General features: G+C 42.8%; 9 protein-coding genes and 1 long non-coding RNA gene across 21 annotated transcripts; 5 read left to right on the plus strand and 5 right to left on the minus strand.

Moving 5' to 3' along the window:
* Window positions 1-652: 652 nt before the first annotated feature.
* Window positions 653-38,915, minus strand: SLC2A8 (solute carrier family 2 member 8). 4 transcript variants are annotated; one of them, XM_033961043.1, is made up of 10 exons: window positions 38,818-38,915; window positions 24,094-24,256; window positions 23,451-23,657; window positions 21,906-22,005; window positions 9,929-10,140; window positions 8,756-8,905; window positions 4,883-4,991; window positions 2,856-3,023; window positions 2,450-2,595; window positions 653-1,673 (listed from the first exon to the last, which is right to left on the minus strand). In XM_033961043.1, the coding sequence occupies exons 3-10, from the start codon at window positions 23,574-23,576 to the stop codon at window positions 1,527-1,529; spliced, it is 1,158 nt and encodes a 385-aa protein (XP_033816934.1). In that variant the 5' UTR covers window positions 23,577-23,657; window positions 24,094-24,256; window positions 38,818-38,915; the 3' UTR covers window positions 653-1,526. The 4 variants fall into 4 exon arrangements, with proteins under 4 accessions (XP_033816934.1, XP_033816933.1, XP_033816932.1 ...); XM_033961042.1 differs by lacking the exon at window positions 38,818-38,915 and adding an exon at window positions 32,678-33,456 and having other exon boundaries at window positions 8,756-8,818; XM_033961041.1 differs by lacking the exon at window positions 38,818-38,915 and adding an exon at window positions 32,678-33,456 and having other exon boundaries at window positions 8,756-8,821.
* FBXW2 (F-box and WD repeat domain containing 2) lies at window positions 38,832-102,838 on the plus strand. 3 transcript variants are annotated; one of them, XM_033961046.1, is made up of 8 exons: window positions 38,832-39,005; window positions 52,002-52,511; window positions 59,899-60,093; window positions 76,621-76,754; window positions 84,922-85,008; window positions 86,147-86,316; window positions 101,384-101,589; window positions 102,242-102,837. In XM_033961046.1, the coding sequence occupies exons 2-8, from the start codon at window positions 52,022-52,024 to the stop codon at window positions 102,265-102,267; spliced, it is 1,308 nt and encodes a 435-aa protein (XP_033816937.1). In that variant the 5' UTR covers window positions 38,832-39,005; window positions 52,002-52,021; the 3' UTR covers window positions 102,268-102,837. The 3 variants fall into 3 exon arrangements, with proteins under 3 accessions (XP_033816937.1, XP_033816935.1, XP_033816936.1); XM_033961044.1 differs by having other exon boundaries at window positions 38,833-39,005; window positions 101,384-102,837; XM_033961045.1 differs by lacking the exon at window positions 38,832-39,005 and adding an exon at window positions 39,040-39,184 and having other exon boundaries at window positions 101,384-102,838.
* Window positions 102,839-170,479: 67,641 nt separating this feature from the next.
* LOC117367709 (beta-1,4-galactosyltransferase galt-1-like) lies at window positions 170,480-172,941 on the minus strand. The gene has a single exon (XM_033960535.1). It carries the CDS (start codon window positions 172,917-172,919, stop codon window positions 171,594-171,596), a length of 1,326 nt encoding a protein of 441 aa, XP_033816426.1. The 5' UTR covers window positions 172,920-172,941; the 3' UTR covers window positions 170,480-171,593.
* Window positions 172,942-240,428: 67,487 nt separating this feature from the next.
* LOC117367710 lies at window positions 240,429-288,385 on the minus strand. The gene is made up of 3 exons (XR_004540826.1): window positions 288,249-288,385; window positions 243,709-243,762; window positions 240,429-240,740 (listed from the first exon to the last, which is right to left on the minus strand). It is a non-coding gene; the product is annotated as an uncharacterized LOC117367710 (long non-coding RNA).
* A 6,629-nt stretch (window positions 288,386-295,014) lies between these two features.
* Window positions 295,015-296,250, plus strand: LOC117368529 (glycosyltransferase family 92 protein F13G3.3-like). The gene has a single exon (XM_033962269.1). The coding sequence runs from the start codon at window positions 295,015-295,017 to the stop codon at window positions 296,248-296,250; it is 1,236 nt and encodes a 411-aa protein (XP_033818160.1).
* Window positions 296,251-318,956: 22,706 nt separating this feature from the next.
* RALGPS1 (Ral GEF with PH domain and SH3 binding motif 1) lies at window positions 318,957-962,020 on the minus strand. The gene is given in 23 exon segments (XM_033960779.1): window positions 318,957-319,954; window positions 325,541-325,573; window positions 335,177-335,268; window positions 345,639-345,744; window positions 351,331-351,423; window positions 352,414-352,519; window positions 361,980-362,060; window positions 380,584-380,635; window positions 399,315-399,466; window positions 402,557-402,683; window positions 458,562-458,629; window positions 495,842-495,918; window positions 495,920-495,936; window positions 501,141-501,278; window positions 664,938-665,064; window positions 698,821-698,913; window positions 716,180-716,269; window positions 738,488-738,571; window positions 790,662-790,712; window positions 801,449-801,556; window positions 819,867-819,993; window positions 850,957-851,049; window positions 961,900-962,020. Coding segments are annotated over 21 exon segments (1,782 nt in total). The 5' UTR covers window positions 819,924-819,993; window positions 850,957-851,049; window positions 961,900-962,020; the 3' UTR covers window positions 318,957-319,924.
* On the plus strand, window positions 605,146-650,369 carry ANGPTL2 (angiopoietin like 2). The gene is made up of 5 exons (XM_033960780.1): window positions 605,146-605,663; window positions 622,135-622,990; window positions 642,990-643,183; window positions 644,494-644,764; window positions 649,110-650,369. Exons 2-5 carry the CDS (start codon window positions 622,183-622,185, stop codon window positions 649,307-649,309), a joined length of 1,473 nt encoding a protein of 490 aa, XP_033816671.1. The 5' UTR covers window positions 605,146-605,663; window positions 622,135-622,182; the 3' UTR covers window positions 649,310-650,369.
* Window positions 705,672-706,182, plus strand: LOC117367812 (NADH dehydrogenase [ubiquinone] 1 alpha subcomplex subunit 7-like). The gene has a single exon (XM_033960782.1). The coding sequence runs from the start codon at window positions 705,707-705,709 to the stop codon at window positions 706,052-706,054; it is 348 nt and encodes a 115-aa protein (XP_033816673.1). The 5' UTR covers window positions 705,672-705,706; the 3' UTR covers window positions 706,055-706,182.
* Window positions 857,794-888,992, plus strand: LOC117367811. 2 transcript variants are annotated; one of them, XR_004540852.1, is made up of 3 exons: window positions 861,572-861,706; window positions 871,721-873,974; window positions 888,429-888,992. XR_004540852.1 is itself a non-coding variant. In XM_033960781.1 (2 exons), the coding sequence occupies exons 1-2, from the start codon at window positions 857,892-857,894 to the stop codon at window positions 872,489-872,491; spliced, it is 780 nt and encodes a 259-aa protein (XP_033816672.1). In that variant the 5' UTR covers window positions 857,794-857,891; the 3' UTR covers window positions 872,492-874,497. The 2 variants fall into 2 exon arrangements, 1 of the variants encoding a protein (XP_033816672.1); XM_033960781.1 differs by lacking the exons at window positions 861,572-861,706; window positions 888,429-888,992 and adding an exon at window positions 857,794-857,900 and having other exon boundaries at window positions 871,721-874,497.
* A 57,772-nt stretch (window positions 962,021-1,019,792) lies between the features above and the next one.
* ZBTB34 (zinc finger and BTB domain containing 34) lies at window positions 1,019,793-1,053,852 on the minus strand. Of its 6 annotated transcripts, none has more exons than XM_033959787.1 (4): window positions 1,053,766-1,053,852; window positions 1,045,500-1,045,582; window positions 1,025,671-1,025,788; window positions 1,019,793-1,024,268 (listed from the first exon to the last, which is right to left on the minus strand). In XM_033959787.1, the coding sequence occupies exons 3-4, from the start codon at window positions 1,025,672-1,025,674 to the stop codon at window positions 1,022,731-1,022,733; spliced, it is 1,542 nt and encodes a 513-aa protein (XP_033815678.1). In that variant the 5' UTR covers window positions 1,025,675-1,025,788; window positions 1,045,500-1,045,582; window positions 1,053,766-1,053,852; the 3' UTR covers window positions 1,019,793-1,022,730. The 6 variants fall into 6 exon arrangements, with proteins under 6 accessions (XP_033815678.1, XP_033815675.1, XP_033815679.1 ...); XM_033959784.1 differs by having other exon boundaries at window positions 1,025,671-1,025,791; XM_033959788.1 differs by lacking the exon at window positions 1,053,766-1,053,852 and adding an exon at window positions 1,053,640-1,053,751.
* Between the last annotated feature and the right edge of the window lie 28,772 nt (window positions 1,053,853-1,082,624).

Below are 1,082,624 nucleotides of genomic sequence, written 5' to 3' on the forward strand. Positions count from 1 at the left end.
GGAGCAATTCCTCTGCACGCCTGTGTGGGCCCATGCCGATCTCCGAATGGCTGCAGTTAGTTCTTGTGAGTCCCGCGAGAGCTGGCTGCAGTTAGTTCTTGTGAGTCCCGCGAGAGCTGACTGCAGCCATTCAGAGATCAGCGCAGGCCCATGCGGCGGGGGGAGGTTTAAAAATATGCGGTGGCGGCGGGGGGAGGTTTAAAAATATGCGGTGGCGGCGGGGGGAGGTTTAAAAATATGCGGTGGCGGCGGGGGGAGGTTTAAAATATGTAGCGCCACTGCACAGGGAGCCAGGCGGAGAGAGGGCAGTTAAGCGATGCAGCTCGGGCGACTTCGTTGTGTGAAACGAAGTCCGTTGTACGAATCAAGACAAGAAGTTCGTTGTGCGCAGCGTTCGCTGTGCGAGGCGGCCGTTATACGAGGCACCACTGTACCTTTTTTTAAAGACTGGTTCAGAGTGCCTGTGTAGTTTGATAAAATCAAAGGAAATGTGTTTTGTTGGGTTTTTGTGGGGTTTTTTTTTGCAGGAAGTAATTCATTCATAGGAGATCAGAGGAATAAACAAGCAACACTTCACCAATATTTCATAGGCACGCATGATTGCAGTCCAGGCCACATAAATTCAAAGGCAATACAGAACTGTAACAAGACCTCAGACATAAAAGATGTGCATTTACTGTTTCATGCATTTAAATTACCATTCCCACAGAAAAAGGTGATACATCTTGCATTAGCAATGGTGGTATATGTGAGGACCGTGCTATTTCTCTGATTTCACTAGAAATGAAGTAGAGAAAATTCCTTAAATTAAAAATCAAACTGTTATTGTAACTTTTCTTGATTTTACAGTGCTGTGCTGCATGAAATTAAGAGTAATATTATAACACCTCTAGGAGAAATTTTCAGTGGCATGCTCTCCAAACTGCTAATAAATGCATCATCTGTATACAGACAGTAGCTGTACACACCACTTCAATCCAAAGTGATTACAGGATCCAACAAGTATAAGAAGTCTGGAGTTTGCAAACTTGGATAGTTCATTTAAATTGGATTTGGGTGTTCTGTACCCCATCACTGTTTGATGTCCTTCTATAAATTACTGGAGTGGCAGGAAATGTTTAAAAGAAATTGTGATTCAAATTTGTAACAGAACATCCAGCATGAATGATTACATACATGAACATCCTAAAACTATACACCTAAGAAAAATTATCTTATAGCTAACATTTTTCCATCTAAAACATACTCATAATTTGTCTTTAGTTATATGACTCAGGTTTTTGTTTGCATAGGCAAAGGTTTCTGAATGCTATTTTCAGATCATTTTTACAGATTGTGAGGTATGCACATAAAACGGTGTCCTCCATCTTTTTAAAAGTGTCACCTTCTTCTTAAACCAGGCATTCACTTTGGATCTTTCAACTTCCGTGTACCACTAATGTTTTACAGGTCTCTTGAATCTTAGCAGATTTAAACATTCGGAGGATGCAGGCCAACGGAAACCTTCTTTTTTCAAAGCAAAAAGGTCATGTTGCCGAAGATCCTTGGAAGTAAGCTTCAATTTCTTCTAAGGTTTTTCCTTTGGTTTCAGGAACCACAAGGAGAGTAAAAATGACATTTAGGACACAGAAACCTGAGAAAAACCAGAAAGTTCCCCAAGAAGTGAGGGCCACCTACAAGAGAGATAAATGATTATTTAAAACAGACTGCAATGAATTGGAAAACTTCTATAGCTCTGAACATTGAGAGGGGGGATATTAGTAATGCATTTTAAGGGAATAACATGATAATGCACATTTGTGTCATTTAAGTCATATTAAGAGGCAAATTATTTTACCATAACACACGTTAAGTGACCACAGGCAACCCCTGTGAGAAGCAACCCTTCAGCCGCATGGATATGGGGAAATATCAGATTTTGCATTTCTGATTTCAGGTGTGAACTAAAGTCCTCTGAGCCAAGATACATTGTATTTACAGAAACCATAGTCATGTCAGAGATGACAACCACACAATAATACAAGAATCAGAGGCTGATGAACCCGAGGTCATTTTCAGATTCAAGGCCTTCTATCAGGGTTGACAGTGAAGGAGTTGGCCAATTACAGGGAAGTACACTATAAAACTAAAAAAATGAAAGACATCCTGAAAATCTGCACTTGATATGCAATGAACCAGTACAGTTTCACTTTAGCGGACACATTTCTGTTTAAGCCATCAATTAAGATGCTTGGTTTATCCAATTATTGATTAAAGAGTTTTCAACTCCAGTCTACATAGCTTCCCACCAGGTCTGGTTTTCAGCATAACCATGATAAGTATGCATGAAGTATCTGCATACATTTTGTTCTTTAACCAGGGTGATTTGTGTATTTGGATATTCTGAAAACCAGCTCAGATGTACTAAAAAAAATTTAAAAAAATAATTACTAGATTAGACCATGCTTACCATAAGATCATGGAACTCCTTCGTTACAAGGAAAGCAAAAGTCCAATTTGTTACAACACAGCTGCCACTGGCCACACCTCTGACTCGCAGTGGGAATATTTCTGACATCACCAGCCAGGGAATGGGCCCCCAGCCAAGGGCAAAACCTGAAAACAAACATTTGGAACACCAGATAAATTCTGGTTACACTTACAGGTGCAGGCTGAAATCTCAGAAACCAAAAATGAACACTGCAGATCAGTAGATGTCCAGTTAAAAGAGAAACACTGCATAAATAAATTTGTTTTTTCTCAGTTTCCAAGGGACACACATTGATTATTATGACATTTGATATCAAGTTAACAGATGCTTTAGAAAGTATTTTGGAATCAACTACCCTCCATTATCTAAATGTTTGTTGACTCACCAGCAATAAAGAAGGCCATGCTTACAAGGGCCAGCCATGTCAACCGATCTGGATTGTCTGAGGATAAGGAATTTGAAGGGGGAGTTGGATGTGGAGAATTGTTAGGATCTGGTTCTGCAATTTTAAAGTACAATCCAAATGTTGTACAACTGATGGTCATGACAACCCCTGCAAAATAACAGCAAAAACAACTGTCAAATAAAAAGGGGGAAAAATATCACTGAAGAGTTAATTCACTCTAATGTGAAATGCTTCAATTTATACTTTTTCTCTTTACTCTCAATGAATGCTCAGCAACTCTTATATACAATAATATTAAAATCTGGATCTACACTGCCAAACAAGGCCTCATTCAAATTAAAACAATAAAATCAAAGTTCCTATTTCATTAAGTGGGAGAATGACCAGTGGATCTCTCTCCCTGTTCATTTAAGTTTTTCAACAAGTCACTCATACACGACCATTTTCCAGTTCCTAAAATGTTAGCAAGCTGTAATTTCGACATAAAGCTATTTTTTACTGCATCAAAAAACAAAAAACGACCAATAAACATGTGGCATTATTAAATAGTTCTTCACTAATGCTCAGCACTATAGGCTGGATAGCTTCACAGACAGACATCCACATCAAAAACAGTGACTTGTTCCACATTTGTATAATTTGTTTTAAAAAATAACTTTTTTCCACAGAAGTAGACTATCCTTTCTCCCTTATTGCTTAAAGATTTGACTCCTTACACATGAGGGGCTGGTGAGGGAGGTTTTAAATGCAATATGTTCTATGCTTTGGCCTATTTTTTTTGTGGAGTGTGTTATCAAATATTGTAAATGTTTTAACAAAATATTTTGTTAGCACTCAATATACAAATGCTATGATAGTAAGCATTATTATTATAAACATGCCTCAATAAATCAGTTAGAGGTCCCTTTACTAAGCAGTGGCAAAATGTAGCTTTGGTGCGCCAATACAGAAGTTTTACCCACACATTAAGACTATTTTTAAACACTGCCATAAAATAACTGATTTTCTATTTCTTTTTTGTATTAATGGCTATGCATTAACATTGCCATTAGTGCACAGCCATTTTTTTAAATTAGTGGATGAGCATTTATAATCACTCATTTTATAGACAGTAAGGACTCCTACATTATCCATGTACTAACTGGTTAACGCTGCCCACTCTCCACGCATATTTTGACCCCTTCCCCCCACCCCCCCAAAAAAAAAGATTTCAGCATGCAATTAGCACACATTTCAAAGTTACCACTTAAGATGCCTGAATGTGTTGCTCAGTACTCCATTTCTAGCTGTGTTAAGCGCATATCAGCACCTAATGCAGCTTAGTAAAAGGACCCCTTAGTCTATAAGGTGCCACCAGCTTCTATGTTTATCTAGCAATTCTAATGTTCTTATTATCCATGCATAAACAATGATCCTTATGTTCCAGTTACAGAAATGCAATTATTTCACCCCAAACTCAAATCTAAAATGATTTTTAAAAAGTGAATTTTGCCAAGATTCTCTACGAACAGAAGCTGATAATTTTTTCTCTCTGTTTTGCAGGAGAGAATTAAACATGTGGGGTTTGCTAACCTCTAGATACATTTATTATGGAGGCAAGTTTGATTTATCCATGGATCCATGCTATAATTCACTTAATGTAAATGGCAAATACTTGGAATGGTCAGTAGTAAAAGAAAGCAGGGGAGATCAAAGGCCCGTTGGCTGGATACCATCAATACTGACATGAGAATGAATATCAAGAAATTGAAAGAAGCCATGGAAAACACAGAAGTACAGCAAGGAATGGCCTACAGAGTATCCAAGGGTTGGACACGACTGAATGGAGAGTAGTAGTATATGGTAAGAAGTTTTAATAAAACTACATTACTCTCATGGTGGGAATGAGAGTGGGAGCCAGAGCCAGAGCCAGGCCGAGAGTTGTTAGAATTTACTGTATATCTGTGTAAATCTGTTTGAAAACTGTCTTTCCCACAAACATATACAAGCTTTTTCCATTATCTTACCTGACAGTACAAGCAGTAGTTTCCGACCTGCTCTATCCATAATAAGAGCTGCCACTGCTGTGAAGATCACCTGTATGGCACCTAGTATGACCGATGCCAAGCTGCTGTTCTGAAGACAAAATAAAGGAGAGGAATTTCAAGAGTATAAAATGACAGAACTAGGATCTAAGATTTTCAGGTTCATATCATGATGAAGTATCTGATGGCTTAGCAGGGAGCAGCTAGAAGAAAATCTTTTGCCTTGATTCCTTATTAATCTTCTTATGAGTGCAGTATAAAAATATGCAGTTTAAAAAATACACCGGGGACATCCTTAATGATGGATTAATTCAGTCTCTTCCTGGTTCAAGTTGTTTTTACCTTGAACAGTTCTCAACTAAACTGTGTTGTCCTGACTACTGTCCAAAACTGGAATCTTTCACTAACCTGCCCCTTGCCCCTCAGGAAAGGGCTAGTGTTAGACATGATGAAACCCAGGGCCAAAACATGGAAATGGATTCCCAATCACAGGTTCTCTTGTACTCATCCTGCCCTCCCCTTTCTGACCTTGTTTCCTCCTCTCCCACTCACAGAGCATGTTCTTCACCCAACACCTTGAGATCCTTTTTCACTGCTGCCACCCCCTCCTTGCTTATCCCAAAGCCCCTATCTGGCACCTATCCCTCCTACCCCATTCTCCAACCTTTAAGCTCCACCCTTGGACCTTTCCCATTTGCCCTATCTCCATCCCTCTGCCTATTCTTTCTGGTCTGTTCCTGGGTCCTCTTTCCCCTCTTATATGCCACCCCTTCTGAATTCACTTCTTTCCCATGTGAATGTGGGGGGCCATTGCAGGGCCTGCTAGTGTGCTCTGATTCACAAGTCAAATGCTGATAACCTCTGATCTGTCACTGCCACAATCTGGCCTGACAGCAGTCAAAAATGTGAGGTGAGGGCTGAGAGGACCCAAGAATAGAAAATGGGAGGAGGGAGCAAATCTGGGAAGGATAGGTTTCCTTGAATGTTCAATAGAAGCTATGTCTGGAAAAGCCGATTCAATGCTAACCGGCTATATATATGTAAAATTTCAGGGAAAGTTCCTTTGAACACTGCCCCCTCCTAAATGGGCAGAAACAACATGAATACTTTTTCCCTATTCAAATCCAAGCTAAAAGTTCATCTTTGAAGTTGCTTTGGCCTCCCAACTCTATATTCAGCTGTTCAATACGCAAGTTATTTTAAGCACTCATAATAAATGAAATGCCCTGACCTATCTGTTTACCTTCAATAGACTGTAAGCTCTAATGAGCAGGAACTGTCACTGTATTGTGTACATCTAGTAGCACTATTAAAATCATTAGGTGTAGTAAAAAAGCAGCACTGGGGAAAGGGGTAGTGCAATGCCAATGAAACACAAGGATATCATCATGCATTTCTTGATCTCACGTACTTTACATTTACAAAAGAGTCCCATGGGACCAGAGCATGTGCTGAAAGCAGTTAGCCTAGCAGGGTTTAAAAAAAAAGGTTTGGCTAATTTCCTAAAATAAAAGTCCAAAAGTCATTGCTGAGATGGACTTGGGGAAAATCCACCGCTTACTTTTAGGATAAGCAGCATAAAATCTGTTTTGGGATCTTGGCAGGTACTTGTGACCTGGATTGGCCACTGTTGGAAACAGGATACTGGATTTGATGGACCTGTGGTCTATCCCAGTATTTTATGTTCCCTTTGAAAACCTGCCTGTAGGACTTGGAAAAAAAACCCAAAAACTTTACCCTCTACAAAACAACAAATTCAATATGTGCAAAAACTATTCTATCCTATGGACATTACAGGCAAATGAGTGCTTTGAAGGCATATGGCTTCCCTTTTGATAATATGTGGATTTTCTTTTTTTTTTTTTAAATGCTTTATTCATTTTTGCATGTTACAACAAGTGTAGCAGTTAAACTCATATGCACTTAAAGATACACACTTGATTAACTCTCATATATGCTTTAAGTATAACATTTCATAACAAATTAATATTCTGTAATATTTTAATAATTATGTAAGAAATCTAATATTTAAATTATACTTATTGAATAGAATAACCTCCCCTCCCCTCCCTCCCTACTCAATAATACATAAAAGTATCATTACTGTAAAACTATTCAGGTAGTTCTGTATTATGAAATAACAACAAGTAAAGCCCACCCATTTCCCCCCTAATCAAATATCTTATCATGGGAAAAGTTAATCATTCATTACAAAAATCAGTTAATGGTCCCCAGATTTTCTGAAATTTACTAAAATAACCTTTTTGCATTGCTATAGTGAGTTCCATTTTGTATATATGACATACAGAATTCCACCAGAAATTGTAATTTAACCTGTCATACTTTTTCCAATTGTATGTTATTTGCTGTATTGCTACTCCAGTCAAAATAAATAAAAGTTTGTTGTTATTTGACGAGATTTGACTCCTTGCTCTCATAGTTGTTCCAAATAAAATAGTATCATGTCAAGGCTACCGGATTTTCTAACATCCTATTAATTTGAGACCAAATTGATTTCCAAAATGATAAAATATATGGACAATAGAATAAAAGATGATCTAATGTCTCAACTTCAAGATGACAATGCCAACATCTATTAGACTTAGAGCTATCTATTTTTTGCAAACGAACAGGGGTCCAAAAAGCTCTATGCAAAAGAAAAAAACAAGTTTGTCTCATAGATGCTGACACCATACATCTTAACCTCCAAGACCAAAGTCGTGGCCATTGAGATGCATTAATTTGATGCTTAATCTCAATGCTCCAAATGTCTCTAAGACCATTTTTTGGCTTTTTATTTACTAATCCAGATATTAATTTATACCATTGTGCGGCTCTATGATCCATAGAATCCATCTGAAAGCATAAGAATTCCAGACTATGATAATTAATAAGATTTTTCCATTCAGGGAACCCTACCTGAATGGCCTGCTTCAATTGCAACCATCTAAAATATTGCGACTTATTAAGACTAAATTTATGTTGCAACTGTGAAAACTCCAGCAGCTTACCATTATTTATTACATCCTCCAAAGTACGGATTCCTGCCAACATCCAATGCTTCCAGATGATTTTAAAACCGCCAATTTTGATCTTGGGATTTTCTAATGTGGATTTTCTAATGGAACTAAAGTACTACCTGATGGAATTTCACAATTACCTTTACACAACATTTTTTTAGTTCCAGTCCAGAAGAGCAATAAATTGGTCTACTTTCCCATCAGATATTCAGGGAAAGATTTTCAAAGATATCTCATCATCTTAGGATACAGCTACTTCTCCCCTGCTATATACAGAATCCTTATTTCACTAGGTACCTTTATACTAGGATAACATTAGAGGAGCAACCAACCAGCTAGTGCTAATTTTCAAATCTAGTCAATTACGATAAACAATTCTCCCTGTGCATAAAGATGGCTGGCATAAAGCATCACAATTTAGCAAGTTAGGATAAATTGGTAAGTCAGGCACATGGGTTATTTTGAAAACCAGTCCCAAAGTGCATAAGTTGGTCTAAGGATTCAGTTTATTTGCATATTTTTTTAATCCCAAAACCAGTTCTGGTTACAGCCAAAGCAAATACCCTGGGTTTGTTTGAAAGCATATTTGTTCTAGCAGGCTACTGTCTGCAGTAATATTATAATAAAGTGACATGTGTTTAACAGTACAGTATTTTATTGACATTATGATCATTTTATCTTAATGACAGTTTTTCATGGTTAGGTTGCAGAAAAAAACCCATAAGAAAGTATACCATCTAGAATGCAGGTTTGTGGAGGAGGAGTGGGAGGATAACTTTTAAAATAAGTAAATAACAGGGTAGTAAGTTTTAAAAAGGCAGTAGTGCATCTTTACCTTGAACTTAGCTTCTTCAAAGATGGAGCCCGCATAAAACATGATTGCATTGATACCCGTCATCTGCTGGAAAAACATCAGCAGCATTCCAATGAGAAAAGGCTTGTAAACAGCTGGGTTCTTCAGGTCTACGATACTGAAGCTGCCTCCCTACAGACACAAAAAGCAGCATCCAATAACAAGAACCACACAGCAACAGGAATCCAAATAAAGGAAATGGAGCCAATTTAACATTTTTACTTCTTTTCAATTCTTAAAATCAACCAAAGAGAAGCCAAAAAGGGGTCACAGCTCATTAGTCTTGAGGGCAAGAAGCAGTAAAAACAAAAAAATCTTCTGTTTATGATACTTTTTCTCCATTCTTTCCTTCACTTTGGGGTCCTTTTACTATGCTGCTCAAAAAGTGGCATTAATATGCCCTTCTATGCTAATGAAGATGGACTGATTGTTTTGTGAAGGAACACCCTCTTCTTAATTCCCCAAAGCATCTCTCCAAAATACCCCTCCCCTAATGAAGCCAGGTTAGGCTTTTTTTATTTTTATTTTTTTTAATCATCGCCAGCTACAGAAGTATTAGCTCAAATGCTCAAGAGCGTTGGAGCTAACACTGCCACAGCAGGCAATAAAAAAGTCTAATACAGGTTCACAAAAGATGGGATAAATATTTAAAAAATATATATCTTTAGCATCAAAAACCCAGATTATTGAGCACTAATTAGGCAGTTACACATGAGCATGTCCCATGGTACGCCATTTTAAGCTGCATTAGAGCCTAACGCAGCTTAGAAAAAGGGACCCCTTCATTTGCTTCTTCCTTAATTTTTCCTTAATTGTTTATCAAATAGTTTATAGTCACTTTATTCTTCTTCAGTCACAGTTTCCCAAGCTGATCTCCTGTACCTAATGTAAGATTACAGAATGACAGGGCTGGAAGACATCTTAAGGGGTCGCTGCCTATTCCACCCTTCTTCCTCCAAGCAGCATCCCACTCTATTTAGATACATGTTTGTCTAACCTGTTCTTAGAAACCTACAACCACAAGAGATTCTACACTCCCTCTGCTCCCAAAGGAATCTGTACTAGTGCTTCACTAGGCTCATTTAGAAATTTTTTTTTAATGTCTAACCTAAATTAATTTTGCTGTAATTCAAGACTAAGATTTCTTGTCATCACCTGCTCCTCAGCGTATGCTTCGATCTGCTGGCATTCCCACTCGTGATCCACCTCAGGCCCCCGCAGAAATGCCAAAGCATTCAACGCTTCCACACGTTTGCTCTGACTCAGTAGGAACCGTGGGCTCTCAGGCATAAAGCCCATCAGCAGCAGCATCAAAAAAGGAGGCACTGAGCAGAGCAAGGCCAACCAACGCCACTCAAGTACCATTCCTAAACCATGCAGAAAGGAAAAGGCATGGTAAAACTGCTACACTGGTACTCAATCCTGAACTCACTCTACATGTTATTCACACATGAGACTTAACAAGAACTTTAATTTTGGCTGCAGTTACACTGCCACCTCCCATGCACCCACCCTTTTATAAAACCACGCAAGAGGTTTTAAGCGCCAACCGGTAACACTTAATGCTTTGCGCTGCTCCGATGCTCATAGGAACTCTATGACCGTCGGAGCAGTGCAAAACATTCAGCACACCGACTGGCGCTAAAAACCTCTTGCGTGGTTTTAAAAAGGGGGGGGGATGAATATCAGTAGCATATAACAGTAATTAAGCTCAAGTTATAACAATTTAACCTGAAAGATTATTTAATTCCCAGTTCTTAGTCTCAATATATTTCAATAGATGGTGAGACCCAAAAAACAAGTTTCAAGTTAAAAAAAATTTTGATTATATCACATTATCTCAGGTTCCATGCAATGTACAAATTAAAAAAGGAAATGACAGACAATGTGTTTTGGGGAATTAAAAAACTTGGACACGGACAAATACACAATGTCAAAAACATAAGGGCAGTGGGAGGAACTACAATGAGTAAAGAAAAGGAGAACATAAAAGGGAGTAACAATAGGTTAAGACATATCTTATTTAGTGACCTTGTGTCTTTTATGGTTCAAATGCATCCTTAAAGAAAAAGCATTTTAAGTCGTATCTTGAATAGACTGCGGTTGTATTCCAGTCCGCCTGTCTGATCTGAGGGAGGGGGGCTGGGGGGGTTGGGGGGTGAGGGGTTTTGGGGGGGTCTGCTTTGGGGGGGGCTGGGGGTTTGGGGTTCTTTGTAACCTGAGAGGACATAAGAGTCCGGTCCTCTTGAGGGGTGGGGAGCCCTGTTTTCCTTAGTTGGGTGAAACTGCTATATTTTTGTCTGCTCTTTGCCTGTGTTATGGTTTGTTGTTTAATAAAAACAGATTTCAACCTAAAAGAAAAAGCATTTTAGTTTCTTCGCTCAAGAAAACCGGCAGCAAATTCCATATTGGGGGGGGGGGGGGTAGTCATAGAAAAGATCCCTCCTGGGGATGAACACTGAGATTAAGGGTAATGTTTTTCACCCTAATTTCTAAATCATATTAGGCACTGATCACTGATATTTTGCTGTGGATTCCTCACCTTCCCCAAGTACTGTAAAACTTACAATAAGGTTCTGTGGACTCAGGTTTGCAGCTTGTGCTTGCCCTTGTTTAGGAGAACATAAAAAAAACACCTCTTGGGCATAGGCAGGAGTTCAGTTTAGTACCTTTCCAGACTTTTTAGGTGTCTTAGAGGTTCTATATTCACACTTTTGTGCTAGCTCAAATAAATACATTGGACCAGATTCAGTAAATGATGTCTAAGTTAGGCGCCATTAAGTTCCACGCTAGGCACCAATTCTATAGAAAATTGCTTAGCATTAAGCAACCTTTACTCTTATCGTAGATTCCCATGCCCAACTTTGGGCATGAGGACTGAAGCCTGCTGAAACCTGGTGTTAATCCTAGCACCCAACTGATGGCAGTTGGGCACGCAAATCCAAGTATTCTATAACATCATGCCTAATTTCTAGAAATGACCCTGACTCGCTCATGCACCTCCCATAACCACACCCCTTTCGAGTTGCATGCTATGAAATGTAGGCATGCATTTTAAAGAATATGGTATATGGCAGATGCACATGTTAACTTCTAATTATTACTAACTCTACTGTTGAAAAGGATTAAAACCACAGAGAGCACAAATAACAAATCTACAGTATTACATTACATTACATTAGAGATTTCTATTCCGCCAATACCTTACGGTTCAAGATGGATTACAAAAGAAGATATCTGGCCATTTCCAGGGGAATTGAAGAGTAGAGAGCTTTGCTACAGAGAATTGGGATGAGTCTTACAGAGTTAGTTTGTCTTCAAGGAGGTCTTGAATAGGATGGTGTTTATTTCTTTTCTAAATGATTTGAAGTCTGTAGTTGTTATCAGTAAATTGAAGACTTGGTAGTCTAGTTTTGCTGCTTGAATGGCTAGAAGGCCGTCGTACAGTTTTTTGTTTTACTTCTTTGATTGGGGGATGAGTGACGGGTCTGTGCGTTCTCCTGTGTCTGGTTTAGCTAGTTTGGATTAGGCGGTTGTTTAGGTAGGCTGGGCTGTCTCCGTTTATGGTTTTAAATAGTAGGCAGTAGAATTTGAATTGTACTCTTGCTTGTATTGGGAGCCAGTGAGAGTCTAGTTACACCGCCGTGATGTGGTCGTATTTCCTCAATGAATAGATAAGTCTTAGCGCTGTGTTTTGAACAGTTTGTAGTTATTTTATCATGGTTGTGGGGCAGGGGAGATAGAGTATGTTGCAGTAGTCAAGAAGACCCAGGACTAGGGATTGGATCAAGAGCTGGAATTGTGTTCTGTCGAAGAATTTTCGAACTTGCCTTAAGTTTCTCATGACCCCAAATGATTTTTGTATTGTTTTGTTGATTTGTGGTTGCATGGTACAGCATCTGTCAATTGTCATTCCTAGAAGTTTTAGAGTGGATTGTATATGGTATGTGATTGAGTTTATTACTAGGTTTGTTATAGTTGGGAATTTATTATTTTTGAGGAGAATGAATTTTGTCTTGTCTGGGTTCAGTTTCAGTTTGTGATTATTCATCCATGTTGCAACTGTTTCAAGTGTCTTGTGTAGTGTGTCTGTCATGGAGGATGTTGGTTGGTCAAAAGGAAGGAGAATGGTGATGTCATCAGCATAGCTATAGGAGGTTAAGCCTAATTTGTCCAGGCAGGTGCCGAGGGATGCAATGTAGAGATTGAAGAGAGTTGGGGAAAGTGGAAATCCTTCGGGTACGCCGCAGGGGTTGGACCATGGTTCTGATTTTTCTTTGTTCAACTTGACTCTGTACGTTCTGGATTGTAGGAAGCCTTGAAACCATGTGTGAACCTTGTCTGTGATCCCTATTGTTTCTAGTATTTGTAGTAGGATGTTGTGGTCCACCAGGTCAAATGCTGCGGTGAGGTCCAGCTGTATAATCAGCATTTTTCTACCTGTGCTGAGGTGTTGTCTAGCTGTGTCCAGGAGGGAACCTAGTAGTGTCTCTGTGCTGTAGTTGGTTTTGAAACCCGATTGTGTGGGATGGAGTATGTTGTAGTCTTCTAGGTAAGTGGTGAGGAGTTTGGCTACCAGGCCTTCCATTAGTTTGACATAGAGTGGTATTGAGGCTATGGGTCTGTAGTTAGATGGTTGGTCTGTTGCTGCAATGGTAGCAGGTGGAGAAAAAAGCCTCAGAATAAAGTGACAGTCATAAACATAGGTAGTATAGTGCTATCATGAAATCAGTCATTGGCATTAAAAAACTCCAACCTGTAAAACCAAACCTTGTAGCATAGTTGAAACGCTCACAGCTGGGTTAAAAATGCACTAGAGGTCACTTATCTGGTACAGTCTTGTAAATCTGGGCTTCTTCTTACAGCTGTATAGCTTCCAAACACTGCCCAAGGATCAATTCCATTTAGATGAAAACCCAACAAGAAATCTTATTTCGCCGGTCAAGCTGAGTTAGAAGATTTCCCCTGAAACAGCCGGCTTGACCAGCGAAACAAGATTTCTTGTTGGGTTTTCATCTGAATGGAACTGATCCTTGAGCAGCATTTGGAAGTTATATAGTTGTGAAAAGCAGCCCAGATTTACAGGACTGTACCAGATAAGTGACCTCTAGTGCACCTTTAACCCAGCTGTGAGCGTTTCAACTATGCTGCAAGGTTTGGTTTTACAGGTTGGAGTTTTTTTATGCCAATGACTGATTTCATGACAGCACTATACTACCTATGTTTATGACTGTCACTTTATTCTGAGGCTTTTTTCTTCATCTGTTACCATTTCAGATAGATTGTTATTCGCTCTCTCTGTGGTTTTAATCCTTTTCAACAGTAGAATTAGTATTATTATTCTATTGAAACCCTTATTGTTTGCAGTTTTGCAAAACTCCAAATTATTGCCATTAAATGCCAAACAACTCCAATAACTGATTGTGCCTAATTATTTTACACATGCACCTGGAATCCGTGCCCAAATATGAACAATCTATATAGTTCATATTTGGAGAATAATTACTTGTTACAAGCTTATAAGGAAAGGAGATATAGCACAGTTACTTACCGTAACAGGTGTTATCCAGGGACAGCAGGCAGATATTCTTAACACATGGGTGACGTCACCGACGGAGCCCTCAGTACGGACCTTTTTAACTAGAAGTTTCTAGTTGGCCGCACCGCGCGTGCGCGAGTGCCTTCCCGCCCGACGGAGGAGTGCGTGGTCCCCAGTTAGGATAAGCCAGCTAAGAAGCCAACCCGGGGAGGTGGGTGGGACGTAAGAATATCTGCCTGCTGTCCCTGGATAACACCTGTTACGGTAAGTAACTGTGCTTTATCCCAGGACAAGCAGGCAGCATATTCTTAACACATGGGTGACCTCCAAGCTAACAAAGAGGGAGGGGGGATGGTTGGCCATTATGAAAATAAATTTTGTAACACAGATTGGCCGAAGTGTCCATCCCGTCTGGAGAAAGCATCCAGACAGTAGTGAGTAGTGAACGTGTGAACTGAGGACCAAGTGGCTGCCTTGCAAATTTCCTCGATGGGCGTGGAACGGAGGAAAGCTACAAAAGCAGCCATAGCTCGGACTCTGTGGGCCGTGACAGCTCCTTCCAGTGAGAGACCGGCCCGAGCATAGCAGAATGCGATACAGGCAGCAAGCCAATTAGAAAGCGTCCGTTTGGAGATAGGGCGACCCAAACGGTTAGGATCGAAAGACAAAAATAGCTGAGGAGATGTTCGGTGAGCTCTGGTACGATCAAGGTAGTAAGCAAGGGCACGCTTACAATCCAGCGTGTGCAACGCCTGCTCCCCAGGATGCGAGTGAGGTTTAGGGAAGAAGACTGGCAACACAATGGACTGGTTGAGGTGAAAAGCCGAGACCACCTTGGGGAGGAATTTAGGGTGGGTACGTAGAACAACCTTGTCATGGTGAAAGACAGTGAACGGTGGGTCAGCAACCAGTGCATGCAGTTCGCTAACCCTCCTGGCAGAGGTGATGGCAATTAGGAAGAGCACCTTCCAGGTAAGAAGCCTGAGCGAAGTTGTGGCAAGAGGCTCAAACGGAGGTTTCATGAGTGCTGAGAGAACCACATTCAGGTCCCAGACGACAGGAGGAGGCTTGAGAGGCGGTTTGATATTGAAGAGACCTCTCATAAATCTGGAAACCAGAGGATGAGCCGTGAGGGGTTTTCCGAGGATAGGCTCGTGAAACGCAGTGATGGCACTGAGGTGGACTCGGATGGAGGTAGATTTGAGGCCAGCATTGGATAGCGAGAGTAAATAATCCAGCACAGTTTCCACCGCTAAAGAGGTGGGTTCATGATGATGCCGTAGACACCAGGAGGAGAACCTGGTCCACTTCTGATGGTAACATTGGAGGGTGGTCGGTTTTCTGGAGGCGTCCAATATGAGGCGGACAGGCTGAGATAGATTCTCTGGGGAGGTCAGCCCGAGAGAAACCAAGCTGTCAGGTGGAGCGAGGACAGATTGGGATGCAGTAGAGACTGATGCTGCTGTGTAAGTAGAGTAGGAAACACAGGAAGAGGAATGGGCTCCCTGGAGCTGAGTTGGAGCAGGAGGGAGAACCAGTGTTGACGAGGCCACCGAGGGGCGATGAGAATCATGGTGGCTTTGTCCCTGCGGAGCTTGGACAAGGTCCGCAACATCAGAGGAAGTGGAGGGAAGGCATACAGGAATCGATCCCTCCAATCGAGTAGGAATGCATCCGGGGCCAGACGGTGAGGAGAGAAGAGTCTGAAGCAGAATTGGGGCAGCTGATGATTGTGAAGTGCTGCAAAGAGGTCCACCTGCGGAGTGCCCCAGCGAGCAAAGATGGAGAGTAGAGTCGGAGGGTCCAACGTCCACTCGTGAGGTTGAAGGATGCGGCTGAGATTGTCGGCCAGGGAGTTCTGTTCGCCCTGGATATAGACCGCCCTGAGGAAGAGATTGCGGTCCGTGGCCCAGGTCCAGATGCGTAGAGCCTCCAGACAAAGGGGGCGAGATCCGGTGCCGCCTTGTTTGTTTATGTAGTACATGGCGACCTGATTGTCCGTGCACAGGAGGAGAACCTGAGGGCAGAGAAGATGTTGGAAAGCCTTGAGGGCGTAGAACATGGCTCTGAGTTCCAGGAAATTGATGCGATGTCGACGCTCCTGTGGGGTCCAAAGTCCCTGGGTGCGGAGATCTCCTAGGTGAGCCCCCCACGCATAGGGGGACGCATCCGTGGTGATGACCATAGAGTGAGGGGGCAGATGAAAGAGCAGACCCCTGGAAAGATTTGAGGAGTTCAACCACCATTGGAGAGATTGCTGAAGAGATGATGTCACAGAGATGGGATGAGAAAGAAGATCCGTCGTCTGTGACCATTGGTTGGCGAGAGTCCATTGAGGCGTGCGGAGGTGGAGACGTGCCAGAGGAAGGACATGTACTGTTGAGGCCATGTGTCCCAGGAGGACCATCATCTGTCGAGCAGAAATGGAGGGGTGTTTGAGCACCTGACGACAGAGATGGAGCAGAGTCCACTGACGATCGGAGGGAAGAAAAGCCCTCATTAGAGTGGTGTCCAGAACAGCTCCGATGAATTGAAGTCGCTGGGTGGGAAGTAAATGCGACTTGGGGTAGTTGATCTCGAACCCCAGAAGGTGGAGGAGAGAGATGGTGTGATGGGTAGCCTGTAGTACAAGTGGAGATGAAGGTGCTTTCACCAACCAATCGTCCAAGTAGGGGAACACCTGGAGGTAGTGAGACCTGAGGAAGGCCGCAACTACTATGAGGCATTTGGTGAAGACTCTGGGTGAGGAAGCGAGGCCAAACGGTAGCACCTTGTACTGAAAGTGGCGGTGCAGTACTTGGAACCGCAGATAGCGGCGAGAAGTCGGATTGATGGAGATGTGAGTGTAGGCCTCTTTGAGGTCCAGGGAACATAGCCAGTCGTGTTGAGAAAGAAGAGGGTAAAGCGTGGCAAGGGAGAGCATTCTGAACTTCTCCTTTACCAGACACTTGTTGAGGTCCCTGAGATCGAGAATGGGACGGAGGTCTCCCGTCTTTTTGGGTACCAGGAAGTAGCGGGAGTAGAATCCCTGACCCCATTGATCCGGAGGTACTTCTTCGATGGCATTGAGAAGGAGGAGGGATTGAACCTCCCTCAGGAGGAGGGGGGTTTGAGATGAGTGAGAAGCAGACTCTACGGGAGGGTTGTCCGGTGGAAGAGTCTGGAAGTTGAGAGAGTAGCCGTGGCGGATGATGTTGAGGACCCACTGGTCCGATGTGATGACCTCCCAACGGCTGGAGAATATGGTGAGACGACCTCCGATTGGTTGTGGAAGAGGTAGCGAAGGTGGAAGACTGGCTATGCCCTGGAGAGAAGAGTCAAAAGGGCTGAGACTGCTTTGCAGGCTGAAGAGGCTTGGAGGGTTGAGTGGCCTGAGAACGAGCCTGGGCATGGTGCTGTTGTTGACGTGGCCGCCGAGGTTGCTGAGAAGGCGGATTGAGGGGCCTGGCTGAGAACCTGCGTTGGTAAGACGACTGAGGTCGATAAGGTCGGGCAGGTGGAGCCTTCTTCTTTGGCTTGATCAGGGTGTCCCACCTGGTTTCATGGGCGGAGAGTTTCTGGGTGGTGGAATCCAGTGACTCTCCAAAAAGTTCATCCCCGAGACAGGGGGCGTTGGCTAGACGATCCTGGTGATTGATGTCCAGGTCGGAGACTCTCAGCCAGGCCAGGCGGCGCATGGCTACGGCCATGGCAGAGGCACGGGAGGTGAGCTCGAATGAATCATATATCGAGCGGACCATAAACTTGCGCAATTGAAGAAGGCCAGAGATGTGCTGTTGGAACAGTGGGACCTTGCGCTCCGGCAGGTACTTTTGGAGGGCGGACAGCTGTTGGACCAAATATTTCATATAAAAGGAAAAATGGAATGAATAGTTGTTCGCCCTGTTGGCCAGCATGGCATTCTGGTAGAGCCTCTTGCCAAACTTGTCCATGGTCTTACCCTCTCTGCCAGGAGGGGTAGAGGCATAGACACTGGAGCCCTGAGTCTTCTTTAAGGTGGATTCAACAAGAAGGGACTCATGGGGCAATTGAGACTTGTCGAACCCTGGGATAGGGATGACACGATAGAGGTTGTCCAGTTTACGTGGGGCCCCCGGTACCGTAAGGGGGTTCTCCCAATTTTTGTAAAAAGTCTCCCGTAGGATGTCATGCACGGGAAGCTTGAGGAACTCCTTAGGAGGTTGTTCAAAATCTAAAGCCTCCAGGAAGGCTTGAGATTTTTTTGAGTCAGATTCTAGAGGAAGGGATAGAGCTGCAGACATCTCCCTGAGAAATTTCGAAAAGGAGGACTGCTCTGGTTTGGAGGTGGCATCGGGTGCCGACGAGTCCTCATCAGATGAGGAGGGATCCTCCTCGGTACCGGGAGGGGACTCCTCCCATAAATCAAGGTCCCGGACCTCTGGTGCATGCCGAGACACCGGGGTAGAAGGTGCGGTATGGCGAGTCTTAGATAAAGATTTGCCAGAGCGCACCGAAACGGTACCAGGAGAAGAGGACCGGCGTCAATCCCGGTCCCGGGAAGTAGGACGCTCTGCCTGGTACCGAGGAGGATCCGTCGTGGTATGGGAGTGGACCACCGGATGGGTATGAAGTTGCTCAGCCGAAAGAATCGGCATGGAGGTGTTAATAGGTACCGATGGGGTGGATACCGGGGGCTCGGTACGGGGCTCGGGCCGGTCTGGTACCGGAAGGAGCGGTGCCAGGATAGTGGGCAACAGGTGCTCGAGCTGTCGCTGTAACTGTTCCTGGAGTTGAACTTTTAAGATGGCCGAAATACGGTCATCTAGGGGTGGCATCGGAACCGCTTTCTTTTGTTTCGGTTCCTTAGATGCCGCTCCACGCCCCGGCGATGAGGAGGCCGATGATGAGGCGTTCACCGAGATCGGGGCGGAGCGCTTGCGGCGTCGGCGCTTGCGGGGTCGCCACCGTAGTTGGAGGGCGCTCGAGGGAAGAGGGAGGCTTCTTAGCCGGCTTACCTGGCGCCAGAGACGCCGATGCGGGGTCGGGCGGTGTCGAAGTAGACGGTGCCGATTTTTGTGGGACCGCTGTCGATGTCGAGGAGTCCATCGCCGACCCGGTGCCGAACAGAAGAGTTTGTTGAATTTTTCGGTTTTTAAGCGTCCGCTTTTTAAGAGTGGCACAGCGGGTGCAGGAGTCCGCCCGATGCTCCGGCCCCAAACACTGCAAACACCAATTGTGTGAGTCAGTGAGGGAGATCGGGCGTGCACACCGCTGGCACTTCTTAAAACCGACCTGCGGGGGCATGAAGGGGAAAACAGCCTCCGCAAAATCGAACCCCGAGGCCTGTATAATGGCAACAGGCCCCGCCGGGGCAAAATCGAAAAAAGGGGAAAAAATGCAAAGTTTTTTTTTTTTTTTTTTTACAAATCAAAAGAAAAATAAACCCGAAGGCAAAAGAAGAAAAAACAGGGAAAAAAGCGCGAGCGGGAAGGCAAAAAAGTGGTTTCAACAGCCGTTGAAAAATCACACGCGTCTTCTTCGCTCCGCGGAAACGAAGAAACTGGGGACCACGCACTCCTCCGTCGGGCGGGAAGGCACTCGCGCACGCGCGGTGCGGCCAACTAGAAACTTCTAGTTAAAAAGGTCCGTACCGAGGGCTCCGTCGGTGACGTCACCCATGTGTTAAGAATATGCTGCCTGCTTGTCCTGGGATAAAAATATTACTGATGTTATACAAAAGACATTGAAACACTGGGTGATAACGAAGTTGAAATGAAGTTTGAAACTGTATGTTATAAGTAAAAGATGTACGCATACCAATAGATTTTATTTGGTCTAGCATGAAAAAAAAAAAAAATCATCCTACCAATGAATAAATAACCTAACATAGCCCTCCACAGACTAGTCCTGCTGCAGATTACATACAAGGGAAGAGGCATGTTATGCCTAAGGTGACCATACGTCCTGTTTTGAACGGGACCGTCCCTTTTTCTGATCCCCTGTCCTGTTGTCCCCATGCACAGCTTCGGGACGCCGAAATGTCCCGTTTGCAGCGACAGTGTCCCGAAACTGTGTGTGGGGACAACGGGACAGGCGATCGCGGGAGAATGGGCTCTCTCCTTGCTTTTCTGCCCACCGCCGCAACAACAGCTGGAAAGGCATGTCCAGGTGCTAGCCCAGAAGCCTTCTTCCCGACCTCAATTCTGACATCGGAGAGGAAGTTAAGGGCCAGCCAATCGCTGCTTGGCTAGCCTAGAACTTCCTTTCCGACATCAGAACTGACGTCGGGGAGAAGGCTTCTGGGCCGGCGCCTGGACATGCCTTTTCTGCGGTTGTTTGGAAAGGACAGGAAGAAGCAGCGGGCGGCGGCAGATCGGAGGGGGGGAGCAGAAAAATCGGGTAGGCTTCAGAGTGAGGGAGGCAGACAGGCAGGCTGGCTGTTGGTTGCTGAACTTTCTCATATTTGGCATGGCAGGGTGGGAGGCTGGCTGGCTGGCTTCAGGGGAGGGACAGAGGCTGGAAGGCAGTGAGGGGGAGGCAGGCAGGCTGGCTTTGGCAAGTGAGGGGCACTAAGGACATGGGAAGGAGGCATTGGGGGCACTAAGGACATGGGAAGGAGGCATTGGGGCACTAAGGACATAGTAAGGAGGCACTAGGGGCACTAAAGACATGGGAAGGAGGCACTGGAGGCACTAAGGACACAGGAAGGAGGCACTGGGGGCACTAAGGACACGGGAAGGAGGCACTGGGGGCACTAAGGACATGGGAAGGAGGCATTGGGGACACTAAGGACATGGGAAGGGGCACTAAGGACATGGGAAGGAGGCACTGGGGGCACTAAGGACATGGGAAGGAGGCATTGGGGACACTAAGGACATGGGAAGGGGCACTAAGGACATAAGAAGGAGGCACTGGGGGCACTAATGATACAGGAAGGGGCACTAAGGACATAGGAAGGAGGCACTGGGGGAACTAATGACACAGGAAGGGGCACTAAAGACATAGGAAGGAGGCACTGAGGGCACTAAGGACATGGGAAGGAGGCACTAAGGACATAGGAAGGAAGGAGGGAGGGAATAGAAAGGGACAATTGTTGGACCCGAGTGCAGAAATAAAGAAATGAAAGAAAAGATGCACAGTCAGAAGGAAACGCAACCACAGACTCATGAAATCACCAGACAGCAAAGATAGGAAAAATGATTTTATTTTCAATTTAGTCATCAAAATGTGTCAGTTTTGAGAATTTATATCTGCTGTCTATATTTTGTACTATATTTGTCTATTTTTTTATAGTTACTGAGGTGACATTTTAAAGTCATCTGCCTTGACTCTTTGAAACCCCCCCAAAACTAAATGATAATTAACATTTTCTCAGTGTATAATGTGCTTTGTGGTTTTTTTTTTAAATTTCATGGTTACCATTATGAATTAATAAGAATTAATATGAATTGATATTATGTATAAATGAAAAATGAATGGAATAAATTGGAGGCGGGGCTAGGGTGAGATTGGGGGCGGGACTGACAATTAATAGATGTCCCCTTTTGATGAAAAAAATAAATGGTCACGTTAGTTATGCCCTATTTAGAGTTGGAAAAACATGACTTCTTTGACTGTACCCTCTTCAAATACCTGCTGTGTATGCTCCTACAATGCCAGTTACCACCATCAGCTGGACACAGGATCCCAGAGCCCCTCGAACTCTTGGGTGAGCAGTTTCAGAAATGTACAACTAAAATTAAAATGGAAAGGGTTAAAAATGAGGATGTATCAACAAGAAAAGCAGGTGCTGACCTTTAAAACGGCAAAACACTCTGAAAAAGGATCATTATGATTCAGTTTAGTTGCCATTTTATGGGCAATAGAATGATTTTGTATCTAAACAGCCACACTGCGAAACCCAATACAGTACTCCCTCGATATTCGCAGGGGTTCCATTCCAGGAACCCCTGCGAATCTTGAAAAACCGTGAATATGGTTTTTAGCAGGGGAGACAGGAGAGGGCAGCCGGAGAGGCAGGAGAGAGCAGCCGGAGCGCCGGCGAGTGAAGGAAATCACTCGCGGTATGCTCCAACCGCCTCTTCCTGCACTAAAGTCGGGCCTCACCAATCAGGAGCTCCTTTGACACGCAGCTCCTGATTGGTGAGGCCCGACTTTAGTGCAGGAAGAGGCGGTCGGAGCATACCGCGAGTGATTTCCTTCACTCGCTGGCGCTCCGGCTGCTCTCGCCTGCCTGGTCATTTGCAGTCAGAAAATACCGCGAATGACCAGGACCGCGAATCACCGACCGCGAATGACTGGGGGAACACTGTATCTGTATCAGATTAAGCAAAACTGGGGTACAGGATTGCATATCTGGATGCAAATTAAATTACTACTGTGTAGGGAAAACAGATGTGTTCACCAGAAATCTTTTTTGACAAGGATCTGTTGGTGGTGGGCGTTCCATGAGAAAATGATTCTTTACTATCACAAGATGTCGTCTTAAATCTAGTTCTGTCCTGTGAGTTTGCCTTAGGACGAGACAATGGGAAGAGATTATTTTAGCCCTTTCAGTTCCCCATTCCTTAGAGAGCTGACATGCTATAACAGGCATAGAAGTACACTGTAAGACTGAACCCCTTATGTTGCTCTTATGCCAGCAGGGGGGTGCTTAAGTAGTAGCAGCTATCTCCCCCCCCCCCTCCAAATTTGTGTGTTGCCTCTGTGAAGTGTCCCATTGCAACATTAACATTATGCCCAAGTCAGGTTCTTCCACCTCCCAAATAAATCCAAAGACATTAGCAAAAAAAATTACCATGCCATATTTTTCAAATTAAATGCAGGTTGCACTAACTAAATTTTGCTTTGAATGCAGTATCATTTAGTATTGCTCTTTTTTTTAGGAGAGGAAGGAGAAAGAAAATAAAGATGAGCTCCTCCTACCCTCCTTCCCTTTTTCTCCCCAACAACATATTTTGCCACAGAAAATGACAGAAATATTTACTGAAACGGCTAACTCCAAAAGGTGGCTTCTGTTTTGTTATTTCCTTACAACTAAGAGAAGCAAGAGGCTGATCACACCACAGGTGATCAAAGTCTGGTACAAGGTGACTTTATAGATGAAATAATTCTTAGATAAAATTAAAAAGACCCTTGTACTTCGTAAACAAAAAATATATATATTTTTTTACTTACAGGAACCACAAGTGAAGTCACTCCACTAGCCAGACCTGTCAGAATTCGACCAGCATAAAGCATGGAGATGTTTTCAGCACTGATGATCAATGTGAATCCAAAGACGAAAGGTAACGAGCAAAGCATCAAGGTTAGCTTTCTGCCCAGCCGGTCCACAACCCAGCCTCCTAACAATCCACCGAATGCTGCTCCTATTGTCACAACAGACTAAACAAACACAAAAGTTCAAAACCTTACACAGAATATTCGTCATATGATCTCCCATGTGAGACATTGGTTTACAAGCTAAAGGTAGACTGATCTTTCTTAAAACTAATTTAAATCATATGAAATAGAGGTAGAGCTAACCTCATGATAAAGAACAACCAGCTCTGGGCTAAATGCCCTGCCAGCAAACTGCTGGCACTGCATTCAGATTTTCTTCATCTAAATCAAGAGCACAATTGAGAACTGGAGCAGCATCAGATCTTTGAGTATCTAAAAGAGCAGGCTAAGGAACCAAGTTAAGGTAACAGATGAGGAAATGCAAGAGGAGATGCAGGAAACATCTGGAAGTTCTCCTGGATCTGAAAGATGTTTTGAAAATATTTTAAACTTTATTTATCAGTCACTTTACACCATAATATATTTCACTGCATCTTACCCCAAACCAGGATGCTTCATTTTTGTCTAGTCTCACAAGAGGGTCGCTTGTTTTGCTCAGATACGAAATGGCTGGAGAGCTGTACCCTAGCACAAAGCCAAAGCTCAGAGGCCCCAGTACAGCAGCAAACGTTGCCAAGTACAAATTCTTGTTCTGGACTTTGCTGTAGTAGAGTGAAAAGGGGAAAAAAAGTTATAAATGTAAAGTTTTCATGGGCTGGCTGAGGATGTTGTGGAAGTAGCACTCAAAGAATTTGGATGAGCAGTAGGGAATTGAGCTCATCGTTCAGTGGCACCAACCAGATTTTAGGGCCTAGCATTGAGATTCTAGAGAGTGCTGGTGCATGGCCTCAAGCAAAAAACACCAATGCAATGACCAAACTAGATAGGACTGGGGAGAGGGGGGAGAACCATGGTAGTTAAAAAATGAAGGCTCACAGTGCTGAGCTGAAGGCCCAATAGAGCACAAAGAAAATGGTGGTTCCAATAAAAAAGAAAACCTCACACAATTATTTATTTATTTTAAAGCCTTAACCTACCCTGTATACTCGAATATAAACCAATCTGAATATAAACTGAGGTGACCTCCCCCCCACCAAAAAAGGAGGACTATTGAATATTATAGCCCTGGTGGTCATCAGAAGTTGAATGGGGGACAGCCGCGCCATCGGTTGGGTAGTGGCTCAAATACGAATAAACCAAGACCTCCAATTTTTGGCCCAAAAATCTCGGTTTATATTCGAGTATATATAGTGCCTACTCTAGTCATCTGGTTTTAAATTTCCAAATAACTCTGTTATAAATGTTGTAAATAGATGAAAAAAAATCAAAAAGTTTTAGAAATAGGTCATTACTTATGTTGTGTTTACTATACAGTATGCTTTCCTGTTGTAGAGTAAACATAGTACCCTGAAGAATCCTCCTCCATCATTCTGCATGAACAACTTACAGAGTTTTTCTATAATAATCTTGTAGGGTAAACACTTTCAACACTGTGAAACCTAAATATTCCACCAGGCTGTACTTTACGCTCAGATAAAATATACTCAGATTTTACACAGAGATCTGACCGGCAAAGGAATTGTACTCTACTCAAAGAGAACTTACAATGAAACAAAATTAATAATTGTACTACTGTCCAATAGCTCTGTGTACAAACAATGTGGCAATGCATTAATAAACTAAAGGGCTCTTTTATTAAGCTGCATTAGGCACTAAATCATGCCTAAAATGGCTTAAAATGGCCATGAGATGCCGTCAGGCATCCTGTGGTAAGTGCCATATGTGCATGCATTAACTGCGCACTAAATATTATTTTCCATTTTTCAGGGGTCATGTCTGCGCTAATCAGTGCAGCTAAATTAGCACAGGAATAGTACAAAGATGTACATCGCTTAGTATATTACATAAGCGATCCATCAAATGCTAATAAAAACTTGAAACTTGATACACGAACCCTTAGGGGATGGTTCTACAAATGGTGTCACAATTGTAAATGGCAGTAGACATCCTATCGCCGTCTCACCAGCCAATCAGGATGCACATTTAAAAAAAAAAAAAAAAGCCATGCTGCGAAGGACTTCTACAATATAAGCGTCTGACTCATGCCTACAAAGGTGTCTAGGCATGCCTACCAACACCCAAGGCTGGCATATGTGTGGTTTCCATTAGAAGTGGACTTGGAGGGTCTGTAAGCATCCCTATGCATTTCCATAGGCATGAGACAGATGCCTTAAATGTAGACTTGTAAAATGCTGGCCTACATTTAAGGCTTCTGTTAGGGGAAAAAAAAAATTTGATTCACCAAAGGACAGTCTCAAATGGAAAGGAAGAGCTTGGAGAAGAGCTAAATGGGTTATCAGGAGGTCACAAATCAGTTTAATTTTAAGATTTAAAATGTGATAGGAAACCCAGATCTCTGCTAAGTCCTGTCATGTTGGTGTCAAAATATTTCATCACCTTAACTTTAACTTATGTTCCTAGATTGTTTTTTTAAAATTTTTCTCATAGTAACCTGACCATAAGGTCATTTATCCAGTGTTCTGGTATTTTGCAAAAAGTTCTATACACAGGAACTGGCTTTTACTAAACCACGGTACAGGTTTCTACCATGGGCCAGCAAAATAAATGCTTTGACGCTCATATAATTCCTTTGAGCACTGGAGCATTTACCTCGCCGACCCACAATAGAAACTTCTACCGCAACTTAGGAGTTAGGAAGGGGGGGGGGGGGGGGGTAGCACTATACACTAAGGATAATATCATAACCACCAGAATCACAGAGGTTAGATACACAGGGGAATCACTCTGGGTGAACCTGGCCAGAGGGAATGAAAAATGCCTTTACCTCGGTGTGGTATACAGGCCTCCAAGACAACAGGAAGACAAAGACAAGGAATTGATAGAAGACATAGAGAACATCACTTTGCGTGGTGACACAGTACTGTTGGGGGACTTCAACATGCCAGATGCAGATTGGAACACACTCTCCGCAACTACGTGTGGTAGCAGAAGAATATTAACCTCCATTAAGGGTGCACAACTCAAACAAATGGTATTAGAACCCACAAGGGAACAGGCAATACTGGACCTGGTACTCAACAACGGAGACAGTGTCTCGGAGGTATCAGTAGGGGACACGCTGGCCTCCAATGACCATAACATGGTATGGCTCAACCTCAGGAAAGGCTTCTCTAAATCAAACACAGCGACGAGGGTCCTCAACTTTAGGGGCGCAGACTTCGACAACATGAGAGACTTTGTCCATCAAAAGCTGCATAACCATGCAGAAACTGACAATCCGGAAACTATGTGGTCAAATCTGAAATCCATCCTGAACGAGGCAACTAACCGCTACATAAATACAGTAAGCAAACGCCGGAAAAACAAAAGACCACAATGGTTCAGCAAGGAAATTTCGGACTTCATTAAAAAGAAAAAAGAAGCATTTATCACCTACAAACATCTTGGGAAGAGGGAGGCAAAAGAGGACTATCTGGTCAGATCTAAAGCTGTCAAAAAGGCAGTCAGAGAGGCTAAGCTCCGAACAGAAGAAGATCTAGCACGGAACATTAAAAAAGGGGATAAATCCTTCTTCAGGTACATTAGCGACAGGAAGAGAAACAAAGATGGGATAGAACGCCTTAGGCAATCAGACGGAAACTTTGCAGAATCTGATTCTACCAAGGCAGAACTACTAAACGAATACTTCTGCTCAGTATTCACCTGTGAAGCGCCGGGAGCTGGTCCACAACTACAGACAAGAAACAGCCAAAATGACCTGCTTCAGGATTTCGAGTTTACGCCCAGTAGCGTCTACTACGAACTTTCAAGACTCAAAGTAGACAAAGCCATGGGACCAGACAATCTACACCCCAGGGTGCTCAGAGAGCTATGTGAAGTTCTGGCTGAACCATTATCCGTGCTCTTCAATCTTTCCATGCGCACGGGAAGAGTACCCTTGCACTGGAAAACAGCTAACGTAATTCCACTCCACAAAAAGGGCTGCAGAACAGAAACAGAAAATTACAGACCGGTGAGTCTCACATCCATAGTGTGCAAACTCATGGAAACACTGATCAAACAGAAACTCGACAAAATTCTAGACGAAGAAAATCTACGTGATCCCCACCAACACGGATTTACCAGGGGAAGGTCCTGCCAATCAAATCTGATTGACTTCTTTGACTGGGTGACTAGTCATCTGGATGCCGGGGAGTCCCTGGACGTGATATATTTGGACTTCAGCAAAGCTTTTGATAGCGTCCCACACCGCAGGCTGTTGAACAAACTAAAATCGATAGGATTAGGGGATACACTCACTACATGGGTTAAGGATTGGCTAAGCGGTAGGCTTCAAAGGGTGATGGTAAACGGTACCCCCTCCAAAACGTCAGCCGTGACGAGTGGAGTACCACAGGGCTCCATTTTAGGGCCGATTCTATTCAATTTATTCATAGGAGATATGACCCAAGGGCTTAGAGGAAAAGTATCACTGTTTGCCGCCGCCGCCAAACTATGCAACATAGTAGGTAAAAGCAGTGTGCCTGACAGTATGACACAGGACCTACGACAGCTGGAACAGTGGTCGTCAACTTGGCAGCTAAGCTTCAATGCTAAAAAATGTAAAGTGATGCACCTAGGTAAAAAAAATCCACACAGAACTTACACACTAAATGGTGAAACCTTGACCAGGACCATGGTGGAACGTGATCTAGGAGTGATCATCAGTGATGATATGAAGGCTGCCAATCAAGTGGAAAAGGCTTCGTCCAAGGCAAGACAAATGATGGGCTGCATCCGTAGGGGTTTTGTCAGCAGAAAACCTGAAGTCATAATGCTGCTGTACAGATCCATGGTAAGACCTCATCTGGAGTATTGTGTTCAGTTCTGGAGACCACACTACCGGAAAGATGTGCTGAGAATTGAGTCGGTTCAGCGAATGGCTACCAGGATGGTCTTGGGGCTCAGGGATCTCACGTATAAAGAAAGGCTAAAAAAACTGTGGATGTACTCACTGGAGGAACGAAGAGAGAAGGGAGACATGATTGAGACCTTTAAGTATATTACGGGACGTATAGAAGTGAAAGATGATGTCTTCTGTCTTACAGGGCCCTCGGTCACCAGAGGGCACTCGCTGAAAGTCAAGGGAGGGAAATTTCATGGTGATGCCAGGAAGTACTTCTTCACCGAAAGGGTGGTCGATCATTGGAACGAGCTACCTCAGCAAGTGATTGAGGCCAACAACGTGTCAGATTTTAAGAGAAAATGGGATATTCACGTGGGATCTCTAGGGGAGTAAACGTCAGGGAGTGGGTCATTGGTATGGGCAGACTTGATGGGCCGTGGCCCTTTTCTGCCGTCAATTTCTATGTTTCTATATTTCTAACTTTGTAAAAGGAGCCCAAAGTCTTTTGTAAAATGTATGCTGGGAAAAGCACATGCAATAAGGACATTTTAATAAGAAACACATTAAAAAAAAGAGTAGCATTGCTTGGTATTTTGAATGTGTTAAGTGTTAATTTTGCATGTAAGTGCCAGATTTTTCAAATCAGATATCCAGGAGGAGCCAATTAAGACAAATGTAGGGTTTTTTTTCCTGTATCCTCAAATAAATTGTACCCAAACAAAACAGGGGAAAGAAGAATTTGCCTCAAAAATATCACAGAAACCCAGGAAAAAGAGGCAAGAGAGATATCAAAATATCAACCAAGGAGAATACTTTATTGAGTCAATAATAAAATACTATAAAAATAGACAAAGTCTATAATATCATGTCCATCTACATGTAAGTGTAATTGAATCTAGGTCGTGCCTAGATTGTCCCAACTAGGATTTCATTTTCAGTATCTGTAGATGCCTTCATCAGGATGAATGGACAATGCCGTGAGTGAGGGACAACCAAAACCAGCAGGAAACCGAAAACCATCAAAGTGCAATAAAAGCGTCTGTGAGGGCAAAAAGCGCTTTGATGGTTTTTGGTTTCCTGCCGGTCTCTGCTATTTGAATCTCAGTGTTGTTAAATAAGTACATTTTTGAAACTGTTTCATGGTAGTTCTATTATTAAGTTTCAATTTGCAGATTTAACCTCAGTCATTGCATTTATGTTTCTATGCGGCCATTTTATTATTGTTATGCTATTAACAAAATTGTAAGTTTTATGCTGAACTGTACTTGCTTGGGTGAATCTCGTCAAAAAGATGGTTAATAAATCTCAATAAATAAACAAAGGAGGTATGCAAAATGCCCTATCAATCAATCCTTCAAAACACAAATCCCAACAAGCAGTTAACTAACAAGCCTGCCTCGAAACATGTATAAAATGCCAATAACTATTAGTGCGGTTTAAGCAAGTAGGCAAGGCTGTTGCCAACTTAAAAGCATGCTGAGCTGTCCATCCATGTTTGTCAGGCCATTCAATGACTACTGTTTTGGCAGGTTGCTTGCTATTTTGTGTATATTATGCATTGCCTGTGCTTTTAAATGAGTTAGTGTCCTTGAACTACAAGTCCCCACAATCCTGTAGTTCTTTGTCATAGGCTCTTTCAAAGCACATATTCCAGCTCCATGTCTCATTGGACTCTATTACAAAGCATACTTGGAGAGCAAGGAAACTACCGGTAGTAGCCCCTCTTCTTCTTTCTCTTCCCCCAGAGCTGCAAATAGCAGCTCTCTGATTTAGTTGTGCATTCCTTCAAGACCACTAATTCAATCAATCTTTTTCACTCTATTGTACTTCATTATATACCACAACATTACCATTCAATGTGTGCTGAGCTCTCCCAGCCCCTGAGCTTATGGAGAGCTAGGTAAGAATGGACACTAGTAGCAGAGGTTACAATTCTTTCCAAACAACTGAACTACTGTAAGTCATTTTCAACTTTGTTTGAGTTACTACATTAAAGAATATTTGCTTATGAATCAAGAGTTTATTCTGGTGATGTTGTAAGTTTATAGTAGAGGGAGAGAGCAGGACAACTATACAGTCCATTTTTGTTTTTCTGTGAATTACTTCATTATAAAATCCATAAAATTCTACAAAAATGTTTTAAAGTATTCTCATTGATTTATGTAGAAGTAGAAACAGAGAAACATTGAAATACTGAATTTTTAAAAAGTTTTTAAGATAGCAGAGAGATTTTAGAGTGAACTCTAATCTGTACATTTCTAAAGTCCTTTTCCTCCTTTACCTCAGCGGTTATTTGTTGGAGGTTCATATATGATTTTGCACAGTCCTATTTATTTGCTTTATTTATGATATAAAATGAAAGGTTACCCGCAAAGAAAATTTAACAAGGGAAAGATATTATGCCATTCACTATGTGCAGTCCTGGATCAGCTAAAAAACAGAAAATTAGATACTCCTAAATCTGTTAGTTAAATTTTGAGAATATTTGTTAGGTGAGAACAAGGGCTTAGTTACCATTGGGCTTGGATGGGCACAAGTCCACCCAAGTCTAGTGGCCAGTCAGGGGCTATCCTCATCCCACTACTGGTGCCCATATAAAAAACTTCAGAATCTCCCCCCTCCTAAAAAAAAAAAAAATAAAATCTGCCATTTGCCCCTCACCCATAAATGTATATGTTTTTCACTGGTAGCAGTGACGCCAGCCTGCCTCCAGCTAGCCCAAGGGGTCTTCTTTGCCATAGCCCACCTCTTCTGATGCAACTTCCTACTAGCATATTGGTAGGGCATGGAAGAGACAAGGACCCTGCACTGTTATGTTGACTCTGATTCTGGGCCCACCTAAAATGTCAGATCTGGACACACCTAATATATCAGATCTGACTATGCTACTGACTATTTAACAGTAACTAACCCCCCCTCCCCCCTTTTTTTTTTTTTTTACAAATCCATGCTCGCAGCTGCTGTGCTACAATGGCACTAAAGCCCATTAATTCCCAATGGGCTTCAGTGTGATTACCACAGGCCACCACTGTAATCGGCTTCCTAAAAGAGGGCCTAAGTTTCCTCAGCCTACCTCATTCTCCTCCCTCCTGCCCTTCGACAAGAGTTCCTGCCAACTCCATCATAGTTTCAAACCCTTAAATTCTGAATGCAAAACAGCAAAAGAAAACCAAAACAAAACCTAGGATTATAGATGGCATCTTATCGAACCAGCTCAAACAGCTTCTAGCAACTGCAGGTTAATATTATCTCTGCGTTTATAAAACACCCCCAAATTGGATGCTTCAGAACAAATTACATAGTTCCAGGTGGGAGATCTTAGGCTAGGTCTGTATTTCTGAGAATTCCATCCAGAAACATTCTCTTATGCTCGGTACTGATCTCAATGTGTAGAATCTGGGACAATAAATTTCAACACACATTGTAAGTTCAAAACATCTCTTTCCTGGATTTGAATAATTTGGCAGCTCAGATACAGGCACACTGAAGTCAACAGTAAACGGTGATTTCACCATTTAAGCCTACAACTTATACATTTAAAAATATGCACTTCAGAGGCATCACCCATATAAGTTGTGAAAACCAAAAGTGTACCTTTATACACTCTGTAGTAGCCACTATTTACTGGTTAGCATTTAGATAGATAAGCTAGATGCTCAGCAGCTACTTTTGCCACCCAATCTGTAATTTTTGTTACCTTTGCCAATCACAAATCATATCTCTTTTTAAGACAAATGTGCAAATGCACCAGGTTTTTGGTTTTTTAAGTATTTATATTATCAGCATTGCTACAAATCACATGAATGCTTTTCAAAGCAACTTCAATGATAAATTTCTAGATTTACTAAACATAGCCCCATATTAGATGCACCCTCATTAATTCACTGGGACCTGTGGTAAGTAATGCTAAAGCCTATCAACGCCTATTGGCAAATCTACACATTAATATAATGCAAAATGAAAAAAACATAAGAAAAAGTGTCAGTGAGCGAAGCAGGGTTGAATCACTGATGTTACTGGAGAAGGGGAGTAGACAGTGTAGAAAGGAACAAGTTCAACCCTGGGACCGCCCCCCTACCTAAATTATACCCAGAACCACAAACCCCCAGCTTATTAAGCTAAGCCAGCCATAAACGTCAAACCCCCGTGCTTTGCTTCACCAAACCAGGCTACTTACTTCAGATAGAGGTTTTCCAGAGTCACACCATGCAGCAAGGGCTTGTTTTCCTGGGAAGCCATGCTGCCACGTAACATGGGTCAGTCAACTGATCTAAAACCGGGGGCTCTGGTGAATGAATGCTGCAAAGAAGCCTTTATACTTGGTTCTTTTGTTTGTTTTTAAGGCATATAGTCGCTGCTCGATAAGTGTGTGTCTTTCAGCCTCTACTGGATTGCAGTATGGCACTGAGTGTCATGTTGCGACTTGTTTTGGCCCGGGCAAGTGGCTTTAAAACAAAGCCGGAGTGCCCCCAGGAACGTAGTTAAGAGTTAAAAGCCGCATTTACTCTTCAAAGTCGACACCATTGTATTTGCGAGGGCGGAGGAGGGGGAGAGACGGGAATGACCGCAACGCGGATTAAAGATAGCTGAGAATGCTCAACTTACAATGCCCTGGTAGGGAGGAGTTGCTAAACAACCATTGTGGCCATTGTAAGCGTTTCGGTGCTCCACAGTGGCCTCTAAAATTAATATTTTGCCCCCAGCATTGTCGCACACAGTCAACAAGGATTCAGACCCCTGTGGACAATGTGAAATTTTTTTTCCCAGGTGTCATAAAAGAATCAAGCGGCTCAAGTCGGTAAAAGACATACGGATGAAAATGAAGAACGATAAATACCTCCCCCATTACCCGAATCCCAAAGGCTGACAGATCAGCTGGCCCACCCTTATCACATGATCCATCACGCCAAGTCTCAAGCCCGTCTGCCACCTGATCCACTCCTGTCACGTGGCGTACCACCCAACAAACCCTTGCGTTCATTATGCGTCACACACCTCCAAACCCATCCCGTAGGTCAGCTGACCGACCTTGGCTTTGACTAATGCTTTGGGATTGGCAGGCTGCAGGCTGCACGCCGCGCACTGTCATGTGACATCACCGGGCAAAAGTCCTCACCTTCGCGTGATTGTCTTTGCATCTGATGTGAGCCCTAATTCCAAGAGACAATAACAGATGGTATTGGAACTCGCAGAGATCATGTGATGAAAACTCCTTCCGCCCTTTCAACACACAGCTTCAGTGTCATCAGTGTGCGCCGTATGGCACAAATGCTGACCTTTGGTCTTGCATCATAAAAAACATTTAAGAATTTTAGGGATTCTTACAAAGCCGAAGGAAACAATGCGGCGATAATTTCACCGAAGCCCATAGGAATTGAATGGGCTTCGTTCATTTACAGTGTGGGACTCATTGATATTACATAAAAGTTCAATATTAAAATCTATTCTTTATAAATTCTAAATGCAAAAATTTACATTGAAAAATATAATTTTTCAATAAGAACTTTACCGTCTGTTTTGTAACACTAAAGAATCATATAAAATACATTAAATACACACAGTATTGCAAATATAAAATTACCTTTAGAAGGAAACAAAACAAGAATTGCAGTATAATGTGCAAGGTGCAGGAATTTAATTAAGAAATCATAAAAACATGTATAACATACATAAAATAAATATAATAAACAATCCAAAAACTGGTCCTGGTATTCAAGTGGACTGGACCCGACACGGTCTGTTTTTTTAAAAAAAAATACTTCTTACTCAGGGGTTCCAGATGATGATATGTAGAATATCAAAAAACATCATCTGGGACCCCTGAGGAAGAAGTATTTTTTCGAAACATGGACCGTGTCAGGTCCGGTCCACATGAATACCAGGACTAGGTTTTGGATTTTTTATTATATACTGTATGTTTTTTAATTTTTTTAAATTAAATTCCTGCACCTTGTACATTATATTGCAGTTCTGGTTTTGTTTTCTTCTTTGCATTTTTTCTGCAGTTTTTGTTGGGCTTTTTTTTTTGTTTTTTTCAACATTAGAAGAAAAACATATTATATATGAAGACATTTTTGAGAACAAGGAATAAAATATACTGTATATTCATAAATGGAGAGACATATGTAAAATGTACGAGGAATTGATGTGACAAACCAAACAAGTAGTCAAACATATGGTAAGAATAAGTAAACACTAAAGGACAAAATATCTATGAGTTGTAAAAGGACAAAAACGAAGGAACGTGAACCTACACTGACCGATAATAGGTAGTTGTTTAATGATCTCTAAAAAAGAGTACTAAAGGTAAAATGAAGTACCAAACTATACTCAATCTACATGGGAATGCACCGAAAGAGTGAAAGTGAAAGCAAGCTAAGGATACAGTACAAAATAGAGTCCATAACTGAACCGAGATAGCTAGTTGGTTTAAAAACTGCTAAAAATAAATGGTACAGAAATAATAAGCAGAGAGTGCTCAAAAACTGATGGGCATTTAGGTCAAACAAGGCTCCTACCTTGAAAAAAGCCAGCAAACACCAATAAGAATGGCATTGGAAAGCAGCATAGTCATTTCACACAAAGACTATGCTACTTTCTGGTGCCTAAGTTGGTGTCTTTTGTGGAAAATCAGGCAGGTATTCAGAAGCTGCCAGGAGAAATACAGGAACAAAAGTTACCAGTACTTGATTGTCCCCTGAGGAAGGCATCCTACATTGCTGAAACTTGGATCCTAGTTGGGACTTCTTTGTAAGATCTAATTCCAAGTTAAGCACATAATGGCTCATCATGCTCTTTTCTGTGCTTTGTAGCAGCCTATGACTCTGCTATGCAACTATAGTATAACAAGGTCATTAATATTAAAATGAGCACTTTGGGAAATGCTGACATTGCCTGGTGATGCACAAACTGAAACATTAATGCCCCCAAATTACCAACTGGTTCGAGGGTGCTGGTAATGTTAAAGGCATGTCTCAGGCACATGTGTCTGGGGTTACGGTTGATGATTGCATGACATGGAAATTCAAAAATAAACACTCCAAAACCTGGCAGATGTCACCATCATATTTCTAAGAAAATTTATCCTATATTTTTCAAATACAAATTGTATTAACAATGGAAAAAAATCTCAAAATAGCAAATGAAAAAGAATGTGTTTTAAAACCGCTTCTCAAGTGCGTGTATTAAAGGTGCATCTTATGTGCTTTCATTGAAAGCTGCTGATTGCATAGTTTTCTGGTAGTTCTCTGCCCCCTCCCTTCCCCTCCATGCAATAGCATCGGCACACCTATGAATGACGCATGCGTACCTACAATGTACCATTTCCTGGCACATGTGCACATTTATGCCTCTTTCTATAGACTATTCTGCACGTGTCATTTGCGTTCTTCAACAACTGATCGGATGGGATTTCTGTTGACCTCCATGAACCTCATTTGCATGGGCACTAAAGCAACCCAAGGGGTTTTAACAGTGATTTTAGAGGATCGGGGCTTAGATCTCTTCCTCATTCCTAGTAGAGAATGGCATGGGGACAAATTTGTCACTGTCCCTGCATGTTCTGTCCCTGTCCCAACCCTGCAAGCTCTGTCCTCATCTGCACAAGCGTCGGACACTTATGATTTTGAGGCTTGTACAGATGAGGACAGAGCTTGCAGGGATGGGGCAGAAAGAGGGACAGAACTTGTGGGGACAGGACGGAGATGTAGATAGATCCTGTGGGGATGGGAAAAATTTGTTCCTGTATCATTCTCTAATTCCTAGGGTTCTGGGAAGATAACCAAAAGCCTAGAATTTACTCCCTCCCTTTTTATACCTCACCCCCTCCTACTTAGATAAAGGGGCCTCCAACTCTACCCACTGCTTTTTACTATCTACACACTCACACAACTCAGTGTGGCTCCCTGAAAAATCCCACACCTCTATTCTGCAGCAGGCATAGTTGCCAGGTCCACGGTTTTCTCGCACAATTGGGCTGCTTTGGAACACTTGTTGCAGGAAATTTTGAGTAGCTGTGGGTTGCGGGTTTTTTTGGGCTGGTTTTAGATTTTTGTCACTGTAATTTGGGCTGCATCATGGCACAGTATTTTCAGCAAGTCAGCTTGGCATTCAGCAAATCAGCATTTAGTGCAGATCAAGTGTTCAATATTCTACCAATGATGGGCCTTGTCCACCCTCTCCCACAGCCAATCATAATCAGAGCCTAGCCTTCTCCCGGGCTGAGCCCACATGCACTTTCCTTGTCACTTGTGGCTGTGGGCGAAGCGCAGAAGCTGTGCACACACTTCCCTTCCCTTGTCGATATGGATGGAGTGGAGGAGCCACGTGCATGTTTCTCTTTCCTTGCCTTGGCACCTGCGCATATCTTGGAGCCCCCTGACTTGGCTGGGCTCAGGTGATAGGACCCCAGGATCGCTTCTTGGTTGTGGCATCATTTGAGACCGAGCAGCGATGGGGGAGACAAAGATCTTTTACCATTGCCCTGGCTACCCATGGCTACAGAGAGGATCACCTTAGCCCATTTCAAAACGTTTCTGAACAAACCCAACTACAAGTTCTTCTTCAAGTTTATGGACGATGACTTCAGGTGAGTAGAGATGCAGGGAGGATTTCATTTGTTACTGCAAGGCCTGAAGAGACATCCGGGTCAAGAGCCGAGTTCCTCAGCAAAGCTACCTCTAAAGCAAATGTGTTGTTTTAAGCTTCCAGGTAAAACTATGGGCCTGATGCTTCCAGAGTTTCATTCTAGTATACAGGTTCTCTGCCACTGCTTTTCTGTACATGGAAAGGCTGCTAACATTAGAGTCAGCGCATTAGTAATGGAAAATGGGTGCAAGGAAACTCCCTGCCTTACCCACCAAAACCTAACAACAGCTCTGGAGCTTTCAGTAGGCCTTAGGGGGAAATGCACAAAACTCCAGGTTTACTAAGTTTGCAACCAAAGCTCAACACTAAAAGCATGCAGATTATATGCACACAGTGAGTGTTGAGCATTGGTCAGTAAAAGGCTCTGAACGCTCTTGGGACATGTCCAGAGGATCTCTCCTGACTCCCCCCTCCAGTCAAAACAAATTCCTGCTGGTCCATCGGACCCCTCAAAACTGTTTGGTGGTTCAGTGGGCTCACCAATTTGACCCCTATTTCTGTCAGCAGCTATAAAACCCCCATAGAGCTGCAACTTCCTCCCTGGTCCCGTGCGAACACTAACAGGAAGACTAGGAGTGTGGCTCCACTGAGAACAGGAGGTTGAGCCCATTGCCAACGCAACAGGATTAAACTCTAAGCCCCCCAAGAAAACAAATACAAAAACTGACGAGTATTTTTGCAGATGAATAAGGCATATTATTATTTGAATTATAGCTGATTATGCAATTTTTATGTTATGTATTCTTGGGAATATGAAGAAAAAGAAGGAGGTGCTGGAAAGTTCTCAGTCCATCCAACAAAGTTGGAGCAGTTTCCATCCAGGGCTATACACTTAGTCCTGCAAATTTCCACTTTTTTTGTTCTTTTGGAAAAGTACTGAACGAAAAAAGTGGAAACTCGCTGGACTAAGGGCTCCTTTTACAAAGGTGTGCTAGCGTATTTAGCGCACGCACCAGATTAGCGCTACCCCAAATACTGCCTGCTCAAGAGGAAGTGGTAGTTGCTAGTGTGCTATTCCGCGCGTTAAGGCCATAACACACCTTTGTAAAAGGAGCCCTAAGTGTATAGCCCTCCATGGAGAATATCACAACTGAAGTTAGTTGGGCTGAGAACTTTTCAGCACCCCTTCCTACACTGGGCTATTTTTGAGCTACTTTTTGAAGGTAATACGGGATTATTAAAAAAAAAAAAAAAAGTATCTGGCAACATTTGTACGTTTACATCCCATTCACTGATGCTCTTTGGCAACTCACTCAATTATCTCACGTTTTCTTAGGCAGAGGAATAACTACAATAGCTAAATTGTAACATGTCCGAGCTTAGATCTGTGAAAAAAGAAAAACGTAATTACACTAGATGTTGAAGAATGGCTAATATTCCTCCACCCGCCTCCTCCTTCACAGACCCTGCATTCAGCTTTACACAGCATTGCAAAACGCACCTAAGCAATCAAGTGATAAAAGTAGAGTTTAAATAATAAAGTACAATCTACAGATCGACCAAAGCTCGATTGTTAAGGTGCCCAGCACCAGAAAAAGCCTGCTTCAGATTTTAAATTCTTAATGTTAAGCTTTGTAGGTTTAGCATGCTCAGTCCTACGATTGCAAAACACCCCACCGTACACTGCAAGCCCAAGACAGGGAAATCAGGCGTCGGCGCGCTATGGCGTACTTGACGTCATGGCGCGAAGGTCAGCGGATCGAAGGCCGAGCAGTCGATTTTCATCTCCCTCCGCGATCAATCGATCGGGTCCCGGTTCGTTCTCGGTCCTTTTGCACCCGCCATTTTAGACGGAGAAAGGAGGAGGAGGAAGCGTACAGTATGGATATAACGGGAAGTGAGGGACGTGCCAGAAAGAGGTACGAGTTGCCTGAAGAAAACCGCTAGCGTTTTAGGAACACTAGTTAGGGATTTGGTGTTGGACTGGGAAGCCGGGTGATACCTACTATGAGTTGAGGGTGGCTTCAGCGGCCTGTGCGCTATGGGCTAAATAAAAAGCGAAAGCTCCCCAGTGCCTTTATAAACACAGGCGAGAGCCGTAAGGGATATATATATATATATATATATATATATTATTTTTTTTTTGTGGGGTACTCTTTCCATTACAGGGGCAGCAGAACACTATTGGGGGGAGGGGTAAACAAACCAACCCCATGCTCTCAACTTGTTGATGCTGAGTTGGACAAAATATCGATGATCCTCACTATTCTGCTGCCCATGCACGGGTGCTGGGGTAGAGCTGTCTGGCTGCTGATGTTGGAGGGAGAGAGGTTTGGTGATAGTTCGTTGTAGCGTGTTCTGGAGAGGCTTCTTTCGCTGTTTTTCCACCATTCAAGGACTGTAGGATAAAAGATATCATAATAATACACTTTCTTTCCAGATTGCACTATTGGACAAAGATTTTAAGCAGCTCTTCATCGGTTTCTTATCTATAAATAAAAATTTGTTATTTATCTTCATTATAGGAAACAACTTAAGACATTCTTGTTCTCTAAGTTTTTTGGTCCTTAACATTAATGTATCCATCATTCTGAATTTTGTTTAGTAGCTAATCTTTTGTAAATCGCATTGAACTTTACGGTAACTACGTTTAGAAATATGTTATAAGACGGACTGGGTCCTCCCTGATTTGTCCTCAAATCTGTATTTGAAGTGTTCAGACGTTTTGGTAATGGCATTATAGAAATCCGTAATGTAATGTAATCCTTGGAGACCTCCTTCCACACTTGTGAAAGTGGGTTATAATCAAACATGTATGTGTTCGTTGATTAGCACAGGATGAAATGTTTCTTTCATTTTTTAAACTCTTATATAATTTTAAACCTCTTACTTTTCTTTCTTTAACTTGGAGAAAAGAAGGGAGAAGCAAGAGATCGAATAGAGTCTGTGATAATGCAACTGGAAGGGAATAAGGAAAATACCCGGACAAACTAATTTGTTCTTGGTTTCAGTCTTTATAATTTACAATGTAGTATTATGTATTAGAGAGAAACCCTAGAATAAAGACAATCTTAATAAGCAGCTTTGGAATAATCCTGTTAAGTTAGGGAGATAAAGTAGTATATAATGGCTGGGGGGGTGGTAGTAAAGAAAGAGACAAAGGTGAGAAAGCAACTAAAACACACACATACACAGTATCAAAGATTCTTTCCCCATATAGGAGCAACATATCCAAATAGAAAACAAAGTATAATAGGCAACTATGATTTATTTTCTTATCATTAGTCCTAACATCACCCCATCCTGCTCCTTACTTGTTTCCTAAATTTTGTTTCACCCTTGTTGACTGATGTAGAAGGTTGTTGTTTCCATGCTAGAATACCAATGGTAGATCATGAGAGAGATGCTGTAATGGATATGTATGATCTACAGTGAGTGCAAGGATGGAGGGTGGCATGAATTAGAATGGTATGAGTGTTGGGGTTTTTTTTTATAAGCATAAATTTATATAGAATAGTAGTTATAAAGAAGAGTTCATGATATTTTGAAACCAGTGAAAACTATAACACAACTTAGATCAGATATTTACGGCCTCTTTTACAAAGCCGTGTGGAAACAGCCCCGAAGCCCTTTAATTCTCTATGGGCCTCGGGGGCCGTTAGCGCGGCTTTGTAAAGTCACCTGCTCTGGGCAATCACGTTTGCCAAAATTATTGGTGTTCCAAGATCATTATATAGAAAATAGATCAGGCATGTTGGCACCTGTAAAGGGTATGCTGCATTCAAACTGTCTTCTGGGTAACCTGAATGTGCATTACCATTCGATTGGTAGGTAGTTTCATTCATAGATTGAAAACAGAAAAATAGATTTCTTTACAAATATTTTCTATGATTTGCCTGATTTTGTTTTATAATCTGAGAGCAATTTGCAGTGTGTATTAGTATAAAGTCTACACAGTTTTGTTTTTGACTCACCAGGGTTTCAAAAGGAAAATTTTCTCTTAAAAATTTCCTAAACAAGCATGTTTATACATTTGACTTGGTATTTATACAGGTACTTTTACACATATATGTATGCATAGGGTTCAGAAAATTAAAACATTAAAAAAACTGCATAAAGGAAGACTTCTGGTCATAAAATTCTGTGCGTGATGGCACTGTAATCTTATATGTAGGGAGGGTTAGAAATTTTCAAACAGCTCATCTGCACCTGAACCCCTATTTCTTTTTTTTTTTTCATGTGCATGCATTTGAAAATTGCTTCATATTAGTTTGCTTTTTTAGATCTGCTGCAATAAATATTAAAGCTGTTTACAGTAGAGAGAAGTTTGCTAATTAGAAAGTGCTTTCCTAAAATTTTTCACATGTTCTCCGTTTGGAGTAGAGAATTGCGCGGGGACAGAAATCAAGCCTGTCCCCTGAGCACCATCTCTTTCACTCTCGCACTCATGCCTAACAATTCTCCCTTTCTATTTCCACCCCCACCTTGGCATCTTTCCTTCCCTCCATCCTAAGTCCCAAGTTCGTGCCCCCTTCCTCTCCTTTTTCTGTCTGAAATTCATGCCCCACCCTTCCTTCTGTGTCTCAATTTGAGCTCCTCTCCCTCCTTCCAGCCTTTGTCCCAGGATCGTTCCCTCTCACTCTCTCCCTTCCTTGGTCCAGCGTGCGTGTTTTGTGGCCCCCTTCCCACAAGACTGTACTGGAGCCGTCCAGGTCAGCCGCCTCCTTCCTGCCTTCTAGCCGCACTTCTTCACAGGGCCGTGCGTCCTCACGTGACTGACCCGGAAGCCTTCTCTCTGACGTTAGCTCTGACGGAGGGAAGGCTTCCAGGTCAGCTACTGACAGCATGCTTGGAGCGCTGCATGCTGCTTGAGAGGGGTGTATGCAGCTTGAGGGCAGGAAAAGGAGGCACACAGGTATTGGAGCCTCCAACCCCATGAGATCCCTGTGACCCTAGGGAGGTCCCCACGGATCCCTGCAAACTTAGATGGGTCCCCATGGGATCCCTGTGACCCTAGGGGGGTCCCCACAGGATCCCCGCCATCCCCGTGCAGCTCTTTAGTTTAGAGCATATCATTGCTATAGAGTGTGTGTATGTAATCTGTCTTGCATCCATCTTGGATTTTCCCGATTTGGAATAAAAGCCTCCATCTCCCTCAAAAACCCCTCAATTTGAATTAAAACCTTTAGTGGTGATATCCCTGGACAGATAGGGTAGTTTTTCTCAAGTACCTAATTTCATTTTAGTTTGATACTTTGTAAACCGCTTAGGTCAGTAAAATGCAGAAGCGGTATATCAAATCTTAAATAAACATAAACATCATGCAAAATTTGCAATGGATGGCCAGCAGAACAGCGACCATGTGCCACGGGGCATATAAGGGGAAGCTCAGGAGCCTCAGGCTTAGCCCCATCTGGCACCATTAAGGTGGAGGGAGGATCACAGATGACCCACCTTGTCCAGGGAAAAGAGCCTCTCTTGAGCCTTCGGTTGGAGCTTGGGTGAAACGCAGGTAGGTCATTCCATGTCAAGTAGTCCAATATTAAAAATCATCCCTGCTCAATCTCCTCCAAATGGGCCAACCAGAATCTTAGGCCCATTTCCCAGTGTATTTAGGAATGCACTGAGAGTGGCCTAAGATTCTGATTGGCCAGATCCGCTAGACCAACCCCTATGTCGGGGAACATTGGGGTGGGTTTGGGAGTGCCAGGGAGGAGGGAGTGGGCATTCCTCCTGATGGGTGGTTGCGGCTGCTAAACTTATCGCGGCAGGGAGATCCTTTGCCGCAATAAGCTCAGCAGCCGTGTCTGCTTACAATGTAGACCAGTATTTTGCTGGCCTACATTGTACACGTCTACCGCTGGCCTAGGGAGATGCATACGGCCACCTAGGTCCACCTAAGGCTATTTCCGGGCCATGCCCACACCTAGCCTTAGGCGGGCTTGTGCGCTTCCCTAGGCTCCTGGAGGCACCTGCGCATGCTCAAGGTCTTCTGGCTCTCACCCTCTCCGAGAAGGCCTTGAGCATGCGCAGATGCTCAAGGCCCCACAGCAGCCCAGCATAGAACCAGTGGCAGGCACTTTCAGCACGGGTAAGCACAGGGCCGGTCAATGAGGGGAGGAGGTGGATAGTAGTACTGATGGTCGCGAAGGGAGGGAGCAGCGCCGGTGGCATTGGGGAGAAGCGAAGCCGGTTCCTGGGATAGCCTAGGGGGGGGTGGGGGTCAAAGTGGAGACAGCAGTGGGAGAAGTGTTGGAAGGGATATGGATTGGGGAATGGAGGGAGGAGGAGAGATGTATTGTCAGTGGAACAAATCATCCAAGTTGCCATTATTTTTTATGGGGAACTTTGCTTTGATATATGAACATGTTTCTGGAAAGAATTATGCTCGCAAACCAAGGTACCAGTGTACAACTATTCACAAATTGTGCTGTCCAATATTGACAACAAATTCAAGGCATTGTATTTGGGCTAGCTGCATGATGAACAGCATTTGAAGTGATTGGGAAGCAAGATTTGTCCTTGAACTTGAAAACTCTTATCCAAACCATACTATTCTTTGATCACATTAATTTTTTGTCCTAATAAAAATTTACAGTTATTAACCACAAATGTCCAATTCAAAGTTTCTCTCATTCTAATGCCTGTCTATATCTCCCACATATTTTAACATTAAACGCAGGTCTATGTTGTACTTTTCAGGCCTATTTTAAGCTATTAGGAATAGCAAGTCAAAACTTGGTGAGTTTTGTAGCCAAATAATTGCTCTTTCAGATGCAAGAAAGGAGGAGATTGGAGGATGTACGGTTGTGATATATGATAGTGAATATAGCTAAATATGTGCATACAATTTTTTTTCATCAATCTCAGTAAAGATTTATCTCAGAAAAGAAAAGCTCGGTGTGCCTAAAAGTTTACTGGGGAAGTATCTGGGTATAATCTCTTCCAGTTCCTAAAATCTGAGCCCTATTGTGCTTTCTACTCAGGAACTATTTGCCTGTGCATTCCACAACAAGCTTTTTCATCAACTTTGTGGTCCCCAGTGATGCACCAATGATCGGTGGTATATTTGGGTTTGCATACACCAGTTGTACTGTGCAAAAGAGCTCAGCACTCGTCTCATTTCTTCACTTTGGACTCTTCGTGACTGCAATAAATTTTGTTTAATCAACTACCTGCTTTGACCGGATCCTTGAAAAAGGCTTGCTAGCCGAAACATGGCCCATGTCTGGTCCTGGTAGTCTTTTACGTGTTTGATGTGTTCTAATTTTACTATTGTTCGAAGATCTTTTAAAAAATAAAGGAAAGTCAAGAACATTGTGTTTCTCCACAGTTTGTTTTCTTTTGGGTTTTTTCTTTTGTATATTTGGGTTCAGCATAAACAGTTGTACTAGAAATATGACTCTTAGCTTGATAGAGCAACTATACTTTTCACAACCTAAATCCAAAGTTGACATTTTGGCACTATCTTCCATGGAATGAAAAAATTGGCCCCAATAATGAGGCCTCTAATTTGGAAGAAGTTGAGATGCATGCAACTCTAAGACTTTGCACATATTCATTGCATGTCCTATTGTACTTCCACTAAAAATTTCATCAACTTCTGAGATGATCAGGTGGAGAGGCCTAGACCATTTGACATGGAATGACCCAGGTAAATAGACGCTGCAGAGCCCAAGAAATGGCAAAGTGAAAGCCACCTTGTGGTCCCTAGTCAGGGATTTACCCCAGATTTTGTAAATTTTTTTGTGGAAAGCCTACTTAAATTGTCAGAGGTCTTCAATATCAGTCAAGGGGGGCAATGGTGTCTGTGCAAGGAGGCATGTGCTCCCCAGGGATGCTTGCTTCAGCAGAAATTCCTGAGCCAGGGAACCAATCTGATAATGTCTGGGGAGACTGGAAGTCAGATTCTATGCCTTTACTGTCCCAGAGTGAATCATCCCTTCTGGGGAATTTGGGGTCTCAAATGGAGATGAGAGAGCAAGAGACTGTAGTCCCCCTTGATCAAAGCGAAAACCTGATAGTACACCGCTTGTTTAAAGCGATAGGGTTGTCAGAGCTTATCTCAGTCACTTTGGGAGTTAAACCTGGAGTCGCCACAGACTGCGGTGGCATAGTGCTCAATTATAAGCGCTTCTCAGGCACAGACATCAATTTTCCCTTTGCATCAGGATCTTACTGCTCTTAATACGGAGCATTGGGAGGTCCTGGAGGGCTCCTTAAGGAAAGCTGAGGCAATAAAGCTCTATCCCATGGCTCCTGAATTTCAGCCTGACTTGCTAGTAGTTCAAGTTATCCCAGGACAAGTAGGCAGCATATTCTCAACATGTGGGTGACGTCATCCACGGAGCCCTGTAGCAGACAGCCTCGCAAGCAGACTTGCTTGAAGATCTTTTAAGAGCTCGCGAGTGCTGCATTGAGCATGCGCGAGTGCCTTCCCACCCAAGTCAGGTTGCGCGTCTCCTCAGTTCTTAGTTTTCCTCGGAGCCAAGAAGCCCTGTTTCTCAGCTCTGCCGTTTCTAAGTGCTTTCTTGCACCACGGCTTTAATTTGTTTTATTTCTTTTGTTCCCTTTTAAAGTTGCTGTGCGACGCATCTTTTTTTTTTTTTTTTTTTACTTTTTTTTCCGTCAGTATTCGCCCGACGGGGATTGGGCTTAGGCCCTGCCACCGGCCCTCGTTCGGCTGTGGCTGTATTTTGCCTATGTCCCAGCCTCTTACCGGTTTTAAAAGGTGCAGCCAGTGTGGCCGGGCCATTTCCTTGACCGACCCTCATCGTTGGTGTATTAAGTGCTTAGGACCTCAACATTGATCTGAGTCCTGCCCACGCTGCGCTACCCTTCAGAAGAGAGCCCTTCGCAGACGTCATGCCAAAATCCTTGAGCTTTTTGGCCCTATGGAGTAGTCTGCGGAGAAGATCTCGGCCTCGACCCCAGTGTTGGCCCCGACTTGCAAGACCTCGAACAAGTCGACCTCGAAGGCCTCTTGTGCTGTGCCTCTTAAGGTTCCGTCCTCAGGCAAGTCTCCTCTTCCTTCCACAGGTACGGTACCTAAGAAGCCTCCAGCTGAGTCTCAGGCAATCCAGACAACAAGTGCAGTCGTGCAGCCTCTTCGAGACCTACCTCCAAGCGTGCCTCCAAACATAGGGAATACTCATCTTCGAGATCTCCCTCAATGGAGCACCCTGCTGCACCCCTAAGACCAGATCCATTGGTCTTGGTGCTTGTCTCCGAGGACATGCTGAAAGCCATATTGACCACGCAGACTACCTTGGTCTTGGCCCAGCTTGCACCTGCCTCGACCCTGCTCCCTGGGAGCCAGCCTAAGCATGCTATAGAGGCACCTCGAGACAAGCCTCGTCGGTCTCATCCATTGTCCTCCAGTGACTCCTCGCTTCGTCCTTCCAGGTCCGAGTCTCCAGCTACTCAGCCTGTTGGTGAAGAGATGGACAGACCTCGTTCGAAGCATCAACCAAAACATACCTCATCGCACCTGGCTTCGAAAAAGCCTAAAGAGTCTCTTCGTAGAACTAAAGAACCTCACAGGGATATGCAGTCTCCTGTGCCTCAATTGTTGAGGCCCATCAAGACCCCTTTGAAGCCCAGGCATAGGTCTCAACCTCCGAAGCCTTCAACGCCTCCTGCTTCTCCACCTTGAGGCACGTCCAGGTCGAGGACTCCTCCCTCAAGTACGAGGCGCGAGTCGAGGCTCTTAATTCCTCGCACTCCTGGGACTTCTCCATCGAGGCTGCTGAAATGTAAATACTCTCTGACTCCGCCTATATCACACAGCGGAGCTTCTTCTGTAACTCTTATGTTAGATACAGACATGCCTTCTCAATACTCCAGAGAAGCTTCTCCATCCTACTCAGTGGCATCTTGGTCTCGCTCCTCTTCGCCTCCTGAGGAGTCCTCAGCCTCCAAATCCACATCTTTTTCAAGATTGGGCTTTGATATGAATACGGCTCTTCAACTTCAGTCTGAGTCTAAGTATACTCCTGAATATTTGGCTAAAATGGAGCTACCTCATCCGCCAAAAGAATCCCTGAGATTTCCCATGAATCCTGTGTTGAAACAGACTTTTCTCAAGAATCTCGAGACTCCATATTCAATCCCGGCTATTCCCTCTCGTTATCGTATGGTTCCTTGCAAGGGGTTTGAGAAGCCGCAATTGTCTCACCAATCCTTGGTGGTGAAATCATCTCTAAAAAAATATAATCCCTCCAAGGTTTATGCGGCGGTGCCCCCAGGCAGGGAGGGACGCACCATGGATAAATTTGGCCGCCATCTTTATCAAAATTCCATGATGGCGAATAGAATCTTGAATTACAACTTCATTTTTAATTCCTACTTCAAGTACTGCATTAAAACCATGCCCTACTTTTTTCCTGACTTGGCCGTGGATTGTCTGCCTGCGTTTAAACAACTTCAGCAAAACCTTTCACAAATACGTCTCTACATGCTCCAAGCCACTTATGATGCCTTTCAGATGGCCTCTAGGGCTACTGCCTTTGCTGTGGCAATGCGCCCTTAGGCATGGCTACACATTGTAGACATGGACCCTAACCTGCAGGACCGTCTAGCTAATTTACCTTGCCAAGGAAATGAGCTTTTTTGACGATTCCATCGAGGCTGCTACCAAGCATCTGTCTGAACATGAGTGGTCTTTTGCCTCTTTGGTGCGGCCTAAGGCTAAAACTCCAGCTGCTAAGCCTTATAAGCCACCTCCACATCGTTATCCTCAAAAGTCGACTCCAGCTTTCTCCAGGTCTCCGCCTAGAAGACAACAGCAGCAGCAGCATCTACAAAAACCTCAAACCCCTGCTGCAGCTAAGCCGGCACAGTCTTTTTGACAATCTAAGTCTGAGCATAACGTCCACCTCCATCCATCAGACTTCTCTCCTTCCCATAAGAGGTTGGCTCCATCACTTTTACCAACAGTGGGAGCAAATTACATCAGACCTCTGGGTTCTCGCCATCATTCAGAAGGGTTACTCACTTCAATTTCTTCAAGTGCCACCAGATCTCCCTCCAAGAGAGTATCCTTCCGGGTTGTTGCAACTTCCCCTTCTTCATCAGGAGGCTCAGGCTTTTCTTTGCCTTCGAACTGTCGAGGAGGTTCCTATGAACCAACAGGACACAGGGTGGAAATTATGGACCTCATGGATAAAATATGGAACTTGTATACTTAACATCCAGGAGTAAAGCCCCACCCCCACCTCCAAATCACCAAGCTTTGTAATCCTGAGTATTTTGTATAGCACTATGAATGTCTAGTAATGCTGTAGACATTATTAGTAGGAAAATAACATCTGGATGCCTAAGGTTCTGTGTTCTTGACAACTAAATACTGTCAACACCAATCTGTCAATGTAAACCTTGTTTTCTGGAAAGTTTTAACCTGATCCTACCTGCTTGCAACCATATGGTATGCAGGGTAACTGTATTGCACTATTAACTGATTAGTTATTTTAAAAAGCATGTGCAAAAAGGTTAGTTTATGGTTTTTATAAAAGAAAATGCATGATTTTACTGTTTAAATTAATGATACTAAAGAAAATCCTTTAAGCCTTGATTCAGAATCTAGAAGAATCAATCTTGAATGGAGCTCAGGCAGGAAAATAAGAGCTAGAGTTCTCTTATTTGTTAAATGTTGATACAAATTAGAAAACCGTTTGATGGTTCAGTAAATTCAAGTTTTTCAGTGTTCCTCAGGGGAATACTAATTTAATTTGAAGCCTGTGAATCTTATAAAGAAATTGCATAAATTGCATAAACAATAAAGTATAAATAAATTTTAAATAGGTCTCGAGTAGGAGTTTTTGTAATAGCAGCTTAAAAATTTTCATTTTGTTATGTCTTGGTGAAGTGCCTATTCCTTGAGCTATTCAAGCTGAATTTCATTTAGGAAAAGCATGTATGGGAGCTTTTAATATGGCACTACAGGCTTACTTTATAACCAAATAGTATGTGTCATAATTGGTTGCTAAAATAAAACATTATTAAAGAGGCTGGTATAGTAATAAATTTTTCAGATTCCAAGGGCACTTCTTAAACTTCCTGGATGGCTTTACAAGTCTATAAGGTAGAATCTCTGAAAAGGTTCCCTTGAAAATTAAGGAAGGCAAACACTGAATATTTAAAAGTACCCCCAGCCTTTGCCTCTGTTTTTGTACATTGCTAAAGTGTCCCTGTGGGAGTTTCAAAATGAAATCTCTGGCCTTGTGTTTCTTTCCCTTATCTAACACCATCCAATTTGCCCCTAACTGAGGTCTAGATTCTTAAAAAACAGATAGGCTGCTATCGTAGCCATTTTAGTACCGAATTTAAAAAAGCGAGTCATTCTCCAAAAAACACATTCAAATGACGCTGGCGGAGAGTAGCGAAGACTCGCTAAATTTGCATGTGCCCATCGAGGCGATAGTGATGGGAACATGTACATAATAAACACGAATCCCCCCCCCAAAGAAACCCCAACAAAACCCAACATGCAACAGCGAGAGAGATATTCAATCTCTCCTGCTTCCAACCAATATCCCCCCCTTGCAGCGGGAGAGATGCCCACTCTCTCCCGCTGCCAAGTGAACCCCCCCCAGCAGTGTGAGAGATGCCCTCTCTCGTCACAAACACCCTCCACAGCAGCGAGCCCACCTCTTCAAAATGGGTCTTCCCTTCCCTGGTGCATCCTTCCTGTAGGAGGGGCCTTAGACAATCTGGGCCAATCAGAGTCTCAGGCCCCACCCCGGTGGGTGCATCCTAGGATGCTGGCCGCAGGGAGTAGGCATCCCTCTGGTCAGCCAACTAATTTAACGTAAGGGATAGAGGGGTCGGAAGCAGGGGAGTGTTGTGTGGCAGCAGAGAGAATGTGCATCACCGCTGCAGAGGAGGTGTTGTTTGTGTCAGGAGAGAGTGGGCATTTCTCTTGCTGTTGGGGGGGGGGCAGTGCCACTGCTGCAGGGGAGGTGTTGTTTGTGATGGGAGGGAATCGACATCTCTCCCAGTACTGGGGGGGGGGGGGGTGTCAGTTGGCTTTCTAGCAGTATCCGACACTACCATGCCGGGGTTTTAAACAGTGCTGCTGTCACTGTACCGGCACCCCTGGATCAGTCGCTGATTTTTGTCACCAGAAGCCAATGCCAAGCCAGTTGTTGAGAATCCACCAGAATGCTCATTTCAATGTTGAAGAGCCCATTTGCATTTCAGTGTTGGAGACTGCTAGAAACCTTGCTAAAGACAGAGATAAGCCGTTTCCATAAACCGCCGCTAAAATGCCCGCAGGCTAAACCTTCGGAAAGTGATTTAGCGACGACGTTAAAGTTTTGCGAATCTGGGCCTGAGTGAGTAATACAAAAGTGCAGCTGTATCTAGAGAAAGCACCTGTATACTCCTCCCTCAATATTTGTGAATAACTTTTGGATCGACTGACCCACCCCCGCCTCCCTCTCACCTTCCCTCCGGCATCCTGGACCTTACCTGATGGTCTAGCGGTTTTTTGGGGCAGGAGCGATCTTCATACACTCCTGCCCCTTGCAGATCACTCATCTAAAATGGCTGCCGTGAGTTCCTGTAGTCTCTCGAGACTACGACGGGAACTCAGTAGCCATTTTGGATGAGTAATCCGCACGGGGCAGGATTGTAGGAAGATCACTCCTGTCCCGAAAGACCGCTAGAGACCACCAGGTAAGGTCCTGGGAGGTCCAGGAGGGAGGTGGGGGTGATTCCGGTTTTAGGAAATCGCGAATCCTAAAACCGCAAATCGGGAGGGGGAAGTGTATATAATATGCCAACTGCTTTGGTTGAATTTTGATACACTGCATTTCTGTGATACATTACCTATCTGAAAGAGAGTGAGTTCTTATTCTTGCTGATTTAATTGGGCAACTTCTTTGTTACCTAAGCAAATGCCTTTGTGAGGAAAAATGCATGGTATATCGGGTACAAATTTGAGGCATAAAGTTAGCCCTAGTGGAATTGGCTAAAAATCTACAAATACAAATGAAAACAAGAATTGTGAACTTAGAGGCTTCTAAAATCTGCTACAGTCATTGTCTGGTCAAACCCTTTGAAAAAATATGCTCATTCAGACTGCAGTATTAGCTACCTGGTTCTTTTGAACTTGATGGTTATGTGTTGGTGTTTTTAAATGAAAAGGGAGCATGTGATTATTTGGCTGCTAGTTTTATATGTAAACATAGTACAGATTTGACAATTTAACCAATTCATTGTTTGACTTTTTTTCTCTAGTACATATAGCTTTCTTTAGGTATTAGTTCTGCTGAAATGCTACTCTAATAACATTGCTAACACTATCAGCATGTAGTCTCTGGATAGAATGACTTTATCTTGTGTGTAATTTGGTGATGAGCACACAGCAAATTACTGTAAATCCCCTGCTGGGCTAATACTTATGGTTAGAAGGCAACTGAAAATGTATCAGTTTGAAAGAACTGCCTTGTATGCATGAATAACATTTTCCTGTGAATAGTAAAAATAGATCTCTTTTCTGCAGTTTAGATGAACAGATGGCTAAGCAAAAGGTAACTTATGTATTTCAAGGAAACAAGTAGCTCTTCTAGAGTTACAGTAATTGTACCGTTTTCAGTAGTGCTGCCTGATTCAGGAAAAAAAATTTTGATTCAATTCGATGCAGCCTATTGAATTGATTTTTTTTTTTTTTATTCGATTCGATTTTCCTGCCCAATTGGGTGCTTTTATTTGCTGTTCAGGGGTCTATGACAATTCAGCTTAGCCAGTCTCGGTTTGGAATACTCAGTAAAACAGAATTCACAATGTTGTAATATGACACAAATAAACACTTCAGCCACTAGTTTTCAAATATAAATGTTGAGTAACATGTTATCTAAATTGCTTCTGAGGTAGCATTAATGCTCCTTTTTGTGTTTTAATTTTTGCTGTAGGTAAATGTTTGTAAACCCTTATGGAGAAAAAGGACTTCGAACAATGGCTTGAGAACATTTCAATCACCTTTCTTTCTCTAACTGACTCAGAAAAAAATGAAACTCTTGATCACCTGATTAGCCTGAGTGGAGCTGTTCAGCTCCGACACCTCTCTAACAACTTGGAAACTCTTCTTAAGCGAGACTTCCTTAAACTTCTCCCTTTGGAACTCAGTTTTTATTTGTTAAAATGGCTGGATCCTCAAACTTTACTCACATGTTGCCTTGTCTCCAAACAGTGGAATAAGGTTATAAGTGCCTGTACGGAGGTATGGCAGGCTGCTTGCAGGAACTTGGGCTGGCAAATAGATGACTCTCTTCAGGATGCTTTGCACTGGAAGAAAGTTTACTTGAAAGCTATTTTGAGAATGAAACAGCTGAAGGACCATGAAGCTTTTGAGACTGCATCGTTAATTGGGCATAGTGCCAGAGTGTATGCACTTTATTATAAAGATGGACTGCTTTGTACAGGTAGGAAGCTAAATAACTATGACTTAGGCATGTTTTTCATTTTTCCCTGTAAGCCTAATCAGTAACATGGGTTGCTGTAAAATCTTGCCTTTTGCTTCATCCACTAGTGGACTGGGTAGATTTATTACTTAGTTATGGCTTTGAAGCTGTTAGTGGATGGTAAATTCAGGTGTTTATTTTCTAGGTAATTAAGCACTCTTGGAGAGCTCAAAAATCAGTGTTTTATCCATATCTTTGCTGTACAGGTGCATTTCTGATTACATTTTCCAGTGGATTCAAATATACCCATCTATACAGGTGAGAGTTAACAGAACAGAAAAGGCACACAAATGGAGTGCAGAATAGAGGTGAACTTCTGATCCCCATGTCCACCTGTCTCCACCAAATCCCTATCATATCTCAGAGTGGATGGGCAGACTAGATGGGACATCTGCTGTCATGTTTCTATATTGCTACCATTCCCTTATTTTTAGTCAATTTGTTTCTATCCCCATCATATTTGTATCATACCCGCACCATTCCCAGTTTTTTTTTTCTCATTCCTTTACCCAATCCACATTTAAAAGATCTTACAAATTCAAACGAAATATAAAAGGATCCTTTTATTAAGCTGCGCTAAAAGGTAACCAGCACTATCCCCAGCACTGGGCTTTCCCACACACTAAGGCCACTTTTAGTGCAGTGGTAAAATGGCCCCTTTTTCCCTATTAATCGTCATATGTCAGTTTCAAAAGGCAAGGCAAAAAAGAACCAACAAAAACTGCAGTGAAGATGCGAAGCAAAAAAACAAAACTGCAGAAAAATGTACAAGGTGCAGGAATTTATTCAATAAAAGTCATAAAAACATATATAACATACATAAACCAAATGTATCCAAAAATTGGTCCTTGTTCTCGTGTGTTCCGGACCTGATATGGCTCGTGTTTCGAAAAACACTTCTTCCTCAGGGGTCCAAACGGAACAGTCGTGAAAAACTCCTGTCAAAAGCGCCACGTTAAAAGGTGACCAGCACTATCCCCAGCACAGGACTTTCCCACACATTAAGGCCACTTTTAGTGCAGTGGTAAAATAGCCCCATTTTCCCTATTAATGGTCATATGCCAGTTTCCCCATTAGCATGTGGCTATTAGCATATGAGCACTTGCCGACACATATTTTTTAGATGGGAAGGGCTCATGAGCTAACTATGCACTGATTGGTTAGTGTGCAGCAGTGTAGTTGGGCAAACCAATTGGTGCCTGCTCTCTGCCCCAGGTACCCCAGCATTAAAAAAAATAAAATCTATTTTTAGCTCTCCAATTTGGAAACTACTGTGGGAAGTTTGAGCATGCCACACGATAGTGGTTTATTAACTTGCAGTAAGCATGCTTTAGTGCTTACCACATCCTAGTAAAAGGGCTCCAAAATGCTTCCTATAACTTGTTAAAATTTAATACACAACAATAGCCAGTAACGTAGCAAAGGTAAGTGGTGCCCGGGGCAGTGGTGCCTCTTCTCTGCCCCCCCGCTCATTCTCACCCCACCCCCCTGCAGTGTGTGCACCCCTTTCCCCCGTACCTTTTTAACTTTCCAGGCGAGAGCAACTGCACGAACTTGCTGCCTGTGTGGTGTCGGCTATCCCTTTGACGTTACTTCCTAGGCATGGGGCACATATGCGTGCGACCGGGGGGGGGGGGGGTTAGGAAGGGGGGAGTGGAGAGGATGATGGGTGCCTGTGCCTTTATAAAGACCACGCCCAGGGCAGACTTCCCCCCCCCTTACTATGCCAGTGACAACAGCCATAACTGTTAATAAAATAATGTTTTTTGCAAATTTAACATGGTCTGAGAAAAAAAGTTATTTCAAACATTATAAAAATAATAAATCATCTACAGAGCTAGAGCACAGTTCTAATCTATATTTATCATTTGTTTATCCTGCTACTGAAAAAAAAGGTTCTAATGAAGTGATTGTGGCAGGAGTACCAAGCAGGGAATAGACAAAATGTGTCAATTTCATTCAAAACAAAAATACAATAACGCCACCATGCATCAAGTGCCAGAGAGACGTAATGTTTAAGCAAAAGAAAAGCCTCAGACTAACAGAGGGGTGTACCCACACACTTCCACCCAAGCATTATAGGCAAAAAACTTTCACATGAACTAAATACTAGCAGGTGGGTGCATGAAAATAGCCAATAATACAATATAAAGTGGAAAAGCCACTGATTAGAGAAAAAGCCAGGCCGATGATTGTTTCGTGGCAACTAACCATTGCTTCAGGGCCGTGACGCCAAAAGTTCAGGCTATTCTGCAATTATAAAAGATTCAAATAAAATCATACTCAATTCCCTGCTCAGAAATGAAAAAAAGGAACCAGAAAACTTTCCTTTACTCACGATTCGCAGATCTCAGCTGCTGCTTACCACCACAAATTCGAAGGCACTAACGCGAATCATGAGTAAAGGAAAAAACAAGAAGAAAAAAAATTCTGAACCAAATTTTTTTTTCTTGGTTTTTCCTCCTCTACAGGTGGGTGCGTCTTATGGACCGGTGCGTCTTATGGTCCAAAAACTACAGTAAATCTATAGATATGCATTAACGTAATATGGAAACAGGTTATATTTTGGAAAGTTGATTTCTAAAATGGGCATCTTTGGGTGTTCAACAGCTGTCCCTGAACACCTTGTCCTAATTAAAGATTTTGAAGTAGTGTCCTGATTTTATAGATGGTCAGTGCCACCTCTTTAAGCCGGCGGCTTTGCTAGAGGTCATTATGAAATATTTACGGGAATTGAAGCTTGAGGCCCTCAGACCTCTGCTTTCAGCCTTGAGGCACTCTAAGGCCCAGACCACATTTTTTCCCCTTTCGCATTCAGATATTACCAAAATACTGACAGAACTTTGGGAGACTCCTGAAGGCCCCTTGCGGGTTACCAGGACTATGACAAAGTTGTATCCGATGGCTCCAGATTTCAGTAACTGTTTATCTCACCTAAAGTAGATGCATTGGTAGCGCAAGTGACTAAATGTACTACACTGCCTATTGAAAGCAGAGTAATTTTAAAGGATGTGCAAGTCCACAGTATGGATTTAGTCCTCAAAAGGCAAATTGAGGCCCTGGCCTTGAGTCTGAAAACTGCGACTGCAGCTTTTGTTGCAAGTGCCTGCCATACCAGATTGTGTCAGCCCCTTTGGTGGAGGATGATGCATACTCTCAGTTCCTAATTTTGGGAGTGGATTATATAGCAGATGCTCTATATGAGTTATGCAAATATTATGAAACTAGTGTTTAAGCCCGTTACATTAACGGGTGCTAGAATAGATGTCTGTCTATCTTTTTTTTTTTTTTTTTTTCTTTGTCTCTCTCCCCTTGGACGCTATCTGTCATTCTTTCTGTCTGTGTCTCTCCCTGGCCCCCTGTCTGTCTGTCTTTCTGTCTCTGTCTCCCTGTCCCCTTGCCTGCTTGTATTTCTCTGTTGCGCCATGCCTGCCTGTCTCTCTGTGGCCCCCTTCCTATGTCCTTAGTGCCCTCAGTGCCTCCTTCCTATGTCCTTAGTGCCCTCAGTGCCTCCTTCCTATGCCCTTAGTGCCCCCAGTGCCACCTTCCTATGCCCTTAGTGCCCCCAGTGCCACCTTCCTATGTCCTTAATGTTCCATCCTATGTTCTTAGTGTCCTTAGTGCCCTCATTGCCTCCTATGTCCTTAGTTCCCCCAGTGCCTCCTCCCCGTGTCCTTAGTGCCCTCAGTGCCTCCTGTGTCCTTAGTGCCCTCACTATGTCCTTAGTGCCCCCAGTGCCTCCTTCCTAAGTCCCCCTCACTGCCTTTCAGACTTTATCCACCCCCACCTCCAAAGCCTGCTTGCCTGCCTCCCTCCCTCCCATCTCCCTGTACAGTATAGCCCTTGAACAGCATATTTCCATCTCCCCACTGCCACTACCGCTGCCGTGCAGCCGACCCCACTGACCCTCCCATCCGACCCTCCCACTGTAAGATGACCGACAAACCTCCTGGCTCCAGCGGCGTCCGCAGCATTCTAAATACGCTGCTTCGGGGCCTTCTACTGTCCTGATTTCCTCTGCTGCGTCCCCGATGATGTCATCAGGGACGCAACAGAGGAAATCAGAGCAGTAGAAGGCCCCGAAGCAGCGTATTTAGAATGCTGCGGACGCCGCTGGAGCCAGGAGGTTTGTCGGTCGTCTCGCGGTGGGAGGGTCAAAGGGGATTCGGATGCGGCGGGGAGGGGTGCGTGAGGGGGTGGGGCAACGATGACGAACAGCGGGCCTTACATTGAGTCAGGGCTGGAGGAGGGGAGTGGCCAGAGTGTTCCCTGCCGCGGCAGCAGGGATCCCAAAACCCTAAGTGCGCATGCGTGCTTAGGGTTTTATTATATAGGATAGTCACTCTGTAAAGTCAAAATGGAGTAACCTAAATATGGTACATATCAGCTCCTAATCGAACTCTGCTCAGAGACATGAAGGCAGATACCACTGCCTCACCACCCAATCATTGCAGTGTTCAATATGAGTTACAACTAGTGCCGGTGGTAATTACAGTAAAACCTTGGATTGCAAGTAACTTGGTTTGCAAGTGTTTTGCAAGTCAAGCAAAATATTTTATTAAATTTTAACTTGATATACAAGCACATACAGAATACACACATCACAACTGTGCCGATGGTTCTTCTCTCTCTGATGCTGCGGGAGTGTAGTGACTGTTCTAAATGAGAGAGGTCTTGCAATACAAGTACGTATAGTATTTTGTATTAAAGTTTTTGGGTTGTGGAGCGAATCGTCTGAGTTTCCATTATTTCTTATGGGGAAATTTGTTTTGATATACAAGCGCTTTGGATTACAAGCATGCTTCTGGAACGAATTATGCTTGCAAACCAAGGTTGACTGTAATTACATTTTCACAAGCCTCACAGGCTATAGAGTATACATCTTATGTTGATGACTTTAAGATGTACTAAAATTTATGAGACTTAACATTTTAAGTTCACTGGTTATGGCATGCCACGTTTCGGTACTGCTTCAGGAAACCGACATTAAACTTCAATTTAGTTTCAAACACAGTGCGTAGTTTCAAATACTATGCACGGGTTGACATTTTTGCCTCAAGTTTGCTTTCTTCTTAATGCTCCAATGGCGAACTTAAGGCAAAAATGTCAACCCGTGCATAGTATTTGAGACTACACCCTGTATTTGAAACTAAGTTGAAGTTTAGTGAGAATAGGCTGCCTGCTTGTCCTGGGTTAAAGCACAGTTACTTACCATAACAGTTGTTATCTAGGGACAGCAGGCAGCTATTCTCACAACCCACCCACCTCCCCTGGTTGGTTTCTCTGCTAGCTGTACTGAGGAGACTCGCCCTGTGCTGGGTGGGATGGCACTTGCGCATACGCGGTGTGGCTGACTCAAAACTTCTGAAGTTTCTACAAGCAAGTATGCTTGCGAGGCTGTCCGCATTGGGGCTCTGTGGATGATGTCACCCATATGTGAGAATAGCTGCCTGCTGTCCCTGGATAACAATTGTTACGGTAAGTAACTATGCTATATGATCATACCCAAGTCCAACTCCTTCAAACCTTAAACTGCACTGTTCCCACCAGGATTTTGCAGCCCAAATGTGTGACTCTGTATATTTCTAAAACTCTGCTAGTCCTAAAACCAGTGTTAGAACATCCAGCCCATCTGGCTTGCAGACTGGCACAGTTACTTGCTGTTAATCTCATATCACTAATCAACAGTATAGTAAGACCAACTGAAATCTCAAGAGAGAGAGCAAGAATTTTTTTTTTCAAAATAGCTTTTATGTTTTCAGTTTGTTTTTGGACTGAATTCCTCCCCCAAAGAATATGAAAATTTGTTGGGCATAATTTACTACAGGCTATTTGCATGAAAGCTTGTAATAGCTGTTAATAAATGACCCACAAAGTGTGTCTTCAATATGTGATGATTACTCTGGTTATATATATATAGAATTATAACAAAAGGAAGAAAGGGTGATGTGAGACAAGAAAATGTATCTCGAACCATGTAGTTCAGAGTCCCACGAACTTTATTTTGTTCCGGCACACTAACAGAGTAAATATTTTTCTGTGGCACACCCACAACCCTGCCTCGTTCTGCCCCCAGCCCTGTCCCATGTGAACCTGGGCCTCTGGAGGGCCTCTGAGCAAGTACGGATATCGACACAATGATGTTGCACGCATGCTCAGAAGCTCTCCAGGCATGGCCCCGAGCTCAGGGAAAACGAGACCAGGTTCATGTGGGGGAGGAGAGGCGCCGACGTTGGAAATCACACTCAGTATACATCATGTGTCCTTCAGTCCCTGGCGGCACACCTGGAATCTTGCCCCAGCACACATTTTGTGATTCATTGATGTAGTCTTATCTGTATACAACTTTCATTCATAAATCATCCGAGACTGAACATCCTGCTTTCCATGTGAAACATGATTCTATACAGTTAGGCCCATATTCTATAAATGGCGCCTAATTTAAGTGCAAAATGCTGTTTAAAAAAATAACATTAAAAAAATTGTAGGCGCCTACTGACTCCTAAAAGAAAAAAAAGGCGCATGCATCACGGCTACTGAGGTGCCTTATGATGCCCAATACCACTGTAGTCGTGGCTAACACCAGAAGTGCCATTAGGCATCGTTAAGTGCCTCCATAGCCACGATTCATGTGAAAAGTAGGCGCCAGAAATGTAGGCCTTGAAAACGCTGGCCTATATTTCTAGCACCTATCTTTCACAAAGCCTCTAGTCTACAAATGGCACCAGTGCAGGATTGTATTGCGATTGGTGGCTGTTTTATTAGGCGGCTAACAATACTTCACTGTTTGTGGAATCCAGCCCTTAATGAATAAGTTTCAGCATGCATGTAAGAACTTTCAGTTGCTGCCTCTGGTAACTTCCTCAAAGCTAGGATGCTTGGGTACATAGAGAGAGAATAGAAATAAAGGGAGATGATGCCCCCGTATAAAACTGGTAAGACCTTGTTAGATTATTTTACATAAGAACATACGAGTTGCTGCATTGTGAGTCTGTTTTTTTATCAGTTTTGTTATGCAATTTAATTTTGTTCATCAAGGCAAGATTCATTTACTGTAGCTTATTCCTATCCCAAAACTCACAAAGTACATAGAACATTGTGATGCTGTTGAAAAATTATTTACCAATTTAAAAAAATGTTTGCTAGAATAAGAGTATATGCTGTTCATGTAAAAGGCAAAATCAAGTTTGTGCAAAGTTTGTATTCACTTTGATAGTTTAACTATTAGTGATCTGCTAAGCTGAATGATTACTGTGCAGAAAAATGGAGGTCAGTTTCTCATCAGTTGATCTTCATTTCGTTAGTAATGATTGTGAAAAACAGCATGTCTGTGGCTTTGTTTTTGAAGGTTCAGATGATTTATCTGCAAAACTGTGGGATGTTAGCACTGGTCAATGCATATATGGCATCCAGACACACACATGTGCTGCTGTGAAATTTGACGAACTCAAGCTTGTAACGGGATCTTTTGACAATACAGTAGCTTGTTGGGATTGGATATCAGGGGCCAAAACGCAGCACTTCCGAGGACACACTGGTGCAGGTATGTTTACTGATGGCCAAGAAAGCTAACCTTTTTAATATGAAAAAGAAATGGCTCCAGTGACAAATTAAGAAATTTAATAATTGCCTTTATTCATGTTACTTTTATCCATGATTTCCAGTGTTACGAATAAAGGCCCCGATTCACTAAAGTCAGCGAACGTCGCTAAACCTGTTTTCACAGGTTTAGCAACGATCGCTGCTACCCACCTGATTCACTAAACAGCCCACTGTGTGCTTTTCCTCATTGCCCGATCCGATCCAACCCATGCAAATGAGTAAAACCCCATGCAAAATAGCCAAGTGATTGATTCACTAACTTGTCGGTAATTTACCGACAGGTCTGCTGGATTTTTGACAGGTGTGCCTGTTTTGGGGGGGGGGGGGTGTTTCCCACAGCCCAAATATTTTGCGTGTATTACACACGCAAAATATCTGCCCCGTAAAAAAAAAGAAAAAAAAAAGCAGGCAGACCTGTCAAAAAAAACCCCCCCCCCCCCGGCAAACGCATGCCCCCCAGGCATGCAGCGACCTACAAATGGCAGGAGAGATTCCCACTCTCTCTTGCCACCCGATGCTCTCCCCATCGCGCTGAAAAATATGGCAAGAGGGATGCCCAGTTCCTCCTGCCATCGGCACCATCTGCCCCTCCTCGTCCGCCTGTGCACCGAACACCCCCCTCCGCGTTGAAAAATCTGACAGGCACTCCCTCCTACCAATGCCCCCTCTCTTTCCCCCCTCTCCCCCCCCTCGAAACAAACGGAAGGAGGGATGCCCACTCCCTCCTGCCACTGAACACCAGCCACCGGATGCTCCCTCCCTCGTACCTTTAAGTTGTGAGCAAAACCCTCCTGCTCCTCCGGCCTCCTCCTGCGTAATGCGGGCCTTAGGCCCCGCCCCAGTGCATCATGTGATGCAAGGGGAGGAGCCTAAGGCCCTGATTGGCTCAGGTGCCTCAGGCCCCACCCAAGTGAGCAGCTCGAGGTGCCTGAGCCAATCAGGGCCTTAGACCCCTTCCCAAGCATCACATGATGCACCGGGGCAAGGCCTAGGGCCCGCATTGCAGCGGGAACAGGCTGGAGGAGCAGGAGGGTTTGACGGGGCACCCCTCCCGCTCCCATCTTAAAGGTACAGGAATGGGGGACCGACGGGGGGGTGGGGGTGGAGTGGCCTACCCGACTGCGGGTAATTTCCACCTGTCATTTCTTTTGGTTGAGGGGGCTTTTTTCTTTTTCTTTTTTAATTAGGCAGATATTTTGCATGTGTAATACAAGCAAAATATCTGTACTACTAAAAAGAAAAAAGAGAAAAAAAGCCAGCAGAAGCCCTGACAGAAGTGACAGGAGGCTGCTTCTCGTCACTACTGTCAAGATTCTGCACCGATTCAATCACTTACTGCACCGACTCAATCGCTCACTACAAACAAGATAGTGAATCAATCGCTCTTTGAAAATTGGATAGAGAATCAGCCAACAGCAATTGAATCGCTATCTTTAGTGAATCTGGGCCAATATTACATATTTATTTGTAGTGTTCATTTAGGCTTTGGGGGTAAACAAAGTAAATGTTAACCTAGGTTGCACAGGTACTGTATTTACTCGAATATAAGTTGTTCCGAATATAAGTCGAGACCCCCATTTTCCCCCAAAAAAGGAGGAAAAATGGTTGACTCGAATATAAGTCAGGCGGCTTAATATTCAAGTGTCCTGCCCTTCCAGGTTCTGCACTCAGCCCCCCTCCCTGCCAAGTTCTGCACCCAGCCTCCTTCCCTGCACTCAGTCCCATTCCCTAACAGGCTGTGAACCAAGCCCCCCTCCCTACTAGGCTCTGAACACTGTCTCACCTTCCTTCCCTGTACCGTCGTCCCCCTAAAAAGAGTCAACCTCATCATTGATGTCACAATGGCTTGATTGTCCCGTACTCCCCTCTGCCCTCTAACCCAGCCAGCAGATTAACCCTTCCCCTTAACTCAAACCACCTACTGGTAGGTCGGTACAGGAGGGATCCTCCCGTTTCCTATCCCGGCCGACACTAATAATTACCGCCCTCCCTCGCGTACCTGTTCCCTGGTGGTCCAGCATGTATCCCGTGCTGAAATCCTCCTTTGTAAAGGTAATAGGCAGTGGCGCACCCAGGACGGCACGCAGGAGCAAGCTTTTCTTGCTGCCGGCCGGCCCTGCACCGTTCCTTGATAGGCTGCTGCGAGAACCGCAAATCCCATGAAAACTTGAGGCAGCCTATCAAGGAGCGGTGCAGGGCCGGCCAGCATCACGAAAAGCTCGCTTCTGTGTGCCAGCCCAGGTGCGCCTCTGGCTACTACATTTATAATCTTCGGGAGGATTTCAGCGTGGGATACAAGCTGGACCAGAAACGCGAGGGAGGGTGGTAATTATTAGTGTCGGCCATGGCAGGAAACGAGAGGAATCCCTCCTGTCCCGGTCTAAGGCAGGCCTGCAGAAAGTCCGGGAGGGATTCGTGTGGTCACCTGAATATAAACCGGGACCCCCATTTTTGGGCCAATTCTTTGGCCCAAAAATCCCGGTTTATATTTGAGTATATACGGTAAGTCAAGAGAATAAAAAAAATCTAGTGTATGCTGTTCCTTTTCTCATCATCTAGATTTATTATTATTTGTTTTTAAATTTAAAATATTTGTAACCCATGCAAACTACAATTCTCAGAAGGGAACATATTAGACATATATATGGGAATATAATGGCATGTTTTTAAGGACTTTTTAGTACCTATATAGAAAATAATAGAAGTTTGAGCATTAGTCTATCAAACATCTTTTTAAAAATATTCTTAATTTGGAAGTCTGAGACATTTCAGGAGCTTGCAAAGAAGCTTTTGAATTTTGGTTTTAATCTAGTGCACATTGTTTTAGAAATCTCTCCTGTGACATACAGGCTGTTGACCTTTTTTTATGGATATCCATAGTAAATATGCATATGTTGGAGGCTTGGGTATATTTTGAAGTCCTCATTTTTTTAGATATTTGCAAAAAAAAGTTTATTAGTTATAATGAGAAAAGCATTATCCCAGGACAAGCAGGCTGCATATTCTCACTGATGGGTGACGGCACCGACGGAGCCCCGGTACGGACACATTACAGTGAATTGCACTCTAAGAACTTAGAGAGTTCTGGCTAGCCTGCACCGCGCATGCGCGAGCACCTTCCCGCCCGACGTAGGCGCACGGTCCCTCAGTTTCTTAATTTCCGCGGAGCTAAGAAGTCGCGTTTCAACGGCTGTTGATAATTTTTCTTTTCTCTGCCTTCCCGCTCTCGGGTTTTTCTGACTTTCTAGTCAGTTTCTTCTTTTCTTTTATCGTTAGTAAAAAATATATGTATATAACCAACTGAACGTTTATAGTTTATTTAATTTTTTCTTTACCGTTGTCAGTAGGGCTTGGTGGGGCCTTATGGATGGCCATTTTGGTTTCTCCCCACTTCATGGCTCTTGTTCTGTGCAGGTTTTTCCTGCTCAATTTTCCTCCATGCAGTTGTTTTAAGAACATAAGCAGTGCCTCTGCTGGGTCAGACCAGAGGTCCATCATGCCCAGCAGTCCGCTCATGCAGCGGCCCATCAGGTCCAGGACCTGTATAGTGATTCTTTGTTGTGGAACTTGTCTTCACCGACATCCTTCTGTGATTTTAGCGTTGTCGGGACCTCAGCATGGCCAATTTTTTTCTTCTTTGCTTTTTTCCTCTTCAGCGCATTTTCATGTGGATTCTTCAGAAGCAGTTTTCTGTCGGCCCCGCCAGGAATCCGGCACCAGCTGGCATCAGTGATCCGGTGCCCAGTGTACTTCCGGCACCGCTCCTCCAGTCCGCGCTGACTTTGATGAGCCCGATCCTACTCTTGGTAAGTTGGTGCTCCTTTCTTCCTTGGGCTCCAGGTCTTTGTAGCAGTGAGTCTAATCCTGCCGACCTTAGTCATTGTAGCAGTGTCGAGTCCTGCCGACCTCTTTTCAGCCCCATCTCTGGCTCCGCTTCGATGTCGATGAAGGCCTTGATACGGGCATGCTCATCTTGGAAGCGTGGAGTTACACTGATGGTACCGGTCATGGGCCAAGGGTACCGGTGTCATATATGTTTACTCTAAATATTCAATACACCTAACTATTCTCCCTTCTACCTATTTTAAATTTTATTGTTAACCGGTCAGATATTCGTTTTATGATCGGGATATTAAAAACTAATAAACTTGAAACTTGAAACTTATTTTCTTTCTACTCTGAAGCGACACCAATGGTACCGGTGTTCTTTTCTTTCTTCTCCAGAGTGACACCAATGGTACCGGTCATAGACCAAGGGTACCGGTGTTCTTTTCTTTCTTCTCCGGAGTGACACCAATGGTACCGGTCATGGACCAAGGGTACCGGTGTCATTTTATTTTCTGCTCCTTTAGCGATGTGTGCCTTGATACCAGCATTTTCATCTCTGGAGTGTAGCACGATGGTACCGGTGCTGCATCCATTGGTACCGGTGCTTTCTTTTCCTCAGTGTTTCTTTCATGTCCACGACTTCTGTCGGCATCGGCATGTTTCACTGTACCTGTTGACTCCTGTGTCGATCTCAACATCTATGCTTGATGTCGACGTCTATGATCGGTGTCGACCTGTATGATTGATGTCGGCACCCATGTCGATGTTGACATCTGTGATCCATGTCAACATCTACATCGACACCCATGTCGATATGTCGGAGCTCTTTTCTTGACTTCGACATGTTAAACTGTGTTTCCTTACCAACAGCAGCAGATGAATCCAGAGACCAATGGGATAGCCCACATCTACCAGCAGGTGGAGATAGAGAAACTGATTAACAGGTGGTCCTATTGGCTGGCACTCCTCCTGTATCATCAGTATGCTCTATTTCCCAGCAGGGGAAGGTCGCTATTCCACTAGCTCCTGGATTCTGGCAGTAACTGAAAACTTATTACTCCTGTTGAGGTTTTCTCTTCAGTGAGTTATCAGTGCTATTTCTCCTGTTGAGGTTTCCTCTTCAGTGAGACAGGGGTGTCCGGCTGAACGGTGCCGGCTTTAGGGGTTACACCTGGGTCCCCCCAGGACCCTGCCTCACCCTCCCTCCGATGATAGAGGGTTTGACTGAGTTCCTATTTTTCTTCTTTCCCTTAAAAAAAAAAAAAAAAGGACTCCATAGTTTCTGAATGGTTATTCTGTCCTCATGGTGCTGAGCAACTGGCGTTTACCGGCATCTACCAGCACTTACGGGCCCTGACCACTGTTTGTGAGTATGCTTCTTTTGGTTTGCGGGTGCTTCAGTCGCGGATGTGTGTTTTTTAGGGACGTTTGGTGTCCTGTGCGGTGTTATTTTTATTTGGCGCGCTGGGGCTTGTGAGCTGTCGCGGTGGTGAGGCTGTTTCGGGTGCTGGTGACCTCCGAGCTCTTTTTGGACTGGGAATTTACAGTAGCTCGGGACCCTCCGGGTGTGTGGCTGGAGGTAGTAGTGGCTATGTTTTTGCCGCGTGCCAGGGGCACGCACTTTTTCCTTGGCACTAGTGGTGGAACCTCTGAGTTGGAGAAGGAATGGGGTCGGAGGACCTAGGCCGTTCCTGCTCACGGAAGGCGCGCTCACTGGTTGGTTCCATGGGTGGTGGCTTCGCGGCGGTTGCGGCTCTCACATTGACTGAAGGAAACAGGGTTTAAAGCCTGCGTGTTTTCTTCTGCTGGGGAAGCTCCGCCGCGGTTTCTGTTATGTTCTGGAGGTGGCGGGGCGCCGGATATGTAATTTTCCAACAGTTGAGGGGCTCAGTTTTCCCGCGCTCAGGTGAAGCGCGCTTGGAATCCTCCATTGTTGGTGGTGCCACAGCGGGTTGGCTGTTTTTTCCACTGGCTGCTTTGAGCGGGTGCCGCGGCCTCACGGTTGCATTTCCCAGGTGAGCGCAGAACACACTTGCGATCCTCCGTTATCAGCTGCACTGCAGCGTGTAGTCTTTTATTTCACTAGGCCTCCCTAGTGTTTGAGTTTCACACGTGGAGGTGGTGCAGCCCCATTTTGATGTGATGCCACGCTTGGGGACTTGGTGAGTGTTTATTTGCTGCACTTCTAGTTACTGGGTGGCCATGCATCTTAGGCCTGGGAGCATATTGGAGGGAGACCTCAGTTTCTGCTCCTCTGCCCAGTTCAGCTTTTCTCTGCACAGGGTGGCCAGAAGATGCTTTGCTGCAGGATGCTGTTTGCAGCTAGAGATTACCTGGTACTTGGTGGGGGTTTCTCTTTCTTTCTTTCTCTTAGGATCTCCCTAAAGAGAGCATAGGCATACTTGAATGTTTTCTTTTCGCTTCTCTGTGCAGTGCTTTGTGTGTGTGGTTGCGTTATAGCATTAATTCCGGTTCTGCTGTTAAGTTTATCTGTTGGGGTGCAGTTGGGAGCGCAGTAGCACTTCTTTTTTTCATGTAGGCAGGGCTGTATTTATTTCTAAGGCAGCGGAGCCTCTGTGGGGCACAGCCTGTTGCACGAGGTCTTACCACTGCCATTTTCTCATGGCAGCTCTGGACAGACTTGGCAGGGAGCGTTCTACAGCTACTTCTGGCCATGGGTGAGTCACTTAACTTCTATAAGCCCAACTCCTTGTCTGCCTCTGTTAAACTTTATGTAATCTATTGCTTCTTTTGTGTAATCCGCCTTGAACCGCAAGGTGTTGGCAGACTAGAACTCACTTATGTAATGTAATGTTAATGAAACGATGCGTGTTTCGCTCACATGGCATGGAGTTAGTACTGGTTTTTTTTTTGGTTCCAGTATGCTCCTCTTTTCCTTGCGAACCTGGATTTTTCTTAGGAGGGTGCTCGGGCCGCTGTTATTTAATATATTCATAAATGATCTAGAAACAGGGACGAAGTGTGAGATAATAAAATTTGCAGTTGACACCAAACTATTTAGGGGAGCTCGGACTAAAGAGGACTGTGAGGAATTGCAAAGAGACTTGAACAAACTAGGGGAATGGGCGACAAAATGGCAAATGAAGTTCAGCGTTGAGAAATGTGGGAAGCAGAAACCCGAGGTACAACTATACGATGATTGGGATGTTATTGAATGAGAGTACCCAAGAGAGGGACTTGGGGGTAATGGTGGACAGGTCAATGAAGCCGACGGCACAGTGCGCAGCGGCTGCTAAGAGAGCGAATAGAATGCTAGGTATAATCAAGAAGGGTATTACAACCAGGACAAAAGAAGTTATCCTGCCGCTGTATCAGGCGATGGTGCGCCCACACCTGGAATACTGCGTCCAGTTTTGGTCGCCATACCTTAAGAAGGATATGGCGTTACTTGAGAGAGTTCAGAGAAGAGCGACATGTCTGATAAAAGGGATGGAAAACCTTTCATACGCTGAGAGATTGGAGAAACTGGGTCTCTTTTCCCTGGAGAAGAGGAGACTTAGAGGGGATATGATAGAGACTTATAAGATCATGAGGGGCATAGAGAGAGTAGAGAGGGACAGATTCTTCAAACTTTCAAAAAATAAAAGAACAAGAGGGCATTCGGAAAAGTTGAAAGGGGACAGTTTCAATACAAATGCCAGGAAGTTCTTCTTTACCCAATGTATGGTGGACACTTGGAATGCGCTTCCAGAAGACGTTATAGGGTAGAATACAGTACTGGGATTTAAGAGAGGATTGGACATTTTCCTGCTGGAAAAGGGAATAGAAGGGTATACCGTATTTTCACGCATATAACACACGCGTTATACACGATTTTACAAACCAAGTATAACCATGCGCGGTATACAAATTTTTTTTTTCAGTGCGATCCGGCATCCCCCCTGCGAACCGGCATCCTCCCCCCCCCCGCTCGCATCACCTCCCTCCCCTGCGATCCTACATCCCCCCAGCACTGCAAAGACATCGGTCGCTTACCCGATTGGGCTCCGGCACCAGCACCAATGCACAGGACGTGCCAGTGCCCGAAGATCCTCCCTCGGGCTGGGCTGGGCGGTGCGAGGGAGATCCTCCCTCTTCCCTGTGCCGGGCTGCGCAAATGCTCAAAGCCCAGTCCAGCCCGGCACAGGGAAGAGGGAGGATCTCCCTCACACCGCCCAGCCCAGCCCAACGAGGGAGGATCTTCGGGCACTGGCACGTCCTGTGCATTGGTGCTGGTGCCGGTGTCCAATCGGGTAAGCGACCGATGTCTTTGCGGTGCTGGGTGGGATGTAGGATCGCGGGGGAAGGGGGTGACGCGAGCGGGGGGGAGGATGCCGGTTCGCAGGCCAGAAGAGGGAGTAAGCGGGAGTGGTGGGAGGAGGTTATAGCAGCATGCGCGTGCTATATAAAAATTTTTTTTACACAGATGGTTTGGACCCGCGCGCTATACGCGTATGCGTGTTATACACGGATGCGCGTTATATGCGTGAAAATACGGTAAATAGAGGATTACTGCTCAGGTCCTGGACCTGTTGGGCCGCCGCGTGAGCGGACTGCTGGGCAAGATGGACCTCAGGTCTGACCCAGCAGAGGCATTGCTTATGTTCTTATGGGTGCCTTGCTTCTTGCAGATCCTGCAGTTCTCCTCCTGCTGTTCAAGGGCCTTCTGCACTTCATTCTGAGGGGATCTTGACTCCTTCCCATGGCTCTTCTGGCGTTCTCTTGAGGGGGAAGACACCAGATTGTCAGGTCGAGGGCTGTGACCTTTTTTCAGGATACTTCCAACTTAGCATCCTCCAGTTTCCGGTTCGTCCTTGGAGTTTCTCTGTTTTGTGTATCCCTTTTTTTTTTTTCCGGTGTTACTGGTCCTCAGGGCAGTTCTTGTAGTTCTTCGGGAACTGAGGGTCGTTGTTCCACTTACTGCATGGTGCCCAATGCAGGAGCATTGGGCTGACTGGGACTACTGAATTGGTTTCTCGGTTGCACGTTTCTGCAGAATATCTGGGAGACTATTTCCATTTTTACTATGGAATCCGAATTGTCATTTGGTTTGCTTGCCTCTCTTGGTGCAGTGCTTTTGATTTTGCCACTCGCCTTTCGCCTGCCTATGGCTTCACATACATTTTAGTACATGGGGGCAGTGGTAACGTTTTGGCACTACCAGGCGATTCACCTACTTTCTTCCTGACTGGCTGCTTGATTGGGTCGTTGTCCATTCTGGCCGTTTGACTGCCCCATTAAGGGTGGCTTCTTTTCTTCAGTTCTTTGAGCGGGCATCTTCGCATTTGCACGGCGCTCTTTTCTCCTGTCTGATTTCTAGATATGTCAGGAAGCTGTTTTTATCCATATGGGAGAGTAAAGTGTTTCTTCCCTGTGACTAGGGTGATGGGTTCCGGTCTCAGGTTTGCATTCTTCGGTCACTATGACCAGAAGTATGGGATTCTGTACAGGTCATGGATCTATGTTGCAGACTTCACCAGGGACTTCAGCTTCCTTTCCCATTTTAACGCTTCAGCAGTCGCTTTTATTCTGGTGGTTCCCAGTGTCTCAGGGCTCCCATTGTTTGGTAGGCTCCTCAAGCATTGCTCTGTGTGAGTTAGTGGCTCGGTGTGATTCCTCCTTTCGCAGGCGTGTTTCGGTCTTGCTGGACTGGCTCCTGGTCACCTTTCATCCCGGGCTGGCGGGTTGTGGGGCTCGGTGCCTTCCATACTCAGATCCACGAGTCTGGGCTCCAGAGGCAACTGAGTACTCGCTCCTTCTTCTACTCGGGCGCATAGTCAGGCTGCCGTTTCTGGAGCTACAGACCATTCTTCCGGTATGACGTTGAAGGACCTTTCAGTCAGTATTATGCTGGTGGTATTTCTCTACAGCCTGGGCAGTAGGTGCTGTACTCAGTTGGCAGGTCACGTCTTGGTTCAACTTCAATGGGTGGACCCTCTTCTGTTGGCCAATCATTTTAAGGGTCGGGAACAGGTTTGGATTGACTTTCTCTCCGTGATATCTGAGCCTGGCTCCTTTATTATATGTGACGGTGTACAGCGCTGTGTACGCTATGGAACGTGTAGGGGTTGGTAATAGTGAATTCTTCTACATCCTGGATATTGTGAATTTTGTCTCAGGCGTTCCAGCTCTTTGAATGGCATTGAGATCTCCGGGAACTAGACCTCAGAGCCTCATCTCGAAATTTTAGGCTTCCTGGATTCTTTGGCAGGCCCGGGCCTGGGAGTCAGAGGGGGTAGCAGCGTGGCTTCTTTCTCGCCTCTGGTTTCTCTTTTTTTTTTTTTTCAGTGTTTTCCCCTGGTGGATGATAACTTGGATTGGCCTTCTCGCACTCGCTTTCGAGCCGCAGTATTTGTGAATCCTTTGGTTTGGCTGCGCCATCCGTGCTATGCGGATCTGCTGGTATCTCCGGATTTGCTCACCTAGGGTTCGATCACCATGGTTATTCGTACTACTCTGGTATTACGGCATCTACTCTGTCCTCAAGTCCTCCTTCCTTGCACTGTCAATCCAGTGTTATGCATATAATTGAGCAAGGAGGATAGGGCTCTCTCCTGTTGAGTCAGGAGGCCCTACTCTTATGGACTTGAGAAACAACTTGCTATCTGCTCTTGCTACTATGCATGGGGACCTGAATTTCCTGGCAGACAATCTCAGCAGGATTCTTTAATCTCCCTCATGGACTTTCCATTTTACAACTCTCTAGTCCAGTGGACTTGTTGGCAACTTCTCACCAGTTGCTCCAGGTTTTTGCTCCAGACTTTACTCCCTTCTTTGTCTAGCAACAGATGTTTTCTCCTGGATTGTACGGGCACGTTTCTATATGCATTCCCTCCACTTCTTCTCCTATTGAACATTTTGTTCAAGCTCAAGAGAGAAGTAGCTACCATGTTTTTCTTTACTTCTTGGTGGCCCAGACTACATGGGCTCTCCCTTCTTCTTCAATGCAGTTTTTGGGAGTCCTTCCTTATTCTTCTTTTCCTACTCGGTTCTCTCCAACTTAGGAATCTTTCATTTATTCCAATCTTCATTGGTTTTTCCTCGGGCTGTGTCCATTTCATTTACATCTTTCTCAGCCCGTTTGTTAATTCCTGGATGTCTCCAGGACACTAGCCACTCAACCATGTTATTATCAAAAGTGGTTTTGTTTTTTTCCTGGTGTCTTTTTTATCTGCATGTTCCACCTTTCTAGCCGGTGGAATTGATCTTGCCTTATTTCTCTCAGACTTCTTTTCCATGCTATTGCATTTTTTCCCTTTGTAAGGCAAAGGTCAACCTCTTCTGCTTATCCTCTGGTTTCTAGATTCATGACAGGGTTTTTTTTAATGTGTATAGCCACACCTCATACCTTCTCCTTTCATTTGGGCTGTAGCCTTTACTACTGAGTTTCCTGGTTTATGATGGAATTTTTTCCCTGTGAAACCATCTCTACAGTCTCCTCATGTCGTCTGAGCACTTCCTGTAGTTCCTTCCTGTTTGTTTATGCTACCTTTTGTACCAATGGCATCAGCTCAACTTAAGTTTCTTGCCTGGAAAGTGGATTTCTTATTACTCTCACCTCTGCCAGGAGGGTTGGTGAGTTACATGCATTACTAGCAGATTCATCCTTCACAGTTTTTCATCATGACAAGGTGGTTCTGTGTACATGTCCGAAGTTTCTTCTACAATTTTCATCTCACTCAGTCAGTTCTTCTGTCTTTGTTTTTTCCTCCACCTCATTCTCCTACGGGAGCTCTTGCTTTATATACTCTGGAATGTAAGCGGTTTATTGTCCTCCTTAATTCACTGGTCAAAGCCCTAACTTTTCTTTTCATTCAACCCAGTTTGGGTATCCTATATTCATGAGAACGATTTTCACCTGGCTGATTGCCTGCCTTTCGTTCTGCTATACTCAGAATGGACTGGCACGGGGATATTGTGTCCCAGTCCTCTGAGTTCGAGTTCTGGCAGCTTTTGCTGTTTTTCCTTTTAACTACATCTTTGAGGAACTCTGTAAAGTTGCCAGTTGGTCCTCAGTTCATACCTTCACTTCTCAGTACTATCTGGATATTTTCTCCAGATGGGATGGGCAGTTCGTCCATTTTGTATTTCAAATTATATTTTCTTTGGCCAACACTCCCACCATCCCACCTCTGTTAGCTTGGAGGTCACCCATCAGTGAGAATATACTGCCTGCTTGTCCTGGGATAAAGCACAGTTACTTACCCGTAACAGATGTTATCCAGGGACAGCAGGCAGATATTCTCACAACCCACCCACCTCCCCAGGTTGGCTTCTTAGCAGGCTTATCTTAATTGAGGGACCGCTAACCTACATCGGGCGGGAAGGCACTCGCGCATGCGTGGTGCGGGCTAGCCAGAACTTTCTAAGTTTTTAGAGTGCAATTCACTCTAAAGTGTCTGTAGCGGGACTCCGTTGGTGCCGTCACCCATCAGTGAGAATATCTGTCTGCTGTCTCTGGATAACACCTGTTACGGTAAGTAACTGTGCTTTAGACCTGCTCAATAAATTCTTCAGGCGTAAAATGGGTATGTTAAATCTTTGGAAATATCTCCATAAAAGGTATATAGTTTAGCCTTTTATGATTCAAATAAAAAAATAACACATGCTAAGCCACATGTATCAAACACAAGGCCCACGGGCCGAATCCAGCCCACCTGGCCATTTTATGTGTTCCGCGGACCAGGGTAGTCATTATGGAGGAGTAAACAGGGCTTCAAGGTGTCCCCTTGCTCTTCTGTTTTGTGCCCTAACCTGACGGCAACAATAGCACCTGTATGCCACGGTGATCATCTGCTTGATCATCTGCTTAGAAACATAGAAATAGACGGCAGATAAGGGCCACGGCCCATCTAGTCTGCCTACCCTAATGACCCTCCCCTACTTTTCTCTGTGAAGAGATCCCACGTGACGATCCCATTTCGTCTTAAAATAAGGCACGCTGCTTGCCTCGATCACCTGAAGTGGAAGACTATTCCAGCGATCAACCACTCTTTCGGTGAAAAAGTATTTTTTGGTGTCACCGTGCAGTTTCCCGCCCCTGATTTTCCACGGATGCCCTCTTGTTGCCGTTGGACCTTTGAGAAAGAAGATATCTTCTTCCACCTCGATACGGCCCGTGAGATATTTGAACATCTCGATCATGTCTCCCCTCTCTCTGTGTTCTTCGAGTGAGTATAGCCGTTCCTCGTACGGGAGATCCTTGAGTCCCAAGACCATCCGGGTGGCCATTCACTGGACCGACTCAAGTCTCAGCACATCCTTGCGGTAATGAGGCCTCCAGAATTGTACACAGTATTCCAGATGGGGTCTCACCATGGATCTATATAATGGCATAATGACTTCAGGCTTACAGCTGATGAAACTCCTACGTATACACCCTATGATTTGTCTAGCCTTAGATGAAGCTTGCTCCACTTGATTGGCAGTCTTCATGTCTTCACTGATGATTACCCCTAAGTCCCGTTCTGCTACAGTCCTTGCTAGGATCTCGCCATTAAGGGTGTAAGTCTTGCATGGATTCTGGTTGCCAAGGTACATGACTTTGCATTTTTTGGCAGCCTCCATCCTGCAACCCTTTTTGTGGAGTGGAATGACGTTAGCTGTTTTCCAGTCCAACAGGACTCTACCTGTATTAAGGGAGAGATTGAAGAGCGCGGATAGTGGTTCCGCCAGGACGTCACTTAACTCCCTGAGCACCCTGGGGTGTAGGTTGTCTGGCCCCATTGCTTTGTTAACCTTGAGTTTAGACAGCTCACAGTAGACACTGCTTGGCGTAAACTTGAAATTACTAAACGGGTCTTCTGAGCCATCCCTTGTCTGTAGCTGAGGGCCGGATCCCGGCGCCTCGCAGGTGAAGACCGCGTATCGGTATCGGTAATACAACAGAAATGAATTTAACTGTGCCGATCCCTGCAACGCATTCCGGTGTGAATTACTGGTGCAGGGATACATCACTGGGGCCGGCACAGTTAAATTCATTTCTGGTGTGCTGCCGGCACGCGCAAGCTGACAACCACACCGGTGGTGTGAATTACTGGCCGGAATAATTAAAATAACTGCTGAAGAGAGGAGGAAGCATGCCACAAGAGAAGATTGAGGCAGCGAGTTGGGGAGGGGAGCGCTGATTATGACCGTAGGCGTTCCCTCTTGATTTCCTCCTCCAGTTCCACCTCCCTACTGATCTGGCCCAGCAGTACAGTATGCACGAGGGTGGTGGGAAGGGGAGCATGAGTACCTCTCCTGCCTCCTGTAATATTCTGCACAGAAGCAGTGGTGGAAGAGATTAGGCGGCCTTGAAGCAAAACGGAGGTACGAGGTACTGCAGTGAGAGTCGGGCATCAGGCTGGACTGGAGCTGGAGCCTTAATTTCTCCCTTGGTTTGTGACAGCACAGTTTAGCTGCAGCAGGAGTCTGCCCTTATCATTTTCCTCCAGGGTAGGCCATAGGCCATATCAGGTAAGAAAATGCAGATGGGCTTTGGTGGGGATGGGCTCTGAGTCTGACTGAAAAGAATCTAAAATAATGTTTTATATTTAATGTTAATGGGTTGCTAGGTGAGGGTGGGCTAGAGCCCACCGCCACCCTGAAACCCACCAATATTAAATATAAAACAGTTTTTTGTTTTATTTCTTAATTAAAACCATCTAGGTCAGTCCAGGATGGTTTTAATAAAAAAAAAATAAAAAGATGTTTTATATTTAATGTTGGTGGGTTTCAGGGTGGCGGTGGGCTTTACAGTACCCAGGATGGTTTTAATTTTTGTTTAATGTTTTATATGTTTATGTTGCTGGGTTTCTAGGATGGTTTGTTTTATGCTGGTATGTTTCTGTTAGGAGGTGCTGATACCATGGGGAGGGAGATACCACAGGGAGGGGGGTAAAAAAAAGGTAGGGCTAAGCTGATGCTCTGCTACAGGGAGGGGTGGGGGAGTAGGGAAGGGTAAAGCTGATTCTGGGCAGATGGGGGGATAGCAAGGGAAGGGTAGCTGTAGTCATCGCTTTGCCACTTTGGAGAAGGAGGAGTATTAGAGGTGAACAGACAAGCTGCTTTCTTGGCCCCATTCCGTTCTTTCCCCTCCCCAGTCCCGGCTCTGCGTGTCCAGATTTTCAGCCTGAGGAAGGAGAAGAGTGTCAGCCCCTAAGAGGGAAATAGTTAATGCATGAGGGTGGTATGTGGTATGGTGTCTTAGGGTGAGAAAGATCTATACTACTACTAAGACTAAGATCTTGTACCGATTGGTTTGTGAGCCCTTTACGACCAGATTTCCCTCCTGCACTATTCACTAACGCCTGTAGAGATCCAATCCCAATCGTCCCATACAAATTAGTAAAACCTCATGCAAATAGCCAATCAGGGACTTTCTAAGGCTCAGCCCTAAGGAAGTCCCTGATTGGCTCAGGTGCCTCAGGCCCCTTCCAAGGTGGGAGCCTGAGACAATCAGGGCCTTAGGCTCCTCCCCGTGCATCACATGATGCAACGGGGCAGGGCCTAAGGCCTCAGAGTCGTTGCTGGAGTCATTGGAGTAGGAGGGGTTGAGCATCCCTCCTGCTCCATTAAAGGTATGGGGAGGGGGGAGAGGGGTGGAAAGTGGGCTTGGAATGTGTAGAGGTTGTCCGGGGGGGGTGGCAGGAGGGAGTTGCCATCCCTCCTGCAGTTTGTTTATGGGTGGGCGGGCGGGCGGGCGGGCCAGGCCCGGCAGCCTGACTAGATTTTGAAACAGGGAGGGAGGTGAGCTGGGACCGGCCAGACCAGACCACTGAGGTAACATGGCAGGAGGGAGTTGGCAACCCTCCTGCCTTTTGTGGGGCATCAGCCCTTGGGGAGGGGGCATCGTGACTTAAAAAACTTTTTTAATTTTTTTTGTCAGGCAAGGAGCCCATGGTTGTAACCCACTTTAATCAGCGGGTTAAAACCACGAGCTCCCAGTGCGGGAAGGGCAGGAGAGATTCGGGGCAAGAGTGGCAGAGTTGGGGCTGGCAGATTTGGGACACAGCTTCGGGGCAGAAGAGAGCAGGCTGTGGTGCCCGGACTCTCCTGTTGTCTGCCGCCGTTCCCCGGAGTGCAGGCCCGCTTTAAAACCACAGGCTTGCACTGCAGGGAATGGCGGCAGAGAGCAAGAGTCTGGGAGGAGGGAAGAGAGATCTGGGCTGGGCTGAGCCCTGACAGCAGTGACAGGAGGCTGCTTCTCCTGTCACTACAGTCAGGGTGTGCGCATGAGCGGGGATTGCTCTGGCCGTGGGTAGGGGGCGTGTTAACAATCATCCCCATTTGCATGTAAGCTTTTACTGAATTGGTCGGCCGGCATGGAAACGGATCGCACACGGTTTGGAGGTTTAGTGAATCCTGGCCTAAGTATCTTAATAAAAAAATTTGACCCACAACTTAGCCTATGTTTTAGATTTCGACCCCTTATGTGATTTGAGTTTGACACCCCTGTAAGCCATCAGATTTAAACAAAATGATTGACTTTGGTGCTGTATAATGTTATATCTTTCCAATTTTATGTTGTCTTTATAGCATTTACAAAATATTTTGATGTTTTAAACAACTTTTTATAATGGCAAAGTTGGTCTCATTGAACTGGTGGTCATATTGCTAGTGTCAGCTGTGTGTTTTAATGTTAAATCTATTTTCTTAGTTTTTAGTGTGGATTACAGTGATGAACTTGATATATTAGTCAGTGGCTCTGCAGACAACACTGTGAAATTATGGGCATTATCAACAGGGATGTGTTTGAATACACTTACTGGACATACAGAATGGGTCACTAAGGTAGGATAGTAGACCAAGTTTTTTATTCTTACAATTTGTTCTATGTAGGGATATATTTTCATGCTAATTATGATAGTATATAATTTCTAGTGCTTTGCTAGTAAACTTTGGTAATGTAACTATGGATATAGGAAAGTATGTAGGGCCCCTTTTACAAAGCCATAGTAGTAAGTCCTGGCATGGCAAATGTGACACAGCCCATAAGCATTGAATAGGCTTTGTCGCATTTGCTGTGTGAGAATCACTTCTGCTGTGTAAAAGGGGCCAGTAATTTGCTAACAGACTGCCTAAAAGAATAATTTTGTTTTATAAAGACAGGCTCTCTAAAATAGGCTGCTACAATAATCCGCCAGTAATGAATATATTCTCCTGCACAAATTTTATATCTGCTCTTAAGGATAAAATGTGAATGTATATGCAAGTATTTATATGTAAGATTTGCATATATTGTAACTATGCCCAAAGGAATGCCTAAACTATTTTTAACAAATATCCTACATTTGACAGATTACAGTCATGTGAAAAAATTAAGACACCCCATGAAATATTCAGTTCTTTCTTAAGAAATGTTCACATATCAATTTCAAATCGTTTTTTATTTATTTCTGGAAAAGGAAGTGATGTAATTGCAGGTAAACAAAAAATTTCCTTGATTTATTCATGAAACAAAAGATATCCACAAAAATGTGCATTCTAACTGAGGAATAAATTAGGACACCTCCACATATCCTCCCTCAAGTGGCTCAAATCACACACAGATGTATTACATCTGGTGCACATGATTAGAACATCATTGCTCAGCATTTTGAAGGAGGTTTGCCCTACTTAAACCTCAGACATTTAGTTTGGTGTACTCGTGACTGCTGCGGTGAGAGTGAACCCCCGCGTATCTTTTTGAATCCCTGATGGTCCAGCAGTGTACCAGACAGGAGCAAGCTTTCTGCGCTCCTGCCCCGAGCTGAGCCCCTCCCTGAATGGTCACCTTGATTTCTTGCAGTCCAGTGTACCAGCATGAGCGAGCTTTTGAGCTTCTGCCCGGCACTAAGCCGCTCGCTGAATGGCTGCCCTGTGTTCTTGCGGGACTCATGAGAACTCGGGGCAGCCATTCAGCGAGTGGCTCAGCACCAGGCAGGAGTGCAAAAGCTCGCTCATGCCAGGTACACTGGACCACGAGAACTTAAGGCAGCCATTCAGGAAGGTGCTCAGCGCTGGGCAGGAGTGTGGAAAGCTCACTCCTGCCCAGTTCACCACTAGACCACCAGAGATTCAAAAAGGTATGTGGGTGAGATGGGAGGGAAGTAAAAAAAAAAAAAAAATTGGCAGAGTCGGCCAAGTCAAAATGATCTACCAGCAATAAAATTTTAAAAAACACAAAGCACACTGTACACAGAGAAAATGTTAATTATCATTTATATTCCGCGGGTTTTCAAAGAGGTCAAGGTAGATAACTTTATGCAATGTCACCTCAGTAACAACTAAACAAAAATAGGCAAATATACCCCCTCGCTTTTTACTAAACCGCGATAACGGTTTTTAGCGCAGGGAGCTGCGCTGAATGCCCTGTGCTGCTCTCGATGCTCATAGACTCCCTGCGCTAAAAACCGCTATTGTGGTTTAGTAAAAGAGGGCCATAGTGCAAAATATACACAGCAGATATAAATTCTCAAAATGGACACATTTTGATCACTAAATTGAAAATAAAATCATTTTTCATACCTTTGTTTTCTGGTGATTTCATGAGTCTCTGGTTGCACTTTATTCTTCTGACTGTGCATCCAATATTTCTTCCCTTCTTTCAGCCTCTTGTATGCTTCCTCTTCTCCCATTCCTCTCGTTCCCTCCCCCAACTTTTTCTTTCTTTCACCCTGCCCCCTTCTTTCTCTCTCTCCATGCCCCCTTTCTTTCTGTATGTCTGTCTTTCTCTCTCTCTCTCTGTACCCCATTTCTTTCTTTATCCCAGGACAAGCAGGCAGCATATTCTTTACATGTGGGTGACATCATCCATGGAGCCCCGTAGCGGACAGCCTCGCAAGCAAACTTGCTTGAAGATCTTCAAAGTTTGCGAGTGTTGCACTGCATATGCGCGAGTGCCTCCCGCCCGAGTCAGGGCACGCGTTTCCTCAGCGTGGCCTCAGTTCTTAGTTTTCAGCGGAGCCAAGAAGCCCTCTGTCTCAGCTCTGCGTGCTTATTAAAGTGCCTTCTTGCATTTCGGCTTGCTTTATTATTTTGTCAGTTAGTCGCTCTACAGCGCATCTAAAAAAAAAAAAGGACTTTTATTATTTTCTTCCATCGCTTCGGCCCAGCTTTGACCAGGCCACCTGGCCTCGTTTGGCTGCGGCTGTCCTTGGGTAGCGACCTTGGCCTCGAAAGCCTCAGCCTCGATCAAGTCGCCCTCGGCCTCGAAGGCCCTGTCAGCTGAGACGGTTAAGGCCCTGTCTTCATGTAAGTCTCCTCTTCCAGGTACGCTACCAAAGAAGCCTTCCATGGAGTCTCAGGCAGTCCAGGTGACGAGTGCAGTCATGCAAGCCTTTATGAGACCTCCCTCCAAGCGTGACTCCAAACATAGGGAATACTCTTTCTCGAGGTCGACCAGATACATTGGTCTCGGTGCCCATGTTCGAGGACATGCTGAAGGCCAATCCTGACCATGCAAATTTCATCCGTCTTAGCACAGCTTGCCCCTGCCTCAACCCTGCTCCCTGCGAGCCAGCCTGAGCATCCTACCGAGGCTCCTCGAGACAAGCCTCGCAGGTCTCGACGTTTGTCCTCAAGTGACTCTTCCACTCATAAGTCGCCATCCGTTAAGCCTCGATCGAGGCACCGTACTAAGCTTGCCTCGCCTTCGAGGCACCTACCTTCTAAGAAGCCGAAGGACTCCCCTCCGTGGAGAGGACGGTCTCCAGTCCCTCGGATCTCGAGGTCCGTCGAGGCCTCTGTGCAGCTTGGGCATGGGTCTCGACCTTGGAGGCCTTCCACACCTCCTGATTCTCCTAGTCGAGGCAAGTCGAGGTTGAGGACCCCCTCCTTGAAGCCATTCGGGAAGTTCCTTCCTCCCCGGTCTCTCTGAGGCACGCCCCGCGGGTCTCCATACCTTGGACCCCCGGGTCTTCTCCTTCGAGGTTGCTTAAATGGAGGCACTCTTTGACTCTTCCACTGTCGCATAGCAGAGCCTCCTCAGTGTCCCTGTTACTGGACATGGATATGCCTGCTCAATATTCTAGAGAGGCTTATCCTTCCTTCTCCGCTGCACCGAGGTCCAGATCCTCTTCGCCTCCGGAGGGGCCTTCCTCTTCCAAGGTTTCCTCCTTTACCAAGTTCATCTTTGCCATGGGTAAGGCTCTCCAGTCTGAATCCAGATATACCCCGCAATATTTGGCTGAGATGGAGTTTCCTCATCCACCCAGGGAATCTCTGTCTCCCGCTGAATCCGGTCTTGAAACAGACTTTCTTTCGGAATCTGGAGACCCCTTATGCCATTCCTGCTATCCTTTCCAAGATGGAGTCTCGCTATCGGACGGTCCCTTGCAAGGGGTTTGAAAAGCGCAGCTGTCCCATCAGTCCTTGGTTGTGGAATCTTCTTTAAAGAAATCTAACCCATCCAAGGTCTTTGCTGCTGTCCCTCTGGGCAGGGAGGGACGTACCATGGACAAGTTTGGCCATCGTCTTTACCAGAACTCAATGATGGCCAATAGGGTCCTCAATTATAATTTCAACTTACATCTTACTTCAAAACTGCATTAAGACCATGCCGTCTTTCCATTCTGATTTGGCTGCTCATCGCCTGCCGGAGTTCCGTCAGCTTCAGGATACCCTTTCTCAGATTCATCTCTTTATGCTCGAAGCTACGTATGATGCCTTTGAGTTGTCCTCTAGGGTTATAGCCTTTGCGGTTGGCTATGCACCGCTTGGCCTGGCTGCGCATAGTGGATATGGATCCCAACTTGCAAGATCGTCTGGCAAATCTTCCTTGCTTGAGGAATGAGCTGTTTGATGACTCCATCGAGGCATCTACCAAACGTCTCTCGGAACATGAACGGTCCTTCGCCTCCCTGGTGCGGCCTAAGGCGAAGGCTCCTCCTCCTAAGCAGTATAAGCTTCCTCCACGGCGCTATCATCAGAAGTCTACGCCGGCTTTTTCCTGCCCGCTGCCCAGACATCAGCAGCAGTGTCCCCAAAAACCTCAGACACCTGCTGCGGCTAAACCAGCGCCGTCTTTTTGACAATCCCAGTCAGAGCACACCGCCTCCTTATGTCCAGCAGCCTTCTCTCCTGCCCATAGGTGGTCGTCTCCATCACTTTCATCATCAGTGGGAGCTGATTACATCGGACCTCTGGGTTCTCACCATCATTTGGGAGGGGTACTCACTTCAATTTCTGCAAGTGCCACCAGATCTTCCTCCAAAAGTGTGTCCTTCCAAAGGTCGCAACTTCCCCTTCTTCTTCTTCTTCAGGAGGCTCAGGCTCTCCTTTGCCTCTGAACTGTCGAGGAGGCTCCTTTGTGCCAACGGAACACAGGGTTTTATTCCTGTTATTTTCTGGTCCCCAAAAAGACCGGGGACTTGCATCCTATTCTGGATCTAAGAGCTCTCAACAAATTTCTTGTCAAAGAAATGTTTTGCATGCTCTCTCTCCCCACATTGTATCCCCTGATGGACAAGGGGGATTGGTTATGCTCGCTGGATCTCAAAGAGGCTTACACTCACATCCCGATTCATCCGGCCTCTCGCAGATTTCTAAGATTTCGGGTGGGGAATCTCCATCTACAGTACCGTGTTCTCCCTTTCGGACTCGCCTCATCCCCAAGGGTCTTCACGAAGTGCCTCGTTGTGGTGGCCGCAGACATGTGGTTGCAGGGCCTTTTGACGACTGGCTTATCAAAGCGTCATCTCAGCAGGAGGTTATTGCAGCAACCCAACAGACTTTTACGTTCCTCCAAAGTCTGGGTTTTGAGGTCAACTTCCCCAAGTCCCAGTTGTGTCCTTTTCAAACTCTCCAGTGCATCGGAGCGGTGCTGGACACGCTTCAACTCCGATCATTCCTGTCTCGACCTCGTAAGGATACTCTCATTCACCTTTGCCAATGGGTGTCTCTTCTTTCAACAGTTTCAGCCAGGCACATGATGGTCCTGCTGGGACACATGGCCTCCACGGTTCATGTGACTCCTTTTGCCAGACTTCACCTCCGAGTTCCTTAGTGGACCTGGCATCGCAGTGGCGGCAGGATCGAGATCCCGTCTCTCAACATATTGCAGTGACTCCTTTGTTGAGACAGTCTCTCCGCTGGTGAATGCTCTTTTCCAATCTTTCCAGAGGTTTTCTGTTTCACGCGCCCCCTCCGCAGAAGGTCCTTATGACAGATTCTTCTGCTTACACTTGGGGGGCTCACCTCAATGGTCTCCGTACTCAAGGCCATTGGTCCAGCAAGGATTGTCACTGTCACATCAATCTGTTGGAGCTTCGAGCCATTTTCAACGCTCTAAAAGCCTTTCATCATCTGCTTCGCGACCACATGGTCCTCGTTTGCACGGACAAACAAGTGGCCATGTATTATGTCAAACAGGGAGGTACAGGATCCCTGTCTCTTTGCCAGGAAGCTCTGAAGATTTGGGATTGGGCAATACATCACAACATCTTTCTCAGAGTGGTCTACATTCAGGGCCAGCAGAACTGTCCGGTGGACAAATTGAGTTGCCTTCTGCAACCTCACGAATGGACACTCAATTCCTCGACTCTGCGTCAGGTGTTTGCTTGGGGGGGGGGACTCTGCAGATAGATCTGTTTGCGTCCCCCCCTCAACCACAAGTTCTCTCGTTTCTGCTCCAGGATTTATTCTCCTCACTGACTCGAGGCAGATACTTTCCTTCTGGATTGGACGAACCTGTTTCTATATGCGTTCCATCCATTCTCTCTGATTCTGAAGACTCTCGTCAAGCTCAAGTCAGCCCATGCCACCATGATTCTGATAGCTCCTCGGTGGCCCAGACAACCGTGGTTCTCCCTTTTACTTCAACTCAGTGCCAGGGAGCCTCTGTTTCTACCAGTTTTTCCTTCTCTGCTTACTCAGTCAAGGATCTCTGCTTCATCCCAACCTGCAGTCTCTGCACTTAAGCAACCTGATTGCCTTGTTTCAGTTTTCACAGTCTGTACAGAAGTTCTCGAGGCTTCTAGAAAACAGTCCACTAGACAGTGTTATACTCAAAAATGGACTAGATTTTCTTCTTGGTGTGCTACGCTTCGCATGGAGCTACAATCTGCCTCCTTGTCTTCCATTCTGGATTATCTGCTGCACTTGTCTCGGGCTGGTCTCAAATCAACATCTATTTGAGTCCACTTCAGTGTCATTGCTGCTTTTCATCAGCCGATTGACGGAAAACCTCTCTCTGTTCATCCTGTGGTTTCCCGGTTTATGAAGGGTCTTTTCAATGTCCATCCTCCACTCAAACCTCCTCCGGTGGTTTGAGATTTCAATGTTGTCCTTGCTCAGTTAATGAAACCTCCGTTTGAACCAATTGATAGGGCTCATTTGAAGTATCTCTCTTGGAAAGTAGTGTTCCTTATTGCTCTCACCTCTGCTCGCAGGGTCAGTGAGCTGCAAGCTTTGGTTGCAGATCCACCTTTCACCGTTTTTCATCATGATAAGGTGGTCCTCTGTACCCATCCTAAATTCTTGCCTAAAGTGGTTTCGGATTTCCACCTCAACCAATCTATTGTTCTTCCAGTGTTTTTTCCAAAGCCTCATTCTCATCCTGGAGCAGTGGCGCTTCATACTCTGGACTGTAAGCGTGCATTGGCTTTCTACTTGCAACGCATTCAAGCTCATCAGACTGCTCCTCAACTTTTCGTATCTTTTGATTCAAATAGTTTGGGGTGTCCTGTTTCTAAGCGAACCATCTCCAACTGGTTTGCTGCTTGTATCTCTTTCTGCTATGCTCAGGCTGGTCTCCCTCTGCAGGGTCGAGTCACGGGGCATAAGGTTAGAGCGATGGTGGCGTCTGTAGCTTTCCTCAGATCAACTCCTATTGAGGGAATCTGCAAGGCTGCCACTTGGTCCTCAGTTCATACATTCACCTCTCACTATTGTCTAGATACTTTTTCCAGACAAGACGGCCATTTTGGCAAGTCTGTTTTGCAAAATTTATTCTCCTGATTTGCCAACACTCCCACCATCCCATTCTGGTTAGCTTGGAGATCACAAAAGTCAAATCTCCACTCCTATGAAGAAGTCTATACTTGGAGCTTGGAGGTCACCCACATGTAGAGAATATGCTGCCTGCTTGTCCTGGGATAAAGCACAGTTACTTACCATAACAGGTGTTATCCAGGGACCGCAGGCAGATATTCCCACAACCCATCCACCTTCCCTGGTTGGCTTCTTTGCTAGCTATCTGAACTAAGGCCACGCTGAGGAGACGTGCGCCCTGACTTGGGTGGGAGGGCAGTTTGCTTGCAAGGCTGTCCGCTACGGGGCTCTGTGGATGACATTACCCACATGTAGAAAATATCTGCCTGCTGTCCCTGGATAACAACTGTTACGGTAAGTAACTGTGCTTTCTCCATGCCCCATTTTTTTTCTTTCTTTCTCCATGCCCCATTTTTTTTCTTTCTTTCTCCATGCCCCCTTTCTGTCTGTCTCCCTGCCCTCCCCTAAGCTACTGCCATTGGGGAACAGGCCGCCACCGCCGTCGGGGAACAGGCTGACACTGCTGCCATCGGGGAACAGGCCGCCGCCGAGTTTTGAGCTCTCCCTGCTTCCCTTCCCCGTAAAGACGACGCTGAAATGCCGGGCCGACCAACCTTTGCCACCCGACGTCAATTCTAACGTCAGAGAGGAGGTTCTGGGCCAGCCAGGCAGCGATTGGCTGGCCTAGAACTTCCTCTCCGATGTCAGAATTGATGTCGGGTGGCGAAGGCTGGTCGGTCCGGTGCTTCAGCATCCTCTTTACGGGGAATTGAAGCAGGTTGGGCACCCCTTCTCTAGGCGAGCCGCGCTCAAGTGGCTAAAGAGCCGCATGTGGCTCGCGAGCTGCAGTTTGCCGACCACTGACCTATGCTCTGAACAATTAGAATTCTTTCCAAAATAAAGAAGTTAGAGAAATCTCAGAGAAATGCTGCTGTAATGTATGTTTGCTTGTTTTTAATTTTGTTGAATATCCAGTTTTCTTTTTCAGGTGGTTTTGCAAAAATGTGAAGTCAAATCTCTTATGCATAGCCCAGGCGATAATATTCTTCTAAGTGCTGATAAGTATGAAATTAAGGTATGTCATGTGAAAATATCGGTATCTCTCAGATTAAATTCTTTCGTGTTGAAATTAGACAGATTAGGATATATCAAATCTCACACTCTCAAGGGTGCAAAAATTGTCAAGAGCTAGAACTCTTTAAAACACAACCTTTGTTTCTGTCCCCTTCCACTTTGTTCAACAGCAATGACTCTTAACCAAGAAAAACAGAAGTGAACAGACTTTTTGGATTGAGAGCCATAATGGGGTGTGTCCTAAAGGAAAGGAGGGTGGTACCCCTGCCCTCCTTCTATTGATCTGAAGAATGAGAGAATAAGATAATTGGTGGAGGGATTCCCCTGGAGATCCAGAAGGTAGGGTGAATGGGTGGTAGTTATATCCCCCTCGCCCCCAGCTTATTTAAAACAAAGAAAAGTGCCCACTGTATCTTGGCTAGATTCACTGTCATGGGCTGAATGTGAACTGTAGTTTACTTACTTTCATGATAAAGTTCCTTATCCATTATCCAGAAATAATGCAACACCCCTCGAGGGGAATGATAGTTTAGGGCTCTTTAGTTGACTAGCAAAGATCCTCATGGAAACTTTTACATGTCTTCTTTCCCTGCCATACCCTTCTAAGCATTATCTAAGTGCATTGTTTTAAAGAAGGCAACATCTTTCATCTACAGATTATTTTTCAGAACTCTATATAAATAACTACATGATGTTATATGTCAAGTGTATGCTTAACATCTTCCCATAAACACAAAATAGAAAAAAAACTGTTTAGTTCATCAAACCTATGCTATGTATAGTGATATGTTGTAAACCATTGTAGCAAAGTTTCACATTTTATCTGCCTACTAAACTTGGATGTGCCTTTTGGTCCATAATATTTTTAAATTTCATATCGTCCTCTTAGCTAAAAGTTAGGTTAAACTAAAAATTTTCACTTTTATCTAAGGAAAAAAATTTTTCACTTTTATCTATTTTTTCTTAAGGAACTAAAGGTATTTAAAACATATGGTCCAATGCGCTGAATAAATTTTCCTATTTTGGTTCTAGGGAAAAATAAGAGTGCATCTGGTTCATAATGTGTAGCATTAGCAACAATTACATAAATTACATGCTTTTGGGTACTTTGGGTTTTTATTTTTATTTTTCTCCTATAGATTTGGCCAATTGGAAGAGAAATAAACTGCAAGAGTTTAAAAACTTTATATGTTTCTGAAGATCGAAGCATCTGTTTGCAGCCAAGGCTACATTTTGATGGAAAATATGTTGTGTGCAGCTCAGCTTTAGGATTATACCAGTGGGACTTTGCAAGTTATGATATTATTAGGTAATCTTTATTCTTTTAAAAAAAATTTTTGTTTCATTTATTTATTTTCAAACAACATCCAAAAATTGTTCTTGGTGTGGTCTTGTTATAAAAGCTTAGGGCTCCTTTTATCAAGGCGCGCTATGGGGGTTAGTGCGTCGGACATTTCATCACGCGCTAACCCCCGTGGCAGCCTAAAATCCTAACTCCTCGTCAATGGAGGCGTTAGGTACTACCGCGTCAGGTAGTTTAATGTGCGGTATTCCATGCGTTAAACCACTACCGCGCCTTTGTAAAAGGACCCCCTAGTCTTCCAAGTATGGTTAGAATTATTGCTTTTGGAGCCTGTTTTCCACATTAAAAGCTGCATAATCTAATGAAAGTGATTTAAGAAAACCAGCACCAAAAACTTAGGTCAGTAGCTATGCAAGCTTACATTTTGTTCTGCTCTTGTATGGCGGTCATCTCACAACAGCTGGATTACCTTCTTATTCTTAAATAAATCATGATCGTATATCCTCAGGGCTCTATGAAAGGAAACATAATGATCTAAATTATGTGAACACAAGAAGAGCGAGATGAAGACATTTCAAATGCCTGAAATGTATAAATAATGCAAAAGAAATGAAATTTTAGAGCAAGCAGTTTTGTACTGAGGCTCTAAGGGGCATACTCAGGAGTGAGAGAGCAAATGTTTTTCATTGAAAAAGTGATGGACGGAAAAACCACCCTTTATTAGGTGGTAGAGGCAAAACCAGAAACTCCAAGTAAATAGTTTAGGCGTGGAGTGGGAAACTGATAACATGTAAACTTTCATACTTACAGTATTTCAATATACACCCCAAGTGATGGAAGACAGACCAGCTGACCCACTCTGCCTGGCCAGTTGTGTCTGTCTGCTATCTTTGTTGGAGGATTCTTGTTGCAGAGAAGGAAAGGTGAACGCCACATATTGGCTGAGGTCTTTGGCAGTGAATCAAGACCTATATTGGGCAAACTAGATAAGCTTCGTGTTATGATGAAAAAAGTTGTTGAAATATAAGTCTGGAAAGGGTTGCAAAGCCATTCCTAAAGATCCAAAACTCCACTTGTGAGGGAAATACCAGTAATCACCAGTACATGTTTGTGGTAGGGCAGACATGTAAATAATGATTTTAGAACTCTGGAAACAAGCACATCTTAGCTGACCTAAAGTTCAAAATCCCTCTTATTATTCTCTGATAAGCTACAGGGTCCACCCTGAGCAAGTCATTTATTCGTCTATTGTCCCAGGTACATTAGGTAGATTGTGAGCTCACTGGAACAGATAGGGAAAAAATGCTTGAGTACCTAAATGTAAAACCGCTTAGACAAACTCCATTGATGGGCGGTATATAAATAATAAGTCTTTAACTTAAAATATAGGATATGTTTACAAAGGCAAAATATGAAAACAAAATGTAATAGAAAAAAAGATTTAAATATAAACTTACTAATACAAATATGTGGATTGAATAAATTAATGGATGAATTTAAAAAAATAATGGATGTCAGATGAACCAACATACACATTCCCTTCTTTAAAAGTCAATTACTTTATATACGCGAATATAAACCAAGATTTTGAGTCTTGGTTTATATTTGGGTCAGCACTGATCTGCCCCCCCCTCCCCAAACCTGTTGCAGGCCTCTACCGGGCCTGCTGTGTGACCTGGTGGTCCAGCAGTGGCAGCCTCCTGTCCCAGTCAATTCTAAGAATTTTTACCTCCCTTTTGCCTCCCCCACATACCTTTAATATGCCTGGTGGTCCTGTGGTGAACCACAGCAGGAGTGACCTACCTGCACAGAGCCGCTAGCTGATTGACTGCCGCAAATTCTCTTGGGACCGCGAGAACTCACAGCAGTCAATCAACTAGCGGCTCTTTATGGACAGGAGCAAAGGAAGGTCGCTCCTGCTGAGCAGCCTGGTTTGTTCATAGGTGGGTAAAGTGTACATGAATGATGGCACATGATGCAAAATGTATTAAAAAAGATTATTGGGTTTATTTATTTCCATAACAATTATCAAAAGATTATTTGCGCCATTGATGGGAGTCTTTACAGGCGCCAAACGCTGTCATTTCTGACAAAGAATCCCCACCGATAATTCGTTGCTCACCAATATATATTTTCTGTCCAGTCTGACTGTCCAATCGGCTAACAGAGGCTGTCCTTAGGTTTAAACAAAGAAATTATTTTTTGACACCAAAAAAGTTTCACAAATCATATTTTTGTTTACCTTAACTTTCTAAATATGCATAAACCCGTTATTACATATCCAATACTCTTTTTGTTATTTTTTTTTTTTTTTTTAATTCTTTATTCGTTTTCAGTCTTACATCAAGTGCACAAACAATAAAACAATACAATTAAACACATCACTTGACAATCTTTCTGATTTATCTTACAATACATAAAATTACCACCCTTCCCTCCCATCATTCCTCTATTATTTCCCCAATAAGAAAAATCTAAAATATACCTCCCCCTCCCCCCAATCATTAGACGGTGTATATTACAATAGAAAATGGTGTTTACTCATTACAATAAGAAGTTAATGGCTCCCAAATTTTATTAAATTTCTTATAGCTTCCTTGTTGTATAGCTATTGCTCTTTCCATTTTATATATGTGACATAATGAGTTCCACCAGAAATTGTAATTGTTATTTTCAAAAAGGTGAAATCAAACAGCTTGTCTGTGTTAAAGTCAGCCTGCATTTCTCTTCAGCATCTGCTGACAAATTCGTGAACCTGTCAGCACAGAAGAAGGAGGCGGCCTACTCCCACTCCCTCCTATGCTGGAGGTCAAACTAGCTGACCTTTCCTGTTCTGAGTCTCAAAAATTGGTACAGTGTTTCTGGCGCTAACTTGTTTCAGATGTTGCCTCTTAGGATTTCTCCTTAAAGTTTCTTCAGGTTTAAAATATATAAAATATTTGAAATTAAGTACAAATCATTCTCTCACATATCATTCATACCACATATCATTCATTCGGGGCCCCATCCATCCATAAATTCACATAACATATGTCATTCATATTTAATACGTATAACTATCTGTATTCAAAAATATGAAACCCTATATCTTCCACAAGCCAGACTGAGAGGTCTGGTATTAATTAGAGCCATGCGGCTCAAGGTGGGAAACGCAGAAAGAACAAAGGAAGACAGAGACAGAAAGTCACTGACACAAAATGGAGTCACTAACTCAATATGGAGTTCTTAATACTTCTAGAAGTATGTTACGCATTACCTGATTTCCTCTATGGTCTGGCTTAATAGCAAAGTACATACAGAGAATATTATTATGCTTTTCCTTAATATTAATCTGTAGTGTGTTTTTCTGGCCTTGGCTACATCCATATTCAGATTTTTATTCACCAACTTTTTGTGTGCTTCTGTTGGCCTTAACTAACCCATATGCTTGTATCTAACTAGAGTTACCCAGAACCATACAAAAAGCCAGCATTTTTGTAGAAAAAACTCCACAAAATACTGCACCTTGTCCTATACACTATCTATTCCATTAGTACCCCCTATAGTCCACGAGCGAGTGACACTCCTCACTGCCCATGCAGAGCCGCTAGCTGATTGGCTGCCGCGGGTTCATGGCAGCCAATCAGCTAGTGACTGCACCCAACACGTTCCCTGGATATCTGTTGTGTCTCGGCAATTGTTTTCGCTGATATTCGCTGATCTGCCAAAGTCAGGTCATGGACATGGTCAACAATTTCAGGAGTTGACACCATTTGAGGCCTCTCTGCATCTTCAGTCTCAAAATTTCCACGCTGAAAGTTTGCACACCTCTTTTTTTCACTGTGGAGTATGATGGGCAATTCATGGATTTCCTTTGGAGTTTTCCTCTGGCTTGGAGTTCCACACTTGTAAATTCCACACTTTTCGTTGACATGATTCAGTCAATGATCTGAAACAAGTGTAAAAGCATAGCATTACGTATCTGCAAATTGGCATGTTGCAAAATAAAATAACACTCCTTTCAGCTATAGTGGCAAAATAATGCTCAGAATTTAGGAAGTTGGTTGGGCTGAGAACTTTTCAGCACCCTCTCATACCATTCTCAATATGGGTTGTTATTCCCACTTACCAGCAGATGGAAATAGAGAATTGACTGATCACATTTTGGTTAAAGATCAGAGACCATTGTGTGTTTTTATATAAAATACTAGTGTTTAAGCCCATTACATTAACGGGTGCTAGAGTAGATGTCTGTCTGTCTGGTTTTTTTTTTTCTTTATCTCTCTCTCTTGGATGCTGTCTGTCATTCTTTCTGTCTGTGTCTCTCTTTGGCCCACTGTCTGTCTGTTTTTCTTTTTGTCTCTGTCTCCCTGGCCCCCTGCCTGCCTGTATTTCTTTGTTGCGCTATGCCTGCCTGTCTCTCTGTGGCCCCCTTCCTATGTCCATAGTGTCCCATCCTATGTCCTTACTTCCCTCAGTGCCTCCTTACTATGTCCTTAGTGCCCCCAGTGCCTCCTTCCTATGTCCTTAGTGCCCCTTCCTATGTCCTTAGTGCCTTCTTCCCATGTCCTTAGAACCCCTTCCTATGTCCTTAGTGACCCCAGTGCCTTCTTCCCATGTCCTTAGTGCTCCCAGTTCCTCTATCCTGTGTCCTTAGTGCCTCATTGTCTCCGTCCTGTGTCCTTAGTGCCCCCTTCCCATGTCCTTAGTGCCCCCAGTGTCTCCTTCCCGTCTCCTTAGTGCCCCCAGTGCCTCTGTCCTGTGTCCTTAGTGCCTTCAGTGCCTTCTATGTCCTTAGTGTCCTCAGTGGCCCTTCCTATGTTCTTAGTGCCCCCCAGTGCCTCCTGAACTTTGTTAATTCCACTCAATTTGTAGCATCTTTTAATCATTGTAAGCCGCATAGAACTTTATGGTCCAGGGGTATATAAACTGTTATTATTATTATTCCTATGTCCCCCTCACTGCCTTCCAGACTTTGTCCCACCCCCACCCTCCGAAGCCTGCCTGCCTGCCTCCCAACCCCCTTTGCAGTATTACCCTTGAGAAGCATATTTCCATCTCCCCCCTCCCCCGCTACTACTGCCGCCATGCAGCTGACCCCACTGACCCTGCTATTGCGAGTTGACCGACGGGCCTCCCGTCTCTGGCAGCATCCACAAAGCTCTGAGCGCGCTGCTTTGTGGCGTTCTGCTGCTCTGATTTCCTTTGCTGCGTCTCTGATGGAAATCGGAGTGGTGGAGGGCCGCGAGGCAGCATGTTTGTAGTGCTGTGAAGCAGCATGTTTGTAGTGCTGCAGATGCTGCTGGTGGTTTATGGTCTTGCGGTGGGAGGGTCAACGGGGATTCGTGTGCGGCGTGGGGGGGAGTGACGACGAACTGGCTGACTAGAAAACAGAACCCTAGGTGCGCATGCGCACTCCTACCTGCCAGATAGTGTTGCCTGATTCACGATTCGAATCGATTCACCGATTCGAATCAGGTGAATCGATTCGAATCGATTCAATTTAAAAAAATTGGCCTCCCGATTCAATGGCTGACCCTTCCCCGTGCCTTCCCCGTGCCACTGCTGCTCCTGCTTGAGGGGGTAGGGTCAGTCAGAAAGGCCTCCCCCAGCTTGCCCACTCTTGCCTCCTCCCAGCTTCCTCGCTCTTACCTCCTTACCGCTAATAGGGCAGCTTGCAGGCTCGCTGGTGTTATAGCGATCCCTGCAGCTGCCCGTGGTCCTCAGCGGCACGTTCTTTCTGCTACGTCCTGCCCCTGTTCTGACGTCAGGGGCAGGATTGCGGCAGAGAGAACATGCCGCTGAGGACCACGGGCAGCTGCAGGGATCGCTATAACACCAGCGAGCCTGCAAGCTGCCCTATTAGCAGTAAGGAGGTAAGAGCGGGGAAGGTGCAGGCTGCGGAGGAAGCAGGCGTTCGTTCGCGGCGGGGGGGAGGAGAAAATGCCCCTTTGAAGTGGGGGGAGCAGGCATTCGTTTGTGGCAGGGGGAGCAGGCTTTCGCAGCGGGAGCAGGCGTTCTGGAGGGGGGGGCAGGCCTTGTGGAGGGAGCAGGCCTTCGCACAGGGAGGAAGGAAGAAAGTGCCTTCCTAGGGAGCAGGCCTTCATAGGGGGAACAGGTCTTCATGGTGGGGAGCAGGCCTTCAGGGCAGGGAGGAAGGCCTGTGCAGAGGGAGGAGGAGGAAGGAGTAAGAGAGGGGAGGGGATATGCCAGACCTGTGGTGAAGGGAAGAGAGAGACCAAAAAGGGGGAGGAAAGCAGAGGAGAGGTGCTGGACTAATTTAGAGAGAGAGGGAGAGAGAAATGCAAGACCACAAGGGGAAGGGTACAAGAGGGACAGATAATGTTCTAAAGTAGGTGGGCAAGGTGCAGGATGGCAGGAGCGATAGTAGGAGAAAGCCTGTACCTGGGGAAGGGGATACAGGAGGTAAGGAAGAGAGAAAGATATGGGGATATGGGGAGAGATAAGATGCTGGGCATGGAGGGAGCATAGGAACAAGGACAGAGAAGAGAGATGCTGGATGGAAGGGTAGATGAGAAAAGGAGAGATGGTGGATCTGTGGATGGTGTGGTCCATCGTTGCAGCTGCGGGGGGATGGAAATGAAAAAAAGGAAAGATGCCAGACCTTCAAGGGAGGAAAGGGAAATAGAAGGGGAGGATAGAGATGGAAGATGGATGGTTAGCACGGAGAAAGAAGAAAGAAGGAAAGCCTGATCAGAAAACAACCAGACCAACATGGGACCAACACAATTGGAAAAATGACCAGACAACAAAAAGTAGGAAAAATAATTTTATTTTCTGTTTTGTGATTACAATATGTCAGATTTGAAATGTATATCCTTCCAGAGCTGGTGTTGGACCGTAAATAGTAGCTAGGATTTAATAGAGAGAGGAAAAGTATTTTTTGTTTGTTTATTTTGTTTACACCACAGGACCAGTGTGGGTAGGAGAGGGCAAAGGGGGTGAAGAGGCTATAAAATAAACCCACCGGGATGTTTGGAAAAAACCACCCAATTGGGCAGGAAAATCGAATCGAAAAATCGATTCAATAGGCTGAATCGAATCGAATCAAAATTTTTTTTTCCCCTGAATCGGGCAGCACTACTGCCAGGGACCTACTGATCTCGGAACATGCAAGTGGGAGTGCGCATGCACGCTTAGGGTTTTATTATTATAGATATATACAGGGGGTCACGTGATGTGCTGAGCAAGGAAGGACGTGTGTTGTTCGAGCTCCAGGGCCCCCGGTTCCTTTCTGCTCTGCCTAACCCTCCTCAGTGTCTTCCCCATTACATTGGACCACGGAGTGGTATATGGAAAGGTTTTTACAGCCCAACAGCCCGGTAATGAGTGGCAAAGCGATGCGGAATACCAAAGAGCGAGAGACGCGCGCTTCCCGGCCTGACTCCAAAATGGTGACCATGGAGTTGGGCCCCGCGCTCCCCTTATCTGAGGTGCACATTGCAGCGCTGTCTGCGTCCGTGGTAAGAGCATTGAATGCCCACTTTGATCAGCTGTTGGGCCAGCTCACTTCCCTGGAGTCACTCTTAACGATGACCACCAGGCGCACCGGCGAATTGGAAACCCGAGTAACGCTAGTTGAGGAAGCGCACACTACTAGAGAATGATGCGGTGGCGGTTACCCGCGGCTAGCCGCGTTTAGCCGCGGGTAACCCACCGGAACGGTGAAAGAAAAATAACAGTCGCTGCGGGGACGGGGACAAGGCCATTCACCGCCCCGTGGAGCGGTGAATGGTCTTGTCTCCGCAGTGAGGCATTAAGGATCGCGCGGTCCCTACAGCCCGTCCGTAGAGTTTAGCCAGCTCCCTCCCTCCACCTCACCTTATATTCTGAGTTTGCCGGCTTCCTTTTTCCTGAGCTGCACGCGTTCAAAAAGCCGTGCACGCGCGGCTGCGCAAGTCCATCAATCTTCTCCTCTGACACAACCGGAAACAGGAAGTTGCAGGAGAGGAGAAGTTTGATGGACTTGCGCAGCCGCACGTGCGTGTCTTTTTGAACGCGTGCGGCTCAGGAAAAAGGAAGCCGGCAAACTCAGAATATAAGGTGAGGTGGAGGGAGGGAGCTGGCTAAACGCTGCGATCGGGTAGGTGGGGGCTGCTAGATCGTGCGATCGCGTATGTTCCCGGCTCATACTAGGAAGAAGGGAGTGAAAGGAAAAAAATTTCTGGGCCAAGGGGATGAAGAGAGAAAGAAAGAAACCCACAGCAGGAAAGAAAGGGGAAGACAGGCAGGTGAGCCAGATGCTGGAAGCAGGGGGGGGGGGAGAAAGAGGGAAAGAAGCTAGATGGGGTTGAAAAGAAGAGACACACTGGTATGGAAGAGGAAGATAGGGGAAATCTGGACAGAGGAAGGTAACAGAAAGAGGGAAAATTATGTGCATGGGGCAAAGGGACAGAGACATAAAGGGGACATGCCATGGGGATAGTATATGGACACGGGGGGGGGGGCAATGGCAGATACATAGGAGAGATATTAGAAATGGGGAAAATAGGAGCACAGAAGCGAGATGGTTTGTGGGGATGGGACAGGGACCGAGCTCGCAGGCTCCAGCGGCTTGCACAAATTACATTGTAACATGCCACGAAAATAAGAGCGAGGGAGGTAGATGGATAGGCCACGCGAGAGGAGCTGTAGGGTGGTAGAAAGGAACAGATGGTAAAGGAGGGAGGGAAGGGTGGTGGTGGATAGGAATAGAACAGACATTGAAAGAGGGTAGAGGAACAGACCCTGAAGGGAAATGTGGAAGACAGAGTGGGGAGAAGATGCTGGAAGGGAAGAAAACAGATGCCAGACTATGGGGGAGTGGAGGGAAGAAGATGGGTGCTAGACCAATTGGGGGAGGATGAAAGGAGAGGCACAGTAACAACAAATGGAAGATGCAGAGAGAAGACACACAGTGGATGGAAGGAATTGAATGAGAAGATGTGGAAAGCAGAAACCAGACAACAAAGGTAGAAAAAAATTTATATTATTTATTTATTTTTTGCTTTAGGATAAAGTAGTATATTAGTTGTGTTGATAAAAATTTATAAACAAAGCCCTGCCAGCTGAACATCTCTTTCTCTAGTTCAGCAGCAGGAACTTTGATTTATAAGAAAGGAATAAGCTAAATATTACAGTACTAAGGCTTATATGGATGCTGCGGGGACGGTGACGGGGCGGTGAAAGGGATGGCAATGACGGGGCGGTGCAGAGGATGGTGGGCCGGGGCGGTGACGGGGACAGATTTTTTCCCGTGTCATTCTCTACACACTACATCTGCTGCGGATCTTCTTTCACTGAAAGAACAACTCCAACGACAGGCAGACAAGCTGGAGGACTTTGAAAACCGTTCTCGCAGAGACAACCTGCGCCTGGTTGGCTTACCTGAAGCGGTCCCAGACTCTCGTTTATTATCTACCTTGGAGTCTTGGCTCCAGGCTGAGTTGCTGCTGCCAGCTGGTATGGGGCCTTTACAATTGGATCGGGCGCACCAGTTGGGTAGACGCACAGATGATCATACCCATGCTCGAGTCACCATTCTTAAGGTCCATAACTCTGCCCATAAAGCGGAATTAATGAGGCATTATAAACAGAAACGCAACACTTTCATATGAGGGAACTCCGGCCCGCCTTTTTCAAGATTACTCCCCTGCATTGCAGAAGCGTCGGCGACGTTTTTCCTTTGTGTGCTCAGCGCTCTTCCACCGCAAGCAGCGTTTTATGTTGCTTTACCCGGCGTCATTGAAGATCTGGACTGCCGCAGGGTGGAAGACCTATGCAACTGCGGAGGAGGCGCAGGCCTATCTAGATGCTCTCCCTGGAGAGGCTGGACCTTCCTCAGCCTCTTAATTCTGCTGCCCTATGGCTGATACTGGGGATTTCTTAGCGCATACTTTGTTGGTGACTGGTGGCTGGCTGTTTTGCTGGACGTGCCTCCTTGTGTGCTGCTTTGGATTTCCTCTTGCGATCCCCTGTTTCATGCTGGACATGTGTGGAGGTGTTTGCATGTGATTGTGGGGTCGCCCTTCTGGATATTGGCTGTTCCTGAGTTTGGTTTTGTGTACAGGGCACAGTTTCCAGTTCTGGCTGAGATCCTCTTCTCAGCTGGCGCCTCGTGCCTCTGAGTGCTCTCAGTTGGTCTTTACTACTTTTAGAATGTTTGGGATTTTCAGGGTAGAGCATGTGTGTCTGGGTGAACATATGGAACTGCGGGAGGGGATGTATGATTGGGAAGTGGGAGATGAATCTACTGCTTTGAGATTGGGGGACTTGACAGTCCCAAGTTGATTTTAGTGCCTTGGGATCCTTGTCCTCCCCCCTTCTTTGGATGGTGTGTGTGGAGAGGTTTGTGTATCTGCGTGTGTGAGTGTGGTTGGATGGGGTATGGATGGCCCGCACCAAGTTGGGACTTGATCTGGTTTCTTGGAGGTGGGTGGGTGGGGTTGGGGGAACTTGGGACCCCGTTCGCATTTCTCGTGTCTCCTTCGCTCCGGCCTGCTTGGCGGGATGGAGCGCATATTGTTATTGCAGTGCATGGGGGGATGATTAGGAACGGGGGTGGGTGGGGGAAGGGGGGTTTGGAGGGGGTTGGGGGGTGGGCAGGTCCTCCTTCAGTCTTATTTTGGTGTGGTTTGCTTCGTTCTTTTATTTCTTCCATGTAAGTTGCAACACTGTATCCCGTTTGGTACTTCTGACCCTGGGGGAGGCTGGGCTCCTGGGGTTTCTTTTTCATTTTATTTCCTTGTCTTCAGCTGTTTTTCTCTTCAACTCGTAGATGTGTACCCCCTTTAGGCATACATCTTGGAACATAGGAGGCATTACCTCCCCAATTAAGCGCTCCAAAATTCTGTCTGCTTTGCAACGTTATCGTTCTGACATCGCTTGTTTACAAGAGACTCGATTGACTAATGCTGAACACCTTAAGTTGCGTAAATCCTGGGTGGGGGCAGTTTATTTTGCATCTTCGTCGGGGCGCCGTGGAGGTGTTGCGGTGTTGGTCCGTTTATCCTCACAGCTGGTTGTGCAGGTGTTAGAAAGGTCCCAGGAAGGTCATTACCTTCTTTTACGCCTTTCTCTGGGGGACAGGAATTATTTATTCCTAGTTGTTTATGGCCCGAATTCGTCTGAATCTTCCTTTTTACAACAATTGATGCGTCTGCATTCGCGTCATTCGGGAGATCCCCTCCTATTGGTGGGAGATTTTAATCTGGTTTGTGACCCGTATTGTCAGCCCCATAGTCTTGCCCCCATAGTCTTGCCCCTTCGGGCTAAGGGCTGTCTCCTTGCCGATTTTTGTGACACTCTGTGACACAGACTGGGGCACACTTTCAGCGACAACCAGCGCTAGTAGGAGGCTATTAAACTCCATAAAGGGAGCCCGTCTCAAACAGATGGTGATGGAGCCCACTAGGGCCCAGGCGATCCTCGACCTGGTACTCACCAACGGGGAAAGCGTTTCAGAGGTCTCAGTAGGAGATACGCTAGCCTCCAGTGACCACAACATAGTATGGTTCAACCTTAGGAAAGGCTTCCCTAGATCAAACACGAAAACAAAGGTACTCCATTTCCGCGGCACAGACTTCGCACGCATGGGAGATTTCGTCCATCGAACGCTGCAGGACCAAGTGGAGACCGATGATGTAGAAGCTAAGTGGTTAACACTGAAATCACTAAATCACAAATTTCAATGTACCAAGTCAAGGAATCCCAAGATTAAAATTCAAATAGACTTGTAAATCAAGAATTTAAGAGGTATAATCAGCCTGTACTCTCAGATACCTGCTTGGTAGATCATCAAAGATCTCAATGACCAAATTTTGCAGGTTCAGATATCAATCATTGAGTACAGAGTGAAAACTCAAAAAGTGTACTAAAGTGCTTAAACTAAGAATTGAAAATAAATAAATAAATGAACTTATCTTAGTGTAGTGTAGTTAATGCAACCCTACATGAAGCAACTAGCCGCTTCATAAAATCAGTAAATAAACGACAAAGAAACAATAAACCCCAATGGTTCACCGCAGAGATCTCACACTTTGTTAAGGAGAAGAAAAAAGCATTTCTTTCCTACAAGCGTATGGAAACAAGAGAAGCCATCATGGAATATAGGACCAGATCTACTCAGTACAAGATCGCATACAAATGTGTTCTGTGTGAATCGAGTGCGGTTTTCCGCAGCCTGGCTTATGATCCAGAGTGCCCATTGTTTGGATCTTGCAAAGCTGCACATCAAGGCCGTTTTTGTTCCAACCCTACTGTGGGAACTATTTCAACAATCTTTGATTGCTGTAACCTTTTAGCAGTACCAAGTTCTTTAGCAGAATTCGGTCTTCTGCAATGAAAACCATTTTGATACAGAGACTAAACTAAACCTTAAGTTTATATACCGCATCCTCTCCACGTTTACAAACTATCATCTGCTTGTTGGCGTATCCCATAGCAACAATTCATTTTCATTAGGTAGTGTTGTGGTACGGTGGGAAATGTTTACAACATTTTACATGAACTTCATTCAGGACACAGTGCACTAAATTTCATAAGAATCGTCCGAGTTCTTTGGAAGATACATTTTGGTGTGTGTTTATGTTATTTTGGTTTTTTTTGGTTCATGGTGTGTTTGTGTGTGTGTGTGTGTATATATATATACATATATATATATATATCCTATATAATAAAACGCTAGCCGCGCATGCGCACTCCTGCCTGTGTGCTTCCGTGATCCGTAGGTCCGTGGCAGGCAGGAGAGCAGATGGCGGTTAGGGCCCACACTGGAGCGCTGTGGCCGACCCAGGATCGTGGGAGGATGCGCCGCGCAAAGTGCTGCACATGTACTGGAGGGGGAGGCACATACCGGTTCTGCACATACCGGCACAAACCTCCCTCCAGCGTTGGCAGCCGCAGCACGCTAAACAGGCTGCTTCGGACTTTCTCCTGCAGTTGAGCCCCTCTGCCACGTCACTGATGACGTCATCAATGGCGCGACAGAGAGACTCAACGGCAGAAGAAAGCCGAAGCAGCCTGTTTAGCGTGCTGCGGCTGCCAACGCTGGAGGGAGGTTTGATATTAAAGTCATCTTGCTGGGAGGGTCGCAGAGTCAGCGGGGGTTGGGCTGGTAGGGGAGAGAAGCGTCTGCCTCGGGTGCTTCAGGCAGCAGCAGCATTTACAATTCACTGCTGTTGCTGCCTTCAGGCCTTCCTCTCTGGCCCGTCCTGCCTACTTCCTGTTTTCATGAAGACAGGACTGGCCAGAGAGAAAGACCTGAAGCCAGCAACAGCAATGAATTGTGAATGCTGCTGCTGCCCAATGAAGTAGTTAAATGAGGAAAGGGAGCAGAGGGGGAGAGAATGGCTTGGAGGGAAGGAGGAAGGTATGCCAGACCAAGGGAAAAGGAAGGAGGAGATGGAGAGAGGCCATATGGAACAGAGAGAGAGAGGGCAGACACTGAATGGAAAGAGAAGAGAGGGGCAAGACAGAGGGTGAACAGTAGATGGAAAGGGTAGAGAGAGGGAGACACACCGAATGGAAATGTGGAGGACAGGGGGAGCTGACGTTGGAAGGAAGTGGGGAGGAGAAAGAAAAAAGGCCACATGCAGGATTGAGGGAAGAGGATAGAGTTAGAAATAAAGATAGACAGACAGGAGGCCAGGGAAAGACACAGACAGAAAGAATGACAGCGTCTAAGGAGAGAGAGACAAATTTTAAAAAAACAAAACAGACAGACAGACATCTACTCTAGCACCCGTTAATGTAACGGGCTAAAACACTAGTATATATATATAAGGGCGAATCAAAAATTAAAGAGAATTTTTAAATTACACGATAACCAAAACAGAGATAGTGAAATACTACATATGTACTCGTACATTGCCGATTGGACAGTTCATCGACACACAGTGCAGCACTCGGCCTTAAGTCATGTGGCAGCCACAAGGTCAGAAGCATGGATGCTCCATTACAAGATTACACCATTGAAGAATAACTTGCAGTAGTGTGCTTTCTTTGGGCAGAGGGAGTGAAACCTGTGGAAATTCACTTTCGGATATTGACTCATTATGGACATAGCACCATGAATCAATCAAAGGTTTATGAGCGGTAAAAAGGTTTAAAGCAGGATGAACACGTGTAACTGATGAAGGTTGTTCTGGTTGCCCATCAACATCGTGCACACGAGCACAATGACTGGGTGGATGCCTCAATTATAGAAGACTGACGGATAACGATGTCTGAAGTGGCTGCAAATTTGGATATCTGCTATGGATCTGCATTTGTCATAATGCATGATGACTCGGGATACAGGAAAGTCTGTGCACAATGGGTTCCCAACTGATCTGCACAAATAACAGTATGTGGAGGTTGCAACCCAGTTCCTGAGATGGTACGAAGAAGATCTGAGTATTCTGGAGAGAACTGTTATCGTTGATGAGACATAGGTGCATCACTGCAACCCGGAGAACAAAAGCCAAAGCATGATGAAGTAAAGGAAGCGGTACTCACCTGGCTTTGGGAACAGCCAAAAAATTTCTTCTCTACAGGAATGCAGAAGCTAGATGAACAATATAACAAATGTGTCATCTTGCATGGGGATTAAGTGGAAAAGTGATATGTTCAGTTGTTCACAGTTAACTTATGTTAAAGCCGTTAAATGTATTTTGGCTTTACTTTTTGTTTTACCGTGGTATAATATAATATGGTTGCAATATTAGGGAAGATTAGGAGTGGGGTAAAATCTTTTTCACATTATTGTGTAATACCGTATCTATACTTCTGTGTTTGTTTTAAGTTCATATTGTAACCTATCCACATGTTTTGGGAACAGTGGCAATTACATGTAAAATTCTTTCCATGAAGAATCAGTAATTAAATGATATTGATTTAAGTTCTGAGTATTTCCTCTTAAGCTTTGTGAATACAGCATGGTATAATTTTAAAACCCTGGTATATTAAGCTGAGTCAGGAGAGAAGGTCAAGTTTGTATATGGTAATCATGAAATATATAATTTTTTTAAGGCCATACCATTACTGTATATGTCTGATTTATATGTACATTTAGCATTCCATTTAAGTACATTTTATATTTCTTCCTTTTTTGCAGAGTTATCAAGATTCCCGATTCTGCAAATCTATCCTTACTGGGTTTTGGGGATGTATTTGCGCTCTTATTTGATAACCATTACCTTTATATAATGGACTTGAGGACAGAACAGTTGATCAGCCGCTGGCCACTACCTGAGTACAGGAAGTCGAAGAGAGGCTCGAGTTTTTTGGCTGGTGAAATATCTTGGCTAAATGGACTGGATGGTAAAAATGACATGGGTCTGGTTTTTGCCACAAGTATGCCAGACCACAGTATACACTTGGTATTGTGGAAAGAGCATGGCTGAGAACAGTTTGCTAGCGCTAAATAATTATGTTTTACAGAACAGTGGAGGCTGCTTGTTTAGAGCAGACTTGCATGAACCAAAGTTGCACACTTAATGGTATCGTCATGCAATGCACAATCATTTACCTTTACTCTTGGTGGGTTGGGGGGATGGTATATTTTATTGACTTAATGCAAGTCAGCATGCAAACAATTTCTCACAGCTGAATTACATCTGTATTCAATAATGTTTGCCATTTACCTAGAACCCGGTTTTGAATTTTCCTTTCTGAGCTAGAGTATTGTTTTAAAAGAAAATGTAAATAAAAATGTAGTAATCAAGTATTAAAAAAAATCTGTATTTCATTCACTGTTAAAGATTTCAACCTGTAGCTTCAGTAGAAACTGAGGCTAAAGCTTTATTGCAGAAACATGTAGTTGCACATTTAGCAAAGCATTTTCTGAGTACAGTATACTGACTAGTTTCATGACAGACAAACAAACAACCTGATAAGCAACTGTTAGATTTTATTTCTTCTGACCTGCAGCCAAAAAAGTGTTGCCCTTTTATTTGTTTTTTTTATGCCTTAGATTTCACTGATACACACATCCAGTGATTTAAGATCTAGTCTTGGAGCCACTTTCATATTAATCTGGGAATTAGTGACAACAGGATGGCTTTGTGGAAGATGAGGTGAGAGAAAATGAAGAACTTTTTTTGTGTGTGTACAAGAGCTGTCTAGGAAGAATAGGGAATGGTAAAGAAAAAACTCCTCACAATATTTTACATATTTATCCTCTGAAAAGTGAGGCTTGCAGGCAGAATTTTTATTTTTTTAATTTTTCTATTTGTAGTGGTGAGCAAAGGTATATGTGAGAGCAAAAAAGAAAAGCCTATAGAAATGCAATTAAAAAACAAAAACATTTCCTGGTTAACAATATTTGTTATATAATTTTTATAATTATCAAATGTATCTTTGCCATCATGTTTTCTCATTTTTCTCTGAACAAAACGGAATAGCAGTTTTCTTGTTTTCAATCTCCCATATTTGCCAAAAAGAAACGTTTTCAGATAAACTGAGCTTCTCTTTGTGATGTGTATAATGCTACTGTGAAACACTATACAGCTTTAAATATATTAAAACCAACATGGATGTAAATGGTTGTAGACTGTGTAGTTTGTTTCCTTAACTGCTTCCTTTGCTTTCTCTTTGCAAGCAGGGATTAGCTAGAGGTGAGAAAATGTACTTGTGCTTTATTGAATAAAAATCTGCCTTAAATATTTACTTTTTAAAATATTTCTAGTTCAAAATATTTGTGCTATGCACATATCTCGCTATCTATAATAATAAAACCCTAGAGCGCGCATGCGCTCTTGAAACTTCGTGATTCCTGGCACCGTGAGGTGTGCCTCCGTGCTGAATTCGATTTTCGAACACGGAGGCAGGCCAGAACATGGAGCAACTCCCCCCTCGCTGTCACTCACCGCCAGAGTGCCGCTTCACTGCTGCCACTGATTCGGAGGGGGGGGGACACAGTGAGAGGAAGAGGAAAAAGAGTAAGTCCTTGTATTGATACAGGTGAAGCGAAATAAGCCCTTTAGGTAGAGCTAAAGGTGAAGAAAATGGAAGACCACCCTGACCCAACCTCTGCTATAATAAACCATTGTATTAAAGGCCTGGAAATAATTCACAAAACATTCTGACTATAATGATCAGATGTTATACAGCATTTGGGAAATAACCTGCTGAGATAAGTGAAACTCACCCCCTTTACATGATAAACAAAGCACCACATCTGCTATGATATCATAAAAGGATTAAGACACATCCTGATCAGCATCCTAATCAAGAATAGAAAAGTACATTATTTTGCAAGAATGCCATGTGACAAACAGGCTTTACCAGAAAATCTATCTTTTCCCGCATATGCCGTTTTAATTTATCATGTCAGCAATCTCAAGCCATCGGCCAGTAAAGCCTGTTTGTCACATGGCATTCTTGTAAAATAATGTACTTTTCTATTCTTGATCAGCATCTTCTTCTCACCCTCCTCCCTCTTGCCTGCTCACCCGCCCGCTGCGGCTCTTCTCTCAAAAAGGCCGGGGACCACAGGCGGGCGGCCTGCAGACAGGAGGCTGCCGAAACGCACGAAGCTTCCCCGGGGGGGGAGGGGGGAAATGACAAGCGACGGCAAGGAGGGAGTCAGAGCAGGCCGCAGAGGCTGTCGGTGCCTGCAGGCTGCGGCGGATGTCGGTGGAGGTAAGGGTTGCTGCTGGACATGGAAAGAAGTGCTGATGGACGGGGGGGGCAGGAAAAGGAAGGGAGGCCTACTGCTGGACAGGGGAAACAGAGAAGAGGTACTGCTGGACAGGGGAAGAGGTGCTGATGGACAGGGGGGGAAAGGAAGGGAGTCCTGCTGGACAGGGGGAGTAGAAAAGAGGTGCTGCTGGATGGGGATGGGTGGCAGAAAAAGGAAGGGAGGCCTTCTGCTGGACAGGGGAAACAGAAAAGAGGTACTGCTGGACAGGGGAAGAGGTGCTGATGGACCGGGGGGGGACAAAAAAAGGGAGGCCTACTGCTGGACAGGGGGAGTAGAAAAGAGGTGCTGATGGATGGGGGGGCAGAAAAAGGAAGGGAGGCCTACTACTAGACAAGGGGAGCAGGAAAGAGGTGCTGCTGGACAGGGGGGAGTTAAAACAAAGGGAGAAGGGCTGCTGCTGGATAAGGGGAGCAGTGAAGGGGTGGTGGTGGACACAGGGGAAGAAAATGGAAGGGAGAATGGACAGGGGGAGCAGGCAAAGGATGGTGGTGGACAGCCGAAGAAAAAGAAATACAGAAAGAAAGAAATACAGAAATAAGCTAAGGAGAAAGAGAAAGAAATAAATACAGACACACACATATTCTAGCACCCGTTAATGTAACGGGCTTAAAGACTAGTTAGTGAATAAATATTTTTTTAGCCTATATCAAAATCTTGTTGATGCCCCTAATCAGCCGATACATTTAATAGTGGTATAGTTTATTTTGGTGCTTTGCAAGTTTTAAAATATGACATAGCTGTAATGTGGACGTGATTTATAAATCTCTCCAGACCAGTATAGTTCACTGATGGGTAATAGCTCACCATGACCAGCAGTTGGAGACTGAGACAAAACTTTTGGCTGTAATACCAATAGCTGTGCTTCCCTCTATATAACCAGTCTTTGCTTAGTCTCTAGTAGGTATAGTAAGTTGTACCCTTGGTTAGTGTAGGGCTGTTGGACTTTATTTAGTGCTCCTTGTCCCCGTCTGGTGCCGGACTGAGTTGGGGGCCCCCTTTCGGGAGTCTGTCCAACCTCGGGGGTGTCACACTTGATGGGTCATGAGTTGAATCCCTCCACCCCTTTCTTCCACCTCCACAATATTTTGTAGAGGTGCCTCAGCTGTAAGCGTTGCCAGCGATACTGGCAAGGCATATGGTTTAGAGAGCCAGTGGAGTCTGTTCTGAAAAAAAAAAATTCCGAGGCAGTTCCAGTCTGAAGAGAGCCCTCTATTCAGTGTGCTTGTATTTTTATTCTTAACCGGCACCTTTTCTTTTAGCTAGGTCGCATATTGCCCAATGAGCACTTTTAAAGGGAAAAAGTTCTCTAGATGCGAGGTAGCTTTGGCTGGCCTGTGCTCGTTGGCTTCTGGTGCCAGCAAAGAACAAGAAAAAAACTGCAGACAATATGTACAAGATGCAGGCTGTGTTTATTATATCAAATAGTAAATGCGGTCACTAATATCACCTTTTTACAAACCAAGGGATCCGACACCCCTTCTTCAGGGGTCAATGGTTGATAAGGTTTTAAGATAAACTGCAATTAAAAATGATAATGAACAACAGCCTATGTAATTGGTGATCACCAGCTGACGATTCCAGCACAAAATGAAAACTCGAATTAAACAGAAATGCCGCATGTCCCTTGGTTTATAAAAAGGTGCTATAAGTGACCGCATTTACTATTTGATATAATAAACACAGCCTGCATCTTGTACATATTGTCTGCAGTTTTTTTTCTTGTTCTTTGCTTGCTGTTCTTGTACTGCAGTCTTTGTTGGATTTCTCTTATTGTTTGCCCCTTTTTCTGGTGCCGACGAGCAGGGTTCCCCTTTGCAAGTGTCTCGCACGCCGGCAGCTGACAGCGGGGAAGCCTGAGCTTCCCCCACCGCCCATGTAGGGATTTCCTCAGCCACCACCAGTCGGGGAAGTAAGGTTTCTCTTACCACTGAAGCTGCTGCTGGCTTGCCTGCTTTTGCGGCTGGGAAGGTTCAGGCTTCTCAGCCGCTAAAGGCTTCAGGGGCGTGCTTTTCAGTGTGCTTTGCGCCGCTTTTAGTGGGAAGCGCCTCCATTTTGTCTATTACCTCAGGTGACCTTCCTCTTGTATTGGACAGACAGGGGCAAGTTTCTGCTGGGTCCTCTGCTTTGGCAGTGAGTCCCTTTAGGGCCGCCAGGGGGGGTTTTCCCCTGATTTTGTTTTTTCACCTTGTGTAAGGCTTATCTTCAGGTAACCTGGGGTCCTGCTTCTGCCCTGGGGGGTGGGGGGTTCCCTCTGCGTCCACTCTGGTTCGGCCCCCCTCAGCACCAGTTTCGTACCCATCTCCTCCTTTCTTGTCCAAGCGGCCGAGGGTCTCTTGGGACGATTATTTTGTGTATGAGGAGCAGTTTTCTCTTGATGAGGACCCTGGACCCTTTGGGAGACCTCCAGGATCCTCTCAGGGGGACAGATGCCATCGGTGGCAGTTTTTTGGATCCATCAGCTAGCAAGGATGTGTCGGTGGTACGCAATTTTCAGCAGTAAGAGCTCCAAGAGCTTATTCTTCAGGTCTCCTCGGTGTTGCATTTTGAGGAAGACACAAAGGAGCCCCTGCATATGGTGGACCCTCTGCTTCGGGAGATCCTCTCAGCTTCCCGCTCTTTTCCTAGTGGCTCTGGACTGGCTCAGGTGGCCTTGGTACGCGGATCAAGTTTGTCTTCTCATGGCAGATCCACTTCTGCCCCTCTTGCCTGACCTTCAGACTCGGGGCCTCATTCCAATGTTCTAACCGGGTCCCTTTTGTCTTACGGATTGACTCTTGAGCGGGAGCGCCTAGGTAAGAAAGGTTATTCAGATAAAGCGATCTCCACTCTCTTGGGGTCCCAGAGGCTTTACACTTCTTGAGCTTATGTGTGTGTTTGGTGTATTTTTGAAGAGTGGTGTACTGCGCGTGAAGTGGTTTCCTTTTGTGCCTCTTGTCTTGGAGTTCTTGCAGGTTGGCCTGGTCTTCTCTCTGGGTTCAGCTTGCAGCTTTGTCTGCATTTCGCGTTTTGCTTCAGGGTAAGCATTTAACTTCTTATCCAGATGTGATTTGCTTTTTGAGGGCGTCTAAATTGCTTTGGCCTCCTGTGCGGCCTTTGGTTCCAGCCTGGGATCTCAGTCTAGTCCTGTCCGTGCTAGTGTGGCCTCCCTTTGAGCCCCTGGGTTCTTGTTCGTTGATTGACTTTACTCTCAAGGTGGTTTTCCTGGTGGCTATTACTTATGCGAGACGCGTTTCTGAGCTGCAGGCTTTATCTTGTTGGCCTCCCTTCCTGTAGTTTTCTAAGGAGCAGGTGGTGTTGTGGCCTGTTACTTCCTTTCTGACAAAGGTGGTCTCACCTTTTCATCTCAACCAGTCTGTGGTCCTCCCGGTCTTGAGTAGCCAGAAGGGCTCTTCGGAACAGAGGCAGTTGCACAAATTGAACGTCTGTTGGATCCTTCGCTCTATGTTCAGCGGACCCAGAAATTGGATCATCTTTTTGTCCTCTTAGCAGGTCCTCGTAAGGAGGCAGGCACTTCCAAGGCTACCATTGCGCGCTGGATCAGGAGACTATCGCTTCCACATATCTTCTTCAGAAGAAGCCTGTTCTTGATTTTCTTAAGGCACATTCCGCTCGGGGTCAGGCAGCTTCTTAGACTGAGTTTTCTCTTGTGCCTCCAGTGGATATCTGTAAAGCTGCAGTTTGGTCTTCTCTGCATTCTTTTGTTCTACACTTCTGTGTGGACATTCAGACGCATCGGGGCACGGTGTTCGGTCAGCATATTCTGGTGGCAGCCCTCCGGGGGTCCCACCTATGATGGGTACTGCTTTGGTACGTCCCATCAGTGAACTGTACCGGTCTGGAAAGATGCTAAAGAAGGAGAAATTAAGTTCTTACCTGCTAATTTTCTTTCTTTTAGACTCCAGACTAGTACAGTCCCCACCCTGTCTATTGATCTTACGTGATTCACATGAAGAGAGTGATTTTTTTCTGTGGGTTCTAGTATTTTTCTAGGGTCGGGGAGATCAGAAGAACAGCGGCTATGGCTCAGCTGGTATAGCTAGCGAGCTGTGGGGACATTTGCTGAAAGAGTTTTTTTCTATGTTAGTTGTTACTCCTGTTCAAAGTGTTGTTACTGTTATAATTAGCACTTCTTAGTTCAGCTTGGCTATTCAGCAGACTGGTTATATAGAAGGAAGCACAGCTATTAGTATTACAGCCCAAAAGTTTTGTATCAATCTCCACCTGCTGGTCATGGTGAGCTATTACCCATCAGTGGTCTATAGAGTCTAAAAGAAAGAAAATTAGCAGGTAAGAACCTAATTTCTCCTTTTTCACCAGTAATGTAACAATAATGCATTGCTTCTGAATCTTTTGACACCTGATAATCTTCAGATATTCTGCCAAAGTGGTATAGTAAAGGATTCTGTTTCTTCTTTTTGAACATGTCTTCAGGGTTTTGGAGTTGGAGTTGGTAAAAATGTACCGAATACAGACTCCAACTTCAAAATAAAATTTGCCATATATTGTTTTATATTTTTAAAAATAATTTTATGCTTATATATAAATATATTTGTCCTGGATCTTAAAGTTATATTTATCAGTACCTTTTACATCCAGGACACAAAATTTAAAGCCTAATATCAGTAGTAATCAGAGTCTAAGCTAGAGTTGGAATTGGAATTGGGGGTCAGATAGTAGAAAAATAGTCATGTTTTCTCTCTCTGCCTTATTAGAATCCTGTTCCCTCTTGTCGCAGCTGAAAGTGGAATACTTAAATTTTTAGATTAGATTTTTAATAGCTTGTGCACATCTTAGAAAAGAGAATAAGAAAGCAGATAAAGACCATGTGGCCTATCTAGCCTGCCCATCCATACAATCTTCTCTCCCTTAGAGATCTTATGTACTTGTCCCAAGCTTGGTTAAATTCAGATACAGTTTGGATACTCCTCCACCAATTAGCCGTTCCATGAATTTATCAGCAGTAGTGTGCTGGCTGGTCCAAAGGATTCTTGGCTATTAAAAAACAGTGACCCTTGCAGACCTTGAGAATGTTAGTGAAGATGGACTGAATGGCTTGTGCCCATTCAGCCTAACAAAATACCTTTTACCCAGAATGCCACTGCAAGCAGACTAAGGGCTAGATTTTCAAAAAAATGCGTAAAAAACAAATGGACTACTATCGCAGCTATTATAGTAGCAATTTTAAAAAAGAGAGTCATTTTCCAAAAAATGCTCATGCAAATGAGGTTGGCGGAGAGTGCCATGTGCCCATCGCTGGTTATAATGATGAGACTATGTACAGAATAAATGAAAAAATAACAACCCCAGAACTGCAGGAGAAATGCCCAGTCTCTCCTGCTGCCAACCAACACCCCTGCCCAGTGTCTCCCGCTGCCAACTGACACACCTCCCCAGCAGTGGGAGAGATGCCCAATGTCTCCTACCGTCAACCAACACCCTCCCAACTCCCCTCGGCAGCGATAGAAATGCCCAATCTCTCCTGCCAAACCAACACACACACCCTCCCCCATGAGTGGGAGAGATGCCCAGTCTCTCCTGCTGCCAACCAACACCCCCAACTCCCCTCGGCAGCGGGGAGATGCACAATCTCTTCCGCCCAACTGATGCACCACCACCACCCTTCCCCCTCCCCCAACATCAGGAGAGATGCTCAATCTCTCTTGCTGCCAACCAACACCCCCCAACTTCTCTCGGCAGCGGGAGAGTTGCCCACATTCTCCTGCCACCAGTAACTCTCCCCATACCTCTTACAATTCCCGCCCTCACCCCCTTAACTTATTTTCAGATGGCTAGACGGAGGGATGCCTACTCTTCAAAATGGTGGGCCTTTCCCTCCCTGGTGCATCCTGACTGCACCAAGGAGGGGCCTGAGGATCTGATTGGCCCAGGTTGTTTAAGGCCCCTCCTATGGGTTGAGCTTTGTGCATCTGGGCCAATTAAAGTCTTAGGCTTCTCTCCGGATGCACCGGGGAGGGGTATGCCTGCCATTTGAAGAGGCAGGCCACTGGCCGGAGGGAGTAGGCATCCATCCGGCCAGTCTTCTGAAAATAAGGGGGAGAGGGCGGGGGGGTCGTCGGCTGTGATAGTAGCCCATCTGTTTTTTTACGCGTTTTTTTGAAAATCTAGCCCTTAGTCTGCTTGCAGTGGCATTCTGAGCAAAAGTTATTTTGTTAGACTCAATGGACCCGAGCCATTCAGCCCATCTTCAATAACATTCCACAAGATGAGGGGTGTGTTGCGTGGCGGTGGGAGAGTGTGGGCAACTCTCCCGCTGCTGAGGTGAGTTGAGGGGGGTGTTGGTTGGCTGCAGGAGAGATTGGCATCTCTCCCACTGCGGGGGGAAGTTGGAGGGGAGTGTTGGTTGGCGACGGGAGACATTGGGCATCTCTCCCGTTGCAGGGGGGTGTGTCAGTTAGGCGGGAGAGATTGGGCACAGCTAAAATGCATGTAGGCAAGACCATCTGGAAACCAGTTTAGCAACCACCTTAATGTTTTGAGTATCTGGGCCTAAATGTACTTAATCTTAACAAAATAACTCTTGCTTAGTACTTGGGAGTATCCTGCAAAGCCCTGGATTTAGATAAGATAAAAGTCAGGTGTTCCTTGTCTATTGGGGGCCATTGTTTCAAACAAATACCAAATTTTGACGCGTAGACATATTGGAAAATATGTTAAGACCAGTACTTAAGGCCAGCAAAAGTCTTTTGGGCTTGGTGCTTGAATAAACATAAGGAATACAGCCTACTATTTTTAGAACAATCTTAAATCTATAAAGACAGACTTTAAACCCCTTGCCCCCTCTTCTCTTCTCTTCTCTCTTCCTCCTTCAGCATTTCACACATTCGTTCATACATATGCTTTTTGCTCTACTTTGTCACACACACACGCACAGACATACACCCCTCCTCCTCAGCCATTTTCAGAAGGATAGACATGTTTTCCTTACACACACATATAGAAGCAGCTCTAAATCCAATTTATTCTCTATATTTGTAAAAGCCTATTCCTATTTAATATACATTTTGTTACATATTCTCCAGATTCCATATGTTTGTTGATCAATCCATTCCCGCGAACTGGACTTGCAGAAGTGAGAATACAGTGGTGCCTCACACAACGAACTTAATTCGTTCCAGGAGCAAGTTTGTTATGCGAAAAGTTCGTTATGTGAAACGCGTTTTCCCATAACAATACATGTTAAAAAAAATAATTTGTTCTGCAGCATAAAATATGCTAAGATGACATAAAAAAAGATAAATTTTTTGTTATTATGTTTATTTAGATACATCTAAAAACATAATTGTTTTTTAAAACAACACACATTTTTTAAATTTAAAGACAGACTAAGTAGAGTCTAATTTTACAGTGAGAGAGGGCAGAGTCTCAGCGGCAAAAACTGGGACTTACCTGTTCATTTTTTTTTTCTTGGCTTATTTTTGGTTGGCCCGGTGGTTTTCATGTTCTGTGGTGTTAGTTTTTTCTCTTTTTCGGTGCAGTAACATGGCAGCAGAGGTGGTTAAAAGTTGTTTCCGGTGTGGGAAGCGGCAAACACCATCGGGGTTATGCGCTGCAGGGTATGTGGACGCTTCGGGGGAAGATGTAGTAATGGCGCCGGTTGAGTTGGCATTTTCCCGCCCGAATGATGTGCATTCAGTTTCGCTGGCTCTCTCAGTGGATGCAGCCGCATCGGCGGTGCAGGACCCACAGCTGCTTGATACCGTGCTTCTTTCCCTGCCGACATCACTTTCTCTTCTCGGCGGGGTGTCGGCTGTAGCGCCAGTGCTTGTTTCAGCGATAAAGGCCGGTCAGAGGGCAGTTGTTTCTGCAAGGCAGATCTCTGCTCTACTGGCGGGGCAGCTCACAGTCCCAGCATTTGCCGTTTTCCCCCGAGTTTGTGCTGCTTTTACATAAAACATTTCTTCTTCTGAGCGCTCACCCTTCCCTTCATGGGGAAGCGGCGAGAGTAGCTCCGCCCCCCCAACGCATCAGCAGTAGGCGCCGGGCCCCTGCGAGCCGACGGTCCGCCACTGCACAGGGAGCCAGGCGGAGAGAGGGCAGTTAAGCTCAGTGCCTGCGCGGAAGGATGCAGCTCGGGCGACTTCGTTGTGTGAAACGAAGTTCGTTGTGGGAAGCAAGACCTGAAGTTCGTTGTGCGCAGCGTTCGCTGTGCGAGGCGTCCGTTATGCGAGGCACCACTGTACTTACAACTTTAAGCAACTCCCGTATGGAGGCAAAGCCCAGTTTTTTTTACAGCAAGCAAACTGTGCAGAGGTGTTTCTGATCTGCTCTGCTTAGATTTTTTTTCTTAAGTTCAGATGATGTCTCCTTTTAGGCATACCTTGACATCACAGTCTCCCTGCCATACCACACCAACTGGTACAGCAGACTGCTTCCATTCCATTGTCTCAGTACTGGCACTGACTCTCCAGGAAGAGATGTAGGTGATTCTCCAGCAGGAGCTTTTGGGGCTACTGCAATCAGTCTTCATAGTCATTAAAGGCTTCCATGTATAACTGAGCCCAGCCCAAAGATGCATCAGAGCATGAGGTTCTGCATTCCTGCTCGATATTGAACATCGGCCTTGACAAGGACCTACTCGATGCAAGGTGCAGTGAATAGGAGTCAGAAGCAAGGTGTTCCATGGGTTGAAATTTCTTGGGAAGTGAATATATCCCCAAATTAATGAATAAACCAGAGAGGGCATTTTTGGACTGCAGGCTGTTAGGGTAAATAAAAACCTACACATACCAGGGTAATGTAATACAATATTCACTGTAAAAGACCCCATAAAAAAAAATAATTCTGCAACTTTTATATAGCTTATAAATGCTCATAAAATAGTAGTTTACAAGGTGCCACGTTCAAAACATTATGCACAGAAAATAGGGCCAGCCAAGATAAATAGTAGAGAATTATTTAAACTGGTTAATAACTTAACTAATAGTACCCTAGTTTTAAAAGAGGATAATGAATGCTCGCCATCTCGTGATCCTCTTGCAGAGTTCTTCAATAATAAAATTGTAAATTTGAGAGCAACATTACAATTTCCCACTTGCAACTATGATGCTTCACAACTTAGCTATTTGGAAGATGGCTCAAGGGCTGATATGTCCTGGGATCTTTTCCAACCCCCAGACTGGCAACAGTTTTTAAAGTTGTTCAATAAATATGTCAAATCGAACTGTTTGCTGGACGATTGTCCCCCAAACGTAATGAAAAATGCTTCATCTACTTTTAAATATATCAAAAACACTAAGTTGGAGTGTCAGAATTGTATTTTTCCTCAATAGGATACCTCAGCCCCACCACTCCACCGCTATAGCCTTCTCAAGAAAGCGGGAGATTTATGTGGTGCCTCATCATTGGTCGTCCATCTTAAATGCTGCGTGATATTCCTTTCATTAACAGTATTATAATATAAATAATTGGATAATTTAAATGTAGAAAAGTTTAAAGAGCTTGTATACTTAGCTTAAACACAGCCGAACCTGGGAGTCTGACCCGACATGTTTCGCACATTTAGTGCTGTCTCAAGGGTCTCCCTGTGTGTAAAACAATATAGAAAAGCTGTAGTGAACCATTCTATATACACTACTGCTCCCCATCTCACTCATAAAACAACTCCCCTCTTTTAACCCCAGTTTACCGAGGTCGTCGTAGTCACCCGACTCACAAGTAAGATTTCTGTGAAAGACCAATGAGGCTTCTGAGGGGAGTGGTTATGACATCATAAGATTTTGCATTTAAATGAGAACCGAGGACGCCGCCGCCATCTTTCACAGAAATCTTACTTGTGAGTCGGGTGACTACGGCGACCTCGGTAAGTTGGGGTTAAAAGAGGGGAGTTGTTTTATGAGTGAGATGGGGAGCGGTAGTGTATATAGAATGGTTCACTACAGCTTTTCTATATTGTTTTACACACAGGGAGACCCTTGAGACAGCACTATATGTGCGAAACATGTCGGGTCAGACTCCCAGGTTCGGCTGTGTTTAAGCTAAGTATACAAGCTCTTTAAACTTTTCTACATTTAAATTATCCAATTATTTATATTATAATACTGTTAATGAAAGGAATATCACGCAGCATTTAAGATGGACGACCAATGATGAGGCACCACATAAATCTCCCGTTTTCTTGAGAAGGCTATAGCGGTGGAGTGGTGGGGCTGAGGTGTCCTATTGAGGAAAAATACAATTCTGACACTCCAACTTAGTGTTTTTGATATATCTATATGATTTGATTAGGTTGGGTACAACTGTTAAGTATTTGCCATTGTTATACAAGCTGTCATCTACTTTTAAAGCATATTTATTTACATAAGAAATAGATAAAAGGACAGCATATTACACCGAGATTGACAGAAGGGAAATATAACTTAGTAAGTGGTGAGGCTTCTGTTTAGGAGATGAATTTGTCAAACAGTACGGTTTTAATTGCTTTCCGGAATGTGTCGTAAGTCAGCCTGATTCCATTAATGTAATTACCCAGCCAGGACTGCTGTTTGTTTGCTTGGAACATGAAGGACTTGTCCAAAAAGGATTTGTATTTGCAGCCTGTGATCTTTGGGTATGTAAATATGTTACGGTTTCTGGTTGGTCGTGGGGGGCTGTGTAATATGAAATGTGGTAGTAAGTAAGAAGATGCTAGTCCCCAGACCTGCTTGAAAGAAATACAGGCAAACTTGAATAATATTCGCGCCTCCATTGGCAACCAGTACAACCTTTTGTAGTAAGGGCTAATGTGGTCATTTTTCCTCAATCCGAAGATCAAGCGAACTGCAGCATTTTGCACTATTCTTAATTTTTGTACTGTGTTCTTTGGGATACCTAGATAAACGATATTGCGGTAGTCCAGAATTGATAGGATCAGAGACTGCACCAGTAATCTAAAGGATGTAGCATCAAAGTTTAACTAAATTCTTTTATGTTAAAAGATTTGGGGTTTTTTTTAACACATTTAATACATTACCAAGTTTATGTAAGATTTAATATCCCACCTTTCCTTAGCACCAGTAGCAGAAGAATCCAGAGAATAGTGGATTATGCCCATTTACCAGCAGGTGGAGATAGAGTACTGAATTTAACTCCTCTTATAGGATGGAAAGCCTCCTAGTCATTCAGTATACTCCAGCAGGTGGATGGATGGGCTCTTCCTAGCTTCTGGTCTCTGGGTGTCTGCTACTGTTCTGGCTTGATTCAGTTGAGCTCTGGGGTATTTTGGTTGTGCTGTGCCTGCTTTAGGGGATACACCTGTTCCTCCCAGGTCCCTTCCCCATTTTCCCAGTTAGGCTACGTTTTTTTTTCCTTACAAACTCTGGAAAAAATAAAGGGGGGGGGGAGCTCTCTGGTTGCAGAAGTTCCTGTGAGCCCTCCTGATTCTTGCTGTTTCTCCTGGTTCTTGCTGACATGGAGAGAATCTAAACCTCAGCTGGGTGTTGCATTTCCTTCCTGCTGGTTTGTTGAAATTGGTGAGCACTGCTTTCAAAGTTTAATTACTGTCAGATGCTTTAATTATTGTCATAGTGGCAACTTTATGGTTCTTTGCAGGGATTGTGGCTGAGGTAAAACTGTGCACTGTAGGAAGTGCCAAATAGTGTCAGGGGGGTGTTCGGCAGACTGCTCAGATGTTGTGACTGCAGAGGTAGTTGTTTTTGCCAATGGGGTGGGATTTTCCTGCTTAGGGAAGGGGCGGCCATGCTCTCGGTGGTTCACCGTAGCCATTTTGTCGGGGCTGGAGTCTGCTCCTGTGGCATTGGGGTCTACCATTTTGAGTACCTCTCCTCTGCGTTCAACTTCGGGGTTTGGTGAGATGATACAACTGGAGGTGTCTGAGTTGGAGTAGACTGTCTCTTCCTCTGCTGAGCCTTTTCTCTCACAGTTTATTTTATTACACAGGGCTTATTTGCTCCAAGGAGCTTGGCATTCTGATATAGTAGGCTTCTCTTCAGAACCTGGGCAGCAGTCAGTAGTGAATCCTCTCTCTTCTCATCCTCAGGAGGAATCCCCTTTCCTTCCCTCTCCTCTGCTGTTCAGTGGGGAGCAGGCTGCTTCATCCAAGGAGGGGTTTTGGGTGAATTTGGAAGAAAGGGGATCTGCTGGTTAGTGAGGCTCATGATTCCATGGCGGTCCAAGTGTTTCACAGGGAGGAGTTCCCTCATTTATCATCAAAGAACTGCAAGTACTGAACATTTCTTCCCCAAGCTCTTCTTCCCCTGCCTTGGCTAATCTTAAGATGGTCAGCACTAGGAAAACTCCTAAGGCCTTCCCTGTATATGACTCCATTCCTGATGTGGGTCTGTAAGTGGTGAAGGCCGTGTCCTGCCTTTATCGCGTATCACAGGAGGAACTAAATAAGTTGAGGTTTGTGAAAATGGATTCTTTGGAGGTGGCGGTGATTAAAAAAAAAACACTTCCAGTGGAAGGGGGCATTGCCCTTAAGGATGTGCAAGATAGGAAACTAGAGTCATCCTTAAAAAATGTCCTTTAAGGTTTCCGCTTTCTCTTTGCAAGCAGCCATCTGTAGTTCATATGCAGCCAGAGCTCATTTTAGCTGAATGCAGCCAGTTTACAGCTCAGCTTCCAGCCAAGTTTCCTGAGGTTAAAAAAGGGTTAGCATATTTACTATATTAATCTTATTAGATTGTCAGTGAAGCAGATGTCCTTGTACAGCTTCTCTTTGGTGAAGATTTGGAAAAGCTGGTCAAGGATTTTGGGGATTGTAGGAATGCCACAAAGGAAGCACACACACATAATCTTAGAGTCGAGAGGAGACACTCCAAATGAATGGTCTCTCCCTCTTTATATTGAGAATCATATCTCCATTAATTACTTAGTTAATGCTCTACAAGGTTATAATTTCATAATGCATTTACAGTGAGGATTTAACCATTGTTTATATCATGTGTGTCTCAAGGCTACTATCTCACGTAACATATGAATACATAATAACAGTTATAATAAAGTGATTCCCAATGTGTACCTTTCTGATATGTCTCAAATCTTACTATGGCATGTGACAGTCCAAAGGTTATAATGCATGCTTCTTAAGCTCTCTTGATTAGCCTTGCTCAGGCAAAGTCTGATTGTTGCCCATATAAGGGATGCTTAAACAAGATAAGAGAAAAAGGGTAAATGTATGTCTGGTTAATATGTGGCAAGGGAGGGGGGAATGCCTCAGCCTTCTGCTCAATGTGCAACCCTTGTCCTTGCTTAGAATGTATACCTGGCAGGAGGGAGAGGGAGAGGAAATGAGAAACAGGGCCTCAGAACCAAACCCAGGCCTAGATCCACACACAGGCCTCGATCCGCACACAGGGCCTAGGTCGGTGTGCCGACCTGGCCTGCGTTCAGAACCGCCTGCATGTTAACCCTGCCTATGTTCTGATGCCCTGGATCAGAACTTATCAGATCTCCATCCCTACATTTCCCCTTACTTAACTATATTTAAGGGCTGAAAGAGGTGAGGCAAATCTGCTCGGGAGAATTTGGATAGCGACCATAAAGTGGACTTATGGGCAAGTTAAACAAGGCAGACAGGCATTGCAGAAAACAACAGAGGGCAAGCAAGAGACCTAATTCAAAGAGGAGATTTTGCAGAATAACCTGGATCCACCGGCCAAATGGAAGCAATGCCCATAAAGCATACCAGCACTTTGGTGAGTTATCGTGTTCTTGATTTAAAAAGCTAAGTGCTGTGTAAGATATGATCGATGTTCTTAGCTAAAGCACAAGCTAATTGTGATAAGGTTTTTTGATTAAATAATGCTAACCCAGGTACACCAACTAAAGAGACTGTCAAAGAGATAATTTCAGCTTTTGAAAGCAAGTTAACATTACTATAGCATTGATCAGTTAAAGCATAGTGTTTTTGTTATTATATGCACATTTCAAATATAACGACACAATCAAAAGTGTGAGTCTCTATAACTTCCTAAGCCAGTCGGTAGGGTCTGGCATTAATTAGTGTTCCCTAGTAGATATGTGATGCATATCAAAAAATCCCTAAATGTCCCTAAAATAAGAGAACCTCAAGATTACTTTCCTTATACCCAGAAGTGCCGGGCATAGTAACCTAGAATTAAATGCATTAAGATGGAGAAGAAATGCCCAGGGAAACCCTACAAAGCCCAAATATATGCATAATATGTACAGTTAACTCATGTGAAGGTGATACAAACAATGAATACACACAAGACAGATTATGTCTTCTTAGAGTGTGATGCAAGGGCCAAGTTCTCAAATTAAATTTAAATTGTTAAAAGAACTTGTGATGTGTCAGCAAATAATCAAAAATGTAAATCACTGCCACCTGTGGGACAGGCCTATTACCTGCGACAGGTGTTACATTACATAAAAATATGGGATAAACAAATAGTTCTTTTCTGAGAACAATGCATGATACAATAATAAAGAAAATACAACAGATAACAAAATATCAGAAAAAAATATCATAACATAATGGGCCTATTAGATTCTGAAGATCTGCAGTGCTACCATAAATAGCTTGCATGGTGTGGATATATATTTTTTGGCGGAAAGATATTAAACCTTAGGATAAGTTTGTTAAATTAAAAAAGGAAAAAGCACAACAGTTGCACAGCTAATGTGAAAATTATCAGTCTTTTTCAAGGTGAGAATGGCTGGGTTACTCAAGCTTTTAATGTGTGCCCAAGTCACAGGATCAGTCTTAGAATAAGCTTTCTTTTCCGGTCGTCTGGCTGTGGTATGGGATTTTGTTGTGGTTTCCTTAAGATGGAATCGAATTCAGGAATGGGGTTCTGCAGGAATTGATTCCACGACATTGTCTTCTGTGGTTCTTGCACTGGTGTCTGCAGCTGCTTGCTTTGCTTCTGTAGGGGCAGCTCAATTTTCTTCCGTAGTTTTTGTTCATGCAGGCCAGACGTTTCTGCTTGACACCAAAACCGAACCTGTAGGAGTTGAGACAGCGGCATAACCCCTTCTCCAGGTTATGAAGGAAGCAGGTGCATGCAAGACAGGATTAGGAGACAGTACTCTGAAAGATAGTGCAAATGGTTAATAGTGAACAAGGACATTTGAACCTGTCTCAAATTAGGAACAGCATATTTCACTGGTTTCTGTTTTAATAAAGAAGATGTTAATATATGGTTTGCTGTGCTAAAAATGGCTTTTCCTGTAGAATCTTAAGGCAAACCGTGAATCAACTGGATATCCCACTGTAGGCAAAACTCAGAAAAAGCATTGGAAGAATATGCAGAGCCATTGTCTGCTTTTTAAAGTTTTTTGGCTTTCCCATAACAGCAATGCATTGTAACATATGAATAATTACTTGATGCGTTGTTTCTCCTGTTTGTTATGTTACCCAAAGATAACCAGAATAGGTGTCAATAGTAACGTGCAGATATTTCCATTTCCAGAAAGGGGGATATTGCGTGACATCTATTTGCCACACTTAATTTACTGTAAATCTCCTGGTTTTTACCGTACTCAGCAGCAGAATGCAGCTGTGAGCATATGACAGCAGGATTGAACTAGTGTTGTAACTTGATTTAAAGGAATTTTTAACATTTTCACCAGGGCTTTGGCATTTTTGTGAAAGAATGCATGCCTCTCTATGGAAGGGGTAAGAATAACAGCGGCTACTTCTGATCGCTGAGCGGATTGTTGCAGGGGAGAGAATAAGACCTGAGAAGCATTTTCTTGAGTCTAGTGCACGACTCCGCATGTCTTGCTGCCGTCTGTATAGACAGTGAGAGTGTCAATTATAGGTGTTAAGCTTTGTGCAGAATGAAATTCCAAAATGCTTTCTGCCACTAGAATTAAGCGTCTATCTTTAGGATAATGAGGACAAATATGACCAATGTAATTTATTAATGCAATTTGCAATACCTCATTATATTGAAAAAGAAATTCCCATTGCTCTTATGAAAGGGGAACAGTGATAGATATCAAATCAAATCCCATAATGCTTAATGCTCTATTTCGTGCCTTTCAAATCAGTGAACTATACATGTATTGAGGAGAACTGATATTCTTAGGGGGTGTATGGGGTAAATATATCCATTCCACTATATGTAAACGATTATCTGGTGTTAACTGGCCTAAAAACGCACCAGATTGGTGTTTCTATGAAAGGATTAATAAAGAAAGTGCTATAGAATCTTGAATCCTATTAACCCATTGCATTAATAATCACTATCACCTTTTGAATGTCTGGTGATATATAGATGAAATCTAAAAATTGTTTGCCTTAATTAAGTTTTAAAGTAATAATGATAGGAGCTGCAAATGATTGCAGTAATTTGTGACCCAAATAAATATAAGGATACCACTTTGGAACTTTATTTCATGTGCAATGCACAATCCATAATGTTTTAAATGTATGGTCAATTCAGAACTCCATTCAGTTTTAATTGTCGGAGCTACTTATTAAGATATTTGCTTTATCATCTGGAATGGTAAAAAAAAACAATGTTTAAGGTCTATTACCAAAACCTCCCTTTTTATCGGAATTATGTTAGGATTTGGAGTGCTACACTGTAAAGGACCCATAGGTTGAATGCACTGATTAATTTTCCTAAGATCATGAAGCAATCTCCATTTACCTGATTTTTTCTTTATTACAAACACTGGAGAGTTCCAGAAGCCAGCATTTTTCTGTATGAATCAGTAATTCGTTCTTCCATCAAATTACCAAAGTACAATTAATATCCAAATTTTAATTTGTGACCACTCGATGAGGAGGCTATTAATTCTTGTAATAACATGACTCAGAAATAGCTTACCTTAATTGCAACTAACTGGGGTTCCATATCAGGGCAGAATTCATTCAGTGACGTAATCACTGACCCACTTTTTTCTGTAATAAACTTAGATTTGGAAGTTGATTAATATGTAAACATTATTATTACCGTAGCAGGTTCCATCTTATAGAGATTACCTGTCAAAAAGTTTAAATTCACCTCTGAGTAAGTCCTGCCATTCAGTTAATGATTGTCTTACCCAAAGTGGGCAAATGCTATGGAAGGACACATCCTGCATATCTAATTTTGGACAAACCTAGATAACATCAAAGTCATCAGTACGAAGGGTTGCAAACAAAAGGATCTGGGCTGTAATCCGTCTACAAACGTGATAAGATGTGCAAAGGTCAGTTTGGGGAAGAAATGACTAGTCACAGTGTCAGTGAATTTAGAATTTTAACAGTGACTCCAATTTATGAAGGATAATTATTTAGAATTTTAACAGTGACTCCAATTTATGAGGGATAATTAGTACCCCACATCACAAAAATATAATTTATAGTTGTTATTTTCTGAACCAAGTCTCAACTTTACAAATATAAGAGGTTATAAAGATAAGAGGTTAAAGTCCCCATTCTCTCTCTAGAGCTTTTGACCAACTTCGCTAATTTCTCCTCAGACCCATCTTATCAGTAACAAACAAAAGAAAAAAAAACTCTCAGGCAAGACCCATCTTATCAGTAACACAAAAAAAGCTCGCAGGCAGGCAGACAGTCAAGAAAAACACACTTTCTTACTGGCAGACAGTCCTATTTTTCTCACTCACAGAAGCAGTCTCTATATTCACTCTGTATTTTAATATTTCTCAGTTCTATTAAACTAATTCCTGCGCCTACGACAAGTATCAGGCGGTCTCCCTAACTTGTTTATAAGTTCAGCTTTATGTTTGATGCTTGCATAACTTTTAACTGGTGTTCCTGAGGCTAACTGGTCTGGGGTATAAAGCCCTCCAGACTGTAAAGCTCTCCGTTGAGCCTCCTTATTATTTTCACTATCCCATATAACATATTGACCCGTAGTTAATACCATACGCATAACGTCTGGTATGAAAGTATGCGCTCCAGCCATGGATTCAAAGAACCCGGCTATGAAATTACTTCTTAAACCTATCTCTGAGATACATTGCGCTAATGTTTCAGCCTTTTTTTCCTGTAAAAGAGCTGGGGATACCTGTGCTGGAGGTATGATTTTTGGATATGTGTTCTGACTTGAATAGTCAGGTGGGGGAACGGTTAATGAAACCGTTGTCAGCCTGGAATGCGTCTCTGTCCCTACCAAATCCAAGCCACGCTCACACTGAGGCCACACCCATATGGCTGCCGAGGCCAGAGGCTCAGCATACAAAACTTTCCCGACTCTAAGCCAATCTTCTAATGTTAATAATCCCTTGTCTGAATACTGGGAGCAGTGCTCTCCTATCTCTTGTATCAAACAGTTTAACTGTGAATCAGAGGCCTCTCTATCTGTATGTTTCAGAATATTCTTCAATTCTGTCACATGAGCACGCTGTAAATCTGACAGGGAACTGCCCATACTTACTCGAAGGGATCCCGGAGGATGAGGTGCACCAAGTCTAATCGTCAGACGGAGCAAGCAGGGCGAGGGTTGGCGAAGGTCCCTCTGTTCGGGCACCACTTATAGGAATGCCACAAAGGAAGCACACACACGTAATCTTAGAGTCGAGAGGAGACACTCCAAATGAATGGTCTCTCCCTCTTTTTATTGAGAATCATATCTCCATTAATTACTTAGTTAATGCTCTACAAGGTTATAATTTCATAATGCATTTAGAGTGAGGATTAAACCATTGTTTATCTATATCATGTGTATCTCAAGGCTACTATCTCACGTGACATATGAATACATAATAACAGTTAGAATAAAGTTATAATAAAGTTATAATAACAGTTATAATAAAGTGATTCCCAATGTGTACCTTTCTGATATGTCTCAAATCTTACTATACAGTATAATCAATGGGCCCGTAACCTTTTATATATATGAATGTCCAGAATAATGTACGTTAGCACAAATACCGTGCATGGAAACTTATATCAAATCTTACTATGGCATGTGATAGTCCAAAGGTTATAATGCAACAATCCAACTCCCGCTCCACCCCCTCCTTTCTCTCCCCCCTCCCCTCCATTGGTTCCCTCTCCCTCCCTCATCTCTCGCAATCCAACTATGATTAACTTCTGCTAAAACCCCAATACTTCCTTCCTCGTTGCTTGTAATTCCGACAAAATTTTGTAAATCCGTGTTCAGACCGGATCCTAATTTAATTGATGTGAACTGCCTAGAACTCTTTGGGTATGGCGGTATATAAGAACTTAATAATAATAATAATAATAATGCATGCTTCTTAAGCTCTCTTGATTAGCCTTGCTCAGACAAAGTCTGATTGTTGCCCATATAAGGGATGCTTAAACAAGATAAGAGAAAAAGGGTAAATGTATGTCTGGTTAATATGTGGCAAGGGAGGGGGGAATGCCTCAGCCTTCTGCTCAAGGTGCAACCCTTGTCCTTGCTTAGAATGTATACCTATTTCCTTCAGAAATCTCAGGGGTATTATTTGGTAAAATACAATGGAACTCACTACTTTAAACAAAAAAATGGTGAAGAACCTCTTGTATATACCACACAACACCCAATATTAGGTTCCTTATGCAATTGGTTTTCAATATATCTTGAGGGAAAGACCTCAGAAACCTGCACCAAACACAGAATAGTCAATTCTTGTGGTGGTATAACTTTGCAGGACAGATTTTCTATCATCGGTCACAAAACCCTCCACACACCGATTAACAAAAAACGTTCTGATATATTAATCAATCTTTTTCTCAATGGCACTCGGTGTGTGAAAATATAAAGCACTTATCTGAATTGCAGGATAAGGCCCGACGGGACCCGTTTCGCCAGGCTAATGGCTTCGTCAGGGATCCTCTTTTTGTAACAGCTGCAAAACAACAGAAACAAGACAAGTGCTAAGCCGTCAATCAGGCAACAAAACATCCAATTGTCTCTGCAATTTTCTACGAAGCCGTACTCACTGCGTTCAGTCCTGAAAACACTTTAAAAAATGGCGCCGGAGGCGAACTAACGCCGCGCATGCGTATTTAAGAGCATGCATTCATGACGTCACCCAAAACACGAAACAAAGTTGAAAACATTAGAGAAAATTAGAAAAAAGAGTGCCAGCCAATGTTCCCATTCAAACCAGTGGGTTTTAAAGCCCTGAGTTGGAAAGTCCATCTGGCTTCTCTTTGTAATAATCTCGTGTGTCGATCACCCCCCCCTCTCATTCTTGGGCTCTTGGTCAATACACATGCATGATAACTGGTGAAATTCATGCGCAAATTCCAAACAATGTTCAACAATGGGAGCACTGGTTCTTTTAAGCTTAAGGTTGGAACGATGCTCATACATCCTAATTTTAAACGGACGTATTGTTTTCCCTATGTACACTTTCTGACATGAACAAAAAATAGCGTACACAACAAAAGCAGAATTACATGTCATGTGATGTTTCAAAAAATATGTTCTTTTGTCAACAGGGTTCATAAAGCTGGGTCCCTGCACCGTCATCTGGCATATGCTGCAAGAGCCGCACTTCACAAAACCCCATGGCTGTGCTGTCAGCTCCCTTGGTGCTGTGCGATACATAGAAGGACTCAATAGGTCTTTCAGATTCTTGTCCCTTGTATACGCAATGCGTAACGGGACATCATGAAACAGGGGAAGAGTTTCGATTATCCTCCAATTCTTTTTCAAAATGGTGGCAGGAGCATTCCCTTGTGCTGTGAATCTCATCACACACAAGGGAATGCTCCTGCCACCATTTTGAAAAAGAATTGGAGGATAATCGAAACTCTTCCCCTGTTTCATGATGTCCCGTTACGCATTGCGTATACAAGGGACAAGAATCTGAAAGACCTATTGAGTCCTTCTATGTATCGCACAGCACCAAGGGAGCTGACAGCACAGCCATGGGGTTTTGTGAAGTGCGGCTCTTGCAGCATATGCCAGATGACGGTGCAGGGACCCAGCTTTATGAACCCTGTTGACAAAAGAACATATTTTTTTGAAACATCACATGACATGTAATTCTGCTTTTGTTGTGTACGCTATTTTTTGTTCATGTCAGAAAGTGTACATAGGGAAAACAATACGTCCGTTTAAAATTAGGATGTATGAGCATCGTTCCAACCTTAAGCTTAAAAGAACCAGTGCTCCCATTGTTGAACATTGTTTGGAATTTGCGCATGAATTTCACCAGTTATCATGCATGTGTATTGACCAAGAGCCCAAGAATGAGAGGGGGGGTGATCGACACACGAGATTATTACAAAGAGAAGCCAGATGGACTTTCCAACTCAGGGCTTTAAAACCCACTGGTTTGAATGGGAACATTGGCTGGCACTCTTTTTTCTAATTTTCTCTAATGTTTTCAACTTTGTTTCGTGTTTTGGGTGACGTCATGAATGCATGCTCTTAAATACGCATGCGCGGCGTTAGTTCGCCTCCGGCGCCATTTTTTGAAGTGTTTTCAGGACTGAATGCAGTGAGTACGGCTTCGTAGAAAATTGCAGAGACAATTGGATGTTTTGTTGCCTGATTGACGGCTTAGCACTTGTCTTGTTTCTGTTGTTTTGCAGCTGTTACAAAAAGAGGATCCCTGACGAAGCCATTAGCCTGGCGAAACGGGTCCCGTCGGGCCTTATCCTGCAATTCAGATAAGTGCTTTATATTTTCACACACCGAGTGCCATTGAGAAAAAGATTGATTAATATATCAGAACGTTTTTTGTTAATCGGTGTGTGGAGGGTTTTGTGACCGATGATAGAAAATCTGTCCTGCAAAGTTATACCACCACAAGAATTGACTATTCTGTGTTTGGTGCAGGTTTCTGAGGTCTTTCCCTCAAGATATATTGAAAACCAATTGCATAAGGAACCTAATATTGGGTGTTGTGTAAAATACAATGGAAGCCAGAAAAGTGCTTAAATCCAAAAATATAGACTGACCTCACATTCAGACAGGAAACCCAAACATGGATTGTGGCCGTTTCCTTTCCTGAAGTTAAAAGTTGTCCCTATGGTTCTCTTCCCTTTCAGTATTCCTACCTCAACTTTGAACTTGATCATGTTATGATCGCTGTTTCCCAACGGTCCCACTACTTCTACTTCCTTTGCAGGTCCCTCTAACCCATTTAGGATTAGATCCAGAGTGGCATTTCCTCTCGTCGGTTCCCTAACAAGCTGCTCCAAGAAGCAATCTTGTGTAGCCTCCAGGAATTCTGTCTCCCTAACGCATTTTGATCTTCCAAGACTCCAGTCTATCCCAGGGTAGTTGAAGTCTCCCATAATAACCGTGTTACCGCTTTTGCATTCTCGCTTCATCTCGGCTTCCATTTCTTCATCGATATCTCCGGTTTGCCCGGGTGGACGATAGTATAGGCCCATCTTTATTTCAGGCCCTTTCCTTCCCAGTATTTTAACCCATAGTGATTCCAGCCTGTTTGTCGTCTCTGCTGTGTCCATTCTTGTCGATTGTATGCTTTCTTTTATGTATAGGGCTATTCCACATCCTATTTGTCCTGACCTGTCCTGGCGCTAGAGCTTGTACCCCGGCAGTGCTGTATCCCATTTGCTTTCCTCATTCCACCATGTTTCAGAGATTCCAATGATGTCTATGTCCTCTGCATTGGCCATGGCTTCTAATTCCCCCATTTTATTTCTTAGGCTCCTTGCATTCGTATATATGTAATTTAGATCCTGGTATTTTGTTGTCGTCATTTCCTTTCCCTGTGCTGCGGTCTTTAGTATCTTCTCTTTTACTACAATTTTTTTAACCTCTTCTGGGTTAGTCGACTCCTGTTTCCCCTCAGTATCTTCATGGGATACCTTCTTCTGAATCGTCGACGCTTGATCGACTGTCGGCTTTCCCCTTCCTCTCAGTTTAAAGCCTAGTCCTCTCCTGACGTTATTTGCTAGAAGTCTAGTTCCCACGGCGCTCAGGTGTAGTCCATCTCTCCTGTAGAATTTTCTCTTGCCCCAGAATGCTGTCCAGTTCCTCACGAAGTGGAATCCTTCTTACTCACACCATTTCCTCATTCACGCATTTATTGATTGTAGTTCCTCTTGCCTTTTCACATCTGCCCTCGGTACCGGTAGGATCTCTGAGAACGCTATCTTCTGGGTCCTCATCTTCAGCTTTCTTCCCAGAATCTTGAATTGTTCTATCAGTGTGCTTCTTCTCCTGCTGACATCATTCGTCCCGATGTGGATCATTACTGTGGTCTCTTCCTTCTCTGCTCCTTCCAAGATCCTTCCAATGTTGTCCACAATGTCCTTGGTTCTCGCTTCCGGGAGGCAGGTCACCAGTCGATCCTCTCTCCCTCCTGCTATGTGGTTGTCCACATGCCTCAGGATCGAGTCTCCCACTAGGATCGCTGACTTTCCCTTCTTCAAATTTCACTTCGGTCTCAAGACAATGTCCTCGGTGTTCTTCGCTCTTTCTTCTTCTGGGTATCGACAAGCTAATTTCTCCCTCTCGTGTGTGTCAGCCTAGCTATCGCTACCATTCAGCATTTTCAGTTGCCATTACTTATGTCATCGAGGCCTATGGGAAATTATATCAATCTGACTCTGGCATGGGAATGCAGATAGACCCTGAGGGCAGGAAGACGGTTTCAAGTAGCCCTGATTGATATGTTTTAAGTATCCCTGATAGCCCTGATTGAATCATGACTAGCTAAAAGGTGTTAATGTCTGATTAAGAGGGTGCTTAGGACAATGGGTCCAAGTGCACAGATCAAGCACAGAGACTAATCCCATCTTCCATGCTTGCAGGTATCACACCCTCCTTTGTCAATTAAATTGACCATTGTCTCAAACAGTTTGCAAGTTCTAAACTGAAAGATACTGGGGCATACAGGTTTCTATATTCAGCCAAGGTATAAAAGCCTCCTCTCTGCTCTATCAATCTAGCTATCAATCTATCTATCTATCTCTGGAGGAGAGGGGTCTCAACTCTCCCTCTCTTTCTCTGTCTATCCTTCCCTTTATCTATGGAACACGAAGCTTAGACCATCCCCCTTTTCTCTCTCTCTCTGCCTTTCCCTGAAACTTCACGCTTCCTTCTGGACTCTGTAAGGAAGGGAAACTGCGTTGCTCTCTGCTTAATTGTAATGTTCTCTGCTTAATTGTAATGCTTATAAATATTGCTTTTCTGTAAGACTATTTCTATAATATATTATTTATGCAAACACCTCTGGCTATGCCTTCTTTATTCTACTTCCTGGTGAGTCATCTGTGAGGGAACTGAACCTGGGACCAGCGTTTGTCAGGACGCCTTTCACTTAACCCCTACCACCATACATTGGGGGGGCCACTAACAAAACTGACATTTTGGGGGCTTTGTCTCGGTCCTTCCTGATGATTTGAGTAAGTAGAATTCAATTTTTCTTTTATTTATGTATAAGAGTGAGATAGAATCAAAAGCCCTTGGAAAACCCTTAGATTGATTGTACGTTAGACTGGATGACACACTGTTGAAAAGTTCCAGTAATATTGTGGGTTTTATACTTGGTGAGATTTTATTTATCAATTGACTTTCTATTTTTGATTGATAGACAGAGTGAGATAGAAATCAAAAGTCCTTTTAGAACCCTTAAATTGTTTTAGACTGGATGACACAATTGTGAAAAGTTTCAGTAATATTTTGGGTTTTATATTTGGTGAGATTTTACTATCAAAAGTCTTTGTAGTGTTACCTGTGCCAGTTTGCATTGTATGATTTGCTATTATATGCTTGCTAGAGTGTGTTGCATTTAAGAATATTTGAGCTGCTCTGAAGAAAAGCAGGGTTCAAAGTGAAAACAGTCCCTCAATTAAGACACGCCACATCTGTACTAATAACTTTTACTTTTTTACCTTGTGCTTTTAATTCTATTTCTTGTCAGTCTCTGCCCTGGTGAAAGGCCCAGTGCACACTGGACTGGAACTGGCAGCTGACACCTCTGCTCTTCTATATTTTATCCTGCTAAACTTCTGCCTGTAATTTCAGGTAGTAACCAGTGTGGGCAAGTGTGGGCATAAGTGTATTATTTATGCCAATGACTCTTGCCTAACACGCTTTACCTCGATTTTCTACCTATTAACTAAAGTCTCCCTCCTTCATAAGTGGGAGCATTTCAATCTCAAAGGCTACACACAGACAGGGACATTTAGAAGCCCATACTCTCTCATGAAATATATGAGCAAGGCCCACGAACCAAGACAGACTTCTGCAGCCTCAAATATGAACCCTTTGATTTTCAAGAACTCACAGATATTGTACACAAATATTTTGACAAGAAAGGGGGTCCGTATGAGGGTAATTTTCCAGAAAACACATGGCACGATATTCAGAAACAAATGGTTTCTCATTCTCAGGAGTTTAGAAAGAAAACAAATAAACGCAAATGCCTTTTCATTCAGGGCTTATGTAGAGGACTTATTAGCCTAAGACAAGAAAATACTGACTTGAACACTCAGTGCCATCAGCTGTCCAAAGACTTAGATGAGGCACAAATGAATATATCCATGCTAAGAACCCAAATTGTTCAAGCTACAAATTCCTTTTTAGCTGTAAATGAACAATTAGAAGAGGCCAAGGCAGAATTAAAGTATTTAAAGTCAAAATGTGCCTCACAGGGACAGGTTAATGCTGTCTCCTCACATATTCTGCCGTCTGCACTAGTGCAGCATTCACCCTATAATCCATGTAGTCAGTTTATTGAAAAACAAAACACTGTTTTTGTAGCAGGCCAGCGAAAAGGTAAACTAGCTACAGATGTAGAACAGGAAGAAGAGGAGGATGGAAGCGCAGGTGGTCTTCTCCTCGATCCTCCCAGTGAGGGGCAAAGGTAGAGCCAGGGATGAGCGCATCCAGAGGGCTAATGACTGGCTGCGAGGATGGTGCAAGGAGATGAACTTCGGGTTTCTGCACCATGGAGAGGCGCTACAAGGACTACAAGGATTAGACGGGCTACACCTGACCAGAAGAGGGAAGAACGTCCTAGGACACCGACTAGCCCGCCTACTTCACAGGGCTTTAAACTAGGTAAGTTGGGGGAGGGTACAGGCTCAATCAACCCACCTGGCGAGCTAGGCTGCCAACACTTTTTGGAGACTGGGGTAAGTGGACACCGAAATTCTGGGTCCGGGACTGGGGCGAGTACACACATTTCCGAGTCTGGGGTGGGTACATGTTGTGATTCGGGGTCTAGGGAGGGTACACACCTTGCAAATTGTACCAAAAGAGTCCAAATAGCTCAAGCGGGAATTCCCCCACAGGGTACACACATTTCTGTGTCTGAGATAGATGCTCACATTAAAACTAGCACTAAAAGCGAACATGCGACATGGAAAGCCATGTACGTCAACGCCCACAGTTTGGGCAACAAGATCCTAGAATTAGAGACTGAAATGAGGAACGCTGACCTGGATGTGGTGGCGATATCTGAGACCTGCTCACGGACTCCCACGGGTGGGACATGGTCATACCAGGCTACAATTTACTTCGCCGTGACAGGGAGGGCAAGATAGGAGGAGGTGTAGCACTATATACTAAAGATGACATTAAAGTCACCAGAATTGCAGATGTCAGGTACACAGGGGAATCCCTTTGGGTAAATTTGGCCAGGGGGAAAGACAAATGCCTGTATCTTGGCGTAATATACAGACCCCCAAGACAACAGGAGGACCTGGATATGGAATTGATCAGAGACATAGAGAATATCACCTTGCGAGGGGATACAGTACTGTTAGGTGACTTCAATATGCCTGGTGTGGATTGGAACACACTTTCCTCTGCATCCAGCAGCAGCAGGAGGCTATTGAACTCTATGAAGGGAGCAAGACTGAAACAACTGGTACTGGAGCCAACAAGGGAGCAGGCAATACTGGACCTGTTACTTACCAATGGCGAAAGTGTCACAGAGGTCTCAGTGGGCGAAGCGTTGGCATCCAGTGACCATAATATGGTATGGTTCAATCTCAAAAAGGGGTTCGCCAAATCTAACACATTGACCAAGGTCCTAAGCTTCAAGGACGCCAACTTCGAGGGCATGGGAGAATTCATCCATCAAGCGCTACAAAACCAAGCGGTAACAGATAACGTAGAAGAAATGTGGTCAGCTCTGAAAGATACCATACAGGAGGCAACCAACCGATATATAAAATCAGTAAGTAAACGGCGAAGGAACAATAGGCCACAGTGGTTCTCTGCGGAGATCTCGGGCCTCATAAAAGAGAAGAAAAGAGCGTTCATTTCTTACAAACAATCAGGGAATCAGGACTCGAGAGAAGACTACCTGGCCAAGGCAAGAGCCGTCAAAACAGCAGTTAGAGAGGCCAAATTCCGAAACGAGGAGACGTTAGCGAAGAACATCAAGAAGGGCGATAAATCCTTTTACAGGTATATTAGCGACAGAAACAGAAACACAGGCAGGATAGTACGCCTTAGGAAACCAGACGGGAACTATATAGAAGCGGACTCGGAAAAGGCTGTACTTTTAAACGAATACTTCTGTTCGGTCTTCACCCGCGAGGAGCCGGGATCTGGCCCTCTGCTACAGACAAGGGATAGTTCAGTAGACCCATTTAGTAGCTTCGAGTTTACGCCAGGCAGTGTCTACTGTGAGCTGTCTAAACTCAAGGTTAACAAAGCGATGGGGCCAGACAACTTACACCCCAGGGTGCTCAGGGAGTTAAGTGATGTCTTAGGGGAACCACTATCCGCGCTTTTCAATCTCTCCCTTAGTACGGGTATAGTCCCGTTGGACTGGAAAACGGCTAACGTCATTCCACTCCACAAAAAAGGTTGCAGAATGGAGGCTGCAAACTATAGACTGGTGAGTCTCACATCAATAGTGAGCAAGCTGATGGAAACTCTAATCAAACGTCAATTGGATACGATCCTGAACGAGGAGAATCTACGGGATCCCTGTCAATATGGATTTACTATGGGGAGATCCTGCCAATCCAACCTGATCAGCTTCTTTGACTGGGTGACGAGGAAGCTGGATGTTGGGGAGCCCCTGGACATCGTATACTTAGACTTCAGCAAAGCTTTCGATAGCGTACCACATCGCAGGCTGTTGAGCAAAATGGGTTCTATAGGATTGGGTGACACTTTGACAAAATGGGTTGAGAACTGGCTTGGAGGCAGGCGTCAGCGGGTGGTGGTGAATGGCACCCCCTCTGAAATGACGGAGGTGATCAGTGGAGTGCCGCAGGGCTCGGTCTTGGGCCCGATCCTGTTCAATATCTTTATAAGAGACTTGGCAGAAGGGCTTCGAGGTAAAATAACGTTATTCGCGGATGACGCCAAACTATGCAATGTAGTAGAAAGGAGTGCAACAGTCAAAAACTCAATGTCCGACAATATGAAGCACGACCTACTCCTATTGGAGCGCTGGTCTAGGATCTGGCAACTAGGTTTCAATGCCAAAAAATGCAAAGTCATGCACCTTGGCAGCCAAAATCCATGCAAAACTTACACCCTTAATGGCGAGATCCTAGCAAGGACTGTAGCAGAACGGGACTTAGGGGTGATCATCAGTGAAGATATGAAGACTGCCAATCAAGTGGAACAGGCTTCATCTAAGGCTAGACAAATCATAGGGTGTATACGTAGGGGTTTCGTCAATCATAAGCCTGAAGTCATTATGCCATTGTATAGATCCATGGTGAGACCCCATCTGGAATACTGTGTACAATTCTGGAGGCCTCATTACCGCAAAGATGTGCTGAGACTGGAGTCGGTCCAGCGAATGGCCACCCGGATGGTCTCAGGACTCAAGGACCTCCCGTACGAGGAACGGCTGGATAAGTTGCGGCTATACTCTCTCGAGGAACGCAGAGAGAGGGGAGACATGATCGAGACGTTCAAATATCTCACGGGCCATATCGAGGTGGAAGAAGATATCTTCTTTTTCAAAGGTCCCACAGCTACAAGAGGGCATCCATGGAAACTCAGGGGAGGTAAGCTGCACGGTGACACCAGAAAGTACTTTTTCACCGAGAGAGTGGTGGATCGCTGGAATGGTCTTCCACTTCAGGTGATTGAGGCCAGCAGCGTGCCCGATTTTAAGACAAAATGGGATCGTCATATGGGTTCTCTTCACAGAGAAAGGTAGGGGAGGGTCATTAAGGTGGGCAGACTAGATGGGCCGTGGCCCTTATCTGCCGTCTATTTCTATGTTTCTAACCGACAAACGAAAGTGAGGAAAATTCATTACCAGGCCAGAGCAATACCAATAGTACCCCTATAAGTGACACAGCTCCAGTAACTGTAGTGCTGCAGGGCCATATGAAGGACAGTGACATTGAAAGAATAGTGGAGAAAGTGGGCCCTATGCCTTTTAACATAAATGAATGGTGCAAATGGGCTACTGACATACTGATTCACTGGGGACTAGGGAAATACAAAAGGAACAATGCAGATTTTGATAAGCTTATGCACCTAGCCCTGGGTCCACATTATTATAAATTTGGATCTCTTGTTCATCCATACCAATTTGTAAAGATGGGCATCGAACAACTATTTCGCTGCACCTCTTTGCAAGTACTTAGAACTCTTTCACCCCTGCCAAGTGATACACTAGAGCAGTTTGCAATCAACGCGGTAATCAATGCAGTAATCAACGCGGTAATCAACGCGGTACTTAACGAACATGAAGTTTATTCAAGTTTATTAGATTTTAATATACCGACCATCAAGCAAATATCTGGACGGTTTACATTAAATTTAAAAAAGACAGATAAGAATAAGAACAATTGAAGAATTATTTAGTAATTTAAATAATATATAGTGAACATTAAAGACATTAACAAGACGGACTTAACAGTGAGGATAAAGGGAATGGATGGGTAAAGTTACATTGTAGGTAGAAAAAGGAGAAAGAGGGGTTGGGAGAAAAACAAGTTGGATGGGGATAAAATATATGAAATGTTTATAAAAAAAGAGAAATTAAATAGAAGAGAAATTAAAAAGAGAGAAATTAAATAATAGAGAAGGCATCACGAAATAAAAAAGTTTTTAAGTTTTTCTTAAATTTGTCAAGATATTGTTCGTCTCGAAGTGGTTGTGGAAGAGAGTTCCACAATGTCGGGGCTGTTACCGCAAAATTTATTTTTCGTGTGTAATAAAACTCTTTTATAGACGGAATCAATAAGAGATTTTGATTTGAAGATCTCAAAGTTCGAGTAGAGCGCTGAGGAATGAGAAGTTTGTGAAGATATAGCGGCAGGTGAGAAGATTTTATTTTAAATGACAAAAGGATAATTTTGTAAGTGATTCGATGCGTCACGGGTAGCCAGTGAGCTTCTTTCAGAGCTGGCGTAACATGATCATATTTACCTAGGTTATAGATGAGTTTTATTGTGGTGTTTTGTATAAGTTGAAGACGTCGAATTTCTTTTTGTGGGAGGCCATTGAGTAGGGAATTACAGTAATCCACTTCCTCAGATTATGGTCAGAGAGAACATAAAGAATTCCTATTAGAATTATTATCTGCCGAGATTACTAAACACCTTCTGTTGTTCTCGGAGGATCCTAAAACTACACCTTTTGACACTTTACTGCTCAGGATTGGGTCTGTGTGGAAGACCCAGCCAGCTCAAATTATTTCAGTCTCAGAAGCTAGAAGGTGGCGTGCTGAGGGAGCACCCCAATACAAGAAAACACCACACACAGGAAATAGAGGGCATGGCAGAGGTAGTTACAGAAATTCCTCCACTTACATTCCCTTCCATGAACTCAGAGACCAAAAGGAAAAATTAGAAAAAGAGAAAATAAAATGGGAACAGGATCGGCACACAATGCAGATAGAATTGGACAGGGTAAAAAGTGATTTAACAGCTAGGAACAACAGTGCTAGTCCATAGGGATGTCCTGACTCTCTGTGTCCGAATGCCAAGGTGACTCAGGCCTTCACAGCCCAGCCAGACTCCTTTCACTTACCTGTGAACTCACTTTTGGAGACGCAGGATAAGGGAAAGAAGTCAGACTCAGAATTCAGCTTGAGGTATGTGGCACCTTTGATTTTGGACACTTGCGGCCACCCCAATGTTAATACTACCATAGAGGATCAGGATAAATTCACTTTGATTGATACAGGGGCTGGAATCAGTTTTACAAGCAAGAGCGCCTCCTACTGGAGATCAGAAAAATGTAGAAATGTATGAGATTCAGGGTATAAATGACACAGCTTCAAAATGTGTTGCTATCCCTGTGAAATGGGACATCTCGGTTCAAAATGAACAGAGCCAGGACATTTTAGAAATTACTGCCCCCACTATAGTGAGTACAGACAAAGAAATACTGGGAATTGATATCCTCAACCAGTTAGACCTGGTTGTCGATATGGCTAACCTTACATTGTGGCAAGGTACAGGAAGCCCAAATGCTTCTAAAACTTTAGTTCATGAGGTCATTCCCATGCAATTAGCTACTCAGTGCACAAAGGCAGCTCAGCTACATGACCTTAGTGGAATTCCCTCAGAGGTGGCAGATATTCCAGTTTGGGCACAAGACAAACTAGATTGTGGGAGAATGCAAACTGAAATTCTGTTAGAGGGTGATGACCCCCCACCACAAAAGCAATATCCAGTACCTCATCAAGCCATAGAACAAGTAACTCAGATTGTACAGGTACTAGAGGAGAGGGGTCTGATCAGACCTATCTCTTCCACCTGTAATTCTCCAGCATGGCTAATGGTCAAATCAGGGGGCTCATTCAGGCTTACTATCGACTTCCGGGCCCTAAATCAGGTCTCCAAATCTGTAGCACCGGTGGTTGCCTCTTACCCTGAAATGATTTCTAAATTGAACCCCAAATGCAAATTTTTCTCTGTCTTGGACATTTCTAATGGCTTTTGGAGTTTGCCCTTGGCCACTGAATGCCAGTACAAAACAGCATTTCAATGGCTGAATAAACAATATGCATGGACAGTTCTACCCCAGGGATATAAAAATTCACCAGCAATTTTTCATAAATATATGTACAAGGTCCCGGCACGTATATCATGCCGAGAAAATGTGATACAATATGTTGATGACATTTTGATTCAGTCTGAGAATGAGTCTGCACACTGGGCACATGTAAGGGAGGTTCTAACAGCTCTCTTAGAAGCTGGCCTTAAAGTTAATCCTACCAAGGCTCAGATATGCAAATCACAGGTCTCCTTTCTGGGAGTATCCATTGGCCAGGATGGTAAGTCTGTGGATTCTCAGAGGGTAGAACTGAGACAGAACTTGCCACTTCCTACAGATCAGAAATCACTCCAGTCATTTCTAGGGCTCACAGGGTTCTGCCGTGAATTCATGCATAATTATGCTGAGGTAGCAGCCCCACTCTACTCCCTGCTGAAAAGTAAAGACTATGTGTGGGAAGAGGAGCATACAGATGCTGTCACCAAGCTTAAGCACATTTTAACCTCAGCTCCTGTCCTTGCCAACCCAGATCACGCACAAAATTTTTTCCTTTATCCTGTTGTTGGGGAGAATAGTGTAGGTGCAGCATTAACACAGCGCCTAGGTGCAATGGATCGTCCGATTGCTTTCTTTTCCAGAATTCTCACTTCTCCAGAACTCAAAATGGGTCTCTGTGAAAAGCATACACTGGCTGCATATGCTGCCATGCAGAAATTTACCTACATCATTGGGGCTCAAACTACATACATATGTAGCCACCATAATCCACTTAAATTCATTGTGGAGGGGAAGTTAGCATGCAGCAAGATTAGGACAGAGAGAATAGTCCAGTGGACCCTGATGTTGCAGGCACAGAATGTAAAGTTTGAACTTCTGAAACAGCCTAATGTTCAGGTTGCAGGAATCCTACTGGAGGGGCAACCACATGAGTGTCAGTCCTCCCCCAGTGCCCCTAATCACATGATCTTTAAAGAATTAGTAGTGGACAAAATATCTCCTTTTCTTCCTACCGTATATATTGATGGCAGTAGCCAGTGTGAGGGTGGCAGGCGATTAGCAGGTTTTGCAATGTTACAACTAGACCCCGCTAACCAAGTGATTCTGCAGAGACAGCATTCTGCTTCGGCACAGTACTGTGAACTGGCTGCTTTTGTAGCATGTCTGCAGCAATACCATGAATCCCACTCAGAAATGCAGATCATTTTAGACTCTGATTATGTTTTTAGAAGTGCTGTTGCTTTGTTGCCGTGGTGGCTAGCTAATAACTTTAAATCAACTGACGGTTCACCTGTAAAACATTCATCATTGTGGGCTATGGCACAGGAATTGAGTGAGAAGTTTCAGAGAGTACACTTAATTAAAGTGAAAGCTCACAGAAAGAAAGGTCCTTTGGTAAAGGGCAACACAATAGCTGACTCGCTAGCCAAAGAAGCATGTCATGTAGGCCCTGTATGGCCCTGGTATGAACAGACTCGTATGGTAGCCATTGCTACCCGTTCCACAGATTACGATCATGTGGTACCTCCGGACTATTTCATAGCCCTGCAGAAAAATGACCCTGAACTCTCCAATCTGAGGAAATTAATACAAGATACCTCTGATAACATATACCAGCACACACCCTTTATCACACTAACTATACAGAAAGACATTCTATGTGTCAAAAGAGAGGCAGGCTTAGTTATAGCTATCCCCAGAGCTCGAGGTAAAGACTGGATGCATTGGGTTCATGGTGCAGGTCCCATGGGACACCCCAAAGAGGATGAAATGCTGTCTATCTTGGATATGTTGGTATGGTGGCCAGAAATGAAACATGACATACAGGATCATGTTTCCTCCTGTATCATCTGTGCCTCCTTTGGGAGACAGCCCAAAAAGAAAAGGGGACAGTTGATGAGAGCACCGCCACGTGGTCCATTTGAGAGAGTGCAGATAGATCATGTGGGTCCTCTTCCCTTAACTGCTAGGAAAAACAGATTTTTACTGACTGTGGTTGATTCATTTTCACATTGGGTAGAAGCATTCCCAGTACCAGATCAGACAGCCAGGACCACAGCGGAAATTCTAACTATGCAATTTTTTGCAAGATGGAGAATCCCAAAAACCATTGACTCCGACAATGGCCCTGCTTTTATTTCCCAGCTTATCAAAGAATTGTTTGAGTTCCTAGGCATTGAACAGCAATTACACATCCCATACCACCCCCAGGCAGCAGGACAGGTAGAAAGAATGAATCAGACCATTAAGGCCCATCTCAGCCCTATGCTGAATCTGACTGGAAAAAACTGGGATCAGGTACTCCCTTTGGTCCTTATGCGTATCAGAGCTAATGTTTGTAAGTCCACAGGTTTTGCACCTTATGAAGCCTTAATGGGAAGGCCAATGCCACGGTGGGAAAATCTGTTGTGTCCTTTCCTTCCAGAGGACCAGACAGTAATTCTGGCTAATGAGTGGATGAAATCCCTGCAAGAACATCGGAAAGAAATACAGACTACTGTGCTGGCTAACACAGAAAAGTCTAGGGATTATTTGCAGGAAATATATGCAAAAGGTTCTGACTTAAGGCCCCTCAAGGTCGGGAGCAAAGTCATGCTCTTGAACCCCAGACCTAACCTTCCCTTTGGGACAGCAAAATGGGATGGACCGCATTTAATAACAGATACCCTAGGCCCAAGCCTTTACCAAATTCTCATGCCTGACAACCAGCAATGCTGGAAACACATCACTCAGTTGAAACCATATGGGTAACGTGTTTATCAGTCTCTGTTTTCAGATCTCACCTGATGACAGCACAAACAGCTGCTTTGAAGACAGCACGGACAGCTGTATTGCATGAGGAAAAGTCACAAGAGATTGGTAACTATATTATTCACTCCTGCTGCATAGTTGATGAGCCCTATCTATAGAACAGGAGTACAATATTTATGTAAATACGTAGTAGAAATTATTTTGCTTCTTGCATTTTACCAATAGTAAGTACTAGTTAATTTGTTTAAGTTTAGAGTTAGTTTTAGGATGGCACGGTTCCCTTTTACTCTTGTATATGCTCTCCTTTACCCAAGTATCATTACAGGAACTATCATTCGAATATGCACAATCGGTTGGGCAAAATCCACAGATGGGGTATATCGCTATCAAGAAATACCCCCACATTTTCTTGAAGGAACCGAACTTGTCATATTAAGTTTTTGTTCTGTACAGGACAAGCCAGTGTTCTACTCAGTAATCATCACCCAAGTAAAGTGGGCACCTCCTGTCCCCACTTCTTTAGAAAGAACACAGGAACTAAAAGCACCCCCAGAGAAGTACTTTCTAGGGCCCCCTGCCTTGATTCTGTATAATATCTCCTGTCAGGATAGCGGTAACTGGAAGATTTCGTATACATGGGTCCAGAGTAACCAACAACACATTACTGAGACGTCTTTCTATTTTGATATATCTTGCTTTCCTACTATCCCCCCTCCTCCCACCTCAGCCCCTCCTGTACTCTACCTTTCTGATATCAATATGTTTCAGGAAGGAAAGCCATTTCAGGTTAAATATGATGCACCACATGATGTTTTATATGATGTAGAATACCATTTTCTTACTTGGCATTTATTTCCAAAATTATTTTTAGTTAATCATAGATACCTAAATTGCTCGCAATTTGTTGCTAACCACATACATATGCTGAATACTTGGTTTGACATGCAGTCAGGTACCGCCCAAACCACGCAACGTAGAAATAAACGTGAATTATTGGACACTATTCTAGGTGGCACAGGAACTGCACTAGGTGCTCTTAATACAATTGATATAGAGGTACTACGCAATAAGATGGGATCCACCTCTCAACATGCTTCTGATGGGTTCACCTCTCAGTACATTATTAATGAAGCTTCCTCTAAATTATCCAATGTAATGGTAGACACATTTGCTCTTATTTCACCCATTATAGAACATAAAATTGTGACCTTAGCACATGAGGAATATAGGTTGGGAAAAAATATTTCCTGGGCTATGGCCTGTGATCAAGTACAGATCGAGCTTATTACTATCCTAAAAGAAATTCTAATCACAGCTAAGTTAGGCCACTGGCCCCTGTCTCTGGTCCAGATGGCTAGTACCAAAGTACCTGATTTTGCTATAGCGCACCTTGATTGGTGGACAGTGAGTGTTCCAATCTGTACACCACAAGGATGCTCTATCTGTACTTTGATCCCATGGTCAGGACACCACACAGTTATTTACCCTGTAGTTAATATTGGTGTGCAGCTTGATAATATGCTTTTATATCCTTTGGATCACATCACATGGGTACTACCGCTGGATGATACCTGGACTTCATTTAAGCCAATGGATCCCTCACTCTGTGTGCAGACACCATTTCATTTCAAGTGTGAACCTCATCAGTTTAAAGAGACTGCCGGTTCCTGCTGGACTGATTCAGCTTCCTGCTCCCTATCTGCAAAGATCTCCTACTCCTCTACTTCTTCACACACGTTGTACTACCTTGGAGCTGGACATTTTTGTTTTCACCTATTCTTTCCACAAAACGTTTCCTGTTCCTTGGATCCCCGGATTCATCACAGCCACCTTCCTAAGAACGCTTTGCTGTACAGTTCAACTTATTTACTGAACAATGCCTGGTGTAGTCATTCACCTCTGTCCTCCATCACCCTTAATGGGACAACCTACTCCACACCTCTGGTTACTAATGATTCTATGGACATTCCAGGCTTTATTTCATATGCTGTACATCCACTACCTCTTGGTATGGGCAACGGGACATTTCAAAAGCTGCAGAACTTTACTGAATCCATACTTACATTGAACAACTTAAGAAAACCTCCAAAGAAGTGAATCATACTATCACTTTTGAAAATGGACAGATTGCACAAACTGTAGAAAATTTGCTACGAGACGCTCATGTCTCAGTTTGGGAACTTTTCTTTGGGTATTCGCCCACTGCAAACCACGTATTTAATGTTTTAATTCACCCTATCATTATATTAATTATTGTACAAATTTTGTTATGTATTATTATGATTTTCCTTTGCTGTAAAGTGAAACACATGTACATTTCTTTACAACGCATATCATGCAAAGTTCCTTCTAACTTTTAAGGCAGTTATACATGTATTTCCAGTATCTTCTCTGACACTTGTTAATTTGGCTAATTTGGTTTTAATTTGGCATGGCCTACTGCATTGCCTTACCAGGGTCAGATATAATATTATCCCATATCCCATACTTGCATCTTGGTACCTTTATACCTGAACCTCCTGAAAAAGCTTCCTGCATCCCTTATGCACCATTTATTCGCTCAATGACGGGTAAGATATAAGCATACTGGGATCCCCGCCCAGATGATGGCCTATACAACCTAAGACAGAGGTTTGAATTCATAATGGGAACTGTTTATCTTCATAGCTTGGAGATTCTGCAGCAAAGGGGACGTGCGACTATAATGTTGGAGGTAAAAGAAGCATCTGCTAATTGCAGACTGGCTGTTTAAAGAAGGGTACTACAAGCTTGCCCTCATTTCAAAGAATAAAAATAAAAAAAATATGGGAGATGTCAGCCTAGCTATCGCTACCATTCAGCATTTTCAGTTGGCATTACTTATGTCAGCGAGGCCTATGGGAAATTATATCAATCTGACTCTGGCATGGGAATGCAGATAGACCCTGAGGGCAGGAAGACGGTTTCAAGTAGCCCTGATTGATATGTTTTAAGTATCCCTGATAGCCCTGATTGAATCATGACTAGCTAAAAGGTGTTAATGTCTGATTAAGAGGGTGCTTAGGACAATGGGTCCAAGTGCACAGATCAAGCACAGAGACTAATCCCATCTTCCATGCTTGCAGGTATCACACCCTCCTTTGTCAATTAAATTGACCATTGTCTCAAACAGTTTGCAAGTTCTAAACAGAAAGATACTGGGGCATACAGGTTTCTATATTCAGCCAAGGTATAAAAGCCTCCTCTCTGCTCTATCAATCTAGCTATCAATCTATCTATCTATCTCTGGAGGAGAGGGGTCTCAACTCTCCCTCTCTTTCTCTGTCTATCCTTCCCTTTATCTATGGAACACGAAGCTTAGACCATCCCCCTTTTCTCTCTCTCTCTGCCTTTCCCTGAAACTTCACGCTTCCTTCTGGACTCTGTAAGGCAGGGAAACTGCATTGCTCTCTGCTTAATTGTAATGCTCTCTGCTTAATTGTAATGCTTATAAATATTGCTTTGCTGTAAGACTATTTCTATAATATATTCTTTATGCAAACACCTCTGGCTATGCCTTCTTTATTCTATTTCCTGGTGAGTCATCTGTGAGGGAACTGAACCTGGGACCAGCGTTTGTCAGGACGCCTTTCACTTAACCCCTACCACCATACATTGGGGGGGCCACTAACAAAACTGACAGTGTGGTTTTCCTCTGTGGGTGACTTCTTTGAGGTCACCTGCTTGTTGTTCTCCCTTCCATGTTGGTGTTGGTGTAACTTCATCTTCCATCTAAAGTTCGTTCTCTTCCATCCTCTTCCTGTAGGCTTCCTTAATGAATTTCTCGAGTTCCCTGACTTCCTCCTCGATGTGTCTGTCACTCATGATGTCCTCAGCTGTCCTGATTGGCTCCTCTGTGGTGTAAAGTCCTTCTAGCTCCTGTATCTTGTCCTCTAGTCGCTTGACTTCCTTTTTCAAGCTTTTCAGCTCCTGACACGACCGCGTACATATGATTGTCTCCCCGAGGGGAGGTAGTCATACATATGACAGTCTGTGCAGAACACAGGAAAGCTCATCTTCTGGTTTCCCTCTGCTTCCATTGTCATTCCTACTTTAAGATAACAGTTAATGTTACGCATTCCTTCTGTGCCTGCTGCTTGTCTTGCTGCCTTCTTCCTGTGTGTGCTGCCTTCGCTCTACCTTACCTTACTGTTGCTTGTGTGTTTGTCCCTTTTGCACTTGCTTTTTACCTTGCTTCCTTCTTCTTGTGTGTGCTGCCTTCGCTCTACCTTACCTTACTGTTGCTTGTGTGTTTTCGTTCCTTCTGCGCCTGCTTCTTCCTTACTTTCTGTGCTTCTGTGCTTGCCGCTTCCTTACCTTTCAATCCTTCCCTGGTGCTCCTGTGTGCAGTGACTTGGCCCTTCACAAAAGCGCTCTCGCTAAGGCGAGCGCCGAACAGCTGTGCGCCGTTGGCTCCTCCCCCTTTTAAGGGGGAATTCGGCTCTGGCTCCGACGCGGCTCTGACGCGGTGGGGGATGGGCGGAGCGAACTCTCGCCTCTGCCCCAAGCTGCTGGTGTTATCCGGCTTCTGTCTGTTCTTTTCTGCCTTTGTTGTCTGCCTCCCTTAGTGCTCCTTCTTCCGATGTTGCTCCTTCCTTCCTCCGTGTTGGTGTTCTAGTGCTCACTGCAATGCTTAAGATGCTGCCTTTTCCTAGGTACACTCTTGTTGTGCGATATGTGGATTGTTACTAAAAATCATATTTTTCATATAGATGGGGGGGTGTCAAAAAATGATGGGCCCCAGGTGTCACATATGCTAGATACGCCACTGCTGTGAGGAAGTCAGCCCTGGGAACTGTTCCTGATTGGAAGAGCAGGGAGATAGTACTGTGGCAGCAGAGAAAAAAGCTACAAATAGGGTTTTGACAAACCTGGATTTCAATTAAGCTGCTGAATGCACCTTGTGAGCAAGTACATCCTGCAGGCGAATTCATGGAGTGAGAGAAAGGGAACAGCAAACCGGAGACTCTTTCCTATCAAGCATAGAGACTGCAGCTGGGTGAGTAGCTATCAAGGAAGTGGTCTAAGGAGGAAAAATAAACCTCCTGTAGGAAAGCTGTACAGAGCAGAGCAGGAGCTATGGGTTCTGATACAAGACCAGTTCTTGAATGCACAGCAGACAAAAGGGATTAAGATTCCAAGCTGTGTAAAAGAAAGAAGCTGCAACTGGAGCAGCTGGAAATCTCTGAGTGCAATTGTTGGTTAAAAGTCAGTACTCCAGGATATACTGGTGGGAAACCAGGCTGCTTGTGAAGTAAGATGTCATGATGGGAAACTAGGAGCAGGAATGGGAGGACATCTGCTTAAGCCAGCAGCAGTGCCCTATAGAGTGGGCTAAGTACTATCTTGAGGAAGAGGACGTGGCTAAATGGAACAGCTAGAGACCTCATAAAAGGGAAGAAAACAAAGAAGATAAGGGAGCCACCAAGAGAGAGCAAGTTAAATAACCAGTCAAAAGTCAGTGGGCTTCAGGAGGTTAAGTGCCCTGACAAAATCAGGAAGCTAGATGCCAGAAAAGTGGCTGGGCAGCAAAGGAAAGTGGTGCCTGGACAAAAGAGTGTGTTGTAAACTAAACCCAGAAGCTCCGAGAAGAAAAAAGGGACCTGTTATGAACAACAGGTAGAGGTTAAGTGCTGTCTAAAGTGCAGTCCAAGAGGTGGAAGTCAGCTAGCCACTGTAGTCTAGAGGTGACTGAAGTCCAGGATTGGTTGGCTACCATGGTGTCTCAATCAGGGGAAGAGAAAGAACCCCATGAAGGTCACCCGGTAGAGGTTCAGCACCCACTTCAGGATCTAGCTAATGAGTTGGAGAAGGCCAACTGCTATATTGAAATGCTGATAGAAGAATTGGGGCTAGCTGCTGAATATGTGACTTGATTAATGGAGGAAAAGACCCTCCAGAGGCAACTTGTAGAGGTTAAGGACCAGTTGAAAAGTCAAAATGGACAAGTGAGAGTGTAGGCATGTTGCAGTACATAGAAGTAGAGAAACAAGAGCTCAGGAGAGCCCTTGAACTGAAAACAGAGGAGATAAAGGAACTGAGAACCAAGTCCCTGGGGAGGGACCTTGCAGAAGCAGAGCAAGGCTAGTTCCAGGCCTTGAAAATCTCCATGCACAAAAGAAGAAGCAGAGAAATTTTCTACTCAGCAATTCGTATATGACAGTGAGCCTTGATTTTGAATGTCCTGGTGGCCCTGATGCAGCGGATGTTTAAAATTCCCGCGAAACGCTGGCCGCGTCGGCAAACAAACACTAGTGACTGAATCTATTTCTAAAGACAAGTCAGCAACAAGATAAGTCTTTTTGGTCTATGTTTTTCAAATCCTGGCTTGCACATATACACAGTACCCCTGAAAAAGTTTTTTAAGTTCAGGGTTTAGGTTTAGCTTGATTGAAATGCTTCAGAAAATTATTTTAAAAAAAGATATATACATCGGCCAATGATTGGAGCAGGAGCTGTATCACTACGCAGATTATCCTCAGTCTGTGATTTTCACTGCTGTGCGTAGGCTCCGATTCTGAGGCCATAGCCCTTCAAGTCTGTCGGGCTAACAATACTGATGTGTATTGTTTGTAATTAGCGGTATTTTGGATTTATCTCTACTATATTATTGTATACTGCTGGGGTAACTAGTTCTTGGTTGAAGTCAGCCAGTCACATGAGCAGTGCAGGTGGCTGAAACTGCTGGTGGAAAAACTGTGCTGTAAGGAAGCTCAGTTTAAAGAAGAGTATCGCATGCTGGTGGAGAAGAAAGCCAATTGGGTGTCAGCGATGCTGGAATTAGGACAGTTGGAGAAGAGTGTTTTAACTGACCACTGCAAGGAAATGGAGAAAAGGCTGACTGAGGAGGTAGCCAAGAAAGTGAAGCAGCTGACACAGTAGCAGCAACAAGTGGTTCAGAAGCTGAAGGACCATGTCAGCTTGTTAACAGTCCTGAATGAGGACTATCGGGCCAAAGCAGAGACTGCAGAAGCTGAAGCAGAGCAGCTGCAGCATGAGTTGGCCAGAGCTGTGCCAGTGGAGATGTATCTCCTGCTGCAGGAACAGTTGTCTAACCTCCTGCAGGAGAAGCAAGCAATGATCAAAGTAATGATCAAAGAAGAAATGCTGAATTTCAACAGCAAGTGCATGGGATGCACCTCCGGGAGGAGGTGGCTGAGAGAGGCAAACACACAGCAAGAATGTAGTTGACTACAGGAAGAGAATGTGTTGTCCCAGAAACTGGTGGAGACCCAGTAGTAACTCAGTACAGAGTGTATTGGAGTACAGGAGTACTAAAAGGAAGTGGCACATTTGAACACTGAGATACAAATATTATGGGAGCAGCTAATGCAGAAGCATGCTTAGCTGACTGAAGTGGAACTGGCTAGGAGCAAAGCATGGAAGTGGCTAGAGTGACTAGCTAGTTTGAGACAATCTCACAAGTAAGGGATTCCTGGAAGGAACAAGCCCAAGGCTTAGAGATGTCATTTCAGGATGCCTTGGTGGGGCTGCAGAAGACAAGCCTTAGTACAGCTCTGAGTCTGTGTTTTACTGTAATATTTTCAGCTTGTCATGCTTTCTTTGTTCTTCCGTTTATGCTGTTTGCTTTACATTTTAGCTGTCGCTTGTGTACTGGCCTGTGTAATAGATGGCACTTTATGGGAAAGCGAAAGCATTGCTCTCGTGGTTTTTGTTTCCTGTTCTTTTGTGGTCACGAACCAGAAAAAAAAAAAAAAACTGGGAGGGTGAGGGGGATGAGATTGAATGAGACTGAAAGGGGAAGTATATATTTTAACTGTGTTTCAATGTTACCATAAGCTTTCATTAAAACAATTATTTATTTCATATAAGTTTGCTGGATTATAAAGGATTGTTTTTGAGCAAAAGAAGAACAAAATTACAGAAAAGATTTGAGATCACTATTGTTTTTATATTTATAAAGACAAACAGTATTGGAAAGAAGGGATAAGAGACAAATACCGGAAGTCAATAGAAAGTGTTATGTTAGATTGGCAATGAAGTGAATATATAAGCAGATTATTGAAGTTCATAGAAAGATAGTGTACGTAGATAGGAAGTATACATGACAAGTGATTATGTCTAACCAAATAACTGACAGGCATTAAGTATGATAACTGGCAATGTAAAAATAAACGCACCCTTTGTCTTTCTAGGTCTGGGATTTTTAATATGGGTTACAAAAGAAGTTATCTGGCCATTTCCAGAGGAATTGAAGAGTAGAGCGAGTTGCTTCAGAGAATTGGGATGAGTCTTGCGGTGTTAGTTTGTCTTCAAGGATGTCTTGAATAGGATGTTTTTTATTTCTTTTCTAAACGATTTGTAGTCTGGAGTCGTTATCAGTAAATTGGAGAGTTGGTAGTCTAGTTTTGCTGCTTGAGTGGCTAGAAGGCCATCGTACAGTTTTTTCCGTTTGACGTCTCTGATTGGGGGATGCGTGAACGGTTTGTGTGTTCTCCTGTGTCTGGTTGAGGTAGTTTGGATTAGGCGGTTGTTTAGGTAGACTGGGCTATCTCCATTTATGGCTTTAAATAGTAGGCAGTAGAATTTGAATTGCACTCTTGCTTGTATTGGGAGCCAGTGTGAGTCGAGGTATGCCGCCGTGATGTGGTCATGTTTCCTCAGGGAATAGATAAGTCTTAGCGCTGTGTTTTGAACTGTTTGCAGTTGTTTTATCATGGTTGTGGGGCAGGGGAGATACAACATGTTGCAGTAGTGTAGAACAGTGGTATTCAACCCAATCCTCAGGGACCACCTAGACAGTCCAAGTTTTCAGGATATCCTCATTCATATTCATTGTGGATATCCTGAAAACCCAACTGGCCAGGTGGTCCCTGAGGACTGGGTTGAATACCGCTGGTCTAGAAGACCTAGGACTAGGGACTGGACCAAGATCTGGAATTGTTTTCTGTCGAAGAATTTTCGAACTTGTCTTAAGTTTCTCATGACCGCGAATGATTTTTGTATTGTTTTGTTGATTTGTGGTTGCATGGTACAGCATCTGTCTATTGTCATTCCTAGAAGTATTAGAGTGGGTTGTATGGGGTATGTGATTTGAGTTTATTACTAGATTTGTTATAGTTGGGGTTTTATTATTTTCGTGGAGAATGAATTTTGTTTTGTCTGGGTTCAGTTTATGATTATTTATCCATTCTGCAATTGTTTCAAGTGTCCTGTGTAGTGTGTCTGTCATGGATGACGTTGGTTGGTCAAAAGGAAGGAGAATGGTGATGTCTGCATAGCTAAAGGAGGTTAAGCCTAATTTGTCCAGGCAGGTGCCGAGGAATGCTATGTAGAGATTGAAGAGATTTGGGGATAGTGGAGATCCTTTGGGTACACGGCAGGGATTGGACCATGGTTCTGATTTTTCTTTGTTTAACTTGACTTTGTAAGTTCTAGACTGTAGGAAATCTTGAAACCATGTGTGTATCTTGTCTATGATTCCCATAATCTGAAGAAATGGGCCAATGTTCATGCAGTACAGCGTTTATTACCCACACTCTATATGCAAACTGCTCTAGTGTATCAGTTGGCAGGGGTGAAAGAGTTCTAAGTACTTGCAGGGAGGTGCATCGAAAGAAGCACAGAGAGAATAGTCACAGAGAGAATCTGTGAAAAAAACATTAGCTTTGCTCTGCACAAGAAAGAAAGCCTCTAAAATGGAATTTTTTCTTTCTGGAAACACAACACAAGAAACGGCAGAAATTTCCTTCAAAGTAAAGGGTAGCAGCCGAAGAAGGAACTCAAAACATGAGTCAGAGTCAGACTATTGTACGTTCGAGAGGGAGACAAGAAACAGTTCTTGTGTACAAGCTGCGAAGGAAAAATCTTAAACTGAATACAGCTATCAAAACTCTGCTTGTAATTCATTCCACATAACAGCATGTCCTACCTCAGTGTTAAACTTATAAGCAGTGCAAACGTATACAGGAAAGGACTGGTGACACAGAGAGATGTGAGCTGGAAGGAGAGTGTCACACACACGGGCAACATAAGCCTTACAAGTCTCATCTGTCTAGGAGGGGGGGAATCCTAAGTGCCTTTATGACCCATAACAATATAACAATTTTTGCTTACCTTACCTTATAAGCAAGGTACGTTAATAATATACAATATAATCTTATACTCTATAAAATCTTATCTCTAAAGCGATAGAAGAGAAAAGCGCATGCAAAGACACAGGCGACATAGTGTGCAGGCGTTTCTATAAATAATTTCATTCTTCCCGAAAGAACGGCAGCTGCTTATTTTCGTGGCGGGAGCTTCACGAAAACTCCACAATACAAATCGACTTCCCAAAAGCCTTTACTTAATCTCGTTCTTTCCGAAAGAATGCTAGCTGCTCATTTTCGCAACGGGAATTTCCCAAAAACTCCACAATAGAGAGACTTCCCAAAAGTCTTACTAAATAAATAAAGGGTTGAAACAGGACGCCAATACCAGTGAGTATTTAAAGAACAGAATTCAAAATTCAGAAATACTCACAAGATATTGGTGATGTCCAGTCCATCCCGGACACGAGCCCCCAAATGAAACGAACGGGGTCCATTTCTTGGTCCCGAAACCGCCCTGTACACATTCTGTCACTTGTTCAGACATCTGGAGGCATTCCCCTTAGGAAGGAAGGATACACAGAAAGTGTCCTAAAGAGATTGCCTGTACTTTATTAGTTTACATCCATATTTATACTTTTTTTTACAAGGGTCAGTGGTAACCAACACAAGAAAAGGGGGTTGGACAAGAAATGGGGGGTGGGTGGGTGAGCAGGATATGTGCTTCATTGTCTAAATATAAAGGTGCTAAAGCTTCCCTTATCTCTCTCAACCGGTACATAGCAGTGGGGGGGGGGGGTCGAACCTCCATTGTCTCAAACAGCTAACTTCATTAACAAGATTAAATGGCCCTGTCTCAGAACATCAGCAGAATAAATACAAACTGTGTCTGTGTTTGAGCCCTCCCAGCACAGACAGAGACAGAAGACTTATAAGATATGTGTGTCCTTTTAAATGTGTCCTTTCAAAATTCATAACCTCTGCAACATTAACTATAAAATCATGCTGCAAAAGCAGAAACGACAAAAGGTAGAAAAATTATTTTTTGTTGCTTTAGAATAAAATAGTATTGTAGTTGTATTGATAAAACTTTTATAAACAGAAAATAAGGTAATCTTTTTATTGGACCAATATTAATACATTTTATACTAACTTTTAGAAACCAAAACCCCATTTCTCAGTCAGGACAGTATAATGTAACAGCGGTATACTATATTGACCTGAAGAAGGAGGCTATGGCCTCTGAAAGTTAATTGAAAAAATGGATTAGTCCAATAAAATGGTATATTTTTATTTTCAATTTTTGCTTTATTTCTATTTGTTAATTTGTAAAGTGGTAATTGTCAGTTTCTTCAAATTTACATCTGCTATATTTATATTTTGCAGTGTATTCGGGGGCTATGTGTCATTGTTTCTGTGGTATTTCACTGTATGCAATTTGGCTTCTTGGTGGTTCAGTTTAACCTTTACCTACATATTTCTATTTTTAGTTTGTGATTACTTATTCCATACTGGGTGAGGGTATATCTGTGTTCTGTGTGTATGAAAGACATGGTTTTCTGTTAGCATTGACAAGCCTTGTTTGGCGAAATGCATCGAGCATGGTTCTTGGGAGCACCTGTTTGACAACCTTCTGGCAACACAAGCAGCAAAAATCAACCATTCCATCTCCAATCTTATGACAATATCAGACAACCTCAAAACATTCAGAAAAGAAATCTAAACCCTGCTTTTCAAAAAATTCATCCAAATATCTTAACCCCTCCTCTTTTACCTCCAGAAGATTCACCTACCTTCAGATAACCTTCCCCCAAATTACCCACCTTAACACCTTCCAATTAAACAAATACCATAAATAGATTGTAACCTACCCTCTCTAACTGCATTCCATATGTATTTTTCATACAGTTCTTCACTGTCAGTTTAATTTCCATCCTATAAGTTCACATAGAATTTTTCTTTTTTCAACCATCTTTATTTTCTCTTCTTTATTAATTTCCAGGTACTTTAGTTAGATTGTGAGCCTTCGGGACAGTAAGGGAATTTTTTAAGTACCTTCTTACTTCTCATTTATAATCTTAATGTATATTTTCTTCAAACCGCTTAGAACCTAAAGGATATAGCGGTATATAAGAAATAAATTACATTACATTACACCTTGAATAAACCTGATTTCAATTTCCTTATTGTCTGTCGATCTTTTGTTTCATGTTGGATTCTTTGGTGGTCTGTTTTGTTACAAGTTAACATGGAGTGGAACATACTAGAGGAGTTACAGATTTGGTTGTTTATAAATACATATGGGTTATAGTTGGTCGACATAGAATGAGGCAGTTGAGAGGCGATGTAAACTTGGTTATTAATATAGACATATTTCGGATAGTATTACTGCTTTACAATATATTTGAATACTTTTCTATACTGTGACAGGGAGAGTCCTGTCATGCTGGAAAAAACCCTGCAATGCTCTAAAACTATCCCTAGAAGCAGGCAGGTTTGGGAAACTGCCCTGCAGAATTTATCCCCAGTGAAAGGAAACCCAAAAGTGACCCGATTATACTTGCCTAGTTCTAGTGTAGGGAATGCTAACAGCAAAGAACTACAAGTACCAACATGCAGGCAGGTGATAGCAAAACCCATAAAGGGATTAGCTCCTGCAATCAGCTGACCCTGATGATGTTGATTTAAAATGTTTCTTCTTTTTCTTAGTAGCCAGTTAGAATGCATACATAGCTATCCCAGACCAGTTTTAACACAGAGATATTTTTAATGTGCTCCAAGGATCCTCTTTATCACTTCAGAGCTAGAAACGCTCCAAGGGGACATTAGTGTTATGCCTTTTCTGAATATGGGATGGGTATGCTATGCTTTGTACATATTCTTTACTCATGTGTGATTGTCGGGGGTGGGGTGGGGGAGTTTACCAGCAGGAAGGGTTGAGCACCTTCCTGCCGGCGATGGTGGGGTTCTGTGGGCATGAGGGGTTAGGCACCCTCCTGCCGTGCTCGTGGTGGGGGAGGGTAGACTGGTGGCTGTAGCCGCAGTCGCTATACTAATCGTGGCAGGGAGATCCCTTGCCACGATTAACTATAACGGCCGTGTCTTCTTACCATGTAGGCCAGCATTTTGCTGGCCTACATAGTAAGCGTCTCCCACTCTACTAGGGAGATGCGTAGGGCCGCCTAGGTTCGCCTAAGGCTACCGCCTAGCCTTAGGTGAGCTTAGGCGGGCTTACGGGCCTCCCTAGGCTCCCAGAGGCACTTCAATATAGGCAGCCTGCCTGGGGAGCATTTTTTTTAGAAAATGTGCCCCCGATTGGCTGATTAGACAGCTGTAGGACACCCACAGCTGCCTACAATTGGGATATACTTTGCAGAATTGGGGCTTAAGTGTCTGAATATGGTGTCTCTCTCTGGCAATACCTATGACAAGTAAATGCATTAATATTGTCACATGTTGCCACACTCAGTACAGGCAACATGGTCTCTCTCTTTCTCTCTCTCTCTCTCTCTCTCTCTCTCTCTTTTTCTCTCTCTTATTTGGATGATACCTGGTCTCCTTTCAAGCTGGTGTATCCCTCCCTTTATGTACAGTTTAAAGAGACTGACAGCTCCTGAGCAGACATCATTTCATCCTAAGTATGCACCTCACCAGTTTAAAGAGACTGTTAGCTCCTACTGGACTAATTCATCTTCCTGCACCCTGACTGCAAAGATCTCCTACTTCTCTACTTCCTCACACATGCTGTATTACCTCAGAGCTGGACATTTTTGTTTTCACCAGTTCTTTCCACAAAATGTTTCCTGTTCGTTGGATCCCCGGATTCATGACAGTCACCTTCCTAAGAACGCTTTGCTATACAGTTCAACCTACTTACTGAACAATACCTAGTGTAGTCATTCACCTCTGTCCTCTGTCTGCTCCTTTACGTGCTCCTTCATGCGTCTCCTTCTTAAGTTCTTTTCAACTATTTCTTCAGCCCCTCTGTTAACTCATTTCCCCCCAATTCCCTTTCTAAACTCGTCAACCTTACAATATCTTTCCTGACTCAAATTACTCTTTTTACCATTATCTGCCAACTATCAAAGCCCCAGCCCTTCCCTCCCATTTCGTCCAACACCATGACAACCATCCCAGTCTCCTGGGGCTTTCGTCCTCCTCCACGAACAAATCCCTACTTCCGTCCTAGACACCTAAAAATCATCCCTCCCCTCCCCAAATACCCCCTCCTAAGAAACCTAACTTTCATGCTATCAATCCTCAAATTGGCATTCTTAATGTCCGCTCAATAAAAAGCAAACATCACCTCATTCACGACCTAATCCTTCAACACAACCTACAAATCCTTTGTTGAACAGAGATTTGGCTTACTGAAGGAGAAGAGGCATATATCAATCAAGCATGGCCCACCAACTACAAAGCCAAAACTCAGTTCCGCTCAAACAAAAAAGGTGGTGGCTTAGCCATCATCTTCCATACCTCACTTTCTCTCAAAATTGACCCCCGCCCCCCTTCTTGCAACCCTTCACAAGTTCAAACTCTACACATTACACTCTCTAATAAGTAGCCCCTTAACTTCCTACTTATTTTTCTCCCTCCTCCGTTTCTAAATCTTCTCTTTCCTCTCTCCTATCTGTAATCATGGATTTCTGCATCTCCCAGTTTAACCCTATCCTACTAGGTGATTTTAATATACACTTTGACCAACCATGTCACTCTAACACCACAGAACTGCTAACTCTAACCACAAATACCAAAAATTGGTACTACAATGTATATAATCCCCATAACTGAACCTACAACGGAGTGAGAAAATGCAACACCAGCTTACTTCTTAAGTAAGGAAAAAATATATATAAAAATTCAAAAAGTCAAAGGGCACTAATCAGTACAGGCCTAAGTAAACCCTCGTAATAACCAATGGCCCCGGGCAGGTATTTATTGAGTGACAAGCACTTAGATCGAAATCTAAATAAATCCTGCCCCGTACATCATCATTCCTTTATACAATATAATAAATAAGCTGATAAAACAATCAAGTGCATAAACACTGCCGGAGAAGTACCAGGAGGAGAAAATATAAACGAGTAAAGGAAGTTAAAGAAAAAGCCCTTCCAAAGGAACACACTCAAAAATTGAAAAAATATAAGAAAAACAGAATTGAAAAACTGAAAACCAGGGCTGTGAATCAACCAAAAAATCCCTCAAATAAACTAAGTCCACTAAAAATCCAAATGAAAATCCAGGTGTTGATAATAGTGTAAAAGAACACTCAGTCTAAAATTGAATGTCCTTAATGAAGTCCAATTTAGAAAAAGTGTCCACAATAAAATATACAAAATCCGTGAGGAAAAAACTTAATACTCAAAGACACTGCCAGCTGGAGCGGCCCAACACTACATTCATGGGTCTCTGATAAAACTCACAAAGTAGGGCAGAAAAAGACTGCCCCGCATGAATTGAATAAAGTAAAGTACTTAGCTCAAACAGCTGGAGTGTATGAATCGATAGCGGATATTAGTCCGCGCTGTATCTCCGTTGATAAATAAAGCAAATGCGGATACCGCTCCGCACTATATCTCCACTCGACAGGTCCTGTTTCAATGTCCTCATCAGGAGGGAGCAAGAAAATCATCAATTCATTATAAGTAGATGGTAATCCAAGGAACCAGAACCCAATGAGAGGTTCGGAACCCCCACGGGCAGCGGCATAATCACGCTGCACTAACAACTACATCAAAGGGAAAGGCCTTTTTTGAAAAACAACCAGGAGGCCCTGCCCACCGTAACGCACTTGAGCATGATGATTCCAGAGGAAAAACAAACAGACAAAGCATATAAGATAACTTAAGTGAAACACTTATCTACGTTTTCATTTAATCCATACGGAGAGAATGCTTTAAGGTTAAAGATCCAAAAGTTTTCCCTTATCAATAACTGGGCATATCTGTCCCACCTAGAGGTCTTAGGAATTTGCTCAAGAATGCACCATTTAAGTTGAGCTAATGAGTGGTGGTGTTTAAGATTGTGAGCCACCATAGGGGCAGTATGTTTTTCTGTGTTAAGACAGCTCCGGTGTTCAATCAATCTAACTCTTATAGCTCTACTGGTGCACCCAACATAAATTAACCCACAAGGGCAAGAAATCAAATAGACCACATAGGCAGAATCACAGGAGGTAACAGCCTTAAGGTGGTACATCCGTTGGGTCTTAGGGTGAATCCATGAGTTCCCTTGTTGGGAAGTGGCACACACAGAGCAGTGACTACATGACATATGACAACTGTCCGTTTCATAGGAGAGGGGTTGAATAGAAAAATCAGAAGATACCAAGTGTTCAGATAAATTTTTGCCTCTAGTAAAGGCAATACATAGGTACTCCTTAAAATTTATTATCTTATTCTAGCTGTCATCCCAGGCGGTTAAAAGCTGCCATTCCTATAGGTCAATTTTTGCGAGCTAGGAGAATCTGCACTACCATTATTGATTTCCAGACAGAAGCCAAGATCTTATGGGATAAATTTCTCAAAAGGGGTTACCCGGTTTCAGTGATACATAAAGCTTATTTGCGTGCCCGTCATGCCAACCGCGATTTACTACTTATTCAAAAGAACAAAGAAATATCTACTAATCAAATTTGTGTAATTTCCCATTCCACCCAATCTGCGGCTGTGGCCCGTACCCTACACGAACACTGGCATGTCTTTCAGTTGCACCCTATTTTTAAGGAGTACCCATGTATTGCCTTTACTAGAGGCAAAAATTTATCTGAACACTTGGTATCTTCTGATTTTTCTATTCAACCCCTCTCCTATGAAACGGACGGTTGTCATATGTCATGTGGTCACTGCTCTGTGTGTGCCACTTCCCAACAAGGAAACTCATGGATTCACCCTAAGACCCAACGGATGTACCACCTTAAGGCTGTTACCTCCTGTGATTCTGCCTATGTGGTCTATGTGATTTCTTGCCCTTGTGGGTTAATTTATGTTGGGTGCACCAGTAGAGCTATAAGAGTTAGATTGATTGAACACCGGAGCTGTCTTAACACAGAAAAACATACTGCCCCTATGGTGGCTCACAATCTTAAACACCACCACTCATTCGCTCAACTTAAATGGTGCATTCTTGAGCAAATTCCTAAGACCTTTAGGGTGGACGGATATGCCCAGTTATTGATAAGGGAAAACTTTTGGATCTTTAACCTTAAAGCATTCTCTCCATATGGATTAAATGAAAACGTAGATAAGTGTTTCACTTAAGTTCTCTTATATGCTTTGTCTATTTGTTTTTCCTCTGGCATCATCACGCTAAAGTGCGTTACGGTGGACGTGGCCTCCTGGTTGTTTTAAAAAAGGCCCTTCCCTTTGATGTAGTTGTTAGTGCAGCGTGATTGTGCCGCTGCCCGTGGGGGTTCCGAACCTCTCATTGGGTTCTGGTTCCTTTGATTACCATCTACTTATAATGAATTGATGATTTTCTTGCTCCCTCCTGATGAGGACATTGAAACAGGACCTGTCGAGTGGAGATATAGTGTGGACCAGTATCTGCATTTGCTTTATTTATCAATGGAGATACAGCACGGACTAGTATCCGCTATCGATTCATACACTCCAGCTGTTTGAGCTAAGTGCTTTACTTTATTCAGTTCATGCGTGGCAGTCTTTTTCTGGCCTACTTTGTGAGTTTTATCAGAGACCCATGAATGTAGTGTTGGGCCGCTCCAGCTGGCAGTGTCAGTGATTTTTAGAGTATTAAGTTTTTTCCTCACAGATTTTGTATACTTTATTGTGGACACTTTTTCTAAATTGGACTTCATTGAGGACATTCAATTTTAGACTGAGTATTCTTTTACACTATTATTGACACCTGGATTTTCATTTGGATTTTTGAGTGGACTTAGTTTATTTGGAGGATTTTTTGGTTGATTCACAGCCCTGGTTTTCAGTTTTTCAATTCTGTTTATTTCTTATATTTTTTCAATTTTTGAGTGTGTTCCTATGGAAGGGCTTTTTCTTTAACTTCCTTTACTCATTTATATTTTCTCCTCCTGGTACTTCTCGGGCAGTGTTTATGCACTTGATTGTTTTATCAGCTTATTTATTATATTGTGTAAAGGAATGATGATGTACGGGGCAGGATTTATTTAGATTTCGGTCTAAGTGCTTGTCACTCAATAAATACCTGCCCGGGGCCATTGGTTATTACGAGGGTTTACTTAGGCCTGTACTGATTAGTGCCCTTTGACTTTTTGAATTTTTATATATAATTTTTCCTTACTTAAGGAGTAAGCTGGTGGTGCATTTTCTCACTCCGTTGTAGGTTCAGTTATGGGGATTATATACATTGTAGTTCCAATTTTTGGAATTTGAACTCTAACCTCAGACATCTCCCTAATCACACTGATTTCTTCCCTCACCCATCAAGCAGGACACACTATTGATATGATATTCGGCCCAGATACAATAATCCATCTTTTCCAAAATCCAATAACCCACCCCCTCCCATGGTCAGACCATATCCCTATCAGCTTTTCTCTTCATTCACCCACAGATTATGCTTCAACCCCCCCATCACACTTACAATTTTTGAGATTACTCTAAAATGACTACTTCTTCAATTCAAAACTCTCTTAACTTAGACTTAAATGAATTCACGCTTCATGAATCTGAAGAACAATCAACAGCCTGGAATGACAAAACAAACTTACTTATCAACACTCTTGCCCCTACCCAACAAAGAACCTACCACTCATACCCTAAAAGGAAACCCTGGTTTATAGAAAACCTGAAACTCCTTCGCTTACAACTCCGCTCCTCAGAATCTAAATGGTGGAAATCACAATCAACTTTTTCCCTTCACCAATATAAAGAACTAGCAACCAATTACAAACACGCCACACAAACTGCAAAAAAAGAATATTATACAAATCATATAACAATGGCCTGCAATACCCCAGCATTATACGCCATAGTTTGATCTCTCTCCCCCTACTCAAAAACAAAAAAAATCCCTAACCACACCCAATCAGCCATCAGCAAATGACTTGGCCAACTATTTGACCAAAAAATAAAAGATATTTGTCTAAACTTTAATAACACCTTGTCCTCAAACTGCTCAGACTTCCTGAATCAGGACCATCACCTCCCTTTTAGTACACTTTCAAAATTTAAGCCTCCTTCTTTAGCTGAGCTGCAGAAAACCATTCAATCCATGAACACCTCTAATAATCCACTAGAGAACATTCCACCCACTATGCTAAAAAATTATTTTCATCATTTGGTCCATTTCTTCTAGAAATGATCACCAAAAGTCTCTTAACTAACATTGTTCCAAAATCTTGGAAATCAGCCTTAGTCTTTCCTAAACTAAAAAGACAAAACCTGGATGAAGCTCTAAAGTCTAATTACCAAATCTGAAGTTCTTCTTCACCCAACGAGTGGTGGACACCTGGAACGCACTTCCAGAGGGAGTGGTAGGACAGGGTACGGTATTGGAGTTCAAGAAGGGATTGGACAATTTTCTGAAGGAAAAGGGGATAGAAGGGTATAGATAGAGGGCTAGTATACAGGTCCTGGACCTGATGGGCTGCCGCGTGAGCGGACTGATGGGCATGATGGATTTCGGGTTTGACCCAGCAGAGGCACGGCTTATGTTCTTATATACCCTTCATTTCTAAACTCCAAATTTTTTGAACAAACAAATGCACTACACCCAAACCAAACCGGATTTCATTCAAACTACTTGACAGAACTATCTCTATTCGGCCTCACTACCACCATCTATTACTATCATGACTTTAGAAAATCAGTTCTTTTGATATCCCTTGATCTATCAGCTGCCTTTGACATGATTGACCATGATCTACTACTCAATCATCTCAAAGACAGCGGAATAACTGATTCAGCTCTCCTCTGGTTCTCCTCCTACTTTGCCAATCGGGACTTCCAAGTTCACTCTAAAGGAATTTCTTCTGCCCCGATCTTTCAAACGTACGGTGTCCCACAAAGCTCTATTCTCTCCCCCATATTATTCAATATCTTCTTAGCCCCTCTTCTGACTCTAGCTCAATCTATTAGATTCACCCCATTTGCCTATGCTGATGACATCCAACTCCTTCACCCACTCAACCCAGCCAACTTTAATGACATCCAAGAAATCAATTTCAAACTTGACAAAATCAGCTTATGGCTCCAAACCAACAGGCTTTCACTAAGGGCTCCTTTTATGAAGGTGCGTTAGGGTCTTAACGCGCGGAATAGCATGCGCTAAATTGCCTTGTGTGCTAGAAACTACTGCTTCAATTTAAGCAGGTGGTAGATTTTTGGCTAGCGGGCGCTGTAGTACGCACTAACCTTCTGCATGTGCTAAAACCAGTAGCGCACCTTCATAAAAGGAGTCCTAAATGTAGCTAAATTACGAGGGATTCTATTCCCATATAAAAATAACGACTTTTCAATTGGACAGATATCTATCGACTCAGTCCCCCTTCAAATTGAACCCAAACTTAAACTACTAGAAATTACCTTTGACAAAGATCTCACCTATCATGACCAAATCAGTTCCCTGACCAAAAACTATTTCTATAAACTCCGCTTAATTCATTCCATAACTTCTGTTTTAGAACCTACCTCGATCCAAACTCTAATTCACTCATTAATCATCTCACACATAAACTACTGTAATTCTCTTTACCACGGAATAACTCAAAAGAAACCCGTCGATATCAATTAATCCAAAATACTGTGATCAAACTTATCTATAAGGCCAAAAATATGACCATTTTACCCCGCTTCTTCAAGAGTCACACTGGCTACCAGTCTCTCACAGAACAATGTAGAAAATCCTTCTTCTAACCTTCAAAATTAAGACTTCCCACCTGCCGGCTTTCTTAGACAAATATCTCATTCCACACATCCCCACTAGGGCCCTTAGATCTATTAATCAGAATTTACTGACAGTCCCCTCAATGAAGGACCTATACTATACTAGAAACTCCATCTTTTCAGTAGTTGCGCCTTCACTCTGGAATGCAATGCCACCCTACCTCCGCAGTGAAAATTCTCTACATAAATTTAAAACAAACCTTAAAACATTCCTTTTCAAAGACGCCTATCAAAAATGCAATTAAGAACCTGACAATGGGAAATAAAAACTTAATAAACAGAGACATGCTTTTAAGAAGTGACATCCACGTCTCCTTCTTGCTTTATCCTTTCCCTCTTTCCTCCCTTTTATTCTTATTTACACAATATAATTAAAATTTCCTTCCTCCCCTAGCTCCTTCTGTCTGTAATCAGTCTCAATTTTGTCCTAGTCCTTGTCTTTACCCCCCACCCCCCTTTTTATTTTATTTAATTTAAATTTTAAGCTATTTAAAATTTTTCTAACTTTTATTATTGTAAACCGTCCAGATACACATGATGGTCGGTATATCAGGCTATAAATAAACTTGAAACTTGAAACATTCACAAGAGCACAGAAGCAGTCTCTGTATTTGTAAAGCTCATTTATATTTCTTTCTGTATAATAGTAATGCTTAATATATCTTTATAAATCTTGCTTTTCTGTAATATTAAGCCTATTTCTGCACAATATATATTCTTTATGCAAACACTCTTAGCTGTCTTTGCCATTAGTTTTACTGCCTACTGAATCTTCAACGAGGGTATCGAACATGGGACCTGGCAGATTGTAAGGCTGCTTCCACATTACTCCTCCAAAACCTTACATTTTGGGGGATAAACCTTACAGTGGTGTGTGATAACCTGCAAATTACTTAAGAGTCCTTTTACCAAACTGTAGTAAAAGGTGGCCTCCGCACGCCCGAATGCGAGTCTTTCCATACACTGAGGCCATTTTCCCTGCAACAGTAAAATGACCGAAAATCCTATTTGTTCTAATTTTCCCATTAGCGTTTGAACCCCTACCACCATCTATTTTATAGGTGGTACAAACTCATGCGATAACCACATGCTGATTGTTTAGCACATGGCAATATAGCGGTGCTACATGATTTGCACAAAACACACCTATTCTCCACCCCCAACTCCCCCCAGCACCCTCTGTATCACTCCATGATACGACCTAAGCTCTAGTACTGTGTTCCAATTCTTGCTACCATATCTCAAAAAAGACATAGCGGAATTAGAAAGGTTAGTTTATCTTCAAGGATTTCTTGAATAGCATGGTTTTTATTTCTTTTCTGAACGATTTTTAGTCTGGGGTCATTAGTAAATTGGAGAGTTGGTAGTCCAATTTACTGATAACGGTCCCAGACTTCAAATTGGGGCTATGGGGATATATTATTATTGAGGTTTACAAAATCATGAATGTAAAGTAAATCGATTTTTTACACTCAAAAATTACAAAGACTAAGGGACACTTGGTGAAATTACATGGAAATACCTTTAAACAAAATAGGAGGAAATATTTTTTCTCTCAAAGAATAGTTAAGCTCTGGAACTTGTTGTTGGAGGATGTAATAACAGGTTTGGACAAGTTCCTAGGAAGATAGTCTGCTACCAAGACAGACACGGGGGAAGCCACTGCTTGCCCTGGGATCGGTAATGTGAAATGTTGCTACTGTTTGGGTTTCTGCCAGGTACTTGTAACCTGCATTGGTCACTATTGGAAACAGAATACTGAGCTAGGTAGACAATTGGTGTGTGTATTACTATTTAAAAAGGCTTACCAAAGACCTTCAGTCACTTTCCTCACTAGACAGAATGCCAGGAAATCAAAATAGTATACAAATTAAGTTTTATTACATATATACAATATTTCTAGCCATAATCATTGATTAAGTACAGAGTTTGAATCAATACATTACCGGTTATTGCATCATCACTCCGTCGGGGGACCACGATCAGGAGGCTTATTCAGAATGTCATCACATAGCTCGTCAGCAATGGAAATGTCCCTCCCTTACAGGTAACTTTCCTCCCTTAAATTGTACTTTTTCCCCATCCCCGTTTTCCAGATTGGATATACAAACGCGTGCTTATCTCATGTTGAGAATGTAATCCCCAATCAGCATGTCTTGAAAACATCTAGCTTAGCTCGTGGGTTGTATACCCAGCCCCTCTTTATGGATTGGATACTTTTTCCCCCACCCCCTTTAGCCAGATTGGATATACAAACGCGTGCTTATCTCATGCGGTGAGAGTGTGTTTCTGTCAAGCACCTATCATCAGGTGCTGAAAACTCCTGGCTTTGCTCGTGTGCTGACAGTGACCTGCTCTCATAATAGGCAGTTTATCAGCAGGTGCTGAAAACTACTGGCCTTGCTGTTCTCATAATACTTGTGTTTCCCTGTAACAGCTATCATGGATCCTAGGCAGTGTCACTAAATATCAGTCACATCATATATTTCTCATTCGTATCACATTCGGTCCTTATTTAGTGATACTGCCATAGGATACCATTGTGGTCCGAGTTGGTTTACAGCATAGTCCATAAACCACGTAACAATTCCACAAGGACAAAACAAGTACTACTATGGTTAGAATAAGTAAAGGGTGAATTAGCCAATTCAAAGTGGTAGTAGCTGATGGTGCATAGCCCAGAAACACATCCCACCAGTGATGCGATGTTGCATCCGCAATTGTGGATCCAATATGAATAATTTGATCTGCTACAATGGTAGTACTAATCTGGTGCTCTAATATACTTTTGTTCAAATTCCTTATGGACTGATTTATCCTACGGGATCCTTGTATTATTGCCTTTAACTTTTCCAACTTCAAATCCCAATTTGGAACGGAAAAATTGTTTTCCCAGAGTACATTTGTTTTAAGTCCTAAATCAGGAGTTAAAACATAAGTTTGATTCTGTCAAAGAAGTGTTGACATATTGTGTAAGCATCCTACAAACGGTACTATCATTTTTGGTATTATTGGCTCATTAGTCACCACACATATTACACGTGGTGCTATTTCAATCATATATTGATAAGTTACCGGTAATATGGTCCATTCACACACATTTACAGTATTTTGTAATAAACATGGTTCATATACTATTGATTGTAATTTACAAATACGCCCTTGCAATGTGGAGTCACAAAATGTTAAATCATGAGTTTGATTATTCATATCAATCATTTGTCCGTTGAATTTAGGTGCCCAGAAAAATTGTTTCTGAGGTTCCCCCAGTATGAGGGGTAACACTACATATTTACACATAATAATTTTTTTTGTAACATTATACATTTTAAACATTCCTATGCAGTGAGTATCATTACATTGTACTTCTGGTGCTTGAAATTGTATCCAAAAGGTTTTTGGTATAGTTTTATTAAACACGGTCCTCCATATCTGCTCATTTCCAGTCATTAACTTAGATTGAAAAATTCCTTTTTGTTGTTGTTGCTGCATTGTTTACAACGTACATAAAGTCCAATTAATTATGTTGGAAACCTTCTGATCAATTATATATTCAATATCCGCTGTGGCATTTGCTAGGTTAAGTAATTGATTATCAATCCCTGTCTGTAATAATGCAGATTGCCATATGGTAGGCATCCATTTTGCAGCTACAGTCAAAGCATCATTAATATTACTTCCCGCTTTATGTAATCTATTGGCCAATGTTTCAATATCAAATGTGTTTAAAGTACCTGTGATGGTACCATATCCCCCCATTAATGTATCATACCATGCTCTCCTTCCTCGGTATGAACACTGAGAAGAGGGAGGAAATGATATTTCAAACATCACATTAATTTTTTGTGCGTGTAGACCTACCATTTCACATGTGGATGGTAATCTCTTTATTTGTCCCGGATCTATCTTGGCCGTATCATTTTTTATGAATACCACAAATTCTACCCACATTGATCGGTTATAAATTTCTGTGGCATTAGTACATACTACAAAAGACCTATTTACAGTAACATTCATTTGTGTTCCATTATATGTAGTACAATTGTTCGTAACAAAATACCTCTGGGTCGAACTGTTCCATGTCATAAATTCATCTGTTTGACAACACAGGATTATCACTTCTGCAGTTATATTCAAGGTAGTGTTTAGTCCCTCATATAATACGTATTGGGCGGTTGGTCTAATTTGTTCATTGCTTTTAATTTCCGTAATCCATGTATGGTCTCTTGTTGTCACATTTGCAATGATACATCTGGAATTAGCACTGCAAGTGAAGTTATCTTGTTTTCGATTCATTGAAGAATGCTTCCATCTCCATGACGTAACGACCCCTTCTTTAATTGTAATACGTCGCCCTGGGGCAGCGCCTCTTACCCCATACCATATTCCAAGGATTCCAAGGCACACGCATATCTGCAAGTTTCAGAAAACATTATTACTCTCTCAAATAACATTTCTCCTGAGGGACATATTCCCATTTTTCCACTCCCGGTTTCATTACAAGGAGGGCCTTATCTTTCCCGATTGCAATCACCTCCGCTGGTTCCGGAGGTCCTCTAGGATTACTAACCCAGATTTTGGCTCCTATGTTTACGGTATTTGTAGCTCCAATCTCCCCTTCCCCTCTTACAGTCAACTGAGAAGGAGGGGTTATTTCCCTAATTGGCACGATATAGATTGGTATCAATAACAATTGAGCTACTCGTTCTCCCTTCGCAATTATTACATCATTTTCTCCTAAATTTATCAATATGACTTTAACCTCCCCTTGATAATCAGCATCAATTACTCCCCCTAAAGTGATAATTCCTTAGTATATCAGTTGGTATTTGTAAGGACATACCATAATACTGAATAATCATGTCTAAAGTCCTTAGAGTGCTCCATTGTGACGCAGAAGCACAAGGGAATGCTAGTTATAATCTACAGCAGTACACATATATTTACATTTACAACTTTCGGGTAACGGTCCTATGAAATCCATTTGCCAAATCTGGGCTGGCAAATCGCCCCCTGCCTATGTGCCCCATTACCTTATGTGGTACTTCCCGTTCTTGATATGTTGACACACCGGACATTTTCAGATCACATGTTAGATCACATCTATTGTCAAAGGAATCCCTCGTTCCTGAGCCCACCTGTAAGTAGCTTTTTCTCCAAGATGTCCACTTTTCTGATGTGCCCAAATGTCTGTACCTTCCAACCATTCTTCCACCTTAGGAATTTCATTAGTAGTTGTTACAGAAATGGTAGCTGCGGCATCTGCTTGGGAATTAAACAATCGTTCCATTGAATCAACAGGCATATGTGCATCTACATGAAATACTGACACTATTGTCTCCTGTACAATTTTTTCTATGTCTTGCCACAATTCTTTACCCCACAGTTCCTTACCATGAATTAACCAATTATGGGACTTCCACCCCATTAATCATGTAGCAAGACCATTAGTGACCGACCAGGAGTCAGTAAAAAGATATCCCCCTCCCCATTTCACTGGAGATTCATGAGCATATACTGGCTTTATGATTTCCAGCTCTCCGTTAGGAATATTAGCTATTTTTTCGTGCAAAGTAGCTACCCCATGCTCACCTATTTTAGCTCTTTGGGAAATGTACCATTTCCATTTACTTTGTTCCTGAGCATGTCCTACTCTATTTGTATTTGTGGTCGCAATAGTACTGTATGACCTAAGGTAATCTGTTCGGTCTCAGCCAACGCCCAATAACATGCTAAAAGTTGGTTTTCGAAGGGAATATATTTTTCACCTGCTTCCGGGAATTTCCTGTTTCAGAATCCTAAGGGTATCCGTTTCCCACTTTGTTTTTGCCATAATGACCAATTAGCATGCATTTGATTAATAGATACATGTAATTCCACTTCCCCCTCTCTCATGGGCCACAAATCTACAGCTGTCTGTATGGCTAGTTTAGCATTTCCAAAAGCAACCTGCTGTTCTTTTCCCCACATAAACTCATATTTTTTACGAGTTACCTTGTATAATGGGCTCAGTAGTTGACTCAAATGTGGAATATGTTGTTTCCAAAACCCAAATAAACCAATGTATGATTGCATCTCCCGCTTATTCTTTGGAGCAGGAAAATCTAATATTTTTCGTTTTGCTTTCTCTGTGATTTCCCTAATATCCTCTATTCCACTGAATTCCTAAAAATTTTACCGACGTTGCCGGTCCTTGTATTTTTGTTGGATTTATTTCCCATCCCTTCTTTTTCATATGGTCAATTAATAAATCCAACTGCCCTTGCACCTCTTCCTTCGTTGTTCCCTGTCCTAAAAACTACAACAAAAGGCAAGGAGGGGCTCTCCTCCCCCTCTTCTGCCCGATTTCCACTTAAAATATCCCTTCTAATCAGGTCATAATTCATAGCACATCCTTCCTTAACATGTCTCACAAAGCTTTCTTCCACATTCTTGTACGTTCGTTCTACAGACTATCTCCCTGCTTTTAACCATCTCTTTTAAATATCACTTTCCAATCCCTTCTGATCTTAAAAATATAAAGAAACAAGGAGAGAGAAAAAAAAAAAATTCAGGCTACATCAGGCAAACAGCTCCTAAATTACAAATCAACATACACAAACTTTCTTTGTTTCCTGAACAGCAAAACAACTTTCAATTAACTTCAAGTACCTTATATCGGCTGATCGGAACTCCAAATAGCATAAGGCTGGTAAAGTTTTATCCATAAACCCTTTGGTTCCTTGCTTACATTATTAATTTCATTACAAGTTCCTACATTTAAATCCATAATTTGTTAATATTTAAGCATATTTTAAATATCGATCCCTGTTTTTGCAACATTCGTAGAATTGCAGACAGACTCCATGCTGTCTCTCTCTTTTTTCCTCCCCCTTCCCCCTCCCCTCTGCCTAGTAGTGAACAAAGGAGAAACTCAAAAAGCCCGCCGTCAAGCTCACATGATAGCATCGAAGGAGGAAAAAGGTGGGGGTGAAAATCCCTCCCTTTGCAGTTTGCTCTTTCAAACAAAGGAACTTTTACTCCAACATCCTATTTACTCGTCCGCGCCTTTTCTTATATTTTGTGGCAGCAATATGAACTGCAGATTCCTCAGCTATCTTTTGATAGTGATCTAACTTATCTCTTCAAAGTTTACCACTACATTCCAGCATAAGACAACGCCTCTCTATTTCCACCTGCGCCTGTTCCTGAACTGCTGTTTGCAACCGCATGTGCACTATACGGTATGCAGAAGTTAATACCCAGTTCCTTCGAGCCAAAGTAACTACATCACCCGATTTATCGGGGCATTTTTTTTTTTCTAAACTACATCACCCGATTTATCGGGGCATTTTTCTAAACTTGTACAAGATCAAGTGGTTCTGCCCTTCTCAGAACCTTTTCCCATGACTCTGCTAATCCATGATTATTGGCTAGTTCTTGTGCTATCAAATTATACGGTGCCTCAGTCCAGCTGGGCACCTCTAGGTTCTTCTGAGGATTTCTCTCTCTTTCTGAACATTCCTGTATCACAAGAGCGCTCAGGTTTTCTTTAGAGAAATCCTGCCGACTACGCCAATTAATGTATTACTATTTAAAAAGGCTTACCAAAGACCTTCAGTCACTTTCCTCACTAGACAGAATGCCAGGAAATCAAAATAGTATACAAATTAAGTTTTATTACATATATACAATATTTCTAGCCATAATCATTGATTAAGTACAGAGTTTGAATCAATACATTACCGGTTATTGCATCATCACTCCGTCGGGGGACCACGATCAGGAGGCTTATTCAGAATGTCATCACATAGCTCGTCAGCAATGGAAATGTCCCTCCCTTACAGGTAACTTTCCTCCCTTAAATTGTACTTTTTCCCCATCCCCGTTTTCCAGATTGGATATACAAACGCGTGCTTATCTCATGTTGAGAATGTAATCCCCAATCAGCATGTCTTGAAAACATCTAGCTTAGCTCGTGGGTTGTATACCCAGCCCCTCTTTATGGATTGGATACTTTTTCCCCCACCCCCTTTAGCCAGATTGGATATACAAACGCGTGCTTATCTCATGCGGTGAGAGTGTGTTTCTGTCAAGCACCTATCATCAGGTGCTGAAAACTCCTGGCTTTGCTCGTGTGCTGACAGTGACCTGCTCTCATAATAGGCAGTTTATCAGCAGGTGCTGAAAACTACTGGCCTTGCTGTTCTCATAATACTTGTGTTTCCCTGTAACAGCTATCATGGATCCTAGGCAGTGTCACTAAATATCAGTCACATCATATATTTCTCATTCGTATCACAGTGTGTCCCAGTATGGCTATTCCTTTGTCCATATGTAAATAGAGATTATTTTTTTAGCATGCTAGAAACATGTGCAGAGTGCAAAATTACCACAGAGAGCCTGAGCATGCCTTGCAGTAAATGCATGCTAGTACTTACTGTAACTTAGGAGTCGGTGTTCCTGTGTTAACCAGCCATTTCTTTAAGACTAGTGTGTGGTAACGATACTGAAGAGTTAATATGGTAGCATTTACCACCTCCTAAATAGGAGGTAGTAACTGCTTCCACAGAGGGAGGATAACTGCTGCCACTTTAATTTTATGCAGGTATTGTGCACTGATGGAAAATTTAGCGCATGACCAACAAATATGAAAAAAAAGAAAATAAACACCCTGAAAAGATGTTGCATTAAATCTGGGCTTATTCTGTAGAGAATGACATGGTGACAGAATTTGTCCCCATTGTTAACCGTAGGAAACCAATCCCATGTCATTCTTTAAGGAGAGAAGGAAGAATCAGAGTATGAATGGGCACAACCACTGGCCCTCAAGCCTTGCACTGAAGAATGCTAGTGTAGGACCAAGGTTGAGATAGACAGTGAAGAATGATATGGGATGGTTTCCCACGGTTATCTGCAGGGACGGTGACAAGTTTCAAATTTCAAGTTTATTAAGATTTGTTATCTACGCAATATCATATATTTCAATGCGTATAACAATTTAAAAAAAAAAATAAAAAAAAAGGGGGAGGACAAAACAAGACATTGTTTACTAATTATATACGTTCTAATACAGACTGGTACAAAAGGCAAGGGGGATGAATTACAATCTTTAAAAGAAAGAAAAAGAAACATTTAGGGAAAACCACATATGGTGGGAGCACATAAAAAGAAAATAAAGTAAAATAATGAATAATTTGGCGACCTACCCATAAGATTCATTAAGGTCTAAAGATTTAGTACTTGGTAAGTTATGCTGTCTATGTTTTGAATGCGTCCTTGTACAGAAAGCTTTTTAAGGAGCGCTTGAATTTTTCTAAGGAGGGTTCATTACATAGATATAATGGTAAATTATTCCAAAGCTGGGGTGCTATGACCGAGAAAATAGTAGATCTCTTGGTCCCTATTATTTTTAGAGAAGGAATAGTTAATAAATGTTGCTGTGTTGATCTGAGTGCCCTAGATGAAGAATACGGTATCAAATGACAATCCAAAAATATCGGCGCATGTGATTGTTGAATTTTAAAAGTTAACAGTAAGATTTTTTTTTTTTTTTAATTCTTTATTCAGTTTTAACTCTTGCAACAAGTGTACAAAATTCAATCAGATAATTTGTACAAATCACTTGACATTCTAACAATTATTGTCAAATGCATATAAAAAAGACCCCTCCCCCACCCATCCCATTCATCACGAATAAACCCATTAAATCACATAACATACCTCCCCATCCCCACATTAAATATAGTCCTATGTAATAAAAAGGTGTCCAAGGTGTCTAATCATTAGAATATGCAATCAATGGCCCCCAAATCTTTTGGAAACTATTATAATTTCCTTGATATATAGCAAGCACTCTCTCCATTTTATAAATATGACAAACAGTAAGATTTTAAAAGATATTCTATGTGTGATTGGTAGCCAATGTGCAGCTTGTAAAAGTGACGTAACGTGGTCACATTTTTTTGAATTTGTAATAATTTTTATTGCTGTATTTTGTATTATCTGTAACCTTCTTATTTCTTTATTGGTTATGCCTTGGTATAAAGTATTGCAATAATCTAGCCTAGAAATGATTAATGAGTGGATTAAAATGTTGAAAGCTTCAGGTTTTAAAACTTTTGATAATGATCTGATGAGACGTAACTTATAAAAGCAATTTTTTTTTTTTTTTTTTAAATTTATTTATAGAATTTTACAATATCACCAAGCATATACATCTTGTACAGTAAAGTGAGATCAAACAACATACTAAACTGAAATTCCAAAATTAAGATATACCACAATCATAGTTCAATTGAAAAATAAAAATGATTAACTAAAGTAATAATAACCTAGCTGATCTCACACTAGTCCTCAAAATTATTGGATCCAAGATTGAAGAGTAGAACAAATATAATACAAATTAATTTGAAAGAAAAAGTCCATGTCTTACTAAAGTGCAGGGAGTTAACCTTCCATGGGCGCTATTGTTGTTATTCCTTTTTCAAGACGTTTCCCCGAGAGAAAACCAATTAATTGAGATGGCTCTGTAAAAATATACTTCAATGATAAATATCTAACCACACATTTACATGGATATCTCAAGAAGAAGATGCCACCTATTTGAGTCACTCCAGGTTTTAAAAGTAGAAATTCTTTCCTTCTTTTTTGAGTCTCTCTAGAGACATCAGGGAAAATCTGAATGTGCTGTCCCAGGAAGTCTTTGGACCTATTTTTAAAGAAAAGTTTCAATATCCAATCCTTGTCTGGGGCCAAAGTGACAGACAACAAGAGAGTGGCTGGAACGGCCAGTTCTCTATCTGATTGTTCTAATATTGCGGAAATGTCCAATGACCTCTCCTGGGGTTCTTCAATTTTTTCTTCTTTAAATTGGGGCTTGGCAGGGAGATAATACACTCTTGTAAGAGGAGGTAAGGAACTTTCAGGAATTTCCAATATTTCCATAAAATACCTTTTCACCATTTCTCTAGGAGAAATTGACAGGATCTTTGGAAAATTTATAAACCTCAAATTATTAATTCGACCATTATTCTCCTGCACTTCCAACTTCTTCCTGAGTATTATATTATCTTTAACCAACAAATCTTGATTTTGTTTCAAAAGCATTAGCTCCTTATTTGTATTTTGTGACTCTGTTTTAAGTTGTGACATATCCTGCTTTAGGACATTTAATTCTTCTTTTTGCACTTTTAATTCTTTATCCAAACTTTTTATTTGGGGATTTAAAGAATTCCCCAAATTTACTACCAAGTCCCATAATGCATCGAGTGTGACTTTAGGTGGTTTTGTAGGTGAAAAAAGTTGTAATGGTGTAGTATCTAAATGTTCTGAAATTAGCTTTACCTCGGTGGCGTCTTATATTCCCCCAACCTCTGTTGTCCCGGTCGCAAGTCCTTGCAGAGATAACATATCACTCTGCGTTGTCATATTCGGCGAGCCCTCCATGCTAGCCTCTGGGAACGAAGAAGAAACCACCTCTTCGGGTGCATTCTGGTCCCGTGGAGAGCTAGCTGCTTGCGGCGTTGGTTGAAGGGGTGGCGTCCTAGCGTCGGGGCTAAGAGTGACATCAAGCTCAGGGGATCTCCCCACCGTTCTACTCTCCGGCGGTGTCCCCAACGAGCTAGCACCCGACTCTTCTTGCTCCCGTTGTAGGCGTCGGAGAAAATCATCAATAGTTACCACTGGGGTTAAAGGTCGTCGGGAGGCTCCTCCGGCGTTCCTTCCCCGTCTTTTTGGCATAATTAAAAAAGATATCCGCCAACGTCCTCACTGCAATAGACATGGAACAACCATCTTATAAAAGCAATTTTTAACTACTGAACTAATTTGGTTATGATAAAAAGTTCCTGATCTAATGTTACTCCCAATATTTTTGTTGTAGTTACTATTTGGAGAGGGGTGTTATTTAGGAGTATCTGTGATGAAAATTTTAGATCCTTTTTCCATGGGAAGAACATTACAGAAGATTTTGTTGCATTTAAGGCCAACATATTGTCTTTAAGCCATTGGCTTATTTGTTTTAACTTATTATTTATAGTTATTATCTCCTTTGGGTCTGCTGAGTTTAGTAAACGTTAGTCAGTAATATACAGTATTTGGGGCATATAGTGAATGCTAACTCGTCATACACATTTTCCTGATTCACACTTTTCTCCAGAATTCATTCTCTCTATCTCAGATGTTCTTGTCTGTCTAAAAGCCCAAGTTCATCTATGACATGATTTACTCTATTGGTTAACTTCTCTTTATATTTCCAGAGCACCTTGTCCTTTACACTTATGTCCTTCTCCCGATGTAGTTCTGTTGAATTCCTGTAATGGCACAACATGCCAACACCCATGGATACCTGAATCTGTTTCCCAAAATATTCTAAGGCACTATGAACTGATGTCTTTATCACAGCTCTAGGATTTATGATCATTTTCACAGGGTTGAAGACGTGACGTTTACTGATTTTTCGATAGCTATATTGCAAGATATTAATACCAGGAACAGAGTTCCAAGCTTTGGATTCAGAAGATGAATTTTCAGTGCTCATATCGATTGGGAACAAATGATGATCAAATTGAAAAATGTTGGCCTCTGGGTTCTGCTTCCTCAGGGATTCCATCATGTCATGCCAGTTTTGGTGAGCTACAGGAATGATTATTTCATCAATATCATTCAGGCAGACATATCTAGTTCTATACATGTTGCGATAGATGCAATCATTTAATGTGACAAGTTGACCATGATAGTGAATCTCTCCAGGGTGCACAGGAAAGTTCCAACCTAAAGAAACATTCAGGTATTTGGTGATGGGCCATGGTATAATCTCTATAATATCCAGCTTCTGATAGTATGACAGGACCTTCATGACCAGTGGACTACAATTTGTCTTGTATATGATTACTTTTTGAGCCCCAAGTATCCTGTACATTTCTATCATTTGTATAAACTGCAGCACATTATTGTAATGGCCAAACATTGTGGAAATGCAAACCACAAACTCATACTGAAATGTTCTTAGCAAGGCATTCAACTGTACTTCTTGATTTTTAATTTTTAAAAATGGTAATAGGGGCCCCGACTCTATGGGATCAAATCCATGATAAACTAATATAAATCGTGGGATCCTCTGATCTATGAGGTTGCACAACAAGTCAGTAGTAGCATATGGAAAGTCAAAATGATCAGTGTGGACTTGGATCTCTGCTGCAATAGAATAACTGTCATTGGAAAAGCAAAGGAGACAGAAGAGTTTCTTTGACGTCTTCCTATGTGTAATTCCAATAATGCGGACAATGCGGTTTCTTCTGAAGTCTAAATATGCTGTAAATAAAAAGACTTTGCTGTTTGGCACTGGGGTGATGATATCGACTGAGGCATGGATTCCACAGCTTGGAATCTGAGCTAACGTGGTAGAATCCACAGGCACTGCAGAGACAATTTTGAGTAGCTCTTTCTTTCTGTAAATTGTACTGTATATCACCAGTACAACCAAGAAGATGAACATAAAAATTAACTTGCAAATGGTTCGCAGTGATGTGTATTGATACATTCCTGTAAATAAATAAAATCTGAATTAAAGATGTATTTGATTACTCAGAATTTTTTCACAAGTTAGTTAAGGACTCCAAATGCTTTCTTAACATAACCATTACTATCCTGTTTTTCAGGATGAGATGAGGCTAGACTTGTGGCTTAGGCTATAGGAGATTCATAGTTTTGAGGGGCCCAACTGAGCCTAAGGGCATTGGCATGGCAGTAGCAGATTTGGGGAATGAAGACTGCCTCTACAGTGGCACTAAGTATGTACCTTGAAGGTGGTGCCCTACCAGGCTGGAGGCCAACAGTGTTTGAGCAAGACTGCTTAGTGCACAAAGGGTTAATGCAGTGGTGTAGTAAGGGGGGGTGGGGTGCTGCGCTGCACCACTCCATCTCCCCACACACACAATACCACACTTGCACCCTCCCTCCCTTCCTTCACCTGTGTACCTCTTTAAATCTTCGCCAGCATAAGCAACTTCTCCAGCTTGCTGCTCACTCCATCCCAGCTCTCCTCTGAAATCACTTCCAGGTTGTGGGGCCAGTAAGTTATGTCAGAGGGAAAACGAATGCTGGCATGAGCAGAATGCCAGAGATGATACTTGTGCTGGTAAAGATTTAAAGAGTTATGGGGAAGGGAGAACATAAGAACATAAGAATTGTCACTGCTGGTTCAGACCAGTGTGCCCAGCAGTCCGCTCTCGTGGCGGCCCCTAGGTCAAAGACCAGTGCCCTAACTGAGACCAGCCCTATCAAACAAGATCTACCTTTGCTGAAACCGTGCTGGCTGGTGCTTATCAGACCGTGTCTGTCAAGGTGATCAATGATGCAGTCCTTTATCAGCGCTTCTACCATCTTTCCCGGTACCGAGGTCAGACTCATCGATCTGTAGTTTCCCGGATCACCCCTCGAACCTTTTTTGAAGATCAGCGTAACATGGCTTCAGCAAAGGAAGATCTTGCTTGACGAACTTGCTGCACTTCTTCGAGGGAGTAAACAGGCGGATAGACAAGGTTGACCCAGTCGACATTGTATATCTGGATTTTCAGAAGATGTTCGACAAGGTTCCACATGAACGACTACTTCGAAAAATTGTGAGTCATGGAATCGAGGGTGAAATACTCACATGGATTAAAAACTGGCTGGCGGATAGGAAACAGAGAGTGGGGGTAAATGGACAATACTTGGACTAAAAAAGTGTCACCAGTGGAGTTCCGCAGGGTTAGGTGCTTGGACCCGTGCTCTTCAACATATTTATAACTGATCTGGAAATTGGTACGATGAGTGAGGTGATTAAATATGCAGATGATACAAAGTTATTCAGTGTAGTAAAGACGCAGGAGAATTGCGAAGACCTGCAATATGACATAAACACACTCGAGAAATGGGCCACGACATGGCAAATGAGGTTCAATGTGGATAAGTGTTTTTTTGGTTTTTTTTATATTTATTTATCAAATTTCAAATTTTACATTCAAGTATCCACTTGTACAGAAAGTTGAAGAAAGCAAGCAAACTAAAGACGCGACTAGGAACACCTAGCACACTATTACAATACAAAATTATATAAGAAACATAAAACTCATAGCTTAACTTCAGCTCAAGTCCTCAATCTGGGTCCAAGATTGAATTAGCGAGTGTAAACCAAAATAATATAGAACATAAGGAAAATAAGATCCCTCAACTGAAAGGAGATATCCCTTAATATTCAAACTGCACTCAAAACTTTCCCTTCGTCCATTCGAGCTCCAGCCAAGAAAGCTGTCAGCTGGGGAGGTTCAAAGAAAACATATTTTTTCATACGATAATGTATTATACATTTACATGGATGACGAAGAAAAAATGACCCTCCAAGAGAGATAACCCCTGGCTTTAACATAAGAAATTCTTGTCTCCTTTTCTGTATATCCCGTGCCAAATCTGGAAACATTAATACTTTGTGACCAAGAAAGTCTTTCTGTTTATTCTTAAAGAAGAGCCGAAGCAACCAGTTTTTATCTGGTGCAAGGGCTACCGTAACAAGTAATGTAGCCGCCACAGCAGACTCTCGATCAGAAAGTTCCAGCATTGCTGATACATTAAGCGGTTGAATATCATCCTGCCGTTGCAATTGCTGTTCCTTAATTTTTGATGGCAAGTAGTAGACGTGGGTAAATGGTGGAATCATATCTTCTGAAATTTCCCAAATCTCTGTTATATAACGTTTTAACATATCCCTAGGCGGCACTGCTGCAATCCTAGGGAAGTTAATCAATCGCAAGTTATTATTTCGTGAAGAGTTTTCTAAGAATTCCAATTTTCTATGTAAATTTGAATTGTCTCTTACTAATGTTTCACTGAGTTGTTTAGAAACTTTTAATTCTTGCTGAATATTCTCAATAGAGTTCTTTGAGTCCTTCATTTCAACCTTCAAATTCTTAATATCAGTATCCTGATTTTCCAATTTATCTTCTAGCAATGCCAGCTGAGGTTTTAAAGATGTAACCAGATTAGCCACAAGATCCCAGGTTACTTCTCTGGGTTTTTCAATAGTGTAAATATCTTTAATAGTTTTGATTTTCTCACCAGCTGAGAGCAGGTCCTGGTTGTCCCTCTTCTGGGCTCGGTTCCCCACCGAAGTTGTGGAATCCTCAGCCTCTCCTGGGCTCACCTGAAAAGACAGGGAGTCCATCTCTCTGCTCCCCTCTGTGCTTTTCCTGGCCTCTAAGGGGAGGTGCAAACCGTCCTCTGGTAGCTCCTCCACTCGCGGGGAGCTGGTAATCCGAGGAGGTGGGGGAGGTGCCCTCGCGTCGGGGCTTAATGTTGTTTCCCAGGAAGCCGCCTCAGTCTCGCCTCTCCGAGATGCCTCTACTGGGCATACCGACGCTGCCGTTGCCGGGGTATCTTGCATACGGCGCAGTAGATCTCCAATGTCGCCGAAGGGAGAGGCACCCGAGCGCCGCGAGGCTCCAGCGGTGCTACGGCCTCTTCCCTTCGGCATATTTAAAATGAAGAAAACCTTCCCTTAAGGGTAAGATTATTTATTAAGCAAACTCCCGCGGTGTGCAGTTCAGCTCAGGGAACCTTTGGCCATCTTGGAATCCTCCAATGTGGATAAGTGTAAGGTGATGCATGTCAGTAACAAAAACGTTATACACGAATACAGGATGTCTGGGGCGGTACTTGGAGATACCCCCCAGGAAAGAGATTTGGGAGTACTGGTCAACAAGTTGACGAAGCCGTCCACGAAATGTGTGGCGGCGGCGAAAAGGGAGAACAGAATGCTAGGAATGATTAAGAAAGAGATCACGAATAGATCAGAGAAGGTTATCATGCGGCTGTACCGGGCCATGGTGCGCCCTCACCTGGAATACGGACACAGTACTAATCGATAGGGTCCAGAGAAGAGCGACTAAAATGGTTAAGGGGCTGGAGGAGTTGCTGTACAATGAGAGATTAGAGAAACTGGGCCTCTTCTCCCTTGAAAAGAGGAGACTGAGAGGGGACATGATCGAAACATTCAAGATACTGAAGGCAATAGACTTAGTAGATAAAGACAGGTTGTTCACCCTCTCCAAGGAAGGGAGAACGAGAGGGCACTCTCTAAAGTTAAAAGGGGATAGATTCCATACAAACATAAAGAAGTTCTTCTTCACCCAGAGAGTGGTGGAAAACTGGAACGCTCTTCCGGAGGCTGTTATAGGGGAAAACACCCTCCAGGGATTCAAGACAAAGTTAGACAAGTTCTGCTGAACAGAAACGTATGCAGGTAGGGCTTGTCTCAGTTAGGGCACTGGTTTTTGACCTAGGGGCCGCTGCGGGAGCAGACTGTTGGCACACTGGTCTGACCCAACAGCGGCAATTCTTATGTTCTTATGTTCCTGCCCCCCGTTTAGAGGTGCCTCTCTCTCTCTCCTTCCAACCTGCTCTACTGCTGTTTCTGTATCTCCCCTCCACCTACTCCATGCTCTTTTCTCCAGCGCACTCTCCTTTCCTCCATGCTGTTTCTCCAGCTCTCCCCTCCTCCTCCTCCAACCTCCAGTCATGCTTCCCTTCACGACATCTCTAGCTCCAAACTTCTCCACCTACCTCCTCCCCAGCCGCTGTAATTCAATCTTCGGGCAGCTGGAGCAGCAACGAGGTGAGCCTTCTGCTACCAGACTGCCCCAGAAGCTGCCTCTCTTCAGCGACTCCTGTTCCCACATAGGCAGGACCTGCAAATAGGCAGCTTCTGGGGCAAGCTGGTGGCAGCAGGCTCACCTCATTGCTACTGTCGGCTGCTCAAAGATTGAATTATAGCAACCAGGGAGGAGGTAGGTGGGAGAGTCGGGAGAGCCGGCTAAACCCAGTCAGACTCCCCATTTAAAAAAACGGGTTTTCCTGGATGAATGGTAACCTTAAGATGGACCAGGGCAGCATTAAACATCTGCTGTTTCTTATTATTAAACAAAATAAATAAAAATAAAAGGGTAGCATAAATTTTTTAAAAAGTCCTAGAACAGTGGTCTTCATTAATTTTTAAGCAGGGGCCACTTTGAATTCTAATGAGCTACAGCAGAATCCCTAAATATTTTTCCAGGAGGGGGGCATCCCTACAGCTCACCCTCATACTTCATTGGGGAGTATTCTCAAGGTTGTGACTATTTCCAAATGCATTCTCTTGTCTATTGGGATATGCCTTGTTCTTCAAGCAAGTGCTTGTCCCCATCTATTTTCCCCTTTCTGTCCTGAGCTTGGGTAGAGAGGCAGAGTAACACAAAAAAAGACAACCAGAAAGGCAATGAAGTCCACCAAAAAGATCTCCGGGAGCACCATTGGCCCCCCAGGCTTTGCATTAAAAGAACATTGTCCTAGGGTCTTAAATTGAGAGTCTGTTTCAGGACTTCTCTGGACTCATAGTTCAATGTTCAGTCACTAACCCCCCCTCCCCCCCATATACCCACACCCACACCCACACACACACACTTTTACAAAACTGCAGAAACGGTTTTTAGTGTAGGCCAGCGCGCTGAATACTCTGCTCTTCTCCCAGCACTGATAGGAACTCTATGAGTGTCAAGAACAACACAGAGCATTCGGCATGCCGGCCTGTACTAAAATATGCTTTCACAGTTTTCTAAAAAGGAGGATAAACCACCTCTGCTTCTTGCATAAATTAAAACATTATTTTGTAGGTATTTAACATTATACATTCATAGAAGAATTTTGAGTCTTTCCCAGTGTTTTGGAGGCAACATAATTGAAATGATTTATTTGATTTCATCTCCATTTGCTGTATGAAGTGCATAGTGAAAGCATATTTTATCTAAAGAACAAGAAGAGGATAGATGTGTTAGAGGTCCACAACACAGCCTGGTTAACAGAATCGCAACAATGAATATGTATAAGATCCATTTGCATGCAATGGAAATAGATCTCATACATATTCATTGTGGAAAATTTGAAAACCAGGCCAAGTTGTGGGCCTTGAGGACTGAATTTGAGGACCTGCATTAGATGATCACCTTTTTAGCATAGGAAAGGAATATCAAGTTTATTCAGTCTGTCTGTATCATTCAGGAAGAGCACCATCTCAAAAGCTGCCAAGTTTCAAATTACAGATCAAGTCATATACAAATGGCAAACTTGTATATGTTATACCCTTCTAATCCTCATCTGGTTTGTACTGCCTGCCACCATTATTTTAATGACAAATTATACTGCTGTGCCTTCCATTTCAAGCTGTGCTCTATTTGTTGAGTCAAGAAAAACCAAAAAACAAAACAAAAGTGAAACAGGACATAGTATGTGTTGCTTTCCCAGGGATCATGAGGCAACACAAAGGGCTCCTTTTACTAAGGTGTGCTAGTATTTTTAGCGCATGCAGCAGATTAGTGCACGCTAACCCCACGCTAAGCGGGTAGAACTAACACCAGCTCAATGCTGGCGTTAGCGTTTAGTGCGCGGGGCAGTGTAGCGTATGCTATTCCACACGTTAAAGCCCTAACGCAGCTTAGTAAAAGGAGCCCAAAGTGAACCTGAAGTATACAGGGTATTAAATGGCCAGCAGATGGCATTACAAAACTACACTTCCCCCTCCCCATTCACGCTTCCTGCACTTGCGGTTTCATATAATCGCAATTTTTTTCTGGGCAGGGGGAAAATAAAAAAAACTGTCTTCATGTAAAAAAAATCCATCTTTTTTTCCTGCCTGCCGCCTTCCCGGCCTTACCTGGTGGTCTAGAGGGCTTTCTGGGGCAGGAGCGATCTTCCTACGCTCCTGCTCCGTGCAGATCGCCATGAGGAAATGGCTGCTGGGAGTTCCCGTAGTCTCTCGAGACTACGTCGGGAACTCCCTACAGCCATTTCCTGTTGGCGATCTGCACGGGGTAGGAGCGTAGGAAGATCGCTCCTGCCCCGAAAGCCCTCTAGACTACCAGGTAAGGCCGGAAAGGCGGCAGGGAGGTGGGGGTGGGTCAGAGCCGGATAATCGCGGTTTTTCGGCATTCGCTGTCCGGCTCTGCCCGTATCCCCCGCGAATGACGAGGGAGAAGTGTATATAATCCAAGCAGCATTCTATTAAAATGATCTAAACCAGTGGTAGTGAGAGAAGGAGGGAAATGGCAAGAAGGTAAAGCATGGAAGCTCTGGAAGAATCCCTCTGGAAGAATCCCTTTAAGTCCTGACATTATTAAACTAGGTGAAGTGGGATAAAGAAAAACCATAAGCTCACAGAAACTGTTCTCTCTACAAAAACCTTTCTCTCCCCCTGCAACTAGTATCTTATCTCTGCAGCTGATGGAAACAGTAAATTAGCTGTGAAAAGATATTTCACATCATTGACTAAAGAGCATGCAAAGATGGGGAAATGCGCTGTTTTTAAGTTCAATTAGCTACTGTAGCAGTAAAACTAGAGAAAAAGCAACAGGTCCTGAGGCTGTGGGTTTGTTGTGGTGCACCAAGGCCCACCCAGCCAGATACCATGAAGAGATAAACAGACCATGGTCCGAAGATATCATCTAAAGTGTCAGAAATATTTGCAGTTGGAAGGAGGTTTATATATGGTATAGAAACAGGCATTTCGGGGAATAGGTTAGGTCTTACGGTAAACAGAGTGAACATATAACGTGACGCAGGTCAACCAGCCAATAAAAGAATGTAACTAAGCAGTAATGCATAGGAAAGTAGCCAATAAAGATATATCATGTAATCTAGACCAACGTGATGTTGGCCACTAAGAAATGTATAAAAACCAGGCCTTTAGAAGGGAAGGGGGAAGAACAGACATCAGAGGACCTCTAGGCCTAGAGATCACTTTCTGTTACGCTATATACTATATGATTTGTTCCTGTAAGCTGTTATTGATTGGCTAAATAAATATATACTTATTGAAACCAGTATATAGCGTTCGAGGTCTCATTACCGAGGTAGGCCCGGACAGCGTCCTACATCAGTAGGCATACTCATTGGTCAAAAGAGCCAAAATCAGCAGTACAACGATTAAGATTTTTTTTTGAGAGCCATACCCAGTGCCCGCTTGTGCTACGACGGCTGATGACTGACACCCCACTCGCCTGCACGTAGTCGAAATCGATTCGTGGCAGAGCCTAGCGAATGACACGGGGAAAAAATTTGTCCCTGTCCCGGTGAGCTCTGTCCCCGTCCCCACAAACCATCTGATCCCATACACACAAGCCTTCAATAGTTTTATACTGAACTTATTATATTAAAGTACAAAAAGAAACAATATTCTGTACAATTGTCAATTTATAAATCAGCGTCTTCTCCCCACTCTCTCTTTCCCATTTCCCTTCAGCGTCCTCAGGCCACTCTCTCTCCACTTCCCTTCAGCGCATGCACATAAAAACAAGCAAGCAATTTTATATCATTTTCATTCTATTCATTCATAGAAATTAAAGTCTAAATAATGCCAGTCACATAACAAAACATGATTTTACAAAAATAATTCCCTGTACAATCAAGCCTGCAAGGATTACTAGATGTCTTTCAGCAGCTCCCCTCCCTTCCCCTTACCTTCGTGGCCAAGTCAAAATGATCTACCAACAATAAAATTTTAAAAAACACAAAGCACACTGTACGCAGAGAAAATGTTATCATTTATATTCCGCAGGTTTTCAAAGAGGTCAAGGCAAATGACTTTATGCAATGTCACCTCAGTAACAACTATACAAAAATAGACAAATAAACCCCCTCCCTTTCTACTAAACTGCAATAATAGTTTTTAGTGCAGGGAGCTGCGTGAATGCCCTGCGCTGCTCTCAATGCTCTTAGGCTCCTTGCGCTAAAAATCGCTATTGTGATTTAGTAAAAGAGGGGCCATAGTGCAAAATATAGACAGCAGATATAAATTCTCAAAACGGACACATTTTGATCACTAAATTGAAAATAAAATCATTTTTCCTACCTTTGTTGTCTGGTAATTTCATCAGTCTCTGGTTGCACTTTATTCTTCTGACTGCATTCAATATTTCTTCCCTTCTTCCTCTCCTCCAGACCTCATTCCATCCCCAACTTTTTCTTTCTTTCTTCCTGCCCCTTTTTTTCTTTTTCTCTCCATGCCCCCTTTCTGTCTGTCTCCCGTCTCCCTTCTTTCTTTCTTTCTTTCTGTCTCCCCCACTCCCTTTCTTTCTTTCTCCCTGCCCTCCCACAAGCCATCGCCATTAGGGAACATGCCGCCACTGCCGCCGGGGAACAGGCTGCTACTCAGCCCGTTATCAAGTGAGGTCTGTTCTACAAAACTGTCTTACAAAAGGATGAGGCCCATTCTTCTACCTGTCATATTTCTAGGCAGCTACCCTGACAGGTATTCTCTGCATGTAAAGTGGTCAGATTTTGATCATCCAAGTTCTCATCATGGTTTCAGGAATGGCTTCTCGCAGAAATATAAGAGATACTTCTAAACCCAGGGCACTTGATCATCATCTAAGGTCTACGCAAAATAAAAAAAAATTTTGATGCTTAAAAATATACATGATATATACAAATTCAGCAATTCTGACATGAATATAGGATCATCTCTAGGTGAAGTAGGTTAATCATTGATACCATGATAAACTAAGGCCGCCTTCGGGGAACAGGCCGCCGTCAAGTTCCGAGCTCTCCTTGCTTCCCTTCCCCATAAAGAGGACGATGAAGCGCAGGGCTGACCAAATCTCGCCACCTGACATCAATTCTAACATCAGAGAGGAAGTTTCAGGCCAGCCAGGCCTGATCAGAATTGACGTCGGGTGGCGAGAGTTGGTCGGCCCTGTGCTTCAGCGTCCTCATTACGGGAAAGCGAAGCAGGGAGAGCTCAGAACTCGGGGCCGGCCTGTTCCCTGATGGCGGTGGTGGCAGTCTATTCCCCGGCGGGGGTGGTAGCCTGTTCCCCAATGGCGGTGGCTTGGGGGAGGGCAGTGAGAAAGAAAGGGAAGGGAAGCAGGGTGGGCACCCCTGCTCTAAATGAGCTGCGAGCCACACTCAAGTGGCTAAAGAGCCGCATAAGGCTCATAGGAACTCTATGAGCGTCGGGAGCAGCGCGGGCCATTCAGCACGGCCTCCGCGCTAGAAACTGCTAGCGCTGTTTAATAGAAGAGGTTCTAAGTGATTCTTGTGTATTTGCTGTGCTGGTATCTTCTCTCTCTTGTTGAATTGATTCAATTCATTAAAAAAAAAAAAAAATCAGTCTCCAATTCAGGCTTGCTCTTGGGCTTTTCCTCTGTTGCAGACGGGGAAACTGGTGAGAATGGCAGGAAGAGAATAAAGATGCCAGGCCCTGGGGCAGGGGAATACATAGTGATAGAGAGACAACTGGAACAATTGGGAGGCAGAAGAGTGGGTAGCAGATGTTAAACTTGGGGCTTTCTAGAGGGAACAGAGAGAGAGAGAGAGAATGCAAAGAGGTGGATAGATTCTGGACCACGGAGGAAGGAAGAAAGGAGACAGAGGCAGAAAAAGAGGTGGAAGAAAGGAGAACAAATGCTGGACATAATGGGGGGGAGGTTTGCTGGACTATGGGAGGAGCAGACAGAGGGGGAGAGACCCTGATGAAGATCATAATAGAGGAGGGAGACCTGGATCCCTGGAATAAAGGTGGTGGTAGTTGGTAGTGGTACCTACTAGGTACAAAGGGGAAAAGGGAAATGACACTGGATCTGGGGAAAAATTATAGGAAAAATGACTTTATTTTCAATTTAGTGATCAAAATGTGTCGGTTTTGAGAATTTATATCTGTTGTCTATATTTTGCACTATATTTGTCTATTTTTCTATAGTTGTTACTGAGGTGTCATTGTATATTTTAAAGTCATCTGCCTTGACCTCTTTGAAAAATAAAACAAATATTAATGATTAACATTTTCTCTGCATACAGTGTGCTTTGTGTTTTTTTGAATTTTGTGGTTACCATAATGAATTAATATTGTGTGTAGTGTACATGAAAAATGAATGGAAGAAATTGCATTACAATTAGTACTATTATGATGGGGATGGAGCCAGGACAGAGATTGGGCTGGAGTACTCGGTTGGTACTTGGTTCGAAGTTGAGAAATACTGGTCTAGGTGACTATGGAGTTCACTCAGTAAGGGTCCCTTTTACAAAGCCACAGTAGCGATTCTCCAATAGCAAATGCACCAAACAAAGTCCATTTGCCATGGCAGAATTTCACATCCTTAAAAACCAGATTTCATGTTAGCAGGTCTGCGTTTTACCCCCTTTCCACCAAAAGGATGTCTGCTCAATGTACAGGGGAGAGGAGAGCAACAGCACCCATGGACCTGCGGACATGTAAAAAGAGGGAAGAGCAATAGAAAGAGGGGGGTAAAACATAGACCTGCCAACATGCCCCGCAGGAACTCAATTTCCCCATCCCGTCCCCCATTAGTTTTGTCACTATCCCTGTCCCATTCCTGTAAGCTCTGCCTTGAGCGCACAAGCGTTGAACACATGATTTTAAAGTGTTTGAGGCTTGTGCAGATGAGGACGGAGGTTGCAGGAATGGGGCAGGGACAGGAAAAGAACTTGCAGGGATGGGGAAAAATTTGTTCCCGTGTCATTCTCTATTTTCCATCTTCCATTTTCAGTGCTCCTTTTTCAAACAGCATGTTTGAATGGTTTATTTACTTGATGCTTTCAAAATCCATAAGTACAGTTTTTTTAGAACAATGATGAGGTCTCATGGTTGGTCTTTTCTCCACAATTAGTAGTAGTATATATTGATTGTCACATGGTTTGTTCGTTTTTGTGTTTTTATATATTTTTCTTTTTTTTTTTCAGTGCCAGGTTTATCTACTGTATGCTTTCTAAATGATAAAGAAATTTAAATGTCCTGTTTAATCTTTTAGGACTCCTTTTATGAAGGTGCGCTAAGGGGGTCATAATCGAAAGAGAAAAACGTCTAAAAACTGGCCTAAGTTGGCACTTGGACGAACATTGTCCAAATACGTCCAAGTGCCGATATTAAAAATGGGTTTTGGACGTATTTCTAAACGACCTAGGCCGTCATAGAGGCAAGGGAAGAGCCAGAGATGAACGTATCCTGAGGACGAACGAGTGGCTACAGGGATGGTGCCGGGATATGAACTTCGGATTCCTAAACCATGGGGAAGCGCTACAAGGACTTCAGGGAGCAGACGGACTCCATCTGACCAGTAGGGGTAAGAATGTCTTCGGACACCGACTAGCCCGCCTGCTTCACAGGGCTTTAAACTAGGTAAGTCGGGGGAGGGTACCCATTCACATATTAGTGCAGAAAGGAATTATCCTGATGAGGTGAGTCGAAACTCCGCTTCCATGTCCAAGGTAAGTACCCACATTGCAAACAGTTCTTTGGGAGTCACACCGACTCGGGTAGGATACGCCTCACAGGGACTTAGCAAACACAAGATATGGAGGGCCATGTATGTCAATGCACACAGTTTAGGTAACAAAATTCTAGAATTGGAGGCTGAAATAAGGAATGCCGACCTAGATGTGGTGGCAATATCTGAAACTTGGTTCACGGACTCACATGGGTGGGATATGGCTATACCGGGCTACAATCTACTTCGTCAGGACAGAGAGGGCAGGTTAGGAGGGGGGGTAGCTCTATACATTAAAGAGGACATCAAAACCACCAGGATCACAGATGTCAAGTACACCGGGGAGTCCCTCTGGGTAAACCTGGCAAGAGGCAGAGAAAAATGCCTGTATCTAGGTGTGGTTTACAGACCCCCAAGACAACTGGAAGACATGGACGCAGAATTAATTGAAGACATAGAGAATATCACTCTACGAGGAGAAGCTGTACTGCTAGGGGACTTCAATATGCCTGATGCAGACTGGAACTCATTTTCAGCGACAACCAGCGGTAGCAGGAGGCTCTTAACCTCCATAAAGGGAGCACGTCTCAAATAAATGGTAACGGAGCCCACTAGGGCCCAGGCGATCCTCGACCTGGTACTCACCAATGGGGAAAGCCTTCTTCAGGTATATTAGTGACAGAAAAAGGAACACAGGCGGGATAGTACGCCTTAGAAGACCGGACGGAAGTTACGTGGAAGCAGATTCCGATAAAGCCGAACTACTGAATGAATACTTCTGCTCAGTCTTCACCTGTGAGGCACCGGGACACGGTCCCCAGTTGAAGGCAACACAAAGCACAGAAGACCCGTTTCAGAATTTTGAGTTCACACCAGGTGAAGTTTACAGTGAACTGGCAAGACTCAAGGTGAACAAAGCCATGGGACCAGACAATTTGCACCCAAGAATGCTCAGAGAATTGAGCGATGTCCTGGCGAAACCGTTGGCTGAGCTATTCAATCTCTCCCTAAGTAAGGGGAAAGTTCCCCTGGACTGGAAATTAGCTAATGTCGTTCCTCTGCATAAAAAGGGTTGCAGGGCAGAGGCTGCGAATTATAGACCGGTGAGTCTCACATCAATAGTGTGCAAACTCATGGAAACACTAATTAAAAGCAAATTGGACACGATCTTGAATGAAGGGAATCTTCGGGATCCCAGTCAGCATGGATTCACCAAGGGTAGGTCCTGCCAATCCAATCTCATCAGCTTCTTTGACTGGGTAACAAGAAAGTTGGACTTGGGAGAGTCTTTGGACGTCGTGTACCTGGACTTCAGGAAAGCTTTTGACAGTGTCCCACACCGCAGGCTGCTAAGCAAGATGGAATCGATGGGGTTAGGAGAGACACTAACTGCATAGGTCAATGATTGGCTGAGTGGCAGACTTCAGAGAGTGGTGGTTAATGGTACCCTCTCTAAAACATCGGAGGTGACCAGTGGAGTGCCGCAGGGCTCGGTCCTGGGTCCACTCCTTTTCAACATATTCATAGGGGATCTGACTCAAGGGCTTCAAGGTAAAATAACACTATTCGCCGATGACGCCAAACTATGTAATATAGTAAGTGAATGCAGTTTACAGAATTATATGGCGCAGGACCTGCTTACATTGGAAAGTTGGTCCTCAACCTGGCAGCTAGGCTTCAATGCTAAGAAATGTAAGGTCATGCACCTCGGAAGCGGAAATCCATGCAGGACGTACTTCTTGAACGGAGAAACTTTAACTAGGACTTCAGCAGAACGAGATTTAGGAGTAATCATCAGTGCAGACATGAAAACTGCCAATCAAGTAGAGAAGGCTTCATCTAAGGCAAGGCAGATATTGGGTTGTATCAATAGAAGTTTCGTCAGCCGAAAGCCTGAAGTCATAATGCCGTTGTACACGGCCATGGTGAGACCTCATCTGGAGTACTGTGTGCAATTCTGGAGGCCACATTACAGTAAAGATGTGCGCAGAATTGAATCGGTTCAACGGACGGCCCCCAGGATGATCTCGGGGCTCAAGGGTCTCTCGTACGAAGAGAGACTGAACAAATTGCAGCTCTACACTCTTGAGGAACGTAGGAAGAGGGGAGACATGATCGAAACATTTAAGTACCTCACGGGACGTGTCGAAGTGGAAGATGATATTTTCTTTCTCAAGGGACCCTCGGCCACAAGAGGGCACCCGCTCAAACTCAGGGGCGGAAAATTTCATGGCGACACCAGAAAGTATTTCTTCACAGAGAGAGTGGTTGATCATTGGAACAAGCTTCCAGTGCAGGTGATCGAGGCAGACAGCGTGCCAGACTTTAAGAATAAATGGGATACCCATGTGGGATCCCTACGAGGGTCAAGATAAGGAAATTGGGTCATTAGGGCATAGACAGGGGGTGGGTAAGCAGAGTGGGCAGACTTGATGGGCTGTAGCCCTTTTCTGCCGTCATCTTCTATGTTTCTATGTTTCTATGTCATAGTACCGCTGAATGACCAAAGCTAAATGGGGCGTTTCAGGAGGAGTGTTGAGGGCGGAAGTTGGGCAGAACGTGGACTGGCTTAGACTTAATCGTACAGCATGTATAACCGAAAGTTATACAGCCCAGAATCGACGGAACGTGGATGTTGTGACTTAGATCAGGTAAAACATGGTCTAAGTCACAAAAACTCACCTAAAGTCACCAGATAAGCACTGAAAACACATATAACAGACCCCCACACACTACCCCAGTGATCACCGACCCCCCCTCCACCCCATAAAAATATTAATCACACCTTTAAAATTCAGCCTCCAGACCATCATCACCTGGTCGCCTAGCATAGGAAAGCCTAATCGTCCATCACAGAGGCGGCTTAAGCCATCTTGAGGGTGGGTTAGGGACTCATGGAGATGAGCTCCCATGCCCATAAGCCCCTGTAATCACTGAATTGATACTTAAACATGTGCACTCCCCTATACACCCCCAAACCCTTTTTTACTGGCATATAAGTGGCTCCTGCAGCCATAAGGGCTATTGGGGTGGTAGATAAGTGGGTCTAGGGGATTCTGGAGGTGGTTTGGGGGGCTCACCATCACCTATTACGGTGCTGTAGTGAGGTGAACACATGGCACCCTTTTTGTGAAGTTAACAGCAGTGCACTGTAAGTATCCCACTATTTAGGTGCCATGTCGGAGTGTTCAGTCCATCACTTTGCAGACCCATCCCACTTCCAGCAGGGCTTGTTCTAGGCGTTTTTGACTTGGACGAAAAGTTGGACGAAAATGTGGTATAAAGATAGACGATTTAGTGACTTGGATGATCAGATCTGCAGGACGTATAATTAGACTATTTTCGAAACAAAAAAAATTTTGGACGTATTTTTCAAAAATGTGTCCTAGGCTGTTTTTTTTACTTTAGACAACTTACGAGTTAGACGAAAACGGACTTAGATGTTCCTTTCGATTATGCCCCTCCACACGTTTTAGCGCACGTACCGGATTAGCTGCGCTATAGCGCACGCTAGCCGAAAATCTACTGCCTGCTCAAAAGGAGGCGGTAGCAGCTAGCGCGCACTATTCCACGCATTAAGGCCCTAGCGCGGCTTTGTAAAAGTAGTCCATAGTGTATTACACTGTCTCATACCCATACTTCTTTTTTTTTGTGTCGGTCCTAGGAAATATTTGTTTGGTAAAAGAAAATTTGGGTTGTTTGACTAAAGCTTATTATCATTGAAAGATACTGTCATTCAGCAAACATTATCATTGAAAGAAATATTGTCATTCGGCAAAGGTAAGTATTTATATTTAGAATCCAAGATGGAGTTTAGTTTCTTTTGAGTGAACGGACATTGGGAGAGTCGCCGAGTATTTGGATAGATTTTTAACTTGGTTTTTTTTTTCTGCAATGCCAAAGAGACGGGGTAGGAGCACTGCTGCAGCCTCATGGTACTCCGTGAATCCCTCTCTCACCTCAATCAAGCGGGTTTTGCAGCGACTGGAAAGGGAGACAGAAACGTCGGGGAGTCACCCGCTGGAGCCATCGTCACAGAGTGACGCCGACCCGGAACTCCTTGGACTGGAAACCACCTTGAGCCCCGACTTGAGGCAGCCACCTCCCCCGCCGTTGAGTGCTAGCTCGCCATGCCAGGGAGTGTGTTAGAAGAAGAAGCACTCCCTGACCGAGAGGCTGTGTCATCTGGGAGCCAGCAAACAGAGGTCTCAATGGACTCGATGAGTCTAGAGACTGCACCAACGGAGAGACCAACGATGGGAGGGAAAAACCAGGAACAGCAGATTGAAAGTGGTCAAGGTGAGCCAAGACAAAGTTTGCATGAATTTTCTTCTCATTATTTGAAGCCGCCTGAAATGATCCTCGATTCAATATGGGACTTGGTTTCCAATCTAGGAGACTCACTTTCTAAACAGATTAAGGATGGAGAAAAGAATCTAAATACTCAAAAACAAGGAATAGAAGAAAATAAACAAGAAATTTCTAATGTTAAACTAAAAATAGGAGATATAGAGAAAGAAGTAACTGAGGTTAAACAAGTTCAATTGACAATAATTAAAGAAAATCAGATTATCAGAAGAAATTAGAAACAATGGAAAATAGCTATCAAGCCAACAACTTGCGCTTGCTGAATTTTCCAAGAATTTCCACTATAAGTCCAAGGGAAATGATAAAGAGGTACTTTATGGAGATTTTGAATATCCCAGAGGACTCAATACCTCCTTTTACTCGGGCATATTATTTGCCGGGTAAAATACCGGATCAGCAAGCGGGAGAACCAGAATCAGCTTGAGCATGAATCCCATTTAAATTTGACCACAATGTTGGAAGTTTCTGATAAGGAATTGGCTAAACCAGCAACTCTTCTATTGTCTGTGGCATTATTGCCAGATAAAGAATGGATATTAAAAATGTTTTTTAAAAATAAATTTAAGGAGTTTCTAGGTTTGAAAATCCAAGTTTTCCCATATGTTAGTAAAGAAACTCAAAATCGTAGATGCCAATTTCTTCTATTGAAACCCGGTGTTGCTCAGATAGGTGATATTTTCTTTTTACGTTTCCCATGTAAATGTGTAATAAGGTATCGAGATAATAAATATGTGTTTTTTGAACCGGCTCAACTCACAACTTTCCTGACACTGAAACGCCTGGAAAAGGAAGGAACAACAATGCCTAGTTAAAGTAGGAATATAAGCTCCCCTGAATCAGCCAACAATCAGCTTATTTTGTTTAAACTTTATTCTTTTGAATCATTCATAGAATCTTGGATCATTTGAGGACTTGAGAATGTGTGAATAAAGTGAAGTTATCTGAAAATGAATTTTCTTTTAGTCTTTAAAAGGCATTGTATTCATATAATTTTTCTGTGCAAAATGTTTGATTTTGTTAAATGTAAAATTGATAAATAATTAAAATTAAAAAGTATTTATATTTAAGACAATGATACTGAGGCAAACTGCTACAATGCATTCAATCCATTGTAGCAGTTTGTAATTTACTACTATTTTTTTGGTATTGTTTTTTTGTTTGTTTGGTCATTCACACAGTGTGTGTGTGGGGGGGGGTTGTTGTTTTTTTTTTTTTTAGGCTATAAGAACATAAGAACATAAGAAGTTGCCTCCGCTGAGGCAGACCATAGGTCCATCCTGCTCAGCGGTCCGCTCCCGCGGCGGCCCATCAGGCCCATTGTCTGAGCAATGGTCTATACCTATCTATACCCCCCAATCCCTTTTTCTTCTAGGAATCTATCCAAACCTTCTTTGAAACCATTTAATGTTTTCTTGTCTACAACAGCCTCTGGAAGCGCGTTCCATGTATCCACTACCCTCTGAGTGAAAAAGAACTTCCTAGCGTTTGTTCTAAACCTGTCCCCTTTCAATTTCTCCAAGTGCCCCCTTGTACTTGTGGTGCCCCTTAATTTAAAAAATCTGTCCCTGTCTACTTTTTCTATGCCCTTCAGGATCTTGAAGGTTTCTATCATGTCTCCTCTAAGTCTTCGCTTTTCCAGGGAGAAAAGTCCCAACTGCTTCAATCTGTCAGAATATGGGAGATTTTCCATTCCCTTTATCAGTTTGGTTGCTCTTCTTTGTACTCCCTCAAGTACCGCCATGTCTTTCTTGAGGTACGGCGACCAGTACTGGACACAGTACTCCAGATGGATAAAAGTACTGTGCAGAATCTCATCATTACACAAAGCAATCGATTGTCTCTGATTGAAAATAATGGAGCTAGTCTGATGTGGAAGTTCTTTGTTGTCATCTACATGGATGGTCAATGCAATGGTTTCGCCATGTGCAAGACTTGCAAAACAGCTTAAAGCTAGACAAATAATTTTTCTAACAAGAAGTGAATAGCCTATAATGGGTTAACAGTGTGGAGGGGCATAATTGAAAGGGATGTCTAAGTCCATTTACGTCCATCTCACAAGTCATCCAAAGTTAAAAAGAGCCTAAGACACATTTTCGAAAGAGACGTCCAACTTTTTTTTACTTTCGAAAATCGTATAATTATACATCCTGCCGATCTGATCATCCAAGCCGCTAAATCGTCCATCTTTATACCACATTTCCGTCCAACTTTCCGTCCAAGTCAAAAATGCCTAGAACAAGCCCTGTTGGACGTGGGAGGGGTCTGCAAAGTGATGGACTGCACACCCAGACATGCCACCTAAATAGTGGGGTACCTTACAGGGCACTGCTGTGAACTTCACAAAAAGAGTGCCATGGCTTCTCCTCACTACAGCTCCCTTATAGGTGATGGTGAGCCCCCCAAACCACCTCCAGAATCCCCTAGACCCACTTATCTACCACCTCAATAGTCCTTATGGCTGCAGGAGCTACTTATATGCCAGTGCAAAAGGGTTTTGGGGGTGTATAGGGCAGTGCACATGTTTCAGTATCAATGCAGGATTACAGAGGCTTATGGGCATGGGTCATCATCTCTATGGATCCCTAACCCACCCCCAAGACAACTTAAGCTGCCTCTGGACTGGACGACTAGGCTTTCCTATCCCAGGCGGCCAGGTGATGATGGTCTGGAGGTTGAAATTTAAAGTTGTGAATAAAATTTTTATGGGGGGGTTGGTGATCACTGGGGTAGTGTGTGGGGGTCTGTGTTATGTTTTTTCAGTGCTTATCTGGTGAGTTTAGATGGGTTTTTGTGACTTAGACCATGTTTTACAAGTTCCATCTAGACTCTGTTGTAAAACTTTTAGTTATAAATGCTCTACGACTAAGTCTAAGCCGGCCCACGTCCCGCCCAACTCCCGCCCTTGACACGCCTCCCGAAATGCCCCGTTTAGCTTTGGACGTTGAGCGGCACTATGAAGGCCTAGGTCGTTTTTAAATACATCCAAAACCCGGTTTTATTCTCGGCTCTTGGACGTTTTTGAGAAATGTTCGTCCAAGTGTCGACTTAGGCCGGTTTTTGGACGTTTTTCTTTTTCGATTATGAGCCCCATAGCGTATGTCTCTCTGTTGAAACACTCAAAAATTTAGCTTGGGACATAGGAAATAAAAAGCAGATGTTATTCTCACTTCGGTATGTTAGCACAACGTTAATTAATATTACTATTTGGGATAGAAGTGGATCATGGGAACCCCATGGAATATGTTCCAGTTATTATAGAGACATGAATAATGAAAAAAAAACAAAAAGAAAATAGCTGCTGACTATTTCAAGTTAAAGAAATATAGCACTACATTTCCCAGCGTCCCTAAACACAGAGACACATCAACCAGGAAGTAGCTATGTGTGTTTGTGTAACGGAAAAAAAGAGGAGGCATAACTCATTTCTTAAACTTTGATCACAGACAAAGAAAAAGGTTTGAGATCGTTGTGGTGAGAAGGGAAAAAATAATTTTTCTTTCTTTATATTGATAATTATATTGAGCACTCATAAATGGAAATCCACTCATATTTCCAAAAATTTGACATATGACATAATACAACAGATAATAACTCACGGTAACATAAAGGACTGTAGTGCTGAAAAACGGACAGACATTAATTGCTAGCAAGTATTAAGGTAACGCCCCTCTTGTATAATTATTTAGAGTACTCATAAAAATCAATAAGTATTCTCTTAAAGTGCACTGTAGAAAGTCTGTAGTTTTTCCTAACTCTAGAAAACAAATAATCGTTAGTAATGGGGAAAAAGTGAGGTGATAGGAAATGCCCATATTAAAAATCCCAGACTTATAAAGACAAAGAGGGTGTTTTTATTTTTTCATTGCCAGTTATCATACTCAATGCCTGTCAGTTATCTCTGTGCAAACACTTGACTCAAATCTTAAAACAAAGCTCCCATCCCGTCTAGGGGAGAGTGCAGCCAAATCGGCCGAAGCTGTTGCGAGGGGGGTAGGAAGAAGGGTTAGAGAGCGGCAGAGAAGGGCAGGCAAAGATAGGGGAGGGGAGGAGCAGTGAGGAGGGCCAATCAAAGAAGAGCAGGTCAGGATGGGGAGAAAGGTTAGCGGAGGGTGGAAGGGAAAATCGCTTTTTTTAATCCGGCACTCAGAGGAGGCGGTCACAACTTGGAATGGGACACCCCACTGCCTAGGTAATCTGGCCTGCTCGTGCTCACTGGGGCTGCATGCTGGCTTCAGCATTGGGCATGTGTGGCACAGCTCCTCCATGTCCGGCAATAGTTATGAGCTGCTACAGCTGCTCGAGGGAGAGCACGAAGTAGTGCTGGGTGGGGCAGCAAGGGTCGTTTGGTCCCTTCTTCGGGATGGCCCATAGCGCTCGGAGAGCTGCCTCTCCTATTTCTTGGTTGGTGCGACCTGCATGCATGCTCACCTGCAGTGTGGTGGAGCAGGAGCATTCCAGTGCTTCCCAGTTGTGGGGATTGGTGGCAAATCCCGGCAGCCCAGATGGAACACGGGGCAATCTGGGGTGCAGCGGGGAAGTGTTGTCCAACGGCCGGTGGAGGCAGGCCGCTGCGGTCGTGTCGGGTGCTCCGAAGCGACAGGTAGGTAGGCTCTTGCAGGGCCCTGGGAGAGATGCAGAGTTATACCGCACGGCCCGTACAGGGTCCGGGTGAGCCGCAGGGAACGACGACACTATGTCCTAAAGGCGCCGGCGGAACGGGAGGTAGCCGGTGCAGGGCAGAAGGATTCGGACGTAGTGAAACTGCGTCAGCAATCTAAGGGTTCCGGCAGCGCCGGTATTGGGGAAGAGAGAATGCCCCCCACGTGGATGCAGACACAGGGCAGGCTGCCAGGCTCTGCGATGTGGGCGGGCGCTTGCAGGTGGAGGTGGAGGCTTTTGTAGCTCCGGCAGTGAGCGAGTAATGCAGGAGGCTGCTATCTCCCATAGTCTCGCAGGAGGCTTTGAGCCGGCGGCTGGAGCTGTAGAGGCAGAGCAGACTTGGGAAGCGCGGGGTTGTGGCTTCCTGAATCCAGTGCCGGCCTGAGCAGCCCAACTGGGAGCAAAAGGACACCCCTCCTGCTCGTTTGCCCATGCTTCCTATTTCCTGGTAGGATGGGGCGGTGCGTCGGTGGTTCCTTCCCTCCCAGGGTGAAAATGCAGCCGAGTTGGGGCAAAAATCACGGTGGCCGAGTCATGTGAGCCACGTATTCCGAGCGTTGAGCATGTGGATGCAAGGGACCATATGGTCTGCCGGGTGAGATCCAGTTTATGCCTATGTGGGGATTAAGTGTGGGAGGCTGTGCTGGTGGTTTAGCGCGCATAAGGTGTTAGTCCCATTTTTGTTATAATCAGTTTCAGGGTAAATCACATAACAGAAACCCAGGCTCTCTCTAATTTGTCAAGAGAATTAAACTTATGAAATTGACTCCAGCTGAAGCAAATTACCGCTCCACTTCAACATGTTTCTAATTTTAGATCTCAAGAATCTTTATCTCAGAGAAACAGAGAGACAGTAAGTGAGCATATCTGTATGTGTGCATGTGTGTGTGTGAGTTTTGTGCGGCTGCAATTTGTTCCCTTTGGTACATAAAATTTAAAGTCAGCCAGTGGCGTACCTAGGGTATGTGGCACCCGGGGCCCATCATTTTTTGACACCCCCCCCCCCCATGTAAAAATTTTTTTTTTTTTTTTTTGCAATAACCATGAAATGGAATAAATGGTCAGAATAGAAACAGGCAGTGAAAATTTTCTTTTATTGAACCTCATATATGTAACCATTATTCCAAACATAACAAAACATAAATTATGTCTAAATTGTCATGACATTAGAAGTACATATGGAGTAGTTGCAGGCAGTGGCGTACTTAGGGTATGTGGCACCCAGGGCCCATCATTTTTTGACACCCCCCCCATCTATATGAAAAATATGATTTTTAGTACCAATCTACATATCGCACCACAAGAGTGTACCTAGGAAAAGGCTGCATCTTAAACACTGCAGTGAGCACTAGAACACCAACACATACATTGTAAAACTAAACAAGCCAGATCCCGCACAGTCAATTGGTCCTGTAGTCAATGCCAACTGAAAACTATGTCTTTTTCATACACACAGAACAGAGATACACCCTCGCCCAAAATGGAATAATCACAAACTAAAAATAGAAATATGTAGACAAAAGTTAAACTGATCCGCCAAGAAACCAGACCCTGGATACAATGCAACACCACAAAAAACAGTAACACATGTCCTCTAATACAGTGCAAAATATAAAGACAGTAGATGTAAATTTGAAAAAACTGATACATAACAATCACCACTTTATAAATTAACAAATAAAAATAAAACAAATAATGAGATATAAAAAAATACAATTTTATTGGACTAATCCCCGTAAGCTCGGTCCCCATCCCCGCAAACCACCTGATTCCATCCACACAAGCCTTGAATTGTTTATATTAAAGTATAAAAAGAAACAATATTCTGTACAATTGTCAATTTATAAATCAGCGTCTTCTCCCCACTCTCTTCCCCATTTCCCTTCAGCATCCTCAGCCCACTCTCCTTCACTCTCCTTCACTCTCCTTCACTCTCCTTCACTCTCCAGCTCACTTTCCTTCAGCGCACGCACATAAAAACAAGCAAGTAATTTTATATCATTTTCATTCTATTCATTCATAGAAATTAAAGTCTAGATAATGCCAGTCACATAACAAAACATGATTTTACAAAAATAATTCCCTGCAGTCAAGCCTGCAAGGATTATTAGATGTCTTTCAGCAGTTCCCCTCCCTCCCTCCCCCTTACCTTTGTGGCCAAGTCAAAATGATCTACCAACAATAAAATTTTAAAAACACAAAGCACGCTGTACGCAGAGAAAATGTTAATTATCATTTATATTCCGCGGGTTTTCAAAGAGGTCAAGGTAGATGACTTTATGCAATGTCACCTCAGTAACAACTATACAAAAATAGACAAATATTCCCCCTCCCTTTTTACTAAACTGCGATAGCGGTTTTTAGCGTAGGGAGCTGCGCTGAATGCCCCACGCTGCTCTCGACGCTCATAGGCTCCCTGCGCTAAAAAACTCTATTGCGGTTTAGTAAAAGGGGGCCATAGTGCAAAATATAGACAGCAGATATAAATTTTCAAAACGGACATGTTTTGATCACTAAGTTGAAAATAAAATCATTTTTCCTACTTTTTTGTCTGGTGATTTCATGAGTCTCTGGTCCTTCTTCTGATCCTTCTTCTTTCTCTCTCCCCCTGGCTCCCCTCTTTCTTTCTGCCTTTCTTTCTCTCTCCTCCTGGCCCCCCTCTTTCTTTCTGCCTTTCTTTCTCTCCCCCTTGACCCCCCTCTTTATTTCTGCCTTTCTTTCTCTCTCCCCCTGGCCCTCCTCTTTCTTTCTGCCTTTCTTTCTCTCCCCCTTGACCCCCCTCTTTATTTCTGCCTTTCTTTCTCTCCCCTTGGTCCCCCTCTTTATTTCTGCCTTTCTTTCTCTCCCCTTGGTCCCCCTCTTTCTTTCTGCCTTTCTTTCTCTCTCCCCGTGGCCCCCCCTCTTTATTTTTTCCTTTCTTTCTCTCTCCCCCTAGCCTGCACAAAGCCATCGTGCCGATTTCTCCACTTCCACGATTCTTTCCCTACCCTCACCCCCAAGCCAGCAGCCGATTTCTCCCTGCTCCTTCCCCGATGTCCTGAACTTCATCGGGCAGCAGCAGCATTCACAATTCACTGCTGTTGCCCGCTTCAGGCCTTCCTCTCTGTCGGGTCCTGTCTTCATGAAAACTGGAAGTAGGCAGGACCCGGCAGAGAACAAGGCCTGAAGCCGGCAACAGCAGCGAATTGTAAACGCTGCTGCTGCCCGAAGAAGGTAATGGAGCACCGAGGCAGTCCGCTTCTCCCCCCTCCCAGCCGAACCCCCGCTGACCCTCCTATCTCCCCCCCCCCGTGAACCTTTCCGACCTTCCCAGCGAGAGCAGCAAACCTCCTTCGCGGCTTTCTCCTCCCTCTGCCGCGTTACTGATGACGTCATCAGTGATGCGGCAGAGGGAGGATAAAGCCGACGCTACTGGAGGGAGGTTTGCTGCTTTCGCTGGGAGGGTCAGAAAGGTTCACTTGGGGGGGGGAGAGAGATAGGATGGTCAGCGGGGTTTCGGCTGGGAGGGGGGAGAAGCGGTCTGCCTTGGTGCTCCAAGGCCTGGCGCCATTACCTTTTTCGATAATGGCGCCGATGCTGCTTTCGCTGGGAGGGTAGGAGCGCGATAGGGACCGGGCCAGCTGTGCACCCCCCCCCTAAGGCGGCACCCGGGATGGACCTCCCCCTCGCCCCCCTTGGTACGCTACTGCCCTGGGGAAACAGCCTGCAACAAGATCGCGCGATGCCAGAGATTTTTGCCTGCTTCGGCTGTTTCCTCCGCCGCGGTCCCGCCCCTCCTCTGACATCAGAGGAGGGGCAGGACCGTGGCGGAGGAAACAGTCGAAGCAGGCAAAGATCTCTGGCATCGCGATCTTGCTGCAGGCTGTTTCCAGACGCGACACCCGGCGCAGGGGGGGGTAACTGGACCGGACCGGGAGCACCCCCTCAGGGCTTGGTACCCGGGGCGGACCGCCCCCCCCGCCCCCCCCCTTGGTACGCCACTGAAGTCAGCAAATACTGTACATTGAAAACGAAATCCCCTTTTATGGTATTAACTTAATATATTTGCAGCTGGCTCCTTCATTGGGTCAATCTATTTTGTCTTTACTGTAGATTTCCATGCTTTCATTTATGAATCTGGCAATCCAACTGTCTTTAAAACAAAAGGAATTGACCCGAAAATATCCACACAGAAGAAAATCCAAAGAAATAAAAAAAAACACCTTTGTAGGCTGCCCTGTGAACTTCTAAAAGCTAAGTTGCTCAGCATTTCATATTTTGCTCTTTTCACTGTTTTTCAGCATTATATCTGCTTAATTTCTCTTCTCCTTCTCCCTGTTTCTTACTAAAAAAAACAAAAAACACAAAAAAATAAACCCTTCTCTTTCCTCTGTTAAATCTTATTTCTTTTTCCTTTTCATAGGAATAAGGGTAAGACATATTAACTCTAATTAAATCCTGGTGCCTATGGCACAGGGTGATTAAAATAGGGAAAATCCTGTTATAAATCCTGTGTTTTAGGATAGCCACTGATTTGGTATAGAGCCTGCATTTCTGTTTAAAATCCTGTGTTTTAGGGTAGCCACTGATTTGGTATAGAGCCTGCATTTCTGTTTAAAATCCTGTGTTTTAGGGTAGCCACTGATTTGGTATAGAGCCTGCATTTTTGTTTAAAATCCTGTGTTTTAGGGTGGTATAGAGCCTGTATTTCTGACTTACTAGTTTTCAACCACTGTGTCTGCTGATTAGGTGGAGAAGGGTGGGTCTCTGATTTACTACTAAGGTTAACTGCATTATTTTTGGGACAGTGCTGTGAACAAATCTGCCCTGTGAACTTCTAAAAGCTAAGTTACTCAGCATTTCATATTCTGCTCTTTTCACTGTTTTTCAGCATTATATCTGCTTAATTTCTTTTCTCCTCCTCCTTGTTTCTTACTTAAAAAAAAAAAACACAAAAAAGCACAAAAATAAACCCTTCTCTTTCCTTTGTTAAATCTTATTTCCTCTTCCTCTTCATAAGACTAAGGGTAAGACTTATAGTCCCACCCACCCTAGGGACCACTGTTCATATATAGAGACCCAAATAATCAGGACTACTCAAATCAAGTCACTTCCCAACCAATCAAGATGACCTTTATTCTATGCAATCACTGTGGTGCTTTAATTCCAAGACACACTATTTGGAGGCTTAAGGCTTGCCCCATCTGTCTTCAACTTGCTAGTATTAAGGAGGAGCTCTGCAAACTTAAACAGGAATTGAATACAATTAAGGCAGCTTCCATCACTCCACAAAATCATACCAACTTACCACCTCTACCTCAAAGAATAAAACAGCCCAGGAATAAATGGGTCACAGTAGGCTCAGGAAGACTGCAACATGTAACACAGAAACATCCACCTTCACTAATATTACCTCTACAGAATTCCTTCGCTCCACTAGTGCACTGCAATACTCAAGAAAACAGAAGGGAGGTGGGACTGGAACCGATGAAGGTAACTCAAGAGAACTAGCGCGCCCTAAGCACAAATAAAAAAGCCAAAAACAGAAAACTATTACTGTTGAGGGATTCCTTCATCAGAGGCATTAATCTTGGAATACAGGGCAAGAAGACTAAAATAGTGAAATGTCTTCCAGGATCCTCAGCTACCAGGAGTTCCAGGCAAATACTGACTATAATTAAGGAAGAAACTAAGGATTTTAACACTGATGTTGTTATCCATCTGGGAACAAATGACCTGGCCAACAACTCCACACTTGCAGCACAGAAAGCTTTTCGGGAGCTTGGTGAGGGTTGAAACCTTTTGTAAAGACTTTAGCTTTTTCTGAAATACTGCCTGCATATGGAAAGGGAGAGCAAAGAGTGAAAAACACAGAGGACTTTAATAGATGGCTCAAAGCCTGGAATCATCAAGAAGGCTTCAGGTACATAAGAGGATGGGGAAATACATGGAGGGACAAGAAGCTATATTGCTCTGATGGGCTACATATTACTACAGCAGGAAAAAGAAACCTTGCAAAGAAATTTAGACATATGTTTCTAGACATTTAAACTAGAAGGTGGGTATGGTGTATGTATGAAGGACAATTATAGAGACCACCCCCGGCAAAAGAAAAGATGTGATAGTAGTAAAGATTGCAACATAAACAATATCAGAAACTCATTTCTTAATATTGCAACGGAAAGTGAAATGAAACAAAAATCCATACGAAAAAGGAGATTACCGCTGAAAAATAGCTGGAAAGCGATGACCACAAATACTCGCAGTCTAAGCAACAAAGTTCATGATCTGCAAGCCCTGATGTTAGAGGCAGATCTAGATATTGTCGCTATCACAGAGACATGGTTCAGTGAATCCCATAGATGGGATGCAAATATACTGGGATATAATCTTTTTAGTAAGGACAGAGATGGTCAAAAAGGTGTAGGAGTAGCTCTCTATGTAAAGATCAATATCCAAGCAACCGAAATGCAAGGGACCTTGGGAAAGGAAGAAGTGATATGGATCGCTCGGAAAAGAGAAGATGGAACTTCTATCTACTTGGGTGTAGTCTACAGACCGCCGGCTCAATCGCAGCAAATTGTTAAAGATCTGATTGTGGATATCCAAAAGTTTGGAAGGAAAGAGGAGGTTCTGCTGTTGGGAGATTTCAACCTGCTAGATGCGGACTGGAATGTTCTGTCAGTGGAATCGGAAAGAAGTAGGGAGATTGTGGATGCCTTTCAAGAAGCTCTGCTCAGACAAATGGTGACAGAACCCACAAGGGATAAAACGATTTTGGGGGGGTCACGTGATGAGTTTGCTGTGAGCAGACGTGTGCCCTCGAGCTCTTGGACCTCTGGTCTCCAAAACTCGGCAATAATCTTTTAATTTACTGCCTGATCGGCATCGCGGTTACCGGAGACCTTCTTTCTGCTTTGGGTGAGCGGGTGACCTTTGGAGCGGCGGTTTGAGGCCGGAATGCCGGTTCGCTCCGTGAAGACGCCAAAAGCTAAGTCTGTCTTCCCTGCACATAAAATGGCTTCGCCGCCGACTCCGTCTCCAGCCCTGGCGCAATGGGGAGAGTGGGCCCAAGAAATTTAATGAATGGTGACCGCGGCGCTGGAGAATCGTCTCCACAAACTTCAGTCTGCAGTGGACTGCATTCATGAACGCTTCGAGTCGCAGGCGACTCGGATTGCGGAGGTGGAGCAGCGTGTCTCAGGCGGGGAGGATGCGGCCCTGTGGGATCGAAATAGCGTGGCCGCGCTGCAGGCCCAGGTGACAGTGTTGACGGATCGCATTGACGAACAGGAGAATCGCCAATGCCGGAATAATCTCCGCATAGTGGGTCTCCCTGAGTTTTGGGCTGACCAGGACCTTTACCATTTTTTTTCAAACCTGGCTCCCGACTAGACTGAGCTTGGAGCCTCAACCGAGTGGGTTTCTATGCGAGCGCGCACACCGCCTGGGACAACGCCTGGGAGATCAGAACCACTCTAGGGCTGCGATTGCCCGGTATCTCAACTGGAGAGAAAAGGAGCTCGTACTACAAGCGTACCGGAAAGTGGGCCAGCTGGATTATGAAGGACAGAAGCTGTTGTTGTTCAACGACTATTCTCCCCATGTGGCTTCTCTCCGTAAAGGGATGGCGCCCCTCTGCACCGCGCTTCACCGGCGAGGAATGCGCTTTGCGCTGGTGTACCCGGCATCGCTGCGCATCTGGAGAGAGGGAAAACCTCATACCTTTGTGGATCGGGCAGCAGCACAACAATTTCTAGACTCCCTGCTGGCGGCGGCCGAAGGGGGGGGACACCGGGGACTGCGCAGGTTCCCTGATGCAGCAGCTTGCACTCAGTATTTTCACTTTGAGGCCTTTATTTCTTTGTGTGACCTATTGGATACCTGGGCCACTGAGGGAAGCTATGTCTGCACCCTGCCAGTTTGTGTGGGGGTGAACTGCGGGGTCTGGGACATTCGAGCTTGGTGACCTCTTTGTTCTGTTTGGTCCCAGGCGTCGGCCTGTTTGATGACGTGGACAGTATATTTTGTTCAGGACTCTCTGCTGCTCTACCGGCTGGGGGGTCTGTCTGGACTGGGTCGGTTGAGGGTGATCGCTATGCTCTGGCGCTGGCTGTTTGTTTTTTTCCCATCATCAGGGGCAGTTGTAGTTGTTTTGGGAGACTGGGGGGTCTAGGAGAGCTCAGTTCAGGACTTTAGGTTGTTCCACTTTCTGAGAGTGGGATTTTTTTGTTCTTAGTTTTTTCTTTTGTATTGGGGGAGTTTGGGGAGGGCTCTGGGGACCTGTTTCTCAGGGGAGTGGGTTGAGGTTGGGGGGGGCGGGGAGAGGGGTGGTTTGGGTGGGGTTGTGGGAGAATGAATGTTGTGGTTGGCTGTGGCTTTGTGTAGTGGGTGTCTGTATGGGTAGGAGTGAGAGATGTGTGTGTGGTGGTGCCGCGCTCTTGGGGGTGGTTGGCCTTGCCTTTGTGTTCCCTGCTTTTCTTTAGAGTGTTTCAGCTCCAGTATTCCTGGATGGTGGGGCCTAGCTGGGGGGCTGCCTGTCTATTGTACTATATTGTATTCTGTTATTCGCCTGGGAGACCTTGTTCCTAATGACTAAGTTGACTATAGCTACCTTAAATGTGGACGGGATTCACTCTCCTATCAAGAGGAAGAAAGTTTTGACCTGGTTCCGCAAGAGGAGGACTGATATCGCCTTTGTGCAAGAGACCCATCTTTCCGTTACAGAACACCTCAAGCTTCGGAGAGACTGGTTGGGCGAGGTCTGCTCGTCTTCTTTTGGCACCCGGAAGCGAGGGGTTGCCATCCTCATTCACAAACAATTGCCTTTCCACACTCATAAAGTTCTCCAAGATCAGGATGGCCGCTATGTTATAGTGTTGGGAGAATGTGGGGGCACAAATGGTTATTGTGTAATCTGTATGCTCCTAATGTGTATAATCATAAATTTTTTTTCAGCTTTGCTTGCCAAGATAGCCATGTATCCAGATTACCAGCCGTTGGTGGGAGGGGATTTTAATATTACTGTGGATCCTGCCCTGGATTGCAATCCGGTAAAGACGGGGGCCAGGGACCATGGAGCTAAGGGGGTGAATGTTTTGCTTAGCCAGTTACAGTTATTGGACACCTGGAGGATTTTGCACCCCACGGAACGCACTTACACATTTTACTCACATCCCCACAATGTCTATGCTAGATTGGATTACCTGTTGGTATCGCACTCTCTGCTCCGCAGGGTGTCTGGAGTAGAGGTTGAGGAGGTTCCCCTGTCGGATCATTCGCCTGTTGTCATGGAGCTTCAGTTTACACCGGAACCCGAGGAGCGGCATTGGAAATTTCCGTGTTACCTGTATAGAGATCTCGAATTTCATAAATATCTTCGGGAACAGTGGTCAGAGTATAGTTCTTACAATAATACAGCTGAAGTTCATCCAGTGACCTATTGGGAGGCTTCCAAGGCGGTTCTGCGGGGGTTTATCATTGCTTATTTCTCTCGCAAGCGGAAGTCCCTGGATGCGGAATTACTGACTTTATCGGGGGAGCTTCGGCAGTTGAGGGCACGCCATTGTACTTCTCTCTCGGCGAATGATAAACTTCGTTTGCTGACTGTCCGGCGGCGGATAGATGCCATCTTGACACAGCGGGCCTCTCGCGATATCTATTTTCAATGGTATAAGTTGTACACCTGGGGGGGTAAGACGGGGAGATTGTTGGCCAATTTGGTCCGGCCTCCACGCGCCCGACAGGTTGTCCTGTCCATCCGGGATCCGAAGGGTACTTGTTACACGCAGGAACGGCAGATTCAACAGCAATTCGTTCACTTTTATGAATCTCTGTATGCTAATCGCCCGTTCTCGGATGCTGATAGAGACGCTTTCTTCCAGGGGCTTCGGCTTCCTCGGTTGACAGCAGCTCAGTTGGAGCAACTGAATGTGCCTATTAGTTCCGAGGAAGTACTAATTGGTATTAAGAAGCTTAAATTAACTAAGGCCCCGAGTCCAGATGGGTTTGGCTCTGAATATTACAAGATTCTGTCGGATCAGATCTCTCCTGCTTTGGCTGGGGCGTTTAATGCACTCTCCGAGAATCGGGGTTTGGGGACTCTTAACATGGCCCATGTTGTGCTGTTGCCTAAGCCTGGCAAGGACCCGGCCCAGGTGGGGTCTTATCGGCCTATTTCCCTCCTTAATCAGGATGCCAAGCTTTTTGCTGCAATCTTGGCGCATAGATTGAATGCCTTTCTGCCGCTCTTGATACATGAAGACCAGGCTGGCTTTGTGCTGGGCAGATATGCGTCAATGAATTTGATCAGAGCTTTGACGGCCCTTCACTCCAGGCATGGACTGGAGGGTGAATCGGCTATTGTAGGCCTGGATATGGAGAAGGCATTTGATAGTATCTCTTGGCAATATCTCTTCTGGGTTTTGCGTCAGTTTGGCATAGAAGGCCCTATTCATCATTGGATCAGTAGCTTATATATACTGCTGCAGGCTAGACTTTTAATTAATGGTCAGTTTACTGCCCCATTTGCTTTGGGACGGGGGACGCGACAGGGCTGCCCGTTGTCCCCGTTGCTTTTTGTGTTAGCGATCGAGCCCTTGGCTGCTAAGATCCGCGGCAATCCGACCATTCAGGGCATTCGCATTGGGAACAAGGAAAGTCGCATCAATCTTTTTGCCGATGACATTCTCCTTTATCTGGATCAACCCCGGCGAGATCTGGGGCGGTTCCTTGCTCTGGTCTGTTCCTTTGGGGATCTTTCTGGTCTGCGCGTTAATTGTGATAAATCTGAACTTCTTCCCTTACGGTCTACTAAGGTGGAGTCCTGGCATGCGAGTCTCGAGATATCGCCGGTGAGGGGGCCGATGCGTTACCTGGGTGTATACTTAAGTCCGGACCTCAAGCTTCTGTACCGATCTAATGTAACACGTCATCTGGAGGCGATTCGGCAATTGTGTGATAAATGGAGGGACCTCCCGCTGGGTGTTTGGGGGCGGGTGGCATTGACTAAGATGGTACTTCTTCCCAAGATTTTGTATCCGTTGCAGGCTGTGCCCCTTTGGGTTACTGGTAAGGAGGTATGTCTGTTTCGTTCCATTATCACCTCTTTCATTTGGCGTTATAAGCGTGCCAGGATTAGCTATGCCACCTTAGCTTTGGATAAATATAGGGGTGGTTTGAACCTTCCCGATCTTTGCTATTATAATGTCGCCGCTTTGTTTCGCTTTATTCATGAAGGATGGTCGGGATGTTATAAATTCTCTTCCCAGGGATGGGTAGAGTCCTGGTGTGCCCCGCACTCAGTTTTGTCCCTTCTGCATGTCCCGTTGTCGGCTATACCGGGGGGTGGGGCTAAGTTTGCGTATCTCTTACCTCTACGGCGTGCGTGGTGCTGGTGGCAGCGACAGCAGGGGAAAACTCCGGAAGCCTCCCTTTTGTTGCAGTTATATGGCAATGTTGACTTTCCCCCAGGCGTGGGCCATGCTTGGTTTCGGCAATGGGAGCAGAGAGGGGGTAGAACTCTCCAGGATATCCTTGCGTTGGGGGGGGGGGGGTTCTTTTCCTTCCTTTTCCAAGTTGCAGACCCACTGGCAACTACCTCAGACCCACTTTTGGGCTTACCTTCAGGCTCGGCATTATTATTTGTCCTTAGAACGCCGCTGGGGGGATGCTTGGCTCTGTGGTCCCTTGGATGTTCAATTTTTTCAGGTTTCTCCTGCTTTTAACACCTTAGCTACCTGGTATCGGATTCTGAAAAACGCATCGGGTCTGGGATTTATCGATCGTCTGGCTTCCCGGTGGCAATCGGAGCTGGGCACTCCCATGGATCGTAAGGCCTTTCTTGATCTCTTTGCCACTGTGAACACCATGGGGGGTTCCACGGATTTTTGGGAAATGCAATTTAAAATTTTGCACCGGGCTTATATCTCTCGGGTTCAGAGAGCTCGTATGGGCCTTTGGGAGGATGCAGTTTGTACCAAATGTAATCGTTTCTCAGGTACACTTCTTCACCATTTTTTGGAATGCCCTTCTTCTGCACTATGGCTGCAAGTTCTCCCTTTTTTGAAGCGCATTCTCCGGAGAGCTGTGCCCTGGTCTTATGGTTTTCTGCTCTTGGGGGATCAATGTGACTTGATTGAGGGGGGGGCTCACGCTTCCCCAGCGCAGGGTTCTCTACATGGCTGTCTTGGTGGTAAAAAAGCTCTTGTTGCACCATTGGGTGGGTGATTCTGTGGCTTCCTTTTCACAATGGAGGGATCGATTGGTGGAGGTGGGGCGGTATGAACTTCAACGTGTCCCTAAGTCTGGGATTCTGACTCACCGCTGCTACCGTGATCTCTGGCAGCGGGCGTTGAAGGTCTGCTCCAACCTGGAGGTAGCGGACCCGGAATCCTCCCCTTGAGGGCTGTTGCTCTCTTTCCTTTTGTGTTTTTGTTTCTTTCTGGGTAGCACCATTTCTGGGGGTGCAGGAGTGCGTATTTGAGTGTATGGCTGTTTCGAGGTGTGCGTGCGGAGTGCTTGTTGTGGCTTGTGGTGTGGGCGTGAGGTTTGGGAGTGTCTGCTTGGCGGGGTTTGCTAATTCAAAATGCCAATTGTGATGGGCAATCATCCAGGGGGTTTCTTTGTACTGTGGGACTTTGTTGTCATTATTATCCGTTCTACTTTTGAACGCTCTGTTTCTGCTTGTTCTGCTCCGGGTTGTTTGTTCCTTTGCAATTGTTAATAAAGATAATTGAAAAAAACCCCACGATATTGGATCTGGTCCTCACAAATGTTCGAGTGGGTGCTCACTTGGGAAGTAGCGATCATCAAACGGTTTGGTTTGATATAACGGCTAAAGTGGAGAGCGGCCGCGCGTTACTTAAAGTCCTAGATTTTAAACGTACGGACTTTAATGCAATGGGAGAGTACCTGAAGAAAGAGCTGTTAGGATGGGAGGACATAAGAGAAGTGGAAAGACAGTGGACTAAGCTGAAAGGAGCGATAAAAATGGCTACGGACCTTTATGTGAAGAAAATCAATAAAAACAAGAGAAAAAGGAAGCCGATATGGTTTTCCAAACTAGTGGCGGAGAAAATAAAGGCGAAAGAGTTGGCGTTCGTGAAATATAAAAAAAAAACAAGAAGAGGAGTGTAGAAAGGACTACAGGGTGAAACTGAAAGAAGCCAGGAGAGGGATACGTCTGGCAAAAGCACAGGCAGAAGAACAAATGGCTAAAAATGTAAAAAAGGAGACAAAATTTTTTTCAGATGTATTAGTGAAAGGAGGAAGATGAAAAATGTAATTGCTAAACTAAAAGATGCTGGGAACTGATATGTGGAGAGTGATGAGGAAAAAGCAAATGTGCTAAACAAATACTTCTGTTCTGTGTTCATAGAAGAAAATCCTGGAGAAGGACCAAGATTGTCTGGCAAAGTTACACGAGAAAATGGAGTAGATTCTGCGCCGTTCACAGAGGAGAGTGTTTATGAGCAACTTGAAAAACTAAAGGTGGACAAAGCGATGGGACCAGATGGGATCCATCCCAGGATACTAAGGGAGCTCAGAGAGGTTCTGGCGAGTCCTATTAAAGACTTGTTCAACAAGTCTCTGGAGACGGGAGTGATTCCTGGGAATTGGAGGAGAGCGGATGTGGTCCCTATTCATAAAAGTGGTCACAGGAATGAAGCAGGAAACTACAGGCCGGTGAGCCTCACTTCAGTTGTTGGAAAAATAATGGAAGTGTTGCTGAAAGAAAGGATAGTGTACTTCCTTGAATCTAATGGGTTACAGGATCCGAGGCAACATGGCTTTACAAAAGGTAAATCGTGCCAAACAAACTTGATTGAATTTTTTGATTGGGTGACCAGAGAGCTGGATCGAGGACATATGCTAGATGTAATTTACTTAGATTTCAGCAAAGGAGCCTTAAGAAGGAGCAAAGGAGCTTTAAGAAGGAGCCAGGAGACCAGGCCGCCCAGCAAGCAAACCTAGAGCGTAAGCCACAAGTACTTCTTTCTTCTCTTATTCCTTTTTTCTTTTTCTTCTCTTTCAGCTAGCTGCACAGCAGGGACCACCTTCGCACACCACACACCAAGAGACTAAAGAGGGGATAGAGAGATGGAAGCAGCAGGAACCCAGAGGAGCTTCCCGGTGTACTGCACGGAGTGTCATATGTACGACTACCTCCCCTCGGGAAGGCAGGCGTACATATGCAGTCGGTGTCAGGAAATGGAAAGCCTGAAGAAGGAGGTCGATAGACTACAGGACAGGGTCCAGGAGCTGGAGGGACTCCGCATCTCGGAAGAGCCATGCTGGGCAACCAGAGACCCCACAACAAAGAGCCACATTGAGGAGCAAGTAAGGGAGCTCGAGAGATTCATCGAGGAGGCCTACAGGAGGGTGGAGGACCAGGATCACCAGCAGTGAAGACAGGAACTGACAGATGGAAGACAGGAGCCACCAGACACCAGGGGAGAAGGACCTTATGAAAACGTCGAGCAAACAGAGGAGGCAAAGATTCATCAGAATCCTGAGGGAGAAGTATCGTACCACACCGAAGATACAGACTTGAGGCCAAAGAGGAAGCTGAAGAAAGGGAAATCCACAATAATAGTGGGAGACTCAATCCTGAGAGAAGTGGACAGTCACGTAGCAGGAGGGAGAGAAGACCGGCTGGTGACATGTCTCCCAGGGGCAAGAACGAAGGACATCGCCGACAGAATCGAGAGGATCCTGGAAGGAGCTGAGACGGAAGAGACAGCAGTGATAATCCACGTCGGAACAAATGATGTCAACAGAAGAAATTACAGAAGGACTACACTAACCGAGCAGTTCAAGATCCTGGGAAAGAAACTGAAGCTGAGGACACAGAAGATAGCATTCTCAGAGATCCTGCCAGTACCGAGGGCTGATGTGAAGAGGCAGACCGAGCTACAAGCAATAAACGCATGACTGAGGAGATGGTGTGAAAAGGAAGGCTTCCACTTTGTGAAGAACTGGACGACTTTTTGGGGGAAGAACAAGTTCTACAGGAGGGACGGACTGCACCTGAGCGCAGCAGGAACAAGACTGCTGGCGAACAACATCAAGAGAGAAATAGAGAAGGCTTTAAACTGAGAAGAAGGGGAAAGCCGACAGTCGACCTGACGTCAATGCTTCGGACAAGAGTATCCACTGAAGATACTGAGAGGGAAAAATGCTGGGAAGAAACAAATGACAAACTACAGGGGTCCAAGGGTCAAGTGGAACTAGAGACCAATAAGGGGAGCAAACCGCAGGAGATAGAGAAACAGGTGGAAACGAGAAAAAAGGCTGAGGACGAAGAAGACGCACCGCAGGATGAGGAAGAACACAACAAAATTCAGGGGCTGACAGCCCGTGAGGGGGACGGCAAGAAGAACAATTCACAAGGAAGAACAGCAAGGAAGAGAAAAAATCAGGACTTAAACTGCTTATACGCAAATGCAAGGGGCCTAAGGACCAAAATGGGAGAACTGGAAGTCACGGCCAAAAACGAGAACCTAGACATTATTGGAATCACTGAAACATGGTGGACTGAGGACAACAAATGGGACGTAGTACTGCCAGGGTACAAACTCTACAGGAGAGACAGGACTTACAAGAAGGGTGGAGGAATAGCACTGTACATAAAGGACACCATTTATTCGACCAGAATGGATACGGCAGCAAGGGCGGAAGGACTTGAATCATTATGGGTTAAATTACCAGGAGGAAATGGAGCTGACATAAAATTGAGACTGTACTATCGCCCTCCTGGACAAACGGAAGCGAACAACAAAGAGCTGGAAGCAGAATTGAGGCGGGAATGCAAAAGCGGAAGTGTGATGGTGATGGGGCATTTCAACTACCCTGGGATAGACTGGAGCCTTGGAAACTCCAACTGTGCAAGGGAAACAGAATTCCTGGAGGCTGTGAGAGACTGCTTCATGGAACAGCTTGTCAAGGAATCAACTCGAGGGGATGCCACTCTCGACCTAATCCTCAACGGGCTAGGGGGACCTGCAAAGAAAGTGGTGGTAGGAGGACCACTAGGAAAAAGCGACCACGACATGATCCGGTACAAATTAGAAGTAGAAACATTCAAAGTGAAGAGAACCACAGCAATGATGCTCAACTTCAAAAAAGGGAACTACGATGCTATGAGAGCAATGGTGAGAAAGAAACTCAAACACAGCTCAAAACGGATGGAGACCGTAGAGAAAGCCTGGTCCCTATTCAAGGACACGGTGCAAGAAGCACAAAATCTGTACATCCCAGGTTTAGGAAAGGGTGCAAAAAAAATTGAACAAAAGACCCGGTATGGATAACAAATGAAGTGAAGAAGGCGATAGGTGACAATAAGAAATCATTCTGAAAATGGAAAAAGGACCAAACCGAGGAAAACCGGAAGGAACATAAAACACACCAGAAAAACTGTCACCGAGTGGTTAGGAAAGCAAAAAGAGAATACGAAGAGAGGCTGGCTGGGGAAGCAAGAAACTTCAAAACGTTCTTCAGATACGTTAAAGGGAAGCAACCGGCGAGGGAGGAAGTAGGACCGTTGGATGATGGAGACAGAAAGGGAGTGGTAAAGGAGGAAAAAGAGGTAGCTGACAGGTTGAACAAATTCTTCTCGTCGGTCTTCACAAGCGAGGACACATCCTATATACCAGAGCCCAAAGAGATCATAAGTGGAGATCGAGAAGAAAAACTGGCGCATATAGAGATAAGACACACCACCAAAAAGTATTCCAATAAATGCTAACTACTATGGAGAAGTACAGTCTAGAGATAAGAAGATGTAGTTATTTGGAGAAAAGACCTCAGTTTCCTCATCAAGAGGTCTCTATGTCTGCCGTACACAACTTAAAGCAGCATAGGAGAAAACATCCCTGGTCAGAAAAACTCCACTACATACTACTAGTAAAACTCGTTTTACTAGTAGTATGTAGTGGAGTTTTTCTGACCAGGGATGTTTTCTCCTATGCTGCTTTAAGTTGTGTACGGCAGACATAGAGACCTCTTGATGAGGAAACTGAGGTCTTTTCTCCAAATAACTACATCTTCTTATCTCTAGACTGTACTTCTCCATAGTAGTTAGCATTTATTGGAATACTTTTTGGTGGTGTGTCTTATCTCTATATGCGCCAGTTTTTCTTCTCGATCTCCACTTATGATCTCTTTGGGCTCTGGTATATAGGATGTGTCCTCGCTTGTGAAGTTTTACTCGTTTTACTAGTAGTATGTAGTGGAGTTTTTCTGACCAGGGATGTTTTCTCCTATGCTGCTTTAAGTTGTGTACGGCAGACATAGAGACCTCTTGATGAGGAAACTGAGGTCTTTTCTCCAAATAACTACATCTTCTTATCTCTAGACTGTACTTCTCCATAGTAGTGAGCATTTATTGGAATACTTTTTGGTGGTGTGTCTTATTAATATTCCACTTGCTATTATGCATATAGAGATAAGCCATGAGGACGTCCTCCAACAGATAGATAGACTGAAAAGCGACAAATCACCGGGCCCGGACGGAATCCACCCAAGGGTTCTAAAAGAGCTAAGAAATGAAATAGCAGAAACACTCCGACAAATTTGTGACCTATCCTTGAAAACTGGGGATATCCCGGAGGACTGGAAAATAGCTAACGTCACACTTATCAAGGGGTGACCCCGGGAATTACAGGCCGGTAAGCTTGACTTCAGTTCCGGGCAAGATGATGGAAGCACTGATAAAGGACAGCACCTGTGAGCACATGGAAACAAACGGACAACTGAAAGCAAGCTAACATGGCTTCTGCAAGGGAAGGTCGTGCCAAATAAACTTACTGCACTTCTTTGAAGGAATAAACAGCCAGATGGACAAAGGGGAACCCATAGACATCATTTACCTTGACTTCCAAAGAGCCTTTGACAAGGTACCCCATGAGAGACTACTTAGGAAGCTGCGGAACCACGGGGTGGAAGGGGACATATACAGATGGATTAAACACTGGTTGGCAGGCAGAAAACAAAGGGTTGGGGTGAAGGGCCAATACTCGGACTGGCGGAGGGTCACGAGCAGTGTTCCGCAGGGGTCGTTGCTCGGACCGCTGCTGTTCAAAGTATTTATAAATGACCTGAAAACGGGGACGAAGTGTGAAGTTATAAAATTTGCGGATGACACCAAACTCTGCAACAGGGTTAGAACCACGGAGGAATGCGAAGACCTACAAAGGGACCTAAACAAACTGGAAGAGTGGGCAAATAAATATCAAATGCGATTTAATATAGAGAAATGCAAGGTCATGCATAAAGGAAAAAAGAACCCGATGTTCAGCTACAAAATGGGGGGATCGGTGATAGGGGAAAGCAACCTTGAAAAGGACTTGGGTGTGCTGGTGGATACAACAATGAAATCAACGGCACAAGGTGCAGCAGCCTCAAAGAAAGCAAATAGAATGTTGGGTATTATTAAGAAGGGTATCACAACCAGGACGAAGGAAGTCATCATGCTGCTGTATCGGGCGATGGTGTGCCCGCACTGTGTCCAGTATTGGTCACCGTACCTCAAGAAGGACATGGTGATGCTTGAGAGGGTCCAGAGAAGAGCGACGAAAATGATAAAAGGTATGGAAAACCTTTCATACACAGACAGGTTAGAAAGACTGGGGTTCTTCTCCCTGGACAAGCGGAGTCTCAGAGGAGACATGATAGTGATTTTCAAGATCATGAAAGGCATCGAGAAGGTAGACAGGGACAGATTCTTCAGACTATTGGGGACCACAAGTACAAGGGGGCACTCGGAGAAGCTGAAAGGAGGCAGGTTTAGAACCAATGATAGGAAGTTCTTTTTCACTCAGAGGGTGGTGGACATTCAAACCCCACATGCAACACTCGCTTTCAAGAACATATATTATTTTAACAAAATTTTAGAAACTGTATGGTTTTACTTCTTTGACTAGTGCCTATTTAAATAGGATAAAAGTTTAGTTGGGAGTTACATTCAATTTGCAGTTAGCCACGGCTGTCATGTCTCTTTCTGAACTGTAAAATGATTGAAGTTCTTGACTATTTCCATGGCTTTACTTCTTTGACAAGTGCCTATTTAATTAGGATGAAACTACTAGAGGAGGGCAGGCGCTCGTAGCAGGGTGAGAGAGGAGGACTTGCCACGAGCTTGGGACCCTGCATGGACCATTTGGCCTTTATTTGCCACCATGTTTCTATGGAGGTGGTAAGAGCGGCTACCGTAGCTGGTTTTAAGGAAGGTTGGACAGGTTCCTGGAGAAAAGTCCATAGTCTGCCATTGGAAGGTTCCTGGAGGAAAAGTCCATTGAGGGCCATTGGAAAGACATGGAAAATCTAATGATTGCCCTGGACTATTAGGCAAGTAGGATTTTCAGGAGAAAGAGTTGATGGTTACTGTAGAGCAGGGGTCTCAAAGTCCCCTCCTTGAGGGCCGCAATCCAGTCGGGTTTTCAGGATTTCCCCAATGAATATGCATTGAAAGCAGTGCATGCACACAGATCTCTTGAATATTCACTGGGGAAATCCTGAAAACCCGACTGGATTGCGGCCCTCGAGGAGGGACTTTGAGATCCCTGCTGTAGAGGGACAGACTAGATGGAATTGATAATGGTTACTACAGAGGGGCAGACTTATCTACCATCCTTTTCTTTAGGCACGTGGGATTTCTCGAGAGAGAAATACATAATGGTTACCACAGATGGGAAGACTAGATAGGCCATTTGGTCTTTAGCTGCCATTAAGTGTCTAGTAGGCATGAGGGACCTCTCGAGGGAGAGAAAGAAATAATGGATATTGCGGATAGGCAGATTGGGCCTTATCCGTGGGCCTGTATTCGTCGTTATGTTTCTATTAAACCAAAGCTAAACCTTCAGTTTATACCGCATTGGGCCCTTATCCACCATTATGTTTCTATTAACCCAAAGCTACACCTGGGCCTTTATCCGTTATGTTTCTACTACACCAAAGCTTAACCTTCAGTTGGTATACTGCAGCTTCTCCAAAAAGATAGAGCTGGGCCATCGTCATGGCACATGGGCGCACTCGGAGAGAGAAATAGATAATTTCCTACGGATGGGCAGACTACATGGGCCACTTGGCCTTTATCTGCCGTTAGGATTCTATTAGGCTCTATGTTGCTATTAAGCATGTGAGATCTCTCGGAGAGAGGAACACAATGGTTACTGTAGATGGGATAGTTGGCTCTTATCTGCCATCTCATCATTCATATTTTGTCCGTACACACGCAAGCAGAAAACAGCATATGTGGCAAAGGCTACACAGCATATCCTTTGCCAGTGGCCTTTTGGACAGTACAAACAACAGTGGGTTTAACTCCAGGGTGCAGAGCACCCGTGGTCCGTTTTTGGGGATCTCGGCCTTGAGATGTGCAATGTTCACATTACAGTACAGAAGGTTGATATGGGGTCAACATAAATTGTCTTCGTATATCTCCCGATGTCATGCGTAGCAGTCTACATTTGAGGCATCCGGTCTTATTAGTTATTATAACTTAGTTAGTATTTCGGATTAACAGTTCTGCAGGCGAAGGGATGACTGATCAATAGTTACTCTTACACTGCTCGTAGGAGGTAATCTATCCATAACTATGCAGCTTCATATGATTACAAGTACCCAGTTCATCCATAACTTTACATCTTCATATGATTACAAGTACCCAGCTCATGGCTGTGCAAGGTACTGTTAGGTTACGCATTATGAGGGCGGTCCATGGACATCATGTTCTTGAGATTATTTCAGGCTGTCATTTCAATGAGTGGCCACACGATTAAAACTACGAGGCACCAGTCCAACAGATGGCACTAGGTCTTTCTTCCGCCAGTTCACCAGTGGCAGGATTGTGGCCCCTGCTCCCCATGTTTTCAGCATCAGATGACAGGCTGCAGGACAAACTCCAATCGCTGCTAGGTAGTGGTTTAACCAAAAGCACCCCTGCTTCGGCATCAGTCGGCCCAGTTGTCGGTTTTCAGCATCAGACGACAGGCTGCAGGACAAACTCCAATCGCTGCTAGGTAGTGGTTTAATCAAAAGCGCCCCTGCTTCGGCATCAGTCTTCCTAGTTGTCGGTTCGCCTTCTGGATCAGGCTTCAATTAATACCCAGTAGGTACATTGGTTCGAGTTATGCTGAAGTATCACGAACTTCTGTGAAGATCCGGGGTGTCACTGGAACACTTTTCGGGCTTAGGTTCAGCTCTTGGTTGAAGATCATGGGAGTTAGGGGACTTTGATCCAAGGAATTAGTGGAATTTGATCCCTTTCAACCAGGAGGTCCAAAAATGGGTCCTTTGCATACTACCGTGGGAAACTTGCTCCTCCTCTATGCAGTGACAGAGGTCATTGGGTGGTTTTAACTTGCTCTTGCCGAGGTTAAGCACAGGTTCGGTCATGGTGGGTCCTTTCATACTACCGTGGGAAACTTGCTCCTCCTCTATGCAGTGACAGAGGTCGTTGGGTGGTTTTGGCTTGCTCTTGCCGAGGTTAAGCACAGGTGCAATTATGGGTCTTGGAACTTTGGACTCACGGTAAGCATACTTGGGGGGAAGCATCTCGGTAGCATACTTTATGTGTCTTAACAGTTTTAGTTCTGCCTCTCAAGGTTTTCGTCCCCCACGACTCCTCAAGACCGGGAGGGGACCATGTGAAGGTGGTATCAATTCCTCTTTAGCCAGTTTTTGTGAGGGCAGTATTCTAGCTTGCTCAACAGCAGCATTAGAGGGTGCATTTTGAGCAATTCTTGGGCTCACGCGGGCCTCTTTTCCCAATATTCAACAGGCGGATGGAGCTCTGACAGATAACAGCTGTATATTAGGCCTCACAATTGCTGCCTGATTCAGGAAAAAAAATTTTGATTCGATTCGATTCAGCCTACTGAATTGGTTTTTCGATTCTATTTTCCTGCCCAATTGGGTGTTTTTTTCAAACATTCTGGTGGGTTTATTTTATACCTCAGAGACTGTCACCCAAAGTGGCTCTAAAGAATATTCTACCAAAAATGTAAAGAAACACACAACTTATAGAGATGCTACAACCACCTAAGCTTTTTTACTTATTTTTTACTTTTTAACAAAAATTTCCTTCGCTGTCTCTCTTCACCCCCTTTGCCTTCTCCTAACCACACTGGTGCTGTGGTGTAAACAAATAAACAAACAAAAAAGACTTTTCCTCTCTCTCTTAAATCCTAGCTCACATTTGCGGTCTAACACCAGCTCTGGCAGGATACACGTTTCAAATCTGACATATTGTAATCACAAAAGGGAAAATATAATTAGTTTTTCTACCTTTTGTTGCCTGGTCATTCAAATCTTGTTGGTCCCAGGCTCTGGTTGTCTTCTGATAACTTGCTTGCCAGGGTCTCCTTCTTTCTCTATTCTAACCATCCATCTGCCATCTCTGTCCTCCCCTTCCGTTTCCCTTCCCTCCCCCAGAGGTCTGGCATCTTTCTTCTTTTTCGTCTCCATTCACAGATCCACCTTTTCTTAACTACCCTTTCATTCAGCATCTCTCCCTCCTTCCCCACCACCCCAGGGTCCACCATCTCTCCCTTTCTTTTCCCAACTACCCTCCTATCCAGTATCTCTATCCCCCCTCCACACCATCCCTTGTGTCCAACTTCTCTTTCTGTTCCTTTCCTCCCTAAATCCCATTGTCCATCATCTCTCTTTCTCTCCTTTATTTTCAGACCCATTATTTCTTCCCCCCCAAAGTCTGGCATATGCACTTCTCTTTGAAACCCCCCCCCCCTTCCCTCCCTCCGTGTACTACTACACCAGGGCCCCCCTCCCCTGGTCTGTCCCCATTTGAAGGCCTGTACCTCCCCATGAAGGCCTGTCCCCCTTGAAGGCCTACATCCCCCCGAAGACCTGCCTGCCTGCCTGTCCCCCCTGAAGGCCTGTCCCCCCCTTTGAAGGCCTGCATCCCCCCAAAGGCCTGCCTGCCTGCCTGTCCCCCCTTCGAAGGCCTGCAACCCCCAAAGGCCTGCCTGCCTGTCCCCCCCTTTGAAGGCCTGCATCCCCCCAAAGGCCTGCCTGCCTGTCCCCCCCTTTGAAGGCCTGCCTGCCTAACTCCTCTGAAGGCCTATACACCCCTCCCCCGGAAGGCTGCTCCCCCCCCCCCGAAGGACTACACCCACCCCCCACCTCCGGAAGGCCTGCTGTTCCCCCTGGCCTCCCGAATCAATCTCCCTAACTTCAGCAGCCTGCAATAAGATCGCTGGTACTAGCGATCTTTGCAAGCTGCTGAAGGGCTTCGGAGCATCTTCTCTCTGCCGCGGTCCTGCCCCTTCTCTGACGTCAGAGAAGACGCTCCGAAGCCTTTCAGCAGCTTGCAAAGATCGCTAGCGCCAGCGATCTTATTGCAGGCTGCTGAAGTTGGGGAGATTGATTCTGGAGGCCAGGGGGAAGACGGAGAGCACAGCAGTGGGTAAGCCACTTCCCGACTGACCCTCCCCACTTGCCCTCTAAAGCAGGAGCGGCAGGCCAGCAAAAGGCAGCGCTGCCGCTCCTGCTTTAGAGGGCAAGTGGGGAGGGTCAGTCAATGAATCGGGAGGCCGATTTTTTGGCGGGGTAAATTGATTTGAATCAATTCACCCAAAATGAATCGGTGAATCGATTCTAATCATGAATCGGGCAGCACTACTCACAAGCTCTTTGGTGTCACTCTTGAATAGTGCTGGATGTTAGGCAGGAGGTATCATCTGTTTACAGCCTTGGGCGCTCATTATTTGGCTTCCTTGATCATGTTTCTGGTCCTTGATCATGTTGTGGTCCATTACTCAGTAGCCTCTCTGATGTGAGGGGTTAAGGGAGCACTCATACGGGGTGATGCTCCAATCTGATGTGGGGGTGTGCCAATTCTTACCATATACAGAGTGTAATCTGACTAGCTGATTTTACCCACTTTCAGCATACGTCATGTATTAACTTTTTTTTCCTCATGGTTTCTTCATCAGCTACATGGCCATAATACCATCTTTTACCACCTTGCTTGTTACCTCATTACCGGAGACCTTTAGACTTGGTGCTTGTACCAGTTCACTCTGTTAGTTTCACCACAGGAGCCCACAAAAGGTAAGAGGTTGAGTCCATTACTCATGAGCATCTGGGAGTTAAGAACGGCACCATTACTCATGAGCGTCTGGGAGGTAAGAACGAGCATTCTGAAAGATCGATAAATGGATGGTGGCTAGAATCGGGGGGGTGTACATTAGGGTTTACATTCCACACAGTTGTCCGGGGTTTACCGATCTGACATTGGTTTGGATATGTTCATCAGTACATTGGTTTGGATGGTTGGCATATATTTATCAGTACTTGGGTTTGGATATATTTATCAGTACATATTTCTTAGTACAATTTAAGATACCATAGAGGCGATGTTGCTACATGTGGGCCGCAGCCATGACACTTGAGGGGAACCCGCGATAAGCGAGGTTTCGCTATCCTGGGTAGTGAAGGGTATCAGATAGGGTCATAGGCACAGCATATGAATAACAGAGAAACACCTTCACATAGGTTACGGAAAAGATGCATGTCTCCTTGCTTGGACAGCGGGGAGGCCAGGCCATGGTATTCATGGCAAAGTACAGCATATGGAAAGAACCCATCCTCGAACGGGTTGGGTCAGGGTGAGCAGTGGGAAGCTTGTACGGCATCCCATGATGTGAGCTGATGGAGAGGCATATGCTGTGCACCTGATCACGTGGTTGTTACAATGCATACTAGTAACTGGTGATATGTATATAGAGTGGTATGTTATGTTCATATATTCAGTTTTGACATAAGTTAATTACTGTTCATGATTTATTGTATTGTGCAGTTATGGCTGCGGCCAAATAAATTCCACACTTGTTGACGAGCACTGGAGTATTGTCTTGTGATTGATGGTGGGGTTGGGGTGGAGCAACAAGTGCTAAGTGCACGATTTGTCTTATCTACGTGTAACCAAGGTTATAAAAAATATTTCTGTACCTTTAAAAATTCAGAGCTGTGCATGTCAGTTTTGGAATTCTGGACTGCACAGCTCTCTCTCCAGGAAGTCAGAAGTGGCTAGTATTCTAAACTGTCAAGGAGAGCAGTTGAGTTTGGGTGGGTTTTCTCTGTAGACAGCTGTAAACAGCTGTAGACAGCTGTGGAAGTTGTCTGTGTTTTTGAAGGCAAATTTTGAATTTATTGAAGAACAGTAATAATTTAGTTTTGGTTAGAATACTGTATCCTGTTTGGAGTAATTTGTATAGTAATAATAGTATTTCTGAAACATTTATTCAATGTTTGGGTTTTTTTTCAAGTTTTAACCTTGGTGACTTGCACTTATGTTTTGGGGTTATAAGAGGTTTATTGAAATATTAGTTAATTGTGGGTGGGTATAGTTTAGGGCTATCTCAATTATCTATTCTTTTATATAGTTAGTTTAAAGTGGAATCTTGGGGAATAGTTAGGATTTTCTTTTATTGCTTTGTTAATAGATAGAGTAGTAGGGATCAACAAGAACTGCAATCAAACGCTAGCCCATGCAAGAAAGAAAGAAGAGAAAAATAAACATCTGTTTGCCTGCAGTCATCTGTCTTGGACCGGTGTGTGATTGGACATTAAGGAAAAAAATCTTCTCCTGAGCTACAGTTGTGGTAACTGTAATATATTGTTAATTTTAAATGCATATTAAATTTATTTTATTCGAAATATTTGAGTGAAAGAAATTTTTTATGCAGCTTTGGCTATTTCCTGAGTAACTGGAAATTGCCTGGGTTACATACTGTCACCACCTATGATCTGGCCAAGCGGTTTAAGTAGCTAGGCAGTGACTTATAAATGACACCCCGGCGTGAGCCCCTTTGTAGTAGGGTTACCTTGCAAGCTGGATATCCCTGGAACAACTGAAGTGTGCTTTAGTACAAACAGTCCAGTAGTCAGAATGGTTTAAATCAAAAGCTGAGAACTTTATTTAGGCGCCCAGCCTCAGCAACACACAATAACACAATAAAGGTTGCACAATAAAGGTTGCACAAAACAAAGATTCTTCATAAATCCAAAATATAATGTTCCCTGCTCTGGGCTTTATTCAAATGCCACATAGTCCCCAGCATTTCTCTTCACCAGAGCTTGTTCTTTAAACAGGCATTATCCCAGGACAAGCAGGCAGCATATTCTTGACTGATGGGTGACGGCACCGACGGAGCCCCGTTAAGGACAATTTTAGAGTGATTGCACTCTTAAGAACTTAGAAAGTTCTAGGTAGGCCGCACCGCGCGTGCGCGAGTGCCTTCCCGCCCGACGAAGGCGTGCGGTCCCCAGTTTCTTAGTTTCCGCGGAGCTAAGAAGACACTTCTCGTTTTACCTGAAACATCTTATTCAGCAGATGGCCACTTTTCAGAAATATATTCCAGACCACAAACTTTCTGCTTTTCAGCAATGTACTTCCAGTCTCTTGCAGCTCAGGAAGTTTATGATCCGTTCCATCTATGACACATTTGAACTGACATCCCGAGCTACTGCAATGTCTGTTGCTATGAGACAATTAGCATGGCTTCGCGTCTCAGAACTTGATGTTAACCACCAGGACCGCCTTGCCAATGCTCCCTGCCTGGGTGATGAGCTGTTTGGAGAATCTCTGGATACCATCACCCAGAAGCTTTCGGCTCATGATACGAGGTGGGATACTTTATTGAAAAACAAAAAGAAACCCCCTCCTACTCGTCCTTTTAGGCAGCAGACGTCGTATCAGCGTCGTTTCTCTGCTCGGCCAATTCAGCCTCATCCTCCTCAGCCTCGGAGACAGCGGCAGCAACAACAACAGGCTCGCCAACAACAGCCGCCTGCCATAAAACCTGTTGCTCAGCCTAAACCAACTCAGCCCTTTTGACTCTCTTCTCCAGGGCATTGCCAGTCTTCCTCCCTCATGTCCTCTTCCACAGCCTATCGGAGGTCGCCTCAAAATTTTTCTGGCTCAATGGGAGGTAATCATCACCGACCAGTGGGTGCTCTCTATCATCGCCCACGGCTATTCCCTCAACTTCTGACTCCTCCGCCGTTAGGCCTGCCAAAAGAGTCTGCTTCCAACAGGTCTCAGTCCCTCCTTCTCACTCAAGAGGTTCAATCCCTCCTTCTTCTCAATGCCATCGAAGAAGTTCCTCCGGATCAGCGAGGTCAGGGATTTTACTCCAGGTACTTTCTAGTTCCCAAAAAGACCGGAGACCTCAGACCTATTTTAGATCTCAGAGATCTCAACAAATGTTTGGTCAAGGAGCAGTTCAAAATGTTCTCTCTTGCCATGTATCTCACTCAGGGCGACTGGCTATGCTCCCTCGATCTCAAAGAGGCCTACACACATATTCCTATTCATCTGACGTCCAGGCAATATCTACGCTTTCTCATCAATCAAAATCATTATCAGTACAAGGTGCTACCCTTCGGTCTGGCCTCCTCTCCCAGGGTATTCACCAAGTGTCTGAATGTGGTAGCAGCCTATCTCCGCTCTCACAATTTTCAAGTCTTCCCTTATTTGGACGACTGGCTGATCAAGGCTCATTCTCCTCAGGCGGTTCTGCTTGCCACCAACCAGACCATTCACTTTCTTCAACTGTTGGGTTTCGAAATCAATCTACCCAAGTCGCACCTCATTCCAACCCAGCGGCTTCAATTCATTGGAGCCATTCTGGACACTGTTCTGATGAGGGCGTTTCTTCCATCCAACCGCCTTCAGACCATCCTTCATCTCTGTCGGCAGGTGTTTCAACAGATTACCATCTCTGCGAATCACATGATGGTGCTCTTGGGGCACATGGCTTTGACAGTACATGTCACCCCCTTCGCACGTCTCCACCTGCATACTCCTCAGTGGACCCTAGCAACCCAGTGGTCACAAGCGATGGATCCTTGCTCACAACACATATCTGTGACCTCGTCTCTTCGACAGTCGCTTCTTTGGTGGTTGGCATCTTCAAATTTATCCAGAGGTCTACTGTTCCATTTACCTCCTCATCATCTTGTCATCACCACAGACGCATCCCCTTATGCCTGGGGAGCTCACTTGAACGAATTCCAAACTCAGGGGTTTTGGACTGCCCAGGAAAAGAAACACCACATCAATTTCCTGGAACTCCGAGCAATGTTTTATGCCCTCAAGGCATTTCAACATCTTCTCTTTCCTCAAGTACTACTCATTTGAACAGACAATCAAGTTGCAATGTACTACATCAACAAACACGGAGGGACGGGCTCTCGCCTGTTGTGTCAAGAAGCCCAACGGATTTGGTCTTGGGCGACAGCTCGTCATTTATTCCTGAAAGCTGTCTACATTCAAGGGGAACAGAATTCCTTAGCAGACAATCTCAGCAGAATTCTCCAACCTCACGAATGGACTCTCGACTCCTTAACTCTCCAGTCCATTTTCACTCAATGGGGCACTCCTCAAGTGGACCTTTTTGCAGCTCCTCACAATCATCAACTGCCCCTGTTTTGCTCCAGACTCTACTCCCCTCACCGTCTGGCACCCGATGCATTTCTCCTGGATTGGACCTATCTTTTCCTATATGCATTTCCCCCTCTACTGCTCATGCTGCGGACATTGTTCAAGCTCAGGAGGGAACAAGCCACCATGATTCTCATCGCTCCACGGTGGCCCAGGCAACATTGGTTCTCCCTTCTACTTCAACTCAGTTCCAGGGAACCCATACTTCTTCCACTGTTTCCTTCTCTGCTTACTCAGCATCAACAGTCCCTACTACATCCCAACTTACAGTCTCTGCACCTGACAGCTTGGTATCTCTCGGGCTGACTTCGGCTCACTCACTCCTTTCTCAGCCTGTCCGTTCTATCATTAATGCTTCCAGGAAACCGGCCACCCTTCATTGTTATCAACAGAAATGGTCTCAGTTTTCTTCCTGGTGCCTCTTACATCACCACAATCCCATGTCTCTAGCAGTGGGATTGGTGTTGGACTATCTTCTTTCCTTGTCTGACTCTGGTCTCAAATCTACTTCTATTAGAGTTCATCTCAGTGCCATTGCTGCCTTTCATGAGCCAATTCATGGAAAACCCCTCTCTGCTCATCCTTTGGTTTCCAGGTTCATGAGGGGCCTTTTCAATGTGAAACCACCTCTCAAGCCCCCTCCTGTGGTCTGGGATCTCAATGTGGTTCTTTCCGCTTTAATGAAGCTTCCTTTTGAACCTTTGGCCACAGCACATTTCAAATTTCTCACTTGGAAAGTGGTCTTCCTTATAGCTCTCACTTCTGCCAGGAGGGTCAGTGAGTTGCATGCACTAGTGGCCGATCCACCTTTCACTGTTTTTCACCATGATAAGGTGGTTCTCCGTACACATCCAAAGTTTCCCCCTAAGGTTGTGTCTGACTTTCACCTTAACCAGTCCATTGTCCTTCCTGTGTTTTTCCCGAAGCCTCATTCTCATCCAGGTGAACAGGCTTTACATACCTTGGACTGTAAACGTGCTTTGGCTTACTATCTCGAACGCACTAAACCTCAACATTTTTGGCCTTTCATCCTAACAAGATGGGTCATCCTGTATCTAAACGCATTCTATCCAATTGGCTTGCTGCTTGCGTTTCATTCTGTTATGCTCAATCGGGCCTGACACTGGAAGGTTCTGTCACGGGCCACAAAGTTAGAGCTATGGCAGCTTCTGTAGCTTTCCTCCGCTCCACTTCCATTGAGGAAATCTGCAAAGCTGCTACTTGGTCCTCAGTTCATACTTTTACATCTCACTATTGTCTGGATGCATTCTCCAGACGGGATGGACACTTCGGCCAATCTGTTTACAAAATTTATTTTCCTAATGGCCAACCTTCCCTCCATCCCTCTTTTTGTTAGCTTGGAGGTCACCCATCAGTCAAGAATATGCTGCCTGCTTGTCCTGGGATAAAGCACAGTTACTTACCGTAACAGGTGTTATCCAGGGACAGCAGGCAGATATTCTTGCGTCCCTCCCACCTCCCCGGGTTGGCTTCTTAGCTGGCTTATACTAACTGGGGACCGCGCGCCTTCGTCAGTTGGGAAGGCACTCGCGCACGCGCGGTGCGGCCTAGCTAGAACTTTCTAAGTTCTTAGAGTGCAATCACTCTAAAATTGTCCGTACCGGGGCTCCGTCGGTGCCATCACCCATCAGTCAAGAATATCTGCCTGCTGTCCCTGGATAACACCTGTTACGGTAAGTAACTGTGCTTTCTGCCCTCAAAGTCCAAGACACTTTCACTTCAAATAGTGTTGCTAAAGATAGTTATAGATCATAATTCTTTAGGTTAGCAGTGCAGGTAACCAGCATAGCAAACAGCACAGTCCTTAAGCTAATTTTACCCAGCTCCTAAGGCACACGGAGATAATGGGTCTTCACAGTTTGCTTAATGAGATTAATCAATAGTTGCAAGCAGGTTCGGAGGTTTGTAATAGGACACCAGAGTCTTCCAGCTGTCTCCTCACTCAGAGTTTGAATGAGCCGAGCTAGGCTGGAGCCACATACATAAACTGTTATGCTTTACACAGGCATACAATCAGGGATTAACTTCTGTCCTACCAATTCACAGTTCCTAACATAAGTTAGAACAGGTAAGTTGGAAAGATACCTTCTTATTAGAGAATGACACGGGGAAAAAATCTGTTCCCATCACTGCACCGTCCCACCATCCTCTGCACCGCCCCGTCACAGTCACCGCCATCTCTTTCATCGCCCCGTCACCGTCCCCGCAGCATCCATATAAGCCTCAGTACTGCGAAACACCATGAAGACAGTAGAGAATCCTGCCACCACTACTACTACTACTGCACTGAGAATCTGTTTCAGTGCCTCTGCCCTCTAGTAAAAACAGAACATAAAATAAATCAATTGACTTGTCCTCCCTTGCAATGACGTGTCCCCCATGTTCACCTATAGCTCGAATCAGGTCAATTGTACACACTAAAAATGCAGGTGGATCTGGAACGTGAGCGCAGGCAGGCAGGCAGTGATACAAAAACAGCAGACACCCGACCGATTGCAGTGTTCCGCCATCTCCCTCCCTCCATCTCACCTTAGATGTAGAGTATGCCGGCTTTCTTTTTCGCCCAGCCGCACGTGTGGGTGCTCATTTGTTCAATATTCTCCTGATGCAACTGGAAACAGAAAGTTGTAAGAAAGGAGAAGATTGATCAACTCGAGAAGCCGCGCAAGCGCGGATTTTTAAATGCGTGCGGCTGGGCGAAAAAGAAAGCCGGCATACTCTACATCAGTGTTTTCCAACCTTTTTACACCCGTGAACCGGCAAAAATAAAAGAATTATTTTGTGGACCGGCAAACTACTAGGACTAAAATTTTAAAACCCTGTTTCCGCCCCATCTCCGCAAGCTAGTAACTATAGAAAAATAGACAAATATAGTGCAAAATATAGACAGCAGATATAACTTCTCAAAACTGACACATTTTGATCACTAAATTGAAAATAAAATCATTTTTCCTACCTTTGCTGACTGGTGATTGATTTCATGAGTCTCTGGTTGCGTTTCCTTCTGTCTGTATATCCTTTCTTTCATTTTTTTCTTTCTGCACTCAGGCCCAAGAATTGTCCCTTTCTATTCCCTCCCTCTTTCCTTCCTATGTCCTTAGTTGTAGGAATGCCACAAAGGAAGCACACACATGCAATCTTAGAGTCAAGAGGAGACGCTCCAAATGAATGGTCTCTCCCTCTTTTTATTGAGAATCATATCTCCATTAATTACTTAGTTAATGCTCTACAAGGCTATAATTTCACAATGCATTTACAGTGAGGATTAAACCATTGTTTATCTATATCATCTGTGTCTCAAGGCTACTATCTCACATATGAATATATAATAACAGTTATAATAAAGTGATTTCCAATGTGTACCTTTCTGATATGTCTCAAATCTTACTATCCAACAACAAAAAATCTCCCAAACCCCAAGAATAGAAACTAGACAAGGGAGAGAGACAAAAGCAGAAACGGCTCAACTACATTCACCAACCTATCAATTTTTTCAGGTTTTTCTGATTTCTTCAAATCTTACTATGGCATGTGACAGTCCAAAGGTTATAATGCGTGCTCTCTTGATTAGCCTTGCTTAGGCAAAGTCTGATATTTGCCCATATAAGGGATGCTGTGGTCCCTATTCATAAAAGTGGTCACAGGGATGAAGCAGGAAATTACAGGCCGGTGAGCCTCACTTCAGTTGTTGGAAAAATAATGGAAGTGTTGCTGAAAGAAAGGATAGTGTATTTCCTTGAATCTAATGGGTTACAGGATCCGAGGCAACATGGCTTTACAAAAGGTAAATCGTGCCAAACGAACCTGATTGAATTTTTTGATTGGGTGACCAGAGAGCTGGATCGAGGACATATGCTAGATGTAATTTACTTGGATTTCAGCAAAGCCTTTGATACAGTTCCTCATAGGAGGCTGTTGAACAAACTTGAAGGGCTGAAGTTAGGACCCAAAGTGGTGAACTGGGTCAGAAACTGGCTGTCGGACAGACGCCAGAGGGTGGTGGTTAATGGAAGTCGCTCGAAGGAAGGAAAGGTGACTAGTGGAGTCCCTCAGGGTTCGGTGCTGGGGCCAATCCTGTTCAATATGTATGTAAGTGACATTGCTGAAGGGTTAGAAGGAAAAGTGTGCCTTTTTGCAGATGATACCAAGATTTGTAACAGAGTAGACACCGAAGAGGGAGTGGAAAATATGAAAAAGGATCTGCAAAAGTTAGAGGAATGGTCTAATGCCTGGCAACTAAAATTCAATGCAAAGAAATGCAGAGTAATGCATTTGGGGATTAATAATAGGAAGGAACCGTATATGCTGGGAGGAGAGAAGCTGATATGCACGGACGGGGAGAGGGACCTTGGGGTGATAGTGTCCGAAGATCTAAAGGCGAAAAAACAGTGTGAGAAGGCAGTGGCTGCTGCCAGAAGGATTCTGGGCTGTATAAAGAGAGACGTAGTCAGTAGAAGGAAGAAGGTGTTGATGCCCCTGTACAGGTCATTGGTGAGGCCCCACTTGGAGTATTGTGTTCAGTTTTGGAGACCGTATCTGGCGAAAGACGTAAGAAGACTTGAGGCAGTCCAGAGGAGGGCGACGAAAATGATAGGAGGCTTGCGCCAGAAGACGTATGAGGAGAGACTGGAAGCCCTGAATATGTATACCCTAGAGGAAAGGAGAGACAGGGGAGATATGATTCAGACGTTCAAATACTTAAAGGGTATTAACGTAGAACAAAATCTTTTCCAGAGAAAGGAAAATGGTAAAACCAGAGGACATAATTTGAGGTTGAGGGGTGGTAGATTCAGGGGCAATGTTAGGAAATTCTACTTTACGGAGAGGGTGGTGGATGCCTGGAATGCGCTCCCGAGAGAGGTGGTGGAGAGTAAAACTGTGACTGAGTTCAAAGAAGCGTGGGATGAACACAGAAGATTTAGAATCAGAAAATAATATTAAAGATTGAACTAGGCCAGTTACTGGGCAGACTTGTACGGTCTGTGTTTGTGTATGGCCGTTTGGAGGAGGATGGGCAGGGGAGGGCTTCAATGGCTGGGAGGGTGTATATGGGCTGGAGTAAGTCTTAACAGAGATTTCGGCAGTTGGAACCCAAGCACAGTACCGGGTAAAGCTTTGGATTCTCGCCCAGAAATAGCTAAGAAGAAAAAAAAAAAAAAAAAATTTAAATTGAATCAGGTTGGGCAGACTGGATGGACCATTCGGTCTTTATCTGCCGTCATCTACTATGTTACTATGTTACTATGCTTAAACAAGATAAGAGAAAAAGGGTAAATATATGTCTGGTTAATATGTGGCAAGGGAGGGGGGAATGCCTGGCAAGGGAGGGGGGAATGCCTCAGCCTTCTGCTCAAGGTGCAACCCTTGTCCTTGCTTAGAATTTATACCTTGTTTCCAATAACCAGGGACTATGTAACAATAAGAGTCAGAAAAATAGCTGGATTGCAATTAAAGAGACTGACTCAAGTTAATTAAACCTCCAAAGAGAAGGACTCGTAAGTACTCAAACTTAGCTCAGAGGCATGTAACTCTGAAGAGAGGGAGGTAACCCTCTCTTGGAAAAAGAGTTGTATATCCAATCATAGCATAGTGGTTTGTAAAAACGAGTCCAACTAATGAGAGTAGATATAAATTGTAAACTGTATCAGCACTTAATTGGAGTGACTCGCAAAATTTTCAAAACGTGCAAAAATAGTGATTGCATTCAGGATATGCTAAAAATTTTTACTTAGCTTGTATGCACAAAGAACAACTTTCCAGGGTCCCGACGCGGCCCCGTTTCGGCGTCTGCTTCAGGAGACCCCGCCAACCGAAAGTGGATGTTATCAAAAATCACACTGAGTGAAGTGCTTTAACTGTGCTCTGAAATGCAATACAAGAAAGAATGTAACAAACACTGGAAACAGACACTGAAACTCAAAAGTATACTGTAACTGTGCAAGCTAGAAAGATGTAAACAGCTAGCAATAGGCAGGAGACACAAAATGGCTGCATACCGATCAAAAATTGAAAAGGTTCCATGCAACAGAGAACGCCGGCTCCCGCTCTGACTTTAATACTGAGGGGGAGGAGGACGCACGTGCGAGAACGTGATGACATCATTCATTCATAAAACAGAAAATATGTAAGCTGATATCACAGATGGGAAATGAAAAACCGAAAAAATCACAGAAATGCTACCCATTCAATATCGTTGTTGAGACCATTAGGATGAAGTGAATGCAAATTAAAAATCCATTTTTGTTCTCTCCTCCACAACATGCGAGCAATATCACCACCTCTAGGGCTGATTACACAATCAAGCACTGTGAATGTGAGATCTTCCAGGGAGTGATTGGCTTGTTGCCAATGCTGGACCAGGGGGGCTTCCTGAACCCCTGTCCGGATGCGACTTAAATGCTCCCCAATACGTAGTTTCAAATTACGGGTGGTACACCCTACATAAACAAGATGGCATGGGCATGAGATGGCATATACTACATGATGGGAGTTGCAGTTCATATTGTACTGTGTGTACTTCAAATGAGGTGTAAGTGACATCTGTTGAATGGGCACACTATATTGACATACCTTACAGCAGCCACATGGAGAGTGTTGCCCCTGTGGAGAATGTAGAGGACGACAGCTTACAAACTGAGAATGGGTAAGTTTTTGCTTGAGATTCAAGGGTTTGGAAAAAGCAAACCTGGGGACATCAGAGAAAGCTTCATGATATTGCATGATGGGCCAATGGTGTTTGATGATTTTTTTGATTTGGAACGCATGGATAGAATATGGTATCACACATACCAAGGAGCGAGACTCAGGTTTGGCTTGAGATTGTAACAGCAAAGTCCGGTTGGCATACAGCCCTCTCTTGTAAGCCTTCTTAAGGACTGAAGGCGGGTATCCTTTTGATAGAAATCTTTGCTTAACTTCCTCTGCCCTGTACACATATTCTTGTACCGTAGAACATAATCTCCTCAGTCGCAAAAATTGCCCTGTAGGTATATTATTTCTCAGGTGTTTGGGATGAAAGCTCTCATACTGGAGTAAGTTGTTTCTGTCTGTTGGCTTCCGATAGATAGATGTCTGAAAGCAACCGTGATGTAACATGATGTTGATGTCCAAAAAAGATACCTGGTGACAATCCTGAGTCATGGTAAATTGAAGATTGGGATCACAGTCATTAAGCCAGTCAAAGAATGCCAATAAATCAGACACTGTGCCAGTCCATACTGCAAAAACGTCGTCAATGTATCTTTTCCAAAACAGAAAGAATTGCCAATACTGAGATGAATATAAGAACTTATGTTCGAATTGAGATACATATAGGCACGCTATAGAAGGGGCCATTTTTGACCCCATGGCTGTACCCTTAATCTGTTTGAAAAAATGCTGGTCAAATTGAAAATAATTCATAGATAGTGCCACATGCGCTACATCTAAAAGAAACTGAATTCTTGTATCTGATAACTCCATAGAAAGCAATTCTTCTCTGATGACTGATATGGCTCCTTGCTGTGGAATGTTAGTGTACAAGGCAGCTATATCAAAAGTTAGTAAAATAGCGTCTTGGGGTACATTCTGAAAAGATGACAAAAACTGGATGATACTGGTGGAGTCCAAAACATAAGAAGGGGCTAACGGAACCCTATCTTTCAGAAAAATGTCAACAAAAGCAGACAATGGCTCAAGAAGGGAACCAATACCAGACACAATCGGTCTGCCCGGGGGGTTAGACAACGATTTGTGCACCTTAGGGACAAAATAAATCACTGGTATCCGGGGATGTGGACAACTCAAAAATTTAAATTCCTTATCTGTAATGACACCCTTTTCCAAAGATTGTACCAAAAGGTCAGCAATGATGTCCTGTATAGCTTGTGTGGGGTCAAACTGTAAAGGCTCATAATACATAGGGTCATTAAGCTGGCGATACGCTTCCCTGATGTAATCACAAGTATCTTGAATGACCACCCCCCCTCCCTTGTCTGCGGGATGTATCACAATGTTCATATCAGTAGCTAAAGATGTCACTGCTAAATGTTGTGATTTAGATAAATTAAATCGAGTAGAAGGAAAATGACCCTCCAAACGACCTATGTCCCGCAGGATCAGATCTTCAAAAGATTGGATATGTGGGTCAACAGTGCCAGGAGGGCACCAAGTAGATTTGACATGTAAAGTATATGTGTTATCTTGAGGTTGTTCTTCAATGATTTCATCCGTATAAAAGAATTTCTTGAGTTTACAGGACCTGATGAACTTAAAAAGAGCCACTCTAGTGTCAAAAGCATGATACTGGCTGGTCGGGACAAAGGAAAGACCTTTATTCAAAACTGATACCTCTGTAGGAGACAAAGCCCGATGTCTTTTGACACTAGAGTGGCTCTTTTTAAGTTCATCAGGTCCTGTAAACTCAAGAAATTCTTTTATACGGATGAAATCATTGAAGAACAACCTCAAGATAACACATATACTTTACATGTCAAATCTACTTGGTGCCCTCCTGGCACTGTTGACCCACATATCCAATCTTTTGAAGATCTGATCCTGCGGGACATAGGTCGTTTGGAGGGTCATTTTCCTTCTACTCGATTTAATTTATCTAAATCACAACATTTAGCAGTGACATCTTTAGCTACTGATATGAACATTGTGATACATCCCGCAGACAAGGGAGGGGGGGTGGTCATTCAAGATACTTGTGATTACATCAGGGAAGCGTATCGCCAGCTTAATGACCCTATGTATTATGAGCCTTTACAGTTTGACCCCACACAAGCTATACAGGACATCATTGCTGACCTTTTGGTACAATCTTTGGAAAAGGGTGTCATTACAGATAAGGAATTTAAATTTTTGAGTTGTCCACATCCCCGGATACCAGTGATTTATTTTGTCCCTAAGGTGCACAAATCGTTGTCTAACCCCCCGGGCAGACCGATTGTGTCTGGTATTGGTTCCCTTCTTGAGCCATTGTCTGCTTTTGTTGACATTTTTCTGAAAGATAGGGTTCCGTTAGCCCCTTCTTATGTTTTGGACTCCACCAGTATCATCCAGTTTTTGTCATCTTTTCAGAATGTACCCCAAGACGCTATTTTACTAACTTTTGATATAGCTGCCTTGTACACTAACATTCCACAGCAAGGAGCCATATCAGTCATCAGAGAAGAATTGCTTTCTATGGAGTTATCAGATACAAGAATTCAGTTTCTTTTAGATGTAGCGCATGTGGCACTATCTATGAATTATTTTCAATTTGACCAGCATTTTTTCAAACAGATTAAGGGTACAGCCATGGGGTCAAAAATGGCCCCTTCTATAGCGTGCCTATATGTATCTCAATTCGAACATAAGTTCTTATATTCATCTCAGTATTGGCAATTCTTTCTGTTTTGGAAAAGATACATTGACGACGTTTTTGCAGTATGGACTGGCACAGTGTCTGATTTATTGGCATTCTTTGACTGGCTTAATGACTGTGATCCCAATCTTCAATTTACCATGACTCAGGATTGTCACCAGGTATCTTTTTTGGACATCAACATCATGTTACATCACGGTTGCTTTCAGACATCTATCTATCGGAAGCCAACAGACAGAAACAACTTACTCCAGTATGAGAGCTTTCATCCCAAACACCTGAGAAATAATATACCTACAGGGCAATTTTTGCGACTGAGGAGATTATGTTCTACGGTACAAGAATATGTGTACAGGGCAGAGGAAGTTAAGCAAAGATTTCTATCAAAAGGATACCCGCCTTCAGTCCTTAAGAAGGCTTACAAGAGAGGGCTGTATGCCAACCGGACTTTGCTGTTACAATCTCAAGCCAAACCTGAGTCTCGCTCCTTGGTATGTGTGATACCATATTCTATCCATGCGTTCCAAATCAAAAAATCATCAAACACCATTGGCCCATCATGCAATATCATGAAGCTTTCTCTGATGTCCCCAGGTTTGCTTTTTCCAAACCCTTGAATCTCAAGCAAAAACTTACCCATTCTCAGTTTGTAAGCTGTCGTCCTCTACATTCTCCACAGGGGCAACACTCTCCATGTGGCTGCTGTAAGGTATGTCAATATAGTGTGCCCATTCAACAGATGTCACTTACACCTCATTTGAAGTACACACAGTACAATATGAACTGCAACTCCCATCATGTAGTATATGCCATCTCATGCCCATGCCATCTTGTTTATGTAGGGTGTACCACCCGTAATTTGAAACTACGTATTGGGGAGCATTTAAGTCGCATCCGGACAGGGGTTCAGGAAGCCCCCCTGGTCCAGCATTGGCAACAAGCCAATCACTCCCTGGAAGATCTCACATTCACAGTGCTTGATTGTGTAATCAGCCCTAGAGGTGGTGATATTGCTCGCATGTTGTGGAGGAGAGAACAAAAATGGATTTTTAATTTGCATTCACTTCATCCTAATGGTCTCAACAACGATATTGAATGGGTAGCATTTCTGTGATTTTTTCGGTTTTTCATTTCCCATCTGTGATATCAGCTTACATATTTTCTGTTTTATGAATGAATGATGTCATCACGTTCTCGCACGTGCGTCCTCCTCCCCCTCAGTATTAAAGTCAGAGCGGGAGCCGGCGTTCTCTGTTGCATGGAACCTTTTCAATTTTTGATCGGTATGCAGCCATTTTGTGTCTCCTGCCTATTGCTAGCTGTTTACATCTTTCTAGCTTGCACAGTTACAGTATACTTTTGAGTTTCAGTGTCTGTTTCCAGTGTTTGTTACATTCTTTCTTGTATTGCATTTCAGAGCACAGTTAAAGCACTTCACTCAGTGTGATTTTTGATAACATCCACTTTCGGTTGGCGGGGTCTCCTGAAGCAGACGCCGAAACGGGGCCGCGTCGGGACCCTGGAAAGTTGTTCTTTGTGCATACAAGCTAAGTAAAAATTTTTAGCATATCCTGAATGCAATCACTATTTTTGCACGTTTTGAAAATTTTGCGAGTCACTCCAATTAAGTGCTGATACAGTTTACAATTTATATCTACTCTCATTAGTTGGACTCGTTTTTACAAACCACTATGCTATGATTGGATATACAACTCTTTTTCCAAGAGAGGGTTACCTCCCTCTCTTCAGAGTTACATGCCTCTGAGCTAAGTTTGAGTACTTACGAGTCCTTCTCTTTGGAGGTTTAATTAACTTGAGTCAGTCTCTAGAATTTATACCTGGCAGGAGGGAGAGGGAGAAGAAATGAGAAACAGGGCCTCAGAACCAAACCCAGGCCTAGATCCACACACAGGCCCAGATCCGCACACAGGGCCTAGGTCGGTGTGCCGACCTGGCCTGCGCTCAGAACCGCCTGCGTGCGGACCCTGCCAGTGTTCTAATGCCTTGAATCAGAACTTATCAGATCTCCATCCCTACACTTAGTGCCCCCGGTGCCTCCTTCCCATGTCTTTAGTGCCCCCAGTGCCTCCTCCCCATGTCTTTAGTGCCCCAGTGCCTCCTTCCCATGTCCTTAGTGCCCCTTCCTGTCTTTAGTGCCCCCAGTGCCTCCTTCTCATGTCTTTAGTGCTCCTAGTGCCTCCTTCCTATGTCCCTCTCACTGTCTTCTACACTTTGTCCCACCCCCACCCCCGAATCCTGCCTGCCTACCTTTCTCCCTCCCTAGCCAAAGTCAGCCTGCTGCCTCCCTGCCGCTCAAAAAAAAAAAAGCCTCCTTCCTTTTCCCCTGCTCTTACCGCCATGCTCATGCTGCAGCTACTAAAGCCGACAGGAAGTCTTTCCGACTCAATTCTGAAGTTGGAGAGGACGTTCTGGGCCAGCCAGGCAGGGAGGCAGCAGGCTGACTTTGGCTAGGGAGGGAGAAAGGTAAGCAGGCAGGATTTGGGGGTGGGGGGTGGGACAAAGTGTAGAAGGCAGTGAGAGAGACATAGGAAGGAGGCACTAGGGGCACTAAAGACATGAGAAGGAGGCACTGGGGGCACTAAAGACAGGAAGGGGCACTAAGGACATGGGAAGGAAGCACTGGGGCACTAAAGACATAGGGAGGAGGCACTGGGGGCACTAAAGACAGGAAGGGGCACTAAGGACATGGGAAGGAAGCACTGGGGCACTAAAGACAGGAAGGGGCACTAAGGACATGGGAAGGAGGCACTGGGGCACTAAAGACAGGAAGGGGCAGTGTGGGGGGGAGAAATGCTGATGCTGCACAGGGAAGAGTGTGTGTGGGGGGGAAATGCTGCTTCTGCACAGGGAAGGCCGGGAAATGCTGCTGCTGCATAGGGAAGTGTGTGTGTGTGGGGGGGGGGAAATGCTGCTTCTGCACAGGGAAGGCCGGGAAATGCTGCTGCTGCACAGGGAAGTGTGTGTGGAGGGGGAGAAATGCTGCTTCTGCACAGGGAAGGATGGGAAATGCTGTTCTGCACAGGGAAGGGTGGGAAATGCTGCTGCTGCTACACAGGGAAGTGTGTGTGTGTGGGTGGGAAATGCTGCTGCTGCATAGGGAAGGGTGGGAAATGCTGCTGCTGCACAGGGAAGTGTGTGTGGGAAGGGAAATGCTGCTTCTGCACAGGGAAGGCCTGGAAATGCTGCTGCTGCACAGGAAAGAGTGGGAAATGCTGCTGCTGCACAGGAAAGTGTGTGTATGTGGGGGGAAATGTTGCTTTTGCACAGGGAAGGCCGGGAAATGCTGATGTTGCACAGGGAAATGTGGGAGGGAAATGCTGCTGCTGCTGCTGCACAGGGAAGTGGAGGGGACGGAGAGGGAAAGGGTGCCTGGGAGCAATCTTTGTTTGCTTTGGGAGAGGGGAGATAGAAGGGGGCCATGGAGAGACAGAAAGATAGGCAGGAAGGCAGCGCATTAGAACGAAAGACAGACACACAGAAAGACAGCGGGCAGGGAGAGAGACAGAAAGAAAGAAAGACAGATAGGGTGCCAGAGAGAGAACCAGAAAGAAAGAAAGACAGACAGCGTGAGGGAGAAAGAAAGAAAGGAAGAGAGAGACAGGGGCAGGGAGAGACACAGAAAGAAAGAAAGACAGACAGACATATATTCTAGCACCCGTTAATGTAACGGGCTTAAACACTAGTAATTAATATATATTTATTTTATTAACAATCAATAACAGGTTACAAGAACAAATTTTACAGCATATGGAGCTGATCGATAGTATGCCTCAAGCGCTTGAATATACCTGGATGTCTGTCCTGTTTTCATAATCACAAAGGCTGTCTCATACAATTCTTGACAGTTTGAGGCCACGTTGGCACATATCATATTGTTAGTTTTTATTGGTCACTTACAAACGTCATTATATTTATCAGTTTATTAATTGGTTCATAATATCTGTGTCATACCATATGCGTGTCCTGTTTACTAAAATAGCTATCTATTCCCATCAAATGTCATTTTAATATCAACTCAATAATTTCGAGCAAAATTTCTGGTATATCCCATTCCAGGATATATCTTGCAAATAACGGTCATTGCATTGGTTTCTGCATATTTTGGATTGACATTTGTTTTCAACAGATGAGAAGGGGGGGGGGAGGAGAGGGAGAGAGAGTCCTTTACAGGTGACTCTCTCTCCCCTAACATATTAAGCCAATAAACACAAGTAAAGGCCTAAGATGGCTGAGAATGCTCTGACTAAAATTGTCAAGCTTTTGCACAATCTATGCTTGCTGAAATCAGCAAGCCAAGCGAAACATGCTAAAATGAGCGGATGAAACGAAACTTATTCTTTTACATGACAACTGGTGTCACATCTGCTGTAATGCCATAAGAATAGGGAAGTGAACCTAAGAAGGATGAGGACATGTCTTGACCAAGAATACAAAAATACATTTCATGTGCAAGAGTAAAATTGTGGAACACCCTTGTTGGCCACATTCAGAAATGCAGTGATAGGAGTTCATTCAGAAAACTGGGTAGTTTGTGTTAAATTAGCAGGAATATAATTCCATGTCCGTGTGCCACAGGTCCAAAACCAATCTGCAGGCAGGACAAGGTGAGCATTAATATATGAAATATTTACAAAATGCGAACAGTTCTATAACTACAATTCTTACCCTAACACATGACAAATTTTTGTGATCTGCTACCATGGGGGAATGGCATCCCAGGGTAATTTTCTGACTACTTTTTCCCATGATGTAAACCTTGTACAGGATACTTCAGCTTCAGTCATAAAATTAGTTAGTGGGGAAATCTTTCTTATTCCCCTTGGTGCTAACTTAATAATTTCCATATAGTGCCTCTGGAAGCTGCAAAATCTAATGTTGGTAGTAGTGTTTTTGTTATTATATGCACATTTCAAATATAACGACACATAATCAAAAGTGTGAGTCCCTATAACTTCCTAAGCCAGTCGGAGGAGTCTGGCATTAATTAAAGTTCCCTAGTAGATATGTGATGCATAGCAAAAAATCCCTAAATGTCCTTAAAATAAGAGAACTTCAAGATTACTTTCCCTATACCCAGAAGTGCCGGGCATAGTAACCTAGAATTAAATGCATTAAGATGGAGAAGAAATGCCCAGGGCAAACCCTAAAAAGCCCAAATATATGCATAAAGGTACAGTTAACTCATGTGAAGGTGATACAAACAATGGATACACACAAGACAGATTTTGTCTTTTTAGAGTGTGGTGCAAGGGCCAAGTTCTCAAATTAAATGTAACTCGTAAAAAGAACTTGTGATGTGTCAGCAAATAATCAAAAATGTAAATCACTGCCACCTGTGGGACAGGCCTATTACCTGCGACAGGTGTTACATTACATAAAAATATGGGATAAACAAATAGTTCTTTTCTAAGAACAATGCATGAGACAATAATAAAGAAAATACAACAGATAACAAAATATCAGAACATAATGGGCCTATTAGATTCTGAAGATCTGCAGTGCTACTATAAATAGTTTGCATGGTGAGGGTGTATATTTTATGGTAGAAAGGTAATAAACCATAGAACAGGTTTAGTAAAGTAAAAAAAGAAAAAGCACAACAGTGACACACCTAATGTGAAAATTATCAGTCTTATTCCAAGGTGAGAATGGCTGGGTTACTCAAGCTTTTAAGGTGTCCCCAAGTTTCAGAATCAGTCTTAGAATAACGATTTCTTTTCCGAGAATGGAAGCTTTTAATGTGTGCCCAAGTCACAGGATCAGTCTTAGAATAAGCTTTCTTTTCCGGTCGTCTGGCTGTGGTATGGGACTTTGTTGTGGTTTCTTTAAGATGGAATCGAGTTCAGGAATGGGGTTCTGCAGGAATTGATTCCACGACATTGTCTTCTGTGGTTCTTGCACTGGTGTCTGCAGCTGCTTGCTTTTCTTCTGTAGCAGCAGCTCAATTTTCTTCTGTAGTTTCTGTTCATGCAGGCCAGACGTTTCTGTTTGGCACCAAAACCGAACCTGTAGGAGGTGAGACAGCGGCATAACCCCTTCTCCAGGTTATGAAGGAAGCAGGTGCATGCCAGACAGGATTAGGAGACAGTACTCTGAAAGATAGTTCAAATGGTTAATAGTGAACAAAATATGTAAATTTTATACGTATTGTTAGATATAGTTATTAGCAGGGGCTCATTCAAACTGCATCCACCAGAAGCATTGACGTCACTTAGAACATATAGAAAATCAAAACAATAATAACAATGACACGGAGAAAAATAAACCTCAATTGTGAGAAGTTGGGACTACACAAGTACCCAGCCCTCAACACATCATCACAGGTTTATAAAAAAACTCCGTCTACAATTAGATATAATTGTAGACGGAGTTTTTTTATAAACCTGTGATGATGTGTTGAGGGCTGGGTACTTGTGTAGTCCCAACTTCTCACAATTGAGGTTTATTTTTCTCCGTGTCATTGTTATTATTGTTTTGATTTTCTATATGTTCTAAGTGACGTCAATGCTTCTGGTGGATGCAGTTTGAATGAGCCCCTGCTAATAACTATATCTAACAATACGTATAAAATTTACATATATTGATTATTACAATTGTATTCCAGAAAAATTGCTAGTTGTATAATAGTGAACAAAGACATTTGAACCTGTCTCAAATTAGGAACGGCATATTTCACTGGTTTCTGCTGTGCTAAAAATGGCTTGTCCTGTAGAATCTTAAGGCAAACTGTGAATCAGCTGGATATCCCACTGTAGGCAAAACTCAGAAAAAGCATTGGAAGAATATGCAGAGCTATTGTCTGTTTTTTTTAAGTTTTTGGCTTTCTCATAACTGCAATGCATTGTAACATATGATTAAGTACTTGATTTGTTGTTTCTCCTGTTTGTGATGTTGCCCAAAGATAACCAGAATAGGTGTCAATAGTAACGTGCAGATATTTCCATTTCCAGAAAAGGGGGATATTGCGTGACACACTTAATTTACTGTAAGTCTCCTGATTTTTACCGTACTCAGCAACAGAATGCAGCTGTGAGCATATGGGGGCAGGATAAGTGTTGTAACTTGATTTAAAGGAATTTTAACATTTTCACCAGGGCTTTGGCATTTTTGTGAAAGAATGCATGCCTATCTATGGAAGGGGTAAAGTGTGCAGCAGCTGCAATATTATCTCCTGTAGAAATGACTCCAGGAAGATTTTGATGGCTACGAATGTGAAACACATTAAGAGAGTGTTTACATGTTGACAATAACGAGCGTAATTCAAGAAACAAGGATAGTAATTTGTCATAAATTGACGGAGTGACATAGGCACCAGGAAGCTGATAAACTAAATTACAAAGTACAGATTGTCTGTGATCAGGTTCAGGGACAATGGGAAAAGGTTTGCAGCGCAAGAATAACAGTGGCTACATCTGAGCACTGAGCGGATTGTTGCGGGGGAGAGAATAAGACCTGAGAAGCATTTTCTTGGGGCCAGAGCACGACTCCGCGTGCCTTGTTGGCGTCTATATAGACAGTGAGCGCGTCAATTATAGGTGTTAAGCTTAGTGCAGAATGAAATTCCAAAACGCTTTCTGCCACTAGAATTAAACATTTGTCTTAAGGATAATGATGACAAATATGACCAATGGAATTTATTAATGCAATTTGCAATACCTCATTATATTGAAAAAGAAATTCCCATTGGTCTTATGAAAGGGGAACGGTCTCCCTAACCTGTTTATAAGTTCAGCTTTCTGTTTGATGCTTGCATAACTTTTAACTGGTGTTCCTGAGGCTAACTGGTCTGTGGTATAAAACCCTCCAGACTGTAAAGCTCTTCGTTAAGCCTCCTTATTATTTTCACTATCCCACATAACATATTGACCCGTAGTCAATACCATGTGCATAACGTCTGGTATGCAAGTATGCGCTCTAGCCATAGATTCAAAGAACCCGGCTGTGAAATTACTTCTTAAACCTGTTTCTGAGATATATTGCGCTAATGTTTCTGCCTTTTTTTCCTGTAAAAGAGCTGGGGATACCTGTGCTGGAGGTATGATTTTTGGATATGTGTTCTGACTTGAATAGTCAGATGGGGGAACGGTTAATGAAACCATTGTGAGGCTGGATTGCGTCTCAGTCCCTACCAAATCCAAGCCATGCTCACGCTGAGGCCATACCCATATGGCTGCTGAGGCCAGAGGCTCAGCATACAAAACTTTCCCGACTCTAAGCCAATCTTCTAATGTTAATAATCCCTTGTTTGAATACTGGGAGCAGTGCTCTCCTATCTCTTGTACTAAACAGTTTAACTGTGAATCAGAGGCCTCTCTATCTGTATGTCTCAGAATATTCTTCAAATCTGTCACATGAGCACGCTGTAAATCTGACAGGGAATTGACCATACTTACTCGAAGGGATCCCGGAGGATGAGGTGCACCAAGTCTAATCGTCAGACGGAGCAAGCAGGGCGAGGGTTGGCGAAGGTCCCTCTGTTCGGGCACCACTTATAGGAATGCCAGAAAGGAAGCACACACATGCAATCTTAGAGTTGAAAGGAGACGCTCCAAATGAATGGTCTCTCCCTCTTTTTATTGAGAATCATATCTCCATTAATTACTTAGTTAATGCTCTACAAGGTTATAATTTCATAATGCATTTAGAGTGAGGATTAAACCATTGTTTATCTATATCACGTGTGTCTCAAGGCTGTTATCTCACATGACATATGAATACATAATAACAGTTATAATAAAGTGATTTCCAATGTGTACCTTTCTGATATGTCTCAAATCTTACTATAAGCTTCCTCAAATATGGCTAAAGTAGTAAAAGCTTGTACCAGTCCCAAAATGTAGAGATAATTGAAAATATCAAAATAGCTGGACTAGTGCATAACAATTTCAATAACAATGCTTTTAGTTTTTCATGAGTGTGCCTCAGCCCCACCACTCCACCGCTGTACTATCTTGTGACTGCGTGGAGATTTATGTGGCCATTCATCATCGGCTGCTCATATCTTTTTAATTTTATAGAATTGTGAAAAAATGCCTTCATATATATTTTTTGAAAAATGTTTTTCTTAATATCAAGGGTGGTGTAAATACTTAGCTCTTATCAGCCAACGTCTAGGAGTCTAACCCTACATGTTTCGCGCCAACCGGCGCTGTATCAAGGGTCTCCCTAAGTGTAAATTTAAAAGAGAAACAGTTATCCATAAGCTTTAAGTAACTGTCCCTCAAATCCTATTACTTACAATATCTATTTTTACTAGAAAAAATGTGTGCTTACCGAGTACGCGCTAGTCATCCAACTCATAGTGTTGCTCAGAGTAAGATGGCCGCGGCGTCTAACCTCGGTTTATATATAGTAAATAACTACAGTCATTCATATTCCCTGTACCTCCCCCCAGGGCCTGATTGGATGAAATACTAACCTACCAAAGACATCCATTCTATCTCAGCATTTAAGCCAGAAGGTGCTACAGTGTCCAATGAAAAGATCACCATCACCTTTGTCACATCACCATTTGTTTGTTTCACCTCTTTATGTTTACACATTATCTTAGTAATTATGCTTAAATTCATTAGGACCCCTGAAGAAGGCATGTCATCCGAAACACGGACCGTGTCGGGTCCCTTGGTTGGCTATAAGGTTGTATATGTTACTGCATTTATTAATAAACTACGCCTGCATCTTGTACATTATCTGCAGTTTGTTTGTTTTTTAAATACAACAAAATCACCACAAGAAAAATAAGAAAGGAAACTGAAAAAAAAAATGCTACTACAACTAATCATTTCTATACATTAAAACATTCAAGAGACAGTCCCCCGCTCAGTAGAGCTTACAATCTGATCAAACAGACAAACAAGATAAGTAGGGGGTTAGGGAGTTTCTCAGGCATGGGTGTTTTACAAGCGAGTGGGGGTTTAGGAGTTACAAACAAACTTGAAAAAGAGGATGTAAGAGCCTGAATGAACTTTGAGGGTTAAACCTGTGCACATCTAGTCTGACACACTTTAAAAGTATAACTCTTTGAGTCACAAACTTGAACCTTCTTACTTCACAGGCTCAGCAATTTCAAAATAGTCTCTTAGCTCAAAGAATATCAATCTAATCCAGTGGTCTCATACTCAACTCTTTCCATGGCCACATTTTGGATTTGTAGGTACTTGGAGGGTAGCAGAAAAAATAGTTAATGTCTTATTAAAGAAATGACAAGTTTGCATGAGGTGAGTACCTACAAATTCAAAATGTGGATCCCTTCTGTCTCCCTTCTCCCCACTTCCATCATCTGTCCTGCCATGCCCCTTTCTTCCCACATCCATCATCTGTCCTGCCCTACTCCTTTCTTCCCACATCCATCAGCTGCCCTGCTCCCTTCTGTATCCTTTCTCCCCACTTCCATCATCTGTCCTGCCCTGCCCCTTTCTTCCCACATCCATCATCTGTCCTGCTCCCTTCGGTCTCCCTTCTCCCCACATCCATCATCTGCCCTGCTCCCTTCGGTCTCCCTTCTCCCCACATCCATCATCTTCCCTGTTCTGCCTTGCCCCCTTCTCTTTCTCCCTCCACCCCAGGCCTATCTCACCACTCACCTTTCACTCCTATTTTTTTAAATTTTAGAACGGCGATGCCCCTCCAATGGCAACACGGGCCCTCCCCATTGACAGAAAGTAATACAAACGAGCAATGCGGGTAAGAAAGGCAAGGGGAACTGTAGTTTTGCAAGCGGTGCTGTTTGCCCAAAGCTTCCCTCTGACGCACCCAGGTGGAAACAGGAAGCTGCATCAGAGGGAAGCTTTGGGCAAGCAGCACCACTTGCAAAATTACAGTTCCCCTTGCCTTTCTTACCCGCGTTGCTCGTTTGTATTACTTTCCGTCGATGGGGGGCCTGCGTTGCCGAACGGGAGGAGCCCATGTTGCCGATTGGGGGGGGGCAAGTTGCCGATCGGGAGGGGGGCCTCCTTCATTTCGGGCACTAGGCACGTGCCTACTGGTTAATCTAGCCCTGTCCCCACCAGCTACAAGAAGGGTCAACAAGTACTTCAACACTAGAAATAAAACCAGAAATTCATTTTCTTTTCTTTTGAACACGATACAAAGACATCTGCTACATACATTTCCCAAAGCTACGGAATAAACTTTTTAAAAAATAAAATAAACCATGACAGAGCACTTAAGTCACAATTTTGCAGAGAATGGTAGAGGAGAGTCATATAAAGCAATTATGAAGCAATTACAAAACAATTTAAAGTCATATAAAACAATTATCAAACAATTGAGAAAAACACATTGGTGGTGGTGGTAATGGTATATTAGTAGAGCAAAAAGTAAAGTGCTAGATAAGTCATTAAACCAGAAGAAAAATGAGATGACATACAAAAAGAATAAAACGTGATCTAATAAAATGCTAAAACGAGTCATCAGAGCAGTAATAGAATAAAATAAAAGATGGTAATTGGTAAACTATTATGTACACAATTAAATGCATGGCGACCTAATATACTCGCAGTGAAATGCATGGCAAGAACAAAACAGTTTATAGAAGGCTCTTGAAAAGAAAGGCATACCTAAGCAAAAAAATCTGAAAATAAAAATGTGGAGGGGCAAATGGGACATATGAAATACACCAGAAAAGAGCAGTGAGGGAAATATAGGCAATGAGAGAAAACAGTCAAGACATTCAGATTGCAACCAAGATAAAGCTAATGGGAAGGCTATTTGAAAATAAGCATGCAGGATTATAAAGCACACTAAGGGTTCCTTTTACTAAGGTGCGCTAACATTTTTAGTGCATGCAGCAGATTAGCGCGCGCTAACCCCGCGCTACATTGCTAGAGCTAACGCTAGCTCAATGGTGGCGTTAGTATCTAACGCGCGCTATTCCACGCATTAAAGTCTTAATGCAGCTTAGTAAAAGGAGCCTTAAGGGTCATAATTAGAACTTAAAACAAAATGAAACGAATATGTGGACAAAGGGTAATTAAAAAATACAATGAAAACTGAAGGCTGGGGCAGCTATGGGAAAATAAAAAACTCAAAACAGAAAACCGAGTGCTGCTTGGATTATACATGAAACAGCAGGAAACAAAAAACACTAACAGTGGGAAGAATCATACTGAATAAAATAAAACATTGAATCTACCTTTCTTGAATATTGGCATCTTAAACATTCACACTTGAGTCGAAGCGATGAAGACTTGAAAGTGAAAAGGAAAAAAAAGATCAACTTGACACATGCTTAACATGACTATTTATATTTTTTCATCAAAAGGGGACATTTATTAATTGTCAGCCCCACCCACAATCCCGCCCTAGCCCTGCCCCCAATCCTGCCCCCAATTTCTTCCATTCATTTTTCATGTACACAATATTTTATTAATTCATAATGGTAACCATAAAATTTTTAAAAACTACAAAGCACACTATACGCAAAGAAAATGTTAATTATCATTTATATTTGGGGGAGTTTCAATGATGTCAAGGCAATGTCACCTCAGTAACTATAGAAAAATAGACAAATATAGTGCAAAATATAGACAACAGATATAAATTCTCAAAACTGACACATTTTGATCACTAAATTGAAAATAAAATCATTTTTCCTACCTTTGCTGTCTGGTGATTTCATGAGTCTCTGGTTGCGTTTCCTTCTGACTGTATATCCTTTCTTTCATTTCTTTCTTTACTCAGGCCCAACAATTGTCCCTTTCTATTCCCTCCCTCCTTCCTTCCTATGTCCTTAGTGCCCCCAGTGCCTCCTTCCTATGTCCTTAGTGTCCCATCCTATGTTCTTAGTGCCCCTTCCTATGTCCTTAGTGCCCTCAGTGTCTCCTTCCTATGTCCTTAGTGCCCCTTCCTATGTCCTTAGTGCCCTCAATGCCTCCTTCCTATGTCCTTAGTGCCCTCAGTGTCTCCTTCCTATGTCCTTAGTGCCCCTTCCTATGTCCTTAGTGCCCTCAGTGCCTCCTTCCTATGTCCTTGGTGTCCCATCCTATGTCCTTAGTGCCCCTTCCTATGTCCTTAGTGCCCTCAGTGCCTCCTTCCTATGTCCTTAGTGCCCTCAGTGTCTCCTTCCTTTGTCCTTAGTGCCCCTTCCTATGTCCTTAGTGCCCTCAGTGCCTCCATCCTATGTCCTTAGTGCCCTCAGTGTCTCTTTCCTATGTCCTTAGTGCCCCTTCCTATGTCCTTAGTGCCCTCATTGCCTCCTTCCTATGTCCTTAGTGCCCCCAGTGCCTCCTTCCTATGTCCTTAGTGTCCCATCCTATGTCCTTAGTGCCCCTTCCTATGTCCTTAGTGCCCCCAGTGCCTCCTTCCTATGTCCCCCTCACTGCCTTCCAGACTTTATCCCACCCCCACCCCCGAACCCAGTCTGCCTGCCTGCCTCCTTCCCTCCCTGCTGCTCCAAAGCCAGCCTGCTTGCCTGCCTACCTCCTTCCCTCCCTGCTGCGCAAAAAAGAAAGCCTCCCTCCTTCCTTTCACCCCCCCTGTCCGCCGCCACTGCTGCTGATTGCCAGCCTCTCTCCTTACCTCCCTGATGCTGCTTTCCCACATGCTGCTGTTGCTGATGGCACAAGTTCTCCCTACTTCCATCATCTGTCCACCTAACCTCTCCCTCTAGTTGGCCCATCTCCCTTTCCCTCACCTTCACGGGTCACCTTTCTGATGTTTACTTTGTCAAACGGGCCCTGGCATTGACGGCAAATATTATCTTGCAAGAGGTGCTTGGCCCAAAGCTTCCCCTCTGACGCAAGCCTCCAAGGAGGAAACAGCATCTTTCCTCCCCTCTCACCCATCCCCTTGTGCCTTCCCTCTGCAGCATCTTTCTATCCCTCCCTCTTATTGAGAGGGAAAAGAGGATGAGACGAAGAAGAAATCCTGGTGAGATACAGGTGAAGCAAGATAAGTCCTTTGGATAAAGGTGAAGTAACCAGACCTCACAAGAGAAAAAACCCCTCCCCTCCCTCTTGCTCTAATAAATCAGTATATTAACTGTGAAAGATATTTCATAACCCACTTGCCAGCTGGCCTATAGTGATTGAGAAATATTCTGTTTCTGAGTTAGCTATGGTAAGCAAAAACTTGTAAGAAGCAAGACTTAAATTCCGATGCATGGCACCTGGCCAGATATTATGCAAAGAGGAACACAGCTCATGGTCAGAAAAACAGGAACATTATTTAGCAAGATATATCATGTGTTACCACAGCAGAGAAGGAATTTTGGACTCGGAATTGCATATATGGTAAAGGGAAAAGGGCATTTGCAGGAAAAGGTTAGGCCTTACGGCAAACTGAACAGACGTATAAGATGACACAAATAGATAAGCCAATAAATGAATCTACTTATGTATTGACCTATAAGGAAAATAACCAATAAAAATGTATCATGTGATTTAGGCTAACGTGGTATTGACCACCAAGAAATGTATAAAACCAGGCCTATAAGCAGAAGTAATTAGAACAGACATCAGAGGACCCTCAGGCCTGAGGATTACATCTGTTACATTATATGCTGAATGATTTATTCTTGTAAGCTGTTACTGATTTGCTAATAAATGTATACCTATTGAAACCAGTATATAGTGTGTGGAGTCTCCATTCCGAGGTAGGCCTAGACAGCGACCTACTTCAATGGTGACCCACGACTGTGTAGGACACGAGCCTTAAGCGACCTCACTGGATTGCAGGCATAAAATCTGCTTGTCAGATTGCCTCTCCATTACTTTTGGCCAAAAGTTTGATTCTGGGTTTTATTTCTGTGCTTATGCATTGTTTTCAACTGAACTTCCTTATTTTGCAGAGTTGCTGTGTTGCCTTCTTTATCTTGTTCCCCTTTTTTTATGCCGCACTTCTCCTTCATTTCCTTTTTACACCAGCAATAGAATATGGTCTGCCATATACACTGTTTTCTTTTTCAGCACTAATTTTTTTTTCTTTTTGTTTTTACGTAGGACTCACTGGTGTCAAATTTGGATGGTCCCGGACCCTGGAGCGGTTTCTCTGCATTGCCTTGCCCGGGACCGGGTTCCCATCCTCAATTGTCCTATTGGTCCTTCACACTGCAGTTAGTGAAAACATGAACTAGTGGGTAAGGCAGCATAGCATAAGGGACTGGTGTTAGAGTAGCCAGCATAGCATAAGGGACTGGTGTTAGAGTAGCCAGCATAGCATAAGGGACTGGTGTTAGATTAGCCAGCATAGCATAAGGGACTGGTGTTAGAGTAGCCAGCATAGCATAAGGACTGGTGCTAGAGTAGCCAGCATAGCATAAGGACTGGTGCTAGAGTAGTCAGCATAGCATAAAGACTGGTGAGAAAAGAAGCCAGGATAGCATATATAGTGGAGCAATATTTACGGCCGTTATTACTTTATCTCTGTGTAAATCTTATGTTTACTTCTTCTCCAAACTCTTTCCTTGGTACAGACACTGATTCAATTGCTGGTTGAATTCTTTCCTCTGCTCGGATAACGTCTGGCCTTCCATTTTTCTGTCCACAGGTTAACCATTTTGTAATATTACATTGTATAGTGATATTGTATTTTGATGCTTCTATGAATCCACTGTCTTACATTTTGATGTTTCTCTGCATCCGCATCGTTGGTGCCATGTGAAATCAGTCACCTATATATATCTCTTTGGTAAATAATCTCTAAATCTGACCTATTACTGTTATCTATATATATATCCATTTTCTGTCAGCATGCATCTTTGTGAACCCTCATTATCATAAGTGTTGGGGAACTGATGCCTGACTTCTTTTATCTCGTTCTTCCTAAATTTTCCTCCTGGTACCGGCTGGTGCATACTTGGTGTTCAGGCATATTTTTGAGGGCGGTCTTTATGCCAGTAATCTCTACTGAATGCCCATGAAATATATGTCTTCAAATCTATCTTTCTCAGCCTCTCTTCTCCAAGAGAGTCCTGGTATCTTTTCCCCGGGTCATTACACATGACCTACAGGGGTTCGGGGACACACATCGTTGTTCATCTGTGATCACAACCAGACACTGACTCATACACTAACTTCCTGTGTCAGCGTCTCACTGGTGATCTGCTCCATATCCTAATTTCTTATCTATTCCTGTAGTCTAATAAGCCTCTAAAGGGAATCCAGAGGGGAAGCGCCCCATGGCTATAAACCCCTCTTACACATACATTATTAGTCTGACCTACAAACAAGCTCCTCCGTTCCTGTTACCATCACAATCTCTCCCTGTAGATTTGTATATTATTGACCACCCAGAGGGGTGGGCTGCCCAGAGAGGTGGACTGTGGGGGCTTGCCAAACTAACCACACCATTTGCTATCTCTTAGGTTATTTCACAACTGTTGAGCTCCATTTCAACAGCTGTGAAGAGGGGGGTGAATAAAGGTGACATTATTTTTGTTTTTTGATCACAGACGGATTTCGCATACACTATAAACAGATTACTGGAGATCAGAGAAAGATAATGCACGAAGAAAGCAGAAACTGTATTTGCACAAGAAATAAATATATGTCCAATTAATAGACAAGGTGACAATGCAAGGAAAAAAAAACAAAGAAAAAAAAAACCCTTTTGTCTTTATAGGTCCAGGATTTTAATATTGCCACCTACGTTTCTTTCTTTTTACTAATGACTATTTTGTTTCCTAGAGTCAGGGAAAACTGCAGTGTTCCTGTCTCGGGAAACCACATCTTGAACAGGCATGCCCATTATGTCTGATTTCTCCCGCTACTCTTGCTGACATTAGGAATCCCCCTGTTTTATTCTTCTCTGGCTGCCAGTGCTAGCCATGATTATTTGTCTTGTGCCTCTAGCCCTAGTTTTTCTTTCTCTTGCCTGTTCCCTCTTGATTCCATCTGCCGTTAGTTTTTCACCGATCTCCTGTTAAGCCGTTGCTTAGACAATCCTGTTCCTCCTTCTGCCCCCATATTTCCTACCATTGTTGAGCCGAAAGTATACCTCTTCTCTGCATTGTGCTTTGTGTTACCTAGCCCCTTATGATGTCACCATACTGCTTGCTTATGACGTTGCTTTCCCTGACATACCATCTTACCTTGCCAAGCTTTCTTTATTTACGCTTGATATGTTGTCTTCCTGGATTTTATTAGCGTAAGTGGTATTATCATGTGTGGTCACTATTTTGTATGGGTTTTGGCTTATTAGTTCTTTTTTTATGGGGGTTTTTTTTGCTACTGACAAGAGAGGGTCTTCTAGCCTTACCCGCATTGCTCGTTTGTATTACTTTCTGTCAATGGGGAGGGCCCGTGTTGCCATTGGAGGGGCATCGCCGTTCTAAAATTAAAAAAAATAGGAGTGAAAGGTGAGTGGTGAGACAGGCCTGGGGTGGAGGGAGAAAGAGAAGGGGGCAAGGCAGAACAGGGAAGATGATGGATGTGGGGAGAAGGGAGACCGAAGGGTGCAGGGCAGATGATGGATGTGGGGAGAAGGGAGACCGAAGGGAGCAGGACAGATGATGGATGTGGGAAGAAAGGGGCAGGGCAGGACAGATGATGGAAGTGGGGAGAAAGGATACAGAAGGGAGCTGGGCAGCTGATGGATGTGGGAAGAAAGGAGCAGGGCAGGACAGATGATGGATGTGGGAAGAAAGGGGCATGGCAGGACAGATGATGGAAGTGGGGAGAAGGGAGACAGAAGGGATCCACATTTTGAATTTGTAGGTAATCACCTCATGCAAACTTGTCATTTCTTTAATAAGACATTAACTATTTTTTCTGCTGCCCTCCAAGTACCTACAAATCCAAAATGTGGCCATGGAAAGAGTTGAGTATGAGACCACTGGATTAGATTGATATTCTTTGAGCTAAGAGACTATTTTGAAATCGCTGAGCCTGTGAAGTAAGAAGGTTCAAGTTTGTGACTCAAAGAGTTGTACTTTTAAAGTGTGTCAGACTAGATGTGCACAGGTTTAACCCTCAAAGTTCATTCAGGCTCTTACATCCTCTTTTTCAAGTTTGTTTGTAACTCCTAAACCCCCACTCGCTTGTAAAACACCCATGCCTGAGAAACTCCCTAACCCCCTACTTATCTTGTTTGTCTGTTTGATCAGATTGTAAGCTCTATGAGCGGGGGACTGTCTCTTGAATGTTTTAATGTATAGAAATGATTAGTTGTAGTAGCATTTTTTTTTTCAGTTTCCTTTCTTATTTTTCTTGTGGTGATTTTGTTGTATTTAAAAAACAAACAAACTGCAGATAATGTACAAGATGCAGGCGTAGTTTATTAATAAATGCAGTAACATATACAACCTTATAGCCAACCAAGGGACCCGACACGGTCCGTGTTTCGGATGACATGCCTTCTTCAGGGGTCCTAATGAATTTAAGCATAATTACTAAGATAATGTGTAAACATAAAGAGGTGAAACAAACAAATGGTGATGTGACAAAGGTGATGGTGATCTTTTCATTGGACACTGTAGCACCTTCTGGCTTAAATGCTGAGATAGAATGGATGTCTTTGGTAGGTTAGTATTTCATCCAATCAGGCCCTGGGGGGAGGTACAGGGAATATGAATGACTGTAGTTATTTAATATATAAACCGAGGTTAGACGCCGCGGCCATCTTACTCTGAGCAACACTATGAGTCGGATGACTAGCGCGTACTCGGTAAGCACACATTTTTTCTAGTAAAAATAGATATTGTAAGTAATAGGATTTGAGGGACAGTTACTTAAAGCTTACGGATAACTGTTTCTCTTTTAAATTTACACTTAGGGAGACCCTTGATACAGCGCCGGTTGGCGCGAAACTTGTAGGGTTAGACTCCTAGACGTTGGCTGATAAGAGCTAAGTATTTACACCACCCTTGATATTAAGAAAAACATTTTTCAAAAAATATATATGAAGGCATTTTTTCACAATTCTATAAAATTAAAAAGATATGAGCAGCCGATTATGAATGGCCACATAAATCTCCACGCAGTCACAAGATAGTACAGCGGTGGAGTGGTGGGGCTGAGGCACACTCATGAAAAACTAAAAGCATTGTTTTTGAAATTGTTATGCACTAGTCCAGCTATTTTGATATTTTCAAATCTTACTATGGCATGTGACAGTCCAAAGGTTATAATGCGTGCTTCTTAAGCTCTCTTGATTAGCCTTGCTCAGGCAAAGTCTGATAGTTGCCCATATAAGGGATGCTTAAACAAGATAAGAGAAAAAGGGTAAATATGTGTCTGGTTAATATGTGGCAAGGGAGGGGGGAATGCCTGGCAAGGGAGGGGGGAATGCCTCAGCCTTCTGCTCAAGGTGCAACTATTGTCCTTGCTTAGAATGTATACCTGGCAGGAGGGAGAGGGAGAGGAAATGAGAAACAGGGCCTCAGAACCAAACCCAGGCCTAGATACACACACAGTTCCCAGATCCGCACACAGGGTATAGGTCAGTGTGCCGACCTGGCCTGCGCTCAGAACCGCCTGCGTGCGGACCCCGCCAGTGTTCTAATGCCTTGGATCAGAACTTATCAGATCTCCATCCCTACACTTAGTGCCCCCAGTGCCTTCTCTCCATGTCTTTAGTTCCCCAGTGCCTCCTTCCCATGTCCTTAGTGCCCCTTCCTGTCTTTAGTGCCCCCAGTGCCTCCTTCTCATGTCTTTAGTGCCCCTAGTGCCTCCTTCCTATGTCCCTCTCACTGCCTTCTACACTTTGTCCCACCCCAGCCCCGAATCCTGCCTGCCTACCTTTCTCCCTCCCGAGCCAATGTCAGCCTGCTGCCTCCCTGCCGCTCAAAAAAAAAAAAAAAAAAAGCCTCCTTCCTTTTCCCTTGCTCTTACCGCCATGCTCATGCTGCAGCTACTAAAGCCGACAGGAAGTCTTTCCGACTCAATTCTGAAGGCAGAGAGGACGTTCTGGGCCAGCCAGGCAGGGAGGCAGCAGGCTGACTTTGGCTAGGGAGGGAGAAAGGTAGGCAGGCAGGATTCGGGGGTGGGGGTGGGACAAAGTGTAGAAGGCAGTGAGAGAGACATAGGAAGGAGGCACTAGGGGCACTAAAGACATGAGAAGGAGGCACTGGGGGCACTAAAGACAGGAAGGGGCACTAAGGACATGGGAAGGAAGCACTGGGGCACTAAAGACATAGGGAGGAGGCACTGGGGGCACTAAAGACAGGAAGGGGCACTAAGGACATGGGAAGGAAGCACTGGGGCACTAAAGACAGGAAGGGGCACTAAGGACATGGGAAGGAGGCACTGGGGCACTAAAGACAGGAAGGGGTAGTGTGGGGGGGAGAAATGCTGCTGCTGCACAGGGAAGAGTGTGTGTGGGGGGGAAATGCTGCTTCTGCACAGGGAAGGCCGGGAAATGCTGCTGCTGCATAGGGAAGTGTGTGTGTGTGTGGGGGGGGGGGGAAATGCTGCTTCTGCACAGGGAAGGCTGGGAAATGCTGCTGCTGCACAGGGAAGTGTGTGTGGAGGGGGAGAAATGCTGCTTCTGCACAGGGAAGGATGGGAAATGCTGCTTCTGCACAGGGAAGGGTGGGAAATGCTGCTGCTGCTACACAGGGAAGTGTGTGTGTGTGGGTGGGAAATGCTGCTGCTGCATAGGGAAGGGTGGGAAATGCTGCTGCTGCACAGGGAAGTGTGTGTGTGGGAAGGGAAATGCTGCTTCTGCACAGGGAAGGCCTGGAAATGCTGCTGCTGCACAGGAAAGAGTGGGAAATGCTGCTGCTGCACAGGAAAGTATGTGTATGTGGGGGGAAATGTTGCTTTTGCACAGGGAAGGCCGGGAAATGCTGATGTTGCACAGGGAAATGTGGGAGGGAAATGCTGCTGCTGCTGCACAGGGAAGTGGAGGGGACGGAGAGGGAAAGGGTGCCTGGGAGCAATCTTTGTTTGCTTTGGGAGAGGGGAGATAGAAGGGGGCCATGGAGAGACAGAAAGATAGGCAGGAAGGCAGCACATTAGAACGAAAGACAGACACACAGAAAGACAGCGGGCAGGGAGAGAGACAGAAAGAAAGAAAGACAGATAGGGTGCCAGAGAGATAACCAGAAAGAAAGAAAGACAGACAGCGTGAGGAAGAAAGAAAGAAAGGAAGAGAGAGACAGGGGCAGGGAGAGACACAGAAAGAAAGAAAGACAGACAGACATATATTCTAGCACCCGTTAATGTAACGGGCTTAAACACTAGTAATTAATATATATTTATTTTATTAACAATCAATAACAGGTTACAAGAACAAATTTTACAGCATATGGAGCTGATAGATAGTATGCCTCAAGCGCTTGAATATACCTGGATGTCTGTCCTGTTTTCATAATCACAAAGGCTGTCTCATACAATTCTTGACAGTTTGAGGCCACGTTGGCACATATCATATTGTTAGTTTTTATTGGTCACTTACAAACGTCATTATATTTATCAGTTTATTAATTGGTTCATAATATCTGTGTCATACCATATGCGTGTCCTGTTTACTAAAATAACTATCTATTCCCATCAAATGTCATTTTAATATCAACTCAATAATTTCGAGCAAAATTTCTGGTAAGAATCCGCCCATTCCAGGATATATCTTGGAAATAATGTATTTTTGTATTCTTGTTCAAGACATGTCCTCATCCTTCTTAGGTTCACTTCCCTATTCTTATGGCATTACAGCAGATGTGACACCAGTTGTCATGTAAAAGAATAAGTTTCGTTTCACCCGCTCATTTTAGCATGTTTCGCTTGGCTTGCTGATTTCAGCAAGCATAGATTGTACAAAAGCTTGACAATTTTAGTCAAAGCATTCTCAGCCATCTTAGGCCTTTACTTGTGTTTATTGGCCTAATATGTTAGGGGAGAGAGAGTCACCTGTGCCCTTTGGGAGGGCACCAGAGAGAATTTGGATGAGTTTATTTACCACCTGAACTCTGCTGATATTAACATTAAATTCACCATGACATGCCACAGCACCTATATAGAATTTTTGGACATTGACATTTCGGTAAGGGAGGGCCGTATGAACACTTCTTTATATAGGAAACCTATTACTAGGAACACGGTCCTCCATTTTGACAGCTTTCACCCCTACAAATTGCGTTTTAACTTGCCCATAGCTCAATTCCTCCGCATTCGTCGAATTTGCTCCTCTATGAGTGAGTTTAAACAACAAGCGAGAGCCCTCTCAGAGCAGTTTAGACAGAGGGGCTATCCGGACAAGGCTATTAGACAGGCATATCTGCGAGCTAAATTTGCCCAACGTGACCTCTTGCTCCAGGGGGCTAGCCCTCCTGCTGATACTACAGATGAGATTTTGACTTGTGTGCTTCCTTTTTCTAGGGCAGCCAGTAAAGTGGTGGGCTTGATGAAACGACACTGGCATATAGCACAGACCCATAATATATTTCAATCTTTCCCTAGGATAGCATATTCCAGGGGGGTCACGTTGGGACAGAAATGTAATTCCCAGAAATATGGGGGGATTCACGAGAGAATAAGGGGGAGTCACAATAAATGTGGCAGATGCCAATGGTGTGCCTATACCATCGAGGGAGATTCATGGGAGGTCCCCGGGAGAAATGTGATTTTATACTCCGAGATAGACACTGACTGTACTTCCCAGGATGTGATTTACGTGATTATCTGTCCATGCGATTTGATATATGTGGGGCGCACTTCAAGAGCAGTTCGTGTAAGGCTCAACGAGCATAAATCACGCATTGTGAATGGGGTCCGACAAGCCCCCTTGGTAGACCATTGGATCACTTATAAACATAAGATTGATGAGCTGAGGTGGCGTGTCATCAAAAGAGTCATTGGGAGGGATGGTGGGAAAGATCATCATAAACTAAATGAGAATGAACAGAGGTTTATCTTTTCATTGGACACTGTAGCACCTTCTGGCTTAAATGCTGAGATAGAATGGATGTCTTTGGTAGGTTAGTATTTCATCCAATCAGGCCCTGGGGGGAGGTACAGGGAATATGAATGACTGTAGTTATTGGACGGATTCCTGAGGGATAAAGGGATCGTGGGATACTGAGAGAGATGCTGGGATGTAACACAGGTATAGAAAGCTAACCAGGTAATAAGTATAGAAACCCAACAGGTCGTACATGTGCAAGACCGGAGGGTTAGGACTACGATGGGAAGATAGGACTTAAATGAGAAACCAAGGTGGCAAGGGAGCCCCTTCTGGTGATGCAGACAGGTCGTGACCTGTTTGGGCCGCCGCGGGAGCGGACTGCCGGGCAGGATGGACCTATGGTCTGACCCGGCGGAGGCACTGCTTATGTTCTTATGTTCTTATATAAACCGAGGTTAGACGCCGCGGCCATCTTACTCTGAGCAACACTATAAGTCGGATGACTAGCGCGTACTCGGTAAGCACACATTTTTTCTAGTAAAAATAGATATTGTAAGTAATAGGATTTGAGGGACAGTTACTTAAAGCTTACGGATAACTGTTTCTCTTTTAAATTTACACTTAGGGAGACCCTTGATACAGCGCCGGTTGGCGCGAAACATGTCGGGTTAGACTCCTAGACGTTGGCTGATAAGAGCTAAGTATTTACACCACCCTTGATATTAAGAAAAACATTTTTCAAAAAATATATATGAAGGCATTTTTTCACAATTCTATAAAATTAAAAAGATATGAGCAGCCGATGATGAATGGCCACATAAATCTCCACGCAGTCACAAGATAGTACAGCGGTGGAGTGGTGGGGCTGAGGCACACTCATGAAAAACTAAAAGCATTGTTATTGAAATTGTTATGCACTAGTCCAGCTATTTTGATATTTTCAATTACCTCTACATTTTGGGACTGGTACAAGCTTTTACTACTTTAGCCATATTTGAGGAAGCTTATAGTAAGATTTGAGACATATCAGAAAGGTACACATTGGAAATCACTTTATTATAACTGTTATTATGTATTCATATGTCATGTGAGATAACAGCCTTGAGACACACATGATATAGATAAACAATGGTTTAATCCTCACTCTAAATGCATTATGAAATTATAACCTTGTAGAGCATTAACTAAGTAATTAATGTAGATATGATTCTCAATAAAAAGAGGGAGAGACCATTCATTTGGAGCGTCTCCTTTCAACTCTAAGATTGCATGTGTGTGCTTCCTTTGTGGCATTCCTATAAGTGGTGCCCGAACAGAGGGAACTTCGCCAACCCTCGCCCTGCTTGCTCCGTCTGACGATTAGACTTGGTGCACCTCATCCTCCGGGATCCCTTCGAGTAAGTATGGTCAATTCCCTGTCAGATTTACAGCGTGCTCATGTGACAGATTTGAAGAATATTCTGAGACATACAGATAGAGAGGCCTCTGATTCACAGTTAAACTGTTTAGTACAAGAGATAGGAGAGCACTGCTCCCAGTATTCAAACAAGGGATTATTAACATTAGAAGATTGGCTTAGAGTCGGGAAAGTTTTGTATGCTGAGCCTCTGGCCTCAGCAGCCATATGGGTATGGCCTCAGCGTGAGCATGGCTTGGATTTGGTAGGGACTGAGACGCAATCCAGCCTCACAATGGTTTCATTAACCGTTCCCCCATCTGACTATTCAAGTCAGAACACATATCCAAAAATCATACCTCCAGCACAGGTATCCCCAGCTCTTTTACAGGAAAAAAAGGCAGAAACATTAGCGCAATATATCTCAGAAACAGGTTTAAGAAGTAATTTCACAGCCGGGTTCTTTGAATCCATGGCTAGAGCGCATACTTGCATACCAGACGTTATGCACATGGTATTGACTACGGGTCAATATGTTATGTGGGATAGTGAAAATAATAAGGAGGCTTAACGAAGAGCTTTACAGTCTGGAGGGTTTTATACCACAGACCAGTTAGCCTCAGGAACACCAGTTAAAAGTTATGCAAGCATCAAACAGGAAGCTGAACTTATAAACAGGTTAGGGAGACCGCCTGATACTTGTTGTAGGCACAGGAATTAGTTTAATAGAACTGAGAAATATTAAAATGCAGAGTGGATATAGAGACTGCTTTTGTGTATGAGAAGAGACTGCTTCTGTGTGTGAGAAGAGATTGCTTCTGTGTGTGAGAAGAGATTGCTTCTGTGAGTGAGAAAAATAGGACTGTCTGCCAGTAAGAAGGTGTGTTTTTCTTGCTTGCCTGAGAGGTTTTTTTTTTCTTGTGTGTGTTACTGATAAGATGGGTCTGAGGAGAAATTAGCAAAGTTGGTCAAAAGCTCTAGAGAGAGAATGGGGACTTTAGCCTCTTATCTTTATAACCTTTTATATTTGTAAGGTTGAGACTTGGTTCAGAAAATAACAACTATAAATTATAGTTTTGTAATGTGGGGTACTAAATATCTCTCATAAATTGGAGTCATTGTTAAAATTCTAAATTCACTGACACTGTGACTAGAGTCATTTCTTCCCCAAACTGACTTTTGCACATCTTATCACGTTTGTAGACGGATTACAGCCCAGATCCTTTTGTTTGCAACCCTTCGTACTGATGACTTTGATGTTATCTAGGTTTGTCCAAAATTAGATATGGAGGATGTGTCCTTCCATAGCATTTGCCCACTCTGGGTAAGACAATCATTAGCTGAATGGCAGGACTTACTCAGAGGTGAATTTAAACTTTTTGACAGGTAATCTCTATAAGATGGAACCTGCTACGGTAATACTAATGTTTACATATTAATCACTTGCAAATCTAAGTTTATTACAGAAAATAGTGGGTCAGTGATTACGTCACTGAATGAATTATGCCCTGATATGGAACCCCAGTTAGTTGCAATTAAGGTAAGCTATTTCTGAGTCATGTTATTACAAGACTTAATAGCCTTCTCATCGAGTGGTCACAAATTAAAATTTGAATATTAATTGTACTTTGGTAATTTGATGGAAGAACGAATTACTGATTCATACAGAAAAATGCTGGCTTCTGGAACTCTCCAGTGTTTGTAATAAAGAAAAAAATCAGGTAAATGGATATTGCTGCATGATCTTAGGAAAATTAATCAGTGCATTCAACCTATGGGTCCTTTACAGTGTGGCACTCCAAATCCTAACATAATTCCGATAAAAAGGGAGGTTTTGGTAATAGACCTAAAAAACATTGTTTTTTTACCATTCCTCTACATCCAGATGACAAAGCAAATATCTTAATAAGTAGCTCTGATAATTAAAACTAAATGGAGTTCTGAATTGACCATACATTTAAAACATTATGGGTTGTGCATTGCACCTGAAAAAGTTTAAAAGCGGTATCCTTATATTTATTTGGGTCACAAATTACTGCAATCATTTGCAGCTCCTATCATTATTACTTTAAAACTTAATTAAGGCAAACAAATTTTAGATTTGAGCTATATAACACCAGACATTCAAAAGGTGATAGTGATTATTAACCAGCTATTATTAACGCAATGCGTTACTAGGATTCAAGATTATATAGCACTTTCTTTATTAATCCTTTCATAGAAACGCCAATCTGGTGCGGTTTTAGGCCAGTTAACACCAGATAATAGTTTAAATATAGTGGAATGGATATATTAACTACATACACCCCCTAAGAATATCAGTTCTCCTCAATCCATGTATAGTTCACTGATTTGTAAGGCACGAAATAGAGCATTAAACATTATGGGACTGGATTTGATATCTATCACCGTTCCCCTTTCATAAGACCAATGGGAATTTCTTTTTCAATATAATGAGGTATTGCAAATTGCATTAATAAATTCCATTGGTCATATTTGTCATCATTATCCTTAAGACAAACGTTTAATTCTAGTGGCAGAAAGCGTTTTGGAATTTCATTCTGCACTAAGCTTAACACCTATAATTGACGCGCTCACTGTCTATATAGACGCCAACAAGGCACGCGGAGTCGTGCTCTGGCCCCAAGAAAATGCTTCTCAGGTCTTATTCTCTCCCCCGCAACAATCCGCTCAGTGCTCAGATGTAGCCACTGTTATTCTTGCGCTGCAAACCTTTTCCCATTGTCCCTGAACCTGATCACAGACAATCTGTACTTTGTAATTTAGTTTATCAGCTTCCTGGTGCCTATGTCACTCCGTCAATTTATGACAAATTACTATCCTTGTTTCTTGAATTACGCTCGTTATTGTCAACATGTAAACACTCTCTTAATGTGTTTCACATTCGTAGCCATCAAAATCTTCCTGGAGTCATTTCTACAGGAGATAATATTGCAGCTGCTGCACACTTTACCCCTTCCATAGATAGGCATGCATTCTTTCACAAAAATGCCAAAGCCCTGGTGAAAATGTTAAAATTCCTTTAAATCAAGTTACAACACTTATCCTGCCCCCATATGCTCACAGCTGCATTCTGTTGCTGAGTACGGTAAAAATCAGGAGACTTACAGTAAATTAAGTGTGTCACGCAATATCCCCCTTTCCTGGAAATGGAAATATCTGCACGTTACTATTGACACCTATTCTGGTTATCTTTGGGTAACATCACAAACAGGAGAAACAACAAATCAAGTACTTAATCATATGTTACAATGCATTGCAGTTATGGGAAAGCCAAAAACTTTAAAAAAACAGACAATAGCTCTGCATATTCTTCCAATGCTTTTTCTGAGTTTTGCCTACAGTGGGATATCCAGCTGATTCACAGTTTGCCTTAAGATTCTACAGGACAAGCCATTTTTAGCACAGCAAACCGTATCTTCTTTATTACAACAGAAACCAGTGAAATATGCCGTTCCTAATTTGAGACAGGTTCAAATGTCTTTGTTCACTATTAACCATTTGAACTATCTTTCAGAGTACTGTCTCCTAATCCTGTCTGGCATGCACCTGCTTCCTTCATAACCTGGAGAAGGGGTTATGCCGCTGTCTCAACTCCTACAGGTTCGGTTTTGGTGCCAAGCAGAAACGTCTGGCCTGCATGAACAGAAACTACAGAAGAAAATTGAGCTGCTGCTACAGAAGAAAAGCAAGCAGCTGCAGACACCAGTGCAAGAACCACAGAAGACAATGTCGTGGAATCAATTCCTGCAGAACCCCATTCCTGAATTTGATTCCATCTTAAGGAAACCACAACAAAGTCCCATACCACAGCCAGACGACCGGAAAAGAAAGCTTATTCTAAGACTGATCCTGTGACTTGGGCACACATTAAAAGCTTCCATTCTCAGAAAAGAAATCGTTATTCTAAGACTGATTCTGAAACTTGGGGACACCTTAAAAGCTTGAGTAACCCAGCCATTCTCACCTTGGAATAAGACTGATAATTTTCACATTAGGTGTGTCACTGTTGTGCTTTTTCTTTTTTTACTTTACTAAACCTGTTCTATGGTTTATTACCTTTCTACCATAAAATATACACCCTCACCATGCAAACTATTTATAGTAGCACTGCAGATCTTCAGAATCTAATAGGCCCATTATGTTCTGATATTTTGTTATCTGTTGTATTTTCTTTATTATTGTCTCATGCATTGTTCTTAGAAAAGAACTATTTGTTTATCCCATATTTTTATGTAATGTAACACCTGTCGCAGGTAATAGGCCTGTCCAACAGGTGGCAGTGATTTACATTTTTGATTATTTGCTGACACATCACAAGTTCTTTTTACGAGTTACATTTAATTTGAGAACTTGGCCCTTGCACCACACTCTAAAAAGACAAAATCTGTCTTGTGTGTATCCATTGTTTGTATCACCTTCACATGAGTTAACTGTACCTTTATGCATATATTTGGGCTTTTTAGGGTTTGCCCTGGGCAGTGGCGTACCTAGGGGGGGCGGGGGGGGCGGGCCGCCCCGGGTGCCAGCCCTAAGGGGGTGTTCCCGGCCTTGCCGTTCAGTCCCCCGCCACCCCCGAAGGACCGCTCGCCCCACTGACCTTCCTGCACCACCTGTGAAGCAGCCAGCAGCAGGATCGCGAAGTCAGCGTCAGCATCCCTGCGCTGTTTCCTGCGCCGCGATCCCGCCCCTCCTCTGACGTCAGAGGAGGGGCGGGACCGTGGCGCAGGAAGCAGCGCAGTGATCGCTGACGCTGACTTCGCGATCCTGCTGCGGCTGCTTCATAGGTGGTGCGGGGAGGCCAGGGGGGCGAGCGGTCCTTCTGGGTGGGTCGGGGCATCAGGCCTTCAGGGTGGGGAGGGCGGGCAGGCAAGCAGGCTTTCAAGGGGGAGGGGGTGACAGGCAGGCAGGCAGGCCTTCAAGGGGGGACAGGCCTTCGGGGGGGGGGGCAGACCTTCAAGGGGTGCAGGCCTTCAAGGGGGGCAGGCAGGCCTTCAGGGGGGTGCAGGCCTTCAAGGGAGTGCAGGCCTTCGGGGGGGGGGGGTGCAATCCTTCAAGGGGGTGCAGGCCTTCAAGGGGGGGAAAGGCAGGCAGGCAGGCCTTCAAGGGGGGGACAGGCCTACAAGGGGGGGAGAAGCTACAAGGGGGTGGTACAAGCCTTCAAGTGGGGGACAGGCCTTCGGGGGGGTGCAGACCTTCAAGGGAGTGCAGGCCTTCGAGGGGGGTGGTGCAGGCCTTCAAGGGGGTGCAGGCCTTCAAGGGGGGACAGGCCTTCAAGGGGGGGAAAGGCAGGCAGGCAGGCCTTAAAGGGGGGACAGGCCTACAAGGGGGTGGGACAGGCCTTCAAGTGGGGGACAGGCCTTCGGGGGCGGTGCAGACCTTCAAGGGAGTGCAGGCCTTCGAGGGGGGGGGTGCAGGCCTTCAGGGGGGTGCAGGCCTTCAGGAGGTACAGACCTTCGGGGGGGGGGTGCAGGCCTTTGGGGTGGGTGCAGGCCTTTGGGGTGGGTGCAGGCATTCGGGGTGGGTGCAGGCCTTCGGGATGGGTGCAGGCCTTCAGGGGGGGAAAGACCTTCGGGTGGGGGGTACAATCCTTCGGGGAGGGTGCAGGCCTTCAGGTGTGGGGTTTAGGCCTTCAGAGGGGGACAGACCTTTGGGTGGGAGGTAAAGTCCTTCGGGGGGGTGCAGGCCTTCAGGGGTGGGGTGTAGCCCTTCGGAGGGGGGACAGACCTTCGGGGGAGGGGGGTCCTGGTGTAAAAGTACACAGAGGGAGAGAGGGAAGGGGGGGTTCAAAGATACGTGCATATGCCAGACTTTGGGGTTTAGAAATAATGGGTCTAAAAACAGAGGAGTGGGAGAGAGATGGTGCATAATGGGATTTAGGGAGGGAAGGAACAGAAAGGGAGAGAACTTGGAAACAGGGGATGGTGTGGAGGGGGGATAGAGATACTGGATAGGAGGATAGTTGGGAACAGAAAGGGAGAGATGGTGGATCCTGGGGTGGTGGGGAGTTGAGAAAAGGTGAATCTGTGGATCGAGACAAAAAAAGGAAAGATGCCAGATCTCCGGGAGAGGGAAGGGAAACGGAAGGGGAGGACAGAGATGGCAGACGGATGGTTAGCACGGAGAAAGGAGACCCTGGCAAGCAAGACAACAAGAGCCTGGGACCAACAAGATTTGAATATTGACCAGATAACAAAAGGTAGAAAAAATAATTTTATTTTCTGTTTTGTGATTACAATATGTTAGATTTGAAAAGTGTACATGAGACAGCTTGAAATGGGAACTTTTCTATTTTTGTGAATGGCAAGGCTGAGTTCAGTTAAAATATATGCTTTATAAGAAAATATAATAATGTGTTTTATAAAGTTTATAAGCATTGCTGGCATACTCGGTGAGGTGTTCCTAGTGTTGGTGGTGGTGGTAGCATGTCAGTGTGTTGAGAGGAAGAGGTAGTCTGGGAAATTCTGCTGAGCAAACTCTGGGCCCATTTCCACCCCCAGTTAGTCCACTCCACTCAACTGGTTCACACACTGAGTGGGTCTTTGGGTGTTATTTCTGGGTAGTTGTTTTAGAATCTCTTCCAGTGGTTTGTCAGTATCTCCTTCTGGTCCAAGGAAGGAAACTTTGTCAACCTTAGCATTGACCTTCAGAATATGTTTGTAACAGCGCTGCTTGTGTGGCATTAGGCTATGTAGTGATCGAAAGAAAAAACAGACCTTTGCACATTTTTGCACTATATGGTGGGTGTATGAGGATATTCATTTCCTGCACAGTTAAGTCCGTGTGAAGTTACCTTGTGCTGTATTTGACATCTAGCAAGGTCTCTGTTTGGAAGGAAAGATATAAGCTTAAAAATGAAGTGGCCAGAAGTTATGTTAAAAGTAGATAGCGTAGCTGGTTTTAAGAAAGGTTTGGACAAATTCCTGGAGGAAAAGTCCATTGTCTGTTATTAAGACATGGGGGAAGCGTCTGCTTGCCCTGGATTGGTGCACTCAGCAGCAACAAATACTAGTTTTGGCTGGCTCTTTCCCCGCATTTCTCCTCTCTTCCCCACGATTTAATATCCAGTTCAGGCAGTAAGTAAATACATCGGCAGGGGGGGGGTCTGGTAAGTCTTGGGGGCTGGGGATGGAAGGTGAGAATCAGTTCTGTAGGCTATCAGAAATTTGCTTAATTATCTACTCACATAGAAAAGCAGTAAAGTCAATAGGTTCTCTGAGTGGGAACAACCTGTTTGATCTTGCACTCTTGTGATTGACCAATTGTTTATTACTGTTTAATTACTGTTTAATTGATTAATTTGAGCACACCTGAGGTGTCCTATGATGGTGTGCACTGCAGGCAGAGGGTGATTAACCTGTGCCTTATTGTGTAAAGCGCTGGAGAATTCTCTCCTCTCGCTTACCTCTCACGCTGAGGACACCCTGCTTCAGTATAATCATTTATATGATTTATCTTATAAACATTATTACGTGGTCTTTTCCTCAAGTGCTGAGACATCAGGTTGTTCCCACTTGGAGAACCTATTGACTTTTACTGCTTTTCTGTGTGGCTTTAACATTTTTGCTATTCAGTATACCTAAACTATTATTCAGTAGAAAAAATTTGGTTTGTTCAATCAAATCCTGTGTGGACATTGGACTTCTATGAGTGAATGTTCTGCTTGATTGAACAAACTAAATTTTTTCTACTGAATAATAGTCTAGGTACAATGAAAGTAAATAGCAAAAATGTTTGAGTAGATAATTAAGGAAATCTTTTTCATATTGCTTGCTTATGGACTGGGAAAAAAGACTGTTCAAGCAAATGTCTCCAGAACTGCTTTAATGGAAAAATGTGATTTTTTTTTTTTAAGTACTTTGTGAAATTTATTGTTGTTGTGAAATTTATTGTTGTACTTTGTTTAAACTTAAAAAGCGGTGTCATTAACAGTGAATCGAATCGAAAAATCGATTCAACAGGGTGAATCGAATCGAATGAAATATTTTTCTCTGAATCGGACAGCACTATTGGCTACCATGAGAATGGGCTACTGGGCATGATGGACCATTGGTGTGACCCAGTTAGGCTATTCTTATGTTATGTTCTCATCTGTAGGGGCCTTTGTTTTCACTTCTTATTTTAATGTATTTTTTTCCTGGGAACTTATCAGTGTTTTTTTATAATGGGAACAAAAATGGAAGAGAATTAATGTGTGTGGAATGGGGGGGTAACTAATTTCTTCAGCTAAATAATTCAATCCACTTCAAACAGACATAGGAGAACTTGTGCACCATTCACACACCCTCCAACCAAAAACGTCAAAAGAAAAAAACTGTTCGACAACCTCCTAGCCATTCGAGCTGCAACACTCGACCCCCAACTCTACAACCAATTGATATCAACCACAGACTGCAAAACCTTCAAAAAGAAATAAAAACCCTTCTATTCAAAAAACACATAAAACCGAACTAACACAATCAGAACTGTCCCAAGCATCACCTGCAACTACTCCATATGTACTTCTAATGTCATGACAATTTAGACATAATTTATGTTATGTTATGTTTGGAATAATGGTTACATATATGAGGTTCAATAAAAGAAAATTTTCACTGCCTGTTTCTATTCTGACCATTTATTCCATTTCATGGTTATTGCAAAAAAAAAAAAAAAAATTTTTACATGGGGGGGGGGTGTCAAAAAATGATGGGCCCCGGGTGCCACATACCCTAGGTACGCCACTGATTTGATGCTTTGTTTTTTGAAGAAAATCCAGACACTTTTGTTAAGCAGAAATAACAATCTGTGCAATGGTCCTTCTGTTCCCTCCAAACCATTGGCACAGCAAATGGCATTGATGGACGAACGCCTTTCAGCCATGCTCCACAAGATTTACAACATACGTGAGGTGCCCAAACCTTATCTTGATCTCCAATTTTGCAGCCAAAATAGAGTTTATAGGCTTTCTTGGTGAGTGGAGTCATATTTTTCTTCTGAGACTTAACTGTATAGTCCCCACAGACATAATAGAAGACATCAGGGTGGTTTGCACACTTTCTTAACATTATACTAAGAAAATAACAAAAACATTTCAAAAGCAACAACTTGATAGCTAAGAAGCAAAACCCTGATACAAAATCAATGATTTAATATATATATAAAACAAACTTAAACTATACTTTTATAGACATTAACGTATGAGGTCTATTAAAATATAAAGAGCAACTAAAAGAACATTAAAGTACAATAAAATTAAGTAGTGTGACCATATATTGTAAATGTAAATAATGTAAATAATAAACATAATGAAAACTGATGCTCATAAGAAAATGTATACATGAGGTCGGTCGCTAGTCATAAAAAAAACATAAAACCAACCACACATCTATATGACGTACGATGAATGCTCAGTCACTCTTAAACACTGTTTTGATAGTCTCTGTTTAAAAAGGTCTTGTGGGTACTGTGCATATTGAATAGCAATGGTGAAAAATGCATAATACTGCTATTGTGAAGACCCCTTTAGTGCAAAAAAGTCATGGAAAGTTTAAGTAAATCACTACCTTTACATGTAGAAATTGGCCTTTTGCCGAGTCAGTGGGTTCAATTTTCAGTTGAAGCTTCTTGATTTGCTCAAGTTCAGAAAATCTCTGCCCAAACCGCTTCTTTCAAAGTTGCCTTCTGGTGGGAAAGAAAGCCAGGGTCTATTTGCTTTAAGTTGTAGAAGTATGAGGTAAAAAAAATAAGGGCACACGATCTCCCAAGTAAATTGACAATTGTCTGTCTTATTTCTGTAACTTTTGGTATCTATCAAATCTGACCAAAAGCCAAATCCAAGTGCTCAGTTAGTATCCTGGTTATAAAGAGTATCCATTCATTCTCTCTTATATAAGATCCTGGCGAAGGTATTTGCTCCTTACACTGAAATCATTTATCTGAAACCACGTTACAAGACAGCAAAATAATTTGGAAAGGATTATTAAAATTTGAGGTGGAAAATACTGAAAGAGCTGAAGGAAAAATAAAGTACTTTTTGAAATTGAGTAAAGAAGGTTCCGGCTAGGCTATTGTTTTTTGGCTGAAATATAACTGCGGTCTACTTTTTGATGTAGAAAGATATATAAGAATATGCATGTGGAACAGGTACGGCAAAAGAACTTGTCCTGTTATTACTGGAAACATTGAAGGGTGAAAGGAAATAACTGAGAACACCACTTAATTCAGGTTAGAATTTCTTATTTATTTGCTCTACTTGGTTGTTGTTTTTTTTAGCATCTTCAGTTAGGTAATAAGGTCACTACCATTTCAAGTGTTGCATGCATCAAAACTCCTTGTCTGGTTTCAGCTTAGAACATAATATAAAAGAAGAAACCCTCCCCCCCCCAAAAAAAACCCAAAAAAACACTCCAGCAGAATCCAGAAGGCTAAAGAATTGCAGTGTTCAAAATACAAAGATGAATAGAGAAGGGATTTATAATAGAAGTAACTGAATGTAATTGAGGAGCAGAGAGCCATGAAGACCTTGCAAAGCAACACGCATTAGTCTGTGGAGATTTTAGAAGCGAGTTGTTTTTGGTTGGAATTACTATACAACTTATATTGGGATATATCTGTCTGAATTTGGTTTTTTGCATGATCCAAAAGAACAGGTTCCAGGCTTCAGAACACTTCTTAACTTGATCCAATCAGTGCTGTGTTCCCCAATTATTTTATTGAATCAGTCCATGACACGAGATGGTAGGTTATTTTATTTACTGTACTTGAGCTATCTGTTTTGCATATGATTTTTGGGTAAAAGTGTCTGGAGGATCTTCTCAATTTGAACTTTAAACTTGTTTGTACAACTATGAAGCGTGAAAGAAAACTGTATAGTGAATGTGTTGCTTGGTTTTGTGGGATTTTGGAAGGGAATTAATGCTGCTGGCTGATTTTTGTATAATGGTGGTCATACTTCTCAGCTATATTGTTCTTGTTCTTATGGCTGTTCTTCTCTGCATAATGTGACTTGGCAAAAAATAAAAGCAATAAGCTAAAAATGAAAAAAAAACCCTGCTAGGCATAGAACATAATCCAGTCTCTCTGCAATAAGCACAACGATAACTTAGAATGTAATTAGTCTTACTTCTGAGATATTAATGTCTTCAAGTTCTCATGAGTAAAATTCTATAATAACCCTATAAGCTACATTCATTGCTCTTCTCTGATATGAGTTTGTAATTTATTATGTGGGGAAAATATTTCCATATGTAACAATTATTGATACCTGGTATATATTTTTTAGATTGACTTCCTTGTTGATGTCTTGCAGGGAAGATTCCCAGGAGACAAAAAAATCTTTACTGTTCTTGCAGCTAAAATTCATTTGCACAAAGGTAAACTTGGCCTCTCCATCAATTTTTCTAAGGCGAGCTAAATATTAGCGCATGCTAAATGCTAACGCGCCCATAGAATATAATATAGCTAAAACGACTAGCACACCTTAGTAAAAGGACCCATAGTTAATTAAAACCTACTGTTTTATCATATAGCTAGACAGTTTTATCATATAGATAGACAGTTCAAATTGAGGTCAAAGATGGGTCACATTTTTGTTATCCAAAGATATTTACATATAGGTAGAATAAGCTGGAATTTCTGATTTCATATTCAGATCAAAATTAGGGCAGATCTTGAGGAAGCCTGCAAAAATTCCCTAATATTTTAACAGAATGACTTTTATATAGTTTCAAAGAAATGTTATAGCCCCAAGCATTGAATGATCCAATATAATTCTGATCTGTGCTGTTCCAATGCAAATATTTTGTAATATCTTGAACTAAATTCAAGGGGATATTAAACTATAAGCACATATCACAATAGGTAGATTAAAAAATAAAAAATAAAAAAATTCTTCTAGCTGTTAGATCTAGATATGGTCTCCTCCTTACCAGAAGTATCTAGCTGATCAGCCTTAAAAAAAGATGTCTTGTCAAAGCCATAACTATAAGATACGTGGAGGGGCATAATCGAAAGGAACGTCTAAGTTCGTTTTCGTCTAACTCGCAATTCGTCTAAAGTAAAAACACAAAACATTTTCGCAAAATACGTCCAATTTTTTTCCATTTCGAAAATCATCTAAGTATACATCCTGCCGATCTGATCATCCAAGTCGCTAAATCGTCCATCTTTATTCTAAATTTTCATCCAACTTTTAGTCCAAGTCAAAAACACCTAGAACAAGCCCTGTTGGATGTGGGAGGGGTCTGCAAAGTAATGGACTGAAAACCCAGACATGGCACCTAAATAGTGGGGTACCTTACAGGGCACTGCTGTGAACTTCACAAAAAGGGTGCCATGTCATCATCTCACTACAGCTCCCATATAGGTCATGGTGAGCCCCCCAAACCACCTCCAGAATCCTCTAGACCCACTTATCTACCACCCTAATAGCTCTTATGGCTGCAGGAGCTACTTATATGCCAGTACAAAAGGGTTTTGGGGGTGTATAGGGGAGTGCACATGTTTCAGTATCAATGCAGTGATTACAGGGGTTTATGAGCATGGGGCCTCCTCTCTATGGGTCCCTAACCCACCCCCAAGACGACATAAGCTGCCTCTGTGCAGGACGACTAGGCTTTCCTATGCCAGGCTGCCAGGTGATGATGTTCTGGAGGCTGAGTTTTACAGGTGTGATTACGATTTTTATGGGGTTGGGGGGGTCGGTGATCACTGGGGTAGTGTGTGGGGGTCTGTATTATGTGTTTGCAGTGCTTATCTGGTGACTTTAGGTGGGTTTTGTGACTTAGACCATGTTTTAAATGGACTGTCAGTGATTCCCAACCCTGTCCTGGAGGACCACCAGGCCAGTTGGGTTTTCAGGATAGCCCTAATGAATATGCATGGAGTAGATTTGCATGCCTGGCACCTCCATTATATGCAGATCTCTCTCATGCATATTCATTAGGGCTAGCCTGGACAGGGTTGGGAACCACTGGTCTAAGTCACAACGTCCAAGTTCCGTCTAGGCTCTGTTGTAAGTCTAAGCTTGCCCACGTCCCGCCCAAATCCCGCCCTCGACACTCCTCCTGAAACACCCCGTTTAGCTATGGTTGTTCAGCGGCACTATGAAGGCCTAGGTCATTTATAAATACGTCCAAAACCCAGTTTGATTATCGGCACTTGGATGTCTTTCGTTTATGATTGTCCAAGTGCCGACTTAGGCCGGTTTTTGGACGTTTTTTGTCTTTCGATTATGAGCCCCTTAATTGACAAAATAACCCATTTCAATAGAAAACCAATTTGGAACAGCTTTATAGGGTATACAGAACAGGGCTAGTTTTAGACCTGCTGGGGCCCAGGGCAGAAATTGAGGGGTTCCCTGATTTCTTCTCCTCCTTGTACCCTCCCCCTCCCCCGATCTCCCTATCTGCCATTTCTACCACACACAAAACACAGATAGACCTTTACCAAATAACAGAACAAGGGATCACAAATAGAAATAGAAATGGGAACCCTAAGAAATTAAACTCAGCAAGTTTTACAACACTGGAGAAATAAATAAAGATATGCACTGCCTCTGGAGAAATAAATACAGATATGCACTGTCTTTGAAAGAAAGAATAGTGAACTTCCTAGAGATCCGAGGCAACATGGCTTTACTAAAGGTAAATCGTTCCAATTGAACCTGATTGAATTTTTTGATTGGGTGACCAGAGAACTGGATCGAGGACATATGCTGGATGTAATTTACTTAGATTTCAGCAAAGTCTTTGACACAGTTCCTCATAGGAGCCTCTTGAACAAACTTGAAGGGCTGAAGTTAGGACCCAAAGTGGAGAACTAGATTAGAAACTGGTTGAAGAACAGACGCCAGAGGGTGGTGGTTAATGGAAGTCGCTCGGAAGAAGGAAAGGTGAGTAGTAGAGTCCCTCAGGGTTTGATGCCAGGGCCGATCCTGTTCAATATATTTGTGAGTGACATTGCTGAAGGGTTAGAAGGAAAAGTTTGCCTTTTTTGCGGATGATACCAAGATTTGTAACAGAGTAGACACCGAGGAGGGAGTGGAAAACATGAAAGAGGGTCTACAAAAATTAAAGGAATGGTCTAAAATCTGGCAACTAAAATTCAATGCAAAGAAATGTAGAGTAATGCATTTGTGGATTAATAATCGGAAGGAGTTTTATATGCTAGGAGGGGAGAGGCTGATATGCCTGGATGGGGAGTGGGATCTTGGGGTGATAGTGTCCGAAAATCTAAAGGCGAAAAAACAGTGCGACAAGGCAGTGGCTGCTGCCAGAAGGATAAAGAGAGGCATTTACCAGTAGAAGAACGAAGGTGTTGATGCCCCTGTACAGGTCGCTGGTGAGGCCCCACTTGGAGTATTGTGTTCAATTTTGAAGACTGTATCTGGCGAAGGACATAAAAAGGCTTGAAGCAGTCCAGAGGAGGGTGGCAAAAATGATAGGAGGTTTGCGACAAAAGACATATGAGGAGAGACTAGAAGCCCTGAATAAGTATACCTTAGAGCAGGGGTGTCAAAGTCCCTCCTCAAGGGCCGTAATCCAGTCGGGTTTTCAGGATTCCCCCAATGAAAATGCATGAGATCTATTAGCATACAATAAAAGCAGTGCATGCAAATAGATCTCATGCATATTCATTGGGGAAATTCTGAAAATCTGACTGGATTGCGGCCCTCGAGGAGGGGCTTTGACACCTCTGCCTTAGCGGAAAGGAGGGGCAGGGGAGATATGATTCAGACGTTCAAATACTTGAAAAGTATTAACGTAGAACAAAATCTTTTCCAGAGAAAGGAAAATGGTAAAACCAGAGGACATAATTTGAGGTTGAGGGGTGGGAGACTCAAGAGCAATGTAAGGAAATTCTTCTTTACAGAGAGGGTGGTGGATGCCTGGAATGCGCTCCGGAGAGAGGTGGTGGAGAGGAAAACGGTGACGGAGTTCAAAAAAGCTTGGGATGAACACAGAGGATCTAGAATCAGAAAATAATAGTAAATATTGAAGAACTAAGGCCAGTACTGGGCAGACTTGCACAGTCTGTGTCTGTATATGGCCGTTTGGGGGAGGATGGGCTGGGAAGGGCTTCAATGGCTGGGAGAGTGTAGATGGACTGGAGTGAGCTTTGACAGAGACTTCAGTAGTTGGAACCTAAAAACAGTACTGGGCAGAGCTTTAGATTCTTGCCCAGAAATAGCTTAGGAGAAGAAGAAACCCCCCCCCCCCCAAACAAACAAACAACAACAAATTTTTAGATTGAATCAGGTTGAGCATTCGGGTCTTTATCTGCCGTCATCTACTATGTTACTATGTTTTTGTACTGAACACACCGGAGTCCCAGGTCCAGGTACAACAAAAATTGGGTACCTCCCTTGCAGTGGCTGGCAGGGATCTCAAAGCCCTGCCATTTGAAGACTACCTCTTCCAGTGTGTCCCTGAGCTGCCACCAGCTGCAGAGCTTGGAGTGTTCTGGCTGTCGGACTGGAGGAAGAGGTCTTCAGCTGGCAGAGCTTTGGGATCCCCACCAGCTTAGGCATTTAAATTTGCATTTGGGCAGGGAGCAGGGTGGGAAGAAAATTTAGTGCTCAACCATTTTGGGCTCAGGGTCACTGCCCACCCTTACCCCATACCCCACCCCATCAGCTGTTTGGTAAGCCACTTAAACACCACACAATGCTATTAGGACATAAAAGTAAATTTGATCAAGGTCACTCCTCTTTTTTTGCATTCTCAATGGTTACTAGTTTCTTTTAAGAATTCAATTTAAAATTTTAGTTTTAACTCATAAAGCATTTCATACCTCTGAGTCTAACTGTTTGCATTCTTTGACCATTCCATATATTCCAGTTGTCTTTACAAGACAACTGGCTGGCTTTTACCATCAGTGAATAGAACTAGATGGGAATGAACTCAAAATGAGGTGTGGTTTTTTTTTCTTGGCACCTTGCCTATGGGATCAACTTCCAAATTTCATTTGCAGTGAAGTTAATCACAAAGTTTAAAAAAAAAAAAATCTATTAAAAACTGTATTTTTTTCAACAAGCTCAGTAGTTAAGAAATGTTTTTAGGTTGGGAGGGTGGGTTATAATGGGGAGTAAATGGATGTATATTATAAGTAAGAATGTAGGCTGGATGTGGTTTATTTTAGGATTATTTTGTTGGTACCTTATGAAAAATACATTAAAATGTCTTTGAAAATGGAAAAATTAAAAAACTTATTTTAGCCTGCAGATCCTTTCCTACCAACCTGATCTAGTAGGACATCAGGCTGCCCAGTGGTACAAATTGATTTCTGGATTTTTAAACAGAAAACCAAAAAACAGTCTTAGACATCTGGAGCATAAAGATAAAACAGTATATTTCTGTGTCTCAGTGGCCACGAATTTGGACTTGGAGATTGAAATGTACAGCGTCAGCATCTATGAAGCAAACATGGTTATTTTTGTTACATAGGATTTTTTGGATCCCAGTTTGATTAAATAAAATAGATAGTTCTAAATCTAATAGATGCTGGCATTGTCATATTATTATAGGGACTTTGGATCATCTGCTATATTTTTGTCTGTTTATATTTATATTTTGGAAGTCAATTTGGGGGACAAATAAATTTAGTTTTACATTCAAACGTTCCACTATCATATGAGGCTATAATTTGTGGAATGATATTACATGTGAAACCCACTCTAGATAAATATGAGTCGACTATATATGATCATGACAGGTATAGCCATTCAATTGATAACGAGTAACTGGAAGAACCATGACAGAATAAGTTATACTTTTTGGTGGGTGAACGTGTGCACCGCATACAGATATGAAAGAATTAATGCAGAATGTAGGGAATTTAGTGATGTATTTAATAAAGTCTGAAGCCCATTGACTAAATTTGTAAAATTATAATAATTTATATTTATCTTATCTTTCCTTTGTTAATTTACCTTTACACATCCATGGGTGGTGGGGGTTGGAGGGAGGGGAATAAATATTGATGGGGACATCTTGGTAACTTTATTCTTTATTTATATATTATGTTATATTATGTAATTATTAGATGAAAGATTACTTAAAATCTTGAAAGATATATATGCTACCTGTACAGATATTAGTGTAATGTATGTAATACCAGTAGTATATTGGGTACACCTCATGTCAAAATGATTGACAGCTGTCAGAGATAAGGATCGACCAATCAGCGTTCACTTCTGGGTTAAGCCCCTCCCATACCACACCACACCCGTCCATTGCCCTGCCCCACTCTCCGCCCATGCCCCGCCCCTCCCATAGAAATGAATGATGGTAGCCCCGCCCATGCCCTGCCCCTAATGCCCCACCCCTGCCCATGGCCCCGCCCCCTCATGTCCCACCCCAGAAATGCACTTTCTGATGACATCACCGGAAATGGGAGTGCCTGCCCCTACCGGAAGTGCACATTCCGATGACGTAGGTGGAAATAGGGTAAATGAAGCGAAGGAAATGCGCTTTTCTGACCACGTAGGCGGAAATAGGGGAAACAGACTTAGTCAAAACCCTCCCGGAAATGATGTGGCCAGAAAAAAAAGGGTCTTTAACAGTTTTTAGTTAAAAGACAGGGTTTAAGAGCTCATGGATAGAGCAGATCACAAAGCAAAAGAGATTCACAAAATCTTTCCTGTTTTTAAAACTGACCAAGGGCAGAAACAATTGAGAAAAGGTTGCATTGATTTATTTATTTTTATTTTCTGGTTTTAACACACTTTCAGTAGGAATTCTGAGCTAATGGTTAATGAGCCAGCTATCCTATTGTCATGGTAACAGCTGATAAGCCCCTTGTAAGCCCCCCCCCCATGATAAAGCCAAGGGGGGGAGGTGGAGGTATGTTTAAACATGTCTGAACTTGTCCAGGCCCCCTACTGTTGTCTTAACAATCTGAAAAAAACAAAATCAGTTGTCACCTATCAGGGGGGGTTTGTTAAAAAGGCAGAGTTTTAAGACCTATTTTTTTTTATTTAGAGCTATGAAAAAATCTTTATTGAAGCAAATTTATTATGATCCATATGCGGCAGGAAGCTATGGAGGCATTAACCCTCTACTTCAAGCGGCTAATAAGAGGGATATTACAGTCCGGAGAAAAGATGTAGTGGATTGGGTCACTGGTCAAAACGCATACAATTTACACAGACCGGCTAGAATCCATTTTAAAAGAAATAAAACAATTGTGTCGGAAGTTGACAGAGAGTGGCAAAGTGACTTAGTCGACATGTCAGCCTTTGCCCGTTATAACAACGGTTACAAATACATCTTAACGGTAATAAATATCCTGTCAAAATATGCATGGGTCGTGAGTTTAAAAACAAAAACCAGTCACGAAGTTACCAAAGCCTTTGAAACAATATTTAATTTAGGGCGTACACTTGAAAAACTTCAAACAGACAAGGGTAAAGAATTTTTAAATAAGTCTCTGAAAAATTTATTAAAACAAAAAGGTGTTAGCCATTTTATGACCCATAATGACGTTAAAGCAGCTGTAGTGGAAAGATTTAACAGGACTTTAAAATCCAAAATGTGGAGATATTTTACAGCCCATAATGATGTTAAAGCAGCTGTAGTGGAAAGATTTAACAGGACTTTACAGCTCAATGGTTCATCCTTCTTACGGCCCCCCTGATATAGTCAAGGGGAGAGGGGGGAGGTGTGTTTAAACCTGTCCCGGCCCCCCTGGTGTTGTCATAATGACGTATGTCTTAAATCTTTAACAGCTGTTAACATCAGAAATAAAAGTTCTCACAGCTGTTAGCATTCTTAAAGATCGTGATGTAGAAAAAGAGGGTTACCTGAAGACAGAAAAGCTGTACGAATCAGACAAAGAAAACATGGACCCCTTTAACACGCAGGTAACTGAAAAAAAGGCTTACCAAGAGGTCTCGTAACTTTCTTAAAGACTGTAATGCGGAGAAAGCACAGTTACTTACCGTAACAGGTGTTATCCAGGGACAGCAGGCAGATATTCTTAACACATGGGTGACGTCGCCGACGGAGCCCTCGGTACGGACCTTTTTAACTAGAAGTTTCTAGTTGGCCGCACCGCGCGTGCGCGAGTGCCTTCCCGCCCGACGGAGGAGTGCGTGGTCCCCAGTTAGGATAAGCCAGCTAAGAAGCCAACCCGGGGAGGTGGGTGGGACGTAAGAATATCTGCCTGCTGTCCCTGGATAACACCTGTTACGGTAAGTAACTGTGCTTTATCCCAGGACAAGCAGGCAGCATATTCTTAACACATGGGTGACCTCCAAGCTAACAAAGAGGGAGGTGGGATGGTTGGCCATTAGGAAAATAAATTTTGTAACACAGATTGGCCGAAGTGTCCATCCCGTCTGGAGAACGCATCCAGACAGTAGTGAGTAGTGAACGTGTGAACTGAGGACCAAGTGGCCGCCTTGCAGATTTCCTCGATGGGCGTGGAGCGGAGGAAAGCCACAGAAGCAGCCATAGCTCGGACTCTGTGGGCCGTGACAGTTCCTTCCAGTGAGAGACCGGCCCGAGCGTAGCAGAAAGCAATACAGGCAGCAAGCCAATTTGAAAGTGTCCGTTTGGAGACAGGATGACCCAAACGGTTGGGGTCGAAAGACAAAAAGAGCTGAGGGGCAGTTCGGTGAGCTCTGGTACGATCAAGATAGTAAGCAAGGGCACGCTTACAATCCAGCGTGTGCAACGCCTGTTCCCCAGGATGCGAGTGAGGCTTAGGGAAGAAGACGGGCAGCACAATGGACTGGTTGAGGTGAAAAGCGGAGACCACCTTGGGAAGGAATTTAGGGTGGGTACGCAGAACAACCTTGTCATGGTGAAAAACAGTGAAAGGTGGGTCGGCAACCAGTGCATGCAGTTCGCTAACCCTCCTGGCAGAGGTGATGGCAATTAGGAAGAGCACCTTCCAGGTAAGAAGCCTGAGAGAAGTTGTGGCAAGAGGCTCAAACGGAGGTTTCATGAGAGCTGAGAGAACCACATTCAGGTCCCAGACGACAGGAGGAGGTTTGAGAGGCGGTTTGATGTTGAAGAGTCCTCTCATGAATCTGGAAACCAGAGGATGAGCCGTGAGGGGTTTTCCGAGAATAGGCTCATGAAACGCAGTGATGGCACTGAGGTGGACTCTGATGGAGGTAGTTTTGAGGCCAGCGTTGGACAGTGAGAGCAAATATTCCAAGACAGTTTCCACCGCTAAGGAGGTGGGTTCTTGATGATGCCGGAGACACCAGGAGGAAAATCTGGTCCACTTCTGATGGTAACATTGGAGAGTGGCCGGTTTCCTGGAAGCGTCCACAATGAGGCGGACCGGTTGAGATAGATTCTCCGGAGAGGTCAGCCCGAGAGAAACCAAGCTGTCAGGTGGAGCGAAGACAGATTGGGATGTAGCAGAGACTGATGCTGTTGCGTAAGTAGAGTAGGAAATACAGGAAGTAGAATGGGTTCCCTGGAGCTGAGCTGGAGCAGGAGTGAGAACCAGTGTTGGCGAGGCCACCGAGGTGCGATAAGAATCATGGTGGCGTGGTCTTTGCGGAGTTTGGACAAGGTCCGCAACATCAGAGGAAGTGGAGGGAAGGCATACAGGAACCGATCCCTCCAATCGAGCAGGAATGCATCCGGGGCCAGACGGTGAGGAGAGAAGAGTCTGGAGCAGAATTGGGGCAGCTGATGATTGTGAGGTGCTGCAAAGAGGTCCACCTGCGGAGTGCCCCATCGAGCAAAGATGGAGAGCAGAGTCGGAGGGTCCAACGTCCACTCGTGGGGTTGAAGGATGCGACTGAGATTGTCGGCCAGAGAGTTCTGTTCGCCCTGGATATAGACCGCCCTGAGAAAGAGATTGCGGTCCGTGGCCCAGGTCCAGATGCGCAGAGCCTCCAAACAAAGGGGGCGAGATCCGGTGCCGCCTTGTTTGTTTATGTAGTACATGGCGACTTGATTGTCTGTGCACAGGAGGAGGACTTGAGGGCAGAGAAGATGTTGGAAAGCCTTGAGGGCGTAGAACATTGCTCTGAGTTCCAGGAAATTTATGTGATGACGACGCTCCTGTGGGGTCCAAAGTCCCTGGGTGCGTAGATCTCCTAGGTGAGCTCCCCACGCGTAGGGGGACGCATCGGTGGTGATGATCATAGAGTGGGGGGGCAGATGAAAAAGTAGACCCCTGGAAAGATTTGAGGAGTTCAACCACCATTGGAGAGATTGCTGAAGAGATGATGTCACAGAGATGGGATGAGAAAGAAGATCTGTAGTCTGTGACCATTGGTTGGCGAGAGTCCACTGAGGCGTACGAAGGTGGAGACGTGCCAGAGGAAGGACATGCACCGTCGAGGCCATGTGACCCAGTAGGACCATCATCTGTCGGGCAGGGATGGAGGGGTGCATGAGTACCTGACGGCAGAGATGGAGCAGGGTCCGCTGGCGATCGGAGGGGAGAAAGGCCCTCATTAGCGTGGTGTCCAGAACTGCTCCAATGAATTGAAGTCGCTGGGTGGGAAGCAAGTGCGACTTGGGGTAGTTGATCTCGAACCCCAGGAGGTGGAGGAGAGAGATGGTGTGATGAGTGGCTTGTAGCACGAGTTGAGATGAAGGTGCTTTCACCAACCAATCGTCCAAGTAGGGGAACACCTGGAGGTTGTGAGACCTGAGGAAGGCCGCTACCACTATAAGGCACTTGGTGAAGACCCTGGGTGAGGAAGCTAGGCCGAACGGTAGCACCTTGTACTGATAGTGGTGTTGCAGTACCTGGAACCGGAGGTAGCGGCGAGAATTCTGATTGATGGAGATGTGAGTGTAGGCCTCTTTGAGGTCCAGGGAACATAGCCAGTCGTGTTGAGAAAGAAGAGGGTAAAGCGTGGCAAGGGAGAGCATTCTGAACTTCTCCTTGACTAGACACTTGTTGAGGTCCCTTAGATCGAGAATGGGACGGAGGTCTCCCGTCTTTTTGGGGACCAGGAAGTAGCGGGAGTAGAATCCCTGACCCCTTTGATCTGGAGGTACTTCTTCGATGGCATTGAGAAGGAGGAGGGATTGAACCTCCCTCAGGAGGAGGGGGGCTTGAGATGAGTGTGAAGCAGACTCTACGGGAAGGTTGTCCGGAGGTAGAGTCTGGAAGTTGAGAGAGTAGCCGTGGCGGATGATGTTGAGGACCCACTGGTCTGACGTGATGACTTCCCAACGGCTGGAGAAAATGGTGAGACGACCTCCGATGGGTTGTGGAAGAGGTAGCAAGGGTGGATGACTGGCTATGCCCTGGAGAGAAGAGTCAAAAGGGCTGAGATTGTTTAGCAGGCTGAGAAGGCTTAGAGGGTTGAGTGGCCTGAGATCGAGCCTGAGCATGATGTTGCTGTTGACGGGATCGCCGAGATTGCTGGGGAGGCGGGTTGAGTGGTCTGGCTGAGAACCTCCGTTGATAAGATGTTTGTGGCCGATAAGGTCGGGCAGGCGGTGCCTTCTTTTTCGGCTTGATCAGGGTGTCCCACCTGGTCTCATGGGCAGAGAGTTTCTGGGTGGTGGAATCCAGTGACTCTCCAAAAAGTTCATCCCCGAGACAGGGGGCGTTGGCCAGACGATCCTGGTGGTTGATGTCCAGGTCGGAGACTCTGAGCCAGGCCAAGCGACGCATGGCTACGGCCATGGCAGAGGCCCGAGAGGTGAGCTCGAAGGAGTCGTATATCGAGCGGACCATATACTTGCGCATTTGGAGAAGGCCAGAGATGTGCTGTTGGAATAGCGGGACCTTGCGCTCAGGAAGGTACTTTTGGAGGGCAGACAGTTGTTGTACCAAATGTTTGAGATAGAAGGAAAAATGGAAGGAATAGTTGTTTGCCCTGTTTGCAAGCATGGCATTCTGGTAAAGCCTCTTGCCAAACTTGTCCATGGTTTTACCTTCTCTGCCAGGAGGGGTAGAGGCATAGACACTGGAGCCCTGAGTCTTTTTTAAGGTGGATTCCACCAGAAGGGACTCATGGGGCAATTGAGATTTGTCGAATCCAGGAATGGGAATGACACGGTAAAGGTTGTCCAGTTTACGGGGGGCTCCCGGTACCGTGAGGGGATTTTCTAAGTTTTTGTAGAAAGTTTCCCGTAGAATGTCATGCACGGGAAGCTTGAGGAACTCCTTAGGAGGTTGCTCAAAGTCTAGAGCCTCTAGAAAGGCTTGAGACTTTTTTGAGTCCGATTCCAGGGGAAGGGACAGGGCAGCAGACATTTCTCTCAGAAATTTAGAAAATGAGGACTGCTCTGGTTTAGAGGTGGCATCGGGTGCCGATGGTTCCTCATCAGATGAGGAGGGATCCTCCTCGGTACCGAGAGGAGTTTCCTCCCATAAGTCAGGGTCCCTGACTTCTGGTGCATGTCGAGACACCGGGGTGGAGGGCGCGGTATGGCGAGTTTTGGACAAGGATTTTCCAGAGCGCACCGAAACGGTACCAGGGGAGGACGACCGGCGTCTATCTCGGTCCCGAGAAGAATGCCGTGCCGCCTGGTGCCGAGGAGGATCCAATGTGGCCTGAGAATGAACCACCGGATCGCCCTGAAGTTGTTGGGCCGAAAGGATCGGCATGGATGTGTTCACCGGTACCGAAGGGGTGGACACCGGAGGCTCGGTACGGGGCTCGGGCCGGTCTGGTACCGGAAGGAGCGGTGCCAGGATAGTGGGCAACAGTTGTTCAAGTTGTTTCTTCAACTGTTCTTGGAGTTGAGCCTTTAAGATGGCCGAGATACGGTCATCTAGAGGTGGCATCGGAACCGCTTTCTTTTTCTTCGGTTCCTTAGATGCCGCTCCACGCCCCGGCGATGAGGAGGCCGATGACGAGGCACTCACCGAGATCGGGGCGGAGCGTTTGCGGGACCGGTGCGATGCCGGTAGGGACGGTGTCGCCACCGTAGCTGGAGGGCGCTCGAGGGAAGAGGAAGGCTTCTTAGCCGGCTTACCTGGCGCCAGTGACGCCGATGCGGGGTCGGTCGGTGTCGAGGACGACGGTGCCGATTTTTGAGGTACCGCTGTTGAAGGTGAGGAGTCCATCGCCGACTCGGTGCCGAAGAGGAGAGTTTGCTGAATTCTTCGGTTTTTAAGGGTTCTTTTTTGAAGAGTAGCACAGCGGGTGCAGGAGTCCGCCCGATGCTCTGGACCCAGACACTGCAAGCACCAATTGTGTGGGTCAGTTATGGAGATCGGGCGTGCACACCGCTGGCACTTCTTAAAACCGACCTGCGGGGGCATGAAGGGGAAGATAGCCTCCGCAAAATCGAAGCCCGAGGCCTGTATACTGGCAACAGGCCCCGCCGGGGCAAAAACGAAAGAAAAAAGGGAAAAAGCAAAGTTTTTTTTTTTTTTTTTTTTGCAAATCATAGAAAAATAAACCCGAAGGTAAAGAAAGAAAAAATAAGGAAAAAAGCGCGAGCGGGAAGGCAAAAAAGTGGTTTCAACGGCCGTTGAAAAAACACACGCGTCTTCTTCGCTCCGCGGAAACGAAGAAACTGGGGACCACGCACTCCTCCGTCGGGCGGGAAGGCACTCGCGCACGCGCGGTGCGGCCAACTAGAAACTTCTAGTTAAAAAGGTCCGTACCGAGGGCTCCGTCGGCGACGTCACCCATGTGTTAAGAATATGCTGCCTGCTTGTCCTGGGATAAAGAGGGTTACCCACCAGCTGAAAAACCGATTGACGCGATGGCAGATACCGGGGAGCAAGAGTTTCCAGATGCTCAAAAGCTATATGATTCGGACACAGAAAATGAAGATGTAGGCTATGAACTACCAGAGGATAATACTTCAGATATTGAATTTTATGAAGCTGCCGCTGACGCCGAAGCAACAGACATGTTGGAAAAGCCAGGATCTTCCACGGTAAGAGAGAGAGACACACACACACACACACACACTTTTTATTACCAGGGGTCATTGAAGGGTTTATGAAGCTGAATGTGTTCGTGTGTTTTAAAAAGGAAAATTTATTTCTGTATGGTTATTTTTTATAGGAAAGTGGTGGATCTTCATGATCACAGAAGCCTGTGGACAAGGTGTACATACCGATGATAAATCTATCATGTTTGTGTTTTTTCTGCTCGTTTCAAAGAGAACCAGCGGTGAATGAACGTAAACCTGAAGATTCTTGTAATTATGGTCTGTGGACCGGCATAGGCCTTTCCAAAACACCAACAGAACTTAAATCAGTTATAAAGATAGCTGTATACTGCATTCTAAATAAATGTCTGCAAGGCGTGAAGAATGAATATTGTGGAGCCTGCTTAATACGTGCTGGGGGGCAAAAACACCATGATTGCTTGATATGGGGACAAAAGGAAATACGGGAGAAACTCAGAAAAACTTGTGACATGCTGTGCTTAGGACGTGTGGTAAATGTAGTCACTTTTGTAGGCTATAAAATGAAAATTCTGATGCTTTGTAATGAAAGCATTAATATAATCATTGATTTAATCAGAGATATTAAGACCTCTATAAACGGGCCACGACTACTCAATAGATTGGTCAATTTCATGAGAGATGGTGAATATGTAGAGATTGTAAATGATTTAATCCGTGACACCGATTATAAATCATTTTTCAAAAGAAATGCTTTTTTGTTCTCGGGATTGTGGGAAATACAGTGTGTAACAGCATGTTTGTTTGTATAAAAGTTTAAACATTTTATTGTTGTAAAATAAAGATTTTTTAAAAATTACAAAATGTGTGGTGTGTTTTAGAAATGGCTAGCCACATGTATTATCAGCCCAAACTAAAACAATAGAAGGTGTGACAGGTTATAAGGAACTAGGTTCTAGATACGTAGGGGTCATTTTGATATCTAAAATGACTAACCAAGACAAACAAGCTCTAGCAGAGGCCTTAGACATACAATAAAGCCTTTGTGATTGGATAACCTCTATAGTGGGTTGTAAGTGTATAAAAATAAGCTGTGAGAAGACCAGCAAGCGTTCTGGTTTTTGTGGATGTTACATCGGACCCCGGATACATCAACTGCTAACATGGTGAGTAGAAAAGGGGCTTTTATTTTTGGTTTTAGGGATATCATTTTATTCTTTCTCTGAATCTATCATTACATTTAAAAACAGGAACTGGGATCTAATGGTAGAAATAAACTATCTCTTACCAGAAAAAGACAACAGATATTAAACAGTAAGGGGTAAATTCTCTATACTACGTCTAACTTAGGCGTGCTCTAGACATCCAGAAAATGCAAGTGTCAATCAAACGGTACTTAGGCGTCTGGTAGACGTCTGTACAGACGCTGAGCGCAGGATAGATGCGGCTTACTGAAACGTCATCTAGACGTCCAAATGGCCGTGCTTAGACGCCAGATAGACGTCTGTATGATGTTGTTTTTTTTTAATTATACTGATTTTTTATACTCTTTACTGATTTATTATCAGTCATTCAGCATTGTAAGCTTTCACATAATTAACCCAAAGTATAGAATGATGAAAAGGATAATCAAAACACAGTATACCATTTTGTAAACTATATATTTTCTGTAATATATTAGTTTTAGTGGGAGTTGATCTGGGAATATCAGTGAGGTATTGAATGACAGACAGAGAACACTGCTGTGTTGTATCAGAATTATAGAATTTACCGTTAATACAACGTAAAAAAATATGTTATGTTTGAAAGGAGAACTAGAAGATGAAACGTACCGAGTGGGTGTTGAACTTACATTATCAGTACGGAAGGTGGGAAACTGTAGATGTATGCTACACAGAAAGCTGTACAGTAATGTCATACTCACCTCCTATTAGAAGTGGAAAGGATAGGACTTTGAACACCATATAGACTTCTGATAAACTTAGTTTAAGTTCCACAAAGACTGGCAGGAAAGGCACCCTAAGTCATCCAATAAGCTTTCTCTGGATTTCCCAGAGACATTATTTCAGAGAGGATAGTTTAGAAGTGATATCTTGCTCCTGGTCTTAAAACATTGCTACAATCAGCTCATTCTTCAGAACAAAGGTAAATCCCATAACTTACACTGGCCCAACTTAGAAACAGAATCAAAACACAGATCAGACCTGAATGTGGCTTCTAGTTCACAGGAAGAGGAAGTAGCCAGCAGCACAATGCTGACCTCATTGTGACATCATCAAGGTGCACATCCTATATAATAAAAAGCTAGCCGCACATGCGCAGTCCTATTTGCGTGTTCCGTGCGCTGTAGGTCTGTGGCCGCAGGAGTGCGCATGCGCGAGTCCCCAGCCTTACTTCTCTTTGACTACGGACCCACAAAGCCACCACCGCGGCTCCTCTCTCATCTTCCGACGCAACTGCAGCTCATGAGAGGAGCCGCGGGGGCGCCTTTGAAAACGGCTCCCTTCTCTGAGTGCCCACCCCCTCCTCCTTTTTTTGATATCCATTGAGCGGCTCCCCAGCCTTCTTCCACCACCTACCGAGCCCCCAGCCCTGTTTTCAGCTCCTCCTGCACGGGCCCAAACCAAAAAAGGAGGTGGGACTCTTCCCCACCCGAAACACTACGCCCGCTGCTCACAAAAACAAAACTCCCCCGACAGATATTCTCCGAGTGCCCACCCCCTCCTCCTTTTTTTGTGATCCATCCGTAACCTAGTAACCGACAATAACCGACGCAACCGTCTGAAAGTCCAATTACACATTAAGACAGGGGAAACTCAGAAGAAAGCAGGTACAATTGAAAACATCAAGCGCTACTGTCCGACGAAACGATATAGCACTGTGTGTATTAAAGCCTGAAACGAGATACGGTGATGTTTAATTAAAGATAGTATAATTAGCAGCTTTTTTGAAGGCCCTGGGGACTCAGTGTTCCCAAGAAGTTACATTACTTACTTCTACGTTTCAAGTTGTTTTTTTTTTCCTCTTTCTTTATGCCACTTTGCTCTCTCTCTTTATTCTCACCTGTCAGCCCCCAGCTGCCTGAAATATCTTCGCCAGATGCTGCTGGGAGTTATTTATTTGCTCTTCTGCCTTCTCTGGAGCACCACCTGGATGGCTGGTGAGCGAGGCTTTGTCCAACCATCTCTTGAGATTAGACGCTTAAATGCTATTTTGTCTGCGACATGAAATCAGACGAGAAGGCCCCCAGTTCCCTCCCAACCTTATCTAATATAATAAAATGGTAAGCCGCGCATGCGCACTTCCTATGCATGTGTCCGTTTTCCGTGAGCTGTAGCTAGGAAGTGCGCATGCGCGGCTTACGGTCTGGCCTTCCCTGCTCTCCACCTGCGGAGTGGCGGCTGCCAGCCGCTAGCACCCCCTGCCCTCTCCGTCGCCTGGCTCCCTTGCTGGGGTTTTTCGTGGTGGCGGCTCCTCTTGCATCCGGCCCTGTGTACTTACCCGCCAAACAATTTCTGCCGTTGCCGAAATTTGACCCACCGTTCCTTCCCTTACTCCATCAGGTACAGTTCAGCTCCGCCTATGTTAAAAGGAGCTGCTTTGAAATTGGAGTCCTGCCGCCACCGTAACACGTTCCCTCTGCCGCGGTCCCATATGTCAGAGAAGGGATGAGACCAAGGCAGAGGGGAAAGTGCTACAGCAATGGCAGGCCTCCGATTTCAATGCGGCTCCTTTTAACTTTGGTGGAGCTGCACTGCACCTGATGGAGGGAGGGAAGGAAAAGTGGTTGTGCGCTGTTGAGCCCCTCTTTGCCCTCAGACCCTCTCCTAACTCACTATCTGCGCATTGTGGATGCTCCCTCATCTCAGACCACTGGGGGGAGGTGCCTGTCTTCAGCTGCCGGGATGGAGGGAGGGAAGAAGAAAGAAGGGGCCCTGGCAAGCAAGTTATCAAAAGCCAACCATAGCCTGGGACCCCTACATGATATGAATAATGACCAGACAACAAAAGGTAAGAAAAATAATTTTATTTTCTGTTTTGTGATTACAATATGTCAGATTTGAAATGTGTCTTGAGGGGGAGGGGCTGCCACTTCGAAGGGCTTTGGTGGGGGAGCCAGCCAGACCGCGAGTGTGGGGCCGTTGTAAACGCGGATTGGTCAAGGAGCCGCTCGCAAACAGCTTTGCTCTGGGGGGAAGACAGAAGGGGCCATGGAGAGACAGGGAGAGGGTTAGGGGGGAGGGGTGTGCTGGGGGGAGACAGAAGGGGCCATGGAGAGATAGGAAAAGGGGGCTGCTTTGGGGGGAGGGGTGCTGGGGACAGACAGCTTTGCTCTGGGGGGGAAGACAGAAGAGGGCCATGGAGAGACATTTGGGGGGAGGTGGGTGCTGGGGGCAGACAGCTTTGCTCGGGGGGGAGGGGGAGACAGAAGGATACAGACAGTGGCCAAGGAGAGAGAGATAAAGAAACACAGACAGACAGACACATCTATTCTAGCACCCGTTAATGTAACAGGCTTAAAGACTAGTAAGAACATAAGAAGTTGCCTCCGCTGAGGCAAACCAGAGGTCCATCTCGCCCAGCGGTCCGATCCTGCGGCGGCCCATCAGGCCCATTGCCTGAGCAGTGGTCCCAGACTATCCCTATAACCTACCTCTACTCCAATCTGTACCCCTCAATTCCTTTCTCCTCTAGGAACCTATCCAAACCTTCTTTGCACCTGGAAGGTAGATATGCCACAAGTAAAAGACAAGCCAGGAGTTGAACTCACAACCTCCGGATGATCGATACAGCGCTTTTACTCACTGAGCTACAGCACCTTTTACGCCAGTGTCTCTGGCTCCCCTGTCATAGCATACCTTAGTGATGTGCTAAGGTATAATCTACTTAGCTATCATCTCACAATCAGTTGAGGCAAAAGACTGGTAGCTCAATGGTGTAAAGCACTGCTGTCACGGATGCAAAACCCATATTCTTAAGTATGGTTCAATAAATGTAATACAGAGTCAAATTATGCTGTTTATTTTATCAAACCCAAGCTCAACTTTGTAATGTATTGTGTATAGTATTGCTAATGTGTTTGAGATGAAAATAAGATGTGATAGGTCTATATCCTATATAATAAAACCCTAGCCGCGCATGCGCACTTACCTGCGTGCCTCTGTGATCAGTAGGTCTGTGACCAGCAGGAGTGCAGATGCGGCATCCAGACAACTCGCAGACACACAGCACAGCCGGCGACTCCCCCCTCCCGCCCTCACTCACCACCAAAACCACCACCGCCAAAGCCTCCTCCTTCTGCCCAGCCGGGAGGAGGGCTCCGAGCCACTGAAGACTGTCCTTTCCCTCATCCTCCCATCTGTCTCTCTCTCCTCACCTACTACCTCAGTGTAGCTCTTGCAGCTCCTCCTCGTCCTCCTCCAGCCAGGCCACAGCCAACTGCCGCCGTGGCTTGCCACAGCCAGCAGGCAATACGGTCTGCAGCCACCCACAGCTGCGGCGGCCAACATCCACCTCCAGGGATTCTTTCCGAGGCTGTCTGCACCGACACCGGCTGCCTCAACCCACCTCAAGTCACCCTGGACCTGGTCCGCTCCTGGCATTGCTGGCACTGCCGCCATCCATGCTGTGCGGGAAGGTGGGCTCCATGAGAATAACAACTAGAATGAACAGAAGCAAAAGTAAAACAATTCTCAGCAGCCTGTTCTCTGTCATCCTAGACACCCCCTGCAACACCCCAACACACACTTCTGCAGCATAAAACCCTAATGTTATAATCAAGGTGCTTCTGGAAGGTAGATATGCCACAAGTAAAATACAAGCCGGGAGTTGAACTCACAATCTCCAGATGATTGGTACAGCGCTTTTATTCACTGAGCTACTGAGCCCTAACCATGAAAAACAGCAAAGTCCACTATATATATATTCATACAGACATACACACCATTTTGAGTGCTAATAGGAAGCTGTGAAAAAGAGGTATGCTGATGGTGGGAGTTGAACCAGTGACCTGGAGAGGTTGGATCAGGCGCATTAACCTGGTGAGCTAGAAATGCTTTCTTTGAGCTGAGTGTGACATGATAGCTAATGAGATGATACATAGGCAGATCAGTCATCAATGATATGAAAGGGCAGTGAGATGCAACAAGTACACTGGGCCCCCTGCCCCGCCCCACCCCTCCATGCGCCCAGGCGGAAACAGGAAGCTGCGTCAGAGGGAAGCTTTGGGAAAGCAGCACCGCTTGCACAATTACAGTTCCCGTTGCCTTTCTTACCCATGTTGCTTGCTTGTCTTACTTTCTGTCAATGGAGGGGGGGGGGGGCGCATTGCCGATTGGGGTGGGGCCCACATTGCCGATCGATGCTGGAGGGGCCCATCGCCGTTTGGAAAAAACAATGTTGATGCCCTCCTTCATCGGGCCCCTCTGACCATTTCAGGCCCTAGGCACGTGCCTACTTGGCCTATTGGTTAATCCTGCCCTGGACAGAACATTGCTTCTATCTGCACAATTTTGTTCCCATCCTGGAATGTCACTGACTCCTCCTATACTTAAAAGGTATATATTTTGGTTACATAATGAGTACTGACATAACTACAAAAAATAAAAAATAAATCCAATGCAGATCATTAGAAATTCTCAGTCCAGTCCTTGGGACATACCTGGCCAATCAGATTTCAGGATATCCACAATAAATATGCAAGAGATAGATTTGCAACCTCTGAGGTAATGCTTGCAAACTTCTCTCATGCATAATCCAGTGTGGAAATCCTGAAAACTTGACAAGCTAGGTGTGACCTGAGTACTGGGTTGAGAACACTTGAGATATTTGGATGGATAGATATTCTTTCTTTGAATGTGTGGGGTCATTATAATATTAGAGTACTAGTCTTTAGGCCCGTTACATTAACGGGTGCTAGAATAGATGTGTGTCTTTGTGTTTCTTTTTTTCATTTTCTCTCCTTGGCTGCTTTCTGTCTGTCTTTCTTTCTTTCTGTCTCTCTTCCTCCTGCTGTCTCTCTTTCTTTCTGTGTCTCTTTCCTTGACTGTCCAGCCCTTCTCCCTTCATTTTACCTCCCCCTTGCCCAGCAGCACCTGTTCCCCTCTTTCCCTGTCCAGCAGTAGGGCTCCCTTCTTGTTACCCCCCTCAGCCTGTTACATTAATGGGTGCTAGAGTAATGTCTGTCTGTCTGGTTTTTTTTTTGTTTTTTTTCTCCTTCTCCTTGGACGCTGTCTGTAATTCTTTCGGTCTTTCTCCCTGGCCCCCTGTCTGTCTATCTTTATTTCTAACTCTATCCTCTTCCCTCACATGTGCCTTTTTTTCTTTCTCTTCCCCACTTCCTTCCAAGTCTGCTCCTCCTATCCCTCAGATTTCCATTCAGCAGCTGTCCCTTCTCTCCCCCACACTTCCATTCATTGTCTGTCTCCCTCTCTCTACCCTTTCTATCTACTGTTCACCCTCTGTCTTGCCCCTTCCATTCACTGCCCTCTCTTCTCTTTCCATCCAGTGTCTGCCCTCTCTCTGTTTCATATGGCATCTCCTCCTTCCTTTTCCCTTGGTCTGGCATACTTTCCTCCTTCCTTCCATCTCTTCTTCCCTCCAAGCCATTCTCTCCCCCTCTGTTCCCTTAGAAGAGTAATAAATCTTGTTTCATTGTGCTCTGGCTTGCCTCAGACCTACAATTACCTCAAGGTGACATCACACGCTGCCGGTTACTTCAACACCGATAGTGCAAGGTACTTGCTTGGATTAGTAATTCCTCCTAGTTCTCTCTCTCTCTGAACTCATACCCTTGGACACTTCAGCATTCTCTTCACATATCTGCAAGCCATGGCTTTAGCCCTTTCTCTCTGGCGGGTCCTGTGTTCATGAAAACAGGAAGTAGGCAGGACCCGCCAGAGAGGAAGGGCTGAAGCCGGCAACAGCAGCGAATTTTAAACACTGCTGCTGCCCGAAGAAGCCAGGCCTTAACCGCAGCCGCCAATGCTGGTGGGGGTGGAGGGTTTTCAAATGTTCAGCGGTGGCGGTGCTGGGGGGGTTGAAAAGCCGTCGGTCGTGAAGTATGTCGCCTGCATACTTTATGGCCGACGGCTTTTCACAACTTTAAAAACTTAGCAGCGTAGTCTTTTGCTGCCCTATCCCCTTCCTGCGTTCTGTCCATCTCCCAGCGGCTCCTCTCACGACCGCCGCCTGCGTCGGAAGCCTTCTCCGACGCAGGTGTGGCTCACCCTTACCGCGCTATCTGCCTGCCCTGGAAGTGTTATTTTTGGTTGTTTCGTCGCCGACTCGGGCTCGGGGCCTTGCGCTGTTGGAGGAGCAGAGCGGGCTTCTGGAGGCGATCGGCGGCTTGCTGTGGTCGGGAAGACTGACTGCGAGGTCCTCAGTACGCGACTGGAGGTGCACTGGTGCGAGGTGGAGAGCAGGTGGTGACATAAAATGCACGCATGCGCACTCGTGTTTCCGCAACGGATCAGGGAACACGACTTTTGAGTGCGCATGCGCGGCCTAGCATTTTATTATATTAGATAGCTTAGTAATGATGGTAGTAAAAGACCAGCTGTCCCATCCAGTTCTGCCCAGTTAGTTCTGATCACACTACCAAGGACAGTGTGCCAGTAGACTAAGAATTCTTTCAAAATAAGTTTTTGAGGAGATTTAAGCCTAGATTTACTAATGTGTGCTATTGCACTAAATCCTTTTAACATATTTTATTTTACCACAGATCCTATATTATGTGATGGGATCTATTTACTAATGGTCCACGTGCATTAGCACATAATCGTAACTCTTGCCCTTAACCTCTCACATTATTACATCCTTTGAACATCATAAACGCTGGAGGTATTCACAGATTTACTTGAAAGGCTTAAGAGTGACAACTTTGTGGAAAACTTAGCAAGCCATTTCTTTCATATTTTCAGTACAAAAGGCTCATGTTTGTCCCTTTTTTGTCCTGCTAAGGTGATGTGGAAAATAAACTTTAGAAATATATACAGATACATTTGCTCAGTAACTAAGGGCTAGATTCACTAAAGTCAGCGATTGACGCTAAACCTGTTTTCAAAGGTTTAGCGACGATTGCTGCTACCCACCCAGTTCACTAAATGGCTCACCGCGTGTTGTCCAACCCATACAAATTAGTAAAACCCCATGCAAAATAGCCAAGTGATTGATTCACTAACATTTGTTTGGATATTTTGAATTGGGTTTTACTATCCTAATACCTGACTGCTGCAGACCTGTCAGTAACTGTGTTACCATAGTATAGAACAAATATGGTATACCATATGGGGAACTACAAGTACAAGGGGGCACTCAGAGAAATTGAAAGGGGATAGGTTTAGAACAAACGCCAGGAAGTTCTTTTTCACACAGAGGGTGGTGGATACATGGAACGCGCTACCAGAAGAAGTGATAAGCAGGAGCACGCTACAGGGCTTCAAAGAAGGTTTGGATAGGTACCTAGAGGACAAAGGGATTGAGGGGTACAGATAGGAGTAGAGGTAGGTTATAAGGATAGGATTAGAGGAAAGTTACAAAATTAGTCTGGGACCACTGTTCAGGCGATAGGCCTGATGGGCCGCCGCGTGAGCGGACCGCTGGGCAAGATGGACCTCTGGTCTGTCCCAGCGGAAGCACCTTCTTAAGTTCTTACCATGGATGTTCCCAAAAACTTAGAAAAATGTATAAAATTCCTAAGTCTGTTGTAAGGGAGAACACCCTCCAGAGTTTCAAGACTAAGCTGGACAAGTTGCTGCTAAACTGGGACGTACACAGGTGAGGCTGGACTCTTTTAGAACACTGGTCATTGACCTGGGGGCCGCTGCGTGAGCGGACTGCCGGGCAGGATTAACCACTGGTCTGACCCAGCAGTGGCAATTCTTATGTTCCAACACAGGCTTAGAGAATGACACGGTGGCAGCTAGCCCCGTTTAGCCGCGGTATCCCGCCAAAACGTTGACCAAATAATTTTCACCGCAAGTTCGGGGACAAGGCCATTTACCGCCCCGTGGAGCGGTGAATGGTAGCATGGGGTGGTGAACAATCTTGAACGCGCGGTGACCGAGCGTTCGAACTGGCAGCCCACTCTCTCCCGCCGGACGTCCATGTATCTTCCTCCCTCCTTTTCCCTTACCTTTTCTTCTTAAAATGGCGATTTCTATAAGGCTACGAGCTGTATTACAGCCGGAGCCTTGAAGTCGCGTTGCATTGCCTGCTGGTAAAAGTCTCCTCTGTCGCAACTTCCTGTTTCCGGTTGCATCGGAGGAGACTTCTAGCAGGCAACCCGACGCGACTTCAAGGCTCTGGCTGTAATACAGCTCGTAGCCTTATAGAAATCGCCATTTTAAGAAGAAAAGGTAAGGGAAAAGGAGGGAAATGCACGGCAGGCCGGCGGGAGGGAGCTGCTGGACCGCGTGAAGGGTGTTGGGGGTGGGGGGATGGAGAGGAGAAGACGCTAAAGACGGGAACAGGGCTGGAACGGTGAAAGAGACAGCGGGGCGGTGAAGGGAAGGAAGAGACGGGGATGGGGCAGTGAAAGGGACAGCGGGGACGGGGCGGTGCAGAGGATGGTGGTCCAGGGACGGGGCAGTGACGAGGATAGAATATTTCACCGTGTCATTCTCTACACAGGCTAACTTAGATATTTCTATCCTTGATATTATCTGTTCCCATGAGAATCAGTATAAGGAGCTGTGTTCTTTTTTCTAAACAACCAGTTTACTTCAGGTGAGGGAAAGGCGTATCATAACTAAGGGTGATCAGATCATAGGACCTCCTATAATCTTTATATTATTTCAGGTCCACACCCTGATACCAAATTTTAATCACCTACACCTGTCCCACCTCACCTATTTTGTGTGAAAATTTCAAGACTGTGTATGCAGATGTGTAACAAAAGATATGAAAAGACCAAGAATAATCACAAAAATAAATTCAAACCATTTGTGAAGAGGAAAAGCAACACTTATCTTACATGGTATAACCCACAAGCCAGTGCTGGTTAAAGATGTACAACTCCCACGGGCGTTTAAATCTGTGCAAATCAGATCTTCCTCAGGGGATAGTGACCAGCGTTGCCCCTCATGAACTTCACAACTCAAAGCATTTCCATTGCAATGTACCGGCACAAAAGCTGCGCAGTGTTATTGCTTCAAAAAACTCTGAATGTAAAGAGGTCATCTCTCATTTTGGAAGTAACCATCACAAGTATGTGATTTTGCTTTGGCCAATCAGGGACTTCCTTAGGTACCTACCTAAGGAAGTCACTGATTGGCTCAGGTGCCTCGGGCTCCTCCCAAGGAAGGAGCCTAAGGCACCTGAGCCAATCAGGGCCCTAGACCCCTCTCCGTGCATCACATGATACACTGGGGTGGGGCCTAAAGCCTGCAGTGTGCTGGAGGATCCAGAGGAGCAGAAGGCACCCCTCCTGCTCCCAATGTAAAGGTACAGGAGGGGGGAGGCTGATGGCGGGAGGGAGTGAGAATCCATCCTGCTGGAGTTTTTTGGGGGTGGGGGAGGTATTTGCTGGCAGGAGGGAGTGGGCATCTCCTGCCATTTGTTTTGGGGAGGTTTCCTTCGGGGAGCCAGGCCCAATGGCAGAAGGGAGTGGGCACCTCTCCTGCCATTTTTTTGATCAGGGAGGGAGGGGGCGCTTTGTCAGAAGGGAGGGTTTTTTTTTTTTCTTCTTTTTTTTAAATTGGCCAAATATTTTACATGTGTAATACATGCAAAATATCTGTGCCATTCTAAAAAAAATGAAAAGAAAAACTGGCAGAAGCCCTGACAGCAGTGACAGGAGGCTGCTTCTCCTGTCACTACTATCAGGGCTCTGCCCCAATCAATCGCTGTTTCAAAGTCGGCCAGAGAATTGGCCAACAGCAATTGAATCGCTATCTTTAGTGAATCTGGGCCTAAGTGCGGTTAGACCTGTAACGAAATACGGAGTGTACAGATAAGGGAGGGAGAGGGCGCTTTGTCAGAAGGGAGGGAGTTTTTTTTTTCTTCTTTTTTTTAAATTGGCCAAATATTTTACATGTGTAATACATGCAAAATATCTGTGCCATTCTAAAAAAAATGAAAAGAAAAACTGGCAGAAGCCCTGACAGCAGTGACAGGAGGCTGCTTCTCCTGTCACTACTATCAGGGCTCTGCCCCAATCAATCGCTGTTTCAAAGTCGGCCAGAGAATTGGCCAACAGCAATTGAATCGCTATCTTTAGTGAATCTGGGCCTAAGTGCGGTTAGACCTGTAACGAAATACGGAGTGTACAGTCAGCCTATCTCTAGCAGATGGCACCCGCGATGCTTCAAAATACTGGCTAAAATGAGAGCTTGGAACTGCTTTTTTTGTATTAACAAATAAGATTTGAAGACTAAAAGATGAGATCTGGACTATACTGATCATAAGAATCAACTTCATAAATCGATGAAATTTTAATTCGTGATGAGTGGAGTGGTCACTAGCTGCTGATGGTGACATAAGACAGAAGTTCTAATGTTGTCTACCTATATCTTCATATCTTAATTTTTATTGTTTTTGTTTAAATCTCTGCAGCTGTCAAAGGGCTAGGGGTCTGGACCTGAGCATACTTCTATACTTGTTGAGACTATATTTTTGTTTCTACACTTCTTTCATTGTTGGAAGTGTTTTGATTTTATTTTAGTTTTAGCAAATGCTGCAACCATTTAGAGAGCAATTCTATAACGGGATTACAGGCCTATAATGGATCTCCTGGCTGCCTATCCTAAAAAGAAAAGGATGTGCGTTTTTTTTCTTTATAGCATATTGGCATATCATGATATTGGCATGATATTTAGCATATCATCTATCATATCAAATGCTCACTTAGAATTAAGGCATGATGACTTATCAGCCCAAGAACTGGTATAAACAATCCTACCTAAATTGCACCTTTAAAAAATGGTGTGGATTAGACTGGTACTTAGTGTGATTCTATAAAAAGTTCCTACTCTATAGAACCGGGCTTAGCGACAGTGTGCAGCATAAAACATTTAAGATCACCCATTTACGCTAAGGAAAACCAGGCCTAAATGTCTGCACCTAAGCTGTGTGTGGATCGGGCACTATCCATTATAATAAAACCCTTAGCATGCATGCGCACTTCAAACTCTGTGCATCCGTGCCTCCGTGGAGGCATGCCGCGCATGCGCAGTGCCTGCCTCAGCTGATTTCCTGCCTTGATCTCCGATGCTGGCTGACTTCCTGCCTTCTGGCTACACAGCCACTGCCGAGACCCCTCTTCTTCTCACCCCTGGACCAGCAGCGTCAGCAGCCGCGGTTTCATCAAGAAGCTGCGGGGCATTTGCTAGGCCAGCCCACTTCGATAATGCAAGGCGGGCTGGCCTAGCAAAAGCCCCGAGGCTGCCCGGGCTAGCAGATGCTGGACAGGGGAAGCAGGGAAGGGGTGCTGCTGGACAGGGGGGAGGTAAAAGGAAGGGAGAAGAGCTACTGTTGGACAGAGGGAGCAGGAAAGAAAGAAAGGCCTCAGCGCCCCATTGTGCTAAAAGTTTACACATCTATTCTAGCACCTGTTAATGTAACGGGCTTAAACACTAGTATTATATAAAAGTGCACCTAACTTTTCTCATCATCTACCTATGCTCCTCCTCTGCCCATGCCCCCTTTTGAGATTCACACACCAGAAGTGACATGCATCACTTTATCCTCCACGATGTGCACCTAACTTCTAATTAGTGTCAAGTAGGTGCTGATTGGTCTTTTTAAACAATTAACTGGACATGCAACTTATAGCGCTATATACAGAATTTTGAGAAAGTGCATAACTTTGCACTTCAAATGAACTGTCACTGCACTTAACTGCCATTTTATACTATGGTGTGTAGCGGGAATATTAGAAATGGCAAAGAGGTGGGACTTGATTTTCCACCTTTCTGTAGTTACACTCAGTGCAGGTTACATATTTTATACTGGTATTTCAAAGCACCTCCACCCATAACATTCTGATCATTTGCAAGCACATGTATTGCAATGCACAGGTATTGTCATGTTATTGTCATGCTGAAGAATTCTCAGATAATTGTGATGCTAAAAGTCCATTCACTCTTGACAGTTTATTTTCTGTCACTGTATGTAAATAAAATAGTGGTTTTCTGTTCAATAAAGTTTATACAGAAATATACCATTAACAAGTGTTAACAGAAGTGGAGTTATCATAAATTTGAAATTACTGCTAGTCATCAAGTCTTGAACTATGGTTACTGTCCCTATATGAATCTTTCATATGTATTCATAATTCAGCCATCTTAATAAGTTTTATCAGGTTGTTCAAAAACCACCTTTTTCACTGGTTGTCTTATGTTTACAGGATTAATCATTTAGAAGATTAAAGACATATGCTGTTAAAAGTTTTTGGAAGTTCAAAATGCTTTGCTGGAAGAAGAAAGCAGATCTTTTTACAATTTTCACACTCATGTGTATATCAATAGTGGTCTTTACCTGCTTCTATTGGTCACAACAGCTGATTTTCCCAACACCACTAGAGAGTAACTTGATTTGTAAGGGCCGGTTTGCCCAGAACACAATCACACCATTAACTGACAATAAAACTTTTATAATGGCAGCATATTTTGATAACAGAGAGAACATCACTCGTGTACTCTCGATTGTTCGGAGAGCGGAAGTAAAGAGCTTGCACTGCCGGTTTTGTTGCAGCCTTGATGTAAACGTATCGATAACTGTGGCAAAAGTAAATATCGGTTGGCACCAAAAGTTCCCATATTCTGTGGCAAATGTTCTTTGCGTGGAACCAGTAAACTGTGATCCAAAATATGTGTCAATTCATTGGTCCCCAGAAGGAGATATTGACCAGTTACCCACCTTTGAAATAAGAAACCGTGCCTCTAAGACTTTCTTAACTGAATTCACTGTCTGTATTTCTACCATGTTTGGAAATTACAACAATGTCTTACAATTTATACAGACCCTAGAGATGTATAAGTTACTCGGAGCACAGAAAGTGATGATCTATAAAACCAGTTGCAGCCAAATGATGGAAAAAGTTTTGCAGTATTATGTTACTGAAGGTACTGTAGAAGTATTACTCTGGCCAATCAATGAATACCTCAGGATTTCTCCAAACTGGCGTTATGCGAATGATGGGAAAGATATTGGCTACTATGCACAGCTTGCTACACTAAATGACTGCATTTACAGAAATATGCATACAAACAAGTTCGTTATACTAATTGACATAGATGAAACAATTTTGCCACAGAAACACCAGAACTGGAAAGAGATGATGGATGAGCTTCAGAAAGAGCATCCAGATGTTGGTATGTTCCTCTTTCAAAGATTTCTCTTCCCAACCAACACACGGAATACAATTGATGCATTCAACTTTTCATCTTGGACTTCTGTCCCAGGAGTTAATCTACTGCAGCATACCTATAGAGAAGCACTGGTCCAATCTAATGGCAAATTGATAGTTGAGCCACGCAAAGTAATTCATACCTCTGTCCACAAAATAATAAAAGGCCTAGGAAGAACCCAAACTGTGTCTCTGGAAATGGCATTTATTGAGCACTGCCGAATGGTACCTCGCTCAAAGCTACCAAAAGATCTCATTAGAGATAGCACACTGTGGCAATATAATTCTTCATTAATTAGAAATGTCAATCACATTATTCAAAATCTAACAGGCAACTGAAAACTAAATGTAAATTCTGAAATGGGACACATACAGACTTCCTTTGCTTTTGGTGGGTTTTTCACAACTAATGTAACAATGGCATGAATTAAGGCATATCACAGCAATGTGCTCAAGTAGAGTGAACTTTGATTAGCTCAGTTGCCACCAGTGACATGGAGCTCTGTGTACTATGTGGTACAGCTATAACTCTAATTGTGGTTGCAGTACAGAAGTGGTGGCACATGCAGTGGCATAGTGAGGGCAGGAAGCACCCTCCTCTCTGCCCACCCCTCCTTCCATGTGCCCCCACATACTTATCCCCTCCTTACTCCCCAGTATCTCTTTAAATCTTCACCAGCGCAATCAGCTTCTCCAACCTGCTGCTCACGCTGGCACTGGCTTTTCCTCTGATGTCACTTCCTGGCCCCATGACCAGGAAGTGATTTCAAAGGGAGCAAGGCCAGTGTGAGCAGCAGGCTGGAGAAGTTGTATGTGCTGGTGAAGATTTAAAGATGTAGCAGGGGGGTTAGGGAGGGCATGAATATGGTGTGTGTGAGGGGGCAGAGAAGTGCTGGTGCTTCCACCAAGACAGCACCCAGGGCGGTCCACCCCTTTACTACACCACTGGGCAAATGGATACAGAAACTGAATTGATTGGGGAGGGGGGAGGGGGTTTGCCTGTTCTGAGACACATTCTAGGGCTGTGCATTATTGTGGTCATTTTCTTTTTTTTTTAAGCATGCACTAAATAAAGTATATTAACATGAATTGGTGCATGCTAAAACAAAATTAAAATGATATTCTTGCATGTAGCCTCTTCTATGTTATAACTTGTATCATTGAACACAGATCTCTATTTACAAGTGCTGTCAAACCTGACAACTGAACTCAATGGATTCATTATGGGTAAGTGGTGACAGTGCTTACAATTCTATAATATACTATGACAAAATTCCCAATTTGTCTCCTTCATATTTTTGCAACCCTATACTTGCTTATCTGATTTTACATACAATATGGGCTATCTCAAAGGCAGATGATTTTTTTAAGGCTCTTTTCCCACCTGCTTTTTCTCAAAATTCCAAAAAAATAATTTAATTTCAATAAGTACCAATATTTGAATTTAATAACCCCCCCTCAATATATTAACCAGAGCTCTGTGAAACCCCCTTACGTAGGCTAGGATAGTGGGCATGCTCGTGTAGTGACACGAATGGTGTTGAATTCTATTTAATCAATAAATAAATTATTACTGAACATTCATACAATGTTTGAATTCATGGACGTGAATTCCTTCAGCTGCATTTGCTTCTTTTTTTGATCAGAATTAGCATAGGAGAAACACGTCAGTTGTGCATTGAACCTAACCTGATGTGTTTGGAAGAGTTTTTAATCCCACTGTTGACCTTGGCATCTTGTCTTGAACTGAAAGGTAGTGTGTATATCGAGAGGCATAACTAGTAGAAGGAATAAGGTGTTGATGCCCCTGTACAGGTCGTTGGTGAGGCCCCACTTGGAGTATTGTGTTCAGTTTTGGAGACCGTATCTGCAAAGGACGTAAGAAGACTTGAAGTGGTCCAGAGGAGGGTGACAAAAATGATAGGAGGCTTGCGCCAGAAGACATATGAGGAGAGACTGGAAGCCCTGAATATGTATACCTTAGAGGAAAGGAGGGACAGGGGAGATATGATTCAGACGTTCAAATACTTGAAGGGTATTAACGTAGAACAAAATCTTTTCCAGAGAAAGGAAAATGGTAAAAACAGAGGACATAATTTGAGGTTGAGGGGTGGTAGATTCAAAAGCAATGTTAGGAAATTCTACTTTACGGAGAGGGTGGTGGATGCCTGGAATGCGCTCCCGAGAGAGGTGGTGGAGAGGAAAACGGTGACTGAGTTCAAAGAAGCGTGGGATGAACACAGAGGATCTAGAATCAGAAAATAATAGTAAATATTGAGCTAAGGCCAGTACTGGGCAGACTTGCACAGTCTGTGTCTGTATATGGCCGTTTGGGGGACTATGGGTTAGAGAGGGCTTCAATGGCTGGGAGGGTGTAGATGGGCTGGAGTAGGTTTTGACGGAGATTTCGGCAGTTGGAACCCAAGCACAGTACCGGGTAGAGCTTTGGATTCTTTCCCAGAAATAGCTAAGAAGATAAAATGTAAAATATTTAAATTGAATCAGGTTGGGCAGACTGGATGGACAATCCATTTGGGTCTTTATCTGCCGTCATCTTCTATGTTTCTATGTGTCTATGCAGGCAGGACTCTTTAACTATTAGGCAGATTCGGTAGTCACCTAGAACAGCAGGTTCTTGGGGCTGGCATAAAACAGCTACAATTAAAGCAAATAAAGTGGCCCTGATGGCCACTAGTGTTCAAAGAACCAGCAATTGGATATAGTAGGGTGACCAATTGTCGTCCGTGAATTTAAGGGAGATTGTCACGACAGTTTTTTTAACGGTGCAGCATCACTCCAGGAAATGGTCATCATATGGAGAATATTAAACAAATCAATTAATTTCCATTGTATATAATATACAAATTTGTAAATGTTTGTTTCTTAGTCCTAATCTATATGTATTTGTTTGCTGATGATGCTGAACTAAGCTGGGAGGATCCAAAAAAAATGAGTTCATTAGCTCTCTAATAAGGGAGTTCCTGGGAAATAAGGGAGAGTTGGTCACCCTAGTATGTAGTGTGGCCCATAGAGAGGATAAACACTTTCCAAATACCAGAAGATTCAATGAACAAAACCTATTTCCTTTAAGTTGTAACCCCATAAGAAAAATACAAAAATTGGAGGAAAAACCTCTGAATTCAAACTTTCTTTCAATTAGAGTGTCTAATACCATCAAAGGTTAATAAAAACACACTTTAATTATTTTGAATATTTATGTTAAAAATTTTATATTTGCTCTTGCTGAAGTTCTCCACAACGTAGATTGTTCTGAACACACTTACTTTCCTTTAACTGCCCACCAGTCTCAAAGATCACTTTATAATATAATATAATGCTAAATTTCCCAAATAGCTATCCACATTTCAGTTACAGGTTAAATCTTCACTATCCACTTCCCGACTGCCAAAACAAGGACTTCCTATCTACTGCAATAGGGGAAATTCTCCACTGTTACAATGGCTTTCAAAAAGGTTGTGGAGGGAATAAAAACACTCATTTAAAAACTACATCTCAGAAAGCTCCTCTGCTTTTCTTATTTGGCAAAACATTTAAAAAATGCTGTTCAATCATGACATTTAAACCAAATGGTTCAACAGTATCAAAACAGAAAATTCATTTCTGTTCTTTTTGATGAAAACTTTGCTGTATTCAGAACATTGCAGATGCGCAAAAATAATGCAGCATATAGAGAGACAAAGCTACGATTCCTATCCACACAGTGGAAAACCAAAGGGTCCAGTTTTATTTATTTATTTTGCAGGTTCTTCTGTCAGAGTTCAAGCTTGATCACTCATCAACTGACATGTAGGGTTAGAGAAGAGTTACATTCTACTGAAAACCTGATTATATTAAAACATTTTTAATTCCTGGAAAATGTCACTTCGGTATAAGACTACCCTCTAGAACAGGGGTGCCCAAAAGGGCAATCGCAATCAACCAGTAACATCACGCGCTCCACGATAGACTTGCGTTGCCTTTGCATTCTCCCTGTTCCCCAACACAACAGGCCAGCAGCGACTGGAGAGGTGCCGGGCACACCAGCCGTTCCCTCTGATGTCAATTCTGATGTCAGAGAGGAAGTTACGGGCCAGCCAATCGCTGCCTAGCTGGCACGGAACTTCCTCTCCAACATCAGAATTGACGTCGGGGGGGGGGGGGGGGAAGACTGGTGGGCCCGGCACTTCTGCAGTCGCTGCTGGCCTGCTGCAGCAACGAGGATTGGGGGCCTGCTCCCAGATGTTGGCGGTGGTTTGGGGGCCTGTTCCCAGGTGACGGCCCCAGTGGTGGCTTGGGGAGAAAGAAAGGACAGAGAGAAAGAAAGGGGAGACAGAAAGACAGACAGGGAGACAGAAAGAAAGGGGGGCAGAGAGACAGAAAGAAAGAAAGGGGGGCAGAGAGACAGACAGAGAGAAAGAGAGAAAGAAAGAAAGGGGGCAGGGAGACAGAAAGACAGAAAGAAAGGGGTGCAGGGAGACAGAAAGAAAGTCAGAGAGAAAGAAAGAAAGGGGGTGGGGAGGAAGAGAGGAAGAAAAAGTTGGGGGAGGGAATGGAGTATGTCGGGTGGCAGGCAGGGAGAGAGGAAGAAAAAATTGGACTCATGGAAGGACAAAGATGTTGGGTGGGAAATGGAATGAGATCTAGAGGAGACAAAGCATGCAGGAGGCCGAAAGAAGGGAAGAAATATTGGATGCACAGTCAGAAGAAGAAGAAATTGCAACCAGAGACTCATGAAATTACCAGACAACAAAGGTAGAAAAATGATTTTATTTTCAATTTAGTGATCAAAATGTGTCCATTTTGAGAATTTATATCTGCTGTCTATATTTTGCACTATGTCCCCCTTTTACTAAACCGCAGTCGTAGATTTTAGCACAGGGAGCCTATGAGCGTCGAGAGCAGCATGGGGCATTCAGTGCAGCTCCCTGCGCTAAAAACCGCTACTGCGATTTAGTAAAAAGGGAGGGGGTATATTTTTCTATTTTTGTATAGTTATTACTAAGGTGACTTTGCATATTTTAAAGTCACCTGCCTTGACCTTTTTGAAAAAAAACCCAAATATAAATAATTAACATTTTCTCTGCGTACAGTGTGCTTTGTGTTTTTTAAAATTTTATTGTTGGTAGATCATTTTGACTTGGTCATTTTAAAAGTAGTTTGCAAGCCCAAAATGTGTAGGCACCCCTGCTCTAGAAATATATGCAATGAATGATTCAATATATTTATCTAAAATAAAAGTTGAGATTTAAATTTTTAAAGAAGCATAGCAATCAGCAGCCCTCTTAAGCCATCAGCAGCCCTTTGGCGAGAGTTTCTTTTTCCTAGATGGTCCTTTTTAACCTTGTAGTGCTCTGAGCTCAGACAAGAAATAGTATTTCTCAAGATATTCTTGAATGAAAGCCATGTTGGCTTTCTAATCTATTATTGCTATTATTTATCATTTCTATATCACTGAAAAAGCACACACAGCATTGTACATTCAACATGCAACAGACTGTCCCTGCTCAGAAGAGCTTACAATCTAATTTGGACAGACAGGACATATAGAGGGGTTGGGGAGTTTCTTGCAGAGAATCATAAGATGGACATCGGGTCATTGGGCTAGATTCACTTAGCAAACCAATCGTGTACCGATCGGTTTGTAAGCCTTTACAACCAGATTTCCCTCCTGCACTATTCACTAACACCTCTAGCGATCCGATCCTGATAATCCCATGCAAATTAGTAAAACCCCATGTAAAATAGCCAAGCAATCGATTCACTAACAATTGCTTGGCTATTTGGAGTCGGGTTTTACTATTGGCAAACTCGACTGCTGCAGACCTGTCGGTAACTGAGTTACCGTCAGATCTGCAGGCTTTTTGACAGGCCTGCCTGTCTTTTGTATTCATTTTTTACACACGCAAAATATCTGCCCCATTTTTAAAAAAATTAATAAAAAAGACAGGCAGGCCTGTCAAAAAGATATATACCCCCGCACTAATATGAGCCCCCCAAGCATGGCCGCCCCCCACCCCCGACCGGAGAAAAAAGCAGGAGGGATGGCAATTCCCTCCTGCCATCAGTGTTTAAAAAAAAAAAAATGCTGCATGCATGCAGCACGGCTCTCGCCCCCCTCCCCTTGACCAGCACGGCCCTCGCTCTCCCCCCCCTCCCGCCGACCGGCATGGCCCATCCCCGGCAGTAAAAAGTTGTGAGCAGGAGGGGTGCTCAGTCCCTCCTGCTCCTAGGCCTTCCACCCCCCGGCCCACCCCTGGTTGTCCCAGGCAGTCGGGTACGGTCCACCCACCCACCCCGGTACCTTTAAAATAGTTGGGAGCAGGAGGGATGTCCGGTCCCTCCTGCTCCTACGCCGCTCCAAAATCTTCAGGAGCAGGAGGAAACTCCTCCTGCTCCTACTCTGCTGCCGCCCACCACCTAATAGCAGCCTTGGGCCCTGCCCCAGTGCATCATCTGATGCATGGGGAGAGGCCTAAGGCACTGATTGGCTGAGGCGCCTCAGGCTCCTCCCTTTGGAGGAGTCTAAGGAAGTCCCTGATTGGCCCTTATTTGCATGACTGAATCAGTGGGGGTTGTTTACCTCTTTGAGTGCCCTTGCCAACTGTATTATATAGGTCACACAGTAAGAAGTATCAGGGTAAGGATTGTGGAACATCTCAGTAAAATCTGACGGGGGGATCAGCAGCTCTACTAACAACTCATTGGCAGGAAAAGCAGCACACAGTGGATGACTTGAAATATGTAGTGTTAGAATGCCCCAAACTGCAGAATGGTGGTAACATACAAGTTTACCTCTGGAAAAAGGATCAATCTTGGATTTATTATTAATAATAATAATAATTTTATTTTTCTATACCGCCATAGTCAAGCGACTTCTAGGCGGTTCACATTGAAAGAAGGCTGGACAGTCAGCGAATAACAGGAAGCAAAATAGCAAAGTTACATACTAATTGGAGTTCCATGGGTAAAGAATACATGAAAATTGGAGTTACTGAGAGATTGAATTAGTGTTTACAACGGGTAATATCATAGTGAGAGAGGGTCATCTGTTTAGTCAATGAATTTGTCAAATAGGGCGGTTTTAATTGATTTTCGGAATGCGTTGTAGGTGAGTTTGGGTTCATTTATGCAGTCTGCTGTCTATTCACTTGGAACATGAAGGTTCTATCCAGGAAGGATTTGTATCTGCAGCCTGTGATCTTTGGGTAAGCAAAGATATTTTTGTTTCTGGTTGTTCGTGTGGGGTTGTGCAGAATGAAGTGTGTTTGCAGGTAGGAAGGTGCTAGACCCCAGACTTGATTGAAGCAGATACATGCAAATTTAAATAGTATTCGCGCTTCCATTGGTAGCCAGTGCAGTTTTTTATAGTAGAGGCTAATGTCTTTTTTTTCAGTCCGAAGATTAAGCGAACAGCAGTGTTTTGTATTAATCTTAATTTTTTTTTACTGTTTTTTTGTGGGATACCCAGGTAGACGATGTTACAGTAGTCAAGGATGGATAGGATCAGCGATTGCACCCCCCCCCTCCCCGGTCTCAATCAAGAGGTCGAGTGGTGGGCGTTTCTACATTAGGTTTAGGGATTTAATTGGCTAAGAAGAAAGTGATGTGGCAGAACAGGAAATGCAGCACTGAAGAACGGAAGGTACTCTCCAGCAGTGTCATGGAAGTTTGTGAACAACAGCAAGTAATATCGTATTTTAAAACATGCTATTTCTTTGTTATAGAAGAAGCAGTAGACTTCTTGGTTCTCACAAGAAGTGGTGGGTTCTCTGAAGCAGCCTGCAAGGGCGAAAAGCATCAGAACCTGATAGCACCATCACTGTCAGCTTCATTGACTTCACCAGGCTATGGACTGTTTTTTTAGCATTCATATGAAATGATTGAAATCTTAAGCATGAATTTCAAGCACCAAGCATTTTATATAAAGAAGAAAATCACAATAAAATAATATAATAATATTATTTAAACAGACTTTCAGTGTGAGAGGAAGTGCAGTGATAGATCAAGGGGGTTTGCATTTTGGGGCATGTCCCCATTTGCGTATTCCCTACCTGCGGGTTCTGAGCTCTTCCGAAGTTAGTTCATATATAATGTATTAAGTTTAAAAGGATATAGGGAGGGAATTGGTTATTTATATACTTGAATTGTTCATCATTTGGATCCGCCAAACATTAGATTTATATTCCCCGAGTTTGATTTTGGGAATCATACTTGAGCGCCATTGACAGAATTGCGGCTAGCGGAACCTATGTAAAACTTTAGGCACCTGAAATGTAGGCAAGGGTTTTAAAGACCTACATTTCAGGTGCCTATGTTGTTGGAAAATCATGCTTAGTATTTTTAAATCATGCTCTGCCCAGAAAAATGTACACTTAGGTGCCTTTTATTAATTGCATAGGTGCCTATTGCACAATTTCTTTTTCAATTATTGAGCCTACTAAACTGTATTTTACCAATTAAACCAACCCCCCCTTTTTTTTTTTTACAAAGCCGCGCTAGCATTTTTAGCACCGGTCGCAGAAGTAACAGCTCCGACGGACGCTCATAGAATTCCTATAAGCATCTGAGCCGTTACTGCTTGCCAGCGCAAAAAACGCTACTGTGTTGTAAAGGAGAACGTAAATTAGACACACTTTATAGAATTTCTCTGATTCTTGCATATGCCGATAGTAAAAATGTATATATAAAATTTAAAGAACTGCCACTTTTGAGAACAGGGAACACTTTATACTTGACAGTTTTCCTTAGTCAACTATTCTTGTATTTAACAATATATATACAGTGGTAACTCGGTTTACGAGTGCACTGGTTTGCGAGTGTTTTGCAAGACGAGCAAAACATTTGCAAAATCGCGCCTTGGAAACTGAGCTTGCCTTGATTTGTGAGCGGCGCTCCCTGCAATCCGGCACCCCCCCCCCCACAATCCGGCATCCCCCTGCTCGCGTCGCACCCCCCCCCCCCGCCGCAATCTGAAATCCCCCAGCACCCACCCAAACACGCTGCTTACCCTCATCTGGCCACCGGCACCAACGCACAGGACAAGCCGGTGCCAGAAGATCTGCGTCTTCTTTGCTGGGCCTTGAGCATCTGCGCATGCTCAAGGCCTTCGAGTTCACGCTCTGCACCAGCATGTCCTGTGCATTGGTGCTGGTGGCCAGATGGGGGTAAGCAGTGTGATCGGTGGGTGCTAGGGGATTTCAGATCGCGGTGGTGGGGTGCGACGCGAGCGGGGGGATGCCGGATCGCGGGAAGAGGGGTGGTGGATCACGTGGGGGGGCCTTCGGGGGGAGCAATGCTGGTTCTGAGGGGGCGGGGGGTAGAGCAGCGCATCTGGCCTACTATTGAGCCTACTAAACTGTATTTTACCAATTAAACCAACCCCCCCTTTTTTTTTTTTACAAAGCCGCGCTAGCATTTTTAGCACCGGTCGCAGAAGTAACAGTTTCGACGGACGCTCATAGAATTCCTATAAGCATCTGAGCCGTTACTGCTTGCCAGCGCAAAAAACGCTACTGTGTTGTAAAGGAGAACGTAAATTAGACACACTTTATAGAATTTCTCTGATTCTTGCATATGCCGATAGTAAAAATGTATATATAAAATTTAAAGAACTGCCACTTTTGAGAATAGGGAACACTTTATACTTGACAGTTTTCCTTAGTCAACTATTCTTGTATTTAACAATATATATACAGTGGTAACTCGGTTTACGAGTGCACTGGTTTGCGAGTGTTTTGCAAGACGAGCAAAACATTTGCAAAATCGCGCCTTGGAAACTGAGCTTGCCTTGATTTGTGAGCGGCGCTCCCTGCAATCCGGCACCCTCCCCCCCACAATCCGGCATCCCCCTGCTCGCGTCGCACCCCCCCCCGCCGCAATCTGAAATCCCCCAGCACCCACCCAAACACGCTGCTTACCCTCATCTGGCCACCGGCACCAACGCACAGGACATGCCGGTGCCAGAAGATCTGCGTCTTCTTTGCTGGGCCTTGAGCATCTGCGCATGCTCAAGGCCTTCGAGTTCACGCTCTGCACCAGCATGTCCTGTGCATTGGTGCTGGTGGCCAGATGGGGGTAAGCAGTGTGATCGGTGGGTGCTAGGGGATTTCAGATCGCGGTGGTGGGGTGCGACGCGAGCGGGGGGATGCCGGATCGCGGGAAGAGGGGTGGTGGATCACGTGGGGGGGCCTTCGGGGGGAGCAATGCTGGTTCTGAGGGGGCGGGGGGTAGAGCAGCGCATCTGGCCTTGGGGGGTGGGGGTGGGTGGGAACATATCAAGCGAGTTTCCCTTAGTTCCTATGGGGAAACTCGCTTTGATATACGAGTATTTTGGTTTACGAGCATGCTTCTGGAACGAATTATGCTCGTAAACCAAGGTACCACTGTATTACCAAATTTGCACCATATCTGAGAAATTGAAGAACTTTCCCCATAAAATGCATCTGTCAAAGAAAACACCTGTTTTTACAGTAATGTATTTAATTAGTGAAACAATGTAACAAACTGAGAAATACAGATACAAGACTGAAGGTAACAAAATATTTAGCCCAAAAAGCTAGAAGACTCTCACACAAGGGGTTAAAAGGTAAGTGGTTATTATAGGAGAGACAATTCACAATCATCATAGAAAGTCCTTACATAAATGGCATGCAGTAGTCTGTTTTGAAAATACAGCCCAAAATACTGCAAGAAACAAACTGACACAGAAATTTGTTCACGTTGGAATGTGAGAAACTAATTGTGAACACAACGGTGGTGTGCATGTGTCAGTTTAGGGCTAACTGGACCATGCATTTTGGCACAAATCTTCATAATTCATGACACAGTTATAAAACTTGTTGCACGAGAGACCTTTAAAAATAAGTATACCCCCAATGTCACCATATTTAAAGATCTGGAGGTTCTATTCATCTAAATTCAGATCTCATAAACAGAAGACATTTATCTGGCATTTTCAGGCCATCACCCAGGCTAAAATCACACAAAAACCCGACGATAAACCTCCTTATTCCTTTTTTGGGGGGATATTTGAGGCCACTCTTCAATCCATTCATTGCTTAGAAAAACATTAATCTCCAAAATCTATATTGGAGCAGATATTCACAAAATATTTTGATTGTTTGGACCCCTTATTAACCTTCAAAAAGGTCAGGGACCTCCCTGTTCTTCCCCATTACTTCTTATCATGCCTCCCATCAGGTTGGCCCTATACCCCTTTCCCTTCCTGTTCCACCACACTCTCTTCCTCAAGCCAGTCCCCACCAGACTGTCTTCTTATTTCTGTGTCCTGTGGATCCTCCCCTTTAAATGGTCTCATGATCCCCAGACTGAGAACCAATGGGGGCAGGAGTGTGATTTTTCTGTGCTCCTGGAGTTGGGAGTGGGGAAAGAAAAGGTCAGAACTTTATACTGACTGCTATCTTACCCCTATCTTTTTGTCAGTCCCCAGTGTAGTTCATCAATCACTTTGTGACTCTCACAGCTCCAGTACAGAAAGACTATTTCAAAGTAGCAGTATGATAGTGTTAATTAAAGTGGGGGGGGGGGGGGGGGGAATTATCAGTTATTAGTAACTTGGTCTCACTACATACACAGCACAACTAAGTAGTAAAATAACATTTTAACAATGTCCCACATTGATAACTACGGCTGTAAACCATTTAACTCTAGTCCTGGGTCATTTTTTCAGTTATATCTATTTAAAAGGAATTTCTTCAGGACTGATTGGGAAAAAAGTGTGTGAATCTTGCTATAAAACTTTCAGCCTCCCCCTTCCCCCCCAAAAAAAAACCCCATTCACATCAATACATGAATTATTTGCTTGTATAAACAGAATTGCAACCCTCTCAACTTACAGTAAGTGGGAGCACAGGAGTCTTTTAAAAAGAAACATACATTTTCCCTCCCCCAACTTCAACATGTCCTCAGATTGCAAAGGAGTCTGGATTTGGTTATTGTGACAAACATGGCGTGGAAAAGAAGGACCACCTTCATTTAAGGCCGACAACTGATCTAGATATGGACAGGGTTGACCTAGTTCTAGATTTACCCTGTTGCATGCAGTGCTTGTAGTTCTGATTTCCCCATTGCATTCCCTAAGAAAGGGGAGACTACAAGTCTCAGCATGCAACAGGGTAAAACCCAGAAGTGGATCAACCCTCTCCTGAGAATCTGGATCTAGTTGGCTGCCTTGCATTCATTTCATTCAGTGGAAAGGCAGAAATGTAATTCTTAATCCATAAGCAAATCACCACAAAAGAAATGCAAACCACTGTTTAAAAAAAATGCTGCTCTCTCTTTTTGTAAAACAGAAAGCTATATGCCTTACTCTATGCTTAGGAGCCAGTTTTTCAAAATGATTGGGAGTGCTAAATACAATAGAAATTACCCCTCTCTGTACACAATCAAAAAATTTGTTCAATATTAATATTAAGAATCCTTATATCGGAAAATCAAGGAGCCTGGGCTACCGATAGCTACTACACTAAACACACTGAGTTCTTAGAAGACTGCCAGGGGAAGAAACAGACTTTTCAGTAGAGAAGCAATGTTAGAGCAAATCGAATAAAGGGCAAATCTTAATTTAGTAATAATTAAATAGTGAACCTTTATCTAGGAGGGAAGGGGTAAAGCGCAGACCTCACGGATCTTAACTGCACATCCTTAAAATTTTTCATTTATTGGCAGCTGAGGTTTCAGATTTCATGTCTGCAGGTCCGCGTTTTAGATCCTTATTCCACCGCTTTAACGGTTGCCGTTTCTGACCCCACAGATCTGTGCTGACAGTCTTATTAATACTAATCAATTTGAGGAAACACTTCCGCTAAGGTCTACGTTTTACCGCAGAGCTGCGGCAGGAAAATGTATTTTTCCTTGGTTCATCCCAGTCTTGAAACCAGATCAGCAGGGCACAAGACAGTTGCCCTAACCTCTAGGTGACTTTCATAGCTTGTGAAATGATAAAGTTTTGCCACTTTTATTTTCAGCATAGGTCATGGCTCTGACAGATCTCCATGACACTTTAGCTCTGACAGACCCTAATGCTTCTCCCTCCCTATGGTAAGACTAAGGGCTCCTTTTACTAAGGTGCGCTAGCATTTTTAGCGCACGCAGGATATTACCGCACGCCAGCTCAATGTTGGCGTTAATTCTAGCCATTAAGGTCTATCATGCGTGGCAATTCAGTGCGCACTATTCCATGCATTAATGCCCTAACGCAACTTAGAAAAAGGAGCCCTAAAAGTGGCACGGATCTCAAGGCAAAAGTTTTGCCACTTTTAGTCTCAGCACAGGGAGGGAGAAGCATTAGAGTAAGTCAGAGCTAAAGTGTCATGGAGGTCTGTCAGAGCCATGACCTATGCTGACAGTAAAAGTGGCAAAACTTTATCATTTCACAAGCTACGAAAGTAGCCTAGAGGTTAGGGCAGCTGTCTTGGGCCCTATGGGCTAGATTCACTAAACCCACCGATCGTGTACCAATCTGATTTTCCTCTGACCTGATTCACTAACCTCTGTGCCGATCGTCCTCCGATCCGCGCATGCAAAATAGGAAGGACGCGATTCACTAAAGAAGGCACGAGTGCGCTGGCTGATCCAAAAACAAGCGACTGGTGAAGACCAGTCGCTTGAGCAAAAACCCTGCTCTCTGCCCTGACTCTCCTGCTTGCCCTGCCCTGACTCTTTTATGCTGGCCGTCCCACTCTTTGCCCAGATTCTCCCGCTTACTGCCCTGCTCTCTCAGCTCTGACTCTCTGCTGACTTCAGTAAAGCATCTCCTGCTCTCTGCCCAGATTCTCCTGCTTGCCGCCACGCTCTCTGCCCTGACTCTCCTGCTTCCCTGCAGCACGAGCCCGTGGTTTTAACCCGCTTTAAACCCGTGGGTTAAAACCACGGGCTCGTGAGTTAAAAAGTGAAAATAAAAGCACGGACAGCAAACGCATGCGATCCGTGTCATTGGTGAGGGGTGTGTCTCCGATCGCCCCAATTTGCATGAAGATGCATTATGGAACAGTCAGTCTGCTTCAGATCGCCCACGGATCAGGTAGAATCGGTGGGCTTAGTGAATCTAGCCCATACTTTATTAGAAGATAATTTCAGCCCCACAGGTTCAGACTTCCTCAGTTTATCCAGTCCAACATTCAACCATATGAGACAACTCCTTAATCCCAGATTACAGACTAAGCAAACACTGAGTTTTCAATTCACACAATCATTCAGAAATCACAGACCCCTCTAACTGCCACAATTCCTTCCCACTCTTCTCTATGATCAGTCCCTCCCATCTATGAATTTAATAATGAAAGTGGTTAATCCCTTACCCAGATCCAATTAAGAATTCCCACATTCTCCTCTTCCTTGTCTGTGAAATCTATTTTCTGCTCCCTTCCAGTCAGGCAAGGTAAGACAAGGTTTATAGGATGCAGATGGTAGGATTCTCTATTTCTCAAACAGCTCAGTACTGAGCAAGAACTCAGCCAATCCCTTTAAACCAATTTTCTGACACACTATTAACTTGTTTTAAGAGTTAGGGAGGAAATGGAGACACAACGGAATTCCAATTGTACAAAAGGGAATCACAGTCCAGTAATCCTTTGTGTTATTTATATTTGAAATGTCCTCAGGGTTCATATGTATGAGCAGAAATGCTGGTTTTGTAAAATATTTTTAAAATTTTCCTTATTAAATGGTTGCAGTGCTGTTGTCCATTTAGTTGTGGTTTGCTTTAAATCTTTTCAAATTTTAAGCAAGTGGGGTTTCTAGCTTATCCCATGGAACTTATAGTAGGGACATTTCCTTGTGAAACAAACAAGGTGTTCAGTCCTGGCTTTACCCAACTGCAAGCGCCACTTTGTATCTCCGATTTTCTTGGGGAAATCAATAGGAAAATCAAATCTACAAATCCCTTCATGCCGTGGGGAAACACCAGTACTGGATCAACTTATTGGGGGAAAAGATAGCAGTCCTATACTTGGATTCATAAGGCAAAAAAATATTTCAGATTTTATTTTCTATCTTTTTTTTGTTGTCGTCAAACTCAGTTCCATCTTTAAAAAAAAAGTTTCTGTTAACAGAAATCAGATCTTTTCAGGGGGTTGAAGATGAGGGAGATGTCACCCCCTCCCCCAAACTGTGCCAGGCATATAACCAAATCTGAGGTAACTAGGAGCGAGGAACAGATTCTCTAAAGGGCAGACACAATGGAAGTGTTAGAGGCATGAGGGAAGGGTGCGCAATATGAACTGGCTAAGACAAGAACACAGAGAACAATGCAGACAACTTGCTACAGAGCAATGAACTGATGGTTAATGATGGCTTCCTAACACCAGAATAATGCCAACGTAGTTTTCCCTAAGACAGAAACTAAATAGTATGCATATAGATCTAGGCACGAAAATGTGTGCTGAGCTGGGAAAGTGCACTGGATGTCTGCACTAGCTGCAGCCAGGGGTGTAGGTAGCAGCCTATTTGGGGGGAAGCCCAGGGATGGAATGAAGGGGGGAGGGCATGCATTTCCTCTCTGCTCAAGCATACTATCAACTTCCTCACTACTAAAGCAGCACCAGGAGGAGGGTTTTCAGGCAGTGGATCTCTGATTGGTGGGGCTTAGGTATCCCCATCAGCTATTCAATTGTGCTGCAGTTTTGGAGGGGGACAGAGCTCAAAGTGGGTGTGGAGGGAGCCAGCCCCTGAGGCCTTTCCCCTCATGGCTACACCACTGGCTGCAGTTGTTTCTTGTGTGCAAAATCAGCACCTGGAACTGCAGCATACACATCCTTGCTTGTGCTGGAATGCTATTCTGCGCCTAAAATTTTTGCTATGTGAAACGGGGAAGCTCCGTATTTGTCACCCAGATTTGAGCACATTCTGCCTGGACTAAGTCAAGTCACCGCAGATTTCCATATTCACCCAAAACATTGCAAACAAAAGGACTTGTACACTGCCTTTTTGTGGTTACACATTCAAAGCGGTTTACATATACCGTATACAAGTACTTATTTTGTACCTGGGGCAATGGACCAAAATAAGGGAGAGTTTCTTAATTAATGATGGCTCGGCAGTTGGAGGACAGGTTCCATAGCCTGTTCCTTTAGAGCACTTGAAGATTTTCTGCTTTTTACCCATGCTCTTTATGGAACCCAGAAAAAAAGTGTGTGTCTGCATATTTACAGTAAAGAGAAAAAAGAAACATAAAATCCTTAGGAATGCTAATCACAGGAGGAGCTAACTTTTCACACCTCCTCAGACCTTGCCTTGCTTAAAGCCTCACCCTTTTGCCGTTTTGTGCTGAATAGCTAACAGCACTTTTAAAAATCCATGCTAATGAAACTGTGCTTTGCAAACACAGTTTTGTATGGTGTGCCCAAAATATTGGATACTAAAGTCAAACACACTTTTCTGCATCAGTTCCATGATGAGTTGCTCATGAAATGATCGCCTGGCATTTTGTTCTGCGTTTGAACGCTGAGCTTCTGAAACAGGCCCATCAATAAAATAATACCTTTCCACTGATTCAGTTGAGTTTCCAGGGCATCTGCAATATTCATGAGAGAGGTTTGCACAATGAGGATCTAACTCACTAAAACTTATTCCCACTACTACTACTATATATTTCTATAGCGCTGAAAGGCTTACACAACGCTGTACATTGAACATACAATAGACAGTCCCTGCTCAGAAGAGCTAACAATCTCATTTGACAGACAGGACATCTCAAGGTTGGGGAGATTATGGTAGAGGAAATGATACAGTGGGTCTAGGCATCTGAAAGCAGTGAGTGGGAGTTAAGAGTTGAAAGCCGTTTCCAAAAAGTGGGCTTTTAGCTTGGATTGGAACACTGCTAGGGTTGGAGCATGATGTATTGATTCAGGCAGCCTGTTTCAGGCATACGGTGCGGCAAGAAAGAGGTTCTGTAAATCAACTCTTGACTGTACAGAGTTTATACATTCTTGTCACACATATTGACTGTGGATAATCTTAAGAGCCTGATTGGCCATAGGCTTATCTGAACAGGTTCCGGAAGTCCTGGATAACATAGTAACAAGGATGCTCAAGCTGGTCCTTGGGCTTTCCCCAAGGATATTTGTGTTCACTAAATCCCTATGAATATGTACAAGATATATTTACAAAAAGCAGAGCTGTGATTCCAAACCTGTCCTGTGAGTACACCTGTTATTCAGGTTTTCAAGTGATCCACAATGAATACGCATGAGCTTCAGAAGCGTAGTAAGGGTGGGAGGCGCTTGGGGCAGTGACGCCTTCGCCCTCTTCTCCACTCCCCCGGCCAAACGTGTGTCCCCCTTCTCGTACCTCTTAACTTCACCAGCATGAGCAGCATCTCCAACCTGCTGCCTGTGCCGGCTTTGGCTCTCCTTCTGATGTCACTTCCTGGTGCGAGGAGCAGGTTGGAGATGCTGCTCATGCCGGTGAAGAATTTGATGGATCACTAGGCACTCTGATATTAAATGTGAAAGAAGGATAATTGTATATATTATCTCAAACACAATAGGATGTAATCCCACTGCTACCAATGCTTCTTTCAAAGAAATGCTTTTGTAATTATCTCTTTGGGTCCTCAGAGGGCCACCACACACTCAATCATTTCATTGTGTGAGGCTTTATGCTCCCGTTCGTCATTGGTCCCATATTTTACATAAATTTTAAGATTAATTGAATATAAATACTAGTACTAATGTACTTAGCTTTAGGTTACACGTTGTTCGGGAGGGTAGAAATAGTCGCCAACATGTTTCGCCCTTACAACTTGGGGCTTTATCAAGACTCCCTCACCCTAAATAGATAGAGAAAGACAAGCCTAAGTGTCATATAAAGCCTAAAGCCTATAATTAGTTAAATATAAATTCAGTTGGATATAAATTCAAACTCTTACCGTTCATTGTGTTTAGTAATCTTTTACTGCCACCATCACGTCGCTAGCGTAATGGCGGACTTATTCGGAGTCAGCTGATTTATACGTGAGCTAGACGTCAGCGTCTCCAACGTAACAACGTTGAGGGCTGACGTCATACTCAGGTCAATCTAATGAATTTTATCTGGGAAATATAAGTGTATAAAGTAATGGATTAAAAGTGAAAAACAGAACCCCAGGAGCATTCTTCATATTAGGGAAGCCCATTCCAACTCGTTATTGAGACCCATTGGTGCCACTGAATTTAGGCGGTAAATCCAACGCTGTTCAATAAAATTCAGCCTTCCTTCCCAATCTCCTTCTAAGTCTGTCTCAGATAAATGATCTATGATCCTCCATTTAATATGCACAATATCATGTCCTTTCTCGAGCCAATGTTGGACTATGGGGGCTTGCATCGTACTGGTGTTAATACGGGATTTATGTTCATTTAACCGCATATTAATGGCTCTTTTGGTGCGTCCTACGTATACCAGATTACATGGGCACACGATTACGTATACGACCCTTTTAGTTTTGCAAGTAGTGTCTGACTTAGATTTTATTATGTTACCTAATTGAGGGTCTTTCCATTGAGACCCTTCTAGCGTGGATTCGCACCATTGACATTGATGGCAACTAGTATGTTTATACTCTTTCTTGTTGTCATAATGGTTGTCAAATTTACGCAAAGCCTGACCTATGGTTTTACCTCTACGATATGCAAACAAGGGAAATTCCGTAAAACATTGGTGAAGATTTAGTATATACCAGTATTGTTTAATATATGAAATCAATATCCCTGACGCTTTTGAATATGGAAGGACACACACAATTCGTCCCTCTTCCTGTGTCTTGGGATTATCCTTGAGGAGCAATTCCCTTTGTGCGTAACGAGCCCTGTAATAGGCCTGTTTAACTGATCTTTTGGGGTACCCTCGCTCAAGGAACCTCCCCTCCAAATCTTTGGCAACTTTTTTGAATTCCAACATTGTGGAGCACACTCTCCTGACTCTTAGATATTGGCTAATGGGGAGACTAAACTTGAGATGAAAGGGATGATAGCTGTCAAAATGTAGTAGCGTGTTACGTGCTACCTCCTTTCTATATAAGGTGGTTTCAAATTTAAGATGTTGCCTGCTTATTGATATGTCTAAAAATTCGATCTTATCGGGACTATAATGTGGGACAAACTGTAAGTTTGGATTTAGTGTGTTAATCCAAGTGAAGAAATCTAATAAGCTCACCTCTGTACCCACCCATAAAAAGAAAATATCATCCAAATAGCGTTTCCATAATGGAATGTTTTTAAACAGAACCGAGGGATAGATATGTTCTACCTCAAATTTATCCATATAGAGGGTGGCTACGGAGGGAGCCAAAGTGGCCCCCATAGCCACCCCCTCTACCTGTTGGAAAAAGAGACCCTTATACTGGAAGAAACTATGTTTCAAAACCCATTTAGCTAACTGAATCAGAAAAGAATTAGGTATTCTGAGGTGTTTTACTCTATTGTTCATTACCCCCTCAATAATCCTTAAGGCCTCGTCCTGTGGTATTTTTGTATAGAGTGATACCACATCAAGAGTGGCCAAAAAAATTTTTTCCCCCTCAGGGACTATACATTCTTGTAAAATTCTTAATAGATGGGAAGAATCTTTAAGATAAGAGTCAACTTTAACAGCTTCTTCCTTAAGGAAAACGTCCAAAAATTTGGAAAGGGGTTCAAGCAAACTATTTCTGGTGTTAACTATAGGCCTCCCAGGAGGGTTCTCAAGACTTTTATGTATTTTAGGGACGAAGCGAATGGAGGGGGTCCTAGGATATTTTTCCAACAAGAATTGGTATTCTTTAAAAGTAATATGTTGGAGCTCATAATGTTGGGTAATGAAAGAATAAATATCTTTCATAAGCGGGCCCGTTGGATTTGTCAACTTAGAGACAATGATCGGATTGTTATCACAAAAGCTGATAAAGGGGGCTCGATAGTTATTCAGGACATTCAATATTATCAAGCGGAGGCAGAGCGACAGCTCAATGATACGGTGGCATACAATAAGTTACCTGAAAATCCAACGGGCCCGCTTATGAAAGATATTTATTCTTTCATTACCCAACATTATGAGCTCCAACATATTACTTTTAAAGAATACCAATTCTTGTTGGAAAAATATCCTAGGACCCCCTCCATTCGCTTCGTCCCTAAAATACATAAAAGTCTTGAGAACCCTCCTGGGAGGCCTATAGTTAACACCAGAAATAGTTTGCTTGAACCCCTTTCCAAATTTTTGGACGTTTTCCTTAAGGAAGAAGCTGTTAAAGTTGACTCTTATCTTAAAGATTCTTCCCATCTATTAAGAATTTTACAAGAATGTATAGTCCCTGAGGGGGAAAAAATTTTTTTGGCCACTCTTGATGTGGTATCACTCTATACAAAAATACCACAGGACGAGGCCTTAAGGATTATTGAGGGGGTAATGAACAATAGAGTAAAACACCTCAGAATACCTAATTCTTTTCTGATTCAGTTAGCTAAATGGGTTTTGAAACATAGTTTCTTCCAGTATAAGGGTCTCTTTTTCCAACAGGTAGAGGGGGTGGCTATGGGGGCCACTTTGGCTCCCTCCGTAGCCACCCTCTATATGGATAAATTTGAGGTAGAACATATCTATCCCTCGGTTCTGTTTAAAAACATTCCATTATGGAAACGCTATTTGGATGATATTTTCTTTTTATGGGTGGGTACAGAGGTGAGCTTATTAGATTTCTTCACTTGGATTAACACACTAAATCCAAACTTACAGTTTGTCCCACATTATAGTCCCGATAAGATCGAATTTTTAGACATATCAATAAGCAGGCAACATCTTAAATTTGAAACCACCTTATATAGAAAGGAGGTAGCACGTAACACGCTACTACATTTTGACAGCTATCATCCCTTTCATCTCAAGTTTAGTCTCCCCATTAGCCAATATCTAAGAGTCAGGAGAGTGTGCTCCACAATGTTGGAATTCAAAAAAGTTGCCAAAGATTTGGAGGGGAGGTTCCTTGAGCGAGGGTACCCCAAAAGATCAGTTAAACAGGCCTATTACAGGGCTCGTTACGCACAAAGGGAATTGCTCCTCAAGGATAATCCCAAGACACAGGAAGAGGGACGAATTGTGTGTGTCCTTCCATATTCAAAAGCGTCAGGGATATTGATTTCATATATTAAACAATACTGGTATATACTAAATCTTCACCAATGTTTTACGGAATTTCCCTTGTTTGCATATCGTAGAGGTAAAACCATAGGTCAGGCTTTGCGTAAATTTGACAACCATTATGACAACAAGAAAGAGTATAAACATACTAGTTGCCATCAATGTCAATGGTGCGAATCCACGCTAGAAGGGTCTCAATGGAAAGACCCTCAATTAGGTAACATAATAAAATCTAAGTCAGACACTACTTGCAAAACTAAAAGGGTCGTATACGTAATCGTGTGCCCATGTAATCTGGTATACGTAGGACGCACCAAAAGAGCCATTAATATGCGGTTAAATGAACATAAATCCCGTATTAACACCAGTACGATGCAAGCCCCCATAGTCCAACATTGGCTCGAGAAAGGACATGATATTGTGCATATTAAATGGAGGATCATAGATCATTTATCTGAGACAGACTTAGAAGGAGATTGGGAAGGAAGGCTGAATTTTATTGAACAGCGTTGGATTTACCGCCTAAATTCAGTGGCACCAATGGGTCTCAATAACGAGTTGGAATGGGCTTCCCTAATATGAAGAATGCTCCTGGGGTTCTGTTTTTCACTTTTCATCCATTACTTTATACACTTATATTTCCCAGATAAAATTCATTAGATTGACCTGAGTATGACGTCAGCCCTCAACGTTGTTACGTTGGAGACGCTGACGTCTAGCTCACGTATAAATCAGCTGACTCCGAATAAGTCCGCCATTACGCTAGCGACGTGATGGTGGCAGTAAAAGATTACTAAACACAATGAACGGTAAGAGTTTGAATTTATATCCAACTGAATTTATATTTAACTAATTATAGGCTTTAGGCTTTATATGACACTTAGGCTTGTCTTTCTCTATCTATTTAGGGTGAGGGAGTCTTGATAAAGCCCCAAGTTGTAAGGGCGAAACATGTTGGCGACTATTTCTACCCTCCCGAACAACGTGTAACCTAAAGCTAAGTACATTAGTACTAGTATTTATATTCAATTAATCTTAAAATTTATGTAAAATATGGGACCAATGACGAACGGGAGCATAAAGCCTCACACAATGAAATGATTGAGTGTGTGGTGGCCCTCTGAGGACCCAAAGAGATAATTACAAAAGCATTTCTTTGAAAGAAGCATTGGTAGCAGTGGGATTACATCCTATTGTGTTTGAGGTGAAGAATTTGAGGCATGGGGGTGGGAGTGGGGAGGGCAAGGCACACGCAATAGGGAAGGACCAGGGTGGAGGAGGAGAGGTGCCGGCACCCCCAGCATGACAGCGCCCGGGTCTGCCCCCCCCTTACTACATCACTGATGAGATTGATTTCCATACACTACCTCCTCAGTATACAAATTTTTCTCATGCATATTCATTGTGTACATCCTAAAAATCTGACTGGCTGGGCTCCCCAGAACAGTTTTGGGAACCCCTGTACTAGATATAATTGAATGCACTGTCTTGTGAATATTCCCTGGGAAGATCATGGAAATTGAACTGACAGGTGGTGGTGGTGAAGGAGGAACATGAAGACCAATTAGAACACTAACATATTAGATGATAACAGAAAGACCGTCCAACTTAATCAGTCTTCCTGGTTATTTCTGTCTACATTGGGAAGGACACATCCTACCTACCAGTCATAGAGCATGACCATTTGGTAAGATCTTTTGCATATTTTCCATCTTTCTTATTTGTACTTTACTGCTTTGAATGAGCATGCCAGATCCCCTACTTAGCTCCCATGCAGCTTCCCTACCCTACCCCATGTCATCTACAGATAAGTATGTAAAAATCACAAATCACATCACAGACACTTCATATTCAGAAATTCAACCACTCAAATAATAAATACTGTAAAATAAAAACCCAAACATAAAATTCTTATATAAGAAAACAAAACCATATGCAAGATAAACTGAATTTATCTTTTGGTGGGGTAGTTATTCCCAGTACTTTTTCATACTAATGTAGTAAAAAGAAAATAACACAACATTTGGGGACTGTATCTTACTCTGTATAAAATTTAAAAATAAAAAAAGCTTAAGACATCTCAGTTGTCTAAGCATCCACTTAAAAAATTATAGTGTCAATGTATTACGAACACATTTGAATTCAGCGATGGTATATCTCTATCTATATAGATATACATAAATTTGTATATATATTTATATAGATATATACATTTACATACATGTACACAATATTTTGTGCCAAAATACATACCCCCAAAATAGCTCAAACAGGAACAAAGAATTGTACATTGGTTTTATATAAAATTGGAGGCAGGCCACATTGCCAAGTAACTCAGTGCATTTAGGTTAGAAAAAGTCCATCAATTTTTCTATTCTTCTTGACACGCAGCAGCAAAGTTAACACTGTCATTGTTAAACTGTGCATTAAAAAGAGTTGCAAAAACCCAACATGGGCTAAATGTTGTTCCGTGACATAAAGCAGTTTAACAATAAAAAGGATAGTTAAAAAAAACCAAAACAACCAGGCAGAAGGCAGGAGGCACAGCACAGTTTGTAGTCAGCAGTTTGTTGAGGACGATCAATGATCACCGGTCAATGGGGGCATACATCTAATGTTAAGATTCCCCTCTTTGCTGTAGGTAGACATGGACGCTTGGTACTCTACGTGGCTCTTCTGTTTCTGTTCAGTGCAGGAGACTTGATCCAGGTCCCTCAGGAGAACAGCTTTCGTGTTCTGCTCTGAAAAGCTAGCTTACAATCACATTACGATTACTGTAGGTAGAAAAGTGCTTCAGTGTTCTTCATGGGTAGCTGGCTCGAGGAAAGGGACTGTATCTTCTTCTGTCCAGTTCCCTGTCCCACAATTTGGCACTTCACGTTATGTGTATTCCAGTAGTGGGTCATTCAAATGACATCAAATTAGCAGGTACCTGGAAAACAAATGTAGATTAGTGAATCAGGTCATTAGTTCTCCTTGCTAACATTTTTTGCCCCATTATGGATCAGGCTGCTGCACGTCTAGAAAGTTGGATTTGATTACCAGCACTTGGTTTGTGACTGCCCTTATGCACATCTTGAAAAATTGGAAGTCCTCTTCACTACTAAACTATACCTTCTGGTGGAATTCTTTGAGCATGTATCATAAATTTGAATCATATGCTTATGAAAAGAAAAATATAATTCGACTTTCCAAAAATTTGATACAATGTAAATCACCCTGGAAATTCCTGGACTCATATGTTCAATCTATTTCATAGACACTCCTCTCTTCTTCTTCTTCCTCTTCCTCTTCTTTTTCTTCCTTCAATTTCTCTTTCCTCTTATCTTTCCTTTTACTAATTTTTCATGAACAGTCCTAGTACTTTAGATCTTTTAAAACGATTCAATTCTACAATGCACAATGTAACTGAATATTAGTTATACTAAATGTTTTGTTTTATATTTTGATACCATGTACTTGAACTGTTTCCTATATTTTTTCAAAAAATCAATAAAAAAATATTGAAAACTGATTACCAGCACTTGGACGTTCCTACTATTAGGATGTCCAAGTGCTGACTTAGGCTGGCTTTTAGACGTTTTAAAGTTTTGATTATGAGCCCCATACTGTACCTAAACAAAAAATGACATCTGAAGGCTACTGAAAGTGTACATTCAGATACAGTAGGTATTTTTCCAGCTCCTGGAGGGATCACATTTAGAAAAAAAAGTTATAGTGAGGTTTGAACCTATGTCCCTTGGTTTACGGTCCATTGCACTGACCACTAGACAGCTCCTCTTCTGCAGGGATGGATATCCGTGTGACCATAGTTTTGAAAATGACGCCACACCGTCATTCAGAAGTTGGACATTTATTTCACTTTGGAAAATGGCTATTCATTTTGGATATTTTCAGTGCAAAAACGCCCATCTCGCAGACATAACTGAACAGAAAATCTAGACAGTTTCCCTGTTTGATTATGGCTGTTACATGAACATTTTTTGGACATTAAGAGCAGCCTTTTTTTTTTTTAACTTAGACCTATTTTTGAAAATGTCCTTCTATAGTGCTAAAAGTTGGTCTTCAGTTCAGCTCCTGAAAAAGAGGGAAGAGGGTGGTCTTAGGACACAAATGCTTTTGACTAATGAGATCATTTGCATGGTATATAACTGGTTAGTATATGCTGGAGCATTAACGTTTAAAGTGCCAGAGCAGCTTGGTGCCTTGGTAGCAGTAAAGGAGTGGGGATGAAACTGTACACATCAACTAGAGATAAAATGATTGAATATTAAAAAAATTGAATATAAAAAAAAAAATCAATAAAAGAGTCCTTATCAAATATTGTCTTCAATCCATGTTGCAAACCTGACATGGTCTGTGTTTCAGCATCGAAGCCTGCCTCAAGGGTGCATGTAACAACGATAGGACAAACATTGATAAATATTGATGATGACAAATATCAGCAATATGGTAAACTGAAAATATATAACCAGAGATATAAAATATGAATTATGTAACTGAAATAACATTCTGCATTTTACTTTGTACAATGAATAAAGTAAAATAACAACAGAGCTGTTAACTGAAATATATATCAAATGTATCTAAAATGTATTTTAAAGTGAGTTAGTATGAATTACTAGATAGATGAGGTGAAGGGGAACGATTAAATGCCATTTAGAACCTGCAGATAAATGACAAAAATAATATCTAAAAAATATGGGTATACTGAGAAAAACATTGAAATTGAGAAACAACGATAGGTAACCAAAAGGAAAGATAAAGGGGTTCTTTTACTAAGGCGCGCTAACCGATTTAGCATGCACTAAATGCTAAGGCATCCATAGAATATAATGGGTGCCTTAGCATTTAACATGCGCTAATCTTTAGCGAGCCTTAGTAAAAAGACCCCAAAATGAGTACCACAGTAGAAGGCTCTAAACGTAGAAAAGAAAAAAACAACAAGCTAACGATAAAAATTGTGAGCGTCATAGATTTAATGAGTGCAGCCTTTGGACGTTATAAAAATGGTGACACCAGGAACATCATGAGTATTAAAAGTGAAAAGAGGCACTTTGTGAGAAAAAAATATGCATGTATAAGGACAACTGCAGTATCATCTAAGCAATGAAAATGAAAGTACATAAAAGATCAAAGAAGGGTGCATTTAAAATGCCACTCCAGATAAAAACTACAGTACAAATGATAGCAATCATTGACAATATAAGACTGCCATCTACTGGGCAGGTTCTAAATGGCATTTAATCATTCCACTTCTCATCTATCTAGTAATTCACACTAACTCACTTTAAAATATGAATTTCAAATATAAATACACATTCACAACATACATTTTTTTCACTTGGGTTATCTTTGAACAGTTGTTTTTGTCTTTTCTCTATCCAAATGTACTTGTTTATATTTGCGCAAGGGTATATACAGCATGTCACTTTAGATACATTTTATATATATTTCAGTTAACAGCGCTGTTGTTATTTTACATTGTTCATTGTAGAAAGTAATATGCAGAATATTACTTCAGTCAAAAGCAAAGGACTGTGGAAACGATCTCAATAAACAGTTTATTTTAAAAAGTCTTCACAAGTAAAACAATGCATAGGCTTGACAAATCCAGATAATACACAGTAAAAAGTCTGTGGCATGGACCTGACACAGTCTGTGTTTTGGTGTTTAACATATCCTTCTTCCAGGGTCTGTACTGGTTAAACCAAAAGGAATAAAAATGCTAAATTGCTTCCAAGATACTATGTGATAAGGCTAGAACACATCCAGTGCAGTGAGAATCGCTACTACTGCCTGATTCTCACTGCACTGGCTGCATTCTGACCTTATCTCTTGTGGCTCAACCGATATGGACCCTGGAAGAAGGCTGTTAAATTCCGAAACCCGGACCGTGTCGGGGCCATGCCACAGATTTTTTTTTACTGTGTATTATCTGGAAGTGTCAAGCATATGCATCATTTTTACTTGTGAAGACTTTTAACTTTTTACAATAAACTAATAAACAATAAACTGGTTATTGAGATTGTTTCCACAGTCCTTCTTTGCTTTTGGTTGTCTCCTTCTCACTGTGGAACCACTTGGTGACCCTTTGAATATTACTTCAGTTACATAATTCATATTTTATATATTGTATCTGGTTATATATTTTCAGTTTACCATATTGCTGATATTTGTCATCATTAATATTTATCGATGTTTGTCCTTTAGATGTTTCTTGCACCTCTGAGGCAGGTTTCAATGCCGAAATATGGACTGTGCCGAGTTTGCAATGGATTGAATTCAGTATTTGACAGACTCTTTTATTGACTTTTTAATAAATATTTTAATTAATATTCAATCATTTTATCTCTGGGTGATTTATACAGTTCCATTCCCACTCCTTTATTGTTTGCTGGTTCTTCGTAGGATTTGTTTCTTGTTTTATGCTCTGTGCTTTGGTAGCAGCATAGGCGTCATAATGGTGGGGGGGCACAGGGGCTATTGCCTCCCCAAAAATTGCCAGCTAGAAATACCTCTTCTGAGGCTGCTGTGGTGTATCTAGGCAGGCATAGGAGTGACATCTTACTGACAGCCAGCATACCTGCTGGTCAGTTCTCTGCTGCATCCTTTCCTTGATATCTACTCCTTTCCCCCACCCCCAGCCGCCACGTGTCTACCTCAAATTTCATGTAAAAATACAGCACTGCTGTGACGTTTGCCCCAGTGTCTTCTCTCCACTATGGCCGGCCCTCTCTAACAACTTCCTGTTTCCACTGGGGTAGGCTGCAGTGGAGAGAATATGCCAGGGCTAATGTCATGGCGGTGCTGTGTTTTTACATAAAACTTGAGGTAGACATGTGGCGGCGGCTGGGGTGGGGGTGGGAAGTAGATGTTGGGGAAGGGATGCGGCAGAGAGAGCATGCAGCTTCCACCGGAGTGCTGCCTAGAAATAAGGTCCCTCTGGAGACATTTCAGATTCAGAAGAGGGGTAGAAGGCAGAGAGGGATAAGTATAAGACTTGAGGGAGGGAGTGGGGAAGGGAGAGATGTTGGACTCAAATAAGGGAAGGAGGGAGAGATGTGAGACTCTGGAATGGAATAAGGGAGGGAGGGAAGATGTCAGATTTGTGAGGGACAGTGAGAGATGGACTTAGGGATGGAAAACGGGTTAGGAGGAGAACAGGGAAAGGTAGCAGAGGGGTTATAAGGGAGACAGTGAGAGATGGATTTGGAGGAGGGCAGAGGGAGCAAGAGAGGGGGAGATGGACATGGAGGAAGGCAGAGAAGATCAGGGAGTGATGGTACAAAGGAGTGAGAGGGAGAGATGGATGTGGAGGGGCAAAATGGGGAGAGGGAGAGATGGATTTGGTGGAGAGGGCAAAATGGGGAAAGAGATTCAGGGAAGGGGCAGAAGAGGGAGGGAGAGATGGACGAGTCAGAGGGAGAGATGAATAGGGAAAGGCAGAGAAGATATGGATTGGGGGCTGGAAGGGGGAGGGAGGAGAGATGTCAGACTTGGGAGGAGGGAATGGAAGAGCAGAAAGATGTTGGACTTGTGAGAGAGAGGAAGGAAATGCTGAGTTACAAGGGTGGAGTAAGTGACAAGGAGGGGAGATGCTAGAAATGGTGGGTCCACGTGGGAAAGTTGTCAAGGAGATAAATGAGCAGAAAAATGAGTATATGATGGTAGAAAAATGGTAATGGGAAGCAGATAAAAGGAAATGAGAAATGTGAAAGCTAGGGGATATGAAAAATGAATGGAAGAAATGGCATTTACAATTAGTATTATAATTATGAAGGTGGGGTCTGGGGCTGAGCTTGGGCAGGGTCTGAGGCGGATCTTGGGTATGTCTGGGGCAGGATCTAGGGTGGAGCTTTAGCCCCCCTCAACAAAAAAGCATTCCGCTGCCTATAGGTAGTAATGCCATACATTGTTGTATGGTGGACTTGGTTTCAACTCCTGAGTTAGATCATCAGTTCCCTATGCCAAGTTTTAAGGGCAAACTTGAGAAAGTGAGATTTTTCTGTCCATGTCTGGGTTAGATAGAGCTCCTATGTCACCCAGTCTTGCTGTCAGTCAAAAGTTCAGTCATAATGGGGAGGGGGAGAAGAAAAAAAGGGATAAAAGTAAAAAAAAAAAAAAATCAAGACAACTCATCCATGTTATAATATCATTAAGACACTGTTCATATAGACATTATACCACTTGTTATGTACAGAACAGTACAGGTACTTGGTTCAGTCTTTAATCTTTTGCCACCAAATGCATTCAGGCTCTGGTTCCAATGACCACTTAAGCTTTGCAAGATATATTATCATACTACTAATCCAACACAAAGATTAATGCTAATAAACAGATTTTTAATGATTGCCTTAAAGAGATTACAGGAGATTTGTATTGATTGGCTTGCTGAAAATCAGAGTTGGGCATACAGAGAGTAAGAAAACTGAAATAAAAGTCTGATAAGAGAATCAATGAAAGAAATTTAGAATGGGAAAATTAGGAAACAATTCTCACATCAAAGTATATTTACCTTGTCTCCTGACACATCGAAGGTGGGCTTAACCTAAATAATGGGATAAAAGAGTTTAAGTTCCAAGTTTATCATGCATGGCTCTACTTTGCACTTTGGCGTATTATAACGATTATTTCCTTTGTGTTTGAAGTGCTCTATGCATAATTTTAAAGAAAGATACTCAGCCATTATTAATTCACTATCAGCCTACTATACATTATAAATAAGAGAACTTGAAGTAGCAGTCCATTAGATAACAGAGTCATATCATTCTAAAAAAAGATCATATTCAAACTGATTTCCTTGGTTTGGGATAAGTAAACAGAACCAGAGAGGGTGATCTACATTTTAACTACAAAGCACCTCTCAGGGACTCCTTTTACTAAAGCTGAAGCAAAAGTGGCCTTAGCATGCCACTTATGCATGTCTTTCCTGTGCACCAAGGCCACTAGTGCCAAGGTAGGAAAACATCCGATACTTTTCTCAATTAATGGCCATGCGCTAATCTCACCATTGGCCTGCGGCCATTACACGTAATTACCACAGGAGCCCTTGCCGACACCTATTTTACAGGCGGTAAGGGCCATTCCCTAACACTGCACTAATCAATTAGTGCGTGGCAATGCCTCACTTGCTACCTGATTAGTGCTGTCATACCCACTTTCCACCCCAACATGCCCCCTGAGAGAAAATTAGGAGAAATTATTTTAGTGCACAGTGTACACATGCAGATAGGCAAATTTACTGTGGGACTGCAGCACAAGCCTATTTAATAATGTATGTAAACGTGCATAAGTGCTTATTGCAATTTAGTAAAAGGACCCCCCACTATTTTCTTCATGTAGACTTGCTCTGTAGAAATGTTTGGCACTAGTAGGTTCAAAGAACTAGCTATATTAGTTTTGGAGAAACACAAATCCTTTTAATTGGAGTGATGTAAGTATTATTCATAGATAACGTCACATGTTATTGTGCCAAAAGCACAGAGGTCTCTTTCTTGGATACCATAATTTTTAAATATGTGCAGAGATGTTCTCTGCAATGTCCAATAGATGAGTATATATGTTCAAACCTTTTAAAGAATAGAATCTGATTGGTTCTTTCAGATGGACCAATCAGATACAGTACCCAGAAGGCATAAGTTGCAGCTCTTCTGCGAAGGTCACTGTTCCCAGAGGCTCAGAGGTGTTTGTTTAAAGCAGATGATGTAATCCTCTTGCTTTGGCAATTATTTATTACATTTGGTTTCTGCAGTGGCAGAGTACTGACCTACCATGTTGTATAAGTTCTCAAACTTGGTCAAGGGGCCAAGGAGAAAACATCTTCTGCTCACAGCTGAGACCCTAAACTTGGATTCTAGCCCAAAAAAAATCCATATATTGGGGTGGATCATAGTACATTGAGCTACTATCAATTTTAGAAGAGCTATTTAAATAAATTTTAAGGGGGGTGCAGCTTTTAGAATAGCCTGCCTTGTGCAAAATTAATAGGTACTTTGCACCTATGTATTTTGAAGAAATTTTTAAAGTCCATGTATACTTTCCCTTTGAAAATTACGTGGGGTTCAACTGGTTTTGGGGGAATTAGCAAGCCTAAATTTGAAAATGCAACAGACACAATTATTTCTTAACCCCATCCTGAACAGAGCTATGGGACACCATCGAAGCTGGCTAAATGTAACCCTAATGGGATACTTTTAGCTGAATTAAAGGTAGGTCATTTTCAGCCAATCTTTACCTGAAGTGGCGAATGTTACACCGATTTTCAAGAAAGGTTCAAGGGGAGATCTGGGAAACTACAGACCAGTGAGTCTGACTTTGGTAGAGGCACTGATAAAGGACCGCATCATTGATCACCTTGATGGATGCAAACTGATGAGGACCAGCCAGCACGGCTTCAGCAAAGGAAGATCTTGCTTGACAAACTTACTGCACTTCTTCGAGGGAGTAAATAGGCAGATAGAAAGGGTGACCCAGTCAACATTGTATAGCTAGATTTTCAGAAGGCGTTCGACAAGATCCCGCATGAATGTCTACTTTGAAAAATTGTGAGCCATGAAATCGAGGGTGATATACTCACGTGGATTAAAAACTGGTTGGCGGATAGAAAACAGAGAGTGGGGGTAAATGGACAATACTCAGACTGGAAAAGTGTCACGAGTGGAGGCCCACAGGGTTCGGAGCTCGGGCCTATGCTCTTCAACATATTTATAAACGACCTAGAAATTGGCATGACGAGTGAGGTGATTAAATTTGTGGATGACACAAAGTTATTCAGAGTAGTGAAGACACAGAAGGATTGCGAAGACCTACAATGAGACATAAACACACTCAAGGAATGGGCCGCGAAATGGCAAATGAGGTTCAACGTAGGTAAGTGCAATAATAATAATAATTTATTCTGATATACCGCCAGACCACGAATGGTTCTAGGCGGTTCACAGCAGATAAGGCTGAACATTTAGTGAATATACAGTTCAAAAAGATACATCAATTTCTAGAATGTACACAATACATGTTGTATTTAAAAGCATTAGGAAGCTTGGGTTACAAATTTGTCAAATAGTTGTGTCTTTAATAATTTTCTTAAAAAAATAATAGGATGAGACTCCTGGCATGATTTTGCCAAACCAGGTGTTCATTTTGGTTGCCTGGAAGAGAGTTCTCTTGAGAAATCTCTTCATATGACATGATTTGGCAGTAGGATATGTGAATAACTGGACTCTACGTGTGGGCTTTTTGGAGTGATTTAAAGAGAAATGGGAAATGAGGTAACCTGAGGACATTCTGAAGATCAATTTGAAACAAATACATGCAAATTTGAATAGAACTCTAGCCTCTATCAGTAGCCATGTTACTCCTTCCCATTTTTTCAGACCGAAAATCAGTCAGACAGCAGTGTTTTGAATCACTCTTAGTTTTTTGAAGATTTTCTTATAGGCGCCCAGGTAGATTATATTACAATAATCAAGGATACTCAGTATTGATGACTGAACTAACAAACGAAAGGAAGAGGCATCAAAATATTTCTTAATGGTTTGGAGTTTCCAAAGAACTGAGAAACATTTCCTGAGTAACAAATCTGTGTGTTGTTCTAAGGTAAGGTGTCAATCTAAAGTCACTCCCAATATTTTTATGAACTGTTCTATAGGATAGTCAAAACCATTCAGACGTATCAATGATTCTTTAATCTTGTCACTAGGACTTGTAAGAAAAAATTTAGTTTTTTCAGGGTTCAGTTTAAATTTGAAATCAATCATCCAGAATTCCATCTGTTTCAGAATAGTTGCTATAAAATTTGTTATCTCTACTGTCAGACATGTTAGGGCAGGGGTCTCAAAGTCCCTCCTTGAGGGCCGCAATCCAGTCGGATTTTCAGGATTTTTCCAATGAATATGCATGAGATCTATGTGCATGCACTGCTTTCAATGCATATTCATTGGGGAAAACCCGACTGGATTGCGGCCCTCAAGGAGGGATTTTGAGATCTCTGTGTTAGGGGGATGACTATAGGTGATGCATTTGAACAAAAATCATATGAACGAATACAGGATATCCAGTGTTATACTTGGAGAGAGCCCCCAGGAAAGAGACTTAGGAGTACTTGTAGACAAGTCAATGAAACTGTCCGCGCAATGCGCAGTGGCAGCGAAAAGGGCAAACAGAATGCTGGGAATAATTAAAAAGGGGATCACATACAGATCTGAAAAGGTTATCATGCCGTTGTACCGGGCCATGGTACGCTCCCACCTGGAATACTGCATCCTACACTGGTCGCCGTACATGAAAAATGACATAGAACTACTCGAAAGGGTCCACAGAGCGACAAAAATGGTTAAGGGACTGGAGGAGTTGCCGTACAATGAGAGGCTAGAGAAACTGGGCCTCTTCTCCCTTGAAAAGAGGAGACTGAGAGGCAACATGAGCGAAACATTCAAGATATTAAAGGGAATTGATTTAGTAGAAAAAGTGAGACTGTTCACCCTCTCCAAGGTGAAGAGAATGAGAGGGCACTCGCTAAAGTTAAAAGGGAATAGATTCCATACAATAATAAGGAAGTTCTTCTTCACCAAGAGAGTGGTAGAAATCTGGAATGCTCTTCCAGAGGCTGTTATAGGGGAAAGCACCCTTCAGGGATTCAAGAAAAGGTGGGATAAGTTCCTGCTGGACCAGAACATACGCAGGTATGGCTAGACTCAAATAGGGCACTGATCTTTGACCTAAGGGCTGCCGCATGAGCGGACTGCTGGGCACGATGGACCACTGGTCTGACCCAGCAGCAGCAAATCTTATGTTCTTATGAGTAAATGCTGGGGTGAATGTTGTTGATAGTCAAGAAGTAATCTACTGGTTACTGCAGTGGTCTGAGAACCAGGGAAACTGAGTTTGATTCCCACTGTAGCTCAATGTGACTCTGGGGAAGTCACTTTACCCTCTATTGACCCAGGTACAAAATAAGTAACTTCATATAATATGTAAACCGCTTTGACTGTAACCATAGAAGGCAATACATCAAATCCCATCCCCTATCAGTTTCCTTAAAAGAGGTAATTTTTGGACAAGATCTGAGACTTTAATTTAAATCCCAAAAATTCTCTGCTTGGGTCTTGCCTTTTGAATATGTTTCAAAAATCTCCCTCTTTTCCCTTGTGAATTACAGCATATGGCACAGAAGTGTAATTTTCTTTGACATATTAACCCATTTTTTAATAAATGCCTTTTGGACAGCCCCTATTTATTACACTGCCCTTCAGGCCTGTTGACAAAGGATACAATTAAATGCTGAATGTCTCTGTCCCCAAAAAGTGAATGGACATGGAATGAGATCTAGAGTGTCTTAATGCTATTAAAACATGGATATTGAATATGTTGAATAATGTGCCTTAGTTTCAGTGGCTTGAAAGGCTTCAGATACCATAGGGACATGTATCAACACCAGCTGTGGTGAATAGTGAAATGGCATTAGGGTCTATCCCCCTCTTTGTGAAAATCATGGAAGGTTTGGTCCATATTCAATTGATTAAGTATCTTGAGCAACACTCATTATTTCACGACTCACAATCTGGATTTAGATCCCATTTTAGCACTGAAACAATAATAGCAGCATTGTTGGACTACCTAAATAGCTTATTAAGCAAGGGCAGTGCACTAGTACTCCAATTCGATCTTGGTAGTACCTTCAACCTTGTAGATCACACCAATCTATTAATGTATTTGGATGCTCTGAGTCTTCAAGGAAATGTCTATTCATGGTTCAAAGGATGACGATGAAATGGATTCTTTAGTGTTTTTAATTATTGGAGTGATAATTATATTGCTGTACTCTAATGGAACTTTTCCTACATCTAAGGAGTCAGTGATCCATTCAAATAACTTCAATTAAAAAATTTAGAGGTGCAACAGCCATCAAATCAGGGGGGCAGGAATCAAGCCAGCAGTATGATTGCGCATATCTTTGAAATAGTTTTAAAAAATCATGCCATTCTGGCTTGTCGAATGTGGACCAACACAAGTCTGCATGGACCTCTTCTTCTTTTGGGTTAGGGTAAAAGTCTATATTCGATGAGCAAGGTGGACAGGAAGATCTCAGAGATAATACCTTAGAACTAAAAAAATTAGCTAGATCATCAGAAGATGGAAGGAGTAACCAAGAAGATTGCGGGTTTTTTTGTCACATTAAACGCATTGTTGACTAATTGAAATAATTTTTTAACATTAGTGCTTGTAACTCCTACTTTTGCTGAATAGTAAGTTTTTCATTTATCCCTTAATATTAATTTATAAATTCTAACTTCATGTCCCCATTTTACTTTATCTTCTGCTAATTTTGATTTCAACCATTTTTTCTCAAGGTGTCATACTGAGCGTTTCATTCCAAGCAGTTCAGTATTATACCACTTTTAGAATCATCTAATCGCATTTTTATGGAATGTTTGGGAGCAATTTCAGCTAAAATTGTATTACAGTTATTTTTCCAGTTGAGTGGAAAATCAAAAATGTTGCCTTCTACGAATGAATTGGCACGTTTCCAGAATTCAATTGGGTTGGGAGATTTTCTAACTAAGATTTCTTGATTTTGCTGTAACAGATTTAAGTTTAATTGCTTGGGCCATTCTAAAAAGAAATAGTAAAAGTAGTGGTCAGACCAAGGAATATGTGACCTTTTAAGTGTAAACCCCAAACCATTCACACCCGAAATTAATTCATCTTTATGCTACTGTATCAGGGATGTAGAAAATTTGATCTTTTAATTCATCCAACAAGGCGATGAGCTTAGTGCCTTGTTTCTCCTGATCATACCCTTATTGGAGTGGAAGAGTCACCTGGTGGTTACAGCACAAAGCTGAGAGCCAGGGTTCAAATCCTACTGATATTCTTTGTGGCTGTGAGCAAACCACTTACCTCAGGGTACAAAGTTAGGGGCCTTTTTGCTAAACTGTGCTTAATGCAGTAAAAATGGCCTAACGCAGGATGTACCAGAGCATTCCACATTAATTTTACAAGCTGTGCATGCTAAGTGGATGGTATTTATTTTTTTGTATTTTTTGATGGGGTGGGTCAGAGGCAGAGAATGGGCATGAATGTGCTAATCAGCTAGCATACTGACATTACTACCAAACTAACAATAGGTGGTAAGTACCCCCACAGTAATTTTTTAACGACTGCATGCTAATGATAACATCGGTGCATGGCTAAAAAAAGCTATAAAAGCAAAAGGCCAAATTTACGGCCATGTAAGAAATGGGTTAATGCGTGGGAAAAACTTATGTAAAGATACGCAAAGCCCATTTCATAATACAGCTTAGCACAAGGTCCGTTAGATGGTAAGGGCTGGATTCTATAAATGGTGCCACTTGGCGTGATTGTCAATCAACCTCTGTATGCTGTTTATAGAATCACGCTTAGAGGCGCATATGCAGACTTAGGTGTCCCTAGGCATCCTACAGAAAGGGACTGTTACATTAGACCATATTTATCAATGACCTGGATAAGGAGGCAAAGTGCGAGGTTATAAAATTTGCAGACGATACCAAACTGTGCGGCAGAGTTAGATCCAGGGAGGAGTGTGAGGACCTGCAAAGGGACCTGGACAAGCTGGAAGACTGGGCAAACAAATGGCAAATGCGCTTTAACGTGGAAAAATGCAAGGTCATGCATATAGGGAAAAAGAACCCGTTGTTCAACTACAAATTGGGGGGGGGATTGCTGGGAGACAGCAGTCTAGAGAGAGACTTGGGTGTGCTGGTGGATGCATCACTGAAGCCATCTGCGCAGTGCGCAGCAGCCTCGAAAAAAGCCAACAGGATGCTGGGCATCATAAAGAGGGGCATAACAACCAGGACGCGGGAAGTCATCATGCCATTGTATCGAGCGATGGTGCGTCCACATCTGGAATACTGCGTTCAATATTGGTCGCCGTACCTCAAGAAGGACATGGCGGTACTTGAGAGAGTCCAAAGGAGAGCAATGAAACTGGTAAGAGGGCTGGAACACTGCCCATACGCCGAGAGGTTGAATAGGCTGGGGCTCTTCTCTCTGGAAAAAAGGAGGCTCAGGGGAGATATGATAGAGACCTTCAGGATCATGAGGGGCATAGAGAGGGTGGATAGGGACAGATTCTTCAGGCTGAAAGGGGCAACAGGTACGAGGGGGCATTCGGAGAAACTGAAGGGAGATAGGTTCAAAACAAATGCAAGGAAGTTTTTTTTTACCCAAAGGGTCGTGGACACCTGGAATGCGCTACCGGAGGAAGTGATCAGGCAGAGTACGGTACAGGGATTCAAACAGGGATTGGACGGATTCCTGATGGATAAGGGGATCGTGGGATACTGAGAGAGGTGCTGGGATGTAACATAGGTATAGAAAGCTAACCAGGTAATAAGTATAGAAACCCAACCAGCTCGTGCATGTGCAAGACCGAAGGGTTAGAACTTCGATGGGAAGATAGGACTCAATGGGAAACCAAGGTGGCAAGGGGGTCCCTTCTAGTGATTCAGACAGGTCGTGACCTGTTTGGGCCGCCGCGGGAGCGGACTGCTGGGCAGGATGGACCTATGGTCTGACCCGGCGGAGGCACTGCTTATGTTCTTATGTACCAGTTTTTCACTGGTCTAATTTACCGGCACCTGTCTTGGCACCTAAGTCAACCATGCCTATTCCCTGCCCCTAAACATGTCTACTTTCCAGGTAGGCATCAGAAGGTGCCTCCACTTAGCGACACTTAAAATTCCACGCCTAAGTTTTAATTTAATTTTTTTTAGTAATTATTCAATTAACTTCAATGGCACAGTCAATTACCGTACCTTGCCATTAAAACTAATTGAGCTAATTTAGGTTAAGCACGGATTTTAGTTAGGCATCACTAGGCAGCTGCAATCACAGCACCTAACTAGATCACCATTTATAGAACCTGGCCCTAAGTTCTCTAACAATAAGGAAAAATCTACCATACTTGAATGTAACTCACCTTCAGCTACTACTGAAAAGGTGAGAGCTAAAGAATCATCAAACATAGACACAGAATATACTGATGGAATGTGACACGGAGAATAAAGCTTAATCCCCCAACTTTCCATATATATTTGCCCATCCCCCAAACTGCAAATTCCTGACATTTTTCTAGATTTTATACAATACAGATTTCAATATATGGGTGTATGCTGTTAGCATTAGTGTATGGCCATTAAAAAGATGAACACAGGAACTGCTTCCTACTTGGGAGGTGCTACAGACTAGAGAAGGACACGGTGACAAATTTAACTCATTTTCCCATCCCATCGAGTTCTTTTCCTGTCCCTGTTCCAGTCCTGCAAGCTCTGTCCTTATCTGCACAAGCCTCCAACACTAAGTGTTCGAGGCTTGTGCAGTTAAGGCAGAGCTTGCTAGAATGGGGCAGGGACAGGGACAGCGACAAAACTTGCGGGGATGGGACAAAGAAATTGAGTTCCTGCGGGGACAAGGAAAAACATGTCCCTGTGTCATTCTCTACTACAGACTCCTGCATCAAGTCTTGTTAATGTCAGAGCGCTAACTGAACAAAGCTTCCATGCCCATGTTCTGGTGACGGGACAAAATCGCGCAAGACAACGGCGCGCAGACAACTGAGCACAAGGTTGACCTCACGCCGAATAAAAGCACTATTTTAAAGGGCTCCGACAGGGGGTGTGTGGGGGGGAACCCCCCCCCACTTTACTTAACAGACATTGCGCTGGCGTTGTGGGGGGTTTGGGGGGTTGTAACCCCCCACATTATACTTAAAACTGAACTTTTTCCCTAAAAAAACAGGCAAAAAGTTCGGTTTCAAGTATAATAAGGGGGGTTACAACCCCCCAAACCCCCCACAACGCCAGCGCAATGTCTGTTAAGTAAAGTGGAGGGGGTTTCCCACCAACACCCCCCGTCGGAACCCTTTAAAATAGTGCTTTTCTTCGGCGTGCCGTCAACCTTGCGCTCAGTTGTCGGCGTGCCGTTGTCTCGCGCAATTTTGTCTATGAACCCCATGTTCTGCCCCTGACATGCAGCCCCCCAATTACCACATGCATTCATGCCTAACACAGCCTAGTAAAGGGCCCCTTAGTACTGTTGGGAAATATTCTGGCTCAGATCATCAGCTTTGATACCACTTGCTGACAAAGATCACATCTTCTTTTATTACCTGAGGTCGGTTACTTTCGCACGCATCATCCAAATGTTTATGCCACAATATTGCATGGAACCTTGAACCAGTTTGAAACTTGTAAACATTGCCTGCAAAAATCAAAAAAACGAAGGGCGATTCAGTTTTGCTGGGTATTGATTTTTCTCATTATTCAATGCAATGACTTTAGGAAGTCCATTTTAAAACAATGGAAGCGGTAGACTAGGAAACGCATGCATTTTTAGACTGCAGGTGAAGAGGCAGATAACATCTTACTACACAAAATTAAAATGCAGAGAATCTTCCAATGTGTAGCACTGCAATACAATACCATGCAAATTCTATTTTGCAAAAGCTTTCTCTGATGAGGCTCAACATGAGAATACAGTCAGATAAGATACATATTTTTATAGTAAATAGTCTAATAAAAAACAATAAAGATTGAAAAAGGCAAGATTAAAACACAATCCAAATCAAACAATAAAAGCACAATATGGAAATAAAATAACATAAAATAATAATGACACAAAGTAAGGATAATATTAAATATGAGCAAATAAAACAGGCAATGTCAAAAATGATGAACGCAAATAAATAATAGCAACAGGAGTATATCTGATCTATCGTAACTAACCTCTCTTCAACTCACTGGAACCTAACTCATCTCCGAACTTGAATATAGTGAGGTCAATATTCAAATGAGTTAAAAAGAGATAGGTAAACAGCAAGGGAAAGAGAAAAATGCCTCGTTTCTCTTGATCATGGCCTTATAGGACTGGAGGACTAGCCTAGTAGTTAAAGCACTGGCTGACAACCAAGGAAGCCTGGCTCAATTCCCACTGTTGCTTCTTCTGATCATGGGCAAGCCACTTACAATCTTTTTACTAAACTGCGGTAGAGCTTTTTACCGTGGGCTGGTGAGATAAATGCTTCGACGCTTATTCAATTCCTTTGAGTGTAGGAGAATTTACCTCGCTGTCCCATGGTAAGAGCTATGCCGTGGTTTAGCAAAAGTCAGCATAAGTTTGTACCTAATGCAGTGGAGGGTTAAGTGCTCTGGGGACAGGGAAATGTCTAGTGTATCTCAATGTAACTCACCTTGAGCTACTACTGAAACATGTATGAGCTAAATTCAAATAAACAGTATAATAATTAGCACTCATAGGTCCAGGCACTGCTATTTAATAGTATTATGCAGACATCATGTCTGATTGCCTCTGTACTATCCAGTAGTGTTGGGGCGGTCCGGGAGCAGAGTTTGAAATTATACACAATAGCTGTCCTGTCAGGATAGCTATCCGGGTGCCAGAACTGAATATCAGTGGAACCCTGCTAACTTCCAGTGGCTGCCAAATACCCAGACATCTGGCGTTGGTATATTGATTACTTTCAAAAAATGTCCCAAAACATGCAAATAGGCAAAATCACTTAGGCCCTCTTTTACAAAGGTGTGCTAAGCGTTTTAGCACGCATTTAGCATGCGCTAACTGTTAACGCATGCACATGTTAGCGCGTGATCAGTGTGCACTAATATTTACCAAGAGCTAAAAAGCATAGCGTACCTTAGTAAAAGAGGGGGTTAGCTTCAGAAACTTCCCTACTCCGTTCTGGCAACAATTCAGCAAAACTAGAGACTTGCCCTTCTATTGGCCGGCCTGCAATCACCACACTGATCTCCAGGAGAGCTAAAGAAAGCACAGCAGCCAAAACTCTGCTCCCTAGCCCACCGGACCAGACCAGCTAGCAGACTCAATCCCAACCACAATCCTGCTGGGCCTGCAGAGTCTGCTCTCAGGCTGGATATATCTGATAAGAACCTGCATGAACCAGCCAACTAATTTAACTTAAGTTTTTCTCAGGTTCACTTAGGTTTAGATTTACTTAGGCTTTATTTAGGTTTGTTCGACTAGGACTTAGGCTTTATTTAGGTTTGTTTGACTAGGACTAAACTTTCTCTATTACTCACTCTAACATAATGGCACCTTTATACAAGGGTTCTTATGTTTTATTGGATCGGTTACAAAAGCTGGTCAGTTGATGCATTATACACCTTTCCTATCCCAGTCCTCACAAGGCCCCGCTTTACCAACTCAGATCCTCTTAGAACAACTAACCAAGTTCTATATGATTATTCTGAATGGGGTCCCTTCCACATCCCGAATGTACCCCCTTCAAAAAAACCTTGCAAACCTTATTGCAAAAAACAGCAGTCGCTGAGGAAGATCACCTACATTCTAACCACTGACCCTCCTGATCATCAAATCCTTCAAGGTTTCTACTTAAATATATGATCTATCAGGAATAAGGCACAACTGGTCAAAGACTGGTTAGAGGAGACCAACTCTCACTTTGTCCTCCTAACGGAAACATGGCTGATCACAGATAGCGACATTATTATTTGCAACTGTCTGCCCCCTGGGTTTAAAATTATATCTCAACCTAGAAGCAGGGGAAAAGGGGGAGGATTAGTCCTTCGAGACTTGTATCCTAGCTTCAAATTCCTCAGCGGACCTTGAAATCCTCTCTTGTAAACTATGGTCTGATCAGTTAAAAGATGGCTTAACAATTACCCTATTTTACATTCCCCCTAAGAAATGGCCCACTGCTAAGGATAATTTCTATGAATTCCTCCTCACAAACTGAATAACAGGCCCCTATAACCTACTGACTGGTGATCTGAATATCCACCTAGAGCAGACAGAGCAGGGTGACTCCAAAGAATTGCTATCCTTCATTTCCTCACTAGACTTCTTTGTGCTGGCCCCTGAAAAGACCCATAAAAAAGGCCATCAATTAGATCTAGTATCCTTTTCCTCCAAAGAACTAGTCAATCCCAAGATCCACTGGAAGCAAGCTACCTGGTCAGATTCTTTATGGTCCGACCACCAATTATGCAATTTCCAAATTAGCTGGCTAGTAAGACACTCGCCAAACAAACCCAAGAAGAAAAAAAGGAATAATAAAATGGTAGCTAGCACAGGCTTGGTGAACCTAGTGAAATTCTGATCACATTATGATATAACCTCTAGCCCAGATTCAGACTCCTTCTCGGTGGATTCATGGACTAACACGAGCACTCAGATTTTAAACAAAATAGCCCCCATTAAACCAAGAAAAGTGAGAAATAAGAATTTGGAAGGCTGGTACGACGCTGAGCTAGGAAACGTGAAATGAGAGTTACGGAAACTCTAAAGACTATGGTTGAAATCAAGAGATAGTGAAGGGAGATCGAATTTGAGACTAAAACTAAAAGAATACAAGAAACTAATAACAGAGAAACACACTAATTTCTACGCCCCAAAAATAGGTTCATCTAACACCAATAGTAGAAACCTCTTCAAATTAGTTAACAATTTTTATGATACTCAGGCCTTCTCCAGTTCCACCTTAGATTCCCCACCATCTGCAAACGCCTTGGCCAAATTTTTTAAGAACAAAATAAATAACTTAAGATCCACACTAACGGTCTCCACAACCAACCACTGGTCATATGCAGTTGCTCAACACAAAGATGGACCTAGGGTTAACATATCCTGGAATAACTTCACTACTCCGTCCTGGCAACAATTCAGCAAAACTTACATGAAATACGCTGACTCCTATTGCAGATTAAACTGCTGCCCACCAAACATTATGAAAGTTGCTCCAGTCACCTTCAAAGCCAAGCTATACTACTGGCTTTCCTCTCTATTGCAGACTGGTACATTTCCCCAAGGATATAGGCCAGATTTTGATCACACCAATTATAAAAAATCCTAAAGAATCTACTAAGCAGATATCTAATTACAGACCCATTGCGAGCACTCCCTTATTTGTAAAGCTGATGGAAGGTTTGGTCAATCAGGACTTAGCAATATATTTAGACAAATTCAGCATACTACACGACAACCAATCAGGCTTTCGATTGGGGTTCAGTACCGAAACTGTCATTGCTTCATTACTAGATTTCCTCCACAGCCTTTTCAGTCAAGGTAAAAGTGCTCTAGTTCTACAATTAGACTTAAGCAGTGCCTTCGATCTGGTCAATCATACCATTCTGATTGAATGTTTGATGTCAATTGGACTTTCAGGTAATGTATTAAAATGGTTTCAGGGCTTTTTAACTAAACGATTGTATCAAGTTTACAGTGATAATAAACAATCCAGTAGATGGGTAAACTCTTGCGGAGTGCTGCAGGGCTCCCCCTTTCTCCAACACAGTTTAACATTTACCTCGCCTCACTGGGGAACTTACTGCAAAGCTTAAAAGTCAAATTCTACATCTACGCAGACGACATCACTATAGTCATCCCCGTTACATCCCTGTTGTCTGAAACAAAGAATCACCTGTCATTTATTTTAAATCAGATCGGATTATGGATGATTGAATTCAAACTAAAACTCAACTCGGACAAAAAGAAATTTTTCTTAGCAAGCACAAATGACAAAATTGAAGACTCAACAATTTTTGTGAATGGTCAAGCCTTCCCTATTGAAGATTCCATAAAGATTCTGGGAGTGACCCTGGACCGACACCTTACCCTAAATGTACACACAGACTTTTTGGTTAGGAAATGCTTCTTGATCTTATGGAAACTCAGAACCATCAGAAAATATTTCAACGCAGTATTATTCCGCTTATTAGTTCAATCTTTCATTCTAAGCACATTTGACCACTACAACATCATCTAAACTAAAACTAAACTAAACTAAACCTTAGGTTTGTATACCGCACCATCTCCACAAGCGTAGAGCTCGGCACGGTTTACAGGGTTTAGGTTGAAAAGGAGCTACAATGAAGGTACCTATTTGGGTACCTTCAAAAAAAACCTACGACGACTCTGAATCATCCAAAATTCAGCTGTTCGACTGATTTTTGGATTGAGAAAATGGGAACACATCAGTCCCTACTATCAAAAACTTCAATGGCTGCCCTTGGAAGCACGAGTTTTGTTTAAATTATTTTGCCTTTGCTATAAATCAATTTTTGGCCTGACCCCTATGTATCTGGTTTCTCAATTCAATCTGGACAGTTCTATTAGGTCCACACACAGAATACATTTGTTCTCCTTTCCATCATTAAAGAACTGCCACTACGAAAGATTCCTGGACAGAACTCTTGCCTTTCAGGCAGGTAAATGGAACGACTGGCTGGCTAACATCAACCATTCCTCATCTTACCTCAATTTTAGAAAATCAATAAAAATGAATTTTTTAACCGATTGTAACCTATGATCTAGTGTATATCTTCTCCCAACCTGTACCTTATTTTCGACGACTTTGCATTGTAACTTCTTTGACATTGTATTGTAACTACTTTGATGACTTTGCATTGTAATTACTTTGCCTCAAACTATCACGGCTTTGGCGGTATATAAAAATAAAAATTATTATTATTATTACATTGAGTCTGCCAATTCATACTCCAATGTCCCATGTCCTAGATTCACTAGATGCGTATAAATAGTTTTGTTAAGATTGAGATAGAGTTTTTTTTATGACCAATGAAAGAAAACATAGCTGCTCTAGCTTTATTTAGCATGTTTATATTATGGAATGCTGAGGACTTTTTTCTTCACCTATTTTTCAATTTAATTTATTTATTCTCTGTTTGAGTCTCATTCAATGCACATTAGATTTCAAACCAAGGAGGATGTGCTGAATATTCTCTGTGTATTCATTCTCCTACTTTTTTTTTTTCATTTGTAAACAGGTATAGCTCAGTGCTGAATATCTGGGTATAAAAACACTGACCACCACAGGTTAATCTTCCTCTCAAAGCTTTTCCCCACAGACACGAAATGGGAGAAAACCTTTAATAAACAGGCCCCAAATTTGATTAAACTCCATGATAGGCCATCCCCCAGATTCTATAAATGGCACCCAATATTGTATGCTGAAGTTGTATGCTCAGCTTGAGTAATGAGCCATTAACTAGCTATAATTAGGCACTAGCAACCAATTATTGGCATTAATTGGCAACAATTTGGATTTGCATTCACCCTTTATAGAATACTGTTCAGCGCCAATTTTTTTGGCACCAAATTTTAAGTAATAATAGATAAGGGAGCAAACTTAATACTTACAGCATGTTTGCTAATGATGAATTGCAAAAGGGTATGATCTAGGAAAATAATTCTTAACAAATAGCAAGCCTCAAAACCAGGAAACTGGCTTCAAAATAAACCAGAACAGTAAAAAAACAACAACAAACAAACAAAAACCCAACCCTCCACAATATTGTAGGAGAAAAAGAATGTTCTACATAACCTGACTTCCTAATTTCAAATCGGAACCTATGCCAGGGGTGTCAAAGTGCCTCCTGGAGGGCTGCAATCCAGTCGGGTTTTCAGGATTTCCCCAATGAATATGCATGAGATCTATTAACATACAATGAAAGCAAATAGATCTCATGCATATTCATTGAGGAAATCCTGAAAACCCAACTGGATTGCGGACCTCGAGGAGGGACTTTGACACCCCTGCCATATGTCAAGAGGCCAGTTTATACAAGACCAAAATATAAGAGATCATGCAAAGTATGCCTTCATCTGTACGCCAGTTCTAGCGACCTGTATTTGTTATACATGTTGCCTAGTTAGGTACTGTTTAACAATAAAATGTTCATTTCAAAATCTTTGTTGCTCAGAGCTCGGGGGGTACTCAGTTGAAAGTTTTTCAATCTAGGGTAGGGATGTCAAAGTTTCTCCTCAAGGGCCGCAATCCAGTCGGGTTTCAGGATTTCCCCAATGAATATGCATGAGATCTATTAGCATACAATGAAAGCAAATAGATCTCGTTTGCAATTTGTATCCCAGAAAGTACTTTTTCTATTCTTCTTACATCTCATACACTCATTGTATGCATCTCGTTGTAAACATCTCTTACTTCTTGTTGTAAACATCTCTTACTCTCATTGTATGTAACTTGTTGTAAACCGCTTTGAACTTATGGTATAGCGGTATATAAGAAATAAAATTATTATTATTATTATATTCATTGTGGAAATCCTGAAAACCCGACTGGATTGTGACCCTCCAGGAGGGACTTTGACACCCCTGTCCTATGCAAAGCACCAGCAGTTTAACAAAATGTCACTGTAATCCCCTCAGGAATACAAACATTTATCTTAATATCCTGAATACCTATCAAGCTTCAGGAGAAATATGACAGATGTATTTCTCCTGAAGCAGCGGGAAGCCACGAAACAAGGGGCCCTTGTCGGGGTTGTTTTTCCTCTCTGGCTGGCTTTGGATTTATAAGACTGCTTGAAAGAAGTTATTTGGATCCGATGTGGTGATTTTTTTTAACTCAAGGGATATTCAGGATATTAAGAAAAGTTTTTCTATGCCTGAGGGGATTACAGTGACATTTTGTTGAACGGTTGGTGCTTTGCATAGGGTGGTTCTGATTTGAAATTAAGAAATTGGGTTTCTGTAGACCAGCCTTTTTCTTCTACAATATTGTGGAGGTTTGGTGGGGTTTATTTTACTGTTCTGTTTTTCCCAAATGTTAAAAGCAAGCAATGTTATGAGCTGGGCTTCTGATTCTAACAATGGTTAATTTTGAAGTCCGTTTCCTGGTTTTGAGGCTTGCTATTTGTTAAAAATGATTTTCCCGGATCACCCCGGATCACCATCATTAGCAAACTTAATATTTAGATCAAATTTTAAGTGCCATTTATAGAATTTAACTGGAAAATAAATCCCAATATTCAGCTGGCGACAATCGGCATTTTTTTAAAAGTACACAGTTGCAGAATCACCCTACAGTCTTATTTTATAGATTTAAAGGATATGGGATTTGATTTATGACTTTTCAGTAGTAGCCACTGTTCCCTCTGAATGAGAATCCTCCATCTACAATACTACCAGAGGGGGGTGCTGTTTCACTATCACATTTTCAATAATGAGGGTTCCATCTGTACCTAATATGGAAATCTATCTGTACCTAACAATTGAAAACACAATATTGAACACCACCCGATACTGGCAGCAATGCAGCTGAAGGATATTCAGCTTAAAGAGAACAGTAGTAGCTCAAGGCAAATTACATTCAGGTACACTGGGTAGAAAGCAGTGTTAAATTTAACCACCTGGATACATGTATAAAAGCTGAATACCACTGCTTTACATATACATACTGGCAGCATTTCTGGTTTATTTTTTTTTTTGGAGTTGCCACCTCTCCAAATAGCAGCACTGAATAACTGTACTTTTTAAGCCATATAGCTAGCATTTAGAACCTCCCCTGTCAGATCTGAATACCGTGTTGTGTATTTCTATCATAGTAAATCATCCAGTAATTTTGATGACACTTGTGCTGTCTCAGCACTTTCCTCCTGCTTCTGTAGGTAGGTTTCCAACTTAATGAGACTCGGCCTCTATCAACAGTATAGCACCAGGAGCCTGCATTTGTAATAACCTCAGGGCTCCTCCCTCCTTTTCTGCCTTGTCTTCATATCTTGTTCAGCCAACATAGTAATATTCTTGACCAGGATCATGGAGTCTAGGCCTCTGTAAGCTTGCATCCTGAATTTCATCACCCATTTCACTGTAACATCCCAGCTCTAGCCTGCAAAAGGAGGAGGATCCAGCCTGTGGAATCCTCCTGAGCAGAACCATATGACCCTGCTGCCAGGCCTTTACATATAGTTTAGTTACAAAGTAGAGAATGACACGGTGGTGGTTTATCCGCGGCCACCGCATTTTAGCCGCGGGTCACCCGCCGAAATGGGGAACGAAAACTAGCAGTCGCTGCGGTGACGGGGACAAGGCCATTCACCGCCCGTGGGGCGGTGAATGGTCTTGTTCCCGCAGTGAGGCATGAAGGATCGCGCAGTCCCCGCACCACACACCCGCCTGCCCAATCGATCCTAGTGTTTAGCCAGCTCTCTCCCTTCTCCTCACCTTAGTTTGTAGGTTTTCTTTTTCGGCGACCCGCACACTATCAGAGAGCCGCGCACCCGCGCACCTGCTCAGTTTCGATCTTCTGCTCTGATGCAACCGGAAACAGGAAGTTGTAGCAGAGCAGAAGATTGAACACTGAGCAGCCGCGCGTGCGCGGCTCTTTGGGAAAGCGTGCATGTCGCCGAAAAACAAAACCTACAAACTAAGGTGAGGAGAAGGGAGAGAGCTGGCTAAACAGTAGGATCCATTGGGCAGGCGGGTGGTGGCTGCGGGGACCGTGCTATTGCTCGTGTTCCCGGCTCAAATTGGAAGGAGGGAGTGAAAGGGAAAAGGATTCTAGGCCAAGGGGATGAAGACGGAAAGAAAAACCCACAGCAGGAAAGAAAGGGAAGGACAGGCAGGTGAGCCAGATGCTAGAAGCAAGGGGGGGGGAGGGGAAGAAAGAGGGAAAAAAGCTAGATGGGGTTGAAAAGAAGAGACACACTGGTATGGAAGAGGAAGATAGGGGAAATCTGGACACAGGAAGGTAACAGAAAGAGGGGAAATTATGTGCATGGGGCATAGGGACAGTGACATAAAGGGGACATGCCATGGGGATGGTATATGGACACAGGGGGGGGGGGGGCAATGGCAGATACATAGGGGAGATATTAGAAATGGGGAAAATAGCACAGAAGCGAGATGGTTTGTGGGGATGGGACAGGGACCGAGCTTGCAGGCTCCAGTGGCTTGCACAAATTACATTGTAACGTGCCATGAAAATAAGAGGGAGGAAGGTAGATAGATAGGCCACGTGAGAGGAGCTGAAGGGTAGTAGAAAGGAACAGATGGTAAAGGAGGGAGGGAAGGGTGGTGGTGGAAAAGATAGGACAGACATTGAAGGAGGGTGGAGAGGAACAGACTCCAAAGGGAAATGTGGAAGACAGAGTGGGAAGAAGACAGATGCCAGACTATGGGGGAGCGGAGGGAAGAAGATGGGTGCTAGACCAATTGGAGGGGGTGGGGGGTGAAGGGAGAGGCACAGTAACAGCAAGTGGAAGACGCAGAGAGAAGACACACAGTGGATGGAAGGAATTGAATGAGAAGATGTGGAAAGCAGAAACCAGACAACAAAGGTAGAAAAAAAAATTATATTTATTTATTTATTTTTTGCTTTAGGATAAAATAGTATATTAGTTGTGTTGATAAAAATTTATAAACAAAGCCCTGCCAGCTGAACATCTCTTTCTCTAGTTCAGCAGCAGGAACTTTGATTTATAAGAAAGGAATAAGCTAAATATTACAGTACTAAGGCTTATATGGATGCAGCGGGGACGGTGACGGGGCGGTGAATGGGATGGCAGGGGCGGTGACGGGGCGGTGAAAGGGATGGCGGTGACGGTGACGGGGCGGTGAAGGGAACGGCGGTGACGGGGCGGTGCAGAGGATGGTGGGCCGGTGACGGGGACAGATTTTTTTCCCCGTGTCATTCTCTATTACAAAGCACATCAAGCCTTGCCATGGCTGGTATAAAATCATTTGTATTTAAATAGACATCTCTTTTATAAACAGTTCAAATAATAGAAAGAAAATGAATTTGTCCAAACCAGTACCTTTATCAGGGTTATTTAACTGGAACACATTGGGATGATCTGGATCATCCGGTAGCACCACCATCCAACCTACAACTGAGACTTTTTTACTGGGTGTCGATTTATACTGCAATAGAGAAAAACAAGACAGAGAGACTAAGCTATGATATGCTAGCACAGTCTTATATCATCTCAAACCAGGCAGGGTCAAATTTGCTCAGTATGGGGACAGAAGTCCTCCAAATAATCTTTCATAAATAATTTCATCGAATAACATTCCCTTTCAGCAACTACAGAAGTGATTCTCCACCATGAATTAAACAGGCAATTTTATAACGAATTTTCCACATGTAAAGCACGTTTTACATGTAGACAATGGCTCTTATAAAATTGAGAAGGAGAATAAATATGCAAAAAGTAGACATGCCAAAAGATAGTAGCTACTTTTATGCAATCTGAGGCATATTCAGTAAAGTTAGGTGCCTAACTTACACCACCTACCCTCCTTTTACAAAGCTGTGCTAGGCTTTTTTTTAATCACTGGCCAGGGTGGTATTAGCGCTGACGCGCATAGAATTCCTATGAGCATGAGAGCTAATACTACCATGACCGGTGATAAAAAAGCCTAACGCGGCTTCGTAAAAGGTATGTGTATGTGTGTGTGTGGGGGGGGGGGGGAGGGGGGTTAATTAGTAAATAGGCTTCAATTAACAAACTCATTACTGAAAAAAAATAAAAATTGGGCGATGCTTACCTATCTACAAAAGACAGGCACCACCAAAGAGTATGTGTTTAGGGATGGAGAAGTTCATAGATGCCACTAAGCACGATTCTCTAAATGACTTAGGCGCCCATAATGTAGGCCTTTAAAACCCTGGCCTACATTACAGGCACCTAAGTTTTAAGTTATGTGCAGACAGGTGTGATTCTGTAAAAGGCGCCTAAGCGTGATTGACATGTGATTGGCATCTAAAAAAAATAGGCGCTTTTTACAGAATTTCTCCCTCTATGTGCAGGCATCTCTGAAGGTGTGGTTTGGATAAATCAGGTGGCTGTGCAACGTATGCCATATTTGATAAAACACATGTGTGAGAGAATCTGTTAGGATCAGTTCTGAGAGCCTATTTTTTTACAGGCACATACTATAGGTGCCAATGTTGCCTTTATAAAATACTGCAAACAAATCCAATCTAATCTAATCAGGATTTCTTAATCACTCTTTTCCAGTGCAGGTTCAAAGTGATTTGCAGGATAAGAGGCCTATGTAACAGCCTGGGGAAATTTATAATATAAGGATGAAGAAGGTTATATTATTTAGAGCAGTGGTCTCAAACTCAAATCCTTTACTGGGCCACATTTTGGATTTGGCAGTACTTGGAGGGCCGCAGAAAAAAAATAGTTAATGTCTTATTAAAGAAATGACAATTTTGCATGAGGTAAATCTCTTTATAGTTTATAAATCTTTCCTTTTGGCTAAGTTTTAATAATAATATTGTAATTTATAGCTAAAGAGATATGATCAATAAACTGTTTTAATTTACTTTTGTGATTATGATAAACATACCAAGGGCCTCAAAATAGTACCTGGCGGGCCACGAGTTTGAGACCACTGATTTAGAGGAACAAAGATATAAAGTTTCGAGGGGGTTACATAGTTGCAGGAAGGTTACACTGTAGCTGGGTTACATCATGGAGGAGGGTTACATTAACACAGGAGAATTGGAACATTGTTGGAGAGGGTGTGTACACAAAAAAATCCAATTTAACTGCAGTGATATGTCAAACAACGAACAAAAGGAAAAACTGCAGAGATGATGTACAAGATGCCAAGTCTTTATTCAACAAGCATTACTTAAACATGAAAAGTTTGTATCCAAGATATGGTCCAAAAGGGTGATGAACCGGGATCCGACATGGTCCGTTTTTCGAAAGAATCTCCTTCCTCACAAGTCCTAAAAGCATATAAACCACATTCTGGGGTACCCTACGGAATACAACTGGATAGCAAGGCGATATCATAGACTGATAAACGAGTCAAGTTGGCTCCTTCGCAGTCTACGATATCGCCTTTCTTTCCAGTTGTATTCCGTAGAGTACCCCAGAATGTGGTTTATATACTTTTAGAACCCATGAGGAAGGAGATTCTTTCAAAACATGGACCGTGTCGGGTCCCAGTTCATCACCCTTTTGGACCATATCTTGGATACAAACTGTGCATATGCATATCCCATGGAGAAAAGATCTTAAATTTTCATCACAGATACTCCTAAATAACATCCCTCTCCAAATAGTAATTACAACAAAAATATTGGGAGTAACACTAGATCAGGAACTCTCTTATCATAACCAAATTAGTTCAGTAGTTAAAAATTGTTTTTATAAGTTACGTCTTATCAGATCATTATCAAAAGTTCTAAAACCTGAAGCTCTCAACATTTTAATCCACTCATTAATCATTTCTAGGCTAGATTATTGCAATACTTTATACCAAGGCATAACCAATAAAGAAATAAGAAGGTTACAGATAATACAAAATACAGCAATAAAAATTATTACAAATTCAAAAAAATGTGACCACGTTACGTCACTTTTACAAGCTGCACATTGGCCACCAATCACACATAGAATATCTTTTAAAATCTTACTGTTTGTCATATTTATAAAATGGAGAGAGTGCTTGCTATATAGCAAGGAAATTATAATAGTTTCCAAAAGATTTGGGGGCCATTGATTGCATATTCTAATGATTAGACACCTTGGACACCTTTTTATTACATAGGACTATATTTAATGTGGGGATGGGGAGGTATGTTATGTGATTTAATGGGTTTATTCCTGATGAATGGGATGGGTGGGGGAGGGGTCTTTTTTATATGCATTTGACAATAATTGTTAGAATGTCAAGTGATTTGTACGAATTATCTGATTGAATTTTGTACACTTGTTGCAAGAGTTAAAACTGAATAAAGAATTAAAAAAAAAAAAATCTTACTGTTAACTTTTAAAATTCAACAATCACATGCGCCGATATTTTTGGATTGTCATTTGATACCGTATTCTTCATCTAGGGCACTCAGATCAACACAGCAACATTTATTAACTATTCCTTCTCTAAAAATAATAGGGACCAGGAGATCTACTATTTTCTCGGTCATAGCACCCCAGCTTTGGAATAATTTACCATTATATCTATGTAATGAACCCTCCTTAGAAAAATTCAAGCGCTCCTTAAAAAGCTTTCTGTACAAGGACGCATTCAAAACATAGACAGCATAACTTACCAAGTACTAAATCTTTAGACTTTAATGAATCTTATGAGTAGGTCGCCAAATTATTCTTTATTTTACTTTATTTTCTTCTTATGTGCTCCCACCATATGTGTTCTTCCTTAAATGTTTCTTTTTCTTTCCTTAAAGATTGTAGTTCATCCCCCTTGCCTTTTGTACCAGTTTGTATTAGAACGTATATAATTTGTATACAATGTCTTGTTTTGTCCTCCCCCTTTTTTATTTTTATTTTTTTTAAAATTGTTATAAGCATTGAAATATATGATATTGCGTAGATGACAAATCTTAATAAACTTGAAACTATACAAAATAAGGCCACTTTTAGCATTTTGCTTGTTATTCTGCATGAAATTACTGAAGCTGGTACTTTGTTTATACATTAGTTTTAATATGTGGCACTGTAGGAGCAATTCTATAACACGGCTCCTGCATTTACACACCACCTTTGAAAGGTCACTTTGGGCAGCCACAAAACTTAGAGACTTGAAGAAAGCACAGATGTTTATTCAGCATATGCGGACCCCTGAGCCCCAAGCTGGCTTCAGAAGTCCCGAAACCAGGAAGTTACAGAAATACATTCTTCTGGCTATACAATTGAATTCTAGAAAAAACTTTTCACGTGTTACTTTTCTTAACAATCATTGGTCCTAAGCTCACACTAGCAGGTCACTTATCTAAGCTTTGCAGTCTTTCTGTTACATGTCGTTTATGCTGAGATAGCCATAAGAAGCTAGAATGCCCAAGCTAAAACACCCAGTACAGGCAGGCTAGAACATGAGATAAGTTAGGTCTAAACATAATTCAGCATTTTATTAAAGAGAAAACTTAGTTCAACACTTAGGAAAACCAGTCCCAGACTCCTTCACCTTAAGTGTGAAAGTGTGCAGAATGCTGTCACCTTTGCAGGCAGATGTATACTTATGCATGTAAGTGGCACCAGAGCAATTAAGTGCTATTCTGTACTGTGTCACAGATTGCTTCTATAAGGATTACCGTTACTAGGGAGTGAACACCTACTACCCTGCTACCAGTTCAGTTCTCAGAATCTCTATTGATGCTCTAACCTGATATAATATATAAGGCCTTAATCTAAGTAGGGAAAGTGGTTGTTGACAAATTGGACACTTTGAGGGAGATTCTATAAAAGATGCCTAAAGATAGGCACAAAATAGGCACATAAATAAATAGGTGCCTAAGTTAGGCATCCAACTTAATTAGTAAATTGGCTTCAATTATGAGCTTTAATAAGCTCATAATTGAAAAAAATAAAAGTTAATTGGATGTTAGGTGCCTATCTTCTTAAGCACGAATCTACATAAGATGGGTGCCTATCTTATGACACTTGACTCCAAAGTAGGCATGTTTAGGGGCAGAGAAGGCGCCATTAAGCCCGATTCTCTAAAGTACTTAAGCGCTTATATTGTAGACTTTTAACACCCTGGCCTACATTGTAGGCACCTTAGGCCCTCTTTTACAAAGGCACGCTAAGCGTTTTAGCGTGCTAACGTGTCCATAGGATAACATGCACCTTTGTAAAAGAGGGGGGGTAAGTTTTAGATAGACATAATTCTGTAATGGGTGCCTAAGTGTGAGTGACATGAAATAGGTGTCTAAATTTAGATGCCTATGTTTTTAGGCACCCAATTACAGGATCTGTCTGTTTCTTACTATTTTTTTGTTTCAGCCAGTGGTATAGTAGGTGAGGGGGGGAGGTAGTCTGCCCTGGGCGCCATATTAGTGGGGGCGCCGGCACCCTTCCTCCTCTCCGCTGCCCCTGCCTCTTCCTAGCCTCCCCTCTACGCACGCGCTCCCCTTCTCTTCTCCCAAACCTCTAGCTGGAGTTGTTTGCGATGGTCAATGACATGCTCTTTGCAACCCGTTGACGTTACTTCTGGGCGCTGCGCATAGGAAGTGATATCAGAGGGAGAGCCGATGGAGTCACGAGGAGCAACAACTTCAACTAGAGGTACAAAGGAAGGGAAGAGGGTGGGGCGCCACTGCCCCAGACGCTTATCACCCTTGCTACGTCACTGCTTTCAGCCAGTAGACAAAAGTCAAAAAACTACCTCTGTAACATGGGATATTTCCCATAAGATACTTCTCTCTTGACTTTTGGCAGACATCCACTAGGCACCTTGGGGGAACTGGACTCAAAACTCATCATCCTTGTGTCTAGTATTTAACTTCTAGGGCTCCTTTTATCAAGCCGCGCTAGCGGGGTTAATGCGTGCGACATTTCATCACGCGTTAACCCCTGCACTGGCCTAAAAACTACTGCCTGCTCAAGGGAGGCGGTAGCGGCTAGCGCGGCCGGCAGTTTAGTGCGCGGTATTACGTGTGTTAAACCACTAGCGCAGCTTGATAAAAGGAGCCCTAGTATAGTTTTCTAGGTTAAAAATAATCCAACAGGTCAGCAGCTTCCTTACGTGTTTTCTTTCAGTGCCTCTTAAAGCCTTTGCAGCAAAATACAGAAGAGTTGATCCTGAAAGCATAATCCAGTACCTAGTCCATGAAGCCAACTGAAGAAGAAAATAACAAGAAGAACTGAGTTAGAATCCTGTCAATTACTATGAAATGGAATATGTTTACAATTTATTGTTTAAAGAATATCATATATCCGTGTGATTGTCATCCATGAATGCCAGTATTATTTACAAAAAGAACTCACCAAACAGCTTGGCAAATATATTGACTGTATGTGGTTGACACCCATATTGACACAGTTCAATCCTCATTGCTCTACAATAGTTTTGCCTATTTAGAACATGCTTATTTATAGAGGTTTGCTGCCCCCACTAGTACCTGGCCAAAACCCAAGGTGAAGCAATATTCCATGCTACCGATCCAGGGCAAGCAGTGGCTTCCCCCATGTCTTTCTCAATAACAGTCTATGGACTTTTCCTCCAGGAACTTGTCCAAACCATTCTTACAACCAGCTACGCTATCCGCTCTTATCACATCCTCTGGCACCAAGCAACAGCTCCTGAAGCACTTCTGAGGCTTTTCCTACCCCTTAGTTTTTGTTGGTTACTTTGGTATAAGGTTGCTATGTCAGAGGAGCCAGTGATGAGATGGTAATAAGTGTGTGTGTACAGAGGTTATTTGGAGTGATATATAGAATTTGTTTTTTACATTGTCCCTACATATCTATATATATATATATATATATATATATATATATATATATTGTTTGAACATTAGAACAAGGCTATTAACTTGGAAAAGTGTCCATTTTTTTGGCTGTGGTAGAAACAGGCTTGGTGTAATAAGCTCTCTAGGGATCTCCAGACCTCCGTGCAAGTACGGTAAATAACTCGCCCTGGTTCACTCAGCTATTATTCTCTTGTCTAGATGGCTACATAATCATAGCAAACACACCTGATTACAGTACATTATAAACAGAAGCATCCTAAATGCCAAATATCAGTTTCTTTGTTGTCTGGTTCTAGTAGAAAAAAAATATCCTGGAGCAAAAATGAGCCTAAGCAGGGTGAGGAAACTTCACTTACTGTCGGTTTTCTCCCTTCTTTCAGCAATGTTTTTCTTTTCACAGGTCCTTCCATGGTAATGACTCCTGAGGAGCTCCCCAATGTGCAGCTACATGCTCCTGTTGGACTAAAAAAAAAAATTGAACCAGTCATTCCATTATATTCTCAATTACATTTGACATTACTTTACAGAGATTGAGTTGTATTGGCTTTAGGGTCCTGCCAATCAATTAGAATGAGATAAATTATTAAGTAGGATGACAATTCCTCATTTCACTGTATTTATCCAGGTTAGATAGATTTCTACTATTTGGGGTTATGCTGTTTCTAATTTTGTAGCCATTTTGAGAAAAAAAAAGAATCATCAGAACATTTAAGAAGTGATGGGATGGGAAACTGTAAAACGCTTAGAATGAAATTGAGATAAGCTTGTTCATTATTGTAAGCTTTCTTTCTGGTTTTCCCTTCAGCAAAATTTCAAGATATTTCTATTCTAAAAAGCCTGATCAAAGTCACAGTGCATTAAGCATGTCTACACAGTCTATAAGAAAATGTGTAAATCTGATACAGGTCAATCCCACATTTCCCTAAGGAAAACGTCAAATTCTACAACTTTTTCAGTATTTTGTTTACTCAAGAAATTCATTACTCTGCTTAGCCTTGGTAAATTTAAACAATGGATCATAAAGGGCCTCTTATCAAGCCAAATAGCGTGGGTTGGTGTGGTAAATACAGCAAAGCCCATAGGGATTGAATGGGCTTCGGTGCATTTACCGTGATAGTATCACTACTGCAGCTTTGTAAAAAGGATCCAAAGGGCCTGATTCTAGAAACAGCATTCCGATTGTAGGCGGTGGTACGCATCCTACCGCCGTCTAATGGACCAATCAGGATGTATGTTTATTTTATTTGACTCAATTCCTTTTTTAACATATAATGTGACTGCCCCTCCAATTTGATCTACTCTATCACTGCAATATAATTTGTACCCTGGTAACACAGTGTCCTATTGATTATCCTACTTCCACCAGGTCTCTGAAATGCCTATTATATCTACCTCTTTACTTAGTGCTAAATATTCTCTCCTGTCTTATTTTTTAGGCTTCTAGCATTTGTATACAGACTCTTCAAATTGTGTTTTTCCTTGACTCTACAGGTTGCTTAGAAGTTGATGGGGATAATTTGTGTCCTTTAATCTGCTTTCCCCTTAAATGCCATTATTAAAACCTATCTATTGGGATTCCTTAAATGTCCTGTTTCAGTAGTATCTTTCAAGGTTATTCCACAATGAACTATCCTCTCTTGGGTGACTGTCAGCTTTCTCCTCCAATCCTCGGCCTCCTTTTATGAAACTGCAATAGCATTTCTAGCAAGAGGAGCTGCGCTGAATGGCCTGCGCTGCTCCCAATGCTCACTGAGTTCTTATGAGCGTCGGGAGTAGCGCGGGGCATTCAGCGCGGTTCCCTGCACTAGAAACTGCTATTGCAGTTTCTTAAAAGAGGGTGTTTAGTTTAAAAGCTATTCTATCTTTATCCTGGTTAAGGTGGAGTTCAGCCATTTGGAAAAGGCTCCCCCTTTCCAAAATGTTGCCCAGTTTCTAACCAATCTAAACCACTCATTATTGTACCCTCATCTTAATCACACATTGAGATTTAGGAGCTCTGCCTACCTCTTGGGACCTGTACATGGAACAGGAAGCATTTCCGAAAATGCCACCCTGGAGGATCAGGATTTCAGCTTTCCACCTAAGAGTCTAAATTTGGCTTCCAGAACCTCCCTCCCATGTTTTCCTATGTCACTAGTACCTACATATACCAAGATAGATGGCTCCTCCCCAGAACTATCTAAAATCCAATCTAGGTGATGTGTGAGGGTCTGCCATCTTCACACCATGCAGGCAAATGACCAGGAGATCCTTATGTCCACCAGACATCCAGCTGTCTACATGCCTAATGATTGGCGTTCAACGTTAGGTATGAGAATCGGCTATGAGCGCTATTACATATAGAGCATTCATCTCAGAGCACCCATTACAGAATACTGGTTAGTGCTGATTTTTTTTTCTAACGCTAATTTTTTTTCCAGCACCATTTATAGAAATCCCCCATTAGACTTTGGTATTTATGGCAGGCTAGAAAAAAATACAATTGTAATATCCATGCCTCTCTTGCATTGTTGAGCCCATGTATAGATAAGAAGTGTATTTGTAACATAAGCACAGGACAGACAGAGTTCAAACATGTTGACTTGGCATGGCCAAATCCCCATATTATAATGCTTATCATGGAGTTTATAAACTTATTGATTCTAACATTCACAAGTTAATCTCAATACCACTGACTCATGTAAAACATTCTTACAGAAAACAAGGCAGCCTGAACATATCAGTTTGGTTGATGTCTTCATCTTGACCTGTAGCATTTAGTGTAGAGCTGAAAACTGCTTATTGTTTCTCAAATTACCTTCAATTGAATTCTAAAATTTATATACTATCTTTCTAAATCAGTGCTCAAGGCAGAGTATAATAAAATAAATAACAAAATACATATAATAGAATAAAATATACAACGCTATTAAAACATATACATAATAGAATTACCTACCGTATTTTTTTGGACCATAAGACGCACCGGTCCATAAGATGCACCTACCTGTAGAGGAGGAAAAACCAAGAAAAAAATTTGGTACAGAATTTTTTTCTTCTTGGTTTTTCCTCCTCTACACATAGATGTGTCTGGTGGGCTGGTGCTGGGAAGCCCAAAACAGCCCAAAGAAGCAACCTGCAGCCTGAAACCATCCGCAGCCTGAAGAAACAGCCTGCAGCTGCCCGAAGAAAGGCCTCCCCGAAGCTGCCCGAAGAATGGCCTCCCCGAAGACACCCGAATAATGGCCTCCCCAAAGCCCCCCGAAAAAAGGCCTTCTCGAAGCCTCCCGTAGAATGGCCTCCCCGAAGCCGCTCGAAGAATGGCCTCCCTGAAGCCGCCTGAAGAAAGGGACTTGGGGGTAATTGTGGACAAATCAATTAGCCGATGGCACAGTGCGCAGCGTCCGCTAAGAGAGCGAATAGAATGCTAGGTATAATCAAGAGGAGTATTACAACCAGAACGAAAGAAGTTATCCTGCCATTGTATCGGGTGATGGTGCGTCCGCATCTGGAGTACTGCGTCCAATATTGGTCGCCGTACCTTAAGAAGGATATGGCGATACTCGAGAGGGTTCAGAGGAGAGCGACAAGTTTGATAAAAGGTATGGAAAACCTTTCATACATTGAGAGATTGGAGAAACTGGGGCTCTTTTACCTGGAGAAGAAGAGAATTAGAGGGGATATGATTGAGACTTACAAGATCATGAAGGGCATAGAGAAAGTGGAGAGGGACAGATTCTTCAAACTTTCAAAAACTACAAGAACGAGGGGGCATTCGGTAAAGTTGAAAGGGGACAGATTCAAAACAAATGCTAGGAAGTTTTTCTTCACCCAACGGGTTGTGGACACCTGGAATGCGCTTCCAGAGGGCGTGATAGGACAGAGTAAGGTATTGGGGTTCAAGAAGGGATTGGACAATTTTCTGAAGGAAAAGGGGATAGAGGGGTATAGATAGAGGTTCTGGACCTGTTGGGCCACCACGCGAGCGGACTGCTGGGCACGATGGACCTCTGATCTGACCCAGCAGAGGCACTTCTTATGTTCTTAAGGCATCCCTGAAGCCACCCAAAGAATGGCCCCCTGGTACTTTTTTTAAGAAGCAGTGGTTCAGCGCAGTCTCTTGCTGGACGGCTGCCTCTGTAGAGCGACGCGATACACAATGCAGGAGCGCAACCTTTGAGCTTCCTGCCTGGTCCCGCGCTGCTCTGTAATTGGCTCTAACTCAAGCCAATAAGAACTCATCTCCTGTACTCCAGATCCATCCTCAGCCAATAACAGCGCAGCTTCTCAACCGCCCCCCCTGGCTTTCACACTCGTCAATAGCGGACAACTTCAAACCCAAAGTTCCAACCTATTTATCATTCTTGACGCCAGCCAATAACAGCATAGCTGTTTTCAACTTCTCCAGCTCTGCCCCTGGCTCTCACACCCATCCAGTGGCGTACCAAGGGCGGGACGGGGGGGCGGTCCGCCCCAGGTGCAAGGCCCGAAGGGATGTTCAGCTAGCCACTTACTGGGGAATAGGCTGCCGCCAGGGAAAGGCTGCCATTGCCGTCATCAGAAATAAGCTGGCGCCGAATTCTCCCTCCCTGCTGCTTCTCTTCCCCGAGCCGAGCAACTCTAGCCATCCGACGTCAATTCTGATGTCAGAGAGGACGTTCTGGGCCAGCCAATCGCTGCCTTGGTCGGCCCGCGGGAAACAAGCAGGGCGAATACGGCGCCGGCCTGTTTCCAATGGCCAGTGGCAGCCTTTCCCTGGCGGTGGTGGCAGCATGGTGGTGTTAGCAGCAGTTGCATGTGGGAGGGATGGGAGAAATAAAGAAAGGGGGGGGAACCAGGGAGCCAGAAAGAAAGAAAGGGGGCAGGGTGAAAGAAAGAAAAAAAAAATGGGGCATGGGGAAAGAGAGAGAAAGACAGACATAGAGAAAGAAAGGGGGCATGGAGAGAGAAAGAAAGAAGGGGCAGGGTGAAAGAAAGAAATGGAGCACGGAGAGAGAGAGAAAGACAGACATAGAGAAAGAAAGGGGGCATGGAGAGAAAAAGAAAGAAGGGGACAGGATGAAACAAAGAAAAAGTTGGGGGAGGGAATGAAGTCTGGAGGAGAGGAAGCATACAGGAGGCTGAAAGAAGGGAAGAAATATTGGATGCACAGTCAGAAGAATAAAATGCAACCAGAGACTGATGAAATTACCAAACAAAGGTAGGAAAAATGATTTTATTTTCAATTTAGTGATCAAAATGTGTCCGTTTTGAGAATTTATATATGCTGTCTATATTTTGCACTATGGGCCCCTTTTACTAAACTGCAATAGTAGTTTTAGCACAGGGAGCGTCGAGAGCAGCGTGGGGCATTCAACGCAGATCCCTGCGCTAAAAAACACTATTGTGGTTTAATAAAAAGGGAGGGGGTATATTTGTCTATTTTTGTATAGTTGTTACTGAGGTAACATTGCATAAAATCATCTGCCTTGACCTCTTTGAAAACCCACGGAATATAAATGATAATTAACATTTTCTCTGCGTACAATGTGCTTTGTGTTTTTAAAATTTTATTGTTGGTAGATCATTTTGACTTGGCCACGAAGGTAACGGGGAGGGAGGGAGGGGAGCTGCTGATAGACATCTAGTAATCTTTGCAGGCTTGACTGCAGGGAATTATTTTTGTAAAATCATGTTTTGTTATGTGACGCATTATTTAGACTTTAATTTCTATGAATGAATAAAATGAAAATGATATAAAATTACTTGCTTGTTTTTATGTGCATGCGCTGAAGGAAAGTGGAGAGAGAGTGGGCTGAGAACGCTGAAGGGAAATGGGGAAGAGAGAGTGGGGAGAAGACGCTGATTTATAAATTGACAATTGTACAGAATATTGTTTCTTTTTATACTTTAATATAATAAGTTCAATATAAAACAATTCAAGGCTTGTGTGGATGGAATCAGGTGGTTTGTGGGGATGAGGACCGAGCTTACGGGGATTAGTCCAATAAAATGGTATTTTCATATTTCTCATTATTTGTTTTATTTTTATTTGTTAATTTGTAAAGTGGTGATTGTTATGTATCAGTTTTCAAATTTACATCTACTGTCTTTATATTTTGCACAGTATTAGAGGACATATATTACTGTTTTTGTAGTGTTGTGGTGTTGCATTGTATGCAGCGTCTGGTTTCTTGGTGGTTCAGTTTAACTTTTGTCTACATATTTCTATTTTTAGTTTGTGATTATTCCATATTGGGCAAAGGTGTATCTGTCTGTGTGTATGAAAGAGACATGGCTTTCTGATAGCATCGACTGTACTGGATCAATTGACTGTGCAGGATCTGGTTTGTTTAGTTTTACAATGTATGTGTTGGTATTCTAGTGCTAACTACAGTGTTTAAGATGCTGCCTTTTCCTATGTACACTCTTGTTGTGCGATATGTAAATTGTTACGAAAAATCATATTTTTCATATAGATGGGGTGGGGGGGGTCAAAAAATGATGGGCCCCGGGTGTCACATATGCTAGGTACGCCACTGCACCCATCAACAAGGTTTGACTTTTGCAAGGCTGCAGGAGGGTTAATAATTATAGACGATCCTTCATGGACTGACAGGAAATTTTTGTGGACTGGCGGTTGAAGAACACTGGTCTATATCATTTGTTAATATTAGTTAAGGGGATGTGTATGTCCTATTCACTAGTTAGTTACCCTTCAAAAGTAATTATAAATACACTAAGTAGTAGGTTGTGCTGCTGATTTAGTGATAACAGATTGACTCATATTGCACTAACCTTTAAATAAAGGCAGGGCCCTGGAGTTACATGTTTGTGACTGTCTCTGGGAAGGGGTAACTAAAGTTGCGGATCCAAACATGTTGAAAACGGTCAATTTTTTACATCATAGATTTATACTGTCTCTGTTGCTTCTAGTGATTTTAGTCACTTTTTCCCAGAGATGGTCACATTTATTCAATTTATTAAAATGATTGGATAACTTAATAGCTGCATAAAATATAGCACAGCAAAGGGAGAAAAAGAGGTTGAGCTGGGCAGTCAGTTTAATTTGTTTGTTTATAGCACACTAATATTAGCCAGTTCTTTGAAACACATTTGTTGCACATTTCAATAAAAGTATTTTTTAAAAAAACAAAAAAACACCTCAGAGTGGAGGAGTGGCCTAGTGGCCTGAGGTTGCAGGTTTGAGCAAAGTGCTCCTTGTGATCCTGGGCAAGTCACTAACACTTCATTGACCCAGGTATGTTAGTCAGATTATGAGCCCACCAGGACAGATAGGGAGAAATACTTAAATACCTGAATATAAACCACTTAGACTATAAGTGGTCTATGACTGCTAACATAAGTAAATAAATAAATATTATCTGACAAAGAATGCCCTTGTCATTGGGGCATATAATTTTCATTCTCATCTCTCCCCTATCTTCTGATAGCACTAACATTATTATTTTGGTGGACTGAATCATAATTGGCCCAATGTAATAACATGTGAAACCGTATTAGTACATGGCAGTACACAGCATGTATCATGGGCCTCTCTCCCTGCATAATTGAACAGGATCAGTTATTTTGATGTAAAAATCATACCCATCTGTATGAAAGCCTCCAATCACAATGCTGCATAAAATTTAAAAATAACACTGGGTTACAAAGTCCCCAACTGGAAGGAACTAACACTGTATAACTAAAACCAGGGAAGTGTGGTGAATGCGGGACAGATTCTGGGCATGGTTTCATTTGAGCACACTCATTTAGGCCAAGAAAACTCTGGCCAATTGGCAGTGCGCCTAAAGTTTTAACACCTACCAGGACCTAAGAATACTTAAGCACCACTAGGCACAATTGTATAAACAGGTGCCTGGATTATTGACAAAACTTAATTTGAGATAGCCACCATTTTCTTCGCTTAAAGTTCCTCAGAGTGCCACACGATATTAACGCATGGTAGCTGTCCTCACAGGAACCTTTATATTATGCGATTTTTCAATATATTATTTTATAGTTTTCTTTTTAAGTTATAAAAGTGCTCGTGCTTAATACTATACTAATAGCAAGTGTAGCTGTTACTTAGCTTTTTTGTAAACTGAGTCTGGCTCAATCCCCACCGACGCGTTTCATTTTTTCATCAGGGTCGGGGAAGGAGAACACAGAGCAGTATACTATCTTAGCTGAATGCTAAATCCATGATTTGTGAGCCGGAAGATTGAGCCAGACTCAGTTTACAAAAAAGCTAAGTAACAGCTACACTTGCTATTAGTATAGTATTAAGCACGAGCACTTTTATAACTTAAAAAGAAAACTATAAAATAATATATTGAAAAACCGCATAATATAAAGGTTCCTGTGAGGACAGCTACCATGCGTTAATATCGTGTGGCACTCTGAGGAACTTTAAGCGAAGAAAATGGTGGCTATCTCAAATTAAGTTTTGTTTCTTGATACGATATTATGTGCACTTCTTTGTTTTGGATTATTGACAGCCATGCCTAACAGAACCTCCACATACACAATCAGAACCAACAGACCACAGTGGAGGTTCGAAGACAATGGTGTGCAATTTTATTCAACAAATCATAGTCTTGTGTGGTGGCTCGACACGCACGTGTTTCGGTCTGTACGGCCTGTTTCAGGAGCCTTTTTAACTCACATTCACAATTTCTCGTATAAGAAACTGATGATTCAAAGTAACAAGACTATGATTTGTTGAATAAAATTGCACACCATTGTCTTCGAACCTCCACTGTGGTCTGTTGGTTCTAGATTCACTAAGCCCACCAATCGTGTTTACGATCGTGTACCGACCTGATTTTCCTCCAAAATGATTCACCAACCTCTGTGCCGATCATCCTCTGATCTGATCCGATCTGCGCATGCAAATGAGGGGGAATGGCATACAAAGTAGGAAGGATGCAATTCAGAAAACAATTTCAGGATCAGCGACTGGGCTGGCTGATCCAAAATCAAGCGACTGCTGAGGACCAGTCGCTTGTGCAAAAACCCTGCTCTCTGCCCCGATTCTCCTGCTCTCTTCCCCGACTCTGTGGTTTTAACCCACAGAACAGCCCCGCTTCAACCTGCGGGTTAAAACCATGGGCTCACGAAAGTTAGCAGCGCTGTATTTTATTTTATTTTTTTAAAGTTTCCAGCTCTTTCTGCATGGTGAGCATGTGCAGACCATCTACAGGCAAAGAAGATGATCTGTGCATGTGTCAGGCTCGCTCTCCAGCGATCTGTGAGGTTGGTGGGGGACGTGCCTCCGATGGCCCCCATTTGTGTTGAGAATTTGTCAGCCTGCCACGGATCGCACACGATTGGGCAGGTTAGTGAATCTAGCCCTATGTTCTATCAGGGTTTCAGCAGCTGGCATCGTGCTTGTTGCAGGTTTACAGGTCTCGCTGCGTCTTGTTAGAGTTAGGCACTGTTTACAGAATCAGGCCCTTAGTGCCTCTTAAATAGGAGATGGTAAGTGTTCCGGCATTATTTTTTGTAGGTTCTGTGCACTACTGACAACATTAGTGTATGACCTCAACCCCCCTCCCCCCCAGACCTCCTATAAAGTGCTAAGTCAAATCTAGGCTCAGTGCATCAGAATGCACTAAGCCCAGATTTTATCACCCTTTAGTAAAAAAATAAAAAGGCCCCTAAGTTTTAAAAAAGAAAAATCTTTCCTCTATTTTACAAAATCTGAATGTCAGCTCTTATTTCAAGAATGAAAGTAGACAGGACAATGAAATTGGTTCCTAATTTTACTTAGGAAACACACTTACCCCTCCCCCCCCCCCCAAAAAAAAGGAGAAAAATAATAGAATGACTAGTTATATCCCCTTTGTGACACTTTGGAAATGTGATGCACACACTCACTATGGAACAAACAAATGCAGACTTCAAGGAGGGTTTAACACTGTACGGAAGAAAAGACAGACCCACCACCACCTAATTGTACCTGTATACACAGCTTCGACTTCTGGGAGAATTCCGAACCGGAACCCTCCAGTTTGGTCCCAGCGTGGCATACAACCGACTCCTGTTTGCAAATTCAAATGTGAGTTCTAACACTGTAAAATCCCTGGTGATCCTCCCCACCCCAAACCACCCCCAAACAAACACAGGAGGAAAAAAAAAAAAAAAGAAAACAAAGCACAAACAGCACAATATGTTTGACCAATACAAATACAATCAAAACAGTATTCCTCTGCTGAATTAATATTTAATAGAATGCATACTTTATTCCAGGTTCATATCATGTTATACACATTTATCTTACTTTTTTTTTACATTCTTCATTTTATATTTATAATTTTACAAATATTCTAATAAAAGACAAACTACACCAAAAAGAATCAGATTCAAGGAAATTATTGATCTGTACTCAAGTAAACAAGAGAAACTCTTCAACGGGGGTCAATGTAGCAATATCTGCTATCAGCTGCTAAGAAGAGATTTATTGTGCATGTTAACGGCTTATGTCAATGACATCCACATGAGGCAGACATTAAAGTAATGGTTCCCAAACCTAGTCCAGGACGTACCTTAGCCAGTCTGGTTTTCACGCTATCCTTAATGAATATTCATGTGAGATTTGTATACTAGTGCAAATCTCTCATGCATATTCATTGTGGAAATCCTGAAAACCTGACTGGCTTGGGGTGCCTCCAGGACCAATTATGGGAACCACTGCATTAAGGCTTATGCATACTTTAGAGCAGGACTGCCCAAGTCCGGTCCTTGAGATCTACTGGCAGGCCAGGTTTTCAGGATATCCACAATGAATATGCATGAGAAAGATTTGCCTGCACTGCCTTCTTGGTATGCAAATCTCTCTCATGCATGTTCATTGTGGATATCCTGAAAACCTGGCCTGCCAGTAGATCTCGAGGACTGGACTTGGGCAGCCCTGCTTTAGAGGGAAAGTTATCACCATGGGCTACTGTTATGCCAGGTTATTTTAGAACAGGGTCTCACTGCATAAAATGGGACTGCATAAAATAACTGACTTAACAATAGCCTCTTGCTGCAAAAACAACTACAGCTCCAAGAGGGAGGTTAAGCTTTTTTGGGCCAGGCTCTATACACAGTGCTTAACTCGGTAAGTGCCTAGGAACACAGCATCTACCACATGTCAATCAAAGTTAGGCATATACCACATACTCAATCAATGCAAGCAATTCCACTCTCTAAGACATTAGTGCAGGCACCATATCTAGAATCATGCTTAATGGAGCCTAAATTGACTTAGGTGCCAGTAGGCATGAAAAATGTAGGTCCCCGTCACTGCAAACCATCTGATCCTATCCACACATGCCTCAAATAGTTTTATATATTATGAATGGCACCAAGCCTGTTATGATCGAATGAGAGGAATAGCTGAGTGGAAGTTCTATGATGCTTGGACAGATCCAGGTAGTAAGCCAAAGCACATTTTCAGTCCAATGTGTGGAGCGCAGCTTCACCAGGATGGGAATGTGGTCTTGGGAAGAAGACGGCAAACTATAGACTAGTTGAGATGAAATTCTGAGACTACTTTTGGTAGGAACTTAGGATGGAGGCGAAGTATAACTCTATCATTATGGAATGTTGTATAGGAGGATCTGAGACAAATGCTTGGAGTTCACTGACTCGGCATGCAGAAGTGATGCAGATTAAGTTATTTGAACAATAAAGTTACACTTGGTTCGAATGGAAGCTTCATCAAGGAAGAGAGTACAACATTGAGGTCCCAAGCAACTGAAGAAAGTTTGATTGGAGGTTCTGAATGTTCTCATAGTAGGCCTTTTTTTTTTGCAATTATTTTTATTAATTTTTCAGAGTTACAAAATCAAGCAGTACAACAACATACCAACCACAATTAACAAGACAAAGAGCAGGAACAGTCAAGTCATTCGCATCTTCCTTCACGAAGACCCACAGAAACCAACCCCCCCCTACCCACCAGGATCCACCTCCCCACCCCACACACTCCAGTGTCAAAAGTTCAGTAATGAACTGCAAGCTCTAGGGCACAATCCCTCCCAAACGGAAGCCCATATTCTCCTGAATTTCCTCCATGGCCCAAGACCTCCCCTCCGAACATCCAGATATTCAAATTTTAACAAATTAAACAATTAATTTCTCCACATAGTTAAGGTAGGCACGTTAGCTTGGCGCCACAACAAAAGCATACACTTCAGGGCCAACAAAGAGGCCTTTTGCAATAACATGTTGCCCCCTCTAGACAATCCCAAATGAACCCCCTGAGAAAAGAGCAAAACGTCTGCCCTCAAGGGAATCTGCTTGTGTAGAGCAGACTGCAGGTACAGTGCTACAAGAGACCAGAAGATTTGAATATGGTCACACGACCAAAACATATGAAGCAAGCCTGCAGGGGTGGACTAGCACCAAAGACACCGAGCATGAGAAGCATATCCAGAAACATAAGCCCGGAATGGGGAGACATGCAGCCGCAAAAGAAACTTGAAGTGCTGCTCCTGCAGGACCACAGAATGAGTCAGCCGAGGAAGATGTTTCATCAGAAGACAAACTCCTTGGCCCGTGATATGTTCAGATGGTTCCACACAGCCGCCACCATCTCAGGATCCCAAGGGGCCACGAAGCAGCCCAAACTGACCTGATGGAAGGATAAACTAATCCGAGTCTGATGGGACAAAGTCAAAGTCTCACATACCACGTCTGCCCTGCTTCGTTCAAGGTAGTCACATCCAATGAGTGGAGATAATGAGACACCTAGCGGTAGAAAAGCCAATCCCGAGCCTCCAAGAGATCCGCTGCCTGTAGATCCTGGAAAGAACGAGGCACACCCTCCTCCGATACAACATTACGCACATAGCAGAGACCACGAGCCCTCCAGCCCTGTAAATATAGTTTGGAGGCATCAGGATCCAGGTCGCGGTTACCCCACAGGGGCAACAGAACCGTGGAGGTAAAAGGCAAATGCATACGTTTACATAACCATTGCCAACATTGTCTCATGGAACGCAGCAAGGGATGAGTCCTATTAGGAAAAATCTGGTGTGGACATTTAGCGTGAAGATAATACAGCAAATGAGTAGGAGCCATCAACTGCTGTTCAAGAGAGGGGTATAAAACTGGGTGTTCTTAATCCAGTCCACCAAGTGCCGAAGGAGACAGACTATATTGTATCTCCTCAAGTCCGGAAGCGCCAGTCCACTCCGTCCCACAGATAAAGATAATTGAGCAAGAGTTATTCTGGGTTTTCTATTTATTATTCCAAAGAATTTTCGTAATACAGTGTGATACGTATTAATATCCTTATTAGTCATATACAATGGAAAAGTGTGCATCACATAGACCCACTTAGGGAACAAAACCATTTTGTAAAGAGCAATGCGACCCCTTAAGGACAGTGGAAAATGAGCCCAAAGACCTAAGAGGTCCCTGGACCTGTTCAAAAGCACTGTGAAATTTTCCTTGTAGGTCTGGGATAGATTGCCAGTGATGTATACCCCAAAATATTTGAGTCTGTGTGCCACCTGTCGCAAAGGGAAAGAAACCGTCCAATCCCTGTAAGCATACCCAACCACAGCCATAGCCTCAGACTTATCCAAATTGAGCTCCAAACCAGACACCCTGCCATGGTAGTCAACCAATTGCAACACCCGGGGTGGTCCGCAAAGGCCAAGCAACGTACCTCCTCCCACCCCACGGACAGCCCGAAAACCGATCCATCCTCCCGAATCCACCGCAATAAGGGTTCCAAAGATAAAATAAATAATAAAGGGGAAAGGGAACAACCCTGACAAGTGCCATGCTCCACCGGAAAATAACCAGAAACCGTACCATTAACCAAAACTGCCGAACTAGGAAGATGACACAAAAGGCGAACCATGGTCAGAAAATTACCCCCCAACCCATAGCCCTCGAGCACCGCAAACAAGTACTCCCAATCCACACAATCAAACGCTTTGCTGGCATCAAGACTAATCAGTAGACCAGGGAGTGAGTGGGTAGCATTATGACCCAGAGCCACCATGACCTTCCGGATGTTCCAAACCGCCTGTCTACCCCAAACGAACCCCACCTGGTCAACATGAATAAGCTCCGGCAGAAAGTCAGCCAGACGATTAGCCAGAATTTTAGCCAAGAGTTTAAGCTCAAAATTAATCAAGGAAATGGGACGATAAGAGTCCACAAAAGCTGGGTTTCTATCAGGCTTGGGAACCAACACAATATGCGCCCGATTAACGTGAGCAGGGAAGGCCCCCAAGGAACCCACCCCAGTGAAGTAAGCCTCCAAAGATCCTGTAAAATTTTGTAAAATTCAGATGAGAGTCCGTCGGGTCCCGGGGCCTTGGAAAGCGGAGAGTCCCGAATGACCTGCTGAATTTCTAAGGCAGTAACAGGGGCATGCAAGACCTCAACCACGGCCCCCGAAACCCGGGGCAACCATAAGGAGTCCAAGTAAGAAGCCACAGCACCCGGTGGCGAAGCTCTCCTAGAAAAGAATTCCCGAAAAATAGCGGGAAAAAATATCAATAAGACGATTCCTATTGGTGACTAAGGAGGAATGCTGCAAAAGCCCCTACAAAATTGGGGACCTTACCAAGGATGAACCATACGGGCCAACAATTTACCAGTCTGATTCCCATATCTATAAAATCTATGTTTGTGATATTGGAAAGATTTTAGAGTGTGTTCATGAAGCTTAACCTGGAGCGCCACCCGAGCCGCCTGCAGGGACTCCCAATCCGCCGGATCCCTGGAAGCAATCCACCGAAGTTTACAGGTATCCACCGCACGATGCAAATACAATAATTCCCGGGAACGCTCCTTCCCCAGTCTAGCCACATATACTATAGTCTCCCCGCGAAAGACCTCCTTGGCAGCCTCCCACAGCAGTACCGCATCCGAAGTGGAGGCAGCATTATCCCTCAGGTACTGATCCTATTTCTAAAGAATGTACTCTTTGTAATGCTTATCCCAGTAAAGATATCTAGGGAACCTCCACTGACCAGGCGTAGACCCCAGTTGGACGCCCTGGAGTTCCACCCACACTAAAACATCAGAAACCGTGGGGGTGCCAATCTCTGCACGAAACATCCGAGACAGAAAAAAGGAAGACACCAGTATATAATCTATCCTAGACATAGTAGGATGAGCCCGAGCCACATGAGTAAAATCCCTATCGACAGGATGGTAAAGTCGCCAAACGTCCACCAAATCCAGTACCTTGCAAAACTGGGTAAAGCCCCATGTAGGATGATCATCAGCAGAAGAGGCCCCTCCAAGACGATCCAGTTCCGAGTCGAGAATCACATTAAAATCGCCAAACATCAAAATGGGGACAAAGTAGGCCTTTAATGAACCTGAAAACAATGGGTGTGTAGCCAGAGGCTTATTGTTCAAAGGTATATGAAATGCACAGAACACTGTGATGTACCTTTAATGAAGTGGTCTTTAGACCAGAGTTGGAGAGATGTAAAAGATAGTCTAGAACTGATGACAGAAGACAAGTGTCTGGAGGTAATGTTTGTTGGTGACACCAAAGGGTGAATTGAGTCCACATAAAATAGTAACAATGCTGTGTGGACAGTTTTGCCTGGAGCAGAAAGAGTGAATTCATCTATCCACTGGGAGAGAGGCACCATGCTGTAAATGTTAGAGAACATAGATTAGGATGGAGAAGGGACCCTTCATTCTGAGTCAGCAAAGTTGGATAAATTTCTAGTGGGATGGTTCCATTACACTGAGTTAAAGGAGAAGGAAGAACCAGGGTTGTCTCGGCCACCTCAGAGCTATGAGGTTCATGGTGGTAGGTTTATGTCACAGTTTGAACAGTAGCTTCCCTATCAGAGGAATTAGAGGGAATGCATAGAGAAACCTGTTCGTCCAATATAAGAGGAAAGCATCTGCCTCCAGGCGATGAGGAGAATATAGTCTGGAACAGAAGTGTGGAAGTTTGGGATTATTTGGAGATACAAAGAGATTTATTTATTTAAAAAAAATTGTCAACCACCTATTCTTAGGCGGCCTTACAAAAGTAACATACACAAAATGGAACAAACGAGACTTGTACAAACATCTTAAATTACAGATGGATAATTACATCTTAAAAAGCCATGGTTCATAGCTCATCACAGTACAATTTATCCTAAAATCAGCATTAGGAAAAAACATTTTTTATTGGAATGCTTCTATAAAGAGTGTAGTTTTGAACATTTTTTTTTTAATTTCTGAAGGTGTGATATGATTGTCATTGATGGACTTCTCAAAAATACACAAAGAGATCTATTTGTGAAGTCTCCCAGATTGAGATCTGATGCAATACTGTTGAGCTGAGTGACCACTTGTGAGGTTGAAGGAATCTGCTCTGTTTGTCTGCCAAAGCATTTTGTTTGCCTGCTAGTAACACAGCCTTGAGGAAGATGTTGCATGGACTTGCCCAGTTCCAGATCTGAAAGGCTTCCCAGCAGAGTAGGTGATACCCTGTACCTCCTTGTTTGTTTATATAGTTCATGGCTACTTGATTGTCTTTCAAGGTCAGTATTACTTGGTTGAGAAAGCAATCTTGAAAGGTCTGAAGAGTGCTGCAATTTTCTCTGAGTTCTAGAAGATTGATGTGGAGAGATTTTTCTTCAATACTCCAAGTACCCTGAGTGTGAAGGCTTTCTAGGTGGGTTCTCCACCCAAACATGAAGGCATCTGTTATTGGTATTTTCTGATGTGGAGGAACATAGAAGAGTAGGCCTCTGGAAAGATTTGTCAGTTCCAACCACAACTGAAGAGACTGACGTATTGTGGATGTGACCCTGAGTTTCTAGGAACATCGATCTGAGGCTTGGGTCAATTGGAAAGCAAGAGTCCACTGATGATCTCTGAGATGAAGACATGTGAATGAAGTGACATGGACCGTCAACGCCATATGTCCCAAAAGTCAAATCATCTTTCTTGCCTTGATGGTTTGGAGAGTAAACATATGTTTGCAGAGGTGAAGTAGGGTATTTAGTCTCTGTTGAGGAAGGTAAGCATGAATCTGCATTGTGTTCAGAAGAGCCCCATTGAACTCCAGATTTAGAGTTGGTTAGAGATGGGACTTCTGGTAAATGACTGCAAATCCTAGAAGTTCCAGGAGACGTATGGTTGAGTGGATGGCTAGATATGCACCTGTGGTGACGATGCCTTGATCAACCAATCATCCAGAAAAGGGAATACATGAAAGCCATAAGAGCGGAGTGTTGCAGTTTCTACAACTAAACATTTTGTGAATAGTCTGGGTGCCAACGCTAGGCCAAAAGGTATTGAAGGTGATGTGTTTTCTAGGCTGGCCCATTTCAATGATGCGACTTCCTCTTTAAGAGGAAGTTGCATCATTAAATGGGCCGGACTAGGAAAGGCCCCGAGGTTGTTGATGAAAACCGCGTCTAAATTAATCATCACGGCAGCTCTGTGGTCAAGTTAAAAGCACACTGAGCTGTTGCTAGACAGGAGAAGTACTGCTTGGCAGGGGAGGAAGGAAAGGGAAGGGAGAAGGGATACTACTGGATATGGGGAGAGGAAGAGGTGCTGCTGGACAGGGGGCGGGGAAAGGGAAGTGAGAAGAGATGCTGATGGATCTAGCAGAAGGGGAGGGAAAGGAAAGATGCTATACACTGGAGGGGAGGGTGAGATGGTGGATGGGGAGAGAGCATATTAGCTGAGTGGGGTTGGGGGAGGGAAGGAATGAAAATTGTTAAAGGAGGAGTGAAAGTGATGAGAGAGGGAGAAAAGGACATGGGGTGGAGGAGAGGAAGAAATGGTGCATGGGGAGAGAACATGGGTTGGGGGGTGGGAAGGAAGGATATCACTCGAGGAAAGAGGCAAGGAGCGAGAGAAAGAAACTGTGGAGGAGGCAGAAAGGGTTGGACTCATGTTGAAGGCGAGATGGATGGGGAGGACAGGAAGGAGGGAAGGAAAACTGTCACACTTGGGGAGAAGGGGGAGAGGGCAGAGAGTGAAAAGTTGGACTCATGGAGGGAGAGAGAAGTTGGTTAGGGGAGGGAAGGAAAACCAGAGGAGAAGCATGCAGGAGGAAGAAAGAAAAAAATGTTAAGACTGTTGGAAAGGAGGGAGAAATGTTGGACTGGGAGAGGGGCCAGAAAGGAGGAAGGGAAAGAGAAATGTTACACTGGGGGGGGGGGGAAGGAGAGATGACTAAAGGGAGAGATATCAGACCAGGGAATGGAAGGGAAGGAAAGGAGGGGAGTGTAGTAGTGCTATAGAAATAATAATATTAGTAGTAGTAGAGAGAGATGCCAGATTATGGGAAGGAGAGGAGAGAGAAGCCAAGCCAGACTGGGAAGGGGGAAAGGAAGGAGAGAGATGTTGGGCCACTAGGGGGGAGGGGAGGAAGGAAGGAGAGATATGTCATACCATGGAAATAGGGAGGAAAGGAGAGAGCGATAGGAAGGGATGGTAAGACATGGAAAAGTAGATTTTGAGAAGAAAGCAGACAAGTTGAAAAACTTAATGTTAACTCAATCCCAAAGATGGTTGCAAGGCAGAAAGTGAAGATGGAGAGAAAAACAGTCAATGGATAAGAAGGCACTAGAAACAGTTAAAAGCACAGAAAAATAAAGTCACCAGACAACAAAGGTAGGGAAAATGATTTTATTTTCAATTGAAATGTATCAGTTTTGAAAATTTATATCTGCTGTGTATATTGTGTGTACAGTACAGTGGTACCTTGGATTACGAGCATAATCCGTTCCAGGAGCATGCTCGTAATCCAAAATGCTCGTTTATCAAAGCGAGTTTCCCCATAGGAAATAATGGAAACTTATTTTGATACGTTCCCAGCCCCCCGAGGCCAGCGGCGCTGCTCTATCCCCCCCCATGAGAATCGGCATTGCTCCCCCCAAAGGCCCCACCTGCGATCTGGCCCCCTCACCCCCGTGATACAGCACCCCCCCACGATTTGGCACTCCCCTGCTGCAATTGGGCACCCCTCCACCACGATTGGGCACTCCCTCACCGCTTCTTACTGTCATCTGGGCACCGGCATGTCCTGTGCATTGGTGCAAGTGCCCGAAGATCGGCCTCCTCTTCTTGCTGGGCCTTGAGCATCTGCGCATGCTCAAGGCCTGCGAGTTCACAGATGCCAGATCGTGGGGGGAAGGTGCCGGATCACAGGAGCGCCGCTCGGAAATCGAGGCACGCTCAGTTTCCGAGGCGCCGATTTTGCGAATGTTTTGCTCGTCTTGCAAAACACTCGCAAACCGGTGCACTCGTAAACCGAGGTACCACTGTATATGAAAAATGAATGGAAAAATTGCATTACAGTTAGTAAAGGAGGCGGGATCTGGGGAAGAGCTTGGGCGGGTCTAGGGTAGAGCTTGGGAGTTTGTGGCTGGGGGTACTCAGTTGATATTTGTTAGACTTCCCTGCTGGCATGCTCTACTGGCATTTCAGGGCCTGTCTTGGGGGGGGGCCTCTGCGCATGCGTGGATATCAATGAGATGATGTCACATGTGCGCGTGATGTCATCATGGCGACATCCGTGCATTTCTGGGTGCCTCAAGCTGTGGCCACTACCTTTAGTGTGCCGCAGCTCGAGAAAGTTTGAGAGACATTGCTCTAGAAGATTATGTGTGGTCTGTTGAAAATGATTTTGGAGGGGGGGTGTTCCCAGCATACTATTTTTGTTTTTTTAATGGGCTGCTGTTATGCGTGTGTTACATACACAATGGCTGCACCCATTAAAAAAAACTAAAAATAAAAGCCCCCCAGCTGATCAGGGCTTCCCCCGCTGGCTCCAGTGCTAGCAGGGGAATCCCCAATCAGCTGGGCAAGCAGCCGCTGCTCTTTCCTCTGCCAGAATCGTGGCTTCAGAGAACGACGACTGCAGGCAGGTTAGGAGGAGGAGTTGTGCATAGCAAGTGTTCTTCTGAGCAAGCGCCAGGCATAGTTCCTTCCCTCTTTTACTGGGCCTATCCAAACAAATAGCATGCATATGATTTGCCTGCTATTTGTTTGTGCATAAATAAAATCACTCCCACCACATTTTTTTACTGTGGTGTCAAAATGTTGTGCATTCTACCCTGAGCTTTTTTTTACTGCACCATCGCTATTGAACTCCCCACCTTTTCTCATCAGATGAGACCCTCATTTAAAAAATTTAAAACTGACTTGAAAACATGGCTTTACCAGCAGGCCTTCCAGGCAGTCTAGGTTAGTTGCACCCTCTGATCACCCTTTGCACTAGGCATCCTTTCCTGCTGCTACTCTCCCACTCCCTCTTACCCCTTCAGATACCCTATTTACATTGATAGATCTTGTGTGACTAGTTCTCTTTCCTATCTGGATATTGTAATTCCTTTCTCTCTCCCTCTTTTTATTATTATTATTAACATGTAAACCACTTTGATCTACAAGTTAGCAAAAGGTAGAATAGAATAGCAAGTCTAAATAAACCATAAACCTTTGTGTTTGTTCCATGTTTTCTTGAATTCAGGTAGACTCTTCATCTCCATCACCACCATCGAGAGGCTGTTACATGCACCCACCATTCTTTCCATAAGAAGTATTTCCTTAGGTTACTCCCGAGTCTACCCCCTTTTACCTCCATCCTATGTCTCTTCATTCTAGAGCTTTCAGTTGAAAGACTCGCCTTCTGTGGATCTTGAGAGTAGTATGCTCACATTATTTGCCTCTATTTTTAGACTTAAGGACTTCTTTCTTAATGATCTTTCATAAACTTCTTAAATGCTTGTAAACTGTCCTCTTCTGCCCACCCCCACCCATGTGGGAATAAAGCCAGCAGGAAGCGCTTGCCATACACCTCTCTTGACCTTCAATGGACTATTGTGAATTCTTGGAACTGGATGAAGATTTTGGAAGAGGGAGGAAATGGGCTGGAATGTAAATTGTTTATAGGGAGTCTAAGAACCCCTTAGGGATTTAATATTTTGCACATGCCGCAGTATATAATATATCCCAAAAATGTAGGGCTATGAGGAAGTCTATTTATAACTCTAGGAGTAACATACAAAATAGGCTTTAACTACGTTCTTTCCACTCCCTCTAGCAAGAAAAGTTTGGGGTAATCATAAAAGCATGAATAATCATGGTTTAGAAGTATAAATCTGAGTAGATGCTGAATGCTGATTTATTTTCTGCTTTCCTAAATTCTGATTTATGCAGTAAACTAGCTATACTTAAAATTCTATATATATCCTTATATTCACACACACATACAAAGAGAAGGTTGTTTCTCAATCCTGGTTGCTGTACATTATTTTCCTTTGATTAGATTTAACAAAGACCATATAACTGTTTTGAAAGACAATACAGTCACATCCTCTTTACAGTGAAATGCTCTCTACAGGAATAGGCCATTTAGACACAGTCCAATTTAAGTGGTGTTTTCTAGAGTAGGCTTTTCCAAACAGAGAATCCGGACCCCCCCCTCCAATTCTGACCAGCCAGTTCTGCCCCCAGGACCACCCCTTGCCCCCTCGACCTGCACGTGCAATGACAGATGGCATTCGCGCATGCACTGGTGTGACACGATAATGTCATACAGTCATCGCGTTGCATCCGCGCATGCACAAATGCCGTCCCGACATCGCTCATTGTCGGAAGCTTTTCAAAACCAGGACAAAATGCTGGGTTTTGAAAAGCCGTCCGGAACCCCAGACATGTTCTCAAAAGGAAAACATGTCTAGGGAAATCCTATTCTAGAGCATATTCTATTTCTGATCTGGTATCTACTAATATGACAATTTATAATTTACTTCGCATTAACCTCCACTTGCTATATATGGTACCCACATTTAGGTCCAAGATGGGTATACAATTTGAGTCACCAGCCCGTAACTATCAATAATTAGGTGCTAGCAATCAATTACTGAAGTTAATTGGCACACCTTAATATTTGTGCACACCTCTGGCTGTGCACTATTTTATAAGGCACGGTGCCGAACTCTACTAATGCTTATTTCAAAAGAGGGCATGGCCATGGGAGTGCTAGGAGTGTTCCAAAAAGCTGTGCACACAGAGGAGCACTTTCGATGGGACGTCAAAGTCTGAGTTTGGATGCTTTGGAAAAGATGTCCAGAAATCCAGTAGAGAAAATGTCCATTCTCAAAAGAGCAAGACATCTATCTTTTTTTTTTTTTTTATGACCAATGTAGATGTTTTGATCCTTAGTACATCTTTTTTGGCCATTCTCAAATATAAATACAGCCACATGAAAAAAACGCACAAAAAGTTTTCCTCTAGGCAACCTGCATTCTTAGTAAACTGTTCAGCTGAGCATAGCAGAGAGGCTCTTCTAAGAAGTACTGTTGTGAATTTCACATTAAAAGTTCCAGGTACAGATGTCACTATGGGCTCCTTTTACTAAGGCGCATTAGGGCCTTAATGCGTGGAAGAGCGCGTGCTAAAATGCTGCGCATGCTAGCCGTTACCGCTTCCTCTCGAGCAGGCAGTAGTTTTTTGACTAGCGCGCGTTAATCCGGTGCGTGAGCTAAAAACGCTAGCGCACCTTCGTAAAAGGAGCCCTATATCTTACTTATATTGTACAGTGAGCCCTCCAAAACCCACTCAAAACTTACTGTACCCATCTGTACACCACAACAATAGCCCTTATGCCTGCAGGTGTCACCTTATTGTAGGTACAGCAGGTTTATGAGGGCTCAACATACAATATAAGCACGATATGATGACATCAGCACCTGGAACTTGAAGGAATATCTGAGAGGCAACAGAGTGTGTGCAAGGTGGTTTTAGGACCAGAACCGGACCAGGTCCGTTTCAGAATTTTTATTGTGAAATTCACTACAGCAACCTCTGCTCTCCGGGCTCAAATCTGTGTTAACATCTGAAGCTGCTTGGGCTGAGAACTTTTCAGCACACCCCCTCGTAATACAGGCTAGAATATACTTTTTTTTTTTTTTTTACATCTTTGGGTGATGGGAGGGGGGTCAGTGACCATTGGGAGAGTAAAGGGCTTTAATCCCTCCAGTGGTCATCAGGTCAGTTTGGGCACCTTTTTAGCATTTAGATGCTTTTAAAACAGGCCTAGCTCCAAACGTCTAATAAAAAGCCCAAGATCTTTTCTTAAAGGTTTGATTATGCCTGACGAGCATCCAAGTCCTAAGCCCGCCGAAAACACGCCTCCTTAAGATTTGGATGCCATGGAGACAAAACAACCAGAAAGGCGTCTAGAAAGTCTGTTTTGAGAATGCTCACTTGGACGTTTTGACTAGTAAGACGTCCAAGTGCTGTCTTTTGGACGTCTATCTTTTTTGAAAATGAGCCCCAAAGTTATAGAGTAAAGCCTCGGTGTGCCTAATTTAGCCATCAGCTTTACACCAGGTTTTAGCAGGTGTAAGTTTGGCACCTAAAGGTAGGCATGGGAATTGGTGCTAAGCACGATTCTATAAAGGGCGCAAGCTCTTTATAGAATCACGCTTAGCGCTGATTTGTTTTCAGCATCCAATTTTGAGTGCCACTTACTGAATCTGGTCCTAAATGTCTTCACAACGCATCTTTTCAGTTTTATAGAGCATACAACATTTTTGTCTTTAACTTGGAAAATAGTTTATGAATAGGATATGGCTTGGGCATATCACAGGCCATGTACTACCTACTGCTGCACTGTACCATAGTTATGTTGCAAAACACAGGCCGCTGCACTCCCGGGAACAAGGGGTCAAGCAACTGCACCACTTAAGAGCTGCAAATAAGTCTGGTTTATGGGATGCGTTTCATTAACATTCTATAATCCAAAAAATGGGAAAAGACATGAACTTATACAAAAAGCAGCAAACTTGCAGAATGTCTTTAACTGTTCATCTCCAGCAACTCAAATAGCAAAAGCAACTTTTTAAACAAACGGCCTCAAAAGTCATAGACCAGTGTATGACCCTAGGTGCAGTCGGTTCCTATAAGGGGTCCATTTTAGAATCATAGGCCAGCTCTGGGAAATAGACCTAAGGTTAAAAAAAAATTCCCCGATGAGGGAGAAAAAACAGGTTAGCCTTTGAATTTTGATTTTTGGATTTTTTTCATCAAACACTTTGGGTGGATTACAATTGTTGGTGATGGAAGATGGAAAAGCCTGGATGATTATCAGACCGACGATGTTGAGATAAGCGTTTGCATGCAGTTTCATTGAATCTCACAAGTACTGTGATACTGTTCACCTTCAGTAACTAAATCTGAGCATAATAAGTAGCTCAGTTTTCTGGCCTATGGGTTTTTCTCCCTCTTTGGGGAGCTTTTTGTTTTTTTTTTACCTTATGTCTATTTCCCAGAACTGGCCTTTGCAACATGGGCCTCTTATAGGAGCCGACTGCATTTGGGGACTAGTGCTGCCCGATTCAGGAAAAAATATTTCGATTCAGCCAATTGAATCGATTTTTCAATTTGATTTTCCTGCCCAATTGGGTGGTTTTTCCAAACATCCTGGTGGGTTTATTTTATAGCCTCTTCACCCCTTTTGCCCTCTCCTACCCACACTGGCCCTTTGATGTAAACAAAATAAACAAACAAAAAAGACTTTTCTTCTCTCTGTTAAATCCTAGCTCACGTTTGCGGTCTAATACCAGCTCATGCAGAATACAAGTTTCAAATCTGACACATTGTAATCACAAAACAAAATAAAATTATTTTTTCTACTTTTTGTTGTCTGGTCATTTTTCAAATCATGTTGGTCCCAGGCTCTGCAACAAACGTCTTCTGATAACTCACTTGCCAGGGTCTCTTGCCCATTTGTCATTTTCTTCTTTTTCCGTGGTAACCATCCATCTTCCATCTCTGTCCTCCCTTTCCATTTCCCTTCCCTCCTCCGAAGGTCTGGCATCTTTCTTTTTTTTCGTCTCTATTCCCGAAGCTGCAGCGATGGACCCCCACCATCTCCAGATCAACCATCTCTCCTTTTCTCAACTACCCTTTCATCCAGCATCAATCCCTCCTTCCCCACCAGCTCTCCCTTTCTCTTTCTAACTACCCTCCTATCCACCCTTACACCATCCCTTGTGTCCAACTTCTCTCCCTTTCTGTTCCTTCCCTTCCTAAATCCCATTGCCCACCATCTCTCCCTCTCCTGTTTTTAGATCCATTATTTCTTCTATCCCTCTCCCCCCATCTCCCTTCTCCATGATCTCCCCAAGTACATCTCCCCTCCCCCTCCACCAAGTTTCAAGTTTCAAGTTTATTTAAGCTTTTGATGGATCGCCTATTAAAATTGCTAGGCGATGTACATAGTCTAAGTAAAGTAATCAAAGCAACTAAGACATTAACAATATAATTTCATTTAAAACGTACATGAGGGGTAAGGAAAGGAATTAAAAGTTACAATATTGGGTATGTTAAGAAAGGAAGGGAAAAAACAAGAGGGAGGGGTGCAAAATACCAGAGCACAATTTATAGAGAGTTATTACAGTAGGTAAAAGGTTTCAAGAATGAAAAGCATCTTTAAATAAATAGGTTTTTAAAAGTTTTTTAAATGTTACAATATCATGTTCTGTTCTAATGTACTGGGGGAGGGCATTCCACCATTGTGGTCCCGCCACTGTAAACATATCTAATCTTCTAGTCCCTATGATTTTTAAAGAAGGTACTGAAAGTAAGTTTTGATCTGATGATCGCAGAGAGCGTTGAGTTTTATATGGGATCAGTGATCTAGAAATGAATTGTGGTTCACTGGATGCTAATGTCTTGAAAATAAGAAGCATTATTTTAAACAATATCCTGTGACCAATTGGTAGCCAATGAGCATCTATTAATAGTGGGGATATGTGGTCAAATTTTTTTGCGTTGTAAATTAATTTTATGGCCGTATTCTGAATTATCTGTAATCTCCTTTTTTCTTTTTGTGTAATGTTTATAAATAGGGCATTACAATAATCTATTTTTGATATTATAAAGGAATGGATTAATATCTTTAATGAGGATAAACTAAGAAATTTGGCAATTGACCTAATCTGGCGTAATTTGAAGAAACAGTTTTTAACGGTGAGTGAGATGTGTTCGTGATAGGTTAATTTGTCATCTATAAGTACACCAAGAATTTTGACTGAGGATACCAAATTGAGTGGGATGTTATTAAGATTGAACGGTTTTGAGAGTGTTATGTCTTTTTTCCAGTTGAATAACATGGATTTTGTCTTATTAATGTTTAAAGCTAATTTATTTGAGTTAAGCCAATTTTGTATTTGTTCTAGTTTTTGATTAATACAAGAGATTTCTGTGATATTTTCCGGATCCAAGGGATGAATAAGTTGAATGTTGTCTGCGTATGAAAATGGAATAAAGCCTATAGCCTGACAGATCTCTAATAATGGTGAGAGGAAGATGTTAAATAGTAAAGGGGACAGAATAGATCCTTGAGGTATTCCAAATGATGAAGTATAAGAAGTGGAATCCTCATTATTGAATCTAACAAAAGAAGTTCGGTTAGTGAGATATGAATTAAGCCATGCTAAAACTCTCTCATTTATTCCTTTTTCTTCAAGTCTTTCTAAAAGCAAATCATGGTCTATGGTGTCGAAGGCAGCAGAAATGTCTAAAGAGAAAAGAATGACTGATTTGTGATGGTCTAGGTAATATTGGATATTTGAGGTTAGGCCTAAAATATTCAGTGTTGTGAAATTTTCTGAATCCTGTTTGATTAGGATGTAGAGCATTTGTTTTTTCAATGAAGTCGGAAAGTTGATTAAAAATCAGTTTTTCTGTTAGTTTTGCGATAAATGGTATGTTTGCTATCGGGCGGTAATTAGATAATTCATTGATGCTGATTTTATGATTTTTGAGGATAGGGGTGATGGAAGCAATCTTCCATTGCGGTGGGACTGTAGAAGTAAGTAAGCTATTCTGAATGAGTGACAATATGAATGGGCCAAAATGTGAGAAGTGTTTTTTCAAATAAAAAGGTGGAATTATTTCGGATCGGGAGCTTTTTATATTTACTTGTTGAAATAAGGATTCAATATCTTGGAGCGAAGGGATTTTGAAATTTGAGCATTTTGCTGTCGGAATGAGTTCAGATTGATCAGTGGTTTTGAAGTTGGTTAATGTATTTTGAGAGAATGAATTGCGAATATTAATTACCATCTTCCCCCTTCACCAAGTTCACCTCTCCTGTCCATCTTCTCCCCATCTCTTCCTCTCCAGTCCTCCAACTCCCCCAAGTCCATTTCTCCCTCTCCCCCAAGCCCATCTCTACCCTTCCACCAAGTTCATCTCTACCATCCATCTTCTCCCCATCTCTCTCTCTTGTCCACCAACTCTCCCATCTCCCCTCTATAATCTCCCTCAAGTCCATCTCCCCCCCACCATCCATCTTCTCCCCATCTCTCCTCCAGTCCACCAACTCGCCGAAGTCCATCTCCCTTCTCCCCCCATCTACCTTTATTTTGACGTTACAATATGTTGCTAGTGGTGGTAGTTATTTAACGATCCACTCCTGCCACCACTCCTTGTGTCTTCTTTCCACTGCGGCCCACCCTCAGTGAAAACTTCCTGTTTCCGTTTGGGCGGCCGAATGGAGAGAACACGCCCGGAGTAGTGTCAGGGTAGTGATCGCATTCACTACCGCCGCTTTTGCCTTGCCAGGGAGGAGAAATACTTCCGGCTGGGAAGGAGAGAGCCTTGCTGCCGTCGATCTGCATGCAGAAACCCGTTTGGGCTTTCCCTCTGCCACCGGAGTCCTTGCTTCTGATGTAACTTCCAGTTTTGCAAAACCGGAAATTACATTAGATGGAAGGACTCCAGTGGCAGAGGGAAAGCCCTAACGGGTCACTAGCAAGGGGGCCGACAAAATGGTAAGTTCAATTTTTTTCCCAAAACAAATCAATTTGAATCGATTCACCCGAAGTGAATCAATGAATCAATTCGAATTGTGAATCGGGCAGCACTATTGAGGACATATACTGGCCTATGACTTGTGAGGTCATTTGTTTAAAAAGTTGCTTTTGCTCTTTGAGCCGCTGGAGATAAACAGTTAAGGACGTTCTGCAAGTTTGTTGCTTTTTCATTAACATTCAAGAGATGAATTTTAATATATTAGTTAGCCCCAGACACTTGAAGGCTCTCAAGGATTATAGCTGTTGAACCTTAATCATAAGTGTACATGGGTTAGTGTAATGATTTTTTGGGGAATTTAAATATCTTCCATGTCATGCTGGAATTTTTTAAATTGGAAATTAGATGAGGATGATGAAAGCATACACCGCAACCATAGCACTTGGTCCCATTGATGGGATCATCTATTAATATCAAAGGGGTATCTGGATCTTATACTTGGGTCTGTGAAGGCTGCAAACAGTCTGCTTTTTCAAAGTAACCAAAATTGTTTTGCAAATACTTTGCAGGAATATTCATTGAGGACATCCTGAAAACCAGTTCTCTTTACGGCCCTCCAGGATGGGTAACAAAAAACGTATAACATTTTGTAAAATATATTCTTGGTGCTGTACTCTCTAGTTTATTAGAACTGACTGATTAAATCATGAAACAGTTGTCATGTAGCGCATTAACCAAAATCACCCTATTCTGTCCTGGCTCCTAATGCATAATCACCAAAGAGATCTAAACATGCTTGGACCCACCTTTCAAGTCCTGAAGACATCTCCTCACTAAATTCTGAGCTTTCACTACTGCCTGGTTAAAAACAAAAACACATATTGTTACTGGTAAGGCATTTCACTATTAGGGTAATTTTTAAAGCCATTCATACACATAAAATAGAGGTTTATCTGCAGAAGTTACTTGTTTAAAATTATCCAGAGAATAATTAGATAAAGCATGCATGTGGAGGAAGGTAAGTAGGTCCCTATTTAGGCACTATTTTAAAAAGACATAGTATCCCCTGGATTCTATTTCTGCTCCCAGTGCATCTGCATGCAGAAATTAATTAGTTAATGAGTCATCAATCAATAACTAGAGTTTATTTATTTATTTTGGATTTACTATACTGCCTTTAACTGCAATAGCACAGCAAGGCAGTACACAATCTACTGATAAAAAAACAGAAAAATACATCATAATTTCCAGATAGGATAGCACCATTCACATTAGATTGAAAACAGAGACAAGCAGAATGGATAACAATAGGACGAAGGAGAGTAATAGGGGTTCAGGAACTGGCAACAGACCAAGCCTGGAGGACTACTTGATCAGTGTGAAAACGATTGTTCAAATAACCATGTTTCAGCTGCTATTTTAAAGTTTTATAAAGAAGCCTCCACCCGAATAGATGAAGGTAGTGCTTTCCACAGTGCTGGATCTATGAAGAAAAAGGCACAGGGCTAGATGCACTAAACACGGTCGGTAAGACCGTTCAATGCTCAAACAAGTTTGCATGGAAATGATTTGCATGGAGGTTCGCCATAATCTCTGTTCGATCCTGTCTGATCGATCGCTGTGAGGGTGACTCTCACACATGTGCAAAATGGTCCAGTTGATCCAGCGACAATGTATACATGCGCTAGATTTGCTACGTTAGACTCCTCCGTTGCAGCTAGTCCTCCCTCCTTCAGTTGCTGTCATTGAGTCCTCTTCCTAAAAGGGAAAGGGCAGCCTGCATAAATCAGAGCCTACAACCGCCATCCATAATGTTGACCGTTGGAGCACAAAGCACACACAGTTAACAAACGCTGGTACTTAGCGCACTTTAAAATAGTACAGTGAGGGCAATCTCTTGATTGAAGAGAGGTAGCAGCAGACGACGCAAATGCAGGACATAAATGAAGGGGATGCTGTAAAAATTTCTGGCCCAGCTTGTACATATTTTAATCACAATTTTAATTGTGAACCACAATTTTAGCCTTCTCTCATTGGTTCCATCTTTTTGCTGCCCTCTCTTATATTTTACGCTGTTAACAGGTACTCATTAGACGCGCCTTCAACACGCATATAACACACGTGTATGTCCATGCTATTGTAAAAACTGTATTTATAGTATCAATGCTATAAATATTATATTAATTTCTGTGCTTGACCAGTCGCTTTTTTCGAATCACTAAAAGCGACAACTATCTTTTGTGCATTGCAAAGTGTTGTTACAGCACCAATCACTTGGCTACTTTACACCACTACTGAAGCTCAGGTATTGTAACACCGTTACTAAAGGTCAGGTTCTATAACATCTTTACTGAAGCTCATGCAAACCGCTCAGAATTGACTCCCCAGTTATTAGTAGCAGTATAGAAGCTTCCAAGTTTCTTTATTCTTTGATATACCGTTTATCAAACTGATATCTAAACGACTTACAATGGAATCAATATAAAAAGTTAAAAATTAAAAATAAACAAATCATAAAATTAAAATAATAATAATAATAATGGCATGGTAAATAATAAAGGAGGAAACATGATGGACTAACATATTGGAAACAAGAAGGAAGAAGGCCTTCCTGATGCGGCTGGAGCTTGTCGGGGCTGGGCTGGAAGCTGAACTGGGAGTGTGTGGAGCAGTGGTTGAAGCTACAGCCTCAGCACCCTGGGGTGTTCCCTCTAAGCTGAGCAGGTGTCCTCCAGCTGCATTGCTACCACTAGGGGGTGGAATATTTTCAGTCGCTAAGGACAGGTATGTTCCCTGGAGTCCTGCAGAACTTGCATGTCCCTCACAATTGAAAAATGTGACAGTAAAACAGCACCCTCTATTGGTGAGACTGTGGGTGGAGGACTCCTGCTCAGCTTAGAGGGAACAGTGCCGGGTTCAAACCCCGCGCTGCTCCTTGTGACCCTGAGCAAGTCACTTAATCCTCCATAGCCCAAAGTGTGTTAGATAGATTATGAGCCCACCGGGACAGATAGGGAAAATGGTTGAGTACCTGATTGTAAAACTACTTAGATAACCTTGATAGGCGGTATATAAAATCCTAATAAAACTTGAAACTTGACTACCAGAGCTACGGAGTAGAAAGCATTTTGCAGAATGTACTTAGTTTCACAGAAAGATCAATGGCTGGAAATATAAATTCTCAAAGTAGTACAAGATATTGTGTGGCTCCTTGCTCAATTTCAGGAACAACAGTAAAAATATTAATATTGACAAAAAATATATCGACTCTTGCAGCCTATTCCTTATTACCATCTACAGCTTTGGTATTCACTCCCAATTCTTAAAGGCCGCCAATTGGCACATTTTTCAGGACATTCTTAATGAGAGAGATCTGCATGCCTACTTCCTCCATTGCATGCAAATTTATTTTGTGCACATTTATTGGGGGCATCCTGAAAACCTGACTTGTTGGCAGCCCCGAGGACTGGGAGTAAATACTACTGGTCTATAGAATTAAAATACATCTCTAAAAATGAAAATCATAGGAATGTAGGGAACTTGCTTTGTATGCTCCGGCCAGTTTGTTTCCCTTGGTTCAGCTTTGGGACCAGTTTTCTAAAGATTTTACATAAGCATTTCTCCATACTTTTAAATGCAAATATGGGCAGGGGCAAGGGAAGACCCCATTAAGAATGTGCCCTATACTCAGAATTTTTAAAGAGAAATGTCAGGCAAATTTTCCTCAGAGAATTTGAACATTACTCTTTGGAGTGTAACCTTAAAATAATTTCTACAGGTGAGATCATACTCTACTTGTGCAAATTATGCTTTTATAAATTGCCTGTCCAATATGCCTTTCATGCATATAGCCTATATGTGCAGAAGTTTATAAAATCTGAGTGGAGGTGCTTCTAGAGACAGGGTTGGGGAAGGGTTTTCACTTATATGCACACTTTTACAAACGTGTGCTTATGTAGATATATTAATCCATAAAATTTATGTGTGCTAAATGAAATGAATAATCTCTCTGGTGTGGAAGTATACATATACTTTCAATTTGAAAATTCAGCAAAGCCCGCCTAGACAAAATTATGCTCATACTTGATAATAAAATTATCCCTTTTAGTGAACCATGTGGTGAAAGGTCAAAAACGCGCAAGACAATCGCGCGCAGACAAAATCGCGCAGACAAATCAGCGCTAAGACAATTCAGCGCAAGACAACTAAGCGCCAAGACAATTCAGCGTAAGACATTTGCGCGCTAGACAATTGAGCGCAGCGACAACTCAGCGCAAGACAATTTCGCGCAAGATAACTCAGCGCCATGACAATTCAGCGCGCCACTAGAGGCCGCTTGCCAATCAAAGGACATGCGCACGTACAGCACGTGAACACGTCATCACGTCAACGCGTGGTCAGTATGATTCCCTTGACTCTTTGCGTTTTCAATATAAGTCATGTGAATGCATTTTTGTTACCATGGTTATGTTATCTCATGATATGTATTCTCCGAACAGCATTTAAATACAAGTCACATGAATGCATTTTCGTTACTATGGTTACGTTTTCACTTGCGCTCATTATACTAAAACTCGTCAATTGCGCGAAAAAGTACTATAACTTTAATATGATGACACACGTCATCATTATGCACTAATGGAGACATGCTGATGTCATCATGCGTTTGAACACATACGCGCCATGCTAACGCTAATTGTGTTTCAATCAAGTATTACAAAACTATATACTATAAAATTCACACATACTCAATTAATATGCGCATTTCATCACTACAGTGAAGTAAAATCTGTTTGACGATTAACCATATCACACGTGTTTTAGATAACCAATAGCAGCGCTGAAAAGGGGAAATCTCACGATATTTAACACACCATCGGTCATGTGACTGGTATATAAGCTTTGCAAAAACGTCATAGATTCACAGAGAAGATGGCATCCTATGCAGGTTTCCGTGGGCGGAAGCCCAACTTCTCCGAGCGTGAAGTACTCATATTAACTGAGTACTTCACGCTCAATGCGAAACTGCTTTTCCCCGTTAAGGTGAAAAGACGAAATATAGGTGAAATGGACAGGGCCTGGGGTAAACTGGTGCACCTTTTCAATGCACACGCTATAACAACGCGCTCCGTAAGTATTTATCAAATACATGTTGTTCATAGATAATTGCGCGCTGACAAATTGGCGCGGAGAAATTTTTTTGTTTTTTTGCGCGGAAGGCAAAAATGGATATGCATCTCATGAAATCGCACACTGCGTCATCATGCATCTGCCGAAAAATTGCGCAGTTGATAATGTTGTCTCTCATTTACTTATTTGAGTTAAATAGCTGTATTCCAGTCGTGTTTTCAGAATTTCAACAATGAATATGCTTGGAATCTATTTCTATGCACTGCTTTCAATACAAATTCATTGGTGAAATCCTGAAACCCGGACAACTGAAGTTGCCTACCCTTGCTTTAACATATCCCATATATATATCATGGCTCACTCATGTCTCTCCATTATATAATAGGTTGAAGATTTGAAGAAAAAAGCCCGAGAGCTTAGGCTCCATCACCCTGCATGGGTGCGGGCTTTAAGAAGAAATCTGGACAACACCCCAGGTATGTTACAGTAAAATATCGGGTGGGTATAAGGTGTGCAGTCATAATATCTGTGTTGATTAATCATGTATTTTAAACATTAACAGTTCTTCATATACTTCAGACATTACATGCATTTATGTCTTCAGATGCGAGTGAGGAGGAAGAGGAGGAGGAGGATCAGGAGGAGGAGGAGGAGGAAGAGGAAGAGGAAGACACCCCAATCCCTGACCGGCCGTTTCTTCTCCCCCGCAGACGCCCCACTTCCCAATCCCCTTCCACTTCTGCCGAGTCCCGTCCAACGTCCCAACCCCCTTCCACCTCCGCCCAGCCCCGTCCAACGTCCCAACCCCTTTCCACCTCCACCCAGCCCCGTCCAACGTCCCAACCCCCTTCCACCTCCGCCCAGTCTCATCCCACTTCTCCCCACCGACGCCCTAGACCACCCTCTAGAATACCCCTAAGAAAACGCCCCAAACCCTGCCCTGCCCCTTCATTCCCAATGCCCAGTTCCCCCTCCCTTCCACCCCCTAAACCCCAGTTCTGCCTTCAACTTTTCCCTGAAATTCGACCCTCTGTCATCACCTCTCATCCAGCCCTCCCACGTACCTCCATGAGTACTGCCTCAACCCCCATCCTGGACAGATTTAGTGACCTCTCTGTCCAGTCCGGTAAGTGTTCAGATATTTTGATTATGTAATTTTTTTATTTTAAAATCTTTTATTCATTTTTACAACGTACATCAAGTGTACAATTAATAAACACATTTAAGATTTAAGACATCACTTGAATTTTCTTAATATAATATCAAATGCTTAGGTTTATTCATATGTAGCAAAAAGAACCAAGTTTGTCTCATAGATGCTTCCACTGTACACTTTATCTGCCAAGACCATGCTGACTACGTAATTGTCTTTTCAATGTCCACCTGCTTTTCATGCTCTTTTTCATTGCAGATATATTGGCATCCCCCTCCTCTTCCCCGCCTATGTCAACATTCCCCCTCCCCATTCAAAGCCCCAACCGTTGTTCCACCTGTTTTGCCCCCCTCCGACCCTCCACCAGAGATTGGGGGACCAACCCTGCACCGGCCACCACCCCTGTTGTAGCGACCACTATTGTGGCTCACGCTGCCACAAACAGAGATCCTCCGCCCAGTTCTGTAACAGCGGAGGACATTTACACGGCGGTGGTTACCATCTTAGCATGGGTGGAGAACATTAACGACTGTGCTGAGGAGTCCGTCCGACACATCCGTGACGTGACAGGGGCACTACAGGTGTTGCTTGAAGCACTTCGTGGTGCCCCTCCCACCCCGTGAATGGCTCCTGCTGTTACCGAGGGAGCTGCACCCTCTTGTCACCACTCCTCCCTCCCCTTCTTCCCCCCGCCTCACTCCCTCCCCCTCCTGCCCTCAGCCCTCCCAGAAAAAAAACAAAAAAATGACAAAAAAACTCCCTCCCCTTCTTCCCCCCCTGCCTCACTCCCTCCCCCTCCTGCCCTCAGCCCTCCCAGAAAAAAAACAAAAAAATGACAAAAAAACTCCCTCCCCTTCTTCCCCCCTTTTCATCCACCCCCCTCCACACTCCCACCCCTTCACATCCGTTCCCAACTTACCCACCCCACTCCACCTACAGTCTCCAGCTTCATGACTCGCCTGCCTCCTACCGTCTCGTGGGATCTTCAGTCCTCCTGTGAGTGGCTCTCTCTCCCTCAGCCTCCCTCACCCTCCCTCCCTCTCTCTCTCCTCCCTGACTGCAGTGTTTTCTTTGCCCTCCAGCCTCCTGTGTCGCAGCAGCTGTGACTACAACTTCACAATTGAATTCTCCAGCTTCATGACTCGCCTGCCTCCTACTGTCTCGTGGGATCTTCAGTCCTCCTGTGAGTGGCTCTCTCTCCCTCAGCCTCCCTCACCCTCCCTCCCTCTCTCTCTCCTCCCTGACTGCAGTGTTTTCTTTGCCCTCCAGCCTCCTGTGTCGCAGCAGCAGTGACTACAACTTCACAATTGAATTCTCCAGCTTCATGACTCGCATGCCTCCTACCGTCTCGTGGGATCTTCAGTCCTCCTGTGAGTGGCTCTCTCTCCCTCAGCCTCCGTCACCCTCCCTCCCTCCCTCTCTCTCTCCTCCCTGACTGCAGTGTTTTCTTTGCCCTCCAGCCTCCTGTGTCGCAGCAGCTGTGACTACAACTTCACAATTGAATTCTCCAGCTTCATGACTCGCCTGCCTCCTACCGTCTCAGCTCCCATGTCTGCACTTGGCTTGCCAGCTCTCCTTTGATGATCAGAAAAATGTGACATCATATCTATGATACTTTTAAAAAGACATTTTAATATACAGTTTATTGAAAATAAAGGACAACTGCGTACAGGATAAATGCAAAACCTTATCAAACATAACTTTTAATTTACATGGCTGTGTCAACTAGGTAGAATTTGTAATGCTACAAGATTGACAGCTTATCTTGTTTAGAGATGTTCTTAATAGAGTAGAACACTTATCATTCTTAATCCTTTAAGTATAAATGAAATGAAATGCATAGACGTGATATGTTAACATCTTTCACATTGTGCACACACAATGTCATAGATGTATAAGGTGTACACCTGGCATAATTTTAGTCACCCATCTCCCTGTATGCCTCTTGTGAGGAGATGCGCATTTAGTTTGCTTTAAATCCAGAAGTACTTACCATTAATAAAACAGGGGCACTGGTCTCCTGAAGTAATAGCATGTATTTAATACGTACTTCCTGAGTGCATTGAACAGGTGCGCCAGTTTGCCCCAGGCCCAGTCCATTTCACCTATATTTCTAACTTTCCTCTTGATGGGGAATAGCAGTTTAGCATTGAGCGACATGTACTCAGTTAATCAGAGTACTTCACGCTTGGAGAATTTGTGTTTGTGCACACAAAATCCATAATAGGAAGCCATCTTCTCTGTGAATCTATGACATTTTTGCAAAGTACTCAGTTAATCTAAGTACTTCCTGAGTGCAGTGTCAAAACACTAGTATTGAACAGGTGCGCCAGTTTGCCCCAGGCCCAGTCCATTTCACCTATATTTCTAACTTTCCTCTTGATGGGGAATAGCAGTTTAGCATTGAGCGACATGTACTCAGTTAATCAGAGTACTTCACGCTTGGAGAATTTGTGTTTGTGCACACAAAATCCATAATAGGAAGCCATCTTCTCTGTGAATCTATGACATTTTTGCAAAGTACTCAGTTAATCTAAGTACCTCACCACCAACCACCCCTGTTTCAGCAACCACTATTGTGGCTCACACTGCACACAGACACACACACACACTGACTGAATGAGAACCAGAGTCAGTTTTCTCCACACTATGTCCATTTTTCAAATGTTCCTGTGCTTGATGGGGGAACAATACTTTAGCATTGAACAAAAGTACTCTATATGGACTAGATTTATGTATGTATTTCTATATATGATCTTTTAAAGTTCATAGTCTTTTACATCCTCCAGTTCAAACACTGACTCTCAAGCATACAAAATACTTCTCTTTCTGTGAATTTATGCTTTCGCCCTCATCATCATCCTATTTTTAGACCATGTAATTGTCTTTTCAATTTCAAACTTCTTATAATGAGCTTTATCATTCAATGTTATTATTTGCTGTTCACATCATGTTTACTTGTGTTCAATAATACTTACTTTGCATTTAACTTTGCCCTGGGAGACCTATGCTCACTGTATTATGCTTTCTTCAATAATACAGTTACCCAGAAATAAAAGCATTATAATACAACTATTGATTGATTCCAGAATTTATTTTACACTCACAAACTCCAATGACATTATGAACTTTTAATGACTTATAATGACTAAGGTTGCCATTTAACAAATTGGTTATTATTCTCTTTTAACATATTAAGACACTTCATAAACTTAATAACTAGAAGACTGCAAACAAATTGTGGACAGTTTTGTTTGGTTTTTATTCGGGGGGGGGGGGGGGGGTTCAGTGAAGCTTGTCTTTAATCTTTGGAATCTGTTGGACCTGAAGACAACTGAGCGTGAAGACGACAGAGCGTGAAGACACTTTTATTGTAAGTTTGAAAATGAATAACAATTTAAACAAACAAAGAAAAAGAGATAATGACCTTCATAAACACTTAAAACATATATTCTGTCATGTAAAGATCATTAAGCGAATTCAGCTTTACAAAATTTTGAGAATTCATAAAACAAACATATCATGCAAAACAAACACAAATAAATGATTACTTAGAAATAATGAAACTTAGCATTTGACAGATGGATCGGATGAATAGACACTGCAGGCATCAGACTATGGGCATTTCATTATGACCCCAATGCAAACACCCACTATGTCCATTTACCTTCCACTATTACAGATCTCACATTCCCTTATGAATGTGTCTGGTAACGGGACAAAAACACCTGGGTCAAAAACTGAGAACTATCCCAAAATCTGCAGCCTGGAACTGGGTAACCTGGCCACCCTGTTACTTTGATTTATTAAACTCTTGTTCAAATATGAGAATGACACAGGAACTAAATTTCACCATCCTGTCCCTATGAGTTATGTTGCTGTCCTTGTCCCTCTCCCATTCCTATCATCTCTGCTTTAACAGTGTCAGGTCAAGACCACGCCAGGACAAAGGCCGCGCGCAGACAACTGAGCTCAGCGCAGTGGCACCTGAGTTGTCTTGCGCTCAGTTGCTGGCGCTGAGTTGTCTTGCGCTGAGTTGTCTTGCGCTGAGTTGTCTTGCGCTGAGTTGCTGGCGCTCAGTTGTCTTGCGCTCAGTTGCTGGCACTCAGTTGTCTTGCGCTGAGTTGTCTTGCGCTGAGTTGTCTTGCGCTGAGTTGTCTTGCGCTGAGTTGTCTTGCGCTGAGTTGTCTTGCGCTCAGTTGCTGGCGCTCAGTTGCTGGCGCTCAGTTGTCTTGCGCTCAGTTGTCTTGCGCTCAGTTGCTGGCGCTCAGTTGCTGGCGCTCAGTTGCTGGCGCTCAGTTGTCTTGCGCTCAGTTGTCCCGCTCGTGCACATTTCGGTAAATAAGTTCCGCTCAATTGTCTTGCGCTCAAATGTCTCACGCTCGGTTGTCTTTGCGCTCACTTGTCTTAACGCTCTATTGTCTTCCGCTCATTTGTCTTGCGCTCAGTTGTCTCGCGCCCAGTTGTCTGCGTGATTTTGTCCGCGCGCGATTGTCTTGCGCGCAATTGTCTATGAACCGAACCATGTAGACCACTGAAATGTTGTAGATTTCTCTGTAGGCCTTTGACCAGACTCATCAAATTGCATGAAGCATTTTACCAGTTTTTTCTATGTGTCAAGGCCTAATTTGACTTGTTTTGATACGTGGACTTTAAAAATCCATGCCCTTCTTTTTTTTTTTTTTTAGTTCAAAAAGTTTTATTGATTTTATAAAAGATGAAATACAAAGCCAACAATATGCGTGCTCCAACAAGGAGCACATTATAACAATGTCATTAACAAATGTGAAGTGCATCCACAGTGGAATAATAGTCATAAATGATTGAATGCATCAGAAATAAAATAGAAGTTGAGAAGACATTAGTTCAGGAAAAGGAAATAAGACATAATAGGTGCTAAGTTCTAACAATGTACCAGAGTAATCAGTTTAAATGATCCAAGCATAAAATAAAGAAATTGACATAAACAATATTAAATGAAACATGGTAAAACCGGAGAGGTGCCTGAAATTAAAAGACTAAGGGTGAGGCAAGATACAAATTATACTAATGAGTGCAGTAGTCAAGAGTCTGATTTACAATATTCAAGCAAGGGGGACCAAATTTTTGCATAAGAGGACATGGAATTATTGCGTTCAGCAAAATGACATTCATATTTCACGAGGAGACAAATTGAGTTCCAGCATTGATTGACATGTAATTTAGTGGAATCTTTCCAATTGTGGAGAATAGGATGCGTTTTCCTTTGACTTATTGTTTAATCCATGCCCTTCTAAGTTCTTTCATGTGATACTATTAGGATACGTGGAAGGCATTTTCAATATGATGTCCAAATTCAAATTTAGACATTTTATAGAACACACACAAAAATCCAGTACCTTCAAAACTGAAAGACGTCTATCTTGTTTTTTCAAAAATGAATGTGTTTGTGCTCAGTGTGTCTATCTTTTTTGAACCATTTATGAAAGAAAACTCCCCCCAAACAAAACCACATCCAAAACAAAAACACACAGAACAATCCATTGGGATGTAGGAGGGGGCCAGCATTCTTAGTAGACTGGCCACAAAGACATCCCAGAAAAGCAGTGGGGCACAATAGGGGGCACTGCAGTGAACTTCATATAAAAAGTCCCAGGTACTCATCTCACTATAGCCCCCCTATATTATATAGTGAGCACTCCAAAAAAAAACCTATATTGTATGGTGAACACTCCAAACTTTACACCACAGAAATAGCCCTTATGCCTGCAGGTCACACCTATATGTGGGTACATTGGGGTTAAGATGGGGTTTTGGGAGGCTCACATGTCCCACAGTAAGGGTAGTGGTTAGAGTAGAGTATGGACCTGAATCCCCATCTCTATGGTTGACTACACTGCCCACCAGGCTACTCCACAAACCTGCTTGCTTCTCTATTAGCACTGGTCATAACATCTGAAGCTGTCAAATGGGCAGGTATGCACTGTTTCATTTACGTCTTGAGGAGTGTGAGGAATGTGTGTGTTAGTGACCATTGGAAGAGTGTGTGTGTATATGTGGGGGAGAAATAGCCTAATGGTTAGAGAAATAGGTTGAGTCAGGGAAAAATCAATAACATCAGGAATCACATCAGACGTAGTTCCAGTACCTCATTTACCTTGGAAGAAAATAATTTCAACTCTTTCTCTGCTACCTGCTCAAACTTCTCGCTACCATCTCTTTCTGAAATCCAACGTATCATGCAATCACTCAACTCCAGAGGCTCCAACTCAGAATCTATTCCCCATTCATCCTAAAATGTTATTTCTCCTTTTTTGGTCCTTATATCCTCAAACTCATCTACAAAAGTCTTATTACAGCCTGTTTGCCTACTGTCTGGAAACATTCTACTATCCATCCCATCATCAAAAATGCCAAAGAAAGCCCCAAGAATTGCTCTAATTACAGACCCATCGCCAACCTTCCATTTTTAGCAAAATTAACTGAAAAAATTGTGTATAACCAACTCTCTAACTTTGGGGACAAAACTCAAATACTACACCCTAACCAAATAGGTTTCCGCAAGAACCATTCTACGGAAAACTCTCTCTTAGGTCTCACAACTACTATTCGATACTATCACAATCAGCACAAATCAGATATTCTTACTTCTTTGGACCTCGCCGCGGCATTCGATACCATAGACCATCAGCTCTTACTTCATAGACTCACCTCAATTGGTATCACTAACCAGTATCTTGAATGATTTAGATCAGGGGTGTCCAACCTTTTGGCTTACCTAGGCCGCATTGGCCGAAAAAAAATGTTTCTGGGGCCACACAAACGCTGCAGTAAGTCAGAAGAGGGAGCCGGCAAGAAGGTAAACACCCGGGGGCAGCAGAGGAAAACACTGCATCTCCCTCAACCGGGGCCACACAAAATACTTCACGGGGCCACATGAGGCTCTCGGGCCGAAGGTTGGACATCCCTGGTTTAGATCTTACTTCCCCTGTAGGACTTCCACCTCTTCCTCAGTTCAAAATAATTTTGGCATCCCACAGGGTTCCATTCTATCCCCACTTCTTTTTAACATTTACCTTGCACCATTACTAACTCTCTGCCAGTCCACTGGCTTCTCAATTTTTGCCTATGCTGATGACTTACAAATTCTTCATACCATTGATCCTCCCAATGTTGATGACATCAGCTCTATCAATGCTAAGCTAATAAGAATCAGAGATTGGTTAAACGTCAACATGCTTTCTCTCAGCCTCACGAAAACTAACTGTGTTCTCTTCCCATGGAAAGAGAACCTTCAACTTGTAACTCTGCTGTCCATCGAAAATATCCTGATCGAGTCTATTTCTGCTATTAAACTCTTATCGATAATAAACTCACTTATTGCCTTCAAATCAGTGCTCTTGTTAAAAATTGCTTCTACAAACTTAGGGCTTCTTTTACGAAGGTGTGCTAGCGTTTTTAGCGCACGCACAAGATTAGCACACGCTATAGCGTGCGCTAGCCAAAAAAACTACCACCTGCTTATAAGGAGGCGGTAGCGGCTAGCGCATGCGCTAAAACCGCTAGCGCACCTTTGTAAAAGGAGCCCTTAGATTGATACGGTCCTTAGCCCCTCTCTTAGATTCTCACTCTCCTAATATTCTGATCCATTCCCTTGTTATTTCCAAAATCGACTACTGTAATTCACTATATAAAGATTTATGTCAAAAAGAAATTAGACTCCAAAACATCGCTAATAAAATCATTACAAATTCAAAAAAATACGATCACTTCACTCCCCTATTAAAGAAAGCCCACTGGCGCCCTATCCTCCATCAGATTACATATAAAATTGCATTGTTAACATTTGAAACTGAAAAATCAATGAACCTGCCTTTATAGATAGACTTCTTATTCCTTATGATCCTCCCAGAGCCCTCAGGTTCACCTCTCAACATACTCTCTTTGTCCCCTCACTAAAAAAGTTATCGGTACCTAGCGTGCTTCTATTTTCTCAGTCACAGCACCCACGATCTGGAACGCCCTTTCATCTTATATCAGAGCAGAACAAAACATAGACAAATTGAAGGGTAGTTTAATGTGCTTTCTTTTTAAAGATACTTTTTAAAGATACTTCCTGCTTTTTTTTTTTTTTTTAATGCCTCTTACCTTCATCCCCATCCCCTCCCCCCTTGTTTTTTTCCCTTTTTTTTTTTTTTCTCCTTTCTTTACAAAATTGTAGTTCTCCCCCTTGTTTTCTAACCTATCCTATGTCTAGTTTGTTATGGTCTACATTGTCTTATTTATTATTTGGTATCAGTCCTCCTCCATATTTTATTTTTAACGTTTTATTTTACTGTACAATGCTTTGAATTTTATGATTAGCGTTTCTTCAAATTTTAATAAAACTATGAAACTATGAATCTGGTTCAAATTCTACTGCACCTACTTGTGATCTTGGACAGGCCACTGTACTCTCCATTGCCTCTGATACAATACTCAGGTTGTAAGTCCTCCAGGGACATAAAAATGCCCGCTGTACCTGAATGTATATCACTTCAGTGGCTTTCAGGATTGCTGGCAGTACATAAGAAGGCTGTGTTACCGTATATACTCAAATATAAACTGAGATATATGGGCCAAAAAAAGTGACCCAATAATGGGGGTCTCAGTTTATATTTGGCTCAGCGCTACCCGCCCCTCCTAAATCTGTTGCAGGCCTCTGTTGGGCCTGCCATAAAACCTGGTGGGCCAGTGGTGAGCCGGGACAGGAGGGATTCCTATTGTTTCTTGCTCCAGCTAATTTTAACAATTTTTCTCTCTTGCCCCCTCCCCCCATATACCTATTAAATCCCTGGTGGTCCAGCAGTGGGCTGAGCCAGGAGGGATCCCTTCTGTCATCTGCCCCAACCGACTTTAAACAACTTTTATCTCCTTTCCACCACCCACCCACCCACTGTACCTGCTAAACCCCTGGTGGTCCAGCAGTGGGTTAGGACAGGAGGGATCCCTCCCACCTCCTGCCTCAGCTGACTCTAAGATGTTTTACCTCCCTCTCCCCTCCCTCATGTACCTTTTCCAATCCTTGGTGGTCCAGCGGTGAACTGCCACAAGAACAACCTTTCTTTGCTCCGGCTTGTCCAAAGCCGCTACCTGATTGGTTGCTGCAAGTTCTCTGCTCGCTGCTGGACAACCAGGACTTACGGCAGGCCCGGTGTTGGCCTGAAATGCATCAGGAGGGAGGGGGGACAGGGTAAAGAACCTGGCAGGGCTAGGTGTAGAGACCAGCAGTGTAGGGGAAGGACTGGATGCAAAGCCTGGCAGGGAGGGAGGGGGCTGGGTGCAGAGGCAGGCAGGGCAGGTGAGGAAATAAGGGAGGGGGCTGGATGCAGAGCCTGGCAGAATAGGGAGGGAGGGGGAACAGGGTGCAGAGCCTGGCAGAGTGGAAGAGGGGTTGGGTGTAGAGCCTGACAGGGCATGAGAGGGATGAGGGGGTAGTGGCTGGGTGCAGAGCCTGGCAGGGCAGGGCACTGCACTTGAATATTAACCTCCCGGTTTATATTCAAGTTAATCTTTTTTCCTCCTTTTTTTTTTTGGGGGGGGGGTGAAGATTACCTCATTTATATTCAAGTATATACAGTACATGCTTATACTACATAGATTGCTCAGACTGCAGAAGTTGCTTTTGGACTCAAGCTTTATTGAGTAATCTAAAATAGTATGACTATATCTTTTCCTGTCAAGAAAAGACAGGCTGATGTGGTCCTGGGTCTATCATTTTCCCTGATAAAAGAAGCACTTTAGCTTCTTGCTTGCTTTGGGGTAGAACCAGGATTGACTCAGATGTGGAGTTCAAATGGTCATTCAAACTTTACGGAATAGGCCACTGGTAGCATGTATTCTTGCATTGCAGGCCAGTCTCTCCCAGCTCTGTGACCGCTGGCACAAGTTTACTAAACAGAACCATATGTCTAAGACGATCATGCCAGAAAGTCTGGAAAACTATTTTGAACGGAAAATATTAAAAAGTTGAGTGCGTACACATGTGAGTTTGAATTCATTAGAGAGAATACTGACCACCATACATTCACATTGAATGCCAAATGGCATGTTCGGTCTTCTCTAGAAACAAAGTGAATAATGTCTGAAAAAAGAGTGCTTTTAAGAATTTCCTAATCCTATACACAAGAAGCCAGACTTAGGGCCTCTTCTATCAAACTGCGCTAGCAGTTTTTAGCGCAGAGCCACCTTGGCCCACGCTGCTCCCAATGCTCAAAAAAACTCTATGAACATCAGGAGCAGCACGGGCCATTCAGCGCGGCTCACCACACTACAAACTGCTAGCACAGTTTGATAGAAGAGGCCTTAAGGATATGCTCTGTTGGTGCCTATCCTATGAACAAAAGTAGGTGCCTACCTTCATTCACAGAATACTATTGTAACAGTCAGTGGCGTAGAGAGGGTAGGAGGCACCCACGGACCCTTCTCTCCACCCCCACACCACATTCACGTCCTCTCTTCCCACCCCCGTACCTCTTTAAATCTTGGCAATTATGATGCTTGCGCTGGATTTCCCTCTGATATCACTTCCTGGCCCAATGACCCGGAAGTGGTTTCAGAGGTAGCCAGGCTAGTGCAAGCAGCAGTCCATTGTAGTTGCTCATGCCGGTGAAGATTTTAAAGAGGTATGGGGGTCGGGGAAGCGAGAGCGCAAGCTTGGTGTGGGGGAGTGGAGAGGTTCCAGCGCCCCCATCAAGATGGTGCCCAGGATGATCTGCTCCCCCACCCCTTACTACATCATTAGTAACAGTATATTTTAGATGCCTCCTTACACTAGCCTTAGAGCTGGTGTAAATGCTAATGCCACTATTGCTAAAAAAAAAAAAAAGGTAAATTATCATATTCTATGCATTTAATTGTGGGCCATACACATGCTCTACCCCAGGCTATGCCCATCCCCAAATTAAACACCCTCACATTTAAGGTGTCAAGTTATAGAATAGTAATACCCTTGCTTCTATCTGAAAAAAAAATCCTCCCTCAAGAAATTTAAAGTAGCTCTTATGACATGGCTATTCACGCAAGCCTTTTCACCTACTTAGCATAGGAATATAGATTCTCAAAGTAACCAGACCTCCCACGCAAAATTATTATGCACAACCTCCTGCCTCTTACCCCACTTTGGCCTAGATGCATTTTTGTATATTGTTGGAAAAGTGTCAATTCTTATTTGTTATATGTGGTTGTGGGTTGTTATTCACTTTACCAATAAAAATGATTTCAAGTAAAGATACCAAATGGATCACTGTTGGCTGATTCTCTGGCCAATTCTGGCTGAATGATCAATGCTCTACCAAGTTTGCATGCAAATAATTTGCACAGAGGTGCAAATCATTTGCATGCAAACCCGACTTATCTATCGCTCAGTGAGCGATTGACACATGCGCAGAGCCCCAACAGCAGTGACAGGGGAAGCAGCCTCTTGTCACTGCTGTTAGGGATTTTTTTTTAATGGCACAGATGTACGTGTATTATACAAGCACAATCTGCCCTATTAAAAAAAAAAAAGAAAAAAACCCCACGCTGATGGCCCTTCCCATCAACCCTCCATGAAATAGCAATGTGACCCTCCCTATGGCATCAAAAATGGCTCCATGCCCTCACCCAGACCTGGACCCCCTGCGACACCCCAACCCGACTATCCCCTCCTCTCTTCCTCCCTCCCCCCCAAAAAGTAAAAGGGATGCCCACTCCCTCCTGCCACCAGATGCTCCCCCAAACCCCACCCCACTCCAATAACCTCCTCCCCCGTACCTTTGTTAAACATTTCTTCCCCTCTCTGGTGCACCATGTGATGCACGGGGAGGAGCCTAAGCCCCTGATTGGCCCTGTCCTGTGTATCACATGGGATACAAAGGGAGGAGCTTAAGGTATCTGAGCCAATCAGGGCCTTAGGCTGCTCCCCGTGCATCACATGATGCACCGAAGAGGGGAAGGCCTGTCATTTTCAATGGGCAGGAGTAGATGCTGAAGGGAACGCTCTACTCTTACAACATTTAGCAAATGTACTGGGGGGGGCGTGTTCGGGGAGTGGGGGGAGGTGTTTGGGTGAGCATCCGGTGGCAGGAGGGAGTGGGCATACTTCCTGCCTTTTCTTTTTCGGGAGGAAGGCGGGAGGGGATAGTTCAGGGTGGGACCTGCCTCATTGTTTTTTTAAAAAAATATGCGTCCCAATTGGCTGGTTAGACAGCAGTAGGATGCTTACTACTGCCTACAATTGGGATACCGTTTATAGAATCTGCCCCAGGGTGCCTAACTTTAGGTGCCAATCTTTTTTTAGGCGCCAAAGTTCTACCTTGCATGCCCTGGTGGTCCAGCAGTGAACCGGGACAGAAGCAATCCTCCTACACTCTCCATGCAGAGCCACTAAAGAAAATGGTTGCTGTGAGTTCCCATGATCCTAGTGCTTTCCTCTCTATTACAACTCTCCATCCTAAATATTTAAAAAAAAATCTAAGGTGGAGGTGGATTACTGAAACCCAGCCCGAAAAAAATGTTTTTAATAATAACTTAAACTTAGCAAATGAAAGCTCATTACGAATAGGGAGATTGTTCCATAATAAAGAGGATGGAAAAAAGTAGGCTGCAGCTCATGTCCATTCATAGTTTGCTGCCCTGGGAGAGGGAAGAACCAGCCCATGAGAATCTAAGGAACGCAGAGAGTGAGATGGAGCGTACAGAATTATAACAGATGATAAATATGTAACAAAAGCATTAATAATGCCAGCAACCACAGTGTACCCAGCTCTTTCTTGACTCCGCCTCCAGAATGCTTCTCTCTTGCCCACTTTTAAATTGCTAGTTAGTGCCAATATTCAGTGGCACTGTCCAGTTAAATGCCACTGAGTATCAACAGCTGGTTCACTGAGCATGATTTTAGTGAACAGGAGTCTTTTCTGCCCACTTAAATCACTTTAAAAATCAACTTGAGCGTAAAATAATTTTGGAATTCTGTTGTAAATGTGAGCTCATTTGAGGATTATAGGCACCTGTCTTTAACAGCATACAAATGTGTTTCATGTCTTCTCTACAACATAATTGAAAACTCCAACTATTACTATAAAATTAAATCAAGCCGGAAATTTGAAGCAGGTGGTGAAACATCCTCCAAACTTATTTCCTTATGCTTCTGCTAGACTATGGATGCTATGTACCTCAAAGGTTACAGAGAAGACAGCAAAGCATGAAATAGCCTTTTTATACTGAGCATTAAATAAAGTGAAAGTTTCCTCTTACCTATAGAAATCCCATTGGTAAAAACAGAGTTTAGTGTGTGATTCCTGACAGGACTGTGAGATTCTAGAACACTGTCATCCAGCAGATGGCGCGGTTTCTCTGATGGAAAAGTTGCACTTTTGCTTTCAACAACACTGAACTGACACATCATGCTGGATAAAACAGAAGAAATCGAGAGTCCTTATAATCTAATAAGATCCATAAATTCTCCAGATCTTTCATCCACTAAGTAGCAGTAACTGACAAGGTCAAGTTGTTGGATTTCCTGCGTGAACTAGGGGGTGCATGTAGCACACAGGTAAGCATCTTCAGTGGCTCAAAATGTGGGGTTACCCCAGTGTGGATCCAAACCCCAGAGAATTGGCTTAGTCCTTTGTGAAGTCATGGAATTTCTGACCTATGTATTCACATTCTCACATTGTTTCAATTTCAGAGGTTCATTACCCAGAATAAACTAGAATGGTGTACTGCTGTGAAAATCCATCAATTGAGCATGCATAGAAAGTGTAGTTACTTACCTGTAACGTAGGTTCTCCGTGGACAGCAGGATAGTCAGCCACACTGTCCACGGAGAACCTACGTTACAGGTAAGTAACTACACTTTATTGCTTCAGTTCATTCTGGGTAGTAAACTTAACTTGTTTATTCATATGATAGGATAATCAATGCAATCAGAAGATATGAATTAAACTACCCAACCAATTAGATTATTGTCCTTGTCTGAAACAGACTTTCACATGGTTTAATTGGCTAGGCTATTCACTGAAGGCTTGACAAATGCAGAGTTCTAAAATGCTGCAGAATTTTGTAGGAATCTGAGAGTTGAGCCATGAGAAAAAGAGCTATTTTTCATCAGTACCATGTTACCCCCTTTTGATTAAATCCCACTGGCTTCCAGTTAATCACCGCCTTACTTTCAAAATCTTACTTTTAGTATTTAAAATTTTATCTTCCAATGAACCTCAATTTATTAACAAACTACTTATTCCTTATAATACATCACGCTCCCTTAGGTCCATTAATCAAAAACTTATAGCAGTTCCTTCATTAAAAGTAATCGGAACTCGTCGACATGACATATTCTCAGTAATGGCTCCGCAACTATGGAATACCGTACCTCAAAGAGAGGAAAATGACTTAAGTCGCTTTAAAGGCAATCTGAATTGTTTTCAGGCAATCTGAAGAGTTTTCTTTTTAAAGATGCTTTTAATCTTTAACTAGGCTTAAAGTTCATTTTAGTCTTCTTTTATTTTTTATTCTCCCCCCTTCCCTATTGTTCTTTCCATTCATGTCTTCTCTTATATTCTAATAAATACAATTGTAGTTCTGCCCTTCTTACCTTATGTATCTGTTAGTCTGTAAGTCTCAGTTAAACCCATTATATTTAATGACTAAATTGGTATATGCTTATACCTTTTTTAAATGTGTAAATCGCTTAGTAAAGTAAATAAGCGATTCATCAAGACAAAATAAAACTTGAAACTAGATGTCTGAAACTTGTCTACAGAAATATGGAACACTTTTAACAGTGTAAGCTGCACAAGGAACTCTCTTTAAAATTGTGAAGATATTCACATGTTTTACTTGTGCATGTGTTCAATCAGCTTATCTTTATTTCCTAGTTCTCCTATTTAAAAGACATGAGATTGCCCTTAGCCACTATAGACAGTGTGATGGACCACATCTAAGTATGCAGAGCAGTAATGTGTTAATTCACTGATTTTGGTAGTCCAGAGATGATGCTATTCAACAGCTTCTGAGACCACTCAGAACTTAATAACTGCACAACTGAATGTGAAGTGCTTTACGGTATTTTATAACTTTCTCTAATGCATTGTGTTAAAAAAAAAAGTCATAACCACCAGCACAGGTCAATCTTTGACAAGTGCACTCCGCAATCTGCAATACCCATCGTGCATCAGTTATTTGACTTCTTCTGTATATCTTTGGAATGGTTCCTATGATCAGATCTAACATGGCAACATGTCTACGACAGTTCCTTCCCCCTCCTTAAAATTATGTTATAGGACTTTAATCTGTGACTCTCTTCCAATATCGTCACTCCCAGAAGCCATGGGAATTATCCAGTGGTCGGGGGACCACTTTTAAGAGTTTCAAAGATAATGACTCAGCGTGAAAGATGTCAACCATCTATGTATGTTTTTCAAAAACTGTAAAGTGGTACTATTGGGCCCATAGTAGTAAACAATTTGTAAGACGCTCATAGCCTTGAGCTGAAGTAATCCTGGATATTCAATGATGGAGCAAACACAGCTCTCAGCATTCAATATCCAGGTATGTGCGCTGACCTGGATGTTAAGCTGGCACTGGCCAGTATTCAGACTGGTGACCAGTTAAATTGGTGCAAAAAAAGTTAGGACAGACTTTTTGTAGAGCTAACTTTATGTACTTACTTAGCTGGTGAGCAGACATATCTCCGCTAACCAGCCAAATTGCGGCTCTTCCTAAACTTTGCCTCTGGACTACCCCTAACCTATACAGTTAGGAAATGGCTGTTTTGCAGAGCTATTTAGCAGCACTGCCCAGTTAAGAGCCATTGAATATTGGTAGCCGGCCATTTCAGCAGGGTTTAACCAGGCGCGAGCTTAAATCCCTTTGAATATCTACCCCTAAACTTCTAAATGAATGTTCCCATAAGCAACAAGTACCTCTCATATTAAATTTCTTACTCATAATACTGAATGGCTGTCTACTAACACCAGTAGCAATATAGGATTACGTGATGTTTTGAATTCCCAGGAAATGCATTTATAATATACTTGTAGCTGAAATTCCTTTAGGGTTTCAGATTACAATATTATGTTCCGCAAAAGCAACTAAATGACCTTAAAAAATGTAAGACAGTGTTTAACAATCATGGCAATGCTTACACAGCAGTTTTCCAAGAATTTTGTAATTCACTGTCCTACTCCCCGTCCCAAATAGATTTATAAAGCACAGTACAATAATTCAGTTAACACAGAACTCTGGGATGTTCTTGCTGGAGTCAACAGTAGTACCTCAAATGGACAGAACAGAGTATCCTTGATCCATATATTCAGAAAGGCACTTGAAGATTTCCCCCCTCCCTCCTTCCTCCCCTGGACAATCAGGTGATATGTCAATGAATTCCTCCGAGTTAACAACTGGTCTTTAGTGTTAAGAAGTACTATTTTTAAAATGATAATTTCTAATGCTTGTAACTCTAGGTCAACTCATGAAGTAAGAGCTGTGACACCCACTTGTTTCCCAGGCTGTGACTCTTCCTATGTCTGGAAACAGGAGGAGTCGGAAGACTGGCTGCCATTGAAGCATCCGGACAAGTTGGTCTCCTGCTGAATCTCACAGTCGTCGACACCTCCGATGGACCTAACAACAGAGACCAACTAATGCTGATATGCAGATAATGGAAGAGTGCAGTTGCTTTCCCTGGCAGGTATCAGAATATAAAGGATTTATGCTCTATCTAGGGGGGAAAAATTAAATAGCAGACCTACAAGATACAAAAAGTTAAATATGTCCACTGACAAACATAATCAAAGGCCATTCACCTGGCTCTTACCACAAACAGATATGATGGGCTTATTTACTAGGTGAAGTAGCAGAAGTGTGCATGGAAAGAGAGGTTATTTTATTTTAATTGCACTTTTTCAATTCAGTTTACTTTCATATCTGCCAATCTAGCACATGCTAAAACGATTTAATGGGCTAAAACATCATTAATAAATCAAAACATTTTGGCCCTTATTTTACATTATGAGGTAAATTCTATAAATGGCGTCAAATTCTATAAATGGCGTCAAATTCTATAAATGGCATCAAAAATTAGGTGCTGATAAAATTGGCACTCTTTATAGAATAGTACTGAGTGCCAAATTCCACGCTCAACTTTTGGTCCAAAGACTTACACCAGGTGAAACCTGATGTAAATCCAGGTGCGCAAGTTGGGTACGGACCCCTATCATTCTTTACACTGTGTGCCTCTTTTATGAATGTCCCTGATCTGCTCATGCCCCTCCCATAGCCTCACCCAATTGAGGCTCTCACTGATACAGAATAGCAAGCAGCCAGAGCAGCGCCCAAATCATATTTATTTATTTTAAAAAGTTTTACTCCGCTTAAGCCTAAGCACTTCACAATATACATACAGTACATAATCATCAAAATAACAATACAACAGAGAACATACTTTCATCTAAAAACTTTCAAATAATAAATAAATCGTTCAAGAAAACGCCTCTACAAATAAAGTTGTTTTCAATACCCTCCAGGGATTCAAGACAAAGTTAGACAAAGTTCCTGCTCAACCAGAACATATGCAGGCAAGGCTAGTCTCAGTTAGGGCACCGGTCTTTGACCTAAGGGCCACCGCGTGAGCGGACTGCTGGGCACGATGGACCACTGGTCTGACCCAGCAGTGGCAATTCTTATGTTCTTATAACACCTTCTTAAATTTGTTGCCACCTGAAAGTAACCTGAGTGGTCCTGTCAGATGGTTCCACAGCAATACCCTACCACCCAAATGATCAAGGCCCTTATTTTTGCATAATGTACGCTTAGCAGCTCCTTACGTGCTAATTGGAACATCCCCTCTGACCTTTTAAAGATCTAGGTGGCTGACACACTTTCAACACTTGTATCAAATACCGAGGGATCTTATAATTAATTATTTTGAAAATCAGCAAAAGAATTTTGTAGAGAATGTGAAATTTGACCTGTAATCAATGAAGCTGTTTCAATAGTGGTGTGACATGGTCAAATCTGCTCCCACCCCATATTAACCGCGCTGCTGCATTTTGAATAATCGTGAAGATGTTATCCCTAAGTAAAGCACACAGCAGTAATCCAATTTCTGGATAATAACTGTTTGAATTACAATGCGAAAATCATAAGTTGATAACCTAGGTTAGTACCAATTAAATGCTTGTTAAATCATTGGAGACAAGTAGCCCTTTCAGGACCAAGGGACATATTTGTCCCATAACTTTAAAATCCTATAAATTTTGATTGGGATAGTCTACAGTTCTAAATTTGATATGTACGGATTCCATATGATAATGCCTTTATGTAAACAAACTGGTTCCGACATTCATTCATTAGCGTCGTTGCTAGATTGACGAGAAGATTCACTTGCCACACTGTCCATAAGCCAGAAGTGTGATTTTTTTAAATAAAAATAATGATATTTCACAAAAAAAAATCAATTTTTTGGCATCTGCAAGCCCTTTTTACCATAAAAATGTCGTCAAAACCACAAAAATTGGCCTACGATCCTTATGGTCCTGAAAGGGTTAACTGATCTGGGATGCGCAACAAGTTTGAGTGCCTATTATAGAACCTGCAGGTATCTGGCACAAAGCCCATTTTAAAATGATGTCATCACACCCAAAGCCTTAGTAAATAGGATGTGATTTTGGCTTTAGCTCATGCCATTTTTGCATTTATAGTCAAGGCCCATTATATTCAGACAAAAGCAGGTATTCAGGCTGTGAATTCATTTGAAATGACATTTCCCTTTCTTTTTGTGTCATTTTTTTCTGTAAATAACACAGAAAAACCTGAAATTTTATTTTTTCCCCCTTGTATCACAACAGTATGCACTGTTCTGGAAGAGCGAGCATTATTTGTGAAGTGGGTGTTTGCTTTCCTGATAGTATGTGCATGCATCAACCATTGCACATGTATGAACAGTATGCATGAAATAAGCATGCATTCTTTCTGAAAGACTGCACCCTCTTTGCAAATAGCATGCACTTGACGGTGACGGGACTAAATCGCGCGAGACAACGGCGTGCCGACAACTGAGCGCAGACAACTGAGCACAAGGTTGACGGCGCGCCGAAGAAAAGCACTATTTTAAAGGGTTCCGACAGGAGGTATGGGGGGAACCCCCTATTTTACTTAACAGACATCGCGCTGGCGTTGTGGGGGGTTTGGGGGGTTGTAACCCCCAACATTATACTTAAAACTGAACTTTTTCCCTAAAAAACAGGCAAAAAGTTTGGTTTCAAGTATAATGAGGGGGGTTACAACCCCCCCAAGCCCCCCACAACGCCAGCGCAATGTCTGTTAAGTAAAATAGGGGGTTCCCCACCAACACCCCCCATCGGAACCCTTTAAAATAGTGCTTTTCTTTGGCGCGCCGTCAACCTTGCGCTCAGTTGTCGGTGCGCCGTTGTCTCGCGCGATTTTGTCTATGAACCCACTTGACAATACTGCTCCCTTAATAAAAACAAAACCCAAAATTATAAGACCCTTAAACATCACAGGAAACAATATAAACTAAAATTATTTGAACTATACACCGCCAGTAGATATTTCCTATCTCCAGATGGTTCACAATCTAACTCTGTACCTGAGATAATGGAGGGTTAAGTGACTTGCCCAAGATCACAAGGAGCAGAACTGGAATTTGAAGTTGGCTTCCCTGATCCTCAGTCCACTACAGTAACCATTAGGTCATTGTTTTCATGTCTTTCATATGGGAAATGACACACAATGAATGCCATTACCTGCTTGACATTTTGGACCACCACATATACCTATGAAGTAGATAAAGTGCTGAAAGCGACACTCTCTATTCAGCATCCGTTAAAAATCAAGGGTGGGAGATTTCATGGTGACATTAGGAAGTATTTCTTCACCGAAAGGGTGGTTGATCGTTGGAATGATCTTCCACTTCAGATAGTTGAAGCCAGCAATGTGCTCGATTTTAAGAAAAAATAGGATAAACATGTGGGTTCACTTCGAGGAAGTGCTTAGGGGAAGGGTTCTTCGAGTGGGCAGACTTGTTGGGCCGATGGCCCTTTTCTGCCGTCATACTCTATGTTTCTATGTTACCTCTTTGCCTTTTGTCAATTAAAACATGCTACACACTAGCAACTACCTTTTACTCATGTAAAGTCTACTTGCATGGATTGAAGGCTAGTTGAAAACATTGTTGCACAGTGTATGTACTCTACCTGTTTCTTGTTGTTTTTTTTTTTGGGGGGGGGATATGATCAGGCAAAACCTTTTGATTATGGGGGGAAAGGGGTTGTCAATCTTTTTGCTGATTTTTGGGAATTTCATTTTTTTTCCAGATCTTTGTGCATTCGAACTTCTCAACAAATGCAAACTGAACATACATGAATTCGTAGGTTCATGAGTTAAATTGATTTTGCACGCGGCAAAATTTTTAAGGCAGGCTAACAAAGCAAATATGCACTAACAAATGCATATCCTTACCGCATGCGTAAACCGTTTTGACTGTGTTTGTAAAACCACAAAAAGGTTGTATACAAGTCTCAAATCCCTTTCCCATTTTCAGAAAGTCATTCCAGAATATGGTTTGTTCAGGGTATGCAATAATACACATAGGGGCTCCTTTACTATAGATTTTATAATGTTGCATACCCAAATTATTGACCAGTGTGTGCAAGTTACACAACAGAACCAGTTGCACACCTACCATAGGGCTATATTTGCTAAAGCATAGAGAATGCTAAGCCCATTTTATTCCTATGGGCCATACAGCATTGAAGGCACATTAAACTTTAGTATACATGGCCCTTAATTGTTAAATTGGGGCTAACTGGCATTAAGTTCCAAATGGCATTAACTGGTACTAATTTGTAGCTACATGCTTAACTGCACAGGCGTTAATCTATAAATTTACTGGCTGATATTCAGCTGGTGGTGGACAGCAATTTTTTGTCTGCTGCTGGTGCTAAAACCAGGCTTTGGCATTATATTTCAGTTTGTTTTTGTTTGTTTTTTAAGCTGGCTAGTGCATAACTGGTTAATAATATTCAGACTAAACTGGCCATGGATTAATGCATAAAGATAGGACAGCTATTTATGCGGTCCAATTTATGTGCTAAACCTCACTGATTAAGTCTGAATATCAGGGTTTAACTGAACTCCGCCCCCCCCCAGAACACCCATGACATAGCCAGCTTTAAGTTCAGCACTAACTGGGTGAGTTAACCAGTCAACAGCCCTTTCCAGCCGGTAAACTTAGGGTTACCAGATTTTACTTACATAAAATCTGGACCCATAGACCTGCCCCCAGTTCTATCCATCCCTGCCCCATTAAGCCCACGCCACGCCACGCCCCAGCCTCGCCCCTCAGCCTGTTCTCATCGGTCGGGAGGGCATCCGCTCATGCGGATGTCCCTCCCGACACATTCTGCTCTTCAAAACCCAGACAAAGTGCTGGGTTTTGAAAAGCCTTACAGACGCCCGGACATGCCCTCTAAACATCACAACGTCTGGTAACCCTAGGTTAACTAACTTTGAATATTGGCCAGTTAGTGCCTATAGCAAGCACACATGGATCGGGGGCATGTCCACTGGTGGGTTAGGAGTATGTTTTGCAGTTGCGCATGAAACTTTTAGGAACTGAAATGGTTAAGCCAATAGTCAACACTAACTAGTTAAGTGCTTAGCAGCTAAAGATAGGCCTGTTACTTATGTGGCCTATTTTAGCTGCTAAACATAGCCAGTTAAACACTGAATATCCATGCTTAGCCACTAATGCTTAGCTTAGCCAGCTATCTCCCACTGAATATCCTCAGTTAAGCACAGATATGCTATTTAACTATCCAGGAGCTGTTCCTGGCTGGTTAAATAGTTTTGAATATCAGGGGAATAGAATACTATCACTTACACATGGAACTGCCAAATTTAGGCACGTCCATTTACACTAGCTTTTGACATGGCATAGGGTTACTAGACATCCAGATTTACCCGGATTTGTCCTCTTTTTAGAGAACTGTCCGGGCGGCTTTTCAAAACCTGGCACTTTGTCCGGGTTTTGAAAAGCTGTTGAGATCTGGGCTGAGTCTGGAGTGCATCTGTGCATGCGCGGATGTGATGCGGTGACATCACATGCATGCATGCGACATCATCACATTGCATCTGAGCATACGGAGATGCACTTCAGACTCAGCCCGAAGAGATGAGGTTTGCATAGGGCTGGGATTATGGGGCAGAATGGAGTGGGGCTGGAACGGGGCCAGGACAGAATGGGGCGGGGCCACGCATCCTCTTTTTCTAGATGCAAAATCTGGTAACCCTAACATGGCATAACTGCGCACACCTGAAGTTAGATGCACACATGTTGACTTACATGCTATTTTATACTTTTACAACCATATTTTTGTGGCTAATTTTTATGCACACTTGAATTTAATCTTTAAATTGTGGTTAACACATGAAATCAGTCTAACATACAACTGCATTAAGGTGTTTTGTGATAGTTTGCATGTCATCATGTGTTAAACCACACATCTATTAATTTCTTAGATTTTCTCTCAGGGGTGGTGAGAATGTTTAGTGTGTTATATTTATCATGTGTTAACTGGCTAATGCACAATTAACACAAGAGTTTTTAGTAACTGTTAATAACTGTGAGCAAGTACTGCGTGTAAATGAGAACATTAACAAAAAAAAATGAATAAAAAAATCATACAATGTTTAGTGTGTTATATTTACCATGTGTTAACTGGCTAATGCACAATTAACACAAGAGTTTTTAGTAACTGTTAATAACTGTGAGCAAGTACTGCGTGTAAATGAGAACATTAACAAAAAAATATGAATAAAAAAATCATACAAATGCCTCTATTAATTCAGTACTATGCTAGATTTGAAGCTAAATGTAGTAAAATCCTGCGTTAAGCTGCATTAACTGCAAAACATAAATCGAAATACACTTTAAGATAATATTAATCAATCCTCTGGGATTGATTAGAAAGTATGGTTGGATTGTTTATATATATTTTTAAGATTTTGTTGTCCAATTGGATGGGGGAAAATAAGTCTTCTTATTGTCTTTGTAAGTATATTGTGCTATAATATTACTCTTCTATGTAATTATATCATCTTTTGTGCACAATTGTAGTTTTAAAAATGAATAAAGAAGTTAAAAACAAAAAAAGAAATACACTTTAAGAAAGGAGCTCTAACAGTTTTGCATTTGCAAAACAACATGTGTTATTTTTCAAATGCACAAATACTGTATTTGTCGATATTATTTCCTGGGCTACTTGGAAAGTATATGTTGATATTCTCTTTGAGAACTGGTGCAAGATTGAAGTATCTGTAGATTCTGCTGTGAAGTTTTAAAAATTGCTCTCAAAGCTGAGAGAAAAAAAAAAGGGAAAACGACAACACACAGTAAAAAGTGTCCACCTTTCATTAAAACATTCATCAAGCAATGAATAAGTGGATTTGAATAATAACAATAAAGAATCAGGAAGATGAACAAAGAAAGGCCAAAGTGACATTCTCCAGGCAGCTGTCCCAGCATGCCTTGAGGCAAATGCTTTTCAACCCACTCCTTAAGGAACAAACTGGTCAGTCTAGTTTTATGACGATTCTCATTGAATATGCATGAGATATATTTCTATGCACAACCTCCACTGAATGCAAATATAGCTAATGTATATTCATTGTGGATAACCAGACTACCAGAATGACTATCAATTGCAGAGATACCACATTAAGCAAATGGCATACTTTCAAACCACTGGGCCTCTTTCAATTGGAATGTGCTGAAATGGAGCAATCATTTCATTTTTAATTTTGCCGTCTTTTTCTCCCCTAAAAGAACTCACAGACACCAAACCCCATCTGGCCAATAATGGAACCTCTCCCCCTCAGCTACACTTTTAGCTTTAAAAACAAAATCACATCTGCCAGAACTGCCCTCTCCAAAAGCCCAATAAACCTAGAAGAGATCACAATGCCCCCCCCCCAGAAAAAGATTCATCAGAGGCAGACAGAACCTGGTCTCACTTCCCCATAATACATGGTCCGACCTTAACAAACTCTACAAAAAATACAGCCACGCAACCTGCGATCTCAACCACTGCCCTCCATACCTATTAAAATCCCCCAGTACCAAATTCCACGCTCTCCTCTTACAAGGGATACAAACCATGCTCACAGATTGCCTTTTTCCGCAAGACCTCAGCAAAATCGTTTACACCCCGATCCTAAAAGACCCTAAAGGAGCAACAGATCAACCATCCAACTACAGACCCATAGCCTCAATATCACTTTATGTTAAACTAATGGAAGGCCTGGAAGCTAAACTCCTCACCAACTACCTAGAAGACCACAACATACTCCACCCTACACAATCTGATTTCAGGACCAACTATAGCACAGAGACACTACTAGGTTCCTTCCTGGACACAGCCAGATAACACCTCAGCATAGGTAGAAAAATGCTGATTATACAGCTGGATCTCACCACAGCATTTGACCTGGTGGACCTACTACAAATACTAGAAACAATAGGAATCATAGACAAGATACACACATGGTTTCAAGATTTCCTACAGTCTAGAACTTACAAAGTCAAGTTAAACGAAGAAAAATCAGAACCATGGTCCAATCCCTGCGGCGTACCCAAAGGATCTCCACTATCCCCAAATCTCTTCAATCTCTACATAGCATCCCTCGGCACCTGCCTGGACAAATTAGGCTTAACCTCCTTTAGCTATGCAGACATCACCATTCTCCTTCCTTTTGACCAACCAACGTCATCCATGACAGACACACTACACAGGACACTTGAAACAATTGCAGAATGGATAAATAATCATAAACTGAACCCAGACAAAACAAAATTCATTCTCCACGAAAATAATAAAACCCCAACTATAACAAATCTAGTAATAAACTCAATCACATACCCCATACAACCCACTCTAATACTTCTAGGAATGACAATAGACAGATGCTGTACCATGCAACCACAAATCAACAAAACAATACAAAAATCATTCGCGGTCATGAGAAACTTAAGACAAGTTCGAAAATTCTTCGACAGAAAACAATTCCAGATCTTGGTCCAGTCCCTAGTCCTAGGTCTTCTAGACCAGCGGTATTCAACCCAGTCCTCAGGGACTACCTGGCCAGTTGGGTTTTCAGGATATCCACAATGAATATGAATGAGGATATCCTGAAAACTTGGACTGTCTAGGTGGTCCCTGAGGATTGGGTTGAATACCACTGTTCTACACTACTGCAACATATTGTATCTCCCCTGCCCCACAACCATGATAAAACAACTGCAAACAGTTCAAAACACAGCGCTAAGACTTATCTATTCCCTGAGGAAACATGACCACATCATGGCGGCATACCTCGACTCACACTGGCTCCCAATACAAGCAAGAGTGCAATTCAAATTCTACTGCCTACTATTTAAAGCCATAAATAGAGATAGCCCAGTCTACCTAAACAACCGCCTAATCCAAACTACCTCAACCAGACACAGGAGAACACACAAACCGTTCACGCATCCCCCAATCAGAGACGTCAAACGAAAAAAACTGTACGATGGCCTTCTAGCCACTCAACCGGCAAAACTAGACTACCAACTCTCCAATTTACTGTTAACGACTCCAGACTACAAATCGTTTAGAAAAGAAATAAAAAACATCCTATTCAAGACATCCTTGAAGACAAACTAATACCGCAAGACTCATCCCAATTCTCTGAAGCAACTCGCTCTACTCTTCAATTCCTCTGGAAATGGCCAGATAACTTCTTTTGTAACCGCAAGTTATTGGCAGAATAGAAATCACTAATGTAATGTAATGTAAATAAAACATTATTTACCATATGTGAGCATTTCTAGGAAAAAGTAACTAAATTCACCAGAAACAAAAAATTAGGTTTTAACAAATCCTGTAACTTACTTTTTCACATAAAAGGATAGGGTTTGGATTGTTGTATTAGAAATTGTTTGCACTAACAGATCAAATGTGCATCTTTTTCAGACTGCTTATGGACCCATGACATGAAAGATCATCCATTTCCACATTTTGGATGTTATTTTAGTCACCTTTTCCCAGAGACAGTCACATATGTCGACAACATAAATAAATTGTATAGGTCTGTGGTGCCCAAACTTGGTTGGGTTTTCAGGATTTCCAAAATAAACATTCATAAGACTTATTACCATGCACTGCCTCCACTGAACGCAAATAGATCACATATATATTCATATGATAATGCTTTTGCCAAACACTAGTGGAAGGGGCTTGCCAAGTTTGTTCAAGTTCTTTTATTCTAGGTTTCTGCCGTTTTGCAGTGACTAGCTTTGAAGGTACACTAGGACAGTGTTTCCCAACCCTATCCTGGAGGTCCACCAGCCAGTCAGGTTTTCAGAATAGCCCTAATGAATATGCATGGTTCAGATTTGCATACCTGTCATCTCCATTATATGCAACTCTCTCATATACATATTCATTAGGGCTGTCCTGAAAACCTGACTGGCTGGTGGTCCTCCAGGATAGGGTTCGGATTCATTGCACTAGGATCCACTAAGTAGCATTCAGCCAATCAGATCACTTGATTCACTCATATGACAACCTCCAGTTCAAAGAAAAAGAGAATTTCAAAAATATAGATGACCTTGCATTTCTTAGCATTAAATCTTAGCTGCCAAATTTCAGACCATTACTCAAGCTTCGCTAGGTCCTTCCTCATGTTTTACACACCATCAGAGATGTCTATTCTATTGCATATTTTGATATCATCTGCAAAGAGGCAAATCTTACAAGTCAGCCCTTCAGCAATGTTGTTGGTAGGTGCCATCGACTCGTGTTCGAGTACAAGCGACTTGATGAATTACAGATCTATAAAGAAATCAGTTTGTGCTACTCCAATAAGATCCTCCAGCATTATCCCCATGATTTTTTTCAACGTATCCAGCCATCTGATTGCAGGTCATCCTCTTCATCTGGTTCCTTCAATCTTCACAAACATGGTGTCCTTCTCCACATGGTGTCCTTCTGACGGTGTGTCCAAAATAAGACAGTCATAACTTCATCATTTGGGCTTTGAGTGACATAGCCGGTTTGATCTCTTCCAGAATTGATTTGTTAGTTCTTCTGATGGTCCATGGCACACATAAAATCCTTCTCCAGCATCAAAGCTTAACTGAATCAATCTTCTTGTTTCCATAGTATCCAGCTTTCGCATCCTTCAGCAAAATCGCTTACAAAAATGTTAAAAAAGAATAGGCCCAACAATAGAACCTTGAGGCACACCACTAGTAACATCCCTTTCCTCAGAGCGATCACCATTGACTACTACTCTCTGTTGCCTTCCACTCAACTAGTTCCTGACCCTGTCTGTCAATTTGGGGCCCATACTAGGGGCACTCAGTTTATTTATTAGATACCTGTGTGGAACACTCTCAAAGGCTCTACTAAAATCTAAATGCACTATATCTAGTGCACTCCCTCTATCCAATTCTCTGGACACCCAGTCAAAGAAACAGACTTGTCTGACAAGACTTGCCTCTAGTGAATCCATGTTGCCAGAAACATCACTATTCTGTTTTAAAAGCATTTCCATTAATTTACTTACTATAGAAGTCAGATTTACCAGCTTGTAGTTCCCTACTTCTTCCTTACTTTTACTTTTGTGGAAAGGGACCACATGCGCCCTTCTCCAATCCTCCGGTACCATTCCTGATTTTAGAGAAACGTTGAAAGGCCAGCAGTGGAGCCGCTAGAACTTTCCTAAGTTTTCTCAGTAACGTCGAATTTACACCATCTGGCTCCATCACTTTATCCTTTAGTTTAGCAAGCTTCTCACAAACACAATCCTCTGAAAATTTATCAAGGTCTATCACACTTCCAACTCTATTTGCTTTTGTTTTCTGTGGTCCCGCTCTTGGCACTTCAGCTGCAAACACAGAACCGAAATATTTGTTAAGCCATTCAGCTTATCTTTTATCAGTTTCTACATATTCTTCCCCTTCGAGTCTCACAACGCCACTTTTGCATTTCCTCCTATCATTAATATATCTTAAAATGTCTTGTTCCCCCATTTTACCATGTCTGCTCTTTTTTCTTCCATTTGCACCTTTGCTTTCCTGACTACTCAACCAGTCTCTCTTAACTTTTCCAGATATTTTTGTCTATCTTCTTCTTCTCTCCCCAGGGGGCTTACAATCTAAGGAGTCCTTTTACTAGGCTGTGGTAAAAACTGACTTTGGAAAACCCTTACAAGAGTCTTTCCCATGGGCTAAGGCTATTTTTATTGCAGCTGTAAAATTGCTTTTTTTCTATCTTTTTTCCATTAATGATCATGCCCTAATGTTGTCTTCAGCAATCAACCATTTTTTAAATACTGTAGCACCACTTACCACCACCTATTTTGTAGGTGATAAGGATTCCTGCATCATCTGTGCGCTCACCAGTTAATTGTCGTAATGTAGTTGCACTAATGTTAGCACTGGAATACCCACCCTTCATCCCTGACATACCTCCTAAAAAATACTACATTAAATACTACATTAAATTACTACAATAAATTAGTGTACCCGTTTGTACACTCAAAAACTGCCACATGATGCTATAGCTTGTCTCATATTAGTCCATTTTTTCCTGCATTACACTCATGTTGGTACTTAACACACTTAGTAAAAGGGCCCCAAAAGTTTATATTTACTAAAAAGACACTAACACATTATTTACTGCAGATCCCATTATATGTAATGAGAGTTATTGACTAATAATATGTTAACTAACCTCTTAAATAATGTCGTGTGTCACACTATCCTCTTATATATATAAGCGTTGTCGCACAAATTTCCATACACTATCATAGATAATATTGAGAATAACAGGGGTCTCAACTTGCAGTGTTCCCTCTAAGGATTGATGAGGTGTGTGCAAAAAAAAATATGCATGAGCGACAAATTACATACTCCACAAATTTATGAGCAGGCGCAGAGGACGCATTTTTAAACAAATGTAGTTTATCCTTGTACTCCTTATGTAATTTTAATCATCTATGGATATGTTTGTATGTTTATTGTTCAAATGGTTTTATTTATTTCCCAAAATTTATTTTTGTTATACACATTGAAAATATTTGATATTGCGTTTAAATCAAAATCTCAATAAACTTGAAACTTGAAACGAGTGCCCATGAGATTGTAGGAGGGTTAAATACTCAAAACTTAGAAGAATAACAATTTACTTAAAGTTTTTGCTTCGCCAGCTTTCTGGTATCTTTACATAATGCAGTGGTGTACCTAGCATATGTAACACCCGGGGCCCATCATTTTTTGGCACCCCCCCCCCCCCATCTGTACGAAAAACGTGATTTTTAGTAACAAGCCACACGTCACACATGAGTACCTAGGAAAAGGCAGCATCTTACATATTGCAGTGAACAGTACATCAATACACCCATTGTAAAACTAAACAAGCCAGACCAGCACAGATCAATCCTACACCGTCAATCCTAACAGAAAACCATGTCTTTCGAACACACAGAACACAGAAAACACCTTCGCCTAGTAAGGAATATGTAATCACAAACTAACCCCTCCCTCTTTTACAAAACTGTAGTGTGGATTTTAGCTACGGAGGTAACAGCTCTGATGCTCATAAAATTCTGAGCATCAGAGCTGCTACCACCAAGGCTGGTGCTAAAAACGCTTCACAGTTTTGTAAAAGGGGGGATAAAATAAAAATACATAGACAAAGGTTAAATTGAACCAGCAAGAAGCTGGACTCTGCATACAATGCTTCACAGAAACAGTGACACATGTCTCCTAAAGCAATAAATAAATAGAAATTTTTTTCTACCTTTGTCTTCTGTGGTTTCTCCTTTCCTCATCTTCTTGTAACTCTCTTCCTTCCATCCACTGTCTGCCGTCTCTCTTCCCCTATATGGCATCTTCTCTCCTTCTATGCCCCTTCCAGAAACTGTATGCCTCCCCCTTCCATCTCTCCTTTCACCCCATTGGTCTGGCATCTCTCTCCTCGCCTTCCCTCTCCCACACCTCTCCTCATAGTCTGGTATCTCCCCTTCCCTGATTCTCTGGCATCTCTCTCCTTTCCTTTTCTTCCATCTTTCGCTCCCCCTCCATGCTCTCACATCTCCCCCTTCCTTTTCCCTTAGACTGGCATACCTTCCTCCTACGCTCCAAGCCCTGGCATCTCCTTTAATTCCCTCCCTCATCTTCCTTCTCCCTCCAGCTGGGTACCGCAACACTCTTCCCTGCAGCTCTGCACTTCCCCACAATTGCCATGCTTCGGTTCCTCTTCTTCCTTCCTTCCTCCCCCCCCCCCCCGCGGGACCCTGCGGCACCATCAACTCTTACTCCCTCTAATGTCGGCCCTGCAGCTCCAGACTTCCTCGCACCTTCTCCCCTCCCCCTTTGGATCGCTATTATTTTAAATGTTATAGCCGCGGAGCTGTATCCATCAGTGGAGATGTCTAACCTCGGCCTGCCCCGGAACTCTTACTGCAACAGTGACTTCCTGTTCCTGCCTAGACGGGCGGCTGCTGCAGTAAGAGTTCCGGGGCAGGCCGAGGTTAGACATCTCCACTGATGGATACAGCTCCGCGGCTATAACAGCTCCTGCAGCTCTGCACTTCCCCACAATTGCCATGCTTCGGTTCCTCTTCTTCCTTCCTTCCTCCCCCCCCCCCCGCGGGACCCTGCGGCACCATCAACTCTTACTCCCTCTAATGTCGGCCCTGCAGCTCCAGACTTCCTCGCACCTTCTCCCCTCCCCCTTTGGATCGCTATTATTTTAAATGTTATAGCCGCGGAGCTGTATCCATCAGTGGAGATGTCTAACCTCGGCCTGCCCCGGAACTCTTACTGCAACAGTGACTTCCTGTTCCTGCCTAGACGGGCGGCTGCTGCAGTAAGAGTTCCGGGGCAGGCCGAGGTTAGACATCTCCACTGATGGATACAGCTCCGCGGCTATAACATTTAAAATAATAGCGATCCAAAGGGGGAGGGGAGAAGGTGCGAGGAAGTCTGGAGCTGCAGGGCCGACATTAGAGGGAGTAAGAGTTGATGGTGCCGCAGGGTCCCGCGGGGGGGGGGGGAGGAAGGAAGGAAGAAGAGGAACCGAAGCATGGCAATTGTGGGGAAGTGCAATCCCCCCAATGCGTCCCCTTACCTTACCTCCCCTTACCTTTGCGACGCGTGTGTGCACTGTGAAGAGAAACTTGTGCGCTGCGATGTAATATTTTGTGCGCGAACGCAGGCCAGCGCAGCTTAGCGGGAATACTCTCAAGTGCTCTTAACCAGAGGCTCGAGATATTTTTCACAGCCAAAGGTTATTTTGGTGAGCTATCATCGGTCCCGTTATTTTTTCTCTAAATCTATGAATTGTGCCAAAATTTAACCCAATAATTTAATTATAAAATGTATATCTCTCTAATCATAGTGATTTGCTATTTCGATTAATACATAACCATATTCATTGTTATGTTATATTTTTTTCTTTTTTCTCCAACTAAAATACTCAGTCAAAAATTACTTAGCTCTTATTTTTCTTGTTGATTTTTTCTTTTATTATTTCCATATTTTTCTTTTGTTGATATTTATCCTGTTGGTATTTATCCCAACAGGATAAATACCAACAGGATAAATATCAACAAAAGAAAAATATGGAAATAATAAAAGAAAAAATCAACAAGAAAAATAAGAGCTAAGTAATTTTTGACTGAGTATTTTAGTTGGAGAAAAAAGAAAAAAATATAACATAACAATGAATATGGTTATGTATTAATCGAAATAGCAAATCACTATGATTAGAGAGATATACATTTTATAATTAAATTATTGGGTTAAATTTTGGCACAATTCATAGATTTAGAGAAAAAATAACGGGACCGATGATAGCTCACCAAAATAACCTTTGGCTGTGAAAAATATCTCGAGCCTCTGGTTAAGAGCACTTGAGACCCCTGTTATTCTCAATATTATCTATGATAGTGTATGGAAATTTGTGCGACAACGCTTATATATATAAGAGGATAGAGTAATAATATGTTAACGACATTAGTGCACACTAACACAGTCATGTACTTTAGAACATAAGCTTTGCACCCGAGGCAATGGAGGATTAAGTGTCTTGCCAAAGTCATAAGCAGAATTTGAATTTTGGCTTCCCTGGTCCTCAGTTAGCAGCTCTTCCACTAACAGTGTTGATCTGTATACCATATTAGAAATGTGCAGTACCACATTGAAGCCCAAAACCACTAACCATATAAATACATGCAGTACATCTTGGGGGACAGCTTTCTTGCAGAAAATTTATGTAGGAAGGGTTGAGCTGCTGCCTCTGTGCCCAGAGGTTGTGAGATCAAATCCCGGTGCTACTCCTGGTGACCCTAGGCAAGTCACTTAATCTTCCAGTGCTCACAGCTTTAAATGTCAGCTTTGAAATGACAAAAAGACAGCAAACAAGTCCCCATTCCCTTTTGAAAAATTAACCCTTTCAGGACCATAAGGATCGTAGGCCAATTTTTGTGGTTTTGACAACATTTTTATGGTAAAAAGGGCTTGCAGATGCCAAAAAATTGATTTTTTTTGTGAAATATCATTATTTTTATTTAAAAAAATCACACTTCTGGCTTATGGACAGTGTGGCAAGTGAATCTTCTCGTCAATCTGGCAACGACGCTAATGAATGAATGTCGGAACCAGTTTGTTTACATAAAGGCAGTATCATATGGAATCCGTACATATCAAATTTAGAACTGTAGACTATCCCAATCAAAATTTATAGGATTTTAAAGTTATGGGACAAATATGTCCCTTGGTCCTGAAAGGGTTAACAAGAGAAAAGTAGGCACAGTATGAATGCAGATTTACTTTGTAAGCTTTTTGTAAATTTTCGTAAACCACTTTGAATCCAGTTGGACATATAGCAGTATATAAGACACCGTTAGTATTAGATTCTTTTACCATGAAAATATGCGTACTTTGAAAATCCTCAGGCATAGGTCAGTGGAGTGGGCAGACCTGATGGGCTATGGCCCTTATCTGCCGTCATCTTCTATGTTTCTAGGTGTCAGTGTGCTTGACATCAAAGTCCATCCCCGGGAACACTTTCCCAATACATGTGCAAACTTGTGTGTGTACATGTTCCGCAATTTTCAAAAGATTCCTTTCTACTCATAAACCCCATTTGAAAATTGCCTTCTGCATGTTCTAAAAAACACTTCCCCAACAGACTGTGTTTGAATGACTGAATTCTCTAGCCCTTGTGGCCCCATTGATCAAGGCTGCTCTTCTGCAAAATTTCTTGGAACATTAAGTTTACAACATAGGCTTAAGCCAGACATTTAAAGTGCAGACCCAAATGGGAAACCTAAATACACCTGGCCCACAACACTGTGCGTTTATCAAGGAAACCTGCCATTAATTTAAAATGTCAACGGATATACTCAGGAAGATGGTTAATGAAATGCTGCATTTCCATATGGCATGCTCTGGAGACAAGTATACAGTTCCAGGGTCTGACTGAACAGTTACAACACAGAATTTAACCACCTTGTTTTGCCTTTATTATATTGTATAAGGCAGTGTATCTCAAACTGTGTGCCTCCTGAGATTTCAGGTGTGCTGTGAGATGCTGGGGAAGAGGAGAGGCACTGGCGCTGACTTACTGCCTACAGGACATGCCTCTCACGGCAAGAGGCACATCCTGTAGGCAATCAGCTGGCACCAGTGCCGCTCCTTCTCTCCACAAGTCTTTCCTTCTGGCAGCCCCCCCCCCCCCCCACTGGCAGCTCAGGGTCTATCTGGAGGGCCTTCGTTCATGTCGACAGGATGATGCCACGCATGTATGTGATGTTATTGCGTTGACGTCCACATACTTCCGGATGCTTCGAGCTGTGGCCACTACGTTTAGTGCGCTGCAGCTTGACAAAGTTTGCGAGACACTGGTAGAAGGTGTTCACGAACCCTGCTAATGAAAGGTAGCACTGTATAGAAAATTCAGCAACATGACTTATAAAGGTATAGAATGTGATGACTCACAACTACTGTACGAGGTCTTATCCATCCAGCCACTTCATTTCCTTCCACAATGCCACAGACTAGTGTTTCCCAGCTTTGGTCTGGAGGCACGCTTAACTGCTCCAGTCCTTAAGACATCTATCTATAACATTCATGAGACACACATTGGAGCTACACATCACAGTCAGTCATGACTTATGTTGCCTTTCTGATCACTACGATGGTTTTAAGTCAGAAACTGGACTTTTTGGGTTGGTTTACTAAGCCAAAGTTGCATCTGGGCTTAACATCAGTTACTAAGGGACTTTCCCCACATACTAAGTCCAGGTTGCACATAGTAAATGTTAGGGCTCTTTCTAAAGTTTTAGTTGCAGATTAGAATGCGCTAATCATAATTCATGACTAGATAATGTGGGTATGCCCAAGACATGCCCACAGCAAAAAAAAAAAAAAATTTTTAAATTCGGCAATGCTCAGATTAGTGAATGCTATCCACCCATTAAGGCCTTAAAGTCCTTTAGTAAACATATCCCTTTGGCTTTAGGCCTAGCAATTTCTTCTTGCTCCTTTGGTATATCCAGCTTAACTGGCTTCAATCATAACTATCTGAAGATTGTTCATTCTTTCTTGTTTATTCCACTCTCACTTCAGTCCAGTGATCATAACAATGGCCCTTGACCAATGACCAGAAGTCAAAGACTGTTGCTTCCTTAATAACCTAACTAATATGGATCCTAAGCTTGGTCACTAGTTGTCCTCATTGTGCGATGGCTGAGACTCTTTACCCATGTCAAGACCAGGAGCATCAAACCCACTACAGAAGATTTTATTTATAAAAAGGTGATTAACAGCTTTTCAAGCAAAAGAGATTACCAAGGTGATGTACAAAAATATTAAGGAATATAAGGTAAAACATAATCAATAATTAAAGTTTGCATCCCATAACTCTGCCAATAAGCAGGACTGATGCAAAAAATCTAGCCAAAAAAAAAAAAATTCATTCTTCCTCCACTTTCTGCACCAAGAAAAAAAAAGTAAGGAAAAGCAGACATAAAATAAGATGAAGAAATCTTGTCTGGAACAAGAGAATGTTACGTATAACGAAAAGGGTTTCCACTCATGGCCTGTGCTACTTGCTTCTGAGTTTCCTTGAAAAATATTTAGCTTTCTCTAGACTTACTTCTGAGCTCAACATGTTTTTCCAATACACTAGTGACAGCTTTTCAGTTCTTGATTGTTTGTCCAAGCTATAACTTGTTTATCAAATGAAGGAGAATTTATGATGCTTAACACGCTTGGTGTGTGAGTCACTCTGGAATGTGCAGCAAGAGAAAGACTCTGCATTGAAAGGTCAAAGAGATTTCCAAAAGAATGCACATTAACTCAATCCATAGCTTTAAGTGGAACCATGTGCAGGGTGTTCAATCTGAGAAAACATTATTTTATCAAGAACAATTAAATGAATGTGGCTGAAATTAAGGATGTGGGCAAATTTGGGGTTTTCAAGGCTAGTGTCTGAAATGCAGGCAGAAGGCGGGGACAAATACATTATGTACTATATTTGAATGAAAAATAATTTCCAGAGTTTCTTTTAGTACAGGCTGCAATGCCCCAGCAGCACTTTTAAGGTCTGCATGCTAAATTTAGGATTTATTACTGTGTCCTACCACTGAGAAAAGGAAGGCAGGGCCACAGCTGGATCCATCAATGACCTCACTTGCTGCACTTCAATCAGTGGTTCTCCTTGAAGCCGTAGCCCTAACATTTTTATATTTATTCTGTTGCAAAATAACTCTTTCTGAAACATTTAAATGGTGTCAGGTCAAAAGTGCGCCGGGACAAAGGCGCGCCCAGACAATTGAGCGCAGCGCGGAGGCGCGTGCCACTCAAAATTAATGTTTTTAGGGCTCCGATGGGGGGGTGTGGGGGGGAACCCCCCCACTTTACTTAATAGACATCGCGCCGCGTTGTGGGGGCGTTTTGGGGGGTTGTAACCCCCCACATTTTACTGAAAACTTCACTTTTTCCCTGTTTTTAGGGAAAAAGTGAAGTTTACAGTAAAATGTGGAGAGTTACAACCCCCCAAACCCCCCATAACGCCGGCGCGATGTCTATTAAGTAAAGTGTGGGGGGGTTCCCCAACAAAACCCCCCGTCGGAGCCCCTAAAAACAGTAATTTTGAGCGTCACGCGCCTCCACGCTGCGCTCAATTGTCTGGGCGCGCCTTTGTCTTTCGCGCCGTTGTCTATGAACCCATTTAAATTACTGGTGAGTAAAGAAAATTTAAGGATCACTATTCAGTCCGTAGCAATATGTTTTTTTAAATGTTCACTACTGTCGACCAGACTAGACTTGGATATTCTACGCCAGGCTATGACTGGGCACCAGTGTTGAATATCCAAGGCTGGTGAAGACACCTGACAGTTACGCAGGTATGGCCAATATTTGTGCCAAACCTACACATCTAAACCAGGCAAAGTTAGGACTGCTACAGACATTTAAATACTTAAAAGCTATTAATATAGAACCAAATCTTTTCCAGAGAAGAAAAAAATGGTAAAACTAGAGGGCATCATTTGAGGTTACAGGAAGGAAGACTTAGGAGCAATGTTAGGAAATTCTTCTTCACGGAGAGGGTGGTAGATGCCTGGAATGCCCTCCTGAGGGAAATGGTGGAGAGAAAAACGGTGATGGAATTCAAAAAAGTGTGGGATAAAAATAGAGGATCTCTAATTAGAAAATGAAGGATATACATTAAAGAACTAAGGCCGGTAAGGACTTGCACGGTCTGTGCTCCATATATGGCGATTCAGTGTAGGACGGGCTGGGAAGGGCATAAATGGGAACTCCACTAACTTGGAACATGAGGATGTTACTGGCCAGACTTTGCGGTAGATATCCTGCAAACAATGGGATGGTTGGATAGGCTGGAGTGAGCTTGGATGGCTACTTCAGCATTTGGAACCTAGGACAATACCAGACTTTATAGTCTATGCCCAGAAATATCAAAGAAGAGACAAGTTAATTTAATCATGTATTTTAATGGGTATAACTTATGGGCAAACTGGATGGACCGTTCGGGTCTTTATATGCCGTCATTTACTATGTTACTATGTTTAAGTGTTTTTTTTGCCCAGTTAGCTATTTGTGCATTGGCGCTGAATATTGCTGTTGTCCACATATCTCCTAGCTCCAGCGAGATTATGCTCACAGACTACCATACAGTGCTGCCTAGAAAGCGCTGTGGTGGGCAGAGAATATATTCAGCGACATTGCCCAGCTGAGAGCTGCTGCATATTTATTTATTTATTCAATTTTCTATACCGTTCTCCCAGGGGAGCTCAGAACGGTTTACATGCATTTATTCAGGTACTCAAGCAGTTTTCCCTCTCTGTCCCGGTGGGCTCACAATCTATCTAACGTACCTGGGGCAATGTGGGGATTGAGTGACTTGCCCAGGGTCACAAGGAGCAGCGTGGGTTTGAACCCACAACCTCAGGGTGCCGAGGTCGGAGCTTTAACCACTGCGCCACACTCTCCCCCTTCCTGATCCACTCAGCATGACTTAACCAGGCGGGGGAGCATCTTCTAACGCATTGAATTGTTTTGAATATCAAGTCTTGTCATACTAAGCAACTAACCCCCTCTTTTACTAAGGCACGATATCTGATTTAGTGTGTACTAAACCGGCTAGCGTGCCTTAGTAAAAGGACCCCTAAGTTTAAAGCAATTATATTAAAGAGTCAAGAGTCAAAGGTAATGGACTTGATTTACCATCCTTCTGTGGTATAATCAAAGTGCTTTATTTATTATATATATATATATATACTTTCATTGTCCCTAGTGGGCTCACAATCTAAGTTTTGTTTTGGGGGGCATTGGAAGGTTAAATGAGTTGTGCAGAGTCTCTTGATATAATGGTATTAAGAAACTCATATTAGCCCGCACAACTAGGCTATTCTTGGCAACTTTCTTTTTACACAAGATATTCCACTACTAAGACAGAGCAAAAAACCTGAGCCAGCAGACAAATGTTAAAGCATTTTCAGGGATGAATATATTAGAGACCATTAATGCATGCTAATTCTGTATTTATTTATCCTTTTTATTCTGCCTAAAATCTAGGCGGATTACTGATCACATAGAAAGTCAATCTAAAAACACATACAATACTACAACAAAACAAATCCATATAAAACATACATATTATAAATACTAAAATTATATATTGATGAATAATATCCGTCCACAGACAGCCCCGAAAAATAGTATCAATTGCCTCCAGATGCACAAACAAATAAGTCAGTTTTTAACTGCTTTTTTGTTTGTTTTAAGTATAAAATCTACAACCTGTTTAGCTAACACTGGGAGTTCATTCCATTCAATAGGCCCAGTGATAGAAAATGCAGAATTTCTGGTCTCAACAAAATATGGAAGTGATAGCTAAAATGATCTTCAGACCTTTCGGTTTGACTTTGTTGCACTGTACTGTTGGCTTGTGACTTTAACTAAACAGGCGTTTGTTTTATACCATTTTATTGTGGTTTATTTCAAACCTTATCAACCATAGACCCCTGAAGAAGGCGTGTTCTCCGAAACACAGACCGTGTCAGGTCTCTTGGTTTGTAATAAGGTGGTATCATTAACTGCATTAAATATTTGGTATAAATAAACATAGCCTGCATCTTGTACATATTAGTGCATGGATATTTTGGACTAACTGCAATGCCTTTGACCTTGTACTTTGAAGCCCAATATACAAGGCATTGCAGCAGTCCATTCCAAACAAGAAATTACTAGACTTTGCCTTATAGTTTTCACATCTTCAGCAGAAATCATGGGGTTAAACTTACTGAGCAAATGCAGATGAAAATAGGAATTTTGATCATCATTTTTAATTTGCTCACACATAGTCCATCAAAAATAACTTTCAAACTGCATAAATGTGAAAGAAGCCCCAGACCTTGATAGTCAATAAACTCCTCTAAAAATAATCACTCACAATCTTCAGTACTTTTCTCAAGGGGGAAGGAGGAAGCTATCAAGGTGTGGTAATGTCACCTTTTATCAAACCTCGATATAACATGGGATTCAGCAAACTGTGTATCTTAGTTCCGCAGGTTGCTGAATACTGTGGGAAAAATAATAATGCTGCTTGTGAGCCACTTTGCAATCAGTATTATTCCAGTATCCCAGGAGCATAGCTGTGGTCTAAGACTCCTGGGTCTGCAGAGAAGGGCCCCCTCCATCAAGGCTTTACTCATCTATGGTTCCAGACTAGAGAGTTGTATGGAAACGGGGATGACGGGAATCCTGCAGATACCATGGGAATCCCAAGGGAGTTCCCCCCTTGGGTCGTGGGGATCCTGTAGGGACCCCAAGGAATTAAAGGCATCTCAAGGGACGCCAATACCTCTGTACCTCCTTTTCCTGCGCCCCAGCCACATTTTCCCCTCCACCAAGCAGTGCAGCATTCCAAGCAAGCCGTCAATAGCTGTCCCGGAAGCCTTCCCTCTGACATCAGAGCTAATGTCAGAGAGAAGGCTTCCGGGTCAGCCATGTGCAGCGTGTAGGGCCCATACCCTGCAAAGAAGTGCGGCTGGAAGGCAGGAAGAAGGCGGCTGACCTGGACGGCTCCAGTATAGTTTTGCAGGAGGAGGGGCACCGAAATAGCTGGGCCACAAAACGCGTTTGTGTACATTGGACAAAGGAAGGACGAGAGAGGGGGCACGAACTAGGAATAGAGGTGGGCACCTGTTGGGATATTAGGGGGGCATGGACTTGGGACTGAGGCTGGAAGGAGGGAGGGGGCACAAATTGGGACACAGAAGGAAGGGAAGAGGCATGAACTTTGGACAGAAAAGGGAGAGAGGAAGGGGGCACAAACTTGGGACATAGGATGGAGGGAGGGAAAGGTGCTGAGGTGAGGGTAGAAATAAAAAGGGAGAATTGTTGGGCATGAGTGTGTGAGTGAAAGTGAAAGAGATTGTGCACAGGTGGAATGGAAGAAAGAGGAAAATTTTGGGGAATAGGGAGGTAAAAAGAATGAAGTACGGATGCATGGGGAAGAGAAAGATAAGAGGGAGAAATGTTGTCTATGGTGGTGGAGAGGGAAGAGTGAGACAGATTGAAAGGGATGTAAGAGGGAGGAATGGTGGAGGGAATGGAGGGAGAGATGTGGCATGGTGCTGGGAAGAGGGGATAGAAGGAGAAATGTTGGGCATGGGACTGGTGGGCAGGGGTGAAAAATGCTGCGCACGATCCGGGGGATGAGAGAGGGAGAAATGTTGAATGTGGCAGCAGAGGAGGTGAGAGAGATGCACCCTGGATTCCTCTCTCTCTCCCCACTCTCTTTGCAGCAAGGGAGGGAATGAGAGATAAAGAGATGGTGGACAGTGAGAGCGAAAGGGATTGAGGGGTACAGATAGGAGTAGAGGTAAGGTTAGAGGGATAGGATTAGAGGTAATTTGTAAAATTAGTCAGAGACCACTGTTCAGGCAGTGGGCCTGATGGGCCGCCACAGGAGCGGACCGCTGGGCGAGATGGACCTCTAGTCTGCCTCAGCGGAGGCAACTTCTTATGTTCTTATGACTTGTTGCACATGGGAGTGGAGGAGAGAGGAAGAAATGCTGTTCTGGAGTGGGGAAGGGAAAAATAGGGCGATTGATCCAGGACAGAAGGGAGTGAGGATGCTGTACAATGGGAGAAAGGGAAGAGAGAGGAGAAATGCTGGACCATAGTAGGAGGAAGCAAAGGACAGCAATAGAAAAATTTGCAGAAGACGGGAAAGCAGAAAAAAGAGAAAATGGGAACTTGATGGAAAAAAACCCCTCCAGACAACAAAGGTAAAAAAGGAAATTATTGATTGAAATATGTTAGCTTTGGGAAATGTACATAGTAGAGGTCTTTGTATTGTGTTAAAAAAAAAAGAAAGAAATGCATTTCTGGTTTTATTTCTCCAGTGCTGACCCTTGCTGTGGCTGGTGGGATCCCCAAGTACTTGCAGCTGAGAACCTCCTCCAAAGACAGTCAGAACTCCTCTCCACCAAGCGCAGCAGTCGCTGGCAACATCCCTGAGCCACTGAGGTGCCAGCATCTGTTACTCAGGGACTCTACTGATGCCTGCCAAGCTTGGCAAAAAGGATCCCCGGCCACCTTCAGAGGAAGTCCTCAACTGACATAGCTTGGGGGTCTTCATCAGCTGGAGTATTTATATTTTATATTTACATTAGAGGCTCTGTCAGAGACCTGATTACGAAGTATGTATTCTTCCCAATTAATATTTCTAAATTAATAAAGTGTTTGCTTATTTGTAAATGGGTCTCTACCAGAGCTTTTAATTCAGTAGCATAATTAAATAACTACTTCTGCAGTTATTAGGGGCGGGCGGGGATGGATTCGATTCCAGCAGGGATGGGTTTGATTTCCAACGGGGGACGGGCTTGATTTCTTTCCCCACACAACTCTCTTTTCCAGACCCTCCACAGACTTAAGCCCCACCTCTAACCCTTACCAGGCCCAAGCCTCCCCCCCCCCCCTTCTAAAGGGCTTTAGGCTCCCTAAAGGGTCTACCATCTTAAACACTAGTGGTTCAGGGGGACCTTCAGGCAGCAACAATGCTCAGTTGCTGCTGCTCAGTCTGGCACCTCTAATGGTAGTCACTTGAGACTACTGCTAGGGGTCATGTTATAGAATTTCCCTAATACATATACCCACATATTTTATAAAATAGGCAAATACTTCACAGCTTTGCCTGCATGACAGTTACACTACATCCCTTGAGAATGCTAATGCATAAAAGTACATATGAACTTTCAGCACACATGTTTTTTTATGAGCATACATGGCTTTGCATTTTTAGAAAAGATCTTTTCTGCCTGTAAAACAAGCTTTACACGATTATTCCCAAGATGCAGAAAGTTTTTATGCATTTTTGCATATGATAGATTTATGTTATTCAGTTTCATTGTTCTACCCTTGAAAATGAAGCACCCCTATTTTGCATATAATGTTCTTTCATTTGCACACATTAATATTTTCAGGCTATTTTAGAATGCATATCAAGCCACTGATGGATAGCACACACTTTTTTTTAGCATGTGCTAAATGGCCTTTAGTGCTGAGGTTCCTTAACAATTCTACCAGTGTCGTAATTCCCACATTACTCTTACCCTCAAATCACTGTTGGTTCCCTATGTGTTTCCGCATACAGTTCAAACTCCTCTTACTGACTTGCAAGTGAATTCACTCTGCAGTGCCTCAGTCTCTCTCCTCTCTCATCACCCCCCCCCCCCCCCGGGCACTCTGCTCATTGAGTTAGTCTCTCTTATCTGTACCCTTCTCTGCTACAGCCAACTCCAGACTCTATCCCTTCTACTTTGCTGCACGTGCCTGATTGGGTACGTCATGCTCTGTCTCTGACAGTATTCAAATCCAGACTCAAGCCCACTTCTTTGAAGCTACTTTCAATTCCAAACTCCAATCCACCTGCTAAGCACCAATCTAATCCTTGGTCTCATATACTGGGTCATTCCCAAAAAGGGACTCAATCCGGTTCACAAAATTAACCAAAGAAGCAAAGGAAACAATGGTAGGACAGAGAATTCATCTATTGCAGTCCCTTATTTGTCAGTTAAAAATTTCTTTAAAAGATACGTCTTCAAATTTTTTCTAAAAAGTGTCAAAGAAGAAAGGAGTCTGATTTCCGAAGGAATATCATTCCAGATTTTTACCAAGGCAAATGCCATAGAATGAGAAAGCCTATCTAAGGTTTGAATACCCCTAATGGAAGGGAATACCACCGTATTTTCACGCAGATAACGCGCACCCATGTAAAACACGCACACGGGTATAGCGCGCAGAAACCACGATTTTATGTACAAAAACTTTTGTATACCGCGCTCACGGGTATACCGCGCATGCTGCCCGACTGTCCTTTCGCCCGCCCCGACTCTCCTCTGGCCACCCCGACTCTCCTTTCGCCCTCCCCGACTCTCCGTGCGCTGTCCCGACTATCCGTTCACCCTCCCTGACTTTCCGTGCACTGCCCCGCCTCTCCGTGCGCTGTCCCGACTCTCCGTTCACCCTCCCTGACTTTCCGTGCACTGCCCCGACTCTCCGTGCGCTGTCCCGACTCTCCGTTCACCCTCCCTGACTTTCCGTGCACTGCCCCGCCTCTCCGTGCGCTGTCCCGACTCTCCGTCCCCCTTGAAGGTCTGTCCCCATCCTGAAAGCCTGATGCCCCCCCCGACGTCCGATACATCCCCCCCCCCGGCAGGACCACTCGCACCCCCACCCCGAAGGACCGCCGACTCCCCGACAATATCGGGCCAGAAGGGAGCCCAAACCCTCCTGGCCACGGCGACCCCCTACCCCCACCCCGCACTACATTACGGGCAGGAGGGATCCCAGGCCCTCCTGCCCTCGACGCAAACCCCCCTCCCTCCAACGACCGCCCCCCCCCAAGAACCTCCGACCGCCCCCCCAGCCGCCCCGCGCCCCCCCTGGCCGACCCCCACGACACCCCCACCCGCCTTCCCCTTACCTTTGTGTAGTTGGGACAGACGGGAGCCAAACCCGCCTGTCCGGCAGGCAGCCAACGACGGAATGAGGCCGGATTGGCCCATCCGTCCCAAAGCTCCGCCTACTGGTGTGGCCTAAGGCGCGTGGGCCAATCAGAATAGGCCCTGGAGCCTTAGGTCCCACCTGGGGGTGCGGCCTGAGGCACATGGTCGGGTTGGGCCCATGTGCCTCAGGCCGTGCCCCCAGGTGGGACCTAAGGCTCCAGGGCCTATTCTGATTGGCCCACGCGCCTTAGGCCCCACCAGTAGGCGGAGCTTTGGGACGGATGGGCCAATCCGGCCTCATTCCGTCGTTGGCTGCCTGCCGGACAGGCGGGTTTGGCTCCCGTCTGTCCGGCCCACTACCAAAGGTACGGGGAAGGGGGGTGGGGGTGTCGTGGGGGCCGGCCAGGGGGGTCGCGGGTCGGCTGGGGGGGCGGTCAGAGGTTCTTGGGGGGGGGGCGGTCGTTGGAGGGAGGGGGGTTTGCGTCGAGGGCAGGAGGGCCTGGGATCCCTCCTGCCCGTAATGTAGTGCGGGGTGGGGGTAGGGGGGCGCCGTGGCCAGGAGGGTTTGGGCTCCCTCCTGGCCCGATATTGTCGGGGAGTTGGGGAGTCGGCCGGGCAAGAGGGCTTGGGCTCCCTCTTGCTCCGATCGTGGATGCGGGTGGGAGCGCGTGCGAGCGGTCGTTCGGGGTGGGGGTGCGAGCGGTCCTGCTGGGGGGGCGTCGGGCGGGGTGGGAACTATGTAAAAAAATTTTTGTATACCGCGCTCACGCGTATAACGCGCGAGGGGTATGCGCGGTAGGTAAAAACGCGTATAACGCGCGTGTTATATGCGTGAAAATACGGTAATTTAAATTTGTGTATTCCTCTCTAGAAGAAAGGGGTTGTTGAGAATTAAAAGAAAGAGTAAGTAATGGGGAAAAGATCCCATATAAACTTTTAAATTGAACCCTCCAGTATAACTGAAGCCAATGCAGTGCCCTCAGTAATGGAGTGACATGATCATATCTATTCTTACCAAATATTAGTTTGGCAGCCGTGTTCTGAATAAGCTGCAATCTCTTTAAGTTGTACTTACTTAAACTGATACATAATTCAGATAAGCTAATATAATAGCCTGGACCAACACAGCAAAGTGTTGCTGATGGAAAAAATGACGGACCCTTCTCAACATCCGAAGGCTAAAGAAACATTTTTTCGATATATTGTTCATTTGATTAGTCAAAGAAAGAGTAGAATCCAAAACAAACTTAAGGATTCTGGATGAAAATTCATTCTTCAAGATATCACCAGAGTTTAATCTCAGGGAAGAAGTTAAATTATGTACAATGGGGCCAAACCATAAAAGTTTTGTTCTGGTGGTATTTAATTTCATACGTACAGATGAGGCCCAATCTTGAATTCGTGAAATGCAAGAATTAATGACTGCTGTTAAATTAGACAATAAGGGGTAAATTCTCTATAGTATGTCTAAACTTAGGCGTGCTTTAGACGTCTGATGTAATTGAATAATTACGGAGTTAAGGGTCTTAACAAGCGTCAATTGAGAGTTAGACGTAGCAAGACGTGAGGTAGACGTCCAGAAAAGATAGACGTAGGATAGACGTCTGAACAAAGCGTAGTCGCATCCACATTTGTAGACGTGGGCGTAACCTGGGCGTGGCAATGGGCAGGCACTAGTTAGACGCTACGTAGGCGGCAGACCACGTCTAAATATCGTCTATAATGTAGGCATAAGAAACGCTGGTCTAACGTGGATTTTGCTTTAACTGTCTTATCATTTCCTCTGTAATTCCCCCACCTGAGCACTGTGTATCGATGCATCTTCTTGTCTAGTTTGTTTGGCTTGACTAGATTGTAAGCTCTTTTGCGCAGGGACTGGCTCTTTTATGTACAGCACTACGTATGTCTAGTAGCACTATAGAAACGATAAGTAGTAGTAGAGACATAAGATCATTGAGAAAGCTGTAAATGAAGAACAAAGAATGAGGTATTTTCATACTTATTGAAAAATCACAGCACTTGCCAAAAATGTATTTTTAGAATGCATTCTGCATGGCACAGGATACAGTATCTACTGTTCTCCGAACAGATCTCCTTGGAATGTGCTGTAGTCAGCATTCTGGTCTCAACTTTCCTCCAAATGCAGTTTGAACTAAAGATCACTTCAAAACGAGAAGAGCCATTAAAACCAAAGTCCTCCAGACTTAGGAGCTCTGTAAGCAGTTCATTAATTGGAATTATCTGTAATGACCTTTTGTGTAATGATCTGTGTTATTGTTCTTTGTGTATTGGTTAAAACAATTAAAAAAAAAAAAAAAAAAATCAAAGTTCTAAGAGATACAGAGTAAAAATTAAGATCTGAAGTTGCCAGGACTCTGAGGGCTAGGATGCACAGAGCTCCGGCAACCCAGTGGAAAACACTGGGCTGGGAGCGAGTTTCATTTTCCAGGCAATGCTCAGCACAAATAACATGCAAATTATATGCACGCTATTTGTGAAAGGGGGAGGAACTGTGCTGGGTGCCTGCGCACAAGAGCTGAGCATTAGGCACAGCTTTTGTGCGCAGGTCCAGTATGGTGCAGAGCTGCGATCGTGGAATTCCAGTAAGCAGCAACAAGGGCAACCCCCCTCCCCCCAAAAACTTCTAGCCATAGCTGAAACCTCTTTTGCTGTGGCAAGTTTAGAAGTCTTTTTTAGGCACACCAGATACACACATCTAACACACATGTACACCTGACACATAATCTGTTCAAATGAAAGCAGTATCTCGCAAACTTCAGTAAGCTGTGACACAACCTCATCCTACCTCAATTTTAGAAAATCTGTAAAAACGAATTTGTTTAATCGATTTGTAACCTAAGAATTTTATAACTTTCTATTTCTTCCATTCTGTAAGCTTGTATTCGATGACTTTGTATTTTGACCACTTCGCTGATTGTCCAGCACATCTTGTTGTAAACCGCCTCGAACTATCATGGCTTTGGCGGTATATAAGAATAAAATTATTATTATTAAACCCTATGCCTCGGCTAGAGGGTATCCAGAAATGCGCAGATGTTGACATGCGCTTGCGTGATGTCATCACCTTGACATCCACGCATGCGTAAAGGCCTTTCAGACGGGGCCCTGAGCCACCAGTGTGTGTGTGTGGGTGGGGGGGGGCTGCAAGAGGAGAGGTGCCGACACCGACTGACTGCCTACAGAATGTACCTCTAGCCGTGAGAGGCACGTCCTGTAGGCGGTCAGCTGGCGTTGGCACCCCTCCCCCTCACCAGCATCTTGCGGCATACTCGGAATCTCGCCTTGATTTAAAGCAAACTGCTCCTACCAGGGAAGTTGCCAACAGCTCTAGATTTGCTGGAAAGTTTGCACTGTAAGAGGTTGGCGTTCCTTGCTGTGCAATACACAGAGTGGTTCATTTTAATACTATTGAGTTCCTTGGATTCTCAGGGGCTGTTACTGTGATTGGTAAAAACCTCCTGAGAACCCTTTTTATGAATTGGAGTCTGAGCTAACTTGCAAGTAAGACTGGCTACAAGCAGTCTTACTTGCATGGCAATCTTTCGAGCATTGGGGCCTGAGCCAATTCAGGCAACTATATCTCCTTGGGAAACATAATAAAAAAACAGTATACATGAAAATTTTAGTAGTTCATCCAGTGCTTAGAAACTCCAAAGGCATTAGGTTTCATGTACCTTACCATTACATTTAAAAAATCATAAATCAGATAACTTGTTTTGCTTTACATCAGTAAAGTTCAAGAAACCTCAAAACCCTCATGTAAAAATTCACTGTTTACTGTGTCAGTGAATTAATCTAAGAGTGCTAAATAAGCAGTGTTATATTGAAATGTGACTCAATGCATTTTTTTCATGAGGATCAATGACAGGTAATGTGATCCTTTAATCTTTACAGTGTTCACTGTTAAAAGAACTAAGCTTGAAAAATAACCCAAAATGCAATGTGGGATAAAATGGCTACCTTCATGTAAACCAGATCCATGTATTAAATTAATTATTCAGTCTAAAATACTTCTAACCCGCACTATCCAAATGTTTTAGGCAGCTTCAAAATAATAACATTCATAATAAAATCTTAAACAGTACAAAAAAATTGAGTAATACACCAACTCACACTCATTACAATAAATATAGACAGCATTCGTTACTTTTGCTTTTACAAATAGCTAAGCAGTATAATTTAGGATGACTTTACTACACAGATATGGCTGAATTGCATCTATACATCTTACCAAATGTCCATCGACTCACATGATACAAATTTAACTACAAGTTGGTTGCAAGTGGTAATGTAGGGGAGTTGTTTGGGGAAAGGGGGCAAGTTCATCTACGCCAGTGTTCTTCAACCTTTTTACACCTATGGACCGGTGGAAATAAAATAATTATTTCGTGGACCGGCAAACTACTAAAACTGAAATTTTTTTTAAAAACCATCGCCACCCCGTCCCCGCGAGCTCGGTCCCACAAACCATCTGAACCCATCCGCACAAGCCTCAAATAGTTATGATTTTATATTGAACATATTTTATTAAAGTATAAAAAGAAACAGTATTCTATACAATTGTCATTTTATAAATACAAATAATACAGGGCGAAGATCAACAAAACCCCTGTCTCCCCTCCCCTTCACATATATCAACTCTACTATCAAAAAACTGAATAAACCAAATTATTACAGAATGCTACACAAATATCATGTAACAGAATACCACAGTCACACATCACAGGAATGGTGTTAGGGGAGTGGAACTAGGGCAACTGCCCCCTGGTCAGAGAGAGCCCTAAGCCAGCTTAAGCTAAAGAAGCACTGCCTGGGCCTTGCACTCCCCAGTTATGTCTAGCAAGATACATATTTCAAATCTGATATATTTGAATCACAAGATAGAAATAAAATTATTTTTTTCTACCTTTTGTCGTCTCTGGTTTCTGCTTTCATTGCCTTTTCACTCTCTTCCATCCAGCGTCTGCCCTAAGAACATAAGAATTGCCACTGCTGGGTCAGACCAGTGGTCCATCATGCCCAGCAGTCCGCTCACGTGGCGGACCTCTGGTCTAAGACCAGCACCCTAACTGAGACTAGCCCTACCAGCGCACGTTCTTGTTCAGCAGGAACTTGTCTAACTTTGTCTTGAATCCTTGGAGGGTGTTTTCCCTTATAACAGCCTCTGGAAGAGCGTTCCAGCTTTCTACCACTCTCTGGGTGAAGAAGAACTTCCTTACGTTTGTACAGAATCTATCCCCTTTCAACTTTAGAGAGTGCCCTCTCGTTCTCCCTACCTTGGAGAGGGTGAATAGTGTCTTTCTCTACTAAGTTTATTCCCTTCAGTATCTTGAATGTTTCAATCATGTCCCCTCTTAATCTCCTCTGTTCGAGGGAGAAGAGGCCCAGTTTCTCTAATCTTTCGCTGTACGGTAGCTCCTCCAACCCCTTAACCATCTTAGTCGCTCTTCTCTGGACCCTTTCGAGTAGTACCGTGTTCACTCTTCATGTACGGTGACCAGTGCTGGACGCAGTACTCCAGGTGAGGGCATACCATGGCCCGGTACAACGGCATGATAACCTTCTCTGTCTCTTCAGTCCAGCATCTGCCTCTTCCATTCACTGTCTGTCTTTCCCTGCCATCTCTCCTCCTGCCCCCCCCTCCCCAAATTTGGTCTGGCATCCATCATTTCCTTCTGTTCCCCTCATGGTCTGGCATCTCTGTCCTTCCCTCCCCCCTGTGGTTTTTAGCATTTCTCTCTTCTCATTTCCTCCACTCAGATCTGATATCATTCTCTGTCCTCTCTTCCCTTTTCTTCTCTGGTCTTCCTTCTCTATTTTCTGCCTCCATCTAAATTAAATTCTTTCTTATTATTTAGTCCCGTTTCCCTCTTTTCACTGTATCTACCCACAGCTTGTCACCCCTTTCCCTCACCCCTCCATTATCTTACTATTTTCTTCCCCCTTTATTTATCTCCTCCTTCCATCCAGTATGTGTTCTTTCCCCACTTCCATTCAGCATCTGCTCTCCCCTCTCAACTGACATCCATCTGCCTTCTACTCTCTCTCCCTTCTTCTCACTTCCATCATCTGCCCCTTCTCTCTCTCCCCCCCCAACTTCCATCATCTACCCCCCTTCCCCTCACCTTTGCGGGTCACTTTCTTTCCCCTGAGGGTGGCTCATGTCAGAGGGGAAGCTTTGGCCGAGCAGAACCGCTTGCAAGGAACAGTGGAACTTACTTGATGTCCATGCTGGGGGCTCGTTGCCGTTTGAAGAAAAAAAAAAAAAGGTGGAAAAAAGGGACCTGCAAAGGTGAGAGGAAGGGAAACCTCCAGGACAGCTGCTCTTTGCCCTCCTTCAGCGGCCCAAGAGTCTTTAGGCAAGCGGCAGCTCTGTGTGCTTTTAACTTCGGCACAGAGCTGCCCCTAAGCAGTAGTTTAGCGCGGTTTCATGAGGCAGCCTCGGGGCCTTTGCTAGGCCGGCCCACATCGCATCATTGAAGCGGGCCGGCCTAGCAAAGGCCCCGAGGCTGCCTCATGAAACCATGCTAAACTACTGCTTAGGGGCAGCTCTGTGCCGAAGTTAAAAGCACACAGAGCTGCCGCTGCTGGTATGGAGGTGCGGAGACAAGGCAGGAAGCATACGCGGCAGGAGTCCCGGCACAGCGACGGCAACAGGAAGTTGCAAGTCAGCTAACGCCGGCACCTTTCGTTGCGGCGGGGATCCGAATCCTTTGCGGACCGGCAAGATTTTTTTTTCGGACCGGCACCAGTCCGCGGACCGGCGGTTGAAGAACTGTGATCTACGCTACTGTATTGTTCTACTTTGTAATTCTCTCTCCTTAATGTATATACAACAAAAGCCAGGCATGCCAAAGTTAGTAAACTGAAATTCAGAAGACTGTTACTTTATTAGTTGAAATGTCTGTCTTAACTATTTAGAATCATTAGAAGAGTAATCCTTGTAGGTGTGGTACAGTATGGATCACACACAAAAGAAGAGGAAGGAGCACCCACTTTCTAAATTACTTCGAGATACAATGTGTGGGTGCTCTTGGACTCTTTGCTTACATACTACAAAGGGGGGAGCAGCTGTCCTTGAGCTGATATTCAAGGTATTCAAGCCATCTACAATGAATGTTCATCAGATTCAAGTACAGTGGCACCTCGGAATCCAAACTTAATCCGTTCCAGAACCCCGTTCAAGTTCCAAAACGTTCAAGTTCCAAGACAATTTTTTCCATTGAAAATAATATAAACTGGATTAATCCGTTTCTTGGTCCCACAAACTCAACAAGATTGGGCACCCCAACCGGCATAGACAGCAAGATTGGGCCTCCCAGGCAGAGACAGCAAGATTGGGGCCACCGGGCAGAGACAGCAATATTGGGTACCCCCCAGACAGAAACAGGAAGATTGCCCCCCCCCCCCCATGCAAAGACAGCAAGATTGAGAACCCCCCAGGCAGAGACAGCAAGATCGGCAATGGCAACTGCAAGCATTGCTGAGCCCAAAGCTTCCCTCCCAGGTGGAAACAGGAAGCTGCGTCAAAGGGGAAGCTTTGGGCTCAGCAACGCTTGCAGTTCCCATACGTTCGGATTCCAAAGCAGCGTTCAGATTCCGGGGCAAAAATTAATTTAAAAAAAGTTTGGATTCCAAGTTGTTCGAGTTCTGGGGTGTTCTGATTCCGAGGTACCACTGTATAATGGTCCAATAAAAGGGGTTAATTTGCGTGTTTTGGATACTCAAAAAACCCAGACATTTTGACAGTTAGGGTCCACAGCTCAGAACCTCTAAATTGCAATAACGACAGCCTTGTTTGAACTGTCAAGCTTTTGACTTAAAAAACACAATCAAGAGGCTTTACTACTACTAGCTATCATTTCTATCGTGCTGAAAAGCATATGCAGCGCTGTACATTCACATGCAACAGACGGTCCCTGCTCAGAAGAGCTTACAATCTAATTTGGACAGCCAGACAGGACATATAGGGGAGGTTGGCGAGTTCACTGCAGAGAATGATAGGATGGACATAGATCATTTTATGGTGAGTAGGAATTAGGAGTTAAAAGCAGCATTAGAAAAGTGGGCTTTAGCTTGGATTTGAATACTGATAAAGATGACGCCTGACGTATAGACTCAAGCAGTTTGTTCCATGCATACGGCACAGCAAAGTAAACTAAAGTATGTTATAATGATGAATACCACACATTTAACAATGGGTATTTTCTGCTTGTTACTTTATAAGTTATTAAGGTACACTGAAATGCAGAGAATTCATCTGGCTTCCCCTCTATGGCTTAATTTCCCATGAAAATCTTTTTTGTACCCTGTTCATCCAGTGATCCCACAAATTCTGTTGCTGATTCATTCCTAAAAATAGATTTATGATTGGATTTTGTTTGTTAGCAAAATGCTCTTCAATTTCTTGTTGGCCTATTATCATACAGTTTAAAGTTGAATTTTGCAGTGTGTGTGTTTTTTTCCTCATTTGGGCACGGGTTCATGAATCATGTCTGTGTGTCTCTAAAGCTTCCCTTTCATCTGATGCAGAACTTCACTGCCACATATGAACTATCTGCTGTCATCATTGATGGCTGGAATGTATTTACTCTGAGCTTCTAAGAAATGATCTTTAAATAGCTGCCCTAACTTGCCCAAGTTGTTATCTGGGTACTGACACTGAAATAGGTAGTATCTAAATAACTTCAGCCTGCTCCATACCCAGTTATTCAATGCCAATATGCAGTACCTGGATAACTTCCAGCTTTACCTGGCTTCACATTGGACTGCCTTGGCACTGCCCATATAGTGCCATGGCAGTCAGTGGAGATTTTCAGCAGATATATTAGCAGGGTACAGCTCCTACCCAGATAAGTGCTGTTGAATATCGGGTTCTATAATATATACGGAAAATTACAAACCAAACAGCCTTGTAAAATAAGGCATCGACTAGATGGATATATGGCAGAACTGAATATCATTTCATTAATTTTAATATGAAAAGTGGGCAGAAGTTTGTTAAACTTTGTGGGGAATAAACAACTGGCAAGAAAGGGGAGATACAGATGTAATGAAACATCATTAGAAATGGAAGTGGAGCTGGCCTGGGGGATCAATCATGCACTGCACGCTTTGGTGGGTCCCTCAGTTCCTGGATAGGGTCTTCAACTCCCTAGGTTGGCAGTAGCTGTGCATGCTACAGAGGCACTAGGTGGAAGGAGTCAAGGTCATGGTTAAGAGAGTGACATCTTAAGAGCATCCTGCCTCCTCTGATACAATTTCCAGTGTGCAGGATGTGTCAGATGGAAGACTGCCTGTTTTCAGGCTGCCAGCAACTCACACACTATTTACAAAACTGCTGGGGCGAGGGGGGAGGAGGGATTTTGAAACTACAGGGAGGGGGTTGCAGAGGGAGGAGAGAAACAGGGCTGGGGGAGGGGGGAGAAATGCTGGATCGGAGGGAGAGAGAAATGCCAGACCTGTGGGGAGGAGAAGGGAAGAGAAGGCTTATATTATATCAGGTGGTGTAAGAGGCTAGGGATTTTGGCACTCTATCACTGGCACCGTGAGGCCAGTGCTTCACCTGGTCCAATGGATACGCCAGCCTTGGAAGATTTCTAGTGCCAGCAATCCCAGCAATGGTACTGCCTGAGCTGGAATAAAGGAGGAAAGAGAACATACTGTACCCTGAATACTTTTCACCATTGTATGGCTCTGTGTACTTCCTATAGAATTATGACAGTAAGTACCACACCTGCATATTGAAAACTAAGGATGGGAAGTGGAAGATACCAATGACCAGCTTTCTATTCTCTTGCCTTTTACCAGAAAGGGGAAGTGGGAATGGGACTCGATATATTCCTTTCTGAGGTTACAATGAAAGTGGTTTACATATTATTATACAAGTATTTATTTAGTACCTGGGGCAACAGAGGATCATCCCTTGCCCAGAGAATGCCGTTTCTTCAGTAAATGTGCTTTCTTTAAATTCATCTACAAGAGCATGTTTGGAGAAGTCAAAACAGAGGAAGTGGTTAAAACAAAGAGTGACATCTATTCCCTGTGCTTCAGTTTTGGCCAGAATGTAGAAAATGAAGTTAGTGGCAAAAACACAGGAAAGTATAACATGATGCAAGAAGGAAACTTTAACTGTAACCTTCAAGTGACACCACTAAACATGTCTAAAACAAGCTGGTGTGCGGTCAGAGAAGAATTGCCTCACATCCTGCCCCGTGGGTGTCTATTTGGAGGGAAAGCCATTTTCCTAACTAATTTAACAGATAGTCAGGCTAGAGATCTCTCATGGCCATGTAACAGACGCATGGACAGATTTGCCATTAGGAAACGCAGGCATCTGACTAGGGGTACGATGTACTGAAAAAATGGATAGGTCTGAAGTAAGTGAAAGAAAAACAAGTGGGGAGTGGGATAGAACATGTCAACCTTGAGACAAACCATCTTTATTTCCTCAAATTATAATACATATAAAACCACATAGATAAAAAGTCCTATGTTGGAGGGATGCGATAGATGACCCGACACGGTCCGTGTTTCGGCCACCAGATGGTGGCCTGCTTCAGGGGTATGATTATGGGTCCACTAGGTGTCACTCCAGTGCTGGGAATACAAACGTAGGAGACCTTTTGTGTACCCTGGTTTTGATTCTTCTACGTTTGTATTCCCAGCACTGGAGCTCTAACTTTTTGTCACAGTCAAACCCATTATACAGCTCCATATCAGAGAAAGTGAAGGGTAGATGTCTTCTGGAAAGCCAGTTTAAGATCTGATAAGTCGTGGGCTTCAAACTGAGTCCATAAATGGATCACCGATCTTACCTCTGAATTTTTCACCTACTGAATTTTTCTTCTGTGAATCTGGATTATTATCTTCACTGAAGCTAAAATTTGATAATCCTGCCCTTACATGTTTTAAGACATGCTGTGCTCATAGGTGTCTCCACAGAACATGATATCATTCAGTACATCATGTCAGAAAGCTCTCTGGAAGCTTTGTGTCACAGCTCCAACTTGGGTTCCATCCAATGATGTTATTAATCTACAATAACTAACTATGGGGAGAAAGAGGAGAGGTGATGCAAGATCCTTGGACTCAAGAGGCAGAGTATTTGAGGAGGAGGAGGGAAACACTCCAGGATACAATTCATGGCGCTCTGGTTTTTTATGGAGAATGCTGGTTCCATGAAGGAGGAAAATGTGGGGCGAGTGAAGGTATGTGATTGTGTATTAAAAAAGGGTAAGGGGACAGGCAGTGGTGGGGTAGATGAGAGCAAGCTGATAGACATCCCTCCCAGTCAACTAATCAACAATTTCAGGGTGACCAGAACTGCAAAGTTCCCTGATTCCATCTCTGGGACTGGCCCAGATGCTGGTGGGGATCCAGATGTCTCCGTGCCACCTCCCTCCCTTCCTCATCTCACTTGTGGCAGTGATTGAAATAATTTAGCACAGACTCTTTTAGTTACAGGATAGGGGATGTGCTACCTCAGGCTCTCTGGACCTTGATAACTTCTTTCTGTTGCTGGCATGGGCCACTTGGAGAATGACAACACCGACATAGTATTTATATACCATCTTAACCAAAAAGCTCAAGGTCGGTTCACAAAACATAAGACATTACAATTAAAATTCCAAGAAACAAAATGATAAAGAACTGAAGCAAATCAAGCCAAAGATATGTAGAGAATGGGAGGACCTGTGCAGGGGCACCCTAGGGATCCTGTTCGAGAGCAATTCTATGGCTCGATGCCTCCAACCAAGTGCACTGATGCTGCATGCTAAGCTCCATTTCTATAATGGCATCTGTGTACCAAGATGCCATTAAAGAATACCATTTACACCAGGTCTACAGCTTGAATAAATGGGTACATCTTAAGAGTACCATGCAAAGTACTATATCAGTTGTGTGTGCAAATTAGAGATATGAGGGGGAGAGTGTGGCGCAGTGGTTAAAGCTACAGCCTCAGCACCCTGAGATTGTGGGTTCAAACCCACGTAGTTCCTTGTGACCCTGGGCAAGTCACTTACTCCTCCCTTTGCCCCAGGTATATTGTGAACTCGCTGGGAATGACAGGGAAACATGCATGAGCACCTGAATAAATTCATGTAAACCACTCTGAGCTCCCCTTGGAATGGTATAAAAAAATTGAATGTATAACTACCCACATCTCTCTCATGTTCTGCCCATGGGTATGCTTCTTACATGCTATCTTATAGTGTAAGTATACATGTTATTTTATAGTATATACACTTGTTCACACATGGCACTTGCAACTGCATGAATCCACTAATACAATTGCCTTTTCTGTATACGGAAATCCCATCTCTGGCCTCAATCTCAGGTGCTGGTTTCTCATTGCCATTCCAAAGCAGACTGGCTCAGGTCCTGTGGAATGTGTTGGAATAGCAGATAAAAAGCCAATAGTGAGCTAACGTCTCATGATGAAACACAGTCGAGACTGGCAAAACTACAACTACCATCAACATCTCTTTTTTAAAATCAGCCATGTCAGACACAGCCCAAAAGCTTGAACTAAAGAATAAGTTAAACAGTGAGACTTTGGTTTCTTTGTACAACAAGACCAGTGGGTTTCAGAATCAGGTTCTGGGAAGGGGTGGGGGAAGGCTGACCAATGACTATACCTTGTGGATCACTGGAATGCAAAAGGCTGCACCAGCTAATCCAGATGCAGATCCTTTCCTTTCAATTATGTTGATCGACCAGCAAATCAACAGGACTTGTTAACATACACACAAATTTACAATTCCTTTTAGTGTAAGCCTAAACCCACTGCTATGCTGATTTTAGAGATCAATTTTCAAAGACATTTCTTCAGGTAAAGCATAAAAGGACTGTTTCAAAATGCCTAGTGTGAAGTAAAAAGCCCACAAATGTATACTGGGCCTGATATTCAGAGGATTTATGCTCCTAACTTTAACAGTTATGGGACTCATATTAATCGAAACAGAAATATGTCTAAAAACCCGCCCAAATCAGCACTTAGACAACCTAAAAGATAGATCATCCAAGTGCCGATAATCAAAACGGGTTTTTAGACATATCCAGAGACTTTTTAGGCCTCTGCATCCCGCTGTGCGCCCAAAGGTGAAAGGGGCATTTTTGAAAGAGTGGTTAGGGTGGGATGTGGGTAGGATATGGGCTGACCTAGACTTAGTCATACTGCAGGAATAATCGACAGTTTTATGAGACTGCCTAGACGGAACTTATATGTTGTGACTTAGGTGATCTAAAAACAGGTCTAAGTGCCCACAAGTTATCCAAAGTGACCAGAAAATCACTGCAGACACAAAGTACAGACCTCCACACACTCTCCCATTGATCACAGACCCCTCCACACTACCATAAAAATCGGAATAAAAACATACATACCTTCCTCCAGAACATCAACACCTGGCATAGGAAAGCCTAGTAGAGCTACACAGAGGTGGCTTAAGTAGTCTGGGGGGTGGGCTAATGAACCATAGAGTGGAGGACCCTGGCCCTTAAGCCACTCTAACCACTGCATTCATGGTAGAAAATATGAGTCCACCCAAAAACCCCAAACCCTACTCTACTGCCATGTAGGTGGCACCTGCAGCCATAAGGGCTATTGGGGTTATAGACAGGTGGGTATAGTAGGTTTTGGGGGTGTTTGGGGGGCTCACCATGACCTGCAAGTGAGTTGTGGTGAGATGTTTATATGGCACCCTTTTTGTGAAGTTCACAGCAGTGCCCTATAATGTGCCCCAATACTCTATTGCAGGGGTGCCCAACGCGTCGATCGCGATCGACCAGTAGCTCAGGAAGGCAACGCGAGTCGATCGCGGAGCCTATCCCGGGCTCTGTGATAGACTCGTGTTGCCGTCCTGATCTACGGGCCGATCAGCCTTCCTCTCCAGTTTTCTTTCTCCCTAGGGCCTTTTAGCTGGGCGATCCGCCCAGCTGTCATCTGCCGCTGCTGAACAAAAAACCGGGTCCTGCCTTCGCGGAAACAGAAAGTAGGCAGGACCCGGCAGGAAGAAGAACAAATGCTTGTCTCCCGCATTAGCCCGTAGCGAACGCTTGCTTCAGGGCTCTCAACATGTGCGTGCCGGCTTCTCTTCTCTTCCCTCCGAAACCGGAAGTTATGTCCGGGGGGGGGGGGGGGAGGGGAGAAGGGAAGCCGGCGCGCACATGTTGAGAGCCCTGAAGCAAGCGTTCGCTACGGGCTAATGCGGGAGACAAGCATTTGTTCTTCTTCCTGCCGGGTCCTGCCTACTTTCTGTTTCCGCGAAGGCAGGACCCGGCAGCATTTCCTCTAATAGGTCGATCGCGATCTTGGGCTGATCAGCCTTCCTTTTCCCGATGGCAGAATTGACGTCAGGGAGAGGAATGCTGGTTGGCCGAAGCAGGGAGAGCTTGGGGCCTGTTATTGGTGGCGTTTGGGTCCTGGTCCCCGATGGCAATGGCAGTGGCAGTGGCTTGGGGGAGGGCAGGGAGAAAGAAAGAAAAAGGGCAGGCAGGGAGACAGAAGGAAAGAAGAGAAACAGAAAAAAATGAAAGGGAGGCAGAGAGAAAGAAAGGGCAGGGAAGAGGAAGGAAAAGTTGGGGGAAGAAATGAGGTCTGGAGGAGAAGAAGCATACAGGCTAAAAGAAGGGAAGAAAGATTGTATGCACAGTCAGAAGAAGAAAGTGCAACCAGAGACTCATGAAATCACCAGACAAGGTAGGGAAAATGATTTTATTTTAAATTTTGTGATCAAAATGTGTCTGAATTTATATCTGCTGTCTATATTTTACACTAAGGTCCCCTTTTACTAAACCGCAATAGAGGTTTTTAGCGCAGGGAGCCTAGGAGTGTCGAGAGCAGCGCTGGGCATTCAGCGCAGCTCCCTGCACTAAAAACTGCTAACGTGGTTTAGTAAAAAGGGAGGGGGGTATATTTGTCTATTTTTGTATGGTTGTTACTGAAGTGATAGTGCATAGAGTTATCTGCTTTGACCTCTTTGAAAACCCTGGAATAGGAATGATGATTAACATTTTCTATGCGTACAGTGTGCGTTGTGTTTTTTTAAAATTTTATTGTTGGTAGATCATTGTGACTTGGTCATTTAAAAAGTAGCTCGCAAGCCCAAAAAGTGTGGGCACCCCTGCTCTATTGCTATGTCTGGGTGGTTTGTCCATCACTTTGCTGGCCTCTCCCATGTCCAAAAGGTCTTGTTCTAGGCATTTGGGACTTGGATGATTTTTTGAATGAGAATAGATGTACTAGCTGTCTGGATGATCAAACAGCTGGATGTAGAAGTAGATGATTTTCAAAAAAAAATTTTGGATGTATTTTTCAAGTATGGATGACTAGTGGTCTAGGCCCAAAACGTACTTAGATGTTTGTTTTGATTATGCCCCTCCACGCTTATAAATTGATCTCTTAAAATTTGCTGAGTACATAAAGGTTTACTCAAAATTTCACTAAATTTAGAATAACAAATAGGTGGTGGCAGATTTAGAGCAGGGAAAAGAAGTTAGAAGGGGAAGCATAGATCTTGCGCAACATTGATACCCAATGGTTGAAAATAGGATCCATGTATGCAGGGTTCTGGAAGGTGACTAGAGGTGCATTTTTGATAGGACATCTATGTCCATGTTTGGACATTTTGGGAAAATCGTCCAGAAATCCAGCAGAGGAAATGTTCATTTTCAAAACTGCAAGATGTCTATCTTTTTTGGCCATTCCCAAATATAAAGACATCCACATGAAAAATGCAGAAAAGCAAGCTTTCTCAATGTTCAGGCAGTCTGCATTCTTAGCAAACTATTCAGACAGTTGAGCACAGAAATACTGTAGTGAATACTACATTAAACGTCCCAAGTACAGATGTCCATATAACTTGCATGTGTTATATGGTGAGCCCTCCAAAACTCACCCAAAACTTACTGTACCCAGCTATACACCACAACAATAGCCTTTATGCCTGCAAGTGTCATCTTTATGTAGGTAGAGTAGTAGTTCATCCCACGCTTCTTTGAACAGTAGGTTTTGGAGGGCTCACCATACAATATAAGCAAGTTATAGGGACATCTTTACCTGACTCTGACGTCAGAGAAAGGGCGGGACCGCCGGAAGAGGAAGCAGCGCAGATGCAGGGCTCAGAGAAGGGGCGGGATCACCGGCAGAGGAAGCAGCAGGACAACGGTAGGCAGCTTCTCCATGATGGGGGGGGGAGGCTGTGGGGGTGCGAGCGGTCCTTCGGGGTGAGGGTGTGAGCGGTCCTGCGGGGTGAATCGGACGTCGGGGGGGGAGGGGGAGGGGAACTATGTAAAAAAAAATGTGTACAACGCGCTCACGAATATAACGCGCATGGTTATACTCGGTTTGTAAAATCGTGTATAACGCACGCGTTATATGCGTGAAAATACGGTATATCTGCCGAATGTCCAAATCCTAAGCCTGCCCAAAACACGCCTCTAACATGCCCCCTTAAGATTTGGATGCACTGGAGACAAAATGAACAGAAAGATGTCTAGAAAGTCTGTTTTGAGAATGCCCACTTGGATGTTTTGACTAGTAAGACGTCCAAGTGCTGGTTTATGCTGTCTTTTGGACGTCTATCTTTTTTGAAAATGAGCCTCCTAGTGTAAAGCTTCGATTGAGAACTGATGCAATAATGACTGTACTAAATTGGGAGAGTGACATAAAACAGGGGAAAATTTCCAAATACAGTAGAGCCTTAATTATCTGACATAAACAGGACTGACCCACTGTCAGACAATTTTAAAGCTGGTTAACATGAAACATATTAAAATTACATTAAAAAAATGTGTATCTCAAGTGCTGAAGTGAAAGCAGGGTCTCAGCAGCAAAGCCAAACAGAGGTAGGTGATGCCATTCCACTGAATCAGACACCAAGAAAGTGGGGAAACCCCCCCCAAAACAACACAATGATGTCATGATGGGTCTGTCAAATATGCCAGATAGTCAGAATAGCGAAGGTCAGATGATTGAGACTGTACTGTACCTGCAAATGAAGACTCACAATGCTGTTAGCCAATAGAAACTGGTTCCTATTAAGCTAGGTTCACAAAAAAAAAAAAAAAAAAGACTGCCGGAGGGAAAAGAAATTACCGTAAGTCAGCTGTGATCTATTTGATTTACATCTTAAAGCGGAGTAGAGATGAGCATCAAACCTTCAACCATTGATTAATTGCAAAGCTTACAATTTGCTGCTACTTCTGAAATCAGACAGACCTCACATTGTGTTTTCTGATTAAATCTGCAGTAAATTGCAAAGTTAGCTTGAAAGATGCCCTTCTATTGAGCCCATTTCTGCGAGCCGATTAATATCTGGCTGAAGTATCCCATAAAACTATTTACTGGTGGCCATGGTAACGGGTAAAACAAACCACACAGCTAAGTGTTTACATGGAAAATGATGCTTTACTTTAAAATGCTAAAGTGCCTTGTGGATTACCTCACCCAAGAGCACAGAGCTTCTCTTCCGAAGGCACTACAAACATCCTGAGACTTCCTCCTGTCTAGTTTAAAATCTCTGGGTTAAGGCTACCAGATGTCCAGATTTCCCTGAACATATCCTCTTTTTGAGGACTCTGTGGGGAGTCCGGGCGGCTTTTCTAGTTTGCTATTTTCGTCCAGGGAAAATGGACATCTGGAAACCCTACAGCAGTCATTGCAAAGCCCACGCACCTATCTGGAGTCTCCTGCCCCTCCCTCCATCTTCACTGCAAGGCATGTGCACCTATCCGGAGTCCCCTCCCTCTCCCCTGTATTCATTGCAAGACCTGTGGCATCTATCTGGAGTCCCCTGCTGGCTCCACCCCCCACCCCCCACCCGGCGAATGCTCACCATTCTCCCAGCAGCACTGCTCTAACTCTTCAGCCGTTGGCAGTGTCAGTGAAATAAACAAGCTTCCTTTGGCGACCTGGAAGATTTTCCTTTGCTACTGCTTCCTGTTCCCGCATAGGGTTACCATATTTTTCTCTGGGAAACCCAAGACACATGACCCCCGTCCCTCTATACCTCCAGCCCCGCCCAATTTCACCTCTAGCTCCACCCCCACAAAGTTTCCGGACAAGCTCTAGCCATGCCTGGAGAGCATGTGCGGATGTGTGTAACATTAGCCACATATGCTTACAGGCCCTCCAGATGTGACCAGAGCTCATCAGGGCTTTCCAAAACACTAGACAAATGCCGGGTTTTGGAAAGTCCAACATGTCCAGGTTTTCCTCGATGTCTAGTAACCTTTGGGTAACCTAATTACCGTATTTTCACGCATATAACGCGCGCGTTATACAAGATTTTACAAACCGAGCATAACCATGCGCGTTATATGCGTGAGTGCGTTATACAATTGTTTTCTGCCTTGCTGGCATCCTCCTCCATCTTCCTGCAGCGTTCACTGAAAGCCGCATCAGCGGCTTCCATGCGCCTCCTGCGGCTGGGAAGCGTTCCCTCTGACGTCGTGATGTCAGAGGAACACTTCTGAGTCAGCCGCAAGAGGCACATAGGATCCGCTGCCCGCGGCTTTCAGCGAATGATGCAGGAAGATGGAGGAGGGCGCCAGCAAGACAGAAAACACCGCATCACAATAGAATAGGCATTACAATAGAAAACCTGGGAAACAAAATTACTTCATTGGTAATTTCCCTGCTGGCGGCATTTGCTGATAGTTAAAATAGCTCAGCTAATATTTCTTGTGAAGTCATTTTGCATACGAAGCAACAGTTAGATAAATAGGACTTAAACACTGGCATGGATTATGAAAGTTCAATGAGGAGCATGCGCGGTATACGCGTGGACGCGCTATACCAAAATTTTCTTACATAAATTCCTTGTTCCCGCGCGCTATACCCGTGTGCACGTTGTACACGTGTGCGCATTATATGCGTGAAAATACGGTAATATTGCGTTAAGACACCAAAACTAGTGTTAGAGTCCTGTAACACATGTTAAATGTTGAACAATGGGTAAGTGGACAGACACAGCTCAATAATTGGTCCCCAGAACTACAGAAAAAAAATGCTAATTTAATAATACCCATAAAAACAACACTTCCGAGTAGTATTGGGAAGTGGCAACAGAGATTTATTTTCCTTACTGAAAACAGAGAAATAGAGGTAAACAAATACATTGCAGATGAGATTGTTTTACTGGACTAACCTAATACATCTGTAACCTGATTTGAAAAAATAAATTTCAAAGAGATGTATTAATTTAGTCAAATAAAAAGGCCTCACCTGAAATGTAACTGTTGACCTTTATCTTAATATAGATAAATGGAACAACACAGCAACCATATCATCCTATTACAAATGGAATTTTAGGTCAAAAATATGTTAACAAGAAAGGGAGAAAAGCACTCCGAGGATAGACGTGTTACTAGTGGTGTTCCACAGGGACTGGTCCTTGGTCTGATTCTTTTCAACATTTTTAAAGTTATATTGTGGAAGGGTTGATGGCAGCTAAGATTTTATACTAAAATATGTGGGATCATGTATTTGGGCTACAAATAATCAAAGGAGAGCTACAGAGGTTAAAGTTCTTCTGAGCGCAAAAAAAGAGTGGGATGTCGGAGAGATCCTATTTGATGAATTTAAAGTGATCATACAGATAGATAAAGTGACAGCAGAAGTCAGAAAGATGCTTGGGTGCATATGGAGAAAAATGGCCAGAAGGATTAAGGTGATAGTGTGACGTCATCGCAGCGACGTCTGTAAACTTCCAGGTGCCCTTGAGCTGCGGCAGCCAGTTTAGTGTGCCACGGCTCAAAACGTTTGCGAGATACTGCTTTGGAAGAAAGGGCAGAGAGATCGGGAGTATTAATTATAGAGATATTTAAAAATGTACCCATGGTATAATGCACAGGAGGTGGGCTTGTTTCAGTTCAAAGGAAGTTCTAGAACAGGGGTGTCCAACCTGCAGCCCGAGGGCCGCATGCGGCCCCGTGAAGTATTTTGTGCGGCCCCGGTCAAGGGCGATGCAGTGTTTTCCTCTGCTGCCCCTGGGTGTTTACTGTCTTGCCGGCTCCCTCTTCTGTCTTGCTGCAGGGTTTGCGCGGCCCCAGAAACATTTTTTTCGGCCAATGCGGCCCAGGGAAGCCAAAAGGTTGGACACACCTGTTCTAGAACAAGGGTCACATAATGATGGTGAAAGTGGGGAGACATAGGAGCAAGCTAAGGAATGTGTAGAACAACCTTTCAGTGGAGGTGATGGAGATGAGGGTGGTATACAGAGAATCTCTCATAAAAAGGCTCGTAGAGCTCAGTAGTTGGTATAGATGGGCAGCCTAGATTGGGAATGACTACCATTCAGCCTAACTTGTCCTGAGGGAATTCCAGTCAATCAGGTTTTCAGGATACCACAATGAAAAAAAAAAAAAAAAAATTTAAATTGAATCAGGTTGGGCAGACTGGATGGACCATTCGGGTCTTTATTTGCCGTCATCTACTATGTTACTATGAGATTGATCTGCATACCTAGGAGGCAATGTATGCAAATCAATCTCATGAATATTCATTGCAGAGAACCTGACTGGCTGGGGCTTAGCTCAAAATTTCACTCCAGTCTTCCATCAAGCATTCTCTTCAATGTTCAGCAATTAATTGAATTCCTGTGCTGATGACGGCCAACGTTTTACAAAAAAACTGCTTCAGGCCAAACACGGGATTTGTCTCGGCATGCTATGCTCAAATTCTGAGACAAATGCCATGTTTGCCCTGAAGCAGCTTTTTTGTGAAATGCTGGCCGTCGTTAGCACAGGGATTCAATTAATTTCTGAACATTGATGGACATTTTTTTGATACTTCAGCACGGAAAATAAGTGTTTTATAAGAATGATTTTACTCTTCTAGTACTGAGAATGTTATGACTGATTGTTTTTATTCACCTCGGATCGAGAGAGTCTATTAGGGACTTTTATTAATCCTTTATTTCATTATTTTGGAACCAACATGTTGTAGAAGTACAGTCCAAATCATTATATTTTTTGAAGAGTCCTATGTGAACTTTTTCCTGTCATTTGGAAGGATGAGTTGATTGTCGACATTTGATATTTTGTAGAGAGTGGAATTTTTTTGACCTGTGATTGAATTGTGGCCTACGGTCTGAAATGAGCCTTGCTCATAATAGTAGAGCTAAGTGGTATTTCTGAGGTCTTTTTTTCTCCACTTTAAGTTGTTGATTGATATTTAGGTCCTTCCTTACGGCAGAAGAGAGTAGGTTTTAGGTTGATTACTTCTCTATCCTGTTATTGATTTTTTAAGGTAATTGAAATCACGCATTACTTTATGGTTACCCAATTTGCCATATTTCCTAATCTCTGTAAACATTTCTTCATCTTTCTGCTCATTCTGTCCTGGAGGATGGTAGCATAACCCTACCTGTATACTCCTTCCCTTCACAAATGGAATTTCTATCCATAAGGATTCGACACTGTTATCTATGTCATGCAGAATGTTTATTTTATTTGACTTCAATCCCTCTCTCCCTCCAATTTGATCTACTCTATCACAGCAATATAATAGGAAGTTTTTATATATAATATAATATAATATATATATAATATATAGGAAGTTTTTATTTACCCAACGTGTGGTGGACATCTGGAATGCGCTTCAAGAGGGCGTAATAGGGCAGAGTACGGTACTGGGGTTCAAGAAAGGATTGGACAATTTCCTGTTGGAAAATGGGATAGAGGGGTATAGATAGAGGATTACTGCACAGGTCCTGGACCTGTTGGGCCGCCGTGTGAGCGGACTGCTGGGCACGATGGACCTCAGGTCTGACCCAGCGGAGGCATTGCTTATGTTCTTATGTTCTTATGACCCTAGTGTCCCACTGATTGCCCTCCTACCATCAGGTCTCTGAGATGCCTATTCCATCTACCTTTTCATTTAGTATTATATAACTTTCCCCATATTATTTTTTAGGCTTCTCACATTTGTATACAGACACTTCAAACTGTGTTTTTTTTCTTGCATGCATCTACACGTTGCTTAGAAGCTGAAATGGATAATTTACATCCTTTACTCTACTTTCCCCTTAAACACTCCTGGTTTTCTTTCACCATTATTGAAACCTCTCTATTTGGATTCCCTAAATGTCCTGTTTCAATACTATCCTTCAAGTATCCTGCAATGAAAGGCAGACCCTAGTGCAGTGTTTCTCAACTTGGTCCTGTAGTACCTCCTTGCCAGTCAGGTTTTCAAGATATCCAAAATGAATATGAATGAAAATTTGTTTCATATAATGGAGGCAGTGTATGCAAATTCAATGTGGATATCCTGAAAACCTGACTGGCAAGGGGGTACTCCAGAACCAAGCTGAGAAACACTGCCCTAGTGAATGGAATCAATGACTGCTTCCACTAAAACTCCAAAGCATCCCTTGTAGCTCCACATTTTACACATTAATGTTTGTCTTCTGATAGGCTCCTTATAGCACACAGTGTCTTTTATGATCACTATAGCAGAGCACAGAACTTCTTCCAACACAGAAATTCCCTGAACACCCAGTATGTCAATAGAATGCACGTTTCACTTATTTTCCATGCTCAAGTGAATGTGATGATGCTACAAAGCCATACAGTAAAGCTTTCTCGAGCTAGAGGGACAGTGAAATTAGCCTCTGGTTGTCTCTGATGCTACCTTGACTAAGAGGATATATACATTAATCTTCACTGTTTATTTTGAAACACTTCCCAGCACAAGAACCATCTCATCCATGTCCAACTTACATCTGATGACTAAGAGGAGCCTATTTCAAGCTTAGTTTATCAAAACACATGATTTAGGAGCTGGTAAATCAGGCCAGCAGAAGGAAAAAAAAACTGTGAAAGGGACATTAGTTCTTGCATTGATAAAACGTCACATTTTTGTAAATACCAAAAATAAATCATAATGAATTTTCTAAATATTCAAAAACATTTCTAGAAAAAATTAAATTAAAATTTCTTGACTCATGAACAATAAGCTCAGTGGCATATTCTATATAGAGAGACAAACGTTAGATGCTAAGCACCTATTCTGAAAAGGAGGTGTGGTCATGGGCGTTCACTTAAGATACAAACACTATTTATGGAATTTGAGGGATCTGTGCCTATTTTAGGCATGGGGATTTATACCAGGTTTCAGATGATATACATCCTGATATGGAAATAGATACGGATCCTGGCAATACACACACTTCAATAAATGGTGCTCAACTCAGGGCGCTGTTTATAGAATAGTTCTCAGCACACATTTTTAATGTATTGTATACCTATGTAATAGATTGTGCTGAGAACATGGCTAGTACTTATGTACCTTACTGCAATAAACATGTGTATAAGTACTAGTATTCTATAATTTATGCATGTGATTGATGCATAACTTTGGGCAACTCAGAACAAGGAGGAAGGTTCACAAGCAACCAAAACTGCAAAACCAATGTATTAGGCCTCAATTGTTGGATCTCAGCATGGCGTTCAACACTATTGACCATCCTCGCCTCATTGAATGGCTCTCTGAAATTGGAATCCGAGACATTGAGCTACAATGGTTCACCTCTTTTCTGAATAACAGATCCCAAAGTGTTCTGCTCAATGATGTACTATCGAAACTGATCAAACATGGTGTTCTACAGGGGGCTATGTTATCCCCCCTACTATTCAATCTCTACATTAGACCTGTCTTAGACATAGCCCACAAATATCAAATACAGATTCACTTCTTCACAGATGACATCCAACTGTACTTACCGCTAGGAGAAGCCTGTGACACCCAAGATTGTGAAACTCCTAAACTGCCTCTCAGAAATCAAAAACTGGATGTCTGTCAACAAACTACAACTAAATGCCTCCAAGACGTAACTCCTTTGGATCCGCAAAGAACCCTGTGACTGCGCCCAACCCTCGTTATGCTGGGACTCAACTACTATAACTGCAAAAGTCCAAGTGTGCATCCTAGGAATATTCCTTGACGGCAACCTGTCGCTTTCCGATCATATCTCCCTATGGCAATGCTGAAAAATAAGGAACTACTTTTCAGAGTCCAACTGCCCAACTACTCTGTGCCTTAGTAATCTCCCGTATGGATTACTGCAATGCGCTATTCAACTGTCTCATGGCAAAGAACGTACATCATCTCCAGTGTGTTCAAAACATGGCAATCAGGCTTAAAAAAAACCTTGATGCCCATGACCCTGTCTCCCAGGCTCTGTCAGCTCACTGGCTGCCTGTAGCCAAACATTGTGTCTTCAAGGGCTTGATGCTGGCGTTCAAATCCTTGCATGACATGGCGCCAAGCTATATGACTGATACGTTTCCTCCGTATATACCAAACTGGTCTTTCTGCTCCCAGACTGAAATATGCTTCAAAACACCAACTGGTTGTGCCCTGCAACTGCAACCCACCAAATGACGTTACTACTCCCACTACATACTGAGCCACTGGAATCAACTGCCCCCGCAGATCAGATCCCTTAAAGGACTCCTCAACTTTAGGAAAGCAATAAAAACATACCTCTTCACCTAACCCCCTGCCCTTGACCGATGGATTACAAAGAAATGTACATTGGTACCAGAACCCGGCATGTGTAAAATCTTGTACTATAACTATGGCAAATCCAATCTGTAAACTGTCTGTGTGTCAATTAGGATAAAACTTTTACTGGAAAACTTGCTCTGTATGAATAACCAGGATAAATTGTATCCAGTAAACTGTATATTATGTATATTAGTATTAGATCCTTAATTTGTGTCCAGCTAGGAAAAAATATCGGAAACTTGTATTGAAATTATGGCAAATCTAGTGTAAATTGTAACCTGTTAACTGTATACTATGTGTGTTTAACCTGTAACCCGTTCTGAGCTCTTTGGGGACAATGGGATAGAAAATGAATTAAATAAATAAATAAAATTAACTTAGAGAAGCCTAAGAGAATGAAATGGCCCCAGGCATACAAGCCCTGAATAACGATCAGCATTGAGTGAATATTAAATCTGGCTTCAATGCTCAATGAATAATCTGCTTCATCCCAAGTTATGTCGTTACTGAATTCCTTCTCCAACCATGGAGCGAAGACAGCATTTGTCGTATGGCGAATGTCTTGATTCTGCTCTGGACTGATGGTTAATTGTGTCTATTAAATATTCTCTGAACTTAGACTGAGTTGGGTTTGTAAGGATGAACATTCAAAAGAAAACAGTGAAGTGTTCAAAGTTTTATTGCTCCTTTGTTTTGCCTCCTTTCCTTAAGACATTTTCAGTCTTTTGCAGGGCTGTGGTTACAATGGAATGGAGGTGTAGCTTAGTGAATAGAACTGCTGCCTCAGCACCCTGAGGTTGTTTGTTTGATTCCAACCTGCTCCTTGTGACTCTGGGTAAGTCACTTAATCCTTCCATTGTCCCAAGCACCAAGGTTAGATTGTGAGCCTGCCATGACAGATACAGACAGAGGAAATGCTTAAGAGTACCTGATTACTATTTGGTGTACTGTAAACCACTTTGGGTGAGTCCCTTCATGAAAAAGCAGTTAATATATCCCCCCAAATAATAAACATCTATATGAACTAGTGAGGTTCATTCAGTTTGTGGTTTCAGTTTGTAAAAATGCATGTAATGTTGCTGTGTTAGCAAACGTTAATGCAGTTAGAATTCTCAAGGGAAAATCATGGCAACAAATGAGACATATTACAAAAACCCTGTTGATTTCCCTGGCTGTTCAGCTTTTCTCTGTTCTTCCCCCTACTGGTTGTATGTTCCCTTTGCAATTGCTAATAAAGATTAAAAAAAAAAAAAAGAATTCTCAAAAGGTCACTGAAATTTGGGCAAAATGATGATGTGCACTAAGCGTGGATTCTGTATTGTTAATTCTGAATGGAACTAACAGTCCAATTTGTCTGTCTTGAACTAGATTGTAAGCTCTTTTGAGCAAGGTCTGTCTTCTGTGTTTTGATGTACAGCAGTGTGTATGTCTAGTAGACCTGCCATTACAAAATACTAGTGGAATTAGAAAAGGTGCAGAGACAAGCGACAAAATGATAACAGGACGGGATGACTTCCGTATAAGAAAAGGCTAAAGGCTCGGGCTCGTCAGCCCGGAGAAGAGATGGCTCAGGGGAGAGATGATAGAGGTCTATAAAATACTGAGTGAAGTGGAATGGGTAGATGTGAATCACTTGTTTACTGTTTCCAAAAATACTAAGAGGCACACAATGAGACTACAAAGTAGTAAATTTAAAACAAACTAGAGAAAATATTTCTTCACTTCAACTTTGGAATTTGTTGCCAGAGAATGTGGTGAAAGCAGTTAACTTAGCAGGGTTTTTAAAAGGTTTGGACAATTTCCTAAAACAGAAGTCCGTAAGCCATTATTAAGATGGACTTTAGGAAATCTGTTGCTTAATCCTAGGATAAGCAGCATAAAATCTGTTTTACTCCTTGGGAATCTCATCAGGTACTTGTGACTTGAGTTGGCCAATGTTGGAAACAGGATACTGGGCTTGAACGACCCTTTGACCTATCCCCAATTTAAAAGGGTATTGAAAACAACTTTATTTATGGAGGCTTTCTCCTGAATTTTAACTAATGATAGTAATCCTGAAGAACTTTTGATAAATGCAAATTATTCTTTGTCGAACTTTTGATAAATGCAAATTATTCTTTGTCGGACTGTTATTTATGATTGTGTATGTACCTTTGTGAACCACTTAAGTTTAAGTGGGGTATAAGTTCTTAAATAAATAAACTCTTATGCTCTAATTCTGGCCAATCTTTAGGTATGAGCACTTATACCAGCCAAAATGGCTGCTGCAAATGCTCACACCTTACTGTAGGCCATTAGGTACTTAACTGTTAGAATTCAGCTGAAGCAACAGCAATTGTTCCAAAATGCAGCGGCGAGGCTGATTTTTTAATCCAGCCGCTTTGAGAGGGCTAGTCCCTTACTTCCTTAATGTACACTGGTTATCAGTGAATAAAAGAATTCACTACAAGTTACACTTGTATGATCCACAAGGCTGAGGAGTTGCAGAGCGAATACACTTGTAGGTCAGCAAGAGAAGTTTAAAAGAACTGTATGAAGAAATGAATAGGGAGCCAATGAAGTGACTTGAGGAGAGGGGTAATGTGGGCATAGCGACACTGGAGGAATATGAAATGCACAGCAGAATTCTGAACAGACTGAAGAGCAGAGAGATGGTTTAGCGGAAGGCCAGTAAGAAGCAGGTTGCAGCAGTTTACATGAGAGGTGAAGAGGGTATGGATGAGGGTCTTGGCAGATCACTCAGAATGAAAGGGTCTGATTTTAGAGATATTGTAGAGAACCAAACAGGTTTTTGCAGTCTGTTGAATATGTGAAGAGAAGAAGGTAGATAAATCAAAGATTATCCCAAGGTTACGAGTCGATGAGACAGGGAGGATGAGGGTGTTGATCACAGAAATAGAGACCAGGGGAAGAGGAGAGACAGGCTTAGCTGGAAAGATAAGGAGCTCAGTTTTGGCCATGATTAATTTTAGATGGCGGCAAGACATCTCAGTGAAAACAGTGCTCCTTACGATACAAAATTTAAATATATAAAATACTGCACAAAATAGGATTCAGGAAGCTACATAAATAATGGCAATCAGGACCTGCCAGCTGTCCATTGCCAGAGTGAGGACCACATGTGTGTGCAAAGGCACCCCCCCCATCAGATAGATGGAGCCGAAGGGTGACACTGCAGCTGTGGAAAACACACAGGGTTCACTGGAGCTGAAAAATCACAGCACCGTGGAAGCAGGAAACACAAAGCCATGCCACTGTGGAAGCAGGCATACTAAAGGAACCAAAGAGCCTTGGCCCTGTGTAAGGTTAACAGACGTCAGGGAAAACCCAGACATGTCCTCATTTTAGAGGACTGTCTGGGGGTCTGGACAGACTTTCCAAAACCTAGTATTTTGTCTGGGTTTTGGAAAGCCCCAACCTGCCGGCTGCATCTGGAGGGCCTCTGAGCCGCACGGTTGATGTCGCACTCATCCACGCATGCTCGGAGACCTTCCAGATATGGCCCGGAGGTCGGAAAACAAAGATGAGGCTTTGAGGAGACGGGGCTAGAAGCAGACCAGGGTAGGGCTAAAGGCTGAATAGGGTGGGGCTGGAGGCAGAACAGGGCGTGGTATAGCTAGGGGTGGAACGAGGCAGGGCCATATGGCCGGGTTTCTTCGGACAAAAATCTGGTAATCCTAGGCTTGTGGGAGAAGGTGTTTCACAGGACAAACAGCCATAGCCCTCTGGAAAGGAAACAGCTGTGGTGTCATGGGAGCAGAAGATAGGGTGGGGGGGAGGCGGGGCAGGTGGAGAGACAGAACATGGAAGCAAGGGAGACAAAGTGTGCCTTTCAAAGAAAAAAGGAAAGAGAAAGAATAGGTCTTAGAGGAGAAAGGAAAGAGAGAAAGCATGAATCAATAATGGAACAGAGAAAGAGGGAGAGCTTTGAAGGCTGAGGAAATGGAGATATAGGGAGAAAATGAATGGGAGGGGAGAGAAGAGGCACAGAGTGGGATGAGAGCATGGGGACAAGAAAAAAGGATGCCTGGGCCCTGCACTGTGAGGGGTGGGAAGGGAATGCTGGGCCACCAGAAAAATTTTGCAGATGTCTGCTAATGTGCAATGCCTTCCAAATATTAAAAGGAGCACAACATATCCAGCTGCAAAATCAATACTTTTCCTTAAAATTCATGGGAAATATCCCTTAAATCATACTGCTCTCTCTAACTTATGATGTAACTGTAACCTTTAGAAATGCTATGCTGTTTTATACTGCAGCACCAAATGTAATTAAAAAAAAAAAAAAAGAACTGCAAGCTCTGAATGCAGAATTCAAATTTTATTAGTACTTCTAGGTACAGTACCTGCTAGATCCTCCTTTGAAGATACCAACCGAGGTGAGCTGTTGCCTGGCTCTATTCTTAAAGACAATCTGAAAAACAAGAGGATTTTGGGATCAGTTAGCAACTGGAATAAATTGACTGATGGAAAGAATAACAGACCTTTAGAGCTATCAGTGGGAGGACAGGAAGTCTTGCATGGAAAGTCATTCATAACTAACACAGACCTTTATCCTTGGATTTTAAAGAAATATTATGAAATCAAATGCCGCACTTTAAAATCCACCCCTCCCCCAAAATTATCCTATAATTAATCTGCAACTACCGTGTTCCCCCGAAAATAAGACAGTGTTTTATATTAATTTTGGGTCCAAAAAAACACATTAAATCTTATTTTCTGGGATTGTCTTATTTTTTTTTTCATGTACAACAATCATCTCTCCCTTCCTGTCCTCCACCCCAATTCTTCCTCTTTCCTTCCCCCCCATGTATAGCATCTTTCCTCCCATCTCACCCATCCCCTTGTGCAACATCTTTCTATCCCTCCCTCCCATCCCCCTGTGCAGCAGAATCCCACCGACCCTCCCACCGTGAGACCGGCTCCCAGGCTTCCAAAAACAGCAGTGGCAGAAGCGCTCAGAAAGGGCTGCTTCTTGCCTTCCCTCTCAGTGATGCGGCAGAGGGAAAGTCCCAGCGGGGAAGGCCATGAAGTAGCCATTCAGAGCACAGCCACCGTTGCTGTTTTTGGAGGCTGGGAGCGGACGTATGTCCGTCTCACGGTGGGAGTATCAGTGGGGCTCTGCTGCACAGGGAGGGAGGGATAGAAAGATGCTGCAGAGGGAAGGCATGGCCCCGGCAGGGAAGACTGCGAAGCAGCCCATTCAGAGCGCTGCCGCCGCTGCTTTTTTGAAGGCTTCGGAGCGGAGGTATGTCAGGTATCACTAGGCTGGGGGTCATTGAATTGACGAGTCCAATTTTTTTGACAAATCGGGCAGCACTAGTGTCAGGGATGGAGTTAGGGAGTGTTGGGGACATTTGGGGGTCGATCTTAAATAGGGCTTATTTTGAGGGTAAGGCTTTTATTAGGAGCATCTTTAAAAATCATGCTAGGGCTTATTTTCAGGGAAACACGGTAGAAGAAACACCTTCTCTCCTTCCTCCACCTCCAGCCTCTAGACTCTCAAAAATTCTTATACAATCTGGCCAATATTCAAAATCATTTGAGTAAGCAGGAGAGGCTCCTGCTCACTTAAATTGTCTAGGACTGCCTAGTCGTTAATATTCATTGGCACATAACTGGTTAGTGTCTGTGCTGAAACTAGCTAACTTGTAGGTGCTCCAGGAGCGGAGTGGCACTTATGCAGTTAAGTGCGAATATTCAGCTCTTGACCGCATAAGATAACCACTTAAGTCACTCTATAAGTGCTTTGGACATTTCAAGTTTTTCAGTACTGTTGACAACTTATATTGGTTTTCAATCCCAATGGATCCCTGAGGCAGACGTTTTTATGCCATAATATGGACTGGGTTGGGTCCCATAATAAAATGTCTATTCCCAAATCTGGATGGTCCTTGATATTTTTTCCTCGTTTCTTTGTGTGTTCCATACTTCAACCTTTTCCTATACTTCTTTAAAAATTGTTTGGACAAATTCCTGGAGGAAAAGTCCCATAGTTTGCTATTGAGACAGGACATGGGGGAAGCCACTGCTTGCCCTGGATCGGTAGCATTGGAATGTTGCTACTATCTGGGTTTTTGCCAGGTACTATGTGACCTGGAATGGCCTCTGTGAAGATAGGGATACTGGGCTAGATGGACCATTGGTCTGACCCAGTAAGGCTATTCTTATCCTTCTTATCTGCTGCCTACCTTACCGTACTTTTCATGTAGATAACGCGCACCACCGTGTAAAACGCGCACATGGGTATACCGCGCATGCCGCCCCGACTCTCCTCTGGCTGCCCTGACTCTCCTCTGGCTGCCCTGACTTTCCGTTCGCTTGCCCCGACTCTCCGTTCGCTGCCCCGACTTCTCCGTTCACCTGCCCCGACTTTCCGTTCGCTGCCCCGACTCTCCTCTGGCTGCCCCGACTCTCCTCTGGCTGCCCCGACTTTCGTTCGCTGCCCCGACTCTCCGTTCGCTGCCCCGACTCTCCTCTGGCTGCCCCGACTCTCCGTTCACCTGCCCCCGACTTTCCGTTCACTGCCCCCGACTTTCCGTTCACTGACCCGACTCTCCTCTGGCTGCCCCGACTCTCCTCTGGCTGCCCTGACTTTCTGTTCGCTGCCCCGACTCTCCTCTGGTTGCCCTGACTCTCCGTTCACCCGCCCCCGACTTTCCGTTCACTGCCCCGACTCTCCTCTGGCTGCCCTGACTTTCCATTCGCTGCCCCGACTCTCCTCTGGTTGCCCCGACTCTCCGTTCACCCGCCCCGACTTTCCTCTGGCTGCCCTGACTTTCCGTTCGCTGCCCCGACTCTCCGTTCGCTGCCCCGACTCTCCGTTCGCTGCCCCGACTCTCCTCTGGTTGCCCCGACTCTCCTCTGGTTGCCCCGACTCTCCGTTCACCCGCCCTGACTTTCCGTTCACTGCCCCGACTCTCCTCTGGCTGCCCCGACTCTCCGTTCGCTGCCCCGACTCTCCTTTCGCCCGCCCTGCCCTGCTCCCAGCTCTGTAAGCATGCGCAATGGTCTGAGCATGCTTGCCGCTTAGTTTTCTGTGCCGGGTTGTGGGGGCGCGCTTTTGACCTGTCACCAAGGCGGTTTTTCTGGCGGTGTGCTTTTCACCACGTGGCTGTGGCCCCCCTCTATCTGGCCTTGTAATTTGCCCAGTGAATACTATTTTGACTATACAACAGCATCTCAGCCTTTGGGTAAGCCTATAAAAGATTAATGCTGCATGTAGAGCCCACATTTTAATTTGATCTCTTCAGATTGGTATTCTGCATATATCTACCCGGTAGTAGAGTTTATCAATTAAATTTAAATTTACCGCCATAATGGCAGGAATGAGACGAAAGTCATATACAGCGGACTTTAAGCTTCAAGTCGTTGCGAAAGCTGAGGAAATAGGCAACCGGGCCGCAGAGAGAGAGTTCGATGTTGGAGAAACATCGGTGCGTGAATGGAGAAAAGATAAGAAGGTACTGGAGAAATGCAATCCGCGAAAACGGGCACATCGTGGGGCCAAACCAAAATGGCCTCAGCTGGAGGATGACTTGAAGCAGTGGATTCTGGCGAGAAGGGAGCAAAATCAATCAGTCTCTACTGTTGCGATTCAGATGAAGGCAAAACTACTTGCCAATGGAAGAGGAATACCCGACTTCAAAGCTGGCTTCACATGGATCTCAAAATTTATGAAAAGGAACGGACTATCAGTTAGAATGAGAACAACTGTTGGCCAGCGACTTCCAGATGACTGGCAGCAAAAATTGATTGATTTCCATGACTTTGTCGCCAAAGAAATATCTGAACTTGGCATCACTGCAAAGGACGTCATCAACATGGATGAAATTCCAATGGCATTCGACATTCCAGCGACAAGAACCATAGCCCCCACAGGTACTAAATCTGTTGCCATCACCACAACTGGGCAATGAAAGAACGTGTTTTACAGTCGTTCTTGGTTGCTCAGCTAGCGGGGTTAAGTTAAAGCCCATGCTCATTTTCAAAAGGGTCACTATGCCCCGTGAAAAGCTGCCCACCAGTGTGGTTGTGCACTGCAACAAGAAGGGATGGATGGACTGCGACGTAATGAGATTGTGGGTAGATAAATGCTTTAGGGCAAGACAGGGTGGATTCTTTGCAAAAAAATCCTTGTTAATTTTTGATGCCATGGCTGCCCACAAAGAAAAAAATGTTCAGGCCTACATTAATTCTACTCGTGCCCACATCGCTGTGATACCTGGAGGCCTGACATGTAAGCTGCAACCACTTGACATCGCAGTGAATCATCCATTCAAGACTTTTATTAGAAAGGAGTGGGAGGAGTGGATGCAGAGCGGCATGCACGAGTACACACCCACGGGGTGGCTGAAGCGGGCAACTTTCACAGAAGTCTGCAAGTGGGTGGCTTCAGCATGGGACAAAATAACACCAGATACCATTCGAAACGGATTTAGAAAAGCGGGCATTGTTTATGAAACCAATGACACTACGAGTACTACCAGTGCAGCGGAAGGAGGCAACAACATGGATATCAGCAATGATGATGACGATGATGATGATATTACTTCAGAAATAAACGAGGATCGTCTGCAGGCCGTGCTCACTTTATTTAATGACGATGATGACAATTCGGATTTTGATGGATTCAAGGATTCAGATGACTGTGATGATGATGACTGAATAAACCTGTAAACTTTGTTTATTTACAACTTTACCGTAATTACGGTAACTGTATTTAGATTATTTTGTCCTCGATACTTCGTTTGATCTACCGGTTAATGTTATAGTTTATAAGAATGAACATGTAATTTCTGTTCTTGTTGCTGAATTCATACTCACTAACTCTAGATTAAAAGTTATACGGTTGTTTATAAGAATGAACAGTTTTTTTTCTTTTCACGTGTTTGGTTGGAGGGTGTGTGAATGGTGCGTGAGTTCTCCTATGTCTGGTTGAGGTGGATTGAATTACTGGTATTTAGCTGAAGAAATTATGGTAGTTAAACACCCCCCCCCCCCCCCCCATTCCACACACATTACGGTAATTCTCTTCCATTTTTGTTCCCATTATAAAAAACACTGATAAGTTTCCAGAAAAAAATACATTAAAATAAGAAGTGAAAACAAAGGCCCCTACAGATGAGAACATAACATAAGAATAGCCTAACTGGGTCAAAACCCAAAGAATAGCAAACATTCCATGCTACGGATCCAGGGCAAGCAGACGCTTCCCCCATGTCTTAATAACAGACTATGGACTTTTCCTCCAGGAATTTGTCCAAACCTTTTTAAAACCAGCAACGCTATCTGCTTTTACCATAACTTAAATCTTTCCTTCCAAACAGAGACCTTGCTAGATGTCAAATACAGAAAGAACAAGGTAACTTCACAAGGACTTAGCTGTGCAGGAAATGTGAATCTCCTCATACACCCACCATATAGTGCAAAAATGTGCAAAGGTCTGTTTTTTTCTTTCGATCACTACATAGCCTAATTCCACACAAATATATTCTGAAAGTCAATGCTAAGGTTAACAAAGTTTCCTTCCTTGGACCACAAGGAGATACTGACAAACCACTAGAAGAGATCCCAAAATAACTACGCAGGCACAACACCACTCAGTGTGTGAACCAGTTCAGTGGAGTGGACTACGGTAACTGGGGGGTGGAAATGGACCCGGAGTTTTCTCAGCAGAATTTCCCAGAACATCTCTTCCTCTCAACACATTTGACACGCTGGTGGGTTTATTTTATAGCTTTTTCACTCCCTTCGGTCTGCCTGTCCCCCCTTGAAGTCCTGCCTGTCCCCCCTTGAAGTCCTGTCCCCCCTTGAAGTCCTGCCTGTCCCCCTTGAAGTCCTGTCCCCCCTTGAAGTCCTGCCTGTCCCCCCCTTGAAGTCCTGTCCCCACCTTGAAGTCCCTGTCCCCCCTTGAAGGTCTGCCTGTCCCCCCTTGAAGTCCTGTCCCCCTTGAAGTCCTGTCCCCATCCTGAAAGCCTGATGCCCCCCCCCCCCAACGCCCGATTCATCATCCGGAAGGACCGCTCGCACTCACACCCCGATGGACCGCTCGCACCCCCACAGCCTCCCCCCCCTCCCCCATGGAGAAGCTGTCTACCTTGTTTCCGGATGCCAGTAAGCCCAGCTGTTTCCTCTGCCGGCGGTCCTGCCCCTTCTCTGAGCCCTACACTATGCTGCTTCCTCTTCCGGCGGTCCCGCCCTTTCTCTGACGTCAGAGAAAGGGCGGGACCGCCGGAAGAGGAAGCAGCGCAGCAGGGCTCAGAGAAGGGGCAGGACCGCCGGCAGAGGAAACAGCTGGGCTCACTGGCATCCGGAAACAAGGTAGACAGCTTCTCCATGGGGGAGGGGGGGAGACTGTGGGGGTAGCGAGCGGTTTCTTCGGGTGGGAGTGCGAGCGGTCCATCGGGGTGGGAGTGCGAGCGGTGGGGGTGCAAGCGGTCCTTCCTGATGATGAATCGGGCGATCGGGCGAGGTGGGAACTAAGTAAAAAAATTTTTATATACCGCGCTCACGCGTTATACCACGCAAGGTTATGCACGGTTTGTAAAAACACGTATAACGCGCGTGTTATATGCGTGAAAATGCGGTTAAATAGCACTCAGTATCAACTCTACTGTTTTACCCTTGGAAAATGCCTTTTTAAAATCCGCCCCCCCCCTTTTTACTGGTTAAACAACAATTATCACACTGTTTTAGTTATGAATTAAATGGATGCTATTAAAGTGCAATAGATCTATGACAGAATGTCTAGGCATAAAGGGGCTCATAATCGAAAGAGAAAAACATCCATAAAACAGCCTAAGTCAGCACTTGGATGAACATTGTCAAATATGTCCAAGTGCCGATAATGAAAACGAGTTTTGGACGTATTTCTAAACGACCTAGGCCTTCATAGTGCCGCTGAACGATCAAAGCTAAACGGGGCGTTTTAGGAGAAATGTCGAGGGAGGGAGTTGGGCGGGACGTGGGCAAGCTTAGACTTAGTCGTACAGCATGTATAACCAAAAGTTATACAGCCCAGGATCGACGGAACTTGAACGTTGATTTAGACCATTTAAAACATGGTCTAAGTCACAAAAACCCACCTAAAGTCATCAAATAAGCACTGCAGACACATAATACAGACCCCCACACACTACCCCAGTGATCACCGACCCTCCCCAATCCCATAAAAATATTAATCACACCTTTAAAATTCAGCCTCCAGACCATCATCACCTGGCAACCTGGCATAGGAAAGCCTAGTCGTCCAGCACAGAGGTAGCATAAGCCGTTTTGGGGGTGGGTTAGGGACCCAAGGAGAGGAGAACCCATGCCCATAAGCCCCTGTAATCACTGCATTGATACTTAAAAATGTGCACTCCCCTATACACCCCCAAAACTCTTTTGTACTTGCATTTAAGTGGCTCCTGCAGCCATAAGGGCTACTGGGGTGGTAAATAAGTGGGTCTAGGGGATTCTGGAAGTAGTTTGGGGGGCTCACCATGACCTATAAGAGAGCTGTAGTGAGGAGAAGGCATGGCACCCTTTTTGTGGAGTTCACAGCAGTACTCTGTAAGGTACCCCACTATTTAGGTGCCATGTCTGGGTGTTCTGTCCATCACTTTGCAGGCCCCTCCCACGTTCAACAGGGCTTGTTCTAGGCGTTTTTGACTTGGATGAAAAGTTGGATGAAAATGTGGTATAAAGATGGACGATATTAGCGGCTTGGACAATCAGATCAGCAGGACGTATAGTTAGATGATTTTTGAAACGAAAAAAAATTTGGACGTATTTTTTCGAAAATGTGTCCTAAGCTATTTTTTTTACTTTGGATGACTTACGACATAGACGAAACGGACTTAGACGTTCCTTTTGATTATACCCCTCCACGCTTTTTTGCATGTTTTTTCCTAATAGCAGGGCTATGCATGGGAAGACATTTCGTTTGTTTTTTTCCTTTTGTTTGCCTTTCCAAAAAATTTCATTTATTGCATTTTGAGTTGTGTTAAAACAGGCACAAACAGGCTGAATTTTCTGTGTCAATTCAGATGGGAAATGGCACATAATGAAACAAAATATGTTGCGGTCATTCTGTCATTTTAAAAGCAACAGCACACCGCTAAGAATTAAAAGTACCAGACTATATTGCAGTATCCTCTCCTGCTGTGTCTGCCAGGTCCTGACCTGCACATCCACTTGTCATGTCTCAGGAGAAGCACTGTCTGGCAAGGACTGGTAACAGGAGACAAACACACCTCACCAGGCACCAGGCACTGATTCATCTGTATATGATAGTGGAACGTTACTCTTCAAGGGGATGGGGTAAAACACAGACCTCACGGACCTTGCGGATCTAAAACCGCACGTCCTTAAAAATCTGAGGTACGTGCATTGACAAGCCCGCCTTTTAGCTTGTTTTACCCAGACCCTTATTCCACCGCTTTCCTTGCAGCTCAGGCCTCCAGCTCTGCCTTCCCTAATGGTTAAGGAGGGAGGAGGCGCACAGTGACTTTTGCTAATTAGCACGATCATCCCTTCCTCCAGATCTCTACCTCCTCACTGATTCTGAGAGCCCCCGCGATATAACATTGGATGGCAAATAGCTGGGTTTGGGGGGGGGTTAAAAATGTGTGCAAAGGTCTGCATTGCATCTGACCTCACGGACCTCAATAAAGAAATTAATACAGCTTTTGGCAGGTTAAAAGAAACTGCAAAACCTGCCAAAGGCTGTATTAATTTCTTTATTGATCAGCGCAGGCATCTGAGAGCTTCTCACCACAGCGTCATTTAAACTCTAGTTTGAAGACAGTTGAGTGTTGAACTCCGTTGTTTGTTTGACTGGTTCATCTGTGCCAGCAGTGGCATTCTATTCTAGAGTAAAATGTTTCCTACTGAACTATATTATGTTTGTCAAAGGAAATGGAAAAGGAATTGCAGAAAACCTCTTTCACCATTCAGGAAAACTGAGATAATGGGGCTGAAAGATATCTGAATACAGGCAATGTTAACTCTAACTGAATATTTTGAAAGATATCCCTGTCAGCCAACACCCCTGTATACAGCCAGAAAAAAAGATATCTGGATAATTCTATTTGGAGATCTCAGCCCTGTTATATCTGGGGTCAACTTATCCAGATAACTAACTGGATAGAGGCTAAATATTTCCACTATCTGGAAAATTATTAAACCTGTCCTTTTATCCCTCTGGCTCCTCATTTTACATGGGTAACCTTTGATTGTTTAGCAGCCAGGAAAAATTTAAAAACAAACATTTATCTAGTCCGTGACTGTTATGGATAGAAGTCCAGAGATCTGGAATACTTCACCATCAGAATTGCACAAGATATGTATAATCCCATGAATGGTTTTGACATGCTGTGAAAATACGGATATTTCAAACTAATTTTTCTCCATTAAGGTTTTCTCCATTAAGGTTATTTTATATTACGCGCTGTATAATTTTGTATAAATTATATATTTTGACTCATTTCTATAAATGGCACCCAAACATAGGCACCAATAAAAATTAGCGCAAAGCGCTATTCTATATACAGCGCTCAAAGCAGGGCGCTGTTTATAAAATAGAATTTGGCGCTAGGATCCACATCCAGTTTTGGCCATGGGGATTTACATCAACTGAAACCTGGTTGTAAATTTGCACACCTCAATTAGATGCAGATCTTCCCTTAATTTTGTAACGCTACACGCAAATTCCAGAATGCCTCTACCTGGCCATACCCCTCCCATGAATATGCTGATCCCGGCACCTAAAGATTTAAGCTTAAATTTAAATTAATGCTAATTAGTGTCCAATTATCAATGCTGATTGGTTCAATTGTCAACTACCCTATACTGTATACTCGAATATAAACCTATGTAGAGCTGTGATCAGAAATGGCTGCCGCAAGTTCCCGGGGCAGTCTCATAAGACCGTGAGAATTTGCGAGACTGTTGCAGGAACTCCCAGCAGCCATTTCTGATTGTGGCTCTGGACGAGGTAGAAGCGAAGGAAGATCGCTTCTGCCCCACTTCACCGCTAGACTACCAGGGTTTAAAGGTATGTTGTAGAGGGGTCTGGGAGGTGGGAGAGAGTAGGGTGGTTAACAGTTGGCCAAGACAGGACGCAGTAAGATTGCTCCTGTCCCGGCTTACCGCTGGCCCACCAGGGCTTAAGGGAGATCAGCATTGGGCATTGAAGTCTGGGTGCAGAGCTGGGCAGGAAAGGAAGGAGGGAGAGAAGGAAGGAAGAAGGGGTGGGTGCAAAGCAGGGCAACTGAATATAAATCCTCCGGTTTATATTCGAGTGTACCTTTTTCCTCCTTTATTTATTTATTTTTTTTTTGGGGGGGGGGGAGGTTACCTCTGTTTATAATCAAATTGGTTTATATTCAAGTATATATGGTAAATTGCTTGCACAAATTGGGTTTGACCCCAAATTTGCATGCTTACTTTTGAGCACCATATATATAATTAGGGTATTTATAATGTATAATTTTACTTTACTGGAATCCATTTGGAACTTAGCAATCAAGCAGGATATAAATGCCTACATTAAATTAAATTAATGCTTCAGGTGAAGCAGATTAATGCTTTTCAGTATCAACCCCAATATTTCTGTGACTGTGCCATGCAACACTTTCTAAGGAATCACTATGGAGGTGTTTCACTAATGGTTTGTACATGCAGAAGAGCCTACAGGAATAAAACGGGCACTATGGCAGATAAAATGCACTAATCATTAGTAAAAAAAAGCACCCCCCCCCCCACGGGGCCAATACTGAGACCATGGGAGAGAGGCCAGCTGACTCTCATGGTTGGCGCCGACCGCTGCTATTCGATGCTGGGTTGTTTCCAGCGACTGACATGGAATATCTGGTCTATCTTTGACCAGTTCAAACTTAACAGGCCAAGTCAAAGATAGACCTGCTTTTTGAAGGGCCCAATTTAGCTGCTAAACTTGGTTGGTCAGTACTTAAAAGTGGTGGCTATCAGGTGATATAGCTAGCCCCGTTTAACCTGCTAACCATTAATATTCAGTGGAAATAGCTGGCTATCTCCTGCTGAAAATGAACGATTAGATGGCCAAATGCTATTTAACCAGCCAGGAGCCATTCCTGGCTGGTTAAATAGTGCTGAAAATTGGGCAGTATGGCCCGGATTCTCGAACCGGCCCCGATATCAGTGGCCACTTTACAAGCGACTGCCGATCTCGTGTCAATCACGCATCACAGTGCTGGTTTTGGTACTGCGCCGACATGAAAGATAGGCATCAGAAATATAGGCCACATTTCCAACACCTATCTTCACTTGAATCTTGCCTATGTAGCTGCTTTAGGCTGCTTAACGGCATTTCCAGCGATGGCCACGCCTACTTTGGTATTCAGCGGCCTCCAGTGCCTACATAGATGCGATTCCAGCATTGATTTTCTAGGTGTTGGTATGCACCTTAAATCTCGGTTAAAAATGGTGTTTGGACAGTGTTTTTAACAGAGGTATGGGCACTTAGCGGCATCTAGAAAATCAGCACTGATTTGAGAATCCGGGCCTATGTTTCTGAAATTGTGTGTCTAGGGGCCCTTGACGAATTAATCCTGCCCTTGTTTTGGCTCTGAGTGATCCATACCATTTAAAGAACCTCATGAATTTAATGTAGTTATTATATCTTCCTAAATATGCTTTCTTTTTATAGCTTAAGGCTTTGGCCAACCTTAGAGTATGTCCCTCACATTTTGCTAAGTAATAAAGATTCCTCTAGAGCAATGGGGTGTAATGAAGCTTTGGCAAAAAAAAAAAAAAAAAATTTCCGTCACGTTTCATAGTTTGGAGAGTGATGAATAAGTTGGTTAATAAGCTTCAAATTAGCTTCAATGTGCCAAGTCAGCGTTCTTTAACAAGCTGACCATGCAAAGCATGGCAAATAACAGGTTGGGGGGGGGGGGCAGGGGGTACAACATTGTGGGAGCCATATTTTGAGGAAAAAAAAATAATCCAAACCACTTCAAAGGTAAACCACACAGTTTTTCAAACTGAAAGGCATTAATGGGTACAAGAGTACTGAACTCATAAATCACAATGTTCATTTCATTTGAAAAAAATAAGTTATAATACCAACTCCAAAAGTAACACAACAGATACTGCTAATGCTTTATAATGGCTTATGTTCCAAGCTCTAGAAATTGGCCATTACTGTGAGGGCTAAATTTATATTTTGGGAAAATTAAGGAAAAAACCAAATGCAAAAAGGCAGCAAGTCCGTTTGCCTGAACTAACCTGGCAACCACAACTCTATTTGAATAATCTTGAAAAAATGTGTGTTTGCTAAAAGGATTTAATTTTCAGCAGTTTCTAGGAAAAGAAAGAAATCCACAGAAAACCTTCCCTGATGACTACCATACCTCTGCACAAAATACCACAGGACTGTTGCTCCAAAGCAGTTAATACAAGAACCGAAAGTGAGAGTGTGTGTGAGTGTGTGTGTGTTTGGGGGGGGGGGGGGTTGGAGTAACTTATTATGTATGAAAATTTTACTTTTGCATTAGGGAGAAAATCCAGAGCCTTGTTTATCCATTTGTTAATGCTCCAGAGTTCTCTCTTTCTCCACAACTCTACAATAAAACTTTGACTCTGCTCTTCCCATCTTGACAGCTGCTGCTATCCTGTTCTCTGTTAATTAGACCACTGCTTCTCAACCCTGTCCTGAAAAGAACTTTAGCTTGGATTTCAGGATTTTCAAAATGAATAATCAAGAGATGGATTGCACACAGTGTTTCCAAGGCATGCAGATTTGTCTCTTGCATAGTCAATGTGAATATCCTAAAAACCTGGCTGTCTACAAGGCACTCAAGGACTGGCTTAAGAATTTAAGAACCATTTGTATTTAAACAATCCATAAGGAGATTGCTGAACACAGTTAATGTGCATTCTTTCTAGTTTCTAATCCCTGATTGGATAGAAATAAACAATGCTAATAGAGTAGAGAATGACATGGTGACTGTGACCTGTGGCGAGCCGCGGGTAACCTGCAGGAATGGGGAGGAAAAAAGACTGGTTGCCACGGGTACAGGGACAAGGTAATTCACCGCCCCGTGGAGCGGTGAATGGCTTTGTTCCCACAGTAAAATATCTGCCGTGTTGCCTCCCTTCCCACCCCTCCTGGTCAGCAGCCCTCCTTGCGATTGTGCGTCCAACAGTCCCTTCTCACGATTGTGACACTTGCTCCCTCCTGGTCGCTGGCAGCAAAATCCCTCCCTCCAACAAACCTGTGACTCTCCTGGGCTGTGTTGGCCCCTTCGCGTCTCCGGGACGGGCCTACCAACCTCTCTGAAGCTTCCTGCAGGCAGGGCTGCTCTAACTGGAACCTTCTTGCCGCCGAGTCCCTCCTTCCGATGGTCATTTTTACAAACTACCACTTGAGCACTTACTCCCTCTCATTTTGTAGGCACTAACCCCCTAAGAATGTTATAATGCCTCTCTATCGCTCCATGGTGTGACCTGACCCGGAGTATTGCGTTCAGTTCTGGTCTCCTTATCTCAAGAAAGATATAGCGGCACTAGAAAAGGTTCAAAGAAGAGTGACCAAGATGATAAAGGGGATGGAACTCCTCTCATATGAGGAAAGACTAAAAAGATTAGGGCTCTTCAGCTTGGAAAAGAGATGGCTGAGGAGAGATATGATTGAAGTTTATAAAATACTGAGTGGAGTAGAACGGGTACAAGTGGATCACTCTGTCAAAAATTACAAGGACTAGGGGACACTCGATGAAGTTACAGGGAAATACTTTTAAAACCAATAGGAGGAAATATTTTTTTCACTCAGAGAATAGTTAAGCTCTGGAATGTGTTGCTAGAGGTTGTGGTAAGAGCGGATAGCGTAGCTAGTTTTAAGAAAGGTTTGAACAAGTTCCTGGAGGAAAAGTCTATAGTCTGTTATTGAGAAAGACATGGGGGAAGCCACTGCTTGCCCTGGATCAGTAGCATGGAATGTTGCTACTCTTTGGTCACTGGCCACCATGAGAATGGGATACTGGACTTGATGGACATTTGGTCTGACCCTGGAAGGTTATTCTTATGTTCTTATGATTCTCTATAGATCACCAAACTTTGGGTGCGGATCTCAAATCTGCACACAAATTAATGAGCAGTTAACATTCAGATCTGCCCTGCTTCTTATTCTATAATATGTGTTCCTAAATTTTAATAGTGTGCTTGGGAGGGGCATGGGTAGATCAGGGGTGTTCCCAGAAATTAAGAGGAAATTAGTATTCTTTAAAGAGCATTCCATGCAGAATACCCTTTATAGACTATCACCTATCAATTTAGTGACGATCTTCCCAGTACCTATCTTTCAGTATCATTTATACAAATCCCTCCCAAGGACAGACAGCGTATAGTAATGTAGATGTGCTAACTGGTTAGTACATACAGTTAATGTGCATATTTTGGAGTTATCGCAGGATGCCTGAGTGTATCCTGTGGTACTGCATTGATAGCTGCGTTAGGCACCTAACACAGCTTAGTACTAAAAGGGCCCTTTTATGCATTATTCAATAAAGCTGTTGTGCAGAATACAGAAAGCATCCACGGTAATTATGGGCATTGAAGAAATTCAGATAAGTACCACCGATTCTTTGGGCGTTTTTGAAAATGTTATATATATGGAGCTTCAATGAATGTTAGACTAAAGGAACTATTTGGAATAATTATTACTCAGACTGAATTCAGAAGTTTTATTTACTTTTGACAAAAATTTGAATAAATACTACTGGGAAAAGAACTGAAATAAATAGCACTTATGAGATCTACAAATGTTGATATGGAGTTTGATTTAATTCAGCAAGCTTAGTATCTGGTGTTAAATTTGATTCTGAAGGTCCCTTTACTTTTCAGGTGGGAAGTGTAGTTTATGATTTGGTATTATTTTTCTACCTTTTGGGTTAATTTTCATTTGGAATTTGTTTTCTTGTAGTTAGAGCAGCAGGTTGAGAACCTTCTCCTATGAATTGTTGTCTCTGACTTTGAGATCCAAGAAAACTAGAGATCAAGTCCTATTTCTCCCAATGACACTCTTTGTCACCTTAGGCAATTCAGGTCATCCTCCATTGCTTCAGGTACAACTTAGATTGTAAGCCATATGGGGCAGGAATCAACCTTCTGTATTTGATTGTAACTTACCTTGAGCTTATGTTTGGAAAATAATTAAATTCAAATAAGGTCTTAGAGATCCTACACCTTTATTGCATCCAAACTTCTAAATCAGAAGTCGGCATCATTTATTGCTTCTGGTTCTTGTTGCTGAGTTTGAATTTTAAAATTATACCATTTATGGTTACAGGAAATCATAGTGCAAGTGGGCTTGATTCTTGTAAAAAATCCAAAATTGTTGTCATAGCATGTACAGTATCATGAACCCTGCCAAGAAAGCTAGTAAATGAATTAGAAGACATTTGGCAAATTATATGTAGTGTCAAAGGAATAGAAGGCCTCAAAGGATTATATTCATGTTCATTTAAAAACCACAGTATTTTAAAATGAATAGCAAAATTGTTTACTATGTGCTGTTTAGGAGGTATTAAGGAAAGGAAGGAGCAGTATTCCCATGGTAACAAAACAAAGCTGATGTTGCCGTAGAAGACAATTGGAAAGGGCGTTGTCTAATTAACTTTTTGCTTTGGGCTCTCCAAGCAAAGGAATGGACGTTAAAGACTTAAAACACAAAGACTATAATAAGGGAAAAGTGGAGGCTCCTTGCTAGCACTAGTCATGTAGGCCCGGATTCTATAAACAGCGTCGTTGCCAGTGGCTACCTTAAAAGCAGCCATTGATTGCATGTCGATCACACGACGGCGCCATTTATAGAATCACGCCTTCAGGAAAGGTAGGCCCTGGAAATGTAGAATAGGGTTGTCTACATTTCCAGCACCTACCTTTGACATGAATCACGCCTAACGCTTCTTCCATCGTTAGTCATGCCTACAGTGGAAATTAGGCACCGTTTAAAGCTACATCCATAGGCGTGATTAAGGTGCCATTTTTAGGCACCTTGAAATTGGTTTTAAAAGTTCTTTTAAACAGTGCTTTGCACTTAACTCAGGTGCCTACTGGTCAGCACCTAAGTTAAGGCACCATTTATAGAATATGGGCCTTAGTTTCTCTCAAATCAATTCCTGTATTTATGGCCTCTATTATAGAGAATGACATGGGGGGGAAAATTTGTCCCTATCTCTGCCCCGTCCTTGCGAACCTGGTCCCCGTCTCCAACCTGTCCCTAAGAGCTCTGTCCCTGTCCCCACAAACCATCTGATCCCATCCGCACAAGCCTCAAATATTTTTATAACTGAACTTATTTTATCAAAGTATAAAAAGAAACAATATTCTGTACAATTGTCATTTTATAAATCAGAGTTCTGGCTGCCGAACTAGAGGAAGAGATCTTCAGCTGGCAGGGCTTTGTTTATAAACATTTATCAACACAGCTACAATACTACTTTATCCTAAAGCAAAGCAAAGAAATATACATTTTTTTCTACCTTTGTTGTCTAGTTTCTGCTTTCCTCATCTTTTCATCATTCTCTTCCTTCCATCCACTGTCTGTCTTCTCTCTGCTTCTTCCATATAGCATCTGCTCTATTTCTATGTCTGTATTAGAAACTGTCTGCCTCTCCCTTCCATCTCTCCCCCTCCCCCTCAAATTGGTCTTGCACCCATCTTCTTCCCTCCGCTGCCCCCATGGTCTCGCATCTCTGTCTTCTTCTCTCCATCTCTCACTCTCTCCCCCAGGTGGTTTTAGCATCTCTCTTCTTCTTCTTTCCTCCTTTCAGATCTGTTATCTGTATCCTCTCCCTCCCCCAATGCTCTAGTATCTCTCTCTCCTCTCCCTTTCCCTTCCTTCTGAATTTGTTTTCTACCTCTTGTCTACTTTCTTATTTTCCAGTCCTCAATTTCTCTTTCATTGTGTCTTCCTACAGCTTGCCATCTCTTTCCCTCACCCCTTGAAGTATCTCACTAACTCTATCCTCTTCCCCCAATCCAGCATGTGCCTTTTTTTCTTTACCCCCTCCTTCTATCCAGTATGTGCTCTATCTCTCTTCTCCACTTCCTCTCAAAGTCTGCTCTCCTCTCTTTCCCCTCCCATCCAGAATCTGTTCCTTTCTCTCACTCCCCCTTCCATCCATCATCTGCTCCCCCTTCTCTCTATCCTCCCCACTTCCCTTCAGTGTCTGTTCCCCTCTCTCTCCCTTCCCCACTTCCATCCTGTCTGCTCCCCTGTCTCTCCCCTCCTCACTTCCCCCCTCTCTCTCCACTTCCCTTCAGTGCCATTCAACCTGTTCCCCTCATCGGGCTATCTCCCTTCCTTCCCCTCGCCTTCACATGCTCTTTTCAGAGTTTTCTCTTTTTGTGGTGTCCGGACACGGCAACTATTCTCACAAGTTCCATGTGACTGCCCTGAAACTTCTCCTCTGATGCACCTTCCTGTTTCCATCTGGGCAGCTCATGTCAGAGGAGAAGCTTTGGGGCAGTTAGGCAGGACTTGTCAGAACAGTTGCTGCATCCAGATACCTCAGACAGAGAAAACTCTGAAAAGCACCCGCAAGATGAGGGGAAGGGAGGGAGATGGCCCAATGAGGGGCGCCCTGGAGCTGTGGGGTGCAGGGAAGCTGCTCTGTCTGCCCTCCCCTAATGCCAGCCCTGCTGTGTTGGCCCCTTCGCAGCTCCTGGGGTGGGCCTACCAGCCTCTTTGAAGCTTCCTGCAGGCAGGGCTGCTCTGACTGGAACTTTCTTGCCACTGAGTCCCTCCTTCCGATGTACTGAGAAGGCACTGGGAAGGAGACCTAAGACTCTGGTTTGCCCAGGTGCCTAAAGCCCCTCCTAAGAGAGGGGCCTTAGGTGCCTGAGCCAATCAGGGCCTTAGGCTCCTCCCCGGTACAATTTAGGATGCCCCAGGAAGGGGAAGGCCCACCATTCTGAAGAGGAAGGCCTGCCAGCAAGAAGGAGTAAGCATCTCTCTGGCCAGCCTTCCTATAAAAGGTATGGGGAAAGGGTCTGGGTGGATTTTGGGGAGTTGGGGTTCGGGGGTTCCGGCAGTTGGGAGTGGGCATCCTTCCTGTTGGGAATGGTGGGATGGAGTGCCGGCAGGAGGGAGTGGCATCAGTGTTCCCTCTAAGCTGCGCTGGCGTGTGCTGGCGCACAAAATATTACATCCAGCGCACAAGTTTCACGTCACAGCGCACGGCGGGCAGGGCGGCGAGAGGAGAATCGGGCGAGTTGGCTCATAACTTGCTGGCGCCCGATATTTTTAGCGCACAGCGAAAAAAATTTTGCTCACAACACCCGCCCGCTTAGAGGGAGCACTGAGTGGCATCCCTCCTGCTAGGGATTGTTTAGGGGTTTGTGGCAGGAATGGTTGGGCATCCCTCATGCCACGGAAGTTGTGTGTGTGCGTGTGTGGGTACCAGCAGGAGGGAGTGGGTATCCCTCTTGCCAGGGATTGTTTCGTGGTTTGTGGCAGCAGGGAATGGGCATCCCTCCTGTTGCGGACAGTGTGTGTGTTGGGGTTTCGGTGGTGGCAGCAGGAGGGAGTGGGCATACATCCTACTGGCCGACTTGTAGTGGGGCTCATGGGTTCCCTACTGTGGCCGCTCAACTGATCGCGGCAGGGAGATTTCCTTGCCGCGATCAGTTTAGCGGCCACGTCTAATTGAAATATAAGCCAGTATTTCAATAGTCTACATTTTAGGCACCTATTATGCCACTTCCGGGCTAAACCACACCTATGCCCAACCTTGGCCGAGCTTAAGCATCCATAAACATCTCCCTCAACTGTGACAGATGCCTACAGTGTAGGCGGCCTACCTCAGGTTGTTTATTTAGAAAACATGCATCCCGATTGGCTGGTCAGACAGCAGTAGGATGCCGACTGCTGCCTACAATTGGTATGCCGTTTATAGAATATGGCCCATAATGCACTACAGGGCTTTTAAAAAAAAATAAATATTCTGCACAGCTTTTGCCCACTTTTGCCCAGCTTTTGTTCCTAAAGGATGAGGGGATTGAGGGTTACAGATAGATGTAGAGGTAGGTTACTGAAATGGTCAGGAACCACTTCACAGGTCACAGACCTGATGTGCCGCCGTGGGAGCGGACCGCTGGGCGCGATGGACCTCCGGTCTGACCCAGTGGTGGCAACTTCTTATGTTCTTAACTTTTCAAGTTTGTTTTTCAGACACTATTTTGAATCCTTTTATTTCAATTTCTCTGTTTATTGAAAATTTTTTAGTTTCTGCTAAACATAATAAAAAAAAATACATCCCTTACAAAATCAAACATACAGGACAAATCAATAAAATACAAGGTACAAACTGGGGTCAAAGATATGACTCTTCCAACTTGGTCCTGCTTAATTAACCCCGCAACCGTGAAACCCCTCCCTTCCCCTTCCCTCCCGTAGTATACTAAGCTTCATGTGCTTTCTGAAACTGGGCATTCATTCAATATTTGACTTTGCATGCACTGTATGAGGAATATTTTGCAAATATGGGTTGCATACTAACATAAATGGCTTATAATATTAAGGCAATCTGGGTACTCCAAATGATTCAAATATCATTAATGAGTGCAACTTATTCCTCCAGTACCAGAACGTAGGATGATCTTCCTGTAACCAATGATTCAATATACATTTTCTCCCCACAATGTGTGCTCCCTTTTGAGAACACAATTGCGGCCTGTGGCATTCTTTATGCCTCATCAATGCAAGTTCATGCTGCAGATGATAGATGCCAGAGAGCTCCTGCTTCAATGTAAAAATTCTTCACAGTTTAACTTCATAGACCTGAAATATTGTATATTAAAATTAGAGGGGCTGGTATTCAACGCAACATAATCAGCCATAAACAGCTTCTGGTTGGTTAAATTGCTTGTTCAGGGGTAATCTATCATTTTCAGGAACACTTAACTAGTTAGTGCCGAGGAAAACAACTGGTTAGTGCAGAACTCAAAACTGGTTATTTGGGGAGCATTCCAGGTGACAAAATCAGCTCTTGCTGATTAAGTGTTGAAATTCAGAACTTAACTGTTAACTGCATAAACAAGACCACATAAAAGTCCAGGTTAACTGCATAAACAAGACCACATAAAAGTCAGTATCATCTTTATGTCGTAGTCCATAGCTAGTTAAGTACTTGATATCACACTTAGGGGCTCATTTTCAAAAAAGATAGGCATCCGAAAGAAAGCATAAACCAGCACTTGGACCTCTTACTAGTTAAAACATCCAAGTGGGCATTCTCAAAACAGACTTTCTAGATGTCTTTCTGGTTATTTTGTTTCCAGTGCATCTAAATCTTAAGGGAGAGTGTTAGAAGCATGTTTTGCCTGGGTTTAGGACTTAGACGTTTGTCATATGTAATCAAACCTTTAACAAAAGGTCCTGGACTTTTTTTTTTAGATGTTTGGAGCTAGACCTGTTTTAAAAGTGTCTAATTGATAAAAAGGTGCCCAGATGACCACTGGAGGGATTAAGGCATGACCCCCTTTATCCCCCCCCCCCCAGTGGTCACCAACCTCCTTTCACCACCCAAAGATGTTAAAAAAACTCCCCAGTACATTCTAGCCTGTATTATGAGTGGGTGCTGAAAAGTTCTCAGCCCAAGCAGCTTCAGATGTTAACACAGACATTTGAGCCCAGAGGTGCTTTTCTAAATAGTAATGTAGTGAATTTCACATTAAAAGTTCAAGGTACAGATGTCACTATATCTTGTTTATATTGTATGGTGAGCCCTCCAAAACCTACTGTACGTATATTAAGATGACACCTATTGTTGTGGTGTACAGGTGGGTACACTAAGTTTTGGATGGCTCACCATACAATATAAGCAGTGACGTGTGCCTGGGATTCTAGGTAGTACTGCAGTGACTTGTCACATTTCAGAGTATCTCTCTGCTGTGCTCAGCTCTCTGTAAACAATATGCTAAGAATGCTGGCTGCTTTGAGGTCTGAAAAACTTTATTTTGTGCGTTTTTCATGTGGACGTATTTGTATTCGAGAATGGCCAAATAAATAGATGTAGTAAGGAATAGAGAATGACACGGGGACAAATTTTACCCCATCTCCGCAGGAATTCAATTTTCCCATCCCATCCCTGCAAATTTTGTTCCAATCCTGTAAGCTTTGCCTTAATCACACAAGCCTTGAGCATTTATGATTTTAAAGTGTTTGAGGCTTGTGCAGGTGAGGACAGAGTTTTCAGGAATGAGGCAGGGACAGGAAAATAACTCTCCGGGATGGGACAGGAAAATGAGTTCCCGCGGGGATGGGGGAAAATTTGTCCCTGTGTCATTCTCTAATAAGGACCCGTCTACATAGGTCATTTTAAAAAAAAAAAAAAAAGATAGACATCTTGCTGTTTTGAGAATGGACATTTTCTCTATTGGATTTCTGGACATCTTTCCAAAACATTAAAACTCAGTCTTAGACGTCCTATTGAAAATGCCCCTTTTAGGCTATGTGTTAGCTGGGCCTGCAAACCAGGAAATTCAATGCCGGTCCCAGACAGGGCCCAGCACTAGTCAGCTGATTATCGCTGGCTGACTATTGAGCGCAGAGTTTTTCCCACACTGAGGATCCGCAGGGTGAATGTGCAAGTGGGTAAGTTGGAGAAATCTGAACAGTATGCTTGTCCCAATAAAAGTTTATCACAGCTTGCCAAGAAAACTGTTTTATCCACGACATCACTGCTAGACATTTACCAAGTATGACCATGCTGTAAGCTGCAACTAGGAGACAGATGCATAGGTGAGTGCAGGCAAAAATGTAACATCACAGCAAGACATGCTCCTCATTGTCAGAACCTGCTCTTACATAAACTTGGCAAGCAACCCCCCCCCCGCCCCCCCCGAAATGGATGTACTTGTTAAACTGAAGGCAGATTTATAAGCTGTTCTGTAGGGCACAGTTCACGGCTGTAGAGGGAGGCGTGCTTTTGAAGCATACATCAACAAATGCTACTTACTGTTTCCTTTTGATAATATGAATGCTGAACTGTACTGCATTCGCATTCAGTGCCATGGCAGTCGCTTTTTTACAGCATATACTCGCACATGCACACTTTTGGAAAATAAAAACTAGGCAAGGAGCGTGTACTCTCTGCCTCAAGGCTGTCCCAGGAATGCCTTCCTAATACATAAGTACAATTATGTCGATGTAGGAGGTAATTCTGTTCATGTGTGAAACCTGTTGTGCCTATAGAACGGGGCTCCAGGCATAAATAATGAAACACCGAAATGCTACTTCGTAATGATCAGTGCATAAGTGCTCCCAGGGATGTTAGTTTGGATGCAGCAGAAGTAGAGATGAGATGTACATGTATATTTTATAAAGTACATAGATAACAGCCATGAATTAACCAGTAAGCAAAATAAGCATGTGCTTAGGACACCAAGGGAAGGGGGTACCATAGAGTTTTTCTTCTAGTTATTATGCCCTTAACTCTTTCCACTGCTGTATGCCACACCCAAAATCCAACATGAGCTTCTGTGTTTTTCTAATCTGATGTTTTGTTTTATACAATGATATTTCTCAGCACTTATTGATTCTTAATATATTGTCAGTTAACCAATGGAAGGGCCAAGGGGCACCATTGGTGGGCTGTATTTAGGCCATCATTTTGCCTTAATCTGGCCTTGTAGATATATTTGTACCTTTGTAGGAGGAAATGTACATCAGCATTTACATGCTGTTGGTGCTGGATCTGGGAACCTATTTTATAGAGGTGCATAAGTGTCCATGTTTCCTCTATGAAATAATTACCGTATTTTCATGTAGATAACGCGCACCCGTGTAAAACGCGCACATGGGTATAGCGCACGGGAAACCGAAATATATATATAAAAATTTGTATACCGCGCATGCTTGCCCCGACTCTCCCATCGCTGCCCGACTCTCCTTTCGCCCGCCCCGAACTCTCCTCTGGCCACCCCGACTCTCCTTTTGCCCGCCCCGACTCTCCTCTCCCCCCTTGAAGGTCCTGTCCCCCACCCTGAAAGCCTGATGCCCCCCCCGACGTCCGATTCCCCCCCCCCGCAGGACCGCCTGCACCCCCACCTCGAAGGACCGCTCGCACGCACCCGCACCCCCACCCCGAACGACCGCTCGCACGCACTCCCACCCGCACCCCCACCCTGAAGGGACCGCTCGCACCCCCACAGCCATCCCGACCCCTCCCCCCCATCATGTAGACGCTCCTACCGGTGCCCTGCTGCTTCCTCTTGGCGGTCCCGGCCCTTCTGTGAGCCCTGCACCTGCGCTGCTTCCTCTTCCGGCGGTCTCTGACAGAGAAAGGGCGGGGACCGCCGGAAGAGGAAGCAGCACAGGTGCAGGGCTCACAGAAGGGCCGGGACCGCCAAGAGGTAAGCAGCAGGGCCCGGTAGGAGCGTCTACATGATGGGGGGAGGGATCGGGAGGCTGTGGGGGTGCGAGGCGGTCCTTCAGGGTGGGGGTGCGGGTGCGTGTGAGCGGTCCTTCGGGGTCGGGGGTGCGAGCGGTCCTGCGGGGGGAGAATCGGACGTCAGGGGGGGGGGGGGGGGAAACTATATAAAAAAAATTTGTACAACGCGCTCATGCGTATAATGCGCAAGATTATGCACGGTTTGTAAAATCGTGTTATAACGCGCGCGTTATATGCGTGAAAATACGGTACACTGGTAAATAAAAAAAAGACGTGGTCAAATAAATCTGACTCACTAGTACCTATACCCACAATCAATTTTAACCTAATAAGATAGCACTTCAAAACACGTTAAATCTACGTAACACTTGAAGACATATATAATACTGTATATATATATATATATATATATATATATATATATATATATATATATCATACGCTGACCTGAACACCCGGCTGAGAAAGCAGGCAGATAGGCAGAGAGGAGGTAAGGAGACTTCAGGAGCGAGGCAGGAGATAAAAGGCAGGGAATTAGAAGCGAGCCAGAGCAGGGGCAGCGGCGAGAGTTAGCTCCGCCCACCCCAAGCGTCAGCGAGGTCAGAGCCCGAACTCCCCCTTGATAGGGGCGGAGCCAACAGCGCGAGGCACACGCTGACCTGAACACCGGCTGAGAAGCAGGCAGAAGGCAGAGAGGAGGTAAGGAGACTTCAGGAGCGAGGCAGGAGATAAAAGGCAGGGAATTAGAAGCGAGCCAGAGCAGGGGCAGCAGCGAGAGTTAGCTCCGCCCACCCCAAGCATCAGCGAGGTCAGAGCCCGAACTCCCCCTTGATAGGGGTGGAGCCAACAGCGCGAGGCACACGCTGACCTGAACACCGGCTGAGAAGCAGGCAGAAGGCAGAGAGGAGGTAAGGAGTCTTCAGGAGCGAGGCAGGGAATTAGAAGCGAGCCAGAGCAGGGGCAACGGCGAGAGTTAGCTCCGCCCACCCCCAAGCGTCAGCGAGGTCAGAGCCCGAACTCCCCCTTACAGGTCACACATTATCTGTTAACTGTTATCTTAAAGTAGGAACAACAATGGAAGTAGAGGGAAGGCAGAAGATGAGCTTTCCAGTGTTCTGCACAGACTGTCATATGTATGACTACCTCCCCTCGGGGAGACAGTCATATGTATGCGGTTGGTGTCAGGAGCTGAAAAGCTTGAAGAAAGAAGTCAAGCGACTTGAAGACAAGATACAAGAGCAAGAAGGACTTTACACCACCGAGGACCCAACCGGGACAGCTGAGGACTTCATGAGTGAGAGACACATTGGGGAGGAAGTCAAAGAACTTGAGAAATTCATTGAGGAAGCATACAGGAAAAGGGTGGAAGAGAACGACCTTCAGATGAAAGATGGAGTTACACCAACATGGAAGGGAGAACAAGAAGCAGATGACTTCATAGAAGACACCCACAGAGGAATACCACATGAGAGAGAAGAACTGACTATTCGATGCCCAGAAGAAAGAGTGCAGCACATCGAGGACATTGACCTGAGACCGAAGCGAAAAATGAAGAAGGGAAAGTCAGCGATCCTAGTGGGAGACTCAATCCTGAGGCATGTGGACAGCCACATAGCAGGAGGGAGAGAGGATCGACTGGTGACCTGCCTCCCGGGAGCGAGAACAAAGGACATCGTAGACAAAATTGGGAAGATCCTGGAAGGAGCGGAGACAGAAGAGACTGCAGTAGTGATCCACATCGGGACGAATGATGTCAGTAGGAGAGACTACAGGAGAAGCACGCTGATAGAACAGTTCAAGATCCTGGGAACGAAGCTGAAGATGAGGACCTAGAAGATAGCGTTCTCAGAGATCCTACCGGTACCGAGGGCGGATGTCAAGAGGCAGGAGGAACTACAATCAATAAATGCGTGGATGAGGAAATGGTGTGAAGAAGAAGGTTTCTACTTCGTGAGAAACTGGACAATGTTCTGGGGCAAGAGCAAGCTCTACGGGAGAGATGGACTGCACCTGAGCGCGGCGGGAACTAGACTTCTAGCAAATAACGTCAGAAGAGGAATAGAACAGACTTTAAACTAAGAAGAAGGGGAAAGCCGACAGTTGACCAAGTGTCGATGATTCGGAAGAAAGTATCCCATGAAGATACTGAGGGGAAAAAAGACTGGGAAGAAACAAGGGACAAATTACAGGAGTCAACTAACCCAGAAGAGGAGGTTAGGAAGATTGTAACAAAAGAAAAGAAACAAAGGACCAAAGCACAAGGAAAGGAAATGAAGATAAAGAAATACCAGGATCTAAATTGCGTATATACTAATGCAAGGAGCCTAAGAAATAAAATGGGGGAATTAGAAGTCATGGCCAATGCAGAGGACATAGACATCATTGGAGTCGCTGAAACATGGTGGAATGAAGAAAACAAATGGGATACAGCACTGCCGGGGTACAAGCTCTATCGCAGGGACAGATCAGGCCAGAAGGGTGGTGGAATAGCCCTATACATAAAAGAAAGCATACAATCGACAAGAATGGACACAGCAGAGACGACCGACAAGCTGGAATCACTATGGGTTAAAATACCGGGAAGGAAAGGGCCTGAAATAAAGCTGGGCCTATATTATCGTCCACCCGGGCAAACTGGAGATATAGATGAAGAAATGGAAGCCGAGATGAAGCGAGAATGTAAAAGCAGTAACACGGTTATTATGGGAGACTTCAACTACCCCGGGATAGACTGGAGTCTTGGAAGCTCAAGATGCACTAGGGAGACAGAATTTCTGGAGGCTACACAAGATTGCTTCATGGAGCAGCTTGTTAGAGAACCTACGAGAGGAAATGCCACTCTGGATTTAATCCTAAATGGGTTAAGAGGACCTGCAAAGGAAATAGAAGTAGTGGGACCGTTGGGAAACAGCGATCACAATATGATCAAGTTCAAGGTTGAGGTTGGAATACCGAAAGGAAAGAGAACCATAGCGACAACCTTTAACTTCAGAAAAGGAAACTACGAAGCAATGAGGGAAATGGTAAGGAAGAAACCTAGGAACACTTCCAGGAACTGGAAAACGGTAGAAAATGCCTGGTCTTTTTTCAGGGACATGGTGAGCGAGGCGCAAAATCTGTATATCCCCATATTCAGAAAGGGGTGCAAAAAGAGTCGAACAAAAGACCCGGCGTGGATAACTAAAATAGTGAAGGAAGCAATAGGAAATAAGAAAAATTCATTCAAGAAATGGAAAAAGGACAAAACTGAGGAGAACTGGAAAGAGCACAGGAAGTATCAAAAGGAATGTCACCGTGTGGTTCGAAAAGCCAAAAGAGAGTATGAAGAGAGGCTAGCCAGGGAAGCACGGAATTTCAAACCGTTCTTTAGATATGTTAAAGGGAAGCAGCCGGCTAGGGAGGAGGTGGGGCCGCTGGACGACGGAGACAGGAAGGGTGTGGTGAAGGAGGAGAAAGAAGTAGCAGAAAGACTTAACGTGTTCTTTTCGTCCGTATTTACAAATGAAGACACATCCAACATACCGGAACCCGATAAATTCTTCAATGGAGATCAAGCAGAAAAATTAACATCCATGGAAGTGAGCCTTGAAGATGTACGCAGGCAGATTGAAAAATTAAAAACTGACAAATCCCCGGGTCCAGATGGAATCCATCCAAGGGTTCTGAAGGAACTAAAGGAGGAAATAGTGGAACTACTGCAGCAAATTTACAATCTATCCCTGAAAACGGGCGTGATCCTGGAGGAGTGGAAGATAGCCAACGTTACACCTATCTTTAAAAAGGGATCAAGAGGAGACCCGGGAAACTACAGACCGGTGATTCTGACCTCTGTTCCGGGGAAAATGGCGGAAGCACTGATAAAAGAAAACATCGATGAACATTTTGAAAGAAACAAACTTCTGATAACCAGCCAACATGGTTTCTGCAAGGGGAGATCATGCCTAACGAACTTATTGCACTTCTTCGAAGGAATTAACAAACGGATGGACAAAGGAGACCCCATAGACATCATATATCTAGATTTCCAAAAAGCCTTTGACAAGGTGCCCCATGAACGCCTACTCCGGAAACTGAAGAACCATGGGGTGGAAGGAGACGTACATAGATGGATCAGAAATTGGTTGGCGGGTAGGACACAGAGGGTAGGAGTGAAGGGCCACTACTCGGACTGGAGGAGGGTAACGAGTGGGGTCCCGCAGGGCTCGGTGCTCGGGCCGCTGCTATTTAATATATTCATAAATGATCTAGAATCAGGGACGAAGTGTGAGATAATAAAATTTGCAGACGACACCAAACTATTTAGTCGAGCTCGGACTAAAGAGGACTGCGAAGAATTGCAAAGAGATTTGAACAAACTAGGAGAATGGGCGACGAGATGGCAGATGAAGTTCAATGTTGAGAAATGTAAAGTATTACATGTGGGAACTAGAAATCCGAGGTACAACTATACGATGGGAGGGATGTTAGTGAAAGAGAGTACCCAAGAAAGGGACTTGGGGGTAATGGTAGACATGACAATGAAGCCAACGGCACAGTGCGCAGCGGCCGCTAAGAGAGCAAATAGAATGCTAGGTATAATCAAGAAGGGTATTACTACCAGAACGAAACAAGTTATTCTGCCGTTGTATCGGGCGATGGTGCGCCCGCATCTGGAGTACTGCGTCCAATATTGGTCGCCGTACCTTAAGAAAGACATGGCATTACTAGAGAGGGTTCAGAGGAGGGTGACACGTCTGATAAAAGGGATGGAAAATCTTTCATACGCTGAAAGATTGGAGAAACTGGGACTCTTTTCCCTGGAGAAGAGGAGACTTAGAGGGGATATGATAGAGACTTACAAGATCTTGAAGGGCATAGAGAGAGTAGAGAGGGACAGATTCTTCAAACTTTCGAAAAATAAAAGAACAAGAGGGCATTCAGAGAAGTTGAAAGGGGACAGATTCAAAACAAATGCTAGGAAGTTCTTCTTTACTCAACGTGTGGTAGACACCTGGAATGCGCTTCCAGAGGACGTAATAGGGCAGAGTACGGTATTGGGGGTTTAAGAAAGGATTGGACAATTTCCTACTAGAAAAGGGGATAGAAGGGTATAAGAACATAAGAACATAAGCAGTGCCTCTGTCGGGTCAGACCACAGGTCCATCCTGCCCAGCAGTCCGCTCCCGCGGCGGCCCAAAAACAGGTCAAGACCTGTCTGAATCATCAGAAGGGGCTCCCCTGCCACCTTGGTTTCCCATTTAAGTCCTATCGAAGTCCTAGCCCTCCGGTCTACACATGCACGACCAGGTTGGTTTACTCATTTCCTGGTTAACTTCCTACACCCGTGTTACATCCCAGCTCCTCCCTCAGTATCCCACGATCCCTCTATCCCTCAGGAATCCATCCAATCCCTGCTTGAATCCCTGTACCGTACTCTGCCTGATCACTTCCTCCGGTAGCGCATTCCAAGTGTCCACGACTCTTTGGGTGAAAAAAAACTTCCTTGCATTTGTTTTGAACCTGTCTCCCTTCAGTTTCTCAGAATGCCCCCTCGTGTTTGCTGTCCCCTTCAGTCTGAAGAATCTGTCCCTACCCTATCCCTGTCTTCTATAGATAGAAGAGTACTATGCAGGTCCTGGACCTGTTGGGCCGCTGCGTGAGCGGACTGCTGGGCGCGATGGACCTCGGGTCTGACCCAGCGGAGGCAATGCTTATGTTCTTATGTCCATACACACACACATATACATACATACACACACATGTACACACACAAGAATGCCTTCAAGTGCTACTGACATACACAATGTTTTGAAGAGCTATTTTATTAGGTTGACACTCAATATGAGTGCAGGCACTAGTTGTTAAAAGCCTTCATAATACAGTAACAAAGTAGATGACGGCAGATAAAGAACCGAATGGTCCCAACCTGAAAATAGGGCACTTTTTTCCCAACTCTGAAACTGGTACCCTGTTACAACATTTGCATCTATTTAATTTTTTTTATACTTTTTTCCAATTAATATGGCTCATCTTTCCCTAATGCTCTGTTTGGGTTTTTTTTCTCTTAATTAGTTACATATGCTAGAACTGTTACTTTCATAGCTGCGTTTCAGTGGAAAATATAGCCAGCAGTCCAGGAACTAAGAATATTCTCAAGGTTTTCCATTGTTTTAGGTCTTTCCTGATAGATAACCCCATTTCCTTATTTTTTGTTGTTGTTGTTTGTAAACAGAATGAGGGAGAAAGGTAGAGCTTAGGTCACTGGTGAAGGCAGTGATGGAAACCAAGGAGTGACCTATTTTTCTAATATTCTTGTCAAAACATATATATACTAACATAGTAAGTGACGGCATATAAAGACCATAGAAACATAGAAAAAAGCAGCAGAAAAGGGCTATAGCCCACCAAGTCTGCCCATTCCAAGTATCCCCTCCCCTGAATTTACTCCCTTAAAGATCCCACGTGAGTATCCCATTTTATCTTAAAATCCGTCACGCTGCTGGCCTTTATCACCTGGAGTGGGATTCTGTTCCAATGATCCACTACTCTTTCGGTGAAGAAGTACTTCCTGGAGTCGCCATGAAACTTCCCTTCCCTGATTTTCAGCGGATGCCCTCTGGTGGTCGAGGGTCCCATGAGCCAGAAGATATCATCTTCTGACTCGATGCATCCCGTGATGTACTTATATGTTTCAATCATGTCTCCCCGTTCTCTTCTTTCCTCAAGTGAGTACAGCCGCAATTTTTTAAATCTTTCTTCATACGTGAGATTCTTGAGCCCCAAGACCATCCTGGTGGCCGTTCGCTGAACCGACTCGATCCTCAGCACGTCCTTTCGGTAGTGTGGTCTCCAAAACTGAACACTGTACTCCAAGTGAGGCCTCACCATGGCTCTGTACAACGGCATCATAACTTCAGGTCTCCTGCTGACGAAACCTCTGCGAATACACCCCATCATTTGTCTTGCCCCGTACACACCATCCAGTCTGCCCAACAAGATAAACTCATAGCAGAAGGTATAATGTGATACCATATATGTATACTTGATCAGTAGCTTTTAAGAATACAGTGGTACCTTGGTTTACGAGTGCACCGGTTTGCGAGTGTTTTGCAAGATGAGCAAAACACTCTGCAAACTTTTGTCTCGTAAACCGAGCACTGCCCCGATAAACGAGCACTCAGCAATGGTGGCCCAGGGGTGAGTACCTGCCTGCGGGTGCTGCAGCGATTCCAAAGTGGTGCCTTCCTTCCCTCGGGGTCCCCGTGCGGCTGCCCTCCCGCTTTGGCTGATGCCTCTGCCGTCCGTCAGCGCCTCCCAGCTCCCGATCCAAGCCGGCCGCCATCCTGAACGAGCATGCACGCGGCCTCACCTCTCCTAAGTCAGCCGCTGCCCCGACAACACGCTCACCCTGTATAACCTCTAATTCTTTACGTATCTTTAATGTAATTATGGCTAAAATTGTATGTATATGGTTTTAAACTGTTTTATTTGTCCCCCCCCCAAATTATTATTGTTATACGCATTGAAATACTTGATATTGTGTTTAAATCAAATCTACAATAAACTTGAAACTTGATTCAAATACGTACCAGATTGATAGAACACAAAAGTAGAATTAACACTTCATTACAGACAGCTCCTCTGGTACCTCATTTTCAGCAATTACAACATACTTTTTAAGACCTTAAATGGTTCATTATCAAAAAAATTCCTGATGATTATAATGGCAATAAAATAGAACGCCTGGCTCTTTGTGAGCAATTTTGGATTTTTGAATTAAAATCAGTACAACCCCCAAGGATTAAATGATTCTATCAAGTGGTATTCCACTATCTAATTGTTTTTACGCTTTTCTCTATTATATATATTTTTTTTCAGTATATGTTTTTTTCAATTTATTATTTTTTTAATTTTTGAATGTATTTCTTTAATTGAAGTATTCTCTAGCATGGATGTCATCACATTGCATTTTTTGTTATCACGTTTTTTATCTGCAGTGTCTACAATGGGCATTCCCACGCCTGAGCGCCATTTTCAACTTTAGATCCCCTCTTCATGATCGACTTTTCCACCCTAACCAGTGTGATTGCTCCCAAAAAAGGAGGTTATGTCCTCCGAAATGGAGCTCTGTAGAGCAGGGTGATCTTTTGACATGCTACAGACAGTGAATTAACATCTTTCAAGATAAGTACATTTTCATATTCACTTTGTGGATTATAGTGATGATATAGATGGGGATACTATTAGGAAATTGGACTCTTTTTTATAAGCATTAATAATTATTATGAGAAAGAGCATACATCAAGAAATTTTATAACGTTGATTTTTCACGTTATTTTTGGTTTATGAAACATATTTTTAAGGTCCAAGGATGTTTTCACACTGAATTACCCTCATGGGTATAATACAATACTAACAACTCTAGGAGCAGGAATTTCCTGCACATGGGTTATGAATACTGAGGACTTTTATCACTATTTTTTACAATTTACTTTAGTTATAGACATTGTTAGTGTGGTCACCAAATATTAGATATCTCTGAGTGGGTTCATTTATGAAAGAATAATTTTCATACATCGTTTCAAACATTCTTTCTAGTTTGGGTTCTTTTTGTGGTATGGAGGTATTTAAACATGTTCTCGTCTGCTTCTGGAGGAGGAAGGAAAGATGCAGACAACTGCAAAATCTTGACCTAAACCGTGGAAGCCTAACTGTTCCAATGAATTTCAAGCCTCATTCCCATCAGAATTTAAATTGTGACCAATGATCTTCCTGCTAAAATCAAATTTTTGACCAATGGACTTTCCCACCTCAATTTCCTGCCAAATTATGCTTCCTTCCTGAGGAAACCACTCATCTCAAACATCTGCCAATCAGGTTTGAAAACCTACTATATATAAAGACAAACTGCAGACCAGCATACCCTGAAGCATGATGGCTCGAACATTGGTTCCACTTATTCAGGCATGGTAAAATTTAGACAACTGCAATAATCATATTTAAACATCTGTCATATCTCCCCTTTCCCATTTTTCTTCCAAAGTATTCAGATCTTTAAGTCGGTTCGCATATGCTTGATGACAAAGACAATTTCATCTGTCCTCTAGACAAACTCCATCTTGAAGGTGTGGTCTCCAGAACTATACACAGTACACTAAATTAGGTTTCACAGAGACTTATACAGAGGCATTATCACCTCATTTTCCTGTGGCCATTCCTCTCCTTATGTACTCAAACATCCTTCTAGCTTTTGTCGTCAATTTTCCTACCTGCTTAGCCACCTTAAGATCATCATATATGATCACACCCATTCCTTTTCTCTTTTATGCACAAAAATATTTCATCCCCTAAACAGTACCACTCCCTTGGGCTTTTGCAGCATTTTTTAGCATTAAATCTTAGCTACTGAATTCTTGACCATTCTTCAAGCTTTGTTAGTTCCCTCCTCATGTTATCCATACCATCAGAGGTGTCAACATCATTGTAAATCTTGGTAACATCTGCAAAGAGGCAATATCACTTATGAAAATGTTAAATAATTATTTTTTAAAAATATCATAATAGAATTGCATTCTCTCCGTAGAATGGCAAAGGAAGAACATTCCCCTTGCTTCGTTTTCCCCAAAAACTCTGTATATAGAGTTACTAATCAGGAGTCCTGACTAAGCATGTGTCTTTCCAACAAAATGTCCAAACTAATTAACAAGGAAGATCAGAGAACTCAAAATCTCCCACTATTTCCTAACAAAAATATTATTTCTGTGGAGGGGATGCTTAGCTGTACATGGCAAATTAGGCGTCTCTGTCAGGCACACAGATCTGCATTCAGCTAGAATCTCTGACTGAGTACAACCCATCATCTGATATGTTTCTTATGGCAGAGAAGCGTGTTTGTTCTGTAAAGATTCCCAGTATTGCTCAGGAACTGCTTTTCCAGAAATGTCATATCAAGTAAGCTACAGCACTCATTCAGTGCTCATGTTAATGCCTTCATACCAGTCTCCCTAACATGCATGTTGCTTGAAGCTGAGTGTAGCTGCAATTTTTCTGTTCTGTAATGTTAGTAATTCTTTAAGGCTGCTACAAGGAAATTAAAAAGATGCAGATCCCTTGTAGGCCCCCAGAGGACCTTTCCACCACCTCTAATACACCATTAGGGGTAGTTTTCTAAAGTCAATTTAGCAAGTATATGGAAGAGGGGGAAAATAGGCTGAAAATAGGCTCAAGTAAAGATCCTAAGCACTATCCTATAAAGTTTTTTTTAAAAAATTTTATACTGCTCAATCAAACTTCTAAGCAGTGTACAAAATAACATTTAGCGCCGATTTTCGTTCTTAACTCTAGGTATTACACTTACACCTGGTGAAACTTGATATAAATCCTGGTGCCCAAGCTGGACACGGAGGCCCATTATTCTGTAACACTGCGCAAAACCTTTTTTTAAAAAATATTTTCTTTGAAAAACCATAGGAACTTTTTTCAACAAAGTGGTAAAACAACAGAGTACATTGTGAATGTCACATGCACGGTCCAATTGCCATTACAACTGGCTATACTAGTCCAATCCTTAGATCAGTTTTTAATTTTGCCCCCCTTCCCTTCCCCACTGATAAAAAGCCCATCTCCCTCCCTTATCCCCAAAATCCTTCTAGCCCAAAAAGCAGGCATTATAACAGAGACAAACACTTGTGCCACAGAACTGAACAAAATAAACTCGCTCCTTATTCCCAAGATTTTCCATGTCCCCATGCAACTCCCAGTTCACCATCTCTTTCAAGTACGCTTTCCACATCTTCACTTCGGGAGGGCTTTCATCGATCCTCATGTGCAGGATCCCAATAATAAAGCAAGGTTAATAAATTTCCAGAATTCATTAGAAAATCCTTGTTCCAACATATCTCTGTCATGCCCCAACACTAACATTATACTACTACTACTTCTACTATGAATTATTTCTATAGTGCTACCAGACGTACGCAGCGCTGTACAGAATCACCAAGAAGACAGTCCCTGCTCGAAAGAGCTTACAATCTAAACAGACAAGATAAACAAACAAGATGTCATGGATACAGTTAAGGGGAACGGTTTATCTGCTGGATGGATTGGAGGGCAGTGGGGAGTAGAGCTATGGATTGAAGGCTATATCAAAAAGGTGGGGTTTCAGTCTGCTTTTAAACACAGGAAGGGAAGGGGATTGACCCCACTTCAACCTGATGTACCTCCAAAACACTTCCAGATAAACCTGACTAAACTTAACATGCCAATGTAATTTCGAAAGTTCTCTTCCCTTGTAAGTAATTTCGAAAGTCTCTTCCCTTGTAAACCGCTTAGAACTATTTGTGGTATGACAGTATATAAAAATAAAGTTGTTATTATTATTATTATTTTTTTTTCTAAATGGCTTTATTTAACTAGTTGGTGTGTATGAAACAACATGACTTGAACTAGAAGTACTGCTTTGAAGAAAATTGACTGCTTTATCACTACAAATATTAATCAAAATAATTTATAAAAGATAAAAAATATTAAAATAGAGAAATGTAAAAAATATAAAGAGAATAGTCAAATAGGCAATTAAAGACCAGTGATAGTTCACATTAGACCACCTGGGTAAAATTATCCTAAAGCCCAGTTAGCTGTGAACACTTGGGCCCTGATTCTCCAAAAGTGCGTCCCGATTTTAGGCAGCTGTAGGCGTCCTATAGCTGTCTAATCAGCCAATCGGGATGCACGTTTTTTTTTTAAAAAATGCTCCCCAGGCAGGCCGCCTATATTGAAGGCGAGGCCCGCAAGACACCTAGGCCCTGATTCTGTATAGGACGCCCGGGAGAGGCGTCCTATTCAGAATCGGCCTACACTAAAACCCCGATTCTGTAACCGGCGTCCATGTTACAGACGCTGGTTAGAGAATCGGGTTAGATTAGACACGGCCCACTACACTTATCGCGGCAAGGGATCTCTCTGCCGCTATAAGTATAGCGGGCCGCGGCTTGTCTGATCGGATGCCCCCCTCCGACACTACCGACCGCCCCCTCCCACCCCGACACTACCGATCGCTGGCAGGAGGGTGTCCAATCCCTCCTGCCCGAAGACGCACCCCCCCGGCGCTAACAACCCCCAAACCTCCAAACTAACTGTCCTTCAGGCCAGACGGTTCTTGCCCGCCTCAATCGAAATGAGGCGGGCTCGCCCCTTCCCGGACCATCCTGCCGAAGCCTAAGGCCTGATTGGCCCAGGCTCTAGAAGCCTGGACCAATCAGGCCTTAGGCATAGCGGGTCCGCCCATCCCCACTTAAATCTAAGGCCTGATTGGCCAATTCAGACCTTAGACTTGGAGAGATTCCCTTGCCGCGATAGTATAGCGGCTGCGTCTACTTACAATGTAGACCAGCATTTTGTTGGCCTACATTTTAAGGTTTCTTCCTCTACTAGGGATGACGCGTAGGGCCGCCTAAGTTCGCCTAAGGCCTGTAGGCGAGCTTAGGCATCTTGCGGGTCTCCCAAGGCTCCTGGAGGCGCCTTCAGGCCTGCCTGGGGAGCATTTTTTTTTAAAAAAACGTGCATCCCGATTGGCTGATTAGACAGCTGTAGGACGCCTACAGCTGCCTAAAATCGGGACGCACTTTTGGAGAATCAGGGCCTTGAGATCTTTCTGCCTTAAGAAAAAAATAAACCTTCACATCATTTATATACGGTTTGTGGGTTTTATGTTAAACAATCTCTCTATATTCATCAATTTTTAAGGGATATTTTTCTTTGACTGTACATATAAAAGAGTATTAGTGTCCTTACATATTTATAACAGCACAACTAATGTTGCAGAGTACTGTTTCTCTGTAAACACTGTGTTTGTGTAGACTAGATTAGAAAAAATGTCTCTCTGGGATAGTTTCCAAAAGGTGGCTTGTAATAGAAGGCAAAGAGATGGCCTAGATGATTATCTTGAGAATCCCTTCTGATTTTTCTGTTTAAAGATAAGCTGGTTGAGCCAGATTTCTTATTAGACAGTAGACAAAGAAAGTTGGGGGTGGTTATAGTTGATTGCATGCATGATATTTTCATTTTGTTGTTTTGAAACTGTTGTAACCACTCTGGGACATAAGCGAGGAGACAGATATCAAAGCCGAAGAATAATATGTCTACCACAGTGAAAGACAATGCTGGAGAAGACATCCCTTTCATGATGGCATCTTGCTAGAGTGGCAATCCCTTCCCCCTCACATCCTTAAGGGGGGGCACTGGCCCCCCTACCTAAAAGATAAATCTTGTTCTGTAACTATAGTAACCCATTATGTATTTTTCTCCATACTTGTAACTGGTTTCCACATCAGTTCTTCCGGTGTCAAATTAATATTTCTAAACTGTTCTGTATACCAAACATAAAGAAGCTTTCAGAGCCTTTTCTAACCTCACTGAATTTTATTCCTAACACAGAAATAAATTTAACTATGAATCTTCTGTGCTCTTTACTCATTCTTCTGTGCTTCAGATACAATTTAATTTAAAGGAAAAATGCCATATTTCAAAGGAAAACAAAAAGCTGTTGTTTTTCTTCAAGCATGCTTAAGCAATCCTCACAAATCTATAAAAATAATAATAATGATAAAATGCTATTTAAATTCTGGCATTATTCCTACTTTGGGCTAGCTGAGGTTCAACCTTGTGCAGAAATAACTATTTCCTCAGAACCCTGCGGTTGTGGGATCAAATCCATGTGCTGCTCCTTGTGACCTTGGGCAAGTCACTTAATCCTCCATGGTCCCGAGTACAAAATAAGTACACTTCTCCCTCCGTATTCGCGGTTTCAGCAATCGAGGTTTCGATTATTCACTGTTTTTAGAATGCTGGCTCCTCCCCCCAAATTACATCAGTTTGCATAGAGAAATCGCTGATTCTAAGCGATTACAGAGAAAATCGCCGATTCCCAGTACTTTCTTCACCGTGTTTTGCCTCTCCTTCAGGAACAGGCCAGGTCTCCCACCATGTTATTCACAGTTTCACCATATTCACGATGATTTTTAATAGAAAATAGCGAACAATATATGAAAAAGTTATTTGCGGTTTTTCTGCATTTGCGGGTCTGTTGATCCCCCTATCACAGCGAATACGGAGGGAGAAGTGTACCTGCATATATGTAAACCACTTTGAATATGTAACCACAAAAAGGCGGTATACAAGTCCCATTCCCTTTCCCCTTTCTTACTGAGTCCAAACACACTTACTTGTAATTGTCATCCTCCACGAACTTCTGAAGCTCCTCAATGTATCGGACAGACTTTAAGTAGTTTTGCACATGGGGGCAATGTCACAAGATGATCTGTAGGGTAAGAAAAACAACGTGTTGAACAAATTTCTACTTGTTCTTGGAATTGGCAGCTTCTGTGTTTACGATCATTCACAGGGGTGTACAAATTTCTGCGAAACGGGTCGACAGCCCTGGAAAAATTCAGAAGAGTCGTCAAATCAGTTCGATAAACCTCTCAGAAAGAATTTGCCTGCTGAAGGTAAATTATGTAGCACCAATTTTTTGTAACTGTGTAGTAAATATTACAGGTGATCTTCAGAAACAAAAGAATTATTGTTAAATAACATTTATATGGTATTATGCAAGAGAATAAAAGATCAGAATCTATTCCTGCCAGTTTCATCCCCAGAGTAAAAATATTTTTAAAGGTATCAGTTTAGGCCTTTTTTATGTTTAGGAAATTTTGTGGGTTGCTGAGGTCTTATTGTGTCATTGCCTTGTTATTGTATGTTTGACTGACTTGCTAGTACAAAAAACTGAAATGTAGAGGTGTCAGAATAGCTTCCTGTGAGAACAACTGGGAGCTGTGTGTCCGCTGAAGCCCAGATTTACAGCAGCCTGGGGCAGGAGTAAATATATTCAACTTGGAAGGATGCTGGATGTTGGCACCCATGTCTTTGGGTGAATGGGTGCTTCTGGGAGAAGTGGAGGGCATCCATGGTGCATCTATGATGGCTCCTCCTCCTTCTAGGCACTACAAGAATTTTTTTATTTAGTGAACTAATTTTAATCTGAGATAATCATGAATACTTGCCTTTTAGCAATTAATATTTAAAAAATAATACTAGATCTCTTCTTTAATATTTCCTGAGGAAACAAATAATTTCGGGTCAATCAAGCCCACAACGAAACAAACCAGCAATTTAGTGCTAAAGAAAAGCCTGGAAACAGCTTCTCTTGGGTCCCAGGAGTTTGCCATTTACATAAGTAAAGAGTTCCACTGATGTGCTGAAAATCAGCCAAGCAATCATGATTTATAGGAGGCTGCTCTTGTGCTAAAAAGTCCTCTTTATTCCCTCTGTCCTTCATCTTAAATATTTTCACATGCACGTCCTTGGAATGTTAATCTTTGTTGTAATGCTTTGCATGCACTTCCAACAGTACAAAAAAGCAAAAAAGCCTGCAACAAATAGCATTGAATTAAAATACTCCCAAAGGCACACATAACAGATTCAATCAACCAAAGCAGGTAGCAGTCATGCCATAGGAAGGAAATGCCTGTGTGACTCAATTGGCACTACTCAACCTTATTTGAATTATCAGTTTATAACCCCCACAACACACTACAAAATCTGCAGCTCTTAAGAGCTGATATTTTCACCAGATGATTGGATTTCACTACTGTAAAAGGGGTCTCCCTGAGGAAGGGGAAATATGCACAGCTTTGGTTTTCAAACACACAACTGACCCACAGCAAGGGATGGTGTGAGATCCATGGTTACCTTTGTGCCCCATCAACCTTATAACTAACTTTCAAAAGTCTAAAAGTACTCATAGAAATTACACCTAAAAAGGAAGAAAAATGGTTGACTCGAATATAAGACGGGGCTTAATATTCAGGTGCCATGCCCTGCCAGGATCTGCACTCAGTGTCCTCTCTCTCACACACTCCCCTGGCAGGTTCTGCATTCAGCCCCCCCTCCCTGTCAAGTTCTGCACCCAACCCCCTTCTCTCCCTGCCCTGCAAGGCTCTGCACTCAGTCCCAATCCCTAACAAGGCTCTGAACCAAGTCCCCTTCCCTACCAGACTCTGAACACTGCCCCCCTCCCTACCAGACTCTATACCTTGTCCCCCCTCCCTGCCAGGCTCTGCACCCTGTCCCACCTTCCTTCCCTGTATCCTCTTCCCACTAAAAAGAGCCAACCTCATCAGTGATGTCACAATGGCTTGATTGTCCCGTACTCCCCTCTGCCCTCCAACCCGGCCAGCAGATTAACCCTTCCCCTTAACTGAAACCACCTAGTGGTAGGCCGGGACAGGAGGGATCCCTCCCATCTCCTGTCCTGGCCGACATTAACAATTACCACCCTCCCTCCCTCGCGTACCTTTTCCCTGGTGGTCCAGCATGTATCCTGCGCTGAACTCCTACTGCCCATTTTGATGCTAGTAGTCAGCGGCACACCCGGGCTGGCACGCAGGAGTGAGCCTTTCGTTGATAGGCTGCTTCCAGCTCTCGCGGCTCTCACAGCAGCCTATCAAGGAGCGGTGCAGGGTCGGACGAGAGCACAAAATCTCGCTCCTGCATGCCGGCCCGGGTGCGAAGCTGGCTACTAGCATCGAAATCGGCAGGAGGAGTTCAGCTTGGGATACATGCTGGACTACCAGGGAAAAGGTACACGAGGGAGGGACGGTGGTAATTGCTAGTGTCAGCCGGGACAGGAGACGGGAGGGATCTCTCCTGTCACAGCCTAATGGCAGGCCTGCAGGCAGTTCGGGAGGATGTCGGGTGGTCATTGTGGGATGACCCGAATATAGGATGAGACCCCCATTTTGGGCCATTTTTTGGGCCCAAAAATCTTGTCCTATATTCGAGTATATACAGTACTCTGAATATAACATGTGCCTTTTGATTACAAAGGCCTGAGGGGTTCAGTGTATAAGAGGAAGCCACCTGTTTCAAAACTATCCAGAGGGGTATAAACCTTTAAACCTGTTCTGGCACCCTATAAACTTCATTGTTTACCAATGAAAGTATGTATTCAATTTAAATTGATGACAATAGCTTTATAATGCTAAATAACCAACATGCCATTGAGAGGTTGTATTGGTATAAATCGACTATATATTTGTGTTCAGCTGAAAAATGACTATTGTCTATACCCCCTATTAAAAGGATGAGGAAAATCGTGTTCTAGGGTCTGGCTTTTCAATAATGGTGGCAAAATTATGACATCCACTCTTTCTGGAGAGGGGTTACTGTTATTTTGAAACAGACTAAAAAATGATTTATTCAGGAGTTGCTAATCTTCAGGGACTTGGGCTGGAAGTAATAAAGCAGTCGGATGGAAAAGCTTACCTGATGGGAGAAGCTATAGACATATGTTATCACATACAAATTTTTATGTAGTTTAAATATTTAAATTTTTATTTAAAAATTGTGAACCATTTTGCATGATTATTCAGGAAGTTGGTATTTAAGGGTGAAAGTTATCAAGATGAGAACAGTATAAAAAAGTGAATGAATGAATGAAATAAAAGGCAAGCTTTTACTGCACCTTGATTTACCATGGGAGTCCTCAACAATAGTCCCACAGGCTGCTGAATAACACCATGGCCACCCTATATGCAGCGATATCCTAGTGGTCCAGAGCATCAGGCTACCAAGCCACAGCCCAATCCTCCTGGCTATAACTTCTAGGCCTCCCCCTAATCTAGTCCCCTCAAAAAAAGAAGCCCCCAGCTGTAGTTGTGCATGACTACAGCAAGACAAAACTAACTTCACTAGTAGCAAAAAAAGCTGCAGACGATACTAAATAGAAGCCACAGACAGCAGCAAAAAAAGGTCTAATGGACCTTCAAAGTAACTAACTTTTTCCAGCACTGGACTAAGAATCATATACAATAAGATATGTATAAATAATTGAAGAAGGGGGGAGGAAGTCTCAGTGTGAAGGAACAGCGAAGGGAGAAAAAAATCTCCAACACTCACATACTCAGGTGAAGGTCTAATAACCTCCACCTGCACACCATCATCGAGTCCCTCCTGTGTGCACCCACCAACCAAATCACAAAATAAAGAGAAAATATTAGACCTTCACCTGAGTATGTGAGTGTTGGAGATTTTTTCTCCCTTCGCTGTTCCTTCACACTGACACTTCCTCCCCCCTTCTTCAATTATTTATACATATCTTATTGTATATGATTGTTAGTCCAGTGCTGGAAAAAGGTAGTTACTTTGAAGGTCCATTAGACCTTTTTTTGCTGCTGTCTGTGGCTTCTGACTACAGCAAGAGGCAGAAGTTTGAGGGATGGCACTGGAAGGGCAAGATTGACTGGGAATTGCTTGTCTCGTAGCAACCCCAGAGTATACAGAGGGGGAGGGGGTGTCAGTACTGAGGGAGAATCCTGGAGTTCAACTGGCAGGGGCATCAGGCTGCAGTTTGATGGCCTGATGCTTTGGGGTGATAAAATAACCCCAGCCTTTTAGCTGAGATTATTTTATAGTCATTTTCGGGCTATAATGAGACTTGTGATATGCACCCATGTAATAAGCAGCTTTATGTGTATTTGCATATTTTGCATCTCATTACTATGTTACCCATGGTGATTTCAATATCACTGTGTTAGGGCAAGATAACCTGTGTTAGTGCCCATTAAGTCATATTAAGGGGAAAGTAATGCAGGTTATTGCCCTAATGCAGCTTGACAACTTCCCACCTAAGAGCTCTGTTTACAGAGCTGCTTTACTGATTCCCATGTGGCAAATGTGATGAAGCCCTCAATTCCTATGCACTTCATCACACTAGTGTGGCTTTGTAAGATCTTTGAACGATAACAGTGCGCACTGGTTAAAGCTACAGCCTCAGCACTCTGAGGTTGTGGGTTCAAACCCACGCTGCTCCTTGTGACCCTGGGCAAGTCAATTGCCCCAGGTGCATTAGATAGATTGTGAGCCTGCTGGGACAGACAGGGAGAATGCTTGAGTACCTGAATAAATTAATGTAAAACCATTCTGAGCTCTCCTGGGAGAACGGTATAGAAAATTGAATAAATAAATAAAATAAAATATTTCAAAGGCTCATCTTGCCTCGACTAGAAATTATGCATTTTTTTTATTTAGTCCCAATATTATGGAACAGCTTGCCTGTAGAATTCAGAAAGGAAGAATCTTTTCAAAATTTCAAAAGACATTTAAAGGCATCTTTTTTTCAACTGGCCTTTTTAAATTGACGAGATAAATTCGGGACTGCAGTCCGCATTTATACATTTTTTATAATTTTTTAATTTGTATTAATTAATTAATTCTTAATTTTATTTTATTAATTTGGATGCTATAGGATGTTATGTATTAGAAATGTTATTCCTTTTCTTTTCTATTTAAATGGAGTTCTTTTCATAAGATTGATTGAATTATACTGTAAACTGCTTTGATCCTTTTTGGCTGTATATGCGGTATATAAAGATTTTAATAAACATTTTACAAATAAATAAAATGCAATAACATGAAGATTTTGCAATATACATGGAACCGATTAGTGCTTCCATAGTTACTAACCATAGCAACAAGAGACTTGTAAATCTGCAATTATCCGCAGAATGTTGTTCATTTGATTGGACCTTTGCTCGTTTTCCATGATGCTCCCTGAAGCTGGATATGCAGAATCAATATAGATTATATCCAGAAGATAAATTCCTGAAAGCAAGAAAAGGTAGGAATACATTTTAAATCACTAATGGCAAGTTGTTAATATAGAAATTAATCACAATTTATTACAATGTTATAACCTAATATATACTGGGACATTTCGAGAAGCATGAAATAGGAACACATTTTTCTTCTTTCAAGAAAGATACCCACCGTGTTTACCAGGAGTTGAGCATAATTCACAGACCCAACAAAGAAGATGATAAACTATTAATTAGACTCAGAAGAAAGTGAGCAGAAGAAATATCAACTCACTTTCAGCAAAGCTGCATTATCTGGGATTATTTTATAGAGACACATTGGTGCCTAGTGTCTGTATGCAATTACCCCTGAAAAGCTGCAGAAATCAATCTAAAATCAATGTTTATGACTACTTGGGAGCATGTGTAATGGTTCATGTGTAAAGTACATGCAGATTGGTGTATTTTATAATGGAAGTATATGAATCATTATTGCCATTGCTCCGTCCCAAAACTACCCCACACACACTTACATCTGAGCTACTGGAACATACATGTGCTCTTGTCACTGCATGTATTTTTACATAGGGGTGGGGGTTTGTGTGTGTATTTTATAGGTTGCAAATACTAGTGCTGCCCGATTCATGATTTGAATCGATTCACCAATTCATTTTGGGTGAATCAATTTGAATCGATTCACCAATTCACTTTGGGAGAATTGATTTGTTTTTGAAAAAAATCGAACTTACCGATTCGTCGACCCCCTTGCTAGAGACCCATTCAAGCTTTCCCTCTGCCACCTGAGTCCTTCCATCTAATGTAACTTCCGGTTTTGTGAAACCAGAAGTTACATCAGAAGCAAGGACTTCGGTGCCAGAAGGAAAGCCTGAAAGGACCTCTGTGTGCAGACTGGCGGCAACAAGGCTCTCTTCTTCCCGGCCAGAAGTATTTGTCCTCTCCTCCCCAGCCAGGCAAAAGCAGCGGTAGCAAATGTGATTCACTACTCTGCCGCTACTCCGGGCGTCTTTTCTCGGAAACAGGAAATTTTCACTGAGGGCGGACCGCAGCAGAGAGAAGACGCAAGGAGTGGTGGCAGGAGTGGATCGCTAAATCACTACCACCACTGGCAACATGTTGTAAAGTCAAAATAAAGGTAGATGGGGGAAGAGGGGAGATAGACTTGGGGGAGTTGGTGGACTGGAGAAGGAGAGATGGGGAGAAGATGGATGGGAGAGGTGAACTTGGTGGAGGGGGGATATGGACTTCGGGGAGATCATGGATAGGGGAGATAGACTTAGGGGAGAAGGAGAGATGGACTTAGGGGAGTTGGTGGACTGGAGAGGGAGAGATGGGGTGAAGATGGATGGGAGAAATAAACTTGGTGGAGGGGGAAGATGGATGATGGAGGGGAAGAGATGGACTTGGCAGAGATCATGGAGAGGGGAGATAGACTTGGGGGAGGGAGAGATGAACTTAGGGGAGATCATGGAGAGGGGAGAGGGAAGATGGGGGGAGGGATAGAAGAAATAATGAATCCAAAAACAGGAGAGGGAGAGAGATGGTGGACAATGGGATTTAGGGAGGGAAGGAACAGAAAAGGAGAGATGTTGGACACAAAGGATGGTATGTGTGTGTGTGGGGGGGGGATAGAGATACTGGATAAGAGGGTAGTTAGAGAAAGGGAAAACTGATGGGGAAGGAGGGAGAGACTAGATGAAAGGGTAGTTGAGAAAAGGAGAGGGTGGATCTGGGGATGGTGGTGAATAGAGACAAAAAAAAAAAGGGAAAGATGCCAGACCTTCGGGGGAGGGAAGGGAAATGGAAGGAGAGGACAGAGATGGAAGATGGATGGTTACCATGGAGAAAGAAGAAAACAACAAATGGGCAAGACACCCTGGCAAGTGAGTTATCAGAAGATGTTTGTCGTAGAGCCTGGGACCAACATGATTTGAATAATGACCAGACAACAAAAGGTAGAAAAAATAATTTTGTTTTCTGTTTTGTGATTACAATGTATCAGATTAGAAATTTGTATCCTGCCAGAGCTGGTATTAGACCGCGAACCTGAGCTAGGATTTAACAGAGAGAGGAAAAGTCTTTTTTGTTTATTTTGTTTATACCATAGGGCCAGTGGGTAGGAGAGGGCAAAGGGTGTGAAGAGGCTATAAAATAAACCCACCAGGATGTTTGGAAAAAACACCCAATTGGGCAGAAAAATCAAATCGATTCAATAGGCTGAATCGAATCGAAATATATTTTCCTGAATTGGGCAGCACTAGCAAATGCAGTACATGCAAATGTGCTTATATAAAATTACCACCTTATAAGTGATCCACCAAAAATAATTAAGGGGGCAACCTCTCTTAAGGCCCCTTTTACAAAGCCACAGTAGCGATTCCCAGTGCAACAACTGTGATGAAGCCCATAGAAATTAAAGAGAAACTTTGTAAAAGGAGTCCTTAATTCCTCCACTGGAACATTGCTTAATATGAGACTTTTCTGAAACCTAGATTTTCTGAGTAGTAGTCATAAATCCTGAAAATCAATCTTTTTGGACATAGATACACAATCTCCTTCAGAAATGGGAAATACAAATTTATTTTTTTAGGCCTTGCATTGATGAACACTGATCTAGACCAGTGGTTCCCAACCCTGTCCTGGAGGAACACCAGGCCAATTGGGTTTTCAGGCTAGCTCTAATGAATATGCATGAAGCAAATTTGCATGCCTATCACTTCCATCATATGCAAATCTCTCTCATGCATATTCATTAGGGCTAGCTTGAAAACCTGATTGGCCTGGTGTTCCTCCAGGACAGGGTTGGGAATCACTGATCTAGACCACAGGTGTCAAAGTCAGTCCTCGAGGGCTGCAATCCAGTCGGGTTTTCAGGATTTCCGCATTGAATATGTATGAGATCTATTAGCATACAATGAAAGCAGTGCAAGCAAATAGAACTCATGCATATTGATAGAGACCTACAAGATCATGAAGGGCATAGAGAGAGTAGAGAGGGGCAGATTCTTCAAACTTTCAAATAATAAAAGAACAAGAGGGCATTCAGAAAAATTGAAAGGGGACAAATTCAAAACGAATGCTAGGAAGTTCTTCTTTACTCATCGTGTGGTGGACACCTGGAATGCGCTTCTAGAGGATGTAATAGAGCAGAGTACGGTACCAGGGTTTAAGAAAGGATTGGACAATTTCCTGCTGAAAAAGGGGATAGAAGAGTATAGATAGAGGATTACTGCACAGGTCCTGGACCTGTTGGGCCGCCATGTGAGCGGGCTGCTGGGCACGATGGACCCCAGGTCTGACCCAGCGAAGGCATTGCTTATGTTCTTATGAAATCCTGAAAGCCTGACTGGATTGCGGCCCTCGAGGACCGACTTTGACACCCCTGATCTAGACAGTAAACTGGTTAGATCTGAGTTCTACCTTTAACCAAAATAATTTAATTCCCTCTGGCCTACGGGTTTGGTGCCCAAAGTGCTTTTGCAAACAGCATTAAGATTCCATTTGATTTGAATGAAGCAATCATTATACAGAACATCTTATTGCAAAAATCAATAAAATATACCAGTCATATGATGGCACAAAGCAAATATTCATGGCTCAATCCAAACTTTTGCCTGGGAATATCTTCACTTAAAAAGGACTCGGATCAAAAATACACAGACTTGGCATTATATGGTGGAGATACATGCCCACAGTAAGGTTTTAATCAGGGCCTTGATGGATTTTGCCAAGAAGAAAGGATAGACCAAGGCTAAAAACACATTCTGTATGTCTGTGAATGCCTGAGTTCAAGCGGCAGCCTTCCATCAACAATCTATCAACAAAACCCTACTCAAAACACACATCAGGAATTAATTACCACGTTGACAAAATGCAAGATAAAATATGGATTGTTTCTATGGTATTCACCATGGGAATTCTACTGCACAGATAGTGTTCTAAGATATTGTTTGGTTGCTACAGAAGATATTTTATTAAAGTGAAGAGTTCAAATAGTTAGTGAGAAGAAAATAAGATTACTATCATACACACAAGGTTACAATATGGTTACTAGGGTTGTCCAGAAAAACCTGAAGATGGAAGAACTGCGCAAATTGACGTTTTTCCCATTAATTTGATTGTGCTTGATCAGAAAATAATGTTTTAATTTTATTTTTTTTTTTAAATAAATCTTTATTCATTTTTAAAACTCACAGAATCCTGTACAGAATCTGGGCCTCAGTGTCTTCTTGAGATAGCATAAAGCCTGTGATGCTGTTCAACTCCTTGCAACAAGGCCTCATGCTGCACTGGGTCTTTGGTGAAGATGATTAACGACACAGCTGAGTGAGGTGTTAAACTAATAACTGACTTTTCTACAGAATGGTATACCGTTACTCCAAATTTTATATAAATTGATCAAGTTTTGATATAGTTATGCAAAAAATCAAGGACTGTATAGTTTTTTTTGAAACAGTGTACTTTCTGGGAGTTCTACTAGACCTGGAAATAGGATACTAGTGACAAGATTTTCAATATTTTATCTAGCCTTAGACAGAATTGCTAATTGACCTAGAATGCTTAAACATAATTAAGGTTATAACTAAAATCAAACAAAAAAACTCCAAATTTTATAAATAATAGGTCTTTAATGAGAGAAGTACAGATGTGAAGGGGTAAAAAAAACCCAGTTATGATGACATGGAAATGGCTGTAAGTAAACACTAAAGAGGCTGATATACAACATCTGTTTTAATCCATAGACATGATGATCATACCTGGCTTTTATACAGAACTTCTGGACTGCTTTTCTATGACAGACCAAGTGCTTGAACTCTACAAGGACCGAATGTTTCCTCTTTGAAAACTTTACTTCAGTTGAGCTGACCCCTTCGCTGCAACTCCCCTCCCTCCACCTTTTATTTAGGAGAATCCACTAGTGACAAACAGATTAATAACAACGTGCAAAACACATTTTTGTTTGTTGTAGAGTATCGGAACACAAAGTCGTGGTAGCGATGCTGCCTTGGGAAATGCACCAAAACCCATTCAATTTCTATGGGCTTCAGCGCATTTACCAAAAATTAAAAAATAAAGGGTGCTAGAAAATGGGTTTAGCACATGCTAACACTTTCCTGCATACTAGGCCCATTTCTAGCGCTCTCAGGATACAGGGCATTTTGAATTAATTTTTTTCAGGTCATGTGCTAATGTTCGCATTTGCATGTACAACCTGAAAAAAAAATTAACAAGCGACCACTTACCTCTTCCTATTTAGGAGACGTTACAGGCTCACTTATTAAGTCAGCGTTAACTAGATAGTGCATACAAGTGTGAAATGCTATCTGGTTAATGCTTCCCTACCCATGCCCCTAGCAAAAATATAAAATCATAAAATATAAAACACACACTTAGCACATGCTAAATAGTTATATAATGCACAGTGGCCTAATAGGGGGTAGGGGTATGGACCACCACAGGCGCCATCTTGGTTGGGTTCTGGCACCTCTTCTTCTCTCTACCCCAGTCCTTCCTCCCCTCTCCCCCCCCCCCCCCCGTGCCTCTAACTCTTTGCCGGTGCGAGCTGCAGCTCCAACCTGCTGTTCGCACTGGCCTTGGCTCTCCCTCTGAAGTCACTTTCTGGTTACGGAGCCAGGAAGTGACATCAGAGGGAGAGCTGAGGCTGGCATGGGCAGCAGGTTGGAGATGCTGCTCATGCTGACAAATAAAGCGGTACAGGGGGAAAGGAAGGGGTGCATGCACATGACATTGGGTGGGGGGGAAGAAGGGGAAAGCCATATTTTGTACGTGTATGACACGCAAAATATCAGTGCCATTAGAAAAAAAAAAACAAGTTGACCTGCAGCAGTCAATTTTTACTATAGTAAAACCCGATTCAAAATAGCCAAGCAATTGTTAGTGAATCAATCACTTGGCTATTTTGCATAAGGTTTTACTCATTTGCATGGCAGGATCAGATCGGATCGCAGATTGATAGGACAGCAGTTTAGTGAATTGGGTCGGGGAACGATCACAAAATTAGTAAAACTGATTTTGCAATCGTCGGTACAGGATCAGAAGGTTTAGTGAATCTAGCCCTAAGAGCCTTCCAAACTGAATATTTTTTCCGATCTAAACCTCTAAACTTAGGGCCATATTCTATAAATGGTGCCTACATTAGGCACTGCTAGGTGCCCTAATTGCAGCCACCTAGCGATGCCTAAGTTCCGGATCTGCATTTAACTTTTTTTTTGGAGGGGGGGGGGCTTAATTGGCATGGTTACAGACTGTGCCGGTTTTCAGCCAATCAAAAAAACCCCATTAATTAAACAATTTAAGAGTTTGGTGCCAAACTCTCAGGAAGGTTAGCGCCGCTTAAGTGGCAGTGCCCTCCTACGCCTAATGATGCCTATCTAAACAGTAAGTGTGGTTATAGGTGGAAAGCAGGCATGGTTGAATTAAGTGTCATTAGGCATCCGACATAGGCATTGATAAATTAGGCGAGTGAAAAGCTGACAAGATGGAGCAGTGCATATTTCTTGGATGCTTAGCGATGCCTAAGTTTACTTAGGCGCCGTTAGGCATGATTCTATAAATGGTGCCTAGTGGCTGATTGACAACCCCGTTGACTGGCACCTATAATGTAGGTGGTGCTAGGCGCCGATTATAGAGTCCAGGCCTTAATGCCACTAGTTGCCTAAATTTAGCCACTTAAATAGTTGGCCAGTTGGATAGTTGGATCAGATCAGGATGTCAAAATTATTGTTCAGCGCTTAAGAAAATAAATCACAGGCTTAGCTTAGGCATCTATTTTCAGTCTTAAAATTAGGAATCTATTTTTAGCTGAAGTTTTGAAAAGTATTAGGCTTCTAAAACTGAGTTGCTTATAGTAGAAGCTCTCTTCTCGTACATCCAAGTGCAAAAAAAAACAAAAAAAACGGTAATTCTTAACTGCCTCAATAAGCAGAAAGATCTAATCATAAGGCATTCAGACTCTGTCCTTTCCCCTATCCTAATGCAATGTGCTATGGAATTTACTTGATCTTTGATTCTGTTTTAGTTTCTTAACACTACAGATCTACTATGCTGGTTTTATGCCTCTTTTATATCCGTCGATGCTTTGTCAGCACCACCTCTTGTTTCATATAGCTAACCACTCGGTGGGGAAATGATTTAATTCAATAACTTTTCCAAACCCAAGCTCAAGATGACTTACAAGCAGATACATAAGTTATTTCTCTGTCCCTAGAGGACTTACCATCTAGGTTATAACATGAGGCAATGGAGGGTGAAGTGACATGAAGTAAGGTCTTCAAACAGGAAATATCCAGTCCATTTGGAAATCAAGCACTTATATTGTCACAGATCATCATCCTGAAAGTTCTTTATAATAGCCAGGTGTGACCTTGAGGTCAGTGATTCTTAATATGTATACTTTGGAAGAAAGGCAGAAGAGGGGAGATATGATAAATACTTTATGTTTAAATACCTCTGTGGCATAAATGAACAGGAGATGAGTCTCTTTCAATTAAAATGAAGTTCTGGACTGAGGAGGCATAGGATGAAGGTAAAAGGGGACAGACTCAGGCATAACCTGAGGAAGACATTATCTGAATTCAAGAAAGCTTGGAACAAGTACATAGGATTTTGAAGCGGGGAGTCTTTGCGTACCTTCATTTCTCTATGCCACTAGCAGCGTCAGTGAAGAAGTGATTTGAACCCTGGCTTTTCCAGTTCCCAGCTCACTGCTCTAACTAGGCAGGTGCTCCATTCAAGTAGCAATTCGTTATATTATTCTTGAGTGTAGCTTCACTTCCTCCAGCTTCATATCTACATCTATTTACACTCTTTGTTGTACAGAATGTGCACTGATAATTTTCTGCTCTTCTTTCAAGCCCAAGCCAGTGAGGACACTGTCCTCAAGTTAACCTGATAACTTGAATTTCATTCATCAAAGAGGGGCTTCAGCACAACAGGGACAGACTGTAGATCGATTTAGTAGAGTCTAAATTAAATAGCAGACATGAATGTCATTTGGAAGGGTATAGTAGCTCTTGTTGTGGGCGCAAACCATTAATCTCTAAAACATATAGGCAAATATCTATTCGTCAAAATCAATTATCATCTGTTTCCCAGGTTACAAACAATGGAGTCATTGTATGCACATGAATGTTTGTACCAGATGTGGACTGCATAGCTACAACAGGAATCACACTGCCTAAACAAGTTGAGAGGCTCAAATCGAACAACTTTGAAAAGAAGGACGAGTCCTTAAAATACTCAGGGCATCATTTACTTTAAACACTTACAATTCACACATTTATGAAACAGAAGTAAGTTATGCATCAGAAATATCAGAACATGTTAAAACAAACTTAAAGTTGACATATGATACAAAATATCACATCCTACCACAGAAGAATCAGCATTTCTGGGTAGTCAAAGTAAGGTGATTCCCAGCTGCTTCTGACCCAAAGGGTTTTGCAGAGGAGACCTGATGAATTTGTTAAGTTCTAGAGAATTTTCCACTTTTTAATGCTCAAGTTTTTTCTTATTTCTTTTACTAATGAAACAAAGATTTTGGTTGATTTTTCAATTTTGTTAGAAAATGAATGTACACTATTATTGACGGTCCCTCCCACTACAAAGTTTATTATTAATTTACATATCTTATATACCGCTTCTATTTGAAGCAGTTTACTTTCAAGTACTCTAAAGTATCTATGAAAAATAAGAAAATTCTTCGACAAAGAGCAATATAGGCTCATAGTCCAATCCCTAGTCCTAGGTATAGTGGACTACTGTAATATCCTCTATCTACCATGCCCCACAAACTTGATAAAACAACTACAGACTGTACAGAACACAGCCCTCAGACTGATCTATTCACTTGGAAACTTTGACCATATCACCGATGCCTACCTAGACTCATACTGGCTACCTATACAAGCACGACTTCAATTCAATTTATACTATTATTCAAAGCAATTATACTATTATTCAAAGCAATAAACAGTACAGCCCCCACCTATCTAAACAATCACCTAAACTGGAACCTTACAACAAGACAAAGGAGAACTCTGACCCCATTTTCCTACCCCCCACTCAAAGGTACTCAACGCATGAAGATGTATGACAACCTACTAGACCCCCTCCATCACTAACTTGCTGACAGCAACAAGCGACTACATATCATTTTGAAAGGAAATCAAAACCCGGCTATTCAAAAAACACATCGAGCTATCCTAACTCTCCACATGTCCTTCCCCTGCCCTCAAAATAACTCCCCTTCAAATTGACACTCTTCTTGCATTTTCTCCACAAAGTTTCAACTACGAAACCAGCCCCTAAATTGTAATAATTCTATAAACGGCCAGTTGTCTCCTGATTTCTACTCATATTGTAATTTCTCCTCTGCTCACTACCCATCTTGTAACCTCTCCTCTAAGACTCAACTATGTAACCAGCCCCTAGTGTGCAATTTTTACTGTAAATGTCCAGTTTTCTTCTGTTGTAATCCGCCTAGAACTGCAAGGTACAGGCGAAATAGAAGTCGCTAATGTAATGTAATATTTCTCCCTATCTGATCCATCGGGCTCATAATCTAACTACAGTTCCCAGGCCAATGGAGTGTTAAGTGACTTGCTCAGGATCATAAGTAGTGGCATAGGGATTGAGCCTATGACCTCAAAGATGCTGAGGCAGGGGTTCTAACCACTAGGCCACTCTTCCAACATTCAGGGCTCCTTTTACGAACGTGCGCTAGGGGCTCAACGCGTGGAATAGCGCGCGCTAAATTGCCCCGTACGCTAGCCGCTACTGCCTCCTTTTGAGCAGGCGGTAGATTTTTGGCTAGCACGCACTAATCCGGTGCGTGTGATAAAACCGCTAGCGCACCTTTGTAAAAGGAGCCCTCAGTGTTTGCTAGTTGAAGATAACCCATTAAGTTTGGAAGGGGCAAATACCTATCCTAAAACTAACTCGCAAAAGATATGACAACTTTAATTTAACATATTTAAAACTGGCAACTTAAACTTTTCATATTTCTCACTTAAAATTAAATGGCTATGTTCTCTGATTAATTAACTTTAAACTAAACATTTGCCTTAATATGTTCAAGAACAAGGCAGATCCCTAGAGATGATGCAAGGAAACAACTGTCTCCAGCTTTTATGCATGGACACTGTTAACCACAGACTATGCAAAAATGAAGGCTAATGACTTTTCTGCTTCTCTGAAACAAGAGCTTTATATTACAGTATGAGAGCTCAGATTCACACGGCTGAAATGCTTTACCTTACCCTGAATTACAATACAGTTTGGAAACTACGCTGAATAAATCTCTTCTCCATCTGCTGTCAAGTGTCATAAATAGGTCTGATTCGCCAGGAGTAAACAAGATGGTTTCACTTAATCATGGCTGTTTCAAAAGAACATGACAATGTCCTATTGAAAGCCAGCTTCTATTAAATTAAACCATAAAATCAGGGAATACATTTTCAAAGGTATGCACTAGTGGGTCCAAGTTACATCCCATGGCAGTCACACAAAAATCAGAGTACATTTTCAAACATGCCCAAACTTGGCTAATGTACTACATTTTGTCTAAAATCATGGGCCTTACACAAAAATGACTCCCCCCACCCCATTTTGACAGTAATTCTATAACAGGGCACCTAGAATAAGAGTATAAGAAAGTAGGCACAAATGGCAGAAAAAGCACTTACATTTAAGGCATGATTACTTATACCAGCTTTACAGCTGGTGGAAATGCCCATGCATATAGGTTAGCCAGCATATATGTAATGTATTCTATAATTTATGCACAGTTTGTGCACTCTGCCAATGTACATGCCTACTGGCAAAGTACACACTCTAGGCAAGTCCCTTAACCCTTCATTGCCCCAGGGACAATATAAAGTACCTGGTAAAAGCGGATAGCGTAGCTGGTTTTAAGAAAAGTTTGGACAAATTCCTGGAGGAAAAGTCCATAGTCTGTTATTAAGACATGAGGGAAGCCACTGCTTGCCCTGGATATTGGTAGCATGGAATGTTGCTACTCTGGGTTTTGGCCAGGCTAGTGACCTGGTTTGGCCACCATGAGAATGGGCTACTGGGCTTGATGGACCATTGGTTTGACCCAGTAAGGCTATTCTTATGTTCTTATGTTATTGCTTTGATTGAAACTATAGAAAGGTGGTATATCAAAACTCATCCACTTTCCCTAAAAATCTACCTCTTTTCTAAATAAATTGCAGATTGGGGGGGGGAATCTCTTTTGCTGTTCTTTTTTTTTCCCCCCCACAATTGAGAGAAGTGGGCGAGGAAGGAGTAAGTAACTAGCTTTCTAGGGTTTTACTTATAGCTAATTTTAGTTTGTTATATTTTAATGATTCTATAGCACTGTATAACACTTTGCAAGCAAAATGGGAAAGTAGGCTAGAAGAATTTTAAATAAATAACTCAAAAGTTCACTTTATAAGGTGCCATTTGCCTCTTTTTCATCAAATGTACGAGAAGATCATGCATTCTCTTTTTGGCTCAAAACCTTCTGTTACAATGGATTTTATTCACACTACTATGTCTATTTAATGCCAACACATTTCATACAGCCTTTTACATTCCATAATAGAAGCCTCACTTAACAAGCCTCTCTTCTGTTTTGGTGCCATCTGGCTCCCTGCTGATGTTGCAAAGTTCATTAAATTTCCATAAGCCTTAATTTAAATCAGCATTCAAAGGGGTTCAGATTTTCCAAGTAGAGCAAATCCTTAGTCCAGAAGAGAACTCACATCTAATATGAATGGGTTTGTCAAGTCCTAATAATTTCTATGTTCCTTTGATATTTATTAATGAGGCTCGTTCATGTAATGGAAAACAAGCAAGAGATCCTACAGAAATAATTCATTGGATTATTGCATTCTGGCACAAAAATACTACTGTGGATGAGCTACAATGATGACAATGTCCAGTAATTCCTGGCTCTTCCCGGCCCTAACCAGATAGTGCCGTGGTTGATCTGCCCAGGTTTTCGGAAGCACTATGCAGTTACATATCACTGAAAGCCCAGGTATGATCCAGTCAGTATTACTTAACTAGATAAAGTTGGATTGAGAGTTTTCCATGAAACTGAAGACTGCTCTGGGTAAAGTATCCTTTCTTTAGAATAAGAGATCCAGTTGGGTTGTCCAGGAGAGTTTTGAGTCCCAGACAGGGGTCCACTATGATCACAAAAGGAAGAGGATTTATCAGCTCATAAATTTCAACATGGTGCTTTACACAGAGAAAAAGTGATTACTTCAAGATAACTACAAGACAGGAGGAGTTTCTTCATAGGAGTCAATAAATGTTTTCGGGTAGACAGTATCAGAGCTCTGTAAATCGAATCAATAAGAAAACTTGGGAATGTAAGGCAATTCTGACAGTGTGAATTATCGGGTATGAGAATGGAGAGCCACAGACTTTTCCACAAGTAAATGTACAGCCTGTCACATCACATCTAATGAAGAGGTTCTGTTACAGAAAAGGTTTTGTTTACATAACAGTCTGAGTGCCCCTTTACAGGTCGGAGTATTGTGTTCAATTTTGGAGACCGTTTCTGGCGAAGGACATAAAAAAGACTTGAAGCGGTCCAGAGGAAGGTGATGAAAATGGTAGGAGGTATGCATCAGAAGATGTATGAGGAGAGATTGGAAGCCCTGAATATGTATACCCTAGAGCAGGGGTCTGCAACCTTTAAGACATAAAGAGCCACTTGGACCCGTTTTCGAAAAGAAAAAAAAACTTGGAGCCGCAAAACCATTATAAAACAAATCTAACACTGCATATATTGTTTCTTATCTTAATGCTATATACAGGATCACTAAATTGAAAATAAAATCATTTTTCCTACCTTTGCTATTTGGTGATTTCATGAGTCTCTGGTTGCACTTTCTTCTTCTGACTGTGCATCCAATCTTTCTTCCTTTCTTTCAGCCTCCTGTATGTTTCCTCTCCTCCAGACCTCATTCTCTCCCCCAACTTTTTCTTTCTGTCTCCGTGCCGTCCCCCAAGCCACTCGGTTTGCTGCCACCGCCATCGGGGAACAGCCCCCAAGCCACCGCCGTCCCAAGCTTTCCCTGCAGAAGTGTTGCGCTGACCAGCATTCCGCTCCCTGACGTCAATTCTGACGTAGGAGAGGAAGTTCCGGGCCAACAAGGCATTTCTCCTCATTCCATCCAGCCTGAGCCCCATCTCTCCTTGATCCAGCATTTCCCTTCTGTGTCTGTCAGAATTACCATTCCACCTATTTTCCAGCATCACCCTTCTTTGTGTCCATCTCACCTATATCCCTATCTCACCACTTTTTCAGAATCTTCATTTGTCTCTGTCCTTATCTTTACGCCATGTTCACCATTTGCCCTTTCAATGTCTTTATCTCCCCCCCCACACACACTTTTTCAGCATGTCTCTATTTCACCTCCTCTTCATGTCCCTTCTGTATCTCTATCCTTATTCAGTAGGTCCTGCTTACCCTTTCTCTTCTTTGTGTCACTATCTCCATTTTCAGCTTTCCCCCCCTTTTCCTTTGTTACTGCACCCTGTAGCTAGAATCTTTCCACCCTCCCTCCACTCCGGCCCAGCCCAGTATGAAATATTTCCTTTTGTTTCCCTCCCCTCTCTCTTTCTCTCTCTCTTCTCCTCCCTCACCCACGAGTCCTGCATCTGGCCCTCTCCCTTCTACCTGCACCTGGCAACACCCCCCTGCTCCGCGGCTCTCTTCAGCAACTCGTCAGCAGCAGTGATCAAGACAAGCTGCCGACATCGAGGCCTTCCCTCTACGAGTCCCGCCTTTGTGGAAAAAAGAAGTTGAAACAAGCGGGACTCGCAGAGGGTAGGCCCCGACGTCAGAAGCTGCTGCTGAGTTGCCGAAGAGAGCCGCGGAGCAGGGGATGTGGCCGGAAGCAGGTAGAAGGAAGAGGGAGATAGGAAGGCTGTAGATCTCCGGAGCATGACACCGACCCCGGCCAGGATGATTTCTTTTTCAGGCACCTTACAAGTCCAGCGTCGCGGCGGGAAATAGCCATGCTGAGCAGTGAGCTCAGCACTACACAGATGAAAGCCTTGCTTGCTGATTGGTCCGGCGGCACGGCGGGGCGGGGCCGCCGGACCAATCAGCAAGCAAGGCTTTCATCTGTGTATGTGCTGAGCTCACTGCTCAGCATGGCTATTTCCCGCCGCGACGCCGGACTTAAGCTGCATGCCTGCGTGACACACTACCGGAGCCGCAGCAAAGGTGGAAAAGAGCCGCATGCGGCTCTGGAGCCGCAGGTTGCCGACCCCCGCTAGAGGAAAGGAGGGTCAGTGGAGATATGATTCAGATGTTCAAATACTTCAAAGGTATTAATGTAGAACATAATCTATTCCAGAGAAAGGAAAATGGTAAAACCCAGAGGGTATAATTTGAGGTTGAGGGGTGGTAGATTCAAGAGTAATGTTAGGAAATTTTTCTATATGGAGAGGGTGGCTGATGCGTGGAATGAGCTTCCGAGGGAGGTGGTGGTGAAGAAAACGATGACAGAGTTCAAACAAGCGTGGGATGAACACAGAGGATCTTTAATCAGAAAATAATGGGTATACATTGAAGGAACTAAGGCCAGTACTGGGCAGGCTTGCACAGCCTGTATGCCGTATATGAACATTCAGTTGAGGAAAGGCTGAGAAGAGTTTCGATTGCTGGAATGGTTAAGATGGACTGGAGTGAGCTTTGATGGAGACTCCAGTAGCTGGAACCTAAGCACACTACTGGGCAGGGCTCTGGGTTTCTGGCCCAAAATATCTAAGAAAAACTCTACAGCAGGGTTAGAACCAAGGAAGACTGTGAAGACCTGCAAAGGGACTAAACGAGATTGGAAGACTGGGCAAGAAAATGGCAAATGAGTTTTAACACTGAGAAATGCAAAGTCATGCATGTAGGGAAAAAGAACCCGATGTTCAACTATAAAATGGGGGGATCATTGCTGGGGGGTGAGCAAACTTGAAAGAGACCTGGGGGTGATGGTGGACATAACATTGAAAGCATCAGCACATTGTGCGACAGCCTCAAAGAAAGCGTACAGAATGTTGGGTATCATCAAAAAGGGTATCACGACCAGGACGAAGGAAGTCATTTTGCCGCTGTACCGGGCAATGGTGCGCCCACATCTGGAGTACTGTGTCCAGTACTGGTCGCCGTACCTCAAAAAGGACATGGCGGTACTTGAGGGAGTCCAGAGATGAGCGACAAAGCTGATAAAAGGTATGGAAAACTTCTCATACGTTGACAGATTGGAAATGCTGGGGCTATTCTCCCTGGAAAAGCGGAGACTTAGAGGAGACATGATAGAAACCTTCAAAATCATGAAGGGCATAGAGAAGGTAGACAGAGACAAATTCTTCAGGCTGTGGGGAGCCACAAGTACAAGGGGGCACTCTGAGAAATTGAAAAAGGACAGGTTTAGAACAAATGCTAGGAAATTCTTTTTCACTCAGAGGGTGGTGGACACATGGAATGCGCTCCCGGAGGCTGTGATAGGCCAGAGCACGCTACAGGGGTTCAAGGAGGGTCTAGATAGGTTCCCAAAAGAAAAGGGGATTGAGGGGTACACATAGAAGTAGAGGAAGGTTATAGGAATAGTCAGAAACCACTTCAAAGGTCATGGACCTGATGGGCCGCCGCGGGAGCGGACCGCTGGGCACGATGGACCTCTGGTCTGACCCAGTGGAGGCAACTTCTTAAGTTCTTATGGAACATGTATGGTTGGGCAGACTGGATGGAACATTCGGGTCTTTATCTGCCATCATTTACTATGTTACTATGTTGAGAGTGTTTTTCTGAATCTAATTGATTTGTACTGTAAAGACCTAGAGGTGAAGCTTCCACTCTTCTTGAAATTGTATATCATCGGCTGCCCCTCTCCATAGTGAAGATACTAGGCTGGAGAGAGAGGGTGAGGATGGGGAAAAGGAAATTACAATTAGACCTATATGAAGCATGTATAGATTTACCACACTTCAGTTATAAAGATGTTTTCAGTTATATTCATAAGTAGCACAGTGGTTTGCTCTTGTAAACTTACAGCATACATAATTTTAAAGGCTATAATAATCAACGCAAAGACAGCTTTTCTCTCAATGTTGTCATCTTTTAAAAATCTCCATTCTTCCTCTATTAACAGAAGATCAATATGGATTGGAAGCACATGGATCTTAATATCTGTGTATCATTATATATAAATTCTTGCCTGTGATTAACTGTAATATTATCCTTGTTTCATTGAGCGTGCATGGAAAAAGATTCCACATTTACATCCCTTCGTGATGATTCCAAAACTCTTGCAACAGCTCGACTGGCAGTATCTAGAATCCTTTTTTATTGGTAAAAAGCATTTCCTTATATCTCAAACCCTTTTGTTTTGCTAATTAAAATTGCATACTTTTCTTCTGAGCATTCTATTCCTGAAAATGGGCCCAGCATACACACAGATTCCATCAAGTTTTCCGCTGCCTCAACTTTTAGACTCAAAACAAAAATTATCAATCAACAAAGCATCCATCTTTCCTGTCAGTGAGTCAGGGAATTGTTCAAGTCTTCCCACCCCTAGTACTTTGTATCTTGATTATTTGTATCATATGCTGCCAAGAATGCAAATCAGATGGTGAGAGGTGGAAGGGTAGGAGGTGGGAAGAAGCATTTTAAATAGGCCAGTCACACGCAACAAACAAAATTAGTGGTGAAAAACAGTAACATGGTAAGACTGTCGCTGGAAGTCACAGCAGCCATTTTCACTGTACAGAAGCATTGGTAGGAGTCACTCCTGATCTCTCCTGCCCCAACACATCACAAGACTACCAGAGAAGTACAGTAGACCTGAGGGGGGCCTTTCCATTTGTTAGGAGGGGAAGGGGGAAGGAGGATGAACCATGTCTATTCATGGGGGGAGGGAGGGAGGGAAGGAGGAAAACTCTGCTGGTTCTAGGGGTGGGTTGGGGGTGAGGGGGCTGGCTGATGGCAATAGAACTCTGCTAGATTGGGGGGGTGCTGACGGTGGAAGAACTCTGCCAGTTTGGGAGCAGAGGAGGAAGGACACTACAAGGAGGGTGGTAAGAATGCAGGCATCAGAGGGGTGGGTGGGTGGGAGGGAGGGAAGATTCAAATATAAACTGATACTCTCATTTTTGGTTACAATAGTCTATGCGAGAGGTGATGAGGGAATTGTTGAGGGTCTTGGCAGTGCGTTCAGAAAGGAAGGGTTTTATTTTAACGATATCGAAGAGAAAGAAATGAGAAGTTTTGGCAGTCTGTTGGATTATGTGATTGTCACTGAATATTAGTGTTAGCCCCAACCAAGCGATTTAACTAGTCAATGGCTGGCTAAATCGCTTTGAATATCAACCCCCATGTTTTTATTTATCCAGATCTCCCCCTCCTCCCCACCCAGCAGCCACACACCTCATTAGTCTTATTTTCTAATTTTTCAAATTGTCCTTGTCCATCAATTCCTTCTGAAGAACTATGGCCAGCCAGTCAAAAAGATTTACCCCATACATTGTTATACCACTCACTAGCTCTTTACTGACTGTCATACTACCATTTGCTTCAGTTGTATACATTCAATCATTTTATTATTCTATAAATTCAAGATGGTCAGGATGTGTTTCATCCATCTCTGCAATATACATTTCTTTGCTAAAACAGCAACAGTTTCACAAATGTCCCTCATGGTGGGATACTTCTGCTAAGTGATAAGCAGGACTTACAGAAGGATCTTTCTTTGTACAGGATATTGATAGTGAGTTTTGAATTATTTAAAATTAACACAAAGAAGATCTTTGATGTATGGGAAGTTTTCTGTATAAACAGGAAACTATATATAGTATAGGCTATTATATAAACTATGGGATATAGTAGACTACAACACAAAGAAAAGGGAAGAAGTTCAAACCTGCATGAGAAGCTACATTCAGTAACAAAATAAAGGAAACAGCAGAAACAACCTACATTTTCCAATTCACTATGTACTAACATGGAAACTGCAACTGAAATCTTATCCCCAAAGCCAAAACTTCTTGCACAAAAGTGAAAACGTTTTTATTCTTTTTTGTGTCGAGCAAATATATCAAGAAATATTCATATTTTGAGGTTCAGGAGACTTCAGAACCTCTATAGCATAGCCACAACAGTACCTCTATATCTTACATAAAGACAATAGATACACACAATATAAGAACTTAAGAATAGCCATATTGGGTCAGACCAATGGTCCATCTAGCCCAGGGGTGTCCAATGTCAGTTCTCGAGGGCCGCAATCCAGTCGGGTTTTCAGGATTTCCCCAATGAATATGCATGAGATCTATTAGCATACAATAAAAGCAGTGCATGCAAATAGACCTCATGTATATTCATTGGGGAAATCCTGAAAATCCAACTGGACTGCGACCCTCGAGGACCGACATTGGACACCCCTGATCTAGCCCAGTATCCTGTTTCCACAGAGACCAATCCAGTTCACAAGTAGGTGGAAGAAACCTAAATAGTAACAACATTCCATGTAGCTCTATAGGATATATCTTCTTGAGACCTTTCCAAATCTGATGTTAAATTGCAACTATCAGAATAGAGTTCTGCCACAGCATCCTGAAAGAAGAATTAAAAGGCCCTTTTATTAAGCTGCGGTAAATATTGGCTTTAGCATACCCTTTTCTGGGTCTTTCCTGTGAACTAAGGCCATTTTTACCACTAATATAAAAATGCCTTTTTTCAATTATTTCCACTTCTGGGATCCTCGGAGCCGGCAGTGCAGATTCTCAAGGCTCCGCACCAGTCCAGAACAGAATATTGGCGTCAGCTTCATTGAGTGCCAGAATGGTAAGGATCAATGCCAGGGAGTGGAGGATTCTAGCGGTGGTCATTTGTAGGGTGGGGTAGCTACAGTCATTAAAGGGGTTGCAGGAGAGTAGTAGTGGTAATCTGGGTGAAGTGACAATAGTGCCAATCACGGGGGTGTGGGGGTTATAATGGAGGAGCGCAGTGCTGGTCTTTGAAAGGGGAGGACAAAAATGTTGGCCATTGGGTGGACTCGAATATAAATCAAGATCCCCATTTTTGAGTCCCAAATTATCAGTTTATATTGGAGCATATACATATGCCTTAATTCCTAAATCTTGGATTAATGTTGTGATGGGAATTAAGGATATTGAAAAGGAGGGGAGCTAAGACCGTGGAGATAAGGTTCTTCTTCAAATGAGACATTGTCAGGAAAGAAGAGAACCAATGAACAATGGCGTCAGGTCAAAAGCGCGCCGGGACAAAGGCGCGCCCAGACAATTGAACGCAGTGCGCGCCACTCTAAATTACTGTTTTTAGCACTCCGACGGGGGGGCATGGGGGGGACCCCCCACTTTACTTAATAGACATCGCGCCGCGTTGTGGGGGCGTTGTGGGGGGTGTGGGGGGTTGTAAACCCATTTTACTGAAAACTTCACTTTTTCCCTGTTTTTAGGGAAAAAGTTCAGTTTTCAGTAAAATGTGGAGGGTTACAACCCCCCAAACCCCTCATAATGCCGGCGCGATGTCTATTAAGTAAACTGGGGGGGTTCCCCAACAAAAACCCCCGTCGGAGCCCCTAAAAACTGTAATTTAGAGCAGTGCGGCGGCGCGCGCTGTGCTCAATTGTCGGCGCACGCTTTTGTCTTTTGCGCCGTTGTCTATGAACCGTGAACAATGGTTCCAGCTAAACCTGTGTCTGTTAACTGGGAAAGCCATATGGGTAAATCACATAAATCAATAAAACAAAGCTGCATGCATAATTTCATTGATTACTTGTGTAACCCTGAGGTTTACAGCAAATGCAGTCAGTTTCATTATTACCTGTTGCACTCTTAAAAATATTTTTCAGTTCCCTGACCAGTGTGACTCTGTAAATTTCTCATAGAAAGCTTGGATCCCTAAAGCCATAACGTCAAGAACAGTCATACTTGCATGTACTCATAAACCATAGGCATCCAGAACCCTACTCATACCACTGTTCCTCTGACTATGAAAATACACAGTATTAAGGTGCTTTTCTTGCTCTAAGGCCCTGCTTCTCTTCAGCTTTCTTACTACCCTCATGAAGCAAGACTTAGATCAAGATATTAACACCTCTTGGATAAAAGGCAAATATATTACAAAGAAAGGAATATCCCAGGAGATATGTCTGTTAGTATATGCTACATTAGTACATCCACTATTCAGGATCTTGGCTAAGGAAACTGCCTATTACTCTTTTTCAAAACTATACTCTGTGTCAATCCATGGAGCAGACTTTGTATACAGAGCTGTGCGTGGAAGAATGTGTTTTCCGCTAAACCAGTGGTCGTCAAACCGTGGTTCATGAGCTGCATGCGGCTCTTTAGCCACTCGAGTACGGCTCGCGACTCGTCTAGAGCAGGGGTGCCCAACCTGCTACCCTTCTCCGTAAAGAGGGTTTTTACCAATTGGGTTTTTACCAGTTACTAGTGACCTGGATTGGCCACCGTATGGACGGGCTAATGGGCTATATGGACCATTGGTCTGACCCAGTAAGGCTTTGCTTATGCTCTTATTTCCACATGGAGATGTTTCTACAATAATGGTCTATAGCAGTGGTTCCCAAACCTGTCCTGGAGGACCCCCAGGCCAGTCGGGTTTTCAGGATAACCCTAATGAATATGCATGAGAGCGATCTGCATATAATGGAGGTGCCAGGCATGCAAATCTGCTCCATGCATATTCATTAGGGCTATCCTGAAAACCCGACTGGCTTGGGGGACCTCCAGGACAGGTTTGGGAACCACTGGTCTATAGTAACTTACAGTAAATATATTTCCAGTAGATTCAAAATCTACATATGGCTAATTTTTTTAAGCTACAGAGACCACCACAGCAAAGCTGAAGTTTCATACAGCTCTTATGTCATGTTTGACAGTAGTTCTCATCTTCAAAGGAAATCTATGAGCTTTGCCACCATCCTGGAAAATTCTGCTGAGACAGGAGAAAATCTGGCTCAACATAAAATATGCCACAAATCAACATTCAAGATTTCCATTTTCCTTTCTTGAAAGTTGTTATTAGGGACATTTTTTCCATGTTTTTCCTTCCCTGCCTTGGAAAGATCATTCTCGGGTTTCAAAAATGAGGCTAGCAGGCTCAGACAGCGGCACCACTGTGGTCTGATCACATAAAATTATTCTGATAAATTCCAGCCACTAAAATAACACTGCAGCTGGGTTCAGATGTTCAAAAAAGTGCTGTTTTACTAAGGTAGGAAGAAACTTCATGCATAATCACAACAGTAATATGAAGTCTCCTTGGATGACCAGAGTAAGTACCACTAGAGATCACAAATTATTAGCCAACTCATTTTAATGGAGTATGCATGAATGTGGTCCAAAATCTAAGCCTATGATCTCAGTGCATTACTTAAGAGTGTGATTTAGGTGTCTGAACTAAGCGTAACCCGTTAACTTCAATATTCAAATGCACATAATTTGTCATGACATTTCCATCTGGCCATATTTAAATTCTTTCCAGCAGACTGAATGACAAACCATGTTCACTTTTTTTAAAAAAATACTTGGCAAAAGTATCCCCTGGTTCCCTTTTATGGACTGTATGGTTTACATAAGAGTGCAAAAAAAAATAAAAGCATTTGTCTCCTGAAAGCTTCATTGAGCATCTTTTGTCATCTTTCAAGGATTACGAGCGTAGGTGGGCAAAGAATAGAGCCCTGTGTTTTTCTGAGATGATTCTGCATGAATTTCCTAGCACCTGACCTTATTGAAAATGACAGTAGACCTAGGCTATATTCAACGGTCCCATTCACTATTTTCTATGCTCTTTTAAAAGTAGCCTCAGCCCCACCACTCCACCGCTGTGTTAATTTGCCATTGCGGGAAGAATTATGTGAGAGCTCCTCATCATTGGCTGCTTATACGCATTTTTTATCAAAATTTGTTTACTTTTATATTATCTCAATAGTTTTAATAAATATTTAATCTTTTACAGTGCCAATGTACTTAGCTTTTTTGTTCAGCCAACGTCTGGGGTTTGACTCCCAGACGTTGGCTGAACAAAAAAGCTAAGTACATTGGCACTGTAAAAGATTAAATATTTATTAAAACTATTGAGATAATATAAAAGTAAACAAATTTTGATAAAAAATGCGTATAAGCAGCCAATGATGAGCTCTCACATAATTCTTCCCGCAATGGCAAATTAACACAGCGGTGGAGTGGTGGGGCTGAGGCTACTTTTAAAAGAGCATAGAAAATAGTGAATGGGACCGTTGAATATAGCCTAGGTCTACTGTTATTGGACTGAGACATATGATGATTGACTAAGGCTAAAATATTATTAAAATGTATGCCATAATTTGAAGGCTTATTGAAAATGACTGCACCTCTTTCATATTAGGAAACTGATCCATATCCATTCCAAACTTTAGTGAATTTTTGTAGAAGTTATTTTGCCATCACCCTGCTACAGTGCTTTCATTAAGAGAGATTAGACAGAGGGCTCTAATTTAGGAATCTGGGGAAGATCTGCTGCACATCGACTATTCAGTGAGTCAATGGCACTGGTACTATTATCTCAGACAAGCTACAACCACAACAAGGGGTTAAGCAAATGCATTTAGGAGTTATTTTAGAAGTTTATCATTTCCGTGTATATATTGCAAGCACATGTAAAAACAGATTTCAGAAAATCACTAATTACACATGAAGATTAACACTATATACTAGTGCTGCCCGAATCAGGAAAAAAAATTTCGATTCGATTCGATTCAGCCTATTGAATTGGTTTTTCGATTCGATTTGATTTTCCTGCCCAATTGGGTGGTTGTTTTTTTTCAAACATCCTGGTGGGTTTATTTTACAACCTCTTCATCCCCTTTGCCTTCTCCAAACCACACTGGCGCTGTGGTGTAAACAAAATAAACAAACAAAAAAGACTTTTCCTCCCTCTGCTAAATCCTAGTTCATGTTTGCGGTATAACACCAACTCTTGCAGGATACACATTTCAAATCTGACATATTGTAATCACAAAACAGAAAATAAAATTAGTTTTTCTACCTTTTGTTGGCTGGTCATTATTCAAATTTTGTTGGTCTTAGGCTCTGGTTGTTTTCTGATAACTTGTTTGCCAGGATCTCCTTCTTTCTTCTTGCTAACCATCCATCTTCCATCTCTGTCCTCCCCTTCTGTTTCTCTTCCTGCCCCAGGAGGTCTGGCATCTTTCCTTTTTTTCGTTTCCCTCCACAGATCCACCTTTTCTTAACCTTTCATCCAGCATCTCTCCTTCCTTCCCCATCACCCCAGGGTCCACCATCTCTCCCTTTCTTTTCCCAACTACCCTCCTATCCAGTATCTCTATCCCCTCTCCACACCATCCCTTGCGTCCAACTTCTCTCTCTTTCTGTTCCTTCCCTCCCTAAATCCCATTGTCCATCATCTCTCTCCCTCTCCTCTATTTTCAGACCCATTTCTTCCTCCCCAAAGTCCGGCACATGCACATCTCTTTGAACCCCCCCTTCCCTCCCTTTGTGTACTTCTATACAGGGCCACCCTCCCCTGAGGGTCTGTCCCCCCTTGAAGGTCTGTCCCCCCCTGAAGACCTGCACACCACACCTAAAGGCCAGTGCCACCATCCCTGAAGGCCAGTTTCCCCCTTGAAGGCTTGTCCCCCCCCCTTAAAGTTCTGCATCCCACCCCTGAAGGCCTGCCTGTCCCCCCTTTGAAGACCTGTCCCCCCTTTGAAGGCCTGCCTCCCGCCCTTGAAGGCTGGTCCCCCCCCGGAAGGCTTGACCCCCTCGAAGGCCTATCCCCCCCTCTTGAAGGCCTGCCTGTCCCCCCCTTTGAAGGCCTGCCTCCCCCCTTGAAGGCTTGTCCCCCCCTTGAAGGCCTATCCCACCCCTGAAGGCCTGCCTGTCCCCCCTAAAGGCCTGTCCCTCCCCCCTTGTAGACCTGTCCCCTTTGAAGGCCTGCCTGCCTGTCCCCCCTGAAGGCCTGCCTGCCTGTCCCACCCCGAAGGGCTCCTCACTCCCCCCCTCCCCCTGAAGGCCTGCGTGTTCCCCCTGGCCTCCCACTGGGGTCCGGCTTCCCCACTGGCCTCCCCACACTGTTTACCTTCCAGGAACAGCCTGCAAACAAAATCGCGGTGCTAGCGATCTTAGTACCGCTTCAGAGCTGTTTCCTCCATCGTGGTCCCGCCCCTCCTCTCACATCAGAGGAGGGGCAGGACCGCAACAGAGGAAATAGCTCCGAAGCGGTACTAAGATCGCTAGCACCGCAATCTTGTTTGCAGGATGTTCCTGGAAGGTAAACAGTACGGGGAGGCCAGGGAGGGAGCAGAAGGCCAGGGGGGTGGAAACCAGACGCCGAGGGGGGGGAAAGCCTACAGCAGCACTTCCCAACTGACCTTCCCCCCTCGCCCTCTAAAGCAGGTGCGACAGCTACCGCTCCTGCTTTAGGGGGTGAGGGGGGAGGGTCAGGTGAATTGGGAAGCCGATTTTTTTTTTGTTTTGAACCGATTCGAATCGATTCACCCGAAGTGAATTGGTGAACCGATTCGAATCGTGAATCGGGTAGCACTACTATATACAAGATAAGGGGGCGGGATTTGGGTATGACTAAAATCTAACGGCATTAGTCAAAAAATTTATGCTCATGCCTGATAGTTATGCTCATAAATTGGCCTCTATGAAAATTTACTAGGACTGAGTATAACTTTATACTCAAAATTTCACAAAGGGGAGGGGCTCTATTAAGATGTATTATTTTATGTCAACCCCCGATATTAGTAACTAGGTCTCAATGCATAAAAGGGATCTGTGGTAGTAACATGAGTTAGTGGTAAAATAACATATCTTAATGGTAGCCCAGATTAAGAATTTCCCTTCCTTAGTGTGAAGGATTTCAGTCTCTTCTAACTAGAACTACGGTAATTATATTTGGAAATGGATAGGAAGTCAATGAAGCGACTTTAGGAGTAATAAATACCAAATTTGGGTAGATTAATTGTCAAAAATCAGTTTGTGGTCAGTTTGAAAAGGTTAAATTACTTTTTACCTATAGAAAGTAAAATAGGCATACTGTCCACAGTAAATGTGCTTTTCCCCATTGAGAAAAGGGGAGGCATAAGGGACAGGGTTAGAAAGAGCCAATAGATGTATACTGAGGGATTCCATTTTGAAATCACAGCACACTGTTTCCTAGAAGCATCGGGTACAATGGGATTTTCAAAGAAAAATTCCAAGGAGGGTTTCCCTTCTGAAGATTGTCTTATAGGTCAGCAGGTATAAGTAACTGTGCACCTGTGGCTACTTGGAACAGGGGGAACGGAGCAAGGGGTAGGGTCTGTAAGCACTCTTTTAATGATTAACAAGGAGACCAGTTTGTTTCACTGTTGTATTCACTGTATATCTCCCTCATTTAGAAGAATCTTATATCAGCTGTAAAGATTTGAATCAGGACATGGTGTGACAGAAAAACTGAGAAAGAGAAAACAGCAATAATGAGCAAGAACAAAGGGAAAAGAAGTAGGAATGGGCTGTTTGCAATGACAAAGGAAATGTCAATAGCATCCATCAGTGGCGTACCTACCATATGTAAAAACAACACTTTCAATAGGAGACTGGTGTGGTCATAAGATGTTATAGTAGTACAAATTTTCTGCAGAAGCAATGAGAAACCAGTACCAGTTCTTTATTGCTCAAAAAGAAGGAAAAAACCTCAGAAAAGGCCCTCCCACCTCCACAATAGTGGATATAAAGGTGGTTAAGCGGTAACCTCACAGGCAAAACCTTCTTACAAAAGTGAGCAATTGAGTAAAAAACTGTGCTTCACATAAATGCTGAATTATAGATAGAGGAAAAAAACCACTTTTTTCCTCTATCTATAATTCAGCATTTATGTGAAGCACAGTTTTTTACTCAATTGCTCACTTTTGTAAGAAGGTTTTGCCTGTGAGGTTACCGCTTAACCACCTTTATATCCACTATTGTGGAGGTGGGAGGGCCTTTTCTGAGGTTTTTTCCTTCTTTTTGAGCAATAAAGAACTGGTACTGGTTTCTCATTGCTTCTGCAGAAAATTTGTACTACTATAACATCTTATGACCACACCAGTCTCCTATTGAAAGTATTGTTTTTACATACATTGGTTTTCAACATATCTGAGTTGTTTATAGTACCTACCATATGTGACACCTGGGGCCCATCATTTTTTGACACCCCCCCCATCTATATCGAAAATATGATTTTTAGTAACAATCCACATATCGCACAAGAGTGTACCTAGGAAAAGGCAGCATCTTAAACACTGCAGTGAGCACTAGAACACCAACACATACATTGTAAAACTAAACAAGCCAGATCCCGCACAGTCAATTGATCCTGTAGTCAATGCCAACTGAAAACTATGTCCTTTTTATACACACAGAACAGAGATACACCCTCGCCCAATATGGAATAATCACAAACTAAAAATAGAAATATGTAGACAAAAGTTAAACTGAACCGCCAAGAAACCAGACTTTGCATACAATGCAACACCACAACACCACAAAAACTGTAACACATGTCCCCTAAAACTGTGCAAAATATAAAGACAGTAGATGTAAATTTGAAAAAACTGATACATAACAATCACTACTTTACAAATTAACAAATAAAAATAAAACAAATAATGAGAAATAAGAAAATACCATTTTATTGGACTAATCCATTTTTCAATTAGCTTTCAGAGACCAAATCTTTCTTCAGAACAGTACAGTATACTGCTGTTATGGTATCCTGGCCTGAGGAAAGGGGTTTAGTCAAAAAAAATTGCCTTATTTCCATTTCCTATTTATAAACTTTTATCAATACAGTTTACTTAGAATCAATACTACCTTTTGTCGTTTCTGCATTAATCATCTTCTCTTTGCTCTCTTCTTTCTATACAGCATTTGTCCTCTCTTTCTTCCATGCAACATCTGCCCTCTCTTTGCCCCTTCCACCCAGCTTCTGCCTTCTCTCTCTCTACCCCTTCCATCTACTGTCCACCCTCTCTCTCTCTTCCATATGGCATCTTCCCTCTTTCTATGTCCCTTCAATAAACTGTATATCTGGGGGTCCCTTCTCTCCTTTGCACATGATTCATTTCAGCTTCACCCCCTCTCCATTTTTCTGTCTCCACCCCCTCCTCTATGCTTTGACATCTCTCTTCTCCTTTCCTTCCTTCCTTCCTTCCCACTCCACACCATGGTGTGGTATCTCTATCTCCTTCCCTTCCCTCATGCCATGGCATCTCTTCCTACCCCTCCATGGTCTGGTATCTCCTTTCCTTTTTTCATTTCCCTCCCTCCCATAGACTTGGCATCTCTGGTTCCTCTCCCTTGTCTTAATTCTCCCTCCTTCCCTCTCTCTCACATAGGCCCTTATTTTGCTTTTCTAGAAAAGACACCTTTTCTCTAACTTAGATACAGGTATTCTTTTATAAAAATATATCCCACGTATGAACAACATAAGAATCCTTTTATAAGAATATGCAATGTGAGTATTCTTACAAGCGAGAGCATGCATATATGGAATGCATACTGCACAATCATGCTCTGAAATCAGTGCACTTCGGTTGTCGCATTTGCAAGAGCACAAGGGAAACTCAGCCAGACAAACCATCCGTTGCTTCCTACATTCTTTCAGATGTCTATAGGGAGGGAGAGGGTGCAGCGACCCCTGTCTCATCCAATCGCACTCAATTTTAATTCACATCTCTTCCCATTCCTCTTGTTCGCGCATGCAGTAGCTCATCACGTGCCATGTATCCTTCCCCTACTCTTACCATTCTCTTTTATCACGCACCCTTGTATTCCCTGGTTTCTTTTCTCCGAAAAGGAGCGGTAGGCGTGACTCCTGTTCACGCTGCGTCTCTCTTCCCCTCACGCGCTTTGCCCCTCCCTCGTTAATCTCTTATCAACAAAGCCAATCAGCGTTCATCTTCTTTTGCCTTAGCTTTTGCTCCTTCTTTTGGGATATTGGTTTAGGTAGCCGCGGATTGCGTGAGGAGCGGTGGTCCACGGCTTTCAGCAGAAGCTGAGCAACGCCGGTGATCACCCGCGGACACCCCTGTTTACTACTGCTGCTGCTGGTTAAGGAAAGGTAGCATCGGCAGAATAGGGAGGGTGGCCAGCTGTGCACCCATTTGGGGCGTGCACCCGGGGAGGACCCCCCCCCCCTCCCTCTTGGTACGCCACTGGCATCCATGTCTTTGCATATTGTTAACAAGCAGAAAGACAAACACATTTTGTGGGGATTTTTCATTTGCCGATAACAGTGTATACTATTTGCAAAGAGGGTACACTTTTAACACTGCCTTCAAAATGAAAATTAAGACTAGCCAAAACAAACAATGCTGCAAACACACACAGAAGCAAAATGAAATTTTTTGGGCTTTCCGTCCTTAAGGCGAAAAGGAGGGAAATAAGAGGGGAACATATTGTAAGGGCAGATCGCTATTACTAATGTGTATCATTCAATGTCAAAATCAAACCAGGCAGCTCAAGCTTAAACCAGCAGACTTCAATCAATTTTCAGACTATCTAAATTCATGATTAACTTTGAACATTTATTCAAAATTGTTACACTCCTTCCAATTAGAATCACAAAGATCTAGCCATCTAGCTTATACATAAGTCTTCTTAACGGCAAAACTACAAGATCTATACTGACACAAGGCATCAATTTAGAAGTACTTAATATAAAATATGTAGGGGTCATACTATAATATCCCTTCAAGTCTTTTCATACTATAAATACGTAGGATGGAACACTATATAACAATTATTTTTCATCTAGCTCAGTGTCTCTTCAAACTGTGTGCCATGGCACAGTGGGGTGCCCCGAAGAGATTCCAGGTGTGCGATGAGAGATTCCAGAATGTTACTTTATTTTAAAAAATTCCCTTCATAAGTATACACTAGAATAGATGTAGTCAAAAAAAGAGGATTAAGTACGGAGGCTTTGGATAAATCTCTACTTTAGTTTTACAGTTGTTACAATTACCCATACATAACTTAAAGAACTTTAAATAAATAACTCTCAAATTTTTGGTAGGTTTTGCAATTTTATCAGTTCAATTATAATTGCTGTAAAAAAATATTTGCTTTGTTTAGTGCCATGAAAAACTTTTGCTCCATTTAGTGCGCCGGAGCTAAAAAAAGTTTAAGAGAGCTGTCACTAGGACAGGGCTGTCTCAAACTGTAGCACTGCCAGCTACAGACTTTCGCTACCCAAGCCCTTGCTTGTGCACACAGGAAGTCAGCGGAGTGCTTCAGACACCAATACTTGCTCTTTTGCTTATGCTAAGTTCATGCACTGAACTGAGCATGTGTAGAAATGCCGGTATCAGAAGCTGGCAAACCTTATGGCAAAAATTCGACAAAAATGGTTCAATCCAGTCGAATAACATGAATAAATACCAACGTTATCTGGATTGCATTTAGTTCCATCAATTTACCGTGTTATATTTAAAAAAAGACGCCTCAGCCCCACCACTCCACCACTTGTAATAATTCGAAAAGCGGGAAGCTAGTTGTGGTGCTTCATCATTGGCAGTCAATTTTACATGATTTTTCTTACTTTATTTTTTATTTATTTATTTTTTCTATGTATCAAAAATCTTTAAAGAAATAAATATTTCAAAAACTCTTCACTTCTTGAGTGTCATACTGTATGCTTTAAAAAGTAGATAATACTTATCTCAGCCAAAAAACCCAGGGAGTCAGACCCGACATGTTTCACAACCAAGTGTTTTTTCAAGGGTCTCCCTGTAAAAAATGTATAGAGCAGAGGATGTCACATACAATTGTGTCCCGCCCCTCTCTAATCAAAATTTAATCCAAAAATAATTCGTTAAATTAGATCATGTACTTACCAAGGGTGCCGCTGTCATCCGACTCCAAGTTAGTAATGAGAAAAGATGGCGGCGGCGTCCCTGGTATGCAGTTTAAATCCTCCCTCTCAATCACCAATAACTCCACCCCCTCCACCCCCGAGTGGGGGACGGTGTAATTCAGTTGTGACCAATAGAATGCAGGGGGTGGAGTTATTGGTGATTGAGAGGGAGGATTTAAACTGCATACCAGGGACGCCGCCGCCATCTTTTCTCATTACTAACTTGGAGTCGGATGACAGCGGCACCCTTGGTAAGTACATGATCTAATTTAACGAATTATTTTTGGATTAAATTTTGATTAGAGAGGGGCGGGACACAATTGTATGTGACATCCTCTGCTCTATACATTTTTTACAGGGAGACCCTTGAAAAAACACTTGGTTGTGAAACATGTCGGGTCTGACTCCCTGGGTTTTTTGGCTGAGATAAGTATTATCTACTTTTTAAAGCATACAGTATGACACTCAAGAAGTGAAGAGTTTTTGAAATATTTATTTCTTTAAAGATTTTTGATACATAGAAAAAATAAATAAATAAAAAATAAAGTAAGAAAAATCATGTAAAATTGACTGCCAATGATGAAGCACCACAACTAGCTTCCCGCTTTTCGAATTATTACAAGCGGTGGAGTGGTGGGGCTGAGGCGTCTTTTTTTAAATATAACACGGTAAATTGATGGAACTAAATGCAATCCAGATAACGTTGGTATCAGAAGCTGGAGCATCCTCCAGGCTTTCTTCATTGCTCAGGCAGCACGGGCGGGAGCTCAGGCACCGAATCTGTTCAGTTGAAAGGGCTTGAGCATCCCTGTTGGGAGTGCCGTCAACCAGGCCGGGGGGGGGGGGGGAGGGAGGGGGGAATAGAATTGGCAAGTGAGAGGAAGTGCATGGTTCCCCACCCAAAATCGAGTACTGGCTGCATCCCTGCTCTAGGAAAAGGTGTCATGATTCCAGACTCCCTCCAGAGAGTGGGATTATTATCAAACACAGCTTGTGTGTCAAAGAGAATCAGCTTAACACTCCTGGAGGAAAAGTAGATAACAAGTAAAGTGAATGAAATACATCAAATATACTTTCAAAGAGTGAATGCTAAGGCCATTTGAGTGCCAAAGAAAACACTTTGATGGCCACTGTAAATATTGGCTCATAAATGTGCTTCTGTGCAAAAACTCAACATGCAATGCCACCAAGATGCTATCCAAAGAATAATCTCCTGAGCAGCTGCTTTAATATTTTAACTATTTCCATCTAAACTTACATTTTACTGTTCTGCTAAATTATTGCAAGTTATCTTTCTTTGCTTGCCATTGTGATGGCTTAAATACAGAGTAGCATAACCAATTACTTAAGGGAAACTGACTTGATATGCAATTGAGTACTCTCCATATTGCAGAAACTGAAAATATGGTTCTGATATATCTTTATTTTTATAGATTAACCTGGTCATATTTTACATCAGAAAAATAAAAATGCATAGTCCTGTGTCTAGAATGAGCATTCTATCCATGCAAAAATGGACAAAACACAATCGGTTCTAAGAAAATGCATGTAGTGGGAAAAAAATTAGACTGACTCAATTTGTCTCCTTTTTACATGAAACTTTGTGGCTGTGTTATTTTTAACTAACCTTAATACATTAACACATCACATTTTAATATCAAAAATTAAATCAGACAGGCTTGGAAAAAAAATAATTTCAGAATTTCAGAATATATATAAAGGAACTCTTTGGCATAACTGATTCAACATTCAGCTATGCTTAAATACTCCCCTGTGGACTCTTTCATTTATGCCAACACTATTTACCACTATGAGAGTAAAAAGTTAATTGAAGGCTTGAGGGCCTTGGATTCATTGATGGAGGTCTACTTGGGAAATACTCATTCTTCAGTCTCTGAAAGTCTGTGGTTAAAAACATCTGGATACTTTCTTATGTGGTGCTACCAATATCCTTATTATGAAAAAATAAGAGTACAATTATTCTAAAACATCTGCAACATGTATAATTACCCTTGTTCTCGCCCCAAAATAGTTTTGCAATGTGTTTTTACAAGTAATAATGAAATGTGTTGTCAAATTTTATGATTTCATATCGCACTAAATCAGAGAATAACAAGAAAAAGCCATTTACAAAATTTGTAATCTGCCATTTTAAAAATGAATTAATTAATCATTGGAGCCTGCAGTCTCAAAAACCAGAGACATGATTCTTCAGGGATGAGCTCAGTGTTGGAAAATAAATCCACAGCTGTGTGGTTTTGCTGATTCCATGAAAATTTAGATTACGTTTTCTATGAACTAAGGACACAAAACCTTTTAAATCTTATTTCAAAGATGTTCTAAATCAGCTATCAATACTTCACAGTAAGTTAAACAAGGCCTCTAAGGGCTTGATGTGCTAATTGACAAATCTGTGAAAAATCAAGATTCAACAGGTCTTTCCAAAAAACAAGGGGATTTCTGGCAAAATCAAGGTATAGAACTAGGAAGCGAGAAACTAGGGCTTTTGGCCCAGGTGTCATACTTTAAACTGTATTTCTGGTACTGCTCTGCAGAGGAGGGAGGGACAATTGGAGAAGTGGGTAGAGGGCATATCCAGCTCTTTCCAGCATGGCAAAATCTACGGTGAATCCTTAGAATATTTAAGCATATCGACAAAAAGCTATAGCAAATTTAAACTGATCTGCTTTGGATCTTTCACTACATCTACCAGAAAAAATGATGCTTTTTCTTAATCGACTGCAGAAATTTCCATATTTTCTACCAACTTGAACTAATATGAAATCTATCTGGTCTACATTTATCATTTATTTGTTCAGATTTAGCTCACACTTTTTCACTGGTAGCTTTGACTACAATTGTCTCAAATGCTGAGGCACAACATCTTTGAATAATTCTTATTCTGGTCTAAAAAGGAAGCATATTTTCAACAACCTTTTTCAGACTAGCAAATTTGAGCTATGATTTTGTTGTTTTGTATTTGTTTTTTGTTTTTTTGTGGGGAGAGGGGGTAGAGTGGAGGGGGAAGAACTGGTATCCAAATGGAGATCTCTTGGTGGAACAATTGGTGGATCTATTGGTGGAACAATTTATTTAAGAGTGTTTATAGTCTGACAATCCAATAAGTAACTTATGGTGAGTCAAAATTAAAAAAAACCCAACATATGAGGTCTGTTCAAAAAGTTCCAGGACTGATTTCATAAAAATGTATTAAACAATCTTATAGCTTATTCCATTGGGTCCCCTTCAAAGTATTCTCCTTCCCTATACGTTTCCCAATGTCATTTTCATTTCTGGAAACAGTCCTTAAACGCATCTTCAGGATTCGCCAAAAGCTGCTGCGTCAAATTTTGCTTTTTGTCTTCAATGATGTCGAATCGCTTTCCTTTCAGCATGGATTTAAGTTTAGGAAACAAGAAATCAGCAGGGGCCAAGTCAGGAGAGTAAGGTAGCTGGGGAAGAACTGTCATCACGTTTTTTGTGCAAAATTTGTGAATTTTGATGCATTCAAAACACGTTCCACAACTCATAACATGTTCCCCATAAGCCATTTTCAACATTTCATAAGTTTCTGTAGCAGACTTATCCAATTTGAAACAGAACTTCATGCTGTAGAGTTGCTCATTGAGGTCACACATGATGAGAAATAGCCGATCTCAAAAACACTTTCACAAAAACTGCTGTAGCTCAGAGACAAAAACAGATATCAACAAATGGAAAAAAGGAGGTTACTCGTGAGGTTTCAAGCTACTCAACACTACCAAGCGTATCTCAAAAAAAACTTCCCGTTGGCACACAATTCAAACTGTCCTGGAGCTTTTTGAACAGCTATATTAGCTAAAAATACATGCAAAATTATAAACACGTATCAGGACCAAAATGTAAATCCTACCCAGTACAAAGAAACCCCAATAATAACCAGGCATCAAATCACCCCATTCCTGCCCAGTCAACATCTCCAAAGGCCTGCTGAAATAAAGCAGAAATGTTTTTCTAAATATGTAAAACCTTTGATTATAGTCTTAAGCGAATGTCTGTTCATTCCACGATCATTTCTCTCTCAGCATCCAACTTTCTCCTATGCGTCAGCATCTCTGAATTCTTCAGGAATTTACAAGAAACAAAAAGCACTGTAAAGAAACTTTGCACAAAATAAAGAGCTACCATTTTCTTCTCTAGTGCCCGGGTGATGAGGCTTGAAAGCAGGGTTGTAGCCACAGGTGGGCTGGGGTCCCTCCACTTTTGCTTCAGGGTTAACAAGCAGCCGGTGCACCATTTGTATAGCTGGCAGGGACCCCTAAGTTCTGTCAACTGAAGAAATCCAAAGCCATCCCCACATCAGCACTGCTATTGCTGTGGGAGAGAGGATTGTTGGGGGTCAGGTAATTAGGGTAATGAATCACAAAATGGAGAAGAGGACTTTAATGCATTCTTTAATTTAGGATAAGATAGTTGAAGACATAGTTTTAGAAGTTAAATCCAGAAAGAGTGTGCTGGATAGAATGCAGCAGAGGTATGGATCGACTCAAGATGAGCAGAGGAGACACTGGGGATGTCCAAGCAATGATCTTCATGAGATCAAAAGGTATGAGAAGGGGTTTAAAGGATGAAAATGGAGACAAGGTAGGATGGAGTACCTAGCTGAAGTGTTTTGTTGGTTAGTGTGAGAATCATGAAGTTTGCTCCGTGAGCTAAAGGTAGTCAGTTGTATTGTTTCAAAAAGGGGGTGATGTGAATGAATTGACTCGCATGAGAAAGGATCCTAATTTTGGACTGACTGGATCCTATGCAGGACAGTCTGTGTTACAGTAATCTAGCTTTGAGATTACTAAGGTGAGAAGTACTGTTATCTGAGAATGAGAGTCGAGAAAGGAGTGGATAGCATAAAATTGTCAACAAAAAAGAAATAGCGTTTTACAAGAGGGGCACTCAGTGCTTCAAAGGCCAATTTGCTGTTGATAACGATCCCAAGGTATTTGAAACTAGGGCCCAGTGATAGAGATGGGTCACCATGGGCAGGTGCTACAATTAAGAAAAGAAAAATGTCAGAAATACAGCAGCCTATTGCCAAATAATCAGAAAAAATATATAATGTATGATATACAGTCCACCAAACAATGTCTGATCATTTCAATTTCTTGTCTCATTCAAAGAATTTAATTCTTTTCTAAATACCACCACCACCAATGCAGTTACAACAAATATGTATAAATACAGCACATAAATAAAGTGACTGCTCAACGGGCTTTAATAAGCAAATGGGACAGATACTGGTGAGGTCACTTATTCCATGTCTCAAGAATAAGTTGCTCAATGAAAAGTGGTGGGCAGTTATGGAGAGACCCACAGCAAACTGGGAAAAAAGATTCCTCCATTTCAACAGCTGTTACTGCAGGCATACTTGTGGTTTCAAACCACTTTTCTATGAATGACAAAACATGTCCAGAACAAATGGTAAAAAGGAGGTTTACTTGTGAGGCTTCAAGCTACTCAATGCTGCCTAGTGTGTCTCAAAAGAACTTCCCATTGGCATGCAATTCGAACTGTCCTGGAACTTTATGAACAGACCTTGTATATACACAAGGTTTCAGCAGGCTTAAGTCTTGCGCTTTAAAATAGGGATCATAGACGAAACTGTGCATAGACAAACCCGCCCAATTGCGCGCAGGACATCAGCACGCTGCAGTTCGCCACTATTTTAAAGCGCTCCAAGGGGGGTGTGGGGGGAACACCCTCACTTTAGTTAGAAATTTTCACGCTCCCGTTGTGAGATGTGGGGGAACCCCCTCCCTTACAGAGGAAATAGCCTTTTTCCCTGTGTTTTAGGGAAAAATTACTGTTTCCTCTGTAATGGGGGGGTTCCCCCACTCCCCTCCAACGGAAGCACCAACATTTCTAAGTATAGTGGGGGGTTCCCCCATACACACCCCCACGGAGCACTTTAAAATAGTGTTGAATTGCAGCGCGCTGACGTCCTGGGCGGGTTTGTCCGCACGCGATTGTCTAACGCGCTTTTGACTGGACACCAAAAATAGGCACAAGAATCAGCACTACTCACTATTCTATAAAGGGTGTGTATCCTTTATAAAATAGTGCTTAGCGCCTATTTTTTGGCACCTACTTTTGAGTACCATTTATAGAATTCCCCTCTTATTGCATGGATACATGTTGCACACATCAGCTGATAGCATGAATATAGCTGCATTATCAGAGGATGCACGTAACCACGAGCCCCACAAAAGAAGAACTCATGGCCAATTGTACTTCCCTGGTCACTGAGCCCTACCCTCCCTAGACTAAGCCTCAACATCTGATCCAAGCTCCCACCATCCCCATCCAATCCCTCTCCAAACAGATTACCCTCCTGATCTGGATCTCGTACCAAGAGCAAACCCTTTTCCCAACCCCCACACCCACATTCTGTATTGTTTAGGATTTGTACTGCAGTGAGTGGTTTTAATAATGAGGTAGATTTTAGTGTGGGTCTATGCCAACTACTTAATGGAGTTTAATAAACAGACCTCATAGCAAATGGGAAAATAGCAAATTACATTAGTTTATTAGAACTTTCAGAAAAAAATTGTATATACATATAGAGCTAGAAATACATTTTTCACCTTGGACAGACATCTTGTAGGAACAGACAAAGATACAGTATTTGATAGGTACTATATACTGACATTTGAAATCACAATGTATACAAGTGAGAAATGGAGGAAAGGGAACACAGTTGCTATTGCATCTTTGTATTGTATACGCATTGCATTTGCTGGCCTTTGCTGGTGCTCTTCAAAATATTCATAAACGATCTGGAAATGGGTACGACGAGTGAGGTGATTAAATTTGCAGACGATACGAAGTTATTCAGAGTAGTGAAGAGGCAGGGGGATTGTGAAGATCTGCAACGCGACATAACCACGCTCGATAAATGGGCAGCGACATGGCAAATGAGATTCAACATGGATAAGTGTAAGGTAATGCATGTCGGTATCAAAAATCCCATACATGAATACAAGAAACCCCCCAAGAAAGAGACTTCGGAGTACTGGTCGACTAGGCAATGAAGTTGTCTGCACAATGCGCGGCAGTGGGAAAAGGGCGAACAGAATGCTAGGAATGATTAAAAAGGGGATCACGAACAGATCGGAGAAGGTTACCATGCCGCTGTACTGGACCATGGTATGCCCTCACCTGGAATACTGTGTCTAGCACTGGTCGCCGTACATGAAGGATACGGTACTACTCAAAAGGGTCCAGAGAAGAGCGACTAAAATGGTTAAGGGTTTGGAGGAGTTGCCGTACAGTGAGAGATTAGAGAAGCTGGGCCTCTTCTCCCTTGAAAAGAGGAGACTGAGAGGGGACATGATCGAAACATTCAAGATAATGAAGGGAATAGACTTAGTAGATAAAGACAGGTTGTTTACCCTCTCCAAGATAGGGAGAATGAGAGGGCACTCTCTAAAGTTGAAAGGGGATAGATTCCGTACAAACGTAAGGAAGCTCTTCTTTACCCAGAGAGTGGTAGAGAACTGGAATGCTCTTCCGGAGTCTGTTATAAGGGAAAACACCCTCCAGGGATTCAAGACCAGAATGAATGCAGGTAGGGCTGGTCTCGGTTAGGGCACTGGTCTCTGACCTGAGGGCTGCCGCGTAAGTGGACTGCTGGGTGTGATTGACCACTGGTCTGACCCAGCAGCGGCTGTTCTTATGTTTTCTTTCTGTTCTCCCATGGTTGTGTTATAATGTTGCCCTCCCGAGACAGTTTGCTGTGTTATTCTCTATTCTTGAATTGTAAATTCTGTTTTGATACTGGCTGCTTTATTTAAATTATTTAAAAAAAAGAAAAGAAAGGAAGTCAATAATCTATCTGACACTGCCTTCAGCTGAGTAGAGAAGTAGGTTTCCATTTGCTTTCTTTCACAATTTCATTTCTAACAGTCAACTTCTGGCTACCATGAATGAAATTTATTGTTCTGTTCATTCTGACTTGATTTTTCCTCTCTTTAATGCCAGAACTCTTCACAATTTCAGGAAAATAGGCATAAATTAAGCAGCTTTTAGTTTCCTGGAAGTTCTATAGATTCTGCATATGTCTACGCTTAAAAGTGGCTAGATGCACTGAAGTAGGATGTGCTAGAGGCCAAGGCCAGTGAAACAAGTCAACATAACTGTGCACCTACAAAAAAACTGAAAAGTGTTGTAAACATTGCCATATAGTAACAACTGTTTACTAGAAGCTATCATTTCAAAACGGTCTGATAAAATCAGGACAGTCATTTATCCTGCAGCTGTTCTGCAAGATTACCAGTGGAAGCTGACCGATCTCTCTCTATTTGTGATCCAGTTGGGCATTGATTTTACATCATTTAGATTTCATAATATGGTCCCGGGTTCTCAATATGCAGTACACACTAGCCCTCTTTAGTAGTATTTAAAGTTAAAAGCTCATAAAGTCTGTTAGAAGTGAAAATAATCAAATAAGCACAAGAGGTGATAAAATATATTGACAAAAAGCTGATAGGTGGCTTAGAGAACCTGGGATTGGTGGCTGCCCATCACTAGAGCCTTCCCTCATTCATCTCTGTTTATGCCCAACATACATTTTCAGCTATATCTGACTGGAGAATTAGCCTAATGGTTAGAATAGTGAGCTGAGAATGAGGGAAGTTAGAGTTCAAAGGTCACTGATGCTCCTCAAGATCTTCAGCAAATCATTTAACTCTCCACTGCTACAAGTACAAACAGAATGCAAACCGGCAGGGGACAGGAAAATATGTTCTGTATCTGAGTGTAACTCACTTTGAGCTACTATTGCAAAAGATGTAAGTTTAATCCAAAATCCTTTATAATAAGTGAAAATGTTTCATTTTTAGAGTTAGCCTTTCTAAGAAAGTCTTCCCTGCTTTTATGATAAGTTACCTCAGAGTGGGTTGAGCAACCAAAATTTCTATTTGAAGGTATAATAGACTTATTCCTCAGACTGTCAGAAAATACTGTACATATGAAACCAAGTTATATAGAAGAAAATATCTTCTGACTGTACCAAGCATTCATGCCTTTTATATTTCTGTAAAAGAATTTAAATAGAGGAAACATGTCTAGCAGAAATGTTTCACAGACAAAACCACAAAAGAAAGGAAATTGTGACTTAAGAGTCTTGGCTCCTCTTTTACTGTGCTTTACAATGAATTTTAAAATTTTTCCTCCAGAGCACAAAACATTCCCTGTCTTTTGGGTTACAAATTGAATACTCAGCACTTGCTGTTCTAGCCCCACCAGTCGCTGCTGCCGCCTGCATGTGCCGGAGCTAAAATGCTGATTTCCCTCACACCCTCCACTATCCCTTTCTCTCTTCCCGCCCCTCACTATTCTCTGATTGGTCCTCCTGAACCTATCCTACATCTATCCCTGCCTTGCTTGTCTTATCCCTCTCTGCCGCTCCCCTCCCCTTACTCTAGCCTTGCCTAGTCCTCCTTCCCCACCCGTCCTAGCAACGGCTTTGGCCCATTTGGCCGCGCTCCCCCCTAGGCTGGATGGGAGCTTGTTTTTTTCCATTGAGCAACATGTATGAATACATCAGTTTGTGAGTCGGTCTGATACTATGATTGTTTATAGATTTATTTGTATTACAAATATTATCATTATATGAGGGCAGATCAAAAATTAAAGGCAATTGTTAAATTACCCGATAACCAGAACAGAGCTAGTAAAATGCAACATTTTCTCTATAACCACCCCTATGCTGTGGAATGCAGCTCCAAAGCACATAAGAGAAATTACTTCATTAAACACCTTCAAATCGGAACTAAAAACATTCCTGTTCAAAGATGCCTTTGACCTATGATCGTCCTTTTAAGGATGCTCTACATTAGTGGTCTCAAACTCAAACCCTTTGCAGGGCCACATTTTGGATTTGTAGGTACTTAGAGGACCTCAGAAAAATAGTTAATGTCTTATTAAAGAAATGACAATTTTACATGAGATAAAACTCTTTATGGTTTATAAATCTTTCCTTTTGACTAAGTCTTAATCATAATATTGTAATTTATAGCTAAAGAGACATATGATCAAGAAGCTGTTTTATTTTACTTTTGTGATTATGATAAACATACTGAGGGCCTCAAAATAGTACCTGGAGGGCCGCATGTGGCTCCTGGGCCGCGGGTTTGAGACCACTGATCTACATGTTTTCAGACTGGCATTAATGTCGGCTTTTAAACTTTCCTAACCTAATGTCCTTCCCCCTTTTTTTTCTCTTCTTTTCTATCTGAATAATGTAGCTCTTCCCCTTTTTCCCTTATGTTTCTGTTTCAGTCTCTGTTTTTGATTAGTATTTCATAACTGTTGTCCGTTTGTTTATTTTTATATTTTATATATTTCCCTTTGTTTTTATTATATAAACCGCCTTGAAGCCTGATTAGGTGGGATATCAAACTTTTATTAAACTTGAAACTTATATACTTGGAAATTGCCTGTTGGATAGTAACAGTGTGGCAGCCATGAGGTCAGAAACATGGACACTTTATTGCACTATTGCACCATCGATGAACAACGTGCAGTAGTGCCCTCCTCCAAGAAAATCACACCCACCTTCTTTTGGGACATGAAGGGGCCTATTCGGGTGCATTTCCAAGTGCACAGGCAAACAGTGAACAGTGAAAATGACTGTGCATTGCTGAAAAATGAACTTAAACCTGCAATGTGCAGCAAAAGCAGAATGCTGTCCCAAAACAGTCTTGCTGCACCATGACAATGCACATCCGCATACAGCAGCAGCGACAGAAGAGACAGTGCAACAGCTTGGTTTGAACATCTTCCACATCCTCCTTACACCTCGGATCAGGCGCCTAGTGATTATCACATCTTTGGTCCACTAAAGGTGATGCTGCGAGGTCACAGATTCATCTTTGATGATGAAGTAAAGGAAGCGGAGCTCACCAGGCTTCGGGAGCAGCTGAAAAACGTCTCTGTAGGAATGCAGAAGCTGGTTGGACAATACAACAAATGTATCAACTTGCATGGGGACTAGGTGGAAAAGTGATATATGTTTAATTGTACACAGTTCAATTAAAGCCTTTTACATGTATTTTGCCTTTACTTTTTGATTTACCCTCGCATGTACATTTTTATTATGTTTATATTGTTGATATAATTATTGTAATGTGTGCTAGAAATAAAGATCCACGGACTAATTTAGTGAACCTCTTTCAAAGAGTAAAATCCACTGCTAGCAAAATCAATGCAAATCAATGAAGATCTTATATACATCACTACAAATCCAATGAGGACCATGGATCAAAGAATGACTTCTAATGTCTACAAATCTGTTATCATGACTTCCCTGAGATCAGCAATGAGAAACTGGATACTAGTAGGTCTCTGGGAGATCTGTGTTTGTTCTCAAACACAAACCAGGCTGAAATCCACCTAGTTCAAGAATTCAGTGGCTGAAATTTCAAAGGACGATTTAATTCATGAATTCCAATTCTGAAGCTATCATAAATGCCTGAGATGTCACCACTGAAACAAAGAAGAACATTCTGAGTGCACTTTCTTTAGCACAAGTCATTTGGAAACCATTTTGGAAATCACAAAAATTTATATATTTTTTTAAAAAAACATGGTTGCTGTCACTGCAGCAATATTGTTGATGGGTTGGTCTGGATGTGCCATTTATGTTATTTAATAGTCTTTTCAGCCCTACAAACCAAATGGTCTTTTTTGGTGGGGGTTTTTTCGTGAGTAACAACATCATGAACTTTAGCAGATCTGACATGTTTCTTGAGACTTGCAGAAACCAAAGTAAGTGTCCTCTAGTTATTTCACAGATGCACAAAAGAGAATAGCTGGATTCTTCATACTACAAACACAGAAAACAGAGAATAATGAAGGCAGATAAAGATCATACGGTCTATCTAGTCTGCCTAACCATGCCATCCACTATCTCCTCCACTCCCTTAGAGATCCAACATACTTGTCCCAAGCTTTCTTGAATTCAAATACAGAATTTGTCTCCAACTCCTCCACTGAGAAGCCATTCCATGCGTTTACCACCCTTTCCGTAAAAAAGTACTTTCCAAGGCTACCTCTGAGTCTATCCTCTTTCACCTTCATCCTATGCCCCTTGTTTCAGAGTTTCCTTTCAATTGAAAGAGGCTCACCTCATGCACATTTATGCCATGTAGGTATTTAAACATCTCTATCATAGCTCCCTTCAAAGTATATATATTGAGATCTTTAAGTCTGTCCTCATATGTTTTTTGACAAAGAATACTGATCATTTAAGTAGCCGTTCTCTGGACTGACTCCATCCTTTTTATATATATATTTATTTTTAAAGTGTGGGCTCCAGAATTGTGCACAATATTCTAAATGGGATTTTACTTAGGGTTACCATATGGTTCCTGATGGATTGAGACATCTGTGTTTTACTTCCACTGAAAGCAATCTCAATCCATTCTTCTTTTTCTGGAGCCATATGATAACCCTATTTCACCAGAATCTTATATAAGGGCATCATTAACTCCTATTTATTACTGGCCATTCCTCTCCCTATGCACCCAAGCACTCTTTTAGCTTTCGCTGTCACCTTTTCAACCTGTTTGGCCACCTTAAGTTCTGCTCTTCTTTCATGCCAAAAGTCTTCACTCCCTAAACTGTACCATTAGATGACTACATGAACCTTAAAGTCACCTCCAGCAGAACCTGCCTTGTCCAGAGACAGATCTGGAGAGGGATTGTTTCTATGCTTACTCACCTATGGCAAACAAGCATTTCCTCTTCTGAGAAAAATATTTCCGTTCTGGCATGATACACAGCTATTAAAGCTGAGCTCTTCCAGATTTTAGATTTAAATATAGAACTTGTCCACTCAGTATGACGAATGAAGCAAGTTGGAGTCATGCCTAAATGTAAAACAATTTTGATATTAAAACTTTCCCATTAATGGGCTACGGTTATGATGATAAATAGCTGTGAATGTAAAGCTAATTCTAAAACTAATAAGGGATTCAAAACTGCACGAATTTGGGCTCCTATAACGAATACTTTATAGAACATTCCAACTGTATTTGCTGTTATACTATATTGTAGACTCATTTGTCCCCCTGTTTACTATTTCTTCCATCATTGTGTATGTACTATTTTGAGGAGATCTCTTTAGAACAGACATGGGCAACGCCGGTCCTCGAGGGCTGGAATCCAATCGGGTTTTCAGGATTTCTCCAATGAATATGCATTGAAGCAGTGCATGCAAATAGATCTCATGCATATTCATTGGGAAAATCCTGAAAACCCGATTGGATTCCAGCCCTCAAGGACTGGAGTTGCCCATGTCTGCTCTAGAACTTCATTTTGTCCGTTATATTATATGGCTTCATATAATTATATGTTGTCACATCTTACATAGGTGCGTGTTGCCTCCTGTTGCACCTATGATTCTGTTGTACATCATATGTACAGTAAGATTAATGATTGTGCTTGTTCTTTGTAAGATCTTTTAATAAAAAGTTTTAAAAATGAAAACTTTCCCATTATATTTGGAGTGTACTATGTAATATGTTTATGTTTACTTAGTTGTTTGATATACTGCTAATTCTGACATACAGATCTAAGCGATTTACAAATTATAATAATAATAATAATAACTTTATTTTTCTATACCGCCATAATCAAACAACTTCTAGGCGGTTCACATTGGAAGAAGGCTGGACAATCAGCGAATTACAGAATGCATTAAGAGGAAATGTTACATAAGAGATTGGAGTTACAGAATTACAGATGCATGGAGAGAAAAGTTACATAAGAGAATGGGGTTATATGGGGAAGGAAAATATGAGAGGTTGGAAAGATTTCATCAGGAATTGCAGCGGGGAAATAACATAGTGAGAGAAAGTCATCTGTTTAGGTAATATATAACATAAGATGAAGGAGAGGAAATGAACACCTCTGCAAGGATGCAGACTCAGATGTTTTGTAAAATTATATTTTCACTTTTCCTATGTGAAGTAGGAGCCCCTGTAGTCTCAAAAGCTCAAAAACTATTCCTCTTTTTGTTGGCCTTATAAGGCAGTGGTTCTCAGCCTTTCACAAGGCACATCTAACAAACCATGTCAGGATAACCATAATGTATATAGAACATATATACATGGGTGACCAAGTATATGCAAATCTGTCTCATGCATTAAGGGCCTGATTCTTGAAACGCGCATCCCAATTGCAGGCGGCGGAAGGCATCTTACTGCTGTCTGGTAGCCAATCAGTACACATGTTTTAAAAAAAAAAAGGTCAGAGGCAGGATGTCTATGTTGAAGGTCTCTGTAGCACGTCTATGGAGATGCGTGCCCACACTTAAGTATGCCCAAGGTGGTGCAAGGATGTGGTTTTGCCTGGAAGTGGCCTTAGGTGGGCTTAAGTGACAATATGCGTCTCCTTAGATGTGAGACAGATGCCTTAAAAATTGGCTTGCAAAATACTGGCCTACATTTAAACTACAAGAACCCAAACTAGAAAGAATGTCTAAAGCGATGTTTAAAGGTTATTCTTTCATCAATGAGCCCACTAAGAGATATTTGGTGACCACACTAACAATATCCGTCTCCCTCCTCTCCTGGCCGTGGCGTCGTGCAGTTCCCGGCCAAGCACTGCCAGCAGCTCCTGCAGCGGCTGAACCAGCAGCAGCAGGCTGGCTTCTTCTGCGATTGTGCCATCCGCATCAGCTCCTCTCATCCGCCCAGGCCCCGCTCCCTCTCACGGCGCTGGCGGCGGCTGCTGGGAGGAGGGCTCTGAGCCGCTGAAGACTGTCCCTGATCAGCTTACACGGTCCCTAAAAAATGAACTTTTTCATCTGAGGCGCGAGGCTGAGGCAATCTTCCTCCCCCGGCTCACTAAGGTTCCGTCTTGAGAAATTCAAATGCGTTGCTGAAAAAGTAAGTGACCGGAGGACGCTGGGAGAGAAGTTGAGCAGCCTGACAAAATGGCATCGAGGCATCCGACTCTGAAGAGGACGATGATTTGCCCCGCGTTTTCAGTAATGATGAGATCATTAAAAAGGATTTCATTTTCTGATTCCATGCCCTAAAATCTGAAATGAAAGAGGTACCTATAGATGTTCAGGCTGCTTTGACAGAGATTTGCCAAGAATTGAGTGAGATTGGCAGGAGAGTTGAGCAGGTGGAGAAACGTGTGGATTTAGTGGAACACCTATCTGACTACTGTTTCCCAACATCAAAAGGACTAGCAGGCAGGGAGAGAGACAGACAGATAGATAGAAAGGGAGACAGAAAGAAAAGAAGAAAGACACAGGGGCAGGGAGAGACACAGAAAGACAGACAGACAAAGGGGGCCAGGGAGAGAGACAGACAGAAAGAAAGACAACAGGAGGGAGAGAGAGACAGAAATAAAGAAAGACAGACATATTCTAGAACCAGGCGAGGGCTTCTTTTAGCCGAGGCGTCTGCCGCTTTTGCCGTTGGGTGAGAGCCGTCACTTGCTTGGTTTAGAAAAGTATGCAAGGCGGACAAGCGTGCCCTTTTCTGCTTTAAAATATCAGCATGAGAATGAGTGGCCACTTCATAACACTTTGGGGAGAGGCTTCTGTTTTGGGTGTGGGGGAGGGAAGTGGATGAATGCAAACTTAAGATTTAAAGTTTTGACCCTTTTTTTTTTTTGCCTTTTTAGTCGGGGGGGGGGGGAGGTAAAACAAAGGAAGAAGGGCTGCTGCTGGATAAGTGGAACAGTGAAGGGGTAGTGGTGGACACAGGGGAGGTAAAAGAAAGGGGGAATGGAGAGGGGGAGCAGGCAAGGGGTGGTGGTGGACAGCCAAGGAAAAAGAAAGACAGAAATATAGAAAGCGGCTAAGGAGAGAGAGAAAGAAATAAAGACAGACACACACACATATATTCTAGTACCCGTTAATGTAACGGGCTATAAGACTAGTGTTATTATAATAAATGATGAATTACTTATAAGCATAAAGAGTAGTGTGAAATATAGCTCTTATTTGGGTATCTTGTTTATGTAATAAGTAGAGCTATGAAAAAGTTTTATAAGTCCCAGTGGGTTAATTAATATCTTGCATCTATAGAGAAAACACGTAATAAATCAGGCTCATAATTTTAATTTAGATTTGTGTGCACATTGACTTAAGGGAGTCTTGAAAACAATGCTGTCAGTGTGCTTCTGTAGGGGCAGTGTCTCCAAAAGGATTAGATTTGTGCATTCCAGGACAGAAATGAGCCTCCCTCCTAAGCCAGAATCCACTGGTTATGATCACAGTCTCTCTTGAAATGTAATGAGCGTGCTCATCCCAATATCTGCACTCTGCACAGAGCTTCCTTGTGGATAAAATGTAGCATAATATTTTCAGCCAACTTAACATGTACTTGAAAATTATTTTTCATCTCATCGGTGGCATCCAATGCAATAGAAGCTATTGGAGGCTCAACAACCACATTTCTTGGTCTTTGACTGCGTCTCTTGGTACCTGAGGATTTGTCTTTCCATTTGTTCTTCAGAATAGTAGCTTCTCTACTGACACTTCTAGCAATGCTGTTGTTGCTGTTTTCTCCTTTATGTCCAGTTTTTCTATATGTTACATATTATATGCCCCTCAATATCTCTCTTCGCTTCTCTCTCCTTATGCACCTCCAAGAGAACTCCGTTCCTCAGATAAGCCGCTCTTTGCTATACCCTTCTCCTCCAATTCTTCTCCTGCCAGACTTCGTTTCTTTCATCTAGCTGCCCCCTATACCTGGAATAAATTACCCGAGTTTGTCCTTCAATCCCCTTCCCTTCCCGTGTTTAAAAGCAGACTGAAAACCCACCTTTTTGATATAGCCTTCAATCCTTAACCCTACTGTTCTGCTGTTAAACCCAGCCAGCTGATTAACCATTCCCCTTAACTGTATCTATGACATCCTGTTTGTCTGTCTTGGCTGTTTAGATTCTAAGCTCTTTGGAGCAGGGATTGTTTTCTTCTTCTTTGTGACTCTGTACAATGCTATGTGTGTCTGGTAGCGCCATAGACATAATTCATAGTAGGAATAGTGTGAAGAGTTTCAGTCTTTGGGAAGCAGAGCTGAGATTGTGATATCATAATGCCTCATTCTACCAATGCCTAAGAGCCAACCTCATCAGTGATGTCACAATGGCTTGATTGTCCTATACTCCCCTCTGCCCTCCAACCCAGCCAGCTGATTAACCGTTCCTCTTAACTGTATCCAAGACATCCTGTTTGCCTGTCTTGGCTGTTTAGATTGTAAGCTCTTTCGAGCAGGGACTGTTTTCTTCTTCTTTGTGATGCTGTGCAGCGCTGCGTGCATCTGGTAGCGCTATAGAAATAATTAATAGTAGTAGTAGTAGTAGAAATGCAAAATACGAGTATATCTTGAAAGTATCATCAGATACGCTATTTCCTTAGTTTAAATGTGAGGGATTAGCCTAAATGCAAAGCAGAATCAATCCAGTAATTATTGTACTGCCACTTTGTGTTATGGTGACTTTTTCCAGCAGGAGAAAGAGGGCAAAAGATTGCAAAACAAATTTTACTTAAATTGAGAAAATTACTGGAACAAAAGACCTTAATTGAAAGCATAGTGAATTTCATGAGAACTTAATATAGTGGCAATACAGATATAATTATTGAAACATTCTGAGGGACGAAAGTAGCCATATTGGCCCTAGAAATTGCTTTCCTGGGTTTGAAATCTCTCTCCAAGTAATGCAAGTAGGAAATTAAAGACGACAAACCAACGGCAGGCCAAACTTCCAAAAGCAGGGTAATAATGAACTGAAAATTTAATCTAATGCTTCTTAAATTGCAGTAACATTATATTTTTCAAAAGCAGAACTCTAAAGGATTTGCTCTCAGTGCCTGTGACACATTGTCCATCACTGCCCTTGTGGTGCACCATCTCTAATCCCTCCCCACCCCTTCTCTTCTGCTTGCTGGTGCTTCCACAGTCCCTTTACTGCATGTCTGTTACAAATTCCTCCATTCTCTTATTCTTCTCACTTCTCTGCCTGTTTCACTTTTCTCTGCTGCTCACTACACTTCCTCCATTACATCAGAGAACCTCAGCAGTATGCTATGAAGTTCAAATATATGGTCTCTCCTTAAACCATCATCACCTCATTCCCCCTCTCCCCACCAGAGTCAGTAACGCTTCCTATAGGGTCTCTGACATGGCCAATTAATGACTCCCTTAACTTTCTCTAAATTTTCTCCTTATATGATGGTTTGCTATTTTTCATTGGGAGTAGAAGTGATTATCCGTATAGACATGCACAGGAAAATAATTTCAGCTAGTTGCAGGGGTTGGGGGGGTTCAGGATTTTTCCAAACTTTTTAGGTGCTTTTTTCAGGTTGTTTCACACATTCATTTTAACAGTGCTTTTATTAACACACATTATAACATTTTAGCATTCACTAATCAACTTAACATATTAATTTATAGATTAAAAATATGGCATTTTACTTTAGTGTGCACTAAATATTTTAAAGCACACAGACTAACCAAATACAACAAATATAAAACTGCTGGAGAGGGTGCAGAGACGAGCAACAAAACTGGTGAAGGGTATGGAGAGACTGGAATATGAGGATAGACTTATAACACTAGGATTGTTCTCCCTTGAGAAAAGGAGAATGCGTGGGGATATGATCGAGACCTTCAAAATACTGAAAGGAATCAACAAAATAGAGCAGAGAAGATTATTTACACTGTCCAATTTGACACGGACTAGAGGACATGTAATGAAGCTAAGGGGGGACAGGTTCAGGACTAATGTCAGGAAGTTCTGCTTCACTCAGAGAGTGGTTGACACCTGGAATGCCCTCCCAGAGGAGATTATTGCGGAATCGACCGTCCTAGGCTTCAAGAGCAAACTAGATGCATATCTCCTTAAGAGAGGCATATAAAGATATGGTGGACTATAAATTACGCCAGGTGTACACCTGGCGGGGCCTCCGCGTGTGCGGATCGCCGGACTTGATGGACCGAAGGTCTGATCCGGAGATGGCAGTTCTTATGTTCTTATGTTCTTAACATAGGCATCCCTATTAAGTATGACTCCACAGGTGCACACGAGAGACAGTCCCTGCTCTGTGGGTTTACTATTTACCCATAATGCACAGGCAGGACATAAGGGGCTAGATTCTCTATATGGCGCAGAAAAAAAATGAGGAAGGCATCCTCGGATGCTGAAAATGGGATCCTAGTTGGGACCTGTTATGTTTTTGTGACTTTGTACTACAATAAAGTAACTGCTTGGTGGATTTTGACATCTTCCATGCCTCCTTTCTGTGTTTAATTCTGAGTTTTAAATAACTGTGCAGATAACAGCCATCCAGTGGCATAGTAAGGGGGGTGGGGCGGTGCAGGGGGATGGTTCGCCCCAGGCACCGAATTTGTAAGGGCGCAGGCACACGTCTGCCTCTCCGCCCCCTTCCACCACTGCTTCCCTTCCCCTGTACTTCTGTAACGTTTCTGCGCCTAGGAAGTGACATCAGAGGAAAAGCCGACACTGGCACGATGGCAGTTTGGGGGGTTGCTGCTCGCGACAGGAACGTTACAGAGGTACGGGGGAAGGGAAGCAGCACGCGTGTGGCAGGAGGGGCGGGGAAAGAGCATGTGGAGGTGGGAGAGGCAGAGAAGAGGGTGGGGGAGGGGGCGCCACCGCTCTTGGCACCTCTCACCCTCGCTACGCCACTGCAGCCATCTATTAAAGGTCAAAATGTACAGTGCTGCGTAGACCTTTCAGCACTATAGAAATGATAAATAACAGTAGTAGTAAATCAGTTTGCCAATCTCCATCTCCATTCCAACACACTTCATCTTAATTGATCCTTAGCATTTCAATTTGTTTGGAAATATTACATACTTACAGAGACATGAGCACTATAATGATCATACAGATCAAGACTCTATTCAATAAAAGGTTTTCTCCATAGGCAAAGAATACAGGATGTCTGGTGCAGTACTCGGATAGACCCCCCAGGAAAGAGACTTGGGAGTACTGGTCGACTAGTCAATGAAGCTGTCCGCGCAATGCAAAGCGGTGGCAAAAAGGGCGAACAGAATGCTAGGAATGATTAAGAAGGGGATCATGAACAGATCGGAGAAGGTTATCATGCCGCTGTACCGGGCCATGGTATGCCCCAACCTGGAATACTGTGTCCAGCACTGGTTGCCGTACATGAAGAAGGACACAGTACTACTCGAAAGGGTCCAGAGAAGAGCGAGTAAAATGGTTAAGGGGCTGGAGGAGTTGCCGTACAGTGAGAGATTAGAGAAACTGGCCTCTTCTCCCTTTAAAAGAGGAGACTGAGAGGGGACATGATCGAAACATTCAAGATACTGAAGGAAATAGACTTCGTAGAGAAAGAGAGATTGTTCACTCTCTCCAAGGTAGAGAGAACGAGAGGGCACTCTTTAAAGTTAAAAGGGGATAGATTCCGTACAAACGTAAGGAAGTTCTTCTTCACCCAGAGAGTGGTAGAAAACTGGAACACTCTTCCAGAGGCTGTTATAGGGGAAAACACCCTGAAGGGATTCAAGACAAAGTTAGACAAGTTCCTCCTAAACCAGAACATACGCAGGTAAGGCTAGTCTGTTAGGGCACTGGTCTTTGACCTAAAGGCCGCCGCATGAGCGGGCTGCTGGTTACAATGGACCACTGGTCTGACCCAGCAGCGGCAATTCTTATGTTCTTATCCTTAGTAGGCTAAGATATCTTTTAAAGAATTTTTAACATAGGAATTTTGGAGACAACCCAGGTTCCTCCTTCTGATATCTTTTCCTATTTATATGAAAGCATTCTTGTACCACAATATCTTCTTATACTGACCCTTTACAACAGGGGTGTCCAACCTTTTGGCTTCCCTGGGTCACATTGGCTGAAAATTTTTTTTCTGGGGCCGCACAAACGCACAAACGTTGTAGCAAGACAGAGGAGGGAGCCAGCAAGACAGTAAACACCCGGGGGCAGCAGAGGAAAACATTGCATCTTCCTCAACCAGGTCTGCACAAAATACTTCATGGGGCCGCAGGTTGGACACCCCTGCTTTATAAGGTTATTGCAACCTAGCAAGAACAGTTTTTCCAGAACCAATGAAGACCACTCAGATTGCAGATGATGTAAGAAACATGGGCTATATGCTATTAAACTTATAGGGTTTCTAGTGGACTTGATACTGCTTTTAGTGGACTTGATACTGCTTTTAGGAATCCCATCAATGCAATTTATAATAATGAAAATGGAAATCAAAATCAAAGTTAAGGAAAAGAACTACAATGATGACAGGAGGAGGAGAAGGGAGAGGGCACAAGGGGCCAAGAGCATAGGAGAAGGGAATGCGGATCAAAACATAGGTCAAAAGAGACCGCATTCCAATAGGCAGGGACCATCACAGAAAATATCCTATTCCTATTAGGATTTGCTTGCTTCCTTGCAAATGTGTTATTCAATAGTATACCATAAACCTGAACAACTTAAATATAGAATGTGCTCATGCTTAGGAATTCATGTTGTTACTATCTTATGTTGCAATACCTTTCATTAATCAACTTTGGTCACAATAATCTGAAATCATCATCACTAAAACAAATCTCACTTTACATTTGTTACTTTATAGCAATTGAAATTCAAGTTCAACAATCCCTCATTATTTCTCAGTTTCTTTGGTGTAAGACATAGCACTATATTGCACTATATTTATTGAACTGGGTATATTTTTAGACGGTTTTCTACAGTATAAATATTGACTCAGAGAAAGCTAAAATTGATACCATGCATCTAGAATATCTAGTGAAAATACAAGTTCATGAAGAGTTTAGTCTAGATTAAGTACATCATAAGGTATCATCTTTCCAAAGCTTAGCATCCCTGATTGAAAATGCTATATTCACTGTGGCTTAAGAAGGTTGACTCATGCTTATTAATAAAACACAATCCAAATGAATCCAATTTTATAAGGTTTTATGTTCGGTACCCCTGCTTGTAAATATTTTGAAGGGAAAAGAAAGTCCTTACAAAGATATTATTTGGTGTGCTTTACGGTTTTGGTTTTTTTATTGCCTCGGAATGGCAAATAACAAGCAAGGCAAGTTACAAGCCATCATTGTTATCTGACACATGCATAACTACAGCAGCTGAGGCAGGTTTTATGTTTTTATTGGTGAAAATCCCATACAGACAAACTATATGAAGAAAGAGCTAAAAAATGTACCCTGGAGACAAATGACTTGATAAACAATGGTGCCCTTTGTAGGAAATAAAGTAACTGAAAGGGAAGCAAAACTCGCTATTGTTCAATGAACTTATTTCCTCTTGCCACTACCCCCACTAATATCTACCATTTTTATAGTACTCCTATGAATATGCATGAGAGAGATAGCAATTTATAATCTACTCAGGAGACAATGAATGAGGAAGGACTAACCACTTCAGATCATTATTACTGGCTGTGTGAAGCAGGAGATCTTGGTTTGATTCCCAGGCATAGTTTCTGCTCCTCAGGTGAAGGCATTTAAGGGGCAAATCTTTTAAGAAGCCATCCATTTCCTCAGCACCTCACAGTTTTATATCATCTCTCTACTCTACTCCATGCCTTGCCTCAAATACCACAGGCCATCTACCATCCCCTTACACCTACTCACATACCACAGTCCTTGAATCTCTCTTCAAATCTCTGTCCTCATTCCCATCATTGCCAAGTCCCCATTCTGTCACAAAGTCCCCACCAAGTCCCTGTTCTTACTCATCCAAATTTCCACCTAATTTCAATTTTGCATGCCATTTTTTGGGGGGAGGAGAAGTACTTGCCCTCTGCAAGGTTCCCCTCAATGGGACACTCTGGTCAGGGATTTACCCCTGATTTCGTGAGTCTGATGTTTGAAGCCTATCTAAATTATAGGGGTCTGTTAGTACCGTCAAAGCATGCCAGGGCTTGCGCAGGAGGTTGTATCCTCAAAAAGTGCACATGATCCAGAGGTCCAGTCAGAAAAGGACTGGCAAAAGGACTCAGATTTGATTCCTTTGATCCCCCAAATGAATCTTCAGTGTGGGAGAATTCAGGGTCTCAGGTGGAAGGCACCAGTCAGGAGACCGTGGCAGCCCTGGATCAAGGGGAGGACTCAACAGTGAGCCGCCTTTTTAAACCAGCGGATTTGCTGAAAAATATTAGAGAATTATTGTGGGAACTAAAGCTAGAAACCCAAAAAGACCCAGGAAGCTCAGTGTTCTGTCATGAGCAGTTCTATGGATCAGCCACATTCTTTCCCTCACATCATTATATTACCACGATGCTGACAGAGCACTGGGAGGCCCTGTAGAGGCCCTTGTGAGTTGCAAAGACCATGGCAAATACTGTATATATCCAATGGTTCATTTCAGCAGATGTTTGTCCATTCTAAGGTGGATTCCTTGGTAGCACAGATTACCAAGAGGACTTTGATGAAGAGGGAGTGATATTACAGGATGCGCAGGATTGCAAGGTGGATTTAGTCCTCAAAAGGCAGTTTGAGGCCTTGGTTTGGGGTGTGAAAGCGGCAGCAGTGTCATCCTATGTTACAAGTGCCTGCCATACCAAATTACATTGGATTTCTTTGATGTATGACAATGTTTACCCCCAGTTATTAACTGCCAGACTGGATTATGTGGCAGACGCTCTATATGACATTTTTAGAGTCACGAGCAAGGTTTCTGCATACTCAGTTTCTGCCCGCAGAATGCTCTGAATTAGGCAGTGTACAGGAGATTAGAGAGTTGCGCGGGGACAGAAATCCCACCCGTCCCCACCCGTCCCCGCCAAAGTCCCACCCGTCCCCACCCGTTGTTTAAGCCCTCCCTCCCCTCCGACGTCGGCGCTGACGTCGGGAAGACTTCCGTTCGGCTCTGTGCTGCAACCAGAGAAGGTAGGGAGAAGAGCCGCGCGACTGAGTACATCCAGCTTTGTTTAAGCCCTCCCTCCCCTCTGACGTCAGCGCTGACGTCGGGAAGACTTCCGTTCGGCTCTGTGCTGCAACCAGAGAAGGTAGGGAGAAGAGCCGCGCGACTGAGTACATCCAGCCCCGCAGGAACCCCGCGACCCTCGGAGGCGTCCCCACGGGATCCCCGCGACCCTAGGGGGCGTCCCCACGGGATCCCCGTGACCCAAAGGGGGAACCCGCGGGATGCCCGCGGGTCCCGCGGGATTCCCGTCGTCCCCGTTCCCGTGCAGCTCTCTACAGGAGATTTAACTTCCAAGGTCACTTTGAGCAGGCTACCTTTTAAGAGCTATATGCTTATCAGTAAAGGACTGGGCAATCTCTTGTCCACTGTGTCGGATTGTCGGCCTAAGTCTTTGCCAGACAGTAGACCTTGGATCGTGAGAGGTTCATGTCATGGTAATTTTCCAAGTTCGCAGAGATTTTGTCAGTCCTCAGTGGGCTCCTCTGCTCAAAGATCATATTATGGCTCATGGCAGAGACATGGCAGTTCCAGATGGTCTCAGCCCATTACTTCCCATCCAGCATCAGCATCCAAAAAGGCCCTTCTAGGTAATGGAGAAGAACGCTCCTAACATCCAGCAACTCCAACATCTTATCTTTTTTTCTTCAAACCCGTGGCCTAGATTATGGAATGTCACACTTCCTGATTAACACAGAAGGCTGACACCACCTTCGGCAAAAATGAGGGGACTATTCGGAGTGTAACCCCAGCCTCCGTATGCTTGAGGAATGTCTCTCTGCATGAGAGCTCCTGTAATTCTGAGACTTTGCGCCAAGGTTATGGCACGTTCAAATCCATCAGATAAGCCATTTTACAGTTCCAAGCTGGAAAAAGTTTACCGCACAAGGGGATGCAGCCACTGCGCCCCCTTTAAGAATCTTGGCGACCTCTGGATGAGAAGCTAAAAAAATCTCTATCTACTTGATCCCTAAAGCAGCATAACTCTGCTACCTGCACTTTGAGAGAAACAACTGCCAGACCCTTGTTGAGATCCGCTTGCAGGAATGCTAGGACTACAGCCATTGAGTCTCTCAATGGTTCCACCTGCTTCTGCACACACTAGTGATGGAACATTTTCCAGGTCTTGGCATAGACCCCCTCATCGTCACTGGCTTCTTAAGAGTGTAGGAGAGTTACTATGACCACCTCTAAGTAGCCCTTTTTCTTCAAGGCCTCACGCTCAAGTGCCATGCCAAAAATCCAAAATGAGGGAGGTTCTGATGCCACCCTTGGCAAGACATTGTAAAAGATATAATCATGATTTTTTTTCTCTTTAAAAGCTTTAGTTATTGATGTAATGCAACAAGGGAGGAGGGGGGATTTAAAAAATACTTTAGCTCAAAAAAGAGTAGCACTGGATTTTTAGGTTAAAAACACTTGAATCTGATGGCCTGAACAAAGCCATGGAATGACAGCATTTTTATTGATCTAAAATTGCCTCCAGCGCTATGAAAATAGCAATTTTTGTAGGTTACTTTAATGTACTGTCTAAATTTCGAACTTGCCAATCAGATTTGAGTACTGGCGATGAGAGTGATGTTACGCCGCTTAAAAAGCACAAAAACAGAGTGGAATTGTCCTAATCAGAATGGTGCGCACCAAAAAAGTGTCCTTCAACTCATCTGATAGATTCAAATGCCTTTATTCTTCCAAACTCTCATAAAGGCATTTGAATCTATCAGATAATAAAGGCATTTGAATCTATCAGATGAGTTGAAGGACACTTTTTTGGTGTGCACCATTCTGATTAGGACAATTCCCCTCTGTTTTTGTGCTTTTGTCTTCTTTTGCCTCCTGCTTTCCTAAATGTTTATAGGCAATAAATGCTTTTTTCTTCTCCTTAACGAGGTCCGAAATTTCAGTACTGAACCACTGGGGTCTTTTGTTTCTCCGACTTTTGCTGACCGTTTTTACATAGCGATTTGTTGCTTCATGCAGGGTGGATTTCAGAGTCGACCACATATTCTCCACGTTGTCAGTTTGTGCTTGGTTTTGCAGCTCCCGATGGACAAAATCTTCCATGCGTTCGAAGTCTGTGCCTTTAAAGTTGAGGACTCTCGTCACTGTATTCGATCTAGAGAATCCCCACCTGAGGTTAAGCCACACCATGTTATGGTCGCTGGAGGCCAGCTTATCTCCTACCGATACTTCTGTGACGCTGTCTCCGTTGGTGAGTACCAGGTCCAGTATCGCCTGGTTTCTAGTGGGCTCCAGTGCCATTTGTTTGAGTCGTGCACCCTTTATGGAGGTTAATATTCTTCTGCTGCCAGAGGTAGTCGCAGAGAGTGTGTTCCAATCTGCATCGGGCATGTTGTATTTTGCTGGGGGTATTTTCTGACAAACTTGTCGAGAGATATTGGGCTATACAGAAGATGGGGAGTGGGAGGTAAAGGGGAGAAGCAGGATTTAATGAGAGGAACATCCCTGGATAATTGCAAATTTCTCAAGGCATTTCTCATACTATATAGGCTTGGCAAAAGCTGGCTTCAACAGTTAGAACCCCAATAAGTGACAAGAAACTGGTGGGCCTAAAAAAGGAAACTACAGAATACCAGTCCCTTCTCTGAATAGTGTTTAAAGCATTTAGAGCAGAAACTCACACAGCTAAATTTTTTGTGGTTTATTTTCAGCATAATATGGCAACATACTGTAGTAGATGACAACGGATGAAAACTAAGTAGCCCACTGGCTCCATTGACACCTTTTCCTAAAATACTCAGAGGGAAATTTTAAGAGCCACCTTTGTGCATAAAAGAGTAATTTATGTGTGAGAATGGATACTTATAAAATTACATGTATGGTATGAGCATAAAGTTACCAGTGTACCCCTGTAAGATGTAACTCTATCCAGACTGAGTAAGTATTCTAGTGGAAAGATTGAAGAAGTATTTTATTTATTTAGTTTTCTATCATGTTCTCCCAGGGGAGCTCAGAATGCTTTTCATGAATTTATTCAGGTATTAAAGCAATTTTTCCTGTCTTTCCCAGTGGGCTCACAACCTGGGGCAATGGGGGAATAAAGGGCTAGATTCACTAAGCAAACCGATTGGTCTGCGACCCGATTTTATTCTGGCCCAATTCACTTAGCTCTCTGCCGATCCGATGCCGATCCATGCATGCAAATGAGGGGAACTGCATGCAAAGTAGGCAGGGATGCGATTCACAAAACAAATTTCACGACCCGACTGGGCCGGCTGATCAACCCAAGAAGCGAGTGCTGGGGACTCTCCAGATCCATTGCCGCCCTACTCTCTGCCCTGCTCTCTGCTGCCCCGAATCTCTCCTGCCTGCCACTCCGATGCTCTACCCCGAATCTGTCCTGCCTGCTCTGCCACGAATCTCTCTTGCCTGCTGCCTCGAATCGCCGCCCTGCTCTTCCCCAAACCTCTCCTGCCTGCTGCCCTGAATCTCTCCTGCCCTTCCCCGCACTGCGAGTCCGTGGTTTTAACTCATGGGTTTAAAGCGGGTTAAAACCACGGGCTCACTGGGCTACTAAAAAGTAAAGTAAAAGTTTTAAAAAAAAGTTGTGGCTCAGACGGGTCTTAGACGCATGTGCAAACTATCTACAGATAGTCTACGCATGCATTGAGATCGCACACTAGAGATCTGTGTCGGCGGATGGGGGCGTTCCTCCGATCGCCCCCATTAGAATATTGCCGTTTGTGAATCCATCAGACCTGCCCGGATCGGTCACGATCGGGCAGGTTAGTGAATCTAGCCCAAAGTGACTTGCTCAGGGTCACAAGGAGCATCGTGAGGTTGAACCCACAACCTCAGGGTGCTGAGGCTGTAGCTTTAGCCATTCCACCACACTCTCCCCTCATTATGTGTGTACTTATGAATGCAAAACAACACAGCAAATTTGTGCATGCCAAGGAGCAAATGATAAAGTACATTTCCTGGGGTAATTTTCAAAACAGAAGATATGTAGCTATTTCTGTTTTGATCATTTGTTGGTAACTGTACACAGGAAAGTATGCGAGTACTATTTATGTAATCAGTCAATTTTAAAATGATCCCTTTAGTTTTAGCTTCACTTTTAATGGTGTGGCTACATTTGAGAAACACTAACCTGAAAAATATGGAAACCGTGATCCCTGTATCCTAAATTTCCTTAGCTAGTTACAAGCAATACTGAAAAAGTAATGAAATGCCTCCTGAACACAGTGCCAAGTCTCTCATAGCTGATGCAAATTTAAAGGCACCGCATGGCCACAACACTGCTTCAGAACACATTAGAGATGTCAAACAAAACAAAGAGTTCTCAGAGGCTTGATTCCAGACATTAAACACATACATGCACACACAATATCCCGGAACGGGAAGTGACCAGGATGAAATCAAAACTCATAAATGTCTGTGAAAAGTGAACTCTTGGGAAACTATAAGGTGCTGAGCTCTCTAGCATAGATAAGGATGGATGCAACAAAGGGCTTGGGTTCCCATTCTCAGTATCTGATCCCCAATTTGAATACTTTGCCCATTCAATCCTTTTTCTTCTCCGTGACTATTGTTTGCTTTCCTTTGATGTCCACAACTCTGCTATCTAGCACTCTGATTAATTGCTGATACATTTGCTCCTTGTTCCTTTTTGTTTTATAATATTGTTTTGGATTGCATTTCATCCTGAATGTAATTGTCCGGTTACCCAGAGCCCTTTTACTTTGAATTTTATTGCCTTCTAATGAATTCCACATGCAAGAGGTTCAGCTTCCCTTTGATGTACAGGAGTTCTGCCGTAGCCATTCAGCCTTTCCTGTCAAAGAGGCTGTTTGCTAGATAAGGTGCTCCCAATTCTGAGTAAGTTTAGTTAAGGAATCTTGCTCACCACATGCAGCTACTTTAAAGCTAGTTACCTGCAGAGGAGTCAAGGGTCAGAGAAGTTGAAGCCAAGAGCCTAATTACTCTCTGGAGTCATTAGATGAACTTACTCTCTGCAATGGAGATGACCCTTCCCGTTCTACTGACAGACACCCCCCCCCCCCTAGAAAATTGGAAGCATTATTTCTCATAAGACAGAGGCTAAGGTTTTGCAGTTACCATGTGTTATAGTAATAGCATAATTAACGTACAGTAACTGTAAAACCTTTGTGTTAAATGTTGCGGTCACTCTAAGAATTTCTGAGAGGGCTGCCGTGCAGTTAACATAAAATAAAATTCACTTTGATTTTATCTGCAAGGCAGAAAGGGGACAATTCTATAAGGAGCCACCTAGTTTCCATAAATGAGTAGTTTCCAGCTTAGTGACATTCTGTAGCGTCTACCTAGATGTGATGACATATACTTTGCAGGTGGGAATTCACGTTGGCAGAGTTTGGACAGAGCACATAATTATGTACCTAAATTATAAAATTTTATGCATGATCTTTTGCAATGTAGGTGTGAGTATTTACACCAGCTCTATGGATCAGTGCTGCCCGATTCAAGGAAAAATTTTTCAATTCAATTTGATTTACCCTAGTGAATCAATTTTTCGATTCGATTTTCATGCCCAATCGAGCATTTTTATTTTTTTTTTACAAACGTTCTGGTAAGTTTATTTTGTAGCCTTTCCATAAACCCCTGTCCCCTCCCCCCCCAGGTTCCCTTTCCAACCCCATGCCAGTGCTGTGGTGTAAACAAAGTAAACAAACAAACAAAACCCTTTTTCCCTCTCTGTTAGGTCCTAGCTCACGCTCGCTGTCTAACACCAGCTCTGGCAGGATACACATTTCAAATCTGGCATATTGCAACCACAAAATAGAAATTAAAATTATTTTCTACCTTCCACATTTTTGTTTCTTTCCCACTGTCTACCATCTCTCTCTCTCTCTTTTCCTGCCTTGTGCCCTGGGTCAAACCTCTCTATTCCTCTCCGTGTAGCATCTTTCCCTTCCTCCCCTCCATTATGATATGCAACATTTCTTTCTCTCTCCCCAAGAACCATCTATCCCTGCTCTCCATCCTATGTCCAACATTTCTCCCTCTCTCTTCTCCATGCATCCCTCCCTCCCCTCCACCATATGCAGGATTTCTTCCTCTCCTCCACTTCAACAATCCTTCCTCTCTTCGCCCATGTGCAGTATCTTTTCTCCTCTCCCATCCCCCTGAGCAGCAGCTTTCCATATCTCCCACCCCCCCTCTTTGCAGTAGCATCCCACCGACTATCTCACCGTGAGACCTGACATACCTCCAAGGCCTCCTAAAGCAGGTAGATGGTCAGCAGTGGCATTGCTCTGAACAGGCTACTTGCAGCCTGTTCCCGCTAGGGTTTCCCTCTGCAGCGTCATCAGTGACGCAGCAGAGAGAAGGCTCCAACAGGACAGGCTGTGAACAGTCTGCAGGCTGCAGCCACTGTGGCTGCTTTAGGAGGCCTCAGAGGTATGTCAGGCCTCACCCGGGAGGGGGGGGATGGGGGGTTGGTTGGTTACTGAATCAGTGAGTCCAATTTTCTCAGACATCGAATTGATTCACCAAAGTGAATTGGTGAATTAATTTGAATTGGCAAATCAGGCAGCACTAGTTTGGATTGCATAAGCCTTCATGCCTTAAATGTAGGCATGTTTTCAGTCACTTACACTAGTGTTCTATAATGAAAGTTAGGCACCCACTTTTCTTTATAGAACTGGATTCAAATAGGTATTTTACTATTTATTTATTCAATTTTCTATACCGTTCTCCAAAGGGAGCTCAGAACGGTTTACATTAATTTATTCAGGTACTCAAGCATTTTTTCCTGTCTGTCCCGGCAGGCTCACAATCTACCTAATGTACCTGGTGCAATGGGGGGGGATTAAGTGACTTGCCCAGGGTCACAAGGAGCAGCGTGGGTTTGAACCCACAACCCCAGGATACTGAGGCTCTAGCTTTAACCACTGTGCCACATACACACTACATTTAGGCATTACTTACAGAATTACCCTTATATGGGGCAAATCTCTAAATAAGCGCCTAGAAATAAATGCCACTTGCACACATCATTGAAGTCAATACTTGGCAATTACATGTGTTTATGTATTAGGCACTATTTTCCAAGACAGCACTTAGTGCTATAGCTTGTAACTGCAAGGGGGGGCATACAGGTGTGTGTGTGGGGGGGGGGTTCTCATCACACAATGTGCACACAATATGGATTATCATCAGTTGTGCACACTGATTGATACACTTAGGCGGACTCACTTATACCAGTCTAAGTGCCATTATAGAGTTGGTGCTGTGCCCTGATTGTGATGCCTACTTCCTGGTTCCAAGTTATAGAATTGTCCTCATAATATCCAGTGGAGGTAGTTACACCACTTAGGCACAGGCCCAAATTCTCTAAATGGTGCCATAAGTTAGGTGAGAGTAGGTGCCCTACCACCGCCTAATTGGTTCAATCGGCGCAGTAATTGACTGCGCCAATTAAAATGCAGTTTACAAAAATGGAGGTGTCTCCGAAAATGGCACTGTTGTCCCGACTAAGAAGGCACCTACAGCCACCTTAGGCGTAGTTAACACCGTAAGTGGTCTTAGGCGCTGTTAGGTGCCTCGGTAGACGTGATTCTCGTGAAAGGTAGGTGCTGGAAATGTAAGCCTTTAAAACCCTGGCCTACATTTCCAGCGCATCCCTTTCATATAGCCGCAATTTTCCAAATGGTGCCGTTGTGTGATTGACACACGATCAGCACTGCCTTTTTAAGCAGTCACCGATGTAGGCACCATTTGGAGAATCTGGCTCTTACTAAGCCGCAAATTCTAAACTTTATTGTACTTTAATAAAAGGGCCCCTAAATCTAATTCCTAAAAATGCTATCAATATAGCATTCAGTAGCCTACCGCTGTGTTATGCAATTACCTCACAGGATCTGTGACCAAAACAAGATGTGAGCTCAGGCCTCTTCCTGCTTTTATACTAATTTCTGTCTTCACCCTATGAGGAAGTGCCACTTGATTGGTTCCCTGCTAGATTCCTTCGCTAATGAGTCTCTGTGCGTGCACATAACATACTTTGGAATTGTCAGCCTTCTCCTAGGGGTAACAAGCACCTGGCTAAAACAGATAAGGTCAGGGTAAGTTTCTTAAAAAAACAAAAAAACAAAAAAAAACTTAACAAGTTTGGTTTGGACATCCAGGTTTGGTGTGGATGGTCTGTGCAGCAGATTGCCACAGTTCAAAAAGGTTCTGGCTCATTGACCTAATGTGACTTTAGAAAATCACTATTGACAGTGTTTTCCTACTAGGTTAATTAGAATAGGAAATGGCAGATTTAAATCCTTGAAAGGAGAATAAATCATGCTTCTACTTAGTGCTTCACAGTGGCAAACCTTGAAGAGCAGTAAAGTCATGATAACCTCTACTATTGATTAATGGCCACAAACAAGAAAACAAAACTAAATATTTATACTAAGGGGAACTTCCGTTGGCTTCCAAACTGCATTATGTCCAAACTTGTTCAGCCCTAGTGATTTCCAATAACATACTAATAAACCTGAGTACTACACAGTCATTTTTTGGCTGGTTGCTGAAAGACCACAGTGGAACAGCTGTAAAACAAAGCTTATTTATAGGGAGTTTCTTATACTAAACAAAATTGAGATGCACCAGTATGATGTGAGTAGGACTGGCGTCTTTACAGTCCTATTATTTTGGAAGGTAATGGTCTTCTAGTACTTAGCGATCAGCACCACCATCCTGTGTGAAGAAGGAACACTTTCATTACTATAATTACGTGTTATTCTGACCCGCGAACAACCCCATAAAACCCAATTCTGACACGAAAGTTTATAGGTCTGGTAGAATCCGTTCTTTGGTTATAATGTAGCAGCTGGGCCTCTGAAACTGCCTGCCAAAAATAACCAAAGATGTTAATATTACGTACAGACAATAAACTAAGAAGCTCTTTCATCCAAATAAGAGAGACTATGCTGTGAGATATATTTTCCTAAAATCTCTTCTGGTAGAAACTTATGCAAGTGACACCACAGGACTTTTGAACTTTCATTAAAGAAGAGAAAACCAAAAGCCCACAAGCTTTTGTCTTCTTTTTTCTAGAAAAGTTTGACTTTTAATTGCATGAAGCTTTTATCTTTCTTGCACTTGAACTCCCATTCCTCTCCAGGAAGCCTTCTTGAAGCTGTCCTCTCATTAAGACAATCAATGATCTAAGCCTGCAAATACTGTCAAAGAGAAAAACTGTGGCACAGATTCACTAAAGATAGTGGCTCAATCGCTGTTGGCCGATTCTCTGGCCGATTTTTAAACAGTGATCGATTCACAATCAAGTTTGCATGCAAATTATTTGCACGGAGGTGCAAAGCATTTGCATGCAAACTCACCGACTCCATCGCTCACAGTTACAGGATGCTAGAATCCACCTTGGGGGTTAGCACCCAATAAAAGAATCTGGGTGTCATCGTAGACAATAGGATGAAACCTTCCACCGAATGTGCAGCGCCAGCCATAAAAGCAAACAGGATGCTGGGAATTATTAAAAAATGGATGATTAACAAGACTAAGAAAGTTATAATGCCCCTGTATCGCTCCATGGTGCAATCTCATCTGGAGTATTGCCTTCAATTCTGGTCTCCTTATCTCATGAAAGATATAGTGGTGCTAGAAAAGGTTCAAAGAAGAGTAGCCAAAATGATAAAAGGAATGGAACTTCTGTCGTATGAGGAAAGACTAAAACGATTAGGGTTCTTCAGCTTGGAAAAGAGATGGCTAAGGGGAGATATGATTGAGGTCTACAAAATCCTGAGTGGAGTAGAACGGGTACAAGTAGATCGATTTTTCACTCCATCACAAAACTACAAAGACTAGGGGATACTCAATGAAGTTACAGGGAAATACTTTTAAAACCAATAGGAGAAATTTTTTTTCACTCAGAGAATAGTTAAGCTCTGGAATGCACTGCCAGAGTTGTGGTAGGAGTGGATAGCATAACTAGTTTTAAGAAAAGTTTGGACAATTTCCTGGAGGAAAAGTCCATAGTCTGTTATTGAGAAAGACATGGGGGAAGCCAATGCTTGCTCTGGATCGATAGCATGAAATATTGCTACTGTCTGAATTTTGGCCAGATACTAGTTACCTGGATTGGCCAGCATGAGAAAGGGCTACTCGGCTTGATGGATCATTGGTCTGACCCAGTAAGGCTATTCTTATGTACACATATAAAACACATATAAATGATGTCCAACCTTTCTAAAATTCCATCCTTATCTTTCTAGAATTTAGATGACATAATTATAAATACTGTGTGAATATTACAATTCAACTAGTGACCCAAAACTGTATTTCCTTCAAGACGAAACAGTGGTACCTTTATTTATATTTTTAACAAATTGCATTACATAAATTCTATGCAAACAGGCATAAAATCAGTGGTTTCCATACCTATGCTGGGAACTTCCTCAGCCAGTCAAGTTTTCAGGATATGTCCAATGAATATTCAAGAGAGACATTTGCATGCACTGATTCCACTGCACAGGTTTGGGAACCAATGGCATTACATTAATTTTTTTATCAGTTACAAAGGAAAACATGTTCTCTGCAAAGTTATTCCTTCTGCTGTCTGACATGAAATAAGAACAATACATGGATCATCTGTTTCTTGTTTTTAAGCATCACTGGTAATTGACAAAAGCATTTTTAAGACCAGACAATGTCAGCATCCACTTAACGAGTTATGTCATCGTGTACCAATGCCAGAGCAACTGTATGTATGCAATCTATCCTGCATACTTCACTGACCTCATCACATCCTAAGCTTATTTTCCCTTTGTTCTTACAAGAAAAGTATACACACATGGATACATAGCAACACACACAGTATTATTTATTATTTTTAAAAACAATTTATATCCCAGTGAAATGGTTGAATTATGACAAACTTGAAAATTGTTTCTAGTATCAACAACTGGCACTAATGTAAATATTTGATGTGCTTCCCTTGTTCTTGAACTTGACCTCCAGATTATTGTATTTCACAATATTTTTCCCTTACTTCAATATATTACACACTTTTCTCTCTGTCACTTTCACCTTTCATGGTCATAGAAATTTGTAGGTGCACAGGTAGGCCTTTTCTACCTATTAAAGTAGAATAAAAGGTGAGTTTTCAATAAGGCATCTAGGCGTCAAGTTCCCATGTATTTTACAAAAGGCTCTACTGAATGTCAAAACTTTTGTGCAAAATGTATAAAGAACATAAGAACATAAGAAGTTGCCCCCGCTGAGTCAGACCAGAGGTCCATCTTGCTCAGCGGTCCGCTCCCGCGGCGGCCCATCAGGCCTAGTGCCTGAACAGTGGTCCCTGATTAATTTTGTAACTTACCTCTAATCCCATCCCTATAATCTACCTCTACTCTTATCTGTACCCCTCAATCCCTTTGTCTTCCAAGTACCTATCCAAAGCTTCTTTGAACCCCTGTAGCGTGCTCCTGTTTATCACATCCTCTGGTAGCGCGTTCCATGTATCCACCACCCTCTGTATGAAAAAGAACTTCCTGGCGTTTGTTCTAAACCTCTCCCCTTTCAATTTCTCTGAGTGCCCCCTTGTATTTGTTGATCCCCATAATTTGAAAAATCTGTCCCTGTCTATTTTTTCTATGCCCTATGATCTTGAAGGTTTCTATCATGTCTCCTCTAAGTCTCCGCTTTTCCAGGGAGAAAAGCCCTAGCTTTTTCAGTCTGTCAGTATATGAGGGAACGTAAAGCTTACAACACAGCCAGTGGAAACAGCCATTTTACAAAACAACATGTTCCAAAAAAGGGCATCACTCAAGGTTTTGATCACTTATCTGTCAACATATACATAAATATGCCAGTTTTCCAACCTACTGGGACAAATCAGTAATTTGGAGCCAAGATGAAGCTGCCACAATGGAGCATACTTAGCATCAATTCCTTAACAGCTTTAGGGCTTGTCTAGCAATTATACAGTAGGATATTAGCAAAATGTTAATGTTAATTAGCATTGGTGCACTGTAATTTTAGCCATGCAAACTTGTCACAAACCAATGATTGCCATGTAACATGCACAATATGATGGAACGTAAATAACACAAAAAACAGAGGTGCCGCTTGTCAAAGCTGAAAACATTTGTCAAAAAGTTTGAACCTTTTATTTGAATATCTAGAGGTTGGTTAATTATCTTAAAGTTGAAAATAATAACAAATTTATTAACGAAAGGGAGCACTGCTGAACTAGGCATGTGAAAAGATGCTGGAAGCAGGAGCTCCCGTCAGGCCTACAGGATCGGGGCTATAATCTTCATTGCTTTCTTTTATAAAATATTTTCTGATATAGCGGCTTACCGAGATAATCGGCGGCCAGCGAGTTACCTAAGACAGAGGTGGCTTTTGCAGCATTGTCTTCAGTCAAAAGACAAAAAAACGGACCCTTCCTCTCCGCTCAAGATAGTGCCAAGTAAAGAAAAGGAAAACAAAGCCAACTCGGTTCAACAAATTTCAACGATCCAGTCAGAACTCAGTATTATTAAAGACTTGATCACAACAAATCATTCAGTAATTCAAGATCTTAAATCAGAAGTGGAAAATAAGAGTGCTCAATTATTTATTTTTCAACAACAGCTTCATTCAATCGAACAACGCACAAATTCCTTGGAATGTAAGATTCCTACTACAGATCAACATACAAAATAGATTTTTTAAAAACTTAGGGGGTCTTTTACTAAGGTGTGCTAGCCAATTTAGTCCACGCTAATATGCGTCCATAGAATATAATGGGCATATTAGCATTTAGCATGCGCTAAATTGGCTAGCGTGCCTTAGTAAAAGACCCCCTTAATGAAGAGAGATTGAGGATCTTTACAGGAGCAGAAGTAAATAATATCAGGATTAGCGACGCCCCTGAAATGACCGAAGTGGATAATGTTCTAGTCTTTTGTGAAAAGTTTCTCATGGGCGCTCTTAAATTAAATCTCAATAAACCTTTGGAAATAGACTGAGCACATAGAGACTGATACAAGGTCAAAAATATCCGGCTACTCCATCTGCATGTATCATTGCAGCAGCAAAAGCCCAAGCTTCACTCCTATAGCAAGGTCATAAGATTTTCATCACACCTGATGTGAATAAAAAGTACTGCTACTCGTACCAAATGGAAAGCTTTTCCTGCTATGCGCTCCGAGTTAAAGAAGATTAATGCTCAATATGGGTTGTTCTATCCCTGCAAGATGCGCATAACTATAAATAATGTTACCAAGAACTTTGAATATGCATAAGACATAAAGGATTATTTACTTAGTATGGATACTTGAGTATCTTTCATTGGATCTTTAGAATTCATCTCTCGTGTAATATGGATTACCATAATTAGCTGAATGTCCTCTCTCACTTCATGCATTTCCAATTGAGACAGTCCATTATGAGTTTTATATTTTATTCAGGTAAATCATTACAATTTTTCTGACAGGTTGCCTTACTCTGAGACAGGTGTTGTTTAGCTCTGCTTTACCATTTAAGCTTTCCATGCCCTGGGTGGAATGCAATCCCTCTGTTCATCACCAGCCGGTAGCACCCACTATACTATTGTGATAGTGGAAGAGCTATGTTAAGTTTTAGTGCTACAGTTTTGTTATTTTTTTTATACTCAACTGTATATTATGTCACAACCCAGAGAAAGTAAATGTTCATACATGGTCACCAACTTTTATTAGGGTAGGTTATTTGTGCTATCTATTCTTTTGTATAATGGATTTTTAAAATCTAAATTACAGTATGTTTTTAAATATCATCTCTCTCAACGTTAATGGATTGAACTGTCCAATAAAATGTACCCAAATCCTTTCTTATTTAGCCAAGCAGCGTCCGTCCATAGCTCTACTTCAGGAAACCCATTTAAATTATAGCATATTAACGTGTATACTCGAATATTAACTGATCTGAATATAAACTGAGGTAACCTTTTTCCCCCCAAAAAGGAGGAAAAAAAGGTTGACTCGAATATAAACCGAGGTTAGAAATTTGGATATGTGAATGTCATTTGTCAACCCCACCAGAATTCTCAGTCACACATGCAGAAAACAAAAAAAAAAAAAAAACCCTTTTCAAATACAAATCCACAAACTAAAAGTACTATTGTACACAAACGAAACCCTAATATGCCAAACTGCACACAGTACACTACAAGAGAAATAGAAAGAAATGCATTTCTTCCTGAACAGTGCAAAATATAAACACAGATGTAAATTTTCAGTTGACATGTTTTAATCACTAAATTGAAAATAAAAACCATTTTTCTACCTTTGTTATCTGGCAATTTTATTTTTCTGGTCATCTTTTTCCATCTGTGCTCTTAACATTGTTTCCAAGACCGCCTTATGCATTTGCTGTTTCTTTCATCTCCTTTACTTTTTGTACTACATCCTTCTTTGGCACCATATTTTCCCTCTCTTCTCTTCATCCATGTGCTTCATCTTCGTCCATGTGCACCTTCTCTTCTCTCCCTCTTCACTTCCCTCCATCTATGTGTCCCATCTTTTCCCCTTCCCTCCATCTGTGCCCCATCTCTTCCCCTTCCCACCCATCCATGTGCCACCATCTCCTTCCTCTTGCTGCTCTCAGCCTCCCATGCACCGCTCCTTTGCTGCGGTCTACTCAAGCAGATACAGGAAGTACCTTTAGAAGGGGGTGGATCACGGCAATAGAAAAGTGCAGAGGAGGCCATCCTCCACTACCCGCTCCTCCCTGCCCTAGACCGACATCACACTTACAGTCCCGATGCTCTGGAAGCCGACGACAATGCTCTGTGGTGGACTGAACGGCCTTGAGCATCTGCGCATGCTCAAAGTTTGCTGGACTCCCTTCGAGAATCCTGGAGAGGGTGGGAGCCGGCAGGCCTTGAGCATGCGCAGGTGCTTAAGGCCCTTCAGCCCAACACAGAGCATTGGCATCAGCTTCAGAAGCATCGGGACTGTAAGTGGATCTGGGACAGGGGGAACAGATAGTGGAGTATAGGAGTGCCAGTGAACAAGGGGGGGGGGGCCATAGGAGTATTGGTCATGGGGGTGGGAGGAGGAGGAGATAGCAATGGTCATCAGTGGGGATAGTAATGCTGGTCATTGGGTGGGGGGGGGGGGTAGAGATAGCAGTGCCGGTTAGGGGAAGGGGGTGGAGGATAGCAGTGCTGAGCATCTGGAGGGGTGGAAAATAGAATTGTTGGTCATCGGGTGGGGAAGGGAGGAAAAAGTGCCATCACCTAAAGGAGGCTCAAATATAAATGGAGAACTCCATATTTGAGCCACTTTTTTGGCCCCAAAATCTCAGTTTATACCTAATGAGTTATGAGGTACTCATTGCTTATTACTGGCACCAATTAAGCTTTTAAAATAGTTAACTTAGGCACACAGAACGGCTAGGTGCGGCGATCTAGGTGCCTAATTTTAGGTGTCTTTTATAAAGTCTGGGCCTTGGTGCTTAACATTAGATGCCAAGTTTTACACTCATAAAGGACAACTGTATATGGCGCCCAGCTAACTGGGCCACTCAACTGCTGCATTATATCTAGGATCTCAATTCCACTTTTCTACTCAAGTCTCCTAGCTAAGGTTCTTTAGTAAAATACTGTCACATATCATTAGGTCTGCTCTAAAAATTATTCTTGTTGACCTTGACCTATTGTTTTAGTATTATTTTTATCTTTTCCTTATTGCATGACAGGTCACTAAACAATTACACTATCACTTGACATTCTTTTGACTTAGGGCCTTCTGTTTTCACTTCTAATAATACGAGAAAAATGCATCAATGGGAATTACTTTAAATCCAACATGAAATACAGCTGAAGAAAGGTTTATTTTTCTGCATGGAAACTTTATCCAACAGGTGATGAGAGGTGCCAGGCTCTATGAATTCCAGATACATAATGAAGTAGACTCTCAGCCACGCAATAAATCAGAGAGATAACCAAAATTTATGACAAATCGTAACGTTCTGAACCTATAGAATGCTTAATTTAAAATAATGAAGAATGCACCACCATGACTGATTCTATAGAATGACGCAATGGGTAAAATCACAGTAATATCTAAGACCCTTGAGATAATTACTACCATTATATAAGTCAAAATACATTAAGGTTGGGATTCTCTATAGGGTGCTGATATCGGCAGCTGTCGATCGTGTGTCAATCACACAATGGTGCTCTATATAGAATTGCGCCTCTGTAAAAGATAGATGTTGGAAATATAGGCCAGGATTTTCCAGGCTACATTTCTGGTGCCTATCTTTGTTGTGAATTGTGCCTATTTAGGAACTTTAGGCTGTCTAATGCCACTTCCAGCATTAGCCATGCCCATAGTGGCTTTCAGCGGCCTAAAGTGCATACATAGGTGCGATTCTGTTGCGTATTATTTAGGCACCAATAGGCACTTTAACGGTGCCATTTTTTTTCTTTTAATTTATTTTTATTAAATTTTTGTAGTTACAGACCCAAAAAGAAAATACAACAGATTCACAAAACAGCAAACAATACAGCTAATTACCAAAGAACTTCACATAAGGGTACAAGCTCTCTCACCCAACCAAGCATAACCCACCCCACCTACTTCCCCTCACAGCAATAAGCAGCAAACAAACACAGTTTCTCAGGCCTAACTAATCTAGAACAAAAAAAGGGGGGGAACACCTAACAGGGCTCTATAGCCAGTGACACTCAAGTAGAGTCTTTCCAGGTCAAGTAGGAATCCCACACCTTATGATAAAAGGGCATAGTGTGACGGCGAATTGCTGTCAATTTAGACATAAGCTGTAGGGAGTCCAAATAAGCCCGTATCCCGCAGAGACCCGGGACACTCCTATGTTTCCAATGGGCCACAATTTCCAGGCGTGCTGCTGTAAACAAATGCAGAGCAAAAATGCTTTGGAAAAACCCGGAATCGTGGCATTTAATAAAGAACAGTGTTTTCTCACAATGGCAACCATGAACTGGCCCATTGCTTGCCAATAGCCTTTCACGCCAGGACAACTCCACCACACATGGCAAAAGTCACCTTGAAGCCCACATCCACACCAACAAAGCACAGATCCCGAAGGATAAATCTGATTAAGCTTGACTGGGGTGTAATACCAACGGTAATAGAGTTTATATCCGTTTTCAATGAAAGCATAAGAGCATAAGGTAGCAAACAAAAATTTATACACAGCGTCCCAAGAGTGAGAAGGCGTAGCCCCTAAATTTACCTTCCATTGCTTCCTATAAGGGTCCGAAATCGGAATACGAGCCAGCAAAGCCTGGTATAAGCAGAAAATCCCACCCTGAGCAGTATCTCTCCGTAAAACTCGTTCCAATTTCGTATCACTCAGACAAAGGTCCCAAAAAGCGTGCTTATATAAGAAAGAATGTAATTGAATATAGTAGAAAGAATCCACTGCCAACAACCCAAACTCATCCTGTAAATACTCAAATGAGTGCACTTGGTCTTCCGACCATACCTGTCCCAAAGTACGCAAACCCGCTTTAGACCACTGTCGACAAAAAGGTTCCTCACCCCCTGGAAAAAACCCTGGAGTCAAACAAATCGGTGTCTGACTAAAATATATCCACTCAGGAAACATTTGACGTCGAACCTGGTACCAACCCACAATGTACACTGCAAATAAGGATTGGAGGTATGGGTATAATGCTGCACGATGCTGATAGATGCCCAGGGCAATTTCCACAATGAGATCGTAGGCAAGCACTTCTGCGCTACCTGTATCCAGGGCCTGTCTAAATAGGAACACCAAGCAGCAATTTCCTGCAATCGGGCAGCCTGATAATAACCAAAAAATTGGGCACACCCATCCCACACAATAGTTTGGGCCTATACAAGATAGCCCGACATACCCACGGGGTTTTTTTTGTTCCAAATGAAAGCAATCACCTTTCTGTTGAGACGGCGAAAAAAGAAATCCAGCAACAAAATAGATAGAGCAAGCGCGGGAGAAGCATCATTTTCACCGCCGCTATTCGACTGGTCCAGCTCAGAGTAAGTCCCTCCCATCCCTCGAGATCTTTAAACAGATTGCCTATAAGCTCTGGGAAATTAACCACATAAAGCTGGAAGGAAGTCACCGTAAGCCAGACCCCCAGGTATTTAAGGGAAGAAGAAACCCAACGGTAAGAGAAATCTCGCCGAAACATCCGCACAGTCTCTGGGGGAACATTGATGTTCAAAATCTCACATTTAACTAGATTCACCGTGAAGCCCGACACTCGACCAAACGCTTGCAAATATACAGAGACCTTCCGCAGGGAGGATTCAGGATGCTGCAGGAACAAAAGAACATCATCCGCATAAAGTAAGACTTTGGATTCACGAGAGCCAATAGTAATCCCATGAATACCTCTGTTGGCAATGTTTGCAGTAGCCAATGGTTCTATGGAGAGTGCAAATAACAGAGGGGAGAGAGCACACCCCTGCCGAGTACCTCGATGCAATTCCAAAGGCGCCAAATAATTCCCATTCACTTTCAACCGCGCCAGGGGGGGGGGAAGATATAAAGCTTTAACCCAGTGGAGAAACTTACCCTTAAAGTCCATATGGGCTATGACCTGGAATAAAAAGGCCCAATTTACCCTATCGAATGCTTTGTCTGCATCAAGGGACAAAAGCACCGTGGGGGATCCCTCATGCTGGGCAAATCACAACACATGCAAAGCCGCCTTGATATTATCAAACGTTTGTCTGCTGTGATTAAACCAGCCTGATCAGCATAGACTAACTTAGAGATGACTAATTGCAATCTAATGGCAAGCACTTTGTAAATATCCTGCAATCTGTATTGAGTAGAGACATGGGGCGGTATGAACCATAACTGGTAGGTGTCTTCCCAGGCTTTGGGATTACCGCAACCACCGCCATTCGCCAGGTACTCGGCAGGGGTGCAAGGACCCGCTCCAACAAGGGTGCAAGCAAATGTCGATAGGCCTTATAAAACTTATTGGTATACCCATCTAACCCGGGCACGGTATGCAAGGGTAAGGCCTTAATAACATCCGGAATTTCCTGTTGGGCGACGGGACCAGAAAGCAGGCCCTGATCTCCCTCCGATAGAGTGGGTAAAGACAGCAAGGAAAGATAAGTCTCCACCTCTGTGAAATCTTCCACAGCTTGCAGTTGATATAAATCTGCATAGTACACCTGAAAGGCCGCCCCAAAGTCTTCAGTGGAACGACACTCTCACCCCTCCGAAGTGACAATAAGAGAGATAAAATTCTGGGTTCTCTGCTTTTTCAATTTATTAGCCAGCAAATGGCTAGCCTTATTCTTGTACTCAAAATGCTCCTGACGCACCCTCTGAAGGTCAGTACTAAGGGCTGCTAGCTCGAGGTCTTTAAGGACAGTGCAGAGCTCATGGATTCAGGTCTTAATAGAGTCCGAAACTGGGGACACCCGGAGAGCTTTTTCCATTTCAAAAAGCTGTTGCCGAAGTGACCGCTCTTGCTGCTGTCAAGTTTTATGAACATGAGCCTGTAAGGCAATGATTCTACCACACAAAACCACCTTTAGACCCTCCCAAAGTAAACAGGGCTTAATATTGTCAATGTCATTGAATTCTAGATATTCCTTTATTGCAGCTGCTATTGCCTTACCATGCTCTGGCACTGAATGCAGAAAGTCAGGAAAACGTCAAGGACACCAGGAGGGGCAAGATGAGGAGCTTTGGAGGGAAACCCATACTGGCATATGATCGGAAAGTGTACTAGAAAGGATAGAACAAGAGTCCAGCCAGGGCAACCACTGGTGATCCCCCAACCAAAAGTCAATCTGGGAGCCTGAGTCCCGGAGCGTGAAACGTGAAATTACGCTCCTGAGGGTGCATATGCCACCACAAGTCTATCAGCCCCCACTTAGCCATAAGAGAGACAAGATGTTCCCTGTCTCTATGGGTCAAGGGACCCTGTGTGGTGGAGTTGTCCAAAGACACATGGGGAGTCAAATTAAAATCCCCACCCAGTAAGATAAGGCCTAATACCTCACTCAGCTTATCAAAAAAAGCCCCCTGACCCACATTAGGGGCATATACATTTACCAAAGTGTATGTCTGGGGACCCATAGTCACTCGCAGCAATAGATAATGCCCTTCCGGATCATGTACCACACTGTGGACTTCCCCCAGAAAAGAGGAGGCCAACAGAATACCAACTCCCCTCATTTTTTTTATTTTCCTGAACATTAGAAGCAAAATACATAATAGAGAATTTAGGGTTAAGCAGTAAATATTCATGTCTAGATAACAAATGGGTTTCTTGAAGAAAACGACATTAGCCCGGAGCACCTCAGTTCCCTATACAGTAAATGGTGCTTGGTGGGTACATTCAAGCCATTAACACTGAAAGTCACACAGCGAAACTGAAACCCCTCAGTCTTTGCAAACTGTGTGCAGTACTCCATCAAGGTGAAATACGAGAGCAAAAGGGTGGTACCAGCGGTAGCAAACTCTCTTGGCATGGAGATGTTGCAAAACAGGCCGCAGATCCGTTCTCCTCCGCAAAGTCACCGCCGCCAAGTCATTATACAACTCAATCGCATGATTTTCCCACTGAAGGGAAGGTTGTAGGCGAGCCTTCTGCATAACTAATTCCTTCAGTTTGAAGTCCTGGAAACAGGTTATAATGTCCCGGGGCTTATCATCACATGGCTTTTGCAAGGCTCTATGTGCCCTGTCCAAATGTATAGCCTCCGGAGTCACCACTGAGGCTCCCTCTGAGAGCAGGGAACTGGCAACCCATTGTACCACAGAAAGGCAATCCATAAATTTTGTCGATTCAGGCAGGCCCCGAATTCAGACACTGGACTGCCGACTGCGGTTTTCCAAATCCTTGATCTTGTCAAGTAAGTACAACTGAGTTTGCATGGTATCCATGTGTCCAGATGGGTAAGGTCAGCTTGTTGCTCTGCTATACGACTTTCAGTGTCATCCAGCTGCCTTCCCAATTCCGTGATTTCTCCCCAGAGATCCACAACCAGCGCTGTTAAATCCGCCCAAACTGCCCGCAAATCAGACTGAATCTCCACGAACATGCCCCGAAGCTCGAACATATTATCGTCTGACGAAGAGGCTGGCAGCACACTCACAGTTTGTGTAGGGGAATCCAAAGCTGCACCCGCATGTGGCGGGACCATGGCCGGTTTCAGGTGATCCATCGCTCGCGTTTGGTACGCATAGTCCTTGATCGTGCGTTTTCCTGACTGGGCCATCTCGGGTATGAGGTGATGCCGAACCGCAATGGCGCCGAGTAGCGGGACCAAAAAAAAAAACCCTGACCACAAGAAAGGACGCTAATAATAGCAAATAAACAGGTGAGGAGCACAAAGCCTGAATATCAAATGGCCATCTTGGACAATGACCCATTTTTTTGCCATTTTAAATGGTTATTTGTTACTTAACTTAGGCACCAGTAGAGCGCCATTTCTAGAATTTCCCCTTAAGGGGATATCTCTCCTTGGAGCTGCCTAGATTTAGGTAGAAAGAATGCACATATATGCCAATATTCTAGTCATTTACACATTATGTGAACACATATGCATGTAAAAAAGCAGATCCTAGTTAAACACTTTGCGTCAACATTTAGTAGTATGACTTTAAAGACTGATATTCGCATGGGTGGAGTTTGACTGGAGCATGGGTAGGGCATACATTTATGTGCATAGATTATGAAATAATATAATCTATATGGTAGAACCTAAAATTCAGGCATATATTTGACCTATTATACTAGTAGGTATCTACTTTTCTTTATAAAACAGGCTCCAAACAGGCACCCCTTTATAGAATCATCCCTAAGAGATTTCTCCAGGGAACACTCAAAACTAATCATAGTGACAAGACGGCACATAATTCTATGTGACCTGCCTGTAAATATGATCTAGGTGGAGGTCGGACAGTGTAGCAGTTTACATGTAATAGAAAAATAGAAGCTTGACGGCAGATAAAGGTCAAATGGCCCATCCACAACGTCTGCTATCTCCTCCTCTCCCTAAGAGATCCCATATGCCTGTCCCATGCTATCTTGAATTCAGATACAGTCTTCATCTCCACCATCTCCATTGGGAGACTATTCCATGCATCTACCACTCTTCTGTAAAGTAGTATTTTCTTATATTACTCCTGAGCCTATCACTTCTTAACATCATCCTATGTCCTCTCCTTCTGGAGTTTTCTTTCATATGAAAAAGACTCACCTCCTGTACATTAACGCCACGGAGATATTTAAACATCTCTATCATATGGGATTTTATGTTATTTTTAGTATACATGATTAGATTGTAAGCCGCCCAGGTTTTTACCCTTGGTAAGGGCTAGTAAGAAATAAATAAATTTGGAAATCCCCTCTCTCCTGTCTTTCCTCCAGAATATACATATTAAGGTCTCTAAGTCTGTCCCCATATGATTTACGAGAAAGACCACCAACCAATTTTGTAGCAGCCCTCTGACTGACTCCATCCTATTTATATCTTTTTGAAGGTGTGATCTCCAAAACTTCACACAAGTTACTAAATGGGGCCTAACCAGCGACTTGTACAACACAATTTATATACATATGCACAAACATTTTTTACAAGCTAATGTTTACGCCTGTCCCCAAGCAAACATAAGTATCCATTATTTCATTCTAGCGGTGATTTCTGTGACTTACCCCTAAGCTAAAAATAGGCTCATTCTCCATCTTTAAACAAGGGAGATCTCTTATTAAATTACCTACCTAAAGCCTTTTCAATTAAATCTGCTATATTAACTAATAAGAAACACTCAAAGGTGAAGGTTATTAATGGGTAAGTAAAAAGAAATAAAAAGAACAGAAATTATGTATTGCCTAATAGTGTTAATGATGTCTTACTGTCAACAGCATTTCAAAATAGCTTGGGCGTGAGCTTTTTAAAATCATTGTATGCAACCACATCTGGGATGGATATTATGGCAATAAATTTTGATAGTTGGGAAAAGCAAGGGAGCTTGTTTGGGGCAGAGAGATGACTATTTGTTCTGGTGAATGAACTCAATTGGTGAAAAGAGTGGGACCAAATATTTGTTTCCTGTAACATACAGTACAAGAATGACTGATAGGAAGTAACTAGTAACAGGTACAAAGAACAGCATATTGTAAATGAAAGTCTTAGAACACATGCTAAACTGATCTGAAAAAATACAATTGCAGAAATGAACAGGTACACACTTATGAAAAAGCATATCAGATGCAAATAACATTTTACAAGATGTATGTTAAATAGCATGGAGATAGTCTCCACAGCCACACTGTGATCTCAGCCTAGGCCCTCCCACCCTCCCCTAGCCTCACATTACATATATAGATCCACCCACCAATCACCCTCAACACCCTCCACCTGTTGCCCAGCCAAATCTAACCTACACAGAATAAAAGGCAACAACATTAACAGTATAATTAAATAAACCAAATGCTATGCCTTAAGCTTATAATAATCTTACCCATCATGCTTTCCTAACCCAGTCATCAACCAGGGCAGATATGTTGACCCCAAAAAAACTCCCTCAGAAAAAAACCCTCCCATCACAGCCCCTACAACCTAAGAGGAATCCCCATTTTCTCATATACCCCCACAACAAAAACATTTTCACCTTCATAAATGCCAGGTCAGTAAATAACAAAGGCATCATACTAAATGACCTCACAGATAAAAACTAGGACATATTCCTGATTACTAAAACCTGGCTTAAAGACAATGATGGGGTTACACGAGGAATATGTCCCTTAGGCTATCAAGCTTTAGCAGGCTCCCGCACACACAAAAAAGAAGGAGGAGTAACAGCCATTACCTGCCCATGACCAATGGTTTACAGAGAAATGTATATTGGTACTAGATCCCACTATGTGTCATATTAGGATAAAAACTTAAAATTGAAAAATCTAGCAAACTATAGCAAATTTCACCTGTAAATTACATTATGTGTATTGGTATTAGATCCCTAGTGTGTGTCTAATTAAGACAAAAATTTGTACTGAAAAACATGCACTCTTAAGGATAACTATGGCAAATTAGAACCTGGAAATTCTATATCTGTTGGTAGTAGACCTCTAGTTTGTATCAAGTTAGGATACAAAGTAGGAAAAGAGACGGCTGAGGGGAGATATGATTGAAGTCTACAAAATCCTGAATGGAGTAGAACGGGTACAAGTAGATCGATTTTTCACTCCCGTCAAAAGTTACAAAGACTAGGGGACACTCGATGAAGTTACAGTAAAACACTCTTAAAACCAATTGGAAAAAAAATTTTTTCACTCAGAGAATAGTTAAGCTCTGGAACGCATTGCCAGAGGATGTGGTAAGAGCGGATAGCGTAGCTGGTTTTAAGAAAGGTTTGTACAAGTTCCTGGAGGAAAAGTCCATAGTCTGTTATTGAGGAAGACATGGGGGAAGCCACTTCTTGCCCTGGATCGGTAGCATGGAATATTGTTACACCTTGGGTTTTGGCCATGTACTAGTGACCTGGATTGGCCACCGTGAGAACGAGTTACTGGGCTTGATGGACCATTGGTCTGACCCAGTAAGGCTAGTCTTATGTTCTTATATAATATGCATGTTTCAACCCGTAACTCGTTCTGAGCTCTTTGGGGACGATAGGATAGAAAGTGAATTAAATACCCATGATCTATTTAGTACACATTCACAAAGGTCTACAATGTAATATCTAGCTCAAACAAAGAATTAACAATTTACTGTGCATGCTATTTCCCAGGCAACAGGATTCACTAGACAAGATGAGGGTTGTCACAGCAGGAGATGTTGGAAGGGGTGGTGTAGAATAGTGTTTTTCAACCTTTTTACACCTATGGACCGGCAGAAATAAAAGAATTATTCTGTGGACTGGCATCGGTCCGTGGACTGACGGTTGAAGAACACTGGACTAAGTCGTGGGTCAGACCCCCACCCATCTCTACCCAATCTCCATCCCAGACCCCACCCCCATAATAGTACTAATTGTATCTTGCACATCCCATGCCTCATCTGGAAGCCTTCCCTCTGATGTTGCAACGTCAGAGAGAAGGCTTCCGGTTCAGGAGCAGGATGCCCGTAGGAGCCGCTGCCCGTGGCTTTGTGCACTGAATCAGTTAGGAAGAGGGAGCTGGCTCGAAGATAATGCCGCATCGATCGCACCGTTGACCAGCGGTTGAAGAACACTGTTTTGGGCCTGGTGCACGTGCTGGCCCTGTGGACCAGCAGGAAATTTCTGTGGACCGGCATCGGTCCATGGACTGGTGGTTGAAGAACACTGGTGTAGAAGATAAGAGAGAGAAAAAGAAGGAGGAGAGAGAGAGGGAAAAAAGAGGAAGCAGGAGAAAAAAAAGAGCTACATATTCTTGGGCACTTAAAAAAATAGTTCCACATTTCATGAGAAAATAAGTAAAGTCATGTTGAGTGAAACAGGGGCTCCCCATTGGGTCCAGCTCCCTGTCTCTACTAGTGACAAACTTGGGTCACAAGTACTCTGCAGATCCCACGGTGTTAAAATACTGTCAAACCCAAAGTTTGTTAATGGTAGAGGGCTAAAGATTTGATATATTGACTTTTCTGTTTTGCAACCAAAAGAGTTTACATTTATAATATGCAGATATTTTCTTTTCTTAGTTGTCTCCCAATCTAAGGGACCCTGCTAGCAAACTGTGGTAAAAAGTGGCCTTAGCACATCGTTACGTGAGTCATTCCCATGTGATAAGATCATTTTTACCACTGGGGTAAAATGACTTTCCATTTTCCCTATTAATGGCCATGTGCTAATTTTCCCATTAATGCAAGAGCCTCTACCACCACCCATTTATGAAGGCAGCAAGGGCTCACAAGCTAAGCATGCACTAAGCAGTTATGATGCAACAATATAGCATTACTAACTACTTAGTGCAAAACACACCCACTCTCCAACCTCAGATCCACCCCAGTGTTAAAAAAAAAAAAAAAATTTAGCACATGGGTAGCATATGCACGTCTAAAAATTACCATGTGACGTCTCAGCCTGCTCTGTGGTAAGCCACTTTTTGCTGCAGTAAACACGCATTAGTGCTTACCATAGTTTAGTAAAAGAGCCCCTAAGTTTTGTATCTGGGACAGTGGGTTAAATGACTTGCACAGGGTCACAAAGAGCTGCAGTGGGAAGCAAACCTGGTTCCTCAGGTTCTCAGTCCTGCACATTAACCATTAGGCTATTTCTTCACTCTAGTGTATAAGGCAGAATGCATGAATGCCACTCACTAGTCTTTTCAGTGCTGGTTTATGGTCCTTTGAGACATTCAGTCATTCAGTCCTGCATGGTATAGATGGCTAGATGGTCTAACTGCAGACCTAAATTCAGACAAAGACTTTGGTACGTAATTTCAGCTGAAAAACACCATGTAATGCAATTTTTGTTCCTGGGCAGTAAGTGTAGAAATTGTCTGTTATTTCCATAAAAGTTTGCTTTTGTGACCAGGATAGTCAAATTTTGCAATTTACCTATTTAAAATGTGAAAACACCAAATTTTATCTTCTCATTCATATAAAGTCATAAAAAGCAACATATGAATCACAATTAACATGTATTTATATTGAAGTTATACAAAGATGACCACAGACGATTTAGAAGTATTCTTTTTTTGAGATTTGCGATTATATTGTAAGACACTTTCACATATCAACCCCCAGATGTGGTCTCCCATCATGCTCTGATTATATTGTTTTTGGTAGCAGTGTTCAAAATCTAGTATATCCTGGTGGAAGCACTCACTTTGTTCATCTGAATATGCTCCCATGTTATCCTTGAATGTCTCAAGATAAGCGTCAAGAACATGGACTTTGAGAGACATCCTACAGCCATTTTTACTATAATTCTTCAACGCCAATTTTTGGGGAGATCATGGCCCCTGTGGCTTTCCCCGTTCCGACGCCTATACTTTTATGTCTTGAAGAGTAGTATGTTTTAATGTTATATCTATTCTATGCATGTAATAAACCGCTAAGATTTGTAGATTTGCAGTATATAAGAAATTTTCCAATAAAATAAATAGGCAATTAAGAAAGAACATTTATTATCCAGGAACAAGAAAAAAAAACAAACAAAAAACTATAACATTTTTGTTACATAGTGAAATTGTCCTAAATTAACATTTAAGAACGAAGCATTTTAGAAAAATGAACCTTTGGTATTTTTTAGGTCATTTATCAAGGCCTATGGTTTTCACACTTTTGTTTGCTGACAAAATTATTTTCAGAAGCAGGAAAAAGGTGAAAGGTAACATGTGGTCAAGTACTGCTCGCAGAATTGTGACATCTCTTGTTTATTATTTCTTGGGCAGAATGTTTCACCACAGTTAAAGAGCATGCTATTCTTATAATGTTGCTGAATTGCAAAACAGGAAATGAAACATACGTAGTGTAGCACAACACACTCCCAAAAGATCTCTTAGTCTAGTTTTAAATGTTTGCATTCTTTGCCTGGAGCAGAGTGCTGGACAATGGGTACTTCATATAACAAAACCAACACGATCCATCCTCCTGTCACGTCAACAATTAAGTGTCAGAGTGGTCCAAGGGCAGAGTCAAAGAAGAGCCAAAAGTTATGCAGTCACTGGTGATGAGCACAGCTATCAGGCATGTAGGACTGTACAAAAGGCAGTCTTACCCTTTTACCAATACGCTATGTGGTACAGCCCTGAATATCTGCTGTACCCACACAAGTTCCAGGCACTGCCAAAGATCCAGATATCCAGATAGGGCTGAATTAGCTGGCAGCAAACACTGTTAAAACACCAACTACCGCCTTGTAAATATTGATCTGTTAAATTATTACAAAATTTTGTGACTACACATGGGAAGGAGGAGATGCATGGAATTAAACAAGAGACCTTAAGTGTTCATTTACCCAAGAGAAATATGACAAAAATTGTCTTGGATAAGGAATGTTACCCTACAAGAGGTCAAGTTCCATGGCTGATATCCGAGATAGGATCTTCATGGTACAAACAGGAATAACTGGGTAGGGCTAGAAGAGCCAATTGTTTAGGGGTGACTTCCAGTCAGGCGATCATGCTGAAAACGATAGCAAGACATGAGAACATGGATATCATTGGCATAACAGAAACATGGTGGAATGAAGAAAACAAATGGGACACAGTACTACAGGGATACAAACTATATAGAAGAGATCGAGAAGGGCAGAAAGGTGGAGGTATTGCCCTATATGTTAAGGAAGAAATAGATTCTGTTGGAATGAGTACAACAGACAGGAAAGAGAAGCTGGAGTCCCTCTGGATCAAAATTCCTGGTCGCAATGGCGCAGATATAAAAATTGGCCTTTACTATCGTCCCCCAGGACAGGCGGAAGTCACTGACTCAGAAATGATGGAGGAAATCAAACAAGTATGCAAGACAGGCAATGTAGTTATATTGGGAGACTTCAATTTCCCAGGAATAGACTGGAAACTAGGAGCCTCCAACTGCGGCAAGGAGGCCAAGTTCCTGGAGGTGCTAGGGGATTGCTTCCTGGAGCAAATGGTAAAAGAGCCGACAAGAGGCGACGCCACCTTGGACTTGGTCCTAAATGGTCTCACTGGACCGATAACAGAAGTAGAAGTCATGGTTCCACTGGGAACGAGTGATCACAATGTAATCAACTTTAAACTTGACATCGGGAAAGGGAAACATGTCAAAACCTTAACCACCACCTTAAACTTTAAAAAGGGTAAATACGATTGCATGAGAGCCATGGTAACAAAACGACTCGAGAAGATGGTGGACAAACTTGAAACAGTAGATCAGGCATGGTGCCTATTGAAAAATACTATTGCAGAAGCACAAGATCTCTACATTCCGAGGATTTCCAAAGATCGGAGAACTAAAGGCAAAAGAGAACCGGCATGGCTTACCATACAGGTGAAGGAAGCCATAAAGGTAAAGAAGGACTCTTTCAAAAAATGGAAATGCACGAAGACAACCGAAGCCTGGAACAAACATAAAGATGAACAGAAGAAATGTCACAAGGCGGTGAGGGAAGCAAAACAGGACTATGAGGAAAAAATAGCCCGGGAGGCCAAAAACTTCAAGCCCTTCTTTAGATACGTGAAAGGGAAAAAACCTGCAAAAGAGGCAGTGGGACCCCTGGACGACAAGGGAAGAAAAGGGTACATCAAGGAAGATAAACAAATCGCAGACAAACTAAATTCCTTCTTTGCGTCCGTTTTTACGAAGGAGGACACCTCAACAATACCTGAAGCGGAGAAAGTGTTTGCAGGAGAAATAGAAGACAGCCTCACCACAGTTGAAGTGGACTTAGCCCAGATATACTATCAGATCGACAAACTTAAAAGTGACAAATCACCTGGACCGGATGAAATTCACCCGAGAGTCTTGAAGGAATTGAAGATTGAAATTGGAGAGTTATTGCAAAAACTTGCAAACCTGTCAATCAGAACTGGTCAGATACCAGACGACTGGAGGAAAGCGAACGTCACGCCAATTTTCAAAAAAGGATCGAGAGGAGAACCGGGCAACTATAGACCTGTGAGTCTTACGTCTGTCCCCGGCAAGATGATTGAATCACTGATCAAGGATAGCATAGTTCAGCACTTGGACACACACGACTTGATGAAACCCAGTCAACATGGATTCAGGAAAGGGAAATCGTGTCTGACGAATTTACTCCAATTCTTTGAGACCGTGAACGAGCAAATTGATAGTGGAAAGCCGGTGGACATAATATACTTGGACTTCCAGAAAGCATTTGACAAAGTTCCACACGAAAGACTTCTCAGGAAGCTACAAAGCCATGGCATAGAGGGAGATATACAAAGATGGATAGGCAAATGGCTGGAAAACCGAAAGCAGAGAGTGGGCATAAATGGGAAGTTCTCCGACTGGGAGAGAGTGACTAGTGGTGTGCCCCAGGGCTCGGTACTTGGGCCGATCCTTTTTAATATTTATATCAATGACCTGGAAAACGGAACATCCAGTGAGATCATCAAGTTTGCAGACGACACAAAACTCTGCCGGGCAATCAGATCGCAGGAGGACAGTGAGGAACTCCAGAGCGATTTGTGTCGGTTACAAAAATGGGCGGAGAAATGGCAGATGAAGTTCAACGTGGAGAAATGCAAGGTAATGCATTTAGGCAGTAAAAATAAGGAATACGAGTACAGAATGTCAGGTGCAACTCTGGGGAAAAGTGAACAAGAAAGAGATCTGGGTGTACTGATAGATAGGACCCTGAAGCCGTCGGCACAATGCGTGGCAGCGGCAAATAAGGCAAATAGAATGTTGGGCATGATAAAGAAAGGAATCTCGAGTAGATCGGAGAAAGTTATAATGCCGCTTTATAGGGCAATGGTCAGACCCCACTTGGAATACTGCGTCCAACATTGGTCTCCCTACCTAAAGAAGGATATAAAACTGCTGGAGAGGGTGCAGAGACGAGCAACTAAACTAGTGAAGGGTATGGAGAAACTGGAATATGAGGATCGACTTAAAACACTGGGATTGTTCTCCCTTGAGAAAAGGAGACTGCGTGGGGATATGATCGAGACCTTCAAAATACTGAAAGGAATTGACAAAATAGAGCAGAGAAGATTATTTACAATGTCCAATTTGACACGGACAAGAGGACATGAAATGAAGCTAAGGGGGGGCAAGTTCAGGACTAATGTCAGGAAGTTCTGCTTCACACAGAGAGTGGTTGACATCTGGAATACTCTCCCAGGGGAGATTATTGCGGAATCGACAGTCCTAGGTTTCAAAAGCAAACTAGATGCATATCTCCTTGAGATAGGCATATAAAGATATGGTTGGCTATAAAATAAGCCAGGTGAATACCTAGCAGGGCCTCCGCGTGTGCGGATCGCCGGACTTGATGGACCGAAGGTCTGATCCGGAGATGGCGCTTCTTATGTTCTTATGTTCTTATGTTAATTAAATCAGCTCTGTGTTCTTTCTACCTGAGACTTTATGGGAGATACTTGGCAACCTGAATGAGGAGTGTCATGCCTAAATGTGTGAAACCGAAATCCACTACATGTATCAAACACTTTAAGGCAGCTAAGGTGAGTGATGAAAAGAGCCCTACTGTGGTGAATCACTCCCCACCGTGATGACGGAATACCAGATAAAGACAAAGAGAATGGAGAGACTCTTGTGGTAGCACTGGAGATGATGCCAACATAGATCCATGCTGTTAAGGCTGACATTATTGAAGCAGTCTCTCAATGTACTGAGGAAAAGCTTGAAGAACTGAAAGGAAAGATGGAAGGCATGGATCATGCACTAGTGTTGAAAGAGGATTATGAGGTAGAGCTTAAGGAGTAGAAGGCTCATCTGCATAGGATCACATATTTGGAGGAGAAAGTTGAAGTCTGGGAGAACAGGAGTCAAGAGATCAAATCTGCATATTGTTGGGACACCAGACGAAAAAGAGGCAGGCAATATAATTGTCTTTGTAAAAAACTTGTTGCATTATTGCTTCCCAGACTCTCCAGTAACTCCTTAATATGAGGTGGATAGAGCACACTGGGAGTTGAGGGCAAAACTTGACTCACATTTGTCTACTACACTATCAAGAAATGGATCACATACGTAAGCAAGCCCCCTATAGGCCCCCTAGTGTTTTCACCTTCCATGTTTTTCTGTCCTACAACTATTGTAGTTCTTTCCCCTCCTTACCTTGATCTGAGTGTTTGTCCAATCATGTTAGTGTTGTGTTCAAATATGCTGAATGTATTATTCCCAATTTTAAGGCATTGTACATCGCTTAGAAATCTGAGAAGCGAACAAATCAAATTTTTAATAAACTTGAAACTTGAGACAACATCAAAGTAAGGATCTTTCCCATCTGACACTAGAAACAGAGCGCCAGAGAAGAGACTTATTGAAATATAAACAGGCGCAGCAGGAGAGATGAGTCCATACAGGGCTATGGCTTCCAGCAAAGTTGGCTATTAGTGAAGATGGCAAAGAAGATTCTTGCAATCACTCAAATAAATCAAATCTTACATAAAATATCTGGCCTATACTGTTCACAAGGGCAACAGGGTTCCCACCAATTCTGCTAGAGATACTCTCAGATCACACAATATAAAAAATTCACAGCCTATTGCAGCTAATAGATTTAGGCTGCTGAGAAACAAGGTGTAGGAGATCTGTGTTCTAAGCCCTGGTTGGCACTACCATCATCCCAGATCAGAATGGACTTCCTAGTTGGCCACAGATCAGAGAACAGTGAGGAGAGTACCCAAGAAAATAGGAACATTGCTGCACAGAGTTGAGAATCCTAGGCTACCCGCAGAAGAGAGAGGTTTATGTTTATTGAAAGCTTCTATACCGCTATTAATGATTCTTCATAGTAGAAAGTACTTATAAAAAAAACTATTGTTGTTATCATGTAGTATGTTACCAAGTAAGAAAAGCTGATGATTAGGCCAGAGGGACCCTATCCATCCTTCCCTTGTTCCCTCAACAGTCTTCATCCTTATGGAGAATTTGCTATATCTAAATCCAAGATTTTTAGGAGGATTGACTGACATCCTTTACTAAGAGTCCTCTACTGCCAATGAGAGATAATTGTCTATAAGCATGAACTGCTACAAATGTAATCTAGAAGCAGTGGATCTCACACTCGCTCTAAGTTACTCGTAATAAGCACAAGTAGACACTTTTTGGTGGACAAGAAAACACAGAACAAGAGGGCAGGTGGGGCAGCAGGCAGAGGAATAAGAGAAAGGAAAGCCTCCTAGTGGACGCTGCAGGGCCGCCATCAGAAATTTTTGGGCCCCTTACTGAGCAATCCTATTGGGCCCCCCCACGCACCCCTTCCCCCCCCCCGACGCCCCCCCTTCTTCCATGGGCCGAATACACACATACTTTTCTGCTAATGCTCCACCTAAGCCAGTCCCGTAAAATCTTCTCACGTCTATTGGGTGATTTGGCAAAGAGGAAATATTCATAAAAAGAATGTCCGTCAAGATCTTTACTCATAGACTGTGCCATTTGCTTTAAATCATCTTCCATCATTAATCCATATTGCACAACAATCTTTCTCTGTCTTTGTCCTGAATGGCATCTGGCCACATTGCTGGATCTTTCCAGTCAACAAATTTATGAGCAGGCGCAGAGAACGCATTTTTAAACAAATGTAGTTTATCCTTGTACTCCTTATGTAATTTTAATCATCTATGGATATGTTTGTATGTTTATTGTTCAAATGGTTTTATTTATTTCCCCAAATTTATTTTTGTTATACGCATTGAAAATATTTGGTATTGCGTTTAAATCAAAATCTCAATAAACTTGAAATTTGAAACGAGTGCCCGTGAGATTGTGGGAGGGTTAAATACTCAAAACTTAGAAGAATAACAATTTACTTAAAGTTTTTGCTACGCCAGCTTTCTGGTATCTTTACATACAGTGGCGTACGTAGCATATGTAACACCCGGGGCCCATCATTTTTTGACACCCCCTCATCTGTAAGAAAAACATGATTTTTAGTAACAAACCACATGTCACACATGAGTACCTAGGAAAAGGCAGCATCTTACATATTGCAGTGAGCAGTACATCAATACACCCATTGTAAAACTAAACAAGCCAGACCAGCACAGATCAATCCTACACCGTCAATCCTAACAGAAAACCATGTCTTTCGAACACACAGAACACAGAAAACACCTTCGCCTAGTATGGAATATCTCATCGCAAACTAACCCCTCACTCTTTTACAAAACTGTAGTGTGGATTTTAGCCACAGTGGTAACAGCTCTGACGCTCATAGAATTCTGAGCATCAGAGCTGCTACCACCACGGCTGGCGCTAAAAAACGCTCCACAGTTTTGTAAAAGGGGGGATAAAATAGAAATACACAGTTTCAACGCTCTAGCTCAGAGGTGCCCAAACTTTTTGAGCTTGTGAACTACTTTAAAATGACTAAGTCAAAATGATCTACCAACAATAAAATTAAAAAACACAAAGCACACTATACGCTGAGAAAATGTTAATTATCATTCCTATTCCGGGTTTTTTTCAAAGAGGTCAAGGCAGATGACTCTATGCATTGTCACCTCAGTAACAACCATACAAAAATAGACAAATATACCCTCCATCCTTTTTATTAAACCACAATAGCAGTTTTTAGCGCAGGGAGCTGCGCTGAATGCCCAGCGCTGCTCTTGACACTCATAGGCTCCCTGCGCTAAAAACCACTATTGCGGTTTAGTAAAAGGGGACCATATTGTAAAATATAGACAGCAGATATAAATTCAGAACTGTGCATAGTAAGTGAAGGGAAGTTTTCATCTCTGGGAATTTACCCAGTTAACTATTAAGTTATTTGGGCAAATTCCTTTGAAAACTGTGGTAATACTGCCTCCACTTTGCTAAATTTAAAATAAAATCATTTTTCCTACCTTGTCTGGTGATTTCATGAGTCTCTGGTTGCACTTTCTTCTTCTGACTGTGCATCCAATCTTTCTTCCCTTCTATTAGCCTGTATGCTTTCTCTCCTTCACACCTCATTCCCTCCCCCAACTTTTTCTTCCTTTCTCCCTGACCTTTCTTTCTTTTTTTCTGTTTCTCTTCTTTCCTTCTGTTTCCCTGCCTGCCCCCTTTCTTTCTTTCTCCCTGCCGTTCCCCAAGCCACTGCCGCTGCCATCGGGGAACAGGACCCACCAATGGATAACAGGCCCCAAAGCCGACGCCGAAGCCGACGCATGCTCTCACTGCTTCGGGCCGATCAGTCTTCCTCTCCCCGACGTCAATTTTGCCGTCGGAGAGGAAGTTCCGCCCAGCCAGGCAGCGATTGGCTGGCCCGAACTTCCTCTCCGACTGCATAATTGACGTCGGGGAGAAGAAGACTGATCGGCCCGATAGATTAGATCGCCAAGACAAAGTGAGTCCTGGGTGATCGATTCACTTTGCCTTGGCGAGCTACTGGCGCCCCTGCCTTAGAACACTGCCTAGGACCCTGGGGGAGCCCGGGCCCCCTGTCAGCTCCGGGCCCCTGAATGCAGGACTGGTAGTACTGCCCTGATGGTGGCCCTGGGACGCTGACAAGATAAGAGAAAGCCTGAAACAAGCGATGAGATGGGTAAAGATGAAGCCTGTGGTTGGGGCAGATTTGGCTGTAAAGCATCAAGAATGGGAGGAGTACCTAGGTCTTGAAGTCCTGATCCATCACTATTTTCTCCATTTCCGTGACTCTGCATGTCAGCAAACATATTTGCGTTTATCAAAAAAATCTGGCCATGCTGTCCTTCCCAATACATCAAAGCAGTTTCTAAGATTATAAACTGAAATATTAAGCATAACAGGGACAATTGTGTACGTGGATGCTATTGGGAAGAATAACCTTAATCACAGTTACCGGATGCTAGGGTCCACCTTGGGGATTAGTGCCCAAGAAAAGGATCTGGGTGTCATCGTAAACAATATGATGAAATCTTCCGCCCAATGTGTGGCGGCGGCCAAAAAAGCAAATAGGCTGCTAGGAATTATTAAAAAAGGGATGGTTAACAAAACTAAGAATGTTATAATGTCTCTGTATCACTCCATGGTGCGATCTCATCTGGAGTACTGTATTCAATTCTGGTCTCCTCATCTCAAAAAAGATATAGTGGCACTAGAAAAGGTTCAAAGAAGAGCGACCAAGATGGTAAAGGGGATGGAACTCCTCTCGTATGAGGAAAGACTAAAACAGTTAAGACTCTTCAGCTTGGAAAAGAGACAGCTGAGGGGAGATATGATTGAAGTCTACAAAATCCTGAGGAGTGGAATGGGGTTCAAGTTGATCGATTTTTCACTCTGTCAAAAATTACAAAGACTAGGGGACACTCAATGAAGTTACAGGGAAATACTTTTAAAACCAATTGGAGGAATTTTTTTTTTTTTTTTTCACTCAGAGAAAAGTTAATTTCTGGAACGCGTAGCCAGAGGGTGTGGTAAGAGCGGGTAGCATAGCTGGTTTTAAGAAAGGTTTGGACAAGTTCCTGGAAGGTCCATAGTCTGTTACTGAGGAAGACACAGAAGATGCTTGCCCTGTATTGGTAGAATGGAATAGTGCTACACCTTGGGTTTTGGCCAGGTACTAGTGACCTAGATTGGCCACCATGAGAACGGCTACTGGGCTTGATGGACCATTGGTCTGACCCAGTAAGGCTATTCTTATGTTCTTATAGTTTAGTTTAGTGAAATGAAATGGATCTGTTCTTTAAGAACACTTAAGGCCAGGTTGATGGCTTACAGAAATGGGAACACCTAAATGCAACATTTAAGCATATAACTAACAGAATTCTGTAAATTACACGTGCAAGTGGCATGAACCTCCACTGTGAATGGCCCTTTGCATTTATGCACTAACCCCCAGATTCTAAATTCAGTGCCCAACTTTGGCCACACTACTAACATGTACATGCAAATAAATTGGCTAATGAGGTCTGAACCATCAAGAAATGGGTACTGACAATCAATTATTGATGTCAATTAGCACTCATTAAAATTAGTCCCCATATCTGGCTGCATGCTATTCTGTAAAGCACAGCACCTAACTCCCATGGCATGTATTTCATGGTGTTGCGCAAGTATTACAGAATACTACCTAAAAGTGTAACTTGGATGATACTATTTACACTAGGTTTCAGCAGGTGTAAGTCTGGCGCCCACATATTAGGTGTGAGATCTGCACAGAACGCAGGTGCCCTTAATGGAATAGCGCTTAGCACTTAATTTTTCCAGCATCTACATTTTGGTGCAATTTACTGAATCCAGTCCAAAGCATTTTGCGTGCATTGATTATAGAATAGCACTTACATACACACATAAGTGTACTTGTACATTTCCCCACATAAGAAAAAACGACGCATATGTCGGTGCTCTGTTATAGAATGAGAGTGGGATACACAGAAATAAAGGCCATGAAAGTAAAAAGGGAAAAGTTTGTTTTGGGAGTTTTTTTTAAATACTTTATTTAGTTTTTAATGCCAGCAAAAAGTGCAATACAACTTACATAAAAATAATAATAATCAAATAAGCACTTATAATCAATCAGTATCTATACAAAAATAAAATTCTCTCCCTATCCAACAGGTTGGTTCAGCGAATGGCCACCAGGATGGTCTCAGGGCTCAAGGATCTCTCGTACGAGGAAAGGCTGAACAAATTGCGGCTATACTCTCTCGAAGAACGTAGGGAGAGGGGAGACATGATTGAGACATTTAAGTATATCACTGGTCGTCTTGACGTGGAAGATGATATTTTCTTTCTTAAAGGGCCCTCGGCCACAAGAGGGCATCCGCTAAAAATCAGGGGCAGAAAATTTAACGGCGACACCAGGAAGTATTTCTTTACCGAAAGAGTGGTTAATCATTGGAATGAGCTTCCAGTGCAGGTGATCGAGGCCAGCAGCGTGTCAGATTTTAAGAATAAATGGGATGCCCATGTCGGATCTCTAAGAGGGTAGAGTTAAGGGGATGGGTCATCAGAGTGCAATCTCTCAGAGGGTAGTTAAGGGGGAGGGTCAATAGAGTGGGCAGACTTGATGGGCTATGGCCCTTTTCTGCCGTCATTTTTCTATGTTTACCATCAGGATTAATACCAAAACAAAATATATACCCTCCCTCCTTGGATGTGTGAGTGCAAAACAATGGAAAATAGAGATAAAGATAAAGGGCAACTATAACAAATCTATAAAAGATGTCAATGGACCCCAAACTAACTTGAATATCTTATTATGCCCCAGCATGTCAGCATTCATTTTCTCATACTTATAAGTTAAGCATAAGCTCGCCCACCAAAAAGGAAAACTAAGGTGATCCCAAAGGTTTAACTGCTGATAGAAAGTGATGACCTCTTTCCTGCTGTTTCTCTGCTAAGACAAGCAGCCAGATCAGGAACAGAATCTAATGAAGACAAGGCAAACACAACAGAACAGCCTCCCCCCTTCCAAAAAATTAATCATTTGCCTAACTTTGTATGTTCAAATGTTTATCAAAGCTTTGAAAATTCAAAACAAATGTAATTCTATTTCTATGTTGTTCATTTTGGGGTCAATTTGAAAGTGATTTAACCTGGCAGGGGAGGCTCCTGCTCAGTTAAATCACCTGTGCAGGGCTAACTGTGGATATGCAGTGGCACTTAACTGGATATTGTAACTGGACAAATCAGACTACGTAGAACACTGTCTTATCTTTATCCCGTTTCACTTCTCTGGTTAAGGGACGATGACCCTTCACCAGATGTGCTGGCTATCTGCACATATTTGAATAATTAAAGCCGGTGCCCACATGGCATTAACTATCATGGCATTAAGCCGGCAGTGGCTACAAAGTCTCTCATCACTGCTGAATACCTACCCCTTTGATTTCAATTACTCAATATAAAAAACACAAATAATTGCATCAGAAGACAAATTCGGTGTGTTCAGTGAGAACTCACCGGTAGTACCAGGCTCTTGCCGGGTTAAACACATGCTGATCATGTCCTAGGTTGATTTTCAGTGGCATTTAACCAGACTGCACTGAATATTGGGTTCGACTGTCTTGCCACCATTCAGGTAGTGCAGGGATAGTCCAGGGATAGAGCTAAGGTGGAACAAGAAGTTATCAGGGCACTGCTAATATCCAACTAAGATTAAAGACTGTCCTAACTTGCCTGAGTACCTATCTAGTTATCAGCACTAAATAATGGCAGCACCCAGATAACTTACAACAGTCGCTGAAGAAATGGATATTCAATGCCAGTATAACACAATGTAACATATCAAGTCTTATATATTGTATTGTACCAATGGCTCAGAATGACTTATAAACTAAATAAAAACAGAGTTATGTTATATAATAAATACATGAAATCACATTATATCATGAAAACATATATCAAGTGGTAAAACATCATGAAAAACACTTACTGGATAAAGTGTGGGATCCAAGATGGCGTCCTATACTGATGTGCTGCACAGAGCTGACTTCTGCTCTGCTGTTTGTGCCTCTTTGTTGGTTACAGAATTACTTTTTAAGACAGTGAAGCAAAAAGGAAAAATAAGGATTTACCCCTCAGAGTCCTCATCGCTCCCTGCTTCATCTATAGAGAAGTCTGTGCTCCATTCAGCGCCAAAACCTTCCAGATCTAGCGATGGCATTGAGGAATCCTTGTGGGGCTAAATCCGACTCTTAGCCCAAAGGAAAGACTTCCATCCCTAGATGCAGGCATAGTGCAGCCAGTGGAGCTACTGATGCAGATGCTGGAGCCAGGGAATCCAGCAGCTAATGCATCATTGATTGAGGGCCTATACAGAGCCATTGAATGGGCAAACGCTACAATTGCTGTGAGTCTCAGTGAGGCTGAAAACAGTGGCATAGCAAGGGTGAGAGGCACCTGGGGTGATGGTGTCCATCTCCTGCCCCCTTCTTTGCCCCCCACCTCCACAGGCTCCTTCCCCCCCCCTCTCCTACCATGCGTATGTCGCTTCCCTTCCCCCGTACCTCTTGTAACATTCCTGGTGTGAGCAGCAATCCCCATGCTGCTGTCGTACCAGTGTCGATTCGTTCTCCGACATCAATTCCTAAGAAAAGCCGAAGCTGGAGTGGCGGCAGAATGTGGATTGCTGCTCGCACCAGGAACGGTACAGAGGTATGGGAGAAGGGAAGCAGCGTGCATGTGCGGCAGGGGGGGGGGCAAGAAGCAGAGGGGCGGAAAGGAGGACAGGTGCCAAGAAGGTGCCCGGGACAGGCACCCCCCCCCCCCCCATTACTACGCTACTGGCTTGCAGCCCTTGTTTTACAGAAGGTGGTTTAAGACTGTAGGATGAAGAACAACAAGCAATGGACTCCAGAAAAGTATAGGTTTGTGAACCCCCATTGACTCCCTTAATTAAACCAGCCCATGTCACATTAGATTCCATCTGGCTCGCTGTATGATGTTTGGGGGGCGGGGGTGGGGGGTGGAAATGTGTGTGCAATAAATTTGATATGGATAATTCTTTGTAAGACTATAAGACTTTCTTAATCACCCAGGAGGTGAACAACTTTGAATTGGAGAGAAAGGTTGAGACTATTCAACATGATTTGCAAAAAGTGCAGCTAAGAAATTTAACATCTGGTCATAGTGTTAACAGTTTGATTAATAAAGTGAAGAAATTAGAGAACTATACTAGGAGACCTATGATTTGTTACAAGTATTATAGAACTGTTTAAGAAATAGCTTATGCAGGCTTTTACTAATTATGACAGGGATAGCTATGCAAATGATAACCCGCAATTGGAAAAATTGCGACCGCCTCAACTTTCCTTTTTGGTGGGCCAGTTTATGTTTAGGTTACAAATATGAAACATGAATGCTGATATGTTGGGGCATAGTAATTTTTTAAATTTGGTTTGGGGCCCGTTGACATCCTTTGTTACTTCAACATAGTTGCCTTTTATTTTATTTATTTCTATACATATCCAAGACAAGGAGGGTGGGGTGGGGGGGGGAATCTTTCTTGGTCTATTTCTTAATTAAATTGTTAGATGGGAGGGGAGGGACATTTTTCTTCTGCATTGTTACTGATGAAATTTAAGCGCTTATGTTGATTATTAATGTCTGTATAATTCTTGGCACTTTGTATTAGTTTTGAAAATTAATAAAGATTAAAAAAAATAAAAAATAGCTTATGCAAATCTTGGGAGCTCCCAAGGAAGCAATTCCCCTTACCTCCCATTTATATTTTTGCTTAAGTGCAAGGAAACATGATGGGAAGATCTTTCAAAAGATAGTTTGGATGTCACACAATTGTTGGAAAGATCTCTAGAAGAAGAGTGTGTGAGATGGACACTCTTAATGACTCCCCCCCCCCCCCATAATCGTGCTAAGTTATATTTGGGAGGGAAGTACTGTTCCCTGTAAGCCAGTGTCTCGCAAAATTTCCAGCTGGTGGCACACTAAATCCAGTGCCTCGGTCAGAAGGCACCCGGAAGTGCGTGGACGTCGATGCAATGACGTCATGCGCATATGTGACATCATCACTTTGATGATCTGGGAGATGTGGAGAGAGGAGGAGAGACGCCGGCCAGGACGAGAGTCATCTGTGCCGGCTGATTTTCTACAGGACGTGCCTCTCGCCGTGAGAGGCACGTCCTGTAGGCAGTCAGCCGGCATGGATGACTCTCCTCCTTGCCGGTGTGTTGCTGCACACCTGAAATCTCAGGAGGCAAACTGGTGTGCCGCGGCACACAGTTTGTGATACACTGCTCTAAGCTAAGTTGGAGTCTTCCAGTTATAGTAGAGAATGACACGGTGACAAAATTCATCACCATTCCCGTCCCCGCGGATAACTGCGGGAAATAATCCCATGTCATTTTCTAGTGTCTATTTCAATCTCAATCCTTCTACACCAGCATTCTTCAAAGCAAAGCTTATGGGTCAGTGGTTGTGTCCATTCATAGTCTGATTCTTCCCTCTCTCCTTAAAAAATGACATGAAGATGGTTTCCCACGGTTATCCGCGGGGATTTGTCACTGTGTCATTCTCTAATTACAGTCTTGCCAGTGGGTTGTGCTGTTTCACTATCATATTTTCAACAGTGAGGGACAGACAAACCTTGCAGGACTGAAACACTTCCCCCCTTTAGCAGCAATGCAGTTAGAGGATTCCCTCTCAGCCTTACGGGAACAGTGGTAGGAAGGTCTGGGTTTTTTCCTAAAATCTGTGCTGATATACAGGAGAAGAGGAAGCACTTCCTGTTGATGTGTCCATGTTCCATCTTTGGGTGCTCATTTCTTTCTGCATTTTCCATGTAAATGCTCGATTCAGCTAGATTTGAATGAATACCCTTTTTTAATGATCCAAAGCAACTAAGGCTCAGCCATTTATAGGGTAAGGGGGAATTAGGTAGCTAGAATTGGTTAATGTGAGGAAGTTAGGAATGTTGTATATAGTCTAGGACATGCTCACTTTCTTTCTTATTGTTTATTTTTCCTAAATATGACAGCCTCTTTCATAATTGGATCTCTCTCTTTTATAGTGGGCATATAGGAAGTTCAGTGATATTTTTCTAATTTAGCATAGGTCAGGGGTAGGCAATTCCGGTCCTCGAGAGCCGGAGCCAGGTCAGGTTTTCAGGATATCCACAATAAATATGCATGAGATAGATTTGCATCTCAAGGAGGCAGTGCATGCAAATCCATCTCATACATATTCATTGTGGATATCCTGAAAACCTGACCTGGCTCGGGCTCTCGACCGGAATTGCCTACCCCTGCTTGGGTTTTTTTAAAATTTCCTTTAATTTTGTACATTCTTGTGAACCTTTTTCCTAAATGCATGTTATATGCTTATATGAATTAAAGTGCAACTAAATAAAAAATTATAAAAATAAAAATACTTCTCAGTGTTTTAAGAATTTTCAGAATCATAAATAGTTATATTTGCATCTAATTTCAAGATGTATGACGCAAAGAATGCCATAAAGATAAAACCACAAACATAAAAAGTGTTTAAAATATTGATGTGAGCTTTAATATAGATGGAAACGGTACAACTAACTTATTAATGTGGTAAGACCAAGTTGTGACTCGATTAGGTTGCAGTATGACATACGAGGACAAGTAACTAGAACTAAAATCATGCAACTGTTCAATAAAAATATTTGAAACCGTATATAAAATCTTAAAATCAACTCTGGCATTCACAGGTAACCAACAGAAAAATTTAAAAAGAGGTGTAATATTATCCAGCTGTGGCCTGGCACTGCATATCCAGTTCTAAATCAGTCTGTGGTAAGCAGTGTTTAAAAAAGATGCTGACTACTGAATAATCACCCATATGTATCCTACACTTTAAGACAAGACTTATTTTGTTACAGTTACATACCCAGTCATGGGTCTGCATTATGCAGAAGTCTGTTAGAGCAGAAGACGGCTCACTTTAAAAGAATACTACTGTACAGCCTCTGCTTTTTGAGTAAGATTTCAAAAGAAAACATGCCATCAGTTGTGCTCACCCTGAACTAATTTTAAAAGATAAATACTGCATCATCATCTTTTTTTTTTTTTTTTAATTCTTGAAGCAGATTCTCTCACAATTCCATTGAACTCTTGGGTTATTAATTGTTATTTTATGGTTCTTTGCTCCCACCACAGCAATTAATGTCCTACCCACAGCAAAATTAAAAATTATTCCACAAGTTGAAGGCATTAATGCCCAATACATTAACATTAGTTCTTTAATGAAAAAAATAAGCCAGCAAACTGAGTCAATGGCTTTTCAAAATATACTGAAATCTGAGACAAAGGAACAAAGGATTGTTACTTACTTAACACAAAGAGAACTGTATCCTTTTATGACTCACATCTGGAGGAACCATTAATGGTTACAGATTTGTAAAGAACGAACAGAAAACATATAATTAATAATCTCTGGAATCCCAGTCAAATCCTGTGAGACCCAAGAGAGTTCAGGCAGTTTCCACTAAGGTACTTTTTGCCCAAACAGCAAGGTCGATTTAAAAGAGCCAGCCCAAGTACTGACAAATGTATTCATTCTTAATTCACAACAGATTTTTGGTCCTGTGGGCAGTCTTAAACAGTGGCGTACCAAGTTGGGGGGGGGAGGCAGTCTGCCATGGGTGTAGCCCACAAGAGGGTGCTCTGACGACTCCTCCGATGGCCGGCACCAGCTTCAAGAACTTTTTCCTGGCAGCAACAGCATTCACAATTCACTGATCTTGTCGGCATCGGGCCTTCCTCTCTGCCAGGTCCCGCCTACTTCCTGTTTCTGGACTCGGTAGAGAGGAATGGTCGACACCAGCAAGAGCAGCAAATTGTTAATGTTGTGCTGCCAACTGCAGGGTGACAAAGGAAGGGAGGGGAGGGAAGGGGGAGAGAAAAAGACAAAAGAGTGAGAAGAGACAAAAGAGAAATGCCAGACCATGGTGAAGGAAAGGAGGGAGGAGAAGGAAGGGGGGAAAGAGATGCCAGACCTGTAGGAGGAGGGAAGGGAAGGTGACAGATTTGCCAGACCAGGGGGAAAGAAGAGAGGGAGGGAAGAAAAGGAAAGAGAGGAGATACCAAAGCAAGGAGGGGAGGGAGAGATGGAAGGGAAGGAAAGTAGAGAGATGCTAGGGCATGGAGTGAGGGAATGGAGGGAAAGGAAGGAAAGGAGATGCTATAGCATGGAGGGAGAGAGAGAGAGAGAAGGAGAAGAGAGTTCCAGGGAATGGGGGAAGGGAGCAAATACCAGATCATAGGTGAATTGGTATGGAAAGGAAAGGAGAAAAGAGAGATGCCAGAGCATGGGGGAGGGAGTGGAGACAGAAAGAGAAACATGTATAAGGGACAGAGAATGAGGCAGACACTGGATGGAATGGAGAGTGAAGAGATGAGGAAAGCAGAAACCAGAGATGACAAAAGGAAAAAAAAAATGTTGTTGCTTTACAATAAAGTAGTATTGATAAACATTTATAAATAGAAATAAGATAATCTTTAATTAGTAATACATGTTTTACTAACTTTTGGAAACCAAACTTCTCTTCCTTAGGCAAGCGTACCAAGGGGGTGGGGGGGGGGGAGTAGTCCACCCCAGGTGCAGCTGCTAGGGGGTGCTCTTCCAATCCCTTTTTATATGGGGGGGGGTGTTAAAAACGATTGGCCCCTGGTATCATAAACCCTAGATACGTCACTGGTCTTGGGGGTGACCATTGAGAAGATAATTTTGTATAGACTACCCAAAGACAGGTGCCTGGACACTGCAGACTAAGTACAGATTTTGTGATAGCATGCAATGGCTACTATAGAACGCTAACTAAAGGCTCCTTTTATGAAGGTGCGCTAGCGGTTTTAGTGCGCGCTTAGCTACATTGCTGTGCGTGCTACATGCTAACACCTCCATAGAGCTGGTGTTAGTATTTTCCGTGTAGCGAAAAACGCTAGTGCACCTTCGTAAAAGAAGCTCTGCCTGCAGTTATGCACCTACCTTTAGACATGAGCACTTTCACCAGCTCAATGGCTAGCATAAGTGCCCGTGTTTAACTGTAGGCAGTTAAGCATGTAACTGCCACTGTACTAAAATCTGTACATGTAAGTGCTAGACATGCCCCTGACCCTATCCATGTCATTCCCATATCCACATGCTCCTTACAGCTGCATATAATAGAGTTTGTGGTGACAATTTAGAAAATATCAACTAGTGCCAAGCATCCATGTAACTGCTAATTCTAAGTAGCACCAATTAAGACCAACTGTAGCCAATAATTTATCATTAATGCCAAATAGCAGCTAATTAACTATTTAAACCACCGTATTTTCCCACTCCATAAGACGCACCCTAGATTTAGAGGAGGAAAACAAGAAAAAAAAAACAACATTCGGAACCAAATTGTGTACTAATATATACCAGGCTCTGCATCCAGCCCCCCCTCACTCCCTGCCAGGCTCTGCATCCAACCCCACATTCCTTGCCAGGCTAAGCACCCTGTCCCCCCTCCTTGCCAGGCTCTGCACCATTATATATAAACAATTTTTATTGTTGACATAGCACATCAAAAGCCAAAGCAGTGAATACAGCAAAATTATATAAATATCTCAGCAAAGATAATACATCACCAATATTTCCATAATAACATAGAAAACCTATAACTCTATACCAGTACACCCCCCCACCCCATGTTGCAATAACCCTGTCCCTCCAAATAACAACCCTATTCAAGCCAAGCGATCCAACTTATCACCGAGACCCTGTGTTCTGATAGGTCTCAGAAATCAGATAAAAACAACAACAACCCATAAATGCTACTAGTTCCCCAAATCAAAGCTAAACCAACCCTCCCCACCACCACCACATCTGACTGAAGGAGAAATACAATAAGTCCCTTATATCAGGAGGCTCTGCACCATTAATATACTGGTAAATGACATGCTGGCTGAGTTGGGAAAGGTAATTTGCTCCTTACCCAACAGGTCGCCAGTGCATGCCCAGTAGATCAGGTATTCCCTGAATTTAATGCTGCTGGCCCATGCACGTGTCAGCGAGCGCATTAGCTGTATGAGCCCAGGCAGACAGCAAGAGTGGCTATGCTGAATTTCCTAATGAAGGGAATAGGAGGCGGATCCTGATTTACATAGGCGCTCACAGAGAGCCTCCTACGCTCGTACATGAGCGCTGTAGGAACTGCTCCCGTCCCCCAGCTCTGGTTTCGCAATGGAGAGTAGAGATCGCCCACAACAAGTCCCGCCCTCTTCTGACGCAGCGTCCTGTTTCCGGCAAACGTGGAACACTTGCGAGGGAGAGAAGTTGTGTCAGTTGTGGTCGGGAGACTGAAGAAGGAAGGCTGCGGGATTTGGTGGTGGACGAGCTCAAGTACCGGACTTTGACGATGGGAGGAGGAAGGGGAGGGAGAGGTGTTGACGGCAGCCGTTTGTATCTTTGCTGCATAAGACAAACTGACATTTCCACCCACTTTTGGGTGGAAAAAAAGTGCGTCTTATGGAGCAAAAATACGGTAGTTCGCAGCTGACACTATTCTATAACTTGCACAATTTGCATGCAAAATTGGGTGCTCATTTATAGAATTAGGGTAAAAGGACAATTCTACAGTTGGCCACATTTATGCACCCCTTGTGCTGTGTTCATATATAGAAGAATACCGACACTTAAACATACCTGAAAAGTGACTCTACAAGGGTCCATGTAAGTAACAAATTGTGTAAATGTAAGGAAGACATACGATTTGGGAATGGACAGGGCTCTCAGTTATGCACAAAACTTATGGAGTCAGTGGTTCCTAAACCTGATCCTGGAGGCACTCCAGTCAGTCAGGTTTTCAGGATGTCCACAATGAATCTTCACGAGAAAAATTTGCATGCAGTGTTGGAATTGCAAGCAAATCTTTCTTGTGAATATTCATTGTGGATTAGAGAATGACACGGTGACAGAATTCATCACCGTCCCTGTCCCCGCGGATAACCGCGGGAAAACATCTTCATGTCATTCTTTAAGGAGAGAGGGAAGAATCAGAGTATGAATGGCCACAACCACTGACCCTCAAGCTTTGCTTTGAAGAATGCTGGTGTGGAAGGACCGAGGTTGAAATAGACACTAGAAAATGACATGGGATTATTTCCCGCGTTATCCACGGGGACGGGAACGGTGATGAATTTTGTCACCGTGTCATTCTCTATTGTGGATATCCTTAAATTCTGACTGGTTGAGATGCAGTCATGACCACTGCTGTAAGTTATGAGCTAGATTCAGTGAATGGTTCAAACAAAATTGGTGCTGACTGGCGACCTACAGAAGGTACCCTGGGATGGCAGTGTTTTAACAGGACTGTTTATCAATGCTCAGAGGAGAGGAGATAAGGGCTGGACATTTTGCAAGTTTGCCATTAATGACAAGAAAGCATCTCACCCATGAATGCCCAGTATGGAAGTAATATGTGCTTGATTCATGCATTGTATATGTACTCAGTTCAATCCTTGGCTGCCTGTGTTTACACTCTGCCTAGGGGAGAGTTACTCACTGGCAGTTGCTATGTCTGCGAAATTGACTGATTCAGTCTCTTTTGGCAAGAAAAAGTCTGTAAAGTAATAATCACACTTGATATGCAGGGCTAGATTTGAATTGTGATCACCAATATTTAAATAAGTTATAAAGCAGACTCCGGCCCCCTTGCTTCTGCCCTGATCCTCACCTTTCTCAGGAAGGAAGAAAGAAGTGAGCATGAATGGAGAGAGGGAGGGAGGGCGGGGAGCATGAACTTAGGACACAGGATGGAAGAATGGAGAGAGTGATGGAAAAAGATGTTGAGGTGGGGAGGGAACAGAAAGGGAGAATTGTTGGGCATGGGTGTCTTTCTGAGAGAGAGAGAAAGAGAGATGGTGCACATGGGGAAATGAAGAAAGTGGTGCATTGCTGGGCATAGGGAGGGAGAGAGAAATATTGGATATGGTGGTGGGAAAGGTATGAGGTACAGATGCATGGGGAAGAGAGAGATTAGAAGGAGAAATGTTGGATGTGGTGGTGGAGAGGAAGAGGTGGGATGAAGAGCATAAGTGTTAACCTTCTATCTTTTCTTTCTATTTAAACCAGTGGTTCCCAACCCTGTCCTGGAGGAACACCAGGCCAATTGGGTTTTCAGGCTAGCCCTAATGAATATGCATGAAACAAATTTGCATGCCTATCACTTCCATCATATGCAAATCTCTCTCATGCAAATTCATTAGGGCTAGCCTGAAAACCCGATTGGCCTGGTGTTCCTCCAGGACAGGGTTGGGAATCACTGATTTAAACTATGGTACTTTATTTTGAGGACTGTTTCTTTAATATTTAATGTTTTTATAAACTGTGTACTGTACAGGCTCCGAACTACATACAAATTCAACTTAAGAATAGTTTTAAAAAATGGAACTTGTTCTTAACCCGGGGACTGCCTGTATCTTGCTTTAAGGGAAGGGATAGGGAATGGGGACTGACATTCAAAGCAGTGGGCACTGGAGGACTAAGGGCTAGATTCACTAAGCCCACCGATCCTACTCGATACGTGTGCAATCTGAGGCAGGCCAACTGATCCACAATGCACCCTCATACAAATGGGGGCGATCGGAGGCAAGCCCCTCACCAACATGGATCATTGGAGAGCAATCCTGACGCATGCACAGACCATCTACTTTGCCTGTAGATGGTCTGCGCATGCATTTGTTGTCCGTGCTTTTTTTTTTTTTTTTGCTTGCGAGCCCGTGGTTTTAACCCGCAGGTTTAAAGCGGGTTAAAACCACAGGCTCGCGCTGCAGTGAAGGGTGTCAAGCAGGAGAGTCGGGACAGAGAGCGGGGTGGCCAGCAAAAGTCAGGGGCAGAGAGAACGGGGCAGGGCAAGCAGGAGAGTCAGGGCAGAGAGCAGGGTTTTTGCTCAAGCGACTGGTCCTCACTAGACGCTTGCCAGCCCAGTCGATGTGCCTTCTTTAGTTTAGTGAATTGCGTCCTTCCCACTTTGCATGCCGTTTCCCCTCATTTGTGCATGGTTCGGAGGATGATCGGCACAGAGGTTAGTGAATCTGGTCAGAGGAAAATCGGGTCGGTACACGATCGGTGGGCTTCGTGAATCTAGCCTTAAGTGACTTGCCCAGGGTCATAAGGAGTAGCACTGGGATTTGATCTGACAATCTCTGGGTGCAGAGGCAGCAGATCAACCTTCTACCTTCAATGCTGAAAACTGTCCCTAATATATCCTCTCTAAGTACCTGAAAACTCATGCATTGCGAGGGCGTCTGAAAGGTTCTCAGCCCAAACAACCAACTTCCTAAATCCTGAGTGTTATTTTGCCAGCGTAGCTGAAAAGAGTGTTATCTTACTTCGATAAGGGCCAAATTGCAGAAACAAAATTCTACGTTTTGACATTGTTTCAGATCATTGATTGAACCATAGCCACATCATTCTCTTCTTGACTGGGCTGAGAACTTTTCAGCACCCATAAAACATATGCTGTTTGTAACATGTTCATGAATTTGGAAGAAAATTACTTATAAGCAAACAAACCTTAGATCTTGCTGATAAAACTTAATTAACCAAGTAGCGTTTGCCCAATTTATAACTACCAGAGTCAAACTATTTAATATACTTAAGCTTTAATCAAACAAACCCTAAGCAAAAGTAACTGAAAAGATAGAGAGCTAAGGAGAACATGTTGCGTAACCAGAAGAGTCAAAATCCTACCCTCTGCTGAGTAAAACTGCTATTATAAACTGATATCTTTAAAAGCATTTCAGATTTTTCAGATCAGAGGTCCACAAGCAAGTGTGACTAGGGCTGTCTGCCAAAAGAATCCAGGGAGGCGGACTCCATGCATGCCAAATTAGCTTTGACTACTAAAGAGAAAAGGAGTGACATCACTGTTAAAAGTTTTGTTTTAACCAGCCCAGCAGTGTTTGTGGTTTTGCAGGAGGAGGAGAGGAAGGAGACCCTGCTTTTGCATCTTGTTGGAGTATCCCTTTGCCCACGTGGGAGGAGAGAACAGACTATCCAACCAGAACTAACTTATATGCCTCGTGCTTAAGAAAAGCTTTTTTTTTTTTAATACTCTCCAACATGTAAACCCATCACAAAGCGAGCTGAAGTTTATATAAGGATGGTTTCGACCTTCATGGAATGATGGATTCAAAACTTTGAAGCTGAAATACTGGGAAGACTGTTCCTCTGGAAAAGCAAAACCATTGCTTCAGCCTGTAGCATGGTGATGTGGGTTGAGGATTTATCATCTACGATCCCTACGCACGTATATAAATACATATATGTATATATTTTTTTATTTTTAATTTTTTGCAAACTGAAGGCATGAACAATAAGGAAATACAGATTTCAAGTTTCTGAGGAGCTCTCTCTCAAATGTCCGATACTTTTCAACCTTTGAATTTGTGATTCTCAAAGCAGAAAGGCACAAAGATTTGGAAATGATTTAAATGAAATGTCACAGTTCACATGGAGACATCATTCAGTTAATCTGTGGCAAAAAGCACATTGACAAGAGGCCAGAACCCGTGGAAACCGGGTAAGAATGTTGATCTAATAAAGTGCAATTAGGATGTGTGGCTATATCTGACAAAGTTTATTCTGTGTCCTAATACAAGTAATTATTTTGTAAGTCATTTAGACTTTATAGCTTTTTTTTTTTTTTTTTTTTTTTTACAGGTTAATTCTCTCTATTGATTAATTCTCATTGTATAATACTGCAAGCATTCATTGGATGTGTGACCATTTTTCATTTAAAAATGGAAATGTTTTACACAGTAAACATAAGAAACACAATATGTGATTTGTTTTCTTGTGGCATTCAAATAACGTGAAGTTATTCATCAGGATAAACCAGTGCAGGTGTCGGTAATGGAAAGAGTTTGTACAGGATACCAAACTTGTAAACTGAACGCTAGTGTTTTAATATTTGTGCAAAACATTTTGTTGATGATCTGACTGGCTCTTACCAACAACATTGGCATTCATCCTGTTTCAATTCTCGACAAATTGTTAAGAGGATGTCCAATTATCTGTACCTATTGTTCTCAGAGAAAAATGCTATTAAGCCGGAAAGCCCCTGCTTGAACTCTTTTACTTCCATGCGAGGCCAGGCAAATACAATTGTGAAGAATAACAGCCTTCCGTCTACTTATTCTATTGTTAGAGAAGTTTCTAGGACAGTTCTGTTTTTAAGTCTCTTTATGCAATGTCTACTTCTGTTATAGCATGGGAACCACACGTACCACTTCAAATAAAGCTGCACAAACCTATATCAATCTGTATGGACACATTTTGATTCATGCTGAATGCATAGGAAACAAACATAAATAAATAAAAATGGGGAGGGTGTGGCGTAGTGGTTAGGACTACAGCCTCAGTCCCCTGAGGTTTTAGGTTCAAATCCCACACTGCTCGCTGTGACCCTGGGTAGGTCCCTAATCCTCCATTGCTCCAAGTACATTAGGTAGATTGTGAGCCCACCAGGACAGACAGGAAAGCATGCCTGAAACCGAGTGGCAGTAGGTTCAAGACAAATGTCGGGAAGTTCTGTTTCGCGCAGCGCGTGGTGGGTGCTTGGAATGCACTCCCCGGGGAGGTTGTGGAGGAGACTACTGTACTGGGATTCAAGCGCAAGTTGGATGCACACCTTCTTGCATATCATATTGAGGGATACGGTAATTCTGGGTCTCCAAAAAGGAGTACTTAAATGGGCCGCCGCGGGTGCGGATCGCTGGACTAGATGGACCTCGGTCTGATCCGGCGAAGGCGTTTCTTATGTTCTGAATGTAAACCATTTACCCCCTCTTCTACAAAGCCACGTGGCAACAGCCCCAAAGCCCTTTAAATCTCTATGGGCTTCGGGGCCGTTACCGCGTGGCTTTGTAGAAGAGGGGGTTAGGCTATAACTGGTATATAAATACTCAAATAAATAAATAAAATCCATATCTGGCTCCTTTCTCCCCAGCAACTGGTTTGCAGTGAAAGAATGGCGAGGCACTTTGTGAAAGGTTTACTCAGGGCAGCACAAGTAGGGCAATGACATTTATTATTGACTCCAGAAAACCCTTGGCACTCAGCTTGGCCAAGGTAAAAGGCACCCAGGAATGTTAAAGCATGCCCCCACTTCACTTCCAGTTTCAAAGACAAACAGACAAAAGTTTTTCTGTGTCCCCAAGTGAAAAATAAACGTTCTATTTTTCCTCTTCTAAGGAACAAGCTGTGTTCTGTTTCTGCAGTGCGCAATGAGGAAGTGAGAAAAGACATGCACAAGAGAAGAGGCAATCCTTTGAAGTCCCCTGGGAGAGAATGGTATCATTTCAAAACAAAAGTTCAGCAGAACTTACTGAATCCTCCCCTCACTGAACGCTCCGTAACCAATTGCGCCCCCTGTCCTCCCCCACCCACCATCCCCACTCTCCTATCCCACTCCTGAGCAGCAAACAATAATACGGAAATTTAAGGATGTAGCCATTTCTGTTTTAGCAGCATGAGCTTCTGGACAAATGAAATCAATGGAAAGTTGTTTGAAATGCCCTAGGACAAGAAATGCAGCCTTATGGAAATCTCTTCAGCACTGCATGATGGGGCAGGTTAGGAAAAGTGAGAGCTGGCCTTTAGATGGCATAAGTGCCTTTCACTGTATTTTTTTTTAATAGGTTGTCTTTGGTTCTAAATCCAGAAGAGAGGTTGTTTCACGTTTCAGACTGAATATCACTTTTTAGTGTACTGTATTATGCATAGGAGAAAAGTTATAACCACACACTGCTGGAAGCCTACTACTTATAGGAAACATTTGCTTAACAAGCAGTGTATCAGATAATAGCAGCGAATTCAAAACAGGAAAAAATCCAGACGCTGAAGCATATTTCATATCTTGGCAAATATAGCAGTGCTCTTTACACACAGCAACTGAGCATATGCTTTCAAGGGACAGTTTGAACTTTTGGTGATATAGTGCCCCAAAGCAAGTAGCACAAACATAGAAAATGTGATAATGTGTGTTGGGAGGGGGTGGGGGGTGGTAAGGTTGTGTCTGATCCGAAGACATCCGTATATTATGAAACAGGGGATACTGAAAGAAATATTATTTTAATAGCTGGGCATCCTTTAGGTCCCAGTACATTATGCATCCTGGAATAACTGTCATTGGTGGACTAGATAATTAAAGGGTAAAGGAGGGCTTACTATCTCTGCAATCTCTGCATTTTATTAGCTTTGACACTACATGGCAGCTCAATGTTTAAAATGTTAGGTTACTTCTGTAGCATTCTCACCAGCCTCTGAAACCTGCTTCAAGGTAGTATATCTGATCGGTTTACATTGCAGTCTAAGCACAATAGAATCTAAGTTATCTGGCACCCATGGGGTTTGGTGGATATCGGATAACTGTTTTTCTGATTAATTGAGAGTGTGCTAGAAACCTTGTCTAACACACTCTCAATTCCCCCCCCCCCCACCATCACAGCAGCAATGCCCTTCTCCCTCCCTCAAGTCCCAAAGTAGCAGAAGCAGGCGGCAGTCCTAAGCCATGAACCCCCTCACTCCCTTCCTCCCTCTCTCTTTCTTACCTGAAGCGTAGTGGTCAGCAGGAGGCAGCCTCAAAATAGTCTGCTCGCAGTCAGCCTGGCAGGGCCTTGCCTCTGATGCTCTGGAAGTGACGCATCAGAGGAAAGGCTGGGGTTGGCCGCGAGCAGCATGTGCTTCCTGCTGACCGCTGCGCTTCAGGTAAGGATGAGAGAGGGAGCGAGGGAGTTCACGGCTCAGGGACCGTTTGCCTGCTTCTGCCACTCTGGGGCTTGAGGGAGGTAGGGAGGAGGGCTTTGCGGCTCAGGACCGCTGCCACGCTGGTGCTTCGGGGCAGGAGGGAGCGGGGTTCATAGCTGCTTTGAGGCTTGAGGAAGGGAGGATTTGCGGCTCAGGACGCTGCTGCTGATAGTTTGGGGACTTTTTCCACTGGTGATTTTTTTTTGTTGTTGGTTGTGTGAGTCCCGGTTAACCGAGACTCTACTGCAGTGACTAAACAAAGTACCAATTCTAGAAACATAAGCTCGCAAATCAATGCTATTCTACCTTGCTTTGCACATCATAGTTCAAAATGAGAATACCAGTTTCACACTAAAGCCATTCTAAAATGAATGAATGCCAGTGGTCAGAAAACCAAAATGTCTAAAGATTTCCACACTATTCAGACATTTAAATTAGCCAGATGTTTCCAGAAATCATGGAACATTTTGCTGTAGTCCTGTTTCTTCAATTCCCAGTGCAAAAATCTTCTGGGTTTTGTATGCCCGCTGGCTTAAAGACAAAAGTGGGGAGATAATACAATCTGCAAACAAGTTCTAGCACAGTGTTAAAAAAACAGTATCAGAACAAATCATCCTGACAATCATGGGACCATTTCATCATTTAACATACCCAGGACAACGTTTTGATAGAAAAAGCGCCTGGATGTAATTCACCTTGAGCTATTACAGGCACTGCAAATAATTCAAAATGCCGAGAGGTAACAGTAGTAGATTAATATGCTTCGATGACGCCGGTATTAAAACAACTGCACCGGCTGCCAATTGTTTGGCCGATTCAGTTTAAGGTGTTGACGATTGTACATTGTGTTCTTTATGACCAAGCACCTTGGTATTTGAAACAAGTTCGGTCGGTGTATATTCCTAGAAGAAAGTTAAGATTTGAATCATTAATGCAGTTAGTGGTTGAAGAGACGAAATATGTGGAATAAGCTGCCAGATTGTATAAGAGCTATGTTCTGTTTTGTAAGGCACTAAAAACATTTATTTGTGCAAGCGTTTATGTGTTAACTTGCTGTTGACATTGAGGAACCCCCGCAAATATCGAAAAACCACAAAAACGTTTTTTTGCTTGGGGAGGCAGGAGAGGGCAGCTGGAGCGCTGGCGAGTGAAGGAAATCACTAGCGGTATGCTCTGACCACCTCTTCCTGTACTAAATTCGGGCTACAACAATCAAGAACTGCTTTGACACACAGCTCCTGATTGGTGTAGCCCGACTTTAGTACAGGAAGAGGCGGTCGGAGAATACCGCAAATGATTGAAACTGCGAACTGCGAATTTGTGGGGGAACACTGTATACTCTTCTGCTTAAGAACATAAGAATTGCCATACTGGGACAGACCGAAGGTCCATCAAGCCCAGTATCCTGCTTCTGACAGTGGCCTTCGCAGGTCCCAAGTACCTAGCTAGATCCCAAGTAGTAAAACAGATTTTATGCTGCTTCCTATACTTCCTCTCTCTAAAATTGTTCATGTCCATACATCTCCATTCCTTCCTTCGTCCTTCTTACTTCGCTGCCCCTATTTCCCCATCTGTTGTTTTCCTATTTCTTACCCCGTTATCTCCTTTCTCATGCTTCCCTGTCTCTCATCTTTCCCTCCTTTCACTTCCCTACTCATTTCCCTCTCCGCTTGGGTCTCTTTTCCTTCTCTCTCATCCTCCTGTCTCTTCTCCCTCTCCTTTTTTTATATATTCTCTCCTGCTCCATAACTCTTTCTCTTCATTTCATGTCCTCCTCTTGTTGCTCTGCCCCTTCTTTTTTTTTGGTATCATCTTTGGATATGAGCTTCTTAGAAGGCGCTCTTTCAAGCCACATATGACATGACACCAAATTATTTCCCAAGACTATTGCTAAAAGCAAAAAACATCTAAAAATTATAAAGACAAACTGATCAATCATATACATGCGTGTTTACAAAGATTTCAATGCTGATAGAAAATGTGGCAAGGACCCCTGAAGGAGGTTGTTGTTAGAAGCAAAACACAGCCCATGTCGGGTCTAGGCCACATCTGTTTTATATATATTTTTTGTGCTATTGTACATTTTATTGTGTATACTTCTGTACCATTTAAGATTTAAGAATAAATTATATTACTGGGGCCTTCCCTCTGCTGCATCACTGATGATGTAATCAGTGATGCAACAGAGGGAAGCCCTACAGGGCAGGTCATGAAGCTGCCTGTTCAGAGTACTGTCGCTGCTATTTTAGGAGACCTCAGAAGTATGTCAGGTTTCACAGTGGTAGGATTGGTGGGGTGCTGCAGCACAGGGGGATGGGTTGGAGAGGATGAAAGCTGCTGCTCAGGGGGATGGGAGGGGAGGAAAGATGCTGCACATGGGGGGGGGGAGAAAGGCAAGAGGAAGAATTGGGGTGGAGGAGAGATGAAACAAAGTGGTAGAAAGGGGTGAGATGGAGAAATATTTCATATGGTGGAGGAGAGGAAGATATGCATGGAGAAGAGAGAGGGAGAAATGTTAGACAAAGGGTAGAGGGCAGGGAGAGATGGTGCTTAGGAAGAAAGAAAGAAATGTTGCACTTGATAATGGAGGGGAGGAAGGGAGAGATGCTGCATGGAGGGGAATAGAGAGGTTTGACCCAGGGCACAAGGGAGAAAGAGAGATGGTAGACAGTGGAAAAGAAACAAATATTGGATAAGACAGTTGAAGGTAGAAAAAAATAATTTTATTTTCTATTTTGTGATTACAATATGTCAGATTTAAAATGTGTATCCTGCCAGAGCTGGTGTTAAACTGTGAGCGAGAGCTAGGACCTAACATAAGGAGAAATAGTATTTTTATTTTGTTTACACCAGAGTGCCAGCGTGGGGTTGGCGAGGGCAAAGAGTGGTGGTGTGGTTGCAAAGACTACAAAATTAACCTGCCAGGACATTAAAAAAAACAAACCCAATTGGGCAGGAAAAGTGAAGCAAATCGAAAATGTTTTCCCTATATTGGGCAGCACTAATAACTGGGGAAGCTGCTTCAATTGCATGTGGCACTTAGTATAGAAAATACTGTCTGTTAGTTACAAGATATAAGGTTATTTACTGTCTACAAGAAAAGGCCTGATTCCTAAAATGTTTCTTCTATTTTGAAGGTAATTTTATAACAGGGCATCTAGGCAGGAAAGGCAACATGTGGGCATATGTGCCTTGTACAGAAAAGCCTCCCAGAATGTTCCTGCCCCAAGCTACATCTGCTCTGAGAATGCAGTAAATCTGTGCATGCACTTACCAGTAAGAATCAGTGCACCTCTGCTCTACCAATTTTCCATCATCAAGAATGCATACCTGATTTATCATATGAAGTTGCCTATATGAAGAGTCCAAAAAGGTGCCTATTTTTAACCTATTTTATAAAGGCTACATAAGCATCTATGTATCTTTATCATAAGAGGCACCGAGAACCAGAACCAATAGCATGTAAACACCGGCACACACATTCGCACCTCCTCCAAAGCTGATTCAAATTTATTTAATACATTTATAATTACCCACTTACAAAGAAATCGCAAACGCCATAAAGCATATGATAACATATGCCCCCTCCACTCCATCTAAACCTCCTCCAACCCCCATAAGCTCCTTGCTGTACTTCCTTATCAAAGCTGATATATCCTCAGCAATAATGTCAACAACAAATAAATCACAGACACTTTGTTGATGGCAATAACCAGGTCGCAGCTTTGTTTATTGGGACAACCAATAAGCAATAAACAATTGCTTCACCTCCCAAGCTATAAAACATTGTAATTTGACAAAAACTCAAAGTTGTATTCCCCTGACCCCGCTATATCAGCAAGAGCCTAGGGGGTGGCATGGACCTCAAGGCATATTCGCTCACCTGAGCTCACTTCCCCTTAAAGGCTTATCCCCTGATGAGTCTGGGGGGAGGCATGGACCTCCATGCCACCTTTTCAGGGTCACCTGACCCGTGACATCACCACTCAACTAAGCTGACTACCAAATACCCGCTCATCTTCCAATGAGCCAAAACCTTGTAGCTCGGGATTACCACTGCTGTGACAACCCTAAACCCCCATATCACCCAAGCGAACCCTATATCCAAAGGGGAGGGTGGGAGGGAAAGTTGCCTCTGAGGGACAGGGAAGCACATTGTTCCTCGAAGGCATGAAACTTATATAACCCCACCCATCATGCCCTGCTTCCCCTCATGCAGCCAATCCCTTTCTGTCCACCCGGCGGGAAGCTGAGTCCCTCCTTACCTACCTCTGTCCCCCCCTACCCTTACCCAACTAACCCCCCGAGCACCTGCAACCTGTGCCACCATGGGCAACCAATGGGCCAGCCAGCCCATTGCTATAGTCGCCCATCGAGACTAGCTCTTGGGCTCTTTTATATATTCACATACAAACATACAGTCTTCAAATCCTCACATCACCACCATAATTGTGTACATATGCCTTATGAATGTACTGATATATTTTATAAAGTCTGCAAGTTCATGGCAACTCTGCCTCTGTTCCATCCAAAATTTGTACCCAGTTTCAAGTTTCAAGTTTATTAGGATTTTATATACCGCCTATCAAGGTTATCTAAGCGGTTTTTACAATCAGATACTCAAGCATTTTCCCTATCTGTCCCGGTGGGCTCACAATCTATCTAACGTACCTGGGGCTATGGAGGACTGAGTGATTTGCCCAGGGTCACAAGGAGCAGCGCGGGGTTTGAACCCACAACCCCAGGGTGCTGAGGCTGTAGATCCAACCACTGCGCCACACGCTCCTCCTCCAGTAATGCCTACATGCAGTGCGCATTTAAATATGAGGTGTTATCAAAAATTATGGAGAATGTTTAAATAAAAAAAATAATTATAGCAAAAGACACACTGCCATTACCCCCCCCCCCCTCATGTTGAACACACTTATCCCGTCGTTCTTGCCACTTTCTGAAGCAGTTCTGTAAGTTCTCTTTCATAAGTGTCATTTGTTGTGCTATTGAGGCCTGAATAAATAAAAGTATGAATGAGTGAGTTGGATGACGGTGGTAATGAATGGATCCCTGACGAAGCTGAGGCGAAACATGTCGGGTCCAACCACAAATCGCCAAATCGTGAAGAAGCGTATACTATTACAAGATAAGTGAAAACTTAAAACTTAAAATTTAAAAGTCAAAACAAGCGTAGTGATTGAGGACTTCATATTGAAAGTTACAATAATTGATAAAGCTGAAAGCCTCTGACCAGTGAAGATTTGCACAGCAAGCTCCCCGGTGAATAATACCGTAACGAACAGAGGAATGGTGGTGGTTCTGAGGTGTTTGGCATAACAGCTGATATGACTGTGGCATATGAGTAGTGAAAGAGGTGGGATGAGAAGATGTTATCTTAGAGTATTTTTTGAAAGGTTGTTGTGAAACTCTAAGTGAAGACTGAAGCCATTACTTTATAGTATTGATTCATGGTCACTATAGCATCACCATAAACTAATTTTAGCATTTTGTGTGTTTCTTTAGCACGTTTTTGCAGTTTGAAACAAAATTTAATGCTGTTCATGATCCATGATTTACGGCACACTATAAAACACACCTTCTCTCAATCGTAGCTCACAATCGACTGACTGCACCGACCAAGTTGAAACTTATCAAACACTGTTATTAAGGTTTGACGCGCCGTCTCCCGTATTGAAGATCCCTAACTTTCCATTGGATGGCGCAGGTGAGGCTGGACTCATTTAGAGCACTAGTCTTTGACCTGGGGACTGCCGCGTGACCACTGGTCTGACCCAGCAGCAGCAATTCTTATGTTCTTATTCACCATTTTTTTGGATCACACATCGTATGTGCTATCTTGTTGCATATATCTTATAAAAGGGCTTTTCTGCATGTAGAACATGGCGTGGAGAAATAATCTAGTAGGTTGAGCAGCAGGGTGAGAATCAGGGAAGCCAGGGTCCAAATCACAGTTCTGCCATGTATTATTTTGGGCAAGTTAGAGGCTGACTAAAACTTTTTTTTTCCACCAAAACCGCCACCAAAACCGTCTGAAAGCTTTTGGTCGAAAGTGAAGCAGTGGCTGAAACTCACTACCTGATTTTGACCGAAACCAAAGCTGACACTAAAGCTGAAACCTCAAGTTTGGCTGTGCAAATGTGAACCAGTGAAGGCCACTGCGGACAGTCGGAGCTTGAAGTCTGCATCCTTCTGCTACTGCCTGATATTCAGCACTATTTAGCTAGCTGAGAATGACTCCTGGCTGATTAAATAGTGCTATCCTGACTAACTGCTGATATATAGTGGGAAACAGCTAGCTATCTTCCACTGAAAATTCCAGTCGTAGCCCTATCACTGACTATATAGCTCAGTCAGTGCTAATATCCATTGCCTGACAAGCTAAATTGAGCAGCCAGATAGAACTGCCTAAATAGCAGATCAATCTTTGGTTGCTATGACTTAGTCAATCAGCTGATGAATATCAGTTAGGCTGGCCATGTCTACTGCAGCTAAAAATAGACCAGAAATGTAATTCCAGCCACTAGAATTCCGCAGGGATCAATTCTCTCTCCTCTTCTATTTAATATCTTTTTTGCACCCCTCATGACCCTGTGTCAATCTATTGGTTTTTCTGTATTTGCTTATGCGGACGACATTCAACTCTTACATCCTTTGGACCCCAACAGTTCCCTCGAAGTATCCGCGATAAATGGAAAACTCGAACAGATTCATCAATGGTTCGATTCTAATAGATTGGCACTCAACATTGATAAAACAAATGTCTAGCTTTTTCCTTGGAAAGACAATCATACTCTCTCCTCTCCAATCACTATTAAAGGCATTGCTCTGAAGTTGATTCATAAGATCAGGATTCTCGGGATTTTCTTTGATGATAAATTAACCTATCATGATCATGTTGGTCATGTTGTAAATCCACTGTCTATAGACTCCGCCAAATTCGTTCCATGTCCAAATTTTTATGCCCAAAATCTCTAAATATACTGGTTCACTCTTTGGTCATTTCAAAAATCGATTATTGTAATGCCTTGTTTAAAGGACTAGCTCAAAAAGAAATTAGATGCTTACAAATTATTCAGAATGCTTCAATCAAACTTATTGAGAAAGCTAAAAAATTTGATCACGTAACCCCCTACTTGAAAAGACACATTGGCTTCCTGTTGCTCATCGCATAATGTATAAATTATGTCTGCTTACTTTTAAGTCCATGGCACCTGAATGCACCAGCGCACAGAAGTCACTGTTTAGTATAATTTATATTTTTACTTTGTCTTTTCAGCTGTTTACTTACTTGTATTTTAACTATTGTGCTTTTTAGAGTTCCTCTTTCTTTGAATCGCCGCCGCAAAGCGGCGGCCCGCTGGAATCCTCCCCCGTTCTTAATAGATAACACAACCATCACTTTAGTACCATCACTAAAGATACTTGGGGTCATCATTGACGACAAATTTTCATATCAAGAACATATTAGTAATATAGTTAAATGCTGCTTCTACCGTTTGCGTTTGATTCGCTCCATGTCCAAATTTCTAGAACCCAAATCCTTGAACATCTTAATACATTCACTTGTTATAGCTAAGCTTGACTATTGCAATTCGCTACTGTTAAACATTACGCAAAAGGAAAAAAAAAACGCTTACAAATAATCCAGAACACGGCAATAAAAATTATTCATAATGGAAAAAAATATGACCATGTAACACCCTTTCTCATAGACTCGCACTGTCTTCCCATTAATCAACGTATAACATATAAAATATTACTAACCAACCTCAATTTATCGACCGACTACTAATACCACATAACACGACTCGTTCTCTTCGTTCCACAACTCAAGGGTTGCTTATGGTTCCTTCCTTAAAAATTATCGGAACCAGACGTCATGATATGTTCTCAGTAATGGCCCCTCTTACCTGGAATTCCTTGCCTTTATACATAAGAGAAACAAAAGACCTCAAAATATTCAAAACCTACTTAAAAACTTTTCTCTTTAAAGATTCCTTTAATCTTTAAACAAAATTTTTTCTTATTAATTTTTTATTCTAAACCTCGTGTTTTTTTCCTGTCTGGCTTTTCCTTTCTTCTCATCTGAAGAACAACAATTTTGTAACTTTTACCCTCCCTTTCTCTTTCCCGTATGTACCTGAGTAAGTTCGTTTTGTCAGTTTGTTTGTTTCCCTCTTTTAAAAATTGTACAACGTATATTTTATTGTAATTCGCTTAGTATGTAATAAGCGATTCATCAAATTTGATTAAACTTGAAAACTTGAAACTTGAAACCCCAGCGTTCATTTATAAAGTTTTAATTCCATATACTTCATCCAGAGTACTAAGGTCAAATGACCAACATTTATTGGTCGTTCCCTCTTTAAAAGTTATTAATACACGGCGTCAATCTATCTTCTCAGTTACAGCCCCTCAAGCTTGGAATGCCCTTCCAATTTATTTAAGAGAAGAAAGGGTTTTGGAAAAATTGAAAAGCAAACTTAAGGGGTTTCTTTTTAAAGATGCATTCATGGATTAAATGAATTGCCTATGCCTTTAATTCTTCTATAATATTATAATGAGTTGTCTTTCCCTTCTCCCAATGTGTTTTTTTCCCTTAATTGTTTCTTTCTTTTTAAATTGTATTTCTTCCCTAACTTTCCTTATGTTTGACCTTGTATGTATTTATTGAATTTTAATATGTTTAGTAGTATGAGTTATTGTTAGTTTAGTATGAGTTTTTGTTGTTTCCCTCAATTCTGTAACTTTTAATTGTACATCGCTTAGAATTTTGAATAGGCGATAAATCAAATTTTATAATAAACTTGGATAGATATTGCCCCAGCATTGGATTTCTCGATTCACCATTGACCACAGGAGGTAGCTGAGCTGAAAATCAGGTCTATACTATCTAAGCCAGAATATAATCATTCAAATAAAGAAAAAATGTATTTTATCTTAAAACAATACAGCTTCACAGACATGAACCACATAACTAGTGAAAACAAACTAAAAGCTACAATGCTTTTATAGTGGCTGACTTTGCATCACACTTGAAGTGTGGCTGACATCATAACTCCACAGAGAGGGGAATTCCTAAGAGTTTATCATCCCAAAATTTACAGACCTGCATTCCTGCTAAAATTTTATCAAAAGTATTTATTTGGAGCACTCTATTTACCATATAAACTATTCTGCAAGAGTTCTGCAAGTTATGATGAATTCTGCAGCCAGATTGATTAGTGGGGTAGCTAGAAAATCTCATATTACCCCTGTATTAAAAAATCTGCACTGGTTACCAGTTGAACAGAGGATTTACTTTAAAGTATTATCTCTGGTGCATCAATCTTTGTATCAAACGGTGCTATATTGGTTCCAGTGTCTGGGAGATGTATAGACCTGGTAAAGCCCTGCGATCAGTTAGCAGTATAAAGTTAATATGTCAGTCACCTATGAATATAAAATATATGTCTACAAAAACAAAAAATGTTTACGATTGCTTGGATGTTTTTCTGGAATAACTTGACTGGTCAAATCAGACTGTGTGTGGAACACTCCATTAAAAAAAAAACTGCTTAAGACCAAGTTGTTTGTGGATCCTTACTTATATGATAATTATGCTTCTGAAACTGTTTTGCTTTCCCTTAATTACAGCTGATGGGTATCTGTTAAAGGTATTACAAAGGGTATTTTCTTATATTATTAACCAGATGTGTAATGATTTTGAATTGTAATGCTTTAGTGTATGTGTAATTTTATGTTTTTATATATGTAACTTTGGAAACCACTGAGATCTTTGGCATATAGAAATTTTTAAAATCAATCAATCATAACTGCATTACCTGATGGTTTAGTGGTGTAATCGGGGCAGGAATGATGTGATTTGTGACGGTAACTATTTTCATTCATGGAGCAACCCATCTGGTGTGCCTCAAGGTTCTCCGCTATCGCCTACCTTATTCAACATCTACATTTCCCCTTTAGGACATTTATTACAGAGTTTAAATGTAAAATTTTATATATACACAGATGACATTTCTATTTTAATCCCTCTAAATAATTTTACCACTGAAATTTTAAATCAAATATCTTCTATTATGACTCAGATAGAACAGTGGACAATTAATTTCAAACTGAAACCCAATACGAAAAAGACCAAACTTTTCTTGGCTAGTCCCAACAACAAAATAACAAACTCATTGCGTCATCTTAATGGTCATGATTACCCGATTATTAAATCTATCAAAATTCTGGGAGTCACACTAGACCGATATTTAACACTAGCAGAACACACGAACTTAGTGGTACAAAAATGCTTTTTTACATTGTGGAAATTAAAAACCATAAAAAAATATTTTGATCCTTTATCGTTCAGACTATTAGTGCAGGCATTAGTTTTATCTATTTTAGACTATTGCAACATCATCTATTTAGGAGCACTCCAAAAAATTCTAAGGAAATTAAGGATAATTCAGAATACAGCTGTTAGATTGATTTTTGGTTTAAAAAGGAACGACCATATTAGTCCATATTATCGTTTACTTCATTGGCTGCCTTTGGAGGCAAGAGCATTATTCAAATTTTCCTGTATCTGCTTTACGCTGATATCGGAATTGTCTCCAGCTTACCTTTTTCCTCATTTTGTGTTGCATAGACCATCAAGAGAAACTAGAAACTTCTACTTATTTGCTTATTCAAAAATTAATGGGTGTAGATATAAGACCTTCTTAGATAGGACCCTAGCATTTCAAGCTGGTAGACAACAATCTTGGTTAGGTAAATGAATTCAGCAAGCTATGTTATCCTTATGCTGTTTTCGGAAATTAATTAAGACCACTTTGTTCGATAAGTTTATTACTTAATGAGAGTTTTATTATTGAAATTCTATTTTACAAATATTTGTATTTTTTACTATATTATTGTATTTCGCTGATTGTCCAGCTCTTTTTAATTTAAACCGCCTAGAACTTTTGGCTATGGCGGTATAAAAGAATAAAGTTATTATTATTATTATTATCTGGTGAATAAAGTGGATGAGGACACACCACAATGTTTTTATTTGACAGAAATTGCTGTACCAGAAGTGATGTACGACACGGAGCATTGTCGTGATGGATGAAACCAATTGCCCATTTCTCAGGCCACACTCACTCACCTCATGTTCAAATCTGTTGTTAAAATGTTTTGAATGGAACCATAAGAGATGTTCAGATCCTCAGAAATTGCCTTAATAGTCAATCGCCTGATTGATCCAATCATTTTGCTTACTCTTTCAACATTCTCTTGGGTTTTTGATGCTGAAGGACGTCTCGATCTCTCCTAGTCTTCAACCAATTCACAACCATTATGAAATCAATCGAATCACTTGTAAACCATCTTCATGGTCACTGCAGCATTACCATAAACTAATTTTAAAATTTTGTGCATTTCTTTAGCACTTTTTTTGCAGTTTGAAACAATATTTCATGCCATTCAATCCATGATTTATGGCACTCTTTAAAAACACACCTTCTCTCAATCGTAGCTCACAATCAACTGACTGCACTGAACAGCCTGTTTTACAAAGCCGCATGGCAACAGCCCTGAAGCCCTTTAAATCTCTATGGGCTTCGGGGCCGTTACCACACAGCAGCCGCTAGCGCGGCTTTGTAAAACAGGCCCTAAGGTTTGATGCACCACATAGCTGGTTTTAAGAAGGGTTTGGAAAATTTCCTGAAGGAATAGTCTATAGTCTGTTATTGAGACAGACATGGGGGAAGCCACTGCTTGCCCTGGATTGGTAGCATGGAATGTTGTTACTTTTGGGGGGGGGGGGTTCCCCATACTAGTGACCTGGATTGGCCACCCTAAGGATGGGCTACTGGGCTATATGGATCATTGGTCTGACTCAGTAAGGCTATTCTTATGGTCTTATGAATAAGTGGAAGCCCTGCCTATATTCTTTCATGTTCCATTCCTGTGCATCCCCCTCCCTCTCTTTCTCTTTGTAAATATGTGCTATGTATGTTGAGTGGTCATTTGCAGAATAGTGGTTAGGTGGCATATTGGCATTTTCATATGTAGTATTTAGTATTCTTCATATTTACAAATGGAGGAATTCTATATATATGTTGCTGAATGTTTGGTGCTATTTCAGTGCTAAATTTCCAACATATAAAAGTGTTCTAATGGATGCAAAGTGCTGAAAAAGGGCAGAAATGGCAGACCCGTGTGAAAACACACTTACACGTCCATTTATAGAACAGTGCCTAAATGTTTCCATGTGGATCTGTAAAGGGAGCATGGCTGTGGGAGGGGCATATGCGGATCTGGAGTGTTCCCGTAAGAAGCGCATAGTGTTATAGAATGGTGTGGATCTGCACCCAATTAGCATGCTGGGATTTACACCTCATTTCAGTTGGCGTAACTCCTCATGCCCAAAACTGAGCGCATATTCTGGTTCTACACCTATATTGTATAAAGGGTACTGATCTTAGAATGCTCATTGTATAATGTCATTCAGTGCTGATTTTTTCGATGTCAAATTTTGAACATCATTTACTGAATCTAGCCCATATTGTGTGCATAAATGTTAGTATCAAGCCTATTGTAAGTAATACTGCAAAATTGAAAAAAAAATATATAAAAACCTTTTAAAAATCTATATTTCACCACCTTCACTTCCTTCGGTGAAACATGCTGCTCCATTATATCAGTTTTTAGCTAGATTCCTGCAATTCTGTTTCCATGATGCTTCTCAGTTCAACTATGTGCAATTGAACCTCCCTCTTCGCAACACAACTTTTCATCTCCTTGTGTGATGAGTACATGGTTTCCACAGCATCCTCTCCAACTGACCAGCTTGCAAGGAATAGAACTGCTATAAAATCAAGTTGAAAATGAGTTAAAATAAGAGAATATGGTGGTGGCAGATATAAGGTCTCTCTTGAGGTTCTAACAGGGCCTGGGAGGAAAAACCCCCCGAATTTAGAATAGCTATTAAGTTGCAATTTAGAATGTAGTCTTCAAGTGGGAAAAATAATACAGAACACAAACCTCAGGCTCCTCTTAACAGTTCATAGTACTGACACTGAGGCACTAAACCATACATTATCTTTTTATGCTGGACCTAGTCAGCATTCTATTGTATTCAACATGTTGATCATTACCAAAATAGCCTCGTTATTTATGCAACAAAATTCTGACTCTCATGTAAAAGATATATATTCTGTTTCTTGCTGCTAAAATAGTGTTTGTGTAATTTTTTATAGATTAAATTTCATCAGCAGAAGTGATACCTAATAACGCCAACAAGCATCATGAAGACAGTTGCATCATTACGTTTATTGCTGGTTGTAGTTGTAGGAGCTTTGGCTGGCAAGGCACAAGAATTCGAAAGCAGCGATGAGGGCAAAGATCCCGAATTCCTTTACTTGAATAGATACAAGCGTGCCACTGATGCACAAGATAAGTGCACCTACACTTTTATTGTACCCCAACAAAAAGTTACAGGTGCCATTTGTGTGAACTCAAAAGAGCCTGAAACTATATTGGATAGCAGAGTGAACAAGCAAGAAATAGAACTGCTTAATAATGAACTACTAAAACAGAAAAGGCAGATAGAGAACCTTCAGCAGATTGTGGAAGTGGATGGTGGGATAGTGAATGAGGTCAAACTCTTACGAAAAGAAAGTCGGAATATGAACTCTAGGGTGACACAACTCTACATGCAGCTCCTGCATGAAATCATCAGAAAGAGAGACAATGCGTTAGAACTCTCTCAGCTGGAGAACAAGATCTTAAACCAAACAGCTGAGATGCTGCAGCTTACAACCAAATACAAGGATCTTGAGCATAAGTACCAACACTTGTTCACATTAGCAACCAATCAGTCCATAGTTATTGCACAGCTGGAAGAGTACTGTCAAAGGGTACCACCTATGAAACCAATCCCATTGCCTCCCCAGCAATCAAACAAGATGTTTCCTCCCCCAAACTATAATCGCTTCGTCAACCAAATATCTACTAATGAAATTCAGGGGGATCAGAATCTAAAGGCCCTACCACCTACTCTACCCACCATGCCAGCAGTTACCAACAGCCCAACTTTCACTGATAAACCATCCGGTAAGTACCACTATGTAAAATTTATGAATATCCATTAACTATAGGAATCACAACTTTTTATCTGTGAAACTGCCTCTCACTTAAAGAAGTCTGCATTTCATTTTACACTGATAAGAGAAAAATAAGTGTTCTCTGAGAAAGACTTCAGTGATCACCTGTCTTGAAATTTTCCATGGATGCTTCAGTTTTAGAGACTTCTTAAAACATCACCGTAGGGCTGACATGAGATATTCAGCCAGTGAAAGCAGGAACAAAGAGATGTTTCTATTTGGAATATTTGACTCAATACTGCCAGTGTTTTGGCACCCTAAAAAAGTGCCTTCCTCACAAGTCGAAATGCACAACACCCTATTGGCAGTTTAGATGCTAATGAATAAAGATCTTGAGAGAAAGTATCCCATGTGAAATCTCTTTGTCCCTATTTTCACTGGCTGAATATCTCATGTCAGCCCTATGGTGAAGTTTTAAGAAGTCTATCTACATTGTCTATCTACATTGTCTATCTACATTGATGTGGGGGACTCATTATTTTTGGGTGGTGTTGAGATGAGATATCACACATGCATATTTATAACAGGAGACAAGTGTGCATATATACATATTAAAATAACATCATTAAAATAACATCTGTTATAATTTATTGTATTTAATACCTCTATATTAGTGGTCTCAAACACGCGGCCCGGGGGTCACATGCGACCCGCCATGTACTATTTTGAGGCCCTTGGTATATGTATCATAATCACAAAAGTAAAATAAAACAGTTTTTTGATCATATGCCTCTTTAACTATAAATTACAATATTATTATTAAGACTTAGCCAAAAGGAAAGATTTATAAACTATAAAGAGTTTTACCTCATGCAAAATTGTAATTTCTTTAATAAGACAGTAACTATTTTTTCTGAGGCCCTCCAAGTACCTACAAATCCAAAATGTGGCCCTGCAAAGGGTTTGAGTTTGAGACCACTGCTCTATATATATCATAGAGAAATATCAGTATTAAAGTTCCTCAAACTTCATTACTCAGAATTGAGGTCCATGAGAGTGTTACTGTATTGATATCATGCAGACATTATCTGGAGAGTATGGCAAGAAAGAATTTGATAAGAAAACTGAAGAATGAGAAATATTTGAAAACAAGGGGTATGTGGCCAGGCTAAAAAGTTATTTTTATAAGAAATAAAATATACAGTATGGGGCAATTTTATAAAGTGGGTGCCAACATTTATTCACTGAACATGCACATAAATGAATAGAATAATGGCATACATACACATAACATGTATTTTACAGGTAGATGTATACATACATGGGGTTGGGGAGAAGAACTGGCGGAATTCACACTTATGTATATACTGTCAGAATACTTTAAATTATGCCCAGGTCTCTGGCATTTAGATGTGGGCATTTTCATGAGTTCTATTGCTTGCATTAAGTGCTCGCACCTAAATTATACCTGGTTACTCCAGTAGAGTGTTTCTCAACTTCTTCAAGCCAAGTACCCCTAAGCCTAACAAATACCAACCGAGTACCCCCGCCCAAACTCTACCCCAGACCCCACCTCTATAATAATAGTACTAATTATAACACAATTTCTTCCATCCATTTTTCATATACACACAATATAATCTTACTAATACATAATGGTAACCACAAAGCACACTGTACGCAGAGAAAATGTTAATTATCATTTATATTCAGGGTGGTTTTCCCAAAGAGATCAAGGAAGATGTCTTTAAAATATGCAATCAGTAACAACTATAGAAAAATAAACAAATATAGACAGCAGATATAAATTCACAAAATTGCCACATTTTAATCACTATGTTGAAAATAAAATTATTTTTTCCTGTAGTTACATTACATTACATTACATTAGTGATTTCTATTCCGCTTGTACCTTGCGGTTCAAAGCGAATTACATAAGAAGAAGCTGGACATTTCCAGGAGGGTACGTGACATTTAGGGTAAGACATAGTTACAGAATGAGTATAGACTTGGTAACATTGGATGAGAGCAGTTATATTTCATTACATATCAAATCTTTTTCCAGGCGTTGGTAGGTAATAAATCGGTAGGAAGAATTAGGTGTTTTTGTTTTTTTTTTGCTCGGTTGAGGATATGGTGTCAGGGAGTGGGTAACCTGGTCGGTGTATGTGGAAGAGGAGATTAGGTGTTTTGAATATGCTTTTTGAAAAGCCATGTCCGCCGTCGGCCTCGAGCTCCTGGGGGCCGGCGGCTCGAGTCGCCCAGCCGGTGCTGAGTCCCCCCCATTCCCACTTCAGCTGGCACGGACGGTTTGAGAATGAGGGAGAGAACAACGCAGCCAGACGGACCGCGGGAAGGGAAAGGTGGGGAGGGTTTCGAGGGAGCCGGCTGGCCGCATAAATTATTTTAATTTGAAATCTGCCGCCGTCGCCGCGGCTCCTCTCTCATCTTCCGACATAATATAAGTGCAGCTCATGAGAGGAGCCGCGGCGGCGGCTTTGAAAACGGCTCCCTTAGTTCGCTGCATTTTTTAAAAAAGTTTAAAACTGCCGCCGTGGCTCCTCTCACGATCCCGGCCTGTGTCAGAGAAGGCTTCCGACGCAGGCCGGATCGTGAGAGGAGCCGCGTAGGCATCTTTAAACTTAAAAAAAAATCCAGCAAAGAACTAAGGGAGCCGTTTTATCTCCATGCTGCTACGAAGGAACAGGTGAGGGGGAGGGAAATGCTGATGCTGATGCACAGGGAGCAGGCAGGCATGGCAGGCAAGCAGGGGAAGAGGGAAAGGGGCTGCTTTGGGGGTAGGGGTGTGCTGGGGGCACATAGCAGTCATGGGCAGGGGATCACAGAACAGGCAGGCATGGCTCAACAAGGGGAGAGGGAAAGGGGGCTACTTTGGTTTCCTGGGCCAGACAGCAATCATAGGGGGGAAACAGAAAGGGGCCACGGAGCAGGCAGGCATGGCACAAAAGGGGGCAGGGGCATTGGGAAACGGGGCTGCTTTGGGGGGAAGGGTGTTCTGGGGGCACACACCAATCATGCCGGGGAAGAGAAGGGGGCCATAGAGAGATAGGCAGGCATGGCGCAAGACAGAGACACAGACAGAAAGAATGACAGACAGACAGACAGCATCCAAGCACAGAGAGAGAAAGGAAAAAAAAAACAGTCGTCTACTCTAGCACCTGTTGCACAGGGGGAGAACGAAAGAGATGCTGATGGACAGGGGGTTGAAGAAAAGGAACGGAGGACTAATGTTGGACAGGGGGAGAAGGAAAGAGGTGCAGGAAACAGGGGGGAGGTAAAACAAAGGGAGAAGGGCTGCTGCTGCATAAGGAGAGCAGTGAAGGGGTGGTGGTGGACACAGGGGAGGTAAAAGGAAGGGAAAATGGACAGGGGGAGCAGGCAAGGGGTGGTGATGGACAGCCAAGGAAAAAGAAAGGCAGAAAGAAAAAAAGCGGCTAAGGAGAGAGAGAGAAAGAAATAAAGACAGACACACACACATATGTTCTAGCACCCGTTAATGTAACGGGCTTAAAGACTAGTAAATTATATAATACTATAATTTATCCATGTTTTACTGGCAATCTTGGTGCTAGCATTAACACCAGCTCCACGGCAGGGGGAAAGTACTCATGCTTGCTGGCATTCTTTAACAAAACGTAGGTTCCTATTTTCAGATACAGCATACGATCCAAATAGGCACCTTCTAGAGTGGTTAGATAAGGGCTTTCTCCAAGGAGTACCATGATGGCCATTCTATGACTTATGTGAAGATGGCATCTTGTGTCAAGTTGAAAGCTCTTTATTTCTCTCTCTACCATCCTCTGGCTTATTTTTCTTGGGACAGCTCCTTTTTACAATTTTCCAAGCATATGATGGCACAGCACAACAGTTAATTGAAGACGGTTTCCCTTTCTGTTGAGAAGCAGATCTGTGGAAACAGGCAAGTACTATAATCTTGTTTGAATGCCACTGCCAAGCAGAAGTATACAATCTGCTGTTTTCCGTACTCAGCAATGACTTTTTATTAGGCTGCTTTTAAAAACTTTGAATCAAGCCTTTACTTGTCTTAGTCTATTCGCTGGTATTCTCCATGTGTGCCAAAGACAGGTTTTCAATAATCTGCCTCATCATAAGGCTGCTCCTGTCAAATTGCTGAGCATAAAATCTCACCTTTCAATATAAATATTTCCCTTCAAACATAGATACAAAAGACAGACAGGTCTTGGCACTGGTTTTCACATCGCTGCTAGCCCTGACGTATGGAAAAATCAAAGAAAGCAGTGAACTTATCATTACGCTAACATCCCTGTCCTATAGGGAAACTATATCAAATCAACGCAATGGACTGAACATCTAAGTCCCAGCAGACAGCAGTTTGCTTTGAATCTTCATCCTGCGTTCTTCTCCAGTATCATAGTCAGTTGGCTTCGCACAGTGGCAAGTGTTCGTAATACTTCTGAAAGGTTGAAAATCATAAACACATTTGTCGCTTGGGCGCCAGAACTTCTTTCTATTATCAAGAAAAGTAACGAGGTAGGGCTGCAGAAACAGGGAATCATCCAACCCTTTGAGGAGATGCAAACAAGGTGCCAAAGCATAGTTGGAACTAAACTTAAGGCACATCATTCAAGTCACAGCAAGATATGCTTGGCAGGTCCCATGAGTTCAAAAAGAAACCAAGCCATAGTATGAGAAAAATGATTGGTGTAAAGGAGATTCAGTGTCTGGGTGCACATCAAACTTAAGCACATTTTCACCCGCAACTGTCTGAATGTGAAGATTTGCAACAGTCATTAGAGCTGGTTTTGCACGATCAAGGATGATTGCTTCAACTTCAACTGTCCAGTGCTTTACAAATATGCTCTCTCTCCTAATACTAGGAGGTCCCATTTATCATACCAATTGAAGACAGATTTTTAGTTTTCAACATTTAATAAATCCAATGTAACTCCCCTATCGGTTGCACAAGTACAGTATGTGGTTGTCAGTTTTAGACACAAGTGCTTATATTTTCAGAATCAAGGGCCATGGGAAGAGGAATTTACAGTGTATGGCAGGAGTACTGGAGGGTGGGAAAGGCGAGGACAGTTGGAGGCCAAAAGAGGAGAGTCCTGCAAGAGATGAGGGAAGAAAGTGAGGAATCTCCAAGAGATGATTGGAAGAGGGAAAAAAGTGAGGAGATGGCAGCATGAGTTCTGCTGAAGGAAGAGAGTAAGACAGTTACATAGAAACATGATGGCAGATAAATGTCCCATCTAGTCTGGCCATCCGCAGTAACCATTATCTCTTCCTCTCTCTATATGGAAATTGAGGAAAAGGGAAGGAGGGAGGGAGGGAGAGTGAAAGACATTTATCAGCAAGAGAAGGGGTGGATGAAAGCAGCACAGCTTGGATTTCTTTCAGCAAATAAAGCCATGAAGGAATTTCTCACACATTACGCAGAGATGTAAGGGGAGAAGTATTTCTTAACTTTCTTGTATTTCAAAGGCATCAGCTGTGGAGCAACATGCATTCTCCAAAAGAGGCTGCCTACGCCCATGTGCAAAAACCAACACAAGATGCTTGAGACAATAAAAATTACCATGTATGGGGATGAGTAGTGATATAACTCTGATGAGCTGAAATTTCATGCTTCTATGCTAAGGTGTTAGATTACCTGGAAAGGAGAAGGAGCTCTATATTCAATGGGTGTAAACACTACTGAGTCGATGTATATGTATTCAGGAGCCACTAAATATCAAATGGCCTATTTTAACATGATAGAGCAATTTTCAAAAACTTGCTGAGTGGGTAATATAAACAGACAATTTTATCTGGTTATCTTTAGACAAACTTTCTGCCCATCCTAAATAGCTAAATGTATAATTGAAAATTCACCCAAGCTTATCTGGAGAAATAAAATTCAGGAAAGAAGCAAAAAAAAAAAAAAAAAAGGTAAAACCTCTACAAATGTACGTATCTTTAAGGAAAAGAGAAGTGGAAAACCAATTAAACTCCAACAAACTACAGAGATGAATAAACATACATAAAGTAGTATTTATTAACAAATTAAAACACAATAACAATTTCTAAAAACTCAACAAAATAGAAAAACAGATTGCCTGATTCAATTGCACATAGAAAAAAATTGCAATAAACATGAAAATGTTGCCAAACTCAGATCTGTGTTTTGGTGATAAACACTTGCCTCAGAAGTTATATGATCTAGTCCACCACTGGTCCTTGGACCGATGTTGGTCCGCAGAAATTTCCTGCTGGTCCACAGGGCCGGCACATGCATCAGGCCCAAGATGGTGTTCTTCAGCCTCCGGTCCGCAGTACGATTGATGCGGTGTTATCATCGGGCAGCCTTCTCTCTGACGAACGTCAGAGGGAAGGCTTCCAGATGAGGTGCAGGATGTGAAAGGAGCCCAGGGCTTTGTGCACTGCGTCAGTGAGGAAGAGGGAGCCGGCCTGAAGATAACACCAGCCATAAAACAGCCAGGCAGGAGCAGGCCAGAAAGTAAGGCACAGCATGGAGGGAGGGAGACAACAAAGGTAGGGGGAATGATTTTAGTTTTTAATTTAGTGATTGATTTACATCTGCTGTCTGTATTTTGCACTGTTCAGGAAGAAATGCATTTGTATCTTTTTCTCTGGGGTTGTACTGCATGCAGAGTCTTGCATTTTAGGGTTTCGTTTGTACATATTAGTACTTTTAGTTTTTGATCCTGTATTTGCATGGAGTTGTCTGTTTTCTGGTAGGAATGAATGTTGAGAAGCATAGAGTGGTTTGTGTAGTTTAATTTTGTGGTTAACCATTATGTGTGGTTAATAAGATTATATTGTGTGTGTGTGTATGAAAAATGAATGGAAAAAATGGTGTTGCCATTAGTACTATTATGGGGCGGAGATGTGCAGGTTCTGGACCATGCCTTAAGCTCAGTGTTCTTCAACCGCTGGTCCGCAAAATAATTATTTTATTTCCGCCGGTCCATAGGTGTCAGAAGGTTGAAGAACACTGATTCTAGTCAATACTGTGTCTGACTTTTCTATAGGCAAATATTGTTGATGAATCGGCATGTGTTGAGCAAAAAGGCAGAATAATGTGCAATCACTTCAAGGGTTAACAAGCAATCAAGTTCTGTGCTTGTGAAACAATTTTTTTTACATATTTCTACATGCATTTTAAGTGGATGTGATCAGAGGTGAAGCTGGATGGAGCTTTGTTATACATGTATATTTTACAAATACAAAATATAAGGGGCTCATTTTCAAAAAAAGATAGACGTCCATAAGACAGCATAAATCAGCACTTGAACATCTTACTAGTCAAAACGTCCAAGTGTGCATTCTCAAAAAAGTGTGCATTCTCAAAAAAGATTTCTAGACATCTTTCTGGTTATTTTGTCTCCAGTGCATACACATCTTAAGGGGTATGTTAGAGGCAGGCTTAGGACTTGGACGCTCCTCAGGCATAATCAAACCATTAACGAAAGATCCTGGGGTTGGTTTTTTTTTAGATGTTTGGAGCTAGACCTGTTTTAAAAGTGTCTAAATGCTAAAAACGTGCCCAAACTGACCAGATGATCACTGAAGGGATTAAGGCATGACCCTACCCCCCTTACTCCCCCGGGGTCACCAACCCCCTCCACCACCCAAAGATGTTAAAAAACAGTACATTCTAGCCTGTATTATGAGAGGGTGCTGACAAGTTTTCAGCCCAAGCAGCTTCACATGTTAACACAGACATTTGAGCCCAGAGAGTAAAGGGGCTCTTCTAAGAAGTACTATAGTGAATTTCACATTAAAAGTTCCAGGTAAGGTATTCCAGGTATTCTATTGTATGGTGGGCCTTCCAAAACCTACTGTACCTACATTAAGATGAAACCTGCAGGCATAAGGGCTAATGTTCTGGTGTACAGGTGAGTTCAGTAAGTTTTGGGTAGATTTTGGAGGGTTCACCATACAATAGAAACAAGTTACAGTGATATACAGTGATGATGAAGCGACAAGAAATCATCCTTCAAGAAATGGAAAAAGGATCCAACAAAGGAAAACCAGGAAGAGCACAGAAAGAATGTCATCGAGAGGTCAGGAAGGCGAAGAGAGAATATGAGGAAAGACTGGCAGGAGAAGCAAGAAACTTCAAACCCTTCTTCAGGTATGTGAAAGGGAAACAACCAGCCAGAGAGGAAGTGGGACCACTGGACGACGGAGACAGGAAAGGAGCGATAAAGGAGGAAAAAGAGATAGCTGAAAGGTTAAACAAATTCTTCTCGTCGGTCTTCACCAGAGAGGACACATCCAATATCCCAGAACCCGAGGTGATTATAAACGGAGAACACGACGAAAGGCTGGTACAACTAGAGGTAAGCAAAGAGGATGTCCTCAGACAGATAGACAGACTAAAGAGCGACAAATCACCAGGCCCGGACGGCATCCACCCAAGGGTACTAAAAGAACTGAGAAACGAAATAGCAGAGACACTTCGCCAAATATGTAACCTCTCCCTAAAAACTGGGGAGATCCCAGAGGACTGGAAAATAGCAAATGTCACGCCCATCTTTAAGAAGGGATCAAGGGGTGACCTGGGAAACTACAGGCCTGTGAGCTTGACCTCGGTTCCTGGAAAGATGATGGAAGCAATGGTAAAGGACACAATCTGCGAACACATAGAAAACAATGGACAACTGAAGGCGAGCCAGCATGGCTTCTGCAAGGGAAGGTCGTGCCTCACGAACTTGCTGTACTTCTTTGAGGGAATAAACAGTCAGATGGATAAGGGTGAATCCATAGACATCATTTACCTTGACTTCCAAAAAGCCTTCGACAAGGTACCTCATGAACGGCTACTTAAAAAACTGTGGAACCACGGGGTGCAAGGGGATATCTACCGATGGATCAAACACTGGCTAGCGGGCAGGAAACAGAGGGTTGGAGTCAAGGGCCAATACTCAGATTGGCAATGGGTCACGAGCGGAGTTCCGCAGGGGTCGGTGCTGGGACCTCTACTATTCAATATATTTATTAACGATCTGGAGACGGGGACAAAATGTGAGGTTATCAAATTTGCTGATGACACCAAACTCTGCAGCAGGGTTAGAAACACGGAAGACTGTGAAGACCTACAAAGGGACCTAACGAAACTGGAAGACTGGGCAAAAAAGTGGCAAATGAGTTTTAACGTAGAGAAATGCAAGGTCATGCATGTAGGGAAAAAGAACCCGATGTTCAACTACAAAATGGGGGGAACACTGCTAGGGGTGAGTAACCTGGAAAGGGACCTGGGGGTGATGGTCGACTCATCACTGAAACCATCGGCGCAATGTGCGACAGCCTCAAAGAAAGCAAACAGAATGCTGGGCATCATCAAAAAGGGTATCACAACCCGGACGAAGGAAGTCATCATGCCGCTGTATCGCGCAATGGTGCGCCCGCACCTGGAGTACTGTGTTCAATACTGGTCGCCGTACCTCAAGAAGGACATGGCGGTACTCGAGGGAGTGCAGAGGAGGGCGACTAAGCTGATAAAAGGTATGGAAAATTTTCCATACGCTGACAGGTTAAAAATGCTGGGGCTGTTCTCCCTGGAGAAGAGGAGACTTAGAGGGGACATGATAGAAACCTTCAAAATCCTTAAGGGCATAGAGAGAGTAAATAAGGACAGATTCTTCAAACTGAGAGAAGCCACAAGCACTAGGGGTCACTCGGAGAAATTGAAAGGGGACAGGTTTAGAACAAATGCTAGAAAATTCTTTTTTACGCAGAGGGTGGTAGACACATGGAACGCGCTTCCGGAGGAAGTGATAGGCCAGAACTCTGTACAGGGATTCAAGAAGGGTTTGGATAGGTTCCTGGAGGATAAAGGGATAGAGGGGTACAGACAGAACTTGAGGTAGGTTATAGAAGTGGTCAGAAACCACTTCACAGGTCGCAGACCTGATGGGCCGCCGCGGGAGTGGACCGCTGGGCGAGATGGACCTCGGTCTGACCCAGTGGAGGCAACTTCTTATGTTCTTATGTTCTTATATCTGTACCTGAGACTTTTAATATGACATTCTCTGCAGTAATCCTTCTGCTGTGCTGAGAAATGCGCAGCTGTGAACAGTTTGATAAGAATGCTACCTGCTTGAAAGTCTGAAAAACTGACTTTTGTGCGTCTTTATATTTGAGAATGGCCAAGAAAGATAGATGTACTAAAGATCAAAACATCTACATAGATCATTCTCAAAAAAAAAAAAAAAAGATAGATGCCTTGCTGTTTTGAGAATGGACATTTTTCTCTACTGGATTTCTGGATGTCTCTCCCGATATGTCCTAACTCAGACTTAGATGTCCTATCGAAAATGCCCCTCTATGTGTATAACTGGAAGACACACACATATGTATTTATGCCTGTTCCAGAGCAGGTACACATACGTATAAAAGCTGCAATTTTATAAGGGAAAGTATATGGGTACTTCTCATTAAGTTGAAATCCTTTTATGAAGAATTCCAAGCAACGTTGTCATACAATTAAATATACAAATACAATTAACAACCTTTTAATATCACATGTTTTACGTCCTCAAATCAAAGACCAGATAACCTCCTTTGCCTGGAAAAAATAGTCGCTAAAAAACTTTCAACTTTTAGAAAACCCTTCCTCCCCCTCCCCAAAACACTCATATCTTGGAAAGAGTAAGGACAAGATTTGCCTCTTCACACAGGTACAGGAAATTCAAGATTCCACTTCTCACTCTGCTTAGATTAAAGGCTAACTAACGATACCTCTAAGAGCAACATCAACCATTAGATTGAGTTTCATTTTATTGGCTACATATCCCACCACATTTTCAATATAGATGTTAGAAAGATACAGAAAGAAAATATTTGGAATTTTAACCACTCCAGTCATGGCCTTTACCTGCACTTCAGTGTTTACTGTTGATTGCTATATAAACTGCAAAACTGGATGACTGGATATGTTAGCAACCCAACAAATATTACATCTAATGGTCAACATTCTCTAAAAATGAATAAATAATAATAATGTACAATAATAAAAGACTGGACCCTGAGCTAGATCAACTAATCTTCGTGTACAGTTCTGCTGTAGAACTTTTCATACTGTGTGTGATATGCGAGTAGCTCTGCATCTGAAGGGTTAAACATCCCTCCTCAAAGGACACGTTTTAAAGCTCAGTTTTAGTTTTACTCTTGTACCACTAACAAATTACTTTACAATCTACCATTAAGCTTTACGGGGTAATTCTCAGCAGGGCTAGTGCTGAAAATCAGTTTTGACAGGTGGCATGTATGATTCCATCTGTATGATGCAGCCTCACAGGAAACCCAGCACATCCTGTGGAGAGTTGGTTTCTGGGGATGATCTGATGGTGAAATAATATCCCTGCTCCAGTCAACTCACAGGTTATAACACTGATGGTTAATAAAGACATGTGGCAAATTGACCAATACCACCTCTTAAGCAGGGTAATTTAAAGGCCAATTTAAGCAGATAAGTCAGTTTTGTACAGTAATGGCTTTTTATGAAATTGCGTGTATATATGAGTTTATGCATATACAATTTATGCATAAGATTATCTGATCTGACTTGGGGAGGTGTTTGTGTTCATAGTTTATAAAATATACACATTTGTGTATGAAATAATAAATTTTAAGTACTGTATATATGTATACCTAAACCCCAAGCTCTATAAAAAGTGCTAAAAACTGTGCGTACAATTTAATTGAATAACAAGCCAATAAATGATTTTTTTTTAAACTTTTTTAAAATTTTTATTTCTAGGGTCAGTAGGTTATGACATAACACTGGCAGATGGAAGGTTCCAAGGAAACATAAGATAATACTTCTTTACTGAAAGGGTATTATATCCCTGAAATAACCTACTAGTAGGGTTGGTATACTGACACAGAATTCAAGGGTGTTTGGGACACATACAAGTATAGGAGGCCACAGTATTGCAAAACCTTTAACCTTTTACTCTTTTGCAAGGCGATAAAAAGAAAACAAAAGGTAAATGAGGTAAATAAGACATATGACCTAATGAAACTACAGGTTATCCGGGTTAGAACAAACAAGTTACAATTCACCAGAAATCAATCAGGCAGATGACAGCAGGTATATTATCAGGTATCATCCAGCAAGGTAATGAAAAGTAAACTAGGCTGAAATAAAGGAAGCATGATCCAGTGATAGCACAGGTCAAAGGACTGCTGGGCAAGTGCCAACAGGCTTAAACTCTTCACAAACTAATCAGGTTGATGCCCACAGGCTAGAAGTAGCCAGCAAGGTCAAGAGATCTAAGAAGCTAAATGTTCCGTGAAAAGTTCCATTATTTCTGGAAGTCAAAACGTGCTGATAAGAAAAGGTATGGGCAGGCTGCTGGGTGCTAAACTAAGCATAAGGACTGATCAGTTTATCTATCTAAACAAACATTATATGCTCTCTTAATGAACAAGGCTGGCCACAACTTTCCAGAGGAACAATAAACCGCAAATGAACGGTTGTGCAAGAAAAGCCTGAACCCCGCCAGTTCAGGCCACAGGTGTCTGTAATTGCAGTTGAACATTATTTCACATTTGGCTATTTCTGGCTTTTTTTCCCTATTGTTTACTAAAAGCCATGACTTGTCACGTTGTAAAGACATATACTCATTTCAATTTGAAGCAGAGCTTATCCAAATATACTTTTTAAGCCAGAGAAGCTCCAACAGCTGTGAATATGTTCCCGAGGGTCACCTCTGGGGTATGTAGTAAAGAAAAAAAGATTTATAAGAGTTTATGCTCAAAAACTAGGCACAACTATAGAACTTGTTAAATCTATACTGACCAACCTTTATTTTTAATGGGAGCACTTTGAACAAATCAAAATATATCACTGGTTTGCTGCTACACCGTTCCCATAACGTACTGTAGAACATCATCCTGTTTCTTGAGTGTCCATCTGGGACTCTACAGATCATCATTCACAGGACATGTGTGCGATTATTTTTTTTTAAATTCTGCACTAGAATATAAATAAGGCTTTCCTTTTATGGCACATGTGGTTTTCACATTTTTAAAAAGTTAAACAAAACTAGTTTAGTTATTAATACTGTGAAGCTGTCACTGCCTAGTCTGGACTTCATCCTATGTTGCTACACAGACAACTAGGATTATTCATCATGATTCCTACACTCACCTTTCTTCACACAATTTAAGAGGGAACCTAATCTTGGTGTTTGGGCAGCTCAACTGCCACATCCCAGCAAAGCAGGGCCCAACCCGACCATGTGCCTCAGGCCGCGCCCCCAGGTGGGACCTAAGGCTCCAGGGCCTATTCTGATTGGCCCACGCGCCTTAGGCCCCACCAGTAGGCGGAGCTTTGGGACGGATGGGCCAATCCGGCCTCATTCCGTCGTTGGCTGCCTGCCGGACAGGCGGGTTTGGTTCCCGTCTGTCCGGCCAACTACCAAAGGTACGGGGAAGGGGGATGGGGGTGTCGTGGGGATCGGCCAGGGGGGTCGCGGGTCGGCTGGGGGGGCGGTCAGAGGTTCTTGGGGGGGGCGGTCGTTGGAGGGAGGGGGGTTTGCGTCGAGGGCAGGAGGGCCTGGGATCCCTCCTGCCCGTAATGTAGTGCGGGGTGGGGGTAGGGGGTCGCCGTGGCCAGGAGGGTTTGGGCTCCCTCCTGGCCCGATATTGTCGGGGAGTCGGCCGGGCAAGAGGGCTTGGGCTCCCTCTTGCTCCGATCGCGGGTGCAGGTGGGAGCGCGTGCGAGCGGTCGTTCGGGGTGGGGGTGTGAGCGGTCCTGCTGGGGGGGGGTGAATCGGGCGTCGGGCGGGGTGGGAACTATGTAGAAAAACTTTTGTATCTCGTGGGCTCTTATTAGACTCTCTGCTGTGTCTTCCAGAAGGGAGGATATTTACGGTAGTGGGCAAGCCATAAGCTTCTAATAAAAGCATATATGAGGGGGCGGTCGGAGGTTCTTGGGGGGGGGCGGTCATTGGAGGGAGGGGGGTTTGCGTCGAGGGCAGGAGGGCCTGGGATCCCTCCTGCCCGTAATGTAGTGCGGGGTGGGGGTAGGGGGTCGCCGTGGCCAGGAGGGTTTGGGCTCCCTTCTGGCCCGATATTGTCGGCGAGTCGGCGGTCCTTCGGGGTGGGGGTGCGAGTGGTCCTGCCGGGGGGGGGCAGGGCAGGTAAACAGAGAGTCGGGACAGCGCACGGAGAGTCGGGGAGGGTGAAAGGAGAGTCGGGGTGGCCAGAGGAGAGTCGGGGCGGGCGAAAGGAGAGTCGTGGTGGCCAGAGGAGAGTCGGGGCGGGCGAAAGGACAGTCGGGCAGCATGCGCGTTATACCCGTGAGCGCGGTATACAAAAGTTTTTATGCATAATATCGTGGTTTCTGCGCGCTATACCCGTGTGCGCGTTATACACGGGTGCGCGTTATCTGCGTGAAAATACGGTAGTTATTTTACTGCTGTAATTGTCTACTGCTTATGTTCGACTTATTCTTACTGTTCACCACCTTGAGTGAACTTCAAAATGGCGGTAAATAAATCATAATAAATAAATAGTCAAGCTACAGCTGGGCTTGGACCCAAATTTTGATAACATTAGGCCAAAAGTCAGTCCAGTAGGTTAAGGTAACATTATTACAGGGGTGCCTATAGACTACTGGCAAAAATCAAGATTTCTTTTCATATTTATATTAGCACTCTGCACTCTTACTAAATCTGTTCTGATATCTCCTTGAAGAGCTGTATAGTAATTATTCAATAAACTTAACAAATATCTTTTTAATGAAAACAAAAATATGCACTTCTTTCCCTTCAATGCAAAATTTATTCGCACTATTAATTTATACGCAAAGGTTTTATAGCACATTTATGGCTTCACCATTTGTATGTTATCTCAGTCCCTTCTATTTGGGGCCAAACTGGGACTGTTCATGTAATGGATAAAAAAAAACCCCATCCGGTTCTCACAGCCAGATGCAACTTTATCAGGGAATACCACTAGGGGGCTTATGCTAGGTTGTGCATGTTCAACTGTGACAATATCCTTTCCCTTGGGCTTGAGCCCTTCAGCTCTCAAAAGTTGCCAGGACTTAAAGAACAAGCCCAAAGGTGTTCATACAGAAGTGTTAAATCACCAGTCACTAGATAATAAGATACTGGCAAAGTACAAAAATGAAAGTCAGCAACATGGTCTCACAAGCAGCGGCAAGCCCAATCCTGCTTAGCTTCCAAGATCAGACAGACTCACAGTGGTGTGGCCATAGCCTGAGGTGCATCAGTAACGAAGACAAACAGAAGTGGTAGCATCAGCAAAAACTCTCATGGGAGACCTATCATAGGGCAAGCCAGAGTTCTAGGGTTTAAGAAGTTCCAAAGAAACAAAATCAGAACAAATCTCAATATCAGGGAACTAATAAATTACATCATTAGGGAGCAACTTGCAATGGCTTTTAAGGGTAGGTGGAAGCTATTGCCCTCTTCTTTTTTTTTTGATACATGTATTCTCTTCCTATTGCAGCCTTGTATTACAAAATCACATATAGATCAAGCTGGATCAATGTCTCAGTGGCAGCGTTACTCACTGCCATGTGAACAAACCTGGGTTTGATTCCCAGCTTAGGTCCTCACATCCCTAGATTGACTTGGTTTGAGCATAAAAGGTGTTTGCAAGCCCTGGGAGGAGGGGGGAAGGGGAAGCAGGTCATAATCATCATATTCAATTGCTGAATTTAGTTTGTAAATCTGGGGATCCTAATATGAGCCCCGGTGCTCAGCCTTTGGCTAAGGGCTATCATTGCAATTATTGGTCTGAAATACGCTGAGAAAGGTTACAAAATAATGGGGCAAAACCCTACAAAGCTGAGAATGAAGGCTTATGGCAACACATCCCTGACCTGGTTCTGACTGAGATGAATGCTCAAAGGAACAGGAAGGAATTTTAGGGTTAAACACATCACCTACAGCCATAATCTTTTCTCTCTTTGGACAACAGCTTTAAATATTTTTGAGACATGATTTTCAAGTTCTAGGATATAGTATTTTTGGTGTATTGCCAAGAAGTAAATTGCATACCCTGATTATAAGTCAAAGTCAACTTGGACCCCTACTGTGTGGCATTTTCCAAAAGAACAAATTTGGCGATAAGAGATTTTATTTGTGGCTTCAACTTGTTTGAAGTTATAGCATTCTGATACTCTTCTGGTTAACCTCAAAAGTCACCCTGGCTAGTCCATTAACGATCACTTCAAGATTTCTTTGCATGGTCTCATAACCACAAATGAGTAGGGCCCCAAAGTCTAATGTTGGGTAATGCTGAATTTATGTATGGTGATGAGGTCAATGTAAATCATGGAAGACTTTAGATTTCTTAACTGTTTACACATAAAACTCAGTATAAAACTGTGAAAGATATATTACAAGTAATGTGAACTCAGATTCATTAACTTCCCCTTTTAGGAAGCTGCGTTAGGGCTTTTTTAATCGCCGACCGTGGCAGTATTAGCTCCAACACTCAAAGGAATTCTATGAGCATCGGAGCTAATACCACTGCATCCAGCGAAAAAAAAAAGTCTAACACGGCTTTATAAAAGGAGCCTTAAATTAAGTTTAGAATGAATTTTTAAAACAATGTAAAGCCCTGCAAACTGCCAAATCTGCTTTCTGCACCTAATACAGTATATAGGTAGCTTATTCACTACATAGACAACTCACAAATCTGCTATCCTCGACCACAGACTACAAAACCTTCAAAAAAGAAATAAAAATCCTACTCTTCAAAAAATACATTAAACCTGTATAACAGAACCAGACCCGCCCCAAGCTTCACCCAAAACACTATCTATATAGTAAATAAAAAAATATTCAAACCACTCATTAGGCATTTACTATTATCATGACAATTCTCATGTAATCTACCGAATGTATTTCGTAGCATCATAACAATTCTTGTGTAATCCACCTTGAACCGTAAGGTAACGGTGGAATAGAAATCACTAATGTAATGTAATGTAATCATAGAGATAAGGCAGCGAGAGGCTGGGTCTGATGATGGACTGCATTTTATCCAACTGCCTCAGGAACCATAGGACTTTAGACTAGAGAATGATATGGGGAAAAAAATTATCACCGTTCCCGCCCCGTTCCCATGAGCTCAGTCTCCATCTCTGCCCCCTCACTGTGAGAAAAATCAAGCTAACAGAATACTTCAGTCACGCATGGCAGGAATAGTGTTAGGGCAGTACAACTAGGGCAACTGCCCCCTGGTCAGAGAGAGAGCCCTAAGCCAGCTGGAAGATAAAGAAGCACAGCCTGGGCTTTGAAGTCCCCAGTTATGTCTAATACCAGCTCTAGCAGGATACATACTTCAAATCTGAAATATTCTAATCACAAAATATAAAATAAATTTATTTTTTTCTACCTATTGTTTTCTGGTAATTATATTCTTCAAATAACATTGGGCTCAGGCTTTGGTTTTGGGCTCCTTCTGACTTCATTGTGACATGGCTGGCTCATGAAGGTAAAACCGGTACAAGAGGAGCTGGGGAGGAGGTGCAGAGTCTGACACAGGCACAATTTTTTACCACAGGAGCAAGACTTTTTACTGCTCCCACGGGGCGGTAAAAGGTCTTGTCCCCATTCCTGCGGTAAACCAGTTGCAGATGTCTCCATTCCTGCGGATTTACTGCAGTGACCACGGTAAACGGTCCCCATGTCATTCTCTACTTTAGACTGCTGTGATAAACAAAAATAAATATATTTAGTAATCCAAAATCCAAACTGAAAAAAGACTCACATTTCCATACTCATAGATTCAACAAAAATAGATGCCCATATACAAACAATAAAAAAAATGTTGCCATATTTGTGAGCCTGTCAGATAGCAAGAATCATGCTTGCCCTGTTGAATTTATGAGTATGGGAGTCTTTTTTTTGGATTTTGAATTGCTAGATACATTTATATTTATGTTTATCACAGAAGTCTACAGTCCTATAGTTCCTAAGGCAGTTGGACAAAACACTGGCCATCATCACTTTTATTGAGATTATAAGAGAATTGACATTATAAGGAAGGTCTTTAGCTGCAATTGTATTTAGAAAAAGGACTAGACAGATATTATGCTGATCTTTGAGGTATTTCATCATAATTGTTTAGTTTATGTATTTTGAGTGGATTGAATATTAAACAGGTCTATATTTATACTTCACTAAAGTGCTTATTTTAGAAGCGCCATTCATGTTTTGGAATTCCATAAACCATCATTTAGATGTCTAAGTTCTGATTTTACAAAGACAGAATATGGAAGTCTAAAACTCAAGAATGGCCAAAAGACAAGGGGATATGGTCTGGGCATATCTGAGCAGGAATTATGGCAGGCCTCCAAAAATTAGACATTCATTTCCTGTTTCAGAAGAGGAATGAACCTCTCTGTCCAAAAAGATGGACATTGAGAGTTAGACTTGCTATCTGGGATGTTGAGGTTTCAGAAAAATGCTCTTATAGAACAGCACACCATTGGAGGAATTAAGGGAAGTAACCTCCTTCATCCTCCTCCCCCCCCCCAACAAAAAAAAGTGAAACTAGAAAGAGATACTAGGATCTGTGACAGCTTCAGGAGACATACACATCTATATTTCATAAATAGCTAACATAACCATTTATGTTTCAGCACATAAACATCTATGTTGCTATTCTCAACATAGAATTTCATGTGTTGCCACAGAGATGTTTATGTTCGTGTGTCACTTCATTCATATTTCTGACATGTATTTTTCTAAAATGGATGTTCATGCTCTAATTCACCATGTATTTTAGAGTAGGAACTCCTGCTCTTAGATACTAGTGAAACTTCAGACATCCCAACTTGGAAACCTAGGGTCTGATTCTGTAAATGGTGCCAGAAGTTAGCCGGTGGTAGGTGCCCTACCGCCATCTAACTTAATTGTTTTATTTGGCTTCAATTGGTGTGGTAACTGACCACACTGGGAGGCACCTTCTATTGTAATTGTGTCTACGAGGCGCCTAATGATACCTAAAACCAAAGTAGATATGGTTAGGGGTGGAGATGACCTTAGGTGCCGCTAGGCACAACCGCTTAGAACCTAACGGATGTAGCGGTATATAAGAAATAAATTACATTACATTACATTACAATTCTCAAAAGATCTTAGACTTCTGCAATGTAGCCCAATAAAACCCTGGTCTACAATACTAGCACAATTCTTTAAATGGCGCCTAAGCGTGATTGGCAAGCAGTCGGCGGCATTTTTGTAGGCGGTGGCTGATTTAGGCACCATTTACAGAATCAGATCTCTAAAGTCCGATCTGAATGTCTTTTCTAAAATGCCACTATAAGGGGTCCTTTTACTGAGTGGTTAATGTTTCTTTCCATTCTATGGTAATGGTCACACACTAATTTCAGGTTCAGCATGTGCCAAACACCACTAAAAATATTTTGCATTTTGCAGTGCTGGATGGGTTGTTTGGAGGCATGCCCTGGGCTAATTGGTTACAAAACAGGTGGCAACAAGGGCTCGCATGTGGCCATTAATGGGAAAAACAAACTGCAGCCACTTTAGAGCCACGCTAAAAAGTGACCTTAGTGTGCAGGAAACCCAAACGCTAAAAATAGCACAGCTTTGGAAAAGGGACCTTAGGTCTTCTATTGTTGGTGTTCAAAAAAGATATCGCAACTGACAAGGGTATTATTATTCCAAAGTACAAACAAGAAAATGCTGTCAAATCAGGGCAATTCTATCACAAAAACCTTATATAGGCAGAAACATTGTGTAAGGATAGAAAAAAAAAAAAGATCTCCATGCCAAAAAGCAATCTGCATGTGATTTCTCAGTGCTAGAGCTTATCTGAATCAATCATAGATCTACAGTAAAAAACAAAACAAATCCCTCCTTGTTACTAGTCTTTTAATCCAAATAAAGTGAACTTAGCTTCAGAATGCTATTCCTTAGTAGCAAATATTAAAAATATGATTACAAGAGAATCCTGTAACACCTCTTCTCTTTTGGTATTAGGGCCATGGAGGGACTGCCTGCAAGCATTAGAAGATGGCCATACCACCAGCACCATATACCTAGTGAAACCTGACAACACAAACAGACTAATGCAGGTCTGGTGTGACCAAAGACATGATCCCGGTGGTTGGACGGTGATCCAAAGGCGGCTGGATGGATCCGTCAATTTTTTCAGGAACTGGGAAAACTATAAGGTCAATAGCAACCATTTCTTTTCTTTCTACACAAGAATGGTTTGATCTATTTCTGGAATGTTGTGTTCCATATACACTGCTATGCAGGTGGGAATTCACATGGATAGAATATGTGTTGGGCACACACATGCTCGCACTGATAATATACTATAATCTAAGGGCCTGATTCTGCAAAAGGGCATCCTACTACCGTTTGGCAGCCAATTGGGATACATGTTTAAAAAAAAAACACTCCCCGAGGCAGGACGCCTACACTGTAGAGTTTAGTCGCAGGTCTAGGGAGATGCATAGGGATACTTAAGCTTGTCCAAGGCTGCACATGGGTGTGGTTTCGCTCAGAAGTGGCCTTGGCTATGTTTAAGCATCCATATGTGTCTCCCTAGAGCTGTGACAGATGCCTGAAATGTAGGCCTGAAAAATGCTAGCCTGAATTTCATCAGAAATATAAATGCACTGGCTGAGCTGATCAAGGCATGGGAATCCTGGATTAGCTGAGCCGGCCGGACTCCCCGAAACTGTGCGGGGAGGAGGGGAGGGTTACTGTGTGGGGAGAGGGGGAGGGTTATCTACTCCCTCCAGCTGGCAGGCCCGCCTCTTCAAAATGGCAGGCCTTCTCCTGCCGGCTCAGGACTCCCCAAAACCACAGGATGCACCAGGAAGGGGAGCCGGCGTGTCTACTTTTACAATTGAAAGGTGGGGTTCTCTATAATAATAAGTCTTATTAGACTTTAGACTTATTGTATTGTATTATATTTAGACTCGTTGTATTATATTGTACTGTGTTGTATACACTCATTGTATTGTATTGTATTGTATTGTTTTGTCTTGTATTGTATGTTGACTTATTGTATTGTATTGTGACCTTGTTATTCGCTGAATGTCCAGCCTTCTTACAGTGTGAACCGCCTAGAAGTCACCTGACTATGGCGGTATAGAAAAATAAAGTTATTATTATTATTAACTGGTGCCGGTTATAGAATCGAAGGGTTAGGCATCTGTTCTTTAGGGGAGATGTGATTCTGCACGGATGCCAGTATGCGATTCTCAGCGGCTTCTTAGGCAGCCACTGAGACCAGCGTCCTATATAGAATCAGGGCCTAAATGTATTTTTTTACCAAAACTATGGATGATTAAGTGCTTCTGCTAAAGTACATATGCATATTTGACCTGTTATACTAGTATTCTATACAGAAAAGTAGGTGCCTACTTTTCTTTATAGAATGGGCTACAAATACATGCATTCTTGGCACCTAAAAATAGATGCCCCTGTATAAAATTACCTTCACTGTGCTTATTTTGTTTCTTTACAGCAAGGATTTGGCAATCTTGATGGAGAATATTGGCTGGGTCTTGAAAATATTTACTGGCTTACAAATCAAGGCAATTACAAACTGCTTGTAACCCTGGAAGACTGGTCTGGTCGAAAGGTATTTGCAGAATATGCCAGCTTTAAAGTGGAGCCTGAAAGCGAATTCTACAAACTAAAGCTGGGTCGTTACAATGGCAATGCTGGTGACTCATTCACCTGGCACAATGGGAAACAGTTTACTACACTGGACAGAGATCATGACATCTACACAGGTAAGCTGCTCCATTGAAATTCCAGTTAGAATTATTTGATTGTCTTATATGCTGGAGATGGGTTAATTCCCATTAAGTAGAAGACATATAATTACTCCTCTACCAAAAAATTCTGAAGAGCCGGCTTCATTAGTCACCAACTACAGACCAATAGCATCCATTCCTTTCTTTGTAAAACTGATGTAAGGCTTGGTGTACCTTCAGCTGATAGATTATCGGGAACATTACTCTCTTTGGCATGTGTCACAGTCAGGCTTTCATCTTTATATAGCACAGACAGTTCTAGCTTCTATTATAAATTGTCTGAATAATCTGTTCAGTAGTGCCTTGATAATGCAGTTTGATAAGAGCAATGCTTTCGATTTAGTAGATCATAAAAAGCTACTGGAATGTTTGGATGCCAGATAAAGTTTATGATTGGTTCCAAGGCTTTCTTTCATCTTTTAGTTATAAGGTTCGTTTCAATAATGACTACTCTGGTAGTTGGAGTAATCCGTGTGGTGGGCCTCTTCTCTACTTTTTTATGTTTATCTTTGTTAGGTTTAGAATTATCTAAGTTAGGAATTAAAATATTCAGCTATGCTGATGATATAACTATCCTGATTCCTATTACAGTTTAAATTTCCCATTCAAGGCTTATAATTGCTGAGGGATTTCTTTTTTTTTTTTTTAATCTTTATTCATTTTCAATTTTACATCAAGTGTACATACATCATGATAATAAAATTAAACATATCACTTGACAATCTTTCTATTTTATCTTATAAAACATAAAATTAGCACCCTCCCCTCCCATCATTCCCTCTATTATTTTCCCAATATGAATACTAATATATAAACCTCCCCCTTCTTAATATTGCTGAGGGATTTCTAATAAGTGAACAATGGATGACTGAATTTAAATTAAAACTTAACTCAGAGAAAACTAGATTCTTTTTTTGAACTCCCTGTCAGAATTGCACTGAGACTTCTTTGACTTTGAATGCAATAACATATCCTTTTCACTCTACCATTAAAATATTGGGAATGATTCTGAATCAGAGTTTAACCATAAAAGATCGGGTAGACGCTTTGGTACAGAAGGGTTTCCTCATATTGTGGAAATTACGCACCATTAAAGCATATTTTGACATCTCATCTTTTAGAGTATTGGTTCAGTCACTGGTTCTGACCCAGTTGGATTATTGTAATATTTTCTACTTTGCTAATTACCAAAAAAATCTATGTAGATTGTGCATTATTCAGAATGCTGCCGTTCAACTGATCTTTAATCTGAAAAAGTTTGACCATGTCATCCCTTTTTTCCATGAATTGCATTGGTTGCCAGTCGAGGCTCGTATAAAATTTAAATTTGGTTACATTTGTTATAAGATACTGTTCGGCCTTGCACCTAATTATCTTGTGGATTTGTTCACATTTGTAAATTCAAAGAACTCTTGCCACACACCTGTTGTATTTACCTTTCCTTCAGTTAAAGGTTGTCAATATAAAAAAATATCATCAACATCTTCTGGCTTTTCAAGCTGCAATATGGGATAAAAATTTTAATTCTCTAATAGCAATCTCTTGCTCATATCAGCATTTTAGGAGACAACTGAAAATGTATTTATTTACAAGATTTTTAGGAAATTAATGTATTACATTCAACTGTACAGTAAGGGGTTCATAATCAAAAAAAACCTAAAAATGTCTAAAAAGTGTCCTAAATGGCTACTTGGACGATCAAAAAGCCTGATCGTCCAAGTACCCATAACCAAAGCTGGTTTTTAGACGTATCGAAAAACAGCTTAGGCCTTTCCCCTGCCTCTAAACGCACAGAGAAAAAAGAGGCGTGTTTAGAGGCGGGGAAAGGGCGGGCAGTGGGCGGGAGGTGTGCCGACCTACACCTAGGCGTACAACAGGTATAACCAAAACCGTAGGCAGGTTGCCTAGTCGGCACTTAGACCTTTTTGACTTAGACGAAGTCAAACCAGGTCTAAGTGCCAAAAAATGGGCCGCTGAGCTGATTGTGGCTGCTGCGATCAGCTCAGCGGCCCCAGCAACCTGCCTATCCCTCCACCGCAAGCATCGCGGCAGGAGAGATGCCTCATCTCCCCTACCGCAATGCCATCACTCCTCTACCTGAATTGCCACGACCCGCGGCAGGAGAGATGCCCTATCTCTCCTGCCTCAGGTTGCAGCAGTTCAGGTAGAGGAGTGATGGCATCGCAGTAGGGGAGATGAACCATCTCTCCTGCCACGATGCATCACCCCCCCCACACACACACAACATCGGGGCAAGAGGGTGCCCAAGCCCTCTTGCCCTGTCGAGCTGCGGCACCCCCGACAATATCGGAGCAAGAGGGAGCTCAAGCCCTCTTACCCCGGCAATCGTACCCCCCCCCACCAAGTACGAGCAGGCCAGGAGGGAGCCCAAGCCCTTCTGGCCCCGGTGACCCCCTACCCCCCACTACAATATGGGCAGGAGGGATCCCAGGCCCTCCTGCCCTCGACACAACCCCCTTCCCCCCAACGACCATCCCCCAGAACCCCCGATTGCCCCCCCCCCCGCCGACCTGCGCCCCCCCCGGCTGATCCCACGACCCCCCCACCCCCCTTCCCCATACCTTTTACGTTGGCCAGACGGACGGGTGCCAAGCCCGCTCGTTCTGCATGCCAGCCGGGTCCAGAATGGGGCCGGATTGGCCCAGGTGGCAGAAACCCCGCCCACAGGTGGGGCCTGAGGCGCCTGTACCAATCAGAATAGGCCCGGGAGCATGCTTTATAAAATTAGCCCCTATAAGATTAAAAACCGCTATAATAATACAAATGAGGATTGTAGCTCTCAGGACACAAGTGAAAGAGTACTCTATGTATTCAAACTTAGAAAACACCTATGAATAACCAAATGGCATACTAAACTCTACTCTACATGTATATCTACCTAAGAGATTCCAATTATAATGTGTAATTGTAAATTATATCCTGCATATCAATCTAAGAGATTCTAATTATAATGTACAACCGCTGTTTGTCTATGCATTACGTATGTCAACCTGTAACCTGTTCTGAGCTCGTTGAGGAGGACGGGATATCAAGCAAACCAAATAAATAAATAACCCCCTCCTTTAACAAAGTCAGGCTAGTATTTTTAGTGCTGGCTGCGGCGGTAACAGCTTGGACGCTCATGGGAATTCTATGAGTGTCTTTGCTGTTACCGCGGTGGCCGGTGCTAAAAACGCTAGCACAGCTTTGTAAAGGAGGGGGTAAATAAATAAATAAATGTCAAAAATTCTTCCCATTACAGCTAATGGGAATGGCATTTCTACCATGGTTATCGCTATAAGGAACAGAGTCTGATGTCTGCAGTGGTTAAAAAAAAAAAAAAGAGTGAATAATTGGTTAGGTGTAGGCCTATGATGGATAAAGACATAAATCAGGGGTGTCCAACCTTTTGGCTTCCCTGGGCCACATTGGCCGAAAAAAATGTTTATGGGGCCGCATAAACGCGCAAACGCTGCAACAAGACAGAGGAGGGAGCCGGCAACATGGTAAACACCCGGGGGCAGCAGAGGAAAACACTGCATCACCCTCAACCGGGGCCACACAAAATACTTTACAGGGCCACATGCGGCCCTTGGGCCGCAGGTTGGACACCCCTGACATAAATGATTCTCATGGACCTGATGGTTCCTCCTTTCATGTTTGTCACTAAGATTTTCTCATTTTGCTGAAAAGCTCCCAAATACCTGTTTCTATGGCAGCTGCTCATCAAACTCCGATTGCTACTTGCTATCTAAATTGGTAAGAGGTATGGAAAACTTTTCATACGCTGACAGGTTGGAAAAGCTGGGGCTATTCTCCCTTGAAAAGCGGAGGCTTAGAGGAGACATGATAGAAACCTTCAAAATCCTGAAAGGCATAGAGAAGGTAGATAGGTACAGATTCTTCAGAATGTGGGGAGCCACAAGTACAAGGGGGCACTCGCAGAAATTGAAAGGGGACAGGTTTAGAACAAATGCTAGGAAGTTCTTCTTTACTCAGAGGGTGGTGGACACATGGAACGCGCTCCTGGAGGTTGTGATAGGGCAGAGCACGCTATGGGGGTTCAAGGAAGGTTTAGATAAATTCCTGAAGGATAAGGGGATTGAGGGGTACAGATAGAAGTAGAGATAGGTTATAGGAAAAGTCAGGGACCACCTAAACAGGTCATGGACCTGATGGGCTGCCGCGGGTGCGGACTGCTGGGCGCGATGGACCTCTGGTCTGACTCAGCGGAGGCAACTTCTTATGTTCTTATCTATTGATATATTAAATTTTGCAGGGATTTCAATCTTAATGTATGTTAAACACTTTTTTTCCCCAGCAAACTGTGCACATTATCAGAAAGGTGGATGGTGGTACAATGCCTGCGCCCATTCAAACCTCAACGGAGTTTGGTATCGAGGGGGGCACTACCGCAGCAGATATCAGGACGGGGTCTACTGGGCAGAATTTCGTGGAGGCTCTTATTCTTTAAAGAAAGTGGTTATGATGATCAGACCCAACCCAAACACTTTCCACTGAAAGCAGAACCTGCCAGGCTATGCAAATCAGAAGAGGTGAAATAAGTCACTGATAGCTGCACAGACTCTACAGATCAATAACTTTGTTTCCAGCAGCGAACAATGAAGGGCACTGTACATTTACTGCCAATATGTGAGGAATTTTTTATTACATGTTCTTTAAGAATCATTCCACAAACCCAAAAGAGAAGAGATCACGAATAGCCTGTCAGGAATCTCTTTTTAATTTCTACTAAAAGTTAATCAATGTCTTTGATTTTGGGATCAGTGGTTGAACTATCAGGGTATCCGCTCTCTGTAAATTAAGTTTTGGCACTACAGATACTGCCACTGCATGTAGACAATAATATATATAAAATATATTAAGTGTATATGCAATTAATAATCTTTGATACTGCAGCCTGTTCTCACAATTTTGGAACATTTTGACACAGGAATCTGCATCCAATGAAGCCATGTACCAGTAGATATAGGATGGTCATTTAATAATTTTTAATCTTGTTTTATTCTTATTTTTTAGCTGCCATAAGTGAAGCGCGTTCAAAATTTTAAGACAGAAAAATACTGTTCAGTCTCTCAAAACTTTGTAAGGAAATGAGATGGCAAACCAGTTCCTGTTCACTAGTCAACCAAGCCTTGAGCTGATCAGGTGAAAAACCTGTATGTTGATAATTAGATGTTCATGGTAGGTGGTTGGTAACCGATGCTTCTAAACCATCTCCTGGAGCATACTTAGCCATTTGAGTTTTCTGGCTTCCCTCAATGAACATGCATGACAAATATATGCACATAGTCAAGAACCAATGTATGCACAAGTGGCTATCTGTGCCTCCAGCACAGGGCTGAGAAGCACTGGGTTAATGGACAGATGCAAAAAAACTAAAAATCCCAAGTTATTTCTAGCCATTTTTGTAATTAGCCAGAGAGCTTTCTTCTGTAGATTTCTAGAATGTACTGTATCTTCATCCCATCACTCTTAATATCGGTCCTCGATGCAGGTGTTCCTGACCCAGAAAGAGTAAGATATGTTCTAAACCAGGGATGTCCAATGTCGGTCCTCGAGGGCCGCAGTCCAGTCGGGTTTTCAGGATTTCCCCAATGAATATGCACTGAAAGCAGTGCATGCAAATAGATCTCATGCATATTCATTGGGGAAATCCTGAAAACCCGACTGGACTGCGGCCCTCGAGGACCGACATTGGACACCCCTGTTCTAAACAAAACCACCGTTGTAAAACAAATGGAATACTCTGACGTTCAGTTTCAAAGAACTTAGACACATAGAGGAGCATAATCGAAAGGAACGTCTAAGTCCGTTTTCGTCTAAGTCGCAAGTAGTCCAAAGTAAAAAACAGCCTAAGACACATTTTCAAAAAATACGTTCTAAATGTTTTTGTTTTGATAATCGTCTAACTATACGTCCTGCTGATCTAATCGTCCAAATCGCTAAATCATCCATCTTTATACCACATTTTCGTCCAACTTTTCGTCCAAGTCAAAAACGCCTAGAACAAGCCCTGATGGACATGGGAGGGGTCTGCAAAGCGATGGACTGAACACCCAGACATGGCACCTAAATAGTGGGGTACCTTACAGGGCACTGCTTTGAACTTCACAAAAAGGGTGCCATGTCATCATCTCACTACAGCTCCCATATAGTTCATGGTGAGCCCCCCAAACCATCTCCAGAATCCCCTAGACCCACTTATCTACCACCCCAATAGCCCTTATGGCTGCAGGAGCCACTTATATGCCAGTACAAAAGGGTTCTGGGGGTGTATAGGGGAGTGCAAATGTTTCAGTATCAATGCAGTGATTACAGGGGCTTATGGACATGGGTCTTCCTCTCCATGGGTCCCTAACCCACCCCCAAGACGGCTTAAACCGCCTCTCTGCTGGATGACTAGGCTTTCCTATGCCAGGCTGCCAGGTGATGATGTTCTGGAGGCACAATTTTCAAGTTATGATTAATATTTTTATGGGGGTGGGGGAAGGTTGATGATCACTGGGGTAACTTGCGGGGTAACTTGTTTGATCGCCGCCTGGGCCCAGCCACTTCTTCGGGAGCCAGCCCAGAGAGAGGCACGCGTGCACCGCGCCGCCCCTCCCCCGAACCTGCGGGGTAACTTGCTTTAAATCGCCGCCTGAGCCCAGCCACTTCTTCGGGAGCCAGCCCAACTGAGCCCCGAGAGAGCTCCAGAGAAGGTGATAGAGCCCACACGAGATCAAGATTGGTTTTTCTTTGTATGCCACCTATCAAAAGTACTAGCAGCAAGGAGAGGAGCGTGGGAGCCCTGCTCCGCCCCCCTCCCGACTCAGAAGAGCCGTGATCGTCATAAGCCTTCCTGCCCGTGAAGGTCCGATCCGGTCGGATCCGCCTGCTATTGCGCTTGACCCTTCCTTCAGCCCTTGAGGGTCACCGAAAAGATTCGCTGCCCCCTGTGACTTTACGAAACAGAGAAAAGGGGAAGCTTTCCTCCATCCTGCTCACCCTCCCACTTCTTTGTTCCAAGTTCCTCCTGCCCCCGCCAAATTTGTATCTCATTATACTTCATTGTATTTCATTGGATTCTATTAGCTGCTAAACTGTACTCCTTCCGAGGTCAGTACATATGGTTCAGCCGCCAAATTTGTGTTTCATTGTATTTCATTGTATTTCTAGGAATCTGTTAGACGCTGAACTAAAAGGAACATAGTCTCAGATAGTAACCCATTCTCATTGCTGGGATTCGGGTTTAACGCTCACCCCCTCTTGTGTTGTCCTCTAACCGCTCAGTTCCACTCCCAATAAACGTTAAAAAAAAAAATATAAAAAAAAACTGACACCTTTCCACACCCTCCTCCTGCATACTGCTTCTACCTGTCTCTGTGCTGTCGCTAAGTCTCTCCCCACTTAGCATTTTGTTCCACACACGATCCAAACAAGCTCTGCCTCTCAGCTTAAAAGGCTTCCCAAGTTCCATCATGAAGCCTCCCTTCTGGCTCCTTTTTCTCTTTCTCTGCTCTTCTCTCAAGATCTCCCTCTGCCTGATACCCCCCTCCCCCAACATACCAGACTCCCCAAATGTCACTATTACCTGCCCCGGCCTCAAAATTCCCACGTTGATGCGCACCAGAAGTCACTCTTACAAACAAAAACACCGCAAAGCCAACCTCGCCTCTTTAAAGCCTGTGCCCCCTGCCAACCTTCCCAACCACGCCCCTGACTCTCTAACCCCAGTCCCGTTACTTTACTGCAACGCCAGATCCGTATGCAACAAGACCCAAATTGTGAAAGACCTTCTCGCGGACTCTGATCCTGGATTCTTCTGCATCACAGAGTCCTGGATCACCAAAGACGATCTCTATACACAAAACGAGCTATGCCCTCAGGGCTACCAAGGCCTCTTTTCTCCTAGATTAAACCGAAAAGGAGGCGGCCTGGCACTCCTCTACAAATCTTTCTTCAATGTTCAGCTCCTCGAAAAAGGCAGCCATCATTCACTAGAATACATGTTAGCCTCAGTCAATGATGAGCTCCATCTTCACCCACTGGGTATCTTATTACTATATCGCCCACCCACCCCCTGGAGCAATTCCTCCGAGCTTGTTTACAAGACCATATCTAACGCGTTCCTCAAGTTCCAAAGACTACTGATCATCGGAGATATTAACCTCCACCTCGATGACACCACCTGCAAGGATGCATCTGATTTCAATAATTTCCTCACATCCCTTGGCTTCTCCCCCCCTGTCCCCTCTCCAACCCATGATAGAGGCCACACACTAGACCTCATCAGCTTCCTCGATCTCACGGATTACAAAACTTCGATCGATGACACCCGCTGGGACCACGTTCCCTGGTCCGACCACTTCTTAGGAACCTTCTGCCTCCCCATCTTCATGTCACACCTTGGAACCTCACCCCACACCTCCAAGTCCATTACTTTCCGCAAGAAAATTTCAAGTGATCAGTTCTGGTCCAAATTCCTCAACAATCTCTCATCCAAGCCTAAGCCTTCAGATTCTGTAACCAACTGGCACAACTGGATTACTCTCTCAAAATCCACCTACCACTCTCTTGCCCCGCTTTCCACCAAAACCGTCACCTACTCCCGTAAGGCCCCCTGGTACCTCCCACACCACAGGGTACTAAAACAAAAATGTCGATCCCTGGAACGCATATGGAAAAAATCTAAATCCCCCACAGACAAACAAATCTGGAGAGTCAACATTAAACTTTACAACAACACTCTCAAAAGTGCTAGGAAAAACTTCTATGGTGACAAGATCTCCAGATCAAACAACCAGAACAGCATGCTGTTCAATATCTGGCGCTCCCTAATCCCCAACACCAACCCTTCCATACTCCCCTCCTCCCCATCAGCCGACCTACTAGCAAACTTTTTCAATGGAAAGGTCACCGCCTTAAGAAGCTCTTTCCCTCCCGTAGTCTCCTACAATTCTCTAGTGTTCGCCACCCCCATTCCTACTCCAAATGTCACCACCCCTGTCCCAGTCAATAGATCCTGGACTGCCTTTGAGCAAGTATCCGAATCGCAGGTCCTCAAGCTCTGCCAGAAATTGAAATCCTGCAACTGCACCTTGGATCCATTTCCACCCTATCTATTTGAGAAAATACCCGCACAGGCCATCTCATCTCTCACCAAACTCATAAATTCTGCCCTATTATCGGGCCTCTTCTCACCTGAAATGGGACACATTGCATTGACCCCCCTACTGAAGAAAGCTGACCTAGATCCCTCCATCCCATCCAATTACCGCCCTATAGCGAACATTCCGCTCCTAACCAAACTGCTTGAGTCCATTGTCTCCTCCCAACTCTCAGCCTACCTGGAAAGATTCTCTACCCTCCTACCCTATCAATACGGCTTCAGACCCAACTTCAGTACTGAAACCCTCCTGATTTCCCTAATCTCGAAGATCCAACAACTTCATTCTCACAAAAAATTTGCCGTTCTCCTTCAATTCGACCTCTCTGCAGCCTTCGACGTTGTCCATCATGACATTCTAATCTTCTTACTCTCCGAGATAGGCATTAGCTCCACAGTCCTTGACTGGTTCTCAAACTTCTTACGCTCTCGCTCTTACAACGTTACCAAGAATGGTACCTCATCCTCCCCGTGGAAACCGACATGTGGAGTCCCACAAGGCTCCCCCCTATCTCCTATCCTCTTCAACATTTATATGTCCTCCCTGAACCTCCTCCACCTTTCCCCCCTAGAAACACTCTACACTTACGCAGACGATATCCTGGTCCTCCTCGAGACCGACGCAAACCTCACCAATCTCGCAGCAAACATCTCTTCATGCATAACCAACCTTCAATCCTGGGCCCTCGCTGTACAAATGAAACTGAACGAGTCCAAAACCAAACTACTTTGGCTTGGCCCTAAACTTGATCATCTACCCACTTCCATCCCACTGCCCACAGGCTCCTCTCTACAACTGGAGTTCTCTAGCAAAGTCCTGGGCATCACCATAGATTCCTCGCTATCCTTCAACGACCACCTCAATTCCCTGATAAAAAAATGCTTTTACAGCCTTCACATGCTGAGGAAAGTGAGGTCCTGCTTCCACCAAAAACACTTTGCCGTGCTCGTACAGTCCATCATCCTCTCCAGATTGGACTATTGCAATTCCATTTACCTTAGCTTAACAAAGAAAAGCCTCCACAGACTCCAACTAATCCAGAACACAGCGGCCAAACTTATCTTCTCAAAAAGTAAATTTGACCATGTCTCTCCGCTCCTGTCCAAGCTCCACTGGCTTCCTGTCATCTCCAGGGTCCACTTTAAATGTGCCTGCTTAACCTTCAAGATCCTCCACGGTATCCTTCCACCTCTTATTCCTCTATCCTGGAATTCCTCAAATCCATTCTTCACTAGATCCACGCAAAAACTAAAATTATCCCTCCCCTCCTTAAAAGGTATCTCCCTCGTTGGTAAACTCGGTTCCTCCCTCCACTTCAGAATCGCTCAGTTATGGAATAGTTTCCCTTCCCCTCTCCGCAACTTGAGCCCCCTTCTACCATTCCGTAAGCTTCTGAAGACCTGGCTCTTCTCCAAAACGTAACCTCATCCCCTCCCTAGTATTATCACACCTAACCTCTCTTCTTACCTACTTCTATAAATCTACTGGAGTTCCGTTCCTTCACTAACCATGTAAACCGTGTCGAGCTCCACCTGTGGAGATGTTGCGGTATATAAACCCAAGATTTAGTTTAGTTTAGTTTAGTAATGTGTGGGGGTCTATATTATGTGTTTGCAGTGCTTATAGGTGACTTTAGGTGGTTTTTTGAGACAATCGTCTTAAGTCACAACGTCCAAGTTCCTTCGATCCTGGGCTGTATAACTTTCGGTTATACATGCTGTACGACTAAGTCTAAGCTGGTCCATGTCCCGCCCAACACCCGCCCTCGACACTCCTCCTGAAATGCCCCGTTCAGTGGCACTATGAAGGCCTAGGTCATTTAGAAATACATCCAAAACCCGTTTTCATTATTGGCACTTGGACGTATTTTGACAATGTTCGTCCAAGTGACAACTTAGGCCGGTTTTTGGACATTTTTCTCTTTCGATTATGAGCCCCATAGGGTCTGTTTCTCTATAGTACGCCGATCTCGGCAAATGCCTAAGAGGTGGCCGCCCATCGCATGTCAATTGCGCATCGGCATCCTAAAGAGAACTGTGTCTACATTGCTGAACATTTTGCAGGCCTACATTTAAGGTGTCTGTCTCACACCTACAGAGACATGCAGGGACACTTAAGCATGCCCAAGGCCACTTACAGGCGAAACCATGCCCTTGCTACACCTTAGGCATGCTTAAGTGTCCCTACGCAGCTCCATGGACGTGCCACAGATGCCTACAATGTAGGCGTCCATCCTCGCTCAATTTTTTCTAAAAATGTGCATCTCAATTGGCTGCCAGATGGCGGTAGGATGCCTACTGCTGCCTGCAATCAGAATGCGCGTTTCAAGAATCAGGCCCACAAAGTACCATAGTAACCTATGATACTATATGTGTCTAAGATGTGCTTTGAAAATCAGCCTCTTTTTGTACTAAATGCCCATTATAAAGCCCATATATATAGTGACCATGCAATTTTCTTTTCTTTTTTCTTTATTACTAAGTTGTTATCCATGGTATGGCAAATGTAATCATAAAATGACTATTGATGAGAAAAAAAAATAGGCTACCCAAATTTGCAGGCAAACTATTGGGTAGCAATGTAAAACATATTTAATATTCTCAGACACGAGATGAAGTATCTAAGGACTGTCACAGGCCTGAGATGATTTGAAGGGATCGTTTGATTGTAAGCTTTACTGAGACATTTTCAGTTTTGCTCCTTTAGTTGTGTCTTGTAAGGTATTTGCCAGAAGTCTTCAAAGTTTGTAGATGCTATCTAAGTCCAACAAATCTATTTTCATGGTCTGCTAAAACATCCGTGTTACAAACTTAAACCAAAACTACTTTTAGAGTTTGGTTCTTCTCCCTCACAGGTTTGCCCTTTGTATCCTGAAGAGAAATAACCTATGGCCTCTTTTACAAAGCCGCGCTAGTGGCTGGGCTGTGCTAACAGCCCCGAAGCCCATATAGATTTAAAGGGCTTCGGGGCTGTTGCCGTACAGCAGCCACAAGTGCGGCTTTGTAAAAGAGGCCGCTAGTGTATCTGCAAAGTCTCCTAGAAGCTTAAATAGAGCCTTAATTAGAAACGAGCAACACTTGTTTTTCCGTCCTGTCCACAAGAAGAAAGTAGCTCTGGGCTTCCAGCGGGCCTATTCTAGTGACAGATTTATACACCCCATTTAAACTAGAGCTATTAGGGATGGATTATTGCTTACTACAACATGGGATATGGCATTTCCCATTCCATCATTGCATGTTGTTAAAACATGACAGTTTGTGTTTTTGGTTTACCAAAACTAGATCACATACTTAGTAAATAAAGCATATTCTTTCCTGACAATGTGTGCATGAACGAACCATTGCACATGCAGAGTATCAAGAAACCAAGAGCCCCCTTTGCAAAAACTGCACATTCTTAACGGCATCGCTCCTGTGACAGTAAAAATAGTCAAGAAACTCCACATAAAAACAAAAATTCCTGGAAACTACACAAAATGAAAATTTTCTGGCTACCCATCCCTAATAGCTACACATGAAATGGTGCTCAATCAACCTTAAAAGCATACTAGGTTGGCATCCTGACTGAAAGGTTTTCAGCCGCATTTAGAAATGAGGTAAGTGCCTTGTAAAATCTTGTGACACTCCTGAAGTTATTTAATGGTCTTGTCTCTTATGTGAATTGATGTAAAATACTTTTATCGAAATGGACATTAATGTTCAAAAGACAAACATAAAACAATTATAAAAACTGTGAGAAAAATTATACAAAAAATGCACAGCAGGTCACAATCCATCTATGAGATCTTTACAGCATAGATCAGTATGCGTCTGTCTCTTCTGTTCTTGTTCTTACCTCATTTTGTATTGGCTAGGATAAGATGTGCATTAAATGGATGGTCTTTGATGTAGCATGAATTGTATATAAATAAAGTAGGATGTTTAATATTTTCTCGGATCATCTTTGTAATAACACAGATAGCCAATAAAGTGGACAGTGCTATTTAGATATACAGTATTTTATCGATTTTCTTTCTGGGCAGTGTATGTTTGGAAGGATTGGACAGAAGCCTAGTACTGTGTATTATCTTATTCAAAGGGCACCCCTCGAAATAAAACGTCCTTTAACTCAACAGATGCTCATTATTGTGAGGAAGAAGATGATACTTGCTTAGTATTAATGTGCAGGGATGAGTGTGCGGCCAGGAAATTGTTTTCATATTATTTTGTGTTTCTCTGCTTTAAATGGTTTAAATGCAAGTTTAAAAATGTTAGGGCATGCTAAAATGTTGAAATAACACACAAGAAAAAAATGTGTTTTATTCATTTGAAAATATTCAAGATGGCACACAACATACTGTATTTCACGGGTATTTCATGTTATTTTCAAACAACTGCACATGAGTACAGAATTCTACAACCTGGAGTAGCCCTAAAGAAAATTTTGCAGGTCGTGATATCTTTAATTGGATTACCACATGAAATATTCAAGGAACAATGTTTCAAAACCAGGCAGGTTCATTCTTTGTATATGGCCATGAAATGTCATATTCAGATGTGATGGACAAAGAGGAAAAATAACAGGTCTTACACCCTTTGTAAGGTTAAAACTGTATTATGAAAGACAATATATAATATACACCAAACTTGCATGAAAGTTTAAGAAAAATATCCCTCGACCATAAAAAAAACCCTCACTATGTATTGCTTGGTGAATATTATCTTAACATAAAAACTTAATTTCAAGTATTAGATAATACATTTTTGCTGGAATCCATTACTATATATATATATAAATAAATATAAGAACATAAGAATAGCCTTACTGGGTCAGACCAATGGTCTATCAAGCCCAGTAGCCCGTTCTCACGGTGGCCAATCCAGATCACTAGCACCTGGCCAAAACTCAAAGAGTAGCAATATTCCATGCTACCGATCCAAGGCAAGCAGTGGCTTCCCCCATGTCTTTCTCAATAACAGACTATGGACTTTTCCTCCAGAAAATTGTACAAACCTTTCTTAAACCAGCTAAACCATCCACTCTTACCACAACCTCAGGTAGAGATACAAAAAATAATTTTTAAAAATAGCACACAATTAGGGCCATATTCTATATTTGGTACCCAAAAAACTGATGTAAATAAAATGACGCTTAGGACTATTCTATACAAGGTAAACACGCCTTATAGAATTGCACTAAGTTCCAGTGCATTTCACAACTTTTAGGTGCCCCTATTAAGGCCAGAGAAAACTAGACCTAAATACCTGCGGCTAACTTATTTGTGCATAAATTTTAGGAATGCCTGTGATCCGCCCATCCTCCTCCCCCTGGCCACACCCCTTTTCCAGATTCACACACTAGAACTGACACGCATCACTTTATAGACTGTACCGACCAAGTTGTGTGTGTAATTTCTAATTGGTGTCAATTAGCATCAATTATGAGATATTAATTGCCAATTATTGGCACTGATTAGGCTTTTTAATTAAATTATGCATTTAAATTGGCTGTGCGCACTGATTTTTATGCACAGTTTAAGGCATCATATACAGAATTTGGGAGTTAGTGAACAAACAGGGAAGTTACAGTTTACAGTGTCCTGCAGTAAGCCTTTTATAGCACGCTAAGCCTGCATTAGGACTTAGTACACCTTAGCAAAAGAGTCCTAAAGTACATAAACCCACAGGAAGTATCAGGCCACAATACACTTCTCCCTCGTTATTCGCGGGTGATACGGGCAGAGCTGGATCACGAATGGCGAAAAACCGCGATTATCCGGCTCTGACCCACCCCCACCTCCCTGCCGCTTTCCCGGCCTTACCTGGTGGTCTAGAGGGCTTTCGGGGCAGGAGCGATCTTCCTACGCTCCTGCCCCGTGCAGATCGCCATGAGGAAATGGCTGCTGTGAGTTCCCGTAGTCTCTCAAGACTACAACGGGAACTCCCTACAGCCATTTCCTCATGGCGATCTGCACGGGGCAGGAGTATAGGAAGATCGCTCCTGCCCCGAAATCCCTCTAGACCACCAGGTAAGGCCGGGAAGATGGCAGGGAGGTAAAAAATATGTTGTTTTTTTTATTTTCCCCCTCCCCAGAAAAAAATCGCGATTATGTGAAATCGCGAGTGCAGAAACCGCAAATGGGGAGAGGGAAGTGTACACAAAAGCTTTCCATGGCAGCAAGACTTGTTAAGCAGCCTTACTGCTGAGGAAAGCTCTCCTCCCAATACACAAAAGGGTTTTTCTGTGGTTGCTACCGATCCTTGTAGCAGCCACCGAGAACCCTATGTAAATGCATCACAAGGAGCTCATTCGTATTTAAATGAGCTTTCCTTGCGATGCACAAAAGGGAATGACCCCCTTTTACAGGGTAAAGGTTTTACCAGCAGATCTGGACTTGTCAGTAGCTGTCCTGCATGTGTGTGAGAGGCACACAACACATGAAGGACAGCTGCGCCCATTTAAAAAAAAATAAAACATAAATAAAAATCAAGCAAGCCCTGCTTTCTCTAGAACCCCACAGGACTTCACAAAGCTGTCGGCAGTTTTGTGTCTTCTCCCGCTGCTCAGCTGTACAGGGGTTCCCCTGCCATTAAGCTGATTGCAGCTCTGGAGTCACTCTCAGCTGAGCTGTAGGGGAAGTCCTGAACAGCTGTGTGGCAGGGAAAGCGCAGATCGAGGGCTTCATGAGCAGCTCAGGAGCAGAGGAATCCCCAAATAACTGAGCAGAAGGAGAAGCTCCTAAGTCACCAATCAGTGCTTTGGGGGCTTTCCCCTGCCACCTCAGCTGATCACAGCTCCAGAGCCATGATCAGCAGAACAGCAGGGGAATCCTTGAACAGATAAACAGCAGGGGAAGCCCTGAAGCTGCCAGAGGTATAGGGGAGTCTTGAGGTTCCAGTGAAAGCAAGGCCTGCTACCTTTTTTTTTTTTTTTTTTAATGGGCACAGCTGTTGTTGTGGCCATTAAAAAAAAAAAGGAGGGGAGGAGCTGTGCCTAGCAATGTGCTATTCTGAGCAAATCTAGGCACAGTTCCTCCCCTTTTACCGGAGACTGCTCTACAACTTACGTAGCATGCATATAATTTGCATGCTATTGTGCTGAGCGTAACCATGTAAAGCAAAATCGTTCCCACTACGATATTTAATACGGTGATGTCAGAGCTTTGTGCACTGGGACCTCAGAGAAGAAAATGGTATTAGAAGGCTGATTTCCCCTTTTATTCAGTCCACTGCTCTAGAATAGGGAAAGCAACTTTACCACATACTAGATCCAAATAGCTGTGTCTTTTAAGCTAGTGTTGGGTCTAATGTTTGGATGATGAAAGAATGAACCAAGCTTAGGATGAATATGGTCTCCAATTTCATTAAATCATCAAGTGTTTCAAAAAATGTTGAGTTACTGTAATTAGAGCCATTATGCTTACAAATAGCATATCTTGTACTGTAAATCTCTTAGTAATTCGACAGGCATTTGATGCCCCTAACGTACTGGTATCAAACATTTATACTCTCTGTTTTTCTGTATAATATGTATAAACACGGTTAAATACCAAAATAACTTTGTTTTGTCCATGATATTTTATTGAATTTGAATGATCCACAAAACATGGAGATACACAGCCAAAACCAAATATGAGAGTTCTTCAAAAGGTTTCTGCGCTTTCATATTTTCACGGGAAATGGTTGGGGTGGGAGAAGTGGTAAGAGGGAGTGTCGTAGAACGTCATGGGCAAAATGTATCACAAAACTAGGTGAGTATGTAGAAAACCTATGTCATTTACTTTTGAGATATTTAATAGTGTTTAAAAAAATAAAAGTGCTGAAACATTTTGAAGATCCCTCATATAACCAGAAACAAAGGAATAGAACATTAACAATCAAAAGTATGACAAAGTACCTATTTATAGAAAGCTTATTCTCTAAGACATCATACCCTAGGAAACATTAAAAAAATATGATGCTTATCTTTCTATCTTTAGCGTGGCACCTACAGCTCTATGCTGGTCATTCTGGGGGAAAAAACCCCCACAATCCACACATACTTTTCTTACCCACAAAATAAGCACATCTTTAAGATAGAAATTCCACCAATTATAGCTTAAATTATTAAATAAGTAGTCTGAACCTCTTGAAATTTATAAAATACTTATATCGAATGCCTAGTAATGCTACCGTTTATCTGCGACTAACTTCATTACTTTCTATTATCGTATTTTTCGCTCCATAGGACACATCTGACCATAAGTCGCACCCTAGATTTAGAGGAGGTAAACAAGAAAAAAAAAAAACATTCTGAAACAAATTTTCTCTGACAGGTTCTGCACCCAGTCTCCCCTCCCTGCCAGGCTCTGTACCCTGTCCCCCCTCTTGTGGTCTAGGGCAGGGATAGGACACAGGGCGGGCAGGGACAGGGCACAGATGTTAAGGCAGATGACTTTTTAAAATATGCAATGTCACCTCAGTAACAACTATAGAAAAATAGACAAATATAGTGCAAAATATAGACAGCAGATATAAATTCTCAAAACTGACACATTTTGATCACTAAATGAAAATAAAATCATTTTTCCTACCTTTATTGTCTGGTGATTTCTTTCTTTCTTTCTTTCCTTCCTCAGGCCCAACAATTGTCCCTTCCTCCCTTCCTCCTTCCTCCTTCCTATGTCCCCCTCAATGCCTTCCAGCCTTTGTCCTCTTACTTCTCTACCCCCCTCCCCCCTTACTGGTTGTCTGGTGATTTCTTTCTTTCTCTTTCTTTCCTTCCTCAGGTCCAACAATTGTCCCTTCCTCCCTCCTATGATCTCCTCACTCATTTCCAGCCTTTGTCCTCTTTCCACCCTCCAAGCCTGCCTGCCCAATTGATTTAATTACTTCCTGTTGCTGCCGCTGTGAAGACATGTTGCCGAAGAGCGAGGACTCCAGTCAGATCGAAGCAGCAGCGGTGGGGGGGACGCCTGGCTCAGCAGCAGGTCGAACTCCAGTCAGCAAGGCACCACAAGCCATGGCTTCGCCGCAGCCCAAGAGCGAGGGACGAGTGGGGAGCTAGCAGCGCTTCACTCCCTCTGAACAGAACAAATTGCTGGGAAGGGCCAGGCGGGTGCAGCGATTCGAAGCCTTACCCCCGATGTCAATTCTGACGTCGGAGAGAAGGACCGGGCCAGCCATGCAAGGCCTTATAATAACATGGTTCCAAACTTGAAAAACACCCTAGCCTCTACTGGCAAGCAATGAAGATCTTTATAATAAGATGTAACGTGATCTGTTTTCTTCAAATTAAAAATTAAATGCATGGCAGTATTTTGTACAATTTTATGCAAAGCGATTAATCAAATTTTTATAAACTTGAAGCTGGTATAGCAGAAATGAGCCAGAACGATGATGAGAGATGCACCAAGTAGTGCAGCATTAAGTGTTATTCTATAAAAGGCACCCTGAATATAATTGCGCTTAGCGCCACCTAGGTGGCATTAGGTATCACTAGGTGTCCTAAGTTTTAGGTGCACTATATTAATGCAAGGGCTTTCTTGGCCTAAATGCATGTGCCTAAGTTAGGTGTCTAACTCTAAAACACACCCAATATCAGGCCCCTAACCAATATCAGGCCTACTTTTAGGTAAGTGTATTCGACAAGGTGCCTTTTAAAGAATCACATCTACCAAGTTAGACACCAATCAATTACTGTCAATTATGAAGTGTTAAGTGCCAATTATCAGCACCAATTAAGCCTATCAAGTAAGTCAGGCACCTACATTGGCTAGACGTGTGCTGATGTATGCGCCTATCTTTAGTCGTACTTTATAGAATTCCCCAGTGTTAGTATAACATGGTGTAAAATAAATGCTCACACCTAGATTTTGGAGATATGAATGTAAGTTATAGCATTCTATATTATGCATGTGCATGCATATGCATACTCTGCCCCTGTGAGTGTTCATTTGCTATCAAAACTATGCGAGAATTTAGAGAATAGCACACAGCTGGATTACTGCCATTTACATGCATATGCCTTTCAATTGTCCTGTTATCCAGCTAGCAAACTGAATATTGGTATTATCTGGATAAGTTCCAGTGATGACCAACTTATCTGGATGTTCAATGCCAGCCACGATCCATACATTGGTGCTGAATATCCAGATAGTTTCAATTGTGGTAGCTGAAAACTGACCCAGATGTACATAAAGATATAACCTCTATATTATTGGCTTTGATGAAGCTCTTTCAAGAAAAATTCAAACTCAGTTATTACCTACAGAACATTTCCAGAGTGAACACGTACCCATACATCTGTATATGTTTCACAAATACTTTCCCATACATTTCAAGGCACGTTAAAAAAGGACTATGCTTTCTAATCTACAGCATATATCTTATTTATTCATATTTTATTCATATTTGTTACATCAATAACAAAAATCAGGAAAAGCAAAAGCAAAAAAACCCAGAACTTACAATTTCAGATTAAGACTTATGCCAAGTCCACATTAAAGAAGGCCGCTCAATACAGAAGGTAAAATTTATATAAGAAACAATATATAATCATCCTTTGCATGCAAAATGACCAAATCCAATATGTCCTTAATCTACAGCATATATCTTTACCTACTTCACAATTTCTTTTAAACTGGAAAAACTATTGAAGAGGAAAAGTATGTCCTCCATACTGACGAAACCCCCTTTGAACTACAGTGATCAAGAAGCTTGACTTCTCCTGAATTACCAGGAGCCAAGTTCCTATTGCAAATCAGTGATATTATATTTGCAAACTCTAATGTGAAAAGAAAACCCCTCAAAGTCAGCAGTCTGATTAGGCAGATGTTATTACTGCTTCAAATACTCTACCCAATATTCCTTCAAGAAAAAAACTCGTTGACTATAAGCTTAGCTTTGGTACAGATGTTGCCACTTGGAAATACATCAATCAGAAGTCCCACAAAAGCATTCTACAATGAAAGTTTGAAGACATTTCTTGCAATGTTACTTGCTAATTGTCACACTTACCTAAATAAGGGATGGAGGGAACCATCTTTAGGCTTCTGATATATTCCCTTGTCCTCTTATAATTATCTTCTTTGGACAACAAGTAATCCAGTTTCTCAAAGGTGGTCTTGTCTTTCCGATTTAGAAGCTGTAAGTCAAAATACAAAGTAGAACCATTAAAAAGAAATAACTAAAAAAGAAACCCAAAACAAAACAACAGTACAAAATATATTAAAGAAGAAGTTATGCTATAATAATATTTATCTTTTAACAAAATATTTCCTTCTAGGCGCAGAGTAGAGAATGACACGGTGACAAAATTCATCACCGTTCCCGTCCTCACGGATAACCGTGGAAAATAAACCCATGTCATTTTCTAATGTCTACCGGTATTTCATCCTCTGTCCTTCTACACTAGCATTATTCAAAGCAAAGCTTGCGGATCAGTGGTTGTGGCCATTCATAGAAACATAGAAAATGATGGCAGAAAAGGGCCATAGCCCATCAAGTCTGCCCACTCTAATGACCCACCCCCCTGGCTTTACACCCTTAGAGATCCCACGTGAATATCCCATTTTCTTTTAAACTCTGACACACTGCACTGGGAGTTCGTTCCAGTGATCGACCACTCTTTCGGTGAAGAAATACTTTCTGGAATCACCATGAAATTTACCCCCCCCCCTGATTTTCAGCAGATGCCCTCTGGTGGATGAGGGGCCTATAAGACGGAAAATATCATCTTCCACCTCGATACGACCCGTGATATATTTAAACTTCTCAATCATGTCTCCTCTCTCTCTTCGTTCCTCAAGTGAGTACAGCTGCAATTTATTTAGCCTTTCTTCATAAGGGAGATCCTTGAGACCCGAGACCATCCTGGTGGCCATTTGCTGAACCGACTCAATTCTCAGCACATCTTTCCGGTAATGTGGTCTCCAGAACTTAACACAATACTCCAAATGAGGTCTCACCATGGACCTGTACAATGGCATTATGACTTCTGGCCTCCTGCTGACAAAACCTCCTGCTGACATACTCTGATTCTTCCCTCTTTCCTTAAAAAATGACATGAAGATGGTTTCCCGCGGTTATCCGCAGGGACGGGGACGGTGATGAATTTTGTCACCGTGTCATTCTCTAGCGCAGAGATTAGAGCTTTAGCCTTAGCACCCTGAGGTTGTAAATTCAAATCCCTCACTGTTCCTTGTGACCTTGGGCAAGTCTCTTAATCCCCCATTGTCCCAGGTACACTAGTTTGAGCCCACTGAGACAGATAGGGAAATATGATAAAGTACCTGAATGTAAAACCACTTAGGACACAGGTGTCAAAGTCCCTCCTTGAGGGCTGCAATCCAGTGGGGTTTTCAGGATTTCCCCAATGAATATGCATGAGATCTTTTAGCATACAATGAAAGCAGTGCATGCAAATAGATCACATGCATATTCATTGGGAAAATCCTGAAAACCTGACTGGATTGCGGCCCTCAAGGAGGGACTTTGACAACCCTGACTTAGGATATAAGTGATATATAAAAAATAATAATAATTTACTTAGGTTATAAAGCCTGTGGCTATTTTGTACCCGCACACCTTATACTATTTTCAAAGGGAAAATATAGATGTAGTTTCTCTTTAAGAATAGGCATATGTACAAAATACCCACACAGTTTTGAATGACTTTCCCAGGGTACAATTCCTATTGAAAGCTATGGATCTTGTTGGGGGGACGGGGAAACAAATGGAAATTCAGAAACATTTTTTAATATGAGTCCTGGCTGACATTCAGCCAAGGCCTCTGTAATTGTTTTTCATGGGCCCTGGCTGAATATCAGCTGGGACCCACATACAATGTCAGTGTCAGTGCTCAAACATGGCCCCTAGCCACGTAACCTATGCCTAAAATGCTGTTTTACCTGGAGAAATAGTTTCAAACATTATTCTTTTAATATTTATATACCACTTATATCCTAAGGGGCTCATAATCGAAAGAGAAAAACGTCCAAAGTCGGCATATAAGTCAGCACTTGGACGAACATTTGTCAAAAACATCCAAGCGCCGAAAATAAAAACGGGTTTTGGACGTATTTCTAAATGACCTAGGCCTTCATAGTGCCGCTCAACGTCCAAAGCTAAACGGGGTGTTTCGGGAGGCGTGTCGAGGGCAGGAGTTGGGCGGGACGTGGGCTGACTTAGACTTAGTCGTACAGCATGTATAACCAAAAGTTATACAGCCCAGGATCGATGGAACTTGGGCATTGTGACTTAGACCATGTAAAACATTGTCTGTCATAAAAACCCTCCTAAACTCACCAGATAAGCACTGCAAACACATAGCGCAGACCCCCACACACCACCCCAGTGATCACCAAACCCCCTCTACCCCCATAAAATTTTATTCACAACTTTAAAGTTCAGCCTCCAGACCATCATCACCTGGCCGCCTGGCATAGGAAAGCCTAGTCGTCCAGCACAGAGGCGGCTTAAGCCGTCTTGGGGGTGGGTTAGGGACTCATGCAGAGGACCCATAAGCCCCTGTAATCACTGCATTGATACTTAAACATGTGCACTGCCCTATACACCCCAAAACCCATTTTGACTGGCATATAAGTGGCTCCTGCAGCCATAAGGGCTATTGGGGTGGTAGATAAGTGGGTCTAGGGGATTCTGGAGGTTGTTTGGGGGGCTCAATGTCACCTATAAGGGAGCTGTAGTGAGGAGAAGCCATGGCACCCTTTTTGTGAAGTTCACAGCAGTGCCCCACAGTAAGGTACCCCACTATTTAGGTGGCATGTCTGGGTGTGCAGTCCATCACTTTGCAGACCCCTCCCACGTCCAATAGGGCTTGTTCTAGGCATTTTGGACTTGGACAGAAAGTTGGATGGAAATGTGGTATAAAGATGGACAATTTAGTGGCTTGGATGATCAGATCGGCAGGATGTATAATTAGATGATTTTCGAAAGTAAAAAAAAGTTGGACGTATCTTTCGAAAATGTGTCTTAGGCTCTTTTTAACTTTGGACAACTTGCGAGATGGGCGTAAACAGACTTAGACATCCTTTCGATTATGCCCCTCCACGTGCTTTTACATTCAGGTACTTTATCATATTTCCCTATCTGTCCCGGCGGGCTGAAACTCTATCTAGTGTACCTGGGGCAATGAGGGGATTAAGTGACTTGCCCAGGGTCACAACGAACAGCGAGGGATTTGAACCCACAACCTTAGGGTGCAAAGGCTGTGGATCTAACCACTGCGCTACACACTCCCACAATATATTTTTGCAGTAGTGAAGGAGATAGTTTTAAATAGTGCATATGTAAAACTCCTGTAGTTACAGATGTGGTTCTGCATTCCTGTGGTGACATCAGAAGCTGTTACAGCTGTTATAGTACCATTGAAATCAGTTCTGTACATCCTGTTACAACATAGATTTTACCTCTGAATGAACGTGTGGTGTTTGTGCATATTTGATAGATGTATGGTTAACTGTGGTTTGAATGATTAGACACTTTTAACTGGATTTTCTTTTCTTTTCCTTTTTTTACCTTTGTTTTTATTGTTGTAAACGGTTGTGACATGCCTTTCAAGAACAGTATATCAAAACACAATAAGCCACAAACCATAGCAAACCAGTGGAAAAGTCCATTTGAATGCTGTGGTCTCTACTGTGGGATGCTGAGAATTTGCTTCTTCTCAGCGTCCCACAGTAGAGACCACAACATTCATTTACAGTAACATTTTCAGCATATAAAGTTGCTGGTGGTCATCATTTGATGAAGTACCCAAGAAGAGTATTGATAGTTGACTTAGATCTCATCTGGCATTTAAACAGGAGGATACGATAGACTCATCAGTTGGGTGCTTTTATGCCACAGATGTTTATGTGCTTCAAAATCAAGTAACTTGAGCCAACAACCAAATTCAGTCATCTCTAATTGATACCCATTCATCATAATTCATTGCTAAATTATGATTAAACAGAACATATGAAACCCCAAAGAGAAAAAAGGAATATAATTATACGAATCTGATACTGTTTATAACCAGGCAGCCATCTGTTCAGCAGTTCCTTTCCAAAGGCTTATCACCATGTGTATGTGAGTGTGTGTAGATGTCTCTTACCACCCCCCATATCAGTTACTTTTGTGTTCAATAAGCTACCCACAACTGAAGTTTTGTAGACATCATTGGCTCCCAGGGAATCCTGCTAGAGGTACACTTTTTTGTGATCTATGGGGTCGATATTCAGTTTGATTTAACTTGCCAGAAATGGCTCCTGGCTGGTTATTTGTCTGTTCAGAGCTAACCGGTTATTTTCAATGGAAATTAACTAGTTAGTGTCAAACTTAAAACCACCTATTTTGAAGGCATTCTGGGGCGGAGTCAACACTTGGCTGCCTTATCTTTATGAATTAAGCCATAGTTGCTTAAGTGTTGAGTATTGCACTTAAGTAACTATGTGCTATCTGGCTCCACAAATCCAGATATTCAATGCCAGTGCCTAGACATGGCTTGGGACTGAATTTCTGGGTTGAACCAGTGGCAGTGATTAGCAAAACGCTGATTGCTGCAGTTGGATATCAGGCCCTATGTGTCCCCTGGATAGTATGCGCCATATGTTCTGTGCAGAACTTCTTGTTTTGTCTAACGCGTCTACAATCAATTCTTCAATTTATGTTCTTGTTAAATACAAAGATGCAATTATATATCTGCCTGCCTAGATTTAGGTGGCAGTGTGAGTGTTCATTTATGCTGTATGTTGAACACATCTACATGTAAATGAGCAGTTTAAGAAGAACACCAGATTCATCTGATGTGATATAACATTAGCTGAGCTGAGGTCACCTGCTGGTAATATTTATTGGATGCTGGTGTGGGTGAAAGGGGGGGGCAGATTGTGAGGGAACTATATGAGGTGATATCAAGGATCTGTAGAATATGGATTGATAAGTTTATAAGGAGGTAAGAAAGGACTAATAGACAGAGCTTGTAAGAAAGAAAAGAACTGGAGAGGTTTTTGAGGTGACTGGGAGTGGAGTAGTAGCACGATTGGTTGGATGTTTATGGCAGGTTGGAGAGAGTTCTGTGAGGAAAGGGGAAGAGTAGTCTCTTCAGGAAAAAATTATCCCTCCCTCCCTCCCTCCCATGTGTGCTAGTGGTATGTTTTGTGTCAGTGTTGGGGGGGATTGAGCTTTTGGGGTTGGGGGAGGCAGTTGTAGCTTTGGGCAGGGCAGAAAATGGGGTTTGGCCCAGTTGGAGCTGGGAGATGAGCAGTTAATAAATAAATGTTACATTCGCAGGCGACACTGCTGTGAGCAGGGCAGGATTAATTCTTTGAGGGCTCCAAGGCACACAAGGATCAAGAGACACAAACCAACATATATTGCCAGAGGCGAAAGGAAGTGGTACAAATACCAGGATCATAAGTGTTATGAAAGCAGTTAACTGAAGAATATATCATATGAAGCTCCATTGTACATTCTCCATGTACATATAATATACATAAGAATAGCCATTCTAGATCAGACCAGTAGTCCATCTCACCCAGTATCCTGTTTCCACAGTGGCCAATCCAAGCCACGAGCACCTGGCAGAAACCCAAATAGTAGAAATATTCCATGCTACTGATCCCAGGTCAAGCAGTGGCTTCCCCCATGTCTATCTCAAGAACAGACTACGGACTTTTCCTCCATGAACGTTTCCAACCCTTTTTAAACCCAGCTACACTAACTACCGTTACCACATTCTATGCAATGAGTTCCAGAGCTTAACTGTTCTTTGAATGAAAAAAAAATATTTCCTGATTTTTGTTTTAAAAGTTTTTCCATGTAATTTCATTGAGTCTGCTGGTCTTTGTACTTTTTGAAAGTATAGATAGGAACTGAGATATCCAGGTCAGGAAGTACTCAATTCTTGTAGCATTTTAGAAATAGATTTTCAGTTGCAGGTGTATGCATGTATTTGCTGACACATGCATTTTACAAATGTGCCCATTGAAAAAATGTATGGCACATATCTGGCAGCTTCCACATGGAAGACATTACACATGGCAGTGGCAATTTTCCAGCTTCCATTTGTAAGTGTCGACACTTTCATGTTTAGTTGTCCTATTTTACCAGCTGATAAGTATAAATGCCACCTGTTAAGTAGTGAAGTCACAATTTCAATGTGGTTAATTTCACTTATACATGCTGTTGAGTAGGTATAAAAGGTGACTTGGAACTTTTTTCACCATACTCATGCATGGAGACTGTGAACATTCACTGACTCACAGGACTGGATGCACAAAGATCCGACACCACAGCAGAAAATCGCTTGGTGGGAACGATTTTTCTTTTACTGCGGATGCACAGCAAAGTAGCATGCAAATTATATGCATGCTACTTGTGTGGAGAATTGCCAGTAAAATGGGAACTGTGCCTGATGCTTGCTAAGAAGAGCAATCACTAGGCACAGCTCCTCCGTCCTGTCAAGCTGCTCTCCCTGCTCCGATCAACTGAGCTGCAGGTCTTCCCAAAGCTGCTGGCAACTTTGGGGCTTCCCCCACCACTCAGTTGTTCGGAGCTTCCCTACCGGCTCAGCTGCTCTCAGCTGAGCCAGCAGGGGAAGCCCCAAAGTGCCGATGGGCTTCGGACAGAGTAGAAAAAAGTGACCCCCCCAAAAAAATTAAAACCCTGGTGGGCCATGGGTCATCTTGCCAATCCTCCCATGGTATCCTTATTTAAAAAAAAAAATTGGCAGGAGGGATGCCCACACCCTCCTGCCACAGGTCTGACCCCCCATGCCAGAACCCCCATGCCGGACAACCCCCTGACTTCCCCTGTACCTTTTTGTTGAATCTTTAAATTGCAATTTTATCAAAATTTTATTAAACTTGAAACTTGAGCAGGAGGGATACCCACTCCCTCCTGTGAGCAGGCCCGCCTCTTCAAAATGGGGGGACCTTCCCCTTCCTGGTGCACCCTGATTGGCTCAAATACCTAAGGACCCTCCCAGGAGCACAGGCCATAGATGCCTGAGCCAATCAGGGCCTTAGGCCCCTCCTAGTGCATCATAGGATGAACTGGGAAGGGGAAGGCCCCCACCCCATTTTGAAGCATTTTTATGAGTTTGTCCATAATTTGATTTGGCTGGTTATTCTCAGGCTTTTGATTGCTGGTTTTGTGTTGTGGTTTCTCCTTTTGTCCAGTGGAGGATTGAGGTTGTTTGTTATTGTGCTTGATCCATGAAGTCACAATCCAAACTACAAGTAACCTAGCTATCTGCTGAACAAGTGAGAATGAAGACAAAGCTAGGATATGGTTTCAATATTTTTGTAAATTTATAGAACTCTTATTTCAACATTCAACAACAACAAATGCAAGTTCAACCACATACTGGTTTATAGATTACATTCAGCAAATGTAAGCCCCCAGGCAACCAAATAATACAATAAGGGAACCATATCACCCAACAGAGCAATGCCAAATGCATAACAAACTGTGTTAATATAAAGGAATCAAACGGAGGCTTAAATTTTTTATTATTGTTATCGATTTAGCTCACAACTTTTCAGTAGTAGTTCAATGAGAGTAACATTGGCATTTGCACAACTCCTTCATACATTCAACTAATTAAAGAAAGACACAACAATTTCAGTAATGGCAAAGCATGGGCCGCAGCTTTATTAAACTCATTCATCAAGGCATTATATATATATTTATATATATATATATATATATATATATATATATATATATATATATATATATATATATATATAACATTAACTTTACAGAAATAATTCAGTGTAGCTTCACAACCACAACCTTGGAGCTATTCGGTATCGAACTAGCCCATCTCACAAATCTCACCCCCGGTGCTAATCAGTGTCGAATTAGCCCAGCTCACAAAATTCCTCCCATTCCACCAATCCTCCACTTCCCCCAGCAAGACTCGCGGTGTCACAAAGACATGCCGCCACCCATGGCGGTTCTGAGCAGAATAAGCATAATCCCCCAATATAACACATAACTTCAAAAGCCACACTGTTCAACAATTCACCCCTATATACCACATTCCGCCCCAAGCTGTGACCAACCCTGTCACAAATCCACCCAAACCAAAGCCCAACCAATAGGGAGGGTGGGAAGGGAACAAATTCAAAAACCTACCTACCTACCCACAACCTCAATCCCACCCTTCCCAAAATAAATATTAACCCGCCAATTGTTGCCCTAAACCAAAAACCCTACAACATCCTTCCCAATCAAAACTACTTACCCTCACTAACTACCCAATCCCTTCTCCTTAGTTCCCCATCTACTAATCCCACTTCACCTACCACAAGCCTGTGACTCCCTACTTCCTGACATTCCAACCCCCCCCCCCCCTCCCCTACTCTAGTTCCTGACGGGTTGGCTCAGCTCAATGTTATCTGCTTACAGCTAAAACTGTAAGCTCCCTTACATTAGAAACATAGAAACGTGATGGCAGATAAAGGCAATAGGCCCATCTAGTCTGCCCATACATTCAAGTACACTAGGTATTTCCCTGTCCTCAGAGGGCTGACAGTTTGAGGCAATGAGGTTTAAGTGACTTACCCAAGATCATTTGCGCTGCAGTGGGATTTGAACTCCTCCACTCCTAAATCCCCTAACTACAAAATCTGAATGTTCAATCTTAACAAAAAAATATATATATACAGGAAACTCCAGAATAGAACATTGTATGAAATAATATATTCAATTGCACTTACTTTAAAGCTTGCTTTGGGAAAAAAAAACCCCCACTGTGGGGTTTTTTTTGTTTTAAATTAAACTGGCAACCTTTATAGTTTCATTGTCTGATTTTTACCTCCTCTCAAAGTGCTTAGCAGATTGCATATGTTGATCCCAACATATTAGATATTAAAAAGAATATAATTTATAGCCCTCTGGAACTCTGGAAATTAAATTACTGTTTGAGGAAACACAGCCTCTCTCTCTTCTCAAAGCAAAATACAATGCTAACACCAAAGGTCTGGAGAAAAAGATTTTTCTTTCAGGCTCTAATTAATTTATGTAATACAATAAAGGAACCTCTAGTCATGAGACTGTATAAAGAATTGCAATGTGAGATAACAAATGTGTACATAATCTACATATTATATGCTATAACAAATATATTTTTTAACGTATGAAATGGAGTCTTAGACGCTACAGTATATTGGTTCTCAAGAAAGTGGAACTCTCTGTAAATTGAGAGACCAATCTAAGAATTAGCCAAAGCTTTCAAACCCCATAAATTATTTGTCTCATCTGAAAAAAAGCACCATCGGATCTCAAAAATTGTCTTACATAAGTTGCCATACTGAGACCGACTGAATGTCCATCAAGCACAGTATATTGTGGGAGGAGAGTGTGGCGCAGTGATTAGAGCTACAACCTCGGCATCCTGAGGTTTGGGTTCAAACCCCATGCTGCTCCTGGTGACCCCAGGCAAGTCACTTAATCCTCCACTGCCTCAGGTACATTAGATAGACTGTGAGCCCAACAGGACAGATAGGGAAAATGCTTGAAGTACCTGTATGTAAACTGCTTGAGTGTGGTTGTAAAACTACAAAAAGGCAGTATACAAATCCTAATCCCTATCCCCTGTTTCCAACAGTGGCCAATCCAGTCAACAAGTACCTGCAAGATCTCAAAAGAATAAAACAGATTTTATGCTGTTTGTCCTAGAAATAACTAAATAATTTTCCCAACACCATCTTAATAATAGCTTATGGACTTTTCTTTTAGGAAATTATCCAAACCTTTTTTAAACCCTGCTAAGTTAACTGCTTTCACAACATTCTCTGGCAGCGAATTTCAGAGTTTAACTACACATTATGTGAGGAAATATGTTCTCCAGTTTGTTTAAAATCTACTGCTTAGTAGCTTCATTGAATGCTCCCTAGTCTTAGTATTTTTGGAAAGAGTAAACAAGCGATTCTCGTCTACCTGCTCTACTCCACTCCGTATTTTATAGACCTCTATCCAAGGTGAAGAACCCCATCAGCTTTAGCCTTTCCTCATAGGGAGTCACCCCATCCCCTTTATTTCTGTTGCTGTTCTTTTCTTTACCTTTTCTAATTTCACTATAACTTTTATGAAATGCGAAGACCAAAGTTGCACACAGTATTCAAGTTGCGGTAACACTATGGAGCGATTATAAGGGCATTATATCATTCTCATTTTTGTTTTCCTTTCCTTATAATTTCTAATATTCTAGTTGCTTTCTTAGCCACTGCTGCACACTGAGCAGAGGGTTTCAATGTATCAACAACAATGACACCTAGATCCTTTTTCCTGAGTAGCGACTCTTAATGTGGAACCTTACATCACATTTTTATAGTTTGGGTTCCTCTTTCTCACATGTATCACTTTGCACTTGCGCACATTAAACCTCATCTGCCATTTTAATGCCCAATCTCCTAGTCTCACAAGGTTCTCTTGCAATTTTTCACAATCCTCATATGATTTTAAAAAACTTTGTGTCATCAGCAAATGTAATTACTTGATTAGTTTTTTCCATCTCAAATGTAATTACCTGATTAGTTATTTCCATCTTAATCATTTACAAATTTGTTAAAAAGCAGAGGTCCCAGCACAGACCCCTAAGGAACCCCACTGTCTACACTTCTCCATTGAAAATGCTGACCATTTAACCCTACTTTATGTTTTCTATCTTTAGCAGTGGAGATCAACTGCTTTTACACCTAAGCAGCAACGAGACCAGCCACAACCACCGAGAGCACACAGACCCGATACTACCAAGAGTGTTAACTATTCCCCCCCTGCAATCCGCTAAGAAGATCGACTGTCGGCTCCGGGCGGCTTTCCCGCAGAGGAGAGAATCCTGCATTCACCGTGGGCCTCATCTGGGGCAGCCTCCTTGGAGCGGCTGGGGCACGGGCAGTGTGTCTGGGAGGGAATGCATGGATGGGAGAACATCTCAGGGGAGGAGACATAGACATCCTGGGACTGTCGGCCAAGTCTCTTCCCTGAAGAAGCCCTTTCTGGAAACGTCAATCGCTCCTCCTAAACTTACTTGCTCCACTTCATCACTTCATCATGCTTCTATTCCTTTCTCTCCTCTCTTCTACCTTCCAAAGTATTTAGATCAATGCTGTCTTGTTAAAATGTTTATTTTATTTTTATTTTTCCTCTAACTCTACTTTTCACTTCTCTATTACCCTCCAGGTACTTTAGTTAGATTGTGAGCCTTCGGGACAGTAAGGGAATTTTTCAAGTACCTTTCTTATTTCTAATCTTAATGTATATTTTCTGTAAACCGCTTAGAACCTAACGGATGTAGCGGTATATAAGAAATAAATTACATTACATTACATTAATCAGTTCTTAATTCACACTAGGACATTACCTCTTATCCCACCACTTTCTAATTTTTCAGGAGTCTTTCATGAGGTACTTTGTAAAATGCCTTTTGAAAATCCAAATACACAATATTGGCTGGCTCACCTGTACTCACATATTTATTCATCCCTTCAAAGAAATACAGTAGATGGCGAGGCAAGATTTCACTTGACTAAACTTGACTAAATCCATGATGGGTTTGTCTAATTAATCCGTGCTCTGTAATTTTGGTCTTTGTAATGGTATATACCATTTTGCTCTACGTCAAGCTCACTGATCTATAATTTGCCAGGTTACCTCTGGAACTCTTTTTAAAAACTGGCATTACATTGGGCACGCTCCAATCTTCCAGTACCATGTTGGATTTTAAAGATAAATTACTAATTACTAACAATAGCTCTGCAAGTTCACTTTTCAATTTTATCAGTATTCTGAGATATATATCCTCTAGCCCAGGTGATTTGCTACTGTTCAGTTGGTCAAATTGCTCCATTACATTTTCCAGGTTTACAGAGATTTGCTTCAGTTTCTCTGACTCATCAGCATTCAAATACCATTTCTAATATTAATATCTCCCCCATATTTTCCTTGGTGAAGATCAAAGCAAAGAATTCATTTAATCTGTCCGCTATGTCCTTTTCTTCTCCAGTTGTCCCTTTTACCCCTCATTTATCTAGCAGTCCAACTGATTACTTTACTAGCTTCTTAAATATACCTAAAAAAGTGTTTCTATATGCTTTTGCCTCCAACGCAATCTTCTTTTCAAAGTCTCTCTTTGCCTTCCTTATCAGCTTCTTGCACTAGAGTTTGGATTGATCATACCTTGGTCTAATTCTTGGTCTTCTGCTAAGATCAAACACACATTTTGAGTCAGAAGACAACAATGCCCCCTTCATAGCCTTTAGGCTGAGAGTCAGAACCCTTCCAATTTAGGGGAGGGGGGAGGAGACTTACATAAGAACATGCCGCTGCTGGGTCAGACCAGTGGTCCATTGTGCCCAGCAGTCCGCTCACGCGGTGGCCCTTGATCAAAGACCAGCGCCCTAACTGAGACTAGCCCTACCTGCATACGTTCTTGTTCAGCAGGAAGTTGTTTAACTTTGTCTTGAATCCCTGGAGGGTGTTTTCCCCTACGACAGACTCCAGAAGAGCGTTCCAGTTTTCTACCACTCTCTGAGTGAAGAAGAACTTCCTTACATTCGTACGGAATCTATCTCCTTTCAATTTTAGAGAGTGCCACCCAAACTCACCAAAAATAAGAAACTGAACTCCAGTTTACCAATCCCTTAAAAAAATTAACCAACTGTAAATCAGTAATCTGTAAAGAAGCTAGAAACATAGAAACATAGAATATGACGGCAGAAAAGGGCCATCGGTCCAACAAGTCTGCCCACTCAAGAACCCTCCCCCTTAAGCACTTCCTCGAAGTGAACCCACATGTTTATCCCATCTTTTCTTAAAATCTAGCACGTTGCTGGCCTCAACTACCTGAAATGGAAGATCATTCCAATGATCAATCACCCTTTCAGTGAAGAAATACTTCCTAATATCACTATGAAATCTCCCAACCTTCATTTTTAACGGATGCCCTCTTGTTACCGTAGGTCTTGTAAGGAAAAAGATGTCTTCTTCCACCTCAATACGGCCAGTAACATATTTGAACGTCTCTACCATGTCTCCCCTCTCTCTGTGTTCCTTGAGAGAGTACAGCTGCAACTTACCTAGACGTTCTTCATAGGAGAGATCCTTGAGCCCTGAGACCATCCTAGTGGCCATTCGCTGAACTGACTCCATTCTCAGCTTATCCTTTTGATAATGTGGCCTCCAAAATTGAATACAATATTCCAGAGGAGGTCTCACCATGGACCTGTACAACGGCATCATAACTTCAGGCTTTCTGGAAAGAGCTAAAGAGCGCATGGCTCTTAATGAAATAAGATCTTTCATGTTACATTGAAGACTGCAATCTGTCATGTACTTTAGTAGCACCATAGCCATTCTTTACCAAAAATGCAAATATTGATCAAGATTCTACTCAAGAACTAAACTATTGCTCATACTCAGAGATAGGTATTAATGCATTAGGGTAATAGCAGGGGGCTTTGTTCAGGGGGCTTGGAGGGCAAAAAATGACAACAAAAAGATTATACTAATCCTGGTCACTACTTATTGCCAGGACCCGCATGGCCAAAATTGAGAAGGTTTTGGAGCTGTCCTAATTTTGGCCACTTTATGTCATGTTGGTCCCAGCACTGAATATTGCTGGCACCCACATAGCCACTGACTCCTCTCCAGTGCTACCCCCTTTACTGCCCCTGACCTGTTCACTTTAAACATGGGTGGTCAGAGATGAACATTCAGCAGTCGTAAACCAAACAGTGCCACTGAATATTGACAGCTGGGTAGCTCACTTAAATCACTTTAAACCAGGTGAGTAATCCTAGCCTGATGCAAGGTTCCAGGAGCAGTTCTGATGTACAGCATCACGATTCCTGCAGAGCTTTTCCCATATAAATTTTCATCGTTTTTAAATTCTCTGGGTTTGGAGCCAAATATCCCTAGAGGTTGAGTCAAATATCTTCTTTTTCTAACAGCGTGAGACAAAATGCCAAGAAACTGTCCATTTATGCAACTCTAGAATTTGGCAGATTAGGAGACCTTTGTAATAACATACAGCAACCCTCAAGCCTAAACATACAATGGACACAGCGATAAACTCTGGTGCATTTTCCTATTTTGGATCACAAAAAAACCCTACATTATTGATTTTGTATATTGTAGCTTTTTCTAAGGCCCGCAAAAGTAAATCTGTGTTCTCTAGTGTCCTGAGAACAATATAATATGCTGGGAATGGGCATACTATCTCAGGCTGTGGGTCTTATAAAATGCATTTTCTCTGGCATGCAAAAATAAAGAGCCACATGTGTGTGTAGTCGATCGCCAAGTACCAATTTCTTTCAGCTTCAAGTTTCTACAGTTAAAAAGGACAATAGATACAGACTTTGTTTTCAGTCTGGAAAAGTTAGATTTCTAAGTGGAAAGTGTTATTTCTGTATATTTAATGAAATGGCCTTCAACAAGAGAAAAATTAAGTGCTGTGATTTACCCCAAAAAAAGATATGGGAAATCTCTATATTTATTTAAATTACAGAGCTGAGTGCTGGGTCTGGTAACCTACTCTAATGGCAGATATAAAGAAATAACAATCCCATGGCCAGCTTGGCTGTCTTCCCCTGGCACCATTATCTCATACCAAACGGCCATCTTTAGGCTTGTTGCATTGCCCATCAAGTTGCAGCTAGAGAGTTGCGCGGGGACAGAAATCCCACCCATCCCCGCCAGTCCCCGCTAGGATCCTCTTCGTCCCCACCCGTCCCCGTCAGGATCCTCTCCGTCCCCACCCATCACCGCAAGGAATTACCTCCATCCCCGCCCGTCCCCATAAAAAGCAGCAATTACTTGTGACAGGATCATCAATTCCACAGTTTCTTTTGTGTTTACGCTGCTGTTTTCCTTGTGGAATCTCTTTGGTGGAACCCTTTTTTTGTTTTCTGTTCAGGTAATTAACTTATAAACCCCCTCTTTTACTAAGGCTGATGTGTCCATTATATTATATGGACGAACCCTGCTTGCAAAGCCTTCCATCCTGGTGGGAGTCCTGTTGGCTAGAGGGGGGTCCCCGTGGGAGTCCCATGGGTTAGGGGGGATTCTGACTGGAAAGGGGTCATGAGTGGTGTCCCACAGGGGTCAGTGCTGGGACTGCTCCTGTTCAATATATTTATTAATGACCTGGAAGCAGGGACGAAGTGCGAAATTATAAAATTTGCGGACGACACAAAACTCTCCAGTAAGGTTAGCACAGTTGAGGAATGTAGAGAACTCCAAAAGGACCTGAACAAACTGAGTGAGTGGGCTAAAAAATGGAAGATGAGCTTCAATGTGGAGAAATGTAAAATCATGCACATGGGGAAAGGAAACCCGATGTACAATTACACGATGGGGGAGATACCATTGGGAGAGGGCAACCTAGAAAGGGACTTGAGGGTTATGGTGGATAAAACAATGAAACCGGTGGCACAATGCGCCGTGGCCTCGAAAAAGGTGAACAGAATGTTGGGCATTATCAAGAAGGGTATTGCTACCAGAAGCAAGGAGGTTATCCTTCCGCTGTATAGGGCGATGGTGCAACCGCATCTGGAGTACTGCGATCAATACTGGTCGCCATACCTTAAGAAGGATAATGCGATACTGGAGAGGGTCCAGAGAAGAGCAACAAAAATGATAAAGGGCATGGAGAACCTTTCGTATGCTGAGAGACCGTGACCCTCTATGACAACTCGAAGGCGTCATAGGTCACCTGAAACATATAAAGGCGGAAACAGGAGCTGGGAGAGGGTTTCCTCAAGGAGACTAAACTCCTGCCGCTGAGAATCCGGCACAGCCTCCCGGAACGAACGGAGGGCATCCACACAGAACCGGAGGTAGGACGTGAAGGTAAAATTATAGTTGAGGACACGATTCGCCATCATTGAGTTTTGATAAAGACGGCGACCAAATTTGTCCATCGTACGGCCCTCCCTGCCCGGAGGGACGGCAGCTTAAACCTTTGAGGGGTTAGACTTCTTCAAGGAAGACTCAACCACCCATTTCCACCAGGTATTCCTGGGTATAACGGAACTCAGACTGGAGGTCCATGTTCAAGGCCCTACCCATGTCAGAGATGAAACGAGTAAAGGAGGAGTTTTGAGAAGAAGATACATCCTCCTGAGGAGACCCCGAGTGAGATCTGGGGGCAGCCGAGAAAGAGGGAGAAATTTCCCTCAAATAGTAAGTCGGTGCCTCGGAGTCCCGCAAATTGGAGACCGAAGAGGCTTGACTAAAGTACTTGGGGGGTGTCGAGGAACGACCCCGTGCAAGATGAACTGGGGAAGACCCCGGGGTCCGGGGACACAACTCGGAGAAGGCAGGGAAAAGGAAAATTCCTCCACCGGTTTCGAAGAAGACCCCTTAGAGGCTGGCAGCCGCCTCGATGGGGAACACACACTAGAGTCCAACTCGAGGACAAGCGTGGAAGGTTTCGCGATCGGAGACCTGCCCCGAAGGGGCGGAAAAGACCAGGGCTTTTTAGGAGGGGCAAGCCGCAACATAGCAGCGGGGGAAAATCGGGCCCCTGGCCTGGACCTCCGAAAAGTCACAGGTGACTCAGGGAATGAAGAATCACTCGAGGGAACCCGGCGAGTCTTGTGGGCATGGCCTTGAGATACGAGGGGACACTCAGGCTGGTCAGACCGAGACTGGGTCGAGACCGAGGTCAGAGGCGTCGAAGTCGGGACCAGTTGGCTCACCACCGAGGAAAGCTGCGTGGTAAGTATAGCCTTAAGCATGCCCTCGAAAATAGGCACCAAGACCAAAGGTGGTTATGTCTTAGGTGCAGCAGTGCGCTCCTTCGGGGGCTACCTTGAGGAAGAGTATTCCCTACATGAGGAGGCATGCTTAGAGTGATGTCTCGAAGACGCCGACGAGGCGGTACTGACATAAGACCCTGTATGGAATCATCTGCAGTAAAAAATCAGGGGCAACCCAATAAACAGAGCAAGCCTCGCTTCCAACAACATCATATCTGGAAAATGTTAGATTTTGGCAGGAATTAATTTTCTTCCCCAAGATTCTCTTCAGTTTAAATACATATTTAGTTTGAGGCATGCAGTTCTGCTCAGTGAGGTAACTACAGGAAAAGCCCTGTCAGCATCTGTCAGGGGTAAGACTTTGCCTAATCCTACTGGAAAAACAGGCAACTTGCTGGGAAAGAGTAGACTGTGAATTTTTTGTGAAAAGGATCACAATAATTACTTACTGCTATCTCTCAAACTCTCCTTTATTCATCAGAGGTTAGGCCACCAGAAGAAAGAAAGAGAAGTGATACAATCAATAGTGTCACTAATAAGCAGTTATTCTAGAGCAGTGGTCTCAAACTCAAACCCTTTGCAGGGCCACATTTTGGGATATGTAGGTACTTGGAGGGCTTCAGAAAAAATAGTTAATGTCTTATTAAAGAAATGACAATTTTGCATGAGGTAAAACTCTTTATAGTTTATAAATCTTTCCTTTTGGCTAAGTCTTAATAATAATATTGTAATTTATATCTAAAGAGACATATGATCAAGAAACTGTTTTATTTTACTTTGGTGGTTATGATAAACATACCGAGGGCCTCAAAATAGTACCTGGCGAGCCGCATGTGGCCCCCGGGCCGCAAGTTTGAGACCACTGTTCTAGAACAAGCTGAAAGGGGAGTGGGAGATTCTACAAATTCAGAACCTCATTATATTGGCAGAACACTGGGGACTCCCACTTTAAACTAGTCCAGGGGCAACATTTTCATCTCCACAAATACCTCTCTTGAATAAATTTTTCAAATGTCTATATTAAATCGAGACAGCGATGAATGCTTTTCTCCTCAGCTATATCAACTTAATCATTGTTTAGAACAGGGCTGCCCAACTCTGGTCCTCGAGATCTACTGGCAGGCCAGGTTTTCAGGATATCCACAATGAATATGCCTGAAAAAGATTTGCCTGCACTGCCTTCTTGGTATGCAAATCTCTCATGCATATTCATTATGGATATCCTGAAAACCTAGCCTGCCAGTAGATCTCGAGGACCGGACTTGGTCAGCCCTGGTTTAGAGTCTCTAAAGGAGAAGGGGCCTCAGATCCCCATGCATTGTACGTAAGTTAACTGGACAACCGCACTAGAAAGGGAGGAAACCTCATTGGCCTCACTCTCCCTCCTGCCCACTAAAACTTGTGCAATGCTCCCTTATTTCTTCAAAATTATATACCAAAGAACTGGTTGTTAAATTAAGAGAGCAAAGGACTTAGCTTAGGCAGGGCTTGCTTGTGTACTACAGGATACTGAATCTCCTACTGTCTTTGCCGGTCCGTTTGTTGCCAACGTGAGCTAGCTGGCGTTTCGCTGTGTAGCTGCGTCAGGGCATTGGACTCTTGGTGTTCTCACGTTCATATTGAAAGCAGTGCATGCAAATAGATCTCATGCATATTCATTAGGGAAATTCTGAAAACCCGACTGGATTGCAGCCCTCGAGGAGGGACTTTGACACCCCTGGCCTAAAGTCTTGCCCCATAAACCAGATCACGTAGGATCTCTGAATTTTACAACTGCTACACAACATATGGATCATGGAGATTAGATTCTGCAAAGCCACACTAGTACCAGCACATTAAATACTAAATAAAAGTGCCTTCCAAGACAATTCTATCAGTCAGTCTCTTTATCTGGTTAAAATCATTCTTTCCTTCATAATAAATCATTTATTTTGGGTTGAAGAAAAAGCTAATTCTTAACCAAACTCGTCTATTCACTGGATTATTGGATCAGCAGAGGCCAGAAACCAGCTTCCTTTAAATCTCTAGGCTATCAAGGAATCAATGCATAAATCAGAGTAGCTTCTGTGCAAACCATACCTTGCTACTCATGGATATGGCAAGCTGGCTGGCCTCTTTATTTTCCCTTGACATTTTCCACTGTGCCTGGCAACTGAATAAACATTTCACAACATAAGTGGATTGCTCAAACACACAAAGGAGGAACTTTTTCAAACAAAATTCAGGTTGCAAATAATGCTTGTGAAGGCAGGACAAATGGAAACTGTTAGAAACTGGAATGTAGGCAATTTTCAAGAATTCTGCTGAAGCCAGTAGTTTTATATAAGAAAATTCCCGGCTCATATTCAACCGGCAGCAGTCAGCATTTCTTTAAATCCTGGCCTGTCATCACTGAATTATGCTCCAGTATTCAGTACTGGATGCCATCTAGGTATGGGTGCTGAAATTTTGGACTCAATGGCCTGCCTAGAGTTTTCTGACAGTGACCAGATTTAATTTAGCTACTGTATATACTCATAGATATCAGCATTGTTTAAGCTCTCTAACACAGTGTTTCTCAACTTCAAGCCAAATACCCCCTAAGCCAATCAAATACCAATCGAGTACCTTACCCAAGCTCCGCCACAGACCTGCTCAAGCTCCACCCCCCTAAGCCTAGCAAATACAAACCACACCCCCCCGCCTAAGCTCCGCCTCAGACCGGCTCAAGCACCACCCCTGACTCCATCCCCATAGTACTAATTGTAATGCAATTTCTTCCATCCATTTTTCATATACACACAATATAATCTTAATAGTAACCACAAAATTAAAAAACACAAAGCACACTGTACGTGGAGAAAATGTTAATTATCATTTATATTTGTTTTTTCCCAAAGAAGTCAAGGCAGATGGTTTTAAAATATGCAACGTCACCTCAGTAACAACTATAGAAAAATAGACAAATATAGAGCAAAATATAGACCACAGATTTAAATTCTTAAAACTGACACATTTCGATCACTAAATTGAAAATAAAATCATTTTCCTACTTTTTGCTGTCAGGTGATTTCATGAGTCTCTGGTTGCACTTCCTTCTGACTGTGCATCCAATATTTCTTTCTTTCTGCCTTCTGCATGTTTCCTCTCCTCCAGACCTCATTCCATTCCCCAAACAAAATCTCTCTCTGTCCCTCCAGGAATCCAACTTTTTTCTCTCTCCTCCACCCCCATTGGCAACATGTCTCCCTCTCTCTCTCATTCCCTCCCCTGCTGCAAAATTTCTCCCACTCCCTCTACTGCCATATCCAACATTTTTCCCTTCTTTCCACCAGTCTAACATCTCTTTCTCTCCTCCAGTCCTCATTCCCTCCCCAAACCAACATCTCTCTCTCCCTCCATGAGTTCAACTTTTCTTCCTCTTTCCACACCCCTATTGGCAACAAGTCTCCCTCTCACTCTCTTACTGTCCATCCATCTTGAGAGATCCAGGCATCTCTCCCATCCCCTCTACTGTCACATCCAACATTTCTCACTCTCTCAACCCCTGGATCATGTGCAGAATTTTTCAATACTGCCCACCAGCCCCATGACCATTTCTCTTTCTAACACCCCTCTCCAGCACAATGCCACATCTCTCCCTCCATCACTAATTCCAACATTCCTCCCCCTTGCATCCCCTTCAATCTGTCCCTCTGGTCCCTCTCCACCACCATATCCAACATTTCTACCTTTCATTCTTCTATTCCCCATGCATCTCTACCTCACTTCTCTGTATCTGCCCAATTGTCCTTTCTTCCTTTCCCCACACTCATGTCCAACAATTCTCCTTTTCTATTCCTCCTTCCTATGTCCCAATTTAGTGCCCCCTTCCTTCTGTGTCGAGTTCATACCCCCCTCCCTGTCTTCCAGCCTTTGTCCCAAAATTAAGTTATACCGCAACCCCCTCCCCCCCCCCCCCCCCGAAGCCAGCCCAGTTACTTATTGGAGCTACACTCACTCCCTCCTCTCTCAGTGAACTCCGTGTAGGGACAGCATGAGCAATTATTCACACGCTGCACGTGGCTGGCCCACAAGCCTTCCCTCTGACGTCAACTCTGACATCGGAGAGGTTTCCGGGTCAGCTACTTACATGCGGCATGTGAGTTGTGTCCCTGCACGAAGTTCACTGGGGCAGAGGGAGCGAGTGCAGCTCCATCAAGTAACTGGGTTGGTTTGGGGGGTGCAGGCAGGCAGGGAGGGAGGGATCCCTGGCAGTGGCTTCGGGGGGAGGGGGGGCGGCGAGCAGGTATGGATCCCCGGCAGCAGCATTCAATCACTATCATCAGATTCAATCTTCAAGCATTGAAAAGATATTCAGAGGTGCCTCTCATGGATTTCCAATGTATTTTCAATTTATTCCATAAGTTACATAGAACTTCTACTGATGATGTAAAATCTTCATTTGATCCAACAGCTTTAATGTTTTACATTTGTTTATCCCCAATACTTCAAAATTTTAGCATTTGTTTATCATTCTGATTATTCTTAGTTATTAAAGATGTAAAAAACTTAGACCCGGATTCTCAGGCGCCTGGTCTCAGAAGCTGCCTAAGTGCAACCCATCCCCCTCTCCCGGGAAGACTACGGAAGAAGGGATGCCCATTCCTTCCTGACAGGACAGCCCTGCAAAGATCGTCGGCAGGAGGGATGCACCGGGAAGGAGCAGGCCCGCCATTCTAGAGAAGGTGGGCCAGCCGGCTGGAGGCAATAAGGATGCTTCTGGCTGGCCATCTCAATAAGGTAGGGGGATTTCTAAGTGGGGGTGGGCTTGGGGGGGTCCAGTGGGCTACTTTTTGGGGTAGGGAGTTCCGGCAGGAGGGACTGGGAATCTCTATGCTGCTGTTTCTGTGTTCATTCAGTCAGTGCGCCTCCTCATTTGCTGCCAGCTCTTTTTCTCAGCTTGCAATAAACCCCTCACACCGCTCCTCATCCTGTGATTAGTACAGTCTTTCCATTGGTTGGATCCTACCACAGTATCTGCACTGGAAGGGGAAAGCTGTAGAAAGCTAAACTTTGAAAAAATATTCAGACACTAACTATTATTCTGTCTTTTGAGACCGGTATTTACAAATTTGTAGAATCCTGAAAAAATCCAGACAGTTGTCAATCCTAGGCTCCTGAGTTCTTAGCGCAAAAATTTTGGGCCCTTGCATGTGCCTAGCTTGCTTATGTCTTAATCCAGCTTTCAATTTTTATCTGAATTGAGAGGTGCATTCCCTGGGACAGAATTAGGGCAATGATAAAAACTCCTTATAGTTTCCTTTTTCCAAAAATATGAACATTATTTTTCAAGGAAAAGTTACCCTCAGAAAATGTAGATACAAGTGTGTGTTGGGTGTGTGTGTGTGTGTGTGTGTGGGGGGGGGGGGTGATTTTCTTTGCAAGCTTTATAAATGAAAAAATATGGACATTTTCTCTTTGAAAACTAAAGTAAAGCCCACAGATAAGCTTTGCAAAGATGCAGATAATAAGATAATAGATCTTTAATAGTCTTATAGTTCCTTATGAGATGCAACCTAATCAAGTTTTCAAGATTTTCACAATAAATACGCATGAGATATATTGGGGTTATTCCATGTCAACTGGTCCAATTTCAAGAATGATCCCCACTACATCTTCCGTGGATACAAAAATGTGGCCCAAGTAAAGGAGCCCCTGACTCTAGACCTATGGAGGAGTGTGTGGCGCAGTGGTTGAAGCTACAGCCTCGGCACCCTGGGGTTGTGGGTTCAAACCCCGCGCTGCTCCTTGTGACCCTGGGCAAGTCACTCAGTCCTCCATAGCCTCAGGTACGTTAGATAGATTGTGAGCCCACCGGGACAGGTAGGGAAAAATACTTGAGTACCTGATTGTAAAACCGCTTAGATAATCTTGTTAGGCGGTATATAAAAAAACCTAATAATAATAATTGAGACCATGCCGCAAAACATTCGATATCTTCATTAGAAGTCCCAATCAATTTCTGAGATGGTTCGAGTGGGGAGCTCTGGATCACTTTGGTTTTGTGATCTACCTTGTATGCATGCAGGATGAAAGGAGTGTAATAGAAATGTAAATAAAATGAAATCTATTTGCATACAAAAGAACAGTGTATGCAAATAGATCGCATGTATATTCATTGTAGAAATGCTGAGAACCCAACTTGTTGCAACCCTTAAGGATAGAGACTGGATAGACCCCCAGCCCTGGTCTAATGGTTCTTGAAGCAACACATGTATAACTGAATGACTTTCTAATAATGTTAATGGTATCTGATATAAGCACACTAAGAAGCAGCTTGGGGTCAGATTCAAAGGTCCAAATATGCAATTACTGTGAATACCAGTGCATTTTTTTTTCTAGCATAAAATTTCCGGTGCTCAAATACCAGGTCATTCTTCAGGAGTGGGGTGTGCAAAGCCTAAACTCTTATTAAAACTTGGGGACCGTGGGTCATTTTTATCAAGCAATGGAAAAGGCTTTGCTACTCAGTACCCCTTCAAAAAAAGCCCTGGTGAAAAGTTACCATTTCTAGGCATGCCCATCAAAAAAATCTGAGATAGTCCACAACCTTTATGTGTATGTGGCGTCCCTTCCACATGCAGCTACCCTATTTTAAGTGGTATGCGCTGTCGATTAAGTAGTAAGGCAACAGTTTCAAACTGGTTTCATTTTGGAGGCAGAAATAAACATGGGATTAAGGAAAATGATTGCCTTAATTCCTCATGTAAAGCCTTGGCCAAAATGTAATACAGTAAAAACTTGGATTGCAAGTAACTTGGTTTAAAAGTGTTTTGCAAGACAAGCAAATGTCTTGCAATACAAGTACATACAGTATACACATATCACAACTGAGCCGATGGTTCTTCTCTCTTTGACACTGCAGGAGTGTAGTGACTGTTCTAAACGAGTGAGGTCTTGCAATACGAGTACATACAGTATGCACGCGTCACATCAGCACAACTGAGCCGATGGTTCTTCTCTCTCTGATGCTGCAGGAGTGTAGTGACTGTTCTAAACGAGTGAGGTCTTGCAATACGAGTACATACAGTATACACGCGTCACATCAGCACAACTAAGCCGATGGTTCTTCTCTCTCTGATGCTGCAGGAGTGTAGTGACTGTTCTAAACGAGTGAGGTCTTGCAATACGAGTACATACAGTATACACGCGTCACATCAGCACAACTAAGCCGATGGTTCTTCTCTCTCTGATGCTGCAGGAGTGTAGTGACTGTTCTAAATGAGCGAGGTCTTTCAATACAAGTACGTACAGTATTTTGCATTAAAGTTTTTGGGTTGTGGAATGCATCGTCTGAGTCTCCATTATTTCCTATGGGGAAATTTGCTTTGATATACGAGTGCTTTGGATTACAAGTATACTTCTGGAACAAATTATGCTCACAAACCAAGGTTTTACTGTACTTGATATGGAATTTTTTCCCCCACACATGTATTCCCTTTGTAAAACAGGAACTACACATGTAGATTTTAGTTCCCCCCCCCCCCAAGCCACAATCCCTTGAAATCTCCATAGGTGTGGATTCTCTACATGTAAATAGCAGATTTCTGAAAGCAGTATTTAAAAAAGAGCAATATATACAGTACACCTGGATATGCTTCTAAAATAATGATCAATTAGAGGGGAATTTTCAAAAGGACGTCAATGCCAGAATATTCCAAATGGACATCCATCACGCATGTAGTTTTGAACAATAGGTTCAAAAATATGTGAGACAAACAACATCCATAAAACAAACTGAAATGGCAAAATTTTGAATGTGTTAAAACAGAGACATAGGGCTGGATTCACTAAGCCCACCTTACCTTTCCGGTCCGTGTCCAATCCTATCCGATCAGTGGCCGGCCAATCGATTCACGATCATTCTCCGACCTCAGAGCGATCATGGAGAGTGATTCCGTCGCATGCGCAGACCATCTTCTTTGCCTGTAGATGGTCTGCGCATGCGCTTACGCTCCTGACTTCTCTCTTGCCGGCTCCAGCAGCGTCCACCGCAAGACCCCGGAGAGTCCAGGGCAGTGATAGCCTGAGGGAGGGAAGACCAGAGCTGCTGCTGCTGCTGCAGCGTGCAGACTGCAGCGAGAATAGTTCACTGGCTTCCTCCCACAGAAACGCAGCAACTGGTTATTGTGCACAAGCAGATACAACCCGCACCAGAGCGAAACGAGCGCAGCTGCTGTCAGTCCAATACTAGCATCTGTAGAGCACTTGAGAGGCCGGCACAAGCTTTCCCGGATCCTGTGCCCAATATTACCTTCGTGGTTTCAACTTGCAGGTTTTAAGCGGGCTGCACTGTGGCGTGCTCTGGAACAGAACAAAACACACCATAGTGTAGCCCCGCTTTAAACCCGCGTGCTCGAAGGGCGGCAGAGAGCAGGTTTGCTTCGGAGCACCTATTGCCCAGTTCCCCTATGTGTGCACCGCTTTTCTTTGCGCTGTCAGTCCAGAGAGGCAGAGCTTCTTTTTTGATCGGCCAGCCCAGTCAGTGTTCCTGATTTGGTTTAGTGAATCGCTGCCTTCCTACTTTGCATGCCGTGTCCCCTCATTTGCATGCACGGATCGGATCAGAGGATGATCGGTCATGAGGTTAGTGAATCGGGTCGGAAGAAAATCGGCACGTTACACAATCGCAAACACGATCAGTGGGCTTAGTGAATCTAGGAAATGGCAGAGTAGAGGGGCAGCCTAGTGGTTAGTGCAGTGGATTGTAAACAAAAGTACCCAGGATCAAATCCCAATTTAACTCTTTTTTTCCCTAAAACGCGAGTCCTCCAGGAAAAGAAAAAAACCTACTGTATCTGAATGTACACCACCAATAGAATTCAAAATTGCAAGCATCATATAAGAGGAGAGTGCGGTGTAGTGGTTAGAGCAACTGCCTCAGCACTCTGAGGTTGTGGGTTCAAACCCCGTGCTGTTCCTTGTGACCCTGGGCAAGTCACCTAATCCTCCACTGCCCCAGGTATATTAAATAGTTTGCAAGCCCACTAGGACAGACAGGGAAAATGCTTGAAGTACCTGTATGTAAACTGCTTTGAGTGTGGTTGTAAAACTACAAAAACGCAGTATACAAATCCCAATCCTTTTCCCTATATTTAGGTGAGTAGCTAATATTTTGTTTCAGGAGGGCTCACAATTTAAAAAAAAAAAAAGTCAAAGTGGGAAGTGAACCTAGGTCCCTTGGTTTATAGTCCACTGACTAACCACTAGGTTATTCCTCTGATATGATTCCTGCTGTGTTCTGATAGCCCATAATACCTGAAGCTGTCATGGAGTCTGGTATCGCCTTCCAGTTTCACTTTTAGGGGAGAGAAAGGGGGACGGTAACCACTGGGGTTTAAGGTGATCAAGGTTCAAGGTTTATTAATATTTGATGTATCGCTGAATCTGTTTACAAAGCGATGTACACAAGTAAAAAAAGCATAAAATTATAGAGATACAAATTAAAATTCATTAACATCAAATTTAAGACAAGACAGACTTGAAATGGGAGGGAAAGAAGGGCAAAGATTACCTCTGTTATATCTAGAAAAACAAATACGGGAAAAAACATAAGGAAACGGGGGTAAGTAAAAGATTAAAAAACTAAAAAAAATTTTAATATTGAGTATTAAAAGCATCTTTAAAAAGGTGAGTTTTTAAAGATTTTTTAAAAGAAAGAAGATCTCTTCCATTTGTAATATGTTGTGGTAAAGAGTTCCACCATTGTGGGCCCATAACAGAAAACATGTCAGCTCTTCTTGTTCCTATTGTTTTAAGGGAAGGTATAGCTAGTAAGTTTTGAGAGGATGATCTGAGTGAGCGTACGGGATTATGAGGAATTAACATTCTTGATATAAACTGAGGCTCGTTGTGGACTAGGGTTTTAAAAATAAGCAGCATTACCTTATATAAAATACGGCGGCTGATAGGAAGCCAATGAGCATCGATAAATAGAGGTGTAACATGATCATATTTCTTTGCATTATAAATCAATTTAATGGCGGTGATATCATGCCTTAATCCCTCCAGTGGAAAGCTGCTGAGACCACATTTTTGTAACCTGGACGTGCCAAATACCAGGTCTAGATAAGGACACTCTTTAAGAAATGGACCTTTCTTCCATTTTGGCAATCGCTGGTGGATGTCCAGATATCAGGCCATCTCTAGTTCTATCTAGAACACACCTAGAGCACGCCCTCTTGTTAGCTGGACATATTGCAGTGTTGGACGTCCCTATTCTGCCTTTGGAAAATTGGGATTTTGAAATTTCAAGCTTGTGGATGTCCATTTCAGGTTTTTTGAGATGTCCATACGCCTTAAAAATGAGCACAATGTCTTTTATTTTTAAGATGATAATAATAGCTCAGCAACTTTCTAGGCACGCATTTACATGCCTGCGTTAACATTTCTTTTTCTTCCATGTGTTTTTGATATAAACATATTCATTAAATAAAAACAATATTAAAACATGAACAAAAACTATGTGCATCTGGAAAAGGACCATGTTAAAGCTTACTTTTAGTTCCTCTACTGGGGCAAGCTCTTCCTTACATCTTGATCCATTATTTTGACTTGCTGCGATGCTCAGGACATTGTGGTACACCAGCTTCTCCACATGGGAGGAGGAGGGTTCAGTTCGCAGGGAAACCACAGCATTATCTCATTTGAGGCTACATTTCACAGTTTTCTCCTATGCCAAAGTCCATTTGTCAGGGGATTTGTACAGACAGTAAGTCTTCTGGGTTGAGTTTTAGTAATGACCCTCTCACACAACAAAGCAGCAAAACAGATAACTTGTTATGAGGAAAATGGAAAATACAGTATGGAAAATACAGTGTGATTCATTTTTGCTTTGTTTTCTATTTATTTGGGGGTTTGTTTTGGCTTGTAGGGTTTTTGCTTGTTTGTTTTAGATCAGGCTGAAATGAAATTTTGTTAATTTTATAAATCTCTTTTTGGATCAGAAATGACAAAATGAAGTAACAGATGATTCTGTTTTCATACTGCTTTAAAATGACAGCAGATCCCCCTTACTTGCTACATTCATATGATAAAATGTTTTTGTACAGACTATAGTTATCTGCTCTCTTAAGGAATAACAGAGACCTCTACTGGATCTACCAGAATAATACAGTTTGACATGTAAATAACTCAGAGTTTCAGGAACAAGGGGTTCAGGACAGGATTCACTAACCTTACCGATTGTGTCCCGACAAGTTTGTGACCACTTTGCAACCCTGACCCAATTCACTAACCTTCCTCCCGATCCGCGCATGCAAATGAGGGGGAATGGCATGCAAATGTAGGAAGGCAGTGATTCACTAAACGATTTCAGGAACATCGACTGGACTGGCTGATCAAAAAAGAAGCGACTGGTGAGTCCTTTCCGACTGAAATAGCATCTCCCTTGTGCAAAAACCCTGCCTCTCTGCCACCCTGCTCCCTGCGAGCCCGTGTTTTTAACCCCCGGGATTAAAGCGGGGCTGCACTACAGCTGCAAAACTTGTCGCTGTGATCAGATCACTGCCCTCGCCTGCTGGAGAAGGACATCGGCATGTACCCGGGTTTTCTGTGCACCCCCACACCTCACTGCAGAGCTACTCCGGCGCTGCCCAGTATCCCGACTACAGAGGTAGCCTTCCTTCCTCACTTGAGTGGAGAGCAAGCGCATGAGCAGACCATCTACAAGCAAAGAAGATGGTCTGCGCATGTATCTGGATCGCTTTGCAGCGATCTGTGAAATCGCTGTGAGGCGTGCCTCCGATTGCATTAACTTGCATGAGAAGGCGTAGTGGATCGGTCGCCCGGGAAGACTTGGCTGTGGATCGGACAGGGATCGGATCGGATAGGTAATTTAGTGAATCTAGCCCTTAATCTTCTATAAGTGAATAACAACAGTAGAAGGAGGCACCTCTCGGAGGAAAAACAGTGCTGGTATGAAAACCAAGCCTAGTTTAAATCCCTAGTCTTTGGCTCCTGTTTCTCCAGTCATCATACTACAAGTAAAGGGAAGACAGTCTCTGGTTAACTGCTGTGCCTGGGAGAGAAGGCATGAAGATTGCTACACTAGCCACAGGTGATAACTGAAATGGAAAACCAACCCATCTTTCTAAGAAGAAAGAGAGAAAACTGTTGAAAGATCTCTTCCAGCACTCCCCCCCACCCCCCCCATTGGCAGCTCAGGGCCCCATCTGTAGGGCATTTACACATGTGCGGATGTCGACGTAATAACATCACACATGCGGGTGATGTCATCACGTCAACGCCTTCGCATTTCCGGACGTCCTTGAGTTGTGGCCCCCAGTTTAGTGTGCCGTGGCTTCACAAAGTTTGAGAGACATTGGCATAAGGTATTGACCTAAACATTAATAAATGGTAAATGTCAGAGTTTCAGCAGAGTTTATAAATAAACGTATCAAGTTCCTGAAAAACACAGCCACTGGACTGTATAAGTTAGCTGTTACGCAAAGCCTTCCTTGATCAAGAGAAGGGCCCCCCAGATCTTTGGACCCCTGTGTAGGATTAACATATTTGTGAAGACAAAAAAAGGGGGACATATGACCCTTGCCCCTCCGGCCCTACCCAGATACGGGAGCACAAAGCCTGGTTTATGTGTAAAGTCTATCTCTCTCTCTCTACCCCACCCCCAAAAGTTCCTTTGAAGAACAGCCTCTTGATTTTGAAAATTCCTCTTCATCTCAGCTTCTTTTTGTTTGCAAGAATGCAGGTTCTTGCAAGTTCCTGATCATAAAATGCTTGAGTTTTGCCACGCTTGCTCTCATAGTCCTCCATTATTTTTATCTTTTCCAGATGTAGCTCTTCCATTCAGTTGTGCAACTCTTCCATTTCCATTTAGTGTACTTCCTCATGTGTCTACTTATTACACATGCCAACAACAAGAAAAAAAAAAAAATTCTTGGTACATTGGGTTTTTTGAACTGTTCCTGGGGTTATTTGGAGCACTGATTCAAAAAAATTGCATTGGATAGACCACATCAGCTCTAGTTTCTTAGATATGGATGAATTTATTCCTTTGGGATAGTAGAGCCAAACATGAACATTGGGCAAAAAAAGATTGGCCTCCGAGGGAATATATGGTGGTTGGAGGACAAAATAAGTATTTGGTAGCACGAGCTAGAATCATACTGCCACCATTACATAAAAAGCTAGGCCTGATGAAACAATTTGTAAAGGCTTTGAATAAAGATGGTTGATCACTGAAGGCAGGAATTTTTGATGGTCCACAGATCAGACAACTTATAAATGACCCACATTTCATAGCATCAATGAATGAAATTGAATCTTGTGTCTGGTCTTCATTTGTTCTTGTTGTGAAAAACTTTCTTGGCAACAAGGCAGCACACAACTACACACAATTAGGCTTGGCTGTAACATGACTGTTAAAAGTCATTATCTGCACAATCATTTAGACTGCTTTCCAGCGAACTTTGGTGACTTAAACGATTTCACCATGACATAAAAACAATAGAAGCCAAGGTAGAAGGGATTCACACATGATGGCAGTCTATTGTTGAAATCTTATGTGGGATTGTCCTGGCAGATCCCAGTCTCGGAAGTCTTACAAAAAGAGCTTCTTGTGTGTTGAATGACTGGAGTTTGTATCATAAACTTGTGCTTTTGGTATGAAATAAATAGATTTCTATGTTGTACACTTTTCTTTTAATTTTTAATACATTTTCTTCATACTTAAAAGATATTCTTTTAAATACTGCATTAAAATATCCTGATTTTTTAATGGGCGAGCAGAGTGAAGAGTGGTATATTGCACATGTTCTGTATCTTAAAAGCTAGAGCTGATAGGAGAAAACTGGTGCCATTTTTAGAATCAGCAGGTCAAATATACCCAGAAACAGGTCTAACACTTGAGGCACCAAAATGAGTGTTGGCCAGCTTTAATTATTAAAATTATATTCTGATTCTGCTTTATCTTCAGAACTCCTTGCATCTCTACTGCATGAGCAGTTCTCAACTCTTCCAGAGTTGTGCATTTATCTTTCTCACACTGCACCTGCAGTTGCATAAAACCCTGTAAAACTCACTTCAAATATTTTTCTGATCTCTTCTACTTCTCTAGACATAGTCACTATCCTCTGGACATGCTCAGAATATAGCTGCATATCCTCTACACAAAGCTTAATGCTTTATCTTAGTGTGTTCTTCCAATGATTCCTCCAGAATCTGTATCTTCTTCTTAAGATCCATTCTTCAACAACCTTACTTTTGTACTGATCTCTCTTGTTTCTACAATGATCTACTGAATTTCCTCCTTATGGGTATCCTTAAGGGCCAGAATACCAGACTCATGTTCATCATTCCTGGTGTTCAAAATATACACCACCTTAGTTAGCTAGGCTATCTTCTTGCGCGTTTCCAGGTGGAACTCTGAAGTGTACTTCATGTTGATGCCCCTACACAAGTCATTGGTGAGGCTCCACCTGGAATATTGAGTTCAGATTTGGAGGCTGTATCTGGCTAAGGAAGTAAAATGATTTGAAGCAGTTCAGAGAAAAGTGACAAAAATGGTATGGGGCTTGAGCCAAAAGATGTACAAAAAGAGACTGGAAGACCTGAATATGTATACTCTAGAGAAGAGAAGGGACAGGGGAGATATGATACAGACATTTAAATACTTGAAAGGTATTAATATAGAAACAAATCTTTTCCAGAGAAAGGAAAATGGTAAAACTAGAGGGCATGAATTGAAGTGGTGGGGTGGCAGACTTAGGAATAATGTTAGGAAATTTTCTTTTTCATGGAGAGGATGGTGGATGCCTGGAATGCTCTCCCGAGGGAGGCAGTGGAGATGAAAACAGTGACAGATGAACACAGGATCTCTAATTAGAAAATGAATGGTATAAAACTAACTAAGGCCAGTATTGGGCAGTCTTGCACAGTGTGTGTCCTGTACATGGTGATTTGGTTTAGGATAGAATGGGGAGGGCTTAGATGGACGCTCCAGTGACAGGATGGTTAGGATAGTCTGGAATGAGATTCAATGGCAACTCTGGTAGTGAAAACCTAATGATGAAACCAAGCAGACTTCTATGGTCTATTGCCCAAAAATATTAAAGAAAAGACAATCTAAACATGAATGTATAAGGAGTGTGAATGTTGGGCAGACTGGATGGACCATCCGGGTCTCTATCTGCTGTCATTTACTATGTTACTATGCTCAGGTAGGTGAGCCATGGCAGAGGAACCGAACTTGGCAGCTTTGGATTGCAAGAACTTCTATAATAATGCTGCCAGCTCATCCCCATTAATAAAAAGTCAGTAGGCAAATGAATGATTAACATAGAACCAATATTCTTTCAAAAGATGTTATTTCACTTAATTGCAATTGCTTGCTATACCTTATAAATGTACTAAAAACACATTTTATATAACACTCTTATTCACTGTTCAAAACACTCTCACCAAACCAATTCAACTCTAGAAGGTGGGTATATCATAAGGCAACTGAGGGTCAGATTATAGGACCTCCAGTAACTTATATATTATTTCAGGTCCGCATTCTGTGACTGTCACTTTAATCATGTATCATACTCCTCCTTCCCGCCCCTTGCATTAATCAACTAATACTAATATTGTCCATTCACAACTATGGCTGGCGTGTTTTACTGATCCCAGTATCCTGTTTCCAACAGTGGCCAATCCAGGTCTCAAGTACCTAACTAGATCCCAAATAGTAAAACAGATTTTATGCTGCTTATCCTAGGTAAAAGCAGTGGATTTCCCCAAGTCATCTCAATAATGACCTATGGACTTCTCTTTTAGGAAATTATCCAAGCCTTTTTTAAACCCTGCTAAGCTAATTGATTTCATAAAATTCTCTGGAAACCTTCTCTCTGTCGTGGCCCACCCTTGCAAAAGCAGGAAGTTACATCAGAAAGGAGCAGGCCACAGCAGAAAGAAGGTTCTGATCAGCTCCAGACAGCCTACGTCAGGGACCTGGGACCTGTATGGTAAAAGAACTTTTGAAGTAAACATGGGGGGGAGAGGGAGACAGGGTAGATGCAAGACAAGGGGAAGGGGTAAGAGAGGGTGAGTTCCAGAACCAGGAACAGAGAGAGATATCAGTCATGAGGGGAGGAGGTACTGATCCACCCTGCTCTGCTCTGGGCCCTCAGGCACTGCCCAGTTGCCCAAATAGTTATTTCACCCCTGGTGGTCATTTACACCAGCTACAGGGCTGTGACTGTGCTTTAACTGAAGGTGCATTTTTTGGCCATGTACGCTTGTACAGTGTTTTATAAAGAACAGTAGGTGCCTACTCTTTAGAAATTTTTGCTTCTTTACACCAGATACCTAATGTTTGTAGCAAAAATTAATTCTTGCAGGTGCATATATAGGTGTGTAAATTTCACAAGTTCACACTCTGATTAAACTGTTTTACTGTATAATCAAAGCACAAACTTGTGAATTGCACAGACTACAGTCAAATTACACATTCTCTCGACAAGACACGTATATTTATGCCAGTTTTTAATTTTATAAAAAGGACTTTCAAATTGACGTGTCCACATACACAAGAAAAAATATTTTTTCTGGGAGTCATGTTGGATTGGTATATCCTGGCATTCTGGAGTATTTGCTATGAAATTTTATTTTATTTATCTTTGTTAATTTTTTTATGCATGTATGTTTTTTGTTCTCCGACTTGGATAAAGGTGGATAATAAATAATAAACTATAACTATGTGACCTATATATGCACACTAGAAACAGAAATATATTTGGACTGGTTTGATATCACTGTCTTTTACAAGGCAGCATTGCAATCTGAGTACATAAGGCAATCATTTAAATTTATAGCTCAAAACTTTGTTTTTAATGCATTCAGATATATTTGCATTGGACTGCTTAATAAATCTTAACTTTTACTTCCGCAGCAAGTTTATATTCCTGTTGGCCTTGAAACAAAGACAATGACCATTACATGCTCCATAAAGTATGCAGCAAAAGCAGAATTAGAACCCCTCTTGAATCATGTAAATCATGACTTTACTGTCAGGAAACCACAAGCTCTGCCATGATCTGAAACTGTACAGAGCAGGCAGAAACACATACATAAATAAAGGAATAAGAGAGAAACTAGCTTACTGCCCAAGTTTTTGTCAGCCTGAAAATGGGTGCGCTCTGCAACGCCGACACCACGGACATGAGGGAATGAAGGTTGTTCAGCTCTAGAAGTTTCTGAAAAAGATCAAATGAAACAAGTCTTCAGCAAGAACAAAGCTATAGAGTAGATATGTCCTTGCTTACAAAGCAAAATCATCGGTGTTTTTATTACAGAAAGAAAAAAAATCCCTACTTTTCTAGTTTCAAACTGCTGTAGCAGTCTTCATAATACATAAGAGGAAGACACGGATTACCCCCTCCCCCGAAGAAGATCTGTTACTAAAACAGTCATCTGAAACACCAAATCCATACTGGATTAACTTGAGAGCAAGGCTTCTTTATGTTATGAGCAAGGTCAGTTACAAAGTCAGTATTAATTCTTTTGTATGGTGTTGTTCTGTTGGTTTGAGTATGCACTTAATATGGTTACTGAATATTATTTTATCAGTATTTTTTGTATACTATTTTGAGGAGGACTTTTTACGTAATTAAGAGGTTATTAAAGAGGCATTTGGTACTTTTATACAAAGGCAACCAGGGCTGGCTCAAGGCATAGACCAGGTGAGCACTAGCTCAGGGTGTCAAGCCTGAAGGATACCCAAAGCCTGTCTCATTTGGTCCTCTGTGGTGGCAAATTTCCTGCTCCCCTGGACTCTCTTCATCCTCAGGACTAGCAACCTCCTGCACAATCTAGAAGCTCCTCTTACCTTTCAACACTTTTGGTTTTCTCTCTGCAGCCCCTGCAGTGGTAGCATTTCACAGAATGCTGCCTAGACTGGCCCAATGTCTTCTCTCAGCTGCGCCCTACCCCTTGATGTAACTTCTTGTTTCCACAGGAGTGTGGCTGAGAGAAGACATTGGGGCAGCCCAGACAGCACTGGAGAGAGGGAGAGAGAGATGATGATGATGCCTGGTCCAGGCGCAGAATGGGGGTCATTAAGAGATATCTTAATGAGCACAGCAGAAAGGGGTGGGGAGGGGAATGACATGCTGGACAATGAAGGGGAAGGGAAGAGATAGGGAGAAATGTTGGACCTGGTGGCGGCAAAGGAAGGGTGAGATGTTTGATCTACATTTACACTTACATCTAGAGTTTTGAGGAGAGGGAGGGATGGGGAGATCATAGACAATAGAAGGAAGGAAGGAGAGATGGAGAGATGAAGGGATGAAGGGCTCCAGGGAGAAAGGAAAGGGAGGGAAAGATGTTGGATTAAGAACAAGAAGTACTGTAGAAGGGAGGGATAGATGCAAGAAAATGGGAGGGAGGATGGAGAGATGTTGGACCATGTGATGGAAGGATAGAGGGGTGGGAGGAAGGTAGGAAAGAAAGAGAAAAGGAGAGGTATTGGATCATAGGGTAGGGGGGAGGGATAGAGGGAAGGAAGAGAGGGAGCGGACTCAGATCATAGGGTGGAGCAGAGGCATAGAGGGAGAGATGTTGAATCACAAGGTGGAGGGGAGAGAGAGAAGATGGACATGGAGAACATAGGGAGACTGGAGAGAGATGTTGGACATGAAGGAGGGGAATTAAATGTGCACAAAGGGCAGATTCTGGATCAAAGAGGGTTGTAAAGGGAGATGTTGTACACAATAAGGACATAGTGAGATGGAGGCCACCATGAGGGAAGCTGTACATGGAAAGAGATAGGAAGGACAGTGCAGATGGCAGATATAGGGTAAGACCAGGAGATAGCAGATAGTGGACACATGGGAAGGAGGAATTGGAAGATAAAAAATAAATTCTGGGCATAGAACAACAAAGGGAGATGGAAAGATGATAAGGAACACAGTGGGGCAAATGAAGATGAAGGAGAGATACTGGCTATGAGGAAGGCATAGGATGATGTTGAGCATGGTGGCAAAAGAGATGGGACACATATATGGAAGGGAGATGTTGGAGACAAGGAGTATAAGGAAATAGAGGGAAACAGAGATGTAGGGGAAATATTAGATATGAGAGCACAGGAAAATAGAGAAATGGAGGGGAAATATTAGACATGAGAACACAGAAAAATAGACAGAATATGCTAGATATCGGGTGAGGTAGGAAGAGTGTAGATTGGGAGGTTGTAATGTAGAGACAGATGAAATCCTGGACTCAGGGGGCATAGGGAGATGAAGGGTAGATACTAGATTCAGGAGAAGAGCAGATGCTGGACACAGGGAAGGAATAGGAGAGAAAGTCAGGAATGCTGGGCATGGAGGAAGGAAAAGAAAAAGAGAGGAAAAGAGGGAAGGCACTAAAGGTAGGAGTTATCAACACATGCTACTGTTAAGATAGGTTATTTTACTACAAGTCATGGTGTTTTAGAAAACAGGACTTCATGGCATAAAATGGGACTCTGTGCTAAAATAGGTTTATTTTATGACAAATCACGCAGTCTTAACAGGCACCAATGTTGACAATTTCCCCCTTAATGGAGGAGAACAAGAGGGAGATTTTGGACACAGGGGCAAAGGAAGTTACTGAAAGGCTGATGAAAGAGATGGGGTGTAGTAGCTAGGATTAGGGAAAGAGATGTAAATCTGTAGGTAGATACAGTAAGAGGAGGAAGTTTGAGGAGAGAGAAAATGAATGGAATAAAACTGAGAGGTAGAAATTAATTTTCAAAATGGGATATAAGAGAGAAAGTGAGGACATGAGGGAGAGAAGTACTATCAGATGGACTGGACAACCTGGATGAAGAGTTAAGAGAAGACAGAGAACAGCAGAAACCAGAGACTGAGACCAACGTGATTAGAAAAATGAAACTTCCATACAACAAAGGGAGGACAAATTATTTTTTAATTTGTGAATAAATATTTTGATCTTTGGAATTTAAATCTGCTAATTATATATTTTGCATAGTATGTTGGAGTTGCAGCTCCAATTTCTCTGGTGCTGTACTGCATGCAGAATGTGGTTTCTTAGAGGTTCACTTTAATTTGTATAAATATCTCTATTTTTAATTTGTGGTCACTAAGGGGTCCTTTTATCAAGCTGCGGTAGGGGTTTAACGCGCTTAATACCGTGCATTAAACTGCCTGCCGCGCTAGCTGCTAATGCCTGCATTGAGCAAGCGTTATTTTTTTAGCCGGCCGCGGGGGTTAGCGCGTGATGAAATGTCCAACGCGCTAACCCCACTAGCGCGGCTTGATAAAAGGACCCCTAATTCTGTACTAGCTGAGAGTCTATCTGTATATTAAGTGCATGAATGAGACCAGATATTGTTAGTATACAGATTCTATATAGGGATTTTTATTTAACTCATTTATATCCAGCCCAATCTACTATCCTTGGCAGGGTACAAAATAACATGCACAGTAAAAATAAAACAAATATCACAATGCAATTAAATAAAGTTAAATAAAAAGGCTATTCGATAAAACCACCACTTCAGTTCAAGTCAACTTTAATGGCTTTTAAAATAATAAAACATGATCAAATTCTTTTTGAAAGCTTGGAGGTTACACGCCAGATGCAAAAAGAGGTGATGAATTCCATAAATTTTGTTTTTCCAGTAGGTATATTGATATTCTAGAAGATCCTTTTTCAGAATGAAGCCGCTGACCCCTAGGAACAGTTTTGTAGTACTACCCTAGGGAAGGAGGGTGTGATTTCAAGCTGCTATATAAGAGCTTTTTTATTTTATATGACAGCTTGAACCCTTGAACCCCTTAACATCTCCATTTTGAAGGAGCCACCAGGACAAGAACGAGTGGGGATCAGATCATCCTGTCACCAGGACCACAGATATGAGTCAGGGTTATACAGGTAAGCAAACTGGCTAGAAGAGAGCTGATATGAGGAAGCGCTGAGTCGGGTGGGGTGGGGCAACTTTAATGAACATACTAATATGATGGTGGAATAAAGCCGCCAGTGGGGGGTTCAGGAGAGGGAAAGGCACAGAGAAGAGGAGAGGAACTGGCGAGGAGAAGAGGCAAGGGTGCCAGCTGACTGCCTAGAGGACATATATCTTGCCGTGAGATGCACATCCTATAGACAAGTCAGCTGGAGCCAGTGCTTCACCTCGTCGTGTCTCGCAGGACACCCAGAATCATGCCACGGCAAACAGTTTGCGATATACTGTATTAGATGTTGAGTTTGGTGGTAACGGTAAAAGAGAGAGCCCTGGGTAAGTATGGAAAGTACAAGATTAAGTATGGAAAGTACAAGAACCAAAATGGCCTACTAGCAAAAGTGGTGAAGGCTAACATTGCAAAATAATTTAAATGTGCTTGGAACAAGTACATTATACAAAGCAAATGGCAGATTGGGTCAAAGGCATGAAGGGGAGCTGATGTTGATTTATAGCTGGTGCTTTCATAGTCACCTACTCAAAGGGGGTCTTTTACTAAAATGAACTGCTTTAACAGCAAATAGGGAAACAGGGAAAAATACTTGAGTACCTGAATAAATTCGTGTAAACCGTTCTGAGCTCCCCTGGGACAATGGTATAGAAAAGGGAATAAATAAATAAATGTAAAGTGGGCAAAGTGCAAAAGCTGTGTGCAAATGCCCAGCATTTCCTCAGCAATGACCACCCTGAAAAGTTCATTATTGCATATAAACTTTGTCTCAGTTATCATGAAGGCACTTAGCACCTTATGTTGAGGAGATGCTATGAAAAGCCACATTAACAGCATAAGTGACAGTGCGCGGTAAGTACCGTAAACTAACTGTTCTATGCAGTCCTTCCTAGTCGCCAGCTACTTCCAGCATGTGGGTAACGCACAAATTTGTGAGTGTTGGTTCAACATGGCACTTTCTGTTAGCATGCTGGTGCAGTAGCAGATAAGAGTGCACAAACTCATGCGTTTACAGCAGGGGTGCCCACACTTTTTGGGCTTGCGAGCTACTTTTAAAATGACCAAGTCAAAATGATCTACCAACAATAAAATTTAAAAAAAAAACACAACGCACACTGTACGCATACAATTGTTAATTATCATTCCTATTCTGGGGTTTTTTCAAAGAGGTCAAAGGAGATGACTCTATGCACTGTCACCTCAGTAACAACCATACAAAAAAATAGACAAATACCCACCCCCTCCCTTTTTACTAAACCACGATAGCAGTTTTTAGCGCAGGGAGCTGCGCTGAATGCCCAGCGCTGCTCTCGACGCTCATAGGCTCCCTGCGCTAAAAACCTCTATTGCGGTTTAGTAAAAGGGGACCATATTGTAAAATATAGAGAGCAGATATAAATTCAGACACATTTTGATCACTAAATTTAAAATAAAATCATTTTTTCTACCTTGTCTGGTGATTTCATGAGTCTCTGGTTGCACTTTCTTCTTCTGACTGTGCATCCAATCTTTCTTCCCTTCTTTTAGCCTGTATGCTTCCTCTCTTCCTGACCTCATTCCCCCCCCCCAATGTTTTCTTCTTCTCTCCTTGCCCTCTCTTTCTTTCTCTCTTCATGCCCCCATTCTTTTTTTCTGTTTCTCTTCTTTCCTTCTCCCTCCCTGCCCACCCACAAGCCACTGCTTCTGCCGCTGCCATCGGATAACAGGCCCCCAAAGCCGCCCGCCGCCGGCCAAGCTCTCCTTGCTTCGGGCCCACCAGCATTCCTCTCCCCGACGTCAATTTTGCCGTCGGAGAGGAAGTTCCGCTGGCCAGAACTTCCTCTCCGACAGCACAATTGAGGTCGGGAAGAGGAAGGCTGATCGGCCCAAGATCGACATTTTGGGAAAAATGCTGCCGGGTCCTGCCTTTGAGGAAACAGAAAGTAGGCAGGACCTGGCAGCAAGAAGAGCAAATCGCAAGCTTCACTGACCTGTCTCCCGCTTTAGCCCGCGAACAGGGCTCTAACATGTGCGTGCCGGCTTCCCTTCTTACCCCCTCCCCCTCCCCGGACATAACTTCCGGTTTCAGAGGGAAGCGAAGGGAAGCCGGTACAAGCACATGTTAGCCCCCGGAGCATAAGTTCTCCAAGCCTTTTTTTGTTTGTTTTTTTAAATGTTGAGCAGCGGAGGCAGCAGCAGAATTCAGGAGCGGGCCAGTCAGGAGGGGAAAAAAGAGAAGGGAAGAAGGGAACCCGTTCTGCGATCGACTGGGGTCGCCTGAGCGAGCGACCTGTCGATCGCGATCGACGCGTTGGGCACCCCTGGTTTACAGCTTTATGCGCCTTAGTAAAGGGGCTCTAAAGTGACAGAGAACCAGAGAGGAAAGGGTAGGCCTGATGCCACCATCTTTTATATTATTATGTTACTGCAGCCCAATTTCAGCCTTGCAATAACTTCTCATGTCATGCTTTTGCGTTCTGCTGAATCAACACACAGTAGATATTATTAAATCATAAGCGCGTTGTTTTCCAGCCCATTTAATTCTGGGTGTGCTGGAGTCCTTGCTTCTTTGTAGAGAGGAACAGGTTTTATTTTTCAGAGTATTTCCCTAGTCACAATGTTGAAACGTTCTAGCATTCTACTGATGGGTAGATTTTGAAACAGGGTGCCAAAAGGATAACACATTCTTTTGCACTTATATATGCCAAACAGCCCCCCGCTCCCAGGAAAAATGATTTAAAAAAAAAAAGCATTTTATTAAGATGCTGTCATCTATTTTAGATGACATGACACTCTTCTGTAACAGCTTAAGACTGCAGTCTGGAGCCAGAGTGATCAAATTAGAAGGCTTTTAAGCACTTCCAAAACAACCAAGAACATTTGCCATGAGGGTTTATCTTAATATTTAAGATTCCCTCAGGAACTTGCCAACAAAAAGGAACAAATCTAACATACCTTTAAACAACAAAATAATTTTAAGTAAGGAATAACAAGTTCTTCCCAATGTAACCTTAGTTTCCATGGAAAAATGAAACATTTTTTTCAATAGAAAATTAAAACCGAGGATGCACTGCAGCTCTACCTGCCCTTGACAACGAAAATGGCATCGGCCACAAAATTCATCCAAATGCTGCGGAACTGGGCGTCCGGGCAAAACCTTCAGGCCAAATTACAGCTTCGATATACAGAGATATCTAAGAGGACTCAGCCTCCACCTACGCTTCCTGTGGGTCCCAGTCACAAGTTTGCTAATAATTATTATTGTACACGTGATGGCCGGCGGGAGTCATACCCTCCCATCGTTCTAATGTCGCCGCAGAAAACTCTGGCATCTGGAGCACCACCTTCCAGCTCAGAAACTGCTGTGGCCACTTCAGCAAAAAGGCATGTTACTCCAGGGATGCCGCCACCTAAGTGGGAATTATCAAAGGATGAGCCTTACCTCTGAGTGGGGCAGGAAGAAAAGGAGAATCATATGGGTTTCTTTAAACTCTGAATCTTCACTGAGAGTGTGTGGGACTTTATTTAAAAAGGAAAATATTCTGCCATGTTGCTGCTTAAATACATTGTTGATAAGCGAAAAAAAAAAATAAAAAAAAAATAAAAAAAAATAAAAAATAAAATAAAAAAAAAAAAAAAAAATTAAAACCACCCCTTGTCTGTTCCTTTACCTGGGAAATCGTTAATCAACCACTGGCACACAATCCAGAGTCTAATGAATACACACAACTCTTGGTCTGAGGAACGATAAATAGCTAGAGATGAGATATTCTTTGTATTCCATGTACAACTAGTGCAAAAAAAAACATAAAAAAAAAAAAACCTCCCAGCATCCTATAGACCACTTTATTGGTAATCCTTTCACTTCCTCCCCCCCCCCCCCCCCCCAAAGCAGCAGTGTGCAGCGATCCTGAGACAAAGCCCTCCTCCCTCCCTCCTCAAGCCCCAAAGTTGGCAGAAGCAGGCAGCGGTCTTGAGCTGTGAACCCTCTCATAAGAACATAAGAACATAAGAAGTTGCCTCCGCTGAGTCAGACCGGAGGTCCATCGCGCCCAGCGGTCCGCTCCCGCGGCGGCCCATCAGGCCCATTGCCTGAGCAGTGGTCCTGCAAGCAGTCACGCTCCACTCGCCACGTGCTTGCCTGCAATCTCCCTCTCGCGCCTTCCCTCTCTTCCGTCCTTACCCGAAGCGCAGCCTGTCAGCAGGAGGTAGTCGGAAAACAGGCTGCTTGCGGCCTGCCCTGGCAGGGCCTTTCCTCTGATGCGTCAGAAGTATACTACCTATCATTTTTATAGTGCTTCCAGAAGTACCCAGTGCTAAATATATAAAGAGACAATCCATGCTCAATAGAGCTTACAATCTAATCAAAACAGATAAATGGCACAAATAGGGATTAGGAAATATCTCACAGAGGGAATGATAAAGCAGTCACTGGTAAAAGGAATTAAAAGCAGCCTAAAAAAAGTGGACTTTTAGCCTAGATTTGAACACTGCCAAAAATGGAGCTTGACATACTGAGTCAGACAGTTTGTTCCAGGCATACAGTGTAACAAAACAGAAGGGACAGAGGCTAGAGCTGGCAGTAGAGGAGAAGGGAATATTGGACAAAACAACAAAATCCAACTAGTCTGCAATAAAGAAGCAGTGAAACCAAAACAAAAGACGAAACTGCAGAACAAATGTATAAGATGTAGGCAATGTTTATTTCAATAAACAATTTTTTGTGCACAAAATAAACCACCTAAAATGGATAGCGGGACCTGACACGGTCCATGTTTTGATCAACATGTCTTCATCAGGGGTTCCAAAAGATGGTGGTAAAAAATATATAAATGTACCAATTTTGCCTGATCGATGAGCTGCGGTGTGTGAAAAGGCGTATCACTGCTGGAAAGGCTGACTATAATGGCCTACATTGTACACGTCTCCTGCTGGCCTAGGGAGATGCGTACGACTGCCTAGATCCGCCTAAGGCTACTTCCAGGCCAAACCACACCCATGTCTAGCCTTAGGCAAGCTTAGGTGGGCTTGTGTGTCTCCCTAGGCTCCCGGAAGCATCTCCAATGTAAGTGGCCTGCCTCAGAAGCTTTTTTAAAAAAAACAACAAAAAAACATGCATCCCAATTGGCTGGTTAGACAGCAGTAGGACACTTAACACCGCCTACAATCGGGACAACAATTATAGAATCCGGGCCTAGGGGCAAATCCTCTGAATTATATCACTACGTGCATCTTTAGTGAATGTCCCAACCCACATATGCCCCTCCCATGGCCACACACCCTTTTCAGCTACATGCAAAACAATTTATACGTGCATCTTTATAGAACAGCGCATAACAAAATAATAATAATAACGCATGTGCAAATCCAAATTGTTGTCAATTAATGCCTATAATTGATTTATAATGCCCAATTATTGTCGCTAATAGGTTTGTTACTCAATTAAATTGCATGGACAATTTTAAGTGCCATTTCTAGAATTTGGGGCTTGGGTACAGCTACGTGTACTAATGGCAGCAATGCTACTATGCGCTGTAGTGTACCTACCCACATACATGAGTGGTATAGCATGAAAATATAAGGGGGGGGGTTCACATGGGAGTGGCATGGGCGGTGGTGCCACTTACCTATGCCGCTTACAGAATACTGAAAGTTATGTGTCCCACAGTAATGTCGGGTCTAAGGCTGGTGTCTAAACATTGGCAAGCCAATGACCGAGTTATGTTAGTATTTTGTCATGTAATCTATGTGGCTAAAATGAGACATCAATTTAGAAACTGCCCCAGTGTTTCCAAGCTGCTGGTGCTATGACTGCTTCAATAACAGACACTGTGGCTGTTACCATTTCGTGCCTTAAGCTACAGGCTGGAATTTGTCTGCTGGCTGTGTCTTTCCCCATCCAAACTCTGCCCATTTTTGCTAGAGACAAAAATATTTAGAACCAGTTGTTACACCTCCCCAGAAAGTAACCAGGTCCTTGCTGACAGGCTGATGGGAAGCTAGAAGACTGATGTTTGGGCACCAGCCTAGCTAGTCATGGTAACTGCAAAGATTATGCCAGACAGAGCATTAGGGATGGGAAAATAAGGCAATTGCCTGGATCCCCCATATTACTGGGAGCCCCAAACCTGCCTGAAGTTGAAAGAGGGACAGCCTGCAAGCAAACTTTAGGACCCCCACCCTAGAATCTGCCCTGGGCCCCATCATGCCTAGCACCAGTCCTGATGCCAGACCTTAGAACAGGGGAAGGAGGATAGTATCAGCGCCGCAGTAAGACTGGCAGAACATCAAAGAAGGAGACATCATAATCTGGACAAGGAGCAATAACCTAAAGTGCTCCTTTGCACAGCTGGCAGAAATAAAACAAAAAAGGAAATACGATACCCTTTTTACTAGACTAATTACATTTTTTGACTAGCTCTCAAAAGGTAATGCAAGTTCAAGTTTCTTAAAAGTTTGATCAATCACCTATCAAAATTTCTAGGCGATGTACAGTAAAAACAGGGAGTACATGTAATCTTTCAAGGACAAACATAGCAACGACTGACAAGAATAATAAACAGATGTATGGTAAACAAGATGGGAAAAGATTGAACTACAATAAGTTAAGAAAAGTATAGGTAAAAAGGGTAACAAACAAAAGGAGGGTTGAAGAAATTTAGAATTCATGGTGTTTAAGGTGCAAATCGAGAGCAAACTAAAATTGGGATGCATGAGTCTGAGTAGGATTATACCTTCTTTTTGGGTCAGATTTCTGACCTTGAAGGTATCATCTTATTTTCTTTTTGTTTTATTTCTGTGTGTCTGTCTATGTGATGTGATGCATAACTTCTAGTATGCTATAAGTTTTGTGTGTAAATGTATGTCCACCCAGGCTCTGCTCATACTCCACCTATATACTGTACACCACCTATAAACTACATACAATGTGGGATATATATTTACAGAATAGTGCAGATCCATCATGTGTTCTAGTATTTTGAACATTTATATGTGTAACTGGCACATCAATGTTAGTGTCTACTAAGGATGAAAAGCCATAAAAATCTCATAGCATTTACAGAAATGTTCATTTTATGTATTATATTAGACTAGTTTTTTAGCCCATTACATTAACGGATGCTAGAATAGATGTGTAGACTTAGGCATTTCTTTCTTTCTTTCTTTCTCTCTCCCTGCCCTCTTTCTTTCTTTATGTCTGTGTTTATTTCTGTCTCTCTCCCTGGCCCCCTGTCTGTCTGTCTTTCCTGCCCGCTGTCTGTCTGTATTTATTTATTTCTGTCTCTACCCCCTGTCCAGTAGGAACCCTTCCCTGCTCCCCCTGTCCAGCAGTAGCCCTTCTCCCTTCCTTTTACCTCCCCCCTGTCCAGCAGCACCCCTTCCCTGCTCCTCCTGTCCAGCAGTAGCCCTTCTCCCTTCCTTTTACCTCCCCCCTGTGCAACAGCAGCATTTCTCTTCCCCCTCCCTTTCCCTGGTCTTCCTTCTCCCTAATTCCCTCTGTCTCCCCAAAAGGATGCTGTTGCAGCATTCCCCTCGCGGTCTCACACAGTCGTTAGCAGCATCCCCCCCCCATGGTCTCACACAGCCGTCGGCAGCGCAGCATTCGCAACTCGCTGCTCCTGCTTGCTTTGGTCCTTTGTCACTACCGGGTCCCAACTACTTTCTGTTTCCATGAAGGCAGGACCCGGCAGCGAGGAAGGCCCGAAGCAAGCAGGAGCAGCGAGTTGAAGCCTCCCTCCCTGCCCTATCTTCCTTCAATGCTGCCCTAGCCAAGAAGCGACTTCGGCCATACTCCAGGGGCTATAACAGTGTGCTTGCCGACTTCGGTTCTCCTCCCTCCCCTGTCTCCGGTTTCAGAGAAACAGGGTCGAGAAGTCGGCAAGCACTGCGTAGTCAGAAGTCAGCCGGTGTAGAATATCAGGAAAGCAGCTGAGGCAGGCACTGTGCATGCGTGGGCATGGCGCCACAGATCACGGACCCACCAACTTTGAAGTGTGCATGCACGCTAAGGGAATTATTATAGCGGATTCTGCATTCATGGTGGGATTTCAAATTTAAAAAAGTCTTTTTACATGATGTTTAAGCTTAAGCAATTACGTTTGGTTCATTCATATTTTATTCCTAGCCATTTTAGGGTATTTGTTTATTACTTTTTATCATAAATTGATCATTGCAATTCTCTTTACTTAGGAATTACCTTGAAACAGCTGTAAGCAGTTGATTCAAAACACAGATGAAAAAATAATATTTTGCAAATCAAAATTTGATCATGTCTCCTCCTTTTTATTGGACTTCACTGGTTGTTTATGAAGACATGTATCTTATTTAGGTTTGCTGTACAGATATTAAACTTTTAGAAGGCTTTTGTCCAGCAGGACTTATCTCTTTAATCTGTCTGTTGAATAATTATAAACATCATCATACATGTTATTTTATGCCAGGTTTTCCTTCCTTTAGGCATCTCAGATCTCTAAAGAACGCAGATAACGTGTCAATAATGCATCGGCATCCTACAGAGCAGTGGTTCCCAACCCTATCCTGGAGGACCACCAGCCAGTTGGTTTTTTGGGATAGCCCAAATGAATATGCATGAGAGAGATCTACATATAATGGAAGTGACAGGCATGCAAATCTGCCCTATGCATATTCATTAAGCTATCCTGGAAACCTGACCGGCTGGTGGTCCTCCAGGACAGGGTTGGGAACCACTGCTATAGAGAATCATGTCTACATTTACTAACAGACACTTTACATGTAGGCTAGCATTTTACAGGTCTCATGCCTAGGGACACTTATGGATGCCCAAGACTACTTCCGATGGAGACCAGACCCACACCAAGAACTTCTGTAAGCATCTTTACGTATCTCAGTAGGTACACGACATATGCCTACAATGTAGGCAATCCTTCCACGCCTATATTTTTCTAAAAAGGTGCATCCAGATTGGCTGTGAGATGGCAGTAGGACACCTACTATCGCCTACAATCGGGAGAATCAGCCCCAAACTGTCAAGTGCAGGCACCAGCGTTCAGTTTGTTAATGACACACATGGGATATGTCATTGACATTTCTCATATTACAACAATTAATGGCCCATTCCTAGTGTCTGCCTTACAGAATTACTCTCTCATCGGCTGCACAAATTAGATAACTTGTTACAAAATTATCCTAAAATTGAAGACCACCAGAGACATTCCTTGTTAGTTGATAAATAATTTTACTTTCATCATTTATGAAGAAGTTCAATTCTGGTCTCCTTATCTCAAGAAAAATATAGTGGCGCTAGAAAAGGTTCAAAGAAGAGCGACCAACATGGTAAAGGGGATGGAACTCCTCTCGTTTGAGGAAAGGCTAAAATGGTTAGGGCTCTTCAGCTTGGAAAAGAGATGACTGAGGGGAGATATGTTTGAAGTCTACAAAATCCTGAGTAAAGTAGAACGGGTACAAGTGGATCAATTTTTCACTCCGTCAAAAATTACGAAGACTAGGAGACACTTGATGAAGTTATAGGGAAATATTTTTAAAACCAATTGGAAGGAAATTTTTTTTTCATTCAGAGAATAGTTAAGCTTTGGAACGCGTTGCCAGAGGATGTGGTAAAAGCGGATAGCATAGCTGGTTTTAAGAAAGGTTTGGACAAGTTCATGGAGGAAATGTCCATAGTCTGTAATTGAGAAAGACGCGGGGGAAGTCACTGCTTGCCCTGTTTCGGTAGCATGGAATATTGCTACAATTTGGGTTTTGACCAGGTATTAATGACCTAGATTGGCCACTCTGAGAATGGGCTTGATGGACCATTGGTCTGACCCAGTAAAGCTATTCTTATGTTTGGTGATCTGGAATCTTCATGTACTATACATGTCATCTAGGTGTGACAAAATGAATCCTTCATAATCAAAAACATAAATAGGAGAGACAGGAGAAAACAGAAAGTTACAGATGAACAGGACAGGCCACTTTAAGAAAAAATGAAATAGAAAATGTTCATTCGCTTGTTGAATTACTTGGCTGTTCTGCCTTGCTTTTCTCTGCTTTTCTTTTGGTTGTATGTTCCTTTGCAATTGCTAATAAAGATATTTAAAAAAAAAAAGAAAATAGGTTGCAGATAAGTATAATTCCAGGATGAAAAGGAAAATGGGAGTCTAACTGGAAGTATGATTCTAGGAAGTCTTAATCTACAACTAGTCAGAGAAAAGAAACTCACAAAAAAGGAATGCAACAGTAATTTGGAAATACAAGTAAGGGTAATTAAGGATGTATTTAGAGATAAGAGTCATTCTTCCAGGAGGAAATTACAGGGGAAGCAGTTACAAGGAAGACAGAAGGTTGACTGAGAAGAAAAGGCCCATTAGAAGAGACTGGGTGAGCTGAGAACTATTACACCAGGAAGGGAATATCTCCAGAAAACAGAAAAAATAATTTGCTGCCATGACTGGGTCATATGACAAAAGACAGCATAGAAGATGTTTGGTTTATACATAGAGTTTATATCTTCCTTTATTTAAATGCTTACTTTATCCGTCTGAAGTTACCCTGTGGTTAAAGAGCCTACATATTTCTGGTGTGAAGGGACAGATTATGAATAACTAAAAGCATCACATTCATGTAAGCACTTTGCTGCATGATTCTTCTTGAGGATCTGGCATTAAGCGGGAACAGATCATGGTCAGTGATTCTGTTACATTCAGGTGAAAAAGGCCCTTCAGTTATTTGAAAGCACAAAGAATGGCAAGTGAAATATTTCCGCTTGCCTCATAGAGTTGTTTGGCAGAGACAGGAAGCACCACCGGATGAAATTTCTTTTGGAAGCTAAACATGACATAGAACATGGAAGAAATTGGGTGGTCCAGGTGTTTTTTCCATCCTCCTCTCCATTATCCAGGGCTTAGGAATAACGATCAACCATTATCCTTTTCTCTGGCTAGAATATACAAGCCAAGTACAGTTGGAAAACTGGTATTTAACAATTCTTCCATAGCTTTTTGTGATATTAACTGTGCCTCAAATAATTTGTCCAACTGTTACACTTCCATATTCATTTAATTTTCATTATATATTTGCTGTATAGAGCCTAATGATACAGCTTTAATGCTAACTTAGTCAAAACCAAGGCTAAAAGAATTAGTTTTTAGTTAACATCTGAAAACAGTGAGATATCAAGGCTACAGAAATGAGGCATGAGAATCAACGAGGCAAATATTGAGAGGGCATAGGATGAAGTTAAGAGGTGATAGGCTCTGGCGTAATCTAAAGAAATACTTTTTTACAGAAAGGGTGGTAGATGCATGGAACAGTCTCCCGGAAGAGGTGGTGGATTCAGAGACTGTATCTGAATTCAAAAGGGCCTGGGATAGGCACGTGGGATCTCTCAGAAAGAGAAAGAGATAATGGTTACCGTGGATGGGCAGACTAGATGGGCCATTTGGCCTTTATCTGCCATTATGTTTCTATGTTTCTCTCCCTGCAGCGTTTGTCCAGATTGTACATCAACTAGACTGTGTAGAACAGTGGTCTCAAACTCAAACCCTTTGCAGGGCCACATTTTGGATTTGTAGGTACTTGGAAGGCCTCAGAAAAAAATAGTTAATGTCTTATTAAAGAAATGGCAATTTGAGGTAAAACTCTTTATAGTTTATAAATATTTATTTTCGGCTAAGTCTTAATAATAATATTGCCATTTATAGCTAAAGAGACATATGATCAAGAAACTTTTATTTTACTTTTGTGATTATGATAAACATACTGAGGGCCTCAAACTACTACCTGGCGGGCCATGAGTTTGAGATCACTGGTGTAGAACATATACAAGAATACACTCTAAAGAATGATTTCTGAACCTAGCAACTGCATCCTTCAAAAGGCTACATCATCAATACCTAGGACCTGGCTGACATGGTTATATAAGAGCCCGGGGCTCTAACTGATCCTGGTTTGTGCTCCTCAGGCCAGTCAGGAATAGGGAAATGCCAAGTAACATGCATAGCCTTTAGTGGAAGGCACTACATACCAACCAAGCCAAGGAGAAGGACTTGATGGTACAACAGAAAACATATAACAAAGAAAAAGTACATAGGCCTCAGGATCGGTATAGAAAGTGATTCCTGGGGCCTACACGTTAGACATTGCCTGCTGTCACATCAGAGTGAGAATCTGTGTGAAGAGTTATGGTGCTTAGGTTCCAGAAAGAACCAAATTCTGTATTTCCAAGTCAAGTACTGTTGACAGAACAGCTGAGATATTTGGGCACCACGACCCAAGAGAGAGTGGTTCCACATGAGCAGCAGTCCAAAGGTGCAATGAATAACTGTTGAATCAAATAAACCACTAAGTGCAAACACTGGCTGTGGTACTTATATCTATGCTGTATATTTGTTGTTGCTATTTGGGTAGCATTTGGCAATAAATATACTGTATGTGGAGAACAGTGACTACACTTATCTTCATAGCTATATGGACAGTACATGTATATCACTGACCATCGGCAAAGTTAGATGGAACGCCAATACTCTCCCCTGGCCCTATCAGGAAAGTACTGAAGCAGTCTATCAGAATATTCAGTGGCATTATCCAGATAATGCTAATGAATTTTGGTGACATGCTCTTAGCCATAAAGCAGCAGCTGCTATACACATAAGTGTTTCTGAATATCCAGCCCAAAGGATCATGGTTAAACGAAAGCAAATTTCAGGATATTACAATTCCACCTCATTTATTCCATACTTGTTTCCTGGAACATTGTTGGCACTAAACCAATGTTACAAATTGAATAAAACATCAGACCTATCTGTTTTATTTTCCATTTTAGTGTTTTATTGTGACTGATTTATCATTCTCTAGGGTAACAATCCGGTTTAGTCCTTTCATCCTTTCCCTAAGACCTTCAGCAACATTATGTTCTATTCCCATTTTGTCTTGTTTCCCAGTTTCACTTTTCTGTGTTGGCCAAAATGTTGTTGGTTAGTAGGGGACTGGATTAGAAGTACTGCAATAATATTTATATTAATTAGGGCCTGTTTTTCTCTAGGGCTGATCAAATGGCTTTTCTCCCGTTTTTAGCCTTTTGTTCTGTTTCAGTGGGGGGTTTCTTGCAGAGATCATGATTTGCAAAAATATTTTTTTGCCAGATATGCTCTGCGCCTTCTTGTTTGACTTACACATTTCCAAAGCTTATTTTATCTGTATGCTGTTTATTTCTTTCACTCTCCTTTTGGGAGATTGTGTTGCAAACCATCATTCCATCGTTCTTTTCTGTTTTTGTTACAATGTAACCAGCGCCTTGGTTGCTCTCTTTGATTTCCATCTTTTAAACACATTTTGGTACTTATTAAAAAAAAAAAACCCAACGGATTTTGTGTTGCATATTAACCATGAGAGAACTAAAAGCAAAAGAATAATGATAATTGTCCAGTACAATTAGACTTCATTTTCAGATTTTTTTTTTTTTTTAAAGTGAATAGATTCCAAATGCAATCCCAATTCTTTATGGTTTATATAATTTCATATGGATAATAAATATATTATTCTGCATGCGGTACTCAGTAGGTGTTGTGAATACCATCAAAGAGGTGCTCACCTTAGCAATCTTCACAAAATGGCTCAGTATTTCTGCCCTTATCTTCAAGGTCTGTGCTGTTAAAATTTCTCGTACAACCCAGAAACTGACCTAAAAAAATAAAGTATAATAAATTAACTTTGATTCCATATAATTATGTTTGACATTTATTTATAGGTAACAATACATCATAATCATAATAGTGAAATAAAGAGAACAACTTTAGGAAAGCAATAAAACTCCCCCAACCACGACCGATATATGTGTTGCATTAGGATAAAAACTTGTACTGTAACTGACAAATATAACCTGTAAACTGTATATTATATCCCTAGTATGTGTCAAGATAAAAACGTGTACCCGAAAAAATCTTGTACTGCAATTATAGCAAATTGTAACCTGTTAATTGTACATTATGGGGCTCATAATAATAAAAAAAAAATTTTTTAATGGTCAGAAAGTGGCCTAAATCAGTACTTGGACAATCAAAAAGCCAGATCTTCCAAGTACCAATAATCAAAGCTGGTTTTAAAACCAGCTTAGGCCTCTAAATGCCTAGAGCGAAAAGAGGCATTTTTAGAGGAGGGGAAAGGGCAGGAGGTGGGCCGACCTAGACTTAGTCGTACAGCAAGTATAACCAAAAACTTTAAGAGGTTGCCTAGTCGGAACTTATACATTTTGACTTAGACCAAGTCAAAACAAGTATAAGTTCCAAATAGGGGTCACTGAGCTGATCACGGCTGCCGCAATCAGCTCAGCAGCCATGAATTTTGAGAAGCATACAGTGTGCTTTGTGTAGTTTAATTTTGTGGTTAACCATTATGTGTTGTTAATAAGATTATATTGTGTGTATATATGAAAAATGAATGGAAAAAATAGTGTTACAAAAAATAATACACTTACAATGGAACACAACCCACATCTGTTATTTTCCAGTTCTGCTACAAAAAAATAGGCTTTAGGACCACCAATTAAAGCCTGGCAATACAAAAGATTCGTGGACAGAACTCTTGCCTTCCAGGCAGGCAAATGGAACGATTGGCTTAGTAACTTGATCACACTCTCCTCTTCCTACTTCAGTTTCAGAAAATTGGTAAAAACGAGTTTGTTCAATCGATTTGTAAACTGAGAATCTACACAGCTCCGCTAAGAACTATATAGCTTTCCAATTCTTTCATTATATAAAATTGTACTGTTACTTTAATTGTAACCTCTTCGCTGATTGTCCAGCGCTTCTTGCTGTAAACCGCCCCGAACTTCCATGGCTTTGGCGGTATATAAGAATAAAATTATTATTATTATTATTATCCTCAATCTGGCAGTTATGCATGCTGTGAACCTTTTAAATGGATTGAGCGAGGATACTTAGACCAGTGTTTCTCAACCCATGGTACGCATACCCTAGGAGGTACGCGGGCCACCTGTTGGGGGTACATGGCCTAACCGCCAGTTCCCACCTGTCCATCCACCACTGCTGCTGCTGCTGCCACTGCCCAGGATCTCATGTTCCTGCTCGCCCCCCGCTCCAACCTTCTTGGAGCCGCATTCACTCCTTCAGTCTTCAGCAGTGCTCCTTGTGGTGGGCGGCGCACACATTGATTCAGGCACTGCACCTAAGTGGCTAACCCAGAAGCCTTCTCTCCGATGTCAGAGTTGACGTCGGAGAGAAGGTTTCTGGGTCAGCCATGTGCAGCGTATGGGTTTGCTGCTTGCACCATCCATTGTGGGAGTGCTGCTGGGGGCTTAGGAACGAAGGAGAAGCGAGTGCAGTTCAGACAAGTAAGGGGGACATGATGATTTGCGACCGTTTGGGGTTCGATAATAATTGACTTAGCTTTGTGTTACATTGCATTTGAAGTGGTTTGCATATTTATATTACATACAGGTACTTCCGCTGTCGTCAGTGGACTCTCAATCCAATTGAGATATATTTGGGGCAATGGAGGGTTAAGTGTTTTGCCCAAAATCACAAGGAGCCACGGTAGTAATCAAACCTGGTTCTGCTGTGGTTTAAGTGCCTTTTGTGTTAGGGAACAAACTCTCACAGCAACAGATTCAGTCCAAATACCGTAGCCAGAATTTCATTTATACCAGCTGAAAGGTTTTATAGAGGACCTAAGGGATATCAGACAGCCCTCCAAACAGCATAGTTTGGATGGGTAAATTCCTCATTTGTCCCAAGGTACCTCCTCCACCTTATTTTATATATATATATATATATATCTTTTGCTTAATTTCTTATATGTATATTTATTCTTATTTTCAATCTTATAACTTATTTTTCTTAAGCATATTGGATGTACTTAGCTTTTTTTGCATTCAGCTGCAAGCGTTTGGGGAAATAGCTTGCAGCTGAATGCAAAAAAAGCTAAGTACATCCAATATGCTTAAGAAAAATAAGTTATAAGATTGAAAATAAGAATAAATATACATATAAGAAATTAAGCAAAAGATATATATATATAAAATAAGGTGGAGGAGGTACCTTGGGACAAATGAGGAATTTACCCATCCAAACTATGCTGTTTGGAGGGCTGTCTGATATCCCTTAGGTCCTCTATAAAACCTTTCAGCCGGTATAAATGAAATTCTGGCTACGGTATTTGGACTGAATCTGTTGCTGTGAGAGTTTGTTTTACGGTTTGAAATTAGGAAGTTTTGTGTTAGGGGGCATGGATGGGTGGATAATTTGACAAGAAATTCCACAGATGTTTGGATGTTTGGAAACCACTGACTAAGTTCTGTAAGGAATGATAACTGATTTTATTTTATCGACCCTTAAGCATACACAGGGAGGGGGGGGAGGGGAGGGTTTCATTCGGGGAATGTAGGTATGTAATTTTTCTGATTATTTGGTGGGGGAGAAATAGTTGTGCATTAATGTTTATAAGTTTAATGTGCATTTTGTGTAAACTTATGTATATTGAAATTGTTTGCACTATAGTAGTTTGGGAAATTTAATAAAGATTTACAAAAATAAAAAAGAAATTCCACAGATTAATTGTTTATTTAGTTGGATATGGTGGTAGAGAAGGAATTGAGCTTATTGAGTTGGATATGATGGTGGAGAGATTGAAGGGGATGCAAGGTGGGGGAATATTGGACATAGTGATGGAGGGAAATATGTGGAATGGTGCTGGATAGGGGTGATAGGAATGGGCAGTAGTGAAAAATACTGAACATGATCCAGGGGATGAGAGAATGAGAAATATTAGACTTGGAGGGGGGCTAGAAAGGAGGAAGGGAGGGGAGATGTCAGACCACTGGAAGGGGAGGGGATGTGTGTGAGAGATCTTGGCTGAGATTAGTTGTTTATAAAAATAAATAGAAGAAATGTCATTAGAATTAGTACTATTATTATGGGGATGGAGCTAGGGGCAGAGTTTGGGCAGGTCTGGAACAGAGTTTGGGCGGGTCTGGGGTGGAGCTTGGGCAGCGGTACTCGGTTGGTATTTGTTAGGCTTAGGGGGTACTTACTTAGCTTGAAAAGGTTAAGAAACACTGACTTAAACAGTTTGAATGCAATCTTCCTTAGGTCTCTCCAGTTTTTTAGGCTATCAATGGCTACCAGAGTGGACATGTGATATTTAGCATTATAAAACAGCATTTTTCCAAACAGTAATGTGAAAATAAGTTCAGCCAATGCAAAATTGATGAAGGTTTCTAAGAAGCAGATGACTGCTTGTATATCGTTGGGAGAAACAGTTTTAATTATAACCACATTATAAAACAGGGCTCATAACGTTGAACACACACAAACAAAATTTCTCCCGTTATCTCCATTAGCTATTCACATTTGCTCCATAGCGTGAAAGAAGGATTTATGTTTTCATAGAACGAATCAGGATGCCATGCAATTATGGAACAAAAATCCTGTAACTTCATGAACTGCCATATTGAAAAATGACTGCATTTGCCAAAAAGCTTTAAAGTGAGCATGAAAGAAGAATTCACATTCCTTGCTCCATATTAAGTTAAGATGTCTGTATACAGGAAAACAAAGTGGAATACATTTCCTTTACAGGGCAGTACATGTGAATCAAAGAAACGACAAGGGGAACAACACGCTTAAAAGAGTCTCTGGATGCTCAAGCTTCTTTTAGTGAAAGGATGATTTTGTATCCACCCCAAAAAAAAGTCAAGGGGTGTAGATAGGAGACTCCAGGTGCAGTGGCGAACCAAGAGGGGAGCAGGGGGGAGGGGGAGCAGTCCACCCCGGGTGCACGGCTTGGGGGGGTGCACAACCGGCCAGGTCCGGGTCCTCCTGCCCTTCCTATCCCCTGGCCCGCGCCGCTGCAATCCTACCTCCTCCCGCCGACAAGAAGTTTTTCCGACGTCAATTCTGACGTCGGAGAGGACGTTCCGGGCCAGCCAGGCAGCAATTGCAGGCGCGGACCGGGGGAAAGGAAGGGGAGAGGCGCTTTTTTTTTCTGCGGCAGGGGGGCAGGATGTAGGCAGGCAAGCTGGCTGGCTTTATCGCAGCAAGGAGGGAGGGAGATAGGTAGGCAGACAGGCAGGCTGGCTTTGGGGGTGGACAAATCTGGAAGGCAGTGGGGGGGACATAAGGAGGCAATGGGGGCACTAAGGACATGAGAAGGAGGCACTGGGGGCACCATAGACACAGGAAGGAGGCACTGAGGGCACTAAGGACACGGGAAGGAGGCACTGGGGGCACTATGGACACGGGAAGGAGGCACTGGGGGCACTATGGACACGGGATGGAGGCACGGGAAGGAGGCACTGGGGGCACTATGGACACGGGAAGGAGGCACTGGGGGCACTATGGACACGGGAAGGAGGCACTGGGGGCACTATGGACACGGGAAGGAGGCACTGGGGGCACTATGGACACGGGAAGGAGGCACTGGGGGTACCATGGACATGGGAAGAAGGCACTGGGGGCACTAAGGACATGGGAAGGAAGGAGGGAGGGAATAGAAAGGGACAATTGTTTGGCCTGAGTGCAGAAAGAAAGAAATGAAAGAAAGGATACACAGTCAATTAATAAATGTCCCCTTTTGATGAAAAAAATAAATGGTCACGTTACCTCTGACTTACTTTCTCTGCAGCACAGTCGGCAGTCGCGCTGTGGTGCAGGAAGGTCCCGCGATGACTCGTCTGCTGGCTCTGCTCCAGAAGAAGTAAGTTACGTCGGAGGGGGTGGACCCGGCAGACGCAGTCATTGCCACAACTCCCTGTGTCTTCCGGAGCAGAGCCAGCAGACGAGTCATCGCGGGATCTTCCAGCATGCGGCTGCTGAGTCCGCTCCAGAGCAAGTAAGTCGGAGTGGGGTGGACTGGCAGCCGGCAGCCACAGTCATCGTGGGATCTTGCAGTATGAAGGGAGAGAAAGGAGCAGGATTGCTGGAATGGAAGAGTGGTGGAGGGAAAGAAAGGGGGCACGGTGATATGGAAGGGTGGTGCTGATAGAATTGATGTACAGAGAAAGGGGAGAGACATAAGGGGAAGGATATTGGAGGGAAAGAAAGGGGGCAGATGCTGATTGAAGAGGGGTGGATGGTAAGACAAAAGGCAGACATTGGATGGTAGTGGGGAGCCTAAGCTGGATGGAAGTGCAAGTGGGAGAGATAAGGGAGCAAATGCAGGAAGGAAATGGGAGGAGAGAAAGAGGGGAGCAGGCGCTGGATGGAAGTGGACAGAGAGAGGAGAAGGTACTAGATGGAAGGGTTGGAGAAAAAGGGTACATGATGGAAGGAGGGGATAAATAAAAGGAGGGCACATAATGGGGAGAAACACTGGAGGAGTGAGGGAAAGAGGTGGCAAGCTTTAGGTAGACAGTAAAAGAGGACATTGATGAGAGGGTAGTAAGAACGTTATCTAGACAGATGCAGAAAATAAATTGAAAAGGAAAATGAGGGGAAAAAAGGAAAAGGGATTGCAGAGGAAAGGTGTGGGAGAGGGAAGGAGAGGAGAGAGATGCCAGACCAATGGGGATGAAAGGAGAGGTGGAAGGGGGAGGCATACAGTTTCTGGAAGGGGCATAGAAGGAGAGAAGATGCCATACAGGGGAAGAGAGACGGCAGACAGTGGATGGAAGGAAGAGAGTTACAAGAAGATGAGGAAAGCAGAAACCACAGAAGAAAAGGTAGAAAAAAAATTTCTATTTATTTATTGCTTTAGGAGACATGTGTCACTGTTTCTGTGGTGCACTGTATGCAGAATCCAGCTTCTTACTGGTTCAATTAAACCTTTGTCTATGTATTTCTATTTTATCCCCCCTTTCACAAAACTGTGGAGCGTTTTTTAGCGACAGCCATGGTGGTAGCAGCTCTGATGCTCAGAATTCTATTAGCGTCAGAGCTGTTACCACCGTGGCTAAAATCCACACTACAGTTTTGTAAAAAAAGGGAGGGGTTAGTTTGTGATTACATATTCCATACTAGGCGAAGGTGTTTTCTGTGTTCTGTGTGTTCGAAAGACATGGTTTTTTGTTAGGCTTGACTGCAGGATTGATCTGTACTAGTCTGGCTTGTTTAATTTTACAATGTGTGTATTGATGTTGTACTGCTCACTGCAATATGTAAGATCCTGCCTTTTCCTAGGTACTCATGTGACATGTGGCTTGTTACTAAAAATCATGTTTTTCGTTCAGATTGGGGGGGGGTGTCACAAAATGATGGGCCCCGGGTGTCACATATGCTAGGTATGCCACTGTCCAGGTACAGATTTGGTAGAGTTATTCCAGAAAGGCTAATTTTCATTTTTTACTTCTGAAAATACAGATCTGATACCAATGGAGATGCTGGCCCATAACACAACTAATTCTAAGGGTTTGTCTACTCTACCTGTACTTATTACGGCTATGGAAACTCATCAATAGAGAAGATGCACTGGAACAGCTGAAATAATAAAACTACCACTGAAACTACAATAAGTGAAACATTATCAGAAAGAGCTCATTAAAAAGATCCACATGATTTTTACACCAATTAACTGATCATATCACTAGCAACTACATTTGAAAACAATAAAGCAAAATGCTGAAAGTTTCTTCTTAGATTAATCCAAATAGAGCTAATTTACAGACTAGGGAAAAAGTCATAGTCATTGCTGCAAGAGCGACACCTAGTGACCAGATTTATGACCTCCAACTGAAGGGTTGAAGAAATCCTGGTACACGGGCCCTGGCCGAGGACTCTCATTACAATGACTAGACCGGGATTATCCAACGTCGGTCCTCGAGGTCCACAATTCAGCCAGGGTTTCAGGATTTCCCCAATGAATTTGCATGAGATCTGTTTCCATTGTAAGCAAATAGATCTCATGCATATTCATTTGGGAAATCCTGAAAACCCGACCTGGGGAGGGCCAAGGTTGGACACCCCTGGACTAGACCAAATTAAGCTTATATAAAACGGAAGGAAAAATCCCAAGTAGTTCAAAGTGAAGGCTTGGAGTGCTAATGGCACTATGTTCCAAGCTTGGTTCTGAATTGGAAGATAGAAGAAACTTAATAAATTTACTGGGGGCCATATGAAAACTTCTTCAAAATATTTGGAACAGAAAAGTTTCAGTTCCTTTATTTTGTCTTGATTTGCTTTGGTTTGCCTTTTAAAGGTAAACTGTGAGCTTAGGTAATGTTAGGTACACTCTGATCTCCAAATGAGTGTAACATAGTCTAAAGAGACGTACCGCATATACTTGAATATAAACCAATCTGAATATAAACCAATGTAACAACCTTCTTTTCTCCCAAAACATGGGGGGAAAAAGGTTGACTCTCCGCCCCCTGACTTGTCCCCGACTTGTTGCAGGCCTCCCCAGGTCTGCCTTGAGCACTGGTGGTCCAACAGTGAGCAGGGACAGGAGTAACCCCTTCTGTCTCATGTCCGAGCTGGCTCTGCACCCCCTGACCCTTCCTCGACTCATTGCATGCCTTCCCATGGCCTGCCTTGATTCCTGGTTGTCCAGCGGTGAACCGGGGCAGGAGCAATCCTCCTACACTCTTGCCCTGTGCAGAGCCATTAAAGAAAATGGGTGCTGTGAGTTCCCACTGCAACCTCGTGAGACCATGGGAATTTGTGAGGTTACAGTGGGAATTCATGGTAACCATTTTACTTAGCAGCTCTACATGGGGTAGGAGCTTAGGAGGGGTCGGGGGTGCCGAGCCAGCTAGAACAGGACACGAGAGTCGCCGCTCCTGTCCCGGCTCACTGCTGGAACACCAGAGCTCAAGGCAGGCCCAGGGGAGGCTTGCAATGGCTCCGGAAGAGGGGCATGGGTTGCACAGCTAGATGACTCAAATATAAACCGAGACCTCCCATTTTGGGCCATTTTTTTGGTCAAAAAAAATCTCAGTTTATGTTCAAGTATATATGGTAAGTGATTTGACCTGCCCAAAGGCAGCTATGAACTCATTCATCACTGCTTAACATATTTCAACCAAACTGCAGATAATTTCCACAGTATTGTAACTTAAGCTTTATTTCCTACAGACTCCATCTCAAAAGTAAAATTAATATGTCTCACATGTCTGCTCTGACAAAATAGGATTATTCCATATATTGGTCACCTTGCAAACTCAATATGTTTGGAGATCTATAACTCATGAGAAGCTTAATGACCAGCTATCCTATTCATATTTCTTATTTATTGTTGAATAAAATAGTAAACATAATACTCATCATGTTGCATTTATGAAGCGCTTTTTCCCCAAACAGGCTATCAACATGATTTATAACCACCATGAGACAGAGTAAAGCAAAGAGGATAAACTAGCATAAGCAAGGCAGGGGGGAAGGAGGTTTAATAGCTGCCAAGGATGAAGAGCAAGTAGGACTACTCTTTAAATACAAATAGGCAAGATAACTTTGTAAAATTACCCCCTGTGAAGTTCAAGAGGTGGGTATGTATATATTAAGAAGTATGGGGGGAGGGGAAGGATACAGAGTAGAGAATGACATGTGAATGTTTACCATGGTAATTACCATGGTAATGGGGAACACTTTGAAAAATTTCCCAGGAATACCACGATAACAATGGACCATTTTGCGGTAGTGCCATGGGAACGGGGGCCATTATCTCAGCATTCCTATAGTAATGGGAAAGCCTTCCCTAAGTACCCTTGCTTACCAGCTCTGCTCCAGCGGTCCTGCATCTCTCTTCATGCTGAATGGGTCCCTGGCAGTGGCAATTCCCATATTCTACCTACCACTGACCCAGAAGCTTTTCCCTCTACTGCAAACTTCCTATTTTGTGGCAGAGGGAAAAGCTTCCAGGTCAGTGCTAGGCAGCATGTGGGAATCGCTGCCACTGCCAGGGACTCATTCAGGTTGAAGAGAGACACAGGACTGCGGGAGCCAAGTTGGAGCTTTCTCTCTGCAGCGTCTTGGGAAGAGAGAAATACTGCACCTAACTGGAGGTAGGGAGGAGTAAGAGAGAAAACTGCTAAATTGGGGGTGGGGGAGGGAGAAGGAAGACCAGGGAAAGGAAGGGAGAAGAGAGAGATGCCTGATCATGGGGAGTGGAGTGAAGGGAAGGAAAGAAGGAAAGGAGAAGGGAGGGGAAGGGAGAGATGCCAGAAATTAGAGCACGGAGAGGAAGAAGGAGGGAGAGATGGAAGGGAAGGAGAGAAGAGGAGAAGAGAGAGATGGCAGAGCATGGGGGGAGGAAGAGATGGAAGGGAAGGAGACAAGAGATGCTAGAAATGAAGGGAGGAAAGGAGAGATATGCCAAACCAACCATGGAGGGAGATGATATAAATGGAAAGGAAGGAGACAGATGTTAGACCAAGGAGTGGGAAGGAAGGAAGGAAATGAGAGGAGAAATGGCAGAGCAAGGGAGGAGGGGAGGTGGAGACATCGAGAGGAGAGAGGGATGAAGCTGGAATGAATCATGTAAAAAAAAGAGAGGAGTCACAGGCTAAATGGAGGGGTGCAGGTGCTGGATAGAAGGGGTAGAGAGAAGACAGTTTATGGAAGAGGCATAGAAAGAGGAGCCACAGAAAGGCATAGAAAAGAAGCATAGAAAGAGATGCCATATGGAAGGGGCATACAATGACTAGAAGGTAGAGAGCGGGCAAACAGTGGATGGAAGAGGCAGAGAAAGAGGGCAGATACTGGATGGAAGGAAGAGAATGAAGAGAAGATGAGAAAAGCAGAAATCAGAGACGACAAAGGTAGAAAAAATAAATTTATATTTATTTATTTATTTTATTTGTGCTTTAGGATATAGTAGTATTGTAGCTGTGTTGATAAATGCTTATAAATGGAAATAAGGCTATCTTTTTATTGGAATAATTTTAATACATTTTTGACTAATTTTTGGAGACCAAAACACCCTTTCTCAGATCAGGACAGGAAACCGTAGCGGCAAAATATTGTTCTGATCTGAAGAAAGGTTTTGTCTTCTGAAAGCTAATTGAAAACTGTATTAGTCCAATAAAATGTTATCTTATTTTAAATTTTTTATTTCTATTTGTTAATTTGTCAGTTGTTTATTTTTTTTCAAATTTACATCTATCTTTATATTTATAGTTTGAACAGTATTTGGGGACATGCATCACTGTTTCTATGGTGTTGCAGTGTGTTCAGAGTCTGGCTTCTTGGCAGTTCAGTTGAACTTTTGTCTACAAATTTCTATTTTTAGTTCGTGATTACTTATTCCATTCTGTGTGAGGGTGTACCGTATTTGTGTTGTGTGTGTATGAAAAAGACACTGGGCTCCTTTTACTAAGGTGCGCTAGTGTTTTTAGGGCATGTTAGCCAAAAACTTACCACCTGCTTAAAAGGAGGCGGTAGCAGGTAGCGCGCGTGCTATTCCACGCGTTAAGGCCCTAACGCACCTTTGTAAAAGAAGCCTATGGTTTTCTGTTAGCACTGACTATGCATTAACTTTATTTTTCTTAGAAAGTCATTTAACAGGTGCATTCTAATTACAGAGGAAGTTGGGCTAGATTAGAGAAAAATAAAATCTTCCTTTCTGCTTTTAGCAAGAAAATGCAGGGAAGAAAATTAAGACTGCGAGGACAGTGAGGTGATAGGGTTACAAAATGTGCTAAACTGCGGAGAAGGGGTGGGATGGGGAAAAATCTTTTGTTGCGGGGAGGGAAATGGGATGAATTTTTGTCCCTGCTTCACTCTCTAAAAAGTCTAGGAAAAAATATTGGAAAGTGAAGGACAAGGTATAGAAATGAATGATAACAGTAGCATACGAGGAGTGTTCAAATTATCTACCTGAGTATGACAAAGTAGCAAGCGTGTTGAAACAAGTCTGTGAATGTTGTGACATGTCTCAAGGTTACTCATGCACAGTTGCAGCTCAGTGTGAGTCTAACACTCCAAAAGACAGGATGTCAGGAGTGTCCTCATGTGAATCAAGTTGGAAACTGCCAGATTTGTAGAACCTTTCAGTGATAAAATTTCTCACAAAAGAAGGGAAAAAGCCAAAGAAGATCCATGAATGCATGACTGCAGTTTATGGTGAGTCTGCCCCATCATCCTACAAAGTAAAATTTTAGAGCAAACAGTTTAAGTGGGGTAGAGAGTCCATTGAAGATGACTCTTACACTGGATGGCCTGTGGAAACAACTTCCACAGAAATGTGCAAGAAAGTTGAGGATTTAATTTTGTCAGGCAGACAAATTAAGGTTTCCTGAATACCTAAAGAAATGGGCATCTCGGCAGGTACAGGTTGGAAAATAATTCATGCAAAGTTGGGTAAGGTTACTGCAAGACGAGGCTCAGTTAGCTGAGTGAGAGAAAACAAAGACAGAATGACTTCAAAATAGTAAGTCCATTCACAACTGTAATGAGCCATGGATCCATTGTCCCCATGCAGGCCCAGGATGATAATGATAAGCTTTTCGACAAGTTACAATTCAGCAGTTTCACTTTGGATTGTCCAGTTGAAGTTCCTTTGTAGAAATATGGCAATCTCAAGGTTAGTTAGAGGGTGTCATGGAAGGTTGGAAAAGAGACAGCTGAGGGAAGATATGATTGAAGTCTACAAAATCCTGAGTGGAGTAGAACGAGTACAAGTGGATTGATTTTTTGCTCCATCAAATATTACAAGACTAGGGGACACTCGAAGAAGTTACATAGAAATACTTTTAAAACCAATAGGAGGAAATTTTTTTTTACCATTCAGAGAATAGCTACGCTCTGGAATGTGTTGCCAGAGGATGTGGTAAGAGTGGATAGCGTAGCTGGTTTCAAGAAAGGTTTGGACAAGTTCCTGGAGGAAATGTCCATAGTCTGTTATTGAGAAAGACATGGGGGAAGCCACTGCTTGCCCTGTATTGGTAGCATGGAATATTGCTACACCTTGAGTTTTGGCCAGGTACTATTGACCTGGATTGGCCACCATGACAATAGGCTACTGGGCTTGATGGACCATTGGTCTGACCCAGTAAGGCTATTCTTATGTTTTCCTACTGGTTTTTGAAATTTTGCCATTTCCAGTTTCATATTTGTGTCCTTTTATTCTTTTACTTAGGGGATAATCTGTTTGTTCTACACCAGAGATCTCAAAGTCCCTCCATGAGGGCTGCAATCCAGTCAGGTTTTCAGGATTTCCGCAATGCATTGAAAGCAGTGCATACACACAAATCTCATGCACATTCATTGGGGAAATCCTGAAAACCCGACTGGATTGCAGCCCTCAAGGAGGGACTTTGAGACCCCTGTTCTACACAGAGAGATATTGCGGACAGATGACTTATTCCACTGGAGGAAATGCAGTTAAATTAAGTCTCTGAAGCTGTCCTTGATGTCGAGACCTGAGTGGGTGCTGTTGTGTTGTTTGTGATGAGTATCTGAGTGAGGTTAAACAGCTGTCTATATGCCAAGACAAGAGTGTCACCCAAGATCAATTAGAGGGTGATATCATCATCCAGGATAAGTTGTACATCCTTGATATTTATTTATTCATTCAGTCATTTAATTTTTTAGCCTGTCCGCCCAAAGGAGCTCAGAACGGGTTAATCAGATACTCAATCATTTTAATTATCTGTCCCAGAGGGCTCACAATCTATATAATAATAATAATTTTATTCTTATATACCGCCAAAGCCATGAAAGTTCGAGGCGGTTTACAACAAGAAGTGCTGGACAATCAGCGAAGAGTTTACACTACATTGTTATCAAACGTGAGCCATGAGGTTTCAAGGCAGTTTACAATGAAAGGAGCTGGACAAACAACGAAGTGTAATGTATCTAGGGCAATGAAGGATTAAGTGACTTGCCCACAGTCACAAGGAGCAGCACAGGATTTTAACCTACAGACTCAGGGTGCTGAGGCTTTAGCTCTAATCACTACACCACACTCTCTTCAGTGATTTCAACTGGAAGCTGTAAGTGGCAACTAGGGTGTTCTGTTATTTTCATTTTTATGATGGTACTGTAGCAGATTGTTTCTGGACATTTGTTTGGTTATACTGATCTTCTTTCTAACTTCATGGAATGGATATTGTAATCTCTGAAACATTTGCTGTAGTTTCTTAACAAGAGACGTCAAAACAAATGAGGTTGTACCAAAGGTCTTAGCTGTAGACAATAGAGGACAGTGATGGTTGGAAGTAAATAGAAATTATGAAAGTCAGTGGGTTTCTGGTATAATGTGGTTCATATATGTCCCTCATGCAAAATTATAAAATGGTATACAGAAAATGAACTTGCTGTGTGGACTGTTCTAGGCTCATACTGATGGTGGAGTGGAGCTCAATAAATTCCTGATGGAATTTCTTCAAGGTTTCAAATCTGTGGGTCCAGGTGATGATGATGTCAACACTGTATCCTGATTAGAGGTTTCTGTGTGTAAGAGTTGAGGAAGTATTGTTTGGAACCATTAGGTTACTTATGGCTTTGCCATTGATTTGCCAGTACAAGTCCTTGTCAAATCTGAAATAGATGTGTGTGAGGATTAAGCGCTAGAGTTTGGAGGCCACAGCTATAGCAGCATCTGGGATAATGTTTCTGATGGCCTGCAGACCATCATGGAGGACATTGATTCTGTAAATTCAGAAAGCAATTCTCAGATAACCATAACGCTGCAAACTACATAGGCACTTTCAATGCATATACTTTAATCAAATTTGTCCAATTACCCCTGTTGCTCCTCTCTGAAAACTAGCAAACCCAAAGCATATGTTATATTAATTGTGGACTTATATCCCGCCAAATCCTCCTAAGTGGAGATTGGGGTGGGTTAGAGAAGATAATCAAAGCAACATAATCCTTAAAATAACAGCAGTCATTAAAGTAATGGCAATCAGTGTGGTGGTACAGTAGTGTCTATAGCAACAACAGCAGTCGGTGTAACATTAACGACAGACATCAATATAGTAAACAGTTGTAAGTGTACATTGTAGGTGTCTGATTTGTTCTAAGTATAATGTTAAGAGCAGGCATATATTCTGCACCTGCAGTTGGAGTGGGTGGTGAATGAAGGGCAAAAGAGCTCATAAACAGTTAAAAATTGAAAATGATTGACTCATATGCATCCACAGAAATGCTTATTTTCCCTTGCTTAAAGAACAAAAACTATACATAAGAACATAAGAATTGCCGCTGCTGGGTCAGACCAGTGGTCCATCGTGCCCAGCAGTCTGCTCCCGTGGCGGCCCTCAAGTCAAAGACCAGTGCCCTAATTGAGACCAGCTCTATCTGTGTACGTTTCGGTTCAGCAGGAACTTGTCTAACTTTGTCTTGAATCCCTGGAGGATGTTTTCCCCTATAATAGCCTCGGAAGAGCGTTCCAGTTTTCCACCACTCTCTGGGTGAAGAAGAATTTCCTTACATTTGTACAGAATCTATCACCTTTTAACTTCAGAGTGTGCCCTCTCATTCTCCCTACTTTGGAAAGGGTGAACAACCTGTCTTTATCTACTAAGTCTATTCCCTTCAGTATCTTGAATGTTTCTATCATGTCCCCTCTCAGTCTCCTCTTTTCAAGGGAGAAGAGGCCCAGTTTCTCTAATCTCTCGTTGTACGGCAACTCCTCCAGCCCCTTAACCATTTTAGTCGCTCTTCTCTGGACCCTTTCGAGTAGTACCGTATCCTTCTTCATGTACGGTGACCAGTGCTGGACGTAGTACTCCAGGTGAGGGTGTACCATGTCCCGGTACAGCTATAGAACCTACCTGGCCTTTCTACCACATTTAGGAAATGTAATTTCTGTTTAGACCATTTTTTTAACTGGTAATGCTTCTGAAGATAGCTTATCCCATTGACTTGCTCAGTCCAATAACGCAATTTGAGCTCATTCTCCTCATGATCCCTGAGATCAACCAGGATCCCTAAAGCTCCAAACCAAGGATCATGGGCCTATTTATAGCACAAACTAGCCATCCAAAAGATGAAATTATTTCAAGTCTCACCACAAAAACAACATTAAGCCGTAGTTCTACCCAAATAACCTAAGATAAGACTGCAACAAAACACAACATTTCTGGAAATTTACTTAGGCTCCTTGAGAAGATTTATGATACCAGCATAAAAGCATAATAAATTCACCAAAACACTGCAATAAGGAAGTTCAGAATACTACGGGGACAGCTGGAACCACAGATCATAAAAGTTTTAATCTCTGAAATCTATAAAGAATATCTTTATTCCCAAGAGATTTTTTTTTAACAGTGCTTTAAACATTAAGCACAAGATTCTGCATTTACAAGTTCAAGTTTCAAGTTTATTAAAAATTTGATATACCACCTTATCATTTATTTCAAGGTGGTTATACACTTTAAAATCGGGTAAAAATAGATAATACAATTATACATACCTTTAACAAAATAAACATACAAGATTAGACAAAACAATGACATACACGATTACCGTATTTTCACGCATATAACGCGCGCGTTATACGCGTTTTTACCTACCGCGCATACCCCTCGCGCGTTATATGCGTGAGCGCGGTATACAAAAGTTTTTCTACATAGTTCCCACCCCGCCCGACACCCGATTCACCCCCCCCATCAGGACCGCTCGCACCCCCACCCCGAACGACCGCTCGCACGCGCTCCCACCCGCACCCGCATCCACGATCGGAGCAAGAGGGAGCCCAAGCTCTCTTGCCCGGCCGACTCCCCAACTCCCCGACAATATCGGGCCAGGAGGGAGCCCAAACCCTCCTGGCCACGGCGACCCCCTACCCTCACCCCGCACTACATTACGGGCAGGAGGGATCCCAGGCCCTCCTGCCCTCGACGCAAACCCCCTCCCTCCAACGACCGCCCCCCCCCCAAGAACCTCCGACCGCCCCCCCCAGCCGACCCGCGACCCCCCTGGCCGACCCCCACGACACCCCCACCCCCCTTCCCCGTACCTTTGGAAGTTGGCCGGACAGACGGGAGCCAAACCCGCCTGTCCGGCAGGCAGCCAACGACGGAATGAGGCCGGATTGGCCCATCCGTCCCAAAGCTCCGCCTACTGGTGGGGCCTAAGGCGCGTGGGCCAATCAGAATAGGCCCTGGAGCCTTAGGTCCCACCTGGGGGCGCGGCCTGAGGCACATGGGCCCAACCCGACCATGTGCCTTAGGCCGCGCCCCCAGGTGGGACCTAAGGCTCCAGGGCCTATTCTGATTGGTCCACGCGCCTTAGGCCCCACCAGTAGGCGGAGCTTTGGGACGGATGGGCCAATCCGGCCTCATTCCGTCGTTGGCTGCCTGCCGGACAGGCGGGTTTGGCTCCCGTCTGTCCCAACTACACAAAGGTACGGGGAAGGCGGGTGGGGGTGTCGTGGGGGTCGGCCAGGGGGGTCGCGGGTCTTTATAAGTGCTCATGCCTAACTCATTGTCTTTATAGTGCTCATGTCTTTATAGTGCTCATGCCTAACTCAGGGTTACCCGTGTGTCCATTTTTACGTGCGTGTGTGTACACGCGCCGGAATGAGATATTGTCATCACAACAGCCCGATTCAGCCCTTCCCTGCAGCAATCAATACAGATAAGTGATGGCAGTAACTTTCCGTGCCGCTGACACAGCTGAAACCTGAACACAGTAACTCATTTGAGTTCGCTGCACAGTCTCTTCTCGTGGGCTCTTATTAGACTCTCTGCTGTGTCTTCCAGAAGGGAGGATATTTAGTGGGCAAGCCATAAGCTTCTAATAAAAGCATTTATGAGGGGGCGGTCGGAGGTTCTTGGGGGGGGGGCGGTCGTTGGAGGGAGGGGGGTTTGCGTCGAGGGCAGGAGGGCCTGGGATCCCTCCTGCCCGTAATGTAGTGCGGGGTGGGGGTAGGGGGTCGCCGTGGCCAGGAGGGTTTGGGCTCCCTTCTGGCCCGATATTGTCGGGGAGTCGGCGGTCCTTCGGGGTGGGGGTGCGAGTGGTCCTGCCGGGGGGGGGCAGGGCAGGGCAGGGCGGGTAAACGGAGAGTCGGGACAGCGCACGGAGAGTCGGGGAGGGCGAAAGGAGAGTCAGGGTGGCCAGAGGAGAGTCGGGGCGGGCGAAAGGACAGTCGGGCAGCATGCGCGGTATACCCGTGAGCGCGGTATACAAAAGTTTTTGTACATAAAATCGTGGTTTCTGCGCGCTATACCCGTGTGCGCGTTTTACACGGGTGCACGTTATATGCGTGAAAATACGGTAATAAGCACATATTAGAACATAGATATGTTGAAAACATAGATATGATGCTAACGCTTTTCTACACTATAGTTTATCATATAGCCGAGGGGCCAATTGCAGATATTAGATGGGGATAAGATGGGTGGTATAGAGTACGTTGGGCTAAACAGATGGGTGGCTAAACTCAAGGCCAAGTTGTTTGTACAATTAAACTAGATATAAAGAACTGATTTAAGTTACAGTGTGTGGCATTAAATTGGAGTCAGAATCCACAAGCGCCAATAAATATCCAGCTTCTTCAGCTACAAGGATCAGAGAAGAGAATAAAGATTCTAGGGTTGATGCTGTAATTCTCAAGGGAGCAAATAACCTGGCCAGGAATAGCATATCTCTAGTACACACAGCTTTCTAAAAGATGGGGAGGGGATAAGGTCCTTGGTAAAGCATATAAGCATTTTCTGAAATGCTGCCTGCCTAGGAAAGGGTGAGGAAAGACTTCATAATACAAAGAACTTCAATGGGTGAGTCATAACCTAGTGCCACAAAGAAATACATAGGAAGATGGGGCAACATTTGGGAAAACAAAAGGCTGTTTCAAACTGATGGGTTACAATCTTCTGTGGCAGGAAAAGGGATCCGTAGTGAGAAATCTGGACAATACGTTTCTAATCATTTAAACTAGCCTATCAACAAGAAAGTCGACGGGGAGACTAGGCAGAAAGATTTTAAAAAAGGATGAAACAATACGTTACTGGAAAGCTACGAGTACAAATGCTCGCTGTCTATGCAGCAATTTTTGGTTCAAGATCTGCAAGGAAGATTTGACTATTGTTTGTTTCAGAGAGACACGGTTCAACCATGTACAGAAATCCAGAAGTGAACATGACCATTTTCAAAACGGTAAAAAACATCTTATCTTGGGTTTTTTCAATTGGTCATTTATTAGACGTGCATCTATCTTTTTGAACCATTTTTGAAAAATACAGATCCAAAAGTAAAAGGCACAAAACAAGCCATTTGGAATGTAGGAGGGGCAGGCATTTTTAGTAGTCTGGCCACACAGACATCCCAGCAGAGCAGTGGGGCATTTCAGGGAGCATTGCAGTGAACTTCACATAAAAGGTTCAAAGTACACACCACATCATAACCCCCTTATATTGCATGGTGAGCCCTCCAAGACCCACCAAATATCTACTGCACGCCAAAAAATCCTGTGTGCAACGTCTACACTTTCACAAAGTCTCAATCGGCTTCCATAGGCATGTGAACAGAGGAACGAAACATCACACTTAGCTGCAGTCATGTATCCGGGCTTTCCTGAAAACACTTCTACTGTGTATTACCACGCCTGAACGCTGCAGCCAGTTGCACCCGACAGTGAAATCGCCGTTTTGCCAAGCTACGTCAGGGATACACGACTGCAACTAAGTGTGATGTTTCGTTCCTTTGTTCACATGCCTAAGGAAGCTGATTGAGACTTTGAAAGTGTTAATTTTCCACATAGGATTTTTTTGGCGCGCGGTTTCTCTTATGAAGGTGGTTTGCCTCTGGGCTGCTATATTGCCCTTCGTTTTTCACCGGCTACACCAGCTACACCAGTGGCTCACTTAAAAGTGACTTTAAAATCTTTCATATATGAAAAACGGAGGGTTTGGGGTTTTTTTATCAATGAAACTGAATTGAGGTTTTTTCCTCCACATTTTCTCTGATTTGGCTGTGTGGCTGTGTGTATGAATGTACTGGTAGGTGGACTACCACTGTTAAGGGGGGCTCTTTGGTTTCCGTATAGGACATAATCTTATTATTGTGATTATTTGTGTGTCCTTTCCTTAGTAATTTTTGGTAATTGAAATCATTCATTATTATACTGTTGCCCAGTTTGCTAGCTTTCCTAATCTCTGAAAACATTTCTTCATCTGTCTGCTCATTCTATCCCGGGGTACATAAGTATAACCTGCCTTTATATTCCTTCCTTTCACACATGGAATTTCTATCCATATGGATTCCACACTGTTATCTGTGTCATGCAGAATGTTCATTTTGTTCGATTCAATTCCCTCTTTAACATATAGCATAACCCCCCCTCTTCCAATTTGATCTACTCTACCATTGTGATATAATTTGTACCAAGTACTTAAGTTCCTTTAGCCATGATTGACTCATTTAATCTCTAGTCTTCAACTCCTAAAGTCCTCTTTACCTCTACTGACCATATCCCCACTTTCCTGATCTACTTCTTGAGCCTCTATTGTTTATGGTCAACAATAGCCTTACTACAGCCAAATTTCCCTTACCTTGTCACTCCTCTGCTCAGGAGTCCCATTTCTGATCTTGCAATTGTAACCAACTATAGACTTATCTCTAATCTTCCTTTTGTTTCAAAAATAGTTGAGAAAGCCATTGTAACCCAACTCTCTGATTTTTCTATCAAGTATCAATGCAATTTATCCCCATCAAACCAGTTTTTGCTTCCAACATACCCTTCTTGGTCTCCTATACCACATAAGACAAATTCTTGACAGCAACTATGATACTGTTCTATTTTCCCTTAATGTGTCAGCTGCCTTGGACTTAGTGGACCATACTATCCTTTTGGAACACTTGAAAGATCTTATTTGTCAGATTATCCTTATGCAGTTTGTCATTCTGGTACTCTCTCTGAACCAAAATCATTTTCCTCTGGTGTTCCCTAAGGATTTGTTCTGTTCTTGGACCTATACTTTTGAACATTTTCTTGACCCCATTGATTCTCTCCTGCTTTAATCTCTTGGGTTCACTTTTTCATCTATGCTGATGACATTCAGCTTCTTCTCCCACTTGATTCACATACTCCCTTCTAAAAAAATTAAACAGGGTTGCTACCTGGCTAACAACACACAAATTAAAAATCAGCTCTTAGAAAACAGTTGTTATGATATTTTCTTCTGGAATACCTTTACCAAACCCACCCAGTTTCACCATGAAAGGTGCTATCTTTCATTTACAACAACTACTAAGATCCTTGGAGAATGCGTTATCTTTTTACTCCCACATTTCTAAGAAAGTTTCTTCTTCTTTCCTTGCTCTCCATCACGCTCCATTCATTCACTTTTCTCCATGGGTTCCCTCTGTATTCTTTTACACTCTTTAGTTCTCTCTAAACTTGACTATTGCAATTCAATTCTTACTGGTTTTCTGAATTATCAGCTCCGTCATCTACAGCTTGTGTAGAACACTGCAGTCAGAATCTTTTATCACCGCTCTAAATTCAATCATGTTATCCCTCTTTTGAAAGCTGTACACATTCTTCCAATTACATGTCAAATCCCTATTAAATACAATGTTCTCTCTTTCCACATTTAAACTTCTAGACTACCTTCTTTATTGTTTAATCTCTTAGTTCAGTATTAACCATGGAGAATCCTTCAGTCTTCTCAGTAACATCTGTTGACTGTTCCCTCTTTTAGACAACAATTCGTTGACATTTCAATCATGGCTCCAATTCTATGGAACTCTCTTCCATTCTATCTTTGCACTAAAAGTTCATTCATAAGCTTTAAAACACAATTAAAAATTTATTATTTTTCACAAGCTTTTAACACGTGGAGGGGCATAATAAAAAAAAACGTCTAAGTCCCCTTTTGGCCTAAGGCCCTAAACACTGAAAGTAGAAGCAGGGAAAATGTCCATTATTAAAAAAAACGTCCAAAAGGAGGTTTTTTTTTTATAATGGCCTGCCTCTATGTTCAGCCCAAACCACCACCATGTCTAAACTTATACCCTATAATCAACCTAAAGAAAAGCCTAAGCCCCAAACGTCCAAACCCTAGCGCACCTTTCACTAAGCTGCGATAGCAGTTTTAGCGCACGCTTAGTGAACACAGAATTGCCACGCATGCTAGACACTAATGCCAGCATTGAGCTGGCATTAGTTCTAGCCGCGTAGCGTGGGTTTAGCGAGCGCTAAAATTCTGCATGCGCTAAAAACGCTATCGCAGCTTAGTAAAAGGAGCCCCTAATGTTTTCTTCCTTCCCCTTATGAACTCTTGATATTATTGTAGTCTGTCCTTCTTGGTTTTTCCATGTGTTTTAGTTATGTCTTGTCTTGTTCATTAATTTGTCATATTTTATTGGTTTGTTCCCTCCCCCTTACACTTTTATTATAAACCACATAGATTTTAAAATTGTTTTTAGATTTGCAGTATATCATATAAACTGAACTGAAAAGTCCTTATATAAAATTGTCCCCTATGGAAGGCCATGCTACTTGTGAGAAGGCAATTTACAGACAGCTACTTTACCTGCGAAATCAGTTATTTCCTTGGGTAAGTAGCTTTTAAAATTGCCCTACCCATGGGCAATAATCAGAATACATTGCATGACAGGGAGCACGTGCAGGATAGTTTTGTCTAACTCATATAATGGTATACTGTTTGCTCTGAACACCTGCATGGATAGATTACCTGCTCAGCCTTTTCTTCCATCTCAGTGCAGCCAAGGAATAATAGTTGGACAGAAACATGTTTAAAAAACACAAAGGTTTTCATGGAAGAATACTCAGAAGGCCTGCACAATTAGGCAGTATCCATACAATTGTCTCTCTTCGAAATATGGGCTCTAGACCATTTTATTAACTCTATGACAACTTTTCATTTATTAGTATTCATATTTAAGTTAGTACATTTCCAATCACAGTTAAGTCTCATAAATTGCATACTCTCACATTGTGTCAGATTGGTTCATTGGTCATATGACTTCTTGTATACAAAATAGTGTCATGAAAGTAAAGCAAGCAATTTTCTATATGCATTCATAGATCTTACCTGATTAAACCTCCTTGTAAAGGCAACAACATTAGGGGCAAGGCTGTGTTTTTCCTTTTTGTTCCATCCACAACTAGCCAGCTCCTGAAAGAGAACAGCAAAAGGCTAATTAATAAGCACAATGGGTCAAGCTTAATGGGTAAAGCAGTGGGTTGGGAACCAGAGACATCCAGGTTCAAATCACACTAAAGCTCCTTATGACCTTGGGTAAGTCACTTAACTCTCCACTGCTTCATATCAACCCTTTAATTTAAGTCTTTCAGAACAGGAAAATACCATCTGTACCTCAAAGCAACCAGTATTGAAAAGGCACACGTTAAATCTGAAAAAATTATATCTATAATAGGAAAAGTATTAGAATAACGCAGTTCATTTAGAGCAGGGGTGTCAAAGTCCCTCCTCGAGGGCCACAATCCAGTCGGGTTTTCAGGATTTCCCCAATGAATATGCATGAGGTCTATTAGCATACAATGAAAGCAGTGCATGCAAATAGATCTCATGCATATTCATTGGGGAAATCCTGAAAACCTGACTAGGTTGCGGCCCTCGAGGAGGGACTTTGACACCCCTGATTTAGAGTGAAATTTTCAAAACTATTTCCACAAGAAGAAGAGTGCTTTACTATAGAAACAGGTTCTTTGAACAATACTCATTCAAACGTACAGGCAGATGAATGTATGCTCCCCAATTTCCATCTATATTTAGCAGAAGGGTGCCTGGAGATAGGGATAGGACAGGGGCTGAAACAACATGCATGTTTTTGCTCAGATTTAGCAGAGGCTTTCATGGGGGTAAGTTTATGGTAGAATCTGAAAAATGTGTCAAGCAGAAGAAAGTAAGAGGAAGACTAATTAGATTCCAACTTAAAAACAACAATAAACTAATAGATTAATATTAATGAAGTATACTATAAAAATAATTATATGTAACAGGAACCTAAGTCTATAGATCCAAATTTGGAAGAGAGTTTTGTTTTGGCTATTAAAGCCTTCCTCAGGAGGCAACAGAATATTATTCAGAGTCTGCGTATGTGAAGACAATACTGTCAGCACTGCAAAGGATTATCAGTAACAAAGCAAAATGCTTCTTGTATATTTTCAAAAGTATGTGTGCTGTTTTGGTTAGAACAAGTATGTGCAGGAAAAAAACCAAAAAAACCAAGATATGAGATCTTTTTCCTTAGGTAATTTTTAAAGTAAAAGTGCATTTTTACTTTCAGTTTGAAAATTAGTACAAGTCCAAGAATATAAAGTATCTACAGACTTTGAAGCTATTAGTATGAAGACTGTTCACCAAGAAAGCCAGAAATGGTCACTTAAGGGGCAAAGTTTAGATACGTGTGAACTCATGGAGGGTAATTTTATGAACAGGTCACTTAGAATAGATGAAGTCTAAGTAGGTGACTAGTTTGAGGCTATTTTATGAAAACACACAGGTGCCAACATGTCTTTGTAAAATAGGCTCACATAAGTTGCAAGTAGCTAAAGCATAGCTACTACATTTAGACTTGATTGGGTACTACATGATTTCACCCAAACATGTCCACATGCCTAAAAGGTCAGAGACCTAGACTTCTATCTAGAGCTGTACCGAGAAGCATATTTTACAATTTGGCTGGATACAAATAATGAAAAATATTAGTCAGCCAAATACGAATAATGGAGACTGAATTTTAACATAACAAATTATAAAAGCAGCAATGTGAAATCAGAGATCAAGTGTTTATTTCAATAGGATTTAGTTCAGTGGAGCTCTGGATTATTCATATTCAAATTTAAAGCTGAATACAATGTATTCAGGGCATTATTTAGGGCAAAATCGAATACCGTATATACTCGAATATGAACCAAGATTTTTGGGCCAAAAAAATGAGGGCCTTGGTTTATATTTAAGCTTCCTTTTTGATGATGGTACTTTTTTTCCTCCTTTCCCCACCCAACGACCAATGCTGTTATTTTCCACCCCACCCCACCCCCAATGTCCACCACAGCTATCCTCCACTCCCCTCTGATGACTGGCACTGTTGTCTCACCCCTCCGATGATCAGCACTGCTATCCCCCCTAATAACTGACATTGCTATCTTCCTTCCCCATCCTGATTACCAACACTCCTATCCTCCACTACCTGCTACCTCCGCCCCAGACCGACATGCTACCCCCACCCCAGACCGACATCACACATACAGTTCCAGGACCCAGGAAGTCAATGCCGACACTCTGTCCTGGTGAAGGGCCTTGAGCATCAGCGTATGTTCAAGGCTTGCTGGACTTCCTTCGAGAATCCTGGAGAAGGCGAGCGCCAACAGGTCTTGAGCATGCACAGACGCTCAAGGCCCTTCACCAGCTCAGAGCGTCACAGTTGGCTTCCTGAAACCCCGGAACTGTAAGTGTGGAAGTCTGTCTGGGGCAGGGGGGAGTGGATAGTGAAGGACAAAAGTGCCTAGGCTACTGTTCTTCAAATCTCCAGCACTGCTGTGCCTCTTCTATACTGTTCTTTTGCCACGGTCCACCCCCTTTCAAAGCAACTTCCTGTTTCCATTTGGGCATACCGCAGGAAAGGAACAGTGCAGAGGAGGCCACTGGCAGCACAAAAGAATTACTCCTGAACCAGTGACCATGTAGTTTTCATAGTGAAGGGAGCTTCAAAACCGGGTGGGGAAAACATTTGGTGGAACTGAGGGGGGGGAGAGAAAGAAGTTAGAGATATTGAATGGGAGGGGCAGAGAGGAAAGAGATGGTGGCACATGGATGAAGGGAAGGGGAAGAACTGGAAAGATTGATTTGAGATGGAGGAAGAAAAATGAAAGACACCTGAATATGAAAATCAGTGCCAAAGATGGATGTAATGCAAGATGTGAAGGAGAGGAAAGAAACAGCAAATGTATAAGGAGTCCTTGAAAACAGAGTTAAGAGCAAAGAGGGAGCAAGATGATCAGAAAAACATAAGAACATAAGCAATGACTCTGCTGGGTCAGACCTGAGATCCATCGTGCCCAGCAGTCCGCTCACACGGTGGCCCAAAAGGTCCAGGACCTGTGCAGTAATCCTTTATCTATACCCCTCTATCCCCTTTTCCAGCAGGAAATTGTCCAATCCTTTCTTGAACCCCAGTACCGTACTCTGCCTATTATGCTCTCTGGAAGCGTTTTCCAGGTGTCCACCACACGTTGGGTAAAGAAGAACTTCCTAGCATTCGTTTTGAATCTGTCCCCTTTCAACTTTTCGGAATGCCCTCTTGTTAAGGTAAGAGAAAAGTTTATATTTTCAACTTAGTGATTGAAATAGTCAATTTTGATCATTTACATCTGTTTTTATAATTTGAACTGTTCAGGAAGAAATGCATTTCTTTCTATTTCTTTTATATGCAGAGTCTGGCATATTAGGGTTTCAATAGTACTTTTAGTGCGTACAGTAGTATTTTTAATTTGTGGGTTTTTGAAAAGGGGTATTTGAAAAGGGTTTTCTTTCTGTTTTTGCATGTGTGACTGAGGCCAGTTGTTCTGGTGGGGATAGAAATTCAGAATCTTTGGTTGGTGTCATGACCCCAAGTAGGAAGATATTTGTTGGCTCTCCTTCAGCTTTTTTGGACTCAAAAGAGCCCCAACTGAAAAATTTGTGATTACTTATGGCATTACTTACTACACTCAAATAGCCAAATTTCTAATCTCAATTTATATTCAAGTCAACCTTTTTTCCTCCTTTTTTTGAGGAAAAATGTTACCTCAGTTTATATTTGGATTGGTTTATATTCGAGTATATACGGTATAAATATTCAGTAAAACTGTACTTCTATCAAATTCAGGAGAGGGGTTGAGGACTGGATCACAATTGACATTATCAACTCTAATGCGCAATTACAGCAATGAACACACATATCTTTAAGAAAGTACACATCTAACTGTTGTCATCTTATCAAATAGAATACCAAAAATTTCAGTTAGATGAGCTATGAGACATGCAGATTTAATCTACTGAAAAAAAACATTCACTGTCTACAGACCGTTAAAAAAAGATTTATGTAGTTATTACTTAATGTTCCAGTACAAGAATCACACAGCCTGAGTTCACCATAAATCACAATAAGAAAAACAAAAATGTATTACACCTTCGCGTGATATGACTCAACACTTCACTGATGAGTGTAAAAGAACCATCATTGTACTATCACAGTTAGGCCGTTTCTCAGATCAATACATTCACTTAAAGTCTTACGGCTTCAAAGAGCTCAGGTTCAAAAGGTTCCCATGTACTTCTAAGATGTTCTACTAATCTCTTGAAAGATCTGAAAGAAGTAAGTTCTCACAGTAGGACTGCCTGCATAAGTAGTATACCAGATGAAGATCAAGACAATTCAGCTACTAACCATGAATGCTGAAGTCATCAAACCACAATGTGGGAAAAATAAATATACGGAAAAATGTAGGCTACAATATATTACTACTTAGACAAGAACTTGGGCTCCATTTGAACTGTTTTTTGCATTATGTTTTGTACTGATTAACTTCACAGGGCCAGAATGGAATTAAATTAACCTACACCAACAATATTTGGAAAAAATGATGAAGTTATCCTGCAGACTTCTCACTATGTACTGCAAGGGCTCTAACTGTGGTTCTCAAGGCCCTGAAGCACGTCTGGTTTATATGATATGCACAATAAATATTCATGAGGCATGTCGTCATATGTTTGGTCTAGCAATCAGGTTTGTTGCATATGCTTTCCCCAAAACCAAACTTGTTAGGGAGCCATGAAGGCGTCCATGGATGAGAACCACTCATGTGGTTCTAAGATGGGGGTGTAGATTTTTTTTTTTGGCAGCGATTATACAAAAGTCCATAATATATTTGGAAAATTTTCTCAGAGTTTTCCTCCCCCAAGCTTCACAGCATGACCCCCTGGTCCTTGGAAGTTTCTTTTTAAATGTAAAGTGCTAGCTTCTCATAACTTCTCAACATAGAGATAATCTCCTTTGCTATCTAATTATACCAAACTGGCACAATAATCCCAGCAGATAGAAAAGACATTTTTTGTCCCTAGTTCTTAGCTATGCTTCCTGACAATGCCAACCAATCTGTGTAGCGAGAGCACTTTCTCTTCTGTCATTGGTTACTGCTACAATCTCCATGGTAGCTGTATAGAAAGTCTAGGATCCTACTATGGGATGCTGGCACTCACACTTTGAGACTTATGTAATGTCATATACCCAATATCATTTTAAAAAAAAAAATTCTTTTATTAAGGTTTCAATTTTCATGATCACAAAAATCTTACATATTAAACAGTTACAAATAAGAAAAGAATCAAAAACAATACAATAAGAAAATAGGAAAAAAGAAAGGAAGGAAAAAATTGGAATTTAGTAATTATTAAATCATTATTAGATAAACAGACAAGCTAACCTGAATATCGCCTTATATTATATATTAGGTCCTTATATTACGAGCCTTCTTCTTGTATTTTAACAGGGGTGCTAGCATTTATCACATCTTTACCCAAAATAAATCATGACAATTGTGAAGACTCAAAAAATATATATCTAGTTCCCTGATAATTTACCAAGCATTTACAAGGAAATCAAAGCGCAAATGTTGCTCCCAATTTAGAACCTGAGGACGCAAAATCAAAAATTGTATCCTTTTTTTGGGTCACTCTAGATACATCTGGGTACATTCTGATCTTATAGTTTATAAACTCTTTATCTTTAAATTTGAAGAATATTTTCAACCACCAATCTCTGTCAGATTCTAAGGCTAATTGAACAAAAAGTGTAGCCATCGATATCTGCTCTAACATATCTAACGCTTCTAACTCAGAAGCCTGTTATTCATCAGCTGTTTTCTTCTTTCCGACTGGAAGATAATAAATCCTTGACACAGGTGGATAAGAGGTTTGCGGAATATTCAAAACCTCTGTGAGATATCTTTAGAACATATCAAGCGCTGAAACTGTGATCAGTTTAGGAAAATTGATTAATCTCAAATTATCTTGACACATTCTCCAGCATCTCCAGTTTAAAGTTAACATTCCCATTATTCTTCATTAATAGCTGATTTTGAACAAAGTGTCCATTTTTTTCCTTGATTGATAAAGTTCTTTGAAGAACTTGCCTGGGGTGTTGATTGTGATGATTGGATAAGTTCTTTGAAGACTCTGTCTGAAGAGTAGTGTATGATTGTGTATCCTATGTATATCATGCAGTAACTGAATGCCGCGGCCATATTTGGATGACATATTGTAAGCAGCGTGAGAAAGCGAATGAATGAAATGTAGTTGGTGAGTACTTGAAGAGAATGATATAAAACCGATAATTATTCATTGACATTCCCCTCCCAATAACTCTTATATTGCTGTGTTTGCTTTGTTGTAGTTAAGGCACTTCCCTGTCCTGAGGAAGATACGAAACGCGTTGGTGGGGCATAGTGTAACAGCGACATTGCACTAACAAAGCTAAGTTATCTAGGGGATAAGAAATGTTTAGTATATTACTTGAAAATGAATCAGAAAGAATGATAAATTATTGAAATGAATGAAATGACTAAGAAAACATATGGAAGAGATAAAAATTCAATGAATTGAGATTTTGGAAATGACTTTAAAGATATTAGCATATTTATTTATTTATTAAAGAGCACAGAAACAGTATGAAAAATTAGAACTAGAAACAGTGTGAAGAATATAAAAAAGAAAAAAAGAGATTAGAATAGAATAAAGGGCACATTTGGGTGAGCCAGTGATGAGTGCTGCCACATTGTACTGTAGGAACCAACAAGCAGACAAGTGGCATTCTGAGATTCCCCTTGTGTCTTTTAAAAGTATTATAAGCTGCTCCATAAAGCATGATATAAATTTAAACAATAGTTTGAAAAATCTTTGAGTGGATTGATATTATAGAGTGCCTATTAGGATTGTAATTCTGTACATGTGAGGGGACAGCTATCCAGCACTAAAGCCTTGCCCATCTACTGCAAGCTCAATCAAGTAAAGGAGGCAGAAATACCTGACTACCCTAATGAAGAGAATCTGCAGTGAGAAGTCTAGGGGTGACTGTGGTGACATTAACTCAGTGGTCTCAAACATGCGGCCCGCCAGGTACTATTTTGAGGCCCTCAGTATGTCTATCATAATCACAAAAGTAAAATAAAACAGTTTCTTGATCATATGTCTCTTTAGCTATAAATGACAATATTATTATTAAGACTTAGCCAAAAGGAAAGATTTATAAACTATAAAGAGTTTTACCTCATGCAAAATTGTCATTTCTTTAATAAGACATTAACTATTTTTTCTGAGGCCCTCCAAGTACCTACAAATCCAAAATGTGGCCCTGCAAAAGGTTTGAGTTTGAGACCACTGCATTAACTGTACCCACTCTTAGAATAAAAGGAGTGAAGGAGAAGCTTGGCTCAGTTGTGTACTTCCAGCAGCACAACCAAGACCTCCATGCACAACCCCGCTGCCACTTGAATTTTCCAAACATAGACAAGAAATATGCCCAAGATGTATACTGGAAACTGAGGTGTATGCAAATTTATCTCATGCATATTGATTGTGAATATCCTGAAAACCAATCTGCTTGCAACATCCTGAGGACAATGTTGGGTATCACTGATGTAACAGAATATAAGCAATTAATCATTCCGTCAGCTGAGGACGTGGGAAAATCTAAAAGAATCACATGCAAGTGTATTTTTTTCCAAGCAACAGAACACCTGAAACCTAATACAATTAACTCTTAACATATGAGAAGAATTAGTCAAGGACCTCATATCCATTTACAAAGTTCACATATAAATTTTTATGATGCAGTATACTGAGTAACAGAGGCATGCCTGAGGAGTCTGATATATTGTAGGTTTTTGAGCTGTCTGCACCCATGAGAAAGTCATTTCATAAATTGAGTCCACAGCTGGTTGTCTTCCTTCTTAGTGAGAGAGTGGGATGACTAGAAAATGGGTTCAACTCTATATCAAACTCATATGGCATCAGTTTATTTCCCCCTTTTTCAATATGTTTTGTGTAACATAAGGAAATAATTTCACTGCTTTTTGGTGTTCAGTCACATTTTACTTTTAACAATATCTATTAATCTATTCCACTTTTTATTTCGCCCAGTGGGCTTGATATTAAAAGCACTTATGTAACTGGCTGCAGTACTGACTACATAAGAACTTATTTTCTAACTCAGGACACTAAGGGCTCCTTTTACTAAGCTGCGGTAGCGTTTATAGCACGCGCTAACCCCCGCGCTAGGTGGAAAAACTATCACCAGCTCTGTGGAGGCGTTAGCGTCTAACGCATGAGGCATTGTAGCGCACGCTAAAGCCGCTAGCGCAGCTTAGTAAAAGTAGCCCTAAAAGTCATCTGATTGAAATAGGAGTTACTAGGAGCATTCTGGGACTGGCTACAAAGTTATCCTTTGAATTCAACGAGTTAAAGGGGATATCCTGAAAACCCCAACTGGTTGGGTATGCCTCAATGACCGAGTTGAAAATCTTTGATTTAAGTCAGGGGCGCCCAAACTTTTTTGGCTTGCAAGCTGCTTTTAAAATGAACAAGTCAAAATGATCTACTAACAATAAAATTTAAAAAAAAACACAAAGAACACTGTATGCAGAGAAAATGTTAATTATCATTTGTATTCGGAGGGGGGGAGGGGAGTTCAGAGGTCAAGGCAGATGACTTTAAAATATGCAATGTCACCTCAGTAACAATTATACAAAAATAGACAAATATAGCCCCTCCCTTTTTACTAAACCGCGACAGCGGTTTTTAGCGCAGGGAGTCAATGAATGTGTTTTATTGATGTTTGAACAATAAAAATCTTCAAATCACCAGACATATTGGAGGACACTTCTTTAGTGCACATCATTTTCTTCTGGACAATTCCACTCTGATTTGTGCATATTTGTGGTTGTGGTGTTGTTTTCTCCTGTTTTTTCTATATTACCGTATTTGCCGGCGTATAAGACGACTTTTCAGTACCTTAAAATCCTCCCCAAAGTCAGGGGTCGTCTTATACGCCGGGTACTGTTGAAATGCCCTTACTTTACATTAGAGAGCTGCACGGGGACGCCCCTAGGGTCGCGGGGATCCCGTGGGGACGCCCCCTAGGGTCGCAGGGATCCCATGGGGACGCCTCCGAGGGTCGCGGGGCTGGATGTACTCAGTCTTCTGGATGTACGCGGCTCTTCTTCTCCCTACCTTCTCTGCTTGCAGCACAGAGCCGAACGGAAGTCTTCCCGACGTCAGCGCTGACGTCGGAGGGGAGGGAGGGCTTAAACAAAGCTTAAACAAAGCCCTCCCTCCCTCCGATGTCAGCGCTGACGTCGGGAAGACTTCCGTTCGGCTCTGTGCTGCAAGCAGGGCAGATAAGGAGAAGGAGAGTAGCCTCGCGGTTCGAGTGGCTACCAAAGGAGAGGAGCGGCCCGCCCCGCCCCGGTTGCAGCACAGCCGGCCAGGTTCCCTTACTTTTGTGGCACTTCCCCGACCGACCGGTAACAGCCCGGGTCCGACAATCCTCCCTGCCCTGTAGCCGCGAATCTAAATTACCTTCTTACAGCAGCTGTAAGAAGGTAATTTAGATTCGCGGTTAAGGGCAGGGAGGTTTGTCGGACCAGGGCTGTTGTCGGTTGGTCGGGGAAGTGCCACAAAAGTAAGGGGACCTGGCCGGCTGTGCTGCACCCGGGGCGGTAGAGAAGGTGTGCGGAAGAAGGGGTAGTCAGAAGGTAATTTAGATTCGCGGTTAAGGGCAGGGAGGTTTGTTGGACCGGGGCTGTTGTCGGTCGGTCGGGGAAGTGCCACAAAAGTAAGGGGACCTGGCCGGCTGTGCTGCACCCGGGGCGGTAGAGAAGGTGTGCGGAAGAAGGGGTAGTCTTATACGGCGAGTATATAACAAACTCTATATTTTAACTGTAAAAGTTGGGGGGGTCGTCTTATACGCCCAGTCGTCTTATACGCCGGCAAATACGGTATGTATGTTAACCAGTAACCTGTTCTGAGTTTGTTGGGGAGAACGGACTAGAAAATAAAATAAATAAATAAACAAGAATATAAGAATTGCCATACTGGGACAGACCGAAGGTCCATCAATCCCTCAGAATCCTGTTTCCAACAGTGGCCAACCCAGGTCCCAAGTAGTAAAACAAATTTTATGCTGCTTATCCTAGGAATAAGCAGTGGATTTCTCCAAGCCATCTCAATAATGGCCTATGGACTTTTTTTTTTTTTTTAGGAAGTTATTCAAGCCTTTTTTTAAACCCCGTTAACTGATTTCACCGCATTCTCCGGCAACAAATTCCAGAGTTTAATGACATGTTGTGTGAAGAAATATTCTCTCCGGTTTATTTTAAATCTACTACTTAGTAGCTTCATTGCATACTCCCTAGTCCTAGTATTGTTGGAAAGAGTGAACACGCGATTTACATCTACCCTTTCCATTCCACTCCACTTAGTGTTTTATAGACCTCTATCAAATCACTCAAGCCATCTGTTCTCCAAGTTGAAAGGCCCTAGCCACTTTAGACTCTCCTCATATGGAGAATGTCCCAAACCTTTTAGCATTTCTGTCGCCCTTCTCTGTAACTTTTCTAATTCCGCTATATCTTTTTTGAGACACGGTGACCACAATTGCACACAGTATTCAAGTTTACTGCCTTTATGAAGGAATTCACTGAAGGAGGTGTACAGCAAAAATAAGTCAGAAAGATATAAACAAGATGGAGTCGGTCCAGAGGGCTGCCACAAAATTGGTTTGTGGACTTTTGTCATTAAGAGCCAGAGTCTGTAACTGGCGCCAATATCGGTGGCCACTTCATCACATGTCAATCACACATCAGCGCCGGTTTCAGAATCACACATATGGGAAAGATAGGTGCTAGAAATGTAGGCCAGGGTTTATCGGGCCTACATTTCTGGCACCTACTTTGCATGAATTATGCGTATATTGGCACTTTAGGTTGCCTAATGACACTTCAGGCGTTGGCCACACCTGCATTGGCATTCGGCAGCCTAAAGCGTCTATGTGGTTGCCAATAGGCTCTTCAATCTCACCTTTTCTGCCATTTCTAACAGCGTTCTTCAATTAACTTAGGCACCTTGTGTGTATGTGTGACTAGCAAGTCACCGTATAAACTCAAATATAAAACCACCCAAATATAAACCGAGATAACCTTCCCTCCTCCCCCAAAGGAGGAAAAATGGTTGACTCAAATATAAATCGGGCTTTTATATTCACATGCCCTGCCTGGATCTGCACCAAGTCCACCTCCCTCCCTCCCCTGACAGACTCTGTACCAAGTACCCACCCCCTACCCTGTCAGGCTCTGCACTCTGTCCCCCCTCTCTCCCTGCCCTACTAGGCTCTGCACTCTGTCCCCCCTCCCTCCCAATGCTTTTCAGGTTTCCAGTGGGTCTGTCGTAAGCCCTGGTGGTCCAGCAGTGAGCCGGGATAGGAGGGAGCCCTTCCGCCTCCTGTCCTAGCAGACTAACAACTCTCACCTCCCTCTCACCTTCCTGATTAGTAAAAAGCATACCTTTAAAATCCCTGGTGGTCTAGCGGTGAAACCAGAGCAACAGCGATCTTCCTACTCTCCTGCCCCATGCAGAGCTGTAATCTGAATGGCTGCCACAAGTTCTCATGGGAACTCACAAGGTTGCTGCAAGAACTTGCAGCTGTCATTCAGACAGTGGTTCTGCATAGGGCATGCATATAGGAAGATCTCTCCTGCCCCATTTTACTGCTGGACCACCAGGAATTTTAAAAGTACAGGGAGGCAGGAGGGAGGTGAGAGTTGTTAGTCAGCCAGGGCAAGAGTCAGAAGAGATCCCTCCTGTCCCGGCCCACCGCTGGACCACCAAATATTATGGCAGGCCCAGTGGAGGCCTGCAACAAGTCCGGGAGGGGGGCGGGTAGGCGCTGACCCAAATATAAACCAATACCCCCATTTTTGGGCTGCTTGGCCCCAAAATCTCGGTTTATATTCAAATATATACGGTAGTTATTTCTTCTATTAAAGGCCTGGGTGAAGAGCCTAGCTTTCACCTGCTTCCTCAAGCAAAGCGTTTCAGCAAGTGCATTCCAGAGTGTGGAGGCTACTCTGGAGAAGGCTGGAGAGGGCGTGGTTAGGGATACTTCTTGGGAGAATCTCATTGACCTCAGAGGTGTGTAGAGGGAGATCATTAAATTTTCTGGGCCATTTCCTTTAAGATCAGACAGAGTTATAAATTTACCCTTCTATTGTATTGGTAGCTAGTGAAATTTCTGCAAAAATGGTGTAATGTGGTCATGTTGCTTATAACCTTCTATTAGGCTGAGATCTAGTTCGGAACAAAACTATGATAAGCTGAAGACTTGCCAAGCTCATGATAAACCCCAGTGGCTGTTTGAGCAAATGGAATGCATTCCATATGAATAGTGTAGTCACTTTTATATTCCACTTACCTAATGAACACTACAGATGTCTTTTGTTTAAAAATAAACTCATGAAAACATTTCTCCAATGCCAAAAATTGATGCTCATATTAGGTCATGACACGCTCATGTTCTTCAGAACAAAAGCACAGAACCCAACAGAGAGAAGGAAGGTACAAGATGAAAAAATCCCCGCTCCCCTCCAAAAAAAACCCCAACAGATGATCATCCAAGATTCTGAAGTCTGGCAGTAAAGTAATAGCATCTCTACTTAAATCACATCAGCACAAAGAAAAAAAGAACGTTTTGGAATAGTCGTCTCCATCCAAAAAAATCTAATCTGTCATAGCATGAGAAGAGATAAGTCAGGCAGCCAACATTTACTCTTGCTCTCAGGAATGCATAAAAATGCAGATCTGCACAACCATAACTATCCAGACTGGTGGTTAATTCAGAGTTTATTGTTTTACCCTAAGCTTGAGAGCACAATCCTACAGAAGGGGAAACATCATTTTCACCTGTAATCCAATTTATTATCATACAAATAGTATCCTTATAAGGAACAGCTTGATTATATTAGAAAACTGGATTTCTTGTGTTCATATGGCAATCGTTATACTAGGCAACTGGTTTAACTCTTCTCTACATACAAAAGAGAACCAATGGTAGATGGTTCCAAAAGCTGGATAATTATATTTATTAAAATTGATATTCCAGTATGGCAAACAAAGCCCACAATAGAAAATAAGAAATAAAACCAAACAGGCTGATTCTGAAAATGACTTAATCTAGCAGGAGTCTTCTCTTTGGTTAAAAAAATAAGCTTGCTGAGTGCTCCTTCAATTTTCAATGGATTATAATTGGACTGTGCTGGTAAAAATCCAAGGAGACTACCATGGCACTATCCTATTTGTCTTCAGGCAAGTTCAGGGGCATATTCTGGGCAGAACTGGGATTTACCTGGTTAGTAGTGATTTTCAGACCACTGACCAGATAAGTGATTCCAAACCTGTCCTGAGGGAATTCCAGTCATTCAGATTTACAGGATATCTACAATGAACATCGTTTTGCATTTACTGTCTCCTTAGTATGCAAATCTCTCTCATGAATATTCATTGTGGATATCCTGAAAACCTGACTGATTGGGGTATCCCCAGGACAGGTTTGGGGAAGTAGGGAAGTAAAAAGGCTGTTCTAACTTTATCTGACACATTATTCGGACTCCAGTCTGAATATCTGCAGTACCTGTTTAACTTCTGGCCAAGACAAGGGAGTGAGTTGCAAGCAACAACTCCAGAAATAAAGAAACATGTTACTTCTATAAGCAATTAAAAAAAATATGTCTGCAATATTTTGAATGTTCTATTAGGTTTTTGTCAAGCGTTGTCCCATGCAAAAAAAAATAGCCTTGTTAAACTTAAAGGATCCATTATTCACTTTCTGTGGTTTTGAGGAACCACATGTATGGCTGGAACTTAACATCCATTTCCCCATAGATGCTTTGGCCTCTTAGACACTTACCCCTCATCAGTAATGACCTCACAGAACACTGACTAGTGGAAATGTATGTGACATGATTTGACATTGGGTACTTTGCCAATGGTTGTGCATATGAGCAGAGTTTGGGCAATGTATTCAAAGACATACAGTATGTATAGAACTATAAAAGTCAAGAGCATGCTGGCTAACATTTAGGCATGGATATTTCCATCAGTTACAGGGCTGCTGTAAGTGTTAGTTTGTACTGTTCAATATCATATTAGTAGAATAGAACAAAAAATAAATAAATAAAAAGGGCTGGCCTCGATAATAACAGGAACAAAGGAAAGGCAAGAGAGAAGTCTAAGCCAACCAGCAGTTACTTTTATTTCAAACCAACATAAATTCAAAAGTGGTTTAAGAGTCCTTCTTTAAAAAGACCATTAAAAGTCCCATGAAGTGGAATCCTAGGAAAGTCATAGGATTCCACTTCTTGGGACTTTTAATGGTCTTTTTAAAGACCTAGGACTCTTAAACTGCTTTTGAATCTATGTTGGTTTGAAATAAATGTAACTGCTGGTTGACTTAGACATCTCTCTTGCCTCTCCCTCTGCTCCAATATCATATTAGTAGTATTATAGAAAAGACAACTAGTATTCAGTAGTAATGTGTCACTTTCTATATAATTATTTATTGGTTTGATTTTTTTTTTTTTAATACCAAGGTATTTGCTTATTCGAGTTCTTCTAATTTGCCTTTTCTATCTAAGAATCGAACATATAGCTTTGAAGCCCAAGTATCTATAGTTTTCATGTTGCAAGCAATTATTCAGAGTGTTGCCTGAACTGATCTAGCCAAATCTTGATAAAATTAGTCACCTGTTATAATTATCAGGGAACAGGGCAATGGCTATAATGTGATATTTGCAAAGTTCCACATCCTTACATTTTTGCAACATAAAAATGATTGACTGACTTTCTGAAGTTCTGTGTTTTACACCATCAAACTCTTGAAATGAATGAAGGAATTGCTATGGAAGAATATTGTTTATAAGGATAATTTTATTATTGATGATATATGCAAATAAAAGGCCTCATAAAGCATAGTTACTTACCATAACAGGTGTTATCCAGGGACAGCAGGCAAATATTCTCACATGTGGGTGGCATCATCCACAGAGCTCAGTACGGACAGTGTTTTTTTTAATAATTCTTTATTCATTTTTATAACTTACATCAAGTGCATTAAAAAGTAACCACATTTGAACTTAAATACATCACTTGAAATTCTACAATTCTTCATATTAAATGAAATTTTTCCCTTTCCCTCCCTTCAATATTTCATAATGCATATACCATATAATAAAATCCCCCCTCCCACCACCCCATTCTTTCATTTGTACTAATCAGGAAAAATAATACCTATTCATTGCAATAATTTGTTAATGGCCCCCACACATCTTGAAATTTATTAAAATTCCCTTTCTGAATAGCTAATGTTCTTTCCATTTTATAAATTCCACAAATCTATTCCAATTTTTCCAATTACAAGTTATTTGTTGTATGGCGACTCCTGTTAAAATAAGTAAAAGTTTATTATTTTTGGATGATATTTGGCTCTTAGCCCTCATAGACATGCCAAATAATACTGAATCATACGATAATGCCACATGATTTTCTAACAAACAATTTATTTTGAACTGTCACTTTAAGTTTTAATAAACCTCGCGACTGCCTATGCGAATACATCCCCCCTCCCAACATCAGCTCATAGTTCCTCAGTTCCATAAACAAGCTAAGAAGCCAACCTGGGGAGGTGGGAGAGATGTGAGAATATCTGCCTTCTGTCTCTGGATAACACCTGTTATGGTAAGTAACTGTGCTTTATCCTAGGACAAGTAGCAGCATATGCTCACCTGTGGTACTGCCTAGCTTACTGACATGAGATGGAGAGAAAGTTGGCTATTATGAAGAGAATAAACTCTGTAATACTGCTTGGCCAAAATGACCATCTCGTCTTGAATAGGATTCTAGATAGTAGTGAGATGTGAATGTGTGAATTGAGGACCAAGTAGCTGTTTTGCAAATTTTGTCAATGCAAGTGGAACATAAAAAAGCTACTGATGCTGCCATAGCTTGGACTTTGTGTGCTGTTACATGGCCTTGAGTTGCAGCCCAGCCTGAGCATAGCAGAAAAAAATACATGCCAATGGTCATGTGGAAATAGTTCTTTTGGTTACAAGCTTTCCCAATCTGTTAGGATCAAAGGAGATGAACAGTTGAGGTGAAGTCCTGTGTGGCTTAGTCCATTGTATGTTTACAGTTTGAGGTGTGAAGAGCTGTTTCTCCAGGATGAGCATGTGGCTTTGGGAAGAAAACTGGAAGCACAGTGAATTGATTGAGATGAAATTCCGTGACCACATTCGGGAGGAATTTAGGATGGGTGCAGAGTGCTACCTTTATCATAATGGAATACTGTGAACGGTGGGTCTGAAACCAATGCTTGGAGTTCACTCACTCAATGAGTAGAAGTTAGAGAAATCAAGGAAACCAATTTCCAAGTGAGAAACTTGAGATGAGAAGAAGCTATTGGTTCAAATGGAGTTTCATCAAAGTGGCTAGGCCTATATTAAGATCCCAGACAACTGGAAGTGGCTTGAGTGGAGGTTTGGAAATGAAAAGTCTCTTCATACGTCTCATCAGATTCTCCCAAGAAGTATGAGAGAATGAGAGGCCAGAGATGTATTGTTGACAGGAACATAGAAAGTACTAATAGCACCAGGTGAACTCTAATCAAAGTGGTTTTTAGTCAAGAATTGGAAAGATGGAGAAGATAATCCAATTCTGAGGATAGAGAAGAAGATGGAGCATCTTGGTGGTGGAGAAGTACACCATGTATTGAAACGTTACCACTTTTGTTGATAGCACTGTTGAATAGAAGGTTTTCTGGAAGCAGCTATAATGGCTTGTACTCCATCAGAAAGATTAGAATCTGTTGAAGTCAGGCCGAGAGGTACCAAGCTGTGAGATGTAACAATTGCAGACTGGGATGTAAAAGAGACCCTTGACTCTGAGTGAGCAGAGAAGAAAAGATCTGCAAGGGAATTGGATCCCTAGTACTCAGCTGAAATCGAAGAGAATACCAAGGTTGTCTGGGCCACGAAGGAGCTATCAGGATCATAGTGGCCCACTCTTGCTTGAGTTTGACCAATGTCTTGAAAATGAGAAAGATTGGTGGAAATGCGTAAAGGAACATGTCTGTCCAATCCAGAAGAAAAGCATCTGCTTCCAATTGTTAAGGAGAATATTGCCTGGAACAGTATTGAGGCAATTTGTGATTGTGGGGAGAGGCAAACAGATCTATCTGAGGAGTCCCCCTTAGTGAGAAAATGTGACGTAATACTTTGGAGTTGAAAGTCCACTCATGCAGTTGAAGAAAACTGCTGGGTTTATTGGCTAGAGTGTTCTGAGACCCTTGCACATATATGGCCTTGAGAAATGTTTTGAGAAATCACCAAATGTACTTGGCTTCTTGACAGAGAGAGAGAGCCTGCTCCTCCTTGCTTGTTGATGTAATACATCACTACTTGATTGTCTGTGCAAACCAGGAGGACCTGATTGGAAAGACTGTTCTGAATAAGTTGATATGTAATGTCTTTTCTTGAACAGACCAGTGACCTTGTGTGCAAAGACCATCCAAGTGAGCTCCCCAAGCATACAAGGGCGTGTCTGTGATTAGCAATTTCTGATGTGGAGGGATATGAAAAGATTGGCCAGATCCATCTACCACTGAAGAGATTGACGAAGAGGTGAGAAGGGATCGAGGGCCTGAGACCACTGAAATGCTAGAGTCCACTGAGCTGGTCTGAGATAGAGCCTTGCAAAGAGGGGGGACTGTGGATGCCAGGTGTCCCAAGAGCCATATCATCTGTCCAGCTGAAATGGTTTGTGGAAGAGAAGCTTGCTTGCTTGTGGAAGAGAAGCTGAGGCAAAGTCCTGACTTTGTGGAAATAGGAAAGCCATAGACGAACAGTGTTGAGTAGGGCTCCTATGAATTGCAGTCTTTGGGATGGTTGAAGCTGAGGCTTTGGAAAGTTGACTTTGAATCCTAGTTGTTGAAGAAATATTATCAACTCTGTTGTGGAAAGTACATCTTGAGGTGAGGCAGTTTTTATCAGCCAATCATCCAGATATGGAAATACTTGAAATCTGTGAGTATGCAGGGTTGTTGCCACGACCACTAGGCACTTGCTAAATACTCTTGGAGAAGAAGCCAAGCCAAATGGCAGAACTTTGTACTGGTAGTATTGATGAGTGAAACAAAAACAGAGAAACCTCCTGTGAGCAGGGTGTATGGATATTTGTGTGTAAGCCTCTTTGCCAGGGAGCATAGCCATTCATTTCATTCTAGAAGAGGGTATAGAGTGCCTTGCGATAGTATGCAAAACTTTTCTTTGACTAGGTATTTGTTTAAGTCTCAGAGGTTGAGAATTGGTCAAAGACCTCCCGCCTTCTTTGGGATTAGAAAATACTTGGAGTAGAATCCCAGATTTTTCTGAGAAGGAGGAACTACTTTTATGGCATTTAGCTGAAGCAAAACTTTGATATCCTGAAGAAGGGACATCTGTTGTGATATGAAAGAGGACTTTCTTGGAGGTGATTTGGAGGTATTGTTAGGAAATGGAGTGAGTAACCCTCCTTGATGACCTTTAAGACCCAAGAGTCTGTCGTAATGAGAGCCCAACATCGATGATATAATTGTAGTCGACCTTCGATAGGTTGGGGAAGAGGCTGAGGAAGAACTGAGGAACTTTGAACCAAAGTTGGGAGGGAAGGCACTCATGCATGTGTGGTATGGACAGTCATGAGGTTTATTAAAACTTAAAGTGACAGTTTACTTTTAACACTGTCTGTACCAGGCTCTGTAGAAGACATCACCCACATGTGAGAATATGCTGCCTGCTTACCCTAGGATAAAATTAGGTTAGACTAAAAAGTATATGCAGTGCAACTATATTTAGTTATTCATTTTTATAGCCCATCCTCCCCAGAAGCTCAGAACGGATTATAATAAAATAAAATAAAAATTAGGTACTTGGAAGTTCCCTGTCCCGAAGGCTCACAATCTAACTAAAGTACCAGAGAAAATAATTATTAAATAGTAAAGATATAATTCAAATAATAAAAATAAAATCCATTAAACATATTCAGATAGGAAAGATAGAGATAAAGACAAGAGATATACATCCCAACAAGAATTCAGTGAGTAAATTTAAATTAAAATTAAAAATTAGAATTAGAATTAGAAAATATAAAAAATAAAGTAAATTCCAGTCAGACAATAGGATCTGATGTTAGAAGTTGTTATAAAAAGCATTCCACAATTAAAGCAAGTTTTAATGAAGAGCTCCCATAAACTGCATAGCCAAATACATGTATACAAGTGTTAACACCAACCCTCACCCGTGCTGTGCAGCCATTCTCGGGAACATAGTTTTAATGGTGTGGGAGTGGCATGCAAGTATTTTGTAAAATACACAAGTACATACAGAAGGCATGATTTTATAAAAGGATGTCATGTAAGAATTCCTAAAATTTACCTGATTTATAAAGGCAACAAAGATGCTTATTTGCCATTAGAAAATAAGTTTCCAGAACCAGCTAGTGTAAATGTGTATGCGTACTCTTCATGAGTATGCATCATCACCTCCACTCAGACTATGCCACTGGGAATGCCTATGAGGAGACTGCACTAAAAAAAAGTGCAGTCTGTCCTCTTAACCACCCAATTTTTAGGAACCAAATTTAGGACCTATTTGAAAGGTGAAATTTGTTCTTGCCTGTTAATTTCCTTTCCTTGAGTTTGGCTAGACATGTCTAGACCTATAAGTTATGTTCTCTTACTAGCCAATGGAGGCAGAGACTTGAAAATTCTGAACACATCGACACAACAGGTGGTGCATCAAGGAACATTCTAGTAGGCTACTGACAAAGCGAAAACAATTGAGAGGAAAAACCATGAGAACCATACTGAACCCAGGACAGAAGTCAGACTCACTTAGGACTATATTTACAAAACTATGCCAGACAAATAGCACTATACTACCTAGCCCCCCCAAAATGAGTCTTTTCTCTGAAACATGTAGGCTGATCTAATAATCAATCTAATTCAGTGCATAATCAAAGATTTCAAGGCTGCCTAACCCTTGCCAGGACTTTAAAAAAAAAAAAAAGATTCAACATCCAAAAAGGATTTGACCTCTAAGTAATGGAGATGCAAATACCATAAAAGAGGAGAAATAACAGATTCGACATCTGAAAAGGATATGACCTCTGCAAACATCCATCTTATGAGGGTCCCAAGGATCTATGAAAGTTAGGGAAAGAAACCATATGGTACAATGAAAAGGAGAAACCACCTCCAGTAGAACAAGGAGAACATTATGCAGTAAAACAACCAGAAGGGATAAATATCCCTGCATGAGAATGCCTTGAGATCCAAAATCCTTCTAGCCAAAGAGACAATAAAAATAAAACCATTTTGAGAGAGACATCTTTCATAGAGGCCTGCCAAGTGACAACACTATAAAATCCAGTAGTGATCCCTGATTCAGGGAAAAAAATTTAGATTCGATTCAGCCTATTGAATCAATTTTTTGAATTGATTCAATTTTCCTGTCCAATTGGGTGTTTTCTTCAAACATCCTGGTGAGTTTATTTTATAGCCTCTACACCCCTTTTATAATAAGCCTCTTCACTCCCTTTACCCTCTCCTACCCAACACTGGTCCTGTGGTATAAACAAAATAAACAAAAAAATACTTTTTCTCTCTCTGTTAAATCCGAGCTCACGTTCGCGGTTTAACACCAGCTCTGGCAGGATACACATTTCAAATCTGACATATTGTAATCACAAAGCAGAAAATAAAATTATTTTTTCTACCTTTTTGTTGTATCTGGTTTCTGCTTTCATCTTCTTTTCACTCTCTTCCTTCTAGTGTCTGCCCTCTCTGTCTCTTCAATCCAGCATCTGCCCTTTCCATCCACTGTCTGTCCTTTTCCCCTTCCATATGATATCTGCCGCCTTCTTTCTATGCCCCTCTCCCCTTTCCATCCTCTCATTTATACATGATTCATTCTAGCTTCTCTGCTCTCTTAATTTTTATCTCTTCTACACCAGATCTAGCATCTTTGTCCCCCCTCTCCTTATTCTTCTGCTGATCCCCTTCCCAGCATCAATCTCTCTACTTTCTCATTCCTGTCTCTCCCCATTCCCTCATCTGATATCTCCATTCCACTCTGACCCCTTCCCCTACTCCATGGGGTAGGCAATTCTAGTCCTCAAGAACCGGAGCCAGGTCAGGTTTTCAGGATATCCACAATGAATATGTCTGAGATGGATTTGTATGCACTGCCTCCTTGAGATGCAAAGCTATCTCATGCATATTTATTGTGGATATCCTGAAAACCTGACCTGGCTCCGGCTCGAGGACTGGAATTGCCTACCCCTGCCCTACTCTAATCTCCCTGCTAGCTGTTTCCTTCCTTTTTTTCCTCCTCCTGTCCAGCAGTACCCCCTTCTTCCTTCCTTCCTTCTCCTATCCAACAGTAACTCTCTTCCCTTCTCCCCTCCCAGCAGCATCACTCCTTCTCCCTCCCTCCAGGTCCAGTAGCAGCTCTCCCTTTATCCAGCAGCTTCTCAGCCTCCTACAGTGGCTTCCTCCCCTTCCCTCTGCTCCCCTCCCAGCAGCTCTCAGTACTTGCCTGCAGCAGCAATTCACTTAGGCACCCTTGGGTCCTTTGATGGGTCACACCGTCTCTGAAGAAAGAGGAAGTTGCATCATCAGAGGTGGGCCGTGACTCAGCAAAAGCCCCAAGGCTGCCTAAGTGAATCGCTGCTGCAGGCAAATACTGAGAGCTGCAGGGAGGGGAGCGGAGGGGAGGAAGCTACTGTCGGAGGCTTTCGCCAGCCCTGCAAGGACCAGAAGGAATTTTCTGCAGACTGCCGGTTGAAGAAGTACCATGATTAGGCCAATGGTTGCTGACAGCACCACAAAGGGCCAGGAGTGTGTTGGAGATCATTCCTCCCTGTCCCAGCCAAGCGTCTTTATACCACCAGCTGCACAAAGCTGGAACCACAATTTTCTCAGGCAGGTATTTTCCTTACCAGGACCTTCGGACCACCCTAAGCACTCGGTAACCTGTGGTGGCATTGAGTAATAAAGAGAGGTGGGGGGGGGGGTTGCTTACCTCAGCGGGTATCAGAGAATTAACGTCGAAGCGTACCCTCGGCCGTAAGCGCTGCAGCACTTCCCGACTGACCCTCCCCCACCGAATAAGCCAGGCCTATTTAGAAAAATCAGACCCTAATCCAGACCCCATTGGGGTACTACTACCTTAAATGGAGGTTGAATCAACCTCTTGAAAAAAAAAATGCACAACATTTACTGGGCTGCAACAGAGACCATCACCAAATTTGCCTCTGAAGCAGATGCATACTGCCACCTGGACCCTGACTGAATTAGAAAAGTGGAGAGGGAACTGTACACATCAACCTGAGACAGACTTGAGTTTATTGGAAACAGTCATTTGTTAAATATAACACATATAGCAATAATCATCAGTATATCCTGCATATCCTTTCAGACCTGACATGGTCTGTGTTTCGGGCTCAAAACTGAGGCCTGCCTCAGGGGTGTAGATAGCAATCCACTAAATGGTGCTGAAGCACTTAGCATCTAAGGAAAAAGTACTGTATATCATAATTTTAAGATACTGGTAAAAAAAACAACAATGTATCGCTCGGAGAGCTGCATAGCTGAACATTTGCGAACAACATTAATTTTGAGGCTGAAACACGGACCATGTTGGTTCTGAAAGAATATGCAAGATATACTGATGATTATTTCTATATGTACCTGTGCTCCCTAAAGCTTCCCTGTTTAACACGATTTCATCACAGCTGCACAACTCTCCCTCAGACCCTGGAAAGGCAGAATTGTCTGCCTAGAGTCTAACTGCAAGAGGTATGCCACCTGCCTAGGCAAGGCAAGATTGCTATGCCTCACCTTGCCCTTCTGCTCCCGTTCCTATTTTTTCTTTTTTTTCTAACTGTATTCCTGGTCAGGCAAGAAACAGCACCAAACCCAGAAGCTCCACCGATTAACACACAGAATGATCTCCTGTATGTGCCTTCAACAATAGTGACTAATCTAGAACCAGTAATTTATGTAGTTGTATAATCAACCCACTCAGTTAGATCATGTAAACCCAACAAAAACTAGGTTGATATATCAATCTTCTAAGAGACTAAATCGAAATACCTCAGCCCCACCACTCCACCGCAATAATAATTTCTAAAGCGGGAGATTTACGTGGTGCTTCATCATTGGTAAATCGTCTCAAATCGCCGTGATTGTATTGATTGTATTTGAGACGATGATGGCACTGCCATCTTGCTGTAGCCTTTTGATTTTCAGGCTCCCGCACAGCGTCAGTCGTTCCTGAAGAAGGGGGAGTGCTCCCCCGAAACGGAGTCCCGTTGGACGTCGGTGACTTGCTGACTGCTTACCAGAGAAGCTAAGTACCTTCTTTTGGCTTACAGATTGAATTTGGACACTTGTTCTTTTGCCCCCCTGGTTCAGGGGAAGAGACTGCTTCCAGTGTACGTTTTTGATTTTTTGCACTTATAGCACTTTTGTGTTATTTAGCACCTAAATTCACAGAGAGCCCTAGGATGTTTCACAGTTGACACCTTCTAGGTGCAAACCAGTGGCAGCCTTTTCCTCCGGTGTCCGGAGGTTGGCTGTGTGACTGAGGGCTCTCTATAAATTATTTTGAGTTATTAGTCAAGTTACTCTTTAGTAGTGGTGAAAGGAAGTAGTTTTCTACTTCAATCGTCTCTGTGGGCAGTCCCTCCCCCTGATCACAGTTTCTGGTTTGGGGCTTGGGAGATCTGCTTTTTCCTGTATCCACATACTCACATAAGTGACTGCCAGAATTTGCATACATTCTTGCTGCTTAAATCTAAGTGGCTATTTATTGAATTACCATCAGAGTACAAATCAATTTTCAAATACAACAATTTAGGCATATAATTTGGATTTTAGGATACTAAGCACTTAAAAAAATAAGCCAACTCCACATGTGAATTTTGTGTCTAATTCTATAAATGGCGCCTAATTCGGCCAGCACCTAGAAAAATGGCGCCATCATTTACACTTAGGCACCATTTACAGAATCGCAGCTAGCAGCACCTATGTAAAAACTTAGGCACCTGAAATGTAGGCGAGGGTTTTAAAGGCCATTTCAGGTGCCTAAATTTTTGAAGAATCACGCTTAGCGGCACCTAAGTCACGCTCCGCCCATAGAAATGCCTACTTAGGCATTAGGCACAATTTAGGGCTCCTTTTACAAAGCTGCAATAGCGTTTTTAGCGCATGCAGCAATTTAGCACGTGCTAAGTGTGCACTAAAACCACTAGCACAGCTTTGTAAAAGGAGCCCTTAGTGCCATGCAATAGGCACTTAGGGCCTGATTCTGTATAGGATGCCATCTCAGTAGCCGCCTAAGTGGCTTTTGAGAATCGCTCATGGGTGTCCTATATAGAATTGCATCTATCTTAACAGACGCCTAACACCGCCTAACCACCCGGATTCTCTAACTGGTGTCCATGTCATAGAAGCCGTTTAAAGAATTGTGTTACCGCTGAGCTGATCGTGGCAAGGGAATCTCCCTGCTGCGATCAGCTGAGCAGCAGCAGAAGATAACCTCCGAACCCCACTGCAAGTCGGACAATAGGAGGGATGCCTATTCCCTCCCACCGCTACCCCTGAACCCCCAACACTGTCTGTGGGATGTTAGGAGGTGCCAGCAGGAAGTAGTGTATAGATACAGTAATTGGGTTGTCATAGGAGTATAGGAAAATAAGCTTAATCGAAATACCTCAGCCCCACCACTCCACCGCAATAATAATTTTATCTAAAGCGGGAGATTTACGTGGTGCTTCATCACTGGTAAATCGTCTTTATTGCTGTGGTTGCATTTAAATCAATAAAGTTAGCTTATAATAGAATTTTTAGAATTTTAGAAATAAATAAACATCTTAGGGCAATAACCGTGACATTTCTCAGCGTATCACCACCCACCACTCAAAACTTAGTTTCTTTATTTCTATACAGGGAGACCCTTGAGACAGCGCAATCAGTGCGAAACATGTCGGGTCGGACTCCCAGGTCTAGCTGTGTATAGACGTTAAGTATACATTTTTATGTATTTCACAACTTTTCACATATTTATTGACAAATTCTAAAAATTCTATTATAAGCTAACTTTATTGATTTAAATGCAACCACAGCGATAAAGACGATTTACCAGTGATGAAGCACCACGTAAATCTCCCGCTTTAGATAAAATTATTATTGCGGTGGAGTGGTGGGGCTGAGGTATTTCGATTAAGCTTATTTTCCTATACTCCTATGACAACCCAATTACTGTATCTATACAAAACTTAGTGGAGGGGGTTGGATATAAACCTATATAAAATACTGGTTTTGAGTAAAGCAGGAAGTAGTGGGCATCCCTCCTGCCAGGGATTGTTTAGGGGTTTTCAGCTGGAGGGAGTGGGCATCCCTCCTGCTTGGGATGTAGGAGGGAGTGCCAGCAGGAGGGAGTGGCCATCCTTCCTGCAGGAGATGTTGGGAGTTACTGGCAGGAGGGAGTGGTCATCCTTTCTGCTGCGGACAGTGTGAGGGGTTTGGTGGTGGCAATAGGAGCTCCGACGTCTTCAATTAATACAAAATTCTGCCATAAAACTAATATACAAAAAAGGAAAATTTGAACATGTTACTCCTCTACTCAAAGAAGCTCACTGGCTCCCTATCATCCACCGCATAACCTACAAAATCATTCTACTCTCTTTTAAAATTAAACATTCCCATCAACCTCTATTCCTCGATAAACTACTAATTCCACAATGTTCCCCTCGCACACTAAGATCTACTGACCAAAAACTCCTTTTCATTCCTTCTCTCAAAGATTTCTACTACACCCGAAAAACTAACTTTGCAGTAACCGCTCCTACACTATGGAACTCTCTTCCACAATACCTTCGGGACGAACAAAATCTAATCAACTTCAAGACTGGATTAAAGACCTTCTTGTTCCAAGACGCTTATGACCGTCCCTAGATCCCTTTCTCTCTTTTTTACTTCACCTTTTTAATGTAAGCAAGTAATCACTCCAACAATGCTCACATACCCTACTTGTTCAATCCTTCCCCCATCCTTTCTTATCTTAACTTTATGTAACTTCTCCCTTCCTTCCCCTCTTATCCTCACTTTCCAGTTAGTCTAGTTATTGTCATTTTCGTTCACTTCATTATATTTAAATTATTATTTACTTTTATTATATTTTGTAAACCGGCCAGATATTCACTTGATGGTCGGGATATTAAAAAAACTAATAAACTTGGAAACTTGGAGTACATTCCTCCTGCCAGATGACTTCTGGTGGCGTTTGGGGTTTCCTACCGAGGCCGAAGCCGCTCAGCTGATCACAGCAGTGCGATTTCCTTGTAGCGATCAGTTTAGCGGCCGCGTCTATTTGAAATGTAGGCCAGCATTTTGCTAGCCTATATTTCAGGTGCCTATTGTGACCCTAGAGAGATGCCTAGGGCTACTTAAGCTTGCTTAAGGCCACTTCCAGGCATAACCATGCCCACGCCCAGCCTTGGGCAAGTTTAAGCGTCCCTAAGCACCTCCCTGCACCTATGACAGACGCCTACAGTATAGGCGACCTGCTTCAGGTTGTTTGTGTTTTTTTTAAAAGTACATCCCAATTGGCTGGTTAGACAGCGGTAGGACACCTACCGCCGGCTACAATCGGGACATTATTTATAGAATTTGGCTCCTATTGCCTAATTACTACTACTATTTATTATTTCTAAAGTGCTGAAAGGCATATGCAGCGCTGTACATTTTAACATACAATAGACAGTTTACCAATTATTGTGACTATTAAGGATATTTTGCCAATTAAGTTAGGTGCCTAAGAGGTACCTAAGCTTAGACACCCTTTATAGAATCATCCCCTTTATGACTGATCCAAGGTAGTTGAGAAATGACTAAACAACACGCAAGCGCTAACATCTAGAGCAGGGGTGCCCAACGCGTCGATCGCGATCGACCAGTAGCTCAGGAAGGCAACGCGAGTCGATCGCGGAGCCTATCCCGGGCTCTGTGATAGACTCGTGTTGCCGTCCTGATCTACGGGCCGATCAGCCTTCCTCTCCAGTGTTCTTTCTCCCTAGGGCCTTTTAGCTGGGCGATCCGCCCAGCTGTCATCTGCCGCTGCTGAACAAAAAACCGGCTTGGAGATTTCAGCCCGTAGCGAACTTATGCTCCGGGCTCTAACGTGTGCGTGCCGGCTTCTCTTCTCTTCCCTCCGAAACCGGAAGTTATGTCCGGGGGGGTGGAGGGAGAAGGGAAGCCGTCACGCACATGTTGAGAGCCCTGAAGCAAGCGTTCGCTACGGGCTAATGCGGGAGACAGGTTAGTGAAGCATTTGTTCTTCTTCCTGCCGGGTCCTGCCTACTTTCTGTTTCCGCGAAGGCAGGACCCGGCAGCATTTCCCCCAATAGGTTGATCACGATGTTGGGCTGATCAGCCTTCCTCTTCCCGACGGAAGAATTGACGTTGGGGAGAGGAATGCTGGTTGGCCGAAGCAGGGAGAGCTTGGGGCCTGTTATTGGTGGCATTTGGGTCCTGGTCCCCGATGGCAATGTCAGTGGCAGTGGCTTGGGGGAGGGCAGGGAGAAAGAAAGAAAAAGGGCAGGCAGGGAGACAGAAGGAAAGAAGAGAAACAGAAAAAAATGAAAGGGAGGCAGAGAGAAAGAAAGGGCAGGGAAGAGGAAGGAAAAGTTGGGGGAAGGAATGAGGTCTGGAGGAGAGGAAGCATACAGGCTAAAAGAAGGGAAGAAAGATTGTATGCACAGTCAGAAGAAGAAAGTGCAACCAGAGACTCATGAAATCACCAGACAAGGTAGGGAAAATGATTTTATTTTAAATTTTGTGATCAAAATGTGTCTGAATTTATATCTGCTGTCTATATTTTACACTAAGGTCCCCTTTTACTAAACCGCAATAGAGGTTTTTAGCGCAGGGAGCCTAGGAGTGTCGAGAGCAGCGCTGGGCATTCAGCGCAGCTCCCTGCACTAAAAACTGCTAACGTGGTTTAGTAAAAAGGGAGGGGGGTATATTTGTCTATTTTTGTATGGTTGTTACTGAGGTGATAGTGCATAGAGTCATCTGCTTTGACCTCTTTGAAAACCCTGGAATAGGAATGATGATTAACATTTTCTATGCGTACAGTGTGCGTTGTGTTTTTTTTAAATTTTATTGTTGGTAGATCATTTTGACTTGGTCATTTAAAAAGTAGCTCGCAAGCCCAAAAAGTGTGGGCACCCCTGATCTAGAGCAATTAATGCAAGCCAGCTGACTGTATGGCACAGGATGATCGGTCTTAACAGACAGACCTCACAGAACTGAAACTTCTCAGCTATCTAGCACCTGGCAAACACTTAGAGGCACAAGATCAAATACAGATGTAAGGAGGGGAGTTAGTGATACAGGGCAATCAGTAATTTGATGCAATTTGTATGTTACACACAGCTGCAAGCAATTAAACTTCAAAGCGTTGCCTGATCTGAGCTAGCCAAATCATGATAAAATTAGTCACTTGTTACAGTCGTTGAGGAACAGGGAACAGTTATAGTGTGATGTTTGCAAACTTCCACTTTCCTTACATTCTGCTAACATAAAACTCATCATCTATCTGACTTCCTGAAGTTCTGTGTTTTACACCATCAAACCTTTTAAATATAATCTAATATAATAAAATGCTAGGCCGTGCATGCGCACTCCCATCTGCGTGCATCCGTCTTCCGTGAGATGTAGGGCACCTTAGGTAGGAGTGCGCATGCGCGCTTACGTCACCAGCCGCCGATGCCTCCAGAAGCCGGGACCGCAGCCAGCCGCCGATCTCTGTTCCTCCAGCGGGCGGGCGGGGGGGGGGGGGTCTCGGAGGAGAGGGATCTCGGCCGCTCAGCACCCCCACTGAGGAGCCCAGCAACTTTTCGCCCCGGATCGGGACCCGAGTCCTTTGCCCCCCCCTTCCCTTCCCGCGGCTCCGACTACCTTGGCGATTCAAGCAGCGTGTGCAGCAGTCTTCACAAGCTGCTTCGGGCCCTTCTACTGCCCTGATTTGCTCTGCCACATCTCTGATGATGTCATCAGTGACGTGCCAGAGTAAATCAGGCCAGTAGAAGGGCCTGAAGCAGCGTGTGAAGACTGCTGCACACGCTGGAATCGCCAGGTTCGTAGTCTGTACCGCGGGAAGGGAAAGGGGGGTAGAGGAAACGCTAATGCTACTGCAGGGAACTGGTGTGGGGGGAGGGAATGCTTCTTTGAACAGACAGACAAAGGGAGGAAGGGAGATAGAAAGAAAAGAAGACACAGGGGCAGGGAGATACACAGAAAGACAAAGGGGACCAGGGACAGAGACAGAAAGAAAGACAGCGGGAGTCGCGTCAGGAGGGGTGCGGGATGCGGCAGAGGGAACTTTTCCAATGGGTGCAACTGGGCGGCTGTCGGGAACCTCTGATCAGGGGCAGAGCAAGGTAAGTGTATCATAGGGATAAGAAGGACGCGGGGAGAAAAAGGAAGGGTCGTCTACTGCTGGACAGGGGGAGAAGGAAAGAGGTGCTGATGGACACGGGGTCTGAAGAAAAAGGAACGGAGGCCTAATGTTGGACAGGGGGAGAAGGAAAGAGGTGCTGCTAGACAGGGGGGAGGTAAAACAAAGGGAGAAGGGCTGCTGCTGCATAAGGAGAGCACTGAAGGGGTGGTGGTGGACACAGGGGAGGTAAAAGGAAGGGAGAATGGACAGGGGGAGCAGGCAAGGGGTGGTGATGGACAGCCAAGGAAAAAGAAAGACAGAAAGAAAGAAAGCGGCTAAGGAGAGAGACAGAAAGAAATAAAGACAGACACACACATATATTCTAGCACCCGTTAATGTAACGGGCTATAAGACTAGTACTGTATAAAATGTCTTCTGTAAAAAGTAGCAGAAATCGTCAAACCAGATCTCCACGTTTTGATGTTCTAGAAAAATAGAGGATAATTTTACAGTGGGTTGCCTAGACTAAAGAGACGCTGGAGATGAAGCAACCAGCTCAAAAAAAAGATTGGAAAGTGAAAGTTAAATAAGCACTAAAGAAACTGTGTCTAACTGTGAAAGGTTGGCCTCTCTTTAAAAACACCTTGTTCTCATATAGTCATATATAACAGCGAGTTTAGTCCTGCACCTAGAGGTGAATGAGGTATTTTGTACATTCTCTCCGGAAGTTTTTTGCCGATGATGCTGGAGGAAGAGATATGAGCATTTATGCCCTACCTATATATTACCTGAGGCTTTTTCTTCCGTTGAGAGTGGGCTCTCTAATTAGAAGAGTGGAGTCTTTATGTTGAATAGTAAACTAACTTATAAGAATACATAACTTCCCAATGGGGTCCTTTTACTAAGCTAAGGTAGAAAGTGAGGCCATTTTTTACCGCAGCACCAAAATTGTTAAATTTCTAATTTTTGTATTAATGGCCATGTGCTAATGTTGCACGGCCATAAAAAATATTACTATGTGAGCACTTACCACCATCCATTTTGTAGGTGGTAATGACATAACATAACATCACGCTTCTTAACAACGTAACCATGAGTTCTACGTGGTTTACAAAAGATTATAAACTAAAAACAATTTAAGAATGACAGAAAGAAATTATTTGACCAAGTATTTTGAAAAGAGAAGTTTTCAGTTGAGTTCTGAAATATTTATAAGAACAAGCTCCAAGCAATAACAATCAAAATTCTCTGTCATGTGAAGCTGCTTGGAATGCTAAAGTATGGTCCAGAAATTTCTTACTTTTACAGCCCTGTACTGATAGAAAGGTGAATAAGGCATGAATCTTTCTACTATTTTTTATACAATGCTAGAGAGAATCTATTAACCATATAAAACGGAGCGGTACCATACATAACCTTATAGCAAAAGCAACCCAACTTAAACAAAACATGAGCCCCCATTGGCAGCCAATGCAATTCACAATAAAATGGAGTCACATGATCATATTTTTTTAAGACCATAGATCATTCTAACCACTGTATTCTGAATCAATATGAGTTGAACCATGTCTTTCTTGGGAATTGCTAAATACACAATATTACAATAATCCAAAAGACTCAATAATAAAGATTGTACCAGAAGTTTAAAAGCAGAAAACTCAAAAAAAGGTTTAATGGTATGCGGTTTCTATAGCGTGTAATAACCCTTACGTACCACAGCATCTATTTGTTTTTTCATAGTCAGATGCTAGTCCAAAATAACTCTAATATTTTAATTGTTGGTTGAATTGTATACAAGGTAGAATTTATACTAATCGATGGCTCGTGAATAATCTTATGTGGTGACACAACAAAAAATTTCATCTTGAGTTTGAAATCCTGCATCCAAGAGTTCATCAATTGCAACACAGACTCAATTTTATGAGAGATATGAGATAGAACTGTAGCATAAGGTATAACAATTGAAATATCGTCAGCATAGCTGAACAGTTCTATACCTAGGTTACTCAAATTGTAGCCCAAGGATGAGAGATATACATTAAATAATGTGGGTGAGAATGGGGAACCCTGGGGTACACCACTCGGATTTTTCCAGTTAAAGGAAAACTGATTATTAAACTTGACATGTTAAACCTGTGCTAATGTAGATGCACTGATTAGCACAGGCATGCCCACTCTCTGTCCCCAGATATGACCCCTCAAAAAAACAACAACCTGGAAAATATATTTTAACATGTAGATAGCATACGCATATTAGGAACATGCTGCAGGATGCCTCAACGCATCCTGCAGTAAGCATGCGCTAATGCATCCCGCAGCTTAAGAAAAGGACTCCTATGTATCTTTATAAAACACCAAACAAAATCCTAAAGAAATTTAGTCTAGATGGGGATCCAAGGTGGCCAACGTCTACTAACAAGGATGGGCTGCTTGAGTTCTCTCTCTTAGAAAGTTTCCTTTTATTCTGCTAAGAGGAGAAGAAAGGTGTAGGTGTAGGGCTGTAGGCTTCAGCAGAACCTGCAATACCTCCCTCGACACAGGCTTCTTTGCTCTAATTTGTTGTGTTTCAGTGAGAATTCTGGAGGTGTCCTTGTTGCCTCAGCTGGGCAGAGAGAGCAATCGGGGCTTAAGGATAGTTTGTCGCTCAGCGCGCCAGCTCAAACTCCTCTTCCACAATGTGCGGCATGCAGCTCACCGACCCTCCAAAGGGACAGCTGAAGTACAAGGAACATCGGTGTTTCTAGAAGCTAGACTCCTGGTAGAAATGTCTTATCTCCCAATGAGGTCTGCAGCTGCCCCTCCCAACAAAGAAGTTATCAAGATGGGATGTGAACAGAATGTAAAGCTTCTGCCAGGACTTGGAGAAGCTTCACTGATCCCCAAGGGGATTTCTGAGCAGTGTTGGGGATTGAGTATGGCTGTGGAGATTCCATCTAAGATTATACTGAAATCTATCTGGTAAGCAATTACTAAGCTCACAGTAATTGTAAGTAAAAGGATTGACACTGTGGAGAGGTTTATGAATAATACATTTGTTAATATAGCCATGTTGGAAAATTGTAACATAGATAAAGAAGATCATAAGAAATTGGCAGAGGATATTAAAGTTTTGATGATGGGACAAAAGTCTTTAAAAACTTAGGAACATAAGAAATGCTATACTGGGACAGCCTGAAGGTCCATCAAGCCCAGTGTCCTGTTCCCAACAGTGGCCAATCCAGGTCCAAAGCACCTAGCTAGATCCCAAGTAGTAAAACAGATTTTACGCAGCTTAGCCTAAGAATAAGCAGTGGATTTAATGAAGAGCTCAATTGTCCTTCAAGCTTGCAATCTTAGGTTTATGAATCTTCCAAAGATACAATTACTCTTGGCATGGGAGCTGTATATAGGCAGGAGGTATTGCAACTACTGAGTAACTCCTTGCCTCCTGTTAACAAGATCTATCATCTGCCTTTCAAAGAGACAGTTGCTATGTCACCTGTGGAAGCTCTTAATGCAGGTGTATAGACAGTATCATCTGATAGTTTAAGTGTAACAGTTATTGGAGACATCTCAAGAAGTAGTGTAAACTTGAGCAACAAATGTCTTTCATTTTCAAATCTGATATTTGATTCTTTGACTAATTTTCAAGCATAGACTAGTTTCTTTCAAAAGTCAAAAACTGGTATTTTTCTGATGTTAGAAAAGAAACACAACATAGGCAGAAATCATTTTTAGAACTTTGCCCTCACGTGGTGCAAAATCAGGGTAGCTAAAAATCAATGATTAAAAAAATGTTTTTAATTTAAAAAATCTGATTTTTTTAAAAATGCTTTTAGGGGAACATCTATCTAAAGATACTTTTATATTTAAGATACATTATAGCCCAAAAGCTATTCATCATGAAATAAGGATTAGTTTTTAATTATGAGGCACAAGGCTGTATATTCATGCAGTGTTACCATTTTTTTTTTTTTTTTGGTAAGTCTTGATTGGTGGAGTAATGTCCACAATAATCCTGATCTATATACTTGCATAACAACAGAAGAAGGGAATGTTTTTCTTGCAGAATCAATTGATATCTCAGGAAATGCACATACTGCAGAATACTTAGAGGAAGTAGTTGCAAAAGCTATAATAAAATGTGAAAACATTCAAATGTCTAGTACGCTGCTTAGACGCAGACAATGCTACAAATGTATCCAAGATAAGAGGAAATTTAGAAGAACATAAAGAGAATATCAAGCTAACAACATTTGGCTGCAGTGCTCATTTGCTGCACCTACTAGCCAAAGACTTCAGTAAGTAAAGACTAATGCTGTTGAAATTGCTAAATACTTCCATAATAATCAGTTTGCAGCAGCACTGCTGAAAAGAATGGGTGGAACCTAGCTAATGCTCACACAAGATGTTAGATGGAACTCTGCAGTAGACTGTTTTGAGCAGTATATCAAGAACTAGCCTAATCTGATGACATCTGATTGTAAATATTAAGATAATGCCAGCAAGAATGAGCCAGTAGAAAACCATGATTTAAGTCTTTCTGACTAGTGATTTAAATCAATTTGATTTAAATCATATCCACCCTGTATATAATGTTGAAGAATTTGTCTCCATTTTCCTGTTAAGTGTATGGTGAAAATTCAAAATACTAGATATTAAATTTTTGATCCTTAACACTTTAAATCATTTCTAGATTCAGCATGACAGTATGCCACCCATATAGAAGCTAGTATGTAGGGCATAAATATTGTCAATAGGAATTGGCCTTTGTTGATTAATTTCACTTTAAAAGTATTTCTCTGTCATTATTGTTAGATTCTAAATAACGGGGACTAAGAGAGGATTATGTTTTCCTATTTTCAAATGTTTTCTGTAATTATCATTTTTACCTTTTTATCTTATTTTCTGTACAAGTGATATCATAGTTGCAAAATTTGTTAAACTTCAATAATATAAAAAGATTTAATCAAAACTGAAGCTATGCCTATTTATGACTGCTCAGAAGTATAAATGTTTGCATATAAACTGCAACTCTACCCATATTCTGTCCACAATCGCCCCCAAAATATGCTTAACCAGAGTCATGTACACTATGCACATCTTGATCACTGCATGTACTTTTATGCTTCAGGTACTTTTATAAGAGGCATTTTCCACCAAATTCTATATATGATATGAAAAGTTGCATGTGCAAATTTGGCCATATGCAATTTAACTGAATAACAAACCAATCAGCACTGATAACTGGGTGCCAATAATCAACTATTGGTATAATTAGCATTAATTAAAATGTACACACACAATTTTAGATGATGGGATCCATGCATAAATTTTACATGCATCACCAAAAAGAGGGATGCAGAAATGGGAGAGTCGTGAGCAGATTGAGGGAGTTCCTGCTATTCATGCATGATGTTAGAGAATAAGGGGTATCTGCATCTCATTTAGTCACAATAATTTACACCAGAGTTTAGTTGGTATAAATCCTCGCACTTAAAATTAAGGGCCGATCCCGGCTCTAAGTGCTATTCTATAAATAGCACCTAACTTTCAGCACCAGGTTTACAGATTTATTTTGGGATTAATAATCGGAAGGAACCGTATATGCTGGGAGGAGAGAAACTGATATGCACAGACGGGGAGAGGGATCTTGGGGTGATAGTGTCCGAAGATCTAAAGGCGAAAAAACAGTGTGACAAGGCGGTGGCTGCTACCAGAAGGATGCTGGGCTGTATAAAAAGAGGCGTAGCCAATAGAAGGAAGAAGGTGTTGATGCCCCTGTACAAGGCATTGGTAAGGCCCTACATGGAGTATTATGTTCAGTTTTGGAGACCGTATCTGGCGAAGGACATAAGAAGACTTGAAGCGGTCCAGAGGAGGGCGATGAAAATGATAGGAGGCTTTTGCCAGAAGACGTATGAGGAGAGACTGGAAGCCCTGAATAAGTATACCCTAGAGGAAAGGAGAGACAGGGGAGATATGATTCAGACGTTCAAATACTTGAAGGGTATCAACATAGAACATAATCTTAAACTAAGCTAAACTAAATCTTAGGTTTGTATACCGCATCATCTCTACATTCGTAAAGCTCGACATGGTAAAGCTTTACCATTTTCCTTTCCAGAGAAAGGAAAATGGTAAAACCAGAGGACATAATTTGAGGTTGAGGGGTGGTAGATTCAAAGGCAATGTTACGGAGAGGGTGGTGGATGCCTGGAATGCGCTCCCGAGAGAGGTGGTGGAGAGTAAAACTATGACTGAGTTCAAAGAAGCGTGGGATAAACACAGAGGATCTAGAATCAGAAAATAATATGAAAAATTGAACTAAGGCCAGTACTGGGAAGACTTGCACAGTCTGTGTCTGTATATGGCCATTTGGTGGAGGATAGACTGGGGTGGCCATATGGTGGCCATTTGGTCTGTGTCTGTATATGGCCATTTGGTGGAGGATAGGCTGGGGAGGGCTTCAATGGCTGGGAGGGTGTAGATAGGCTGGAGTAGGTTTTAACGGAGATTTCGGTAGTAGGAACCCAAGCACAGTACCGGGAAGAGCTTTGGATTCTTGCCCAGAAATAGCTAAGAAAAAAAATTTAAAAAATTTAAATTGAATCAAGTTGGGCAGACTGGATGGACCATTTGGGTCTTTATCTGCCGTCATCTACTATGTTACTATGTATCTATATAATAAAACCGTAGGCGGCGCATGCGCAGTCTAATCCGCGTGCTTCCGTGATCCGTATGTCCGTGGCCGGCAAGAGTGCACATGCAAACTTACAACAGCTCGCACTCACGGTCTGGCTGGCTCTTTAAAGTTTTTTTCGGTGCCGGCTCATCTGCTCCGCCTTCCTCTTCCTGCCAGTCTCAGCCGGACTCAATCCTCCCCCCCTGGCAGCCCTGAACCTGTCCCTCCGTTCCCCGCCCGACGGGCCGGTGAGTGCTGCGCCAGGGGCAATGCAGGTGGAGACTATCGGCGGCGGAGCCGGGGGGAAGGGGGGGTGGGAGGCACGCGAAGCTGCAAGTCGCCGACTCCACCCCCCCCTCTCTCGAACCGCACAAGGACTGCCGTTGACTAAATTTGCCCCACCGTTCCTTCCTTCCTCCATCAGGTACAGTTCAGCTACGCCTATGTTAAAAGCAGCTGCTTTGAAATTGGCACGGCGCCTCATGGTCCTGCCGCCGCTCACGAATTCCCCCCCTCCCCCCCCCATCCTCCTGCAACAGCCGCTACCGCTCCTGTTCAAAGCAGCCTGCTGAGGTTCGCGGCCGCTGTAACGAACCTCGCAGACCGCTCTCCACATGGTAGCACGTTCCCTCTGACGCAATCGCGTCAGAGGGAACATGCTACCGAGTTGGAGAGCGGCCTGCGAGGTTCGTTACAGCGGCCGCGAACCTCAGCAGGCCGCTTTGAACAGGAGCGGTTGCGGGAGGGGGGGGGGAGTTTTAACAGGAGGAGTCGCCGAAAAAAACCTTCAGCCGCAACAGGCCAGCACACGGGAAGGGAAGGGGGAGGGGCCGAACGGAGCAGGGCAGCTCAAGGTAAGAAGGGAATGGGGGGTGGGGGAAAATGTTTCAACTACTCAGCAGGGACCTGGAGGGGAAGGGAAAACCGCTGCTGCTTCTGCAAAGGAAAGTGGTGGTAGGGGAGAGAAGGGAATGGGGGGTGGGTGGGGGAAAATGCTGCTACTACTTCTCAGAGATCTGGAGGGGAAGGGAAATATCACAGCTGCTTCTGCAAAATAAAGTGGGGGGGGGGAGAGAAGGGAATGGGGGGTGGGGGAAAATGCTGCTACTGCTTCAGTAAGGACCTGGAGGGAAAGAGAAATACCGCTGCTGCTTCTGCAAAGGAAAGTGGGGGGGGGGGGGAGAGAAGGGAATGGGGGGTGGGTGGGGGGAAATGCTGCTACTACTTCACAGGGATCTGGAGGGGAAGGGAAATAGCACTGCTGCTTCTGCAAAGGAAAGTGGGGGGGGGGGGAGACACAGAAAGAAATACAGACAGACAAAGGAGGCTAGGGAGAGAGACAGACAGACAGAAATAAAGACAGACAGGGGACCAGAGAGACACAGAAATAAAGACAGACAGGCAAAGGGTGCCAGGGAGAGAGAGAAAAAAATTGCAGGAGGGAGAAAGACAGAAAGAAAGGAAGAAAGAAACAGGAGCAGGGAGAGAGACATAAAGAAAGAAAGACAGACAGCCATATATTCTAGCACCCGTTAATGTAACGGGCTTAAACACTAGTTTAATATACAGCTGTGTCGCTTTACAGAGAATATAAGCTGTTTACAATATTAAAATAACCATGCGTATGTGGGTGTAACCATCCTAATACAGCAGGAAATTAAGAGTTTGGGAGAAATTCTAGATACATCCTTAAAATTTCATAATCACATCGCTTCAGTAATTAAGACTGGTTTTTTTTTCAAAATTAGGATGGTACTCAAATTACGGGATTTTCTGTCAGCTGCGAATTTTAGATTAGTTATGCAGAGTTATGTCTTACCACACCTAGATTATTGTAACTCTCTTTTTTGTGGCTTGCCGAAGACATCACTCATAGTGCTTCAAGTGGCTCAGAATACCGCTGCTAGGGTAATAGCTAGATTGCTCTGCTATTCCCATGTCACTCCTGTACTGGCTGAACTTCACTGGTTGCCGATTATATGGAGAATACAATTCAAGCTTTTAACTTTGGTATTCAAATCTATACATGACCCATTGCCTAAGGCAGGGGTGTCCAACCTTTTGGCTTCCCTGGGCCACATTGGCCGAAAAAAATGTTTCTAGGGCCGCACAAATGCGCAAACGCTGCAGCAAGACAGAGGAGGGAGCCAGCAAGATGGTAAACACCCAGGGGCAGCAGAGAAAAACACTGCATCGCCCTCGACCGGGGCCAAACAAAATACTTCACGGGGCCGCAGGTTGGACACCCCTGGCCTAAGGTGACTGCTTCTCTTCTGCAGATATATATATCTTCTCATTCTTTGAGATCACAGATTTCTTAGTTGTTCCCACAATTCGTTCTGTCACCAAAGTTCTAAATTGATCACTTATGTTCCAAGTAGCTGGCCCTTTACTATGGAACTCGGTTCCAGATTCCATCAGTTTGATTTCTGATTTCATGGCATTTTGAAAAAGTCTGAAAGCCTATTTCTTTCAACTTGCCTTTTTCAAATTAGGCCATTTAGTAATTTTGTAATTGCTTGGTTTTAATTATTTTAAGGTATAGGTTTAAGATTGTTTATCATATGCTGTTATTTTATAATGATCTGCCATGTTTTTTTTGTTGATGTATGTCATATTTTGTCTCAATTACATACGTATTGTTATCCGCATAGATATCTGATATGCGGGCTATGAGTGTAATAAATAAAATAAATAGGGGGTACAACATTAAAATAGGGAAAGGAACACCATCATACGCATAGATAAAAAGCCACCCCAAAAATTCAATCCAAAGAGTACCCCAGATATAAACCCAATTTATACATAACCCATAAGAAATACAACTCCTCTTTACAATCAATCCTATCCTATGTTCTCTGTGTCTGCCACAAGAATTTTAACCTTCCTCAAGAACAGTCTCATAAGCCTGAAGAAACAACCGGGCCATTAAAGACCTTTTAAATTGGGGAAAAGATCATTCTTCCCTTAAGTCTTGCGGCAATGAGTTCCCCATTGCTGGCACAATATAAATAAAGGAACCTTTCCGTGTACTTTCCAATTTTGTATGTTTAATCTCTGGGACTTTAAGATAAGAAGTCTGGTTCAAATGTAGTTCTTGGGAAGGAATATACAACCCTAATAATTTGGAAAAACACAATCATCATTCATTTGAATCTTCTACGAAAATATACTGGCAACCAGTGACTGAGTACCGACAACAGGGTAACATGGTCCCAACGTCCACTTCCATGAAATAACCAAATTGCAACATTCTACAGAGTTTGTAATTCAGACACATTGAGGGGCATAATCGAAAGGGACGTCTAAGTCCGTTTACGTCTATTTCGCAAGTCGTCCAAAGTCAAAAAGAGCATAAGTCCCATTTTCGAAAGAGACGTCCAATGTCTTTTGACTTTCGAAAATCGTCCAATTATACGTCCTGAAGATCTGATCATCCAAGCCGCTAAAACGTCGATCTTTAAAGCACATTTTCGTCCAACTGTCTGTCCAAGTTCAAAACGTCTAGAACAAGCCCTGTTGGACGTGGGAGGGGCCTACAAAGTGATGGACAGAACACCCAGACAGGGCACCTAAATAGTGGGGTACCTTACAGGGTACTGCTGTGAACCTCACAGTGTACCATGGCTTCTCCTCACTACAGCTCCCTTATAGGTGACGGTGAGCCCCCCAAACCACCTCCAGAATCCCCTAGACCCACTTATCTACCACCCCAATAGTCCTTATGGCTGCAGGAGCCACTTATATGCCAGTAAAAAAGGGTTTTGGGGTGTATAGGGCAGTACGCATGTTTAAGTATCAATGCAGTGATTACAGGGGCTTATGGGCATGGGTCCTCCTCTCTATGGGTCCCTAACCCACCCCCAAGATGACTTAAGCTGCCTCTGTGCTGGACGACTAGGCTTTCCTATGCCAGGCGGCCAGGTGAGGATGGTCCGGAGGCTGAATTTTAAAGTTGTGATTAAAATTTTTATGAGGGGGGGGGTCGGTGACCACTGGGGTAGAGTGTGGGGTTCTATGTGTTTTCAGTGCATATATGGTGAGTTTAGGTGGGTTTTTGTGACTTAGACCATGTTTCAAATGGTCTAAGTCACAACGACCAAGTTCTGTCAATCGTGGGCTGTATCACTTTTGGTTATACATGCTGTACGACTAAGTCTAAGCAGGCCGATGTCCCGCCCAACTCCCGCCCTCGACACACCTCCCAAAACGCCCCATTTAGCTTTGGACGTTGAGCGGCACTATGAGGGTCTAAGTCGTTTAGAAATACATCCAAAACCCAGTTTGATTATCGGCGCTTGGACGTTTTTGAGAAATGTTCATCCAAGTGCCGACTTAGGCCAGTTTTTGGATGTTTTCGCTTTCGATTATGAGCCCCATTATGTCTTTTAGCCAATTAACATAATCTATTTTAGTCATAAACAATGAATGGAATAATACCAGGAAAAAGCTCTGTTAACCAAACCTTTGATGGAACGTAATATTCGCAGTACCATAAAACCCTGCTCACAATGTTTTTTTATATGATCCTCAAAAGAAAATGTTACATCAATTGTTACCCCAAGGTATTTAAATGATGACACTATTGTGAGGGTCACCACTTATGGAATAGCACTTAGCATGGGGGTTTTTCCAGCGTCGTTTATAGAATTGGGTCTTTTATGTATTTAAATACATAGAAGATAATTTTAAAAGGCTATGTGTGTGCATAAAATATACTTATTGGGATTTAATAACCACCTTTATGAACAGATTGGGATGTGTGTGTGTGAAAATGGATTGAAATGAATGACCAGGCTTTAAGCGAGTATAAGTGTGAAATTCTACTTTGTGTATCCTTTTCCTTGCATCAAGTAATGGAACTGAGGATGGCTTTGGACTTACTTACATATTTTTGGATTTTCAAAATTATGCAGACACATTTTCAAGAGAACAACGTACACACTGAATAGGGCCCGATATGTATATATATTAAAGAAAAAAAAACCCAGCCAGTTTAACATATAATGTTCAGAGTTTTATTCAGAAAACAGCCAAAATTAAGGGCTCCTTTTACGAAGGTGCGCTAGTGTTTTTTAGCGCACACACCGGATTAGCGCACGCTATAGCATGCACTAGCCAAAAATCTACCGCCTGCTCAAGAGGAGGCGGTAGCAGCTAGCGTGTGTCATTTTAGCGCACGCTATTCCATCCGTTAGGGCCCTAACGCGCCTTCGTAAAAGGAGCCTTAAATATGTAGGAAAGGAAAATGGGTTGGGGTGGAGATGAAAAACTTATGTTTAGCTGTGAAATACCCCCCATACACTTTGTACCAGTTCTCAAAAGCAACCCATGCATGCACTTTCTCTTTGAAAACTAGCTAAGGAAAAAACACTCACAGAAATTTGCACCTTCTTTTACTGTGGTTTAAGGACTAGGTAACCCCTCTTTACTGGCTGCCTTTTCTATACAGAATTAAGTTTAACCTTTTCCTATCGTGTGTCCCGGGTGACGGGACATTCCAAAAATGTCGTTGCAATCGAATGTCCCATACTAATAAAGAGCCAGGAACACAAAATATTTGAATTTACAGACTTCTCTAATCCCTTTTATCCTTCTATCTATACTCTGTCTAAAACCTATCTTTACCCCTATTTGTATCCTTCAATCCCCCTATCGTTCAGGAATTTATCCAAACCTTCCTTGAACCTCCATAGGACAGAGTACTCTACGGCACACATCGGCATTTCTGATCAGGTCCTCAACTGGTTCCAGGGATTCCTAAGAAATAGATCATACAAGGTTTGCAAAAACAATGCCTTCTCATACAGCTGGGACAACACCTGTGGGGTTCCTCAGGGCTCCCCCCTGTCACCCACCCTGTTTAATATCTACCTAGCCTCCCTAGGTAACCTCCTACACAACCTCAACCTCAAATTCTTTATATATGCAGATGATATCACAATTGCCATCCCACTAACCAATTTCTCAAAAGAACTACTTAACCACATCACAAATATTCTTAACCAGATCGAACTTTGGATGCTCTCGTTCAGACTGAAACTCAATCCCGACAAAACAAAATTCTTCCTAGCCACCCCCAATGACAAAATCAAAAACAACTCTATCCAATTGAAAGGAATTACTTTCCCTATTGAACCCACCCTAAAAATTCTGGGAGTCACTCTGGACAAAAATTTATCCTTAGAAAACCACACTGAACACATGGTCAAGAAAAGCTTCTCCGTACTATGGAAACTACGCACAATAAAAAAATACTTTGACGACTCCGCTTTCCGTCTACTGGTTCAATCTTCCATCCTCAGCACTCTTGACTACTGCAACATCATTTACCTAAACGCCACGAAGAAAACCACCAGGAGATTAAAATTAATCCAAAACACCGCCGTGCGTCTCATCTTCGGCCTAAAGAAATGGGAACATGTCACCCCCTTCTACCACCAACTACACTGGCTGCCATTCGATTCAAGAGTCCTCTTCAAGTTTGCATGCTTCTGCTACAAATCGGTTAATGGTGCTACTCCAAGCTACATCAACCCCCACTTTAACCTCTATCACATAAACAAGAAATCCCGTAGAACTCAACTATTCGCCTTCCCCTCGCTAAAACTCTGCCACTATAAAAGATTCATAGACAAAACCTTCGCCTACCAAGCAGCCAAGCTCAACACATGGCTGGCCCAAATGATCCTCGAAGCCCCCTCCTACTTCGACTTCAGAAAATCTCTCAAAACTTACCTTTTCAACAAACAAGACCTCTAACGGCCCTACCCGCTCACATTTTCCTCTCCCCCCCCCAGCATTCACCCCCCCTTTTTTCAGCTCCTCCCTTCCACATCTTCAACAACCTCCCCCATCCTCGGTCAATTTCAGTTTTTACTTGTTACTGAACTGTTTTATTTTATTTGTTTGTAAATCTGCTAGATAACGTAGATCCTTTTGAATTGATGTAAACCGCCTAGAACTCGCTGGGTATGGCGGTATATAAAAAATAAAATTATTATTATTATTATTATTATTATTGAAGGATACAAATACAGGGGTTCAAGGAAGGTTTGGATAAATTCCTGAACGATAGGGGGATTGAAGGATACAAATACAGGGGTTCAAGGAAGGTTTGGATAAATTCCTGAACGATAGGGGGATTGAAGGATACAAATAGGGGTAAAGATAGGTTTTAGACAGAGTACAGATAGAAGGATAAAAGGGATTAGAGAAGGATCACATTACAGGTCATGGGCCTGATGGGCCGCCGCGGGTGCGGACTGCTGGGCACGTACTGCTGGGCACGATGGACCTCGTGTCTGACCCAGCGGAGGCAACTTCTTATGTTCTTATGACTTGTTTACATTATGTTTACAACAGCCGTAAATGATAACGGTGAATAATACAAAACTTTGCTAAAATAATTACGATTGGAACGTAACATAAAATGTATTATGATAGGAAAAGGTTAAGGTGTTTCCAAAGTCCTAGAGAATGGCTACCCTAATCATTTCAAGTATATTAGTCTTTTCTGTTCCTCAATGTGTGATGCGCTATTGTCCTGAGTGTTCTGTCAACGCAGGAGGCCAAGTTTAGTTTGGTTTGGAGTGCTGGTATTCAAGGCAGTGCTCCTGTGTTGAGGAATGCACTGTCTGATGTGCTGTGGAGTGAGAAGGATTAGAGCAAGCCCCTGAATAAATGAGGTTTTAGATATGTGGGCTAGTTAGCCGCTAGGGTTTCAAGGGACTATTTTTATTGGCATTTTATGTAGTTTCTTTTTATGGTGAGTGCCTGGACAGGTAATTCTAAATATCCTGACATTTTGGGTCTCTACCAAATGTATTGCTATAAGCTTATAAACATAAATAGATTTCACCTGGTACCATAATTAGATTGTGAGCCTACCAGGACAGATAGCAGGTGTTCTAAGTGTTTTCAATAACTATTCAATGTACTATAAACCGCTTTGATATATGTGGAGGAAAAGCAGTATATCAAATAAAGATATGGTATTTTTCGCTCCATAAGATGCATTTTTTCCCCTTATGGAGCGCCCACAACAAGCGCCCCCCTCCCCCCCCGGTACATTTTTTTTAATCCCCATGCTCCTGCCTCCTGATCTCTTCCCCTGATCTCTTCCAACAGCGGCAGAGTAGTGCATTAAGCAGGTGTGAGCTTTTCGTGCACCTACCTGGTCCCGCACCGCTCTCTGAATGGATGCCATCAGTTCTGGTAAGTCCTGCAAGAACTGACGGCAGCCATTCAGAGAGCGGCATGGGACCAGGCAGGCGCATGAAAAACTCATGCCTGCCTTGTGCGTCACTCTGCCGCTGCCAGAAGAGATCAGGAGGCAGCCATCCAGCAAGGCAGGAGCGTGGAAAGAACACTGGACCACCGGGATTTAAAAAAAAAAAGGTAATTTTGGGGGGTGGCTTCCTACCGCTGCCTACCACTAGACCTGTCTTGTACCCTGTCCCGATCTACCACTAGATCATCAGATGGGGGATAGGCTACAGGGCAGGGTGATGGGTAGAATTTTTTTTTCTTTGGGTTTTCCTCCTCTACAGGGATAGGTGGTGTCTTATGGTCGGGTGCGTCTAATAGAACGAAAAATACGGTAACTGTAACAATGTCTAAGGCCAAGAGATTGAGCAATTTCAGTATGTGCCAGATCAGAAAGGAGGGGCGATAGATGGCAAAACAATTACATTTTGCAATTCACATAGCATGTAATTCTAATTAGTCCATTCCTTTCCGTTTACTACCCTGCTGCGCTTTTGATACTAAGAACATAAGAGTTACCATATTGGAATAGACCTAAGGTCTATCAAGCCTAGTATCCTGTTTCAAACAGTGGCCAACCCAGGTCCCATATACCTAGCAAGATCCCAAGTAGTAAAACAGATTTTATGCTGCTTATCCTAGGAATAAGCAGTGGATTTCCCCAAGCCATCTCAATAATGGCCTATGGACTTCTCTTTTAGGAAATTACCCCAGCCTTTTTTAAACCCTGTTAAGCTAACTGATTAGATTGTGGAGAAATCGGTGCATTCTTATCTACCTCTGGCAAGCAGCTAGTGATCAGGGCTGGAAAGTGGCAAATTTTCATGAAAATATCAACTCTAATGAAATATTTTTTTAAAACAATGAAGTTAATGCCACTGCTTCCATGGATGTGCAAAATCCCAAATGTATCTTCTGCCAAACATTTGAAAAGACATGAATGCCAGTTTTTATATTTCTTGCTTTTCGTGCATGTCTGTTCACACATGTCAAGATAAAGACACCCTGTCCCTATTCTCCCCTTTTTCCAGACCCACTGTCATCTTGATGGATAAACGATAGCATTAATAACATTGATAAGGAGCAGATGGTAGCATTCTTTAGAAAGATGGAAATGGAAATTTGGAATACAAATGTTAAAATTCAGCAAGCTTCCCAGTAGAAGGAATGAGAGAATCTGATTATAGCATAGAAAGCATACTGAAGAGTCTACAAGACGAGCAAATGGATTTTGTGCTGATCCTTGTGCTTTCTATAAACTTTATAAAATAATAATGCAACTGAATATGCAAACAAGAGTTGAGACCTGAAATATACTCAGCTACTGAGATTCCATTTTATAGAAGTTACTGGCTCCTGGTAATAAAGCAAATTCCACTTTATATATTTAGCATATTGATCCTGTTGAAATACATTGCAAAATATCTTTTAAAATCTATTAGGATGTTAGATCTATTCTGGCACTGAACAAATATCATTATGAAGCAATACATAAGGGTTCCTTTTCAATTGCTGGTTCCCTGTTGTGGGATCAGTTTCCTGTCAATATCAGGATAACTACTGATACTGGTGCATTCAAGAAGTTGGTAAAAAGTGTTTTTGTTTAACAAAGTGTTTGCTTGCATTATATGACGATCTGTAATGTTTTAGTAATGGGGTTTGAAGAATCTGAGGGCCCATTTTTGCCAGAATATGGTTTTATTTAATGTTTTTAATTTTATGTATTCTTTTTGTGTATGTGATGATTGTGCTCCACCTAGGTTTTAGGGGAAACATAAATCAATAGATTCTTACTCCTTAGATACTACGCCCCTCCTATCTGTGCCCTTCTCCTTTGCCAACTCCAGACTCCGTCCCTTCTATCTTGCTGCACTGTATGCTTGGAACAAACTACCCAAATCACTACGGCGGGCTCCATCTCTGGCAGTGTTCAAGGGCAATTTTAAATCCCTCCTCTTTGACTAATAAAAGGTATACAAGGATGATGGACATGAACTCTCAAAACTATATCTACTACTATTTATTATTTCTCTAGTGCTACTGGATGCACTCAGCCCTGTATATTAAACATGCAAGAGACGGTTCCCTGCACAAAAGGGCTTACAATCTAATTATGGCAGACACAGAACAAAAATGGAGAATCAATATATGCTGCTCATATAGAGAAATACAAAGGGATGAAGAGGTAGAGAGGGTAGAGGACTACAGAGGGAATGGCAAACAAATATGGTGGTTTACAACTTGGTAGGGTTAGCACTTAAATGCAGCTTCAAAAAAGTGGGCTTTCAGCCTTGATTTTGAGGAAGACCCCTGTGGGACCCCCACATCATCAGGCCCTGGCAAGAGGTCAAAGGACAGAGCGAAGCAGGCCAAGCACTGAAAATTGATTTTTATGTCGCTCCAGCTATAAAACTTTAACAGACTTTCTTTCATGTACTATGAAACGTAAAGTTCAGATGCTGTTTCTGCAAATTATGTGGCAATTTCCTACAAGACTGGACTGACCATCGAGATAAGCAGGCACACAAGAAAGAGAGCAATCTGCAATTTTGCAGGGAAAGAAAGTTATAATACTATTGCCCAGCAGAAAGGCTGAGATGGACCAGAAGCTATGGGATGCAGATGTGGGACCCTCCAGCACTGGACCCTAAATTCCTTGTAAAGAATCAGGCCTGGTCAAGCAAGGAAAAGCAGGCCAAGCATAAGGACTATGTGCAACATAGACTCTGGGCATCTGCAAACTTCTAGCATTCTTGTCTTACTGACAGTTTCTAAGCCACAGATGGGCCAATTTCAGAATAAGCACTTGAGGACATTGGTACAGCATCAGTGGGCATCAGATAACACTGGAGACCAGCACAGAGAGGCAGAAATAACTGCATTTGCCTTGACCCATGGAAACTTGAACACCAGCTGGCCAGCACATATGCACAGAAGAATGAGGAACCAAGAGAGGGTGGGGGGCCACTTGGGAAAGATAGAGGTCATGCTCAGATGACTTTAGTAAAAAGCCCCCAAAGACAAATAAGGCAGGTGGTTTTTGGCCACTACCCCAAGTTTGGAAATGGCATGCGTAAATGCTAATGATATACGTCAGCAAAGGGCAATAGCCAATTAAGAGAGTAAAGATATATCTATAGCAGGGATCTCAAAGTCCCTCCTTGAGGGCCACAATTCAGTTGAGTTTTCAGGATTTCCCCAATGAATATGCATTGAAAGCAGCATGCACATAGATCTCATGCATATTGGGGAAATCCTGAAAACCCAACTGGATTGCGGCCCTCAAGGAGGGACTTTGAGATTCCTGATCTATAGCCAATTAATAAATATATCAATTAAACTACCAGGGTACCTGCCAATCATATTAACTTAGCAACACTGTAATGCATTTGTAAAAGGATAAAAGTTGTAAAAGAGGAACTTAGGGGGAGCAGACTCGGGGCTCCCAGACAAGCATCTGGGGGTCGTTTCTGCTCCCATACTTGCTGTGTACCTGTCTTTCTGATGCATTTCATGTAAGCTGCCATTTGCTTTATTATTCATTAAACCTAAATAATTATATGAAACAGCAACTGTGTTGACGTCTAGGTCATTTTGTGAAAGGTTAAGCAGCCGGCCTTTCAATTTGAACACCAGCAGAGATGGAGCCTGACATATCAAGTCAAGCAGGTTGTTCCAGGCATACGCCACAGCAAGACAGAAGGGACGGAGTTGGGAGTTGGCAGTAGAGGAGAAGGGTACAGACAAGAGAGACTTGCCTGATGAATGGAACTCCTGGGTAGAGTATAGGGAGAAATAAGAGTGTAGAGATATTGAGGAGCTGCAGAGTGAATACACTTGTAGGTCAGTAAGAGAAGTCTGAACTATATGTAGAAGTGGATAGGGAGCCAATGAAGCGACTCGAGGAGAGGGATAATGTGAGCATAACAACACTCATGTAATATGAAGAAAGGACACAGGTTTTGAAGAACCATGTATCACCCATTATCTTTCCATAACTTTATGTAGGCCCAAGAGGCAATATCACGGCCTGCTGTTAACTTTGGTGACACCAGCTACATTAATACAAGACTGCCTTTATTTTGAGGACTGGATATCACAAAATCAGAAATAGAGATATCCAGACCCAAAGGCATTTACACAGACACCACCACACCAATGCAAATGAAACACCTCTCTCTCCAGCAACAGTGAAACAACTAAACAAAACCCCGGCATGCCTGAGCAAGCATGGTGGGTGCTAAACATAAATATACCGAGTCAGCTGGAAAACTATGATATCACCGCATACTTTAAAGTAAAATATGGGTACAGCTGTTTCAGAAGGCAGGACGTAGAAAAAAAAAAGAGCTACTCTCAAGAGGGAAAACAAAGATAATGTTTTAGGCTTCTGGGAGAGTTCACTGTTTTAATTTAAAAATGGTTTAAAGATAATAAGCCTCCTCCACTACTCAAGTGTTTTTCTTCCCACAATATAAACATAGACATAAATCAAAGGAGTAGAGAAATGCTTTGTTAAGGAAAAGGAGGCAAGATGTTTGAGTTTAGCAGCTGTATTGCATTGCATGACACCTCTTTTTGGATTAGCAAATGCTTTGGCTAATAAATTCCAGAAAGATGTCAACACCTTGATTCCCCTTTGCCTCTCCCTCCTCAGCCTTCCCTTCCCATTCTTCGTAGACCCAATCCAACTGTGGCACAAAAGAAGCTGTGAACACGCAAAACATTACAAAGAGAAATGTTGGACTTTCTCTGTGCCTGTGTCCACTTATGTTCAAATTTACTTAGACCAGGCCCAGGAGCTCTCTGGTTCCGTTTCAGATTCTGAAACCACCACAAGAGATAATACAGCAACATAGTCCAGTATCAGCGTTTTAATGGAATAGCAGGATGCCCACCACAGGTATAATAGTTAAGTTCTGGAATGCGTTGACAGAGGATGTGGTAAGAGAAGTAAATGTAGCTATTTTTAAAAAAAGTTTGGACAAGTTCCTGGAGGAAAAGTCTATACACTGCTTGTTGAGACAGGCATGGGAGAAACCACTGCTTGCCCTGGATCAGTGACATGGAATGCTGCTACTATTTTGGATTTTGCCAGATACTTGTGACTTGGATTGGCCTCCGTGAAGACGGGATACTAGGCTAGATGGACCATTGGTCTGATCCAGTAAGACTATTCTTAATAGGTATTTCTGTCCCCAGGGGAATTACAAGCCAGAAGCAGCATCAGTAAGCAATGTGGGATTTGAACCCTGGTTTCCCTGGCTCTGAGACTGCTGATTTAAACACTAAGATATTCTAGTCATTTAATATCACATTCCTACCCACTATACTTTGTGTATTAAATCCTTTCTGGACAATATTTAAAACTATTTAACTGGTCGGTTAGTGTTTAGCACTTTACCACAGAAATTCAGCCAGAGATAACCGGTTATCTCCCGCTGCCGATTTTTCAAAGTACGCTTTTTAAGCGTAGCACAGCGGGTGCAGGTGTCAGCCCGATGCTCTGGACCCAAGCACTGGAGGCACCAATTGTGTGGGTCGGTGAGGGAGATCGGGCATGCACACCGCTGGCACTTCTTAAAACCCGGTTGAGGGGGCATGAAGGGAAACACGGCCTCCGCAAAATTGAATCTGGAGGCCTGTATGGTGGCAACAGGCCCCGCCGGGGCCGGCCTGAAAAAATAAAGAAAACTCGACAAGTTTTTGTTTTTTTTTTTAAAACAAAAATAAAGGGAATCCGATAAGAAAAAAGGAAAAAAGTGAGAAAATACGCGAGCGGGAAGGCAAAAAGTAGTTTTTCAACGGTCATTGAAAACACATGTGTCTTCTTCGCTCCGCGGAAACGAAGAAACTGGGGACCACGCTCTCCTCCGTCGGGCGGGAAGGCACTCGCGCATGCGCGGTGCGGCCAACTAGAACTTTCTAGTTAAAAAGGTCCGTACCGGGGCTCCGTCGGTGACGTCACCCATGCGTTAAGAATATATTGCCTGCTTGTCCTGGGATAACCAGTTATCTCCCGCTGAATATCTATGACTAGTGGCTAATGGCTATATCGTGTGGCATAGCCAGTTAGTTGCAACTCTCATTTAGACTTAAATCTGGTGCTAGTCACCCATGAGGTACTGCCCGAGCCTATATCCTTTTGTTTATCTATGAAAGGCTCATACTGATATCCATTATTTAAAAGGACTAGTTTCTAGCCCTTACATTTCCTTCAAGGGACGAGGTCTGTTTAGCCAATTCTTTATTTATATGACTTTGTATGTTACTAGGTTATGTTAAGACCATTACTCCTACATTTCAACAAATCGAAGGGAAAACTAAGGAACATAACAAAGAATTGAATGATATAAGAAAGGAAATAATTACTTCTAACTCATCTATACAGAAAATTGAACAGGAAATTATATCATCAAAACAATTGCAAGAGACTTTAGTAAAAGATAACATCAATTTAAGGAGGAAAATTGAAATGCTTAAGAATAACTCAAGTAGTAATAACTTAAGGTTAATTAACTTTCCTAGGCTTGAGTTGGTAACACCTAGAGATATGCTTAAGAGATACCTAGTGGAAATCTTGGAGATATCTGAAGGACTGTTACCACCATTCTCACGGGTCTATTACCTGCCTGATAAAGGACATAATCAACAACAAAAAGAAAAATCCTCAGATCAAGAACCCTTAAATATTTCAGAAATCTTAGAGATATCTGAAAAGGACTTAGCATCGTCAGCCACTATGATTATCACTGTAGCCTTACCAATTGATTAAACATGGTTGTTAAAGCTTTACTTTAAAAATAGACAAAAAATTTTCCTTGGTCATAAAATACAGATGTTTCCAGATTTAGCACGGGAGACGCAAAAGCTCCGCCATGAATTTCTTCTTTTGAAACCTGGGGATATATCTTTGGAGGAGACTTTTTAATTGAGACATCCGTGTAAATGTATTGTGTGTTACCGTATTGTTAAGTATGTGCTCTTTGAACCATCCCAATTAATAACTTTTGTGGCAATTCTTGTCTGGATGAAAGAAATCATTGAGCCCTATAATTTGACTAATAAAAGACCTCATTTCAGCGCTTTTATGTTTCACCCATTTTGAAGTCTTGGATCCTACATTGAGGACTTGAGCATAAATAGTTAAATTTTGTTAACTTTATGAGTTATAATTTCAATGTATTTAATGTACCTTCTATTATTGCTTTCTGTACAAGTGTAATACTTGAATTTTAAAGTGAAAATCAATAAAGATTTAATGAAATTCTTTAAAATGTGAACGTTAGTGAGTTTCCCATATAGATATAGAAAAGGTTACCATATGACTCCAGAAAAGGGAGGATGGATTGAGACATCCAAGTTTTACTTCCACTGAAAACAATGGAAGTAATGAGAACAGACACATCTGGATTTTTCTTCCATTGAAAGCAATAGAAGTAAAACCCAGATGTCTGAATCCATCCTCCTTTTTCTGGAGCCATATGGTAACCCTATATATATAGTGGACTGTTTTGAGCAGTTTATCAAAAACTGGCTTATTCTGATTACATTTGGCTATAAAAAATATGATCAGCAAGAATGAGCCTGTAGAAAACCATGATTTAAATCAAGTCTTTCTGACTAGTACTATTCCAATTAGAAAGTAGACATAGAATTCACTATATCAAGGTAAACCTACCTCTGGCTGTATAGCCTTAAAAACTGGTACATCCATTAATGTGATCTGGCTCTGAAACATGAAAGAGTTAATATTAAAATGCATCCATAACAGTAAAGGTATTTCAGTAATTATTTATAGTCATTTATTTTGCAAAATTGTTACATCATCAGCCTCTCATAATGTTCTGCTAGAGCAGTAGTTTTCAACCCACCTGGCCAATGGGGGGGGGAAGGGATTCAGAATATTCACATGAACATGCACAAGATAGATTTTCATGCATTGCCTTCTTGGTATGCAAGTTCCTCTCATGCATATTCATTGTGGATATGATGAAAACCTGACTGGCTCGCTGCTCTCTGAGGACTGAGCTGAAAACCACTGATCTAGAACATAGAGAAAAAAAGAATATTGAAATGCATCCTGACATGTGATCTATACATATCACATCCTATGAACTCTAGAACAGTGTTCTTCAACCTTTTTACACCTATGGACCAGCAGAAATAAAAGAATTATTTTGTGGACCGGCATCAGTCTGCGGACCAGCAGTTGAAAAACACTGAGCTAAGTTGTGGGTCATCTGGAAGCCTTCCCTCTGATGTTGCGACATCAGAGAGAAGGCTTCCAGTTCAGGCGCAGGACATGCGTAGGAGCCGCTGCCCGTGGCTTTGTGCACTGAGTCAGTGAGGAAGAGGGAGCTGTCCCAAAGATAACACCGCATCAGTCGCACCGCGAACCAGCGGTTGAAGAACACTGTTTTGGGCCTGATGCACATGCCAGCTCTGTGGACCGGCAGGAAATTTCTGAGGACCGGCACCGGTCCATGGACTGGTGGTTGAAGAACACTGATCCAGAAGGTAGCTCTCACTGGCACACTGTAAGCATTAAGGTGAATGCTGTCAGTACTTCTGAGAGAATGAGATCATACAGTATATATACTGACTTAGGAGAAAGGTTCATTAGGCATGGAATGCGCATAGCATTGGGACTTGTACTTTAGTCATTCTCTTACATACATACCCATACTATTATAAGTGGCATAATATTGGCTGCAGCTTTATGTATCTTCATTTAACTTTAATATCAAAGTTCATTAGAAACAAATTGGAAATACGGCAAACACAAACACTTTCTCCCCAATTCAGCGGATCGACTCACTGGAGCTATTCGGTGTTAAAACTAACTCTAATATCAACATACTTCCTATTATGACCTCTAGTGACTTATGGTGTCATCAAGCTACCTTAACTCGTGGCAGTGCCACCTACAAGCACATATTTCCAACTACTCACATACTGCATGTCTTCAACTTCAATCCGCCTTTGATAGAAAATGTTCTCATCTAGGCCAACTCCCACCAGGCTGCAACTGAGTACTAAATCCTCCTAAAATCAGACCCCAAACACCACCCTCAATACAACCCCCCCAAACTCTGAATGAGGGCGGGAGGGAGGGAAATGCTAATCCCTACCCCTACCTCCCACCCACTAACTATTTTTGCTCACCAAATTCCCCTTACTTCTAATTGTCTCTCACCCCTCCCTTCTCTTCCACCAATCCAGACCACCACCCCACCAATCAGCATCCCTACCTTCTCTGATGCCAACCTAAAACCTCCCCTTCCTCCAATTCTATTGGCTTCCTACTCTTGTCCTGGCTTTGACCTCGCCCAATGTTATCAGTCACCCAGCTTAAACTGGGTGGCCCTTCAAACTAATGAATTTGGAGACACTGTGCCAAGAGAAATTATTGCTGCTTGCTACCTCTTAGCATGGTACAAAGCAGTAAATGTTGCTAAAATATTCCCTCTTTTACAGGACACATAATTATGTTCATAAATCTCACTTTCCAACACTTATGGTACAGTCTCGGTACCATTTTGCCAACATACCTCAGGATTATCTCTGTGCTTTCAATATGTCTCTGGAAATAAGGGCTCCAGAATCCAATCCAATCCTTAAGCTTATATATCGGATCATTCCCCTAAGGGACTCGATCCGGTTAACAAAAATATTAAGGATAAACAGTAGTACAAGGAGGATCGATAGATAGAATGATCAGCTAAACATTTTAACAGTTATTTGTAAGGTATTTCGCAAAAACATAAGTTTTTAAGGTTTTTCTAAAGCTGGACAATAAGGCAAGAGTTCTAATATCTGGAAGGAGATCATTCCAGATCTTCACCATTGCAAAGGCTAAGGAGTGTAAAAATCTGCTTAAAGTTTGAATCCCTTTAACAGGGAGGAGTAGTAGCTTAAATTTATGTATATTCCTCGTAGAATCGAAGCAATTAGAGTTAAAGGAAAGTGGAAATAATGGGGAAAATATCCCATATAAACTTTTAAAGATCACATTTACACATTTAAATTGAACTCTCCAATATATCGAAAGCCAGTGCAAAGCCCTCAATAATGGAGTGACATGATCGTATTTATTTTTCCCAAATATTACTTTAGCTGCCATATTCTGAATGCGTTGTAATCTCTTTAGGTTACCTTTACTTAGGCCAATGTAAAGGGAATTGGTCTGACCACCGATTTAGAATTGCAAAGATATTCTAATTACTTCTTTTCTGCTTGTTCTCTCTCTCTCTCCTTGTCGCATTGTTTTGATTAGATAATATTATTCCAAGTTCCCTCCTTTAGTTAGTGGCTATCAGTATTTCACTCTTTCATATAAACTTCTCAGAATTTCTGCATCCCAGATCCTTGAGTCTGTATTTTAGTTTCTTTTCTAATTAATCTTAGTTGTCACATTCTTGACTATGCGTCAAAATTTCTAAATTTTTTCTCAAGTTCCATCTTGGTTCTTTTCACTCCCACTGGAGCAGTAACTCTGTTGCAGATCTTGGCAGAATTCTGCTTATGGAAAATCTGAATAAAACCTGTGGCATCCCAAGGAGCACCTTCCTTTCTCTGGAGTGAGCTACAATTATCACTGCATTTTGGGCTTTTTACTCAAGCAATTTTAACTCAGGTTCCTATCTTATGGCCCACCATCAAGGCAGTCCAGCCCGACTATAATTTTCCTGTGTAAAAAAAACGCTCCTTTGTCCACCCCATGAATGAAATCAATCAGATATTTTGGGTGTGGTCTTCCCTGGTGAGACCATGCTGTGTTGGATCTGGTACCAACTGTATCTGAATGCGATTCTAACGCAGAGCATGAATTTGGACACGTGAATAATGAAATGCCAGTCCTTATTTTGATTCCATTAATTTTTCCATGCCTCTAGTGGGCAACCTACATCTTACATTCCATTTCGCAAATGTAGAAATAATTGTGTCCTATAGTCCAGTCTAGTCCAGTTCTGTCGAGTGACACAACAGAGTTCTCACTAATGCTGTCTGTTCTTCTCTAGGCTCCTCTGATGGTACTATAGCCCTAGTATGGAAGCCTATATACCCTGATTGACCCTAAAGGAGATCATAAAAGAAGAACATGTTCTTATAATATGGACAAAAACTACCTTTTAAGAGTGTTATTTTTCCTCCTAAATGTAGGTTGTGCAATACATTTATGCTATTTGGCCAAGGGAAACAATAAATGGAGCTGACTAAAGAGTCGGGAATTTGTACGTGACTTCTAAACAAAAAAGAGCAGGATGGAGACAATGGAAAAGAATGGAAAGTGCCTGTTAAGAAGAGTTCTTGGTCTGGATGTTGTCACGAGCTGCACGCCCACGTATATTAAATCTCAATCACAGGGTTTCAGAAATAGCAATGTGGGGAGACACTAGATGAGTGCATGCTAAGAATAAAAACAGACCAACTTTATATGAGACAGAATTATATCAACCCAAACCAGATTTTTGTTTCTTTTTTCTTCCTTTCGTAATGGCCTGACTAAGCTTTTGGCCCAAAACCACAGCATTGAGTGGAAACCTTAACATGGATTGAAATATGGAAGTGTTTATCTACACTAAAGCAGAGAGGCACCATTTCTAAGCGTTTTAAGCTGAAGCAGATCTATTTATGTCTAAATGTCCTAACATAACCATCTTTCCTTAACAGAGGATGGCAGACAGCAAACATAGCAAATACACATCATCCAAGGAGAGCTTGTGTCTTGCAAGTGACAACTGTCTAACATCACCCAATATACCAGGAGATCTTGTTCAACAAGTTTTAATAGTTCTTGTAAAAATGTTTTTCTGAACAGACATCAAAGGTGAATTCATCTGCCATATAGTTCCCAGAAAAATACTTGTAGATTGTTTGAAGGGAGTTCTGGTAAATGTAGAGCATACCCCTATTTCTCCACAGGCAAACTAATCAGCGTTAGTGGTAGAGGGTGAGTGAACCTCTAATGTGTGTGGAAGGAGGTTGTATGACATTGACTACATGTTCCAGAATGCACCAAGAGATTGAGTGAACTTCCGTTAAGGAGGAATTTGAGATTTTTGAGAACATTGGTTTCTAGGGTGCTTTGGAGCCAGAGTTATGGAAGACGTTGATGGCATAATATAGTGCTTTTTAAAGGATGTAGTCGACTGTTTAGGATCAGTTGACTTTAGGATCATTCAACTTAGAGGCTGAGGGAGATGTTCTACTGCGTTCCTGTCTGCTGACCGTTTGCATAGTTTTTTTCAATGTGATCACCAAAAAGTTCATCTCCTAAACAAAGGGAATTTACAAGGTGTCTTCAACAGCGAGATTCAAGCCTAATTCTCGAAGCCACACTTGCCGTTGCATTGCAATGGACAGAAATGATGCTCTGGAAGTTACATCAAAAACTGATCTTGACATGAATTTCCTGATCTCAAAGAGATCATGCAAAGTCTTTTGAAGGAAGGTGGTCTACAGGGATGAATTGTTCGAAGTGAGACAAGTGTTGAACAAAGTGCTTGAAATGGAATGTCATAAAGACATAATAATAATACAGCTTCTTATATCCCGCAATTTTCAACAGGGAATCATTGCGGATCACAGCACAAAAGAATACATTTGTGATTCCAGATTAAAGTGAGCAGATTTAGCGTAGATAGTTCAGAGTATGGGGGAGTGATAAATGGGAGAGCTAGACCACGGATAGTATTCGTAACTACAAGGGGAAAGAGGTATGTTTTTAGTCTTTTCCTGAAGAGACAGTGTGTGGGAATGTGCCACAGGTGAGCTGGTACATTGTTCCAGATGTATGGTCCAAGGAATTGAAAAGTGGAGTTAAACATTTTTTTTTACCAGCATGTTCGTTGAGAAGATGGGAAAGGTATTTTAAATCATTATGTAAGTCTTGAATTGAGGAAAATGTGTCACTAGTCCACTGGAGCTTTCTCCGTAGATGGCATTGTGGATAACAGAAGCTAATTTAAAGTTAATACATTTTTTGATAGGTAATCAGTACAGTTTTAGCAGTAAGGGACTAACCCTCTCAAAGCGGATGGACCAAAAAATCAGTCTCACCACTGCGTTTTGGAACAGTTGCAGGTACCTCTGTTCTTCTCTATAATGCCATAGTAGAGAGAGATGCAGTAGATGCTTGTGCCACTGTCCTAAAGTTGTCTTGGGTCAGAGCTGATCTGACCGATTCAGATTGGTCAGATCAGCTCTGATCTGAGGAGCAGCTGATCTGAGGATACAGCTAGTAAGCATTGTATTATGAAATAGCTTAAGACCAAATGTCCAAAGTACGACCCTCTACTTGAAAGGGGAAGTAGTGGCATATGATCTGGAACAAGATGACCTCTTCAAAACAGACTCAACTAGAAGAGATTGGTACTGAAAATTGTGGCTTATTAAATCCAGGATATTTTTGTACCCTCTAAAGCAGTGTATCTCAAACTGTGTGCCAAGGCACACTAGTGTGCCTCCTGAAATTCCAAGTGTGCCACGGCACACTGAGGAGGAAGAGAGGCACCTGCCAGCTGACTTCCCTACGTGGTACAGCGCTAGCGCTGCCCGATTCACTGAAGACCTGCATGTTTCTCCCTTCTCTCTAGTGTCCTCCAGCTTCCTCCCTGGCCTCCCAGTCTCACCTTTAAAGCTAATTACAGCAGCCTGCAGAGGATCGCCGGTAGGTAAAATGATTTTATTTTCAATATAGTGATTGAAATGTTTTAGTTTTGAGAATTTATATCTGCTGTGTATATTGTGTGTATATGAAAAATGAATGGAAAATATTGCATTACAATTAGTAAAGGGGATGGGATCTGGGGCAGAGCTTGGGTGGATCTAGGGAGGTCTGTGGTTGGGGTACTCAGATGATATTTGTTAGACTTAGGGGGTTCTTAGCTTGAAGTAGTTGAGAAACACTGCTGTAGGTAATCAGCTGGCACTAGTGCCTCTCCTTCTTTCTGGCCTTTTCCCTGCTGGCACCCCCTACTGGCGTCTCAGGGCTCATCTGGAGGGCCTCTGCACATGTGCGGACGTCGACGTGATAATGTCACGCAAATGTGTGATGTCATCATGGCAACATTCGCACACTTCTGGGTGCCTCAAGCCATGGCCACTACCTTTAGTGTGCCCCGGCTCGAGAAAGTTTGAGAGACACTGCTCTAAAAAGAATCCAATTTGGATGGAACCACTGGTATATGTAGGGGAGTCTCCCAGTTCTTCAATATGAATTCTTGTATGAGATCATGGAGTGGGAGATTTAAATATTCATTCCGGAGTTGTTCAAAGTCAAGTGCAGCTCTTGGTTTCAGTTCAGATTCTATATGCACAGTAAGAGCTTGACCAATTTGCCTTCTGAATGTGGTGAAAGAAAGGCTCTCTGGTGGTGACATTCGCCTACGTGGAGGAGGAGGTGGATCTGACAAAAGCCCACAGGACTCTGGTGCAGAATGTTGTGGGTCAGGGAAATCTTGAAGGGATAGATTGAAGATCCTTATGACCCGCGTACCTGGAATCCCTGGTGGTCCAGAGGTGTAGTGGGCAGGAGCAAGCTTTCCATGTATAATTTGAACAAAGATGCTTTTGTACACTAACAACTCACTATTTTGTGAGTTTATTGTGGAACAATGATTACACAATTGGTGGCAGTGATTAAAAGGTATTAAAATAACATATATATCCTTCCTATCTTGTAGTGAGCTTTCCATGTTCCTGCCCCGCTGCTGAGCTAGTCGCTGCTGCGAGTTCTGGTGGTCCTGATGTACCGAGATAGGCTGTGCTTTCCACACTGCTACTCGGCGTTGAGCAGATTCCTGAATGGCTCCCGCAAATTCTCATGAGACTCGCAGCAACCATTTAGGAAGCCACTCAGTGCCGTGCAGCAGTGTGGGAAGCGCACTCCTGCTCAGTACAGCTGAACCGCCAGAGCTCACAGCAGCAACCGGCTCAGCAGCTGGGCAGGAGCACAGAAAACTCGCGCCTGCCCGCTACACCTCTGGACCACCAGTGATTCCAGGTATGCGGGTCATACAGAAGGCGCTGCGGCATGCAGGATACCGGCAGAGGAGATACAATGCACAGGGCAGGGAGGGGGGACAGGGTACAGAGCCTATTGGCCTGGTGAAGGCCTGCATCAAGTCTGGGAGGGGGTGAGTGGGCACTGGCCCAAATATAAACCGAGACCCCCATTTTTGGGCCCAAAAATCTTGGTTTATATTCATGTATATATGGTAATCATTTTCCTGATGAAGTGAGAGACTGTTTTTTCACAGCTTGCAAATATTACCTTGATATACCTCAGTTTTACTGTAAGGAGCTGTGCATATCATTTTATTAGTATGTTTGGGGATAGCAAGATAGGAGATAGAGAGAGAAACAAAATGGAAGATAGGAAGATTTTTGCTCTTTCTCCGTAACATGGTGGATTCTGGTTTCATAATTACCGTATTTTCACGCAAATAACACGCACCCGTATAAAACGCGCACACGTGTATAGCGCGCAGAAATCACGATGATAAGCACAAAAACTTTGGTATAACGCGCTCACGATTATACCGCGCATGCTGCCCGACTCTCCGTTCACCCCCCCTGACTTCCGTGCACTGCCCTGACTTTCCGTGCGCTGTCCCGACTCTCCGTTCACCCCCCCCGACTTCCGTGCACTGCCCTGACTTTCCGTGCGCTGTCCCGACTCTCCGTTCACCCCCCCCTGACTTCCGTGCACTGCCCTGACTTTCCGTGCGCTGTCCCGACTCTCCGTTCACCCCCCCTGACTTCCGTGCACTGTCCCCCCTTGAAGGTCTGTCCCCATCCTGAAAGCCTGATGCCCCCCCCGACGTCCGATACATCCCTCCCCCCGAAGGACCGCCGACTTCCCAACAATATCGGGCCAGGAGGGAGCCCAAATCCTCCTGGCCACGGCGACCCCCTAACCCCACCCCGCACTACAATACGGGCAGGAGGGATCCCAGGCCCTCCTGCCCTCGACGCAAACCCCCCTCCCCCCAACGCCCGCCCCCCCCCCAAGCACCTCCGACCGCCCCCCAGCCGACCCGCGATCCCCCTGACGACCCCCACGACCCCCCCGCCCCCCTTCCCCGTACCTTTGGTAGTTGGGCCAGAAGGGAGCCCAAACCCTCCTGGCCACGGCGACCCCCTAACCCCACCCCGCACTACATTACGGGCAGGAGGGATCCCAGGCCCTCCTGCCCTCGACGCAAACCCCCCTCCCCCCCAACGACCGCCCCCCCCAAGAACCTCCGACCGCCCACCCAGCCGACCCGCGACCCCCCTGGCGACCCCCACGACCCCCCCACCCCCCTTCCCCGTACCTTTGGTAGTTGGCCGGACAGACGGGAGCCAAACCCGCCTGTCCGGCAGGCAGCCAACGAAGGAATGAGGCCGGATTGGCCCATCCATCCTAAAGCTCCGCCTACTGGTGGGGCCTAAGGCGCGTGGGCCAATCAGAATAGGCCCTGGAGCCTTAGGTCCCACCTGGGGGCGCGGCCTGAGGCACATGGTCGGGTTGGGCCCATGTGCCTCAGGCCGCGCCCCCAGGTGGGACCTAAGGCTCCAGGGCCTATTCTGATTGGCCCACGCGCCTTAGGTCCCACCAGTAGGCGGAGCTTTAGGATGGATGGGCCAATCCGGCCTCATTCCTTCGTTGGCTGCCTGCCGGACAGGCGGGTTTGGCTCCCGTCTGTCCGGCCAACTACCAAAGGTACGGGGAAGGGGGGTGGGGGGGTCGTGGGGGTCGCCAGGGGGATCGCGGGTCGGCTGGGGGGCGGTCGGAGGTTCTTGGGGGGGGCGGTCGTTGGGGGGGAGGGGGGTTTGCGTCGAGGGCAGGAGGGCCTGGGATCCCTCCTGCCCGTAATGTAGTGCGGGGTGGGGTTAGGGGGTCGCCGTGGCCAGGAGGGTTTGGGCTCCCTTCTGGCCCAACTACCAAAGGTACGGGGAAGGGGGGTAGGGGGTCGTGGGGGTCGCCAGGGGGGTCGCGGGTCGGCTGGGGGGGGCGGTCGGAGGTTCTTGGGGGGGGGCGATCGTTGGAGGGAGGGGGGTTTGCGTCGAGGGCAGGAGGGCCTAGGATCCCTCCTGCCCGTAATGTAGTGCGGGGTGGGGTTAGGGGGTCGCCGTGGCCAGGAGGGTTTGGGCTCCCTTCTGGCCCGATATTGTCGGGAAGTCGGCGGTCCTTCGGGGTGGGGGTGCGAGTGGTCCTGCCGGGGGGGGGGGGGGTGTATCGGACGTCGGGGAGTCGGCCGGGCAAGAGGGCTTGGGCTCCCTCTTGCTCCGATCGTGGATGCGGGTGCGGGTGGGAGCGCGTGCGAGCGGTCGTTCGGGATGGGGGTGCGAGCGGTCCTGCTGGGGGGGTGAATCGGGCGTCGGGCGGGGGGTGGGAACTATGTTTTAAAACTTTTGTATACCGCGCTCACGCATATAACGCGCGAGGGGTATGCGCGGTAGGTAAAAACGCGTATAACGCGCGCGTTATATGCGTGAAAATACGGTAGATATGTCAGGCCAGTAAGGCTTTTTGTAATCTGGCTGATAATGATTGGCAATTGATCATGTGTTTGGGTTGGAATGCAATGTGATACCATGCGGAGGAACCAGTGTGCAGAATAATGTAGGAGTTCTGGGGACAAGGAAAAAGGGAGATGACATGATGCACCCAATCACAGGTTGAGATGGGAAACAGTGACCGATGCTGGCTGATGGTGATTGGCTAGTATTGTGTGCTTAGTAGTCCACTCTCTATGAACTTGGACACAGAACATGAGCCCAGAAGACAAGTCTACAGGAAAAGTTTGGAATTTTCCACCTATCACATGGCCTAAATTAATGTATAAAAGCTGTGGAGTGGAAGGAGGGTTGGCTGGAGAGGTTTGATCCTGATTTGGGACCCCTTTCCTGCTTTTGCAGGATTCTAAGCTGTTACAGAGAAAGACTTGGGTAAAGTATGGATTTCCTTTGATTTGATATACAGTATATACATGTAGTTGCAGGAAGAAACTGAATCATTTAGGGATTAGATGGACATAGAATCAAGAGGTAGAGTTTAGAGAAGAGGTTTACTGCAATTTAAGTTGTGATTAATTTGTAAAGCCTCCAATGATGCAGATTCTTGGTGTGTGAATCATTTTCCTTTGTAATTATCAAATTTATTATTTCAATAAACCAACTTAATTATTTAACCTTATTTCTGGGCTCAGCTGTTATGTTTGGGTGAGCTTCTGGTATTTTACTTTACAATGAATTGACCTTTGGGGCAACATAGTGAAAGAGATAAAGCATACAAATATAGTCTGAGGTTTAGAGTTACCAGGACAAGTGATTCTAATATCCTAACATCACAGTGTGCTTTTAGAATAAATATTGCCAGTTAACATTCATTTTTTTAATTTTGTGTGTTATCACCAGTCTGATATAAGTAATTTTATCACACAGCAAATTATAAACAATAATATCCTGACTTACAGCAAACTCCTCAGGAGTCACTTTCAATACGTCAAAAACAACAGCATCATAACTTTTACTGGTATGATCTCCACTCCGCCCATCCACAGAGTCAGAACTGCTGCTGCCCTGCAGAGAGAGACAGACCGACAAAAGGGAAGAGAATTATTGTCTTGCATTGATTCTTACCAAAAAAAGATAACAGAACATAATCTATTAGGCATAAAATCCAACAGGGGTAAAACAAACAAGAAATGAATCTAGGAAATCACCTAACAAGCTGAGCTGTGCCTCCCCAAAAATTCTGGCTTCAAACATTTAGATAACTGAAGAACACTTTCCCAAAACTTACTCGTTGCATTTAGGCCTGTAAATTACGCATCTGTCTTCAGATGGCATGTCATTTAAATTTAGAAGCTATTCATTAGCCTAGATTTAGGAGGTGATTCCAGAGGGGTTAGGTGAAATTTAAACATATTAATCAGTATACAAGTATATATTTGGAACAGGTATTGCTTTTTAGAAGATTTAAAGAGGTATTTCATGTATCCATTTATAATTTCCTTGTATACTAGTTTCCTTTAAACTTATTTTAATCCATCTTCTATACCAGATTTTCTCAACTCGCTCCTGGAGTACCCCCTTGCCAGTCAGGTTTTTAGAATATCCACATATACCATCTTTCTTTTGAAGATCAATGAGGCTTATGTCATAAAGTCAATAAAACGACAAAAGTAAAATGATCCAAACAGTAAACCAGGTAACTCAAGTAAATATCAAATGAGACAAAAATAGCAAAAACAAAAACCCAAAACAGTATTTAGAAACCAAGAACGGAAATCTAATAAAGCTATTACCCCCAAATCATCACCACAATTATATTCCAAGTACCCTCCTTCCACTGACATGTAGATATTTCCCCTAACATACCCAGATTGTGCCGCTAAATATCCTTACTGATCACCTCAGTGCTATCTGGACAATGCTGGGGTTGGTAGTTATCAGGACAGCAGCAACATTCAGTTGCTACCTGGATAGCAAAATGAATACAGTTAGGACAGAAAATTCCCATCATAACTTTATCCAGATAGCTATTTGGATAGTGGTTTGAATATTCCTGCTATCCGGATTGTAGTGGGTCTTGCCACTTCACCCAGATATTTAGGGCTCCTTTTACTAAGCTGCACTAGCGGTTTTAGTGCGCGCTGCGTTGCCGCGCACGCTAGATGCTAACGCCAGCACTGAGCTGGCGTTAGTTCTTGGCGCACAGCATGGGGTTAGCACACGCGGCAATGCAGCGCGCGCTAAAAATGCTAGCGCACCTTAGTGTTGCTTACTACGAGTATCTGTAATTTAAAAGTTGCAGCCTTTGACTGATATGATTTCAGCTGAAGAGAGGATAGACTTTGGGGCTCATTTTAAAAAAAAGAAAAATGTTCAAAAAGTAGCCTAAAAGGGGCAGATGGCCATTTTGTTTGCCAAACCCCTTCCAATTCGCTACTTTTGAAACCTATTTTCTAGACAGATTTTGCCTACAGTTTGTCTAAATCTTAAGGGGGCATGTTAGAGGCATGGTGTGGGTGGCACTAGATAGAGCGCGCACACCAAAAAGTAGGAACAAGCGAGAAGTCTTCTAAACAAGGAATCTTTATTGAAAACTCTCAACGCTGCATGCATTTTGGTACCCAACGTGTGCCTTCTTCAGGAGTTTCACAGTATAATGCTAAGATAATCGTGCCTTAACAATCCACGCAGTGATAAAATCTGAAAATAGGGTTCAAAACACTCTTCTCAATTCGGCTCCAAGTCCATGTGTCAGAAACCCAAGCGCGTTCCTACACTTGCAAACCAAATGGGGAGAAAGGACTTGGAGCTGAATTGAAAAGAGTATTTTTGAACCTTATTTTCAGATTTTATCACTCTGTGGATTGTTAAGGGATGATTATCTTAGCATTATGCTGGGAAACTACTGAAAAAGGCACAATTTGGGTGCCAAAACGCATGTGTGCTTCCTGTCGTGTGATTTCTGTGTTGCTTGTGGGAGGGACGAGGGCAGGCTTATGACTTGGACATTTTTCTGCCATAATCAAATGTATTAGAATACGTCCAGGGCACATTTGGGGCTAGACCTGTTTTAACAAAGAATGAGGGACAAAAAGTGTCCAAACTGACCAGTTGACTCCCTACACTCATCCAGTGGTCACTGACCCCCTCCCAACCCCCACCGATGTAAATGAAACAGTATATACCTGCCTATGTAACAGCTTCAGGTGTTATTTATTTAAAAATGTATTACCTGCAGCATCCTAAAATTCTGCACGGGGTACAATAAAAACACACATAATTAAATCAAGACATACAGTAAAAATAAACAAAGACCTAACTTAGCAATAAAACACATTCAAGCTTGCTTAAATAAAATCATCTTCACAAATTTCCTGAACTTCAGCACATTAGAGGCTCATTTCACCTCCACAGGTAATGCATTTCGCATTGATGCATCCTGTACTGAAATCATGGAGCATCGAAAAGTAGAATAGGTAAGTCACAAATTTGAATAAAGGAATTTCAAGCAGCATTTGATTCTCAGAATACAGCGATTGTGACAGCTGGTACAAATGAAACAAAGAACTAAGCGCAATCGGACAATTATACCTCAATATCTTGAAGATAAAGCATACCACTTTGAATTCAATACAAGATGAAATAGGTAGCCAATGCAAAGCACGTAAGATAGGCGTGATATGATCAAACTTAGAAGCACACATAATAATCTATGCAGCAGCATTCTGTGCAAGTTGTAAGGCCTGAAAGGTACAGCTGCAAAGATCAAAAATATATATCAGGAGTGGATGTTATTTAAAAATTCCATCCTGGAAACCCAAAATAGATATATTCCATGTATTAAAAAAGGAGGAAAGATGACCAAACGGCAGCCGGCATGTTTAATGACTGAGGTGAAGGAAGCTATTAGAGCTAAAAGAGAATCCGTCAAAAAGTGGAAGAAGGATGTGACTGAAAATAACTATAAACACCACAAGGAATGTCAAGTCAAATGCAAGGCGCTAATAAGGAAGGTGACGAGAGACCTCAAAAAGAAGATTGTGCTGGAAGCAAAAACACACAGTAAAAACTTTTTTAGGTATAATAAAAGCAAGAAGCCAGGAAGAGAATCAGTTGGACCACCAGACGACCAAGGGATAAAAGGGGCTCTTAGGGAAGACAAGGACATAGCAAAGAAATTAAATTAATTCTTTGCCTTGGTCTTCACTGAGAAAGATGTGGGGGAGATACTGGTGCCAGAAATTGTATTCAATTCTGATGAATCAGAAAAACTTGTACAAATCTCTTTAATACTGGATGATGGGATGGGTCGATTTGACAAACTGAACAGTAGCAAATTGCCTGGACTAGATGGTGTACATCCCAGTGTGCTGATAGAACTGAAAACGAACTTGCAGAACTACTATTAGTAATTTGTAATTTTTCTTTAAAACCAAGAATAGTACCGGAAGACTGGAGGGTGGCCAACATAACATCAATTTTTAAAAAGGGTTCCAGAGGTGATCTGGGAAATTATAGACTGATGAGTCTGACATCGGTGACGGGCAAAATGGTAGAAACTATTATAAAGAACAAAATGACAGCATGGACTAATGAGAGAAAGCCAATATGGCTTTAGTCAAGGAAAATCTTCTACTCACCAATCTACTACATTTCTTTGAAGGGGTGAATAAACATGAGGATAAAGGTGAACCAGTTGATATTATCTATTTGGATTTTCAAAAGGAATTTGACAAAGTACCTCATGAAAGACTTCAGAGAAATTAAAAAGTCATGGGATAGGAGGTAATGTCCTTTCATGGACTGAGAACTGGTTGAAAGACAAAAAACAGAGAGTGAGTTTAAATGGTCAATATTCTCAATGGAGAAGGGTAAATAATGGGGTTCACCCAAAAATACCTCTTTACTTCAATTCAAATTCAGTTTAAAGTTCATAAACCAGCTTTGGAATATATGAACTTGCTCAGCTAGGAGATTTGGAGGTTTTTGAACTGATGAGGTCATCTCCTTTTCTAGTATGCTTGCTTGATTTGACATATGCAGCATATGGGGATCTGAGGTTTATCCTCCTTTTTCTCCTTTGAAAAGAATTTGTATTAGTCTTGAAAAAGTAACAGTGATTAAAAAACATTCTCTATATTCCAAAGCTGGATTATGAACTTTAAGCTAAACTTTGAATTGAAGTAGAGAGGTTATTTTTGGTGAATATAATTGGTTTTCTCTCATACCTGTATATAGTACAGATTAAATAGTGGGATTCCCCAGGGGTCTGTGCTGGGACTGCTGCTTTTTAACATATTTATAAATGATCTAGAGATGGGAATAGTGAGATAATTAAATCTGTTCTAGATCTAGATTTATCAATGATCTAGAGATGGGAATAGTGAAATAATTAAATTTGTTGATGACACAAAGTTGTTAAATCCCAAGAGGATTTTGAAAAATTGCAAGAGGACCTTCTGAGACTGGAAGACTGGGCGTCAAAATGTACAACGCTTTGAATTTTATGTTTAGCGTTTAATCAAATTTTAATAAACTATGAAACTATATAGGTGCCACCTGCAGGCATAAGGGCTATTAGTGTGGTGTATATTTGAGTCCAGCAGGCATTTGGTGGGTTTTGGAGGGCTTCCCATACATTTTAAGGGGGTTATGGTGAGATGTGTACCTGGACAGAAGACAAAAATGTGGAACCATATCCTGGACTTCCAAGAGTTTAAAATTGTAAAGTTTATTGGTACGAAAGACAAATAAAATGTATCACAATGTACTCAAGGTAACACTCATGTGTACCTGGGCCTTTTTATGTGAAGTTCACTGCAGTGCCCTCTAGGGTACCCCATTACTCTGCTGGGATGTCTGTGTAGCCAGTCTACTAAAAATGCTGGCCCCTCCAACAGCCCAATAGCTGGTTCTGTGCGTTTTTCTTTTGGTCGTATTTTTTAAACTAGTTCAAAAAGATAGATGCACATCTGAAAAATGAACATTTTTCAAAGAAAAAAAATCCAAGATAGGTGTTTTGCAGTTTTGAAAACAGGCATGTTTGGTACTGAATTTTTGTGCATGTTCTACAAAACATCCAAACTTGGATTTGGTCATCATATTGAAAATGTCCCTCTTTATGAACCAATTTCACTGATGGACATTCTGGTAGGTTTTGTTGACTAGAGTGTAAAGGTTGATATCCAGTTAACAATTTTGAATCATTGACTTGTCATTGTGTATATATGTTATCTTTTTTTTTTAAATTTTAAATCTTTCTTTTCTTTTTATCCAGTAAACACTTTACTGCTGCATCCATACCCAATGGTCTGAAACTTCTTTGTCACTGAGTAATGGTGCTGCCCGATTCACGATTCGAATTAGTGCTGCCCGATTCAGGAAAAAAATTTTTGATTTGATTCGAGGGCGAGTGGGAGCGTCAGTGCTTCTGTCCGGCTTCCCCCCTAGCCTCCTGGTATCAATTTACCTCAGTTCATCAGCCTGCATAAGATTGCTAGTATTAGCGATCTTTGCAAGCTGCCATCGGGTTTTCGAGCTGCCTTCTCTGCCTCGGTCCTGCCTCTCCTCTAACATCAGGTTTCTGAGTAGGTAACAGTATTACCACGGGAAGAACAAGTGTAACTGATGAAAGTTGTTCTGGTTGCGCACAAAAGAGCAGTTTGATTGGGCAGATGCCTTGATTAGAGAAGACCAACTGCTAATGGTGTTTCAAACTGGCTGCAAATTTGGATATCAGCTATGGATCTGCATTTGCCATAATGTATGATGACTTGGGACACAGGAAAGTCTGTGCACAATAGGTTCCCAAACAGCTTGCTGATCTGCACACACAACAGTATGTAGCAGTTGTGATCCAGTTCCTGAGACAGTATGATGAAGATCCAAGTATTCTGGAAAGAACTGTCACTAGTGACAAGACATGGGTGGCATCACTGCGACCCAGAGAGCAAAAGACAAAGCACGATGAAGTATAGGAAGAGGTGCGCACCTGGCTTCAGCAGTCGTCAAAAAAACTTCTTCTCTGCAGAAATGCAGAGGCTAGTTGAACGATACAACAGTGTTGCATAGAAACCATGTGGAAAAGTGATATGTTCAATTGCTCACAGTTACGTCTATTAAAGCCGCTAAATGTATTTTGCCTTTACTTTTTGATTTACCCTCATATCTGTACATGATTACCATATGTATACTCAAATATAAACCGAGAATTTTGACCAAAAATGGGGGTCTCGGTTTATATTCAAGCCATCCAGCTATGAACTCCCCCACCCCACCCCCCACCGGCCCCCCTCCTGGGCCTGCCTTAAGCCCTGGTGGTCCAGTGGTGAGCCAGGACAGGAGTGACTCCTTCCATCTCTTGTCCCAGCAGGCTCTGCACCTCTCCACCTCCCTCCCGCCTCTGGGACCCTGCAAAGGCCTACCCTTCATATCCTGGTGGTCCTGCAGTGAAACAGGGCAGGAACAATCCTCCTACACTCCTGCCCCAAGCAGAGCCGCTAAAGAAAATGGCTGCTGTGAGTTCCCTCTGCAACCTCACGAGACCATAGGCAATGATGAAAACTATGCATATTTATATTAATCCTAATATGCATCATATATCTTTGAGTAGAAGTATCTCAAGATGATATGTATGTCATCCATTTATAAAGCAATCATTCTTTTACCACCATTTTATCAAAATCCAGAAATTATGCTATGATCTGTTTTAAGCGCATACACAAACCCCCTCTTCTACAAAGCCATGCTAGCAGCTGCCGCGCAGCAACAGCCCCGAAGCCCTTTAAATTTCTATGGGCTTCAGGGCCATTACCGTGCGGCTTTGTAGAAGAGAGGGAAAATTTCTCAACTAGTACATTTATTACTAAGTCAGGGATATGAGGATACAGATGGCCAGATGTTTGAAGATTGGCCTTACTAATTTGGTGGCTGTGTAGGTTGTTGCAAAGCTTGATGTTAATACCTGGGATGTGGGAGAACTTGGGTGCTGGATGAGATAAAATTAACCTCCACAAATGCAAAATAGTATGTCTTAAATTTTAAAAAAATCAATATTTAAACTTTTTTCTAATAATGCAAAGAAGAAAAATGCAATACATTGCAATTCTCAGATTTACAACAGTATACCGTGCAATTTTTTTTTTCTTGGGTTTCTTTTTTTTTTTTTTTTAACATCCCAATCCTAATCCTATCTGACATAAAATAGCAAATAGCTGAAAAGACACAGTTTTCTTTTCTCATCTCATCGTGGCTTGGAAAACCCACATTCTTCCTATTTGCTCACTGTCCCCTTGTGAATAGATTCTGCCCTTCCCAAGTACTCCTAACATTAATAGACATCTTTATTCCTCCACCACCACAAATAAGATTCAGTGGTTTCTTAAAACTCTCACCATGGTGGAAATATCACCCTGTGCCAGACCTTAGGAAATATGCTTTTTATTGAATTCTACTCATCTCAGCAAATCTAAGATGGTCTGGAAAATCTGTCATTTTACTGGAACTTACAACAAAGTCAGTAAGCAAAGTATACAGATCAACAGGAGAGGATATGAGGTTGAAATGTGGTCAATAATGTAAATCAATGCATATAGCCAGACATGCACCATTAATTATAATGCTTATTGTTGTGTGAAATCCAGTCAATATGTTCTGACTTAAAAAATATATAAAGTTGAGGCTTCCAGCTATAGTAGCCAAAACTATTAGTGGTAACCCCTGAATGAAATTATTATTGATAAAATAAGAATTACTACAATGAACAAAAGCTGTTTGTGGGGCTAGCCTGTGCCTCAGTTGCAGTCCGCATGCTGTTATGCCAAAAGCCATCATTCAATTCCTGGCCCAGGTCTTCCATTTCTCTGGCTGGTTAGGGAAGCTGTGGAGCCAGCATTCACATACCTTGTGGGAAAGGAGTGCCCGCTCTCACTCAACACTGACACCTAGACTTAGAGCCCATGATTGCAGGTTGTACCCTAGCCAAAGACTGTCACTGAAATGGTAGAGCTGAGTGAGCAACAGAAACAGAAGGGAAACCTTGATTTTAGACAAAAAGAAGCCAAGGTGGTGAGTTAATGGACTGCTGCATCTACTACATATATTACATTAAAATTTTAAAACAACATAAGAAAAGCCACGCTGAGTCAGATCAAGGTCCATTGAGCCCAGTACCCTGTCTCTGATAGTGGCCAGTCAGGGTCACAAATTCCTGAAATACCCCCCCCCCCAAAAAAAAAAAAAAAGTACTACTGTGTTTCCTATGGTTCTTTTTCAACAATAAACAATGGCTCTACTTCAAGGAAGATGTTAAATTTTAGGCCTTAGTAAGCACATCCTAAATAGCAAATGGAGGACAGCACACTACAATATTTCCAATATACTCACTGAATCTTAATTAGAAATAATATTTCTTCATTTACAGGTAGACAAGTAACGCACTAAGATTTTCTGAGCTTAGTTAGCATGCATGATAAAGCTTCACCCCCTCATTCTATAGTAAGCCACCTAAACTAAGGGCTCCTTTAACAAAGGCGCGTGACTTTTCATCACGCGCTAGCCCCCGTGCTAGCCGGAAAACTACCGCCTGCTCAAGAGGAGGCGGTAGGGGCTAGTGCGGCCGGCAGTTTAGCGCGCGTTAAACCGCTAACGCGCCTTCGGAAAAGGAGCCCCAAGTGTCTCTTACACCCTTGAATTTATAGACTATTAGCACTTGCGTTGGTAAATGCAGACTTGTATGTGTAAGTAATAGCATAGCACTGATTGGTATTCTATGAAATATATACACAACTGTCTTAACATTCATACCAGCCAGGGAGCGTACATATGGGCGGACCATGGGGAAGCATGGGTGGGCTCACAATCATTTATTTAGTTATTGGGATTTATTAACCGCCTATTCATGAAGAGATTCACCCAAAGCAGTTTACAACACGTATAGTAATCAGGTACTCTTAGGTATTTTCCCTATCTGTCCCTATATGTGTAACTTAAGAGTACTATAAGTTACGTCCTAGAGTACCATGGATCTGGGTTGATTGTTAGCGCCTAAATGTAAAAACGTTGATTCCAACTTGCACCAGTATTCTATAATGGAAATTATGTGCACAATTGCCATTATAGAACAGGCACACTACCAGCTCACTTTTAGACCCTAAATTTGGCGTTCGGTTATACAACTGCCTGCTTGGTGCATTGCACACTAGCGTACATAGTAACATAGTAAATGTCAGCAAATTAAGACCCGCACGCTCCTTCCAGTTTGCCCAACAAGGTGACCAGAGTTAAATCTGAAAGTCGTCTGCACAAGTTCCACTTCTTCACATGAAGAAGTATCAATAGGATGTTTCTGTCCATGGATGTGAAAAGATCCAGAGAATGAGACTGGTAGGAAGAAAAAAAAAAGCTTACTTTGATTTATCCTCTGGCAGTTCAAGTAGAAACGATGACAGCTGATAAAAGGGTCAGATGATGTAGTGGAGGGTGATGCAAGGTGGCTCGGAGGACGGGATAAGGAGAAGTGAAAGGCAAGAGAGGGTGTGGGAGTCCAAGCATATGACCGTTTTCAAGCAAGACACAATCAACAGTGGTGAATTTAATCATCCACCGTTTCAGTACAGCAGAATTATCTCTGCTGTCTAAAGGTTTGTCTTATGTACCTACTAACTCTTGTTGCCCGTTTCAATTTCACCTAGAATCGGAAAGATTTATGAGCAGACTCCAGCTTCAATTATATTTTGATAAGACAGATGCATATAAAACTGGGATTGCTCTGTGGTACAGGAAGGTTCCACATGGGTCCAATATTACAGTGTCAGAACAGTTTGACATCTGGAATGCAAGCCTAGCAATGGCATTACAAAAACCAGCTCCTCTAAAGAAGGTCCTATGGTCCACACACATACGTTTTGCGTTGCTCTCCCCAGAACTACATGTCCATAAGCATCAAGGACATCAAAATGACAAAACTCTCACCTAGATGAAGACAGGCTAAAAAAGCTGTAAGAAACACAAGGCAATATGCCTCCAGGCCTTAACCGCCAAAATTCAATACTTTTCTCAACACAGTGAACAAGCTACAAAGTCAACCAAGCAACTCTGACTGCTACAAATTCCACAACAGAACCAGCCTTCTGAGTTCCAACTAACCAGCAAGGATTTTGCCACATAATTTGCCAACAAAATTAAAGGTCTTCATCAGGACCTACAGACAGTTCCATTAAAGCTCCCAGTAGCTAATGAGGAAAACACTCCTTCTCCCATCTGCAACTCCTTCTATCAGGTCAAGGCAGAAGCTCTTGAAAAATCCTGAAAGGTCTACGGCCTACAACCTGTCCAGCAAAAAGAGTACAATGAATGAGCTTAGTCCTCATTGAAAGGGCCACTACACTTGTTAAGCCTCTCTTGTGGGAGGGCCTTTCCCAACAACACTAAAAAAAGCTTATAGGTGCTCTCTACTGATCCTTTGATCAGGACAAGCTTGAAAACTACTGACCCAGTCTCTAATATTCCTTTCCTGGCAAAAAAATATATATATTTAAATAATTTTTATTAGAAAGAAAGTACAGACAAGAATCAGGTGAATAATGGACACACTCGTTATCCTGAAAAATGATTGCACAATTCAACATTAATCAAAACCATTGTAAGCATTCAACAATACCATCTCCCTCAAGTATTAATGTTTCTCCTAATAACACATTCACCAACCTAACTTATCCTCCTACCCCAACAACCCATGCCTCTGTGCTAGGTAGGTAGTGATGCTGCCCTAGTATCAGGTATGCTAAATTTCAAGGAAAATTAATATTCTACTCCATGCCGCAAGCATAAGAGGAGCCCAAAAGGGTTCCCTTTCCTTTTGGAATTTTACAACTTTGGAGGAAGTGATGTCAGTAACACTATATCTGTCAATAACCAGTAGATGTATCATTTGACCACACCAATGTGCCAATGAAGGTGCTTCTGTACTGATCCATCAAAGTAAAATTACTTTTTTAGCAATCAACACCATTTTTTTGTAGAAATCCCCTTAAGGTTATTAAGAGTTGGTAAAGAGATGTTATACTCTCCAAACAAAAGAGTGGGCTGAAGTGCAATTTTGCGTCTCCATGGTTGCATTACAAAATGTAAACTTTGTATCCAAAACTTGCTCACCAGAGGACAAAATCAAAACATTTATCCCAAGGTCGCCCCCTGATGTTTTACACTTATGGCACGTATCCTGCTGTTGGTTCATTCGGTTCAGTCAAAAGCGCGCGCCGACAACCGAGCGTTGACAACTGAGCGCAGGACCTAATCGCGCCGAAGAAAAACCGTATTTTAAAGGGGTCCGACAGGGGGGTGTTGGTGGGGAACCCCCCACTTTACTTAATAGAGATCGCGCTGGCGTTGTGGGTGGTTTGGGGGGTTGTAACCCCCTCATTATACTGGAAACTTAACTTTTTCCCTGTTTTTTTAGGGAAAAAGTTAAGTTTTCAGTATAATGTGGGGGGTTACACCCCCCACCCCACCCCAACATGGCAGCGTGATCCCTATTAAGTAGAGTGGGGGGGTCCCCCACACCCCCCGTAAGAACCCTTTAAAATATGGGTTTTCTTCGGCGCGATCAAGCCCTGCGCTCAGTTGTCTGCGCTGGGTTGTCGGTGCGCCTTTGTCCTCGCGCGCTTTTGACCCGTCACCGGTTCATTGAGATAGTCTGCTGTAGCTCTTCTGACCAACAATTAGCTAAGGCATTGAGGGGGTCCTTTCACTAAGGTGCACTAGCCGTTTTTGTGTGCGCTAAACACTAACACGGCCATTATATTCTGTGGATGCGTTAGCGTTTAGTGCAATAAGGCTAGCGTGCCTCAGTAAAAAAGGGAGTGAATGGCACCGAAGGTGGCGCTTCTTGTATAGCCATATGATGATAGCACAATGGCACTTTGGGAACCGAAGGGGTACAATGTTGTTTTTGCACCTCCTCAGTTAAGTGTTCTTTTGGCAAAGTTCCCACATAGTATAACCATTGCCAGTATGCATAAACATCTGACTCTGGTATTGTGTTCTTTTTCTAATTCTGCAAAAAGTTCCATATTACCATCAATGTCGCATACTTGGGTTAAATAACAGATTCCTTTTGTTTCTCAATCCATCGTGGTTTTATTGTTATTTCCTGGAGGGAGCATCAGGCTTTCATGAATAGCTTCAAAAAATTATAACGCCTGGAATGCACTCCCGGAAGAGGTTGTGGCTTAGAGAATGTCACGGTGGCAAAATTTATCACCGTTCCTGTCCCCGCGGATAACCACGGGAAATAATCCCATGCCATTTTCTAGTGTCTATTTCAACCTCAATCCTTCTACACCAGCATTCTTCACAGCAAAGCTTGAGGGTCAATGGTTGTGGCCATTCATACTCCGATTCTTCCCTCTCTCCTGAAAGAATGATATGAAGATGGTTTCCCGCGGTTATCCACGGGGACGGTGATGAATTTTGTCACCTTGTCATTCTCTATTATGGCGGAAACTACCATTCTAGGATTTAAGGGCAAGTTGGACGCACATCTCCTTGCAAGACACATTGAGGTATACAAGTGACCAAGGTCCTCGTCGGGGAACACCAAGCTGAGCCTCTGCGGGTGCGGACCACCGGACTAGATGGACCCATGGTCTGATCCGCTGTGGGCATTTCTTATGTTCTTATGATATTATTAGTCAGTATACAATAAGAATCAATACTCCACTCATATGAAATTATCTATATTCTGTCACTCATTCTTATACTCGTCTTAAACCAGTTGATTAGTCATGTGTTGAGCATTTTATAAGCATTTTTTTAAGCACACTGTTTGTGCAGGAAAAGGCCTCAGAGTTAAGGAGAACTACATTCACTCATCGACATTCACTGTCAGTGTAGATGTAGTCCGAATGTATATTCCATACTATAATCACTGGCCAAAAACCTGCTTAATGCATTTTTACTATTAGTCTTTAACTTATAACTCTTTAACTATTTTTAACCTATTTTATCTTTTTTTTTCTTAATTGCAGCTTGTGATTAATATATTCCACACTGGAGCTCTGAATACAGACCACTTCACAGTTTGAAAAAAAAACTAACAGAGGTTTACTTATCTTTAGTGTTTGTAGTTGTTCAGTTTTCAATCATAGATTTCATTTACTGTGTGCCACTACAAACTACCGGAACCAGGACTGGAGCTATATATGGAGACATTACTCTGTTGGGATGTCTATATAGCCACTCTGCTAAGAATGTTGGCCTCTCCTATGTCCCAATAACTGTTATTTGTGCATTTTTCATTCTGACTTTTTTTTTTTTTTCCAAAAAGATAGGTACACTGAGGACAAACATATCTAGGAAATGACCATTTTTGGGGAAAAAATATTTTATTTTCATTTCATTTATTTTAAATTTGTAACCTGCTTTATAGACATTTTTCAGGTTTGAAAATGCTCATTTTCTCTACTGGATTTTTTTTTTTTTTTCCAAAATCAGATTTTGACATACTGAAAATCAGTATCATGTTTACGAGGCTGGCAGAAACAGGTATCAATGATACGGTATTTACATGATTCAAATCCTATTGTCAGACAGACAACAATCAATTCTGAATGTTGTTGCTGCCCTGAAAACTGCCAACTCCACCCTGGCATTATCCAGATAGCACTAATCAGTAAGGATATATAGCGGCACTATCTGCTCAGCTACAGCAGCTTGGGTACTGAACTGTGGGATGCCACAGGGGATCCATATTGTCTCCTATTCTATCCAATATCTACCTGAAGCATTTGGTTGAGCTGCTTTGCTCAATGGGCATAAAACTTTATATCTATGTTCATACCCACTGAACCAGATCTACCCACAGCTTTGAATAAGCTGACTGTCTGAATAATCGCAACTCAGGAATGGGCAAAAAAAAACACCACGCTCTGCCTGAACCCAAGCAAAACAAAGTTTCTTTGGGTACCTAACACAAGTGGGCAAAACCCTTACTTCAAAAAACCTTTTGGGAAGTATGAACTTCCCTTAAAATCACAGGTCTGGAACACTGTTAGACTCATCAGTCACTCTGATCCTGCAAATTCATACAACCTTCAAAAATTGTCTCTACTACCTGCGGGAGTTATGAAATCTCTCTCCATGTATTAAAAAGACAATTCTGACTACAGTGATCTATGCAATGATAACATCACAACTAGCCTACTGTAATGCCCTGTACACATGGCAAACCACAAAGAGTTTGCATCAGCTCCAACTAAGGCTGCAGCACAACCGAAAGAAGACTGCATGTGGCAGGACCACACCATACCCTTCCTGAAAAACTTCACTGGCTACTACTACCTTACAGAGCTAAATTTAAGAGTGTGTTTGATTTTCAAGGTCCTCAGACAAAATAGGCCAGAAAGATGTGCAACAGGCTAACTTCTCAAAATTAAAACTGTTCGAGCAAATTTTGGAAACACATCACTCCCTAGACCTCCAGACTCTTCGGGGAGCCATGCCAGCTCAGCTGAACAGGGATATATTCCCCCTGCCTCGACCAGCTTATGGCTGCTGCAGTCTAGCGGCAAAGATAGGCGGCTGAAATGTAGGCTAGCGTTTTCCAGGTCTACATTTCAGCCGCCTATCTTGGCGTGAATCGTGGCTAGGTAGCTGCTTTAGCCTGCCTAACGCCACTTCCGGCATTGGCCACACCTACTTTGGCATTTTGCAGTCTAAAGCAGCTACCTATCCGCGATTCCAGCCGCCTTTTATTTAGGTGTCAGTAGGTGCTTCAATCCTGTTATTTGCAGTTTCTGACGGTGTTTTTCAAGTAACAGGAAGGCACCTACCACCATCTAAGTTTAGGCGCTGGTTATAGAATTTCCCCCTTAATCCTCTTAGGGAAAATGTTTGAAGTACCTGTATGTAAACCACTTGTAGTGTGATTGTAAAACTACAAAAAAGACGGTATACAAGTCTCAATCCCTTTCCCTTTACAGAATATCAACCTTAACAATGCAAAAGTATGCATATAATTTAGGCATGACCACTTGAACAGCCATAGAGCTGGTGCAAATGTTAGTGCCTGTAGTATGTAACAAGAATATAAGAGTTTCCATACTGGGACAGACCAAAAGGTCCATCTAGCCCAGTATCCCGTTTCCAACAGTCACAAGCACCTGGTAAAATCCCAAAGAGTAAAACAGATGGCTAAACACACAAGTAATTCACAGTAGTCTAATAACTTACACATGTAACAGTACACCCTACCCATTCTCCATTGGGACTCATCCATGTATACACCACCTTCAAACTAAACACTAATATATTTGATGCCACATCTTAACATATAAGCCCAAAGCGAGTTGTTTTCAGTACAGAAGTACTTTTGGCCTTATTAATCTTTTTTAAAACTGTCAGTTTTTCGTTTTTATTGAATTCTTCTTAGATTCAATATAGAAGTGATTTTTTTTTTAATAATGTTCAGTAATATTGGGTAGAGTTTCCAAAGGTTTGACCTGTGACTTAGAGGATAATTTTAGATAAAGTCACTTACCCCTGGATTACATAGAAAAAGATGGCAGATAAGGGCCACGGCCCATCTAGTCTGCCCACCCCAATAACCCTCCCCTACCTTTCTCTGTGAAGAGATCTCACTTGACGATCCCATTTTGCCTTAAAATCAGACACGCTGCTGGCCTCAATTACCTGTAGTGGAAGACTATTCCAGCGATCAACCACCCTTTCGGTGAAGAAGTATTTCCTGGTGTCACCGTGCAGTTTCCCGCCCCTGATTTTCCACGGATGCCCTCTTGTTGCCGTGGGACCTTTGAAAAAGAAGATATCCTCTACCACCTCAATACGGCCCGTGAGATATTTGAACTTCTCGATCATGTTTCCCCTCTCTCTGCATTACTCGAGTGAGTATAGCTGCAATTTATCCAGCCGTTCCTCATACGTGAGATCCTTGTACAGGTCGCCAAAATTTGAGTACAGATTCCAAATTTGCACACAGATTAATTATGTAAAAAGCCATTAACAATGAACAGTTGTAATTGGCACTCATTTGGGTTGACAAACAGATCTGCCTTGCAGCTTATTCTATAAACTTTGTGCCTAAATTTTAGAGCGCACAACTCAAAAGAGGGCATGGGAAGGGCAGGTTAAGGATGTTCCCAGAGATTAGACGCATGCATTTATGTATTTATTTATTTCATTTTCTATCCTGTCCTCCCCAGGATGGGTTTTAGGTCAACATACATAATATACAGTTAACAGGTTACAATTTGCCATAGTTATGGTACAAATCTTTATCCTAACTCGACTAGAATAGGGTCATTTACACATCCAACTGCCATTGGTTGCGTGCACAAGATCTGTGCTAAAGGGCGGTCCGCGCAGAGCACCCTTTGCTGACTACTACTTTAGCACGGATCTTCCCAATGCCTAACTTTGGGTGGCATTTATTAAATTTCCCCTTTAATGTGTACAGAGCAAAAAGGCATCTATTTGCAGCCGTTTTTACAAAAACATCTAGGTGTCTATGGGTCCTTACAAAATATACTAGCACAAATCCTGCAGAAATGAAAGAATTTGCATACATTTATATCACTTTAATAAAGTGGGTAAATTGTGACTGTCTAAACTTCATCCAAACTCTATTCCAGATCACGCCTATACCGAGTTGGGTACAAGATTGTACAGGGCAATTTTTATAAGAGGCATTTTACGCATATATACATCTATGGAATAGTTTTAAACTATCAACAGAGAGAGAATTATTAGCACTGCTGAAGCAGCAATGCAGCGAACCGGAGCCCTTTGTCAAATTGAGACAAAGGGCAGAAAATGCAATCTTATGCTTTTTAAAATAAGTCATTTTTCTATACACGTGGAAAGGCATTTTTGATATGACGTCTAAATCCGAGTTTAGACATTTTACAGAACATGCACATTTTCAAAACTGGCCATTTTTCAAATATGTGCCTATCTTTTTGAACCATTTTCAGAAAAAAAAAAAAAAACTCACATCCGCAAGAAAAATGCACAAAACTAGCCATTGGGATATACAGGGAGCTAACATTTTTAGTAGACTGGCCACAATGACATCCTAGCAGGGTGTATGGGGAGCCCTTCAAAACCCATCGAAAACCTAGTGGAACCATCTTTACATCATACCAATAGCCCTTATGCCTGCAAGTGTCACCTATATATAGGTACAGTAGGATTTGGGTGGGTTGTGGAAGGCTTATGCATTCCACCATAAATTTATTAGTCCCCATCTCTACGACTGACTACATCACCACTAGGCTACTCCAGGAACCTATTTGCTGCTCTAATAGGACTACCTATAAATCTAAAGCTATCATAAAGGCTGGTATGTACTGTTTCATGTACATCTTTGGGGAGGTGTTAAAGGGGCGTTAGTGGAGGAGTTTGGAAGGTCATGCCTACATCCTTACAGTAGGTATCTGGTCAGTTTGGGTACCTTTTCAGGACTTATTAGTTATTAAAAAAGGTCAGGCCCCAAACATCCATATTCTTAAATGTTTGATTATGGCAGAAAAACATCTAAATCAAACAATGCACAACTTTATGCTGTAGTTCAAGGAAGCTACAACTATCAACAACTCCTCCACCTGATAGTATGATTTTCTATCAGCTGCCTTGCGTCCCTTTACTTTTGCTTTTTTTTTTTATATCTGAGGACAGAGTGGTCGCAGGTTTGGCGGTAAAATTGATAGGGGTAAAGCCTTGATAAAGCTCTAGTAGCGAAACATGTCGGCGTGATGTTTCCCCTAGCCAGAGACCACAAGATAAAAGCTATGTACATGCTTAAATGTTAATAGATTGCACAAAAGCAATAATTCAAACGTATAAGATTGAAATTAATAAAGGGAACCGATGAGGAGCTGGCACATAAAGCTTAGAGCAATGAAATCTAGTTGAGCTCTGAGTGGTGGCGCTGAGGATCCCAAAAAAAGTTTAAAAAAGCAAAAGTAAAGGGACACAAGGCAGCTGATAGAAAATCATACTATCAGGTGGAGAAAAACATCTAAGTCATAAGCCCACCCTAGTCCCACCCACCTCACACCTCTAACATGCCCCCGTGAGATTTAGACAAACTGCAGATGAATAGCATAGATATCTGTCTAGAAAATAGGTTTTGAAAATAACGACTTGGAAGGGTTTGTCAAGAAAATTATCCATCTGCTCTTTTATGCCACTTTTTGGATGTTTGTTTGTTTTTTGAAAATGAGCCCCATAGCTTCCAGCTACAATAAAAGGATGCTGTATTGGTTAAGGAATGATAAATACATTAGACATTCCTTTTGAAGAGAAAACCACAAAATACATAGCTATAGACAGAAAATGGCTCTATATGGTACACTACCTCTGGTGTGGCGGAGGTGACCATCACACTGGCCATGAGGCCATTCCTTCTATACATGCTCTCTCCTGGGATACAAGGTGATTATTTCATCCCCAGCTGGTGACGCACCACGATGAATGGAGAATTCCTGTAACACAAAATCACTTTAATTGCTTTAGTCATTAATCATCTAACAATAAGAATTAAGTGGGCTTTTTAGTAAAGCTTAACGCACACTGAATGCTAAGAAGTTCATTTTATATTTACAGGCTTCTTAGCATTTAGTGCATGCTAATTCAATTAGTGTGCGCTAACCTTTAGTAAAAGGGCCCCTAAGTGGCTTGTCCCATGGGCAAAAAGGATAGAACAAGTTTATTAAAAGATACAGAAAATTGATCATTAATAAATGGAAAAATTACAGAAGAACTGACAAATTATAGGAATATTTCATAACTGTGTTTTCACTCTAGAACAGTGGTCAAAACCTGACAAAAGGGTTTTCAGGATATCCCTAATTAATATGCATGAGAGAGATCTGCATATAATGGAGGTGCATATCATTATGGGCAGCCTCACACCCCTAGCTGGCTGTAGTCCCCAAGAACAGATTTCAGAACCACAGCTCAAGCATTCATACTATACAAAAAGCAGTGATTCTACATAGCAGCATGTTAAACTCATGCTATTAATATTCAATATACTATGTTTAGTTGATCAAAAGATTTGTCCAGTTAGCTGGGAGACTTCATTGGACAAATCTTTGCAACAGTTACACTTGCTAAAGCTTTTTCCACACATAAAGGCTTCTTCACAGACAGAAAATATCTTCTATAATACTGCCCTATGGTACAAGCATGTGCTCATACCCAAACCAACAACTGCTGTGTATGGACGTTCCTGGGGTTGTAATATGGGCAGGGCAGGAGAAGAGTTACAACGTGTTCCTTGGCTTTATAAAAGTACACAAGTGCATGTATAGCTGTAAATGTGTGCATCAGCTGGTTCTTTGTGCCTTCTTTATAAAGTCACATGTGCATCAGTGTGATAGAGTCAGCTGTCACCTTGGTACTCTCAAACACTTTCCCTTCTCGGGCTCCTTTCTAGCCCACAACTAGAAAGGTTTATCTGAGGTGGTTTCTTCCGTGGGACCTCTCCCTTTGGGACCCTCCTGATTAACTACCTCCTAGGGCATTTTATCCTTCTTTCTAGCTGAGTCCCACGCTTCTGCATCAGCTGGACTGCATCATTCTCTCAATATGCCTCTGGGATCTGGAGTCCACTTATACCTTTGGGCTAGCTCCCCCTGCTGCCCAAAGGTATATGTGCAGCACTGGGGAGGGAGGATCCCTGACCCCTCACAATCTTAGAAACATAGAAACATGATGGCAGATAAAGGCCAAATGGCCCGTCTAGTCTGCCCAACTTAATCAGCATAGTTATTTTGTACTTCTCATATATTGTAAGTTATGTTTTTGTTTTTTTTATTGTTGATGCATTTTCAAACAATATCACAAGTATCCACTTGTTACAGCAAATTAGAATATCCTATAACAACCAAAAAAATTCCAATATTAACATAAAAAAATCAAAGGAAAATCTTTACAGTACAATTCTTTTAAATTGAAAAACATTTTCCCAGGAATAATTATAAACTCTTAGTAAGACCTCAAATATAGGAAAGAGACAAATTTCAGAGAAAGGGAGATCTCACAAACAAAAAATAATTATAAAGAAATGGCTTAACGTGTTGTATACTTCCGGCCTTCAATTACTGTTACCCTTACAGCATTTTCTTAGTATTCAGAAAGCTACGAAGATGTTCAGGAGTATAGAACATATAGTTAATTCCGGTGTATCTTATTAAATATTTACAAGGATAACTAAGCAAAAAGGTTGCCCCCAGACTCTTTACTTCTTCTCTCATAGCAAGAAATAACTTCCTCCGATCTTGAGTAGTTTTTGTCACATCAGGAAAAATCCAAATTCTCTGACTCAAAAACAGGGCCTGGGAATGTCGAAAGAAAATTCTCAATATCGCATTAAGATCTTGTTCAAAAACTAGAGATAATATAAGTGTACCACGATACTCAATTTCTTCTTGGGTGGCTTCCAATATACCTGTCAAATTATTCAAATCAATAGAATGAGGATCATTTTTTTGTTTAGCCGGTAAAGATGATTCAACTTTTCTTGGAAGATAAAATGCCTTATTTATAGGAGGAATTGCTTCAGCAGGAAACTTCAAATTCTCAATAAGATACTTTTTAAACATATCAAGTGGAGTGGTAGTCAAAGACTTAGGAAAATGTAGAACTCTAAGGTTAAGTCTCCTACTATGATCTTCTAGTACTTCAATCTTCTTTAAGAAGAAAAGTCTGTCTTTAACCAAAGTTTCAGTTGACTTCTGAACTGAAGCAAGTTCTTTGTTCAAATTTACCATTTACCAGTGGTTTCAATTTGAATATTGTGTACCGAGGTAGAAAGGTCATCCAGTTTACTCACTATTGTAGTGATATCACCGGCAGATTTTGTAGCCGCATCTTCTAGCTTCTGGAGTACCCGCCAAATGCTGTCCAATGTCACCTGAGTCGAGCGGGAATCCTCCGCTCCTGGACTTGATGAAAACTCAGCACTCAGGGCGACGTTATGTTTAAAATAAAAAAAAAATCAGCTTCTAACCGGATAGTGAGGATGCCATTTATCCAGTCAAGTCAGGTTGCATAAATGGTCATCTTAACATTATCCAGATAAGTTATCTGGTTATTTTTAGGACAATATATTCAGCTCCTTAGCTCTTGATCCCATTCCTCTTAATCCTAAGAATGAACCCAGCCACTCCCAAAATTAAGATAGACAAAATTAGCCAGTGGAATCCATGAAACAAAAAAAAAGTACGACAGAAGACCTCTAGTTTAATATTTATTTATTTAATTTGTTTTCTATCCTATCGTCCCTAAAGAGCTCAGGACGGGTTACAGGTTAACATACATAATATACAGTTAACAGGTTACAATTTGCCATAGTTATAGTCCAAGTTTGTTTTTGGGTGGGGTTTTCCTAGTATAAGATTTTGTCCTAACACAACAGATACTAGGGATCTAATACCTATAATTGTAAAATATAGTTTACAGATTAAAATTGTTACAGTTAGCAATACAAGTTTTTTTTATCATAATGTGACACATACGGAGGATCTGGTATCAATATACATTTCTTTGAAATCTATTAGTTGGGGGGTTAATTGAACAGGTAAGATTTTATTGCTTTCCTAAAGTTGAGGGGTCCTTCAAGGGATCTTATCTGTGGGGACAGTCGATTTCAGAGGGTCGGTATAAAGTGGGAGTAGGATCATCGTTTGGCAGTTTGCAGTTGTAAGGCACATCCAGGGTGCGTTTTGAGGCATATTTCATCCTAGGAGTGGAGGAACCTGTTTGGCACGTATAGAGGAAGCTTGGCCATCACATAGCCCGGTGCCATGTTCTGTAAGGACTTGAATGCTAACATCAGGCCCTTGAAGACACAACATTTGGCTATGGGCAGCCAGTGAGCCGACAATAGAGCCTCAGAGACCGGGTTGTGAGGATGGAGGTTCTTTAGAAGTCTGATTGCCAAGTTTTGTACATGCTGGCGACATTGTATGTTCTTCGCCGTGAAACCATTGAATAGAGCATTGCAATAGTCCACGTGGGAGAGGACTAAGGCATAGAGTAGCTGGGTGGTCAGACTCAGAAAAGTAGTTCCTTATTTTTCAGAATTGTCTCAGGTAGTAAAATGAGGAAGATACCATCTGAGAGATGTGATTGGAGAGTGATATGTTGGAGTCAAGGAATATTCCTAGGCCGCGTGCTTGGTCTTTTGCAGTTATGGTAGTTGAGCCCCACTGTAGAGGGGGACAGATATAGTTGCAGTGTTCTTTGCAGATACAAAGGAGTTCCATCTTGGAGGCGTTTAGTTGTAATTTGACGACAGGCATCCAGTTTTTGATTTCTGAAAGGCAGTTCAGGAGTTTCGCAATCTGGGTGTCACAGGTTTCTCCTAGTGGTAGGTACAGTTGGATGTCATCCATGAAGGAGTGAATCTGTATTTGATAGTTATGGGCTATGTCTAGGACAGGTCTAATGTAGAGACTAAATAATAGAGGGGACAGCAGAGCTCTCTGCAGAACACCGTATTTGATCAGTTTTAGTTTCGATAGCACACCGTTGAGCAGTACTAAACTAAACTAAACCTTAAGTTTATATACCGCATCATCTCCAAGGAAGTGGAGCTCGGCACGGTTTACAAGAACTTAAAATATAAGAAGAGAAAGGAAAAGGTTTACATGAGCTTATATATAGAATGGAAGAGTAAGGGGAAAAATAGAATTACATGTTAAAGAGCCAAGTTTTCAGTACGCTTTGGAATCTATTATTCAGGAAGGAGGCATTATAATGCAGCATCTCAGATACCAATTTCAGAGAGCCGTGTAAGGAAGAGAGGATGGTCAACAGTGTCGAACGCCGCACTGAGATCCAGCAGCACCACAAGGACATCATTATCCTTATTCATGATTTTCCAGCAGTCATTAATGATGTGAAGAAGGACTGTTTCAGGACTGTGGAATTTCCATCCTGATTGGAAGGAGGAGAGGGCTCCTTGTTTGTCAATGAAAGAGTGTAACTGATTTAACACTGTTTTTTTCCAGGATCTTGGAGACGAAGGATAGGTTGGAGACAGATCTAAAGTTGCCAGGCACATTAGGGTCAAGTGTGGGTTTTTTCAAGATCGGTCTGATGACCACTGACTTCCAGTTTGAGGGCACTACGCCTGTTTGTAGAAAGGTGTTGAGAGGAAGGATGGAGTCTACAAACACATTTTTCACAGCCACCAGGAGGTGTGGTGGATAGGCATCTAGATTTGAGCCAGCAAGGCGAGTTGTGTCTAGTATTTTGGTGATTTCATCATGGGAGACAGTTTCAAGGAGTTAGGTTCCCCACTGAAGATTTAATTATCTTGTCTAAGTTGGGGAGGGATGATGTCTGTAGCACAGCAGAGTTGAGGTGAGACCGTATTGTGTCTACTTTCTCAGCAAAGTAGTCTGAGAACATTTTGCTACTGAGTTCGGTGTTAAGGCATTAGTTGTCTCCTTGTGATGTTGTGAGCATCTTTTTTTGTTAGTTTAAAAAGGTTTTTCATTCTATTGGGGGTCTTTAATAGTTGTTGGGAGTAGAATATCTTTTTAGCCTCTAGGGTTGCTTTTTTATATTCTTTACGTAGTTCCTTCCATTTCGACTGTTAAGCCTGTATTTGTACAATTTCCTTTCCGCTTTCCTTAGTTCTCTTTTCTTAGTTCTTAGGTCTTTGGTAAACCAGGGGGAGGAGTATTTGCGGGGATAGTACTCAATCTCTTTGACAGACATTAGCCCTTCATAAAGGGTTTTTACCTCAGTGTGCCAGTCCACGGCAGCCTCTTCAATAGAATCAAACTTGGTTTTTAATGTTTCCACTAGGTTGGCAAGATCTGTGGAGAGATCCTCTAAGTTGACAGTATCGTTGTTGTATATTTTATGTTGGGTTTGTTTCTTGGTTGACTGTTGAGTAGTTGTGTAGATGTGGTTGAATTAATCAAATGGTGATCAGACCAGGGTACTGAGTTCCAGTGGTCAGCAGAGTATCTTTTTGAGACAGATTAAGTCTAGGATGTGTCCCGAAGAGTGAGTCGGTGAGGGGACCATTTGCTTGAAGCTTGTGTGATGCAGTATAACAAGATTGTCTTTCACTGAATGATAAGCTTTACACAGCAAAATGACATGGAATAAGTATTAAAATGACAGGAAGCCAAGATTCATTTATCAATAAAGGACTTACGTGATCAAACTTCTTAGCTCCTTGGATCAACATGACCACAGTGTGTTGTATTATTTGAAGTAATTACAATAATGCTAATTCTTTGGAGTATAGCACTACAATAGCCCAGGCTATTGATGGTCAATGAGAAGATGAGAAAATGCATGGATTTTCACTTAAACAGTGTAAAAAACATCTTGGCATCCAGACATCAAAAAACATAGTGAAAATCTTGTTAATCAATAACCATAATCAATAATCAATCACCACCCGCTGAGTAAGGAAGTTTTTCTTTACTCAGCGGGTGGTGGACACCTGGAATGCGCTTCCAGAGGATGTAATAGGGCAGAGTACGGTACTGGGGTTTAAGAAAGGATTGGACAATTTCCTGTTGGAAAAGGGGATAGAGGGGTATAGATAGAGGATTATTACGCAGGTTCTGGACCTGTTGGGCCGCCGCGTGAGCGGACTTCTGGGCACGATGGACCCGGCAGAGGCATTGCTTATGTGCTTATGTGCATTCTCCTGTAGCATGTAAGAGACAGCACGATAGATATCTGTAATATTCACCATATGGTCTAGGTCAAGGGTAATCCTCCCTCTTGATCCCCACATTAATAAAAGATTGATCCTTCTTAAAATGTAATTCTTTTAAGGCATTTCTTAGGCACATTTTCTAATGTTTCCCTATGTCCCGTGAGCTCTTGAGATTGTATATTATCACAAGCTAATATGTATTTTTCTTATGGTTATGTCATTGCTTGATGAATTATGATGGCTATTCCAGCTTGGGAGAAGAAATAAAACAGTTGTTTTTCGTTAGCATCCCTCGCAAGTCCACCAAAAGACAGAACTAATGATTTATCAAAGGTAATTCCTAGGCATTAAGTTATAATCTTTTGAAGCTCACAAATAATACTAGAAAGGACAAAATGTCCTTTCTCGTCAAAAAACATTTCATTAATGTAGAATTTTAGTCGTACTTACTCATTCATGTCAGGACTTTAAAGCGTGCTGATGCTGAATTTAAAAAGCAATAGGAGTTCCAAAGTCTGTGCAATGTCGTTGTTTTTTTTCAGTAAGTAAAATTTCACTGATGGCTTTAGCAGCACTGTCAATGCATATGCACAGTGAATTAAAGAGATGGAAAGTTGACAAATGATGGTTTGTCAGTCTGCATTAGATCTATGCCAAAAAAAGGTTCCTTCTTTCCATGCAGATCAAATATTTCTTTGTGGCATTAAAAATATTAACAAAACAACTCTTCACTATAAAACATTTAAAGATAATATGGTCCTTCAGACATGAAAAGAACTTGAAGTTCTTTATTTATAATATTTTATAGTGAGTGTTGTTTTGAAAATATGATCTAACATTTCTCCCTGTTTCTACACTGGAGTTTTATTTTTGGGGATGGGCATGCGATTAGAAATGTTAAAGCAAAGTTCAACGTAACTGATTATTCTTCTTTTCATTTCTCCATAGCATTACTGACATGATGAGAAAGAGCAAACAACAACAGCAGCGGAGGAGACAAAGAAACAAAAGTAGTCTTTTATTTCATAAATTCATCCAGTTGAACGCCAAAGGTGACAACATGATTTCTGTTTCAGCTATAAGGCCTGCAACAGGAGTCTGATACCTTGTGCAATTTGCAACTCTTTGAAGAAACTGGGTTTGATGATAAAAACTAAACTGTGATGATCAAAAACCAACGCTCCTAGAGAAACTCTGTAGGCAAATGCTGTGGTGTGCACTGGATTGCAGGTTTTGTAAAGTGTTGAGCAGCATCACAGGCTTTATCCTATCTCAAGAAGACATTGAATGCTTGATGGTTTGGAACACCATTGGTAGATGACTACACCAAAGTGTACATATTTAGCTATTAGCAAAGTATGTTAAAATTCTGTTATTTTCCCCAATAAAGTGCAGATATTGAAGGTTCATTTAATAAAATACTGGTAGATTTTTTGCATAAAATGTCTTTTTATCAATGTATCATTGCTAAGTATGAAAACATAAAAGTTATCTAATCTAATCTAGTCTTCGGTTTATATACCAGGTCATCTCCCAATGGAGCTCAACTCAGTTTACAAGTAATTAAAGACCAGGAAAATAAGATTAAAGGCATAAGAGGAAAAAATGTTGTAAAGCTAAAAGTTTGTTGAATCTTTAGGTATACTGTTCAGGTATTGTGTAAATAATAAAGTTTTTAGGACTTTACGAAATTGTTGTAACTGATCTATCAATCTGACAGTTAGGAAGCTCGTTCCAAGTTTCTATCAGTTTGTAAGCAAAAGATTGACTCAGCTTCCCTGTCAATCTTATTCCTTTAAAGGAAGGAAACAGTAGTTTATATCTCCGGGAGCGCGTTCCATGTGTCCACCACCCTCTGAGTAAAGAAGAACTTCCAAATGCTAGGAAGTTCTTCTTTACTCAGAGGGTGGTGGACACATGGAACGTGCTCCCGGAGGTTGTGATAGGGCAGAGCACGCTACGAGGGTTCAAGGAAGGTTTAGATAAATTCCTGAAGGATAAGGGGATTGAGGGGTACAGATGGAAGTAGAGATAGGTTATAGGAAAAGTCAGGGACCACCTAACAGGTCATGGACCTGATGGGCTGCAGCAGGTGCGGACTGCTGGGCACGATGGACCTCTGGTCTGACCCAGCGGAGGCAACTTCTTATGTTCTTAAAGGAACCAGAGGGCCAAATATTCTGTAAAGAAGCTTAAAAGTGACACATGCACATTTAAACTAGATCCTAAAATGGATTGGGAGCCAATGAAGCTTTCTCAATAGATGGGAGACATGATCGTACTTTCTCTTCCCAAAGATGAGTTTGGCTGCTGTATTCTGTATCAACTGGAGCCTTCTTAAACTACCCTGTTTGATACCTAGATAAACAGAATTACAATAATCCAACTGGGCAAGAACAATAGACTGTACCAACACTGAAAAGTGGTCTTGATAAAATAATGATCTAACTTTTCTCAGCATGCGCAGACTAAAAAAACACTTTTTTACCAAAGAATTTATCTGTTCATGAAATGTGAGTGATAAGACTAGGACAGTGGTAGGCAATTCCAGTCTTCGAGAGCCAGAGCCAAGTCAGGTTTTCAGGATATCCATAATAAATATGCATGAGATATATTTGCATCTCAAGGAGGCAGTGTATGCAAATCCATCTCATACATACTCAAGGACCGGAATTGCCTACCCCTGGTCTAGGGTAATACCCAGAACTCTGGAAGAGAAATCTATCTGTAACGAAATATCTGTTTTTAGTGTAACAGAGACAGGGAGATTTTCCAATCTTGGCCCAATTTAGTTCTGGCAGCGTTCAATTTCATTTGAATGGACAACGTCCACATTTGAAGGTCAGAAATACAACAGTCTATATTTGAAACTAGATTACTGAGATAGGGATCAACTTCCAGTAAAATAAAAATATCTTCTGCGTAGATGAATATAGTCTCTACAGTTGTGAGACAAAACTTTTTCAATGAGGTCATATAGTTATTAAACAGAATCAGCAACAAAGGGGAACCATGGCTTGGTTTCCATGCAGAGGATGATTCACCCTCTGAATATACCTCGTAGGATTGCAGTGATAGGAATTTACTAAACCAATTCAGAACTACTTGATTTAAGCCAGTGGTTCCCAAACCCTGTCCTGGGGGACCACCAGCCAGTCGGGTTTTCAAGATATCCCTAATGAATATGCATGAGAGAGATTTGCATATAATGGAAGCGACAGGTATGCAAATCTCTCTCATGCATATTCATTAGGGATATCTTGAAAACCCAACTGGCTGGGGGTTCCCCAGGACAGGGTTTGGGAACCACTGATTTAAGCCAATATTTGATAACATATGGATCAAGATATCATGATGGACAACATCAAACACAGCTGACAAATCAAACTGCATATTTATTTTACATCTGTAAATTTTGAATCTTTGAAATTAATGACACTAAGAGGGCTTCTGTACTAAAATTTGGTCTAAACCTGTGTTGGAATGGTAACAAAATGGAGAATTTCTCTAAATAGTTGGAAAGTTGGCTAGAAATAATAGATTCCATCATTTTTGTCAAAAGGGTATATTTGCGAATGGACAGTAATGGGAGGGAACTGAAGGGTCCAAATCGGTACTTTTCAATAGGGGTGTCAGGATTATGTTCCCCATACCCAACGAGAAATGACCGTCTTCAAGAAAATGATTTAATACTGAGGTCAGCCATGTAATAGCCTGTGAGGAAATACCCCCAAAAAGATAAGAAGGAAAAGGATCCAATTTACAACTATACTTTTTCAATTTTTCACACAATGTTAAGACTGTTTCTGAAACTGAATCAAAACTATTCCAAAAATGATCCACTGAAGTTATCATTTGCCCGTTAGGGCTTAAAAGAAAATCGTCAGGGTTTAGAGCAGGAAAAGTGTCTCTAATAAGTGCAATTTTATTGTTAAAAATTTTTGCTAAATCCTCTGCAGTTAGAATACAGTTTTGCTTTAATCTTACACTCTCTGAGGTTAGTGAGCGCCAAATTTTAAAGAGGGCGTTACTTTGATTATCTGAACCGGTTATCTTAATGCCATAATAATTTTTTCTTGCGGTCTTAATCTCTAGATTATGGACTCCTTTTACGAAGCCACGGTAACAGTTTAACGCGCGTAATAGCGTGCGCTAAACCGCCGGCCACGCTAGCCACTACCACCTCCTCTTGAGCAGGCGGTAGTTTTTTGGCTAGCGTGGGAGTTAGCGCGTGATGAAAAGTCACGCGCGTTGAAGCCGCTACTGCGGCTTCGTAAAAGGAGCCCTAAATTTCTTGATGCTACTGTAACTCTCTAAATCCGTTTATCAGATTCTATGTTGTTGTTTTTTTCCATTTCCGTTCCAATTTCCTGCACCCTGTTTTAGCTCACAATGATATGATGTATACCAGAGTGCCTTCCGAGCATAACTCACTGATTTAGTAGTTAATAATAATAATAATAACTTTATTCTTGTATACCGCCAACAATCTTGCGACTTCTAGGCGGTTCACAACGAAGAGAAACTGTACAGACAGCAACTTACAGAGTATAGCTGAGAACATCTGATAGTAACAACAGTGATAATAATAGCAACAGTTTATATACTGCAGGACCGTGAAGTTCCGTGCGATTTACAATGAATTAGAGAAATTCCATAAATTGAATGGAGCAATCATAGTTAGAGATCGGAGGTTAACAGTTTGCAAGATCAGATCTGGGTGGGATTACGAAGGGGGCTATTGTCCTGAATCGTTACCTAGGTATTTCGAGAACAGGAATGTTTTTAGGTGTTTTCTAAATTCACCATAGTTGTTTGTGTGTGTAATTAGTTTTTCTAAGTCTTTGCCCCATAAGGCTGCTTGATACGATAGAAGTTGTTGATGGTATCTCTTATATTTGCATCCTCTAGCCGGTGGGGAAACGAATGGAAATGAAGTCTTAATGGGGTTAAGACTTGAAAGATATTTTCAGATGTTCCCTTCCATATATTTTCTGACGATTTATCAGGAGAAATACATGGTAATGCTTTTAATAAATTGGACCAGAAAAGGTTAGAACAGATCTTTTTCTTAATAATTACAGTTCGTTTCTGCTGTGCATAATCATTAATAGAGGACATAAAGATTGGAAGACAGAATTCCTCAAGAAAGTGATCCGACCAGGGAACCCTCCGCCAATGAACCTCATGTAGCCCAGTTTGTTGGTACATAAAATCCGTAAAACTGATAAAATCTAACATGTGACCCTTTTCATGTGTAATGGCTTTTGTAGGTAGCGATAAATTAAGAGAGTTCAGAAGTGAAACAAAATCTAAGGTATATTTGTTTGTAGTGTCATCTAAGTATAGGTTAATATCTCCAATAATCAACAACCTCGGGTACTTCAACAGAGCTTCTGTTATAGTGTTGGGAGATCAATTCTATAGAATCCTTCCAAGGTACAGGGGGGGCGGTATAACAACAGTATTCCTAAAGAGTCCTGTGATAACTCATCCTTAAATGACATTATCCTTAATAACACTCATCCTTAAATGATACTATATTCGAGTTCAGGATGGCAGGCTTTATCTGCAAGAGAAACATTAAAAAATGACCTGAAAATCAGTCCCAATCCCCCACTCCTAGAGGTAAAAATACTATGTAAACCTTGTGGACAAAGCTCATTTTGAATAAAAAGATCCCTCTGATCAATCCATGTCTCAGTGATAAACATTAGATCAGGATCAGTGTCTAAAAATAAATCCTTAATAATCTGTTGCTTATTGCACACAGATCTGGCATTATAATAAAATTCACTGTACAGATCTGAATTATTATTATTATTAGACAGCAAGACAGACTTAAGTGCATTCTGATTCCTTCCAAATGCTAATCTTCTACGGTAATTTTTTTCTATTTCCAACAACTACTGGAATTCTCTGACCTAAACAGATGTTATTTCTCAAACAGTGTTCCAGTGGGTTGGAAAGAGAAATGGTAGTTGAGTATGTTAAATTGAAATTTGAGATAAGAAGTAAACATAATACCCATAGCATTGACTCCATAACTCTAAAGCACAGGTGTCAAAGTCGGTCCTCGAGGGCCGGAATCCAGTCGGGTTTTCAGGATTTCCCCAATGAATATGCATGAGATCTATGTGCATGCACTGCTTTCAATGCATATTCATTGGAGAAATCCTGAAAACCCGACTGGATTACGGCCCTCGAGGAGGGACTTTGACACCCCTGCTCTAAAGTTTAAAAGCCCACCACAAATAGACAATAACTTATCTAGTCCAGTGACCTGCAAAGCTGAATCTAAAAACTAATATTAAAATAAGTTAAAATAAAGTACAAATCAATACCTCATGAATAATACTGAGACAATATTAGAAAATCAGAATACATAGCTCAGTGCCTGATACAGCTCAATACCTACCACAAAACAATGCCTTAATAATCTGTGCTAATAGTAAATCACAGATCGATCTCTGATATAAATCAGCACCTAATTATTTGTGCTGCAAATGCCAGGATACATGGCTTAATACCTAGTTTCTTTGTTTACCGCTCAGGCTTCCCTCAAAGGCCGCTTAGAAGGTGCGCCAAACGGCAGAGCACCATTTGGCACAGCCTTTTAAGCCACCAGCGACCTACGGTGCAAGCTCACATGCCCCAGCTGGGATCAAACACAGTCAGTGGTGCAGAGCAGATAGTAAGAACCGCTTCCGCTGAGATTTTTAAAGCCACCAGTGACCTACAAGAAGACAGAGGGGGAGCCGAACAAACTCACACACTGGTTCATAGTCTGTCGCACGCGAGACACCAGCGCGCTGACAATCCAGCACTGACAATTCGGCGCAAGAAAGAAGTGCGCCACGGAAAAACTTCATTTTAAAGAGCTCCGAAGCGGGATGTGAGTGAGGAATCCCCCCCACACACACACTTTACTGCATAGTGTTTGCGCTGCTGTTGGGGGGGGGAGGTTTGGGGGGTTGAAACCCTGCATTATGGAGAAAACAGAACTTTTTCCAATTTTTTTCGGGAAAAGTTCAGTTTTCTCTATAATGTGGGGGGTTGCACCCCCCACACACACCTCCAACGGCAGCGCAAACACGATGCAGTACAGTGGGGGGGTTCCCCCCAAACCCCCTGTCAGAGCTCTTTAAAATAAAGTTTTCCCGCGGCGCACTTCTTTCTTGTGCCGAATTGTTAGCGCTGGCTTGTCGGCGCGCTGGTGTCTGGCGCATGATTATCCCGTCACTTACACGCCCCAGCTGGGATCAAACACAGTCAGTGGTGCAGAATAGATGGTAAGAACTGCTCCTGCTGAGATTTTTAAAGCCACCAGCGACCTACAAGATGACGGGGGGGGGGGAAGCAAGCTCACACACCCCAGCTGGGATCAAACACAGTCAGTGGTGCAGAGTAGTTATAGCTATATAACCAAGAAATTTGTTCCTTTAAGCAAAAATAGCAGCATATTTTAAGAAAAACAGAGCTTTATGCAATTAGTGGCTTTGAGTGACCCCAGAATGGACTTTAAAATAATTATTTTCTGATCAAGCACAATCAAATTTATTCCTAGGATAAGCAGCATAAAATCTGTTTTACCACTTAGGATCCAGCTAGGTACCTGGGGACTTGGGTTGGTCACTGTTAGAAACAGGATGTTGTGCTTGATAGACCTTCGGTCTGTCCCAGTATGGCAACTCTTAAGTTCTTAATTAAGAGAATAGGCAACAAGATCTGATTTCCCTTTCCATGTATTAACAAAGATCAAGGAAAAGAACTCATGGTGATCAGGCCTCGGTTGTACAGTGAAGCCTTATGAGAAGATGTTAGGAAGAGGAGAAGATGTTGGGATGATGTTAATAAGATGTGGAGGGGAAGGGAGAGCCAGAGAAAAGCACAAGAGCACAATTTGAGTGTGAAAGCATGCACCACCAATCAACCAAAACACCATAAACTCATAGACAGTACTAACTCACAAACATCTACTCCACATATTAGCCTATATTCATGCAGTATATACACATGCCCCAAAAACACAAACAGTCCACTCCCATGCACTCCACACACTTAAATATGTCTTCCTACCAAGTTACTATTCATACAATCCCCCACTCACATATACAACCCAGCCATCCACTCAGCAAAAAGTGCCCATTTGCAATGCTTTTAGTGTGCCTTTGACAACTTGTCTTTAACCTAGTTCTACAGCCATTTTCTACCCTGCCACTCTGGGATTTTTTTTATCCTCCTCTTCCTAGAATGTAATAACCCTCACCCTTTTTAATTTTCCTTTTCATGAACCCCACTGAATTTTACTATTTAGACAAAGGAGCTCAATTTCTAAAAGAAGTTCACTTTTATTCAGCAGTAACCCTCAGTGGTTACACACCTAATTGTGGAGACTGGAGGATCAGATTCTGTATAGGACACTGGTCTCAGCAGCTGCCTAAGAAGCGGTTGAGAATCGCACATCGGCATCCTATACAGAATCGCATTTGCCCTAAGGAACAGATGCCTAACCCCACTTAACCACCCTGATTCTCTAAATCAGTGTTTTTCAACCGCAGTTCCGCGGCACACTAGTGTGCCGCGAGATGTTGCCTGGTGTGCCGTACGGTCAGGGCCGCCATCAGGGCAGTACCACCAGTCTAGGGAGAGGGGCGGTCCGCCCCACGTGGACAGGAGAGAGCTGGACGGGGGACCCGCGGAGTTCAATACATCTCGAGCCGCGAGGCTCGTCTTCTGTTCCTGCCTGCCCTGCAGCTAACATATAGCCGATCGCAAGCGTTCCCCGATGTCAGCGCTGACGTCGGAGGGAGGGCTTAAGCAAAGCCTGCCCTCCGACGTCAGCGCTGACGTCGGAGAATACTTCCGTTCGGCTATTTGTGTGCGGCAGGTCAGGCAGGAAGCAGAAGACAAGCCTCGCGGCTTGAGCTTCGTTTTGCTGAGAAAGTTGCAAAGATGGGCTGGTAGGCAAACACGGAACACAAAAGGGGGGAGGAAGTGCGTTTTGGACACAAGGCATGAACTTGGGAGAGAGGAAGGGAGGGAAAGAGATGCTGAGGTGGGGGAGGGAATGCGTTTTTGGACACAGAAGAAATGGACTTGGGAGAGAGGAAGGGAGGGAAAGAGATGCTGAGGTGGGGGAGGGAATGCGTTTTTGGACACAGAAGAAATGGACTTGGGAGAGAGGAAGGGAGGGAAAGATGCTGAGGTGGGGGAGGGAATGAGTGTTTGGACACAGAAGGCATGGACTTTGGAGAGAGGAAGGGAGGGAAAGAGATGGTTGTGTACACGGGGAATAGAAGAAAGGAGAATTTTTGGTCATAGGGAGGGAGTGAGGTACAGATAGTGGCATACCAGGGTGGGGGGGGGCGGTCTGCCCCACCCCGGGTTTACGTCCCAAGGGGGTGCACAGCTGGCCACCCTCCAGTGTTGTCCCTAGGCCGGCAAACTGCGGCTCTTTAGCCACTTGAGTGCCACCGCCGCCAACGGTGTTGTTGGCGGTGGCAGCATTATAAAATATTTTCTTTGTGTTTATTTGATTCCTATTCAAGAGAATTACTTTATATATAGTCAATATAGGCACAGAGTTAAATTTTTTAACATTTTCTAATGGTGGTGTGCCTCGTGATTTTTTTCATGAAACAAGTGTGCCTTTGCCCAAAAAAGGTTGAAAAACACTGCTCTAAACAGTGCCCATGTCACAGGTGACGGTTAGAGAATTTCCAAGGGATCCGTTGACATCAGCTGATCGTGGCAAGGAAATCTCTCTGCTGTGATCAGCTGAGCGGCCATGACAGGGTTCCCCCCCCCCCCGGCCCCATGAAGTCCCCTTGCAGGAGGGATGCCCACTCCCTCCTGCCACCGAACCCGTGAACCCCCCCCCCCCCCCAAAGCTTTCAGGCCCACTCCCTCCAGCCTCCAAACCCCTGACCCCCCCCAACACAAAGCAATCGGGCAGAAGGGATGAATAAGCCTTCCTGCCGCCGAACCCATAAAGCCTTTCTGAAGCGGCTGGGCAAAAGAGATGGCCACTCCTTCCTGCACCCAAACCTCTGAACCCTTTCTGAAGCAAATGGGCAGAAGGGATGCTCACTCTCTCCTGCCTCCGATCCCCTGTCGCACCCACTGAAGACCGGCAGGAGGGATGCCCACTCCCTCCTGCCACAACCCCCCTGAACTCCCCCCAAACTCCCAATCCCCATGAATAAACTCCCTCCACCTGACATCCCACACCCCTAATTCTACCCCCCAACACCCAGCACCTTGTATTTGAAAGTCCAGCTGGAGGGATGCTCACATCTTCTGGCCGACCAGCCCACCACTTCAAAATGGCGACCTTCCCCTTCCCAATGCATTCTGGGATGCACTGGGGAAGGGGCCTTTAAGGCTCTGATTAGCTCAGATGTCTAAGGCCCATCCCATGGGATGGGCCTTAGGCACCTGTGTCAACCGGAGTCTTGTGCATTCTGGGACGCAATGGGAGTGGTCTAAGACTACGATTGACCAGATACCTAAGACCTCTCCAATGGTGGCTGGAGGGAGTAGGCATCCCAGCCACTTCAAAAAGGGTTTGGGGGTTCGGGGGCAAGAGGGAGTAGGCATACCTCCTGCCCTGCCGCTTCAGAAAGAGTTCAGGGGCAGGTGGGAGTTGACATCCCCCCTCCTGGGGGACTTTGTAGGAGTGGGGTTCTCTGCCACAGCCACTCAGCTGATTGTGGCAGGGCATTTTGCTGCCCTAAATTTCAGGCATCTACTGCAGCCCTAGGGAGACATCTAGGGCTGTTTAAGCTCACCCAAGGCCACGTCCAAGCAAAATCACGCCCAAGCCAATCCTTGGGCAAGCTTAAGTATCCCAATGCGTCTCCCTGCACCTGCGATAAGATGCCTACAGTGCAGGTGGCTTGCCTCCTTTTTTTATTTTTTTTTAAGAAAATGAGCATCCTGATTGGCTAGTTAGACAGCGGTAGGACACCTACCGCCACTTACAATTGGGACATCATTTATAGAATATGCCCTTGAATAGGTTTATAGAAACATGATAGCAAATAAAGGCCAATTGGCCCATTTAGAGTTTTATATTCCGTCCTCCCAGAAGAGCTCAGAACGCGTTACAAGTTTACATACATAATAAAGCATATTGCAAACATAGCATGGTAAAAAATAGCATAGCAAAACACTGTCAGACAAAAATGGTAAACATAGTTAATCAAGCATGGTAAAATATAATATTACAAAACATGGCATGGTGAACATGATGTGGCAAAACATAGAATGGCAAACATAGTATTACAAAGCATGGCTCACCTAGTATGACATGACATGGCCAAAAAACAAGTGTGGCATGACAAAACATAGCACAGAAAACACTGTGTGGCAAACATAGCATTGGAAAAATAGTATGGAAAAATACAACTTACAGTATAGTGTGGTAAAGTATGATAAGAATGGTGACCATATGACAAAATGTGGCAAACATTGTATGAGGAAACATGGCATGGTCAGACATAGCATGGTGGGACCATGAATAGCAGTGAAGGCTATGCATTATATCACCGGGGGGACTTGGTATGATAGAACATTATATGATGAGCAATACAATCTGCGACAGTACATGGCAGGGTAGGAAGAAGCACAATGAACAGAAACCAGATTTGAAGTCATGATAGCATTACTGTTCTATTTTTTGTTGTTGCATGGTTGATCTAGCTCTGGTTTTTACCCTCCTGCATGCATGAAGGTTCTAACTCTTTTTACATATTGATTTCACTAAGAAAAGCAGGCATGAAAGTCCATGCAATCAACAGGATAAAAAAAAAAGCAGGAATAGATCAACCTCTTCTGAAAACCTGGAGCCAAATGGCAACACTGTACTGCTCTATGTCTCAAACCTGTCCCACAACAGACATTTTTCCAACGGTCACTTCCCTGCATTGTTCTAGTTCCTTGACACCTACAGCACTCAGCTTTCTTTAAGCACACTTTCTCAGGTTTCATCCTTTGGCACTCCTAGACCAATATTTATATCCGTGATTCCTTTATTCTGTTAAAATGCTATGCTTGTGTGTCTTTTAGCCATGAATGGTGCTTTTTTTTCCATCGGAATATGCATCAGTACTTTTACTGCAAAAATTTCAAGAGAGTGATGGGAAACTAGAACCTTGCTGACGTTCTTTTGCTGGAGATGACACACTCTCTGGCATCTTTAGGTCTGACAGTAGTCTTCTACTAAAACTATAACAGCAGATGGAACAAATACTTGCGTCCAAATTAAGGACCCTTGGTGAGCAAACGGCAAAGGAAAAAAAAAAAAGAACTAGACAATCTGGAGGTTATTATTACTACTATCAGTCCAATTGTTTTCTCCTAAAAGGAAATTCTGAACCTTTAGTATTGACCAAACTAATACGTTGCTATGGGGATTTCTATTTGTTTGGAGACATGAACTAATACCAGAACCAGACGCATGTGAAACATTTTACTTGGATTATAAACTGGGAATTCTATTATTAATTCAGTAAACAAGAAGGAGAAAGAAGAATTTTGCCTCCAAAATAATACAGCAACACAGCAGAAAGAGGCAAATGATATGTCAAAAATCAACCGTTACTTTATTGTGTCAACTGATAAAAAAAAAAGTCACTTAAAATTAATAAGGTCTATAACATAGGGCTCCTTTTACTAAGGTGCGCTAGCGTTTTTAGCACACGCAGGATTTTAGCGTGCACTAAACCCACGCTATGCTTCTAGAACTAACGCCAGTTCAATGCTGGCGTTAAGGTCTAGCGCAAGTGCTATTCCGTGCGTTAAGGCCCTAACGCACCTTTGTAAAAGGAGCCCATAATGTCCATCTTGATAAGAGTTAACTTGGTCTAGGACACACCTAGATTGTTCCAACTAGGAACCCAGTTTTGGCATCTGTAGATGCCTTCGTCAGGGGATGAATGGACACTGCTGTGGATGATAACAGCATGCTTTTACCATTACAAACGCTGTCCCATGCTAAGATTGTTTATATTTTGCCTGCTGACTTATGCTGTTATCATCCACAGCAGTGTCCATTCATCCCCTGATGAAGGCATCTATGTATGCCGAAACTGGGTTCCTAGTTAGGGCAATCTAGGTATGTCCTAGACCAAATTTTAACTCTTATCAAGATGAACATTATGTTATAAACCTTATTAATTTTAAGTGACTTTTTTATCATTTGACACAATAAAGTAGTTTCATAGTTTATTTAAAATTTGATAACACGCCTATCAAAATTCTAGGCGAAAGCACAATATTGATAAAAATAGGGGTACAATAGTTTAAAACAGTGTTCTTCAACCTTTTTACACCTATGGACCGGCGGAAAAAAAAATTATTTTGTGGACAAACTACTAGGACTGAAATTTAAAAACCCCGTTTCCGCCCCATCTCCACGAGCTCGGTCCTCGCAAACCATCTGATCCCATCCACACAAGCCTCAGTTATGATTTTATACTGAACGTATTTTATTAAAGTATAAAAAGAAACAATATTCTGTACAATTGTCATTTTATAAATACAAATAATACAGAGCAAGGATCAACAAAACCCCTGTCTCCCCTCTCCTTCACATATATCCCCTTTACTATCAAGAAAACTGAATAAGCCAAATTATTACAGAATGCTACACAGAAATATCATGCTAACAGAATACCGCAGTCACACACAGCAGGAATAGGGTTAGGGGAGTGCAACTAGGGCAACTGCCCCCTGGTCAGGGAGAGCCCTAAGCCACTGCCTGGACTTTGCAGTCCCCAGTTATGTCTAACACCAGCTCTAGCAGGATATATATTTCAAATCTGATATATTCTAATCACAAAATAGAAATAAAATTATTTGTTTCTACCTTTTATTGTCTCTAGTTTCTGCTTTCATTTTCTTTTCACACTCTTCCTTCCAGCGTCTCTCTGTCTCCAGCATCTGTCCCTTCCATCTACTATCTGACCTCTCCCCCTTCCATATGGTATTTGTCTTCTTTCTATGCCCCTCTCCCCTTTCCATCCAGCCTATGCCCCTCTCTTCTTTTTACATGATTCATTCCAGCTTCACTGCTCTCTTCATTTTTCTCTCTCCTACACCAGATCTAGCATCTTTGTCCATCTGAATTTCTCTGCTGACCCCCTTCCCATCTCATTCCTGTCTCTCCCCTTCCCCTCCTCTAATCTCCCTTCCAGCTGTTTCCTTCCTTTATTCTTGTCCCTTCCCTCCTCCCCCTGTCCAGCAGTAACTCTCTTCCCTTCCCTTTCCCTCCTCCCCTCCCAGCAGCATCTCTCCTTCTCTCTCCTTCCAGGTCTAGTAGCAGCTGTCCCTTTTTTCCCCCCTTGCCCAGCAGCTTCCCAAACTCCTTTCCCTCCTCCCCTCCCAGCAGCATCTCTCCTTCTCTCTCCCTTCAGGTCCAGCAGCTTCCCAGATTCCTTTTCCTCCTCCCCTCCCAGCAGCATCTCTCCTTCTCCCTCTCCAGGTCCAGTAGCATCTGTCCCTTTTTTTCCCTTGCCCAGCAGCTTCCCAGACTCCTTTCCCTCCTCCCCTCCCAGCAGCATCTCTCCTCCCTCTCCAGGTTCAGTAGCAGCTGTCCTTTTTTTCCCTTGCCCAGCAGCTTCCCAGACTCCTTTCCCTCCTCCCCTCCCAGCAGCATCTCTCCTTATCCCTCTCCAAGTCCAGTAGCAGCTTGTTTTTTTCCATGCCCAACAGCTTCCCAGCCTCTAACAGTGGCTTTCTCCCCTCCCAGCAACTCTCCTTACTTGCCAGCTCAGCGATTCAGGAAGGCAGCCTCGGGTCCTTTATTGGGTTGCACCGCCTCTGAGGAAAGCGGAAATTGCATCATCAGAGGCGGCCGCGACTCGGCAAAAGCCCCAAGGCTTCCTTCCTGAATCGCTGCGCTGGTAAGTAAGGAGAGCCACTGGGAGGGGAGAAAGCACACTGTCTGAGACTCCCCATTATCTCTCTGGCCCTGCACAGACTACAGCTTGTCGATCTTGCCGGTCCTGCATGGACCGGCAGGAAATTGGGGATGTTGATCTCGTCGGTCCTGCGTGGACCAGCAGGAATTTACCGGCAGTTGAAGAACTGTGGTTTAAAACACAGATATCTTCAAACTAAAGACAAACCATACAGATTATACATGGAAAGGAGGAAGGAAGTACAATAAAGTTAAAAAAAGAAACATATAAGGAACAAACAAAAAAAAGGAAGGGGAAGGCACATTTTGTGCTGCTAAGATTCTGTTAAAAAAAAAAAAAAGAGAGACAGGACAAGGCGAGTAGGAGATACGTAAAGGGTACTTGGCGTCACTAGATATCTTTAAGCAGAAAGAGTATCTTTATTCAAAGGCATCTTTGAATAAAAAACATTTTAAGGTGCCTTTGAATTTCTCTAAATTAGTTTCGGATCTAATGTGTAGAGGTAGAGAATTCCAGATTGTGGGGGCTGTTACAGAAAATATTGGTATACGGCGAGTGCCAATTATTTTCAACGAGGGTACAAAAAGAAGATATTGATTTGAGGATCTAAGGGCTCCTTTTACTAAGCTGCGATAGCGTGCGCTAAACCCGTGCTATGCGGCTAGAACTAACGCCAGCTCAATGCTGGCGTTAGCATCTAGCACGCGCACTATTCCGCGCGTTAATGCCCTATCGCAGTTTAGTAAAAGGAGCCTTAAGTGTCCTAGATGGTTCATGAGGAATAATCAATTTATCTAGAAATGGTTCATTCGTTTTATATGTTTTAAATATTATCAGGGCGAGTTTATATGTTATTCTGTGAGAAACAGGAAGCCAGTGTGCCTTTATCAACAACGGAGTAACGTGATCGTATTTTTTTAGATCCTGTAATAACCTTAATAGCTACATTTTGAATGAGTTGAAGACGTCAGATCTCTTTCTGTAATAAACCCTTATATAAGGGCTAGTCTTTAAGCCCGTTACATTAACGGGTGCTAGAATATATGTGTGTGTCTCTCTTTCTTTCTTTCTCTCTCTCTCTCTCTCTCTCTCTCCTTGGCCGCTGTCTGTCTGTCTTTCTTTCTTTCTGTTTCTCTCTTTCCTCGGCTGTCCACCACCACCCCTTTCACTGCTCCCCCTGTCCAGAAGCAGCCCTTCTCTCTTCATTTTACCTCCCCCCTGTCAAGCAGCACCCCTTCCCTGCTCCCCCTGTCTAATAGTACCCCTTCTCCTTTCCCTGCTCCACATGTCCAGCATCCACTAGCCCGGACAGCCTCGGGGCTTTTGCTAGGCCGGCCCACCTCACATTATCAAAAGGGCCAGCCTAGCAAATGCCCTGCGGCTGCTGCATTTGCTGGTCAGGGGGTGAGAAGAGGCGTCCCGGCATTGGCAGCGCAGGAAGTCAGCCGGCATCAGAGATAGGAGCAGAAGGCAGGCAGTGTGCATGTGCAGCATGGAAGCACTCATCACGGTGGCAGGGATCACGGCATCGTAAGTGCGCATGGCATTTAGGGTTTTATTATAGAGGATTTCAGTAATCAATTTTCGCCATTACAAGTGATTGAATTAATATATTTAATGACTGAGGATCTAGGAAACTAGATAGTGCTCTGATCATTCTTAATGTATGGAAACAGTTTCTAACTACAGTACCTATTTGAGCATTGAAAGTGAGCTTAGAGTCAATAATTACACCTAAGATTTTAACTGAATTAACCTGGTTAATAGCAATGTTATCAATGCAGATGGGAGAGTTTAACTGTAAACCATCTTTCCAAGGAAAGAGGAGACAGTTTGTTTTAGAGATACTAAGGGAAAGCATATTTTCCCTTAGCCATTCGTTTATAGTTAACTTCTTATTTATTTCATCTATTTCAGAGTCATTTGCAGTATCGATAGGATAAATGATTTGAACATCATCAGCATAAGCAAAAGCTGTTAGGCCGATGGATTGGCATAGAGTCAGTAAAGGAGCAAGATAAATATTAAACAGTGGTGGTGATAGAATCGATCCTTGAGGAATTCCAAAAGAATTAGAGAATGTCTTAGAACAGGAGTTGGTAGAAGATCATACTCTTCAACGGTGACGGGACAAAATCGCGCGAGACAACGGTGCGCAGACAACTGAGCGCAAAGTTGACGGCGCGCCAAAGAAAAGCACTATTTTAAAGGGCTCCGATGGGGGGTGTCCCCACTTTACTTAACAGACATTGCGCTGGCGTTGTGGGGGGTTTGGGGGGTTGTAACCCCCCACATTATACTTAAAACTGAACTTTTTCCCTAAAAAACAGGCAAAAAGTTTGGTTTCAAGTATAATGAGGGGGGTTACAACCCCCCAAACCCCCCACAACGCCAGCGCGATGTCTGTTAAGTAAAATAGGGGGGTTCCCCACCAACACCCCCCATCGGAACCCTTTAAAATAGTGCTTTTCTTCTGCGCACCGTCAACCTTGCGCTCAGTTGTCGGCGCGCCGTTGTCTCGTGCGATTTTGTCAATGAACCCTCTTCAACAACTCTAGTAACAGTTTGGTTGATTTTTGATATCTCATTTGCCTCTTTCTGCTGTGTTGCAGTGCATCATTAATTCAGTAACATGTAAGCAAATCAAGTAAAGAGCTTTGATTTTTTTTCCAAACTTCTAAATGTTGTTTGTGCAATTTCAGCCGACAATTATTCATTTCCCATGAAACAAAACAAAAAAATTCCAATGAATATTTCATTGTTGTTTTCTATTACATATTTATCATCAGGCCATAAAAACTATCTTGATCACCTCTCTCTTCCCATCTTCCTGGAATGGTATTTTCTGCACACTAAAATGTTTACAAATGGGGGAAGGGTGTGAAATATTTGTGAATTTGTACATTATCTTCAATGTTCAGCATTTTATTGCAGGGCATTAACCCCCATGAAATAATAAACTTCAGCCTTCCTGACACAAGCAACAGCTGAAAAGATAGCGAGGATCGTTTCTTTAGACCCTTTTTAATATAACACTTCAAATTTGATATATACCTATTTGAGGGAGGAAATAAAGCAATCTCTTCCAGAAAGAAATCGCAGCCATAAATTTTAACATCTTTGGAACAAACAAGTTCTCAAACTATATTTACTTTTTGGTAGTAATCCCTAGAAATCAGTCACCAGGGCTTCAATCAATTCTTGACAATTTTTTGTAAATTCCCTGGAGGCAATCTTGCCTAGACATATTAATTCAATCTTATCCTAAGAAAAAAAAGATATTCAAGGAAGCATATGGTTCCTGTGTATCTTTCCACTAATTTCAATAAAAAGTTTTTACTGGCCCAGTCTTCTTCCTTGTACTTATTGCCTTCAAGGAATGTGTAAACCACGCATTGCCCAGTCAGTCTTTCAACTTGGATGGGTTCCTCTTTGCTCTTATAATTTCTTTGGATTTTTCTTGCGTCAGATACAACCTAGATCCAATCATAATGCTGAAATTTTGTGATAAATACAGATTAGATGAGTTCCATGTCTATTTGTTTTTAATGAAGACATATATCACCAAATTCTATATATGGCACCTAAAATTACACACGCTCTCAGTGGACTAGGTCCTTAAGGTTTTTATGTGGATTATTTTACTTTTATGTGGATTGCTCAAGTAGACTTTGGGAACTTTTAAATTTTCAATAAAGTCCATTTCAGGAACATCGTCACACCACAGTGTATTGGTTTCTCTCTGACCAGATATAGGCCCAAATTCACTAAGCAAACCAATCGTGTACCGATCGGTTTGCGACCCCTTAGCGGCCCCGGCCCGATTCACTTACCTGTCTTCCGACTATCCTCCAATCCACGCATGCAAATGAGGGCAACGGCATGCAAAATAGGCAGGGATGCAATTCACTAAAGAAAACCCTGCAACACTGACTGGGCTGGCCGATCAAAAAAAAGTGACTGCTGAGGACCAGTCGCTGAAGCCCTTTCCAGCTGCCCTGCCTTCTGCCGCCCTGCTCTCTGCCCTATCCTGCAGCCCCGAACACGCTGCCTACCTGCCCTGACTCTCCCACTTTTCCCCATACTGCGAGCCACGGGTTAAAACCACAGGCTCCCTTGCCTTCAAAAGTTTTTTTTTTAAAGTCACGGCCTAGACCCATTCCGCCCCCCTCCCCGCGCCGCCAACTCCACGCCAATGCCCCACAAAAGGCAGGAGGGATGCCAACTCCCTCCTGCCATGTAAAACCCCATCCCGGCCCATCTCCCTCCCTGCCTGTAGCTCAACCTAGGCCGGCGGGGCAGGGCCGCTCATTCCCTCCTGCTCCAGGCCTCCTCCAAGGCCGGCAGGATGACTGGGCAAGGCCCACCCCCTCCCCGTACCTTAATATTGTTGGAAGCAGGATGGGTTCTCAGTCCCTCCTGCTCCACACTTCCTCCGCTGACGAGTACGGCCTAAGGCCACGCCCCGATGCATCATCTGATGCGTGGGGAGGGGCCAAAGGTCCTGATTGGCTGAGGCTAATCTAATGCTGCATTTCTTGAATTAATGTAGCCACGTCAACAGCTTAGGACCATAAGATAGAAATGCATATTCTTTACTTGCATGTGTTGCAGTGCATCATTGAAAGATGTGCTGTACTGGGTCAGATCAAAGGTCCACAAAAGCAACTATCCTGTTGCCAACAGTGGCAAAAATCCAGGTCACAAGCATCTGTTTGGATCCCATAAAGTATCTAGAATCCAGGCTGCTTACCCTGAAGGATAAGTAATAGCTTTCTCCAGGTCTATTTTAATAAAAGGAATTTAGTCAAACCTTTTTAAATTCAGCTACACTAATTGCTTTCATCATAAACTTCAACAATGAGTTCCAGAGCCTGATTAAACTTTTGAGTGAAAAAAATGATTTTTCATATTTGTTTTAAATATCCTACTTAGTATCTTCAGGGCACATCTCCTAGTCTTTATACTTCTTGAAATAGTAAGCAATTGACTTCTGTTCACCCATTCTACTCCACACAAGATTTAGCCTTCCCTCATAAAAGAGCTCTTCTAACCCCTTCATCATTTTGGTCACCCTTCTTATGCCGTTTGTATTTTCACTTTATCTCTATTAAAATATGGCAAACAGAAATGCACACAATACCCAAGGTGGAATCACACTATGAAGCAATATGCTCTTCTTTGTTTTATTCTCTAGTTCAGTGTTTTTCAACCTTTTTTGGGCAAAGGCACACTTGTTTCATGAAAAAAATCACGAGGCACACCACCATTAGAAAATGTTAAAAAATTTAACTCTGTGCCTATATTGACTATGTATAAAGTAATTCTCTTGAATAGGAATCAAATAAACACAAAGAAAGTATTTTATAATTACTTTATTATGAAATATTAAGTAAACAGAATAGTGAAAAATTATAAAATACTTTATTCAGTGCGAAACCTGGGCCTGTTTGGCTGAACACAAAGCTGATATTCTGGCTGGAATCGAAGAAAGACACACACGTAGCTCTTCGTCAACAGCTCTCAGTCTCTCTCTGTATTTGGTTTTTATAGCATACAAAAATAGACAAATATACCCTCCATCCTTTTTATTAAACCACAATAGCAGTTTTTAGCGCAGGGAGCTGCGCTGAATGCCCAGCGCTGCTCTTGACGCTCATAGACTCCCTGCGCTAAAAACCACTATTGCGGTTTAGTAAAAGGTGACCATATTGTAAAATATAGACAGCAGATATAAATTCAGAACTGTGCATAGTAAGTGAAGGGAAGTTTTCATCTCTGGGAATTTACCCAGTTAACTATTAAGTTATTTGGGCAAATTCCTTTGAAAACTGTGGTAATACTGCCTCCACTTTGCTAAATTTAAAATAAAATCATTTTTCCTACCTTGTCTGGTGATTTCTGGTTGCACTTTCTTCTTCTGTCTGTGCATCCAATCTTTCTTCCCTTCTATCAGCCTGTATGCTTTCTCTCCTCCACACCTCATTCCCTCCCCCAACTTTTTCTTCCTCTCTCCCTGACCTTTCTTTCTTTTTTTCTGTTTCTCTTCTTTCCTTCTGTTTCCCTGCCTGCCCCCTTTCTTTCTTTCTCCCTGCCGTTCCCCAAGCCACTGCCACTGCCGCTGCCATTGGGGAACAGGACCCACCAATGGATAACAGGCCCCAAAGCCGACGCATGCTCTCCCTGACGTCAATTCTGCAATCGGAGAGGAAGTTCCGCCCAGCCAGGCAGCGATTGGCTGGCCTGAACTTCCTCTCCGACTGCAGAATTGACGTCGGGGAGAAGAAGACTTATCGGCTCGATAGATTAGATCGCCAAGACAAAGTGAGTCCTGGGTGATCGACTCACTTTGCCTTGGCGAGCTACTGGCGCCCCTGCCTCGGGCCCCCTGTCAGCTCCGGGCCCCTGAATGCAGGACTGGTAGTACTGCCCTGATGGCGGCCCTGCGGCACACCAGGCAACATCTCGCGGCACACTAGACAGCGGTTGAAAAACACTGCTCTAGTTTATTCTCCCATCAGGATTAGATCATAGATACTCAACTCCAGGAAGACCTTCAAGAAGTTGTGGTTTACAAGATGTTCACAATGCATATTTTATAAAGAACAGTAATAAAAGCTTGTTTATCTCTGAGCTACTGCAATTATTTTTGATGGATACACTTTCGACAACAAGAACTGAAATTTAATTTTAGGAAAAATTGGGCTTTTATTACTCAGGCAATTTGATTCCTCCTCCACCCCCAACTTGACCAATTGAGAAGTATATCTTAAGACATCCATGCCTAACTTAGAGGTATGAATGTAATTATGGTTTAAAAAAAGAAGCGACCATATCAATAAGGTAATCCAGAGGTCATTTGCATTGCTTCATATTGACTACGAAGCACCAACCATATTTAGAATTAGAGGATTTGACTGCAGCAGCTCATGCATTATTTTTCCAAGTTTGGACTACTATAATGACAGATTGCAGCTGGTTAAAAAATGAGACTGGTGAAGCACTGCGTGTATCATTTATTTATTCAATTTTCTATACTGTTTTCCCAGGGAAGTATGAATTTATTCAAGTATTTTCCCTGTCTGTCCTGATGGGCTTACAATCTATCTAATATATCTGGGGCAATGGATGGATTAAGTGACTTGCCCAGGGTCACAAGAATCGGTGTGGGTTTGAACCCACAACCTCAGGTGCTGAGGCCGTAGCTTTTAACCACTGCGCCACACTCTCCCCCTCATTGGAACAAGACTGCCACAAGGACTGTGTTAGGAGTTAGATCCTGGTGAATTTTAAAAGGATCTGTGCCATTTGGTGTTGATTGAGTTTAAAATGGGTAATATTATTGCATTATTTTAGCTGCTTTTTATATCTGATACAAAGAAATAGAGAAATAAATGAATATCTGCAAAAGTTGTGATCTCAATAAGTATGAAAATTCAACACAGACTGTACTATACATTGTAAACAGAGGGAGTACCAGTAAAATCATATGTATTTATTTATTTAATAGCTGCTTTTATAAGGCTTTCACCCTAGGCAGTTTAAATTGAATAATAGCCAGGTACTCTAAGCATTTTCCCTATCTGTCCTAGTGGGCTCACAATCTAACTATGGTACCTGTGGCAATGGAGGGTTGAGTGACTTGCCCAGGGTCACAAGGAGCAATGCTGAGATCAAACCCACAACCTTGTGGTGCTGAGGCAGCAGCTCTAGCCATTAGACTACTCAAGTTTCAAGTTTATTTAAAATTCTATTTTAACGCTTATCAACATTTCTAAGCGTTGTACAATGATAAAAAAATGAGGGATACAACTAAGATACAACATACAGCATACAGCATACAACATACAGCATCCGCTCAAACTAGAGGCGGGAAATTTCATAGCGACATCAGGAAGTATTTCTTCACAGAAAGAGTGGTTGACCGTTGGAATGAGCTTCCAGCGCAGGTGATCGAGGCCAGCAGCGTGCTGGACTTTAAGAATAAATGGGATACCTATGTGGGATCCCTACGAGGGTCGAACTGGAATATCGGTCGCTAGGTATAGACTTAAGAGGATGGGTCAGTAGGGTGGGCAGACTTGATGGGCTATAGCCCTTTTCTGCCGTCATCTTCTATGTTTCTATGTTTCTATGTTACTTAAATAGACGTGAAACAGACTTACTGGGGGGGGAAGAGGCATAAGGAGAGGGGGAAGAAATACAATGTTTAAAGTAAAGAAAGACATTTGAGGTCTGAACGAGGGGGGGGGAATGTAAAAATAAAAATGTTAAAAAGTTTTTATTCATTTTTTTTTTTTGAGTGGGGCTGAGCTCTTGTCATAGAGTGATTGTGCTCTAGTCATAAATATCAAAAGCATTCTTAAAAAGAAAACTTTTAAGGGAACCTTTAAAACTTTCTAGTATGGTCTCCTCCCTGAGAAAGATGGGTAGTGAAGACGCAGGGGGATTGTGAAGATCTGCAACGTGACATAACCACGCTCGAGAAATGGGCAGCGACATGGCAAATGAGGTTCAACGTGGATAAGTGTAAGGTAATGCATGTCGGTATCAAAAATCCTATGTCCGGGGCGTTACTTAGAGAGACCCCCCTCCCAGGAAAGAGACCTGGAAGTACTGGTCAACAAGTCAATAAAGCCATCTGCGTAATGCGTAGCAGCAGCGAAAAGGGTGAACAGAATGCTAGGAATAATTAAGAAAGGGATCATGAACAGATCGGAGAAGGTTATCATGCCGCTGTACCGGGCCATGGTATGCCCTCACCTGGAATACTGCATCCAGCACTGGTCACCATACATGAAGGACACGGTACTACTCAAAAGGGTCCAGAGAAGAGCGACTAAAATGGTTAAGGGGTTGGAGGAGTTGCCGTACAGTGAGAGATTAGGGAAGCTGGGCATCTTCTCCCTTGAAAAGAGGAGACCAAGAGGAGACATGATCAAAACATTCAAGATAATGAAGGAAATAGACTTAGTAGATGAATATAGGTTGTTCATCCTCTCCAAGGTAGAGAGAACGAGAGGGCACTCTCTGAAGTTAAAAAGGGATAGATTCCGTACAAACGTAAGGAAGTTCTTCTTCACCCAGAGAGTGGTAGAAAACAGGAATGCTCTTCCGGAATCTATTATAGGGGAAAACACCCTCCAGGGATTCAAGACAAGGTTGGACAAGTTCTGCTGAACCAGAACAAACACAGGTAGGGCTGGTCTCGGTTAGGCCACAGGTCTTTGACCTGGGGGCCGCCGCGTGAGCGGACTGCTGGGCATGATGGACAACTGGTCTGACCCAGCAGCGGCAATTCTTATGTTCCACTCTTAATATTAACCCTATTTTAACACTGCGACCCATCTGCAGTTAGATAAGCAGATGTCAAAAGGAGCTGTGTGATTCAGCCAGTGAACGGCTATAACTGGAAATGAATTCCTCCAAATCCCAGTAGCAAACAATGTCTTCCTTCTGTAGCCAAAAAGCTCAGCTGTTTAGGAATGTGTAAACTTTCTGAAGATGAACTCAAGCACAGCAGATTTCAGCCCAGAGAGAGGTTTTTTCCCCTAAATCCATGACTTCCCCTGAGATCTGCTGGGGAAAAAAAAATCCATTAAGGTTTTCCTCCCACAAATGTCAAGATCATCAGAATTGAAAACGAGGACCTCTTTGGAGACTGACCCTAGGCTCATGTTAGATTTTAGTTAATTGTGATACACTGAGGACTGAGATTCAATGATGCCCCAGTTCTTTTTATACTAATTCATACATCCTTAAACCTGCTGTCTCACTTTAAAAACTGATAATATCAAGACCAAAAAAGCAAACAAACTTACCCATATTGTAGATTTGTGTCCAAGTTTAAATTCATACAATTAAATACAACAGAAGTAGCATTGGGGTTATTTCCTTCGTTGTCTCTAAGCTTTCTGCAAGAAAAAACAAAACAGAATTAAAGGCTATAAATATCACAGTTACTAAATAAGTAGCATTTCAATGTACTGTATATTGCATGATGAGTATTGTTATCATCCGATTCAAAGAATGCAGAGGCAGAACAGTAATAACACATGCAGAAATTCTCTCTGGAGCACTGTACAATCAAAAGTTATTACCAAACTATAATGGGTAGTTATTTTATGTGTTACAACGAGAAGAAAAACTCAGCCACTTTACGCTGAAGTTATTAGACACCTTGAGCAAGAAGAGCATCCAGTATGTATATACAGAGACGATTAGCAGATAAGGACCACAAGATCCTTCTAGTCTGTCCATACTGCAGGTAGCTCATTTTATTGTATTTAAAGATCTTGCCCTATGTTTTCTTGATTCTCTTAAGGGCTTATTTACTAAGCTGCATTAGGTGTTTAACGAGGTTTTTAAAACATGTTAAAAGCCAAGGCACCACACTAACAATTAGCTCAGTACATTAACAGCACATATTAAACTGCCAGGTTAAATATAGTAGAATCTCAGTTATCTGGCACGCATGGGGATTGGTGGATGCTAGATAACTGGTTTTCTGGTTGCCTGAGAGTTACTGAGCCGCAAACCCTCCCTCCCTTTCGTCCCGAAGCAGCAGAAGCAGGTAGCAGTCCTGAGCCTCAAACTCCCACCTCCCTCCCTTACCCGAAACGGCAGCTGGTCAACAGGAGGCAGCGCTCAAAATAGGCTGCTCGCAGACAGCCCTAGCAGGGCCTTTCCTCTGATGCATCACTTCTGAAGCGTCAGAGGACAGGCCTTACTAGGACTGGCCACGAGCAGACTATTTTAAGCACTGCCTCCTGCTGACTGGCTGCCACTTTGGGTAAGGGAGGGAGGGAGGTGGGAATTTGCAGCTCAGGACCACCACCTGTGTCTGCTGCTTGAGGACAGGAGGGAGGGTTTGTGGCTCTGGACCACTACCACTTTTGTTGCTTCGGGGCGGGAGGGCAAGAGGGGAGGTTCACAGCTCAGGATTGCTGCCTTCTGCTGCTTCAAAGCTTGAGGGAGGGAGGGTGTTTTGTGGCTCAGGACCACTGCCACGCTAGTGCTTCAGGGCGGGAGGGAAGGGGGGTTTGTGGCTCAGGACCACTACTGCTGGTGAGAGTGCCAGTTAACTGAGATTCTACTATACTGCCATTGACCGGGGGGGTGGAGCTGAGGAATGGAAAGGGAACTGTACCTTGTAGTTAGCTCAGTCATTATCATGTTAACTGTTATAATAACAGATATGTATAACAGATAACCCATACTATTAACACACAGTAGCAACCACTGCTCTGCATGCATTGCATGGTTGCCTTAACTTTACAATAAATGCATACTAATTGCAAAACCTTAACACACTATAAGAAATAGTGCCTTAAGGTTTTTGCCCCCCACTGGAAGGCTCTACCAAGCTTTTCATGAAGAAACAGTTCTCTGTCACTCCCAAGTGTACCTCTTTTGAGGCTCAAGCTTGAAATTCCTCAGGGAGGAGTTGCTCCAATGTGGGAGTCTCATACTGTCCCTTTCCTCAGTTTAGGAGATTGACTTGTTTATCCTATGATAATGGCTGTCAAACATGATCAGCTCTACACGTATTATGAGAATTAGTTTTCCAGTGCTACTAATAAAACTATCTGAAATCAGAAAATATGACTCCTGGCCTGATGGGTGTCAGGTCAAAAGCGCGCCGGGACAAAGGCGCGCCCAGACAATTGAGCGCAGCGCGGAGGCGCGCGCCGCTCAAAATTACTGTTTTTAGGGGCTCCGACGGGGGGGGGTTTGTTGGGGAACCCCCTACTTTACTTAATAGACATCGCGCCGTCGTTATGGGGGGGTTTGGGGGGTTGTAACCCTCCACATTTTACTGAAAACTTCACTTTTTCCCTGTTTTTGAGGAAAAAGTTAAGTTTACAGTAACATGTGGAGGGTTACAACCCCCCAAACCCCCCCATAACGACGGCGCGATGTCTATTAAGTAAAGTAGGGGGTTCCCCAACAAACCCCCCCCCGTCGGAGCCCCTAAAAACAGTAATTTTGAGCGGCGCGTGCCTCCACACTGCGCTCAATTGTCTGGGCGCGCCATTGTCTTTTGTGCCATTGTCTATGAACCAGTCTGATGCATTCTGGTGTCAGACAAGAACACATTTGAACAGAAGGAAGTCTATGCGGGAATTGTAAGACTGAAAGATGCTGAGGACTTGTTTAGATTGTAAGCTCTTTCAAGCCGAGACTGTCGCCTTTGTGACTCTGTACAGCGCTGCATACATCTGGTAGCACTCTAGAAATAATTAATAGTAGTAGTATGCTGGGGTTTTGCCATGGTACCTTCCTGAGGTAAAAAGACCAAAGTATGCTCTTCCAGCTAGACTTAAAAATGAACAACAGATCTTACAGCAGAAGTGGTGTCTTGTACCTTTAAATTATTACCAAGCACTATATCAACTAAGAATTTCACTTAGGTTCCTATCATCATATACCTCATCTAAAATCACGTGCTAGTTTACAACAGATGACTTGTTCTTAAGCAAATGGAATAAGTCTTGTATCTCAAAAGTACTGGCTAACCACAAGAGCAGAAGTGCGTCATTCCATAAGGAAACCTATCCACAGTTTGCCATGAGTCAGAGATTCCAATTGATGATATCTGAATGCAGCTGTTGCCCCCTATTCCCTTTCCATGATTGACTCAAGCTACCTATTACTGGGTATAGTGCCTATTTTAAGTTTATTACATAAAGTAGACATCTATTCCTCCCATAAATCTGATCCCTTAAACTGTTAGCCACTAATCTCTAACTATGCATGTTCCACTCAATTTGTAGCATCTTTCTAATCATTGTAAACCGCATAGAACTTCACGGTCCTGTGGTATATAATGTTATTATTATTATTATTACAGAATACTAGCATAAGTGGAGGAGATTGCAGACATACTGTACAGCGGTGACCAATTACACCAACCTTATAGCTACTGAAAATGCCTACACTTAGATGTATATATGAACATGCTTATAATCCATGTATGTACATATGTGCTCTTCCCAAAGTGCACCCATAATGACTAGTAAAGTGGGCACCATTAAAGCCATGTCACTAATCTGTATTCTATAAGAGATCATTTATAAATGTAAGTGACTAGAGTACCACCACTTATATGTTTTCTGCCACCTAAATCCAGGTCCCTCCTTATAGAATTGCCCCCTGTTTAACACACTTTAATTTAAAAGCCCTTTGTCTCTGTTTAGTGCACTTTAGTTAAAAAGCCTCTTGATGGAAGGAAGTGATGTCATTCACCTGGTAAACAGTTGACGACTGAGTTCTGTGCTCAGACCCAAGAAATAACTCTCTCAGACCCTGTTTGTGCATCACAATGTAGTAGGAAGCGTTTACTTGTTATCGAGCTGGAGTGGACGGCAACTGCTCATCTGAAAACTGCTGATCTCTGAAACTTTGAATTTGAAAATGGAGAGAGCAGTTTGAAAGACAGCATCGAGATGGCAGATATGCAGCAAAGTAGAGCTGGTGGGAAACAGGCAAGCGAACAGGGCATGTAATGCCAGAAGTCTCCTTTACCTGATAAGACTTTCAGCAATGATTCGGAAAAACTGACAGGTGAAATTACATCTATGAAGGCAGATAGTGCAGTATAGTGACAAATCTTAAATTAGAGGTGAGAAATAAGAGACTTTAGGAAGTGGAGCAGAATGAGGAGCATGGAGAAAAGATATGGGCTGTGCAAGCCATAGAACATAAATTAGCGGTGATGGGGGAAAACCCCACTACAGAATAAAATGGAAGAACTTGAAAATAGACTATGACATAATAATATTTAGTTAAGGTCATTCCTGAAACACACACACACTCTGCGGAGAAGTGGTGGAAATGGTTTGTGCTACCATCTGGAGGACAGACTGTGTTTTGGAGGATCTACACCAAAACAGAATAGTTTTCCACACATAGCAAACACAAACAACACAGTGGAGGTGATGCTAAGGGTCAACAGCAGATGTCAGAAATTCTTTTATTGCATTCTTCAATGACTCTGTCACGGACTGCGTTTCGGCTAGAGTGCCTGCATCAGCAGTCTGAACAATGACTGTTCAAAGTGAATTTTGAAAGAAAGTGTGGAGCATTCAATGGCAGATATCCACAGTCCTAATTTAAAACCTTGCTGGAATGGCATGGCAACAACAATCTGCTCAGAGTCGGGGTTTTGTATGTAGCACAGCAGCTACCTCTCTGCGATCTATTGAAAGTCATCTGCCAAGGTCCTGTTATCCAAGATAAGTGGATAAGTTAAATAAAATGGTTTGAAAATAAACAAATTTGTTAACTTTTAGATAAGTAAAAAAAGTAATAGATTACAAAATAGTTACATGGACCAATGATGAATTGAGTCTTGTATCTCTGCCTTTTCCCCGAAACAAAAATAGGATCTACAATTACTTATTGATTGATTGATTTAGATTTATATCCTGTCCACCCCAAAGAGCTCTGAATGGGTTACAGTTAACATTCACGGTGTTACAATATAGAGTATCAGTTTTACGTGTATTGTAACTACCCTCCCTGTCCCAAAAGGGCTCACAATGTAAACTAAAGTGCCTAAGAGAAAAACATCACATATAAAAAGATAAATAGAAAGAAGAAAGACACCCCAGAGAAACTTCAAAACATACCCCCCCCCCCTCCTTTTTACTAAACCACAATAGTGGTTATTAGCACAGGGAGCGACACTGAATGCTCCGTGCTGCTCCTGACGCTCATAGGAACATTCAGCACAGCTCCCTGTGCTAATAACTTCTATCGCAGTTTAGTAAAAAGGGGGGATTGTTACCAAGGAACCCAGAAAATCCAAGAAGATTGAAGTAATGTGAGTAGAGTAGTAAATCTAACAAAATAAATATACATACAATATCAAGCAAGAAATAAACAGAAAGCAGAAATTAAACAAACCCAGGAAAATAAAACAAAATAAGTTATAAATTAAAATAAAATAAATTCCTCACTGTTTACAGACCCAGGTTTCATTCCAGTCTAAAAAGAGCATCACATCCGCCTCATCTTCACTATCTCTACTTATGGAAGGCTGGTAGAGCAAGGAAGGATCCAAGGTAAAACCGAATCCAAGCACAAAATAGAATTAGCCAAAAATGGCACATTGTAGTCATGTTTTTGTTCCTAGGGAAAGGGATGGGAGATGGGATTTGATATATTGCCTTTGTGTGGTTACAATCAGAGCAGTTTACATACAGTATTACAGTGTATCACAAACTGTGTGCCACAGCGAGATTTCTGGTGTGCCGCAAGGCGCCGATGAGGACGAGAGGCACCGGCTGACCGCCTACAGGACATGCCTCTCACAGTATGTCCTGTAGACAGTCCTCCTCACCAGCACCTCTCCCCTCCCCCCATTGGCGACTCACGACCCCATATGAAGGGCCTCCGCACAGGCGCGGACATCAACGTGATGACATCACACATGCATGTGAAGTCATCGTGTCGACGACCGCGCATTTCCATGCGCCCTCCGGCTGCGGCCCCAAGTTTAGTGTGCCTCGGACCTGGAGAGTTTGCAACACACTATATTATATACAAGTACTTATGGCCCCCCATCTCCTTTTACAAAACTGTAGTGCGGTTTCTAGCGCCAGCCATGGCAAATTAACAGCTCTGAAGCTCATAAAATTCCTATGAGCATCGAAGCAGTTACTGCCACGGAAGGCATTAAAAACAGCGCTTTGATTTTGTAAAAAGGGGGGGGAAGGGTTAGTTTGTAACTAGGGCAGTGAAGAGTTAAGTGATTGCCCTGAGTCACAGGAAGCTGTAGCGGGAATTGAACCCAGTTCCACTGGTTCTCAGGCCACTGCACTAGCCATTAAGCACCTCCTCCACTCTACTTCAAACTGTGTACTCAGAAAAGTCGTATGCATAAGAGAAAACCTGGAAATAGAGTACTAAGAGAATGCATAAGTATACTAAATTAGACATACCCCCTCCTTTACTAACGCGTATGAGTTAGAGAATGACACGGTGACAAAATTCATCACCGTTCCCATCCCCACAGATAACCGCGGGAAACCATCTTCATGTCATTCTTTAGGGAGAGAGGGAAGAATCAGAGTACGAATGGCCACAACCACTGACCCTCAAGCTTTGCTTTGAAGAATGCTGGTGTAGAAGGACCGAGGTTGAAATAGACACTAGAAAATGACATGGGATTATTTCCCGTGGTTATCCACGGGGACAGGGACGGTGATGAATTTTGTCACCGTGTCATTCTCTAGTATGAGTGTCCGAGCAGCTATCGCTGCTTCTGGCACTAAAACCCATGCTACGTGTTAGATAAGGAGGGGGGATAGTGACATCCATACATCTAAAATTCCTTACAAAGAGCATAATGTCTGGAAAATATACAGTCACTATATTAAATACTAAATTATGCACAGTCTTGTTTTTAATTATAATTGTGTCATAAATGCTCTTTGGCTACTTCGAGCTAGCGTGTTGAGTCATCTGAAGGTCATATACAGGCAGAGAAAACTGCAGATGGGGGGGGGGATGCTTTCATAAATCATCTCCATGTGAACGGGCAGTATCCATAAACACTGACACGTTGCAAAATACAAAGAAGGCTTCCCACGTGCTGTGCGGTTGCCAAGGAAGCTTCAGTATTAGCTGAATCAAACAGTGAAAGGGAAAAAAGCAAAGCCGTACTACCTTTCCTAGAGAAGGAAGACGGCAGCTGCAAACTCTGGTTGGCTTGCTGCAGAGACGGGTTTGGGCTGCAGAAACTGGGACTATGATGGAGGTAAAAAAAATAAAATGACAACCTGGGAGCTGTGTTGCCTAACTTTAATCTTACTGACCGATGTGATCAAACCTTTGTTTTGATAAAGGACCCAGCCACTACTATTTGCCATATTATGTAGTAAATTTATCATCCCCTGATGAGAACATAAGAATAGCCTTACTGGGTCAGTAGCCTGTTCTCATGGTGGCCAATCCAGGTCACTAGTACCTGGCCAAAACCCAAGGAGTAGCAATATTCCATGCTACCGATCCAGGGCAAGCAGTGGCTTCCCCCATGTCTTTCTCAATAACAGACTATGGACTTTTCCTCCAGGAACTTGTCCAAACCTTTCATAAAACCACATATGCTATCTGCTCTTACCACATCCTCTGGCAACGCGTTCCAGAGCTTAACTATTCTCTGAGTGAAAAAATATTTCCTCCTATTGGTTTTAAAAGTATTTCCCCGTAACTTTATCTTCTTTACCCAATGTGGGGTGGACACCTGGAATGCGCTTCCAGAGGATGTAATAGGGCAGAGTACGGTACTGGGGTTTAAGAAAGGATTGGACAATTTCCTGCTGAAAAGGGGGATAGAAGGGTATAAATAGAGGATCACTGCACAGGTCCTGGACCTGTTGGGCCGCTGCGTGAGCAGACTGCTGGGCACGATGGACCTCAGGTCTGACCCAGCAGAGGCATTGCTTATGTTCTTATCGAGTGTCCCCCCTAGGCTTTGTAATTTTTGATAGAGAATAATTGTCAGAAGCATTTCTGTGCCTATAACAATGCTTTAGCAGTGCAAATGAATGTTTAATGAAACAACCTAGCTGATATATGATCACACCTACATGAGTACTGCCTGCATATGCACAGGTCTGTGTGGAATGAAGGGAGGCATTTCCAGGGATTGAAACGTTATTATTATTTTTTTTTTAAGTTTAAGAAATTTTATTGAGTTTGGTATATTAAGTACAATAAATGTTACAACATGCACGCTGCACCTCACTTTTACAAAAATACTTTGGAAATGATGCCTGTACATGTGTAAATTAACTCAGAAAATGTGAGCACATCAACAAGCCAGCGCAAATAGAAGCGCAGAGTGTCCTGGGATAATTTTCAAATCAGAAGTTTAAGCATTATTTTACTTTGAAAATCCAGTGAAATCTGCTCAGTGAAAAAGTACACAAGAATTTTTTGCATGAGTTTGCCTTTATAAAATTATCTCCTACATAATATGCAATAACCAGCATGTTCAGAGTCCAACTGGAATTGCGAGTAATGCAGGAAGAAAATAAAATAGGATAAAAAAATAGAGGGCTTCTAAGGGGTGTGGCTATGCTTAACAGGAGAGCATGCCCACCAAGCATTCAACTATCATGGATAAGTTCTTTACAAAGAAGAACTCCATTTTCAGATCACTTTCTATGTTACTGTGCTGTGGCCAGCTAGAGATTTATTACCAATCAATAGCACTTCAAATGATACCTTTCTAGTACAGGATATATTGTGGTGACCTTTTCAAAAACTATATGCTAGAAAAGGGCATCAATATTCTGCACAGTACAGTGCTTTAAAGTTACTTTTAATGAGGAAAATGTGAATCCTTTCAAATCTAAAGCTTAAAAATCTAGGGGTTGATATCAGTGGGGTTTAACCGAGTGGAATGGCTTCTAAGTAGAGGAGTGGCCTAGTGGATAAAGCTACTGCCTCAGTACCCTGAGGTTGCGGGTTTGATCCCAGTGCCACTTCTTGTGACCTTGGGCAAGTCACTTAACCCTCCATTGTCCCAGGTACCTCAGTTAGATTGTGAGCTTGCTGGGACAGTCAATATATTGTATCCATGGAGAAAAGGTGGTATACAAATAACTATAACCATATTCAGTGGCACTTTATCAGAAAGTGTTGCTGAATACCTGCTATGATTGCCACGGCACTCTTTGGGCCCGGAAGTTACCCGGTTACCAGTGATATTCAATGACAGTGCCCAGATAACTATCTGAGCAAGCGGAACAGCACAAATAATAGTCTTTATTTGTCAGAGAGCTATCCAGGTAGGTGCTGGTATTGAATTTTGCCAGTACCTTGATGATAAGCCCAGATACTCAATATGGGTTCCCAGATAAGGACTGGCACTAAATATGTGGGTCATCCAAACAATAGGAGTCCAATTTCAATAAATCCTATACACTTACTCAGAATTGACGTCGGGGAGAGGAAGGCTAATCGGCCTGGTAGATTGTGAAGGCAATGCGAGTCTATCACGGAGCCCGGGATGGGTTCCGCGATCGACTCACTTTGCCTTGGCGATCTACCGGTCGATCGCGATCGACCTATTGGGCACCCCTGGTATAGGATATGTTTCAATAAATATTGTTTTATTTTAAATTTCAATATACAGCCTTATGCTTTTAAATATGTGAAGTGTTCAGTCCCATTCCAACTGCATGAGAATCACTGCTAGTTGTTACTGGGGACCATCATAACACTTCCATGTCCCCTTACCCTCACATGGGCAGTAAGTAATACATATGACCAAGGCAATGAACTTATCTGTTTAGTAGCAGGTAATACAGTGCCCCTAGCCAAATTTCTTAGATCTTATGTGATTTTTCAGCGGCTCTGCAGGTGGACAAATCTGTGTGAAGTTTCAAGTTTATTAGCATTTTATGAATCGCCTATCGTCATATCTAGGCGATGTACATTCTAAAAGCCACAGATGGTGGTTTCACATATAATTTTGACAAATTAGACTTATTACAGACAATACAAAACATAATCAAAATGTTAAGAAACAGTCAATACAATACAGTTAAGGCCAAAAAAATAACATGACTGGGTAGGAAAGGAGGGAAAAGTTACATCATTTTTATCTATTGAAATTTACATGAATAGGAAAACACAATATGGGGTGAGGGGAAAAAATTCCAATGTTTGTAATAAAATGTGTAAAAGTTTATGTGTGTTATGTCGTGTGTTCAAATGCATCTTGAAATAAAAAAGTTTTTAAAAATCTTTTAAATGTTTGTAAGTCTTTTTCTATTCTTATGTAATTTGGTAATGAGTTCCACAACGTGGGTGCCATAACTGAAAAAATGTTGTTTCTTCTTATACCAATAATTTTCAAGGAGGGGATAGATAATAAGTTCGAAGCCGATGATCGTAAGGAACGTACAGAATTGTATGGAATGATCATTTTAGAAATAAATTGCGGTTCATTGAAAGTCAGAGTTTTATGTACTAACAGTATAATTTTGAATGTAATACGGTGGGAAATAGGTAGCCAATGTGATTTAATCAATAATGGGGTGACGTGATCATATTTTTTAGCTTTGTGAATTAATTTTATTGCAGTGTTTTGAATTATCTGAAGTCGTCTTTTTTTTTTCTGGGTTATGTTAATGAATGCTTGTGATGATGAATATGCTGCTTTCAGCCCTTCTACCCAGCTTCGCTATAAGCGTCATCGGGAGAGGTAACTTCCCATGCGGAAACAGCATAAAACTCTCCCCAGCGTCCTGTCCCACTTTGACTTAGATGCAATATGTGGGCACAAATCTGCCTGCAGCTGAATATCACCCAGCAAATTATCAAGAAGCACTGCAATTTTACTGCCCACCTGTTCCGCTTGCTGTGGCAGCTTAAATGGGTTGTGATACCTTTCAATGGACAATCCACTTCTCAAAAGAAAAGACGGCTACGTGGCGTTGATAGGTATTTCTTCTAACCAAGGCTGACTGGCTCTACTCCCTCTTGTCCATGAATAGGGCTTGTTTTCGGTCAAACTGTTTCTACATTGCCAATCTAGATCAAAGGCCACAGGTATATTTTATCCACAAATTTTGCACTGAGATTCAAAGAGAAAGTGCGGGTACTGTATACTTTCATTCTGAAACTTACCATAGGTGGCTCTGCACCTGCCTTCTCTGAGGGTATTTTATCAGCTGAAAGTAATGTGTGTAGATTTGAAATACAATCTGTGTTTATTCTTTTCCAGTTCTGGCCAAAAACAGCCCTGGAAACACCTTCCCCTCAAAGCAACAAAGTAGTGGTGATGTGGAAACCCACGTACTTGCTCTTAATTGTAATGAGGGAGGAGAATATTCAGACTGAACATGTGTATGTTTAAAATCTGTGTTTAATCATCTACATGGTTTTGAAAGTTGTCTTCATAGATTAGAATCATTATATGCAAATGACATGCATGTTCCCCGTGGATATCCTTCATGCCACAAACTGCAACAGTGAAAAAAATGCTGCCATGCACCCAGCCATCTGGAAATGATACAGGGAGGGGTCACATTAGGTTACTCTTTAAACTAACACTCACACATGACAGTTAGTCAGGAAAAAAAGTCACATTTGAAGTAAAAAAGGCAAAATAAAACCTTCACCGGTGCTGATCTGGGACCCATACAGCACTTTGTACAAGTGTCAAGGAAAAAGTAGGTACTGTTGCTTCTGTATAAGACTCTGAGGAGACCTCATTTAGAATATTGTGAGTCTCTTTGATTTGAAAGGAAGCTCCGGAATGAGAAGGCATAGGATGAAGTTAAGAGGTGGTAGATACATGGAACAGTGTCCTGGAAGAGGTGCAGGAGACAAAGACTGTGTCTAAATTCACATGGGATCTCTTAGGGAGAAGAGGAAATAGTGAATGCTGTGGATGAGCAGACTGGATAGGCCATTTGCTCTTTATCTGCCATTATGTTTCTATATTTCTACAATCCTATCCAATCCTCTTCATATAGCCATCCAAAAGAAAATAAACCAGTAGGAAAATGTGTAAGGTGTCAAAAATGCTGGCCAATACTGTAACTCTTTAGACTTTATCCACCAACAACGAACCATATTTAGTCTTTACCATTCAAGGGCTTTAAATTAGGTTCAGTTTGAGACACACGATAACTGGAATAAAATCTTAAGAAGACGGTGATCTACAAAGTCTGGCGTTAGTAGATGAAGATGCTGAAGGGAGAGTAAAATAGAAATAGGAGGATCTGATCAAGGAGCTATTCCTAGGAAAGAAGAGACAGCAGGGCCAAGACTAGGCCCTGCATGGTGGATTTTTTTAGGATGCTAACTGCTGGTCTGTGGGGCAGCACTGGAAGTGGTGTCATTGTGTTTTATGCAGTGTTGCTGTTTAGATTATTATGGGGCTTTATCATTAAGCATGAGGAAGGAAAGGTACTGGGTGCATACTATACAAGAGATCTACTGTGGCACACTCATTTACACTTCTCCCTCCGTATTCTGGGTTTCAGCAATCGCGGTTTCGATTATTCACGGTTTTTAGCTTGCTGGCTCCTCCCCCCCCCCCAAATTACATCAACTTGCATAGAGAAATCGCTGATTCCAAGCGTTTACAGAGAAAATCGCCGATTCCCAGCACTTTCTTCACCATGTTTTGCCTCTCCTTGAGGAACAGGCCAGGTCTCCCACCATGTTATTCGTAGTTTCACAATATTCACGGTGGTTTTTAATAGAAAAGAGCAAATAACATGTGAAAAGGTTATTTGCGGTTCTGTTAATCCCCTATCACAGTGAATACGGAGAGAGAAGCGTACTCAGAGAAGTGGCATATGAAGAAGAAAAGCAAGAAATAAATTGTCTAGGATAAGAAGTGATATTCTATAGGTTGGTCACCCTATTACTGGCAGTTGTGATACTGAATATACTCAAATATAAACCCATCCAAATATAAACTGAGCTAACCTTTTGCCCCCCCCCCCAAAAAAAAAAAAAAAGGGTGAAAAAAGGTTGACTGGAATATAAACCGAACTCATGGCAGTCTTGAGAAGTTACTGTGGGAACTCGCATCAGCCATTTTAAGTAGTGAGACTGCATAGGATAAGAGCAGATCGCTCTTGCCCTGGCTCACTGCTGGACCAGAAGGGCTTAAGTAGGCCCAGGGAGAGGTCCGTGTCTGTTTTATCATTCCGTCTTTGAGAAATTCTCTCTTGTTTGTCCTGTTTGTCTGTTTTAGATTGCAAGCTCTATTGACCAGGGATTGTCTCTTACATGTTTAATCTACAGCACTGCATACATCTAAGTAGTAGTAGTACTAAGATTAGAATATAAACTGAGACCCCCATTATTGGCCAGTTTTTTGGGCCCAAAACTCTAGGTTTATATTTGAGTGTATACAGTGTATGTTTGGCAGTGCATACAGGAATAAATGGCTAGATTGGATTGGGTTGCTTGGTCTTTTCTGCCATCATATGCTATGGCACTCATTTTCAAAAGAGAAAAATGTCTCAAAAGCAGTACAAAGCAGCAGATGGATATTTTTTCATGGGAAAATGTTTCCAAGTCGCAATTATTGAAACTCACGATTTGAAACAATTTTCTCCACGGTTCATCTAAATCATAAGGGGGCAGGTTGAGGGCATGTCTTGGGCAGGCCCAGAATTTGAATCGCTAGAGTTAAAAATGTCTGGAGTTAAAATTAAGATATTTTTATCTGGGCCTGTTTCAATCACTACTAAGTGTCAAAAAAGTGCCCTGATCAGGTGACCACTGCAGGGATTAAAGAATAACCCCCCTCTTTAATTCCCCAGTTGTCAGTGACCCTCTCAAACTTGTAACAGTGACTCCATAATAGGCTCTGTGACAACTCGAAATATTGTGCCCATCCTATTAGAGCAGCAAGCTGTTCCCAGGAGTAGGTTAGTGGTCAGTGCAGTGGACTGTACAGAAAAGCGACCTCAGGTTCATATTTCACTCTAACTAGTATACTTGAAGCAGGAAGTATGAGCCTTCCAAAACCCACAAAATACCAACTGTACCTATAGACAGAAGACATCTGAAGACCTGAGGGCTTTTGTAACAATGTACAGTTTTTCCAGTTCAAAACTTGCTGTGTTCAGGATGAGAATATTAGATATTTTCAGGAAAATGCCTACATTGGACTTGGATGTCATATCGAAAATTCCCTTCTAAGTTACTATGTGGTAATCTAGACTGGGAGGTGAATATACAAGGACACATTCGTCTAATAAAGGAGAGTTTTATAAAAGAAGTGTTTTATTATGTTAAGGGCAATTAAAATCATTAACACACAAAGTGGGAGTGTGTGGTGCAGGAGTTAGAGCTACAGCCTCAGCACTCTAAGGCTGTGGGTTCAAATCCCTCACTGCTCCTTGTGACCCTGGGCAAGTCACTTAATCCCCTCATTGCCCCAGGTACACTAGATAGAGTTTGAGCCACCGGGACAGATAGGAAAACATGATACAGTACTTGAATGTAAACCACTTAGGATATAATGGATGACAAACTTTAGGCTCAAACTTAATTCAGAAAAAATGACTTTTTTCATTGCTTCACCACATCCACTTGACATTAAATCACCCCTCTGTATCAATAACCTTAGTTACCCTATCCAGCCCTCCATAAAGATACTAGGTGTAACTCTGGATCAATGCCTAACCATGAAAGACCAAGTAGATTCCTTAATCAGAAAGGGATTTTTCACTCTCTGGAAACTCAGATCCCTTAAAGCTTATTTTGTTACATCGGTTTTTAGAATCCTAGTCCAATCCCTCGTACTAAGCCTGCTTGACTACTGCAACATCGCCTATTTGGCAATTTCCCAAAAAAATATGTGACGCCTACAACTGTTGCAGAATGCGGCAGTCAGACTAATCTTTGGACTAAAAAAAATTTGACCACGTGACACCCTACTACCGGCAGCTACATTGGCTGCCGATGAAGGCACGCGTAAAGTTCAAATTTGCCTGTTTCTGCTTTAAAGCATTACACGGACTTGCCCCCAAATACATTACTGACCTTTTCTCCTTCTCAACCAACAGACACAAGAGATTCCAACTTCGTTTCCCCCCCAGTGAGAGGTTGCAAACTGAAAAAACACCATGAATTCCTTCTCTCACACCAAGCAGCATCATGGGGTAAAGACCTAGAACAATTACTTTCGCCCTCTACTTATGAGGAATTTAGGAAACGTCTAAAAACACACCTGTTCCTAAAACATCTTGACAACTGACCCACTTATCTCTTTCCTCTCAATAGCGACCTACTGTCCTTTTGATCACTTTTCTCCTCAACAATGAATTTCCTGTCTAATTACTTCTCTTTCTTCTTCCCCTCTTGAAGTCAGTCAATTTGTACCTTTGCTTAATCTTTTGTAAACCGCATAGAACTTCACGGTATTGCGGTATATAAGCTGTTATTATTATTATTATTATTATTATTATAAGTGGTATATAAATAATTAAATTAAACATAAGAACATAAGAATTGCCGCTGCTGTGCCAGACCAGTGGTCCATCGTGCCCAGCAGTCTGCTCACGTGGCGGCCCTCTGGTCAAAGACCAGTGCCCTAACTGAGAGTAGCCCTACCTGCGTATGTTCCGGTTCAGCAGGAACTTGTCTAACTTTGTCTTGAATCCCTGGAGGGTGTTTTCCCCTATGACAGACTCCGGAAGAGCGTTCCAGTTCTCTACCACTCTCTGAGTGAAGAAGAACTTCCTTATGTTCGTACGAAATCTATCCCCTTTCAATTTTAGAGAGTGCCCTCTCGTTCTCCCTACCTTGGAGAGGGTTAACAACTTGTCTTTATCTACTAAGTCTATTCCCTTCAGTACCTTGAATGTTTCGATCATGTCCCCTCTCAATCTCCTCTGTTCGAGGGAGAAGAGGCCCAGTTTCTCTGTTAGATTGTTATGGGGTTGCCTTGTTGAAACAAAGGGTCTAATAGCTATTTAACCTCTAGCTGCCATTCAAAGAGTATACAGTAGCTTAGTACAGCACAAATACAGAGAGGATACGAAGAGCAGAAGATACAAATCTAGCCACCTTACTGGGCAAACTAAATGGACCCTACTTATCTTTATCTGCCATCTGTTACTATGTTAATAATTACAGAAGTTATTCAAAGCTAAGTATGCAACGGCAAAGTGCAATTATTGTCAGACCTAAATCCATCAGGTGTAGATACTGCCATCTAGGCAGTTCACACACAAAAAAACACAAAATTAGTCACCTTCGGAAAGCACAAATGGAACTACAATATTACAGGAAAGAATGTAGAAAAGGACATAGCTATTATGGGAATGCAGAGGCCACCATACCCCACAGTCAAAGGCCAGAAGCAAAATATGCAGCAGTCTGGGAGAAATACAGCCCAATTCAAATTTGGAGACTGAGGCTTCCTTATAAAAATGAATGGTGAGATCGGTCCAAAAGGATAGGACTATGACAGAGAATATAGACTCAAAGCAGATTTGATCAATACATAAGTGAAAACAGGAAGACCAGTAATCTGCATGTATGTACACCTCTGTTCAGCTCTTCAGTTGCTTGATAAGATGTTCCAAGAGATCAGAACACTTCGAGTACTATTCTACAAGAATGGAAATGATGATGACGTAAGCCAGTGAAAACCTGTTAGCTGAACACCAGTCATGGGAGAATGAGGCAGGCAATACCGAAAGACAGAATAGTGCAGTGGTACTTTCAAGATAGTATGTTACAATATCACATTCAGCAAGTTGGTAGGACAAAGCAGTGGGTAGAGCAAATGATACATAACTAGTAGAAAAAAGGAAGAAATATTACCTCTCTACGGGTCTTTGGGAGACTCTATCTGGAGAACTGGGTTCAGATGCATGTATCTGATGAAGCAGACTCCTGTCCTCAAAAGCTGATGAATCAATAATTAAGTTAGCTTTTAAAATGCCATCAGTTTCCCTGCCATTTTTGATAGAATGATGCAAACACTCAGATATCTAACATGCTTCAATGAGGTACCAGAAGGCAGAATGAAAAATTCAAGAACAAAAGGCTCATCATAGGAGCTAAAAAGGAAGACTGCTTATAAAGAATGTGAGAAAATACTTTTTCACTAAAAGGGTGGTAGAGGCCTAAGGCTACCAGTGGAGGTGGTAAGAAATCCAAATACTGACATAATTCAAGCATGCATGGGTCATACACAAAATAATTCTAAGGGTAAGGAGTGTATAGGAAGACCTTTTGGCATCACTGCAGGTATGCAATGAAAGGTTAGACTATGTAGGCCATCACCTGTTGTCTGCTGGCATTTTGTTTTTCTTTACATAATGATTATGGTATTCAGGGTCAGTCCAACCACTACACAGATATCCACCTAGAGAGCCACAGTGTGACTGGGAGGAAGGGGAACTGCACTTAGGCAGCTGTCAGATTGTTTACCCAATACAGCCGGCATGAAGTCTTCAGCATCCATGCATGCTCAATCAAGCCTTCTGTATACCACCTCTCTTAACTTCCTGTTTTTTTTTTTTTGGGGGGGGATAGGATCCCGAGCACATCCAGATGGTCAAGGCCCCACCAGGGTGAGGCTTCCAGGAAAAAGCTAACAGGGTGCTAGCAACCAGTGCTGTTCTGGAAGAGCAGTGTTCTCCCCAGAAATTTTTTCCAGCCGGGTGGCATGAAAAAGTAGCCGGGTGGGGTGGGGAAATTTGGTAGTGGGAAAAATTAAATGTATACTATTTTTATTAGTTAATTATTATTTTCCAATGCTCAATATGACTTCCTTTTTTAAGGTTTGACACTTGTGCCAGAATATTTTTACTAAATTTAAGAAATATCCAATTCTAGAAGTGAATAATTAGATATTCACCCTCTTTCAAATAGTATAGAGGTTTAAAAAAGGGAAATGCGTTAATGAAGTCATTAGGTTCAATCTAACCATTTATTTCTGCATGAATTTAAACAACTAAAAAAAAAAGATAAATATAGCTCATCCAGTCAAACAAGAAATGGCTGTACAACACCTCTAATAATGTTTTGATAACTAGGTTCCTTCCTGAGGTCTCACTGAGGATATGAAATAGATGCTATCCCCACTTCCAGACCTCTTCCACATAATTTATGGAGAGGTGTTACTGAGCCTTGAAGGGCACCTGTGTGATTGATCTTTATTTGCTTCTTTTTTATTTTGCTATAGTGCAAAGTAAGAGCTAGGGCAGGGGTGTCCAATGTCGGCCCTCAAGGGCCGCAATCCAGTCGGGTTTTCAGGATTTCCCCAATGAATATGCATGAGATCTATCTGCATGCACTGCTTTCAATGCATATTCATGAGACAGATCCCTTGGCAATACTACACTTCGGAGCCCTTTGACCATCTGGTTCTGTATGGTTGCAGGATTTAAAGCTGTTTACTGGAGGAGACTGTTGCATCACTCTTAAGGATCAGATCAGAGATTACATAACACAAGGTGGAATTTTTAGGCATGGAAAAACAGGACATGTTCTCCTCAATCTGCTCAGATGCCTTCAAATGCCCTTTAATATTCGTCTGATCTCGGGCTAAATCTTGCCTCCTGAGCTGATCTGCAAAGGAAAGCGGAGTGAGAGCCATATCGGCAGTGAGATCCGTTTTGGGCCGCATGTTGTGCAGGGCTGGACTAAGGCAAGTTGTACGCTTCCTTCCATCGCTGACCTATCTTCCATAAGTCAGCAACGGAAGGAAGCTTACAACTCGCTGCTCTTGCTTGCTTCGGGCCTTCCTCATTGCCGGGTCCTGCCTACTTTCGGAAACAGAAAGTAGGCAGGATCCGACAGCGAAGAAAGCCCGAAGCAAGCAAGAGCAAGTTGTAAGCTGATCTGTCTCCTATAGCGAACCCATGCTCCGGGGCATGTGCATGCCGACTTCCCTTCTCTTCCTCCCTCTGGGCGTGACTTCCGGTTTCGGAGAGAAGCGGCATGCACATGTTAGAGCCCCGGAGCATGGGTTCAAGTCGCTTGCTGGCGTTAAAAACAAACAAAAAAAAAAAAAGTCAGGCTCCTGCGATTCAGGCTGTGCCGAGTCAGACCGGTAAATCTCCAAGCCGGTGAGAAGGGTTTTTTTTTGTTTTTGTTTTTTTAATGTTGAGCAGAAGGCGGCAGCAGCAGCAGGATTGCGATCGAGATTACAACCGGGCGCTCATCTAAATTAGCTGGGTGGAGCGCCCGGCTGAAAGGCCCTGGGGAGAACACTGAAGAGGTACAGAAGGGAAGCCATTGAACACCTTGGAGGGGGTTCAGGGGAGGCAGGGAGATGCTGGATACCTCAGGAAGGAATACAGAAGGGGAGATGCTGAACTACAGGAGGGTATGAAAGGGAAGGGGAGAAAGAGGAAGGGCTTTGAGTCACTCTTTGGTGGGAGTCACATGACTGAAGGTTCAGATAGGGTGTCAGATAATCCTGGGAAGTCCTTCACTGTGTTATTCATCTCAGCAGTATTTCAAACCAACTGACATCTCAAGACGGTTAGGTCATAAGCCTTCTTAAGATAAAATATAACTTATGAACACAACAGAAAAATCCTGCATATCATCAGCTTGTAAGTGGTGCTTACAGATCTGGGCAGTCATCCTGAGAGATTCTCTGGGGTAAAAATAAAATCAGTAAGATTTGTCTGAGCCGCCAGCAATTTCATACCCAAGTTCTAAGATCAAGCCTGGAAGCGATTCCCCCATGCAGTATGAAACCAGATGCATACCATAAGGATCAGTTCTAGACATCAGTGGGAATGAGAAGAAAATGGTTCAAGGGCTTTGGAAAACAAACTAAAGCAAAAGGCCAGTTCCAAAAGAAAGTCTACTCTATGTCTGGCTGGGTCACTAATGGAATTACTCCATCTGAAACAGTTATTCATTTTCCATTAGCTGGGAAAAAGATCAGATTCAGTTTTTCCGAGTGGCTGGCCATGTGCCTAACAGCAAGCATAAACCTGGCCACATGTAATGGTAATGGGAAACCCTGAGCGAGGAGTGAAACCTGGACGCTCGAAACACAAGACCAGTAGGGAAAAGGAAAGCATCATGGCCAAGCCACACAACAAAATAACCGATGTAGTATGTTGGTACAGTAACAAAATAGGTTTAAAATAAAAAGGAAACAAGTGGTGGGAAAAATAAGGAAAGACGCATTCATAGAAACATAGAAATAGACGGCAGATAAGGGCCCACGGCCCATCTAGTCTGCCCACCTTAATGTCCCTCCCCTACCTTTGCCCTGTGAAGAGATCCCATGTGCCGATCCCATTTGGCCTTAAAATCAGGCACGCTGTTGGCCTCAATCACTTGCAGTGGAAGACTATTCCAGCGATCAACCACCCTTTCAGTGAAAAAGAATTTCCTGGTGTCACCTCGTAGTTTCCCGCCCCTGATTTTCAACGGATGCCCTCTTGTTGTCGTGGGACCCTTGAAAAAGAAGATATCTTCCTCCGCCTCGATGCGGCCCGTAAGATACTTGAACGTCTCGATCATGTCCCCCCTCTCTCTGCGCTCCTCGAGCGAGTATAGCTGTAATTTGTCAAGCCGTTCAGACAAGAGGAAGTGTAATCAAGGGCTCCTTTTACTAAGGTGCACTAGCGTTTTTAGCGCATGCAGGAAATTACGCTACGTGGCTAGAACTAACGCCAGCTCAATGCCGACGTTAAGGTCTAGTGTGTGTGGCAATGTAGCGCGCGCTATTCTGCGCGTTAAAGCCCTAACGCAGCTTAGTAAAAGGAGCCCCAAGTTGCATAGTCAGCTAAATTTAACTGTATGGGATTAAAAGAACAAAAGAATTTCAAAATCCCTGTACTACAATATCAAAATATCAAAAGCATCTCAGTATAAAAAAAATACACCACATCATATATCAGTGCTCCCAAACTTCCATCCAATATGACCCTATTTTAATATGCACTAATCACATGGCCTCAGCTGATGATGAAAACCTCATGATGACCCACCCATCCTCTGTGACTTCCATGAGTAAAAATCTCTTTACTACTGTAAATGGTGATTAAAATTGTCCTCGAAGTACATGCTACCTCTTAACATGTCATCTTTTGCTAATGTTTGCAGATAACAATGACAAGTCTGAAAGAACCTAAGCTCCACACTGTGAAACTCAAGCAAGCATACTGGCTCCAGGAGGACAGTAAAACCAAGCTGCTACAGCTTGGGGCAGTCTGTACGGACAAAGTAGTTGAAGAACACCACTATTATGACACAAGTACTTATGCGCTAGCAAGAAATGAAATGTGGCTGAGTCAAAAAAACCAACAGTGGCGGCTCATAGTAGTCCATCAGAAGCAGGAAAGACACACAGACATGGATGCCACCAAAGGAAACATCTCACAAAAGGCCACAAAGCAATGTTTTACATCTGCAGGTGATGAAGAAAAAGAGGGATGTGGAAAGCAGGATGCCATAAACAAAGATAGTAACAGGGAATCTTTGAAACAGAAATGTAATGGGTCGGATTTCAGAAATGGAGATAAACATCAGTCTGATAAGTTGAGTGGTGAATACCACGAGCTGCTTGATGAGGGAGAGATAGTGGCACATTTGGTACAGTTCCTAGATCCAGTTTTGTCAAAAGATGGAAGAAACATGACGATGAAAGAATATTTGCAACCATCTGGGATTCAACATTATGCAACCTATCAAGCCACAGTAACAGAAACCTATCAACTGCTGGATAAGTATCTCATTACTGTACATACAGATGATGCAAGTTCTAAAAGGGCAGCCAGCATCTCCATGGATTCAGATGTTCAAAGTATTGCCAGAGGATTTGAAGAGATGGAGAACTTGGCCAATGAATTAAAGCTTCAACATCAATCAATATAATGCAGGTTCACAAATCCCTGTCTTTAATTTTTCTGCCACAAAGTGTCTTCTACAAGATCTCCATCAACCAAAGGGACTGGAATTTCACAGCCCTGCCCTGCAAATATCAAAAGGGAAAACTTGGTGCTGTCCATGACAATACAGATTGGGTTTCTTCTATTATTAGGCAACAAGCCATGCTTTGAAGGTGCAATGTACAGGGAATACAGTGTACAGAAGGATTCAAAACAAAATTCTCTGTGTTCTTTAATCATATCAATAAAACCTCACCCCCGAGCCTGCTCCTTGATGTATGATCAAATACACATACTATCATAAATTTTCCCATAATCCTGAGAAGGCGGATTTTTTAATGGAATTTTTACATAGAAACAGAGAAACATGATAGTAGATAAAAGCCAAATGGCCCACCCAGTCTTCCCACAGCATCTACTATCTCCTCCTCTCCCTAAGAGATCCCTGCCCTACGCTTTCTTGAATTCTACACATCTACCGTCCTTTCTGTAAAAAAGTATTTCCTTAGATTACTCCTAAGCCTATCACCTCTTAACTACATCTCATGCTCTCTCACAGTTTATTTTCAATTGAAAAAGACTGGCCTCATGCCTATTTATGCTATTTAGGTACTGGAATGTCTGTATCATGTCACTCCTCCCATGCCTTTCCTCCCAAATATACATATTGAGATCTTTCAGTCTGTCCCCCTACACCTTATGATGAAGACCATCAACCATTTTAGTAGCCTTCCTCTGGAACGACTCTATCCTGTTTATATTTTTTTGAAGGTGCGATCTCCAGAATTGTACACAATATTCTAAATGATGTCTCACTAGAGTTTTATATGGGGCATCAATATCTTCTTTTTCCTATTGGCCATACCTCTCCCTATGCACCCAAGCATCCTTCTAGCTTTCACAGTCACCTTTTCAATCTGTTTAGCCACTTAAAGATCATCATACACTATCACATCCAAGTCCCATTCCTCTTTTGTACATAAAAGTTCTTCACTCCTTTAACTGTACCATTCCCTCAGGTTTTTGCAGCCCAAATGCATGACCTTGCATTTCTTTGCATTTAAATCTTAGCTGCCAAATTTCAGACAAAGCTTTGCTGGGTCCTTCCTCTGTTGTAGATTTTGGTATTATCTGCAAAGCAGCAAATCTTACCAGATAGCCCTTCAGCAATATCACTTACAAAAATGTTAAAAACAGACCCAAGAACTAAACCTTGAAGTATAACACACATAGGCAAACATATGCAAAAACCTTATGAAAACCTACCCTCCCCCCCAAAGAGAAAATTCAGATGTTGCTATAAAGTTACATTATTAGGTTTTTTTTTTAGTTTTTTTAACAAGAAAAATATTAAAAGGAGCTCTGGAAACTGACTGATCAAACTCTGATTTTTCCATTTCTCTCCCCCTCTCCAGAATATTGGTTTCATTTTGCCAGGTAAAAATTCCACTCAGAAGAGGGCCTACCAGGTAATATTTAAAAGTGCTTATCTAGATGTGTGCTTTAAAAAATAATAATAATAAATACTCTATTTTTTACTTTGTTTATAACTAAAGTGTAGCAGTATTTGGCTCCATTAATGTGGACTGGAATTGATGTATATTTTTTCCTGATCAGATTTATTTTAATGTATGACACTGTTTATTTTCCTGTATTTTGTTATCTTTTAGTAACAAAAATCAATAAAGTATAAAGTTTAAAAAAAATAATAATAATAATGCTGGACCACCAAACACCCAAATTTGGATGGACAAGTTGATGCCTATCAGAATTTATTTTTTAAAGCAAGTGTATCAAACATGCAACCAGCTTAACATTTCTTGATATTATTGTGTTTTGGAATAGAACCCATGCTTTAATCTAGAATTTTTCCTGGATCCATGATTTCATATTTTTGGGTTGTCTATTTTTCTTGTTTCATCTTGTTTTCTATACCAAGTGAATTTCTTGATTTATATATGTAAAATTGCATAAATAAATTTGCACACCGTGCAGCCCACATCATAGTATCTAATGTGCATTCTTAATATCTGGTTAATTACATAATAATAAAGGAATGTGGTTGATATGCCGCCTAACTGTGGTACAATCAAAGCACTAATCATCAGTCTCCTAAGTAATTGTAAGGTTCATAGACAACGGCGCGAAAGACAAAAGCGCGCGCCGACAATTGAGCACAGCGCGCGCCGCAACACCACTCTAAATTACAGTTTTTAGGGGCTCCGACGGGGGGGTTTGTTGGGGAACCCCCCAGTTTACTTAATAGACATCGCGCCGGTGTTATGGGGGGCTTGGGGGGTTGTAACCCTCCACATTTTACTGTAAACTGAACTTTTTCCCTAAAAACAGGAAAAAGAGAAGTTTTCAGTAAAATGTGGGGGGTTACAACCCCCCACGCCCCCCACAATGCCCCCACAACCCACGCCCCCCCCCCCCCGTCGGAGCACTAAAAACAGTAATTTAGAGCGGCGCGCGCTGCGCTCAATTGTCTGGGCGTGCCTTTGTCCCGGCGCACTTTTGACCTGACACCAATTGTAATGGGGAGAATAAGGACAATATTTGAGTGCAACCACTAAGCCATTCTTTCCTTCAGAAAGTAAAGCAAAAGCTGCACAGCCATGACTTTGGAAGCAGAATGCAATTAGCTAAGAAGCTAATGCTCAAAAGGTCTATGCTTAGGATTACCAGATTTTACTCCTGTATAATCTGGATCCTTAGCCACACCCCCAGATCCGACCAGTTCTACCCAGCCCCACCCCGTTACGCCAATGTCATGCCCTCCAAAGCTGTTCTCGTCCTCGGGACGTCAGGAGGGTATCTGTCCATGCGCAGATGTAACGCAATGACATCACATGCATGTGTGGCTGCAACACAATGACATCACATGCATGTGTGGCTGCAACACAATGACATCATATGCATGCGCATGAAATCAACGCATTGCATCTGAAAAAGCACAGATGCCCTCCCAACGCAGTCCCTAGGTTGAAGCTTTTCAAAACCCGGACAAAGTGCCAAGTTTTGAAAAACCAGCCGGACGTCTGAACATGTCCTCTAAAAAGCTGGTATGTCCAGGTAAATCCGGATGATTAAGAACATAAGAACATAAGAAGTTGCCTCCGCTGAGGTAGACCATAGGTCCATCCTGCTCAGCGGTCCACTCCCGAGGCGGCCCATCAAGCCCATTGCCTGAGTAGTGGTCTATATCTATCTATATCCCTCAATCCCTTTTTCTTCTAGGAATCTATCCAAACCTTCCTTGAAACCATTTAATGTGTTCCTGTCTACAACAGCCTCTGGAAGCGCGTTCCATGTATCCACCACCCTCTGAGTGAAAAAGAACTTTCTAGCGTTTGTTCTAAACCTGTCCCCTTTCAATTTCTCCGAGTGCCCCCTTGTACTTGTGTTGCCCCATAATTTGAAAAATCTGTCCCTGTCTACTTTTTCTATGCCCTTCAGGATCTTGAAGGTTTCTGTCATGTCTCCTCTAAGTCTCCGCTTTTCCAGGGAGAAAAGTCCTAGCTGCTTTAATCTGTCGATATATGGGAGATTTTCCATTCCCTTTATCAGTTTAGTTGCTCTTCTCTGTACTCCCTCAAGTACCGCCATGTCCTTCTTGAGGTACGGCGACCAGTACTGGACACAGTACTCCAGATGCGGCCGCACCATTGCACGATACAGCGGCATGATGACTTCCCTCGTCCTGGTCGTGATACCCTTCTTAATGATATCCAACATTCTGTTTGCTTTCCTTGAGGCCGTGGCGCACTGCACCGATGCCTTCATTGTTGCATCTACCATCACTCCCAGGTCTCTCTCCAGGTTACTGATCCCTAGTGGTGTTCCCCCCATTTTGTAAGTGAACATCGGGTTTTTTCCCCACGTGCATGACCTTGCATTTCCGTATGTTGAAGCTCATTTGCCATTTTTCGGCCCACTTTTCCAGCTTCGTTAGATCCTTTTGGAGATCTTCGCAGTCTTCCCTCGTTTGAGCCCTGCTGTATAGTTTGGTGTCATCTGCGAATTTAATGACCTCACACTTGGTTCCCGCTTCTAGAGTGAAGCTCCTAAACTGGCACCTCAGAAAATTTATGCCCAAAATTTCTTTGAAATCCTACATTTAAGGCGAGGATAAAAACACAGGTGATGTTTAGCACTGCCTTCATAAATTTGGCTCATAAAATCTAGGCAGATGAATAACAGGCCTAAATCTAAGAGTATCTTTTTAACTCCTAAATTTAGGTGACTTTTCCATGGAAAACAGACTCATGTTTGGCTGAAACTAGGGGACACCATATAGGGGCCCTTTTACTAAATCTTAATGTTTGCTAGATGGATATTAGTGTGAACTAAGGACATTCGGCCCATAGCTATAAAAAAGGATGCACAGTATTTAGCATACACTAATTCAATTAGTGCATGCTAAGGTTTAATAAACAGCCCCTCAGGTACAAAACCTATGAGACTAAGGGCTCCTTTTACAAAGGTGCGTTAGGGCCTTAACGTGCAGAATAGCGCGCACTAATCCGGTGCGTGTGCTAAAAACGCTAGTGCCCCTTTGTAAAAGGAGCCCTAAATTTCAGAGCTCAGCTTTCCCTAAATATTAAGCCCTACCTGTATAATTTTGATTGGCTATGTTTGTCTAATGTTTATGAGACTACAGACATGCAAGATCTAAAATTCAGATGGGGAATGCCTTTCCTAGCAACTCACTCTGTCTTTCTCTACATCAGTGGTCTCAAACTCAAACATTTTGGATTTGTAGGTACTTGGAGAGCCTCAGAAAAAATAGTTAATGTCTTATTAAACAAATGACAATTTTGCATGAGGTAAAATTCTTTATGGTCTATAAATCTTTCCTTTTGGCTAAGGCCTAATAATAATATTGTAATTTATAGCTAAAGAGACATATGATCAAGAAACTGTTTTATTTTACTTTTGTGATTATGATAAACATACCAAGAGCCTCAAAATAGTACCTGGCGGGCCGCAAGTTTGAGACCACTGCTCTAGATGCTGAAAACGTCCTAATGATTTTATTATTTCTTGTCTCCTTATTGCTTCAGCTCCTTGTGACTCTGGGCAAATCACTTAACCCTCCATTTTCCCAGGTTCAAAATAAGTACCTGTATATAACATGTAAAATGCTTTGTTTATAACCACGGGAAAGCAGTATATCAATCCCATCCTCTTTCCCTTTAAGTAAACTGGGCCCATGCCTCTGATTAAACCCCATTGATATGGCTTGATCTCAAAGATAGAGATTAAATTTACCTACTAACAGCTCCTAGATCAGGGGTGCCCAATACATCGATCGCGATCAACCGGTCGATAGCTCAGGCAACCACAGTTGATCGCGGAGCTATGTGGTTTTCCCTTTTCTTTTTTTCCCCTCCTGACCAGCGGCCAATTAATCCGCCTATTGAAGAACGCCGGCCAATCAGAGTGCTGGCAGGGCGGGGTTAGAAGGTCAGTGGGAGATGGAGCTTAGTGTACTACAGGAGACAGAAGTGCCTGTTGTGGTACGAGAAGAGGACTTAGTGCTGCCTGATTCGAATCGATTCACATTAGGTGATCAGTACGATTTAACCCCCCCCCCAAAAAAAAAAAAAAAAAATCAGCCTCAGTGATTGACCCTACCCCCTCGCCCCCTAAAGCAGGATCGGCAGCACTGCCTTTTGCTGGCCAGCCTCCGCCACGCCTGCTTTAGATGGCGAGGGGAGAGGGTCAGTCGGGAAGTGCTGTGGTGTCCAGCTTTCTCCCTGGCCTCCCGCACATTCCTTTACCTAATTTTAGCAGGGAGCAGCCTGCAGAAAGGATTGCCAGTACTTTAGCGATCCTTGCAGGTTGCCATAGGCTCTCAGGAGCTGTCTTCCCTCTGCCACAATCCTGCCTCTGACTCAGAGGAGGGGCGGGACCGCGGCAGAAGGAAGACAGCTCCTGAGGCCTATGACAACCTGCAAGGATCGCTAAAGTACTGGCGATCCTCTCTGCAGGTAAATGGATGTGCGGGAGGTCAGGGAGGAACACGCAGGCCTTTTGGGGGGGTGTTTAGTTCTTCCAGGGGGACAGGCCTTTGGGGGGGAGAAGGTAGGCCTTCAGGGCTGGGGTGCAGGACTTCAGAGGGGACAGGCAGGACTTCAAGGGGGACAGGGAGGCCTTCAGGGGAGTAGTGCAGGCCTTCAGGGGTGGGGTGCAGGCCTTCAGGGGGGAACAGGCCTTCGGGGGAGGAAGGCCCTGGTGTAGAAGGGATGGAGGGAAGCTGGGTTCAAAGAGACGTGCATATGCCGGACTTTGGGGTGAAGAAATAATGGGTCTAAAAACAGAGGAGTGGGAGAGAGATGGTGGACAATGGGATTTAGGGAGGGAAGGAACAGAAAAGGAGAGACGTTGGACACAAGGGATGGTGTGGAGGGGGGATAGAGATACTGGATAGGAGGGTAGTTGGGAAAAGAAAAGGAGAGATGGTGGACCCTGGTGTGGTGGGGAAGGAGGGAGAGATGCTGGATGAAAGGGTAGTTGAGAAAAGGTGGATCTGTAGATGGAGACGAAAAAAAGGAAAGATGGCAGATTTCCAGGGGAGGGAAGGGAAACGGAAGGGGAGGACAAAGCTAGAAGATGGATGTTTAGTACAGAGAAAGAAGAAAGAAGTAGACCCTGGCAAGCAAGTTATCAGAAGACAACCAGAGCCTGGGATCAACAAAATTTGAATAATGACCAAACAACAAAGGTAGGAAAATGATTTTATTTTCAATTTAGTGATCAAAATGTGGCCGTTTTGAGAATTTATATCTGTGGTCTATATTTTGCACTATGGCCCCCTTTTACTAAACTGTAATAGCATTTTTTAGTGCAGGCAGCCTATGAGCATCGAGAGCAGCGCAGGGCATTCAGCGCAGATCCCTGCGCTAAAAACTGCTATCGCGGTTTAGTAAAAAGAGAAGGGGTATAGTTGTTACTGAAGTAACCTTGATCTCTTTGGGAAAAAAAACCCAGAATATAAATGATAATTATTAAAATTTTCTCTGTGTACAGTGTGCTTTGTGTTTTTTAAATTTTATTATTGGTAGATCATTTTAACTTGGTCATTTTAAAGGTAGCTCGCAAGCCCAAAAAGTGTGGGCACCCCTGTCCTAGATAGTCATAGTTAAACCAGAGCCCATCTGTTAAATTGTGATTGCCTTGAACATACTGACATCTAGTGGTCAAATAAATAAACCACATAGTGAAATGTCATTTTTTTAGACCAAGTTTAATTTCACTTAGACTGAATGCTATGGGCCGATAAAGGCAATGGTAAATCTCTATAGTATTCTGCCAAGAACAGGTCGTTGGCACTGTGGTAGAGCTATGATCAACCGGAAACGGCTAGAAAGAGGACATTAAAATACCGCGTCCCAGTCTATATTTAAATAACTGATCCAATTGATTATATAATTTTAAAAGTTGCAACAGTGCATGGACAGATCATTAAGACTAAATCCAAAGTTTAAGGGCTCCTTTTACTAAGCCAAGCTAGCGGTTTTAGCGTGCGCTGCTGATTAGCGTGCGCTAACCCCACGCTACGCACCAAAAACTAATGCCAGCTCAATGGTGGCAATAGCGTCTAGCGCGCATGGCAATTTAATGTGCACTAAGTGCGCACTAAAACCCCTAGCACATTTAGGAGCCCTAAATGTAGGGTTGCAGTGTCTCAGATAAAAATTCTTTATTCAAATCTATTCAACTGAAAGTTTCACTGAAAAAAATGCATGAAATAATTACAGCAACTCATTGCTCTGTGAGAATTAATTTTCAAAATTATATTACAAAACTTACATGTTTAAAAAGATTAACGATAGAACATTATCTCACATATTTTCTAAGTATATATACTAAGCGATATATATTTAGGATAAGGATGTGATGTAGCAATTAAGAGCTACAGCCTCAGCAGTCTGAGGTTGTGGGTTCAAACCCTCTGTTGCTTCTTGTGATCCTGGGCAAATCACTTAATCCTCTACTGCCCCAGGTACATTAGAGAAAGTGTGAGCCCACCAGAATGGATAGGGAAAAGCCTTGAAGTACCTGTATGTAAACTGCTTTGAGTATGGTTGTAAAACTACAAAAAGGGGGTATACAAGTCCCAATCCTTTCCCCTTTAGGGCACTTAGCTAAAAATAACTTGTACCAGACATATTAATTACACGTACTATTTTGGGAGCATCTGTGTATCTAAACCATTGTTTTAATTATGGGATTCAGAAGGGGTTGGACCAACATTCTCACTACAAATAAGCTGACAAAAAAAAGGCAAAAGTCATCTAGCCAGTTTATAAGCAAAGACTCGGAGCCTGATTTACTTAAGCTGTTTTTCTGTCTGTAGGCAAAATGCTTATTAAATCAAGCCCTTAATATCCTAATACACCAACTAAAAAACCTAAGAAAACCTACTCCTGCTGGAGCATTGGTCAAAGACTTGGCAACTAAGTTTCAATGCCAAAAAATGCAAGGTCATGCACCTTGGCAGCAAAAATCCATGCAGGACTTACACCCTAAATGGTGAGATCCTAGCAAGGACTGTAGCAGAACGTGACTTGGGGGTGATCATTAGCGAAGACATGAAGACTGCCAATCAAGTGGAGAAAGCTTCATCCAGGGCTAGACAAATCATGGGCTGTATCCGTAGAAGTTTCGTCAGCCGTAAGCCCGAGGTCATAATGCCGTTGTACAGATCCATGGTGAGACCCCCATCTGGAATACTGTGTACAATTCTGGAGGCCGCATTATCAAAAAGATGTGCGGAGAGTTGAGTCGGTTCAGCGAATGGCCACCAGGATGGTCTCGGGACTCAGGGATCTCCCGTATGAGGAACGACTGAGTAAGTTGCAGCTGTACTCACTTGAGGAACGCAGAGAGAGGGGAGACATGATCAAGACGTTCAAATATGTCACAGGCCGTATCGAGGTGGAAAAGGATCTCTTTTTCCTTAAAGGACCCACGGCAACAAGAGGGCATCCGTTGAAAATCAGGGGTGGGAAATTTCATGGCGACACCAGAAAATATTTCTTCACCGCAAGGGTGGTTGATCGCTGGAATAATCTTCCACAACAGGTAATTGAGGCCAGCAGCGTGCCAGATTTTAAGAAAAGATGGGATTGGCATGTGGGATCTCTTCATGGAGGTAGTTAGGGGGTGGGCCATTAGTGTGGGCAGACTAGATGGGCCGTGGCCCTTTTCTGCCGTCATGTTCTATGTTTCTATGTTAATCTTATATATGTAGATCAGGGGTGTCAAAGTCCCTCCTCGAGGGCCGCAATCCAGTCGGGATCTCAGGATTTCCCCAATGAATATGCATGAGATCTATTTGCATGCACTGCTTTCATTGTATGATAACAGATTTCATGCATATTCATTGGAGAAATCCTGAAAACCAGACTAGATTGCGGCCCTTGAGGGACATTGACACCCCTGGTGTAGATGGTTACAGAACACTTAATAAATCCAAAGGAACATTTATATGTAGACTGAAAAATTTGATATAAGAATATGTTTAGACTTATTGGAACAAAGGATTATAAATATATGCATATAGGAATTATTGCTCTAGGTTCTGTTTTAAATATGAGTGGCTCTTTCACACTTTATTAACATGCAAACACAATGAAGTCACTAACTGGTCCTTTTACTAAGCTGCGCTATAATAGATTTAGCACATGTTCAATGCCACACAACCCACTGTATACCTATGGGACAAATAGCATTTAACACACCCTAATTCAATAGTGCACCTTAGTAAAAAGGACCCCTAAATATTTAAAGGTTTTATGGGTGGGTGGTGGTTCTGGCATGCTTAAGTGCTTTCTCTTAAAAGAATCCTGGCACAAATAAATCATTAAACGGCCAAAGATAAGCATCCAAACAGAGTCAATGCAACAAGCCACACGGTAGACTCGTGCATTGACAGCCGAGTGCGTGGCTTCGACCATAAAATTCAAACTGCGTAACGCAGTAAACTAATGAAATGCTATACATACAAATGTTCTGTGAGGAGGGCAGCTCACTGTGCACATGTTCAAACAAAATGACAGTGCCACATCTGCGCCTGTTGTTCAGCACAGAAATTCTTGAGCATTAAATTTCAGCAAGCCTGATAGCTTTGCACAGATCAGCTCTCTGGTCCATACACAGGAGCTGTTAAATCCCAACTGTATTAAATTGCTGATACTTGTTCTAGTCAATGTAAAAAAGACAAAGCCATTATTTAAACTCCAAAAAACTGGCATTAGATCCTCTCAACCGACCCTTCTACACTACCCCAAACCTAGCAAAATATTTCTCACATTGTACCTACTCTGTTAAAAGCTGCTGCATTGTAAAGGAATATTTAATGGCCTTATCGTCATTCATTTTAATGCCGTCTGCTCTCATGTGTACTGCACAAGCTAATTCTCACACTCAACCCTGTTCTGCATTGTGCAGTCAGTACCAGGCATGTACACCCTGCGGCAACCGCATGCTTTTGCTTGTGGTAGCTTTCTGCCTCAGCCCCGGGGAGAGGGATTTGGCACATGCGGATGGGCATATTCAATGATACTCTTAAGTCCAAACTGAGACATTTTGCTGAAAACGTCTCAAAAAAAAATGTCTAGCTCATAGCCATAATCAAATCAGAAAGTGTTCAGTTATAACTTTGAACTAGACATTTTCAGGCTGAACACATCCATCTGTAAACAGTATTGAATTAAAAGTGTCATAAGGGAAAACATAGAAAAACAAGCCATATGGAAGTCTGTCCGGCAGCATTCCTAGTGATCTGGTCACACAGACATCCCAGCATTGCAGAGGTGCAGCCTAGTGGTCAGTGAGCAGACCTCACATAAAGGGGGCCCAGGTACAAAGCCCACCTAAATCCCTCCAGGAACAGAGAAAACCGACTGTCCCTAAAGGTCCGCCACTAAACTAGCCCTTGGGCTTGCAGGTCAGGAGATATCTCTGTGTTCCAAGGAGGGTTCACCATTTGTATTGAAGTGAAAGAGTTATATAAAGTATGAAATGAATCTGGGTCCCATTGTTCACTGCCCACTGCGTTGCTCACTACGCTACCCAATCCGCTTGCTTGCTGCTTTCTTATGAATGGCCAGAATTTATTTGGTTTTTCACAGTATATCCCATCCTCCCGGGACAGCTCAGAACAGGTTACAAGCTTACATACATAATAAAGTGTATTTATACAACATGATGGCACGGCAGGACATTGTGTGAAAAAAGATGGCACGACATAGTTAAAGCATGGTAAAACAAGATGAGAAAATATGGTATGGTTAGACATAGCATAACAAACATAGGCAAACATAGAGCGCCTTTTACTAAGGTGCGCTAGTGGTTTTAGCACATGCTTAGTGCGCGCTACACGCTAACGCCTTCATAGAGCTTACGTATTTTTTATTTAGTACACGCTACAATGCCCCACGCGCTAAATGCTAACGCCTCCATAGAGCTTGAGTTAGTATTTTTCATTTAGCGTGTGGCTAACGCACGTTAATCTTTAGCGCGCGCTAAAAACGCTAGCGCACCTTAGTAAAAGGAGCCCATAGTTTTACAAGCACGGCTAACCTAGTATAACACAACAGTATGACACATAGTTTGATGGAACCTAGCATGGTAGACGTGGGATGGCAAACACTGTTTAGTAGACATAGCAGTCATACAGTCTAGCATCTACTGTCACCGTCACATGGGAAGGAGTAAAACGCGGACCTCACGGACCTGACAGACCTCGTGGATCTAAACCCGCACGTCCTTAAAAATCTGAGGTCCGTGCTGCTTATAGTTAGCTTCTGGCTCTGACAGACCTCGGTGACAATTTAGCGCTGACGGATCCGTCTCAGCATAGGGAGGGAAAAGTATTAGGATCCGTCAGTGCTACAATGTCACCGAGGTCTGTCAGAGCCAGAGACTAGTGCTAGTGCTGGATCGGCTCTAAAACGAATCCTTTAAACTGGTTTCCTGCAGCTCCAGTAAATCGGCTCTGACAGACCTCGGTGACATTGTAGCGCTGACGGATCCTAATACTTTCCCCTCCCTATGTGAGACGGATCCGTCAGCACTAAATTGTCACCGAGGTCTGTCAGAGCCAGAAGCTAACTATAAGCGGCACGGACCTCAGATTTTTAAGGACGTGCGGGTTTAGATCCGCGAGGTCCGTCAGGTCTGTGAGGTCCGCGTTTTACACCTTTCCCCGTCACATCTTTGGGGGGGTCAGGGAGGTCAGAGACCACTAGAAGATTAAGGGGAGATCAAGTCTCCATCCCCTCAGTGGTCAGCTAATCAGTCAAGGCACCTTTTCAGACAGCCGTGACTGAAACAGTTCTAGCTAAATATACACTTTTTTTTTTCTGTTCCATTATAGCAGAATAAAAAGCCATCCTGATAGCAAGCTCACCTAAGTTCCACCCAAAAATACACCTCCAACACACCCCTTCACTAGTTGGATGACCTCAATGAAAATTGTCCCAATTCTGCCTTTTTTGAAAATCACAATTTAGGCATTTTGTCAAAAAAAGTATCCTTCTGCCCCCTTGTGCTGCTTTTGAGATAGTTTTCTCTTTTGAAACTGAGCACCTTAGAGATCAATTTTCAAAATCAGCAGTCAGTATGGTTTTAAAACACTGGTCACAACATTTAAAAAAAAAACACTTATATTTAGTGATTGTATTAGTTACCAAAGGATATAACTTAGTAGATGTGAATCACAGCTGATGAGAATATTCATTTTTAGAAATATTTTATGTTATGTGTTAAGGAGATATGTCCTGTTGGTGTTTTAATGACAATGAACGCTATTATGTAATCTACCTTGATAAAAGTCAGAATATAAATAAACAAATAATACACTCCTAAATGAGTAACAAAATAATTTCAAAAAAACAAACAGAAACAGAATGACAACACAAGACAACACCCTTCTCAGCTAGTGAATCCATGCCAAAGCCTTAAAAAAAGAAATTTTAACCTGACCATGCTTCATTAAACAAACAGGCCTCCATTTTCCTACTAAAACCTATTCTATATTTCTAAAAAAAGCATACAGGTTCTGAATAAAGTAGTTGAATATCACTGTTACATGGATAATTTATGGTTCCTGCCCTTGCTCCACTCCAGCCCTGAATAAATAAAGACAGAGCAGTTAATCGAGATTTTTGGGCCAAAAAATTGGCCCAAAAATAGGTGTCTCGGTTTATATTTGAGCCGCCACCCGACCAATGGTGCAGCTCTCCTCCTTTCAACCCCCGATGACCACCAGGGCTGTAATCTTCAATAGAATGATTCCCTCTCCCCACTGAAAACATGCCCCCCCCCCGTGATGAATCTCAAAACCGCTATATTCCTTGCACACAAATCCCCACTACCACCCTCCTCCATGCACGCCCCACTCCCTTACATCACACTTAATATTAGCACTGGAAACCTGCTGCTACTTCTGATCCGGTGCGGAGCTTTGAGCATATGTGTATGCTCAAAGCCTGCCAGCTCCCGCCCCCTCTGAGGTCGATCAAGCCTAGTATCTTGTTTCCAACAGTGACCAACCCAGGTCACAATTATCTGGGAAGATGCCCAAAACATAATTCAGATTTTATGCTGCTTAGCCTATTATTCTCAGTGGATATTCTCAAGTTTTTGTAGACTGGCTCACCAGGATCTCCCAAATTTTTTATCGCGGTTTATACTTGAGTCATCCTTTTTTTTCCTCCTTTTTTGAGGGGGAAAAAAGTCACCTCAGTTTACATTCGGATCAGATTATATTTAAGTATATATAGTATATATGAAAATTGACAGATAGTGAATTTATATAGATACCAGAGCTAGTATTCATATAAAACCTTTGGAAAAATGAGGCCATAATTGTATACATGTGTCAACATTCAGTTGCTAAATGGCTAAGGGTCCCTTTACAAAGCCGTGGTAGCAATGCTGTTGCAGCAAATGCACCAAAACTCATTCAATTCTTTGGTACATTTACAGTGGCAGCATCACTACCATGGCTTTGTAAAAGGGGCCCTAAAATAAATGCCTAGGAGGACTGCGCAAATAATAGGTATGAATTTGAAATGACTAATTTGGATGTTCCAAGATATATTCATATGTCCAATGCTGTTGCCTGGATGGAGAATGCAACTGAATGTATCCAAGTTAAATGATTTCAAATTATATACCTCATATTCCCTATGCAAATGAATCTTGACCTCTATTCCCCCTCCCCCTTTTCCAAAACAGCAAAAGCGGTTTTGGTGCCAGCTTGTGCACTGAATGCTGTGCACAGCTCTTAAGCTCATGGGAACTCTTTGGGGTCCTTTTATCAAGCTGCGGTAGGGGTTTAACACGCGTAATACCGCGTGTTAAAACGCCTGCCACGCTAGCCGCTAACGCCTGCATTGAGCAGGCGTTAGTTTTTTAGCCGGCTGCAGGGATTAGCGCGTGATGAAATGTCCAACGTGCTAACCCCACTTGCGCGGCTTGATAAAAGGACCCCTATGAGTGTTGGAGCAGCGCATAGCATTCAGCACATGGGCCGGCGCTAAAAACTACTTTCGCGGTTTTGTAAAAGGGGAGGGTATATTGGTCTATTTTTTTGTGGTTCACTTTAGCCTGTGCATCACATAATCTATCCTGAAATAAAAGTTTCTATAGTAAAAAAATAAAAAAAATAAAAATTCATACAAGCAAAATCTTTTGCAAATCGCACTATGGGATTTTCAAAACGGAATACAATAAAACTTTGGTTTGCAAGTAACTTAGTTTGTAAGTGTTTTGCAAGACAAACAAAATATTTTATTAAATTTTAACTTGATAAACAAGCAACATCAAGTACATATAGTATACACGCGTCGCATCATCACAACTGAGCCGATGGTTCTTCTCTCTCTGACGCTGTGGGGGTGTAGTGACTGTTCTAAACAAGCAAGGTCCTGCAATACAAGTACGTAAAGTATTTTGTATTAAAGTTTTTGGGTTGTGGAACAAATCGTCTGCGTTTCTATTATTTCTGAAATTTGCTTTGATATATGAGTGTTTTGGATTACAAGCATGGCTTCAGAATAAATTATGCTCGCAAACCAAGGTTTTACTGTATTCTGCTTTTTACAGATGCTTTTGCTTAGATGATTTTTGCTTTCTGGGACTTGTTCTTAAGTTGCCAGAAATTCTCTTTTTGATCAATAAATGTGCAATTTAAAAACGGACACAAACTCAAAATACATACTTCTATTAACTTCTCCAGTCAATGGCTGATCTTGATTGTTAAGCAAAGGTACTAATCTCCCCTGTCCTGTTTTTTCTTCTAATACAAGAAAGAGAAGTTGGGTTGGTACACCCGTCTGAACAAGCCCTCTCTACTGAACTCTACCTCCAGCCCAGTTTCATGGGCCTGTTGAACAAGGGAAACCTTAAACAAAGACAAGTCTACTGTAGAATTTCTAAACAGCTCAGTTCAATGAAGTATTAGCTACAATAGCTCATATAAACACACCCTTATGTTTGTCAAGACATTAAGTAATTGGCAATACTGCAAGGTGCATGATTCACCCCTGGGGGTGGGGGAAGAAAGTCCCATGCATTATACAAAGGCATCATAGTTGAGGTGCAAATATACTGTTCTTGATGGAGCTGCAATCCTGTGGCACCTGGCCAAAGACAGCCATGGAAATGGCAGCTAAAGATAGAAATCAAGTGCAGGAGCATGAATCAAATGGATCTCTAATGGTCTCGGCTGGCAGTATCTGATGATTTGTAGGGCACAGAGCACAGTCTCCTTCCAGCAGTATCAATTTCCACTTAAGCTTGTCAGCAGTTAACATGTATTTTTTTGGAAGGCAGTCAGAAATCCATTTTCAGAATATTGACTAATGTTCCATTTCTTCGTTCCTTTTCCTAACTGTTTATAGATGGCATACTACGGAAGAAACTATTTTTCTGGACCAGACTTTACACAACTTCTCTATGCCTTTGTCCTCTCCCGCATGGACTACTGCAACGCATTATTCAATGGACAGACAGCAAACAATATAAAGCGTCTCCAACGTGTACAAAACTCAGCAATCGGACTACTGAAGAACCTTCACACTCGCGATTCAGTATCCCAAGCACTAGCATCAGCCCACTGGCTACCCATAGCTAAACAAAGGCTCAGTACTTGCGTTCAAGTCCTTACACAACACGACGCCCAGCTACATATCAGTCAAACTCCCACCTTATGTCCCAAACAGAGCCCTCCACTCCCAGGAGGAAATGCATCTTCAAATGCCCACTGGTTGGAGCCTCCAACTAGAAAGTGCCGGGAATCAGCTGCCTCCTGTCATCAGATCCCTTGATGGACTTTTGAGCTTTAGAAAAGCAATAAAAACCTACCTTTTCACCCGACTCCTCAGGACAAGCTAGAATTCAGACTGTTACTCCCAAACCACTGTATTCTTCATAGATGTTCAACTGACTCTCTCCATGTGCATGCTTCAGGCTCTAAGTGTCTGCTAATCCAGAACAATTAAACTAGACACATCCCACTGTACCCTACTGCCTTAGTCTTCTGTTCCTTATATGTCTTGTTTGCTAACTGTTATGTATGTTACCTTGTAACCCGTTCTGGGCTCCTTGGGGAGGACAGGATATAAATCAAATTAATTAAAGAAATAAATTCAGTAATTGATCTTCTAATGAGCTGCCATATGCTGAGGCAATCCTCTATTAAGGAGTAGAGTCCATATATCCTGTATATCAATGTTTCCAGACACAAATGATCTCTTTAAATAGTAACACGCCTAAGACACTTCCTAATAATTTACATGATTTGCTATTTCAGGTAGAGGTCCTTCTTTGTCTCTAGAGACCTTCCAACCACTTACCACATTTCAGTCAGCATCGATATATATATATGGCGTTTCACTAGAAAACATTTGAAAAACCTAGGAAACAAGGCGATTGCTTTACAAAAATAATATCCCAAAGCAAAGACACAGGATGAACTGAGATACCTAGTAATTCACGACTGGCATGCGGCCCATCTTCTGCTGAACTTGTACTGTGGGAAACTGTGCAGTCTGTGGCATTTACAAACATATATGCCTAATTTAATATATGCCTAATCCTAATCCATATCCATGGCATATCAGAAAGCTGAATATATGCCTAATATGAATATATGCCTAAATTAATCATATAATGATCCTTTATATGCCACAGGTCAGCATGTCAAGGGCTGATTTAGCCATTAGGTAAGACTAGGCAGTCACCCAGAGTGGCAGCTTCTGGGGGGCAGCAAGAGCAGGAGCAGTCAAAGCAAACAAATAATGCCTGAGCACCACATATACACACAGAAGGTATAATATATAAAAAGTATGATATCCAATTATGCATTTCTTGTAGAATTATTTAGGAGGAATGTTATTGGATTGCTCTTGACTGTTGCATTTAATTATCAATATGGGGGGTGGTGGCAGGAGGCAAGGCAAGGAGTTAGAGGTCTGAAAATTAATTAAAACAGTGGGGTAGCAGGTATAGAGGCCTAAACTTATGTAAAGGCTGCCTGATCCAGTTTTGGGTTTACACCATTGCATACTAGGACTTGTAGTTTTGCTTTTCTTAGGGACTGCAATGAGGAATCAGAACTACAAGTTTCAGCATGCACTGGGGTAAATCCAGGATTGGATCAGCCCTGACCTGCAAATCTGGATCCAGTTGGCAGCCTTAAAGCTATGTACAAGTATCCAACACGCAAATAATTTTAGCTAAACTGGCTGAAGCGCTTCCAGGAAGAGAGACTGGACATGCATAAATAAAATATAAACACAAGTTCTTAAATTAAAAGGCAAAAGTCATCACAATAGTGTTCAAGATAAGCTAGAGTATTAACTATTTTTCACAAAACACCTAAATAACAAACAAATTTAGTAAAGCAAAACTGGTATTCAGAATCTCATCTTACATAAGACTGTCATTCAGGTGTTCATTTCATATTTGAATGTCCTACATCCACCTGTAGGTAATGTAATTACCGTATTTTTCTTTTTCCACCCCCAAAGAGGGGGGTGGAAATGTAAGTGCGTCTTATGAAGCAAAGATACAAATTTGTTAAGCCCCATACCACCGCATATTTTACCCCCTGCCGAAACATATTTCTACACACACACCCCGCCGCCACATTTTTTTTAAACCCCGCCACATCTTTAAAACCCACCTGCTCGCCCACTCGCTGCTGTCATACCTAGTGGTCCAGCGTACTTCCCAGCCAGTGGCGCCACAGGCCAGAAGCGCAGAGATCAGGAGCAAGCCCTCTGCGCTCCCGCCTGGACCCGCGCCGATTCCTGAATGGCTGCAGTCAGCTCTCACAGGACTCGCGAGAACTGACTGCAGCCATTCGGAGATCGGCGCGGGCCCAGGCGGGAGCGCGGAGGGCTTGCTCCTGATCTTTGCGCATCTGGCCTGTGCGCCGCTGGCTGGGAAAGATGAGAGCCATCTAAGAAGGGAAGAATTTAAAAAGGTAACGAGGGGGTATGATTAAAGGTACAGGGATTAAAAAAGGTACCTGGGGGGCACGTGATTGTATGGGGGGATGATTTAAGGTTCTGGGGGACACATGGGGTATGGGGGATGATTTAAGATATATGGGGAGTACGTGGGGGGTATGGGGCCTGCCTGTCACTAGGCCTGCCTGCTCTGTGCCCTGTCCCGGCCTACCTTGTTTTTCTCCTCTAAATCTAGGGTGCATCTTATGGTCAGGTGTGTCTTATGGAGTAAAAAAAATATGGTAGTTTCATACAAGCACCTTGCAAACCTAAGAATTGCCAAGTAACATCCAGCAAATTACCTGCGACTAAAGAAACGAACGTTATCAGGTATGGTACACAATGTTTCTTTAGCTCTGTTCAAGTTAGCTCTATTTTGCTAAATCACTAGTCATTACTGGTATTGCTTTTTCATTCAGAGCCTCTCTATAGAGTACAGTATTGCTCTCCTCCAGCACTGTTAATTATAATTTGTAGCCTTTTCAATTCTGTTTTTCTGAAGGACAACAATACATGCCGACAGCAACATCTACCACTGTTAACACATCTGTGGTATCATCGTTTATCTCCAAGTGGTGAGAAATCATCCATTTCAGTTCCAGAACAGTGCTTTACAAAAACCAAATATGTAGATTTTCTGAAAGTCTATGTAGCTGCTGCTCAAATTAATAGATTTAGCAAGCATTTAAAATGTTTTATAATTGGATTGTTGTTGTATTTTGCTGGATAGTCTTATCTTAGAGTTACTCCAATGGCAATTAAGTCTCCAAACTGGGAAAAGAATATCTAATAATAATAATAGCTTTATTTATATCCCGTCATACCTTTCAGTTCAAGACGGTTTACAACAAGAGAGGCTGCAGGAATGCAGCAAAGTTACATCAAGAGCTTGAAGTAGGAGTAAACAAACAGGCGTGTAACATAATTATATATATCAGAAGGCAGGAGCATGCAAGTAGACGTAGAGGAAATCGTTTGAGGAAGCTTAAACAAATTTGTCAAATAAATGGGTTTTCAGTGATCTGGTACACAGTACTTTATAAAAAGCTTGGCAAACGAGCCTTTTATAAAACACATGTGACTTTGCACACTAACAGAAAAAGCAATTTTATAAATGAACATGCTCAAAAAAACAAAGATTTCCAAAAAAACTTTTACTGGGTGGTCATGTCGTGAACAATTGGCAGAAAAAGGGATAGTAGCCCTGAGGAAACCCCCTCCAAGGGTGAAACATGTTGGCTCATTAATCCCTTATTAATCATCTACCACCAGCCAGCTAAGTATTCTAATATTGAAAAATTTCTTTAAAATATTTATAGTTTTAAGGCTAAAATAACTAAAAAATCAAAAATCAAAAAATAAATGAAATAGACACACACTAAATATTTTGACCCTATGACGATTTGGTGCGTAAAGCCAGAAGATATGATATGGTGATCTCCTGGTGGCATCTCTGAGGGCAAGAAAAATCTGTTGAAAAGCTCTCTTTTGTGCACAGGGAAGAAAGGGTGAAAAAACGTTATCACCTGGGTTATTCTTCAAAAAAACAAAGAGACATCAGTAGGGGTTTTATACGAGTAAGTAGTACTGTATAAGCTAAATGTATCAGAGGTCAATTTGGAACTCATGCATATAAGTGGAAGCTTTTGTAAGCTTGTAAGTTCAAGAGCAGCTAATGAGGGAACCATCTTCTAAAATTCTAAGGAAATCATTTTGAACACCAGTAAAATAAATACGACCCCTTCCCAAATGTTCCTCCAAGCCCCAGGTACAAATGAGAAGTTAGCTCTGGGCTCTGCTTAACTCGAAGAGGGAACATGCATTCTGTAGATGGGCATTGCCATTCTTTAAACATTTTATTTTTATTCAAATAGATAATGAGTAAACAACAAATCAGCATCAACAGAATGTAATTACGGCCTTAGACATACTGCAAATAGCTTTACAGCCTACGTGTATCTTACCGGTCTTGATCTTCAATCTCTGCAATATTTTGTTTTTTCATCCAGATAAAACAATCCATCTCTTTCCTAAACTCCGAACAGGAAAAGAACTCTCTCGCTCTAGGATTACTCTTCTCCTCAGGCACCTCCACTGAAAATACAGGTATACTTTGAAGTACTGCCCCGATCATATCCCTTGAACCTTTGTATGTTGCCATCTATAAATAAAGCAGCATCTTCTCCAAGACTGCTACTTAGTAATGCTGCTCGATTCAGGGGAAAAAAATTTTTGATTCAATTTGATTCATAGAAACATGATGGCAGATAAAGGCCAAATTGCCCATCTAGATTGCCTATCCACAGTAACCATTATCTCTTTCTCTCTCTGAGAGATCCCACGTGCCTATCCCAGGCCCTCTTGAATTCAGACACAGTCTGTCTCCACCACTTCTTACGGGAGACTGTTCCACGCATCTACCACCCTTTCTGTAAAATAGTATTTCCTCAGCCTATCACCTCTTAACCTCACCTATGCCATCTCATTGCAGCTTCCTTTCAAATGAGACTCGACTCATGTGCATTTACATCACATAGGTATTTAAACGTCTCTTATCATATCTCCCTTCTCCCACCTTTCCTCTTTAAGTCTATCCATATACGCCTTATGATGAAGACCATACACCATTTTAGTAGCCTTCCACTGGACCGACTCCATCCTTTTTACATCTTTTTGAAGGTGTGGCCTCCAGAATTGTACATGATATTGCAAATGAGGTCTCACCAAAGTCTTATACAGGGACATCAATACCTCCTTTTTCCTACTGGCCATACCTCTCGCTATGCAACCTAGCATCCTTCTAGCTTTCGCCGTCACCTTTTCAACCTGTTTGGTCACCTTAAGATCATCACATACAATCACACCCAAGTCATCCCCTAAAGAACTTATGTGCATGACAGAAGAGTGGGACTTGGGTGTACTGAATCAATTCTCCCTCCTATCTTCCTGTGCGTCAGCTTTCCATCCCTCCCATCCCCCTGTGCAGCACTTCCCAACCCTCCTTCCCGGTGAACAGCCCTCCCCCCCAACCCTTGGTGAGGCCCGACATTCCTCCAGGGCCTCCTAAAGCAACAGCAGTGGTGGTGGACGACTAGCAGACAACTGATGATATGGCAGAGGGAAGCTCTGGTGGGGCAGGCCGCAAACAAGCCTGCTCAGAGCTTATGTCTGCTAGCCATCCACTGCCACTGCTGCTGCTTTAGGAGGTCCTGGAGGTATGTCAGGCTTCACCGGGGAGGGAGGGGGGAAAGAGCTGTTAACTGAATCGGCAAGTCCAATTTTGAGGGAAGTGAATCGGTGAATCAGGCAGCACTACTATTTATGCATTTTAAAGGGATTTGTATTTAGCTCAATAATTCAAAGTGAGTTACATTCAGGTACAGTAGATATTCTCCTGTCCCCAGAGAGCTCACAATCCAAGTTTGTGCTCGAGGCAATGGATGGTTAAGCGATTTGCTCAAGGTAACAAGCAGCAGCAGTAGGATTTGAACCCTAACTTCCCTGGTTCTCAGCCCCCCTGCTGTAACTATGAGGTATATCTATTAAAGCACACAAGTAAATGAGCCTAGCACATACTAACTCAGGACTTTCCCCTCATGTAAACAATGCCCAGGAAATATGGGAATTTTCTGTATTTTTCTTTCAGGTAACGTGCTAATGTGTAACCTGGAAAAAAAAAAAAAAAAAGAAGGAGGGGAGCATTTAGGGCTGGATTCTGTATAGGGCGCCTACATTAGGTGCCGCTAGGTGCCCAAATCAAGGATGCCTAGCGCCACCTAACTTCAGAATCCATGCACAACTTTTTTTTTTTTTAGTTAGCTTAATTGGCGCGGTAATTGACTGCGCCAGTTTTCAGCCAATCAAAAAATAAATTAAATTACCAAGAGCTCCACGCGGAACTCTTAGGTCACCCACCGATGCCTAACAATGTCTACCTTAAAAGTAGGCGTGGTTAGGAGCAGAGAATAGGCATGGTAAATTTAGATATATAAGAGAGGTGCCAGTAAATTAGGCTAGATAAAACCTGCCCTAATGAACTGGCGCCTACCTCCACAGTGCCTAAGTCTGCTTAGGCACTGCTAGGCGTGATTCTATAAGCAGCGCCTAGTGGTTGATTGACAACCGCACGGAGCAGAACCTACAATGTAAGTGCGCTTAGGTGCCGTTTATGCAATCTGGCCCTTACGGCCTTCTTTTTAGGAGGTGTTAATGGACCCCATGTTATGGATGCACTAATCAGTGAGGCGACTGTTAAATTACGCAATAATTGGAACAGAGCTAGCAAAATGCAAAATATGTACTCGTATATTGCCTGTTGGATAGTTCATCCATGCACAGTGCAGCGCTTGACCTTTACTCGTGTGGCAACCTGAGGTCAGAAACATGGACGCTCCGTTCCAAGATTACCCCAATGTGCAGCAGTGTGTTTCTTTGGGCAGAGGGAGTGAAGCCTGTGGAAATTCACCATCGGATATTGACTCAGTATGGACTTAGCACCATGAATCAATGAAAGGTTTATAAGTAAGTAAAAAGGTTTAAAGCGGAAAGAACAGGTGTAACCGACGAAGGTCATTCTGATCGCCCATCAACATCGCACACACAAGAGCACATGAACAGGGTGAATGCCTTGATTAGAGAAGACCTACAGATAACAGTGTCTCAATTGGCTGCAAATCTGGATATCAACTAAGGATCTGCATTTGCCATAATGCATGATGACTTTGGGATACAGGAAAGTCTGCGCACGACGGGTTCCCAAGCAGCTTACTGACCTGCAGAAGCAACAGCGTGTGGAGATTGCGACCCAGTGCCTGAGACGGTATGAAGAAGATTTGAGTATTCTGGAAAGAACTGTCACCAGCGACGAGACATGGGTGCATCACTGCGACCGGAGAGCAAAAGACAAAGCATAATGAAGTAAAGCAGGGGTGTACAATCTTTTGGCTTCCCTGGGCCACACTGGCCGAAAAATATTTTTCTGGGGCCGTACAAATGCGCAAATGCTGCAGCAAGACAGAGAAGGGAGCCGGCAAGATGGCATTTCAGATATTATACAAATAATTAGACCTTCTGAAGCAAAACCTTGGAACAGTTCAGTGGTTCTCAAATTTGTCCTAGGGGAGTACAACCAATCAGGTTTATAGGATATCCACAATGAATGCAAACTTCTAGATGCAAACCTCTCTCATGTACATTGATTGTGAATATCCTAAAAATCTGAAAAAAGACTGTTGGCTTTCCCAGGATTTGTTTCTAAATCCAATCTAAATGCCGAATAAGCATGTGTTCCCTATACAACCAGCAAACAGAAGTCACATGACACAATACCTTTATAGTGTTAAACTGTCAACTCAACATTAACTATGGTGCTAAATGTGAAGACTGAATTATAGTGCACATGAGAACACCAATATTCAAACACTGTTCATTTGAGGAAACAACTTTTTACACAGGCAATATAGCTATTTCATAAACAGCATGTTTTTATCCATATGTAGGTGGACAATTTGTGGAACAATGTGTGCCTTTTTACCTATGGGGGAGGCACATTCATTAGCATAAATTTGATTCATTGGTGCTCCATAAAAAATTTAGGGGCCCTTTTACCAAGATGCAGGGAGAGTGTGGTGCAGTGGTTAAAGCTACAGCTTCAGCACCCTGAGGTTGTGGGTTCAAACCCACGCTGCTCCTTGTGACCCTGGACAAGTCACTTAATCCCCCATGGGTATTCTGCATGATCAGAATTAGTTAATTCCCACTCAAACTATGTTGCTTCTATTTCTAAAGGAGGGGGCAGTATGAAGAATGATGAGGGATACAGGGCCACGTGCAAAGAAATTAGCCACTGCAGAAATTAGCAGGAGCTTCAGGTCCTTGTATGAAAACACAGTCACTGTATGATACGGCTGACCAATGAATCAGAGGGAATCAACATCACACACAAAAATGGCGTAGTCAGTCCCAAAGAAGGTGTAGAGGATCCAGCCAATGGGGAGGCAGAGAGGGGTGGCGCAGCACCCTGGAAGGCAGCTTTAGCTAAAGGAAAGGAAGAAAGTGCTGTATTAAGACAATATCTGGATTGATCTAGGAAGCAATGTTGCAGTCTTCCATTATTTATGACCCCCGATGCAGGGATTAGGCTAAAACACAGGCAATATTGGATTCTCAAAAACTTTGCTTCTTCTACCTCTTGTTGTGTCTGCCTATACTTTTTTAGCATGTGTCTTCTTCTATAGATAAAAGTGGCACGGAAAAATGCTCACCTTAATTCTAAGATGCAGTGCAGTTAGAGCAAGTGGCTTTGAGAAAACTGGATTCTTTGTAAGTGGTGACACCTTTGATTGGGCCAATAAGTCAAACTCAAAGATGCTGTGGTACCCAAGGCTTTCTAGATCACTTAGGTCCCCTTTCTTCACTATTAACTAATGAACCGCTCTACCTCTCAGACCTCCTCATTCCATACTCACCATCCCGAACATTGAGATCTATAGACCAAAAACAATTAGGCTCAAATTCTATAAACGGTGCCCTACCAGCACCTAACTTAAGTTGAAAACGCCGTTTAAAATTTTAAAAAAATAATAATAATTTAAAAGCACCTGAATCGCACCTTACAGAGGCGCATTACGACGCCTAAGGCCACGGTAGGCATGGCTAATACTGGAAGTGGTATTAGGCATCGTAAATTACCTCTGTAGGTGCAATTCACATAAAAGGTAGGTGCCGGAAACGTAGGCCTTGAATACCCTGGCCTACATTTCAAGCACCTACCTTTTCCAAAGCCGCAATTCTATAAATGGTGTCTTAGCATTCTATAAATGGTCGCCTTGAGCTTGTATAGGTTTGTGTGACTCACAAATGGAAGATTCAATTAAATTCACATGCGATCAGCACTTGTTTTTAAGGCGGTCACCAACAACAGCGCCGTTTATAAAATCTGGGCCTTAGTGATTCCTACCTACAGAGAAATAGTATATGAGCACATAAGCAGCCATATGGGGTAAAGACCTAGGAAAACTAATCGTGCACACAAACAACTATGAAGAATTCAGGAAACACCTAAAAACCTACCTATTCCTGAAATACCTAGGCAACGAACCGGAACATCAACCCCCCTCGTAACATCACCACATACCTGAACTTGCAAACTGTTAACCCAACCCCCAATCACTAAATATGAACACTCTATTCAACTTACGGAACATTTCTACTTCTGTGTAAACAACTTGGCACTTCCTGGCCTTGCAACACACAAACTGACGTTAACATTATTAATGTTATCAGATGTACACCGCTATACTCTTTAATTCGTTGTACGAGATATTCACTGCTATACTCTTCAATTCGCTGTATGTAAAGTTTCTCTTTATTTTTATTGTATTTACAGTTTCTTTTATTGTAAACAGTTTCTTATATTGTAAACCGCCTAGAAGTCGCAAGATTGTTGGCGGTATATAAAAATAAAGTTATTATTATTATTATTATTATTATAATGCAGTACCTCTTTCTCCATGCGGGGCCCCACATTACGGAATTCATTACTGAAAACGCTATGATTGCAATCAAATCTTATAAAGTTCAAAACAGATTTAAAACTTTTCTATTTGATGAAACATTCAAATAAGAACAGATATTTGAAAAAAAAAACCAAATACATCTACCTCAAGTTTTTACCCACCCCCTCCTTTTCTTATGATTATTGTAGTTCTGCTACCTGCATTCACCGTCTTGTTCTTAGAACTGTAGCGCACTTCTTTTCTTCACATTTATGAGCAAACTAGAAGGCTTTACCCCACCCCCACCCCCTTTAAAAGTATAGCACGGATTTTATTGCCAGCCGTGGTGGTAACAGCTCCAATGCTCATAGAATTCCATGAGCATGGGAGCTGTTACCGCCGCAGTCGGCATTAAAAACTACACTACGCTTTTGTAAAAGGGGGGGTTAATCCATTTTGGATCCCATTGTCCCCAAAGAGCTCAGAACGAGTACTTGACACATACTAGGAGCCTAATACTAATATACATTTTACAGGTTACTTTTCTCTGAACCCTTGAGAGATTCTACATGGAGAGGATAATTTTATAAGAGGACACTTATATAAGAAATCCAAAGATGTATCTACATGTATTTTATAAAAGCAACATTGGCAGCTATGGGCCTTTATTAAAAGACTCCCAGATCTAATCCAAATAGCTCACAAATGCCAGAGCAGAAACGTAAACCTATTATGGAAAAAGTATATATTTATGCATGTACAACATGAATGCACATTTAAAAATTATGCATGAACAACGCAACACCCTGCCTCGGCTCAAATTGTACCCCAAATCACATACAACTAATCAAATTCTTTCCATGTATGTACTTTTTACACATGTATGCAATCGCACAATTTTATAAACAGCCTTTACAAGCAGAAAAAGCTTCACAAAAGGACCCCTCTGAACCAAAGTCATGAGCAAACTCAGTCTTCATTAGGTTGTCAGGTCACACAGTTTTATGATGTCACAACTACCATCACAAGCATATTATGAGGTCATTTCTGACCGTATCAAACAGACTGCTCACAGGGATTTAGGAAATTAGAAGGAAAGTGTTAAAAAAAATATATAACAGCTTAAAAAGAACAGATACAGGGTTGGTTTTAATAAGCACCATATGAACTCTGGAAATACAATATGGTTCACCCCGTGGGAAAACTTACTTGTTTTTCCCTTTCTACTGGTTCAAGAGTTAGGAAAAAAGGAAAGTTAACAAATGAGAAGTATAATTAAAAGTTTTGTGATTATGTGGAATTAATAGGAGTCGCTAGACTTCCTACTTTGCTTTGATAAATAGGACTTTTTCATTTCACTATAAATGCCACATAAGAAAAGAATATCCGATGCTTAAAAAGGGCTCAGTTACAGGGCAGTTCTCAGGTTTCCTTTCTCACAAGATATTACTGGTTTTGTATTCTTTTTTTATTCTTTAAAGGCATCCGCTTCTGTTATGCACCTTTTATAGATTAATTTAAAAGGTCTACATACCATAACCATACAAAGACCTATTTAAACATCGCAAGGTCAGGTGACGTAGATAAATAGTGGCAGAAAATGGATGGCTGGCACTCCTGAAATGGATTTCAAGTTAAACCTCCTATTTTTACATCTCCACTTCCACATTTTTGACTGTTTTGATTTTATTTTCAATTCTTTTTAGTTTATGATATTTTTTAATCTCACTTATTGTTTTACCACTTATTTTGTTTTATTTTATCATTCAAATTTCATTTAAATTTCTCCAGAATTCTATTGCTTCAACGGTTCTCCCTCTGCATCTATTCTTATCTCCCCTCTTTTTTCAACCTTTCAAAGTCCTTTAGATCATTGTAATCTTATTAGAATGTTTATTTTCTTATTTTTCTCATCTATTCTCTATTTTATTTCTTTATTACTCTACTAATTGTCATTTTTCCAGGTACTTTAGTTAGATTGTGAGCCTTCGGGACAGTAAGGGAATTTCTAAGTACCTATTTTACTTATAATTTTAATGCACCCTATTGTCTATTTTTCTGTAAACCGCTTAGAATCCTAACGGAGTTTAGCGGTATTTAAGAAATAAATTACATTACATTACAGTAGAGATTCAGGGCTCCTTTCACTAAGGTGCGCTATGCTTTTTAGCATGCGCTAACGTGTGCATGTTAGTCTATGGACGCATTAGCACATGCGTAGATTTAGCACGCACTAAACGCACGCTAAAATGCTTAGCACATCTTACCCCCCTCTTTCACTAAGGTGCGCTATGCTTTTTAGCGCGCACTAAACACACGCTAAATGCTAACACGTGCATGTTATCCTATGGACGTATTAGCGGTTAGCGCATACGTTGATTTAGCGCACATTAAAATGCTTAGCGCATCTTAGTAAAAGAGGGCCTTAGTAAAACAGGGTGTAAGTGTAGAGAGCTCATGGGAACAAAAGTTTCCCCACTATTAATCTCCTCCATCCCCACTCGTACCAGCAGGAGTCGACACTATTATTTACTTGCATCCCTCTGTTTCCTTCCAATCCCAACAGCCTCCTGTGGTTTTTTAGATGGTATTCACTATTCCCTATGAATGTTCCAAGCCTCAAGTCTAGTGTTCCAGCTGCCTCTTTAGGTATTCCAAGCCTCATTCTGGTACCCCAACTGCTTATCTCCATACATTCCAAGCCTCATTCTGGTACCCCAACTGCCTATCTCCATACATTCCAAGCCTCATTCTGGTACCCCAACTGCCTATCTCCATACATTCCAAGCTTCATTCTGGAGTCACCAGATATTTTGACTACACTCTTACGGAAATCCCACAGCAGCTTCTCCCATATCTGCGGGAATCCTACATTCAATAAACTTTATTTGTTCTAAGGCTGATGTGCACAGTCCCTTCCCCACTTGTTTTCTTGGCTTGGTTTATCTGACGTGGGGTTGTTTTACCTTGTTTTTGTGGATTGTATTGGAATCCTACAATCACCATTCCCATGTTAACTCTCTAATTTAGAGGTTGAATTTTGCTGCTGAATATATACATCACTTTTTTGCCTACCCTCCCAAACTCCATATCATCTTTATTAGACATAAACTTTGTGAAAACACCTAAACTTATAAATACATCTGGCCTCAAAAGAAAAAAGAAAAAAAGAAAATCATCATCACTTTTACAGTTGATGCTGCAGCCAATGATATAAGTGCTTAACATTAATCACACCTATTTTAGTATTTATATACCACTTATAGCCTAAGTGGTTTACATTCCAGTACTCAAGCATTTTCCCTATCTGTCCTGGTGGGCTCACACTCTAATGTACCTGGGACAATGGGGGATTAAGTGACTTGTATAGGGTCACAAGGAGCAGTGTGGGATTTGAACCCACAACCTCAAGGTACTGGGGCTGTAGCTCTAACCACTGCGCCATACACTACCAAGAACTATTCAGCAACAGAGAAAATACAAGCAATACCATTTAACCTTACACACACCATGGTACAGAATCACATTTCATTTTAAAGTACAAAGACCACAGATCTCAGCAATCTATAGCTGCAAAATACTATGAGCAGGTTTCCTTATTCCTAATGAGACCCAACCATGTTTAGAAGCAATCTCTATCTGGTTGGTGGAACATGGCCTGGTTTTGAATTTGGAAAAGACCGTCACGAGAATTAATGCATTTATTTGCTTGGATTGCTCTGGTATCTACTATAATAAAATGCTAAGCGTGCATGCTCACTCTTACTTGCGTGATCCCTGATCCCTGATCCATAGGTCCCTGGCCAGTAGGAGTGCGCATGTGCGCATACTAAAGTCCCTCTCTCGCAGACCACAAGGTGATGTGCGGTCTTGCCGGCTTCCTTACACTTCATGCCCGGCTGAAGTTTATTTTTAAGTTTTAAAGTCGCAGTGGCGGCTCCTCTCACGAGCCGCACCTGTGTCGGAGAAGGCTTCCGACGCAGGCGGCAATCGTGAGAGGAGCCGCCGCGGCACCTTAAAACTTAAAAATAAACTCCGGCATGGGACTAAGGGAGCCGGCCAGACCGCGGGAAGGGAAGGGGGGGCGGCAAGGGACTAAGGGAGCAGGCCAGACCGCGGGTAGGGAAGGGGGGTAGGGGAAAATGCTGCTGCTGATGCACAGGGATGTGGAGGGGGAGGGAAATACTGCTGCTGCTGCTGCACAGCAAGTGGAGGGGGAGGGAAATACTGCTGCTGCTGCACAGGGAAGTGGGGTGGGGGGAGGGAATGCTTCTGCACAGGGAAATGGAGGGAGAGGGAATGCTGCTTCAGCTTCTGCACAGGGTAGTGGGGGGGAGGGAAATGCTGCAGCTGCACAGAGAGAGGGAGGGTAATACTGCTGTTGCTGTTGCACAGGGATGCACAGGGAAGTGGGGTGGGGGAGGGAAATGCTGCTGCACAGGGAAATGGAGGGGGAGGGAATGCTGCTGTGGCTGCTGCACAGGAAAGTAGGGGGAGGGAAATGCTGTTGCTGCTGCACACGGAACTGGGGTGGGGGGTGGGAAATGCTGCTGCACAGGGAAATGGAGGGGGCGGGAAATGCTGCTGCTGCTGCACAGGGAAGTGGGTTGGGGGAAAATGCTGCTGCACAGGGAAATGGAGGGGGAGAAAATGCTGCTGTGGCTGCTGCACAGGCAAGTGGGGGGAGAGAAATGCTGCTGCTGCTGCATAGGGGGCAGGGAGAGAGAAAGAAATAAGAACATAAGAAGTTGCCACCGCTGAGGCAGACCAGAGGTCCATCTCGCCCAGCGGTCTGCTCCCGCGGCGGCCCATCAGGCCCACTGCCTGAACAGTGGTCTCTGACTAATTTTATAATTTACCTCTAATCCTGTCCCTATAGCCTTACCTCTACTCCTATCTGTACCCCTCAATCCCTTTGTCCTCCAGGTACTTGTCCAGGCCCTCTTTGAAGCCCTGTAGCGTGCTCCTGTTTATCATATCCTCCGGTAGCGCATTCCATGTATCCACCACCCTCTGGGTGAAAAAGAACTTCCTGGCGTTTATTCTAAACCTTTCCCCTTTCAATTTCTCTGAGTGCCCCCTTGTACTTGTGGTTCCCCTTAGTTTGAAAAATCTGTCCCTGTCCACTATAAGAACAGCGGAAGGGAGGGAGAAAGAAAGAAAGAAAGATAGACAGTGAGAGGGGAGACAGAAAGAAAGGAAGAAAGCCACAGGGGCAGGGAAGGAAAGACAGACAAGACAGAAAGACAGACAAGACAGACAAGACAGAAAGACAGACAAGACAGAAAGACAGACAAAGGGGGCCAGGGAGAGAGACAGGCAGAAAGAAAGTCAGACAGCGGGAGGGAGAGAGACAGAAAGAAAGAAAGACAGACATATATTCTAGCACCCGTTATTTTAACGGGCTAAAAGACTAGTTATAGAATAATTTGCCATGGACGATACGGGGAGAGAGGACTTCAAAGAAGTTTAAAATTTTACTGAAAACATATTTTATGAGCAGGTGGTGTTTGATCTTCACTCTGGAGGGGTTTTCAGAGTCCATTAGCATACTTATTAACATTTGGAGCTGAATTATTTTAATTGCTTTTATTATTCAAGTAGGGTATGAATGTGTGGGTATGTGAGTACATACCTTTTGTGTGAATGATATAGGTCTTTTCTGTCATGATGTAGAGTTATTAAGTTTTAAATTATTAGTTTATATTGTAAACTGTCTGAATCCTACCAGGCTAGGTGGTATATCAAGTCATAAATAAACTGTAAACTATAAAAGCTGTCCCACATACAAATTAAGGGGCCTACTTTCTTAAGGTGCGCTGAGCAGTCAGCATGAGATTTAGTACAGGCTGTTAACACAAGCTCATACTAATAGCTACCACACATTTAAAAATAGCCAACATGGTAAAACTCCCTGGCTAACTAAGCAGAGTCAGAGGTGGAAGCAGGGTAGCTATGGAGAAATACGGCACTGACAGCACTTGCAGTTAGTGCCGTCTCCTCTGCAGACAGCGCAAGTACACTTAACGCTTCTTCCCTGCTTGACAACTAGTGGTCAAGCTACCATTTTGAACCAAGACAGAACAGGGGCAGGAGCGGGATTGTGGGGGCATATGCCAGGGAAGAAAATCAAGGGAGCTGGGGAGGGGAAGAGGGAAGAAAGACAGGTGCATTGATGTTCAGGAGGGTGAATGGAGGGAGAGCCATAATTCTGATGGACGACTATGGGATGATTGGAGTAATTTAATATATGGGCATCAGGAGGTCATCATGGCTGCACTTAGGGGCAGATTCTATATAGGAGGCCAGTCTCAACAGCCGTCTAAGAAGCAGCTGAGAATCGTACAATGGCTTCCTATATAGAATTGCGTCTGCCCTAATGGACAGATGCCTTACTCCGCCTAACCACCCCAATTCTCTAACCGGCGCCCATGTCACAGGCGTTTGTGAGAGAATCATGCCTGCCTGACCAAGGTATTCCTTGCCATCAGCTGATCGCGGCAAAGGAATCCCCCTGCCGCGATAACCTGAGCGGCTGCAGAAGGGGACCCCCTAGTTCTACTGAATTTGGCAGGAGGTATGCCCACCTATGAACCCCCCACCCCGAAGCAGCCGGGCAGGATTGGTGCCCACTCCCTCCTGCCCCCAAACCCCCGCCCCCCACTGAAGACCGGCAAGAGGGATTTCCACTCCCTCCTGTCCCCCACTCCTTCCCTGCCCCCACGCCATACTCGCGCCCTCCCTTCCCCAGTACCTTGTTAAATCTCATTAAATCTTTGCCAGCGCAAGCAGCTTCTCCAGCCTGCTGCTCATGCTGCTTTTGGCTTTCCCTCTGATGTCACTTCCTGGCCCTGCGACCTGGAAGGGATTTTAGAGGGGTGTCAGGCCGGCGTAAGCAGAGGGCCAGAGAAGTTGCTCAGATGGTAAAGATTTAAAGAGGTATAGGGGTAGATTTAAAGAGGTATGGGGTGGAGGGAAGAGAGGGGATGAGCATGGTGTGGGGGGAGCGGAGAGGTGTCAGTCTTCTCCCCCACCCCACGCCTTACTACACCACTGGTAACTGATCTGCTCTGTACATTAACTGTAGGATAGTTGCCAAAAGCTATTGCACAGGTCTTGTAATTCCCATGCCTCAAATTTTATATCTAATGCACATTAAGGGCTAGATTCAGTAAATGGTGCTCAAAATTCAGCACTGTAAAAAAAAAAAAAAAAATCAGCATTGAACGGTTTTCTACAACAGGCATTCTGGGATCGGTGCCCTTTATAAAATATCACACAGCACCAAGATCCGCATCTGATTTTGGATGCGAGGAGCTGTGCCAAATGAAACCAGGTGTCAATCCCTACACACAAGTTGGGCACAGATTCACACTATTCTAACACACTATGCACATTTTAAGAGGACCCTATGACCTGCCCATGCCCTTCCCAAGACCCCACCCCTTTTGCAGATCCAAGCAGAAACAGATGCTAGTCTATAAATGGGTGCTTAAGAGTGTTTTTGTGAAAATCTGCCATTTCTGCCCCAGCACCTTGCATCCATTAGAACGCGTTTCCATACCAAAAGTAGCACCTAACATATAGAATTTCCCAATATGCATAAAAACATACCACACTTTAGTAAACAGGCCCCTAAACTGCCTTTTCGATAGCTATCCGTCAATTCTATGCATTTCTACATTAATCGATAGCCATCCGTCAATTCTGTCCCATTTCCACATTAATCGATAGAAATCCGTCAATTCTGTCCATTTCCATAACATTAATCTAAAGGTAATCTTTCATGACATGTCCAATGGATCCTCTACAAACCATGAAATCGGTATTTCCTTTCTAGCAGCCACCAGGGCTAAAGCTAAAAATATTCAAGTACATCACCTTACACTTACAAATCCTTTCTTTTCCCCAAATAACATCAGGATATAGGAAGCCATGTGCTAACACAAACTAAATTCAACAGGTAATGGAAGTAATCGGAGAATTTTAATGCCAACATTAAACAGCTGCTTAATACTTAATGTGCTGAATTAATAAAATGCTGAATTCAGTCATATTAAACAGAATGTGGCCATTATGTGTGTCAGTCTGCATTAGCCTTTTAATGGGACCAGACTTGTGGGCTCAGTTAACACAGCTGGCAAGGACCCTGACATAAGGAGAGGCACCTCTCAACGCAGGGCTTCTCTACCACCTCATTCCTTCCAGAGTGGCCAATCTCCCCCTGCAGCAGAAAATACTCCACCTACCATGCCTGAGATATATTTGCATACACTGTCCAATCATATGCAAATCCATCTAATGCATATTTATTGTGAATATTGTGAAAATCAGACTGGTTAGGTGGGTCCCAAAGTCAATGTTATATAAGAGTTTAATGATATTGTAACATAGTTGACCTTTACCACATCTGCAAAGAATCCTAAAGACCAACATTCTCTGCATTATAGGTACATTATTTTCTGTCACTCATCTTGGACTTTATAATTCATTGTTTGTCTAAAGCAGGGGTGTCAAAGTCCCTCCTCGAGGGCCGTAATCCAGTTGGGTTTTCAGGATTTCCCCAATGAATATGCATGAGATCTATTTGCATGCACTGCTTTCATTGTATGCTAATAAATCTCATGCATATTCATTGGGGAAATCCTGAAAACCCGACTGACTTTGACACCCCTGATCTAAAGAGAAAGTAGCAGCACTCCTGCACCCTCTTGCAAAGTAAAAATTATTTTACACCTCTGGGCTATAAAACCAAACTTTTTGCAAGACAGGCAAATTGTTCCCCCAGTGCAATCAACACAGAAATCAGTTCAATTGTAAACTAATTTATAAGAACACTAGTGTTAAAGCCCGTTACATTAACGGGTGCTAGAAAGCAGCCCCCTTTCCCTCTCCCCCTCCAGTTCCTCCTTGACTGTCTCTCCGTGGCCTCCCTTCTGTCTTCCCCCTCCCCCCCCCAAGCAAAGCTGTCTGTCTCCCAGCACACCCCTCCCCCAAAGCAGGCCCCTTTCCCTCTCCCCCTCCAGTTCCTCCCTGACCGTCTCTCCATGGCCCCCCTTCTGTCTTCCCGCCCCCCCCCCCCCCAAGCAAAGCTGTCTGCCTCGCAGCACATTTTTTTTACCTCAAGTTGTGTGTTACCTCCAGAATACCTTATAATGTCCTATAAATAAAGCTCAAGGGGTGTTTGGTTTGGTTTTTGTTGGGGGGGGGGTGACTACCTTGCACTTTCCTGTACAGCATTGGTATGAGTATAATTTTGTCATATAATTTTCCTTTCGACTGCCAACGTTTTTCTCATTTCCTTCAAGCACCTTTCAGATTTCTCTTATTTGCTGCCCCTTTCCTGTGGTCCCGACAAACATCCTGACTCCAGCAGGAGCCGCAGCACTCTAAGCACACTGCTTCACGGCCTGCTACTGGCCTGATTTGCTCTGCCGTGTCGGGCAGAGCAAATCAGGGCAGTAGCAGGCCGCGAAGCAACGTGTTTAGAGTGCTGCGGCCCCTGCTGGAGTCAGGACGTTTGTCGGGACCGCGGGGCAGGAAGAGAAGAGAAGTGGCGGCAAGAGACTAAGGGAGCCGAAGGGATGGTCGGATGGGAGGATGAACGGGGGTTCGGGTGTGCCAGGGAGTGGAGCGAAGAAGACGACGACCTAGTAGCTGGAGTCTTTTTTCAGAGCTTCCCTTCCCGCCCCTTGAGGTGTCGCCGCGGCTCCTCTCGATCCCCGCCAGTGAGAGGAGCTGACAGGAGAGCAGGATGTCCAGTGCTGGGGTCCAGTCCTTCCGGCGAGTGTAGGTAGGTGCTGGGGATTCGCGCATGCGCACTCCTGCGGCCACAGACCTACTGATCACGGAAGCACGCTGATAGGAGTGCGCATGTGCGGCTAGCATTTTATTATATAGGATAAGAATAGTCTTACTGGGTTAGACCAATGGTCCATCTAGACCAGTAACCTGTCCTCATGATGGCCAATCCATGTCACGAATACCTGGCAAAAAAAACCAAAATAGCAATATTCCATGCTACTGACCCCGGTAGCCCGCCCTCACAGTGGCCAATCTAGGTCACTAGTACCTGGCAAAAACCTAAATAGTAGCAACATTCCATGCTACCGATCCAGAGCTAGAAGTGGCTTCCACTATGTCTGTCCAATAACAGACTATGGACTTTTCCTCCAGGAAATTGTCCAAAACATTCTTATTAACCACTCTTACCACAACCTCCGGCAATGCGTTCCAGAGCTTAACTATTCTCTGAGTGAAAACATATTTCCTCCTATTGGTTTTAAAAGTATTTCCCTGTAATTTCATCGAGTGTCCCCTAGTTTTTTGCAATTTTTGATGGAGTAAAAAAATTGATCCACTTGTACCTATTCTATGCCACTCAGGATTTTGTAAACTTCAATCATATCTCCCCTCAGCCATCTCTTTTCTAAGTTGAAGAGCCCTAACCTTTTCAGTCTTTCCTCATACTAAAGGAGTTCCAGCCATACACAAAGCACCACACATTTTGATCAGTTGCTTGAACATCATTAAAAACAAATATTCTTTTTCCACTTTTAATATTACATTGAACCTACAAAAAAATAAAATGCTTATGGAATTTCTCATGTGTATTTAAAATTCAGAGTCTTTTAACGATGGCACAAGAGGTTCCATATTCTCACACCGCAAGAGTGGTCAGGAGTAGTCCAACAACCATGTAAGACAGAAACATTTCATCTATAGAGTTTTAAAATATCCTGGAATTTGGAAGTAAAAAACCTGGTCTGAAATTCACAGTTAAAAAAAAAAAAAAAACTGCAAAGAAATTGGATTTAATATTTTGGGCCCTAATTTTCTAACATTTGGAAACTGGTCTCTATTTGAGTTCTTTATGTACTGAACAATTAAAACTGCAGACTTAGAAAAAGATCCACTAATATTAAACATCCCTCTCCATCTCCCCCCTTTCTCAACTCCTCACCCCCCCCCCTTCCAAACACACACTCTTTCTCACACACACACACACACAGCAGAAGTACCGTAATCACACAATGCAATTCTGTCTTGGGAAGAAAGATATGAAAGCGATCTTGGGTATGGTTCACTGAATTTAAAATCTGTCTCCCCGATCACAGAACATTTTGTCAGGTTATTAATATCCCTCCTATTCATTCCAACTGTTAATTCTCCAACAATTTCTCTATGCTCTCTCCACTTACTGCCTGAATACAATTATAGTGGCAGAAGCCTCATTATCACTGTCCCTTCTCATTCTTCTCAGAGAAAGAGTGACGTGACGCTGGTTGAATACCGATATGTTCTAAACCTAATAAAAACGGTGCACCTGCAAAACCTATACAATATACCAAATGATTTATATAGGAACCTACAGTATCTTGCAGTAAAAAAAAACAGTGGCCTGGCTGGCCCTGTATGTCAAGCCATAGAGCTGTATGCTAGGGCAAGCAAACTGGTGTTAAGATGGGACTGGTTGGATCCCACCCAACATAGGAGGCAATGTGCTAGAGCAGGGGTGTCAAACTCAAATCACATAAGGAGACGAAATCTTAAACACAGGCTAATTTATGGGCCGGATTTTTTTATTAAGATACTTACTCCCTCCTTTGCTGACGCACAGCTTGAGACGCTCACAGGACTTCTGTGAGCGTCAGATTAATCACTGCTGCCAGCCGCTAAAACCCACACTGCGTGCCAGCAAAGGAGGGGGTTAGTCTTAGTAGAAGTATAAGGATACAACCTCTCCAACTCCACGCCGGCTACAAAATAAATAAAAAAAGACTTTTCCTCTCTTTTAGGTCCTGGTTCATGCTTGCTGTCTAACAGGCTCTGTCTAACAGGTTTGCTGTCTAACAGGCTCTGGCAGGATACACATTTCAAATTTGACATATTGCAATCACAAAACAGAAAATAAAATTATTTTTTCTACTTTTTATTGTCTGGTCATTTTGCTTTTGGTCCCAGTTTCTCTTTCTGATTTTGTCTATCTTCTAATTCTCTTTCCAGTGTCTGCTGTCCATTTTTTTTCACCTCTTCTCTCTTGCTCCATTCCTTATCTCCAACATATTGATTTTTCCCTTTCAACTTTTCTCCTTTTTTCTTTTCTGCCTCTGTCCACTCAAATCTCGCCCTCTTTCTCATCCTTCTCCTTTTTAAATTTTCAGCTACCTATCAATTTTCCATCTTCTCTTATTCTGTAGCTCTCCCATTTCCCATCCTACTCCTTTCCCAGCCTCTTATTTCCTTCTATCTCTCTTCCTTTCTCCTCTTGGTCCAACATTTTGTTCCCTTTATTTTCTGTTGTTCTTCTTCCCTGCCCCCTTGATGCTGAACAATGAGATGGAAGGAAAAAAAAAAAAAAAAAGAGATGCTACATCTCTCTCTCCCTTCCACCCCCAGGCCAAATATTTCTCCCTCCCTTCCATCTCCAGATCCAACTTCCCTCCCTTTTTCTTCCCAACTGCCCCCCATCCCATCTCTCCCCCTGTCTGCCTGCCTCCCTCCCCCAAGGTTCACAATTTCTCCCTCTCTCTTCAAGTATATTTTTCCCTCTTCCTCCACACTACCCCAGGCCCAACCTCTCTCCCTTCATCTCGCTCTCCTCACAGCCTTGCTTGCTTTTCCCTCCAGCACCGGTACCTCTCACCTCACAGCCCAGCATGATTTTCCCTCCAGTGCCAGTACCTCTCTCCTCACAGCATGGTGTGTCTTTCTCTCCGGCGCTGGTCCGATGTCGCCGCCAAATCTGCCGGTCTCAGCGATTCGGCAGTGTTGTATGTGGCTCCCCCTCCTGCTTTTTGCCTGCCGCGGTCTGTCTTAAATGACGGGCAACTTCCTGTTTCCGCCTAGGTGAACCACGGCAGATGGAAGGCAGGAGAGGGAGCCATGGACAACACTGCTGAAGCTGGCAGACTTTCCAGCGTGATGGCAACGTCGGACTGGTGCGGGAGGGAGGACACCGAGAAGGGGAAGTTCAGGAGCATTGCCGTGGTCCACATAAAAAGGCCAAGCAGGCCGGATTTGGCCCACAAGCCTTGTGTTTGGCACATGTGTGCTAGAGCCCAGGGATGCTGTTGCAACCCCTATCAGTTGCAATGTGGCTTAGATCACTTTAGAGGCTTTTCTGTAAGGATGTAAACAGGGTGAAAAATTTTCAGTTCGTTTGATTCACACATTGTCAGTTTGTTTGTTTCACACATTGTCTTAAAAAGTTAAGGTGCAATAAAATTTTTAGCACATGCTGATCTTCTTAATGTGTGTTAATGTATAGGTTAAACACAGATTAAATCAATTTAGCATGCACTATACAGTGGTGCCTTGCACAGCGAACGCTGCACACAACGAACTTCATGTCATGATTCATACAACGAACTTCGTTTCACACAACAAAGTCGCCCGAGCTTCCACGATCGCTGCCGATGTATTGCAACCTTCCGCGCAGGCACTGCAGGCAGTCGTTAGTCACTGCGCTTAACGCGTTTCACATAACGAACTTTTCGCATAACAAACTTGCTCCTGGAACGAATTAAGTTCGTTGTGTGAGGCACCACTGTATTTTTAAAGGCACACTGCTGAATCAAATGTGCATGCCTACTTTTCTTTAGCGCCACAGGTTGCCATGGGATCCTAAGTTGCCTGGTATTAGGAAAAGACGGATAAGGGATCTATAACATAATAGTGGGCAGGAAGGGGTTGGCTGGGAAGGAACAAGGAAATCATAACCTAAAAAGAAATATTTTTGGACTAAAAAATGGCCACCGATCACCTGAAAATCACGTAACAGTGCCATTTATAGAATTGCAGCTTCATGGAAGGTAGGCGCCAGAAATGTAGGCCAGGGTTTTCAAGGCATCCATTTCCAGCACCTACCTTTCACAAGAATCACAAGCTATGGAGGTGCTTTACGATGCCTAATGCCACTTCCAGCATTAGCCATGCCTGCAGTGGCATTAGGCATCATAAAGTACTTTTGTAGCCACGATGAAGGTGTCTTTTTTAGGTGCCAGTATGTGCCTACATGTAAAAAAAGCCTGCAGGTTTGGTTAAAGAGCTGCGGAGTGGCCTAATTGTTAAAGCTGCTGCCTCATCAACCTGAGGTTGCGAGTTTGATCCCAGCCTGTTCCCTGTGACTCTGAGCAAGTCACTTAACCCTCCATTGCCCCAGTACCACAGTTAGATTGTGAGCCTGTCAAGACAGATGGGGAAAATATTTCAGAGTGCCTGATTACTATTCAATGAATTGTACACCATTTTGGGTGAATCTCTTCATGAAAAGGCAGTTAATAGATCCTAATCAATCAATTAATTAATTAATAGATAGAGGTGGATTCAGGGTGGAGTTTGGATGTGGATTGATTTAGGCAGATTCATTTAGCCCAGGGGTAGGCAATTCTGGTCCTCGAGAGCCGGAGCCAGGTCAGGTTTTCAGGATATCCACAATAAATATGCATGAGATAGATTTGCATCTCAAGGAGGCAGTGCATGCAAATCCATCTCATGCATATTCACTGTGGGTATCGTGAAAACCTGACCTGGCTCCGGCTCTCGAAGACCGGAATTGCCTACCCCTGATTTAGGCCAAGACATTCCTGGCCTACATGGCAGTGCGCTTACAGATTCAATGCCTACTGGCGCCCAAGAATACTTAGATGCCACTAGGCACAATCTATAAACAGCGTCTAGCGCAGGGGTGGGCAAACATGGTCCATCCAGGGCCACAATCCAGTCGGATTTTCAAGATTTCCACAATGAATATGCACGAGATTAATTTGGACGGTCTGCTTTTATTGTATGCAAATCAATCTCGTGCATATTCATTGTGGAAATCTTGAAAACCCAACTGGGTTGTGGCCTTTGAGGACCATGATTGCCCACCCCTGGTAGCGGATAATTGACCTAACGACGCCTACGAACTAGGCGCCATTTACAGAATCAGGGTCTTAGTGCACACTAAGCTTTAGTAAAAACACCCCTTGGTGATTTTCAGAAAGAAAAAAAAAGGTCGGTTTAAGCCTCAGTTATGAATGAATTGGCGCCTCAGTTCCTAAAACTTTTCTCAGATATATTTGCTCTTACTCTTGTTGTTTTACATGACTGCCAGTTATTTATTCATTTTTAATTGACTTGTTAATCTCCTTGCATGGCTTTACATGATATATAATTGTAATTGCAGTATTTATCAGGCATACTTTTCTAACTTTCATCTACTTTGGAGCTGGCTGGGGTAACTGATAGAATATCAAATCAAATTATCATATGTATACACAAAGGCCCGGATTCTGTATACGGTGCTGACTGCACGTCAATCATGCAAAGGTGCAGTTACAGAATTGCAGCTATATGGAAGATAGATACTGGAAATGTAGGCCAGGGTTTTAAAGGGCTACGTTTCTGGTGCCTATCTTCCACGAGAATCACATCCATGGAGGCGCTTTATGATGCCTGCCACATCCCATCACTCCAGGCTCTGCCTCCATCCCTGTCTTATCCCTGGCCCCATCTGTCCTCATCTGTATAAGCCTTCAACACTTACGATTTTACAGTATATTTATATTTTTTTCTTAAAGTATAACCAGTAACAATATTCTTTACAACTGCTTATTAAATCACAAATATAGCCTTCTGTTTCAATCTGGATTTGGTACAACATTCCCAAAGATTTGATTGCCTGTATTTTTACATTATCTGGGAAGATAATTGGATTGTCTTTCAGGCAAGGGTGTGGAAGAGAAACAACACTGTGTAGTGGATGAACAGGAAAATAAGTGTCTATTAAATGTTGATGCCAGAAACAATGGATAAATCTGTTGCAATAACAGTAAGATGCTTGAGCAACTGGATACATGATGGAAGGACTTTGAAGGTGGTAGGAGTCTGATCAGCAAACAAGCCTCTTGTTGACACATCAAAAGCAGGCAAGACACAAATGATATCATTTAACAGTAGTTCATTTAAATACAAAAGCAGCTTCTGCAGTTTTATTTATTTTTTTTGAAATTATCTTTATTAGCAATTGCAAAGGGAACATACAACCAGGAGCAGAACAAGCAGAACAAGCGGAGCTGACATGGAAAACACGAGAAACCCATGACAGCAAATGAGTCACAAAACAGGAACCCAATGGCTGGATGCCCAACACAATCACTGAATTCAGTTGTCTAAGATGTTTAGGGCCAGTTAAATGCATGGACCAGTAACCATGGCTCAGGGTGCCAAGCCTCAAGAGCATCAAAAGCCTGACTCACTAAGTCCCCTGTAAAGGCCATTCCCTACTCCCCACAGCATCTTCCAAACCTCACATCTCATCTCTCTCCCTTCCCTTCCTTTCCCTCTCCTCCTTTCCCCTCTGCCCTCTGGTCAGGTATTCCCTCTTTCAACCGACCGCCCCCCAGACCCCTCTCTCAATCCCTCCATGGTCTGGCAGTAACCCCCGCCCATGGTCTACCTTTAAACCTTTAAATTGGAAGACTGGGCGTCCAAGTGGCAGATGAAATTTAAAGCGGACATATGCAAAGTGATGCACATTGGGAAGAATAACCTGAATCACAGTTACCGGATGCTAGGGTCCACCTTGGGGGTTAGCGCCAAAGAAAAGGATCTGGGTATCATTGTAGACAATACTATGAAACCTTCCACCCAATGTGCAGCTGTGGCCAAAAAAGCAAACAGGATGCTGGGAATTATTAAAAAAGGGATGGCTAACAAAACTAAGAATATCATAATGCCCCTGTATTACTCCATGGTGCGACCTCACTTGGAGTATTGTGTTCAATTCTGGTCTCCTTATCTAAAGAAAGATATAGTGGCGCTAGAAAAGGTTCAAAGAGGAGCAACCAAGATGATAAAGGGGATGGAACTCCTCTCGTATGAGGAAAGACTAAAACAATTAGGGCTCTTCAGCTTGGAAAAGAGACAGCTGAGGGGAGATATGACTGAAGTCTACAAAATCCTGAGTGGAGTAGAACGGGTACAAGTGGATAGATTTTTCGCTCCATCAAAAATTACAAAGACTAGGGGACACTCGATAAAGTTACAGGGAAATACTTTTAAAACCAATAAGAGGAAATTTTTTTTCACTCAGAGAATAGTTAAGCTCTGGAACACATTGCCAGAGGTTGTGGTAAGAGCAGATGGCGTAGCTGGTTTTAAGAAAGGTTTGGACAAGTTCCTGGAGGAAAAGTCCATAGTCTGTTATTGAGAAAGACATGGGGGAAGCCACTGCTTGCCCTTTATTGGTAGCATGGAATATTGCTACACCTTGGGTTTTGGCTAGGTACTAGTGTTGGCCACCGTGAGAACGGGCCACTGGACTTGATGCAAAGTGCATGCATTCTGTTTTTACAACATAAGCAGATATTCAAACACAAAATGCATGAATACTTTGCATTAGAATACTGACTAGATAGATTTATGTGGGCTAAAAAATAGAAAAGCAGAGTGCCAATTTGGTGTTTATTGAAAAGTTACTCTTTAATGTAATTTGTCATGGTATTAGACACCCATGGGAGCAACATCTCCATACAAATTTAAGTCAGCAGCATTAACCACCACAATTTCATCAACAAACTAATGTCATTCCTCTGCAGTGCCCTCTCAGACGTGAACAAATAATGTTTTGTTCCTTATTCAAAGATTTCTAGTGCTGTCAGCTGAACAAAACAAGAAGTTACAAAAGCTGAATTTTCAGAAAAGAGGAACTTAGACATGAACGATATACCACAGTTCTAGCAACAGCAAAATTGCTCCCTTTCTCATTAAACAAGTCTCTAAACTCAACATGACTTTCAGCCACTCTCCAGCATATTTGACGTCAAGGGTGCAGTGGGAAAGCAAAGTGGTACCAGAACCTACTCGCAATAGCCTACAAGTACAATATCTGAAACCACGGTAAGAGTGGTGCAGAAGAGGCTAAAATTACAGAACCAAGCTGAATTCGTCTTTTGTTGCTTCAGTTCTAGAAATTGTTGGGAAGACTCTGAAACAATACTGAACAAGCCTGGATTATAGGATGAACCCTGCATCCTCAAAAAAAATCCCAGGATCCATCTGAATCATACTGCTTCCATCACTTTTGGTCTTTCCTGCTCTTGTAGTTTCTCTGTTGTCAAGGAAACACATTTATCATCATTTTAGATGTCAAGAAGAAGAACTGGTGAATGGGGCTTTCTGCTGAAATATCTTGAATATGAGATCAGACTACGCTAAATAAAAATGAGAAGCATAAAGCTCCTGTTTGCATTTTTTAATTTAAAATTGCTCACGGGACTACCATGCTATGACTCCTTTTTTATTTCACAGAATGAAAATTTTAATACGCAGAATCCTATAACAAGTGCGTCTGAGTGTGGTCCTCGTTTGCACATCTCTTCCCACTGGAACAGTCACCATGGCATTGTATAAATCTCTCTGGCCCTATCATTCTGTTCCATTCTAAAAGTAAAGAAATGGGACCAGCCCAGTGGGCCACATGGGGGGTCTCCAGTCTGATTCCTAGATCAGTTCTCTTGCTTCACCGTGTTGACAGTGCTGGAGATACCACAGAAGTGATGCTCACAATTCAGAGGCGCGGCAAGAGAGGAGTCGTCATAGCAATTGGTTAAGAGCGATATCTAGTGGCCAGAATTAATGCCAATGATAGTTATTTTTTTATAATACATCTCTACAATTCATAATAGCTAATTCATCACTTTCAACTTTTCAACTCCTTTTATTGTTCCCTTTTGGATTAAATAGTGAGGTAAAATGGACATCTCTGATCTAACTTTTAAATCTCCCGGTGCTATGCGTAGTACTCTATTTTGATTGGTTTTGATAGTCATGTGACAAGTAGATATTTAAATAGCTTTTCAGACGCCGCCACCATATTGAATAAGATTTGAAGCTGGCAGCGGATCTGAATATTGGTAAATAATTTTTAATTTTAATTTAATTTAATTCTTATATACCGCTAATAACCGTGAGGTTTCTAAGCGGTTTACAAAAATAAAGAAGAATGTTTATATAACTTTAGTAATGAATGTTCTATATTTAAGGCATTTATTCTCTAATAAATTTTCTCTGATGTATCTTTTTAGAGGCATCTCCTTGAAACCGCACCTGCGAAACGTGGTTCCATGTCGGAGTCCCGTTTAACTGCATAAACGCTATGAAAAAGCTAAGTTAAAAAACTAATCTACTGCATATAAATAATATATAATATATAAAATCAAGAATTAAGAATATTTAACATAAGGAGGAATAGGGATATGACAATGAGGAGGCCAGCTACGTTTTGAGATCTGTACTTAACAGACTTAATCTTGTACAGATGTAGCCACTGAGGACTTATCCCGTAATGAACAATAAGAGGAGTTGAAAAGTTGAAAAATGATGAATTAGCTACTATGAATTTGTAGAGATATATTAGAGAAAAATGTCTACTAAACTTTTCTAGCTTATATGAATTTGCTATTGAATGAGGATATTGCTGAGATATATACTTTTTGAACTGAACCTCATTATAACTGGACTTTAAAATAAATAGCCATTAATAGGTATATGATACACTTACAACAGCTGCAATTAGTAGACTAGAACAATCTATTAAAAAGGGGAGAAAAATCCCCCACTGATTGAGAATAAAGGCTCTAAGTACCAGAATCTCAGCTGTGGTTCTTACAGAGATGGAAAAAAAGAGAAAAGAGAAAACAGTGTTCCAAAACAAAACAATGAAATGTAAGGAATGCTTCCAGAACATTTATTTGCTGGTTACTCAAATAAAGATTATATACCTTTGGTAGACATATTTATTGTGGTCATTTTCAGTTCTCAATATCACTTCCCTGGCCACGTGTGTGGTTCCCAGTGACAGGCAACCAAAATAATATTGAAACAGAAACAGAAACATTCATCACCGCAGTTTCAACAGAAACAACATTGTGTTTGAAACACTAAAACAAAGCTTCCTCAACCCTGATGCACAAAAAAAACTGGCTAGTATATAAGACAAGAAGATAGTTGTGAACGTATTGTAAATAATAATAGCAGCAGGGGTTCATTCACACCACAAGGACAAGAAGAACAGTTGACCAAATCATAGAAAAAACGGAGAAAAAATAAACCTCAATTGTGGGCTGCCGGGACTACACAAGTGCCCTAAGCCCCCCACATCATCACAGATTTATAAAAAAACTCCGTACAAATATAAATCACTTTCATACATTGAAGTATAATCTCAGAATTTTCAAAGTATTTAGTGATTTGAATGACAACGTCCAAAAATGTCTTACAAAATAGTGATTAAATCCCAAACTCACTATACTATGGCCAGGTCCATTTAGAGAGAAGCCAGCTTTTCGTTGTGCTGCTAGGAAGCGTGGAAGTAACCCATATAACATGGATCCCCTGAAGTAGCCTGCCTTTAGGCGAAACAGAAAGCCCTTTCTGTCGGGACGAAGAATTGTTTCACCTTCAGATGAGTGATATATTTACTTAGAGATTTTGATACTCGGGTCTTACAGGCTATGCTACTTAACCATTCTGAATTATTTACAGCTGAGCTGATTTCCATAGTATAGTGAGTTTGGGATTTAATCACTATTTTATAAAACATTTTTGGACGTTGTCATTCAAATCACTAAATACTTTGAAAATTCTGAAAATACTTACCTTTTGAAAATCTTTTGAGATTATATTTCAATGTATGAAAGTGATTTATATTTGTACGGAGTTTTTTTATAAATCTGTGATGATGTGGGGGGCTTAGGGCACTTGTGTAGTCCCGGCAGCCCACAATTGAGGTTTATTTTTTCTCCGTTTTTTTCTATGATTTGGTCAACTGATCTTCTTGTCATTGTGGTGTGAATGAACTCCTGCTGCTATTATTATTTACAATACGTTCACAACTATCTTCTTTTCTTAATTGAATACGATTGTACCTCTATTATATTTAGTATATAAGACAAACAGAAGATAATATTCAGCTGTGTGGTCAACGTATAGACATTTCAGTTTATATTTGTTTATTGTTACAGGCTACCTAGATGCGTGGAGGGGCATAATCGAAAGGGACATCTAAGTCCGTTTACGTCCATCTCGCAAGTCGTTCAAAGTAAAAAAACAGCTTAAGACACATTTTCGAAAGATACGTCCAACTTTTTTTTCGTTTTGAAAATCATCTAATTATACGTCCTGCCAATCTGATCGTCCAAGCCACTAAATCGTCCAACTTTCCGTCCAAGTACAAAACACCTAGAACAAGTCCTGTTGGACTTGGGAGGAGTCTGCAAAGTGATGGACTGCACACCCAGACATGCCACCTAAATAGTGGGGTGCCTTACAGGGCACTGCTATGAACTTCACAAAAAGAATGCCATGTCTTCTCCTCCCTACAGCTCTCTTATAAGTTATGGTGAGCCCCCCCAAACCACCTCCAGTCCCACTTATCTACCACCCCAATAGCCCTTATGGCTGCAAGAGCCACTTATATGCCAGTACAAAAGGGTTTTGGGGGTGTATAGGGGAGTGCACATGTTTAAGTATCAATGCAGTGATTACAGGGGCTTATGAGCATGGGTCCTCCTCTCTATGGGTCCCTAACCCACCCCCAAGACGACTTAAGCTGCCTCTGTGCTGGACGACTAGGCTTTCCTATGCCAGGCACCCAGGTGATGATGGTCTGGAGGCTGAATTTTAAAGTTACGATTAAAATTTTTATGGGAGTAGGGGGGTTGGTGATCACTGGGGTAGTGTGTGGGGGGTCTGTATTATGTGTTTTCAGTGCTTATCTGGTGACTTTAGGTGGGTTTTTGTACTTAGACCATGTTTTACATGGTCTAAGTCACAACATCCAAGTTCCGTCTAGGCTTGGTTGTAAAACTTTCGATTATACATGCTGTACGACTAAGTCTAAGCCAGCCCACGTCCCGCCCAACTCCCGTCCTCGATACTCCTCCCGAAATGCCCCGTTTAGCTTTGGTCGTTCAGCGGCATTATGAAAGCTTAGGTCATTTAGAAATACGTCCAAAACCCGGTTTTATTATCAGCACTTGGACGTTTTTGAGAAATGTTCGTCCAAGTGCCGACTTAGGCCGGTTTTTGGATGTTTTTCTCTTTCGATTATGAGCCCCATAATCTATACATTTAGGGGCTGATTCTGGAAGCAGAGCCTGCCGCATGTCAATCACGGACAAGCGCCGCTTTTAAAATCACGATGAGCAGGGACCCTAGGCGTGGGTGTAACAGGCCTTTTGTTCCAGTGTCTAGTGTCCTCTCAGAATCACAGCCAGTGGCGCATAGTGAGAGTGAACTCTGGTGCCGCCCCCTTCTGGGCTTCGGTGTCACTATGTGCCGATAGCTACCAGGAACCTAGGCACTGATCCCAGAGGCCATAAAGCGGTGGCTATTTTTTTTTAACGAGGATTTAATTGGGTTTTAATAGCGTGATCAATTATTGTGCCACTTGAAATTAAACCACTTACCTTAGGCACCGGTAGGTGTGATCTAACATAAGGCAACTTATTTGTGAATCCGGGCCTTACGGCCTGATTCTTTAAACAGCACCTAGGTTATGCGCTGCAAGATGTCCTATCATGGATGCCTGGTGATGCCTAACTAAATTTCACATGGAACCCAAATTGAATTAAGCTTAATTGGCTTGGCAATTGACCACATCATTAATTTTAATTAAAAAAAAAAATATTTAAACAAATCAATTAAAAATTGTGTGCGGAATTCTGCACAGCGTCTAGCAATGCCTAACTCAAGGTGCCCTCTGACGCCTACCTGAAAAGATGGTGTGGTTAGGGGGCAGAGAATAGGCAAGAAACTTAGGCGTTGCTAGGCATTCGAAACAGGCACTGGTAAATTAGGCCAGGTAAAACGTAGCCTAATATACCGGCGCCCACCTCAATGACACCTAGCAAAGCCTAAAGACGCCTAGGTGCCACTAGGAGGACCACTAGCCAGTCGGGTTTTTGGGATAGCCCTAATGAATATGCATGAGGTAGGTCTGCATTCCTATCATCTTCATTACATTCAAATCTCTTTCATGCATATTCATTAGGGCAGGGGTGTCCAATGTCGGTCCTCGAAGGCCGCAATCCAGTCGGGTTTTCAGGATTTCCCCAATGAATCTATTTGCATGCACTGCTTTCAATGCATATTCATTGGGGAAATCCTGAAAACCCGACTGGATTGCAGCCCTCGAGGACCGACATTGGACACCCCTGTATTAGGGCTATCCCAAAAACCCAACTGGCAAGTGGTCTTCCAGGACAGGGTTGGGGACCACTGCTATAAAGGACACAGAGGGGCATAATCAAAACATACTTCTAAGTCTGATTGGGACGTATAGCACTAAACACCCAAAGTCATCAGTGAAAAAATGCATCTAAATTTGTTTTTTTTTCCCAAAAATCTTCTATCTAGACGTCCGGGCTATTGTTCATCCAGTCCGCCAGTACGTCTATCTTTATACCACATTCTTGACAAAAATTTTGTCCAAGTCCCAAAGCCCAGAACAAGACCATTTGGATGTGGGAGGGGACAGAATTGTGATGGATTTGTCACCCAGACATGGCAACAGAGCAGTGAAGCACCTTACAGGGCACTGCTATGAACTTCACATAAAGGGTGCCACATAAACAGAATTCCCTTATAAACCCAAAACCCACTATACCTACTTGTCTACAATGGTTCACTAGCCCCCCCCCCCCCCCCCCCCCCCCAGGCTATCTAAGAGACCTGTGTGCAGCTCTACCAGGCTTTCCTATACTAGGTGCTGATGTTCTGGAGGTATGTTCAGGGGCATAGAAACATAGAAAAATGACAGCAGAAAAGGGCCAAAGCCCATCAAGTCTGCCCACGTTAGTGACCCTTCGCCTTGATTTTGCTCACCACCCCCTGCCTTTACATCATTAGAGATCCCACGTGAATATCCCATTTATTTTTAAAATGTGCCACGCTGTTGGATGGTCAGTGAACACTGAGGGAGTTTGTAGGGGTCTTTACTTTGTCTCTGCAGTGGTTATCTGGTCATTTTAGATACTTTTTGGGCATTTATACCTGTTTTTACTTAGTCTAAATCACAACGTATAAGTTCCATCCAGGAAGTCTTGTAAAATCTTCAATTGTCTCTGCAGGATGACTAAGTCTACATCGGCCTAAATCCTGCCCTAACCACTCCTCCAGATACGCCCCTTTCAACTATGGGCACACAGTAGCATTCAGAGGTCTAAAAAGTCCCTGGATATGTCCAAAAAATAGGTTTAATTATCAGCACTTTAGGTCAACCAAGTACCAACTTGGGCAGGTTTTTAGACATGTTTAAGTTTTGATTATGAGCCCCATAGAGTTTTATTGACAATCAGATGGACCGGCACCTAAAAGTTAGACGCAGTTGGGTGTCAATGACAGAATCAGGCCCTTTAGTGGCTGTATATGTTCACTTTAACGGATAAGTCAGAGGGTTAAATATTGCTGCCCCCAGAACACCCCAAATGTCACCCTTTTTTTTGGCTTTATCACAAATTATAGAGCTAAGATTATCCATTCAAGTGGCCCAGAATTTTTTAAGCACTTATGTAGTCAGCCCAGCTGCTTACAGCACAAGCACCTTTGAATACTAACCTCACAGGGCCCTGTTCCTTTTTAGAAGGCAGAACAGCTAAACCACAAAATACTGAAGTTCCTGCATTTCTTAAGGGTCCAGACAACATAACATAAAAATTTGTATACCGCAATACCTTGCAGTTCTTTGCAATTTACAAAAAGTAAGAGCTCGACAAAAACAGCAAAATACAGGCATCAAACTTACAAAAATTTTGCATATAAATAACTCTTCAATAGTTTCCTAAAATTTTGATAAGAAACAGAGCTAACGATCAAGGGCAAGATTCTCAAAAGTTTAATGCCGTCGAAACTGTTTTCTGGCAGTTTAGCTTGTATGCAATTTAGCAACAGATTATCAAAAGGGATTATTCTCCATCATTAGCGAGGTTTCTAGCAGTCTCCGACACTGACATGCAAATGGGCTCCTCCAGTGAATTCTTAAAAAATGCTAAGCCATTTTCAAAAAGCGGCATCAGCTTTTGGAGACAAAAAAGTGACTGGTCCAGGGGTGCTAGTCAGTGTCAGAGACTGCTAGAAAAACCTGTGTTGTGATGCAGCAGGAGAGATGCCCATTCTCTCCGCTGCCTAACACTCCTCCTTTCCTGCAACAGCAGCAACCAGACCTTGCAACAGGAGAGAGGCCCACCCCGCCACTACCTGACTGCCCCCGCTCCCCCACCGCAGCAGGAGAGATGCCCACCCCGCCACAACCCGACAGCCCTCCCCTTTGCAGCAGGAGAGATGCCCACTCTCTCCTGCTGCACTAAAAATTCTGACGTGACCACCCCGCTGCGACCCGACTGCCCCACCTCTCCCCCGCTTTCAAGTGACCCCCTTCCCCCATCTCCACCACCCCCTCCCCTTACCTCAACATAGATGAGCTGGAGGGACGTGGACACCCTCCTCAAAGCTGCTGCGTCATCTAAAATGGGCCTTCCCTCGCTGATAAAGGAGCCTTAAACAACTTGAGCCAATCAGAGTCTCAGGCCCCTCCCCGGATGCATTGGGAAGGGTCCGAAGGTTCTGATTGGCCCAAAAACCCCATAGGAGGGGCCTTAGGCTTCCAGGCCAAACAGAGCCTTAGGACCCTTCCCGTTGCATCTGGGGATGGGCCTGAGGCTCCGATTGGCCCAGGTTGTATAAAGCCCCTCCTATAGGAGGGTCCTTAAACAACTTGGGCAAACAGAGCCTCAGGCCCCTCCTCATTGCATCCCAAGATGCACTGGTGAGGGGAAGTCCCATTTTAGACAATGCAGCAGCTGGAAGGAGGGTGTCCATGTCCCTCCAGCTCATCTATGTTGAAGTAAGGGGGAGGGGGAGGGGGGCCGCGGAGACAGGGGAGGGGATCATTTGAAAGAAGGGGAGAGTGGGCATCTTTCCCATTGCAGGGGGTGTCAGGTCAAGGTGGAATGTTTAGTGCAGCAGGAGAGAGTGGGCATCTCTCCTGCTGCAGGGGGGCATGGTGGGGTGATCACATCAGGATTTTTATTAGAGCAGGAGAGGTTGGGTCGCAGTGGGGTGGTCGTGGTAAGATTTTTAGTGCAGCAGGAAAGAGTGGGCATCTCTCCTGTTGCGGGAGGAGGGGGTTCGCAGCCTTGATTTTAGGGCAGCAGGAGAGTGTGGGCATCTCTCCCGCTGTTGTGTTTTTGTTTGCCTGTTTATAGCGTTGACAGCATTTTTTCTGCGCACGTGCCATCGCTATCACCAGTGATGGGAATATACAAAAACTTAGCGAATCTTCGCTATTGTCCGCCGACCTCATTTGCATATAGGATTTTTTAAAGAATATCTCAGTTTTTTTAGATTCGGTATCAAAACAGCTGCATTAGCAGACCGTCGCTTTTTAACACGAGTTTTTGAGAATCCTGGCCCAAGTGATTAAACTCTTAATCCCTAACTGCGGCTTTTAAATGAAAAAATTTTTTTAATGAAAATATTTTTTATTTGAGCAGCCCTTGACGGATGGAAACGTGAATAATGCATAAGTACACAACGAGTGTCTAGGGTTAGCAAATGTACAATAATCCACAAGGTAATTTGCTGTAACACCTTGTAACACATACATTCAAATTTGAATATTACTCTTGCCTCAATCGGAAGCCAATGTAATTTACGATAATAAGGTGGTCTGACTTTTTCAAATTGAAAATCAATTGAACCGCAGTATTCTGAATAATGTGCAGTCTATATAGAGTTTTTATAGCCTGCAATTTAAATAATAATACAATAGTCCAGAATGCTCAGAATCAAAGTCTGCATCAATAATCTAAAAGAGGCCATATCATATGATCTACCATATTTTCACGCATATAACACGCGCATTATACACGATTTTACAAACCGTGCATAACCATGCGCGTTATATGCGTGAGCGCGTTGTACAAATTTTTTTTTACATAGTTCCCCCCCCCCGACATCCGATTCATCCCCCAGCCCTGAAAGCCTGATGCCCCACCCTGAAGGACCGCTCGCACCCCCACCCTTAAGGAAGCAAAACGCTGATCTAGGCTGTCAAGTTTATCTAATATGCATTGCAGTTTACCTCCAAGAGTAGCCTCCAAGGCAGCCTGTATCTCCGCAGCCACTTCAGCCACCCATACCGAGCTGGGGGTCATCGGGGTAGGCGAGCCCACGTGGTCCGCCATCTTGGATTCAGCCGGCCCAGATTTTCCACACTTTTTTCTTGTTAATTTGATGGCCATGAATGCCGCAGATTTTCTGACTGGCTTGCCCATAGTATATAAACTCATAAATAGTACATATATAGCGAGGGAACGCGGAAGAAAATTGCTGAAAATTTGCAGATCTGCTTCACGTGTTGCAGAGCTGCAAGTGCTTGCTGCTAACAGCCCTGCTGCTTCCTCTGCCCAGTCCCGCCCCTTCTCTGACCTCTGGTGTGTGCGCGCTATATATTAATTTCTTTACATAAATTTTGGTTTCCTGCGCGCTATACCCGTGTGCGCGTTTTACACGGGTGCGCAGTATATTCGTGAAAATACGGTAATTGTCTATGTTAAGCCAGTTCAATCCCTATGGAACATAGATGCTAGCTTGTGCCATTAGATAGATTGTACCATCAGACAGATCCCTCAAATTCTGCATCCTGACTACAAAGTGATGTCACCATGCACTGCTGAACGGTCTTATGTACTGTTTACTATAACCCTATGAGTGTTAGCTGCAACCTATATACTGTTACTGTAAAACTATGAGTGTTAAATGTAACCCTATGGAATTGTAATATTGTAAAACAGTGCATGTTAATTTGTAATCTGTTCTGAGGTCTCTGGGGAGGACGGGATATGAACTAAATAAATAAATAATTGTTCGCAATTTCCATAACATAAGGAAGCTTTTTCGGACCACAGAATCAGTTTGAATATCCTCCAGAAGTGCTGTCCTTTCTATTACTACCAGTTTGCTTGCTATATGCTAATTAGACTACTGGGTTACTCTTCCTAATTAATCAAGGGCAGGGTTTCTCCTTCTGCATCCTAAGAACAATTTATTCTCCCAGGCCGACTCCATCACAACGCATGTGCGCATACACACACACACACACACACACACACCCCAGCTTCATTATTAATAGAAGAGGCCAGTAATCAATACACCTCACTTTACCTTCAAATGTGGTGGAATATTGATTTCATTCCCCAGAGAGTGACAGCAGCTACAGTAAGTAATTCAACAGCATTTACATATGGAATCAAGCCAAGTGAGCTCACTGACTGATCAACTTCAGTCAAGATGATGGAGTTGTTTGGTAACCTAGGGAAGAAGTGGTGGTGATCTTCACACAAGAATCAACGAGAGGAGAAAAGGGCACTTTTGTTGACAGACGTGCAAAGCACTAAGGCACAAGCACAGTCGATGAGGATGGCAAAATCCAACAGTCCATTCAGTCGGCATAGTTATTCTGTCCACACCTCTAAAGATGGATCCCAGCTGCCATCCACAGAGCAAGACTCCTTGCAAGACATTTCTCCCTACCTAGGCAGTCAATTCTACTTTCCTCTTTTGCATCCATACAGGCTGCACTTCCAGAGCAGGGAAGCTCTGGGCTTTCACCTACAATTCGTGTTCCTCTAACATCCTACAATGCAAATGCCTTTTTAAATATAAATAAATAAATGCATACATATTGACTTTTATACTACAGAATACATCTTCTCTACCACATTTACTTGCCACCATATATTGATTTTAATCCAAGTTTATTCAACGCTTGATATACCATCTATCAATTAGTACCTAGACAGTTTACAAGGCTAAAATATATATATATATATATATATATATATATTTACAGGTTCAATAGGTAAGACATGGACGAACAGAAACAAGTGGATCAAGGGGGAGGCAAGAGTAAAATACATCAAGATAAAATAAATAAAAAGGGCGGTAAGAGGGGATTGTGCTTCTTAAAAGTGGTTGGTATTCATTATAGTGAACAGAATAAACAGGTTAGCTACTGAAGAGACATTGGTGCTGAGAAGATGAAGCAATTAAAAGTGTGCCAATAATTCCTCCTTGTCTGCTTATCTGCCATAAAGTAATAAGGAAAGTACTCTATAAACTATACTCCATTATGCTCTCTGAACCTCTCAGGAGGGCTATAAGCATGGCCGCCTCCTCTTCTCAGAGCAAGCCAGCTAATGTTTAAGTGATTACTTCTCATGGGGTTTCAAGAGAATTTTGCCAATGCATATTACTCCTCACCTAACTCCCTACAGCACAATCAGATTTCCACATTTATTTTCAGAGACCTGAAACCAGTACATAGTTTAATCCATTGCAGCCCAACTCCTTATGTGACTGTATATAAACAAAAAGGCATAAATACATGGAGGAATTCATTATTGTAGAATCACTACACTAACACTACAAGAATTATTTTAATTTATCAGGAAAAAAGAACTTTTATTATTGAAAACCTTATCTATAAACATTCTATAACCTTACAATAGGTTTCAACTCTAATCAACATCTTGGTACGTTTTCTTTCAACTAATCTCAGTCTTGGTAAATGAACACAGTCATCCTTTTTATTTCCTTTGATGACCTTTTCCGCCCATAGCAAATAATCCAAGTTAGGGTTTTCTGAAAACAGAGCTGCCAATGAAGAGCTGGACCAAACAGTAATTTTCTGGCTTTCTTGGTGATACAACTGCTTCCATGAAATGTTTTCTAAATAAAGAGAGTTCTACCTTCGCAGTATACACATCAGTGTTATGGAAATCCTGATAGCAGGAGAGGAGATACAGGAGAGAAACTCTTTCCTGTGAGTGCATACTGGCAAAAGAGATAGCATTAGTGACAGGCCCAGCTGGCCCAGGGTGTCAACGCTAAAGGACGCCAAGCGCCCAGGGCTGCGACTTCACTAGCCCATAAATTAAGCTACCTGCGACTTTCCTCCTCTTCCCTCTCCTGACACTGCTGCTCTGTCCTGGCAGGGTGTGCCTTCATGGGCCAGGATCAGTGTCAAGAGGAAGCAAGTGCAGCACTTCCCTCCTCCCACCTCTAATGCTGGCTTATGAAACTGCATCCTGCTGGACCAGGCAGTAATTTCAGAGTAGAAAGGAGGGAGGAGGGAACTGGTTAGGGCATAGATCTGGTCAGAGCAGGGCATAGGCCGAGGTGCCTTAATCTTTTGAGCTGGTCCTTTTTCTATGTGTGCATCAAGGGCATAGATCTGGTCAGAGCAGGGCATAGGCTGAGGTGCCTTAATCTTTTGAGCTGGTCCTTTTTCTATGTGTGCATCAACTATTTTGGTGCAAGCAAATCAATGTACATGTATTCATTCATAGGTGCATATGCATACAAGGAATTAGTGTGCACAAAATGTTCTTTTTGCACCCAAACTATGGGCATTATAAGAAATGATTCTATTTATTTGACACACTAAGACATCTACATCAGCCCTTTGTAGACAATGATCAGCCTCTACTGTATGGTCATGAAAGGCTGGTTTGATAACAGACACCATTTCACACATTTCTGTGGATACATAGGCAATTTGTGCTGGTTTTCCAAGGCTTGCCTGCCTCATAGCATGTGACATTTAAATGGTTGGGTGGGGAATGATGCAATTTATAGAGAACTGAGCACATGGGCTGAAAGTAGCAGGAAATCCTAACTGCAGATAATACAGCAAAGAGAAAAAAAAAGACACCAAAGATAAATTAAAGATTACAAGAAAGCTCTTGCATTAAGTCAAAAACATGTTTAGGCAATGTAATTCAGCATGACCCGAAACTAAAAACATGAACCAATCTTTTTCAAATGCATCAGAGAAGGAGCACCCTGAACTAGATCTGTTATAGAGTTTCTCCATGACTAGAAATCTGCATAGCACAGAATAGCATTTAAACCAGAAGAAATTAGACTTATCAGATAGATAGGAACTGCGTAGACATATCATATCTTAAAGGAAAGGCCTTGAACCGAGTCCTAGCAAAGTAATAATGAACGCTGATAGACTGACAGCAAAGCTTAGTGCCACAGTTCTCTCTCAATTGAAATTCAGAAACTGTGGGAGCTGGAAATCCAGCCAACTCACAGTTACAATACTGAGTCCTGTGGAATTAAATGCACAGCCAAGAACAGGTGCATCCTGAACAGAGAGCAAAAGAGAACTGTGAAAAGAGTTTGAGTTTCAAAGGGGCTTTGCAATCAAATCAACTGGATTTGAAGGTCAAGTTTTGAACACGGCTTGCCTTCAGTTCTGTGTGAATTCTGGTTTAATCTACACGGCTGTTCTGGGTCATAACGTATGGCACCCAAAAGGGATTTCTAGGGCAATGCTATCATATATCCTCAAAAATAAACAGATCCGAAAAGGGGGGAAAAAGTTTGACTCAAATATAAACCAGAGGTTAGAAATTTGGGTTATCGTGGTGAGCCAATCTGTAAAGACTGCTCACCTTCCCTCCCCCATCAACTATCTCCTAAGTCTCTAAACATAATACAAATATCTGTAATGCATATATCCCAAAGTTAACGTGTTCACAACAAGGCCCCTACAGAGGAAAAACACAGAGGACTTTAATAGATGGCTCAGAGCCTGGTGTCATCAAGAAGGCTTCAGGTACATAGGAGGATGGGGAAATACATGGAAGGACAAGAAGCTATATTGCACTGATGGGCTACATATTACTACAGCAGGAAAAAGAAACCTTGCAGAGAAATTTAGACAATATTTTTCTAGGCATTTAAACTAGAAGGTGGGGGTGGTGTATGTACGAAGGACAATTATAGAGACCACCCCCGGCAAAAGAAAAGATGTGATAGTAGTAAAGGCTGCAACATAAGCAATATCAGCAACTCATTTCTTAGTATTGCAACGGAAAGTGAAACGACACAAAAATCCATACAAAAAAGGAGATTATCGCTGAAAAATAGCTGGAAAGCGATGACCACCCGACTGGATTGCGGCCCTCGAGGAGGGACTTTAATACCCCTGCACTAGAGACTGTGTATACTTCTTTCGTAGCATTTCTATCAGACAGGGAGCAGAATACTTGACCCAGAACTGAACCTAGATCCTCCCAATCAGCAACCAGGTTGGACAAAATTTTGTTCTTTCTTAGAGGAATGCAAAGCGACATCACTCACAGAACTATTCTTGGCTGCTTAGGAAGTAAACAAGAGCTGTAACCATAGAAATGCACTTAGGAAGCTCACAGAGATTTATTACTGAGCAATTTCTATCCAATTCACTTACAATGCACTGCACTGAGACGATAATGGATAACAAGTAAATGTAAAATGCTTTTGACCTACACCTATTATTAGTTTAATTTCAAAATTAGCCATGTAAAAGAAATTATATGTCATTGTTACAAGAACCTTTTGTAGTCCAAATTTTTCCATGAGTGATCTTACTTCCCTTCACTTTATACTTTTAGGGTGTACCGGTAATTCTATGACACAATTTCAAAGTATAAAGCCTGTTTTGCACTTGAAAAATGGCTGTTTTAAAATAGTGACTTGAGTACATATGTGGAAAATTCAGGCACACCGCAAGATTATACCCATTTTTTGGGATACATGCATGTATTTTATAATATATGCAAATACATGCAAAGAGTACAAGCAAACACCTTTCTCAGAACACAGTGCATTTTTGATCTACTAGGGGTCATTATAAGAGACTATTTTATAAAGACACTTCTTTTTCAACTAAGCTGCAGTAAGGACTAATGGCACTTTGTTTTAGCTCTCTTCGCGTCTTAGCTTGTTGGGGGGGGGGGTGTCGGTCTCTCTTTTGTTGCTTTGTAGCTCCGTGCTACCAGTCTTGTTCCGGTACATAGCAGCAGAATATGTGATTTTATTGTATTATTCATGCGTATTTGTATTTGAGCCTTTGGCTTTTCTGTTATGCCTGTTGCCCTGTTGTTGTACCCTTTCTAATAAAAATGATTGAAAAAAAAAAAGAAAGACTTACTGTGGGATGTACTGAGGTGATGATGTGTGGTAAAATCATAATGTGTTAAAAACCATGTGCTAAGAACCCTGAATTTTTTCAGAGGGGGCACACCTCTGGGGTGAAGTATGACAGTATGAATCAATTAGTTCAGTCACATTACTATGCAGGATTAGTGTGTGAGCTCTTGCCACCTACAAAGTACTAATTTTTATTAATGGCCACCTGCTAATGGCAACATTAATATTGCCATTAACAGGAAAAATTGAAAATTAACTAGTTTTCCAGCTGCAGTAAAAATGGCCTTAGCATATGGGAAAGACTTACTATTTTGAGCGGGCCATCCTTCCCCCCCCCACACACACACACTTAGCTTAGTATTTCCTCTGTCCTTCCAGGTCACCCAAGAGCAGCATCTTTCTCTCTCTCTCTCTGAACTTCCTGTCCCTCCCCAGTTCACCTCAGAGGCACCCCAGCAGCTGCAGCAATTCATTTTTGCTGCCTGTGTCAGCCCCCACAGACCTCCGTCTGTTGCGTCCTACTGGCGAGAAAACAGGAAGCGACAGTCAGTGAGGGTGGGATACAGTAGGGAAGCCTGCAGGGGTCAGCACAAGCGGTGAAGATGGATCACTGCAGCCGCCAGTATGCCTCTGAAGTAGACAGGGAAGGACAGGGGATTTTATGGGGGCAGATGCCGGGCCGCTGAGGGAGAGGGAAGTAAGGCATAGCAACTGGGTGAGCCTGAGTCAAGACTGGGTGGGGGCCTGTACCCTCCCAGGCCCACCTGTATCTATGCCTCTGGTGCTAAGGCCACTTTTTACTGCAGCTTAGTAAAAGGGTGCCAGAGGCATTTGCAAAACCAAAAAACAGGATGTGAATTGATTAGCTTGTCTTATAAAATTTAGTGTATGATAAATTAGTTGCAAAATAGGAGCAGGTAAGACCAAAGGGGCTTTGAGGAGAAGGCCTGGTCCTCAAAGAACAAGCTGTCTGCAAAGTTCAGATTTTCTGCATCCAAGGAAAATAGTATAGAGCAGTGGTCTCAAACTCGCGGCCCGGGGGCCACATGCGGCCCGCCAGGTACTATTTTGAGGCACTCGGTATGTTTATCATAATCACAAAAGTAAAATAAAACAGTTTCTTGATCATATGTCTCTTTAGCTATAAATTACAATATTATTAGTGTGTGTTTTAAATATTTTTAATTAACACAAATGTGTTAAATGAGCTAAAAAAAAATTTCCAAAGATGACCAAAAATAAACCAAAATGTATTTTCATGTATATCCCTATAAAAGGCACAAAATCAGTGCCCTTTCAAATATTTCACCAGCGTGCCCTGTTATGAAATTACTCCACAATAGCAGTTTCAATCTTGAAATTGTAGGCTTTTTTGCAGATGAAATATAGTAATCTTCCCATGCTAAACCAAATACACTCAGGAAAAAAAAGCAAAGCAGCGTGATGCTTAAACTAGGTCAGGCAAGACTGTAATCATGAGCTGAAACTACATACAAAATAACCCCAGGGGCTAGGTGACCATTACAGATTCAAATATAATTACATGGCCTTGAACAACATACTTAACGTTGCAAGTAATCACAAAAGAGTGATGGGAAAAGAAAGCAGGACAAGAACAAAAACGAAAGAAAGGAGAGGCAAAATGGATCAAGAACCTCTGTCAAGTCCTAACGTTTGTAAAAGGCCTTTATGCACTATCCAAGCCAGAGACAAGTGTGCATCCAACAGGAAAGGGCTTGTTTTGTGTTTCACAGCTACTACCACAGACAAGCGAAAGAGAAAAGGATGGCGACTTGTATACACTTCTCCCTCCGTATTCGCTGTGATAGGGGATTAACAGAACCGCAAATACAGAAAAACCGCGAATAACTTTTTTCCTATGTTATTCACTGTTTTCTATTAAAAACCATCGTGAATATAGTGAAACTGCGAATAACATGGTGGGAGATCTGGTCTGTTCGTGAAGGAGAGGCAAAACACAGTGAAGAAAGTGCTGGGAATCAACAATTTTCTCTGTAAATGTTTGGAATCAGCGATTTCTCTATGCAAGCTAATGTAATTTGGGGGGAGGAGCCAGAAAGCTAAAGACCGTGTATAATCGAAACCGCGAATGCTGAAACCACGAATACAGAGGGAGAAGTGTACTGCCTTTTTGCAGTTTTATAACCACACTCAAAGCGGTTTATATACAGGTACTTCAAGCATTTTCCCTATCTGTCCCGGTGGGCTCACGGTCTATCTAAGGCACTTAGGGCAATAGAGGATTAAGTGACTTGCCCAAGGTCACAAGGAGTAGTGCAGAACCCACAACCTCAGGGTGCCGAGGCTGTGGCTCTAACCACTACAGTAGAGATAGTAGAAATGTATCAACTGGGATCTTTATTATTTATTGGTTGAAAACATCTAACTGACTCAAAAGGGTCAGTGTTTCGGCACCTAAAGTGCCTTCCTCAGGAGTCTATCAATAAACAAATATAACAAACATGAGACAAATTCCCAAATATAAAAACATCAAATACACCTCCCTCCAGATTTGCGGGGGATAGGGGCAGAGCCGGACCGCGAATGGCGAAAAACCGCGAATATCCGGCTCTGACCCACCCCCGCCTCCCCGGCCTTACCTGGTGGTCTAGCGGGCTTTCGGGGCAGAAGCGATCTTCCTACGCTCCAGCCCCGTGCAGATCGCCATTAGGAAATGGCTGCTGTGAGTTCCCGTAGTCTCTCGAGACTACGACGGGAACTCCCTACAGCTATTTCCTAATGGCGATCTGCACGGGGCAAGAGTGTAGGAAAGATCGCTCCTGCCCCGAAAGCCTGCTAGACCACCAGGTAAGGCCGGGATGCTGGGGGGAAGACTTAACGATGTTTTTTTTCTTTTTTCTCCCTCTCCAAAAAATCGCGAATATGTGAAACCGCGATTACCGAAAACGCGAATGGGGAGGGGGAAGTGTAAGTCCAAACCACCACTCAATAAACACATTGTTAAAAATTTGAAAAGAGATATAAAAAAAATAGATATTTAAAAAATGATAAAAGTAATAAAATGGTGGCGAAGTGAGGCTTGTTTTCTGGTTGCTCTAACCACTACACCACACTCTCCTCAACAAGATCGAGCCAAAAATTTTATATCTGAGAAGCAGTGACAACTCATGGCTGCTTCCAAGCCAAAATAGAGACAATGGGACAATCATAAGTAATATTGCCTGTGAATGAAAAAAAGGGAGTGCCACATCTGAAATATCTGTAACAAGATGTTCTTATGCAACTGGAATCTGGCACAATTCTGCAAGACCACTAGTCAACTCATTCCTCTAATTTTTTTTCTCCAAAACTCTGTCCTATCTACTTCGAGAGAAGTACATAGGTTGTATTCATAACCAGGTCAATTGTGCCTTTCATCTGTCTGCTCAGGGTAAGATGGTTGATTTTAATATAATAACAATGCACAATGGTAGAAAGGTCAGTAACTAAATTCTCACAGTTACGCGCCCCTTGGTGTCTATAAATGTAGAGAAATGTAGCACATTCGTAACTCCCTTCCCCCCCCCCTAATCTCTATTCTATAAGGGCACATGTAAGTGCTTCAGCAAGCAACTGCAAGTGGGAGTACATCATGGACGGAGCATGTGTGTGCTGTCAGTTACATACAACTTAGGGTGACTTATGCACTCCATTGTTGCATTTGGATCCCCCCCCCAGTTAGACTTTATCTATGTCTGGTATAACTATGGGTGTCTAAATGTTAAGGCAAGCCAGTGCCAGGTTATGCTAATATTCTATAACAGAATTCGGGTGCCCCTAATTCCAAGCGTTTACAGAGAAAATCACCGATTCCCAGCACTTTCTTCACCGTATTTTGCCTTTCCTTCAGGAACTGGCCAGGTCTCCCACCATGTTATTCGCAGTTTCACCATATTCACGATGGTTTTTAATAGAAAACCGCAAATAACATATGAAAAAGTTATTCGTGGTTTTTCTGTATTTGCGGTTCTGTTAATCTCCTATCACAGCAAATACGGAGGGAGAAGTGTATTCTGAAGTCATAAAAGAGTAAGTCTTGGCATAACACTTGCAGCTGGACAAAACAAAAGGAATTCTGTATAGGGCGCCCCAAAGTTAGGCATTTGGATCATACATGCCAAGCACAAATTCTATAAAGGCAGTTCCAGGTGGAACTGAAATCAGTCACACCTAAATTTAATTAGGGGTGAGCATTCACTTTCAGCCTTTTGCAGGAATAAATGCTCATACCTAATGTCAGGTAGACGCAGAAATTCTATGTCTATGCCTAAATCCTGGAAACGCCCATGACCCTCCCTTGGCCACACCCCTTTTAAGTTGTGCACAAGATGAATTGGGCACACAAGTTATAGAATAAGAGCCTAAAGCAGATATGTGTATAACTAGTAATTAGTGCCAATTAATAATATACTTCTCCCTCCGTATTCGCTGTGATAGGGGATTAACAGAACCGCAAATACAGAAAAACCGCAAATAACTTTTTCATATGTTATTCGCTGTTTTCTATTAAAAACTGTCGTGAATATGGTGAAACCGCGAATAACATGCTGGGAGACCTGGCCTGTTCCTGAAGGAGAGGCAAAACACGATGAAGAAAGTGCTGGGAATCAGCAATTTTCTCTGTAAACGCTTGGAATCAGCGATTTCGCTATGCAAGCTGATGTAATTTATGAGGAGGAGCCAGCAAGCTAAAAAACGTGAATAATCGAAACGATGAATGCTGAAACCACGAATACGGAGGGAGAAGTGTAATTGACCTTACCAAGTGCTATCACCAATTTATCCAATTACTTTACACGCATCTCTACTATCCACACCCAAAATTGCACACCCAAACTTTGGGCAACCTTTACAGAATTTGGAGGAAAATATAAATAAATAGAAATGTGTGTCTGTAACAAAAAGTTGTTAATATCTGGAGGATTGCATGGAAAATAGATATATGTTCATGAAAGGCCACAATCTCTCTTGTGACCATTCAAAGTGAAGAGCTGGAATGAAAATAGGACCTGCATAATTCTCAAGGAGCAGGGATGTGCTGTTTGAAAATTATATGGGCACACCAGTTATTTCATTTTGTGTTATTCCTCATCCAAAATGACATCAACCCAAAATGAAGTATTGCTGCATTATGTTTTTAGCCCGTGCCATTTTTGCAATCCGTATTATTTTCTAACACCATTTTGCTTTGGTGTGCTCTATGTGCAAATAACACATCCACATTGAAACAAAATGAGCAGACACAGATAAAAAGTCAAATGAAGTCAAAACACTGACAAAGTAATAAGCAAATCAATATCATAACACTTTAAAATATCAACCAGCCATCATTACTTCCCAAGAAATTTTCGAAACAAATAAGTCTTCAGTTACTTTCTAAAATGAAAATACAAAACAGAGGTAAGTATTAATGGATAACACCACCGGTTATCCAGGAGAAAAATGTAAGCATAGGAAATTAATAATAATAATAACAACAACTATTTTTTTATTCCGCCATAACCAAAAGTTCTAGGCGGTTTACACTAAAAAGAGCTAGACAATCAGCAAAATACAATAATACAGTAAAAAAATACAAATATTTATAAAATAGAATTTCAATAATAAAACTCACTAAGTAATAAACTTATCGAACAAAGTGGTCTTAACTAATTTCCGAAAACAGCAGTAGGATAACATAGCTTGCTGAATACATTTACCCAACCAAGATTGTTGCCTATCAGCTTGAAATGCTAGGGTCCTATCTAAGAAGGTCTTATATCTATACCCATTAATTTTTGGATAAGCAAATAAGTAGAAGTTTCTAGTTTCTCTTGATGGTCTATGCAACATAAAATGAGGCAAAAGGTAAGCTGGAGACAATCCTAATATCAGCTTAAAGCAGATACAGGAAAATTTGAATAATACTCTTGTCTCCAAAGGCAGCCAATGAAGTAAACGATAATATGGACTAATATGATTGTTCTTTTTTAAACCAAAAAATAAATCGAACAGCTGTATTCTGAATTATCCTTAATTTCCTTAGAATTTTATTGGATGCTCCTAAATAGATGATGTTACAATAGTCTAAAACAGATAAAACTAATGCCTGCACCAATAATAGTCTGAACGATAAAGGATCAAAATATTTTTTTATAGTTCTTAATGTCCACAATGTAAAAAAAACATTTTTGTAACACTAAGTGCTCCTTTTGCAAAGGTACGCTAGCGTTTTTAACGCATGCACCGGATTAGCGTGCACTACCCGATAAACTACCGCCTGCTCAAGAGGAGGCGGTAGCGGCTAGCGAGCACAGCAATTTAGCGCGTGCTATTCCGCGCGTTAAGGCCCTAACGCACCTTTGTAAAAGGAGCCCTAAGTTCGTGTGTTCTGCTCGTGTTAAATGTCGGTCTAGTGCAGGGATCTCAAAGTCCCTCCTTGAGGGCCGCAATCCAGTCGGGTTTTCAGGATTTCCCCCATGAATATGCATTGAAAGCAGTGCATGCACATTGATCTCATGCATATTCATTGGGGAAATCCTGAAAACCCGACTGGATTGCGGCCCTCAAGGAGGGACTTTGAGACCCCTGGTCTAGTGCGACTCCCAGAATTTTGGTAGATTTAATAATCGGGTAGTCATGACCATTAAGATGAAGCAATGAGTTTGTTATTTTGTTGTTGGGACTAGCCAAGAAAAGTTTGGGTTTTTCCATATTGAGTTTCAGTTTGAAATTAATTGTCCACTGTTCTATCTGAGTCATAATAGAAGATATCTGGTTTAAAATTTCAGTGGTAAAATTATTTAGAGGGATTAAAATAGAAATGAGAAAGGAGATAAGACCTTATAGCCTATCCTGTCTGCCCATCCATATCAACTACTAATCTCTACCATTCCTTCCTCTCCCTTACAAACCACCTGAGCTTGTCTCGTGCTTTTTTGAATTCAGATACAATATTCACTTCCCTCCTCTACTGGGAAGCCATTCCACTATCCAAATAGTACGTCTGAATATCTTTAAAGACCATCTCTGCATTATGGAGATAGTGACAGGGTGGTCCTGGGACTTATTCAGAGAGAAGGCTATCCTAAGGTATCTGAATCACAGACTGAATATTACAACTCTAGATTATTTCCATCACTGACTGCCTTACTCAGAAATTCAGCCACTCTTCAAATATGAACACTGGATATCCAGATTTTTTTGACCACTGTAGCCAATGTTTCGATGCACCATAATCACGGCAGCTGACTATTAATTCATATATCAACTATGCTTTAATGTGCATATCCTTAGCAAGGAGAACCAGAGTTTGCCATCTCTGATGCAGAATTCTATATGAACTAGAAGCATTTATAAAGTGAAAAAGGGACAATAGACAAAGTGTAAGACTACAGTATAGGCAGAACCTAGCAAGATTTGTCACCTCTTTCTGTACAAGGACTTTTAGCTTGATCTGTTCCAAAATATTCAGATGCTTTGCTAAATCTTGTACACGTGTTGCAGGAATTAGAAAGCTATTTAAACCACACATGTAGATAAGATAGAATTGCAACTGAGTAGTTACCCTGTAGTTATGCCACAGTATCCTCTACAGAAATAAACATTCAGCTGGAGAATCAGGTGATCCAATAAAGGTCACGTTCCTCCGTAAAGGTCAAGATGGAATTGCAGAACATTTTGAATGCATTTGAAGAGATCTTTCAGGTTCCTGACACACAATTAAGATAAAAAGAGGCTGAGGTGGGGTTGGGAAGCAAGCTTCTGTCACTTGATTAAAAATGGCAATGAAATGTGGCAAGATTGTTTCCAGATTTTACTGCTAAAGATAATAAGACAAGATCAACAAAGAATAGGAACGCATCTATATGTAACTATGTCAAATGTCACCAAGAGGACATTATTTCTCAAAGCAGTAGTTTGTCCCAGTAACATCTCCCTTAAAATGCATTTTACCACAAAAATGCTTTTTTTTTGTCTCCTTTCTCTGCTTTTCTATTTATTTATTTTCAGTACTCTCTTTTCAATTCTAGCCAGATCACAATTCAATGTACTGTATATAATCAAAGATTTTTGGGCAAAAAATGGCCCAAAAATGAGGGTCTTGGTTTATATTCAGGTCAGCACTGACCCGCCCCTTTCCCAAACCTGTTGCAGGCCTCTGCTGGGCCTGCCGTGAGACCTGGTGGTCTAGCGGTCCCAGCCGATTCTAAGAATTTTTACCTCCCTCCCACCTTTAGTATCCCTGGTGTTCCAGCGGTGAATCATGGCAGGAGCAACCTTTCTTTGATCCTTCCCGTGCAGAGCCGCTAGCTGATTGGCTGATGTGAACTCACGGCATCCAATCAGCTAGTGGGGGAGGTGGGAGGTAAAAATTCTTAGAATTGGCTGGGGCAGGAGGCCAGAGGGATCCCTCCTGTCTCGGCCACCTTTGGACCACCAGGTCTCAGGGCAGGCCCAGTTGAGGCCTGCAAGTCATCGGAAGGAAGGGGGAAAAGGGTACAGAACCTGGCAGGGAGGGAGTGAGGCTGGGTACAGAGACTGGCAGGGCAGGGAAGGGAATGAGTGAGGAGGGAACAGGGTACAGAACCTGGCAGGGAGGGAGTGGGGCTGGATGCAGAGACTGGTAAGTCAGGGAAGGGAGTGAGTGTGGGGGCTAAATGCAGAGCCTGACAGATCGACGGAGCGGGAACAGGGTGCAGAACCAAGCAGGGCAGGGTAAGGCAAAGGTTACTTTGGTTTATATTCGGGTCAGTTTATATTCAAGCATATACGTTACATAAGTAAAAATCACATTTGTTAAAAAAAACAAAACAAAACCATAAAACATCAAAACCAAAGAAATATTAAAAGTTGAGTCAACACAATAAAAGAAGGCTGGTATTTCACTGCTCCAATCCCCAGTCAGTCTCCCTCAGTGGTCCTCAACCTAGTCCCAGGATGGGGCAAACACAGTCTTCGAGGGCCACAAACCAGTTGGGTTTTCAAGATTTCCATAGTGAATATGCTTGACATCAACTTGCATACAATGTAAGAAATACATGCAAATCTTATGCAGATTCATTATGGAAATCTTGAATATCTAACTGGGTTGTGGCCTTCTAGGACCATGATTGCCCACCAACTGACCTAGTCCTTGACACTCCAACTTGTCTGCATTTCAAGATATTGCCTCATATGAATACACATAACACATATTTGCATCCGATGGAGATAAAGGTGTATATCCTGAAAACCAAAATGTCTAGCTAGAGCATGGGACTACCTGGCTGGTTTTTCTGTTTCTGCAAAGTGAATTTACAGAGTCCCTTAAATAGTCTCCCTATCCCATATCTTTTAGCCAATGGGAACAAACATTTTGCAATCAAATCTCCATTCAGTATGTGTTTTCCATTCACACACTGTTCCCAACCCGATCCTGGAGTGGACCCTGTCAGTCTTGTTTACAGAAAGTTCTGATAGGAGAGGAGAAGAGGGCATTTCTCTGAGTAAAGTGAACATGACTCCTGGCTTTGTGGAAGAGGATTGGCCTAGTGATGATGGCAAGGGTCTAGAAGCCCATTCCTCTACCGCTGATAATTTTTTTTACTGCCTTTGGACAAGTCACTCTCTGCTGTTGGCTGAGGTACCTACTTAGGATTGTAAGCTTTTCACTTGGAACTTATCAAACCTGAAAATACCGTATTTTTTGCTCCATAAGACACACTTCCCACCCCCAAAAAAGTGGGTAGAAAAAAGGGTGCGTCCTATGGAGCGAATACCCAAACTCCCCCCCCCTTACCTTATTTAGATTGGCGCCCGTCCCTCGCCCGCTGCTGCCGCTGCAGCTACTGGTGGCATGCTGCAAGTAGAGGAAGGGACGCGTGCTGCAAGCAGAAGAAGGGAAGGGCCAGGCAGGTGCAGCGATTGCACGCCGCCGGCCCAGAAGCCTTATCTCCGACGTCAGAATTAATGTCGGGGGTAAGGCTTCTGGGCTGGTGGTGTGCAATCGCTGCACCCGCCTGGCCCTTCTCAGCAATTGGTTCTGTTCGTCGGGGGTGAAGCACCGCTTTAGCGGGTGAAGCTCCACTGGGTCCCGCTCATCCTTCGCTCTCGGCCGCTCTCGGTGCCACGGTTAAGAGTTTGACCCGTTGCTTTAGCCAGAAGTCCCGTACCCCCCCCCCCCCCATCACTGCTGCTTCGTGGACATGTTCTCACAGCAGAAGCAGCGGGAAGTAATTTAAACCAGTGGGCGGGCGGGTGGCCAGGCCTGGGAAGAGGGGAGTCGGAAGATGACAGGCTGGAAGGCAGTGAGGGGAACATAGGGAGGGTGAAAGGGAGAATTGTTGGGTCAGAGGCAGTGAGGGGAACATAGGAGGGAGGGAAGAAGGGACAATTGTTGGGCCTGAGGAAAGAAAGAAAGAGACAACAAAGCAGTGCATGCAAATGGATCTCATGCATATTCATTGGGGAAATCCTGAAAACACGATTGGATTCTGTCCTTCGAGGACCGAAGTTTCCATGTCTGACCTAAGACTCTTGAGGCAGTGGAGGATTAGGTTACTTGTCCAGAGTCACAAGGAGCAGTGCACGGTTTGACCCCACAACCTTAGGATGCTGATGACATCATCAGAGACGCGGCAGAGGAAATCAGAGCATGGGAAGGCCGCGAAGCAGTGTCTTTAGTGTGATGCGGCCGCTGCTGGAGCCAGTAGGTTTGACGGTCTTGTGGTGGGAGGGTCAGTGGGGTCGGATGCACGGCAGCGATAGTGGCGGGGGGGGGAGAAGGTTCTACTGCAAGGCAGGCAGGTTGGCTTCGGAGGGTGCGGGAGGGACAAAGTATGGAAGGCAGTGAGGGGGAGCAGGGAAGAAGTGCTGCTGGACCGGGAGAGCAGGGAAGAGGTGCTGCTGGACCGGGGGAGCAGGGAAGAGGTGCTGCTGGACCGGGGGAGCAAGGAAGAGGGACGGGGGAGCAGGGAAGAGGTGCTACTGGACCGGGGGAGTAGGGAAGAGGTGCTACTGAACAGGGAAGTGGGTTGAGGGAGGGAAATGCTGCTGTACAGGAAAATGGAGTGGGAGAGTATGCTTCTGCTACTACTGCACAGGAAGTGGAGTGGGGAGGGAAATGCTGCTGGTAAGAAAAGGGGGCTGGGGCTGAAAGGGAAAAGATGGGAGAAGGGGACTGGGGGGGTAAAAATGGGTTTGGAGCTGGGGCTGAAAATAGGGGAGATGTGAGGGAAGGAGGCTTTACTAGCACCCGTTAATGTAACGGGCTTAAACACTAGTCTTTTAATATTACCCCAACACTGAGACACTGCTAACTACTCCAAAACTACACATCGAAAAGACGCAGAATCATGTTTCATGGAATGTGAAATCAAAGGTTCAAAAGTCAAACCCACACATATACATTGCCTGTATTCAATCTCGTTTTTAATTGGCACAATGTCTGTCCAATATAAGGACACTGCAGCAGATAAATCACATTTTGAGAAATACTTGTGGTCTTAGGATCTCCCCAAAAAATAATGAAAACCATAATGAAAATCTAAACAATGGTCAGTCTCCATCATCATCTTTAAACCTAGCAAAATTACAGACATTTTAGAGCGACTACTCAATCAATGATTTTCGAGCATTCAAAAATGTTTGCTCTGTAAATTTTTCATTATTTGAGGAAAAAAAAGAAAACAGTGTACCAGCTTACTGTTAATGATGCAGACATTTGGAAACAAGAGAGAAAGAGATAATGGTTACTAAAGATGGGCAGACTAGATGGGCCATTTGGCCTTTATCTGCCGTCATGTTTCTATGTTTTCTATACAGAACAAGAACCACATTTCTTGTGAAAATCCATATATCCCTTCCTCTGTTCCCATTTGCCCCAAACTTCAGGTAAACATAACATATCATTGAAACTCCTATTTTTTGTGAGTGAAAAAAACAAAATCCACATTTTGAAAACATGGATGAATATGTAGCACATTGAAATGCTTCTTAATTGCTTTGACCACCAGAGGAGTATGCGTATTGCAGTTTACAACACAAGGTAAAAAATCTGAGGAAGTACTTCCGTTGTTACTATGTCCATACTGAACTTCAACATGACCCCTCTGTCCTCATTATTAAAATCAAGGTCAGAAGGTAGCCAGCTATGAGATATCTGCATTTAAGATATTAACATTAGGGGAGGCAAACTAAGAAGTAACATAATGAAATATCCCAGACCTAATACAATATATTGTTCAGTCTCACAGGTTAGTTCCCAGAGCCAAATGGGTGGGGGAATTTGTAGAAGCAAAAAGTGACACCTAGTGGCTGGAGCTGGGGCCCATTATTGTAGGTTCCAGAATGTACCCTGGTGCATAGCCCCTGGTCAAACACTGCCACTGCAATGACCTGTTAAGCTGTGATGGGAGGAGAAAGGAATACAATATAAAGAGGATAAATCATCCTGTAGGTACAATCAAAGGCTGATGATGTCAGATCCCAGCCCTGGTTCCAAGTTGGTGATGGAAAAGAAGCTTTTCTGCCACTGAAGCAGGAAGGAAAAAAAAATGCACACTAAATCCATCTTACGATCTTCATCTGCCCTCACAGTCTTTTATAAATGAAGAGCGTGTAACAAAGAGAATGAAACAAAACTGTGGGTTACATGTAGAGGAACTTGCAGTTCTCTGGCATTGCTTTGTATTTTCTAAACCAACAGATCTCTGCATGGAACCATGCACTCACAGACCCATGCAGATGTTACTACAAACAGATACAGCAAGAGAGAGACAGGCAGAAAGGTAACACAATCCAGAATATCAAATCTATGCATGCAGGAGGACTGGCAGAGGATAACACAAAAAAGGCGGAAAATGTCTCTGGAGGGCACGATTCCCTCCAGCTGAGCTTGGCCATTATTCTGTGGTACAGAAAATGTCTGTCTCTGTGTATAAAAACAAAGTGTGATTGTTCAGACAAATAACAAACAGTTATTTCATAATGTTCCACAACAACACCTCCCAAACAGAGATCATCATAAACAGATGCTCACGTCATGTCCACTAACAGAGCCATTATTCTCATGATAGAGAAAATTATACTTTTCATCTTCACTCTTTTCCCTTAATTAGAAAAGCAGCAGCCAGGATAATAATTTAAACAAGATATTAAGTGGGGCAGTATAGCATAAGCCCTATGAGATGAGACTGAAGAACCTAAATTTAATGTGCCCCAGAAGGGGGGAGGGATATGACAGACATTCAAAAGCCTCAAAGGCATTAATGCACAAGAAACAGGCTAGGGTAATGTTATTAGAGGCTCTAGATCAGTGGTTCACAACCCTGTCCTGAGGGACCACCAGCCAGTCTGGTTTTCAAGATATCCCTAATGAATATGGGTGATCGACTCACTTTGCCTTGGCGAGCTACTGGCGCCCCTGCCTCGGGCCCCCTGTCAGCTCCGGGCCCCTGAATGCAGGACTGGTAGTACTGCCCTGATGGCGGCCCTGCGGCACACCAGGCAACATCTCGCGGCACACTAGTGTGCCTCAGAACAGCAGTTGAAAAACACTGGGTTAGAGCAACCACTCAATGATTTTTGAGCATTCAAAAATATTTGCTCTGTAAAACTACCATTATTTGGGGGGGGAGGGGAAGAAAGGAAAACAGGATACCAACTCGCTGTTAATGATGTAGACGTTTGGAAACAATAGCTTGAATTTTAATCATTTATACTTGACAATGTATACATAATTTTAGCATTTAGGATCAGAATGGCAATCATGGGCAAGGTGTCGAAAGCCGATAAAATGAGACTCCAGACACTGTGAGAAAAAGGTTTTATGGTGGCAGGACAGCAAACCCACCCCTTAAAGCTGTTGCTCTAGGTGACTACCTAGATTGCATAATGCAGGGGTGCCCACACTTTTTGGGCTTGCGAGCTACTTTTAAAATGACCAAGTCAAAATGATCTACCAACTATAAAATTTTTAAAAAACACAAAGCAGAGAAAATGTTAATTATCATTTATATTCCGGGGGTTTTTCAAAGAGGTCAAGGCAGATGACTTTATGCAATGTCACCTCAGTAACAACTATACAAAAATAAACAAATATACCCCCTCCATTTTTACTAAACTATGATAGCAGTTTTTAGCGCAGGGAGCTGCGCTGAATGCCCTGCGCTGCTCTCAACGCTCATCGGCTCCCTGCGCTAAAAACCGCTATTGCGGTTTAGTAAAAGGGGTCCATAATGCAAAATATAGACAGCAGATATAAATTCTCAAAATGGACACATTTTCATCACTAAATTGAAAATAAAATAATTTTTCCTACCTTCGTTGTCTGGTGATTTCATGAGTTTCTGGTTGCACTTTCTTCTTCTGACTGTGCATCCAATATTTCTTCCCTTCTTTCAGCCTACTGTATGCTTCCTCTCCTCCAGACCTCATTCCCTCCTCCAACTTTTTTTTCCTCTCTCCATGCCTCCCTCCCCTTTCTTTCTGTCTCCCTGCCCCCTTTCTTTCTTTCTCTCTCCATGCCCCCTTTCTTTCTTTCTGTTTCCTTTTTTCTTTCTTTGTTTCTGTCTCCCTGCCTGTCCCCTTTCTTTCTTTCCCCCTGCCTCCCCCAAGCCACTGCCGCCACCATCTGGGAACAGACCCCCAAGCCACCACCACCCCAAGCTCTCCCTGCTTCCCAACGCAGAAGCGCTGGGCCAACCAGCCTTCCTCTCTACGACGTCAATTCTGATGTCGGGGAAATTCAAGGTCCAGGCCAGCCAGGCAGCGATTGGCTGGCCCGGAACTTCCTCTCCGACATCATAATTGATGTCGGTGATAGGAAGGTTGGTCGGCCCGGAGCTTCTGCATCTTGTTTACGGCATCGGGATGCAGGTAGAAAGCGAAGGCAATGCGAGTCTATCACGGAGCCTGGGATAGGCTCCGCGATCAACTTGCATTGCCTTCGTAATCTACTGGTCAATTGCGATCGACGTTTTGGGCACCCCTGGCATAATGGATAGGTCTGCCCTAACCAGAAACAAATATTTGTCAGAGAGGAAAGTGTACTCTAGAGCAGTGTTCCTCAACCTTTTTACACCCGTGGACCGGCAGAAATAAAAGAATTATTTTGTGGACCGGCAAACTACTAGGACTAAAATTTAAAAATCCCGTTTACGCCCCATCTCCGCGAGCTCGGTCCCCGCAAACCATCTGATCCCATCTGCACAAGCTGCAATTATGATTTTATATTGAATGTATTTTATTAAAGTATAAAAAGAAACAATATTCTGAACAATTGTGATTTTATAAATACAAATATACAGAGCACGGACCAACAAAACCCGTCTCCCCTCCCCTTCACATATATCCCCTCTACTATCAAGAAAACTGAACAAGCCAAGTTATTATAGAATGTTACATAGAAATATCATGCTAACAGAATACTGCAGTCCCCAGTTATGTCTCTAGCAGGATATATAATTCAAATCTGATATATTCTAATGACAAAATAGAAGTAAAATTATTTTTTTCTACCTTTTGTTGTCTCTGGTTTCTGCTTTCATCTTCTTTTCACTCTTTTCCTTCCAGCATCTGCCCGTTCCATCCAATGTCTGCCCTCTCCCCATTCCATATGTATCTGACTTCTTTCTATGCCCCTCTTCCTTGTCCATCCTCCTCTCTCCTTTTTACATCATTCATTCCAGCTTCACTGCCGTCTTCATTTTTATCTCTCCTACACCAGATCTAGCATCTTTATCCCTCTCTCATTTCTCTGCTGACCTCTTTCCAGCATCAATGTCTCTCTACTTTCTCATTCCTCTCTCTCCCCTTTCTCTCATCTGATCTCTCCATTCCATCCACCCTGACCCCCTTCCCCTCCTGTAATCTCCCTGCCAGCTGTTTCCTTCCTTTTTTCTTTCTCCCTACCCTCCTTCCTTTTTTTCCTTCTCCCTTCCCTCCTCCCTCTATCCAACATTAACTCTTCCCATCCCTTTCCCTCCTCCCTCCCAGCAGCATCTCTCCTTCTTCTCCCTTCCCTCCTCCCTCTATCCAACATTAACTCTCTTCCCATCCCTTTCCCTCCTCCCCTCCCAGCAGCATCTCTCCTTCTTCTCCCTTCCCTCCTCCCTCTATCCAACATTAACTCTCTTCCCATCCCTTTCCCTCCTCCCCTCCCAGAAGCATCTCTCCTTCTTCTCTCTTCCCTCCTCCCTCTATCCAACAGTAACTCTCTTCCCATCCCTTTCCCTCCTCCCTCCCAGCAGCATCTCTCCTTCTTCTCCCTTCCCTCCTCCCTCTATCCAACATTAACTCTCTTCCCATCCCTTTCCCTCCTCCCCTCCCAGCAGCATCTCTCCTTCTTCTCCCTTCCCTCCTCCCTCTATCCAACATTAACTCTCTTCCCATCCCTTTCCCTCCTCCCCTCCCAGCAGCATCTCTCCTTCTTCTCTCTTCCCTCCTCCCTCTATCCAACAGTAACTCTCTTCCCATCCCTTTCCCTCCTCCCCTCCCAGCAGCATCTCTCCTTCTTCTCCCTTCCCTCTTCCCTCTATCCAACATTAACTCTCTTCCCATACCTTTCCCTCCTCCCCTCCCAGCAGCATCTCTCCTAACTCCCTTCAAGTCCAGTAACAGCTCTCCCTTTTCCAGACCTTCCCAGCCTCCTATAGTGGCTTTCTCCCCTTCCAGCAGCTCTCGGTACTTGCCTGCAGGAAGTTGCCGGTAAATCACTTCCCTGGCAAATTGGAGAGCTGGTGGGAGGGGAGACAGCCACTGTGAAGGCTCCCCAGGATCTTGTTCGCACACGCTGACCATCTCCCTCCACCTGCACCTGAATCTGCAGCTCTCTCCGGTCTAATCGCAACTTCCCCGCGGCCCTCTTCAGCAACTCGGCAGGGGTGGCAATCAAGACACGCTGCCGACGTCGGGCCCTTCACTCTTTGAGTCCCGCCTATTTTGTTTCAACTTCCTGTTTCTGAACAGGCGAGACTCAGAGAGGGAAGGCCTGTCTTGATCGCCTGAGGCTGGGAGGAACATTAGTCGGGAGGAACCGCAGTCGGCAGGAAATTTAACTGCTGACTTGATCTCGCCGGCCCTGCGCGGACCGGCAGAAATTTTCTGCGGACCGACACCGGTCCGCGGACCGGCGGTTGAAGAACTGTGCTCTAGAGTACAGGGATAGACATTTTTATATTGTACTGTTTCATTTCATGCATTATATGCTAAAACTTTATTCTCTCCCCTCCCCAATATTTAACTACAGTAGCTTACATTTTCTTAAATGCTGGCTGGTTGTGGTGGTACCTGGTTAGTGGCTGCCACTGAATATCTGGATATAGAAAAGTGCGTCTAGCACTATCCAGATAGCTTTTCTGGATTAAAGAGCAACCAAAATCAGATTTTTTGGTTTTGGTGGAAATTAGTCCTCTCCCCCCACAGCCTAACTCAATGTTTCCCAACATTTTCAAGCCAAGTACCCCCTAGATTAGTGTCCCTCAAACTGTGAACCATGCCACATTAGTATACTCCAAAAAAGATTCCAGGTGTGCCATGAGACGTTCCAGAATTTTACTTTATTTTAAAAAATTTCCTTCATAAGTATACACTAGAATAGATGACATGTACATTGCATACACAAGAGTCTGTCAATGCCATGAGCTTCTGCATGTGGCGTGATTTGTCCTTGAAAACAAACGGCAAGTAATTTTAATTTTATTTTCTATGCAGTAGTCATCCTAACTTGAGCAACAAAGCAATCAAGGCTTTGTTACTGTTTGGATCTTCTTATCTTTGCAAACCTGGATTTTCAGCTCTGACAGAAATTAAATCGGAAAAAATGAGAACAACTGCAGATGGTGGATGATGAAATGTGCGCTAGCTTGTTAACTATCGAGCCACATTTGAGTTAATTTGCACTCAAAAACAAGCACATCCATCGCATTGATTAGCAATTCTATTCTATCTGCTTTAGTGTCAACATTGTTACAATTATCCATACATAAAGAACTTTAAATAAATAATTCAAATTTAATTTTTTGTTGGTTTTGCAGTTTTATAATTTCAATTATTATGTGCCACGAAAAACATCTGCTCTATTTAGTGTGCCAGAGTAAATATGTTTGAGAGACACTGCCCTAGATAGCAAAATTTTCAACCAAGTACCTCTGAGCTCTGAACAGAAGATTTTGAAATGGACATTGTATTCCTAAACAGAAACTAACTAGGCAACAACATACATAACAAATACAGGTTACTGTGGCATGACCTGTTATTTCAGGCCCCTTGACTGGTGGTGTGGTCATTCTTTCAAACTGAAAGAGGTTAAGGTAGCCATAAAAGAAAAGAAAGACTCCTTCAAAACATGGAAACGCACGAAAACAACCGAAACTCAGAACAAACACAAGGATGATCAGAAGTGTCACAGGGCGGTGAGGGATGCCAAAAAGGACTATGAGGAGAAAATAGCGCAGGAGGCCAAAAACTTCAAGCCCTTCTTCAGGTATGTGAAAGGGAAAAAACCCACAAAAGAGGCAGTGGGACTGCTGGATGACCAGGAAAGGAAAGGGTACATCAAAGATGACAAACAAATCGCAGACAGACTAAATTCCTTCTTTGCATCTGTCTTTACAAAGGAAGACACTGCAACAATTCCAGAAGCAGTGAAAGTGTTCAAGGGAGCAACAGAGGACAGCCTTACACAGTGCAAGTGGACTTGGATCAGATTTACCACCAGATCGACAAACTCAAAAGTGACAAATCTCCTGGACCAGACGGAATTCATCCGAGAGTTCTTGAAAGAGCTAAAAGTGGAAATCGGTGAACTATTGCAAAAACTTGCCAACCTGTCAATCAAAACAGGACAGATACCGGATGACTGGAAGATAGCGAACGTCACGCCGATATTTAAAAAAGGACCAAGAGGAGTACCGGGCAACTATAGACCTGTGAGTCTCACGTTGGTCCCTGGGAAGATGGTTGAGGCGCTGATCAAGGACAGCATAAACCGGCACTAGACACCCACGACCTGATGAGAGCCAGTCAACATGGATTCAGGAAGGGGAAGTCATGTTTGACGAACCTACTTCAATTTTTTGAGACAGTGAACAGACAAATTGATAGTGGAGAACCGGTGGATATTGTATACTTGGATTTTCAGAAAACGTTCGACAAGGTTCCACATGTAAGACTCCTCAGGAAACTGCAAGGCCATGGAATAGAAGGAGACATACTAAGATGGATAGGCAACTGGCTGGAGAACAGAAGGCAAAGAGTGGGCATAAATGGGAAATTCTCAGACTGGGAGACTGTGACTAGTGGTGTGCCCCAGGGCTTGGTACTTGGGCCCATCTTATTTAATATTTTCATAAATGACCTGGAGGATGGAACATTTAGTGAGCTCATCAAGTTCGCAGATGACACAAAGCTATGCCGGGCAATCAAATCACAGAAGGACAGTGAGGAACTCCAGGGTGACTTGAGCCGATTGGAAAATTGGGCAGATAAATGGCAGATGAAGTTTAATGTGGAAAAATGCAAAGTCATGCACTTAGGCAGAAAAAATAAGGAACACAAGTACAGTATATCAGGTGCAACTCTAGGAAAAACCGAACAGGAAAGGGACCTTGGCGTATTAATCGATAGGACCTTGAAGCCGTCGGCGCAATGCATGGCAGCAGCGAAGAAGGCAAATAGAATGCTAGGCATGATAAAGAAGGGAATCACGAGTAGATTGGAGAAAGTAATACTACCGCTATATAGAGCGATGGTCAGACATTTGGAATACTGCGTCCAGCACTTGTCTCCATACCTAAAAAAGGATTTAAAAGTACTTGATAGGGTGCAGAGATGAGCAACGAAGTTAATAAAGAGCATGGAGAACTTGGAATATGAGGAACGACTTAAGAGACTGGGATTGTTCTCCCTTGAGAAGAGGAGACTTTGAGGGGATATGATCGAGACTTTCAAGATACTGAAAGGAATCGACCAAATAGAGCACGATAAAAAATTATTTACAATGCCCAATGTAACATAGTAACATAGTAGATGACGGCAGATAAAGACCCGAATGGTCCATCCAGTCTGCCCAACCTGATTCAATTTAAATTTTTTTTTTTTTTTTTTCTTCTTAGCTATTTCTGGGCGAGAATCCAAAGCTTTACCCGGTACTATGCTTGGGTTCCAACTGCCGAAATCTCTGTTAAGACTTACTCCAGCCCATCTACACCCTCCCAGCCATTGAAGCCCTTCCCTGCCCATCCTCCACCAAACGGCCATACACAGACACAGACCGTACAAGTCTGCCCAGTAACTGGCCTAGTTCAATATTTAATATTATTTTCTGATTCTAAATCTTCTGTGTTCATCCCACGCTTCTTTGAACTCAGTCACAGTTTTACTCTCCACCACCTCTCTCGGGAGCGGATTCCAGGCATCCACCACCCTCTCCGTAAAGTAGAACTTCCTAACATTGCCCCTGAATCTCCCACCCCTCAACCTCAAATTATGTTCTCTGGTTTTACCATTTTCCTTTCTCTGGAAAATATTTTGTTCTACGTTAATACCCTTTAAGTATTTGAATGTCTGAATCATATCTCCCCTGTCTCTCCTTTCCTCTAGGGTATACATATTCAGGGCTTCCAGTCTCTCCTCATACGTCTTCTGGCGCAAGCCTCCTATCATTTTCGTCGCCCTCCTCTGGACCGCCTCAAGTCTTCTTACGTCTTTCGCCAGATATGGTCTCCAAAACTGAACACAATACTCCAAGTGGGGCCTCACCAATGACCTGTACAGGGACATGGACAAGAGGACATGGACTGAAGCTAAGGGGGGACAGGTTCAGGACAGATATCAGGAAGTTCTGCTTCACGCAACGAGTGGTGGACACCTGGAATGCTCTCCCGGAGAGTTTAAGGGTAAGTTAGATGTACATCTCCTTATGAGTGGCTTAAGGTGACATAGGTAAGGTTAAGCTAGATGCACATCTCTTATGAGAAGCTTAGAGTGATATGGGGACTAATACTATGCCAGGGTACACCTGGCGGGGCCTCCGCGTGTTCGGATCGCCGGACTTCATGGACCTAGGGTCTGTTCCGGAGATGGCACTTCTTATGTTCTTATGAACAATGACACTTAAAACGGCCAACTTATAAGAACAAGAAAAAAGGAAGACCTCAACAAAAATTGTCATTATTAACCAATACAGTTTCATCTTTTCTCTGGGAAAATGAAACATGAAATCCAATTGGTTACTATGGGCAAGTTCTCTCACACTCGTACATCCCACCTGCCCTCAGCCACTCTGGACAAGTTCTCTCACATTTACACAAACCACCTGCTCTCAGCCATTTTGTTCTTCTCACACTCACATATCCTACCTGTCTTCAGCCACTCTGCCCTTCTCTCTCACACACACCCTCATACATCCCACCTGGACTCAGCCGTTCTGCCCTTCTCTCACACACACACACTCACACATCCCACCTGGCCTCAGCCATTCTGCCCTTCTCTCTCACACACACATACTCACACATCCCACCTGGGCTCAGCCATTCTGCCCTTCTCTCTCACACACACATACTCACACATCCCACCTGGCCTCAGCCATTCTACCCTTCACTCTCTCACACTCATACTCACATATCCCACCTGGCCTCAGCCATTCTGCCCTTCTCTCTATCTCACACACACTCACACATCCCACCTGGCCTCAGCCATTCTGCCCTTCTCTCTCTATCACACACACACTCAGATATCCCACCTAGCTTCAGCCATTCTGCCCTTCTCTCTCTCACACACACACACTCACATATCCCACCTGGCCTCAGCCATTCTCATCTTCACGCAAGAATTCTCGCCACCAAAACTCTGCTTGCTAAGCACACTGCAACTACTATTCTATCTACTGTCAAGGAAATCTTGGAAGAATTTGGGGCTTATCATCAGAACAATGTCTATATCACTGACAATGGAGCTAATGTTAAGGCGGCATTCAAAGATCAACAGTGGCTATCATGCGCAGGCCACAATTTGAATCTTGTGTTGGTTCATGGACTGAAGCACAATGACAACGTTGATTCTCCAGTTGCTGATGTAAGTGTGCTGATAAATCTCGCAAAAGACACCATTGCACATGTCAAGCATTCAAGAATGCATCACAAGCTAGAAAAAGGGGATAAATTCCGTACACACGTAAGGAAGTTCTTCTTCACCCAGAGAGTGGTAGAAATCTGGAACGCTCTTCCAGAGGCTGTTATAGGGGAAAGCACCCTCCAGGGATTCAAGAAAAGGTTAGATAAGTTCCTGCTGAACCAGAACATACGCAGATAAGGCTAGACTCAAATAGGACACTGGTCTTTGACCTAAGGGCCGCCATGTGAGCGGACTGCTGGGCACAATGGACCACTGGTCTGACTCAGCAGTGGCAATTTGTATTCTACCCTTCTCTCTCTCATGCACTCACACATCCCACCTGACTTCAGTCACTCTGCCCTTCTCTCTCTCTCATACTCACACATCCTACCTGCCCTTTTCTCTCTATCTCTCTTATACTTATCTATCGCAGCAGCTGCCCTCAGCCACTCTGCTCTTCTCTCTCCCTCTCAAACTCACATATTCCCACCATCATCCACTCTGTCCTTCTGACACTCACATATCCCACCTGGCTTCAGTCACTTTGCCCTTCCCTCTCTCACACACACACACACACATCCCACCTAGCCTCAGCCACTTTGCCCTTCTCTAACTCGCACACACTCATATGTCCCACCTGCCCTCAGCCACTCTGCCCCTCTCTGAAAGAGCTTGTTGATTTTGCTGTCTCATGAGATTGGAAGTTACAAGATCAACAGGCTCTTTTGCACCTCAATACCAGCACAAAGAAAGGGAGCTACAATATACAAAAAGCCAATTACACCAAAAAGAAGTGTATAAGCCTGCAGAACTGGGACTTACGGGCAGAGTCACCAAACTCCCCTACCGATCCAATCCATGGCCAGGGGGCTGATTTACGCCGCATCCTCATGCAAATGGGGACGATCAGAATTACGCCCCCAACCGACTGCACCGATCGCTGAATAGCGATCCTGACGCATGCGCAGACCATCTGTAGATGGTCTGCACATGCTTACAGAGCAGCAACCTTTTTTTAAAAAAAAAAACAACCTTTTTTTACCTATACTTCGTGAGCCTGTGGTTTTAACCTGCTTTAAACCTGTGAGTTAAAGACACGGGCTCGCACTGCGGGGAAGGCAAGGAGAGTCGGGGCAGAAGCAGGGTAACGATTGGGGCAGAAGCAGAGCAGCGATCGGGGCAGAGAGCAGGAGAGTCAGGGCAGAGAGCAGGGTAGCAATCAGGGCAGAGAGCAGGAAAGTCGCGGTAGAAGCAGGGCGGCGATTGGGGCAAAGAGCAGGAGAGCAGCATAGTTGGGCAGAGAGCAGAAGATGCAGTCAGAAAGGATGTGAGGATGATCGGCTACAAGGTTAGTGAATCGGATCGGAGGAAAATCGGGTCGCAAACTGGTCGAGACACAATCCTTAATGAATCTAGCCCTTAATGTTCTTTATTCATCAATGACCCAACACTGTCAGTGTTTTAGCTTTTGATAGCGGTGGCATTTTACATTGGGACAACTTACACTGAGATTCAATAAAGTCAACAATCATCGCTAAATGATCGCTGCTAACCGACCCAATTCACTAAACTGCCCATCGTGTGTTTTCCCCCTCAATCGCCCATTTTCTGATCTGGCCATGCAAATTAGTAAAACCCCATGCAAAATAGCCAAGCAATTGATTCACTTATATTGTTTGGCTATTTAACATCGGGTTTTATCGATCCTAAAACCCGACTGTGTTACCGACAGGTCTGCCTGAGTTTTTTTTTCAATGGCACTAATATTTTGCATGTATTACACATGCAAAATACCTGTCCCATTAAAAAAAAAATCGCACGCCCCCCTCCCCCGACGAATTGCAGCAACCCACCAAAACAAATGGCAGGAGGGATGCCCACTCCCTCCTGCCATGAAGGACCTCCCCCCTACCCCCTCCCAAAAAAAAAAGGCAAGAGGGATGCGTCTGGGCCAGAGTCTTAGGCTCCTCCCCGGTGTAACTGGGGAGGGGCCTAATGCTCTGATTGGCCCAAGTTGTTTAAGGCTCCTCCCCTAGAATGAACCAGGGGGGAAGGCCCACAGTTTTGAAGAGGCGGGCCAGCAGGCCAGAGGGGGTATGCATCCCTCCTGCCAGCAATTGTAGGGACCAGGAAGTGACATCAGAGGGATAACTGAGGCCACCAGCATGAGCAGCAGATAGAAGATGCTGCTAACTGCCTGCAAGTGTGGCAGAGAATGACTGCGGGGAGAACGGATATGGTGGTAAAGGACTACAGGAGATGCGGCGGGGAGTGGGTGTGACACTGGAGAATTAGAAAAAGTTGCATTCAGAGAAGGACGAGACAGCAGAAAAGGTAATGCTGGATGCTTTTAGAAATGTTGCCTATAGCATGCACCCCTAGGGGTATGTGTATCACATATTGGGAAACTCTGGCCTAAATGTTGCAGGAGCAATCCCCAGTCACTCCTGCCCCTGCCATTTCCATCATCAAAAAGACTGCCGAAACCTTCAGCAAGAATCTCATATTCTCACCTGCCATTTTGATGATGGAGAAGGCAGAGGAACAGGCAAGAATGACTGGAGATTGCTCCTGCAACACTAGACCAGGAGTAGGCAAATCCGGTCCTCAAGAGCCACAGGCAGGTCAGGTTTTCAGGCTATCCACCATAAATATGCATGAGATAGATTTGCATCTCAAGGAGGCAGTGCATGCAAATCCATCTCATATATATTCATTGTGAATATCCTGAAAACCTGACCTCTCGAGTACTGGAATTGCCTACCCCCTGCACTAGACCACCAGGATTTAAGGTAGGCCCAGGGGGGTGGGGGATAGAGGCTCCTTCTGTTGTGAGGGGAGGGAAGGGAAGGACAACTCTTTTTGTTCAGGGAGGGAAGGAAATAGCTCCTCTGGGGGAAAAACAAAGGCCAAAATTTCAGTTTCAGCAAAAAACACATTAGCATTTTTGTCCAAAACTGAAATGAGGCCAACTATGGATTTCAGGCTGGTTTCTGAGCCAAAACCAAAACAAACTGAAATCCAGTCAGCCTTTAATCCAGATATACTTAGGACAGCTTTTTTGCCGTCATAACTCTTCCAGATGGTTACCTGGGCAACACTAAAAATCACTGCTACCTGGATAACATTGGTCTCCGCCCCCAGCGCCAAAGTGGCCTGTAAAAATATTCAGCAGTGCTTTTGAATTCAACCTCCTTATATTAGCATGAAATGGTAAAAAATAAAACATAATGAAACAAAACCAGAGGAATAAAAAGAGTTAACAATTTTCTGCCTGTACTCCCTAGCATTGAATAAGAGAAGGCTCTAAGGAAGTCAAAGTGACATGAAAAGGGAATTCTACAGAAAAAGGATAGACAATGCACACAACATCTCCCCCCTCCCCCTAGTTGAAGGCGGAGGATAAGAATTTTAAAAGTTAATATAATTTTTTTTTAAAAGCCTGAGATAAACATGGAGGACTTCACAGCTGCCATGTTACCGAGTTCCAGATAACTCACCATGGTTTTAAACTTACCTCCTAAACTAGTGTGAGCTTTGTGGTCTCTACTCTACCCACTGAAACCAGGGCTCATTATACAACATGATGGGCTATCAGAAATCCAGGACTGTCCTAAAATCTCGTTTCCGGAGAGGGCAAAATTGCCACCATAGGATTTCTTTATTGCAAAGAAGAGCAGGTAAAACCAGAAATAAACTGAGGTCTATGGCACTGAACTTGGAATGAAACTGGACAGACTGGATGGATCTCACGCGTCCTATCTACTGGCACATTCAATCCCTTATACTAGGCCTACTGGATTACTGCAACATCCTTTACCTCCCCTACCCTGCAACAATGACTAAACAACTACAAACAATCCAAAATACAGCTCTGAGACTCATCTACTCACTGAAGAAACACGACCATATTACAGAGGCATACATTGACTCACACTGGCTACCAATTCAAGAAAGAATACTATTTAAATTCTACTGCATGCTATTTAAATCTTTAAACGGAGACAGCCCAATCTACCTAAACAACCGCCTCTACCAAACTACGTCACCCAGACATAGAAAAACACACACCTCTTTCACACACCCTCCAATCAAAGAAGTCGAACAGAAAAAACTGCATGACGGCCTCCTAGCAACACAAGCAGCAAAACTAGATAACCAAATCTCCAATCTACTGATAACCACCCCCGAATGCAAGATATTCAGAAAAGAAATAAAAACAATACTCTTCAAGAAATCACTGAAACACTCTTAACTTCTCAATTACCTTCCATCCTCCTGCCTTCCATCCTCCTGCCATCCACCTGCCACACATACTACCTGTTCTTCTCCTCAACTTCTCTTGAATTAATTAATGATCTTCTATTGTAACCCACCATTTATAACTCTTTTGTAATCTGTCTTGAACCGCAAGGTAATGGCGGAATAGAAATCTCTAATGTAATGTAATGTAATTCTAGTATCACTGGGGCTGAAACGGTTTTGACACATTGGTATTGTCAATACAGTTGACAATACAGTAAAAGAAATAACGAAAAGGAATGTGGCAGTCCCACACTCTGTCTGAGAGCACATGGTACAACCTACTGCTTTAAACCTAACTTTCTAGGGGGCAATTTTATAAAGCTGTTTTGAAGGCTAAACCCTGTTTTACCTGCAGAAAAGGGTTTTTATGAAATTAGTCCATGATATAGAAGTCGCATGATTGTGGCGGTATAGAAGAATAAAGTTATTATTATTATTATCATTATATATGAATATGGAACCCTGCTTAGAAAAGAATACTGTGAGGAGAATTACCGTAAGATGTTCAGGTCAAAAAAGTAGAAAATTTCCAAAGTATTTTATAAGAGGCTCAGTCAAAAGTAAAGCTTTTCATAAAGTAGATGCCAGCTGTGTGTATATTGTACCATTTTGTTTCATGTGTGGGAATATTTTTTTTTCTCCATCTCCAGCAGGAGCAACAATTTTTTTTTTTTAAAAAAGCTACATGTGGGGAACCCCCTCTCCCCCCCCCCCCATATATACACATGCACAAGAATAGTTTACAGAAAAAAATGATGCTCCCAAAGCACCAAATTCCCCCTATACCCCTGCAGCATTAGATCTTTCCATCCACACCCTCCAAAGCATCCTACACCTCTAGGTCCACTGCCCCTCCCCCAGAAAGACCAACAATGCCCACCCCAGACCCCATCCCCCTGGAGATCTCTGGTGCTGTAGGGGTGACCTTGACCCTTAGCAATAATCTTGCAACGCTATCACTAGTTGCCTCCTCTTTTACAAAGCCGAGCAGCAACAGCCCCAAAGCCCTTTAAATCTCTATGGGTTTCGGGGCCGTTAGCGCAGCGCAACCTCTAGCACGCCTTTGTAAAAGAGGCCGTAGGGGTCAACAAGTGTAAATATAGACATGACTCCTGGAGGTTCTGTGAAGTTTTTGTGTTATTGGCACCTATATTTTTTTTAAAAAATAGTCCCAAATTAGGCACCTGTACGTCCTTTCTACCTAAACAACCCATTACAAAATTACTCTCCATCCATAATACTTTCTGTTCCATGATCCCAGTCATGAGAAATTAAATAAGTTGGCATTTTAAAATAAGAGTGGAGTGCTAATGGTGATTTATATTTAATAAACGTCAATATTAATATTCTTGCTTGAATTCTAGTTGCAGGTGAGATCATGTTGTACACTTCACTATATTTTCTGACTTAACATTTTTCTTTTCTTTAAGTCTAAATGTAAAAAAAAGCAATAATCCAACACTAGCCAAAAAATGTATCACCGTCCTAAATGATGTCTCACACACTTTTTAAATGTATTAATCCTTATATTATCAAAGGATGGTTGAGATATAGCAGAACAGCACACAGGTAGAAATCCACAGTCAATAATACCCTCCCCCCAAATTAAAAAGCATTCCTTATGATTACAGTACAAGAAAAAAAAAAATCCTGGCATCTTGAGCTTTAAGAAGCTACTTCAATGCCAATACTGAGTCATCACAAGCAGAGAGTACTCCACCATGGGAATAGAACAACTTCATAGCTATGCAGGGTCCTTGATAGCTGTCTTCTAAGCAATCAAACTAAATATTCAATGCACTCTACCTATCAAGGTAAAGAACTCTGGAGTAGAGGTCTGCACGGGAACGGGGATCATGGGGGTCCCGCAGGAATCCCCCCTAACCCACAGGGACCCCCCTCTGGCCCACAGGACTCCCACGGGGACCCCCCTCTAGCCAACGGGACTCCCACGGGGATGGAAGGCTTTGCAAGCAAGGTTCATCCATATAATATAGTAAAAGAGGGGGTTTATAAGTTAATTACCTGAACAGAAAACAAAAAAAGGGTTCCACCAAAGAGATTCCACAAGGAAAACAGCAGCGCAAACACAAAAGAAACTGTAGAATTGATGATCCTGTCAGAAGTAATTGCTGCTTTTTATGGGGACGAGCGGGGATGGAGGTAATTCCTTGTGGGGATGGAGAGGATCCTGGCGGGGATGGGTGGGATTTCTGTCCCCATGCAACTCTCTACTCTGGAGTAGTTTGTGTGTTTAATCAAATAAAGCTGTATTTTGAGGCCAGGAAGAACAGTAGACAAAGCTTCCTACCTATGAAGCCTCAGGTAAACAGTCCAGCCCTCTGACATTGATTCCGGGTCAAAAGCTGCAGCAGTGAGCCAGGTATCTGCATACCTCTGCTGCAACGTGTACTGTAAACAAAGGATCCGATTGCAACATGATCTTTCCGCCTGCCACCCCTTCTCATAAATGGCAGAGTGCAAGACCAACACCGAAAACCCCAAGAAGAAAGAGGGGGCAGAATGCAAGGACCACAGCCTCCGTTTAAATCAACGTGTTTACTATACACACAAAACATCTGGTTTCAGCAAGAAAGGAGCTCAGGAGACTGTGACAGCAGATAAGACAGGGCAGCAGGGGCCCAGCTGCTTTACAGTACACGGATTTGGTTACAGTTCTCTGCCCAAAAGACCAAAGCGGTGACAAAGAGTCGTTTAGGATCCTATTTACAAACAATGAATTTCCTCCAGAGTGTATTTGGGAGGGGGGAGAATTGCTTCAAACTGACAGGGGGATTTCTTTGGGAATTTTATTCCATATGCACCTTGAAAACGAAAGGGGAGCCTGGGCTATCATTTATGATGTTTACAGATTAATTCCGGTTGCAGGTGGGCATTGTACTTAGCAGTAAATGCCCTTTTCTGTCCAATTCTAAACGATTCCTGATTGCTCTGTATTTACAAAAACACAGACATCTGCTTTCTTTTACTAGTCATACCAATGCTTCAAAAAGGCGCACCATTATAAAATGCGCATATATTTTTACCTGTCTACATAGATACAGATATACGACACCAATAATGAAAGCTTCAAGAGTGGTAGGAGGCAGTGAAAATCATGGATTACTGAAAAGGCTGACTAGATCTCTCTTTCCCTATTGAGCTTAGAAGATTTTAAATTCCTGCTGCGGCACACAGGGAACATTTTCATCTGCGAACGTAAATTATACGTTTCTATATTTAAAAAAAAAAAAAAAAAAGGCACAAATTAAAACTTACTGCAAAGTCAAGCAATTGTATTTAAGTATTCCAGTGAGCAAGGAATCTACAATAACTGGTAATAAAACATTAAACGCATTTGATCACTGTCCTCTTTTGCCAAACCTTACATGCACGTATATCATAAACCAGGTCACATCTTCGCCATGTCCCTAGCAAACAACATCAACCGACTGCAAACTGCTCATATGCAGCCTACACTTGCCTCTTATTCATATAATCGCAAGATCTAACTGCAAAAGCCTTTCACAGGCCTCCGACATGGATTAATAAAGAGAAAAGGGGAGGGGGGGGGGATCCAGTTCATCTTTTCTATTAGGCGGTATTGGTAATGCTTTTGACTCGGTTTCCGTGAATATCCAAGTATCCTGTCCGAGCACCTCCAGCAATGCACGCTTAAAAATCGGTCTCCGGTTTAATTCGATTTAATATGCTAGCGACCAAATAAAAGGCAGAGGCGATGGATTGAAAGCATTGTTAGCAAACAGGAGCAGCGCCCTCTGATATATACATAGCAAAAAAAAAATACATAATCCCTTTTTTTTTTTTTTTTCCAGGCCTTGGCAGCTGGTGCTGGGAGAAGAGGGAGGGCAGATTTCCGTCCCTTCCCTGCACACCTGTCATCGAGGAAGAACAGCGGGACTCACCTTCCCGGGGGCCACACGTTCGATCAGCGTTGCACGACCACGGCTCGCGGCTCCCGGAGGGAGGGGAGGGCTGAGCCGGGGCTCCAGGAAGTACTAGCGAGCGACCGAGCGAGCGGGCTGCCAGCCCGGGGCTGAATTGACCAATGGCGGCGCCATGGAGGCGGACCTATGCAAATCAGGGCAGGGCGGTGAGAGAGCGCTGCAGGTGGCTCTCTGCGCGGCTGTTTGTATAATACGGGTTCTGTTTTGTAATGTTAACCTGGTGACCCCCGTATCAAGCCAGATTTCTCAGGCTATTTGCAATGACGATACATGAGACGGAGACCACTATATGTAGACCTGTATCTGTTATCTAGTTTTATTCTCCATTATTAGTTTGTTTTCTTTTTTTCTTTCTCCTATTTTTCTTTAATCTACCGTTGGGATTCTTTCCCTTGGGGGAGGTGAAAGATAACCAGGCCAAGTACAAGAATAGAAACATCAACGCTTAATACAAAAAAAAAAATAAAATAAGCACCAAAGTTGGGAAACCTCTACTAGACAGAAAAAGAGGAGCCTTCCTTTGCCCAGCACAGCCAGAAGCAAAACAAAAGAAAGGCAAAGTTGATGTCACAATACAACACAAGGGATTTTATTGAAAGTTCCTATGGGAAGTCCCAACTAGGATCCTGGTTTCGGCAGAACACTGCCTTCTTCAGGGGACATACCTGACAACAGGATTTTGCAGGGGTATCTCTATTTCAGGAGCATACTGAAAGAAGTACTGACAGCCAAACTTCTAAAGAAACTTGTCAAGGAACTCTCAGTGAGAATCGAAAGTGTGCAGTTGGGACTTCCCATTGGAACTTTCAATAAAATCCCTTGTGTTGTATTGTGACATCAGCTTTGCCTTTCTTTTGCTAAACCTCTACTAGAGCCAGAGCAGAGAACATTGAGTAGCATTTTTAAAAGGAGGATGGATAGCTAGAGAGTGGCTTACTACCTCTGGCAATTGATCAAGTACACCCACACAAATAAACACTTCAAAAGGAATAGCCTAATGGTGAGAACCACTGTGGCACTTTGTGATCTTGTGGGAGGGGGTGGAAGAGCCCAGACAATATTTTATCCTATTCAGTACAGTATTAGTAATTAACTCTCCATTACCTCAGCTACAAATTTAGATTATAAGGACACCAGAGACAGGCAAATAATTACTATACCATACCTTCTTAGACTACAATTGAAAAAAGCAAGAGTGAAATCAAAAAATCATTTTCTTTACCCTATCTAGTTTCATCCTCAAACACATACTTATACTCCAAACACTTACCCCCAGGTGTACACATCCCCCACCCCTGCCCCACCCACCCACACATCCCTTCCTAGTGGAATCAACAACTTCAGGACATGATCATGTTTATTGTGTTTACTATATCACTCCAACAAAAATCAAAGTAACTTATGATAGTACAAATAAACTACTCAAAAGAACAGAAAGATGATTTACAATTTAACAAGAGATATTGTCATTACTCCATGTCTGCAGCCTTACCTTTAACCATCAACCAGTTTAGCTCCACTGAAAACAAGCACAGGTCATTAAAAGCCAAAGAAAACAAACAGGTTTTTAACCCAGTTTTAAACTTTTTAACATTTGTCTCAGTTCTAAGGTATTGTGACAATGTATTCCAGAACTCCAGAACTAATTAGAAGAACACTACACCACACATATTAGCCCCATCGTGCCTTACCTTAAAAGGGGACGGGGTAAGACACAGACCGTACGGACCTCGCGGATCTAAACCCGCACATCCTTAAAAATCCGAGGTCCGTGCCACTTTTAGGATCCGTCAGAGTTAAATTGTCATAGAGCTCTGTCAGAGCCAGACTAAAAGTGCGCGGACCTCGGATTTTTAAGGATGTGACGTGCAGTTCAGATCCGTGAGGTCCGCGAGGGAGTCGGGGGCCTGAGCTGAGCTGCAGGGAAAGTGAAGGCGGACTTCAGATCCTCCCGCAGTTTGGGTTGAGGAAAGAGAAGCCCCAGTTTGGGTGGATTAGCTTAATGTTGTTAATGGACAAACAATGGACATATCTGTCCTTTCTTTAGAAAGCTAAAAGCTCATACTCTTCAATTTTTTTCCCTCGCTTGGTTAATGCTAGAAACTAGTAATCCGTTTTAAAAGAACTAATAACATCTGTGTATTCAGCTAGATGTGCTAAAGACAGGCAAAAAAGGGGGTGGGGTTTCTTTGTTTCTACCATCAGAACTGGCTGTTGGGAGGATCCTCTGAAGAATCTATTCGTCCCCTTCAACAAATCGTTCAGGGGTCCTACACAACAGGACCTCACAGATCTGAACTGCACGTCACATCCTTAAAAATCCGAGGTCCGCACCACTTTTCAGAGCTCTATGACAATTTAACTCTGACGGATCCTAATGCTTTTCCCTCCCCATGCTATGATCCGTCAGAGTTAAATTCTCATAGAGCTCTGTCAGAACCAGAGACTAAAAGTGGCACGGACCTGAAAAGTGGCGCGGACCTCGGATTTTTAAGGTCGTGCGGGTTTAGATCCGCGAGGTCCGTGTTTTACCCCTTCCCCCTTAAAAGAAAGATTTGCAAAATTGATTATGAGATTGGGACCAAACAACCCTAGCCAGAGAGTACATTATTTATAAATTACAAATACACCAACACCAGGATCGTAATACAGTAATAAGCCAAAAAGATGAAAGTTGATCATAGCCTCTTCCAAAACACCAAGGCAGCTACACCACTCGTAACCCTCAACACTATGGAATGATCCTAATTAGTCATTTCTATTACACTACTAGGACCTCGACAAGCTAGAGTAAAATCGATAGACACTGACAGAAAGGGTGGACATTGCCATCAGTATCGCTAAACTGTGGGAGAAAACCTGAAGTAAGTCTCTGTTTATAGCACTAGGATGGGAGAGCCATAAATCAGCACTACTTCTTTACCACAATGTGTGGCGACAGCCAAAAAAGCAAACAGGATCCTAGGAATTATTAAAAAAGGGATGGTTAACAAGACTAAGAATGTTATAATGCCCCTGTATTGCTCCATGGTGCGACCTCATCTGGAGTACTGCGTTCAATTCTGGTCTCCATATCTCAAAAAAGATATAGCGGCACTAGAAAAGGTTCAAAGAAGAGTGACCAAGATGATAAAGGGGATGGAACTCCTCTCGTATGAGGAGACTAAAGAGGTTAGGGCTCTTCAGCTTGGTTGAGGGGGAGATATGCTTGAAGTCTACAAAATCCTAAATGGAATAGAATGGGTACATGTGGATTGATTTTTCAATCCGTCAATAATTATTGTCTCACTACTGCCCAATGGGATGCCTGTTTCCAGACTACGAGTATTGCGGAGGCCACAGTTCATTTCCAAACTTGCTAATCTTAGGTGATTTTAAACTAGTTTAGTTTAACATTTTTTATATTAATCTTTTGTATTATTTATATTTCTATACCACCTGCCTGTCCAAAGGTGTTTCAGAAACTTAAAACAAACACAGCAATAAAACAAACTGAGCACTACACAGGCCTCAGAAATTGAGGGCTGGGGGAGGGGGAGGGGGAGGAGGAATAAAAATAATCATATTGGTACCAGTCAAATTACATCTTCACATTCACTCCACTGACCTCGAGGGGTCTTAATCCTTTTTCTGAAGGTAAGATATTTAACTTTCTGACAGAGCCCTAGCAAAAGTACATTCCTTAATTCAGAAACTACAACAGAGAAGGCCCAGCATCCTGTGTCACTCTAAGCAGATGAAGTTCAACGTGGAGAAATGCAAGGTAATGCATTTAGGCAGTAATAATAAGGAATACGAGTACAGAATGTCAGGTGCAACTCTGGGAAAAAGTGAACAAGAAAGGGATCTGGGTGTACTGATAGATAGGACCCTGAAGCCGTCGGCACAATGCAGCGGCAAATAAGGCAAATAGAATGTTGGGCATGATAAAGAAAGGAATCTCGAGTAGATCGGAGAAAGTTATAATGCCGCTTTATAGGGCAATGGTCAGACCCCACTTGGAATACTGCGTCCAACATTGGTCTCCCTACCTAAAGAAGGATATAAAACTGCTGGAGAGGGTGCAGAGACGAGCAACTAAACTAGTGAAGGGTATGGAGAAACTGGAATATGAGGATCGACTTAAAACACTGGGATTGTTCTCCCTTGAGAAAAGGAGACTGCGTGGGGATATGATCGAGACCTTCAAAATACTGAAAGGAATCGACAAAATAGAGCAGAGAAGATTATTTACATTGTCCAATTTGACACGGACAAGAGGACATGAAATGAAGCTAAGGGGGGACAAGTTCAGGACTAATATTAGGAAGTTCTGCTTCACACAGAGAGTGGTTGACATCTGGAATACTCTCCCAGGGGAGATTATTGCGGAATCGACAGTCCTAGGCTTCAAAAGCAAACTAGATGCATATCTCCTTGAGAGAGGCATATAAAGATATGGTTGGCTATAAAATAAGCCAGGTGTATACCTAGCAGGGCCCTCCGCGTGTGCGGATCGCCGGACTTGATGGACCGAAGGTCTGATCCAGAGATGGCGCTTCTTATGTTCTTATGTTCTTAAGCATTTCTAGGCAACATTCCTGACTAGAACAAGGTCTCCTACCCAGATGGCACCAAGCAAAGGAGTCTTTCAAATAAGGTGGTCCAGAACCTCTGAGAATGTTAAAAGACCAACTTTAGCAGGATGGGAACTCCTTCTACATGAAGTCTCAATGATGGAATGTATCCAAGACACACCTACACAGAATTACAATAATCAGAAGCATCTAATACCACAGCACTATGCCTGATCATTATCTGTTTAATGGTTCCTTTGTTCGGTGATTACTTTTTGTCTTTGATTATATGTGTTAAGTTTGTTTAATTTTAAGTTGCTTTCTTTAATGCTAATTTGTATATAGGAAATAAAATTAAATCAAATTTTGCATTAGGGTGTGCAAAGCCAATAAATTTTGTGCAGATTGCTTGAAAAGAAAATATCTTTAAACCAGGGACTAGCTGGGACTTTGTGAGCAATTCCTAAGGGGTCCTTTTACTAAAATGCACTAATAGATTTAGCATGCACTAACAAATTAGTGTGTATTAAAACTACTCGGCATAACTATTGACAGATGCTGCACCATGCAACCACAAATAAACAAAACAATACAGAAATCTTTTGCAGTTATGAGAAACCTAAGGCAAGTCCGAAAATTCTTCGAAAGAACACAATTTTAGCTCTTAGTACAATCTCTAATCTTAAGTATTCTAGACTACTGCAACATCCTCTACCTCCTCTGCCCTGCAATAATGATTAAACAACTACAAACAATTCAAAACACAGCTCTGAGACTCATCTACTCATTGAAGAAACATGACCACATTACTGATGCATACATCAATTCACATTGGCTTCCAATCCAGGAAAGAATACAATTTAAATTCTATTGTATACTATTTAAAACTATAAATGGAGACATCCCAATCTACCTAAACAACCGCTTCATCCAAACTACCTCTACCAGGCATAGAAAAATATATACCCCATTCATATACCCCCAATCAAAAAAGTAAAATGGAAAAAACTATACGACGTCCTACTAGCCACTCAAGCAGCAAAACTAGATAACCAAATCTCCAACCTACTGATAACAACCCAAGACTACAAGATGTTCAGAAAGGAAATAAAAACTATACTCTTCAAGAAATCCCTGAATAAGGCTTAAAACCACGAATACCTTCCTTCTTACCATCCTCTCCCTAACTCCTGATCCTACCTGACTCACTCTTGGAAATGATCTTTGATCTAACTTTGTAACCCTCCTTCTATAACTCTTTTTGTAATCTGCTTTGAACCGCAAGGTAATGGCGGAATAGAAATCTGTAATGAAATGTAATGTAATATTAAGTGCCATGAAGCATGAAGTATATACAATGGGTTGTGCAGCATTTAGCATGTGCTAAATCTATTAGCTCACCTTAATAAAAGGACCTCAGTGTAAAACTAATTGATTAAAAACAAAACAATGCCTTGTCACTTTTAAGAAAATATTGCACACATCAAAGAAGCTACAAAATCATGAGTGGAGTAAAACGGGAACAAGTGGATCAATTTTTCACTCCGTCAAAAATTACAAAGACTAGGGGACACTCGATGAAGTTACAGGGAAATACTTTTAAAACCAATAGGAGGAAAGAAAATTTAACTCAGAGAATAGTTAAGCTCTGGAATGCATTGCTAGAGGTTGTGGTAAGAGCGGATAGTGTAGCTGGTTTTAAGAAAGGTTTGGACAAGTTCCTGGAAGAAAAGTCCATAGTTTGTTATTGAGAAAGACATGGGAGAAGCCACTGCTTGCCCTGTGTTGGTAGCATGGAATATTGCTACTCCTTGGGTTTTGGCCAGTTACTAGTGACCTGGATTGGCCACCGTGAAAATGGGCTACTGAGCTTGATGGACCATTGGTCTGACCCAGTAAGGCTATTCTTATGTTATGTTATAACTAAGGTTTAGGGGCTGCTTTATTTTGGGTCCCCCTTTTGCAAAGCTGCAAAAGCGAGCCCCGGTGCAACGCAACCCATAGGAATTGAATGGGCTACACTATATTTGCCGTGCAGGAATTGCTACCACGGCTTTGTAAAAGGGGCCCTATGTTATTCAGAATTAATATAAGTTTAATTTAGTAATTTACTTATTGTAAGAAGAGGAATGCAGTTGGACATATTGAAAAGACAGAAATTTGAATAAATATTAAATACTAGCTAGTTCAACATTGTGGCATTTAAAAAGAAACTAAAGGCCTTTTTGCTTTCTGTCTCTAGGTTGGTTGTTTCTTGATACTGATAACAGTTTGGGTATAATAATAACTTTATTTTTCTATACCGCCATAGTCAAACTGACTTCTAGGCGGTTCACATAGAAAGAAGGCTGGACAATCAGTGAATTACAAAATGCAAGAAGAAGGAAGTTACATCATGAATTGGAGAAAACATGGTGAAAGAATACATGAAAGAAGAAAGATGTTACATAATACAATGGGGTTATAAGGTGAAAAAACCCCCAAACAAAACCTGAGAGAGGTGATCTCATTAAGCAAGGAATTTGTTAAATAGAACGGTTTTAATTGATTTTCGGAATGTGTTGTAGGTTTGCCTGGCTTTAATTATGTGGTTTCCCAGCCAGGATTGCTGTCTGTTTGCTTGCAACATGAAGGTTCTGTCTAGGAAGGATTTGTATTTGCAACCTGTGATCTTTGGGTAAGCAAAGATGTTTTTGTTTCTGGTTGTACGTGTGGGGTTATGCAGAGTGAAGTGTGTTTGCAGGTAGGAAGATGCTAGGCCCCAGACTTGCTTGAAGCAGATACAAGCAAATTTGAACAGTACTCGCGCCTCCACAGGTAGCCAGTGTAATTTCTTGTAATAGGGGCTAATGTGGTCTTTTTTTCTCAGTCTGAAGATCAAGCGAACTGCAGTGTTTTGCACTAATCTTAATTTTTGTACTGTTTTTTTTGGGATGCCCAGGTAGGCGATGTTGCAGTAATCTAGGGTAGATAGGATCAGCGACTGCGCCAGTAGTCTGAATGATGTTGTGTCAAAGTATTTTTTAATAGTCTTAGCTTCCACAGCATGTAAAAGCATTTCTTCACCAGTAGGTTTGTGTGGTCAGTCATGGTTAAGTGAGTATCTAGAGTGATGCCCAGTATTTTTATGGTTTTGGCGATTGAATATTCATGGCTGTTTATTTTTAACGATGTTTTCGTTATTTTGTTGTTGGGGCTTGCCAAAAAGACTTTTGTTTTCTCTGTGTTTAGTTTTAGTTTGAAGCTGGTGGTCCATTTTTCAATTTCTATCATTGTGTGTGAGAGGTTATCTATAGTTTCATTTGTGATGTCATTTAAAGGGATTAGGATGGATATATCGTCTGCGCATATATAGTGTTTTAAGTTTAATTTTTGTAGTAGGTGACCTAAGGATGCGAGTTAGATGTTGAATAATGTGGGTGATAGAGGGGAGCCTTGGGGCACCCCTGATGGGTTTTTCCATGGGTTGGAGTAATTTCCGTTGCTGGTTACTCTGTTTGTTAGGAATTCTTGGAACCATTTCATTACCTTTCCTGAGATTCCTATTGGGACTGAGATTTCTTTTGGGACTGAGTTGGAGAGGCTATTTTGATATTTGAATTTTTATTTTTAAGTCCCCTTTTATGACGCCGCGTTAGGCTTTTTTATCGCTTGCCATGGCGGTATTAGCTCCAATGTTCATAGGAATTTTATGAGCGTCAGAGCTAATATCGTCGTGGCCGGCGATTAAAAAAGCCTGACGTGGCTTTGTAAAAGGAGGGCTTGAGTTTGATTGTTTTTGTTAATGTTTCTTTTATTGTACGTGTATATTGCATTGATTGGTTGTAAACCACTTTGAACAACCGACTGGAAGGGAAGGGTGGTGCAGAAATTGTTATAAATGAAATAGATGCTGTAGTGTAGATGCAATGGGATAACTCCTGAGGGAAAAGGCCCAGAATTAAGGTCCACAGTATAGTAGTTGTGTTTTGAATGAAACAATAATTTATGACATCTGACTGGCGGCTGTTACTCTGATGATTAGGCTGAATTTTAATGTAGGGGGTAAAATAGAGAAAAATCCCTGACTAGTTGTTAATAGGGTCAAATGGCACCCTAGTCCAAATAAGAGCAGTTCCAACTGAGCTAGAATCACTGATTTCCACATACTTTCCCTTTGAAAATTAGATACATGATCTGTACCAGGCATGTAATGTCTCCTTAAAGCCCACGGTTTCACAGTAAATAGGCTTATGAATCTTTGTGAAGATTAAATACACCAGATTAGGGTTACCATATGGAGGACGGATTTAGACATCCAGGTTTTACTTCAATTGCTTTCAGTTCAAGTAAAACCCAAATGTCTCTATCTGACCTCCTCACTGTCATTGCTTTCATTGGAAGTAAAACTTGGATGTCTCAATCCGTCCTTCTTTCTCTGGAGCCATATGGTAACCCTACACCAGATATTGAACAACAAGGGGAGAGAGACTAATAAAGACAAATGCAAACAATTTATATTCTTGCCAGAGAGAAGTCTGAGAAGAGGTGATATCTGTGAAATATACTTGACCAAAAAACTGAAAATATTCTTCATGGTGCAAAGAAAGATATTCATAGAGCACATGAGAAACTTCCATGGTGACACCACTTACACTAGTGACAGATATGTCCACATTCAGCCAAATAGATACATGCCTTTGGTTTACCTCTGGGAGCCCTCAGACCCAAGTATATGTACTCCATCCTGAGCAAGACTAACTCCAGACCGGAGATGCCATTAGATCCCAACATGCTGACATGTTTACGAACAGTCCCGCTAGTTTGAGGTCCCACCGCCAAGTGGTGACAGTGTCTCTAACATGTTTTCCTCATTAGCCTCTCTCTTGTTTTCTTTGAATCTCACATCAGATCTTTGCCTTTCCCATCGATTCAGCTGTTCCTGCAGCACAGTTTAGAGTGATGCATTTCCATGGTAACACGTTGTGATGTCACCACTGAGGATTGCAGCTTCCAGTTAGGTTGTCACAGGCACTGATAAATTCTGAAGAGTTATCCTTTGGAAGGTCATATCAGTCACATAGAGACATATTTTCAAAGCACTTAGTCATATAAAGTTCTATAGGTTAGTACTGCATTTTGTGTGTCTAAATGCTTTGAAAATGAGCCCCATTGTCTCCAGTGGGATCTATTAAAGTATTATCAAATTGTGAAGAGTATATTCTGTACCACCCATCTTGTCCCCATTTATTATCTGCACTTGGCCTCTCGGCTATATGATAAGCTGTATTGTAGAAGAGCATTAGCGTCATATCTATGTTATTTGATGTGCTTATTAGGTGTTTAATAAATATTATGTTGACACTGTGTTATATTTCTCTTATTTGAATTTATGTGCTGTTAATAAGTATATTTTTGATACTGTTTCATGTTAGTCCTAAGTTTTAGTTTGCTGATTTTGCGTTTACCTCATTCATTGTATTTATGTTTGGTCATTTTACTATTTTTATGCTGTTAACAAAATTGTAAGTTTTATGTTGAATTATACCTGCTGTACACCACCTTGGGTGAATCTCTTCATAAAGGTGGTTAATAAATCCCAATAAATAAATAACATTTTAGTCTGCACTGGCAAGAACAAATACACTGATTTTTAAGCTGCGCAATCTTATCTGAAATTCCCCTTTGGAAGTTAGGTAAAGAACCAGAAACCACTGCTGTACCCTGATTTCATCAATAGGAATAATCATTTAGCATGTTTTCAGTCTAACATCCTTTCCCCACTCATAACCTCTGCTCTTAATGAAAATCAAATGTTGTTAGCATTTCATAATTATGATTAAATGAATCCTTCCTGAAGTGTGATTCACTACGGTCTCATTAATGATAATATATGTTTCATATGCAAATGCAGAGGGTGTCATTTTAATATGTTCTTAACTATTTAACATTAACTTTCATTTGTGGTTCTGGATATTTTGCTAGGTAATGGAGAAAAAGAGTACTAGTGGCTGTTACAGAATTAATTATTCATATCTGCATCAAAATGTTTTCGTTTCATGAGCAAAGCCTAAAGTTATTCTAAGTATTTCTCTGGCCATGAGCTTCCCTTGCTCCTACGGAGCCGATGTGTCATGTTCAGTGAATCCAAGGGAGAGTCCCTCCACACTGGACAGTTTCCAAGCAAACTGGAAAAGTCTTGATTACATATGCAGATACCAGGCTTGAGTAGTCTCTGTTGTATCAAAGGCATGTGTAGTTGAAGACAGAGAGCCCTCCAACTATACTTGCTAACACAGGAGAGAAACTGCCTGAAGTTAATTTCCCACATGGCATGTGATGGGTTTAATTTTTTGTGTGAGACAAATTGTCATGTTACTGACTTCTACTAAGGAAACAACAGTGCAGCCGATCCACAATCTCCAATTTGGTGGTGAAAAGTAGAAAACACAAAAAGTAGAACACAAGTTTCTGAAGATACAGTAAGCTTATATTAAAATATTAAAACATTTATTCTACAAAATTCCATATAGGAAAAAACTATATATAATAAAAGAAAAAGCTTATCAGGTACAGAATGTCTGTGCTAAGAATGTTACAGTAATTACATCACATATTGAATGCTCACTAAGTGAGACCCAGGCCCTACGCGGGCTGTGTTTTGGCAGTGCTTTGCCTGCCTCAGGGGTCCTTTAAACAGGATAGAAATAAATTAATTAATTAAACAAATGAATTCTGTGAGGTCATAAATAAATGATGAGAAGATGAAAATGAAAGCAGATCCGAATCAAGAATATAATCTTCAAACCTTTATTTACTGCGAAGTCTAAATGCAAATAAACAAGCCTGATACTGACCATGCAAAGGCTAATCTAATCTAATCCTTAGGTTTGTATATCGCATCATCTCCATGTTTGTAGAGCTCGGCGTGGTTTACAGTAGATGAAATAGGAAGGAACTACAACAAAGAGTTAGAGGTAAAAGTGAGAAGAATATATAGAGGACTTGGGATGCTAGATATAAGAGTTTTGATATCAAAGTTGGAGAGAGGCTTACATTTTTGAGAAAAGCCAGGTTTTCAGATGCTTGCGAAAAACTTGGAGAGAGCTCAAGTTCCGAAGAGGGGAGGTAAGGTTGTTCCAGAGCTCAGTGATTTTGAAGGGGAGGCTGTGTCAGGGGGCTTTGTAACACCAAGGGCTCCTTTTACAAAGGTGCGTTAGGGCCTTAACGCGTGGAATAGCGCGCGCGCTAGCCGCTACCGCCTCCTCTTGAGCAGGTGGTAGTTTTTTGGCCAGCGCGCGCTAATCCGATGCGTGCACTAAAAACGCTAGCGCACCTTTGTAAAAGGAGCCGGGCCACTTTGGCCCCAGCAAGATGGTAGCCTTACACAGCACACCATAAACTGTTGGTATCTGAGGGGCAACTTTCCTACTACTTAAATGGGTCGAATTGGAATCAGACCAGATGCAACGATGACCTTGACTTCATTTTTTTTTTTTAAATAGCATACTGGTAAATGGTCCTGAAAATCTCAGTCTTTTAGCAGCTAGGCATCTTCATGATGCGTTCAACAGCAGGGTGCAGCAACAATGTTGGTGGTCAATCCATCCCACCCCCTTTGTTAAAATGAGTGATGAACAGTGGCCCAATATGCTAGTTTGCTCTTGCTGCTGAAAGCAAGACAGAAGTTTTGGAACAATTAATCAATTATCAACTCTTATTGAGAGTGGGAGTGAGCCCAATTGGCCCCATATTTCGCAAGGGAGGCTAAGAGGTAATAGTGAAAATCAGGGAAGTTCATACCTCCTTGTTCTTTAGATGCAGTCTGTTTGGAGAGAGCGATGCGAGGTTTTTTATTATTCCAAATGAAAGAGGAGAGTTTTCGGTTAATCCATTGAAAGACTGATTTTTTACTATGTGAGGGCAGCATGGAGAAAATGTAAGTGAGTCTGGGTGCCAGGGTCATCTTAATCGATGCTCACTCCCACTCTCAACAGGAACTATCTCCTTGGTTGGAAATGGAAACTCATATTTGTTATCCCTACCCCTTACTAGCTTTATGTACTATGAATATTAAATGTTTGAAGGAGTGCACTCTACTGAGTGCGACACACACAACATGCTATTCGGTTTAGATGGTATTGCGGAATTATCTGTGCACAAATTTATAACATGTCTCTTTGGAACAATCCCAAGCTTACACATAATGGCATAACCTTTTCCTGGAAATCTTGGCAAAAAGCTGGCATTTGGTTTGTAGATCAATTAATGCATAACAATTTGATGATGCCTTTTTTCAGTTTTATATTCTCGATTCCCTCAAATTGATAGATATCACTCTCAATGGTTTTTGCTTTCCTCTGCTATCAATTATCAACTCATAGTATTGTAGTACGAGGCAGCTATGACCAAAGGACCTCTGCACTTAATTACAGCAAAAGCGTGCCAGTGACTCTTCAATGGGACATATTTTTGCTTTTGATCTGTGTTGCTATGTTTGTATCTTTATTGGAATTCTTTGATTTGAGCCGATTGTCACTATTCATGTGAGAAGTTGTAGCCAGTGCCTTTGATATACCTGGATGCAAAACAGGGCTGCTGTCGGGTCTAGCAGAAGTAATTTTTCTCATTACCAAGTTTTTGTGACTGGGATTTCAGCAATAGAAGATACCGGCAATTCATCGGTTATGGAATCGTCCAGGCAACTATGAAGATAAGCACCTTACTGCACAGTTGTGAATGAACTTGTAATGATTATTTATAGTGAAGAATTGCAACGCTAAAACATTTAGGGCTCCTTTTACAAAGGCGCGTTAGGGCCTTAACGCGCAGAATAGCACACGCTAAAATGCCGCGTGCACTAGCCACTATTGCCTCCTCTTGAGCAGGCTGTAGTTTTTCAGCTAGCGCACCCTATAGCGCACCTTTGTAAAAGGAGCCCTTATTGTGGCGGGTTTTTTTAAAGACCAATGACTGTGCTAGCCCCCATGCAGGACATATTGTACTGAAAATAAGGGGCGAGAAATGTCCAAGGTCTGTTTTTTTTCAGCACAATTTTGTTGTCATTAAGTGCAGAGGTCCTTTTGTCATAGCTGACTTGTACTACTACACTGTTAGTTGGTTGATATATTTATAGTAGTATTTCATTTAGTAGATTGTTGATTGGAACAATCAATGGCAATGTCGCCTAAGGTAATTGCCTCCTTATTGCAGACAAATGTCCCTGGACGCCCTTTGAGATCGCAAGCTAGAGACCTCTTGGATGTTCCCCCACGTCATTCGGTCATTAAAGTTGTAAATCGATCCCAAATATTTCAGGTGGCTGGACCTTCATTATGGAATTCAATTCCAGATTCCATTTGTCTAATTTCTGACTTTTTGCTATTCTGGAAAAGTTTGAAAGCATATTTTTTCAAATTGGTCTTTTCACGACTGGGCAATGTGTAATTTGGCAAGTCCATAGTCCATAGTCTGTTATTGAGAAAGACATGGGGAAGCCACTGTTTGCCCTGGATTGGTAGCATGGAATATTGCTACTCCTTGGGTTTTGGCCAGGTACTGGTGACCTGGATTGGCCACCGTGAGAACGGGCTACTGGGCTTGATGGACTATTGGTCTGACCCAGTAAGGCTATTCTTATGTTCTTATTTGGCCTTATTTTTAGGGCATTGGTTTCAGATTGCAAGCAAGCTGTATGCTATTTTATGTGTGTGTGTGTGTGGGGGGGGGGGGGGTTGTATGTATTGTTGTTACCCACATAGATGCTGGATATGCAGGTTATAAATGTGTTTTTTTGTTTTTTTTTAAATAAATAAATTTATGGAATCATCTAATGTATTACATCCAAGACAGGCAGATTTTCAGAAGACCCTGTACCACAAAGCAACTGATAGGAACACCTATTTGCATTATGGCAGTTGCCATCCAGGGAGGTTAAAACAGGCCTTCCCCTTTATCTAATTTTTAAGGATCAGACACATTTGTTCTTCTGATGGGGAATTTTGCAGGCAAGCTAAGTCCATGTCCAAGCGTTTTAAGAACAGAGGGTAGCCAGACTGGACAATAAAAACTGCTTACCATCGGGCGAAATATGCCAATCCTGAGTTGTTACTCCACCCCTGCCCTAAGGACACTATGGATAGACAAATATGTGTTCTGACCTACTCTGATCATGCTAATGCCGTGGCCAATATTATAAAACAGTATTGGAATATCTTAGCCATGCATGAGGTTTTGGGGGTCCCTGTCTAGCTTATTCCCACCCTAAAAATTTGGCAAACTATCTAACAAGCAAAGTTGATCAAATTCAACACATTCAGGGGGGACATTACCCCTCTGGGACTTGTAATATGTGTGAGATATCTCTTTGGGGTATTGATTGGACACATCCTGGATCTCTGAAGGTATACAGTTTTAGACACGCTACCTCCTCCCACTCTGAATGGGTGGTATATGTCATCATGTCAGTTGATCTATGTGGGTCCTACCACCTGTGCAATCAGAGTTAGACTGATAGAACATAAGAGCAGATTGAATACTGCCACCTTGACAGCCCCTATGGTCAATCATAGTGTGGAAAAAGGACACATTTTGGGGGAGCTCCGTTGATTCATTATAGAACAAGTACCCGTGAACTATAGAGGAGACAGACTTGCTCAACTTCAACTTTGCGAGTAATTTTGGATTTTTGAACTTAATGCAGTCAAACCTTTTGGTTTGAACAATGTGATTGAGTGGAATTCCATTATATGATGACTGGTTGTTCCCGTTTTGTTCTCTTACCTTTTTAATTTTTATTTTTCACTGCATGCGTTGTAGTGGGCAGCTATAATTGATTATGATCTTTTCAGCTGTTGCTATGCTTTCTGTGACGTGGTGCAGCTTTTAAGTTCCTGCGCTACCCTTGACTCCTCCCCCTCCTTTTACCTTGTGATTCCACAGTGTCCTCAGCATTTTGCAGCCCTGCCGGGCTATAATCTCGGCAGTCCCTGATAAAGGGGCACTGCTGCTTTGAAACCGAGCTTGGTTGGACTTAACAGAAGACCGACTCTTTAGTCTCTGAGCAACTTGGATCTTTGTGGATTTATGACACGCCTGAGACCAGAACTGTATTCAGCTAAGTGGGGGGGGGGGGGGGGTTTTAGCCATTGAATTTTGGAATTTTTGCCTTTGAAACAATGTTACTGCTGTGAACCAAATCATGCCACCGCTGTGAGTTTTTTCCGTTTGGCGTACAGAATGGGGGCTGAAACTTTCCTCTTTATTATATTAAAATAAATTATTGTTTGATTATTTCACTGAAAAATTCCACACAGCCAAGGTAACCTATGACGGTGTGTGGCTTGAAACGTGGAGTTTCTTGCTAATGTCAATTACGGCAAGCATTTGAGTGAGTCTTGCACTCACTTGACAGCGCTTAACACCTCACGCAGAAGATCCCGTTTGCACTATCAATATTTTATTAATATTGTTGCAGTTAGGAGCATGGAAAGGTTCTTGCCTCCACCCTGTTCTTTTTTTCCCATAAGCTTTTTTCAGATTTTCAGAAGATGTATAGTACAGAGACTGTATTAGCAGGTTTTTTAAGTGAGGTACATTCTATTTTAGATGGGGTAATTTTGCACTAGTAGTTTCCTTGGATTAAAGTTCAGCTTTTGATCTAGTTGATCATGTATTGAGCTATCTGTATAGCTCTTAAATCTTTTTTTACCTTTGTTGTCTGAACATTTTGTTTTTCCATCATGTTGGTCCCAGTTTCTCTTCTGCCTTTCTTTGTCTTCCGCTAATTCTTTTTCCAGTGTCTGCTATCCATTTTATGTTTCTCATCTCTCTTGTGTTCAGGGCAGGATTAACCAATAGGCTAAGTAGGCACGTGCCTAGGGCCCGAAATGGTCAGAGAGGCCCGATGAAGAAAGGCATCAACATTGTTTTTTCCAAATGGAGATGGGCCCCTCCAGCATCGATCGGCAATGCGTCCCCCCCCCCCTCCCACATTGACGGAAAGTAAGACAAGCAAGCAACACGGGTAAGAAAGGCAATGGGAACTGTAATTGTGCAAGCGGTGCTGCTTGCCCAAAGCTTCCCTCTGATGCAGCTTCCTGTTTCTGCCTAGGCACATGGTGGGGTGGGGCAGGGGGCCCAGTGTACTTGTGTGCATAGGGGCCCTCGACGAATTAATCTTGCCCTGTCTGTGTTGCTTCATTCCCTCACTATACCAGTCTCTGATATACTGATTCCCTGGTCCATCTCTGTTCCCTTCTCCTACTGTTGTCCATCTCTTCTCTTTCCTGCTGTTCTTCCCTACTCCTGCCCTACATAACTCCCTCCCTCCCCTAAGCCCAGAATTTATATCTCTTTCTTCCCTCCTTGTCCAGCATTTCTCCCTCCCTCCTTCCCATCCCAAGGACCAACACGCTCTTGCTTACTGACTTACCTGTCGCTCTCCTCCTCCCACGCACCAATTTTTGGGCCTATTTCTTTATCCATGCTTCTCTACCCCACCTTTGGTCCAGCCTTTCCCTCTATTTCTCTCTCTCATCTCCTCTCCCCATGGATAAGTGATATATAAATAATAAAATTAAATAAATAAATAAAATAAAAGATCCAGGGAGCCCTATAGCCCAGCAATTCTTTGCCTTCTCCCCAGCTCGGCCTGATGTTTCCCTCCCTTCCCCCCCTCACCTTCCAGTCTGCAGATATCATTTCCCTTAGCAGCGACTGGCTGCCTTGGAGCTTTCTCTCTGCCGCATTCTGGCCCCACCTTCCTCGACGCAACTTCCAAAGAAGAAGAGAGAAATCTTTGAGGCAGCCAATAGGAGTTGCTATCATGGGAGATGGATTTTGTGGATCAGAGGTTGAAACATAGAAACATGATGGCAAATAAGGGCCAAGTGGCCCATCCAATCTGCCCATCCACAGTATATCTCCTCCTCTCCCCAAGAGATCCCATGTGCCTGTCCCAAGCTTTCTTGAATTCATACGTGGAGAGGAATTTTTGATAGAAAATCCAGAAATCCAGTAGAGAAAATGTCCATTCTAAAAATTAAAAAAAGTCCATTCTCAAAAAAGCAAGACATCTATATTTTCTTTTTTAAACCCTGCTAAGATAACTGATTCCACCATATTCTCCGGCAACCAATTCCAGAGTTTAATTACACGGTATGTGAAGAAATATTTTCTCTGGTTTGTTTTAAATCTACTACTTGGTAGCTTCATCATATGACCCCTAGTCCTAGTATTTTTGGAAAGTAAATAAGCGATTCACATCTACCCTTTCCACTCCACTCATTATTTTATAGACCTCTATCATATCACCCCTCAGCTCTCTCTTCTCCAAGCTGAAGAGCCCTAGCTGCTTTAGTCTTTCCTCATAGGAAAGACTAAAGCACATTTGTTACCCTTATCTGCAGTGGCGTACCAAGGGAGGGGCGTGAGGGGTGGTCCGCCCCGGGTGCCAAGCCCTGAGAGGGTGCTCCCGGTTCGGTTCCCCCCCCTACGCTGGGTGTCACGTCTGGAAACAGTCTGCAGCAAGATCGCGATGCCAGCGATCTTTGCCTACTTCGGCTGTTTCCTCTGCCACGATCCCGCCCCTCCTCTGATGTCAGAGGAGGGGCGGGACCGCGATGGAGGAAACAGCCGAAGCAGGCAAAGATTGCTGGCATCATGCGATCTTGCTGCAGGCTGTTTCCCCAGGGAAATGGAGCGGGGAGGCCGGGGGGATAAGCAGTGCTTCCTGGTGGTGGTGGTGGTGGCGAGCGGTGCTTCGAGGTAGTGGGGGGGGGGGAGCAGGTCTTCAGGGTGGGGCGGGCAGGCAGATTTCGTGGAGGGGGGAGACAGACCTTCAGGGGGACAGGCCTTCATGGAGAACAGGCAAGCAAGCCTTCAAAGGGGGGGCAAGCCTTCGGGGGGGTGCAGGCCTTCAAGGGGGACAGGCAGGCCTTCGGGGGGGGGATGACAGGCCTTCGGGGGGGTGCAGGCCTTCAGGGGGGACAGGCCTTCAAGGGGACAGGCCTTCAAGGGGATCAGGCAGGCAGGCCTTCGGAGGGGGTGCAGGCCTTCGGAAGGGGGACAGGCAGGCCTTCAAGGGGGGGGGACAGGCCTTCAAGAGGAACAGGCAGGCAGGCCTTCAAGGGGGCGGACAGGCCTTCAAGGGGGGTGCAGGCCTTCAAGGGGGGGAGAGGCATTCAAGGGGAACAGGCAGGCAGGCCTTCAAGGGGAGGACAGGCCTTTGAGGAGGGTGTAGGCCTTCGGGGGGATGCAGGCCTTCAGTGGAGGGGGGTGCAGGCCTTCAAGGGGAACAGGCAGGCAGGCCTTCAAGGGGGGACAAGCCTTCGGGGGGTGCAGGCCTTCAGGGAGGCAGGCCTTCAAGGGGAACAGGCAGACAGGCCTTCAAGGGGGGGGGACAGGCCTTCAGGGGGGTGCAGGCCTTCGGGGGGGGGGGTGCAGGCCTTCAGGGGAGGGGAGGCCCTGGTGTAGAAGTATACGGAGGGAAGGGGAAGGGGTTCAAAGAGACGTGCATATGCCGGACTTTGGGTGGGAAGAAATAATGGCTCTGAAAATAGAGGAGAGGGAGAGAGATGATGGACATGGGTTTTAGGGAGGGAAGGAACAGAAAGAGAGAAAAGTTGGACACAAGGGATGGTGTGGAGGGGGAGGAAAGAGATACTGATTAGCAGGGTAGTTGGGAAAAGAAAGGGAGAGATGGTGGACCCTGGGGTGGTGGGGAAGGAGGGAGAGCTGCTGGGTGAAAGGATAGTTAAGAAAAGGTGGATCTGTGGAGGGAGACAAAAAAAGGGAAAGATGCCAGACATCCGGGGGAGGGAAGGGAAACAGAAGGGGAGGATAGAGATGGCAGATGAATGGTTAGCACGGACAAAGAAGAAAGAAGGAGACCCTGGCAAGCAAGTTATCAGAAGACAACCAGATTTGAAAAATAACCAGACAACAAAAGGTAGAAAAACTAATTTTATTTTCTGTTTTGTGATTACAATATGTCAGATTTGAAATGTGTATCCTGCCAGAGCTGGTGTTAGACCGCAAACGTGAGCTAGGATTTAACAGAGAGAGGAAAAATCCTTTTTGTTTCTTTATTTTATTTATACCACAGCGCCAGTGTGGTTAGGAGAAGCCAAAGGGGGGTGAAAAAGCTATAAAATAACCCACCAGGATGTTTGAAAAAAACACCTAATTGGGCAGGAAAATCGAATCGATAAACCAATTCAATAGGCTGAATCAAATCGAAATTTTTTTTCCTGAATCTGGCAGCACTAGTTTGCACTACTGTCTTAGATTTTAGGACCTGGGATTGGGGAGAGATGGCATCCTCAGTATTTTATAATGCAAGTGAAACGAGGATTTGGTCAGACTTTTGAAGGGTCTGCAGAAGAAAAATATTGTATAGGCCGGGGACATGAAACAGCAGGAAATGGGAACTTTTCTTCGTTCTATTTTTGTGAATGGAAAGGCTGAGGATGTCAGAGAGTTCAGTTAAAATATGTGCTTTATAAGAAAATATAATAATGTGTTTTGTAAAGTTTATAGCATTGCTGGCCTACCCGGTGAGGTGTTCCTAGTGGTGGTGGTGGCAGCGTGTCAATGTGTTGAGAGGAAGAGGTGGTATGGGAAATTCTGCTGAGCAAACTCCGGGCCCATTTCCACCCCCCAGTTAGTCCACTCCACTCAACTGGTTCACACACTGAGTGGGTCTTTGGGTGTTGTTCCTGGGTAGTTGTTTTGGGATCTCTTCCAGTGGTTTGTCAATATCTCCTTCTGGTCCAAGGAAGGAAACTTTGTTAACCTTAGCACTGACCTATAGAATATGTTTGTAACAGCGCTGCTTGTGTGGCATTAGTCTATGTAGTGATCGAAAGAAAAAACTAGACCTTCGCACATTTTTGCACTATATGGTGGGTGTATGAGGAGATTCACATTTCCTGCACAGCTAAGTCCATGTGAAGTTACCTTGTGCTGTATTTGACATCTAGCAAGGTCTCTGTTTGGAAGGAAAGATCTCAGCTTAAAAATGAAGTGGCCAGAAGTTATGGTAAAAGCAGATAGTGTAGCTGGTTTTAAGAAAGATTTGGACAAATTCCTGGAGGAAAAGTCCATAATCTGTTATTAAGACATGGGGGAAGTGTCTGCTTGCCCTGGATCGGTAGCATGGAATGTTGCTACTCTTTGGGTTTTGACCAGGTATTAGTGACCTGGATTGGCTACCATGAGAATGGGCTACTGGGCATGATGGACCATTGGTCTGACCCAGTTAGGCTATTCTTATGTTATGCTCTCATCTGTAGGGGCCTTTGTTTTCACTTCTTATTTTAATGTATTTTTTTTCTGGGAACTTATCAGTGTTTTTTATAATGGGAACAAAAATGGTGTGGAATGGGGGGGTAACTAATTTCTTCAGCTAAATAATTCAATCCACCTCAACCAGACACAGGAGAACTCACGCACCATTCACACACCCTCCAACCAAAAACGTCAAAAGAAAAAAACAGTTCGACAACCTCATAGCCATTCGAGCTGCAACACTCGACCCCCAACTCTACAACCTATTGACCTCGACCACAGACTACAAAACCTTCAAAAAAGAAATAAACACCCTTCTATTCAAAAAACCCATAAAACTGAACTAACACAATCAGAACTGTCCCAAGCATCATCTGCAACTACTCAATATGAACTTCTGATGTCATGACAATTCAGACATAATTTATGTTATGTTATGGTATGTTTGGAATAATGATTACCGGTACATATATGCTAGTTTGCAGCGCTTGCAGCTGGCGAAGAATACACCAGCTAGGCTCATTAGTGGAGCCGATACAGAGTCGATCATATTACCCTGGTTCTGTACCAGTTGTGGGAGTGTATGACGCAGTGGTTAGAGCTATAGCCTCAGCACCCTGAGGTTGTGGGTTCAAATCCCACGCTGCTCCTTGTGACCGTGGGCAAGTCACTTAATCCCACAAAAATACTTTTCCTATGTAATTCTTTCAGAAGAAACATCAATGAATGCACTTGTCTCAGATATATTATTAATATAATTTAAATCAAAGGAGAAGGGGCCAGGAAGATACCTCATTGGCCCCTCACCCCCTCCTGCTAAGTTGAAATAGTTCAGTGCTAGCTTAAACTTTAGTCTCCTGTCCGTTTGAAAAACACTTCACTTTTTAAAAAAACAAAGCAAAGAACTTATCTTAGGCAGGGCTTCAGTTATGTGCTGCAGGTATAGCGAATCTCCTGCTGTATTTGCCAGTCCACTTTTGCCAACGTGAGCTAGCAGGCGTTTCGCTGTATAGCTGCGTCGGGGCAATGGACTCCTACAAAAAACAACAAAATACAGCAGTGTCAGGGCAAGATTGGTGAAAAAAAAACACTCATCCCCATGTCTCTGGCTTACCACGGCGTTACTTCTCACGCTCATACGAGCAAAGATGGCCACTGCCGCGAACTGCTCTCTTTTAATGGCGTCTGATGTCACTGATTCAAATCACAGCTGTTAGCACGCTGCCAGCTGATTTCACGCTGCCAGCTAAAATTCTCAACGAGTTAAACAAAAATATTTAGTTGTTAAAGATCCTGACAAGGCTAGGATGGTTATTAATGGTAAAACAGTTTTGTCTTTCATAGAAACTGTCACTTAATCCCCCTTGTCCCAGGTAAATTAGATAGAGTGTGAGCCTACCAGGACAGATAGGGAAAATACTTGAATACCTTAATACTTAGGCCATAAGTAGTATACAGGTACATTAGGTAGATTGTGAGCCCGCTGGGACAGACAGGGAAAAATGCTTGAGTACCTGAATAAATTAATGTAAACCGTTTTGAACTCCCCTGGGAGAACGGTATAGAAAGAAAAAAAAAAATTTAATTTAATAAATACTAAAATAAATAAATAAATTTTCAGTGATATTGATTGTAAGCTTTTCTGTTTGATTGTTAAAGCTTTGCATTTGAATCAACCTGAATATTGAAAAAAAAACATATTACGGTAAGTATGTTTCTGTGAGATCATTGCTATCTTTGAAAGAAATTTGCTTTAGTTACCTGGTTTACAAGAAGTTAGATTACTATCTACTAGGAAAAGAGCTTTTTCTTATGTAGGACCAGCACTTTTGGCTGGACAGTTTTCATTTTGATCTCTATTATGCCTTTCAGAAACTGGTAAAAATAATTTTGTAAATGTTTAGAATATTTTACTATTATTGTAAAAATCGTGGTTTAGTTTAGGCCACGGGTAGGCAATTCCGGTCCTCGGGAGCCGGAGCCAGGTAAAGTTTTCAGGATATCCACAATAAATTGCAGTGCATGCAAATCCATCTCATACATATTAATTGTGGATATCCTGAAAACCTGACCTGGCTTTGGTTCTGGAGGACCGGAATTGCCTACCCCTGGTTTGGGCCATTTTAATTAATGTTACTACTGTTGTCATTTTATGGTCCAATTAGAGATTGTTATGTTTTTATACACTGCCTGATACCTATGTCAATGGCAGTATATCAAATTAATATATCGGATTTGGTTGGCATATTGTTCACCTGGGATTGGAAGGAAGTGGAGAGGCTTTCATGGTAGAAGTACCCAAATTAGATTTTATAGGTTTTTTTAAAATTTGGTTTTGCTTTAGAAGTTTTTAATATTCCTGTACATTAATTGAAGAAGTAGATAGTTTTCGTCCACTTTGAGATGTGAAAGTGGGTTGCATCAATTTGTGGCCTCTCCCACAAGTCAAGGAGAACCTTTGCTGGACCTGATTTTTGGATCTGATGGGCTAGAAAATAGAGAGTTGCGCGGGGACAGAAATCCCACCCAGGATCCTCTCCGTCCCCACCCGTCCCCGCAAGGATCCTCTCCATCTCCACCCATCCCCGCAAGGAATTACCTCCATCCCCGCCCGTCCCCATAAAAAGCAGCAATTACTTCTGACAGGATCATCAATTCCACAGTTTCTTTTGTGTTTGCGCTGCTGTTTTCCTTGTGGAATCTCTTTGATGGAACCTTTTTTTTGTTTTCTGTTCAGGTAATTAACTTATAAACCCCCTCTTTTAGTAAGGCTGACGTGTCCATTATATTATATGGACGAACCCTGCTTCCAAAGCCTTCCATCCCCGTGAGAGTCCCTATGGCTAGAGGGGGGTCTCTGTGGGCCAGAGGGGAGTCCCCATGGGAGTCCCGTGGCTTAGGGGGGATTCCCGCAGGACCTGCGAGATTCCTGCGATCCCCGTTCCCGTGCAGACCTCTACTAGAAATAGAGGGATACTCGTAAATAAGGGTGGAAACAATTATTGAAGAAGCTTCCTAAATTCTGAACATTATTTTGCCACTATAACTGGCAATTGCAGAAACAAATTTCTGTTTTTACATTGTTTCAGATCATTGATTGAACCATGTCCATGCCATTCTCTTCATGGTTGGACTGAGGCCTTTTCAGCACCCCCCTCGTACATTTTATTGTGGCTCTATGATTGCTATCACTGAAAGCTTGGGTGGTGATGCTGACGGGGCAGAGCTACAGTAGTTTTTCCCCTTCTAAAAAAAGAGAGGCAGGGAAGAAAATTGGTGAGAGGTTGGTTCTGTCTCTAGAATCTAAGAGAAAAAAAAGTCAAAATTAAAAAAATATATATTTAGCTGTTCAAGCCAGTGTTATCCAGAGATACCTTTGATGAAAGTTTTGCAGTATCTTCAGCAACTGAACTTGATTTCTGGAATAAACTCCTATGAGCTTCTAAAGATGATATTTGCTCATTTGGATGAGAATTTTTATTTTAAACAGCAGGGTCCTTTGTCTCAGTTGTTTAACTTGGAATAAGCAGTGGATTTTTAGCTGCAAGCCATTTCAGATTGTCTTGCTCCACGGAGAGAAGGCATGTATTTTAGAAATAATAATAATCACAATAATAAACAAATCAAACTACACTTAAAATTTAATTTGCTAATGTTCTAGAAAGAAACTGTGACTTGAGGGTGTAAAGATACAGCAGTGATTCTAGTTTTACTGGTAAAGTTGATACTCATGTTTCTGGAACAGGTGGGGGTAGAATGTGGGAATGGTGGACTATGAAGCAGAAGCAGTAAAACTAAAGGATCTAATATTCCCTCATTCCAAAGACTAAGTTTAGAGAATCAGAACTCCCTTCCACAGAGGCAGCAGCTAGATGAGGAGAGAGAGACCAAGCAGAAAAAAAACCCCAGGAAAAAATCCTGCCTGCCTATTTTGGGTATCAGAATCATAATAAAATATGCCATAAGCGGCATACTTGACAGGCAGGGTTTCTGCCCACTAGAGCTGTAGATATGCAAGTTCTCTCTCAAGACCTTAACTAGCTTTTATTTTTTATGTACTGTATTATGCATAGAATAACCATGGAAGAGGAAGGAATTGTTTAATCAATCAGCACCCTCTAGTGTAGAAAGTGAGAAAATCCACTTGAAATGTACATCAGAAGTTGGGCCCTATGGCATAGAAACATACCTCAATGTGGAGGGAATCTCTGGCAAAACAATGCATGATGCCATAAAAAAAGAACAAAATGTCTCCTCGAGGATTAGTGCAAATCAATTCAAAAATGTCAGAATAAACAAGATGCCTCCAACTGGGATGTTGCATATTTCTTTATTCATATAAACTTGAAATCATAAGACTGGACTCAAAACAGTGCCTTCATCAGGAGTCTACAATCCAAGAGATACAATAGGTGTAAAAACAATAAGCCTTTAACATCCTAGTGGACAAAAATATACATGTATAAAGACAGTTTTACCAAAAGTAACCTAATATAAACAATATAATAATAATAATTTTATTCTTACTGAAAAAGTTCTAGGCAGTTCACAACAAGGTGAGCTAATACATGGGATACAGATAAATTAGAATAATGGACTTAGAATAATGGACTTAAGAATATAAGAAGTGCCTCTGCTGGGTCAGACCAGAGGTCCATCGTGCCCAGCAGTCCGCTCGCTCAGCAGCCCAACAGATCCAGGACCTGTGTAGTAGTCTTCTATCTATACCCCTCTATCCCCTTTTCCTTCAGAAAATTGTCCAATCCCTTCTTAAACCCTAATACCGTACTCTGTCCTATCACGCCCTCTGGAAGCGCATTCCAGGTGTCCACCACACGTTGGGTAAAGAACTTCCTAGCATTTGTTTTGAATCTGAACCTTTCAACTTTTCCGAATGCCCTCTCGTTCTTGTAGTTTTTTGAAAGTTTGAAGAATCTGTCCCTCTCTACTTTCTCTATGCCCTTCATGATCTTGTAAGTCTCTATCATATCCCCTGTAATTCTCCTCTTCTCCAGGGAAAAGAGCCCTAGTTTTTCCAGTCTCTCAGTGTATGAAAGGTTTTCCATACCCTTTATCAAACGTGTCGCTCTCCTCTGAACCCTCTCGAATATCGCCATATCCTTCTTAAGGTACAGCGACCAGTATTGGACGCAGTACTCCAGATGCGGATGCACCATTGCCCGATACAACGGCAGGATAACTTCTTTCATTCTGGTTGTAATACCCTTCTTGATTAGACCTAGCATTCTATTCACTCTCTTAGCAGCCGCTGCGCACTGTGCCGTCGGCTTCATTGTTTTGTCCACAATTACCCCCAAGTCCCTTTCTTGGGTACTCTCACTCAATAACATCCCTCCCATCGTATAACTGTACCTTGGGTTTCTGCTTCCTACATGCAATACTTTACATTTCTCTACATTGAACTTCATCTGCCATCTCGTCGCCCACTCCCCTAGAAAGCATTTACAATATAATGCAGAAAATACCAGCATGGCAGGGAAAGAAGTAATACATAGAACAGATAAAATATGTAAAAAAAAAAAAATCTAATCTAATCTAATCCTTAGGTTTGTATACCGCATCATCTCCACGTTCGTAGAGGTTGACGCGGTTTACAGTAGGAGAAATAGGAAGGAACTACAACAGAGGGTTAGAGATAGAAGTGTGAAGAAAATTTAGAGGACTTGGGATGCCAAGATATAAGAGTTTCCTAGATTCCTAAGTTGGAGGGAGACTTACATTTTTTGAGAAAAGCCAGGTTTTCAGATGTTTACAGAAAACTTGGAGAGAGCTCAAGTTCCGAAGAGGGGAGGTACGGTTGTTCCAAAGCTCAGTGATTTTGAAGTGGAGGGAGGTCCCTAGCTTTCCTGTGTGGGAAATGCCTTTTAGCGAGGGGAAGGATAGTTTTAATTTGTGGGAGGATCTGGTGGTATTAGGGTTTGAGGAATTCCAAGAAAGAGGGATAAAGGGAGGGAGGATACCATATAGGATTTTGAAAGCTAAACAGGCACATTTATAGTGGACCCTGGCGATTATCGGATATATACTAAACATGGCTGGATCAATATAAAAATCCAAACTCCTCTCAATTCAATGGTCTACAAGACTATCCTCAAAACAAACAGTGGCTATACATGTTGTAGTACCCTGCAGAAATTTGCTCTCAAGTGGGAAAAAGACTTCAAGTGCTCATAGGTGCTGCACGCTTAGAATGAACTTAGTGCAGTCCCTTACACATGAACTATCATTAGTTTTATTTTTAAAAAAAACAAAACCTGGAATATTTATGTTTTACTTTTTTATTTTTAAAAAATTTTCCTAGTAATAATTATTGTTGATTAAGTGAAGTACTTAGTTCAAAATGAAGACTGCCGGTTCAACGGTAATGACGGTAATGATGTCGGCAAACTTGCAAGCTCTGCGTTTCAGTTCTAGCTGATAGTAAAGAGATTTATTAAAGGGGCCGAACACCATACAGATGCCCAACCCACTATTCTTGCATCAGGCGACTCCAATTGAATTGGCAAGTTGTTAATCTCAAAATCATAAATTCTCCATTACCATATATAGATCATGCTGAATCAACTTTATATTTTGAGTAAATCACACTTGGGGGATTCTCAGAACACCATCTTGACAAGCATAGTACAGCGTGGCAGCACTCCTCACTGACTCTACCCAATCGTGTGATATACTACTTAAAAAAAAAAAATTATGTTTTATTTTATTTGTTTAGAGTTTCATATTTTTTCTTTACTCAATTTCATTCCATGTATCTTTTTCCTTATTTACATAGTTTTAATTTATTTTCACTATCTTTACACTGTCTTACTTCCCATAACGCTAGTAAATTATAACTTAGCTTTGCAATGTTGTTGCGCTGGTCCCCACCAACGCGTTTCGATTCTTCATCAGGATGGGTTGAAGTGCTGCAAATGCAACAGACATGGAATGTTAAAAGATCACGCTACAGGGAATACTAGAAATCATTAAGATTACCAAAAAAAACCTGAAGAAACTCTTACCAACTACATAAGTTCAATCATTTCTCTTTTCAAGTGACCTGCTAAGGATACAAGATGGTTGTGGTGTTCCTTTCAGCCATGAAATACACCCCACTACCGTCATCCAAAGCAGATCCAATCAAATCATCAGGAACCCGAACTTAGATTTAAAGGGAAAGAAACTCATTCTGCCAGAGTCATCCAATCACTCGTCTCATTCAAACCAATAGGCTGCATACTGTTCAACTCAAACATCCAGCGCAGTTCTTTTTCATTCAAAGTCCATTCAATAGTGAATTTATTAATATTTGAATGTAAAAGAACTGCGCTGGATGTTTGAGTTGAACAGTATGCAAGTATGCAGCCTATTGGTTTGAATGAGACAAGTATGGTGTTCGGTCCCTTTAATAAATCTCTTTACCATCAGCTGGAACTGAAACGCAGAGCCAGTAAATGTACCTACGTCATTACATATGACTTTTGAATTCAGTAAATGTCCAGCCATGGTCACAAACTTTGATTGCTGATGAGAGACGAATGTGACAAAGACATGCAGTAAGCTAAGCAAGTTCTGCTCCGTATATTGGTTAAGTTTTACAAAGAAAAACTGCAGACGAGCGTACAAGATGCAGGCTATGTCTATTAAAACAATTATTTATTGCGGTTAATATCACCACCTTTGTACAAACCAGGGAACCCGACGGTCCATGTTTCGGTTAACACGCCTTCATCAGGAGTCCCTAATTTGTAAAGGTATCAAATCAAACCACAACAGAAATAAACGTGAGCCTGTATAGTGTGAAATTGATCACTGAAAGAAGAATCTCTCTAAAAGCTTTGCAAAAAATATCCACAGTCAGAAACACACAAGACAAGGGTATCATACATGTGCTCAAGAAGAACCTACGAATAGCCTTACTGGATCAGACCAATGGTCCATAAAGCCCAGCCCGTTCTCACAGTGGCCAATTGAGGTCACTACATAGAAACATAGAAACATAGAAATAGACGGCAGATAAGGGCCCACGGCCCATCTAGTCTGCCCACCTTAATGTCCCTCCCCTACCTTTGCCCTGTGAATAGATCCCATGTGCCGATCCCATTTGGCCTTAAAATCAGGCACGCTGCTGGCCTCAATCACCTGTAGTGGAAGACTATTCCAACGATCAACCACTCTTTCAGTGAAAAAGAATTTCCTGGTGTCACCTCGTAGTTTCCCGCCCCTGATTTTCAACGGATGCCCTCTTGTTGTCGTGGGACCCTTGAAAAAGAAGATATCTTCCTCCGCCTCGATGCGGCCCGTAAGATACTTGAACGTCTCAATCATGTCTCCCCTCTCTCTGCGCTCCTCGAGCGAGTATAGCTGTAATTTGTCAAGCCGTTTTTCGTATGGTAGATCCTTGAGTCCCGAGACCATCCGGGTGGCCATTCTTTGCACCGACTCCAGTCTCAGCACATCCTTGCGATAATGCGGCCTCCAGAATTGCACACAGTATTCCAGGTGGGGCCTCACCATGGATCTATACAATGGCATAATGACTTCCGCCTTACGACTGACGAAACCCCTTCGTATGCAGCCCATGATTTGTCTTGCCTTGGACGAAGCCTGCTCCACTTGATTGGCAGACTTCATGTCCTCACTGACGATTACCCCCAAGTCTCGTTCTGCTACCGTTTTTGCTAGGATCTCGCCATTAAGGGTATAAGACTTGCATGGATTCTGGCTGCCCAGGTGCATAACTTTGCATTTTTTGGCATTGAAGTTGAGTTGCCATGTCCTAGACCATCGCTCCAGTAGGAGTAGGTCGTGCATCATGTTGTCGGGCATTGAATCTTCGTCTGTTGTGCATTTGCCCACTACATTACTCAGTTTGGCGTCATCGGCGAATAATGTTATTTTACCTCGAAGCCCTTCTGCCAAGTCTCTTATAAAGATGTTGAATAGGATTGGGCCCAAGACTGAGCCCTGTGGTACTCCACTAATCACCTCCGTCATTTCGGAGGGGGTGCCGTTCACCACCACCCTTTGGAGCCTACCTCCAAGCCAGCTCCCAACCCATTTCGTCAATGTGTTACCTAATCCTATAGAACTCATCTTGCTCAGTAACCTGCGGTGTGGTACGCTATCGAATGCTTTGCTAAAGTCCAGGTACACGATGTCCAGGGACTCCCCAATATCCAGCTTCCCTGTCACCCAATCAAAGAAGCTGATCAGGTTGGATTGGCAGGATCTCCCCTTAGTAAATCCATGTTGTCGGGGATCCCGTAGATTCTCCTCATCCAGGATCTTATCTAATTGGTGTTTGATTAGAGTTTCCATTAGTTTGCTCACTATCGATGTTAGACTCACTGGTCTGTAGTTTGCTGTCTCCATCTTTGAGCCTTTCTTGTGCAGTGGAATGACGTTAGCCACTAGTACCTGGCCAAAACCCAAGGAGTAGCAATATTCCATGCTATCGATCCAGGGTAAGCGGTGGCTTCCCCCATGTCTTTCTCAATAACAGACTATGGACTTTTCCTTCAGGAACTTGTCCAAACCTTTCTTAAAACCAGCTACGCTATCCGCTCTTACCACAACCACTAGCAAAGCGTTCCAGAGCTTAACTATTCTCTGAGTGAATTTTTTTTTCCTCCTATTGGTTTTAAAAATATTTTCCTGTAACTTTGAGTGCCCCCTAGTCTTTGTAATTTTTGATGGAGTAAAAGAATCGATCCACTTGTACCTGTTCTACTCCACTAAGGATTTTGTAGATTTCAATCGTATCTCCCCTCAGCCGTCTCTTTTCCAAGCTGAAGAGCCCTAACCATTTTAGTCTTCCCTCATATGAGTGGAGTAACATCCCCTTTATCATCTTGGTTGCTTTTCTTTGAACCTTTTCAAGTGCCACTATATCTTTCTTGAGATAAGGAGACCAGAATTGAACGCACTACTCCAGATGAGGTTGCACCATGGAGCAATACGGGGGCATTATAACATTCTTAGTCTTGTTAACCATCCCTTTTTTAATAATTACCAGCATCCTGTTTGCTTTCTTGGCTGCTGCTGCACATTGGGCGGAAGGTTTCATCGTATTGTCTACGATGATACCCAGATCCTATTCTTGGGTGCTAACTCCAAAGGTGGACCCTAGCATCCAGTAACTGTGATTGGCTTTTAACAAGCTCGCATGAAACATGCCCGTCTCTCCCATAAACTCAAAAGAAGCGCGATTGTATTACCCTCCACTTATAAAATACTGTATATAGATACACTTTTTTTTTTTTCATTAGCCACAGTCAAAACACAAGTGCTGGCACTGTAATGACACCCCCCCGAATCAGTCGCTGCTTTTTGTTGCCAAAAGCCGACGCCGCTCTTTGAAAATGCCTCAGCGATTTTTAAGAATCCACCGGAGGGCTCATTTCAATGTTAAAGAGCACATTTGAATGCCATTGTCGGAGACTGCTAGAAACCTCGCTAAAGACAGAAATAATTTGTTTTGATAATCCGCAGGTAAAATGTTTAGCGACCGCATTAAAGTTTTGAGAATCTTGCCCTCAGTATTTTATATAATGTGTTACCGGGCACCGTTAGTATAAGTCTTGCTTGAAGTATATATTCATAAAAGCAATAGTACAACCATAAGAAGTTATCTTATTGTTGTGAATAACTTCAATCTATTCAATTCAGTATCATGCATAGGTCCTCAGCGGGCCACCACATACTCAAATATACTCATTGTATGTGGCTTTACGCTCCAAATCCTCATCGGACCATTTATTCATTTTTGATTTTATAATTTTTATTTTAAAGCTTATTCAAGATAAGATTCTAAATATATGCTAAGAATACTTAGCTTAGTATGTTCGACGTTAGTCAGGAGGGAACAGATGTCGCCAACATGTTTCGCCCGGTCAATCCCCAGGGCTTTATCAAGGCTCCCTCTCACCACTCATTTAGCTCACTCCACCATTACGTCGGAACCATAAAATAAAAATTATAAAATCAAAAATGAATAAATGGTCCGATGAGGATTTGGAGCGTAAAGCCACATACAATGAGTATATTTGAGTATGTGGTGGCCCGCTGAGGACCTATGCATGATACTGAATTGAATAGATTGAAGTTATTCACAACAATAAGATAACTTCTTATGGTTGTACTATTGCTCAGTATTTTATAGACATCTATCATAACCCGCCTGAGCCATTTCTCCAAGCTGAAGAGCCTTAGCCACATGAGCCTTCTCTGTACCCTTTCTAATTCCACTATGTCTTTTTTGAGATAAGGCAACCAGAATCGCACTCAGTATTTGAGGTATAGCCATACCATAAAGTGATACAAAGACATTATAACAGTTTCATTTATCTAGAAATGTGTTTAAATGAAACTAAACTTCCATTTTTAACGTCAGTGGTAAAATGATAGTTAAAACAAAAGATAAAATTAGGGAGCTGTCATAGAGACATCCTTGACTAAAGAGACTCAAAATATCCAGCATGCATGCTCTCACCCTAGATGGACCAATACGACTTACCTGGTCCTGGGGAAGCATCACACATTCTCCTCACCATCACTGTCTTGGGAAAAGGCAGTGGTCCAGCTGATGCTTGTGATGTTAGCTGAGTTCAACAGGAGCATAAAATAATACTCCACCTCCAGAGATGTTAAAAAGAAAGCCCATGTTTAATTTTTCAGGTTCGTACTAGCTGTGCAAAGATTAGTATGCAGGGGTACTTCCAGTTTAGTGCTTTTTTGGGTGTATTTGCTTTCTTTAAAGTAATCAAAGCATGCACAAAATAGCTCTAAAACTGAAGTATAAACTAATTCACTAAGCTTCCTATAGTGTATCTCAGGGGCTGTTTTCCCTTATAAAACAGGCACCAAAAAAGTCAACTTTCTCCCACCTAAATACTTCCTAATATTCCTGCGTTTCAGTGGGAAATTAAAGGAGGAGCATGGATCTAAAGCTTAGAACACCTTAGAACTAGGAAAACCAGGGTTGAGATCCCATGTCAACCACAGACACTCCTTGTGCTCTGTCTTAGGCATGCTATACACCATTGTCTGTGATAGATTATAAGCTCTTTGGTACATAAATTCTGATAAGCTGCCTTGATCATTCCTTGGAAAGACAGGCTAACAAATACTGATGGATAGGAGAGATTAGTCCAGAACCCTCTGAGCAGTTGTAAAAAAAATTATCTTAGCCCAAAAACAGTGGGGTCAATATTCAAAGCTGGGCCAAGTGAGTGATATTCAGTAGCATTATCCATATAGGGCTCCTTTTATCAAGCCGTGCTAGCGGGGTTAACGCGCACGACTTTTCATCACGTGTTAACCCCCGCGCTGGCCAAAAACTACCGCCTGCTCAAAAGGAGGCAGTAGCGGCTAGTACGTCCTGCGGTTTAGCACCTGCTATTACGCGCATTAAACCGCTAGCGTGGCTTGATAAAAGGAGCCCATAGTGATGGTGACGTTTTCCAGGTATGGAGTTGCCGTATATTGAAAGATTAGAGAAACTGGGCCTTTTCTGCCTCGAACAGAGGAGATTGAGAGGGGACATGATCGAAACATTCAAGGTGCTGAAGGGAATAGACTTAGTAGATAAGGACAGGTTGTTCACCCTCTCCAAGGTAGAGAGAATGAGAGGGCACTCTCTAAAGTTGGAAGGGGATAGATTCCGTACAAATGTAAGGAAGTTCTTCTTCACCCAGAGAGTGGTGGAGAACAGGAATGCTCTTCCGGAGTCTGTCATAGGGGAAAACACCGTCCAGGGATTCAAGATTAGACAAAGTCCTGCTGAACCAGAAAGTGTGTAGGTAGGGCTAGCCTCAGTTAGGGCGCTGGTCTTTGACCAAGGGCCGCCGCGTGAGCAGATTGCTGGGCACGATGGACCTCTGGTCTGACCCAACAGCGGCAATTCTTATGTTCTTATCCATCTCTCCTAACTTGCTGAATAGTTAGCATTGAATATCAGCAGTACTGAAACAAGGTCTGGTGACTACCACATATCCAGATACTCAGCATCAGAATCCAGATATAATTATAATGCACCTTTCTATGTTCCATATTCTGATTTATCGGTGACAATCTCTAGAAGTCAGTCTGATAACCCTTGGAATAAACTGTAGGAATTATAAATGCTCTCCAATAAGGTGCATAAAGCAGCTATTGAAAATTCATATTGTTTTTTATTTATTTATACATTTTTCAATCATTACATTACAAACATAATGAACAAGGAAAAAAGGAAGATATTACAATATATAAAGGAAAACACATCATTTCAATATTTCCTTTCAAGTCCACAATACTGGGGTAAACAAATGAATGAAATATGTCTAAAAACAAACCAGGTTCAATCAAACATAATCACGGGCAAAATTACATTTATTCCTCTAATATCTGTTATATAGGTAAACAGTAATTATCTCATTCCTCTAGCCAGCAGAAATTGTTGTAACTGAACTGGGTCCCAGAACGCAAATTCTGTATCCTGCAATTTAACTAAACATTTACATGGGATTTTTAAATAAAAAGATGCCTCCAGAGCATTCACCCTAGATTTTAATTTCAAAAATTCTTTCCTCTTTAATTGGGTGGCTCTGGAGACATCTGGAAAAATTCTAACCGAGCGGCTAGCGCAGCCGGCGGTTTAACGTGCGCTAATTGATGTAAACCGCCTAGAACTCACTGGGTATGGCGGTATATAAGAATAAAGAATAATAATAATAATAATATTACGCGCAGTAAACCGCTAGCGCGGCTTGGAAAAGGAGCACTTTGTCAATCTATTTTAAAGTATAATTTCATTAATAGTGCCTTATCCATCTCACTCATGCAGGTTATTACCAGGGTAGACCGAGTCAGGATCATATCTTGGCTATCCTCTAGAAAATTCATATTGTTATCAAATAAAATCTAATTAAAAAAAAAAAAAAAAAATAGGGGAGAAAGCCAAACAAATTTTAACGCAAGAGCTGAGGTGCAAAACCTTCAGTAGAGGCCGACTCTGATACAGTCAGAAAAATCCTGTGCTGGTGCCAAATGTGGAAAAAGTGGGTTGTCAATGCATACAAAAGGTTACACTGGTCAGGACATTATACATAGCTTTATCTGTTGTAGAAGTATTGCTAACCACAGTTTACAGCGTACCAACAGTGGTTTCTGCAGGCTTGTGTAACCTGAATTTCAACTGCCATTATCTGCAAGAGGCACAATTGCCCACTGAAGGCACGGGCAGACTTTTAAGGTCGTTTCAGTGCAATGCATTTTGGACAATACATGGAAAAACCACCCTCACAAAAATAATACCAGTTGTTAAACATTACTTAAGCCCAAAGGAGAACAGCAACAAACCAACCAAAGAAAAGACAAACAGAACTCAATAGGCAAACAAAATGATTTGTAATCTCTCCTTTTTTTGTGATTTTTATTACATGCCAGAGAAGATATCAGTGTGACACGCCCCTTCCCGTGCCATAAATAGAAATAAACCGGCTGTATTCATCATTCTTAGGACTCCGTACAGGGATAACACGATGCACTGCCAACAGTTCGAGGGAACATAGAAATGAAAAGAATAAAAAAAACAACACTTAAGCTAACTTCCATTAAGTATATGTAATGATAGTTAAATCCCAAATCAATTAATAGTTTTATCCTAAGACATTTTTACCCTGGTGATGTACAATATTCCTCTGCGTCGGAGGCAGAATTACCATGCATGCTTGGTAGGCAATTTAAGGTGATTTTTCTTAACATCATCATTTCAAACTCATCAATACAGAAACCCTACTTGTAAATACTGCCATTTGTCCTTGTCAAAATCTCACAAGCAAAATGCCATAAATGTTCAAAATTTCTGGTGAAAATACACCAGGCAAAACACAAGTGATTTTGAACAAGCCTTTACACAATACTCACCAGGGAATCACACCCCATACACAAAAGATTCTACATAATTTATTGCAACCAAAAATAACACTTGTTGATAACTTCCATAAGTATATAGTGTCACAGTTAAATCCCAGAATAATCCAAAAGCTTACCGTAAGGTATCGTTACCCTGGAGACAAGCAGCATTCCTCTGTGTCAGCTGGAAAATACTATGCATGCTCAGTGGACAATTTAAAGTGATTTTTGCCTGAAATCATTGTTTAAAACTCATAATTAGTGGGTTTAATGCAATAATTATGAGTTTTAAATGATGACATCAGGCACAAATCACTTTATATTATCCATTGTCCATTCACAGTATTTTCCCACTGACACAGGGGAATGCTGTTTGTCTCCAGGGTGAAGATGCAGCAGAGCTACTTACCTTAACAGGTGTTATCCAAGGACAACAGGCAGATATTCTCACATGTGGGTGATGTCATCCATGGAATCCGGCATTAACTGTCACTTTAAGAAATCAAAAGGCTGCCCATACCGCACATGCATGGGTGCCTTCCCACCTGCTGTCAGCTTGTGGGATCATCAGTTTGGTAAGAAAGCTAAGAAGCCAAGAAGGAAAGACGGGCGGGTTGTGAGAATATCTGCCTGCTGTCCCTGGATAACACCGGCTACAGGTACATAACTGTGCTTTATCCCAGGACAAGTAGGCAGCATATTCTCACATGTGGTGACTCCCCGGCTAATAAATATTGTTGGAGGGAAATTGGTTTCTAATCAGAGAGTAAACTGGAGAACTTTATGGCTGAACTGACTATCCTGGGTCATGAACATATGAACTGAGGACCGGGTGGTTGTTTTACAGATGTCTTCCAATAGGAGTGGAGCATAGATGGGCTACTGAACTCACCATGGCTTGCACTTTATGTGCAGTAACACGACCCCCTAGTCAGTTCATCCCAGTCCGAGCATAGCAAACCAGATACAGTCTGAAATCTATGTGGAGATTGTTCTTTGTCACAGGAGGTCCTAGCTTGTTTGGGTCAAATGACAGAAATAGCTGAGTAGAAGTTCTGTGAGCCTTGGTTATGTCCAAGTGGGAAGCTAGAGCATGTTTGCAGTTTAATGGGTGAAGCGCTGCCTCATTAGGGTGTGCATGTGACTCCGGAAAAAACACTGGAAGATTGATGGACTAGCTAAGATGAATCTCCGAAACAACTTTTGAGAGGAATTTTGGATGAGTTTGACGGACCACCTTATCAGGATTCAATGTAGCATAAAGTGGATCTGCTACTAGAACCTGGAGCTCACTGACTCAATATGCTGACGTGAGAGCAATGAGAATGACCATTTTCCAAGTGAGGTGCTTGAGAAATGAAGTGGTTCAATGGAGGCTTCATGAGTGCTGAAAGCACCATAAGAACATAAGAATTACCATACTGGGTCCATCAAGCCCAGCATCCTGTTTCCAACAGTGACCAACCCAGGTCCCAAGTACCTAGCTAGATCCCAAGCAGTACAAAATATTTTATGTTGCTTATAATAGGAATAAAGCCATGGTTTTCCCCAGGCCTTCTCAATAATGACCCAAAGACTTCTCTTTTAGTAAATTATCCAAACCTTTTTAAAATCCTGCTAAGCTAACTGATTTCACCATATTCTTTGGGAACGAATTCCAGAGTTTAATTATATGTTGTTTGAAGAAATATTTCCTACATCTTTCTCAGTGAAGACTGAAGCAAAGAATTCATTTAATCTCTCTGCTATAGCCTTGTCTTCTCTGAGAGCCCCTTTTTATCCCTTGGCTGTTTAGCGGTCCAACAATTCTCTTCCCGGCTTCAGTGCAATCTTCTTTTTAAGGTCTCTCTTTGCCTTCCTTAATAGCACCTTGCATTTGACTTGACATTCCTTGTGTTGTTTACAATTATTTTCAATCGGATCCTTCTTCCACATTCTGAAGGATTCTCTTGGTTCTAATAGCTTGAGCTGTGATAGCAAATAGCATTGGAGAGAGGCTGATAGCAGCAGAGGGAGACTGAAAGAAGCATCGGAGAGAGGCAGATAGCAGCGGAGAGAGACAGATAGCAGCAGAGAGAGGCAGATAGCAGCGGAGAGAGACTGAAGGAAGCATCGGAGAGAGGCTGATAGCAGCGGAGAGAGACTGAAGGAAGCATCGGAGAGAGGCAGATAGCAGCGGAGAGAGGCAGAAGGAAGCAGATAGCAGTCGAGAGAGGCAGTTTGAACAGAGGGACAACAGCGGAGAGGAAAGAGCAGAACGAGCAGAGGGGAAGCAGAACAGAGAGAGCGGAGTCGAGGGGAAGAGGCGAGAGATAACTCCGCCTACCCCCCCGACGTCACCAGCTGAACTCCCCCCATAAAAGGGGAGGAGCCAACGGCGCACAGCCGTTCGGCGCTCGCCTTAGCAAGAGCACCTTTGTGAAGGGCCTTGAGAAGGGCCTCAAGGGAGGGCTCCGGAACAACCACCAAGGAAAAGAACTCCACACATACCAGGCACATACAACTAGTTACTTAACATTTAGACTATCTTTTCTACTTAACTCTCATTCCCTTCTAGCTAGTAAACAAGCAGACAGTCCTCTCATACCAGACCCTACCAGTCTTTCTCTCCCTTCCACTCTCACTCTCACACTTTGAAACTATCTTAAAAAAAAAAAAAAAAGTTTTCTTTTTTCTTAGAAATGGAATGCGAAGACTACAATCAAGACCGGCAGCCCGGTCACAGAAGGAATCCAGGGGATGGCCTCGGTTCACGTGCAGACAGAGGGAAAATCAGGGCAGAGAGCAGAGGTCTCTGTACAGACCGAGGCCCTCCCCATCCCCATCCCCATCCCCAAGCAGACAACTACAGCCTCCACACAGACGGACGAGATAGACCAGCTAGACAGAGACATCTTGCGAGAGCTGATGAGCCTAAGAGAGGAGGTGAAGCGCTTGAGGAGCATCAGAGAGGACGAGACATTCATTGACGAGGTTATCCAAGAGCTATCCCAGATCACCGAGCAGGAGCCAGGCAAGATCATCCTCAAGACGCCCAAACTGACCAAACCTACAACCTTGGCACCAACGACTGGGGTGCAGGAGGAGGATGGGGATGCTGACTCTTGGCAGCTGGTAACCTCCTCCACAAGAAAACACGGAAAACATTCTTCTAATTCTTCTTTTTCATCTCCTGTCTCCTTCTCTTGCACACAGGGCAGCCCTACATCAACCCCACTAATAACCTTGAGGACCAGATTCCAGATACTACAGGAAGGACCCGCGAGCGAGGCACAGGAGGTCAACATTCAGACAGTCCCAGTTCCAGAGACAACTGATCCGCTCCCCTCAAAGAAGCGCAGAGTAGTGGTCATTGGGGACTCCCTGCTGAGGGGCACCGAGGGACCAATCTTCAGACCGGATATGCAGTCGAGAGAGGCTTGCTGCCTGCCAGGGGCCAGGATCCGGGACGTGACCGCCTGCCTAGACCGACTCATCAGGCCCGAGGACTACTTCCCCATGCTCCTTATTCACGTGGGTATGAACGACACTGCCAGGAACACCCCAGAGAACATACCTAAGGACTTTGGAGCCCTGGGTGAGAGGCTGAGGCAGATGGGAGCGCAGGTGGTCTTCTCCTCGATCCTCCCTGTAAGAGACAAGGGAAGAGCCAGGGAGGAGCGTATCCAGAGGACGAACGAGTGGCTACATGAATGGTGCAGGGACATGAACTTCGGCTTCCTGGACCATGAAGAAGCACTAAAGGGACTGCAGGGACCAGATGGACTCCACCTGACAAGGAGAGGCAAGAACGTCTTCGGACATCGACTAGCCCACCTCCTCCGAAGGGCTTTAAACTAGGTAAGTTGGGGGAGGGTACCCACTCATGTACTAGCACAGTAAGTAATTTTCCAGGAGAGGTGAATCGACACTCCATTTCTGAGACCGAGGTAAGTTCACACAGTAAAAACAATCATACAAAAGCCACTCAAACTCAGGCGGGAAATTCTACACAGGGTCTTAGCAAACATAAAGTATGGAGGGCTATGTATGTTAATGCACACAGCTTAGGCAATAAAATTCTAAAATTAGAGACAGAGATAACGAATGCCGACCTCGATGTAATAGCGATATCTGAGACTTGGTTCACAGACTCACATGGGTGGGACATGGCTATACCAGGATACAACTTACTTCGTCGGGACAGAGAGGGAAGGATAGGGGGTGGGGTAGCACTATACACTAGAGATAACATCAAAGTCACCAGAATCACAGATGTCAACTACACCGGGGAATCACTCTGGGTGAACCTGGCCAGAGGAAACGAAAAATGCTTGTATCTGGATGTAATATACAGGCCCCCAAAACAGCAGGAAGACAGGGATATGGAACTAATCAAAGACATTGAGAACATCACTTTACGCGGGGACACGGTTCTGCTAGGGGACTTCAATATGCCCGATGCTGATTGGAAGACACTTTCCGCTACTACCAGCGGCAGCAGAAGGCTTTTAACCTCCATAAAAGGGGCGCGACTCAAACAAATGGTGCTGGAGCCCACCAGAGATCGGGCGACACTGGACCTGATACTCACCAACGGAGAAAGCGTTTCAGAAGTTTCGGTAGGCGATACACTAGCCTCCAGCGACCACAACATGGTATGGTTCAACATCAAGATAGGCTTCACTAGATCAAACACAGCAACAAAGGTCCTCGACTTTCGGGGCACTGACTTTAAACGCATGGGAGACTTCGTCCATCAGGCGCTACAAAACCAAGCTGAAACCAATAATGTAAAGGCTATGTGGTCAATCCTGAAATGCACCTTGCATGAGGCAACAAACCGCTATATAAAAACAGTAAGCAAACGACGGAGGAAGAACAAGCCCCAGTGGTTCTCTGCAGAGATCTCGGATCTTGTCAAGGAAAAAAAAAAAAAGCTTTTATTTCCTACAAGCATACAGGAAACAGGGTGACAAAAGAAGACTATCTGATCAGGTCTAAAGCAGTCAAAGCGGCAGTCAGAGAGGCCAAGATTCAAACAGAAGAACTAGCGAAAAACATTAAAAAAGGGGATAAATCCTTCTTCAGATACATTAGCGACAGGAAACGAAACACAGATGGGATAGTACGTCTCAGGAAAACAGACGGGACCTATGCAGAAACGGATTCTGATAAAGCCAAACTACTAAATGAATACTTTTGCTCAGTCTTTACTTGTGAGGCGCCGGGGACCGGTCCACAACTGCAAGCAAGGCAAACCTCGGAAGACCCGTTTCAAAACTTCAAGTTTACACCCAGCAGCGTCCATGGCGAACTATCAAAGCTCAAGGTGAACAAAGCCATGGGACCGGACAATCTACACCCCAGGATTCTTAGGGAGTTGTGTGATGTCCTGGCGGAACCGCTATCCGTGCTGTTCAATCTTTCCCTAAGTACCGGAAAAGTCTCCATGGACTGGAAAACAGCTAACGTCATTCCATTGCACAAAAAAGGTTGCAGAACGGAAGCTGCGAATTACAGACCGGTCAGTCTCACCTCAATAGTGAGCAAACTCATGGAAAGACTTATTAAACAAGAATTAGATACGATCCTGACCGAGGAGAATCTACAGGATCCCCAGCAGCATGGATTCACAAAGGGAAGGTCCTGTCAATCCAATCTGATCAGCTTCTTTGACTGGGTTACAAGGAAACTGGATATGGGGAAGTCTCTAGACTTCGTGTACTTGGACTTCAGCAAAGCTTTTGATAGTGTCCCGCACCGCAGATTGTTGAGCAAGATGACTTCGATGGGATTGGGAGTGATATTGACATGGGTCAATGACTGGTTAAGCGGTAGAATCCAGAGGGTGGTTGTTAACGGTACCCCCTCCAATACATCGGAGGTGACCAGTGGAGTGCCACAGGGATCGGTCTTGGGACCGATCCTTTTCAACATATACATAAGAGACCTGACTCAAGAGCTTCAAGGTAAAATAACACTATTCGCCGACGACGCCAAACTATGCAACATAGTAGATAACAGCACCTTACCCGACAGTATGGAGCAGGACCTGCTCTTATTGGAACATTGGTCCTCGACTTGACAGCTGGGCTTTAATGCCAAAAAATGTAAGGTCATGCACCTTGGCAGCAAAAACCCATGCAGAACTTACACTCTGAATGGTGAGACCTTAGCTAGGACTAGGGCAGAACGTGATTTGGGAGTAATCATTAGTGAAGACATGAAAACTGCCAAGCAGGTGGAGAAAGCTGCATCCAAGGCTAGACAAATGGTGGGATGAATCCGTAGAGGTTTCGTCAGCCGGAGGCCCGAAGTCATAATGCCCCTGTACAGATCCATGGTGAGACCTCATCTTGAATATTGTGTTCAATTCTGGAGACCACATTATCAAAAAGATGTGCGGAGAATCGAGTCGGTTCAGCGAATTACCACCAGGATAGTCTCAGGACTCAAGAACCTCCCATATGAGGAAAGACTGAATAAACTGCAACTATACTCGCTCGAGGAACGTAGAGAGAGGGGGGACATGATTGAGACTTTTAAATATATCACGGGCCGCATCGAGGTGGAAGACGATATATTCCTTCTTAAAGGACCTTCAACCACAAGAGGTCATCTGCTGAAAATCAAAGGTGGGCAATTTCATGGCGACACCAGGAAGTATTTCTTCACCGAAAGGGTAGTCGATCATTGGAATGAACTTCCATTGCAGGTGATTAACGCCAGCAGCGTGCTCGATTTCAAAAAGAAATGGGATATGTATGTGGGATCTCTAGCCGGGTGAAGTCTGGGGGTGGGTCATTAGCGTGGGCAGACTTGATGGGCTACAGCCCTTTTCTGCCGTCATATTCTATGTTTCTATGTTTCACCTCACTCATTAATCACACTGCCGCCATTTGGTCTTCCTGCCTCCTTTTTAATACATGGAATATACAAGGGTAAATCAAAAATTAAAGGCAATTGTTATATTACATGATAACTGGAACAGAGCTAGCGAAATGCAACATATAAACTTGATAACTGGAACAGAGCTAGCAAAATGCAACATATATACTTGTACATATATACTTGTACAGTGCTCAGCCTTTAGTCATGTGGCATCTACTAGGTCAGAAGCATGGACACTCCATTGCAAGATTGCACCATCGAAGGACATGCAGTGGTGTGCTTTCTTTGGGCAGAGGAAGTGAAATCTGTGGAAATTCACCTCGGATATTGACTCAGTATGGACATAGTACCATGAATCAACAAAATGTTTATGAGTGGGTTAAAATATTTAGAACAGGTGTAACTGATGAAGGTCATTCTGGTCACCCATCAACATCATGCACACAAGAGCACATTGGCAGGGCGAATGCCTTGATTAGAGAAGACCGATGGACAACAGTGTCTCAATTGGCTGCAAATTTAGATATCAGCTATGGTTCTGCATTTGCCATGTTTGATGACTTGGTTTACAGGAAAGTCTGTGCACGATAGGTTCCCAAATAGCTTACTGATGTGCACAAGCAACAGCATGTGGAGGTTGCGACCCAGTTCTTTTGAGGATCCAAGTATTCTGGAGAGAATTGTCAACAGGGACAAGACATGGAAGCATCACTGCGACCCAGAAAGCAAAAGACAAAGCATGATAAAGTAAAGTAGTGCTCACCTGGCTTTGGGAGCAGACAGAACTTCTTCTCTGTAGGAATGCAGAAGCTAGTTAAACGATACAATAAATGAATTGTTCTGCATGGGGATTATGTAGAAAAGTGATATGTTCAATTGCTCACAATTACTTTAAATGTATTTTGCCTTTACTTTTTGATTTATCCTCGTATATAGTCTGGGCTTCCAGGATGGTATTTTTGACCAACATCCATGCCTGATGTAAATTTTTGACCTTTGCATCTTCTCCTCTAAGTTTCTTTTTTACCATTCTCTTCATATTATTAGTCTCCTTTTTGAAAGTTAAATGTTGTTGCATTGGACTTCCTGTGTGAACTTGTTCCAGAAATTATATAAAATTTGAATTATTATTATTTTTTTTTACACCAGACACAATGGGACCAGTGCTCTCTACAGTTTTATTTTTTACTCATCTGTCTATAGAACAGTATCCCAAAAGGCTTGGGGATTATTCAGGTGTGTTTTTGGAAATATGACATTACTGTTTGAGAGCAGCGTTTTCCACCTCGCTACTCTCCCATGAATCCCATTTCCCTCTGGTCTCTGAATACTAATCTTAGCTAGGCTTACAGTTTTTTTTGCTAATGTTCTAGGAAGTTATGACTTCTTGGATGGTTGTTATGCTCTTGGAGTAATTTTGGCAGGCTGGAAAGATGCATCATTGTTCCAAATGTTTTCTGTTTAGAGATAATGGCTTTCACTTTGGAGTGACAGAGCTTTAAAAATGGTTTTGTAAGCTTTTCTAGTCTGATATAACTACTTTTTACCTCATCTCATCTAGAATTTCATTTCATCCTGGCCCAGCATTCTTGAGACACTTTCCGGTGACTGCTTCACTCAGGTTGAACCCTCACAGAAATTACTTTCTAGTCAGGCTTTTTTTCCTTCAAGTACTGACAAAGATGCAAAATTTGAATGCACATGAAAAAGTGCCTTTTTTAAATGTTGCTCCCTTAATGTGGAATTCTCGTCCAAAAGACCTAAGGGAGGAATTATCCTTACCCTGGTTTAGAAAGCACTTAAAAGCCTCCCTGTTTTAGCAAGCTTATAGGACCTGAGAGGAAGGATAGCTTTGGCATCGTGCAGGCACAGAGTGCACACGGTTATGCCAATATGAGTTTGGGTTGTTTTTTTTTGAGGATTTTACTGGATTCCTATTTGGGCACTCTTGGGGGGGGGGGGGGGTTTACCTGTATAATGTCTAAATAATGGCGTTCTTTTCCTTGTTTATTTTTATATTGGCTGTCTCTTTTCACATATTACACTGGCCAACACTCATTTTGGTGCCTCAAATGTTAGACCTGTTTCTGGGTATATTTGACCTGCTGATTCCAAAAAATGGTACCAATTTTATTCTTAGCTCTTGTTTTTGAGATACAGAACATGTGCCATATATCACTTTTCGCTCTACTCGCCCATTAAAAATCAGAATATTTTAATGTAATTAATATATTTTAAGTATGAAGGAAACATATTAAAAATTAAAAGGGTACAGCATGAAAATCTACTTATTTCATACCAAAGCACAAGTTTATGATATAGTCGGTCATTCGACACACTAGAAGCTCCTTTTGTAAGATTTCCGAAAGTGGGATCTGCCAGGACAATCCTGCATATGATTCAAACAATAGTCTGCCATCATGTGTGCATCCCATCTTTCTTGGTATCTGGTTTCCATTGTTTCTATAGCTTGGTGAAATCTTTCACCTTGCTCTTTGCTTAAGTCACCAAGGTTTTCTGGAAAGTGATCTATGTGACTGTGCAGATAATGGACTTTAACACTTATGTTACATCCAAGCCTGTTGAAATGAAAGAACATATCCTCTACTAATTGTGTGTAGTTGTCTGTCTTCTTGTTGCCAAGAAAGGTTTTCATAACAAGAACAAATGAAGACCAGGCACATTATTTGATTTCAGTCATTGATGCTATGAAATGTGGATCATTTATAAGTTGTCTGATCTGTAGACCATCAAAAATCCAGTTTTTCCATGGTAAGGCCAGGTAACATATGTGCTATGTATTCAATGCACGAACCATCTTTATTCAAAGCCTTTACAAATTGTTTCATCAGGCCTAGCTTTATATGTAGTGGTGGCAGTATGATTCTATATTGCGCTACCAAAAGTTCATTGATTACATTTTGTCCTCCAACCACCATATATTCCCTCAGAGGCCAATCTTTTTTTGCCCAATGTTCACATATGGATCTACTATCCCAAAGGCATATCTATTATCCCTTAACCATATCTAAGAAACTAGAGCTGATGAAGTCTATCCAATGCAATTTTCTGAATAAGCACCCCAAATAACCCCAGAAATAGGTTAAAAAAAAAAAAAAGGCAACTAGAAAATACTTTTTTTTGTTGTCCTGTGTTATTGGTTCATTGTGGTTTACATCAGGACTTGTCCTTTTAGCTGTGTACCAATTTGCAGCATTAAATGCCATCATGAACCCTGCAATCCACAAAAACATGCAATCTTGGGGCGTCCATCAGCGATGGTGATTGGACCAGACCAGAAAAGGTATAGGCCCTCTTTTACAAAGGCCAGCTAAGTGTTTTAGCACACGCTAAATCAACACGTGAGCTAACCGCTAACGTGTCCATAGGATAACATGCACGCATTAGCCTTTAGCACATACTAAAAAGCTTAGCGTACCTTTGTAAAAGAGGGGGATATTCTCAGTGAATGGACTGATTAAATGGAACAAACTGTATTTAGTGATTAAAAAGCAGATTAAACTTATCTTCTTTTAAGCACCAGTTGAAGGACTATTTATTTTGTTTGGCTTTAGATTTATTGAGGTAATAGATGTTTCCCTGTATTTCAGGACTGGATATTGTATATTCTTATTGTTTTATATTATGTGTATTTACTTTGTTCTCTGCCTTGGAATCTGGTGGATTAGAAATAATAAATCACAAATCTCTGCAGTTTTGCAAGAGCAGACAGCAGCTTAATGCGATAATCCAAGAGGTTTAGCTATTGACATCTTTTTTAAAATTGAAATTCTCCTGTAAATTACAGTAAGGACAACTAATATTAAATATGAGTTTTTTTGAAGGAGTGGCCTAGCGGTTAGACCAGTGGTCTCAAACACGCGGCCCGGGGGCCACATGCGGCCCGCCAGGTACTATTTTGAGGCCCTCGGTATGTTTATCATAACCACCAAAGTAAAATAAAACAGTTTCTTGATCATATGTCTCTTTAGCTATAAATGACAATATTATTATTAAGACCTAGCCAAAAGGAAAGATTTATAAACTATAAAGAGTTTTACCTCATGCAAAATTGTCATTTCTTTAATAAGACATTAACTATTTATTTCTGAGGCCCTCCAAGTACCTACAAATCCAAAATGTGGCCCTGCAAAGGGTTTGAGTTTGAGACTACTGGGTTAGACCTACAGCCTCAGCACCCTGAGGTTGTGGGTTCAAACCCTGCGCTGCTCCTTGTGACCCTGGACAAGTCACTCAATCCTCCATTGCCCCAGGTACATTAGATAGATTGTGAGCCCACTAGGATAGACAGGGAAAATGCTCGAGTACCAGATTGTAAACTGTTTAGATAACCTTGATAGGCGGTATATAAATACCTAATAAAAAATTGCAACTGTAAGCTTTTATTGACTCACATGGGCCACAGGGTAATAATGGGAATTAGCTATGAAAGTTGGTGTAGGGATTGATCTGTAGTTAAAATAGTGGGAACTCATTTGTGACTAGTTTGCTTTAAGTTTTATTTTCCATATAAGCCTGTTTCCTAAGCAGTTTCTTTCTTGGGTCCTCTTTGATTGTGGACTTTTTTTAAAACTATGAGTTATTGCTAATTTTGCTAGCTTTCTTGTCAAGTGTTCATTTGACTGTAATGTGTCAAAAGCATATAAAAAGACACATATACCTGCTGCTGACAAAAAATAGCAACTGACCATCATTAAAAAAGCCAACTGTCATGCAATCTGTACCTTTTAACAGGTTGAAATTTCCTTTTGAGTTTCTTGAGTTATGCTTTCAATTAAACTGGCCAGCTTGAAGAAATTAGGTTTTCAAACTCAGGCAGCAATTGATTAATAGAAATAAACAAAATATCACAGTACTTACATAGAAGAGGACATTTATACAAGAAGTACCACAACCCATTTGCCGAAATCAGCATTTTTATTTACAAACAAACAGCAATCCCCATTGACTTTATTTATACTGTTTTATAAAAGCAATTTACAAGCAGAAAACAAGAATAAATTCATTGGATCAAAAAGTAAGCAGCACTGAAATATTCATGTCACAAATCTAAAAACAAAACAAAAATCCAAAAATGAATACATGAGAAATATAATTTGAATAAATATACATATTTTTAAATTCATGCTATAAAATAAGTCTTAACTGCAAGTTATTAGTCATTATAGCATCAGCTTAGCTAGCTTCATTTACTTCATATAGTGATGAAGTGTGGAGTTGTGAGGTTACCAAGTTTGTATTGCAAGAAAACGTAATTGAGAGAAGTCATTTAAATTGTTCAAACATTTATAGGAAATAATTATCTAATACTGAAAGCACAAGAACTCCAAATACTAGTGGGGAAAAAAAATTTTCACAGGGAAAAAATGATTTAATGGTGAGGGGCAGAATTGACCATCCATGATTAAGGCCTCCTTTTACGAAGCCGCATTAATGGTTTAACGCACGTAATAGCGCGTGCTAAATTGCCGGCCGTGCTAGACGCTAACGCCAGCATTGAGCTGACATTAGTTCTAGCCACGTAGCGTGGGTTTGGCGCGCGCTAAAAAGCTGCATGCGCTAAAACCGCTAACGCGGCTTTGTAAAAGGAGCCCTAAGTCTGTAACCAATACCTTACATCTCAAATCCCGATGCAAAAAACTCATACTGCATATTTTAATTGGAATGATTTCCTGTATTTATGTTTGAATAACTAAGACCAGCTACTCTATATGGATTCCTTCATCAAAAGTCAGAACAGAACTCAAGGTCTTTCATTAGGTGGAAGGCTTTTTTAAAAAATTAATGTTTATATTAATGTAAACAAATATTACCAAACAACCTAAGAGGAAGGCCAAGAAATACAGAGATACAGGAAAATTAAAATATGCTGGCACCATCTTAAAAGACAGGAAATGCTCATAAACTTTGAACATTCTAAATGACTTCAATGAACTGAGGTCCAGTCTCTGAGTTTCATGAAATCTACAATTGAACTAGATAAATTCATATAAAGAATTTACATAAGTAAATTTTCAAATACTCTCATATATAAAATTTAATAAATAACCCTGACCAGTCTAAAAGCACCATATAAGGGTAAAATCCCCTTAGAAAATAGATTAGGTGTTGCATATTTGAGTCCCTTTCAATGGAGGTTTCATGTGAACCCTTTCAGGATAATGACACCAAGAGAAAAGTCACAGTTAACTAATATAAACACTTCAAATAAAACTTTATTTTTTTGTATTTTTTCTCTTTTTTAAAAAACAAACAAAGCTCATTCACAGAGATCTTTTCCCAGCCCTTATTACTCTGTTTTAAAAGTCTTCCTTTATCTCCACCTAATCAGGACAGTATTCTTTTGGAGATATGATATATCATTAACTGGAGTACATAAATTCTTAAGCAAAAAAATGGATTTTGTACTCACGCTTGGGAAGAGATCACATTCAAGACTAAAGATATATCCTTTTTGAACAGTGAACATCCAGTAACCTCTATACTACAATTCACACTAATCAATGCACAATCAGAAGAAACTCCTGTGGCACTTTTCCAAAATGAATGATTTATTTACAAAACTACTTTCTGTATTTCTTTATACGCAAAACAGAAGTTATATTCTGAATAACTGATTAGGAAAATTAAAAGCTGTTTAAAACCCACAAAACATTAGCAAAAAAGTATAAAATTGTTTTCACAGTCTGTCATTACACAAACATTTACTATTCAGCTAGAAAAGAATGTGGTCACTGTTTTCACATTTCTCTATATATTTCAAAGGTAGTTGAAGAGACTCAATTATGAACAAGCCTACAGGATGCACTTTCTTGCAGCAAAATTTCTTCACAAAAAATGTGTGTATATACATGAGGGGCTGCTGAAAAGTTCTCAGCCCAACCAACAAAATTGGGGCAGTTTCTATCGAGGGTTATACACAGCGACTTTCAACTTTTTTCATTCTGTATTTTTTGATGGAACAAAAAAAGTGGAAAATTACTGGACTAAGTATATAGCCCTTGATGGGAGACTGCCCCAACTTTGTTAGTTGAGCTGAAAACTTTTAAGCGGCCCCTTGTGTGTGTATATATACACATACACACACATATATATCTCGCTTGTTTTATTGACTAACCTGCATTCAGGTATAAAAGAAATGTATAACAGTACTCTACCAAACTAACAGCACAGAAATGTTTTCTGTACTTTGCAAAAACTTTGCCTTGAATTACACTGCATAATTAGTTGTAGTGGATGCATGAAATTGATGTCGATGGGCATAAGTCTTGTGTTAATGCTCATGGTATCCTGGCATATTTCATGTGACAAGGCACAATTTCATTGCTGCTGCCAGAGTCCCTGTGTGAAAAAGTTTTAAGGTAACATTTATAGACAGATCTAGTGTGCCCTGTATAAATGCATCCTTCCACAACTTGCTGCATTTTACAGTACTGGGTTATGGCTTGATCATTCTTAACACTGCTGGCAGTAGAAAGGGCAAAATGACAGAACTAACACCTAGAGGGGGAGCAAGTGGAACCTGCCAAATGACAAAAGTCACCTAAATGTAGGCAAACAAAATTCCTGCTCCTTTAACACTTCTGTTATAAATGTTTGGACCTGGAGAATCAAAGCAATATATGCTTTAATCTCCCAGATTCCACAGTTTTGGATAAGCCACTCTTTGGTAATTTGAATCAGTTTGTGAAGATAAAACTATGGCCCATTATGGTCATTACATTTTTAAAATTCAGTTAAAAAAGGACTCCTATCACTAAGCTGGTCAGACACATTTGCAAGATATTAAACATCTTGTGATATGCCAGGCTATAAATAATTTATAGATTTATATATATCCGTTATGACAGTCAAGGATCAGCCAAGCAATGGGTGACCTGAGTTTTGCTCTCAAGCCAGCTGCAGCCTTCACAGTCCCTAAGGGAAAGGATATAGAAGAGTCTGTCACTATGCAACAGTAACATCTAGTGTCCAAACTCAGGGTGTACAAGTACTTGTTTCCAGGAGGAAATGCAATCTGTGGCAGTGCCTGACCAAGTACTTTCACTGCATTGGCTGAGTAAGATGGGAGGATGTTATAAAATGGGTTTACATCCCCAGGTAGTTTCAAGTGGAGGCCCAGGGTGCCATAGCCCAGTAGATCCTAATATCGCATGAGCTAGAAGCCCAAAGCAAGAAAACATCCATCTCCCATTCCCACCCCAACAAAAGAGATTAGATTTAAAGCATAATTATTTGGATACAGTAGTATTTTTGTAAGCATGTCTGAGGTCTATTTCACTTATGAAGTCCTCACAAAGGGTTTTCTATTGTTTCACTAATACCAGTACATTTCACATTATTTTATACTGCATTGACCTAACAGATATTTTAACAGTAAAAAGAAATAAGAAAAAAATGTAGCACCATATATTTGAAAGAAAAGGAAACATATCATACCTGATAATGTTCGTTCCTTTAGTCACAGCAGATCAATCCAGACAAGTGGGTTGTGTCCATCTACCAGCAGGTGGAGATAGAGAGCACCAAGCTGAGCTCTGTAATACATACGATGGTATGCTTACTGGTAATTCAGTATTTCTTGTAACAAAGCAGTAGGAAAAACCGAACAGGCCTATCGGCACAGAACTTTCTCCTCACAGCTGTTGAATCCACATTGAGTCTGCCCACAGGGCCAATGCTTATGAAGCAGAAGCAAATGCAAAATAGAAAGTTACATAACAGGTGGAACTCTGGATTCATCTGCTGTGACTAAAAGAATGATCATCATCAGGTATGATATATGATGTTTCTTCCTTATCATCATCAGCAGATGCATCCAGACAAGTGGGATGTAGCAAAGCAGTCTTTAGTAGGCTGGGACAGAGACCAGCATGCAGAAATAAGGGATACCAAGACCCGTGGTCCACCATCCCGAAAGAATTGAAGGATGGGCCAAGGGAGATTCGCTGTCTCCCAGAACCACACAAAGAGTGAAACCTGGTACATGCAATATAAGGGAGTATGCCAACTTCAGATTGGTATCGAGTAAGCAAACCTAGGGTGCAATAGCCCTCCAGAGTTGGAAAGGAAGCATCGCCTCCAAGCTTCAAAAGGCAGCAGAGCCAGAAACTGCTGAGCCATCACTGCAAAGGCATGCACACCTCCCTAGATAAGGAGCTGTACCATGGAGACGCATTCGCCAACCAAGGAGAGTGTCCCACACAACAGCTCACATATAATGTATGTATCAATCATACCAAGGGTTACACTTGATCCTGTGGATAGTCTGTTGAATCTCGCTATAATCAACAGCCCAAATCCGAGCTGTGCGCCCCCAATCTCCATCGATGAATCTGCGCGATATCCTGAGACAGAACCTCATCTCATAGGCAGCTGGATGGCTGCTCTACCACCAGCGAGAAAACTGCACTAAACAGCCAGTAGGCACCCGGAGTGATATTCTATATCAAAAGATGGAGACTCAGCCAATCGGCACCTAGAACAGCACTCTAAATGGAGTGAAGACACGTAAGAAAGCATCCAGAGCGGCTTTCTACATCCGAAGATGGAGATGCGCTAGGCCAGCATCCAATGTAACTTCTGCATCCAAAGATGGAAACGAGCTAGGCCAGCATCCATAATGTTGGCCTACAACCAAAGATGGAGACTTGCTAAGAACGGATCCAGACAGGCTATCCACTTCCGAAGATGGAGACGCGCAACGCAGATATCCAGAGCGACTGTTAGCATCCAGAGATGAAGACGTGCTAAGCAGCCATCCAGGGTGGGGGTCTACATCCAAAGATGGAGACACGCTAAGCAGGCACGTGAAGCCATGCTCTACATCCAGAAATGGAGCTGTATCAATCAAGGAAGAGCCGTGCTCTACCTCCAAAGATAACGCTGTGCCCAGCGATGGAGCTATGTCCAAAGATAGCACTGTGCCCAGAGATGGAGCCCAGAGATGGAGCGCTGTGCCTAGAGATGGAGCTATGTCCAGCAGGCAAGTGGAGCTGTGCCCTACATCCAGAGATGGAGCCAAGCAGGCAAGTGGAGCCGAGCCCTACATCCAGAGATGGAGCCTAGCCCAGCAAGCAAATGGAGCCATGCTCTACATCCAGAGATGGAGCCAAGCCCAGCAGGCAAGTGGAGCCGTGCTCTACATCCAGAGATGGAGCCAAGCCCAGCAGGCAAGTGGAGCTGTGCTCTACATCCAGAGATGGAGCCAAGCCCAGCAGGCAAGTGGAGCCGTGCTCTACATCCAGAGATGGAGCCAAGCCCAGCAGGCAAGTGGAGCTGTGCTCTACATCCAGAGATGGAGCCAAGCCCAGCAGGCAAGTGGAGCTGTGCTCTACATCCAGAGATGGAGCCGTGCTCAGCAGGCAAGTGGAGCTATGCTCTACATCCAGAGATGGAGCTGAGCCCAGCAGGTAAGTGGAGCCATGCTCTACATCCAGAGGTGGAGCCGTGCCCAGCAGGCAAGTGGAGCCGTGCTCTACATCCAGAGATGGAGCAGAGCCCAGCAGGTAAGTGGAGCCGTGCTCTACATCCAGAGGTGGAGCCGTGCCCAGCAGGTAAGTGGAGCCGTACTCTACATTCAGAGATGGAGCTCTGCTCTACATCCAGAGATGGAGCTCTGCTCTACATCCAGAGATGGAGCAGTGCCAAAACGGGGAGTTGATGTGAACCCGGTAGATGAAGCCATGCTCTAATTCCAGAGATGGAGCATGGGCCCACATGTAGTTGGGACTGCACTCCACATCCAGCAATAGAACTGTGGCACAGATGCAGGAGCTGTGCTCCACAGCCAGCAATAGAGCCAGAGTATACATGCAGCTGAAGCTGTGCTCTACATCTAGCAATGGAGCCAGGGCACACATGCAGCTGGAACTGTGCTCTAATCCAGTGATGGAGTCATAGTACAAATGCAGCAGAGCTGCGTTCCACATCTCATGATGGAGCCATGGCACCCATGCAGGCAGGGTGTGCTCTACATCTAGCGATGGAGTTGTGGCACACCTGCAGCCACTGCCGTGCCCTACATGCAGTGATGGAGCCACAGCACAAATGCAACTGGAGTTGCACTCTATATTCAATGAAGCTGCACTCTACATCCAGCGAAGGAGCTGTGCCAAACAGGCTAAAGGTGTCCTGTTCCATATCCAGAGATGAAGCTGCCCTAAACAGACATTAGGTGTCACGCTCTAATTCCAGAGGAGGTGATGAACTGTGAAAGGAGCCGTGACAAACCAGTTCAAAGCACTCTGCTCTACCTCCAGAATTGGAGCTGAGCCATAGCTGGAACTGTGCTAAAAGGGAGATTCCTCCTCCAGATTCTCAGGTGGAGCAGGCCCATAAATGGAGTTGCACCAAACAGGCAGGAGGCGCTACACGCTACATATACAAATGAAACTGGAAGAACAGGCAGGAGGTGGACAGCTCTATATCCCGAAACGGGGTCAATTGAAAGAAGAAGCTGAGCCCAAACAAGTAGGAGGTGCCAAACTCTTCCTCCACAAGGGACGTTGGTCTATCAATGGAGCTATCCTGAAAAGAGAGCAAGTCGAACAGGCATAAGGCGCTGTGTGCTGCAGCAGATGAGGAGCTTGTGAGGCAGTAAAAACAGAACTTGGAAACACACATGCCAACAACCAGAGCACTAGAGACACAGATGTGAAAGACCATGCTGCCTAGTAAGGAGGTGGAGTCAAAAAATGCAGCCAGCATAACAGCAGCTGATGTAACCACCCACTGCTTGAAAGAATAGGCTGTGGCATCAGAAGCAATACACAGGTGACTACTGTAACTGATGTAGAACTGGTTAGACCACAGCCAAGGTCACTCCTGTGAACTTAACCACTGATATATAGCTGTAGCCTGTATGAGAAGGGCTCTATAGATGATGTCTAAAGATATCGCTGTGGACAGTGGCCATGGAGCTATGCAGGCGAACACCCTTCAATGAACACCTATATATGCCATATTGGAAGGTACAGTGGACTAAAGGGAAATATAGTAAAGCAGTAGACCCCATGTTAGGGTAGCACTTGTGATCCAGACAGCACTCCTTTGGATAGGCTCAATATAAGCAGTCACCGGATCTACGCTGGCAGAAATAGTTGATGGGGAGCAATTGGTGGCTGCAAATGTAGGGTCTTATGAGTCTGAACTGCAGGATGCCAAGGCTGGGTGTCAACCCTGGAGGTGGAGAGTAAATCACAGAACCAAAGAAAAGGCAACAGCAGAAACTTGCCAATGGAATGCCAGAACAGGCCAGTAAACTGGAGAGTGAGGCATAGCCACTCCCCCGAAGAGGCAGAGTCTATTGAAGGAATGGTAGAACTGCACTGGAAAGCAGGAGGAAGGTTGAAGCCAAGTGACATCAGAGTGCTTCCCTGGTGGTGCTCTTGCGACCCTCTGGAGCTGCAAATTTGCACTAGGAGACTGTGGCCAACTGGAAGCAATGGAATGAAGACAAATCGGACGCCCAGTTTTTTGTTTTTTTTACACATTCCTAGGAAGTCCACAGCTAGGCAGGGTACAGCATCCTACACTCATTACCCAAGACAGATAGATGGAGCCATGCTCCATAGACAGCATCGCAGCTGTTCCCCCACCGGAGAAAGTTTAATATCTAAAGCAAGCTAATCTCTGAAAATTATTGCTCGAGGAAGCTGTTAGAAGCAACAGCAAGAAAACATGGCTGGTTCTAAGAAAGATTTTACCAATGGCCAGGAAGAAAGATAACATTTTGTTACCAAGAGAGACCTGGGAGAGCCACAGCCTGTCCTGGATTGGTAGCTATGGAAAGTTGCTATTAAATAGGTTTCTGCCAGGCACTTGTGACCTAAATTGGCCACTGCTGAAAACAGGAAATCAAGGAAGGACTCTTGGTCCGACCCAGGAAGACTGTTCTCCAGGGTGTACATAAAGACTCGCAAAGGAAAAGACATAAAACTGAACGAGATAACCATGCAGTGAACCAAGATATAGAAAAAGGTTAACTCTAAGGAGCTAGAGAATATGAAGGGTAGCACAGTCATGGTCTCCATCTAACTCAAATAGTCTAGAGATTCCTACGTCTCACGTGCGTGTCTTCACCTTCAAACCCCTTCTCCTGAAGAGTGAAAGTCACTTGTTTTCAAGAAAGAAAAGGCATGGGAAAGCTGAAGGAAACCGTTCCCTGATTTACTCCATTTAAGAAGGGACGAGACCATGTGACATTGGCAGACTGCACCAAACTTCTAGGAGAAACTGAAGGAGACTAAGGAACCACTGCAAGAAACCTAAGAAGCCAGTTCCAACCCCTACCAAAGTCCAGTTCTCCAGCTCAGGCTCTAAAGAGAGCAACTATTGGGAGGCACCACTGGTGGCAAAACAAAATTCCTCTCCACCAGTGGGAAGAGAGATGGCCACCAAAAGAATCTGCAACCAATGAAGGAGACCCCCCCAAAAAAAAAAACCCCAGCAGGCTACACCTGCCGACTCCCCCAAAAAGAGCTGGCTGATGTGCTCTCTCACGGGAAGAAGAGAAGCCTGAAGCACTCCTGCCAAAATTGTCCCCGAGATTGGTCCAATACAAGCAACTTCTCACTTTTATTTTTTTTTAAACATTTACGTGCAGTACTGAGAGCTATAGGAATATCAACAGCACAACTGCAGTAAGGATCGGTAGGGAACAACAACTGCAGGAGGACTGGGAGTGAGAAAAAGGGGCAATAATACTCACCCCTCTGTGTTGAAGGAGTGACCACATGCAGTACTCGCTTCTCTACCAGAAAACAGCAGAGAACAAACGGTATATAGATGAAACCGCGCGAGACAATCACGTGCGGACAACTGAGGGCAAACAATCACACGCAGGACATCAGCACGCTGGATTAAAATACTATTTTACAGTGGTCCGAGGGTGTGTGCGTGGGGCGGGGACCAAAGACCTAAAGGCGAAAAAACAGTGTGACAAGGTGGTGGCTGCTGCCAGAAGGATGCTGGACTGTTTAAAGAGAGGCGTAACCAGAAGAAGAATGAAGGTGTTGATGCCCCTGTACAGGTCATTGTTGAGACCCCACTTGGAGTATTATGTTCAGTTTTGGAGACAGTATCTGGCGAAGGACACAAAAAGGCTTGAAGTGGTCCAGAGGAGGGCGACGAAAATGATAGGAGGTTTGCGACAAAAGGTGTATGAGGAGAGATTGGAAGCCCTGAATATGTATAACTTAAGAGGAAAGGAGTGACGGGGAGATATGATTCAGACTAAGAACATAAGAATTGTCGCTGCTGGGTCAGACCAGTGATCCATCCTGCCCAGCAGTCCGTTCACGTGGCAGCCCCTAGGTCAAGACCAGTGCTCCAAATGAGTCCAGTCTCACCAGTTTAGCATGAACTTGTCCAACTTTGTCTTGAAACCCTGGAGGGTGTTTTCCCCTATAACAGAGCGTTCCAGTTTTCTACCACTCTTTGGGTGAAGAAGAATTTCCTTACGTTTGTACAGAATCTATCCCTTTCAACTTTAGAGAGTGTCCTCTCGTTCTTCCTACCTTGGAGAGGGTGAACAGTCTGTCTTTCTATACTGTCTATTCCCTTCAGCATTTTGAATGTTTCGATCATGTCCCCTCGCAGTCTCCTCTTTTCAAGTGAGAAGATGCCCAGCTTCTCCAATCTCTCACTGTACAGCAACTCCTTCATCCCCTTGAAAGGTATTAACATAGAACAAAATATTTTCCAGAGAAAGGAAAATGGTAAAACCAGAGAACATAATTTGAGGTTGAGGAGTGGGAGACTCAAGAACAATGTAAGGAAATTCTTCTTTACGGAGAGGGCGGTGGATGTCTGAAATGCACTCCCGAGAGAGGTGGTGGAGGAAAATGGTGACGAAGTTCAAAAAAGTATGGGATGAACACAAAGGATCTAGAATCAGAAAATAATAGTAAATATTGAAGAACTAAGGCCAGTACTGGGCAGACTTGCATGGTCTGTATCTGTATATGGCCGTTTGGGGGGAGGATGGGCTGGGGAGGGCTTCAATGGCTGGGAGGGTGTAGATGACTGGAGTAAGCTTTGACGGAGACTTCAGTAGTTGGAACCTAAGAACAGTACCGGACAGAGCTTTAGATTCTTCCCAGAAATAGCTAAGAAGAAGAAAAAAAAACAACAACAAATTTTTAGATTAAATCAGGTTTCACAGACTAGATGGACTATTCATCTACTATGTTATCATGTTTCTTTACTTAGAACTGTTGGCGCTCCTGTTGTGGTGGTGGTGGTTGTGGGGGGGAGGGGGGGTAACCCTCCCATTATAGAGGAAACAGCCTTTCTTTTTTAGGGAAAAATTACAGTTTCCTCTATAATGGGGGGGGGGGGCCCCCGAGGGTTTCCTCGGACCACTGTAAAATAGTGCTTTGAATCCAGCGCACAATTGTCTGCCCGCGATTGTCTCGTGTGGTTTTGACTCGTCACCGAACAAACAGTCCACTAGACACTGTATGCTGTTGTAACTTTGCATTCCATATACTTTTCTCCCTCTGGGTTTACTCATTTCCTTATGTTCCTTCCTTTTTTTTTTTCTCTCTAAAGTGAGGAGGGAGTTAGGAGTGTAGCACAATGCCAAATGGGGCTACAGGGGATGGGTAGGGAACTGGCACCACCAGATGTATCCTGAACTAGATACCCAGGAAGCCTAATCTCCTTGCTCAACTGAGTTAGCATACTCAAATTAGGAGCTTAGCTGCGCTTGACCAAACCACCGCTTACAGGCCAGGCTGAGCAGCAGAAGAAACCAGGAGCAGGATAAAAAAACTATCCAACCACCTGTGGAGATAGATAATACTTAATTACCAGCAGCATACCTTAGATATGACAGAGCTCAGCTTGGTGCTATCTCCGCCTGCTGGTAGATAAACACAACCTACTTGTCTGGATTCATCTGTTGCTGATGACAAGGAAAAACATTTGGCAAAAGGTAAGGTAAAGTTTGCAAAAAATGGAAAAAAAAACCCCCACAACCAAAAGCACTCTAACTGCTTTGTCCGATTGTATATTTCTCAATGCAGAACAACACTGATTGATCATGCAAAGTAACCAGGATGGCTACAAGTTGTACAGCTGTACAGTTCAAAAGTGCAATCTCTCTGTTTATGGGAAACCCTCTACCAGGGTCAGCCTGAGGCAGACGCTAAGGAATGAATCCAAGCGGTGCCAGGCAGCCTGAAGCTCTAACTCAGTGACATCACTCAGTTTCACAAGGGTCTCCTCAGGGTCCTGGCCAATTGCCTCTGCGCCCCTCAATGTAATTCCAGGAATCATACGATTGCTTGGAACCACATGACTTAAGATACTTTGGGAAACCCTTGCTAGAGATACATGAACAAGTTCATAGAGCACTAGAACAGAACCAACCATGTACAAAACTATTTAACTTAATCGCTATGTTTCAATATTACAAGTGTATGTTTTAACAAGCATAAAGAACTGGTATGGCTATTTTTGGGCTTGTAAATATACCAGGAAAAACAGGTAAATAGATCAGCAACAGATCAATCGTCTTATCCTGGGGAAATAACCAAACATAAGCAACCAAACAGCTCCCCAACCACAATATTATTTGCTTATTTCATTTTGAAGTAAATAAAGACTATTGAAAACATATTTCTCTTCTGAATAATGTGAAAATTAGTAATATACACTGGGAAAATTTAATATACTAAAATAAAAAGTCCTATAAGAGCTTTTAAAATCTTTCAGAATGCATCATCTTGAAATACACATTGATTTTTACATTCATTTCAAACCGGGAGAAGAAATTTTTATATATATAATATGTACAATATTACACATATAAAATTAAGCAAAAGGAAAATTATAAGAAATGAAAAACATTTAAGATAGCCGTAAAACTATGCTGAGTTAGAAGGAAATAAAGGCTCCTACAGAACTGGATTAAGGCGGTCAGAAGGCGATGTGATACAGTGTGCGCAGTCATTAAATGGGTGCCACCTATTCTGTGAATAAAATGGGGGACTTCGTTTCCCACACTCAACACTTTTCTAGGCACTACATAGCTAAAAGAAATTAAAGAAAATAGATAAACATTTGTCAAAATCTGAGGAAGAAATACAAAAATATGTTATTATAGAACACTTAAGAATGCAAAGGTTCTATCTAGTTACATTAGGAGGATTTACTTACATACTGGAAATCTCATCAAGGGGAGTCTCAACTCAATCCGCAAAACACACAGCACTCTGGTTTTCAGAATGTTCACAATGAATATGTAGGAGACAGATCTGCATAGAACGGAGGCTGCACATGCAAACTTCTCATTCACATTTACTGTGATAACATTATTATGTCCCAAAAACTGTATCGAGAACCACTGCTTAATCCTAACTAATCATGTTGGCTTAGGCTTTTCTGGAACATAAATCCCCTTTACGAGATGGGATAGGTTTGGATTTAGATATACCTCATTCTTTGTGATAAATCACTCCACTCAATGCACTTTAAGAGACTTCCAAACCTGTCCTGGAGAGCCCCAGTCAATCATATTTTCAGATATCTAATGAATATTCACGAGACAGATTTGCATGCAGATCTTTCATATGCATACCTAATTGTCTGGGAGTCCCCCAACCCCCATTAGAGGTTTGGGAACCACTGCTCTAGATCAATACCATTTGGTCGATACTAACTCTTGAACAGAGTCTGGCCAGCAAGTTTTTCCACTGTCACCTGTGCATAGAACACTAAACACCAGATTCTGGCAGCCTCTGTTAAGATTTGTATGTCTGTCTTCTGGCTCTTTAACCTGATATTTTAAAATACTCTCTATATGACACAATTACATATCTTGTGTTAAATGATAAAAATCACCACCACTGAATTCTAAATATGTTCAACCTATTAGTAATCCATTCCATATTTTCCCCATTATTTGTCCTTCATTTTATGAGCTGCTTCAGGAGCACAGTACCCTTTCTCTTAGAAAGAAAAAGAACAAGTCATTACATAGTGTTCCACTCAAAAATCTGAATTAGCTAACAAGAGATTATTAATACTCATTCTTAACATGACAAAAAGGCTGTTTTTCTCTTCTCCCTCCTCAGATTAATTAGAGATAAAAGTAAACATAAGCAAATCTTAAAATATGCATTAATGTGCTTTGTTCAGTTTAACTTGGCTATTTAACACTTTAATTGGGGATGTCAGAAACCAAGTGGGCATCCCTAGCAGAATCCATATTAATTTCAACTGTGGAATCCATATTTGTTTCAACAACTACTGTATTATTTTCTGATTTTTGATCCACATACAAATCTGTTCTCTCGGGTGATTCAATGCGATGCCTTATTTCAGCGACACCAGGGTGATTTTTTCTTAAATGCTGATTTAGAGTACCTTGGAAAGGAAAGCATTTGCCGCAAACCTCACAGCGGAAAGGCTTATCATCTGTATGACCACGAATATGATATTCAAGCTGGTCTTTACGTGTGTATTTCTTACCACAAAACTTGCAAACAAAAGGGGTGATTCCCATGTGGAGCCGCATGTGTCGATCAAGGCTTCCTTTCTGGTTGAACGTCTTTCCACAGTATATGCAAATTAATCTTTCAGTGTATGGATTCCAGTAGCCTCTAGTGTTCCTTGCCCGAGGGCTATTTTCATACCCTGCAGTGCCTGTAGCTGTTTCACTATCACCCTGCATCACTCCATGGATATCATTCTGTAAATGGGAAGCTCGTTTTTGGCGTGCACGTCCTCCTCTGAAACTGCTCAACATGGACCTGGAAGGAGTTGAATTGCTCATATTACCATAAGGTTCAGATACATTGGCAGGAGGTGGTGCAGCTTGAGGAAATGAATATGTATGTTGCAGTACAGACCCATAAGACCCTACATTTACAGCCACCACTTGCTCCCCATCAACCATTTCTGTATGGTATCCATCATCACCCAAAGACGAGCTGTCAGAACAACTTGGTCTATCTGACTTTTCCATTTTAACTTTCACTTCAGCAACTTGGTTCTCTCGTATGAACATGTCTCCCTGTTCATGTTCACCTTCCATTTGTATGTCATGTTCAGAAATGCTATCACTGCTTCCACGATCCGAGTGCCCTTCTTCATGCAAACGATTACGTAAAGCTTTATTTGATGCAGTTTCTACCTTGAAGTCACTACTTGCTGTAGACTGTCGTATCTGGGGGCAACAGGGTGGGTGGATTTCTACTGGATTGGCAAAGTAGCTAGTGTCTTTGATACCATTGGGATTTCCTTGATTCTCTTCACTGCCCACTGTGGCAGAATCAAAGCCAACCACATTTATCTTTGAATGGATGCCCTCCAAGATCTGTGTGCATTTATCTATCACGCATTGCATTTGAAGAAAGCTAGCTGCAGTTAAAAAGCTGATAACATCCTTAAGTTGCAAAGACATTCTTCCTGTATAACAAAAGGTGAGCAATTGTTCAAAGACAGTTGGATTTTTAATCACAGATATTGATAAGCCACTCATGGTGCTTAATGCTGAATGATCCCGAAAATATGGAGAACTGGCAGCTAGAACAGCTTTGTGAGCTCGGAATGGTTGTCCCTGAATGTGAACAATAATATCACAGAGCTTTCCTTGAAGGCGCAGCTCATTTAATTGGCTCAGAACCGTGCTGCTGTATTCAGGCACATCAAACTCGATGAAACCACTGCTGTCCATTTCTTCAGATATATAATTCTCTGTTAACAAAAACAAAAAAGAAAAAATGAACAACTTACAAATCTGTAAGTCTTAATTAATGCTAAAAGTGAATGCAATACACAATTTAATAAAAAGTAAATAATAATAGGGGAATCTAATTGACTGCATTGGTATAGCTGTATTGATACATACAAGACCTGCATATATTGCAATTCGATTTATCCTATATAATAAAACCCTAGCCACGCATGCGCACTCTTAACTGTGTGCTTCCATGATCCGTAGGTCTGTGGCTGCAAGAGTACGCATGCGCGAGTCCTCAGCCTTACTTCTTCCCAGCACCTACCTACACTCGCCGGCAGGATTGGCCGCCAGCGCTGGACTCCCTGCTCTCCACAATATTCGGCTCCTCTCACCAGCCGCACCAGCGTCGGAGAAGGCTTCCGACGCTGGCGGGGATCGAGAGGAGCCGTGGCGACACCTCGCAGGAAGGGAAGCGCCGACAAAACACTCCAGCTGCTACGTTCTTCGCAGTCCCGACTCCAAACCTGCCAATTCCATCAGCATGTGCAGCACTCTACACACGCTGCTTCAGGGCCTTCTACTACCCTGATTTGCTCTACCGCGTCTCTGATGATGTCATCAGGGACGTGCCAGAGTAAATCAGGGCAGTAGAAGGCCCCGAAGCAGTGTGTGTAGAGTGCTGCACATGCTGCTGGAATCGGCAGGTTTGTCGGGACCGTGGGAAGGGAAGGGGGGGTAAGGGAAACGCTACTGCTGCACAGGGAAGTGGTGTGGGGGGAGGGAATGCTGCTGCTGTACCTGCTGCACAGGGAAGTGGGGGGGATCGAAATGCTGCTGTACAGGGAAGTAGGGTGGGGGGAAGAAAGATAGACAGCGGGAGGAAGGCAGACAGAAAGAAAAGAAGAAAGACACAGGGGTAGGGAGAGACACAGAAAGACAGACAGACAAAGGGGGCCAGGGAGAGAGACAGACAGAAACAAAGACAGCGGAAGGGAGGGAGAGAAATAAAGAAAGACAGACAGACATATATTCTAGCACCTGTTAATGTAACGGGCTAAAATACTAGTACTATATAACTGAGTTATCTTTACGACTCTGGCGTTAGGTTCTTTAGGAATGGAGGGTGGGTGATGCAGGTTGGGTAGGATACAAGATCACCTCAAATAGACTGTGTCACCATAAGCGTTGAGGTGTCTCAGGTCTATGGCTATAGTTGGTTGAGATAGGTAGGGAGCAGAAGAAATTTGTTGTTCAGTGGCTGATATATCATGTATGAGAGATTCTGTAGAATGTTTATGGTATGTACTACTGGAATATCAATAAAAACATTTTGACTCAAAAAGTAAATAAAAAACTCCACATTTCTGTACACTTTAAACTAAGAGTTTATCATGAATGATTACCATATATATTTACCCATTCTGTTTATTGTCTGGTAGTTTCCTGCTGATATGTGGTATCCTGCTCCAGCAGCCCTCTTGAGCAAATATGATCTTTCAAAAGCAGGTCACTGCAGTTCTTCCAAGATCTGAACCTGCTACCAAGTACAGCCAGTGAGTCTCTTGGGCTGGAAGGCAGTGACCACAGTCTGCTTTGAAACCCTGTGCATATGTACTCTTATTTCTACCAGTAGCTACCACTATGAAATAAAGGTCAAGCATCTACCCTCTTCCCTCCTCCTGGGTTGTGAATACTGCCATTGCAGCATCTCCAGCCACAAGTCTGAGCTTAGCATATCTGTGGGTGTACAAACAATCATTTTCAAAACTGATATTAAAGTTTAACATTAACTACAATAACTTTGGCAAATGATAAATTCCCATAGACGAGAAAGTACAACTGTATTGTAAGGCAGACTCCCCAATTCTAAAATACCATCCGTTCCATATATTGCAGGGGAAAAGTAATCGATAAACTTAATGTGTTAACACCATGCTATAAATGCAATACCTAGAAGACGTAACTTACTGAAACATTAATTCATCTCTACAAACAGATTTGAAAAGGTAAAATTTTATCTTACCTGATAACTTTCTTTCCCTTAGTCACAGTAGACAAATCCAGATACACGCAAGTCTATCCACCAGCAGGTGGAGATAGAAACAAAGAAACACGATTGCAGATAAACATCCAGTATGCCCATCCGCAGTAATCATTATCTCTTTCTCTCTCTAAGAGATCCCACATGCCTATCCCACACCTAAGAACATAAGAATTGCTGCTGCTGGGTCAGACCAGTGGTCCATCGTGCCCAGCAGTCCGCTCACGCAGCGGCCCTCTGGTCAAAGACCAGCGCCCTGAGACTAGCCCTATCTGCGTATGTTCCGGTTCAGCAGGAACTTGTCTAACTTTGTCTTGAATCTCTGGAGGGTGTTTACCCCATGACTGACTCCGGAAGAGCGTTCCTATTTTCTACCACTCTCTGGGTGAAGAAGAACTTCCTTACCTTTGTACAGAATCTATCCCTTTTCAATTTTAGAGAGTGCCCTCTTGTTCTCCCTACCTTGGAGAGGGTGAACAACCTGTCCTTATCTACTAAGTCTATTCCCTTCAGTACCTTAGTAGATAAGGACAGGTTGTTCACCCTCTCCAAGGTAGGGAGAACGAGAGGGCACTCTCTAAAACTGAAAGGGGATAGATTGAATTCAGACTATCTCTGTCTCCATCACTACTTCTGGAAGACTGTTCCACGCATCTACCACCCTTTTTGTAAAAAAAAGTATTTTCTTAGATTACTCCAGAGCCAATCACCTCTTCATCCTATGCCCTCTCATTACAGAGCTTCCTTTCAATTAAAAGAGACTCGCCTCATAGGCATTTACGCCATTAAGGTATTTAAACATTTTAGTAATTTAAATATTTCTATCATATCTCCCCTCTCCTGCCTTTCCTCTAAAGTAGAGTTGCGCGGGGGACAGAAATCCCATCCGTCTCCACCAGAATCCCCACCACTCCCCACCAGAATCCCCTCCGTCCTTACCTGTCCCCACGAGGGATCTCCTCCATCGCCGCCCGTTTCCCCCATAAAAGTTACCTGTCCCCATAAAAAGCAGCAATTATTTCTGATAGTTTTGATTTTTTTTTCAAGTCTTAGTTTATTTAAACCAATAATAAAATACAATATAAACAAATAACAGTGAACAGAAATAAGAGATGCATACATCACCGGAAAGAATTAGAATAAACATTAGGTCATGTAACTGTAGGGTCAACCATTTCTTGTTAAAAGAAATGAGAGTTGGATTTTTTGGCAATATAAAGCTCATATCTGTAGAGCAAACAAATCTGGTTCCACCATCTGGCAAAGGTAACTTGTGAGAGGTCCTTCCAAGATCCACAAATAGTTTTTAATGCAGCAATGAGTAAAGAATCAAACAATATAGCATCAAAATCATTTAAAGCAGAAAAGGCTCTTTTCAGGACAATGGTTGCATAAGAAAAATGTGTCAAAACTGAACTGTAAACCCCAAAACAAACTCAGCAAGTATTTCATTTTGAACTAAACACAATTGGTCGCATAACCATGAAAGGAGGCTGGCCTTCCCACTTTGAGCTTAGCTCCTCAAATAGAGCATCTCCCTTGCTTTAGCTGGTGGGACATTTTGTTTTTTTCATCATCTTGGTCCTAGTTTCTGCTAATTCTCTTTCCAGGCCTCAAAACCCCGGTTCCATCCCCACGGGAGTCCCGTAGACCTGGTGGGGATCCCCACGCGAGTCCCATGGGATTCCTGCAATCCCCGTTCCCATGCAGACCTCTACTCTAAAGTATACATATTGAGATCTTTAAGTCTGTCTCCATACGCCTTATGACGAAGACCATACACCATTTTAGTAGCCTTCCTCTTGACCGACTGCATCCTTTTTATATCTTTTTGAAGGTGCTGTCTCCAGAATTGTACAAAATATTCTAAATGAGGTCTCACTAGAGTCTTGTACAGGGGCATTAATGCCTCCTTTTCCCTACTGGCCATACTTCTTCCTATGCACATTAGCATCCTTCTAGCTTTTGCCGTCACCTTTTCCACCTGTTTGGCCACCTTAAGATCATCACATACAATCATACCCAAGTCCCGCTCTTCTGTCATGCACATAAGTTCTTCATCCCCTAAACTGTACCGATCTTTTGGGTTTTTACAGCCTAAATGCATGTTCTTGCATTTCTTAGCATTAAATTTTAGCTGCCAAGTTTCAGACCATTCTTCAAGCTTTGCTAGGTCTTTCTTCATGTTATTCACACCATCCCAAGAGCACTTAGTTTATTTATTAGACTTCTGTGTGGAACACTGTCAAAGGCTTTGCTAATATCTAAATACACTACATCCAGTACACTCCCTCTATCCAATTCTCTGGTCACCCAGTCAAAGAAATTGATCAGATTTGTCTGACAAAACCTACCTCTAGTGAATCCATGTTGACTCTGGTCTGGCAATCCACCGGTTCCAGAAACTTCACCATTCTCTGTTTTAAAAGCATTTTCATTACTAAAGAAGACAGGCCTGTAATTCCCTACTTCCACTTTTGTGTAGAGGGATCACATCTGCCATTCTCCAGTCCTCCGGTACCACTCCTGACTCTGGAGAAGCATTGAAAAGGTCAGTCAGCGGAGCCACCACAATTTCCTTAAGTTCCTTCAGCACCCTTGGATGTACACCATCTGGCCCCATCACTTTGTCTACCTTAAATTTAGCTAGCTTCTCATAAACACAACCCTCTTTATATCGATCATGGTCTACCACTCCAACATCTCTATTCACATTTGTCTTCTGCGGTCCCCCATCTCTACCATTCCACCATCTCTATTCACATTTGTCTTCTGCGGTCCCGCAATTCAGCCTTTTCTTTATCAGCTTCTACATATTCCTCCCCTTCACTTTTGAGTCTCACAATGCCATTTTTGTATTTCTTTCTATCACTGATATATCTAAAAAATGTTTTGCCTCCCCATTTTACCATGTCAGCTATTTTTTCTTCCATTTGTATCTTTGCTTTCTTGACTTCTCGACCAGCCTCTCTTAACTTGTCCAGATATTTTTTACCTGTGATCTTTTGTAGTTTATGAAAGCTAACCTCTTATTCCTTACTTTCTCAGCTACTACTTTTGAGAACCAAAGCGGCCTTCTTTTCCTCTTACTTTTACTTACTTGCCTCACAAAAAGGTTTGTTACCCTTATTATAACGTCTTTCACTTTTGCCCTCTGCATTTCTACTCCTTCCAGACATTCCCCATCCAGTCAACAATTCCTTTATGTAATCCCCTATCCAAACAAAACTAGAACCTTTACTTTTGAATGAACCCTCTCTATATTGTCTTAATATTAAATTGTACCATGCAGTGATCACTGGATGCCAGATGATCACTCAATGTAACATCAGAAACACTTTCCCCATTTGTAAGCACAAAGTCCAGTATGACCTCATCCAGTGTGGATTCCATTACCAAGTGCTGGAACAGTTCTCCTTGTAGAGAATTCAGGATCTCCCTACTTCTAGAAGACCCGCAATAGGGATACTCCATTCAACATCCAGCATGTTAAAATCACCTATTAGTAAAATGTTCCGTTTTTTAGATATATTCTGCATGTCTACTATTAAATCTCTGTCCACTTCTTCCATCTGTGAAAGAGGCCTATATATCATACCAACGTAAATATATTTACCATTCCTTCTTTCCAAATTGATTCACAGTGCCTTTTCCTTGCCCTGCAGATCCTGTAATTGTGTGGCTTTAATATGATCTTTAACATATAAAATTACTCTCCCTCCTTTTCTTCCTACACTGTCTTCCCTGAACAGATACCCTGGTATAACTACATCCCAGTCATGGTTCTCCGAGAACCATGTTTCTGTGATTGCCACTATATCCAACTCATCTTCTTCTATCACTGCTTCTAGATCCAGAATCTGGTTCCCATACTTTGAGCATTAGTATATACTGCTTTCCAGACATTGCCCCCTTTTCCCATCCATGTAGAGGTATTCATTGATTTACTTACCTGAGGGCTTATACTCAACTGGTGGGTTTGAAAACCCTGCCCTATCACTTCTAGTTTAAAGCCTGCTTCAGTAAATTAATCAGTCTTTCGTTGAAGACACTTCTTCCCTCCTTTGATGGATATATACCATCCCTGCTCAGCAACCCTTGGAAAATCATCCCATGGTCCAGGAAGCCAAAACGCTCTCATCGACACCATCCACGTAGCCACACATTCATCTTCAGGATTTGTGCTTCTCTGACCTGTCCCTTACCCTCAACAGAGAAGATGGACGAGAATACCACCTGCACACCTGACTATTTCACCTTCTCTCCCAGAGCCACAAAGTCACTTTTGATACGTTTGCAGGGGTATCTGGCAGTATCATTAGAGCCAATGTTGGATGAGTAGCATCAGATAATAGTTATCAGGCTTGATGAGTCTTGGCAAACTCTCTGCAACATCTTGGATTTTAGCACCAGATAGATAGCATACCTCCTGGGACATCATATCTGTTCTGCAGATGGACGCTTCTGTACCTCTCAGAAGGAAATCGCCAACCACCACTACCTTACGCCTACTAGTGGTCATGGATACAGCAATTTTAGGTATTTCAAGCTTTCGTCCTTCCTCTCCCTGGAATGCTCTCATCTCCTCCACTTCCAGGGAAGCATATCAGTTCTTCAGTTCAAGAGCGGGTGGAGTCAGTACCAATCTTGCACAGTTCCGTAATCTTGAGTCCAGCTGTCTTCCCTCAGCACTGCCTCTTCTTCCCCACTGCTGGAAATCTTTGACGCCTCATGAACCATTTCATAGATGTACCTCTCATTCTCACTGATGCTTCTCAGTCTTGCCACCTCCTCTCTCAGTTCCTTTACCTCCTTGAGGGATTCAAGCTGAAGACAGCTTGGCACATGGAACCACTCCCTCTGCCTGGGTAACATTTTCTGTCTGCACAGAAACAGAAGCTGTAACCTGAGCAGCAGCTTTAGTGACACGATGTTTCCCAGCCATAATGTGGTTGCAGAAGTACTAATACCCGAAAGAAAAAAGAAAGAACAGAAAAATCCTACAAAAGCAATGCCCTGTTCTTGGTTGGCTGAAGAGACAAAAAAGCTCCGCTATAATCCTTTGCCTCAGATGGCATGCTCTTTACTTCTCCAGTTTCACTCTATCCGAGGAGCCATCGAGCTAATTCCCCCTCCTCACCTGTCTCATATGCATGGACGTCAACTGAATTTCCTATAGAAACACGGAACAAAGAGCACAAATACAGAGACAGACAGCCACTCTTCAGCACCAGGGCAGGGCTCTGGATTCATCTATTATGACTAAAGAAAAGAAAATTAAGACATAAATTTTACCTACCCTGTCATCAGCAGCAGATGAATCCAGACATATGGGATGCAGCAAAGCAATCCTTAAGTAGAGTGGGATGCCGTGGCGGCAATTATGGATGCCCCAAAGGAGGAGCCTGACCTCACCGCAACTTAACGAAAGTATGACCCAATGACCAAGTGGCTGCCCAGCATATGTCTTCTAACAAAAAGACAGAAACATCTGTCAAGGAAGTCACCAGTGCCCTAGTAGAATGCGCTCTGAGTCAGTGGAGCAGGCACCATGGCCTTATAGGCCATGACTCCCCTGTTCTCTCCTCTGAAGAGAACCAACAGGTGATTGGAACAGCAAAACTCATTTGAGATCTGCAAGTAATACTGCAAGAGTCAACGAACATCTAGAAGATAAGGGTGACAAGAACCATCCGGACAGTCCTCCTCTTGGAAGGTGGGGGAGAAACAAAGGCTGATTCATGTGAAAGGCCGAAACTACCTTTGACAAAAGTGACAGTACCAGACGGACTGTGACCCCCCACTTCTAAAAAACACAAGAAAGGGTCCCAGAAGGATAAAGCTTGAAGCTCTGAGATGTGCCTCACTGACACGATGGTCACAAAGGGGATCAAAGGGCACCTTTGCAAAGCCCAGATCACCTGGTTCAGTTGTCATTCTGGGCACGGTCTCCTATGTGGAGTCTGCAGGCAGACAGGTGGCATCTTTAAAAAAAAAAAAGAGACCACATCTGGGTGAGCCACCAAGGGCAAATTATGTAGTCACCCCCGAATACATGTGAGGGCTGCAACTTGCACCTGCAAAGAATTCATAGTCCGGAAGCCTTCTTGCAAAAAGTACAGAATGTGCAGCAAGGTTATCGTAAACAGCAAAACCAAACAGCAGGCCTCAAACAAGCACCACACTCAGGCATAAGTAGCCAAAGTGGAGCACTTGTGGGCCTACAATAGAGTAGCAATGACTGCCTAATTTAAAAAAACCTTCTTTATCAACCTCTCCCTCTCAAGAGCCAGACCATAAGACCAAAGCGGGACAGGTTTTCCATGAGGACCAGTCCCTGATGAAAGAGGTCCAGAGTCACTGGGAGCCTCAAGAGATTGTCTACCTGCGTGGCCAATCCGGAGCCACAAAGATTACCCAACCCTGATGATTCCCAATCTTGAAAAGGACTCTGCCAATCAGTGGCAGGGCAGAAACACATATTGCAGAAGATCGAGAGGCCATGGAAGAAACACAGCATCTATACCCTGAGACATCTTTTTTCTGTCTCAAGCTGAAGAAGCGGGGAGCATTTCACTGGGTTACCAACAGGGCCCACTGAAGGAGCCCCTTCCTTTAAAAAAAAAAAAAAAATCAACAGGAATGCTGCTGGATAGAGCTCCCACTCTGACTGGTCCAGTGCCTTCTGGCTGAGGCAGTTCGCCATGACACTGGTTATCCCTGCTATGTGAGCAGATGACAGCAGGGAGATGTTTCATTCTGCTCAATGAAAAAGAAGCCTAGTCTCCTCTGATAGTCGCTCACTGCACATGCCCCCTCGCCTACTGATATAGGCCTCCGCCGTCACATTGTCTGATAGCACCCAGGCCAACTTCCCTTTGAGCATCTCGCAAAATGACAAGAGAGCTAGGCCTGAAGCTCCAGGTGATTGATGGGCCAGCTCGCTTGTCAAGCTCCATGTTCCCTGATCTGAGGCGCCTAGGCAATGTGCTCCCTAGCCAGACAGGCTGGCATCTGTTGTTATTACTTACCAAGACGGAGACACCAAGGGCATCCCATTCCTGAGATTTACCAAATTGAGCCAACAGGCCGTGGTGGCCTTGGCCTCCAGTGCCCATTAAAGATGGATGCAGCAATAATGAGACACTGGGGAGCAATGTGAGAGAAGTGAGAGCTGCAAGGATCACATGAGAGTCTGGGACCATAGAACCACATCCAGTGTCGCTGCCATCGTCCTGAGGACCCAGGCACAATCCCAGACACAAGGGAGAGCAAGTGTTGGACTTGCGACTGAAGCTTGAGTCTCCTCGCTTCCAGGAGGAAAACATGCCCCTAGACTATGCTGAACACTGCTCCTAGATATTCCAGACATTGGGTTGGCTCTAGGTGACTATTGGTGGCATTGACTACCCAGTCGAGAAAATGAAGCATTGCTACCACCAGGCTGGTAGCCCATAATGCTTCCTGTGCCGAGGCTGCCCGGTTCAGCCAATCGCCCAGGTAAGTGTGTATTATGATGCCTTCCCTGCAAAAGAACGCTGCCGCCACCACCATCTTAACTTTGGAGTATGTCCTAGGAGCAGTGGCCAGAATGAACAGCAGGGCAATGAATTGGAGTGTTGGCCCCACACTACAAATCAAAGAAAGCGGTAATGGTGAGGCCAGATGGGAATGTGCAGATAAGCATCTGTGTGATCCAGGGAGGCGAGACACTCCTCTGGTTGTACAACTGCTATCAAAGACCTTAGGGTCTCCATCCTGAAATGCTGGACCGTCAAAAATCGGTTGACTCTCTGGAGGTCGAGCACCAGGCAAAAGGTGCCGCATTTCTTTGGCACAATAAAATAAATGGGATATCCGTCAATTCCAAGCTCTTGACTGCGGCACAGGAGCCACTGCTCCTATGTCCTGGAGAGATCTGAGAGTATCCCATATCGCCCCCTGCTTGGCCGGAGAGCAGCAAGGTGATTCCACGAAGGAATCTGCGACTGGATAAGCAAACTCCAGCTTGAACCCATCCCTGATGATATCCAGGACCCACTAGTTCAATGTCACTTTGACTCACTCCTTGTAAAAGATGGATAGCCATCTCCCTATTTGACGCTCTGAACGACAGTGGGCCAGCTGCCCAACATTAGGCAGAGTGGGTCCTGGATGGGCATGGGAGGACTGGGATCTGGATCATTCAGATGAAAGGAATGCTTCGACTGGAACTTGGACCACTGAAAGGCTTGCGACCTGCCCAGGCAGTACTTCTTCAAGTCCTGAAACAGCGTCCTCCCTGAGGCCTGCCAGACTTGGCTCCATTGTCTGTCTTCTGTCAGCCACTGCAGCCTAACCTCACTGAGGTCCTCGACAATTTTTTCCAATTCCTCACTGAAAAGCAACTTATCTTGAAATGGAAGCTTTACCAACCACTTCTTTGGATATGCATACGTGGCCCAATGCCACAACCATCGGGAGTACCTTGCCGAAACAGCCAAGGCCATCTGCTTAGCTGATGCCCTAATCAAATCATACAGGGAGTCTGCCAGGTAGGCCAGGGCCAACTCTATGAATGGAAAGGGAGGAGGCTGAGCAGAATCTAGCTCCTCCAATGCTTCTGCCACCTGTTGAGTCCAACCCAGGCATATTCTTGCTGTGTAGGAGTTACATACCGCTGCCTGGAAAATCAAAGCCGCCACCTCATTAAAAGACTTAAGGGTGGCTTCCAGCCTTCTGTCATGGACATCTTTCCAGGCAACACCACCCTCCAAAGGGAGAGTCATCTTCTTGGTAACCACTATACCTTAGGCCAGCATAACTTATCCAGCACATCAGAATCCAAGGGAGAAAGCCCCGCCATGGCCCTTGACAACTTAAGGTGTGTGAGAAGAATTTCATTGAGCCGTGACCAATTCTTGTATGGCAGAATGCACTGGGAAGGCTCTAAAAGGCAAGTAAATATTTTTTCCTGGTGCTCGCCATCTTGGGATTGATGGCTGAGGAAGAGGTAGTCTCAAGGGACTCAATACTGAGAGCCTCCAGCGCCTGAAGGATCAAAGAAGGCAGCGTACTGCCATAGATCATCTGCCAAATCCGGCAGCAGCTCTCCCTCTTCCAATTCCTCAAAAGGGGCAGCTCAGAGTGAGGCCACTGAACTGCCTGCTACATGATGGATAGGAAAGGCCAGGGGTGCATCATCCTCCAAGCTTGCAGGTGTCTACGCTTTGGCGCTGAATCCCCAAGGGAGACTGCCTCTGTAGTCCTATGCCCCCTGTCCAATGGAACCTTCTCCTGTTGTCCTGACAGGACAAGGATGCTTGCAAATGCTTCCTAGGGAGGCGAAGCCTGAGATGACTGTGCCTTTTAAAGCAAGAAGGCCTGATGCAAAAACATAATAAATTCGGGGGAGAAAAGGTGAGGAGAAAGAGCAGAAAGGGCAGAAGCAATGTAATAGCAGGGAGGTGATGGGGTATTGATCTGGCTCCCTCAGTTGTATCTCCTAGTCACCCAATAAGCCTAAGCACCCCAGGCTTAACTGAGGTAGAAGAACTACAATGGGAGCTTTTTGGCAATCAATCCAGGAGCTTGGTTGAAGTCATCTATCTGCTTACTGGAGATAGAGTATACAGGCAGTCCCCGGTTTAAAAACGCCTGACTTAACATCAAACTCATACTTACGAATCAGGGTCCTGCCTCTCCCTGTGTCAATGTGCCACTTCTTCCTCCCTTACATGTGCCAAAACACCCATCATCTTTCCATTCTGCATCTCAAATTTGTGCCTCTCATGGGCGTTTGCCTCCTCTGGCTGGCTCCCTCCTCCCATTGCAGTGGGTCAGCTGCGAGCCTTGTGCTGGAATCAGCAGCCGTGGCTTCACGAAGAGAAGTGCCATGGGGAGAGCAGGCCAGAGGAGGTAATCACCCGCAGGAGGCACTTGCCGGGTCAACTGCATGCAGGAACTGTGGCCATGGCTTTGCAAAGAGAACTGCGATGGGAGGAGGGATCTGGCTTGAGGAGGTAAACACCCACGGGAGGCATGAATTTGGGATACAGGACAGAGAGAAAGACGACGAGGGGCACATTGGAACACAGAAGGGAGGAGGAGGAGGCGCACTTGGACAGGAAGGGAGGAAGCATGATCGCGTTGGCACACAGGAATAAGCATAGCCACATTGTCACACAGAAGGAAGGGAGGGAGCACAAACTTCAGACAAAGGATGGAAGGAAGAAAGGAGGGAGGGAGCATGAACTTGGGAGATAGGATGGAACAAAGGAGGGAGTGAGGAAAAGAGAGGCTGAGGTGGGTGAGAGACTAAAAGGGAGAACTGATGGACATGGGTGTCCGAGTGAGAGGGAAAATGAGACAGGCCACATGAGGAAATGAAGAAAGAGGTGAATTGTTGGGCATAGGGAGAAATAAATATATTACATGGTGGTGGGAGATGCGTGAGGTACAGATGCATGCGGAAGAAAGAGATGAGAGGGAGAAATGTTGGAAATGGTGCTGGATAGGGAAATGTGGGACAGATGAAGAACAAAAGTAAGTGTAAACCTCCTATCTTTTCTTTCAATTTAAACTACAGTACTTTGTTTTGAGGATTGTTTCTTTAATGTTTTTATAGACTTGTGTACTTACAGGATCCGAGTTACATACAAATTCAACTTAAGAATGGTTTAAAAAAACGGAATTCATTCTTAACCTGGGGACTACCTGTACTGGAGAAGTAAAGAACATACCATCCAAGGTAAAGGATCACAGCTTTGGTGTTTTCATTCTCCATCTGCTGGTGAATGGAGACCAAATCTGGTGACGGACACAAAAAGATTTGAAGCGGTCCAGAGGAGGGCGACAAAAATGATAGGTTTGTGATAAAAGACGTATGAGGAGAGTCTGGAAGCCCTGAATATGTATACTTTAGAAGAAAGGAGGGACAGGTGGGATATGATTCAGATGTTCAAATGCTTGAAAGGTATTAACGTAGAACAAAATCTTTTCCAGAGAAAGGAAAATGGTAAAACCAGAGGACATAATTTGAGGTTGAGGGGTAGGAGACTCAAGAGCAATGTAAGGAAATTCTACTTTACGGAGAGGGTGGTGGATGCCTGGAATGCGCTCCCGAGAGAGGTTGTGGAGAAGAAAACGGTGAAAGAGTTAAAAAAAGTGTGGGATGAACACAGAGGAACTAGAATCAGAAAATAATAGTAAATATTTAAGAACTAAGGTCAGTACTGGGCAGACTTGCATGGTCTGTGTCTGTATATGGTTGTTTGGTGGAGGATGGGCTGGGGAGGGTTTCACTGGCTGGGAGGGTGTAGATCAGCGGTCTCAAACACGCGGCCCATGGGCCGCATGTGGCTCTCCAGCTTTTATTTGCGGCCCGCAGTCTGGACTGGATCATTCTCTTCCTTTTGGAGCAGCAGCATGTCTGGCTGGCTCGTTCCATTCAAAGCCGCGGGTTGGCGGCTCCTTGCGCTATCCACTCCTGCATCGGAAGCCTCTCTAACATCACAACATCAGAGAGGCTTCAGACGCAGGCGCAGATCTCGCAAGGAGCCGCCACCCGTGGCTTTGAACGGAACGAGCCGGCCAGACACGCTGCTGCTCCAGTGGCGTACCAAGGGGGGAGGAGGGTCCGCACAGCTGGCCACCCTCCACTGTTCTCACTAGAGTGCGGCTCATCTAGAGCAGTGGTGCCCAACCTGCTTCCTTTCCCTTCTCACCGCTGCCATCAGGGAACAGGCCAGCACCGTGCTCTTTGATCTCCCTGCTTCTCTCGCCGCCCGACGTCAATTCTAGCGTCGAGAGGACGTTATGGCTAGCCAATCGCTGCCTGGCTGCCCGAAACGTCCTTTCCGATGTTAGAATTGACGTCGGGCGGTCGGCCCCGTGGAGAAGAGAAGCATGGAGATCTCGGCCTGTTCCTGATGGCGGCGGCAGCAGCAGCCTATTCCCCGGCGGCGGTGGCTTGGGGGAGGGCAGGAAGGAAGAAAGAAAGAAGGGGGGGACAGGGAGCCAGAAACAAAACAAAAAATGGGACACAGAATCAGAGAAAGACAAACATAGAGAAAGAAAGAAAAAGTTGGGGGAGGGAATGAGGTCTGGAGGAGAGGAAGCATACAGGAGGCTGAAAGAAGGGAAGAAATATTGGATGCACAATCAGAAGAATAAAGTGCAACCAGAGACTCATGAAATTACCAAACAAAGGTAAAAAAATGATTTTATTTTCAATTTAGTGATTGAAATGTGCCAGTTTTGAGAAAGAAAAGATATTAAACTTTAAATGTGAGTGCTGCAGAAAAAATAGAGTACTTGGAGAGCCGCAGAAAAAAATAGTTAATGTCTTATTAAAGAAATGACAATTTTGCATAAGGTAAAACTCTTTATAGTTTATATATCTTTCCTTTTAATTGTTAAAGGAAAGTTTTATAAACTATAAAGAGTTTAACCTCATACAAAATTGTCATTTCTTTAATAAGACATTAACTATTTTTTTCTGCGGCCCTCCAAGTACCTAAAAATCAAAAATGTGGCCCCGCAAAGGGTTTGAGTTTGAGACCACTGGTGTAGATGGACTGGAGTGAGCTTTGACAGAGTCTTCAGTAGATGGAACTTAAGAACAGTACTGGGCAGAGGAAGGAAAAAAAAACCTAACAAATTTTTAGATTGAATCAGGTTGGGCAGACTAGATGGACTATTAAGGTCTTTATCTGCCGTCATCTATTATGTTATGTTAATATATGTAACCCATGCATCTGGATTTGTCTGCTGCTGCTGATAGGGAAACAAAACTGAACCACATCTAACCAGAAAAAGGAGAAATTAGGTTCTTACCTGCTAATTTACTTTCTTTTAGCTTCTCCAGACCAGTAGAGGTTAACTTTACGAATGGGTATATATCTAATCATGACCAGCAGGTGGAGACTGAAAACAAAACTTTGGGACAGTATATACTATCCTCCCTTCTCTATTTCCCTCAGTCTGCCGAATAGCCAAGCAGAACCAAGAACTGGAAAACAGGAAGAAAACAATACTCCGAACAGGAGTAACAAATAACATACCCAAATGCTGTTGGAAAATGCAGAGGAGAAATACCCGAAGGAAAATGTCCCCACAGCTCGCCAGCTAAGCCAGCCGAGCCACAGCCGCTGTTCTTTAATTCTCCCCGGCCCTAGAAAAATACTAGAACCCGCAGCAAAAAACAAAAACTGCCCGCGAAAACAGCCCCAACAACAACAACAGACAGGGTGGGGACCTCTACTGGTCTGGAGAAGCTAAAAGAAAGTAAATTAGCAGGTAAGAACCTAATTTCTCCTTCTTTAGCACTCTCCAGACCAGTAGAGGTTAACTTTACGAATGGGACGTACCAAAGCAGTCCCTCTCACGGGCGGGACCCCCGAAGGGCCGATACCAGAACACGCTCACCGAACACCGCGTCCCGACGCGCCTGAACATCTACCCGATAATGTCTAACAAAAGAATACAAGGAGGACCAAACCGCAGCCTTACAAATATCCACCGGAGGCACGAGCGACGACTCAGCCCAAGAAGCCGCCTGACCCCGAGTGGAATGAGCCTTGAGAAACTCCGGAACAGGCTGCTGTTTCAGAAGATAAGCGGAAGCAATCGTCTCCTTGATCCAGCGCGCAATAGTAGCCTTAGAAGCGCCAGCTCCCCGACGAGGACCAGCCAGGAGGACAAAGAGATGATCGGACTTCCGGAATTCCTGGGTCCGCTGCACATCAGAGCGAAGGACCCGACCGACATCCAACTTGCGCAGCTGCCGTTGCTCAGAAGAGCCCTCCCGACCACCCAAGACCGGGAGAACCACCGATTGATTGACATGAAAAGGAGAAACAACCTTCGGCAGAAAGGAAGGAACAGGCCGCAAGACGACCCGCTCCCTAGACAACTCCAAGAAGGGAGCCCTACAAGAGAAAGCCTGCAGCTCAGAAATACGCCTAGCAGAAGTAATGGCCACCAAAAAGACCGCCTTCAAAGTAAGGTCCTTCAAAGAACAGTCGTCCAAGGGCTCGAAAGGCGGGCGCACCAAAACAGAGAGAACCAGATTAAGATCCCAAGAGGGAACCGAGGGCCGTAGGGGAGGCCTAAGCAACTTGGCCGCCCGCAGAAACCGAATCACATCAGGAAGAGCCGATAAACGCTGACCTGACACCAACCCTCGAAAGGTCGACAGGGCCGCAAGATGAACCCGGAGAGAAGACCAAGCCAGGCCTCTATCCAGGCCATCCTGCAAGAACTCTAGAATGTTAGGCAGAGAAGCGCGAAAAGAGGTCACTCCCCGCGCCCGACACCATTCCTCAAAGAGACGCCAAACCCGCACATAAGCCCGAGAGGTAGAAAGCCTCCGGGACCCCAACAGTGTAGCGATCACCTTGTCTGAATATCCCTTCTTGCTAAGGCGACCCCTTTCAAGAGCCACGCCGTAAGACAGAAGAGAGACGGGTCGAACAAGGGAATGGGACCCTGCATCAGAAGGTCGTCCGAGAGAGGCAGAGGAAGAGGAACCGCCACCAGGTGCCTCACCAGATCCGCATACCACGGACGTCGAGGCCAATCCGGAGCCACCAGCACCACCAAACCCGGATGGTGAACAATGCGAAGAAGCACTCTGCCCACCAGCGGCCAAGGAGGGAACACATACAACAGCCCCTCCGTTGGCCACGGCTGGACCAGAGCATCCAGACCCTCGGCCAGCCCTTCCCTGCGACGACTGAAGAAGCGGGGCACTTTGGCGTTGCCACTCGTGGCCATCAGGTCCATCAGGGGCTGCCCCCAATCTTGCACTATCAACCGAAACGCTCCGGCGCCGAGAAACCACTCTCCTGGATCCAGGAAGTGACGACTGAGGAAGTCTGCCTGAACATTTTCTACCCCGGCTATATGAGAAGCCGAGAGGTCCAGAAGATGGGACTCCGCCCAAACCATGAGCCGAGCCGCCTCCTGCGCCACAGGAGTGCTCTTGGTGCCCCCCTGACGATTGACATAAGCCACCGCCGTGGCATTGTCCGACAGGACTCTGACCGACTTGCCCAGCAAAAGGGAGTGGAAAGCTAACAGCGCCAGCCTGACCGCTCTGGTCTCCAACTCGTTGATCGACCAGGAGGCCTCCTCCGCGGACCAGGTGCCCCGAGCTGAGTGGCCCATAAACTGAGCCCCCCCAACCGAGGAGACTCGCATCCGTAAGGAGCACCGTCCACTGCGGGAGATCCAGACCCACCCCCTGAACCAGGTGAGGGGTCCGGAGCCACCAGCGCAGACTGCAGCGCGCCAAGCCTCGCAGGGGAACCGGAACATCCAAATCTTGCCTCCGGGGAGACCACCTCCGGAGCAGAGCATACTGAAGAGGACGCATGTGGGCCCGCGCCCACCTCACCACGTCCAGGGACGCCGCCATTGACCCCAGGACTTGGAGGAAATCTCGCGCCCGAGGACCCCGGGACGCCAAAAGCAGGCGAATCTGAGATTGCAATTTGCTCACCCGGGCCTCTGGAAGGAAGACCTTCCCCAAGGAGATGTCGAACATAACCCCAAGGCACTCCAGGCGCTGAGCCGGGACCAACCGACTCTTGGAAAGGTTGACCACCCAGCCCAGCGACCGGAGAAACTCCACCACCCGAGCCGTAACCCGGGAGCTCTCCTGCAACGACTTTGCCCGAATCAACCAGTCGTCCAGGTAGGGGTGAACCAGGATGCCCACCGACCGCAAGGCTGCCGCGACGACCACCATTACCGTGGTGAACGTCCGAGGAGCCGTGGCCAGACCAAAGGGAAGCGCACCGAACTGAAAGTGCCGCCCCAAGATCGCAAAGCGAAGGAAGTGCTGATGAGAGGCCCGAATTGGAACCTGCAAGTAGGCCTCCGTCAGATCGAGAGACGTAAGAAACTCCCCCGGCTGAACCGCCAGAATGACCGACCGCAGCGTTTCCATGCGGAAAGACGGAATCTTGAGAGCTCTGTTGACCCCTTTCAAATCCAGGATGGGCCGAAAGGTCCCCTCCTTTATGGCCACCACAAAGTAAATGGAGTACCTGCCGGTGCCCCACTCCGTAGGGGACACCGGCACCACTGCCTCGAGATCTAGCAAACGCTGAAGGGTCTGACGAAAAGCCTGCGTCTTCCATGGAGTCTGACATGGAGAAGCGAGGAAAAGGTCCGGCAGAGAGCGGGTAAACTCCAGAGCGTAACCGTCCCGCACCACCTCAAGGACCCACTGATCGGACGCGATCTCGGCCCATTTGGGGAAAAATTTGCGCAGCCGGGCCCCCACCGGAACCAAAGGGGGCGCCGGCAAGAAGTCATTGCGCAGGACGGGAAGCGGGGGAACCGGCGGAGGGATTCCCTGCCCCCCGACGGGCCCCCCGAAAGGGCTGCATGCGCTGGAAGAACCGACCCCGGGAAAAACCCTGAGCCGGGAAAGAAGCAGCCCCACGCCCCGGGCGATACTTGCGAAATTCCCGCAAACGCCCCCGGGCAGCCCCACACCTAGACGCAGGGCGGGCACGGTCCTCAGGCAGACGGGGCACCTTCGAGTCCGTCAGAGTCTGAATCAACTCATCTAATTCCTCTCCAAACAAAAAGACCCCCTAAAGGGAACTTTAGTAAACTTAGCTTTGGACGCAGAATCCGCCGCCCAAGCGCGCAGCCACAAAATACGCCGCGCGGCCATGCCATAGACTTAGCCGAAATCCGCACCAAGTCATAAAGAGCATCTGAGAGGAACGAGGCAGCCATCGCAATCTTCGCTACCTCCTGATCCACTAGAGACCAGTCATCAGACTCCCGATCCAGGACACGCTCAGCCCACCGAAACACGGCGCGAGCGACTAGCTCCCCACAAACAGCCGCCTGGACCCCAAAGGCAGAGACATCAAAAACATACTTAAGAAGAGTCTCTAACGCACGCGCCTCCGAGACCCTAAGAGCAGAACCGTCCATAACAGGCACGGTATGCCGCTTAGGAAGTGCCGAGACCACCGCGTTCCCCATTGGCGAAATTAAGGTAGCCCTACCTCCCTCCGGGACGGGATACCCAAGAGCCAAGGCGCACACCAAACGAAACTGCGCCCATAGGCCACTGCGCCAACACAAAATCCCGCAAATCCTGACGCACAGGAAAAGAGCGGGAACCAGGACAGACCCCCTGAAGCAGAGGGGCCCCCATACGCGGGGTCTCCGGCGGCGCCACTGCAAAAATGCAGCACCAAGGAGACCTGCTACACAGGTCTAAAAGCTCATCCCTCTGAATAAAAAAGCGCACCACGGACGCATCTGCTCTGGAAGACGGGAAACCCGCCGCCCCGCTGCCAACAGGCGTCCCCTCTAGAGGATCCTGGAAGCCCGCCAAAGCAGCCAGGTCCTCAACCAGGCCAACACGCTCCTCCGCCCACCAATTTGCAATCCAAGCCCCCCCGCGGGCGCTTGGATGAGGGAGGAGGAAGAGGGGACGCCAAACGAAAAGAGGGAGGCAAAGCCATAGGGGGCGCGGAGGGAAACCCCCCCCCGAAACCCCCCAGGCGCACGTGGGACCCCCAAAAGTCCGCACAAAGAAAGAAAATAAATTGGGGGCAAAAAAACCCCTGGGGGTCCCCAGGGACTCCCTGCCCCAGCAGGGGTCCATGCTGAAACCTGCCCCTGTGTTCGCCATACAGGGGGAAGGTCACCTGAGGTTGCAGACAAAATGGAGGGGCCAGACAAAGAAAATGGCGAAGTTCCCGCCAAAAATGCTCCCTCCATGGCCTGTAGCGGCTGAGAAGACTGAACAGTCCCAGCCGCTAAGACAGGCAAGTCGGCATCAGCTGTCAAAAAATCAGCTGAGAGGGAATCCTTCGGGGAATCCCTCCGTGGGCGGTTGTGGAAGACCGGGCTTCCCCACTGCTCCAAGCCGACTCGCGAGGCACCATCGGCGGGGAGCTCTGGGCGCCTGCAGCCGCTGCCGACGGAGCTCCACCACCTCACTGACCCAAACCGCCGAGTTCAGGCCGGCCGCGAGTGCCTCGCGGCTGGACTAAAATTGTGGCCTACTCCCCCGGAGAAGGGCACAATTGCTCCAGACGCGACCTAGCTATAAAAAAGTGCTGGTTACATGAAAAAATACAGTAAAATACAGTTTTCTTAAAGGGAAACAACCCTTCAGACCAGCACTACCTCAGGATTTTTTATTTATTTATTTATTTTTTTTTTACAGAACAGACTCCACAGGCTCTCGAAGCAATATGCCTTGCTTGACTTAGGGGGCAAGGCTTACTGCTGAGGCTCCTCTAAAAAAATGTGGGGAGGTGGAGGAAGTGGGGGGAGGGACCCCGCTCGTGACCCGCTGGGTTTGACACCCCCGAGGTCGGACGGACCCCCAAACAGGGCCCGACCAAGCTCCGTCCGGCCAAAAACAGGGACAATAAACCCCTAAACAAATTCCAACAGCCCTACCAAGAGAGATGGGTACAGATCACTCAACACCTGCTGGAGACTGAAAGAAGACTGAGGGAAATAGAGAAGGGAGGATAGTATATACTGTCCCAAAGTTTTGTTTTCAGTCTCCACCTGCTGGTCATGATTAGATATATACCCATTCGTAAAGTTAACCTCTACTGGTCTGGAGAGTGCTAAAGAAGGAACATGTTAAGCTAGCCAAATGTAGTTTGAATAAAACAGGTCAGCTTGGTAACATAAGTCTAATTAGCTATAGTGCAGGGATGGGAGGGAGGCAGAAGCATCCAAAAAAGGCAAGCAAAATTATATCTCTCTACCTCTTGAACTATTTATTTTGACTAAACAATACTGTTAAAAGCAGTTATGCCAACACCTCTACTTTCCCTTAAAAGCTAGATCAGTTCTTCCCAAACTTTTGGTCATGGAGGCACCCCAGGCAATCAGGTTTCCATGTTTACGAGAAAGATCTGCAGCGCTTGCAGCTCTCTCTCATAGATCTTCATTGTGGATATTCTGAAAACCTGATTGGCTGGGATTCCTCCAGGACCAAGTTTAGAAAGCACTTACTTCCTACTTTCTTGGGGACATGAGAACTGAAGCACCAGGGGGCCAATTGTAGGGTGCCATGCAGTAGATACTCACCAAGTCAACAAGCGAGGTACTAAAGTACTGTATTGTTATGTGTTATTTTTGCAAAGGAAATAGTGAAATATGAAATGGAACACAAGAATGTCAGTTAAATTGCAGAATAGATGACACCTATTAATTATACCTCATAGAAATCATTGAACCTTCCTGGCAGCAAGAAACCTCATGACAGCAAAGCGAAGGCACATTCCTTTATTCTGGTTCTTCCTACAGCAGTAGACAAAGTGATAAAAGGATTCTGTTAGAGACAGAGGAATTAAGCTACCCTGTGATTTTATGCTATTAGTATTTCTTAAAACCAAACATTTATCTCCATAGATGGAGGTTTCTCCACATACGGATGCCAAAAGCAGAGTCTGCCTCTTTTGAAGCTAGTACCATTCTTTGCACAAGATCAAAATGACAAAGTATGTTGTGCTAATATAAAAGTTATTTTACCTAGAACTCACAATACCACTTCCCACTTTTTGTGCAAGGCATGTGGATTACACAGTAGCCAGCTAAGCTGATTGTGGCATGGGAATTTCCACCCCTCCCCATATCAGCTGAGCCAGCAGGACTCCCTGCAGCTTTGGAGAGTCCTGCCGGCTCAGCTGATCGGGGATAAATTCCCCTGCCACGATCAGCTTATGGTAGCTATGGTCTAGTTTTAGGATCCTGCAGCAAAGATAGGCGGCTGAAATGTAGGCCTGGGTTTTCTGGGTCTACATTTCAAGTGGCTATCTTGGTATGAATCGCGACTAGGTAGCCACTTCCAGCACTGGCCATGCCTACTTTGGCATTCCACAGTCTAAAGCAGTTACCTAGGCATGATTCTGGCGCCTTTTATTTAAGCATCAGTAGGCGCTTCAACCTTTCCATTTTTTGCCATTTCTAATGGCATTTTTCAATTAACTTAGGTGCCGGCAGGGCACCTACCGATGCCTAAGTTTAGGCAACAGTTTTAGAAAAGAAATTTAGGGGGAAATTCTAACATTTTTTGCCTACTTTGCTAACTCATAATAGGGGAGGTAAACTAATGTTACAATCCAAACTTTGCATATTAAGTTAGTAGTAGGGGTTGTACTAATCCTCAAATTTCAATTGTCTTTGAGGCTTTGTTGGGTTGTAGTGGCTAAACAAAATTGTCATTTTGGGTTACACAGAATACAGTACTCAAGAGTGACCTACATTTGACAGCTTCTAGATCTGAAATCAATAGATCCAGCTGAAAAATTTTACATGGTTTCATTTGAGACTATTGGAAACATCCACACAAAATTTTATCCAATTTGGAGGAGATCAAGTGGGAATGATTTTTAATATTGAACCACTTGACATGGAATGACCCACTGGGCAATTAGTCAGAGGAAAAAAGAAATATCCTTCCTTACAATTTACAGATTGTAATGATAAACACCCTCTAACCCAACATTTCCCCCCCTCCATATTGCATAATTCCCCTCCTATAAGGAATTATACAAAAGTCATTAGAAATATACACTTATCATACCAGGAATCACATGAATATGAATTACTATTAGATGATGTCTCCAACTATGTGATAACAGTCCCAAGTTTTTGAAAGCAAGAAAATATATTCTGCCTTAAAATGGTCAATTTAGATATCAAATATATTTTTTTTTGTATCACTACATCCAAATGAGGAAGATTACGTATTTACATGCTGTAGCAATCAATAAACAGCCAGCTGTAACCATTTGATGTATCAGAGAACCATACTGGGGGCTTATAATAGTGCTAGGGTATGTGAGCAGCAGCCAAACGTGTGCACCTAAATAAATATTCCACCTGTTTCTGTGTGGCTACTAGATCTTAAGAAAATTTGTCAAGGCCTGCTATATTTTCTCCATTACATTCTTATTTTAAAACGGTATTTCCTAACACTATTCTCTAGGCACTCTTAGTCTGCTTTGAAAGATAATCTTATGCATTTTCATTATGGTATTTCATTTGCATATTTTGGTAACCTAGCATTTGCAAATTCTCTAATGCAAGGTCATTGTAGAGAATCTGAAAACTGGACCACTTAGAGGTAGGTGCCTTTAGGTCTGGGGACTAGATGCATTAAAGTCAGCGATTATCTAATGATTGTCGCTAAATCAGTTTTAACTGGTTTAGCGACTATCGTACTTACCAACCCGATGCAGAAAACGGCTCACCATGTGGTTTTCTGCATGATTGCTCATTCTCTGACCCAGCTATGCAAATAAGGTCATCAATATTGAAATGGCATATAAACTAGCCGAGCTATTGATGTTATAACATTGCTTCGTGATGCACAAAAAAAGGCAAACACTTTAGCGATCCGAAAAAAGTGGTGTGTCTTACCAAAAGTTCAGCCCTTAAATTAATATATTTATAACTGGCACGGGGACACCTCCAACTCGCGCCAGTGAAAATTGGCAGAAGGGATTCCCACTCCTTCCTGCCACCAGATGCTTCCCTGAACCTCCCCATCTACTGAAACGAACCCCCCCTCCCCCCCGTGAACCTTTGTGAAACGTTGAGTGCAGGAGAGATGCTTGGTCCTTCCTGCTCTGAGGCCTGCCAAACCAAAATGAAGGCCTTCCCATCCCTGGTGCATCAAATGATGTACCAGTTGGGGCCTAAGGCCCTGATTGGCTCAGATGCATAAGGCCCATCCCAAACTTTGGAAGCTCTGCCCAAGGATTAAGACATGGATTTTGCATTTGCTGCAAGACTGTACTGAATTATGATACCCCAAAAGATTTCCCCTCTCTGTATTACACTAGAAACCACCTTCCTAACCACATCAGTAGCAAACTGTACTAGCTAATAAAACTATTTTTTCTGATTTGAGTCTTCATCATGCAAGAAATAACAAGTCCACATGGATTTAACTTTTGGACCAAAGTTCCCAAACAATTAAAAACCCAATTTGATGAAGCCAACAGTGTGGTACTTTTATCCTGGCATCAAGAAAATGATAGTCTGTGATAGAAAAAATAGATATGTGTAAAACTTAGTCTGCTCGGGATTATTCTTATAAATATTCAAGGATTCTTACAGCATTATCACCTTTTAAAATATCTATTTCAGCAGTGATTTCTCAAGGACTTTTAAATCATCATGTGAAAGTGTATTTTAATAGAACTACAAAAAATATGCTAATCAACAGAATTCAAAGAGAAAGCTGTTTAGTCAAACACTGAACACTGAAGGGGTAATCTGGGAAATTAGAAACCTATAAACTTGACTTCAGTGATGGGCAAGATAGTAGAAACTCTTATAAAGAATAAAATCACAGAAAACATGTCAACAAGGTTTAATGGGACAGAGTCAAGAAAGTCTTACCTCACTAATTTGCTTCATGTCTTTGAAAGTATGAATAAACATGTGGATAAAGGTGAGAAGGTTAACATGGTATATCTAGATTTTCAGAAAGTTTTGACAAAGTTCCTCATTAGAGGCTCCTGAGAAAATTGAAGTCATGGGATAGGAGCTAGGAGGCAATGTTCTGTTATGGATTAAGAACTGGTTATTTAATAGGAAACAGAAAGCAGGTTTAAATGACCATTTTTCTCAATGGAGGAGAGAGAATAGTGTAGTACTGCAGGGATCTGTACTGGGACTAGTGTTATTTAACATGTATAAATTATCTGAAAATCAGAACAAGTGCAGAAGGCACAAAACTATTCAAAATAGCTATAACAAATTTGGACTGTGAAAAATTGTAGAAGACCTTAGAAAACTGAAAGGCTAAGGCATCCAAATGGCAGATGAAATTTAATGTGAACATATGCAAAGTGATGCACATTGGGAAGAATCATCCAAATCATAGTTACCAGATGATAGGGTCCACCTTAGGAATCAGCACCCCCCCCCCCAAAAAAAAAAAAAGTTGTAGACAATATACTGAAATCTCCTGTTCAATGTGTGGCAGCAGCAGACAAAAAAACAAACAGAATGCTAGGAATTATTAGGAAAGGAACTGTAAATAAGATCTTTGCATTACTCGCTTGGCAAAAGGAGAATTAAGCATTAAAGAGACATTGCTGGAACAATGCCCCATAGATTACTATATCCAGTGCTGGGAAAAAGATTTAGAGGTTACATATGAGAAGAAAGATTGTGAAAGAAATTTTAAATATCTGCTCAAAGTAGCTATAGCAAACAACTTAGTAGAAAATGGTCATAAAGGCCCCAATTCTCGTAGGGACACCGAAAGTAAGGCGTCCTACCACCGCCTAACTTAATTGGTTTAATTGGCAATAAATAACACAATAATTGACCCTGTCATTTAAAACCAATTAAAAACAAATTTTTAAAAATGCAGGCACTTACAGAACAGGCTACCAATGTCCTATCCACAAAGGCTCCTACTGGTGCCTATGGTCAAAGTGGGTGTGGCTTGTGCCAAAAGTGACTGTAAGCACCGGTAGGAGCCCCTTTGGACAGGATTCTTGTGTAAAGTAGGCACCGGAAATGTAGGCCTGTAAAACCCTGGCCTACATTTCTAGTATCTACTTTACATGTGGCTGTGATTCTGTAACTGGCTCTGGTATATGACTGACACGCAACCAGTGCTGGTTTTGGAGGCGCCAGCCAATACCAGTGCCAGTTGCAGAATCCGGCCCAAAATGCTTTATCATTGGTGTAATATACCTTTGAGATTGTTGAAAATGTTTAACCATGGAACTGCTGAAGAAACTGTGGTAAAGTAGGGGACATGTTCCACATATGGTGGTCATGCCCCAAAGCCATTCTATATTGAATTCATATCTTGAAGATGTTTTGCCAAATTACAGGACACCAACATCCACTCAAAGCTGAACATTATTGCATATTAAACAATTTGGTGTGAAGCCCATCTTATACAAATTAGCATCCAATATTTTTGTTATGGAATGGATAATGCTAGTGGCAATTTAGAAGCGATAATATACTTCGTCAATGGAGGCGATGCTCCACAAGCTGGATTATATATTCTTATCAAAACTGACTGCACTGTGAAATGGACAATTGGTAGCTTTTCATAAAGTGTAAGACAGTTATCAGAATTGGAAAGACCACAATGCCAACCAGGTGGGACACAATTAATTTTAAAATTAAAGACCTATTCTAAGAGAAATCTTCATATCTTTTGGTCTACTGGAATTCACTGCATTACAAGGGGGGAGGGTAGGTAAGCAGTAAGTACTAAGATAGAGGGATATGGGATATCAATGTGTAATAATCTATAGCTTGAATGTAACATTTTGGCTTTGTTTGCTTGTGTTCATATAATATTAATTCAAAAATATATAGAAAAGGTTCAAAGAAGAGTGACCAAAATGACAAAAGGGATGTAACTTCTTTCATATGAAGAAAGGCTAAAGAGATTAGGGCTCTTCAGCTTGGAAAAGACAGCTGAGGGGAGATGTGAATTGAGGTCTACAAAATCCTAAATGGTACAAAATAGGTAAAAGTGAGTCGATTTTTTACTCTTTCAAAAATTATAAAGACTAGAGGACACTAAAATGAAGTTACATAGAAATATCTTTAAAAAAAAATAGGATGAAATATATTTTCATTAAACAAAATAGTTAAGCACTAGAACTCTTTGCCAGAGGATGTGGTAACAGTAGTTAATGTATCTAGGTTTAAAAAAGGTTTGGATAAGTTCCTGGAAGAAAAGTCCATAGTCTGCTATTGAGGAAGCCACAGGTTGCCTGGAATTGGTAGCATGGAATGTTGCTACTATTTGGGCTTCTGTCAGGTACTTGTTACCTGGCTGCTGGACACAGGATACTGGACTAAGGGATCACTGCCCTGACAGTGAGCTATTCTTATGTTCTAAAGGACAGCATCTGTTCATAGTTGGTCAGTTTGGAATATGGATATTAAATAGAGATAAGTCAAAATTAGCTAGAAAATACTGAATATGCTTTCTTTGGGGAAGTTCAAACCTCAAAATAAGAACCATTTGGATTCCATTTACCGTTCTAAATATCTCTGTGATATTAATGTACAGGAGGTGAGCATAGTATTAAGTTAAGAGCTGCCCCTCACTCTCTTTTCACTTATCTTCCCCTATGCCTTCCCCCCTCCCCCCCCCCGCGAGCTCAGCTGGCTCTAAACATATCAAAAACAAGAACCATGCTATTTCCATGGAAAGAAGGATTGTCCATCGTGATAATGCCCAACTAGAAATAGTCACTATTGACCAAAAACTGTCCTTCCATGATCATATCAGCTCAGTTGTTAAAAACTGCTTCTACAAGCTCAGGATGATTAGATCGTTAGCAAAGTTCTTCAAGCCAGACTCACTAAACGTCCTGATCCAATTCCTAGTAATCTCCAAACTAGATTACTGTAACTTGTTATATAAGGGAATCTCACAAAAAGAAATATGAAGGCATCAAATGATTAAAAATATGGCTATTAAAATAATTACAAACTCAAAAAAAATACAATCACGTCACACCTCTTCTTAAGAATGCTCATTGGCTCCCAATAAACCATAGGATAATGTACAAAATAGCACTAATAATCTTCAAAATTTGATCATCAAAAGCACCAGCATTTCTAGTTAAATTTCTCATTCCTTACTCTTCATCCAGAACGCTTCAATCAAATGAACATCTTTTATCTGTCCCATCATTGAAAGTGATCAACACATGATGCACTAGTATTTTTTTCAATTACAGCTCCCCAAATCTGGAACACTTTGCCAGCTTATCTAAGGGAGGATAAAGTTTTGGAGAGATTTAAAGGATCTTTAAAAAGCTCTCTTTAAAATCGCATTTGAACTTTAAGAAATTGAACATGAACGCTATAAGAAACTTCTCTCTTTATAGTTAGGACTATCTTTTATTTTAGTCCCATACATCTGGTTCCAACCAATACCCTCCCCAATTTGTTTTTTCATTACATGTTCTTCTGTACTATATTATATTGTAGTTCCTGACCTCTCTATCCCAATGGTGAAGTAAGTCTGATTGTATTTGTCTAGGATTGTTAATCCCGCAATTTTAAATTGTATAATGCTTAGAAAACCGACAAGCATTTATATCAAATTTTAATAAAACTTGAAACTTGGTAAGTCTCTCCTATCTGTGCCCTTCTCCTCTGCCAACTCCAGACTCCATCCCTTCTATCTTGCTGCGCCATATGCCTGAATCCCTATGACGGGCTCCGACTGCCTTCAACTCCTAACTCCTCTCTGTTTGGGTTCTGCATCCCCAATCCTATATGTCACGTCTGTCTGTCCAAGTTAGATTGTAAGCTCTTCTGAGCAAGGACTGTCTATTAAATGTTAAAATGTATAGCGTGCATATGCCTTTCAGTGCTATAGAAAGATAAATAGTAGTAGTAGGTAATAGGCTCAGGAGTAATCTAAGGAAATACTTTTTTGCAGAAAGGGTGGTAGATGCTGGAGCCAAATCTGAATTCAAGAAAGTGTACCACAGGCATTTGGGAGATCTCAGGGAAAGGAGAAGATGGTAGATATTGCCAATGGGCCATTTGGCCTTTATTTCTCGTCATGTTTCTGTTTCTAAACCAGTATGGCACAAAAAGCCTACACCAACAGGATTGCTAAGGCCAATTTCATATTGCAGCTTTGCTGAAATCTTGAAAGAAGTCTTGGTGTCCAGAAATCGTTGTGCCACATATGTACAAGATAGAGAAAGTAAGAAATGACATGTTAGACAAATGGGGAAAACAAAAAAAGAAAGGAGATTCTGACAATAGATGAGAGACTGTCCAAAAGGGAAGAGAAACAAGAAAGTCCAGAGCATATACCCCACTGCACGCTATATGCTGCTGCAGGGCCGTGGAGTAGGTACAGCAAACCTTTTCGACTCCAGCTTAGTACCTGATTGTAAAAACCGCTTAGATAACCTTGATAGGCGGTATATAAAATCTAATAAACTTGAAACTTAGACTATACTAAGGTTTACATTTTTTTTTGCTCTGGATCTAAAGTAGTGATACATATATTTATATTTACCATTACCTTAGATCCAAGAAAAAGGTAGTATAGCTATCTATAAATATACAGTATAGTGGAAAAGTACTGATATACATAACTTTAGATCAAACAAAGATATGCCTACATAAGCATAAAATGATACATTTACCATATAGTGTAACGGTCTTTTTAAATTTTTTTATTTCAACCTGGAGTCAGAGTCAGCACATTTTTACGGACTCCGACTCCACCCAAAATTGCTTCCGACTCGGACTCCAAGTCCACTGCCCTCGCTCTAGGCGTGAGCGCGCCATACAAAAGTTTGTGGTTTTTTTTTCGCGCATACCTTCGGACTCCCGGCTCCCCCCTCCCCGGAGTCCTCCGTGCGTCGGCGTCTCCTCCTCCCCTCGGCTGCCTTCGGACTTCCTGCCGTCCGCTTTCCTCTCTTTCCCCCTCCCGCAGCCCTCCTTACTTGTTTCAGTAATCCGCTCCAGCAGGGACTCTTACAGGCAGCCTCGCGCATCGTCGGGGACCTTTCCTCCTCCAACGCAACTTCCGGTGGATGCGTCAGAGGAGGGGGGGGGGGAAAGGCCCCCGATGACGCGTGAGGTTGGCCGTGAGAGTCCCTGCTGGACAAGTGTCTTTTCCCTCACGTACACCTGTATTCAACTTATTTTTCAAGTTTTTGTTGTGCCTCCAGCATAGGTGCAGGAGGGACTGCAGAAAAGAATGATCTCACTTGCATAAATATTGTGTTGCCCATCTCGTTGACTTCCTGGTGTATAGAGGAGATTAATGTCTGTTAACGAATATACCTTCTTTGAAGTTGGTGCTTTTAGAATTTTATCACCTTTTAAGGCTTTGATCTGGTTGGGAATTTAAAGCTTCATTTGAACCTGGCTTTTTTACAGCAGGATTTACTGTTACCACATTCTTGAAAAGTTACCCTGAACTGTAGTATTAGAAAATACGTGTAAATATCTGCTATAATTGAAATAATTACTTTTGCTCTAGAAAATACGTGTAAATATCTGCTATAATTGAAATAATTACTTTTGCTCTGAGCAGTGACTTGGGGGGGGGGGGGAGGATTATAGTATTTGGCATAGGTATTGATCCCCATTCTTCTTTCAGTGGCTAAATTTTTGTCTGAGACAATACTAGTTTTATTCCATCCTGAGATAAATTGCTGCCTTTTTGAATATCAGTATCTCAATCTTCTGCCTAAAACATTCAATAAACAGTTTGGGGGGAAAAAAAGAAGCAGCCTGATGTTTTTGGTATAAGGTAATGTTATCCTAGGCTATGTGACACCTGGGGCTGATCATTTTTTAACACCTCCCATATAAAAAATAATTTTAGTAATTTTATTTATTTATTTAGTTTTATATCCCATCCTCCCCCACCCCCACCCCCACCCCCCGAGCTCAGAATGGGTTACAGTTTAACATTCACAGTGTTACAATATAACATTACTTAGGGTTACAATCTCTCCAATACTGTGGTGTAAACAAAAATGACTTTTCCTCTTTTAGGTCCTAACACCTGCTCTGGCAGGATACACATTTCAAATCTGCATATTGTAATCACAAAACAGAAAATACAATTATTTTTTCTACCTTTTCTTGTATGGTCATTTTATTATTCAAATAATGTTGGTCCCAGGCTCTGGTTTCTGTTTGTCTTCTGTTAATTCGCTCATCAAGGTCTCCTGCCCATTTGATGCTTTCTTCTTTCTCCGTGCTCACCATCCATCTTCAATCTCTGTACCTTCCCTTCTACTACCATATGCAACATTTCTTTCCCACAGTCTACTATTTCTTCTCTCACTCTTTCTCTCTCTCCCTGCCTTGTGTCCTGGGTCAAACCTCTCTGTTCCCCTCCATTATCATGTGTAATGTTTCTTTCTCACTCCCCATGCATCATCTCTCCCTGCCCTCCACCGTATGTCTGACATTTCTCCTCTCTTTTCCATGCATGTCGCCCTCCCCTTCACCATATGCAGGATTTCTCCCTCTCACCCCTTTCTCTTTATTGCATCTCCCTTCCTCTTCAGCCCATGTGCAACAATTCTTCCATCCCTCCTTCCTATCTCCCTGGGTATCAGTTTTCCATCTCTCCCATCCAAGGGCGGTTTTAGACATTCTGGGGCCCAGGGCAGAAATTAAGGAATAGTTTTAAGAAAATGTTGAAGAAATACCTTTTCTGTAAGATGAAATATGGGACTTGATCTATAGTTTTTTGATACGAGGCACTGGTGGCCTCTTTGTAATTTTAGGAGGTTTTACATTATCATTATTATGTTTTATTAATGTTCTATCTGTAGTAATGCATGGGATTCTGCTTATGTATGTACTTTATTGTGACCTACCTTGGGAAAGGCAAGGAATAAATAAATAAATATGCCTTTTCTCCTTTCTCTTGTCTTGTTTCATTTCTTCTCTACACCTGTCTTTGATATATTGATCTTTCATTTTTAGCTCATCCCACCCTTTTTTATTTTCTGCATTTTCTTACCAAACTTAGAAAATCATTGAAAACTTATCTTTTTGATAAATTTGTCTGATTCTGTTTCCATGCTGATGAATTTCAGAATGTTTTCTCTAATATTTCCATGCTGATGTATTTCTAAATGCTGTTTGTGCAACTTCAGGCTGTGTTTCCTTTATCCAAATTTATACTTTGATGTTTTTGCAAAGTTTGGCCTTATGGTGCTAATTGTTTTGAATTTGTTCTCATAAGCAGAATTGATATGTAGCGGGAAGTCCTCACACACCCCCTCTCTCTCTATTTTCTTGTGTTTCCTGTTTTTACTGTAGATCTACCTGGCTTGTGTACTGACTGGAAGTCCAGGGGTGAGTAACAGGAGATGACTACAGGAGGAGGGGCTAGAATTTGGTTTTGAGTTCCCTACAGTTTAAGGCTGGAAAAGATAAACAACCCTATGGTGTAGATTCCAGAGGATATTTACAAGAAAGAAGATTAGCAAAGGTAAGAAACCTAATCTTTCGATAACCACTCTCTAGCCAGGCAATTCCAAGGCCTGCTTGAAAGTTTGTTTTAAATCCCTGTTTAAAGTTGGAGGCAAAGAATTCCATAGGACTGGTGCCTGAAAAAAACAAACAAACAAAAAAAGCAGCCCTGAAGGGGAGGAATACAAAATAAGTTGCTCTTTTAAGAGATAAGGGCTTGAGTAGGAGTATAGGGTAAAAGAAAAACAGAGGTTTGGACTTGCCAGAATGCAAAGCTTTATCAGCCAGAGCCAAATTTTAAATCTAATTCTACAGGACATTGAAAACCAGTATCCAGAAATTAAGAGGGCCAATATATAGTCTTACTTTTTCACATTGTGGATGGAAGTGACCTAGTAATTAGAGCTGCTGCCTCAGCACCCTAAGTTTGCAAGTTTGATCCCATCTTGCTCCTTGTGACTGGGCAAGTCACTTAGTTCACCATTAGAAAATGACACGGTGGCTGTTACCCGCGGCTAGCCACGAATAACCCGCCAAAACGGTGACCAAAAAAAAAGGTCACCGCGAGATTGGGGACAAGGCCATTCACCGCCCCGTGGAGCGGTGAATGGTTAGCACGGGGCGGTGAATGAGCGTGAACGTGCAGTGAAGAGTGTTTGATCCGGTATCCCCCTCTCTCCTGCCGGCCGGCCATGCATCTCCCTCCCTCCTTTTCCCTTACCTTCTCTTGTTGATACTGGCAATTTCTATAAGGCTATGTGCTGTATTACAGCCGGAGCCTTGAAGTTGTGTCGCGTTGCCTACTGGGAAAGTCTCCTCCGACGCAACTTCCTGTTTCCGGTTGCATCGGAGGAGACTTTTCTAGCAGGCAACCTGACGCGACTTCAAGGCTCCGGCTGTAATACAGCGCATAGCCTTATAGAAATCACCAGTTTCAGCAAGAGAAGAGAAGGTAAGGGAAAAGGAGGGAGGAAAATCCACGGCTGGCCGGCAGGAGGGAGCTGCTGGACCGCGTGAAGGGTTCTGGGGGTGGGAGGATGGAGAGGAGAAGACGCTGAAGACGGGGCAGTCCATGGAAGATGCAAAGGGATGCAGGGCCTCATTTGGTTTCATCAGTAAGAGCAAGGAAATAGGGCCAAAATGTAAGAATAGTGAAAATGGTTAACCACACTGACAAGATCCTCAAAAGGTTAACCAACCAGGAGAAAAAAACCTTTTGAGGATCTTTTCATCAGTAAGAGCAAGGAAATGGGGCCAAAATGTGAGGTCATGTGCTCAGTGGTGGGATCAGCCCTGCCTCACGGAAAAATCAAAACCTCCTCAGAATTGTGGTATGGGAGGAATTGTTGCATCCTTCCCTGCTCCCTGGAAACTCGGGTAAGGTGGGCCGCATCCCCACATTTTCTGCTTGCTTGCCTGCCCAGGGTTTCCGGGGGGGGGGGGGTGTCTTTCTTTGGTCCAGTGTCCGGTTGAGCTAATCACAAGGGAATCCAAGATCAGCTATCATAAGTGGACTAAGTAGGGAGGTAGATAGATAAGCCAAGTGAGAGGAGCTGAAGGGTGGTAGAAAGGAACAGATGGTGAAGGAGGGAGGGAAGGGTGGTGGTAGAAAGGAATAGAACAGACATTGAAAGAGGGTAGAGAGGAACAGACCCTGAAGGGAAATGTGGAAGACAGAGTGGGGAGAAGACGTTGGAAGGGAAGAAGACAGATGTCAGACTATGGGGGAGTGGAGGGAAGAAGATGGGTGCTAGACCAATTGGGGGGGGGGTGAAGGGAGAGGCACAGTAACAGCAAATGGAAGACGCAGAGAGAAGACACACAGTGGATGGAAGGAATTGAATGAGAATATGTGGAAAGCAGAAACCAGACAACAAAGGTAGAAAAAAAAATTATATTTATTTATTTATTTTTTGCTTTAGGATAAAGTAGTATATTAGTTGTGTTGATAAAAATTTATAAACAAAGCCCTGCCAGCTGAATATCTCTTTCTCTAGTTCAGCAGCCAGAACTTTGATTTATAAGAAAGGAATAAGCTAAATATTGCAGTACTAAGGCTTATGTGGATGCTGTGGGGGCGGTGACGGGGCGGTGAAGGGGATGGCGGTGACGGTGACGGGGCGGTGAAGGGAATGGCGGTGATGTGGTGGTGAAGGGGACGGTGGGCCGGGGACAGGGCGGTGACGGGGACAGATTTTTTCCCCGTGTCATTCTCTATTCACCATTGCTCCAGGTACCACAGTTAGATTGTGAGTACCTGATTTCTATTCCATGTATTGTAAACTGCTTTGGGTGAATCTCTTCATGAAAAGGCACTTAATAAATCCCAATAAACCATATCATTTTTTTTATCTTTAGTCTTTTTAAATTGAAAAATCTGAGACCATTATAGAAGGAATTGCACTAGTCTAATTTTGAAAGAACTGGTGCACAATCTGGGACCTTAGAAGGGCATTTTCGATAATGCAACTAAGTCTGATACAGAAATCCTGACAAGTGCATCCAAAATTTAAATGCCAAAAACGTCCATTTTTGAAACTATTGGATGTTCATCTTTTTCTTTCTGAAAATGGTCTATTTAGATGTCTTGGCCGTCAGGACGTCCAACCTTAGGACGCCTAACTATTTTGGCCATTTTTAAACACAAAAGCAATCAAGTTCTAAAAGTCCAAATCCAAGCCATTTGGACCTAGGCGGGGCCACCATTTATACTACACTGGCCACAGACATGCCAGCAGAGCAGTGAGGCACCTTGGAGGTTACTGCTGTGAACTTTATGTAATGTAGTTACACATTTCACCATAACCTCCTTATAACATAAGGTGAGCTCTCCAAAACTCCCTCAAAATCTACTATACCTACCTGTCTACGACTCCGATTGTCCTTATGGCTCCAGGTGGCACCTATATGGCAGTATAGTTGGGTTTAATGGGCTCTTACTTTCCACCATAAATGTAGTGATTAGAGTGGGATATGGACCTGGGACCCTCTCTCTATGGTTCACTACACTGCCCACCAGGTTACTCCAGACACTTGCCTGCTGGTACAGTGGATCAAAATTTTGTCCTGTTTTTTCTTTACCACTGCTCAGCTGTGCAACCAACTCCCTCTTCTTCCCAGCAGGATTCCCAGTTTCTCTGCTCTCTGGTCCCTTACTTTCTCCTCAGTTCCTTCCACCTACACCCAAACCAAGATCGCCAGGGTGAGAGAGTTGCAGGGATACACTGAGAGAACACTCAGGGCATGTAAAAGTAAATCAGAAAAATTGTATATGCACTTTATAGTATCTTAACTATAAGATGATTTTTAAGTCCAGGATTAGCTTGGAAAAACAACTATTCTAGGTATAGGCCACATTGTATCTTACATAGGAAAAAGGGGAAGACTTGTATACCGTATTTTTGTAGTTTTTACAACCATGCTCAAAGCGGTTTATATACAGGTACTTCAAGCATTTTCCCTTTGTGTCCCAGTCTATGTAATGTACCTGAGGCTGTTCTAAAGATCTGTGCTGTCAGAAGATCCAGTGCATATAAATTATCTCATATATAGTCATAGAGGGGCATAATAAAAAAAAACGTCTAAGCCCCTTTTGGTCTAAGGCCTTAAATGTTGAAAGTAGAAGCAGGGAAAATGTCCATTATCAAAAAAAATATCCAAAAGGAGTTTTTTTTAAATAATGGCCTGCCTCTACGTTCAGCTGTTTAAACGCCCAGACCACCACTACGTCTAAACTTATACCATATAATCAACCTAAAAAAAGTCTAAGCCACAAACGTCCAAAACAAGGGCTTTTAGGCGAAGGAGAAGCCAGTCCTTTGCCTAAAAGCTGGATTCTGTAACCGGTGTCTGTCAAAAACAACACCGGTTACAGAATCCACCCCCCCTACAATGATCCAGGCAGGATGGAGCCCAAGCCCTCCTGCCCTGTCGAACCATGACCCCCCCCCCCCCGACAACATCAGGGCAAGAGGGAGCCCAAACCCTCTTGCTCCGTTGAACCGCAATCCCCCACCCACCGACTCGGGGCAAGAGGGAGCCCAAGCTTTCTTGCCCCACAATCACAAACCCCCCCCCTGCCGATTCCGATGGGGCCAGGAGGAGCCCAAGCCCTCCTGGCCCGGTGGCACCCTCTACCCCCCCCCCAGTAAAATACAGGCAGGAGAGATCCCAGGCCCTCCTGCCCTCGACGCAACCCCCCCCCACGACCGCCCCCCAAACTCCCGATCGGCCCCCCACCGCCGCCCCGCACCCTCCCGCCACCCCCACCCCACCCCCCGTACCTTGAAATTGTGGAAATCGTTGGCCTGACAGACAGGTGCCAAGTCCACCCGTCCAACAGGCCAGCCATCCCAGCAATGGGGCTGGATTGGCCCAGGCTGCTCAAACCCCGCCCACAGGTGGGGCCTGAGGCGCCTGGGCCAACCAGAATAGGCCCAGGAGCTTTAGGCTCCTCCTGTGGGCAGGGCCTTAGGCACATGGGCCCTATCAGAATCGGACGGTGGGGGGGGGGGTGAGGGTGCCGCCGGGTGAGGAGGGCTTGAGCTTCCTCCTGACTCCATCGGAATCGGACGGTGGGGGGTGAGGGTGCCGCCGGGCAGGAGGGCTTGGGCTCCCTCTTGCCCGATTGTTGCAAGGGGGAGGGCTCATCACCGCAGAAGAGATGGCTCATCTCTCCTGCCGTGATGATGATCGCCTACACCCCTCCAAACTGTGGCACTTCGGGGTGAGCATTGCCAGCAGGGGAGATGCCCTGTCCCGATGCTCACCCCAAAGTGCCGCAGTTCGGAGAGGTGTAGGCGATCATCATCATGGCAGGAGAGATGAGCCATCTCTCCTGCAGCGATAGGCAGGTTGCTGGGGCTGCTGAGCTGCAGCGATCAGCTCAGCGGCCCCTTTTTCGGCACTTATATCTGTTTTGACTTGGTCTAAGTCAAAACGTATGTGCTGACTAGGCAACCTGTCAAAACATTTGGTTATACCTGTTGTACGCCTAGGTGTAGGTCGGTCCACCTCCCGCCCTTTCCCTGCCTCTAAAAACGCCTCTTTTCACTCTATGCGTTTAGAGGCAGGGGAAAGGCCTAAGCTGGTTTTAGATACGTCTAAAACCAGCTTTGATTATGGGTACTTGGACGATCAGGCTTTTTGATCGTCCAAGTAGCCATTTAGGCCACTTTTTAGACGTTTTTTTTTTTTTAAATTATTATGAGCCCCATAGTAACAAATATGAAAACCTGACTGGCTAGGTGTGCCTTCTGCACAGGGTTCAGGAAAACACTGCTCTGCATTAGTCTTCGTCCCTTTAGACTCTCACGCACTGCTTCTCAAACTTTATGCTACCATGACCCCATGTTAGCAGGTAAACAAGCATACAGCTGCAGTTACATCTCACCTGTACCACTGCTCCAAGCCCACTTCTAACACTGGTTGTGGCCCTGCTATGGATGACCTGCCTCCCATCAAGCTAAGGAAAAAATTAAGAGTTACAGGGCACTTGTATGGGCCAGATATTTTTTTTCATCCAATTTTGTTACCTCCAAATGTGGATTTTTCTAACTTATTTGGGAGAAGCCCTGCTCTAGAGATTGGGAGTTGTCCACAGTCCTAGCTACCTGTTGAGAGGTTGAGCTCCCTGCAAGCTGCCCATATTCACTCCCTTGAAATGGTGTCTTTGTTTTCAAATTGTTACCTCATGATCTATTCTGCAGTGTGTGATGTGTTTGCAGGTAGTTCTTACATACAGTTGACATTCTGTTCCACAGATTCAGATAAGATGTATCTTGCCATTAAACTAATTCAAGTCTGGACTGAGATTTTTTTTTGTGTGCACAACATGCTAGTTGTCATTTTGCAGGGCCCCTATAAATAAGTCTGAGTGATGCCTAACCATTTCCCACCACTCTGAGCACATTTGTCATGCACATATGTTCATTTCTCAGTTGCTTTGCATTTTTCTAATTAGGTTTCCATGCTTCTTCAGTTAGCAGTTTTGATCCTGAAAGGGATTTGCAAAGGTTGTAGAGTGGTGGCTTGAAAATGCTTCACTTTCCCATTACTTTCTATGAAAGGGGAAAGGGGATGGAACTTGTGTACCACCTGTTTTGTGGTTACACATTCAAAGTGGTTTACATATATACAGGTACTTATTTTGTTATCTGGGGCAGTGGAGGAATAAGAGACTTGCCCAGAGTCACAAGGAGCAGTGCTGGGATTGATCCCATAACCTCGGAGTGCCACTGAAGCTATTACTAGGCCACTGAAGCTATGGGGTACTACTGAAGCTACTACTTGGCCTCTGAAGCTAGAACTATAGAAATGATTTGTTGCATACTTAAAGGAATGTAGTTACACAGCAGTTGTCAGCAGATAAGAATAACTTTTTGTAAAGTTAAGATGATTTGTAGATTACAACTTTCTCTATGTTGGATGCTGATGTACTGCAACTGGTACTTCAGACCCTGCTGATACCCCATCTAGATCACTGTAACGGGCAACATACGAGGCTTCCGAGAAAACATCTGTGGTATTTACAAGCCATTCAAAATGCCTAGATCAGATGCATTCAACGTATCAGCAAAGGTGGAAAAAAGATGAACAAGAGTCGGCGTGGTTAAAAGGTGAAGTGAAAGAGGCCATTAGAGCCAAAAAAATATCCTTTAAAGAATGAAAAAAGGATCTGAATGAAGAAAATAAGAAGAAACATAAGCACTGGCAAGTTAGATGCAAAGCTAAGAAAGACTTGCAAGAGAAACTTGCAAAAGAGGCAAAAACTCATAGCAATTTTTTTAGGTACATCAGAAGCAGAAAACCTGTGAGGGAATCTGTGGGACCGTTGGATGATCAAGGAGCGCTCAGGGAGGATAAGGCCATAGCGGAAAAAATGAATTATTTGCTTCGGTCTTTACGGAAGATGTAAGAGATCTACCTGAACTGTAAATGGTTTTCAAGGGTGGTGATGCAGAGGAACTGAAAGAAATCTCATTGAATCTGGAAGATATACTAAGTCAAATCGACAAGTTAAAAAGTGATACATCACCAGGACCGGATGATATACATCCCAGGGTACTAAAAGAACTCAAACATGAAATTGCTGACCTGCTATTAGTGATCTGTAAGCTGTTGCTAAAATCGTCTTTAGTACCTGAAGATTGGAGGGTGGCCAATGTTACGCTGATTTTTAAAAAGGGCTCCAGGGGAGATCCGTGAAATTACAGACCGGTAAGCTTCACTTCACTGCAAGGCAAAATGGTAGAAACAATTATAAAAAAAATAAAATTGTGGAACATGTAGACAAACATGATTTAATGAAATGGAGTAAGCATGGGTTCAGCCGAGGGAAATCTTGCCTCACCAATTTTCTTGACTTCTTTGAAGGTGTGAATAAACACGTGGATAAAGATGAGACGGTTGATATAGTGTATCTAGATTTTCAGAAAGCTTTTGATAACAGTTCCTCATGAGAGGCTCCTGAGAAAATTATAGTGTCATGGTATAGGTGACAAAGTTCAGTTGTGGATTAGGAATTGGTTATCGGATAGAAAAGAGAGGGTAGGGTTAAATGGTCATTTTTCTCAACTGAGGAGAGTAAACAGTGGAGTGCCGCAGGGGTCTGTACTGGGACCGGTGCTATTTAACTATTTATAAATGATCTGGAAATTGAAATGACGAGTGAGGTGATTAAAGTTGCTGATGACACTAAACTGTTCACAGTTGTTAAAACGCATGCGGATTGTGAAAAATTGCAGGCGGACCTTAGGAAATTGGAAGAATGGTTGTCCAAATGGCAGATGAAATTTAATGTGGACAAATGGAAAGTGACCAGGGGTGTCCAACCTTTTGGCTTCCCTGGGCAGCATTGGCTGAAAAAAATTTTCTGGGACCATGCAAACGCTACAGCAAGACAGAGGAGGGAGCCGGCAAGACAGTAAACACCCAAGAGCAGCAGAGGAAAACACTGCATCGCCCTCGACCAGGGCCGCACAAAATACTTCACGGGGCCGCAGGTTGGACACCCCTGCAGTAGACAATACAATGAAACTTTCTGCCTAATGTGTGGCGGTGTCCAAAAAAGCAAACAGGATGGTTAATAAAACTAAGAATGTTATAATGCCCCTGTATCACTCCATGGTGCGACCTCATCTGGAGTATTGCGTTCAATTCTGGTTTCCTTATCTCAAGAAAAATATAGTGGTGGTAGAAAAGGTTCAAAGAAGAGTGACCAAAATCGTAAAGGGGTTGGAACTCCTCTCGTATGAGGAAAAACTAAAATGATTAGGGCTCTGCAGCTTGGAAAAGAGACGGCTGAGGGGAGATATGATTGAAGTCTACAAAATCCCGAGTGGAGTAGAACAGGTACAAGTGGATTGATTTTTCACTCCATCAAAAATTACAAAGACTAGGGAACAATTGATGAAGTTACAGGGAAATACTTTTAAAACCAATAGGAAGAAATTAGTTAAGCTCTGGAACACATTGCCAGAGGTTGTGGTAAGAGCGGATAGCATAGCTGGTTTTAAGAAAGGTTTGGACAAGTTCCTGGAGGAAAAGTCCATAGCCTGTTATTGAGAAAGACATGGGTGAAGCCACTGCTTGCCTTGAATCGGTAGCATGGAATATTGCTACTCCTTGTGTTTTGGCCAGGTACTAGTGACCTGGATTGGTCACTGTGAGAACGGGCTACTGGGCTTGATGGACCATTGGTCTGACCCAGTAAGGCTATTCATATGTAGCAACTGGGATCATATTAGATGGACTCTTGCATGGTCACTGTCAGCATAATTCCACTGGTTTCCTAGAGAGTTGTGCTTACGTTTCAAGCTTTTGTGATAACAAGAAAATATAGAAAACAAAAAGTGTCCCACAATCAGAAACCAATTCAACCACATAAAATGGGAAACACCAGGCAAACAAACATGGGATATAGGTAACAGTTCTTCATTCTAAATTGCAAAGAGGAAATCTGGTCTAGGGTTACCATATGGCTCCAGAAAAAGGAGGATGAATTGAGACATCCGAGTTTTACTTCCATTGGTTTCAATAGAAGTAACCCCAAGATGTCTATATCTTCACGTTACAATTGACACCTATTCTGGCTATCTTTGGGTGATGCCAGAAACAGGAGAAACAACTAATTAAGTAATTATTCATATATTGCAATGCATTGCTGTTATGGGAAAGCCAAGGACTTTAAAAACAGATAATGGTGCTGCTTATTCTTCCAGTGCTTTTTCTGAGTTTTGCTTACAGTGGAATATCCAATTAATTCACAGTTTACCTTTTAATTCTACAGGACAAGCCATTGTTGAACGTGAAAACCGTACATTAAAATCATATTTATTAAAACAGAAACCATTGAAATATGCCGTTCCTAATTTGAGACAGGTTCAAATGTCTATATCCCTTGTTTTATTCACTATTAACCATTTGAACTATTTTTCAGAATTCTCTACACACGATAAGCATCATCGAGTGGTAGTCCCACTACCACAGCCTTGGGTGAAATATAAGCTGTCTCCTAATCCTGTCTGGCAAGGCCCTGCTCCCTTAATAACCTGGGGAAGGGGTTACGCCGCTGTCTCAACTCCTGCAGGTCCTGTTTGGGTGCCATGCAGACACGTCCGGCCTGCACGAACAGAAACTACAGAAGAAAATCGAGCAGCTGCAGACACCCCTCCTGCCCCTACAGAAGAAGAGCAAGCAGCTGCAGACACCAGCGCAAAAACTACAGAAGAAAGTGTCGTGGCATCAACACCTGCAGAACCCCATTCCTGAATTCGATTTCATCTTACGGAGATCTCAACAAGTTCCCATACCACAGCAAGACGACCGGAAAAGAAAGCGTCATTCTAAGATTGATCCTGTAACTTGGGGACACATTAAAAGTTTGAGTGACCAGGCAGTTCTCACTTTAAAATAGACTGAAAAAGAAATGACACCTGAAAATTTTACTGCTGCTATTTTTGCACAATTAACCTATAACTCTTTGATGATTGTTATTTGCTTGTTAACTTTTCTTAGTCTTCCTTTGCCTTCTGCTGGGGAATTGTGGGAGAAAAGAATGCAATATAACATTTGGGAAAGAATAGCAGAGATTTCAGCTAATGACAACTTCTGCTTACAGCAGAGCATAGATGCACACATTATGTTAGGTTCTAAATCTAAAATCTAAATCTAAACCTTAGGTTTGTATACCGCATCATCTCTACATTCGTAAAGCTCGACACGGTTAACAAGAGTTAGGGTAGAAAGGAACTCCAGTGGAGGGAAGAGGCAAAATGAAGAGAAAATTTAGAAGACTAGAATAACCAGAGAGGGAGGAGGAGTTACATTTTTGAGAATAACCAGGTTTTCAGATGTTTACGGAAGAGTTAGAGGGAGCTCAGATTCCTAAGAGGGGAGGTAAGGTTGTTCCAGAGCTGAGTAATTCTGAAAGGGAGGGAAGAACCTAGTTTTCCTACAAGTGAAACGCCTTTTAGAGAGGGAAAGGAAAGTTTCAGTTTTTGGGTGGATCTGGCAGAATTGGGGTTAGAGGAGTTCCAAGAAAGAGGAATGAAGGGAGGGAGAATACCGTGTAGGATCTTGAAATGAGGTCCTGTTTGGTTCCTGTTTAATTCCAGTGTGTAAAGTTAGCATTATATAATCATAAAACTTTAGCGTGATTGGCATGTGCATTAGCTAAAAATATTAATCATACCTCACACGCACTTAGCTTGCTAAATCAAGAACAAAATGAATTACGGAAAGCAGTGTTAGACAACCGAGCAGCCATAGATTATCTGTTACTGTTACATCATCACGGTTGTGAAGCTGTTAAAAATATGTGCTGTTTTAATCTAACCGATAACAGCAACAGCATAAAAGAATAAATTCAACAATTACATGAATTAGCTTCTCATATGTGTCAAGATATCTTACCACAGTGATGGAATGCTTTATGGTCCTAGTTCCCATCTGGCCAATGGATCCGGGTCCTTATGCAATATTTACTCATTGGAATAGGTCTTTTGATCGCTCTCTGTTGTTTTGTTCAATGCCTGCCTTCTTTGTTTACCTTATGCATAAATCCTTGTCATAGTAGATATTGCCAAGTATCACGAGCAGATTTGCTTTATTTCTCTAAAGCCCTTAAAAATATTAAAGTAAGGGGAAATGAAGGGATGCCATTCTAAAACAGGGCGAGATCAGCACACTGATTTCCTGAGGCCCTGTGAAAGAATGCAGACTCCTTCCCTCTCTCCCCCTTACCTGGCACAAATTAACCCTTATTTTAATTTGATTAGTCCTTAGTTGTAAAGGACATTAGACAGGCATTGCATATGTGCAGAGAATCAGGTTTTGTCTAAGTGCTAATCAGGATATGCCTACATGCAGAGTTGAGGCTGACACGATGTAAAAGCATGTACCTTTGTCTCAACCAATCATTAGAGATGTACCTAGGGGAGTTACTATTATGTCATTAGCCTAGAAGCATAATAAAAGGGTCTAGGAGCTAGCCACTGGCAACGCCTCCTTCCCGACTTGTATCCTGTGCGTGTGTTTGCTGTGTTCGCATCCCTACACCATTCTGTTTTGTTCACTTCACCTCCTGGTTTTCCATACCTCCTTGCCAGGAGCAAGAGTGAAGGATGTGGCCAACAGGATCTCCAGGATCATAGACAGCGCAGGGGGAGAGGACACTGCTGTGCTTATCCACTTGGGAACCAACAATGTGAGCGGACGGAAGTATGACAGGGAAGAAATGAAGGGTCAGCTCCGCTCACTCGGAAGAATACTGAAGATCAGGGAGGTGAAGGTGGCCTTCTAGATCCTCCCGGTACCAAGAGCGGATGGAAGGAGGCAAGGGGAACTGCAAGCGATCAACGCCTGGATGAGACGATGGTGCGAAGAGGAAGGCTTTGACTTCGTGCGCAACTGGACAACGTTCTGGAGAAGAAGCAAGTACTACAGGAAGGACGGACTGCACCTCAACGAGGAAGGAGCAAGAGTATTGGCAGGCAACTTCAAGAAGGCCATCGAGAAGGCTTTAAACTAAAGGTCAGGGGAAAGCCGACAGTCGACCACCAGTCGATGGTCCGGGCGACAGGATGTCCCAAAGAAGGAACTATGGACAACTACTCAGACACAGGAGGGGACGACCACAAAGCATTTAAGAGAGACAATACAGGAGCAAGGAAGGATACCGTGAAGGAACCAGGGGAGACTGCTAAGCTTAAGGAGTCTAAGAAGGCAACACAAAGGGAACTCAAATGTATGTATACGAACGCTACAAGTTTGAGAAACAAAATGGGAGAATTAGAAGCAATAGCAAAGAACGAAGAACTGGCATCACAGAAACCTGGTGGAATGATGAAAACAAATGGGATACAGTACTTCAGGGATACAAACTGTACAGAAGAGATAGAGTGGGGCAGAAAGGTGGAGGTGTTGCACTATATGTTCGTGAAGAAATAGAATCTGTGAGAGAGACTATGACAGAAGAGAAAGAGAAGCTGGAATCCCTCTGGATAAAGATTCCCAGACACAACGGAGCTGACACAAAGATTGGCCTTTACTATCGACCGCCAGGACAAATGGAAGAAACAGACGTGGAAATGATAGAGGAAATTAAACACGAATGTAAGACAGGTAATGTCATAATCTTGGGGGATTTCAATTTTCCTGGAATAGACTGGAACCTGGGAATTTCAAATTGTGGCAAGGAGGCAATGTTCCTGGAAGTGCTAGGGGACTGCTTTCTGGAACAATTGGTGGGAGAGCCGACAAGAGGAAACGTCACCTTGGACTTGGTCATAAACGGCATTACGGGGCCAGCAAAGGAAGTAGAAGTCACGGTCCCGCTGGGGACGAGCGATCACAACATGATCAACTTCAGACTCGATGTCGGGAAGGGGAAAAGTACCAAAACCTCAACCACAACTTTAAACTTCAAAAGCGGAAGATATGATAGCATGAGAGACATGGTGAAACAACGGATCAAGAAAAAAATGGGCAAAGTCAAAACGGTAGAACAGGCATGGTCCCTTCTGAAAAATACTATCACGGAAGTACAAAGCCTCTACATTCCGAGGATATCCAAAGCAAAGAAAACCAAAGGCAAAAGAGAGCCGGCGTTTGCTTACTAAAGAGGTGAAGGAAGCCATAAAAGAAAAGAAGGACTCCTTCAAAGCATGGAAACGCACGAAAACAATCGAAACTTGGAACAAACACAAGGGTGATCAGAAGAAGTGTCACAGGGCAGTAAGGGATGCCAAAAAGGACTATGAGGAGAAAATAGCGCAGGAGGCCAAAAACTTCAAGCCCTTCTTCAAGTACGTGAAAGGGAGAAAACCCGCAAATGAGGCGGTAGGACCGCTGGACGACCAGGGAAGGAAAGGGTACATCAAGGAAGACAAACAAATCGCAGACAGACTAAATTCATTCTTTGCGTCTGTCTTTACAAAGGAAGACACTGCAACAATTCCAGAAGCAGTGAAAGTGTTCAAAGGAGTAACAGAGGACAGCCTTACCACAGTAGACGTGGACTTGGACCAGATATACCGCCAGATCGACAAACTCAAAAGCGACAAATCCCCTGAACCGGATGGAATTCATCCGAGAGTCTTGAAAGAGCTAAAAGTGGAAATCGGAGAACTATTCCAAAAACTTGCCAATCTGTCAATCAAAACAGGGCAGATACCAGACGACTGGAAGATAGCGAACGTCACGCCGATATTCAAAAAAGGATCAAGAGGAGTACTGGGCAACTATAGACCTGTGAGTCTCACGTCGGTCCCTGGGAAGATGGTTGAGGCGCTGATCAAGGATAGCATAACCCGGCACCTAGACACACACGACCTGATGAAAGCCAGCCAACATGGATTCAGGAAAGGGAAGTCATGCTTGACGAACCTACTTCAATTTTTTGAGACAGTGAACAGACAAATTGATAATGGAGAACCGGTGGATATTATATACTTGGATTTTCAGAAAGCGTTCGACAAAGTTCCACATGTAAGACTCCTCAGGAAACTGCAGGGCCATGGAATAGAAGGAGATATACTAAGATGGATAGGCAAATGGCTGAAGAACAGAAGGCAGAGAGTGGGCATAAATGGGAAGTTCTCGGACTGGGAAAATGTGACTAGCGGTGTGCCCCAGGGCTCGGTACTTGGACCCATCTTATTTAATATCTTCATAAATGACCTAGAGGATGGAACATCCAGTGAGATCATCAAGTTTGCAGATGACACAAAGCTATGCCAGGCCATCAAATCACAGAAGGACAGTGAAGAACTCCAGAGTGACTTGAGCTGATTGGAGAATTGGGCAGATAAATGGCAGATGAAGTTTAATGTGGAAAAATGCAAAGTGATGCACTTAGGCAGAAAAAATAAGGAACACAAGTATAGTATGTCAGGTGCAACTCTGGGAAAATCTGAACAGGAAAAGGACCTGGGAGTATTAATCGATAGGACACTGAAGCCATCGGTGCAATGTGCGGCGGCAGCGAAGAACGCGAATAGAATGCTAGGCATGATAAAGAAGGGAATCACGAGTAGATCGGAGAAAGTCATAATGCCGCTTTATAGAGCAATGGTCAGACCACACTTGGAATACTGCGTCCAGCATTGGTCTCCATACCTAAAGAAAGGATATCATACTGCTAGAGAGGGTGCAGAGACGAGCAACAAAGCTGGTGAAAGGTATGGAGAACCTGGATTACGAGGAAAGACTTAAGAGATTGGGGTTGTTCTCCCTTGAGAAAAGGAGACTACGAGGGGATATGATCGAGACATTCAAAATACTGAAAGGAATCGACAAAATAGAGCAGGAAAAAACGTTATTTACAATGTCCAATGTGGCACGGACAAGAGGACATGGGCGGAAGCTAAGGGGGACAAGTTCAAGACAAATATCAGGAAGTTCTGCTTCACGCAACGAGTGGTGGACACCTGGAATGCTCTCCCAGAAAAGGTAATTGCGGAATCCACCATTCTAGGATTTAAGGGTAAGTTAGATGTACATCTCCTTATGAGTGGCATGAAGTGACATGGGTAGGGGTAGGCTAGATGCACTTCTCTTTATGAGAAGCTTGGAGCGATATGGGGACCAAAACTATGCCAGGGTACACCTGGCGGGGCCTCCGCGTGTGCGGATCGCCGGACTTTATGGACCTAGGGTCTGTTCCTGAGATGGCGCTTCTTATGTTCTCTCTTCTACTTATTTTTATTTTTGTGCTTATCTGCTGAGACCAATTGTCTCTGCAATCTTTGTAAGTTGATTGCATCACCAGGAAAGATCTATGCAATTATTTGGTGATGAAGTATTGTGCTGAAATATTTAAGTTTTTTTTTTTTTTTTAGTATTTATATACTGCTTATAGTGGTTTACATTCAGATACATGAACATTTTCCCTATCTGTCCCGGTGGGCTCACAGTCTATCTAATATACCTGGAGCAGTAGAGGATTAAGGGCCAAATTCTCAAAAGGTTGCCTTTAATGCGGTCATTAAACTGGTTCCAGCCAATTTAATATGCATGTATTTTAGCTGTGGATTAGCAAAATGGTTTACCAAGCAAATGTAGTACAATCTAATCTAATCTAGTCTTCGGTTTATATATCCTGACAAAGCTTGACTCGGTTCACAAGTAATTGAGACCAGAGTATGTAATTGAATATAAACCTAAGAAGAATAAAAAATACTATTGGTGTACCACTTCAGTAAGTTTACAAATAATTAAGACCAGAATATATAGTAGAACATGAGTCTAAAAGAATAAAAATGCTATTGGTGCGTCACTTCAGTAGGTAAGCCATTAAGGAATTGTGTGAACAGCCAAGTTTTTAGATCTTTTCGGAATTGTTGCAACTGATCTATCAATCTTACAGAATCAGGAAGTTTGTTCCAAATTTCTACCAATTTAAATGCCAAGGATTGGCTAAGCTTCCCGACAGATTTAAGTCCTTTAGAAGAGGGAAATGAAACATAGACTTTGGGTCTCTGGGTCCCCTAGCTCGTGGATCCAGGGTATACCTAATCCATTTGTACAACACTTGGCTAAGGTGTGGAGTCAAGCTCGGGCTCGGTTGGGTAATGGTATATTGATTTCTTCTTTGGCTCCGATACAATTTGAACCTAAATTTCAGGCTGGGAGAGATAATAGGGTTTTTCATAGATGGGCCCAGAGTGGATTGAGGGTGTTTCGGGATTTGTTGGGAACTACTGGGATAGTGTCCTTTGCCATGCTCCAGCAGAAATATAACTTACCGGACCGGGACTATTTGGCCTATTTTCAGATCAGACACTTCATGCAGGCTCAGGGATGGGGAAGGCCTTTGAGCATTGAGCAGGAATCCCTTGAGAATCTCTGGTTGCTGCTTCGGCAGGTGCCCCGACCCCTTTCAGTGTTGTACCGATATTGGAGAGGTCACTTAACTGTACAATTTTCCTTTCAGAAACACTGGGAGCGAGACCTAGGGTTTTTCTTCACTGCTGCACAGTGGGAAGCTATATGTAGGGAGGTATCCTGGGCTTCCACTTGTGCTCTGGTCCAAGAAAATGCTTACAAAGTAACTTACTAGATGGTACTATACTCCAGTGCGGTTACACAAAATGTTTCCCGGGGTTACTGCTACTTGTTGGAGATGTGGGATCCACGAGGGTTCCTTCCTACACATATGGTGGGATTGTGTGGTTCTTGGTCCATTTTGGACAGAGGTGGCAGGTACTTTGACCTCCCTGCTTGGTGATCTGGTAGAGGTGTCTCCTCAGTCGTGTCTTCTGGGGCTCTTTAATGAACGAGAATACCCTTGGCAGACTAAACTACGTCGTTGGGGTATGGCGGCTGCCAAATGCCTCATAGCTAACCACTGGAAAAACACTGCTGCACCCTTATTATCAGATTGGAAGACTAGACTATTGTCCATTGGGAGGATGGAGATGGCAGTAGCTACTCGTCGTCATAAGTTCCTGACACGATCTGTAACTTGGATCAAAATTAGAGACCTGTTGGATTCTTTATAGAGTATCCTCGGTCACTTCTGCCTGGTCTGCTCATTGGATGATGGGAGGGGTTTTGAGGGGGGGTCTACTGGGGGTAGGATGATGGGGAAGTGTGTGTTGCGGGGGGGGGTTAGGGTGGAAGGGGGGATTGGGGCGCATTTAGTGTGGAGCAAGAGCATTTTTCTGTGATGAGCCTTGTTAATAGTTGTTGACTTTGTTAATGCAGTGACTGAAGAATGCTGTATACTGATAGTTGTATAATTTGAAAAATTGAAATAAAAATTTAAATATTAAAAAAAAAAGAAGAGGGAAATGATAATTTATATATCTGTGTGATTCTCGAATAACAAGATCTAGTAGAGTTCCAATGTAAGGGAACTAAAGGGTCAAATATACCATTGAGAAGCTTAAAAATGAGGTCATTAATATTAAAATAAGCACTCTGAGTGATTCTGTATAATTGCTGAGTGTGTGTGTGTGTGTGTGTGTGTGTGGAGTCAGGGGCACAGGGAGAGAGAGTGGGCATTCTCTCCCGCTGCCAGGGGGTGTTGGGAGGTTGTGCAATGCGGTGGGAGAGTGAGCCTCTCTCCTGCCAAACTTTGATTTTTTTTGTGTGTTTTTTTGTGCAGGTGTATGCTGTGCATGTGGTGATCGCTACCACCATTGACTTATCTCAAGTAAATTTAGTGAGCCTACGCTCCGTGAACCTCATTTGCATGCACTGTTTTTGGAGAATGACTCGCTTTTTAAAAATCGTTACAAAGAGCAGCTTTGACAGTGGCCAGTTGGTTTTTACCATAAAGCTTTGAGAGTCTTCCCCTAAGTGACTTGCCCAGGGTCACAGGGAGCAGCGCAGGGTTTGAACCCACAACCCCAGGGTGCTGAGGCTGTAGTTCTAACCACTACATCATACTTTCCTGTGTGTCTTGCACTTTCTAAAATAGGGCGTTTTTAACAGTGCTCTTGAAATCCATATGGTAAACAGGCAAGTAGGACAAAGAGACCTCTGTATATCATAGCTGTGAGATTGTACTAAGGGCATTCTCAGTTCAGGGACCTGGCTGGTAGAATAAATTGCCAGATGAGTTAAGTCCCAGATTTGTCTTCACATCTATAAAGGGGTGAAGGATTGGTTGCAGCAAATGGTTTTCTGAGTGATGTAAAACACGAGAGACCCTAATAATGTTTTAGATTTAGTATTGCTGTTTAAGAACTGTGGTGATGCCTATGTTTAGGGTGAGGGAAAGTGTAGGAAGGGGGCTATTATGCATTTTATTGGCTGCTGTAAATAATCTCAAACTTATATTAGAAGTAAATAAATAAAGGGAACAATCTTCCATGCTTAAACCTTGCTTGACATTTTTCTGAAAGTATTTCTTGTGATTGCATTTGCTTTTGGTTGCTTCAATAGTTTGGGGTTCATGTGATTAAAAAAAGATGCTTTCCACAGCAATCTGATGTACTGATATGACATAGACTTAAAAAAAAATTGTCATGTGATGCTATCCTGGCAGGATCAATGTACTGGATAGATCACCAAAATGATGAACACTACAAGAGATCACTATAATATGAGGCACCATGGTAATGCAGAAAAAATATATAGACTTCCATTTTGCACATAGTAAAAAAAAGTACATAAATGTTTATTTTTTGAAGAAAGAATGGAAATCTACAGTATTTAAACATCATCTCTCAGCTGCATGACTGAGGCCATGCTCTTGCTAGACAGACACTAGCATGCATCCAGAGTAAATATATTCAAGTCTAAAAGTTGCCAATGGCAAAGGAAATGGTGTTGAGTTTGGTGAATACGTCTGTCAGGAAATCTATAAATAAAGTGTAGAAAATTAATGAAGCATCTAAAATGCTCATTTCTGCATGCTCAAAATATCCCTTTTCAGACTCTTGATAAATATGAACTGAATATCTATTAACACTAACCTTCACCATCTCTCCACTATTCTCCAATGAAGACAATGAGGAATATAGCTGGGGAATTTTACATTTAGAATTTAAAGATCTAAAACCTTATCAAGCCTTCAGTTCACTCTGAACCAGGGATCCTACACAGGGTTCACAGCAATTTTAAACAATGATCCAGGGGAGCTGATCTGAAAAAAGGACACCTTATGCCTAGAGGCTACTTTACTAAACTGCATGCTGACTCTGGGGACACTTCCATCATCTGTTCAGCACCAGGCAAACATTAACTACACAGTAAGAAAGGTTACAAGAGGATCGATTTTCCACTCTGTCAAAAATTACAAAGACTAGGGGACACTCGATGAAGTTCCAGGGAAATACTTTTAAAACCAATAGGAGGAAATTTTTTTTTCACTCAGAGAATAATTAAGCTCTGGAATGCATTGACAAAGGTTCTGTTAAGAGTGGATAGCGTAGCTGGTTTTAAGAAAGGTTTGGACAAGTTCCTGGAGGAAAAGTCCATAGTCTGTTATTGAGAAAGACAAGGGGGGAACCACTGCTTGTCCTGGATCGGTAGCAATGGAGGATTAAGTGACTTCCCCAGGGTTGCAAGGAACAGCCCTGGAATTTGATCCCACAACTTCTAGATGCAGAGGCAACAGCTCTACCAGTAAGCAATTAATTGGCTAATTAATTTGCATGAAGATCTTTGATCCATGCCCATAATTCTGCACCAAACTTGGCACCTTATATAGAATCGAGGGACAAATGCACTGGTAGATATCAAGGCAAGGGCATCCAAACTATTTGCATAAGTTACTGCAGCCTGCTGCTTAAAAACATGCTTGATGCATTCTCTCCCCCAACTTAATATGTATACCTTCGTAACCTGCCTATTCTCTTTGCCCTCTTGCCACACGAGCTACCAGCTGTCAAATTAGTGCACAGTAACTGCACTTTGGTAAAGAGATCCCTAAATGTGCACAGTTTCTAAGTAGATCCAGCTAATTCCATTCACAGATTATATAAACAGACAAACCACAGAAAGGAAGGATTTTAAAAAAAAATATATACAAAGGGGTAAATTCTCTATTACTGCATTTATTTTAGGCGTGCTTTAGGCGTCCGATGTAAGTGAATAATTACGGAGTTAAGGGTCTTAATTAATGTTAATTGGGAAATAAGCGACACATAGACGTCCCTAAGACGTAGTTGACGAACTGACGTCTATAGAAAGCATAGTCCCGTCTCCAGCTCTGGACGTGGGCGTTCCGTGGGCGTGCCAAATGGGGACGCTAGATGAGCGCTACCTGAGCGAGCAACTGCGTCTAAATATCGTGTATTATGTAGACGTAAGAAATCCTGGTCTAACTTGGATTTCAATGCCGTTTCAACTATCGTAATTGCGGCTCTTTGTTAGACGCGAGGCAGACGTCCGCTGTGTTTTTTCATCAATAATTCCAATAGTGAGTTTGAATAGGTAATTTTCATCTTTTCTCTGTCCTAATAAATATAATGACACCATAACAATGGAACACATTATATTGCATGGATAACAAACCACATTTCTGCCCAAACAATAATATAATTTACACATGGCTTTTACAACCCCCTTTTTTTTCTCAACAAACAGCACTGCAATCGGCTCTCTTTTGAAAGCAAAGAAAAAACAGCACACATTCTCAGCACTTAAAAAGAGAATAAACAGATACACACCTTAACATTCAAGCTTCCCTCATTGCAAAATGGAGGTCTTCAGTTGCACAAAACTGACCTCATTGTGACCTCATCAATCTGCACCTTCAAAGTAGTATGCCACAATTAAAAGATGTGCTGGGTGTAGAACTCACAACCTCTGGATGTTAGGAGCACAGGCTGGCGCCTAACACATAGAGCTACAGCTGCTTCTACTAAGGTCCATCTCACCACCCGTTCATATCATACTTGACTGAGCTATCTATGCTCATTAGCTATCATATCAGGATGAACTCAAATAAGTTTAAGCAGAGGAATGCCTAAAGATTTGGAAGGTTTTCAAGTAGAAAACAAATATCAACTATGTATTAAAGAATTGCAGCACAAATGACGCTGATCGGTAAGGGCAAAAAAAACACCACTTTTCCGGTATGACGCTTAAACGGAACAGATTACTTACAGTCATATATGCATTAGTACAGTGCTTAGAATGAAGATTAGCGTGTGAGAAAAATGGAGCTTCACCTCACAGGCATTCAAGCACACTTGGGAATATGGGTTTGGGGCTCAGTGAAAGCAGCGCTTTTAACCATTGAGCTACCACTCTTTTGTCTCAGCCTACTATGACATTATAGCTAAACTCCTTTTCCCTTAGCACTTCACTAAGCTATGATATGACAAGGGAGCCAGAGACATTGGAGCAAAAGTTGCTGTAGCTCAGTGAGGAAAGGCACTCTCTACCAATCTTCCGGGCTTTGAGGGTTCAAATCCCAGCCTGTATTTTACTTGTGGCATATCTACCTTCCAGGTGCACTTTGATGATGCTTTCCACTTCTTATAGGAGTTGAATATAACATTACTGTACAACTTTGCTGTATAGCAGAAAAATAAACTTTTCCCCCTTCCATGCTAAGAATTTGAGTTCAACTCATCTTATATTTCTCCTTTTAAACATGGCATACTTTGTTAGTTTTTATCATGGTAAAGTATACATTTCTGAAATGGTGAAGAAACAATAATATACAACTGCAGTGTTTTGTCTCACCAAACTGCTATAAGCACAAGAAAGCATTTGTAGCTCAACACGGTAATGCTCCTGTTCTGAGCTCTGACCTCTGAAACTCCCCGGTTCAACTCCCACCTTTGCTCATTTTAATAAGGTCCTAGTTTTTTCCTATTAGCTCTTATAACAGGGTCTACATGGTGGACTTTGCCATTTGTAAGGTGCACAATTCCCTTTCCAGGCAAACCTATTTTCAACTTACCATGGCTTGGACATCCTAAGCAGTGAAGAGAGGAAACCTTTCCTCTGACAGCAAGATGACATTTGTGGATCGCCTGGTTAATGTGCTCTTCACCATTTCAGAAATATATACTTTACCATGATAAAAACTAACAAAGTATGTCATGTTTAAAAGGAGAAATATAAGATGAGTTGAACTCAAATTCTTAGCATGGAAGGGGGAAAAGTTTATTTTTCTGCTACACAGCAAAGTTGTACAGTAATGTTATATTCAACTCCTATAAGAAGTGGAAAGCATCATCAAAGTGCACCTGGAAGGTAGATATGCCACAAGTAAAATACAGGCTGGGATTTGAACCCTCAAAGCCCAGAAGATTGATAAGAGTGCCTTTCCTCACTGAGCTACAGCAACTTTTGCTCCAATATCTCTGGCTCCCTTGTCATATCATATCTTAGTGAAGTGCTAAGGGAAAAGGAGTTTAGCTATAATGTCATAGTAGGCTGAGACAAAAGAGTGGTAGCTCAATGGTTAAAAGCGCTGCTTTCACTGAGCCCCAAACCCATATTCCCAAGTGTGCTTGAATGCATGTGAGGTGAAGCTCCATTTTTCTCACACGCTAATCTTCATTCTAAGCACTGTACTAATGCATATATGACTGTAAGTAATCTGTTCCGTTTAGGCGTCATACCGGAAAAGTGGTGTTTTTTTTGCCCTTACCGATCAGCGTCATTTGTGCTGCAATTCTTTAATACATAGTTGATATTTGTTTTCTACTTGAAAACCTTCCAAATCTTTAGGCATTCCTTTGCTTAAACTTATTTGAGTTCATCCTGATATGATAGCTAATGAGCATAGATAGCTCAGTCAAGTATGATATGAACGGGTGGTGAGATGGACCTTAGTAGAAGCAGCTGTAGCTCTATGTGTTAGGCGCCAGCCTGTGCTCCTAACATCCAGAGGTTGTGAGTTCTACACCCAGCACATCTTTTAATTGTGGCATACTACTTTGAAGGTGCAGATTGATGAGGTCACAATGAGGTCAGTTTTGTGCAACTGAAGACCTCCATTTTGCAATGAGGGAAGCTTGAATGTTAAGGTGTGTATCTGTTTATTCTCTTTTTAAGTGCTGAGAATGTGTGCTGTTTTTTCTTTGCTTTCAAAAGAGAGCCGATTGCAGTGCTGTTTGTTGTTCACTTTTGTTTCCTTGCATCCTAACAGTTCTCAGAAGTGGTGGAATTTGCTGTTTCTCCTCAGCATTCTGCAGCCACAGGTGCATGAGATACTTTCATTTACTCCTAACTACAAGCCATTCTAGTAGGAATGTGTTTCTTTTGATGCAATATAGGCATTGGCCAACAGCTATGAGTTAAATCAAACTTCAGAGGGCTTGGACAGGTGTTAAAGAATGATCCAGTTAGGGGGGGATGTTTTTGGTGGGGGAGGGTGTTCAGCATGAGAGAGAACAGGTTGCATTAAATATTAGACAATGGGCTGCACATAATAAAAGCTGAAGCAAAATATTGATATGTAAAGGCAAGGCTAAAGAGTTACCAGGTGTCCTGGCTGAGAAATGAATATAACCTATTTGCTAACCTTACTCAAGACTTGAACCCCCTGATGTATGGAAGATGAAAAGCAATACTTTAAGGCATAGAGCTATAGAGGTAACTTTGTTTAGAACATAGAGCTTCGTATCAAAGCTTAGAGATGTGAAGGAAATGACTACAACGTCACTACAGCTGTATATTGCAAAACGACATCCAATGCACATCCAATTAGATTTGAATCCTAACGGTTCCTATGACGTCAGACACTAATTAGGCATGCTTTAGTATATAGAAAGCTTTGGCACAGCCATTTTTCCTATGTAAGACCCCCTCATGTGAGTTGGTGTTTGTGGTGTTCCGTTTCCTCAATGATGAAACTTTGTGCTATGACTTGCCTGTTCTCCTTTATACTCCCTTCTGCCTTTGACACTCCTCCCCACCCCCATTATCTGTATTTCTTTAGTTTATGGATTTTTTCTGGGTGTTGGTGTGAGGGATTGTTGAGGACTTAGGTTTTGTGTTAAGTGTGGAGGGGAATCAATTGTTAGGGAAAAGAAGGGGCCAGGTCAGGTTACACACAGATGCCCACACCCACCACTCTCCCTGCTTTCATAATGTCATGGTCTGCCCCACCTCCATTTTCCATATCTGCAACTCTCCATGCAAGAAATTCGATTTCTGTTTTGGAGCCATGTTGTAAGGCGAAGACATCTTTTCAGGCTACTTGTAGAACACGTTCAAACACACCCCCATAGGACAGCCAATGAGGTGTGATGGGCGTGGTTAGGAAGCGGGCCAAGGAACTGCACCCGAACGGCGCCCAATAGGCATTGAGAAAGTTTTCCCGCCCTACTGACGTCAGACGCTACATAGGCGTGCATGGGTATAAGAAGGTCCAGGTGAGCAGTGTTTCCTTTCTATTCTGTCCTATTGCTTATGCAGATGTTTGAGACTTTACTCTGTCTTAGTCTTTTACATTTTTTTTCCTATCTCTGTCTCCCATTTCTCTCTATTCCACAGAGCCATTAACAAGCTACATGTCATTCTAATATGTTTTTTTATCTTTTCTAGAAGCAGCTCAGATAGTAAGTCCAGGTGAGAATGATATTTTGTAAGCTACTTAGGTGTCCTTATGATAGAACTAAAGAAACCAACCAGCAAAAACTGACTTCTCTTTATGGGCTTTCATTGTGTGCTATTGTTTATAATAGTTATTTTATTTCTGATATCTCTTACTCTTCATTCCACAGGGCTGACAAAAATGACTGAGAAGACTGTTAAAGACCATGCTGGTAGAAATTTTGCTGGTAGAAATATGGATATGTAAGTAAAATGGATGTGTTCATACATCTGAGAGGGTTTACTCATAGAGCTAAAGTTAATTCTTTGTAGAATCAAATTACAGGCAAGTTAAAATCAGGTGAGGAATGGTTCTGTGTACTAACTCATTGATAAGAATAGGTTGGGTGTGTTGGGGGGGGGGGGAAATACTGCCATTCAGTGGACATCCAATCAGTGTACATGGTTCAGGTGGAAAACTCCTAATGAGTGCCTAATGGCTGCCATTTTTAATAAGGAGTCTAAAGGTATGTTAGCACCTCTGTTACTTCTAGGTGTGTGTTCTGCCACAACTTCAGTGTTTAATTTTGGAGACATAGGTCTTTGTTAACAGTTTCTCTCTATTCTTCATTTCAGGTTAACTCTGCTCATCACCTATGTGTTTGCCAGAGAGAGACCAGACAAGCAGCTCAGCACACCAGCTTGCACCTAGCCAAACAGTTGTAGGTGAGAATGATATATGGTAACCTTTATTTGATTACTCTACTATTCTTCACTTGAGTCACTCTTCTGATGAGTGAAATTAATGTTTCACACTTCTATTGTTCTCTTCACACAGGTATCCTTGATGACTTTCAGGAACAATAGTAAATTGATAATGTTGGCCTCATAGAACACCATGGCACGCATTCCTGCTGTTATATGCACACAAACTTTTTGTTTTCAGTTAGTCTATTCCCTCACATGAGTTCTAAACAGTAGCAGTGGAGGATTACAGGTGATATTAACCCACACCATCAGCGAGTTAAGGCTATTGCTTTAACAACTATACCACGGTGACATCTAAGCAGCTCAACATAAATGAGGTTAACACATTGCTTCAGGGAAGGGAGGACAGATATGGACCTTGGGGGTTGAACCCCCTGTTTGTGAACCTTGTGTAAACCAGCTTCTCCTCTTTTCTGTTTTCAGGTGTCTAGACAGGCAACTGCAGTATTGTCAGATGGAGTTTTGTATTACTGAGAGCAGTGCAGCTGTGAGCATCTTTGTGGTTTCCACACCTGCTTAACCAAAATAGTGCAGCTCAAGAACCAGGAGGATAGATTGAGGTATCTGGCCTTTACTTCCATCACCTTCCGTGAAAGGAAGAAAAACCCACATGTCTCATTTGGATTCTCCTGGTGTGGAGCCAACTCTTACTAGCAGTAACCCTATTCCTTAACAACAAATCTACCACAGTGACTTATATTCTCTTCCTTATGTAGCCATTTACTTTGGAACAGGGACTGGCTTACTTTGCACATCATAGCTGAGATGTCGTCATCTACCTACAGTTGCATATACCCTTGCATTCACTTGCTTTTTTCCTAGATTCTGCAATGATTTGACATCAGAGTGGCTAGCAGGTAATAGAATGAATGACAGACCCCAATAAAGATTGTCAAACTTTCTATATGTCACCTTGTTGTTATATTGAAAAGGGCCCATTCAGCAGTACCTCCTGAACCCCTATCTACCTTGGACTCTGTCCACTAAACTGATGATGCTACAAGGTTAAAACCACACAGGCATGTTTAAACTATAAACCATTTTTTTATTAAAATATAAAACTTTTAAAAACATAAACTTCTTTTTAAAAAACTATTTACATATATAACATATAACGCAGGGAAAGAGGGTGGGTGAC

The sequence above is a fragment of the Geotrypetes seraphini genome, chromosome 10, assembly GCF_902459505.1.
Source record: "Geotrypetes seraphini chromosome 10, aGeoSer1.1, whole genome shotgun sequence".
In the NCBI taxonomy this organism is placed as follows: domain Eukaryota; kingdom Metazoa; phylum Chordata; class Amphibia; order Gymnophiona; family Dermophiidae; genus Geotrypetes; species Geotrypetes seraphini.

Coding starts and splice junctions, on each gene's coding strand:
- SLC2A8 (XM_033961040.1), bottom strand. CDS start 32,754: ATGTTACGTGGCAGCATGGCTTCCCAGGAAAACAAGCCCTTGCTGCAT. Junction 10,141..21,905: donor TGTAGGAGCATACACAGCAG/GTATTTGAAGAG, acceptor TGCATGGTTTAG/GAATGGTACTTGAGTGGCGT. Junction 2,596..2,855: donor CATGGCCTTCTTTATTGCTG/GTGAGTCAACAA, acceptor GTTTGTTTTCAG/GTTTTGCCCTTGGCTGGGGG.
- FBXW2 (XM_033961044.1), top strand. CDS start 52,022: ATGGAGAAAAAGGACTTCGAACAATGGCTTGAGAACATTTCAATCACC. Junction 85,009..86,146: donor CTGATAAGTATGAAATTAAG/GTATGTCATGTG, acceptor TTTCTCCTATAG/ATTTGGCCAATTGGAAGAGA. Junction 86,317..101,383: donor GCAAGTTATGATATTATTAG/GTAATCTTTATT, acceptor CCTTTTTTGCAG/AGTTATCAAGATTCCCGATT.
- LOC117367709 (XM_033960535.1), bottom strand. CDS start 172,919: ATGTTCATCTTCTTGGTTGTACTGGTGATATACAGTACAATTTACAGA.
- LOC117368529 (XM_033962269.1), top strand. CDS start 295,015: ATGTGTATATCAATAGTGGTCTTTACCTGCTTCTATTGGTCACAACAG.
- ANGPTL2 (XM_033960780.1), top strand. CDS start 622,183: ATGAAGACAGTTGCATCATTACGTTTATTGCTGGTTGTAGTTGTAGGA. Junction 622,991..642,989: donor TTTCACTGATAAACCATCCG/GTAAGTACCACT, acceptor TTTTGGTATTAG/GGCCATGGAGGGACTGCCTG. Junction 644,765..649,109: donor AGATCATGACATCTACACAG/GTAAGCTGCTCC, acceptor TTTTTTCCCCAG/CAAACTGTGCACATTATCAG.
- LOC117367812 (XM_033960782.1), top strand. CDS start 705,707: ATGGCATCGGCCACAAAATTCATCCAAATGCTGCGGAACTGGGCGTCC.